General features: G+C 42.0%; 1 protein-coding gene across 1 annotated transcript; it reads right to left on the bottom strand.

Moving 5' to 3' along the window:
* Positions 1-69653: 69653 nt before the first annotated feature.
* Positions 69654-554883, bottom strand: LOC124607216 (ATP-binding cassette sub-family G member 1). The gene is made up of 12 exons (XM_047139486.1): positions 554538-554883; positions 469949-470065; positions 423659-423779; positions 348098-348287; positions 284930-285075; positions 253678-253916; positions 172827-172991; positions 121948-122135; positions 99122-99290; positions 95258-95358; positions 81707-81862; positions 69654-70499 (listed from the first exon to the last, which is right to left on the bottom strand). Exons 2-12 carry the CDS (start codon positions 470004-470006, stop codon positions 70158-70160), a joined length of 1875 nt encoding a protein of 624 aa, XP_046995442.1. The 5' UTR covers positions 470007-470065; positions 554538-554883; the 3' UTR covers positions 69654-70157.
* Between the last annotated feature and the right edge of the window lie 464608 nt (positions 554884-1019491).

Raw genomic sequence — 1019491 nt, 5'->3', positions numbered from 1 at the left:
TCAGATGCTACAAGCCAGGGTTTAAAGTTTCATTTGTATCTCTCTCTCTCTCTCTCTCTCTCTCTCTCTCTCTCTCTCTCTCTCTCTCTCTCTCTGCGTGTGGGGGGGGGGGGGGGGGGGGGGGCAGAAGCAACAGTATCCTCAAAATGAATCAGTCTGGGGACTTCAGGAAAGCTATAATTAGGTCACCTATGGAAAGGCTGGCATAAAAAGTCCCTAGCAGTCTACCATATAATGTGTTTTCATGTTATATTACTGCATGTAAAAACTGTACAAGTGAGAATAATTATTTTTGTATCATGAATTCAGGTGATTGTTGAGGAACTGACAAAGAAAAGGCTGACTATTTAAGTTCAGAATAAATCTTGCATCCTGGAGAGTGAGTTAAGGATGACAATTTTTGATTGACAGCAAACCTAAATAAGCAAGGGATCAGGAGTCTGTTCAATGTCACTTGAAGTTCTCTGAGGAATCTTGGAGCTGAAAGGTTTTGCAGGCTAGGAAACGTGATGAGAAGACATAAATGTAGGAATATTAATTAAAGACTAAGATGCCTGAATATATTGAGATACAGTGAAAGCTGTTCTGAGGCACGTCTGAGAGGAGCGTAACCTTCCACAACTATTCTGATCAAGCAAGACCTAGTCTGAATTCTAAGTCATGACCCTGCAGCTGAGTGTCACAGAGACTGTCAGAAGCTGGTCACTTGGGAAGATCCTTCGGAGCTCTCTGTTCCTCGTATTTTATAGCCTTTGATTGTGTAATAGTTGCTGCTCTTAATTCCCCTCATGTGCAGCTGTTTGTCATCAACTATGCAACTGGGTGCCTTGGTGCCTCATGTCACCCACACCCATCATCAGTTAATGTGGTGCAGCTTTGTAGCAACGGTAAGACGCACATGGTTATGGCCATTCTTAATCAATATGATGCAGCTTTGTAGCAACAGTGCTACACTCCTTTCTACGACTTTTGCAACATAATGATACTTAAATCTACAACTATACTCTGAAAATCATCATTTTGTGAGATGTACATGGGAGGGGAAGTGTGTTTCATTACACTTCCTGGTATGTAAACTTGGTATTTTAATAATATACCTCATCATGATGCCCTATGCCTCTCTGGTAATGTCTGCCTCTGAAATTTGATGAGTACTTCCACACTGTGCCACTTTTTTTTAATCTTCTCTCTATTAATTATACTTCGCAAAAGTCTGACTCTGAGGAGCAGCACTAAAGAATCATTATGTTAAGGGTTTTGTTGGCTACTATGTGAGTTTAATTTCTTTTGGATCCTTGCAATTGATCTCACTAGTATCTGTTTTTTTTTTTTTTTTTCCCCAACTAATTGTATATGTTCTACCTACATCTATATTCTGCAAACCACTGTGAGGTGCTTGGCAGAGGGCACATCCCATTGTACCAGTTATTAGGGTTTCTTCCCACCCAGGAAGAATGATTGTTTGAATGCCTCTGTGTGTGCAGTAATTATAATCTTACCCTCATGATCCCTATGTAAGCAATACAAAGGGGATTGTAGTATATTCCAGTTCATGAAATTCTTTTAATAGACTTTCTCAAGACTGTTCATTTCATTATCTCTGTGACACTCTCCCATGGGTTAAACAAACCTGTTACCGTTCGTGCTGCCCTTCTCTGTACACATTCAATATCCCCGTTAGTCCTAGTTAGTATGGATTCCACATACTGGAACAATATTTAAGGATGGGTCACATAAGTGGTTTGTAAGCAATCTCCTGTGTAGACTGAAGCATCCTCCCAGTATTCTACCAGTAAACCAAAGTCTATTGTCTGGTTTTCCTGTGACTGAGTTTGTGTTATAATTCATTTTGTATCCCCACAAAGTGTTACACCCATGTATTTGTATGAGTTGGCTGATTCCAACAGTAACTCATTGATATTATAGTCATGGGATACTGTTGTGTGTGTGTGTGTGTGTGTGTGTGTGTGTGTGTGTGAAGTGCACAATTTTACATTTCTGAACATAGAGAGCAAGTTGCCAATCTTTGCACCCCTTTGAGATCTTATCAAGATCTGACTGAATATTTCTGCAGCTTCTTTCAGATAGTACTTCATTATAGATAACTGCATCATCAGCGAAATGTCTAATGTTACTATTAATATTGTCTGCAAGGTCATTAATATACAACATGAACTGCAAGGGTCCCAACACACTTCCTTGGGGCACACCTGAAGTTACTTCATATGACAATGACCCTCCATTCAGGATAATATGCTGCATCCTCCATACCAAAAGTCCTCAATCCCATCACAAATTTCACTTGATACTCCATGTGACAGTACTTTTGACAATAAGCGTAGGTGTGGTACTAAGTCAAATGCTATTCGGAAATCAAGAAATACTGCATTGACCTGATAACCTTGATCCAAAACTTTCAGTATGTCACATAAGAAAAGTGCAAGTTGGGTTGCACATGATCAATGTTTTCAAAATCCATGCTGGTTGGTGTCGTGGGAGTCTATTTATTTATTCAAGATACCTCATTATGTTTGAGCTCAGAATATGTTCTAAGATTCTACAACAAATCATTGTCAAGGATATTGTACTATTGGATGGTAGTTTTGTGAATCACTTCTACTACCCTCTTTGTAGACAGGTGTGACTTGTGCTTTTCTCCAAGAACTGGGCACTGCTTTTGTGCAAGGGATCTACACTAGATTATAGTAAAAAGAGGGGCTAACTCAGGTGCAAATTCAGTGTAGAATCTGATGGGGATTCTATCAGGCCCTGGAGCTATGTTCAATTTGAATGATTTCAGCCATTTCTCATCACTATTGACACTTACACTTATTTCATTCATCTTTTCAGTGATATGAGGATTAAATTTGGGGCAATTTTCCTATGTTTTGCTTTGTAAAATAATATTTGAAAATGGAGTTAAGCATTTCAACTTTTGCTTTGCTACCCTCAATTTCAGTTCCTGATTCATTCACTAGGGACTGGACCCTAACTTTGGTGCCACAATGGCCTTTATACAACCAGAATTTCTTTGGGCTCATGAAAGATCATTTGACAGTATTCTGCTGCAGTAGTCATTGAAGGCATCACGCATTGCTCTCTTGACAGCCAAACTCATTTATATCAGCATTTCTCTATCTGTAGCCCCATGCTTTGCTATGGAGGTTCCCTCCCATTAGGGACTGTTCTGCTGGATACAAATCTATCCAGTGCGTGGTCAGCTGTTTTTGTGTGGTTCTTTCTGTTTCTAGTATAATTATGGAAATACAGGGTATCTGCAAAGTTGCTATTCATTTGAGTGAAGGAAGACAGTGATCAATGTTATTGTGAAGATTTACACATTTTCTGCTGCTCTTCTACAGGAACACCATGTAGATCAAAAACAAAATGTAGACCTTAAAATTTCAACTGTAATGCTGCTTGACTGATAAGATTCCATAGATCAGCAGGCTAGTCACTTTGCTAGTGTATACTTTGGATTTGATGTAGCCCCATGCAAAAAAAAGTATAAAGGAGTAAGATCTGGTGAGTGGTCAGCCCACATCTGAGGTGACCGTCTGCCTATCCGTGTCCTTGGAAACGCTCTGTTTAGGTAACCAGGAACAATGTGTGCAGAAAGTTGAGGCAAGCCGTCTCGCTGAAACACAACTGTGCGCTGTGTGCCATCATCCTGAAGCTGCAGTTCAAGGAACAGCTCTAACATGTTGAGGTAGCTGTTACCTGTTACTGACCTTTTGGTGAAGAAAAATGGGCCATACAGTTTTGCTTTTGTCATAACCAACCAAACATTGACCTTCGGTTTATCGCATTCCCATTCTGATACCTCATGTGGTTCTTCAGATGCCCGTATTCGGATGTTGTGTCTGCGCACTTTCCCACAAATGTGGAGTGTGGCTTCATCAGAGAATAAAATGTTGTCATTAAATTCTTGTTATCAACAGATCATAGGAGGTTGTAAAACATTGCCCAACAACAGGTGAAATCCTTGTCCTCAAAATGTACAGATCCTGAATGTAATAAGGATGTTGTCGTAGAAGGAAACTGTTTTTCCAGATACATTCAGTTCCCTACTGAGGCGCTGAGTGGATCCCTTCATACTCCTACCACTGGCAGTTTGAACCTGCTGTACTGTTTCTGCCAATACGTGTGGCCATCCTGCTCTGTATACATTTAGTATTTGTATGTTTGCTTTTAAAGTCCTGTGTCATATATTTACATTCATGGCATGCACTACACGTTTTAAGTAATGACTAATGCAATATGGCAGGTTAAACTATTTTAACCCTCGTCCATGAAAATAGTCCAAGACTTAATCCAGTAGATATTTGGGTTTAAAATAAAAACAGCTGAGTCTTCAAATAAGCATTTTATACATTACTTAACTGCTGTTGACAGTCACATTCCAAAAATGTTTAAAAGAAAAACAAATTAGTGTTTTTATGGCAATGGATAGTGACTTTAAAGGCACCCTGTATGTTTCTGCATTGAGCAGACACAATCATTGTTTAATATCCTAACATGTTTCAGTGGAGTTTCACCATTGTGTAGGGGTTCATTTATTTTCGTACAAAGAACATGTGAATATATTTTGCGCGCGCGCGCGCGCGCGCGCGCGCGCGTGTGTGTGTGTGTGTGTGTGTGTGTGTGTGTGTGTGTGTGTCAGTCATTCACTTTTATAACATATTAAGAGAGAAATAAATTCTATGGTATCACATACAGATTTTTATATGGCTGTCTGTTATTTGAAGTACAGTTGGCTAAACCAGTGTTGCAGATCAGCTGTCTCCAAGCATTGATGAAATGAAATGTGGTGAGATGAGACCAATACTGTGGTTCAAACACCAGTTTTCTGGGGCATGACAATTAAGGGGTCTATTGAAATAAAGTTGTCGAAACCCTTATAAATAGGGATGGAGGTTGCAATTTAAGAAGGCTTGGAGTCTGGCATGCAGATCTGGCTGGCCATCAGAGCCAGACAACGCTGAAGGAATTTGTCTTTCATGGAATATAGGTGCAGGTGTGACAAAGCAGGTGGATCCTGTCAAGCTGTTTTTTCTCTTCCCCCCAAATTTAGTATTAATTAATTTTTCCAAATTTTGTGATATCTTTGATATTATCATTTATATGACATGCACACTACCTAAAAATCTCGAATATTAGCTCAAAGCCTAGCCAACATAACTTTAGTACCTATTACGTACAATCTTTTTGTTGATTAGAACCTTTAAGTGTAATTATTTTACCCAAAAACTATGCTATTTAAAATCACTAGCAATTTCAGATTTCATTGTCATTGTCCATTTGTATACATACGCCTAATTACTAACTCTCTGACAGAGTAGATGAAAAAGGCATGTGAATAAATGCAGGATTTATACAGCTAATGATGAAAATATGTTAGCAACTCTCGCACCGATTTAGTTTCGCAGTAATTGACATCCTTGGTTAAAATATTGTTACTGGAATAGAATCCCGTATTGAGACATATGAGCCAGTGTAATTCAATAGAAATCATTCCTGAATCTAAAAGCCCTCATTCAAACAGGCTTTCTATCATTATTCGGTTACTCAGAAATGTAAATCTTTAATTGTAATGTAGAAAATCCAACAAACTATAATAGCTAAATTCAATTATAATTAATGTAAACTTGTAAAAAGGCAGGATAGAAACCATTTTAAGTTAGTCTGCAGTGAGTTTGAAAGGAGCGAGACTTACGTCCATTGATATGGGGAACTGTGCTGCAGACAATGTATGCAGGGTGTCCAATATATTGAGAGGTGGTAGTACTCACCACTACAAGAAAAAAAGTCTAGTTGAACAGAATAGAGTTCTTATATACTATCAAAGAGGAACAAGGTTCATAGCTCTTAAGGTGTGCATTTTAGAGCCCATGTTTACTGGACCTTCTTACTTGTTTTGGTCCACACTGTGTAGTGCATCGAGAATTTTGGGGGAAATTCTAGAGACCCTTGTATTTCCACCGTCTCGAACAGATGTTATTTTAGAGATATGAATGGTAAAGTAGAATTGTGTCTACTGCACCACAACTCTCTCTCTCTGTGTGTGTGTGTGTGTGTGTGTGTGTGTGTGTGTGTGTGTGTGTGCAGGACGGACGTGTATCGGACGGATGATCAGTGCGGGCAGGTAGCTGCCGTGCCCGCCTAAGAAGTTACACATCCAGCTCAAGGAATAAATGCGCCGTACTCCGTGTGACATCAAACACTATTGTGTGAACATTTGAATATTGTTGAAAGAAGAGAAGAGACAATTACTTATCGATTCTTTCACTTACTTTCGTAAGGACCGGACAGTTGTTTTGTTAAACTTGAGATAATTTCGAAACCGTATTTATTGCAAATGTACACTCTTTGACATAAAACAAGACCGGTGGCCGGCCGCTTCAGAGCCTAAGTCCGCGCCGATCGCAACATGGGACAAAAAACTGGCCAACTCGCGAATTCTCTAAGTCCGGTTATCTGCACAATCTGGCGACACTGTAGACTGCGGAACTTCCTGGAGGAAAACTTGTCCCATGATGGAGAAAGCCTAGGTTGATTACGTCTGTGATCTAGCGGCAGCGTGCGTTGTTTCTGTTCATAATGTCAGTGGATCGAGAGCAGCTAGCATAAAATATTTTTATAGCCTCTTCTGTCTGAATGCTGAAGACGTGAATGTAATGGTAGCGCAGATTCAATCTGCAGATTTCCTGCAGACTGTCCTCCTCTGGACGCCGTATGCGGCAAAGCTCCGGGATTCATTTGCTGGCAGCGGCCGTGGCAACAGCAGCGGCGCTGCACTCCCCCGTTCTTTATCTAAAGTGCCTGCTACCGCTCATCGCTTTTGATGATTTAAAACGCTTTATTATTAAATGTTGCTCCACAGAAAATTTCTACAATTTCCATTCACGCTCAAAAGCAACGGAGACAGACGCCCTGATTAGTAGGCGGGTATTATATTACATTAATCGGCAAGAGCTGAGTATGGCCCGAAATTAATTTTATAGACTGGGACAAAATTAAACCACCTCACTACATTCCATGAATTTATAAATGCTTCATACCTCGTTTCTTTTCCTTTCAAACTCAATTATTTGTGCGACTTTTGGTCAATGTTTGGATGTTTTCGTCAAGCCAGAGTGAACGTCTGTGGTGTAAAGTGCATTACAGTTCTTTTTTCATTCCTTATGGTAAGTCTATGCGATAAACTGTGTGAATACCTTGTAATGCATGCTCTGCAGCAGTGCAGGAACACTGCACATTTGGAGTTCCATGTATGGGTTCATGAAGTATTTATTGTTGATCGGAAGTGATAGTTAAGGTCATCAGATTTAAACCAGAAAAATTTGTCGTTTTGAAGGTTTCACAGAACGGAAAGGAATTGCTAACGCCGGTGTTAGAAAACGTCTACAGATAAATGCTATTGCAAAAATTTAGAAGAAGGGAACTATATTAATCAACATGTGCACTTCATAAACAACCTTCTGACATGTTAGACCTATATGACGAACAAAGCTCAAATTTATATCGTTGACAGTCGGTTTGAATCTTTTCAGGACCTATTTTACAGTGAAACACCTTGGCATTTGCAAAGCAGACACCCATGATATTAACTTAATTTACTAAGTCGAAATCGGACGAAGATTGATGTTTAAGGGGCTCCGGAATGCCCTATACTTGCAATGTTAAAATAACACTTATAAATTACATCTTTCCTCACAAAGTATTTGAGGTAGTAAGTTGAACTTTTTACAGATTATTTATTGGAATATGGGCTACAACTTAACACAGGGATTTTACAAAATTTTAGTTCAGTTATTAAAGATGATTTTTTTTTCAATTGTAATGAAAATTCACAACATTTTTTTGCAATTTTTTATTTATATATTCAAAAACACAGTTTTTTGGAAAAAGGCTGTGTTAAATTAAGCAGAAGGTACTGTGTAACATTTACTGAAAGTTTGAAACAAATATGTTTGGAAGAACCTTAGAAAACATGTAATTAGTATGAGAAAATAAAAGTTTTGGGAATCGAGCGATAAAGATTGGATTAACTTTTTAGTGCATTCCAGGTCCATAGGATGGATTATCTTCATCCTCTGCAAACTCCTCCTCCAGCTTCCTCTTGTTCCTCCTCCTGTTTATTCTTGCTTGTATTTCTAGACTCTTTACAGCCCTTTCTGCAGCCTGAAGGCGTTCCTTGTCTAAAGCAAGCATCACTCATTGTTGTGTTTGTAGATTTTTCTACCATTTTCTTCAGTTGCAGTTACTGCAACACTGTTCCAAAAGGTGGTCATGTATGAACATCACATTTCAGTTGTATTTCACTAGCAAGTCCTACGTGCTTTATTATGGAGAGTTCCAGACCAACTTCACTACAATGAATACATCTTACACAGTTTGAAAAAATTCCTTTGAGAACCGACATATCAAATATTTCATTCACATCCGATTCGCCCATAAAACATTCATAGTTTTCACTCATTGAACCAAGCTTCTTCTGTGAAGTATTTTCTTTCCCACTTTGACTGCTATGGGCAGGTGTACTTCAGAGGTTAGGTTCACTCACTTGGTTATCGTCTTTATTGTTTACAGTAATAACACATACCTTTGGCTTTCCAACATTTCTCCTTTTCTTAAAAGCCTTCAGAGGATTTCTAATAACTTTACTTTTACTCATTATTATACTTCAACAAAACAGAGACTCAAGAAACAGAATTAATTACGAATATTTTCGAGATAACGACAGAGTAAATAAACATGAAACAATCGACAATCACACCAGCGATATATATTGAACCATCACAGGTTAGCCACAACACATACTTTATCTCACATCACTAAAATGTACCTGATGAACACGGACGTTAATAATAACACCATTTGACAGCAGTTTAACAGCGCCACAGTGGGTCACGCCCATGTAGAACACATTTCAAAAAAAATTGAAAAATAGTTGCAGTCTTTGGAATTGAATAAATTATATATCTATTAAAAGGTAATTGTCTGCAGATTCAGAAAACGCAAAAAAGTAAAAATTGAACTTTTCATGATTTTGAGCCTTTCCGGAGCCCCGTAAAGGCATTCTTCAGATTTCGCATAAGGAATTTTTACTAGCAGTTTGCAGCTCCATTAATTAAAATGGAAAATAAAAGTTTGTAGTCAGCGGCTTCTACCGTGATTCGAACTGCTATGCCATATAGTACGAGCACTGCAACGCACAAGGGAACCTCTGAGCTAATGACACACCTGCGGCAAGAGGCGGACTATAGTCACTGTGATGTTGCCTGAGCCTCAAAACGCAACCTTAAACACACGGAGGAGGAGATTACTGTTTTAACGTCCCGTCGACAACGATGTCATTAGAGACGGAGCACAAGCGCGGATTAGGGAAGGATGGGGAAGGAAATCGGCCGTGCCCTTCTTAAGGAACCACCCCGGCATTTGCCTGAAGCGATTTAGGGAAATCACTGAAAACCTAAATCAGGATGGCCGGGCGCGGGATTGCACCGTTGTCCTCCCGAATGCACACACAAACAGGTGTTACTTATGTGAAGAACGCCGTTCTTGGAGTCCAGAAATTAAATATACTTTCTAATTGTGTCATCTTACAGTGGATTATATCGTACGAGTCTTCGATATGGAAAACGAATGTCAAGTGAATTTAGCGAGGTAATGCCGGCCTACACCCGGAAGTAAATGCATTATCAGAGTGTTGACAAATAATTGCTACGACGCTGCCATTTCTCGGCTCTCTGACGAGGCAGCTCTTCAGCGAAATGCTTGCCGTGATTCTCCGATACGGTTCTTCAGAGTGGAGACGCGCGCGCACGTATGGTTTTTATGCGGCGTTCTCCCCTGATGGTTTCTGACGTCGCCTTGTGGGCTATGTATACATTTGAGACATTCAATTATCATTAATCCAGAATGGTACAAGTTTCAGCTTCTGGCGTGGAAGAAGGCTGTTGACGCCGACATTATATCATTTCAACGTAGGGAAAGCAAAACGGATCATTCAATGTTTCTCATTCAACATAAAGCATGTGAGATAATTTTCCGTAATGTTCATAATCATCTAAAAATACAAACAAAGTAAAAATACATCGGAAGCTTATTCGAATTGAATATAATGTAAGATACCAAATGCTTTGCACCTCGATGTCGAATTTGTCACGTGCAATCTTTTGCAGCATACACATAGAATGTCATGATTACCACGAGAATGAAGAAATATGTTGGTAAGGATGGAAGCAAGAAGAGACACAGTCAGAAAATATTCGATTCCTCATGGCATTCATTTCATTTGAGACGTATGAAGAGATAAAGCGGGAATTTACTTTCGTTAACACGAAAGATATGCCGCACATATTGATAACGAGGAAGTCTGCGTCTTCATACGTTTCCTCCTTGAAATCTGTATGCTCTATTATATACTAAGTAGCCCGATCATTGTTTCAGTAATGTTACCCTCTTGTTTGACCCCGTAACGATGAACAGATTCCAAATGCATGTCTCTGCATGAAAGTAGCTGTTCCTACCCTTCCTGGGTTGTTTTTTGTGTTTTATTGCTTGGAATTCCTGAAGCAGACCACTGTGCCTTCCCCCCTCATGGGTTAGGTCTCAAAACTAAACCGCTTTTTATCCAGTGGCATAATTTATTCAGACAGCATCAGCACAAGACTATCAAACAAAGCCTTCCATTTACAGTTGGAACACACTAACCAGCACTGACCAAAGTGTAATCCACGGTCATGGTCCGAAATTAGCAGCTGTCTGCTACTGTGGCAAAGTCCGTACTACACTTTCGATTCCGCAGCACCATTTTATCTGGTAACACTGTGTAGTTGCAGAGTTGTGCCAGCATGTCTGTCCTCACACTGTCAACTTTATGTATCTCACTTCTCCTGTAGCGTAGATCACGCGGAGCCGAAGTAAATGAGTGTATTCTGCGTGACGTAACATTCAGTATTCCCTTCTTTCATAGCCACTCTTCATGTGCATCGATACCAAATAGGAATATGAAAACTCTTGCGAGTGAGAGAATGACAATAACAATCGTATCAAGAACAAGCAAATAATGAATTATGTTTATTCCAACGCAGAACGAGAATGGCTTTAAATATAAAAATCTATATCCATGTCTATTGATCTTTGAGTTGGCACAATGCAAATATATTCTTAGCGTTCAGTTACTGAATTTAGTTCTGGATATTTGCAGAGAAAAGGAAAAGTCAGTACTTCTCGCTAGTGTAATATAATGTGAACCAGCAACTACCCTTTCCTTAGAACACGACTCAAGCAGGTCCTCAAGTAGGTACCAAGGCACTGCTGCATTCTGTTGCCTGACATTGCTCTGATGACGGTTAATGCAGATAGTTCCGATTATGAAATACAAAATGTATTGCAGGTTAGTTCCTAGGATAGTAACATTAAATTTGCGTTGTAGACGGCACATGAACATGATGACTATCCATATTACTCATCAATATAAAAAGACAATATTATGGGAATTTAGCAGTATTACTCAACATGAATTCTGAAATTGGGTGACTGACCGCATGGGTGCTAAACGTCGTCAAGAGTATACGATGTCCTAATCGCTTTAGGAATATGAAGATCGTATTCTAACTAACAGAGCAGTTCAGAGTCTAATGCGCTGATGCCACTATAACTGTCCAAATTAAGTATTTAAATGAATGCTCGCCATAATTTGATGATAATGTTTCATCAAACGCCACGCTAAATAATGGTAGAATGTCTGTCCCGCGGCGGCACGTGGAAATACGACATACGCAAACTGAAGATATGTCATTAAAGTCATTCCAGAATTAACACTTCTCTCGAAAATGATTTCATGGTTACGCGTATTCCGAGTAACTTAATACGGCATCCGAGGCTGTTTATAGCAATGATACCGACGCGACGCGACTCCCGACACAGATGGCGTACTATTCAGAGTATGGAGAGAACTGGGGCCTTGCTTCCTCGCCCAGCGTTCTTATATATAAAGCCGCGGTGCGGACGGCTAAGGGAACGCCTGATCAAATTGGCTCTCCCAACTAGCCGCTGGGCTAGTAATGCACCACATTAAGTTACCGAATAAATCGTAGCTTCTTTTGCTGACGGCCGATGAAGTTCTTAATTTAAATGTGCATTTAGCACACAGGTAAGTAATCATAATAAAAGTTTGACGTGGCTAAGTTAAATATTTTGGGCGAGAGAATTAATTTAATTACACTGCACGCAGTAGACGAGCTCTGAACTTGAACTTTTGAGATACGCTATCGCTATAGTTTTATAGTTCTTTAAATGAAACTTCTCACATCTTTACGATTATAGCGGATCTCCATTCTACTTAAATATAAACATCCTAGCCTTATTTATTAGCCTACTTAATCTATCTTGCTTCCTTAAGTTTTAAGACAAAAACCAGAAAATTATGAATTTCAACTATAATCTCAATTTGTGAGATCCAAAGTACTGTTTCTATTAAATAATTATTGAAAAGGAATCTAAGTATAAATTTTTAAATCTCTAGCTCTTTTCTGTTGCGCCAATGATTTTTACAAAAAAAAACGTCCAAGTTTCGAAAATGGTTAAAGTTATTGAACTGATATTCAACACATATTACTTTAGTATTACTCCTGACATGCTAGAAACATTTTAGGTTATTTGCTTGATTTTTAAAGTATTGCGCAACATTTATGACGTCAGAACTAGTTACAGCGGACTGGCTGGCACACAATGGAAAGACTGATGTGCATTTATTACGGCGTGAGTAGGCTGCTTCCCTACAAAACGGACATTATCTATGTCCTGTCTTGTGTCCTATTCATCTATAATATCAAGTGTACTATCAAAATGATTATATATAATGGATGATAATGTAATGTATTGATACCAGATGGTGGGGGCCGGCCGGTGTGGCCGTGCGGTTCTACATCTACATCTACATCTATACTCCGCGAGCCACCTTACGGTGTGTGGCGGAGGGTACTTATTGTACCACTATCTGATCCCCCCTTCCCTGTTCCATTCACGAATTGTGCGTGGGAAGAACGACTGCTTGTAAGTCTCCGTATTTGCTCTAATTTCTCGGATCTTTTCGTTGTGATCATTACGCGAGATATATGTGGGCGGTAGTAATATGTTGCCCATCTCTTCCCGGAATGTGCTCTCTCGTAATTTCGATAATAAACCTCTCCGTATTGCGTAACGCCTTTCTTGAAGTGTCTGCCACTGGAGCTTGTTCAGCATCTCCGTAACGCTCTCGCGCTGACTAAATGTCCCCATGACGAATCGCGCTGCTTTTCGCTGGATCATGTCTATCTCTTCTATTAATCCAACCTGGTAAGGGTCCCATACTGATGAGCAATACTCAAGAATCGGACGAACAAGCGTTTTGTAAGCTACTTTTTTCGTCGATGAGTCACATTTTCTTAGAATTCTTCCTATGAATCTCAACCTGGCGCCTGCTTTTCCCACTATTTGTTTTATGTGATCATTCCACTTCAGATCGCTCCGGATAGTAACTCCTAAGTATTTTACGGTCGTTACCGCTTCCAATGATTTACCACCTATGGCATAATCGTACTGGAATGGATTTCTGCCCCTATGTATGCGCATTATATTACATTTATCTACGTTTAGGGAAAGCTGCCAGCTGTCGCACCATGCATTAATCCTCTGCAGGTCCTCCTGGAGTACGTACGAGTCTTCTGATGTTGCTACTTTCTTGTAGACAACCGTGTCATCTGTAAATAGCCTCACAGAGCTACCGATGTTGTCAACTAAGTCATTTATGTATATTGTAAACAATAAAGGTCCTATCACGCTTCCCTGCGGTACTCCCGAAATTACCTCTACATCTGCAGATTTTGAACTGTTAAGAATGACATGTTGTGTTCTTTCTTCTAGGAAATCCTGACCCCAATCACAAACCTGGTCCGATATTCCGTAAGCTCGTATTTTTTTCACTAAACGTAAGTGCGGAACCGTATCAAATGCCTTCCTGAAGTCCAGGAATACGGCATCAATCTGCTCGCCAGTGTCTACGGCACTGTGAATTTCTTGGGCAAATAGGGCGAGCTGAGTTTCACATGATCTCTAGGCGCTTCAGTCTGGAACCGCGTGACCGCTACGGTCGCAGATTCGAATCCTGCCTCGGGCATGGATATTTGTGATGTCCTTAGGTTAGTTAGGTTTAAGTAGTTCTAAGTTCTATGGGACTGATGACCACAGATGTTAAGTCCCATAGTGCTCAGAGCCATTTGAACCAGATGGTGGGTTCACAACAGGATTGATGCGAAAATAAAACAGAAGTTCGCAAAAGTGCAGTTGTGCGTTTTCGTACGTTTTCACCTCGAGTTGTACAGTCGTGCTCAAAAGTATCCGAACGACCTGAATTGCATTTCGCCTGATTCGCATGCAACCGGCATAACGCAGCTGTCTAGCAGGTCCTCTAATCGCTCCTTGGTACAGTCGTTTGACTATTGAAAATGGATCCAATAAGTCACCACTAGAAAACACTGCTCTGTATCGCAATAACTCAAGATGTAAAGTAATACCACGATACTACAAATATCAGGGAACACCTTATCACAGATAAGACTGTCCTTAAGGCTTGTAAGCTCACATTTATTACAATAAATGACATACCTGAAATGTTACCACTCTCATTATTACGTCAGATTGGTAATGCACGTAGTAAGTTCGTCGTATTCATGATTTCCCCTTCAAAGTAACATACCGTACTTATTATTTAACACAAAATGACATTAAAAATTTAAGTTATTCACGAGCAGCTAGTTGAGAATATGTTTGAACTTTAAATGACACGACAAACCGTCTTGTTCCGCATATGGATTCAAACCCAGCACATGCAGACTAAGCAAAGATTTCGTGACTGACGGAAACTAACAGTCATTCCTGATTAGGCATACAGAGAGTGATGTACCTCGATTATAGACAGTATCAGTTAGCAAATATCAACGTTAAATTGCATAACACAAACATTTTTAACAGACGCTAATTCCTACCCAGCATCTGTTGTCCCTGTTAACGAACTACGAGAGATGTTAAATATTGCTTCTTCACAAGTAACTTACTTGAAATGCCGTGAGGTAAAGCTTTGTGTTGGACACGGATTCGAACCCAGAACCTAATCGGATTGCTATCGAAGCACAGTCAAAAGTGACATATCGGATTTTCGCGGCAGTAGCTAGATGTTTTAACTGAAATGACGAGATGAAACATTACTTTTTTCCTTCCCAGGACTCCAACCTGGCACCTATCGCTGTTATATTCTAGAGAAAACGAACGTTAAATATGGGTTTGTTGCACCAGCAGTGACATGTCAGCATGTTTGAACTAGAAATACTATGACGAACGCCGGCCGCGGTGGTCTAGCGGTTCTAGGCGCTCAGTCCGGAACCGTGCGACTGCTACGGTCGCAGGTTCGAATCCCTCCTCGGGCATGGATGTGTGTGATGTTCTTAGGTTAGTTAGGTTTAAGTAGTTCTAAGTTCTAGGGGACTGATGACCACAGATGTTAAGTCCCATAGTGCTTACAGCCAATATGACGAAGAGTTCAGCGCTCACTGGGAATAGAGCCCCACACATATCATTGTTGACTACACACAAAGAGACGTCAGCTACAGAATTTTTCTCCACCAGCTGCTCAGAATAGCATCTTGAACTTAGTCATCTCGCAAATAGTTCTGTGTCTCACTGGGAGTTAAAAACGTCAGATATCGTTAGTGTTGACAACGAATGAAAGTACATTAAAAATCAAAATTATTATCCACCAGCAGATAGGTGTTCTCATGCTAGAGCTTGATAATACATAATTAAATCTTTAGTGGCGGGCCAGAATTCTATCCCATTCATGCGTAATATGTGAAGGTGTTGAGGAATCTGCAGTTTTGAACAAACAACAAATTGTAGCCGAGCTGTATTGCCACGAAGGGATCAAATTCCGCGTTAAGGGCGGTCTGAGTTGCATTCCCAGTTCAGAACCAATTTTATCGACATACAGAAGCTCGGATAAAAGATGGAATAAGTGTCCTGTGACCATACATAGCGTTTGTTTCGTCACTTGAAATAAATAACTAGTATAAGAAAGGTTACTGGTGATAGCGTTTCTATATGTCGCCACTCCTTACTTTATTGTGGTTCCACCTAACGTCTACTTGGTAGAGAAGGAATATCACGTGTAATGTGATTTTCACACCACAATGCCATTATATCTTCTTCACTTGGCGTAGCCAGAAGAGAGTAGAATCTGCCTCTCCGTATCAAAAGACATCGGCAGAAGTTGGAATCGAACTGAGACCATCATCATATGAAACTACCATCAGTCCAACAGACCACCAAACCCTCTTCTCTACGACTCATCTCTTTATCGTAACACCGTTGCGGCACACAAGATGAGAATTCTGACACACAGGCTCCCTGTAGTCGTTTGCAGGATGTTCAGTACATTCATTTACTTGGTTGACCGAATCACCATGAACTTGCTGCCTCGGCTACCCAGTGCATACATTCGACTCTATTTTGTAATCACCGATATAAAATCACGTAACTGCCACCTACACAGAACTGCCAACAGTGTAGGATGCAGAAGTTTAAATAGGAAGTGTTCCTTTCTACTTGAGCTTTTCTATTGCGCTATCTGTTACTAGAAAACGTCGTTCAGTCCAAAAGAAAAGCTGTAACTGTTTGTCTCTCAGAAGTCAAGACCTGGCCATATGCATAATCTCACAGTGCTGTGGAATCCAAAAGTTCTGGAGGAATAGTTGTCGAGCTCTGGAGCTGTTGTAGCTACGTGTCAGCTTGTAGCATAGATAATATGTTGCGAGTTCGAATACATTCAGTGCTACATTTTTTAAAACGCAATTCTGCTCTCTGCTGAAGTTATCAATCTAACGGAACTTTGAACATAATTCCCTTCACTTCTCAACCCAAAGTAGCCGCATGTGGGAAAAGTGCTAACTACTGTGACATTTTGTTCTATTCAGGTTTAATAGACAGCAGGCAGCAGATGCATCTCGGAGATGTGTAGGGAGAGCACATCGTGCCATAATATGTCAGAAAAGTACTTTCTACATTAGCTGTCGTGTCATAGTGAGATTTTATTCTTCTTCAAACTTTATGTGACAGCTTTAACTCTGAACAAGTTTTCTACGTGCATGTAATCAATAAACTGCATGTGCATTGTCAGACTGTCATAGGTAACATCAGAGAATTCGCGTATGTCGTTGATGATTAATTTCTGTCTCATGTTTACTATTCTTTTACCAACACTAAAGGAAACCTTACGAAAATTGTGCACTGTATTATATGAAATGAAATAAAACTAACAACGATAACCTTACGACGAAAGTCTGTTTTAATAAAACCGAGTATCCGTACACAAGCATGCCTCTATTGACACGAATTAGTAAAATACTTAGATTTTGATTGGGTCTGTGTTTAATCGGTATGCTATGACATACTCAAGAGGTATGCAAATGTGGCATTTCATAAATATAGTTACGTATTCCTAGAAACCCAAAATTCGCTTGTCAGCAGTGGAAAGAGGCGTTACCTGTTGTGCAGCATTGTAAGTTTTTCAACATTGCACTATGAGCTGAAAGCATTTTTTGCGATTTCCTTATTGATGGCGCTACAGATTGGAGCCGAGCGACCGCTCCGGTCGCAGGTTCGAATCCTGCCTCGGGCTTGGATGTGGGTGGTGTCCTTAGGTTAGTTAGGTTTAATTAGTTCTAAGTTCTAGGCGACTAAAGACCTCAGAAGTTAAGTCGCATAGTGCTCAGAGCCTTATTGATGTTTGATCCGACTGCTTGTAGCTCTTTCACAGAAGGAATAAAAACGTTGCAGTCAGTGAGACTGGAACTGCGAACCATAACAGACGCTTTTTCACAGGTCAGCACGTTACCACAGAGCGGGCGAGAAGGTACGGGTCTCAGCTTCCTATTACGAGGGCAATAGTACCTAGAACTCGTAAACCGCTATTCAAAGGTCGAGATTAGTTGCGATTTCCACCTGCAACGACTTTCCTGGGCTGAAAACCGTAAATTTACAATCTTTTGTTACCCTTCAAGCGATAATAACTCAGATTATTCAATGGAAATGACAGGTAAAATCAAGTGAACTTTGAGGCTTAATTCCGTGCACACCAGGAAGTAACTCGTCGATCACAGAGTTGCCAAACACACGTTGCCTTGTTGCCAAATCTCAGTTACAGTACCAGCAGGAAGAAGACGAACCGATGTGATCCTACAGCGGGTTGGGATGTGACCATAGCTGGTGTCTCCAAGTCGCGGCTGCTACGGCCTGGGATACGTAATGCGTCTGATTCGCTTTCTGTAACTACGTTTAGGGACTGGAGCGTAGTTACTAATAATACTCAGAACTGACTGCAAACTGAGCATCATAAATCAGTAACTCTCATTGTTGTTTTTATATTTCTTTCGTAAGTGTACTCAAAACTAAGAAACTCATTCACAGGCGTTTTCGTGCCTTGCTGATAGTTGAGCACAACATACAAATAAAAATAAAAAAGAATGAGTATGTGTGTGTGTTTGTGTGTGTGTGTGTGAGAGAGAGAGAGAGAGAGAGGGAGAGAGAGAGGGAGAAATAAAAAGCAATGAGAGAGAGTGTAAAAAATTGTTGTAAAGAAATTGAATCATGGTATTTAAAGAAATCTTTCATTAAAATGACAAGTTTCACATCATTACGAAATGTTGTATTCATGATCTATGGAACAAGAGTTAATTTAATGTAACCTAATCTAATCTAATCACATCATATTGATGATTAGCCATGAAGAGTCATGAATTACCGAAATTTTTGCCAATACCAGTAACCAAATCTAAACTTGAAAATAAAAGACGACAATTTTTGTAATAAACCGTGGCTCCTATCAAGACCCTTTCGTCCCTGTTACCTAACCACAAAAGATGTCTGATATACCTCCATTCTGAAGTAACAAAATGTGCATGCATTTAAAGATGAAGTGCAAGATGTGAAGTTCTGTGACGGAGATACGAACCCAACATGTAATCGGATTGTTAACTAAGAAAAATCAAATGTCACGTATCGGTTTTTCTTACGAGCCGCTAGGTGTCTGAATCTAAAATAAGGATACAATCTTTTGTGCCTAAGCGACAATCGAACTGCACACCAACCGTGCATCCAGGAATATAGCTTAAGTATCAGTTGCTTACTCATGAACAGTAAGATGTGTGCGTGTTAGACCAGAAATAACGACACCTGTTGCGATTGTTGGCTACACATGAACAGACATTGAAAATGCGCGTTAATTTTCAGTAGCAGGTGGGTGTGCACTTGATAAAGCTTGAAATGAAATTATGAATATTTTTGTACTGGATCAGGTTTCAGACTCACATACTTACATTTGGAGGAGACCTAGAGAAGATTGCAGTCTTGGGAAAAGGAACGAAATGACTGAACTATACTGTTCCGAGAAATTCAGATCCTCGAAAGAGGAGATACGAATTCGAATCATAGTCCAGCACCAAATTTTTAAACATCTCTGGTTCAATCAAGTACAAGTAAAATAAGAGCCCTGTCCCTTTAAATGGGTATCGGTTCATCAAATAAAATAAAATTTTCTAATGTAAGTAAGCTTACTGGCGACTGTATTTCTGTTTACCATGACTTCTGCTATGTCATTTCCCAACGTAAACCGGCTCTGCCCAGTTGGTAATGAAGGAACGTGATGTTTAATGCGGATTCTGGATTATAACGTCTTTCTCTTGAGGTTACCAGAGGTAAAATAAATCTGTTTGTGCCTCTTAAAAGTAAATGCCTGAACCCACGCATTGCACCTGTGATAGTTCGTTCCACCAGACCATTGTGGCCACATTACCCAGCCCCAGGAGTGTGCTGTAACGGATGATGTGCTTAGCTTACAAAATTAGTCACGGTGGAAAAAATGCGAGTCTATTAAATGGTCAAGTAGAAGCAAGCTTCTGACGCAGAGATTATGCTATTCTCATGTCAGCAGGATGTAAAGACTCTTCTAGGCATCATAGGCTGGATGTGAAGCCATTTTGATTTTTCACAAATTCAGCAAATTTCTTAGATCGAGAAAATCCATTGTGAAGTGTGAAGTTGCCGGATAATTCGATTATTACTGTCATTATTACTATCATTTTATTCATACCGCTGCTGGAACACGACCGTAGTCTTGAGGTAAAACGCGATACCAGCTAATATGTCGTCTAGCGACCGAAAGCACATATCGACAAAATTTTTATCGCCCCTTTCCTCTCGCTGCTGAAGCTATGAGTGTAATTCAAGCGAATCTACAATATCATATTAGCTGGTCTCGCGTTTTACCTCAAGACTACGGTCGTAGTCAAGAGTAATATACTAAGACTGGAGTCAAGACTTCCTCTGGGAAGTGCCGCAGTCTATATGTTGCTAGATCGAGCATATTGCCAGACATGGAATTCTGAGAGGAGCACGACTGTATTGTCCACCTTACGTGAACGACTCGGCGGTCAATTTTTTGTTCTGAGACTGTATCTACAACACATATTGCACGCTTAAGACCCAGAAGAGTTAAAAAAACAAAAGAAGTTTATGAGAGCTACGTTAACCATAGCGTTCGAAGTATTCATAGTATTGTATAGGTGTGTGTAAACGCCTTCCAATGACCACTCAAGGAAGACAAGGATACACAGTCTAGCTTCAATATTATAAATACTCCTCAGTTTGTAGATGAACTCAGGCTTAGGTTGATAATAATTTTGAATATTTAGCAGTACTATACACATTGGTGTTAAACTCGTTTTCAACCAATGATTCCCACAGCTATAGGGACAGTACTTGTGATATCTCTTAGACAAAATACTTAAGCAGTGTTATCAGACGAAAAGATCAACCTGACACAAACTGTGGTAAGTTTGTTTTACAACCTCCGTACCTGGATAATGAGCTTTTTCCTATTTGAGATATCTGTGAACGTTGCTGCTTAAGACGATTTAAGCAGAAACTAAATTTCCTCAGCTTCGACAATGTTTCAAGAAATCGTCTTATCGGCACTAAATCGTGGTTTGTGAATTGTTTACCAGCCGTACTCTGCCGTATTTTGCCGGTTGGAAGGCAAAAGCTTACTGACAAATTTCACACAGACATTACTGTTACAGTGTACTTATGGAGCCAAATGGATGAATTGCGTATTTTCCGGTGAGAAAGAGCACTGGCAAACAGTCTTCGCTACATTAGGTTATTTAAACTGGTGTCACTCTGAGCTAGAATTTATGGTCAGCGACTAAGTGTAAGGTCAATGTTTCGGATGCGAGTTTTGCAACTGTGAAATACTTTCCTACATTATAGAAGCGAATATTAAATTTGAACTAATATTGCGAAAATTTTGTACTTGGACAGCTTAGAATAAAAATACTTCTGTTTATTTCAAAGGGAAACAATAGATTTTCTAAAACATTGTCTGTCATACACAACTTGAAACAGGTCATGTCGACCAAATCATGTGGAAGAACTAACAGCAACGTATATCGGAAGGCAGAAAGATCTCTTGCCTTTTGGTTTGTCAGTTCTCGATAGCCATTTCTAGGCGAAAGTAAATGAAGAAAAGCAGCGCGTTTTTGTTATCAAGTAACGTCTTCGTCAATTTCTTAAGTTTTAATGGAATCTACGAGTAATTGCTGATGTTTGATATTAACATGAAAAGGATTCCGTAGACAGGGAAAGAACCTGTTCTTGGGAAACTACTTCTATAGTGACCAAAAGACATTAAATGATGTTCAAGCACTTGTGTTCCAGCAGCGGTATGAATAAAATGATATTAATAATAACAGTAATAATCGAATTATCCGGCAACTTCACACTTCACAGTGGATTTTCTCGAACTAAGAAATTTGCTGAATTTGTGAAAATTCAAAATGGCTTCACATCCAGCCTATGATGCCTGAAGAGTCTTTACATCCTGCTGACATGAGAATAGTATAATCTCTGCGTCAGAAGCTTGCTTCTACTTGACCATTTAATAGACTCGCATTTTTTCCACCGTGACTAATTTTGTAAGCTAAGCACATCATCCGTTACAGCACACTCCTGGGGCTGGGTAATGTGGCCACAATGGTCTGGTGGAACGAACTATCACAGGTGCAATGCGTGGGTTCAAGCATTTACTTTTAAGAGGCACAAACAGATTTACTTTACGTCTGGTAACCTCAAGAGAAAGACGTTATAATCCAGAATCCGCATTAAACATCGCGTTCCTTCATTACCAACTGGGCAGAGCCGGTTTACGTTGGGAAATGACATAGCAGAAGTCATGGTAAACAGAAATACAGTCGCCAGTAAGCTTACTTACATTAGAAAATTTTATTTTATTTGATGAACCGATATCCATTTAAAGAGACAGGGCTCTTATTTTACTTGTACTTGATTGAACTAGAGACGTTTAAAAATTTGGTGCTGGACTGTGATTCGAATTCGTTTCTCCTCTTTCAATGATCTGAATCTCTCGGAACAGTATAGTTCAGTCATTTCGTTCCTTTTCCCAAGACTGCAATCGTCTCTAGGTCTCCTCCAAAGGTAAGTATGTGGGTCTGAAACCTGATCCAGTACAAAAATATTCATAATTTCATTTCAAGCTTTATCAAGTGCACACCCACCTGCTACTGAAAATTAACGCGCATTTTCAATGTCTGCTCATGTGTAGCCAACAATCGCAACAGGTGTCGTTATTTCTGGTCAAACACGCACACATCTTACTGTTCATGAGTAAGCAACTGATACAAGCTATATTCCTGGATGCACGGTAGGGGTGCAGTTCGATTGTCGCTTAGGCACAAAAGTTTGTATCCTTATTTTAGATTCAGACACCTAGCGGCTCGTAAGAAAAACTGATACGAAACATTTGATTTTTCGTAGTTAACAATCCGATTACGTGTTGGGTTCGTATCTCTGTCACAGAACTTCACATCATGCACTTCATCTTTAAATGCATGCACATTTTGTTACATCAGAATGGAGGTATATCAGACATCTTTTGTGGTTAGGTAACAGGGACGAAAGGGTCTTGATAGGAGCCACGGTTTATTACAAAAATTGTCGTCTTTTATTTTCAAGTTATTTTCAAGTTTTTAGATTTGGTTACTGGTATTGGCAAAAATTTCGGTAATTCATGACTCTTCATGGCTAATCTTCAATATGATGTGATTAGATTAGATTAGGTTACATTAGATTAACTCTTGTTCCATAGATCATGAATACAACATTTCGTAATGATGTGAAACTTGTCATTTTAATGAAAGATTTCTTTAAATACCATGATTCAATTTCTTTACAACAATTTTTTACACTCTCTCTCATTGCTTTTTATTTCTCCCTCTCTCTCTCCCTCTCTCTCTCTCTCTCTCTCTCACACACACACACACACAAACACACACACATACTCATTCTTTTTTATTTTTATTTGTATGTTGTGCTCAACTATCAGCGAGGCAAGAAAACGCCTGTGAATGAGTTTCTTAGTTTTGAGTACACTTACGAAAGAAATATAAAAACAACAATGAGAGTTACTGATTTATGATGCTCAGTTTGCAATCAGTTCTGAGTATTATTAGTAACTACGCTCCAGTCCCTAAACGTAGTTACAGAAAGCGAATCAGACGCATTACGTATCCCAGGCCGTAGCAGCCGCGACTTGGAGACACCAGCTATGGTCACATCCCAACCCGCTGTAGGATCACATCGGTTCGTCTTCTTCCTGCTGGTACTGTAACTGAGATTTGGCAACAAGGCAACGTGTGTTTGGCAACTCTGTGATCGACGAGTTACTTCCTGGTGTGCACGGAATTAAGCCTCAAAGTTCACTTGATTTTACTTGTCATTTCCATTGAATAATCTGAGTTATTATCGCTTGAAGGGTAACAAAAGATTGTAAATTTACGGTTTTCAGCCCAGGAAAGTCGTTGCAGGTGGAAATCGCAACTAATCTCGACCTTTGAATAGCGGTTTACGAGTTCTAGGTACTATTGCCCTCGTAATAGGAAGCTGAGACCCGTACCTCCTCGCCCGCTCTGTGGTAACGTGCTGACCTGTGAAAAAGCGTCTGTTATGGTTCGCAGTTCCAGTCTCACTGACTGCAACGTTTTTATCCCTTCTGTGAAAGAGCTACAAGCAGTCGGATCAAACATCAATAAGGAAATCGCAAGAAAATGCTTTCAGCTCATAGTGCAATGTTGAAAAACTTACAATGCTGCACAACAGGTAACGCCTCTTTCCGCTGCTGACAAGCGAATTTTGGGTTTCTAGGAATACGTAACTATATTTATGAAATGCCACATTTGCATACCTCTTGAGTATGACACAGCATACCAATTAAACACAGACCCAATCAAAATCTAAGTATTTTACTAATTCGTGTCGATAGAGGCATGCTTGTGTACAGATACTCGGTTTTATTAAAACAGACTTTCGTCGTAAGGTTATCGTGGTTAGTTTTATTTCATTTCTTATAATACAGTGCACAATTTTCGTAAGGTTTCCTTTAGTGTTGGTAAAAGAATAGTAAACATGAGACAGAAATTAATCATCAACGATATATGCGAATTCTCTGATGTTACCTATGACAGTCTGACAATTCACACGCAGTTTATTGATTACATGCACGTAGAAAACTTGTTCTGAGTTAAAGCTGCCAAATAAAGTTTGAAGAAGAATAAAATCTCACTACCACACGACAGCTAATGTAGAAAATACTTTTCTGACATATTATGGCACGATGCGCTCTCCCTACACATCTCCGAGATGCATCTGCTGCCTGCTGTCTATTAAACCTGAATAGAACAAAATGTCACAGTAGTTAGCTCTTTTTCCACATGCGGCTACTTTGGGTTGAGAAGTGAAGGGAATTATGTTCAAAGTTCCATTAGATTGATAACTTCAGCAGAGAGCAGAATTGCGTTATAAAAAATGTAGCACTGAGTGTATTCGAACTCGCAACATCTTATCTATGCTACAAGCTGACACGTAGCTACAACAGCTCCAGAGCTTGACAACTATTCCTCCAGAACTTTTGATTCCACAGCACTGTGAGATTATGCATATGGCCATATGAGAGACAAACAGTTACAGCTTTTCTTTTGGACTGAACGACGTTTTCTAGTAACAGATAGCGCAATAGAAAAGCTCAAGTAGAAAGGAACACTTACTGTTTAAACTTATGCGTCCTACACTGTTGGCAGTTCTGTGTAGGTGGCAGTTACGTGATTTTATTTCGGTGATTACAAAATAGAGTCGAATGTATGCACTGGGTAGCCGAGGCAGCTAGTTCATGGTGATTCGGTCAACCAAGTAAATGAATTTACTGAACATGCTGCAAATTACTACAGGGAGCCTGTGTGTCAGAATTCTCATCCAGTGTGGCGCAACGGCGTTACGTTAGAAAAATGAGTCGCAGAGAAGAGGATTTCGTGGTCTGTTGGACGGATGGTATGTTGTTATACCTATGGTCTGGGTTCGATTCCCACTTCTGTCAATGACTTTAGATAGGGAGAGACAGATTCCATTCTCTCCTGGCTACACCATGTGAGGAAGATATAATGGCAGCGTGGTCTGAAAATTCACATTAAAGATGATATTCCTTCTCTACCAAGTAGACGGTAGGTTGAACCACAATAAAGTCTGGAGTGGCGACATGTAGAAACTCTATCACCAGTAACCTTTCTTATACTAGTTATTTATTTCAAGTGACGAAACAAACGCTATGTATGGTCACAGGACACTTATTCCATCTTTTATCCGAGCTTCTGTATGTCGATAAAATTGGTTCTGAACTGGGAATGCAACTCAGACCGTCCTTAACGTGGAATTTGATCTCTTCGTGGCAATACAGCTCGGCTACAATTTGTTGTTTGTTCAATACTGCAGATTCCTCAACACCTTCACATATTACGCGTGAATGGGATCGAATCCTGGCCCGCCACTAAAGATTTAATTATGTATTATCAAGCTCTAGCATGAGAATACCTATCTGCTGGTGGATAATAATTTTGATTTTTAATGTACTTTCATTCGTTGTCAACACTAACGATATCTGACGTATTTAACTCCCAGTGAGACACAGAACTATTTGCGAGATGACTAAGTTCAAGATGCTATTCTGAGCAGCTGGTGGAGAAAAATTCTGTAGCTGACGTCTCTTTGTGTGTAGTCAACAACGATATGTGTGGGGCTCTATTCCCAGTGAGCGCTGAACTCTCCGTCATATTATTTCTAGTTCAAACATGCTGACATGTCACTGCTGGTGCAACAAACCCATATTTAACGTTCGTTTTCTCTAGAATATAACAGCGATAGGTGCCGGGTTGGAGTCCTGGGAAGGAAAAAATTAATGTTTCGTCTCGTCATTTCAGTTAAAACATCTAGCTACTGCCGCGAAAATCCGATATGTCACTTTTGACTGTGCTTCGATAGCAATCCGATTAGGTTCTGGGTTCGAATCCGTGTCCAACACAAAGCTTTACCTCACGGCATTTCAAGTAAGTTACTTGTGAAGAAGCAATATTTAACATCTCTCGTAGTTCGTTAACAGGGACAACAGATGCTGGGTAGGAATTAGCGTCTGTTAAAAATGTTTGTGTTATGCAATTTAACGTTGATATTTGCTAACTGATACTGTCTATAATCGAGGTACATCACTCTCTGTATGCCTAATCAGGAATGACTGTTAGTTTCCGTCAGTCACGAAATCTTTGCTTAGTCTGCATGTGCTGGGTTTGAATCCATATGCGGAACAAGACGGTTTGTCGTGTCATTTAAAGTTCAAACATATTCTCAACTAGCTGCTCGTGAATAACTTAAATTTTTAATGTCATTTTGTGTTAAATAATAAGTACGGTATGTTACTTTGAAGGGGAAATCATGAATACGACGAACTTACTACGTGCATTACCAATCTGACGTAATAATGAGAGTGGTAACATTTCAGGTATGTCATTTATTGTAATAAATGTGAGCTTACAAGCCTTAAGGACAGTCTTATCTGTGATAAGGTGTTCCCTGATATTTGTAGTATCGTGGTATTACTTTACATCTTGAGTTATTGCGATACAGAGCAGTGTTTTCTAGTGGTGACTTATTGGATCCATTTTCAATAGTCAAACGACTGTACCAAGGAGCGATTAGAGGACCTGCTAGACAGCTGCGTTATGCCGGTTGCATGCGAATCAGGCGAAATGCAATTCAGGTCGTTCGGATACTTTTGAGCACGACTGTACAACTCGAGGTGAAAACGTACGAAAACGCACAACTGCACTTTTGCGAACTTCTGTTTTATTTTCGCATCAATCCTGTTGTGAACCCACCATCTGGTTCAAATGGCTCTGAGCACTATGGGACTTAACATCTGTGGTCATCAGTCCCCTAGAACTTAGAACTACTTAAACCTAACTAACCTAAGGACATCACCCACATCCATGCCCGAGGCAGGATTCGAATCTGCGACCGTAGCGGTCACGCGGTTCCAGACTGAAGCGCCTAGAACCGCACGGCCACACCGGCCGGCCCCCACCATCTGATATCAATGCATTACATTATCATCCATTATATATAATCATTTTGATAGTACACTTGATATTATAGATGAGTAGGACACAAGACAGGACATAGATAATGTCCGTTTTGTAGGGAACCAGCCTACACACGCCGTAATAAATGCACATCAGTCTTTCCATTGTGTGCCAGCCAGTCCGCTGTAACTAGCTCTGACGTCATAAATGTTGCGCATTACTTTAAAAATCAAGCAAATAACCTAAAATGTTTCTAGCATGTCAGGAGTAATACTAAAGTAATATGCGTTGGATATCAGTTCAATAACTTTAACCATTTTCGAAACTTGGACGTTTTTTTTGTAAAAATCATTGGCGCAACAGAAAAGAGCTAGAGATTTAAAAATTTATACTTAGATTCCTTTTCAATAATTATTTAATAGAAACAGTACCTTGGATCTCACAAATTAAGATTATAGTCGAAATTCATAATTTTCTGGTTTTTGTCTTAAAACTTAAGGAAGCAAGATAGATTAAGTAGGCTAATAAATAAGGCTAGGATGTTTATATTTAATTAGAATGGAGATCCGCTATAATCATAAAGATGTGAGAAGTTTCATTTAAATAACTATAAAACTATAGCGATAGCGTATCTCAAAAGGGCAAGTTCAGAGCTCGTCTACTGCGTGCAGTGTAATTAAATTAATTCTCTCGCCCAAAATATTTAACTTAGCCACGTCAAACTTTTATTATGATTACTTACCTGTGTGCTAAATGCACATTTAAATTAAGAGCTTCATCGGCCATCAGCAAAAGAAGCTATGATTTATCGGTAACTTAATGTGGTGCATTACTAGCCCAGCGGCTAGTTGGGAGAGCCGATTTGATCAGGCGTTCCCTTAGCCGTCTGCACTGCGGCTTTATATATAAGAATGCTGCGGGAGGAAGCAAGGCCCCAGTTCTCTCCAGACTCTGAATAGTACGCCATCTGTGTCGGGAGTCGCGTCGCGTCGGTATCATTGCTATAAACAGTCTCGGATGCCGTATTAAGTTACTCGGAATACGCGTAACCATGAAATCATTTTCGAGAGAAGTGTTAATTCTGGAATGACTTTAATGATATATCTTCAGTTTGCGTATGTCGTATTTTCACGTGCCGCCGCGGGACAGACATTCTACCATGATTTAGCGTGGCGTTTGATGAAAAATTATCATCAAATTATGACGAGCATTCATTTAAATATTTAATTTGGACAGTTATAGTGGCATCAGCGCATTAGACTCTGAACTGCTCTGTTAGTTAGATTGTGTGGATTCTTTTTTTTTTTCATCTGTGACTTTCAGAATATAGAGACAGTTTTTTTTTTTTTTTTTTCAAGATCGTTTTTGATTATAAATCCCAGACAATCTCCTAATTCCTCAGAGCTATAAGCTGTAGTTGTAAGTGTATTTCTCAGATGAAGTGGGCACTAGGATTCCTAATTACAGGCTTCACGTTTTGCTAATCACTTTCTGGTTGCCAATATTGTAGTTAGAGAGCCAGTGTGCTCCCTGCCGCCGTTGGATAAGCAGCTGCAGCAGCAAGTCGTATACTCCTAGCTCACTCATTTGTTACATAGTTTAATTCTTAATTTCTTTGCGTGTTTTTGGTACTTGCATTGTTTAATTCATAAATTTCGGGCGTATTATAGTATTTGAGAGTTGTAGCATCGCGTTTTAGTACCTGAATAGTGTAAATTCGCGTAGTCGTTTGTCTACTGTTTTGTTTTGAACGGCCAGTGTTGGTTGGTCGCAGTCAGTGTGCTCCCTGCCGCCGTTGGAAAGCAGCTGCAGTAGCAAGTCGTATACTCCTAGCTCACTCATTTGTTACATAGTTTAATTCTTAATTTCTTTGCGTGTTTTTGGTACTTGCATTGTTTAATTCATAAATTTCGGGCGTATTATAGTATTTGAGAGTTGTAGCATCGCGTTTTAGTACCTGAATAGTGTAAATTCGCGTAGTCGTTTGTCTACTGTTTTGTTTTGAACGGCCAGTGTCGGTTGGTCGCAGTCAGTGTGCTCCCTGCCGCCGTTGGATAAGCAGCTGCAGCAGCAAGTCGTATACTCCTAGCTCACTCATTTGTTACATAGTTTAATTCTTAATTTCTTTGCGTGTTTTTGGTACTTGCATTGTTTAATTCATAAATTTCGGGCGTATTATAGTATTTGAGAGTTGTAGCATCGCGTTTTAGTACCTGAATAGTGTAAATTCGCGTAGTCGTTTGTCTACTGTTTTGTTTTGAACGGCCAGTGTCGGTTGGTCGCAGTCAGTGTGCTCCCTGCCGCCGTTGGATAAGCAGCTGCAGCAGCAAGTCGTATACTCCTAGCTCACTCATTTGTTACATAGTTTAATTCTTAATTTCTTTGCGTGTTTTTGGTACTTGCATTGTTTAATTCATAAATTTCGGGCGTATTATAGTATTTGAGAGTTGTAGCATCGCGTTTTAGTACCTGAATAGTGTAAATTCGCGTAGTCTCCTTCCGCCGCCGAGCAGTGTCAGCAGTGCGCAAGTAGCAGCATTACTGAATTTACTAGGCAATCTTGTATTTTAATAACCGTTTAAATTTTGTCGATTTGTTTGCGCTCTCTGTAGATTAGTTCAGACGTTCTTTGCAAAACAGTTTTTAGCATGGATAGGGACTGCAACTGCTGTGTTCGGATGCAGGCTGAGTTGGCATCCCTTCGCTCCCAGCCTCAGGCAGTGTTGGCTTCGGTCACACAGCTTGAGGCAGTTGCCAATGGGCATCACTGTGGGGGTCCGGATGGGGGTTTGTCGGGGACGGCCAGCTCGTCCCACGCATCCCCTGATCGGACTAAGACTGTGGTTGCCCGGGATACTGCCCGCATTGAAGCTGATCCCTCACCTGTGGTAGAGTGGGAGATCGTTTCAAGGTGTGGCAGGGGGCGAAAGACATTCCGGAGGGCTGAACGGAAAGCCTCTCCAGTTTGTCTGACGAACCGGTTTCAGGCTCTGTCTCAGGCTGATACTGATCTTCGGCCTGACATGGCTGCTTGTCCTGTTCCAGAGGTTGCCCCTCAGTCTGCAAGATCCGGACAGTCGCAGAGGGTGGGCTTACTGGTAGTTGGGAGCTCCAACGTCAGGCGCGTAATGGGGCCCCTTAGGGAAATGGCAGCAAGAGAGGGGAAGAAAACCAATGTGCACTCCGTGTGCATACCGGGGGGAGTCATTCCAGATGTGGAAAGGGTCCTTCCGGATGCCATGAAGGGTACAGGGTGCACCCATCTGCAGGTGGTCGCTCATGTCGGCACCAATGATGTGTGTCGCTATGGATCGGAGGAAATCCTCTCTGGCTTCCGGCGGCTATCTGATTTGGTGAAGACTGCCAGTCTCGCTAGCGGGATGAAAGCAGAGCTCACCATCTGCAGCATCGTCGACAGGACTGACTGCGGACCTTTGGTACAGAGCCGAGTGGAGGGTCTGAATCAGAGGCTGAGACGGTTCTGCGACCGTGTGGGCTGCAGATTCCTCGACTTGCGCCATAGGGTGGTGGGGTTTCGGGTTCCGCTGGATAGGTCAGGAGTCCACTACACGCAACAAGCGGCTACACGGGTAGCAGGGGTTGTGTGGCGTGGGCTGGGCGGTTTTTTAGGTTAGATGGCCTTGGGCAAGTACAGAAAGGGCAACAGCCTCAACGGGTGCGGGGCAAAGTCAGGACATGCGGGGACCAAGCAGCAATCGGTATTGTAATTGTCAACTGTCGAAGCTGCGTTGGCAAAGTACCGGAACTTCAAGCGCTGATAGAAAGCACCGAAGCTGAAATCGTTATAGGTACAGAAAGCTGGCTTAAGCCAGAGATAAATTCTGCCGAAATTTTTACAAAGGTACAGACGGTGTTTAGAAAGGATAGATTGCATGCAACCGGTGGTGGAGTGTTCGTCGCTGTTAGTAGTAGTTTATCCTGTAGTGAAGTAGAAGTGGATAGTTCCTGTGAATTATTATGGGTGGAGGTTACACTAAACAACCGAACTAGGTTAATAATTGGCTCCTTTTACCGACCTCCCGACTCAGCAGCATTAGTGGCAGAACAACTGAGAGAAAATTTGGAATACATTTCACATAAATTTTCTCAGCATGTTATAGTCTTAGGTGGAGATTTCAATTTACCAGATATAGACTGGGACACTCAGATGTTTAGGACGGGTGGTAGGGACAGAGCATCGAGTGACATTATACTGAGTGCACTATCCGAAAATTACCTCGAGCAATTAAACAGAGAACCGACTCGTGGAGATAACATCTTGGACCTACTGATAACAAACAGACCCGAACTTTTCGACTCTGTATGTACAGAACAGGGAATCAGTGATCATAAGGCCGTTGCAGCATCCCTGAATATGGAAGTCAATAGGAATATAAAAAAAGGGAGGAAGGTTTATCTGTTTAGCAAGAGTAATAGAAGGCAGATTTCAGACTACCTAACAGATCAAAACGAAAATTTCTGTTCCGACACTGACAATGTTGAGTATTTATGGAAAAAGTTCAAGGCAATCGTAAAATGCGTTTTAGACAGGTACGTGCCGAGTAAAACTGTGAGGGACGGGAAAAATCCACCGTGGTACAACAACAAAGTTAGGAAACTACTGCGAAAGCAAAGAGAGCTCCACTCCAAGTTTAAACGCAGCCAAAACCTCTCAGACAAACAGAAGCTAAACGATGTCAAAGTTAGCGTAAGGAGGGCTATGCGTGAAGCGTTCATTGAATTCGAAAGTAAAATTCTATGTACCGACTTGACAGAAAATCCTAGGAAGTTCTGGTCTTACGTTAAATCAGTAAGTGGCTCGAAACAGCATATCCAGACACTACGGGATGATGATGGCATTGAAACAGAGGATGACACGCGTAAAGCTGAAATACTTAACACCTTTTTCCAAAGCTGTTTCACAGAGGAAGACCGCACTGCAGTTCCTTCTCTAAATCCTCGCACAAACGAAAAAATGGCTGACATCGAAATAAGTGTCCAAGGAATAGAAAAGCAACTGGAATCACTCAATAGAGGAAAGTCCACTGGACCTGACGGGATACCAATTCGATTCTACACTGAGTACGCGAAAGAACTTGCCCCCTTCTAACAGCCATGTACCGCAAGTCTCTAGAGGAACGGAGGGTTCCAAATGATTGGAAAAGAGCACAGATAGTCCCAGTCTTCAAGAAGGGTCGTCGAGCAGATGCGCAAAACTATAGACCTATATCTCTTACGTCGATCTCTTGTAGAATTTTAGAACATGTTTTTTGCTCGCGTATCATGTCATTTCTGGAAACCCAGAATCTACTATGTAGGAATCAACATGGATTCCGGAAACAGCGATCGTGTGAGACCCAACTCGCCTTATTTGTTCATGAGACCCAGAAAATATTAGATACAGGCTCCCAGGTAGATGCTATTTTTCTTGACTTCCGGAAGGCGTTCGATACAGTTCCGCACTGTTGCCTGATAAACAAAGTAAGAGCCTACGGAATATCAGACCAGCTGTGTGGCTGGATTGAAGAGTTTTTAGCAAACAGAACACAGCATGTTGTTATCAATGGAGAGACGTCTACAGACGTTAAAGTAACCTCTGGCGTGCCACAGGGGAGTGTTATGGGACCATTGCTTTTCACAATATATATAAATGACCTAGTAGATAGTGTCGGAAGTTCCATGCGGCTTTTCGCGGATGATGCTGTAGTATACAGAGAAGTTGCTGCATTAGAAAATTGTAGCGAAATACAGGAAGATCTGCAGCGGATAGGCACTTGGTGCAGGGAGTGGCAACTGACCCTTAACATAGACAAATGTAATGTATTGCGAATACATAGAAAGAAGGATCCTTTATTGTATGATTATATGATAACGGGACAAACACTGGTAGCAGTTACTTCTGTAAAATATCTGGGAGTGTGCGTACGGAACGATTTGAAGTGGAATGATCATATAAAATTAATTGTTGGTAAGGCGGGTACCAGGTTGAGATTCATTGGGAGAGTGCTTAGAAAATGTAGTCCATCAACAAAGGAGGTGGCTTACAAAACACTCGTTCGACCTATACTTGAGTATTGCTCATCAGTGTGGGATCCGTACCAGGTCGGGTTGACGGAGGAGATAGAGAAGATCCAAAGAAGAGCGGCGCGTTTTGTCACCGGGTTATTTGGTAACCGTGATAGCGTTACGGAGATGTTTAATAAACTCAAGTGGCAGACTCTGCAAGAGAGGCGCTCTGCATCGCGGTGTAGCTTGCTCGCCAGGTTTCGAGAGGGTGCGTTTCTGGATGAGGTATCGAATATATTGCTTCCCCCTACTTATACCTCCCGAGGAGATCACGAATGTAAAATTAGAGAGATTAGAGCGCGCACGGAGGCTTTCAGACAGTCGTTCTTCCCGCGAACCATACGCGACTGGAACAGGAAAGGGAGGTAATGACAGTGGCACGTAAAGTGCCCTCCGCCACACACCGTTGGGTGGCTTGTGGAGTATCAATGTAGATGTAGATGTAGATGTAGTGTTGAGAACGGCAAACAACAGCATAAATAACAGGAACACTTACATAACAATTAATTCTACCCGCCGCCCCACATATGGTGCATCGGCCGGGAAGTGTTTCAACATTCAAACATTTATACAACAGTAAATTTTCCAACCAGCCGCCCCACAGTTTGACGTCAACAGTTTGTAACATTTTACTTTTTTTGAATAGGACAATGTTCCTCCCCAATAATTTTTAGATTAGTTAAAATAAGCTTACGCTGCAAGAGAATTCCCTTTTATTTTTCAATATGTGGTCTGTTGTCGGTTTGAAGGCCTTCCATAACATCGGCAACGTAGTGCAACCCCACCAAGGGCTGTCTGGAGTAGGGTGGAGATAGCAATGTGAAAGTTGCGATCTGTCGAATACGATCTTCATATTCCTAAAGCGATTAGGACATCGTATGCTCTTGACGACGTTTAGCACCCATGCGGTCAGACACTCAATTTCAGAATTCATGTTGAGTAATACTGCTAAATTCCCATAATATTGTCTTTTTGTATTGATGAGTAATATGGATAGTCGTCACGTTCATGTGCCGTCTACAACGCAAATTTAATGTTACTATCCTAGGAACTAACCTGCAATATGTTTTGTATTTCATAATCGGAACTATCTGCATTAACCGTCGTCAGAGCAATGTCAGGCAACAGAATGCAGCAGTGCCTTGGTACCTACTTGAGGACCTGCTTGAGTCGTGTTCTAAGGAAAGGGTAGTTGCTGGTTCACATTATATTACACTAGCAAGAAGTACCGACTTTTCCTTTTCTCTGCAAATATCCAGAACTAAATTCAGTAACTGAATGCTAAGAATATATTTGCATTGTGCCAACTCAAAGATCAATAGACATGGATATAGATTTTTATATTTAAAGCCATTCTCGTTCTGCGTTGGAATAAACATCATTCATTATTTGCTTGTTCTTGATACGATTGTTATTGTCATTCTCTCACTCGCAAGAGTTTTCATATTCCTATTTGGTATCGATGCACATGAAGAGTGGCTATGAAAGAAGGGAATACTGAATGTTACGTCACGCAGAATACACTCATTTACTTCGGCTCCGCGTGATCTACGCTACAGGAGAAGTGAGATACATAAAGTTGACAGTGTGAGGACAGACATGCTGGCACAACTCTGCAACTACACAGTGTTACCAGATAAAATGGTGCTGCGGAATCGAAAGTGTAGTACGGACTTTGCCACAGTAGCAGACAGCTGCTAATTTCGGACCATGACCGTGGATTACACTTTGGTCAGTGCTGGTTAGTGTGTTCCAACTGTAAATGGAAGGCTTTGTTTGATAGTCTTGTGCTGATGCTGTCTGAATAAATTATGCCACTGGATAAAAAGCGGTTTAGTTTTGAGACCTAACCCATGAGGGGGGAAGGCACAGTGGTCTGCTTCAGGAATTCCAAGCAATAAAACACAAAAAACAACCCAGGAAGGGTAGGAACAGCTACTTTCATGCAGAGACATGCATTTGGAATCTGTTCATCGTTACGGGGTCAAACAAGAGGGTAACATTACTGAAACAATGATCGGGCTACTTAGTATATAATAGAGCATACAGATTTCAAGGAGGAAACGTATGAAGACGCAGACTTCCTCGTTATCAATATGTGCGGCATATCTTTCGTGTTAACGAAAGTAAATTCCCGCTTTATCTCTTCATACGTCTCAAATGAAATGAATGCCATGAGGAATCGAATATTTTCTGACTGCGTCTCTTCTTGCTTCCATCCTCACCAACATATTTCTTCATTCTCGTGGTAATCATGACATTCTATGTGTATGCTGCAAAAGATTGCACGTGGACAAATTTGACATCGAGGTGCAAAGCGTTTGGTATCTTACGTTATATTCAATTCGAATAAGCTTCCGATGTATTTTTACTTCGTTTGTATTTTTAGAGGATTATGAACGTTACGGAAAATTATCTCACATGCTTTATGTTGAATGAGAAACATTGAATGATCCGTTTTGCTTTCCCTACGTTGAAATGATATAATGTCGGCGTCAACAGCCTTCTTCCACGCAGGAAGCTGAAACTTGTATCATTCTGGATTAATGATAATTGAATGTCTCAAATGTATACATAGCCCACAAGGCGACGTCAGAAACCATCAGGGGAGAACGCCGCATAAAAACCATACGTGCGCGCGCGTCTCCACTCTGAAGAACCGTATTGGAGAATCACGGCAAGCATTTCGCTGAAGAGCTACCTCGTCAGAGAGCCGAGAAATGGCAGCGTCATAGCAATTATTTGTCAACACTCTGATAGTGCGTTTACTTCCGGGTGTAGGCCGGCATTACCTCGCTAAATTCACTTGACATTCGTTTTCCACATCGAAGACTCGTACGATATAATCCACTGTAAGATGACACAATTAGAAAGTATATTTAATTTCTGGACTCCAAGAACGGCGTTCTTCACATAAGTAACACCTGTTTGTGTATGCATTCGGGAGGACGGTGGTGCAATCCCGCGCCCGGCCATCCTGATTTAGGTTTTCAGTGATTTCCCTAAATCGCTTCAGGCAAATGCCGGGGTGGTTCCTTAAGAAGGGCACGGCCGATTTCCTTCCCCATCCTTCCCTAATCCGAGCTTGTGCTCCATCTCTAATGACATCGTTGTCGACGGGACGTTAAAACAGTAATCTCCTCCTCCTCTGTGTGTTTAAGGTTGCTTTTTGAGGCTCAAGCAACATCACAGTGACTATAATCCGCCTCTTGCCGCCAGTGTGTCGTTAGCTCAGAGGTTCCCTTGTGCGTTGCAATGCTCGTACTATATGGCATAGCAGTTCGAATCACGGTAGAAGCCGCTGACTATAACCTTTTATTTTCCATTTTAATTAATTGAGCTGCAAACTGCTAGTAAAAATTCCTTATGCGAAATCTGAAGAATGGCTTTAAACATCAATCTTCGTCCGATTTCGACTTAGTAAATTAAGTTAATATCATGGGTGTCTGCATTGCAAATGCCAAGGTGTTTCACTGTAAAATAGGTCCTGTAAAGATTCAAACCAACTGTCAACGATATAAATTTGAGCTTTGTTCGTCATATAGGTCTAACATGTCAGAAGGTTGCTTATGAAGTGCACATGTTGATTAATATAGTTCCCTTCTTCTAAATTTTTGCAATAGCATTTATCTGTAGACGTTTTCTAACACCGGCGTTAGCAATTCCTTTCCGTTCTGTGAAACCTTCAAAACGACAAATTTTTCTGGTTTAAATCTTATGACCTTAACTATCACTTCCGATCAACAATAAATACTTCATGAACCCATACATGGAACTCCAAATGTGCAGTGTTCCTGCACTGCTACAGAGCATGCATTACAAGGTATTCACACAGTTTATCGCATAGACTTACTATAAGGAATGAAACAAGAACTGTAATACACTTTACACCACAGACGCTCACTCTGGCTTGACGAAAACATCCACACATTGACCAAAAGTCGCACAAATAATTGAGTTTGAAAGGAAAAGAAACGAGGTATGAAGCATTTATAAATTCATCGAATGTAGTGAGGTGGTTTAATTTTGTCCCAGTCTATAAAATTAATTTCGGGCCATACTCAGCTCTTGCCGATTAATGTAATATAATACCCGCCTACTAATCAGGGCGTCTGTCTCCGTTGCTTTTGAGCGTGAATGGAAATTGTAGAAATTTTCTGTGGAGCAACATTTAATAATAAAGCGTTTTAAATCATCAAAAGCGATGAGCGGTAGCAGGCACTTTAGATAAAGAACGGGGGAGTGCAGCGCCGCTGCTGTCGCCACGGCCGCTGCCAGCAAATGGATCCTGGAGCTTTGCCGCATACGGCGTCCTGAGGAGGACAGTCTGCAGGAAATCTGCCGCAAAATCGTTACTGCATAAAATTTTGATATCGGTGAGTCAGAAAGCGAAATAGATTGAATCTGCGCTACCATTACATTCACGTCTTCAGCATTCAGACAGAAGAGGCTATAAAAATATTTTATGCTAGCTGCTCTCGATCCACTGACATTATGAACAGAAACAAAGCACGCTGCCGCTAGATCACAGACGTAATCAACCTAGGCTTTCTCTATCATGGGACAAGTTTTCCTCCAGGAAGTTCCGCAGTCTACAGTGTTGCCAGATTGTGCAGATAACCCGACTTAGAGAATTAGCGAGTTGGCCAGTTTTTTTGTCCCATGTCGCGATCGGCGCGGACTTAGCCTCTGAAGCGGCCGGCCGCCGGCCGAGTTTTATGTCAAAGAGTGTACGTAATAGTTCCCGACGTTAAGGAGACCTACAGGAACTTACTAAACGTCAATATTCATGTGTCAAATGATCGAGAGAATCTTTAATGTGTGTAGTTGCTTTGTCTACTTGAAGTGAAGCTTTCGAAAAACTAAAAGCACAGGGTTAAGCTTTAAATTCTAAATTTGAGGTGTTAAATGATAAAGTGGAAAATTTACGAGTACATTTAAAGAATGAATTAAGTAATTTTTTGCTGTACAAATGAATCAAATGTTTACGGACTTTAACAAAAAGCAGGATGATCAGTTTCAGAAGTTGGCCCAGAAATTAGAATTTGATATTGAGAAAAAGTGTACCAATATAGTGTCTGAATTTAATGAGAAGTTACTGTCATTTCAAAGTGTGTGTTAATGTTAGATTCGATGCAGTGAAACAGAGATTACATACCTTAAAAGATACCATTGAAAGACAAGACAAACTGATCCCTATTGTCCAATCCCAAATTGCAGGGGTCAACACTCGTCTAGATGCGGTAGAGAGAAATTTTAATGAAAAGCTGGCAACCTCAGATACCATAAATATAAGTGGTCTGGAGGAACAGGTAGATGAATTAATCGACCAGAAAGTCGCCGAGGGGGTAAACACAGACAACATTTAGCGTCGGAACTAGATGATACTAAAAAAGGCATAGACGATTTGTGGAAGGAATTGAAACTTATCCAGAATGAGATAGAGATGGGGTAGCTTCACAGAATGTAGTGTTGACAAGTGAAGTAGTAACAGATTTTCAATGGGGAGCAAATTCTGGACTAGCCAGACAATTGCCCAAATTTAGACCAGATGGAGACGTGCACCCAATCCATTTCTTAAGATGATTTAATCAAGCCTTACCAAAAAACTGGGAAGATTCCAAAAATATAGAAATTGCAGTATGTTACCTTTTAGGAGAGGCTTCCGAATGGGGCTCAGTGAATATAGAAAATTTCTCATCTTGGGTGGACTTTCAGAGAAAGTTTAAGGAGAAACATTGATCATCTAGTGCCCAAGAACAGTTAATATCTGATTTATGGGACCCAAAGTATTACAGTAGTATGTGGGGTACAATGAGAAAATATTTTGAATGGCATTTAACAAGAGCGAAATATTTAGATAAACCAATGGAGGAAGAGGGATTGGTATGGATTCTGATAAGGAAAGACATATGTAATGGGTGGAAGACAGTAGAAGAGTTACTATCCTTTGTGGATGCACTGGATGCAATAAATAAAGACTGCAATGAGAATGTGCATCAAAATGAGAATGAAAACTACAGGAATAATAATAATAATAATAATAATAATAATAATAGCTCTGGTAATGTTAAAAGACATGAAACGAATTTGGCTGGAGTACACCGATATAATCGGAATAAGGGTAATGAAAATTATCAAAAAAGACATCTTCCTTCGAATATAGGCCCCGTAACTACACAAGAATTTGTACCTGGCAATAACAGGGTTCAAAATGGGAACGTCATACCTAGGTTTGGTAACCAGCCGGTGATTACAAATAGTGAGGAAAACGTGGGGCGATCTGGACCCAGGGCCGGGGCGCAGGTCGTAGAGATACATTAGAGGCCTACCTCGTAATAAGTGTGTTTCCTTTATGCATAAAATACCAACAAAAGAATGATTGCTACTAGAAGAACACTGCGTAGCTACAATTATTCCACAACTGATTGTAGTTGGAAAAGTAGAATATTTCGAAGTGGACGTACTTATTGATTCTGGTAGTGAAGTATCACTTATTTCTAGTGCATTCTTTAATACGTCAAGAACTAACTATAACTTACCTATATTACCAGTAACGGGAGTATATATAATTGGTACAACTGGAACTAAAAGCAAGGTTGTCAAATACGAACCCCAAATAAATTGTAACATCGGTGAGATCACGTTCTGGCAAACACTGCTGGTAGTATAAAATATTAATAGAGAGGTGTTATTTGGCTTAGATTGGCTGTCAGAGTTCAACGTCATATTGAGTTTTGAAGAGAGCTGCCTTTATTTTGGACTCAGGGAAGATAAATATTGTGTTAAGTTTCTAGTAGACAGTTATGTTGTCAAAGAAACACCTGAACACTAGAGTTTACGATTAACCGCAACAGCGCAATTGTCACCAGAGGGTTGGGGCTGTTTGGGGAAGAAGACCAGACAGTGAGGTCATCGGTCTCATCAGATTAGGGAAGGATGGGGATGGAAGTCAGTCGGCCGTGCCCTTTCAAAGGAACCATACCGGCATTTGCCTGAAGCAGTTTAAGGAAATCACGGAAAACCTAAATCAGGATGGCCAGATGCGGGATTGAACCGTTGTCCTCCCAAATGCGAGTCCAGTTTCTAACCACTGCACCACCTTGCTCAGTTTGTCACCAGAAATGGGAAACGTACATCATGCATCACAACGAGCTGACGTATGAAATAAAGTTAATGAATTCCCAATATTAACCACTTACCAGAAAAATAATTTAGCCGAAATTCTATTAGAATATGAAACGGTATTTTCAGATAGTCCAGGTAGTATTAGTGACTACATATGTAAATTTAAGATCAAAGATGATACACCATTCTTCTGTAAACTGTACCCGATATCGGCGAGTTTAAAAGAAGCGGTTAAGGAGATAAATAAATTTGGTTGATAATAAAATAATAGGACACAGTAGAAGCGTTATCAATAATCCCTTAGTAGCAGTGAAAAGAGCTACAGGCACTGTGCGGCTCGTACTGGACGCGCGCACCCTGAATAAACATGTGGAAACCGAAAGGCATGACACTCGACTTTTGCGTTTATTACGAAAGGGAATACCATGGAGTTGGGACCAAGAGGCACATGCCGCTTTTGAAAATGTAAAGAGGGCGCTATCAGAATCACTGATACTGCACCATCTGGTTATGGGTGAACCATTTAAGATTTTGATCGATGCATCAGACTATGGTATAGCCACAGAGCTTTTCCAAGGTGAATGAGGGTTAGACAGTATGGCCAAAGGTCAGTATCTTTCGCGAGCTGGAGTCTCAACAAATATGAATTACATTATACGGCAACAGAAACAGAATTATTAGCTATAGTATGAGGTATACAAAAATTCCAAACATTGATATGGGGGTCCAAAATATATGTCTATACAGATCACTAAGCTCTGTCATTTCTAATGAATAGCCAATTACTACATAGTAGAATGATGCGGTGGATGTTGTTTCTTCAAGAGTATGACATTAAGATCCAGTATGTAAAGGGTTCAGAGAACACTGAACCTGACACTTTGTCTCGGCTACCACTAAGCATGAAAGAACTAAAGCGTTCAGAAGGACCTGGCGTAATCTTGGCAATTAATTTTCTGACATTAGAATACCCACGCAACAAGGTGCAAGAGATGGCTCAGAAAATAACAGAGAACATCCAACATGACCCTTATTTTACGGACATCTTTGCTATGTGTGTTAGGAAATCGCTACCGACTAGTCAAGAGGGAAGATGGCAGATTGTAGGACATAATCTGTTCTGGAGAGACAGTAAAACAACACACCACTGACGTTTATGTATACCGAATTTAGTAGAAGACGAGTTAGTGTGGTACATTCACACGGGTTATGGACATTTCGGTATAAAGAAATGCATTACACATATGAATAAGTTCTATTACTTTAAAAAGCTAGGATGTAAAGTAGCATCAGTCATTAAGACTTGTGAGATTTGTCAGAAAGTAAAAGAGGATAACTCTCTTGTTAAATATTAAATATATCCAATTATTCCCAAAGCGTTACACGATCTGTCAGTTGCAGATTTCTTTGGAACAGTTCCAAAAGAAACAGGAGGAGTGGCCTTCATTTTTGTCCTCATAGAGTGTTGGTCAAAGTATGTTAAATTCTACCCCATTAAAAAAAAAAAAAAACGCACCGACAGTAATACATTGTGTACAACAATACTTTCTCGAAGTAGGCAAACCGAGATGATTTCTTTCTGACAATGGATCACAGTTTACTAGTAATGAGTTCAAAGAATTTTTAGCATGGGGAGGGATTCATGAAATATTAATATCCAACTACAATCTATCTTCTAACCAAAGAGTTATGAAGGAAATTGGGAAATTATGCTGCACTTACTGCCATAAAAACCATACATCATGGTAGATGACAAAAATTAAGTATTTCGAGCTTATTTTAAATGAGTTACCACATTTATCAACTGGACTAACACCCTTGGAAGTATTAGGTAAACCTGTTGTAGGTGAACAACTTATTAAATGTTTTACTTGGCCAGAACAGCCTACTACTGATTACCAACTGAATCAAACTATATTTACTAAAAATCTAGTTAAGAGAGCACAACAACAAGTAAGCAAACACAACGAGAAGGCCATAGAACCTCAATATAAAGGCGATGACCTATTCTTAGTAAAACAACATCTTCAGAACTCTGCCCTGAAGAAAGAAACACATAAATTCTTTCAAAAGTATGTGGGGCCTTACTGAGTACAATCGATGATCCGCTCAAAAACCTTATTTTTAGTTGACCCTACAAATGGAGAAGATAAAGGGAAATATAATGTTAAGGATATAAAGTGGTATATACCCCTGGGACGTTAACATCCTGTGTTAACGGGCGGAGTGATGACTGTCGATTCCTGAGTTGGGTTCAGTGTTACTTCCACATTAGTATTCCTACACAGAATTCCCTTCAAATCTGTGACTATTCTGTAATCTATTCATAACCTCTTAAACTATCCTATTATATTATTATTTAAGTGACTGAACATGACTACACAATTGTGATTAATTTAGGGAATCATGAATAACCACTGATCTCTAGACATAATATGGATAAAACAGAATAATAATCTGGTGGTTAGCAGAATGCTATCTCAATGACTTAAAATGAATAAGAGTAGTATATTTAAGAATGGTATAGTGTGAAGTGACTAGCTGAACAACTATTTGATTATAGTGTATAATTTTCTATTTTTATAGAATATTTTATACCTTTTGGTGAGATATATTAATGGGGAGGGTTTGCATCAAACACACACACACACACACACACACACACACACACACACACACACACACACACACACACACACACACAAAGACAGGAAACCTTTCCCACCCCCATCCCCAGAATCCCCACTTCGCCGGTACTTGAGGGAGAAGCTGGAGGAGGTATGATGTTAAACGTCTCCTGCAGAATGGACATTGTCACCTACACCTTTGAAGTCCCCGAAGAAAGATCTTAGCAACTCCTATGGAACGGCAAATGGTGAAGAATCAGTCACACTTGTCTGCGAGGGTTGTGTGAAAGGTGTGGCTAAGATCTTTCTTCGGGGACTTCAAAGGTGTAGGTGAGAATGTCCATTCTGCAGGAGACGTTTAACATCATACCTCCTCCAGCTTCTCACTCAAGTACCGGCGAAGTGGGGATTCTGGGGATGGGGGTGGGATGGGTTTCCTGTCTTTGGGGGTATCTTCTTTCTCTTCTTCAATCTTAGCAACCATTTCTAGTTTTTCCTTTCTTACATCTCTTTTGAGTACCAGTCTATATCTTTCCCTCTGTCCGTATGCATTACACTTCTGTCGCTGAAGTCCTCAATTTCTGTGGTTTTCTATAACCTTCAACTTATTTTCCATAAGCTGGACAAAGAATCAGGCTACACAACTACCCATATGGATGCACATAATGAAACACAAAGACAGAAACAGGAAGGGTACTGTTTAAGATAATGTGGGAACCATCATGTAATTGGAGGGAGAAAAGTGTGCACATAGTGATAGGTATGCGCACCTGGTTATGTGAGGTGGTGGTTCCACATCACGTAAAGGTATGTACAGGGATATATTTATATATGTAAGGGCTATTCTAAGGTAATGGACTATAAAGTGTACTCAGGAAGGAGAAGGACAGTGCACCCAGAATTGATTGGATGGAAAAGGGCAAGTAGGCAGACCCAAGAAAGGCTGACCTATACTGTGCGGGCAGGGACACCAAGAAGGGGATTGACCTGTACCATAGTATATTAGGAATTTCTTTAAAGGGGTGTACCTACCAAAATGAAAGGAGGAAGTGCTTTCATAGTATCACACCATATGTGTGGTATAAATACTGTGCCTAAAGGGAAAGGGCAGTATTGTGACAAAAGTCACACTTTTGTAGAGATTATTCTGGTAAGTTTGAATTCGCATTTCCACGCACATTGTTATGTTGGTGTGACGTTACATGTGTTGAAAAGAACACCTTTATTTACCCAGAGTTCCTCCAGATTGTAAAAGGTATTGAATAAATCCATACTTAGAAAAAGTAGTACGCGAAGTAAGAACAAACAACAGCATACACTTGGGTAATGCACACTTGGAATTTACAGTTGGAAAGGCAGCAGAAAGATTCTTGTCCTCACAAAGTTTACATGGACCAAAAGGTCCATGATTATAATGGTATTAACATGGAAAAGGAAAAAGAGCTATATTTGAAGTACCTGATGGCTAGAAAAATGTTATATAAATTGATGGAAATGTAAAGTAATATTGTACAAATACAATATTGATGTACATAATGAACATGTATAAAATATTGTGTGTTCGAGCTAAGGGGAGGGATATGTAGTGCCTCGAGAATTTCGGGGTAAATTCTAGAGACCCTCATATTTCCACCGTCTCGAACACGCATTATTTTAGAGATGAGTGTGCTAAAGTAGAACTGTGTCTACTGCACCACAATCATGTGTGTGCAGGACGGATGTGTATTGGACGTATGATCGGCGTGGGCAGGTAGTTGCTGATCCCACCTAAGAAGTTATACGTCCAGCTCAAGGAATAAATGTGCCGTACTCCATGCGACTTCAAACATTATTGTGTGAACATTTGAATGTTGTTGAAAGAAGAGAAGAGACAATTATTTATTCATTCTTTCAATTACTTTTGTAAGGTCCAGACAGTTGTTTTGTTAAACTTGGAGAGATTTGTAGACTGTATTTATGGGAAAATGAAAGTGATAGTTTCTGACGGCCCTGAAGGTGTCAAACTTATGAGAAATGTTTAGTTGTATGAAAACTGTTATGGGTCATGAAAATACAATGGTATTGAGTTCAAAGTATTCTCGAATGTATGGAGTTATTTTAAAAGTATAGAAAATTCCTCCAAAACAGAATATTATCTTTGGAGAAGAGGTTGGGCGGAACATCGCAGCTGGCTATCCTGAAAAGAAGATCGGCAAAGAAACTACCGTAAAATGGGGGCGACTTTGTGACTGGTGGGGTGACTTTGTGACAAGGGATCGAGTTTTCGTATTTTAAATCTCGCGCCGCGACTGCTCGTCTCAGGAAAGAGCTGAACCACGCATTTCGTTTGTCAGACATGCCACGCCACGTAGCGGCAGCAGGGTGAAGCTTCTGCACACGCATAGTTCCTTCCGACGCCGTTGCTTAGAAACGCTGTTATTTACGTTTTCGTAAAACGAGGGAAACTTTATATTGTGAAAACGTTTATGTTAAGGACGCAACTAAAACAGGTATGTACATTTGTTTGTTAATATGTTGGGCAAATTATTGTAGAATATCGATTAAATCAAGCCATGTTTGTTGAATATATGAGACAAAAACTGAAATGGACGCACTTTGTGTGGCGACTTTGTGACACCCCAACTTGTCACAAAGTCATCCCACCATGGTTTTAGTTTATATTTTATCACGTTTTTTTGTCTTTCAAGCACTGAAAAGAAGATGAGGTCTTATAAAAGGAAGTTTGGGTGCAAGAGCCTATAGAAATTACTCTCCAGAGACGTTAGATAAAGCCGTTAAATTGGTTTTAACAAAGAAAATTACCCTGCGAGCAGCATCTGAAAGGTTAGTGGCAGTTCTTTAATTTTTCATACACTGTCACACAGGAAGTAAACGTTTTATTGGATACTGTAAGGCTAAAATAGACGTTTAGAGGACCATCTGTTTGGCGTTTTTAAGCAAATTCTTCTGCTTGAATAGGGAGCAAAATACAGCTATGTACACCAGGAAGTTACCTACATTCCTTTATTTTGTTACAAACTTTACTGTCATAAAACGGGTTTTTACACCAATTTGCAACTTCTGGCATTTGTAAAAGAAGCATTTATGCAAATTTTAAACCTACCTTCGTAAAATTCTGATATTTTTGGCATTTTTTCTATTAAACATCTTTTAAAAGGTATGGTATTTTTTTCTGAATTATACCATACTGGTATATATGTTTTATACGTTCTTTTTCTCTGCTTTTAGGTTCAATATTCATCGAAACACATTGTGGAACAAAACCAAAGAGATAAAACGTTCGACCACCTCAAACTCAGAGACAGTCAAACCTAAAAGACAGCATGGGGGTCAACCTATTTTTACAAAAGAAGAAGAGGATACATTCGTTGCTCATTCCATTGCAATGGCATCTTATGGTTTCCCAGTGACATTACTTGATTTGCGCTGTGTCGTCAAATCATATCTAGATCGAACCGGAAGAAAAGTTCCCGTGTTTGGAAATGGAAACTTTCCTGGGAGAGAGTGGGCCATGTCATTTATGAAGTGGCATAAGTATGTTCTCTCCGAACGTGTCGCCAAAAATATCACATATGCAAAAACTGCGACTGATACTGAAGTGATTGACTCATATTTTGAGCATTTAGAGAAGGAGTTAGAGGGTATTCTGCCAGAAAAAATTTGGAATTACGACAAAACGAACGTCCAGGACGATCCGGGAAGCAAAAAAGTGTTGGTCAGAAGAGGAGCTAAATATCCAGAGCGGATACAAAATTGTTCCAAAGCGTGTACTTCGATTATGGTCTGTGGGAACGCCGCAGGACAGTTGGCTCCACTATACGTAAATCACAAGGCCGAGAACATGTGGTCGACCTGGACCGAAAATGGACCTGAAGGAGCCCGCTACAATCGTACTAAATCTGGATGGTTTGATCACCAAGTGTTTGAGGACTGGTTCATCAATCTTATGCTCCCCATACTGAAACAACAAGATGGCCAAAAACTTCTTATTGGCGATAATTTGAGTTCGCATATTAACCTCGAGGTTATTCGACTCTGCGAAAAGTATGGGATAAAATTTATCGCACTCCCACCAAATGCGACACATCTACTGCAACCGCTAGATGTTGCCATATTCAGAGTTCTAAAACTGATTTGGCGTGAAATTTTGTCAGATTGAAAGCAATCAACATCTGGTAGCCGGTGCACATCAGTTCCAAAAGATGAACTGCCTGGTCTGTTAAAGAAAATGATGGACAAGCTGCAGGAGAACATCATAAAAAATCTCCAGTCAGGATTTAGGAAGACTGGGATTTTTCCGCTTAACAAAATGGAAGTCCTCCAAAGACTCCCGAAGGCCGTCTTGGAAGAGAGCCTACAGTCCTTATCAGGAGTGGTTGGTGAGATCTTCATAGAAGAACTGCAGAAGAAGAGAGAAGAGGTTACAGGATGCCGGGCCCCTAAGAGAAGGAGAAGGCTTACTGTTCCAGCAGGCAGAAGTATCTCCAGTGCCGAAATCGAAGCCAGTAGGGCGGAACAGCCGAAAGGGAAGAACACAAAAGCCAGCACTTCCTCCAGACCCAGCGGAACCAAGGAAAAGGCTGTACTGGCAGGTGAGATGTCTGAAGAAAGCTCTTCAGATGAAGACAACAGCAGAAAGAGGAACTGGACGGATGAAGATCCCAGTGACCCCGACGTGCTGGATGAATCTTTCAGCTGTTTGGAGGATTCAGAACCTGAAATGTCTCCCACAAAAGTGATTCCAAATGATAAAGACGTCTTGGGAATCGACAGCATGGCTCCTGAAAAAAACTTTTTCAAAGTGGATGATTTTGTAGTGGTGAACTTTGAAGGGTGACTGAAGAAAAACAAGAGGGCTACATTGTCAGCATTATGGAGAGGACCAAGATGTTCTGGAAGTGGCCTACTAAAGAAGATGCTATTCTGTACTCCAAAGAAGAAGTTTTGTACACTATCTACCCCCCAAGACCGGTAGGAAAGCGAGGGTTCTTTGAGGTGAAAAATCTAGATTAGGGAGCTCCTTTTTCATCACTTGTAAAAATGATGTAGCTCTACCAAAGCATCAAACACATGTACATTGATTAAATATACTTTTTGATTGGTCAAAATTGTGACATTATTTTTTTCCCATACTTTGTAACCCAAAAACAATGTTGTCACAAAGTCACCCCACGAGTTTTCCCTTTATATAGTCGTTCATAAAAAAGATACAAATTTTTTGAAGACATAATCTTGTAAAGGAAGGTTGTAGCTATCTTATGATGCCATCCGTTTCAGCTTATGTTAAAAATTGATCAGTGTACGAGTGAAAACATGCAAAACTTGTCACAAAGTCACCCCATTTTACGGTACTAGTAAGTTTGATAGCCAATGGGAAGTGTGAGTCCTACACACCAGTACTGCACTGCCACCTGTAATCACTGGAAACCACCAGAGCTGCCTCCCCTCAACAAATGGAAAGCAAAGAGCTGGCAGTAGAAGAGATTTCTTTCATAGCACCGAAGATGAACAAGTGTCCACAGTTCTTAAGTATGCATTTCACAGCCCATGTTTACTGGACTTCCTTTCTTATTTTGGTAAGTATTACCACCTTGCAAAAGATTGGACACTTTCTTTTTAACACCCTGTATAAATTGCAAGTCATACGAGGTGCATTCAAGTTCTAAGGCCTCCGATTTTTTTTCTAATTAACTACTCACCCGAAATCGATGAAACCGGCGTTACTTCTCGACATAATCGCCCTGCAGACGTACACATTTTTCACAACGCTGACGCCATGATTCCATGGCAGCGGCGAAGGCTTCTTTAGGAGTCTGTTTTGACCACTGGAAAACCGCTGAGGCAATAGCAGCACGGCTGGTGAATGTGCGGCCACGGAGAGTGAGCGTCTTTCATTGTTGGAATAAGCCAAAAGTCACTAGGAGCCAGGTCAGGTGAGTAGGGAGCATGAGGAGTCACTTCAAAGTTGTTACCACGAAGAAACTTTTGCTCGATGTGCGGGTGCGTTGTCTTGGTGAAATAGCACACACGCAGCCCTTCCCGTACGTTTTTGTTGCAGTGCAGGAAGGAATTTGTTCTTCAAAACATTTTCGTAGGATGCACCTGTTACTGTAGTGCCCTTTGGAACGCAATGGGTAAGGATTACGCCCTCGCTGTCCCAGAACATGGACACCATAATTTTTTCAGCACTGGTGGTTACCCGAAATTTTTTTGGTGATGTGAATCTGTGTGCTTCCATTGAGCTGACTGGTGCTTTGTTTCTGGATTGAAAAATGGCATCCATGTCTCATCCATTGTCACAACCGATGAAAAGAAGGACCCATTCATGCTGTCATTGCACGTCAACATTGTTTGGCAACATGCCACACGGGCAGCCAAGTGGTCGTCCGTCAGCATTCGTGGCACCCAACTGGATGACACTTTTCACATTTTCAGGTCGTCATGCAGGATTGTGTGCACAGAACCCACAGAAATGCCAACTCTGGAGGCGATCTGTTCAACAGTCATTCGGCGATCCCCCAAAACAATTCTCTCCACTTTCTCGATCATGTCGTCAGACCGGCTTGTGCGAGCCCGAGGTTGTTTTGGTTTGTTGTCACATGATGTTCTGCTTTCATTAAACTGTCGCACCCACGAACACACTTTTGACACATCCATAACTCCATCAACACATGTCTCCTTCAACTGTCGATGAATTTCAATTGGTTTCACACCACGCAAATTCAGAAAATGAATGATTGCACGCTGTTCAAGTAAGGAAAACATCACCATTTTAAGTATTTAAAACAGCTCTCATTCTCGCCGCTGGTGGTAAAATTCCATCTGCTGTACGGTGCTGCCGTCTCTGGGATGTATTCACAATGAACGCGGCCTCATTTTAAAACAATGCGCATGTTTCTATCTCTTTCCAGTCCAGAGAAAAAAAATCGGAAGCTTTAGAACTTGAATGCACCTCGTAAAATATACCAGTATTTATCTAGATTTCACATCTGGTAATTTATTCAATAATCCCGTAACTGTTTTAAATGGTTAATTGCTGTGAATGTGTTATTAGTATGATAGTCTTTATCAAACTTCAATAATGATCATCTACTGTGACTATAGAGTCAAACTGCCAACTGCATTGTTTACATTAGTTAATTACTGTGCAGATCTTTTTTTTTGTATTGATATGACTGTTAGAGTTAAAGAATCATGATTAAGAATGTTATTCAGTGACTATGTCAATTATGTTTGTTTGTCACACAAGAACTTGTTAATAGTCATGTCACTCTTAGGTTACTGTATTCAAACATTACATTATCAGTCATCGGTTGAATGTAGTATGTGGCTATCTGGTTATCTGTTCAGTAATTATAATGGACGAGACATGATCTGACCAAGTGAGGTGGCACAGTGGTTAGCACACTGCACTTGCATTTGGGAGGACAATGGCTCAAACCTGCATCTAGCAGTCCTGATTTAGATTTTCCTAAATTGCTTCAGGCAAATGCCGGGATGGTTCCTTTGAAGGAGCATGGCTGACTTCCTTCCACATCCTTTGCTAATCCAATGGGACCGATGACCTTGCTGTTTGGCCCTTCCACCAAGTCAACCAGCCAATTCAATCTGATCATAAACATTAGTTCATTCAGCGATCAAAGTGTTCAAACTGTAACGTCAATGTAGACCGTATCTTTGATGATAACCTGCTTTTGACACCTGCTTTTCACCCAGATTCGATGAAGGCACAGCTACTGAACACATATGTATGCAGGTAATGGCTACACTACACAGGCTCTGGAAAACAAGAGTGCATCAAAGGGCTTAGTGGGTGTCGAGAATCAAACTCGGTCATAAGTAGCGACACAAGACCAACAATAGTTCACAGACTGATTGGAGTACAGGCTGTGAACACATGACAGCTAAACTCATGGCACCTGTAAAACATGGCTGGATTGACAACAGAAATATTGTGCTTAAAATTGAAACAACTACTTCTCTATATACCCAGGAGCACACCACTAATCAGTCTCATCAAGAAAACCTAGAGATCACATTACTTCTTTATGAGTTATTTGATAGAAAATAAATGAACCCATTGATGAAGGTGAAACTACTGTAACATGTTTGGGTGTTAAACAAGAAAAATTTGGCGTCTGCTTGAGGCAGAACTGTATTTCAATAATTATATATTGCAGAGCAAATGTGGGCAGAAAGTGAATTTAAACCACAAGTTGAATAACTGTTTCTAGTGATTGGTCACCAATAACATAATTGAACAGTAATGACCATTTTGTGTAATTTATTTAGGGTTAGAGTTAGGTGCCAGTCCATTCAGCAAGCATCAGTCCTGTGCAGGTCTTCCTGCTTTTTTTCTTTAATTTTCTGTAATTTTTTTAATTAAAAATATTGTTTGAAGTCTCCAGTACTTTCCAGTACATCATTTATATGTGTTGTGCACAATAGTAGCTGTGTAACATTTGAAGTTACTTTTGCAGTTAACAATTTTGCTCTGTTAAAAACAGGAAGCTGAGTTGTATCTGCCAGCAAATCTTCAGTACAAACACATAGTGGGTCTACTGTTGTGTAAACTCATAATTTTCCACTAAGTGAGAGTATGCAACTTGATGACCCTAAGTGCCATTGTGCAGTGTCTTTGTCAACTATAGAAAGCCTGAGGAAGTGTAGTTTTTCATCTACATATGCATCTAAGCATACTCTGCAAGTCACCTAATGCTGTGTGGCGGAGGGTAGTTTTGGTACCACTATCTGATCCCTCCAACCCTGTTCCACTCGTGAACAGTGCGTGGGAAGAATGTTTGTCGGTAAGCCTCTGTATTGGCTCTAATTTCTCGAATTTTCTCCTCGTGGTTGATAGGTGAGATGTATGTGGGGTGGCATGGGGGGTGGGGAGTGGGGGGAAGGGGAGGGAAGTTATATGTTGTCTGACTACTCCTGAAAAGTGTTGTCCCGAAATTACAATAGTAAATCTCTCCACGATGCACAATGCCTCTCTTGTAAAGTCTGCCAGTGGAGTTTGTTTAGCATCTCGATAACGCTCTCTCACCAGCTAAACGATCCTGTGACAAAATGCTCCACTCTTTGTTGGATTTTCTCAATCTCCTCTATCAGTCCTACCTGATAGGGATCCAAGATAGATTAAGAACACTCAAGAATCAGGCAAACAAGCACCTTATAAGCCACTTCTTTTGTGGACAAATTACATTTCCTTAAGATTCTTCTGATGACTCTGAGTCTGGTGTCTGCTTTTCTCACTATCTGTTTTATATGGTCATTTCACTTAATGTCACTATGGATAGTTACGCCTAGATATTTTACAGCAGGAACTCTTAACGGAACTAAATCAACAGCTGTTTCCAGCTGTTTGTCATCATAGTGTAGCTGTACAGTAGCGGATTTCTTTTCCTATGTATGCGCAATATGTTACATTTATTTATGTTCAGGGTCAACTGCCAGAGTCTGCACCATTCATCAATTCTCTGCAGGTCATTCTGCAAATTCGTACTATCTTTTGGCATTGCTACTTTGGTTTAAACAACTGCATCATCTGTGAATAGCCTAAAGAGCAACCGACGCTTTCTACTATATCATTTATATGTATTGTGAACAGCAATGGTCCTATCACACTCCCCTCTGGTACTCCAGATATTACCTTTATATCTGTTGATTTAGTTCCGTTAAGAGTGACGTGTTGCGTTCTGTCTGCAAAAAAGTCTTGAATCCAATCGCAGGTCTGCTCCAGTACTCTGTAACCTCGTATTTTTTCATTAACCAACAATGCAGGAAGGTGTCAAATGCCTTACTGAAACCAAGGAACATGGCATCAACCTGAGCACCATTGTCCACTACACTGTGGATCTCATGGAAGGATAGAGTGAGCTGAGTTTCACAGGATCTCTGCAGAATCCATGTTGGTTCTTATAGAGGAGATGTTCATTTTCCAAGAATGTCATAATTCTTGAGCATAAAACATGTTCCATAGTTCTACAACAACTTGACGTCAATGATATAGGTCTATAATTGTGTGGATATGTCTTATGGCCTTTCTTAAAAATGTGAATGACCTGCACTTTTTTCCAGTCATTAGGTACCTTTCATTGCTCAAGCGATCTATGATAAATTACTGCTAGAAGGGGAGCAAGTTCTTCCATAATCTTTATAGAATCTTATGGGTATTTCATCTGGTCCTGAAGCCTTTCCACTACTAAGTGATTGTAGCTGCTTTTCAATTCCATGATCGGTTATCTCAATATCTGCCATTTCGACGTTCGCACGATGATTGAAAGGAGGGACAGTGTTACGATCTTCTGTGGTAAAACAACTTCAGAATACCAAATTCAGTGTTTCAGCCTTCTCTCTGTTATCTTCTGTTTCAGTGCCAGAGTGTGGTTGTTGAGAGAATGAATAGATGATTTTGATCCACTTACTGATTTTACATAGGACCAAAATCTCTTAGGGTTTTTACTGAGGTCAGTTGACAATGTCTTACTTTCAAAATCATTGAGTGCTTCTCTCATTGCTCTCCTTACACTCATTTTTGCTTCATTCAGCTTTTGTTTGTCAGCTAGGTTTTTACTTTTCTTGAATCTGAGATGAAGTGCTCTTTCTTTATGTAGTGCTTTTCTAACACGGCTATTAAACCATGGTGGATCTTTCACATCCCTTAAAACCTTACTCGGAGCGTACTTGTCTAGGGCATATTGAACAATGTCTTTGAATTTCTTCCATTTGTTTTCCACATCTTCATCCTCATCACCACGAGATTGCTGTTTGCAAAATCTGCCTTATTTCCCAGAGATTTTCAGTCTCCAGAAAGGACATATGGGGGCATGAAGAGTCTTTGTAATCCTACAACAGATTGATCCAGCAGTATAGGAATATAGTTATGCGCATCTGACATGTGATTTTTGTAAATGGTAATGATCTTTGGTTTTTTTCCAAAAGCATACAACTAGGTACCAAAAGTTTCAGCATTATGAATGATTAAAACAGTCAGGCAAAAAGGCATCATAAATAGCTAAAATAGGCAAACAGAGGCAATACAGGAAATCATTATATTAAGCCTGTGTATTTACTCTCTCTCTCTCTATTCGTTTAGTCAGTTCCGACTCTTCGTGACCCCATGAACCAAATCACGCCACTTTTTCCTGTCTTGCACTTTCTCCCGTAGACCTTCTAGGTTGGAACACATTGCTTCTGTAATGCCATCGATCCATCTCATCCTCTGACGTCCTCTTCTTCTAGTTCCTTCAATCTTCCCCAGCATTAATGTTTTTTCCAGCAAGGCATACCTTCGCATTGTGTGTCCAAAGTAGGTCAGCTTTTGTTTTAACATTAGACCTTCCAGGGAGAAATCTGGTTTAATTTGCTCCAATATTGATCTGTTGGTTGTCTTTGCAGTCCATGGAACTCTAACTGGAACTGTGTATTTACTAGATTGCACTATTCAGACAATTGACACATTTATGGTAACATTGTGTTTTATTACATTTTTAAGTAACTTTAAAATATTTAAATCAAATACTAATTGCATTCGATAGAAAAATGAAAATGGTTTTTGAAAGCCTATGCATTACAGTGCCTTATTAGTTTGTTGGTTGCACATGGCAACCAGTGGCTTTCTAAAATTTTCTGAGGTCATGTTACAGGGTGTTTCAAAAATGACCGGTATATTTGAAACGGCAATACAAACTAAACGAGCAGCGATAGAAATACACCGTTTGTTGCAATATGCTTGGGACAACAGTACATTTTCAGGCAGACAAACTTTCGAAATTACAGTAGTTACAATTGTCAACAACAGATGGCGCTGCGGTCTGGGAAACTCTATAGTACGATATTTTCCACATATCCACCATGCGTAGCAATAATATGGCGTAGTCTCTGAATGAAATTACCCGAAACCTTTGACAACGTGTCTGGCGGAATGTCTTCACATGCAGATGAGATGTACTGCTTCAGCTGTTCAATTGTTTCTGGATTCTGGCGGTACACCTGGTCTTTCAAGTGTCCCCACAGAAAGAAGTCACAGGGGTTCATACCTCCTGTATGTTTCGGATAGCCCAAAGCAATCACACGATCATCGAAATATTCATTCAGGAAATTAAAGACGTCGGCCGTGCGATGTGGCCGGGCACCATCTTGCATAAACCACGAGGTGTTCACAGTGTCGTCTAAGGCAGTTTGTACCGCCACAAATTCACGAAGAATGTCCAGATAGCGTGATGCAGTAATCATTTTGGATCTGAAAAATGGGCAATGATTCCTTTGGAAGAAATGGCGGCCCAGACCAGTACTTTTTGAGGATGCAGGGACGATGGGACTGCAACATGGGGCTTTTCGGTTCCCCATATGTGCCAGTTCTGTTTATTGACGAAGCCGTCCAGGTAAAAATAAGCTTCGTCAGTAAACCAAATGCTGCCCACATGCATATCGCCGTCATCAATCCTGTGCACTATATCGTTAGCGAATGTCTCTTGTGCAGCAATGGTAGCAGCGCTGAGGGGTTGCCGCGGTTGAATTTTGTGTGGATAGAGGTGTAAACTCTGGCGCATGAGGCGATACGTGGACGTTGGCGTCATTTGGACCGCAGCTGCAACACGGCGAACGGAAACCCGAGGCCGCTTTTGGATCACCTGCTGCACTAGCTGCGCGTTGCCCTCTGTGGTTGCCATACACGGTTGCCCTACCTTTCCAGCACGTTCATCCGTCATGTTCCCAGTCCGTTGAAATTTTTCAAACAGATCCCTTATTGTATCGCTTTTCGGTCCTTTGGTTACATTAAACCTCCGTTGAAAACTTCGTCTTGTTGCAACAACACTGTGTTCTAGGCGGTGGAATTCCAACACCAGAAAAATCCTCTGTTCTAAGGAATAAACCATGTTGTCCACAGCACACTTGCACGTTGTGAACAGCACACGCTTACAGCAGAATGACGACGTACAGAATGGCGCACCCACAGACTGCGTTGTCTTCTATATCTTTCACATCACTTGCAGTGCCATCTGTTGTTGAAAATTGTAACTACTGTAATTTAGAAAGTTTGTCCGCCTGAAAATGTACTGTTGTCCCAAGCATATTGCAACAAACGGTGTATTTCTATCGCTGCTCGTTTAGTTTTTATTGCTGTTTCAAATATACCGGTCATTTTTGAAACACCCTGTAAATTTTCTGTTAGATAACATATTTTTCATCTGAGAAAATAGGCTCTCAACACCTAAAGCAGAAATTAGTGAAAATCTAAAACAATGAACTATTGTAGGGTCCTTTTCTACTGCAGTAGAATTGACACTCTAGAATTTTTGAAATATTCTAAGTTTGTCAAGATCAGGATTTTTGAAAACTCCATTTTACATTTCTTCCTAACTAAAGAACCCTGTTTTCCTGTCACACTCTCCATTGTTTGCACTGTATCATCCACAATGTCCACTGACCGTGTCAAAGGCTGTCCTGTTTCTTTGAAGCTAGCATGTCACTTGTGGCAGGAACCCGAACTCGGTCATAATGAAAGTTCAGTTATTTCTCACTTCCGAAGATCTGAGAAGTTGGTTTGCTGTTACAGTTGAAGATACTTCATCTTCCAGAATGAGATATACTTGGAAAATCTGAAGCATAGTTAACTGCTGCTGAAATCCGTTTCCACATCTTGTTTATTAGGTTGAGGGGGCAGAGGTGTAATTGGTGCAATGCCTTTAAATGTATGAATCTCTAGCAGGGCTTTCACAGAGATCTTCTTAATATTGGAAATCAGTTTGTTGACATCCAGAAGCAAGCTTCATATCTCTTCTGAAACAATGTAGAAACATTGTGGTACCCGTATTTACTCGAATTTAAGCCGCACTCGAATCTAAGCCACACCTGAAAAATGAGACTCGAAATCGAGGAAAAAAAATTTTCCCGAATCTAAGCTGCACCTGAAATCTGAGACTCGAAATTCAAGGGGAGAGAAAAGTTTTAGGCGGCACTTCCAAATTGAAACAAACTTGGTCCATTGTAATATGAGACACAATTTAGGTTGAATGAATGACGATACAGCTGTAGTAATTTGGTTCGAGTCGTAAGCTTAGCAGTGAAGCTTTACCAGGTAGCCGTTGTTATGCGTCAGGCGCTCCATCCATATTTATACGGGTACCCTCCCTTTTTCACGTGCTTCGTCTGGTTTGAATTGATTGCTTATTTTTCTTTGATCTGACAAGTGCAGTTCTCTTTGTTATAGGTGTTTCCGTCATGCAAGGCTGAAAATGCATTGTTTGTCACATTCTGAAAATGGGGGTTTACGGCCTGTCGCCGCTCGCAGCATGGCTTGCTTTTGTGCATGCCACCGCCGCTTACAATTAAAAAAAAACAAAGAGAGGAATCGTCTCATTAGTGAAACAATGGCATGAGACTGCTATTCGTTGCTACTTACACTGCTGCTTTCTTTGAGAATGATCAACAAGAATCAAATAATAAACTGCGTATGATAGAAGATGTTCTGAACGAGAATTTAGCGAAAATTTTTCCGTTTGAAAATCTTTGCAGACGCCTCTTTAGTACATTACATTGTGCACAGAAATTAGAGTCATCTTAGATTTAAAATTCTAGTCACTTCATTTCTGACTGTATCACTATTAGGCATAAGAATAATACGAATATAAACATGACATGGTATGTATATTCTTCCGCGTCTGCTGTTGTCTCACTCTAGTTTCGTAGTTTATTAGGCGGACAAGATTTAAATGAGGTAGCAGCAAACACAAAAGAATACATGGCAAAATGTTTATATTCGTATTATTCTTATGGTGAAGAGAATACTGCATGTTATTCACAATTCATAAAAGTTCCTATTAGCAACCATTTCTTCTCACAGTTAGGAAAAAATTCAGAAAGCAGAGTTGGCCATATTGACAAATATCCCAAACAGTCTTGCCAGTCGGATTTTCGTAGTACATTGAAATGCTGCTACGTTCGAAGAGGAACAATACGGAATTTGTATTTACTTTGTTGGATAATGTATGAAAATGCAGTGGTCGAAACTCGGGGCGGAGAAAAAAAGCTCGTCTTCCACCTTTTTATTATTTATTTACTGACGCAGAGGTTTTGGGGCCAGTATTTGTCTTTGTGCCTGCGAAGCATGCCTGCGTAGCGCTACATATATTTGACGACAGAAGTTAGTTGTGGCGGCACCTACCAACATTTTTCAGAACTTCCGCTTACTTTGCACTCGATTCTAAGCCGCAGGCGGTTTTTTGGATTATAAAAACCGGAAAAAAGTGCGGCTTATATTCGAGTAAATATGGTACACAGGTCAGGTACAGCGCATCTGGAAATACACAGCAGTTTCAAAGTTGTCTCAACATTTTTCATATAGAATGCAGCGTCATTGTCATATTGAATTTCTTCGGGCCTCAATAACTAATGAATTGGAAAATAACACTGCAACAGTTGAATCATTAACTTTTTCCACACATTCACACATATCAGTTGACTTGTCGACTGAGATCCAGATCTCTTTATGTTTTACTTCATCTTCAACAATTTTCATTGCTTCATCATAACATTAACTTAAGCAACATTTTCACAAACTTGATTCACTGGGCACAAATTTATCCAGAAATTGTTTTAACCTAGGCTTCTGTAGTTCCACAAAGGGATTCAAGCATCAATAAAAATTTTTACCTAAGTTTGTTTGTTTATTTATGTATTTATTTGTTTAGTCCTTTTGAATGAAGTAAATATGATAATAGTATTAACTCTAGTCATCACACAGAAAATTTTTCAAGATTATTTATAGTTCTACTTGTTATAAATGGCAAAAGTTGCAGTTCTATGCATTTATTGTAGTTCAGGTATTCACTTATGGAACAGAAGCAGTGGTACTGTATATATTCTGTAATAGAAGTTTCTAAAGCATTAACAGTTAATATACATTTTATATAATTTGGCAATGTATTGAACAGTTTTATTACCAAATAGCATGTATGTGTCTGACACAAACTTGTATTGAGTAGAAGTAAATGCAAGTTACCTTTTAATCTAGAGTTGTGGTCTTGGAAGTCACATTTTTTTCTGATACTGTTATCATTTCCAGTTATATTATTTTAAATATGCATTAGTGTGTGAATAAAAATCGTGAATGGAAATGGTGGCACTTTCAGTGTTTTAAATATCAGTTTACAGGGCCATCTAGCTCTGTTCTCTGCAAATTGCAGTTTTTGATTTGCCGTTGCAATTGCCATTGGAAGCAAAGAAATCTTCATCCCAGTAGCCTTGGAAAGTGCTTTTTTGTGTTTGATTGTGCTGATATGCTCATAAATGAAACAGGTATTTTTGTGTTTCACTGACTGCTCACATTTATTGCCCAGGAGTATTTTACTGTCACCAGAGAATAAATCGACTCCAAATGTATTAATGTAAATTTGCAATTTCCTGCTTAAGGGAACACTGAATTTTGGCAGTCTACTGCATATCTCATGCAATGATGTCACAAAGAAAACTGAAAGAAAGGCAAATTTTTAACAATAATCAAACTATGGTTTAGTTCGCACCTTCATTGTTGCTTTTAAAGGAGATATGATCCAGCAGGAAGCCAAGTAAATAGAGGTGGTAATTAAAACCCTTACCTACTATTACCTCTTCATAGGGTGACACTGTTTTAATAATAAAGGAATAAATAATAATGAAAAAGGCATTTATTGCAGCAGTTAAGCATTTATATAAGAAAATGCAACACATAACTTTGGTATTTCATTCGCAGGGTTGTAAATCATACAAATTCATGTTCAGATTGAAGACATATTTAACACATTTAAGAAGGCATTCTTGAAAATAATTTGATCACATTCATAAACTGTGGTTAAACATCTGACAAGTCATATCATATCATCCCCCAATACTAATATTTTTGTATGCTCAGCTTTACACTCTGTGTATTAATACCCTTGTCTCACTTTACAGCTGTTGTAATGATACCACCACACTGGCTACACAAGTGATCGATTTCTGTACGTATTGTGGATGAATTTCTTATTTTTATGTTAGTGGAGTGTTGTTCTTGTACTTACCACATGGCATGTACTCACATGAAGTACAGAAATGCAGGAGTACTTATACCACCATATGTATTTGGTACCTCTGTGTTGTGGTGGGTCATGAATTAATTTTGTAGAGTAGGCCTTACAAATCCACATAGTTACTAATTATATTTTCAGTTTCTAAATTCTGTTAATTCATTTTTAATTCCAGCATGTTTCATGTGGCGAAATTGACTGCTTCCAGTATACTTGAAAATGTCAAAATTTCGATCACAAAAATATTACCAATAGTCATAATCATAATGAGAACATTCTGTAATCTGCAGTCACTTTTTCTGCCACATTTTCTAAGTAGAAATTGCTTATATTCCCTTTAAAATCATTAGACGTTGATGTTATAACAGGCTTAAAGTTACAGATCCCCTCGTCTGTATTAATTGAATTGAAAGTTTCAGGTATGTTAGTTGACAGAAGGTGTAAGATTTCTTTGTGAGTCAGTTCCAAGAGTAATTGCTTAGCATAATTTTCAGAAAAGATGTTTAGAACAGTCTCTCATAAATCCCTTTGTCTGATACATGTGACCAAGAAGTAGGAGTGAAATGGATTTCTGTTGACTTGAAGCTTCCACACTGTCTTCATTTTCCTCATGTGGCTGTAAATTGTGAGAAGAGGAAGACCCATTCATGCATGATCAAAGTAACAGGATGGGGGTGGGGCAAGAGGTAAGTCACTGGATCCTTTAGTTTTTCTGCTCTGGATTTTGGAGGTGTCGGTGCTTTTCCTTCATTCACAGCAAATCTGTTCTGAAAATGAAGGCAAAATAAAGTAAATAAAAAGCAGGTACATGTTTAGAAATGACTTCCTGTTGTATCTGTTTCTACACTTCAAAACTCATCACATTGTTATACATACATATATTACCATGTATGTAATATGTAGCAGTTCTGTGTATTTTGAAGTAATTGTTATTACCATGTTTAATTTCTAATACAACCATTCAGAAGTATCTATTAACTGTCACTACATTTCTTTGACTATAAGGGGGAGCTTTCAGGACCTAACCCTTCATATGTACATAGGAAAACATGCCATCAGTAATGTCAACAACTGAATTTTCTAGAATCGTTTGCAACCATTATCAATGTCTGCCCAAGATCAAAGTCTGTGAAAAGCTACTGCAGATCAGTATGCTGATTGTGGGATCTGGCACACTTTATCAGTGATGTTGATGAAAAACATACATGTATAAAGTGTTTTTAAAACATCAGATCCCAAAACATAAATTACAGAGGTTATTTGCTGGTTCAAATGGCCTGTTGCAGATGTCAGAACGATCACTGATGGAGCAGTATTTTGCCACTCTTCATTAGGTTGGCAGCTGAAAGGATGCAAACTGAATATTCTGGATCCTGCTTTCCTTCCAGGAGAGTCAAATGATGATCTGTTGCCCCTCCCTGCCCCAACCTCCTCCTCACCCTCATCGCTCACGTTGCTTCTCCCATTGTGGACAGTTACTCTCAGTCTGAGGCTGGCCCTAGTGGCCAGAGACAGTGGCCATGTGTGTGTGCTTGTGTCAATGTGTGTTGTCTACTTAAGAAGAAGGTCTTTTGGCAGAAAGCTCACATGTTTAGCAGCCTTTTTGTTTTGCCTGCCTGCAACTCAATATATCCCCTAGATGGTGAGTAGCAACCTATTCTTCTCAAAATATTGTAATAATTCACTGTGTTTCATATGAGATAAGAACAGTAACACATTAAAATGTACGTTTTGGTCTAAGGGTACATGCACTTTGGAATACAGTTTAGGATGGTCTTTTTTGCAGTTTCACATTACTGTTATTCTTCCAGAAGAAATTGTGGGAGTTGCTAAGACTGTTTTTAATGACAATGTAAGCAACATATAATGTGTCATTCATTCATTTACACACATGTTGCATAAACCTCATCTTGAAACAGTGTCTTCAGGGATGTGAACCAAGACAATTTATACATTAACAGGCAGGAGCAACCACTGCTCACTACTTATATAAAGTATACTAGCAACAAATTATGATTACCACTAATTTACTCAAATTCATAATTATGCTAATTACTTCTAGATTACTTTGTGTATTGGGAGCAATTAAAAGACTTCCATTTGAGGATGTTGCTGCAGCGTAAATGCAATATAGCATGACTCTTATGTGGGTGTATCAGCCCCAACATGTAGGCAAGGGATTAGTGTGGCATTCATTTCTTTCTGAAGCATGTGTGGTAAATGTGGAAATGTGAACTATAGTGATGTTAATACCAAATGCATCCAAACAGGACCAACATGCTGTTATTCTCTTCTTGGCTGCTGAAGGACAAACACTGGTAGACATCCATTGTAGAATGAAGAATGTGTGTGGGGCAGCATGTCAGTTGAAAGTCACTGTTGCAGAATGGTGCACAATAAGGGATACTATTGCTTCATGATAATATGTGGCTCCATATCACAAATATCATAATACAGAAGTTATGCCAACTCAAGTGGGAGACACTCAAACACCTGCCCCCATAGTCCTGATCTCTTCCCACATGATTTTCTCTCCTTCGATCTGTTAACAAAGGTCTTGAAGTGTCAATGATTCCTGTGAGAGAAGGATGTGCAGCAGGCAGTTATGTACTTCTTAAGTCAGCAGGACACAGTGTTTTATCAAAAGGGTACCTTCAACCTCATGGATTGATAGAAAGATTGTCTCAATGCTCACAGTGATTTTGCCTGATTGGCATACTGATTCTGGGTGATACAGCCTTGAAATAGAAAATTTTTGATCGCCCCTATTATTTATGTTTGGAGAAAAGCGGCTTTGAAAAGAGCCACTGTTCCTTATGTACTTGGCAACCGCTGTTTTATCAAATATTTCAAATGAAGCATTTGTATAATTTTGCACAGACCTGTATCAACTGCAGCGGCTGCTCCTCAAATTAGCTTCTTGTGGCTTCCATGAAAAATCTTTAAATTGGTTCAAGTTGTATCTCAAAAATAGGAAACACAGGATAGTTATACAACATAAGCGCAAGAAAGTTTGTTCTAGTTGGAAGGAAATACAAGCAGGTGTACCCCAGGGGTCCATACTAGGCCCATAACTATTTCTATAGTATATAAATGACGTGCCAGGTAAGGTAACTTCAGATACGATTCTGTATGCAGATGACTCAACAGCAATAGTCTGCTGTAAAAACACTGAAGATTTAGCACAGAAAGCAAAACAGACTCTTCAAGAACTAGAAAATTGGATAAATAATAATGCTCTGAAACTAAACTTAACAGAAACACAAATTGTACACTTCAGGACCAAACAAACTATTGAATATGTAACACAGTTAAGTTATGAAGGCAGAGAACTGATAACTGCAGAATCTGTCAAATTTCTGGGAGTGACCATAAACAAAAACTTGTCATGGGCTGATCATGTGGATTGCCTACTGAAGCAGTTAAATAGTTCTGTCTGGGCAATGAGGGTTCTGAATAAAGTAACTGACTTAGCTCTTAGGAAAATTGTGTATCATGTATATTTTATATCAGTTGTAAGATAGGGCATAATTTTTTGGGGAGTTGGAAGAGGAAGCCCCCTCAGATTGTTCAAGCTACAGAAAAAAAATTATCAGAGCTATGACTGGAATCAACAATAGATAATCATGCAAACCTTTATTTGCAAACCTTGACTTACTGACAGTTTCTTCCATGTTTATAAATGAAACCCTTCTTTTTGAGTTAAAAACCCCACATAGTTTTGAGGGAAATTCATTTACACATGCTTATGGAACAAGGCACAAACAAGATTACATGTTACCTCTCCACAGAATAACATTATTTGAAAATACTCCATATTGCATGGCTTTGAAGGTTAGTAAGCTAGAATCCACCAGTACAAACATTGAAAAATATTTAAAAATCAAATGCTACTACAGTGTGGATGATTTTTAAATGAGGAAAACAAGTAGGAGATATTACATTTGCCTTGTTTTCCAGTTTCTTCTACATTACATTCTATGTGTATGCTTATGTTCCCTTTAAATGGAGGTATAAGTTCTTTTTATATGTGTCGATACTTATAAACTATGTATCTTGTGAATAATGTATCTAAATATCTAGATATAAACATGTATAGTACTTTTATGAAAGTAAGTGGTCTTTGAAGTATGCCCATATTTATAAACTACAGAAACAAACACAAAAATACTTTAAAAGAATGATTTCAAACCACTGTGGAAATTTTAAGAATAAGGAAAAAATCTAACATATAATTATCTTTATATCTAAAAACAAAGATGATGTGACTTACCAAACGAAAGCGCTGGCAGGTTGATAGACACACAAACAAACACAAACATACACACAAATTTCGCAACCAATGGTTTCTTCATCAGGAAAGAGGGAAGGAGAGGGAAAGACGAAAGGATGTGGGTTTTAAGGGAGAGGGTAAGGAGTCATTCCAATCCCGGGAGTGGAAAGACTTACCTTAGGGGGAAAAAAGGACAGGTATACACTCGTACACACACACATATCCAACCGCACATACACAGACACAAGCAGACATTTGTAAAGGCAAAGAGTTTCGGCAGAGATGTCAGTCGAAGCAGAAGTACAGAGGCAAAGATGTTGTTGAAAGACAGGTGAGGTATGAGCGGCGGCAACTTGAAATTAGCGGAGGTTGAGGCCTGGCGGATAACAAGGAGAGGATATACTGAAGGGCAAGTTCCCATCTCCGGAGTTCTGACAGGTTGGTGTTAGTGGGAAGTTTCCAGATACCCCGGACGGTGTAACACTGTGCCAAGATGTGCTGGCCATGCACCAAGGCATGTTTAGCCACAGGGTGATCCTCATTACCAACAAACACTGTCTGCCTGTGTCCATTCATGCGAATGGACAGTTTGTTGCTGGTCATTCCCACATAGAAAGCTTCACAGTGTAGGCAGGTCAGTTGGTAAATCACGTGGGTGCTTTCACACGTGGCTCTGCCTTTGATTGTGTACACCTTCCGGGTTACAGGACTGGAGTAGGTGGTGGTGGGAGGGTGCATGGGACAAGTTTTACACCGGGGGCGGTTACAAGGGTAGGAGCCAGAGGGTAGGGAAGGTGGTTTGGGGATTTCATAGGGATGAACTAAGAGGTTATGAAGGTTAGGTGGACGGCGGAAAGACACTCTTGGTGGAGGGGAGGATTTCATGAAGGATGGATCTCATTTCAGGGCAGAATTTGAGGAAGTCGTATCCCTGCTGGAGAGCCACATTCAGAGTCTGATCCAGTCCCAGAAAGTATCTTGTCACAAGCGGGGCACTTTTGTGGTTCTTCTGTGGGAGGTTCTTGGCTTGAGGGGATGAGGAAGTGGCTCTGGTTATTTGCTTCTGTACCAGGTCAGGAGGGTAGTTACGGGATGCGAAAGCTGTTTTCAGATTGTTGGTGTAATGGTTCAGGGATTCCAGACTGGAGCAGGGACATGTCCCTTCCCTACAGCCTAGGTCTTTGTGGCAAACAAATCTGCTCCAGTCCGGAATCCCTGAACCATTACACCAACAATCTGAAAACAGCTTTCGCATCCCGCAACTACCCTCCTGACCTGGTACTGAAGCAAATAACCAGAGCCACTTCCTCATCCTCTCAAGCCCAGAACCTCCCACAGAAGAACCACAAAAGTGCTCCACTTGTGACAGGATACTTTCCAGGACTGGATCAGACTCTGAATGTGGCTCTCCAGCAGGGATACAACTTCCTCAAATCCTGCCCTGAAATGTGATCCGTCCTTCATGAAATCCTCCCCACTCCACCAAGAGTGTCTTTCCACTGTCCACCTAAGCTTCGTAACCTCTTAGCTCATCCCTATGAAATCCCCAAACCACCTTCCCTACCCTCTGGCTCCTATCCTTGTAACTGCCCCTGGTGTAAAACCTGTCCCATGCACCCTCCCACCACCACCTACTCCAGTCCTGTAACCCGGAAGGTGTACACAATCAAAGGCAGAGCCACGTGTGAAAGCACCCACGTGATTTACCAACTGACCTGCCTACACTGTGAAGCTTTCTATGTGGGAATGACCAGCAACAAATTGTCCATTCGCATGAATGGACACAGGCAGACAGTGTTTGTTGGTAATGAGGATCACCCTGTGGCTAAACATGCCTTGGTGCACGGCCAGCACATCTTGGCACAGTGTTATACCATCCGGGTTATCTAGATACTTCCAGCTAACACCAACCTGTCAGAACTCCGGAGATGGGAACTTGCCCTTCAGTATATTCTCTCCTCTCATTATCCGCCAGGCCTCAACCTCCGCTAATTTCAAGTTGCCGCTGCTCATACCTCACCTGTCTTTCAACAACATCTTTGCTTCTGTACTTCTGCCTCGACTGACATCTCTGCTGAAACTCTTTGCCTTTACAAATGTCTGCATGTGTCTGTGTATGTGCGGTTGGATATGTGTGTGTGTGCGAGTGTATACCTGTCCTTTTTTCCCCCTAAGGTAAGTCTTTCCACTCCCGGGATTGGAATGACTCCTTACCCTCTCCCTTAAAACCCACACCCTTTCATCTTTCCCTCTCCTTCCCTCTTTCCTGATGAAGCAACCGTTGGTTGCGAAAGCTTGAATTTTGTGTGTGTGTTTGTGTTTGTTTGTTTGTGTGTCTATTGACCTGCAAGCGCTTTCTTTTGGTAAGTCACATCATCTTTGTTTTTAGATATATTTCTCCCACGTGGAATGTTTCCCTCTATTATATCCATATAATTATCTTTTTATGTTGTAATGTGCTTCTGGGAGCATCCATTGCTTTATTTAAATGTATCTTGTTTTAGGTATACTTAGGTAGGCATAGAATTATTCAGTGACGAGTCACCAATGTTTCAAAAAATGATTGTACATAACATGTCATGTGACATTAAAGATTCTATTCTATTCTAACAGTGTCTATAGGCCCTACTGGTGAAATCAGGAACTGTCTACCTAGGTTGTTAAAGTCACATGGTGTTTATATCTTGAGTCAAGTAACTTGTCCAGCTTATTAGTGTGGAAAGTTCTACCACTTTGCCAGTAACAACTAGAAAACGTTTTGCAAATAATTTTATACTTCTCAGAATATAAGCACTGATCTGAGATGTGTAAAAGGTGTGTGTAATTTGTTAATTCAGAAAAAAGGCTTCTTTCACTAAGTGAGACCTGAAATGTTTACTAGCTTGTGGAAAACAGTGTCTACATATGGGATGCTGGCACCTTAAGTGTGTTTGTCATTTCCTCTGTATGTCCATTTTATTTTCATACTCATTTTGTCCACCTTTGAATAGGGGAAATCATTAATGAGTGAAGTCCTCTGTTTAGTGTTGAAGGGTATCGCCTCAGCATGTATAAGAGAAGAGCAGATGCCCACTGTCCCCCTGCTCCTGCACATACATTTTGATACTCACAAACAACTTGCATCTTGCCCTACTACACAGACAGGCACACCAATTCAGTATCAGTTTGAAAAATGCTCAAATAATGAAAGGATACTAACAACTAATGAGAGCACCTAGAGTGATTTGTCATGAAATCTGAAAATTGGTTCACCATTTATCGATATTCTCCTTGCATTTAAAATGCTGGTGCTTCCAGTAGCATTATACCTTCACTCTGTAGACCTTTTTCCTGTTATACCAGCCAGTGTCAAAAAATACTCAAATGTGAGTGAATGTATAAGTATGCAACTAAACTTCAACTGTCTGACAGCAAAATAGTATGTAAAAATCTCAGTTAAGAACATTGTATGTACTAGGTACCTGTGATGGAAAAGTGGTAGCTTTAGTATGTATAGTGATTAAGAATTACAATGTTTCAGAAGTCTTTATCTGCATATGTTTAAATTGTTGTGGTTTTTCAAATGTGGTGTAAATATGAATGATATCTACAGTAAAATGCAAGAGTCAGTACATTCAGCATTGTAAAGATTCCAAAGTTACTTGGGGTCAAAGTAAATTTTAGGGGAACTTCATGCTTCATACAGACAAATGCAACAGTAATTTGTTCTTTTGAATCTTGCAATATCATTTATGCTGGTACCAATTGACTTTTGTTTCTTTGGAACTCTAGCATTCAAAACAGGTTTCTCTGAAAAAGTTTAATGAAAACTTTGTAAACAGCCAATATTTTCTTTCATAGAGATACAGGGGTTTCAGTTGCCTGAGACTGCAATCAGGCAGGTGTGTGATTTGCACCTGTGTGTGTGTGTGTGTGTGTGTGTGTGTGTGTGTGTGTGTGTTATTGACAAAGACCTTATTGGCCGAAAGCTGGAATCTTTTAGTTGTGCCTATCTGCGACTCAGCATCTCTGTTATATGGTGAGAAGCAACTTTCCTTCTCTGATATTGTTACATTCCTTCCAGGATTTTCAATTGTTTGAGATACAGTCTATATTTTGATTCCAAACTGTAAGATGTAATGTATTGTGGAAGGAATAATAAAATAGAGTTCCTAATTTCAGACACTTACAAGATTTCGTGCATTAAGGAAACAGTTTTTGGATGCCGTATTAATACTCTGAATATCTTTCTCCTTGAATGGTATTGATCGTAGAAAGGAATAAAGGCAACAAACACTCTTGATGCAGACACTGACCATAACACTGAAGCTGCCTCACTTACTGTCCTAAATGACGTCCTTAACTTGACTTTATTTATCAAACAGTTATTCATCATCAAACATTTAAATTTCTTTCCATGTTCTCATCACAACACTCGTGACTTCACATAGTTCACTGAGTTGTTTCCAGCGGTCAAAGAGGCAGAAATCAATTCACACTCTCATGATAACTGTGTAACAACTTATACAACTTATATATTATTTCACATATGGTATCTATACTATTAAACATAGCAAATATTTTAGTAAGGGCTATAAAAAATTCTGTTAAAAGTTTCATGTTGGTCTGTAAGCCATATGTCAGTATTCTTTACCCAAAAATTTGTGATGTTAAACTTGTCTTTAAGAATTCTGTATATATTGCAACATCCATACATACTAACTTTGGTGTACTAATCTGTGCTGGGTATTTTGGACTTTTCTACAATTTCTTCATGATTGTGGGTCATACAGAAATTGCATTAATGTTTATCAGAAGATGAAAAATTGGTCTCTCTCTGCTTAGCTAGTAAGATTCAATTTTACAGTGTCATGTCTGCTTAAAATTATGTTAACATTTGATTATGCTATTCCTGTGTTTATGGATGATAAAATACCACTATGAAATACCACTTTGATACCATGAAATAATGTTTATATTCATTTTATCAGACTGACAGGTACAGGATAAAATTTGCAGTAAGCTGAGATTAAGTGAGTTGAAAAATAGGTACACCAAAAATATTTCTGAACCACTTACATTAAGCATTCCAGAAAACATCAATATTTTGAATAAATTAACCAAATTTTAAATTTTTTTCACATCTTGAGACAATATAGTACTAAAGATAGTCTGCTGGACAGAAACACACATACTATTTTCAGATATTTATTATATTGTACCTTTAGAGACTAAAATATTATTTTATTGTACTCTGAAAGATATTCTTTGGTTCCTATAAACACACACACACACACACACACACACACACACACACACACACACACACACATTTCCTGATTTATTAATTACATTGTTATAATCTACAGCAATAAATAATACTGCGCAGCCACATACAAAAATTCTCACTTCAGCCCACATGTCTGTGTTCCACAATGAACTGTGGAAGGAATGAGTCTCTTTATTTAACAAGTTGTACCCTTAGTCCTATGAAACCCAAAATTCTTAAAGTTAATGTTATAAATATTATATAAGAGATAGGTGTCCAAAATGACATTTCATCTACATCTGTCATTTGAAGAATAACTTTAGGGTCTGCATAATGACAATATATGTCAGGACAGTCTAGAACACTCCTATTGAGACCAAAGACACTCAGCACTAAACCAACAACTCCGCTTCGCATGAAACTCATCTGCATCAGTACATTCATCCATGCTGGTATATCATGAGCAAAGTCAAATCCATAAATTGCTAATCCCAGGAAAGGTGCAATAGTAGCTGGGCCAACAATACAACCATTCTGAAACAAATAAATAAAAATTTAGAAATGATGTTTTCATTTTCATCAATAGAATAAAACACTTACTTGTAAGTACAAATTTCCTAACTTAAGGAAATCAATCTCTCTCTCTCTCTCTCTCTCTCTCTCTCTCTCTCTCTCTCTCTCTCTGTAAAATAAGGTCACTTGAAAATAATGGTGCCTGCTCATGTAAATGTCATATATGAAGATAAAAATGTGTCTGTTTAATATTGAAATAAATTGGAACTGAAAGCTGCTTTCCAAGTTATAAAGTATTTAGGAAATTAGAAAATGTATTTCTGAGAGAAATATCTGGGTTTTACCAAATCATAGTCAAAGATAGGCTGAAGACAATGTGACAGTGTCAGCAAAAGTTTACTCTTGTGGACATACACTAAAAACTCTTGCCTTTTTTCTGGTGATCCGACATGTTCTCTGTATCCACATCTTCTACCATTATGTGTTGTAAGTCTCAGCTTTGTCTTTGATCTACATTTACATGGATACTCTGCAAATCACATTTAAGTGCCTTGGATAGATAAGTTGGCTTCCTGCTTTAGAATGCATTTCATATACTTTTATCTTTATTATTATGGTTATTGATTTATTTTCCTTAAATTTTATAGTTCTTTTTCTTTCAAACCCTGTATGGAGCTGTGAAAGCTATTGGATTGCTGCACATTACTTTGTGAAAGTTTTTTTCTATGGGAAACATTCTCTGGTTTTTTACCAAGTTTCTATTCTCCTAGGTTTTCTTCTGACCAAACAAAATGTAGAATGGTTTCTAAAGTTTCTGTTGTTAGCAGTCTGGACCTAATAAGTATCTGAATTTTGTACTTATCACCTACTTATTCATTTGATGTCAACTAACGAATCTTCAGTTTTAAAAATTAGAAAATAATCATTAAGGTATTACTGTCAGATTCTTAGAAATACCAGAGTGTTGTCATTAGTTACAGACTTTTTATCAGTTGTGATGCTGACTCTTATCTTCAGACCTAGACTAACTACTCAGAAGTGCAAATAAATCAGCTGCACCCAATTTAAAGTTCTATGGAATTTTTCAGTTATGGTTGGGAAAATGTGAGGATTGGTGTTACTGAGGACTACAAAATGCTTCTAATTGACTTGTTAGTATAGTGGCTTGGCTGGTGGATGTCAGAAACACTGTCCATGTTATCCCTTTTCCCTGTTTCATAATATATCTTTTCTGTTACATTCTAAAAGAGGGTGAGATTTTCTCCTTTAGGCTTTTTTAAATATTTGCCTATCCCTGACTATGGAGCAATGTTAATCACTACTTCAAGGGATGACAAACGGTAATGTTTCTTCTGGGAAGGTGAGAAAACTTTTGAATGGACACATCAGTGAAATGGTGGCTCACATTTAGGAAGTCACTGAGTGCAATGCATATGATATCAGGGTAAAATAATGAGAGATTTATGATAGAGAATGACTGTGTAACAGTGCTGCAATGAGTCATTTAATGTGAAGATGTTCTCTGACAGCAATACCTCATAAACAAGTTGCAGAGAAACCCCACAGAACACTGGATGCAGTGATGTATGCAAATAAAGGAATAAACCAGGAGAATTTTAATAGGAACTTAGTGAGCACATTAGCATTGTTAGAATGTGTCAGAATGTCTTATGTGGGTTTATTCCTGGAATACTGTCACTAGAAAATATCAACATAATGTGAAGTGACCACCTGTAAATTAGTGGCAAGGGTAATTAATAAACATACAGTAGCTTATTTCACTGATAGACACACTACTCTCTGCCTATGGCAATCACCACTAAGATCACTCTGTATTTTTTAGCATTAAATAGTTTTTAAAATGAAATTCCTTAACATCTACATTTATAGCCTCCATCTTTTCACAGAAGAATGGAAACTAGTTTAACAATAGCATCTTTGCTGTGTCTTTCCTTCTGCCTGGTAAGAAGGTTATTATCTGAGCAGTGAATGAGAGTGCAGAGATTGAGGTGTTGGACTCGCACTCAGGAGAAATACAGTTCAAATCTTTATCCTACTGTCCAGGTTTGGGTTATCCATGATTTCCTTAAATCACCTGAGGTGAGGTGTACAGCAAGGTGAGTACTTGGAAGAGTCTGATTGGTTGCTCTGTGTATGTCATGTCTCACCTCATTCTCTGTCTCTAATAATATGATTCTCAAAAGTATATAAACGCTAATCTTCCCTCCTTTTCTGTTTCACTTTATGACGAGGTGGAAAAGGACTTGATAATTTGGCCAAACTATGAGGACTGTTCGCATAGTAAGGTCCAATCAGTCTTGAAATGGAATCCACCGTGAAAATAAAATATGTTTATTTATTTATTGGTCCTGTGAGTCTAGGACCGAACAGTGTACAAAACATATTGGTTTATTTTTAACAGTTGCCTACACATTTCAGCTACTGCTGTAAATAGTTGCTGCTTCGACTTAGACATTTGTTGTAGTGTTGTACTAACTTTCCAGTACCCTTGTGATAGGAGGCAGCCACTTGTGCTTTTTGCCATTTCTCTGGGCTGGTCTATAGCTCATTGTCTGTGCCAAAATGCTATCTTCATAGCCAGCAGTTGATGTCAGCAGAGATGAAACTCAGGGGGAGACAATTACAGGCTGTATTGTGGGTGATCAAACAATTCCCATCAAAAACACTGTAGGAGTGCCCCACAGCATGCAACCGAGAATTGTCATGAAGATGGAAAGACGTGTTATGTAGGTTGAATGACATCTAGAAAAATCTCTCACCAGACCCTCATAACGGGCAGGAGAAACTCTGTATACTGTACAGGCACCTTTGTGTTCTCACTGGGCACTCAGAACTGAAAAAAGTGATGTCACACAATTGACGGATATACCAGAGACACTGCCCAACACATCTTTGCAAAGCTTCATCGGATCTTCACTGTGGTTTCCGTTTCACACCCAGTCAGACCTTACTTTCCAAATAGCCCTCATTACTTCTAGTTCCAGGGTAGAATCATCTCCAGCAGACATCTTTGTGGTCTGTGGTCATTAGGTTCAGCATCTGAGTTCTGCCTATATGTGTAAGTCTTTTATTCACTACATTTTGTTATTGAGAATAAGGCAGTGAGAATGTGGGAGGAGCTATGTTATTTACTGGTGTTCATTGATTTAAATTCATGAGCTACTGGTTTGGTAGCATTAGTACTTATTACTTAACCTGCAGCTACTCTCTTGCAAATTTTATTAAAGGCATACGTCTTTCATGAGCTACAGGGATGTAGCTATTACTGGTTTGATGTCTAAGTACAACAGTTGCAGCTGCTCTGTTGCAAGCATCATACAAGGCATGTGTCCTTTCTCCAGCATCTGCTCTGGCATTTGTAAGAAATCTTTATTATCTAACCATTACTAGTTCACTATCATTAGTATCACAGCTGGACTCACATACGGTAAGCCATAAATTTAATGGTAGCTCCTGTTTCACTTAGACAGATTGGGCAGTACTTAATTCAGGGTTATATAGCTGACAAGATACAGTGAATTTGATTGTTTTTCAGACATGCTACAGCTCTGATACATTTGGAAACTGCTTATTGGATTTATTATGTATAGATCAATTATTACTGTATTTAGGCAATGCCAGTGCATTTAATGTGGGCATCAATATAACTTTTTTCAAGTCATCATTTACTCCCTTCAAAATATGTGTTTCTGTCAGCCTTCCATTCCACCATTTTCACTTCATGGTGAACTGACCCTACTTATATAAGATGACTATACATTCTGCTTTGTTTTTCTGTTGCAAACTCCCATAAAAGTTTGTTCTGATGCTATATGTGCACAGAATGAGATGAAAAATCTATTCACCCTCTTTAGTGATTTCCTCTCATATTAAATGCGAGATTTTATTCAAGAGTCTGCTAAACTAATTAAGTGTCCTATGCATTTTGCTTTAATTCAGCTGTATCTGAGGTGATGTTTCGTTTACAATTTTTGAATGCTAGTTGTATACCACATATGATCTTTTCCATAATACTCAGTCTTACATCTGATATAACAGGTAAAAAAAATCTACTTACCAAGCAATGGCAGTAGAACACACATGTAACAGGTTCTAGAGTTTGCAAGCTTTCAGGGCCAGCGTTTCCTTCTTCTGGCAGAAGGGTTGAAAGGGAAAGGAGAGGGGCGAAGGAAAAAGAAACTGAGGTTTAGGAAAAGGGGGTGGAGTTTGGAAAAGTCACCCAGAACCCTGGGTCAAGGGAGGGCTACCAAACAGGATGGGAAGGAAAGACTGATTGATGGGGACTGCAACAGACAAGATTTGAAAATCTGTGAGCTTAAAGGTGAAAGATAGGGTAAGATGCAAGCCAGAGATTACTGCAAAACTGCAAAACATCATGCATAAGTTAATAAGAGCTAAGCATATTGTATGTGATAGTAGTGGTGGTGGTGGTGGGGGGGGGGGGGGGAGGAAAGGAGAAAAATAGACAGGTCAGAAAATGAAGGATTTAGGAAACTAAAAGGTAAATTAACGCCAGGTGGGTAGTGACAACCAAGGACATGTTGTAGCACCAGTTCCCATTTGTGGAGTTCTGCGAAATTGGTGTCTGGGGAAGAATCCATTTGACACATGAGATGAAACAGGCACTGAGGTCACAACTCTCATGTTATAGAGCATGTACTGCAACAGGATATTGTTTGTTACCAATAAACACCCTCTACATATGGCCATTTGTCCCAACTGGGTACATGGTGGTAGTCATGCCAGTGTACAGGACTGAACAGTATATTATGCATCACTTCACAGGTGGCTCTCCATTTGAGAGTATATGTTTTGCCAGTCACAGGGCTGGTACAGGTGGTGATATGAGGGTGCGTAGGGCAGTCTTGCAGCAGGACGATCACAGTGGTAGGAACCATAGGATAGTAGAATGGGTGCAGAAGGAGCATAAGGTCTGACAAGGATGTTGCAAAGATTTTGAGTGATAGAAAGCTATTCAAGGTATGGTGGGCAAAACCTCAGATATTATGGACCTCATTTCAGGGCATGATTTAAGGAGTTCATAGCCTTGTTGAAGTAGGATAATAATAAGTGACATGTAGTATACTCCTAAGTTGTTGTTTGGGGCAATCAGCAGTACCAGTATTGGATGTGATGCCCCATTAAATCTGCTTTTGAAGTAGGCTGATGGGGTAATTATGCCCAGTGAATGCTGAGGTCAGAATGATGATGTATTGCTGTAAAGTCTGTGTCCAACAAATATGTTTGCCTCAAATGCCAAGGCTGTATGGGAGGGAATGTTTGATGTGAAAAGGATGGCAACTGTCAAACTGTAAGTACTGTTTGTTAGTACGTTTAATGTGAACAGAAGTGTGTAACTGAAATTCAGTGAGAATGAGATCAGCATCAAGGAACATGTCAAGGGATTCAGAATAGGACCATGTGAAATTTAATTGGGAAACTGTATTTAGAGATTCCAGGAATTTCAAATGGTCAGCCTCAACATGAGTCCATATGGCAAAGATGTCATCAATGTACCTAAACCAAACCAGGGACTGAAGGCTTATGGATCCCAGAAAAGCCCGTCCTCATAGGTCTGGAATTGATTCCTTCCTCCCACTGGATGTTCGAGTCCTCTCTCGGACACAGGTGAGTATGTTGTTCTTAGCATAAGTTGGCTTAAGTAGTGTGTAAGTCTAGGGACCAATGACCTCAGCAGTTTGGTTCATTAGGAACTCGCACACATTTGAACATTTTGACTTCCTTCTTGCTCACCTTAAACATTTTTATATTTACCAACAACTGTTTCACTTTTAAGGCTCAGATATACAAACAAACTATCAGTTTAATAAGTCACAGCTGCAAAATACTAACGCAAATTCTTTACAGATGAATGGAAAAACTGGTAGAAGCCGACCTCGGGGAAGATCAGTTCGGATTCTGTAGAAATGTTGGAACACGTGAGGCAATACTGACCCTACAACTTATCTTAGAAGAAAGATTAAGGAAAGGCAAACCTACATTTCTAGCATTTGTAGACTTAGAGAAAGCTTTTGACAATGTTGACTGGAATACTCTCTTTCAAATTCTGAAGGTGGCAGGGTTAAAATACAGGGAGCGAAAGGCTATTTACAATTTGTACAGAAAGCAGATGGCAGTTATAAGAGTCGAGGGACATGAAAGGGAAGCAGTGGTTGGGAAGGGAGTGAGACAGGGTTGTAGCCTCTCCCCAATGCTATTCAATCTGTATATTGAGCAAGCAGTAAAGGAAACAAAAGAAATGTTCGGAGTAGGTATTAAAATCCATGGAGAAGAAATAAAAAACTTTGAGGTTCCCCGATGACATTGTAATTCTGTCAGAGACAGCAAAGGACTTGGAAGAGCAGTTGAACGGAATGGACAGTGTCTTGAAAAGAGGGTATAAGATGAACATCCACAAAAGCAAAACAAGGATAATGGAATGTAGTCAAATTAAGTCGGGTGATGCTGAGGGAATTAGATTAGGAAATGAGACACTTAAAGTAGTAAAGGAGTTTTGCTATTTGGGGAGCAAAGTAACTGATGATGGTCGAAGTAGAGAGGATATAAAATGTAGACTGGCAACGGCAAGGAAAGCGTTTCTGAAGAAGAAAAATTTGTTAACATCAAGTATAGATTTAAGTGTCAGGAAGTCGTTTCTGAAAGTATTTGTATGGAGTGTAGCCATGTATGGATGATAAATAGTTTAGAGAAGAAGAGAATAGAAGCCTTCGAAATGTGGTGCTACAGAAGAATGCTGAAGATTAGATGGGTAGATCACGTAACTAATGGGAAGTATTGAATAGGATTGGGGAGAAGAGGAGTTTGTGGCACAACTTGACCAGAAGAAGGGATCAGTTGGTAGGACATGTTCTGAGGCATCAAGGGATCACCAATTTAGTACTGGAGGGCACCGTGGAGGGTAAAAATCGTAGAGGGAGACCAAGTTATGAATACACTAAGCAGATTCAGAAGGATGTAGGCTGCAGTAGGTACTAGGAGATGAAGAAGCTTGCACAGGATAGAGTAGTTTGGAGAGCTGCATCAAACCAGTCTCAGGACTGAAGACTACAACAACAACAACAACAACAACATATACAAACAAATCAGGGATATAGCCATCAGAACAAGGTTCGCTCCTTCCTGTGCCAACCTTTTCATGGGTCAGTTGGTGAAGGCTTTCCTGGGATCCATATGTCCTCAGCCTCATGTGGCTAACCTGTTAAAATTTCCAAAATCTCTGAATACATTCTCCAAATTAAATTTCATATGATCCTATTCCAAATCCCATGCCACTTTACTAGATGTTGGTCTAATCCTTGCTGAAGGTCAGCTGCACACTTACATTAAACCCCACTTACAAACAACAGTACTTAGGCCTACATTTTAATAGTTGCCATCCTTTCCATGTCAAATGTTCCCTCCCAAACAGCCTTGGTATTCAAGGCAACATATTCGTTCAGATGAAGACTCCTAACAGCAGTACATCAGCATTCTCACCTCAGCCTTCACTGGACATAATTACCCCACCAACCCAGTTCAAAGCAGATTTCCTGGGCCATTACATCCAACTGTGGTACTGCTGATACCTCCAGAAAACAACTTAGGAGTGCACCACTTGTCTTTACTGTATTAATCTGTGACTTTGACAAGGCTGACTTCCTAAAATCATGTCCTGAGATGAGGCCCATTCTGTGTTAGATTTTTTCTACCACACCTAGAAGAGCTTTTGGTCACCTTCCCAACCTCCACAATATTATTGTCAGACCACATGCTCCTTTTGCACCCATGTCCCTACCCTATGGTGCCTACCCCTGTGACTGTCCTCGCTGCAAGCCTTGCCTTATGCACCCTCCTACCACCACCTACACCATCCCTGTAACTGGCAAAAAATATACTATCAAGGGGAGAGCCACCTATGAAATGACACATGTCATATGACATCTGTTGTATAAGTACAGTTTGGCTTTTTCATTAGCTTGACTACCATGAAGTTACCAGTTAGGATGCATGGCCATTGGCAGAGGGTGTGTACTGAATATCCTGTTGCAGAGTATGCTCTACAACATTACAGTCATGACCCCAGTGCCTTTTTTACCACATGTGCCATCTGGATTCTGCCCCCAGACATCAGTTATTCAGAACTCTGCAGGTGGGAACTGGTGCTATAACATGGCCTTGGTTCTCGCCACCCACCTGGCCTTAATTTATGTTAATTACTTTGGGCTCAGCATTTTTCACAGAAGCCATGTCTTTCTCCACTCTCTTTCAGTTTTCTACATCTTTCATTTTCTGACCTGTCAATTTTTTGCATTTCCTTTCCTCCTCTAACACACACAATGCACTTTGCTTTTTGTTCTTATCAACTTGTGCACAATGCTTTAGCAGTTATCTGTCTTGCATATAATCCTATTTTTCACCTTTAAGCTCTCAGGTTTTCAGATCTCATCTGGTGCAGTCTCCAACAATCAGTCTTTGTTTCCTTGTCATCCCATCTGGTAAGTCTCCTCCGACCCACGGTTCTGGGTGACTTTTCTAAATTCTACCCCCTTTTCCTAAACCTCACCAACCTTTTCCTTCACCCCTCTTCCTTCCCATCAACCCTTCTGTCAGAAGGAGCCATTTGCTCTGAAAGCTTGCAAACTGTAATATCTTTTACATGTGTGTTCTCCTTCCACTGCTTGTTGAGCAGATTTTTGACCCATCAAATTATATTATATTTTCAAAAACTGATTGTTTTTGTTGGTCTAATATAATAGGATAAATACAAAACCTACTCACCATGCTGCAACAGTAAAAAACATACAATAAAAGATGTGCAAACATGGAATCTTTTGGAGCCAGTGTGCCTCCTTCTGGGAGAGGCATGAAGGGAAGGGAAGATGGCTGCAAGAAAAGACTGGTGATGTTTAGGTTATGAGAAAAGTTACAGAATAGTCATACAGAACCACAGGGTCTTTTCTTTCCTTCTCATCCCATCCAGTAAGTCTCCCTGACCTTGGCTTCTGGCTGACTTTTTGTATCTCTTTGCATTTGTGAAACCTTACCAGACCTCTTCCTTCTCCTTCAATCCTTCCACCACTGGCTCTGAAAGCTCACTCATATTTTTTCCTTCTGTAGCTTGGCAATTAGATATTTTTATCTACCCTATTTATTAAACATTGATTATTTTCACTTATATATCAGTCTTAGTTCTACAAAATTTTTAATGTTTTCGTGGTTGTGGCTTGTTGACAAACTGCCTATTGGCTTCTGTCTTGGGTTTATCGGCCAACATTCATCTGATGATTTTACTGATGTTTCACCAGCACAGGTGGCTGGCATTGTCAAAGCTTCACCCTCCATTGCTGGTGGAGAACTGGAGCAGAGCTTGGGGCTGCAGACTACATATACCTGGTGCGCCAAAGTCCAAGGTCTTCTCTGCGGTCATTTCCAGTGCGGTTCTCCTTTTGCTACCTGCAATGGTTGTTTGCTGCATCATGGGAAGCTAGGAACTGTTTACCTTAAGGCTTTCTTCTTTCTTATTGAAGCTATTACCATGTTTTTGCATTTCTATAGCTTCTCTGACACATAAATAAAGGACTTGGGACATTTCATTGAGAAGCTGAAGAAACTAAAACTTGCACCAAACATCCTGGTCAGCTTTGATATTGTTTCCTTGTTTACAAAAGTGCTGCTCAGTGACCCTCTGGAGCACATTGGTTTCATTTTCCTGCAAGGCAACACAAATCTCTTTCATGCATGTCTCACCATGAGCTATTTCATGTCGAATGGCAATTTCTATGAACAGCTGGAAGGCCTCACCATGAGTAGTCCTCTTAATCCAGTGGTGGCCAACTTCTTCATGGAAAATTTCAAAACACAGGCACTGGACTTCGCAACTTGTAAACATAAGGTGTGGTACAGATACGTCAATGATATTTTTGATGTGTGGAGCCATGGTGAGGAAAAGCTTGGTGACTTCCTAAGACACTTGAACAGCCTCCATGTCAACATAAAATTTACCATGCAAGTAGAAAAGGACAAGAAACTACCATTTCTAGATGTGCTGGTCATAAGGGGTGGCAAAAACCTGGGAGACAGTGTGTATCAAAAACTGACACACACGGACAGATATGTGCACAATTTATCAAACCACCATTTTAGTTTTTTCTTGCAGCCCTCTTCCTCCTGGGCCAGAAAAGAGGCATGATTAATACGCTTGTAAAATGTTCAGGACAAATATGTGAGCCACAGCACCTCAGACACGAAATGCAACACCTGGAAAGTGTTCTGAGGAGCAATGAGTACACCACAAGTTATATTAGAAGTGTAACAGAGCCAAACACTTGCCCAAGTGATAAATCAAAAAAAGAAATGTCAGGTACGGCCTTTCTGCCATACATTCCCAGAGTGGTGGACAGAATCAGCTGTATATTGGACAAACACAGTGTAAAGATGATTTTCAAACCAATAAAGAAGATCAAAGAGTGTCTTAGATCAGCAAAGGAGAAAAGGGACCCATTTGCAATGTCAGGAATGTACTGCATACCATACACATGCAGAAAAGTTTATGTTGGAATGACTGGATGATCAAACAACACCAGGATCAAAGAACATAGGTGACATTGTAGGTTTTGGGAGGTGGAGAAATTGGCTGTGGCAGAGCACGCAATTCGTGAGACTGCCAGTGTAGTAAAATTCAACAACATGGAAGTTCTGGCCATAGAGGCTGTTCAGAGAGGCTATAGAAATACAAAAACATGTGAATAGCTTCAAAAAGAAAGAAGAAAGCCTTAAGGTAAACGGATCCTGGCTTCCCATGCTGCAGCAAAAGAAAGTCCTTGGTAGCTAGAGGAGATCTACACTGGAAATGACCACGTGGAATCCCTCGGACATTGGCTCGCCAGGTACATATAGGCTGTAGCTTTGAGCTTGGCTCCATTTCACCACCAGCAATAGAGGGTGAAGCCTTGACAATGCCAACCACTTTGTGCTGGTGAAATGTCAGTAAAATAATCAGACGAATGTTGGCTGAAGAACCCAAGATAGAAGCCATTAGGCACTTTGTTGGTCTTAGTTCTGCTTCACATAATGTCTGTAGATTAAAATTATTTACATTAGAAAAAAAATTAATGATATTGTCAATGAACTATTGAGTATCAAATGGGAATATATGCCAGTCAAAAAAAAAAAAAAAAAACATATTGTGAGACACTGGAAAAACTGACCGTAATACTGAATGTTGAGCCAATAGCAATGCCCATCCCTTCAGCAGCTACTGAAGTGATTATTCCCACAACTGCAAAGAGCAGAAATCTGTTGAGCTCCATTGGTAGTCCTATCATTGCGTAGATTATGCTTAGGAATACAAGGCTGAGAAAGACCTGCAGAAAAACAAAAGAATTAATATTAATAAATTTTAGTTGTATAGTATTTCAATATAGCATCTCTGAAAAACAAACTCAAAATTTGGAATACTAAATTACTTCACAATCATCAAATTATAAAAACTTTGTTACCATTATTGATTAACATCATATAGTGTGACCAAAAGTAATGAACAAAAGATTCAGCAAAACATTTTCTGGCTATTTGAATATCATCTTGCTGTAATGTTTGTCAAGATCTCAGCCATTTACAGCACTCATATGTCACATATCCAAATCTTTTACTGAAAATGGCAATGCCAAAGAAGCATTAACCTTGGAAATGTACAAACAGTGAAAATATCAGTACAGTTAATAGTCTTTGCCACATGGAAAATACACAGTTGCAGAAAAAAGCCTTACAATAAGGTCAGGTAAGAATAGGGAACATCAAACTGGATGAAATTTGATAAGGATGGAATATTTTTTTAAGGTGGTTGCCAACAGTTGTTACATATTTTTAATATTCATGACATGCAGCTGCTAAATTATCCATTTGTTACTACCAGTTTTGGTCACACACCATCATCACAGTATAAAAAATCAAATATTACTCACAACATATGCTATGACATGTGAATAATGTTTGATCTTTTATACCATGAAGACGGTGTGAAAGCAAAGTTGATATTTAGTCACTTATTAAGCAGCTTATGATGCCCATCTATGGAGCATGTCCAAGTACATATTTGCTTTTTCAGTTCTACATAAAAATAGTTTTCTTATTCAAACTGCAGATTTGCTTAGACCACTAATAAATTTTAGCTACAATTCTTCTGTAAATTACATAATAGTAATATAATTCTGATACAGTAAACCAAACAGATTTTATGAGGTATACATATATAAATGAAAGAAATATATAAATGAAAGAAAATTTAATTGCAATTATTCTATACCATGGTTACATCATTTTGTGTATATGGCATAAAACAGTCATGTAGGGCATACATATTCTTGCTCCAGTTTTGTTTACATTAATAAAAAATTTCAAAAAAGTAATACTGACCCAAGGTTACATCATTTAAATACAATAATGCTGTTCAGAAGTTACCTCATTTTACTTATCCTTTTCTCTCTCTTCCTGTTTACATCTTTTTTTATACTCTGCCTGTTTACTTCAGTTCTTTTCATGTGAAAGAAATTCTCTGATCAAGTTTAAAGGGGTTTCTAATAGTAACCGTTTGATCAAATGTTTACACTTAACTTTCGATATGGCATTAGTGCTGAGTGGTGGCAAACATTCATATGACTTTACTGCAATGTAACCAATGTTCCTCTCATGTTAAGTTGTTTTATGCTGTGGCATTCATAATGCTGTGAATTTTTAGTGTGGTGGGGGTGTATAGTTACATTTTTGTTGAATGTATCTTTATGATCCTAAGTGAGGAACAGATTTTCATATAAGTACAAACTGTAGAAATTTAGTATCTTATATTTTTAGAATAAAGGCTTGTAGCTGTCTCTTGTCCTTATATTTCTTATTATTTTGTTTGTATCAGTCAAGGCACCCCATAATCATTCTGATTGCTCTCTTTTATAATTTGAATATTTCAATTGTATCAGTCAAGTGGCCCAATAAAAGACAATTAAACATCTTCATGACATGGATTGAAAGAATAATAACCATAGAAGAGAAAGGTACTAATGTGGAGCTTCAAAAAGGTGTTCTATAAACCACAAGTGTGTAGAAGTCAGCATCTTGTGAAAAACTGGTCACTAGAATTTTATGGTCCATAATAACATTTCACATGTCAGTAATACCAGTAAAGTGGGCTAATAATTTTTTCAATTGTGTCAACTTTGTAGTGATATTAAAGGAGAAGTTAAGCATTAATAATAATAATAATAATAATAATAATAATAATAATAATAATCTACTTCAATAGCCATTCTCTAAAAACCACCTACATGTGCATGACAGAGGGTACTTTCCATACCTGTTCTACTTGTTACAATAGAAGTTCACTCACACCCTCTTTACATTACCAAAAATTTAACCAACTTGTCTTTTGACTTTATTCTTAAAAAAATTGAAACTTACAGTTCCACATGATGATTACCCTACTGCAAAGTTGTTTCCACAATGAGCCATATTATCTCAACAAATTACAGGAATGATGGTGCTTCTAATGTCATTGCTTTGAGTCAAGCCTTACAAGAAACTTACTAGTCCAGATCACATTCAGTAATATTTATTCCTAGTGATCAGTTTCAACAGTTAAGATTGTCATCATCTGATTTTCAAAAAACTCATTGTACATCCTGTTCCATTATGACCGTGTTATACATGCCATGTTGACATTATAGTGGACAGTATGGAGCACACTCCACACAAGTTTGTTAAAAATAAAAACAGGTTTGTCACAAATAAAAATAATTCATTTAAAAAACACATGGTGTAACAAGATATGTCTACACACATAACATTCCACTGATGCTTGTTATGTGTTGAATTATATAACTGCACATTTGTGCACATGTTTACATTTACATGATGAGTTAATACATCATGGATCCACATTCTTTGAAATGCACAATTCAACAAGAGTTGAACAAAACCAGCCATTCATAGGAATTAAAATTTGTCTACCTTTGACCGTTCACCGTGAACAATGACTTTGAGCTAATGTAGACAGTAAACACAGCAGCGAAAAGGTATTAGCTGAGGTGAGTTAGGTTACATGCAGACAGTTTTATGCCACATTTGCTCATTGGCTTAGCTCCTCACTGGTGCATTTCTGACCTACGATTATCTGGCACATTTTGTTCAGTTTGACATACCCTACCCAGTTATTAGCTCACTATCAGATTTTTTTCTGCACTCTGCATATAAGATCATCAGCTTCACTGGAAAACAATGATATCCTGTTTAGTGTAGTTTACTTGCTTTGATGATAATGTACTAAGTTAGTGTGGAAGTTTAGTCTTCCCATCTCAACAGTTTCTAAGTGGCTGGTGATGTGGAAATCTGTCAGAAGATACAAAGAGACCTAACAGATTATACATTTAAACCTCAAAAATGTAGGCCATTCACCACATTTCATACTGAACAATGTGCTTCTCATGTGCATGTACACTACAGTCATTCTTACATAATTTTCCGTAAATCCCATCACAAAGGAGCATGCTGACGGATGTGTAGTAAGTCAAGGTATAAATTAAAAACAAAAAGTAGTCTCAGAAACTACTCTGTAAAACTACAATTACACTAAAATACTCTGTTTGTGCTTGAATATGGTATAAATAACCATTATGCAATTTAGAACATGTGGCTTGGTAGCTCAGTTGGTGTCAGACTATAACAACAACAACTAGAATGAGATTTTCACTCTGCAGTGGAGTGTGTGCTGATATGAAACTTCCTGGCAGATTAAAACTGCGTGCCAGACCGAGACTCAAACTCAGGACCTTTGCATTTCACAGGCATGTGCTCTACCGACTGAGCTATCCAACTCGACTCACGACCTGCTCTCACAGCTTCAATTCCACCAATACCTCGTTTCCTACCATCCAAACCTTTTACAACAACAACAACTAGTACTACTTCTACTATGACATTTAGAAGTTCAGTTGTCAGTTGGTCCTGGGATTTTTCTACTACTCGTCATCTTGTTAACCTTTAAAAATGATTATTTAATGTGGAAAATGCTAAGTTTCACTGTGGTTTGGAATCCATTTTGGATTGGAGGACCCACCACATCTGTTTTAGTAAGATAGTTCCTAGGTCAGAAAAAGACAAGGGCATACAACCCCTAACAGGATAATTCTTAGTGAAATACTAGTGTGTTAAAGCGAAATTTTAGATTGAGGACAACTTTAATTTACCTTAACAATTAGCACATGAACCACAACATTAAGGAAATATGCTGGTTTTTCAGCTATGCTTGGTAGCTGTGTTCATTTACTTCTGCTTGCGTAATATTTATTAATATATCACTATACTGCAGGTTATTTGTGTGCACCTATTCATTACTCAATTTCTGGTCTTACACTAGATTCCTCTTACACCAAACTTAGACTTCTGACACCATGTTACATTAGCACCTAGATTTGCATCATACTGTTGTTGGTCAACACCGTGTTTTGTATATGGTATTTTAAGAGTGCAATGTTTTAGTTGTTGTCTTGTTTTACCTATATACATTACAAGATGCACTTCATTCAATGTTTTTGTATTCTCATTACCTAGAAATCAAGTGATCTTCTTTAAGCTTATTCAGTGGTCACATATTTCCACATTGTACTTGCCTTGTAACTGTTTTTGACTATATGCAGTAGGTTAATACAACTGATATACAGTACCACCTTTTATATTTTTACAAGAAGTTTAGTTCTAAAATTTAAAAAAATGTAAATAAAATTAAAAAGGAATTTTATCCCAATATAATCTGTTTACTAGCGTCACATAAATACAGGCATGAATGTACAGTACATAGTGCATTGTTTTGTATACTACTTGGATGTAACTTCTTCCTAATGCTGTATTGTTATGATTGTATTTCTATGTGTTTATTACTACAGTACCACCTGCTAGTCATTTCTAACATCTTTGGTTTGACTTGTGATCCATGTGGTGGTTATGAGCGTGAGCAGTCAGTGCAACATACATGATATTTTTTGTATTTTTTTTATTTAATTTTTTTTAATTGACATGCCAGTGTATCACTTTCTTCACATTCCTGGAATGACATGTTGTGACTTGACATTCTGTATTGCATATACAATGGAGATGTATTGAAGTGTATTTGCATGAGGTATGTTACCATTTGTGAAAATATGATCCAACATTATTACATCTGACCTGATAATGCTTGTAATTGTTGATCTATATGCTTTACAGATCCATTGATGGCAACTTAAATTTGCCAAAACCAGTCATCATAAAATGACTGTTGACATTTTCATGCCTATATTTCATATTACTCTAGACCATCCCCTTCTTGAGTGATATCCAGCATAAATAATAGTTAATAAGAAAGATTTCTTATTATACTAAACACAATAATTTTCAGTTCTTAATACAGACAATTTGTGAAAAAGAGTGATTGCCTATAGGGTTTTTTGACTTTTGTTTTCAATTTACAGATGCTGCACTGGTCATATGCACACAGGAGGCTCATTAAAGATCTTTGTACCAAAATATAATACATAATATAAGTAAGAAAGTAAAATCATTGTAAAAATTGTCTTTATAATGTGTACTCTCTGTAGTTATGTAAATTTCACTTAATATACAATGTATTTCTGTTGTTAGTCACAAATACTGTTGATGACTAATGTACATAGAAATATGTGTGAGAATGGTAAGATCTCTGAGGAGACCTGCTGGAGAGGTGTGGTTTTCTGTTCACATAATATTCTTATTGATGTATTTTGCAGAAAACGTTGTTTGCCAAATTAGGATAGGTATTTTATTTTATGAATAAACTGGCAATGGCTTTTGCATTAGACTTAATCATTGTTGAGAACGTCAGTGTGGAAAATAATCCAAAATTGTACATCAATAACTTTGGGCACCCCAGTGAATAATATCACACAGAAAAATCAGTATTAAGATATCCATAAATAAAGTGCCCCCAGTTAAGCCTGCTTGTCCCCCTTAGTAATCCCTCTGTTAAATAATACTTACAAATATTACCTTACAGTAGCCTGAAAACTGTTAGTACTACTCATAGTCAACTGCATTAAGAAATCTGTTACTACAGCTATTATGATATTCTATAAAATAGTAATTATTCCTACTTTACTTAAATAAATAACAATACCTCAAAATTCAGAGCTGAACCATTGTTGGGAATATACACTGTTTTCTTGCTGGAACCTTGAACATGGCAGTTGCTGAAGCTGGCACCTCCATTACATCTCATCAGAGAAATAAATCATACTCTAGTCAAAATAACAGTGCGAAATATTTTAAACTGCCCTATATGTTTGCGAGAAAAACTTATTTGTTACATTTTCCAATTCATGAGTGCAATGAATTGTAAGGCTGACAAAATAAAATTGTTTTTCATATTGTTTATTAAATAGTAACAATTATCCATTGCAGCCACCCTCATCTGAAATGTGCAGCAATATGACCTCATGATACTAATACCATGTATTGTTATACCTTAAAGATTGGAACTGCAAGTGGGCAACCACATGTTACCACCAAGATAATAATATATTTGGCAACACATTCTGGAGCATGTCACGAAGGAGCTGCAGAAAGTGACAAGGCAAGGAAAGGAAATTTCAGACTGGGTTTTTAGTTTTAAGCAGAAGCAAATTATGTAGCAAGTATGTAGATGTTATGGAACAACTGAATTGTTTGCCTGAAAAATGTTGCAGTCAACACTTTTGTCAAAAGGGAGTTAGAGTTGGAATAGTGTTGTATCTGGCAGTAAGCATCTGCTGGTTTAAATGTTTGCACCCAGTGTTGTTTTTGTTACCATCATCGAACTACAAAATTCTTTGCTGTGGAGAACTATGTCATAGGCAAAGGCATTGTGGGTAATGATTGTAATGCTATAATAAAGTGTAAAATTAACAGCTGTGACTTGAAGGACAATAAACACAAGGCACTCAGGTCTAGTGGATGTCCTTATATATCGAGGAGAAATGATCGTCTTCCTGGAAAATTGCCACCTGATAGGGTGAGTGTAACAATGCTGTAACTACTATCCATAATGATAAAAAAATCATAATACATTTAGCTGAAAAGTTGTATGTGTTAAATATTTTATAAGTTTCAATATAGTAGTGCAATACTTAGTCAAAACTGGAATGTTTTGAATAGTCTCTCAATTTTTCATGTGATTTTCATTTGAATGTGACAGAAGTTCAAAATATTAGTGCAGTAATGGAATTTCATTATTTTCTAGGAAGGAGTTCTCTACTGCCAGTTTTCATGTGAAGATGTATTGGCCAATGGTAACGTGTAACTCTTCTGGAGATTTTACACTCTTATTTATGACAAGCAGATACAATTTTTGTCTTTCCAGTGCATTGAGATAGCTGTTATGAAGAGACAAATGGAATAAACTATGTCTCAGCACTATTGATAGCTTAACAGTATAATAATTTGACATTAGATATTGGGAAGGTTTTGTTAAAAAACACTGCATAATTTTTTGCACATTACACTTCACAGATTGACAAATTAAAGAGCATTTTGCCCATAGAATACAAAAGAGGAAAGTATTCCAAAATGCCTCACAGCACCTGGTATCATGACAAAGGCTTGTTGAAGAAATATACTGAATCATTCCAAGACAAGAAGAGTAATGTGCTACTTTTTAAATTGTAAGCAAGTGTAAAAAATAGCTCCTTTTTCGGAAGAAGTACCCTGGAGTAAATAGCATTGAAAATATGTACACAGATATTTTGAGAGGCAATTTGAAATTAAAATTAGATGTACCAAGGTCAGATGTGTATTGATATAAGGACAAACTTTTTATGCAGATGGTTAATGTACATTTTGCAGATGGAATTAAAAAAGCTGAAACAGGAATATCACCATGTCAGGAGTGAAGCAGCAAAGAAAATACTTGTCACTGATACATATGGGAAAAAGTGGAACCACAGGTAATATTGTACATCAAATGTATTTACAATTATGAATATGGACAACCATCAGTTATATAATGGGATGACAACAATGTAAATTTGTGCCAGACTGGGACTCGAATCCAGATTTCCTGCTTATAGCGACTGGTCTCCTTACCATTTGGCTATCCGAGAATGAACTACAGCCGGACCCAAACTTCCATATGTCATTAACCATGTGTCTGCAATCTATACTCATACATCCATTATGTATTTTCCCTTACAGGGGAGACATTTTACTTAAAAGTTGCTTGCCCAGTGTTGATGGATAAATATGATATTGCAGTGCCTGTGTTGTTATGAGTTACAATGCAAACTTGCTTTGGACAGGCATGCATGTTAATGACATTTGGAAGTTTGGATCTGGTCATGAGTCATGCTCGGATAGCCAAATAGTAAAGTGACTGCTCATGATAAGCAAGAAATCTGGGTTTGAGTCCCAGTCTAGTACAAATTTGCACGCATGTCTGAAGGTACTTTGCATCATAATTTAGAATAACACAGGCACTGCAACATCATAGGTAATTTTGTGACTTTGTTTATCAATCTTCAGCAGGTACATTTCTGTCTACAGCTGAATCATTCTTCTTTAATTCATCAACTGTAGTACTCTTGATACTACCTGGCAATACCTAATACTGGGAGCAACACTGCTTCATGTGTCTTTGGTATGAAAGAAATCTGAAGAGAAGTTCAGGAGGGACATCTTCATTCATTCTGAAATATCTTCTAACACATTTCGCTTCAGCCCCTGATGTTGAAGTTTGGATTCTGATAATCTGATTTGACCATTACACAACTGGCAAATGATTATCTTTTTTCAAAATCTGATTGTCTGTGAACATTTCACTGCTGTACACCTGAAATTCCTTGTTACATACAGTGCATAGTGTCCTACCATATAATAGAAATTTTGTTCTTATAGGGAGGAAAAAAAGTCATTTCGTATGTATCGCCCAGATGATTGTATTCCAGTCAGGGCCAATGCCAAAGATACTCATTCAGAATAACTGAGTATGTCTGGCTACAATTTTTTTCTGATGACTCTGGTTTTCTGATGACTCTGATTCTCAAAGGGGATAATAAAGTCATAACATCATGTAGCTATGGGTTTTTCAAAGCATTGCAAAGAGGCTGAGAGGTACAGGGAAAGGAAATCTTCCCTCTCTAACATTTCACTTTTCACTATCTTCTACAGTAAACTTTTGCCAATCAAAAGGGCCAAGAAGAAAAACTTATATGATATGTACCAGCACATCCTAGCTGAAAAACAGTATTTCTCTAAGCAACTGTCAAGTGAATTTAACAAAAACAGTCAGTCCAGATCACAAATGATGTTCATTTATTAGGTAACCAGTTTCAGTCATAGGAAGTCCATCTTCAGGCCAGCATGTATGAAATTAACAAAGTAGGCCAGGAATAATACAACTATTCACCTTACACATGGTGTGCCAGGAGGAAAGGAGGAATGGTCGGTATTCAGGAACATGACAGGAACAATCAATTGAAGCAAAAAGTCTAGCAAATGTGGCCTGTAACTGCATACCTTAAGAGCTTTGAGCAAGCACTTTGTCATCATTGAACTATGAAACAAATCTCTTCTAATGTAAGCTCTTTACTTTCCATATTTTGAGAGGTGGCAGTATGGACCAAAACAAGAAAACAATATTCAGTCAACATAGGCTCTAAAGTGCATACCTCAGAGCTATGAGCACTTGTTCATCTTAGCTACTGTGAAACACTTCTCTTCCACTAAACAAGTACTCATAGGTCTTAAGGTATGCATTTTAGAGTCCATATTTACTAGACATTTTTTCTTGTTTTGGCCTATACTGCTTCCTCCCAAAATATGGAAAGCAAACGGCTTGTAGTAAAAGAGATTTTTTTCACAATATCAAAGGTGAAGATGAAGAAGTGCTCTTTCATTATACATTTTAGAGCCCATTTTACTGGACTTTTTTGCTTCAAATGGTTGTTTCTGTTATGTCCTTGAATATTGGCCATCTTCCTGGGACAAATTGTATAGTGTTAAGTAAGCAACACAATTACAAAATAAAAGTGCAAGATGTATACACCTATTGGCGACACATGGAGCTGATATGCAGAGCCATTATATGTGCTAACACAGTGGTACTAGCTAACAGGCACCTCCTAGCATGTGCAATGCCTCCAGGCATCACCAATGGGTATATACATCCTGTAATTTTATTTTATAGCTGTGATACTTACTTAATGCTTCTAAGGTGAATAACTGAATTTTTCCTGGCCTGCTTCATTAATTTAACACTTTTATATTTGTCTGAAGATTATCTTTCTATGGCTGAAGCTGGTTACCAAAAAATAAACACAATTTGTGAGCTAGACTGGTTGCTTTTGTTAAATTATGAGAAAAGATAACTGCTATTGCAGTTATGAATTTCAAATTATTCACAAGTGAATAGTGGATTTGTATATCTGTTTGGTTAAACCTATTGACTGATTGATTGATTGAGGACTGAAAACATAATGCTGAAGTACATGTTTAGCACAATTGCAACAGTGATGGTGTTAAATTTTACAGTATCTTCTGCTGCTGCTTGTACAAATTTTTATTCCAAAAGACATTATACATATAATTTATTTCTATAATTCATATCTACAATCACAAAAATTGTCATCATATGATCACTTTCAATCCATAGTGACAATCTTATTATCTGTTTAAAATATAATATCCTACCAGGTTTTGAACAGATCTGAACATGGTCACTGTGGGCCAACATCTATAGTCTGACACCAATCTTTGTGATCATAGACTTGGATTAAAGAAAAATTCTATATATCCTGTATTACTATTTTTATTTGAGACTATGTCACAGCTTGTAAAATATTGTGTGTTTTGACCTGTTTTGCTGTATTTTCTGAAAATAAGATTTCTATTTCTGTAATGAGTAACACTGAAACCTCTATGTGTTTCAGCAGTACAATGTTTTAACTGCATAGATACAAAGTTTTTCATTCAAGAAAATTAAAATAATCATATTCTTTCAAAGTTATGTAAGAAATGGAATAATAATTGTTGCTAAATATATGCAGACTGGCATTTTACCTCATATATACTGCCTGTATCAAGAAAGCCAAAATAGGTAGGCATCAGTTGTTTGGTCTCCTCTAAAATTTGCCTTTTGTTAGGTACAGTGTTATTCAGGTGAAAGATTCAGTTCTCAATTTATCTGATATGAACAAATGATGAGGGAACGGTGCTACTGAGTGTGGGGTCCAATATAATTTAAATGTGAAGCAAAATGTTAAAAATGTTAAAAATTATACTACAATAGTAAAGACTGCAAATACACCTAATAAATATATATTTAGGTGGAAACACAAACTGTTGTGTTGGCAGAAGAGCCAACACCGTGTTACTAGAGGAGGCTGAAATGCACGCGTTTTAGCTCACGTAGGCTGGCGTGAGAAGGGAAGAACTATACTGATGTGAGGTCTGGAACATGACAAGGAATTAGAATTCAGAAAGCGGACGTAATTCGTTTGATACTTAACTTTAATCCATTAATGATGAATGTCGCTCTTGACGGTACATGATTCACAATATTGTCTGTTCAGAATTCATTCTAATTACTGAATATGGCGCCTTGCTAGGTCGTAGAAAATGACGTAGCTGAAGGCTATGCTACACTGTCGTTTCTGCAAATGAGAGCATATGTAGGTAGTGAACCATTGCTAGCAATGTCGGCCGTACAACTGGGGCGAGTGCTAGGGAGTCTCTCGACTAGACCTGCCATGTGGCGGCACTCGGTCTGCAATCACTGATAGTGGCGACACGCGGTTCCAATGTGTACTAATGGACTGTGGCTGATTTAAAGGCTACCACCTAGCAAGTGTGGTGTCTGGCAGTGACACCACACAAACTATGTAATCAAAAAATACTTCTTACAAGAGTATGACAATGCATAGTCTTAGTATCATCAGCTTATTAGTGCTGTGAATTTGACCTGAAGATGGTTGCAAGGAACAGCTGAAACTGATTATAGTGTAACTAGCTTCTGATTTGATCTCTTCATCTCAGACTTGCACTTTCAACTAGTATCATCTGTAATTTGATCTGGATAATCCAATATCTGTCTTCCTCTATTGGACCTTGTAGTACCATTCTGTGATGTCATAACAGATGCATTATTATCCTGTCCCTTGTTGTAGATAGTGTTTTCCACACATTCTATCTTTCACCGATTCTACTGGGTACTCCTCTTGTCCTATCTCATCAACTCGCTTAATTTCCAACATCCTTCAGTAACACTGTACGTCAAATGCTTTGACTCTTTTCTTTCCACTTTTTACAACAGTCTTCTGTATATGTATTAACATACTGAAAAATGAAATTACTCAAATAATAATATTTTTTATGTTGTTCTACTTTATCAAGTATCTCTGCTTCAACTTATGTAGTTCCTTACTTCCACTTTTATGTTTCTGCACTAATAGCTACCTGTAATCTTCAACACCACAATCTACAGTTGTTACTGAGTCAAGTTTTGTGTTTACACTATCATATACTTGTTTCATGATGTATATATCACTGTTATTGCTATGGTTAAAAAACTTGGATCACACTCAGTGCTCACCACCAGAAGTTAAGAGTTGGTGAATTTAGCTATAAATAGATATAGAGACACCTTATAGCTGTATAACAACATTATGAAAGGGTAAATAGCTACTCACCACATAGAATAGCCATTGACTTATAGACAGGTACAATGAAAAGGATGCTATCAGTATTCAGCTGTAGGACTAAGTCTTTCATCAGATGTAGGAAACACACACACATTCACTGAATACAACTCATGCACTCATGACAACTTCCATCTCTATGCCCAATTACAACTGCATATGGGGCGAGCACCAATGTTTGCGTGGGTGGATAATGGGGGTTCAGAAGAGGTGTGGGCCAGGGAAGAGCAAGTATAGCAGGGTGTTGAGAGTAGATGCTAGTGCTATCTGTGAGAACATGCAGGGATGTGGTGGGGACAGGTTAGGTATTCTAGGTGCAGCATTGGGAGGCTGTACTGGTGGGTGGGTGGATTGGTGGGAGGAGGAGGGGGGGGGGGTGGATGGGAGAAGAGAGAATAGAGAAGTAGAAAGGACTATGCAAGTGTGTTTGTGGGATAGCACACACACATTCTATCTCACCAATGCTCCTGCATAATCCTTTTCCCTTCTCTACTACTCTTCCTCTTTGTGGTGAGTAGCAAATCTACATTTTGTTGTTATTCCTTCCTGGATTTTCCATTTTTATAGCTGTATGGTCAGCTTCATTTTTTCTTAGTAAGTTTAAAGTACTGAATGCATACTGTGGCTGAAAATCAAGTAAGATCTATTAAATTTAAGTACAGACATAATGAAAACAAGGAAAGAGAAAGGGAAAAAGGAAAGCATCTGAACAGACATTTAACATGTTGATTACATGCTCTTCAACATTACTACATGAAATAGTGTTATTTACAAGTACTTTAATGTCTTATTATGTATAATGGCAATTGTAATTAAAGCATGGAAACCACAAAATTGGGAAAAGTAATTGCTCACCTGCAGATGACTGATGGGTGATACATAGATACTTACAAGATCATATGTGTTATGCCCCACTCATCAGTCATCTGTAGATGAATGGCTGAATGCTTAATTTTTTATTCTGTTGAACTTAGTTGAAATATGCAAGGTTTTTATTATAGAATACATTTAAATGAAACAAAAACTTTGTCTTACCACAGATGGTAAACTAATTAGTTGAAGTGCCATATAGTATGGGTGAAGACTGTACCAGCCATTTAAGTGCTCCTTCATCACTAGCTTTGCCTCAATCGGAACTGTTAAAATACAAACAGCGTGTATAAGAACTAAGATGTACTAAAAATGTCAGCTGAGTTACCTATTATGTCAATATACAATGAAATACACAATGTGGCTTAAGATCTCTTGGTAGCCACGCAACTTTTAAGTTATGCATGTAAGGATATATAATGGGAAACACTATGCATCATTGTAGTAGACATGATTGTAGGTTAGAATAATATGAATCAGATATGACTATGATGACAAGTTAGATACATAATTGGTACCAGAGTTGAATTCTTACATCAACATACGTGTGTGAGACATGGTAGGTGAGTCACATGGACATGTGCTCTGACAGATAGGTTGTAACTACTTGGCCACATCTCACCAACACTCACTATAGTGTACTGAATGCTGACTCCAGTAACACAACATCCTAGTACCTATACAATAGCCCAGTGCTTTATTCCTGCTTACATTTCTGGAGTTTAGGGAATAGAATGTTTGCATCAGCTGTGTGATTTATTCCTTATTTTCTGTTGGTGTCAACTGTAGTGACCATCTTCACAGGAAGAAGAAAAGCTGTACATAAGCTGCAACTGAAACTGGTAGAAAATAAAGAATAAATTATACAGCAGATGACAAATGCGCATTCTTCAAATACCTGACAGCTGAATGATGTCACATCATTAAACAGGTAAATTCATGGACTTGCTAACTGGTTTTACAGATTTTGGCTGACAACAACTTTGGCTTTATATTAGTTTCTCATTTAAACACCATTTCTTTATCATATGGCACATGGAAGAAAATGTGTCCCATTAATTAAAAGTATAACATGTACAAGATGTAGGACATTAAAATGCATGTAAAACATAACAATAATGTAACTAACAATTGATGATGATAATAATAATAACAAAACTACCATAAAGTTCAAAGGCAGACATCTAAGTTGTTAATACAATCAACTGTATTTGTGAAGCATATTAGCACATGTACTTTGGTTGAGCCTGATGTTAATTGTTGACAACATCTTATTTCATAGTTCAAACCAGCAACTTGGTAGTTACACATATTGTGGTCTAAGGTTCCTGTTGTTCTGCTTGGGTTCATATCTGTCCACTTATTTATTGGTTTGAAATCAGTGGTTCTCTTGTTTTCAGCTGTTTGTATATCAGACATTCCCAACTGTAGTCTATTCCATCATATATCATTGATATCCATATTTGAATCTTATTGAACTTTCTGATTAGCTACCATTAATACAAAGTTGACTCTTGATTTGATGAAGATCTTGTTAATGGTGTTGCTGATATAATTAGTGATAAGAAAATGAAAACGATCAACTTTACATTGGCAGATCATAGGAGAAGGAAGTTAACTGCTTACAAGCACCAATGATCTTGTTACTCCAAGATACTACAGTGACTGGAAAAGGTTTATTTGGGGAGGAGAGGTTGAGAAAATACTGTAAGTGCTGTGCAGTGAATTCTATATCTTTGTCACATTTCCAACCTCTGTAGTATTCAATCATCTTCTACACCTAGATTCAACTCATATTTTTCACATATGGTTAATATCTATGCTATGATTGCCTTTATAAGACTCCAAAAAAAGTCAGTGACATGCAAAAATAGGCAAATTTTAAATTCACAGAAATTTGAATAATTGCACTTATCAAAATGTAAAAATGTAATATTCTTTGACTGCATTAACAATGAGACACAGCTGGAATCAGTTAACTCATAAAAACATCATTTGTAACAATTTGTGGTGTATGAACTGGAATGATTCCATATGTCCAATGATAAATATAACAGGTGCCATTTTTTGATTCATTGATAGGATGCTGGGAAAATGGGGTCAGTTCATAAATTATATTGCTTTCAGAACGTTCATGTGACTTATCCCAGATTTTGACTACCTCTTGTCATGTCCTGAAATGAGGAATGCCATACCCACTATCCTTCCCACCCCTCCCATGTTGGTATTCTGCTGCCCACCAAAACTACACAATATCCTTGTCCATTCCTACACAACCCCTACTCCCAATCCCTTGCCTCATCGCACATTTCGTCTAATAGTCCTGGAAGCAAACAAGACCTGTCCCATACGTACTCCCACCACCACTTATTCCAGTCCAGTCACAAGCATCACCTGTCTCATCAAAGGCAGGCTACCTGTGAAACCAGTCATGTGATGTACAAACTAAGCTGCAACCACTGTGCTGCATTCTAAGTGCAAATGACAACCAACAAGCTGTCTGCTACATGAATGGCCACTGGCAATCTGCGGCCAAGAAACAGATGGACCACTCTGTTGCTCAGCACGTCACCTGACATGATGTTCTTCATTTCAATAACTTCTAATTATCTTGTGTCATCTGGATCCTTTCCACAAACACCATCTTTCTGAACTGCACAGGTGGGAACTCTCCCTGCAGTATATCCTACATTCCTGTAACCCTCCTGGCCTCAACCTTCATTAGGCATTGTCCTTACCCTTCTAGCCCCTTCCCTGTTCCCATTCCAGCAATACACAGCCCTCTATTCCACCAACACACCCTCAGTCTTTCTCCTTCTCTTCTTTCTGCTACCCCCACCCCCCTCCTCCCATTCCCCCACCTGCCCCCCCCCCCCCACCTGCCCCCCCTCCTCCCCACCCCCATGCTCTCTAACCTCCCAACTGATCCTAACTGCCCTCACACTATCACTACCTCATCCCTATATTTTCCAAGCAGCATTTTACTGTCCCCTCTTCCATCATGCACTGCTGCTCACAGTCTGGCCTCAGTAGGCAGATACTGTGGTCATAAACCAGACTAAAGGGGATTCTGAGCATATATGGAAAAAGACAGTGTGAATGGTTTGTCTGATTTGTGGAAGAGCATCATGGAAATGATGAAAATCCTGAGTTTGTAGATGCTAGAAGATAAATGGCAGCCAGCTTACGAAATTCCAAGAAAGTATTAATTGGATAATCTAGGAATATACCAGCCCCCTAACACTCACACAGGCACACTAAAGACAAGATTAGACTAATTACATAGGTATTTAAGCAATCATTCACGTCACATTCCCCATGCAAATGGAATGGGAAGGAACTCTTTACTGGTACAGCAGTAAGTATCCTCTGCTATAAATTTCACAGTGCTTTGCAAATTACACATGTAAATGCCCTATGCATCATCTTGCCACCTCCTAATTGATCCAATCACTTGTATGAGTCATTACTGGGAATCATTGAAACCTACTGCAGAACATGGTGTGCCACATAATACCGTGCTGTCTGGATACTGCCTGAACATTATAGGCCTACTGGATGGAACCTAAAGCAGATAGAGAAAAATATTCTTTTTCTGCCACCCACCAACATGTGAACACACATTGATTATTTTTATAGCTACTTATTTTACTCATACTTCTTGTTCTTCCCTATCATTTATATTTGTCCTCTTTCATTCTCTCTCCATTTCTTACCATTTTTCCTTCGACCCATTTCTTTGTTTTTGTCATGTTTCATTTGCACAAATTTTCTTTTCCTTTAAGCTACAACTGTTCTTTCTGTCATTATAATCTTCTTGTCTTTTCAGATCTCACTTCTTATTGGCTTTTCATCACAAACTGCCATATCATCTGGACACACTGTGTCCTTCTATACAGATTTAAATGTGGCTTTCCCATTACATACTTGCAAAGTGTGTAAAGTGAAACTTTGAATAACAACTTACTAATGAGATCTGCAAGAAAAATAATAACAATGAAGTAACCTAAAATATCAGTTTATGCTTACATATTATAGCTTGCACCATACACCATGTATAAGTGTGGAAAAGAATAACTGCTACACAGAATTTCAAATGCTCAAACATAAGGCTGCCGTCATTGGCCCGTCTGTAGAATACCAGTCCAAGGAGGAGAGCACACATCAAATGGTGAAATACCTGTATTGTGATGGCTACCTGAAACAAGTGGTTGGCAATATGAGGTAAATGTACTCATACTTTTTAGTCTAGATACAAAACATAGGTTAAAACAGGTGAGTGACAGTATTGAACTACTGTTAACAGATATTGTGTGGACACTTTATCATTGCAGTTTTACATAGGTAGGGGTTAATTTTTAAATATAATTGGTTAAGAGATCAGTATAAGTCATGCCTTTAATATGTTGTTTATGGCACTTCCAATATCACCAAGCAATTGCAGTAGCTAGAAAATCTTCAACTCCAAAGCTTGCTCTTGTTAATATTAATAAGAAACCACCACAGCTCAACTGATACATATTTATTGTATCATGACCCATCTCATTTGGAAGATCATCCATCATCAGACTAACTGCAGTTGGACAAAACAACAATTAGGATGAAAGCTATATTAACTTATGCATATAGATGACATGCAACCCACACTGCCAACAGTCTTCATAACAAATCCCTAAAGTGTGGTTCCAATACCATTACCAGTACTTGGAAGTGTAGTTATATAATGGTAAAGTCAAAGTGTGGACATGACTACTATATAAACACTCAGTCAATGTCCTGGCAGAAGCATGCTGTCTACAGGCTAGTGTACAGTCTATATATTAAACTGTCCAAACAGGGCCACTTCATGAGAGAAATACACTCATAAACATACAAGTATAATCCATCAAAATCATTACAAATAAAGACAATAATCTTAATTACAAGAATGTCGTTCAAGTGTAAAAGATACCTCACAGTTGTTCAAATGATTTGCAAAAATTTATACAAACAGAAGGAGACAAAACAATCCTGCACAATAAAGAGGAACAAATGTCAATTCTTACACACAGTTGTATCATTAGACAGATGATACAGTAAGTGACTGACTTATTGCGCATAATTGTTATGTTCTTCTTTTGTTTATTGCATTTTTGCAAATGGTTTGAATAACTATGTGGCTTCTTTTACACTTTATTGTCAATCCTGAGATCAAGGTTATTGTCTTCATTTGTAATGTTTATGAATTCCACAGCTGATAAGTCATACTCAACAGGTGCCAACCAGTATGTTTGTGTGTGCACATCTCTTGTGGAGTGGCCCTATGTGGACAGTCTGTTGTACACAAAATGCCAAGTTGGCTGCACTCACTACTTACTGTGCTTCTATCATGCCATTGACTGAGTATGTATATGGTTGTCATGTTACAGAATTTGTCTTTATCATTATGTAAGATAACTAGGTTTTTTTAAAGTAATGATACCAACATAACACTGTGGTGATTTGTTATGGAGGCTGTTTGCAGTGTGTGTTGCAAACCACTCATGTATGTAAGTTACTATAGCTTCTATCCTAATTTTTGTTTGTTTGTTTGATAAACTGCAGGTAAGCTGATGATGCTCTTTTGAAGAAAACTGGGTGTGACATAATAAACATGTATTGACACAGTTATGGTGATTTCTTATTAACATTAAATTGCAGTAGCTATTCTCAGTTGTTTTGTGTACACTGATTTGCTTTTTTATATTGCTTGTTTTATTTTCTCATTGTTGCTCCAAGTACATCACCGTATTAGAGTATGACTCCCACAATACCTACAACAATTGGTGATCACTTTCACCGTGTGGCAGTTCTGTTTCAAAGATGCACAAATCAAGGATGCAGCCTGCCAGGCTGTGAGGAGGAGGTGGCACTTGTTCTACAGCAGCACTCCTCTCCTCATGGGTAAGTCCATGTATATTTACATTTGCAGCCTTCGTCACCAAGTGTCTGCATTACCATATGGCTACATGATTAGTAAAAACAAAAAACAAAAAAAAAGTTCTCTTCAGAATGTTGGAAGCTTTTCCAAAATAACTTGTGGACACACTCTGCACTGGACTCATTTCATAATAAGATGGGACTGAAGCAGAGGGAAGGTCACAATTTAACACATCAACGACAGCGAAGCATTGGCTTAGCTGAAGGAGGACTGGGGAAAGAGATCAGGTGTCTTCCCTAGCTAAGAAAGCATTCTAGCATTTAGGTTAGATAATTTAAAGATAAATAATATTAACTGGGAAATACTTCCTCCTGTTCTGCAACATTTTACACAATTCATAATTTTTCACATCATCAGCAAGCTGAAACATGACCAAACAAATACAATTTTGCAGAGTGTTAGGAATTGTTTCCTACTGAATATTAATGTATTCTATCAAGTGCTGATGGAATATTCAGTTATGTAATTTAAAGAATTCACAAGGTTTTTTAATTGAATTACCAAATGAACTTTAATCAAGGTTCTCTGCAACATGAATAAAATAATGCCTGAACAAAAGTGTCACCTCACTTAGTGGATAGACCTGAAGACAGATGACCATTGAAATTGAGACTGGAGGAGTGATGGGAAGAGATTAGAAAATAATCTCTCTCCCTTACGTGAAGGCCTTTAAAACAAAATAAATTTTGGTGTGGAATGCAATAAATTTTAATGGAAGGTAAATACCGAAGGCAGACAAGGCAAATGATCAATAATAGCCCATAAATCTTTAAAATGTTTCCCACACTTTTCTCTCCATTGCTTGAAACAGAGGTCAAGTTTTTATCTAGGCCAATGGCTGACCTAATTTCATTGTATTACAATAAACCAAAACAACATAAAAACAGTAACAAAGAATTTGTCTACTACAAGTATCACTAACTTGGGGTTTCTTTCATTGGAGGAAGCAGCAGTGTGGCATACTGTACAGTGCTTGGCAGGACATCATAAGCTTGTTATTCAAAAAATCTTTGGGGGAGTGAGGATCAAGCAGAACTGTTATGCTGTGTGTGTGACTGCAAGTATTTCTGACAGACATCCACCTGACAACCCTTTCTGCAGTACCTTCCAACCCACAACAGTCAGAGAGCAGACTTTACACCAAAATGATGTCAGAATCTGAGCACAGTGACAGATGCCACATGGCAGGCAAAGACATCACAGTGTGTTGGAGCAGTGCATTCTCTGAAGCTTCTCCATTCACTGCCACTTCATCTCCAGAAAATGATAACACGCATTCCCAGTCAGATGTGGCTGCAATTAACTAGAACCCCCAGCAAACGTAAAGTAAAGTTTCTGATGTGGTTGGTGGCACAGCACATGACACAGATCCCTGGTGTGTGAGCACTGATGATTTACGTGATGGGACATTGATAGAGATCTTCTCTCACAAGTGTTTCAGACAGATAGCAGATTGGTTACAGAAAGTATTTGATCTTTGAAGAAGACTGTCCAAGATTAGGAGTTATGTGGTGACAAGGAATACCTTATCAGTTCTTGCACAACTGACCAGGAAGCAATACAGACCTTCTGTGAAGCCCCAAAATAGCATAAAGTATGCATGTGGCACAATGCCAGACCCTGAATCTTCCACACGCTCTACAACAAATCCCAGAGAACCTCAGAACTGCACCTGCATGCCATCCAGAAACTCCGCTATGAGGTGCTAAATAACTTGGTTAAGAAATGCTCCACAGTACAGATGTTGAATATATCAAATGAACTCTTGAATTATGATAATTTTTCAGAGGCATTGTCACATCTAGAACACCTCTGTGTGCTGTAGCTGATAGCATATCCCGATGTAAAGTATCATATGTGGTGACCTCCTGTGCTGTGACCTTTGAGTGATAGATGCTCACAAGCCAAGACTGAATTTGGGTGTATGTATGTCAATATGGAGGATCTAAGGTACTTTCTGAATGCAAAGAGGAGCACCCTAAGCCCATCCACATGAAGGGCAATGGCTGGAAAAAGGTGTGTCCTTCCATTGCTGGCAGTCTGTGCCAACATTGACACATCACAACTTAACCACCTCAACATAGTCTGTGATGAAGTGAAGGAGGCATTTACTACCCTGGGAAACATGAAGAACTTGTAGGAATTTGTGATGTCAATCACTGTATAAGCACTGCTTGGCACAGCTGCTCTGGCTTTTAGGGCCACTGGGCTGCTGGAACTGAGATTTCTGTATCTGTGGTGTGGATTGGGCCTGGAAAATCACACAGTAATTGCCATCAGCTGTGGGTGCCCTGCTTTGCAGGAACTCATTGTCAGGGATGCTGAGCTGCTATCTGATGCTGCCTTCTCTCCTGAGGGATATTGTACCAAATTCTATCCACCTGGAGTGTTAGATCATCAAAATCCAGAACTGGTTGAAGGGCCTTGCCATGATGCTCCAAACATTATCAGTTGGAGAGAGATTCAGTGACCTCTGTAAAGGGACACCGTTTTTACTTTTCCTTAACAGAAGTAGTCAAAACCAGAACTAATTTTCGAATTTTGGACAGATCAGTATTATATCAACTGTTTATCTGAAATTTTTTGTATAATTGTATACACAATATATTATTTTTCACGTTAAAAACTATGAAATTGAATTAATTTACTTTCATTGTTACAATAAACTGTACATATAGTTAAAATTATTTTTTTTAGAAACATTTCAAACTGCAAAACATTTGGCACACTTAAAATTTCTATTGTTAATTAACAATCTGGTACCATTTGTAATGTTTATTTCTGGATTCATTTCTAAATTAATAGAAATCAATTTGTCAAGAAAATTTTCTTATTACTGCAGAGTGAGGAAGTAGTAGTGGGCATGCCTCTGATGTGATCAGATGTGTTTTTGTATTCTGGAAGAACAACATACTTTTGGCTTTGTTAAAGTGAAAATTCAAAACACAATGTGATATAGTAAATATTGAAGCAAATAAACATAAAAAAATCTGCATAGGCATTCATCAAATTTATTTATGTCAGTTGGGACATGAGAATCTAAAATGTGAAAATTTCAGCTTCAAGAATCAGACCCCTAGCCATGAAGAACTGGAGCCAACTATGAGAAAAGAAGATATGTAAAAAAATTATTGTAAATCTTCCTCCTCTCATATTTTTTTAAAAAGACTTTACCATCAAAAATAGTAGAGACAACAACAAAAGAGGGAGAGGTAGATTACAAGTAGTAGCATTGTCCAGGATCAGTTGACTAATAATGAAGTTTTGTCTGTTGCAGGAAGAAAGTACTTTATTGCATTTACAATTTATGTATGAATGAATTTCCAATGAGATAACGACAGAAAACTGAGGGCTGCCCAACAAGCAAATCATATCAACAGTGATGATGAACTACCAACAATGACCGACAGGATACAATGAAAGACAACTTTGCAACTACAAGCAGGGACATAAAAAAGGAAAGATAAGTAAAAACTATTTGTGAAGTTAATTTGTTTGTGGACTAGTGTGCTTGTTAACAAAATGCATAGGGGCAAGGGTAGGAGTGGGGCAGAAGGGTAAGCTGTAGGATCCAGTCAGGACTTTTCTGAGCTGAGTGAAATTGTAGTCAGCAAAGAAACAGGAAAAACTGATATTTTGCAGTTAATTTTTGTAAAAATAGTAGAAACGAAGACAGATAACAATAGCAAATAAGACGAAGTGTAAGATCAAGTAGACCAACTTAGTAATCAAGTTTCAGAGCTAAAAAATGGTTTGTCAGAGTGGTTAAAAAGTGTGAATGAAAAAGTTGATGTTTTAGAAAATAGATTTATTGTTTTGGAAAATGAGTTGATAGCTGAGTCAGTGAGACAATCAAAAAATGTTGATGATGTCAGAGTTGAGCAGAAGGCCAAAGCAGAAAAATGGAACTAAACATCACCAGTTTAAACCAACAAACTTTAAATGTTGAAAACAGTATGCATACTAATGTAATTGTTTTAGATTAAAAAAATCAGCAGCTTAGAAAAATTGCATTCTCAAAAGTCTGTGTGCAAACAATGGTATTACATGGTCCAACACTCCTATCAAAAGTTCTCTATCAGACAATTTATACCCAGTGGATTTTCTGCACCACTGTAGACATAGTTTTGTGTCAGGCATGAATGACAACCAAAAAACTAAATTTCTTAAAAGATTTCTTGAAGGCAAAGCTCTTCCATGGGTAATTTAAGTTGGTGGGAAAAATATCAAAGTTTTGTGAAAAGTTTTTAAATGAATTTTGGTTCAAAGCTGAACACGAGAGAATCAAAAGTGAATTTTTCAATGGTCCTAATTATAGGAATAGAGATGGTACTTTGAGAGAGTTTTGTAAGAACCACCTTAAAAATTTAACACGCCTTCACAAACCATTTGACGAAATGATGAAATTTCAATTGCGTGATAAGTCACACAGATTTTAAGGCCGTAAATTCAACTAAATACTTAGGGATTACAATTACAAATAACCTAAATTGGAATGATCACATTCATAATATTGTGGGCAGAGCAAACGAAAGACAGCGATTCATCGGCAGAGCACTTAGAAGGTGCAACAGGTCTACTAAAGAGACTGCTTATGCCAAGCTTGTCCCCCCTTTTCTGGAGTATTGCTGTGCAGTGTGGGATACGCATCAGGTGGGACTGATGGATGACATCAAAAAAGGTCAAACAAGGGTGGCTCATTTTGTACTATTGTAAAATAGAGGAGATAGTGCCACAGACATGATATGTGAATTGGAGTGGCAGTCATTAAAACAAAGGCTTTTTTTGTTGTGAAGGGATCTTCCCAAGAAATTTCAATCTCCAGTTTTCTCCTCTGATTGCAGAATATTCTGTTGGCACCCACCTACGTAGAATCATCACAATAAAATAAGAGAAATCAGTGCTCACAGAGAATAATTTAAGTGCTCATTTTTCCTGCATGCCGTTCGAGAGTGGAACAGGTGGTTCATTGAAGCGTCTGCCAGGCACTTTATTGCAAATAGCAGAGTAATCATGTAGATGCAGACCTTGATTGATGCACTTAAAAGGAGATTACCAGAAAGGTTGCAGTGGGATTTAATACACAGATCCAACAACTGTCTTGAACAATTTTTATGATATATTGGCAGGCTGGATAGCGCAATAGAAAGAAGTGTTTACGGTACCATAATAACTGGAATGATAGAAATCACAACAGGAGTAATCAGAGAAACAGAGATAATGGTAACTTCTATCAGGATCAAAGTGTCAATAGAGAGAGAAATTTTGAACATCAGCAAGATAGGAAGAATAGGGATAACCATGGAAATTGTAATAGAAGAAACAATCATGGAAGTAGCTACCCAGAAAATGGCAGTTTGCCTCAGTGAAGATCCAAAATTTTGGGTCGAGGAAATACAAGAAGCACAGGACCCCCAAGTTACACTTGCAATTAGACAATAATAACAGTGTTCATGATATGGCATATGTATCTGAAATTGAACAGAAGGAATATCAGATTTCTCATTTATGTTTTGATCAAAAGTTTTGGGGTACTATATTTAATTATGGTGATACAGATGCTAATCACAAACCAGGGTGTGAGAGTAGTGAGAATTTTGATGTGGTATGTACTAATGATTTCTTAGAAAACAGTGTTATTGGTGTATGTAAATCAGGTGATGACTGTATTGGATCTGAACCAGGTGATATTTTTGATGTAGATGTGAATGAGAGCTGTGAAATAACTGAAGTTGGTAAGTCTGAGACTGGTGGCTTATTGCAGATGAATGTAGGTGAGGTAAGTGACTTTGATGGAGATGAAACTTGTATTGTTAGTGATGTTGTTGATGAGGTAATTTTGGAGGAATATGATGATGAGTATCAGGTATTTGTGGAATTTAAGAATAATGAAGTCTCAGTGTTATTTGTGAATGATGCAGGCAAGTGATGTATGTGATTTTGTAAGTGAGAGTCATGGAATACCAGATCATTTAAAACAGTTTTTCATTAATGTCATGCAGAGTAATGATCAAAACAGTAAAGGTGAGTTATCTGTGAGCCTAGAGAATAAAGGTGAAAACTTACTGAAGTTTGTTTGGGAACAGGTTGATGATACCATAGATAAATGTGCATTTTGGAATAAGTTCACTATGAGTAGCCAGAATTTGTATCCAAATTGATGGAATGGAGTGAAAGAAGATCTAAGCAGTTAGTGTAATTTTGACAGTAACGTCTTTTGTGTTCCTTCTGTAGCAAGTGATGTCAGTTGTGCCATAGAACCCATTCATTGTGTCCAATCTTTACCTGACAAGATGAGTAACCGAAGTAATGTTAAGATATCAGTAAAGTTGATAAAACCTAGTGAAGACAGTGTGGATGTAGTATTTGATGAAATTGAAAGTGATCTTTTGCATGAAATTGCTAAAAACAGAGAAGATGATGCAGATTCTGGTTGTCCTTACATTAAGATTAAGATTGATTAGTGGGAAGGTAATTGTTTGATTGGCACAGGTAGCCAAATTTGTGGTATATCTGAACAGTTAAGAGACAAGATCAAGTATAGTAAGAATTTTGCGAAATGCCCATTGTAGGCATAGAGATGAGAGGAGCTACAGGTAAGCAAAGCAGATTGGTAAAACCTCAAGTACTGTTAACTTTTAGTATAGAAGACAAGTCCTTTGAACATGAATGCATAATGATCCCTAGTATGGAACAAAATATACACTATGTTTGCAAATTCATAGGAAGTAAGCTATTTGTTGAAGTGTGTGATGAAAATTCTAGGGAGCAAACTGAAAGATGAGGATGGATCCGCTCCCATACTGCTGTATGGCTGTATCTTTGCTGGTCCAGTCAACTTACAACAGATCATAGGTGCTGGGTAATGTACTTAAACATCTGTCAACTACTGTGAAGAATTCATGGAACTATTTGTTTAGAAAAATCACCACAGGCATGGATAGTGTTATTCCACACAAAAAGTATGTTTTTTCAAGTAGGGGATTAACTTCCCAATTCATTATGTAACTTTAAATCAGCATGTATTTTTTTATCAATTGTAAATGAATCTTCTAGGTCTCTATGTAAATAGGTTAGTTTGTTGAACAGTTAGGAAATAGTGTGGAAGACATTTATGGGTATAAACAGTATAAAAAGATGTATACATTTATGATTTCATACACTTATTTTGGTCCTCAAGCTACTTGATTATGTCATCATTCAAAGCTATTTATGACACTGATTACCTGTATTTATCCTGAGTACTGCAACATGTATCTCATTGGAACCTGAGTTGTGGGCAAACTCATACTTAACTCTGTTTTGTGTACCCCTGGTTGTGGCAACTATGTGTGTGTGTATGTGTGTGTGTGTGTGTGTGTGTGTTTGTTTTTTATTGATATATGATTGTGAACTTTATTCATTTTGTTGTGTCAAAACATTTTTACTGGTTACAATGAAATTACAATGAAATGAACACCCTTAGCTGCTTACAGGCGTTGACATACGTCAACGGGTACACATGAAAATGTGTGCCCTGACCGGGACCCGAACCCGGGCTCTCCTGCTTGCATGGCAGACGCTGTGTCCATCTGAGCCACCAAGGACACAGAGGATAGCACGACTGCAGGGATTTATCTCTGGCACACCTCCCGCGAAACCCACATTCCCAACATATTGTCCCGCACTACATTCGTAGTGCCCCCGCCCATTATACTCATTACTCGCGGCGTGTTGCCAATTCCCGTAAGAGTTCAGGCACTGTTTGTGCATTCGCACAGAAGAAGAAGATGGTCAAGTGGCCGGTGAGTCTTAACTATATATATACTAAGATGGTATCTGTTCTTTCGGATATGTCCGAAAGAACAGATACCATCTTAGTATATATATTTTTGCTGGTGTTTACCTGGTGTGGTTTGGTTTCATGGGTCAGTCCCCACATTGTAAGCTTAGGCCCTAATATTTTTTCATTATTTTCTCCACTTTTTGAGGTATGTGGTGTGCCACTTTTGGTTCAGCACATTTTGGCAACGTGTTTATCAGTATATACTGATATCAGGCACCTGTCAGTCTCGATGGAGATCCACCCACCATCCTCACTGTTACTGATTCCAGTGTTACAAGAGTGGTGAAATTTTGTGAGCTGTCAGGCATCATCCCTAAATTGATGGGGAAGGGAGGCAGACCTTAATGCATTATAAACGGCTCTGGATGTGGGGTCAACTTTCGTTGCTGACATTTCGTCGGGGCGGTGATGATCATGATGTTGAGCGCCCTTCACCTAAAATCATGATGACCATCATCAAAAACCATGACATTCTATTTGGTGACAAGTCAGACTATCAGAAACTCTTTAGTTATATTGTACTGAATTTTAACAATGTTTGTACCCATGGGAGAGGACCACTAACATTGTGCATAATTTTTGGAGTGGCGTGATGAGTGAGTTGTAAGTAAGACGGCATTGCTTGGCAACATCAAACTAGTTCTGGCTCCATACGTCACTAATATAATGCCTTATCACGTATTACTTAGACTGCAGATGCTTCCACTGCAAAACACATTATGTGCCCTATTTGTTGGGTTGACGTCTCTCCTATTAAAAGCATACAGGGTAACGTCAATGGTCAATGCAGCATCAGTGACTCTTCTGGGAAGAGTAAATATTAATTATAGCTCTGATTGAAATACCATCACAACATTGTGACAAATATGTTTCTGTTTCCCTGCCTGGACTTTAAGAAGGACTGACTACTATTACAAGTGGCATTTAAAATTAACTTTATCTTTCCCTTCTTTCTCAATGTCATGAGCATATCAGTCTTCAGTTTATATCGTTATTTGTGTGATGGTTATGTTTGCCGTCGCCATAGCTGATGATTCCAACATGTTGCCGCATTTTTGTTAACAAGCAGTATATTTATCTGTCATGGGTGAAATATATGAAATGTTACTGGGATCAGACATATCGACACAGATTGTTTAATATAATCTTTTAAGTGTCTCTGTACATATAAGTTTGAGGGTGCTGCTATGAAAGCACTGGGTTCGCCTCGCATTTGGTTTGCTTTTGGCATGTGACACTGCAGTGCTCTACAGCTGTGAAAAATACTAATTTTCGTCATGGTTCGGACTCTTTCATAGTAATTATACGGGTATCAGTCCATGTAATGGATAACAGGAAGAAGATTTCAGTTCCAGTAGCATTGTGATGTTCAAATCAACTTTGTGTTGCTGATAGCCTCATCATTATGTACTGGATATGCAGTGTAAACATTTAAATGCCTATGCAGATCTCTTATCCTTATTTGCAATTTTCAAAATATGCATATCCACAAAACAGGTCACAACTATCATCAAGCACTATCCTCGTATTGCAGCATGGTTTCAGAGAAATCACGGAAGACCTCACTGACGAAACAGTGTTTGTCATCCAGGAAAGGAGATGCTAAACAAACTCCAGTTTCAGACGCTACAGGAAAGGCTTTGAGTATCAGGGAGAGGATTGTTAGTGAAATTCCGAGAGCTCTCGTTGCAGGAAGAACTGGACAACATATACTTCCTCCCATGCATGTCTTGCAATAGACCACGTCATGAAGATCAAAGAAATTAGAGCTTTTGCGGAGTTTTATAAACAATAGCTCTTCCCACGTCTATTCGGAAATGAGAAGGGAAATGGGGGAATTGATAATGATAGCGGAAGTACTCTCTACCACATCATGCTGAGTGTACATGGAAGAGTACAGTTATTAACTAAGTATGGTACAGAGGTTGGATGGAAATGTGGAAACTCCAAAACACAACACATTACAGTGCCTAATAGAGAATAGGAAACCCGTTAGCATTCAAAACAGCTTCCTGTCGTCTCGGAATGGATAAATAATGGTCCTTTATGGTTTTCGAGGTAATCTTGTACCACTCTTCCCGAAAGTTGCGGCAAGTGCAGGTAATGATGACGAAAGTGATCACGCAGCCTTCTCTCCAAAGTGTACAACAAATGCTCATTAATACTGAGATTTGGGGCTGTGATGGTCAGGGAATATGCGAAAATACACCCTCGTGCTCACAAAACCAGACCTGGATGATGCGAACTGTATGAACAGGGGCTCTGCCGTCTTGGCAAACAGCATCACCACTGCGGAACATGCATTGTACCATGGAACTGACCTGATCAGCCAAAATGGTCGCATAATCCTTGGCAGTAATATGTCCTTGCAGAGCAAACATGAGGCCCATCGAAAACCACAATATGGCTGCCCAAATCATCACTGAACCATGTTTCACACCTGGACGTAAATTCAGCCAGAAATTGGAAACTGTATAAAACACCCAAATGACATTCGCCAATTTCTCCATAGTCCAGGTTTTATGGTTTTGGCATCACGTTTTCCTGTTACGGGCATTTGCACAAACAATTTGCCCACGTGCAAATTCATTTATTTCAAAAATAATAGTCTAAGAAAAAAGGAGAAAAATACACCATGAAGGGATTGTCCAAATGGGACGGAAATCGATAGATGCGATGTACTTGTGCAGAGAAAGAAATGATTACAGTTTCAGAAAAATTGGATGATTTATTCAAGAGCAAGAGCTTCAGAAATGGAGCAAGTCAATAACGCGTTGGTTCACCTCTGACTCTCACGCAAGCAGTTATTCGGCTTGTAATTGATTGAAAGCCTCGTTGGATGTCCTGCTGTGAGACATCGTGCCAAATTTCGTTCAGCAGGAGCGTTAGATCGTAAAACCCCAAATTCGTCGGAGGATTCTGCCCAAAATGCTCCAAATATTCTCAATAGGTAGGGTTCGGCAAGCACGAAGAAAAGCAGCAGAAACTATCGCCGTGTGAGGGCGGGCATTATCTTGCTAAAATGTAAGCCCAGAATGGCTTGCCAAACTGGACAAAAAAAGGGGGCGTAGAGTATCGTCGACGTAGCACTGTGCTGTAAAGGTGATTTCGGCCTGGAATCTCACTGACTGAGGTATAACTGTCTTCAGTGATGAGTCTCGCTTTGAACTGAGCCCCGACGACCAGCAAAAGCATGTCTACAGATGCCCCGGAGAACGGTGGGATACCAACCTGACTATCCCTCGCCATACGGTCTGACAACCAGGAGTGACGACTAGGGTGCCATTTCTTTTCATAGCAGGACCCCTGTGGCGGTCATCCGTGGCCTCCTTGCAGCACATCGGTACATCAACGATATCTACACCCCATTTTATTGTCCTTCACGGCAAGCCATCCTGGGCTTACATTTCAGCAAGATAAAGTTTCTACTCCTTGCCATTCTTTCCAAACTCTACCTTAGCCAGCGCTGTCGCCGGATCTCGTTTGGAATATTATGGGCACGGCCTTCCAGCCATTACAGGAGTTCAACAACTATACAAAGGAATGCCAAGCTGCATAACTGCTTCCACAAGGGCCAGAGATCAACCAAACTGTTATTGACTTGTTCAGTTTGTGAAGCTCTTTCTATTGAATAAGTCATCCAATTTTTTTGTAATTTTTATGATTTGTTTGTCTGCACATGTACAGTCGTGGACAAAACGAGCGAGACCTCTCGCCCTTTCGTTATGCTGATCCGCACAGCTTTAAAGTCTGCTACACAGCATAACAGGCAAGGCGACGAAGTGTTACCAACATACTATGCACGTTCGCTCAGCTGATGTGCTGAGATAGCTAGCACTGGAGAAACTAGCGCTTCGAAGATGCCAGAGCATCGTCTGCCACCACTTCGTGGGAAACGAAATACCTCAAGTATAAGCCAATGTGTTGTATTCGCATATCTGCTTATGTATGCTCAGATTGCGAATCTAACATCATGAATAAAGACAAGGGAAATGAATTAGGCGTCCTTCCTCTTCCGTAACATCAAATATATTTTAGTTATTCTTTCTTAAATTGATTGCGCAGAAAATCATTCACCAGAAGTGAATAACTTTTTAGTAACACGAGATGATATTAACAGCTTGATGGCGCGGGTTTTCCGTACGCTCAACGGCGTCATATCGCGGACCGCGCGGCTCCTTGTGCCGTCAGTTCGAATCCTTCCCCGGGCATGGATGTGTGTTAGGTTAGATAGGTTGAAGTAGTTCTAGATCCAGGGGACTGATGACCTAAGCAGTTTGGTGGCATAGTTCTTAGAGCCATTTTTTGACCTTTTGCGTAAATTTTCTTTACATAAACGGCCGTATCTTTAAATTGCGTTGACATAGCTCACTTTTTTACACCACCAAGGGACCGTATACCGCAGGAAGTGCGATACATTTCCGCTTATTATGTCCACTCGTACTCGAGGTAAACGGGTTTTAAGGGTTGAGTAGGCAGATAGAGGGTCAAGAAAGTGAGACTAGTAGGGTTCCATTTTTACCGATTTACGTGACGAAATCCTAACAACGAAAATAGCTACCACTGTTACTAAAGATGAGGGCCGCATAATCATTTCCCCTACTCTTTATTCGAAATGTTCCAGTTGCACTCGATACATCAGCATATTAATCTTAGTTACGCTTTCGATCCAAATCACGTTAACACGAATGCAAATAAAATCCATTTGCCTATACACGTGGTAATTCAGATGCCACTATTAATGCCACCGCGTTTTAGATGTGCGAGCATTTCCATTGCTAGCTACCTTAAGGAACACTTCGGCTAATGAACGTTTTCTGGCTGTGGAACGTCTAATGGAGAATTCAAAACACTGTAGAATACGTTAGGCACCTACTTCGCCGTTTATTTCCTGGGGTAGTGCAGAATTATCCATCTAAATTTACTCGCTAATAACAATTTTTTGTTATTTCGATAAACATCCCGAATGATTGTCACACAAGCGGCGACGTAAAGGTAGACAATTCATGTTTTTGAGTCCAGAAAGCTCTATGCAACAGAAACTGCAGATCATTTTGCCATTTTCATTGCGAAATTGCCGGCTTATTCATGTCTGGGGTAATAATAGAGGGCTGTTAGCCTGGGTTGTCTGCTAGCGTAGTGAAAGGTGTTTGCTACTGCAAGGGAGGTCTGGTTTGTTTTCGGTTCTAATCTCGATGGAGGCAGATAGACAATCAGTAAAAGAAATTCCAGAAATTCTCGCGCCCCCAATACGTTTTATTGCTGCCTTTATTCTGTACCGGCGCCCTGTGGATGTCGATATGAAACTCTTGTAGAATTTCATACTTGTTACTGCCTACTTTTTCCGCTTCTGCCAATAATTGAATTGGCTTAAGTGTGGCACTGAATGACTTTTAACTGAATTTCGTTATGAATCTTCACGCATTGCTAAATTTGCACACTTTCATGGTAGGTCAGCAACGGTAATCCAGTATGACTGGTCTGAACGTTGTCACAGACCATTTCGCGGCCGAATACCCATAATATTTTGCTAATACGTAATGATCTGGGGTACTTTGTCTTACTAAAACAGTAATGGTATCTCGATAAGCTGAAATTCGTTTTTATTAGTACAGTTCATACTACTTAGCGTTTCTTCTTTCATTTATATCTTATATTTAGGTGTTGTGATTAACACACTAATCAGCATTAATATAGTCTTACACATGATTGAAAACAGTCTGACTAATTTCGGAAAGTTTTTCAATTTCACACCTGTGCATAGTATGTTGGTAGCACTTCGTCGCCTTACCTGTTATGGTGTGTAGCAGACTTTAAAGCTGTGCGGATCAGTATAACGAAAAGGCGAGGGGTCTCGCTCGTTTTGTCCACGACTGTACGTCCCATTTACCGATATCCGTCCCTTCGTGGTGTGGCGTTTTTTGTCTTAGACTGTACACTGACAACTACACAGAACACTCTTCTGACCAGGACTGAAACTGGCTTCGTACTGATGGCAATACACAGCTGCTGTTTGGTGTTAAATACAAGTACAACCTGGTGAGTAGGGTAACATCTGCACAGTGTTGGGTTCTGTGGCCAATAAATCAGCTTTACGACAAAGACGTGGGAACTTCAGTCGAATGACAGGATATTTCGTTCATCTAGGCAACGGTCAAATATTTTGCTTCTTCCTTGTACAAATGAAGTAGTATTTCGCCTGTAATGACCTGAGTATTGTTGGGGAATGACATCGAAGTGTGTCGGAAAAAAGTGAAACACCATCAAAATTGCAACAGGAAGAAGACGGCACGCAACAAATCTCATATAACATGAAGAGTACCAAATGCTTGGATACGAAAGTTGTTGTTTGTTGTGGTCTTCAGTCCTGAGACTGGTTTGATGCAGCTCTCCATGCTACTCTATCCTGTGCAAGATTCTTCATCTCCCAGTACCTACTGCAGCCTACATCCTTCTGAATCTGCTTAGTGTATTCATCTCTTGGTCTCCCTCTACAATTTTTACCCTGCCCTCCAATACTAAATTGGTGATCCCTTGATGCCTACCAACCGATCCCTTCTTCTGGTCAAGTTGTGCCACAAACTTCTCTTCTCCCTAATCCCATTCAATACTTCCTCATTAGTTATGTGATCGACCCATCTAACCTTCAGCATTCTTCTGTAGCACCACATTTCGAAAGCGTCTATTCTCTTCTTGTCCAAACTATTTATCGTCCATGTTTCACTTCCATACATGGCTACACTTCATACAAATACTTTCAGAAATGACTTCCTGACACTTAAATCTATACTCGATGTTAACAAATTTCTCTTCTTCAGAAACGCTTTCCTTGTCATTGCCAGTCTACATTTTATATCCTCTCTACTTCGACCATCATCAGTTATTTTGATCCCCAAATAGCAAAACTTAACTACTTTAAGTGTCTCACTTCCTAATCTAATCCCCTCAGCATCACCCGACTTAATTCGACTACATTCCATTATCCTCGTTTTGCTTTTGTTGATGTTCATCTTATATCCTCCCTTCAAGACACTGTCCATTCCATTCAACTGCTCTTCCAAGTCCTTTGCTGTCTCTGACAGAATTACAATGTCATCGGCAAACCTCAAAGTTTTTATTTCTTCTCCATGGATTTTAATACCTACTCCGAATTTTTCTTTTGTTTCCTTTACTGCTTGCTCAATATACAGATTGAATAACATTGGGGAGAGGCTACAACCCTGTCTTACTCCCTTCCCAACCACTGCTTCCCTTTCATGTCCCTCGACTCTTATAACTGCCATCTGGTTTCTGTACAAATTGTAAATAGCCTTTCGCTCCCTGTATTTTACCCCTGCCACCTTTAGAATTTGAAAGAGAGAATTCCAGTCAACATTGTCAAAAGCTTTCTCTAAGTCCACAAATGCTAGAAACGTAGGCTTGCCTTTCCTTAATCTTTCTTCTAAGTCGTAAGGTCAGTATTGCCTCATGTGTTCCAGTGTTTCTACGGAATCCAAACTGATCTTCCCCGAGGTCGGCTTCTACTTTTTTTTCCATTCGTCTGTAAAGAATTCGTGTTAGTATTTTGCAGCTGTGGCTTATTAAACTGATTGTTCGGGAATTTTCACATCTGTCAACAGCTGCTTTCTTTGGAATTGGAATTATTATATTCTTCTTGAAGTCTGAGGGTATTTCGCCTGTTTCATACATCTTGCTCACCAGATGGTAGAGTTTTGACAGGACTGGCTCTCCCAAGGCCGTGAGTAGTTCCAATGACATGTTGTCTACTCCGGGGGCCTTGTTCCGACTCAGGTCTTTCAGTGCTCTGTCAAACTCGTCACGCAGTATCATATCTCCCATTTCATCTTCATCTACATCCTCTTCCATTTCCATAATATTGTCCTCAAGTACATTGCCCTTGTATAGATCCTCTATATACTCCTTCCACCTTTCTGCTTTCCCTTCTTTGCTTAGAACTGGGTTTCCATCTGAGCTCTTGATATTCATAGAAGTGGTTCTCTTTTCTCCAAAGGTCTCTTTAATTTTCCTGTAGGTGGAATCTATCTTACCCCTAGTGAAATAAGCCTCTACATCCTTACATTTGTCCTGTAGCCATCCCTGCTTAGCCATTTTACATTTCCTGTCGATCTCATTTTTGAGACGTTTGTATTCCTTTTTGCCTGCTTCATTTACTGCATTTTTATATTTTCTCCTTTCATCAATTAAATTCAATATTTGTTCTGTTACCCAAGGATTTCTACTGGCCCTCGTCTTTTTACCTACTTGATCCTCTGCTGCCTTCACTACTTCGTCCCTCAAAGCTACCCATTCTTCTTCTACTCTATTTCTTTCCCCCATTCCTGTCAATTGTTCTCTTATGCTCTCCCTGAAACTCTTTCAGTTTATCCAGGTCCCATCTCCTTAAATTCCCACCTTTTTGCAGTTTCTTCAGTTTTAATCTACAGGTCATAACCAATAGATTGTGGTCAGAGTCCACATCTGAACCTGGAAATGTCTTACAATATAAAACCTGGTTCATAAATCTCTGTCTTACCATTATATAATCTATCTGATACCTAACTTCCTGGCAGATTAAAACTGTGTACCCGACCGAGACTCGAACTCGGGACCTATGCCTTTAGCGGACAAGTGCTCTACCAACTGAACTACCGAAGCACGACTCACGCCCGGTACTCACAGCTTTACTTCTGCAAGTACCTCGTCTCCTACCTTCCAAACTTTACAGAAGCTCTCCTGCGAACCTTGCAGAACTAGCACTCCTGAAAGAAAGGATATTGCGGAGACATGGCTTAGCCACAGCCTTGGTTATGTTTCCAGAATGAGATTTTCACTCTGCAGCGGAGTGTGCGCTGATATGAAACTTCCTGGCAGATTAAAACTGTGTGCCCTGTCTGGCACACAGTTTTAATCTGCCACGAAGTTTCACATCAGCGCACACTCCGCTGCAGAGTGAAAATCTCATTCTATCTGATACCTTTTAGTATCTCCAGGGTTCTTCCATGTATACAACCTTTTTTCATGATTCTTAAACCAAGTGTTAGCTATGATTATATTGTGCTCTGTGCAAAATTCTGCCAGGCGGCTTCCTCTTTCATTTCTTAGCCCCAATCCATATTCACCTACTACGTTTCCTGCTCTCCCTTTTCCTACACTCGAATTCCAGTCATCCATCACTATTATATTTTCGTCTCCCTTCACTATCTGAATAATTTCTTTTATTTCATCATACGTTTCTTCAATTTCTTCGTCATCTGCAGAGCTAGTTGGCATATAAACTTGTACTACTGTAGTAGGTGTGGGCTTCGTATCTATCTTGGCCACAACAATGCGTTCGCTGTGCTGTTTGTAGTAACTTTCACGCATTCCTATTTTCCTATTCATTATTAAACCTACTCCTGCATTACCCCTATTTGATTTTGTGTTTATAACCCTGACGTCACCTGACCAGAAGTCTTGTTCCTCCTGCCACCGAACTTCACTAATTCCCACTGTATCTAACTTTAACCTATCCATTTCCCTTTTTAAATTTTCTAACCTACCTGCCCTATTAAGGGATCTGACATTCAACGCTCCGATCCGTAGAACGCCAGTTTTGTTTCTCCTGATAACGACATCCTCTTGAGTAGTCCCCGCCCGGAGATCCGAATGGGGGACTATTTTACCTCCGGAATATTTTACCCAAGAGGACGCCATCATCATTTAATCATACAGTAAAGCTGCATGCACTCGGGAAAAATTACGGCTGTAGTTTCCCCTTGCTTTCAGCCGTTCGCAGTACCAGCACAGCAAGGCCGTTTTGGTTATTGTTACAAGGCCAGATCAGTCAATCATCCAGACTGTTGCCCCTGCAACTACTGAAGAGGCTGCTGCCCCTCTACAGGAACCACACGTTTGTCTGGCCTCTCAACAGATACCCCTCCGTTGTGGTTGTACCTACGGTGCGGCTATCTGTATCGCTGAGGCACGCAAGCCTCCCCACCAACGGCAAGTTCCATGGTTCATGGGGGGGGGGGGGGAGGGGGAGGGGGGGGGATACGAAAGTTATCAGCATTCAAGCGCAACCGCATTAAAGTAGGGAGGCGTGACACCACTTACATTTTGTATACAGCGCAATATCAAGCGGCGTGATTACCATTTAGGATTTTAAATTGAACCTTAGCTATTTGTGAGAAGATCATATTTTGCCAAGCGTAAGAGGGAGAAACGGTCACCAGCACGCGCCAGTGTACAGCTGCAGCCTATCGAAGGTGCAGTTCCCCGAAATAGGTGCTCGTGTCGGTCGAAATCCCATGACTGTCATGTGAATGTATAATCGATGGACTCACGAAGGGCATACCCAGATGAAAGCACAATCTCAACGGCACTAGCGCCCGAGAGGATAAACATATTGTTTGCTTGGTTGTGTAGGATTGTTGAATCATGTCGCATACTCTGGGACAGGAAGTGGGCCTGTATACAGCGATACAAATAGTCTCACTGACTGTCGACGATGTCTGGAGCACGACCGACAGCCACTATGGCGATCATTGTTGCGCCTTCCCTTGACACGGCAGCAGAGAGAGAGGCACGGTTCAAACCCGCTTCCGGCCATCCAGATTTAGGTTTTCTGTGGTTTTTCTAAATCACTTTACGCAAATGGCAGGATTGTTCCTTTGAAAAGACACGGCCGATTTCCTTCCCCCATCCTTTCCTAATCTGAGCTTGTGCTCCGTCTCTAAGGACCTCATCGTCGATGGGACGTTAAACACTAATCTTATCCTTCAGTAGTGTGCCCAACGACAATACTGGACGTAGGAGCGGCATCACACCGTCTTTTCAGTTGAGTCCCGGTATAATATGATGACGTACGTGTCAAGATGCTCCCGTGGTGTAGGGGCAGCGTCACTGATTAGTAATCAAAACGTCCTCGGCCACGGGTTAGAACCTGGCCACCTCCTAAATTTTGAATAAAAAACATCAACAATGACGGCCGAAGACTTACGGTGTAAGAAGTCACACTTATTCAGCTAACGGCCTTGTTAAAGAGGGCAGTGGAGCGGAGCAGAGGTCCAGCGCACTCTTTTATTCTTGGGGAGGTTACAAGACCACGAAATACTTTCACTGTCCCGACCTGCCCTGGTCAAAATGTTTTTCAGGTCTCTCGTCTATTGAAAATATGTGGTCATTGCTTTCCAAGACACTGCCACACTACCACTCGCCACCCACTACAGTTGAACTCTGGTGTAGGTTTGATGTAGCTAAGAAAGACAAACCGGTACACGTCATCTAAGTGCGGTTCAACTCCATGTTCAACTGGGTTAGAGCCGTTCATAGAGATTTCGGGATTGCAGCTGGTCGTCGTAAACTTCATTCCACGATATTTCGGATGGACAACTGCCAGCCATCTTCAGGTGAGCCGAACGAGGACTGACGAAGATGTTCTCCGCTCCGTCTTATATAGTGCGCTGAGGGTACTGTAGAGCACGCGTTGAAATAGCGGAGACAGAAAGGACCAGACCGCCCAGCGACAGCGCCCTCGCTGGTGAAACTGCAAGACTCAGTTGCCGTCGCTATTGTCGCTGGCCGCAGGTATCGCAGTTTTCTGGCGTCTTCGTTTCTAGCAAATTACGGAGATTACAGGATTCCAAGCGTTATTCAATTGGTAACCACTGTCACGGTTCATTAGATTTTCCCCAATTCTTTCGTAATGGAGTCCCAAAAAGTTGTTGCTGTGGCCAAAATGAAAGTTTTGTCATACTCTGTTGAGTGTCCTTTGGAAACACAATGTTCCGCAATTGCAGACTTACTGGGTTGAAGTAGGCGAGTGCAACGTTGATGTTCTGCACAACGCTCTTCCACTGTACACGTTGTCTGTCCTATATAGGCCATACCACATTGACACGGTATTTTATAAATTCCCGCTTTCCTCAGTAACAAATCATCCTTCATCGAACCGAGCAGATCCGAAATCTTAGAAGGTGAATGAAAAACCACTTTCACATGAAAATTATTAAGAATCCTCGCTATTTTGATGGAGATATTTCCAACGAAGGGAAGAAAATATAGGTACTTAGTTGGCGCGTTCTCCTCTTTAACTACTTCACGGTTCCTGGCTTTAGTTGAGAAGGCCCTGTTAATTTGCGGGTCGAATATCCATTGTCTCTGAACACCGTCCTTCAATGTGCAAGTTCCTTAGGCAAATTCTCTGCATCCGACACCGTATGTGCCCTGTGCACTAGGGTTTTAAGCACATTCATGGTTTCTGATGGGTGATGGCAACTTGAAGAATGCAAGTACAAATCAGTGTGAGTGGGCTTACGATAAACAGAATGTCCCACCGAGCAGTCATTCTTCCGTTTAAACAAAACATCCAGCAATGGAAGGCAACCATCTTTCTCTAGTTCCATAATAAATCGAATATTCTCATGGAGGGAGTTGCGATGATGAAAAACCCCATTAACTTTTCTTCTCCGGGGAGCCACGCTATGAAAGTATCATCGGCGTATCTCCAAAAAACAGTTGGTTTACAAACCGCTGATTCAAGTGCTCTTTACTCAGAATCCTCCATAAAAAAGAGGAGACAGAGGGATGCCCATGGCGATACCGTCAGACGGTTCAAAATATTCCTGGTTAAACATAAAATAGGTTGAGGAAAGAGCATGTCGTAACAAAGCAGCGATGTTCGATTCAAACTGTTGACCAATTAGCGTCAAGGAAACCGCAAGAGGCACTTTTGTGAAAAAGGAAACTACATGAAAACTCAATAGAAGATCCGAACTACTTAAGTGGAGAGCCCGCAGCCACTATAGGCCGTAATGGAAGACCTTCTTTATGTACTTTAGGAAGACCACACAGTCTCGGTGGTATGCTGCGGCTCGGTTAGAGCCATTGTTACTGCCAAGCGTGAAAACTCATTGTCCCTAATTTCGCAACTTTTACATCCCTAATCACCCGAAAACTTCAGTTTGAATTCTTGTCACTATACAGTATAAATACAGTCAGTGAAATTTCATTATCTGCCATCCTTCCTAGGGTTTCATCTTTAACGTCCAGCAGCGTATAAGCAGCTGTGGCACTTTCACGAGATCTCACCTTGTTTCTTCTGGCCTGGGTCGCCATCCGCCGGCACAAGAGTATAAACTGGCGCCATGTAGAAACTGGACAGTCGGCTCCGTATGGCCGCAGCTTCTTGTTACTTGACCTCGTCACCAACTGTTGGTCGTTCTCTGAGGATCCGCTGTCGCTGTAGGAGTCGCTGCCCGCTCTCCCGTTGCAAATGTCTGCAAAGTAAAGTAGAGAGTACAAGTGATTCAAAGATATCACTGATTTACTTATTTTTCGCATATTTCTGCTTCTGGTTGCAAGCAAAGTATTTCCTGCGCCATAACGCGCTCAGTAGTTTTATATCATTCAGTGCCTATTGCGCTCCTTTTTCTAAAATAATTCTAGATGCCAGATTTTTTTTTTTTTTTACTTGTGTATAAATGTACAAAACTGGGTTTGTCATATCATTCAGGTGATTGCTTGACTCCATTTCTTCATGATATTTAATTTTTCAAAATTGAAAAAAATTAGAAATTTGTGGTAAGGTCTTATGAGACCAAACTGCTGAGGTCATCTGTCCCTAAGCCTACACACTACTTTATCTAACTTAAGGTAACACTATGGACAACACATACACCCATGCCCGAGGGAGGACTCTAACCTCCAACGGGGGGAGCCGCACGGACCGTGACAAGGCGTCCCAGACCACGCGGCTACCCCGCGCGGCGTTCAAAATTGATTCATGTACTGAGCAGCTTAGCACTGTGGGTGCCAGTTCAAACAATGCAATGTCAGCAATGTGTCAGGCTACAGCAGAGGCAACTGTTCTTGTTATCTTCAAGTTCAGGCCTCCCCTCAGCCGCTTAGCTCTCGGCCGACTGGGTAGCGTCAACGTCATCTTGCGCTCGACCATAGCCAGGAAGGGGGCGGGGGGTGGGGGAATGCTCTCGAGCAATTTTCTCTCGGCCAGTAGGAAACATTCGAACTTTCTATTGTCAAGTGAGAGGACCAAAATTCGTAGAATAGGTTGTAAAATTGGCAAATTGGTAGGAAAATTTGGCAGATTGGTAGGATAGGCTGTAAACTTAGCAGGAAACTGGGAAGTAGGCTGTGAAATTGGCAAGTTGGTAGGATAGTCCAATTTTCGTACGTAAAAATGGTACGGTCACCACCTAAGTTTCTGGGAAGGACTTGTCATTCGTGCTCTGTGAAAGACGGTTGCATGTTTGGTGCGTACTGTGTCCACAGAGGGGGCCAGCTCTCGCATGTCTGTGTGACGGCTCAGAAGTGATGCAGCCCTGCCACTTTTACAGCCTTTTCTACCAATTCGCCAAATTTTCCTTCCAATTTGCCAATTTTACTAGCTATCTTACCAATTTCTGGATTTTGTGTCAAATTAATTATGGTTCTCTCACTACAGAGTACATCGTTCTAGTGATTCCTATTGGCTGAGAGCAAACTGCTCGAGAGCAGTAGGGCCCCGACCGCCAGGTGATTGGCCGAGGGCATGATGATGTTGATGTTATGCAATTGGCAGAGAGCCAAGCGGGATGGGGTGGTGGGGGGGGGGGGGAGGGAGAGGAGGGATGGGAAGGGGACGGGAGGGGAGAGGCTTCAGCTAATCAGCGATACACTTAGCGAAGTTACACAGTGGTTAGTAAATTTAATCGTATGCCCAATGACCAGGGTACTATTCTTCGTCCAGCCTTCAAGATTATTTTTTCTGGAATTCCCAAATAGCTTAAAGCAAGTTTCTGGATGCTTTCCTTTGAAAGCATGAAACGTACTATTAACCTAGCTGAGCCTGTGGGCTCGTCCTTTCGCTATTGTGGAAATATGGAGGTGGTTCCTAGCATAAGCAGGTTCAACAAAGTGTGGAAATGACGGACTGGTCGTTCTCGAGTACTTCTCAGTGGATGTGGTTGTAACGGGACATCCTCCTGTAGCATTACTTTTCCTCAGCAATAGTTGTTGATACCAGTATTATTTTTCGTATATTGGACAGGTCAATATTATGTCACTTGTTTTTCTGAAAACTTTCATATAATTTTATACACAGTATGTTATATCTCAAGCTAAAATTTATGAAAAGGAATTACTTTATAAAATATTTTAGTTTTGTAGTTATAGTCGGTAAGTAGTAGTCCCGAATGTAGAGATAAAATTATTTTGTTTAGAAAAATTTGAAATTACGAATTATTTGCACACTTAAAATTGCTATTATTTTACGCAGTCCTGTACTGTTTACTATGTTTATTTCTGGACTCATTTATGAAATAATAATAGAAATTAATAATGTAACGAAAATTAGTAGGAATTCATTTGTAAAGAAAAATTGTAAACCCTTTGGAATATTATTATTGCCGCAGAGTGAGAGAGTCGTAAGTTTTCTCTGATGTGATCGGACATGTTTTTGTATAACAGATGCGAACAATATAATTTCGGCTTTGTTAATGTGAAAAATCAAAATACTGTATGGCATACTAAGATGTGAGAAAATCAATGGAAAATTTATTTACATAAGAAAAATCTTCAACAACGATCTTCCAATTTGTTTAGTTCAAACCAACCGTGAAGATCTTATGTTAGATTTTCAGCTTTAAGAATCAGACTCCTAGACAAGACGAACTGGAGCCAACTCAACATGACAAGCTAAGCAAACTTGAAAGTTTATTGCAATCTTCGCTCCTCTCAAATCTTCATAAAAGACTTTGCTTATTAATTACTTGGACTAGGAATTGTTTAATGTGGACAATAGCTGGAAGAAGGAAAGAGGGGAAAGATCACATGGTTAATGTGTTATTTGCTGGCTAAAGGGCTGGTGACTTTCCCCGTGATGGCAGATGCTTCACAGCTCCTGCTGGCAATAAGCTTTTTAGAATTCCAGGCAAGAAGCTGCACTTCGTGAAATAATACTATTAAGGGGAATAGGAAATCGCCAATGAAAACATTTTCATTCAGCTCCTGACTCTGACTGTCTGAAAGTCGTGGATACTGAAAACAACTTCGTTGATCGAATGGGAACTCACAAAGTCAGTGGATCCGCTGACAGTCCTCGCACGTGTAGGACGCAAGTAGTGGGCGCTACGGTGCGCGAGCGATGTTTTACGAGTGTGGAGTGTCTCAAGTAGGAAGTGAGTGTTCATCAGTGATGACTTAAGTTGTTGCTTTGAAATAGTTCGCAAATTCTTTCCCATTCACAGTGTGCAATTCTGTTTACTCTTCTAGTTTTCTCGGCTAGTTTTCCAGTTCAGTCATTGTGTACATGTTCGGTAGCAGAGCATGGAGCCATTAGTAAGCGGGACAGCGGTGTCTAATAAATGAGCAGATTTAGTGACGAATCTTGCTGGCCCGATTAGCAACCAGCGTTCTTATCTAAATATGGCGGCCAGACGGACCGCTGAAATATTGCGACTAGATGATTGTATGATCTGGCTGCAGACCCAACAAGAATATCATTAGATGTTCTTACATACCTGAAGGTGTGTGTGTGTGTGTGTGTGTGTGTGTGTGTGTGTGTGTGTGTGTGTGCGCGCGCACTTGCGCCCGTATTTATAGGACTCAGTCTTTCATGACCCAATAGTAGGGTTCACACTCTACGTGTCAAATAGATAGCTGAGACAAGATATCATACATCGCTGTGCACAGATGGTCACTTGCCAGATGGACGTGTGAGTTAGACACAGAATTATGAAATCACAGAACAACGGGAACAGATCTGGTTCACTTATCTATGTCAAAGTATTACTGACAAACATTCTTTGACTGTTTAGTGAATACCAGGCAGTTTCCGCCTCAGATTTACAATAAACAGTTAAACTTCAACAAAATAAGGTATTGAATTTAAGATTATAGGCTATTGGCATAAACGACTTCCTTTCTTAGCTTCTATCAAGGCAAAATTTAGGTGAAAAAAAGAATCTGTGAAGCTGCGGTGTAGCATAGTGCAGCGGACTAGTAACATGTGCCCTCTGGTTTCCGGATGAACATATAGGGCGATTCAACTGCCGCTACTCATGGATTTCTTCAACCCGCAACGCCTTCAAGAACCACATGCGAGATTTTCATATTCTCTCCTCCGCAAAGGGAAGACTTCTAGTCCTATAGAAAAAATGAACAAGACTCTGATGTAGGATAGTTGATGTAGCTAAATTCTGTACTGGTACAAGTTTTCGTTGGAGGCCACAGTTTTCAAGTTATTAAAAAAATCTCGGGTGAAGGTCACTTTTGTACGTTTTTCTTGAATCATTCGAAAACGACGACCCCTAGCAAAAACGTATCCCAGTACCAAATGAGTAGATTAAATTTGCTACAAAAAGGTCCTGTTTATGCATAGAGAGCGAGAGAATATGAAAATTTTGAGTGTGGTATTTGAAGGCGTTGCAGCTTGCATAGAACTCACAGGTAGGGGCAGCTGAATTACCCTGTATATCTGTGTGAATGACCAAAAATGAAGATTTTTAAGAAATTTTAAAATATTTTTTTAATTAGACTCTTATGTAGATCATTTTCGCTTCAAATACCACAGTGCTTAGTTAAACTAAAATTATGTCACACCAATTCGTTTGCACCATTTGGTCTGCTTTTGTATGTAGAATAAAACAGCAATTAAGTAATAAATAATAATCTCCTTCACTCAATCAGCTAATGCGCATGCACGGAATTGTGATTATAGCGCTGCTCCAGAAAAATGCGAATGGAAATTTCTTTACGGATGCACTTCGTAAATAGTAAATACACTGTTCAAAGTAATTAGAGGAACACGAGTATCAACGTCCGGTATGTTGAATCTATTGTGATACAAGTGGTACCTGTGGTCTTACAGAGATACTTGACATATCTGGTCTTATTGCATATTTCCTTTCAGTGTAGGCAACAATTAAAGCCATTAGCCATCTATCCACTGTGTATTTTTGCACTACAGTGTCAAGTGACCACTCATAAGGAAGGAAATATCTGTGTCCCAGTATTTGCTAGTGAGGTACAAGATGGCAATAGTCATTTGTGGAAGTTGTATTCAACCAAGCACATGCAATGCCACATATTAATGCAGTGTAGGTGCCAAGGGCTGTCTCTTTGAAAAAGGATGGACTTTCTGTCATGTTGCTGCAATTACATGTGTCATCCATAGGTTGTAGACACGCTGCAGGGAGACAAGTCAATACACAATGTGACTTGAACAAGGTCGCCGATGCATCACTGTCCAACGTGAAGACCGATATCCATTCACCTCTGCATTGCAGCGTCATACAAATACAGCGAAAGCACTGCAACATGATCACAGAAGGGCCATTGGAGCCTCTGTGTCCTACTAGACTGTAATGAAGAGGTTTCGAGAAAGGACCTTACGACCCAGAAGTCCTGTTCGAGTACCCCATTTGACGAGACAACATCTTGCAGCTCGCTTTCAGTTCTACCTTTCCCACGTCAACTGGCAACTTCGTCACTGGCGAAACGCGTTGTTCGTAGACGAGTCCAGATATCCTCTGGCGACAGGCGATGGCCACGTTCGTGTGCGAGACTCATGGTGAGAGGTACACTCGACAGCAAAAAAAGTGGGTCACCCCTGAATTCCAACGTGTAGGCTACACCTGAATGTATGCAACCAACATAGCATATCTGTGTTGCACATAGTCGCAACCCTCCACAGTACAGTCGTTGTAAGATACACAATGGGTACTGCTAGAGGCTACTAGAGAACACCAGTCTTTATGACAGTCCGTCCAGATGTAAAGTAACACCACGATAGTACAGAAGAGATCAGACAGTCCTTAACGTTTGTAAACTAAACTTAATTACAATAAGTGACATTTCAAATGTTATGGGACAACTAGTTTTGTCACATAAATCGTTCAGTAATCCTTAGGCACAATTAAATATTGGAGACAGTATATGGATCTATAAAGTTGTATGGCAATTAGAAACAAGTTCTTTGGTGTCTAAAAGGTTTACCCAACACATGCTGAACGTCGTTCAACGTTCAACGGGGAATGGTTTCGCATCAACTTTCTGTAATACTAAGCAGTTAAAAGAAAACGTGATTAACGGCGGCAAGCACTCTACGGAAATCCCAACATTAATAGCGAATCACAAGTAATATCATTGTTCACATTACTCATCAACAGTTACTTGTACACGAAGTTGTACTTTAAATGACATGACCAACGTCTTCGTTCTGGATCCAGGTGCAAACCCAGAACGTAAAGCCATTGTTAACCAAGCAAAACTTTGTGCCTTATCGAGACTCGATCACTAGGCAGAAAGAGACGTCAAATATTGACGTTTGCACCAGTATCAGTTATCAATTCTCAACTTGAACTTAAATGACGATAATGTTTGTACGAAAGCAGGAACCCAAACATGACAATTACCTTCTTGGTAATTAACCTCGAAAGACGTTGTATAGTGTTGCATTGTCAAGGAATAAAGGATGCACATGTTTAAAATTGAAATGCCATTATGTAATGCTGGGGACAAGGATGCGAACCCAGCACCTAATGGGATTGTTGAATAAGTACGTAAAATTAGAATGTAGATATCACAGTTTGTCACCAGTAGTGGGGTTGGAACCTTAAATGACGACTGAAGTTGTATTGCCTGACCGGGATTCGAACCCGGCGCCTACCGCCGTCGTTGTCTAACCAGGAACAGACGAGAAATGTCCAATGTTGGTCCGCCATCAGCGAGATGTGCACACGTTTAACTAGAAATAAGGTGACGAAAACGTCTATGCTGACCGAGAGTCGAACGCCGCACACATGGTTATGAAGACACGTTAATAATCAACTTCATTTTCAGTAGTAGCTAGGAGTAGCATGTTTAGTTGCAAACTTTAAGGCCTTACTCATTCCTAGTAACGTGTTGCCTAATATCTGCGATATCATGATGTTAATTTACAAGTGGATTGACTGCCGTAAAGAGCAATGATCTCTCAGTAGTCGTGTATCATTGAGATGTACATGAAGTGCCTCAGCAGAAAGTAATTTCCGTCGTGCAGCACGTATTGTTTCAGAGACACTGAGTACATGTTATAAGTGCACAAAACGTGTATTAGATACTAAGTATATACTATTATTCGGAGAAGCTGCCGCCAAACCTGTTTACTTTTACATTCCGATTAGTTGTCGTGGTTGAATACAGGTTTTCTTAAGGCTACATCTAATGCACAGCGCTTACAAGAAAGTATAGTTTCCTGCGTCATGCTATTGCTAGCTAGGTGAAATATTTTGTGGTAGCTATGTTTAAAATGAATGTATTTTTGAAAGTATTGTTCGTCAAATATTTGAATAAATCGTCAACTGTAGGTGTGCCTGCACATGTTATAGCATAATAGCTGTAGCTGCGTTAGTTTGTACTACAGACTCGGGTAGGTTAGGTGTAACTTTTGATCCTTCAAGGGGTGATCATCGCCATGCGGCCCGGGTCTGTACTAGCCGCGGCTGACGAGATACGGGCCAGCCAGGCTGGCTGAGGCGAGGCGCAAGTGAATGAGCTGGCGGTGGCGTTGGTGGGCCAACAGCCCGGGACGAGCCAGCACGGCTGCGCCGCATGCCTCTGCCTCTACCGCTCCGTTTGACGTAAATATGTTTACCTCCTCTCCTGGAATCAGTATAAGAGCGGCAAGCAGAAATACACATCTGGCTGTCTGCCGTAATGGCTCACTGGGAGAGGTCTATTCGAGGTAGAGTCAAAAAATGGTTCAAATGGCTCTGAGCGCTATGGGACTTAACATCTGAGGTCATCAGTCCCCGAGAACTTAGAACTACTTAAACCTAACTAACCTAAGGACATCACACACATCCATGCCCGAGGCAGGATTCGAACCAGAAGCGGCTAGAACCGCTCGGCCACTCCGGCCGGCAGAGGTAGAGTCGCCGCTCTCATTGAGGAAGGAGGATGTTCCATCAGAGAAGCTGGCAGACGGTATGGCGTACCACATACCACTGCAACGTGATGGTGGAGGATCTGCCTTGAAAGAGGCACCACCAACAGGGCTCCTGGCTCAGGCAGTAAGAGAGTGATCTCAAAGCAGGAAGACAGGGACCTGGTGTCTGGGAGCAGAGAAAATCCCTTTCTGAACGCGAAGCAGTTGCGGCGGGAGACCAACTTCCCCGGCTCCAGTGACACGATTCGCCGAAGGCTGAGGGACGCTGGAGTGCATGCACGACGATCCGCCGTGAAACAAGAGCTCAGTGAAGACAACGTTTTATACCGGCTAGCATTTGCGGAGCTCCATCTGAGGGTGTCATGGGACAACGTCATTTTCACTGATGAGAAGGTGTTTTCCACCAATAACGACGGTCCACGAATCGTTTACAGGCCGCAAGGTACTCGCCATCGACGCGAATATGTAACCACGATGAGAAGAAGTGGCTGGCTATCTGTTACCTGCTGGGGTTGGAATTCTGCGAGAGGGGCGGGAATTCTTCATAGGATAGAAGGAACTCTGGACAGCGCGCAGTATGCCCACATATTGGAAAATGTGATGCTTCCGTCAGTGCAAATGCTGTACGCTGAAGGGGACGTCACATTGAAAGAGGACCATTCTCCCATTCACAAGTCTGCATTTGTTTAGCAGCGGCTCTTCACGATTGGCGTCAACGTCACGGACTGGCCGCCACGGGGGGCTGATATGAACTCCATGGAAAACATGTGAGCTCACTGGGAGAGGTCTATTCTAGGTAATGTTCTGGCTGGTCATAACATTAACAGAGAACTGGCCACGAAAACAACCAACTACTGCGGACGCTCTTTGGGACTGCGTCCTGGAAGCCTGGGAGGAAGTTGCTTCTTGAGGCTGTTACGTCCGACAGCTTATACATTCTATGCCAAGACGCGTGATAGAAGTACAAAATAATGAAGGATTCTGGATAAAATATTAGGGTTCTTAAAATGTTTTGTTATGTCTTCTTTTTCGTCATTTTTCCTCATTGGGAGCTAGTGGAAGATCGCGTGTCAACAGAAAAGCTACAATATGGTTAGCTTTCCTTTGAGTTGCCCTTTTAAATCAAGTGGGTTTCTTTTGAATATACAGTTTGTTAAGTATTCTATTTTGATATCATTTATACCCTGTCTACATACTTACAAACTAATCATCGTAGATGGACTCTGTCACAGTAGTTTTTGTTATTTCAGATACGTCTCTCTCTTCCCCTCCATCCATGAATACACCCTCCGTCCTCCATACAATACGCCAACGATTTCATATTATGTTTACTCGCCGCACGGGATTAGCCGAGCGGTCCAAGGCACTGCAGTCATGGACTGTGAGGCTGGTCCCGGCGGAGGTTCGAGTCCTCCCTCGGGCATGGGCGTGTGTGTTTGTCCTTAGGATAATTTAAGTTAAGTAGTGTGTAAGCTTAGGGACTGATGACCTTCGCAGTTAAGTCCCATAAGAATCCCACACACATTTGAACATTTATGTTTACTCGGTGTTAATATCTCTTCTGTTCCCTCTCACACTCTCTCTCTCTGACACTTTCGCCGCAAGTGCCCTTCTATTACACTCCCCCATAACTTTGTAAACAAATCTAGCGGTTTCCAATGACGATATATTTTCACTTTTAATTGCTGCTGTCTTTACTCTCTATCATTCCTCTCACCACCTATAAAATCCTATTCTTTGATCTCCCCTTCCCTATAAAACATTCTTCGTTCTGAGAACAGTCCTTCCTTATCTCTCGGTCCTAAGATAAAACGAACTGTGGCACACAACTAAGTAAGCAATACTTTGCAAACATTTCACGCTTATAATATTCTTCTCGGGTATGCAGCCGGATCAGAACGTCTTCATGACACAATATTTCCGCGGTCCAACTGGCCGCCATCTTCAGGTGAGAGTGCTGGTGCACGATCTCGCCGGAACTCACTTCCCAGCGCAAGCGGCGGCCCCTATATAGGCCGCAGAAGACCCACAACGCGTGCGCGAGAAGGTGCCGTAACTGCCCTCTAGCGCAGTAGACATACCGCGCGCCAGTGGTGGAAACAGGCGGAATTGAGATATCGCTGTCAAAAATTAAAAAATTTTATTCCGACGATCGAAAAACAGACCGTTGTTTTTTAATGTCAGATAACACCGGGTCCAAAGTCTTACTTAAAAGATAACCCTTGTCTCTATTAATAAGATTGTCAGATAAACGAATCTCTATGGATTCTTTTAAAATACAGTCGCAATAGTGAGATGCAGGAGCAACCATTTGTATCTCGTCATACAGCATTCTGCGACCCTCGGTGAGACAGTGCTCCGCCACTGCAGATTTCTCAGGTTGAAGCAGCCGTGTGTGCCGTTGATGCTCAACACATCGGTCCTGATTGGTCCGGATTGTCTGACCAATATAAGCCTTCCCACAGTGGCAAGGGATCTTGTACTCACCGGGCTTCCTCAGACAGAAGTCATCCTTAACAGGGCCAAGGAGCGCTCTAATCTTGGCTGGCGGACGAAAAATACTTTTGATATGATATCTTTTCAGAATCCTTCCTATCTTCGAGGAAATACTCCCAGCAAAAGGCAGAAAGGCCACCGATTTGCAGGTATCTTCTGGTGGTTCAGGCGAAGGTCCAAACTGGAAAACACGACTGATCTGTTTATCTGTATAGCCATTCTGGTTGAACACAATCTTAAGATGGTCCTATTCTTGTGTCAAGCTTTCTCCATCTGAAATGGCATAAGCTCTTCTCGCCAACGTCCGCAGGACTCCTGTACGCTGGAACGATGGATGACAGCTAGAAGCATGTAGGTAACGGTCCGTGTGCGTAGGCTTTCGATAAACACTGTGTCCCAGTGACCCGTCATCCTTTCTGTACACCAGAACATCCAGAAACGGAAGCTTTCCATCACTTTCCACCTCCATGGTAAACTTGATGCTAGGATGCAGGGAATTAAAATGATCTAATTCCCTGCATCCTAGCATCAAGTTTACCATGGAGGTGGAAAGTGATGGAAAGCCTCCGTTTCTGGATGTTCTGGTGTACAGAAAGGATGATGGGACATTGGGACACAGTGTTTATCGAAAGCCTACGCACACGGACCGTTACCTACATGCTTCTAGCTGTCATCCATCGTTCCAGCGTACAGGAGTCCTGCGGACGTTGGCGAGAAGAGCTTATGCCATTTCAGATGGAGAAAGCTTGACACAAGAATAGGACCATCTTAAGATTGTGTTCAAGCAGAATGGCTATACAGATAAACAGATCAGTCGTGCTTTCCAGTTTGGACCTTCGCCTGAACCACCAGACGATACCTGCAAATCGGTGGCTTTTCTACCTTTTGCTGGGAGCATTTCCTCGAAGATAGGAAGGATTCCGAAAAGATATCATATCAAAAGTATTTTTCGTCCGCCAGCCAAGATTAGAGCGCTCCTTGGCTCTGTTACGGATGACTTCGGTTTGAGGAAGCCCGGTGTGTACAAGAACCCTTGCCACTGTGGGAAGGCTTATATTGGTCAGACAATCCAGACCATTCAGGACCGATGTGTTGAGCATCAGCGGCACACACGGCTGCTTCAACCTGAGAAATCTGCAGTGGCGGAGCACTGTCTCACCGAGGGTCGCAGAATGCTATATGACGAGACACAAATGGTTGCTCCTGCATCTCGCTATGTTTTAAAAGAATCAATAGAGATTCGTTTATCTGACAATCTTATTAATAGAGACAAGGGTTATCTTTTAGGTAAGACTTGGGGCCCGGTGTTATCTGACATTAAAAATCAACGGTCTGTGTTTCGATCGTCGGAATAAAATTTTTTAACTTTTGACAGCCATATCTCAATCCCCCCCCCTCCCCCCCAAGAACCATGGACCTTGCCGTTGGTGGGGAGGCTTGCGTGCCTCAGCGATACAGATAGCCGTACCGTAGGTACAACCACAACGGAGGGGTATCTGTTGAGAGGCCAGACAAACTTGTGGTTCCTGAAGAGGGGCAGCAGCCTTTTCAGTAGTTGCAGGGGCAACAGTCTGGATGATTGACTGATCCGGCCTTGTAACAATAACCAAAACGGCCTTGCTGTGCTGGTACTGCGAACGGCTGAAAGCAAGGGGAAACTACAGCCGTAATTTTTCCCGAGGGCATGCAGCTTTACTGTATGATTAAATGATGATGGTGTCCTCTTGGGTAAAATATTGCGGAGGTAAAATAGTCCCCCATTCGGATCTCCGGGCGGGGACTACTCAAGAGGATGTGGTTATCAGGAGAAAGAAAACTGGCGTTCTACGGATCGGAGCGTTGAATGTCAGATCCCTTAATCGGGCAGGTAGGTTAGAAAATTTAAAAAGGGAAATGGATAGGTTAAAGTCAGATGTAGTGGGAATTAGTGACGTTCGGTGGCAGGAGGAACAAGACTTTTGGTCAGGCGAATACAGGGTTATAAATGCAAAATCAAATAGGGGTAATGCAGGAGTAGGTTTAATAATGAATAAAAAATAGGAGTGCGGGTAAGCTACTACAAACAGCATAGTAAACGCATTATTGTGGCCAAGATACACGAAGCCCACGCATACTACAGTAGTACAAGTTTATATGCCAACTAGCTCTGCAGATGACAAAGAAATTGATGAAATGTATGATGAGATAAAAGAAATTATTCAGATAGTGAAGGGAGACGAAAATTTAATAGTGATGGGCGACTGGAATTCGACAGTAGGAAAAGGGAGAGAAGGAAACGTAGTAGGTGAATATGGATTGGGGCTAAGAAATGAAAGAGGAAGCCCCTGGTAGAATTTTGCACAGAGCACAACATAATCATAGCTAACACTTGGTTTAAGAATCATGAAAGAAGGTTGTATACATGGAAGAAACCTGGAGATACTAAAAGGTATCAGATAGATTATATAATGGTAAGACAGAGATTTAGGAACCAGGTTTTAAATTGTAAGACATTTGCAGGGTTAGATGTGGACTCTGACCACAATCTATTGGTTATGAACTGTAGATTAAAACTGAAGAAACTGCAAAAAGGTGGGAATTTAAGGAGATGGGACCTGGATAAGCTGAAAGAACCAGAGGTTGTACAGAGTTTCAGGGAGAGCATAAGGGAATAATTGACAGGAATGGGGGAAAGAAATACAGTAGAAGAAGAATGGGTAGCTTTGAGGGATGAAGTAGTGAAGGCAGCAGAGGATCAAGTAGGTGAAAAGACGAGGGCTAGTAGAAATCCTTTGGTAACAGAAGAAATATTGATTTTAATTGATGAAAGGAGAAAATATAAAAATGCAGTAAATGAAGCAGGCAAAAAGGAATACAAACGTCTCAAAAATGAGATCGACAGGAAGTGCAAAATGGCTAAGCAGGGCTGGCTAGAGGCCAAATGTAAGGATGTAGAAGCTTATCTCACTAGGGGTAAGATATATACTGCCTACAGGAAAATTAAAGAGACCTTTGGAGACAAGAGAACCACTTGTATGAACATCAAGAGCTCAGATGGAAACCCAGTTCTAAGCAAAGAAGGGAAAGCAGAAATGTGGAAGGAGTATATAGAGGGTCTATACAAGGGCGATGTACTTGAGGACAATATTATGGAAATGGGAGAGGATGTAGATGAAGATGAAATGGGAGATATGATACTGCGTGAAGTGTTTGGCAGAGCACTGAAAGACCTGAGTCGGAACAAGGCCCCCGGAGTAGACAATATTTCATTGGAACTACTGACCGCCTTGGGAGAGCCAGTCCTGACAAAACTCTACCATCTGGTGAGCAAGATGTATGAAACAGGCGAAATACACTCAGACTTTAAGAAGCATATAATAATTCCAATCCCAAAGGAAGCAGGTGTTGGCAGATGTGAAAATTACCGAACAATCAGTTTAATACGCCACAGCTGCAAAATACTAACACAAATTCTTTACAGACGAATGGAAAAACTAGTAGAAGCCGACCTCGGGGAAGATCAGTTTGGATTCCGTAGAAACACTGGAACACGTGAGGCAATACTGACCTTACGACTTATCTTAGAAGAAAGATTACGGAAAGGCAAACCTACGTTTCTAACATTTGTGGACTTAGAGAAAGCTTTTGACAATGTTGACTGGAATTCTCTCTTTCAAATTCTAAAGACGGCAGGGGTAAAATACAGGGAGCGAAAGGCTATTTATAATTTGTACAGAAACCAGATGGCAGTTATAAGAGTCGAGGGACATGAAAGGGAAGCAGTTGTTGGGCAGGGAGTAAGACAGGGTTGTAGCCTCTCCCCGATGTTATTCAATCTGTATATTGAGCAAGCAGTAAAGCAAACAAAAGAAAAATTCGGAGTAGGTATTGAAATCCATGGAGAAGAAATAAAAACTTTGAGGTTTGCCGATGACATTGTAATTCTGTCACAGACAGCAAAGGACTTGGAAGAGCAGTTGAATGGAATGGACAGTGTCTTGAAGGGAGGATATAAGATGAACATCAACAAAAGCAAAACGAGGATAATGGAATGTAGTCGAATTAAGTCGGGTGATGCTGAGGGGATTAGATTAGGAAGTGAGACACTTAAAGTAGTTAAGTTTTGCTATTTGGGGATCAAAATAACTGATGATGGTCGAAGTAGAGAGGATATAAAATGTAGACTGGCAATGGCAAGGAAAGCGTTTCTGAAGAAGATAAATTTGTTAACATCGAGTATAGATTTAGGTGTCAGGAAGTCATTTCTGAAAGTATTTGTATGGAGTGTAGCCATGTATGGAAGTGAAACATGGACGATAAATAGTTTGGACAAGAAGAGAATAGAAGCTTTCGAAATATGGTACCACAGAAGAATGCTGAAGATTAGATGGGTCGATCACATAACTAAGGAGGAAGTATTGAATAGGATTGGGGAGAAGAGAAGTTTGTGGCACAACTTGACCAGAAGAAGGGATCGGTTGGTAGGACATGTTCTGAGGCATCAAGGGATCACCAATTTAGTATTGGAGGGCAGGGTAAAAATTGTAGAGAGAGACCAAGAGATGAATACACTAAGCAGATTCAGAAGGATGTAGGCTGCAGTAGGTACTGGGAGATGAAGAAGCTTGCACAGGATAGAGTAGCGTGGAGAGCTGCATCAAACCAGTCACAGGACTGAAGACCACAACAAACAATAACAACAAACATCTCGATTCCGCCTGTTTCCACCACTGGCGGCGCGGTATGTCTACTGCGCTAGAGGGCAGTTACGGCACCATCTCACGCACGCGTTGTGGGTCTTCTGCGGCCTTTATAAGGGCCGCCGCTTGCGCTGGGAAGTCAGTTCCGGCGAAATCGTGCACCAGCACTCTCACCTGAAGATGGCGGCCAGTTGGACCGCGGAAATATTGTGTCATGAAGACGTTCTGATCCGGCTGCATACCTGAGAAGAATATTATCAATTATTACGCCGGTAAAGCCTCCTTAGTCACATCAGAAACCTCTACGGGGAGGAGATAGTGGAACTTGTGAAGAAGTTTGATAAACTTCGTAAGAAGAAAGGCAAGTTGCTGAGTACCCTCGCCTTTTTGCTGAGATGCCGCGATGGAAGAGTAATAACTAAGCTTGCTAGATTTGTGCATTTTATTGATACGAAAACGGACAACAACATCAAGAAGCGTGCCAGTTTCGCCTTAGTCAAGGAGCGCATTCGCTTGACTCGAAGACAACTGGATCTCATATCCAAAGATTTACTTTTCTTGCACTTGGAGTTATCGTCGCTGCTGTCGGATGCATCCTGTGAATGGGTGGATAGTTCTTCTTGGGCAGAATCAGATTGGACGCATAGGAGCGCCGTCAGGAAACAGTCTTCGAAGTTTCAACGGCTTTGTTCTCAACCCATGATATCTGATGACGACACTCAACGACGGACAGTGATTAACCTCACGAGTAAAGAACTGGATGACGCCACGCTGTCAGTGTTGGAGAAAGGCCTGAATTTTGCTCCTACGCCGAGGAATGTGCCTATCACCTAATTCATCTGCGCAGTCGAACAAGCAGTGTCCAGCTTTTCGGAGGATCAAGCTGAAGAGATTAGGCAAGAGGTCTCACATACGAGGGCTATCCACAAAGTACATTACGTTTTGGAATTAAAAATAAATAAAGTATTGGAATTTTTTTATTATTTACAGATGAAAGCTACACTTAAATACTACTTTTCTACATAGTTGCCATTTAAATTAAGGCACTTATCGTAGCGATGGACGAGCTTGGAAATTACTTCGTCGTAAAATTCGGCCGCCTGCGCCTTCAACCACGTGGTTACCTCTTCTTGAAGCTGTGCGTCGTAATCAAAACGCTGCATAGCCAACCACTTCTTCAATGCTGGGAATAAGTGGAAATCGCTCGGTGCCATGTTGGGACTGTACGGCGGATGAAGAAACATCTCCCACTTAAAAGATTCGAGAACTTCACGAGTGGCATTTGCCGTGTGGGTCCGGGCGTTGATGTGAATCAGCGCTTGTTTTGTATTGCTGTTCTGAGGTTGTGCAGAGTTTGGCAATACCTTTGAGAGTTTATTGTAGTGCTTCTTTCCAGGAAATCCACAAAAATCACACCTTTTCTGTCCCAAAAGACAGTCATTACATGGTTGAAGGCGCAGGCGGCCGAATTTTACGACGAAGGAATTTCCAAGCTCGTCCATCGGTAGCGATGGACGAGCTTGGAAAATCCTTCGTCGTAAAATTCGGCCGCCTGCGCCTTCAACCACGTGGTTACCTCTTCTTGAAGCTGTGCGTCGTAATCAAAACGCTGCATAGCCAACCACTGCCCTCATGTAAATGGCAACTATGTAGAAAACTAGTATTTAAGTGTGGCTTTCATCTGTATATAACAAAAAAATTCTCCAATACTTTATTTATTTTTAATTCCAAAACGTAATGTACTTTGTGGATAGCCCTCGTACATTGCGGCGGGCGCCGCCTCCACGGAGTAACACCTCCTCTCTCGAAAGGGCAGCCGTCCGGTCCATTAGAGAAGAAGAAGATCTGATAGTTCTACCAGCGGACAAAGGCAACGCAACGGTTCTTCTGTCACGTGATGACTATCTGGGAAAGATGGATCTCTTACTTGAAGACTCAGCATACAGAACATTGCAGGACGACCCAACTGAACGGATAAAACGGAAGACGCTTTCACTGCTGAAGAAGAGTTCTTTACCTGACGACGTTCTCAAAACATCTCCGTCCTGGTGCTGCCGTGCCACCGAGATTATACGGTCTACCCAAGATTCATAAGAAAGGGGCCCCGCTTCGTCCGATCGTGAGTAATTTGGGTGCTCCTACCTACAATCTAGCCAAGTATTTAGCATCTGTTCTTGGCCCTCACGTCGGTAAATGCGAACATCACATTTCCAATTCTATAGTGTTTATTCAGAGATTGAAGTTCTTGTCTCTTAGTCCCTGGGATTTGCTTGTGAGCTTTGATGTCGTGTCGCTTTTTACCCGCGTTCCTCTGGAAGAATCCTTGCAATTAATTGGTGAGAAACTGGATGAGGAAACAACCAAGCTTTGTCGCCACGTGTTGACGTCGACGTACTTTTTATTCAACGACAAATATTTTGAACAGACCGACGGAGTGGCTATGGGGAGCCCATTGTCCCTAATATCTTTTTATGGAAGCTTTTGAGGACATGGCGCTGAAGACGGCGTTCTTAAAAGCAACCTGTTTCTGGAGGTACGTTGATGAAACGTTTATGGTGTGGCCTCATGGGAGAGAAGCTCATGACCGCCTCCTAGATCACTTTAATTCCCTGCATCCTAGCATCAAGTTTACCATGGAGGTGGAAAGTGATGGAAAGCTTCCGTTTCTGGATGTTCTGGTGTACAGAAAGGATGACGGGTCACTGGGACACAGTGTTTATCGAAAGCCTACGCACACGGACCGTTACCTACATGCTTCTAGCTGTCATCCATCGTTCCAGCGTACAGGGGTCCTGCGGACGTTGGCGAGAAGAGCTTATGCCATTTCAGATGGAGAAAGCTTGACACAAGAATAGGACCATCTTAAGATTGTGTTCAAGCAGAATGGCTATACAGATATACAGATCAGTCGTGTTTTCCAGTTTGGACCTTCGCCTGAACCACCAGAAGATACCTGCAAATCGGTGGCCTTTCTGCCTTTTGCTGGGAGTATTTCCTCGAAGATAGGAAGGATTCTGAAAAGATATCATATCAAAAGTATTTTTCGTCCGCCAGCCAAGATTAGAGCGCTCCTTGGCCCTGTTAAGGATGACTTCTGTCTGAGGAAGCCCGGTGAGTACAAGATCCCTTGCCACTGTGGGAAGGCTTATATTGGTCAGACAATCCGGACCAATCAGGACCGATGTGTTGAGCATCAACGGCACACACGGCTGCTTCAACCTGAGAAATCTGCAGTGGCGGAGCACTGTCTCACCGAGGGTCGCAGAATGCTGTATGACGAGATACAAATGGTTGCTCCTGCATCTCACTATTGCGACTGTGTTTTAAAAGAATCCATAGAGATTCGTTTATCTGACAATCTTATTAATAGAGACAAGGGTTATCTTTTAAGTAAGACTTTGGACCCGGTGTTATCTGACATTAAAAAACAACGGTCTGTTTTTCGATCGTCGGAATAAAATTTTTTAATTTTTGACAGCGATATCTCAATTCCGCCTGTTTCCACCACTGGCGCGCGGTATGTCTACTGCGCTAGAGGGCAGTTACGGCACCTTCTCGCGCACGCGTTGTGGGTCTTCTGCGGCCTATATAGGGGCCGCCGCTTGCGCTGGGAAGTGAGTTCCGGCGAGATCGTGCACCAGCACTCTCACCTGAAGATGGCGGCCAGTTGGACCGCGGAAATATTGTGTCATGAAGACGTTCTGATCCGGATGCAGACCCGAGAAGAATATTATCAATTATTACGTCGGGAAAGCCTTCGTAGTCATTTCACGCTTATATTTTGCACTTCAGCACTTCTATCCATTCCTAGATCCCGCCCTCCTTCCTGTTACGCGTCCCTTGACATCTGCATCTTCATCTAAATGAATACTCTGCAATTCATAATTATGTGCTTGGCAGGGGGTTCTGTGGTCTGGTGGATTAAGCTTGTATTGATGTGTAAAACGTGTAGGTTCGCATCTCACGTCAGGCGTAGATTTTCACATACACAAGTAGCTCTCCTTCACCCCTAGTAACGCCAAGTGCAGAACGCCAGTAAGCTCCGTAGTTCAATATCCGCATTAAAGATAACATCCCTTCGCTGCCGACTGGGCATTCGTTTGAGCTGTGACAGATAGAGAAACCCCGTAAGGCAGAGACTCTGTCACCAGCAAGCCGTCGTAAACTAGGAAACGTATTTCATTTAATGAACCAATGGCCATGTAAGTTCACAAGGCTCTTACTTTATTTGAAACTGAGACGTTGAAAATTGTGGTGCTGGACTGGGAATAGAATTCAATTTCACTGTGTTCTCGAAGATTGCAAACTCTTCTAGGCGTCCTCGAAAGGCATCTATCTGGTTTCGAATCCTGATCAGCACAAAATATTCATTATTTCATTTCATGCCCTAGCATGTGCACTCCGAACTACTGGTGAAAAATAGTTGCATTTTCAACGTCTCTTCGTGCGTTGTCAGCTGTAACGTGTTCGTTTCAACTCACAGCCACATGATGAGCTTTTTATCACAACATTACAAGATCAAACGTTTCCTTACATCTTTTCAAGTTCAAACATTCCTCTCCATCCTACTGGTGAAAACGGATTTGGGTTTGACGTTGTGTTAGTTGTGATCACCAACGACGACATGTTGTGGATTCAACTTCTAGCCAGCAGAGTATTTTCCATCACATCATTGAAAGTACAAACATGCCATTCCTAGCTATTATTGGAAAAGAATTTGATAGTTAAAGTTTCTTCATGACCAGGTATGCGGGGTCGTCGCCTGATGTCTAGCTAAACATGAGCCCATCTCGCTACTGGTGAACCAACAATAGCTATTTATCATCTGTTCCTGGCTAGAAAACGACGGTGCTAGATGCTGGGTTCGAATCCCAGTCAGGCAAAAACAATTCTATCGTCAATTAAGGTTTCAGCTTTTCGCTATTGGTGAAAACATTTGATATTTAACTTCTGATTTTATGTACAGTCGTGTTCAAAAGTATCCGAACGACCTGAATTGCATTTCACGTGATTCCCATGCGACGTACATAACGCAGCTGTCTAGCAGGTCCTCTAATCGCTCCTTGGTACAGTCGTTTGACTATTGAAAATGGTTCCAACAAATCACCACTAGAAAACACTGCCCTGTATCGCAATAACTCAAGATGTAAAGTAATAACACGATACTACAAATATCAGGAAACACATCATCACAGATAAGACTGTCCTTAAGGCTTGTAAGCTCACATTTATTCCAATGAATGACATACCTGAAGTGTTAGCACTCTCATTATTACGTCAGATAGGTAATGCACGTAGTAAGTTCGTCGTATTCATGATTTCCTCTTCAAAGTAACATACCGTACTTATTATTTAACACAAAATGACATTAAAAATTTACGTTATTCACGAGCAGCTAGTTGAGAATATGTATGAATTTCAAATGACACCACGAACTACCTCGTCCTACATATGGATTCAAACCCAGGTCATGCAGGCTAGGCCGCGGTGGCCGTGCGGTTCTAGGCACTTCAGTCCGGAACCGCGTGATTACTTCGGTCTCAGGTTCGAATCCTGTCTCGCGCATGGATGTGTGTAATGTCCTTAGGTTGGTTAGTTTTAAGTAGTTCTAGGTTCTAGGGGACTGATGACCTCAGATGTTGAGTCCCATAGTGCTCAGAGCCATATGAACCAATCATGAAGGCTAAGATTTCGTGGCTGACGGAAATTAACAGTCATTCCTGACTAGGCATAAAGAGAGTGATATGCCTTATTTTTGGACAGTATCAGTTAGCAAATATCAACTTTAAATTACACAACGTAACAGTTTTAACGGACGCGAATTCGTACCCAGCATCTATTGCCCCTGTTAACGAACTACGAGAGATGTTAAATATTGCTACTTCACAAGTAACTTACTTGAAATGCAGTGAGGTAAAGCTTTATGTTGGACAGGGATTCGAACCCAGAACCTAATCGGATTGTTTTCGAAGTACAAGATCATTGACATATCGGACTTTCTCGGCAGTAGCTAGATGTATTAAATGAAATGACGAGACGAAACATTAATTTTTCCTTATCCGGACTCCAACCCGGTGCGTATCGCTGTTATATTCTGCAGAAAAGGAACGTTAAGTATGGGTTTGTTACACCAACAGCGACATGTGAGCATGTTTGAACTAGAACTAAAATGACGAAGTGCTCAGTGCTGACTGAGAATCGAGCCCCAAACATATCGTTGTTGACTACACACAAAGAAACTACACTTACCGAATTTTTCTCCACGAGCAGCTCGGAATAACATCCTTGAACTTACAGTGATCTCGCAAATAGTTCTGTGTCTCACTGGGAGTCAAAAACGTCAGATATCGTTAGTGTTGACAACGAATGAAAATGCATTAAAAAAAAATTATTATCCACCAGCAGATAGGTGTTCTTATGCTAGAGCTTGATAATAGATAGTGAAAAGTTTAGTGCTGGCCCAGGATTCCAACCCATTCACACGCCGTATGTGGAGATGTTGAGGAATCTGCAGTTTTGAACAAACAAGTTGCAGTCGAGCTGTATTGCCACGAAGGGATCAAATTCCGCGTTAAGGGCGGTCTGAGTTACATTCCCAGTTCAGAACCAATTTTATCGACATACAGAATCTCAAATAAAAGACAGAATAAGTGTCCTGTGACCATACACAGGGTTTGTTTCGTCACTAGAAATAAATAACTAGTATAAGAAAGGTTACTGGTGATAGCGTTTCTATATGTCGCCACTCCTTACTTTATTGTGGTTCCACCTAACGTCTACTTGGTAGAGAAGGAATATCATGTTTAATGTGATTTTCACACCACAATGCCATTATATCTTCTTCACTTGGCGTAGCCAGAAGAGAATAGAATCTGCCTCTCCGTATCAAAAGACATCGGCAGAAGTTGGAATCGAACCGAGACCATCATCATATGAAACTACCATCAGTCCAACAGACCACCAAACCCTCTTCTCTACGACTCATCTCTTTATCGTAACACCGTTGCGGCACACAAGATTAGAATTCTGACACACAGGCTCCCTGTAGTCGTTTGCAGGATGTTCAGTACATTCATTTACTCGGTTGACCGAATCTCCATCAACTAGCTGCCTTGGCTACCCAGTGCATACATTCGACTCTATTTTGTAATCACCGAAATAAAATCACGTAACTGCCACCTACACAGAACTGCCAACAGTGTAGGACGCATAAGTTTAAACAGTAAGTGTTCCTTTCTACTTGAGCTTTTCTACTGCGCTATCTGTTTGTTGAAACCATCGTGCAGTGCAAAAGAAATGCTGTAACTGTCTGTCTCTCAGCAGTCTAGATCCGGCGATATGCATTACCTCACAATACTGTGAAATGCCGAAGTTCTGGAGTAAGTGTTGTTCACTTCCAGAGGTGCTGTAGTTACGTCACAGCTAGTAGCGTAACGGTAAGCGTCGCGCACTGTCGATAACACGTCGCGTGTTCTATTACATTCGCTACTACATTTTTTTAAAACGCAATTGTGCTGTCTGCTGAAGTTATCAATTTAATGGAACTTTGAACATAATTCTCTTCACTTCTCAACCCAAAATAGTCGCATGTGGAAAAAAGATTAACTTCTGCGTCATTTTGGTCTTTTCAGGTTTAATAGACGGCCAGGCAGCAGATGCGCTCGAAGCTTTTGTATTATCTATGGGGAGAGCGCATTGTGCCAAATAGTCAGAAAAGTATTTTCTACATTAGCTGTCGTCTGGTAGCCAGATTTTATTCTTCTTCAAACCTTGTTTGACAGCTTTAACTAAGAACAAGTTTTCTACGTGCATGTAATCAATAAACTGCATGTGCATTGTCAGACTGTTATAGATATTATCAGAGAAGTCACATATATCGTTGATGATTAATGTCTCTCTCATGTTTAGTATTGTTTTAACAACACTAAAAGAAACCTTACGAAAACTGTGTACTGTATTGTAAGAAATGAAATAAAACTACCCACGATAACCTTACGACGAAAGTAAGTCTGTTTTAACAAAACTGAGTATCTGGACAAAAACTTGCCTCTATCTGCACGAATTAGTAAAATGCTAGTCACTTAGATTTCGATTGGGTCTGTGTTTAAATGGTATGCTGTGTCATACTCAACAGGTATGCAAATGTGACATTTCATAAATAAAGTTACGTATTCCTAGAAACCCAAAATTTGCTTGTCAGCAGCGGAAAGAGGCGTTACCTGTTGTGCAGCATTGTAAGTTTTTCACCATTGCACTTTGAGCTGAAAGTATTTTCTTGCCATTTGCTAATCAATTTATTTCCTTCATACTTATCACCCTGGCATGGAAGTCTTAAGTGAAGAACATTATTGAATTTCGTATCGTTGACGGTTGATTCGAATTTCTTCAGAGACGCTTGTATTGTAACCTTTCTTATACTAGTTATTTATTTCTAGTGACGAAACAAACCCTGTGTATGGTCACAGGACACTTATTCCGTCTTTTATTTGAGCTTCTGTATGTCGATAAAATTGGTTCTGAACTGGGAATGCAACTCAGACCGCCCTTAACGCGGAATTTGATCCCTTCGTGACAATACAGCTCGACTGCAACTTGTTGTTTGTTCAAAACTGCAGATTCCTCAACATCTCCACATATTGTGCGTGAATGGGTCGGAATCCTGGCCCAGCACTAAACCTTTCACTATGTATTATCAAGCTCTAGCATGAGAACACCTATCTGCTGGCGGATAATAATTTTTATTTTTAATGCATTTTCATTCGTGTAGTCAACAACGATATGTGTGGGGTTCGATTCCTAGTCAGCACTGAACTCTTTGTCATATTTTTTCTAGTTCAAACATGCTCACATGTCGCTGCTGGTGTAACAAACCCATACTTAACGTTCCTTTTCTCTAGAATATAACAGCGATATGTGCCGGGTTGGAGTCCTGAGGAGGAAAAAATTAATGTTTCGTCTCTTCATTTCAGTTAATAATCTAGCTACTGCCGAGAAAATCCGATATGTCAAAGTTGATTGTGCTTCGAAAACAATCAGAATAGGTTCTGGGTTCGAATCCCTGTCCAACACAAAGCTTTACCTCACTGCATTTCATGAAAGTTACTTGTGAAGAAGCAGTATTTAACATCTCTCATAGTTCGTTAACAGGGACAATACATGCTGGGTAGGAATTCGCGACCGTTAAAAATGTTTACGTTGTGTAATTTAAAGTTGATATTTGTTAACTGATACTGTCTAAAATCGAGGTATATCACTTTCTGTATGCCTAGTCAGGAATGACTGTTAATTTCCGTCAGTCATGAAATCTTAGTCTGCACGACCTGGGTTTGAATCCATATGCAGAACGAGTCGGTTCGTCGTGTCATTTGAAGTTCATACATATTCTAAACTAGCTGCTCGTGAATAACGTAAATTTTTAATGACATTTTGTGTTAAATAACAAGTATGGTATGTTACTTTGAAGAGGAAATCATGAAGACGACGAACTTACTACGTGCATTACCTATCTGACGTAATAATGAGAATGTTAACATTTCAGTTATGTCATTTATTGCAATAAATGTGCGCTTACAAGCCTTAAGGACAGTATTATCTGTGATGAGGTGTTCTCTGATATTTTTAGCATCGTGGTATTACTTTACATCCTGAGTTATTGCGATACAGAGCAGGGTTTTCTAGTGGTGACTTGTTGGAACCATTTTCAATAGTCAAACGACTGAATCAAGGAGCGATTAGAGGGCCTGCTAGTCAGCTGCGTTATGTAGGTTGCATGGGAATCAGGAGAAATGCAATCCAGGTTGTTCGTATACTTTTGAGCATGACTGTACTTCGTTATCAATCCGATTAGGTGCTGGGTTCGCATCCCTGTCACAAGCTTTATATGATGGCATTTCAATTTTAAACATGAGCATACCTTGTTCCTTGTGAATGACACCATATTAAACGTTGTTGGGGGTAGTTCCCAGGACGGTAACTGTTATGACAGGATTCACAGTTCAGTACAAACATTTTCGTCATTTATTTTCAGGATCTGAATTGATAACTGATACTGGTGCAAACGTCTATACTTCACGTCTCTTTGTGCCGAGTGATCCGGTCTCTATAAGGCACAAACAAAGCTTAGCTTAGTTAGCAATGGCTATAGGTGCTGGGTTTCAATCCAGGTCCAGAACGACGACGTTGGTCATGTCATTTAAAGTTCAAATATGTGTACACGTGAAACTTCCTGGCAGATTAAAACTGTGTGCCCGACCGAGACTCGAACTCGGGACCTTTGCCTTTCGCGGGCAAGTGCTCTACCAACTGAGCTACCGAAGCACGACTCACGCCCGGTACTCACAGCTTTACTTCTGCCGGTACCTCGTGAGTCGTGCTTCGGTAGCTCAGTTGGTAGAGCACTTTCCCGCGAAAGGCAAAGGTCCCGAGTTCGAGTCTCGGTCGGGCACACAGTTTTAATCTGCCAGGAAGTTTCATATCAGCGCACACTCCGCTGCAGAGTGAAAATCTCATTCTGGATGTGGACACGTAGCTGTTGATATGTTACGAGAACAATGATATTACTGGTGATTCGCTGTTAATGTCGAGATTTCCTTAGAGTGCTTGTTGCCGTTAGTCGCGTTTTTCTACTGGTTCGTCCAATATCCAGTTTCCAGAGCCACTCGCCGTTGAGCGACCTTCAGCACGTGGATGGAAAATCTTTTAGAGAGCGAAAAACTTTTTTCCAATTGCGTACAGCTTTGTAATTCCATATATTGTCTCAAGTATTTAATTTTGACTAAGGATTACTGTACGAAATATGTAAAATAATCCTTTTTCTCAGAACTTTTGGAATGTCACTTGTTGTAATTAAGGTTGGTTATTAGTGTTATGGGGTGTCTCATCGCTAAGAACGTGTTTTCTAATATGTTTTGTATGACGATATTAGTTGACGCTTAGACTGACTGCCATAAAGACCTTTGGTCTCTTAGTAGTCTCTTGCGGTACCCATTGTGTGTAGTCAAACGACTGTACCCCACGGGGTTTGGTGTTTAGAGGACCTGCAACACTGTACCTGCCAAATGTTGTCCAGGAAATCGACAGATTTCTAAGGTTCCGTGATGTTGTGGGGAGGATTTCGTGTTTATAGCCGTAAGGAACATGTCATTTTCTGTAGTCAGCTTACCTCCAGGCAGGACATCGAACAGTTCGTGCTGGACCAAGTGATGGCTGCTGCATGTGATATTAAAAGACAATAGCTTCTAACGACAGGGCCTATTTGGGGGGTCAGTAGGAGTGTGCGAAGCCTGGACATTGAAGTAACAGAATGATTGGCGGTGAGTCTTGCCCTAAACCTCATCGTACAAATATGGAGAATGCTTAACAGATGTGTTCGTGGTCGTCCTGTTCCGCCAAAGGCTCTTCAAGAACTGTCACGGGCTCCCATTGAATAATGGTAACGGATACCACAGAGTGTGATCTCAGCAGACTTGTACGGAGCGAGCCACGTAGGTGTCATGCAGTGGTAAACGCTCACGGAAGGCATACATATTATAGAAGGTCTCAAAGTCCAATGAAAAGTACCCAGGATGACGGAATGAATGATTGTTTCCGCTTTGTTTCCAGCACCTGTAGGGCATTTCAGTTCTTTTTTTTTATGTAAACGATAGAGGGTGTAATAATGTTTACTTCATTTGCGACACGTAAAGGTATAATTTGGTAACGTACCCAGTCTTCAGTTACGGCTCAATGAAATATGGCACACGCCCGAAGTCTCGTTCTTCTGATTCTTTTGAGCAGGGTAATTTGTGTGTGTGTGTGTGTGTGTGTGTGAGAGAGAGAGAGAGAGAGAGAGAGAGAGAGAGAGAGAGACAGAGCACGTTGCTCATCCTGAGCGAAACATTAGCCACACGTACTGTCTACCCTGAGTGAACAGCTTGAGCAGCGTTAACGTGGCCGTCAGCCCACTCCTCGCTGTCCGGAAGCATGCCGCCTGCTCTGTGACGCAGGCCCTGGAGGGCGCAGCTCGGCGCCCACTCGCAGCTAATGGCTCGCCTCCGTGTGCTCACACACGTGATTACTCACTCTGTCCCCGGCACGGTAGCAGGTCTGCTGGCGCTGACATCGCTGCTGTACTCCACACCATACACACACGCCCCCAGGTGCCGGCCCGTCTCCGGCGGAAACCGGTTCTCCTTGTCCGCTTTCTTCCCGACCACCTTAGCCTTGAACACCGCTGCCCTTATTCTGGGTCGTTAACCTGCTGGCGGAAGTCTTACGCAGCGAGGTTCTGCTGTGGCTGAGGCCAAAACGATGTCACTCCACTAGACAGCACTGTTTGTTTTGTGAACACGCGCAGCGGCTCATTCGAAATCTCTACATCGACGTCTACATAATTACTCTACAGCTCACAATTAAGTGCCTTAATGGGTGTCGATGTGACTTGTGCAACTTTCCAGTCTTTGCATTCGGATCTTTCTAGTAGTGAGCGGTTGTCAACATGATTACTCTACAAATGGTTCAAATGGCTCTACGCACTATGCGACTTAACATCTGAGGTCATCAGTCCCCTAGCCTTAGAACTACTTAAACCTAACTAACCTAAGGACATCATACACATCCATGCCCGAGGCTGGATTAGAACCTGCGACCGTAGCAGCGGCGCGGTTCCGGACTCAAGCGCCTAGATCCGCTCGGCCACAGCTGCCGGCGATTACTCTACAATTCACAATTAAGTGCCTCTATTGGGTGTTGATGTGACTTGTGCAACTTTCCAGTCTTTGGGTACAGGTCTTTCCGTGTATACTATTACTAAGTATGGAGCTATTGCATCAGCTTATTCTGAAAGGAACCTAACTGGTATATAATCTGGACCAGAGACCTTGCCTTTATTAAGTGTTCTAAGCTGCTTCGCTACACCGAGAATATCTACTTCCAAGCCAGTCATGTTGACAGTTGTTCTTGATTCGAATTGTGCAACATTTACTTCGTTTTCTTTTGTGAAGGAATTTCGGAAAACCGAGTTCAGTAAATCTGCTTTAGTGACACTGTCGTCAATAACATCACTATTGTTATTGCGCAGTGAAGGCACTGACTGATACCGTCTTACTGCTCGTGTACTTTACATACGACTTTGGGTTTTCTGCCAGATTTCGGTAGAGATAGTTTCGTTGTGGAAACTATTAAAAGCATCTCGCACTGAAGTTCGTGCTGAATTTCAAGCTTCCGAAAACCTTCTCCAATATTAGGGATTTTGTAATCTTTTAAAACTGGCGTGCTGTTTTCGTTGGCCGGCCGGATTGGCCGAGCGGTTCTAGGCGCTACAGTCAGGAACCGCGCGACCGCTACGGTCGCAGGTTCGAACCCTACCTCGGGCATGGACGTTGTGTTGTCCTTAGGTTAGTTAGGTTTAAGTAGTTTTAAGTTCTAGGGGACTGATGACCTCAGCAGTTAAGTCCCATAGTGCTCAGAGCCATTTGAACCATTTGTTTTTGTTGCTTCCGCAAAAGTGTTCCGACCTGTTTTGTGTCCGTTGGGGGATCAGTACCATCTCTTATTAATATATTTGGTATACATCGCTCTCAACTGCCATCAATACTATTTCTTTGAATTTAATCCATATCTGTTAAACGCTTACATAGATTGGAACGAGTGATTACTGTCTCTCAGAAGGGTGTGAAGCGAATTTTTAATTGTTTTTTTTTTTTCTTTTTCTTTTTAGCAGAGACATTTTGCGTTTATTTGTGTTGGGTTTGGATTTTACGGAGTTCAGTCTCCCTAAATAACCTTGTGATCACCTCTATCTGTCATGATGCTTCCTGCTTTATGTTTAGTCAGGATTATTTGTTCGCCGGCCGGTGTGGCCGTGCTGTTCTAGGCGCTTCAGGCTGGAACCGCGTGAGCGCTACGGTCGCAGGTTCGAATCCTGCCTCGGGCATGGATGTGTGTGATGTCCTTAGGTTAGTTAGGTTTAAGTAGTTCTAAGTTCTAGGGGACTGATGACCTCAGATGTTAAGTCCCATAGTGCTCAGAGCCATTAGATTTTTTATTTGTTCAAAACAATTTTCTGAGTAAACATTCAGTGAGATTTCGGACAATGGTTTATGCCTACCACCGACTTTAAATCTGCATTTTCGCCAACATATCGAGGTTAGATTGAACTCATCGCCAACTATAATTGTATGAGTGATGAAAATCTGTATTCGACTTTTACAGTGACTCCACTTTCAAGTAATGCTGTCGAGGTCTCCTACACTACATTTACATAAGGCACAACTAGCAGAAGGCGAAAACCGACTTTCTGAAATCCATTTCCACTGATGTCAATTAATTTTTCGTGGTTGAGGTTCGCAGTACGTAAAGTTTTGGAAGACGTCATAGCCGTTTTTGACGGCAAATACTATTTATTCATCATGCAGTTTCGGTAGTTTGGATACTTTCAAGAAAATTACTGCCAAATTTTACTGCATCAGCAGGTGAATAATTAAAAAAAAGTTGAGATGTACGAGGGGCGTTCAACAAGTTAAGCAATACTTTTACTTTATATTTTTGAAAGCAGGTTGGTTTTATTCAGTATTTCAGTACATCATATTATTCCCCATTATTTTAGGTACAAAACCCAATTTTTCAATATAACCTCCGTTCAGTGCGACGGCCTTACTCCACCTTACAGAGAGGGCCTGTATGTACGCGTGGTGCCACTCTACTGGTCAACCTCGAAGCCATTGTCTTGCTGCATCAATAACCTCCACATCATCCAAGTACTGCTTCCTGCGGAGTGCGTTCTTTATTGGGCCACAGAGATGGAAGTCGGAAGGGGCTTGATTCCGGCCAGTAGGGTGGATGAGGAAGAACAGTTCAGTGAAGTTTTGGGAGCTCCTCTGGGGTGTGCGAAGACTTGTGTGAGGCCTTGCCGTTGTTATGGAATACGAGAAATTTGTTTGTATTTGTCGCGACGAACACGCTGAAGTCGTTTCTTCAATTTCCTGAGGGTAGCGGAACACGTATCAGAGTTGATCGTCGCACCACGAGGGAGAATATTAAACAAAATAGTCCCTCGAGAGTTCCGGAAGACGTTCCCCAGGTCATTACCGGTTGAGGATGCGGCTTCAGTCTTTTTCTTCGGAGGAGAGATGGTGTGGCGCCACTCCATGGATTGCCGTTTTGGTTCCAGTTCGAAGTTATCAACCCATGTTTCATCGCCTGTGACGATGTACGTCAAACAGTTCCCACGATCGGGCTCGTAACGCGCAGGCACAGACGGTCCTTTGTTGCTCTTTATGGTCTTCTGTTAGGCGTCGCCGGCCGGAGTGGCCGAGCAGTTCTAGGCGCTTCAGTCTGGAACCGCGCGACCGCTACGGTCGCAGGTTCGAATCCAGCCTCGGGCATGGATGTGTGTGATGTCCTTAGGTTAGTTAGGTTTAAGTAGTTCTAAGTTAAGTCCCATAGTGCTCACAGCCTTTTGAACCAGACTGAGATTCATTGGAAGAATCCTAAGGAAATGCAATCCGAAAACAAAGGAAGTAGGTTACAGTACGCTTGTTCGCCCACTGCTTGAATACTGCTCAGCAGTGTGGGATCCGTACCAGATAGGGTTGATAGAAGAGATAGAGAAGATCCAACGGAGAGCAGCGCGCTTCGTTACAGGATCATTTAGTAATCGCGAAAGCGTTACGGAGATGATAGATAAACTCCAGTGGAAGACTCTGCAGGAGAGACGCTCAGTAGCTCGGTACGGGCTTTTGTTGAAGTTTCGAGAACATACTTTCACCGAGGAGTCAAGCAGTATATTGCTCTCTCCTACGTATATCTCGCGAAGGGACCATGAGGATAAAATCAGAGAGATTAGAGCCCACACAGAGGCATACCGACAATCCTTCTTTCCACGAACAATACGAGACTGGAATAGAAGGGAGAACCGATAGAGGTACTCAAGGTACCCTCCGCCTTACACCGTCAGGTGGCTTGCGGGGTATGGATATCGATGTAGATTTTGTTAGGCATCGAGGAACCCAGCAGGCATACACCCCAACTGATGGGTGGGTGTGTCAGCACATGCAACAGAAACGTGAAGTTGTGCAGCAATGTGTTTGGTTGTGATCCATCTATCAACGTCTGCACGTTCCAGCACACCAGTCACACCAGTGGACGGTCCGCCGGGGAGCTGGAGATGGACAGGTTTGTGCGAATTGCTGCAATGATGATACCTCATTCAACGACTCATCATGCTTTTATTCACTGGCATTTTGCATTCTGCAAGCGCCTATGAATATCCGCCAGAAACTTGAAAACGAAGGCTAAGTTCAATTTTTGGTGTGAGGTTTCCGCTTCCTTTGTAAAATATAGTAAAATCTACGGCACTGAGCTTAACAGTAAATAATATATCGTAAAATATTTCTGACTTTCTGTTAACAGTAATATGGTTCACGCGATAGATATCACGCTAGTTGCCTGAAATGTTAATAGTATATAATGAGCTCTAAATGAATACTTATATGTATATTAAATAGAAAAATTGAGAGTACTAGCTGTTATATCAATAAATATATCTTTTTTTGAGGAGGTAATGATTTACAGTTTCTATGAAATATTGAAACTTATCACACAGTCGGTTTCAGTCGTTGACAGACCATTTTCTAATGTCAACTTTTCATAACTGGGATTTACTGTCATGTAAATTTTTTTGAAAGACATCATATTTACGCCAGTGACCGTAAAACATTTTATTTCCACTATTGAAATTTCAGCTTTAGGCCATTATCAGGTGCAGATGTTTTGGCTTTAAGCCATTTCTACTTTATACATGTATAAATGTGTCAGCCTGTATAAAGTTGACATGGCTTAAAGCCAAAACATCTGCACAAGATAATGGCCTAAGGCCGAAATTTCAATAGTGGAAATAAAAAGTTTAACAGTCACTGGCGTAAACATGATGTCTTTCAAAAATTTTTCTAGTGTACTTTGAAATCGTAATCAGACGCGATGTAACTCATAACCATAATAAATCATCATGGCACAAGCCAACCTCTTCATTTAAATCCAAGCAAAAGAGCATACAGCGTCCCGTAATTTAGTGATGAAGCAGTTTTCACTGAATTACGACAGACTGTATGTGTTCTGCCTTACAACTGAATGGGCAAGTTGGCTTGTGCTGTGATGATTTATGATGGTTACGAGTTGCGTCACATCTGATTACGATTTCAAAGTACACCAGAAGACTGTCTGTTAACTATCGTAACCGGTAGTGTAATAAATTTTGGAATAATACGGATATGTGAAACCATGAGTTTTCAAATGCATTTTCTGCACTTTTAGGTTTATTTAAACATATAACGGCGTATCACTCAGCCACTGTAACTGGTTACGATTTCTTAGCCATCTATACATCCGAGTCTGGTGGTTTAGCGACAAAGTCTGCCTGGAAACCGAGAGATCGTAGTATCGAATCCCTGTCGAGTCCCGGAATTTTCTGTCCGCCTTTAACCTAGCCTTCACATCTGATAGATGTGAAGAATCGCCAGGAAAGATACGTGGTTGAGTTTACATATTAAACTGAAGATCCCCTATCTCCAGTGGAATTACTGGAGTAGTTTAAGAACACGCAAGTCTCCTAAGTGGCTTCTAACAAAAGATTTGGACCGGGCCATTGAGCCATTGGCAATCAACTGTGTAGTCACCTTCTCCACCCCTAAATCTTACAGTATGCATGGAAAAAAAAATGGTTCAAATGGCTCTGAGCACTATGAGACTTAACTTCTGAGGCCATCAGTCGCCTAGAACTGAGAACTACTTAAACCTAACTAACCTAAGGACATCACACACATCCATGCCCGAGGCAGGATTCGAACCTGCGACCGTAGCGGTCGCTCGGTTCCAGACTGTAGCGCCTAGAACCGCACGGCAACTCAGGCCGGCAGTATGCATGGAGATGTCTCGTGCAAGTAAGCACAACACAGCAGTGCTACGGCTGAACGTAGTAAATACGATCTGGAGCCAACAGTAATTTAATCTAATGTTGTTTAGTATGATATTTGCACTTTCTTGTGAAATTCAGTGTGTTAGATAAATTTTTATTTCCTCGCCTCCGACTTCCCTTCACTCTCTATCTCTCTCTCTCTCTCTCTCTCTCTCTCTCTCTCTCTCTCTCTCTCTCTCCCTCCCTCCGTCCCCCCCCCCCCCCCTCGAAGGACCGCCACCTTGCAAGATCGTATTGAACAAACTAATTTGTCTTTCATAATCTAAAAGTTTCGCTGAGATTGAATGTTTAATAATAAAAGCCCTGCTACTGTATTTATAACTGAAGGCAATATTTATTACATAAAACGTTTACATCTGCCTTCGTATAGCTCCGGATTTTCCGCAGTGCTAGCCTGCTGTACGCTAGGGTGACCTTTCTAAGGCACTTTTTCCTTGAATTATGATTTTTCATGGACTTCGCCCTAGTTTGTTTTCATTCCATGTACAACTGAGCTGTGTGAAATTTGGGGGGAGGCCAGAATATATACAGGGTGTCCCAGCTATCTTGTCCACCCAAAATATCTCTGGAACAATAAAAGCTATTGGAAAACGACTTTCACCGGTATCAATGTAGGGCTGCTGGGGCTCATGAATGTACATATTTTGAAACATTCTAAAAGGAAAGCATATGTATTTTTTAACACAAACTTATCTTTTTTTAAATGGACCTCCTATATTTTTTCTTCAGCTATCCATAGTATAACAAAGCACATACACAATGGCGTTGATTGCATCGCAATATTTCCATTACATCCAGAGATATTGAGACGAGAAGTTGACGCTTGAAACACCCGACATGCGCCGCTAGCGCACGTCCTGAGGCTCAGGCGTAAACCCATGCTGCCCGTAATCGCGATATGATTGACATGTGTAATCACACCTCCATACTTATCAAGAGGGACACTTACTTCACAAACACATCGCGATTACGGGCAGCATGGAGTTCTCGCCTGAGCCTCAGGACGTACGCTAGCAGCGCATGTCGGGTGTTTCAAGCGTCAACTTCGCATCTCAATATCTCGGGATGTAATGGGAATATTGCGATGCAATCAACGCCATTGTGTATGTGCTTTGTCATGCTATGGATTGCTGAAGAAAAAATATAGGAGGTCCATTTAAAAAAAGATAAGTTTGTGTTAAGAAACACATAGGCTTTCGTTTTAGAATGTTTCCAAATACGTACATTCATGGGCCCCAGCCCTACACTGATTCCGGTGAAAGTCGTTTTCCAATAGCTGTTATTGTTCCAGAGATATTTTGTGTGGACAAGATAGCTGGGACACCCTGTATATATATATATATATATATATATATATATATATATATATATATATATATATATATATATATATATGAAAAGTTCATTCATTTCCTAAGGGAGATAGCTTAATAGCTTACTTACTTGCAGTGTGCGATTTGTGCTTTTACCAGTCGGGGGGATGTCTTAGGGGTTTAGTATAATTAAATAATTATATATGTTACTAGCTTGGACCGTGGCGTTACCCATGGTTAAACAGTTATTAATAAATAGATGTTAAAGCCGAAACTCAGTATTCACGCATATGCACTATCAGAAAAGCCACTTTGTGAGATGTTTTAGTAAACCTTCAAATTTACGTCTCTCCTGAGTTGATCAGGAACCATCATGTCTCAGTTTTTCAAAAAGATGGACAAGAGAACTGTTACTTTCAAGAAAAGCTCGAAAAGCATTAAATGAGGAAGCAACCCAACGTACCCGAAAAATACGGCCTAATTTTAATAGCTGCGAGGATAATTCTTGTGAAACACTTTGTAGTAGTCTCTGATTTTTGGGACTTCGAGAAAACACAGAATATAAGGAATCTAAAAAATCCTGTATATGGTATACATCTGCTACATCATTCATAACATCGTGGACAGCTAATTTCATTTTGTGATTCATACAATGAATGACAGTTAAATCCTGATGTAAAAGACTACGCAGCAGAGCGGCTACGCCTTTGTAAGGTGCAAGCATTGTTGAGCCACCATCTGTTGCGATAACTACAAGGTGGTTATTTAGTTCACCATTTGTAATGCCATACTTTCCAAGAGCAGCTAACAGTGTGCTGAAAATGCATTCTCCTGTCCCATTTTCTAATTCAACAATGTCAAAGAAATAATCGCAAGCAACTCCCTCAAAGGACAAACATACACTCCTGGAAATTGAAATAAGAACACCGTGAATTCACTGTCCCAGGAAGGGGAAACTTTATTGACACATTCCTGGGGTCAGATACATCACATGATCACACTGACAGAACCACAGGCACATAGACACAGGCAACAGAGCATGCACAATGTCGGCACTAGTACAGTGTATATCCACCTTTCGCAGCAATGCAGGCTGCTATTCTCCCATGGAGACGATCGTAGAGATGCTGGATGTAGTCCTGTGGAACGGCTTGCCATGCCATTTCCACCTGGCGCCTCAGTTGGACCAGCGTTCGTGCTGGACGTGCAGACCGCGTGAGACGACGCTTCATCCAGTCCCAAACATGCTCAATGGGGGACAGATCCGGAGATCTTGCTGGCCAGGGTAGTTGACTTACACCTTCTAGAGCACGTTGGGTGGCACGGGATACATGCGGACGTGCATTGTCCTGTTGGAACAGCAAGTTCCCTTGCCGGTCTAGGAATGGTAGAACGATGGGTTCGATGACGGTTTGGATGTACCGTGCACTATTCAGTGTCCTCTCGACGATCACCAGTGGTGTACGGCCAGTGTACGAGATCGCTCCCCACACCATGATGCCGGGTGTTGGCCCTGTGTGCCTCGGTCGTATGCAGTCCTGATTGTGGCGCTCACCTGCACGGCACCAAACACGCATACGATCATCATTGGCACCAAGGCAGAAGCGACTCTCATCGCTGAAGACGACACGTCTCCATTCGTCCCTCCATTCACGCCTGTCGCGACACCACTGGAGGCGGGCTGCACGATGTTGGGGCGTGAGCGGAAGACGGCCTAACGGTGTGCGGGACCGTAGCCCAGCTTCATGGAGACGGTTGCGAATGGTCCTCGCCGATACCCCAGGAGCAACAGTGTCCCTAATTTGCTGGGAAGTGGCGGTGCGGTCCCCTACGGCACTGCGTAGGATCCTACGGTCTTGGCGTGCATCCGTGCGTCGCTGCGGTCCGGTCCCAGGTCGACGGGCACGTGCACCTTCCGCCGACCACTGGCGACAACATCGATGTACTGTGGAGACCTCACGCCCCACGTGTTGAGCAATTCGGCGGTACGTCCACCCGGCCTCCCGCATGCCCACTATACGGCCTCGCTCAAAGTCCGTCAACTGCACATACGGTTCACGTCCACGCTGTCGCGGCATGCTACCAGTGTTAAAGACTGCGATGGAGCTCCGTATGCCACGGCAAACTGGCTGACACTGACGGCGGCGGTGCACAAATGCTGCGCAGCTAGCGCCATTCGACGGCCAACACCGCGGTTCCTGGTGTGTCCGCTGTGCCGTGCGTGTGATCATTGCTTGTACAGCCCTCTCGCAGTGTCCGGAGCAAGTATGGTGGGTCTGACACACCGGTGTCAATGTGTTCTTTTTTCCATTTCCAGGTGTGTATATATATATTATTAAACAAGTTTTATTGGAAACCGTTGTACTTTCGTCCATCATGATACAAGCTCGCAAGTAAACGGATGACGCACCTTAGACAAAAGCAACAATGACAACATGATACCGATGATTTAGTTCTAAACATTTTGAAATGCTTAACTACTACATGCACGGAGAGCTGCACCAAATCAGTCTCTGGACTGAAGACAACAACAATAACTAGTAGGTAACACTTTTTCAAAATTAATAAGCAAACATATTAATAGTATTAATAGTAAGACTATATTAAAAACTTTCAGTGTTCGGCTCCACAAATTTAAATTATATGTAAAGTTTAACTTCAGTGCGTGGGAAATAAGCGTCCCAGGTTGGGATGCATAAACTAAAACCAGAGGAGGGGATGGTCTGATGCAGAGAGGCGGAAATCCCCCCATCCCCCCCTGCAAATCGCACACTGCTTACTTGACATGATATATATTCGCAGCAGCAAACACGAACCACCGTCGGTTGTGTTTGGAATGTCGAAATGAGAATTTGTGCCGGACTGGGACTCGAACCTGGATTTCCCGTTTTACGCGAGCGGTCGCCTTAAACGCTTCGGGCATCTGAGCACGAATCACGGCGAGGCCCATGTTTCCATACGTTGGTATCACAACCTGCACTCCTGAGTTACGCATAATCCCGTACAGGAAGAACTATTTTTATTGAGATTCGAGGGCTTGGTATTGTCGAATATATACGAAATCGCAATGTGTCTGTTATTCAGAAGTACGATGCTATGTTCCTTCGGACAAGACTGTGTTCACCAACAGCATATTTGTCGAAATCATGATATTGAACGTGGAACCGGTGTCTTGTGCAGCATTCTGAAACCGTTCTTGTTGACCGACCAATATACTCATAATTTCTACCGCATTAACGAGGAATTTCGCTGAGCACAGCATCTCTTTAATTTCTTTGGGCGATCGGAAAAGGATTGAAAACCGAGTCCGCCCAGGCCTCTGCCTGTTTCATTTGTTATACCTCTACAAAACTTTAAAATAATTTTTGGTTCCAATCTTCTGAAACGGGTGCATTCTGCTAAATCAGAACTGAAAACTATCAAGCCACTGAGTCTAGAGAAGGGACTATTAGAAAAATGTTAACAGGGTACAAGTATGTATGCATGAAAACCCAAAAATTATCAATAATGTGAATGAACAACCTGTTTCTAATAAAACAAGGACATCGTTTACTTGATCTGAGTTCCTCACGATAGATCATTCAAAGAGACGATTTTGTTACTCAGATGTAGAGCCCGAGAGACGTCCCTTCCCCTTTTGCTACTGAATCCAAACTAAACACAAACTAAACTACGACGTAGCACAAGGAATATATCGAAATAAGAGCCCAGCATCTGCATACTGTATTTCATTCTGAAACATCAAACAGTGCTGTGCTTCTCTGAATTCCAACTAGTGCTTTGTGATTCGTAGATTTCTGTCTGTGAGGGAACTTTCAGCGGCAGATGTAAAAAATACGGAGGTTTGTTTATAAAGCGAACGAAAGTCAAAGCATCTCTAGACACAGACTCCCGGTATGTATAAGGAAGCGAAGTTCGCGAGCGTACTGAATAAACTCTATTTTGTAATTTCAGCTGGCTTCGCGGGAATACAAACATTTATACATTGCCCTCCCGCACACTGCAAACATTGATTCAGCAGCAACTAAAATGTGTTCGGCGGGCATCTGAATCGTTAACAGCAAGGCTGGAAATCGCTTATCCCAATGGAGATTCCGGGCCGGAATAAACTATTTACATATTTTTAGAGCAAATATTTTGCTGCAAGTAGCTGCCAATATGCGTAGCAACTTAATATACTCGCATGCTTCAAATAAACTGATATTTGCCACTTTCACGGAGAGATTAACTGGGAGTAGCGCCCTCCTTTTTCTCTGCCCATGAAGCGCTTATCAAATAAGAGTGAACATTTGTTTCCTGACTTTTCTGTAGCTTATTAGCGTTGTCCTTTCTGAAGGAAGCTGTCTAGAATTTCAGTGCTGATCTGTGTGCATTATCTAAATGAGCAAAGACTGAAAATGAAGTTAACACATCTTTCTTGGCCTCTGCAATTAACATATTTTTTACTATCAGGACACAGTTATTTCTATTGGAAAAGTACAATGAGGTCCCTTGCGGTCCTCAAACATATCACAAGAAAGAGGAACAGTTTCATCGTGAAGAAGGGCATTGGATAATCACTCGGGATTAATGAAATGAGAACCCTGGATGATGATGAGATGTTTAGGATGTGAAATATCCTCCTGCACTGTGTTAGGTGCATGATCAGTCATGTATACTGCAACAGCTGAACACACGTTTTAAAATTACAGCACAGCATGCTATCAAATACAAATATTTCAGCGCCGCCGTTTCGTGTAGGGTGTCCATAATTAAAGTTCGAGTATCAAAATGCTGTATAAAGAAATCCAGTGCTCAAAATTACTCAAATTTGAACAGCGTATTATTGACGCAAGAAGAAACGTCATGGAACGAAAAAAATTAACGAAAATTTGACCAATAGATGGCGCCGTAAGCGTTGAAATGTGCACGCCAATAAATGTGCGGCACACGGCTGTTCCTCAGTGAACGTCTAGACTTCCAACTTGGCTGTCTCCACGAAGGATCGCATGCTACTTGTAGAGCTCTTTAACAAGAACTGTGACTGTATCGCAGTAGCCCTGCAGAATACCGAAACACTCAAGGGCAGGAAAAAAAGGCATTGAGCAAAGACTGAAAATGAAGTTAACACATCTTTCTTGGCCTCTGCAATTAACATATTTTTTACTATCAGGACACAGTTATTTCTATTGGAAAAGTACAATGAGGTCCCTTGCGGTCCTCAAACATATCACAAGAAAGAGGAACAGTTTCATCGTGGAAACAATGATTACAAAATTCGGAAGGACAAGTTCTTTTGAAGTGCAATGTGGCAGAGGGAGGAATGCAATTGATCCAACGTCTGTCGAAGATGTGCCTACAGCATTGCAGGAGTGCTCAAGCGGTGGTGTGCAAACATGCAGTGCACTGGGAATCGTCCGAACGTTGGACGTGCCTGCGAGCACGGTGCATAAAATTCTACGAAACGTTCTGCATTGCTATCCATACAAAATCACGCATGGTCAGGGATTGCTTCCTGCTGACCTGCCAGCAAGACAAACGGTCGCTCTGGAATTTCTTGCTCGCATGGAAGTGGGCAATGAACGGCCATAAAACATTTTGTGGACAGATGTGCCCATTTCTATCTCCAAGGACATGGCGATCGCAGAATTGCAGAATATGGACAACGGAAATCCTCACGCACATCACTCGTTATCATTTCATTCTGTGATGCAGGTTGACGGAATCATTCCTAGCAGAGCAGTACTTTTTCGAGGGCATGAGTACTGCAGGTCCTGTTGCCAATACTACGAGTGCTAGAGTCTTTCGCGCACCAACGTCATTTCAGGCCTTCAACACCGTGGTTGTGCGGGTAGGATTATTTATATGTAAGATGGAGCTCTTCCGCACATTGCACAACCAGTGAAACGGCTGCTGTAGAGGCATTTCGGAAATGCTAGAATTATCAGCCGTCATTTACCTGCAGCCTGGCCGTCCATATTACCTGATCTTAATCCGTGAGACTTACGGCTGTCGGGCTATCTGAAAGACTTGTGTTCAGTCCTCCAATTGCGAAAGTAGCTGTATTGATGGCGCGCACTGCGCAGCGACGATTTCTGAATGTGACCCCAGAGATACTCCGATATGCTCTAGCACATGCAGTTTCTCGATTTCAACTTGTTGCAGAAAACGGTGGACGGCATATTGAACATTTCTTGCGCCATTCTCAAAACAGTTAGAAACCGATGTCATCTCGCTTTTTATGCTGTTTTTGGCTTCAGGACAATTAAAAACCGATGACATTTTGCTTTTTATGCGGTTTTGGCCCCAGGGCTATTAAAAACCGATTTTTTCATCCCTTGTGGTACGACCTTGTCGTGGTTGATGGGAATACCTAAATACAGTGCCACAACTGTTGACTGCCGAACTCGCGCAGTCATGCACGTTGAACAGTACGGTTGATGTAATGTGCAACTCAAGCCTTAGCCATCGTATTGCAATTCATTTGTCATTTGTAGCGGATCCCATTACTTACAGCACCACCTCATGCTAATTTTTTTTTTTTTTTTGTTCCATGACGCTTCCACTTCCGTTGATAATATGCTATTCAAATCTGGCTTATTTCGTGGCATTGATTCTCTTTCAACAGCCTTTTTTAAACTGGAATTTTAATTATGGACATACTGCAAATGTACACTTCTGTGAGGATACAAATTGTCTCCGTGTATATACAAATGATTGTTTAATGTGTGCCTGATGGTGTTCTCTTGAACAAGTAATATGAAATTTTATGAAGAATAATTTGTCGGAAATAAATATAAATTTGTAGCACGTGCGAAATTTGCTGATGAAGTCGAAAGGAATGAAATGATATTGATTTAGCTGCCCTGTCTCTTAAGTCATTTTTCGACTAAACTTCTGACTAGTCATCAAGGAGCAGGAGGTGGAAGATATAGGAGGGCAGTGATCTGGTTTTCATTTAAGTCCAACACCTTCTCATTCCAACACCTAGCTCCCTTACACTGCATATCTTGTAAAGGTTAAGTAATAAGGGACAGTGGGAAGACCACGAACTCATAACAGGGAAGTGATAAATCAGTGGAATATGAATACAATGATTATTCAAATACAAGTTTAAATGATAGGTAGCCTTCTTACAGCATGGGACATCAATCCACAATTCTGGATTAATTGTTGAATAGCCGGTCCTCCAGATGAAATGTAAGCAACGTGAGAAAACAACGAAACAAGAAATACAAGTGCATTCACACCCTAAGATTCCTAACTTTTGGTAAATCATTACAAAAAACACGCAAAAAAAATTGTGACTGACATCGAGAGACGATAGATTCGGATAAAAAGGGCAATTAGCACGGAAAATTCTAACCCATCAGTATTAGTGAGTGATGTGCATGCAGATCACAACACAAAATGACAGAGTTTGTGATTTCGGTGGTCGAGGTCAGAGAGTACACACTGTCGTAGCACGAGAAGAATCCTATCAACGTCATTTTACATCTGAACGACTGCAAAGCAATGGAAACCAAAGTATTCATAGTTTTACTGACTTTAGGCATATACAGTGGAGTGCCTGCTCCGGAAGAAATAGTTCCTTTAGCCAACTTTTCCACGGGAGGGCCGCTGACCGTTCCAGCAGCCTTTGGACGGGGAAGCGGGTGAACACTCGATCATCTTTAAGTTGGTCACTCTGCAGTGGCTCCAGGAAGGTGACTCCCGTGAAAGAACCGTTTACTTTCGCGCTGGTGGTCTTCATCGCGAATCTGAATGCAATGACTCTGTCTTTCACTGATAATGCCACCGTGGGACTTTTTCAATAAGTCGGAAAACTTAAAAGGTAAACATCAATAATAACGTTAACTTCCTTCGACCCTCTGTGCCTATTAATATGTTGCCTAGACTAGGCCATCGGGTGGTTGGGATGTATGAATTTCGGTATCAGCAAAATAATTAATTATTCGGCTAATATCGTTAATTATTTCGCTGTTGGAAGTTACTATAACATCAAGAGTGGAGAAAAAATGTATTCATATATGAGAAGAAAAACAAAGGAAAATTACAAATAGATTTAATCAATGGCCGCTAGCAGCATTGAATGTGAGTGAATGGTTTGATGTCGGACAGAAGGAAGAACGTCGTTAAAAATAAGTAATGTTGATAGACGAAAAGAAAGTAGCCTGAATAATTCGGAAATAAAAAAAACAGAAATAATCGTAACTGGGAGAAGATGGGCGTATTTGTTAGGCTTTTTATAGAGGGGAAACTCGCTGTACACGTTAGTTTTTGGAAACGTTGTGAGGTTGATTGACTGAAGTGTTTCAGCGCGTTCTTAAACGCAAGAGGACACTGAGCAGGCGCAGAGTGCGGGATAGCTATTTGTAGATGTAGACAGCAGCAACGGAAGAGTTTGCGAATGTGTTTGTTTTACGGGTAGGTACAGCTGCAATACTAGATAAGTGAGATCTTCTACTTCGATTCTGACGAGATGACAGGTACTCGATCTCCGACGCGGTGTACTAGATCGCATGTGAATAGATGAAGTAGAAATACCGTATGGCAGTCACCTAAGTTGTCTGGCCGCAGTCATCCTAGCTGGGCATATGAAGCACTGACATGGTCAAACAGACTGATGTTTCGGATATAGTGCACACAAGCATCAGTAGTCAGTTCCCACCGTCTAGAGTTTTTGCTACTTGTGTCATGTTGGATTTCATGCAAGAGTGGAGGTTTTGTAGAACGAAGGATTGCACAAGCTCATGTTTCACATCTTGTAGAAAAGGTTACGATGTAACTGGAAGCCACAGAGAAAATTTGACCTCTTCCTCCACCCGACTATAGAATTACCTGTCCAGTAGACGTATACACCCGAATTCCTCGCTGTTTTCTGATATGATATTGAGGAACATTTGAGAAGATTAGGACGCAAGTGTTTGCGGAATTGAGAAGTGATTTCTGAAAGGACATTCACCCATAACCACACCAACATTATCATACGAGTACAGCACGCAAATGAACATACAAGCGTTCATCATAATCACAACACGAAACCTCGAGATTTCCGTATGTTCTACAAACATTCACAATGATTGATTCGAACTAGTGCCCATTTCTACCCTCTCCCCACGTACAAATACATTACTGCTTATTGTCTTGTATCTGCAGTATTTTGTAACAGTGTGTATAGTACGCGGTACATTACTGGTGGACAGGATGTCATTCCTTTCTAATGTTCCCTTGGTTGTGTAACGAGTTTCCCAGAAACAGTAACGAATGTGTGGCAAAACTTCATGCTAGAGTAGAGAAAAAAAATTCTTCGTATCTGTACACGGTTGTTCATGAGTACTTCACAAGACGATTGTGTGGAAAGGACAAAAAGATTGGCCACACTTGCGCTGATTCCGTACAAAATTTAAAAAAACTTAATTATGTAGGTTCCATCCCAGGAATCGAGAACTCGACGATTTTTGCCTACTGTCGACCATAATATTGACAAGATATTGGTCCTTGGAATTCCGTGACTTTCGAGGATAATGAAAATAGGTATATTTTTACCTGTGATGTAAGCTCAGATTAACTACACTACTGGCCATTAAAATTGCTACATCAAGAAGAAATGCAGATGATAAACGGGTATTCATTGGACAAATATAATATACTAGAACTGACATGTGATTACATTTTAATGCAGTTTGGGTGCATAGATCCTAAGAAATAAGTACCCAGAACAACCAGCTCTGGCCGTAATAACGGCCTTGATACACCTAGGCATTGAGTCAAACAGAGCTTGGATGGCATGTACAGGTACAGCTGCCCATGCAGCTTCAACACGATACCACAGTTCATTAAGAGTAGTGACTGGCGTATTGTGACGAGCAAGTTGCTCGGCCACCATTGACCAGACGTTTTCAATTGGTGAGAGATCTGGAGAATGTGCTGGCCACGGCAGCACTCGAACATTTTCTGTATCCAGAAAGGCCCGTACAGGACCTGTAACGTGCGGTCGTGCATTATCCTCCTGAAATGTAAGATTTCGCAGGGATCGAATGAAGGGTAGAGCCACGGGTCGTAACACATCAGAAATTTAACGTCCACAGTTCAAAGTGCTGTCAATACGAACAAGAGGTGACCGAGATGTGTAACGCATGGCACCCCATACCATCACGCCGGGTGATACGCCGTATGGCGATGACGAATACACTCTTCCAATGTGCGTTCACCGCCATGTCGCCAAACACGGATGCGACCATCATGATGCTGTAAACAGAACCTGGATTCATCCGAAAAAATGACTTTTTGCCATTCGTGCACCCAGGTTCGTCGATGAGTACACCATCGCAGGCGCTCCTGTCTGTGATGCAGCGTCAAGGGTAACCGCAGCCATGGTCTCCGAGCTGATAGTCCATGCTGCTGCAAACGTCGTCGAACTGTTCGTGCAGATGGTTGTTGTCTTGCAAACGTCCCCGTCTGTTGACTCAGTGGTTGAGACGTGGCTGCACGATCCGTTACAGCCATGCGGATAAGATGCCTGTCATCTCGACTGCTAGTGATACGAGGCCGTTGGGATCCAGCGCGGCGTTCCGTATTACCCTCCTGAACCCACCGTTTCCATATTCTGCTAACAGTCATTGGATCTCGACCAACGCGAGCAGCAATGTCGCGATACGATAAACTGCAATCGCGATAGGCTACAATCCGACCTTTATCAAAGTCGGAAACGTGATGGTACGCATTTCTCCTCCTTACACGAGGCATCATAACGTTCACCAGGCAACGCCGGTCAACTGCTGTTTGTGTATGAGAAATCGATTGGAAACTTTCCTCATGTCAGCACGCCAACCTTGTGCGAATGCTCTGAAAAGCTAATCATTTGCATATCACAGCATCTTCTCCCTGTCGGTTAAATTGCGCGTCTGTAGCACGTCATCTTCGTGGTGTAGTAATTTTAATGGCCAGTAGTGTATTTTCTAATCTTTCCTTTACTTGTACTTCGAAACCGTGCTTCTTGCCGAATTTCATGATTCTAGGTCAACGGGAAGTACCCTATAACTTTTAAGGAATGAGTTTGCGAGTCTCAAAATGTGTGACTTAAATGATCCTATTTTGACTGCATTGACTTAGAGGCTCAACTTTTTTACACCAGCGAGGGGCCATAGACATTAGTACGTACTTTCAACTTGATAGTCTATCCCATCCTCAGAAAAGGGGTCTAACCAGACAGACACACAGACAGATAGACGGTCAACAAATCAATTTTTTTCGTATGATATAATTACAAAGCAACATTATTCGAATTTTTCCTCTGTCTGTACCATAAAACCTTGAGTATTTTCAGGTTTCATGAGTTTGTACCAAAATAAGTGACATAAATGGCCTTATCTTTTGATTGCGTTTTATACACCGCCGACTGATCATAGACCTTAGTATGTGTCATACATGTCAGCTTTGTATGTATACGCGTTCCTGGAAAAAGGTGTCTTAACATACAGACAGAAAGACAGTGAACCTATAACGGTTCCTTTTTTACCTATTGAGGAACGGAACCCTAAATAGATACATATAAGTAGATATAACTTCTCTCGAAGTTTCCATTCGTCACAAGCTCCGTGGGATAGTTGCAGAGCTCACCATTAGGGGGCAGATGCGTCAGAAAATATAGATAAATCGTACACTCCGTATCGAGACCGAATTAATGCCTGCAGATAGGCAACCCAATGAACAGATTCCAAAGCGGACTGTTGTGACGCCCAGGCCAGTCGCAGCAGCGACTCCGATGAATTACATGCACATGCAATGACGCAAGAAAATCGCGTCAGCAAAACACAATTATTTTAATTGAATCAACTGTGGTTAATTGGTGCAACATTGTAAATTAACTAAACAAACACTGTTTTTGGCCATGTTTCACAATTTTGTTATTACTATTATTGCACAACCTAGTTACGTCAAAGACCTAGGTTGTGCAATATAGCCGGCCTGAGTGGCCGAGCGGTTCTAGGCGCTTCAGTCTGGAACCGTGCGACCTCTACGGTCGCAGGTTCGAATCCTACCTCGGGCATGGCTGTGTGTGTCGTCCTTAGGTTAGTTAGGTTTAAGTAGTTCTACGTTCTAGGGGACTGATGACCTCAGATGTTAAGTCTCATAGTGCTCAGAGCCATTTTGAACCATTTTTTTGTGCAAATTCTGTCAGAGACAGCAAAGGACTTGGAAGGGCAGTTGAACGGAATGGACAGTGTCTTGAAAGGAGGGTATAAGATGAACATCAACAAAAGCAAAACGCGGATAATGGAATATATTCGAATGAAGTCGGGTGATGCTGAGGGAATTAGATTAGGAAATGAGACACTTAAAGTAGTAAAGGAGTTTTGCTATTTGGGGAGCAAAATAACTAATGATGGTCGAAGTAGAGAGGATATAAAATGTAGACCGGCAATGGCAAGGAAAGCATTTCTGAAGAAGAGAAATTTGTTAACATCGCGTATTGATTTAAGTGTCTGGAAGTCGTTACTGAAAGTATTTGTATGGAGTGTAGCCATGTATGGAAGTGAAACATGGACGATAAATAGTTTAGACAAGAGGGGGATAGAAGCTTTCGAAATGTGGTGCTGCAGAAGAATGCTGAAGATTAGATGGGTAGATCACATAACTAATGAGGAGGTATTGAATAGAATTGGCGAGAAGAGGAGTTTGTGGCACAACTTGACTAGAAGAAGAGGTCGGTTGGTAGGACATGTTCTGAGGCATCAGGGGCTCACCAATTTAGTACTGGAGGGCAGTGTGGAGGGTAAAAATCGTAGAGGGAGACCAAGAGACGAATACGCTAAGCAGATTCAGAAGGATGTAGGCTGCAGTAGGTAGTGGGAGATGAAGAAGCTTGCACAGCATAGAGTGGCATGGAGAGCTGCATCAAACCAGTCTCAGGACTGAAGACCACAACAACAACAATAGTAAAAATAAAATTGTGTAAAAAGACCATTAACAGTGTTTGTTTAGTTAAAAAATAATTAATGTATAGTAATGAAATTTCATGAATACATTGGTCTTGGTAAAATATTTAAGTGATCAACATTGCAAGTTCACAGCTTAATGTAAGCGGCGAAATAAGCCACTGCATATGTGAAATGGTGATACATTAATAACCGGTGTAACCGCCAGTGTGTTGAATGCAAGCATGGAAACGTCCATGCATTGTGCTCTCCAGATGTCAGTTTGTCGGATGGAGATCTATGTTTTTCACACTTTGTCGGTCAACGCAGGGCGGTTAATGCTGGATGTGGATGAAGCTGGAATTGTCGTCCGATGATGTTTCATGTGTGCTTGATTGGAGGCAGACTTGGTGATCGAACAGACCAAGAGAACGTGACGTGTGTTCTGTTTTAGTTAACAACAACTCTTATGTGTCCGAGCGTTATCTTGCTGGAAAACATCCCATGGAATACTGTTCATGAATGTCAGCACAAGAGGTGGAATTACCAGACTGACGTACAAATTTTGCAGTCAGGGTGAGTGGGATACCACGAGAGTGTTCCTGCTGTCGTACGAAATCTGACGCCAAACCGTAACTCCACGTGTACGTCCAGCGTATGCAGACAGGTCATTTGCTGGCTCTCGGCTGGTCTTATTCTAACCAACACACGACCATCAATGGCACCGAGGCAGAACCAACTTTCATCGGAAAACACAGCATATCTGGACACTGATCTGCAATGAGATCTCGTTTGATATCACCGAAGACGCATATGACGGTGGTTTGGGGGTCAGTGGAATGCACGCTACACGGCATCTGGCTGGGAGCTGTCGGTTAAGTAGCCGATCTGTAACAGTTCGTAGTGTCACTGTGGTGCCAAGTGCTGTTTAAATTGCTGCTGCCGATGCAGTACGATGCGCCAGAGACATGTGGCGAACACGATGGTCTCCCTCGCATTAGTGCCACGTGGCCTTCCAAAGAGCAATCTTATTGCTACCGTACATTCTAGTGAACACGGCTGTCAGTAATCATGTACAGTGGCTACATCCCTGCCAAGTCATTTTGCAATATCGCTGAAGAAACATTCAGCTTCTCGTAACCCTGTCACACGACCTCGTTCAAACTCAGTGTTGTGCTGATAATGGCGTCTTTGTCAGTTTAAAGGCATTCTTGACTAACATCAACTCATCACGTCTGACCTCAAACGTAACTAACGCTCATGACCGCTACAGCGGGTATTTAAAGCTAACCTGATTTGGACCCTTATATTGGCAGTGGTAGCGCTACTCTTATGCGGCTCTCACGAATTTGAATAAACATCATCTTTGTAGATGTAGAAACACGCCTACCACCACACTTCTCCTTGCTGTTGCGATTTTTTTTTCCACCAGTGAAGATGCGTTTGCCGTGTCACTAACGGTGCCCATATTGAGCACCTGAATGTGAGTTCAAAACCTGGAGAGATCCTAAGTTCACTAACCAGGAAGGTAGTTGGGCTCGAGCAAACAGATCTGTGTGAACGTTTGGTTACAGGACCATTGTGTACCTCTGAATGTGCTGGTGGGTGTCGTTTTCCTGCAAAACTCTGCAGTCATGCTCTAGATATCACTGTAGATGTAATTGTAGACGCCATACGCAATGCAGCAATCTTAATTATAAATGTAAATGCGGAATGTCAATAAAATGCTCCGAGCAATACGAATGACTGCAAAACGCACAGTGAATAAATGCAAGTTGATCGCATGGCGTTTTGCACATTCTATAATATCAGTGTTGAAGGCCAAGTCAATGACACTTTTGAAGTTGTTCACTGGTTCACCAATATCGTAGCCAGCGTAACGAAGCATTGGTCTGTATACTCCCGCAGATAACTGATTGTAAATGACAGAATGCATATTAATGATAAAGAATCTGTCGTGCAATTTCGGCTGCATATTACTGAAACGTAGTTTAATGAAGTCTGTTATTCTCTTGGCATATATTTTACATTGCCTGAAGAAATACACATCCAGAGGTTCTGCATTTTTTGTAGTTTTAGGCGGAATGATTTTTAAATCTACATGTTTTCCGCCAGATGCTTCCAGTAGTACTCGTCCATCTTTATGTCCAGACCAGGAGTCACAAAGTACTATTGACTTTCTCGACAAATGTGGATTCATAGCTTACAGAAAAAACGTCTTCAGATGTTTCGTCATCTTCCCACTCACATTTGCATCGACGACGACATTTGGAGGGCACCGTGTTTCTATTTCCCTTGACATGCGGGATCCAAACTTTCTACTGGATTCTTTGAAGCAAATATAGAGTTTGTCTACCAATCGTCCGTCCATTGATATAGCAACATCGATCGCGTAACTATGTGTTGCACAGTTAACTGATTGAAACATCGCAACAGTGTTTCTCTCCCCTTTCATGGATAGTGTTCTGTCACAAAAAAGTTCATAGTTGAATTGATTCTGATCACAGTTCCATACAGAACTAATATCGATGTTTTCTCTCGTGATATGCTCATTGACGTCAGCAACAAACGGTTGAGCTCTTTCAATGAGCTCTTCTTCGTCATCCTTATCTTTTCGTGCTTGGAGCATAGTGAAATGGCGTGATGTTATCCTAAACTCCTTTTTCAAATTAGTAATAAATTCTAGTGAAGCTGTAAAGTTTGTACACCCGAGATTTCTGTCTACGTCCAACGTCCAATGTTGTAAATGTCAATAATGAACGGCGGAACAGCATTCTCGCGCTTCTTCGAATTTCGCCATTACACTCTACTTGATAGTCTTAAACAGCAGTGTACGATTTCCTTTGAAAACTGTATTTCCTTCTCTTTTCTTTGCCACGTAATCCAGTATGTTTTTAATATTGCTTTTAGACTTCAGTTTAGGGTATATTTTCAGAAGCTTGTCGTATGTGTCGAAACCTCTTACGTAATAATCATCGTACATGATCTCCAGTGTGTTGTCATCAAACGCCGTGATGATACTTGCAACTTTAGCCTTCTTCTTGGGAGACGGTTGGTATTCACTGTCACTGCTTCCATCGCCTCTTCCCGCACTTGCCGTAGCACTACCGTTTGCAATGAGTTGTTCGTCATTATCATCCCTATCATCATCATTATGTGTTAGTGTTACAACAGTATCTGTTTCTAACTTATGCTCATATTTCTGCACTATAATAGATACCAGAAAACATGCGAATGATTCGTCTTCTACACCAGTACCATCTTCACGAAGAAGGGTTCTTCGTAACTTCATCTCAACGAATCGCAATACATTAGCAGGATTGATTACCAATCGCCGAGCCATCTGACGCTTCAATACACAAATAATGTCACAAAACGCAACTTCAGAGGCACACGACACCGTTCCTACTGGTCCCGACTGGCGTACCGGCAGGTCAGTGTGCAATGCGGCATGGCATACGCAGAGGCCTCTAACGGACGACTGCAGAGTTTTGCAGATGCGGGAGTATCACTAGTGCAATAAGAGACCTTTACATTATTTCTCACACGATTTTGGTGTATTTGTGTTTGTTCGAGCCCGAGTATTTTCCTGGTGAGAAGTGTCATTTTTCTATATGATTTGTAGTTTTCGCGCAGTCGTCTGATGAAGACATGGAGGTACTTACGAATAACCGTTTACATAACAGGGTAGGCTCTGTGTCTTACCTGGAGCCGCAGCGAAGACGTTGGCTACCTGGGAGCTACCGTACTCGTCACCTGCAGTGACGGGTAGTGGGAGCTGCCACCGGTTGCGGCCGTTGTCGATGGCTGCACACAGTCGCTCCAAGACAAGCGCGCCCTCTTCGTCGGGAACTTCCAGCATCTCCACCACTGCAACACAAGCGGGAGTGCGGACTTAACACTTGCTCGTTGCACCTATACAGATAGATTTGCCATTACTTGCAGGAAAGCTCACGCTCACCGTGCACCATTTCTTCTTGTGTACTGTATCTTTCTCTACATACGGGATGTCACTTCAGCACAACGTACAATTCCTAAGATTAGTAGTTTAGTAGCTATGACGAAACATTTCATACACCCGCTTTTTCAAATGACATCTATGAGGGGAATTACGTTTCTTTTTTTTCTTTTTTTTTTTTTTTTTTTAAATATCCATTCATCCCTAACCTCTTCATTCCTGAGACAGAGCGGAATTGTCAGGATTTCTTTTTTTCATATTTTCCAGCAAACTGATAAACAAGCACGACACAAATGCAAATGAAATACTTTTGATGATTCAATAAGCCATAAATGGAGGTGCATATATGTGGACTAGGAGTCTCACTTATCGTGAAAAGTACTAGTCTTTGCTTCCTTCAATAAAAACATTTTATTCAGCAATAAATGTATTTTATTCGAAGCAGTAAACTGCATATCGTAATGCACACAACAAATATAATTATTAATGTATGTTAATATTTCTGAAATACACGATTTCCAATACAGGGAAAGCGTCACAAATGCAAGAAGATAGTAGTCATACAATAATTTATGGCAAGGAATAATTTGATACTACCGCTAAATAAAACTGTATGTTATGGTAAGCTTCAAAACAATTATTTTTCGCAATACAGAAATGCATTCCACATTTTACGGACATGTCTGTTGTCTTGAAACTGTAGCCAGGTTTCCTGCATTTTGAGGCATTCCTTGCCTCAAAAAATGTTGGTAGTTGATCAGCATTGTAAAAACTAGCTTCTGAAATCGGTTGCAACACAACTCTTCTTGGGTTTTTATTCACATTTTCTACATCATCCACATATTTACTGTCAGAGGAATTCACTGTACAAGGACGTCCTCTTCTCCTAGCTACTGGCACGACATCTTAACTTTCTCGTTGTTTTCCTTTCAGTTTAACCCAGCTCAGCAGGATAATTTTCACCCAAAAACGAGAATTCGTCATCTACCCAATCAGATAGTCCCGCGTTGCTGTCAGTAAAACGAGTTTTTAATTCCCAGTCAGTAATTATTTCATGCGTTGCTGTTTAGTGTAGAAAGAATGGTTATTTTACTATTCCATTATCGAAGAATAATTGAAATATTCACTATGATCTGGGGTCCACGTACGAGGACCTTCAGCAAATGTGTTATTACATAGTAATGAACAAAATTTATACAGAGCCGAACTAATTCTCAACATCTAGAATAGTTAGCGAAAGTCAGGAAAACGACACAGATTCTCAGTCTAATATTTAGGAATAATAACTATTCACAAACCTCTGATATTTGTGAATGTAACCATTTTCTGCGTACGACCGGCTGCAAACTAACTAATGAATCGTTCTCTTCAAGGTTCTGTGCCCTGCTGTAACAAAAAGAACTAGAAGGTCCACACTCGCAGCCCAACCGTCTATAAGCGGAAAAATACCCCTGTTTTCGGAAGAAAATGAACAACGGTCTACTTGTGTGATCTGAGGGAATGAACAGTTTGAACATAATACATAATCAAAGAATCAAAAAGAATACTGTACTTATTAAGTTATGGGTACAATAGATGTGTTTTTGTGTTTAGGACAGCTGGACAAGATGGAGAAAAAAAGAAATAAGTGCGCAGAGTAAATATGGCTCTGCATGCTGTTTGCAAAGCAAACCGATTTTTCAGATCAGAATCATCTAATGTATATGAAAGGGAAAGTTTAGATTCAGTATGCATTACTGTTCTTAAAAAAGCATTAACAACTGTATACCAATAAGACTGTAACAATGAGAAGTCTTTGCTATTAGATTCAGAAGCATACGACCCACCTTACATTTCAAGGCGGTGGGTTACTGTGTACTGTTAATGAAATGAAATGAAATAATGAAATTACTTCTAATGCGAAAACTGATCAGTAATTGAAGGTTGGTGAGCGTATTGTGGACAGGCGCAAGTCGTGAACTGAGATGAGAGACAAGGGAGAAAACAAGAGGATCACGGAATAGAATGGACAGAAAGGCTGCAACGAATCAGATGGGACAGGCATGCAACCAGACGAATAGAAGGTAGATTGCGCAAAGAAAATTTGTGCTGAATGCGAGGGAAGAAGGAAACATCAAACGGGTGGCATAATGGAAGATAGTTAAACGATGTTGAGAAATGTCTAGGAGCAACATGGATTCGGAAGATTAGGAGACGGTAATGCATTAAGGCGTCTGAAAAGCGCCTATATCCAGAAATTACGTACAGGACTATGATATACGCCATGTGATCAAAATTTTACGGACAGCTGTTGGTGGACACTAACACAAGGTGTGTCCACTCTTCTCCTTTATGACGGCTCGAACTCTGTTACGGACACTTTCAGTGAGGTGCCTCAGCAGTCGAAAACAGAAGGTTGGATCCTGGGGTATGGAGTGAAGTCGACGTTCTTCGTCATCCTGACTGTGTTCCCCTGGGTTCACTTCGGGACTCTGGGGTATCCCACAGATCATTGACTCACAGATGTTATACGACGACAGAGCGCACTATCATGCTGTTATGGTCATCGCCTCCTAGATGTCGCTCTAATGTTCGCAGTACACAATGCTATAAAATGTGTTCTTATCCTTCCAGGTTTAGCCTTTTATTAGGCGCAATAGGTGGACAATTCCCTAACCATGAAAAACACCCCATACCTTAACACCACTTCCTCCGTAGGTCACTGTTGGCACTACGCGTAATGGCAGGTAACATTCTCCAAACCCAAACACTTCCATCAGATTGCCAAAACGATAGTTTAAACAAATCGCTCGTTTCCAGTCATCCATTGTCCACTGGCGTTGCTCTTTGCACCACCTCAAGAGTCGCTTATCATTGAGTACAGAAATGTGTGTCTTACGAGGAGCTTGTAACAACACCAACGCTATTCTATTGTGCATATAATAATTTTTTCTTCTGATTTTCGATAAATTAGTGTAAGCGATGTTCTGATTTCATTTCTTTTTTCTTTTCATGTCACTATGTTAAAGAAACTGTAAACAATTTTCGATGCGAATATTAATATTTATGTCAAATTTCAAGCAATATTATAACAAAATGGAAATGTAAGAAATGTTGAAACTTTTGTAAGATGTTAAAGTTGTACTTGTGCGTCTGGTCCATACATAGGCAATGTATTAGGATATGTAGAATGCAAAACCTCGGGTGAATACCCTGTCTGTAGGGGAGCGGTAAAAGGTGGATGGCAGGCGAGCGCGGGAAAATGCACACGGGCGCGGCACGGCGTAACGGACTCAGCAGTAGTAGTCGGAGTTGGGCATCGGTCTGAGTAACACGTTCTGGATCGAGGAGGCTCTCCTGGAAAACGTGATTTCGTTGAACCTCGGATGTGCCGTTTCCGACGACTATACAGCATGGCAAAATTCTATAGGCACTAAATGGAAAAATATTGCGACGCTATGAAGAAGTAAAGTGCCGATACATTAAGAGCCATAGCTGTGATAGTATGTGTGCTCTGCGCCTCGCCATCTCGCCGCCCGCCAACCGCCGCATCGATACGAACAGGTTGAAACTTTTAGTACTGTATTCGTGTGGACCAGTGTTACTTTTGTTCCTGACTGTTCAATAACAACTTAACTTTTACCAGAACTGTCCCATCATTTAATTACCCTCATCACTAACCAAGACAGGGTCCTTTCCACATGTTGTGCAATCCGAGTGTCCCGAGATGAAGATTTAGAGTTTATGTTAATAATAATTACCGGCAGACCTATCTAAGTTAGAATGATGTTTAAAGAACTTTGTTGTTAATGAAATAATAAACGAACAATATAGGTCTCACAAAGTTGGAAGATAATTTTGAAAGTGGTTTAGTAATGAAGTTTAATTAATTTGAGACAAAAATAATGGTAGTTAAATGAGCAAGAAATAAGACAAAAAGAGTAGTAAATCATATATTGGAAATCTTGAGTGCTTAATGATTTAAATAACCAAAATTTCAGTATAGTGATCATAACAGTTTCAGGGCCCCCCCCCCCACCCTTTTCTTTTCTATTCATTTAAATTCTGAAGTGTAATGAACTGATTTGACCAGCAAAGTTAAAATCAATATAAAACCAAAAAATTTATTAGTGTTTTACCTTTTTCAAAATTGACATTGTATGTGTGTTTCGAAAGTGCTAATTCTAGGGTGACCTATGCCCGATTTTAATCAGATCAATAGACAGTACGAAGTTCGTAGTAAACATTATAGTGTATTGTTGTGTATTTTTGGCTTGTCCATATAAGTACAGAAAGTGAAATTATTAGTTCAGTAGATTTTCTGGTTCTAAAATTTACCATATTATGCAGTGCTATTACGTGTTGTTTTGTATGAACGTACATCAACTTGTACTGGGAAGAAACTCAGTTAATGCCTAATTAGGCTGGCGACCGTATTATTAACAATTTGGTAGCATCTGCTGTGTTGTTTCTTGTCCATACTAACGTGTAGTTGCACTTCAGACTTGCTTGACGTATCATTGTTGTTACTGAGTGGGTGGAAGTTTGATTTTGCCTCCATTCAGGTACACGCGGTCAACATATATACCAAAATCCTTTCTTATAAGGTGAAGCCCGTCAACTTACCATAGTACAGGGTTTAATAAGTATCGTGCGCAGTAGCGTAGTGTTACAAGCTGCAAGGTGATCGTATCCTATTTTCTCAACTCAGTATCTAGCTGGACTACTGGTAGAACTTTGTAACTCACGAATGATTCCTTCCGCCAATTACGTTCGACTTTTTCCATAACTTCCCTCCGCAGTTCAAAAATGGTTCAAATGGCTCTGAGCACTATGGGACTTAACATCTATGGTCATCAGTCCCCTAGAACTTAGAACTACTTAAACCTGACTACTCTGAGGACATCACACACATCCATGCCCGAGGCCGGATTCGAACCTGCGACCGTAGCGGTAATGCGGTTCTAGCCTGAAGCGCCTAGAACCGCACGGCCACACCGGCCGGCCCCTCCGCAGTTGTCGACATTCTCTGTCCTTCAGCACATGAGGTCTGCCTGTTGTTGGTTTACCTGTGCTGATTCGTTCGTGTTTCCAATTCACAGTCACATCATCAGCAGTCGGTTTGGGCAGGTTTCGATGAACTGAAATGTCTCTGATGGATTAGGCCACGTTCTAAGTCACTGAACTCCTCTGACCGACCCCTTCTGCTGTTAGTGCCCCTCTAATGACTACATAATACTCCCTGCCTCCTTTTATAGTGATGGGTCTACGTCTCGTGACAACTAGTGATCAATTGGACGTTACATAGGAGTGTCCGGATGCTTTTGATCACATAGTGTACCGTCGAACGCCATGTTATGCAGTCAACTATTGATGATTAGGATTTTAAGGAACCCAATGAAAGGTTCGAATAAATGTGAATTCGATTGAATGTTTGACTGATCAAGGTGGAATCAGCAAGAAATTGATGTAAGAGTATGTTAAAAAATGGATACTGTAAATTCGATAACATACGTATTGCCTTACGAAGGAAAGCATGAAATAACAGATGTTACTTAACTTACAAGGAATATTTTTTACCTACTCAATTATTTTTTATTTATTTTAATATTTCAAACCAAAGGCATACAAATTACCGAGAATAAATTCGAAAACACTGATTTCATTCAATTTTATATACATAGCAAGCTGTGTCAGCAACTCACGGATGTACCTAGAACCAAAGTTGCTACCTGTTTTAAAGTTTGTGAACCACCGCTCACTAGCGACGAACCCTTCAGTTCTCTGTCCAACAGCGGGTGGCATACTCTGTTTTTAAACAATAGCCTGCGACAGGCAAGTCTTATCCTCTACATTGGCTAAGGTGATTATTCAAGAGGTGGGAGCCTGCCTGATCCGCTTTCTCTCTCTTTATGATACTTTTTTAGCAATACTGTCTTTCGATTTCAGGATTGTCGACGGTGTGGATGACGGAAACCCGAAATTTTCATACATCCCGACCTCAATAATTTCTTCTTTTCAGCAACCAAAGTCAAATACTTGTACTTGCTTAAAATCATTTTTACAATTGATTTGTATACTGCAATAAGTTACACAGTGTTGAGGAAACAAAAAAGTGTCGTGAGGAGTTCAATTAGTTATCAGTACAGTTGGTGAAGCAACTCGAATAACCGAGTGTTAAACAGTCGCTCACTTCAAATGACGAAGTCTTTGCAGAGCGATCTGTCATGAAAATCGCTTAGAATTATCGAATATACTGAAACACAGGAATACTTTGATTTATCGAGCGTTTCTCAATGGATTTTACGACAAGTTCGATTTCTCGAGGTTCGAACTAGAAGCAGTCGATTGTACTGTTTTGCTTTGCTAAGAAATTTGAATACACTCACATGCTAAGTCCGATATTTTCTTACGTGCTTTGTTTGTACAGAAGTTGGACTCTGCTATTGACAACATTCTGGATCTCACGAACGACAAGAGCGAGATGTCACTCGATCGACGTTTGCAGACTGCGTTGCTTATGGTTCTTAATTTATGCGGAGATAACTTTGAGTGCAAGATAATGGTTCAAATGGCTCTGAGCACTATGGGACTTAACTGCTGAGGTCATCAGTCCTCTAGAACTTAGAACTACTTAAACGTAACTAACCTAAGGATATAACACACATCCATGCCCGAGGCAGGATTCGAACCTGCGACCGTAGCGGTCGCGTGGTTCCAGACTGTAGCGCCTAGAACCGCTCGGCCACTCCGGCCAGCTCCTTGAGTGCAGTTGGAACAATAAAACGTATTGCAGTAAAAAAAAACGCGCGAACTGTTCTATGTTTGTACCAGTTTCGAACTTACGACCAGTATCAAAGTGTGTCTTGGCTGTTGGCTGCGTCATAATGTACCAAGCTTGAGATGGACTGTTGATAATCAGTGTATAGTCACAAATAGCGCGGCAACAATATTATTTGTATAGTTTTTGCCTGTTATAAAGGTCACTGTATTTGTGTTGATTAGAACATCAACAAAAGCAAAACGAGGATAATGGAATGTAGTCGCATTAAGTTGGGTGATGCTGAGGGAATTAGATTGGGAAATGAGACACTTAAAGTAGTAAAGGAGTTTTGCTATTTGGGGAGCAAAATAACTGATGATGGTCAAAGTAGAGAGGATGTAAAATGCAGACTGGCAATGGCAAGGAAAGCGTTTCTGAAGAAGAGAAATTTGTTAACATCAAGTATAGATTTAAGTGTCAGGAAGTCGTATCTGAAAGTATTTGTATGGTGTGTAGCCATGTATGGAAGTGAAACATGGACGATAAATAGTTTGGACAAGAAGAGAATAGAAGCTTTCGAAATGTGGTGCTACAGAAGAATGCTGAAGATTAGATGGGTAGATCAGGTAACTAATGAGGAGGTACTGAATAGAATTGGGGGGAAGAGGAGTTTGTGGCACAAATTGACTAGAAGAAGGGATCGGTTGGTAGGACATGTTCTGAGGCATCAAGGGATCACCAATTTAGTATTGGAGGGCAGAGTGGAGGGTAAAAATCGTAGAGGGAGACCAAGAGATGAATACACTAAGCAGATTCAAAAAGATGTAGGCTGCAGTACGTACTGGGAAATGAAGAAGCTTGCACAGGATAGAGTAGCATGGAGAGCTGCATCAAACCAGTCTCAGGACTGAAGACCATAACAACAATAACAACAACATCACAGAGTAACTGGTCTGTTTCCAAAATAGTCAGCATATGCGAATATACATGCACCGTGGCAACAAACTGACATAACTGCTATTACTCTGCGGTTCTACGCTCATGTCGTCCAATGCTTCTTGAAGCCTGGTGAATCCAGTGCATATTCATAGTCCCATAGGATCCTTTTCTCGCTCCAGATATTGGCAAAAGGCTGTTACTAGGTCAAGCGTCAGCTGTCTTGCAGCATCAATAAAGAATTTACCAGGTCTCCTTTTGTATCAGAAGTTCTTGGCTCTAGTTAAGGGCTTTACGAAATTTTCGTCGAGACCGCGAAGGCCCAAGGGATGTCATCCTCTGCCTTGCGGCGTCATGTGGATGCGGTGTGAGGGGCATGTTTTCAACACACAAATCTACCAGTCATTTTGTCGAATTTCCAGACCTTGGAGCCACCATTTCTCATTCAATCAGCTCCTCAGTCGGGAACAAGAGGCTGAGTGCACTCCGTACCAGCCCTCTCGCGGAGAAAATATCCTGCGCAGTGCCTGGAATCGAACCCGGGTTCTCCGCATAGCAGCCATCTACTCTGACCCCTCAGCTAAGGAGCTGGACTCTGAGGAATTTAGGTGCTGTTCAGTTCCGAAATATCTTACGTCTACTTTGTTACAATAAAGCATTATATCGTGACGAAAACTGGGTGACTTAACTGTATTTTTTAAATCATCGTTCATCAAACAAAGTCTTACAACAGTCATTTAATATTTGGTATGTCAATCATTAACGACAATCATTTACAATTTACACGCTAACGTTGTAACATACTCATCTGCTCACACTATGTTGAAATTTTGGAACTTCATGGCAGACAAACTGTGTGCCGGATCTCGGACCGTTGACTTTTGCTGGCAAGCGCTCTACCCGCTGAGCTACCCGAGCGCATCTTCTCTTCGGCCAGTACCTCATCTCCTGCCTTCCAAACTTCACAGAAGCTACCCCCACATACCTCGTTTGACAACGCATATTCCTCAACGAGGCATGGAGCGTTGAATGTGTTGGTATGTCAATTTGTGAAATTCACTGTTTCAGTAGCCGAAACCTACAGCAATGAAATGTGTCTGAGGAATAAATGCGTATCGAAATTACGTCTATGTCCACTATAATTGCGTCATACGACAACTTAAAGTAGAATCTGTTGGCTGAGTTCCGTCATTTGAGAAGCGGATGCGGTTTTCTTGACTAGCTTTTTTATACCGACAAGCTACGATTCTGTTGTGATGAGATTATAAGTGTTTCTGTGTGAAGACCCAGCTTCAACTTGAAGGCTATTTGCCAGCTGTACGTAATGTGGCTGATGACTCTGTGTTACCAGCGCCTAAATTACAGTCGTCTTACGTCGCTTTTTTGCTGGAATTCCGAGTAGTGTTAGATAATTTCGCCTCAGGTCCGTACCATTTATAAACAGGGGGATACCAACTGCTATTTCAGAGAATCACAATGCTTCTAAGTTCGGACATCTGTCTGTGAGGTATCCGATCAGACCCTGCAACTGGAAACGTAAGGTATCGGAGAAAATTGCCATTTTGTCTCCTTCAAAGTAGTGTCCTTGGTAAAAAAATAATTTTTCTAACATTTGTCCCATGACCGGAAGTATTTGTGAAAATCGCTTTTTGGGTTGTTAGGGCACAGCAGGACTAGATTTTTTTTTCCCTTTTTGAACTGATTTTCGTTCTGATATCAGTTCCCTTTGCTTTGGGAGGTAGGAAGAAGTCTTACGCTGAAAATTATAACAGTACTTTGCGGGCAGGCGTGTCAATTAGCATCATATTAATTAAAATGGGGGATAAATAGACTTTATTTTGGAAGAATTAAAAAGGGGAAAGTAATACGAAACTTTAATAACTGCACAGTATTACTAAGAAGCAATATAGTGAAAAGTAATAAAAAGCAAAGTAGCAAAGACCAAGCGGGACAGAAAGATATTGGGGTGCGTTTGTTTTTTTAATACATATAACAGAACATGAAACACATTATTGACCTCTCTACCTTCAGTTATCGCGATTGTTCTAGTCGATGAAAAAGTGGTACGTGACTGCAAAATTCGTTAAGGAATTATTTAAAGACTCTTCAAGCACGTTTAAAATACATTACGTGTGACGAAGTGATCAGAGACGTTTATTGTCGGGTGGAGTGAAAATGAATCCGACAACATAATTAGAACTTTGTACTTTTGTTAGCAGGGAAAAATACTCTTGGGAAACTATTATGGTTGTGGAACCCACGAAAGATGGGCGCAACGGAAAGCTATAGTTTACGTAATTCTGCATTTTATAAAATGGTCAAACGCGTGTGCGCGGAACATTAATAGAATCTTATTCTTGGACGGTTGCGGGGGTAACTGATACAAAACAACGCGCAAGCATAAAAAATAGTTCGCTTATTAACTACTAGATATTAATTAACGGGAACCTAAAATACTAAGGATCATCACATCCAACCCCGATTCGTATTTCATATTTAATTAGTGAAAAGAGACGTGTTAATAAACAAACTACATTTCAATTTTATCCACGATTTTGGCTTCATTACGTAGTCTTGACTACATGATAATCAATATCTGTGGAAGTTGTATGCAACGTATCGTCATAATATTTAGCCAACCAATATTGTGGGATACCAAAAATGTAAATGCATGAAATTGTTCTTACAGCGTATGTATAATATGTGAGTGTGACGAACTATATTGAGAAACTGAACATCCATTACGTACTTGCGTGTTTATCTGCGAAAATGGTCCTTGTCGGTACATCAGCATAGAGTTCGAATAGAATCGCTGGAACATTGCAAACTATTCAGATTAATCGAACATCTAAATACGCATAATGCTGGTATCACCAGGATGTGTTCTTTCTCCTCACCCCCGTAGCAGCAATTAAATTAAGAGTTCGCCGGGAAATACATTTAAATCAACTGACGACCATTGAGCTAGCGTCACGAATTTTCAAACGTCCACTGTCATGTATGAAGGCGAGTGGCACCACGAGTGTTAACGTCGATCGAGGGGTGTCGTCGTGATCGTATTGAATGACATTGAGTGGTTACAAAATGCCTGTACCAGAAGGCTTTTACTGAACCGTGGGCATTTGCTAGCGCATGCTTCATCAAATAATTCAAGACAGAAGTTGTACAGTGTCCTTGTTTCACCGGTGTTCAATTCATCTTATTTTCTATGTGTCTTTAAAACCAGTCCATAAGTGTGGCTATAAAGGAAAAGAAATCGCGTCGGGCCGCAACAAGCAAGTCAAGACTGATGACACAGAAAAAAATATGCAGGGTTCACTCCAGCCTGAAGACTGGAACTCGAGTACAAACAATGTGTGAAAGTTATTTAACTATTTTGAAGTACTTTAGTGATTAAGGTATACCGTGCGTGGCAAAATGGCGCTATCCAAAACGGGCACCGAGGCATCTGTGGTGCGCCATGGGCCACAAATGACACCAATGAACGACGGCTGCGGAGACGTGTGCGGGCGAATAGACGTGCAACTCGTAACACCGAAAATGCAGATAACATACTCTCTGTATAATCCAGATTCTTCACTATTTACTATCCGTTGATAATTTGTACTGCACTTGTAATTCTGAATCTGTAAGCTTTATTACAGAAACTATATTTGATATGTTATGGATGTAATAGTGTATTTATTTGTGAACGTACATGTTGTTGTTGTTGTTGTGGTCTTCAGTCCTGAGATTGGTTTGATGCAGCTCTCCATGCTACTCTATCCTGTGCAAGCTTCTTCATCTCCCAGTACCTACTGCAACCTACATCGTTCTGAATCCGCTTAGTGTATTCATCTCTTGGTCTCCCTCTACGATTTTTACGCTCCACGCTGCCCTCCGATACTAAATTGGTGTTCCCTTGATGCCTCAGAACATGTCCTACCAACCGAACCCTTCTTCTAGTCAATTTGTGCCACAAACTACTCTTCCCTCCAATTCTATTCAGTACTTCCTCATTAGTTATGTGATCTACCCATCTAATCTTCAGCATTCTTCTGTAGCACCACATTTCGAAAGCTTCTATTCTCTTCTTGTCTAAACTATTTATCGTCCATGTTTCACTTCCATGCATGGCTACACTCCATACAAATACTTTCAGAAACGACTTCCTGACACTTAAATCTATACTCTCTTCTTCAGAAACGCTTTCCTTGCCATTGCCAGTCTACATTTTATATCCTCTCTACTTCGACCATCACCAGTTATTTACACTGGACTCGCATTCGGGAGGACGACGGTTCAATCCCGCGTCCGGCCATCCTGATTTAGGTTTTCCTTGATTTCCCTAAATCGCTCCAGGCAGATTCCGGGATGGTTCCTTTCAAAGGGCACGGCCGACTTCCTTCCCCGTCCTTCCCTAATCTGATGAGACCGATGACCTCGCTGTCTGGTCTCGTTCCCCAAAACAACCCCCAACCAGTTATTTTGCTCCCCAAATAGCAAAACTCCTTTACTACTTTAAGTGTCTCATTTCCTAATCTAATTCCCTCAGCATCACCCGACTTAATTCGACTACATTCCATTATCCTCGTTTTGCATTTGTTGATGTTCATCTTATACCCTCCTTTCAAGACACTGTCCATTCCGTTCAACTGCTCTTCCAAGTCCTTTACTGTGTCTGACAGAATTACAATGTCATCGGCGAACCTCAAAGTTTTTATTTCTTCTCCGTGGATTTTAATGTGAACGTACGTAACTGGTTGTAATTGTAAGGTAAATATTGTAAATTGCCGGGTAATAGCCAACGGAACTTTAAAATTAAAAAAAAAATGTATCGATAGCAACGATGAAATAGCAGTAGCTGTGCCGTTGTTTATCTTTGCGTACGGAGAGTCTCTATCGCACTGCAGGCAGAGAGGAAGCAGAGCAGCTTGAGTCATGAAAGAGTGCGGAATTCTTTGTTGCCCGCTGGGGCAGACACCGTGTGCAGCTATGATCGCGCAAGTGCAGGCGCACCTAACTCGTTAACTCTGGAGTATTAAGAAAAATGGTTCAAATGGATGTGAGCACTATGGGACTTAACTTCTGAGGTCATCAGTCCTCTACAACTTAGAACTACTTAAACCCAAACAACATAAGGACATCACACACATCTATGCCCGTGGCAGGATTCGAACCTGCGACCGTAGCGGTCGCGCGGTTCCAGACTGTAGCGCCTAGAACCGCTCGGCCACTTCGGCCGGCCGAGTATTGAGAGCTCGCTAGCAGCGAACAGGTGGGGGAAGCTGCAATTCTATCTGTTTCCTGTCCCCATAAGTATCCATGGCTCTGGAGACGACTCGTGGTTCTCAATCACCAGCAGCAACAGCAGCAGCTGAGCATTGTCGTCGGTTACGTTCTTCGTCGTCCACACAGCTAAAACGTCGTGAGATTGTTAACTGAGAGCGTATAAATAATACTGTACAGGCGTTACCCAGTGGCATTTCTTTCACAAAGTATGACTAACCTGAACAATAATCTGCAATAGTTAAAACTTGTAGGGCACCTGTGTTGTAATTGTCCCAAACATTATTACCAAGCAGCGTCCCTTTCCTTTCCACGCAATCACGAAGTGTCGTGAAAGTACGAAAATTGATTAACTATTTCCTGCCAATTTGGTTTGTTTGCTAATGACCAGTTTCAGTTCTAAATTTTGTGGCCTCGGTAAGTGTTCATTCTTGTATTGCGTAACAGAGGCTTACAGAATTTGTAAGTAATATAAAGTAATATAAAAATATATAAAGTAATATAAAATTTCACTGGAAAAACTAATAAATAAAGATACAACACAAATTAAGAGCGCGTAATTACATATATTCTGTACTTAGCTTACCAGGTGACTTCTGCTGGTTTGGTATGTACCTAATTGTTCTTACGTTAAAAGTAAAATCAGTTGCTCATTTGCTTAAAGTAAATTTAATTCAATCTTTCAATAATTACAATTAAATTCCTTGCCTTTTTCCAAATTTTGCATTAAGTTACGTTGAGGTTACTAAAAATCATTTTTTTACGTAAGAAAGTTTCAGTTACAGTCAGTTATTTATTTAACCAGCAACTTTATTTAACTTTTCTTTCAAAATTTATTGTTTCAGATTAAGTAACTGCAAAAGCAGTGCTTTCTTATTCATTTATTTTCGCTTGAACTGCTGTGTTGTGGAAAAGCGTGACAATCTTCTATTGCCACGCCAGTGATTATTTGCTTAATTTTCTTTGACATTACCATTCTTAGTATTCTGGATATTCATTGATATAGTGGGCTGGCGACCGTTTAATTATCCTTTTTTTACTAATCAGTATAGTTTTTATTGAATATTACGTAGGCCGGCTGGAGTGGCCGAGCGGTTCTAGGCGCTACAGTCTGGAACTTCGCGACCGCTGCGGTCGCAGGTTCGAATCCTGCCTCGGGCGTGGATGTGTGTGATGTTCTTAGGTTAGTTAGGTTTAAGTAGTTCTAAGTTCTAGGGGACTGATCACCACAGCAGTTAAGTCCCATAGTGCTCAGAGCCATTTGAACCATTTTGAATATTATGTAGTGCCCTTTTTTCCCTATGTGTGTTTCGTGAACGATTGCACTAAATTCCATCCATTTCAAAATTATTATCATTATTTCGATTAGGTTTATCATAAATTCTTCCTACAGAAGGGCCTGTTGTACACTTTTCTCCTACTAACCGGTATTATTTCCTTCGGTAACGATAGCCTTACTCACTGTAAAGTTTCATTAGGAATACGCCATCACGGTCATTTATATCGCAATCAAATAGACCGATTAGGATGGGGGAAGTACAGACTGTGGAGCAATAGACCACTCAGATGAACCAAGAGACTACCAACAGTGTCTTCTCAACGACCATTCAGCGAACATTGCTGTGCATTAGCCAGCACAGCAGTTGCCTGCTTCCTGCACCCGCGCTGACTGCTGATAATCGGCGCGGAAGGCTCGAAATAGTCCGCCATTACCGCTACCTGATGTCCACTGAGTTGCGATAGGTGGCTTTTTCAGATGAATCACGTTTTATGCTCCACCCAACAGATGAACCTGCAACAATCTTCGGAAGCGTCCAGGCCGAAGGACGGAGCGTTATGGTCTGGGAAACATTATCGTAGCATCCTGTGGGTGATCTCGTCATTCTGGAAGGTAGAATGGATCAACAAAAGTGTGCACCTAAGCTTGGGGACGATGTCCATCCCTACATGCAGTTTCTTTTTCCTGGGCACGATGGCATCTACCAGCAGGATAGTGCAACGTGTCACACATTTCGCAGTGTACGTGCGTGGTTCGAAGAGCACCTAGATGAGTTTACCTTACTCCCATTGCCACCAAACGCTCCGGATTGAAACCAAATCGAGAAGCTGTGAGATCACCTCGATCTGTCTGTTCGTGCCATGGCCGGCCCGTGTGGCCGAGCGGTTCTAGGCGCTACAGTCTGGAACCCGCGACCGCTACGGTCGCAGATTCGAATCCTGCCTCGGGCATGGATGTGTGTGATGTCCTTAGGTTAGTTCGGTTTAAGTAGTTCTAAGTTCCAGAGGACTGATGACCTCAGAAGTTAAGTCCCATAGTGCTCAGAGCCATTTGAACCATTTTTGTTCGCGCCATGGGTCCTCAGCCGAGAACCCTAGTTTCTTCACTGAAATCGGCATCGTTCCACAACCCCGTCGGTACCTTCCAGAATCTAATGTATTCTCTCCCTGCACATCTTGCAGTGGCATGCGCTGCAAACGGTGGTTATTCAGGCCTTTGGCAGGTGGCCACATTAATGTAACTACACAGTGGATGTTTTGACGCCACAGCAAGAAAGTTGCCATACAGGCCAATTTACAGGTTCTGATGATGTTCGGTTGGTCGAAACGTATTAACCGGTTTATAAGTCAGCAGCCTTTGAAGGTTCTGAAACATGACTATCTTCAAAGATTCATACATAATCTTCCGTAATGACCTTATCCCAGGACTTTCTGTCAGTTTCAAATCACGTTGGGTTTGCAGCTAATTTGGAAACGATTTGCAATGATGACTAAGTTCGACGTCACTTATGAAGTTGCCTGACGAGGTTTTCAACGTGCCATGCCACATACGTCCTACACTTTCCGAAGTATTGATTTCGTCCTGCCAGAATGTTTATAATTCTAGGCCGATTTACGGCCATTTAGGACTTGTCTATATAGCTCAATGAAGTTAACTCTTAGCGTGTTCGCCGAACGCCTGACCTGGCCAGAGGAATAATTTTACGCGTGTGCGCTCTTCAAGACGTTTCTCCATTGTAGGAAAAAGGAAAATGTGCCAAGGGCCTTCACACTAATTAGCTCAGTCTGGTCCCTCACAATGATTAAAAGCTCGTATCGCAACCCATGTGACTAGCAGGATGTGAAACACTGACTGTCAAGAAGCGTCAAGGTCAACTTGCGAAGCCCTGGAACTTGATCAGCGACAGTGATAAATAAATCGATGACTTCCTTGGTCATATTTGACCAATACTGCCTTTCAGTACTGATCTGCTGCATTTTAGTTTGGCATGTACGTAGTTGAATACTCCCGAGCACGTCCAAAGTGTTGATAGAACGAAGGGCATCAGAGTTTTTGGGTGAATTTCGTTTTTGGTATTGGACGGCTGTTGGTGAGAATTCTCATAATTAACGATATGTCTTCAGAAAAGCGAAATTAGATATCCATGTCTGCACGCAGCACTTTCATAAGAATGCTGCAGTACCTTGTGTTTATGACGTTTGCGAAAACGTGATTATCATCCCCTAACGATGGCAACTATAGTAAAAGTTCTGTTCATTCGTGGATCGTTTATGCTTCCTTGCCATAGAACGTCTTCGCAACGTCAACAGTGTACAGGGTGTCCATAAATTACACCTTTAGACTTCAGTAGGCTTACATTTACAACCGCACTAGACAATAACAACTGGTTTTCAACATGTGGCCACGCGGGATTAGCCGAGCGGTCTCAGGCGCTGCAGTCATGGACTGTGCGGCTGGTCCCAACGGAGGTTCGAGTCCTCCCTCAGGCATGGGTGTGTGTGTTTGTCCTCAGGATAATTTAGGTTAAGTAGTGTGTAAGCTTAGGGACTGATGACCTTAGCAGTTAAGTCCCATAAGATTTCACACACATTTGAACATTTTTTTCAACATGTGACTAGATAACACATGAAGTTTCTTTTATTCTCCAGGTGTTGAAGAGTTTATGAAAAATGTTGACGCCAAAGGAGAAAGTACAGCCTGGTACACAGAACGGCGTGTAAGGGAACTGGAAGGGAACCCCCCTTTCGGTAAGGGAACCAACGTAGGTTGTCCATCTGTTTAGGATGTCAGCGTGATTAAGGTACTATAGGTGTGTGAAAGGACTCCAACAAAATCAGTGCGTACGGCGTCCAGAAAGTTGAAAATGCTAAGAGCAATTGCGCTCAAAGTCTGGCACAAGAGGTTACGTATTTAAGCCTAGAAGGTGCAGCTATTCCAAGCACTAAAGCCGACGGACTAACCTCAGTGCGAACAGTTTACAGTTGATATGCTAACCCCTATAGAACAAACAATAAGTTTTTCGAAAAGATTTGCCTCCGAAGAGTAAACCTTTCGTATATCCGGTAAACTGGATCGTCAAAACTTTCCTAAATGGAGATCAGAATGTCATTGTATTACACGAAAAATGGAAACAGAACAAAGGTGAATGTGTGGTGCTCACATTACACGATTGATTCATTGGTCCATAGTTTTTCAGCAAGCTCACCGCCAACAGTGATGTTTAACAGGACACGTTACAAGATTTTGCTGTGCCGTAGTTAGAACACCTGCAGTCTGACGTCACGTTACACCATGATGGGGCAACACCCCTTAGAAGTCCATAAATTTCTGGGTGAAAATTTCCGGATAACAAGGCTGAACCAGACGGTCCGATTCGGTGGCCGCCAGGGTCAGCTGATCTCACAATATTAGAATTTTTCGTATGAAGCTTTGTAAAAGACCAAGTGTACCGAACCAATGCTACAGACCTGCAGGACTAGAAACATGTCGTCGCGGAGTACCTGGAACATACATTGTGAGAAGTGGAGTGCCTACTGCACGTTGTTCGTGCAGCTAGGGGTGCACACGCTGACGTTATTTGTCTTGTCACATGGTGAATGTCGGTTGTTGTTATTTACTAAAGTTATTAATATATAAGGTTTTGGGACACTATGAGCCTCTCTTACTGTCAAGAGCAAAGTGACAAACGAACGTGAAAAACTGGCGTCACTTATTAATAATTATAATCTCGTTAGGGATGCTTAAGCGACGCTTAAAATGTTACAGCACCTTCTGAAAGTTTCTAGTTGCTTAGAGAATAGCAGCAGGTAGAGCTAAGTCACCAAGCAATGTGCGAACAAGGGACGAACGACCGCAGGTCCTTCTGGGCGGTGGCTGGGGTCAATACTTTCTAACAGCGCCACGTGCGTGCGAGATTTCTCTCACAGGCAGAGTGAAAGCCGTCGTTAACTCTCTCTGGTGAGGTAACTTCCGTTTTGCATATTGGTATACGCACCCCATCAGCTGAAAACTCACCAGCAGATAATTCTAGTTCTGTCCACCATACTACATTCCCACATAGAAGACTTTGTCAGATAAGTACATCGGTACCTGCGTATCTATATTCACTTTCTTTCCTATTCTATTCGCAATGGAGTGGGAAAAAGAATTCTGTCCTTTTTGCGCTTACAGAACACGTGCGATGGAGGCAGCGAAATGTTTTCGTAGGTTTCCTCAAATATTCATCAACATTTCGCGAAGAAAACATCATTTTCCTTCCAAAGATTCCACTGTGTGATTTCTTAGCGTCCCGGGGATACTTAAATTCTGTTTGGTTACAGATCTTATAGCACGCTTTTCAGTTCTTTCGATTTCTCCCTCAGAGGAGGGCACAAATAGATGGTACTTGACAATGTGTGTTACAACTGCCTTGCACGTGATCAGTAAAGCAGCTGCCACACGCGACTAGCTACCTCCTGAAATAAATGACGACTATAGATTACTTCTTTCAATTAGACGGAACTCGTCCCCTTTTTCACAAATTTGTTCGAGAGCTTCTAAATCGTTTTGTAGCTCCGAATCAGATAGCGCAGTGGCAGCCATGTTATCCGTTCTTCAGGTGATACACAGCCCAATTTATTTATTTCACGATATTTTAAATTTGCAAAAAGAACTAAAAATTTGAGAGAATAAATAAAAAAATCAAAGTTTTGCCTGTCGATTTGTAATTTAGACTTTAGCCGAGATGGACGAGTTAGGAGCAGTAGTGGAAAGAAGTTTGAAAATACCGGTGCGTCATTTAGCACTTCAGAAGGGTGTGTCAGTAGCAAATGGCAGGAGAGCTGTCCACATTCTGAAACCTTACGAGATAATAGTGGTGCATCTACTGACCCAATCAGATAAAGTTGCTCGAAGTCAGCAGCACCGTCTGTCGTTTTTTATTAAGCGTGGCTGAAGAAACCTCATCGGAGACACCAAGTGCCTCTGCACGATGAGAAAAGAGAAGTGTCGAAAGAAGAGTGTGGTGTCAAGTTAGCGCAATAACGGTAATTGGACTGATGTTTTCCCATCAAACCATAAATTCTTATAGGTGTGCTTTACCAAAACTACGGTTCGGTAGTTCTGATACTGCACGTAAATGACATAGTAAATGATAGGACTACCAGTAGTATTGGTAGCATTGGTAGGGAAAGAATCGTAACTGAATGTGTCACACAGAAACTGGCAGCCGAAGATTTTCCTTTTTTGTTTGTTTATTTAGCACATTATTAGAACCGCATGGTCGTTCAGTGTTAGTTCATTGTGTATTTTATACCATTAATTGTGCTCTCTCCACTCATCAGGGCGAATACTCTTGGAGAAAACTGGCAGTTAAATTCCTTTCTTGGTCTCCGTAGACAACTATCTCCCCATTAGCGAGAGGACATGAACGTTTAATCTTCTGTGTCAACAGCGTGAACACATTGATATTCAGCGTTTGGCAACGTGGTACCCTTAGCGTGGCGGTTAGGTGGCTCGTAGGACGAATTAAACTAGGAACCTTCCTCCAGTATTAATTTTAATAATCAACAGCCTCAGTTGCACCGTTTACCTAGAATTTACCTAGGTTTCAGGCGGGATAACTCAACCTTCTTCAGAATAACAGTAACTACCGTTTGTCCATAGTGGACATCGTCAAGCTAAAACTACTGGAGTTCCAGTACAGCACTCGTGGCTGCCGCATCGCGGTCGCGAAGTGGGGCCGAGGTAGTTTCAGATAAGTTTTTACAGTCTGACGATAATGTATGGATTTGTTGTTTTAGCTTGACGATGTCCACTATGGACAAACGGTAGTTACTGTTATTCTGAAGAAGGATGGGTTATCCCGACTAAACCTAGGTAAATTTTAGGTAAACAGTGCAACTGAGGCTGTTGATTATTAAAATTAAAATTAATATTTATACAGTTGCTGACAGGGCCGCGAAATATTGAAAATATTTAAGTTCTTACCTGCCGAAGTTACTTTCCTCTAGTATTGGGTCTCTCACATCGATAACGGGACTCCTGAGGCATAAACAACTCTAGTGTCGACTTTGTCTACGCCTGACAGAAATTGTCGTAGGAGTGCCTCGATGAAACTGACGATGCAGCGTTCGAGAGGTCGCAGACATAGCAGACATCGATGTTTCATTAGTTGTTTCAGGAGTGGTCACTGAAGTTTTTCCTGATTTCTGTGGAGGTAATGAGCCACACAGCTGATAGACTGTGGACAGAGTCTACACTTCCGTAGGTTATCTCTTAGACACTAGTCTAAGAGATAACCTACGGAAGTGTAGACTCTGTCGCCACTGCATTGCGATATACGTATGGTTTCACAGAACTCACAGGTGGCTTCTGTGTTGTTTTCGATAGTCCTTGTATTGTACAATTCCCATACTTCCAGATGATGACGGTTACTGACGAATGTTGGTCGCTTATTGACATTCCATAGGTTATGCTGTCCTTTATACACTACTGGCCATTAAAATTGCTACACCAAGAAGATGACGTGCTACAGACGCGAAATTCAACCGACAGGAAGAAGATGCTGTGGTACGCAAATGATTAGCTTTTCAGAGCATTCACAGAAGGTTGGCGCCGGTGGCGACACCTACAAAGTGTTGACATGAGGGAAGTTTCCAACCGATTTCTCATACACAGACAGCAGTTGACCGGCGTTGCCTGGTGAAACGTTGTTGTGATGCCTCGTGTAAGGAGGAGAAATGCGTACCATCACGATTCCGACTTTGAAGGTCGGATTGTAGCCTGTCGCGATTGCAGTTTATCGTATCGCGACATTGCTGCTCGCGTTGGTCGAGATCCAATGACTGTTAGCAGAATATGGAATCGGTGGAATCAGGACGGTAATACGGAACACCGTGCTGGATCCCAACGGCCTCGTATCACTAGCAGTCGAGATGACGGACATCTTATCCGCATGGCTGTAACGGATCGTGCAGTCCCGTCTCTATCACTGAGTCAACAGTTGGGGACGTTTGCAAGACTACAACCATCTGCACGAACAGTTCGACGACGTTTACAGCAGCATGGACTATCAGCTCGGAGACCATGGCTGCAGTTACCCTTGACGCTGCATCACAGACAGGAGTACCTGCGATGGTGTACTCAACGACGAACCTGAGTGCACGAATGGCAAAACGTCATTTTTTCGGATGAATCCATGTTCTGTTTACAGGCTTATGATGGTCGCATCCGTGTTTGGCGACATCGCGGTGAACGCACATTGGAAGCGTGTATTCGTCTTTACCATACTGGCGTATCATCCGGCATGATGGCATGGGGTGCCATTGGTTACACGTCTCGGTCACCTCTTGTTCGCATTGACGGCACTTTGAACAATGGACGTTACATTTCAGATGTGTTACGACCCGTGGCTTTACCCTTCATTCGATCCCTGCGAAACCCTACATTTCAGCAGGATAATGCACGACCGCATGCTGCAGGTCCTGTACGGACCATTCTGGATACAGAAAATGTTCAACTGCTGCCAGCACATTCTCCAGATCTCTCACCAATTGAAAACGTCTGGTCAGTGGCGGGCGAGCAACTGACTCGTCACAATACTGTAGTCACTACTCTTGATGAACTGTGGTATCGTCTTGAAGCTGCATGGACAGCTGTACCTGTACACGCCATCCAAGCTCTGTTTGACTCAATGCCCAGGCAGTCGTATCAAGGCCGTTATTACGGCCAGAGGTGGTTGTTCTGGGTACTGATTTCTCAGGATATATGCACTCAGATTGAGTGAAAATGTAATCACGCATCAGTTCTGGTATAATATAGGCCGGCCGAGGTGGTCGAGCGGTTCTAGGCGCTACAGTCTGGAACCGCGCGACCGTTACGGTCGCAGGTTCAAATCATGCCTCGGGCATGGATGTGTGTGATCTCCTTAGGTTAGTCAGGTTTAAGTAGTTCTTAGTTCTAGGGGACTGATGACTTCAGAAGTTAAGTCCCATAGTGCTCAGAGCCATTTGAACAATTTTTTGGTATAATATATTTGTCCAATGAATACCCGTTTATCATCTGCATTTCTTCTTGGTGTAGCAGTTTTAGTGGCCAGTAGTGTATATTGTCATTCACTTTCCAGACTGGGTTACGTTTCCGGTTACGAGAGAAATTTACTGTTGTAAGACAGTGGTAGCATACATGAACGATGCGATTGAAATGTGGTGACACCCGATAGGTGTGTAACACACCTAACGAACAGGTAACATAGGTAGGATCTTAACTGATCAAATCTAATGGGAAAATTGCCATTCTCAACGAAGTAAGTCTACGCTATCTTACGGTAGCTTTACGACACTAGTCAGAACGTCGGCGGCATCCACCTCCACCTTCAAAGGCGCGGGTCTCCGCAAAGAGCCAAAGCGTTACGGTTTTAGGTCCCGTGGCTGAGGCTGTGGTGCGGAGTGAGGGGTAGAGGTGGCGCTGGGGGTAGCAGGGGCTTGATGAGGCCGGGAGGCGCGGCGTGCGTGCGCTGCCAAGCAAGCCGCCGGAATGGCAACCACGACGCACACTCTAATCTGGCAAACAGCGCCACAGCCTGAATCCACAATTCCACACTCCGCGCGGCGGCGAGGCGCCGGACAGCGGCTTCTACATCTGCGTATACCGAACACTGCGTGGCGAGGGTAATTCGTGCCAATATTAGCGTTTTTCTCTCCTGCTCCATTCGCGTACGGATGGAGGCTGAAAATGGCTGCCTACTTGCCTCTTTGCACGTCCTAATTCCTTTTATCATGTCCTCTTGAGCTCTGCGATATATCTACAAAGGCAGAGGCAGAATTTTTGCTCGGATCGAGCGAGGTGGTGCAGCATTAAGACATTGTACGCACACTGTGGAAGATGGCGGCTCAAAACCCTGCCCGGTAATATCCCAGTTTACGTTTTCTATGATTTTTCTAAATCTCATACGGCAACTGCTGGAATGGTTCGTTTGAAAGAGCACGGCCTGCTTCCTTTCCCACCATTCCATCTTTTTATCTCTAATTATATCTTCGTCGACGGTACTTTACATCCTAGTCTTCCATTTCGTTATCGGATACCCTTCTCTAAATTAAACACGCAAGGTTCGAGAAAACACTGTCATCTTTCTTCTAAAAATGTCTCTATTAGTCATGGACTGTGCGGCTCGTCCCAGCGGAGGTTCGAGTCCTCCCTCGGGCATGGGTGTGTGTATGTTCGTCCTTAGGATAATTTAGGTTAAGTAGTGTGTAAGCTTAGGGACTGATGACCTTAGCAGTTAAGTCCCATAAGATCTCACACACATTTTAAAAATGAAAATGATGATGTCTCGATTATCCTTAATGCACTTTCGTGAGGTATGTATTGGCCTATTGTGGTCCTGGCAGCACTTTTCTGAATACTTTCCTTATCTACTGTCTTTTCTGCTTCCTACTGAGATCTCAAAAAAAGAAAAAAATGTCAATATAGCAGACAGAACTGATTGCACTACGTTTTTGCTTAATTCAGAACTCGTGACGTCACCAACGGCATGCCCAGTACTAAAAATGTTCAAATGTGTGTGAAATCTTATGGGACTTAACTGCTAAGGTCATCAGTCCCTAAGCTTACACACTACTTAACCTAAATTATCCTAAGGACAAACACACACACCCAAGCCCGAGGGAGGACTCGAACCTCCGCCGGGACCAGCCGCACAGTCCATGACTGCAGAGCCTTGGACCGCTCGAATAATCCCGCGCGGCGTGTCCAGTATTCATCGAGACTGTTCAAGAAGTGAACGGTAATGGAAATTTGTCCGTGAAGCATACTCGGATAGGTGAAGCGGCTAATGGGACCACTTGGGTGAAATGGAAATTCTAGTTCATGCCCATAGATTAAAATATACACAACAGATTATACAGGTTGGCTGTATACACGAGTTTAATAAAAATAAATGATGTATACAACAGAGGAAAAAGCGCAGCACAAACCTGTCGTAAGAACTACTGAGCAGCCAATATCTAAAGATTACCTCTTATCTTTGTCACTGTATGGAAGCTGATACCCTACATCATTCGCTATTCGAAAACTTTTGAGGTCTTCGCCACCGCGGCAACTGCACGAAGCGTCTGTCAACTTGGTGACATCATTAACGGATACCATTCGATAACCACTGGCGAACTGTGCTGCAGTGTGATCTCCATTATTTGTAAAATAAATTTATCAAAGATATGTCCACCATGGGTACCGCCAGTGTTCACTGACCAGAATAAAGAGGCAAGGAAAACAGTACTCACAATAGTTTTACGCTGTATCAGAATGTCAGGAAACGCCTTGTTGAGAACGTGTAGAGGAGGGACGAGTCATACATTCACCTCTTCGAATCTGAATCACAAAGACCGTTGATGGAGTGATATCACACTGCCCTCATAGACGAGAAGAAACATATAAGGACTGTGAAACTGCAAATAAATAGGTGGTGAGTTGGAATGTGAACCTGCTGTTCCTTTCCTTGCTTTTCTTAGATCGTCATACCCAATAAATTCTGAGCTCTGAAGAAACTTAAATCACGAAAGGAAAACTATCGTAGCAATCACTTGACGATATAAAGACTCTGCCAAAATGATGCGGAACAGACAGAGGTATTTTAACCTTACAGGGTAGGACTGTTGGTATTTTTAAAAAATGTCGGGGAACCGATATACCGATACTTGAAAAAGCTATCTTCTTCGACTTTCGATATGGAGCAAAAGTATCGATATATTGAGTGTAAAATATCGACGTACCGGCCTCTAAAACTACTGGCTGCACATTGTAAACCAACTGCCGGTCTTAGAGTTGTATATGTAGATACTCTGTGCATCAAGAAGCTAGCAGCCTGCTTATTCCCCTTAGAGCAAGAACTGAATGGAAAACATGCATGTCCACGCTTGGCGATAACCACTTTGCTAACAATGGTAACTGCATGAAAGTGGCACGTTAAAAGATGTCTGATGTGTCCATCGTTCGGTTTCGGCACACATCGGGTTTGTCCGGTTGTCCCTGTTTTTTTTTTCCCCTTTTCATTTCTGCAAACGCTAGCGAACTAGAAGTTGTAGTGCCGTAACTGAGTGGTGAAGTTAAAAGTTGCAGTTTCTATTGGTAGCGCCGAATGCCGTTTATGTCAGCATTTCCCCTCATAAGTCTCCGCCCATCGCAAAGACCAATCTTGTCATTTAGATTTTTCTTCGTTATTTTCAGCAAGTGTTTTTGAAGAACGCCGATGTGAAGAAATTGATTTTTTTTAAACGCAGCTGATGTGCTATTTCTTCACATCGGAAATCTTGTTAATCCTTTTAGACTGCCACTCCCCCAGTACAATCGGACTTCCTCTTTGTCGAACCTATACTTGCTTCACACAGTTAAAGAAAAAGACTGGACTTAATGAAAAGTCAAAAAGTAGTAAGAGTGCTTCACACAGTGAAAGTAAAATCGTGTTCTACTACAATTTCAAAAGAACTATTTCAAATATTTACCGAAAACTGCGAACAAAAATGTAACATAAAATAAAAATATCAGCGCTCCATACTGACATTTAGATATCGATACACCTGTGGAAAAGAATCGTTGATATATATCGATATTCTCAGGAGATGATAGCAATATATTGTTATTTTGCCTACAGGCCTGTTAACATGGCAAAATACCTTTCTATAAACTCGAATAAAAATGATCGAAAGGCAGAGTTGTAGGTGATTTTTGTTCTATTTTATTGGTTTTCTTGTCCGTAGGCGGTGACCACATGTGCAAGAGGTGAGTGCCACATTTATACATACGAGTACACTTTGAAGCTTCCTAGGTAAAGAACGGAACTTGCAATGATGAGCTGTGTCCTATTGAGAGAAAAGTTGTGAGGTTGACAATCGTCTGTAATGTGTTCAGGACTAATATTACAGCTGTTTACAACTTGTGACTAGCTGTCGAAAATGAAGCGTCACTCTTTACGAGAAACTGCAGACATGTATTTAAGATACGACACAGGGAATCACGCTAATTGGAGGAAATTTATTGCTACGGGTAAGAACTTAGAAGAAATTGCTGCTTAAGGCTCTCGACGAAGAACTTGTCGCACACAAGAATTTGAGAATTTACAAAATTTACAAATATTGTAAAAGATAAACTGGAAGGCTCAAAAGATATAGTGAAAATGGATGGTAAATATTCGATGGATTTTTACAAAAACAGGAATCAGCAAGGAGATGGAACATCACCACTCTTATTCATTGTAATAATACAGGATGCACTGGATGCAGAAAGTGATGCAGAGAAATTTGCATACGAATAAAAATGAACGTACTGGCCTTTGCGGATTATGTAGCTTTAATCGTTAAAAATACAGAATACCGGAAAACACTGGCAAGAAAAAAAAAGGAACGGAAATTGGATTAGAGGTAAATGACGAGCAAACAAAGTTAATGAGGGCAGAAATAAATTACAAGACAGAAAGACGGGAAACCTTGCAAATTGATGACCAGGTGTTCGAGGAATTAAAAGAGTTTAAGTATCTGAGAGCTTGGGTAAATAACAGAAATGAGAAACAAGAAGCGAGAATCAAAGCAGCATCTAGGGCATCATATTAACTCAACAAATGACTATCAGCCAAAATGTTATCAAGAGGGATCAAAATAAGGATATGTAAAACAACCAGACCAGTGTAACTATATAGGGCAGAAATATAAATAATAGATAAGTTTACAGAGAGAAAGATAAAGGTTTCAAAACTAAAACCCTGTGGAAGCTATTTGGACTAGTTTGTGAGGGAGAAGAGCGGCGAAGAAGAAAAAAGCAGGAAGCTCAGGGAGATATGTAATAAACCAAATATTGTTGCGGAAGTCAAGACAAGGCGGCTCAGATGGCCGAGCACGACTATAGAAAAGTGGAGGTTTGAAGACTGACAGAAGTGTCGGAGAAGAAAGTCTTCAGAATTTGAGATGGTGTTGGATCGTGTGGGTGGAAGTTCATCAGTAAGAATCTGTTAACATGCCTGTGATATGCACACTTCGAAGAACAGTGTGTGCAGAGTACTGGAAAGCGGCAATTAAACGCTACCTTAAAAGAAATGTGTAAGCAATACATTCAAATGATTTTCAATGTAGATTTCAGTTCTGTCAACGGATTATATGGTAATGCGTAGATTGGAACTGGCGGTTGTCATTTTGGACAGTTATTATGCATCCAACTTGCCGCTAAAAAGTGTTAGATTTTTTTGTCACACTAAATCATTTCCGATCATTGTTTCCTTTCCGGGCAGTAGTCGGTGTAGTATCATCTTTCATTCTGTATAATTTTGACCCTAAATGACCAGGACAGCTTGTACACCTTCAGCCACACACACAATATTTACAGTGCTGCTTAATTTACCGAGTGAGGTGGCGCAGTGGTTAGCATACTGGACTCGCATTCGAAAGGACAGCGGTTCGAACCCGCGTCCGGCCATCCTGATTTAGGTTTTTCGTGATTTCCCTAAATCGCTTCAGGCAAATGCCGGGATGGTTCCTTGAAAGAGCACGGCCGATTTCCTTCCCCGTCCTTCCCTAATTCGACCCTGTGCCCCGTCTCTAATGACCTCATTGTCTACGGGACGTTAAAACACTAATCTCCACTTTCTCCTCCTCCTCTGCAATTTAATTATCCAATATTACACTCGCTCTTATTCCTGATGTCTAAGGCAGGACGCCCTTTATGTCGCCACAGTTGTCCGTCAACAAAAGGGACGATAGTCGTATTTACCATCTGTCTGTGACATATATAAACTTGGTGTGTTATCGTACTTTTAGCTGTTTGTGTATCGAATTTTCCTAAAGGAAGACTGGAGAGCAGCTCAGCATTTTCCTAAACGAACATGGAAGGGCGCCTAGAAACCAAATGCTGTCCCGTGTACTAGACCATCGATTGTTAATCCGCCGCGCAACTTCGAATCGGATCTGGCTTATCTCCCCGTGTCGCAAGCTCGTGCGTTGTTCGTTAAGATACACGAGCAGGTAAGTGCACCCAATACAATACATCTGTCTCTAAATGATGAACAGAAAAGATCCTGTCTTTAAACGAGGGGCGTTCAGTAAGTAATTAAATATATATATTTTTTGAAAGCAGGTTGGTTTTATTGAGGATGTCAACTCACCATATTATTCCCCACCCTTTTGGCCTCAAAACCCCATTTTTCAACATAACTTCCGTACAGTGTCACGGCCGTACGCCACCTTACTGTGAGGGCCCTTATGCCCGCGTAGTACCACTCTGCTGGTCGGCGTCAGAGCCAACATCTTGCTGCATCAATAACCTCCCCATCATCTACTTACTGCTTATCTCGGAGTGCATCCTACACTTGGCCAGACAGACCGAAGGTGCGAGATCCAGGTTGTAGGGTGATGAAGAAGAAAAGTCCAACGAAATTTCTTGAGCTCCTCTCGGATATGCAGACTTGTCTGTGGCCTTTGGTTGCCGTGGAGAAGAAGAAGTTCGTTTGCATTTTTGTGGCGACAAAACGCTGAAGTCGTTTACCAATTTCACAAGAGTTACACATTACACTTTCAAGTTGATGGCTACACCATGGAGGGCATCGAACGGTATAACTCCTTCAGAGTGTCAGAAGACAGCCCCTATGATGTAACCGACTGAAGATGCGGCTTTGAAATTTTTCTTCGAAGAGACGTGGTGTACCGCCACTCCATAGATTGCAGTTTTGTTTCTGGTTCGAAGTGGTGAACATATGTTTCATCGCCTGTGATGCCGTTCGACAAAACATTGTCACGATCAGCCTCGTAACGCGCAAGCACCGATGGTCCTTCGCTGTTCGTTACAGTCTTCTGTCAGGCGGGGAAAGTAGCGGGATCACACCTTTGAGCACCCCAATTGGTGGACGAGTGTGTCAGCACAAGCGACAGAGACACCTAATTGTGCAGCGAAGTGTTTGATTGTGATCCGTTCATCTCCTCGAATGAGAGTGTCTGCACGTTCCAACATTACAGGAGTGACAGCCGTGTGCGGCTAGCCGGCATACGGGAGATTGGACAGGTTTGTGCAACCTTGTTCCGATGACGACACATGCCTCCCGTAATCACTCACCAAGCTTTCTTTACTATCAGATCTCCGTAGATATTCTGCAAGGGCCTACCAATATCTGCGATGCTGGGGTTTCCCGACACTCGATGACAGCTCTCTGCTTGGAACGCACCTCTGTCGCAGACGCCATTCTGAACGCTACGTATGACGCCGCCACCTATTGGAACTGAATGAAACTATAGGGGCTGAAGCGTGAATATTCTACAACGTCCCGTAACAAATTCCGCGTTCTCCACCCGAAACTGGCCGAGAAAAAAGTGTTGCATTATTTATTGACCACTCCTCTTAAGTTGTTATTGTTACTATGCATCGTCATTATATCACCGTTTTCACGATGGCAGCTGCCGTATAGTCTTTTTATTACGTTCCCCACTAATTTTATTGTGACACAGCTTACAAAAAGTATCCTGCAAAACGTAACATCGTATGAAACACGAGTTGGTGATCCTACTCGTTTCTGCAATGACGGAAGACGCGCTGCAACACTAAAATTTGCGCACTGTGTAGCACTTTCCCCACGGTTACTATTTAATCCCGGAAAACAGTTACTCTGTTCGGATAATAAGATTAACGACGGCCACCCATTCGGAGCTGTGCCCCAATGCCGTAATCGGCTTTCGAAATGTACGTACAGTTTTGCGTGAGAGTTTACCAGGGTCAGTCGGAGCGAGCGCACTACTAAAGCGCGCGCGGTGAGGCATCGCCGTGGCGACGGCGACCTTGCGTTTCACACAGCGGAAACAGCCGTACGCCACTTCCTGGACCGGTGTGTGAGTAGTGCTCCTTGTACTACAAGAGAAGAAACTCGCTAGGTGACTTCTTTTTTTATTCCCACGAGCATTATCTGCGCAGCACTCCTTTCTTCCGTGGCGTGATTTTTTGCTGCCCGAAGCGAATTTCACTCCTGTGCTAACCTCTTCATCTCCGAGTATCTCTTATCAGTTATTTCTTCTGTGCTGTATATTCTAATCTCTGTCTTCCTCTACACCACTTCGCTACGTGGGCTTCCCAGCTGTGGCGTTACAATAGCTTTTCCAGCTGCCGCATGTATCTTGGACTTCCGGCCAAGCAGTTTTGCACCGCAGGTTTTTCAACCAGAGGCTCCCCCGCTGCTGATCTGGATCAGCAGTTTACCGGCAGCGGATACGTTGTCACCGGCAGTCAGGCAATGCCCTGACGGACAGCTTTCGTTTCCGTGTAGTTTCGTAGGCCTAAGCTTCTTCAGTTCTAAGTGTCGAGGCGGTTTAAAAATGGCAGAATCATGGCTGAACAGCTTTCCCACGTGACGAAAAAGATGTGCAGATTATGAAATGAATGCATAACTATAGCAAAAAAGTCGTTGACGAAGAAGACACCGTCCGGTTTTCAAATCAAAAACATTCTTGGATCTTGTTCCAGGTAAACAGCGACATATTACTTAGTAAGCACAATGTGGTCGCATGTATGTTGTTAATTTTTAGTTTTAGATTACTATTTTCGATCTTCTAAAGAGATCATCATCAGATCTGCATTCCTTGATGACAGTAGGGAATCGCTGGTTTTGAGCAGGCCCATCCATACTGACGCGGAGAACACAGTATTCTCCACGTCACCACGGACGGACCTGCTAAAAGCTAGTGATTCCTACTGTCATCCGATGATGATCTCTTTAGAAGACCGAAAACGGCCATCTAAAAGTAAACATTAACAATTTAAATGCGACCACGACTATGTTTCGTAAGTACGTTTTTCAGTTGTGGTGGTGGTGGTGGTTAGTGTTTAACGTCCCGTCGACAACGAGGTCATTAGAGACGGAGCGCAAGCTCGGGTTAGGGAAGGATTGGTAAGGAAATCGGCCGTGCCCTTTCAAAGGAACCATCCCGGCATTTGCCTGAAACGATTTAGGGAAATCACGGAAAACCTAAATCAGGATGGCCGGAGACGGGATTGAACCGTCGTCCTCCCGAATGCGAGTCCAGTGTGCTAACCACTGCGCCACCTCGCTCGGTTTTCAGTTGTTAAAAGATGAATTTCAAGATTTGAAAGTAAAGGTTTAGTTAAGAAATGACTTGCAAAATGCTATTATGGTTCGGGATGAGCTGTAGAGTGTTTTAGAGCAAACGAAAATTTGTTCCGGACCGGGAATCGAACGCAGATTTTCAGCTCGTCGTGAGCGGTCGCCTTAACCTCTCCAGCTATCCTAGCACGCTTCCAAGTGTGATCCAAACTTCCATTTGTCCCGGTGTCTACAATCACCAGTGTTCGCACTATAGTACCGTCATTCCCGCACAGGTGGAGAAATTCTCTGATCGTCACGTTGCCCTGCGACGGCGTGAAACACTGTACTGTAGTGCACTGTCTGTGTTGTGCAAAGTAGTCCGAAGCAGCGTTCCTTCGGACATGTACGCAAGACAATTTATTTCGAAAAATAGTGAGTAAATCACGTACTGTGAAATGATTTGTCTGTGTCTAATTGCAACAAGGCTGTTGACCCTGGTCGTAATTAATGTGTCAGAGCGTTTTAATACACACAGACGTAGGACAACATTATTATTATTATTATTATTATTATCATCATCGTTATTGCTTCACTTTTGGGTTTAACATCACAGTGCTTTATTAGATATGATTCCATTAGATGTGCCATGTTCTGGTCTTCATACTACCTTTGAACTTGATTCGCTTACAGAAGGGCCAGTGTTTAATGTGGACGATGAATTAAGGTGGAACTCGGAGTTTTTCAGATTTACATATAACTGCCAGTGCTGAAAGAAGCGACAAATTACGAAGAAATGTGAGAACAGACATCGAATTTTTGAATTTATCGGTAGACCTGCCGAGTGTGGTGCGTATTTAATTGACACAAGAGGTATTTTATGACCGCATACCATAGCATATGTTCAAGTCACCCAGAACTCCTTTTCCAAATAGTTCAGCGATTTCTCGTAGCGTTTGTGAGTCACGAGATATGCTTAAACTGCGCATTTTGTCACACATTGTTGCGTCACTGTATGTTTCAGTAGATATTTCCTTACGGACTATGCAGCTTACGAGATTTTTGACAGCATTTTGAATGCAAATGGTGTTATGATTTGAAGAGGTTAAGGAGAGAAAATGGTTGCAGACATTAACAAACTATTCAGAAAATTGAAAAGAGAATTAAAATTAACTACCATGTTGCATCTTGAATAGCTCGTGTGCAAATTTCTGGAAAAATCACCACCATATGGCTCAGAAGAAAAGGCTTTTCCAGCCGACGGCTGAGACAATCTCCGATGACATGGTCATTGGACTTTGTTCAACAGATCGCCCTCCTGGCCATAGGTGGATAAATGTGGGCTTATCACTCCAGAGCTGCTACTTTCCCCGATGATAACTCCCAGTCCTCAGCAAAATGCTGAGTACACCAGTTTTCAGTCCTCTAACCAAAGAAAACTCTCGTCAGCACCCGGAATCAAATCAGGGTGCCCCGCGTCTGCAGTGACATACTCTGACGTTAATGTACAACTGCGCAAACGTACCCAAAAACAAATTATCTAGCGATATTCCATTGAAGTCAGAACTCCAAGGAATGGGGAAGTAGTTGCATGACGGGGAGGAGAGAGAGAAAGGGGGGGGGGGACCATAACTTATGTAAACAAGCCTCCAATATAGCCTGGGGAATTGAGATGAACTGAGTGGAAAACTCTCAGTCAGAGAATAAGGCAATATTCTGACTTGAAGTCTTGGACTTTCTATCTTCAAGGCGGAGGTGTTGCCCCTGGGTACTCTTCAACGCTCCTTGCAGTGACAGTAACGTCTACATGACGTTGCGATGAAACGATATGAAACTACACTACTGGCCATTAAAATTGCTACACCACGGAGATGACGTGCTACAGACATGAAATTTCCGACAGGAAGAAGATGCTGTGATATGCAAATGATTAGCTTTTCAGAGCATTCACACAAGGTTGGCGCCGGTGGCGACACCTACAACGTGCTGATATGAGGAAAGTTTCCAACCGATTTCTCATACACAAACAGAAGTTGACCGGCGTTGCCTGGTGAAACGTTGTTGTGATGCCTCGTGTAAGGAGGAGAAATGCGTACCATCACGTTTCCGACTTTGATAAAGGTCGGATTGTAGCCTATCGCTGTTGCGGTTTATCGTATCGCGACATTGCTGCTCGTGTTGGTCCAGATCCAATGACTGTTAGCAGAATATTGAATCGGTGGGTTCAGGAGGGTAATACGGAACGCCGTGCTGAATCCCAACGGCCTCGTATCACCAGCAGTCGAGATGACAGGAATCTTATCCGCATGGCTGTAACGGATCGTGCAGCCACGTCTCGATCCCTGAGTCAATAGAGGGGGATGTTTGTAAGACAACAACCATCTGCACGAACAGTTCGACGACGTTTGCAGCAGCATGGACTATCAGCTCGGAGAGCACGGCTACGGTTACCCTTCACGCTGCATCACAGCCAGGAGCGCTTGCGATGGTGTACTCAACGACGAACCTGGGTGCTCGAATGGCAAAACGTCATTTTTTCGGATGAATCCAGGTTCTGTTTACAGCACCATGTTGGTCCATCCGTGTTTGGCGACATCGCGGTGAACGCACATTGGAAGCGTGTATTCGTCATCGCCGTATTGGCGTATCACCCGGCTTGATGGTATGGGGTGCCATTGGTTACACGTCTCGGTCACCTCTTGTTCGCATTGACGGTACTTTGAACAGTGGACGTTACATTTCAGATGTGTTACGACCCGTGGCTCAACCCTTCATTCGATCCCTGCAAAACCCTACATTTTAGCAGGGTAATGCACGACCGCATGTTGCAGGTCCTGTACGGGCCTTTATGGATACAGAAAATGTTCGAGTGCTGCCCTGGCCAGCACATTCTCCAGATCTCTCACCAATTGAAAACGCCTGGTCAATGGTGGGCGAGCAACTGGCTCGTCACAATACTCCAGTCACTACTCTTGATGAACTGTGGTATCGTGTTGAAGCTGCGTGGGCAGCTGTACCTGTACACGCTATGCAGGCTTTGTTTGACTCAATGCCCAGGCAGGCGTATCAAGGCAGTTATTACGGCCAGAGATGGTTGTTCTGGGGACTGATTTCTGAGGATCTATGCACCCAAATTGCGTGAAAATGAAGTCACATGTCAGTTCTAGTATAATATATTTGTCCAATGAATAACCGTTTATCATCTGCATTTCTTCTTGATGTAGCAATTTTAATGGCCAGTAGTGTATATCGACTGCTACATGGCTCTCGGTGCTTTCTAGCGTTCCACAGTCCAAGTTCAGAAGGATGGTCTTATTACTGCGGTGGAATGAGTACGTCGCCTCTGCATCACGATACGTGAGAAATACCAGTGGAATGAAAAAAAAGAAAAGAAACGTACTTGTGAAAAGTGATTTAGGATTGCTGCGAAATTCGTACAAATTTGCTTACGAATAGACGTCACAAGGACACTACAAGACATATTGCTGGATTCGGAAAATCAAGGTTGTACTGAATCGTTCTTGCTACACTGCATAAATGAGGCTACGACGAGAGAGATCATGTGACTACATCAAGATCCTGAGATCGTCCCGTGTCGTAGGGGAGCGACCATAGGCGTGTGTGCATGGTGGCCTGGCTGTACTTCACCTGGCAGAAGGGACGAGTAGAACAGTGCACACACATTATTCTTTTTCTTTCCTTTTTACGTAACATCATAATATAATTTTTAGTTTGCGGAAATTAGGAGACTTCGCTGAAATCAAATTCAAAAAGGGGAAATGAAGAGACCATAGAGGGGTAAATGTGGTGTCACCGCCAGACACCACACTTGCTAGGTGGTAGCCTTTAAATCGGCCGCGGTCCGTTAGTATACGTCGGACCCGCGTGTCGCCACTATCAGTGAATGCAGACCGAGCGCCGCCACACGGCAGATCTAGAGAGACTTCCTAGCACTCGCCCCCAGTTGTACAGCCGACTTTGCTAGCGATGGTTCACTGACAAAATACGCTCTCATTTGCCGAGACGATAGTTAGCATAACCTTCAGCTACGTCATTTGCTACGACCTAGCAAGGCGCCATTACCAGTTACTATTGATGCTGTAAAACATGTACCGTCAAGAGCGATGTTCACCATTTATGGATTAAAGTTAAGTATTCCACAGCTACGTCCTTTTTTGCTAGTCTAATTTCCTTGACCTGTTCCAGACCTCACGCCAGCCTGCGTGAGCTAAAACGCGTGCCTTTCGGCTTCCTCTCATACCGGGTTGGCTCTCTTGCCAGTCCACAACAGTGTAGGGGGTGAGTCATCGCATCGGACTACTATAATCCCGTCTCGAGCAGCATCAGGCGTGTCACCGAGCTCTGAGTCCGCACCTGACGGGCTGATCGATGTTTACCGTGTCTTGTACTATCATTTCACTAGACACTGAAGGTGGTTTCCGTTGTTGGTGGTGGAGGAGGAGGAGATTAGTATTTAACGTCCCGTCGACAACGAGGTCATTAGAGACGGAGCACAAGCTCGGATTAGAGAAGGCTATGGAAGGAAGTCGGCCGTGCCCTTTCGAAGGAACCATCCCGGCATTTGCCTTAAGCGATTTAGGGAGATCATGGAAAACGTAAATCAGGATGGCCTGGCGCGGGTTTGAACCGAATCCAGATCCAGTGTGCTAACCACTGCGCCACCTCGCTCGGATTATTGGTGGTAACAAAAGTACGGCGTTGTTGGATGAAGGTCGTGAGTCGTGGGCCACAACACAAAGTTGGAAAATATTCGTACCCTTGCACATTGTGACCTTCTCTTTTCGACGTCTCGACGAATAAGAGGTCATTAGAGACGGAGCACAAGCTCGGATTAGAGAAGGCTATGGAAGGAAGTCGGCCGTGTCCTTTCGAAGGAACCATCCCGGCATCTGCCTTAAGCGATTTAGGGAAATCATGGAAAACGTAAATCAGGATGGCCTGGCGCGGGTTTGAACCGAATCCGGATCCAGTGTGCTAACCACTGCGCCACCTCGCTCGGATTATTGGTGGTAACAAAAGTACGGCGTTGTTGGATGAAGGTCGTGAGTCGTGGGCCACGACACAAAGTTGGAAAATATCCGTACCCTTTCACATTGTGACCTTCTCTTTTCGACGTCTCGACGAATAAACGTCAAGCCTTCGGTGTAGCCTTTTAGTGTGGATGATTTTTAAATGCCTGAAGAGTGAACTGTTTGCATCTATGATGGCGATGAGAACTGTATTACATCAAGTTCATTAGCTAGTGACATGTTCCGTAAATCATATAAATGACTCTTTTATCGAAATAATATGGAGCGAGTCAGTTTACAGGACATGTAGATAAGATTAGTGTTAACAATGGAATAGAACGAGTTGTACAGGAAACACTATTTTAGTTTTAAAACTTGCTGTTGGTACCTGTCAGGCATTTTATATTATTAGGAAAACGATCAAAAACTTTTGTTGCTGCTTATCGAACTGCTTTCTGAGACACTGGCAGCTTTAATAATAGGTAATAAATCTCATTTATTATCAATTTCATTAGCCAATATATGTATTGTTATGGCGCATTGGAAATGCCTAGCTCCGTGCGTGAACACCACATATTCTTATTACAGCTCGCTTTTGTGCAATCAATACTGTCTTTCTAAGCGGAGAGTTACCTGAGAAAATAATTCCTTAATACATTATTGAGTAGAAGTGTGCAAAATAAGTTTCCAACATTAGCAATTATACGAAGAGAAAAAGTAGATGAACTTAATTGTCTGAGAAGCTCAATAATATGCTTCTTCCAGTCCACGTTTTTATCAACATGTAACTCAAAAATTTGGAGCGTTTTACCCTGTTTACGTACTCTTGCTCGCGTGTTAAATCAGCTTTTGGTGTGATTATATCTTTTGTACAGAACTGAATGTGGTGTTATCTTTTTCAACATTTCTTTTTCATTTTCAGAAAGGGCAACGGCCTTGCCACATTGGATACACCGGTTCCCGACAGATCACCGAGGTTAAGCGCTGTTGGGTGTGGCTGGCACTTGGATGCGTGACCGTCCGGGCCGCCATGCGCTGTTGCCATTTTTCGGGGTGCACTCAGCCTCGTGATGCCAATAGAGGAGCTACTCGACCGAATAGTAGCGGCTCCGGTCACAGAAAACCATCATAACGACCGGGAGAACGGTGTGCTGACCACACGCCCCTCTTATCCGCATCCCTATCTGAGGATGACACGGCGGTCGGATGGTCCCGATGGCCCACTTGTGGCCTTTCGATGGAGTGTTTTATTTTCAGATAACTACTAAATAATTCTTTGGACAATATCAATTTCGAACTCTTCTGTTGCTTTCTCTCTAAGGTGATTCATTATAACACTATTATCATCTGCAAAAAGTACCAAATTTGCTTATTGAATTTTAAGTGGAAGGTCATTCACACGTGCAAGGGATAGGAATGAACCGCAGATTGAACGCTGTGGGACTCCTTTTGTGATTTTTTTCCCCAGTTACTAAAATTGTCTGCCTTTCCGACAGTGCTAATATTATTCAGGATAACCTTTTACATTCTGCTTGTATGATTCAAAGCAACTGAGAGGAAAGCCATCAGTTCCACAAACCTTGAGTTTTCTAAGAGAATAACTTGATCTACACAGTCAAACGCCTTGGAAAAATCACAAAAAATACCAACTGGTGATATATTATTATTAAAGGGTTCTACTATCTGATGAGTGAAAATAGCATTCTCAGTCGAGCTACCCTTCTGGAATCTGTGATATGCTACATAAATTGTTTCCACATTAGTGTGCAAACCGCAGACTACTGTGCGTAAAGCTCCCACCTTAGGGCGGATCGATGACTGTAATTGTTCATGAGACACTGTGGGCAGATTTTGAATTTATTCAGGACGTTTCCGCCAGTCACGAGCAGTATGTCGCTTCCTTCCCCATAGCGATCAAATTCTCTGGGTTTAACATTTCTTCTGTAAGAAGTATCTCAAATGCTTATCTTTAGGTTAAACTCTTGTGTTAAGGAGTCAGAAACTTTGCGAGGAAGGCAGCCAAGTTGACTGAGAGTTAGAGCATAAAAAATAATTAATGTGACGGTATGAATCTTCAGGTTTTGGCGGCGCAAAGACTGTTCCATTAAGTTTCGGGTGTGCAGCCGCAAGAAATCTCCTCCTCCTTCTTCTTCTAATATTTCGGCTGCAAAACGTTCAGCCATCTTCAGAGTGAGCCGCAAGACTGCCGCTCCAGTTTTTTTTTTTTTTTTTTTTTTTTTTTTTACTTTATTGTTATTTTAAGACCTGTACAATTCAGGTAGGCTGGCAGCGGCACACTACGCCGCTCTTCAGCCATAGCGTTTTACAAGAGTATAAAACATGGTGAATGACAATGAACAAAGTGACGGGCAAAAGAGAGAGGTCACAGAGACATAAAAAAAACACGGAGTCGTTCACATGTGACGATAACAACACGGAAAACACGTCGGCACGGCGCACAAAACACTGGTGAGTCCGACGGCACAAGTGAACGTAGGAGTGGGATGGCGGACACCAAAAACACTATATGACGTCACACACACGAAGCACAAAAGGCGACGATCTCCGGCGCGCGAATGTTCACTATACGTGTGCGAGTCCGGGGACCTGCCAAGAGAGGAGGAGGAGGAAGGGGAGTGGGAGAGCGAGAGGGGAGAGCAGAGATGCCACAGGCAGGGGAGATAGGGGGGAGGGAGGAAGGGGGAGAGGAAGCCCGGGGGAAGAGGGGGAAGGGAGGGGACAGGGAGATGGAAAAAGAAGGGAAGAGAAGAGAAGGGAGGGAGGGTGCCGAAAGGAAAGGACACGGGAAGTGGGGGGTGGGGCAGGGTCAAAGTTGATAGGAGGGGTAGATGGAGGGGACGAGGACATCATCAGGGAGAGGGAGCTGGCGGAAGCCACCTTGGGAGAGGGTATGGAGGGTGGAGAGATGGAGACCGGGTGGGACGTGCGAATACAGGCGCGGCAGCGGGCGGGGGTGGGAGAGGAGCGAGGAAACGAGCGGGTGAGGAGGATCAAGTTTACGTGAGGTGTACAGGATACGTATCCTTTCAAGGAAAAGGAGGAGGTGGGGGAAGGGGATGAGATCATACAGGATCCGTGTGGGGGAGGGGAGACGGATGCGATAGGCAAGGCGGAGAGCATGGCGTTCAAGGATTTGGAGGGATTTATAGAAGGTAGGGGGGGCGGAGATCCAGGCTGGATGGGCGTAACAAAGGATAGGGCGGATGATGGATTTATAGGTGTGGAGGATTGTGGAGGGGTCCAGACCCCACGTGCGGCCGGAAAGGAGCTTGAGGAGACGGAGTCGGGAACGTGCCTTGGCTTGGATTGTCTGGAGATGGGGAGTCCAGGAGAGGCGACGGTCGAGGGTGACGCCAAGGTACTTAAGGGTGGGAGTGAGGGCGATAGGACGACCATAGACGGTGAGATAGAAATCAAGGAGGCGGAAGGAAGGGGTGGTTTTGCCTACAATGATCGCCTGGGTTTTGGAGGGATTGACCTTGAGCAACCACTGGTTGCACCAAGCGGTGAACCGGTCAAGATGGGATTGGAGAAGGCGTTGGGAGCGTTGCAGGGTGGGGGCAAGGGCGAGGAAGGCGGTGTCATCGGCAAACTGGAGAAGGTGGACGGGGGGCGACGGCGGCGGCATGTCCGCCGTGTACAAAAGGTACAGAAGGGGGGAGAGGACGGAGCCTTGGGGCACACCGGCGGAGGGGAAAAAGGTGTAGGAATCGGTGCTTGCTTCGTCCCTTTATACTGTTGTACCGCGCGACTGCGCATGCGGCCACAGATGCAAATGCGCCAGAGACGTTGGTCGGCGGCAGAGACGTGCATAATGCGCGAGTTGTATCTATGACTCCGCAGTTGATCTTTGTTGGCATATCGATACATCATTGTGAGCTGCACTGTGACGACGTCTTTGCGAGTTTATTACAGCAAGTGCCAGATTCCAGGATTTATCAAGATTGAAACCACTGTCTCTATTAATTAAGTTCGTCGTCAAGCGAATTTCAATTGCCTCCTTTACTATCGAGTCCCAAAATGACGATGTAGTTGCCAAAATTTCGACGTTGACATACAACATACTGTGACAATTATCAATACAGTGCTCTGCCACGGCCGACTTGTTAGGTTATAAAAGTCGTGTGTACCTCTGGTGTTCTGTACATTTTTCTTGGACAGTACAAGTTGTTTGTCCGATGTAGGAAAGGCCACATTCACAGCGAATTTTGTAAACTCCAGATTTTCAGAGCAGCAAATCATCTTTGACGGAGCCCACGAGTGCAGTTGTCTTAGGTGGAGGACGAAAAATCACTTTTATTTTGTGTCTGCCGAGAATGCGTGCTATTTTTGATGAGAGGCCACCCACATATGGCAGGAAAGCCATCGATTTAAAGGTTTCTTCATCTTCTTCTGCTTTCTTTGTGGCCTCTTTCTGTTTCATTTTCAGTGCCCTCTGTATTTGTTGTGGAGAGTACCCATTGTCTTCAAACACTCTTTGTAAGTGGGAAAGTTCATCTTGCAGACTGCTTTCGTCAGAAATAATATGCGCTCTGTGAGTCAAAGTTCGGAGAACACTCATTTTCTGGGCAGGATGATGGCAGCTATTTGCACGTAAATACAGATCGGTGTGTGTCGGCTTCCTATACACTTCATGTCCCAAAGTGCCATCCTCTCTGCGGCGAACCAGAACATCCAAGAATGGAAGGCATCCCTCCATTTCAATTTCCATTTTGAACTTTATTTGATCGTGGAGGGAGTTCAGATGTCTTAAAAAGTCTTGCAAGTTGTCTTCACCATGGGGCCAAACTACAAAGGTGTCATCATCATACCTCCAGAATACCGTGGGTTTCAAGTTAGCAGATTCAAGCGCCTTCTCCTCGAAGTCCTCCGTAAGTAAATTGGCCACCAGAGGGGATAAGGGACTACCCATGGCGACTCCGTCCGTCTGTTCAAAAAATTCGTTATTAAATAAGAAATATGTGGAGGTCAGAACATGTTTAAATAAAGCTGAAATCTCTTTGTCAAAACTTCTCTCAATAAGTTGTAGAGATTCTGGAATGGGGACCTTTGTAAATAAAGCCACCACATCAAAACTAACTAATATATCAGACGGTTCATTTTCAATGATTTCAGTTTACTAATGAAGTCAGCCGAGTTTCTCATGTGGTGAGTACATTTTCCCACAAGAGGCCTCAACTATGATGCCAGATGTTTGGCAACGTCATAGGTCGGAGAGCCTATGTTACTCACTATGGGGCGTAGAGGAACATCTTTCTTGTGGACCTTTGGTAGACCATAAAGTCTAGGAGGCACCGGACCACTTGGTTTCAATCTCCAAACAACTTCTGGTGGAAATGGAGAATCATTCAAAAGCGAAACAATTTTCTTTGCCACTCGATTAGTGGGATCCCTGCTGATCTTCCGGTACATGCTATCACTCAATAAATTGTACATTTTATCATGGTATTCGTCCCGAGACAATAAAACAGTAGCATTACCTTTATTTGCTGGGAGTACCACCGACTGAGTATCCAGGCGAAGCTTGCGTAGAGCAGCCCTCTCTGCCACAGATATATTGCTCCTTTGTGGGCGAGCCTTCATAATTGCACGGCATGTTTCACGTCTTATTTCCTCTGCTGAATCAGAGGGAAGTGGTCGAACAGCTTCTTCAATGGCGCTGATAAACGAAGGCAATGGCAGAACCTGTAGCGTGAGTGCAAAATTCAGTCCCTTACTCAAAACCATCATCGTAGCATCGTCCAAATCTCTACCTGTCATATTAATAACAGGGCGTCGAATAACAGTTTCTCGCTGCGATGTCGTCTTCAGGCGACTAAATTTTGCAATCTGTCGGATGTGGGCACCTCACGGATCCAGTCTGATTTGGCCCATGTTGTACCATCAATCCAATTCCAAGAATCGTAGGGTACCTCCACAGACATCTTCAGGTGCAGGCGATACAGTTCTTCAGAAACCAGGTCTAATTTTCGGCGAGTAAAGTGGATCCTCTCCTTAACAATAGCAGAGCCAGCTTTTGTTAAAATCTTATTCATAGACGTCGTTTTTATAAAATGTACTAATCAGGCAAACTTCGGAATTATGCCCTGGTCACGGCACCTTAGTAAAAAACTTAAAGATCTCAGTAATCTCGCTCTCAAGTGTCGAAGCTTATCCAATCGTCGAACACATAAAGCCATCTCCTCCCCGCAGAGGTACTTGATGTGAATCTTCAGGTTTTGGCGGCGCAAAGACTGTTCCATTAAGTTTCGGGTGTGCAGCCGCAAGAAATCTCCTTCTTCTTCTAATATTTCGGCTGTAAAACGTTCAGCCATCTTCAGAGTGAGCCGCAGTCTTGCGGTTCACTCTGAAGATGGCTGAACGTCTTGCGGCTCACTCTGAAGATGGATGAACGTTTTACAGCCGAAATATTAGAAGAAGAAGGAGATTTCTTGCGGCTGCACAGCCGAAACTTAATGGAACAACGTGACGATAATTTTTATTGAATGAATTTTGGCGATAATGGTTGCGAACTGGTGAAACGTTATGGAAGACCACAAATTTCTTAAGCTTGGAATGTACTGCTGTGCTAACTGGAGTCGTAAGTCAGATTGACAACAGAAATATTCACGCTGTTAAAACTTTTGATTACCCTTTTGAGCAAATACGGGTTTCATTTCAGTTTCATGTAACAAATGACCGCTGCAAAAGTGTGCGATACAATGAAAATACGAAACCAGCATTTTGTCACCAAGCAAAGAATGTATTTTAGTTTTGGTCGTCTTTACCTATCCTCTAGCTAACCTGTGGCTCAGATGACCAAACTTCGGACGAAATCAAGAAAGGAAAACAATAGGCAAGTAGAATTAGGATAAATTCAGTAGGAATAGAGGCAGAAAAACCGAGAATTGTTCAAATTCAAAGTTCAGTAGAAACTCAGTGTCGCTTTGTTTAGTTTCTGCTACTTGTATAGAACTCCAGCGATTATCAGTGTATACTCGCTTGAGACTTTATACTGAAGTATTCTATACCGATTTCAAAGTGATTTTACAACACTTGCAGATGCTGGCAGACTAAAGACATGTCTTATGGATCTAAATTCCTTTCGGAAAGGACGAAACATTTCAGAAAAGGAACAGCTGAACAGGCGGAGCTGTGTCTGAGAAACGTATGGAATTTTCGGAATGTAGCATAGTCGCAACGCTAAAAGGCGAACAGTATGCGTCACGCTGGTGTAAGTTGATATCTCACATCACCAGCCCAAGGTTTTTCGTTACGAACATTCTTGTCAGGTCCCTTTGAAATTTATTGAAGCGCCGTCCTTTGTTTCTTTGAAATTAATTAAAGCATATTCTTGTTACACTTATTAGCTGTAACGAGTTTTTAATGAACGAATTACAAACGCATATTGTGTTATTTACGTTTACTGTGCAAAATATAGTTGCTTTCTTCTCTATCTACAATATTGGAAAGAGCTGCGACAATCTGAGATACGGTTTCGGCTGAACGAAACTTAAAGTAATTGGTAAAATATGCTAGTAGCTTAGCGTTACAATTACAACGCGGCTAAAGCGATGCAATGCACGAAACAGTCATCGCAATACATAACGTGTTTAACTCACCCCAGTAACAAGAAAAAATACTGATATGTCGTTATAAGTACTTCTTTCATCTATAACTACGTCTGAATGATTGCTCTGCAGTTCACAGTTAAATGCTCGGCGTACGGTTCATAGAACTACTTCTCCCTATTTCTCGACCATTCCACTCTCGGATAGCACTTGTGAATATGGCCACCTAAATCGTTTCCTGCGAACTCTGATTTCTCTTATTGTATTACGATGTACATTTTTCTCTATGTAGGTGGAAATCAACGAAACATCTTGGCGTTCGAAAGAGAAAGTTGGTAATTGAAATTTTGTGAAAAGATGTCGCCAAAAACAAAAAAGTCTTTCCCCTATTTCGCGATAATCAAAACGAGTTCTTTGAAATTGTTCTATGTTCACCGTCAGTACTATCTGTGGAAGATCCCTCGACGATCTGAAATACTTCAGAAGAGGATGGACAAGCGTAGTACGTTACTGTTCCAATTTAGGTTGTTCGTAATTGTAATCCCGAGGTATTCAGAGTGAATTTCCAAGCTTTAACATTGTATTATTTATAGTGTAACCGAAATTTAACGAAATTATTTCGGTACTCATGTGGAGGATCTCACACTTTTCGCGCTTTGCAGATATCTTGTCTAAGACATTTTAAAATTTTTATTTATCTCCTGACGATTTTACCAGAGTGCTGCTCAGATTGTCTCCTAAATCGTTTATAAAGAATTAGAAAAGCAGAGAGCTTATAACACTTCCTTGGGGAAACCAAGGCTTTCAATCAGTTACTATGAACTGTGGCTTTTCCAATAGGAAAACAGGAATGAAGTCACACAACTGAGATGATACTCCATACACACGCAATTTCATCAAAAACCAGTTGTGAGCAACCGTGTCTGAAGCCTTCTGGAAATCTAGAAATACGGAATTAACTTGAGATCTCCTGTCGATGGCACCGATTGCTTCTTGTAAATAAATATCTAACTGTGTTTCACAAAAGGCTATTTTCCGAATCCGTTCTGCTTATGTGTCAAAACAACGTTTTCTTTCGAGGTATTTCATAACGTTGGAACACAGCATATACTGTAGTCAACATCCTGTTACAAGTCGATGTCAAGTTAAGCGCTGTCAGGCTTGGTTAGTACTTGGGCGGGAACTCAGCCCTTGTGGGGCCAATTGAGGAGCTACTTGACTGAGGAGTAGCGACTCCGGTCACGAGGACTGGCAACGGCCGGCAGAGTGGTGTGCTGACCACGTGCCCCTCCGTATGTGCACCCGGTGACACATAAGGGCTGAGGATGACACGGCGGCCAGTCGGTATCGTTGCGCCTTCAAGGCCTGTTCGGACGGCGCTTTTATTGTATTTCATCAGTATCAGAGGACAAAAAATAAAAATCTCAGACTTTAAATACCTAGGAGTGACATTGCAACCAACAGCCAAATGCTTCACAAAACATACAACAGAACGTGCAGCCCAAGCAATAATAGCAATACAGGACATCAAAAATATCCGCCTACTCAGTCTATAAACAGCTATGAAATTATTCAACACAAAAATCTTGCCAATCCTGGTCTATGGGATGGAGGTTATATGGGACCACCTGACAGAAAAAAATCTAGAAACACTAGAAAAGGTAAAAATTGACCTATCTAAAAAGAGCACTAAGTCTCTCAATGACAACAAGATCTAGACTAGTGCACCTGCTAGCGAGAGAGACATTCCTAATTGAAGACATCAGACTTCGATATATGATGCCACACATCAGGGCTTCCAGGAAGCAACTGAAGATCATGGAGGACAAATGAGAAAAAATATGGCCGGAGTTTTATGGCACCGAAGCAATGACGAACCGCTCATGGACAGCACCAAACTTCGAACAGCGACATGTCGTAACTAGACTTTCTATTCACGGCTTTCATCATCTAATCTGCAAGAACAAAACTTATCACGACCCAACCGCAACATGTGTATGTGAACTGTGTAACGAAGCCTGTGAACGATATCACATAGAACTGTGCAGTAAAAGAGTGAAATCGATAAATGAATATGCAAAAATGTAAAATGTAAATGTAAAATGTTAAAAAAAGTAACTGTATATGTCTATTTGGCTGCAATTTTATTAAATAAAATTGTATTTCAGCAGTAGCTGTGCTGACCGTAAAAACTGAATCAGTTACTGCCTCATTATGCCTCAGACTTGTTTCATACGGAGCGGACGAGATGTTACATAGGTAGCATCTTACTTCATCTTCTATCCTCCTTAAAACCATTCCAATTACCCAGTAGTACACATATATTTTGCAACAACAAATAATGAATATCCGTGTTTTTAAAACATCCTGGAACAACCAGCCGACGACAATATTATTTTGTCACATGGAACAATCAACTATAAGTAATTTCTTTAAAATACACTCCTGGAAATTGAAATAAGAACACCGTGAATTCATTGTCCCAGGAAGGGGAAACTTTATTGACACATTCCTGGGGTCAGATACATCACATGATCACACTGACAGAACCACAGGCACATAGACACAGGCAACAGAGAATGCACAATGTCGGCACTAGTACAGTGTATATCCACCTTTCGCAGCAATGCAGGCTGGTATTCTCCCATGGAGACGATCGTAGAGATGCTGGATGTAGTCCTGTGGAACGGCTTGCCATGCCATTTCCACCTGGCGCCTCAGTTGGACCAGCGTTCGTGCTGGACGTGCAGACCGCGTGAGACGACGCTTCATCCAGTCCCAAACATGCTCAATGGGGGACAGATCCGGAGATCTTGCTGGCCAGGGTAGTTGACTTACACCTTCTAGAGCACGTTGGGTGGCGCGGGATACATGCGGACGTGCATTGTCCTGTTGGAACAGCAAGTTCCCTTGCCGGTCTAGGAATGTTAGAAAGATGGGTTCGATGACGGTTTGGATGTACCGTGCACTATTCAGTGTCCCCTCGACGATCACCAGTGGTGTACGGCCAGTATAGGAGATCGCTCCCCACACCATGATGCCGGGTGTTGGCCCTGTGTGCCTCGGTCGTATGCAGTCCTGATTGTGGCGCTCACCTGCACGGCGCCAAACACGCATACGACCATCGTTGGCACCAAGGCAGAAGCGACTCTCATCGCTGAAGACGATACGTCTCCATTCGTCCCTCCATTCACGCCTGTCGCGACACCACTGGAGGCGGGCTGCACGATGTTGGGGCGTGAGCGGAAGACGGCCTAACGGTGTGCGGGACCGTAGCCCAGCTTCATGGAGACGGTTGCGAATGGTCCTCGCCGATACCCCAGGAGCAACAGTGTCCCTAATTTGCTGGGAAGTGGCGGTGCGGTCCCCTACGGCACTGCGTAGGATCCTACGGTCTTGGCGTGCATCCGTGCGTCGCTGCGGTCCGGTCCCAGGTCGACGGGCACGTGCACCTTCCGCCGACCACTGGCGACAACATCGATGTACTGTGGAGACCTCACGCCCCACGTGTTGAGCAATTCGGCGGTACGTCCACCCGGCCTCCCGCATGCCCACTATACGCCCTCGCTCAAAGTCCGTCAACTGCACATACGGTTCACGTCCACGCTGTCGCGGCATGCTACCAGTGTTAAAGACTGCGATGGAGCTCCGTATGCCACGGCAAACTGGCTGACACTGACGGCGGCGGTGCACAAATGCTGCGCAGCTAGCGCCATTCGACGGCCAACACCGCGGTTCCTGGTGTGTCCGCTGTGCCGTGCGTGTGATCATTGCTTGTACAGCCCTCTCGCAGTGTCCGGAGCAAGTATGGTGGGTCTGACACACCGGTGTCAATGTGTTCTTTTTTCCATTTCCAGGAGTGTATGTCACGAGTAGCGGAATACGTAAGTTGTATTACAGTTTTTGAACAACAGTGCATTCTGAATTTTTAGCGTCATATTTGGAAACAAATTATACAAGAAGTGCGTCCCGTAGGGTAAATAGGACGTGGGAGAAACTACATTGTAATATTACACGAGAGGGATACCAAAAGTAAGAAGTATTATTCAGTTACGTATTTTTTACTATCAAAACATTCAAATAATTGTTTTACTTTCAAAAGCCTGTCCATCAGATTTAACAGATTTGTCCCAGTGTTTCGTTCATTGAAGAAACTGAAGATGTCAGAAGTTAATGTGGAGTAGCATATACAGTGCTTTTTGTTTTGCTTGTTCCGCATACTGAAAACTTCCACTGTCATTTTAGAAAAAATGAAAACTCTCAGGGGATGACCCGGGCAAGGAATAGGATATATGCGAAACAGTGGTTACTTTGTCTTTTTGCACAAAACGTTTGTATGACTTAGAGCCTTCTTACGTGGATAAGCCAGTCCTTTGATCGCCACCATGTAGGCCTTTTTTCTGCAGTGTCTCACGTAATTGTTTGCGACGTGCTATAATTCTGCGGTGGACGTTACGGGCAAACTTGCCGCCTCAGCTCGTTACAGAAATAACTTACAGCCCGATGTAGGAGTAAAGGAAGGTTGTCATTACAAAATGTTTGGTTATATTTATAAGTTGTCATTATATTGTTATATAAAAGAGCGAGGAATGGAAAGGACACAGCTTATGCAATGTTGACGAGTGTTATAGCAAACAGCAACCTGAGCGGCAAAGATGAAATTAGAAGCTGCAGGTGATCGCAATCTGAACTCGCGACTGCTCACCACAACAATGTGAAATGCTGAAAAGTGCCAAAACCATGTTTCTATACTCGTTACTATTGGTTCCTCAGTGGTTTTGACGGTTTGGATGGGCAGCACAGTTCTGAAAGGAGGAACAACTAGGATAAAGTCAGCGATAGATCTGACGTTGTATGAACTAGATGTTAATGGGCGCCGCGCGGAGTGGTCGCGTGGTTTGAGGCGTCATGGCTGGCCGTGGTGGCCGAGCAGTTCTAGGTGCTACAGTCTGGAACCGCGCGACCGCTACGGTCACAGGTTCGAATCCTGCCTCGGGCATGGGGATGTGTGATGTCCTTAGGTTAGTTAGGTATAAGTAGTTCTAAGTTCTAGGGGACTGATGACCTCAGAAGTTAAGTCCCATAGTGCTCAGAGCCATTTGAACCATTTTTTTTTGAGGCGTCATGTCACGGACTGCGCGGCCCCTCCCGCCGGAGATTCGAGTCCTCCCTCAGGCATGGGTGTGGGTGTCGTTCTTCGCATAAGTTAGTTTAAGTAGTGTGTAAGTCTAGGGACCGATGACCTCAGCAGTTTGGTCCCTTAGGAATTCATACACATTTGAACATTTTTGTTAACAGGCAAGTCAGTGAGAGTGCTGAACGGCTATCGCCAGTCGTGGCGGGAGAGAGAGAGAGAGTATTAATTTATCAAAGATTAGGATAGGTTCCGGATGCAAAGTTGTGTCAGACAGCTACGATTTTTAGTCGCGATTAAATCAAATGAGAGAGCTTATATTCATTGACGGTTAATAAGACGCAAATAAATAATTGAATCCATGGGGAATTTAGTCGTGAACTGGCTACACGCAAGACGATTTAATTGCCGGTAAGACAAAAAAGACGCACTACCAAGAAGTCATGCAAATTGGTCACAAACTGGTATTCGTACAGGTATTGAGGGGAAATACAAAATTGTGAACTTTGGTTACCGATGGATGAAAGTTGGATGCTGAAACGCAGTTTCATCGCACATCTGGCAAGGATAGTGCACAGGAGACATGTCGTTGCCAGAGGATAAAGTCTTTGCGAATTTCTTTCGGTGCACTTAGTCGGACAGTAACTGGACATCGCAGAGAAGCGCGTGAACAATATAGGCAGGTCTTGTAGTCGAGCTCAATCGGCGAATCGCTCGACATTTGAATAGGTACGCAGCCACTGTTCGACGATATTGGCAGGAATGGGCGAATCATAGCCGACCACTGCATCAAGAAGGAAGTGGTCGACCTAGAGAGACGACAGAACTTGAGGGCGGAGCAGTCGTCAGGGAGGTACTCAGAGCCCCTGATTCATCATCATCCACCCGACATGCCACTCGTGCTTCAGCGAGCATAATGACTATTACTAGGCGGATTATACAAAGGGGCCGAGCTCACGGCGCCCCTTGTGGCAACTACGATTCACCTTTGTGCACCAACACGCCCGTTTTCAGTGTTATCGGGTACATTCGGCCTGGAATGTCATTAGAATTGTCTTCAGTGATAAGTACCACTTAGAACTGAGCTCCTTTGACCAGCGAAACGCGTCTCGAGACAACACGGGACAACGGTGAGGCACCAATCTGACTGTCGTCAGCAATGTAGCCCGACAACCAGGAGTGTCGGTCTGGGGTGCGACTGCATTTCGTGGCTCGACTCCTTTCGCTGTCATCCACCGCACCTTTAAAGCAGAGCGGTACGTCGACGATATTCTGCGCCCCTTTTCTTGTCATTAATGGCAGCCATCCTGGCTTTACATTTCAACAATGTAATGCCTGCTCGCACATGGAATTTCTACTGCTAGTCTTCATGCTTCCCATACCTTACTTTGGCCAGTAAGATTGCCGGATCTCTCCACAATTGAGAACGTTTGGAGTGTATTGGACAGGACACGATATCTCTTAGGAAGATATCCAATAACTCTGTCAATCAGTGCCAAGCCGAATAACTACACCCATGCTCATAGATTAAAGATAATGCTGATACATGGTGAAACAACGCTCTGTTGGGCGGTTTGCGGGTTTAAATCACCTCTGGGTATGACCCTGTGATGCATTTGACCTGCGGTCGTCGCACGGTGGCGCTGGCAGCAGTCCACATACGCAGAGGTGTGTTGGTGCATGTCAGAGTACGGTGCAGCGAGTAAGTGTGCAGACGTTTCCAGACGTTCTGATGATGACTGTGTGTTGAAAACGGCTGAAAGAACACATACTGATGGCGTTATGAGAGGTAGAATACTAGAGCGAGTGGAAGCTGGTCAAACACAGCAGGTAGTAGCACGGGCCCTCCGTGTGCCACAAAAGTGTGATCTCAAGATTGTGGCAACGATTCCAGCAAACAGGCGTATCCAGGCGCTACAGTACGGGACGTCCACAGAGTACAACACCACAAGAAGACCGATATCTCACCATCAGTGCCCGCAGACGGCCACGGAGTATTGCAGGTAGCCTTGCTCGGGACCCTACCGCAGCCACTGGAACAGTTGTCTCCAGACACACAGTCTACAGACGACTGAACAGACATGGTTTATTCGCCCGGAGACCTGCAAGGTACATTCCATTGACCCCTGGTCACAGGAGAGTCCGTAAAGCCTGGCGTCAAGAACACAGCACATGGTCATTGGAACAGTGGTCCCAGATTATGTTCACGGACGAGTCCACGTACAGTCTGAACAGTGATTCTCGCCGGGTTTTCATCTGGCGTGAACCAGGAACCAGATACCAACCCCTTAATGTCCTTGAAAGGGACCTGTATGGAGGTCGTGGTATGACGGTGTGGGGTGGGATTATGATTTTTGCACGTACACCCCTGCATGTCTTTGACAGAGGAACTGTAACAGATCAGGTGTATCGGGACGTCATTTTGCACCAGTAGGTCCGCATTTTCAGGGATGCAGTGGGTCTCACCTTCCTCCTGATGGATCATAAAGCACGGCGCCATCGAGCTGCCATCGTGGAGGAGTTCCTTGAAACACAAGATATCAGGCAAATGGAGTGGCCTGCCTGTTCTCCAGACCTAAACCCCAACGAGCACGTCTGGGATGCTCTCGGTCGACATATCGCTGCACGTCGTCAAACCCCTAAGACACTTCAGGAGCTCCGACTGGCACTGGTGCAAGAATGGGAGGCTATACCCCAGCAGCTGCTCGACCACCCGTTGTGCGGCCTGTGTGCGTGTACATGGTGATCATATCCCATACTGATGTCGGGGTACATGCGCAGGAAACAGTGGCACTTTGTAGCACATGTGTTTCGGGACGGTTTTGTCAACTTATCACCAATATCGTGAACTTACAGATCTGTGTCGTCTGTGTCCCTGTGTGTCTATGCTTTTAGCGTCAGTTTTGTGTAGTGCCACGTTGTGTGGCACCACATTCTGCAATTATCCTTAATTTATGAGCATGAGTGTACTTACATGAGAGTCAGAAATGCATCAACGCGTTCTTGAGTTGTTCAATTTGTAAATAACGTTCTCCTGAATGAGTCACCGAATTCTTCTGAAATTGTAATCATTTGTTTGTCTGTACCTGTACGTCATGGCTTCCGATTTCCGCCCTATTCGGCGAGTTCCTTCATGAAGGGCCTTTTTTTTTTGCCTTAGAGTGTATTTAATTGGTTTGAGTCCGATTTGCATTCCGATATTCTGGAATAGGGGTCTGACCCAGAAATCTCTCTTGGTGAAGAGTGGTATCTTACTGCATTGTGGATATTGGCTGCATTTAGTCGCACTGAGTGCGTAGTTACGACTCATTTACATTTTGTAAAAGAGGCTAGCACTTTTGTTTACGACTGCGAAATCCTTGAATTACAGAACAGCACAACTGGCCCAAAACTGTGCAAGGAATACTTGGAGCAATGCATGGTAAATACTGTGTTGTCTTGTAATATATTTATTCACAACCGCTTTCGATCACTGATCACCTTCGCAGTGGAAAAATATTGTGACAACTGTACATGTCATACATGCTATTTAACCAGAAATGGTGCCATAGCTGACTTGCAAACATTAGAGGAAGATACTTCACGCCATAATACCGTCTTAAGCAAATAAAAACATTGAAAAATGAAAACATGTGACAGCAGTAAGGGCACAGCATCATTGCTCAGGCTACGTAAGACAGATCATTGTTTATCATGCATTTCTACAAGTATACTGATGCTGTTGAAAGTCACGTGAAAAAAATTTTTGTGCAAAGAATCTCATCCGATCTTATTGCGTATTTTCGTACCATTACGGAACCATTCAGACAAGCCACGAACAGTGCTGTTAACCACTGAAAGGAAAAATGACTGGCATGTCCGAAGTGATTCAAAATTTACGAGAGAAATTGTTAGTCAGCACACAACACCTGAAGAGGCCTGAGAGATGTTTGCTTACTGTTGTTAAATGTAAAGCAGAAGTGGCGATGGTGTTTTATTTTGTGATTATTTATATTCTGAGTAATTCTTTTGGGGCATAAGGACACTCGTGTAAGTCGGCGACTTGTATACGTGTAGTACTAGGTTCCCTGGCGCAAGATTATTGAAATAAATATTATTTGCTATCATTTACACGATTAACTTAATTGACGTATCAATATAAAAATAGTATCTCGCTGACTCCGAAAACAAAAATACGTCTTTGCTTACTTGTCGATATCGTTAAGGGATAAAAGACAGACTAAAGCTATCCAGTTTTGTGGCAACCACAATAATCAAGAAAATCGATAACATTAAAATTTAATTGTCGCTTGGTGTTTTACATTACCTTAACGAGTCTTAATTTTAAGCTTCTTAAAGCCTAGTCATTTTGGGTTCAAATCATATTCAGTCAGTGATATGAAGTTTAAGTCGTTACTCGCGAGAAACAATTGCTATTGATTATCGATATTAATATAAATCATTTTTATTATAGTTAATAGGGGCTCAGTAGTAGAATGACGAGTGTCTGTAAATGGTAAAAATTTGAAAACTATTCTGAGGAGAAGATACCCCTGAGCAAGGCATCTCAAAGAAAAAGAAACTATATATGTATATTCGGTGGCCGACAGAACACTCATTCTAACTTACGAAGACGCACAGTACTACGGTACAATACTGAATTACAATGAGAGATTCACTAATTGGACTTCACACTGTAGGAAATACTTCAACCAAAATGGATAAAATAATGAGTAATTGAACTGACTGACAAAGAATATCTTCCTTCTTTTTACGCTGAATAGGATACAATAATGATAAAGGAATATGTCATACTGTTACACGTGAAACATTAATTTTATAAGGTGGTCATATAGGTCTGATTATAGTGAACGATAGAGAAATGTTGTTATAATTGTCAACATTCTATCGAAATATTAATATATTTATAAAATAGAAACATTTTATAGAGCCTGGAATCACTGAGCTCCTTATTGCAGCAAATATGTGTTACTGTAGTGTTAATACCAACGTTTAGCGATGGTAGGGAACAAGGGATACACTTTGCAGATTGATAAAGCGTTAACCCCCTTTCTTTATTTTTCTCGACTTTGCGCGTATCAGTGCACTGACAGAATGTATTCGTAACCATTTCAGAAAGATCATAGCAGGGTCTGCAATGTAATATGGGTCACAGCATGACATTTTAATGAATAGTTAATTCCTGTTAGCTGCTTAGAACTATGGCACAAGCCGATGATGGTGGAACGATTATTCGCAGAAATATCGTGGACTTTCAACGGCTGGATCCGGCAATACGTGGGAACCTTGAAGCAGCGTTTACGCCTCAGATCATAGTTACTTAGTGGTTTATGCTTGTAATCCTAGTCTACTCCTGTATCTTTTGTCTGACACCTTAGCAGGTATCCCACTAACGTCCGATATTGTGATACGGGTTTTCTAAGGAAGCTTGGCTTGACGTATTTCATCCAGTACGTATTTGCTATTTTACCAGTCTATTTCTATGTGCTTAACGTGACGACTATCTTCACTGAGCAACATTTAGGAAGAATGGTCGCGAACCGATGGAGACTTTGCAAGAACCAGGAAAAACTTATTTTACGATCTTCCAGAAGGCTGGAGTAGCTTGGGTCACGAAACTTCTGTTAATCGGTAGAAACTAAAAACCATTCCAAGCTGTAATTATTTACTTTTTATTCATTCGATGATTAGTTTGGGACCAAGACCCAGTTTCAAATCATCATAACATAGTCAAAAATGGCATTTACGAAGGTGACAAAAATATGAACTGCACATTTTTGACACCTTCGGAAATGCCATTTTAGACGATGTTATGATGTTTTGAAATAGGATCTCGGCCCCAAACTAGTCATCGAAGGAATAAAAAGTAAATATTTGCAACTTTGACCGGCTTTTCGTTCTGCCGAAACTTAGTTTAGTTTTTGGGTATAATCTACATCTATATCCAAATGATAACTCTGTAACTCACAATTAAGTTCCTGGCAGAGGGTTCATGGAATCACCTTTAATCTTCTTCTCTATCGTTCCACTCTCGAACAGCACGTACACTTAAATCTTTCTGTGCGAGCTATGATTTCTCTTATTTTATTATGATGATCGTTTCTCTCCATGTACGTGGGCGCCAACAAAATATTTTCACACTCCGAGAATATTTGGAGATTGAAATTTCATGAGAAGGTTCTGCCACGGCGAAAAATGCCTTTGTGTTAATGACTGCCACCCCAATTCGTGTACCACGTCCGTGGCACACACTATCTTATTTCGCTATAATACAAAACGTGTTGCCCTTCTTTGAACTTTTTCGATGTCCTCCGTCGCTCCTACATGGTGCGGATCCCATATCGCACAGCGGTACCCCAGCAGAGAGCGGACAAGCGCAGTGTAATTAGTCTCTTTAGTAGACGTGTAACATTTTCTGTTCCGGCAATAAGTCGCAGTCTTTGGTTTGCTTTCCCCACAACATTATCTTTGTGATTGTTCCAGTTTAAGTTATTCATAACTGTAATCCCTAGATATGTAGTTGAGGTTACAGCCTTTACATTTGTGTGATTTATCATGTAACTGAAATTTAACGGATTCCTTTTATTATTCATGTGGTTGACTTCACACTTTTCATTATTCGAAGACAACTGCCAATTTTTGCACCGTACAAATATCTTGTATAAATCTTTTTAAATTGGTTTTAATCGTTTTTTGACTTTACAAAATTGTAAAAGGCAGCTTTATCTGCAAAAACTCTAAGAGGACTACTCAGATTGTCTCCTTAATCGTTTATGTAGATCACGAACAAGAGAGAACCTGTAACACTCCCTTGGCGAAAGCCAGATATTACTTCCGTTTTATTCGATGACATTCCGTCAGTTATCATGAACTGTGACCTTTATGACAGGAAATCACGAATAAGTGAGACTATATTCCATAGGCATGCAATTTAATTAGAAGTCGCTTGAGAAGACCCGTGTTAAAGGCCTTCCGGAAATCTAAAAACATGGAATCAGTTTGACGTCACCTCTCGATAGCACTCATTACATCGTGAGAATAAGGAGCTGGTTGTGTTTCACAAGAACGATATTTTCTGAATCCGTTTTGCCTAATTGTCAATAAATCGTTTTCTTAGAGGTGATTTGTAATGTTCGAGCACAGTATATGTTCCAAAATCCTACTGCAAACCAACGTTAGTTATATGGGTCTGTAATTCAGCGGATTACTCCTATTTCCTTTCTTGGGCATTGATGTGACTTGTACAACTTTCCAATCTTTGAATACGGATTTTTCTACGAGCGAACGTCGTATATGGTCGCTAAGTATGGAGCTATCCATCAGTATAGTCCGAAAGGGACCTAACTGATATGCAATCTGAACCGGAGGCCTTGTCCTTCTTAAGTGTTTTAATCTCTTTGCCACACCTAAGATATCTACTTCTAAATTACTCATATTAATTTGGTGTGGACGGTACTGTCTCATGTACAGCAGTATATCTGGAGTCAAAAATCAAACTGACAACAGAAACGTTCATGGTGTTAGATCTCTTACAACTTTTTCATTCCAGATTTGCAAATCTGGGTTTCATTCCATGTTTTTGTAAAAAATAAAATTGTGAAAATCTCTACAACACGATGAAAACTCGGAATAAGCATTACTTTATTAGTTGAAAATCATGTTCTTAAGGTGCTCGTCTTTTCATGTCCACTAGTTAAGCTGCGTCATTATAAACGGATATATTCTTCCGCATTTTCAAAGTCATTTCAGTTTTCTGCTAGAATTTACTGAATGCGAACTGTATTTAACACAGTTAACTACGCTTTCAATAACATTCATAATTTCTTTTTCTACTCGAGTGTATAGTCTATCGCGTACTGCACATTTTCATGTGCGAAACATACGAAGCAACTAGACATTTTGCAAACTGCGGTGATTTCACAATCCCTGTTCAGACCACCAACCTATTGTCTCGGTGTGCTCAACCACACTTTCTCACACCGGTAATCCAGACTTGCTTCTTCATATTCTCTTCTTCGTTTCCAAACCACGAATTTTAATTGCGTTCATTTGTTTTTTTATCTACAGGTATATTATCGTAAAAACGTGGAACTTCTGCTAAGGGAACTGTTAACTGAGGAAGCAAATGAAATAAATTGTCATCGTATAGCCTGTCGATTGTATTGTTTATCTTAGGAAAAAAACTCGAGTTGCTGATGTAACGTGGAGGAAATCCTGCCGCTAATTAAGCACACAATTCCGGTTGAAGCGCGCGTTAGCAGCACGTGTATACATTCGTGACTACTTCAAATTACAGCTTTTGATGTACCCCAAACAAGGTGTTTCTCCACACGTCTTAATGAACGTTTGTACGAAATGAGTCTCAAGGTTGTGAGAATGCCTTCCGAGTAATGTAATTAAACAATGATGCAACGTTGCAGGACTTTTCACAACCACGGTTGATGACCTTTACGTCGTGGTGCTGATCCTGGAGATAACCACTTATAATCCTGATGATGAAAAATGACAAGGAAGAATTCAAATCCCGGGCAGTGGATTCTGCGACAGTGGCTTGGGAGAAATTACAACCTTGCCTTAGTGTCAGAGAGAGAGAGAGAGAGAGAGAGAGAGAGAGAGAGAGATGCATCTACATGCATCTACATTACTACTCTGCAATTCACATGTAAGTGCTTGGCAGAGGGTTCATCGAACCACAATCATACTATCTCTCTACCATTCCACTCCCGAACAGCGCTCGGGAAAAACGAACACCTAAACCTTTCTGTTCGAGCTCTGATTTCTCTTATTTTATTTTGATGATCATTCCTACCTATGTAGGTTGGGCTCAACAAAATATTTTCGCATTCGGAAGAGAAAATTGGTGACTGAAATTTCGTAAATAGATCTCGCCGCGACGAAAAACGTCTTTGCTTTAATGTCTTCCATCCCAACTCGCGTATCATATCTGCCACACTCTCTCCCCTATTACGTGATAATACAAAACGAGCTGCCCTTATTTGGACCCTTTCGATGTCCTCCGTCAATCCCACCTGGTAAGGATCCCACACCGCGCAGCAATATTCTAACAGAGGACGAACGAGTGTAGTGTAAGCTCTCTTTAGTGGACTTGTTGTATTTTCTAAGTGTCCTGCCAATGAAACGCAACCTTTCTCGCCTTCCCCACAATATTATCTATGTGGTCTTCCCAACTGAATTTGTTCGTAGTTTTAACACCCAGGTACTTAGTTGAATTGACAGCCTTGAGAATTGTATTATTTATCAAGTAATCGAATTCCAACGGATTTCTTTTGGAACTCATGTGGATCACCTCACACTTTTCGTTATTTAGCGTCAACTGCCACACCATACAGCAATCTTTTCTAAATCGCTTTGCAACTGATACTGGTATTCGGATGACCTTACTAGACGGTAAATTACAGCATCATCTGCGAACAACCTAAGAGAACTGCTCAGATTGTCACCCAGGTCATTTATATAGATCAGGAACAGCAGAGGTCCCAGGACGCTTCCCTGGGGAACACCTGATATCACTTCAGTTTTACTCGATGATTTGCCGTCTATTACTACGAACAATGTTGGTGGCAATTGTCTACCGTTCGTTGGATGGATACATCACGCTGGTGTATACCCGACTGCAGTAAACCGCGTGCAGGTGTCTGTTTATCTCTCTGCTTACTCTCAAAATGGTTCAAATGGCTCTGAGCACTATGGGACTTAAAATCTATGGTCATCAGTCTCCTAGAACTTAGAACTACTTAAACCTAACTAACCTAAGGACATCACACACATCCATGCCCGAGGCAGGATTCGAACCTGCGACCGTAGCGGTCACGCGGTTCCAGACGGAAGCGCCTAGAACCGCACGGCCACACCGGCCGGCTGCTTACTCTCGCTTCTCGTTATCATCAACCAAACACGATACTGAGTTCTACAAGCACTCATCGCAGTCGAGTACATGAAACAGTTGACACAAGTTTCACTCTTCTAAAATTAAGTATATTTAGTGATTGTGAACACACGACAGTCTTCCCGGCTGATGCAGACGAGAGTAAGTTCAGCAGCGTCTCAGATACAGCTGTTGGCTGTCTGATGGCCTACAGCTTTCAGCCTAGAGACGACTATTGTTGACTTAGGCATCATAGTGAATTCACGGGGCTAACACATTACTAAACGATTTGCTTTTTCCGTTGAAGGGTCAAACTGGGAATGTTTGTGGACTCATACCTCTAATGGTCGAGTGTACTGCATAATACACAGAGAAGTATCCAGCTTTGTATCAACGTTACGCACCCGGTGACAAGAGTGTGATGGCGTGCGGAACGTAATATTCTGCGTTAATAAGATCTAAAGTTGACTATGGTTGTATTGTGTTAAGCAGACAGGAAAACATTTCCGATACTATAGTTTAACTTTATTAAGATTTTCCGAAGAGCTACGTAGTCCACACCTAAAAGTGCATTATCAGTAGGAACTGCAAAAGTGACCCGTGTCATACGATGGAATCAGTGACAGACGTCCTAATGCTAAGGAGACATTCTACAATTGGCCAACCATTAACACAGAAAGTCTAAAGATTGTTTTGTGGAGAAATGAATGGAGAGACAATAAACATGCCCAGAAATCAGAATTATGTACCATTTTCACATAGATTTATAGGAAATTTTACTTGATCTCCGAAGAAAGCGAACATATCACAATTCCGATTACCAACGTAACGGATTGATTACAACAGCGGATATTTTCTATTTTCCAATAAAAAACATTCACTGGAGTATTGCAGTTAGCAACAAACTTGCATTGCTGAGATTTCCCGGGTGTTTCGAGATTTGTACTAACAAATCCTAAACTATAAATAATTGCAGAGTGCGTTATGCATTCCTGTGTCCAAGATATAGTTACCAATAATTGATTTCACTTACCTGGGAGAGTTCCAGTCATAGCCCCAGCTATATTTGCAGCTGTACATTGCAGGCGGAACCCCATACAAAAAAAGAGCATATGGTTTGACCAAAAATATTTACAACAAGAAATGTATATCTAGAAAAAGAAAACTAAAACACTACACCACAGTGGTACGACCAGCATGTTTATATGGATCTGAAAGCCTAACGATGAACTATAAGATGAACAGATTAGAGGTCTTGGAAAGAAAGATTATAAAAGTGGGTGCAATAAAAACTTCAGATGGTTGGAAAATAAGAAGTAACGAGGAGATATACAAAAATATAGAGAAAATATCTGAAGTAATGGCCAAACGAAGATTAACCTTTTTCGGACACCTCTAGCGAATGGATGGAAATAGACTACAAAACAAATACTACTATATTTCTGGAATAAGAAGTCGACAATAGCATGGATTACAGAAGTAAGGAGAGATCTAGAATAAAACAACATCAAAGAATCAGAAATAGCAGAAAGAAACCGTTTTAAAAATAAAATACTAAATTTGGAAGGCTTTCAAAGCAGAAGAAATAAAAAATCGGGAACAACATGGCAGAAGAAAAGAAGAGATTTCATGGGGGGAAAATGAGGGAATAATGGAAAAATAGGAAACAAAAACAAAGGAAGATGAGGAACTGAAGTTGTTAACTTGATCCTAGTTGGTTAATACGATTGTAAAAAAATAAAATAAAATAGACTAAAATAATAGGATATTAACGAATTGTAGAAGCTTGATCGAAGATATGCAGAAGCCAGCCATTCTCAAGAAACTTATCCATTGCTAATGGATATAAAAGCCACCGAGGAGAACGCAAATCTCTGAAAGAAGGTAAAATTTATGTGTATGAAAGGAAACGCTATCATTAAATACAATGAACTAGCCGATGACTTAGCAAAATCGCCACTCGAAACGGCGTATTTAAAAATATCAAACTATCGCCATAGATCTGAAGATTATTTTCTATTGAAGATCAAGACTCCAACTGGAAGACGAATATCACGTACAGAAACGCTCTAGATGGAATTATTATGGGTAAATACAGCCGAACATTCACACGAACCTCTATTCCACACATTTAAGGCAGTTAAAAAATAAATGAGTTCCATAAATGGGTGACATTTAACCATGAATCATTCTCCATACATCTTCATTGAATATATCTATGAAATAATACTTACTGAGAATCTTATCAATTAACATTAAGAAATACTAGTCACATTATTTTCACATTAGGCTGTACAAAAAACAACAAACGGATTTCTTACAAGAATCAAACAGATGTCGTGAAGGATGTAGCCACTAATAGAGCATTTCTCCTTCATCAAAATAATGCACTGCTTCAAAAATTGTTACGAGCCTTTTGAATAAATGTAACCTTACTCTATAAAATTTCTAAAATGCTGGGAGATACATTTATGGACGGCATGCCAAAAGTCAAAAAATGAAAGAATAGGTAAAATACAGCCGTGTATTTAACAACAGCAAACTTTTCCTTCGCTACCGAGAGGCTTGGTAGTTAACAAACACAAAATATAGCAACAGAAAAAGTAACAAAAATTATGTTCAAATGACTCGTCGACAAGAAGATCAGTAGTAATAGCACGCTTGCACAGTTAGATGGAAGAAGAAATCGGCAGTGACTTCGCGTCAAAGAACCATCGTAACAATTGCCTGGGGTGGATTAGTTAAAGAAACCACAGGAAACTGAAGTACGTGTAGGCTGGACGAAATCTTATTTCCGACCCTCCCAAGTACACTGACGGGGAAAAAAATTGCAACACTAAGGAGAAGTTGTGCGACATAAACAATAGTTGGTGGGCGTGTTTCTACATCTGATAGTCTACTCTGCCAAATAAACTGACGGAAAAAATCAGAACACCGAGTAGGAGTTATGCGACGTAAACGAAACTTGGTAGGCGTGTTTCTGCATCTGAAAGATGATGTCCATTCAAATTTCACCCCTGTGGCACAAGAGCGGCGCTAGTAGAGCCACTATGAAGATGCAAATCGTGTGCTTTAAATACACGCCATAACGGCGGTGGAGATTGGACGTGGTGAGTTGATGTTAGTCAAGAATGCCTTTAAGTCTTCGAAGAGGCTCTTATCGATAACGAGGTCGTGTAATAGGGCAACGAAAATCTGGATGTTCCTTTTGCGATACTGCAGGAAGACTTCGCAGGAATGTAGCCTCTGTACGTGATTGCTGGGAGCGTTGGTCACGAGAATGTGCGATCGCAGGAAGGCTGGGCTCCGGATGGCGACGTGGCACTAACGAGAGGGATGGCCATCGTGTTCGGCGTATGGCTCTGGTGCATCGCACTGCATCGGAAGCAGCAATCTAAGCAGCAGTTGGCACCACATTGACACAAAGAACTGTTACAAATCGGGTATCCTGACTGCAAATTTGTATGTTAGTCTGGTGATTCGACCTGTTGTGCTGTCATCCATTCCAGGGGTGCTTTTCAACAGAATAACGCTCGCCCACATACCGCTGTTGTAACCGAACAGGTTCTGTAGAGGATCGACATGTTGCCTTGGCCTGCTCGATCACCAATCGAGTCCATGTGGGGCATCATCAGACGATAACTCCAGCCTCGTCCACAAACAACATTAACCGTTCCTATATTGACCGACCAAGTGGAACAAGTGTAGCAACCTGACAACCGGCACCTGTACAACACAATGTATGCACATTTGCAAGCTTGCATTCAACATTCTGGCGGTTACACCAGTTATTACTGTACCAGCATTTCACATTTGCAATCCCACGCCCGGATTCCCGGGTTCGATTCCCGGCGGGGTCAGGGATTTTCTCTGCCTCGTGATGACTGGGTGTTGTGTGCTGTCCTTAGGTTGGTTAGGTTTAAGTAGTTCTAAGTTTTAGGGGACTGATGACCATAGATGTTAAGTCCCATAGTGCTCAGAGCCATTTTTTCACATCTGCAATGACTTATCTCGCACGTACGTTAACCTGTGACCTTGCAACGTTAAACTCTTACCTAGACAAATGTGTTTCCGAAATTCCATTACTGCACATTAATTTTTGTTGTTCTGATTTTTTCCCGTCAGTGTATGAGATGTTTTTGTGAACAAAAATTGTTCATTAGGTGTGCTATTTCTTTTTTTTTTTTTCGTAGACTGATTCTGCAAATATTCCACAACAGGCTTTCAGTTCCCCCAGTGACAAATCGGATGCCATAAAACCACTCTCTGAGTTTCCTGGCGAGTTCCGGTATAGTAATCAGTACTACCCAGATCTGCTAAGGCATCGTGAAGTTTCTGACAGTACCAGCTGCCGCTCGTTAATCATGCTCGTTGTGCAAGGCAACTCAGCGGACAGTCGCAAGAAGTTTGAGCTTCGTGTCACAGCGGTGCCGAAGGGTGATTCATCAGATGTTAACTGGCTTGAAATACTGTTTCACCGTTAATATTTGGCTTCATATAATTTCTAATAACTAATTATTTTTATCGTCTTTCAGTAAATTGCAAGCCTTCTCGGAGTACCTTCAAACATGACAGAGAGACCGTAAGCTCGCCCATATTTTATGTAAGTGGCCAGACACTGACGGTTTCCTATGTCATTCTTGTCGCTATGTTATCCCTTACCTTAGGTTTTACCTTCTCAGGTCGTATTTTCCCTCTTTTCCTGCTTTGAGTGTGTTTTTCAGTTTTATTAGGTCTCTCCACATTCGTTCCTTTTACTGTGTGTCAGGGCGCTGATGACCTCGATGTTGAGCGCCCATAAACCCCAACACACACACACACACACACACAACAACAAAGATTGAGACACACTAATCATATAGAAATTTCTCTACAAGTTGCGGATGCTCCTCTTGCCTTGCACTACTGTTATGTTCGTGTTTGCACTGGGTGATCATATCTAAATTGCCTTAAATGAAGAGTTTTACTCTATTTCCTCTAGCAAAAACCGTATCGAGTGGATTGTACGTAATTTCCTGGGTATCCTTGTGGCCATGTTATCTCCGGTTCGCTGCAACGGGTGCACTGCAGTCATCTCTGGGTCCGTTTTTTTGTATTACATTACAATTGTCGTAGTCTATCGATACCACGGAGAGTGGTCCTTGGGACGTGGAAAGAAGTCAAAGAAAGATGTGTATTTAAATTTATTTAAATGTTATACATGAAATGATTTACATTACTATATTACAGTGATAATGACCTATAAATTTAAATTTAAAAGTTTCTGTGAATATACTCTTCAATGGAGAGCTTACAGCCGTCAGAAACCTGAAGTAAAGCGTCTTGAGTGTTCAGCTGTTTGTATTCAACTTTATTTCTCAATCGGTTTCACTTATTGCAAACATCATCACTGCACGAAATGCTGATGTAGGGCGAAAAATCTATTGCATGTATGGATCGCACTTGAGTCTGTTTCACTGTTTGTATGCACTTTATCATGACATTTATTTATATGGAACATACGATCGCGCCCTGTGTGATGTTAACGTTGTTTTGCTTTTTCACTGGCAGCTGAAGGTTTTTAGGTATTGCTTTTGATCGTACTGTTATGTTAAAGCCGGTTGGTGTGGCCGAGCGCTTCAAGGCGCTTCAGTGTGGAACCGCGCGACCGCTACGGTCGCAGGTTCGAATCCTGCCTCGGGCATGGATGTGTATGATGTCCTTAGGTTAGTTAGGTTTAAGTAGTTCTAAGTTCTAGGAGACTGATGACCTCAGATGTTAAGTCCCACAGTGCTCAGAGCCATTTTGTTATGTTAAAGCACTTCCTATTAATTGTTAACTGTTATCAGCTGACAGTTGACTAAGTTTATTGTACTGAACATCACACTTCTTTTTAGTAAAATAATTTTGGGTATTACGTAGCGTCATTATGAAACACTAATGCAATTTAGCTTCTTTAACGTTTTATAATGACACTGTCTAAAACCCAAAATTATTTTATCTAAATGGCAAATTATACTACACTTGGAAGCTTAAGAACTTATATCACGTTTTTTATTGTTCACTTCCATGGAAAGTTGTCTTTGGTAAATGGAAATACTTGGTTTCCTCTATGATTAGTTCCAAATTGTGATCCGAATCCGGATACCTCGCGCGAAGTGCTCTCGTGCTGCTAGCCCAGCACTCTTTAAGGGACCATTAAAAGCTTCAACTTACCATTTCCAGATTCCACTGTTTCCTCAGCGATGCAAACAGTTTCGCTTAGTGGACGCGCGCGGAATATGGGTTAATCAAAAACCAAAGGCTGCAACAGAGTATGAAATTCTTTTGACTTCGGTTGTGCGTGAGCTGTACTCATCATTTGTGATGAACTGGAACTGTGAACTGGCTCTAGACTATAGCCGGTCTTGTCCCGGACAATACTCGTCCGTTCGAGCCACAGGAGCACGATTGGTGGACATATCAAATCTGGTGGATTGTAGATGATACAGTTGTATATACAACAATATTATAATCAACTTCTTCCATATCGGGCGTCCTCGGCGTCTGTGGTAGGCACTGAAGCTAAACTGTTATAAATATTGGGTGGGCCAAAAATAGCCACCCATAATAACCCACTGAGAAAAGTACTGTAATCTTGTTCGTGATGATTATACAGGGTGAGCAACTAACTATCGCCACCAAGAATAACTTCGAAAGTATGATAGGAATTAAACAGCTTGTGGGACAAAATTTGCATGGGACAAGGAGGGCCATAATATGACGTTGGGTTTTTTGTTGCTGGATGGGGTCGCTTCAGAGATATGAAGGTCAATTTTGTTTTTTAAATGGGATGCTTTAGTTTGGTACTTAATTTCTGATAGTGGCTACGGAGACGAATCCAATGAAGTGTAACAGTAAGGTTTTTGAAGGACAACGAAGGTCACAAAGGTGGCATGGACATCCATTTACAGAAGGTGTTCGAAGTGATGACCATGGGTATCAATGCAGTGCTGCAATCTTCTTGTGATTGATTGAGTGGTATTCCTTATCACTTCCGCACTTATCGAAGCACATGCTCTGACAATTCTCTCTCGCATAGCTTCAGGTGTAGCTGGAACGTCTTTATAAACAATGTCTTTTACGAATCCCCACAAGAAAAAATCCAGAGATGTCAAGTCTGGTGAACGATCCGTCCACGACACATCTCCTCCGCGTCCAATCCAATGATTTGGGAATTGTCTCTGCAGCTCATTTCTAGACATCAGCGAAAAATGTGATACCACATTTTTTTTCCTTGTTCCTAAAGATATTTCTTCCAATAACAGGCCTAATGTTTCTTGCAGAAATGTGGTGTACTTCCTACACTTAAGATTTCCTTCGATGAAATAGAGGCCTTTAATTCTGTCCTCCAGAATCCCACACCATACATTCACCGACCACGGTATTTGGTGTGCAACTTGCCGCAGTCAATATGGATTTTCAGTTGCCTAATAGCGCATGTAATGGTAATTAACATTTCTATGGTTCGTGAATGTAGCCTCGTCAGTAAATAAAATCAAATTAATAAATGTGTCATCCCTCTGAATCTGAAGTTGAGTCCATCCGAAGAATTCAATGACACGCCTACAATCCGTACTAGTTAATTCTTGGTGGAGACTGATATGGTAAATATGATATTTATGGCGATACAGAAGGCGAACATCACTACTCTGGCACATAAATGAAATGAAATGATCGTATGGCATTGTTGGCCTGGAGGTCCTATTCGGGCTCGGTCGCCAAGTGCAAGTCTTATTTCATTCGGCTCCACATTGGGCGACTTGCGGCGGATGATGAGGCTGAAATGATGGTGAGGACCACACAACACCCAGTCTACGAGCGGAGATAATCTGCAACCCGGCCGGGAATCGAACCCGGGACCAGTGTATGGGAGGCAAGCACGTTACCACCCATTTAAGTAGGCAGACACTCTGGCTCATGCCAGATTCCCCTGCGATCTGACGCGAACTAACACAAGGATCTCGAACCACAGTGGCAAGAGTACCAATTTCTGTTTCCTCCTTAGTAAGTTTCCTTTGCCGGATATGTTTCCGATGCATTAAATATCCAGTTGTTCTCAATTCCTCATACGCATATTTAAATACACGACGTGTAGGGTGAGTACGTTGAAGATATCTTTCAGCTTATAAGTCTCTAGCTCTCACTGAATTTCGTTGGTATTCTCCGTAAATGAGAAGCATATCGACCTGTTATTCGAAGGAATACATCATTCACATTCGCTTGATTCGACTATACTAGTCTTAACGTTCCTATTACTGTTGTATTGCCAAACAGTCGAATGGTGTTTACATGTCAATGGCACGTTAGATGGATACCCCGTATTCGGCGAAAATTTTCTATTTGCACGATATACGAGAGAGAACTGTCAGAGCATGTGCTTCGATGAGTGCCGAAGTGATAAGGAATGCCACTCAACCCATGATAAGAAGACTGCAGCACTGCACTGATACCCATGGTCATCATCGAACTCCTTCTGTAAATGGACATTCATGCCACGCTTTTGACCTTCGTTGAGCTTCAGAGACCTTACTGTTGCACATCATTGGTTTCGTCTCGTTAGCCGCTATCAGAATATAAGTACCAAACTATAGCATCCCATTTAAAAAAAACAAAGTTGAACTTCATATCTCTGACGCGACCCACCTAGCAACAAAAAAACGACGTCATATTATGGCCCCCATTGTCCCATGCAACATTTGTCCCACAAACTTCCCAGCTACTATCATACTTTCGGAGTTATTCTTGGTGGAAATAGTTATTTGGGTTGTTTAGGGGCAGAGACCAAACAGCGAGGTCATCGGTCTCATCGGATTAGGGAAGGACGGGGAAGGAAGTCGGCCTGCCTATTCAAAGGAACCATGCCAGCATTTGCCTGGAGCGATTTAGGGAAATCACGGAAAACCTAAATCAGGATGGCCGGACGCGGGATTGAACCGTCGTCCTCCCGAATGCGAGTCCAGTGCGCTAACCACTGCACCATCTCGCTCGGTGGAAATAGTTAGTGTCTCACCCTGTATATTAATAAACTCCAGAGTGCACTGCTATATTCTTGTCAGATAATTATTGATACAAATATCAAACTACATTGCTATTAAATCGGGATATCTCTGGCATTGTTAATTGTTGATGCTAATCTGTTGCTACGGTGTTAACTAATGAAGAAAGAACTTTTTCTTTAAAAACATGGTTATAATTTAATAATGAATGATTGGAATAATAATTTCAACACTGTGCCGCCTGCAAGGAAGGATGTCTACAATTTACAAGTACGTTCTGAGGAAAGTGGATCGGTTCTGGATTACCACAGCTCAATAAGTGATGAAACTACGCTTAAAATTTTACGAGAGGTTATTGATAGACCTAAAATATCTACTCGTAGGCTGTCTCTCGAACAGGATATTTCTAGAACTTCTGTGCGGAGAATGTTACATCAGGCCAAATTCGAATATTACATAGCTCGTCTCATACATGGACTATTACTAGACGATCCTGATCGTAGGCTTTAATCTTGCAAGACAATGTTAAATCAATCTAGAGAAAGTAATAATTAGTTGTTTTTTGCGATAATTTGGAATTATGAGGCAAGTTTAAAATTACCAGGCTATTTCAAGAGACATAACCGTACCTGTTGATGTACGGAGGACCACAAAATTGTTTGTGAGAGGCAGTTGAATCAGCCAGGTGTTACCGTTTGGTGTGGAATCTCACGTCGTGGAGTAAATGGACCTTAGTTGTTTGATGGAACAATAACTGAAGAGAACTACCTAGAGATGCTGACAGCGTACGCTATTCTGCTGCTACAGATAACCTACTTTGCTCTCAACACGATGAACCCTACCGCATTACGCAACAGCTCAGCGGAACTACGTTGTTATGTTTCGTAGGAGAGTTATTGGATGGCGAGTGGCTATAGAAATGCCACTCGGATCTCATGACCTTCAAATGTATTTGTTCTTTTGGGGTTATGTTGAAGATAAAGTGTATGCTACAAAACCGCAGACAATTTAGGACTTGAGAGAAGCTATTTACAATGCTTTTCAAGACACTGATTATAATTAACGACTGTGTAAACTAGTACGCTTAAGCATCGAAGACTGTCTAACGAAATGAAACAACATAGATGGAAAACAATTCCAGAAAGAATTTTTTAAAATAATCCTATAGCTTTAATATTTCAGAATTCCAGTTGTTTGCTTTTATTCAGTTAGGTTTCTATGGGTAGTGACTTATGGTCCGCTGTGTGTGTGCATGGAGGTGCTATCGAACCAGTTTTCGAAATCGTTGACCAAATTTATTCAGTATCTCGATCGCGAAAAACAAAACCTTTGTAATATATGGAAACAATTACCATAAAGCTGCCCAATTTCTGGCTACTTAAGTACGTGATTGCAGTAGGCTGTTGTAATAAAATAACGGGTCCACCCCTATGCGTATAAAATTTATTCATTTTTGTAAATTACAGAAAAAAGGGAACGCTATCTTTAAGTTCTCAATTAAAGAGTGGAAGTGCAATCATTTATTCATATGAATGACATATAGAACATACGCTAATCTCATTAACAGGATTAAAATTTCTAAGGTGTATATTCATACCATAAGGAAACTTCATAATCACTACAATAATTAACTGATCATTCACATGTGGTCAAGACGTTACGGATAAACAAAGGATAGTTGCATAACTTAAGCACCTAATGTATTCGTAGAGAAATGACTGTTTTACTGCATGGAAGACAGTGGTTGACTAAAAATATAAGTTCATCTAACAGCCTACACATATGGCTCATAAGTCTGACGACGCTAAAGTGACACCAGGAGAAAAGCGTCAGTTTCGTTCGTAACCGATCGTGAATCCCTTGGAGCACATAACAGAGCCCTATCAAGAAGCCATCTAATATTCAGAAGTGTACCTCGTACCAGGTGTCGCGTTTGACAAAGGAAACTCGATAAAGATTTAGAAATAACACAAGAAAAATGATGGGAAACAAATTAGATTGGGGTTTAAACTAATTAAATTAAGACGAGAACACGATGGAGGATCTATCCGACATCATATGTTTTGTGAAACACTATCTGTCTCTAAGTGTAGTCAGTCAGAAGTCACTTAATTATGAAAAATTACGTACGAAAGTCATTGCAGCGTTAGAACACACTATTAAAATATTTTGTGTTGGCGAAGGTACACGGCGGGGGCGGGGGGGGGGGGGGGGCGGGGGGTAGTTTAATGTCATGAGCTACACAAAAAATGTCTGGTATCAACAAAGAACAGATGGATTGAGTGTGAAAATCAAATTCACGGACTATCGGAAATGTTACGTAAACATTGTTTAAACGGATACATCGAAGGAGAAGCTATGTAAGAATCTACATCTACATCTACATTTATACTCCGCAAGCCACCCAACGGTGTGTGGCGGAGGGCACCACGTGCCACTGTCATTACCTCCCTTTCCTGTTCCAGTCGCGTATGGTTCGCGGGAAGAACGACTGTCTGAAAGCCTCCGTGCGCGCTCTAATCTCTCTAATTTTACATTCGTGATCTCCTCGGGAGGTATAAGTAGGGGGAAGCAATATATTCGATACCTCATCCAGAAACGCACCCTCTCGAAACCTGGCGAGCAAGCTACACCGCGATGCAGAGCGCCTCTCTTGCAGAGTCTGCCACTTGAGTTTATTAAACATCTCCGTAACGCTATCACGGTTACCAAATAACCCTGTGACGAAACGCGCCGCTCTTCTTTGGATCTTCTCTATATCCTCCGTCAGACCGATCTGGTACGGATCCCACACTGATGAGCAATACTCAAGTATAGGTCGAACGAGTGTTTTGTAAGCCACCTCCTTTGTTAATGGACTACATTTTCTAAGCACTCTCCCAATGAATCTCAACCTGGCACCCGCCTTACCAACAATTAATCAGTTTGAAAGTGAGAAAACCTCACAAAGGCGCACCTACCCACGCGTGGTTGCAAATCATAAGATTCATCGTCTAATTCCAGGAATTAAAAGTCGCGAAAGGTAGAAAAATAACGTAAAATCCCTGTTTAAATAAACTGAACTTGGAAATGACTAGAAAATCATGAACTACGAACAACTACGAGGGTCAGTCAAAAAGTAATGCCTCCTATTTTTTTTTCTACGTTTAATTGTCAGGAAATTTAAATGCAATTACATAGGTTGAAAACCACAACATTGAGGATCATTTTGTCATTTTTCAATGTAATCTCCGCCCATCTCTACAGTTTTGGTCCATCTTTGAACAAGGGCATGTATCCCAGCACGGTAAAAATCACAGCTCTGCTTCCTAAGCCATTGACGCACGGATGTTTTGACGGCCTCCTCATCTTCAAAATGAATCCCACGATGAGCTTCTTTTAGTGGCCCGAACAGATGGAAGTCTGATGGTGCCAGGTCAGGGCTGTATGGGGGATGAGGCAAAACTTCCCATCCAATTTTGACAATCTCGTCAGAGGTGTGACGACTGGTGTGTGGTCTTGCATTGTCATGCAAAAGAAGAACATCTGCCATTGATTTTGTTGGGCGAACTCGCTGAAGACGTGCTTTAAGTTTGTTGAGGGTTGTGACGTATTGAACAGAATTTATTGTGCATCCCTGCTCCAAAACATCAACCAGAATCACACCCTCTGTACCCCAGAAAACTGTTGCCATAACTTTCCCTGCCGATCGCACAGTTTTGAATTTTTTCTTCCTCGGCGAGCTTGTGTGACGCCACTCCATTGACTGCCTCTTTGATTCGGGTTCAAAAAAATGCACCCATGTTTCGTCCCCGGTCACAATTTTTTTCAGAAACTCATCTCCCTCCAAACGGAAGCGCTGCAAGTGTTGGGAGGCTATTGTTTTCCTTGCCTCTTTATTCTGATCGGTTAACATTCTTGGAACCCACCGTGCACAAACTTTTGAGTACCCCAATTGTTTAATAATCGTGATCACACTGCCTTTACTAAGAGAAATAATGCGACACACTTCATCTGCAGTCACCCGACGGTCACCACGAATGATGTCATCAACTTGCTGAATGTTGTGTGGAGTCACTGCACTCACCGGCCTGCCGCTCCGCTTTTCGTCAGTCAACGGTGTTTGCCCTTCAGCTTCCTTACAACGACGAACCCATCGTCTAACAGTGCTGACATCCACTGTCACAACACCATACACCTTCTTCAGTCTTTCATGAATGCGTATGGGCGTTTCACCTTCTGCATTCAAGAATTCAATCACACAACGCTGTCTCAAACGAACATCGATGTCGGCCATCTTACAAACTTCTGCTGTGCTGCCACCTGTTGACACAGAAAGTTACTACTGCAGTGGATTGCAGAAGAAGGTTTGAGGAATGGCGCCAAATTAAAATTTTTCACTTAACTTAATTTCTCTAAGTAGAAAAAAAAATGGGAGGCATTACTTTTTGACCGACCCTCGTACTCACATCCTAACACTCTGAATTCTAGTAGTCACTCAGCGCAACAGGAACTTAACCGGCCAGTCCGCTTCTGACGAAGCTCAAAACGAAAGAGAACCCCTTTTTTTCTCGCAACGGCCTTCTCCCTCGGGCGCACTCAGCGCCATATCTCAACGGTCACAGTAGCCACGTGATCCCAGACAACTTTTGCCCTTCAGCCAAAATCGCCTGACCTCCGTGATTAGAGACCTCCCTGGCAATACACAGAACGATAGATCTCGCGTTTTAAGTCCATAGCAAAGTGGAGGGATTACGAAACCTACTACCCGACTGCTGTAACTACTGCCATTTCTTACTGAAAGAAAGAAGCGGGATAAACGTGTCGCCAACTCACCTTTACATTTTCCTAAATAAAGGGAGGGTTCATCTTTCGGCGTCTGAAATGAGTCGTCCCAAAATGTGGTAGACTTTTCTTAGATACAGGTCGTAAGGATCGTCGTTCCGGAGGAAAAATATCGTTCATCTATATACTTGTACATAACCTGCAAACCAGTGTGAAGTGCATCGTACTTCGCGTTGTACAACATGCTAAGGATACTTCCTGTTCCATTCGCCTACAGAAGCGCGAGTTTAATGACTGCTTAAATCCATCTGTACGTTCTATAACCAACCTTGTCTTTCCGATCCCTATGGAGCGATATGTCCTCCGCTTAAATATAATCCTAGGTTCAATGGTGGTTCTCGAGCTTTTGTAAACAGGTTTTCGCAGGATAACGTGCGCCCATCTTCAAGGAGATTCAAGTTCCTCAACATTTCCATTACGCTCTACAAAGAATTAAACAAGTGTGTTACAATTCGTGCTACCCTTCTCTGTACATGTTCAATATTCCCTGTTAGTCCTGTTTGGGTAGCACACATTTGAGCAATATCCTAAAATGGGGCTAGAGGCGGCCCAGCAGAGGAGTGCCATCGCATCTGCACATAGGCTCTGGGAGAATGGGGAGAGGACAAGGCTGAATAATGTGTTCTCAAATCCATTATGTTACTGATTTATTACGAAATTAATATCCTAATAAATTTATGAATACTAAGACTATTAGCTAGACAGTCTAACTTCATCAACTGGAGGCGGCTTGGTAGTTCCTGCACCTCGGCTCCAAATAGGCTAGAGCAAAGTTGGGAAAAACCGACTATTTGAATCTTGGTTCAAATGGCTCTGAGCACTATGGGACTTAACTGCTGAGGTCATCAGTCCCCTAGAACTTAGAACTACTTAAACCTAACTAACCTAAGGACATCACACACATCCATGCCCGAGGCGGAGGTAGGATTCGAACCTGCGACCGTAGCCTAGCTAAAACTAATACGATATTTTAGTTCTGAATGACCGGTAGCTTTCGGTATTGGTCTCCTATAGGTTATAACAGGTATATTTTTATTATTTACTAAAAACGGGGTAAAAAACCCAGAATGTCAATTAGTCATTGCAGCAGTGCAAATTTTTTTCTTTTTTAAGCAAACCTTTCTTAAACCACTAATAATTTTTATCGTAAAATTTGCATCGCTTTGAAATATTTCATTATTACGGGAGAAGCAGTCAGTGCTATTCTAGTAACAATGCTGGCAGAAAGTAGAATAAGAATTCGTATACCATTGCTAAGACAATAATGTATCTGTTACCATGTGGTGTGGCCTATTAGATGGTACGCGTGTACATGAAGTGAGCAAGGCTTTCCCAATCTGGTCTATACGGTAGTTTCCCACTGTCATCAAATGGCATAACCTAGGCTGGAAGTTTTTGCGAAATGCAGTACGAATGAAGTACAGTGCTTTAACAACCGGGGGAGCCAAAACAAATACGTGACATAGTACGACGAGAAAACTTAAAACTTTACAGTTCATTAATAGTTTGCGATAAAAATAGAAAGCAGCTGATCAGCTGCCTATGCCTACTTAAAATGCCTTTATGTGCTTGTAGCCCTTGAGAACGCACAAATTAACACGAAAAATCCAGATCGTCAACCTCAGTTTTCACTCCTTAGCACTGTCTATTCGTTACGTCCAAATAGTGGCATGATCCCCGATAACAACAGCAGTCTTTCAAAAAATTAGTATCAATAGGACAATACTGGTAAATTTTTGAACTAGTCAACCTCTTATCACTTTGCGAGAAAAGCAGCAAGCGTTGGACAGACTAAGTTTTCTTTTATTTGTCTATTTAATTTAATATTTCAGTTTTATGTAACTAAAAATTTTCAGTCTTTCTTTGATTTCTATGTAATAAAAAACCGAAAATCTGTTAGTTCAGAAACCGGTTATTTCGAGCGGTGTTAATAGTCGAAAGAGGATGTAAGATTGACAGTGTCCTCCAAACATTCATTCATAAAACTATCGTAATTCTTGCAAGGCCACAATGAATTCTCCAAATCGCGCTCTGTCTCAAACACCAGAGAGCTTAGGGAACTTGATTGGGTTTGTCAGAATTTGTCCCTTCTACAACGCGATTTTCTTTCTAAATGCATCTACATCAAATCACAAAGATACCTTGTTGTAGTCTTACTGTGGGCAGTGTGCAGACAAGGCCACTTAAAAATGCGAGATCTGCAATCCATTCCGGATGTTGTTGGGTTTCATTCGTGCACTCTTTTTCCTTCATAAATTCAACAATAGCGAATTTTAAAAGGAAAAATCGTTCCAGGCATGCCCCTTGACTTAACCAACGTACTTTGCAATTATATATATGAAGTTTCTATATTCTACGTTTATTTCCACTGAAAACTGTCGCAACTGACAATGGAATAATAAGTGCGCCTTCAGAAGTTTTACTATTCGTACCAGCAATTTATTCAAGCACTTCACACCTTAAAATTCAGCACAAAGTGTTTCTAGGTGTACAGAACATTGAGGCACGTTTGTCGATGGTTAAAATTTTCTCTCTTTCATTGTTATCTAAAAGTTTAATTTTTTCCTGCATGGTACTGTAAAGTCGATTCATAGGGAAACAGCAGTACCTTTTGCTTATGCGAACTGAGAATTCTCTTCCCCCTATTCTGTCATTTTCATTCAGTTTAAAGGACTGTGGCGATAGATCGTTACACGCAAAAAGCCGCTAGACTTGTGATCGTTATTCATACCACGAACAACTAAGAAGGGTAAACATTGCGACACCACGTAGTTGTCAGACTCACAGAGTTGTCCCGACCGCAAAATGCCGCACCGTAGTGCTAAATGAAATGTCGCGCTGTTTCGGGTACTTCCGAGACGAACCGAGCAAATCCGAGTGACAGGCCGGGTCTTGGCTCTCACGCGGACCGCACATGCTGTGGCCGGCCATGGTCTAGACGGTAGTTAAACACCTGCAGAAATATTCAATCTTCTGTTAGCAGCTTTTGAAACAGTTCTTGTAGGACATACAAAAGAACATGTTATAGTTAATTTAGATATAAACTGAAGCGTCAAAGCCTCCCGCCGGAGGTTCGAGTCCCCCCTCAGGCATGGGTGTGTGTATGTTGTTCTTAGCATAGGTTAGTTTAAGTAGTGTGTAAGCCTAGGAACCGATGGCCTTTGCAGTTTGGTCCCTTAAGAACTCGCACACATTTGAACATTTTTGAAGCGCCAAAGAAACTCGTATAGACATGCATATTCAAGTACAGTGATACGTAAACAGCCAGAATATGGCGCTGCGGTCGGCTTGGCCAATACAAGACAACAAGTGTCTGGCGCCCTTGCTAGATCGGTTACTGCTACAACAACGGCAGGTCATCAAGATTTAAGTGAGTTTGAACGTGGTGTTATGGTGGGCGCACGAGCGATGGGATTCAGCATCTCCGAGGCAGCGATGAAGTGGGGATTTTGCCGTACGACCACTTCACGAGCGTACCGTAAATATCAGTGAGCTGGTGCGTTTCTGGCGCTAGTTTCCATCGATCGTCATTTTGATCTTTGAGTCGACTTCGATGCTTATTTGTCTTCTGCTCATCTTTGGCGGCGCGGATTTAACGGCAGCGCGTGCGCTCTGCTGAGGAGGTGTGTCGGGATGGGCGGTGAGTGAGAGTCACGTGGGACTGTTGCATGATTCCATTTTACCTGTGGAACATTATAGCATTCGAAGATCAATTGCAGTGCTAAGCTGAGTACATTTCTATGTGTTTTCTTGTCTCGTGGATCACTCGTATTGACGGCAAGAGGACGAGTCGGACAACGAAGGAGCGGGGCAGTTGCTACGGCGTGTTGAGTTGTGAGGGCAGATCCACTGCCCATGGTGATTTGGTTTTCCTAGAGATCGGAAGGATAAGCTCCTCCGAGTGTGTTATAAGCTACGCCGGCCGATTGAATTGGAGTCACTGAGTTGCTTCGGTGGGTTACGTACGGCTTAATTGAACATGCCAGTGTACTAAAAATCCTTTGGAACTGTTTTAGTTGTATATCACTTACCTCGGTGTCGTGACTATCTTGACGGCAGTTGAAGAAGTGTGGCTACGTCCAACCAATCGACGTGAAGTGTGGTTAAAGACGTAGCTAGGAATGCAACGAGTAGTGAGTAAGTCCGTCTCTGGCGTTTCAAGACCCGCCGAGATACGTCCTCGGTTCTACCTTGTAGTTCATTTGGTAGTTTGGCGTGTAAATGTGCGCCGAGATAATTCTTGTCATCTTAACTTTAGGGCATGATTTTTAGCGAACTTATTAATCGAAGTTTAAGGGCTGGCACTGGCCAAGTAATTCACTGGGACTAATTTGTTTCTATTCGGTTGTATTGATCACCTGTTCTTTAGATAAGATTGTGTAGTTCATGTCTCAGAATATTGTCTGCCGTTGATGTGTGTTGTGTTACAGATAACTGGCAGCGGTCGATGTGAGCATACTGGGAGCAGAGCACCACGGGGGCAGAGAGGTATTTAAGGCCCTGTCCTCTGCTTTACATCTTGGGTTATGTTGTCACTGTTGCATGATTCCATTTTACCTGTGGAACATTATAGCATTCGAAGATCAATTGCAGTGCTAAGCTGAGTACATTTCTATGTGTTTTCTTGTCTCGTGGATCACTCGTATTGATTTGAATCCTTGGTCTGCTCGCGTCTATCGCTAATTCACACGCAATATTGAAGCGACCTCATTTTAGGGGTATTGTCATATGGTCATGTTCTAGTTTTAATCATTCTAAGAATATTGTTGATTAATCAACTAAGTAAATTTGAAGATTGGTCAAAATTAAAGCACCTCCTTAATTGTTTTAGCCATTTGTATATAGTTTCAATTAGGAAAGTTGGCTAACCAAACCTTAAAAGCCGGCCGCAGTGGTCGTGCGGTTCTAGGCGCTGCAGTCCAGAACCACGGGACTGCTACGGTCGCAGGTTCGAATCCTGGCTCGGGCATGGATGTGTGTGATGTCCTTCGGTTAGTTAGGTTTAATTCGTTCTAAGTTCTAGGGGACTGATGACCTAAGATGTTAAGTCCCATAGTGCTCAGAACCATTTGAACCAAACCTTAAAAGATCTGTGTTCTTACCCTTAATCTGTTCCTCAGCTGATTGGAAGTAATGAGAGTTCTAATGGGAATTGTATGGACATTTGTACTATTTAAGTAAGGCTTTACCTGGGTATATTTTCTCAGTCATATTCAAATTTCAAGTTTTATGGGTCTTTTCCCGGTTAAAGAAATTTGTTTGTCCAAGTGAGCTGGCTTTGTGAGGCAGTTTCCTGTATTACTGTGATTGTGATTTTATTATGCTTTTGTTTGTAATAAAATATGTAGCAACTACAACTGACTACTATCGTGATTTAGGTGTGTCACTACCGTTATACATCTCAATCAGGAACCCGGAAAAACATCAAATCTCCGACATCGCTGCGGCCGGAAAAAGGCCGTACAAGAACGGAATCAACGGCAACTGAAGAAAATCGTTCAACGTGACAGAAGTGTAACTCTTCCGCAAATCGGTTCAGATGTCAATGCTGGGCCATCAACAAATGTCAGCGTGCTACCCTTTCAACGAAACATCATCGATATGGGCTTTCGGAGTCAAAAGCCCACTCTTGATTACCGCAAGACACAAAGCTTTACGCATCACGGGGGCCCGTCGACACCGAAATTCGACTGTTGATGACTGGAGACATGTTGCCTGGTCGGACGAGTCTCCTTTCAAATTGTATCAAGCGGATGGACATGTAGAGGTATGGAGACAACTCCGTGAACCCATGTAGCCTACATGTCAGCAGGGGACTGTTGAAGCTGGTGGAGGCTCTGTAATGGTGTAGGATGTGTGCAGTTGGAGTGATAGGGGACCCCTGATATGTCTAGATACGACTCTGACAGATGGGACGTACGTAAACATCCTGTCTGATCACCTGCATCCATTCATGTCCATTGTGCATTCGGACGAACTTAGGCAGTTCCAGCAGGACAATGCGACACCCCACACGTACAGAATTGCTACAGAGTGGCTCCATGAACACTCTGAGTTTAAACACTTCTGATGGTCAGCAAACTTCCCAGACATGAACATTCTGACCATATATGGGATGCCTTGCAACATGTTGTTCAGAAGAGACCTCCGCCCCTCGTACTCTCACGGATTTATGGACAACCCTGCAGGATTCATGGTGTCAATTCCCTCAAGCACTACTTCAGTCATTAGTCGAATTCATACCACGTCGTATTGCTGCACTTCTGCGTGCTCACGGGGCCCTCCAGATAAACTACTGGCCATTAAAATTGCTACACCACGAAGATGACGTGCTACAGACGCGAAATTTAACCGACAGGAAGAAGATGCTGTGATATGCAAATGATTAGCTTCTCAGAGAATTCACACAAAGTTGGCAGCGGTGGCGACACCTACAACGTGCTGACATGAGGAAAGTTTCCAACCGATTTCTCACACAGAAACAGCAGTTCACCGGCGTTGCCTGGTGAAACGTTGTTATGATGCCTCGTGTAAGGAGGAGAAATGCGTAGATCACGTTTCCGACTTTGATAAAGGTCGGATTGTAGCCTATCGCGATTGCGGTTTATCGTATCGCAACATTGCTGCTCGCGTTGGTCGAGATCCGATGACTGTTAGCAGAATATTGAATCGGTGGGTCCAGGACGGTAATACGGAACGCCGTGCTGGATCCCAACGGCCTCGTATCACCAGCAGTCGAGATGACAGGCATCTTATCCGCATGGCTGTACACGCCATCCAAGCTCTGATTGACTCAATGCCCAGGCAGGCGTATCAAGGCCGTTTTTACGACCAGAGGTGGTTGTTCTGGGTACTGATTTCTCAGGATCTATGCACCCAAATTGCGTGAAAATGAAATCACATGTCAGTTCTAGTATATTTGTCCAATGAATACCCATTAATCATCAGCATTTCTTCTTGGTGTAGCAATTTAGATGGCCAGTAGTGTATTAGGCAGGTGTGCCAGTTACTTCGGCTCTTCAGTGTATAATCATTAGTATGGATTGAATTGGAAATATCTCAAATGATTATCAACGGCGATTTATCATTTATTGTTGTATTACCAGTAGAATTTTTATACGATGCTACCTCTGTGTTCCTTGTATCACATTTTCGTCTTGTTTACTCGTTTCTGTATAGTGTGATTGTATGATTTGTTTTACATCGGGTTCAGTCCTTTGTTAACATATGTATTTTCGTACCAGGGTGGTTGTTGTTGTTGTTGTGAACTTCAGTCCTGAGACTGGCTTGATGCAGCTCTGCATGCTACTCTATCCTGTGCAAGCTTCTTCATCTCCCAGTACCTCCTGCAGCCTACATCCTTCTGAATCTGCTTAGTGTATTCATCTCTTGGTCTCCCTCTTCGATTTTTGCCCTCCACTCTGCCCTCCAATACTAAATTGGTGATCCCTCGATGTCTCAGAACATGTGCTACCAACCGATCCCTTCTTCTAGTCAAGTTGTGCCACAAGCTCCTCTTCTCCCCATTTCTATTCAATACCTCCTCATTAGTTATGTGATCTACCCAACTAATCTTTAGCATTCTTCTGTAGCACCGTACAAGGGTACGACATGAATAAATGTCTACTTAAATTGTCAAAACAAATTGTAATCTTTAATACAACATTTCCGGTGTTGAGATGGCTGTACGGGTACAATCCGTAAAAACGACTCACGATCCACCCTCCCAGCTTAATTTCCACCAGTATGTCATCTCCTCCCTTCCACTGGTTGCAGTGTATCTGTGAGGACTGGGTTTGAGATACTGCATCTTCATTTGGAATCCGCAGTTGAGGGAGCAGGCGCGCTATGTAGTGGACTGGAAAGTACTCACGATAGTCGACGGGGTTGTAGTGTGTGGGGCAGTAGAGGCCACAGGCGGCGAGGAAGGAGACGATGCCGCCGCCGGGCCCCTGGTAGACGCAGCGGCCGCGCGCCATGGCGTACACGTCGTCCAGTAGCGCCAGCAGCGACGCGGAGGGCGTGTGCAGCGTGCAGACGACGGCGCGGCCCTGCCGGGACACCTCGTGCAGCAGCCGCAGGCACAGCTTTGCCGACACCTCGTCCAGCCCGCTGCGGCAGACACGCGTTCGTCACAGCGGGGGGAAAATTAGGACTCAGCAGGCCGCCTGTCTACGTCGCATTACAAGTCGCACAGCACCGGTGATTAAAATTCTTGTGGGGTGCTATGCTAAGTGATTGTGTGAAATACTTTAACTTAAAACCAACGTTTCGAACTTATTATAACGGCTTCCTCAGGGAAAGATTATGTGGTATCGATAGCCACGATGCCACGGCGTAGGTGCAAGTACTACGACCGACACCGACGATAGCGCTCTCTAGCAGGCGCTGTGCAGATCTACGAGCTCCGCTGCAGATTCGTCCCATTCCATCAAGAGGAGATAGCCAGGAAACATCGCTTCAACCTCAGCTTGCTATTGAGACTTTGTGCTACTGATGACGGGAATACGGTTTCGCTCCTACGGCTCTTCAGTGTAAAGTTACGTATCTCATTGACTAATAATTAAATGTACTTTCACGTACAAAGCTGTACGTCTCCGCGTCGCCTGCTCCTAGTTACTTCCTTCATTTGGCAAACTTTTCAGTTTTCAGGAGCAGACCCACGCGCCGCTTTCCAGGAGGGATGCAAAAGATTAGTTTTGACGGAGGAAAGGTACTCTGTCTATTGCACTTGATCGGTGCCAGTTTTTGAAACTTTATTGGGCCTAGAATATAATAGGCTGGTCATGATGGAAGCGGAAGGATAGGAAAGAAACCATTAGGGGGCTAGCCTGGTTGTCAGTGACTGGCGACCGTTGTAATACGGTCGAAACGTTGGTTTTAGTTTATAATTAATATATATTATGTTTCAGCCTAACGACAAGCGCCGGCACGAAGAACGCAGGAGCAGAGAAGGCGGTGAGATGACGTCGGCCAATGATGCGTTGATTGGCGCCGCGCCACGACAGGAGCGATACCTGCAAGAAGTGAATATAAGCGCCGCTCCTGCCACCCTCGGGCGACGGTACCAGACCGCGATTCACAGACCTGCACAGTACCAGGAGACGTGTGATCTATATCAACTGCTTTACACGGACCTTTAATACGACAGAGGACTGTTTGCACATCGCCGATCGCTTGCCACACCGTTGTAAATTCAAAGTTAAGTATTGTCAATATTCTTATTTGTAATAAAAACTGTTAATGTGATTTTTCTTGAATTGTTGTATAGCATTCCGAGAACGCAGTATCCTTTAGGCACCTTATACGAGACGAGTGGGCAAGACCTCACACATAAGATATATATTTTATACAATGACGCGGAACAACGTCCAGGAGAGTTGTAACCATCGTGACTCAGACTGCAGAAGTCTGTGTCTTTTAAATACTGTTTACAAAGTTATTATGAAGCGATAAAGTTTTTTGCCGTACAAAAGTAACTTCCAGGGATTTAAAAAAAAAATTTATCGTCCTGACAAGAAGTTTTGGGAAATAATGGCGGAAAAGGGCAATCCAAGACACTCGAGCCAAGTCATGCAGTCACATTATACTCCTCAGTATCCTTTCTTTCAGGAGTGCTAGTTCTGCAAGGTTCGCAGGAGAGCTTCTGTAAAGTTTGGAAGGTAGGAGACGAGATACTGGCAGAAGTAAAGCTGTGAGTACCGGGCGTGAGTCGTGCTTCGGTAGCTCAGATGGTAGAGCACTTGCCCGCGAAAGGCAAAGGTCCCGAGTTCGAGTCTCGGTCGGGCACACAGTTTTAATCTTCCAGGAAGTTTCACATTATACTAATACCTGAACCATCATAGACACTGTAAGCGGCGCTCATCAGAGTCGCACTGACGTCTCCTGAAACAGGATAGAGGCACGGCAGGGGGTTGCAGGTCAGTCTGCAGTTTCCTTGCGGTTAGGAGCAAAGGCCCCGGGAATAGACAACATTCCATTAGAACTACTGAAAGCCTCTGGAGAGCCAGGCCTAACAAAACTCTACCATCTAGTGAGCGAGATGTATGAGACAGGTGAAATACCCTCACACTTCAGGAAGAACATAATAATTCCAACCCCAAAGAAAGCTGTTGTTGACAGATGTGAAAATTACCGAATTATCAGTTTAATAAGCCACGACTGCAAAAAATAACACGAATTCTTTACAGACGAATGGAAAAACTGGTAGAAGCCGAACTCGGGGTGGATCACTTTGGATTCCGTAGAAACGTTGGAACACGTGAGGCAATACTAACCCTACGACTTATCTTAGAAAATAGATTAAGGAAAGGCAAACCTATGTTTCTAGCATTTGTAGACTTAGAGAAAGCTTTTGACAACGTTGACTGGAATACTCTCTTTCAAATTCTGAAGGTGGCAGGGGTAAAATACAGAGAGCGAAAGGCTATTTACAGTTTGTACAGAAACCACGTGGCAGTTATAAGAGTCGAGGGGCATGAAAGGGAAGCAGTAGTTGGGAAGGGAGTGAGACCCCCGATGTTATTAAATCTGTATATTGAGCAAGCAGTACAGGAAACAAAAGAAAAATTCGGAGTAGGAATTAAAATCCATGGAGAAGAAATAAAAACTTTGAGGTTCGCCGATGACATTTTAATTCTGTCAGCGACAGCAAAAGAACATGGAAGAGCAGCTCAACGGAATGGACAGTGTTTTGAAAGGAGGATATAAAATAATCATCAACAAAAGCAAAACGAATATTAGGGAACGTAGTCGAATTAAATCTGGTGATGCTGCGGGAATTAGATTAGGAAATGAGACGCTTAAAGTAGTAAATTAGTTTTGCTATTTGGGGAACAAAATAACTGATAATGGTGGAAGTAGAGAGGAAAAAAAAATGCAGACTGGCAATGGCAAGGAAACCGTTTCTGAAGAAGAGAAATTTGTTAACATCGAGTATAGATTTGAGTGTCAGGAAGTCGTTTCTGAAAGTATTTGTATGGAGTGCAGCCATGTATGGAAGTGAAACGTGGACGATAAATAGTTTTGACAAGAAGAGAATAGAGGCTTTCGAATTGTGGTGCTGCAGTAGAATGCTGAAGATTAGATGGGTAGATGAAATAAGTAATGAGGAGGTACTGAATAGAATTGGAGAGATGAGAAATTTGTGGCACAACTTGACTAGGAGAAGGGCATATTCTGAGGCATCAAGGGATCACCAGTTTAGTATTGGAGGGCAGCGTGGAGAGTAAAAATCGAAGAGGGAGACCAAGAGATGAATACACTAAGCAGATTCAGAAGGATGTAGTTTGGAGATGAAGAATCTTGCACAGGATAGAGTAGCATGGAGAGCTGCATAAAACCAGTCTCTGGACTGAAGACCACAACAACAACAACAGGAGCAAATGCAGAAAGACCAACTTCAAAGCAGGTTGATTGTACGGATCAGCGCTTAACATTGTCACAGGACACCTACGAACAAGTGCGGATTTTGGGACTCGATAGGAATGCTCGCAGCAAGAGACTTAGGGATACTCAAGGGCTGATCAACACTGTTTATTTGCAATTAGACTAACAACTACACTGAAGGCTAATTCAAGACATTAGAATAAGCAAGGGATGCAACTGGTGGCGCAACAGAAGTCAGTGTCTGAGTCCGTGGGTTGAGAACAGAAATAGCAATCACTAGCAGCATTATGAAGTACGAACTTTTAGAGAAGTACTCAGACTGAGCAAGAAAGACCTGTCGGAGGTCCTCCGAAGCTGGAGACGCGCAACTCGGAGTTGGTGCTCCAACGACCTGACTGAGAATTCTCTCCGAATAAATGGTTTTTAAAGGATTGTGACGGCGCACTGTTTCTTCCTTCCTACTCGCACTTTACAGACTTCAGCCAATCTGACAAGTGGCTCTGGGCCTCCAGGGCGCAACTGGCCAACCACGTTCAGATTTTTCCCACTCTCCTGCTCAGTAGGTATGGATGTTTCTGGTCTTTTAACTAGCAGTCTCCAGGTTTGGTAGCAACAGCGTTAGGCTAAAAGCTACATGTCGCTGTCCTTCCTATTATACCTAGCAACAACAGTGTCTTACGTCACTGTGCCCCCTCCAGAGGCTTCTCGTGACTGGGGACCGCTGTTGTAGCAGTCTGTGTAAACCTTCTGACGTTGAGGGAATCAGGGGCATATATCAAGCTTGCTGCCTCTTCTAAAACGTTTCTTTCTGCGACCATACATTAATGTGACGCCTTACAACAGCGTCTAGGCCGTATGTGAGTTATTAATTACTTCTCCGAAGTGAAACTTCACCCTTGGTACAGCTGCCCAGAGCGTCTGTAATTCGCAGGTCTCTAGTGTCACCGTGCATTTCCGGCAACCTAAACACATTTGCCTGCTCTCTGCATTGCGTCTCTGATTTCCTGCCTTGGAGTGCCCTCGCTGGCTTCCAACAGCCTTAAACTTAAAATGTCCAAGCAACACATCGTTAGTATACGACAGCACATAAACCACGGTATTAGACATGGACGCAAAATTTCTCCGTTGCTATTTTCCGTCCGCTTAGACGATCTGATAAGAATCTGAGAAGATTATTGTTAAGTGATGAGATTTTTCTTGCTCAGTATTAACCTTTAATATGTTTCTTTTATTGTTTTCCGATTTCCCAAACAGGGGTTCGATGCAATGAGCGTTTACATTCAGTGGACTAAATAAACAGTTTGAGGGAAGGCTTTTCCAATGTCATTTCCTCACATAATTTACATCATTGGCGTCTTATGTGAGTAATGAATCCTTGAACAGAACTCACTGACGTCTGACTGTGTCATCTGCTGGGAATGTCATCATTGGAAAGGAAGGAAAGAAAATTAAGATTTAATGTCCCGCCGATAACTAGGCCTTTAGAGGCTGAGCACAGTTCCGATTTGGGTTGAATGGGGAAAAAATCAGCCACGTAAAATTTCTTCAAAGGAATCACTGTGACGTCATCGGACGCTTTTATCGAGGAATTTTGTTAATTCACGACCCTCCAGGATTTTATTCTCTTCTTTCACAGATGAGACCTCAAGGAGTTCGTCAGTATGGTAAGTGCATTCCATTCCAAACCTTTCTTTAACGACAAATCCTTTCCACTTTTTGCGTGTGTGATCAGTGTTCGGACTGGTTAGATGCGGTCTGCCACGAATTCCTCTCCTTTGTCAACCTCTTCATCTCAGGGTAGCACTTACTCCACAATCCCCCTATTATTGATCTATATAATCCTACCTTTGCCTTCCGTTACAATATTTATCCTCTCCAGCACCCAGTAGTATTATGGAAGTTATTCGCTGATATCTAAACACGTGCCCCTGTCATCCTGTCCGTTCTTCTCCCATTTTGCTCTCCTTCCGGATTCTGCAGAAAACCTTTACATTTCATATCTTGCCAGCCCACCAAATTTTCAACATCTCTCTGTAACGCCACATCTCAAACGTTTCAACTCTTCTGTTCCGCTTTTCTTGTAAATTTCTTCCGCGTATTAAGACCGGTGAGTGTCATAATTTTTGACATTTTTATGCAGTGACAGCAACTGATATTGTTTATATAAGAATATACAGCCTACAGTTGCAGTTTAACTTTATCGTTTACCTAGGTTTCAACGTTAGTAATAACGTCTTCTTCAGAACCTGCAACGCACACGCACACGCACACGCACACGCACACGCACACGCACACGCACACGCACACGCACACGCACACGCACACGCACACGCACACGCACACGCACACGCAAATGGTTCAAATGGCTCTAAGCACTATGGGACTTAATATCTGAGGTCACCAGTCCCCTAGATTTAGAACTACACTCCTGGAAATGGAAAAAAGAACACATTGACACCGGTGTGTCAGACCCACCATACTTGCTCCGGACACTGCTAGAGGGCTGTACAAGCAATGATCACACGCACGGCACAGCGGACACACCAGGAACCGCGGTGTTGGCCGTCGAATGGCGCTAGCTGCGCAGCATTTGTGCACCGCCGCCGTCAGTGTCAGCCAGTTTGCCGTGGCATACGGAGCTCCATCGCAGTCTTTAACACTGGTAGCATGCCGCGACAGCGTGGACGTGAACCGTATGTGCAGTTGACGGACTTTGAGCAAGGGCGTATAGTGGGCATGCGGTAGGCCGGGTGGACGTACCGCCGAATTGCTCAACACGTGGGGCGTGAGGTCTCCACAGTACATCGATGTTGTCGCCAGTGGTCGGCGGAAGGTGCACGTGCCCGTCGACCTGGGACCGGACCGCAGCGACGCACGGATGCACGCCAAGACCGTAGGATCCTACGCAGTGCCGTAGGGGACCGCACCGCCACTTCCCAGCAAATTAGGGACACTGTTGCTCCTGGGGTATCGGCGAGGACCATTCGCAACCGTCTCCATGAAGCTGGGCTACGGTCCCGCACACCGTTAGGCCGTCTTCCGCTCACGCCCCAACATCGTGCAGCCCGCCTCCAGTGGTGTCGCGACAGGCGTGAATGGAGGGACGAATGGAGACGTGTCGTCTTCAGCGATGAGAGTCGCTTCTGCCTTGGTGCCAATGATGGTCGTATGCGTGTTTGGCGCCGTGCAGGTGAGCGCCACAATCAGGACTGCATACGACCGAGGCACACAGGGCCAACACCCGGCATCATGGTGTGGGGAGCGATCTCCTACACTGGCCGTACACCTCTGGTGATCGTCGAGGGGACACTGAATAGTGCACGGTACATCCAAACCGTCATCGAACCCATCGTTCTACCATTCCTAGACCGGCAAGGGAACTTGCTGTTCCAACAGGACAATGCACGTCCGCATGTATCCCGTGCCACCCAACGTGCTCTAGAAGGTGTAAGTCAACTACCCTGGCCAGCAAGATCTCCGGATCTGTCCCCCATTGAGCATGTTTGGGACTGGATGAAGCGTCGTCTCACGCGGTCTGCACGTCCAGCATGAACGCTGGTCCAACTGAGACGCCAGGTGGAAATGGCATGGCAAGCCGTTCCACAGTACTACATCCAGCATCTCTACGATCGTCTCCATGGGAGAATAGCAGCCTGCATTGCTGCGAAAGGTGGATATACACTGTACTAGTGCCGACATTGTGCATGCTCTGTTGCCTGTGTCTATGTGCCTGAGGTTCTGTCAGTGTGATCATGTGATGTATCTGACCCCAGGAATGTGTCAATAAAGTTTCCCCTTCCTGGGACAATGAATTCACGGTGTTCTTATTTCAATTTCCAGGAGTGTACTTAAACCTAACTAACCTAAGGACATCACATGCCCGAGGCAGGATTCGAAACTGTGATCGTAGCAGCTGCGTGGTTCCGGACTGAAGCGCCTAGAACCGCTCGGTCACATCGGCCGCCTCCTCCTCCCCCCCCCCCCCCTACAAACACACACAAAATATATATATATATATATATATATATATATATATGTGTGTGTGTGTGTGTGTGTGTGTGTGTGTGTGTGTGTGTGTGTGTGTGCATGTATGTGTGTATATATGAGGGAAACACTGCAATGCTTTTGTACGTGTAAAGGATATATCCATTGAAACACTATAAGTTAAGGTTCACGCAAGTTGACAGTTTAGATTTTATGAATATTATTCTCCCTGTCCTAGTCGGTGTGAAGGGCGAGAGATGGGTAAAATATGCTTTCTGCCTAGGAGGTAACCAGGCTGGACTATTCTCAAAGAGTCGTCGGTCCTTATTACTCGATAGGTTTTCCATGTAATCCAGGCAGCAGCATTATTTTACACCTACATGTACAGGTTGAACCAGGTTGGTTGGTTGGTTGATTTGGGGGAGGGGACCAAACAGCGAGGTCATCAGTCCCATCGGAGTAGGTAAGGATGGGGAAGGAAGTCGGTCGCCCTTTCAAAGGAAACGTCCTGGCATTTTCCTGAAGTGATTTAGAGAAATTACGGAAAACTTAAATCAGGATGGCCGTACCCGGGTTTGGCCCGTCGTCCTCTCGAATGCGAATCCGGTGTGCTAACCATGTCACTCGGTGGGTGAACCAGAACGCTGTCGAGATTGTCCGAGGAAACATTCTGAGTATTTTGGTGTTTTTTTTCATTAGTAATCTTGTATCTGACTTTGTGAAATTTGTCTCTAACTGCCTACACAGCAGTTACAGTGAGTCTTTGTCTGCACAGAAGACCGAAAAAAGCCACGCGAATGAGAATGCGTGATGAACGTGATACCGGGAAACTGATCATTATCTGAACGTCTATTTCGTGGTGTTCTTAACATGCCGGAGCTACTAATTATGCTCACCATTATCATCGGTGTGATATCAGCAAGTTATTGACACCTTCAATTACAGCACTAGAATTGCTCTACTAAGGACTCGACCACTGGACCCCCCCCCCCCCCCCCCCCCTCTGCTGGTGGAGACGTGAGAGCGTAGCCTGTGGAGTACTGATGTGTTCAGCGTCAAGTCCAGAGATGAAGTCCTTACTTTCTAGTCTGTAAAGAACCTAATGCACTCTTATTTCCACCAAGAATCATGGCAACTAAACCTAAGTTATACAGGCACGCCGATGGCATAATTGTTTCCTTAATAAAATATCCTGCCAAAAAGAGGCGAAACGTTAAAAAAGCAGTAATCTCGATTTTCTCCCCAATTTTTATGACCTTCTTTTGGAAAGCCAGGAGAAGCTTATCAGCTGGATGAACTATTCTTAACATAGTTCAAACGTCAACCTAATGTTGATAGATTCCTGTCGTCCAGAAACCTAGCTTTCAGCTTGGGTGTCCTAAATGGGTACATATAATGTACTGCACAGTACGCTAGGCAGCAGTAAGGCACTAGCCGAGGCGACTTTCCCAAGACTATGTGAGGCCAGCTATACCTGTCACAAAGAATGTTAAAAAAGAAGAAATGAAGTCAGAACATGTAATCACTCTTATCTCGTTGATCCATCTAAACTTTTATACTGACAGAGATTGTCTAAGCCAGTACCATCCAGTCGAATAACTTTTCGTAAAGAAATGAAAAGAGACGAGACAAACGGTTTGCTGCTTTTCGTGAGACCTATGGTCTCTGGCTGCTCATTACAGAGTTACCGCACTGTGTTTGGTTTCTTGCCCCATGCATCTGTGTTGTACTGAAAATAGTGCGCAACAGTTCAAATGTAGATGGCATTACAACCGAGAGGTTTTGCTGATAAAAAGCTGACTGATATGCGCCTCGAGTATTGGTCCACTGAATGCAATGGAAACTACGCTGAACGGTTGCCACACCGACGGCAACCACATCATAGCACTTTTGTTTCTATCTAGGGTCATTGCGTTACTCTGTGTTGCGTGTTGTACATTTTGGTTATTATGTATTACAGGTTTCTTCACTGTTGAGACGGTAATTTAACAGAAACAAGGGTGACTGCGTTAACACACCGAAAAATCATAATTACATTATTACTGCGTAACGAGCCGCTGAAACTATAGGTACCTTATCAAAACATTCAGAAGGTTTCCGGAGGACTGTTGGTCGAGTCCTGGTTCCTCCTGCATATACTGCAAGTCACTGCACAGCGCATGGCAGAGTGTGCAGTGCACTAATGTTATCGGGTTTCCGTTCCATTCCATTCTCTTATTGAGTGAGGAAAAACTGACTGTTTACACGCTTCTTTCTCATTACCCCTGTGTGAAACATATAATGGTGGCACCATAATAGTCACACTGTCTTCTACGAATTCCAACATGGTTTCGCGAAAACCACTTTGTTTTTCTTGTAAGAATTCCCATCTAAAATTCATCGAGTGTTTCTGTTACAATCTCTTATCACTGGATCTCAGACAGTGGTGGAAGTTATCACAGCGCCAGAAGAAGTCAGTCACGTCGTCACAAAAAACTGTATGTGAAAATTTGCCGGCCAGAGTGGCCGAGCGGTTCTAGGCGCCACAGTCTGGAACTGCGCGACCGCTACAGTCGCAGATTAGAATCCTGCCTCGGGCATCGATGTGTGTGATGTCCTTAGGTTAGTTAGGTTTAAGTAGTTCTAAGTTCTAGGGGACTGATGACCTCAGACGTTAAGTCCCATAGTGCTCAGAGCCATTTGAACCATTTGTGAAAATTTAAGCATTAACCGAGCAAGACATAACATTATATGTTTATGAAACGGTGATTGGCCGTTAATTCCAGCGATATTATTTTAATTTGGTGACAACATGTGCTTCCTCTCTGGAGACTCCTTGCATTTTTTAACAAAATAAATGACGTTGGAGGCATAAAACGTTCATTTAAATGACATTCGCTGAATTGCCGCACCGCTTCACCGGAAGGAGTCTAAGTCGCTATCACGAGGTAGGTTTCAGCCAATGATGGCTAGATCGAACTTGCCAAAAACTTTCGTCATCTGATATAAGTTGTCGAGAGAAACTTGGGACAGAAGTAGTTCATGGTCAACTATTATTGTTGTTGATGTTTTCAGTCCGACGAAGGAGTTTGATACAGCTCTTTACTTTCATCGTCATATCTGACTGACTACTGTAATCTACATTCATTTCCACCTGCTTACTATAGTCAAGACTTGGTTTCCATCTACAGTTTTCACATAATTCCCTTTCTTACCAAATTGACGATTCCTTGATGCCTCAGGATTTGTTAGTCAACCGAACATTCGTTTAGTCAAGTTTGCCATAAATCTTTTTCTTCATTTCGATTCAGTAGGTCTACGGTAGACACCCCATCTGCCAAGCTAATGTTCAATATTCTCATGTAACCTTATTTCAAAAGATTTATTCTCTTCTTATCTAAACTGTTTATTGTTCACTTTTCACTTCCTTAGAAAGTTAAACTCCAGAAAAATACCTTCAGCAAAAACATTTAAATTTGCATTCGATATTAACAAGTTTCTCTTTTTCAGGAAGACCTTACTTGCTGTTGACAGTCTCCATTTTACACCCTCTCCACTTTGGCCCTCACCGGTTATTTTTCTGTGCAAATAGCAAAACTCACCTATTACTGTTGGTCCCTCATTTTATAGTCTAATTCTTTCATCATCGCCGGCCGCGGTGGTCTAGCGGTTCTAGGCGCTCTGTCCAGAACCGCGGGACTGCTAAGGTCGCAGGTTCGAATCCTGCCTGGGGCATGGATGTGTGTGATGTCCTTAGGTTAGTTAGGTTTAAGTAGTTCTAAGTTCTAGGGGACTGATGACTTCAGATGTTAAGTCCCATAGTGCTCAGAGCCATTTGAACCATTTGAACCTTCATCATCGCCTAATGTAATTCGACAACGTTCCCTTATCCCTGTTTAATTTTTGTTGATATTCATCTAATAACCTAAATCTAACTGCTCTTCCAAGTCCTTTGCCGTCTAAAAGATTTACGTCACCGGTAAACCTCAAAGTTCAAGTATTTTCTCACTGAAATTTAATTTTTTCCCCTTATGTCTCTTTGATTTCTTTCACAGCTTTCTCATTGTACATATAGGAAAATGTCAGGTATAGCCTACTACGCTGTCTTACTCCCTTCTTAATTATTGCTTTCCTTTCATCTCGTTCGACTCTTGCAACTACAGTATGGTTTCTGTAAAAGTTGTAATTAACTTTTCTCTCCCTGAATTTTATCCTTACTGCCTTCAGATCTTCGAAGACTATATTCCTGACAATGCTCTTAAAAGCTTTCTGTGAATCTACGCGTGCTGTAGACGTAGCTCCGCGTTCTTCATCCTATCTTCTAAGAAAATCATTAGGTCCATGTTGCCTCATGTGTTCTCACATTTCTCCGGACGCTAAATTGCTTTCCCGAGATCTATTTCTCCTTTTAAATTCTTCTGTAAATTATTCAGTCTTCTTTCTTCGTCGTTTACTTGACTGAAAATCAAACTTTCCTGCCGAGTGAAAACATAAGACGCTCTCGTGGGTGATCCAATTGATGGCTCCTGTGGATGGAAAAAGGTTATATGCTGAGGGCTGAGGATTATTTTCTTCTTGTTTCTAGTAATTATCACGGAGAGCCGAACGTTACACACGTTCATTTCCGGCGTTCTGTCTGTATATTTTTAGTCCAGACAAATTTTCTGATCATTCAGAGTCCCATTTAGACAAATTCTGGGCTCGTCCCTCAGAAACAAAGCAAGCAAACAATTAAAAAACGATATCCTAAAATTTACTCGTCCCACCAATCGATCTCGTACACGAATTCCTTGTCGTCTTGTACGTTTTGTAACTAAGAGCGTACTCGGCGATGCGATTGGGACAGAGAAATAACCTACCCGGGTAGCCACACAATCCAAAATACTTTAGGCGCATTCATTCTAAACGAAACACTTTTTCTGCTTCATTATCTGCTTTACCCGATCGTCATCCTTTTCGTTCTTCGCAGATATTCACTTCATCAGTATCCGTTCGGTGCCGGTGCGTCACTTCAATACTTACCCTGAGCAGTCTTGTGTTTGGAAGAAAACAAGCGCACATCACTCACCTTTACACCCATTTATAACTTACACCAACATTTCAAGAGAGACTGCAGGTATATGTGAAGGAAATGATCTTTCCTTCATGGGGAACCACAGTCGTGTAAAAATTTTTAGAAGAAATTTTCGCCATTTGACAGTTAATTGTTCATTTATTTTACACAGTCATGATTTAGGCTTTATAGCCATTCTCAATTGGAGGTTGAAATGATAAAGTATACCTGACCTGTCTGTGACATGTCCTCGTCGAGAAACTATTTTTATGGTCTAATAAACCAGTTTTCATATAACAATAAGACCAGAAATATGTTTTTTCGACGGTGACATTTCACAGACAGGTCAGATACATTTCAATATGCACTTGAGAATGGCTATAAAGCCGAAATCATGATTGTGTAAAATAAATAGACAATAAACAGTTAAACGGCAGAAATGTCTAAAAAAAGAAAAATTAAAAAAACCACTTGTGGAGGAGGGTCGACGCTCTTGAATAGCGGAAAAGAACGAGAAGGCCTACACGAGGCCAATATAACTCGGACGTAACCTTGACATATGTCGGCACGGCAAGCTGTGAATTTTTGGGCGTACATTCTGGTAAACCCCGATTCAAAAAATAAGTTATAAGAGAACCGACAGGTTAAGCGCGATTTATGTTCCGGTAACCATTTAAGCTCCCTGTGACAGTGTCTGAATTAGCTGCTGTCCCGACTAGCCTTCGCAGTCTCGCCTAATACGAATGACTTCTAATAGGTTCCTAAATGTCAAGCGGAGGAGTAGGCAACTGGTTTGTTTCCAGTTCCTCCAACCTGATTTGCAAAACATGGAATAAGCCAGTACGGTTGTCACAGTGCTGTATCTTAACATTTACGTTGTGCTCTGCAACAGCTCTGGAATCCTGACGTCACTTTTCTTTACCATATCACATCAGGCTGAGATAGGATACATGTCAGGTGTTGGCTCTTTATGACTAATGTAATAAAGTTACATGTTTTGAGAAATAGCGCAGTGAAGTTTCAATAAAAGCTCATCAATATTTGAAGTACATTCAATGTGATTCATTTATCCATAAGTCACTGCTTTCAAATATTTCTACAATAAGGACATATTTTAAAAATAATAAATGTTACCCACAGTTTTGTTCTTAAAACTACGTCATGGGTATTTAACAAGGCTTACTTGCAAAAGGGGTGCACTTAACATAGCTTAGCATTGACTTACCTTTATTAATTTGCTGGGTGAATTAGAAAAACATTAGTGTGAAGTCTTTCAAAAAAATAAATAAATAAATAAATTTAAAGAGGTCGAATTGTTTCAGTTTATGATACAAGATAGACATTACCAATTTTTGCAGTAATAAAGTTTGACATCCTCAAATATTGATCTATGATCAAGCACACTATATAAAATTAATTTTAGTTTCATGACAAGTAAACAATGTTCAGGATGGTTCAAGACATTTCTTCCATCCCACTGTAACGTAAATTCTCCTAAACCATGGGAAGGGACACAACTTGACATTGTTTACTTGCTCAAATAATTATTCAAATTTACGTGATTAGTAACAACTTTTGAGGAGTACTTTCATTCATAAATATATTCAGGATCTATATCTGAGTCGGAATTATGCACATTATCATGGGATTTGTACAAAGCATCCCTGAAAAGCATTTTCCTGGCACGTACATCACACACCTTACTACTAAGGGCAACCATCTTGTTGGCTCTTACCACTGTTTACATGCATACATCCTGACAAAGTTGCCGTTAGTAAGAATCTGAAATTAGACATACAGCTTCCATTACTAGGTTTAATTCGGAAATATCAACTAATATGAATAAAGTATATCATGTACTAAGTCTCTTACCTCTGTTTACAGCTGAGGTCTTCATATAGTGAACTGTTAACTACCCCCGCACAGCTATTATCGTTATCGTTATACTACGTAAACAATGTGGAAAAAATGAAGCTCGAAATTGACCGAGAGTCAGACACCGTTGCGGCGTCCTAACGATCGCGTGTAAACTGCTCAATTGACACGAACGCTATATGACACAAACGTGATACAGTATGCAGTAACCACGGCTGTTTGTACATCGTACATATAACACTCAAGGAGCCAACGGAACGTGGCACAAATGACAACCTGATAGTCAATCTCCGCACTACCTGTTTCAGATTCCCCGTAATCAACCATCGACACTGGACGTTGCATAAAAGACGTGACGGGCATTATTTGTTTTGGAAGGATCCCGCTAACACTGTAAAAAGAAAATTGCAAATATCTACCGAAACGCCAGAGAGAAAGCGCCAGGCGACTCTTAGGAGGGACACACTGTGTATCTGCAAAGTGCGAAATGCTGTCGCAATAGAGACCTGAGTGATTAGCAGATTTTCAGAAATGTTTATGATCGGGCACAATCTCTCTTTTCTAGCATTCGTAAACGGTTCGCTGTTATTTATGATTTACAAATTGTGTTTTAACATCGTGGGGGATTCAATTGCTGCCGACAAATCGTTACTTTACTTACCATAGACAAGTCGTGTGCGTTATTAGTTTGTTAATCACGTCAACTTTGTTCTGTGTAACATCGTACTTAACTGTTTGTACAGAAAATGAGTTACACTTGACGTTACACGTTGAGACTATTGCGCAAAAGTAGTGGGGCATTGTCAGAAGAGAGTTTCCTGTGGACACAGTTCTGCCGCGCTACGAATGAGGGGACATTCAATAATTACGTGAGCTCAAAATCTCACCAATTCTCATTTAGAGAGGGACCATGAAAATCTCACGTCAACTTTTTAATTCGGAGGGTATACATTATTATAAATGCTAGTATATCGTTTTATGAAATTAATTTGGAGCATAGACACTAGTACAGTGCCGACCACTCTTTATGGCCTCTCTGAACTGAACTTAAAGCTTTACACGTCTGGACGCTCGGAATTGCCCGATTTGAAACAACTACCACACAAGTGTCACATTTCATTCGCGAGTTCCCTGCCGCGCCAATGGAATTCACTGTATGTGAATCAGCGGGACAGTCGTGATATTCTGCAACGCACATAAAGCCGACGATACTGAGTTAAACATGAATTTTTATCAAAACTGTTCCATTGCGTATGTTAAGTGGTATGCCAACAAGACGAAACACGCTTGCGAACAAAAAGTTAATCGTTTATGGAAGGAAGCTACGCTGAAATTCACCGACAAGATTTCTCTTAGTGATTAGATAAATCGAGAGGGTGAAAAGTTACATGATTATACCATACAAAGGGAGGTACAAATAACGTTGCCTTTCATCTAAAAAGTAAGTAAAGGTTCGGTGACATTTAATGTATATACGAGGTATAGAATGTTAATAACTTTGGTTCTGTTTAAAAAGATTTAAGAACTTTCACGTGCAAAATTCGGAGGCGTTGCTTTTCAGCACGCCTCGTAATGTATTTACAAAAGGTCAGGTTTTGTGGTGAATCTTGAGAACGTTAAAATTATTTCCGTGGCATCTTTTTGTCCGAATACTGTTCAGTGTTGGCATGTTTAAAAGAAAGTGTTTTTAACCACGTGTTAAAACAAGTTTAATATACTTCCTCAATAAAACATTTTTAATTAAAGTGTTTTAACTATTGTTTAAAACAAATAACAGATTTTCACTTTCGAATATTTTTAATCCGACTACGGGTAAACCTCGCGTTAGGGGGACGGGGGATCCCACGCATCTCACCCGAACAGAAGTGGGTGACGCTGATCGGGAAGTACGAAAGATCCTGCACTTGCCATATACATCTTTCTGAAAGCTGAAAGAACATTTGGCGCAAAGTGATTTTTCTACGATGAGGACGTTCACAGACCGGTTTTCGAATCCGTTACCAAGAGCGGATTTCCATAGTCAAGGAACTGATTCTTAGAACGTTCCAAGCGTCATTTACAGAGGCTTCGTGAATTATAATGGAAAATATCGTCATGTACATGTGTCACATTGAAGTGTAGTTCAGCATTCAATGAACGTTTCTTGGCCTGCCATAATACTATGTAACTCCCCTCGTGTCTTCTAAGGCGTAGGTTGAGGACTAGCCCAGAATTTGCCAAAACGAGAGGTGAAAACCACCTAAACGACAATCAGTGTGGCCGGTGTACCAGACCGGCGGTCGTCAATACACCGTGCGGATTCGATTCGGATGTGGCTCATCTCTGCGTCTTGTAGACTGGCGCTTTGCGCGTTAAGTTATACGAGAATCTTATTTATTTAGTTAAACTGATCTTATTAGGGCCATCAGGTCCTCTCCTAGTTCGGACCAGGATTTCACACATACAGTACCATCTTTACATCGTAGTTCCCTAGGAAATAAAAATTTTAAAGTGGCTAGTAGTATTAAAATGATATAAGCATCTGAAGTAATAACGTAAGCAAGTAATACTGGCTATGAGCTAATAAAGTTAGTGCTGCCAGTCCTTGTACTACCGCTACTGCTGCCACTCATAGGGGTACTAGTGATAATAATCACAATAATAATGACTATAATAACAATAATGATAGTGGAAGATATAGAAAGAATTTATAGGTGTGCAACATAGATGTTTTCTGATACAGCGAGTTAAGAGAAAAGGAAATTTAAGGAGAATGCGCCAGCTAGGAATACCGCGAAAAGAAGAAGGTCTCGTTGGGAGGAAGGATGTAGAAAGGTAACGAGTGCGTAAGGGACTATAGTAATCCTTACTGTTTCTTTAGTAGATATATCATTAACTGCCTTCTGAACCTGGAGATGGTATTCAGTTCTCTAACACAATGCGGGAGTTTATTCCAGAGTCGGGTTCCTGTTACTAAGAAGGTCTTTGATAAAGTGGCTAAACGACGATGGAGTGGGACAGAAAGGATTTTGCTCTGGTGGGAACTGGTGTTCCTGCCACGATTTGAGAAAAGGTATTAAGGTCGGGAAGAGATATGAGGGACAGTGTTTGCTGATCTGACGGTAGAGAAGTCGGAGGGTATGCAGATCTCTGCGGTAGTCTGCACGTAGCCAGAATAGTTACGCATATGATGGTGAAATATGATCAAAGAGTCTAATATCACAGATATAAGGAACACAGGATTCATAACCAGTTCCAGGCGCCGTGAGCTTTCCTGACAAAGACTTTCAGGTATATTGGTTTGCACTTAGATACAACTGAAGGCCATCAGCATGCATGTGGTATTTGCAGCACAGCAGAACTGATGACTCATAATTGACATACACTGAAAAGAGTATAGGACCTAATACCGAACCCTGCGGACGCCAGATGCTACCTGATTCCATTGTGACTTTATGGTGCCATACATGACCCGCTGCTGGCGAGACGTCAGGTATGAGCGAAACCATTGCACTGCACTTGGGGAGAAATTTATGCCACTAAGATTGGAAAATAAAATGTCAACGTCAACAGTGTTAAAGGCTTTGCTAAAGCTAAAGAAGCACGTGATAGTCGCCTCTTGGGCGTCTATGGTAAGCTGCAGGTCATCTCTTACCTTTATTAAGGCAGAAGTTGTGATGCGATGTTCACTGAAACCTGATTGGTATTCGTCTAGTAGGTTATTTGCAGTTAAATAGTTTGTTAGCTGGTCGTGGACTATACTTTCTAAGGCTTGAACGGTGCAGAAAGAATTCAAATAGGTTAGTAATCAAAGGGTGCTGTGGCAACGCCCTTAAACAAATGCACTGCCAAAGAGATGAATTCTTTCGGTCGGCACCTGTACGTTCGAAATATCTCCATGATAATGTTGGTGAATAAACATTTTCGAGGATAATTCTTAGTGTATGTTGCCTCAAAGTACACGGTATCGATTTTACCGGCTTTGATGGTTACTGCTGCTAGATTCCGAGGGCCATCAGCTTGTATAACATGTGATACGACATATCCGGTTGTTCACAACATCCTACAATGTGCGTCACGTAAGTCTCTTTGTGCTTATGTAAGCGGATATTTCACGTTTCGTATTCGCTGTACTATTATGTCGCATTGGAGTTTCGTGTAATACGATTACGTAGCTTTTCGACTTCCAGCTTTATTCTAATTCCCCGAAAGGTTCTTTTGTGTCTCCTGAAAAGGTTGTCCTAAGTGTTTACGTTGCATATTTAAAAAACGGTACAGTTAGAGGGCCGTTTGGCTTATTAACGCATAACAGGAAAGCTAGAGCACTTGCAAACAAAGAGTGGTTAAAAAGAGAGGTTAAGCACTGCGTAGCACAGCGTACTCACATTCGGGAGGCGCGCTGTCCTTAACCCCCTTTCGACCACCCAGATGGCTGTCAGCAGATCTTGACTGTGGTTATATGGCACGCAGACCTCCAGTAACATCCATATCACATGCATAATTTAAGAGGGAAAGATGCCGATGCCGGCGTTAGGCGGGGAGCAATAGAAGAACGGTAGGAGTCCACGAAGCTCAACAGAATACATTGTCACAAATCAGCTAGAATATGCCTGGTTTCTAGAAATCAAGAGGGGAAAACTCTCGAAAATAACATCACCACACCACATGAAAAGATGTTAATAAAACACGATTCTTCTCAATCAGTTTACACTGGCGAACCAAACATTATCGCCACCCTCTTAATTGCCTGTTGGTCGACATTTGGTACGCAGAACAGCAGCGATTCCGCGCGTCACGGATTCCTGGAGGTATGTCGCACCCGGAAGTCTACTTGGTCTAGCAAACCACGTAAATGAGGAGTGAGGCCGGCCGGGGTGGCCGAGCGGTTCTAGTCGCTACAGTCTGGAACCGCGCGACTGCTATGGTCGCAGGTTCGAATCCTGCCTCGGGCATGGATGTGTGTGATGTCCTTAGGTTAGTTAGGTTTAAGTAGTTCTAAGTTCTGTGGGTCTGATGACCTCAGTAGTTAATTCCCATAGTGCTCAGAGCCATTTGAACCATTTTTTTTTTTTTTTTGAGGAGTCGATGATTTCTGGTCCAGGTGCACGATTAGCTTCCCATTTGTGTACCGGCGAGTCCAGATGAGCGAATTTGGTGGCCATGACGTGAACTCACTTTCTCCTCAAACCACTGTAGCAGATTACTGTTTTATGAGACGGACAGTTATCTTGCTGGAAGACGCCATTACAGTCGGGGAAGACATCAAGCACGAACGGATGCAGGTGGTCCGCAGAAATGTTAACGTCGTCCACAGTTGTCATAGTGTCTTCCATTACTACCACTGATCCCATGAAAGCCTAGGTGAACGTTCCCCGTGAACATAACAAGGCTCCGACCGGCCTGCGTCCTTAGTGCTGTGCTTGTTTTGAGCAGCTATTCGCGAATACGGGCACGACAATCGACCTTGTGTAGCAGGAACGTGCGTCATCTGAAAAGGCAACGCATTCCTATTGATCCACGGTCCATTCACGATGATCCTGTATCTACTATACACGTAACTGACGATATCGGGGGGTCTACAGGCGAAACCGTAGGGACCGTCAGCTGTCGAGTCACGTGTTCAACAGTACATCAAATGGTTCAAATGGCTCTGAGCACCATGGGACTCAACTGCTGAGGTCATTAGTCCCCTAGAACTTAGAACTAGTTAAACCTAACTAACCTAAGGACATCACAAACAGCCATGCCCGGGGCAGGATTCGAACCTGCGACCGTAGCGGTCTTGCGGTTCCAGACTGCAGCGCGTTTTAACCGCACGGCCACTTCGGCCGGCCAACAGTACATCCTGTTCGGTGCGTTGCTAAGCACTCGTGCCTGCACCAATATTATACTATGTCGTTAAATCTGACACAGATCGACAGATCGACACCTACCTTGCATTACATAGTGGACATACCTCTTGTCGGCTAGATCTGTGATGATTCTTAGTTGTCCAACGCCTTTTCGCCTACTCGAGGTTTCATCATCCCTCAACTATTTTCCATAGTTGCTCACGACAGTAGAAAGCAAAGAGGTTCACAGTTTCCGAGAAGCTGGATAGAAGCTGGATCCTATAGCGAAGGGCCATAATAATCTATCCTTCAAGTCATTTAAGTCAGTGGATTTCCCCTTTTGCGGCCAGTGTCGACGATGTTCGTCTTTGCTTCACTCGAATACTTATACACGTATACTTAAATATGTGCTCGCAACACCACCAGACAGCGTTCAGCATCGCTGCTGGCAGTGGCCATAATGTTTTGGCCCATCAGTGTCTGCACGAATTTCGATTCTCCACGGGCAGCCCAACAGAGGCACATATAAGTAACAGGTATCGGCGATTTTTCATACACGTGTACTTAAATAAACACGAACACGCTCGTGTGCTCCATCCAGAATTCCTTAATACAAATCTGGTTCCAGGGAGTATCATTTCTGCATTAAAAAGGAAAGATAAACAATTTTAAACTGACGATGCTGATTTCTTGGATAGCTTATTAAATCTTAAGGATAAAACAAGTGATAAAATGGAAATACAGCATGAGGCATACCGAAGTTGTCTCGCATACACAGCTAATCTATCTACTGTCGTACAGAAATTTTCATTTCCACATTTCCCCTTCTTATTAACCTAATAGAATGTCAGTGATATGCGAAAAGTTGATAAGAATATACTAGGTATGAGTGGCTAAAGTGGACAAGGGCCAGCCCAGACAATGACACTTTTTATCTTGGGTGTGTAGCACGATGCGGAGGGTGGGAAATCTCTGTTTAAAACCTGGTTTTTAGAACAGGCTTTGTTCTCCAGTGTTGCAATCCCACTACTGGTGACAAACAAGGATGGCAGAAGATAGCTCGATATGCGGTACACACATCAAAGATAATTTAATCAGTGAATCAAAACCAAATAAACTATCCTAAAGAAAGGCACTAAGGATTTCTCTTTAACGGAGCTCAACTAGATACAATTCAATGGCATCCGTGAAATTTATCTGCATCTGCACCTATATTTCGCAACCCACCTTACGGTGTGTGGCTGAGGATATTTATGATACAATCGTCATTTACCCTTTCCCCTGTTTCCTTCGCAACTGGTGCACGGAAAGAATTTCTCTCATATTCTCGTTGTGGTATTTCACCATTTTTCTTTGGAAGGAAGTAATATTTGCCCCACATTTCTTGCAACCTACGCTGTCGAAGTTCAACAGAACACCCCTCCGTGATGTGCAACACGTCTCTTGTAGTGTCTGCTGCAAGAGTTTGTTGAGTACCTCCGTAACGTTGTCACACCGACTAAACGAATCAGCAACGAGAAGCGTCGCGCATTGTCTGACATTTCCAATCTTTTCTATTAATCCAACTTGTTGAGGGACCCAGGCTGATGAGCGGTACTCGACAATAGGTCGAACGTTATAACCCACTTCTCTTCCTTAACATTATTTCAATGAACCTCAATCTGGCATTCGCTTTTCCTAGAATTTGTCTTATACGGTCGTTCCACATTAGGACGCTCTGTATGGATACTCCTAGGGACTCATATTTCTTGTACTGTATTGCAGTGACTGTGTTGTTCCAATTTACTTTACATCTGAAGGACATTGCAAAATATATTAAAACAACACACCCACTGCAGTACAGCATTTCATGCCTAATGCTTGGGCTTCTACGTTAATCATATATCTCTTCCAGAACGGGACTCTCAGTACCTGTGCGAGCGTAGGATGTAGACAAAAAGGGTGACATATCGATGATTTTTTCTCTCCACGGAACATGCTCCGGCGGCCGAGGCTGTCAAGGGGACCGTTCGCGTCAAACTGAAGATTCGGGTTCGAATCCCAGCCCGGTGGCACATATTACGTGAGCACACAGGCCTCCCATTTCATGATATTGACCATGATCATCATTGTTGTTGTTGTGGTCTTCAGTCCAGAGACTAGTCTGATGCAGCTCTCTATGCTACTCTCTACTGTGCAAGCTTCTTCATCCCCGAGTAAGTACTGCAACCTACATCCTTCTGAATCTGATTAGTGCATTATACCTTGTGAAAGTGTTAAGTTGTGATGTGCTTGCTACTGTGTTCTGTGTGCCAGGCAACGAAATTACCAACAATAAAATGTAATTAGATGCACTAGGAAAATGATCTAATCATGCTCATTACATTATTTACAGACTAGAACGTATTTATCTTCCTGAACAAGCATCTTTTCGACACATAACCTCACTGGCATACACAGCAAACGAAACTAACCTCACTTCAGATTAACTACAATGTAAAATTTACTGTAAATGCACCTGATGATGGCAGCATGCTGCCGAAATGCGCTTTGCTAATCTAGTAACAGATGACTCTTGCAGTATGTATTATTTCATAAAAATCTTCCTTTCTGGTCAGAAGGTAGCACAGTGTCTCTTCTAGAACTGCAAAAATCTGTTGCGGAAAAAAATACTGTTTGGAGGCTATAAATGTGATATGAATGAAACGAACGTTGTTCTGTTCCGCCTAATACTGAGTCGGTGTAGGGACTCTTGTACTGAAGCGTAAATGCTTAAATACCGAAAAACTCATTGCCAGAAAGTTAAATATCGTGTTGCAAGAGCACTCTTTCGGTTACCCTTAAAAATCAATGGCCTTTAGAAGGACTTTGGTTCAGGAATCACTGCTCTTGTTCAATCATCATAAAATTCCCAGTACTCTGCACTTTTTTGCCGACGCTCCCATACGTATATACTACATACATATATACACACATGCATATATACCGCACCAAAGCCACTAAGTCACTTCTATTTACATCAGCATTACGACGCAAGAAATTCGCTACACAACTAACGTTTTCACATATTTTTCCATCAGGACAGCATTTAACTTCGTTGTATTGTAGTGTTTCTCTTACAGTTAGTTTTACTGCCAAAAACTTAACCACAATAGCTTAAGGATGAAAATTCTGGATCTCAAATGACTGCAGACAATTTGAGCAAAAATCTACATTAGCGGTCAATCGACAAAATAAATGGTACGGATGAGTTACCTAGGATATGGAATTAACTACTCTTTCAGTACATTTAATTCCCGCAGGCTAATGACATTCATTTGCATACAAATTGCAACATTGTCATTTATCCGCTTACGTTGGAACCTTCTGTAGTAACTAGAATTTCGATTAAATTAAATATTTATAAGCTCTTGGTTTTTATTTGTGAAACTGTATTTCTTTCTTGCTGCTGAGGGAGCAAAGAGCATTACAGTATACCTACGTGATTCATTCAACTGTGTCTGTGCTTGAAGCAATATTATGACTAATAAAGGTAGCTTTTCTCCAAACATTCTGTAACGCTGCATCTGGACTAGTAAGAGTACCACGAAAGATCTTGACACGAATTACGACTGTCTATCGCCGAGAAGCGTTCGAGAATGAAACAACAGCTCAGCATGTGTCATTTGTACAATCAGGGATTCCCCATGGGTTATTTAGCAATTGTTATTCTTCGGCTCCACTTAATCTAATTACTATGGGGCACACTAGAATATTAACTTGATTCCGTGAGTGCTCTAATATCCAACATTTAAGGTAATGAGAACTTTGATTTCGTAAAAAATATTTGCTTAGTACCTTTGCCTGTATTTCTGTGCTGCATGATGATTGAACATGTTTTCAAGTGCTCCCTGCTGGCTGTAATTATCTAGCTGGAACTGAATTAAATTACAAGGGATCGTCAGCAGGAATTCGTTGGTCACATTTTTTAGCAATTCAGGGCCCACATTAATTTAACTGCGCTAGACAGAGTTAAATAAGAAGAGGTGCGTCTGTAGCATGTCCCTCCACAGCGACCACACCAGGAACGCTACCTGAATAGAACAAAAGAGCTACGCGTAAGAAATAATTTACGCACGCGGAATTTTCAGCGAGTTGCGGTATTTTATTTATTTAAACGTATGGCTAGGGCCTCCCGTCGGGCAGACCGTTCGCCGGGTGCCGGTCTTTCAATTTGACGCCACTTCGGCGACCTGCAGTCGATGAGGATGGTAGGATGATGATGACGACAGCACAACAGCCAGTTCCTGGGCGGAGAAAATTCCCCGCCCCGCCAGGAATCGAACCCGGGCCCAGAGGATTGGCAATCCGTCACGCTCACCATTGAGCTACCGGGGCAGACAGTTGCGGTATTAAGAAGTCTGCATTCTAGTTGCTCCTACTGGTTGTACGACACTTGACTCACTCTGGACTGGGACGTGGTCTTGATCATTGTCATTTCCTGAAATGAAGGAAAAAATCAATAACCCATCAATCATCCATTTGTCTGCCCATCGCAACTTCATTTCCATTTCAAATTATATCTTCCACTCTAGTCTCGTCCCTTATCCAGTTGCTTCTTTAATTGTCTTTCCTAGTTATTCCCGACATGAATTTCTGTATTACTTGCCGAGAAACTCTTAGTTAAATAGTTGTCGCATTAATAGGCCGTATCTCACTGCCTTAAATCAAAACTGGTAAGCCAAACTGCTTATAAAGTGACGGTTCGGACGAAAAGTTCTATTTGGTTCACCCAAGCACTCCAGGATGCCGTTACTTTCTGTCTGTACGTAGTTTTTCAGGCCTATTTCCCGCTTTTCCTATTAAGTTCTTGCATTCTTCGTCCAAGATTACTTCACTTGAGGTAAACATTGCGGCGCCATGGACAAAACAAGGCATGTTCTATTAACAAGCGTTTCTTTATCGTTTTCCCAGTTTATTTTTAGTAGTCCTGTAGGACTCCTGAGAATTGCTTGGCTGCTAATGAATCTCCCCGCCTTACTTCTCAGTTCTTAATGTCTTTGTGAAGTCTAATGGTAGTCGTAGCATTGATGTATTGATGTAAACAGTCCTCAGTGCGCTAACACTTCTTGTACCCTGGAACTGGAGCCTGTAAAATGGTTGGGATGACGTCATTTTCCGATTACGGCTTTTTGGTAATCATCTAGGCCTTTTACAGTGTTAAAGATCCGCTTACAGATGTGAAAATGTACGCTGCAAATGATAAAATGTAACACTACCCGTAGAAAACAAAGATATTTCGTAGGAAGTAGTTGATTAAACGCGCGATGCTAGTGGGTAGATAGAATTTGGATGCAAGAGTAAAAGGGGGAGAGGCATATCAGAAAAAGAATGTGAAGATAGCGGAGAATTCACTATTGAGTATTGTGAGGCGTTACGTAGGTAGACTCTAAGAAGAAAACAAAAACAAAAAATGGTGAGTCACAACAAAGGAGTTATGCAAATCAGTCACAATTGTAAACTTTGGTGGCTGATGGATGGATGTGCGACGCTGCAGCGCAGTTTCACAGCGCAGATGGCAAGCATCGTAAACACGGAACATGTCGATACTAGGGCATAACGTCTTCGTGAATTTCATTCTGTAAACTTAGTCGGACAGTAACTATGCCTCGCAGATAGGCGAGTGAATAATATACTTACAAGACACCGTGGAATCGCTCGAAATTTGAATAGGAGCATTGTCACTTTTCGACTAAGTTGGCAGGAGCAGACAAGCCATGGCTGAACACAGTTACGAAGGAAGCAGTCGACCTCGAGAGACGACAGAAGGTGGGGACCGAACAATCCTCGGAGGGGCACCCAGAGCTCCGGATTCGACGTTATCATCGACTCAACGTGCAATTAGTGTTTCAGCGATCACAGAGACCATTAGTAGGCGACTCACAGGAAAGGGGCTGAGCACAAGGCGCTCCTTGCGCCGACTGCTATTGACCAACGAGCCTGTTTCCAATGGTGTCGCGTACATTCGGCCTGGAATCTCACTGAATGCGGTAGAATTGTCTTCAGTGATGAGTAACAGGCAGTAGTAGCTGACCGAAACAGACGCAGCAACAGGGAAGTAACTGTTTTCGTGACATTTACGAGTTGCTAACCAGGAACGAATTTTATTATATCATCTGTGTGCTTTAATAGTTTAGTTTCTTGAGTTTCTGCGTGCAAATTTAAAATCTAATAGCCACAGTTCTCGCGTTTTCGTTTGCGTCCGAAAGTAAACCGATATTGTGACATATTACAAGTTCCTAATCAGGGGCCAATTATTTAGTGCCAACTGAGTGCTTCGGTAGTTAGGTTTTTGAATATCTGCGTATTATTAGACACAGTTCCTGCGTTTTTGTCAGGGTACAGTAGAGTTGCGCAGCACGTGCCGATAGTCCGCTTATCTGCATACTTTCGTTTTCCACGGTCTTTAGTATGGACAAGGACTGCGATTGTTGTGTGCGGATGCGAGCCGAGTTGGTGACACTTCGCTCTGATTCAGGCTGTGATGGCTTCGGTTACACAGCTTGAGGCTGCAGTGGATGGGCACCACTGTTGTGGGCTGGCCGTGGGGATCCAGCGGACGTCCAGCACTTCGGACTCTTTTGACCGGTCCTCACCGGTGGCCAACGCAGTTCTCGCACTAAGGTTGACTCCTCACCTGTGATCGTGTGGGAGGTCGCCCCAGGGCGAAGCAGGCGGTGAAAGACTTCCCAGGCGGCCGCACGTAAGGCCTCCCCGGTTGTCTGACAAACAGGTTCCAGGTGCTGTCTGTGGCTGACACTGTCGTTGAGGTAGATGCTGTCACCTGTACTGTTTCAGAGGAAACCACTCAGCCTGCAAGATCCGGGCAATCACACAGGGGGGATTATTAATAGTTGGGAGCTCCAACGTTAGACGCGTTATGTGGCACCTTAGGGACTTGGCTGACACAAAGGGAAAGAAAACCAATGTGCACTCCGTGTGCATACCGGGTGGAGTCTTCCAGATGTGGAAAGGGTCCTTCAGGATGCCATGAAGAGCACAGCGTGCAACCAACTGCAGATGGTTGCTCACGTCGGTACCAATGATGTGTGTCACTTTGGATCAGAAGAGATTCTCTCTGGTTTCGAGCGGCTAACAGAAGTGGTAAAGGCTGTCAGTCTTGCTTGCAAGATGAAAGCAGAGCTGACCATTTGCAGCATAGTCGACAGGACTGATTGCGGACCTCTGGTACAGAGCCGAGTGCATGGCCTGAATCAGAGGCTTAGGCGGGCCGAACACAGGAAGAATGTAGATACAGGAACCAGTGGTATAAGAATTGTAAATTGCCTTAGCTGTGTTGGGAAAGTACCAGAGCTCCAAGCTCTAATAGAAAGCACTGATGCTCAAATCGTTATAGGCACTGAAAGCTGGCTAAAATCGGATATAAGATCAGCTGAAATTTTTGCGAAGTACCTAACGGTGTTCCGAAAGGATAGGCTAAACACGATTGGCGGTGGCGTGTTTGTTGCTGTTAGAGGTAGTTTAACTTGTCGTGAAATTGAAGTAGATACTTCTTGTGAGTTAGTATGGGCAGAGGGCATTGTTGGCAACCGGAATAAAATAATAATTGGATCCTTTTACCGACCTCCCAATTCAGATGATACAGTTGCTGAAAGGTTCGAAGAAAACTTGAGTTTGATTTCAAACACGTACCCGACTCATACGATAATAGTTGGTGGTGACTTTAATTTACCCTCGATATGTTGGCGAAAATACATGTTAAATTCCGGAGGTACGCATAAAATATCATCCAAAATTGTGCTAAACGCATTCTCTGAAAATTATTTCGAGCAGTTAGTTCATGAGCCCACGCGAATAATAAACGGTTGTGAAAACACACTTGACCTCTTAGCAGCAAATAATTCTGAGTTAATAACGAGGATAGAAACAGATACAGGGATTAGTAAACACAGGGTTGTCGTAGCGAGACTGAATATTGTAATCCTCAAATCTTCCAAAAATAAGCGAAAAATATACCTGTTCAAAAAAGCAGATAAAAATTCACTTGACGCCTTCCTGAGAGACAATCTCCTCTCACTTCAAATTAATAATACAAGTGTAGACCAGATGTGGTTTGAATTCAAAGAAATAGTACCGGCAGCAATTGAGAGGTTGATACCAAATAAATTAATAAACGACCGAGCTGATCCTTCTTGGCACACAAAACGGGTTAGAACACTGTTGCAGAAGCAACATGCCAAATTTAAACAGACGCAAAATCCCCAAGATTGGCGATATTTTACAGAAGCTCGAAATTTAGCGCGGACTTCAATGCGAAATGCTTATGACAGTTTCCTCAACGAAACTTTGCCTCGAAACCTGGCAGAAAATCCAAAGAGATTCTGGTTGTACGTGAAGTATGTTAGCGGCAAGAAACAATCAATGCCTTTTGTGCGCGATAGCAATGCAAAGATCCGCTGAATTACAGGCCCATATCGTTAACATCGATATGCAGCAAGATTTTGGAACATATATTGTGTTCAAGCATTATGAATTATCTCGAAGAAAACAGTGTGTTGACACACAGTCAACATGGGTTTAGAAAACATCGTTCCTGTGAAACACAACTGGCTCTTTATTCATATGAAGCGTTGAGTGCTATTGACAAGGGATTTCAGATCGATACCGTATTGGCCGGTTGCGGTGGCCGAGCCATAACACCGTCATCATGTGACTGACCGTTCGTCATCTTTACTTCGCTGTGGCCGAGCGGTTCTAGGCGCTTCAGTCCGGAACTGCGCGACTGCTACGGTCGCAGGTTCGAATCCTGCTTCGGGCATGGATGTGCGTGATGTCCTTAGGTTAGTTAGGTTTAAGTAGTTCTAAGTTCTAGGGGACTGATGACCGCAGATGTTAAGTCCCATTGTGCTCAGAGCCATTTGAACCAATTTTGACACTGTATTTCTGGAAGGCTTTTGACACTGTACCACACAAGCGGCTTGTAGTGAAATTGCTTGCTTATGGAATATCGTCTAAGTTATGTGACTGGATTTGTGATTTCCTGTCAGAGAGGCCACAGTCCGTAGTAACTGACGGAAAGTCATCGAGTAAAACAGAAGTGATTTCTGGCGTTCTCCAAGGTAGTGTTATATGCCCTTTGCTGTTCCTTATCTATATAAACGATTTGGGAGACAATCTGACCAGCCGTCTTCGGTTGTTTGCGGATTTCGCTGTCGTTTATCGACTAATAAAGTCATCAGAAGATCAAAATAAATTGCAAAACGATTTAGAAAAGATATTTGAATGGTACGAAAGTGGTAGTTGACCCTAAATAATGAAAAGTGTGAGGTTATGCACATGAGTGCTAAAAGGAATTCATTAAACTTCGCTTACACGATACATTAGTCTAATCTAAAAGCCGTAAATTCAACTAAATACCTAGGTATTACAATTACGAACAACTTAAATGGGAAGGAACACATATAAAATGTTGTGGATAAGGCTAACCAAAGACTGCGTTTTATTGGCAGGACACTTGGAAAATGTGACAGACCTACTAAGGAGGCTGCCTAAACTACGCTTGTCCGTCCTGTTTTAGAATACTGCTACGCTGTGTGGGATCCTTACCACATAGGACTGACGGCGTACATCGCAAAAGTTCATAGAAGGGCAGCACGTTTTGTATTATCACGAAATATTGGAGAGAGTGTCACGGAAATGGTACAGGATCTGGACTGGACATCATTAAAAGAAAGACATTTTTCGTTGCGACGGAATCTTCTCACGAAATTCCAAACACCAACTTTCTCCTCCGAATGCGAAAATGTTTTGTTGACACCGACCTACATAGGGAGAAACGATCAGCACGATAAAATAAGGGAAATCAGAGCTCGTACGGGAAGATATAGGTGTTCGTTCTTTCCGCGGTATACGAAATTGGAATAATAGAGAAGTGTGAAGGTGGTTCGATGAACCCTCTGCCAGGCACTTAAATGTGATTTTCAGAGTATCTATGTAGATATAGATGTAAATATCGCTTCGAACTGAGCCCCGATGACCAATGAAGGTGTGTCTGGAGACGCACTGGTCAGCGGTGGGATAGCAACTGACTCCAGTCCGCCGTACGACTTGAGTCTGGAGTCTGGAGTACCATTTCATTTCCTATAAGGACCCCTTTGGCTTTTCTTCCGCAGCACTATTGCAGCACAGTGGTTCGTCGACGTCCCTTTATGCTACCGTTCGTGGCAGACCATCCTGGGTTTACATTTCACGAGGTAATGTCCACCCGCAAGCGACGAGCGTTTCTACTGCTTGTCCTCGTGCTTGGCAGTACATATCTTGTCCAGAAATTTCGCTAGATTTCTTCCCAGTTGAGAATGTTTGGAGCATTATGGGCAGGGCCATCCAGCCGGCTCGGGATTTTGACGATCTAACGCACCACTTGGACATAGTTTGGCACAATATCCCTCAGGATGATATCTGTCAACTCTATCAGTCAATGTCAAGCCGAATAACTGCCTTCATAAGGGACAGAGTTGAACCAAGGTGTTATTATCTTGCTCAATTTGTGTAGATCTTTTCCTCGAATAAATTATCCAATTTTTCTGAAATTGTAATTGTCTGTACACGTAAATTACTTCTGCCATTTTCCATCGATCCCATTCCAATAATTCCTTCATGGTGCGTCTTAAAGTGTACATTTACACGAGGCATGTTCGACTCCATGTGATATGCCGTACTTTAACTGCACTAAGATGACAGGTAACCTATTTTTAAATTTGAAAGTCTGCCAGATGTTGACGTTATCGTCTAAACTACTTGCAGAAGAATAGGATTTTAGAATCTTAGTGATGATTTTACTTTAAAATGCTTTTATAAAAGCTGTTTTGAGCACAACTGAAAGATTTTAATTTCGGCAGCGCAATATGAGATGAAAGGGAAAGTATAAAGAAAAACTACTGTAGCTATCAGGTTGGGAAAGCAGTGCCACGGTTATGTAACAGCCATCGCGAGGAACGCGCGCAGTTTCTCCTGTTAGGGTGCGTTAGCCATTGGGTGCGTCCAGCGTAACGTCATACCTGGTGGGCTCGTCCAGGAAGAAGACTGGTGGATTGCTGACTAGCTCCAGCGCCACGCACAGCCGCTTCCGCTGGCCACCCGACAGCCGCTCCGTCCTGGTGTTGCGGTGTTCCCACAGTCGCAGCATCTCCAGGATCTCCTCCGTCTGCACAACAAAGGAGGAAGCATCCGCGTGATTACTGTCCAGCTTAATTCTGCTGCGCGATAGCTGTATACAAAGCAGAGCAGCGAACCAGCCAGCAAACAAATGAAGCTTAGTGAGCGCCTATTTGGATAATATTGTGTTGAAGATATCATTATCCTGATGATGATTGTCTGAAATAGAGACCGAAACGGGGAGATATGAAGTGATTTAATAAGTAATAAACGTAGTTATTAATTTACCTACGAACGTACCGCAACAAAAATGGCTCTGAGCTCTATGGGACTTACCATCTGAGATCATCAGTCCCCTAGAACTTAGAACTACTTAAACCTAACTAACCCAAGGACATCACACACATCCATGCCCGAGGCAGGATTCGAACCTGTGACAGTATCAGTCGCGCGGTTCCAGACTGAAGCGCCTAGAACCGCTCGGCCACCGCGGCCGACCGTACCGCAACAGACAAACAGATAGTCACCCAAGGAAACATCATAGTATGCCACATCTAACACATACACTCAAGACAGTTCCACTTATTTTTGTTATACACTGCGACAGCAGCACTCGAAGAGGATAGAAAGCTATGGGTCTGAATACGATATCGGATGAGTGACAGTAGTATCATTGATAATAGGGAGCGTGTGTCGTGATATGAAAATATACGCCAACTAAAAAAACGATGCTATATTTGTCTTTCTTTAGATCCTTCAGTAGCTTGGGAGATATGAAACGGTGCTTTATAGGAAAGATTATTTAAGATTCTCCTTTAACGTACAGATATTTACTGAACAGTGTAGTTTTCTTTTAAGAACAAAAAATGGCTAATAATCAGCAGAAAGCCTGACCTTTTGGAGAAAGACTCCGCAAGTCTGCTCAATAACGTGAAGTTTTCGTCAGTACACTTCGTCAAATCTGTGAAAGTGGAACGTAGGAACATGGAATGCAGTATCTACATTATTTAACGTACCAAACCGGTCACAAAAAGTGATTCAGTATTCAAACTTATTCCGGAATGCAATACCTACATTATTTAACGTACCAAATAAGCCACCAAGCTGAAGGAAAAACCACACTGACGCGATAATAAAGCGTCAAAGCAATAATTTTTTTCTCAACAGAGCAGAAAACAATTCCACAATGGACATCTGTACTACAAACGGCAAGAATCTTAAATATCTTCGATTCCGAAGTAAAATATTCGTGAAGTAGAAAGTCGAAAGAAGGGTAAGAATGTATTTTTTTTTATCTTGCTTTCAGCGGAGTATCATTTTTTTCTAGTGCTTGGAATGCGAAAATTTAACAGCTATTTCGTTAATTATGTAGAAAAATAATTAGAAACTGGCATTAATGTTACTGCTGGCTTTTTCGCCACTAGGGGGCTCCATTGTTGTTCCATATGTCAGAGGGCAATAATTTTCACAGCAGTAATTGCTGCAACTATATATATAGACTGTGGTAACCTTGTAACACAGTCTGTAGCCTTGATAATAGCTTCAATTCGGCGAGGAAGAGAGTCCACAACATGCCACATCCAGAGGAAGCCATTCATTTATGATGAATACTATGGAAAATTAAATTTACGGTGATGTTGTTCATTACGTTTCACCCACTGTTTCCGAAAGACCACTACGTTTCCTATGGACATATGATCGGATGATTTAGTGGGAAAGTCAAGGTGCGACAAGGTGCCTGAGCGTTCGTCGCACCAGGAGCGCAAGTGTGCAACTCTGTCAATACGACAGAAACATCCAGTTTCGCGTTCACTGTAATCTGAATGAGTAGTTCCAAGTCATGGTACGAAAAAACTCCAAAATATAACACAACGACCTCCAGCCTAAATTACACCCTCCACATACTGCGGATTAAATGCTTCATTCGCCCTCTGGTGTAGTCGATATCTTGTATCATCTGGAAAAGAGGCAATATAGCGACTCGTCGGCCTACACTATATGCCTCCGATCACTTGCTGCCCAGTTTCCGTTCTGGCGGGTCCATTAAAGATGTGCAGCTTCATTTGCAGCTTCGAGGTATGGTCTTTCTGGCGGTATCAGAACACAAATGTCAATTGCAGGCGGTTCCTTTTACAATGATCTGTCGGGAATTGGCAGATGTGTACCTGCCTTCGCTGAAGGCAATGATTCTTGTGGGTTTTGAAGCGGATTGTCACTGACAATGCGTGATACACCAACAAAACGAGCAACTTCATTCGTGATGCTGTCATGTGCGTGTGCAAACACAGTTGCTCTATTCTGCCATTGTGTCACGTCTCCGCGTCGACCCATATAAACGAGTGGCACAGAATCACACACACACACACACACACACACACACACACACACACACACACACATGCACAGACGACATTTTCATTGCTGTGCCATTGCTGTGCCTTACGTCAGTCGTTCAGAATGACGAGACTACCTGGTATCCGTTCTACAGTGTAATCAATTCTCCAAACCGATCAGTATGGTCTCTTACGGTTTTCGGTGACATTTATTCTTCAGTGTCTTAGTGACAAACGTCTAGAGGGAGATGGCGCTGTCGTGAAAGTAATCAGATGACATTCTAAGCCGGGAGACCGACGGACGTTCAGCCGCCTTTTGGCAACTTTCACCTACGAAATGTGAACATTACGTCTTATGCGTCGGTTAATTACAGGTGACCATGCCCGCTGCATTTTAAATAAACACGCTGAGTGCGAATATCTTATCTTGGCTGTATTATACTAACTACACTCATACTCATAAATTAAGAATAATGCTCATACATGGTGAAACAACGTTCTGGTGCGCGGTTTGCGGGTTTAAATCACCTCGGAGTATGACCATGCGGTGCATTTGACCTGTGGTCGTCGCACGGTGACACTGGCAGCAGTCCACATACGCAGAGGTGTGTTGGTGCATGTCAGAGTACGGTGCAGCGAGTAAGTGTGTATACGTTTTCAGACGTGCTAATGGTGACTGTGTGTTGAAAATGGTTCAAAGAACACATACTGATGACGTTATGAGAGGTAGGATACTAGGGCGACTAGAGGCTTGTCAAACACAGTAGGTCGTGTGCCACAAAGTGTGATCTCAAGATTGTGGCAACGATTCCAGCAGACAGGAAACCTGTCCAGGCGCTACAGTGCGGGACGTCCACAGTGTACAACACCACAAGAAGACCGATATCTCACCATCAGTGCCCACAGACGGCCACGGAGTACTGCAGGTAGCCTTGCTTGGGACCTTACCGCAGCCACTGTAACAGTTGTTCCAGACACACACTCTACAGACGACTGAACAGACATGGTTCATTAGCCTGGAGACCTGCAAGGTACATTCCACTGACCCCTGGTCACAGGAGAGCCCGTAAAGCCTGGTGTCAAGAACACAGTACTTGGTCATTGGAACATTGGTCCCAGGTTATGTTCACGGACGAGTCCAGGTATAGTCTGAACAGTGATTCTCGTCGGGTTTTCATCTGGCGTGAACCAGGAACCAGATACCAACCCCTTAATGTCCTTGAAAGGGACCTGTATATAGGTCGCGGTTTGATGGTGTGGGGTGGGATTATGATTTTTGCACGTATACCCCTGCATGTCTTTGACAGAGGAACTGTAACAGAACAGGTGTATCGGGACGTTACTTTGCACCAGTATGTCCCACTTTTCAGGGCTGCAGTGGGTCCCACCTACCTCCTGATGGATGATAAAGCACGGTGCCACCGAGCTGTCATCGTGGAGGAGTACCTTGAAACATAAGATATCAGGCGAATGGAGTGGCCTGCCTGTTCTCCAGACCTAAACCCCATCGAGCACGTCAGGGATGCTCTAGGTCGACATATTGCTGCACGTCTTCAAACCCCTAGGACACTTCAGGAGCTCCGACAGGCACTTGTGCAAGAATGGAAGGCTATACCCCAGCAGCTGCTTGACCACCTGATCTAGAGTATGCCAACCCGTTGTGCGGCCTGTGTACGTGTGCATGGTGGTCATATCCCATACTGATGTCGGGGTAAGTGCGCAGGAAATAGTGGTGTTTTGTAGCACATGTGTTTCGAGGCGGTTTTCTCAACTTGTCACCAATACCGTGGACTTACAGATCTGTGTCGTGTGTGTTCCATATGTGCCTACGCTATTAGCGCCAGTTATATATGTTGTCACGTTGTGTGCCACCACATTCTGCAATTATCCTTAATTTGTGAGCATGGGTGTATTAGCTACATATGAAAATGTGTGACCGACTGGGACTCAGATCTGGATTTTCCGCTTTACGAGAACGGTAGCCTTAGCAGCTTCGGTTATCCGTGGACGCCTCCCGAGCTGACCCATGCCTCCATATGTCACAATGTCTGCATCCTTGTAGCACAGTCACCCTACATTTTTGACTTGATGCTCGCAACATTACTGCGGATTCCAGCACCAGCGAAAGAGTGAGAGTGAGGCTAAAAGGAATCGTGGCCAAATGACGTTACCGTCTTTTGTCCACCTTGGCGAGTAGTATTTACCTGCTTGTCTGAAAGAACAGACATGTAATTAAGTATTACATACCAAGGCGTGCAAAAGACGGTAACATCATTTGGTCACGATTAGTGGTAGTCTCTTTCCTCTACTGCGAGAATCCAAAGTAATGCTGCGAGCATCGTCATGAAAGAAGGGTCCGCAGCTCGTGGTCGTGCGGTAGCGTTCTCGCTTCCCACGCCCGGGTTCCCGGGTTCGATTCCCGGCGGGGTCAGGGATTTTCTCTGCCTCGTGATGACTGGGTGTTGTGTGCTATCCTTAGGTTAGTTAGGTTTAAGTAGTTCTAAGTTCTAGGGGACTGATGACCATAGATGTTAAGTTCCATAGTGCTCAGAGCCATTTTTGAAAGAAGGGACTGTGGTACGAGGATGTACTGTAGGCAGTGTGACATGTGGAAGTGTGGGTCGGTCCGTGAAGCATGCACGAATAGTCGAACGATTAAGGTGACTGCCCGTGATAAGCGGGAAACCGAGGTTTGAGTCCCGGTCTGGCAAAAATTTCATACGTAACTAATGGTATAATAGAGCCTATGCAAAGATATTCGTGCTCAGCTACATTACTCAAAACCAATTTCCTACAGCTGTCGATCGTCAGTCACGTCTGTTCTTCCAGACATGCAAATATTGACTTTCATGTTGTTGTTATATTGGCGATAATGAATAGGAAAAAAAGACATAGTGAGAAATTGAGTGCCAGGACATATCGGTTCCTCTCGAATTGCACAGAAGGATAACCGATTTTAAGGACCCATCTGACGGATGGATCACCATCGGCAGTGTCACATGCTGTCACTACGGACAGGTTTAACCCAAGAGATTGAATCGAAGTATGACGATCAGGAAATGTATACTACAACGTCACATCTCCTTTCCAGACAATGTCGGTGAAAATTTCTTTCTTTTGGAGTATCACTGAAAAAGTAATTTCATTGACGACCTCGACTAAGGGGGTGCTTACGACACAAAGGTAAGATATTGGAGTCATATTTCGGAGGGGGGACTTGGGTTCAAATTTCCGCGCAGCCATTCCAGACCTTAAACCCTATTTTCCTTCCTTCTCTAGTACTCGCGCCTGGTAAGCTTCAGAGTTCTATGAAATAAAGAGTATTTGCTCATCTGTCGAGCGCTCTGAATAACGGCAGCTTGACGTTGTTCCAGAGAAACCTACTGTCTCCGCACAACTTCGATAACAAGTTGCTCCCTGCCGCCGTTGGATAAGCAGCTGAGCAGCAAGTCGTATACTCCTAGCTCACTCATTTGTTACATAGTTTAATTCTTAATTTCTTTGCGTGTTTTTGGTTCTTGCATTGTTTAATTCATAAATTTCGGGCGTATTATAGTATTTGAGAGTTGTAGCATCGCGTTTTAGTACCTGAATAGTGTAAATTCGCGTAGTCGTTTGTCTACTGTTTTGTTTTGAACGGCCAGTGTCGGTTGGTCACAGTCAGTGTGCTCCCTGCCGCCGTTGGATAAGCAGCTGCAGCAGCAAGTCGTATACTCCTAGCTCACTCGTTTGTTACATAGTTTAATTCTTAATTTCTTTGCGTGTTTTTGGTTCTTGCATTGTTTAATTCATAAATTTCGGGCGTATTATAGTATTTGAGAGTGTAGCATCGTGTTTTAGTACCTGAATAGTGTAATTTCGCTTAGTCTCCTTCCGCCGCCGAGCAGTGTCAGCAGTGCGCAAGTAGCAGCATTACTGCATTTACTAGGCAATCTTGTATTTTAATAACCGTTTAAATTTCGTCGATTTGTTTGCGCTCTCTGTAGATTAGTTCAGACGTTCTTTGCAAAACAGTTTTTAGCATGGATAGGGACTGCAACTGCTGTGTTCGGATGCAGGCTGAGTTGGCATCCCTTCGCTCCCAGCTTCAGGCAGTGTTGGCTTCGGTCACACAGCTTGAGGCTGTTGCCAATGGGCATCACTGTGGGGGTCGGGATGGGGGTTTGTCGGGGACGGCCAGCTCGTCCCACGCATCCCCTGATCGGACTACGACTGTGGTTGCCCGGGATACTGCCGCATTGAGGCTGATCCCTCACCTGTGGTAGAGTGGGAGGTCGTTTCAAGGTGTGGCAGGGGGCGAAAGACATTCCGGAGGGCTGAACGGAAAGCCTCTCCAGTTTGTCTGACGAACCGGTTTCAGGCTCTGTCTCAGGCTGATACTGATCTTCGGCCTGACATGGCTGCTTGTCCTGTTCCAGAGGTTGCCCCTCAGTCTGCAAGATCCGGGCAGTCGCAGAGGGTGGGCTTACTGGTAGTTGGGAGCTCCAACGTCAGGCGCGTAATGGGGCCCCTTAGGGAAATGGCAGCAAGAGAGGGGAAGAAAACCAATGTGCACTCCGTGTGCATACCGGGGGGAGTCATTCCAGATGTGGAAAGGGTCCTTCCGGATGCCATGAAGGGTACAGGGTGCACCCATCTGCAGGTGGTCGCTCATGTCGGCACCAATGATGTGTGTCGCTATGGATCGGAGGAAATCCTCTCTGGCTTCCGGCGGCTATCTGATTTGGTGAAGACTGCCAGTCTTGATAGCGGGATGAAAGCAGAGCTCACCATCTGCAGCATCGTCGACAGGACTGACTGCGGACCTTTGGTACAGAGCCGAGTGGAGGGTCTGAATCAGAGGCTGAGACGGTTCTGCGACCGTGTGGGCTGCAGATTCCTCGACTTGCGCCATAGGGTGGTGGGGTTTCGGGTTCCGCTGGATAGGTCAGGAGTCCATTACACGCAACAAGCGGCTACACGGGTAGCAGGGGTTGTGTGGCGTGGGCTGGGCGGTTTTTTAGGTTAGATGGCCTTGGGCAAGTACAGAAAGGGCAACAGCCTCAACGGGTGCGGGGCAAAGTCAGGACATGCGGGGACCAAGCAGCAATCGGTATTGTAATTGTCAACTGTCGAAGCTGCGTTGGTAAAGTACCGGAACTTCAAGCGCTGATAGAAAGCACCGAAGCTGAAATCGTTATAGGTACAGAAAGCTGGCTTAAGCCAGAGATAAATTCTGCCGAAATTTTTACAAAGGTACAGACGGTGTTTAGAAAGGATAGATTGCATGCAACCGGTGGTGGAGTGTTCATCGCTGTTAGTAGTAGTTTATCCTGTAGTGAAGTAGAAGTGGATAGTTCCTGTGAATTATTATGGGTGGAGGTTACACTAAACAACCGAACTAGGTTAATAATTGGCTCCTTTTACCGACCTCCCGACTCAGCAGCATTAGTGGCAGAACAACTGAGAGAAAATTTGGAATACATTTCACATAAATTTTCTCAGCATGTTATAGTCTTAGGTGGAGATTTCAATTTACCAGATATAGACTGGGACACTCAGATGTTTAGGACGGGTGGTAGGGACAGAGCATCGAGTGACATTATACTGAGTGCACTATCCGAAAATTACCTCGAGCAATTAAACAGAGAACCGACTCGTGGAGATAACATATTGGACCTACTGATAACAAACAGACCCGAACTTCTCGACTCGGTATGTACAGAACAGGGAATCAGTGATCATAAGGCCGTTGCAGCATCCCTGAATATGGAAGTTAATAGGAATATAAAAAAAGGGAGGAAGGTTTATCTGTTTAGCAAGAGTAATAGAAGGCAGATTTCAGACTACCTAACAGATCAAAACGAAAATTTCTGTTCCGACACTGACAATGTTGAGTGTTTATGGAAAAAGTTCAAGGCAATCGTAAAATGCGTTTTAGACAGGTACGTGCCGAGTAAAACTGTGAGGGAAGGGAAAAACCCACCGTGGTACAACAACAAAGTTAGGAAACTACTGCGAACGCAGCCAAAACCTCTCAGACAAACAGAAGCTAAGCGATGTCAAAGTTAGCGTAAGGAGGGCTATGCGTGAAGCGTTCATTGAATTCGAAAGTCAAATTCTATGTACCGACTTGACAGAAAATCCTAGGAAGTTCTGGTCTTACGTTAAATCAGTAAGTGGCTCGAAACAGCATATCCAGACACTAGGGGATGATGATGGCATTGAAACAGAGGATGACACGCGTAAAGCTGAAATACTAAACACCTTTTTCCAAAGCTGTTTCACAGAGGAAGACCGCACTGCAGTTCCTTCTCTAAATCCTCGCACAAACGAAAAAATGGCTGACATCGAAATAAGTGTCCAAGGAATAGAAAAGCAACTGGAATCACTCAATAGAGGAAAGTCCACTGGACCTGACGGGATACCAATTCGATTCTACACAGAGTACGCGAAAGAACTTGCCCCCCTTCTAACAGCCGTATACCGCAAGTCTCTAGAGGAACGGAGGGTTCCAAATGATTGGAAAAGAGCACAGATAGTCCCAGTCTTCAAGAAGGGTAGTCGAGCAGATGCGCAAAACTATAGACCTATATCTCTTACGTCGATCTCTTGTAGAATTTTAGAACATGTTTTTTGCTCGCGTATCATGTCATTTCTGGAAACCCAGAATCTACTATGTAGGAATCAACATGGATTCCGGAAACAGCGATCGTGTGAGACCCAACTCGCTTTATTTGTTCATGAGACCCAGAAAAAATTTGATACAGGCTCCCAGGTAGATGCTATTTTTCTTGACTTCCGGAAGGCGTTCGATACAGTTCCGCACTGTCGCCTGATAAACAAAGTAAGAGCCTACGGAATATCAGACCAGCTGTGTGGCTGGATTGAAGAGTTTTTGGCAAACAGAACACAGCATGTTGTTATCAATGGAGAGACGTCTACAGACGTTAAAGTAACCTCTGGCGTGCCACAGGGGAGTGTTATGGGACCATTGCTTTTCACAATATATATAAATGACTTAGTAGATAGTGTCGGAAGTTCCATGCGGCTTTTCGCGGATGATGCAGTAGTATACAGAGAAGTTGCTGCATTAGAAAATTGTAGCGAAATACAGGAAGATCTGCAGCGGATAGGCACTTGGTGCAGGGAGTGGCAACTGACCCTTAACATAGACAAATGTAATGTATTGCGAATACATAGAAAGAAGGATCCTTTATTGTATGATTATATGATAGCGGAACAAACACTGGTAGCAGTTACTTCTGTAAAATATCTGGGAGTATGCGTACGGAACGATTTGAAGTGGAATGATCATATAAAATTAATTGTTGGTAAGGCGGGTACCAGGTTGAGATTCATTGGGAGAGTGCTTAGAAAATGTAGTCCATCAACAAAGGAGGTGGCTTACAAAACACTCGTTCGACCTATACTTGAGTATTGCTCATCAGTGTGGGATCCGTACCAGGTCGGGTTGACGGAGGAGATAGAGAAGATCCAAAGAAGAGCGGCGCGTTTCGTCACTGGGTTATTTGGTAACCGTGATAGCGTTACGGAGATGTTTAATAAACTCAAGTGGCAGACTCTGCAAGAGAGGCGCTCTGCATCGCGGTGTAGCTTGCTCGCCAGGTTTCGAGAGGGTGCGTTTCTGGATGAGGTATCGAATATATTGCTTCCCCCTACTTATACTTCCCGAGGAGATCACGAATGTAAAATTAGAGAGATTAGAGCGCGCACGGAGGCTTTCAGACAGTCGTTCTTCCCGCGAACCATACGCGACTGGAACAGGAAAGGGAGGTAATGACAGTGGCACGTAAAGTGCCCTCCGCCACACACCGTTGGGTGGCTTGCGGAGTATCAATGTAGATGTAGATGTAGAAGTTTGGTGGAGTTAGATCAGAGCTGTATGCAGAATCAGGTAAAATTTCTCATGGCTACTTGTGCAGCTTTTTGATTACTAAATTTCCTTTACATGGGCGGCCGCTGTCGTGGAGAGTGATTGGCTCAGCTTCGAGGATCTGTCATATTTTTCGCATTTGTTGTAGTCATTTCTTCCCTGACGTCATGAAACTCTTGTCAGTCGTGATTCGTTGCTGTTTATAAACACAAATTATCATTTGTTTGACAGTGGATTGCGCTCATTGAATTTGGACCTTCGAACCCGTAGGACTGCAATTTTTCTGCCAGCTCAAATTCGCAAACCTATATCGACAGTTCTATACGACGATTATTTTATTGTAAATAAAGAGTACAAGGTTCTAAAAGTTTTTATGTTTATCACTCTGTAATTAGTTTCAACCTTGAGGTTATGATATGGCAATACTACAGGTGTAAAAGTAATCTATAATTGTTTATCACAGAGGGTTATAATTGTGGGTTATATTTAAAACTGTAGACATGTGGTAAGATGAGGTAAAGTAAATTTCCGCGTTCTGACCCTAGAGGAGGAAATCGGACCCGACCGACAGTCATGTCATGCTCCGCCAAGGGCGTATTCTCCAGTCAAACACCACTCATTTTCGAACTCGCATTATTTAAAAGCAGTGTCTGTTAAACGTGACACACTCAGTTCTTCTTCACACATTCCACTACAACTTACGTAGTACGTACGTAAGTACATTTGTGAAATGACACTCGTATTTTTCACTATGAACCGGTCACAAAAAGTGACTTTGTATTCAAACTCATTCCGGCGGTGCAAGAGTGCAGTTATTCATCAAAAATAATTTGACTGACTCTTCATTCATTGCGGTAGTTAGAGGTAAATCATTCATAGAGAAAAGTGTCTCCTTGAAGGAACACTGTAGCACCCAAAAAGGAGAAAAGTAATAAAAAACAAAGAAGAAGAGACGCCAGAGGAATGTTTGTTAACGACACAACGTAACACTAGCTCATCTATCAATATTATCTATTTTTTCTCTTTTTTGCAATTTTCATATTGTTAACGAGTGCCCGTTTGCAGTAGGTGTTATCACGATACGGGAGTCCACTGACGCACGGACCTGACAGAACTGAACTTTTGTCCTCGCTGTCAGTCCTGTTTTTATGATTGATTGATAATTGCATTTTAATGAGAATGTAACCCAGATGATTAGACACGTGTGCGTTTTTCTATAATTAATGATGACTAATTAGTCCAGCAGTGGCCAACCAACACGTGCCTGGAACCATGCAACAGAGGATGGACGTAGCGCAGGAACGAGGGAACGAGATGTGTGACACATATGGATATCGCTTTTTTCTGCTGCTGCCCCACCGATGAAAACAGAATGCACAGCACTCCGAGGTAGCGGCGAGTCGGCAAGTAGCGTCAAGGTTGCCGGCTTTATGAGAAGCCGCAATAAAATGGCAGCGATGCGTAATAAGTCAAGGATTGTATCCTCTCTTTTACGTAAGTTATGGCCGTGCTAATATAATTAGCAACGTCTATATAGTAAGCAACGACAGAATTCACTGCTGCTGTTTCAGCGGCTGAAACGAAATTTCTCAGTATTTGCTTCTCAGAGTGCAGCCGACATTGACTGCCAAGTTTATTGCAGAATTGTGTGTGCAGACACAGCATAAATATTCAAAGAAAGCTCCACTTTTGTCCGGTGCCTTGAAAGGGTTTCATTTCTGGTTCAACGAGTGGTAGGTGTGAAGAGTGCGTTACAGGCCCTGTCAACGGCAGTCTAGAAGTCATTCTAGCATTCTCTATGGAATGACAACCCTAGAGCAGTTGTAGCCCAGTTTTTGTCGCTTCGTTCTCGTTGGATGTGCTACTTTTGTGTTCTGATGTATGATAACTGGAAAGTAAATAAGGGAGGCGGTCGAAAAACAGCCAACAGATCCGAGACGTGCCGAAGTTAGCTGCAGTTTTCGATAATTGCTACGTAAAGTTTAATCTTCACCTGTTAGAAGGACCGATATGCTGATGAAACTTGTTGCCCAGTAGAAATCGATATTCCTCCAAACTGTAACATACTTTAGCAGTACGAAGGAATCGACATCGACAACTAGACCACACTCTACAAAGATGATAACTGCACATCAACTGACCTGTACGCTTCATATACATTACACTAAAAAGTAACTGAACCAAAGAAAATCATACATTTCTAAACATATGCGACGTAGTAAAGAGGGCAAAACATAAATAATTACAATAATGAAAAAAACAACGGAAAATTATGGAGCTCGAAACGATATCAAACTCTCTTTCACTCTTTACAGTATTGAGTCAAATAACTTCACATTCATATAAATTTACTTTCCGTAAGTTTATGTCACTTACATATTTTCTATTCAAGCAAATGTTAAACATCACAGACATATGGAACAATATGAATGAAAGTAACGTTATGTTCATTGTAACTACAGTAACGTCCACTTGTACAACCAAATATTAAACAAGCACAGAAATATGGAACAGTGTGAGTGAAAATATCACGTGCACTGTAAAAACAGTAATTTTATACTGATATGTATAAACAGCGGTGAATAAAACGCTGTTTCTTCGTTGAACGCAAAGCAATTACAATTTATTGTTTGGTGTTTCCTAAAGATTTCCACAATTAATTAAAATTTAGATACTGGTCATCTATATGTAATTTCTATTACATCTGATTAATTTCCATGTCTAGAAGGCGAGTGAGATAACCTTCTTCTGTAAGAGGATGTTACCACGTGCACTTAAATATCAGTGCAATTCGTGTTTCATATTCTTGTTTATTTCTAAGCTCATATGTGTGCTTTTTAGGAAAATGTTGGAACCTTTTCTATGGAAATTCGAGTGATTTTAATTCGTATGCTCATCTCTTGGTCCCGATTCTTTGTTGGTGATCACACCAAGTGACACAGTAGGCGATCGAAGTTCATCCTGAAGTGTTTAAATCAATGTAACACCATCTTAAGCTATTGCATTTAATAGTTCATAGCCCGCTTGTCGAGGGATGTATTTTCTCACCTTAAGTCGTACGCAGAATCTGCCAGGTGTCCCTTAGTTGAAATGAAACGAACAGTGGCAAGCTTCGTATTGTCGTACACAAAATTACGACTGAGCGAATACCGATATGAGCAAAGAATTTTTTCTCGTTTGACATTTATATATTTTCACGTTTTTCATCGATTCGGTATCTGTCCAGCGACATGCTTGCATTGGCCCTGTTTTCCCCCATTTAATTTAAGTGTAGTATTTGAGCCCCTTTGAGTTATTAGTAGTTTCAGTTCCTGAATGGGAGCCTGGTAATTTTCGTGAATTTGAATAACTGTTTCTGTTACCGCTATTTCATAGTATTTTCCCTATCCACCACGCATGTAAAAGAAGTTACATCTGCAGTAGCATCCCCATATTATCGAGTGTCAACTACCATTATTTTTAGGGGACCATCCAGTGTTTTTACGGGACCGTCCAATTTGTTGCAGAATCTTAGCACATAGTCTGAGGATCGTGTGAAAACCAACTAGTACTTTTCTCACATGACATACTGAAAGCGATGGATTAACACAGCCAGGGAGGTGGACTATTTCTCCATTTCCAGAAAGCATTTAACGCAATATCATACCTACGTTTCTTATCAAAAGTGCGATTGCAAGGGGCATCAAGCGAATTTATTTACTGGACTGAAGACTTAATAGTTTGGAGGACGCAGCAAGTTATCTTAGATGGAGAGGCGTCGATGACCTTGCGAACAATATTAATACTAACTTAAGACCTTTCGCAAGTGGTACACTTATCTATAATGAAGTAAAAACTTACAGAATATGCATAAATATTCAGTCGGATTTTGAGAAGATTGGAAAGCGGTGCGAAGATTGGAAACTTGTTTTAAACCTTCATAAATGTAGAACTGTGAACTTCACAAATCCAAAAGCAGTATCTCATGACTATGTTATCGATGAGTCACAGCTGTAATCGGTCAACTCTTACAAATACCTGGGTGTAACAGTTTGTAGGGATATTAAAAGGAAGGATCATATAGGAACTGTCGTGGGTAAAACAAGTAGCAGACTTCCGTTTATTGGTAGAATACTAGGGAAATGCAAACAGTCAACAAAGGAGGTTTCTTAAAACCACTCTTTCGACACATTCTAGAATGTTGATGAAGGGTGTGAGAACCGTTCCAAATGGTACTAAAAGGGGATATTGAATGTATACGGAGAAGACCACCAGGAGTCGTCACAGGTCTGGTTGACTGGGGGGAGTGTGTCGCAAGTATGAAAGGCTTAATATAGATAAAGAATGACGATCATTTTGGCTTTAGGAAAGGTATAGGCACATCAGAGGCAGTTGTGACGTTGTAGTTGATAACAGAATGAAGAAAAATCAAGATACCTTCATAGGATCTGTCGACCTGGAAAAAGAGTTCGACAATATAAAATGGAATGGTGCAAAACGTTCGAAATTCTAAGAAAAATAGGGGTGAGATATAAGGAAAGATGGTAACACGCAATACGTACAAGAAAGAAAGCGAACAATAAAACTGGAAGACCAAGGACGAAGTGTTCGGATTGAGTGTGTAAGACAGGGATATAGTCTTTCACCCCTAATGTTCAATCTCTACATCGAAAAAGCAATGGCGGAAATAAAAGAAAGATGCAAGAGCATGATTAAAATTCCATATGAAAGGATATATGAAAAAATACAGGGAGCGAAAGGCTATTTACAATTTGTACAGAAACCAGATGGCAGTTATAAGAGTTGAGGGACATGAAAGGGAAGCAGTGGTTGGGAAGGGAGTAGGACAGGATTGTAGCCTCTCCCCGATGTTGTTCAATCTGTATATTGAGCAAGCAGTAAAGGAAACAAAAGAAAAATTCGGAGTAGGTATTAAAATCCATGGAGAAGAAATAAAAACTTTGAGGTTCGCCGATGACATTGTAATTCTGTCAGAGACAGCAAAGGACTTGGAAGAGCAGTAGAATGGAATGGACAGTGTCTTGAAAGGAGGATATAAGATGAACATCAACAAAAGCAAAACGAGGATAATGGAATGTAGTCGAATTAAGTCGGGTGATGCTGAGGGAATCAGATTAGGAAATGAGACACTTAAAGTAGTAAAGGAGTTTTGCTATTTGGGGAGCAAAATAACTGATGATGGTCGAAGTAGAGAGGATATAAAATGTAGACTGGCAATGGCAAGGAAAGCGTTTCTCAAGAAGAGAAATTGTTAACATCGAGTATAGATTTAAGTGTCAGGAAGTCATTTCTGAAAGTATTTGTATGGAGTGTAGCCATGTATGGAAGTGAAACATGGACGATAAATAGTTTGGACAAGAAGAGAATAGAAGCATTCGAAATGTGGTGCTACAGAAGAATGCTGAAGATTAGATGGGTAGATCACATGACTAATGAGGAAGTATTGAACAGGATTGGGGAGAAGTTTGTGGCACAACTTGACCAGAAGACGGGATCGGTTGGTAGGACATGTTCTGAGGCATCAAGGGATCACCAATTTAGTATTGGAGGGCAGCGTGGAGGGTAAAAATCGTAGAGGGAGACCAAGAGATGAATACACTAAGCAGATTCAGAAGGATGTAGATTGCAGTAGGTACTGGGAGATGAAGAAGCTTGCACAGGATAGAGTAGCATGGAGAGCTGCATCAAACCAGTCTCAGGACTGAAGATCACAACAACAACAACAACAACATGAAAGGATGTCAGTGATAAGATACGTTCATAAAATTGCTATCCCCAATGAAATTGAAAATAGTTCAAATGGCTCGAAGCGCTATAGGACTTAACCTCTGAGGTCATCAGTCCCCTAGACTTAGAACTACTTAAACCTAAGTAACCTAAGGATATCACAAACATCCATGCCCGAGGCAGGATTCGAACCTGCGACCGTAGCAGCAGCGCGGTTCCGGACTGAAGCGCCTAGAGCCGCTCGGCCACAATGGCCGGCAGTGAAATTGAAGATGAATTACAGGATCTTTTGAACAGAACGAACAGTTTAATGATTACAGATTAAGAGTAAATCGAAGAAAGACGAAAGTAATGAGAAGTAGCAGAAATGAGAACAGCGAGGCATTTAACGTTGGAACTGGGGATCACGAATAGAAGATGTAAAGGAATTCTGCTATCTTGGAAGCAAAATTACGCAAGATGGAGGAAGCAAGGAGGACATAAAAGGTGACCAGCACAGGCAAAGAGAACATTCCTGGCCAAGGGAAGTCTACTGGTATCAAACATAGACATTAATTTGGGGAAGAAATTTCTGAGGATGTACATATGTAGCACAGCATTGTATGGTAGTGAATCTTGGACAATGGAAAACCCAGGACAGAAGAGAATCGAAGCATTTGAGATATGGTGCTTCAAAATAATGTTAAAATCAGATGGACTGATAAGGTAAGGAACAAGGAACTTCTCTCCAGACTATGCGAAGAAAGGAAAATATGGGTAACACTAAGAAGAGATAGGATAATAAGACATATGTTAAGACATCAGGGAAGAACTTTCACGGTACTAGAGGGAACTGTACAGAGTAAAAACTGTAGCGGAAGACAAATACATCCAACAAGTAGCTGAGGATGTAGAGTCAAGTGCTATCTTGAGATGAAGACGTTGGCGCAGGAGAGGAATTCATGATGGGCGGCAACAAACAACAAACCAGTCAGAAAGAAAACACACACACACACACACACACACACACACACACACACACACGTACATACACACATACACCAGAAAAAAAGGTTAAACTGCCACCGTAAGTAATGTTCTGACGTCGCTAATACTTCAGGAATAAAATGAGTCTCGGAACGGTGTGTATACAAAAAACTAATCCGAAAGGTTTTAATGCACCCTCATAACTTTAGCAGAAGCCTGTTTCTCAGTACTCTTGACTACAAGAAATTGCAACGTCCAGTTACCTGCGTAATGAAGGAGAAGCTATCTCACTGCAGATCAGTAGAGCGCAATGTTTGCTCAACCATTTACGAGACACTGCAACTTGTGAGGCTGTTGAGTCTTTGAACATGCTGAAAGTTTCATCTCAAGATTTGTCTGTTCGCTCACTGTTATCTTACTGCAAGGAAGGTTGTAAACGCGTGAAGACTACCCGCCAGATCAGAGTACACCACAGTAAAGCCATCTGAAGATTCAGTGGCTATCGCTACCGTTAGACACAAAATATTCATCTCTCACAGCTGTCACCAGCTGATGACCAACATCATCATCATCATCATTTAAGACTGATTATGCCTTTCAGCGTTCAGTCTGGAGCATAGTCCCCCTTATAGAATTCCTCCATGATCCCCTATTCAGTGCTAACATTGATGCCTCTTCTGATGTTAAGCCTATTACTTCAAAATCATTCTTAACCGAATCCAGGTATCTTCTCCTTGGTCTACCTCGACTCCTCCTACCCTCTACTGCTGAACCCATGAGTCTCTTGGATAAACTTGCTTCTCCCATGCGTGTAACATGACCCCATAACATGACCCCACCATCTAAGCCTGTTCGCCCTGACTGCTACATCTATAGAGTTCATTCCCAGTTTTTCTTTGATTTCCTCATTGTGGATACCCTCCTGCCATTGTTCCCATGTACTAGTACCTGCAATCATCCTAGCTACTTTCATATCCGTAACCTCAACCTTATTGATAAGGTAACCTGAATCCACCCAGCTTTCGCTCCCATACAACAAAGTTGGTCGAAAGATTGAACGGTGCACAGATAACTTAGTCTTGGTACTGACTTCCTTCTTGCAGAAGACAGTAGATCGTAGCTGAGCGCTCACTGCATTAGCTTTGCTACACCTCGCTTCCAGTTCTTTCACTATGTTGCCATCCTGTGAGAATATGCATCCTAAGTACTGAAGACCACTACCTAAAAATTGCGGCGCGTATTTACCGCGAGGAATACATGCGCTCTGTCTTCGTGGAAGCAACTGTTAGGCAGTACGAATCCGTTTCCACACGATCAATTTCGCTTCTACGTACAACAGCGCCGCACCGCGTTGCTCGAAGAAGTGTGCAAAGGTACGCCTCGAATAGTGCCTTTGCCGTGCCTTCTTGTTCTCTTCACCACGGGTTCAGTAGGGAGGCGGCTCAGTCCTGTTTTGGGCCAGTATCATGTAAAGATGTCTGACGTCTCTTACAGCTATTGAGGTTTCTTCGAGGGCTGCACAGAATCAGAAAAGGGTCCCGCAACCTGTAGTTCTGTCACACAGTATTTCGACGATAGATTTGTCTTTACAGATGAGAACGCCCGATTTCGCTCAAAGGACCAGTTAATCTATAGTAGTAGGTATAGCAAAACCGTCCATTCGTGAGTAGTGAATGAAATACTGGAACATTGCAACGAGTTGAATTGCAACTTTCTCTGAGATTCAAGAATTCTGAAAAACCTTTCGATTGAGTTTCGATCAAAACTATACTCACAACATTTCAAAAAGGAGGCACTGACTGAACATGTATTAATATACTGAAAACTGATCACTTAATACTGTGTGCTTCTGGTGTAGAAAAACTCCAAAAACAAATGATACAACTTATAATAGAGCCAGTTCGAATGTAGATCTGGGGAAATACTGCAATACTACAAATAAAGTACCGCCAATATATCGAACAGTAAATATTGAAATTTAACAATGTAATCATACGAGAATTTGAGTTTTCGTCTGAAGCATATAAAGAAGTAAAACAAAAAAAGTTAAACCGGCTTGCAGTAGTTATGGAAATGTGAACGGGGTTACCAAAACTAAGTTTCCGGAGCTTACAATTAATTGTATTAATTTTGACTTAAAATGTGAAAGCCAGTCGAAATGCTAGGTCTGCTTCGAGCGAAGATAGTTTATAGTTTAAGGTCCCGTCGGAAGCGTGATCATTAGAGAAGGAGCACAAGCTCGGATTATGAAAAAGCAGTGAAGGAATGCAGTAGTGCCCTTTTCAAAGGTACCATCACGTCATCTGACAGGAACGACTTAACGAAATAGTGGAAAACCAAGATATGCATGGCCTGACGTTGATTTGGACTGTCGGCCTCCCGAATGCGGATCCATTACGGTCTGCTTAGAGAGCAATGAAAATATGGTATAGCTAATTACTGCAAGAGACAGCAAAACAAACTAACCAGTCTCTCCAGGAACAGATTGGAGGCGTGGTCATGGCTGTAATAATAACGAAATTTAACTGGGAGAAAAATGTATTCATGCGAATGGATCGTAGATGCACTAAGGAACTTCTTTGGTGGATTCTAAGAGATAAGAAATACCTAGCAAGTGATTGCACTGGAAAACATGCAATAGCAACAAATGTGTCTTAAACGTAGACTGGAATGCATGGAAGAGCTGCAACCGTTAAATTAATGCAGATCAAGAGCTAAAAACGAGACTCACAAGTGTCGACACATGGGTGTCGAAGCATGTATGGGGGAGAAGAGAAGCGAGGGAAAAATTGCACTGTGTTTTTCAGATGGCGGCACTGTTTCTAAAAATCGGAACTGTTTCTAAAAATGAAATTCTGGAGGAGATCTTTATCCAGCAGTGGCTGTCAAATGGCTGATGATTGCGATTTCCGTTAAGAGCTGTTGAAGTTAACGTCTCACCCTGACGAAAAAAACTACAGTTTCAGGTATGCTGTATACTTGTCATTCTTCTATAGATTATTGCACACCACTAACTGGTAAATCAGAAGAAGCAATAGTGTATACTGAAATACTAGATTCGGCTGTGAAAATTTTCATCTTCAATAGAACGATGACTTGGTATGAATACAACAGATCTCCTGTATTCAAAGCGTGAAGGTAGCGATACAGATGAGCTTTAAAGTAGGAATTTTTACATATGTTCCAAGGTGATACTGTGGTGAACTTACACCGAGCATCCAAAAACAGTCAACCATGATGTCCTTTGCCGTAAGGAATATGTGTCTTCCATTGATAATACACTACTGGCCATTAAAATTGCTACACAACGAAGATGACGTGCTACAGACGTTTAATTTAACCGACAGGAAGAAGATGTTGTACTATGCAAATGATTAGCTTTTCAGAGTATTCACACAAGGTTGGCGCCGGTGACGAGACCTACAACGTGCTGACATGCGACAAGTTTCCAACCGATTTCTCATACACAAACAGCAGTTGACCGGCATTGCCTGGTGAAAAGTTGTTGTGATGCCTCGTGTAAGGAGGAGAAATGCATACCGTCACGTTTCCGACTTTGAAGGTCGGATTGTAGCCTGTCGCGATTGCAGTTTATCGTATCGCGACATTGCTGCTCGCGTTGGTCGAGATCCAATGACTGTTAGCAGAATATGGAATCGGTGGGTTCAGGTGGGTAATATGGAACACCGTACTGGATCCCAATGGCCTCGTATCACTAGCAGTCGAAATGACAGGCATCTTATCCACATGGCTGTAACGGATCATGCAACCACATCTCGATCCATGAGTCAACAGATGGAGACGTTTACAAGGCAACAACCATCTGCAGAAACAGTTCGACAATGTTTGCAGCAGCATGGACTATCAGCTCGGAGACCATGGCTGCGGTTACCCTTGACGCTGCATCACAGACAGGAGTGCCTGCGATGGTGTACTCAACAACGAACCTGGCTGCACGAATGGCAAAACGTCATTTATTCGGATGAATCCAGGTTCTGTTTACAGCATCATGATGGTCGCATCCGTGTTTGGCAACATCGCGGTGAACGCACATTGGACGCGTGTAATCGTCATCGCCATATGGCGTATCACCTGGCGTGATGGTATGGGATGCCATTGGTTACACGTCTCGGTCACCTCTTATTCTCATTGACGCTACTTTGAACTGTGGACGTTACATTTCAGATGTGTTACGACTGTGGCTCAACCCTTCATTCGATACCTGCGAAACCCCACATTTCATCAGGATAATGCATGACCGCATATTGCAGGTCCTGTACGGGCCGTTCTGGATACAGAAAATCTTCGACTGCTGCCCTGGCCAGCACATTCTCCAGATCTCTCTCCAATTGAAAACGTAGGGTCAATGGTGGCCGACCAACTGGCTCGTCACAATACGCCAGTCACTACTCTTGATGAACTGTGGTATCGTGTTGAAGCTGCATGGGCAACTGTACCTGTACACGCCATCCAAGCTCTGTTTGACTCAATGCCCAGGCGTATGAAGGCCGTTATTACGACCAGAGGTGGTTGTTCTGGGTACTGATTTTTTAGGCTCTATGCACCCAAATTGCATGAAAATGTAATCACGTGTCAATTCTAGTATAATATGTTTGTCCAATGAATACCTGTTTATCATCTGCATTTTTTCTTGGTGTAGCAATTTTAATGGCCAGTAGTGTAACAAGCGCTAAGACGCAAATGTCATACTACACGAATTTAAGTGATCTGTTGCGCAATAATGTCCTCGCCGTTTAAGACTGGTAGAAAGGAAATCAGCGCCATAGCAGGCATCATACTGATCCCAACGGCTTTGGAATCACGATAAAATGCCTCGCGAACCACGCCTATTCCACGATATCGCGTATCAACTGGCGGCAGACAGCGGAACTTAACCAAGGGAGGTAAAGGTGACGGGCAGTGGCTTCCTAGCCAGTTTCATGACACAGTAGCAGATCCACGAACACCTGTCAGAGTCACACTCTGGATGGGCGAGAAGAAGAGACGCAGTGTAGATAGGAGATACGTTCGGAGTAGACGGTTTCCCAATGGAATACGTCTGATGGAAGAATGTGTGAGGGTGTACTGAAAAGTAATGCATCCGAATTTTTTATGTGAAAACTCTTAAAGCTTACATCTATATTCTTCACGTCCATATATTTACTTCCCATCATAGTCACCCTCAGGATGAAGACATTTCTCCCAATCAGAGATCAGTTTCTTGATACTGTCACTGTAGAATGTTTGACCTTGTTGACGAGCCACATATCTTTGCACCGCTTCATCATTTTCAAAGTGAAATCCTCGAAGGTTTGTTTAAGTGTTGGAAACAGATGAAAATCAGATGGGTCAAGTCGGGACTATATGGAGGATGATAGATGAAAGTGAACGGAAAGTGTCATTATTGTAGCGGATATCATAGAACTTGTGTGTGGTCTGGCATTGTCACGCTGAAGGAGAGGGTGCTCCATATGTGGACGAAGTTTCCGTGGTTTGAGACTCGATTACAGAAAGCTGTTTCTCACTCGCCGACATATTGTGGATACGCTACACATCGCCATGTTACACGCTACAACTCGGAGACCTCTAGCGGCAAAGGGTTGCAGCTTGGGTCACCGAAGCGGGAAAGTCGACCTAGTAATATGTATGACATGTAGTACCTCAACTGATGTTGAGAACAGAATAAAAAATTCGGAGACTACGAAAGTCTGATGGCCCAGTTCACACAGTTACTATAGCATTTCCCACAGTAAATATGGATTTACAGAAAAAAGTTGAAGAATTTTTTTTAAATTTTGGTAAAAGATCGTATGAGTTACGCACAAAAATCTCTGACGATGGCCAGGGAAGAAATCTAGGCTTAATTTACACTACTGGAAATTGAAATTGTTACACCAAGACGAAATGCAGATGATAAATGGGTATTCAGTGGACAAATATATTAAACTAGAACTGACATGTGATTACATTTTCACGCAATTTGGGTGCATAGATCCTGAGAAATCAGTACCCAGAACAACCACCTCCAGCCGTAATAACAGCCTTGATACGCCTGGACATTGAGTCAAACAGAGCTTGGATGGCGTGTACAGGTACAGCTGCCCATGCAGCTTCAACACGATGCCACAGTTCATCAAGAGTAGTGACTGGCGTATTGTGACGAGCCAGTTGGTCGGCCACCATTGACCCTACGTTTTCAATTGGTGAGAGATCTGGAGAATGTGCTGGCCAGGGCGCAAGTCGAACGTTTTCTGTATCCAGAACAGCCCGTACATTATTTGCAACATGCGGTCGTGCATTACCCTGGTAAAATGTAGGGTTTTGCAGGGATCGAATGAAGGGTTGAGCCACGGGTCGTAACACATCTGAAATGTAACGTCCACTGTCCAAAGTGCCGTCAATGAGAATAAGTGGTGACCGAGAAGTGTAACCAATGGCACCCCATACCATCACGCCGGGTGATACGCCAGTATGGCGATGACGAATACACGCGTCCAATGTGCGTTCACCGCGATGTTGCCAAACACGGATGCTACCATCATGATGCTGTAAACAGAACCTGGATTCATCCGAATAAATGACGTTTTGCCATTCGTGCAGCTAGGTTCGTCGTTGAGTACACCATCGCAGGCGCTCCTGTCTGTGATGTAGCGTCAAGGGTAACTGCAGCCATGGTCTCCGAGCTGATAGTCCATGCTGCTGCAAACATCGTCGAACTGTTCGTGCAGATGGTTGTTGTCTTGCAAACGTCCCCATCTGTTGACTCAGGGATCGAGACGTGGTTGCAAGTTCCGTTACAGCCATGTGGATAAGATGCTTGTCATCTCGACTGCTAGTGATACGAGGCCGTTGGGATCCAGCACGGCGTTCAGTATTACCCTACTGAACCCACCGATTCCATATTCTGCTAACAGTCATTGGATCTCGACCAACGCGAGCAGCAATGTCGCGATACGATAAACCGCTATGGCGATAGGCTACAATCCGATCTTTATCAAAGTCGGAAACGTGATGGTACGCATTTCTGCCCCTTACACTAGTCGAGGCATGACAACAACGTTTCACCAGACAACGCCGGTCAACTGCTGTTTGTGTATTAGAAATCGGTTGGAAACTTTCCTCATGTCAGCACGTTGTAGGTGTCGCCACCGGCGCCAACCTTGTGTGAATGCTCTGAAAGGCTAATCATTTGCATATCACAGCATCTTCTTCCTGTCGGTTAAATTTCGCGACTGTAGCACGTCATCTTCATGGTGAAGCAATTTTAATGACCAGTAGTGTACATTTACCAAGAAAGAATACACATGAAACTGAAAAAAAATCAGTAAGAAATAAAACTGAACAATAAATTGCCCAAGGAGATTAAGTTGATTACTAAAAGGGACTTATTTAAATTAATTTGAAAATTACTTGTAAGAGAATAAATTTTACGCAGTGAAGGATTACTTAGGTAAAATAGAGTTAGTGTCTGGCAAAAGACCCAACACAAGTAAAAATTATAATAATATCATTTCACATAACACTATGACAATATGTTTCGCTTTTTTTTCCTTTTTTCTTCTGGGAAACCTTACTCCTAAAGCTTTGCAATGTATAGTACTAGCACCATTTCGTATTTCTGAGCTCAACATCTCAGTCATTACAGGGCAATGCTCACTTAAATTTTTCAGGCTAGTTAATCAGTAGCTGCAGTATGCACAATATAAACCAAACATTGTCGCTATGCTCCTAAAGTCAGCTGATAGTATGTGTTACATTATGAAATAACGTGTGTATAATGTTTGTAATGTGTGCAGATACTGATAGTGAGGAATGAACGAACAGTGTTGTACTAAGCTTTTATATTATTAAATAATTTCTTTCCAAAACAGTGTTGTATACTAGGGATAAACTGAAGGATGTAGCATGTTTTAAACAGACTGTACTTGTACAGGTGTACATCCAGAACGATGGAAGCTGGGAGACAAATGCCAGAACGGAGCTTCATGAAAAAATTCCAAGGAAGTGTAATATAGCACAGAAAGAAATCGCTCACAGAACTCTCGTCCGATCACTGTTGGTGTCTCGTACTGCATATTAACGGAAGCGACTGAGAAAATTCAACAACAAACAGCTCGTTTAGTCATTTCGTCAACGGAGTTGTTAACCAGCGCGAGGGCCTAACAGAAATTTTCAACTATCTCCATCTGAAGATACTTCAAGAAAGACTGTATAACGTACAGCCTTGTTCTTAGAATTCTAAGGTGAGTTAAAAGAATTTTATTGTTTCTCACAGACAAGTCAGGCAGTTACCATAATAGTAACATCAGACAAATTCAGACACTCATGAACGTTAACGACAATTGTTCTTCCAGAACAACCACCAACGAATGAAATTGAAAGTAAATTCATTTACATCCGTTGTGGATGATGAATTGCAACTGTGATTTAAATTGTCGGTTTATGTAGGTATAATTTTCAATCAGTCACAATTTTTGAGTTCTGAGACTTTGTTTTTGTACCGTTAAGTAGTTTGCAGGTCACTGCAAGCTTCAAATAAATGAATGGTTGCGTACTGTACTTACATAAATCGTCATTGAAATGGAAAGAAAGCGTAATGATACTGGTAAGATACCTACCTTTTGCCACTCACATTACCGTATATCACGGCGTTTACTTGCATTTGTTGCGATACAAGGAAAAAGAAGATTTGGAAGTAGAATATTTATTATACCCAAAGCTTTGTTATGCTGACGTCAGTCTGTATTATGGTAGAACAACAGTTTTACAAATACTCCCAGAGCGTGACATAGCGTGAACTGTTTCAGATTGTTGACAGTGGAGGATTTATGTCTTGTGTACCTTTCAGTACTCAGTCTCCAAACCTTCGCCGTTTGTTGTACAGATACTATAATAACGCTACTCCATCGTCAGGTGCCAAATACACTTTTTTGCTCCAGATATAGATCGTCAGGAGCAGATATGTAACTTATTATATTCTTCTGTAATGGTTTCCACTAGCTCTTCCATATCACACATCATATAAAGTTTTGATCATCTTTTCGTGTCTGCTGGACTATTTATCCTGCACTGACAATGCTGTCACGTTTTACTGCGCGCCCGTGTCATTAACAAGACGTTCGGTAGTTACCGGGTAATCGGATTCGCGAACTATGTTCGGAAACGTCTGCAGTGCTTCACTGAACCGGTTATACGCTATGTGATCAAAAGTATCCGGACATCCCCAGAAACGTACGTTTTTCATATCAGATGCATTGTGCTGCCACCTACTGCCAGGTACTCCATATCAGAGACCTCAGTAGTCATTAGATATTGCGAGAGAGCAGATTGGGGCGCTCCGCGGAACTCACGGTCTTCGAAAGCGGTCAGGTGATTGGGTGTCATTTGTGTCTTACGTCTGTACGAGATTTCCACACTCCTAAACATCCATAGGACCACTGTTTCCGATGTGATAGTGAAGTGGAAGCTTGAAGGGGCACGTACAGCACAAAAGCGTACAGGCCGACCTCATCTGTTGACTGACAGAGCCCGCCGTCAGTTGAAGAGGGTCGTAATGTGTAATAGGCAGACATCTACACTCCTGGAAATTGAAATAAGAACACCGTGAATTCATTGTCCCAGGAAGGGGAAACTTTATTGACACATTCCTGGGGTCAGATACATCACATGATCACACTGACAGAACCACAGGCACATAGACACAGGCAACAGAGCATGCACAATGTCGGCACTAGTACAGTGTATATCCACCTTTCGCCGCAATGCAGGCTGCTATTCTCCCATGGAGACGATCGTAGAGATGCTGGATGTAGTCCTGTGGAACGGCTTGCCATGCCATTTCCACCTGGCGCCTCAGTTGGACCAGCGTTCGTGCTGGACGTGCAGACCGCGTGAGACGACGCTTCATCCAGTCCCAAACATGCTCAATGGGGGACAGATCCGGAGATCTTGCTGGCCAGGGTAGTTGACTTACACCTTCTAGAGCACGTTGGGTGGCACGGGATACATGCGGACGTGCATTGTCCTGTTGGAACAGCAAGTTCCCTTGCCGGTCTAGGAATGGTAGAACGGTGAGTTCGATGACGGTTTGGATGTACCGTGCACTATTCAGTGTCCCCTCGACGATCACCAGTGGTGTACGGCCAGTGTAGGAGATCGCACACCCATACAATGATGCCGAGTGTTGGCCCTGTGTGCCTCGGTCGTATGCAGTCCTGATTGTGGCGCTCACCTGCACGGCGCCAAACACGCATACGACCATCATTGGCACCAAGGCAGAAGCGACTCTCATCGCTGAAGACGACACGTCTCCATTCGTCCCTCCATTCACGCCTGTCGCGACACCACTGGAGGCGGGCTGCACGATGTCGGGGCGTGAGCGGAAGACGGCCTAACGGTGTGCGGGACCGTAGCCCAGCTTCATGGAGACGGTTGCGAATGGTCCTCGCTGATACCCCAGGAGCAACAGTGTCCCTGATTTGCTGGGAAGTGGCGGTGCGGTCCCCTACGGCACTGCGTAGGATCCTACGGTCTTGGTGTGCATCCGTGCGTCGCTGCGGTCCGGTCCCAGGTCGACGGGCACTTGCACCTTCCGCCGACCACTGGCGACAACATCGATGTACTGTGGAGACCTCACGCCCCACGTGTTGAGCAATTCGGCGGTACGTCCACCCGGCCTCCCGCATGCCCACTATAAGCCCTCGCTCAAAGTCCGTCAACTGCACATACGGTTCACGTCCACGCTGTCGCGGCATGCTACCAGTGTTAAAGACTGCGATGGAGCTCCGTATGCCACGGCAAACTGGCTGACACTGACGGCGGCGGTGCACAAATGCTGCGCAGCTAGCGCCATTCGACGGCCAACACCGCGGTTCCTGGTGTGTCCGCTGTGCCGTGCGTGTGATCATTGCTTGTACAGCCCTCTCGCAGTGTCCGGAGCAAGTATGGTGGGTCTGACACACTGGTGTCAATGTATTCTTTTTTCCATTTCCAGGAGTGTATCTAGACCATTACACAGGAATTCCAAACTGCAAATACTATGACAGATACGCGGGAGGTGAGAAAACTTTGATTTCATGGTCGAGCGATTGCTCATAAGCCACACGTGGCGAATGTCCGTGAACGTTATCTGCCAGCGTGTGTAGTGCCAACAGTAAAATTCGGAGGCGGTGGTGTTATGGTGTGGTCGTGTTTTTCATGGAGGGGGCTTGCACCCCTTGTTGTTTTGAGTGGCACTATCATAGCACATGCCTACATTGATGGTTTAAGCACTTTCTTGCTTCCTATTGCTGAAGAGCAATTCGGGGGTGGCGATTGCATCTTTCAGCACGATCGAGCGCCTATTCATAATGCAGAGCCTGTGGCGGAGTGGTTACATGACAATAACATCCCTGTAATGGACTGGCCTGCACAGAGCCCTGACTAGAATCCTATAGAACACCTTTGGGATGTTTTGGAACGCCGACTTCGTGTCGACTTCACCGACCGACATCAATACTTACCCTCAGTGCAGCACTCCGTGAAGAATGGGCTGTCATTCCCCAAGGAACCTTCCAGCACCTGATTGAACGTATGAGAGTGGAAGCTGTCATGAAGGCTAAGGGTGGGCCAACACCATATTGAATTCCAGCATTACCGATGGAGGGCGCCACGAACTTGTAAGTCATTTTCAGCCAGGTGTCCGGATACTTTTGATCACATAGTGTACCTAACTACAGGTAGCATTGCGTACAGTACTGTTTCTGATTGGTTTACCTTAGATTACTGTCCACCGCAATTAGTACTATTCAGAATATTCCAAGACGTAGTTGACGCGTGACATGTAGAACTTTAAGTGTTATACGACATGACTCTCTTGGTTATGGTTTGATGATTAATTTATCCAAGGAATTTAACTGAATTCCAGAAGTCGCTAATCTGATTAGAATATGCTTATACCATAAACGAATTGACAATAAACACGAATGTGCAACCTGTTTCTAAATGCACGTAAACATATTAACCGCCATCTCTTTCTTCTTTTAAGATGGTCGATTATTCTCATTTGGTTTATGATATGTGTAGTAAATGTACTTTTGTAGAAGCCGATATCAATGTTGATGATTTATGTTGGAGAATAATTGCGTAATACTGAGAATCAAAAAACTAAGCGAGAATTAAGTCTTAGTGTGTGTGTGTGTGTGTGTGTGTGTGTGTGTGTGTGTGTGTGTGTGTCTGTAAAGAAGAGAGGGAGAGAAATAAGCCTCTCACATTATGTTATTTACTTTTCAATAACTTTCCATGTCGTTCATTGCCTTGTCAAGCGAACAACCCTCCCAAAGTGTACTTGTCATGTAGTTTTATGAGTGTAGTTGCGCATCAGTAGGACGTAGCGACAAGTTCTGTAGTGTTGCTGTTAACTTCAGATCACCATTGCTGATTATTATCTTCCCTACCTCTCACTTAATATAAGATTCAGAATTTTCATAAAAATCTGCAAAAAAACACTGCTTTATGATGTAACTGTAAAATTATCTATGGATCAATATGTGCTTTATAGATACGGAACTAAAATTTACGACCTGTTCTACAGTGTATGAAAGAGAACGAAGAACATATTGTACATCTGCCACAGCATAACATATACGTCTCTTCCGAAACTTACGTCTCTGTCCGGTGGATCACTATCCACATTGTCATACGTTCTTATTATGTAACGACACGTTCTTGTTATGTATCGACATACAGCGGAACGATTTGGAATTGAATTCAGGACACTTCTGCTAATCAGATACTTCACGTCACAATATCTTCTCCCTCTGTCAGTCAAATATTATTGATGGAAATTTATTTTACCACCAGGACTCGCACCGGTTACTTCCGAGTCGAGCTCCGCCGTTCATGCGTGTGTAAGCAACCTGTACAGCAGTTGAGAACTAAGTGTGAGAGGTTTCTGAACACACTGAAACGCCGAGTCAGTGATAGTCGCTTTCTGTCAACAGAACTTCCCTAACAGCCTTGTGCTGGTTAACTTATCTGCGCAAGACGTTTTATCGTCACGTGTTTCCATGGTTCACCAGTGAGCCATAGGTCACGTACGCTGCTTCCCTTCCTTAGTTGGCTATCTAGCGTTATGCAAACTGCATCTGGAACCACAGAGTCACGTGCAGCACAACATTAAGTTACGCGGACAGGCTAAATGATAATTTATTAATCTGTTTGTGTACTTCTGTAGTTTCGGCATTAAACTTCTTCCCTCACTCCTGTTGCACTTGTGCTTCACATTCTCATTGTTACCGCATTATTTTCGTACGCGAATCGCTGCTCAGGAGACTAAATTCAATCAAATGAGTCCTGTATTCATGTGCCACGAGTTTACTGCTGAGTGTACAATAACATTTTGCACAATTCATACCATACTTACGAAATTTTATGGCTTTCGAAAGTCTTATTGTCACGTCAGGTAGTGGATACAAAAACTGTCATTTGAGTGCTGGACGGTGAGCAGCCGTGTTTGACGGTTTTAGAAATCATCTTAACTCTCGGAACAGATCCAGGTGACAGCAGTTATGATGTTCTGCATCGTGTGGGTGGCAAAACGGCTTCCAGGAGATTTTCCTCAAGAAAAAGGCATAGTGAAAAGTCGTCACTATTTTATTGGACCAGGGAAATATGGAGCCCAAAAACGATCTCTATACTCAATTAGATATTAATATCCTTGGAAAGCTCTGTGACGAAAAGCCGTACAAAATCTCGCCTTCAAAATCTCTGTAACTGGTCCCAATTCACAAGAGAGACCGAAACTTCGTGTCGTTTTGTGACCTGCTAGAGCTGTGCTGTCGTTGGGCTGGTAAAAGTGTTAAATAGTCACACTCTATCTACAGATAAGGTTACCCTCCACACACTCCCTTTCTTTCTTGTCAGAGTTCAGCATTATCTGTTTCTCCAAATGAACTGTTGCAATTCTTGGAAGTTACATATCAACTCAAAGAAAAGTCAATCCATCATTTTCGACCACAAAGTACGGCAGTATTTTCCCCTCCTTATCTACAATGATCTCGTTATGAAGTTAGTAGTTATCTGGGACGAACTCCACTCATAAAATTTTCACCATTAATAAAACAAAAGTAGATGAAATACACCGAAATCTTTAACTGGCCAAGTATGACAAAATTGCTACCCGAATATGGAACCAAGACTCGTAAACGTTAGTACCTGTTTTTGGAGTGGCTGAGTGATTACAGCACAGGCAAGACTTCTTCACGACTGAGTCTGCGTTTGCCCCAGAGATACCTATAGGCCAACATTCTTCCCAAAACTGACTTTATCATTCGTGACTCGTCAGACCAGGAGCATCAAGAACGTTTGCAGAAAGGAATAAATCTTAATCTTACTTTTACATCTTCATAATCACAAAACAATTTATGATATTTTGTTGCGGTGAGTTGACTTGTTTGAGGCTATCTTCCACCTTTTCTCGTCTTGTACCAAAGTGCTACTTAATTACTGCACCTGAAATGCTATAAAATATGTTTCTCGTATTCTTGAAATTTCTCCTGGATGACATAGAATATGCTCCGCAAAAGTGTCCTCCTGGTAAGAGTATTCCGTATTCCATGGACTTCATCCATAACCTGTTCCTTTTCGTACGTGCCGGCCGTTGTGACCGAGGCGCTGCAGTCTGGAACCGCGCGACCCCTAGGTTCGAATCCTGCCTCGGCCATGGATGTGTGTGATGTCCTTAGGTTAGCTAGGTTCTAAGTTCTAGGGGACTGATGACCTCAGACGTTAAGTCCCATAGTGCTCAGAGCCATTTGAACCATTTTTTTTCGTACGTCATTATTTTTCACTGTGTCTCTCTACGTACGTTCTGACTTTCTTAGATAGAATCGGTTTTCAAATTCTTTTAGTTCCTTCTTCTCCAGATTGGCAGGCGTCCATTTCCAAAAGATTGTTCTCAAAAGTAACATTTCTGAATCTTTTATACGAAACCTCTCAAAAAATTTTAAATAAAACAAACTTTATTAACGTTCTACACAATTATTTTTTAGATATACATATTTATTTTTCAACACAGTCACCCTGGCGCAACTTGTTGATACCTTCATTGTAGAATGTTTGAGTTTCTTGACAGAGTCACAGAATGACCTCTACTTGCACCGCTTGCTAACTATCGAACTGAAGTCCTCGAAGGTGTTCTTTAAGTTTTGGAAACAGATGAAAATCGGAGGGGCCAAGACGGGACTGTATGTAGATTGATCGATGAAAGTGAAGCCATGGCGTCGGATTGTTGCAGATGACGCAGCTTTCATGTGTGGTCTGGCATCATCATGGTGAAGAAGAGGCTGTTCCATGTGTGGAACTCTTGGGCTTAGAAACTTGATTACAGCACGTTGTTTCTCACGTACCGACAAAATTGCGTTACATACGCTGTGTTACATGCTACAGTTCGGAGCCCTCTAGAGGGAGAGGGCTGCAGATATGTAGACACTAATAATGAAGATGCAGAATGTTAGTAATGTTAGTTTTATTTCAAAAGCCTTAAGAGTTTTCACATAAAAAATTCGGAGGGTGCAAAGTGTCATGTTTATTTAAAAAGCTTTGAGAGTTTTCACATAAAAATTTCGGAGGCATTACTTTCATCACATCCTCGTATATAAAACTGTGGCCCTCATGTACCCTTCCCGGAACGTATTCCTCATTGCCGTATCAATGTCTCATACTATTAGTGATCTTTTATCGAATAAAGCTTTCTTCGTCTGTATCAGTCTATTTTCGTTGTCTTCATTGCGTCGGGAATCCTGTGTAAGCTTGTTTACTAGAAGGAGAATTCTTTCACATGTTGCATTACTGTGTCTTTCGCCATTTTTGTCAAATAAACAATGCGTGTATATATATTTTTTTCACATGTATAATAAGCTTAACGTATATTTCATTGAAGAGCTATTAACTCGCTGTCTGATACCTATGTTGACTCGAAATAACAATTGACAAGCAACAAACACTGTCCGGAGCGTTAAGATGTATACAATGTATGTAACTAGACCAAGATTTAGTATAGTTGTGTGATACGAAAGACCTAGAAGATTTCGCTCTTGTGGTGATGGAGAAAGTTTTCCAGTGAGAGGTAATCTATCTAACTGATGAGTGATGTAAAAGTATGTGAACAGAAGCGACCTGTTTGATGGTAGGCAGCCATAAATTGCCTGCGCGAGCGACTGATTCGATTTGCAGCTTCAGTACCATATAATAACAAACGAACGGCACCACAGCAGAAGTAGCTTCTGCGTGAGTTCAAATTCTGACTGGACCGTTGAATAATTCAACTGACTCTAGAAATATGTTTTATGTCGATAGTGTATCTACCTGGTAGCTCTGTTTGTCAAGTCTATAAGAGAAAAAGCAGGATCCTTTTCTTAGGTTCAGTGTTACAAATAACTTCATTTGTGTAACTAAGGTCTATTAATTACAGTTCAGAAAAATCCTGGCTGTTTAACTTTCTAGGATTTTTATTTGGAGTAACGACTTCCTGCCCGTGGAAGAATACTTCACCCAAGTTACTATACCTGTAAGAAATCTGAGCAGATGAGCCATTTCTGAAGATGGATTGGATGGCAGTCTATAACAACTTCGTGCATACTATAAGCTGTCAATATTTGCTAATTTGGAAAAAAACTGACTAGGAAATAACATTTGTCACCTGCTAACATGTTTAACCGTATTTCTAAGTGTCGTTTCGAAAATTCAACCGAATTGTTTTGAGAGTAATGTAAATAACATTTGTCACGACGAGTTTAATAGCCGGCCAGAGTGGCCGAGCGGTTCTAGGCGCTACAGTCTGGAATCGCTCTACCGCTACGGACGCAGGTTCGAATCCTGCCTCGGGCATGGAAGTGTGTGATGTGCTTAGGTTAGTTAGGTTTAAGTAGTTCTAAGTTTTAGGAGACTGATGATCTCAGAAGAAGAAGAAGAAGTGTCATGATGATCTCTCCATTGGCAAAAGATTACGGAACAGTTCCCCATTCGGATCTCCGGAAGGGTTCTGCCAAGGGGGAGGTTACCATCAGAAAAAGATTGAATAATCAACGAAAGGATAACGTTCTACGAGTCGGGGCGTGGAATGTCAGAAGCTTGAACGTGGTAGGGAAACTAGAAAATCTGAAAAGGGAAATGCAAAGGCTCAATCTAGATACAGTAGGGGTCAGTGAAGTGAAGTGGAAGGAAGACAAGGATTTCTGGTCAGATGAGCATCGGGTAATATCAACAGCAGCAGAAAATGGTATAACAGGTGTAGGATTCGTTATGAATAGGAAGGTAGGGCAGAGGGTGTGTTACTGTGAACAGTTCAGTGACCGGGTTGTTCTAATCAGAATCGACAGCAGACCAACACCAACAACGATAGTTCAGGTATACATGCCGACGTCGCAAGCTGAAGATGAACAGATAGAGAAAGTGTATGAGGATATTGAAAGGGTAATGCAGTATGCAAAGGGGGACGAAAATCTAATAGTCATGGGCGACTGGAATGCAGTTGTTGGGGAAGGAGTAGAAGAAAAGGTTACAGGAGAATATGGGCTTGGGACGAGGAATGAAAGAGGAGAAAGACTAATTGAGCTCTGTAACAAGTTTCAGCTAGTAATAGCGAATACCCTGTTCAAGAATCACAAGAGGAGGAGGTATACTTGGAAAAGGCCGGGAGATACGGGAAGATTTCAATTAGATTACATCATGGTCAGACAGAGATTCCGAAATCAGATACTGGATTGTAAGGCGTACCCAGGAGCAGATATAGACTCAGATCACAATATAGTAGTGATGAAGAGTAGGCTGAAGTTCAAGACATTAGTCAGGAAGAATCAATAGGCAAAGAACTGGGATACGGAAGCACTAAGGAATGACGAGATACGTTTGAAGTTCTCTAACGCTAAAGATACAGCAATGAGGAATAGCGCAGTAGACAGTACAGTTGAAGAGGAATGGACATCTCTAAAAAGGGCCATCACAGAAGTTGGGAAGGAAAACATAGGTACAAAGAAGGTAGCTGCGAAGAAACCATGGGTAACAGAAGAAATACTTCAGTTGATTGATGAAAGGAGGAAGTACAAACATGTTCCGGGAAAATCAGGAATACAGAAATACAAGTCGCTGAGGAATGAAATAAATAGGAAGTGCAGGGAAGCTACGACGAAATGGCTGCAGGAAAAATGTGAAGACATCGAAAAAGATATGATTGTCGGAAGGACAGACTCAGCATACAGGAAAGTCGAAACAACCTTCGGTGGTGACATTAAAAGCAACGGTGGTAACATTAAGAGTGCAACGGGAATTCCACTGTTAAATGCAGAGGAGAGAGCAGATAGGTGGAAAGAATACATTGAAAGCCTCTATGTGGGTGAAGATTTGTGTGATGTGATAGAAGAAGAAACAGGAGTCGATTTAGAAGAGATAGGGGATCCAGTATTAGAATCGGAATTTGAAAGAGCTTTGGAGGACTTACGGTCAAATAAGGCAGAAGGGATAGATAACATTCCATCAGAATTTCTAAAATCATTGAGGGAAGTGGCAACAAAACGACTATTCACGATGGTGTGTAGAATATATGAGTCTGGCGACATGCCATCTGACTTTCGGAAAAGCATCATCCACACAATTCCGAAGACGGCAAGAGCTGACAAGTGCGAGAATTATCGCACAATCAGCTTAACAGCTCATGCATCGAAGCTGCTTAGAAGAATAATATACAGAAGAATGGAAAAGAAAATTGAGAATGCGCTAGGTGACGATCAGTTTGGCTTTAGGAAAAGTAAAGGGACGAGAGAGGCAATTCTGACGTTACGGCTAATAATAGAAGCAAGGCTAAAGAAAAATCAAGACACTTTCATAGGATTTGTCGATCTGGAAAAAGCGTTCGACAATATAAAATGGTGCAAGCTGTTCGAGATTCTGAAAGAAGTAGGGGTAAGCTATAGGGAGAGACGGGTCATATACAACATGTACAACAACCAAGAGGGAATAATAAGAGTGGACGATCAAGAACGAAGTGCTAGTATTAAGAAGGGTGTAAGACAAGGCTGTAGCCTTTCGCCCCTACTCTTCAATCTGTACATCGAGGAAGCAATGATGGAAATAAAAGAAAGGTTCAGGAGTGGAATTAAAATACAAGGTGAAAGGATATCAATGATACGATTCGCTGATGACACTGCTATCTTGAGTGAAAGTGAAGAAGAATTAAATGATCTGCTGAACGGAATGAACAGTCTAATGAGTACACAGTATGGTTTGAGAGTAAATCGGAGAAAGACGAAGGTAATGAGAAGTAGCAGAAATGAGAACAGCGAGAAACTTAACATCAGGATTGATGGTCACGAAGTCAATGAAGTTAAGGAATTCTGCTACCTAGGCAGTAAAATAACCAATGACGGACGGAGCAAGGAGGACATCAAAAGTAGACTCGCTATGGCAAAAAAGGAATTTCTGGCCAAGAGAAGTCTACTAATATCAAATACCGGCCTTAATTTTAGAAAGAAATTTCTGAGTATGTACGTCTGGAGTACAGCATTGTATGGTAGTGAAACATGGACTGTGGGAAAACCGGAACAGAAGAGAATCGAAGCATTTGAGATGTGGTGCTATAGACGAATGTTGAAAATTAGGTGGACTGATAAGGTAAGGAATGAGGAGGTTCTACGCAGAATCGGAGAGGAAAGGAATATGTGGAAAACACTGATAAGGAGAAGGGACAGGATGATAGGACATCTGCTAAGACATGAGGGAATGACTTCCATGGTACTAGAGGGAGCTGTAGAGGACAAAAACTGTAGAGGAAGACAGAGATTGGAATACGTCAAGCAAATAATTGAGGACGTAGGTTGCAAGTGCTACTCTGAGATGAAGAGGTTAGCACAGGAAAGGAATTCGTGGCGGGCCGCATCAAACCAGTCAGTAGACTGATGAAAAAAAAAAAAAAAAAAAAATCTCAGAAGTTTAGTCCCATAGTTCATAGTTCTCAGAGCCATTTTTGAGTTTAGTAATCTGTTAGTCTATTCGGTGAAATGTATAGAAAATAATGATTAGCATAATTTAAATGTTGCATAATAAGTTCTCACTGCATATATCAATATCAGTATTTAAAAATATTTTATTTTATTTTATTTTATTTGAGACTGTGGAACATAATGCTACATTTTCGAGGTCGAGGCAATTAGTGGCTTCAACGCGGTGGGATATGGCACGGAAGTAAGTAAAGCAGATTCTGATAATGGAAGAAATATGATCACCAGAAACTGATTTCTGAAGGTGGAACATGTCTTGTACACAACGTTTGATCACCGCTGTCCTCGTAAAAATACGAAGAAATATATTAAAAAATTATATACTGTTTCTGTCACGGGTTCCTTCACCTTTCATTCTCTCACTTACAGAATCATCTTTACAAACTATAAAAAGCGAAAATGCCTATTTTTCTCGTCCACATAGTAGTATATCCACAGTTAGTAGGAGACAAACGACACACCTTTTATGCGTAATTTTGCGTCGACTACGTTATATATCTAGCCTTATTAATATTAAAGCTGACATTTCCAGATCAAAATTTTTCATTTGTTCTAAATTGCATATTCGTCTTGTCGAGAAAATAAGAGGCAGTCTTCCAACAGCTTAACAATAAATGTTCAGTATAGAACAACGTTTCCTGGCTCGTCAAACATTGCTCGAACGGAACATGTTAGCAACTGCATTGTGCCACCTGTCGGTCACCGACGTTGAGCGATCTACAAATTTTTCCCGCGTGCCATTCGAGAGTGGAACGGTTGAGAGACAGCCTGAAGGTGGTTCATTGAACCCACTGCCTGGAACTTTATTGTGAATAGCAGAGGGATCACGTAGATGTAGATGTAGATTAATGATACTGAATGGATATAAAGGATATCGGAAGAAAACAAAGATCTAATGACCCAAGTTGCATGTCCTAACCTCCATCAGTATGTTGGAACCTCATAAAAGAATCTCAAATTGCGTGTGTCATTAACACTGACATCTTTCTCCGCAGCCAAGCTCGTCATGCTGCCAACACAATGGATCCTAATCACCAAGATAATCTTGCTGTAGGAACGAGACATTGTTCTGTGGTTCACGCGAGGGCCAGACTTGTGGATGAACGCATCGTCTTAAGAAAATAAACAAATTTTGGGATAAAGCTAAATACCGTAGCCCAAATTGTGAATGACGCAGTTACACAAAATTGGAATTTATATTAAAAGGGCAAATATCATGTCTGTAAGCAAATAGAAATTACGTTCTTCCTCTTGGTTCTTGTCCATCCGCAATTTAGAAATGTGTTTTCAATTATGCGCTGGCTTGGCGTGGTTGCCACAATAATTCAGTTACGTTAAGGGACGAAAGTACACTCTAAAATGAAAATTAGACTACCATGAAGGAATTATCCGAATGGGACGGAAATTGGTAGATGTGAAGCACATGTACAGAAAAACAAATGATTGCAATTTCAGAAAAGCTGGGTGATTTATTCAGGGAAAACACTAAGATTGACGCATTTCGGAAGTCAAGCTTCCATCATGAGAATAATAAAAAGTAAAAGAACCTGTTAAAACTCGCTAAAATGGAACATGCACCAGGCACAACAAAATTGATAGTTAGATTTAAACATCGTGGCTACTTCCCTTGTTGCAGCCGTGTCTTCCAAGGTGCATCTCCACATAGTCGTCAGAAAATATAAAAAAAACTCTAAAATGGTGTCTCCTATGGTGTTCAACATCTAACCACATGGCTCTCTCCTCTATCGTCGTAAACCGCCCGTGCGTCTTCGTTGATACCACACACCACGTAGCCAAACACGACACTGAAACGCGGGTAAGCTCACGCGGAAGTAAACAAGGAAGTCACAGAGATGTCTATACAAACAGATAACGTATATATGTTCCAAGGACCTCATGACATTTACTAAAAATGTAGTCACTAAAAGAAACGAGTGAAATGTTTGAAAAAGTTATTTTTATCACCAGTTACCTGTTCATTCATAATCAGAACACACTGAATGAGCAGCTAACTTTGTCAGGATTGGCTCTCCCAAGGCTGTCAGTAGTTTTAATGGAATGTTATCTACTCCCGGGGCCTCGTTTCGACTCAGGTCTTTCAGAGCTCTGTCAAACTCTTCACGCAATATCGTATCTCCCATTTCATCTTCATCTACATTCTCTTCCATTTCCATAATATTGTCCTCAAATACATCGCCCTTGTATAGAACCTCTATATACTCCTTCCACCTTTCTGCTTTCCCTTCTTTGCTTAGAACTGGGTTTCCATCTGAGCTCTTGATGTTCATACAAGTGGTTCTCCTTTCTCCAAAGGTCTCTTTAATTTTCCTGTAGGCAGTATCTATCTTACCCCTAGTGAGATAAGCCTCTACATCCTTACATTGGTCCTGTAGCCATCCCTGCTTAGCCATTTTGCACTTCCTGTCGATCTCATTTTTGTGATGTTTGTCTTCCTTTTTGCCTGCTTCATTTACTGCATTTTTATATTTTCTCCTTTCATCAATTAAATTCAATTTCCGTTCTGTTACCCAAGGATTTCTACTAGCCTTCGTCTTTTTACCTACTTGATCCTCTGCTGCCTTCACTAATTCATCCCTCAAAGCTACCCATTCTTCTTCTACTGTATTTCTTTCCCCCAATCCTGTCAATTGTTCCCTTATGGTCTCCCTGAAACTCTGTACAACCTCTGGTTCTTTCAGTTTATCCAGGTCCCATCTCTTTAAATTCCCAGCTTTTTGCAGTTTCCTCAGTTTTAATCTACAGTTCATAACCAATAGATTGTGGTCAGAGTCCACATCCGCCCCTGGAAATGTCTTACAATTTAAAACCTGGTTCCTAAATCTCTGTCTTTCCATTATATAATCTATCTGGAACCTGTCAGTATCTCCAGGCTTCTTCCATGTATACAACCTTCTTTTATGATTTTTGAACCAAGTGTTAGCTATGATGAAGTTGTGCTCTGTGCAAAATTCTACTAGGCGGCTTCCTCTTTCGTTTCTTACCCCCAATCCATATTCACCTACTACGTTTCCTTCTCTCCCTTTTCCTACTACCGAATTCCAGTCACCCATGACTATTAAATTTTCATCTCCCTTCACTATCTGAATAATTTCTTTTATTTCATCATACATTTCTTCAATTTCTTCGTCGTCTGCAGAGGAAGTTGGCATATAAACTTGTACTACTGTAGTAGGCGTGGGCTTCGTATCTATCTTGGCCACAATAATGCGTTCACTATGCTGTTTGTAGTAGCTTACCCGCATTCCTATTTTCCTATTCATTATTAAACCTACTCCTGCATTACCTCTCTTTGACTTTGTATTTATAACCCTGTATTCGCCTGACCAAATGTCTTGTTCCTCCTGCCACCGAACTTCACTAATTCCCACTATATCTAACTTTAACCTATCCATTTCCCTTTTTAAATTTTCTAACCTACCTGCCCGATTAAGGGATCTGACATTCCACGCTCCGATCCGTAGAACGCCAGTTTTCTTTCTCCTGATAATGACGTCCTCTTGAGTAGTCCCCGCCCGGAGATCCGAATGGGAGACTATTTTACCTCCGGAATATTTTACCCAAGAGGACGCCATCATCATTAACCACACAGTAGAGCTGCATGCCCTCGGGAAAAATTACGGCTGTAGTTTCCACTTGCTTTCAACCGTTCGCAGTACTAGCACAGCAAGGCCGTTTTGGTTAGTGTTACAAGACCAGATCAGTCAGTCATCCAGACTGTTGCCCCTGCAACTACTGAAAAGGCTGCTGCCCCTCTTCAGGAACCACACGTTTGTCTGGCCTCTCAACAGACAGGCCTCCGTTGTGGTTGCACCTACGGTACGGCTATCTGTATCGCTGAGGCACGCAAGTCTCCCCACCAACGGCAAGGTCCAAGGTCCATGGGGAGATTATTTTATTATTGTTGTTATTATTATTTTTTGTTGTATTCAACTTTAAGATACCATAGTGTGAATGTAGTAATTAGTGGCGACCTTGACGTAATAGATTATTGTATTTCCATTTTGAATTATTAACGTTTTCCCTTCAACCGGTTCACTTCAGCTTGCCTGTAGTCTCTTGTGCTGGATTACTGCCGCCATATGTTAGCTTCGCGTCTCTGCGCACGCGCTGAGCGTCGTGGTGCGGGTGATCAGGTTCCCACCCCGTCCACGACTGCGTATCAGCAGGGGACGGTCGCGCCGCTGGACCGGAATGTGGGACGTCTGGGAGGATGCGGCGTCGGCGGTGGCGCCGCGCAGCTCAGCGTCGGCCCTAATAGAGGCGGTCAGGTGAATTAGGGACGCCGGCGCCGGCGCCCGTGATGGATGGGACGGCGGCGCTGCTGCCTGGCTTCATTACGCGAGGCCGCGCTCTGCGGTCCGTGTCTGTGTGTGGCGGGCACGTCCCAGCCGTCGCCGGCTACTCGGTCCGTCTTATTCCCTTCCCCAGTTCACCTCACTATTAAGTCCTTCAGCAGTGATACGTACGTAGTTCTCCTCTCTGTCTGACTCATGACACACTGACGAACTGATAACTACTAGACAGCTGCTTACATTTTTAATTAAAAAAAAAAGGTTGTTCGACGAGGTTTGTACGAACATTCTCTGTTCATTCTCAGGGCGCTTGACTGCACTGCCATGTAATAAAGGGTGCACTATCTTGCTGGAAACTACCGGTTGGTTACAAATAAACAGAGAGTGTACTGACAAGGGACACCTTTAACCTCGAACGCTCGGATACGCACGGTACCATGCTCAGAATAACACTGTCTCATAAAAAACAAAGGAAAAACAAAAAAAACAGTTGTCTATGTCGTCTCCACGCAAAACATGGCATTCTACAACAAGTGACATTTTAATAGAGGAGAAGAAAGGAACAAAACATCGATACCAAAGAAGAGAAATTAGTCGTCAGGAATAAAGGATAGCCAACCAGTTGTAAACATGGTGGTTTTCAAATAACCTTGACCACGGTTTTGCCGGATATAAACCCGTCTTCTTCACAAGGACAGACAACTTCACATTAGCAGTTCACTCAGTAAAAGCTATCTCCACATGGCATTAGTCGGCAACGGTCTGGATGTCAATACGTAAAAGTTAAGGGCCCTAGAATCAAGGGCTTGTCACATCAGTAAAAACAATCACTTAGAATAGCAAATGGTTCAAATGGCTCTGAGCACTATGGGACTTAACTTCTGAGGTCATCAGTCCCCTAGAACTTAGAACTACTTAAACCTAACGTAACCTAAGGACATCACAAACATCCATGCCCGAGGCAGGATTCGAACCTGCGACCGTAGCGGTCTCGCGGTTCCAGACTGTAGCGCCTAGAACCGCTCGGCCACAGCGGCCGGCTTGAATAGCAGATAATGCTAGTAGCTACATGCCGAGCGTGGTCAAGCTTATTTCAAAACCACCATTATTGCACCTATATATGTCCAAAAAAACTTTGCATCGTAATCAGGATAACACAGGCTCTGCAAAACCGTATTTATCTGCCGATACCGGACAAGCGACTTTCAAGTACAACGTCTGACATGTACGGGAATATACATAATAGCTGTACCAGTACACGTCGTAGACGCATGGTTGACGACATATGAAAATTTGGGTCGGGCTCTGAGTCGTGCACGGATAGCTAAACGTTAACACGATCGCTCGTTACTAGCGGTAAATCCGACGTCGACTCACGTTCCGCCAAAAATTTTCATTGTCGTCATTCCATTCTGCAGCCGATATTTGTCCACATTCGCAACTGCGAATGCATTTAATGTATTCTTGCAACTGGTTGGCTGTCCTTTATTCCTGCTGTTCTGTAACCATTGCTGTAATGCAGCCAAGTCCAAAATATTGAAATTACACGTAATTCAACGACGTCACTGTCTCATTACATTTCCAATCAAGATTGCCTTAACCCCTAGGCTTAAACTAACTATAATACTGCAAAACACAAATATTCTACACACCTGTTAAGGCTTATGTTATTACTCATTGTGCAGATGCGGGATTTCGATGAAGCGGCTGAAACAAAATGGAGGAGAACAATGTGCACACCTCCATAGGCCACGTTTCCACATTCAAAATCACTTCTGCATTGAAACACTCCATTATAAAAAGCAGCAATAATAAAATTTTCAGATGATGATATCGGTTTGTTAATTTCATAAGCTGCCTTTCACCAAAGATATTGTACATCACAGTGTCAATTTTGATAATGAAATAACAATCATGTACCTTCACTGTTGGTTAGGCACATTGTAGTCTTACAAAATTAGCAATCCTTCTGGTATAAAGCTTATCTTGCCGAAAGAAGTGTTGCTCTGGAGGTGAACGTCGTGTACTGCTTAAATAGCCATCTTCAGGTTCAGGTTTTTTTTGACCTTCGAAATCAGTATATCGTCCAGCGTAACTTCATAGATTTCTGTGTCATCCCCATTATTTATCTGAATTATTATGTTATATAATATATCAGCGAACTCTCTATCCTCGACCCCGATTACTTTTCCATATTCAGCACGTCGCAACTTTGTCCCTAATGTTTGCACCACATTCGTAGGATTAATTCTCTTCATATCACTGTACACAGTTCACACGGTTAACCGCATCCGAACACGAAAAGACACTACAGCTATACCATTCACGCAGCTCGAGGACTTTTAAGTGCAGCAACAACATGCAACCGTTTGATGGCGCTAACACACAAGTGTGGAGTTTTGTATGAAAATGACAAAGACCACTGTTGTTTTTATGACCGAGTGTTGGTCTGAGCATGATTTCGTGCGGTTCCGAGAGTTCGAGGTCAAAGATGTTCCTTGTCAGTGCTGCAGTGCGCGCTGAAACATTGTAGATGTGTTCATCAGTTGGTGCACTCACGGAGCATGCTGAAAAAAGGTAATAGTTCCACCTTCTTCCGCCAGGTGAAGATACAGCGCTTTAAGCAGTCCGAATGTAATTTTTTTCCTGTTTTCACGTCAGTGCGCTGTTTATCGCTTGGCGAAGCGTTGGTTTCTTTTGTGTAGTGAAAGTTGGTGTAAATGATTGAGAAAGTTTTCCGAACGAAACGCTGTGACTATTGAGAAGAAAGGCCGTGCGTGCTGGGAAAATTATTTTGTCGGAACGGCAGAAATAGCAGCGCTGCTTTGCGGTAATGTCGACGACAGCTGTGAAGAAGCCCCTTGCCATTAAATGGTCTAAACAATATGATCAAGATATTGGAAGAAACAGGTGAATTGTCTGGTGCAGCAGGGAGAGAAGGGCGGCCCGTTCCCATGTCACTCGCTGATGAAGCTGCAGCCATTCATAGAGCTGCATCATGGGAATTCTCTCTTCCCTGGTCAACAGTTCAAAAGATTTTGGGGTGCATTTTATCCTGCTATACCTACAAGCTTCAGAATGTGCATAAAATGAAGCCCCTAGATAGGCTACAACGCCGTTACTTTGGAAATGAATAGCTCGTGGCCGAGAAACAGTTTTTGGACGAACGAGCTCATTTCACTCTGCACGGTGCCGCGAATGCACAGAACTATCGCATGTGGTGTTCTACTCCGCCACATGTTGTGCGGGCACGTCCACTACACTCGGCTTATGTGACTGTGTGGTGTGGTTTCACCACCTCCTTCATTCGCGGCCGCTTTTTCTTCGAGGAGATGATACCTCATGGACCTGCTAGATGTACCGTGATATCTGCACGTTATAAGGACCTCCTTTTGCAACCGCGATTCCAGATTTTCAAGAACGCAGATGTGTCCACACCACTACTTTCAAGCAACATGGGGTGACACCAAATTTCGCTTACCAGGTGAAAGATTTCCTTCGTGAAACCTTCGGTAACAACGGCATCATCTCTTGGCAATTCCAAGTGTGTGGCTTTACCGACATATATTCATGTGACTTCTGCTTGTGGGGATATCTGGAAGATTGTGTCTATACGGACTTTTCCTTATCTGAAGGATAGTATACGACCACATATCTCTGATTTCACCGGATATGCTTCCGGCAACCGCCGACCAAGCTGTGTTACGGATGCACCGTGTTGCTGAGTTGGGAGCCCATATTGAACATATTTTACAACTTGGGACCACATCCTACTAAACAAGCCAGAACACCGTCATCATGTGTCTGACCGTTCGTCATCTTTACTTCGCTGTGGCCGAGCGTTTCTAGGCACTTCAGTCTGGAACCGCGCTGCTGCTACGGTCGCAGGTTCGAACCCTGTCTCGGGAATGGATGTGTGTGATGTCAGGTTATTTAGGTTTAAGTAGTTCTAAGTCTAGGAGACTGATGATCTCAGATGTTAAGTCCCATAGAGTTTAGAGCCATCTGAACCATTTTTTCATCTATACCTGCAACTTAACCACATTCTGATTGCTTACAGCACCAAGGTTTCACTTGGTGTCAGAAAGTGAAATATTATTTTTTCAAACTAGTCCCTGAGCGCGCCGGTTAACGAGCATATCTATGATTTTTCAGCGTCGTGTGTTGTCTATAGCCCGCATTGCAGCGCTCGGACCCTGTCAGTTTAATTATAACCACCCGGTGGATACCTGGACTGTGTGTAAGACCTGAATCGAAAGTGAAAACTAATGTTTGAATACGATGAATGCAATGAGACTGCCTGGGCATCAGTAGCATGAGTCAGACAAAATTTTCATCATCTTTATCATCATCACAATCATCATCCTTTCAGGGATTGGATCCTACAGTCTTTTCCGACCTCAGTCTAACGTTACCTCGGTCTTCCCTGGTTTCTTCGGTCAAGAGGTATGTAAGGCAGTGCCACTTTCGGGATCCTTGTATTGTCAAAAAATGGTTCAAATGGCTCTGAGCACTATGGGACTTAACAGCTGTGGTCATCAGTCCCCTAGAACTTAGAACTACTTAAACCTAACCAACCTAAGGACATCACACACATCCATGCCCGATGCAGGATTCGAACCTGCGACCGTAGCAGTCGCGCGGTTCCGGACTGCGCGCCTAGAACCGCGAGACCACCGCGGCCGGCCTTGTATTGTCCATTCTTTCTAATGCTCCTCTCATTCGCTTCCAAATTCGACCATCTTATTCCGTACTGAAAATATTTGTAACTAATTCCGTACATCCTGGTTTCTTATTTTTCAAGGCGTGTATGTCCCTGTGGTGCCTTAAAGAATTTCACTTCTTTAGCTGTGGTCTTTCTGTCTTAACGTCCATGTTTCACTGTCATAGAGCGTAACTGGCACTGTCATTCTGCACAGTTATAACTAAACTTCGTTTCGCGCTGTTTTGAGTCTTCTTAGAATGGACCCGCACAATGCCTGGCATCTTCATAACTTATTGTCTACGTTTCTACCGTAGTCTATTCTCTGCTGGACTCGCAGCATATACGAGGTTAAAATCTGATATTTTTATATAAACTGACCCCCAGTTAGCTGCAAAATATTTTACTTAGATTGTTCTGGCCGTATTTCTTCACTACAAGGTTGTTCCCGCTAGTATGTCATTGTTAAATGTCCATGTTGACGTTACAATTATTATAGCTTACTTACGTCTCTATATTCGTTTCATGTACAGTTGTTTTACAACTTTACATCCGTCTAGGTGGGGTGACGTTCATAATGCATCCTGGAGCGGATATTTATCTTCTGTCAAGTTGTATGAATCGTGTAATTTTGTCTGTATAGAATACTATTTTTGACAAATAAACGGACAGTTCTCGCTGCTATGATGCTTTATGTTCACAGACTAAATCGTGTCTCAGAAGGTTAGAGATGGTGGTTGTGCACAATGGCTATTAGCATTTTGTTGTTAATTGCAGTTGAACGTTGTCTATTATTTTTGTGCATCATGCTGTTTTCATTCCTTTTCTTCTTTTAAAAGTTTAATAAAGTTTTCTAAATAATATTTATGTTTCAAATCATCAGAGGATGTAGTTGGGATATTTATTGGTTAATTTCCAATTCTTCCAAAATATACGGAATCAATTTATATAGAAAAGTTGTATCCATCGTAATCATAAGAGATATCGCAACCTAAATAACTGAAATGTTGAACCTGTTCTAAAATTTCGTCATCCAAAATAACCGTTGCTCTTATTGGGTGTTTGTTCTTGAATGCCTTGCTTACTAACTTTGAAGTAGAATTTTTAAAATTATATTCTTTACAGATCTGATGTAGTTAATACACAGTTTTTAAAGATTTTTTGCATAATCACTAAAACACCAGCGTACGCTAGCGCATTCAAAGCTGCGCTTGCTAGTTCCAGCTGGTGCCTGATCCTTGCATGCAGGATATCGTGCACATAAATGTTAAAAAGCGTGGGTGGTAATACACGTCCGTGTCTTAAGCCCTGGTTAATAACTCATTTTCCCCAGATAAGCCTCGTAAAATTGTGAAATGAGTGAATAAAATGCAACGTTTCAGCCACAATTTCACTGGTCCTCTTCTAACTGCTAAACATGAAATATACTGTGTTATCGAGGGCTCACTTAGTGTACTGCTAGCCATTGAATTAGCAACACCAGTAACGCTAGCAAGTAGGGAAATCTTATATAATAATTTATTACGTCAAGATTGCTTAGTAACTACAATGTTCGGCTTACCAGTTTCGTTATTTTATAGGCATCCACGTTTGTAATTAATGTACTAACAATTCACGATATGTACAACTGTGAACATTACTAAGTGGTATGAAGTATGACACTGAATTATACATCACATCGTCACACGGTAAAAAAGTCTCTCTTAATATGTAACGATACAATATATAAATCATTGACGTATTTTATAGCACATAATATAATGTTTAGGGTACACAACTTGACTGTATACAGTGAATGTATACAATGAATTAACCAGGTATAAATTGCCGAAAACGTCAATGCGAACGCTGCTGCTGTTAGACGGTCCTGAAGTAGTAGATTATTGTAGGAACATTAATCATAAGGTAGCATACTTCCCTCTGACAGAATGAGAATGTATTAAAAGGTGAAATTCCCTTTTTTGTGCATACACTGCAGTAGGAAGATAACATGGTTACATTTCTAGGTGATCTGGAATATACGAGGTCCAAATTCTGTGTATACAACACTGACGCTAATGCGAGCTGTATAGTTACGCCTACAGCTTGCATTGCTGCCAACAGTGTTACGATTCAAAATTACTACTACGTTTTGTCTCCCCACACCACAACAGTTGGACCACCAAAACGATCATGTCAGACACGCCCCCGGCTATGGCGAGAGGAGGAAATACATAATATACTCAGAAACGTTCTCGAACACGATCGTTTTGGTGGTTCAAGTGTTATGGTGTGGGAAGACAAAATGCTGCATTGTGGTACTGACTTCCAGCTGTATGAACTCTAGTGAGTGGATCACCTATAGTTAGAGGATATTAGGCTTCTATAGTTCTAAGAAGTGAAGCGTTTACAGAAGTAAATGGGTAGTCACTTACATTGACACATAATTAACCACTTATTATTGCAGATATTAACTATCCACAACCTACAGGTGGTCATTTATTTTGCTACACACGTTAGCTCTATGTAGACAATGACCTATAGCTCGTATTCTTAGAGTTACAGGTGTTTTACAGTTACAAGTAATGTTTACAGCTAATAAGTACTTTTATTCATTCACGGTCAGGTATTAAAACCTGTTGTGCTTATTTCATACATCTTATGATACTGTCACTAGTTGTATTCACTTCAAGAAGAGTATATAGGACTCTGTATACATTTATGAACTAGTTATTCACTGTATCAGAAGTATATAACGGTGCCTACTTTTCCTTTCTCCTATAGCTAATTTTGAGTCCTCGTTTTAGCTGCTGATTAGGAATAACTTTTTCATGTATTCCAGTTATTGCATCTCGCCCCTTGACACAACTCATTCGCTGTTTTCGCGGGGCATATTTCCTGCTGCGACGCCACTGACATCCCTACACCAATTCGCCGACGTATTCTAAACCTTTTAGTACCATACAATTGTTATTAATGCCGCTACATTCAATTCTTTCACCAAACGTACTTGCGACCTGCATATTTTCCAGTGCTAGTTGTTTCATTACTATGTAATTGCGGACACGCCTCTCTACCTATGTAGTCACTTTCTGATACTTAGTGTTAGCTAATGATAGAGAATAGTCTCTCCACTTACACCAGTCACATATTCCGGCCCGTCATACGCCTCGCACTTTTTGTTGATGGGTTCGCTACAAGCATAATACTGATCTCACTACAGCTGCATAGAGATTAGTTCCCTAATTTCCCATCCATAGCGCCACTTGTAGTCGATATTAACTCATTTGATTTATCATTAGGTTTTTTTAAATATATTATTGACTACGCTGCTTATATTCACCTACAATTTTGTTTATGCCGTATGACAGCTATAGTTACTTTGTTTTATTAATTTACCGTACTTTCGCCCTCACTTTGAGACCAACTTCAAGATATGCATATAGTTGGCAGATTGGTTCATGTTCTGGAGTGATGTCTGCACTTTTTTGTTTTGCTTCTTTGTTCTGGTTTTATGCAGATGCTATGAGCTACAGGTAGGCATCTGAGAGGTCTTATTGTAGTAATGGATTCAGTATTGTATTACTTATTGTTCCTACATATATTTTTAGGTAGCATTCTTACTATATGCACTTTATTATTGAATCTCGCAAATAATGCGATAGGCTTAAGTATGTACAATTTTCTATTTTTCAATTTCTAAAATATTTTTAAAGTTTTCGTCCCTAGTTTTAATATTCTTGTCTGACTTTTACTTATTTGTGGTGTACTTTCCTGTACAGTCTTCTGAAGAAGGGCACTAAGTGCCCGAAACCGGTAAAGAAATTAAATTTCTTTTGTGCAACTGGTTGCTTATTATTTCATTACACACGACTACAGTTCCTGAAGATGGATAAAATATTAAATCCATGAACACTGTCCACTCACTGGCCAACTGCCATCGGAGGTTCGAGTCCTCCCTCGGGCATGGGTATGTGTGTGTTGTTCTTAGCATAAGTCAGTTAAAGTAGTGTGTACGTCTAGGGACCGATGACCTCAGCAGTTTGGTCCCTTAGAAATTCACGCACATTTGAACATTGCACTGTCCAACGTTACTATAAAACTGTACTCGTTACCTATGTGGGATTTTTCAGGAGAGCATTCAGCCCTGCTTCCATTTTTACGGATGATGCTGCGCGACCACAACGAACTGCGCAGTTGGGGATGTTCTTGCAACTAGAGGTGAATGGACTGGTATACCCGTTGCGCTGTCTTAAATCCCATCGACCACGTTTGGAAACCGTCGGGGAGACGTACTGTAGAACGTCTTGCGGCCAGTATGCGAGCGGATTGTAGGGCGTGCATTGCCGAGGAGACCACACCCCCTATTAAGAACGATGTCCCGCCTTTTACAATGTCCAGGGGACTATCATAAACCGACATGACTTCAGTGTAACTACTGTTTTTGAATAAAACTGTCATTACTGTTCGTCTCATTGCGCCGTTATTTCTATGTATGGTACAAACTATGTTAGTTGGTAGTGACGGATCATGCGAAACTTAATTTTGTACTTATGTTTTGCAAACCATTGTACAGTCATGGCAACAGAAATGTCTTCCTCAAACACTTGCTATCTAAATTTGCCCGACAGGGTTCTACAATAACAACATAGTCTTCTAGAGATTTTCACTGTATTTCCACGACAATATCTGTTACACTTTCGTATGGGCTATGCCTCCCTGTTACGATCCTTGCAGTTCTGAATTAGTTAGTTCTACGCTCTCCAGTTTGCTTGATAAGGTCTCTAAACACTGGAACAATATTTTATAAGTGGTCACTCTAGTGTCTTAGCTGCGATTCCTTTACGGAAGGTCTACACTTACTCAGAATAATTTCAAGAAATTGGTCTTTCATTCACCTTGCATAATATTAATTTTACGGCTTGTTACTATTACTCTTAAACATTTACTCATTGTGGCGTGATACACACCTTTTAAATGGATAGACTTCTGTCTGGTGCTGAACAACGGTATATATTGGTTTTTTCCACTTTTGACAATTTTAGTCTCAACCGTTCTCTCAGAAAACGTCAGTTATTCTAGGACTGAATTTTTTTCACTTACAACGTAATAAATGGTGTTCTTCATTTCTATCTGTTAATAAACGTAATGAATTAGAGGAATATGTTTCAAAATGGGCAATATCATTTGATTTAATTTAGACAGATAAAGGAAACTTGTCTTTTCTTAGTAATGCGTTCAGAATGTTAACGCAGAACACAAGAAGAGCCATAAAAATGGTTTCCGCCCACTGAAGCGAGATTAGGAAGACTATCGACAAATTTCGAGAGAGGAAGCGTGCCAGAAAAATGGGTAAATTTTCTCAGTGCGTAAAAGGTACAGTAACCAAAGAATGAAGATAACTAGCAGAGGTACAATGTTGTTGAGAACAACAAGCTCCAGAAAGACACTGATGGAATCGAACACAAATCGACAGCTTAGCTTCGGCGGACTGAAGTAACAGTCTTTATCTTTACCCTTTTCGTGTGACTGTGCATTTCCGACAGGCTGTATTATTCTTCTAGATCCATATCTGCAAGCCACGCTATGGTGTTAGGCGAGGTGAACGGGGGGGGGGGGGGGGGGGAGGGGAGCCTTTGTGACCCACTGCCACTTCCCAGCCTTTCCTGTTCCAGTCGCAAAATGTGCGCGGAAAGAACCATTATTGGTAACCTTCCGACTGAGCATGAAACTCTCTAATTTTACTTCATAATTTTTTCGCCACCTGTAAGTATTGTATTTATGAAGATTCACGGACCGTCCTGTTGCACATTAGACACTAAACCATTTCCAACAGACATCAGTTAAAGAAATCATTCACCATTACTATCAATGTGGGTTTTCTCATCGACTTCTGTCGCGAAATATTGAGACTCCCAGTAAATACCATAATGCGAAAACAACGCAGGAAAAAAGGTCGCAGTTCATTAACGTCGTTCCGCTTTTGCGGAGACAGGGACTTTGAATTGGGTTATTATGGCTAACATCTCCTCCAAGTTACCGGTGCGTAATATGAGACATATATCAGAACGGCGAACGAACTGTGACAGCAGAAACTGTGTTTCAAATTTTGTTTTCATGTTTTATCTTAGTTCAGTGACTTGGAAATAACGATCAGACTCGAAACCACTGCACTAAATTTCATTTGAAGGCAAGAATACTGCTTTAAGATTTTAGTTTAATAAACTGTAACTGTGTTTTGTGTGTCTGAAAAACTAATATCCGAAAATTCTGTGAGAAGTGATCACACCAACCAGGTCAAAGTGATTACAGAAAGGCCCTCACGTTGAAAGCAGAAGGATGCCACGAACAGCACGGCCAGAGAGCTGCTACCCACTCCGAAACAAGTCTGCGGAAAGTGCTCCCAGCATCGGAAGATCCACTGCGTTACGTGCGTGGGGTTTACAAGGAGCATACAGCAAAGAACGGAGCATCCAGAGCTTACAACTTTACTCCAAAACACATTACCGCCTGTGTGCTTCCTAAAAGATCGGATATGGCAGAACTCGATTCCAACAAAACACACAGAGTCCCAATAAGGTATGCAAAACTACATTCAGGTTGATCTGAGGGCCTATCTAGATGACGATTGGCAATTAATAAACGAAAATGCTTACAAATAATCTGTCATCATGCATCCAAGAAGCAGAAATAGTTTTACGTACTATGCAAATATTGCAATCAAGTCTAAGAGAGAAACTTCAACACTTGAAAATATAAATAATATTTTTTGAAAATTAATTAAAGTGGGCATGGACTGTCACTAAAATTGTTCGAAGCGCAATCAGCTTATTGCGTATTGTGAAAGGCCTGACCACATCATTAGGAATAAATATTACGCATGAAGCTAAATCAGTAAGTGAAACAGACTGTTCTGAACTCTTAGGGTTTTATATTGATAAGAACCTGAGCTGGAATCGTCATGTTACATGTTTTACAGGTATAAAATCTGAAACTTTTGCGTTACGGGGTTTGAAATGAAAGCATCAGAAAGCTGACTTAGTTTCCCTGTTATATTCCACTAATCTCCTACGGCGTCATACTTTGGAGCTGCTGAAGAAAACAAGTGTTTGCTACACAGAAGCGAGTAACTTGAATAATATGTTTTGTCTACTCTAGAACCTCTTTTGGAAACGTCTTTTTGGCAGTTGCACATTCTGAAAATAGCATCACAGTACATTTGATCCCTCATGAAGCTTGTCGTCAGCAATCAGTCATTCAAAATTCATAGTAGGAAAAGGAGAAACGACTTACACAGTCTGTTATTTAGCCTCACTGTGTCAAAGAAATGAGTGAGATAGTCAGCTACAAAAATCATAGGCCACCTCCACCGTGATGTAAAAATTTTAATCGATACATGTTATAAAAGTGTATGTGTGATTTCTGTATGCATTTGTATGTATGTCCCACATGTCCTGCTAAATCTCTGGATCGATTTGAATCAGACTTGGCCACTTTGTGCGTAAGAACCACCTACCTATCTAAGGAGTGGGAGTGAGGAAAGAACTGTAGCTCACGGGGCGCAAACAGGCAGACTATATTCAGCCAGTATTTCAGAATGAAAACACTTCGTGGCTTCCATGCAACTTTACACATAATTTAAAATCATTACGAGACTCTTCTCGCTGACAGCCTCCACGAAATGATGAAGTTTATCGCTTACTACATTTTCGCTGTCATGCACTAAAACTGCCGCATCAGGCATGACCCCTTAATTTATTACTTCTTTACTACTGGCTCTATAAGGAAAACATTCCGCCGGCTTTATGCACGTATATCACTGGATGTACCTGTGAAGTTATATCATTGTACAACACATTATTAAGGAAATATGTCATAAACATTGAGCTGCGTGAAAACGAAAACGAAGGGCGAAATTCACTAGATACTCAGGTGAAATACGCGTACAAATATATGTGAAATATCTTAAATATATGCGAAATGTGCGTACGCAGGCAAAACGACGGGGAAATAGTCTTAAACACCAGGATCGACTTCAACCAAACTTGTTACACGTATTACTTACGCTCTGGAAAGACGGTGTGAACCAGCAACCTCCTATAAGGGTGGAGCTGATAACTTGACAGGGAGAAGAGGAAGGAGGAGATGGGCAGAAAAAGAGGGAGAAGGAGGAGATGAGGAGATGGACACAGAAAGGAGGGAGGGACAAGGATAGGGACAGAGAGAGGGTGAGGGGGAAATAGACAAGAAAGAAAGAGGAGGGATGGGCAGACAGAGGATAGAGGATGAAATAAACAGACAAAGGAAAGAAGAGAAATAAGCAGAGAAAGGAAAGAAGAGAAATAATCAGAGAAAGGAAAGAGGAGGAGATGGTGAGATGGAAGAGGAGGAGATGAACAGAGAAAGGGTGAAAGGGTACAGTACCGCCCAACATTGAAAATAGGTACGAAATTCTTGTCAGAACAACACATTTTTTGTGTAAAAGTAACTCAATTTCAATTAATACAGCGAAGCCGGATACCAGTGTGGGAAAGAATGACAATTTATTTATTTAATTGATCACATGTGCACTCCCTCAAAATAAATCCCTACATCCAGTTTGGTGAGATCTGTGAAAGGAATGAATGTATGGTCGTCTGCTAACCACAGATAGTGAATCGGAATATATGATCATCTTTGAGTCGATCCTTTGGCTACCTTTGGTGAGACCAAAGAGATGGAAGTTACCAGAGCTTTGAGCGTCTGAAATGTGGCTGACCAATAAGGTAGCAAGGTGCTTCTCCCACTTCGAGAGAGGTGCGAGAGAATCAGAATACGGCCATGTTTCAGCACTCTGCCGCTGAACCTTCTGCTGTAAAGACCTGTTTTTTTGTTGTGCTCCGGAATGAAAGAGTGGAGGCATGGTATGGATGTGGAATATTTAAGAGTAGTTAGAATTAATAATTTCTCTTTCACAGGACCTTTTGTGGGGAAAATTACAAAGTGAGGCAGGTAATTTTAAGGGGATTGTAGTAAACCAACGGTCACAAAGAGCCCACGTGTAGTTATAAGTTGAGATACTTCCGTGAGCTTAAGCTGAAATATTTAAGAATTAATAGCGTGTGTACAATAAGCTGAAATATTTGAGAATTAATAGCGTGTGTACAATAAGCTGAAATATTTAAGAAATAGCGTGTGTATCATAAGTTGAAGTATTTAAGAAATATCATTCCGTGTGACGCTGAATTTAAACTCTGAGAGAGAATCAAGGTGAGTCGGCCGTTTTTCCAGCAACGCCACTTGGCTTGCATTGCACAGGAAGACGTGCGTTTATCTCCAGAGTTCACATTAGGAAAGTAGAAATCACAAAGTGGGGCAGTGTCGTGTGAAACTGGGATAAATATTGATTGAAGTGGGAAAGCGGAAAGTGATGAAGTTGTAACCGTTCTTTGTGTAATATTTCATATTGTTGTGTTGTGTATGTCTTGTAATTTGGGTATGTGTGTTTTGCATGGGAGTAGCAAGGTAGTTTCGAAAGATTTGTGGGTATGCCTGTTCCTTCTGTATCGCTCGATCTGGAGGAAAGTTTCGTGAGGATTATTGTGAGAGGCGAAGTGTGAGGTATAATAAAAGATCCACCATCCGATCCAGGGAGTGCACTGTTGCGGTAAATAGATTACGAGACCATAGTATAGAGATTCACTAACGTAAAGCCATGCCCACTGGGCGGAATTTCTCATGTGATTTTGTTGTAGGTTGTAGAATTTGTGTGTTTAGGAATAAATCAAATAGTGAAAAGAAAGAGATTGGTGGCCTTTTTCATTAAATTGTATGTTATCGTAATGTCCCGAATTTATATAAAAGCCGTTAAAAAAGACAAAAGGTAAATGTGGTATTGCCAGTGCGTAGTGTACAGTCAGAGTTCTATAAATCACTGATAGTCAGATGCGTGTTTCCGTTGCGTATTATTCATACAGGAGGATAATTTGTAACTAAATAGTAAGATACGAGAATTCATGTTGCTCGATAAATTAAGGAAGATTCCACTCGCTTGGCAATCCACTCATCTTGCAGGCCTGACTGCTTGATGCCACAGTATGAGAAAGGCAAGTGGGTGCCTCTCAAGGGAAAAGGGGAAGAGGGAGATTGACAGAGAGAGCCGGAGGTGGAGATGAACTTAGAGGGGAAGGAGACGGACCGAGGAGCACATTAAGAAAAAAGGAAGGAGGAGGAGATGAACAGAGAGAGGCCGGATGAAAACGTGGATAGAAACATGGGGGAGGAGGAGTTGGACAGAGAAACGGAATACGAGGAGTTGGACAGAGAGAGGGGTGAGGAGGTGATAGCGACAGATGGGAGCAGGATATATATATATATATATATATATATATATATATATATATATATATATATATATATATATATATAGAGAGAGAGAGAGAGAGAGAGAGAGAGAGAGAGAGTAGGAGAAACTGAACGTATTTATCTATAAATAACATTATGTAAAGAAGTATCTTCAGACAAATGGTTATCCTGTTGAAGCTAAACTAAACCAAAATAAATTTCATTCTCATTTCTATGAATGAATCCCACATGTGTACTTAAGAAGAAAACAAAATATACTGTTTCCCGAGGAAGGCTAAACAAAAGCTCTGAAATTATCGGCAAATTTCCCTTTGGAAGGTATTGCACAAAATCTACAAACATTCGTCGTTCGCCAATGAAGCGAAATGAGGTCGACTATGAGCTGACGTTCTATCACGTAGATATCTGGTAATCCATCGAGGACAGTGGATCAGCAGCCTGACACAAAGTATTTTAATAATGAAAATTGAAACCAACAGTTGTATTGTAATTCGATTACATGGGTTTCCCTTCTTAAGAACTCTTGGGAGTTCATTGCCTTGCTCTTGTATGTTAATACGTGTGCTTCTCTCGTTGTCATTCCGTTGGGGTGCCATACGGACGTTTCAAAGTTCATAGTCCTCTATGTTTATAAATATACGGCTTTTGCTTTTACTGACGCCTTCTACTAGATTGATGCATAGGCTGTTGTTACATATAAACAGAGGATTTGGCGTACGAGATGTTCTTTGGTAATTGTTCATTGATGTGTATCATGTATGTTATTTTTAACCTTGTGGGTATATATTGATGGTGGATGTTACTAATGTTGGCAAATTGTTTTCTGTGCATTACATTTCCCGGAATTAGTAAAAAGTTTTTTATTTTGCTGTAAAGTAATATCAATGGAGCATGTGTTTATAGCTTTTTGTGACTACAACTTTATTTTTATACTAGCTTTTAGACAGCAATTTATTTTACTTCTGTATTAGAGGCCCTTAGAGTATATGTGATATTATTTCAGTGGGTTTGTATTGTCCAATGAACGTTTGTTCATAAGGTTTCTGCTGCATTTGTTTACTCCAGCCGTTTAGTTTTCCGTTATTAGGTTATTTCGTTTTGTTATTGGGATATCCCATGTTCTTAGGTGTTCCGGTTAGGCTGGTGTAATTCTTTGTACGCTTGGGTTCTCCTCGGTTGTATTACGTCATTGAAGCATGTAATTATTGTATAAAACATTTAAGCAATATAAATCGGATGCTTAACTTTGTTTTGTATGGGTATCGATAGTATATTTTTATTATGTAATTTTATTAAATGATTTATCCTCTTTTTAGTCACAAACTGCTATTTTTGCTGTCGGTACTCTGAGTACACTTTACTTTCAAGCTACGTATGTTACCATATACACGGGTCTGAGCATGCTCTTATGCATCGAAACTGGTCGAATGTTTTGGATAAACGACCTTTGAATTATTGTATTGCTATTGATCGCAGTTTTCATTATTCATGTACATCACGCAGATCTGCCGATGCAGACTATCCATTTACCGAGCACCAATGTTGGAAACGAAATATACAGACTGTAGCGCCTAGAACCGCTCGGCCACTGCGGCCGGCAGATGAGTCCCATACTGCTTAGAGCCATTTTTGATCAATCCAACGAGGTTTTGTGAGCTCCTCTAGGGAGTGCAGACTTGTGTGAGGCCTTACCTTGTTACGGAAAGGGAGAAGATCGTTTACCTTTCTGTGGCGACGAGAACCGTGAAGATGGGGAGATAGGGAAAGTATATGAGGATCACACAGTACGTAAGTGGAGATGTAGCTCTAATAGTCGTGGGGGACCGGAATGCAGTTGTAGGGGAAGGAGTAGAAGAAAAGGTTACAGGAGAATATGGGCTTGGGACAAGGAATGACGAAGGAGAAAGACTAACTGATTTCTGTTATAAATTTCAGCTGGAAATAACGAATACTCTGTCAAAGAATCACAGGAGGAGCAGATATACTTGGAAACGGGCGAGTCAATTTTTCATCCGTTACAGACGATGTCGTTTATTTGTATAACAAAGCTGAATGAGGGAATCGCATCTAAACGTATAAATTTGATGAATTTATTAAAATCATGCAGACTGCAAAGTCTCATAAATGACTGCACGGTCAGTTAAGACAATCTTTTTATGTAATCGGAAGTGGACATTGATTCACACGAGTCTAACAACTACAGTTAGTAATATTTCAAAATGACCTCTTTTAAGACATCTATACCGAGCTGAGTATGACAGTTCCATCGACACTAAAAAACTAGACTTTTCATTAAAAGTCTCGAATAGCGCTATCGTATATACTGGTCCGCATTATGCTAGAATATTTCAAATTCAGCTCCCTATTACAACGCAATAGGAAACTGTATGTGTCCTGATTTCATTTTTTCACGTGAACTCTATGGACATTTGCCTGGCAAAGGTTCAATAGTCAACGCTATCACTCATGTGGTCGCTGTGAGATATGGACGCCGCAACTCTGTACCCTCTGCGTGACAGCATCAGCTAGCTTCCCTTGCAAACCTGAAAATATGAGATGGAGATAAAGGTGTTTGCACATACAGTCTGGGTGAGGCGCAGCCTGATTACGAACAGCTGGAGACTGAGCGTTCTCCAGGAAATCGTCACTAACAAGCTAGTCGCATTATTCTTGTTCTGCATGTTTACAGAATACGTCATCCGTTACTTTTCAGGCTCTCATTTAGCTCTGAGAAGTAGAGCAGACAGCATTTCGTAATTTTCATTTCTTCTTTCTTTGCCGCCAGTTTCCTTTCATTCTCTGAGATCATGCAGTTTTCTTAACCTCTGACCAATTAGTTCTGGTTTTCCTGGGTTTTTCCGCCTGGATAAAAGTCCAGTAATGATTTGTAGGTCTAAATTTGTTTTCTACTCAGGACTTTTTTTTCCTGCGTACGTTTTCATTAACTCAATTATAAGTTTACTGCGAGTTTCATAGAATTCTGCAAATCTTCTACTACATCTGGCTGGTTCCATTCTGTTAAGACGCTCATACATGTTTAACTTCTGTTTCTTGATATCCGAATAAATGTTGGTATACGTTTGTATTCCCTTATCTGTTCTGCCTGTATGTTCCTTCTCCAGTGAATTTCACGCCTAAAATTTGATTAACTTTAGTTCTCTCTCTAGAATTACTTCGATGTCTGCCTTTCTGCTTAATATGAGTGTTTCTGTACCAGAAGAAACTTTTGTTTGAAAATCGTATTGTATTCCGATTTGGGGATTTTGAGTTTAATTTCTGTTGTGAATATGTTTTGGTATATGTCGAAAGGTTGTTTCCGTTTTATGTTAAGTAATTTCATAAAAACTTTTGTAGTATAGTATCTTGAATAATTCCAACTAAAAATTTAAATGAGTGACTTTCTCGATTTATTCGTATTTAGTTTCTAGAAATTTGGATGCTGGGCTGTTGCTAGACATGTATCTTGTTTTTCAAATCAGATTTGGAGACGTGCCCTTCTGCTATTTTCTTACTGATGTCTGTTTACATTTGACCTGTTTGTGTCCTGAATGACATTCGCCAGGTCTTACGCAAAAGCTTAGTTATTTATCATAATATTAGTTCTTCATAATTTAATCAGTCTTTTTTAAGCTCCGATATTAGATTTCGCCACAGATTACTTTGTTAAGACGCAGTTGAAAACTAACGGATGGAGTCCATTTCGTTATCCCATTCCTGTTTTAATTTCAAAATGTTACAAATTTCCTCCCATGAACTTTGCTTTTGATTTTGGGCCATTTAGCGTTTCTCTAAAGATTGCAATGGTTTCAAGGTCGAGACTACGTTCCTTCAAAATCTGTAAGAGAGAATTACGGTCAGCTGAGTCAAGTGATTTTTTTTCATCTACCAATGTACAACCCACTTTCTTATTACAAAATTTTTGATATGTGATGATTGTTTTCAGAAGTGAAATATGTTCCAGGCAAAGAGTATTATCTGCTTTATAGTCATCGTATTTACACTCAAGTTGTTCTTGCGTTGGTTCCAACAGACAATGAGACATAGTATTTTATGTGACACGAAAAAGTGGAACCATTTTTAATTACGAGAATTAACACGATTTGGATTTCAAGACTCGAGTGTACAGGAACTAAACATCGAAATAAACTGTGTGATACAGCTGTATGAAGAAACTGACATTATTGCTGGAATAAATTAAACAGCAGATAAGAGCCATATGCATGTCTTACCCACAATAAACGGAAACTTTCGGAAAAATTTAGCATGAGCTGATTGAAACAGTTGAGCCGATTGAGATTACGGCTCCAGCAAGAATTCTAGGTGATATATAACAAATTTCATACCCATCCTTGTATAGTCTGAATTAGAGCTCCGTCTCCTATGACCTATTTTTCGTCTTCAGAATTTCGATTAGTTTTTCTTGCCGGCCATCATTTTGCGTCTTATGCAACGCGGAGTACGTATTATACCAAATATTTAATGTAGTATGTTTTACATATTCTAGTATTTGTCTGCCCTTTTATTTTCCCTCTCTTCCGCACTTCCAATGCCAAGTCTAATATTTCCAGCATGCTGTAGATATCTTTTTGCTTCTTGTGCTAATGTTCTGCTACAGATTTCTTTCTCGCCCACACTCTATAGTGCTCGTTCGTTTCGTATCTTATCCGTACATTTCATTTTCAACGTTCTTCGATAGCACCATATTTCATATGCTTCCAGTTCCTTTTCACCATATTTGTACATCATGGGTCAGGAAAAGTAATGGAAGGCCAGAAGTGTGGCATATAAGAACTCCAAGACTCTAAGTTTCACGGAAGCTCGTATTTTAGTGCGGACGTGAATGCTAGATGCTTTTAATAGTTTCCACATTGAAACATTGTCTCAAAATATGGTAGAAAACCCAAAGAGATTCTGGTCGTATGCAAAGTAGACCAGTGGCAAAAAACAGTCAATGCCGTCACTGCGTCATAGCGATGGAAATGTTACCGACGATGGTGCCACTAAAGTGGAGTTATTAAATACAGTTTTCCGTCATTGCTTTACGAAAGAAGAAGAAGTAAATATTCCAGAATTCGAAACCAGAACAGCTGTTAGCATGAGTGACATGAAGTATATATCTCAGGTGTTGCGAAACAACTCAAATCACTTAAGAAAGGCAAGTGTTCCGGTCCAGATGGTATACCAATCAGGTTCCTTTCAGAGTATGCAGACACAATAGCGCCTTTCTTAGCAATCGTATACAACCGCCCACTTGACGAAAGGTCTGTTCCTACAGACTGGAAAGTAGCGCAGGTCACACCAATATTCAAGAAAAGATATAGGAGTAACCCATTGAATTACAGACCCATATCACTGACATCAATTTGCAGTAGGATTTTGGAGCATATACTGTACTCGAACATTATGAATCACCTTGAAAAAAGTCCGTCCCCGGTAAGTGAATGGTCAGCGTGACAGAATGTCAGTCCTGTACAGTGGTGTATAGTGGTGTAATTTTCAGTTTCTTGAGTACTTATTTACAGTTATCATTAATTGTCCTCGAGCAGTGAAAGAACAGTGTGCAGAAATTTACCTAGATTCTATGTACATCTATTGCTTAGTATTATTAGTAACTCATGTGTGTATTCCGCGTGGTGTTAATGCATTTTGTGGAAAATAAACATCACCTGCGAATGTCTGTGCATTGCCTCGTCAGCTTGCCAAATACCTGTAGTTACTTCTTGTGATGTAGTGGGGTAGAAAGTGTGGGGAATCGCCTGCTCGTTCTTCATTTTGATGACCTACGAAATAGGGAAATGCATGACTACAATCTGGAGACCTACCCTCCCTCAGGCTTCTACCTTAAACCCCCCCCGCCACCCCCCGCTCTCCGTCCCCTACGCACTGTTAAACCACCAGATACAATTTATTCCCATAATGCCTCGCTACTGCAGAACTTGGTACACATATTTAATATTTTTTCATAACCCACTTCGTTTAACAATAAACATTAGTTTTATATCGTTATAACGCATTTTACTGGAGCGTGCTGACAAGTAATGCCTCCGATATTTTACTTCTGTTTTTAGTATCGGTTGAAGCATTATATGACGTGCGTATTACTCGCTCGACTTCCTCGCTTCGATGTCGCAAGATGCAACCCTCTGCCGTCAGAGCGCCCCGAATTGAAGCGCTTAACGCGGTGGTGTTACCTTCATACAGTGGGCGCATCCGATTTTCGCGTGTTTCCAGAACTTAAAGAACATCTTTGAGGACTTCACTTTGATAGTGATGAAGTGGTGTAAGGAGAGGTGAGTCTGTGGTTCCGTCAAGGAACTCAAACATTCTACAGCCATGGCATTAAGAAACTAGTCTCTCGCTGGGAGGAATGTGTTCGTCACTAGGATGAAGAAATAAATATGTAATCATCAAGGATAAAGATGTAGAAAGTTAATACAGTTCGTTTATAGAAAAGGCTTTGAGAGTTTTCACATAACACATTGGGAGGCGTTAGTTCTTAGCAAGCCGTCGTCGTTTATTCTTTTTATTGGGAAAATTTATCGCTACAGGTCATCGTTTTTTAGTTACTCGAGAAAAACCTAAGAAAGTGACGTTTATATGATCTCATCTTAACCCCCTCACGCTCAGACCCCAGACCACAACGGTTGGAATTAAAAAAAAAAATAGTACGTCGTTTATGGCACTCACTGCTAATATCGTACGAAAATCTGTGACTAATTTTTTCCCTTATTGGCCCTTTGCTGTCTTGGTTGAGTGGGCTAATCAGGGCGCAGTGCGGAGCGGCGTGGCGGCAGTACGCACCGTCTCCTCGCGGTGCCTGCGCGAGCACCTGGCGGGCATCTTGAGCTCGGCAGCGAGCAGCATGAGCTCCCGCACGGTGAGCCGCGGCTGCAGCAGGTCCTCCTGCATGAGGTAGCACGACACGCGCCGGAAGTGCGCCTCGTCCCGCGGAGAGCCGCCCAGCAGCAGTTCGCCGCTCACGCCAGACCGCCTGCAACACGACGAGGGCAGGGTACAGCAGGACGCAGCGGTCTCGTCCACTGCTAGTGTCAGCCGCCACGGTGGACCCACTGTGCAGGGTAGCGGCGGTAAGGCCAGGCACATATTGGGAAGCAGGTAGCGAAGAGCAGGGCAGGGCAGGGCAGTGTAGCCAATGTTTCTACATCTATGTGTATATCTACGTCGACACTCCGCAAGCCACCGTAAGGTGCGTGGCACAGGCTACCCTGCACCACTACTTGTCATTTCCCCTCCTGTTACACTCGCAAATAGAGCGAAGGGAAAACGGCTGTACACCTCCGTATGAGTCCTAATTTCTCGTATCTCCGTGGTCCTTATGCGCGATGTATGTGGACGGCAGTGGAATCGTTCGGCAGCCAACTTACAATAAAAATACCGGTTCTCTAAATTTTCTTTGTTGTTGTTGTTGTGGTCTTCAGTCCAGAGACTGGTTTGATGCAGCTCTTCATGCTACTCTATCCTGTGCAAGCTTCTTCATTTCCCAGTACCTACTGCAACCTACATCCTTCTGAATCTGCTTAGTGTATTCATCTCTTGGTCTCCCTCTACCATTTTTACCCTCCACGCTGCCCTCCAAAGGTAAATTTGTGATCCCTTGATGCCTCAGAACATGTCCTACCAACCAGTCCCTTCTTCTTGTCAAGTTGTGCCAGAAACTCCTCTACGATTTTTACGCTCACGCTGCTCTCCAATACTGATTTGGTGATCCCTTGGCGCCTCAGAACATGTCCTATCAATCAATCCTTTTTTCTAGTCAAGTTGTGCCACAAATTTCTCTTCTCCCCAATTCTATTCAGTACCTCCTCATTAGTTACGTGATCTACCTATCTAATCTTCAGCATTCTTCTGTAGCACAGCATTTCGAAAGCTTGTATTCTCTTCTTGTCTAAACTATTTATCGTCCATGTTTCACTTCCATACATGGCTACAATCCATACAAATACTTTCAGAAACGACTTCCTGACACTTAAATCTATACTCGATGTTAACAAATTTCTCTTCTTCAGTAACGCTTTCCTTGCCACTGCCAGTCTACATTTTATATCCTCTCTACTTCGACCATCATCAGTTATTTTGCTCCCCAAATGGCAAAACTCCTTTACTACTTTACGTGTCTCATTTCCTAATTTAATTCCCTCAGCATCACCCGACTTAATTCGACTACATTCCATTATCCTCGTTTTGCTTTTGTTGACGTTCATCTTATATCCTCCTTTCAAGACACTGTCCATTCCGTTCAACTGCTCTTCCAAGTTCTTTGCTGTCTCTGACAGAATTACAATGTCATCGGCGAACATCAAAGTTTTTATTTCTTCTCCATGTATTTTAATACTTACTCCGAATTTTTCTTTTGTTTCCTCTACTGCTTGCTCAATATACAGATTGAATTACATCGGGGAGAGGCTACAACCCTGTCTCACTCCCTTCCCAACCACTGCTTCCTTTCATGTCCCTCGACTCTTATAACTGCCATCTGGATTCTGTACAAATCGTAAATAGCCTTTCGCTCCCTGTATTTTACCCCTGCCACCTTTCGAATTTGAAAGAGAGTATTCCAGTCAACATTGTCAAAAGCTTTCTCTAAGTCTACAAATGCTAGAAACGTAGTTTTGCCTTTCCTTATTCTAGCTTCTAAGATAAGTCGTAGGGTCAGTATTGCCTCACGTGTTCCAACATTTCTACGGAATCCAAACTGATTTCCCCGAGGACGGCTTCTACCAGTTTTTGCGTTCGTCTGTAAAGAATTTTCTTTAGTCTTCCTGAAAAGAACACCGCCTTCCCTCCATGGATTCCCAGTTGAGTTCCCGAAGCATCCGTAACACTTACGTTTTGTTCGAACTTACCGGTAACAAATGTAACTGCCCTCCTCTGAATTGCTCCGATGTCTTCCTTCAATACGACCTGGTATGGATGCGAAACACTAGAGCAGTACTCAAGAATAGGTCGCACCAGCGTCCTATATGCGGTCTCCTTTCCCAAAATTCTCCCAATAAATCGAAATCTACCATTTGCCTTCCCTACCATAGTTTTCACGTGGTCGTTCCCGTTCCAACTCATCGCTTTTCAACGTTAGGACAAGATAATTAAACACCTTGACTGTGTCAAGCTGGACACTACTAATACTATATCCCAACATTAAGGGTTTGCTCGTCCTACTCATCCGCATTAACTTACATTTTTCGACATTTAGGACTAGCTGTCATTCATCACACCAACTGGAAATTATATCTACGTCGTCCTGTATCCTTCTACAGTCACCCAACTTTGACATCTTACCGTACACCACGGCATCATCAGCAAACAACTGCAGAATGTTGCCCATCCTGTCCACCAAATCATTTATATACGTAGAGAACAACAGCTGTCCTATCACTCTACCCCGGGGCACTCCTGACGATACCTTTGTGAAAATTAAATTCTGTTCAAAACGTTCTGTTCTGTTCTGTTCAAAATTAAACGTCTGTTCAAAAAATTCCGGAATTTTGTCCACAAAATGTTTCTACCCTTACCTATTACTTATTGTGCATGGTCCCCTTCGAAATACTCTCTCCACAATTTATACACCGCTCCCAACGCCGTTTCCACTTCCGGAAGCAGTTTTGGTACGTCTCTTGTTGGACCGTGCGAAACGCTGTCTGCCAATTTTCTTTCATCTCGTCTGCCGTTACAGATCTTCTTCCTTTTAATGGGCTTTTCAGCTTCGGAAATAAAAGAAAAACTTCTCAGGGGCCAGGTCTTGAGAGTACAGAGGATGAGGTAGCACAGCGATTTCACAGGAGGTCTTTCTGGCCTTGACTCGGGAGCTGTGGGACGAACTTGGCGTCAACACGATGCACTCCAAGATGCTGCGTTAGGATTTCACGACATGATCCAACTGAAATGTTACATTCTTCTGCAATCTCTCGGCCAGTCAGTTTTCGATTGGCACGCTCAATTTCGTTGACGTTCCTGACGTGAGCGTGGTCGGCAGACGTCGAAGGGCTTCCTGAGCGAGGGTCATCTTTAACTTCCGTCTGGCCATTTTTAAACCATGTGAACCATTCGTAACACTGAGTACGGCTTAATCACTCTTCTCTGTAGACTTCTTGCATCAGTTGGCGTACCTCTGTTCAGGTTTTCTTGAGTTTCACTCAAAATTTAATACAGACGCGTTGTTCCTCTAACTCTGCCATCTAGAATTTCGCAAACCGTCTGACACAAAGTTCTCCTCAATAGAGCACTGAACAATAACTGACATACAACAATTAAACATCCGGCAGTTACACGCTAAACACAGGTGTGAGCAGGGATGCCAACCCCATTCCGCTGCAACACACTACTGGCGAAATTATGAAAGTTCCCGAATTATTTGAACAGACCTCGTACTACGGCGCAAAACTGCAGGGAAGATCTGCACAGTGCCCGTTCACGTCTTCGCCGCGCAGTCTCCTGACAACAGAATACTGCACGCGCGCGCCGCACGTGCTCATGCAGGGTGCTCCCTCAGAACGACGACAACGAAGGTGTTGCAAATTTTAATTAAGCACCCAGCACAATAAAAGAAAATGAAGAAACTTGACGTGCAGTGTGAATAAAGAGCAAAAGGAAGAACTACTGAATGTAAAAAGATTGAAGATTCAAAATCTGCCAGTGACCCACTCTACCATTTCTTCATGTCGATGTACCACGCAACTAAAAATATACCTCCAACCTCAACATTTCATCCGTGGTAAAATATCTGAAGTGATATTGTAAACTGAGGCATCGCTCCCTAGAAATCAGTCTCCACCTCAAGAACTCGAACTAACTCGAAGTTACGACGCAACGAGAGTTTCATATCCACCGTACTCGTCGGGAACCAGCGGTGCATCTTTGACACTTCTTCAGAACTTAGTGGACGTGCCTTCAAATACAGCTGCTGGATCTTACCCCCAGCTCTTGAGTAGCAAAACACTTTTCCTAATTAATTTTGCTAGGTAGCATACGTAACTTTTTCTCATGGCTTTACATTGCAAGAAATTTCAGTAAAACAAGACCACAGTAAGTCTTTTTTCACTTTCAAATGGTATTCTGGGATTACATGTTTCACAATATATATTTCCGGACGATCCGTGAACATCGTCGAATTGACTCCGGTCCATGCGGAAGTAGTTGGTGAACTGTTTATCAGAAAACTTGATGTCAAACCGAATTCGCCATGAATATTTCTCTTGTCCAAGTAGCCGCTTTTCGATTCATCAACAAGTCCATTACCTCATCACAATGCGGCTCTGAACTAAGATTAATGAGTTCAGCCACTCCTTCACAAGGAGAGACTACGCACTGGATCAACAAGCAAAGACTAAGCGACAATGGTTAAAACTTCCTCCAGATATGTGGAGCCACTATGTCCCCAACTATTTCGTTCGATACACTGCTCTGCCTTGCCCAGCCATTCGTCGGCTACGTCCCATTCCGCGCCTGACCTAGATTAGATTAGATTAGATTAATACTAGTTCCATGGATCATGAATACGATATTTCGTAATGATGTGGAACGAGTCGAATTTTCCAATACATGACATAATTAGGTTAATTTAACAACATACTTAAGTTAATATAACAACTTTATTTTTTGTGTTTTTTTGTTTTTCTTTATTTTTATTTTTATTTTTTTATTTTTTTAATATTTTTGGTTTGTTTTTTTTTTCTTTTTTTTCTTAATTTATATCTAAAAATTCCTCTATGGAGTAGAAGGAGTTGTCATTCAGAAATTCTTTTAGTTTCTTCTTAAATACTTGTTGGTTATCTGTCAGACTTTTGATACTATTTGGTAAGTGACCAAAGACTTTAGTGCCAGTATAATTCACCCCTTTCTGTGCCAAAGTTAGATTTAATCTTGAATAGTGAAGATCGCCTTTCTCCTAGTATTGTAGTTATGCACACTGCTATTACTTTTGAACTGGGTTTGGTTGTTAATAACAAATTTCATAAGAGAGTATATATACTGAGAAGCTACTGTGAATATCCCTAGATCCTTAAATAAATGTCTGCAGGATGATCTTGGGTGGACTCCAGCTATTATTCTGATTACACGCTTTTGTGCAATAAATACTTTATTCCTCAGTGATGAATTACCCCAAAATATGATGCCATATGAAAGCAATGAGTGAAAATAGGCGTAGTAAGCTAATTTACTAAGATGTTTATCACCAAAATTTGCAATGATCCTTATTGCATAAGTAGCTGAACTCAAACGTTTCAGCAGATCATCAATGTGTTTCTTCCAATTTAATCTCTCATCAATGGACATACCTAAAAATTTGGAATACTCTACCTTAGCTATACGCTTCTGATTAAGGTCTATATTTATTAATGGCATCATACCATTCACTGTACGGAACTGTATGTACTGTGTCTTATCAAAATTCAGTGAGAGTCCGTTTACAAGGAACCACTTAGTAATTTTCTGAAAGACAGTATTGACAATTTCATCAGTTAATTCTTGTTTCTCAGGTGTGATTACTATACTTGTATCATCAGCAAAGAGAACTAACTTTGCCTCTTCATGAATATAGAATGGCAAGTCATTAATATATAATAAGAACAACAAAGGACCCAAGACTGACCCTTGTGGAACCCCATTCTTGATAGTTCCCCAGTTTGAGGAATGTGCTGATTTTTGCATGTTACGAGAACTACTTATTTCAACTTTCTGCACTCTTCCAGTTAGGTACGAATTAAACCATTTGTGCACTGTCCCACTCATGCCACAATACTTGAGCTTGTCTAGCAGAATTTCATGATTTACACAATCAAAAGCCTTTGAGAGATCACAAAAAATCCCAATGGGTGGTGTTCGGTTATTCAGATCATTCAAAATTTGATTGGTGAAAGCATATATGGCATTTTCTAAGAGGCGGTGGTATGTGTGGCTTGATACAAAGCACTATTGAGTTTTACCTCTTTTTGGAAAGAACATCCTTTCGCTCGTGATAGAGAAGCAAGTGACTATCGAAACACTTCTTAAAAAACAGTTTATTTTCCGTCACAATTACATATAGACTGTCCAGTCACATTAATGTGACCACCTGTAAAAAGCCTGGATAACCATCTTTCGCTGCGCGGACAGCTGCGAGACACGCAAAAGGAGAGTCAGTGAGGTTCTGCAAGGTACCGACAGGGATGACGAGCCAAGCCGACTCTGGTGCTGTGACCAGCTGATCTAATTTTCTCGGTTGAGGATCCACTGCGCGAACAGCACGACTGCTATATTGATTTGCAAATTGACCGCGCGGTTTGAGGTGCAATGTCACGGATTGCGTGGCCCCACCCGCCGAAGGTTCGAGTCCTCCCTCGGGCATGGGTATGTGTGTTGTTCTTAGCATAAGTTTGTTTAAGTTCAAGTAGTGTGTAAGTCTAGCGACCGATGACCTCAGCAGTTTGGTCCCTTAGGAATTCACACACACATCTGATGTGCTAATTCCGGACTTCGGCGCCGATGAGCAGCAGTTAGCATGGGTCCCTTAACCAGACGCCTGCTGCGGAAGCCCGTACGCAGCTACATGCACTGAACGGTGGCTAGCAGACGCTTTTCGTAGCCCCTTGGTTTATCTGGGCTCTCAGTTGCTCAAATGTTGCACGTCTCTTCGCCCGTATGCATCTCTGGCAGCTGTCGTTCACCCCTGTCACCTATAGTAAGTGGTGCACCGCAGTTTCCCATCGCCGGATCTGGATAGCGCCGTTTTGGCGGCACCCGAACAGTTTACGGATTTAGACATTCCAGGAATGCTTATACCCTTGGCCCGAAAGCCAATGATCGTTCTCTTTTGGATATCAGGTATATCGATCCGTTTCCGCATTAAGACAACTATTGTCCTACACGTTTTATATACCCTTCACTGGTAGTGCTTTCACCTATCATCTGTGATTGGTTATTACACTTTGACCTCTAACATAGGGAGTGATCACATTAATGCGACTGGAGCATGTAATTTCAACAATCAACAATCAGTTTCGGCCGCCACTGGACATCTTCAGGTCTACAAGACACACAAGTATGAAATAAGTTTCAAAGTTAAAGGTGAAGCTGAACAATTTACGTCAAAGTATTCTAGTCAAAATAATCCATAAAACTGCATTAAAATGTCTGAAATTTCCGCATTTCATGATGAGACGTACATTTGTGACCATTAATAGAGATAATTAACAAAGTTGTATTAAAAAACCTGAAGTCAGAGTGTTTTTTAATAAAGATGCCATTCATCAATGATGATTAGTCACGATAAACATAAGATTGTATTTAAAGATACGAAATTAGTGTCTTTTATCACAAAGATGCTAGGTATATGTGAATCTTCAATTCCATACTTTTTGTATATATATATTCTAAAACTGTATCTAAAAAGAAAAAAGTCTGGAACTGAAGATTCACAGATACCTAGCATCTTTATGATAAAAGACACTAATTTCGTATCTTTAAATACAATCTTATGTTTATCGTGAGTAATCATCATGGATGAATGGCATCTTTATCAAAAAATACTCTGACTTCAGGTTTTTAATACAACTTTGTTAATTATCTCTATTAATGGTCACTAATGTACGTCATATCATGAAATGCGGGAATTTCAGACTTTTTAATGCAGTTTTATAGATTATTTTGACTAGAATACTTTGACGTAAATTGTTTAACTTCACCTTTAACTTTGAACCTTATTTCATACTTTATATATATATATATATATATATATATATATATATATATATATATTAAATTTTCCTTAAATTTGTCAACGTTTTTGCAATAGTGTATGAACAATTAATTACATGTTCACCATGAAACGTCCCCTTTTGAACAATTACAAATGACTGTGCTTAAACTGACACACAATATTTTGTTACCTCAGCGCAATCTGACTTTCAATAATCCCAACAAAAGAATGGGCCCTGACTAACAGTAAACTATACCTTTCACAAATCACTTACCTCACAAAAATCTTCGCTACTCAAGCTACTGCAATACAGCGAGCGCCACTACTGCCAGCTAAATAAAAGATTCAAACTACTGAAGGCACTAACTACTGATAGGGATAGTTAGCAAATGAAAGATATTAATAGAGAACAAACAATGTATTTACCTTGATATCATCATATATAAATATAGCAGTTCATGACAAATTTCAAAACTCCGCCATCTCTTTCCCCACATCCACCACTGCTGGCGGCTCACCTCCAACTGCGCAACGCTACGCGCTGTTCACATCCAGCTGCCGCTGCCCAACACTACAATGGCAGACAACAATGCAAACTAGCCACAGACTGCACACAGCACAGCCAGTGATTTTCATATTGAGCGCTACGTAACGTTGCCAATAAGAAAACATAAACAGCCTACTTACACAGAGAAAACATAAACAGCCTACTTACATCCATGACTTTATATACGTGGTGCTCCTCATTTGTACTATTGATAATGTGGCTCTCTCCGTGTTTAGGAGTGAATTACTGCTTTTTTATGGTATGGCATCACTGTATTGTTCACGTTCTAAGCTCTTGTAATCTGTATAGCTCGATTTGTAAATTTTGAACTTATTTTAATTATAGTCTATCTTGTAGATCTGAGAAAGTAGAATTTTTTGTCCAAATTAAATGTGATTGCGTTGGAAAATAAACTATTTTTAAAAACAATCTTATCGTCGGCCACCCCTCTCACCTCGACTTTCACAGATTCCTTTACAAATTTGTCGAAAATCATGTAGCACGCTGTCAGACGATATGAAAGTCTTTATTATTCCTATAGGTTTTTTGTTTTACTAATCATCATCAAACACAACAGATTTATCTTTTACTGCATCTAGGTAAATATATATGTACGCACGACGTGCCATGTCACTCTAAGTAATGTGAGGAACACGGATTGGACAGTATAACTCAGTACAAAGACTACACTGTGCTGACGAATCAGTCATTACTCCAACAGTTTACAAAGATCCACTTGTCTTCGAAATATTATAGTGGCCAGTCAATAATTGAAGTTAGGTAAAATAACGTATACTACATATTTACAAAAAAAACCAAAAAAAAACGCACGGAACATTTTTCATGTTCAATTAGCAATCAGAAATTTTTGTGAAATATAGGTGCTACTTTTGTGAATTGCTGACCAAATGCAAATGTGGCAATGAACGTTCGAACCGCGTAAAAATTTTCGTCGGTTTGATGCTGTGATTCAGATGTATCTCTAGTCAACTGAGTGAAAAACTAAGCCCTACTGCAAACGGAAAAAAATCATTCATCACAGCGCAAAACTCCAGCCAAGTAATCTTGGCAATGGAGCTAATGAGTGATGTGAAATATGAATTGTTGGATCATACACCCTGTCTACCAGATTTCGAGCGACATAACCAGAAAACTTTTTGAGTTCAATGAAGAATATACGGTAGCAGTTGATGAGCGTTTCCCAGATTTTTCTGGTCGCACTTAGGGTGGAATCTGTTCACTCAAAAAGTTAGACAAATTGGACTAATTTTGTAGGGGACAACGTTTTATCTGCATATATGTTATTGCAATGCACATTACCGTGTTTGGTCGATGGTACAATGAGTATTTATCAGCTGAGAGACCTTCCAAGGTAAAAAGTCGCTGTGAAGAAAGTTCTTAAGAAACAGACGCTGCTGCATAGGTGGTGTAAAACTAAACATAGGACTATGGATAGCACGATGCTGATTGAAACGCGTTTGCTTGTCAAAAGGACGATGAGTGAAGCCTTCAAAGACTGCCTTAGCAGAATATTAATGTAAGATCTCTCGCGTAACCCAGGGCAATTCTGATGGTATGTAAAGACTTTTAGTGGTACCAGTATTAGTGTCGAGATACTCAAGAACGAGACAGGAATTGAGATTGTGGGTAGTAAGGCAAAAGTAGAAATGTATGATCTTGGCCTTTCCCCGAGAATCAGGTGTTTGTACTGTTGAGGGGGTGTCCAGTCAGGTACAGATGTTTTCATAACACGATATTTCGACACGTACCTTGTCGTCATATTCAGGTGATACCTGTAAAATGAGGTCTTTGCTACATCCCGCCTCCTAAACAAAAAGCATATAGGCTTCATTACAGCTATTTCCAGAGCTTTCTCTTCGAAGTCCGCCATGAAAAAGTAGTTTATGGAGGGATTCGGAGAGAAAGCTCTGGAAACAGCTGCAATGAAGCCTACATGCTTTTTCAGGTATGTTTATGATACTTTATAAAAGACATCATATTTACGCCAGTGACTGTAACACTTTCTTTATTTCACGATTTCAATTTCGACCTTAGGCCGTTATCATGTGCAGATTTTTGTGTCTTCAAGCCATATCAACTTAAAATGAGCTGACACATTTATATGTCGTTGCCATTACTATTAAATAGATTCGTGACGCTGTTACACATTGCGAGCACACATATCGATATGTCGTTAAACAACATAGTCTGATACGGTTTCAGAAGTCAAAGTCCAAGAACTTAGGAGTTCCTTCAACATCTGGACTCTCTACGCCCCGCTGTCAAATTCACCATGAGGTGGAAGAGAATGACGAACTCCTCTTTTTTGACGTCTTAGTCAAGAACGAATGGCACTATAAGACACAATGTGTACAGGAAAGCCACAAAGACTGATCTACACCTCCACGTGCCGGCTGCCATCATCCTTCACAGCGTGGGGGTGTAATACGTACATTGGTTCGCAGTGCGCGCTCATGGGTGAGGAGAGGCTATCAGGTGGGCTTAGCCCCCTTCAGGAGCAAAAGATACGACGGGAGACAAATCTGACGTGCTTTCAGGCAGAAAGTAAAAGCCCAGCAGAGAGAAAACGACGAGGAGGAAAAGGCACTGTTGTATCTGCCGTACGCCGGCAAAGTATCGAACAAAATTGGTAGAATGTTGGATCGAGGTATCATTAAATGCGTTTTACGTTCACCTCCGAAAAGCGTGCATTGTTAGATACTGTGGAAGATGGCTTGGGGCACCGTAAACAGGTGTTTACCGTATTCCATGTAAATGCGGTACGGTGTATGTCGCGGAAACTGTACGGACAATCTAAGAAAGATGTAACACAGAAGACACACCGAATTTAAGCAACCAAGAAAATCTGCGGTTGGAGTACAATGCCTGGGACTTTATGAAGTATGAAGGAACGGATGTGCTAAGAAAGACTTCGCTGTTTTGCGATTGTGTTCTGAAAGAGGCTATTGAAATTCGAGTGTCTGAGGGACTGATCAACAGAGACACTGGGTACACCCTCATCAAAGCTTAGGACCTAGTACTCAGCTAACTAAAATCATAGCGTCGGCCGAGAGCGAGTACCGCGCGGAACGCGGCCCACAAGCTTACTGAAGGGCCAGAGTTCGCGGCCAGCTTGTGCCCGTACCCTCCCCTCCAACGCCCCACTCCATCCGTCGCGGCATGCGGCGTGCGACTGGCAGTGGTAGGAAGAAGGGTGGAGGGGCGAACAGAGTGTTAAGAAGGCGGAATGTAGCAACGACGCCCGTTCTACAGGTATTACCTGAATGTAAGGACAAAGTACGCTGTCGAAATATCGTGTTACGAAACCGAATGTACCCGGCTGAAAACCCGATAACAGTAAAAAAAAAAAAAAAAAAAAAAAAAAAACAGAAATGTTGAGAAATGTTGAACTCAGTTTTCAAATGTTTCTTTAAAGAGGTAAGTTGGGGAGTACTGCCCCAGTTTAATTCTCACACCACTGTAAATATGTGTGAAACACATATTAGTATCAATGGCGTTGAGAAATTGCTGATATCACCAAAGCTGAACAAAGCTCCTGGACTCGATGTAATTCATATCAGATTCTTTGCAAAATTTTTGGCTGAGTTAGCCTCTCTTTCAACGATAGTATGCCCAGGAGTTCGTAGACAGCATAGATCACTCCCGTCTGGGAGAAGGGTACGGAAGTGATCCAGAGAACTACCATTCAGTATCCCTGACATGCATTCAGTCTCTGTTGATCCATTCTGGAAGCGGGACAGCGGATGGTCAACTATTTACCGAGGGAAATCGCCAGACAGCCGTACGTTTTGAGAAATTATTTTATTTTATTTTGATAACCACTTTCGGTATTTCAATATGCCATCTTCAGACCGCTGCATATAAAAAAAAAGTATACATGCAGTGTATATCAAGGCATATCAGAAGGGACTTAACAGAAAATTAAGCGTAAAAATTAAAGTTCTTAATACCTACAAAACGCATTTAGCAGCATTAAAACAAGTACCTGTACATATACAGCACAACAGAGTAGAACATGTACACCTACTGGTTAGCATTAAACTATTTTAACATCACATAGTTATAAAACTTTCCAAAAGACTAAAAATAGACAGTGTATAATGAGAAACACAAAGTAACAAAGTTAATCTAGTTTTTTATTTTTTATAAAAACCTACATAATTATTAAAGGAGAGAAACATCCTAGTTCATATGAAGACCTATCGACAAAGTAAAACGCAGCGATATAATCTATGAAGTACACAGTAGGGTGCGTATCCAACGCTTAAGTATTATCACTGTGATGATCTATCAGAATTTGTTCTCACAACATGAAAAAAGCAACCAGGCGGAAAACCCAGGAACAGACAACATATTAAGTGAATAAAGGCAAGCAAAGAACATGCGAGGAATACTCATAAAATACCTCTAGAGCATATGTTACATACCAAATCAAAATAAAAAGAAATGACCCAATATCCCTTGCCTCAATTAATAGGCGGGCAAAAACAAGAGTGGAATAAAATAGGACCTGAGATCCATATTAACTAATGGGAGTCCGCCAGAATCTTAGCTGATAATGAAATACTATTTCCCTGGGAATGTAAGGTATCACACTATCGATCTATCTACAAAACGACGAACCCTTCCAAATAGGAACTGACACATAGCAAGCTGTATCACGATAGATCGTGTAGAGATGGACCAAAGAAACATAATGGCCCGAAAAAAGTGGGGCACAACTGTGAGCGAAAAAAGGAGTTGTTAAATGGACTCATGCTAAAAAGCAGTCGTGTTCTTTGGTAAATAACTGAGATACATTCGTTGTTGTATCTTACAACATATTCTGAAGGCAAACATAATGTATCTCGAACAGAATGATCTCCTCCGTATCAACCAGCATGGATTTGGAAAACATCGGTTGTATGAAACCCATTTCACAGTTTCCTCACTTGCCATCCTGAAAGCCAAGGATCAAGGCAATCAGGCAGATGTAGTATTTACTGACGTCCAAAAAAGTTAACTCAATAGCATAAATACGTTTGTTGTCGAAAGTACGATCGTACGTAGTATCAAACTTAATTTCTCACGGCATTGAGGATTTCTACCACAGAGAGTCATCGAAAGACGTAGAAATTCTTCAGGTGTGTCGCAGGGACGTGCATTGGAATCCTTGCTGTTATTCTTCTACTATATTAATAACTTTAAAGACAGTATTAGTAATAATCTCAGACTTCGCAGTGAATGCAGTTGTCTACATGGTCCAGTGACATTAATGTGATCAATGTTCAAAAATCTTTCGAATGGCTCTGAGCACTATGGGACTTAACTTCTGAGGTCATCAGTCCTCTAGAACCTAGAACTACTTAAACCTAACTAACCGAAGGACATCACACACATCCATGCCCCAGGCAGGATTCGACCCTGCGATCGTAGCGGTCGCGCAGTTCCAGACGTAGCGCCTAGAACCTCTCGGTCACTCCGGCCGGCCGATCACTGTCCGACGTCAACTTGCAATAACCACTCACAGTCTGCAGGAGGCAGCACTAGCAGTGGAGGACATGTAAACCGTGTCGGTTGTGCACGGTAAACAGTGCAGACATTTCGTAACGTGGAATTGGAGCTATTTATCTGACGTCCAAAAGGGCTTTTGGGCCAGGAACGTGTAACAGAACATCCTCCTCTAGCATTAATTTTCCTCAACAGTAGCTGACAGTACTACTTTTCGAATTTAGGACAGGTGAATATGTGAGTTAACGAACATTTCGCTCTCATATGGCCGAAAGAGTCAGTCTTCAGGAATTGTGAAACGAACCCTGTTGCCCAAGATCGTATTCCATAAAGAGCGCAGATTCGCCACGAGATGGGGAAATTCACAAGCGTCTATTGTGCTGAATGAGGTCTAAGCATTGTAGTGTGCGAGTGAGACAGACGAGAACCTACGTCATAGGGAAACCCCATAGAAGCTGTTTGTGACCAGTGTTAAATATGGCGGACTTAAGATTGACCATAAAGGGAAACATTTATGAAAACTATTTAATTCTGTAGTAATTCTGGGAATGAAGCCACAGTAATTTTAATCTACCATCCTTCATAAATTTTCATGGTGATCCCAATAAAACTTGAATATTGATAATATCTAAAATAGTTTAGGATTTACTGTTAAAATGAAATTAACAAGTTTTGTAACAGAGACCTAAATGCTAAAAGCTGAACGCTTTGGTCGACATTAACGATCGACATTTCATACAGAAGTGCATCATTAAAGTGACAAATGTTGTAAATATCAACTCTGTAACTTTATTTGTTTAAAAGATATTGTCGCGGAAGAAGCCGAGTAGTTCAAAACTCACCTGAACTGAATAATTTTATTTTCTATATTCAGTTCGAGTACATTCTAGAAGTATCCACAAATGGCCAGAATCAATGCACTGGGGCTGCTCGGTGTGGCCGTGCGGTTCTAGGCGCTTTAGTCTGGAACCACGTGACCGCTACGGTCGCAGGTTCGAATCCTGCCTCGGGCATGGGTGAGTGTGATGTCCTTAGTTTAGTTAAGTTTAAGTAGTTCTAAGTTCTAGGGGACTGATGACCATAGATGTTAAGTTCCATAGTGCTCAGAGCCATTTGAACCATTTTTTTTCATTGCACTGGAATGTTCTGTAGCTGTATATATACCATATGTGTTCTGGCCAGAGACAGTTCGCTCCGCGCTCTTGTATGTGCAAGTGCTGAATAAACCTTCGTTAAGTGATGTTAGTGTTCGACATTCATCTACTTACACCTTCCTCTACGTGACATTATTCTGGTGGAGGCGCCGGGTATTGGAACTTGTGATAACGCACATTATCGACGACACGGTGGCTCCCATCAAGGCCACGACAGAGCCGCCGTTTACGTGGTGAGAAACCCGAGTTCGAGCCATACTCGACAGATCCAAACAAGTGGCTGAAGGTATATGAGCGTATAGCCAAATTTAACAAATGGGATGACACCGTGTGTTTGGCTAACGTATTTTTCTACTTGGAGGGCACTGCCAAGCAATGGTATGAGAACAACGAGGAGAAATTCACAAGCTGGGAAGTATTCCAGGCGGAACTGCGCGAGTATTTCGGTGACACACAACGAGAGAGGTGCAAGGCTGAAGATAAATTAAAGTGCAGGGCACAGCGTCCATGAGAAACGACAGCGTCCTACATTCAAGACGTCTTGGAGCTGTGTAAAATAGTGGATCCTCGAATGAAGGAGGATGATAAGGTTGCACATCTCATGAAGGGTGTACCTGAGGAAATGTATCAAGCCCTACTCCTGAAGGAGGTTTCGACAGCAGACGACTTCATAAAATGGTGCCAGTATATCGAGACATTGCATCAAAAAAGAATTACACGCAAGAAGTTTGAACGGCTTCCAAACGTTGTAACGATGTTTGTGATGGAGGAAGAAACTGATTTCACAAGTGTTCTTCGTCAGATAGTGAGAGAGGAAGTTCAGAAAGCACTTGGATTGCATAGCGAGCAAGAAACCGAGACGCTTCAAGAGGTCATAAGGGAGGAAGTGGAACAGACATTGAACCCAATCTCTCATCCTTCATTTCCCTTTAAAACGGTAAAAAAGTGTAGACCCAGGCGAAGTTACGTTCCTACAAGGCCGCATAAGGAACCTGTTGGGCACCAAGGAAGAGTGATGTCTGGAGATCACAGGATAACCAACCAGTATGTTTCCACTGTGGACGGCCAGGACATGTGGTGCGCTATCGTCAAGAAAGGCGGCGGGTATTTAATGACGCCCGCGCCAGAAGACAGCAGACCGATCTTGGCCGACACCAATTCCGGGACGACGAAGATGAACAAGAAGATGTGGATGCAGGACGACGTATGTCACCATCACCGCAAATTAGTCGGTGGAGAGGACGCTCCACAACACGCCGATCAAGATCTTCATCGCCGTTTAGAAGTTCCAGCCGATCACCTAGCCGCCGTAAGCTGGAAAACTAAAGGGTGTGTCCTTCCTTGGAGGTGAGATCGCTGAAGAGAAAAATCCTCCGCCGTCGATCACTACAAAAACTCATGGGTGGCCGACCAGCCCAAGCTCTTGTGGACTCTGGAGCACCATATTCAGTCTTTTCGGATAAGTACCGTCGCCAGTTGCAGAAAACCGTATTCGTCGATAGCAAAACATCTCTGTTGAACGTGGCTAATGGGAAATATGTAAAACCTTCAGGGAGATGTGTCATTCGTATGGGTATCAATGGCCATACACAACCCTTAGAATTCATCGTCTTTGATTCTTTAAATATATTCAAATGTAAACAAATGCAGAATCAGATAGACGGCTTCAGGAAAGGGATCTGCCCTAGTCAGTTGAGCGAGGATGTTCGGCTCGCTGGAAACGTGGTCAGGGAGGGGAGGAGGGACGGAGCTGGTGGAGACGCGAAAGCGGACGGTCGGTCTTTAGGTAACTAGTAAGAGAAACGACTTAGAAAATGTCGCGTTGTGTGGCATCGCGGGACTCAGTCTGTAAGCGGTGAGCAGCCGCTCGCCTGGTGTGAACTCTAACTTTTCGCGTAGTCAACGAGGTGGAGTTTTGGACTTGCAATTCGCGATGAGATTGCGAATGGTCGAACTGTGTCAGATGGATATGCGCTCGAGTGTAACAGTAATTCTAAATACGACCACTTTCGCTACTAGTTTGCTTTCTGAATAAACATTATTCTAACCAAATCGCAACTGTGTGGCCTTGCAATTCGCGATGAGATTGCGAATGGTCGAACTGTGTCAGGTGGATATGCGCTCGAGTGTAACAGTAATTCTAAATACGACCACTTTCGCTACTAGTTTGCTTTCTGAATAAACATTATTCTAACCAAATCGCAACTGTGTGGCCTACATCATTTATGGGTCGTTAATTTAGCTCCCGATATTATTATTACTGTTGCTATACGTTATATTAACGTTGTATGTTCCATACGATTTCGCAAACTTGCCATCAGCCAGACAGCTTAACCAAAGCGTCACAAGTGTCTAATTTAGGGCGTGTAATGCGACACGCCCGATTCAACCCCTAGCCTAGACGATTTTGAGCCAAGACATTTCGACGAAGAGGAACCGCATGTGAGCCCAAACATATTTGGGATGTTAGCTCGCAAATATTATCTAAAGCTTTTCTGAAAAGTTTCATATAATTTTATGCACAATATGATATATTTCAAGTTAAAATTTACGAAAAGTAAATTATTTTATTTTAGATGTTACAACCGATAAACATTAGCTCTGAATGCACAGTTAAAATAATTTTTTAGTAACATTTGAAATTAAGAATTATTTGGCATGCTTATAATGTCTATTATTAATTATGCAATATAATACTGTTTTAGGGACTGATGACGTTAGCAGTTTTGCCGACCGGTGTGGCCGTGCGGTTATAGGCGCTTGAGTCTGGAACCGCGTGACCGCTACGGTCGCAGGTTCGAATCCTGCCTCGGGCATGGATGTGTGTGATGTCCTTAGGTTAGTTAGGTTTAAGTAGTTCTAAGTTCTAGGGGACTGATGACCTCAGATGTTAAGTCCCATAGTGCTCAGAGCCATTTGAACCATTTGAACCTTAGCAGTTAAGTCCCGAGTTCGAGTCTCGGTCGGGCACACAGTTTTAATCTGCCAGGAAGTTTCATATTAGCGCACACTCCGCTACAGAGTGAAAATCTCATTCTGGAAACATCCCCCAGGTTCTGGCTAAGCCATGTCTCCGCAGTATCCTTTCTTTCAGGAGTGCTAGTTCTGCAAGGTTCGCAGGAGAGCTTCTGTAAAGTTTGGAAGGTAGGAGTCGAGATACTGGCAGAAGTAAAGCTGTGAGGAGCGGGCGTTAAGTCGTGCTTCGGTAGCTCAGATGGTCAGCCGGCACGGTAACTCAGCGTGTTCGGTCAGAGGGTTAGATGCCCTCTGTAATAAAAAAAACTGAGTTAATGGATCAACGACGAACTGGAACGGGTGTCTTGCGACGTCCGCACCGAGCAGATACAACGAACAAAAACGGAAAAAAAGGTGGTAGAGCACTTGCCCGCGAAAGGCAAAGGTCCCGAGTTCGAGTCTCGGTCGGGCACACAGTTTTAATCTGCCAGGAAGTTTCAAGTCCCATAAGATTTGACACCCATTTGACACAATACTGCTTACTACGTTCATTTCTGGATTCATGTATGAAATAATAATCTAAATTAATAGAAATTCATTTACCAAGAAAAACTGTAAACACTTTGAAATATGATTATTACCGCTGATTGAAGGATCAGAAGCATGCCTCTGATGTGCTCGGACTTGTTACTGTATTTTGGGCGAACAATGTAATTATAGCTTTGTTAATGTGAAAATTCAAAATACGGTATGATATACTAAAATGTGAAAAAATATATTAGCGTAACAACAAAAATTCTGCAACAACAATCTTCAAATTTATTTACATCATTTCAACCATGAGGACCTAAAATTTGAGAATTTCAGCTTCAAGAATGAGACCCCTAGACAAGAAGAATTGGAGCCAACTATCAACGAAAAACTAGAATGTTTATTGTAATCTTCGCTCCTCTCAATTATGTTATAAAAGATTTTGTTTACTGTGGACAATAACTGGAATTAGGGAGGAGGGAGGAGATTACAAGTGGAAGCATTTTCGAAACGGCTAAATTTATGAACTGTTCGTGTGCCGCCTGTACACTGGCCCTGGCAGTATCCAGAACCGGCACCGAGGCAACTGTGTTGCAGCACGGGCCATAGAAGAAGAGGCGTGCACTTGTTGAGGAACTGGCCGCCCAGATGAACCAAGGGGCTACCAACAGTGTCTTCTCAACGACCGTTCAGCGAACGCTGTTCCATGTGGGCTTACGCAGCAGGCGCTTGGTTCATGCACCCATGCTGGCTGCTGTTCTTCGGCGACGAGGGCTGGAATTTGCACTCCAGTACCACAACTGCGAATGAGTCACGTTTCATCCTCCATCGGACAGATGGCCGTTTGCATGTACGGCATGAAACGTCTGAAATCAAACACTCTGCAACCAGGAGGGAGCGTTAAGGTCTGGGGAATGTTTACGTGGTATTTCCTGTGTGATCTCATCATTCTGGAAAGCACAATTGATGAAGATAAATTTGCCTCCATCCTTGGGGACCATGTCGACCTCCACATGAAGTTTATTTTTCCTCCTCACGAAGTCCTCTACTAGTAGGTGTCATACACCTCGCAATGTACATTGGTCGTTCGAAGAGCACCAGGATGAGTTTACCGTATTCCCCTGACCACCAAACTCCCCGGATTAAAACCAAATCGAGAATGTGTGGACCACCGTGTCCGGGCTGTTCGCGTCATGGATCCTAAACCGAGAAAACTAACGCAGCTGGCCACGCCACTGGAGTCGGCATGGGTCCACATCCCTGTCGGCTTCTGTTAAAACCTCACTAACTCTCTTCCTAACCGTCTCGCACTGCAAAAGTTGGTTATTCAAGCATGTGACAGGTGGTCCCATTAATGTGACTGGATAGTGTATTGTGAACTACTATCTAAAAAAGTGGCTCAGGGTTGGTCAGTTGGTTTAAATGTTCAGAAATGTAAAACTGAGCATTTCATAAAAACATAAGTCGTAGCATGGCATGACTGTAATATCAATGAGTCCAACTGGAATCGGTCAACTTATACAAATACCTGGGTGCAACAGTTTACAGGGATGTGAAAAAGCGGTCACACAAGTTCGGTCATAGGTAAGGCAGATTTCAGAATTGGTAGAATATTAAGGAATAAAAACAGTCCTCAAAGGAGATAGTCTACAGAACGTTCAAGCGATGCACCCTAGAATATTGCTCAAGTGTGCGCGCGCGCGCGCTCGCGCATGTGTGTGTGTGTGTGTGTGTGTGTGTGTAAACCGTACCAAATAAGACCGACATACGACACTGAACTTTGTTTTGTTGTTGTTGTTGTGGTCTTCAGTCCAGAAACTGGTTTTATGTAGCTCATCATACTACTCTATCCAGTGCAAGCTTCTTCATCTCCCAGTACCTACTGCAACCTACATCCTTCTGAATCTGCTTAGTGTATTCATTTCTTGGTCTCCCTCAATACCGAATGGGTGATACCTTGACCCCTCAGAACATGCCCTACCAACCAATCCCCTTTCCTAGTCAAGTTGTGCCACAAATGTCTCTTCTCTATTCAGTACCTTCTCATTAGTTACGTGATCTACCCATCTAATCTTCAGCATTCTTCTGTAGCACCACATTTCGAAAGCTTCTATTCTATTCTTGTCTAACCTATTTATTGTCCATGTTTCACTTCGATACAGGGCTACACTCCATACAAATACATTCAGAAACTACTTCCTGACACTTAAATGATGTCAACAAATTTATCTTCCTCCTAAACGCTTTCCTTGCCATTACCAGTTTACATTTTATATCCTCTCTACTTGGGGAGCTTTTCCTGTGAGCAACACCGAGTGTTTCTATTGCTGAAATTTAGCCGCCATGTGGTGCAATAAACTATATTGGTTGACTTCAATTTAAGTGCACCAGCGGAATTTTCTGCCTTGTGGCCGTTAGTGTGTTGGTTACCTGCCCTCGCCACTGACGTAAATTCAGGCAGTGTTTCTTTTGGGTGAAGTTAACTATATTACCATATTTCAAATTCAAGTGTACCAGCGGAATTTTCTGCCTTGTGGCCGTTAGGGTTCCGGTCACCTGCTCTGGCCACTAACGTAATTTCAGGCAGCGTCCTTTCCTCATCTGTTGTCGCTGCCCAACATGGTGTGTAGTTTTTACAGCTAATATGTATTTCATTGTGGATATTCACGCTCGTAACCTTTTGTGTTTGAGTTCTCATGTACCGATTGGTGGCAAGCAAGTCGTTTTGTCGGTCGGTCCGTGGCTGTCCCCTGGTTGGGTTCCGATGGATCAAGTGTAGTTGGGCTCACCACCTGTCTCACCTAAGTGAATGAGGCCAGGCTTCCGAGTGCCGTTTTCTTTATTGTCCTTCTCATCGGTGTTTAATTGTCTGTTTATAATCTATCACAGCCAATGATTTTAAAAAAATTCTTGCTTTTAATGGATTTTGTATATTTTTGAATTTTGGAAAATCAATTGTGGGCCTTCAGTCAATTAAATCCTTATTCTAAAAAAATCATCACGGCCTTCTAACTTTGGAAGATTATGGTAATTTATTTTAAAATCTTGAAAACTTTATTGTGGGCCTTCAGCCGTTTGTATTGCATCTTGTTTATGTTTGTTATTTCACCCTTGCCTTGAGGCTCTCAGCCTCGCTGTGTGTATATATATGTTAATTATTTTATTTGAAATTTTAACTGCATGTTGTTACCACTTGAGATTTATCCTGTTGCTTCAACATTTCTTGTTTGGAGGCCTTCAGTCGTGAAATAATTTCCTTTTTGAAACTGGTAGTTCTAAAGGTTTGGCTATGTGCCGTTTAGGTTTAAAGGTGTTAGTAAATTACAATAAATTACAATTTTAAGGTGAAACTGACCTCACCCTTGTTTGTCCCTTTCCACAATCCTAATCACTTGTTCTTCCCAGAGGGTTTAGCGGGCGTTTCACAGAGATAGCAATGCTAGCCACTAGATCACAAGCTGCGCACAAGACGGCTATGCAAATGCATGTATGAAATTTTTCTGTCTTGAGTTTGCTCGTAGAGGTTACCTTTCAACACCGTGAATAAAGCGATTGTGATTTTAGTTCTGCCGCAGATTGTTGATCGTTGTTTCCTCGGAGGCACCACACGTCACCAGGTTGTTATTACTCTACGACATGAGTGTAAATTCACTGCTACAAAACCCATCGCCTGTTGCAGTTCAGTTGGTTACTTAAAATCAGCTCCCGACAAAGCACCTCTTATTTCCGCCATACCTCGCGGCGGCAGCTTCCGAAATGCGCCACGTTATACAGTTACATGAAGTGACCAGGCGTGTTTATGTGTCGCCTATAACCGAAAGGTAGCCGGCGGCCTATATGGCAACACTTAAGCGGTGACATGCTTCAACTACCAAGTAATTTTAATCGGACTATAGCACAACGGTTGCATTTTTGTGATTTAATTATTTCTTCGACAACCGTTTGCCTCATTGACGAAGAGCGTCGTTTTTGTTGAAAGCTCGGATTTTCTGAGTGAATTAGTGCGATAAGTACGACAAGAACAGTTTACAATCTACTTTGGGTTCATCTACAAGGTGCTCAACTTTGTTTCCGCAGCTTGCCGGTAGGCAGCGACAACGGTAAGTAGCGGTCGAAAGAAACAGATCGCAGACGTCAGGCAGTTAGCTTGGACCTCGGTCAACGTAACCTCATTCAAACATTAGTCGATTTGTGCCTGCATCATAAAGTTGTTCTTGATTGAAAGTGTCAGTTTACGAGCCTAATTCTCGTCTTTTGCGGGAGGTGTTACTGTTTTGTTACAATATGAAGAAAACAGCGGCTGAGTCTCATAGAATGCTCTCAATTACATATAGTAAGGACGCTATTAGTGAAAGAACGTGTCGTGAGTGGTTTAAATGCTTCAAGAACGGTGATTTTAATGTCGTAGACCGGCATAGTGGTGGAAGAGAGAGTGTTTTCGAAGATGCAGAATTAGAGACATTGATCAAATGGTTCAAATGGCTCTGAGCACTATGAGACTTAACTTCTGAGGTCATCAGTCCCCTAGAACTTAGAACTACTTAAACCTAACTAACCTACGGACATCACACACATCCATGCCAGAGGCTGAATTCGAACCTGCGACCGTAGCGGTCGCGCGGTTTCAGACTGTAGCGCGTAGAACCGCTCGGTCACAGTGGCCGGCTAGAGACATTGCTCAGTGAAGACTCGCGTCAAACTCAAGGCAGTAGGCATGATTCAGAAAGAAGGACCTTGGGTTCCGTGTGAGCTGAAACCAAGAGACGTTGAACGGCATTTGTCTGTTTGCGAACAGTTGCTTCAGAGACAAAAACGGAAGGGACTTCTGCATCGCATTGTGACCGGGGACGAAAAATGGGCTCATTACGATAACCCTAAACGCAAAAAATGATGGGGATATCCCGGCCATGCTTCCACGTCGACAGCCAAACCGAATATTTACGGCACCAAGATCATGCTCTGCATGGGACCAGCTCGGCGTCGTGTACGATGAGATGTTAAAACCAAATGAAACAATCACAGGTGCTCGTTATCGAACGCAGTTAATGCGTTTGAGCAGAACATTACAAGACAAACGGCCGCAATGCAGCGAGAGGCACGGTAAAGTGATTTTGCAGCACAACGCTCGACCCCTAATTGCAAAAGAGGTCAAAACGTTCTTGGAAACGTTAAACTGGGATGTCCTACCCCACCCGCCGTATTCTACAGACATTGCTCCCTCTGACTATCACCTGTTTAGATCAATGGCGCATGGCCTGGCTGATCAACACTTCCGATCTCATGAAGATGTCACAAATTGCATCGATTCGTGAATCGATTCAAAAGATGAAAAATGTTTTCGACGCGGGATTCGTACACTGCCCAAAATATGGGAGAAAGTAGGGGCCAGAGATGGAAAATACTTTGAATGATACATGTGTAACCAATTTGTTTCATTAAAGCCTGAAATGTTGGGGAAAAAACGGTGGAAGCAAAGTTGTACACCCTCTACTTTCCAACAATAACTGCAGTTTCGTCGAAGAAAACAATGTATTTCATTCCTGAAAATTTTTCTTACTTGCTCATGCTGTTGGGCAGCCAGATGTGTCAACGAAGGAATGCTCTGGATTAGCACAAGAAAAACTTAGAATTGTGAAACGGGAAGAGAAGAGATTATGTTATTTTGCAGCTGAGCTCTGCTCCCTGACCCATCCTAAGGTCATTAAAATGTTAAAGAATTGTTCATGGAAATCTACGCTCTAATGAGAACTGATGGTAGCACGGCCGGCTGGGAAGTAAATTAACGATCCGTGCAGTGACGTAAATATTTGCCACCTCTCTGACTTGCGCAATGGACTGCTGGAATCGTCCCGACCGCATTACAACGTGAACGAGTGGTTCACCGCAACCGTCACTGCTCCAACTTTGGCCGCACTCTGCGATTCGAGCATCCACTGCGCATTAGGAGTACGCCGGACGTCATTAGTGTAAAAATAATTGGACCAGAAACTGTATTTCCCCCGTACTGTCTGTCCTGCGGCTGGCAGTCTGAACGTATTATGAACTAGACAGTGACAAAAAATTGCCCCATTTAATAAAGTTAATTGTGGGAATAACGCCAAATGCATTTCGTTAATTTATTGCGGCTCATTCGGCGGAAACGGCATCAGCGGGATGTGCCGGAAAGCGCGGGACGTGGCTGCGCATAAATATTTGTAATTCGCTGTCGCCAGTTTTTTTTTTTTTTCGTTTTGCGCCCTTTGTCACGGCCTAGTGGAGAGTCAGCGGGCGGCAACAGCGAGGGTCGTTGCGCAGTACAGCGCAGTGCAGTGCATTGCAAAACGCAGTCCGCCCGCCAACACGGCGGTTAGCGCGCGCGCTCTTCAGAGCTTCAGTGCTGTGACGCGGGCTGTTGCTTCCGAGAAGAAATGCGGAATTACAGCCAACTTGCCGCGCTGCCCGGCCCGCTCTGCTTTTTGGAATTACAGGCCTCGTCTTAGCTACGGAACGCGAAGGAAGCCAGTAAACGGGAGCTGCGAGAACGCTGAGAAAGAGCAGTGTGCTTGTGTTGGGAGGAGAAACGAGCGCCCGGCCGACGTGGTACAAAGCGAGGCCCCTCTTCCTCGAAAGTCGCGTAGAAACCTCGCTGCCTGATGTCGCAGAGATACCTTACTGCTCCGTTACTTTCAGAACTGACGAGAGGGCTCCATCATTTTTGCCTCGCAGGTGCGGCATGAATAGTATGTAGGAACGGGAGAAACGACTTACGGTTTTCGTAGTGGAGCTGTATGCTTTTCCTTATGGACAGTTACGTTATCTTCTGGAGCAATGCACGTAAGGTAAAAAAATCTGGATAAGAGGGGGTAGGACTCACGCACGCAGGGTTTCGTACAATCTTAATTATGTATGCAGATAGTTAACTGATCCTGGCAATCGAAAATTTAGCCGATTTTTTTCCTGTTACGAATATCGATATTGGCGAAGTATCAAAATATGTAACATAAATGGCCACCTCTTTTGATAGCATTTAACGATCTACACCACAAAGGCAGCGTGGACATTAGTACGCGACTCGATTTTCAACTTAATACCTTTAGCCGTTTCTGAGAAAAAGGGTCTTAACAGATGGACGGACAAAATAAAATAAAATCACGTGAGATAATTAAAAATTAACAATTTTCGGATTTTTCCCATTATTTGTACCGTTAAGCCTTGCTGCTCGCTAATACCATCAATTTAGGCCTAAGGGAAGCACCCTATAGGTTTTGTTGAGTGAGTTTGTGGGCATCAAAATATGTGACATAAATGGTTGTTTGTTTTGATTGCATTGAATTAGAAGCACCAATTTTACACCGCCAAGATACCGTACACCGTAGTCTGTAGTATTAATTTCAACTTAACACGACTCCCTGTCCATTAAAAAATTTTAACAGTCGAATGGACAAACAACAAAGTCATCCTACAAGGGTTCCGTTTTTACAAATTGAGGTAGGGAACCCTGAAAAACATATTTATTGTTCAGAGACGTCCTGTAAAACTATTGCCTGAAGTTGATAGCCGAATATCTTGCAGAACCCTCTCCAAAGACCTGGGGATTATGCACTGACATGTCAATTCATTTACTACCTAATGTTACTTGTGACTGACCCTGACATGTGGAATTAACAATCGCAATACGAGAAGTGAAAATAATTACCATCCGGACCAAGACTTACGATGTGAGTGGAGTTGAGAGGAATGGAGTACTGACCGGGGGAGATGGGATGGATGTACCGTTGGGGGAATGTGGTGGGAAACAGGCGGCGGTTCAAATGGCTCTGAGCACTATGGGACTTAACATCTATCGTCATCAGTCCCCTAGAACTTAGAAATACTTAAACCTGACTAACCTAAGGACATCAAACAACACCCAGTCATCACGAGGCAGAGAAAATCCCTTACCCCGCCGGGAATCGAACCCGGGAAACCGGGCGCGGGATAAACAGGGCGGAAGGGGGGGGGAGAAAGGGGTGGGTTCTGTCGAGTTTGCGGGTAACGTGTGAAACTCGGAGATGTTCAAGATGGAACAGGAGGGAGCAAAAATTTTATAAGTTGGGAAGAGGGTGGGGGGAGGGTAAGCTGATTAGGAAGACTAGGCGGTGTACATGGCGTTCGAGGATCTGTAGGAAGCGATAAAAGCAGGTATTAGCGAAAGTTCGTACCACATTTGCAGAGCAGAGGATGGTTCAGATCGGAATTTATAGGCGTAAAGGATTGTGGAATGATGCAATCTCCATACTCAGCCAGATAGTAGTTTTAGTAATACACTCCTGGAAATTGAAATAAGAACACCGTGAATTCATTGTCCCAGGAAGGGGAAACTTTATTGACACATTACTGGGATCAGATACATCACATGATCACACTGACAGAACCACAGGAACATAGACACAGGCAACAGAGCATGCACAATGTCGGCACTAGTGCAGTGTATATCCACCTTTCGCAGCAATGCAGGCTGCTGTTCTCCCATGGAGACGATCGTAGAGATGCTGGATGTAGTCCTGTGGAATGGCTTGCCATGCCATTTCCACCTGGCGCCTCAGTTGGACCAACGTTCGTGCTGGACGTGCAGACCGCGTGAGACGACGCTTCATCCAGTCCCAAACATGCTCAATGGGGGACAGATCTGGAGATCTTGCTGGCCAGGGTAGTTGACTTACACCTTCTAGAGCACGTTGGGTGGCACGGGATACATGCGGACGTGCATTGTCCTGTTGGAACAGCAAGTTCCCTTGCCGGTCTAGGAATGGTAGAACGATGGGTTCGATGACGGTTTGGATGTACCGTGCACTATTCAGTGTCCCCTCGACGATCACCAGTGGTGTACGGCCAGTGTAGGAGATCGCTCCCCACACCATGATGCCGGGTGATGGCCCTGTGTGCCTCGGTCGTATGCAGTCCTGATTGTGGCGCTCACCTGCACGGCGCCAAACACGCATACGACCATCATTGGCACCAAGGCAGAAGCGACTCTCATCGCTGAAGACGACACGTCTCCATTCGTCCCTCCATTCACGCCTGTCGCGACACCACTGGAGGCGGGCTGCACGATGTTGGGGTGTGCGCGGAAGACGGCCTAACGGTGTGCAGGACCGTAGCCCAGCTTCATGGAGACGGTTGCGAATGGTCCTCGCCGATACCCCAGGAGCAACAGTGTCCCTAATTTTCTGGGAAGTGGTGGTGCGGTCCCCTACGGCACTGCGTAGGATCCTACGGTCTTGGCGTGCATCCGTGCGTCGCTGCGGTCCGGTCCCAGGTCGACGGGCACGTGCACCTTCCGCCGACCACTGGCGACAACATCGATGTACTGTGGAGACCTCACGCCCCACGTGTTGAGCAATTCGGCGGTACGTCCACCCGGCCTCCCGCATGCCCACTATACGCCCTCGCTCAAAGTCCGTCAACTGCACATACGGTTCACGTCCACGCTGTCGCGGCATGCTACCAGTGTTAAAGACTGCGATGGAGCTCCGTATGCCACGGCAAACTGGCTGACACTGACGGCGGCGGTGCACAAATGCTGCGCAGCTAGCGCCATTCGACAGCCAACACCGCGGTTCCTGGTGTGTCCGCTGTGCCGTGCTTGTGATCATTGCTTGTACAGCCCTCTCGCAGTGTCCGGAGCAAGTATGGTGGGTCTGACACACCGGTGTCAATGTGTTCTTTTTTCCATTTCCAGGAGTGTATTAGTCTATTGTGGGCTTTCTGTTGAACGGTTAGAGACGGGGTTTCCACGTTGGTCGGTGATCAAGTGTTAATCAGAGGTATTTTAGCGTGTTAATTAACTGGATAGGACGGTCGTAAATGGTAAGATAAAAGTCCTGAGGATGGAACTTGCGGGTGATTTGCCTACGTTTTGGAAGGATTCATTTTGAGGACCCACGATTGAGATGGAGCTGAAGGGGTAGTTTGGATTTCTCAGGGGTAGAGTAAAGGGTGAGGAAGGAACTGTCATCAGCATTCTGGAGGAGATGATCAGGAGGAGGGGGCTTGGGCATATCAGCAGTATAGAGAACATACAGGAGAGGTGAAAGAACCTTGGGGAACATCTACAATGGGATGGAAGAGCGGGAGTCTGTGTTGTTGATGGGCGGTTAGAGACAAAGAAAGTGATGAAATGGACACAATTAATGGGAAGTGCATAGGTTTGGAAATTAGAGAGTAGCCCCGAAGGCTATAGACGATCATAAGCTTTCTCAAGATCTAGGGAGACAAAAATGGCGCATTTGCGGTTGTTGGTTTGGTGGGAGAGGAGGTGAGTAAGGTACAGGAGTTGTTCATCGGAGGAAAAGTTGGGATGGAAGCCACATTGATGGACAGGAATGGATAATAGTTGTTTAGGCGTTAATGGATACCTCGGGATAGACTGGACTCAAGGACCTTGCTAAACACGGACGGGGTGGCAGGTTTATTAGGTTTGAGGAACAACAGGATTCGAGACGCTTTCCACGGCTCAGGATAGAACCGTGTGAAAGATTATATTGTAAAGGGTTGCTAGGATTTCTAGGAAAGAGAGGGGGCATTCTTTCAGGTGTCTGCAGGTGACGTAGTCATATGTTACTTTAATAGGCTCGAACAAAATGTGGAAGAAAAATGGTTCAAATGGCTCTGAGCACTATGGGACCTTACTTCTGAGGTCATCAGTCCCCTAGAACTTAGAAGTACTTAAACCTAACTAACCTAAGAACATCACACACACCCATGCCCGAGGCAAGATTCGAACCTGCGACCGTAACAGTCGCGCGGTTCCAGACTGTAGCGCCTAGAACTGCTCGGCCACCCGGCCGGCAAAATGCGGAGGAATATTATCACAACGAACATGAAATAAAATAGTTTTCCACTATAAGCCTGAATGACGACCTAGTAAATCTGATGATGTAGGACACACGCTCCACAGGCGTTATCGATAAGGCACTCTTCGCTAACTTGTCAGGCCGTATATTCGGCGGGCCCACAGAAAAAAGGAGAGGCCGCGACGGATAGGGGACGCTTCTGGTAGAAACGGAAGTCTCCTCCAAGGTTGCTCGCTGCTACGAGGTTAACTACAGCCCTTTCCCCTTCCACCTATTCTCGTTCCTCCACCGACCTTGCAACCCCTCCCCCCACCTCCCACAATGGACGTTTGCCACGCTCTTGCTTCCAATCCGTCACATAACGGCTGCTCTTCTCACTGAACATTTTACTACAAAACGCTTTCAGTTATGACCTTTCCCCAGCCGAGCTGTGTTACAAAGAACTCCTTTCTATTTTCCAGCGAGGACCCTACCAGGTCCTTTCACTTCGGTGTAGCTACTAGATAATATGTGCCCTTTGTGGAAAACAGTGTAACATTCTTAATATACACCTGTTCGTTGGTTTCCTTCATCATTGCATTCTGATTTAGAGTTCCAGTTTCTTTCTGACTATAAAATGTGGCCACGACTCTAATGCAAATGCATTGCTTTCTTAGTTAATTTTAAATTTTTTTCTCTCTCTCTCTTTCTTTGTCTATCGTCTCTCTCTTTCAACTTATTCCAGTTCCAGTACTGCCCATGGGACAATAGTACTTTTAGTTTTTTCCGTCTCATATAATTTGTTAATCCATTTGGTGCATTCACAGGACTTTGCAACAAAGCACTGAGCAAATTTATGCAGTTGCTTTTTTGTGCAACTATGACTTAATAAGAGTGTTATGCAGGAAATGAGGACCCACTGTACATCCTCACACATTGGTGTCAGGTTTGCGCCCAAGGTCGAATGTTTGTTCAAAATGGTTCAAAGCATAAAATACAGAAAGATAGAAAAAAACTTAATTTCTGAAATTTTTGAACTGTGCAATTTATGAAAGACTGGTAACCAAGAATTTTTGTTTGCAATGAGAAATGGATTTTTATGAGCAGTATGCTGTTAGAAATAAGGAGAACTGCATTTTTCATAAAAATTACCGTTACGTGTGTTATGTTTAAATCATTTGGGTATTCGAGCTGAACGGAAAAAACGAATAAATACTGACAGAAACGAGACTCCATCCAGCGATTACCAGTCTCCAACGCATTTATGTATCCTACTCACACGGAAATCAACAACTGAACAAAGGTGCATCTTTGTTTAAAAATTTGATAATAACTGGAAGCGAACCCCAGCTACTCACATAGCGAGTGAGCACGCTACCACAGAGATACACTGCTCGTCGGAAGATGCGTTCCTATATTTCAGGATATTAATGACGGTTGGAAAACTGTAATGTTGATTTTGTCTACAATTTGCAGAGTTGCATCAAACCGCTTCGGGAGTGGTATATTTGCATTCTGAGCTTCACGTACCATAAAGATAAAAAATTACAAAAATCCTTTTGGCGTGTGGTCCCCTTTTAAGGTAAACACAGTTTACTTTTTTGTTGTTTGAGTACTTTGGGTACGTAGAAAGCAGAGGTTATGAGTTAGAACGTCTCTACATCAGGTACTTGAATAAACGTTCATTTTGACCTCTCCCTATCGCTAGATTAAATGCTGCCTGGTGTCTTCATGTGAACGTGTTGCGGCGATAAAAGTATACAAGCGGAGCAGAGATCGACGGAGAATCTTGCTTCGTCGATACAGACTGCAAATGGGGAAAGCCGCTGACATAAGCATCAAACAGCAAACTGTTACAGCAGGCGCTTGGGAACGAGCATCTTGGAAACAGCGAAGCTGATGTTGTGTTCGCGTGCTGCTGTCGTGAGAATCTATAGATGGTAATAATTTTATGGACTATGAGAAGTCTCCTGGCTCCAACTGCGGATCTCTGACCGGTTGGCTGAAGTTTAGTGACAGAAAGGAGTAGGAGATTGATACGTGTTGTTCACTCGTCAGAACTCGGAACCTCGTAGCACAGTGGCGGCGAACCCTAGTTCTGGCCACAGTGCAGCCGACTTTCACGCGACACTTGGAGAACTCTCTTCTTTTCTGGTTCTTGTAGTTTAAACGGACGGCCTTAGGTCTTCGTACAGTGATGAGCATTTTGCTTTAAGCTATTGTAAAGTTCACTTCCGGTCAGGCTCTTGTAGAGTATAAACAGCTCAGGTTTGGAGATGAGACGTGATGGATGACATGAGCCTTGATACCGCTGGAAAGATGTCTGTACTTAAGCACTAAGTACTGAAGGAGGGCTGAAATCATATCTTACAAAAAAATGGTGCAAATAGCTTTAAGCACTATGGGACTTAACATCTGAGGTCATCAGTCCCCTTAAACCTAACTAACCTAAGCACATCACACACATACATGCCCGAGGCAGGATTCGAACTTGCGACCGTAGCAGTAGCGCGGTTCCGGACTGAAGCGCCTGAGAACCGCTCGGTCACAGCGGCCGGCTCACATCTTACAGCCGCTGCCTCCACAAGCCTGTTTATTTATGCACTGCCCGACTGGTGAGATGGCACATCATCGCGACCGCCGAAGCAGTTTAGAAACGAATCTAACTCTCTCCCTTCAGGACCTGAGAATGCGATCTTAAAGTCACGCATCCAGCTTGTTGCTTTTAATGTGCATTTTTGTCAATCCAGTTGTGTTCACTCCTATCTTTCCGTGTACTTTCTATATCTAATTAACAACTTACTCAATCCACCAGTGTCAAGGTTATACCTTGATTTGTATTCCCTTCACCAATTATTAATGGTTCTTTTGAAGATGTCATTGAGTAACTTTCGTGTTCAAAGAAAAATAAATCTATTTATTATAGGGTCCATTTGTTTCCATTCACAGCTAGAAGATCACTCCTCCCATTAATATATCTATGTGAGTGGTGTGATACCCATTTTTTCAAGCTTAATTGGGCCACCCCTATTAGTAATAATTTAAATAAGATGTTTTCCGTTGCGTGGCAGTACTTCATTCTGCTGGCTACCGGAATTTGGTTTTGTGCATCCTAAGGATATACTCCGACCAATACCGACGCTCCAAATAGAGGATACATTTAGGACAGATAAATCAAATACAGAAGATGGATGTTGTGCATGGTGAGGCCTTTTAAGAAGCGGCAAAATTTTATGGTTATTGTGATCCGGGGTACCCTGACGAAGTTTAATATGGTTGGGTTGAGAGTTTAGTAGGTATAGAGGATGATGGAAGGATATAGTCCTGTTATTAATATAGTTAATTTTTGTCTGTAGTGAATTTTTTATTGGATAGTTATTAGACAGCGCCATCAGGTTAGTTTACGGTTGAGGGTTACTCCAAAATATTTTACTATGTTAGTAAGGAAGATGAAATGATTGCGGATGGTGATGAGGAAATCAGGGAGATAGAAACAGTGGGTAATGTGTACTACCTTTACTGTCCCGGTTTTATTGGCATCAATTCTGAGGTGCCACAAGCTACACCTTAACTAAGGAATTCTGATAGCTTCGTATTTAGACCCAGTATTTTTTACAGGCTTGCTCCAAGTGAGAGCCTTCTCCAGACCAGGACTGAGCAACTAGAAGCGGAGTGCAGTGTTGGATAGGAAAAGGCTGGGAAATGATATCTGCCGTAATATTTTTAATATAGCTATTATGCTGTTCATCTGATCTACTTTGAAGACACTATGGAAAATATGAATTGATGATACTTTAATCACTCTTTCCCCAACTGTAAGGTCGAATGTGTGTGTCACTTATCCCATTCGGTATCTGTTTTCATGTATTGGCTTAAATATAGAAAAACCTTTGAATACAAATTCAGTAGTGCCCATAATAACCATGGAAAAAAAGAAAAAAATAAAGGCTTTAAGCAATGAAAGAATCTTTCATGCATATATTTAAATTTGTGCAGTACACCCAAGCACGGCTCAGGTTTTCTTGTATGCCTTCGTTTCGAAAGTATTAGAGAATACAAGTCAAACTAATCGACATCAAACACAGAATGAAACAAGGTTCTTGATTCGGGCGCTTAAAAATTTGCCTCACTCTTCTGTTCTGATTAATAAATTATCATCACAACATTATATCCATTGAGGACAAACTTCAACTGAGGCTAAATTTGTCGATTTAAGTAGGTGTGATACACAACTAGTCGCTGTTTGAATTTGATGCGATTTATTGTTGCATTAATTAGGGTCAAGGACAGTACTAGCTCATCATCAGATCAAGGTATTACAGGAACATTTTTTCTAGCTGGACATAGTCTAAAAATGAGATTCGTCTAATACCGCCATCTGATGAAGAGCCTACAGTGGCTAGAAAACTAGTTAGTGATATAATAAATCGTGTCAAATTAAAAAAGCGATTTGTTGCATTTCATACCTATATAACCAATCAATTTTTCTTCGTATGATATTTGTCTGAATTTATCTTACAATAGAGTCATTTCAGATTCTCCTCTGCTATTAGTGAGTTCGAGATCGAGATCAAGAAAGAAAAAGAGAGAGAGAGAGAGAGAGAGATAAATTCGTTATCTGGGCGTGGACGAAATTTTATTAAAAAGTTTCTTGTGCTTTGCCGCTCATAGCACAACTGGCCTTTACCAGCGCCTTTCTCGAGCAGTAATAAGTCCCAAAATACGAATATTGTTATCGCCGTGGAAGGGTTAATGGGATCTTGTTGCCTGGTATACCAGTATGAAACACTGTTTCAATAATGAATATGTCTCACCAGTGACGTATATGTGGTAGGCAAACTGCAATGTTCTGCTACTTCTTTACAATTGATACATTTTGATTTACATTAAGTTCAGAAACTCTCTCCTCAAATTATTATGCTACAGAAGAGAACCTATTCCAGTAGCATATGAACAGCGTTTCTCACATATGACACTCAACTGTCCGAAAACATTTGGATAGGAATAAGTGTCAGGAAAAAATTTGAATATGCGTGAAGTAGAAAACTTTAACATCTGCGTATTTAAACATGTGACTTGACGTGTGCCGTAAAGAAAAGAAAAGAACGAGAGGAAACGCAAAAAAGCGAAACGGACACTGCTGCTAAGATTTTCGGACTGCGTAACTGTAGAAGAATGTTGACAAACTGATACTATGCGGCAGGCCTAGACTGAAATTCGCATACCTGCTTTTTGTGGGAAGAGTGTTACCAATCGCTCCACCCGAAGGAAGAAAGAAAGAAAGGAGATTACGGTTCAACGTCCCTCGACGAGAAGGTCGTTAGAGATGAAGTGCAAGCTAGGACTGACGGGAAAGGAACTTAGCTTTTCAGAGGTACAAACTCGGTATTAGCCTTGTCTTTCACGGGAAAATGCGCTTACTACGCGCCCTCACTGCTTCCGCCGCTAACTCGTCCCTTACCTCACAAACTTCACTTCTTGTGGGAGTAGCGGTATTGGAAGAAAGGATATTACACTGAAATGGCTTAGCCAAAGCCTTGTGGACTTTTTACGGAATTAGTTTTCGTCCTGTCGCAGAGTGTGTGAAGACATGAAACTTCCTAGCAGGTTAAAACTGTCTGCCAGACCGGTACTCGAGCCTAAGACCTTTCCCTTTAGCGTTTAATTTTGGGAGGTAGGAGAGGAGGTACTGGCTCTAGTCAAGCTGTAAGACCAGGATGTCTTCGTGCTTGGAAAGATCAGCAGGTAGAGCACTTTCCCGTGAAAGAGGTCCCAGCCCGGCACACAGTTCTTATCTTTCAGGAATTTTAAAACCAGAGCACACTCGACAGCAGAGTACAGATTCGTTCTGGACTCTGATCACGGTTTTTGACGGGTGAGTTGACATAATCACATCTTGGACATTACTAAGATTAAATGCTTTTATTCTTTAGCGGAGAAAAATAAAATTTTTTGACGAACCTATTACCAATAACAAATTGCCTTCCATTCAGTCTTAAACTGTCACAAATATTCTGCACAGTGTACACACCACTACATATACATCTACGTCCATACTCCGCAAACCACCTGACGGTGTGTGGGGAAGAGTACCTTGAGTACCTCTATCGGTTCTCCCTTCTTTTCCAGTTTGGTATTGTTCGTGGAAAGAAAAATGGTCGGTATGCCTCTGTGTGGGCTCTAATCTCTCCGATTTTATCCTCATGGTCTCTTCGCGAGATATACGTAGGAAGGAGCAATATACTGCTTGACTCCTCGGTGAAGGTATGTTCTCGAAACTTAAACAAAAGCCCGTACCGAGCTACTGAGCGTCTTTCTTGCAGAGTCTTCCACTGGAGTTTATCTACCATCTCCGTAACGCTTTCGCGATTACTAAATGATCCTGTAACGAAGCACGCTGCTCTCCGTTGGATCTTTTCTATCTCTTCTATCAACCCTATCTGGTACGGATGCCACACCGATGAGCAGTATTCAAGCAGTGGGCGAACAAGTGTACTGTAACCTACTTCCTTTGTTTTCGGACTGCTGAAGAGGAGAGGTAGTACATCGTCTCACTGTTCAGTCCAGGGCCGGCGACGACATGTCAAACCACATGTGTGCTGGGTGTGCGGGCTATGTGTGAATCGAGGCCCAACATGTTCGGCTTTGTTCGGTCCTTCTCGAAAGTGCCCGATACAGCGCGACATTTTAATTAGTACTGCGGGGTAATATTTTTCGGTCGGCACTAATCTCTTCATTTCGGTAGAATCATGTATCAGCGCTGATTAACTATATGCTATTGATACAACGGACTTTCACAGGTCCAGTGTTTTTTTTGTTTTTTGCATGAGAAGAGGCAATATAGCCATCTGTTGTCCGAAGCCTTTAAAAAGGAATGGTAATGGTAGAAGAGGGAGATCAGAATTTCCGTATCTATTATGCAGGCTCATAATCGACCGGTGCCGCAAATTTGCTAGCAGACGGCGTTATAATACCATGCAGAGGATTCTTTTGGTAGTGAAACAGCAAAAAAATTACAACGGTTTACGGGTGGGATTCAATGTTCTGTACATCAAAAAGCATTTTGTGCTAAATTTGCAGGCACGGAGCTCATGATGAAATTGGTGGTACGAATAAGCAAAATTTCTGAAGTCATGTGCATTATTCCACAGCTAGTTGCAACAGTTTTTGATGGAACTGAATGAAGACTATGAACGCTTTACACATTACATCAAAGTACGTTGGTTAACTCAAGGGACATGCCTGAAAATCCGCTATTGTTAAAGTTATGAAAGAAAAAGGGTATAAGAGTGAAAAGTAGAACGTAAAATGGATTGCAGACGCCGCATTTTAAGCAGACTTGACTGTACTCTGCCCACAGTAAGACACAACTTATTTCTGGAATGGCGGAGATGCATTTAAAAAGAAAATGGCATTGCATAAGGGACAAATTCTGACGAAAGACATAGTCCAGTTCCCTGAGCTTACTTGAGTAAAAGAAAAAGCGAGGTTTGAATTATTCTTTGTGGTCTCGAAGGAATTACAAGCACAGTATTTTAAACGTTTTGAGGACAGAGCTAATCTCACAGCTATTTTCGAGCTTTTATTCAATAGGGTTTACCATTTTAGTTGAAAGCGCCTGTCTGCCTGTGCAAATGTAACTGACTGATTTGCTATGTACTCGTAATTCCAGTAATAAAGACAAATCCTTTTACGTTAAAGCTGCCCAGGACGCCTACATTGTACACCTCAGATGCAGTTTCCACGTCTCCATTATGAAGCTGCAGGAGTGATGCAATATTTCAATCCATATATGTGTATGAAATACTCTTTCTCAATTACAAAACTAAATACGTCACGATAACATGGCAACCTGAGTATGAAAATCTGTGAGATTGTCTGCATCTGCACGTATACCGACAGCTTGTACCACATAAAAATTATATTTTCAGCGTTTGAAAAATGATTACATAGTACTGAAAATTTGTTTTCTTTGTGACTTATGTTATGGAGAGATGCGAACCAAGTTTTATGCAGTGCCACTGCATTGCCATTTATACGTGGCGCGCTCGTAGTTTCCGCCTCTTCTCCCTCCTCGCACGCAGGCAGAGTGCCTTGGTCGTGGGGAAATGTGTAGCCAGGGTGAGCAGCATCGGACTCGTTGGCTGTCCCTGGTAAGGACCTTCCTGTCGAAATTATCTGGACAGGCTATTTAACAGTTTCTGTTAACGATCCATGACAGACAAAAATAAGCACTTGAAAGAGAGACTTATAACTTGCCAAAACTTCGAAACTGGAGAAGGCACAGTAGCAAACGTGGAATAATTTCCGTCATGGGAGCCAGCTTACATAAGAGGGCCAAAGCGATAAAAGATTAGGCACGGATTAACATTAACAAGGGGGGGGCCTTCGTTAACAAACAGCGTCTAGTCGAATACACGTTGACACTAGAACAAAACTGACGAAAATGTTTCTCGAATTGTGATTCTAGAGGACAGTATGGAGTGTAAGTCCATTGTAGACAATGGATAAATCGATGAAGAAGTAAATGGAAGTATCTGAAATGTGATGCTACAGAAGGTTCTTAAAAACTGAGAGGGTATAAGAAGTCGGAAATGCATTACTGGGCAAGAAAATACACGGAAAACCTTTCCAGGGATGGTCCATACAAGGGGGCTAGCCAGGAAAATAATTAAAAGACTGACGCGGAATTGACCACTGTTAACGTACAAGAGGACTGTCTATCACAGAAAATATTAGAAACCATGATTTCGACGCCCCAAGCGATAGGTATCACATGTACTTAACTGTTTGCACAAGAGTTTCACTGCGTTCGCAAAATCTCTAGCAAAGTTTGTAACGCGAAACTTAATTACAAAATGGCGCGAGACGGGCTTTGCAGCAAATAATAAGCGTAACTATCCGAAAAGAGTTCGAACACCAGAAAACATTGCTCGAGTCTTATTTCCGATGCATTTGTATTTTGCCCACAATGTATTGGTAGGAAATATGGTGACGCTTCCAGAAATATTGCAACTTAAACTAAAAGAAGCAGTAGAGGAGAAAAAATTACGGGTAACCAAATATTACGTAGAACTTTGGGTCGGTACAGTACGTACGCAGAGATGAAAAGATGAGCTGAATTTAGGAACAACTGGAAGCCAATTTAAATTTCAAAACCATTTAGAGAGAAGAGTTTATATAAGTTAGCTCCCTCAACAAGTAAATACGTTGTGCTGAAACATTAATTGCCTTTGAAACCTGCCTAAAGAGTTGATAAAGAACAAACGCAACATTGGCATGCTATTAGACCGCAAAAGATATGTGTCACTACATGTTGCGGGAATGAATAACCTATTTGATAATTTCTGTTGGTTTTGAGACAATTTAGTTCCTACGCGATTTCCACCTTATTGCGTCGCCAGCCTTTGGTTTTATACATTACAAATCTGGAGCAGTTTCTTGTCACACATTCCATTTCGAGCACGCGCGTAGTTCTTGTCTTTGGAGTCGTGCGCACAAGGCCGAAATTACTGGACTGCGCTCAGGCACTCCACGAAATTACAGCGAGTTATGAATTCCGTTTGTTGCGAACAGTTTTCAGAGGCCACCGAAATATTCTGCTCCTGCAAAGATCAACAGAACCAGACCCACGTAAATAAGCGCCGATTCCAACTTTCCACGTGCTTCGACAGATATTCAGTACAATGTTTGTTTTCCCTAACACTGTCCATATCTGCATGCGACGCGAATCTATGTAAACGCTTAGAATTTATAGCAGAATATTGCTAAATTACTGACGAGGTGGAAAGAGTGAGTTTCCTAAACCAGATGGACAATAATGCAATTGTGCACTAGTATAAATTAAGATAAATTTCTCTTTCTATATAAATACCTCCTCTGGGAAAACAACAGCGATTTATTGAACGACTAACTATATTTATATTTCATTCGTTAAACTTTTGAATATAATTTTACGGTTTTAATCGTTACTGGCCCAAGTTCATACGTATACTTCCTTAATGTGGTCAAACCTTTGCACCTAGCGTACGTTGTGGTCATGAACAACTTCTGAAAAGGACACTAAACGTCCACCATTGGAGAGTGCTGCTGTTATCGTGGACAGGCTGTTTATTACGACGCTAGGTGCTCGAGACGATTCGAGAGGTTAGAAATGTAACTTGACATGAGACTAGCGTACAAATCCAATCATTAAAAGAATTTCCTTGAATGCTTTCGTGACACATGATTCTCTGCCTGACGTTAAAAACAACATTGACTTAAATGAAACTATAAAATGGTGTCTTCTTGACCCTGGAGAAGTTGGGTGACCCTGATGTTTAAATAAAATGTAGAATTCGCAGCACTGGACACATCTTATTTTATGTACGCAGAAAGCGGATATGGAGCTTTACAGTCATCAAATCTTTAAAAAGTATCGATACAGAGGACGATACAGCCGAAACCGCTTATTTATTCAAATAATTTAAGTAAATAATAAATAATAATAATAATAACACTTTCATTTCACGCCAGACTTCCACAGTGTAACGCTTTCATTTCATTTTCTCGAAATCCTCACTCCAAATCTTTGCAATGGATAACAGTTACATATCATCTCCTTCTCTTTATGAGCTCAAAACCTCACGCTTTGTGGAGGAATATTGACTTAATTTTTCATACAATCAACCGGGAAGTTGTGGAAGACGAAATGAAAACCAAACATCGTCGCCGTGGCCCTTATGTCAGTCGATATTGTATGTGTTACATTATGGGAATATGTGTATGGTGATTAGTACTGAGAAATGCATGAACAGTGGGACGCTAGCTTTTCCATTATTAAGTAATTTCTTTGCAAAATGGTATTATAAACTGAGGACAAATCGAATGATGTGCTGTTTCACACAGATGGACCTTGTATTAGGGAGGACGGAGTCTCTAATCTCCCTCCGTAATGGACCATTACAAGGAACACTATTGTCTCAAATATCTGCTTGTACATTTTGAAACGCTTCCCTACTGGTTGTACTAGGGCAATTACGCTGTCCTCTGAACTCTCTACACAATTTGATTTTGTCAAAGTCTTGAGACAAGGTTGTATTATGACAGTTACTATCTTCATGAAATTCTTATAACAAGTTTTTAACTCTAACTGTAGAAAACTTTGATAACATGAGATTATTAGTATGAGCGTAGGCACTGTACACTCTTCCTTTTTATTTGTGGTTTGAGGTAAGGAAGATGCTTTCGAGAGCTAACAGAAAAATAAAAACTGTAGCCTGATGATTAATACGAAGTAAGGAGAGTATATACAGGTATGACACAACCCAATACAACTCTTGGACATTGAAATACGAAAATAAATTTAAGTTTCGGAGGCCTCTGAAAAATCAGCACCTTATCAAATTGTGAAAATTCGAATGATGTGCACAACTAGAAAAATGGGTGTAAACGTCCGATGCGTCAACTGAAGTAATTATCTTGGAGGACAACTTTAACATGGAACAGCCAGCCAGACATTATTTATAACAGAAAAGTTCGTGTTTGTTGTGAAAGTACGTGATCGAAGACAGTATAGAAATAAGTTCTCGGGACAGAACATAAGCAATACTTCTATTAACTGGCCGGTCAACACTCATGTGGCAACGATTGAAGATAGGCAACAAGATGGTGACGGGATTATCATTATGGGATGAGGTGGGCGCAGTGAGAGCGGCGACGGCTGCCTAACTGTCCTACTTATGTATGATGAGATTTTAACATTACAGTTTGAAATAAAAATCAGGGCACTAATGGCGTTACGGAGTGAAGTAGGAGGTACTTTGTGTTGAGTTTAACAGACCTGATGATGCAGTTATTCCGAAACGATTAATGAGACGATAAACAAAAAAATATATTGGTGACCTTCCCGAAAAAATGGCTTTCTTCAACTTAATTTTCGGTGTAGAATGCCAATGGAACTCTGCAATGTTTCCTGTTCTGCAGCTACCTTAGGAGTACATCTGTCTTTCTTTTAAACGATTCGCGTGTAATTCGCTGATAATACTTACAGAAGCACTGTTTGTATTATAATGTCCGTCTTATGTGTAATTATAATTAACAACATAATATTACAATGTACACGTTCCTCATTTGATGTAACGTCCGCCTCCGTAGCGCAGCGGTAGCATTACTGCCTACCACGTAAGGGGGCCCGGGTTCGATTCCCGGCAGAAGACTGGGTGTTGTGTGTTCATGATCATTTTCATCATCACTGACACGCAAGTCGCCGAAGTGGCGTTAAATAAAAAGACTTGCAATACGGCGGCCGAGCCACGAAGGCGATATCCCACCCAATAAATGCCACACTATAATTTCATTTATTGATGTAACAACGTAATCTCTGTCATACTTTTCCCTGAAAAAGCACAGTAAAAATTATAAGAGACGGGCGCAACAGTAAATGTTACCAGAAAGAAAGAGGTGGGAAAGACTCATAAATATAGTGGAAAAAAATTACACGTATCAGTTCCTAGCAAGAAAGAAAACAGCGAAGAATAAACAACTTAATGAATACGTCTCTGTCCACCGCTTGATTCCGTCTAGGAAAAACGGACGAATATTGGATTTATGTTTCGCGAGTGACAGCAGAAATACTTTTCCATTGGTGGCGGCATATTTGTAAACGAGCTCATCCTCGCCAGATTATGGTAGAGCTAGGCTCAGCTCGTGATTCCTCTCGCCGTCACACTGCCGTAATGAACACCTGGAATTTAATTACGTCTGTGCATGGGTTGCACGCTACTAGTACAAACAATCTGCGATGATTTGTAGCCAGCTAGTTAATTAGAGAACAGCTCGCATCTGCAACATTGTAATCTCAGATTCTCCGGGTCTCCATACCTGCAGCTGTTTTTTGTGGATATATCTTCTGTTTCCTGGGGAATTTTAGTTGCTGAGAGAACTGTTTTCAGAGGTGATCGTAATCTTTGTTAGTTATAACTTATATAAGTGTATTTTATTAAAGAGTACTTCGATCACTTCAATTTTCTGAGCGGATTTAGTTTGCATAGATATTACGGGGATAATAGAGTTGGAATTATCCTTGAATTTTTTGTTGTACATGATTATTCAAACGAATGAGTCTGAATAACTGTTCGTGTAAATGATAAACGTAATCTTCATACTGCCCTTGTAAGTTTTTTTATCTACATAATTTATGCCTGCCCGTGTAGTTTTATATGCTCGCTGCCAGAATAGCAGTTGTTCTTCATTTGGATACAGTAAGTGCTGAACATGAGCACAAGCTGCCAAAGGAGTACAGTTTAAAGTAGTATGTCAAACAGCACATTAATTTCACGCCCACATTTGTTTTCTTTAAATTGTATAAATTTCACAGAGATATTCTGTACTCGGTATCGATATGTAATGCAAGCATGAAACACTGCTGTAGCTGAACTTTCACCTTTGCCAAGTTTCACTTGGTTTGACCAATCAGGTGAAATAGCAGTTGAGTGGGCCACAAGACCAACGCAGTTTGAATAGACTAGATTGATGTTCTGGACGCGGCGGCCATAAGTCGTAAACTGCTCGGAGCTGATGTTTCCACTTGAAGATTTGTTGATATCATTGCACTTACTCGCAGTGATTATTAATATGCAACGTGTAAGGCATTTCAATCGGGGAATATTAGTATTTGCACATTTAATTTGCCATCATTTCACGTGCTAGTCCGCTGATGGACTGCAAGCGTGGACTCGTAGTTAGTCGCTTTCTATTACGAATGAGTCAAAGATCGATTACTTTTCGTAATCTAGAAGCTGATTAAAGAACAATGTTCTAATTATTCTGTCTAAAGCAGTATGCACTCAATTTAGTCATCCTCTTCTGTACTTCAGGTTATTTAGTGCTCTGCTGGAATACATGTTTAGAAAACTCGGATTTTCATGGTTTCTGGAAATTCGATTCATGTTCATCTGTAATATAAAGCTCATGTAATCTATATCCATACAGGCTAACCTTAAAAATAAAAAAAACAAGAGATTTAGTTTACAAAATCTTGGCTCTACGAATGACCAAAAACCGCGCTTCATTTTCAGTATAATCCCTATTAGTATTCAATTATACCTAAATATCGAGTAACACTGGAACAATGACAAGAAAATGTGCAGAGAATTTCTCCTTACGGACGAAGAAGCAGCTTCTTGTGCAGTAGAAAACTTATTGAAGAAAGGGTACAATTATCACAGAAAATAGAAGTTCAATCTTAAGAAGTGGTTAGGATAAAACAGATTAATTTGTGTTCCCACTTATTTAGGAAGAAAGGTATTGTCCGCTCTGATCAGTGTCTCATTTTTATCCTTAATTAAATCTTCAACACATGGCGAGAAAGAAGAAAAGATGGTGGCACAGAGGTATAATTATATATTTACCAAATGCCCCACAATATATTTCTATTGATTTAAAGAAGTAACTGTTGAAGATTTCACCTTTCTGAGAAATTCTTTGTCCAAGGTTCTCTGAAAGTAGTTCCCCTGTATTTTATATTTTACTGCCTACACTCTCTCCGATTTTTCATCATCCGTAGATAATCTAAACTGTGTTATTTTTTTTTAGTTACCTAGCTAAATACATCTCACATTCAGTCTCACTGTGAGAGATCATTAAAATACCTGTCACGAACTAACCTATCAAATTTTAGACTTCCCCATAGCTGCTTTTTAATCTGTTATTTCTTGCATTAACATTTCATCCGCTAGATCATACACTCCTGGAAATTGAAATAAGAACACCGTGAATTCATTGTCCCAGAAAGGGGAAACTTTATTGACACATTCCTGGGGTCAGATACATCACATGATCACACTGACAGAACCACAGGCACATAGACACAGGCAACAGAGCACGCACAATTTCGGCACTAGTACAGTGTATATCCACCTTTCGCAGCAATGCAGGCTGCTATTCTCCCATGGAGACGATCGTAGAGATGCTGGATGTAATCCTGTGGAACGGCTTGCGATGCCATTTCCACCTGGCGCCTCAGTTGGACCAGCTTTCGTGCTGGACGTGCAGACCGCGTGAGACGACGCTTCATCCAGTCCCAAACATGCTCAATGGGGGACCTTCTAGAGCACGTTGGGTGGCACGGGATACATGCGGACGTGCATTGTCCTGTTGGAACAGCAAGTTCCCTTGCCGGTCTAGGAATGGTAGAACGATGGGTTCGATGACGGTTTGGATGTACCGTGCACTATTCAGTGTCCCCTCGACGATCACCAGTGGTGTACGGCCAGTGTAGGAGATCGCTCCCCACACCGTGAAGCCGGGTGTTGGCCCTGTGTGCCTGGGTTGTATGCAGTCCTGATTGTGGCGCTCACCTGCACGGCGCCAAACACGCATACGACCATCATTGGCACCAAGGCAGAAGCGACTCTCATCGCTGAAGACGACACGTCTCCATTCGTCCCTCCATTCACGCCTGTCGCGACACCACTGGAGGCGGGCTGCACGATGTTGGGGCGTGAGCGGAAGACGGCCTAACGGTGTGCGGGACCGTAGCCCAGCTTCATGGAGACGGTTGCGAATGGTCCTCGCCGATACCCCAGGAGCAACAGTGTCCCTAATTTGCTGGGAAGTGGCGGTGCGGTCCCCTACGGCACTACGTAGGATCCTACGGTCTTGGCGTGCATCCGTGCGTCGCTGCGGTCCGGTCCCAGGTCAACGAGCACGTGCACCTTCCGCCGACCACTGGCGACAACATCGATGTACTGTGGAGACCTCACGCCCCACGTGTTGAGCAATTCGGCGGTATGTCCACCCGGCCTCCCGCATGTCCACTATACGCCCTCCCTCAAAGTCCGTAACTGCACATACGGTTCACGTCCACGCTGTCGCGGCATGCTACCAGTGTTAAAGACTGCGATGGAGCTCCGTATGCCACGGCAAACTGGCTGACACTGACGGCGGCGGTGCACAAATGCTGCGCAGCTAGCGCCATTCGACGGCCAACACCGCGGTTCCTGGTGTGTCCGCTGTGCCGTGCGTGTGATCATTGCTTGTACAGCCCTCTCGCAGTGTCCGGAGCAAGTATGGTGGGTCTGACACACCGGTGTCAATGTGTTCTTTTTTCCATTTCCAGGAGTGTATATCTGAAATACTTGAAACTGAGATTGTACTTCATCCACGGCACCAAGCTGTTTATCTGCATCTGCATTCCATGACACTGGAAACTTTTCCACAAAATACATCATGATAGAATGATGCATGGGAAACCGATCAAATTCGCTCAACTTTTTAATCCTCAGCATTTCAGTCCTCAACGGAAATTTGTGGACCATTTAGCTACATGTAGTAATGAAGTATTTTCGAAGAGATGAGAAGAATTCCTCATGCTCATCATTCTTGAGACAATTCACAAGTTGCGAAGTACAACTACCAATGGGTAGATGGGTTTTTCTCGCATGGCAATCGACCTCAAAAAGATAACTGGATTTCATCACTGAATATTATACAGATTCAGTCATTCAGTTTCGTAATGCGTACAGAAGCACATCTCGCAGTATTGCTAGTGGATGTGAGGCACAATTGACAGCAAAATTACTTTGCTTTGTCAAACGTAGGTATAACTTTTGACAAAAACAAACATAAGTCCTTATTTAAATCTGATGGCAGAAACATAAAAATCCTTTCTTCGCAGGACAGGTTGTACTTAATTGAGGAATCTTGCTTATTTGCTTAGGATGTAGACGATTGCTCTTTTTCTTGAAGAGGAGCTGCTCTCGATTGGGGACTCTTTCATCTTCAGGATATATTACGTTTGGAGGCATCCAATTTGAGCGTTCTTTTAAGATTTCACTTTATTATTGAGCAGTCTGGACAAAGGCTTCCACTGTTCTAATGAACGAAATTAACATTTGCCCACAGAAAGGCAATGGGTGCGCACATATTTCAAAATCTGCATCACCTTGACATAATATAATTTCTGGAATTCTATAAGCTTCTCTTTTCTCTTTGTACTCCTTTACAGGAAATAGTATATGTCCACCAAATAATCGTCAGCCTGAAATGGCAGACAAACAGCTCCGTTCTTAGCCAACTTTTACAGATGAGGAGGACATCCAACAACAAAGAGAGTTTCAAAACACCTGCAGTTCCATTCTTCATTCCAGTCATTTACAGGTGCATTATCATAAATTATGGCTAAACAGTTACTGAAAGGAGTGTTACACGCCTTCAATGTGTTGAAAAAAAGTGTTGCTATGTTTATAGCAGTGGAATCCCCGTTTAAGTTAAGGGGAGGTAATTTAAGCTTCCTTCAGTATTTTGAGTCGTCTTATTACAAAGCATGACAACCATGGTAAATAAAAAAGAATAACCTTGCTTACTAGCGTCTGTTGAAGTATAAAATGGTCAATCTTTCAAAGTTCCTCCGATTTTCTTTTCTCGCTGTTTGTCCCATAATTGCTACAGTTTTTGTTCTTGCATAGTTGCATTTTTAGCGGTATTTCTGTACACGAACATTCTTCTGCACATGTGACTCGCATGGTCAGCGCAGTTGATTGGCAAATTGTGTTGTAAGCCATTCAGCGTTTATCATCTCGTTACTTTCATTTTTGACACCAAATTCCAGTTTTTAATTGTTATCCACATATTGCCTTTTTGTTTCCACACGTTTTGAGACATTGCTTTATCCACCGAATGGTATACAAATGTCACTCTTGGCAAAGACTAAAAAATGGAAATAACGGACCTTTCCTGCACTTGTTAATGTACGGAAACTGTTTTTAGTACTGCTACACGAAAATGGACTTATATTTTTTGCGATGATGAAAAACAAAGCACAGAATAAAAATAATACACACATATACATGAAATTGCCGCTTACACAAAAGAAAAAAAAGCGTTTCAGGGACTCAGGTAACAAAATTAAACTTATAACCATCCACTCTACAAATTTAAAATGTTGAATAACAACCGAGTTCACTTCAGTACTATGACAGTACACAAACATATGTACAAACAGAGCACACCACTGAGCAGTAAGGTCGTACATTTACAAAATACGCGGGAAAAAGGAAAAATATTACTCAATATACAGGTCGCTCGCGACTTCGCGGTTTCTATAAACTTCAATACCTATATCGATTAAGAATGATTAATGAGCGTATAACTTCCGACTATTGGGCCAAAAAAAAAAACTAAAATTGCGAGTTTTCAAAAGAAATCTCTTAATTTTGACGATAATTAACTAAAAATCGACAAATGATGGAATAATCGAAAGGCGGGAGAAGAAGTGAAAAGCGGTAGTCTCCCGCCTAAATACGGAGAGTTGGCAGGTATGTGTTATATATATTGTTTGATTCTTTTGAGGTTAATGCAAAGATTTAATTCAGCATTTTGGTTACGCATTTATGCACTCCTCAGACATTTAAATAGTTTACATACATAATATTGAAGCAAATGTCGCCGACGCCATCCCAAGATACCTGTTCCCAATATTCCCACTCTGAAGAGTTGGTTTCGCCGATGATGCTGGGTCAGGGCTTCGCTGTGGCAAATTTTTGTAATACGTTCTTTAAAGTTCTCACTCAATAATTTGTGCAGAATATAATACTAATGCGTTTAGGTTTTGCGGTAGTATGAACAGATTTTGTCCGTGGACGACGCTATTATTCAGTAACTTTAGTGAAGCGTTTTTTCTGCTAGATCATTTTCAGATTAAAGTATCGTGATTACAGTTAAAGGAAATCATCCCGTAGCACTGTGTTGAGCCACAAGCTAACCACCACTCAATCCGTAATTTTGAGAGGCTCTTAAGAGTAATTAAGCTTTTAAGAGTAATTAGCAGCTTCTGATCTGTTGTACAAGTTATACATATCATTTTCCCGTTCCGCAGAATTTCTGTAAGCGTGTGCTACTGTGTTCACTTCATTTGGTTGATTCGCAGTCAGACAGTCCTTCAAAGTTGATTACTGGGTAATGAACATTCATATAAGGAAGCGTAGCTTCAATACGTTAGGGCTTAGTCTAATTATTCATGCATAATAGCCCAAATACAACAGGGTATACAACTTACAAGTTGGCTTAATAGCATGCCATTGCCCTCTTTCTCCAACTGGATATACGAATCATAACTGCACCATCTCAAGAAACCTTGGTATACTTCAACTAACTACAATTAAAGACGGAAAAGCCAATTTAATTAAATACACTACTCACAGAGTACTTAGCAGAGGACAATGAATTCCTTCTATGTGCAGTCCAAGTCTTCGGCAGTCATGACATCCTGCCTGTGTGCAAGACTGCTTCGAACTTGCAGTTCTGTAAGGCGTCACTATTTAATCTCTTTGACAGCAAGTGATGTATGACAGAATCTGTTATTAGCCGATGTGCTCGTTTTACTTACGCGGAGTGTGCCTGCGAAGCAATTTATTGTCCGTCTTATCTGATGTTACAGCACGAGCGAAACCAGTCTGCGTGTAGAAATACCGTCACGTTAGTAGTACTGCCTTCTGCCATATCGTACCCAAAGAATCTTTGCAAGGGGCCTGATTTATGATATCCTTCACTTCACTGCATCGCTGTAATCCAGCGCGCAGGTGCTTCATTGGGAAGGCACAATCGATATCTGAACTAGCTTCTGAAACCTAAGCACACACACTGTCCCTAATGCCTACATGTAGAACATCAATATTTCTGAGAAAAAAAGCTGGAGGTGCAGGAAAACCTCTCTGCATTTTTCCTTAGAATTTTTAATAACTCCGCCTTCTGCATAACACAGTGCATTTCAATATACTGTTTGACAAAAGAACGTGTTCTTTCTACTACCTTGCAGATGACGTTCCGCCAAACCAAAAAACTGATAAATCAGGAAAACATGTAAATTCCATCTTTACAATTAATGTAGTTTCAGGTGAGCAATCACAACAAAATAAAAATGCAAACGTTACAGTTTTAGGCCTAAAACAGGACCAACCACAAATTTTGTGTAATACCTTACAGAGATTTTACAGAAGGGGAATCAGGTCCACTGAAGATCGAAATATATTGGATAAAGAATGGAAAAGTATGCATAGCGTTTTTTAGAAGACGGAGTTCCTACAAATCCAATATCGCAAACATGAAAAAAGAGTGAAGAGTTGCCAATACAAAGAAGATGAAAGTTTTCCCCTTTTTAACTTTGGATAGCTACCCTCGTGTTTACTTTAGTTAGAGGAATCAGTTTTTTAATATCCATAATACACTCCTGGAAACTGAAATAAGAACACCGTGAATTCATTGTCCCAGGAAGGGGAAACTTTATTGACACATTCCTGGGGTCAGATACATCACATGATCACACTGACAGACCCACAGGCACATATACACAGGCAACAGAGCACGCACAATGTCGGCACTAGTACAGTGTATATCCACCTTTCGCAGCAATGCAGGCTGCTATTCTCCCATGGAGACGATCGTAGAGATGCTGGATGTAGTCCTGTGGAACGGCTTGCCATGCCATTTCCACCTGGCGCCTCAGTTGGACCAGCGTTCGTGCTGGACGTGCAGACCGCGTGAGACGACGCTTCATCCAGTCCCAAACATGCTCAATGGGGGACAGATCCGGAGATCTTGCTGGCCAGGGTAGTTGACTTACACCTTCTAGAGCACGTTGGGTGGCACGGGATACATGCGGACGTGCATTGTCCTGTTGGAACAGCAAGTTCCCTTGCCGGTCTAGGAATGGTAGAACGATGGGTTCGATGACGGTTTGGATGTACCGTGCACTATTCAATGTCCCCTCGACGATCACCAGTGGTGTACGGCCAGTGTAGGAAATCGCTCCCCACACCATGATGCCGGGTGTTGGCCCTGTGTGCCTCGGTCGTATGCAGTCCTGATTGTGGCGCTCACCTGCACGGCGCCAAACACGCATACGACCATCATTGGCACCAAGGCAGAAGCGACTCTCATCGCTGAAGACGACACGTCTCCATTCGTCCCTCCATTCACGCCTGTCGCGACACCACTGGAGGCGGGCTGCACGATGTTGGGGCGTGAGCGGAAGACGGCCTAACGGTGTGCGGGACCGTAGCCCAGCTTCATGGAGACGGTTGCGAATGGTCCTCGCCGATACCCCAGGAGCAACAGTGTCCCTAATTTGCTGAGAAGTGGCGGTGCGGTCCCCTACGGCACTGCATAGGATCCTACGGTCTTGGCGTGCATCCGTGCGCCGCTGCGGTCCTGTCCCAGGTCGACGGGCACGTGTACCTTCCGCCGACCACTGGCGACAACATCGATGTACTGTGGAGACCTCACGCCCCACGTGTTGAGCAATTCGGCGATACGTCCACCCGGCCTCCCACATGCCCACTATATGCCCTCGCTCAAAGTCCGTCAACTGCACATACGGTTCACGTCCATGCTGTCGCGGCATGCTACCAGTGTTAAAGACTGCGATGGAGCTCCGTATGCCACGGCAAACTGGCTGACACTGACGGCGGCGGTGCACAAATGCTGCGCAGCTAGCGCCATTCGACGGCCAACACCGCGGTTCCTGGTGTGTCCGCTGTGCCGTGCGTGTGATCATTGCTTGTACAGCCCTCTAGCAGTGTCCGGAGCAAGTATGGTGGGTCTGACACACCGGCGTCAATGTGTTCTTTTTTCCATTTCCAGGAGTGTATTTACACACAGTTTCTTAGAATTGTAGTCATTAGTAATATTTCCTGTGGCATTGCGTTCCACCACATGCTACAAAAACGAACCGCAGCAGTACACCATTCCCCAAAGCCAAGTCCTCTGCAAGGCTTTCAAGGGAACGATGGAATCCGACATGTCGAAACTTGGCGTGAAGTTTGCATATAGGAAGAATACACAGAAAGAAATATGTCAAAATTTTAGCTGCTAAGACACACTGCAAATATTTTTTTTAAAAATGTTGAAAACTGACAAATTCGTAGCTCGACTGACGGCTGAAGGAATGTAAGCCCCTAATGTGACTCTAACAGTCTACGCATCCGCAACATGGCAGGTGCATAGCCCTGGGTGACGACGCATCGGTAAACAACACGACACACCACAATCGTAATTTGGAAAGCGACTTTCAGTTTCCTTTTAAATTTCTCTGCAACGTTTATTCACGGTTACTATTCGTTCGAATTTGCAACTCATTTGAAACCCGTAATAATTAGCGGTTGCCTCCGCAGTACCGCTATGTGTTAAGAATGGAGATAAAAGTTAATTAATTTTCTTTGTGGTTTCTTCGTACAGGTACAGTATATGCTAGCTAATACGTGTGCAGGTTCTATAGTTTCACAGTAATGTGGAATCCTGTTAATGTTTTCGACCTTGAAAAGATGAAATATGAAGAAAATGATTTGCAATCGAAATCAACTACTTCTCCTGAAGACCTTAATATGTATTATTTATTTGTTAAAGACTTGGACACTCATTCGAAAGATTTTGACATTCCGTTGGAAATCGTGGAAACGTAAGAAGAATCAGGACATAACTCTAATGATTCCGTGAATTATGATTCAAATGATTATTGCTGTACTAATAAAAGTCCAGAACAAAAATATAATACTTTCATAGTCAAGAAGAGACATGTACACTAATAGCTTTTAGTGAAAGAAATGGCTGTAATTTTTTTGGTTAAAAAGAGGAGGGAGCCTCTCGATAAAGAAAACTGTCGGACAGTATAATTTCCGATAGCTCTCTGTCATTTCAGGTTTGTCAGCGGAACAATATCGTTAAACTATAGTCATTTGTGCGTTGTCAGTTTGGAGCACCACGTTTTACGAATCTGATCAAATATGTTTGATATGCGGCACAGTATGCAGAACAATTGCCACGACTAGTTCGTAACCCATCCCAATTCTGTATGAATTGTCTAGTAGTTAAGTGCCTGAATGCTTTAATTTTTTGTTTCCATCACCCATTAGAGACTTCACATTTTCTGGCAACAAGTTATCATCAGCAACTCTTATAAAATACCCCCTGTAAAACATATTAAAGCCCCGACTGATGGAAGTCATCTGTAATGTAACACGACCACTGTATGGTATTTCTTTCCTCTGTTAGTCACTTGTGTAAATTACATTAACAACAATGTAGCTTTCTATGTGAACTGCATGTTTAAAAAAATAGTGATTTCAGACATTTCTGGTATGGTTTAAGTGGTTAAAATTCACGTGCGCGCTACGTGGCACTACGTTCTCTTGTCAGGGCAGTGTCTGCTTACTCGCCGCATCGCGCGCTAAAGAGAAAGGGCCGTAAGAACTGCTGTTATAAGTAGTTCTCCGCGCGGCGCAAATGAGCAACTTAAACATTTAAAAAAAAAAGAAAAATACTTGCAATGCGCCTTATCAGATAAAAGTTTGACGCAGCATTTGTATTCTTCGTGTGTGAAGAATTTGAGGATAGGTTTCGACATGGGGATTGGACCATTCCATTGTCAGTGCAGTTCAGCGAAGATAACTGCTCATCGGAGAGAGATTAATTTCACACAGGAAATTAATCTAAGGGCTCAAGAGACTACGACCTGAGTACAGGGACACAGGTTGGCGGGTTTCGCATGGACGATAACGACAATACAAGAGAAACAGGAGCAGCATCCACTCAAGTTGCCAAGTTCTAGATGCGTGATCATAAACTACGGCATACGTATGCTGAAAACTACACTATTTGACTGTTCCCAAGGAACACTCTTACGTTGTCAAATATATTATTGCAACATCTCATGACGTACAAGTAGGTCACTTGACGCACAGTGTCTGGAAGTCTGGAAGTATTAGTGACCATCAGTTATTCAACAGCAGATGTCTCTATATACTGTCTTAAATGTGTCAGTATTATAATTATTATTACTGTTATTAATAATGGTAGAAAGGTATGCTGAACTGATCTATGAGCATAGCCGATTATCGGTTCAAATGGCTCTGAGCACTACTGGACTTAACATCTGACGTCATCAGTCTCCTAGACTTAAAAAATGGCTCAAATGGGAGCACTATGGGACTTAACATCTGAGGTCATCAGTCTCGTAGACTTAAAAAATGGCTCAAATGGGAGCCCTATGGGACTTAACTTCTGAGGTCATCAGTCTCCTAGACTTAAAAATGGCTCAAATGGGAGCCCTATGGGACTTAACTTCTGAGGTCATCAGTCTCCTAGACTTAAAAATGGCTCAAATGGGAGCACTATGGGACTTAACATCTGAGGTCATCAGTCTCCTAGACTTAAAAAATGGCTCAAATGGAAGCACTATGGGACTTAACATCTGAGGTCATCAGTCTCCTAGACTAAAAAAATGGCTCAAATGGGAGCACTATGGGACTTAACATCTGAGGTCATCAGTCTCCTAGACTTAAAAAATTGCTCAAATGGGAGCACTACTGGACTTAACTTCTGAGGTCAGCGAAGTTTTATAAAGTTAAGTTACTGATCTTTCTTACAAAGATTCGCCGTAGTCTTCCCATTTCAACAAAGGTCGTCTATCCCTTTCTCCGGAGTATGGCAACTGGAATAATCAGAGATGTTCTGAAAATAAAACATCTGCAATATCTTCAAGCTCTTTGGATTGAAAAGTAACTTGTTTTGACTATTTAAATGACTGAGAATGTTGGCAAACTTTTGTGTTCTAACAAAATTTATTTTTTTAAACAACACATAAATTATACTAAACAAGTTATAAATTGAATACCCTAACATAGAAAGAAAAACGCAAAATTTTCATATATCAGCTGATTTATGTTTTTAATTAAAGCTATCTTATTTAATGGATTTTTCTAAAATTATGATCTTAAGTCTAAAATTTTTATAATTTTAAAAAGCTGGAAATTTTAAGCAGAAAAGGTGGTAAAGCACATTATGAGTAAGTTGTTTATATTAATCCTTTTTAACTGATAGTGGAAGGTTTCATATTTAAACCTGTTGAAAATTTTGAAGGTCTTGTGGTTAAATTAATGTCTGGTGGCCAAAGAAACAAAGACTGTGTATATAATTCAACAGTGGACATTCTTTTAACATTATGAGTAACAATGATTACTTAACAGAATTTAAATGGTTTTGGGTCGTTTTCTGAAATTATGTTGATGAAAAGTTTTAAAGTTTTGATTATCTGTCACCTTAGTAGGACACAGTATGGCTCCTCAGCCAATGCTGTGTTCGTGTGTTGGGCTACTCTACCTCAATAAAGTGTTAAACTTGCTTTTTGGCTTTCAGTATACAACCACTTTGCTCCACTCCCCACAAATCCGTCTCTCTATCGTTTCAAAGATATTAGCGCATTACAGTAAATCGTTTATTTTTCCTCTAGTTCTTCATCCAACACCAAGCGAATTATTCTTGAATTCCAAAGTAACCTGTTCCTTCTACTGTTAAGGGTTCCCACAGCTTTCTCTACCACCTTTCCTTTGTGGTACTTCTCTTCGAATTTCATCTGTCCACTTCATTTTTAACACTGTTTGGTAGGCCTACATTCCATACGCTTCCAATTCCTTCTCACAATTTGCAATGATCCACTTCCATAAAATGTTGTACTCTGAACGTACACTTTCAGAATACTCTTCATTTCTATATTCATGTCTGATAGCAACAGAGCTCCTTTACTTTCTTCGTCTACTAATCTGCCTCTGATGACTCCGTTGTTTCTGACATCCTGTGTAATATTATTTCCTCAAACTAAGAATTTTTTCATACCTTCCCTTACTGTGCCGACCCGATGTCTGATTTCAAATAAGTCGTTTTTATCCTTTCTACTACTCCTCCTAGCCTTCATTTTTGCTTTGTTTCCCCTTGAAACATATTTGTGCAACGTAGTACGTACAATCCTTTCATTAGCTCTTCTTCTAAATGTTACACCCGAGTGTTACAATTGTCCACATCTGTCATAAATATACAATGTGTGTTCTAACGTATTAGCAACCTGAGCCAAGAGAGTTACTCCGCTATTCTTGAGTCCCTTATACCGGACTGCATCACTTCATTATAAAACAATTCCTTCACAGCGATTAAATTTTGCATCGGTAAAAGCCCGAATTTCCTCCACATATTCAAATCGAAACAGATCGAGTTCTAGTCTCTGTTCGTGCAGTATTCTGCGAGTACGCAGTGATGTACGGCACCGCACACAACGCATATGGTATCAGATGAAAGACGTGCGGAAACAATGTAAAGCTACGAACAAAAGCCGACGTTGCGCGTCGGACAATAAATCAGCAAGTGTTCACTGAGGCACAGAGTCTGCTATTCATATTCGGTCTGTATTTCCGCGGCGTGAAAACTGCGCCGCTCCGTTCTTGTCTTCCGTTTCGCGCAATTTTTAAAATTTTATTTCTGAAGTTGTAAGCTTCCGTTGCCGTAACTGTTTAAAGGGCGAGAACATTTTTCACTTGACTGAGGGAAAATGAACGCGGTCAGCATACTGTTTATCATCAGGCAGTGAAGAACCTCTGAAAATTAAAAAAAAAAATCGTAAGAAAATGTGTGTAATGCTTATCTATTAAAAATGCACTTACCGCAATTGGCATCTATACCTATAATTTGCATGAGGCTGGTTTGAAAACAAATTGCATGTCTTATTAATGTGCGTTATTTTTCATGTGTCATTTCACTCGACGTCCTTTGAATAATGATTTACTTATAAGCGGAGCGTTAACGAATTTTTTAACTCTATTGCTGCATATTAGGAGAGTAACTTGCCGTGACTGTAATTGGCACCTAAACTCAAGACCTTGATTTATTAGTAAGCAATTTACATCCTTGCGTAATACTGGTTCTGTACGTTTGAGGGACCGGAATTCGCAGACGCACAGAAATTAAGTCCGTGCGTGCTTCGTCGTCATTAAATTCGTGTTCTCCTGGTACGAAAACTTGACCATGATCCTGCGTGTCATAATAGATTGGATTACCATTGTTCGACAGCTCTATTCGATAATACGTACCAACTGATAGTAGGATGGTTGGAAATGTGGAAACTATAAAAGTCGGGACACGCACACACACACACACACACACACACACACACACACACACACACACACGTCTTCTAGGGATCTCTGCGGAGAAATGATAGTTCAGTCACCATTTCAGTTGTGTCTCGTAAAGGGCAGGAAGTACTAGTAAGTACTAGGACCGCTTGCTTGTCCTCTTCGCCGAAAAATCGTCACCTGTACAGGAAAGTTAGTCATGATCAAGAGCTCGCTAATGTAGAAGGCAGTACAAATTGCAACACAGAAGACACAAAATGTTCATAGGAAAGTTCTACTTCTAGCTTGGTTTTCTAGAACGAGAAATTCTAATTTGAAATTTGTTGGAAGCTGCAGAGCAATCTTCAGAAAGAAGACCAAGCTGCAAATTTAAACATGTTAGAGACTTCAGAGACTCTCCAATCGGGAGGTGATTAGGCCACTAAAAATCACAAAATGGACCAATATTTTAGCCAAGCCAATACTTTGCAAAAATCATTATGTCACAAATAGTGATAAAATGGCTATAAGAAAACTTATAAATGGAAAAATGACCTACATAATGACAGTAAAATTGGCACAGTCGTTCTCCCAGGATTGGAGCTTATGAGGGCCTACAATATGGTACGGCTTTACACGCATGACCCAAAGAAGTTTAGAAATTCGGAAAATTGACAAGTAGACTGGAAAATTATTTAAACCTATAAACATTTACATATTTAAAGGTTATGAATTCTTATATAGGTGACGATCTATAGGTCTGCATGAAATATATTTAGTATACTGTCCACATCACAGAAAAATAATTACAATGTTGTGACATGTTTTGATCGGTTGTATTAGCTATAATGGACAGGACAGCTCGTCTGATAACACCGTGTAACATTAAATGACTCCTTCCTAAACGTGCTGCCACTGTAACGTACACTAGACAAGTTATTGCACGTGCTTAGAGAAAAGGGAGTGTCATCAGTTTTTCGATTCGTATGACGCAGCCCACCACGATTTTCGCTCATGTTGCGATCTTTTTCTCTCAAAGTAACCTCCATACACCACATATTCAGTTAATTACTTTATATATTCTAACTTGTCCTCTGAAATATTTGCCCTCTACGATTCACACAATTACCACGGAAATTTCCTCATCTCGTATCATCTTGTACATGATAAACTTACGAAATCTGTCGTGAATTTAGATTGAAGAGCGGAAAAGTAGACAATGGACGCATTAACTACGTTCGACTGCAGACCTAAAGGAATTTAGAAATGACTCTCTGACATACGAAGAATACTATATGCAACAACCGAACTCGGAAAAGAAGTTAGTAACAGTAAGGTAAGATTCAAAAGAAATCAATATAGGTTCATCGGTTTTGTCGAACAAGAACCCCAACAGACAACGTAAAATGGTGCCCATGTAAACATGATTGTATCAAACGAGCACCACTTTCGCCGAAGCACATCGACGGGCACGATTTTTTTTTTTTTTTTCAAGGCTTCAAATACGTACTCGAATATTTCGACACAGTTAGCGCACAGCGGTAGGTGGCATCATTCTGTTGCATGATAAGGTCCGTCATTATGTTGCCAAGGATGCTTCAACTATGCTTCAGAAGTTTCGCTGGGAAACCCTCACACAACCTCCATACAGTCGCAACCTCTACCCATGCGATTTCTGTATATTTAGAGCACCTAAGAACGACATTGTGGCCATCGGTTTCTTTCGGACGAAGAGGTGCGCGCCTGGGTGCAATCACGTTTCCATAATTAACTGGAAACATTTTGCCATGAAGGCATCGACTGTTTTGCCCCACAGTGGAATAAACGGATTAACAGTCACGACGATTACTTCTAAAATATTCGATTACTTATTGCTTTTCCATCTGAATCGTTTTTAGTTGACTGTCCCTTATAGACCATAGAGAACAATTATTTCAGGATGTGGAGTGAGACTGACACATTAACAAAACATTGTAGCTGCTGCATCATACCACTGGAAAAACTGATGACATTTTGGGTGACTTTACCTCCGCGTTACAGGGGTGTGACAGGATACTGGAGGTTATTGGTTATCCATGCATGGAGGTATCTCAGTGAAACGATATAGGTGTGATTTTGTTCCAAGATAGATCTAATGACGGAATATGTATTCCAAAATCGGTCATGTGCGTTACACTGAGGGGGGGGGGGGGGGGGGGGTAAGGCATGGGGTACCTCCTAATATCATGTGTCGGGCTTCCTTTTGCCCAGTGCACTGCGGCAACTCGACGTGACATGACATGACTCAACAAGTCATTGGAGGTCTCCTGAAGAAATGTTGAGCCATGTTGTCTCTAAAGCGGTCCATAATTGCGAAAGTATTGCCGGTGCAGGATTTTGTATGCGAACTGATCTCTCGATTAGGTCCCATGAATGTTCGATGGGATTCATGTCGGAAGATCTGAGTGCCCAAATCATTCTCTCTAATTGTCCAGAATGTTCTTCAGGCCAATCGCGAACAGTTGTGGCTCGATCGCATGGCACAAATGGCCTACAAGTAGTCGAACGTAACCATTACCAGTCAATGATCGGTTCAGTTGGACCAGAGGATCCAGTCCGTTCCATGTAAACACAACCCACCTCCAGTTTGCACAGTGCCTTGTCCATATAACTTGGGTCCATGGCTTCGTGGGAGCCTGTGCCACATTCGAGCCCCAACATCAGCTCTTACCAACTGAAATCGGGACTCACCTGGCCAGGCCACGGTTTTACAGTCGCCTAGGATGCAATCGATATTGTCACGAGTCCAAGAGAGGCGCTGCAGGGGACTTGGTTCTGTTAGCAAAGGCATTAGCAAAGGCACTCGTGTCGGGCATCTACTATCATAATCCATTAACGCCAAACGTCGTCGCACTGACATGTTGGATACGATCGTCGTACGTTTCACAATGATGTTCACGGTAATATGACGTAGTGCTACTTGTCTGTCAGTTCTCATATCTCTACGCAAACTTCACTGCTCTCGGTCGTTGAGTGAAGGCCATCGACTATCGCGTTGTCCTTTGTGAGAGGTAAAGCCTGAAATATGGTATTCTCGGCATAGTCTTTGCACTGTGGTTCTCGGAATATCGATTTCCTGAAAAATTTCGGAAATAGAATGTCTCATGCGCCCAGCTCCAGCTACCATTCCGCGCTCAAAGTCTGTCAGTTCTCTTCGTGCGGCCATAATAACATAGGAAACCTTTTCACATGAATCATCTCAGTACAGAGACAGCTCTCCTAACGCACTTCCCTTTTACACGTTCTGTACGGCTTGCAGCCGTGGTCTGGGGTAGCGTCTTGGATTCATAATCAAAACGTCTTAGGTCCCGGGTTCTAATCCCACCAGTGTTTAAATTTTGATTTATAATCAGCACTGGAAGCTGAAGACTTCCGGCATAAGAAGTCACCCTCATTCATCCAACGGCCTTGTCAAAGAGGGCGGATGAGCGGACAGAGGTTCAAGGCACTCTCTTGTCCTAGGGGTGGGGAACTGCCCCTAAAGGCGGAAGAATCAGCAATGATCAACGGCAGGAGGATGCAGAAGGCAATGGAAACCACTCTATTAAAGACACGTAACGTGTATCCACAGGACATGTGGCCCGTAATTGAAGAAGGGTCATGATGATCTGTCCATTGGCAAAAATTCCGGAATAGTCCCCCATTCGGATCTCCGGGAGGGGACTGCCAATGGGGAAGTTACCACGAGAAAAAGATTGAATAATCAACGGAAGGGTAACGTTCTACGAGTCGGGGCGTGGAATATCAGAAGCTTGAACGTGGTAGGGAAACCAGATAATATAAAAAGGGAAATGCAAAGGCTCAATCTAGGTGTAGTAGGGGTCATGAAGTGAAGTGGAAAGAAGACAAGGATTTCTGGTCAGATGAGTATTGGGTAATATAAACAGCAGCAGAAAATGGTATAACAGGAGTAGGATTCGTTATGAATAGGGATGTAGGGCAGAGAGTGTGTTTCTGTGAACAGTTCAGTGACAGGGTCGTTCTTATCAGAATCGACAGCAAACAAACACCGACAACGATAGTTCATGTATACATGCCGACGTCGCAAGCTGAAGATGAAGAGATAGAGAAAGTGCATGAGGATATTGAAATGGTAATACAGTATGTAAAGGGGGATGAAAATCTAATAGTCATGGGAGATTGGAATGCAGTTGTAGGGCAAGGAGCAGACGAAAATGTTACAGGAGAATGTGGGCTTAGAACAAGGAATGAGAGAGGAGAAAGACTAACTGAGTTCTGTAACAAGTTTCAGCTAGTAATAGCAATATGGAAATTTATGGTAAGGTCTTACGGGACCAAACTGCTGAGGTCATTGGTCCCTAAGCTTACACACTATTTAATGTACTAACTTACGCTAAGGACGACACACACACCCATGTATGAGGGAGGACTCGAACCTCCGACGGGGGCAGCCGCGCGGACAGTGACAAGACGCCCCAGACCGTGCGGCTATCCCGCGCGGCGCTAGTAAGACCGAATACCCTCCTCACAAGAGGAGGAGGTATACTTGGAAAAGTCTGGGTGATACGGGAAGATTTCAGTTGGATTATGGTCAGACAGAGATTACTGGATTGTAAGGCCCGCTCAGGAGCAGATATAGACTCAGATCACAATATAGTAGTGATGAAGAGTAGGCTGAAGTTTAAGACATTAGACAGGTAGAAACAATAAGCAAAGAAGTAGGATACGGAAGTACTAAGGAATGACGAGATACGCTTTAAGTTCTCTAAGGTTATAGAAACAGTAGTATAAGGAACAGCTCAGTAGGCAGTACAGTTGAAGAGGAATGGACATCTCTAAAAAGAGCAGTCACAGAAGTTGGGAAGGAAAACATAAGTTCAAAGAAGGTAACTGCGAAGAAACCATTGGTAGCAGAAGAAATACTTCAGTTGATTGCTGAATGGAGGAAGTACAAAAATGTTCTGGTAAACTCAGGAATACAGAAATACAAGTCGCTGAGGAATGAAATAAATAGGAAGTGCAGGGAAGCTAAGACGAAATGGCTGCAGGAAAAATGTGAAGACATCTAAAAGGAAATGATTGAAGGACAGACTCAGCATACAGGAAAGTCAAAACAACCTTCTGTGACTTTAAAAGTAAGGGTGGTGACATTAAGAGTGCAGCGGGATGTCCATTGTTAAATGCAGAGGAGAGAGCGGATAGGTGGAAAGAATACATTGAGAGCTTCTATGAGGGGGAAGATTTGTCTGATGCGATAGAAGAAGAAACAGGAGTCGATTTAGAAGAGATAGGGGATCCAGTATTAGAATTTAAAAGAGCTTTGGGGGACTTAAGGTAAAATAAGGCAGAAGGGATAGATAACATTACATAAGAATTTTTAAAATCATTGGGGGAAGTGACAACATGACGAATATTCACTTTGGTATGTTGAATGTATGAGTCTGGCGACTTACCATCCGACTTTCGACAAAGCATCATTCACACAATTCCGAAGAAATCAAGACCCGACAAGTGCGAAAATTATCGCACGATCAGCGTAACGGCTCATGTATCCAAGTCGCTTATAAGAATAATATACAGAAGAATGGAAAACAAAATTGAAGATGCGCTACATGACGATCAGTTTGGTTTTAGGAAAGCTAAAAGCACAAGCGTGGCAATTCTGACGTTGCGGCTAATAACGGAAGCAAGACTACAGAAAAATGTAAGCACGTTCATAGGATTTGTCGACCTGGAAAAAGCGTTGGACAATGTAAAATGGCGCAAGAATTTCGAAATACTGAAAGAAGTAGGGTAAGCTATAGGGAGAAACGGGTCATATACAGCCAAGAGGGAATAATAAGAGTGCACAACCAAGAACGAAGTGCCCGTATTAATAACGGTGTAAGACAAGGATGTAGCCTTTCTCCTCTACTGTTGTATCTGTATATCGAGGAAGCAATGAAATAAAAGTAAAGTTCAGGACTGGAATTAAAATTCAAGGTGAAAGGATATTAATGATACGATTCGGTGATGACATTGCTATCCTGACTGAAAGTGAAGAGCCGGCCGGAGTGGCCGTGCGGTTAAAGGCGCTTCAGTTTGGAACCGCGTGACCGCTACGGTCGCAGGTTCGAATCCTGCCTCGGGCATGGCTGTGTGTGATGTCTTTAGGTTAGTTAGGTTTAAGTAGTTCTAAGTTCTAGGGGACTGATGACCACAGCAGTTAAGTCCCATAGTGCTCAGAGGCATTTGAACCATTTTGAAACTGAAGAAGAATTACATGATCTGCTGAACGGAATGAACAGTCCATTGAGTACACAATATGGACTGAGAGCAAATCGAAGAAAGTCGAAGCAATGCGACGTCGTAGAAATGCAAACAGCGAGAAACTTAACATCAGGATTGATGGTCACGTAAGTAGATGAAGTTAAGGAACTCTTCTACCTAGGCAGAAAGTAACCAATGACGGACAGATCAAGGAGGACATCAGAAGCAGACTAGCACTGGCAAAAAGGGCTTTCCTGGCCAAGAGAAGTCTACTAATATTAAACATAGGCCTTAATTTGAGGAAGAGATTTCTGAGATTGTACGTCTGGAGTACAGTATTAAATGGCAGTGAGACATTGACTGTGGGCAAACCAGAACTGATGAGAATCGAAGCACTTGAGATGTGGTGCTACAGACGAATCTTGAAAATTAGGTGGACTGATAAGGTAAGGAATGAGGAAGTTCTACGCAGAATCGGAGAGCAAAGGAATATGTGGAAAACACTGGTATGGATGATACGACATCTGTTAGGACATGAGGGAATGACTTTCATGGTACTAGAGGCAGCTGTAGAGGGTAAAAAACTGTAGAGGAAGACAGGGATTGGAATACATTCAGCAAATAATTGAGGACGTACGTTGCAAGTGGTACTCTGAGATAAAGAGGTTAACACAGGAGAGGAATTTGTGGCGGGCCGCATTAAACCAGTCAGAAGACTGATAAAAAAAGGGCGCACCAGAACTCCATCGACAAACTTTAAGAAGTGGTAGTATGGATGAAACAAGAAAACAATGTCTAGCAAACATAGGCTCTAAAACGCATGGCTTAAGAGATCACTTCATCTTCGATACTGTGAAACAAATCTCTTCCACTGCAAGTTCTTTGCTGTCCATATTTTGCGGGGTGGTGGTATGGATCAAAAACAGAAAAAAAAGTCAGCAAACATGGGCTCAAAAGCGCATACCTGAGCTACTGTGGAACCCATCTCTTTTACTGTCAACTGCTCACAGCTCTTACGACATGCGTTTTGGAGTCCAGGTTTACAAGGCATTTTAGTCTATACTACCACTACTGAGAGTTTGTCGATGGAGTTTTGATTCACCCTGTATATCATTCAGCGTCCTCTCTTCCCAACGAAACATTTCCGCAGTTTTTGGAAATTAGCAGGAATGTTGTTTGAGGTTACGGTTAGAAGTCTGAGAGCTAAGCTGCCAGCATGTGGCGAAAGTGGTTCTCGAGAAAGCTTGGAACTGGTTCTGGCCTCAGGCAAGTTTCCATACCGGCGAGGTCGTTTCGCAGTGCAGGAAGTAATCGAGATTTCCTTTTTCGGATGAGTCCACAATCAAACTGACTAAGTCACACAGGCAACTAAATTTTGGAAGGTCGTAAGGAGAGCACGAAATGTAATCACTGAACTTCAGAAGCTGCATGGACCCGAAATCCTTGTCGTCACACAGTATGCAGGCAATTACCGTAAGGAAAAATGATAGCCAGATATATTCAATGTTCCCACACCGTATCAAAGGCTATTTGAACTACTGTAGGATTTTGGCAAGTAATTCATGCATTTCGGGATTTAGGGACAATTAACCTCAAAACTGGTTTGCTAAAATTGTATAGTGTCATATTTACTAAGATGGTATCTGTTCTTTCGGACATGTCCGAAAGAACAGATACCATCGGTGACCAAGCAGCTCGTTAGAATGATATTCCAATGAAATGAACACCCCTAGCAGCTTACTGCGTTGACATATGTCAACGGGGACAGATGAAAATGTGTACCCCGACCGGGACTCGAACCCGGGATCTCCCGGTTACATGGCAGACGCTCTATCCATCTGAGCCACCGAGGACACAGAGGATAGTGCGACTGCAGGGATTTATCTCTGGCACGCCTTCCGCGAAACCCACATTCTCAACGTATTGTCCCGCACTACATGGGCGTGGGCACTACGAATGTAGTGCGGGACAATACTTTGAGAATGTGGGTTTCGCGGGAGGCGTGCCAGAGATAAATAGTCGCACTATCCTCTGTGTCCTCGGTGGCTCAGATGGCTAGAGCGTCTGCTATGTAAGAAGGAGATCCCGGGTTCGAGTCCCGGTCGGGGCACACATTTTCATCTGTCCCCATTGACGTATGTCAACGCCTGTAAGTAGCTAGGGGTGTTCATTTCATTGTTTCCCAGGCACTTCAGAAACTGCAAGGACCCGGAATCCTTGTCGTCGAGCAGTACGCAGGCTATTACCATAAAGAAAAATGACAGCCAGAGATATTCAGATGTTCCCACATCGTATCAAAGGCTGTCTGATCTACTGTAGGGTCTTGGGAAGCATTTCGGGGTTTAGGACCTATTAACCTCGAAACTAGTTTGCTAATATTTGATAGCGTCAGTTGCAATTGCCAGGCACCGGGCCACAACAATCTGTCATTTATCAAAGTCGCATACTTTTGTCGTGGCCTTCACTCAGAAGACTGGTTTGATGCAGCTCTCCACGTTACTCCATCTTCATATCCGAATAATTACAGCAGACTTAATTCATTTGAAGCTGTTTATTGCATTCATCTCGTGGTCTTCCTATACAATTTTTACGCTCCACACTTCGCTCCAAAACTGAATTGATGATTTCTTCATGTCTCAGAATATGTGCTACCAACTGATCCCTTCTTTTAGTCGCGCCATAAATTCGTTTACTCCGCACTTATATTCAGTAGCTCTTCATTAGTTACGTGATCCACTCATCTAATCTTCAGAATTATTCTGGAGCATAACATTTTTAAAGCTTCTATTCTCCTCGGGTCTGAACTGCATGTGGTCCACATTCACTTTACTAAAAGGCTACACTCCACACCATTATCTTCAAAAAAGACTTCTTAAGTCTTAAATTTGCATTCAACGTTAGCATACTTCTCTACTTGTGAAACACTTCCCTTGCCATTATCCATCTACGTTCTACATCCTCCCTACTTCGACTTTCATTTGCTATTTTACCGCCAAAACAGTAAAACTCATCTACTCTTTTTAGTGTCTTATTTGTTAGTCTAATTCCCACATCACTCCGTGATTATAATTCGAGTACATTTCATTACCTTTGTTTTGCCTTTGTTGTTGTTCATCTTACGTCTTCCCTTCAAGATACTGTCCATTCCGTTCACCTACTCTTCCAAGTCCTTCGACCTCTCTTCCACAATTGGAAAATCATCAGCAAACCACAAAGTTTTTTCTCTCTCTGGATTTGAATTCTTTATCAAAATTTTTCTTTGGTTTCCTTTACTGCTTACCCAATATACAGATTGAATAACATCCGGTAGAAGTTCCAACCCTGTCTCACTCTTTTGTCAAACACTACTTCCCTGTCATGCCCTTCGACTTTTACAACTGCCATTTGGTTTTTATACAAGTTGAGAACCATCTTTCACTTCCTATATTTTACCCTCCTACCTTCAGAATTTCAAAGAGTGTACTCCAGTCAACATTGTCAACATCTTTCTCTAAGTCTGGAAATGCTATAAACGTAGGTTTTCCGTTCCTTTATCTATCCTCTGAGAGAAATTGTGGTGTCACTATTGCCCGGCGTCTTCCTACATTTCTCCGGAATCCAAAGTAATGTTTACATTCTTCTGTAAATAATTCGTATCTGTGTTTTACAACTATGATTTATGAAACTGATAGTTCGGTAATATTCACACTCGGAAGCATACGCTTTCTGTAGAATTTGAATGGTTCATGCATGCAAAGTCAATTTCGCCTGCCTCATACATCTTGCGCACCAGGTGGAATAGTTATGTCATGGCTGGCTCTCCAAAGGATCTCAGTAGTTTCGAGCGAATTTCGTCTATTCCAAGGGTCTAGTTTCGACTTAGGTCTTTTCGTGCCCTAACAAATTCTTCTCGCAGTATCATACGCCGCTTATGCCAGTGGATTCCCCTTTTTGTGCCCCGTATCGTCGCTGGAATGATACCGCACCGCCAAGCGCAATGGTCAGTAATAACTAGACGAAGCTCCACAGGGGTTTTATGGCCGTTTCGGACCGTGCTATGGATGACTGGGATATGGCAGTCAAGAGTGAAACTGTTTGCGTATGTAAATGATCGGTAGGACGCTAGGAACCTGCAGCTTTCCTAAGGAAGAGATAAGTTACATAATGTATGTGCAACGTATGCTGGAATACTAGTGATCGTTATCGAGTTGAAGCAACAGCGGACTTAGTACATACACAGAAACTGGTTCTTTGTAAAGAGTTTGATTTTCTTTTCATGATGATTTGATAGATGGATTGTTGCCCTAAGCGTTGCCTAACCTAACGTCTCTTTGATAGTGTAGCGGTAAGCGCCAAGTCGTCTCGGCTCTGTTCGTATGGTGTAGTCAGTAACAGTCTGAAAAGCTTGTAGGAGTGTTCAGGGGAGGTTGTGCTGAGAGAAAATTATTAAGAATAAAATGTGATACGTTGCCCCGAGTTAGTTAGCAGTGGAATCATCCAATCAGACAGTTGCGCGCGCGACATCAAGCGGACCTCCAGAGACGGTGTCGGCAAAAGTGTTGTTCGTTGGGTTTTCTAAAACCGAAAAAGAGAGCGATAAAAAAATGGACATTGGATGGTAGCAAGGATGAAACCAGAGGCAAATGCTAGACTAGTGCGCTATTGTCTACGCAATTAGAACAACTGATACTGTTTCTGGCGCGCCGGACTGCTTGGCTACCTTAAGTGCTGATCAATTCGGAAACGGCCCAACATTTCGAATCATTTTATTAATAGTTATTTCTCGGCACAAACTACCTTGCAACACCCTTAGAAGCTTTTCAGGCTGTTTCTGATCACCCTGTATACTTCCTTACAGCGTCACGTGACCGTTACGCCACCCGAAATACTGAGCCATGTTGCCTCTATAGCCGTCCATAATTGCAAAAGTGTTACCGGTGAACGATTTTGTGCACGAACTGACCTGTTCACTACGTCAAACAGATCTTCGACGGAGTTCAAGCCGGGTGATCTGGGCGGCTATATCATTCGTTCGAACTGTCCAGATTGTTCCTCAGACCAATATCGAGCAACTGCGGCCCGGTGACATGGCGCACTGTCATTCATAAACATTCCATCGTTGTTTGTGAGCATTAACTCCATGGCTGCAGATGGTTTCCAAGCAGCCGAACATAACCATTTACAGTCAATGAGCGGTTAAACTGGACCAGAATATCCAGTCCACTCCATGTGAATACAAATCAAACCATTATGGAGTCACCAGCAGCTTGTACAGTGTCATATTTACGACTTGGGTCCATCGCTTTGTGAGGTCTGCGCCACACTCGAACCCTACCATCAGCTCTTGCCGACTGAAATCTGGACTCATCTGATTAGGATACTATTTTCCACTCGTCTATGGTCCCACCTATATTGTCATGGGTCCAAGAGAGGCGCTTCAGGGGACATCGTGCTGTTAGTAAAGGCACTCATGTCAGGCATCTGCCGCCATAGCCCATTAACATTAGTTTTCAAAATGGTTCAAATGGCTCTGAGCACTATGGGACTTAACTTATGAGGTCTTCAGTCCCCTAGAACTTAGAACTACTTAAACCTAACTAACCTAAAGACATCACACACATCCATGCCCGAGGCAGGATTCGCACCTGCGACCGTAGCGGTCGCGGGGTTCCAGACTGAAGCGCCTATAACCGCACGGCCACTCATTAGTTTTCGCCTAGCTGTCCAAATGGATACTTCCGTCGTACGTTCCACATTACTTCTGCGGTTATTTGTCTGTTAACGCTGGTAACTGTAGCCATACGCCGTTGTCCATTGTCGTAAAGTGAAGGCCGTCGACCACTGCGTTGTCCGTGGTGAGGGATAACGCCTGAAATGTGGTGTTCTCGCCATACTCTTGACACTGTGGATCTCTGAATATTGAATTCCCTAACGATTTACGAAATGAAATGTCCCATGCTTCTAGTTCCGACTACTATTCCGTGTTCAGTCTGCTAAATCTCGTCGTGCAGCCATAATCATGTCGGAAACCTTTTCACATGAATTGTTTGAGTGCAAATGACAGCTCAGCCAATACACTGCTCTTATATACCTTGTTTATGCGATACTGCCGCAGTCTATATATGAGCATATCTCTACTCCATGACTTTTCTCCTCAGTGTAGAAACATTTGAGAGTAAGTATGTATGGAGATCTAACACGAGTTAACCCTATTAGATCGATGGTAATTGGCGCTAATGACAGTGTTTAATCGGTAGGACGCTAGAAACAGTTTGCAAAGTATATGTGCGATATGTATTGGAATACAGCTGATGAGTATACGACAGCTGGAATTGGAGTAACAGCGGGCATCGCATGTACACAGAAAATGGTTTGGAGAAGATGAAGATTATAATTTAACGTTCCGTTGAGGATGAAGTCATGTCAATTGAATAGTGGGAACGCGTCGAAAAAAGAAAAGAAATTTACGATCTAAAGCTCCGTCGACGACGAAGTTATTAGAGATGGAACAAAGGGAAGGATTGGAATGGAACTAGCTGTGTTCTTTTTGTTGGAGCCATTCCACCATTTGTCTTAAAAGACTCCGGTAATCCACGGAAGAAACCTGAATCTGGATATACGTAGCGAAACGGCGTCATCTCGAATTCCAGTGTCTCACCACGGTGCCACCTCTCCTGGGAGTCACGGGGGTGCAGGAAGGGTCGACTGTGCTTTTGCGTCTTAATCAAAAGAAACCATCTTGAAGTGGCGTAAAAACTAAGCGGGAAGCAATCGTTCGGGCGTTCAAAGATGCACCGAAAACAACAAAAGTGGATCGTTCGCGACGCACTTTCAAGAAAATGATGTCTCCTTTCTTTGGCTACACCGAACATGCCGCGACCATTGTTTTACAGGATCGAAGAACAGTTAGCGCTGAATGGTATACACAACAATTTGTTTGCAAATCATTGATGAAATCAGGAAATAAACTGAAAAGTCGCATTATACTTCATCGTATCGTTGGCAGCTGTAAAAGCAAATAAAATGACGATATGTTAGAAAAAAGAATTAAAGTTTTGTCACACGTACTTACCTGATTTACAGCCTAACTTCTTACTTTTGGTCCCTCGGGTCATACAAAAAAATCCGTGGACAGTTATTTTCATCTCCTCAAGCAGCTGTTGAGTCCTCAAGTGCTATGATTGGATAGAAAAAAAAATTGTAATTGGTTCGAACACGTGCAAAAGGTGTAAAAATCTCAGAGGCGAATATTTTGAGAACCAAAAAACGATTTGTACAAAAATGTTTGTCGTTCTTATCCTTTGTAAAACTTTTATTTTGAGCAAACAGTGCACGTCCACATCGCTCCCTAAGTACTGTATCACAGTGGTTTGCAGAACGCCGTGCGTACGTAGTGCTACATAGTACTGAGCAGGTGTCTCTAATTCAGTTCCTGATGAGTGTATCGTAACCAAGATCTGCACGTCTGTTACCATTCATTTAAGGACCGATACAGGAAATTACTGGAGCTAGCAGAAGTGCTTAATACTTGTGATTTACAACATGTTTCCCGAATTATAACAGGAAGAGGACAGTTGAATCTGCAGATGAGTTGGCACTGCGGTGAAAGCTCACTTTGCGTCTGATCCACTGTGTTCCGTTTGTATGCTGCTAAGGTTCGATAATAGAATACCGAATGCAGAATGATACGATTTTCGGTCTCTTAATTTCGTAAAATTCACGTCGTGTTGCACGTGTTTCCCCTACTCACCATAATACCTACATCTCTTTCGTTCTGGCTGAAATGTGGCTGCCTCACATCGAATACATTATACAGTATATGCCATGGCTGTAGGAAACCAGTGAGCCACGAACGTCAAGGCCATCCACAGGTCTGACGCCTGCCTATTGCAGACTGATATGCATTTAGGTGTCCCCTGCGCCGTTACTTGCACAAAGTTACGTGACACGTCTATCAGGTATTGAGGAACATGAGCGCTACACTAAAGCTCTGTATTTGTGAAGGTAGTCAAAGTGGCCCACGGAACAGCGATTTCACACATTTTATATCCCCGAAAAGAGGTCATCCTGACAGCCACTTTATTTCCGAAAGATTACTGCTACTCTGCACTGTGTGGACGCATACTGAATACCTGTCACGGCTGTATGGTAGAGCGAAAGTTGTTTCTTTTGCCTAAGCTCACTACCAGTCTGAAGGGCAGATTCTGGCGCTGTGATCTGGAATTTGTAAACTGTGAGATAATTCCTGAAAAAGAATGAATACTTCTATTCCTGCACCATCATGTAGATAGAAGTGTCATTGTTTTAGCTTAAAGGGAATGAACTAATGCTGATTTGTGGTTAAAATTCCTACGATGCCACGAAAAAATAATCATATATCGTTGAATTACATCGTGACTAGCCATCTGGGCGTAGTATAATTGCCTATGTAATCCATTAACACCTTGAGGTCTCTACTGTCTGAGGTACTGGAGATGTCGTGCGATGACGTGGGTTCAGTTTCGCTTCTCACGTGTGTCTAGTTTCATTACCACACAAAAAGCAGGATATGCTGAAGATTCGTCAAAATTTTGGCATTTCCTTGAAAATGCAACTAAAATTATAACGTGAACATGATTTAACATCAAAGCAGCTAGATGAATAATTTCATCGAAACCGCAATTTTTTAACACACTCATCAAAGACGTTTTGCATCACCCCGGTTCCCAGAACGCCTGCAGATAGACATTGACTGTGGATGTTGCATCACAGACACAATCCCTTTGACTGTTCAGAGATGTCACTAAACCCGCCAAAAGATGTAAAAAACGCTGATGAGCAGGGCATATTAGACGGAGGGAGTCCGAAAGCCGATCACTTCCAGTCATTCCACCAGGAAGGAGGTACACGACTCGTGTTGTCTGTAGTTTAACCATGTCTCCACTGTCAATACCGCGGTTCTATAGCGCCCGCATTGTTACTTTGTGCCAGGAACGGCTCTCAATAAGGGAAATGTCCAGGCGTCTCGGAATGAACCGAACGATGTTGTTCGAACATGAAGGAGATACAGAGAGACAGGAAATGTCGATGACATGTCGCGCTCAGGCCGCCCAAGGGCTACTACTGCAGTGGATGACCGCTACCTACGGATTATGGCTCGGAGGAACCCTGACAGCAACGCCACCGTGTTGAATAATGCTTTTCGTGCAGCTACAGGACGTCGTGTTACGACTCAAACTGTGAGCAATAGGTTGCACGATGCGCAACTTCACTCCCGATGTCCATGGCGAGATCCATCTTTGCAACCACGGCACCATGCGGCGTGGGACGGATGGGCCCATCAACATGCCGCTCAGGATTGGCATCAGGTTCTCTTCACCGACGAGTGTCGGTATATGCCTTGAACCAGACAATTGTCGGAGACGTATTTGGAGGCAACCCGGTCAGGCTGAACGCCTTAGACACACTGCAGCAAGGTGGAGGTTCCCTGCTCTTTTGTGGTGGCATTGCGTGGGTCGACGTACGCCGCTGGTGGTCATGGAAGGCGCTGTAACGTCTGTACGATACGTGAATGCCATCCTCCGACCGATAGTGCAACCATATCGGGAGCATATTGGCGAGGCATTCGTCTTCATGGACGACAATTCGCGCCCCCATCGTGCACATCTTGTGAATGACTTCCTTCATGATAACGGCATTGCTCGACTAGAGTGGCCAGCATGTTCTCCAGACATGAACCCTATCGAACATGCCTGGGATAAATCGAAAAGGGCTGTTTTTGGACGACGTGGCCCTCCAACCACTCTGAGGGATCTACGCCGAATCGCCCTTGAAGAGTGAGACAATCTGGACCAACTGTGTCTTGATGAACTTGTGGATAGTATGCCACGACGAATACCGGCATGCATCAATGCAAGAGGACGTGCTACTGGGTATTAGAGGTACCGGTGCGTACAGCCATCTGGACCACCACCTCTGAATGTCTCGCTGTATGTTGTTACAACATGCAATGTGTGGTTTTCATGAGCAATAAAAAGGGCGAAAATAATGTTTATGTTGGCCTCTATTCGAATTTTCTGTGCAGGTTCCGGAACTCTCGGAACGGAGGGGCTGCAAAACTTTTTTTGATGTGTGTATAAAGGGCAGTCAAATGAAAACAAGAAAGATGGAAAAAAGTAAGCAAACTGTTTATTATTTCTCAAGCGATCGCCCTAACTGTTCACTCATTTACTCCACTGTGTGACAAGATGGTGAGTGCCTTCTTGGAAAAAGTATGCGGTTGTCTACGGAATCTTGATTGTATCCAGAGGTGCACATCTACGTCAGAAGCAACTTGACGACCCCGAATATCTTTCTTCAAGGCACCAAAAATATGAAAATTGGATGGGGAGAGATCAGACTGTATGAAGGATATGTAAACGCTTCCGAAAGAAACTTCTGCAGCGTAGTGGGACGAATATTGGCAACATGTGAGCCCGTCCACATTTTTCCATGAAGGCACTGACAGTCTTGTGTCACGGTTCGATCGATGTATTAACAGTTTCGGCTATTAGTTTTGAAACGATGAACGGTTTACGTACTCTTTTTTCATCTGCATCGTTTTCATTTGACTGCACTTTATATTTGCAGTCCCAAGTTTTCTTTTACCTTTCCTTTTTATGCCTTTTATGAAGACGTTAATAAATACAATATATTAAGCATTATTTCGGTTTATTAGCACTGTAAGTAAAGTAAAGATTAAAAGTGTAAGCAATTACAAAAGTTCCCGCATAGGCAATCGACCTCACGACCCTCGGATTACCGTTTTGTTGTCTTGCCGCCGCCGCGAGCGCTGCCTGTTAAGTGGAATAACAAATGGCTGATGTCTCCCCCGAACCGCGCTTTATTTTTATTTTTTTTATTTTTTTCCTAAACGTTTGGTCTCTGGAGCTGCCACTTGTGTCAGATTCAATTCTGGCCAAGCCTTGCATATACCACAAATTTCGAGGAAATCGGTGGTGATGATGCGGTGTGATGGTTCCCTTTCCAATAATGCGGCGCGAGATAAACAATATTTTAGAGTCCGGTTGCAGTGACGGAGAGGGGTAGCGCATTGATTGGTACATTGGTTTCGCTTTCGAGAGGACGACGGGTTAAATCCGCGTCCGGCCATCCTGATTTAGGTTTTCCGTGATTTCCCTAAATCGTTTAAGCCAAATGCTGGGATGGTTCCTTTGAAAGGCACAGCTGCTTCTCTTCCCCCTCCTTCCCTAATCACAGTTTGTGCTCCGTGTCTAATGACCTCATTGTCGACTGGACGTTAAAGCATAATCTCCTTCTCCTCCTCTGATTGACTGATTGGAGACCAGGCAGCGGCTACACGAAACGGCAGAACTCGCAGCACTTGAAGAAGACGATTGGGTCGGTCGTCGAAAGGTTGTGAATGAAATGGAACGACAAATCAGTTGAACACCCGGAAGCTCACCACTGATTTGTTGTTTCTTCTGCAGATGTCCTTGAGCCGTAGTTGTGTCCGGCTCTTCGAAAAGCGCGCCAGGCGGAGTGCTTTCGCTTCGTGTCTAGTGTTTGCGATGGCGCTTTCGGTTTGGCGCGTTGTTTGGATCGCTACCGCCCTCTGGCGGGAGGTGGAACATGTGTACGGTCGCGAGACGATCGAGGGGTATGTACTGGGCGGTTACCGAGAGAGATGGTGCCTTACCCGCATGTACGTGGCTTATGAAGCTTAGAAGCCGTGGTGCAGGAGATCAACGCGTGGGACCGTGTGTCTTCTTATCGGCCATTGAAACCACTGGCAGCGGTTGGCTCTGACGAGCATAAGAAAGTGCAACGTGTTCCCGGCGCTGTGGTGGAGTGTGAAAAATTGAGTACTGTTTATATATATATATATATATATATATATATATAAGGTTTTCTCAAGTTCTAGTGAAGTGTATGAGTTTCTTCACCAGTGGTTTTGTTGGGGGTCTTCCCACCACAGTTTTCGTTTGCCTGTCCGCAGGAATGTGGTAATTGCTTTTTGGTCGGGCCGTTTCATTCACACACCTTGATTGGGTGATGTAGGGTCGGTATCGAGTCTCTGTGGTTCAGAGTCTGTACAGGCACCGCCATTGCTACATCTTCTGGTTTTGGGTAACTCGGGGAGATGGTGGCTTGTAATGCAAGTTTTGGGGCTGATCTGCTGTGGCCCTGTAGACCACCAATAACTATTCCGACTATTGTGATCTGGGCCCCTTTTGACGTCACTCCACCGAGCTAAGGATAATTTTGTTGGGAACTGCCTTTAATGAGAAGGTTAGTATGCTGGCTTATTCACAGTTATCTTGTAACAACTGACAGGTGTAATATAAGTTATTTAATTGGCAAGAGACAACTATTTTAACTTTAGTACAAACTAGCTACTTAAAGGGTTTTTTAAAGGAATTGTTCTCTTATATATGTAAATGATAAGTTTAAAATCTTATTATTGGGAAGTTATTTACGTCACACCTTGCAATCTCCTTTTCATAAAGGAAATTTGTCAGCTATTGGAAATTGCTTTTGAAATTGTTTTTTTAAAAACATGCCAGACTTAAAAATTTATTATTGAGAAAGTTAAAATAAAAAGGCATCTTTAGCAGTGTGTGTTTTTTCACCAGCACCTTCTGGCCCCTACTTCCACGACAACGCTTTGGAATATCATGTGTACTTGAGTTGTTGTTTGTGAACCGTCCTAATTGATGGTTCAGTCCTAACGCCCCTCCATTTAATTGATGGCCTTTCTAGGACGGTAGTGTGGCGTAGCGTTCCTGTCAGTCTTTGCTGCCGTTCTTCCCGCTGCGGTACGAAAGCTAGCAATGCTCAGCTCTAATGTAGTTGCCGTTGGTTCACTCAAAATGTTTGAAGAGAAAATCTGGGGAGTATGTGAAAGGCACGCCATGCTTGGCGGAGAAGCAGGTGTTTGCGGGTATGAAGTACGTGTGACGTAAGAGAGTGGTGCAGCTCCAAGTGCAGAAAGCGGCGAGGCGCGTGTCCTCGTTAGCGCGTTCTCGTCGCCGGCTGCCGCTCGCCGCAGAGCGCTCACCTGCAGCCGGAGAGGACGTCCAGCAGGCTGCTCTTGCCCGCGCCGGATGGGCCCAGGATCGCTGTCAGCCGGCCAGACTTGAAGGTGCCGCTCAGCCCGTGCAAGATGGTTTTACTCGGCTCTGAAACAGAAATGCCCGTTGTGTGACTTCTCAACGTCTTGCTTTGCACTTGGCGGGTGAAATAAGGTAACTAAGACGTGTCCATTAGGGTCTAGACTTGGACATCGACTTAGGTGCTTCCCCGTCACTATTATGTGGACTACAGTGATAAAAGTCCTTAAATCTCGAATGTACTTTACGGACTGAAACATGTATGTCATCGGAAATATTTTATTCCCAGTACGTCTCCCGTTTATCTTGACCACCAAAAATAACTTTTTCTCTAGAAGCAGTATAAACAGTCGTATCAACCCACACGTCGATCAGCCCCATAACCACCTTGATTGTCTTTCTCGTATCTCTCTTCGATACGAAGTTATAGCCTAATGCTCAAGCGGATCGAAAACAAGAATCCCGACATATTACACTGCGAATTTCTGCCCGAATTTTCATAACCAAACGAAGCGTGCGTAATGGACATATGGGATATCAATTTCACCAGCGTGAGGTCTACTTCTGCAAAGAAAGACCTAATTCCCTGAAAGAAATCATCGCAAATAAGAAAAACGTAATTAGTTGTTTGGCACAAAATTGAAACATTCGATGAACAGCTTTGTTAACTATGTAAATAAGGTGTCAGGTCGGTCGGGGTGGCCGAGCGGTTCTAGGCGCTTCAGTCTGGAATATCTCGGCCGCTACGGTCGCAGGTTCGAATTCTGCCTTGGGCATGGATGTGTGTGATGTCCTTAGGTTAGTTAGGTTTAAGTAGTTCTAAGTCTAGGGCACTGAAGACCTCAGATGTTAAGTCCCATAGTGCTTAGAGCCATTTGAACCATTCGAGATGTCAGAAAGTTCATCCATTCAGGGCCTAGGTAATATACGCATAAAAATATAGTGGTGTGATATTTAATTAAATAACAACATTCTAAAGTAAAAAAAATTGAAAATTTATTTAAGCTTTTGTGAAATAATTTGACTAAAAGAAGAAATAAAGTAGATTACAGAAACATTTGATGCGACTTCGAATAATACTCGAAATCATGTACAACAAATGAAGGGCCCACTGAGAATCTGAATTTCAATGTTTAACATAGCCTCTCTTTCTTTCTTTCGCTTGTTCCATGTTCCGGCAGGGAAGCAGGGTCGGCATGGTTAATCGAATTTGGCAATTTTAGATTAAGGGGTGGTTGGATACCCTTCCTGCCACCACCCTGTACCCCCTGGGACGGAATTAGTGCACCCCAACTGTCTGCGACTAGTGTAATCCATGGAATAGTGCGAAAGTGTGCAGGTGTCTGCGGGCCGTGTAACTCTGGCGGGACATGGGGACCAGCCCGGTATTCACCTAGGGGGATGTGGAAAACCGCCTAAAAACCACATCCAGGCTTGCCAGCACACCGTCCGTCGTCGTTAATCCGCCGGGCGGATTCGATCCGGGGCCGGCGCGCCAACCCGAGTCCACGAAGCAGCGCATTAGCGCTCTCGGGTAACGTGACGGGTAATGTTTCACTTAGCCTCTTATAACTTTAAAGCGTACTGGGCGATATTTCCCTGTTGGATTATATAGGCTGCTTAGCCTCATTTGCTGTACGTCATTTCTAGCAATCAATCAAATGTGCGTCAAATGTTTTTATAAGCTACTTTATTTCTCAGTTTTCAATAACTTATTCCACAAAAGATTTGACCTCTGTTTCCAATTTTAAAAAAATTTAAATAGCGTCCTATATTTTTATAAGGTACTCGATCTCTTCAAGACCTGTTCAAAAACACATCACAATTGTTGTATAATGTGTCCAAATTTAGTGATTTGCGATCTTTATTATTACCGTCCGCGTTCGCGTAAGAAGCCAAAGGCACTTTACACGCGAACTTAAAAATTTTTGCGCCCTCCTCTTTTGCTCTCTGCATTACGAATACTACTATATAATGTGAACGAATATTTTAGTATTCCTACTCTTCTGCTGATGTTCAGCGGGTAAGCAATCATATGAGATACACGTATGATCTTCAGATAAAGATACTACTGTCATAGCTGAAATTCACAAATGATTTTGTTGATTAATCAACAAAAAACATTTGTAATAACTGAATCTTTCATTCTAATAATTATTATTTAAGAATATTTTAATTAATATGAGAAAGAATCTTATTGTTGAGGAACAATGTACTGTGCAATGTATTTGTTTTTCCATCCGCCGTGAAATTAACTGATTGAGACGGTTAACGCTCATTTTAGTTTGGCGAAGTTCGAAACCTACAAGTTCGTGATTTGTTTCAAAGATAATTTCGTTACAACTTGCAAATTGAAGGGCACGCTTAAGTGTCGTATGCCGGCAGATAGAAAAAGCAAATATTCAGTCACTTATTCAGCTTTTAAATATACTGTATGTTATACAGTGTACCATTCGCTTAACATCACTTTATCAAGAACTTAATACAAAACTGACTGACTCTTCTATAGTAAGATATAGTGCAGGTACCCGGAATAACTTAACTCGTCCAGTTACTGAGGTTGACAGCAAACAAATGGAAACACAAGAAAACTGCATACCTATCATTCAGTCAATAATCTCCAGCTAAAGATTTATGGGAGTACCAACGAAGAGAGGTCGTTTATGGAAAATGTAAGTGAATGGAACAGTCCATTTGTTTTCTATTAACTCCAGCAAGTGGACGAGTTACGTTATTTCTGGTACCTGCACTATGTCTTACTATAGGAGAGTAAGTCAGTTTTGTGTTAAATATTTAGTGAGTCATGTTTAGATGAGTGATAAACTGTGATCCATTTATGAATAGCTATTTAAGAGAGTAAGTGGATTACCGAAAATGTAAAGGGTGCTATTTAAAAAATACATTCTACTGCTTACATCTTCGTAACGAACATAGATACTGGAAGATAATCACGCTGGTTATTGTACCCCTGCAAGCTAAACAACAAAGTCTGATGTATTTTTTGTTTGGATATGGACAAAATGTTATTTGCGGTGGTCAAGATAAATGGGACACCCTGTATATAAGATCTGTTCGAAAATTCACTGTCCATTTTGACGGAGCCAACAACCAATATATCTCGTTAAGCAAGCAGTTGTCGGAAAGGCATACTGGGTGAGTACTAAGGAGGCGTATGTCCGTCCATGTCTCGTTAGACCAAAGTTGATTTGAGGTACGTAGTGTTCTGACGTTCTGACGTCTACATTGAGCCGGTAAACAAACTGTACCGCTGTAAAGCCTCCTTGACTGTCGCAGTACATAACATGGAACACTAGACACGTGTCGGCCGCTGTGGCCGAGCGGTTCTAGGCACTTCAGTCCGGAACCGCGCTGCTGCTACGATGGCAGGTTCGAATCCTGCTTCGGACATGGATGTGTGTGATGTTCTTAGGTTAGTTAGGTTTAAGTGCGAGGTGCATTCAAGTTCTAAGGCCTCCGATTTTTTTTCTAATTAACTGCGCACCCGAAATCGATGAAACTGGCGTTACTTCTCGACGTAATGGCCCTGCAGACGTACACATTTTTCACAACGCTGACGCCATGATTCCATGGCAGCGGCGAAGGCTTCTTTAGGAGTCTGTTTTGACCACTGGAAAATCGCTGAGGCAATAGCAGCATGGCTGGTGAATGTGCGGCCACGGAGTGTGTCTTTCATTGTTGGAAAAAGCCAAAAGTTACTAGGAGCCAGGTCAGGTGAGTAGGGAGCATGAGGAATCACTTCAAAGTTGTTATCACGAAGAAACTGTTGCGTAACGTTAGCTCGATGTGCGGGTGCGTTGTCTTGGTGAAACAGCACACGCGCAGCCCTTCCCGGACGTTTTTGTTGCAGTGCAGGAAGGAATTTGTTCTTCAAAACATTTTCGGAGGATGCACCTGTTACCGTAGTGCCCTTTGGAACGCAATGGGTAAGGATTACGCCCTCGCTGTCCCAGAACATGGACACCATCATTTTTTCTGCACTGGCGGTTACCCGAAATTTTTTTGGTGGTGGTGAATCTGTGTTCTTCCATTGAGCTGACTGGCGCTTTGTTTCTGGATTGAAAAATGGCATCCACGTCTCATCCATTGTCACAACCGACGAAAAGAAAGTCCCATTCATGCTGTCGTTGCGCGTCAACATTGCTTGGCAACATGCCACACAGGCAGCCATGTGGTCGTCCGTTAGCATTCATGGCACCCACCTGGATGATCCTTTTCGCATTTTCAGGTCGTCATGCAGGATTGTGTGCACAGAACCCACAGAAATGCCAACTCTGGAGGCGATCTGTTCAACAGTCATTCGGTGATCCCCCAAAACAATTCTCTCCACTTTCTCGATCATGTCGTCAGACCGGCTTGTGCAAGCCTGAGGTTGTTTCGGTTTGTTGTCACACGATGTTCTGCCTTCATTAAACTGTCGCACCCACGAACGCACTTTTGACACATCCATAACTCCATCACCACATGTCTCCTTCAACTGTCGATGAATTTCAACAGGTTTCACACCACGCAAATTCAGAAAACGAATGATTGCATGCTGTTCAAGTAAGGAAAACGTCGCCATTTTAAGTATTTAAAACAGTTCTCATTCTCGCCGCTGGCGGTAAAATTCCATCTGCCGTACGGTGCTGCCATCTCTGGGACGTAATGGCAATGAACGCGGCCTCATTTTAAAACAATGAACATGTTTCTATCTCTTTCCAGTCCGGAGAAAAAAAATCGGAGGCTTTAGAACTTGGATGCACCTCGTAGTTCTAAGTCTAGGGGACTGATGACCTCAGATTTTACGTCCCATAGTGCTTAGAGCCATTTGAACCATTTGAACTAGACACGCAGAGAACTGTGAAACATGTTTACAGTGCAGCTGAAGGTAATGGTCAAAGAGGTCAACGAAAGTACCCCAAATGTCCGCATCGTGGCACATTTACTGCAATCCACGTTCGATTTTGCAATATCGACACATTCGTGGAAACAGGCCTAATGCAGTAAGGCCATGGACGGCGCGTACACCTAAGCTCTGAGTAAGACGTGCTGTTATGCTTTGAAAACAAACCCGAGACAAGTACACAAAAAACTGCCACAGTGTTCTATGTTTACCATACAGCGAAGAGGGTGTTGCTTGGTAGTTGCTTCATCCTGTCCGTCCTGCCGGAGTACAGGTCCTAGGACTAGATGATTACCCATCTCGGCTTGAGCCCGTATGCTAAGGAAGTTCCTGAAGTTCTTCTGTATATAGATGAGACAAATTTTTCTCTGCAAGGCATGTACTAATGTCATAAGTCACAACTGAGACTGTGGGCGAATGAAAACTCATGTACAACATTTATGCGATGTTATCAGGGATAATTATCAATAAACTTGCCCGATAGTATCACGTGTAACTACTTTCTTGGAGCCTACATGCTGTCTCCTCGACTCCCGCGCATGCGCACACACACACACACACACACACACACACACACACAAGTCGTTCCCCCTTAAGAAGAGCGATAAAACAATCAATTTTTTGGCATTTTCTTTTTTCACTGCAGAAACATCTCATGTACTCGTTGTGCTTCTTCTTCCCCTCTTCTGTCCACTTCTTTTCTGTTCTTTTCGGGTATATGCTCTTTCTCTAATTTTTTTCTCTGTATTTTTTCTTTTCTGTCGTATCTTCTGTGGATATGTTTAGTTTCTTGAAGTCTTCCATGGTTTCCTTTGCCCAGTTGGTTTTGACAGTATTAATCGTCACTATGTTAAAAATCTTCTTGGCCAGTCTGTTTTCATTCATCTTATGTATTTGTCTGTAGAACTTTGCCCCTATTTTCCTGATTTTCTTTATAATCGTCTGTACCTGTTCGTACAATTTTTTTTGTAGGTCTCCTTATCAAGATCCCCTCTCTCTCTGAAGAGGTAAGTAGATCTTTCTACGTACTTTCCTTTCTTGTTTTTCCATCTCTTTGTTTTTTGTTGTTCCCTTTATTACTATTGTTTCTGAGACGTACAAAGGCTCTGGTAAGTCTACTGTACTATAGTGTCTTAATCTGGCACTGACGAAAATACTTCTTTTGTTGCAACGGTTCGACGTAAGTCTGTATGCCTTTGTGGTTTTGTGGTCCTTTCTTCATTGGATGTCGTATTTAGCCCTGGTTCCTGTATAATCTCTCCCAAGTATTTAAACCTTTCTTCTTGTTTTATCTTTCCATACTTAGTTATCAGGTGGTGTCTGTCTATGGATTTTGTGATCATTGTACTGCGTTTTGTCATATGTGATTTGTAGTCCTTTTTTGGCTGAGATTTCGTGTAAAAAAAACCAATACGGAGGAACAAAACAAATATTTTCTCTGTCTGTCATTAAGAACAAGATAATGTGATTTAGATTTTAGCCTCTTCAAAGTTTCCACGCCTTTGCCCTCAGAATAGCTGCACAAACTATTGGCATTCTAGAGACAAGATTTTGTAGTGTTTTTGCAGATATTGCAATCTAACACGTCTGTGAATTATTCCATAGCTCTTCAGCATCAGATGACCTCAATTTTTTGACCTTCCTGTCTAGTTCATTGCATAAGACTTCAACGCAGCGGATTTACCATCTGTTTTAGAAATCTACAGTATCATGGAAATTGTACAGCAACAAATAAATAATTCACGAACACAGAAAAGTGGAAATAACATATGCGTAATTTTACGAGAGACAAGTTGCAATTAAGAACCGTGTGGCAGACAGATTCAGATCTGCCAAAAGAAACTAGTACACAACAAGACGTCGGTAATCAGTTGTCAGTCAAGTCTGTGCTTGTCGGAGACTTTGTTGTTCTACAACAGAGTGGACAGAGATGGCAGCAGTAAGCAGCGAAGCAGACGGTAGAGTGGAAGCTGACAATGACGAATTTGTTTCTGTACGTGGAGTACACTGTAAGTTGCTGCAGAATGGCTACATTAATCGTTATTTTTATGTGTGCTACTCGTGGATCTGTCGGGTTTACGGAACTTTTCTTTGGCAATGTGGTTTTCACAAGTGACTGTGAAAGCCATGGACGGCGTTACACTGTATTATTGTAGCCACTTCGTAGCTGTTGTCTTCCATCACCTAGTGTGGCATTTTCTAGATGAAGAGCTTTCCAAAGCAGGCTCGTGCTAGATCAGACGGCGCAGAATGATAAATTCCAGCTGATGTCTTTAGTCATGGATTTTCCAAGTATCAGACCAATTTATTTTTAATTTATTAATCATCATATTCATCCCTTTTTTTCTTGATCCAATGTGACTGTCTACACTCGAGACCTGTTATTTTCGTACTTTATTAATTTTTATCTAGTTTCTATGTCATCACATTTTAAATGCACTCCATCCCTTCTTACCCAGTTTTCATGTGGTTCGGGCGGCACTTTCATTCAGTGGACTCCCTTGATGACACCTGCGAGGAAAATTATGTGTATAAGTGATTATATGTATTAGAAGTGCAGTTTCATTGGTGATAATATGCTTATGTGTTGAGGAACACATAGAGGTGTTCAATACTTGAATTTGTGCTGAATGATTCATGCCGTCTCGTCCTATTTACGCTCTGTAAGACAAGGAACGAAAAGTAACTGGTGCTGGCAGTAGCGTCTATATAATCAGTAGCAGTGCTAAGACATTAAGGGCAGTTTAGAAACACGGGAGACAGAGCAGTGTTTCTGTATTGGAAACGTACTAGGCTTTAGACTCTTACTGCAGAAGTATCACCTTGGAGCAGCAGCCTTTTTATCTGACATTTATATAAATAGCTAAGGCGGAGAAAAAGTAAATCTCAGGGTCACTCGAAGGTTTGCCACCTATCTCCCCACTGCAGTACTTCATGGTATAAAGAGCATTTTATCCCACCTGCAGCTTCTTTCGAACGATGCCCATGATCTACAGTTTCACCAGCTTTTACGTTTCTTCTAAATTACGTAATCTAGAGCTCTTTTGTTTGAGGGCTCTTTTTTCGTCTGTGTTAATCTAGCTTCTGATGTCTTACTTGCATTTGTCTTCCTGTGAGGTATTTCTTAGAGTGCAGAATTATATCACTTCTTTTTTAAGGTATCTTTTTCAAGTTAAGTTACTCGTTGTTCACTTATATCTTAATTCTGTTCATATTCTGTGCGCCAGTGTGTGTCACGATAGAGTCGAAGTTGGATGCAGGATTGAAGGTTTCAAATCCCAGCTAATTTGCATATTTACGTTTTCATCACATACTCTGAATAAATACAGGACTGGAAAGGATCGATAAACCATAGTCTTTTATTTCCATCATATTTTTTGCTATTGTGTCGACTGTCCCATTAAACACACAGATCTATAGGTCTTCTCTACTTTCGGTCAGGGAGGCTAATCCTTCTCCAGTCTCTAGCGTTGTTATCTGCTCAGTTACAGTTTTAAGATCTCTCACTGGCGCTGTACTGTAGCCTATTCATCTGAGTATTCCAAACATTTTGCTTGTGCTTTCTTTGAGAAACAAAGTTTTTTCTTAAAAAGTTCAATCGTTAGTAAACGCAATGTGAAAATTACTTCTCCATCTTTTTTGTTCTAAAACCAAATTAATCTTCGTACAATATGTCTCTAATATTTACTTCTTTTTCTGTATACTGCACTAAACTGAGCTGCCATGTGTCATGAGGAAGGTCGTCCTGTTTCAAGACATACCGCGTGTTAAGCCCGAACGTTGCGTGAGAGGCGAGTATACAGGGTGTTACAAAAAGGTACGGCCAAACTTTCAGGAAACATTCATCACACACAAATAAAGAAAAGATGTTACGTGGACATGTGTCCGGAAACGCTTAATTTCCATGTTAGAGCTCATTTTAGTTTCGTCAGTATGTACTGTACTTCCTCGATTCACCACCAATTGGCCCAATTGAAGGAAGGTAGTGTTGACTTCGGTGCTTGTGTTGACATGCGACTCATTGCTCTACAGTACTAGCATCAAGCACATCAGTACGTAGCATCAACAGGTTAGTGTTCATCACGAACGTGGTTTTGTAGTCAGTGCGATGTTTACAAATACGGAGTTGGCAGATGCCCATTTGATGTATGGATTAGCACGGGGCAATAGCCGTGGCGCAGTACGTTTGTAGTGGGACAGACTTCCAGAACGAAGGTGTCCCGACAGGAAGACGTTCGAAGCAATTGATCGGTGTCTTAGGGAGCACGGAACATTCCAGCCTATGACTCGCGACTGGGGAAGACCTAGAACGACGAGGACACCTGCAATGGACAAGGCAATTCTTCGTGCAGTTGACGACAACCCTAATGTCAGCGTCAGAGAAGTTGCTGCTGTACAAGGTAACGTTGACCACGTCACTGTATGGGGAGTGCTACGGGAGAACCAGTTGTTTCCGTACCATGTACAGCGTGTGCAGACACTATCAGCAGCTGATTGGCCTCCACGGGTACACTTCTGCGAATGGTTCATCCAACAATGTGTCAATCCTCATTTCAGTGCAAATGTTCTCTTTAAGGATGAGGCTTCATTCCAACGTGATCAAATTGTAAATTTTCACAATCAGTATGTGTGGGCTGACGAGAATCCTCACGCAATTGTGCAATCACGTCATCAAAACAGATTTTCTGTGAACAGTTGGGCAGGCATTGTTGATGATGTCTTGATTGGGCCCCATGTTCTTCCACCTACGCTCAATGGAGCACGTTATCATGATGTCATACGGGATACTCTACTAGAACATGTGCCTTTACAAGTACGACACGACATATGGTTCATGCGCGATGGAGCTCCTGCACATTTCAGTCGAAGTGTTCGCACGCTTCTCAACAACAGATTAGGTGACCGATGGATTGGTAGAGGCGGACCAATTCCATGGCCTCCACGCTCTCCTGACCTCAATCCTCTTGACTTTCATTTATGGGGGCATTTGAAAGCTCTTGTCTACACAACCCCGGTACCAACTGTAGAGACTCTTCGTGCTCGTATTGTGGACGGCTGTGATACAATATGCCATTCTCCAGGACTGCATCAGCGCATCAGGGATTCCATGCAACGGAGTGTGGATGCATGTATCCTCGCTAACGGAGGACATTTTGAACATTTCCTGTAACAAAGTGTTTGAAGTCACGCTGGTACGTTCTGTTGCTGTGTTTTTCCATTCCATGATTAATGTGATTTGAAGAGAAGTAATAAAATGAGCTCTAAGATGGAAAGTAAGCGTTTCCGGACACATGTTCACATAACATATTTTCTTTCTTTGTGTGTGAGGAATGTTTCCTGAAAGTTTGGCCGTACCTTTTTGTAACGCCCTGTAGAGACAACATCTGAGAAAACTGCTACAGACACGTGCTTAGTGAAGATGACAGCCGCAAGTTAGCCGCGTCTGAACGCAGGATAACAGCTGGCACGTGTTTGGAAACATACCAGAGAATAAGAATTCGGATTTCAGAGTTCAGCAGTGTCTCTAGTGAATTCGACGAACGAACGTGACGTCACCTACACAGAGCCACATGGAGCGGTCAAGGCTCTTGTGTGACAGAGATAGCCACCGATTTCAACGTGGGGTTTCTGGAAATCATTACTATCGCGACGGTACGGCGACGAGAGATACCGACAGGCTTCAGCAGCTGATACCGACTAGTGTTCCTTTGCCTTTGTCTTTGTCTTCCTTTGTTGTAGTTAGCAATTTAATAACGTAATATATCAGTCTGGTCTATCGATAAATTTGAGATTAGTCAACTCCACGCTTCTTGGTAAATTAATTTATAAAGTTTTTCTCTTTCTTCAGAGGTTCAGAGTAACAGTTAAAATAATACCTTACTTGCTGTTTCACCCTCGACATATGTACTTCTGAAGGAACAATGAGATTTCACTCACTATATCCTCCTAATCAACAATATTCTGTGTATGTAAGACTATTCGAATCGACACTACGTCAAATTTTGCTGTTCTCGCTCCGAAGGTGGTCAGGATGCCACTATGTGTGCGTTATTCTCGCTGATCGGTACTTGCGTGCCAGCAGAGGACTATTTGCCACTCAGTGGCGTTCTCCGACTGCAGAGTTAATTACGCAGGACGTTTGCCGTTCGCTGCTTCGAGGCCTGCAGTGGTAAGTGGTATCAGGAAATACCCCGCAAACCGCGTGATTTGCAACTGTGGTGTTCCCTGGAAAAACATACAGAAGTGTTAGCGTGGCGTGAAGACCGCATGCTAAATTCTCTTCTTGGTTCGTGTAAGTGTGACTGAAACCTGATTGTATAGGAGATCATGGTACCGAGCTGTGTCACTAACTGGATACATAAATTTATTAAAAAATTGATGTTATAAATGTAGTGAAGGCAATGTTAAGGCGAAAAATTAGGAATTAAAGATGAAATATCTAGGCGCAGTACAGGGTGAGACTACGTACTGTTTGCTGGAAAATCCTATTGAAAAGAAGGGGAGTTTTCACTTGAAACTGCATAAAGTCTTTTACATGTATCTGAGGCTTCCTCTGTATAAGGGGAAATAAGTTTCCGTTTGAAGGCCGAATAGTCCAGAATCGGTATGCCAAGCAGACAAAATTGCCGTTAGCATTGACGCAATAATCCCACAGGTTCAACAGTTTGAAGATAGCGGTTTGGTAAAACTCCGTGTCTGCTGCGTGAAGTCCATAATTGCCTGCTACACATTCTCGTCCGACACGAATTGGCGATGTTACGAGGCCTTCTTCAAGCGATCGAAGGCGCTATAATCGCTTGCGGAGGGATCAGGAATATAGGGCGGGTGTTCGAAAGTCACTCATTTGCTATAAGGGAGCGCAAGTGTTTTCATGAAGCTGCAGAACCACTTGTCGCGCACCAGCGACCCTTGGTTTTCCATTCCGAAACGGTGGTTTTCGACAGACATGCTACCTCACACAAATTCTACATTCTCCGACGGCTTTCTACCGGTGTTCGTCCCTCAGCAGCCAAGAAAAGACTAACAGCACTTTGATCCTGTTTGTACGCATTTGGTAATAACATCGCAACAGCTAACGTTTCCGAATTTACCACAGGCGTGTCGGAAGGAAGCTAATGCCACACTGATCTATCGCTTACAAATCAGTGCTTACATATCCTCACCGTAGTCGCGCTGTGTTACATATACGATGCAGTAAAGCTCTCAAAGGAAAACTTTGTGATCACCCGTTACAACTAATTTCTTTCCTTTTATCATGTATACGTACACTGAAGTTCACATGTTGCAGATTTGTGGTTACTTTGAACTCTGGGACAAGAAGTATTATCTGCGATGTTTCAATAGAGTTTCTCTGTTTTTCATTATTTTGGACACGAAATCTTTCTGCGACCACGTTTGGCTCATATAATTTACTCTTGTCTTAGTTGCCAAATTTTTTTATTTTTATTCCTGACGCATTTCACTATATAGCATACTCAGATCTTAACGGAATGGATACGCACTATCTAGCCAAAACTGAACAGTCTTACTCAACATCAGAGGCCAAACAACAGTTCCCGATCTGTGAAGGATAAGCACTCTCCTCTGTCGGCATGCTGGATATATAAAATACCCTATACGTGCGGTAAGATCTACAGTGGAATTACCAAAAGAACGTGTATACACAGCTGGAGGAACATAAACACTTTGTCGACGACGGGAAAGCAGAAAAATCAGGTTACCAGAGCATCCTCTTCATTCAGGAAACATGAAGCTTTCCGAAAGCAGAATTTTATCTACAGTAACGGCCTATTATCCACGACTATGTAAAGAAGCCAATGAAATATATAAACATGACGATAATCTTAACAGAAAAAATTAAGTCATGAAACTTAGTGATATTTCCATAGTATTTATGTTGCTCTCCAACTCTCGTCCTGTCAGTCGGCGAGAGTCTGCAGAACCGGACCTCTGAAGATGTACAGCGCAGCGCTGGACTAAGTATTAGGAACGGAAAAGTTTCATGGATCGCGGCCACACAACGCAGAAGACTCGCCTGTTACAGTGTATTGTTCTCAAATGTATCAAAAGACTCTATGTAACGGAAGAGGACTGTCCAATTATTCTTGTTGCGCTACTTTTACATCACCCTGCTGTTTACACATCATGCAAATGCTCTTGATACAACTGATGAAGGTTTTCAAAAATCCAGCGTTGATTTTTATGCGATTTAACTTACGCACATGCTTCATTACAGAAGTGAGCATTTCAAGATCAACATCTCCGTTATGCCACACCTTCAACACCCGTTTGCAGTACTGACGTCGAGCAACAGTACCTGAATTGGTCAAGCGACTCACTACCTTTATTTCCTTAGGTTTTAAATTGACTTTGTGCAAAGGTCTGTGAAGAGACGGTACTAGACTGAAGGGCAACCTGCTGGTAAAAAATCTTGGTCTTCTTCTCAATGTCGCTGCTAACTCGGCTAGTCCAACACACCCACCCTCTCACCCAGCAAACCCCCCCCCCCCCCCACGCACACACACACACACAGAAATTGTGTAGGTCATGATGGTGATGTAAGACTTCTTTTGTGCAGTTTATTTACAGTTGTTACTCTTTCACTGATTTACTGCCATAATGTAATCGAGCACTACGCCAATTTGTGCACAGTATGTTACAGCTATTTATGCTGAAGGTCCACTGCCAATTCCTCCATCAAGCCCGCTCCTCTGCAGCGCTCCTTCTACTTCGCTAGTGCTTTCTGGCGCTGAGGTTTTCCTGCACACCACAACGTCATCATGGAGATCTCCATGCAAGCCAATAGATTAGACACAAAGTGAATCAGAAATCGACAGACTTTCAGAGGTTGTGGCATGGACCAAAACACGAAAAAATGTTTAGTAAACAGGGACTATAAAATTCATACATTAAAAACTATGAGCACTTGTTCGTCTTCGTTACCGTAAAACACACCTCTTCTACTGAAAGCTCTTTGCTTTCCATATTTTGAGAGGCGGTACTATGGGCCAACAGAAGAAACAAAGAGTCCAGTAATCAAGGGCTCTAAAGCGCCTACATTAAGAGATAGGAGTAGTTGTTCCTCTTCGCTACTGTGAACCCCATCTCTTCTACAGAACAATAGCTCTTGAGATGTGCACTTTAGAGCCCATATGTAATGGGAATTCTTTGCTTATTTTGGTCCTTACTACCGCCTCCAAAATTTTTTCGGTAGAGTTCTGATTCAACCTGCACCCGCCAGGTAAGTCGAGAGCGCTAATGCGCTGCTTCCGGGACTCCAGTAGGCGCGGGCCCCGGATCGTATCCTCCCGGCGGATTAACGACGAGGGCTGGTGTGCCAGCCAGCCTGGATATGGTGTTTAGGCGGTTTTTCACGTACCATTAGGTGAATACCGGGCTGGTCCCCACATCCCGCCTCAGTCACACGACTCGCAGACATTTGTACCACGTTCGCACTCTTTCATGATTTACACTAGATGCTGACAGCTGGGGTACACTGATTCGATCCCAGGGGGTACGTGGTGGCGGCAGGAAGGGCATCCGGCCACCCCTTCAAATTAACCTTACCAAATCCGATTGTAACCACGCCGAACCTGCGCAAACTGCGGGATAAGGCGTAAGTAAAAGAAGAAGAAGATAAGTTCTGTTTTAACCTGGTTATGTCGTGAACAGTTCTAGCTTTATGAAATTCCCTTGTGTTACGTCCGAAGGTACTGAGTAGGTAAAATAAAACTAACTCGGGAAATATTTACAATAAGACCGCCGCAGAACTGACCTACATCAACGAACATCACAGTAGGTGCTGGAAATGGCCGCCTTTTGACGTCGATGCAGCGCTATGCTCGATGTCTCAAACTGTGAGACACACGAAGCAGTTCTGTCTGACATCCAGCAGCAATAGCATGCTCATTTTTCTGCTGCAGCATTTCCAGTCTGTGAGGGTAATTGAAAACAACTATCTCTGAGGTAAAAATCACGGGGAGAGAGAGATCAGACGACAGGTGTGGCCTCTGTTGATTGTCGTCGCCTCACCGAACCTCTCATGCACTCATGACAAAATTATCAAGATGGTATCTGCTGTTGCTCCGTTTTGCTGTAAATGCACGTAGAGCCTTTCATCTTCTGTGAGTTGTTATTCATATGTATTAAACTGTAGTTAACAGTTATTGCAGTCTGTATTTTACAGTGTTTGTGTAGTTCGATGCAAATGCCTTTCAGACATGCATGCATGCATGTCTCAAGGAACACACACTCCGGAGAATCTACAGCCCTATTAAATACATGAAACATAACTGCTTTGGCTGCCGAGCACACTAGGAAGCATGGATCGGTCCTGGAGGAGTGTTCGGATAGCCGAAGTTGTTAAGGCGACCACTCGCAATATTCAGGAAATCCGGGTTCGAGTCCCGGTCCGACACATATTTTCATGTGTTTCAAGTAAATGGGGTACAGCTGATGTATAATCGTATTCGCAGTCTGCAAATACATTTCATGTACACTAGTTAGTACTGACAGTTTGGTGAAAGAATAGTCTTGCAATGGTGTTTGCATAATCTTGAAATTACGCAACGCCTCTTCAGAGCATTGATGGTCATTTTCAGATACATAATAACGCATATCCTGTTAGTTCATATACCCTAACACTCTGAACCAAGCACAATGTGAAGAAATGAAAAACTGAGGATCCAAAAGTACTGAACCCACTTCATTCAGAAGCCACCGGCAGAACTAAAGACGTGAAAGTTCGTCTGGAAGCTTTAACTCAGACGCAACACTAATTGTAAGTACACGGATGCAAGTCATTTTTGATAATATTTCGACCCGACGCTCTCTTATAACCCAGTTGCACAGACAAACGGCGTTGAGATGTCATCAGACTTTGTTCCAGATTTTCCTTCACTCGAGCAATGTTCTCTGGTCTTTGAACTCTATTCGGATATTTACATGTTTTATACGCTACAGAACCCACTTCACTCCATTTAGCCACTAGGTTTTGCATTGCAGATTTTCCTGTAAGTTTGCCGAGATACTGCCAGTCTTAATCTCTTGTGCACTATTTTTTGTTGCATTCATCTACACACTAAACATGTCTACTCCTTTCTCTCACACAAGCGTAACGACAACACAGCAAAGTGCTCGGGTCAGAGCATGAGGGAGATGCGTGGTGCATCTAAATCGCAGCTTCCAGTATTTTCTATGATGGACAGTCCTTGTCTTCTTTTGTTTTAGTCATCAGTCTTCTGACTGGTTTGATGCGTCATTAGTCTTCTGACTGATTTGTTGCGGCCCGCCACGAATTCCTATCCTATGCCAATTTTTTCTTCTCAGAGTGACACTTGCAACCTACATCCTCAATTATTTGTTGAATGTATTCCAATCCCTGTCTTCCCTTACAGTTTTTACCCTCCGCCCTGTTTGTTAACACTGGTTGATTTCGTGCCAGTTTTATTTACTCTAGACCTTTTGCTGATTTCTGCTTTCTAGGAACTCCTGATTCCAAGCATTCCATTGTTCACTAGGCGACAGGGTGGCAAGAAACACGACATGACCTTTGGCGCTATCCCTCTGGATATCATGGACGAAGAAGCGAGCTGAATTTCACAGCTGTTTGCGAAACCCATGTTGAGTGCTGCAAAGGAGATTTCCAAAACGGTCATAATACGTGAACATGAAGCATGTTCATAATTCGACAATAGAATAATGTCAGCTTGTAAGCCTATATTTAGGCGCATCCCCTACTATCCTTTTGGACATGGAGAATGGCCTGTGCTTCAATCGGTTGAAACGTTTCATCGCGCCAGCCAACGATACACTATTGGCAGATTTTTTTTAAAAATGAAAAGTTACTCTTCAGGAATATCCCAGAGATGCAGTTGAAATGTGGAATTATAAAGACAGTAAGGCAGTAAAAGAATCCAGAAATCACCAATCAGTACGGACTTATTTATGTTTTACATTGTGACGAAGTAAATCAAGTGGAGGTACTAGATTCACATATACCTTTTCGCCCATCTTAGCTGTGGTTCTCTCAGATAACATGATTTAGCCCACACTAAGGCTTTAATAACCATAAATGTAACTGCAGTAAATGAGCCTTACAGTCTGCGCGCGATAACTTGGCGTAAATTCCAGATCTAAGACTCTTGTCAGTATCTGTTTTGTAAAGTGATCCGATAGCGTATGTAGCGTGGAATTTAAATTTGTCACTGCCACACATACCACCAGTAGCATTAATATATGCGTGAAACAGACTGAAATTAACGTTACTGTATGCCTTGCTAAGCTGCTAGAGCTGTTCATACAATAGTTCAGAACGCAGTGAAATTTCAAAACAGTCAGACCACTTCTACCACTTCTACGTACACCCTTCGCAATCGTTAATAGAGGTTAGTCCGTCTTGTTGCTCAACTGGATGTCTGCACGTGCAGTCGCTTAGCTATTTTTCTTTCAAAAGCTGTTACATTAATTCTGACCTGTATTGTTGTTGCATCAGCTCGCGTGTGTGGCGCCGTTTTTGTGTCTAATGAGTAGTGCAAGGACACCCACACACCCACACACCCATCCGCCTACCCACCCACCCACATACACACACACACACACACACACACACACACACACACACACACACACCAGAGAGATACAGCGTCTCAGTAACTCTGGAACCAGTGTCTTTCTTGCGGGAAAAGTGCCGTGAGATGGCCCCGGAGGAACTCTTACGAGAGCTGAGGGAGTCTCAATTCCCATGCCGTTACTTCTTTATGATGCCAGCAGCCGCAGGTTTCCGTTGCTGGCTTTCTCACACCTGTGTGCCACCTATACGACTCTGGCCTGTCCATGTCTCATTACCCAATCCTTTTCCACTGTAGGAAATAATAAAAGGAACGTTTTATCTCCCAGGTGGCATGTTTTTATCTTGTCTGTTTGCTGAAGGCCGCTGAAAGTTTCCTTTTCCTCTCAGAGTGTGATATGAATCAGAGACATTTTAGTAATTTAATTAGCGTCGCTTGTACTTCGCTCCACAACTTCCTGTATCGTGGGGATCTTTCCATCTCCATGACTATTATCTATTGCCTACACTTAGAATTTTTATGTATTGCTTCTCTCTACAGAGTTCAGTTAAGTATTGCGAAATTTCTTTGACACAAAGTCAAGACATTAACATACATTTCAGACACACACTTTCAAAACATAAAGGCACGACATAGGTTTCGTTCGCTGATATGTCGATTTCATTTAATAATACTATTTGGGATATTAAGATATATGTGCCAATCTTCTGTAAATGCAACAGGTAAGGCCATCTGTTAATGGCGTAGGAAACCATTTGTATACACATTTTCCTTTTTTTTTTGTTTTTTTTTTTTAAAGTTGTAATTATAAATATTATTATTTTCTATATTCTCTACAGCTAAACAATACACAAATAGTAGTAAATTTATGAGAGAAACGTATAAAATATGCTTTTATTACGTCTGCAAGAGAGGCAAAGACTTCTTTTATTGTAAAGAAGCCGGTGGACTGCCTGGCAATGTGGCGGTATGCGTTGCTTGGAATGCAGTTGTATGAAAACGTACTATCTGGAAGAATGGAATGGCTTGACATAATAACAGTGACGACGTATCAGAGAGAGAAGAAGAAATTTATTGCCCTATAAAGGCGCCAAAGAGATGCCAGTAAAATCGCGACATCCATGGCAACAATCCAGCTAAGTTCGAAAACGTGTTGTAAAGTGCAGCTTCTTATTGAATATTGAAACACTTATTTAGTCATAAATTCATTAAAAGACAATAAAATAAATTACATTTCTTTTATTCTATGACCTATAAGCGTAAATCAGTAGTAAATTTGGCACTTAAACTGGTATAAAGTTTCTTCAAGAAACACTCTTCGCCATTGCAGTAAAAATAATAGATTTCAGTAGTTGCACCATTTCAATAGTTGCACTGTGTTTACTGTGTTAATATCAATGTTTTTTAGTGTAGGTCGCATTAATGAGCGTGTGACTGATTACTATTATTATTAAGACACCATGTTATTATGTAATGATCTGTTACAATATATGACGTAATGAGGAATACCTCCGTCACCCTTCAAATTATCGTCAATTTTTTTTCTCTCTTATAAAATTATAGTTTCAACGTTCTGCAAACACACCCGTAAGTTAGATTATACAACTGCGTGTGCTTGCAGTATATTCGTTATAGCACGGTGTTGCGTAGTCCAATGGATTCACGGCCACACCTCTTAAACAGGACAATTAAATAGTAAATCCTGACAGCCATGTTATAGAAAACGTTTTTATACACTTGTTCACTTTCTGTTCTCTCTAGTGCCTCTCCATGTAGTATTATATCTGCGGTCTTCTGTACCACGCTGAATAGGTACCTCTGAGTTTTCCAAGGCCCATGTTCTACTTACATGGAATGCTGTGTATCACACACAGTTCAATTTCATGAAAATACACTGAGTGGCCAAAACAATGGTAAGGTACTGGACTTGATGTCGGTCGTAGGCTGTTGAGGCCTACACGCTGCACTTCAACACTTGGCGGAGATTGGTCCCACACTCAAATCGTTCCTGTCTTACCACAGATGGTCCACTGTCCCTTAAACCGCGGTCACGGTGGCTCCGATATCGGTGAATCTTGCCGACAACCAATATCGACCGAAGACAGCCTATGTTTTCAAATCGGTACACCGCCACGTGCACAGTCAGAATGCAGCCGATATCGCTACCTAAATGCACAAACTTCGGTTGACAACCGGTGAAGTTCAGATGAGGTTTTTTTTCTACGCTAATACTGCCCAGCGTTTTTAAACTCCAAATATGGCCTGTGGGACGCTGATAAGTTCAGACCAAGAAAGAAGTCTGTGACATCCTGAGAATGAAAAATTTCATAGTCGGGTATAGTACGGAATCTGTGGACTGAAACTGCAGCTTTACTGGAAACCACAGGTAGGCAAAATTTTTATCTTTTGGCGTAAAGTATAATCTCAAAAATAATTCGTTCAAGTGCGAATGGTGATGTATATTACACTCAAAGCTACCGGAGCTGATCTTTTTTGTTGAGACATAAAGGCTGCCAGTGGACATTGATTTATAACAATGTGGTAAGTTGAAAACTTGTGTCAGATTGGGATTCGACGTGGATCTCCAGCTTTTTTGCTTGACAGTTGCGCTAACCACTACGCCATCCGGACACAGCGGTCAACACAACTGCAAGGACTATCGTAGCACATATCCCATAAGACCAAAATACCAGACACTACTGATGTAGTGCCTCTGCTCATTGGCCTCATTATTCGCACATCTCGCCGATTCCCATAAGAGTTAAGGCTCAACGTGCACCTGTGCTGAAGGGATAATTGGCCATCATCGCCTTAATTAGATATGTAGTGCCTCTTATTTAGGACGTGCACGAAAGAACAGACATCATTTTGATCCTGCGGCCACTATGAATCAAGACACAAAGGAATTAAAGACATCAGCTGCCCGTGGGCAATGATTTATGTCAAGGGAGAAGTTGAAAACATTTGTCTGACCGGGATTCGAACCCAATCTCCTGCTTGCTAGGCATTTGCGCTGACCACTACACCATACGGATACAGTCGTCACCACAACCACACAGACTACCCTAGCAAACTTCCCGTCAGATACCATTTCTCAACTTATAGCACATTCTACAGATTAAGTACCCCTGCACATTAGCTACATTTTTGTGTTTTGGTAGGTGGGTGTTAGCTGTGTACAAATTATTATTACTGCTTACTCGCGGTTTTAATACCAGGAGGATGGTGATTCTGTTACATGAAGTGGTTTGCAAATGCATATGTGTTTCCACTTTTCTGTGTTTCATACGATCATATTATCTTATTCTAAGATTTATGTTTGTCTTTCAAACATACGCTGAATGACAGTCATTGAAGGTTAACTTATATAAGTCTTTTTTTACTGAATATATTTGAAATTTTCCAGTGTGTTAGAAAATCATGCCATCTATTGTCAGCACGAATCATCTCGTATATCTAATAGAATGTTTCTCTCTTCGTCTCATATTCGCAAAAAAAAGGTCTGTTTAATCCACCAGTAGCCGGCCGCTGTGGCCGAGCGGATCTAGGTACTTCAGTCTGGAACCGCGCGATCGCTACGGTCACAGGTTCGAATGCTGCCTCAGGATGAATGTGTGTGATGTCCTTATGTTAGTTAGGTTTAAGTAATTCTAAGTTCTAGGGGGCTGATGACATCAGATGTTAAGTCCCATAGTGCTCAGAGCCATGAATTCAGTAACCAAGTGAAGAATGATCACTCCTCGCTACTTTGTTTTTGAGCCAGATGTGGCTCATTCATTTGCATTTAGCGTTTTTTTTTTTTTTTTTTTTTTTTTTTTTTTTTTTTTTTTTTTTTTTTTTTTTTTTAGCAAAAGCCGGAATGCAGCACTTGCTCCATCGCTCATAACGCCCACCTCCTTAATAGAACTTATTATAGCCGAGCTTCCTTGATTCCACCAAAGAGTGACAAAGAGGACTGGACGCATTGTGACCAAGTTGCCAGCCTATGTTACCGGGCAACCTCTGGCGACGGCATCTGGCGTTCTTTGATGGAACCACTGTGAAAGGGTCCTTATGACTTTGCGGAGTCGACGTGACGTCAGTTTGTTAAACATTTGCGACGGTCCTGTACGGCGGTTTACGCGAGTGGAAACACTGTCCCTGTGATACTAAAGATGCATCCTAAAAACCGTTGACCTCAGAAACTCCAATTTAGTATAATTTACAACTTGCTATGGCTCATCCCATGTCCAGAGTCTGTTAAATCGCGACGTACTATACAATGTTTGCTGCACACCTGTATGTAAAAGACTGCTCAGATATCGTGTCCACACTCGCACCAAACTTCACAACTGGCCGCAAAATAAACACGACACTTTCTTAAACGGGACAACCATGCCCGCAACTTCTGATAACTTTGATTATTATGAGCTCCAATATAGCTGTTGCTTCTGTTAGTTGTGTTGCGTCATCAATTTTATTGGATAATGCTTCATAAATACTACATTAGTTCACATTGTGTATCCTTTATTACCATATTTTCACTATAGGGTAATCCTGTATTCCCATATTTTCGCTATAGGGTAGCCAAATTCTCAGTGTTCCTACTCTGCATCATGTATATTAGTTTCTTCGCTCTTCGTCCAGTTTCAATGCAAATAGGACTACTGATACAATTGAAAATTTCTTGAACAAATACGTTACTTTTGGCCAAAATTTTCCTTATTTTTCGGCAAAGTGGCTAAGCAGTCTGTGGACTACAGTGCTGTTATTTGTTCTTCTTGCAAGGCGTCGTTAACGAGATTAAAACTGTGAAGACAGCCATGCATGCACACGTGGGGCTAGCAGTGTCGAAAAATACGGCAGTGATTTTGATCACACCAGTAATTAACAACGAACGAAATTAGTCCTGTGAGGGGCAAAGCCTTCAAACAATTACCGTCGAGCTGCATACAAGGAAAAAGTATTAAAAAGCTACAGTTAAACGGGAAAGCCAACATGGGTACAAGCTTGCAGTTTTCTGTCCCTGTCTTTAAGCGATATCCACTGGTAGATATTGCCGTACGTGGTCAATTTTGAATATATACTTAACACATTGTAATTAAATCACGAATTATTGAACTCTTAAACTTGGAGTTTCTTATTTTTTTCCTCTTTTGTCCAAAGTATCTTATAATGCAAAATATCCTACAGTCCTTAATGTATCAGGTAATGATTATCACTCGTCGAACCTTCCCAACGCACTAAGAATGGCCGGCCTAGTGGCCGAGCGGTTCTAGGCGCTACGGTCGCAGGTTCGAATCCTGCCTCGGGCATGGATGTGTGTGATGTCCTTAGGTTAGTTAGGTTTAAGTAGTTCTAAGTTCTGGGGGACTGAATACCACAGATGTTAAGTCCCATAGTGCTCAGAGCCATTTGAACCATTTTGAACCACTAAGAATGCCGAAATAAAAGAACACGAGGTAAAGTGAGTTAAAAAAGTCAAGAAGATTGGCATTCAAACCTGGGAAAGGAGACGAGTGGCGGTATATTTCAGAATATAATTTCAGTAATACGAGTAGAACGTCAGATAAAACCTTAATCAAATTCATTATTTCGTAATAGAATTCAGTGCGTATTTCAGATAAAATCAGTGATGTAATTAATATGGCAAACGATGAAGTATTTGCATGTGACTTTTATGTAAGAAACGAAAGATTTTCTGCAGTAGTCTTTTCCACAGAAATATAACAGAAAGAATCTCATCATTGACTTCAGTATCGCGAGATGGTCCCTGTGAAATGTTATCTTGCTTGCTGATTTACGTTTAGTGTTTTTTGACGTTCCATGACAGTAAGAATATGGCATAACGTCAAACACACAATGAAATCATTTGCTAGACCGCTGTAGTATATGTGCATTTCAGTCCAACGCACAAACGGTCGATACACTTAAGGAAGAAGAGCGACATAGTTTCCACCAGCCTGTTGTTTCAGAGTACTACTTCTTTAAACACTACTAGCTAATTTCGAGCATTGATAAGTGTCAAGTGCATAACATACGTGGATACATCTTCTTCATAAGTTGCATCAGACAAAAGACACATACCATGCATAGTTCATACACAGCGTTGTCGGAAATGTACACGAGCTCGGAACTGGTATCCATAAATTAGACATTCACATAGCTGTTAGAAATTCCACAGCAAGGAGGTCAGATGGTTCAGATGGCTCTGAGCACTATGGGACTTAACATCTTAGGTCATCAGTCGCCTAGAACTTAGAACTACTTAAACCTAACTAACCTAAGGACTTCACACACATCCATGCCCGAGGCAGGTTTCGAACCCGCGACCGTAGCAGTCCCGCGGTTCCGGACTGCAGCGCCTACAACCGCTCGGCCACCGCGGCCTGCCTAGGAGGTCAAACAGTTAAGGTACAATGAATAGAGTTCACGTAGTTTTACACTGTACGCGGTGTTATAATTAGCAGTTTCAAAACTTTATAGATGTATTAAATAAAAAATGACTGAATATTAAATACATCTACATCTACATGGACACACTGCAAATCACATTTAAGTGCCTGGCAAAGGGTTCATCGAGCCACCTTTTCAATTCTCTATTATTCCAATCGCGTATAGCGCGCGGAAAGAACGAACACGTCTATCTTCCCGTACGAGCTCTGATTTCCCTTATTTTATAGTGGTCGACCGACATCTCTAGGGATGCTGAAGGACAACATCCGACGCCAGTGCCTCACCATAACTCCGAACATGCTTTACAGTGCTGTTCACAACATTATTCCTCGACTACAGCTATTGTTGAGGAATGATGGTTGGCATATTGAGCATTTCCTGTAAAGAACATCATCTTTGCTTTGTCTTACTTTGTTATGCTAATTATTGCTATTGTGATCAGATGAAGCGCCATCTGTCGGACATTTTATGAACTTTTGTATTTTTTTGGTTCTAAAAAACCCCATGTCATTCCAAGCATGTGTGTCAATTTGTACCTCTCTATCCACATTATTCCATGATTTATTCAGTTTTCAAATTTATACTGACTTTTTGATCACCCAGTAGTTTTCACCAGCCTGTTGTTTCAGAATAGTACTTGTTTAAACACTACTAGCTAGAAGATATCTGACTCACTTCTGCGTGAATGTATAGTTAAAACCAATAACCACTGTCGACACAGTTATTCTCTGTCTTCATCCACTTACAAGAGTAGCAAAAAAGGTGGAGAAGGTTACTTTGTGACATTTCGAACCCTGAGAAGACGTTTATCAAATTTGCCGTCGGTTATGAAAGGTTACATTCTTATTATCTCTATGGATTTAGAAGCTAATAATTTGCTCATGAGTTGACGCTAAATTCCATGAAATTGACGACAAGTCGTGTTTAAAAAGGTATTAGTTAACCCCGCCCTTTCAATCGAGATGCTAATAAAGACTGTAATGACAGCTCTGTAAAGCTGAAGGGCATGAGTCGATGGACGAGGCCTTTTGATTGCGTAACGCCAGAGCATTTGACTTGGAGGTTTTTATGATCACACGTTAGTCACAGTTATCATTTGAAAGAACATGGCCGTATCAGGATACAATGTCCAAGGAATTTAGTGACGCGCTGCTAGGGTAGTAACAGATCTGAATAGCCTACATGAGTATATTACATATGCTCAGGAATCGAAATGAGAATCAGTGCAGGAATGACAACGATTTCTCTCGAAACACGGCAGGATAATTGTAGAGAATTGGAATTTGCGGTAAACAATACAAAAATTAACTGCGTTCATTGTATAACACGCATAGCAATAGAAATTGTAACTATGAAGCTTGCTGAGACGCACAATCGTTTGCCCCTCATGCTTCATGTAAAGTGAATGTGACAATCGGTGGTTAACACTGGTAAAAAGTACTTTCCGTCTTCCACTGTACAGCATTCATGGGGAAATCAGATAACATCGCACAATTCAAGATTACGACTGATAATGTCAGTAACCAGTTTACATTCTTGACCTCTGCGTAGGATGTTGTGAAGTGAAAGCGCAAGATGGTGTGGTTCACTACAAGTCCATAGAATGAGAAAACTATTCTCGCTGTTTACCTTGAGACTTACACGGGGTAAGGGGACTGTATCCTCACGGGGGCTTAATTTATATTTGTTTACTTTCTTTAGGTAAGTTTACTTTTTATTTCACGTCATGGATAGTCAATATCGATCTCCAAACTGGTGTAAGAAGAGGTAAACCTCTCTGATGCGTGACTATAGATGTATTGCTCTAGCTGTTGAGCTGCGAACAGTTTGAGTCAGTGTGCGAAGGTTGTCGTTCGCGGGCGTCGGTAGAACGTGGATTTATAATATTCGTCGATAGTATTTGAGACGAAATGGCGCTTGTACAATGGAAGGAAATCCATTTGTTTACCGTACTTAAATATAAAGTTTCATTGTATAAGTCCGGACAATAATCGTAGCGCACAGCAGACTGTTGCGTGTGATGAGATTAGCATAGTCTATGTTAAAATAGTCTACCTTAGAACAATAAATAATCACTTATTTTTCGTTAATCGTTTTCTAATTCTGTAAACAGGACCTTTTATGAACCACATTTTGAGCCATCCTGAAGAAAAGAACGAAACCCGAGCGATGAAAAGTCGACAATGATTGATACAGGTGTAACTATAGGTTGAAGACCATACAAGAGAGTACTACAGCGTATGGTGAGGTAACTGACACCTAAAAAAAGGACATGGTTGCTTTTTAGAACCAGTTTCATCGATTTCATACCATCCAGAAAACGGAACCCACCTATGCCTTTTTTTCAAGAAGGTAGCCATATTTTCCTTCCCATGAATCTTTAGAAAAGGCAAACAAAAAACTTCGTCAACATATGTTACTTCGTCAATACCTTCGAAATTCCAGTACCTTACGGAGTCAAGGACAGTAGCGTACAACTGCTGCATTCCCAATCTCCTTACAACTGCTTTCTGTGTGGTCAGTGGAAACCATATGCTACAGCCTGCGATTAGATCCCAGATCACCGTTTCGTTGGAGGTACTGTTGCTTGAAACCACAGTTGTTACAGCCCATCTTCACTGTACAATGGTACTACCAAGACGACTTTTTTCATGTCAAAAGAAAATCTAAGGAGTTCTAGTTCCAGAAGAGAATCACCAGTGAGCTAGAAACTGACAACTTTCTTGGTTAGCAGATGATCAGAAGAACGCATAGTCTGGAGATACTTCTGGCTAATGGCACAAAAAGTGACATGAAGTTGTATTGCAGAAGGGGCAGAAGAGGGAAGGCTAAACAATTAAAAAGCTCTGTACACACACGAAATTAATAAATTGTTATTTCTCTGTGTAAGTTGTCGCTGATCTGCCAACCACATCTTACACGCGCGGATTTGTGAGTGCATAACTCATCGAGACGTTGAATGGCTTACATTCCCTGACTGGCAGTTATACGAGGCCCTTCCAGTGGAGAATCCAGTAAGCCACCCATTCTATTCAGCTTGGCTGTTCATGCCTGGAGCTTTTCATTATGACCACGCTCCAAGCTCGAGGAACATGTGTAGTATGTATACAGCGGATTGCCACTGCATTCATGAACCCACATGGAATAATTAACGTGTAGCTTACCTCTCATATAGCTTACCTCTCACCCGTGCCAAGTATTTTGAAATATACTAGAAATCATTTAATTTTCTTGATTTCTAAAAAATAAAAATGAATAATACGTTTGTTTCTTAGTATATGTCGTAACCTATCAGCTGATTATGTATCTAGCTCCAATTCTGTAAATCAGAATGCAGTTGGTTTAACTTGGCCTCGCACGACCGGTACGACAGGGTGGTCACAACATAATTGGTCGATAGCGTCAGACCCCTTAAAGTGACCACTATATAACTGTCACCCTGCTTGGAACCTGCTGAAGAGATCTCAAAATAATTAATGCATAACTTGAGACCAGTTAAGCATCCAGCTACAGCCGTAAGAATGCACACAGACGTCAAAAGCCTATCGGAAGTTGGTGATAAGAAATATCGAAAAATATTTTTCGAAATACCTACCTTTAAGCACTATGGACAAGGGTTAAGAAACTAGATTCATCGATTCTGAATTTAGTTTTCCGTAATTTGTGAGTGACACTTTAGGCGCATGGTGGGATACTCCCTTCGAAAAGTCACAAGCGATTACTTTCGATGTCCAACGACCATCGTATTAAAGAGAGAATTGTTGAAACTAATCTTGCCACGTCGGTTCAAAAATGGTTCAAATGGCTCTGAGCATTATGGGACTTAACTTCTAAGGTCGTCAGTCCCCTCTAACTTAGAACTACTTAAACCTAACTAACCTAAGGACATCACACACATCCATGCCCGAGGCAGGATTCGAACCTGCGACCGTAGCGGTCATGCGGTTCCAGACTGAAGCACCTGGAACCGCTCGACCACCTCGGCCGGCTTGGCACGTCGGGCTTTCCGCCATAACTTCTTCAGTATGACAGTTAATCACGCTTCTGAAAATCATGTACAAGGAACTGCAAGGCGGCGAAAGAAACAGCGTTTGTTAACGATGTCACGAGAAGTTACTATCTTACAATCTGTTTAACCTCTTATTTTATCCTTCTTTTTGAAGACGGGACGTAATGCACATTCCTAGAAAAGACTGCGTGCTATGTTGCTGTACGTGGTAATGCATAACGTTCTCAGAATCATAAACTGAATTTCGTATTTGATGAGAAGCAATCTCATTAGTAATAGTCGCAAAAAATGTGTTATATTATTTCGTAATTGGTAGGAACTTGTTCAGTAGTGGTTAACTAGTCTCGATCGGCACGCGGAAAGCAAACGTGGATAAAGTGATGCGTTTGACAGTTGTTGGGGAGAGTCTTCCCAGCTTTAAATTGCTGTAGGCTACTGACTGTGCATTAATGATTTATACAGCATTATACGTTGTAGGAAAGTGAAAAACAAGGAATTTGTCATGTGTAACCGATTCTGGGTTGTTCACAGGGTATTTTGTGCTGCGGTACAATAGATGTGATGAAATAAAGAAGTTTCCAATACTTCCTGTAATGGCGCATGAATTTTATTCAAGGGGGACAGGACGTAAGGAACTACACGATGAGCTCCTTATTTGTACAGAATCAACTGATACGCTGTTACAAAATGTGTCAGAGGAGGCTGTAAGAAACTGCGCGCTCGGCATTGCTCATTATAAAATTTTCTGAAGCCTGGTTCTGATATGGATAAGGTTTCTTAAGGGACGACGTGAAAGTACAGGTTGTCCCACGAGGAATGGCCAGTCTTCAATGATAAGACAGCAGTGGTCATTCGAAGCAAAAACGGTCTAGGAGACAGGGCTCTAAAATGCTAAGCTGCTCACCTCAAGTGCTATGAGCGCTTGTTCGTCTTTGCTAGTGTGAAACACATTTCTCCTACTGAGCGAGTGCTCGTAGCTCTTAATGTACGCATTTTAAAGCCCTGTCTCTTTATTAGGCTTTTTTCTTAAATGATTGTTTCTGTCATATCCCTGAATGTTGACCGTTCCTCCTAGGACATCATTTATATAAGCCCGCAGGCTGTAGCGGCAGTTTTCATTGATGATCAAAGCTTCTGAGTCGCTAGGGCGCGTTACATGCCTCTCAAAACTTCTTCACTGCTCGACTGAACATTCAGACATCCAGGGGCACCAAGAGATACCCTGACAAATACCCCAGCAAAGGGATTTAACCGTCGAGCAGTGAAAAAGTTTGGAGTGGCATATGACGTGACTTCAGAAGATTTTATCATCGACGTGCGTACATTTTTCAGGCTATGCTGCAGGTCCCTAGCATTAAAAGACAGGAGTGCATTTGGCGTACAATGCTTTTCGTCATCCGCCCCGCCGCCGCCCCCCCCCCCCCCTCCCCTAAAAAAAAATCTGTTTTTGTCAGATTACGAGTCAAGTTATCACATTTTCCTCGAAGTATATGGAAGTGCTGTCGTGTTACAGTCTTCATTACCTAACGATGCTATAATAGTCTCATACTCAACTGGGTGCACTAAACATCTGCTAGAAAGGGGAAGTATTCCGGGTCTCTTACTGTGGCTCTCAGTATATGGGGATCGGAGATGTGCTTATCGTATCTCACAGATCTTACGTCGAAACTCTACCTGTGTTGTTGACTTCCAGTATGTGCGAACGTGTACTGCTACTACCAACAACGCTATTGCATGGATGTAGATACAAAACATCCAGTGAAGATACGAAATATGGATCATGAAAAGATATAGCAGCACCAAAGAAAAATTTATAAGTGCAGTGTGCACAGTGTGCTTTGAATTGTATAATTCAATCGAACACTAGATGGAGTGTGGCAGATGCTTTTAAGTCATAAGTTTTGAATTTAGAAATCCCAAAACGCCCAAACCATAAATTTCCAGACAGAATACGATTATAAAATAGCAAGATACTACAAGCCTGTACTGCATCACATTTCAAAGCCAAACAAGTTATTTGTCTTTAATTATTAGCGAAGAGCAACATCTTGGTTGTGACGTAAGATAGTGCTTTCCGATTTATCGTTATTTATGTTTAAGTTATCTACAGTCAAGGACGCTAAGGCATTCTTGAGATGGTCGCGAAAATCTTTTCTAAACAGGAGTGATAAGTTGAAGGTTACTTCTTTTTATCAGAGAGAAATCCTCACAAAATACTATGAGACACTTACACATGGCGTTCGAAAAAACAATGTCACGATATAGGTTTATCACATACGTCTTAGTTGTTCATTAGTTTACACTAGTCTTCTGACTGGTACTCATCTCTTCAGGTCAGAACAGGATTTACACGCATTGTCGTCAGTTATTTGTAGTACATACTCTAATTTCTGACTTTCTCTACGATCGTTGACTTCTGCAGTCCCATGATGCCTTGGAAGTTGTTGAAAAACAGCGGAATTTTGAATCTTTGTCCAATTTATATTCCCAGAATATTCTTGTTTATGCGTTGCTAGGGTAAAAATCTGTGATTGAGTAAAAACATTGGTTTAAGTGAATACTGTTGTTTTCTGGATGTCACTAATATCTCGTCAATGGTGACATTTTCTGGTGCCGAAACCCGTGAAAAGGAGTTTGTGTTACTGGGCGACACACTTCCGCTCTCATGTCACTAACGGGAGATGAATCAGCTTCGACATCACAAAAGGTATGACGCGCGATCGCGTGCTGTAGATGAAGCCTTGTAGAGAAGACAATTACTACGGCTTGCTACTTGTACTGTTGAGAAGACAGTTATTACGGCCTGGTACTCCTGCTGTTGCCGTTGAAGAAAATTACTAAGTGCGTTTTTTGAAACAAGATGTGACCGTAGTACATATATTTGTTTGTCAGCTGTCGCACGCCCTGAGGACTGACATCTCTGCCTGTCATCGTGTCATTTTTGTTACCAGCTGTTGCTCCACGCAGTCACTTTGTTTGTTCGAAGCGGTGGGACATTTGACAGCGCCGAGCGTGTTATTTATTACCAATAGCAACTATGTCTTTTGAGGAGGTACATGACCTGTAAAAAAAAACTATCTGCCTAGAGAATCTACATCCAGGACCTCGTATAGGTGATTCAGGAATCATCCCATGAAACTCAAAGCGTAAGTCGCCGAAGTGGCGTCAAATCGAAAGACTTGCACCCGGCGAACGGTCTACCCGACGGGAGGCCTTAGTCACACGACATTTACATTTTATCCCATGAAACACCACTCCCGGACACTGTGTACCTTAAGAGGCACTTGGAAGAAGCGCTGTCCCTTCTGGCACTGCTTTATGACGCTATTCATAACTTTTCCCGGAAATGGAATATAACATAGGTTTATTTCTCTATGGCGAACATCTTGACAAAGCGAAGGGCGCTATTTTTAACGCCCGAGAGTGCTGTTTCGACCGAACAAGACACAGCCAGGGCAAATCACCACAGGCGCAAAGATGTGAGCTAGGGCCAGTGCCATAGAGACTCCCCACTCGCGCGCCTTCCACCAGCGGCATGGGCGGCGCTGAGGATGAAGATATCGGCTTCGCCCCGGCCAACCGCCGGCCGAGCACAATCCGCCAGTGACCGGACGACAACGGTCAGAAGCCTACTCGGAAGACTGAAAAGCAGCTCTCGCCCAGTTGGTTATAGGTGATCGTCCACGGCTGACTTAGGCAGGGAACGTCGTTTAGTGAACTCATTGAAGTGAAAAGACAGTTGTAAATTGCATTTGCTATATACTGTGAAGTTTACCTACGATTATTTGCATTTAGCCATTGACGGCCTTTCTTGTGTTACATTACAAACAGTGTTGAAGACTTCATTATTCGACAAGTCACAAAAATAAGTAAACCTTTTTAACCCATCTGTGTGACTTTATTACTAAATTGTTGGAGTGTTGTAGAACCTTCGTTCTGCTATCCTGTTACCTCACCATGGGGCATAGTTGTGTAATAGTGGCAGGGAGAAAGTGTCTTAGCGGAGTACTGCACAAGAAGCCGTTTTACGAACTCACAAACTCGGCCTACCGTAACAACAGTGGCAACTCGGCCTCTACAAAACTGGAGACGAGGTTTTACAAAGAAGAAGCTACCGAGAAATACGGTTTGCATCTGTCGTTGCCTTATATTTGTACGAGCCAATCTCGACTCTTATTTCTATCCCTACTACTGTAAAGCAGCTGCCTATTAAACCTGAACTCTCCTCTGGAACCATTGAGAACTGACTCAGATTTGTGAAAAAATCGGAAGTACTATTATCAGAAGTCCGAACGATAGGTCGATGCCACTTCAGTCATTGCCTTGTCGGACAATAAGTAAATTATTTATGTAAGCCACTGATCGGAACTGCATAATACGAGGTCACTTGGGTTACTTAGAGGATATAAGGCCTATTCGAGTTGAAAGTGATGAAACTTAAGTCGACTTTCATAGAATGCAGCGGTCGCGCGGTTCCAAACTGTAGCGCCTAGAACCGCTCGGCCATTCCGGCCGGCAGGGATCTAGGATCCACCGTAGACACTGTTTACCTATGGAACAGGAATTCTTGTGCGTCTTGCACTCCGTCATCAAAGTCATTTAACTCAAAGTCACGTATTGCCGCATTCATTATCCAACTGCCTGTATCAGGATGCTCAGATATCGAGTCTTCCTTCATGCTATTTGAAGCATCCTGCCCCAATATGCGAACGTTATACGTGGCACATCTTCAAATGTGACAATCCCTACCGTAATTTTTGGCCGCATAGTTTATTCTCATATGTTGAGAGACAAAATTTCACCATGCCCGCCACGTCTTTGAGAAATTCCGTATTGTATCTTGCTTACCAGTCGGTTGTATGGTATAATGTGAAAGACCTTTGCGGACTTTAAGAAGATTGGATTCAAACTTTACGACTAACTGTACCATTTTAGTCGTTGTTCGAGAATAACGCAAACTGATTTTGGCATAAATTGTGTTTCCTGGACCCATGATGATTCTTTGTGAGAATCTTCCTGTGCTATAGGAATGTCGTCGTGTTAGAGCTTTAAAAAATATGCCCAAGAATCCTACAACAGGCCTTAAGAAATGTACGGATCCGTTATTTTACACTTGTCACAAAGAGAAGTGGCTGAATTCTTTTTCATTTTGTGGTTCGAGAGTCTTCAGGCAATGAGGAATGAAAATCTTTAATCCGACCACTGCAGTAAATAATTCTGGGTTGTCGCTCTAAGTGCGTTGCACCTGTGTCGTATTACTGGGCCTCTTGAGCAATAGCGTGTGTGATGGATGATTACACAGACTTTTTTTTCTTTTTGGATATCTCAGAGAAATGAATGTTAACACACAAAGTAGTATCAGTGTATCTCAAGAAAAAACTTTCAGTCGTAAACCATGCCTCTTTTTTTTTTTGTCATCAGTCTACTGACTGGTTTGATGCGGCCCGCCACGAATTCCTTTCCTGTGCTAACCTCTTCATCTCAGAGCAGCACTTGCAACCTACGTCCTCAATTATTTGCTTGACGTATTCCAATCTCTGTCTTCCTCTACAGTTTTTGCCCTCTACAGCTCCCTCTAGTACCAAGGAAGTCATTCCCTCATGTCTTAGCAGATGTCCTATCATCCTGCCCTTCATATATTCCGTTCCTCTCCGATTCTGCATAGAACCTCCTCATTCCTTACTTTATCAGTCCACCTAATTTTCAACATTCGTCTATAGCACCACATCTCAAATGCTTCGATTCTCTTCTGTTCCGGTTTTCCCACAGTCCATGTTTCACTACCATACAATGCTGTACTCCAGACGTACATACTCAGAAATTTCTTCCTCAAATTAAGGCCGGTATTTGATATTAGTAGACTTCTCTTGGCCAGAAATGCCTTTTTTGCCATAGCGAGTCTGCTTTTGATGTCCTCCTTGCTCCGTCCGTCATTGGTTATTTTACTGCCTAGGTAGCAGAATTCCTTAACTTCACTGACTTCGTGACCATCAATCCTGATGTTAAGTTTCTCAATGTTCTCATTTCTACTACTTCTCATTACCTTCGTCTTTCTCCGATTTACTCTCAAACCATACTGCGTACTCATTAGACTGTTCATTCCGTTCAGCGGATCGTTTAATTCTTCTTCACTTTCACTCAGGATAGCAATGTCATCAGCGAATCGTATCATTGATATCCTTTCACCTTGTACTTTAATTCCACTCCTGAACCTTCCTTTTATTTCCATCATTGCTTCCTCGATGTACAGATTGAAGAGTAGGGACGAAAGGCTACAGCCTTGTCTTACACTCTTCTTAATACGAGCACTTCGTTCTTGATCGTCCACTCTTATTATTCCCTCTTGGTTGTTGTACATATTGTATATGACCCGTCTCTCCCTATAGCTTACCCCTACATTTTTCAGAATCTCGAACAGCTTGCACCATTTTATATTGTCGAACGCTTATTCCAGGTCGTCAAATCCTATGAAAGTGTCACGATTTTTCTTTAGCCTTGCTTCCATTATTAGCCGTAGCGTCAGAATTGCCTCTCTCGTCCCTTTACTTTTCCTAAAGCCAAAATGATCGTCACCTAGCGCGTTCTCAATTTTCTTTTCCATTCTTCTGTATATTATTCTTGTAAGCAGCTTCGATGCATGAGCTGTTAAACTGATTGTGCGATAATTCTCACACTTGTCAGCTCTTGCCGTCTTCGGAATTGTGTGGATGATGCTTTTCCGAAAGTGAGATGGTATATCGCCAGACTCATATATTCTACACACCAACGTGAATAGTCGTTTTGTTGCCACTTCCCCCAATGACTTTAGAAATTCTGATGGAACGTTATCTATCCCTTCTGCCTTATTTGACCGTAAGTCCTCCAAAGCTCTTTTAAATTCCGATTCTAATACTGGATCCCTTATCTCTTCTAAATCGACTCCTGTTTCTTCTTCTATCACATCACACAAATCTTCACCCTCATAGAGGCTTTCAATGTATTCTTTCCAGCTATCTGCTCTCTCCTCTGCATTTAAAAGTGGAATTCCCGTTGCACTCTTAATGTTACCACCGTTGCTTTTAATGTCACCAAAGGTTGTTTCGACTTTCCTGTATGCTGAGTCTGTCCTCCCGACAATCATATCTTTTTGGATGTCTTCACATTTTTCCTGCAGCCATTTCGTCTTAGCTTCCCTGCACTTCCTATTTATTTATTTCCTCAGCGACTTGTATTTCTGCATCCCTGATTTTCCCGGAACATGTTTGTACTTCCTCCTTTCATCAATCAACTGAAGTATTTCTTCTGTTTCCCATGGTTTCTTCGCAGCTACCTTCTTTGTACCTATGTTTTCCTTCCCAACCATGCTTTTATTGGACCATAAGGTATACTTTTCATTTTGAGCTCGTAGTAACCTGCGCCCATAATGCTGAATTATGACGGTTAATAGTTCGTAATGAGAGAGTAAAGCTGTCAGATGTTTTTACAAAAAAAGACTTGCACAACTGACCTTTTATATATGACAACCATGATTTATCATAGGTTGGCAGTTGCCTTGGGAAGAAGATGAAATGTCCGATAACCAACGGTGCTTAGGCAATTAGAATAAGACTTGAAAAGTGTGTACCTGGTCTCTTGATGGGAATCCGTCAAAATAAATTAAAAAGAAAAGAACCTGTGATTAATTTTGCTTCAGTTGAATCAGTCGAAACTGGAATGAGATTTTCACTCGGCAGTGGAGTGTGCGCTGATATGAAACTTCCTGGCAGATTAAAAATGTGTGCAGGACCTTTGCCTTTCCCGGGCAAGTGCTCTACCGACTGAGCTAGAGCACTTGCCCGTGAAAGGCAAAGGTCCCGAGTTCGAGTCTCGGCCCGGCACACAGTGTTAATCTGCCAGGAAGTTTCACAGTTGAAACTGATTAATAGAACCGGAAATTTCAAAATTATTTAGAGAAAAAACATTGAAGACTGTACACCTATCAGCCACATACCCCTAATGTACAAAACATTCATGAAAGTTGTCACCAGCTGCACACACAAAAACATTGAATTTTAATCAAGGAGAGGAATAAAAAGGCTTTAGAAGTAACTATAGAGCAAGACGTAAATGGATCCTCTTTGTATTTGTGCTTCACAGATTTCGAGAAATGTTTTTCTTGAGTTTAACAACATCTGCAAAGCCCTTAAGAAACAAGATTTATCGTGTCAATTTCCTGAAGAATACAAACGTCAATTCTGCCGCTGAAATTGGAATTCATCAGGAGCATTAGTTTGGAACTGAAGAGCAAGTTAGGCAATGAGATTCGGTATTAGAAAAACAATTCAGAGTTGCAGTAGAGGAAGTGAGAATCAATGGAAAGTTGCTGAAGGACGCTGGAACCACTAGTAGGCGACATAATTATAGAATGTTGACGCCTCACGTGGAGGTCAGAGGCTGGCCCGCTCTGGAAAGTGAGACAGGCGGCGGCCTGTGACAGATGTGGCGACAGACTACAATGCCGCTGCAAGCGCAAGTGTCTGGGAACACGACGTTCAGCGCACACTGCCGGACAGACGGCTCCGCAACAGGCGACCTGCTCCTGTGTTGGCCCAACGTCATCCTCTCGGCTGCTCTAAACATTCATCACTCCAAAGAGGCAGGCCTGTGGGAGGCTCTATAATGCTATACGGGACATTCACCTGGGTTTCTAGGGGAGCTGTTGTAATAATAGAAGGCACTATGCCAGGTGAGGCCTACGGGTACATTATTTCGTACCACCTGCGTCCTTTCATGCATGATGTCTTTTTCGTCGTCGACGGCATCTTCCAGCAGGATAAGCGGGCGCCAGCTCAGCACTCACAAACAAGAGTCCCGTAATTTGCGGGAACTGCATAACTTGTGCCCATACATCTGGTGCCACATATCTTCAGAAATCTACTAAGGACTTGTACACTTCTGTACTGGATTCCAAAGGTAGACCAACACACTGTTAAGCAGAGGATCGTAATGTTTTGCCTCTTCAGTGTACATATTGAATCAAAGAGATTTATCTTATATCGGGGCATTGCAACGGATCACTGATGTAGACAAAATGAAATTTAGTCGGTCTTACATTAATCGAGTAACTCCAACCTTAACTTCTGGTTCTTGTGTAACCATGAGCCACTTTTTGCGAACGCGTATGTGTTAGTCACGTAAGGAGGTTTTACTTTGAGGCTAAATGGGGCGAGTTTCTTTTGGCGGGATGGGATATCTCTATTCCACACTCTTCTTTAAACCTTCATCTTACACGTGTACGAGTGGCTGGAGGACAAGCAAGGGCGGCGATTACCACGGATGCCAGGAGGGTCGCTAATGTCAGTGAGAGGCAACGTCGTAATAGCCAAATAAATTCACTTTTTCTAACGAGAAATGCATTATAATGAATTACGAGACATGCATAGGAAGTAAAAAAAAAAAAAAGTTGCATACGCTGAAAACACGTTCTTTTGTAGCATTATTAATTCAAGTTGTGATGAAATTTTCATGATGGTGGATCCAAGTTTGAACACGCGTAATTCCCATTTTTGGACATACCGTCAAACGGACTGCTCGTTCCTTACATGAGCAAACGTAGTCAATCTGATGAAGAGAAATTCTGTTATTAACTGAAACGTTGACACAGAGTATTACGTGCATTTCCTAGCCCATCTAAACATGTTTTTATTTGGATAATGTACTTTTTTCCTTACATGTTGACAGCTTGACGTTATATAGGATGCACCCGAGCTCGACCGACAAAATTTCGACATTGTTTAGGGATATTTTGTGAGTATTCAGGTACAAGGGAACCAAGGTCTTCAGTGGCTGGCTGCAGAGTGATTTCATTTCTTGCTGATTCGAGGCATGTTACTTCGGGATGGTAGGTACACAACTATACAGTATTCAGTTGCACGAATACACGGTTTATTGCTCCTCTGGTTACTGGTTTCGGCTGACTTGCCCATTCACAAACTGCATACCTTGTTCTTAACTTTGCCTACTTATACGACACGGTGCCAAATGGCGCAGACAGTTCTGCACAATGAAATCAAACTGTGAACAACAAACACTCTCATGGAGAAGACAGTCCATGTGCTTAGTGTTTCACGTAGGTTGTGTCATTCAGGTAGACATATGGACTGCCTTATCAATGAGAGTATTTGTTGCTCACAGATTAGCTTTCTTGTACAAAGCTATTCTTGCCTTTTGGCACTTTGTTTTATTTGTATGTACGGTTAATAACAAGATGTGTGGTTTAAGAATGAGCGAGTCAGCCCGAAATCAGCGACCACCACAGCAATAAACTGTGTATTCGTGCAGCTAAAACGGACAAAATAAAATGATCAAATTTTCCTTAATTTTATTTGTTACCCCCTGTAACTATGTCTCTGTATTCCACCGACAATTTCCGCGTGATATATCGAAATATTGTAAAGTAACTTGTTCCATACACTGACGGCGCCGCCGACGCACAGTAACGTGCACTCTACTCTTCGTACTCAAGCTTGCATTCAGGACAGCTCGGTTATGTGCCGACTATCTTTTGCGTACTTTAACAGTGATTTACTGCGATATGCTTAGGATCTGCTGATGGTAAGTTGCCGATACGCAGCTCGTGTGTGGATTCACTGTATGCAGTGAGACAGCGGCACAACGGCGGTAGGGCGAGCTGTTCCAGCAGTGGCGGCAACCACATCCCAGTACTTCTGTATTTGTATAAAGCTGGATAAGAGAAACCGGATTATTCTGCGTAGTGGTGATCGAAAATCACATATTGTGTCACTGTTTTCAAGATATTTTCACAGAGAGAAAAGTAATTCTGGTAACAACCAAAACACATCCTAATTACGTTATTACTCCGTAACGAGCCACCGTAGGCCGTTAGCCCTTATGACCCTTAGATTTAAATACTCAGAAAATGGCCCTGAACTACTTCAGAAATATTAACGTTGGGCTTCGGGTTCCCATTGCATAATATGCTATCATTCCAAAATCCGTTTACCAAATACAGTTCTGTCAGCTGTCACTGACATTAACTCTCTCATGTAGCTTCTGGGTCAGTGCGGCAAATTGGTAATCGAAGGGATCCGGGTTCGATTCTCGATCAGAGATATTCTCTGCTGGGGGTCTGCGTGTCTTGTTGTCCTTACGTTTGCATCGTCGTAACTGACAAACAAAATTGTTTTCAATACGCTGGCGTATCGACTTTCTATTACTGATACGGCTGAATAAGCAAGAACCGAAATCCAAGAATGTGAAATAAAAAAAAGTAACAGACTTAAGAAACTTTGCGTTTCATAAACATTCATTTACGTGCCTTCTTGTTTTTATGAATAAGAGTCACCTTCGGTCAAATGCTCGACTGCATCTGCTTCTAATTCTTTCGAGTCGTTTGGAGATTATTAAATAATTTTAACTAGCGTAATTTGTTCGGAAGTTCTGAATCAAATACTTTGGCGAAATATGTAAAATTGTATTACATTCCGGAAAACAAAACATACATCACTAAGAAGACGTCACAATAGAGAGATAACACACCTTATTAGTGGTAAGACATGTGAACGATTTAAGTTTTCGAGCAATAGTAGGCGCTAAGATAGTGCTATGAATTGGTCATACAAACAATTAATTACGTTATATCAAATGAAAAAGGCATTTGATGAGTTTCTGGGTTCTTGCACGCGAGGCTGCTTGAATTATAATTCACTGTATAGTGGTACTGAGTCCCGGAAAGCCGTCAGGATATCATATGATTTCCCGCAATTCTACCAAGAAAAATATTCTAGAAACCCTGTTGTCACGCGTTGTGTTGTCATGCTGGAACAGAACGCTGAAAATGAATAAATATTTGATGTTGGTACCTGTAAGTTGCTGATGTATTCGTCACTGTGTCTATAATTACACCAGTCATTATTGCTGATGATGAAGCATAATACGAACTGACAACATTTGCTGTTTGTTCACTTTAGCAGTCCAAAATTTGTGCTTGATTAAGCATTATTCCACAGAAACTACACTGAACTCATAACTATACTTGCAGATACCCGGATTACAGGAAAAGTTTCGCTTTCCATGGAAACAGTTATCATTTCGAATGTGCGGGAGTTGATGCCGGACGAACGACAAAAAATATAGCAGCATGGTAGCGACATGAAGTCATGAAGGAGGTACACGACAATGTTGAACGGTATCTGCAGTCTGCAAAACGCTGAATAGGTTGCTGAGGAAAAAAAAGGTACATCAGTTCCCATTAGGCTGTATAAATGATTGCTTTAATAACCACGTTTAACTAGTTCCGAGAAAGTGCTCATGCTTTTCGTAATTGGTGCGTAACAGAGATCACTTTTCGGCATGAAACATAAGAAACTTGCATTAGCAACTAAGAGACAAAATTTAAAATTATTTGCAGCAGTGTATTAATGTGTGCATAACGATAAAAAGAAATAACTTGTTTGAATGAACCATAATGAAATCGCATTTTCCACATGCAGGATCTATTTTTTTTGGTACGAAAAAGATGTGAACATCATAGCTCTTCATATTTCTAAGAGCATTTCTTGTGCTCTCTTGAGTGACATTATCTGTAAAATCGGATTATTACTGCGTAATATATGCATAGAAATATCTGTGGAAGTTTTTGCCAATAGTAATCATGGCTAGTCAAAAAGCCAGATCTGGAGTTTCTGTTGATCCCTCAGCTTACAGGTACTCCGGCCTTGCCGCCAAGTACCTCCATCCGCATACAAGTGTAGAAAAACTTGAGATGAGGTCGGTCTGCTTCTCTGTTCAACCTTCGTGTTCATCTTCTTTTATGGACCTATACGATAAATAACAATAATGCGGATGTTTTTGCTGTACAATTCAGGGAAGCTATTGTTTATTTTCATTAAATTACACTGAGAAAATATTCTGTGTAAATAAATTAAATACTTAGAAATGTAGAAATTTAAGCAATGGCTTACCGAATATGGTAACGTAACTAGGATCAGCAAAACGCCAGTCTCAAAATGGAAAACGACCTTTTGGAGCTCAATGAATCACGCAAGTGTTCATAAAGACTGTGGAGGATAGCTTTTAAAATATGTTTGAGCCAGTTTTTGGCATCTGAGTGCCTTTGGTTAAAAGGGAAGCGTGCAAGTAACATTTTACGTCCCGCTAACATTGAGACCTCTACACATGGAGTACCGGCCAAACTGGACATTTTAGCCTTATGTGATACATTTGAACCACGGAAAAAATCAGCCAGGTTGTTCGATGGTTAGTAGATGTGGGGGTGGGGAGAGGGGGTGAGGGTGGAGGGGGGTGGGGGGATGGCAAAATTAAATGTACTACCTGTCGAATGCTACAACACCACTGCATTAATCAGCACATAATCTTGTTCGGTTACACCGCACAAAAAGTGGTTTCCTCGAAAAATCTTAAAAACTGCCTGGAGATACACATTGAACAGCACTACCGTCTTCTCTTGTTGCTTTGGTTTTCAGTGCGAAAAATAATTTGGTACGGCTTTTCAAACTAGTTTGTCCTGTGCAAGTCTCTTGATCCCCGCGTACCTACTGCAACATACGTCCATTTGCTCCTGCTGTAGACGAGGTTTGGTCTACATCTACCGTTTCAACTCAGTCCTCTCCACTTCCGTCTATTACAAGAACGATGATTCCCTGATGCCTCAGGATGTCTCTAGTCAACCGATTTCAGTTAAGACTGCTTTTGTTCGAGTTCTGTATAGTATCTCCTCATTAATCAGTACACCCACCTAGTCTTCAGACTTCTTCTATAGCACCTCATGTCAGAAGCTTCTATTCTCTTCCTGTCTGAACTGTTTAGCGTACACTTAACACTTCCTTACAAGTTACCCTTCAGAAAATTACATTCTTTATAGAATTTCTACAGTTATATTCGATATTAATTTCTCTTTGTGAGGGGCATTTTATTGCAGTTGACAGTATGCATTTTACACCATCTCTACTCCGGCCGTCATTAGTTATTGTACAGCCAAAATACCAAAACTCACCTACTAATTTTACTTTCTCATTTACTAACATAGCTTTCTTCAATTCTACCACAGACCAATATCCTTGTTTCACTTTGATTGATATCCATCACATAACCTCTTTTCAAGACACTATCAATGCCGTTCAACTGCCCTTCCTAGAGCTTTGCCGTCTGTGACAGAATTACGTCATCGGCAGACTTCGAATGTTTATCCTTCTTCCTGAGCTTAGTTCTCTTTCTAAATTTCTCCACGGTTTCCTTTACTGCTTGCTCATTGTAGAGACTGAATAACATCAGGGACGGGCTGCAACTTTGCTATTGCTTCCCTTTCATGTCCTTCGGCTCTTATGTCTGCTGTCTGGTTACTGTACCAGATGTCGATAACCACTCGCAGCGCATGTTTTATCTGTGCTACCTTAAGAATTTCAAGGAATGTATTCCAGTCAACACTACCGAAGTTTTTCTCTAAACCTACAAACGCTTTAAATGTAGATATATCATTCATCAGTCTATGGTCAAAGATAAGCCATAGGGTCAGTAATGACTCGCTTGCTGCTCCGTATCTTCAGGCCCTAAACTGCCCTTTCTCTTTTAATTATGGATAGATTAAGAAGTCAGAAGATAAGCTGACAAACAGTTTGGATCTTTAAGGCTTTGTGAGTCGTAGCCTCAATAATCTGTTCTCCCGTTATCGACTAATACACACCTCAAAAATAGTTTTGCATCACCCCGGTTCCCAGAACTCCTGAAGATAGACGTTGACTGTGGATATTGTATCACAGACACAGTCCATTTGACTGTTCAGAGACGTCATTAGACCCGCCCAAAGACGTAAACAACCATGCATGAGCAGCGTCTGTTAGGCGGAGGGTGTCCGACAGCCGATCAGTTCCAGTCATTCCACCAGGAAGGAGGTACACGGCTCGTGTTGTCTGTAGTTCAACCACGCCTAGACGGTCAATATCGCGGTTCGATCGCGTCCAAATTGTTACTTTGTGCTAGGAAGGGCTCTCAACAAGGGAAGCGTCCAGGCATCTCGAAGTGAACCAAAGGGATGTTGTTCGGAAATGGAGGAGATACAGAGAGACAGGAACTGTCGATGACATGCTTCGCTCAGGCTGCCCAAGGGCTACTGCTGCAGTGGATGACCGCTATCTACGGATTATGGCTCGGAGGAACCCTGACAGCAACGCTACCATGTTGAATAATGCTTTTCGTGCAGTCATAGGACATCGTGTTACGACTCAAACTGTGTGCAGTAGGCTGCATGATGCGCAACTTTACTACCGGCATCCACGGCGAGGTCCATTTTTGCAATCACGTCACCATTCAGCGCGGTGCAGATGGGCCCAACAATATGCCGAATGAACCGCTCAGCATTGGCATCAAGTTCTCTTCACCGACGAGTGTCGCATATGCCTTCAACCAGACAATCGTCGGAGACCTGTTTGGAGGCAACCCGGTCAGACCGAACACCTTAGACACACTGTCCAGCTAGTGCAGCAAGTTGGAGGTTCCCTGCTGTTTTGGGGTGGCATTATGTGGGGCCGACGTACGCCGCTGGTGGTCACGGAAGGCGCCGTAAAGGCTGTACGATGTGTGAAGGCCATCCTGCGACCGATAGCGCAACCATATCGGCAGCATATTGGCGAGGCATTCGTCTTCATGGATGAAATTTCACGTCTCCATCTTGTGAATGACTTCCTTCAGGGTAATGATATCGATCGACTAGAGTGACCAGCATGTTCTCCAGACATGAACCCTATCGAACATGCCAGGGACAGATTCAAAAGGACTGTTTATGGACGACGCGACCCACCAACCACTCTTAGGGATCCACGCCGAATCGCCGTTGAGGAGTGGGACAATCTGGACCAACTGTGTCTTGGTGAACTTGTGGATAGTATGTCACGACGAATACAGGCATACATCAATGCAAGAGGACGTGCTACTGAGTATTAGAGGTACCGGTGTGTACAGCATTTTAGACCACCACCTCTGAAGGTCTCCCTGTATGATGGTACAACATGGAATGTGTGGTTTTCATGAACAATAAAAAGGACGGAAATGATGTTTATGTTGATCTCTATTCCAATTTTCCGTGCAGATTCCGGAACGCTAGGAACCGAGGTGACGCAAAACTTTTTTTGATGTGTGTAGTAAGAGGAACGATAACGGTAAGGCCGAGTGCCTATTACAGACTTTCGTGGCCTCTAGATGTTGGTCGCCGTGAGCTAAGCATTTCAAGAGATAATATTATGGGGAGCAAATGTGGGGGGCTGCTCAAGGAATCAAACAACAGACTGCGTGGTATCACTAAGATACTGACTGATCACTAAATGACTATCCTGATTTAAAGGGTCTGCCGGCAAATGATCACTGAGAGGCATTCAGGTCTGGTCTGAATCTATTGTAATTGTAGCACTAGGCGACGTCTCCGGGCTCTGGAAGGTAATGAACCGTTGGTACAGGTCTCGGAAGCTCTGCTGCGCAGTGCAAGTATCTGGGCCTTTGCTGCTCTACCCTGGATGAAAGAATATTGAGAGTCAGAAAAGGAAGACATTGCTGCGGGAAGTTACTAGTTTCATATAAATTACCGTCATATCGTTGAACTAAATGGAGTAATAATAACTATGGAAAAGTCATTGTTATTATATGCCTTGTATCACAAAACATTGTAAGCTTGCCGGCAGTCATGTCCTCATTTTCAAATATGAAGAAATTGTGGAGAACCTCATATACAAAATATGTCGATGTTGGTTAGTAAATAACTTTTCGTCACAGATGGCAATACGTGTTTGAACCCGACTCTCCTGTATATCTCTGACGATTGCCAAATCCATATGAATGTCGTGTCCAGTTACAACATGTGTCAAACGTGGAATCATTTTTGAGAATTTAATTCCATTTGTAGTCACTGCTGGCCAATAATACTTCAGCAACATAAAGAAAATATACAATAAACATCGACATGACGCGAAGTGTACAACACCCTTGGATATGCAAATGATTGTTACTACTGCACAACCGCACAGCGGCACGATCATGGCCTGTCGACGCTATGGTTTATCATTCGACGATACTGCTGCAGGTGTTGGTCGGCATCCCATGCTTACTGCGTGAATATGGAATCACTGGTTGTGTTGAAGTGCGCCATACGCAACGTCGTGTCACATGTCAATGGCCGCTGTGACTAGCGTCCGAGAGACAGGATCCTATAACCACATCATGTACCTTGAGTCTGGAAATGGGCTTGGCAGCAAAAAGGCAGTGCGAAAATAGTGCGACGACATCTAGCTCACGAAAGGGTGTCACACAAATACTATAGTTGCGGTTTTCCTTACGCGGCTATCAGTGGGCACCCTATGACAACTTTGGATCATGGAGTAGTACCACGTCATAATTTCAAACGATTGCTGGTTCTGCATACATCTTCACGATCGACGTATCAGTGTATATCTGATCCAAGGAGAACGAATGTTGAGCGACAGAAACGCGACACAGTCACTTTTGATTCCCTCAACTTATAATTTGCACTGCAGTCGGTACATCTGTGCCATGTTGAAGCCGGTGGCTGCGCCCTACATTTGTCTCCACGACGTCACCTTTCAACTATAGAGATGGCATTTTGGGCGTGATCTTCTGACCTAGCTTAATACAAAGGATGTTCGACTATTGTTTTGGCCCTCGCATTCCCCATGCCTCTCACGCACTGGGAACATCTGGTCATGGATTCCCGAGAGACCGGCACGTCACCAATCGCTGCCCACTACCATTGATGAAATCCGCCATAGAAATAGCAGGTCCAGGTACTAAATTTCGCCAAAATCATCTACAAATTCGATCTAACTTCCTGTTACACTGTGCAAACACAGTAAGTAAAATTTCGTTATTAGCTTGTCGTTCTTGGTGGAATTTTAATGCTTGGTGTTGTGGATTTCTAAATTAGTAACAGCGAACTTCAGTGAGATTCGATGTTGGGGGCTAGCATTAATAGCCTAAACGATTAAGATTACTGCTAGCGCAAAACAGGTGATCTGGTTCGAATCCCAGTCTGGCACTATGCTGCATTCAGCATGAAAATCTGTGAACTGTGGTCTCTTGTTTAGAAGAAAGCAGTTTTGACAATGAAGCCTTGCAGTTTACATTTTAAAATATGTAGTTATTTATCCTGAAAATGCGACCTGCAAAATGTCTTAAATGTTTATGTATGAATACGAAGGTAATTAATTTTCTTCTTGCTTTCACTAATAATTGATATCTGCAGTTTCTTATAAGTGAAATGGCCACCTAGTTAAGTGCTTCGCCTCGATCTTCGTCGCGTGATCTGATAACTAAAGTTGCTCACCTGAAAACCGGTACCACTTGTTGACGGTGTACTTGAGATCTCTGAAGCCGACGTCCATGGCGTGCAAGTCGTTCCAACTAGACAATCCGTTCACGAGACGACCTCACTGGCATCCACCTGCAATAAAAAACGCAATCTCATGAAATGACTAACATATGTGGTCACTTCTGGCAGACTCTCACAGTAAGGAATGAGAAAGGATAGCAGCAGATGGTAACAGGTACAGAAGGCTACAGCACAATAGTGAGATTATCGTGGCCGAGCGGTTCTAGGCGCTACAGTCTGGAACCGCGTGACTGCTACGGTCGCATGTTCGAATCCTGCCTCGGGCATGAATGTGTGTGATGCCCTTAGATTAGTTAGGTTTAAGTAGATCTAAAGTTCTATGGACTGATGACCTCAGAAGTTAAGTCCCATAGTAATCAGAGCCATTTGAACCATTTTGAGATTATCAGCTGGTAAATATTGTACACGAAGTACGCTCCGTTACCAATCGTAAGGTGACTTGTGAAGTGTAGATATTCACGTGGATGAATATACAATAGTAGAATGTATGACGTACAAAGAATTAAAAGTATCGCTACAAAGTAAAGAGTTATGGGAATGCAGCGGTTTGCACTCTTTATGCAAAGAGCTGTTATTTTTCCAAGTTCTTTACGAAGGGAAATCCTAGTAAGTAAACATTATACCTGTTAATAATATACTAACAGAGTAAAGCGGCAATGCATACTCCCTGGATTTCGCAGTGTGAAACTTTATGACACCTGAAACTGGGTACAAAAATTATGGTAATGACTGTCCCATTTTAAAATGTTTCTTGCGTGACGCCAGAATATTGGACCTAGGAGTGGCCTTTAAGACGATATTTGAGCAGACTGTTATAGACAGGTACCTAATGAAAATTGCAGCCATTGCGTGTCAACCAATTTTGACCGTGGGGTGATAATCAGTACAAGAAGGCAATTGTTTTAGCATATCGGAGATTACAGAAGAATTACATTCCGGAGTTCAACTGTGTCCAGGGTGGATCTTCACTGTCGCAGAGAAAATGTTTTCACGCTCATAAAACAATGCACAGGAACTCCACAAGTGTCTGACGTACGGATGTCACGTCGCCATCGTAGTGCCATACAGGGCGATAGAATCCCCGACGATATGAATGGTGACGGGGGGTGTGGCATATCGGGAACCCATTTCTGCTTGGAATGAAGGGAGATAAATGCGACGTACAGGTTAGTCCCCGGAGGAATGGTCAATATTCAGGGTTATGACGTGAACAATCATTTGAAACAGACGGCCTCATATGGGCATATGTCCGATTCCGAAAAGTTTCCGAATTAGAACACATTTAATGTATATCGTTAGTTAATTTCTGTATTATTCAGTTCATTGTCAGGCTTACACATACACACCTGTACAACAGTTAGTTAACATTAAAACATGCATTTTACAAGGTACCATTTGAGAAATGTGTACTTTTAACACATTCACCTCTAAGTATTTAGTTAATAAAACAGTCAGGATTGCAATAATCATTCATTTAAAAAAACGACCAGTTTAGGCTGGCCAACTTCAGATCTGACGCACTGCAGAGCTATAAAGAGAGCCCATTTGCTGAGGCATAAACGCTTGTTTTCCTCTCTATTTAACCCGCGGCAGATTACCCATCAACAGCAGTAAACGACTATGACTTCACGCAACCGTTCCGTGCACCGCCGGCTGTAGCCATATGGGTAAATGCAACGTTATTTTAACTCTTGTTGGACTTTTTTCGCAGACTATATTATTTTATGATTTCTCTATTTAATTTGGCACTCTTCCTCTCTTTACAGTGAGTTAGATCTGAAGATGGCCGGCATAAAGGTCGAAACCGGTCATCATTTTTAAATAAATGATTATTGCGATCTTGACTGTTTTATTAATTGATAGTTTATAATAGAGCCCTATCAAATCGCCAAACCATTTATTTAAAATTACCTCTAAGTATTGTCGTACACATCACATTATAGCTCTTTTACAGTTCACAATAGATTTCCGATTATCTCACCGTCAGCTTCAGCGCATCTGCGTGCTATTCAGAAAGCATGTATGTGCTGCTTGCCAGTATCTCTGCACGTTCCCTAATGAGGGCAGCAGTGTTCATGATGCTGCCAAGTAGTTCGTATCGTGTAATCATCTTTCGTTTGTACACCTCACACTTCATGCAACTCCATACACAAAAACCTAATGGCGCAAGGTCCGGCGATTTTGGTGGCCAGTTAACTGTACTACCGCTCCTAATCCAGCGATTAGAGTAAGTGCGGTTGAAATGATCCCTCACACGTCTGCTAAAATGTGGAGGGGCTCCGTCGTGTTGGAAGTACATTGCAGTCCACTTGGCTAAAGACACGTCCTGGAGGAGTTCAATAAACGAATTTTCCGAAGATGCAAATTATTTTGCCCCATCATTCGCTCTCCTAAAATGACTGGACCAACCAACATGTTATCGATCATGCCACACCAAATACTGAACGAAAAACGAATTTGGAAAAAGCAAATGCCGATCTGATTCTAACCAGTGACAAAATTCTAGTCATGTGGGATTGTTGCGAATGTGAAGATTGTGGACAGGCTGTATGTGAAATGGGTACATGTTCTGCGCATGTAATGCTTGCTATACCCGTATTCATGGGACACTGGACACGCGCAAAAAGTCATAATGTGGTGGTAGTATGATTCCGCTGCACCATTTCCAAAATATCGAAAAATGAGAACCTGTTCACGCAATATGTTAAGAACTCTGGTAAACACACTACGATCGGGAGTTCTATGCTTCGGAAAGTGCCGACGGTATCCTTCGACAGCAGCAGAAGCGCTATCATAGCAGAAACCGTAAACCTATATACCATTTCTGCATATTACCTGCATATTCTTCATTAGTGTAGATATGTGGTATTTTAGCCCGCGTGTGTACAAACACGGTTAACCGATGTTCCTCTCTGATGCACTCTCAAGTCTCGGCACTAGTACACTCACAACACACCGTGGACAATTGCGCATTCAACAGGTTAGTTTAGTGGTAAAAAGCTATGCAAATAGGTTGAAAGCAGCGAGGTACGTTGGGCTATAATAAAACGTCAGACGGGTGAGTGGGTAAGACACAAATGTGCGCGCCATTGGTCCAAAACAACAAATTCACATTAAATGTGCTCTACCTCGGAAACCATTCGGAATAGAGCATGAAGGCACTGTCGAAAAATACCGTCGGCACTTTCCGACTCATTGAATACCCGATCATAGTGTGTTTACCAGAGTTCTCAACGCATTGCGTAAACAGGTTTTCATTTTTGGACATTTTTGAAATGATGCAGCGTAATCCTACTACCAGCACATTATGACTTCCTGCACGTGTCAGTGTCCCACGAATACGTGTATAGCAAGCATTACATTTTGTCGCTGGTTAAATTCCGATCGGCCTTTGCTTTCATTAAAAATATTCACTGATGAAGGCACTTTTATACGGCATGGAATCAACAAACTATGTTTTTTTTTTTGCTTCAAATGAGCTTTCTATCATATCCCTGGATATTGACCATTCGTCTTGGGACACCGTGTTTATGTGCAATCCGGAAAATAAACTACAGAGGTTTCACACACACGCTTGCGCTCACATCCTCATACTGACGTAATAGTGCTTCGTAGGTAGATAGTAGAAAGCTGATAAACTGTGTAATCTCTCTTCTTTGTGAGGATAAGAATTTTTTGATATACTTCCTTTTAAAAGCGAAAGGAAATGCTCTCAGCAATATAATGAAGTTTCCAAATAAAGGAAGCCTGCAAAGATGGCGGAGACGAAAGCGGCACTCAGTGACAAAATGAATAATTAGTGTCTCACTACTATTCTCGAAGTGAGGTCTTTCATAGACATATTAAGTCTGTAGTGGTTATTAATTGTTTAATCCAGGTAATACAAAATATCTGTAATGTTGTGAGTGGCACTCAAGTGATTAGCGAGTCATTTTCGGACAATGTGAATACGAGCGATTGCGTAAGACAATATTTAGTATTCATATCGTTTGAAGATGGCTCACAAAGTAGATTGGATTTGGTCGTAACACTGAAAATACTTTGTGATCTGGATTAAACACAAAGAGATGGATTCAAATAAAACAGAGGAAAGCAACCTTATTCTGAGTACATAATAACTAAAACAATGAAGTCCTTACATCACTGTAGAAGACTATGAAAAAATTATTTTGATAGTTTGCTTTTTCCTTTTTGTAGAATTTTTTCTGACTTAGCGTCTTATCGCGTTGGTACAAGGATGATTAATGGGTATGGGCTGTTCATTGTTGAAGGAGCTGTAAAACTCCCTTGTGCTTTCAATGCAGAAATATCTTCGTTTGATGTAACAAGACTGTGGAGTTAACATATTGCTTTTTACACATACGAGTTCAGTGATTAGCGCTGCGGTATTACATTCTGATAAAGCTGCCTTAACTACCTGTGGAACTGATGACAACCAATCAAACTGAATATTACTGCGATACCGATGGTCGGTGTGACAACGACATTAACTGTTATGCATCACAGAAATGCCACAGGAATCTAGTATTAATAGAACGCTTAATTAAGGGGATCGTGCAGAACTATCGAATTTAAACGCGGTTTGTGTTTTCAGAAAACAAGTCGTTCTCTTTACAGTGACGTGTTGTTTTCTGGGTACCTCCATCAGAGCCGAGAAGCAGCACTAGTCATTGTTTTTGCGTTCACCTTCCTTGACAAACATTTAGTAGCCATTCGTCCTTTCTGAACAGCTAATGCCGGCCGGAGTGGCCTTGCGGTTCAAGGCGCTACAGTCTGGAGCCGCGCGGCCGCTGCGGTCGCAGGTTCGAATCCTGCCTCGGGCATGGATGTGTGTGATGTCCTTAGGTTAGTTAGGTTTAAGTAGTTCTGAGTTCTAGGGGACTGATGACCTCAGAAGCTAAGTCCCATAGTGCTCAGAGCCATTTCAACCATTTGAACAGCTAATGTTCTTTGCTCGTTCATTTTTGGATTAAATTAATGAGACTTATGAGATGCTGTGAGAAATTGAGAACTTTAATTATTCCATATTCTTCAAATAACTTACTGTCTCAAAAGGCTCATGGATGATCTTCGTTACAGACTGTCGACATTTACAATGAAAGACAATTCCATTTTCTACCTTGAGAGTGAATTTCCACGCTATCATGTGATTTCGGCGATGCGCGAAGTGTGGTTGTGGCATATGATATGGAAAACTTATTTACAATAAATAATAAGAAAAAACATTACTTTTAGAAATTTACATGCAACGAGGTCAAAAGTTAATTGGATTAGATCTGAACGACTATTTTATTTCTCACACGGTCTATTTACAGATTTTTCTTCTATACAATTCCTGTCAGATACTTGCCCAGCACGTTACATGTTTCTGTACCTAAGTTCAGAAAGAGTCGTCGAGTGCAATTTAAAAAAGCTAATCTTGAACATCTTACGGTGTAATTCATGGGTCTATACTTTCTCGGGTAAGAGTTTTGGGTACAGCTTCATCAAAATGACCTCCACAGAAAAAAAAATATATTTACAACTACAATGATCATGGGAATGGCAAAATATTATGTTCAGATACCGTTAAAATTATCATTTCAGTTTTGAGAGAGGAGAAATAAATCTATGGTAACTAAAAAGATTTGGTGAAAACGCGAAAAACAATGTGAGGACTGCCGAATGTCTTTTCAAGTCTCGTTCCTCGTGTGTTCAGTAAGCTATGAGCCACGCATCTTGCGCCAATCGTCATCCTATCATCAAAGTTTGTTAACTTGTGATATGCTGCCATGTGTGTAGCAGACCGCTCATATTTATAGCGTGTCTACATTTGCGCCATAAGCTGCATCTATACCCGCAACATTCTGACGTCATACATGGTACATATTCCAATTGGACAACCCTGCCCGAGTATTAATAAACGATGCTCTGATTACCTACCACTGCCTCCACTCGCTTCACAGCCGTGTAGTAATAGTAGAAAACCGTTCATAATTACAGCGAAGAGTTTCCACACAATCTCAAATAAAATAACGCTATTTTGGACAGTAGAAAGAATTCGTGTTCATATAACAGGGGATGTTTGATAGAAAAAATGTAATCAGAACGAAAGCTCGAAAGAATGAAGCCTAGTGAACACAATGAGAAACAACACACAACATTTACTCTAGGGCTGAAAAATCGTTTACATGACCAATCTAGGAGGCCAACGCTAAAGACAGAACCCTTCAACTTGTTGAGTAATTGGGAAACCAGGTAGTTGACCAGGACAATGACGTGAGTAGTAAGGAATCGAAAGTCTCCGCGTTCGGATGTCTTATCTTTATCATTTTCAAATGGTTCAGATGGTTCAAATGGCTCTGAGCACTATGGGACTTAACATCTGAGGTCATCAGTCGCCTAGAACTTAGAACTACTTAAACCTAACTAACCTAAGGACATCACACACATCCACGCCGGAAGCAGGAGTCGAACCTGCGACCGTAGCAGTCGCGCGGTTTCGGATTGTAGCGCCTAGAACCGCTAGGCCACAGCGGCCGGCTATCATTTTCACAGGCATTCCTGTTTCCTTGAAGCTATTGAGACAGGCAGGTAACTTAACTCTTCCGAATGTCACTTGTCGAATAAATATCTGTGTAATACGTGAACTAAAACCTAATTTTTTGATGACATGAATGATGTTGGAGTTCGTAATTCGTAATCATCTGTAATAAATGAACACAGCTAGTTAGTTCCATGTTTAGAAAGTTTAGAAAAATTATATATGTCTTGAATGATACTCATAGCAAAACCGACTGCAAAACGTTATGTGCTAACTAAAAAGAACGAGTAATTACTATATAAAACAGTTAAAACGTCTTTCTGTTAAGAAAAGAATTAACATAATTGCTAAGACGAAAAGTGTTCGTTAAATGCTATTGTAAATGAAGTACCTGAGTATATAATATATAAAGAGTTCGACTACGTAGAAAAATCTATTTTGTTCATGTAATACAGCTATTAAAAATTGATAACTGTTTGTAAATATCAAATCTGTTAACTTCCAGATGTTGTTATCTGTAGAGGATAATGATTAATTTCGTGAGTAGCATCATGCCACGACATTGCTGTAGTAGACGAATAGGAACAGGAAAAACAGCTAGTCAGCTGCATTACTGACCGGTCCTTGTTTTAGACTTCACAAATACTGTACTCACGGGGGAAAAAATATCCAATTACTTAAAGAAGACAAATTAAGAACATGTTGTTTACGTCCAATATTTTGGAGACGTGTAATTTTGCAATATCGTTTAATACTCGTACACAACGTGAAACGTGTTAGTGTCGAGATACGCATAAAATATTGAAACTACTTTTTTGTGTAAAATTAAATAATCTTAACCTGTAGTTGTTAAATGTTTCTGCATAATTTTTAAATCTGTGTATAAAATGACAGGGATCATGCTTTCTGTAAGGGTTTTATTAGTTAGTGCTGATTATATTAGATACATGAAAGTAATAGTGCGGTTATCGCAGCGTATGTTGCAAAAGGAGACACTTTACTCAGAGGATTTTTCGTATAAACAAAAATAGATTTCCAGAATTCCTGCGTCTACTTACCCACGTTAAAATGAACCTTTCTACTAAGCCGGGAGTACTTCGGGAAGAAGATCAAAATTTTTCAGTATCAAACGAAAGAGACTCCAATGACAATTCACCCTTCATACAAAAGAGATATTTGGAAATAAATGACGGTAATACGAGATATCTTTCGAAGTTCAGTTTAGAGTATCTGCTAAGCTCCTTTTTTTTAAATTGTAGTTAAAGAAGATCTCTGTGAGTTCATAACATAACCGTGAAAATTTAGTTCTCACACCACTTCGTTTTGATGGTGGCACCGAGGGGTACTTTCAGCATTTAACGTGTTGCCGCTTCGACAATGGGTATGAGGGATTCTAGCGTCTGACACTTGAAAGCAGTCAAATTAAATCAGATACTACGCGATCTTTGGCCGTGTTCTGTACATTAATTACAATGGTCATTTTGTCCCCTACAGGAAATGCTTGCCTTTGCTCAGTAACCTGGTGTTCGGTTTTACACATAGCTTTCTTAAGGACAGCGAGTAAGAATTATTTTCATTGCCGGGTCAGACGTGGCATTCAATTAAATATAATGTTACCGGCACTCCAGTGAATGCTGTTGCTGGTTAACTGGTGGTGGATTTGCCACACTCGTAAGCAGGCGTAAAAACCGGCTCTTGGCCTTCGTTCCACGTGACTGAGTCAATGTGAACGAGATAATCGAACGTTTCATCGTTTCTGCAAAACGTTAGGTAAACTGGTCCTGGCGTAGTTTCCAAAATCTGTCATCTGGTTCGCAACTGTATAACGTGAGTTGGAGGCAAATGGAAAGACGTTTACCGTGTTTCAGTTTGCAGGTCCGCAGCGCCTTCCGTCGAGTATAATTCCAGTACTTTCACAGCTGCTAGGAATATCAGTAATCGTGGAGGAAAACATTAATCTAAATGGCAGTTATTAAAACTATTTTGTTGGTCTTTTAGAGTCCCTGTTGATTTTCCATCCTGCATTTGTCTTCATTTACTGATGTTTCTTCAGGCGAAGATATTGTTTGTTCTCGAGGAAGGTTACGGACGTTTTTTTCCGTGCCTTCTACTTCAACAAATTGTGTCTTTCATCATATCGTCCTTGATAGAAAGTTACAGGCCACAAAAAAACTTCCTGATAAATGTCATGCAAATAATTCTTGGTCAAGAAGACCAAGCCTGCATACGATGTATGCACCTCTCACTCTTCCCATCATTAATTTACACTGCATGTCAGACACTGAATGTACGGCTGACGTCAATAGCTAACCTGTGTTGACTGCACTTTCAGGAGATCGCTATCATTTAAGTAAAGCCCAACTACATTACCACACCCCAAGGTAACGTCTATTCGCAGGCTGACAGAATATATCAAGATGCATCGTACCAGTGTGATTTTCCGTGCCATTAATACCGTCATAGCACGGTAGGGAAACAAATGTAGTGTAGGATTCCATAAGTATAGGAATTTATGTCTATATGACCTTAAAACTCTTACTGTGGCTATATTTCTGTTACCACCACTGATTAGATACATTATGAACAGGATCTAACGTTTAGAACATAGTACGGGAGTTATCCGTTTGGTGATCGCACGCCCACTACGCTATCACGATTTTATAGCCGTAGAGGCTCTCATATCGAGAGGTCAGATGAAAGCCCCTCCGGCGATGAAAAGAAATTAAAATTACGGAAAAGGGATGATTGTTCAAATTTTGACGAAATTTCTGTTAGGTTCTACGCTGAGTACGCAAATTCGCCACATTCTTTCACGGAGCGAGCAGCTGAAAGTGATTAGAAGTACAGGATGTTTCAAAACGAATATAAAGATTTAGGCTTTGTAGCAATTATTACGTTCAACTCAAACAGTTTTTCTTGCAAGCGTTCAATGTGAGCACCATTAGTCACTCACAGGCCGTAGGCCAAACCTTGTTCAGTGTGTCTGCAGAAATTGTTCCAATAATGCTGTTTCTAAAATCGAGTAGATCAGGGGTAGCGGAGGTGTATAACATGATCCTTTATCTCACGGCGTCAGATCGTGTGTCAACTTGGAGGTCATGCAAAACAAGCTCTGACATCCGGCCCCTTGCGGCCCGTCCAGCGTTGAGGTACAACGTGATTTAAGAATCACATACTGAGTTATACTAGTGAAGTGGCGCGCCATCTTGCCGCCGAATAAAGTTCTGTGGTTAATTGAGGAAAGAATTATAGTACTAGTGCATAGAGATAAGAGCACCAGTTATAGTTACTTCAGCGAAAAAGAAAGGCCTATAAACTTTCCACCTGGATATGGCAAAAAAAACATTCAACTTAGGGGAGTCTCGTTGCAGCTGTACCATGTCGTGGGGATTTGCTGACCACCAGATGCGCACATTATGTGTGTTCACATTTCCACTTACGTGAAGTGACGATTCATCACTAAAGACGACGATCTAGAAAGTCTTCAGCATCATGCAGTAACATTTCGTTTGCGAAGCAGCCACGAATCATAGTCTGTAGGCTAAAGATCTTGTAACAACTGCAAACGATATGGACGTAGCCCACAAAGACGCCACCGGAATTACTGACTCACGACCAACCTTTCCAACAGGTTTTTGTAAAAGACTCACACTCATTAATCACGTTCCTCAGTCACTCTTGGTCTCCCATAATTTCCCTTTACACGCAAGTGTACAAGCAAAACTGAGTTGTTCTATCATTTGTTTATTTGTAATTATAAGTTGAATGTAATAAATGCTACAAAGCCTTAAAACCTTATATTCATTTTGAAACACCCTGCATGTGTAATTTATTGCAGTTTATAAGAAAAATGAAAGATTCTCCATACTACATACCAATGTCTTTAACGACTGTGTTGCAGGATAATAAAATATATTTTGTATTAATTTTTTTTTTTTTTTTTTTTTGTGATCAGTCTTCAGACTGGTTTCATGCGGCCCGCAACGAATTCCTCTCCTGTGCCAACCTCTTCATCTAAGAGTAGCATTTGCAACCTGCATCCTCAATTATTTGCTGTATGTATTCCAATCTCTGTCTTACCCTACAGTTTTTGCCCTCTACAGTTCCCTCTAGTACCATGGAAATCATTCCCTCATGTCTTAACAGATGTCCTATCATCCTGTCTCTTCTCCTTATTAGTGATTTCCACTTGTTCCTTTCCTCTCCGACTATGTGCAGAACCTCCTTATTCCTTACCTTATCAGTTCACCTAATTTTCAACATTCGTCTATAACACCACACCTCAACTGCTTCGATTCTCTTCTGTTCCGGTTTTCCCACAGTCCTTGTTTCACTACATTACAATGCTGTACTCCAGATGCACATTCTCAGAAATTTCTTCCCCAAATTAAGGTCTATATTTGATATTAGTTAACTTCTCTTGGCCAGGAATGCCATTTTTGCCATTGCTAGTCTTCTTTAGATGTCCTCCTTGCTCCGTCCGTTACTGGTTATTTTACTGACTAGGTAGCAGAATTTCTTAACTTCATCTACTTCGTGACCATAAATCCTGATGTTAAGTTTCTCGATGTTCTCATTTCTACTACTTCTCAATATTTCGTCTTTCTTCGATTTACTCTTAATCCATACTGTGTACTCACTAGACTGTTCATTCCGTTCAGCAGATCATGTAATTCTTCATCACTTTCACTCAGAATGGCAATGTCATCAGCGAATAGTGTCACTGATATCCTTTCACCTTGAATGTTAATTCCACTCCTGAACCTTTCTTTTATTTCCATCATTGCTTCCTCGATGTACTGATTGAAGAGTAGGGGCGAAAGGCTACAGCCTTGTCTTACACCCTTCTTAATACGAGCACTTCGTTCTTGATCGTCCACTATTATTATTCCCTCTTGGCTGTTCTACATATTGTATACGACCCGTCTCTCCCTATAGCTTACCCCTACTTTTTTCAGGGTTTCGAACATCTAGCACCATTATACATTGTCGAAAGCTTTTTCCAGGTCGACAAATCCTATGAAAGTGTCATGATTTTCCTTTAGCCTTGCTTCCATTACTAGGCCTAACGTCAGAATTGCCTCTCTCGTCCCTTTACTTTTCCTAAAGCCAAACTGATCGTCACCTAGCGCATTATCAATTTTATTTTCCATTCTTCTGTATATTATTCTTGTAAGCAACTTGGATGCATCACCTGTTAAGCTGATTGTACGATAATTTTCGCACTTGTCAGCTCTTGCCGTCTTCGAAATTGTGCGGATGATGCTTCTCCGAAAGTCAGATGGTATGTCGCCAGACTCATACATTCTACACACCAACGTGAATAGCCGTTTTGTTGTCACTTCCCCCAATGATTTTAGAATTTATTTAGAGAGCAAAAATCAACACTGATAGTGAGTAATTCATCTTGTCTCCCCCGTTTCTCACCTCCCTCTGCCCACCTTCTGTCCAAGTGGTTCGTGAACTCCCAAACTATCCCCTTTCACTTAAATAATAAATAAGTATATGTGTCAATATTATTAAAATGGAGTAATACACCTATTAGAAACAACAAATGACGACAATATTTCTAGAACAAGTGAGTACCTGATCTGGCGGTTTAATTGGTAACACTATGTAAGTAGACTGTTTAGTTTTCTTATTGGTAACGCCACGTAGCACTCTGTATGAAAATCACTGGCTGTGCTGTGTGTAGTCTGTGGCTAGTTTGCATTGTTGTCTGCCATTGTAGTGTTGGGCAGCTGGATGTTAACAGCGCGTAGCGTTGCGCAGTTGGAGGTGAGCCGCCAGCAGTGGTGGATGTGGGGACAGAGATGGCGGAGTTTTGAAATTTATAAGACTGGATGTCATGAACTGCTATATATATTATGACTTTTGAACACTAGTAAGGTAAATACATTGTTTGTTCTCTATCAAAATCTTTCTTTTCCTAACTATGCCTATCAGTAGTTAGTGCCTTCCATAGTTTGAATCTTTTATTTAGCTGGCAGTAGTGTCGCTTGCTGTATTGCAGTAGTACGAGTAACGAAGATTTTTGTGAGGTAAGTGATTTGTGAAAAGTATAGGTTAATGTTAGTCAGGGCCATTCTTTTGTAGGGATTATTGAAAGTCAGACTGCATTGCGCTAAAAAATATTGTGTGTCAGTTTAAACACAGTCACGTATAATTCTTCTAAGGGGACGTTTCATATGTCGACCCTTAGCCGAGGATACCTCACTGGAATCTTATGATTTTTTTCTTGTAGTTTGTGTAATTAGTGTAGCTTTTGTTTATTGCTAGCGCGTAATTATAAAGAGAATTTCCTTTGTAGTTGTAGTTTTTCATTGTTGTACAGTAAAACAGTTGTGGCATGCATGTACACTCCTGGAAATTGAAATAAGAACACCGTGAATTCATTGTCCCAGGAAGGGGAAATTTTATTGACACATTCCTGGGGTCAGATACATCACATGATCACACTGACAAACCCACAGGCACATAGACACAGGCAACAGAGCACGCACAATGTCGGCACTAGTACAGTGTATATCCACCTTTCGCAGCAATGCAGGCTGCTATTCTCCCATGGAGACGATCGTAGAGATGCTGGATGTAGTCCTGTGGAACGGCTTGCCATGCCATTTCCACCTGGCGCCTCAGTTGGACCAGCGTTCGTGCTGGACGTGCAGACCGCGTGAGATGACGCTTCATCCAGTCCCAAACATGCTCAATGGGGGACAGATCCGGAGATCTTGCTGGCCAGGGTAGTTGACTTACACCTTCTAGAGCACGTTGGGTGGCACGGGATACATGCGGACGTGCATTGTCCTGTTGGAACAGCAAGTTCCCTTGCCGGTCTAGGAATGGTAGAACGATGGGTTCGATGACGGTTTGGATGTACCGTGCTCTATTCAGTGTCCCCTCGACGATCACCAGTGGTGTACGGCCAGTGTAGGAGATCGCTCCCCACACCATGATGCCGAGTGTTGGCCCTGTGTGCCTCGGTCGTATGCAGTCCTGATTGTGGCACTCACCTGCACGGCGCCAAACACGCATACGACCATCATTGGCACCAAGACAGAAGCGACTCTCATCGCTGAAGACGACACGTCTCCATTCGTCCCTCCATTCACGCCTGTCGCGACACCACTGGAGGTGGGCTGCACGATGTTGGGGCGTGAGCGGAAGACGGCCTAACGGTGTGCGATACCGTATCCCAGCTTCATGGAGACGGTTGCGAATGGTCCTCGCCGATACCCCAGGAGCAACAGTGTCCCTAATTTGCTGGGAAGTGGCGGTGCGGTCCCCTACGGCACTGCGTAGGATCCTACGGTCTTGGCGTGCAACCTTGCGTCGCTGCGGTCCGGTCCCAGGTCGACGGGCACGTGCACCTTCCGCCGACCACTGGCGACAACATCGATGTACTGTGGAGACCTCACGCCCCACGTGTTGAGCAATTCGGCGGTACGTCCACCCGGCCTCCCGCATGCCCACTATACGCCCTCGCTCAAAGTCTGTCAACTGCACATACGGTTCACGTCCACGCTGTCGCGGCATGCTACCAGTGTTAAAGACTGCGATGGAGCTCCGTATGCCACGGCAAACTGGCTGACACTGACGGCGGCGGTGCACAAATGCTGCGCAGCTAGCGCCATTCGACGGCCAACACCGCGGTTCTTGGTGTGTCCGCTGTGCCGTGCGTGTGATCATTGCTTGTACAGCCCTCTCGCAGAGTCCGGAGCAAGTATGGTGGGTCTGACACACCGGTGTCAATGTGTTCTTTTTTCCATTTCCAGGAGTGTAGATTTGCAGCAAGTATTTCGCAGCTGCGCTTGCAATTAACGAGATATTATTTTCAATGTTATGTTAATGTGTTTTCTTATTTTGCTCTTCAAATTGTGTTTTTCGGTGTTGTCGTGTGAAATTTGTGACAATAATGGCGTGTGAAAAACGTAATACTAGGCTCCAAAGTAAACAGAGAAATGACAGTGAAGACGAAAGCAGTGTGTTAGCGCCACCATGTAATGAATTAACTAATGTTCAAAGTAATAATTTGGTAATTGTGCATAGGGAAATGGAGCGGGCTGCTAACAATGAGACAGTGAAACAATTAGTGAACAGGGAAGCATTATCGATCGGTCGGTCGGCAACAGCTTGCCTCAGGAATCCGAAATGACAGGACACAATCTTGCAAATACTGTAGATTCAGGTTTTGGGTCCTCACAAATTTAGCATTGGAGGGCAGCGTGGAGGGTAAAAATCGTAGAGGGAGACCAAGAGATCAATACACTAAGCAGATTCAGAAGGATGTAGGTTGCAGTAGGTACTGGGAGATGAAGAAGCTTGCACAGGATAGAGTAGCATGGAGAGCTGCATCAAACCAGTCTCAGGACTGAAGACCACAACAACAACCGTTTTCTCAAATAAGTCAAGACACATTTCCTGCTTGTCAAAATGTGAATGTTGCCGGTGCAAATTCACTGCCGAAAAGCACTGAGGAACATGTTTCAGACACCAGTGCATTGTTATTACAATTAATGCAACAAATGGGACAAAAGCTTCAAAAGTTAGACACAATGTAACAAAATCAGAGACAAACACAGCAAAAGCTTCAAAAGTTAGACACAATGGAACAAAATCAGAGACAAACACAGCAACAGTTACACACAATGGAACAAAATCAGATACAAACACAGCAAAAGCTTCAAAAGTTAGACACCACACTTGAACAAACACGTGAAGATTTAACTACTGAGTTACATAACATTGAATCGAAATGTCAAAAAGTCTGTAATGACGTAAAAACACAAATTTGTGAGCATTTTCAACCTATTTTTTCGCGGCATGAAAATGCATTACAGAATCACGAAGCAGCCATAAAAGAACTGCAAACTATTGTTCATGAAAATCATGAGACCTTGCAAGCTAAAATTGACTCAGTTGCATCTACCGATTCGGTTACACAACTTGCAAAAACTCAAGAAAACTTAAAGGACACAGTAGATACTCTGAAAATTGGTTCAGAAGGACACATGGAGGAAATTAGTTCATTATCAGAGAAAGTAGTTGAACTTTCGGATCAGCTAAATAATTTATCTACGAAGGTAGATGATAATCTGAATGACACAGAACCGGTAGTCTTTAATGACACAGAAGAGTGCGAACAAACTAGGAAATTGAAACAAAATCTGAATCAAATTAGTACGCAACACCAAAGAGAAATCTGGGAAGTACAAGATCAGCTGACACAGGTAATACAAGAATTATATATTTCAGAGGACACTCGCGCTCCAATACGGCAAGAGGGACATAGAAATACGGAACAGCCACAAAATAACAACACAGGGCACTTCGGAAATTATGAAAGAAATTGGCAAGGTACACCGAATTTTGAGGTGGAGCCGCCGAAACGACGTAACAATGACCGACATGCGACTCGCCGACATGATGATTTTGACTATAAGCTGTTCATTACTACACGTAAATTCAAAACATTTAAGAATTCTGGCAACGACATTCATCCACAAGCGTGGCTTCATCAATTCTCTCATCCGCCCAACTGGTCATTAGAACACAGATTAGAATTTATGTGTGGCTACTTAGAGAATGAACCAACTGTAAGAATGCGATCGGTCATTCACGATTGCCACAGAATTTTACCATGCCTTCCTCTCAGAATATTGGTCTCAAGCCACACAAGACCGAGTAAAACATGGCATCATAATGATGAAACATTTCGAACAATCTGAATTTTCCTGTCTTGTGAAATATTTTGAAGGCATGTTGCACAAGAATCAGTACCTGTCAAACCCATACAGCCCCTCAGAACTCATCCGCATTTGCTTAATCAAATTACCTGAACATTTACGGCATATTATTTTAGCAGGACGTTGCAAAGACGACATTGAAGCTTTTCAGGGACTCTTACAAGAATTAGAAATTGACACTGACAATCGCAGAACGCGAAAACAGGAACACAACAATTACAGGCCACATCCGTCGCAATTCCGTGATGAAAGAAATAATAACTGGACACGACAAGGCTATTCTCACAACGCCAATCATGACCAAAACTGACACCACCCATAGGACAACCACTGGCAGAGTAATAATAGTTACAGAGAAAGATCGCTTTTCTGTAGTAATGAATATGACAGAGATTACCATAGAAACAGACAATATGGGAACAAAAACAATTATTATCAAGGGAGACAGAATAACTTCAGACGCAACAGTTCAGGGCGCAGTTACGATTCCGGGAGAAATTCTCCACCACATGACCGACAAACAAGAAACTATGTAAACTACCGACAAAACGACAGACCTGAATTCCATCAGAACTGGCGGGATTCAAACAGAGCAGGGCACTCTCGACAAGGTGAATTCGTAGAAGTTAGATCTCCAAATCCCAGTAACAACGCGCGGCAACAAAGAGACAGACAATGACTCGCACCGCAGGCAGACACGTGCGCCGGCTGGCTCCGAGAAAAATAACGTAGACGCTAAACTTGAGAAAAATTTTAGCATTCCTTATCGACGTATACCACATGATAACTGCGTTGAAGTTGAAACTCTGTGTACTAGGAAGAGTAAAGGTTTACACCATATTTCACATGTAAAACCGTTTATTGAGAGATAATCTGCTTTTTAACTTAGTCTTTGCTATAAAATTTTTCACTTCACGTTACTAGTACTCTTTTTCAATCTTAGAAACTGTTAACCTGCAACGATGTTTTAAAGTTAACTATCCAGTCAAGAACCAAGGGAACTTATTTAAACAGAAATTACGACTGCATTGTTATTGTGAACAGACGACACAGTGTTATTGAGTGTGTACATTCTTGCTTGTTAGTTGCACGATTATGCAACGACTATAAGGCTCACATACTTACATTTACCAGTACTGCTAATGAGATTTTGATGCAACATTTTGGTTTACTTGAAAATACATTCTGGATTTAAAGTACTTTCAGTGAGATACCAGATGACACAGTGGTTAGTTTATGTGACAGCTACATGATTTTATCATGACGCTACTAATGAGTGACAATTTACAATGTTGCTTTTGCGGTGTATCTGTTTTATATCTGCACAGTTTTTCTGTATTATTCTGGAAAGTAAAACATGTTTTAGTAGTAAATTTTGTGGTATAGCTAGAATGAGACAGCCTTTTCCGTAGCACAACAATATGTTACAGCACAGTACTTCCTTCATCACGGCAATAAGCATAATAACTAAGATATCTATACTCAAAGCATTTCACTTTTGTTTATCATGAGGTAAGTACATTGACTTTTGCGGAACTTAGCTTTCGGAGGACGATAACTAAGACACTTTCACAGAGATTATCTTACAACAAGATGCACAATTTAGCACTACACTACACGCATTTGTGTGATTAATTTTGTACTTAAAACATTTATTTTAAAGATATTTGAAGTACACTGATACAAAGGTTTTCCGTGATACATTTCATTCCATTGCTGTAATCTGTAACACCTGAGGGTATAATTACATTAATCCTCAGGGGGGTACACGCTTACTTTGTGTATCATGTGTTTGGCAAGCACAAGGATCCCTAGCTAATATGGTATTTGCTTACACAACTTTACACATCAGTACCATATTTCTCTAACACATAATTACACAGCTATCTGATCATTTAACTGAGAGAGACAAACTTTTTTACTACGGCAGTGACAGATGTTTACGCAATTACACCGTTGGATAACTTCACACTTACGAAATTGTATTTTGTCTGTACTTTGTGAACTGTTCATATTTTTTTGGACCCATTGTGATATTATGAGATCTTTGAATGATATATTTGGTATGGGATGATGATTTTTAAAATACGTTTGAGGCAGATGACACTTTTGACATGAGCAGAGAACTTTTTTTAGGTTTTGAAATTATTGGAGGAAGCTACAACGTTTTTGAGATTTGACTGAGGTGTTATAATGTAATTTTTACGACGACGATGTGTATTATGCTGTTGAGGTATGTTTATGATCAATAAGATGATGCTACTGTATATGAGGAATTTGATTATGCTATGTATTTATTATTATTATTATTGTTGGCGAATTTTCCCTAAAAGGAAATCGTTAAGCTTATGACTTTGAAGGCTTGTTCTTCTTGTCCTTCCAGTACTCCTTCATTCTCTTGGAGAGGGCCTCTTTTCTCTCCTCAGACCATTCTTGTTTGGTCCGCTGTTTTAGCGCTTCTGACTTTACTTCCCAATTGTCTATGTGTTTTCGGAAGGTGCTTCTGTCTGTGGTGTTTGTGGTGCCAATTGCTTGTAGGTCTTTTCGGACTCCTTCCATCCAGGGTGTCGAGACTTTAAGTGTCTTGATGTGTTCTAGAATTTTCTTGGTGAGTCTTGTTTCAGGGAGTCTATCTAAATGTCCATAGAATTTAAGGTGCCTTTTTCTCATATCGTTCTCGATGTTCGAATATGCTTCTACTGTTGAGTTCTTCTGTAGTCTGTAGCCATCTGGTGTGGGTCTTCCTCCTAAAATTTTCCTCATGATTTTGCGTTCTTCTTTTTTGATTTCTTCAATTTTGATTTTCCTGTTGAGTGCTAGTGTTTTGCTGGCATACAGTACGGCGGGTTTGATCACTGTGTTATAGTGTCTGATCTTGGTGTTTCTGGAAATGCATTGTTTGTTGTAGACGTTTCGTACCATGCCTAGCGATTTCCGTGTCTTCTGTTGTCTGTCTTCGTAAGCCAGTTTCTCTGTTCCGGTCGCTTCGATGTATTTTTTATGATGAAATATTGAAGAAGTGTTGACGAATACGTATATGAATAATGAGTAGTGGTTAGGGACTCTGATTTGTGGAAAAGGATGTTGGAAACCAAGAATCATACTTTAAGAGTTATGAAATGTATGTAAATACATGATTGTATTACAATGCCGACGAAAATTTTTTGGACACTGTCATATTTATAGGATTTTGTTTCTACACTTTTCTACTGTAATTTCTCGACTTGTGAAATTTTATTTGTATATGAGGCTGTCACTGTGTTGCAAACTGGTGTTGTAAATATTTCGGTAAGAAAGCCACGTGACCTTGACGTAACGCGTCTTGAGCAGCCAGCTGTGTCAGATGCCTGGAGAAAAAGCCATTAGTGTTTGCCTTTTCAGAGGCACAAGTAAAAAAAAAGGGGGGGGGCCATTACCCTCGATACTGACATTCCTTTGTAGAAAGCATCGCAAATATGACACTCTCAAACTTGAAAACATATGATAATACTGTGGAGCTCTTAATTTATAATATTTACTAAAAAACCTAATGAAACGATGAGAAACATTTCACGACTATTGTCTTGCTAGTTGAGAGAAATGCCATATGGCTTGCTTTATGTATTTATTTACTCATTTTGTTTAATATCTAGTTTATAGCTGCACTGCAGCACTGGTACTAATACAGTTATTTTATGCCTACAGGTCCAGTCAATTATAAATTTATGATCTACTTCCAAGAAAATGAGGGCACATAAATAGACATTTCCCTTCACAGGAATTGCATAAATAATTTTTTTACGATTTGGTAACTTATCTGCTAGCGTAAGTTCTCGTGATGCATCACCCTAGTGTTAAGATGTGACATAGGTATTAAACATGGCCATTTTTACTGTAATATTTTTTCTGCTTGAGCTATGTCATGTTCAGATATAAGTCATTGTATTTGCTGCTGCTGTTTGCCAGGCATAGTGCTACTAAATTTCACTTTGTATTACTCTACAAAGCTAGTTTTACTACTGATTTATTTTTCTTGTTGCTGCACATTGGCTCATATTAGTTGTAATGTTGTACTGCTTGGTAATTTTTTTCATTGCTGTTTGTATTAATTGTTTTGTGCCGCTGCATTGCCTCGTCCCTTAGTTTAGCATCTGAGCTCAGTAGATTTAAGTTAGCTTAAGAGGGGGTACGCTATATAAGAGAACGAGTTGTGATGAATTGGAAGAAATGCACTGATAAGTTATACGAAAAAAAGTACAGAAAGCAGGTATAGATAGGACTTTTTGGGAATAATGATGAAGGAAGGGAGATCTCCAAGAAAAAAAAAAGTTTTGTTTGCAAAATGCTGCAGTACCAAATGTTACACTGAAAACAAACCCTGTCCTTTCCCCCTGTGTTATTCTGCTATGTGTTTGTGCACTCTTATATATTTGTGTTTTTCCTGTCTTTATGTGTTTAGCTAATAAGAGTTATGTTGTAGAATTTTTCTAATAATATGTTATTTTCTTTGTAAAGATGTTAGACATTAATAATTCCATTCTGTTTTAATGCTCATGTGTGAAGTTGATGTTTCAATAATTATTCTGATCTTTTATGTATTTACTTATGTCATAATTCCTGTAACACTGATGTATATGTTTATTTCTTTTCTTTTGTAAAGCCCCTATTACTACAAATGTTATCTGTATTATTATGTTTTTAATGATGTATTTTGTACTGTTGATATTGTATTCTTATGTTATAAAATTGTAATTGATACCAGTTCATCATGTTATTAACTTGTAAGTTACATTTAACTGCACACATTTCTGTTGGTCATAGTATATGGACAATATGTGAGAAGTAGGGACTGTTAGTGTTTGCACGTGTGTTAATAATTCAGCAAGGGACTGGATAACAGCATTGCTGGTTCTAAGGACAATTCCAAAAACTTTGTGAGTGCACAAGTGGTGGTTATGGACTTGCTATATTGTCTGCAAGACTCTTCGATGGTGATTGTGCACCTCCACAGTAGCAGCAGATGGCTGCTGGCCATCTCTACAAGGACTACAGTGGGTCTGCATCTTTGATGACCCACCAATACCATTATTTCTACAAGGACTACAGTGGGTCTACACCTTTGCTGATTCACCAGTACCATTATTTCTACAAGGACTGCAGTGGGTCTCCACCTCTGGTGGCACACCAATACCACAATCTCTACCAGGACTACAGTGGGTCTCCTCTGTGATGACCTACCTACCAATACTCTTCAAAACTTCGACTGACTCTGCGGTGGGTTTGCTCTGTTGTGGCCCATTACCTGTCTGCATTCAAGAGTCAGCACTGTCTTTCCGTTGGAAGGACAACACTACATCTTCAAGACTGCATGGAAATCCACTACTTCCGTGTGCATTTTCTTTTACTGCTCAGACATTGAGAAAAACACAGCTATTTTACTGTGATGAACGATCGGGACTGTCTTTACGGACTGTGAGAAAATTTTAGCTTTTGACCAACATTGTATCAATAAGTGTGTGAATTTGATATCTTTGTTATTGTAATTATGAAAAATTTCTTCAAATCTGTATTGACCACTGCCCAAAACAATTTGTAAAATTTTTTGTGGGGAGCATTGGGGCTATGTAAATAGACCGTTTAGTTTTCTTATTGGTAACGTCACGTAGCACTCTGTATGAAAATCACTGGCTGTGCTGTGTGCACTCTGTGGCTAGTTTGCATTGTTGTCTGCCATTGTAGTGTTGGGCAGCTGGATGTTAACAGCACGTAGCATTGCACAGTTGGAGGTGAGCCGCCAGCAGTGGTGGATGTGGGGGGAGAGATGGCGGAGTTTTGAAATTTCTAAGACTGGATGTCATGAACTGCTATATATATTATGACGTTTGAACACTAGTAAGGTAAATACATTGTTTGTTCTCTATCAAAATCTTTCTTTTGTTAACTATGCCTATCAGTAGTTAGTGCCTTCCTTAGTTTGTATCTTTTATTTAGCTGGCAGTAGTGGCGCTTGCTGTATTGCAGTAGTTCGAGTAACGAAGATTTTTGTGAGGTAAGTGATTTGTGAAAAGTATAGGTTAATGTTAGTCAGGGCCATTCTTTTGTAAGGATTATTGAAAGTCAGATTGCGTTGCGCTAAAAAATATTGTGTGTCAGTTTAAACACAGTCATGTATAATTCTTCTAAGGGGACGTTTCAACTACTTACAGAAAACAGACGCAAACGGTAGTGTCGTTTTACTGAATCGTGTTTCACATCAAGAAATTTGTAGTGCTGCAAATGTGAGATTAGACGAAAGCAGCAGTGGCATAAGAAGGAATACCTCAGAATTGTGCAAGCACGCATTTCTCGATGTGAGCGAAAATCATACATAAAATACTGGAAGTAAAACTACACCTCAGTGTCCTATGTAACGAGTTGTTTTTAGAGATAGAAAGCAAACCAAATTCGAAATATATTGCTTTACAGACCATTGACGATATTTTATATCAACAAAACGAAAAGCGTATGGATAGGTTCATTTTTGTAATTACATAGACGGATTTTAAATACCCTTAATAATTATGAGGGGTGACATGGTCACCTTAAAGATAGATTGTTCAATATGTGAGTACCGGCACAGTCTATAATAACAAACATTTGTTTTATTCGGTGACTGGTTTTGATCCTAGCGATCATCGTCGCATTTGTCTCCACGAAGTTAATAAAAGAGATGTGATTGGCAATGTCACATGGTATAAAAACGTGATAAAACTGTAATAAGCACTCATGGCCGTGAATCACGGCTGTCGTTAGCACAGTGTTCTCAGGTCCTGTATAATAATAATTATTATAATTATTATTTTAATTCTCGAACTTTTGCGAGGATTGAACATTCCATCCTTTTGAGAGGCTGCATCCAAGATATTAACACTTTCGATACTTCGGCTGTGAGCCTTATGGTAATTTTCAGGCTGGCCGTGTCAAAGAAGATGACTTAAGTTCCGCATCCGAAATATTGCACAAGGATGTGTTGATATGCCAGATGCATCCCGGAAAAATAAAAGAAAATAAATTATTTTAAAGGAATAGGTTATGAAACTTGTCTTTGAAACACTACTTTCAGTTTCTGGTTTTTTATTTCGATAAGAGATACTAAGGAATCGTATCGTCAGTAGAACGAGTCATGACTTCTTTCTTTCGATATCAAGATTGTGTGCTGTGACTAGCAGTTCATGATCAAAAGTGATCAATCATACTGTGGAATCTGTTCCCATCTTTGGGCGTTCTCGGCTCCTTGTTCACAGAATCCGAACTCTTTGTCTACCTTCTTTTCTATGCAAGCCTTGATAGAGAAGAGAAAACGACGCTTTTGCTTGTATTCAAACTGCTGTGCCTTACCCCTTTCTTGTGGGAGCTCCGAGAAGAGTGACGATTAATGGAGCAAAGCTCAAAAAGTCACTTGGCCTGAAAATGTATTCATACTATTTTATTTCATCCCTCAAAGTCAGGAACTCCTTCACTAATAAACTGTTCTCAGATTAATTCTGGTACATCGCTGGACTCACAGCAGAGAAACAAATTCATTATTGGATTGCCGTATTAATTTATTCACAATATTTCATAGGATTTCGCTTTAATTTTATGCTTTCATGATGTCTTTTACATGTTGTTGTAAATGCAAATTTTCGAGTAGTCGCTGTAGTTCATGGTACATCCAGAATCTTAATTCATTGTCGGTAAACTATGTGCATTCACATGCATATTACAAGAGAGATTCAGAGCTTTTAGTTACAGAGCAACAATTTAGGACGAGTATTTTGAATGACTGCTTTTGGAGTTGTGAAAAAGTATTAAAATGAACAAAGGAGGGGGTAAAGAAGGATGGAGAGAGAGAGAGAGAGGGAGAAAGAGAGAGAAAGATAGAGAGAGAGGGTGAGAGAGAGAGACGCGCAGCGGAAAGAGAAGTTATTGAGTTACTGGAACTTTGCAGTGAGGGAGAAAGCAGCTTTTATGGGCTCTGTAATTAGAACCTATGTCTCTGATCCCAACTTTGTTACAGGTCTCTCTCTTCAGGCAGATACTTGGTCCTGTAAGATTCATTGGGAATGACAAATAGTCAGCTGCTTTGTATGCTGTCCGCAGTTCTTTTTTTCATGTTAAGGAAAAGAAAAAAACGACTTTTCCGTGGTACTACGGTAAAGACTAAATAATTATTTATATGAACTGTAGTTTAATTTTTAACTAACGATTTGTTAGACAAAACGTCTCTGCTCAAGTTGTTCTCCAGAATATTGAACTTAGCTTTGCGTGCGAGATATAGTGTGATATTTAGGAACTGACTGTGTAAATCAAATATAAGAGACTGTTTTCAACGTAAACAATTCCCGAATTTAGTTGTCACTAGGACTGGAGCTTGTCCAGTCAGCTATGGATGGAACCGTAGCGTCTAAACGAAACCACAGTGTGACATGAAGTATTGGCAGAGAATTACGTCACATCATATGCCATAAAAGTCTCGAGGGGATCAAACAGTGAACACTCGTGGATCTAGTCCATAGACTGAGTAACAAAAGAGTCGCTTTGTTGCCGATAGTACGTGGACAATATATTTGTGGTGCTCAATAAGCTAGATAGCAACTGTTGCTGGGAATGAAATGGAATGAAGTCTAATGAGTACAGAATATGAACTGAGGCTAAACCGAAGAAAGATGGAAGTAATGAGAAGTAGCAGAAATGAGAACAGCGGGAAATTTAAGATCAAAATTGGTGATTTCGAAGTAGAAGCACTTAAGGAGTTCTGCTACCTTGGAAGCAAAATAACGTATGACGGACGAAGTTAGTAGGACGTAAAAAGCATGCTAGCACGGGCAAAGAGGACATTCCTAGACCAGAGAAGTCTACTGGTATCAGACATTAAATGAGGAAGAAATTCCTGAGAATGGTCATTTAGAGCCCAGCACCATGTAGCAGTAAATAACTGACTGTGGGAAAATTGGAATAGAAAAGAATCGAAGCATTTGAGATGTGCTACAGAAGAATGTTGCAAATTAGGTGGACTGGTAAGGTAAGGAATAAGGAGTTTCTCTGCAGAATTGGCGAAGAAAGGAACGTATGGAAAATAGTGACAATAAGAAGGAACAGGATAATAGGAAATATGTTACGACATTGCGAACTGACTTCACTAGTACTAAAGGGAGTTGTAGAGAGCAAAAACTGTGGAGGAAAGGAGAGATTAGATTACATGCAACAAATAACTGAGGATGCTCTGTGCAAGTGCTGTTCTGAGACGAAGAGGTTGGTACAGGAGAGGAATTCATGGGGGAACGCATTACACCAGTCAGAAGACTGATGACTCAAAAAAGAAAACACATCATTTTTTAGTCCTACTCATGCAGCTACGCTTGAAACAAGTTTTTTCCACACTACCGATTTTAACAGAGAAATTCGTCCACAAAATAGGAGTTGTCAAGAAGAAATGATTTTAGGTTAGATTTGTGACTTGTTATGCTACCTGTCAGGCATTTTATGTTACCCAGCAAATGATCAAATATTTTTGTTGCTGCGTATTGAAATTCTTTCTGAGCCACTGTCACCCTTAATAATGGGTAATACACGTCATATTTTCCTTTAATATTGCAAGTGTAAACATCACCGTTCTTCTCAAATTGTGATGGGTTATTTATGACGAATTTCATTAGCAAATAAATGTGTTATGACGCTGCAGTTAAAATACCCAGCTCCATGGAGAGGTAACTACAGCACGACGGAGCGTAAATACCACATACTATTCTTACTGCTCGCTTTTGTGCAATCAATATTTTCGTTATAAGTAGTGAGTTACCCCAGAAAATTATTCCATAACAGATTATTGAATGGAAATATGCAAAATATGTCAGGAGAGTGATTGATTTGTTTCCGGGACTAGCAAATATACAGAAGAGCAAAATTAGCTGAACATAATTGTTTGAGTAGCTCAGTAACATGATTCTTCCAGTTCAAGATTTTATAAGTATGAACACACAAAGATTTGTATATTCCCCCTTAACATGTTCTACATCAGTTGTTTGTGTGACTATTTGTTCTACAGAATGGAATACAATGTGTTTTCTCAAACATTAGGAAGAGTCCACTTTCAGAGAACCACTTAATATTTCTTTGAAAAATGTCATTAACAATCTGTACTGTAACTTTCTCTGTAACAGGATATATAAAAGCAGTAGAGCGTCGCCTGCAAAAAAATACCTTTACTGCTCGTTAAATGGATGCTATATAAGGAATAGGAGTCGACCCAAAACTGATCCCTAAGGGACTCCATTTGTGATTCTTCACAATAACTAAAATTTTTACCCTTCCAACATTGTTCGAATTATTCAGAACATCTTTTTGCAGTCTGTTTGTTGGTGTTATTCAAATCAGTGATATGTAAGGTCATTTGTTCCATTAAACTTAAACTTTTCTAAGAGAGTAACATACATTCAGTTGTAACATACATTCAAACGCCTTTACAAAAAATTCCAGCCGGCGACATTTTACTATTTAAGGATTGTAATATTTGATGAGTAGACGTAAAAAATATAAATCTCAGTAGCGCAACCCTTCTGGAATCCAAACTCTGATATCTACCCTTCAGTGCATTACTTTTTTCGAATAGTTTAGAAAAAGAAGTCAGAAAGAAAGAAGTCTTTCTTGTCACGTTTATTATAATGACGTTTAACATAACATATTTTAATTTATCTGGAAAAATTCCCTGCGCCAGTGATGCATAACATTTATCACAAATGGCATTACTTATTAAGTTAGAACAACTTTCAGAATGCTGTTTGAAATTCCATCAGAGGTACGTGACGTGGGTGCGCGATCCTGCAAGGCATTACGTCTGTCTGCTCGGGCGCTAGCCTTTTGGGCATGCTAGCATGGCCATCCCAAAGTCGTGGGATCCCGTCCAAGTCAAGCAGTACGGGGGAACGATAAACTACAGTCTCGATAGGCAAGGATGCTACCACTGTCGAGCTCTGACGCGTGCTCCTAGACGTTTCTCCTTCTTGCCTGCTACATTTGTCAATTTCCAGTTTCTAATGTTCTAAGCGCCTGCTAAATCGTGAGTAATTTTCATGTGATAATCTGTGCCCACTAATCTGAATACCACGAGCACTACGCGAAGGCAGGTTTCTCACAGTGACATTTCTTTGTATGAATCTCACTCAGAAAAGAAACGTCGATAACATTGCTGAAGATGACACACATTAGTAATTACTTCGCGTAAATCCACGCGTAATGTTTCAATATACCGAAAACTAGCGCTTTCAGTTGATTATGAATCAAGACACACTATAAAAATTTCATCAAGAGCAACTTAAAATAATTTCATCTCTTTTTAGCTCTTCATGTCAAAAACTTTCAACATTTATAAAACTTTATACATTTATAAACGCTTTTTCGACATTAATTTGAGAGCACTTTTATTTTCAAGTAGCCATGTGGTCTTGGATTTATAAATTGCCCAGTAATAGGGATCTTGCTGTGATCATATGCCTTCCCAGATGGTATTAGTTTAGTGATAATTGCTTTCCATGTGCTACTCACATTTAGACAGCATACGATTTCTAGTAGTATCTTTCGTACGCTTCTTCCAGGTTCCAGAAGGCGAGTTTTCGTCGCGATTTTTGGAGCAGTAAACGTTCCATAAACAATTTTTCTATTATTCAATATTTTTAGAAAAATGTGTAGATTACAGTTACGGGCAATACGTACTCAGTGCTGTTCGCCCATAAACTGGAGCATCTGAAACATTTGGTAAGTCACATAATAATCATATTAGTAGAAAATTCGATCAGTAAAGTGAATCATTAAAGTGAATTTAAACAGTTTAAGCTCTAATCAACTACTGTGCGAAGTAAGTGGTAACTGTGTTGACTTGTTCTTGAAGTGAAGTCAGATCGCACTATTATAGTACTTTCATGGGGCAGTATTCACAGATAAAAAGGGACATTTTAATCAGGGCAATTTTCTGTAGTTATTATACACGCATTCCGAGTCTTAACCAAAGAGAGGCCGCTTACAAGTTCTACGCTGACCTACATAAAATGTGTGTCAAACGGTTCTTATCAAGTCCTTGAACCCCTTCCCCTGTTTTTCTAAATGTGGGTTTATAGTCCGTCTTACACTTCAGCGTTTTCAGGTGAAGGGTTTTCTACCAGGAGGAAAGAAGTTAATGAAAACTATACACACACACCAAATAGACAAAATAATATGATCACCTCCTTAAAATCCTGTTGCTGCACCTTTGGGACGATAAGCAGCGGTTCTGCGTAGCGTAGGCTAGACAAGTCATTGGTATATTGTCTACGCACGTTCGATTAATTATGAATTGGTGGTTTGTTCAAGCGGCGTTGACGCTTGATTAGAGTCCCAGATGTGTTCCACTGATTCAGATCAGGCAAATTTATTGGCCATGCCATCAACGTGAGTTCACTATCATGATCCTCACCACTCTAGTACGATTCTGGACTTTTGACAAGGACAGTTATCCTGTTGGAAGATGCTATTACCATTGGGAAAGATATCAAGCAAAAAGTGATGCAGGTGGCCAGCAACAATGTTCACGAAGTCCACAGCTTTGATGATAGCAATTACTGCGACTGCTACCATGCAGACCTTGGTAAGTATCAGCCACGGAATAAGACACTGAGGTGACAAAAGTCAGAGGATACCGACTAATATAGTGTCGGACCTCCTTTTGCTTGGCGTAATACAAGTCGACACGGCATGGACTCACCAAGTCGTTGGAAGCTCCCAACAGAAATACTGTGAAATGCTGTCTCTATAGCCGTAATTGCGAAAGCGTCGCCAGTGACAGATTTTGTGCACGAACTGACCTCTCGATTATGTCCCATAAATATTCGTTGGAATTTATGTCGGGCGATCTGGATGGCCAAACGATTCACTCGAACTATCCAGAATGTTCTTCAAAAAATCGCGAACAACTGTGGCCTGGTGACAAGACACATTGCCTTCCATAAAAATTCCATCGTTTTTTGGGAACGTGAAGTCCATAAATAGGTTCGTATGGTCTGCAAGTAGCCGAACAATAACTATTTTCAGTCAATGATCGGTTCAGCTGGACAAGAGGACCCTGCCCATTCCATGTAAACACATCGCAAACCAGTACAAAGCCACCACCAACTTGCACATGTCTTGTTGAGACCTTGCGTCCATGGATTAGTGGGATCTGTGCCACACTCGAACCAGACCATCAGCTCTTACCAACTGAAATCAGACCAGGACACGGTTGTACAGTCATTTAGGGTCCAGCCAATATGGTCACGAACACAGAAGAGGCTCTGCAGGTGAAGTCATGCTATTAGCAAAGGCATTCGCGTCCGTCGTTGCTGCCATAGCCCATTAACGCCAAATTTCGCAGCACTGTCGTAACGGATAAATTCATCATACGTCCCAAAATGATTTCTGCCTTTATTTAACGCAATGTAGCTTGTATTTTATCACTGACAACCCTACGTAAACTCCGCAGATCTCAGTCGTTAAATGAAGGCAGTCACTGTGTTGCCTGTGATGGGAGGTTATGCCTGAAATTTGGTATTTTCATCACACTCATGACACTGTGGGTCTCAGAATACTGAATTCTCCAACGATGCTTCTTGCTCCATCTACCATTCGGCTTTCAGAGTCTGTTAGTTCCCGTCGTGCGGCCATAATCACGACGGAAACCTGTTCACTTGAATGAGTACAAATGACAGCTCCGCCAAAGCACTGCCCTGTTATCCCTTCTGTATGCGATACCACCGCCATCTGTACGTGCGTAGCACTATCCTAGGACTTATCATCTCAGTGTACATCTGACGTCACCCTGGATCTTCAGAGCGGTGCATGTTTCGAGCAGTCGTTTGCTTGGAAGATGGTCGATCTAGACAGAAACATCGACATGAAGTTACAAGAGACATGGTTCATTCAGCCAGACGAAACGCTTCCATTGATTCACGGTTCAGTTTGGCTGATCCCGTACCCACTAAAATTGCTGCTATGTTGATGGGTCAACACGGGAACACGTCGGTGTCGCCTGCTGCGGAGCTTCATATCCAACAGTGTGCTCCAAACTTAGTGCTCCGAAACACTTGTTGCTGTATGGTTTCTCATTTGCCTCTGCTCCGCGGAAATTTTAAGTCTACCTTTAATCTAGCCTTCACCTGTCAAAGAAAGGCGGAGTTGCCAGGAAGGACACATGGTTCGAATTCCTCGTTAACCTAAGGGCCCACTTTTCCCGGTTGGATAATTGAGACAGATTAGCGACACACAAGGCGCCGAAGGGAGTTCAACTGAAAATCTTGCAACCGGCCACTGAACCACACAAAATAATAATAAAAATTATTATTATTATTATTACTATTATTACTTGCAATGGAGACATATGATAAAACATGAATAAAGGAAATTACGTTTCAGATGAAGTCTAATGCCAAGCATTGCAGCTTTGCGACAACGGCAGTCAGCTGTCCATCGCTTTGTATTTGTTACACATGGAGTGTGCAAAACATGCAGTTACCAAGTGCAGACGACTACAGTTAAACAGACCGCGTGAGGGAGCTGGCACTCCAGTTGTTAAACAGCAGTTGTTCCGAGTGTGTCAGCTGCTGTGCAGCACTCGAGGAGAGAAAGTGAAATTGCCCTTTGTTGTGACACAGTCATTACGTGACACTGAGAGCGCTAATAGGAGGGTGTCAGCTCCGAGGCATGAAGTGCCAACTAACGATTACTTTTATTCAGAATATATTCTAAACATTAACGATATACAATTCATCTGTCTCATTGTTCGTAGCTCTGAGAAAATTCAATGCAACAGAACTTCTGAGGCACAGACTATTCTAAAACCTTCTAGATACACCTTTACTGAACGGACCACACCGGAAAAAGTATCGGAATACTATAAAGAAATAGATAAACTGAGGATCGCTGTGGTATAAAATTTAGGTGATTAAAGTTTTCGTAAATGTGTGCTGTGAATTAACCAAGTTCAGTCGCTGAAATTAATATTTTGGTTGAGATGAGTTCATTGAGAAGGGTCAGCCGTCAAACATCACTATTTCCTTCCCTTCCATGGACTTCATTATGTAAGATTTTATGACAGACAGTATTTACACAGAGACAATTAATTTCTTGATAAATTAAGGGATAGATTTTGGGATAGATTTTATGAGGCTCTAGTTTCAATCAAAGATGAAGTTAACTAGAAATATCAATAAAACGCACTAATGTTTGAAGCCGCCGTCAGGAGCTGAACGCCACGACGTGTTCTCATATGCTCTCTCGCTCTCTCTCTCTCTCTCTCTCTCTCTCTCCTCCTTCTCTGTCCGTCTCTATCTTCCAACTCCCATCTCTTTCCAAGTCCATATCATTCGCACGAAGGGATTCTCAAAACTGCTGGCGTAGTCGTTGCTGAACAATTTATAATGTAATGTAAGTATTTTGTATGGCTTTATGTACATTTTCAAGGTAGCATTTAGATCCTGTTAAATGTATTATTGCACGGATTTATTCCTTCACGATCTTGCGTATCGGCTTTTCCGATGTAACTTTCTTAAAATCATTATTCCAATTTTCGTAACTTATGACACAGCCACCGTCTCTTTATGAAAGCACGGAGTGTACAAAGGTATAATACCGAGAAATATGGTATACTCACTACCAGGTTTTTATGAACTTTGTTTTCCAGTAACTGATGAAAAATTTAAATTGTCGTTTATACTATCATCCAGAAGTGACTAAACCACTGTGTATGTATCTGGAACATAATCAGCACTGCAGAAGTAAATATAATAATCAGTATGCGTGTGTGTGTGTGTGTATTTGTGTGTGTGTGTGTGTGTGTGTGTGTGTGTGTGTGTGTGTGCGTGTGTGATGTGTGTTTCTGTTAGAAACGGATAAATAAAAATAAATAAAGACGATGATGTAAAGGGAACTGTATTAAAACAAAATTTGTATGGCTAGAATTCTAGTTCACATCTCCCTACAAAATTTAAGATACTTCATTTTTCGGAAGATGTTTCATGTAGTCTACAGAGAAAAAGAATGGTAGCCTTAAATTGAAAGCAACGTAATGTATCTAGGGGGAGAAACAGAATTTGTATAATTAAAGCTGCTGTTAATAAATGTGCGACCGAAGTAACCTCGTACAAGTACTAATGAAATAATGAATCATAGCTACTTGCTACATCGGTCAGCACGATTAATGCGCACTTGTTTGGGTTACCGGGTGAGAGGTAGGGTGACTTAGGTTGATAGCAAGGACAGAACACGTAATCAGGATGCCATTGGTCACGAAACGCGCAGTGTTTTATGCCGCACGTCACCAGCGCAGTATTTTTCCTGTCTTCATTATGTTCCGCAGGCGTAGCGGTGAGATACATCGTGGGAAAAAAAATACGATTACAAACGCCTGACAGGTTAATGGTAGGCGAAGTCACGAAGCTGACTGTATCTGTGTTGTTCATCAGACAGTGCAATGGAGGAGAAACATAATTTACTGAGCTAGCACTTGTTGCTAAAACCAGGGAGACAGTGATCTCGTTACAAATTTCAGTATGACTAGTTACTGGTGCACAAAGCAAAGGGGACAGCAGAAGCCGAGATTAGATTAAGTACAGGACTGATCTTATATGTCTGACATGTTACACCTGCATTGCTTTCATATGTATATCTAAAACGAATATTTTCTGTTTCGCAATTTCAATCTTAGAAACTACGAAACACGGCATAAATTGCAGAGAGAAGTCACAGACTACAAGATGTGGAGTGTAGGAAGCGGGAAATGTGGCAATGAAAACAAGATGTTTATAACGCTAAACGCTCGTAGGACGAATGCTGATGAATGCTGTTCTAGTGTCTTCAACTCCTCGTCTGTGAATTTAATGCCATCACTTTTGATCTAAAACGTACTGAATGCCCAAATATCCGTCGTTGAAGGTTATTGGATGAGAAGAATTTGAAAAAAATCCTTTATAGCTTATAATCCCGCTTTAAAACTTACAAGCCTGGTGACGCTTCGTTCTGCAAATCGGAAGTAGACGCAGATGAGCCAAAACATAATGACCATTGCCCGCCTGAAGACGCTGATTCCACCCAGCGCAGTAAGAAAATTACGCAACCGGAGCAGACAGAAACTGGGAATCATTCTAGCGATGATGCGACCTGCAAATGAGGACATACACTGACTTAAGCGAATCTGACAAAGGGTAGACTGTTACGCCTCGGCGCCTGAGAAAGGGCGGAACCGATCGGCTGTTCGGGAGCTACTGTCGTGAGCGTCTCTGGCTAGTGATGAAGGACAATGACACCACGAGTAAGAGACCAGGAGTTGGACGTCAACGTCTTATCGGAGAACGTGGATGCCGGAAGTTTGTCCGCTCTGAAAAACAAGACAGGCGGTGACCTGTGACAGATCTGACGACAGAATACAGTGCTGGTGAAGGTACACGCGTCTCGGAACAAGCTGTTCAGCACACGTTATTGAATTGGGGCTACGCAACAGCCAACCCGTATACACTGAAGAGGCAAAGAAACTGGTACACCTGACTAGTAACGTGTAGGGCCTCCGCAAGCACGCAGAAGTGCCGCAGCAACGATGTGGCATGGACTCAACTAATTTCTGAAGTAGTGCCCGAAGGAATTGACATCATAAAGCCAGCAAGGTTGTCCATAAACCCATATGCGTTCGAGGGTTTGGAGATCTCTTCTGAACAGCACACCGCAAGGCACCCCAGATATGCTCAATAATATTCATGTCTGGGGAGTTTGGTAGCCAGCGGAAGTGTTTACACTCAAAGGAGTGTTGCTGGAGCCACTCTGTAGGAATTCTAGACGTGTGAAGTGTCTCGTTGTCCCGCTAAAAATTGCCCAAGTCTGTCGGAATGCACAATGGGCATGGATGGAAGCAGGTGATCAGACAGGATGCTTACGTACGTGTCACCTGTCAGCGTCGTATCTAGGCATATCAGGTGTCCCATATCACTCCAGCTGCACACACTCCACACTATTACAGAGCCTCCACCGTCTTGAACAGTCCCCTGCTGACATGCAGGGCCCATGGATTCATGAGGTGTCTCCATACGCCTACACTCGATACAATTTGAAACGATACTCGTCCTACCAGGCAACATGTTTCCAGTCATCAACAGTCCAACGTCAGTGTTGACGGGACCAGGCTAGGCTTAAAGCTTTGTATCGTGCAGCATCAAGGGTACATAAGTGTGGCTCCGAAAGCCCATATCGATGATGTTTCGTTGAATGGTTCGCATGCTGACCTTTGTTGATGGCCCAGGATTTGCGTAAGAGTTGCATTTCTGTCACGTTGAACGATTCTCTTCAGTCGTCGTTGGTCCCATTTTTGCAGGATTTTGATCCGGCCGCAGCGATGTCGGAGATTTGCTGTTTTATTGGATTCTTGATATTCACGGTACACTCGTGAAATGGTCGTACGGGAAAATCGGCACTTCATCGCTTCCTAGGAGATACAGTGTCCGATCTCTCGTACGCCGATTATAATACCACGTTCAAACTCGCTTAAATCTTGATAACTTTCCATTGTAGTAGCAGTAACGAATCTAACAACTTGCGCCAAACATTTGTTGTCATATATAGGCGTTGCCGACCACAGCACCGTATGCCGCCTCTTCACATATCTCTGTATTCGAACACATACGCCTATACTAGTTTCTCTGGCGCCTCAGTGTATGTTGCAACGTACACCTAACGACATCGTTAATTACTATTGTTGTCGGCACGAGACTGAACCATAGATCAATGGAAAGGTATCACCTAGTGGGATGAGTCGCATTTATGATCACGTCAGGTAGATGGTTGTGTCCGTAAACGCCGTCATTCAGGCGAACGACTGTTCGACACATTCACCGCGCAACAGATACAGTTAACTGGGGACAGTTTTACGCTATGCGGGACATTCATCTGAGCTTTTGTGGGACCTGTAGCAGTAATCTAAAGAACCATTACAGCAGTGGGCTACGTGAACATTATTGTGGACCACCTGTATCCCTTCTTGGTAGGCCACAATACGGAGATGGCGTCTTCCAGCAGGATAACTGTCCATACCACAGGCTTACCATAGTGCTACAGTATTCCGAAGAGTATGAAAGTAAATCCACGTTGATGCCTTGGCCACTAAATACTCCTGATCCGATCCCGATGGAACACTTTTGGGATTCCCTCGGGCGCTAGCTCCGCTTCCACAAATTATTGGCTGATTATTGAGGAAACTGACAACAGTCGCCATTACGCTATGCATAAACATCTGCCACTGTATAACAGTTCGGTGGAAGGCTAAGGCAAACCACTGCTAGCACAAACATCGCATAATAAGCAAAATCGGAGCTCTGCATGTTTTCTCCACGCTCATGTGAGTATGGGAATGGGTAATGGCTGAACACCTTGGTGTTTTCACCGATGAGTCTACGGAAAGGGGGAAGAAAAGGAGAATTATTTTTTAAAGTCTTCGGTTTTTTCGACTGTTTTTATGTTCACCATCCTCTGTGAGTTGTTCTGTACCTTTCAGTCTCAGTCTGGGTCTATTTTTCCCCTCTATTGCTCTTTCAATTGCCAAATTATTCCTGGCATAAGACGAACTTAAGAAAAGACCTTCGTGAGCAATTGTTAATCCATTCCACGTATAGCATGTGCACAACCAGTTGTTAATCCATTTCACGCACAGCGTATGCACAACCTGGAACCAGATGATTATCCGCTCAGAGCACAGTTTTCGCAATGGCGCCTGGATCAGGGTTACATGATTCCTTCATTTACATTCTTTGTGACGTTCGGGCGTGATGGGATCTTCAACATCCACAGTTCTCATGTGTTAAGTTAGGTAGAGCCACATGGCGCGTTTACTCGTGCTCATGAATTGTGGTTCTATGTGAATATGTGGCCATTAAATGACAGGCGTTATTACAGTTTCCTCGCCAGAACATTGCCATAGCTGCTGGGTAACGAGCTACTCGCTACAAGGCAGTTCATGTCATTTCAGCATAACGGGGCGACGGTACCTTTCTGTCTCCCGTGCATCCATTCGTGAACCTACAGTTTCAAGAAAAGTGGACTGGGAGTGGTAGCACTGTACCATGTACTCGATTCCCTGATCTGCTCTGTGTGAAGAGAAGGGTGCAATTTCGTTTACAAAACCCTGTTGAACCAGAAGAGGATATGATTGTCCAGATAACAGCATCAGCAGTAGGAATTAAGCACACTCCTGAAGTCTTTGACCGTGTTAGACAGATCGTGAACCATCGGTGTAACCTCTGTTTATAAGTCAATGGAGCGTTTTGAAACTCTATTGTAACTGAAGTAGTTGTTTTGCATTAATGTAGTTGTCTCTCGGTAACAAAGAGTTAAAGATTGTTTCTGTTACTTTTTGGCCTCGCATGAAAACACATTAGAAAAAGTGTTTTCACCGTCCCATGCAACCTCTCAGAGTTCGTTAATTTTCATTGTGAGAAAACTCCCCCTACCGGTTTAAAAAGACCTCACAGGAAGATATGACATTAGAAAAAAGTGTTTGTTTCGGTGCCCCCTCACAGAGTTTGCCGATTTAAATAATTTTCACCCTACATAGTTTTTAGGATGTTTTCATTTCATGCTTTACTTGTTCACATAATTTTTATCCATCTGTGTTAACATCACATATAAAATGCTTTCAGTTTCTTTATCTCCGGATAAGTGGTGGGACACGTTTCATTTTTGTACAATGCTGAGCTTCAGACGTAGACTTTCAGGCAATTCTTTCTCATTTCCGCATCAACATCTGAGACCGATAGAGTTCTTTTATTGAAGAAAGCGTCCTTCGCATGTGTCAGTCCGCTTCTGATATCTTCTTTGGTTCAGCCGTGAATTGTACCACTTTCTCTACTGCTTTTTTTTTTCAACTTCGATGTTAAGCAAATCTCTGTTTTCGTTCTCATTAATATATATCACCATTGTCTTGGATTGTTTATCGTAAGCGCATACTGTGGTAAGTATGCTGTCCTTTCCTTTCGACTGGCTTTGTCTTTCTTAAATGTTTTAAATCGAGAAGCTATAGCATGTTCATTTTACTGTTTCCATTCTAATTCACGTATCGGTGATACCTCTAAAATAGTTCGACTTAGTGATAAAAGTTTTTTGGGAAACATCGGTAACCAAAAGGATGAGTATTTTGACAGCTTGGTGCAACAGTTTTAAAGTTATTTAAGTTTGATATTCAAGAGAGTAGTAAAACGATAGTTATCTTCATGTATGAAGGTTAAACACATCATCAGAATTTGACGCTGAAATGTGCCGTACATTTCATTCTCACCAACAGGATAATTCCAAGTAATCATGGTACAACATGACTGAAACTGCAGTCCATCGGTAGACTTTGGGGCAACATTTAACACATTTTCCGATATTTTACAAACTATTTTTTAAATGCAGGTTCTGAGAAACCAAGATGTACTATAGTAGCTCTCAAATACCACTAACACAGTACGTAGTTTGACTAAAAATAGAAATCAAAGCCTTAATTTGTCTATTTAGAGCGTTAAAAGTATTTCGAGCCAAACACACACAACATTCTCCCCTCTTTACTTACAGTCAGTTACTGAAGGAGACTATAATTTACGTGCTTTAGCAGCCTGTACGTTCATATATGCACACAGCAATCTCCTCATTAGTTGAGATTCAGTTAGCACATTCCAGCGTGCACAGAATTCGCAACTAGCATACCTTTCAAGAAGAGTACAACAGTACGAGGCAGGTAATGTGTCAGGTGGTAATTGAGGTAACGAGTTCGCAGTTGTCTCAGCTGAAAGGGGTTGACTCTGACAACGTTGTGACGCGCTGCCCTTTGGCCCTGCTGCCTTCTGTCGGAGTAGAAAGCCACGGGAGGACAAGTGGCCGGAGGCGAGGCGTCACAGGCTTCGTCCCGCGTGAAACGTCAGCACCACCATTCAGAGGCAGAAGAGACTTACCACGGGCGGCTCTCTCCTGCCGACGTATGGCGCGCTACCCGTTCAGCAAAAGATTTCCCCGCCAACAGTGAGACACTATTGGAGTGCAGTATTAGTGCAATGTTACAATGTATCACAATTTAACTTACTGTCTACATAAGCTGCATAGCTGACATGCAAGAGGCCTGCAGACGAACTGTTGGATATTGATCGCAAACAGCAAACACATAGCGTGACCTACTCTTTTGCACCCTAACGTGTAATCGGACGTATTTCTATACTGATTATGCTCGCGCGTGAATGTGTGTGGTTTTGTGTGTATGTGTGTGTGTGTGTGTGTGTGTGTGTGTGTGTGTGTGTGTGTGTGTATGTGTTTTGTGTGCGTGAGAGAGAGAGAGAGAGAGAGAAAGAGAGACGAGCAAGAGAGGAGGGAGGTGGGAATGCTGACTTGGTCTGATGCGGTCTGTTAATTCCACTCTTGTGCTTATCTCTTTATTTCAAAGGAACATTTGCACCCTACGTACTCAATTATTTTGCTAGATGTATTCCAGTCTCTGCCTTTCTCTACAGTTTTCACTCTGTATGGCTCTCTCTAGTATCACGGAGGCAGCAGTCGATAGGGAAGACGTGGGAGATCCAGTACTAGAAAGAGAATTTAAAAGAGCTTCGGAAGACTTAAGATCAAGTAAGGCAGAAGGGATAGGTAACATTCCATTAGAATTTCTAAAATCATTGAGGGAAGCAGCAACAAAACTACTATTCACTCTGATCTGCAGAACCTATGAGTCTGACGTTATACCACGTAACTTTTGCAAAAATATCACCCACACAATTCCGAAGACTGCAAGAGCTGACAAGTGCGAGAATTATCGCACAATCAGCTTAACAGCTCATGCATCGAAGCTGCTTACAACAATAATATACAGAAGAATGGAAAAGAAAATTGAGAATGCGCTAGGCGACGATCAGTTTGGATTTAGGATAGCTAAAGGCAGCAGACAGGTAGTTCTGATGTTGCGGTCGATAATGGGAACAAGACTAAAACAAAGTTAAGACACGTTAACAGGATTTTTAGACCTGTAAAAAGCGTTCGAAAATGTAAAATGGTGCAAGATGTTCGAAATTCTGAGAAAATGGTGACAAGCCATAGGGAGAGAGAGATAATATACAACATATACAAGAGCTAAGAGGGAATAATAAGCGTGGAAGACCAAGAACGATGTGCTCGGATTAAAAAGGGTGTAAGACTGGGATGAAATCTTTCGCCCCTACTGTGCAATCTATACGTGGAAATAACAGAAAGGTTCAAGAGTAGAATTAAAAATTCGACCTGAAAGGATATCAGTGGTAAGGTTAGCTGATGACATTGCTATCCTGAGTGGGAGTGAAGAAGAATTACAGGATCTGCTAAACGTCATGAATAGTCTAATGAGTACACAATATGGATTGAGAGTAAATCTAAGGAAAGTAATGAGAAGTAGCAGAAATGACAACATCAGGATTGATGGTCACGAAGCAGGTGAAGTTAAGGAATCCTATTACCTAGGCAGCAAAATAACACATGATGGACGGCGCAAGGAGGACATCAAAAGCAGATTAGCACTGGCAAAAAGGGCATTCCAGGCCAAGAGAAGTCTCCTAGTATCAAACATAGGCCTTAATTTGAGGAAGACGTTTCTGAGAATGAACGTCTGGAGCACAGCATTGCATGGTAGCGAAACATGGGCTGTTGGAAAATAAGAACAGAAGACAATCGAAATATTGGAGATGTTGTGCTACTGACGAATGTTGAAAATTAGGCGCATTGTGAAGGTAAGGAATGAGAAGGTTTGCGTGGAATCAGAGGAAAAGAATGTATTGAAAACACTGGAAATAAAAAGGGACACGATAATAGGACATCTGTTAAAACGTCAGGGAATAACTTCCATGGTAGCAGAGGCAGCAGCTGAGGATAAAAACCGTAGAGGAAGACAGAGATTGGAATACATTCAGCAAGTGGTTGAGGACGTAGGTTGCAAGTATTACGCCGAGATGAAAAGGTTGGTACGGGAGAGGAATTCGTGGCGGATCGCATCAAACCATTCAGAAGAGTCAAAACAAAAAACAAAACAAAAAAGACTCCATTTGCATACTGAGGGGATACTTTCTCTGTCTCTTCATCTTCTGCTAGTGAAATCGGCAGGCATAATTGAACTATTGCTGTTGGCGCTGGTTTGCTTTGCATTGTGATGAGAACAACCACATCACTAACTGTCCTCAGAAACTCACTCTGTGCTCTACTTTCTTATTCATAATTCTACTCCTATTACACAATTTCCTGCTGCTGTTGAGCTATATTTTTCTGACCACCACAGTACCTAATTTGAGCCTTTGCGTCTTAATTTTCAGATTTTCTAGTTCTTCTACCACGTTCAAACTTCCGATATTCTACGCCCCGACTCATGGAATGTTACCCTTTCGTTAGTTATTGAATATTTTTCTCATGGTTACCTACACCTTGTCAGGCGTCTCCAGCAGATCCGAGTGCGGAACTAATCCAAAATCTTTAGCCTATGGAGAGATCATTATGTCACTTTTTCAGTTACGGGCTACATGTCATGTGGATACATATCACGTGTATTTAATGTAGTGGTTTCCACTGCCTTCCACATCCTCATGCCGTTGACCAGTGCTGATTCTCCCCTCATTTATGGGTAGTCTCCAACACCATGGTGTGCTATTCAAAGACGCTACACGTAGAGTACGGCGTCACTACGGCATTGACACTGTGTTGGAACGTAGTCATAGCCACCGATAATGAACAGTCATTCAAAACCTGTACAGTAATTACAGAATTTGCTTGAAAATTCGACTGAAATAAACGCGATTACTGGAAATAATGTGCTGGCTGATGCTCTTTGCCAATAATTTGACAAATATAAAGACGATGGAACTCTCAGCACATTGCTCCACTGTGTAGTTATTTTACTATATTCTTGGATTTAATCTTTATTCTTACTACCATCAGTTTTTGGAGTGCTTTGGTAGTTTCTAAATATTCTTTCCATCCCCTCTTTCAGCTCTGCGTGTTACTGAATCCAACATCCCCGATAATCTAGATTATTCTGAAGTTCCTCTTTCCTACAGTTTCCTTCATTTTAGAGTCAAATTATTTAATTTTATGCGTCTTAGCACATACTCTACTAAATGACCCTTTTTCTCGTAAGGTAGTATCTCGAACTTTTTTCCTCGCTAATTTTCTCCTATTTAGTGCAGTTACTGTACACTAATTGTTTGAAAAAATTATATATATGAAATATTAATGATGAAAGTATTTTTTTAAATTATTATGTATTACAGATCAACCTGATCAACTATATAGGAAACTATTTTCCATTAGCGTGCTGTTCACACTGATTCCTCAGTGTGCGATATCTCCTCAAGCTACAATTAGCATTCGAGAGCCATACAGGAGAACGAGCAGCTTGTAGGCATTCACAGCTCATACCAACGCGTACAAATACCTATCGACTGCCTCCTACATCACATGCCGGAACTGGTAAAACACTGTCAAATTACTTGTGAATCCCTTTGCCCCACTCCAGTTTTGTTGGGGGTTTTGGCTGAACAAAATGAAATTCTTCAAAAAGCCCGTATCGTTCCCATGTTCAAAGAAAGAAAGATGCAAAACAAAGGGAAATAACAGTGATACTATCCGAAGTGCGCCGACCCATACAGCCCACCAAAATTTAACACTAAGTTTTAAAGTGAGATCCCCAACAACATAAAGCCAAATAGTGCCCAATTGGTGAACAGAAAGCAAACTGGCAGACTGCTGCGTCACCACCTCAGGGACAAGAAAGATTAGAGGTTGAAGTCCCGTCGATGCCGAGATCATTTCAGACGGAGATTTAGCCGGGATAGACCAGTATGGGGAAGGACATCACTCAGGTCCTGATCAAAGAAACCATGCCGGTATTACGTCAATGATCTCGAGAAACCACAGAAAATTTAAATCCAGAGACTGGACGAAGATTTGAATCGCCCTGCTCCCAAATGCGCTTCGACTTCCCTAAACGTTACGTGACCGCATCACACACACACACACACACACACACACACACACACACACACACACATTTGATGATTTTGCCATCCTCACTTTGCCTCGAGACTAAGACCATAAACGCGATCTGCAACAGCATAGTCTCTAGCCGCCCTTATCACAGAGCGATAGCCTCGGCCGCGCCCAACATCTGATCTGTTTCACCTCTAGGTTCCGTACACATCGGACACTGACCGACAGCTGCAACTAATCGCCAGACTGCCGCTGTCACTCATCCCAAGGCCATACGTCTGCTGCTCGAGGGGGGGGGTTCAGTGTTTTTAATCATTAGTCTTCTCACTGGTTTGATGTGGCCCGGCGTGAATTACTTTCCTGTGCCAACTTCTTCATCACGGAATAGAACTTGCAACCTGCGTCCTCAGTTATTTGCTGAATATATATCCCAAACGATGTCATCGTCTACAATTTTTACCCTCTGCAGCTCCCTCTAGGAACCTGGAAATTATTCCTGATGTCTTAACAGATGTCCTACCATCGTGTCCCTTCTTCTTGTCAGTGTATTCCATGAATTTCTTTCCTCACCGATTCTCCGGATAATCTCCTCATTCCTTACCTTATCAGTCCACTTAAGTTTCAACATTCGCCTGTAACACCACACCTAAAACGCTTGTATTATCTTCTGTTCCGGTTTTCCCAAGGTCCATATCTTACTGCCATACAACGCTCTGCTTCAAACGTAAATTCTCATAAATTTCCTCCTCAAATTATGACCTGTGGTCGATACTATTACGTACACTTCTCTTGTCCAGGAATGCTCTTCTTGGCAGTGCTAGTCTGCCTTTTATATTCTCTTTGCTCTGTCCGTCATGTGGTAATTTGCTGCTTAGGTAGCAGAATTCCTTATCATCATGTACTTCGTGATCACCAATTATGATGTTAAGTTTTTCGCTGTTTTCATTTCTGCTACTTCTCACTACTTTCGCCTTTCTTCGCTTTACCCTCAGTCCATATTGTGTACTCAGTTGACTGTTCATTCCATTAAATAGTTCCCATAATTCTTCTTCACTTTCACTGGGGATAGCAAAGCCATCAGCGAATCTTAACACTGATATATTTTCACCTTGAATTTTAACCCCACTCATCTGTTTTATTTCCGTCACTGCTTCTTCTATGTATAGATTGAACAGCAGGGGTGAAAAACTACATCCCCGTTTTCCACCCTTTTTAATCCGAGTGCTTGGTTCTTCGTCTTCCATTCTTATTGTTCCCCCTTGATCCTTGTACACATTGTATATTACCCGTCTTCCCTATAACTTACCCCTATTATTCTCAGGAATTCGAACGTCTTGCACTAATCTAAACTGTCTAACGCTTTTTCCAAGCCGACAAATCCTATGAACGTGTCTCGATTTTTCTTCAGTCTTGCTTGCATTATCAATTGCAAAGTCAGAAATGCCTCTCTGGAGTCTCTTATTTTCCTAAAGCCAAACTGATTGCCATCTTACAGATCCTCAATTATCTTTTCCATTCTTCTGTGTATTAATCTTGTGAGCAACTTGGATGCTTCAGCTGTTAAGCTTACTGTGCGATAATTCTCGCACTTGGCGACTGGTGCAATCTTCGGAATTGTGTGGTTGACGTTTTTCCAAAAGTTAGATGGTATATCGCCAGTCTCATACATTCTACACATCAACATGAATAATCGACTTTTTGCCAATTCCCCCAATGATTTTAAAAATTGTGATGGAATGGTACCATCCCTTCTGCCTTATTTGATTTTAAGTTTTCCAAAGTTTTTCTGAAAGTTCTGATTCTAAAACTGGATCTCCTATCTCTTCCCTATCGACTCCTGTTTCTTCTTCTATCACGTCATCAAGTAGGTCCACCCCTTCATAGAGGCCCTACAGATGTCGAGATCAAATGCCAAATGCGCACACCTGTAATGCTACAGTGTTGCAATTCTGAATCATGGCGTGTAATTGTTTGTGTTCTTAAGATGGATGTCGAATATGACAGAAGCTGTTTGGCTTTATTCAGTGTACTTAATCATCATCTGATGTAACAAAATCCAGTACACTTTCTGAAGAGGATAGTTGTAAAATTGTCCATATCTGGGACAAAGAAGGGGGGGTGGGGGTCCCAATAAAACTTTATTTGCAACTGCTTGCCTGATCTTTTTGAACTTCTCCAAGTTCATTGTCACACAGTCGCTGAAGCTGCAAAAATGTTAAATATTTCAAAATGTAATGTGAATAAATAGACTGAAAGACCAGTTACAGTACGATTATATGATTGGAGAACAACCACTGGAAGCATTTACTCCCATAAAATATCTAGTGGTATGCAAACGGAACCACTCGGAGTGGAATGATAAGGCTGGCCGCTGGGCCGAGCGGTTCTAGGCGCTTCAGTCCGGAACCGCGCTGTTGCTACGGTCGCAGGTTCGTATCCTGCCTCGGGCATGGATGTGTGTGATGCCCTTAGGTTAGTTAGGTTCAAGTAGTTCTAAGTCTAGTGGACTGATGTCCTTAGATGTCAAGTCTCATAGTGCTTAGAGCCAGTTCTTTGGAATGATAGGATAAACTTAATTGTGGGTAAGGCAGATGCCAGACTGAGATTCATTCCAAAAATTCTCAGGAAATGTACTCCATCAACAAAGGTAGTAGTTTACAAAACAGTCGTTCGACGAATATTTTCATATTGCTCAGCAGTATGGAATCCGTACCAGAAAAAAAAAAAAAAAAAATCAAATGGCTCCAAGCACTAGGGGACTTGGAAGTCATCAGTCACCTAGACTTAGAACTACTTAAACCTAACTAACCTAAGGACATCACACACACCCATGCCCAAGGCAGGATTCGAACCTGCGACCGTAGCAGCAGAGCGGTTCCAGACTGAAGCGCCTAGAACCGCTCGTCCACAGCGGCCGGCAATCCGTACCAGAGAGGACTGATAGAGGAAACAGAGAAAATCAAAAGAATAGCAGCGCATTTCGTTACAGGCTCATTTGGGAAGCACGAAAGGATTACAGAGATGATCAACGAACTCCAGAGGCTCAAATTTCATGTGAGGCGTTCTGCATCACGGTATAATTCGCGCCTGGAACAGGAAAGGATGAAAATGACAATGGTACACAAAAGTAACCCCCACCACACATTGCAAGGTGGCTTGCGGAGGGTAGATGTACATCCATTTGCAAACAAATAATATATCCTACTACTCTGACATTTTTGGATGAAGAAATAAATAAACTTAAGAAGTTACCAAAAACAACGAGTCGTACAAATCTCATGGTTTGAGAGACCAAGCACTGTTTAAATTGTGGATTGTATGCGGGAATTAGACGCCGTGTGTGGCATAGCGACTGTAAAACTAAAAATCAGAGTTATCGGAAATGCTTACATTAACTAATACAATAGAACAATTTTAAGGTGAAAGAGTGGCGCGTCTGTGGACAGTATTTCCTACCAATTGCTGGTCGATTTGCCATACCAGAGGGTATTTACATCTTCGAGTGTCATTTAAAATGTGTTTTTTAGTTCTGTTTTATTTCATTGTGAAATCTAGTTTGGATTTCAACATTTGGACTTCGCTGTACGTTTATTCCCTTGTCATGGCTCTAATGCCACAACCTGCACTATAACACTAATATCCGCCCATATGATTTCAGTTGACGCTATATTGGAAACAGTGCACTGTGAATATTTTACAGAATACTGTGTGAACGGCAGCTCATGGTGCTACTGCAGTATGCAACTAGCCGTGGCGTCACTTTAGTTACGAGCATCCAGCTTAATCAGAACGTCATTGTTGGTGGCATCTCACAGATTGTTTTTTCCGAAAGAAGGTGCCGTGCGTTTCTTGCGCTCCCTCAATTAATGTAGGGAATAATTAAATAAAATTCAAAACAGCGAGCTTAGTTGCAAAACCTTAAAGTCGGAGGAGCGCGGATCTCATTTCTGTTACTTCGAATTCTTGGATCAGTAATAAACTGCGTAGAAGAAGTCCCATTACGATGCTCTTCCGTGGTTTTTACCTATACATTACTCCAGAATATTTGTTGTCACAATCTCCGTGGTGCAGCTAGTGGCTCTTGATTCTGAAATGTACAAATTTTATTTGGTATGTCTGCAGTATTCTGCTTCTTTATCAAGTAAGTTTTCTTGAGAGTGGCAAACGTTTGTTTTCAAGGAGTACTGAATGAGAAAAACCGAAAAGGAAGTCCACATCGATTGATTACGAACGCATGAGTGCTCAGCTGTACGTTTGTTGACACAGAAAGGGGGACAACAGATTTCCTTGTTAATTTTCCCTTATAAACGACTACCCAATAGAAAGTTATCTGCGCCGCAGACCACATGGCAGTGAGGTAACGTGCCGGAAGCATAGTTTGTTGCGTACTTTCACTAGAAACTTCTCACATACCATGGACTGACCCATTTCTCTTCGTCTTTTTCTTACGTGAACCCTAGAGCTTGACTTCGCTTACTGAAGTTCCCTATTAATTCTAGGCAGTGCAATTTTGGAGGAACGTAAGCAGGTAAATGTAGCCACAAAGGTTACTTCAAGTGTGAACATTGGTATAGCAGCTAAGAAATGGTGGAGCAGGGGCGAAGGTGGAGGGGATGGGGCCAACCTGTCGAGCAGCTACTAGAATCTTCTGTTGTGTAATGCTAGAAAGAGCACGGCACAAGCGACCGTTCCTTTCCTTTCGGCATGGGTACTTCTGGGTCGTAGTCGTCAAACTTCGCCGAAAGATGGGGAATCACAGTAACAGGTCTTCCTACTTCATCATTTCGTTTCCGCTTCAGGTTAACAATGAAAGTTAACAACGCTTTACAAATGAAAGAGTGGATAATAATTTTTATTTTTATGAACATACATCCGCATTCAAAATGTCAACGTGTAACCCTGACAGACTGAGACTTTGTGGCGGGCAGGAGCTCGAACCCGGAACGTGTTCTTTGGCCAGTGATGCTCATACCTACTGAACTATCCAGAGAGGATTCACTCCAATTCTGAATGTAGAACTCTCCCAATTCCCAAAATTCCCATTCTAGATACTTTCTGAACCAGCATTCACTCATGGAACAAAGGATGCCGTGAAGCAATGTCTCAGCCACAACTAAGAGGGCTGTGTTTCTACCAGTAGAGCACTTGCCCGCGAAAGGCAAAGGTCCCGAGTTCGAGTCTCGGTCCGGCACAGAGTTTTAATCTGCCAGCAAGTTTCATATCAGCGCACACTCCGCAGCAGAGTGAAAATTTCATTCTGGATGCATAAAATATGTCAGATACTTACCAATAGTCTACCTTGGTAGAATCTCCAACGAAATTGATGCATTTCTAAAGCTACAAATACTTAGTTGGCTCTTAGAACCAGTAATACTATTCAATAAAATCACGTTTCGCCACTCCTTGAAAATACGAATATGATAATCCAGGCACAGATAAAATCACATGTGACAGCTGTAATACCTTTTACATTGGCCAAACATGAATAACATTTAACGTCGTATATAAGTTACACATTTGAGACAGCGCTAATAATCAGTCGAGCTTCTTTCTAAATTTGGATCAGAACAACTCTGCTGATACAATCGAAAAAACACTCAAAATCGAAAGGTTTCGCAGAGAACATCTTGAAGAACTGGAAATCTATGTAAACACAAGAAAACATCCACAAGCAATATTAAACGAGCATACGGAATTTAGACAAAAATGCTACCTCATATTCTTTGTTGAACTTTAAGAAAATGAATAAATCGGAAATAACATATACAACCACCGAACATATTGGTAAAAAAATTAAGTTAGTGAAATAATATCACAGTTCATCTGTATAGTCTTTGTAAACTTATGACATCAAACAACCGTCAAACCAAAATTACCGTATTATATTTACTTCGTTTATCATCTAATCAAAACATTGACAGTTATACGACAGTGCGCTAACGACGTAATATGGACGGCACATCATTCTAGACGTGACTACGATATAGCCACTTCACTATAAATTACTCTCATATTTATAAACGTTCCCACCAAAGTTGTATTTGCAGGTACTTGACAATGGCGATAAATGGCGAAACAGTCAGTCATTAATTAAGATTAATAATTACACCGAAGGGCCAAAGAAACTGTTACACCTACCTAATATCGTGTAGGGCCCCCTCGAGTACGCAGAAGTGTCGCAGCACGATATGACACGGGCTCTACTAATGTCTGAAGTAGTGCTGAAGGGAACTGACACCATGAATAATGCAGAGATGTCCATAAATCAATAAGAGTACGAGGGGGTGGAGGTCTCTCTTGAACAGCACGCTGCAAGGCATCCCAGATATGCTCAATAATATTCATGTCTGGGGAATCTGGTGGCCATCGGAAGTGTTTAATCTCAGAAGAGTGCTCCTGGAGTCAGTCTGTAGCAGTTCTGGACGTGTGGGGTGTCGCATTGTCCTTCTGGAATCGCCCAAGTTCCTGGGAATGCACAGTGGACACGAATGGATGCAGGTGATCAGACAGAATGATTACGTTCGTGTTACCCGTCAGAACTGTATCTAGACGTGTCAGGAGTCCCATATTACTCCAACTGCGCACGCCGCACACCATTACAGAGCCCCCACAAGCTTGAACAGTCCATTGCTGACATGCAGGGTTCGTGGATTCATGAGGTTCTCCCCATATCCGTAAACGTCCATCCGCTCGATACGGTTTGAAACGAGACTCGTCCGACCAGACAACATGTTTCCAGTCATCAACAGTCCAATGTCGGTCTTGGCGGGTCCAGGCTAGGGGTAAAGCTTGGTATTGTGCAGTCACCAACAGTAGATGAGCCTGCCTTAGACTCCGAAAGCCCATATCGATGATGTTTCGTTGAATGGTTCGCTCGCTGACATTGTTGAAGACCCAGCACTGAAATCTTCAGCAATCTGCGGAATGGTTGCACTTCTGTCACGTTGAGGTGTTTTATTCAGTCTTCCTTGGTCCCGTTCTTGCAGGACCTTTTTCCTGCCGCAGCGATATAGGAGATTTGATGTTTTACCCTATTCCTGATATTCACTCTAGACTCGTGAAATGGTCGTACGGGAAAATCCGCATTTCATCGCTACCTCGGAGATGCTGTGTGCCATCGCTCGTGCGCCGACTGTAGCAGCACGTTCAAAACTCACTTAAATCCTGATAACCTGCCATCGTAGGATCAGTGACGGATCTAACAACTTGCGCCAGACACTTGTTGTATTATATAGGTGTTGCCGACCGCAGCGCCGTACTCTATTTACATATTTCTGTATTTGGAAACGCGTGCCTATACCAGTTTCTTCGGCGCTTCAGTGTATAAGCAGCTATTATGGTGCATCTTTCGAATAATCACGTCACTGTCCAGTAGGATCTAATTTCCACAGTAAAAGGCTGCCTTCAAGTCACATTTGTGTAACTGGTGACTGCCACTGAGCAAGCAGTTTTCGCTGCAGCACGACACTGGCGCCAGCACTGGGTACTTGATAGAGCACGTGCTGTCGCAATGCCACTGTGCTCCTCGCAGACGCGACTGTCTGTTATCAGCAAGTGGCGTGTTATCTAAGCAAGGCCGCCTCGTTGGCTACGGACTTTGGATGCTTCCTCCTTAGCCAAACTGAAGTGTGAGCCCAAAATAACACACAATCAACATTCTAACTGTAACTACTCCAATAATATGTCACTTTTTTTCTTCTTCTCCTTAAGTACATTTCTCCACACAGAATTGATTAAACGATAATTTTCTTGTGGTACAGCCGACACCAGTGTAACTGTGTTGGATATGTAGAAAATTTAAAGTTTGCAAAAACAGACATAATGTCTGATGGGATAACAGCAATCAGTGATTTTATAATGTTACTTATAATCCGTCTTGATTGCAAATTTTTTATTCATATGGCCGGTTTCGGTTCATTCAGAACCATCTTCAGATCTGTAACAATAATGATACTAATTTACTATTTCACGGAAGCAAATTTTTTTCATCCTATCTAATCAACATCAATTGTACCAGAACGTACCTGATATTTCAGTTACAGGAGTAACCCGTCCAAATCCAGCAACTTTCACATGCTGCGTCACATAAAATTGGTTGGCAGAGTGCACGTCATTTATATTAATTATAACACTATTACCGACAGGTGGCGTCTGGTACATTTGTTACATTCCATTTGCACATACTATATTCAGTAGATTTTTTTATTAAAAAATACTTAATTAAAATACGTAGATGTCAAGGCTAAAATCTGTACTTATCAAAATTAAAAAACAGTAAAATTATCATTTTTATACGATCTAAAAAACATAGGGCGATTTATATATCTATGGTGCTGGTGTGGACTTGTTTTCCTCTACGGTCTACTTCCGTGGTTCCCGCCATTTCGGTCCGCTCAGTCGTCTGATATCTATCGCCGTGGGCAAGAGGGCCGCGCAGGAGGGCCCCGTCAACGACGCCAGGCGCTGCACGCATCTTCCGGCTTCTCCACCGCGCACCACCTCTCATCCCTCGGCCTGGATCTCCACGCGCAACAGTTGTCATCTTAGTAAGTCGTCATAAATGCTAAAATGATTGGATTCGCTTTGCTCGTTGAGGATTAAATCCGGATCTTTATTTTCGGCAAATGCCGGGATGGTTTCTTTGAAAGGGCACGGCCGATTTCCTTCCCCATCCTTCCCTAACCCGAGCCTGCGCTCCGTCTCTCATGACCTCGTTGTCGACGGGACGTTAAACAACACTAACCTAACCGGATCTTTATTTTTGTGGGTGTATATTTCAATTTCTTCCAAAATGTTAAGAAACCGTCCCTTATGAGCTCTATGCAGGATGCTTCCGTGAAATAGTAAATTAGTACCATTATTGTTACAGATCTGAAGATGGTTCTGAATGAACCGAAACCGGTCATATGAATAAAAGATTTGCAATCAAGACGGATTATAAGTAAAATTTAAAGTGGTAACACTGCCTTCCTACTTTCTCTGGTATACAGCGTTAAGTGCTTGTACTTGCGCAGAATTCTGTGTCTGAGGAAAGCATGTAAGCACTTATTTACAGACATATCTCTTACCCACTGAAACAAAGAACATCCAGTAAATAATCAGAAAGTGACGTGTACAAATAATTACAATATCCTTCGAGTCCCTGAGAATGGAGTCAGCCATCGGATGAAAGCACGAACATGCAATAAATAATCAGAAAGTGACGTATGCAAATAATTACTATATCCTTCGAGACACTGAGAATGGAGTCACCAATCGGAAAGTTAATGTTGTAGTAAAAATGAAAATTACGGTTTAATTACAGATCTAAATCATGTACTGTCAGTCGGTTTCCAGCTTTCCGTGTTGAGGCATTTTACGTGATATGACAATGTGAAGCGTCTTCACATGGAACCTTGTTGATAGTATATGAAGACTGATTAACCGTGTTAGTAAAACTGACTGTGTAACATATTCATTGTTAATGGCAGTGAAGCAATAAGGCTTTTAGTTTATTTGCTGTCACAGTAAAACATTGCCAGGTAAATAAGTTTATGATACCTGAATATGATCAGAAGATGTAAACTGGTAATAAATAAATAATTATTTTAACGGCTGCACTTGGTAGTTTTAAAATATGAAGTTTTCAAACACGTACAAGTTGTTGGGCTGGCCACGCACAAAGTATATTAGTAACTCAAGTAACGCATAATGCTATTTGCGTCTTCGTCCAGTAAGAACGCAAGGCACCAAGTAAATAACAGGTTCTCCTCTCATCATTTAATAATTTACAGTCAGATTAGAAGTAACCTACAGATAGTTTTGATCACAAGTACTGCATTGCCAGAGGATGAAGAGAACGGTCTCCAATCGAGAAGAGTGTCAAGAGCACTTAGACTTGCCTCAGTGTTTTATGGAGATACGCCTCGGTGAAGTATTTAGTACTACTGACCACATCTTGTTGTCGGTCACTTCCAGGCACTCGTGCAGATGGTACTTCGACTGTATTCACTTTCCTGTCGTTTCTCCAGGAAGTAAATGACCGCACTCTTCCTACAAACCAGTTTATGTAAGTTACTGAAGCGTTTGAAATCGCTATTCAATGAAATTCTGATAAAAATAAATGAAATCGTGAATGTAAAGAAACGTGACGCATTACGTAAGTGTGTTGTGACAAAGAGTGTGTATTGTCGCCAATCCGGTGTTCTCTTTGTAGAATACGAGTTTTTGGGACGGACGAAATCAGATGACAAAGTTTCATAGGAGGCTGAGGTTGTCCTTAGGTGTATCTTAATTCGTAATTCCCTGTGTTTTATTAATCATCTTTATCAGTGATTTAACATCCATTACTGGAAAAATGCCTGTACTGCAATTTCTACAGATTCGGGTCTTCAGCTACAGTATCTGATTAAAGGTCAGTGGACGCTGTTATGTAGGGCGGAATCGACCGCTAGATGTCACGAGAGGCGACCCCACCGGTATAAAAGGAGGCGGTGAGTATTGTTCTGTCAGCAGAGCAGTAACAGCAGAGTGGGTCGATCAGAAGAGATCAGTGACTTCGAACGTGGGTTACTCATTCGAGTAATAAATGCATCGGAGCAATTTTTCCCTTCTAAAGCTGTCCAATTCGACTGTTGGTCACGTGATTGTGAAGTGGAAACGCGAAAGCTAAAAACAAGATCAGGCAGACTTTATGTATTGCTGGACAGGGCAGTCGAGCATTGCGGACGGCGGATGTAAAACGATCGCATGAAATCAGCGGAAGGAATCACTCCCGAGTTCCATAGAGCTACCAGCAATGTAACTAGCACCATGACTGTATGGAGGGAATTAAGAAAGTGGTGGTACAATGGTCGTGCAGCTCCTCAGAAGCGACATATTCCTGTAGTCAGTTTTAAGGGACGCTTGAGGTGGTGTAAAGAGTAACGCCAACGGACAGTGGACGACAGAACACAAGTTATTCGGATTATGAATCACGCTATACTCTATGGCAGTTCGATCGAAGAGTTTGGATTTGGCGAATGGCTGCAGAATATTTTTGTGCCATCGTATGTAATGTTAACACTGATGACAATGGTGATGTTTTGGTTGTGGGACGCTCAACTGCGCGGTCAGCGCACGTACACAGTCCCAATTTTGATACAATCCAATTTTTTTTACCCAGTCCAAACCAGCCACTGTCACGAAAGATAATGATGATGATGATGTGATGAGGACAGCACCCAGTCCCCGGACAGAGAAAATCCCAAAGCCGGCCGGGAATCGAACCCGGGACCCCGTTATCCAGAGGCAGCAACGCTAGCCACTAGACCACGAGCTGCGGACGCCATTAGTGAAGTACGTAGAATGTAGTGGTACGTTATGGAGGTGATTTTCGTGAAAAAGTTAAATGCGGAAGTATATGAGCACATTTTATATCATGTTTTGTGCAAATTAGAGGAACGTTTCGAAGACGATGATTATTTATATCAGCATGAGAATGCAAGCAGGAGCTTTGAGGCAATGGTTTCTAAACAGTAAAATTCCTGAAATGGACAGATCTGACTGTATACTCGAACTGAACCCATCGGAACACCTGTGGGATGAGTGAGAACCTCAACTTTGCTCCAGGCCCCAGCGTGCAGCCTCTGGTTCCGGCTTTTGAGGAAGAGTAGGCTACGATTTCTTCACATTCAGCCACCTCACTAAAAGCATACGCAGCGGAGCTCAAGCAGTCGTAAATGCGAAGGGTGAGCACAACCCGAGTTAATGTCCACTAATAGGTATCCGGATAGCAGATGTGCATCCATGTCATTGCTGAATGTTAAGGCAGTCCGGCGACTTTCAGTTAGGTCGTCTTCCCGGTCTTATCTCACCTGTCGAAATTTAGCAATAAACTTTACCGTCCATTCTCCCAGCAATATATAACGTCCAATTTCATTTCAGTATCCTTACAGTAATAATTACATCCTCTAATCGTGTACTTCTTCATCTATCTTTTTTCCTCTCGCCCGTCGTCTTTTCCACCGAACATTCATCTGTTCCACGCTGAGTCACTATCATTTTTTGATTTTGCTGTCGTTGTTGCTGTGAAAGTTCCTGTCTTACTGTCGTACGTCTAATGTAATAACACATACTGATTGTATCTCTTCCATTTAAAATACATAGGACCTTATTGTTAAAAATTATGTTTAGTTTACACAAAATTACTCTCTTTTTATGCCTTGTTTATTTCGATGTTCATTCAGTCATTGTCTTATAACATCACAAAACATAAAACGTCATCAACGTGTTATATGATTTCACCTTTGATTTGTACTATCTTCTTTTGATGTAATTATTATAAACTATTTTAGTTTAATTATATCATCCTCAGGTGTAGACTCAAAACTGTAATACTAATTTCTTCCATTAGTTGTTAAAGTTTATCCCCACAAGATACAAACTGTACTATGTCACCAAAAAAAGATGGTCATTCTGATCTACACTGTGTGATCAAAAGTATCCGGACACCTGGCTGAAAACGACTTACAATTTCCTGGAGCCTTCAAGCGGTAATGCGGGAATTCAGTATGGTGTTGGCCCACCCTTAGCCTTGGTGACAGCTTTCACTCTCGCAGGTAACGTTCAGTCAGGTACTAGAAGTTTTCTTTGGGAATGGCAGCCCATTCCTCACGGAGTGCTGCACCGAGGAGAGGTATCGATGTCGGTCGGTGAGGCCTGGCACGAAGTCGGCGTTCCAAAACATCGCAAAGGTGTTGTATAGGATTTAGGTCAGGACTCTGTGCAGGCCAGTCCATTACAGGGATGTTATTGTCGTGTAAACACTCCGCCACAGGCCGTGCATTATGAACAGGTGCTCGATCGTGTTGAAGGATGCAGTCGCCGTTCTCGAACTGCTCTTCAACAGTGGGTTCAAATGGTGCAAATGGCTCTGAGCACTATGGGACTCAACATCTGTGGTCATCAGTCCCCTAGAACTTAGAACTACTTAAACCTTACTAACCTAAGGACATCACACACATCCATGCCCGAGGCAGGATTCGAACCTGCGACCGTAGCGGTCACGCGGTTCCAGACTGAAGCGCCTAGAACCGCACAGCCACACCGGCCGGCTCAACAGTGGGAAGCAAGAAGGTCCTTAAAACATCAATGTAGGCCTGTGCTGTGATAGTTCCACGCAAAACAACAAGGGGTTAAAGCCCCTCCATAAAAACACGACCACACCATAACACCACTCACTCCGAATTTTAGTGTTTGGCACTACACACGCTGGCAGATAACGTTCACCGGGCATTCGCCATACCCACACCCTGCCATCGGATAGCCACAATGTGTTCCGTGATTCGTCACTCCACACAATGTTTTTCCACTGTTCAAGCGTCCAATGTTTACGCTCCGTACACCAAGCAAAGCGTCGTTTCGCATTTACCGGCGTGAGGCGTGATGTGTGGCTTATGAGCAGCTGCTATACGATGAAATCCAATTTCTCTCACCTCCCGCCTGTCATAGTACTTGCAGTGGATCCAGATGCAGTCTGGAATTCCTGTTTGATGGCCTGGATAGATGTCTGCCTATTACACATTACGACCCTCTTCAACTGTCGTCGGTCTTTGTCAGTGAACAGACGAGGTAGGCCAGTATGATATTGTGCTGCACGTGTCCCTTCACGTTTCCACTTCACTATCACATCGTAAACAATGGATCTAGGGATGTTTACGAGTGTGGAACTCTCGCGTACAGACGAATGACTCAAGTGACACCCAACATCCAATCACATGATCATGTTCGAAGTCCGTGAGTTCCCGCGGAGTGCCCCATTCTGCTCTCTCACGATGTCTTAGGACTGAGGTCATTGATAAGGAGTACATGGCAGAACGATGCACCTAATATGAAAAACGTATGTTTTTGGGGGTGTCTGGATACTTTTGATCACAGAGTGTACCTATTAATGCACATTACTTCTTTGTTTTCCGAGCTTACGGTTCTGAAACCTTTTGTGTGTCTACTGAGAATAGTTGTAGTAATGTAAAATATTCTTGGCAGACCTCTGTTACAATCTTAAATTTACGTTGTATTGATTAAATATATGACAGCTGTAGCATTGATGCATATTCATTGGGCAAATAGGTTACATACAAGCCTTTTTTTCATAATGGCTGTATGTACACACATCAAGTTGAAATTGAAACAGAGATTTTCTTGAATCATGTGAATATGGTAATTGATACTTTTTGCTCCAGTCCGAAATTTAATTTTGCTATTTGCGATTGGCCAAGTGTTTTTCGTGCTGTATCCACTCCTAAAGCCAACTTTTCCTTATCTTTACCTGTGTCCTGAGCTTTTTCTATTCCACCGGTGATAATCTTAACGGATCTCTTGCACACTACTGGGACGAGACTGCCCCTGGTTTCTAGTTTCTTACATCATGTCTGTTTCCTTTCTTCTGAAGTAGAAAAGCTACGCACTGCTTCACTTTTGGGGAGTAATGTTGTACCACAGACACTTAACGTTTTTGTAGTATTTTTCCTATAACTTGAATAATTTCCTTCGAAATATCAACATTTATGTAGGCTTTCCTTTTTTATATTTCATACGGTTTCACACAACTCTTGTGGCATTATTTCTGAAATTTAGTTCCTTTATTAGTTAAAGGTCAGTATTTATGATTAACATACTGAAGAATACAAATATTTTACGAAATCTTCGAAGGGTATACGGTTTTCTCACTGTTCTCAGTTACTATATACCTACCATCACAAATGAAGTAAATGATGTCTGCCAAAATTACTTTCTGTTCCGCGTTATCTTGACACTTATTATTTTCAGTCATTTCTTTAAACAAATTTCCGTTGTATCTTCTAATAGTTATTCGAGTAAATTTCTAATCAGTTTAACTTAATTCTAAAGAGTCTGTCATGTCATCAGTATCATTTTCTTGGGACACTCTGCTTTTCCTTAATGGTTACAAACAACTTTTTTTGTTATTCTTAAATAGTTGCCTTATTTCATCTGCGAATTTATTTTTTCTTCTTTTTCATAATTTCAACAACTTCCGATTTTAACCTAATCGCATTTGTTAGATGTCCTTACAGTCTTCAATTTATAGACGGTTGTCTTGTTGCTTAATTTAACCAAGCATACTTCCTTATTCTAAAAATGCGTTCTCATAAATTATGCTTCCGATTTCCTGTCTGATATGTTACTTTCCTACAATGTATTTATTTTTTCTCTGAATATTACAAGCCTATAAAGACCTTAAATCCTAAACTGGTGTAAGACTATCACGTCATTTTCAACTGTATTATTTTTTTAAAAATATACTCAATTTTGGTTTCAGTTTCATTTACCAGGACAATTTTCTATTTATATTTTGTTCAGTCGGTGCTCTACCGCTCGTTTGAAAAAGATCTAAGAAAACTGCCAGGAGCAGTAGGTGCCGGCATTGATTAACTTGATGCAGGATGGCTTTTAGTTTATTTGATACCACATTATTAACACTGTTGTGCGGGCTACTGTAAATAATTTTATGTTAGCTAAAAATGACCAGTTGATCGAAACGGGCAGTGAACAAAGAATTATTTTTTTCAGCACCTTTTGGACGTTTTTTGAACTTTAATATTTCTGTTTTATATTTGCTTTCTGTCTGAAGCACCTAACTTTTTTCTTCTCTTCAAATCTTGCTAACGTATGCCCATGATTTACAGTGTCACAACCGAAATTTCCGACTGAATAATCGTGCTTTAGATATTACCTTATTTCGTGTTAAGACCTTCCTATGCCATTTTGTGGCGTAGTTTGTTGTTATTTGTTAAGTGACATAACTTTTCATAGAGGTATTCTAACTCCTAATTAGAATGTGAGAACATAGGATCCCAGTTTTGAATGGCAACTAAATGACGAGGCTGCTTCTTTAAACAGAAGAAAACTCAGCGGGTTTTAGGACTTCATTAGAGTTCCAGTACGTTGTTGTCCAAACGGAAATAGTAAGCAGAGAACGGAGAAATACAAGCAAAAATAAGGAAAAGAATAGTGGATAACCTGCCCCAAGTGCTATGAAACGATTTCATTAATGAGAGAATATATTCAGCTATCTACTAATACATGTGTCTCAGTAAGAAACGAAATAAATTCTGTTTAATTGCAGACGATCGATGAAGCCTTACGTGAGGCACAATAAACCTCTTTCTCAAATTGGAAAGCATATTTGTAGCCATATTCTAGCTTTGGCCCTGAACGAACTTTCATTCAGGAGCCAAGAATATTACTACTACAACAAACGACTGTATTTTGACTACAAAGCAGTAAGCATTCAACGACCTGTATTTTGATGCGAAAAGTAAGCGAGTATGGGTTACCAAATTTTCTTCAATTTTGATTTCCTTTTAATGCAGTCACTTTACGCTATGATTCCGCATACATAATGAGTCGGATACGAATTAGTTTCTTAATTATGACATGGACCTACCCGTCCGACAAAAAATCTTGTGCCCGATAATAACATAATAGCTATCTACGTACATAGGTGATCATGAACTGGATGATATCACATAGAATTAGACGTCTGGCATAGTATTTAAATCGACTGCCTTATGCTCCTTTCGTGCGAGCGTAACGTCTCAAAATTACTTCAGAATGACGGTATAAGAAGAAATCAGCAATGTGGCAAGTGTTCTGAACTCAGTACCAGGGAACGTACCAGAAGGGATGAGATTAGTCTAGACTTCAAGCGTGGTACTCTTAGAAATTAATTACTCGACCGTTATTTCGACAATGGTAATTTGGAGATAAATCATGGATATGTTGTGAACAAAACGGAAATTTTGGGTTTAGTACCAATGAGCATGGTCCAGGGTCTTCGTTACACTCACGGTCTTTCTGACATTGGCCAACGAGTTCCACCGGTTCTCAAGAAGGCACCAAGGGCGGAATGCAGATTGTTCCACTCGGATCCTGCACCTGACGTTGACCTCCATTGCCATTATTCTTACATTCTTTCCAGCCTTGAGCCTGGAACAATGGAACAGGTTTAGACCAAGCACAAAAATGGTTGGTATTATATCCGGATGTTTAACGTAAGTGTAGTTCTTTAAATCTGCCATATATAAAGGACACTACGAAGAACCTGTAACTCTGTGAGATTTATATATATTAAGGAACGTTTCAGCCAACTTTCAGTACTAAAGGTTTGTCCAGAAGTGTTAGGAACAGGAGAAATCTTCCCTACTTTGTAGAATTGAAAAATATGCACCACTGTGTAGTTACGAAAAATAACGAGATGTTAAAATGTATGGTTGAGATAAGAGACTGTTTGTCACAGGCAGCATGCTGGACCTAAAGAACATGTCTGGTGAATTTCTTGAAGGCTTTCTGTATGTGGATGGCATGTTAACTAAAACGGGAGTTATTGCGCGGACCACATGTGAAACGTATATCGCAATCTAATTCCAGTAAGGATAGCTGTCAAGAAACACATTATTAACTTTGCTGTTATTATTTACGTAGCTGACATAAAGAGGCTGTCAGGTATCCGAAGAGCCTACGACAATTTCACAATACTTGTGTACAGGGAAAGTTCTTGGATGATGATCGCATATGTCTAGACGACAGGCGGGACAATCGAAGAATATAAAATACATTAAGAGATGATTCATTAGAAAGACCTTAAATAGAAAATTATGAGTAGAAAGATATCCATTTTAAACGCTTATTACCGCGAAATGAACTATGATAAAAAGAAAAGAATAAGGAAACACAATAACACTCATAAAATAGCCAAACGTAACGCCAGAGAACTGAATTTTAAATTTTCGGGCTTGCAGCTGGTCGTCGTTCAAATCAATTAACTGCATTTCATTTGCGCACCTGCCAATCATCCGCACGTGAACCATCGAAAACTGAGGAGGACGCCTGCCGTTTCACAGCTTATTAACTCAGTGTAAGCATTCTGCGCATGCGTCAATCACATTATCGGCCGGGAGCGCCCTCGCTGGTGGAACCGCGGAACTCAGCTGTCCTAAGGGTTGATATTGGGCGCGGCCTGTGGCGTACTCTGCCGTCTTCGATTACATCTACATCTACATCTATACTCCGCGAGCCACCTTACTGTGTGTGGCGGAGGGTACTTATTGTACCACTATCTGATCCCCCCTTCCCTGTTCCATTCACGAATTGTGCGTGGGAAGAACGACTGCTTGTAAGTCTCCGTATTTGCTCTAATTTCTCGGATCTTTTCGTTGTGATCATTACGCGAGATATATGTGGGCGGTAGTAATATGTTGCCCATCTCTTCCCGGAATGTGCTCTCTCGTAATTTCGATAATAAACCTCTCCGTATTGCGTAACGCCTTTCTTGAAGTGTCCGCCACTGGAGCTTGTTCAGCATCTCCGTAACGCTCTCGCGCTGACTAAATGTCCCCATGACGAATCGCGCTGCTTTTCGCTGGATCATGTCTATCTCTTCTATTAATCCAACCTGGTAAGGGTCCCATACTGATGAGCAATACTCAAGAATCGGACGAACAAGCGTTTTGTAAGCTACTTCTTTCGTTGATGAGTCACATTTTCTTAGAATTCTTCCTATGAATCTCAACCTGGCGCCTGCTTTTCCCACTATTTGTTTTATGTGATCATTCCACTTCAGATCGCTCCGGATAGTAACTCCTAAGTATTTTACGGTCGTTACCGCTTCCAATGATTTACCACCTATGGCATAATCGTACTGGAATGGATTTCTGCCCCTATGTATGCGCATTATATTACATTTATCTATGTTTAGGGAAAGCTGCCACCTGTCGCACCATGCATTAATCCTCTGCAGGTCCTCCTGGAGTACGTACGAGTCTTCTGATGTTGCTACTTTCTTGTAGACAACCGTGTCATCTGCAAATAGCCTCACGGAGCTACCGATGTTGTCAACTAATTAGAGCAAATAGTGGAAATCGCAGGGTTCCAAGCACTGCCAAACTGGTAGTCTCTAGCATGATTCATCACATTTTCCACCATGCGCATTTTCCTACTTTCTTTAATAAAGGAGTCCCAAAATATGTTACATTGTTTTATCTTACTTCATTAAATTTCCGGTGGAAATAAAATGTTGGACAATAGTGGACATGGTTGGTTGCAAAAGTCGAGGGCAACGTTGATGTTCGATACGGGGTTCTTTCACGGTGCATGTGGTGTGACCTATATAATCCATACCATACTGACAATGTATTTTGTTAATTCCAGCTGCAGTCTTAGACGGTGAGTGGAAAACCACTTTCAACCGAAATTTACCGAGTATTATCTTAAAGGAAATGTTGTCAACGAAGGGAAAAAAAGCTAAGAATTCTGACGCCCTGTTATCCTCTTTCCATTTCCAGGTTCTTGGTCTTAGCTGGTAGTGCCATTTTAATTTGCCGGTTATATTATTCATTTTCCCTTACCACTGTCTTTAGGTGGGTGAGCTGCTTAGTCAAGCCATCTAGAGCTGAGCCGATGTGAGGTCTGTGTGCAAGTGTTGTAACCACACACATAATTTGCGATGGGTAACGACAACTTGACGCTTATAAATAGAAATAACTTCAGGTGGACTTACGATGAAATGAATGTCCCAGGCAACCAATACATTTAAGAGTGGCAGACAACCATCTTTCTCTATTTCCAAAGTAAACGGGATGTTGTGAATGGAGTTGAGGTGATGTAGAACCTCCATTATCTTCTCCATGAGGGCACACTACGAAAGCATCGACCACATACCTCTAAAATACAGTTGGTATAAGGCAGCTGATACGCGAGCAGTTTCGTCGAAATCCTCTGTAAAAAGGTTGGACCCCAAAGGAGAGAGAGGGCTCGCCTTGGCGAGTCTCTTCAAAATATTTTTCGTTGAACATAAAACAGGTCGAGGGAAGAGTGTGCAAAAGAGTGATGCCCCCCCCCCCCCCCCCCCCGCGCCGAAACTTATTACCAATTAGTGTCAAAGATTCTGCGAGAGGAACCTTCTGAAAAGTGATACTACAACAAAGCTAACTAAATGGTCCGTACTGCTGAGACTGAGAGTTCCCAGTCTATTGATAACGTCAGCTGACTCACGTATGTTATGGGAGTATTTGTCCTTCAAACGCCCCAGAAAATATGTATTGGACGTAAAGGTAAACCTCTTCATGAATTTTTGGATGGTCATACAATCTTGGTGGTACACAACCATGTGATCTTACCCTCTCGATGTTATCTTGAGGTAAGGAGGAGCAGCTCTCGGTTAACAGGACAGTATCTGTTCACCAAGAACCACGCTGGAAAAATCTTACGCTGTTCTTGCTTTTGTTGGCAACATTTCGTGAAGATGGCTTTTCCGCTTCCTGCCCATTTCCCTCATTACTCGCTGCATCTCTCCGATTCCCGTGAGAGTTAGAATTTGGTGCGCATCTGCACTAAGGTGATCAGTTGGTTACCTTAATTGTGCATGTGGTGTCTGTTCTTGCGGACATATCGGAAAGAACAGACACCACATACACAATGTAATGATCATTGGATATAATGGTCCATAAAAATTTCCGCTTAATGTGATACACAGTCAATAAAGTCAGATCCCTAGTGCAATAAAAATCATTATCAGTTAAAATAATAATTAAAATAATTATTGTGAAACCAGGGGGTGTAGACAAAGCAAAGATAATTGCTAGAAATATACAAAACAGGAAATATCTCAAGAAGATCCTGGGACCGAAAAAAGCAACAGCAGGTGAGTTAATAATTCATTTGAGAGGAATGGTCAATATTCAGGGATATGGCAGTAACGATCATTCGAAGCAAAAAAGTACAGTAAACATGGCCTCTAAAATGCATACCTTAGCAGCTATGAGCACATCGTCTTCAAATTATAAAACAAATCTCTTCTGCTGCAAGCCCTTTGCTGCCGTATTCTGAGAGGTGGTAATATGGACCAAAACAGGAAAAAAATCTTCTGGTAAACATGGGCTTTAAAATTCATACTTCAGAGCTATGAGCACTTGTACAGTAGAAGAGATGTGTTTCACATTAGTGATGATGAACGAGTGCCCCAATTCTTAAGGTATGCACTTCGGAGTCCACGTTCACGGGAAGTTTTCTTCTTCTTCTACCACCTCTCAAAATATGGGAAGCGAAGAGCTTGCAGTAAAATAGATTTGTTTCACAGTACCAAAGATATGAAGTACTCACAGCTCTTACTTTATATATTTCAGAGCCCCTGTTTAGTAAGCTTTTTGCTTTGAATGATCATTCCTGTCATATACCTGATCATGAACATTTCTCCTGGGGCCCTTTGTATGGGGACTTTGGAAAGATCTCACTCCTGGCGCTCTATGGGCACATTAAAGATGAAAGGTGAAAGGAAGGGGAACTGTGCGTTAACTTAAAAGAAAGAAATAGGTATCGATTTGGAAGATACAGGGCACCCAGTATCAAAGTATGACAGTACTTTGAAAGTCTTGCGATCACACGAGGTGGTAGAAAAACTTAAAATTGCTGAAATAACTGGAAGAATTGGAAAAGAAACGACTATTCAAGTTAACATGCTTAATCTATGAGACTGGAGATGTTGGCTTTGGGGAGGATGACATCCACACAACCACGAAGAGAGTTCGAAGTAAGTACGAAGACAATTGCACGATCTGCTAAACAGCTCATACATGCAAGTTATTAACAAGAATAATATAGAAAGGAATGGAAAATAAAACTGAGGAATTGGATTAAAATTCAAAGAGAAGGGATATCAATGACAAAACCTCATCTGAAGAAGAATTGCAAGACCTGTTGAACGGAATGGACACTACTGACCACAGAATATGGACTTGCGGTAAACCAAAGAATGAATAAAACGAAAAGTATTAAAAATTAGATTAACCATCAACTTCAAACTTTTGGACCACGCAGTAGACGAAGTTCAAAGATTCTCTCGCCTTGGAACAAAATAAGGCATGATGGACGAAGAAAGGAGAGTATAAAAGACTGACACAAGGAAAGAGGTCTTTCGTCGCTTATACTCGTCTGCTAGTATCAAACATCGGACTCAAAAAAATGGTTCAAATGGCTCTGAGCATTATGGGACTTAACTTCTGAGGTCATCAGTCCCCTATAACTTAGAACTACTTAAACCTAACTAACCTAAGGACATCACACACATCCATGCCCGAGGCAGGATTCGAACCTGCGACCGTAGCGGTCGCGCGGTTCCAGACTGTAGCGCCTAGAACCGCTCGGACACCAAGGCCGGCGATGAATCTTTCAATAGATGTGTTTACCTTCAGCTTACGAATACAAGAGAATGCTGAGAAATAATGGCTCCGACCTTTTTATGAGAAAACTCTTAAAGCTTTTTAAATAAAACAAACGTTATTAACATTCTACGTCTTTATTCGCTACTTGTACATATTTGCAGCTCTCTGGCGCTAGACGGCTCTAAACTGTAGGGTGTAACATGGCGATGTGTAACGTAACTATGTTGGTGGATGAGAAACAGTGCGCTGCAATCGAGTTTCGAATTCGAGAAGTTCATCCACACACTGAGGGGTTTCCTCCAGCACGACAATGCCAGACCACACACTAGTGCAGCGACATCTGCAACAATCCGATGCCTCTGGTTCACTGTCATCATTCTTCATACAGCCTCGACTTGGCCCCGTCCGATTTTCATCTGTTTCTAAAACTTGGAGGACTTCACTTTGATACTGATGAAGTAGTGCAAGCACCTGTGAGTTTGTGGTTACGTCAACTGCAGTCAAACAGTGTACAATGACGGTATCAAGAAACGGGTCTGTTGTTTGGAGAATGTGTTCGTTACAGTGGTAACTATGTAGAAAAAGGAACGTGTAGGAATGAAGAATAAAGAATGTCAGTAACGTTTGTTTTATTTTAAAAACTTTAAGAGTTTTCATATAAAAAAATTTCGGAGCCATTACTTTTCAGCATGACCTAGTACTACAAAACATTATGACTGATTCTTGACAAGCATAATCACGTTAGCATCTGTAACTAAAGTTTAATACGAAGCATGAGATTATGTGCAACGAATCCGCGGTTGTAATGTAAATAGTGCTTCAGATGTTGACTATTCCCAGTTTGAAACGGGCAGACTATGTTGCAGTATTATAATTGTTTCGGTAAGTAATTGTACTGGAATACGATGTTTTAGTAGACAGAGTGGAGGTCCAGTCATCTGCTAAGGTTTTAAGAATTCCAGAAAGAACTCAGAGTCACATATTTCTTCTATTCGTAGAGCGGTAACTTGCTTGTTACACATTTGGGCATCCATAAAAGCCTTAAGAGAGCCAAGAGTTGAATCTATTCTAATCTTTTTTGCCATTCGCGTTTCCTTTCAGCTCATGAATCTCTTAACTATTTTGATGCTGTCATCCATCTCTTTCTGTCTTGTGTTAATATATTCACCTCGGCAAATGCACAACACTGAATTTGTTCAATAACAGGTTCCAATTCATCTTATTACTAAACAACTATGATATCCTTCCCTTCACTACTGTTTCCATTGCCAAGTCGTCTACTCAGGAAGGAATCACGAGCTGCCTCACTAACCTATTTTGTCTTCTGTAAGTATTTTACATTTACTTCTTTTACCTATTCTTTCTTAAATCCTTAGTAACGATTAATAGCTGCAGAAACCAGAAACATTTTCGGGTTGAAAACTATATTCTAAAGCTCTGCTTTTGATTGGTGCCTTTCCCGGGAAAAATGGTTAGCGCTGGAGAAATATTACAGGCCATGAAAAGATAATACATGCACTAACGTATCCTAAAAATGCGATCAGATCAAGGGGAAGGCGACGACACTACGATGCAGATTGACAACTTCTTTCATTGGACGGCACTGTCGGTATGTGTCACTCATAGTGATTCCGCAATCAGAGACGCAGAGTTCTTTCCCAATTCATATCATGAGTGTGAATGTTCCCCGTTCGACACGCACTACCGAAAAGGAATAATGATGGATGATCGCTCAGTTACGGAGTATGCCATTCACTACTGAGCGCAGTTTACGAACTGTAGCCGATGACGAGAGAAAAGGATTGTTTGGAATTTTTTGCTGTACCTTAGGACAACAGTTGTCGTGCCGGAGAGTGAAATTAAGTTCTTTGGCATTCGTTAACCGAATTTCCGCAACTTCATCGCCGGCCGCAGAGTTAGAAAGTTTTTACCTGGATCCGTGCTCAGGCCTTGGCACCTACCTTGGGCGATAGCGCAACTCGATTGCCTGCAGAGCCGTAACAGTGTGGTGGGGTGCAGCGGAAGCAGCACTTGTCATGCACAGAGAGAAATGCGGCGCAGCGGAAGGCCAACCTTGACTCCAACAGGCTGAAGCATTGTTCGTGGGCCGCTGGACCCGACCGCTGTGCAGAGATCGACTGCGGAAGCGTGAAGTAGGTCGCCGCAGCTCTCTCTTTTGCCCTGGGTGCAGGCTGCCTAAGTACTCACCGTATTTCTCCCTCTCCCACTGACACACACACACAAACACACACACACACACAGAGAGAGAGAGAGAGAGAGAGAGAGAGAGACAGCTGTTAAACGGAGTCAATGACCGCCTCTGACGTTTAAGAGCCTTCTTGAGAGAGTAAAACCCAGCAAATGGCACAGCGGATAAAAAACTGGACTCCAGATCAGGAGGAACCGTTTCAAGTACCCGTGAGAGCGTGTTCATTTAGGTTTTCCGAAATTTCTCTAAAACACTTTGTTGTGTCTAGACAAGACAGCCTAGACACAATGAGAGGAAGCCGAAAGGCACGCGCTAAGCTAAAGCAGGATGGCGTGGGGTCTGAAACAGGATACGTAATGAATGCTATAAAGAAAAGTACGTAGCTTCTGGAATACTTAACTTTAATCAATCCTTTTGGTACATCTGGAGATTGTGCCGATACAAGTGAGACTCTTTAGATACATGCAATGTTACTAATGGCGCCTTGCTAGGTCGTAGCCATTGACTTAGCTGAAGGCTATTCTAACTATTGGCTCGGCTAATGAGCAATGCTTCGTCCATGTAGTCGCTAGCAAAGTCGTCCGTACAACTGGGGCGAGTGCTAGTCCGTATCTCCAGACCTGCCTTGTGGTGGCGCTCGGTCTGCGATCCCTGACAGTGGCGACACGCGGGTCCGACATGTACTAGTGGACCGCGGCCGATCTAAAGCTACCACCTAGCAAGTGTGGTGTCTGGCGGTGACACCACACACTTTAGGTTACCCGGAACCTCCTATAACAACCATGTTAAATACTAGGAAACATTTTCTCTCACACCAAATGAGCAATGAATATAATATTTTTTGGAACACTCTGGTGGGTATGCCGAGATTTTAATACAGGGTACAAAAGTAGCCTTTACACAGCGAAAAAGTTAAGTAACTTACAAAAATATTTTATGCGGCACTGAATGCAGTATATCTTTAAATTTTATTTACAAATGTTCAGTGTGGCTACCTTTCGTAACACTACAAATTTCTCATTTGTAATCAGTTCCTGCAAAATTACATGAAATAAGTCTTGATGTACTGTGGCTTCTGCTTGTGTTATTTATTTTCGCAGCTCGTCGACGTTCCCCAGAAGTGGAGAAACGAACACATAGTCTTTAACATAGCGCCATATACAATTTTATTAAGAAAATCACCTTCAGTCTGTATTTTGTTAAATATTTCTTTGTCCTTTATCACATTCTCTTACAGCGTGAAACAATGTCAATTCGTGAGTTCTCAATGGCAGGCGTTTCCGTAACACCTTTCACACTGTAGCTCTAGGCATATTCAATTCTAAACTGGCACGTGTCTTTGATTTACTCAGACTCCGAATGTAAGACAGCAAAATATGTACAACTCCTGCGTCAGAGACTGTTGGCCGACCCTGACCTAGCGACCTATGTGATAAGCAGGCATATTGGGCGAAAAGACTGTACCAATTAATAATAGTTTGTCGTTGAGGTGATGGCTTGCGACATTTAGTCCTAAACTGTGTCTGAACTATAGGAGAGGATTTGGATTCATGAAACCGTAAACAACACTGAGCATATTCTGCACCATTATACGACTCCATGATGACTGCTGGAATAACTCATCCACGTATGCCACCTAGCGGAAACATCGGCAACCAACAGTGTCAGGAGTTAATAAAACTTGAAGATACACTGGACTCAGTTCTGTATCAAACATTTCTCTAAGTTATTTCTCGTTTTCTCAGTTAAAGGTTGCATTCTGTACACTGACAATTATTTCTTCAAAAGATAAATTTTTTGCAGCTGGAAAAATGAAAGCATATTCTTAACCAGCTTCTTTTGACACTGATGTTATATTAATAATGGTAATATTGGTACGAGGGAAATCGGATCCGTTTAACGGTTTTTAAAAAATTTATGACATTCTCAGTTTCAATTAGTCACACTATATAACTAGTTTCGATCACATTTAATGATCGTCTTCAGATTTAAAAACGAAATAAAGCTTCAATATACAAATATTTGGCAGATAACAAACAATGAAGCTATTTAAACCTTATAAAATGCTTAATACTACCTGAATATGCAAATAAAGCAAACTGCTCTTACTCCATGATGGGAGGCGTCTTAATGATGCGAAGTGTGATTAATAAAATGCTTGCTTTCACATAATGTTCTCACAAATGTACTGTAGTGCTTTTCCTATTTTGTTACAAATTATGACCACTTTCTTCCTGATTACTTACGGACAATTTCAAGAAACTTAAATTTTTGATATTGTTAATCTGTGTTATATGCTTATTCAGGCAAAATTTTAAGAATTTTCGAAGTTTAATAATTGTAGTGCTTACTATCTACGGAAATAGTATTTTTATTAACGTTCAATTTCATTTTTCCGGCCGGAGTGGCCGAGCGGTTCTAGGCGCTGCAGTCCGCTACGGTCGCAGGTTCGAATCCTGCCTCGGGCATGGATGTGTGTGATGTCCTTAGGTTAGTTAGATTTAACTAGTTATAAGTTCTAGGGGACTGATGACCTCAGAAGTTAAGTCCCATAGTGCCCAGAGCCATTTGAACCATTTATTTCATTTTAATTTTAGATCTGGTAGTGTTCGTTAAATAAGATCGAAATTAATTATCAAGTGTGACTATTTGTAACAGAAACCGCAACATTTATTACTCTTCGTTTGATCAGTCAACTTCTTCTACACTCTGATTTCTTCTGCACTTCTGGATGTCATTACATTCGACAACAACGCATTTCAAAAATTGCCGAACACAGTGTTAATAACACTGATACAACTTGAATTCCTTATTTTGATATTAATTTTATTATTGTTGTTATTATTATTATCATCATTTTAACCGCAATATCGATTGGATGCCTGGTTAAACGTTAAGTTAATGCCTGAAGGCCCAAATCTTACTATGTGAAATAAATAAAGCTCATTTGTAGGAATCGATACTTCAAGTTGAAACATCAGTTTAATGAAGTTCTAGACTGCAGAAAGGTTTTACTGGGTCGCTAGACAAATCTTCATCCACGTTTGCACAAGTACTTTTCAGTCCTTGTCTAACCTATCTCTCCAAAACCTTTTTTCTTCTCAGCATTCCTCTTCCTTCCATCCTTAGTGAATAACATAGCACTGACTATGTTTTTCCACAGGCGCAACAGTAGCATTTTCTTTGTTGTATGACACGAAGGCATAGTAGTCCGTATTCCTACCACATCTTATCCTGTTACGTCTTTAATGACCTTGTTATCAACGGTTCGTTTAACACAAATCCTTCTTCTTTCCTGCTTCGATGTGCATGCGTTGAACAGAAATAACTCAAAATAGACCGACTTACGTTTATGGTATTTGTAGATTTGGAGAAAACTTACGATACTGTTGACTTTAATACAGTCTTCGAAATTCTGAAGGTAGCAGAGATAAAATACTGGAAACAAAGTGTTATCCATAACCTTCACATAAACCAGACTGCAGTTCTAAGGCCGTGGAAATGAGACACTAAAATTGTTTGACGAGAGGGTATAAAATCAGACCGGTGATAGTACGAAAAGCGTTTCTGAAAATGAGACTGTAAGCACTGAATATAAATTTTTCCCGGAGGTATTTGTGTAGAGTGTTGCCTTGTACAGAAGTGAAAGGGGGCTGAGTAACTCGAGTAACTGGTGAGAAGATACTGAATCGAATTGGAGAAAAAAATTGTTTATACCAAAATGTGAGTAACAGAAGGGATTGGTTGATAGCACATTCCGAGATATCAAAAAATCGTCGATTTGGTAACGGAGGGTAGTAGGGCGAGTAAAAAGTGTAGAGGAAGACCGAGGTTTGGCTACAGTTGTCAGGCTGGAATGAATGTAGGTTGCAGTAATTGTGGATAGATGAAGACGCCAGCACTGGATAAAATATTGTGGCGAGCCGCATCAGACATGTCTTCTGACTGAAGACCACCACGAGCACAACAACAACAATAACAAAATACGGGGTGTTCAAAAAGTCTCTCCGCAGTGCCGTATGATTGTTAGCCGCGCGCGCCGTATGCTGCAGTGAATATACCGAAAAGAAACTCAGTGAAAGACAAGTTATTAATTTATTGAATATTCATTTTTACTTACAAATTTTCACATTAAATGTTGAAAGTGTCGCTCCTCTTGTTGAATACACAATTCTATCCGTCTAATCATGTTTCCAAACACAATCTGTAACATTTCTTCTGTAACAGAAGCAGTGAAACTGGACATTGCAGTTTTCAATTCATCGATGGATTTTGGACGGTTTTTTGTAGACAGTTGATTTCGTTGCACCCCAGAAGAAAAGTCAGGTGGTGTTAGGTCAGGCGATCGTGGAGGCCAAAGTCCCTGTGAAATTATGCGATCACCAAAAACATAAGCAAGCAGTGACATTGAAACGCGAGCTGTGGGCGCGGTTGCTCCATCTTGTTGAAAATAACCGTTCAGTATTCCACTCAACACAAGTTCTCCTATGAATGGGTACAGAATATCACTGCAGTATCGTTGTGCGTTTATAGTTTTGTTGAAAAATAAGGGACCCACAATACGAAGTCTAGAAATTGCAGTCCAAACTCCTATTTTCACAGAATGAAGTTCAAATAGTTCAAATGGCTCTGAGCACTATGCGACTTAACTTCTGAGGTCATCAGTCGCTTTTAACTTAAAACTAATTAAACCTAACTAACCTAAGAACATCACACACATCCATGCCCGAGGCAGGATTCGAACATGCGACCGTAGCGGTCGCTCGGTTCCAGACTGTAGCGCCTAGAACCGCACGGCCACTCCGGCCGGCACACAGAATGAAGTGGTTCTTCATGAATACACAATAGATTTGCAGTAATCCACATACGAGAATTTTGCGAGTTCATGTACCCGGATAAATGAAACCACGCCTCATCACTGAAAAACGTTTCATTAAGAATATCCCTTCCATTTTGTTGAACGAAATTTTTGAATCATTGACAGTAATGCAGTCTCTTGCCATGATCAGTATTTTTCAGTTCTTGCACGACTGTCACGTTGTAGGGGAAAAGTTCTAATTTTTTCCTTCCAGCTGTGTGGGCCCTTCCGACACTAATATCGATTTCCTAGGAGAGTTTTCTCACTGACTTGTTCGGGACATTTTATCGGAAATATGGAGTAGTTTATTCTGAGACAAAACTCTAGGACGACCACTTGTCGGTGCATCTGTCATTGAACCCGTACTTCGAAATTTGTCAATCAAATCTTGCACTGTATCGCGATGTAGGACTATTGTCTCCGGGAAAACTGAATTAAATGTTTGACGAATTGAAACAGTGTATTTACCGCCAGCATTGAACACTTGTTCGACTAAGAACACACGTTCTTCAATGGTTAGTAGTTTAACAGTGGCAAAAACGAAACAAACGAACAAAGGAACTAAACTTAAACGTTCACGTCAACACGTAACGACACACACCAACGATACTACTGACGCTGGCTGAGATAAACGAAACAGTGGAATGTTGGGAGAGTCCACTTGAAGGGAAGTAACACAGGCAGGCGGACAATCATACTGCACGCGCGGCTAACAATCATACGGCAGTGCGGAGAGACTTTTTGAACGTCCCGTATTTTGCTGCTTCCTGAGGAGAAAATAACATGTCAATCATGAATCGCACTGGAAGTGTTGAAAATAACTAGACACCAAACTATTGGCCGGCCAGCGTGGCCGAGCGGTTCTAGCCGCTACAGTCTGGAACCGCGCGACCGCTACGGTCGCAGGTTAGAATCCTGCCTCGGGCATGGGTGTGTGTGTGTGTGATGTCCTTTGGTTAGTTAGGTTTAAGTAGTTCTAACTTCTAGGGGACTGATGACCTCAGAAGTTAGGTCCCATAGTGCTCAGAGCCATTTGATCCATTTTGAACCAGAAGTGAAAGCAAGGAATCTATCATACCAAGTTACAATAACGTCTATTACACCATCAAGTCACATTAATGTGCCCACGTATCAAAAGGCTGAATAACCAACTTTTGCTGTGCGGACCAGACGTGCAAGGAGAAAGTCAATAAGGTTTTGGAAGGATGGAGCATAAAAAGTGATTCGTCCGAAAACGCCAACCATTACCACTCAGTTGGCGTCCAGTTGCGTTACGGGGGTGCAGATTCCAGCCTTCCTCGCCAATGAACAGCAGTCAGCATGGGTCCATTAACCAGGCGCCTGCCGCGGAGGCCCATACACATCAGTGTTCACCGAACGGCTGAGGAGGCATTATTGGTAGCCCCTTGGTTCATCTGGATGGTCACTTGCTTAACAGTTGCACGTTTATTCGCCCGTACATATCTCCGCAGTCGTCATTCACCGCTATCAGATATGGCCCTTGGCGTTCGACAGTCACCACGGAGCCGGTTTTGGATAGCGCAATTTTGCCAAGCGCAGTGTACTTTAATCAGAAAGACGACCGAAAACAATTTAAAAATTTAACCGTTTCGGAAGTGCTTCCACCCTTCGTCCTGAAGCCAATGATCATGCCCTTTTGGATGTCAGATAACTCTCTCCTTTTTCCGCTTTACGACACTGACTGCACTATTTTCAGCTCCTCCTGAAACGCTTTATGTACTGTTCACTGCTAGTACTGCTAAGTGCCGTCTCTGAGTGGTTACTGTACGTTGACGTCGAACATAGGCGGTGGTCACATTAAAGTGACTGGGCCGTGTAAAAGTGATACTTGCACTGAATGGCGGTTATGACCATTCTAAATCAGACTTACAGCACAGGTGCGAAAATAAAGTATCAGCTTTCATGTCCGTATTTTTTTTAATTATTTTCCTACTACCGACCGAAAACTTGACAAAAGTCATCGGATTTAAATTTAATAAACCGAGTCAAGGGTGCATATAGTAGTGCAATTAACACCCAAGCAATACAAAAACCGTGAAAAGAATAATCACCACAAATGCTTCAACATTAACTCTGACGATCACACTTCTTGACACCTGTGGAGAGCGGTGCAGTTACTATTTCTAGCGTTTCTAATAATTACTGATCGTTGAAACTTGTAATACACTCTTTTGGATACGGCTGTTGCGTCCCTTTCTGGGAAGGAAAGAATTGTTTAGTACCCAGTTATTAAAAAAAATAATTAAAAGACCCAATGCGACTCATACATGGCGAGCTTTATTCTTCATATTATAACAACAGCAGACACTGCTTTATTTTTTGATGTAGATATGGCTCTGAGCAGAATGGGACTTAGCGGCTAAGGTCATCAGTCCCCTAGAACTTAGAACTACTTAAACCTAACTAACCTAAGGACATCACACACAACCATGCCCGAGGCAGGATTCGAACCTGCGATCGTAGCGGTCGCGCTGTTCCAGACTGTAGCGCCTAGAACCGCTCGGCCACTCCGGCCGACTTTGATCTAAATATATTTCCCAATAACGTAACATAGGAAGTCAGAAAAGTCAGTATGTCAGTTATATCAGTAATTTGATACTTGTGTATTAAGTAGTTTTCTCGGCATTACTATACGAGCAGTCCGACCTTGGGAAGCCGAGAGCGATCTTAAGGATGAAACGAACGATACTGCAGTGCCCGTGTTACTCTTGATTACGATGCACTGCGGCAACTACGTTCGTTATGAAATACCTGGTGATCCATCATGGACAGGGGGCATCAACTGGTCAAGTAATTATCAATGAAATAAGTCAGTTGTAGCCACAGTTCCGAATGTGGACAACCATGAGCGAGCGATAACCGATAAGCGGAAAGTCCGGCACAAATTTTCATTGTCGTTATTTCATTCTACAGCACAAACCTCAATCTTCATCATCCAATACTACAGCTAATGGTTGTCCGTATTTGCAGTAGCGAATACATTTAATGTACGATCGTAAGGAGTTCTTCCCGATCCACCGTTGACTGCATTCCCGCAAGGAGTGTCACGTTAAGACAGCACGTCCAGTACAGTCCTCTTGTTGTGATGAAATCGGTGTGATACATTGAAACCTGCCGAACAATAAGGTCACGTACAGGGCACTTCCGGCTATTATGCAGTGAGAAAATGATATGTAAATAAGGGAACTGCACTGTGTTTACTAAGAAAGTGCTTGCTACCTGCGCACGTGCGTACTGTTGTGGTGAAGATGGTGTTACGGGATACATTTTTGAACCAGTGGAACGTGATAGACGGTAGCCAAACGCTAAATTCAAGCATGAAACATTCACGCGATTCGTGTAGGATATCTCCATAACTGACATCAGTTTCTTTCTGAGCGATTAAGAAATGTTCGTCTGTCAGACGAATCCGAAGTATGGACTTAAACGATTAAACAACTGCAGAGAATTTCAGCGGCACAAATGAGGCTTCTGAGGCGTTTGGGAGGATGCGAAGTAGAAGACCATAAGTGAAACAGTGAGACAAGGTATTGTAACACAAGGGGTAGGAATAGTAGAAAAGATGCAGCAGTATAGAAAGGAATGGCATGACTATGTACTATGTTTGGATCAGAGACGGATACCAAGGAAAACTTACGACTACAAACCCGAGGAACTAACAAAGATTATGGTAACATTTTTTCAGAAGTAACAGACGCATTTAATATTTTGTATGTCTCTAAACTTGAGTATGGCTTCGAATGTGAACCTTACCAGTTTTTTTTATATCTTGACCGGTGGCTCATCTAGCACGGTTTATTCCCTATCCTCTTTCCATGACCGAATTCTATACAATGATGACTACACGTGTGGTATGTATCTGCAGTCCCATGCCGCCATTACATTTCGCAAGAGAAAGCTCTTCGTATCATTACTGGTTGTCAGTGGAGCGAGACTAACTAAATACACTGGTACATGCTCTAACAGCCGGCCGGTGTGGCCGTGCGGTTAAAGGTCTTCAGTCTGGAACCGCGTGACCGCTACGGTCGCAGGTTCGAATCCTGCCTCGGGCATAGATGTGTGTGATGTCCTTAGGTTAGTTAGGTTTAATTAGTTCTAAGTTCTAGGCGACTGATGACCTCAGAAGTTAAGTCGCAGAGTGCTCAGAGACATTTGAACAATTTTACTGAACGTACTGAATGCATGGTTGCGAGTGAAGAGGTATTACCGCTGTCAACAGAAAGTACAGTGAATTAGTGGATCAAGTTTGTTTCCAAACAAGACACACAGCGCATAAAGTCGACATTTGCTCTATTTTGCAGATATTTTCAGTGTAGTGCAGATACAAAGTTCAACAGAGGTGAGAAATCGAATGAAATGCCACTACTCTGCAACGAGCCACCGGAGACCACGGATGTGTTATACCAAAATACTAAGAAAATGTCGTTGGACAACCTTCGAAATTTTGTTGGTGGAGTTCGGGTTCAGGCAGTGTATTTCACACGCTACTTAACTCTACACTGAATTGAGGAGAGTAATTTGCTCTATTATTAGCCGCTTGCTCTTTCATTTAATCCGCATCTGGTCCAAAGTAAAGGGACTTTTTCAAAGGTGTGCATTCTAAGCTCTCGTAGTCTTATGGTACTTAGATGAGGTACGAACTGCGTACCGCGAATAACAGTTCGAGGAATGAGTCGAACGAGATTCCTCGAGAGCATTGATTAGCGTACATTTAATATGGACCTATTATGAAGCGTGTCCGAATTCCTACGAAATTAGCGAGGCGAAGTATGTAAGGACTACAAAAACAAGACCAGTAGTCCAGGATGGACAAGAAACTTTTGTATGCTATTATAGCCACAAATAGACTGCATTTCAGATTGTTTCGTAAAATATCTTTCTTACTTAGGGATGTAGTACGACAAATCTGACGTGTTTATTTCATTTCATAACCGTGAGGCTGTTCGCAAACGATACATCTGTCTGTAGGGGGGCGGGGGGGGGGGGGGGGGTAATGCCAGATGACCAGCGACTTGCGGGAGATCTGCAGAGTGTAGGTGATCGAGCAAGGACTGATAGTTGACCCTGAACTCAAGTTTAGTGTGTTGCACCTAAACAGATGAAGGAACCTACCACTGTTCTCCTTCTTGCAGTGGCATGAGTAACTACCGAAAAACCCTAAGAGTAACCATCCGTGGTAACCGGAATTGGAAGGGTCACACAAAGCAAATTATAGGACAAGCAGATGCTAGGCTGACATTCAGAGGGAAAATATTTAGGAAGTGTAATTAATTCACGAAAGAAGTGGTTTTCAAAGCACTTGATCTGGCGGTTCATAGGTATTGATGCAGATGCTAGGCTGACATTCAGAGGGAAAATATTTAGGAAGTGTAATTCATTCACGAAAGAAGTGGCTTTCAAAGCACTTGATCTGGCGGTTCATAGGTATTGATCATCATTCTGGGGTTGGATTGAAAGGAGATATAAAGATCAAACGAATAGAGGCGTGTTTCTTCACGGGATAGTTGATTCGGCGCGAGAGTGTTACAGAGATGCTCAACAAACTCCGGTGACAGGCACTACAACAGACGTCTTGTGCATCATGGGGGGTTTTACTGTTGAAATTCTAAGACAGTACGTCCTAGAAAGGCTTAGGCAACATATTACCCCCCCCCCCCCCCCCCCGCCCCCCCCCCCCACATTAAATATGTATCGCGAACTCTACATCTGCATCTACATGATTACTCTTGCAATTAACGATTAAGTGCCTAGCAGAGGGCTCATCGAGCCAACTGCAAGCTATTTCTGTACCGTTACACTCACTAAAAGTGCGCTGGAAAAAAAAATCACTTAAATCTTTCTGTGCGAACTCTGATCTCTCCTGTTTCATTATGATGATCATTTCTTCCAATGTAGATGGAAGCCATCAAAATATTTTCGCATATTCAGACGAGATAGTTGGTGACTGAAATTTCAAGGGGAGATCCTACCGCAACGGAAAGCACCTTCCTTTTAATGATTGACATCCCAATTCGCGTTTGATATCCGTGGCACGCTCTTCCCGACTTCCCGATAATACAAAACGAGCTGCCCTTCTTTGAACTTTTTCGATGTCCTTCGTCAACCTTGTCTGGTATGGATAGCTAAAAGCGGTACTCCAGAAGAGAACGGAGAGCGTATTGTAGGCAGTATCTTTAGTGGATGTGTTCGATTTGGTAAGTAAATAGCAGTCTTTGGTTCGCTTTCCCCACAACATTATCCATATGATCGTTATACAACCACAACGAGAAAATCAGAGAAATTAGATTTCAAAGGGAGTATTGCCCACAATATTCTTCACTCGCACTATTCGCGAATGGAACAGTAAGTGGGAGTTCCGGAAGATGGTGGTATAAAAAGTGCCCTCTGCCCCACAAATTAAGATGGTTTACGAAGTATAGATGTAGACGGTGGTATAAAAAGTGCCTTCTGCCCCACAAATTAGGATGGTTTACGAAGTATAGATGTAGACTTAAAACGTAAATGAGAATCCTTGAAAGAAAGTCAACGCAGCTCTCGCGAAACACTTTTGCTTAAATTTACAGCGCCTGCATTTGCAGAATACGGTAGGACGATAATTTTGCCACCATTCAGTACCGTATAACGCGCACGGATCATAAGATAAAGACAAGAGACGTCAGGCCACATACACAGGCTTGTTTCTTTAGCTCTGTAAGGGCGCGGAGTAGGTAAGAAAACGAATAATATCCGTATGATTTACCCTCCGGCATACACTAACAAGTGGCTTGAGGACTATAAATACAGCTATAGATATATTTATATGTAGATTAGCGAACCCGGCAATGCCTCGCAATTGGTAAAAACGTATGGGAATTGCATATACATCTTAAATTCCTTGCACTCCCCCCCCCCCCCTCCCCTCTCTATCAGTCTTCTCATCCCCTCTCTCTTCTCATCTTTTTGTGTTTAACCACCTTATCCCTGTCTCTCTCTGTCCATCTCGTCCTCCACCTCTCTATGTCCATTTCCATCTGAACGTTCAGTAGAGTATTGTGTAAAAATTTGAAGTAAATCCATCAAGTTCTTGGCAAGATTTTTGGTATAGGGGAGCGATGGACTTATTGTAACAGGGGTAAGTACTAACACGCTCTTTTCACTAGGATCTTAAACTTTATTCGCGTATTTCTTTTACTCGATTTGACCTATGAACCGCGCCGCATCATGTTGCCATAGCCAGTGTCCCGCCGGCCGGCGCAGTGAGCGGAAGTGTGCACGCGCTTCACTTTAGCCAGGTAATATAAAATTGTACTGTCGTAACATTTTGGTTTGCGTTGTTATTATAGACTAATTGCAAACGTTCTATATCTTATTTACATTCAAATTTATCCATCTCTGATAATGTGTAACAGTTTTGCTAAATTGTTTAAATAGCTATCTTGATAAATGTTAAAAATCATACCATGGGGTTAGTTGTAACAAAATCCCGGGGCTTGTTGTAACATGCCCCACATTATGAAGTAGATATCTAGTTTTTTTTTCCTTTCTTCTAGAATGAGGGTGTATAAAAGAAAGTCAGAGCGGGCAACACAAACCAAGAAGTGTACGAGTTGGCGGCAGCTGAAGATGTAGAAAAAAAATGCAGTATTCGGAAAGCTAGTCAAACTTTGGGATTATGCCACGTCTCTCTTTATAGATACACAAAGAAAAAGAAGAATAATGAATGTTTAAGAGTTGGTTATGTTAAGCCTAGACAAGTATTTACTGCAGAAGAAGAGGGTAAGATGGCTTCCTACCTACTGAAGTGCGCCGAAATATACACTCCTGGAAATGGGAAAAAGAACACATTGACACCGGTGTGTCAGACCCACCATACTTGCTCCGGACACTGCGAGAGGGCTGTACAAGCAATGATCACACGCACGGCACAGCGGACACACCAGGAACCGCGGTGTTGACCGTCGAATGACGCTAGCTGCGCAGCATTTGTGCACCGCCGCCGTCAGCGTCAGCCAGTTTGCCGTGGCATACGGAGCTCCATCGCAGTCTTTAACACTGGTAGCATGCCGCGACAGCGTGGACGTGAACCGTATGTGCAGTTGACGGACTTTGAGCGAGGGCGTATAGTGGGCATGCGGGAGGCCGGGTGGACGTACCGCCCAATTGCTCAACACGTGGGGCGTGAGGTCTCCACAGTACATCGATGTTGTCGCCAGTGGTCGGCGGAAGGTGCACGTGCCCGTCGACCTGGGACCGGACCGCAGCGACGCACGGATGCACGCCAAGACCGTAGGATCCTACGCAGTGCCGTAGGGGACCGCACCGCCACTTCCCAGCAAATTAGGGACACTGTTGCTCCTGGGGTATCGGCGAACCATTCGCAACCGTCTCCATGAAGCTGGGCTACGGTCCCGCACACCGTTAGGCCGTCTTCCGCTCATGCCCCAACATCGTGCAGCCCGCCTCCAGTGGTGTCGCGACAGGCGTGAATGGAGGGACGAATGGAGACGTGTCGTCTTCAGCGATGAGAGTCGCTTCTGCCTTGGTGCCAATGATGGTCGTATGCGTGTTTGGCGCCGTGCAGGTGAGCGCCACAATCAGGACTGCATACGACCGAGGCACACAGGGCCAACACCCGGCATCATGGTGTGGGGAGCGATCTCCTACACTGGCCGTACACCACTGGTGATCGTCGAGGGGACACTGAATAGTGCACGGTACATCCAAACCGTCATCGAACCCATCGTTCTACCATTCCTAGAACGGCAAGGGAACTTGCTGTTCCAACAGGACAATGCACGTCCGCATGTATCCCGTGCCACCCAACGTGCTCTAGAAGGTGTAAGTCAACTACCCTGGCCAGCAAGATCTCCGGATCTGTCCCCCATTGAGCATGTTTGGGACTGGATGAAGCGTCGTCTCACGCGGTCTGCACGTCCAGCACGAACGCTGGTCCAACTGAGGCGCCAGGTGGAAATGGCATGGCAAGCCGTTCCACAGGACTACATCCAGCATCTCTACGATCGTCTCCATGGGAGAATAGCAGCCTGCATTGCTGCGAAAGGTGGATATACACTGTACTAGTGCCGACATTGTGCATGCTCTGTTGCCTGTGTCTATGTGCCTGTGGTTCTGTCAGTGTGATCATGTGATGTATCTGACCCCAGGAATGTGTCAATAAAGTTTCCCCTTCCTGGGACAATGAATTCACGGTGTTCTTATTTCAATTTCCAGGAGTGTATTTTGGACTACCTCCTATAGAAGTAAGGAAACTAGCTTACCAATACGGTGTGCAGCTTAATGCTAAAAACATTCCTCCTTCTTGAAATTAAAATAACATGGCTGGTACTGACTGATTCCAAAATTTTATGCGCAGAAATCCACATTTATCTTTAAGTCGAGCGACATCGTTCAGTAAGACTAACGTTAATTCATTCTTTGCAATATATCAACGACTTCTCCAAAAATATCAGTTTAATGCTTCTCGAATATGGAGCATTGATGAAACAATGTTTGTCGTTACTATTTGCCCCGGTAGACGTTACAACTTGCCCCAAGCACGAGGTAAGTTGTTACACCACGCTTCTTCTAGCAAATAATTGATTGTAAAATAATGACCAATAGTTATGGTATTATTTTTACTTGATTTGTTAGAGGAAGAGTTACAGCATCCATCCATCTTTATTTAGTAGCAATTTCATCAATGGATCTTAAGATCTATTAGTTTTCAAGAAAACTGTTTTCTTGAAATTATATATATATATATATATATATATATATATACAGGGTGAGTCACCTAACGTTACCGCTGGACGTATTTCGTAAACCACATCAAATACTGACGAATCGACTCCACAGACCGAACGTGAGGAGAGGAGCTAGTGTAATTGTTTAAAACAAACCAAACAAAAATGCACGGAAGTATGTTTTTTAACACAAACCTACATTTTTTAAAATGGAACCACGTTAGTTTTGTTAGCACATCTGAACATATAAAGAAATACGTAATCAGTGCCGTTTGTTGCATTGTAAAATGTTAACTACATCCGGAGATATTGTAACCTAAAGTTGACGCTTGAAACTTCCGACGTTTAGTTGCGTGTTGTAACAAACACGGGCCACGGTCGATGTGGAGGACACATAAATTGGCCAGCCCGTTCTCCTGATCTTACACCTCTGGACTTCTTTCTGTGGGGTACGTTAAAGGAGAATGTGTACCGTCATGTGCCTACAACCCCAGAGGATATGAAACAACGTATTGTGGCAGCCTGCGGTGACATTGCACCAGATGTACTGCGGCGTGTACGACATTCATTACGCCAGAGATTGCAATTGTGTGCAGCAAATGATGGCCACCACATTGAACATCTATTCGCCTGACATGTCGGGACACACCAATAAAAAGGTGTTAGCATGTGGACGTAATGTGCTGTTCCAGTCTCTTCTGTACCTAAGGTCCATCACCGTTCCCTTTGGATCCCTACGTAATTCGGTGCTCTCCGATACACACGATCGAACAGCGGAGGAGTGGTACTCAAGCGTCAACTTTAGGTTACAATATCTCCGGATGTAATTAACATTTTACAATGCAACAAACGGCACTGATTACGTATTTGTTTATATGTTCAGATGTACTAACAAAACTAACGGGGTTCCATTTAAAAAAAACGTACGTTTGTGTTAAAAAACATACTTCCGTGCATTTTTTTTATGATTTGTATTAACCAATTACACAAGCCCCTCTCCTCATGTTCGGTCTGTGGAATCGGTTCGTCAGTATTTGATGTGGTTTACGAAATATATCCAGCGGTATTGTTAGGTGACTCGCCCTATATACATATATATATATATATATATATATATATGTATATATATATATATATAACGAGAAAATAGCCGTTGTCTGTCCGAACATTCACTAGAGTATGGTGTAAAAATTGAAGTCAATTGGTCAAGAATTTTTCGAGTTTTGTGATAACGACGCTTCCAGCTTTGAAAATCACATATATATGTGTACATTACGTGTGCTGAAAGTATATAGCCCATCCGACTTCGTCCGTCCGAATGCTAGAGTATCGTGCGAAAACTTGAAGCAAATCGGTCAAGAACTCTTCGGCAACAACGTGTCCACTTTGTATATTACATACACATTTATATATTATCTGTAACTGTAAAACTTTTTTGCTATGAAAATATGTGACAGTAGAACTGTCAAACTGAACGCAAAGTTTTTTTTTATTTTCCTTACCAAAAACGCTATTACTATACACAATTACGAACACAAAAAAAGTCAACCAACTGGGTCGAGCTTTTGTCAAGTGATAATCTTCCACAACTGATTCGAAAAAAACCAATAACAAAATCGCTCAAGCCGTTCTCAGGTGGTGATCTTCCTTACATTCGACAACTGGCTTTCATTTGACACTTAGCCAACTGCCATTCAGTCAAGATGGTGTACTCACAAGGGAACCTCCCCATCGCACCCCCCTCAGATTGAGTTATAAGTTGGCACAGTGGATAGGCCTTGAAAAACTGAACACAGATCAATCAAGAAAACAGGAAGAAGTTCTGTGGAACTATGAAAAAAAAAAGCAAAATATAAAAACTGAGTAGTCCATGTGCAGGATAGGAAACATCAAGTAATATGTGAGCTCAAGAGCGCCGTGGTCCCGTGGTTAGCGCGAGCACTTGCGGAACGAGAGGTCCTTGGTTCAAGTCTACCCTCGAGTAAAAAGTTTAATTTTTTATTTTCACACAATTATCACAGTTCAGGCACTCACACATAATCAACTTCGCTTTCCAAAAGTCCAGGACATGTTCAGATTTGTTTGGACATACGCAGGATTTGACGGTCTACACAGGGAAAAATCTGAAAACGTTAAAAACATATTGTTTTGACAGAGCACAGGGAAAACTGTGCGACTGTGAAACTGTTGCATTCATTTGTTGCAGTTTATGTGACAAACACTTATGTTTTCATCACTTTTTTGGGAGTGATTATCACATCCACAAGAAAACCTAGATCGGGAAAGGTAGAAGAATCTTTTTACCCATTCGCCAAGTGTACAAGTTAGGTGGGTCGACAACATATTCCTGTCATTGGAGCACATGCCGTCACCAGAGTCGTATAGAATATATCAGACGTGTTTTCCTGTGGAGGAATCGGTTGACCTATGACCTTGCGATCAAACGTTTTCGGTTCCCATTGGAGAGACACGTCCTTTCGTCTACTAATAGCACGGTTTTGCGTTGCGGTCGCAAAACACAGACACTAAACTTATTACAGTGAACAGAGACGTCAATGAACGAACGGACAGATCATAAGTTTGCGAAAATAAAGAAATTAAAATTTTCACTTGAGGGGAGAATTGAACCAAGGACCTCTCGTTCCGCAGCTGCTCACGCTAACCACGGGACCACGGCGCTCCTGAGCTCACGCTATCCTTGATGTTACATATCTTGCGCATGGACTACTCAGTTTGAATATTTTGCTTATTTTTTCATAGTTCCACACAACTTCTTCCTGTTTTCTCGATTGATCTGTGTTCAGTTTTTCAAGGTCTATCCACTGTGCCAACTTATAACTAAATCTGCGGGGGGGTGCGATGGGGAGGTTCCCTTGTCAGTAATGAAACAAAGCAGTAGGCTCTGCCAGAAATATCGACTCTTAGACAATGCGTCTAATAGTGAATTTTAATACGACAGTATGCCATCTTAGGCATTTTGTAACATTTAAAAACACTTGATAATGGCACTTTGAAGCCGAAATAATGATTGTGTAAGTGTAAATGTAACGCTGTAAATAAACAACAGTCTAATGGCGGTACTGACTTTAAAGAAATATATTATGACTGTGGCCCCGCATTATGAAAAAATTATGATTTTAATTTATATAGGCATGTGTTATCCGCAGGTACACACATGAATCGCACGGAACTCTTTCAGGAAAGATTACATAAAATGCAGACACGCAGAGGGGTACGCAGCACTTACCGATTGTCGCAGCCGGCCCGATGTAGGCGGTGGTGTGACTCGCAAATCGCCTCCAACACGCGAACTACGAAAGCACGAAGCGCCCGGTCGACGTAGAAAAGCCACAGGAGCACACTCGCCGTCCGTGTTGAAGCGCGCCCGGGAGCCACGGGCAGGTGTCTGTCTCGTCCGGACGTGTGCGCGGGCGGCGTTGGCTGCTAGCTGGGGAACGCGACGCGGCTGTCTGGCCGCCGACTTCACTGTGCTGGCTGGCTGAGTGGCCGCCGCGGCGTTACCTCCCACGGGCGTTGCGGTTCCGGGGAGGCCGCGAACCGCCGCCGGGACGTGGTGGGGAAGGTTGCGCCGGACTGCGAGCCCCTCTCCAGAGAAAGCGTCTCGTCTCCTCGTGACCAGTGGCGATTCGTCACTGGGTCTTCGCACTCGTCCACGGTCCGACAGCTCGCTTTGGCCTTCTGGGCACTGTCATCAAACAGACAAAGACGCTCGTATGTAGCAGTGCTCCAGATGCAGTGCGTTTCTTTCTGATGAACATCGGGCTAAAAGTCGAGGTCGGGGACAATGCTGTACTAACGAGTTTCGTGAAGCGATTCTGTAAGTGCTCGCCGCGAGTTGTGACGGGAACGAAACGAGATATGCCGACTGTTGGCTAATGAGAGAGCGGCGAGAAGACGACGTCTTTCGAGGCAAGAGACGAAGGGATGTTGTCACAATTTTTACGTCAATAGAGATTCGAAATCCGCTGTGTATTTCGTTAAAGTTCTTTTTAACTAACACATTCGTTGGCTTCGCTAACTTGTAGCCAAGTTATCACCTTGCAACCTTACCTAGACTACATGCAACGCTACAGATCATTTACCACAACCTTCAGTCCGAGGCGAATCTTCTTTTCATGTGACACATTCGTCGCCTTCGCCAACTCAGAAAAGAAACAGTACCCTCATGTCTAAACTAGACCTCGGGATATGCTACGGGTCAAAAGCCTCATTCTACATCTACATCTACGTCCATACTTCGCAAGCCACCTGACGGTGTATGGCGGAGGGTACCTTGAGTACCTCTATCGGTTCTCCCTTCTATTCCAGTCTCGTATTGTTCGTGGAAAGAAGGATTGTCGGTATGCTTCTGTATGGGCTCTAATTTCTCTGATTTTATTCTCATGGTCTCTTCGCGAGATATACGTAGGAAGGAGCAATATACTGCTTGACTCCTCGGTGAAGGTATCTTCTCGAAACTTCGGCAAAAGCCCGTACCGAGCTACTGAGCGTCTCTCCTGCAGGGTCTTCCACTGGAGCTTATCTATCATCTCCGTAACGCTTTCGCAATTACTAAATGATCCTGTAACGAAGCGCGCAGCTCTCCGTTGGATCTTCTCTATCTCTTCTATCAACCCTATCTGGTACGGATCCCACACTGGTGAGCAGTATTCAAGCAGTGGGCGAACAAGCGTACTGTAACCTACTTCCTTTGTTTCCGGATTGCATTTCCTTAGGATTCTTCAAATGAATCTCAGTCTGGCATCTGCTTTACTGACGATCAACTTTATATGACCATACCATTTTAAATCACTCCTAATGCCTACTCACAGATAATTTATGGAATTGACTGCTTCCAGTTGCTGACCTGCTATATTGTAGCTAAATGATAAGGGATCTTTCTTTCTATGTATTCGCAGCACATTACACTTGTCTACATTGAGATTCAATTGCCATTCCCCGCACCATTCGGGGTAAGTATCCATGAACCAACAGCAAACAAGAGAACGGTTTCATTGATACGCCATTAGAAATACATTGCCTGTTTTCTCGTCTCTCGTTCGTAACCTAAAACAATCATCACATGGCGAACGCGAAACACACTTTGCCAACCTTCGAGCAGTAGAGAAACACCGCCGTGAGTGTGGCCCCGATCAAGACTTTTGCCAACATGTGGTTTTTGACACTTAAGTAATGTTTTTAAGCATACTATGCGTCTCAACGTTTCGTCTCTTCCAGATCGGAACAGAATTTGAAGCTATACACAGTTCTGGCCAGCGTTTTGGGTTTCCCCTGGCTGTAACGTGAACTTCAGAACAATCAAATGGTTCAAATGGTTCTGAGCACTATGGGACTTAACATCTGAGGTCATCAGTCTCCTAGACTTAGAATTAGCTAAACCTAACTAACCCAAGGACATCACACACAGCCATGCCCGAGGCAGGATTCGAACCTGCGACCGTAGCAGCAGCGCGGTTCCGGACTGAAGCGCCTAGAACCGCTCGGCCACAGCGGCCGGCTCAGAACAATCGAGAGAAGCTCTCAAAACAGCTTCTCCCTTGGAGGAGGGAACGACACATATCGAAAACAAAGCATCTATGGAAATCCCTTAGCGCACGATAAACTGAGAATTCTCAACTTAGCATGCAGCGCAGTGAGAATGACCATATCTAGGCACAAAGATACAAACAAAAAACAGCAATGATATATCCGTATGACTATTAATTCATCCACAGCATGTTTTTAGAATGACTACTACAATCTTTGACACTGTTTTTTTCATGCTAGATAGTATACCAGTGCAGTCTGGCCTTGTGATTCGCCTAACGTTGTCATATATATGGAGTATTTACCTGTATTCAATAATTTAGATGCAGTTGATTTATAACGTAGATCAGGGCTTCACAACATACGTGCTCGCGGAGCAAGCTGTGAGCAGCAAGGCGCGAGCACGGAGCAGCGCGAGCACGCTACCCCCACTACCGGACCAGAGCGGAGAGTGGGGAAAGTCACATGGGGCACACAACAGCTGCCGCCAGTCAATGTAAATCCGCGGCCACCCGCAGGGATATCACTCACGAATTATTACTGTGACAAATGAAACAAATAAATGAGAATGTACACATGCCACATAATTTTATTAGCTTAGTGTATGCCTCTACATTCGCATTAATTTCTGAACTGTTACACAATAAAAGGTGTCACTGAAGTGTGGGATTCTCGGTTATCTTGTACTTTTTGCCCTTTACAATTGCGTCTATGTTCGGAGTAATTGTTCTTGTGCATTTTAGGCGCAGCGTGCAGTTTAAATTTCGATCAGGCAATGCGTTTCTCAGGCGCGTCTTGTTACATTTCATTGCAGAGAACAGTTGTTCACAAATATACGTGGAACCGAACATTGATATTATTGTAGCCGCCAGTTTGTGCAAACGAGGAAATCTATCCTGAGGGAAGTGTCTGTAGAATTCCAAAATGTTTTTCTTGTTCTGAAATTTGTTTCTGTATTCTCTGTCACACTGCAGGTCAATAATTTCTTGCTGCAGCTCAGGACGAATCTCTTAAATATTCGCTGAATATGGAGAGAACAGATCAAAATCACTATCTAGTGCTGTCAGATCTTGAAAGCGCTGATCAGCTAAACTATGTGAATAACGTTCACAGTCTTTGTGAACATCTTGCATGGATGATAATTTAGGAAAATGAGCTAGGTTTCCTGTTTCCAGCTGACTCACCCAAAGTGTCAATTTCATTTTAAAAGCTCGTATTCGATCTATGAAATGAGTAATTAGTAGATCTTTACCTTGTAGTAAAATGTTCAAAGCATTCAGATGGCTAGTTAAATCTGCTAAGAACGCGAGATCACATTCAAACGAGCGCGCGCATTTCCCCTCCCTCCCCACCCTCCCTTCTCCGCGACCTTGCACCTGCTCGCGAGCACGTGCCTGAGCAGACGCGAGTACTCGCGCTCAAAACCGGCCAGTTGTTAAGCCCTGACGTAGATACAGGTACAAATGATCAATCACCCTTGCACACCTGTCCTACAATTTTTTTTTAAATATTAAGTTATGCAGTCAATGTTCTATGGACATATTTGTTTACAAAAATTGTGTATAATTATCGTGTTGTTCATTGCATTTAGATACCTACGGAAGATCTGTTGTTTGAGCAAAACTGATAGGCTAAATAAATGACATACAGTTATTGTACCAAATGATGAGATGTCAAAAATGTCAGCAGTGCTTCTGCATTTTCTTTCTCTCAACATTACGTCTCCTTCTCACGAAACAACGTTAGAGGCTATAGAAATCCCTTGGCACACGAGATATTGTAAAATCTGAACAGGGTAAAAACAGGCTGCATCATCTCATTTACAGTAGATGCCGGGCCATCTTCGTATTAGGGGCTATGATCACACAAACGTACTGACGAGAACTTGCGTCACCTGCTTCCTAACGAACTACACCTACAGTACAGTGACTCTCGGAGCAAGCTCGCCAAGAAAGCAAAAACGCAATCTATAATGTTAGTGGGGAGCAGGTTGCGCCAGACAGTAAGTCTCTCTACAGGGAAATCATCTTGTGTCTTCGAGACGAGCGATTCAGCGCTAGATCTTCGTACTCGCGCCAACGAGTTCGTCAGTGACCCAACAGCTTGTCATGACCTGGGCGCTGTTATCGAACAGATAAAGACACTCCAATGTAGGAGTGTTACATGAGCAGTGTTTTCCTTCTTAGACAACATCTGGTTTTTGACCTTTAGGAAATCCATATTGTTTTAAGGAAGCTTTTAAATATTTTGGAAAAAAAAAGAAAACATGAAATGGCAGCATAGCAGTATGCCACAATATTAAGACTACCAGTTGTGGTCAAACAACATACCAGTTTGTATGTGTAACGGAAACCACCACGATTAACCACAATGATCAAGAACCAGTATCTGCATGCAGACACTACCTGTCACGGTAGCTTAGTCCTTAAAAGTCAGATATCAACTAATTTATGTCAGATACGGAAATTTTTCGGTCACCATAAACTCAGAAGTCTCAACAGGGCAAAGGAATTGCGTCAACTGTTTCATCTTCTGTGGATACTTAATGCGGAAAATGAATGCAGAGAATGGCTAAAAATGGTGCAACACCTATTTCACAATACACGCTCCAGCAAAGCAAAACCAGAATGGGCCGTGTAGTGCACTTGGACCGTAACATCGAAAACACGTGATTCCGGATGATACAGCAACAGAGTCCACGCCACCCTTGCTTTCTTAACACGAATCTCACCGGAATGGAAACTGTTACTATTAAAGAAGATGAGTTCACGCGAGTACAGATCAAATAAGACATTTGTTGAAAGTGACACCTCTCAAAATAGTGGCTCTGCATCACTGTAGATGACAGGCTGTCACCTGTAAATGGAGACGAGAAGTTGACTAAAAGGATGTGCTTAATGTCACTGTCTACATCTCAGAAACATTTTTTTCTAGGTAAAACCAAGATGTATTAACGAGAATTACTGAGGAAACAAAATAAAGCACACGAGGGTAGATTTATGCAATTAGGACATTAAATCAGGAAGATGAAGTATTGATAGAAGCAGCATAAGATAAGATGGCTGGAGCAAAGGTGACGTCAGTAATAGATTAGCAAGAGAGATAAAGCTTTCTAGATGAAGAATGTATTTCTGCAATCAGATACAGAGTTGAGGAAGATTTTCCTCAAATTGTGGGTGTGGAAAACAGTGAAAGGTGAGTCCAGAGAAGGAGATTCTGAAAGTATTAAAAATATTGTGCTGGAGGTGGATATTGAACAGTAAATGAGCTAATAATGGATTTTGACGTGGCACTAGAAACAATGGCCGCACCTCGAGGAACTATAAAGAAGAACTTGAAAGGGGAAAATTCTATGCGGAGTGTATGGTTTGTTGGAAGATTTCCAAAGGAAATCGGAGACCTAGAACTGTGTATGCTAGCACTTGTAACGTCAAATCACTTATTACAAAAGGATGAAAATGAAAAAAAGGGAAATAAATCGCCCCTATTAGGCAAACGACAAACGATCGGTATCAACTAAGGCAATGAATAAGACATCGAGTTCCATGTCAAGAGAACATCATGGGATTTTTCTTAAATGTAAAATACATGAAATAAATTTAATCAGAATAATTTAGTATTCAGAACATGTTTGAAACGCGTTAAATCGTTTTCCCAATTTACTGTAGAACAATTACGTTCAGGAGCGTGATTTCCCCCACACTGTTCTTAAATTATGTTTTGTATGATCTCCATAGGAAGCCCAAACTTGCTATCAACATAATAAAAACTTGAAGTAGCAAAATACGACCAGAAACACACCTCATAGCATCTTCAGTGTGCTTTATGGAATCATGTATTATTGCGCTGGTCCCTGTGTGCGCCAAAGTGATCCTCAACTCTGTATCTGATTGCAGAAAAACATTCTTCATCTAGAAAGCTTTATCTCTCTTGCTAATCTATTACTGACGTCACCTTTGCTTTTTTTATCTAGTTAAACACTACATCTCTATGGGAGTGTGCAGACTTGAAGATCCTACACTCAAAAAATTCTACAACGCAGATAATTCTTTTTTTGAAAGCATGTTTCTTAGGACATATAAGGTATGATAATGGTTTCCGGGTTTTCGCTACATTAAAACTCGTAAGCGGCCACTCACCGAACTAAGCCAGTACTCGTTGCTGCCGAGAGTACGCTTTAGCATAGCCACAGCTGTATCAAGAGCAAACATTTAGTCGTATTGGGGTTATCTCACATTTCCGTTGTTCTTAACCGACGTGCTGCCGTCAGTGACTGAAACTGTTAGATTCCAAATCAGCCGAACAGTTTCGAATCAATTTCAACAGAATAAATTGGAGTAATTTTGCTATGCCCGCCCGGTTAGCCGTGCGGTCTGGCGCACTGCTTTCCGGGCGGGAAGGCGTGCCGGTCCCCGGCACGAATCCGCCCAGCGGATTAGTGTCGAGGTCCGCTGTGCCAGCCAGTCTGTGGATGGTTTATAAGGCGGTTTTCCATCTGCCTCGGTGAATGCGGGCTGGTTCCCCTTATTCTGCCTCTGTTACACCATGTCGGCGATTGCTGCGCAAACACTATCTCCACGTACGCGTACGCCATAATTACTCTACCACGCAAACACTCGTCTGATGTGAGACGTTCCTGGGCCGTCCACTGGGAGCCGAACCGCGCAGTAACCCTGGGTTCGTTGTGGGGCGGCGGTGGGGTGAGTGGACTGCTGCAGCCTGTTGTGGGGTTGTGTACCACTGAGGGCTACGGCGGGAACGAAGCCTCTCTGTCGCTTCTAGGTCCCCGGTTTAATACAATACAATTTTGCTATGGATGCCGCACTATTTGTGTTATCGGACCAATAGGCGAGAGCGAGATAGAGATGATAAACGTCACTCAAGTTTCCCGAACAGATTGGATACTATGCTCAATACAGTGCACTCTCCTGTACTGTCTTGACGGTCGTTTGAAATTTCTGTTTCTCCCTAAGCCCAAGGGCTCTGACATAAAAGAATTTGATTAACTTTTGGTCATTGCAGCATTAGAGTCTCGGTTGTTTGGTTGGTTGATTTGGGGAAGGTAACCAAACAGCGAGGTCATTGGTCCCATCGGATGAGGGAAGGATGGGGTACGAAATCGGCTGTGCTCTTTCAAAGGAACCATCCCTGCATTTGTCTACGGCGATTTAGGGAAATCATGGAAAACCTAAATGAGGATGGCCGGACGAGGGTTTGAACCGTCGTCCTCCCGATTGCGAGTCCAGTGAGCTAACTACTGCACCAACTCGCTCTGTCTAGAGTCTCGAATCTCTTCTAGGAGCAAAATATAGACTGTCAATGTGCCATTGTTTGCGTATGACACTCTAGAAAAGATAACAAATGAAAATGCAGGCCAAGAGTTTCCATTCCAACCAGTAGCAGTATTACCTGAGGGAACAAGAAAGTTAAGAAAACAGACTAAAAATACGTTTTGTTCTGAGACTATATAACATGAGAATGCAAGAGAAAAAATATTATTTTGTCTGATAATAGCATTTTTTGTTTTTCCTTGCTTTATGAGAGGAAAAAAAATAATTTGTGTTTTATTTCATGTCTTAATTTTATTATGTCTGAAATTAGAACGAAGGTTCAAATGGTTCAAATGGCTCTGAGCACTATGGGACTTAACGTCTGCGGTCTTCAGTCCCCTAGAACTTAGAACTACTTAAACCTAACTAAGCTAAGGACATCACACACATCCATGCCCGAGGCAGGATTCGAACCTGCGACCGTAGCAGCATCGTGGTTTCGGACTGAAGCGCCTAGAACCGCTCAGCTAGATTACGGCGTACGCGTACGTGGAGACACTGTTTGCGCAGTAATAACCGACATAGTGTAATTGAGGTGGAATAGGGGGATCCAGCCCTCATTCGCCGAGGTAGATGGAAAACCGCCTTAAAAACCATCCACAGGCTGGCCGGCACACCGGACCTCGACATTAATCTGCCGGGCTGATTCGTGCTGGGGACTGGCACGCGTTTACGCTCGGGAAGCAACGCGTTTGACCGCGCGGCTAGCCGGGCTGGCCTCCAACAGGGTAATTCCCGTTCCTAGAATCATGGAATTTGACAAGAAGAAAGTTTTCACAGTACAATTCAAGGAAAAAAATCGAAAATCGTTGATTTGTAATTATATCACGTAAAAAATATATTTTGTCATTTGTTGTTCATATGTGTGTCCTTCTGTCTGTTAAGACGGGTATTTAGTTGGGTATAGGTATTTAGTTGAAATTCATGTCAAATATGGAGGTCTACGGTCCCTCGGGGGTGTAAATCACTTAAGCTCATAAGTGAATGGAATCAAAAGATATATATGTCACAATATTTTGATACGAAGTCGCTCATCAAAACTTATAGATGAGCTGCTTGCAGAAAGGCCTAGCGGTAAAGTGTGTGTCTGTAAACAGGAAGGTCACAGGATCGAATATCGGTCGGACCAAGGGTTTTTCAATCTTCGTTTAAACGTAATCTTTTCATCTGAATGATATGAGGCGTCATTAGAAACACCACGTGGTTCGGTTTCCACGTTAAACTGTGGATCCCCTTTCCCCTGTTGGACAAGTGGGGTGAATTACGGATCCACAAGTCGCCGAAGTGCCGTCCAGTACAGAAACTTGCACCAGGCCATTGAGTCACATACATGTTATTACATACATAATTAAGATAGTGTTGAACCACGGAACCCTCAGTACGCAAGTCCTACTTGCACTTGTCTGGTTTTCTCACAAGAATTTGCTATTTTTTTGTCCTTAAGCACTTTGATTTTCTTTGTTACAGTGGCAGAGATGTTATGTAACACGGAGAGGGGAGAGGTTTATTGCTGAAATTTCGAGAACGCCTTGGTTCCAAGAGGAGCTTGTTACTTATTACTTCCTCCCTCGCATTTCTCGCACAATGACCACGAGGAGAAAATCGAAGAAACTACAGCTCGCACGGAGCTTTATCGACTGTCACTCTTCCTATTCGCGAATAGAACAGGGAAAGGTACAAGAAGTGTCCTCAGCCATAACCCCTCTGGCAGCTTGCGGAGTATAGATGTAGATATAGATCAGACATGTAATAATAACTAAGTTAATACAATAATTTCGTACGACTCAATAGCGGGCGCAAGTCCTTCAATTGGTCGCCACTTCGGTGACTTGCAGCTCCTAATCTTTGCCTACAGTATAACGGCCTTAGACTTGGCAATCTTAAAGATGAAGATCAGTGGCGAATTAAAATTGTGTGATAAAGTGGGAATCGAATCCCGACTCTCGCATTTAGCTAGCAGTGGTTTTAATGACTGAGATACTCAAGCTCGATTCACAACTTGTCTTTATAGTTTTCAAACCAGACGTGCATCAGAATAGACCGAGGTCTAGTGGTAGAGTCGTTGACTAGGAATTTAAACGTCCTTCGTCCCCAGTTCGAATCCAGTAGCTATTTAATTTCTTAATAAAAATCAGCGGCAACTATAGCCGAAGACTCACGGCGTAAGGAGGGTAGAGGAATGGACAGAGGTTTGGGGCACTCTCTTGCCATTGGAGGTGGGAAACTGGCACTATAACACGGAAGAATTAACACTGATCAATGCTATGAGAGTGTAGAAGATAGTGGACTCTTAGGTATTCGAGGGATTTTCGGACTGCCCGCCTAGCCCGAGTATCGATTGAGAGAACACGCCTCCAGACAACGGGTGTGGCTTTCGGCCGAGCCTTGTGGTGGCGCCGCTCTGTAACGGCTGTTTACCGCTATACCGAGCAATTTTCTCGCTAGCCTATGAAGCCTGAGAATCGCGCCATTGAGTAGCAGGCTATTTGGCATTGGCTGATTAAGCTTTTCAGATTTGGGTTTTCCCTTGGATAGTAGTATATGGTTAGAACACTTGGCTACGCCTTCGAGTCGTGTTGGTTATTCGTTCACCTCGTGATTTCCGTATTCATGCATCTACAGACACTTCTGTTTTCGTTCCGCTGGTCTGTGCGAGTTTTGTAGGCTGTGTTTCTACGTACGCAGAGTAGGACAGAAAAGAAAGCACTGCAGTAAAGACACGTAAGGTGAATCCAGAGGACATGCGACCTGTAATTGAAAAAGTGCCAGGATTATCTTTCATTTGGTAAAAGATTCCAGACCAGTCTCCCATATGGATCTCCAGAAGGACACTGCCAAGGGGTAGGTAACCATGAGAAAAAGACTGAATAACCAACGAAAGGCTAACATTGTACAACTGCAGATGAGCGTGAGAATTAATCCACAATCAGCTTTAAAGTACATGTGACAACAATGATACATGGAGGAATCGAAAAGAAAAAAGAGGATTTCTTAAGTGCCAACAAGTTTGGCTTTAAGAAAGCTAAAGGCGTCACAGAAGCGGTACAGACATTGCACCTGACAATATAAGGAAGACTTAACAGAAATCAAGACATGTTTATCGGATTGGTCGACCTAGAAAAGAGTTCGACAATGTAAAACAAAACAAGATGGTCGAAACTCTCAGAAAAGTAGGTCTAAGCTTTAAGGGAAAGACGGGTAATGTACAATAAATATAAGAAACAAGAAAGAAAAATAAGACCAAAAATGGTTAAATGGCTCTGAGCACAATGGGACTTAAATGCTGTGGTCATCAGTCCCTTAGAACTTAGAACTGCTTAAACCTAACTAACCTAAAGACATCACAGACATCCATGCCCGAGGCAGGATTCGAACCTGAGACCGTAGTGGTGGCGCGGTTCCAGACTGTAGCGCCTAGAACCGCTCGGCCACTCCGGCCGGCAAAAATAAGACCAAGAACGAAGTGCACAGATTAAATATGATGTAAGACAGGGATGCAGTCTTTGTACCCTAGACTTGAATCTGTACTCTGAAGAAGCAATGACGGAAAGCAAAGACAGGTTCGGGCGTGGGATTAAAATTCAGGATGAGAAAATGCTAATGATAAGATTTATTGGTGACACTGTTATCCTCAGACCAAGCGAGGAAGGATTGCAGGACACACTAAATGGAATGAACTATTTACTGACCACGCCATGTCGATTGAAACTAAACCGAATGAGGACTAAAGAAACGGGAAGCAGAAATGAGATTAGTGAGAATGTTACCTTCAAAATTGGGAACTATGAAGCAGGCGAGGTGAAGGAGAAAAATAACACATGACAGAAGAAACAACGGGGACATAAAGGGCAAACTAGTACAGGCAAAGAGAAAATTCAAGGCTAAAAGAAGAGGGAAGATTATAAGAGAAAAGAATGGAAGTATTTGAGCTGTGGTGCTATGTAAGGATGTTTAAAATTAAGTAGACTGATACGAAATGAGGAGGTTCTACGTAGAATCATTGAGGAAAGACGCATGTGTAAAACACTGACAAGAGGAAGGGACTTACGTTGAGACATCAGGAAATAAGTTCCTTTGTACTAGAGGGTAAAAACTGTAGGTGAAGACGGAGATTGGAATATATCCGCAAAACAATTTAGGACGTAGACCTGCCCGGATAGCCATGAATGTTATAGGGCCGTTTCTCGGACGGGGAGGTGCGCCGGCTACGAATCGAACCCGTCTGGCGGATTAATTACGATGGTCTATGTGCTATCCAGGCTGGATGTGGAGGAGGATCCTTAATGGTGTGGGCATGCGTTGTGTTGACCGCTCAAACGCCTCTTCAGGAAACTTTACGGTTAAACTTGCAAAGTTTAACTGCCATCAGGTATCGCGATCTTGGGATCTCAAGTGGGGTTGTTACGAGGTGCTGTGGGCCCAGACCGTTCTAATGGACGATAATGATCGACCTCATAGAGCATAGGTGGCTGATATTTTCCTGGAAAATGAAGAATTGGCACGCATGGCGTGGTCTGATCGCTCTCCTGATTTGAATCCCATAGAGCAAGTCTGGGATGCACTAGGGACACGAGTTTCATCACGTTAGCATCAACCAACCACTCTCCAAGACTTGCGAGCAACTCTACAGAAAGAATGGGCGTTATTGCCCCAACATGATATTGATGACATCATTTACACCATGCCCCATCGTTGTCCGCCCTGTACTACTGCCAGAGGTAGTCACACTCCCTACTGAGCACCTTAATCAGTTGTCGGAATGAGTGTCTAAATCCATTAAGTTGGAGAAAAAAACGAAGAACTTATTTGTCTACCGTTATGGACTTTGTAGTTGTTGACGTCCTGTAGTCTTTACATTGTTTCTGCTTTACTATCACCTTTTTATACTGTTTTGTGGCAAAATAAATGCAGCTTTGCAAAATTTGTGTTTGTTGCTATGATTTTGGAAACTTGTGCACGCTAGAATGGCAATAATATAGAAATGTACGATTTCGATGCAATTCACTTACAAGACAAGGACCGCACAACAAATGTTATGGAAAATAACACCTTCCTTTAATACATGTTATTGCGAACTGAAAATTCTTTACTTTAGTACGCAAGAAAATGAAAAGGATAGTTTGCTATTCACCACGTAGAGGAGGTGTCGAATCCTCTATGTAGTGAGTAGCAATCTATCCTCTTCCTTTTATTGTTCTTCCATCCTGTATCCTCCATTATCTGAATTAGTACAATACTCAGTCACACGGGAAAGGATTCGAATCTCCGCTATTTTACAAAATCACTTGAAGCGAATTGTGGTTCATTACCCTAAAAAAATGCCGCGGAAGGTTTCTTGCTCTATGTTATGCACTGCGAATGTTTGCCACGTTTGCAATCGCCTCAGGTCAGACAGATGTATTGAGTGGTGAGAATCATTAATAGAAACACCTGTTCTCTAGTCATTGTACTGGAAAAGACAACCAGCTATAACGAAACTATTTGCGATACGATATTGCAGTGCCTGTGTTGTTAAGAAGTACGAGGGTCACTCCAAAAGAAATGAACACTATTTTTGTAAAAAATACAGTTTTCATTCTGCATGTGTGGAAGTTTTACAGTGTGTAGATACATCCTTCCCGCTTCTTTTCAAACTTAGTTCAACCTGTTCCCGTGAGTGGCCCCGTCACAGCATGTCTTCAAGATGGCTGCTACGCTTAACGTTCGTCAGAAACAACGTGCTGTCATAGAATTCCTGTGCTGTGAAAACGAGACACTGGAAATATCCACAACAGGTTGAAAAAGATGTATCGAGATGCTGCTGTCGATCGCAGTACAGTTATTCTGTGGGCAAGCAGGTTACGTGATGAAAGCGGGCACGGCAATATTGAGGATTGTCCTCGCAGCGGCAGGCCTCGTACTGCACACACTCCAGACAATGTGCAGAGAGTTAACGAATTGGTGACTGCTGACAGACGCATCACAGTGAACGAATTGTCACGCTGCGTTGGGATATGGGAAGGAAGTGTTTGCAGAATACTGAAAGTGTTGTGTGCCAGGTGGGTTCCCAGGATGTTGACAGTGGCTCACAAAGAAACAAGAAAAACGCTATGCAGCGAACTTTTGGAACAGTACGAGAATGGTGGAGATGAATTTCTTGGAAGAATTGTGACAGGTGACGAAGGATGGCTCTCTTCGTGGAACACGGTTTGAAGATGATGACTCCCTTGTGCACCCTGTCAAACAGTGGCTCCAACAGGTTGGTCCAGAATTTTACCGTGCGGTTAGGCAGAGGCTGGTTCCAAGATGGCGTAAGGCAGTTGAGAGGGATGGAGAAAAGAAAATATTGTTCCTAAAAAATGTATCTACACACTGTAAAACTTTCAAACATGTAGAATAAAAGATGGATTTAAAAAAAAATAGTCTGCATTTCTTTTGGAGTTACCCTCGTACTATGCAGTGTTGCTTCGGACATGCATGCATCCATGTCCGTTGGAACATTGCATAGAACTCCTGCAATATCGTATTTATCCGCCGATGCCAGGTAGCGACTTTCAGTTAAACTGTCCCGCCATCCGCCTGTACGAGAATTACATAACGCTTACGAGTACAGATTGTGACGCAGGAGGCGGCCGGGGTGGCCGAGCTGTTCTAGGCGCTACAGTCTGGAACCGCGCGACCGCTACGGTCGCAGGTTCGAATCCTGCCTCGGGCATGGATGTGTATGATGTCCTTAGGTTAGTTAGGCTTAAGTAGTTCTAAGTTCTATGGGACTGATGACCTCAGAAGTTAAGTCCCATAGTGCTCAGAGCCATTTGTGACGCAGGAACGACGGCAAATGGAAATTCTTGTCTGGTCGAGAGTCGTGCACGGATAGCGATGAACTTGAAGGGGTATAGTGCAACGTCCGCCCAGACCAAATGACGAGAACAATAACGAACGAAATGTAGGGAAAAAGCGGTTAAGGCGACCGCTCGCGTAAAGCGGAAAAACCGCACAAATTTTCACTGTCGTCAACTACAGAGCTGACGGTTGTTGGTATTTGTCCTTGTTCGGAACTGCGAACACATTTCATGAAACTATTTTCCACCTACGAATGCTGTTAAGAACGAGAGCCGGATAACTTTGGATGAAATGAGCCTAACATTTAGTTATTAGTCTCTGTTTGCGTTGACTTTTGGTTATCAAGGAGCTAAGAAGGAATGTCCGTTATCGCAACAGTGTCGTGTGGGTCAAGCAGTCTCTACACGAGCTATACAAGTAAGACAGCAGGTGCAAGTAATTAATCAGGAGCCTCGCTTAGTTTGAAACGAACGTCCAACTGATCAAGTTAATGCTGGAATGAATGGAAAATCAATTGAGGACACTAATGAGACGCACGATGAAAACTCGGTGAGGTAGCCACCTTCAGGGAGTGAATTTTGAAGTGAATTTGCACTGCTTCTTTAATTGGATCATAAATTTCTTCTCGACCAGGGAGTAAGAGAGATGCCCAAGTATTGATTATTCATTGTGATTAAATGCAAATAGTCTACACGAAGCGTGGCTCTGCTGAAGGCCTAAGACAATGTCCTTGGTAGCGGTACTACCGACAGCTTAATTATGCAGACGTAATGGGCAGCTGAAATAAGTGAGAGAAGAGTGGATATGGGGCGACCTTCCCGTGAGCGCGGACGAGGACGCCGAAGCGCCCGAGGCTGCCGGCTGGCAGCAGTCTCGGCGGGTGAGTCAAGGGCGGTGGCCGAGAATTCCAAACAGCGGCCGAGACACGCCACGTGGGTGGCGACGCGCCGGCCGGGTACACGACTTACGCGCGGCCGCCGTGTTGTGCGAGTTGACCTTTCCTTAGAGGCACAAGGCTCGCCTGGAAGCGAAGATAGGGCACATACTGCACTGCACGTTTTTGTTAGGCGTGCCAGTCTGAGGCTATAGTCAAAGCCTGACTTTTGTAGCGCCAGTCGAAGTTTTCATGTTAACTTACAAAATCGAACTATCTAAGGCAGTGGATGTGGGAATCACAGTATGCTCCTAGATGAACTGGAGTTTTACAGATTTGATGGTATAGCCTACCACTGGATAATGTCATACCTAACCAAATGAGTTTGAAGAGTTTGACAGAGCACTGGAAGACCTTAGCCAAAACAAAGCCCCGGGAGTAGACAACATTCCATTAGAACTACTGACAGCCTTGCGAGGGCTAGCCCTCACAAAACTCCACCATCTAGTGAGCAAGATGTATGAGACAGGCGAAATACCCTCAGACTTCAAGAAGAGTATAATAATTCCAATCCCAAAGAACGCAGGTGTTGACAGATGTGAAAATTACCGAACTATCAGTTTAATAAGCCACGGCTGAAAAATACTAACGCGAATTCTTTGCAGACTAATGGAAAAACTGGTAGAAGCCGACATCGGGGAAGCTCAGTTTGGATTCCGTAGAAATACTGGAACACGTGTGGCAATACTGACTCTACGACTTATCTTAGAAGAAAGATAAAGCAAAGGCAAACCTACGTTTCTAGCATTTGTAGACTTAGAGAAAGCTTTTGACAATGTTTACTGGAATACTCTCTTTCAAATTCTAAAGGTGGCAGGGGTAAAATACACGGAGCGAAAGGCTATTTACAATTTGTACAGAAACCAGAATGGCAGTTATAAGAGTCGAGGGGCATGAAAGGGAAGCAGTGGTTGGGAAGGGAGTGAGACAGGACTGTAGCCTCTCCTCGATGTTATTCAATCTGTATATTGGGCAAGCAATAAAGGAAACAAAAGAAAAATTCGGAGTAGGTATTAAAATCCATGGAGAAGAAATAAAAACTTTGAGGTTCGCCGATGACACTGTAATTCTGTCAGAGACAGCAGAGGACATGGAAGAGCAGCTGAACGGAATGGACAATGTCTTGATAGAAGGATATAAGACTAACATCAACAGAAGCAAAACGAGGATAACGGAATGTAGTCGAATTAAATCGGGTGGTGCTCAGGGAATTAGATCAGGAAATGAAATGCTTAAGGTAGTAAAGGAGTTTTGCTATTTGGGGAGCAAAATAACTTATGATGGTCGAAGTAGAGAGGATATAAAATGTAGACTGGCAATGGCAAGGAAAGCGTTTCTGAAGAAGAGAAATTTGTTAACCTTGAGTATAGATTTAAGCGTCAGGAAGTCGTTTCTGAAAGTATTTGTATGGAGTGTAGCCATGTATTGAAGTGAAACGTTGACGATAACTAGTTTGGACAAGAAGAGAATAGAAGATTTCGAAATGTGGTGCTACAGAAGAATTCTGAAGATTATATGCGTAGATCACATAACTAATGAGGAGGTATTGAATAAAATTGGAGAGAAGAGAAATTTGTGGCACGGCTTGACTAGAAGAAGGGATCGGTTGGTAGAGCATGTTCTGAGGCATCAAGGGATCACCAGTTTAGTATTGGAGGGCAGCGTGGAGAGTAAAAATCGTAGAGGGAGACAGAGAGATGAATACACTAAACAGATTCAGAAGGATGTAGGTTGCGGTAGGTACTGGGAGATTAAGAAGCTTGTACAGGATGGAGTAGCATGGAGAGCTGCATCAAACCAGTCTCTGGACTGAAGACCACAACAACAACAACAACAACCAAAAGGATGTAGAAAGTTTTTCCTACAAGGGAAATTCCCCATCGCAGCCCTCCCCCCCCCCTCCTCTCAGATTTAGTGACAAGATAGCCCAATGGATAGCCCGTCAAAAGCTGGACGCATATCAAGCATAAAAACAGGGAGAAGGGGTACTGAACTGCGAAAACACAGGGTGATTCACGAAGATATACAAAATTTTATTATGTTATTCTACAAGTAACAGTAAAGAAAAAAGTTCATATAAACATAGGTGCGCAAATGTTTAGTTACGAAGTTACGGCTAATAAAAGATTTTGCTTGAAATTTAGCAACTTCGCTAATATGAAGCCATCGCAAAACTGTTCGAAGTTAAAGTAAAGCACGATTTCCATTTATTGTGTTGTTATTGATCTGGTGAATCTAATAAAACATGTCCTAGACGTGTATCTGCAGTAGTTTTCCAGAACATCCAGTGAGGTAAAGAAGTAATTCCGTAAAATTTTTAATTTATTAACTACTTGGCCCAATTTGTTTTTTAAATTCCAGACAGTTGCACACAGTTTTCAACAGAAGTTGGAAAAATTATGGTAATAACGTTAACTGAAACTGTATGAATGTGTCAGATAATCTGCTTTTATTAGTACCATAGCACACATGTTAAACAGAAAAAAATAAAGCTCAGTTTTATGGAAGTTGTACATTGTACATACAATTTCACAATACATTCACAATAAATGTTCAAAAATGTCTCCACTGAGTTCAGTGCATTTAGCTGCACGTGTATGAGCCGATTTTGTTTCTCGTTTCATTTTCACAGGGTTGTTCTTAATTTCGCCTATCGCATTCATAATGCGAGCAAGTAATGCCTCACGTGTATTGACTTTGTCCTCATGAACTATGACTTTCATCCATCCCCATACACAAAAATCCATTGGTGTTAAATCGGGCGATCTGGGTGGCTACAGACAAATAAACGATTCTACATTCTTAACGGAAAGTAAACAAATTTACTTGAATAATAATCTTTGTCTCGGCTTCATGGTTCTGTGGTCACGGCATTGGACTGCAAAGCTTGCGATCTGTGCTCAAATTAGAACCGTTGATATTTTTAAAAATATCGGGAATTCAGTATATCGATATTTAAAATACCCATTACCGGGACCCGATGTATCGATGATAGTATCCATATATCGACGGTAGGAATATCGACGTATCGGCCTATAAAAATATCGGCTGAACATTGTAAATATACTGCCGGTATTATAACTGCATTTTTAAATACTGATTTATTGTTAGATATTCTGTCCATCAACAAGCTAGCAGTCTGCCTATCCCCCTTAGAACAAGAATTGAAAGGAAAACGATGCATGTTAGCGTTTGGCGATAAGCAATTCGCTAACAATGGTAAACTGCATGTAAGTCGCATAATAAAAGATCCTGCGGGTCCGTCGTTCGGTTTCGTCACTTATCGGTTTGTCTGGAGCACTTCATGTCCAACCCGTGCTTTTTTCATTTCTGCAAACGACAGCGACCTAGCAGTTGTAGCGTCGAAACTGTATGCTGAAGTTAAACGTTACAGTTTCTATTGGTATCACCGAGCGCCAATCATGTCTGCTTTTCCCCTCAGACGTCTCCACCCAGAGAAAAGAAAAATCTTATCATTTAGACTTTTGTTCATCATTTTCAGCAACTGTTTTTGAAGAATTTCCATGTGAAGAAGTAACACACTAGTTGAATTAAAAATTGTTTTTAACACAACTAGTGTGCTGTTTCTTTACATCGGAAATCTTGTTCTTTTATTCACACCGCCACCCCCAGCGCAATCGGACTTATTCTTTGTGCCAGCCATACGTGCTTCACACAGTCAACGAGAAAGACTGGACGTGATGAAAGCTCAAAAAGTAGTAAGACTCCTTCACACAGATAAATTAAAATTACCTTCTACTGCAATTTCAGAAGGACAGTTTCAAATATTTACTGAAAATTTTGAAAAAATGTAATATAAAATAAAAATTTCAGCACCCGATACAGCCATTTCGATATCGATAGGGCGAGGAAGCAAATTTTGCCAACATTATCGTTATTTTTTAGAAAATATATTGCTATATCATCTTTTTATCAACAAATCTTGTTCAAATCTACCTCGTGTCCCATTTTTTCCCACAAAATTATGAACTCTCCATCCGGTCATTGACGTGTCTGTTCGCTGTCTTCTAATATGTGTCTGTGTCGTGGTGTAACGACCGTTTGTAACAGCAAGGTGTAAGGGAGGATGTCCTACACAAGTAGCACATGTTATGGGCTCAAACAGCGTCCGGCCTTCCTGATTTAGGTTTTCCGTGATTTCCCTAAATCGCTTCAGGCAAATGCCGAAATGGTTCCTTCGATAGGGCACGGTCGACATCCTTACGTTATCCGATAGGACCGATGACCTCGCTGTTTGATTCTCTCCCCCAACTCAACCAACCAAACACATGTCATGGACTCTTGCGTTCCGTTTTGAAAATTTGGACTCTTGAATTCCTTTGTTGTAACATAGTTCACATCCGTTTATTTCTTGTTTTTATTTCAGTGAGATGTCTATGCGGCATCTCGCCTGCTCTCACTATTTATACCACCTTGACTCAGATGGTATACTCAAGATGGTGTGCTCGGTGGTGGGGCAGGGCAGTGGGCTTGCCAGAGGTGTCGACCCTTGGACAGTGTGTCTATTCGTGTATTTTTGGTGCGACGGTGTGCCATCGTGGGCGCTGTGTGGCACTTGGGGCGCTTGATGGTGGCGCTTTGAGGCCGAAATCATGATCGTGTAACTGTAACACTGCAGATGGGCTGCAGTCTGGTGGCGGTGCTGACTTTAAAGAAACTTTTCACTACTGTTTCAAGGAACCAACACTGGAGTAAGCCAAGACTTAAGAGATATCTGAGAGCAACAGTCAGTTGGGATATGAAATTTAGCTGTGAAAGAAGGCTCCATCTTAGGTTACTTAAGAGGCAAAATTCGACTGACGCCTTCCTGGAAAACTCCAGTGAGCGTGTACCGACGAACCACCACGGAAAGTAATATGTCTTTAACTGACTAAAACACGTTACGGGAAGCTGCGCCCGCTCAGTTTTCAAGATAGCGAATATTTCCCAGAAACCTGTTGTGCTACCGAACTTAAACTTATCACATTTGCTTGCGACGATAATATATTCTTACTACATGACTCCTACTCTATAACCAATGTATATTATGACAATTGCCAAGACTACAAAAGGAGATGAGACACGTCAATGACCGGACGGAATGTACATAATTGCGAGTTAAAAAAAAAAAAAAAAAAAAAAAAAAAAAGAAGGTTGGTTCATTTAGGGAAGGGGACCAAACAGCGACGTCATCGGTCCGAACGGATTAGGGAAGAACGGGAGAAGAAAGGATGCAAGGCAGATCTCCAGCTTTTCAGTCCAACACCATGACCACAGAACCACGAAACCGAGCCTTTTCAAAGTCGCTCGATGTTGCACATCTTGAGCTTGGACCGAACATTGTTTCTCTTTTGCATCTTTTTCCACAGTTCTGTGCACCTTCCTTCTTTCATGCTTGATCTGTTTTCAGTTTTTGACGGGCTATCCACTGTGCCATTTTACCACTGAATCTGAGGGGGCTGCGATGAAGTGTTTCCCTTGTTAGTAATTCTACCAATATAGTCGGAGGACGTGATTGTGACCGGCGATAAATCACGTATGGGTTCTCCAAGGCTTGATCTCAGGTCCACTATTGTTTCTCATACATGTAAACGATAATGAACAACAAACAGTATTAGTTCAATTCTCAAATGACACCAGTATTGTAATGAATCCAAGGATACATACAGGAACAGCAGAAATAGTAAACAATGTTCTTAAAAGTATCGTTGACTGTTTTTTAGTGAAGCAGTCTCAGCATCAATTTTAAAGTGACTCACCATAATCTGTTCTGGTTATCTATGCGTACGACACCAATTTTTAAGTATAACAGATGGAGAGGAAGTAATAAATCGATTGGAAACTTCCAAAATTTTAGGGGTCGTTCTTGATGAAAATTTAAAGAGTAAAAATCACACTTTAGAACTCCCAAAACAACTTACGTCAGCCGCATTTGCTCATAGGATAATTGCAAATCGTGGGGTGACACAAATCAGTAAGTTGAAACATTTTGCATATTTTCATACAGTAACATCATATGCAGTAATGTTCTGGAGCAGCTCATCTCTAAGAAAGAAATTCTTTACTAATCAAAAACGTGCAGCAAAAATAATATATCATATTCACCGACGATCACTTTGTAGGCATAGGTTTTAGGAGTCGGACATTCTGAGTACTGCTCCACAGCATATTTATTCCCTCATAAAGTTTGTTGTAAATAATCCACTACAGTTCAAAAGGAACAATGATATACATAATTGCAATAACAGAACGAAAAATGATATTCATTACTCCACATTAATGTTTTCTTTAGTACAAAAAGGGATTCGCACTCCCTGGATATAGTATGTCTTGCAGACCGCAAAGTAATATTTAAAACAAACTGAAAACTTTTCTGCCTGATACCACTTTCTATCCCGTAGAAGAATTTCTATTACTCTAATGCGTAAAAGATGGTGGGTAGGAACAACTAATTCACATCTGTACATTATAAAAAATATACAGGGCTATTACAAATGATTGAAGCGATTTCATAAATTCACTGTAGCTCCATACATTGACATATGGTCACGACACACTACAGATACGTAGAAAAACTCATAAAGTTTTGTTCGGCTGAAGCCGCACTTCAGGTTTCTGCCGCCAGAGCGCTCGAGAGCGCAGTGAGGCAAAATGGCGACAGGAGCCGAGAAAGCGTATGTCGTGCTTGAAATGCCCTCACATCAGTCAGTCATAACAGTGCAACGACACTTCAGGACGAAGTTCAACAAAGATCCACCAACTGCTAACTCCATTCAGCGATGGCATGCGCAGTTTAAAGCTTCTGGATGACTCTGTAAGGGGAAATCAACGGGTCGGCCTGCAGTGAGCAAAGAAACGGTTGAACGCGTGCGGGCAAGTTTCAAGCGTAGCCCGTGGAAGTCGACGAATAAAGCAAGCAGGAAGCTAAACGTACCACAGCCGACGGTTTGGAAAATCTTACGGAAAAGGTTAAAGCAGAAGCCTTACCGTTTACAATTGCTACAAGCCCTGACACCCGATGACAAAGTCAAACGCTTTGAATTTTCGGCGCGGTTGCAACAGCTCATGGAAGAGGATGCGTTCAGTGCGAAACTTGTTTTCAGTGATGAAGCAACATTTTTTCTTAATGGTGAAGTGAACAGACACAATGTACGAATCTGGGCGGTAGAGAATCCTCACGCATTCGTGCAGAAAATTCGCAATTCGCCAAAAGTTAACGTGTTTTGTGCAATCTCACGGTTTAGAGTTTACGGCCCCTTTTTCTTCTGCGAAAAAAACGTTACAGGACACGTGTATCTGGACATGCTGGAAAATTGGCTCATGCCACAACTGGAGACCGACAGCGCCGACTTCATCTTTCAACAGGATGGTGCTCCACCACACTTCCATCATGATGTTCGACATCATGGCCGGCCGGCCGGCGCATTGAAGCGCCGAAGCTGGTAGCTACACAATAAATAAGATCATAAGGACGGCTGTAGGCATTTCATTTTCTTGCAATAGTGAACGGCCGTGGTCTCCTAGACTTCCAGTCAAAAGTATGGACATACAAAAACTCTCATTCGAGGTGATCGACGGATCACAACAGTCAAGCACCCCGTTGCTTAATTGGAGCCGGCCGCTGTGGCCAAGCGGCTCTAGGCGCTTCAGTCTGGAACCGCGCGACCGCTACGGTCGCAGGTTCGAATCCTGCCTCGGGCATGGATGTGTGTGATGTCCTTAGGCTATTTAGGTTTAAGTAGTTCTAAGTTCTAGGGGACTGATAACCTCAGATGTTAAGTCCCATAGTGCTCACAGCCATTTGAACCATTTTTGCTTAACTGGAGGCATCTGTTGTTAGTGCTTACAGACTCGTTCAGAACTTAGGATACACGAACACGTGTGACCGCCGCCTGACAGGAAGACGATAAAGTGCAGCGAAGGACCATCTGTGTGGAACTGTTTGCGCGTTACGACGATAGTCCCCTAGACTTAGAACTACGTAAACCTAGCTAACCTAAGGACATCACCCAAATCCATGCCCGAGGCAGGATTCGAACCTGCGACCGTAGCTGCAGCGCGGTTCCGGACTGAAGCGCCTAGAACCGCTCGGTCGCAGCGGCCGGCGTTACAAGGATGATCCAGGCACTTTCATTTGTTTTAACGTCGTCACAAGCAATGAAAAATGGTTCAATCAGTTCATCACTTCGAATCGGAAACAAAACGGCTATCCAATTCACGGTCCATACCACCTCTCCTCCGAAGAAAAACTTCAAAGCCGCACCGTCAGCCGATAAAGTCACGGCTACGGACTTCCGGGACTCTGATGTGCACCTTCCATAGTTGCAACGATCAGCTGAGATGTATACTGTGCCACCCTCAGGAAACTGAAGAAACGACTTCAGCGTGTCCGTCATCACAAAAATGGAAGCGAGCTTCTCCTGCTCCACGACAACGCAAGGCCTCACACACGTCTGTGCAACCGAGAGGAGCTCACAAAACTTCATTGCACTGTTTTTTTCTCATTCACTTTACAACCAAGTTCTTGCCCCTTCCGATTTCCATCTGTGTGGCCCAACGAAGAACGCACTCTGCGGGAAGCAGTACATGGATAATGTGGAAGTTACTGATGCATCAAGACACTGACTCCGACGTCGACCAGGAGAGTGGTACCGTGCGGACAAACAGGTCCTCCCAGTAAGGTGACATAAGTCCGTCATATTGAAAGGAGATTATGTAGAAAAATAGTGTTTTGTAGCCAAAAGAGTGGGTCATAATATGGAGTATTGGAATCCTGAATAAAACCAATCTGCTTTCAGAAAAAAGAGGTTGCATTACTTATAAACTCCCTCGTATTAAATTATCTCTCCGTCTCAAGCGTACCGACACGTCTGGAATAGCAACGGACAAATTCTTCAGTTGTGTTGCGATAGTCCCGGAAGCGAGCTCCACGTCCAAGCCGTGAAGTCCCAACGGATGTCTAACGGCCACCATGACATTCTCTGCCTTGCCGTGTCATGAGAATACGGTATGGAAGTACAAGTGGTCAGCACGCCACTCTCCTGGCTCCTTTGCAGACTTTTCAGACCGTGGTGTCGCTACTACTCGGTCAAGTAGCTTCTCAGTTTGCCATAACGAGGCTAAGTGCACCCCATACCAGTCTTTCCTTCCAGGGAAAAATCCTTGGCAATATCGAACTCGGACCCTCAACATGACAGCTGTCTACTCTGACTACTCAGTTACGAAGGCGGACGATAGTATAGGAAGATGAGGAATAAATAGTTTATCAAATATGGTACTGTGGATGCAACTGCTGAAATAGTTTTCTTCGTCACGACACAAGTTTCGTCTTATCAGTTGACATCGTGACTGAGGTGTGGGCGGGGAATGGTAAGGGGGGGGGGGCACGCTGGGTGTTTCTCGACTGTTTCTTCCTTACAATGAGGATATGATGCAAGTTTCACAAAAATGTGCAAGAAAACCAGCATAAAAGTCGTCTGAATAGCGCCAGTAGGGAACAAGCGAGAAACAGGAACATCGCCACTGATAAGATTTCAGTGAATACAAAGCGAAGTCTGTAGTGACAAAAAAACGAAAAAAATCGCACAGAGCACGATGCGCGATGCATCTACTAACTGAACGCGAACCACGAAACAGGACGCGGAGAGTATGAAGGAGTCAGCCAACCAGTTGCGTAACACACGTTTCTTAGAACCCTTGACCTAGGTTTCGATAGTTATAAAGTTGTCTTCTTCAGAAAGGGATTGAAAAGCAAGATACTACACATTGGTTACGAAAGTTCAAATAAAACAGGAACACCAAATGTTGGATAAACTTCTAGAATCCAAGAGTACACACGTACGAGTTACATACCGTGTTGGCAAAGTACGTTAGAGTAAAGCCGTTTGGCTCTTGTCAAGTGAAAGTTCACCCAAAAACAGTACTGAGCCGTGCTGCGACTCGCATTGGTGCCGTTGCTAGGTTGCCATTGTTTAGTTGGTATTGTTACAGTTGTCGTCTTCTTCTTGTGTTCATTTGCGCCACTCCGTTTGCAAGCGTCGTCTGTCCACTAGTGGCAGCAGCGGCGGTTATCGATATCTAGTAACGGTGATACTATCTTTGGGGCGACGTTGTGGTGTTTCCGTGTCGTGTGGACGGACGAGTGGCCAGGTTCGCACAGGCGATAACATGCCGGGACCACTGGTGGAACGCTTGCAGTGCCGGATGGAAGGCCTTTAGTCGCGAGGGGTACAACCTCGTTGTCAACCGGACCCAGGAAGTTTAAGCTGAGTGGGCCTTAATTCAAGTAGTGAAACCTCCACCATTTGTGAGATCTCGCCATTTGCTTGCGTGTTGCTGGTCTCAGTGTCATCGAGACAAAGAGCAGCGAGTGGAGCGTTTGGGGAAGGCGAACCTAATTAGCCTAACTAACCTTCCTCCACTTCTTATTATTAATTGTTGCATTCTATATGTTATTATCTGTGAAGTTCAACCAGTGGTATTTTTATCTGCCTAGTGGCCGCTAACGCCCCAGTTACCTGCCCTGGAGCTTAGTGTACGTTACGGCAGTGTACGTTTCCTCGCCTTGCCGCTGCTTTCCGCTGAGACGTGTAGTTCGACAGCTTTCTTGATTTTTGGGCTGGGTGATGTTTTTTTTTTCTACTCTGGTAGTAGTGGTTCCTTTCTGCTTCCAGATGCTCTGAAAACATAGTGTTGACCGCCGGTTCTGGCTTGGGTGTGTTATTCCATGGTTGCATTGGTCATCGCACGTTAGGTAGATTCGGCAAATGATTATTGGTCGTGCATTTAAACTGCCACTAGTCTGAGTTACCAATTGGTGAAGTGAATGCAACTCTTGGCTGCCTGTCTCATCGCTTGTGAAGTTTTGAGGGACTTTCCCAAGTCGATCCTTGGAGCAATGTCTGCAGCCCCCGCCCCCCCCCCCCCCACTTTCCCCCTTTTTTGTCAGATTTGATGACTGTTTTGTTCTTTAAAAAATATTTTAATAACTGTAATTGCAAGTTGAAGAAGTTAACTGGTTCTTAAAGGATTGCTGTTCAGGCCTTCAGCCATGAAACAGTTTTAAATTATCACTATTGGGGTTCAAATGGCTCCGAGCACTATGGGACTTAACATCTGAGGTCATCAGTGTCCTAGAACTCAGAATTACTTAAAAATAACTAACCTAAGGACATGACACACATCCATGCCCGAGGCAGGATTCGAACCTGCGACCGTAGCGGTCGCGCGGTTCCAGGCTGAAGCGCCTAGAACCGCTCGGCCACTAGCGGCCGGCCACTATTGGGGCCTCCAGCCGATAAATAGTTTGAATTTGTGGTCATTAAGGCATTCAGCCATGGAACACTTACTAATTTATTGTCACCTTTTATTTGTTGTTGTTACCAAATAAAATGTACGTGACTGAAAAATAAACTAACCAGCAGTAATTGATTATGGCCCCGTCCACAATCGCAACCTAATCCTGCCTTCCTTGATACCAGGTCTCAAGTACAACGAAACAAGACAGGCGAAGTTAAAAATGAAGTCAAGTAGTAGGTTAATATTTTGCGTAGACGTGAGTAGCAAGAAGCCAGGCTGGAACGATTGCATCCCTGAACGTCGCCTCACCGCTCACGAACATCCTTGAGTTGCCTACTGTACGGGAACTAAACTGAACGTCATAACCAGATGCAACTTTCGCTGCACTGCTCACATCGAGCAAATAATCGATTTTACATTGTATACACGTAAGGAAATAATGTAACCTCCCAACAGTTAAAATTATCTCCGTAACCTCGCAATAATAAATGTGACTCATATACAGGGTGTTACAAAAAGGTACGGCCGAACTTTCAGGAAACATTCCTCACACACAAAGAAAGAAAATATGTTATGTGGACATGTGTCCGGAAACGCTTACGTTCCATGTTAAAGCTGCCGACACTGCTCCTACTGCATACAACACTGTTCTCTGGTCTGCGATTCTATTGTAGCTTACATATCGCAGGCAGCGCGTGAGCAATCCATCGAAATTACATCTGCTCGAATGCGCTAGCAATAAATTCCTTAGTCATGGACCTCTTACAATAAGAACTCACATATTTCATATTTTTTGTATTTGGGACTTAATATCCCAGAGTTAAAGTACAAGTGGTTACAATCCCTCGGTTCCAATTAACGTTTGCGCTGCATTTCTCGGCTTATCGCTGATAATTCCCAGGGCCTTCAAAAAAGCCATTGCTCAAACCTCTCGCTCTACTTTAGAGGCCAGTGTTCAGTCCATAGACTGATTTCGTTTTGGGTTTTCTTATGTGTGTTCGTCCTTTTGGTTGGGATTTGGATAGAACTGCCAGTCGGAGTTTAGTTTAGTATTGTAGCCTGCATAGTTTATATCGTTTCCCCAGTGCCAGGCAAATGTAGTATCCTACAGAATATTGTCACTGATGATGATCACCAAGGCAATACTACTAGCTTAGAAACAAACCACAGTGTAGCAAAAGAACAAAATTACACTTATCTCTCACTATAAACATAATTATTGAACTATATGAAATGAAACGTAAATTAGTTATAAACTGCTGTGTGCACACACTTTATTCAACATGTAAACGTCACTACAGATATTTGGATTTAGGTTATGACGTGTTCGACACGCCTGCCAATATTGGCGATGATGTGGCGCAGACGAATAGCGAAATTCTGCATGACCCGCTGAAGTGTCGGAACATTGATGCTGTCGATGACATCTTAATAGCTGTTCTCAGCTCAGTAGCGATTTTGGGGTTATTGCTGTGCGTCTTGTCTTCAATATAACCCCACAAAAAGGAGTCGCTTGTGTTCAGATCCGGAGAATATGGTGGCAAATCGAGACCCATGCTGGTGGCGTCTGGGTACCCCAGAGCCAGAATGCGGTCCACAAAGTGCTCCTCCAGGACATCAAATGCTCTTCTGCTTCGATGGGGTCGAGCTCCGTCTTGCAAGAAATCAGGGTTACTTTGGATAATGGCGATGAAATCACCTTCCAAAGCCTTCACATACTCTTCGGTAGTCACCGTGCCATCAAGGAATATCACACCAATTATTTCATGACTAGATCGCGAAATGCGGATTCTCAGTCCTCCAAATCCGTCAATTTTGCTTATTGATGAACCCGGCCAAATGAAAGTGGACTTATCGCTAAACCAAACCGTATTCACATCAAAGTCCTGTCGCCAGTTGTGTGGACAATGGTGTTGGTGAAACACAACCGCTGTTTCATTGCCTGGGGCGTAATGGCTGATGGGTTTGAATTTTGTATGGGAAGAGATGCAGGTCTTCAACAACGACTTGCCTCCCGGTTGATTCGCACCTGTTGTGCAGCTCGTCTGATCGGTTTCCTGGGGCTAATTTGAAACACAGTGCGTGTCTTCTAGATGTTTTCAGGCGTTTTCACCCTTTTGGGACGACCGACTTTACCAACACTGTCATTACCGACATTATCCGTTCTCTCAAACTTGCGAATGAAATTGTTGATTGTTAGTACACTTGGACCGGCTGTCTTCAGCTTGAACTCTGTCGCAAACTTACTTTGAGCCGTATTGGGACAGTTATTAATCGTTTGGCAGGCCTTCACAAGCACTGTACACTCAGGCACGCTGTACCGTGACTTTTTCACGTGCAAATGGCCGACAACAACAAGTCGCTTATGCATGCGCATACTAATTTCCTGATTGTCACCCTATATACACTGCTGGCCACTAAAATTGCTACACCAAGAAGAAATGCAGATGATAAAACGGGTATTCATTGGACAAATATATTATACTAGAACTGACATGTGATTACATATTCAAGCAATTTGGAAGCGTAGATCCTGATAAATCAGTACCTAGAACAACCACCTCTGGTCGTAATAAAGGCCTTGATACGCCTGGGCATTGAGTCAAACAGAGCTCGGATGGCGTGTACAGGTACAGCTGCCCATGCAGCTTCAACACGATACCACAGTTCATCAAGAGTAGCGACTGGCGTATTGTGACGAGCCAGTTCAAAAATGGTTCAAATGGCTCTGAGCACTATGGGACTCAACTGCTGTGGTCATAAGTCCCCTAGAACTTAGAACTACTTAAACCTAACTAACCTAAGGACATCACACACATCCATGCCTGAGGCAGGATTCGAACCTGCGACCGTAGCGGTCGTGCGGTTCCAGACTGTAGCGCCTTTAACCTCTCGGCCACTCCGGCCGGCTGACGAGCCAGTTGCTCGGCCACCATTGACCAGACGTTTTCAATTGGTGAAAGATCTGGAGAATGTGCTGGCCAGGGCTGCAGTCGAACATTTTCTGTATCCAGAAAGGCCCGTCAAGGACCTGCAACATGCGGTCATGCATTATCCTGCTGAAATGTAGGGTTTCGCAGGGATCGAATGAAGGGAGAGCCACGGGTTGTAACACATCTGAAATGTAACGTCCACTGTTCAAAGTGAAGTCAATGCGAACAAGAAGTGACCGAAATATGTAACCAATGGCACCCCATACCATCACGCCGGGTGATACGCCAGTATGGCGTGACGAATACATGCTTCCAATGTGCGTACACCGCGATGTCGCCAAATACGAATGCGAGCATCATGATGCTGTAACTACAACCTGGATTAATCCGAAAACATGACGTTTTACCATTCGTGCAGCCAGGTTCGTCGTTGAGTACACCATCGCAGGCGCTCCTGTCTGTTATGCAGCGTCAAGGGTAACCGCAGCCATGGTCTCCGAGCTGATAGTCCATGCTGCTGCAAACGTCGTCGAACTGTTAGTGCAGATGGTTGTTGTCCTGCAAACGTCCCCATCTATTGACTCAGGGGTCGAGACGTGGCTGCACCTTCCGTTACAGCCATGCGGATAAGATGCCTGTCATCTCGACTGATAGTGATACGAGGCCGTTGGGATCCAGGACGGCATTCCTTATTACCCTCTGAACCCACAGATTCCATATTCTGCTAACAGTCATTGGGTCTCGACCAAAGCGAGCAGCAATTTCGCGATACGATAAACCGCAATCGCGATAGGCTACAATCCGACCATTATCAAAGTCGGAAACGTGATGGTATGCCTTTCTCCTCCTTACACGAGGCATCACAACGACGTTTCACCAGGCAACGCCGGTCAACTGCTGTTTGTGTATGAGAAATCGGTTGGAAACTTTCCTCATGTCAGCACGTTGTAGGTGTCCCCACCGGCGCCAACCTTGTGTGAATGCTCTGAAAAGCTAATTATTTGCATATCACAGCATCTTCTTCCTGTCGGTTAAATTTCGCGTCTGTAGCACGTCATCTTCGTGGTGTAGCAATTTTAATGGACGGTAGTGTATGTAGTAGTTTTTTGGTAAAGAGGTTTAAGACAAAGCAGTAAGGACGAATAAATGGTGAACATAACAACAGCAATTTGGAATAATTACATACATGGCTGGAAGAACACGCACTGTTGAGAGTCACAGCTGTACGAAATTTTCCGACACAAATTTTCGTGTGTCCATTATAATTATCCGGGCTGTTATGCCGTGGTCGGTTGATGAATTCTGAGGTGATTCCCAACGTTTCGTCTCCGACTGCGGGAGACATCTTGAAGATGATAATTATCTGGGCTGTTATGCCGTGGTCGGTTGATGAATTCTGAGGTGATTCCCAACGTTTCGTCTCCGACTGCGGGAGACATCTTCAAGATGTTATGCCGTGGTCGGTTGATGAATTCTGAGGTGATTCCCAACGTTTCGTCTCCGACTGCGGGAGACATCTTGAAGATGTCTCCCGCAGTCGGAGATCAACCGACCACGGCATAACAGCCCGGATAATTATAATGGACATGATATTTCCGGCCGTGAAAGTTTACATTTTAGTAAATTTTCGTGTGTCACTATCGGGTTGTAGATGTATACCTAATGCAAGTGATGTGAAGGAATTTTCATCCAGCGAATAAATTTCGAATTTGTATTAAAGTGACGTATTCCATACCACCATATGTGAATATACAATCAGCCGTACTGGTAGAAATAAAATGTTAAGAGGTCGAAGAGGACGAAATTAGGAAACATTTTGTTTCTGTACAGAAGTACATGCTGTCCTCAGACAGCTCGGACAGTTTGCATCCAAACATTTTGGACGAACAGTTCCAAGACGGACCTCCGAGACCATGATCCGCCAGGTACAAAATAAATTTCATTTGGGTGTATCTTCGGGAAGAGGCAGCCGCCACGAAGAGAGTAATTACGGAAAAATGCGGGACTTACGTGGAATTCACATAGGTGTTTCTATACGTCTTTTCGGCACAAGAAAAGCAGGAGCGCGTGAAGTCAGGCATTTTTATGATGGAGACTTATGCAGGATCGCAGTTTCGTAGCTCAGATAAATATAACAAGGAAGTGGTAAAAAGAAATCAGTTCTTGAACGCACCATTTGAACCAAACAGTTGATGTGGCTTTGCCAAATAAAGTTACCAAACAGGATTCAAAAAGATATTACATTGACAGGTCGTCGAAGTAACATTGCAGGTACGCTTCTACATTTACTGGATTAGCTTGGGTATGATCGAAAGGTTGATGTTAGAGAACTGGTGCTCTCTGCGCAAAAACACTACAGGTGAGCACAACATGGACCACTCGATGCAAACTGATGGGTGAAGCATCACCCCATAAAAATGTAAACAAGTGGTATAGGATCAATCCTCGAGGGTGCAGAAAACCACTGCAATACCTACCTATTGTAACACTTTCATGCCGATGTGCTCTTTGACCATTTATTATTGTACATATACTTGCTTTTATCTTTATGTAAATGTATATGTACACTATGTATGAATTAATTTGTTTATTTTGCTGTATAATCAATTATGTATATTATGTAAATATCGCTGAGTAATCGCTGACGGAATGTTAGGGAAACGTTAGATTTTTGTCAACAAATAATTTTCGTTGGAGTAGCGGCGTCTCTGGATGCGGCAGGATGTTACGTCAGAGCACGCGCTACACAGAGAGAGAACTCTGTTGTGAGAGTTGGTGAAGTGCGGACGCATGGATGGCGTGCACTGTACTGGAGGAGTGATTGTTTAGCGGCACGTGGCAAGTGATGAACGTGGGCGGTGGAAATATTGACTGCTGCAACATCAAGAACCCGCCACACCAATATCATTGCCAATAACTCCCGTGCTCGCTAATTATCATGGAAAGGAGCCAGCAGCAGTATCGTCGCCAGCAACTTCGCCACGGCGAGAATGGACTGAAGTCAGATTGCTGCATCACAGCTTATTGTCAACTAGTTTTGTAACGGCGTTACTCAGCTTTGTGGTGTTTTACGAGTGAATAATTACCACAGTTTAATCAAAACTGTTTACCCGTGATTCTCCTAAAATCATTCACCATGTAGGTTTCTGTCCTGTCCTATTGTTACAATAATCCGAGTACCGTTTATGAAAAATGAAAATTGCAGTGCCAGTTAATTTTGCTTATGAACTAAATGATTCAGTGAGATTAAAGATTTGAACTTACAGCATTCAGTAATTTCAGTCTCACTAACTTTAAATTTGAACTTTAATCTGAGGCGACCTAATTGTTGCGAATAGTAAATCAACTAATCAAATTAAAATGATTCCTCGCACTATGAACAAAAGCACTAACTAGAATTAATGAGTGAGTGCAAATATCAGTGATTATTGTAATTTGTTGTCAGTAAAGTTCTGGTTCAGATTTTGACTTGCAGTCGTGCTAAAGTATAATAATTACCTTCTGATACAGTAATTATCAATTTCTACTTCCCTGTTCAGAAGTCAATAGAGTTTCTGTTAATTATTTTTTGCCATTTTCCAAAATTCATATGAAAATAGTAGACGTTATTGTGAGGTAGCGTCATTGTCACGTACAACAGTAAGTAACCATTAATCTAAGTGTTATTGTGGTGTCACCGCCAGACACTACACTTGCTAGGTGGTAGCCTTTAAATCGGCCGCGGTCCGTTAGTATACGTCGGACCCGCGTGTCGCCACTATCAGTGATTGCAAACCGAGCGCCGCCACACGGCAGGTCTAGTCTAGAGAGACTCCCTAGCACTCGCCCAGTTGTATAGCCGACTTTGCTAGCGATGGTTGACTGTCTACATACGCCCTCATTTGCAGAGACGACAGTTTAGCATAGCCTTCAGCTACGTCATTTGCTATTACCTGGGAAGGCGCCATATTCTTCAAGAATGTATTCTGAACAGATAGTATTGTGAATCATGTACCGTCCAGAGCGACGTTCGTCATTAATGGATTAAAGTTAAGTATCAAACTAATTATGTCTGCTTTCTGAATTCTAATTCCTTGTCATGTTCCAGACCACACGTCAGTATAGTTCTTCCCTCCTCACGCCAGCCTACGTGAGCTAAAACGCGTGCATTTCGGCCCCCACTAGTAACACGGTGTTGGCTCTTCTGCCAACACAACAGTTATCTTGTATGTTTTCAAAATTTCAGCTCTATTATTTATTGATATTTCGAGTGCAAACGAGTTTCTTTCTCGCTTTACTACGTAAATGTTTCAATTGTTTTTGCTAACGTGCGTGCGGCCCTCTGCTGCCGCGCGTGTTCGAGTAATTCTTGACATTGACTGTTCGGCTCATTAATTCACCTACCGAACAGAAATTTTGCCCAATTGGGCTGGCGACCGAATTTCTTTTAGCTATAATTATTTCAGTAACTCTTATTATTCTGTTCCGATCCACGTGGTACCCCTTCTCGTTGGCACAGTACGTGGATAATAGCACAAACCTTTCGAACATCCATACTAAATTTTACAGTAATTAATTAGGCAGAATAAGTTGTCCTAGAAGGCATCTTGTTGTTAACCTCTCCCTCATTTATTGACTTTATATTGAATCTTCGGCATGATAGCCATTTCAAAATTTTATTCCAATTGTTTAGGCACATTCTTACACGGTCATATATTTCTAACATTTTCGATAGAAGGGAAGGGGGACGTTACACTCAGACCCACGTTGTAATAAAAGGAATGATTGTGAATGAAAAAGACGAAATGCATGTCTTACTGGCATCCCCTAAATTCAAGGGAAACAAGCATGCTTATATGTTGATTTCTATGGTCTTCGCCTAAACTATTAATAGAGGAAGAACATGAAATTAGTTTTGGTTGCCGCGTGGTTAATATAAATAGAGGAAATTACAATGCCATTTGGGCACTGGTAACCAGGTATCAGTTTTAGATAAGTGTGTAGAAAATTCGTGGTACTGTTCACAGCAAAGCAGTTGAGATCGGGCAAGTCCACAGTCTAAGCCATATTAGCCTTAGACTTCATACACAAGTACTAGATGGTGGTGCTTTTAAAAGATAGAGTTATGGTGAGAGTTGAGGGCCAAGAACAGAGCTTGAATATCAATAATTACACAAGTAAAGATGAAGGATCGAATTACATGGTTCTGTCGCTTGTAGACATAAAGATTGCGATTACAAAGGAACTTCAACGCATTGAATCGCAGCCGCAAAGGGAATTTGGAATGGTACTTTGTGCACATTCACACATTTTATATGATGCACCAGCTACAATACAAATGTTCCAGTACCAGTTTAAAACAAAAGAACATCGAAAATTCTTCGTTAGACCCTATAATGTTCCATTGGTATGTAAGGAGGAGGTGCGGAAGAGATACGCGACAAACTGCAAGCAGTTGTTATTGAAGAAGCAGTCAGTTCATATAACAACTCTGCACTATGCATTGTTTTAAAGGGTGGTCTATTCCGTTGGTGTTAGAGTCACTACAAATCAACATGATCATAGCATCAAAACTGAATGAGCAGAAACTTTAGAGAAGTTGCCTGCAGTAGTTCCATGGTATGTATGTGTTAACATCAGTGGATCAGTTGAAATGCCCACTGCATGTCGACAGTACATGATATTTTTATGTTTGGGAGGATGCTTACAGTTTAGGAAGTTGCTGTCCATACTAAATGTGTTGTCAGCTGCCTTCATCAGAGTGCAGCATTCCGTGCTCCTAAAAACACTAAGAGATGGCCAACCAAGGTGGCCGCGAGGCTCTAGGCGCTGCAGTCCAGAACCGCGCGACCGCTGCGATCGCAGGTTCGAATCCTGCCTCGGGCATGGATGTGTGTGATGTACTTAGGTTAGTTGGGTTTAAGCAGTTCTAAGTTCTAGGGGACTGACGACCTCAGATGTTAAGTCCCATAGTGCTCAGAGCCATTTCTTGAACTAAGAGATGGAGTGACATTATGTGTCGATGATGCAGTTGTTGTGGAGAAGATGTGGGAGAAACACAATGTGGCAGTGGATCAGTTCCTTAGTGCTTTCAAGGATCAGGTCACTACAGTGAACCCAACAAAGATAGAGTCTGGACATAAGGATGTAGGATTCCTGTTAATGTTATCTCCAAAGAGGGTATCCAATCAGTTGCAAGTAAATTAAAAGCACAGAGAATTATACAGTATTGAAAATCAAGAGGCAAATATGCGTCTTTCTGAGGCTAATTAACTTTTATAAAAGACAAACAATCCTGTTGGAGGAACATCCGCAAATGAGCATTATACCAGAGGTGGAAAGTACCACTACAGCTGTGAAGTCCTTTTATTATCACACGACCGGTTTCGGGCTCATAAACGCGCATCTTCAGATGTCGTAACGTGGTTCTCGTAGGTAGCACACCGCGCCTTGTACACGTTCAGCGCGGCGTTCGGGAGTCACAGCTCCAAGTTACGACATCTGAAGATGGGCGTATAAGAGCTCGAAACCGGTCGCGTGATAATAAAAGAACTTTACAACTGTATCGGTATTTTTAACCTATGGTTTTACGAAATATTTATGAAAGGGACCATGACGACTACGAACTTGTCTTGACTAACGGGAAAGAACTTGGTGTGGAGTTGGACAGAAGAGGAGAAGCGGGAGTTTGGTTCAGTCAAAGAAGCATTACTTAGTGCTCCACTTCTGTTCCACCCTGATTTGAGCAAAGGATTGTGCATGTCCACGGAAGCGTATTGTACTAGTCTTGGGCTACATCTATTCCAAGAGGTGGATCAAGATGATGTAATATATTAACAGACAACAGCATTTGGGAATCGGGAATAAAGCCGACAGAAACTACTTAGCAACTAAGTTAGAGGCACCAGCAATAGTCTGGGGGTTCACCAAATTTATGTATTTTTAATGAGAAGAATGGCCAAGGTCTAAAATGACAGAGTCAGGTCTCTCATTTGGCAGTACACCTCCAAGAATTTAGATTCCGTATTTTGAATGTACCAGGGCAGAACAACGTTGTGGCAGACGCGTTGTCCGGATCACCTGCTGTGTTAACCCGACAAAATGATGATGAGCTTCACGAGACAGTTTCGAATGTTCTGTACACGAAGCGTATAATATTTGAGTGTTTTATAGGAGCCATACTTGCTGATATTTGCGGAGAAAAGGATAAGAATCCCATCCTGCAACATGTCAAATTGAAATGACGAGTTGGGGCTGGAAGCCAATATCATACTGTACTACATGGTCAGAAATAATGTACTGATCTGTCTGACTAATCTTCACGAAAACAGTTGGTTGGTAAATAAAAATGTAAATGTCGTGTAACTAGGGCCTCCCGTCGGGTAGACCGTTCGCCAGGTGCAATTCTTTCGATTTGACGCCACTTCGGCGACTTGCACGTCGATGGAGTTGAAATGATGATGATTGGGACAACACAACACCCAGTCCCTGTGCGGAGAAAATCTCCGACGCAGCCGGGAATCAAACCCGAGCCCTGTCGTGCTGACCGCTCAGTTATGTGCCAGACGAATTTGTTAACAAGCCTGTATGGTACACCCATCTCAGTCACGCACATTTTGAACCACGCAAGTGTTTCCAACATGTTGTGAAAGTCCATGTATTTCAACAATATCGACAGGTGCATTAGGAAAGTGTTGAGCAGATGTGTGTCTAATCAAACTGCGAAACACACAATCATTGATTGTGCATATGTGTATCCTATAGAGCCAAAGCATATGCTGGACATCACTGCCTTACCACCTTGGTTTTTTTCGGCCCTGTCCTGCGAGGTAACCAACATGTTTTGGTTACTGTCGAGCTCGCTTTAAAGTTTGTAACTCTCATCCCATTGAGAAATGCTACCGGAAGGACAGTAACCAGGGTTTTCGAAAGGCATTTTCTGAAAGTAGTCGAACGACTGAAAAGAATTTTGACCGACAATGGCCCCCAGTCCTACCCTCAAACCTGGAGAAGTTTCATGACGAGCAAGATGGTACTGCAAGAGACGGCTAAGGGCGTAAGCAGCGTGGGTCCTGTGCAGGAAGCACTCCCACAGTTCACAACTTGCCAGTTTTCCGCGGAAGGGTGGTAGTGACCTGTGTAGGCGCAGTGAAAGAACATTCAGAATTAGTTATTTATTTCCATAAAAATATAGGTGGCATCTGACTTGTGAATAGCACCGCCTCTCAATGCCCGATGAGGAATCGCGTCGTAAGTTGCCGTCAGCCCCTCAAAGCAGCTGACACCGCACACTGTGTTATAGCCAGTTACTGCACTGTCCGTTCGCCGCTTGCGGTGACTCTGGCTTCGACTGTACTGAGTCGCCGCGGCAGTCAGTGACGGCGGCATTAGTATTTGACTTACACGCTCCGACTTCGGGGTTCTATGTTCCATCCCGCTGACAACCCTTCTTCTTCATCCGTCGTACTGCGATGATAGTTGCCGTGCTGCCATGAAGTTCGACGATATTGGCCTGCCACCCAGGTAGGTCCTGTACAGTCCGCCGGTATGTCAGGAACGCTGGTGTCCTGAACCGGGTGGGAAGGGAAAACGTCCATCTGCAACAGGGCAGACTGTTTTGTTGAACTCTGCAACTGGTGATTATGACGAGTCAGCCATCTCTCACTATAGCGGCTGTCAGTAGTATGCAGGAAATCTACAAACACACTTGTGCCAGATGTCATTTCGCTGCAATCAGCGCATCTAGTGCGAACGTCATGTACGCCATCGATGCGTCTGACTGCCTTATGAGCTGAACTGTTGGGGTGATTATGGAGTGTTTACCTGACGCCATTCGTCATGACCGCATAGGGCTTGGTGTTACGAAGGTATCGGCGGTTTTCCTTCTGCCCTGATTGCATACCGAGTTTGTTAAAGTTCCGGGTGATCAAAAATTCAGTATAAATTTGAAAACTGAATAAATCACGGAATAATGTAGATACAGAGGTACAAATTGACACACATGCTTGGAATGACATGGGGTTTTATTAGAACCAAAAAAATACAAAAGTTCAAAAATGTCCGACAGATGGCGCTTCATCTGATCAGAATATCAGTAATTGGCATAACAAAGTAAGAAAAAGCAAAGATGATGTTCTTTACAGGGAATGCCCAATATGTCCACCATAATTCCTCAACAACAGCTGTAGTCGAGGAATAATGTTGTGCACAGCGCTGTAAAGCATGTCCGGAGTTATGGTGAGGTATTGGCGTCGGATGTTGTCTTTCAGCATCCATAGAGATGTCGGTCGATCACGATACACTTGCGACTTCAGGTAACCCCAAAGCCAATAATCGCACGGACTGAGGTCTGGGGACCTGGGAGGCCAAGCATGACGAAAGTGGCGGCTGAGCACACGATCATCACCAAACGACGCGCGCAAGAGATCTTTCACGCGTCTAGCATTACTTTGTTTTTTTTTTTCTTTTTTGGTTCTAATAAAACCCCATGTCATTCCAAGCATGTGTGTCAATTTTTACCTCTCTATCTACATTAATCCGTGCTTTATTAAGTTTTCAAATTTATACTGACTTTTTGATCACCCGGCATATAAATGGTTCATAAAAGCTCTTGGTACTGTTCGTTGAACTTGCCTTAGCCTGCCTATCGTCCCATATTGCAGGTGACGTGACCCTTTTTGGCTGCTCTGACCCACACTACATTCTGCTTAAGTCTGCCACCTGGCCCGCCAGAAACGCCAATGTTGTATTTTGCCCTCGCCAACATGAAATTTTTTCATTGCGGCCGGCTCATATCGACATTGGCGTAATGTAGCAATATAGCTTCGCTCTGGGGCTTTGAAAATTTTACCTGTTTTACTGCTCCATACAAGGCTGCCATGCAACAATACGAACACCTTATATCTTGGGCGCTCTTCCAGCATCACTCCCCAATGAGAAGATTATGAGGGAAACTGTAAAATTATGTTGACTTTATTACTATAATTGACACAGCTCCTGAGATGAACTGACTTCCAGGATATCATCAATAATTTGAATCATGAAGTGATAGGGTTAGCACCGAAACTTGTATTACCGTATCATCAACCCACAATAAGAGAGATAGTGGACTAGCCACCCTTTAGACGTAAACACCATCATGGAATAGTGGTCGGCTCTGAATCGAACCACAGAAAAGTTCCACCAAAGACAGGGAGAAATCGCACAAGAGAAAGTTCGTAAGTTGGTTGGTTGATTTAGGGAATGGGGCCAAACGGTGAGGTCATCGGTTCCATGAGATTAGTGAAAGACGAGGACAGAAGTCGGCCGTGAGCTTTCAAAGGAAGTGAATTAAGGAAATCTTGGAAAATCTAAATCAAGATGGCTGGAAGCGGGTTTGAACCGTCGTCCTTCCGAATGCGAGTCCGGTGTGCTAACGACTGGGCCATCTCGCTCGTTAAGTTCATATGTCATAAATTCCTTTGCATGTATTGTGCATAATACCGGGTGAGGAAAATAATGCATGACAATGTCGTAGAGATCGAGATCCTCAGGATGGCTCATGACTCGCACTTCAAAAGTTTTGTTGAATGAACAAGGTTAGAGACGTAAACTCCAGTCTCACAACCATGTGCGAGTGTTCAACGAAGAACAAGGAAGAATGACCAGGAGGAGGTCTGTTTAAGGTGCTTGTCGACGACTTCCGATGAAGGTTTAAGCTAAGCACTTCGCGACTGAAACTGATGATATAGGTTTGGAGGATGACAGCAGTGACAGCATCGGACGAGACATTGGAAAAGTTTGCCCCATAAGGATGAGTTGCCTGTTCTAGTTTTGATATTAGATGCCAGCTGCAGGAAGCACTGAGCAATATTTGATGGTAGCGACGGAACGTCAAGCCCTTTTTATGTTTTGTTGGGTACGATGGAGTGCTGAGTTAATGATGACTTTTTTATTGTGTTTAAGTTACCGAGTAGCGTGATTCACAGAGCGACGATGTAGGGGAGGATAGATTACTGACATACCACGTCACGTAAAGGTATGTGTTTCTGATCAACTGAAGGTGCATCATTCGCTTGTGTATGTTGTTTTTACAGGTTCAAAAATGGCTCTGAGCACTATGGGACTTAACTTCTGAGGTCATCAGTCCCGTAGAACTTAGAACTACTTAAACCTAAATAACCTAAGGATATCACACACATCCATGCCCGAGGCAGGATTCGAACCTGCGACCGTAACGGTCGCGCGGCTCCAGACTGTAGCGCCTAGAACCGCTCGGCCACTCCGGCCGGCTGTTGTTTTTACAGTTGGTAGGGGAAACGATTATCATCTGGGGGAAGTCAGTAATTGTAATATTGAATATCTTAGAAGGAAAACCATCGGTCGTGAATGCAACGTTTAGTAAGGAGTGATGTAACTTAAAAATTGGAGGCAAATTGTGGCCACAAACGGAGACACGGAAACTAGGTTACGTAAATGTATTAATGTTGTAATGGGCACCGTGATAGACCATTTTGTATATTCTTGTGTTGTGAACCATATGTTATGCATGTGTGTCTTATGCATGTTTCAGAGTAGTCATCCGAAACGTACAGTGACTAGTTGTTTTCAGAATTTCGGAAGGAGGAGGAAGTATCCGTGAAAGAGAGGAAAATCCGACATAAAAATAGAGAAGTATGTCAGCACACACTATCAGAACAATAATTAGGTTCAGAGCGCGTCAGTAAGGTGCATACTCAAACACGTAGAGAGGATTCTGTCCAGCATCTGTGATTATCTCAGGAAACAGTAAAACTTAAATGCGATGTACGTTAACTGCATAGCTACTAACTGCTAGAGAGATATTTAATGAAATTTGTCACAGTGTTCCATGAACCATTTACATTTAATTGGTGCCACATTGTTCATCTTTAAAGTCATATTTACACTCTGACCAGTCGCACTAATGTTACCAACTGTCAAAATCCTGAATAACCATCTTTTACAGCGCGGACCGTTGCAAGACATGCAGGAAAAAAATCAGTGAGGTTCTGGAAGGCACTGATAGGATGTGGAGCCGCACTGATTCCAGTATCGCAGCGCGGGATTAGCCGAGCGGTTTCAGTCGCCGCAGTCATGGGCTGTGCGGCTCGTCCCGGCGGAGGATCGAGTCCTCCCTCGGGCATGGGTGTGTGTGTGTGTTTGTCCGTAGGATAATTTAGGTTAAGTAGTGTGTAAGCTTAGGGACTGATGACCTTAGCAGTTAAGTCCCATAAGATTTCACACACATTTGAACATTTTTGATTCCAGTATCGTGGCAAGCTGCGCCAGGTTTCTCAGCTGAGGATCCACGACACCAACAGCCCGATCGAGGTGGTCACACAGATTATCGAACGGGTTTAAATCGGGGGAGTTCGGTGGAATGCCACGAAATCATTCCTCAGACCACAAAACTCCCTCTTCCTGCCTGGATCCTTTGCTTATGGACGTTTCACGCCGTAGATGCCAAAGGCCATCTTTCCAGTGGAGTATAAACCTGATTCATCTCAAAAGGCCACCTGTCGCTATTCAGTGGACGCCCAGTTGCCGTTAGTGGCGTGCAAAGTCCGGCCTTCGTCGCTGATCCACAGCAGTCAGCTTGGGTGCATGAAGCAGGTGCCTGTTGCAGAGGGCCATAAAAACGTTCGCGGAATGGTTACTGAGGAGACACTGTTGGTAGCCCCCTGGTTCATGTGGGTGGTCAATTGCTCAAAAGCTGCATGCCTGTTCGCCCACACACATTTCCACAGGCACTGTTCACCTCTGTCATCTATGGCCTGAGGTGCACCAGAGTTGCCTTGGCGCCGGTTTGGGATAGTGACTTTTTTGCCATGATGGTATACTTTAACCGCGGCGGCACGACAACAGTTTACAAACTTAGCTATTTCGGAAATGCTTCCACCCTTGGCCTGAACGCTAATGAACATAATCTTTGGACGTCAAATGAACTGCTCCGTTTCGTATTAGGACAACGACTGCACTGTTTTCTGCATACCTGTGGACACGCTCTATATACCAGCCACTGGTATTGGCTGTCACCTGTCATCTGTGAGTGGTTATCACATGTTGATGTCGATCACAGGTGGTGGTCACATTAATGCCACTGGACTGTGTGTATTAATTATTAATTTAATTGCTTATTTGTTAAAAGATGGAGGAGCCCTTAAGAGGTTATGGGTGCCAGACACATTTGCAATATATTTATTTTTCGTCATGGATGTTTTGTTGTTTTTTAAGTCAGCATTCATTTTTTGAGAGGTCCAAAAGCTATAATACTTTGATCTTATGTTTGTTTGTTGCTATTTTTATTAGACTGTGGCATTGGGTGTCATGGTCATTATGTAAATTTTATTCATATTTATCTAACGTTCCTATTTAATACAGTTTGAGAGCACTGCGATCGACACGCCCCACCACGCTACCTACATGAGAATGCAAGACAGGGCCCTGACTGCAAAGACAGTGGTCCGAAGAGAGTGAGGCGACTTTGACACACTAATTTGGTGACAATGAATATCACGTTGTCCAGCTCCTGCTAAAGGGGCATCGCGTCCCTGACTCCTAGAAAAGCCTGGGCCCGAGGGACACTTACGTTCCAGCACTTGTCTATCGTCAACCCAGGCCAGTCCAGAGAGTCATACCTGCTGGACCGATTTCTGTCTCCAGGTGAACCAAACCACTCGCCGAGGGTGCTGCCACAGGAGATTACTGTCTGCTTATCCGGGTTAAGACAACCATGGTGACAGCCGATTGTCTGTCATGAAGCGAAGTTACAGAGGACATTAAATCTCCGTCCTAAACAGTAATTATGAGGGCGGCTGTAAGTCGACCTGAGTCATTAACAAACCTCTGGGTAGGGACGGAACGAAGAACTGCTTATGTCGTGTTGGGCACAGGGTCATGCTGAAAGTCTGAACAATACTCATGTAACACTTGCTTTGAAATCTTACTTGGTTACTCACTTAAGTCATGAGACCAGTGATACAGATCCATTCATTGTTGAAGTTGCGGATGACGCCGTACTTCTGCGCCACTTGTAAGAATGAACATTATTACGTCAATCCCCAACAGCACTGATTTATTTGTGAGTTAAGGTCACAAAATTTTGCTTTAGATGACTCTATTTATTGGAAGACTGGTCGGACATTTTTCGTTATGATTGACACTCGATGTAACGTGAGGAAGAACCTACTGCTGTCATGAGCAGGCTACACACATGAACTTTTATGCTACCTGGCTCATTAATTACGACTGAGGTGTGTCTCCAGTTACTTGGACGGACTCCTAACTTCAACTTATAAGTTGTGCCGGACTGCTGCAGGAAGAACTACAAAAACTTTGAACATTAACTCTCTCTCACGTGTCATTTCGTGGGGCGAACTTTTCTTAAGAGCAATTCATGTGATGAACAGTGTGTTTGCCCGAAAACAGTGAAGTGCATTTATGCTTTTCTTGTACTTTTGTTTGCAATCCTTCATGGACTATATTGTTGTTTTCGTTTGTATTAAAGAATGGCCTGTAGGCCAGACCAACAGACCTCATTAATAGAATGATTTCGAAAAGCACAATCAGCAGTGTTTCAATATTTTTGCATTTGCAAACTTATGTTATTTTTTGGATCAAAGACAATAGTTACACAATAATCTTGACACGCACCGTCAGTCGTGCCGCAGTTTGAACGTGTTTGCAACCTTATGGTAATTTATTACCATAGTATGCTACAATAGTGTTATTATTTTGTATGAGACTGGCAGTCTTTAATGTCACCATTACGACACTTATTTAACAATATGTACAGTACACTACAGTGTACAGTGCCACTAGCGTTAGTGTAAGAGAGTCTGACTAATGGTTTTAATACTTTTCCATGTATATACACATTCGTATGTATTCCCGATTATATGTTTTGAGAATTAACAAATTTGTACTTCTACATATCATACAGCAACACAAGTAAAGTACAATATGGTTTTATTACATTTTAGTTATCATATACATATGCTTTCATCTGTGTCAACGTATTTCTATCAATATTCCTATTCATTTTGGCATAACTTGTTTCTAACGGATGAATGACTTGGTGCTGTGATACAGTAAGTGTGGATGTACGAGGGTAATCCCAAAACTAAGGTCTCCTATTTTTTGTAAGTAGATAGACCTGTTTATTTCTACAATGGTTGTACATCAGTTTACAGCTTGAACATTTAGCTATTTTTAGACATAATCACAATTTCTGTCGATGCAGTTTTGTAGACGCTGTGGCAGTTTTTGTACGCCCATGTCATACCAGCTCGCCCCCGCGCTGTTCAGAAAGTTATGAACCTCTTCTTCCACCTCGTCGTCGGAGCTGAATCGCTTTCCGGCCAAATGTTCTTTTAACCTAGGGAACAGGTGATAGTCACTGGGCTGGCCAGGGTGGCCGAGCGGTTCCAGGCGCTACAGTCTGGAACCGCGCGGCCGCTACGGTCGCAGGTTCGAATCCTGCCTCGGGCATGGATGTGTGTGATGTCCTTAGGTTAGTTAGGTTTAAGTAGTTCTAAGTTCTAGGGGACTGATGACCTCAGAAGTTAAGTCCCATAGTGCTCAGAGCCATTTAAACCATTTTTCAGAGTCGCACGGAAGGGTACAGGTGTTCGGTTTTTCCACGCGCTGTTCGAGAGTGGAATAATAGAGATTTAGTGTGAAGGTGGTTCGATGAACCCTCTGCGAGGCTCTTAAATGTGGTTTGCAGAGCATCCATGTAGATGTAGGTCAATAACATAAGCCAGTTGATTTTTTTCTTTTTTTTTTTTTTGGGTGCAAAAGCAACTAGGGTCATATGCTCCCATGTCAGAATCGTAGAACACGAAGACAAAAAAAAGGAGTTAAAAACGACTACACGTTAAGCCTAATCGATGGAAGGAAAGACAGCTAAAAACAGGTACTTGGAGAACGGTCCATAAAATGAACAACAGAGAAATGGAGGGCCTAAACTACAGATTAAATGTACTTCGCCATTTAGCTACCACGGATAAAAAGTAAAACGCTGACGACCGATAACTCAAATGGCAAACATAAACGAGATCTTAAGTAGTTAAAAAAGGATATTCCGTCAGGAAATGGCGAACCGTCAAAGGGTGAGGGCAATGAGTACAAAGTGGTGGGGGAGCATCACTTAACAAATGGCGATGGCTAAAAAGAAAGGGCCCAATACGCATCCTAGCCAAAATGATTTCCTCACTGTGAGAGGGCCGAGAGGAGGTCGTCCAAGCCGCTGGGAGAGGCTTTATTCCCCAGAGCTTGTTCTCATGAAGGGAGGACCAGTGTTGATGCCAAAGTGACACCACCTGCTGGCAGAAGGCAACTCGGAGATCATCGGAGGAAACGGAAGAACTAGCGGGCTGAGGTACGAGCACTGCAGCCTTGGCAGCGTCAGCGGCCTCGTTTCCCGGCAGACCGACGTGACCAGGAACCCACATAAACATCACAGTGACTCCATCAAAAGTGGGCAAGTGACAGCTTTCCTGGACATGTTGACGAAGAGGTGGACGGTGTACAGCACGCAGATGCTTTGAAGGGCACTGAGAGAGTCGGTGACGCAATTGAAACGTCTGTGTCGCCGGATGTACTGCGTCGTCTGATGCAGAGCGAAGACTCTGCTGTAAATCTGAGCTGTGTTCTCGAAGCCGATACCGAAAATCGTCGGTGCCAATGACTATGGCACACCCGACACCACGGTCAGTCCGAGAGCCATCAGTGTACACAAAGGTGCTATCGCGAAGTTACGTGCAAAGGTCGTGAAATTTACGGCGATAGAGCAAGAGTGTCCTTAGGAATGGAATGAAGGCCTAGGTGAACACAGGCAGCCGCACGAAGCCAAGGTGGTGAAGGGTTCACACGTATCGTAGAAGTGGCAGATAGCGTGAAGTTAAGCAGGTGGAGCAAGAGCCGAAAGCGAACTCTAAGAGGTAACATAGAAGAGGGACGCGCCACATAAAGGCGATCAGCGGGGTCATTGAAGAAGGAGGGATGGTGGCCACGCACGGCAGACAAACCGCATATACATCTGCTGAGGAGAAAGTCATTGCGGTATGACAGCGGTAATTTGGTAGCTTCTGCATACAGACTCTCAACTGGGCTAGTGTTAAAGGTGCCAGTGGTCAAACGGATACTACGATGGTGGAGTATAGAGACGGTGTAAGAGGAACGGAGGTGCAGATGCATAAATCAGACACCCATAGTCTAGTTTCGAGCAACCAAGGGATCGGTACAAACGGAAGAGGATAGTCCGATCCGCTCTCCAGAAAGTAATGCTGAAGATACATAGGACACTGAGGGACTGCGTACAGCGGGTAGCTAGGTGAGACAATTTGGAGGACCAAGAAAGTTTCCTATAGCGCATGAGCCGCGCGGGATTAGCCGAGCGGTCTAGGCGCTGCAGTCATGGACTGTGCGGCTGGTCCTGGCGGAGGTTCGAGTCCTCCCTCGGGCATGGGTGTGTGTGTTTGTCCTTAGGATAATTTAGGTTAAGTAGTGTGTAAGCTTAGGGACTGATGACCTAAGCAGTTAAGTCTCATAAGATTTCACACACATTTGAACACTTTTTATAGCGCATGAGCCCCAGGAACTCCGTAGTTTCAACGAACATAAGAGCAGCAGGCCCAAGATGTAAAGACCCATTGCAACGCCAGAAATTCATACAAATGGTTTTGGCAGTGGAAAAGCGAAACCCATTGTTGGGTCTCCATGAGTAAAGACGCTTTAAACATTGCTGAAGACGCCACTCTAGGATACAAGTCCGTAGAGAACTGCAATAGATCGCAAAATAGTCAACGAAAAGGGGGCCAGACATGCCAGGTGGAAGACAGGTCATTACAGGGTTAATGGCAATAGCAAAGAGAACGACGCACAGGACGGAACCCTGAAGCACACCGTTCTCCTGGATAAAGGCAGAACCCAAACGTACCTTGAACACTTGGGCTTTTAAAAATTCCTGTAGGAAATGGGGCTTACGGACTTGGAAGACCCCCGTGTAGAGAGTACAGTGCACCAGTCCTCCACCAGGTGTCTTAGGCTTTCTCCAAATCTAAAAACAAGGCCACAGAAAACGATTCATGACAGAGTGGCGAGATGGTCAACTGCAACACGGTGAGCTCGAAATCCACACTGTGTAGTGGTTAGTAAATTACGAGACTCGAGCCACCACACCTTCTGGGCATGAATCAAACGTTCCATAACCTCGTAAACAGAGCTGGTGAGAGAAATGGGACGGTAGCTAGAAGGAAGGTGTTTGTCCTTACCAGGCTTAGGTATGGCTATGACAGTGGCTTCACACCAGCGTCTGGGAAATGTGTCCTCTGCCCTGATGCAATTGTACGTATGAAGGAGAAAGTGCTTGCCCACAAGAGAAAGGTTTTGCAACATCCGAATATGGGCATTGAAGTCACCGAGCAGCATAAAGGGATGAGGAAGTTGTCCAGTAAGCTGGAGGAAGTGTGCCCTGGTGGTGTCGAATGACAGAGAGATGTAAACGGTACACTGGGAAAAGGTCAAATGAGGAAGCAAAATGTGGACTGCAACAGCTTGAAGCCATGTAGTCAGGGAGATGGGTTGACTGTCAACGTCGTCCTGGATCAGCAGCGTGACTCCCCCATGAGGTGGAATGCCATCCGCCGGGGGAAGGTCAAAGTGGACCAACAACAAGTGCGAGAGCTCAAAGCGGTCGTGAGGGCTCAATTTTGTGTCCTGGAGGTAGAGAACAAGCGGACACTGAGATTCTAAGAGTAGCTGTAAGTCCCCTTTGTTAGATCGAAGGCCGTGAACCTTCTATTGGAGGAAAGTCATGATGAGGAAAGTGGAGGAGGGAAAAAAATGAAGGCATGTCACCTCGGTGGCTGCCGAGCGCCAGACTCACTGCTACAGGGCGGAGAGGCTGGAGGATCCTGTTCCATGAGATCTTCAGAGGTGTAGGCATTCTCCTTCCATTAGTCTGAAGAGTCCAGGACAGGTACGTTTGGATTTCTACATTGGTCAGACGAAGTATTCAAAGGGCCTCAACACGAACAGGATAGCGTGGAGCAGCGAAAATGCAAGCAGTTGTTGTGCTTGAGAATCAGAAGTTATCTCAAAAAGCAAAGTACCATTGCGTAAACAAGAGCAGGATTGCACAGGGGCGACAATTGCATCGACATCTTTCTGAATAATAAAGGGATTTACCGCAGCAAAGGACTGACCATCTGCATTATGTGAAACCATGAGGAACCGCGGTGCAGCTGGGAGGGTCTTCGAATCGTTAGCCTAATTCCGTTTACGTTCAGTAGACATCGACTGTGAAGAAAATGATTGGCTCATTCGGAAAAAATCCCCCAAGATATCCTGCGTCTCGGTGGCACTCTCCTTCCAACTGGTCCCCCTCCCTTCTCAGAGGGGGAAACATCCGCCTTAGGTGACTGTTCCCACCTCAGGTCACACCTCCCAAATCCCTGAGAGGGACCAATCGGCAATGTGAGAAGGTAGCAACTAAGGCAATCACCCCTTCTAGGGCCTGGCCTGTACCAGGGGGTACGTCGACCCGGGGCTGGGAATTACGCGTTACCCAGTCACATGTTACGCTTCAGACACGAGGGTCGGCCTTCAGGAGCGCACAGGGAGGAAGAAGAAAAAGGGGAAACTCAAACCCTGAAGCGGAGGAAGGGTAGAAGAAGAGAAACGAAGAAAGAAAGAAAGGGAACGAAAAACAGTGGAGAGACAGTTCTGATATCGGCTACTGATAATACAGAACACATTCCCGAAAACATCGCAGACATGTTCCCAAGGGAGGGGGAAAAAAAGGAAGAGGATAGACTTGCAGCGCGGAAGTGAAAAGATGCTGCATAGACTGGAGCCCCGTGGTAGCCAAGTATGAACCCGCCACCACAGGGCGGCGAGCCCGTGGAGGTGTGTGTATGTGTGAGAGAGAGGGTGGGGTGGGGTGGGGGGGGGGGGGAGGCCAATAGAAGGCCATCATAGAAATCACTGTCAAAAAGCCTGGTACTGGCAATCTGGATAATGCAGGTTACATTACCTAGCGTCAGTAGTTTCGCGCCGGCCGAAGTGGCCGAGTGGTTCTAGGCGCTACAATCTGGACCCGCACGACCGCTACGGTCGCAGGTTCGAATCCTGCCTCGGGCATGGATGTGTGTGATGTCCTTAGGTTAGTTAGGTTTAAGTAGTTCTAAGTTCTAGGGGACTGATGACCTCAGAAGTTAAGTCCTATAGTGCTCAGAGTCATTTGAACCATTTTTTGAGTAGTTTCGAATCGGTTGAGTGGCGTGTCGTGGTGTGCTGCCAGGAGGTAAGTTTTGATAATATAACTGAACCGGCGAAAAAAAAAATAAAATTAAAGAAACATATTTAGACAAACACTTTTAGAGTTTTTTCAACGGAATACATTTCTATTTTTTTCTTTCCTTTTTCCTTTCCTTATTTTAAGGGGTCTCATCATTTGTGTCACTCTATTTTCGCAATTGCAATTGTTTGTCTAAGTCATAGACTTTTACACGAATAACGTTCTTTGCAATGAGAGATGGTGAAGTCGACGTGGCGCATCGGTAGTGGGAGTTGTAGCTCGGCGCGCGGGCGTCACCTGATCGCAGGTGTGACTACACTGCAGTTTTGACTGAATTAAAATGCATAGCCAGTGAACAGTGATTAAGGGCAGCTACTCGATGAACAGTTACATTTAAGGAAGATTTCAAGAACGTTTTCGCGAGAGTTATGTACATCACGAAACTGCTAAACCGGTGACTCAATCTCAGTTGATTGTTGCCTATCTAATATCATCCAGGGGTAAAAAGATCCATCAAGTATTTCCGAATGAGAGCAAGTGGCAAGTTCCAACATAGTTTACATATAACATCAAAACAATTCGAAATTTTTATCGCTGACTCTCCTCCCAAAATAATAAAGCGAATAATTTTTTCGCGTACTACAACTTCGCTGTTCATGCAGGAAAACTTAATAGGCATATTTTTTTTTAAATTTATTAGTTTACTACTAACTCTATGCGCAACACATTTTGCAAACAGTATTCACTTATACAACACGTAGTTGAGGAGATAACACATCGTAAGCATTGAGATGCGTGAAAAACTAGCATTTATTCAAATGGAGCGCAGATTATCCATACTACACTGATCTAGTGTTTCATAATGAGAACGTTTAGCGATTTGCAACAAACTTCTATACTTTCTTTCACTTACAGCCCCACAAAATAATGAAAGGGAAACAGTTTATCACTTAGTAATTGTTCGTTGTTCATGCGTTAAAACTTGAGCAACAAGAATAACGTCTGAATTTATTATTTCTTTACTCTATTCGCTACCCATTTTTCTTAAAGTATTGATAATTTACCTTTTGTTTTGTTTGTGTTGTTTTTAAAACAAATCTTAAAAAGCTACAGGTTAAACATTTCTCATCTATAAGAATTATTCATTTGCGGTTGTTTTCATTGCTATCCTCAGACCATTTATGTGAAGTGTTTTAAAGACTTTTTTTGTTTTCAAACGACCCATGCGAAAGTATTAATATCAATAAAATTATGTATTTGCATCTTTCTGTGGACCTCAAACATTCGAATCCCGCAAGAGATTCCCGAATAAATAAATCATCAAGTCTTCACAAAATAACTGTCCAGTAAAGGAGAAGTCCAGCGGCAAGAATCTGAGATTAAAGATATGGAGGAGCCAGAACCACATGAGAATTGGAGTACCACGAATGAAGGCAATCTTGATCCATGACGACAGTGTGACTGTGGTAAATGTCAAGACAATGAACATCTCCTGACCAGCCCTAAACGTTCTAGTAAACACATCCTAGATGAAGTAGGTAAGCAAGGAAGCAATGAACGTATCGCATTGTTGGCTGCGCTGAAAAGCTTTGATCTCCGGTCACGAAAAAATAAAATAATCAAGTAATCCATACTGTTTTTTTTCCTCTGTTTATTTCCTCTGCATCAGGGAGCTGTATTAAATACCCTAAATGAAAAATGACCCTACATCAAGTGATTTTTTTTCCAATTCTTAATTCTTCCTGTTTTCATTTTCGATGTGTTGGTTGTACGTTATTTATTGTACATTATTTATCTACATATACATCTATATCCATACTCCACAAGCGACATGGCGGTGGAGGTCTGTAATCCCGCGACTCTTTTTTTTCCCCGTTCCATTCGCGAATAGCTTGTCTGAATAATGATCGTCGATAATGCTGCGTATTGGCTCTAATTCTCGAATTTTGTCGTTGTGGTCATTTCGAGAGACGTATTTGTAAGTAATATGTTGCCCTATTCAACCGGGAACGTACTCTCTTGAAATTTGAATAGTAAACTGCTCCGTGGCTCACAGCATTTCTCTTGTAGCGTCCGAAAATGGAATTTGTTGAGCATTTTTGTGATTCTCTCGCACCGATCACTTCCCATAATGAAACGCTTTTCTGTGGACCGCGCCTATTTCTTCCATGGAGCCAACCTGAATAAAACGTTCTCGGTTTTCAAGGCGCGTCAGTTCGAATAAAATCCTCGAGCTTTCGGTGGCCATCTCCGCCATCGTCGTCAGGAGTTCACTGACTGCCGGGGCTGCTACGGTTTCTCGCTCATATAGGCATGTTGACATCATCAGCAACCAGATACTGTCTGATTGGCTGCTGCTGGTGTCATCATGCCCTATATAAGCAAGAAACCGTAGCAGCCCCGGCAGTCAGTGAACTCCTGACGACGATGGCGGAGATGGCCACCGAAAGCTCGAGGATTTTATTCGAATTGACGCGCCTTGAAAACCGAGAACGTTTTATTCATGTATGCCGTCGCGAAAGACTCCGAGGACACATGAAGCGAACCTCTTAAGACTCCAAGACTTCTGATCAGTACTCTAGAGTCCGTCGTAAGCCACATACTTCGTGGATTAATTACATTTCCTAATGATCCTGCCTACGAAAGAATATCATCCTGGCATCTGCTTTACAATTTTTTTTTTTTATGTGGTCATTCTACTTGATGTCGCTCCGCATTACTTCTAGGTATGTTATGGTACTTACGGTTTTCAGTGACCTGTGACCAATATTTTAATAGTAGGGGATCTTCTCCTATTCATACGCAGTACTTTGCATTTATTTACGTCCGTGTCAACATCCGGTCCTACCCCAATCGTTGATCCTCTGCAGAATTTCGCTACATCAGTCCGGCATTGCGTCCTTCCTATACTTTCATATTTGTGGATTTTGTACCATTACGAACAGCGTGTTGAGTTCTCACTCTAAGGAAGTCCTGTATCTTGTCACAAATCTGGTCCGGCAGTCAGCAAGATCCTACTTAGTTCAGTAAGCTACACTGCAGAACTGCTCTCCCCTGACTTAAGTCCTCGTAATTTCAACTCGATTTATAACCTAAAGGAAACACTTCACGGCGTTCACTTCAGAACTGCGACATATTCGTCGGGCAGTACACGGCGCCGCTCGAACTGTCAACACAACTGGCACTGCTAGGAGTATCCTACGACTTCCACGTCGCTGCCAACGGGTTATACATAGTGCTGGTGACTGCTCTGAAAGTCAGTAAAACTTTGAAACACGTATCTATTTTGTACGAACTGTAAATAAATAGTTGCTACTATTAAAGTTTCGACCCTGGTGTATAGGCGCTGCCACCCACAGCGCCGTATCCTACCTGTTTACATATCCGTGTATTTGAATACGCATGCCTATACCAGCTTTTTGGGGCTTCAGTTTGTCTTACTAGCTTATTGGTTTTTAGCTTGCTAAAATATTGCAAAAAGCTAAACAGAATTTAACTTTCGTCATTCTAAAGATAAATGTTACTTACATATGATCTGACCATCAGCAGTTCTATGAAATTTTATTCCAAATTGTTGGCTGAATGCAAATTTGATGACATTTCATTTCACAATTGCGTAATATGTCTATATGCAGTGTGTTTAAAGTCATGAAATTCATATTCAGCGAATCATTTGGAAAAATATGTGTTCAAAGAAAGTTTTTTTTTTTTTCTTAAGTTGAGATAGGTGCTAATGTTAATGTTGGTGGGAGACGGGGAAGGTACTAGAGAATATCCGGCCAGCCGGGGTGGCCGAGCGGTTCTGGTGCTACAGTCTGGAACCGCGAGACCGCTACGGTCGCAGGTTCGAATCCTGCCTCGGGCATGGATGTGTGTGATGTCCTTAGGTTAGTTAGGAATAAGTAGTTCTAAGTTCTAGGGGACTGATGACCTTAGAAGTTAAGTCCCATAGTGCTCAGAGTCATTTGAACGATTTTTTGAGTAGTTTCGAATCGATTGAGTGGCGTGTCGTGGTGTGCTGCCAGGAGGTAAGTTTTGATAATATAACTGAACCGGCGAAAAAAAAAATAAAATGAAAGAAACATATTTAGACAAACACTTTTAGAGTTTTTTCAACGGAATACATTTCTATTTTTTTCTTTCTTTTTTCCTTTTTATTTTAAAGGGTCTCATCATTTGTGTCACTCTATTTTCGCAATTGCAATTGTTTGTCTAAGTCATAGACTTTTACACGAATAATGTTCTTTGCAATGAGAGATGGTGAAGTCGACGTGGCGCATCGGTAGTGGGAGTTGTAGCTCGGCGCGCGGGCGTCACCTGATCGCAGGTGTGACTACACTGCAGTTTTGACCGAATTAAAATGCATAGCCAGTGAACAGTGATTAAGGGCAGCTACTCGATGAACAGTTACATTTAAGGAAGATTTCAAGAACGTTTTCGCGAGAGTTATGTACATCACGAAACTGCTAAACTGGTGACTCAATCTCAGTTGATTGTTGCCTATCTAATATCATCCAGGGGTAAAAAGATCCATCAAGTATTTCGGAATGAGAGCAAGTGGCAAGTTCCAACATAGTTTACATATAACATCAAAACAATTCGAAATTTTTATCGCAGACTCTCCTCCCAAAATAGTAAAGCGAATAATTTTTTCGCGTACTACAACTTCGCTGTTCATGCAGGAAAACTTAATAGGCATGTTTTTTTTTTAAATTTATTAGTTTACTACTAACTCTATGCGCAACACATTTTGCAAACAGTATTCACTTATACAACACGCAGTTGAGGAGATAACACATCGTAAGCATTGAGATGCGTGAAAAACTAGCATTTCTTCAAATGGAGCGCAGATTATGCATACTACACTGATCTAGTGTTTCATAATGAGAACGTTTAGCGATTTGCAACAAACTTCTATACTTTCTTTCACTTACAGCCCCACAAAATAATGAAAGGGAAACAGTTTATCACTTAGTAATTATTCGTTGTTCATGCGTTAAAACTTGAGCAACAAGAATAACGTCTGAATTTATTATTTCTTTACTCTATTCGCTACCCATTTTTCTTAAAGTATTGATAATTTACCTTTTGTTTAAACGTAGTTGTTTTTAAAACAAATCTTAAAAAGCTACAGGTTAAACATTTCTCATCTATAAGAATTATTCATTTACGGTTTTTTTCATTGCTATCATCAGACCATTTATGTGAAGTGTTTTAAAGACTTTTTTTGTTTTCAGACGACCCATGCGAAAGTATTAATATCAATAAAATTATGTTTTTGCGTCTTTCTGTGGACCTCCAACATTCTACATCTACATATACATCTACATTGATACTCCGCAAGCCACCCAACGGTGTGTGGCGGAGGGCACTTTACGTGCCACTGTCATTACCTCCCTTTCCTGTTCCAGTCGCGTATGGTTCGCGGGAAGAACGACTGTCTGAAAGCCTCCGTGCGCGCTCTAATCTCTCTGATTTTACATTCGTGATCTCCTCGGGAGGTATAAGTAGGGGGAAGCAATATATTCGATACCTCATCCAGAAACGCACCCTCTCGAAACCTGGCGAGCAAGCTACACCGCGATGCAGAGCGCCTCTCTTGCAGAGTCTGCCACTTGAGTTTATTAAACATTTCCGTAACGCTATCACGGTTACCAAATAACCCGGTGACGAAACGCGCCGCTCTTCTTTGGATCTTCTCTATCTCCTCCGTCAACCCGACCTGGTACGGATCCCACACTGATGAGCAATACTCAAGTATAGGTCGAACGAGTGTTTTGTAAGCCACCTCCTTTGTTGATGGACTACATTTTCTAAGCACTCTCCCAATGAATCTCAACCTGGTACCCGCCTTACCAACAATTAATTTTATATGATCATTCCACTTCAAATCGTTCCGTACGCATACTCCCAGATATTTTACAGAAGTAACTGCTACCAGTGTTTGTTCCGCTATCATATAATCATACAATAAAGGATCCTTCTTTCTATGTATTCGCAATACATTACATTTGTCTACGTTAAGGGTCAGTTGCCACTCCATGCACCAAGTGCATATCCGCTGCAGATCTTCCTGTATTTCGCTACAATTTTCTAATGCAGCAACTTCTCTGTATACTACAGCATCATCCGCGAAAAGCCGCATGGAACTTCCGACACTATCTACTAAGCCATTTATATATATTGTGAAAAGCAATGGTCCCATAACACTCCCCTGTGGCACGCCAGAGGTTACTTTAACGTCTGTAGACGTCTCTCCATTGATAACAACATGCTGTGTTCTGTTTGCTAAAAACTCTTCAATCCAGCCACACAGCTGGTCTGATATTCCGTAGGCTCTTACTTTGTTTATCAGGCGACAGTGCGGAACTGTATCGAACGCCTTCCGGAAGTCAAGAAAAATAGCATCTACCTGGGAGCCTGTATCTAATATTTTCTGGGTCTCATGAACAAATAAGGCGAGTTGGGTCTCACACGATCGCTGTTTCCGGAATCCATGTTGATTCCTACATAGTAGATTCTGGGTTTCCAGAAATGACATGATACGCGAGCAAAAAACATATTCTAAAATTCTACAAGAGATGGACGTAAGAGATATAGGTCTATAGTTTTGCGCATCTGCTCGACGACCCTTCTTGAAGACTGGGACTATCTGTGCTCTTTTCCAATCATTTGGAACCCTCCGTTCCTCTAGAGACTTGCGGTACACGGCTGTTGGAAGGGGGGCAAGTTCTTTCGCGTACTCTGTGTAGAATCGAATTGGTATCCCGTCAGGTCCAGTGGACTTTCCTCTTTTGAGTGATTCCAGTTGCTTTTCTATTCCTTGGACACTTATTTCGATGTCAGCCATTTTTTCGTTTGTGCGAGGATTTAGAGAAGGAACTGCAGTGCGGTCTTCCTCTGCGAAACAGCTTTGGAAAAAGGTGTTTAGTATTTCAGCTTTACGCGTGTCATCCTCTGTTTCAATGCCATCATCATCCCGTAGTGTCTGGATATGCTGTTTCGAGCCACTTACTGATTTAACGTAAGACCAGAACTTCCTAGGATTTTCTGTCAAGTCGGTACATAGAATTTTACTTTCGAATTCAATGAACGCTTCACGCATAGCCCTCCTTACGCTAACTTTGACATCGTTTAGCTTCTGTTTGTCTGAGAGGTTTTGGCTGCGTTTAAACTTGGAGTGGAGCTCTCTTTGCTTTCGCAGTAGTTTCCTAACTTTGTTGTTGTACCACGGTGGGTTTTTCCCGTCCCTCACAGTTTTACTCGGCACGTACCTGTCTAAAACGCATTTTACGATTGCCTTGAACTTTTTCCATTGTCAGTGTCGGAACAGAAATTTTCGTTTTGATCTGTTAGGTAGTCTGAAATCTGCCTTCTATTACTCTTGCTAAACAGATAAACCTTCCTCCCTTTTTTTATATTCCTATTAACTTCCATATTCAGGGATGCTGCAACGGCCTTATGATCACTAATTCCCTGTTCTGTACATACAGAGTCGAAAAGTTCGGGTCTGTTTGTTATCAGTAGGTCCAAGATGTTATCTCCACGAGTCGGTTCTCTGTTTAATTGCTCGAGGTAATTTTCGGATAGTGCACTCAGTATAATGTCACTCGATGCTCTGTCCCTACCACCCGTCCTAAACATCTGAGTGTCCCAGTCTATATCTGGTAAATTGAAATCTCCACCTAAGACTATAACATGCTGAGAAAATTTATGTGAAATGTATTCCAAATTTTCTCTCAGTTGTTCTGCCACTAATGCTGCTGAGTCGGGAGGTCGGTAAAAGGAGCCAATTATTAACCTAGTTCGGTTGTTTAGTGTAACCTCCACCCATAATAATTCACAGGAACTATCCACTTCTACTTCACTACAGGATAAACTACTACTAACAGCGACGAACACTCCACCACCGGTTGCATGCAATCTATCCTTTCTAAACACCGTCTGTACCTTTGTAAAAATTGCGGCAGAATTTATCTCTGGCTTAAGCCAGCTTTCTGTACCTATAACGATTTCAGCTTCGGTGCTTTCTATCAGCGCTTGAAGTTCCGGTACTTTACCAACGCAGCTTCGACAGTTGACAATTACAATACCGATTGCTGCTTGGTCCCCGCATGTCCTGACTTTGCCCCGCACCCGTTGAGGCTGTTGCCCTTTCTGTACTTGCCCAAGGCCATCTAACCTAAAAAACCGCCCAGCCCACGCCACACAACCCCTGCTACCCGTGTAGCCGCTTGTTGCGTGTAGTGGACTCCTGACCTATCCAGCGGAACCCGAAACCCCACCACCCTATGGCGCAAGTCGAGAAATCTGCAGCCCACACGGTCGCAGAACCGTCTCAGCCTCTGATTCAGACCCTCCACTCGGCTCTGTACCCAAGGTCCGCAGTCAGTCCTGTCGACGATGCTGCAGATGGTGAGCTCTGCTTTCATCCCGCTAGCGAGACTGGCAGTCTTCACCAAATCAGATAGCCGCCGGAAGCCAGAGAGGATTTCCTCCGATCCATAGCGACACACATCATTGGTGCCGACATGAGCGACCACCTGCAGATGGGTGCACCCTGTACCCTTCATGGCGTCCGGAAGGACCCTTTCCACATCTGGAATGACTCCCCCCGGTATGCACACGGAGTGCACATTGGTTTTCTTCCCCTCTCTTGCTGCCATTTCCCTAAGGGGCCCCATTACGCGCCTGACGTTGGAGCTCCCAACTACCAGTAAGCCCACCCTCTGCGACTGCCCGGATCTTGCAGACTGAGGGGCAACCTCTGGAACAGGACAAGCAGCCATGTCAGGCCGAAGATCAGTATCAGCCTGAGACAGAGCCTGAAACCGGTTCGTCAGACAAACTGGAGAGGCTTTCCGTTCAGCCCTCCGGATTGTCTTTCGCCCCCTGCCACACCTTGAAACGACCTCCCACTCTACCACAGGTGAGGGATCAGCCTCAATGCGGGCAGTATCCCGGGCAACCACAGTCGTAGTCCGATCAGGGGATGCGTGGGACGAGCTGGCCGTCCCCGACAAACCTCCATCCGGACCCCCACAGTGATGCCCATTGGCAACAGCCTCAAGCTGTGTGACCGAAGCCAACACTGCCTGAAGCTGGGAGCGAAGGGATGCCAACTCAGCCTGCATCCGAACACAGCAGTTGCAGTCCCTATCCATGCTAAAAACTGTTTTGCAAAGAACGTCTGAACTAATCTACAGAGAGCGCAAACAAATCGACAAAATTTAAACGGTTATTAAAATACAAGATTGCCTAGTAAATGCAGTAATGCTGCTACTTGCGCACTGCTGACACTGCTCGGCGGCGGAAGGATACTAAGCGAAATTACACTATTCAGGTACTAAAACACGATGCTACACTCTCAAATACTATAATACGCACGAAATTTATGAATTAAACAATGCAAGTACCAAAAACACGCAAAGAAATTAAGAATTAAACTATGTAACAAACGAGTGAGCTAGCAGTATACGACTTGCTGCTCAGCTGCTTATCCAACGGCGGCAGGGAGCACACTGACTGCGACCAACCGACACTGGCCGTTCAAAACAAAACAGTAGACAAACGACTACGCGAATTTACACTATTCAGGTACTAAAACGCGATGCTACAACTCTCAAATACTATAATACGCCCGAAATTTATGAATTAAACAATGCAAGAACCAAAAACACGCAACGAAATTAAGAATTAAACTATGTAACAAATGAGTGAGCTAGGAGTATACGACTTGCTGCTCAGCTGCTTATCCAACGGCGGCAGGAAGCACACTGACTGCGACCAACCGACACTGGCCGTTCAAAACAAAAACAGTAGACAAACGACTACGCGAATTTACACTATTCAGGTACTAAAACGCGATGCTACAACTCTCAAATACTATAATACGCCCGAAATTTATGAATTAAACAATGCAAGAACCAAAAACACGCAAAGAAATTAAGAATTAAACTATGTAACAAATGAGTGAGCTAGGTGTATACGACTTGCTGCTCTGCTGCTTATCCAACGGATAAGATTCCCGAATAAATAAATCATCAAGTCTTCACAAAATAACTCTCCAGTAAAGGAGACGTCCAGCGGCAAGAATCTGAGATTGAAGATATGGAGGAGCCAGAACCACATGATAATTGGAGTACCACGAATGAAGGTAATCTTGGTCCATGACGACAGTGTGACTGTGGTAAATGTCAAGACAATGAACCTCTCCTGACCAGCCCTAAACGTTCTAGTAAACACATCCTAGATGAAGTAGGTAAGCAAGGAAGCAATGAACGTATCGCATTGTTGGCTGCGCTGAAAAGCTTTGATCTCCGGTCACGAAAAAATAAAATAATCAAGTAATCCACGCTGTTTTTTTCCTCTGTTTATTTCCTCTGCATCAGGGAGCTGTATTAAATACCCTAAATGAAAAATGACCCTACATCAAGTGATTTTTTTCTCAATTCTTAATTCTTCCTGTTTTCATTTTCGATTTGTTGGTTGTACGTTATTTATTGTACATTATTTTTCTACATATACATCTATATCCATACTCCACAGGCGACTCTTTTTTTCCCCGTTCCATTCGCGAATAGCTTGTGTGAATAATGATCGTCTATAATGCTGCGTATTGGCTCTAATTATCGAATTTTGTCGTTGTGGTCATTTCGATAGACGTATTTGTAAGTAATATGTTGCCCTATTCAACCGGGAACGTACTCTCTTGAAATTTCAATAGTAAACTGCTCCGTGGCTCACAGCATTTCTCTTGTAGCGTCCGAAAATGGAATTTGTTGAGCATTTTTGTGATGCTCTCGCACCGATCACTTCCCATAATGAAACGCTTTTCTGTGGACCTCACCTGTTTCTTCCATTAAGCCAACCTGAATAAAACGTTCTCGGTTTTCAAGGCGCGTCAATTCGAATAAAATCCTCGAGCTTTCGGTGGCCATCTTCGCCATCGTCGTCAGGAGTTCACTGACTGCCGGGGCTGCTACGGTTTCTCGCTCATATAGGCATGTTGACATCATCAGCAACCAGATACTGTCTGATTGGCTGCTGCTGGTGTCATCATGCCCTATATAAGCAAGAAACCGTAGCAGCCCCGGCAGTCAGTGAACTCCTGACGACGATGGCGGAGATGGCCACCGAAAGCTCGAGGATTTTATTCGAATTGACGCGCCTTGAAAACCGAGAACGTTTTATTCATGTATGCCGTCGCGAAAGACTCCGAGGACACATGAAGCGAACCTCTTAAGACTCCAAGACTTCTGATCAGTACTCCAGAGTCCGTCGTAAGCCACATACTTCGTGGATTAATTACATTTCCTAATGATCCTGCCTATGAAAGAATATCATCCTGGCATCTGCTTTACAATTTTTTTTTATGTGGTCATTCTACTTGATGTCGCTCCGCATTACTTCTAGGTATGTTATGGTACTTACGGTTTTCAGTGACCTGTGACCAATATTTTAATAGTAGGGGATCTTCTCCTATTCATACGCGGTACTTTGCATTTATTTACTTCCGTGTCAACATCCGGTCCTACCACAACCGTTGATCCTCTGCAGAATTTCGCTACATCAGTCTGGCGTTGCGTCCTTCCTATACCTTCATATTTGTGGATTTTGTACCATTACGAACAGCGTGTTGAGTTCTCACTCTAAGGAAGTCCTGTATCTTGTCACAAATCTGGTCCGGCAGTCAGCAAGATCCTACTTAGTTCAGTAAGCTACAGTGCGGAACTGCTCTCCCCTGACTTAAGTCCTCGTAACTTCAACCCTATTTATAACTTGAAGGAAACACTTCACGGTATTCACTTCAGAACTGCGACATATTCGTCGGGCAATACACGGCGCCGCTCGAACTGTCAACACAACTGGCACTGCTAGGAGTATCCTACGACTTCCACGTCGCTGCCAACGGGTTATACATAATGCTGGTGACTGCTCTGAAAGTCAGTAAAACTTTGAAACACGTATCTATTTTGTACGAACTGTAAATAAATAGTTGCTACTATTAAAGTTCCGACCCTGGTGTATAGGCGCTGCCACCCACAGCGCCGTATCCTGCCCGTTTACATATCCCTGTATTTGAATACGCATGCCTATACCAGTTTTTTGGAGCTTCAGTTTGTCTTACTAGCTTATTGGTTTTTAGCTTGCTAAAATATTGCAAAAAGCTAAACAGAATTTAACTTTAGTCATTCTAAAGATAAATGTTACTTACATATGATCTGATCATCAGCAGTTCTATGAAATTTTATTCCAAATTGTTGGCTGAATGCAAGTTTGATGACATTTCATTTCACAATTGCGTAATACGTCTATATGCAGTGTGTTTAAAGTCATGAAATTCATATTCAGCGAATCATTTGGAAAAATATGTGTTCAAAGAAAGTTTTTTTTTTTTTCTAAAGTTGAGATAGGTGCTAATGTTAATGTTGGTGGGAGACGGGGAAGGTACTAGAGAATATCCGGCCAGCCGGGGTGGCCGAGCGGTTCTGGTGCTACAGTCTGGAACCGCGAGACCGCTACGGTCGCAGGTTCGAATCCTGCCTAGGGCATGGATGTGAGTCATGTCCTTAGGTTAGTTAGGTTTAAGTAGTTCTAAGTTCTAGGGTACTGATGACCTCACAAGTTAAGTCCCATAGTGCTCAGAGCCAGTTGAACTATTTTGAACTAGAGAATATCCGATTGCGCTCAAGGGTGAAGGTCTCAGACAGGCTGGTAACCACTCTGTAAAAGGAATGGTGACGATATGGGGTGAGGACGACACCGTGGCAAGGAGGACATCATCAAGAGAATATCGTAGGTTAGGCCGACTGTCTCTGATGAATGCGCAGATGATAACAACAGGTACTCGGGCAGAGGTTACGAGCACAGTGTCACCACGAACCGTCGTAGACAGATTATTGCGAGGTGGACTGACATCTGGCTTGCACCAGTTTCCTCTCAAAGTGAGATAAATAAATAAAGAGAACATTTTATATGTCTACCTTGAGACAACAAGAAAAACTCTCAAAGAGAGTCAGTCTTGTGTCCGCACCACCAACAAAAGAAACATTTCACTCCTGCGTGAAATTAGAAGGTAGCTAGTATCCCCCCCCCTCCCTCACCCCCATCCTCCTCCGTACACTGACTCCACACCATCATAATATTGATACTGAAAAACAATTTTCTCTTAATACTTTCTTTTTTAAGACGACGAAGGGTAAATTATATATATATATATATATATATATATATATATATATATATATATATATATATATATTTTAAGGACGTTTTACACCAGTGACTGTTATATTACACTATTGCAGTTTCGGCCACTATCAAGTGCTGATATTACATTACATTAACATGGCTTAAAGCCATGTGCTGATATTTGCTGATATTATGGCTTTAATCTATGTCAGTGTAATGTAATATCAGCATTTGATAATGGCCTAAGGCCGAAATTGCAATAGCGTAATAAAAACTTATAACCGTTACTGGCGTAAAGATGATGTCCTTCAAAAAAAAATTTATGTCTGTGAATCCCAGCTACAACAAGTTTATATATTTATTATGTAAATTGAGGAGGGAGAAAGGAAAGAGAAGGAACTAATTGTATCAGCTGTATTGGCACTTTATGTGGAATCAGCAGCGACGAGTGAAAATGTTCGCCAGACCGGGAATCGAACGCGGGATCTCGTGCTTACTTGACAGTTACTTTAGCCACTGCGCCATCCAGAGACAGTATCCGTCACAATTGCGCGGACTAATTCGGCGCGCCTCATGGCCGACAGACATTTCCACTTGGCGCTCCCTATATCCGCAGTCCTCATCCATATCCTCTATGCTCGCCACTTCGGGACTCCCGCCAAACTTCAAAAGAAGTGTCGTCGTAACTGCCGTCTGCATCACGTCTGCTGTGCAGCGAACTACGTTAATTTAAGTACTAACTGTATTTTTCTTACTTGTCACTTCTTCTTCCGTGTGTTTTTGCTTTTAGGAAGCTTTAATTGTCGAGTGCTTGTAATAGTGTTCCATAGATTTCGTGTTTGTTTTGAATACAGTCAGAGAGAGTCCCTTTAGTCAGCCATAGTGCCAGTGGTGCTAGTGTTTGTTTTGAATACAGCCCAGAGACCGGTTGTGCTATTATAATTGTTTTCTACAAGAAGTGTCTAGTAACCACAGTTTAGTCAACTATCAGCCGCCTTTAGTGATTTAGCAGTCTAGTTAAAAGTTGATTAACTCTCTACAGTAAATTGATTTCTTAGGATGGATAGGATGTGTGACTGGTGTGTACGGACGCAGGAGGAGCTGGCCACTGTTCGCGAACAGCTGAGCGTGTTGATGGCCACGGTCAGCCGTCTTCAGGCTGCTGCCTCGGAGTGTAGCGGCAGTGGGGAGTCTGGTGCGTCGCATGGTACACCCCAGGTGTTACATGCTTCACCCACTGTCCCTGCTGTCGAGACATCTTCGCGGGTACCGGGCGCGGTTGGGCCACACCCTCTCCCCAAGGGGAGTGGCGGTTTCAGCGGCGTTCGCGGCGCACGTGGCGGAGGGTCAATGTGGAGGCTGGTCGTGTGGCATCGCCTGCTCTGCCTGTGAGTGGACATGAGGCCGCTCCTTCAGCAAGGTCCGAGCAAGCACACGGGGGAAGGGATTTATTAGTGATTAGGAGCTCCAACGTTAGGCGGGTGATGGAGCCCCTTACGGAAATAGCGGAAAGGTCGGGAAAGAAGACCAGTGTTCACTCTGTCTGGTTACCGGGGGGTCTCATCCGAGATGTGGAGGAGGCCCTGCCGGCAGCGATAGAGAGCACTGGGTTCACCCGACTGCAAATTGTTGATCATGTCGGCACCAATGACTCCTGCCGTCTGGTTTCAGAGGTCATCCTCAGTTCATACAGGCGGCTGGCGGAGTTGGTGAAGGCGGAAAGCCTCGCTCGCGGGGTAGAATCTGAGCTATTTTGGACACATCAGAAAGAACAGACATCACGCAGTCATATAAATGATATGTAGTATTTGTGGATGTCTCACTAAAATATGAACTAATAAATCAGTAAGACAGTTGGTATGGTTTATTTCTAACAAAACATTTTTGCAGAAAGATGATTCAATTCTCAATGCATGACGAGCGCTGCATGCTACTCCTTCTCAGGTAAGAAACTTTCCACACTGAGGGCAGAGACTTGTAACAACATACCGCTTCCCTCCTACCAACACTTGTTTCATCCACTCTCTGCAGCCTATTCAACATCAACCAAACTAAAGCAAGCGCGCATCACTCCCGTTGTCTGTAAATCACTTGATCGCTGGGCTCCTCACTCCTGAACCGGCATAAATTGGAAGATTTTTGGCTGCCAATGGTTTGTGTCTGAGCACTGATACTTATTGTCATTGTTATCATTACTATTACTATTATTATTATTATCATTACTGTTATTATAATTATATTATTACTATGCTGTGTAGGTCGTAGACCCTGTAACAGTGTAGTACCTATTGCAAAGCTATTGTTATGTTGTTCTGTCAGTTTATTGTCTCGAAACAAATAACACAAAGTTACTGTTGTGTTGTGCGGTCAGTAACTTAGTACAATGTTGCGAAAAGGTTAATACAAAGTTACTGCTGTGTTGTGCTGTCAATTAGTTAGTTTATTGTTGTGAAAGGAATAAAATAGTTACTGATTTGTTCTACCTTAAACTGGTTTATTGTTGCAAAACTAATACTGAAGCAATATCTGATCAACTATAGGAATTACATACAACTTGGAGAAGGCACTTTCATTAGCTGTATGTGTCTCAAATTTTACTGTTATAGATGCATGAGACAAAGTGTGTGTAGGTGATGTACTATATGTGGAAGATGTAGTTCATACATTTGTTACACGAACTGTAACCCCCAACACACTGTGTCACACGATAGTGTTAGTTTTTGAAACAAAAACGTAATTATTGGTAATTTTTGTAATCAGCGTGACAGAAGTGTTAGTAGTGATAATAGTAATGATATACTATAAAAAATTTAGTTTCATTATTAAAATACAGTTGAATCCTCTCAATTTTATCGCTCAGAAAATTACGTTTTACCCTGCAGGCGATAATAACCTGCAGGGTGGGAACCAATGTTCGAAATGTGTGTGTAGTACATGCCGAGGCATATGTACTGGTTGAATGCGTTACTAAACCTTCGTGTCACCATGTCCTCAAAACGTCGTGTTGCCAGTCTTCCATCTCGAATATGCTCAGGACGAAATCTACAAGAGCGTGCTGAAAAACAGTGCCTCCGAAACTTTTAATGTGAAAACTCGTAAAGCTTTAAATAAAACAAACGTTATTAACATTCAACATATTTATTCTTTATGTCTGCATATTTGCAGCACTCTGCAGGTAGAGGGCTCCGAACTGCAGTGCGTAAAATGTGTGTACGTAACGCAACTATGTCTGTGTGTGAGAAACAGCTTCCTGTAATCTAAAGAATTCGTCCACACATGGAGCAGCCTCTCGTTCAACTTGAGAATACCACATCTCACACAAGCGCTGTGACATCCACAACAATCGGACGCCTTGGTTTCACTGCCATCGACCATTCTGCACACATTCTCGACGGTTTCTGTAACTTAGAGAACACCTTCAAGAACTTCACTTTCGTACTGAAGAAGCAGTGTAAGCAGAGATGAGGTTGTGGCTCCGTCAACAAAGTCAATCATTATACAGTAAGTATTTCAACAAAATGGTCTCTCGTTGGGAGATATGTGTTCATCGCCAGGGTGACAATGATGAGAAATAAATGTGTAGACATGGTGAATCAAGACGTAGAATGTTAGTAACGTTTCTTTTATTTAAAAAGCATCAAGAGTTTTCAAATAAAAATTCGGAGGAACTCTTTTCAGCGTGCCATCGAATTTCCGGAACGCTTCGATAAAAGAAAGGTATCGTGATGTGTATGCCCACTGTTGTAAACTGGCCCTGGTATGTACGACGAGGGTATTTTCCATTGAGCCTCGCATCACCGTAACGCATTATCATTTCAGTGAGCTCAGAAAATTCAAAAATTCACAGTCCATTCTCCATCCATGTGAACAGCAGCTGCTGAATACGATGCACCAGTGTGACAAGTACAGTATTGAAATAAACACGAGTGGCCGAGCGTTTCTAGGCACTTCAGTCCGGAACCGCGCTACTGCTACGGTCGCAGGTTCGAATCCTGCTTCGGGCATGTATGTGTGTGATGTCCTTTAGTTAGTTAGGTTTAAGTAGTTCTAAGTTCTAGGGGACTGATGAACTCTGATGTTAAGTTCCATAGTGCTCAGAGTCATTTTTTTCCTATGGTGCATTAAATGTGTTGAAACCGAGCGAGGTGGCGCAGTGGTTAGACACTGGACTCGCATTCGGGAGGACGACGGTTCAATCCCGCGTCCGGCCATCCTGATTTAGGTTTTCCGTGATTTCCCTAAATCACTCCAGGCAAATGCCGGGATGGTTCCTCTGAAAGGGCACGGCCGACTTCCTTCCTCATCCTTTCCTAATCCGATGAGACCGATGACCACGCTGTCTGGTCTCCTTCCCCAAACAACCAACCAACCAACATGTGTTGAAGAATATCTGTAACTGGACTGAAAAAGTATAACAGGTTATTTAATACATAATGAAGATTCTAGGATATCCTGCAGTATAATTTGATGTATACAACTATTTGAGTTATATATATCTTACTCTAAGCTACAGGGTAACTCACAGATTACGTCACCACCTATGGTTGTTTCAGCCTATATTAAACTGCCTATATGAAATTGCAAATATGACTTGAATAAATTGTAATGTATGACTTTTCAACGGTTGCTACATCACTCTTTGACTACTATGGCATTTAAAGATTAGTAACAATGGTATAAAAATGTTGTATCCCTTGATAACAAAAAATCCTTTATTGTTGAATCAATATCTCTGCCATAAAGGCACATATCGCGTAACGCTCGCAATATATTAAGGAAATCGGGGCTTGTGCAGAAGGGAAGAAACAGTCGTTTTTGTTGTTCATCTTTCAATATTGGAAGAGTAGGGGAACTAAGCAAAATTAGTCCACTCAATTCGCTCTGCCATACAACGTGCTGTCCGCTGCGGCAAAAAGACGTACAATTTGGCAATTAAAATCACAAAACCCTGAAAACGGTATCCATGAAGTGTCAGAAGGTCATGAAGTGTACTGCATACTTGGATATCGAAATGATAGGTATTTCAGGCTACCAAAATACCAGGGCAATCACAAAAGTACAGTCTCGTATAATTTTCTATAACAGTTACATCATTTTAAAGTTTGAAAAATGCTTTATTTTTCTCTACGTAAGCGCCATTTCGTTTAACAAAGCCCATGTCATATCAGCACGTCATGTCCTTCAGGAAGCGTTGAACCTTATTTTTCACCTTGTCGTCGGGTCACAACAAATGCTCAAACTTAGAGGACAGGTGTTAGTCGCTCGGTACCAAGTTAGGACTATGTGGTGGGTGGGTGATGATGTTCTGTAGGAGATCGATGGTTTGACGGGCGAATGCTTACGCCCTCGCTCTACACTGCTTTCTCCGTTTCTTATTTGCCTTTCTGAATTTTTTCTCTGTTTCACAGTAGCTGTCAGTGTCTACTGTTGTTCCGTCAGGCATAAAGTCAACCAACATTACCCGTTTCCTGTCCCACAGCACTGTTGCCATGACTGTATCGGAAAATCGTGCTTTTTTGAGTTTCCGCTGCTTGGGCGAAGAGGGATGCCACCACCTGCGTTACAGCGTTACCTGTCTCAGGTATAAAGGGGAATGCCCGTGGCAATCGACTCCACGAAGGCGTCTTTTCATCTGCATAGTGGCGAAGAATTAATTCGTTGTCATTTGTAGTCTTATGTCAGCATATGAGATACCCATCTTGCACAAAACTTCCGATATTGCAGCTTTTCCGCCGAAATCCTGTGGATGATGCTTCGGGAACCTCAAGACCCAGGATACAGACAGCATCCTGTGTGATCTCCCGATCTTTACGCAAAACTCCTCAACCTTCGTTACTCTCTCGTCGTAATCTGACGGCCTACCGCTCGTTTCTTCGTCGGAATTTCAGTACGGCCATGTTGCGGTCAGTGTCTTCAACACGTGCGGCGAAACCACGTCCAGGCGATGTGGAGTGGGAAGCCACCAATCATTACATATGTCGGGCATCGTAGGCTGGGCAGAATGAAAAAACAGGAGAGGCAGCGAACTATGGTGCAACTAACATCAGACTTCAGTGCTGGGCAGAGTACAAATGTAACTGAACAGAGGGTGCCCCGAACACTCCTAACGACGGGCCTACGCACCCCACGACTGATGCATGTGCCAATGTTAACACCACGACATCGGCAGCTACGACTGAACTGGACACGTGACCATCGGCACTGGACGTCGGTGCAATGGCAGAGCGCTGCATGGTCTGATGAATCCCGATATCTTCTTCATCGTGGCGATGAGAGCGCGTGAGTCCATCGTCTTCCAGGGGAACAGCTACCTGTCGCCTGTACAGCGTGACGGAGACAAGTTGGCGGCGGCCCCATTGTGCTCTGGGAAACATTCACTTGAGCATCCATGGGTACAGTGGAGCTCGTGCAAGGCACCAAGACGACCAAGCAGTGTCGTACACTGGTTGCAGACCACGTGCACCCCTTCATGAGGATCATATTTCCCTTCGGGCAGTGACATTTTTCACCAAGTTAATGTGCCATGTCACAAGGCCAGGAATGTGAGGGAGTGGTTCGACGAACACAGTGGCGAGTTTGCAGTTGATGTACTGGCCCCGCCCGACTCGCCAGGCCTGACCCCGATCGAACATATCTGGGATGTGACTGAACGTGGTGCCAGAAGTCGTCGGCCCCCTCCCCGGAATTTACGGGCATTAGGCGATTTGTGTGGGCAGATGTGGTACCATTTCCCCTCAGCGACATATCAAGGACTCATTGCTTCCATGCCGCGACGCGTCGCCTCTGTTATCTGTGCCAAATGTGGACATAATGACTGCAAGGTAGGATTGGTAGGTGGTCATAATTTTCTGGCTGATCAGTGTAAAAAGAAAAATGTTTCAGTTTCTTCTTGATATAAAGGCTTTATCGTGCACATTATGAGTCAAACAGGGGACTGGTGCACCACCTCTCTATAAGTGGACCATGTTCTACTTATGTCATTAGAGTTCGTAAGAGCAGGAGTGACTGCAGTGAAATCGGCTCGTTCTATCGTGTCCGATGGTTATGTCGCTAGTCGAAGATGTAACAAGTTACAGTTGAAACTGTATAATATTCTCTGTTGACTGACTTCATATATGTATGTGTGTGTGTACTTTCACTAAATGGTACACTATAACTACTTGAGAGTGCCGTAAGTAGTAGTGCAGCTTACTGGAGATCTCTTCTCGACTTGGCGATGTTTCTCCTATATCTCAAGAAATGAGTATACTAAAATCTTCTTTTAAATTGTCTCTATACATCAGCCGGAATATGCCTTTATGCGGTAGCAGGTACTTCAATGAGAACTTCTTTGACACGTTGACAAAAAGCACACGGAGAAAATAGTAAAATAATATTGATGAAATCGAACGGTGACTGATGTTTAGCGCTATCGAACAAATATTCATCGATTCCTATGATTCCTAGGTCGTAGTATTGCTTAGAAACGGGAAATCGTATATTGTTGAATTAATGAAAATAGTTACCTCTCTCTACAAATTCAGTCGATTCCAAAGATACTTCCGCCGTAACAATAACTTTCTGCTAACCGATTTTTCGTCATAAATGACTTCATCAGTGACTAACATTCAATAAAGACTCTAGCTTCTACAACACGACTACCCTTGGCAATACTTCAACTAAACTAAAGCTACATTTAATATGAACGGTTATCATTCCTAGTCTGTGCAATAGCGCAGCGAACAAGAACGTGCTCACTCGCCATGGATTATCAGTGATTGTGGATTTTATGGAAAATGTTAACAATTCTCATGTATTTGTTGATATAGAGACCTTGCACGAAAAAATGCATTAAAAGGTTATTCAACCTGTTTGACTTATTCAAGAGTTGAGTCACACTTAAATACGAGATGTTTCAGAAGGTATTACTTAGGCAGGCTGTACAAGGTAATACCTTTTAGAACATAATTAGAGTTAAAGGGCAAAATCGGTAACACAGTGAAGAGCCAAAGAAACTGGTACACCTGCCTAATATCGTGTAGAGCCCCCGCGAGAACGCAGAAGTGCCGCAACACGACGTGGCATGGACTCGACTAACGTCTGAAGCAGTGCTGGAGGGAAATGACACCATGAGTCCTGCACGGCTGTCCATAAATCCGTAAGAGTACGAGGGGGTGGAGATCTCTTCCGAACAGCACGTTGCAAGGCATCCAGATATGCTCAATAATGTCCATGTACGGGGAGTTTGATGGCCAGAAGAGTGTTCCTGGTGCCACTCTGTAGCAATTCTGGATGTTTGGGGTGTCACATTATCCCGCTGGAGCTGCCCAACTCCGTCAGAATGCGTAATGGACGTTAATGGACGCAGGCGATCAGACAGGATGCTTACGTACGTGTCACCTGTCAGAGTCGTATCTAGACGTATCAGGGGTCCCATATGACTCCAAATGCATACTCCTCACTCCATTACAGAGCCCCAGCAGCCCTGCCGACATGCAGGGTTCATGGATTCATGAGGTTGTCTGAGTACCCGTACACGTCTATCCGCTCGATACAAATGGGAACGTGACTCGTCCGACCAGGCAACATGTTTCCACTCATCAACAGTTCAATATCTGTGTTGTCGGGCCCAGGAGAGGCAGAAAGCTTTGTGTAGTGCAATCATCAAGGGTACACGAGTCCGCCTTGCGCTCCGAAAGCCCTTATCGATGTGGTTTCGTTGAAAGGTTCGCACGCTGTCACTTGTCGATGGCCCAGCATTGAAATCAACAGCAATTTGCCGAAAGGGTACATTTCTGTCAGGTTGAACGATTCTCTTCTGTCGTTGTTGGTCCCGCTATTGCAGGATCTTTTTCCAGCCGCAGTGACGTCGGAGGTTTGATGTTTCATTGGCTTCCTGATATTCACGGTACACTCGTGAAATGGTTGTACGGGAAAGTCCCCACTTCATCGCTACCTCGGAGATGCTGTGTCCCATCGCCCGCGCTCCGCCTATAACACCACGTTCAAACTCACTTAAATCTTCATAACCTGCCACTGTAGCAGCAGTAACCGATCTAACAACTCCGCCAGACAATTATTGTCTTGTACAGGCATCGCCGACCACAGCGCCGTATTGCGTCTGTTTACAAATCGGTGTATTTGAATACGCATACCTATACCAGTTTTTTTGGCGCTTCAGTATATATTTGAAAAAGCAAGATGTAACTGTAGGCAACAGACAACAAGGCCAAGTCAAGCTGGCCGGTAGATGAAACTATGTAGCTCTATGACCACAATTTTTTGCGTCAATGTGGATTCACAGATTTTAATAAGTAGCAGTCCAAATCGCCATAAATTATTTATTTTTAATTCTGGTACGCGATTTCGTTCTATCAGGCCATTTTCATACCAGAGGCTCCAGAAGATTTGGTGAGCAGGTTCACGGAGCCTTCCGCCGTATGGTACAGACTGGTACCCGTTGTGGACTGCTCAAATTAACTGCAGCTCGCGAAAGGTACCAGTCGGTATCATACAGCGGGCGGCTCTGTAAACCTGCTCCCCAAATCATAATATGTATCCTCGGGCCTGAAAATGGTCTTGTAGACCGAAACCGGTCACCAGAATTAGAAATAAATAGTTTTTGGATGTATACCATGAACGGTAGTTGCAGCCACCTAACTGTGTCGAACTTAACTAATTAACTTAGCACGGGCATTCATTATCTCGGGTTGCCCTAGTTTTTCTTGAAGCAGTGTCTGCGACGGAGATTTTTCAGCGCGCTGTGTTTATGCTCTACCATTCCCCCTACCTCATACACTTCGTTAACGGTTGTTGCGCTGCAGTTGTTTATGATAATGTTATTCACGAGAGGCCCCAGCAAGACTACATGAAGTACATAGTATTTCGATAAAATATCCCTAAAAGTTTTCATGGCGTGTCTGTACTGTGACCAGCGGTCTTCTAGCTCTCCTTTAAACACTGTGAACCCTAGTTCTGTTATGGGTATCCAACAAGAGATAATTGGACGCAAGACACTAAGATCCACCGTGACGGTCAATGCAAATGAAGTGTGCACCAGAATTCTGTATGTATGCAAGAATCATAGTTCCCCTGAAATGGCGATCGCTGTTCACGGGGAAATTCCATTGTAATATTTCCGTCTCACGTCCACATGCGATGTGACTCACAATTGTTGGCTCGGGTAATACAGCACTCGGTATCGCGGCCACAGCAATGACGACGTGACTTGGCTGGGGCTCAGGTGTGCGCAAGGCGACACCAGTGCAGTGGCTTGGCATACCATCTTTTGCCGCCTACGTCCTTGGAACAGCCCGCAGCGTTCTGAGGAATTATGTGCGTCAGGCAGAGGCCAAAAGTAGCTACAACCTTCGTTCTAGTAAACAACTCTGCGATGGTTTATGCGTCTCTTTTTCAAGTCCACATTGAAATGCATGTAGTGTAGGGTGCCAGATAAACATCGGTAAAAACTTTGGGACGATGTTCCTGGGGCAAATATGAGACCCTAAGCGTGGTGCTTCTACACTACTGGCCATTAAAAGTGCTACACCACGAAGATGACATGCTACAGACGCGAAATTTAACCGACAGGAAGAAGATGCTGTGATATGCGAATGATTAGCTTTTCAGAGCATTCACACAAGGTTGGCGCCGGTGGCGACACCTACAACGTGCTGACATGAGGAAAGTTTTCAACCGATTTCTCGTACACAAACGGCAGTTGACCGCCGTTGCCTGGTGAAACGTTGTTGTGATGTCTCGTGTAAGGAGGAGAAATGCGTATCATCACGTTTCCGACTTTGATAAAGGTCGGATTGTAGCCTATCGCGATTGCGGTTTATCGTATCGCGACATTGCTGCTCGCGTTGGTCGAGATCCAATGACTGTTAGCAGAGTATGGAAACGGTGGGTTCAGGAGGGTAATACGGAACGCCGTGCTGGATCCCAACAGCCTCGTATCACTAGCAGTCGAGATGACAGGCATCTTATCCGCATGGCTGTAACGGATCGTGCAGCCACGTCTTGATCCCTGAGTCAACAGATGGGGACGTTTGCAAGACAACAACCATCTGCACGAACAGTTCGACGACGTTTGCAGCAGCATGGACTATCGGCTCGGAGACCATGGCTGCGGTTACCCTTGACGCTGCATCACAGACAGGAGCGCCTGCGATGGTGTACTCAACGACGAATCTGGGTGTACGAATGGCAAAAGGTCATTTTTTCGGATGACTCCAGGTTCTGTTTACAGCATCATGATGGTCGCATCCGTGGGTGGCGACATCGCGGTGAACGCACATTGGAAGCGTGTATTCGTCATCGCCATACTGGCGTATCACCCGGCGTGATGGTGTGGGGTGTCTTTGGTTACACGTCTCGGTCACCTCTTGTTCGCCTTGACGGCACTTTGAACAGTGGACGTTACATTTCATATGTGTTACGACCCGTGGCTCTACCCTTCATTCGATCCCTGCGAAACCCTACATTTCAGCAGGATAATGCACGACCGCATGTTGCAGGTCCTGTACGGGCCTTTCTGGATACAGAAAATGTTCGACTGCTGCCCTGGCCAGCCCATTCTCCAGATCTCTAACAAATTGAAAACGTCTGGTCAATGGTGGCCGAGCAGTTGGCTCGTCACAATACGCCAGTCACTACTCTTGATGAACTGTGGTATCGTGTTGAAGCTGCGTGGGCAACTGTAGCTGTACACGCCATCCAAGCTCTGTTTGACTCAATGCCCAGGTGTATCAAGGCCGTTATTAGGGCCAGAGTTGGTTGTTCTGGGTACTGATTTCTCAGGATCTATGCACCCAAATAAAGACCCGTTTATCATCTGCATTTCTTCTTGGTGTAGCAATTTTAATGGCTAATAGTGTATCATGGCATCTAGATGAGATGTAACAGGTATTACTTTGAAAACATGTTCATACCCCAACACGCACTGAGACAGAGGTAAAGGAATAAGAAGTTAAATTATCTATTCCACTTTTCCACGGTAACATAACAAAAAAGTGTTACAATGTCTGCCTCTTTTTGTTTGAATCTTAAATATTTTGTATTTTCAATGAAAATATGGATTATTATTTATGATTATGCACATTGCAAAGCAATTGTATACCATGTCTAAAGTTTTTAAAGAATTGTCACCTCATGAGTACATAGCACAGAGTCTTACAAACTTTCCTTAGAATACCACTAGAAACGAGAGTATATTAATAGCCTTGCAACTTGATACTCATTGCTCCATAATTCTCGAGTAGTTAGCTTAATGGGATCAGCAATAACATTTTTGTCATTGCGGATTCTGAGCCAGCTAGAAGTGAGTGAGATTAACTTGTGTGCTGGAACTAATAGATCACGATACTGGCTACAGCTCACAATGCCATGTAAATCAGCAGTATATCTCGGTAACAATTTCATCTTCCATTAGCGTTGTAAAAGGAGTTGAGCAGTGAACTTTTAGCAATATTTTTGTCAAATGTTCTTCATGTGGCATACTTCAATTATCTTTATGTGCATACTATGACGATTCTATGCCCAATTCAGTAGTTCCGAGTGTCTTATTAATGACAATTAAATCGCTGAAACGTTAGTGATCTAATCAAGAACTAACAGTTTTAGACGGAGGTAACGGGTATAAGTGGAAATACTTTTATACATGGTATCCATCGTGGATACGGAACAGTGGCCCGTTAAATATTTAAAAAGAAAAATTGCCAAACAGCCGTACGTTTTCAGAAGCATATTTTATTTAGACGACCAGCTTTGGTATCCCATTAATGCCATCTTTAGCCCCCTGTATGTTAAAACGAGGAGAACGTGTAGTATATATCACTTGACTTGACAGAAAATGAAGCGTAATAATAAAAGTCGTTACAATCTGTGAAATTCAATACAGATTTAAGAATAGTACCTGTGCACATACAGCACAACAAAGCGGAACAAGCACACATACAGGTTAGACTCTAAATTAATTATTTTGACGTCACAGAGTCACAACAGAATATGCCAAACATTACAGAAAACCCTAAACAAACAATATACAAAATCAGAAGCACAAACGAATGCAGTTTGTTTGTTTTTTCATTTTCTATTGTTTTCTATGTTTTGATCTGTTCACTTTTTATTTTTGTATGAAAAAATCTACGTAATTCTTATAGATCAGAAAATTTGGTCGAAATCAAAATCAAATTCACCATATTAAGGAAAGAAAGACAGAGAGCAATTCTAGATAAAAGAAAGTATGAACCACATAAATTAAAAAAAAATTAGACAAATACCAGAAAACACACAAAATACAATAGTAACGGTTAATCTTGAGGAATTAATACCAATTTCAAAACAACAAGCTGAAGGACCAGCCCCAGAAAACAGACGTAAAAAAAAAACATGATGGATTACGGAATGTGAAGACATTCGTGATGAAAGATATCAAGCTTGGACAGAATTTCAAACTCACAAAACAGAAGAAAATGCAACTAACCTCAAAAGCATCAGAAAACATCCTCTCAAATTATCTGAAAAACAAACGGCGGTATCAAAGGGACTACTAAGTTCTAGTGAAGAAAACTACTACAAAACCGATCCCAGAGAATATTTCAAAGTCTTTGATAAACAACTACGAAACGACAACCCTCCCACACTATTACTGTCGTCTCGGACGAGACGTGAACCTGACACTTCACCTGAAGATGGCAAGTTAGAAACTTGCTGAAACACTGCTGCAGAACAACGCATTGACTCAGCTGTCAACCCAAGAAGATTTTATCATCGATATTAGCCGAGAAAGCCTGCATTCTCATATCTTTATGGATTATTTTACAAAAGATTTGGGCAACAGAAAAATTCCCAGAAGAATGGGCCACAGTTGTAATTACCCCACTTCATAAGAAAGGAGACAAAAGTGAACGAGACTACTATAGAGGAATCTCAGGATGAAAGCACAATTGGATAAGGAACTGGGGAATACCGATGAGGCTTCAGACCTTGGATAAGCTGTGCTGAACAAGTAATTACACTGAAATTAATCATGGCTTGTTACCACAAACGATCAAGCCTCTCTCAATTACTTTCATATCTTTTAAAAAAGCCTATGATTCTATCCACGCACCCTCACTGTTAAAAATTTTCAGACATTTCGGACTCCACCCAAAATTAATTAAACTTATAAAACTTAACAAATAAAAATTCGAAAATTACGTTCAGAGGTAAAATTTCTGAACCATTCTAGGTAAAAACTGGTTTAAGGCAGGGAACGACGTTTCACCATTTCTTTTTAATTGTGCCCTTGAATACATAATGAGTGAATGATACAAGGACAGTCCAGAGAACATTAAGGCTGGAACACAAAATATGACATCTAGCTGAACTGCCAAGGATTTCCTGATGACGTCGCTCTTCTCGTCAAACATTCAAGAAACCAAACAACAAATACAATCATAACAGGAAATAGCCAGGAGTATTGGCCTTAAAGTATCTTCTGAAAAAAAAAGAGAAATAATGCTAACAGAACCGCCACTGGAAACAAAATTAGAATTGGAGAACACGACATAAAAATTGTTGAAAATTAATAAATACTTGGAAGAAATAATAACACACACCTTGAAAGAGAAACCATCATGACAGAGTAGAATAAACAAATTGATTAAAACACACTGGGTTACCAAGAACACATAACAAAAAGTGCCTCTCAGTAGCCACGAAAATGAAACACTACAAAACAGTCACACAGCCACAAATAACATATGCTAACGAAACTATATTTCAAACAACCAATACTGTAGCAATAGGCAGATTACTCAAAATAGAAAGAAAGATATTCAGAACATGTGTAAATAAATAACACCAAAAATACAGAGTTTGGAGAAAAGCTTCAAATGAAACGTTTTATAAGGAAATCGGACCAGTGACAAGTACAATGGAAAAGAAATGGATCTCTATCCTAGGACATTTGACGAGGATAACAGAAAACAGAATTAGGAGGCGAGTAATTGAGAAGTTATGGAATAATAAGAGCGGGATTAGCTGGATCACAGGTATCAAGGAGGACATAATTAAATTACAGATTATGTTTGTGTCCATACAGTAATAATAATAATAACAATAATAATAACAGAAGGAAAAACATAGCTCTTAGGAAAATCTGTCCTAATACCATGATGTTTTACTCTGAATGAACTATGATATTCCTCATCTATACGAATTATGTAGTTTTTTTACATAAATACATCAAAATAATGAAAAACACATAGAAAATGTATTGAAAACTAGACGAGCTTCATTCGTTTGTGCTTCCGATTTTGTGTATTTTTTTTCTGCAATATTTGGCATGTTCTGTTATACCTATTTGATGTCAAAATAGTTTCGAAGCAGTGTGTATACATATTCTGCTGTATGTGCATAGGTACTTACTGCTGCATTGCATTTTGTTGGTTTTAAGAACTTTTATTGTTACGCTTCATTCCTTAATGTCAGCTGTGATGTACCTTGATGTACACTTCGTATATTCGTTTTTAACGTACAGAGATCTGAAAATGGCATTAACGAGAAACCAAAACTGGTCGTCTGAATAAAACATTCTTATGAAAACGTATGGCTGTTTAGAGACTTATCTTTGGTAAATATTAGTGTGCTGTTTGCTTCTCGTCTGTGTCGAACAGTCTTCCCACAAACAAATTAGAAAGTTTATGACCTGATGTCTCTTGTACACCCGTTAACTGTACCGCTAAGTGGAATACGCCTGTCAGTATAGACTTCCCAATTTGACTCTATGCATCCACAATTCAACATCTGACCTGCTGCCCAGAGGAAAATTAGCGTTAATGGCATGTTCTTGCCATATGTGCTTGGGGGTACTAATCAATCTAAAACTAAGAACTTGTAATAGCTATAATCATTAATCTGCAAAAGACGTAAATACTGATGTAATGTTGCTCAAAACAGCGTCCTCAGACACCAATAGAAATACCTGCACTTACAACTTGTTATACCCTGTGTAATACACAAAAGACTTGAAAGTAAACAATAATAGTAGTTTAGCTTGCTAATTAAATGTTTGTTTAAAAAGAATAAGTTTTCAGTCTTATCTAAAAAGGAAACTAAATTGATGAAGTTCTTAAAAGTAATTATAGTAATGCAAAGTAGAACGCCTAACAATTAATTACCACAAGATGGAAAGTAGATCCACTATTGTAATTTAGAATGAATAGAACAAATACGCCCAGTGCCATTTCTAAAATAATCCAGTCTGCCTTTGTTAGTTTTGAGTGCGTGATGGTAGTGCTGATATTTTATTATTGAAGCTCATGAAAAAGTGGGATAGACTTTGGAAAGCGAACATAGAAACATTCATGTAACTAAAGTGTCAGGTAAATCTGTACTAGAGATTAAGAAGTTAATTCCGCTCCTCAGAGAAACAGTAATTTCATGCCATGTATAATAAAAACTGATCCATCATAACCGTAATGATAGGGTTTAACTGATAGTAAGTTTCAAAGTTTTATTAGTTTTAAATTAAGTTGTAGTAATTAATAATAGGTAAGAAATTACAGTGGAACCTCGCATAGCGAGCATAATTCGTTCCAGAATCTTACTCATAGTGCGAAACACTCGTTAAACGAAACAATTTATCCCATATAAATTAATACAAAATACAATAACACGTTCCATACAGAAAAAATTGTAAACGTTTTATTTTATTCATGCCATTTATTCAAGGAAAGTTATACAGATAACATTATGTACTTTATTATTCACGATACATAACTAATTCTTTTTTTACTAGGAAGCTATTTATAGTCATTTGTTTCTGCCGACACTTCAACACTTGGCAAAAATGCGACATAGCGTTATCGTCAAATCAATTTGTAGCTCTCGTAGTCCCTGCTTTATTGGGGTGAAGATTTTCAGTGCACGATGCAAACGATTGCCACGCTTTCAGCATTTCTCTTATTGCGCCAGAAGAATGCTGCTTTGCTGTTACCACCGCCACCTCTTCCTCATCCTCTTCTGAAGATCTCCTCTCCACAACTTTCTGCTGTGAAACACAATGCAAATCCATAAGCTTTTCAATGGTCATTTCTTGGCTGTGATCTTCCACAAGCTCATCAATATCAGTGTCATCCACTTCTAGTCCAATGCTCTTGGCCAAAGTTACAATCTCGGTGACTATAGGCTCCATAGGTACTGACTCAGATGCCTCGGAGTTACGTGCGACAATTCACTCTGGCTAAAGCTTCTACCAAGCGGAAGTGAGTTCGATCATTTTGATGCAGGCAATGATGTTGAAGTGATGTTTCCAAAACTCTCTGACAGTGAGATTGGTAGATTCAGTCAAAGCAATGCTCGAAGAGTGCTTTAGTGTAGAGCTTCTTAAAGTTGTTATTAATCTGCTGGTTCATAGGCTGGAGTAATTGACTGGTGTTGGGAGGCGGAAGTTGGGTCTTGATGAATTGAAATTCTTTAAGGAGGTGATCTTGTAGGCCTGGAGAACGGGAAGGAGCGCTGTTCATAACAAGCAAGACATGAAGTGGCAGATGCATCTCGAGCAAACATTTTTTCACTGAAGGACCAAACACATCATTGATCCAGTCACTAAAAAGATCACGTGTAACTCAAGTCTTATTGTTGGACGTTCACATCCCATTTAACCTGCTCTTCTGGACTTTACACTTCTTGAAGGCTCGTGGAGTATCTGAATGGTACACAAGCAGCTGTTTAATTTTCAAATCGCCACTTGCACTGGCACAGAATAGTAGTACGAGACGGTTTTTCATTGGCTTGTGACTAGGCAATCCGTTCTCCTCTGCTGCTATAAATGTGCGCTTCGGAATCTTTACACAGAATAGACCCGTCTCGTCACAGTTAAAAACCTGTTGCGGCAGATAGCCCGCAGAACTTAACGAGCATCTTAAAGTTGCTGACGTAGTTCTCTGCTACCTTTGTGCCGGAGCTGGCTGCTTCGCCGTGTCTCACAACGTTGTGGATGCTGGTTCGTCTCTTAAACTTCTCGAACCATCCACGGCTTCCCTTAGACACCGCTTTGGTTGCTGAAGATCCTGGGGTTTTCTTAACGAGATCTTAACGAGATTCTCACAAACAATATTCTCGTTAACAGTGTCGGCTTGCAATTCTTTTCATTTTCATTCAAAGGAGCAACCTTTCGACATAGTCCAGAAGATGAACCTGTTGTTTAGATACTCTTGTCACTCCCTTGAAGCATCTATCTCCTTAATCTTGTTCTTGTTCTTGAGGATAGTGAAAATAGTTTATGTAGACCGATTGTATGTGCATGCTAAATTAGCAACTATCAGACCATGTTCGCATTTTCCAATGATTTTCCGTTTCATTCCTAGGGTCATTGTCTTTCTCTTATGGTCGTCTTCTTGCGGCTTTATCTTCGGGGAATTTCTAAGAAGGTTATTAAAATTAGCACAAAAGAGAGAAACACTGTGCGAATAGAAGTTTATAAAAATGTGTGATCACAAGCTGCACTAATATGGTAGCAGAAAGAGCGCTAAACCCAGACTGCAGTATGTAATAAAGACATTGTTTATAAGCCGTATCCGACAGTGAAAGGTGTTCACATTGTTGAAGATTTCCTCCCGCCACGCGCGGCTGGTGCCTTTACACTATATCAGGGGTCTCCAAACTTTTTCGTTCGCGGGCCACATTGACTCCTCCACGAAGCCATAAGGGCCAAGATCCACCTAGTCCTAGTAGGATTAAAGCACCCCAGCACTCCATGATCACCGTAATGTAAGGCTAAAGGAAATATGAAATCGCAAAAAATCTAAGGTTGTGGGAATAGCTAGCACTGAAACGAACTACGATTTTTATTTAATTACATAATTTTGATTGGTGGACGTACCTGACCAAAATTCTGGCGTATTTTATTCTGGCGAATTTCACCGACAAAAATGTAGGTCACTGCACATTCTTCACTAAAGTGTCCTGCAAAGTTAACGAAATCTCAAAATCATTGCTAGCAACACTATTACTGCAAGACATAACAGAGGTAGAGTATGTCAACGCATTGTTATTTTAAGCGGCGCAATAGTAAGTTTAGTTATGTAGTCTTGTAGCGAGTAGCAGAGCCGATGACGCGGTGTATTGGTCGCGATAGGCCTCGAAACTCAATTGTTGGCAGTATGGGTACCACCTCAAATAGCTGGGGGGACAGGATACCGGGGATGTCCGGCCAGCTAATGCGGGCCGGTTTGCTGGCCCTCGCGGGCCGGTTTCGGCCCGGGGGCCGTAGTTTGGAGACCCCTGCACTATATGAAACATTACTCGCTAAGCGATCGTTTTTCTATAATTTGTTTTGCTCGTTATACGAATTGTGCATTGTGGCAGGTGCTCGTTAAGCGAGTTTCCATTGTACTGTAGTTTGTGTTTAACAACGCTTATGTTCGAACACGAGCCTCGTGCAAGTGAAGAGTAATTTGTATTCCTTAAGGAAGTAGTTTGCAACGGCGTAAGTCCTTGTGAACTGGAGAACGTTTGTGTCATTGTTAATCCAAACGTATATGACACAAAAGCAATACAGATATTTTATTAAATACGCTTCCCTCGATCCTTATGTTCTGTGATGCCACAAAACGAGCGTCATCATCACACTCATTAGGCAGCACACACTGTCTGATCTGTTAAAGGTAGACACGGTATTGTTTCATTTTTGCCACTGTTTAGTGGATAATTTTATCGGGGATGTAATGGACAGATTTGCGCTTTGCCTTTTTCTCGGTGATCTCTGGATCTTCTTTGTTGGTAGGAGGCGGTGAATGAATCTCATTAGGATGGGCAGCGGTCCCCTGGCAGGTGGGCAGTTTTCGCAGAAGTAATGCTGCGGCCTGCTTTACGCTTTTGTTCGCAGAGCCAGTGCAATCTCCTAGCCTTGGGCGGAAGACGATGTGCCACTACTGCCATCCTCAGAGAATAAAGAAGCACGATATTTTTTCCTGTTTTGTTTAGACGTCAAAGGACGGGAAACTGAGATAAGTGTAGAAAGATCCACTACTTTCGTTCCAAGATTTGGAGTCCAATAGAACTGAGTCGCCCTACCACCATACTTCGCGTGAAGACGCCGACCAATCGACGGGACGCTGCTCCATCCCAGAACCAACCACTTATTTGATAAGGCACATTTTGCATACCAAGAGCGGAAAGTTTTGGAGCGTACCTCTATTTTTCCAAGAAATAGGCGACATTCTCGTCTATCACATTGGCAACATCATTGAGCCGTCTGCTCCGTATAGGTTCCTTTTCGAAAGTAAAAAGTTGTGGAGAGAGATATTCATTTTCGTGGCATTCGATAGCCGCCTACCATGAGGATCACCTTATATTCCTTCGAGTACCGCTATCGAGACAGCTTAAACAATTTGCTTTTAATTGAATAAGTTCAGGTTTATTATCGCTTAACATGCAGGAATGGCCAGAATGTAAAACTAATTTCACGGTAAACCTCCAGTTACCACCATAATCTTCACTGTAACTGAGTGGTGTTCAATGTTCCGTTTCACAGGGTAGTGTAATGAAGTTAGACTCCACTTCATCTATGAGTCCTGAATTCAAACGCAGGAAAAAGATGTTTGAGAAACTTTAACACTGAGTGGATAAAATACGAGAGATAAATTCATTTCACACTTTAAAATGCTTAAACTTTTCTCAGCACAATACGTTTACCGGCACCATACAGAAAATTTTTTTTCCGGATTTGAACAGCCTCATGCTCAAGTAAGCCACACTTTCGTCTTGTTTCGAATTCCCAACACGAAGTACTTAACTAAAATCGTTCTGTTCGTTCTATAAGGCTGTTACTTCTTGTGCATTCATTATGTTTCACCAGAATAAAGACACAAAATTTCTCTATGCACACTTTCAGCTTCAAACGTTTGGTAACAAGTGTCTCTCCACGCTATGAATTCTGTTCTTGCTTTTTACAGACATTCAGTTTAGTGGACAGTATTTTCTCTGAGAAAATCATTTCTCCACAAGTCGAAGTGCAACATGTTGCGAAATATGAAGATTTTCAGATACTTAGTTACTAAGAGGTAATTTCTGAACAATCTTTCGTCCCTGTAGCCTTTCTTCGTTATTGTTACAGATTACTGACGCCACACGAAGCAACAGATCTTTTTTGACAAGCAGACAGTTTTAAGGTGAGTGGATTATTTTCCCCTTAGGTGCTGCATTTGCTGATTTCAATTTGCTTTCGAGTACGTCAGTACACCAGAAACAAAACAACATGCTGAGTATAGGGTACGTTACTTTTATTTCAGTGTAGATCTCACTTTGCATTCTTATGAGGAAACAGTTCGTAGTCAGAATTATCAGGTGCTGTGCACTTCTTGTCAGGCAACTTTTACATTGTACTTCATTATCGAATTTCAGTTAAACAGTTTTCGCTGGATACGGAATTACTAACTTTCGACATTTAATTAGATTAGTTTTCATTATTTCATATTCAGTTTTTCACCAAGTTTAGAGTTCTTTTTCACGACACTGCTCTCATGCTCAACACAGGACCAACCAATAATCAGTATTCCTCAGCAGTTGAATATGATGTGGAAAGCTCACGTTACACGAGGAAGAAGTTTTTTGGAACAATAATATTCGGTGTTTTTATTTACAGCAAAGTTTTATAGGAAGCTTCAGTGTTTTTATTACTTTTGGGGAAATTGAAACTCGAGGTACACCGTTAAGTGATAAGTGAACAGCCTTGAATGACATGTCATGTTGGAGTGCCTGTCTTTCGCTGTAGGTCATATATATATTTTACTTAAATCCGCCAGTTGTTATGCTCAGTAACAGTCGTTAACTTGAAATGTGTTCTTGGGGCGGAACATGGCGGGGCAGAATGGGATAGTGTCCCGTTCTGCCCGTTCATTTTTCGACGCAAGTAGATTTCAAACTATATATTTCTTTTTATCCTAGCTTTTCAAAATTGTGGGAACCTGCATTAGAAAGACTGACAGACAGCAATGGGACATTAAATCAATGGAAGTTGGCAGTTTCAGACATTTTGTTCTATGAAATGGGAGTTTTAAAAGCATGCAAGTAGTTTAACGTATCCAAATCAAAATTGGAAAGATAAGTTCGTAAAGTTAAGAGTAATCCCAACTACAGAACTAACAAAGCAGATGGAAAATTTAAAAATGCGTTTATTGCAGAACAAGGCGAGCTGGTAGCATAGCCGGCCGGTGCGGCCGAACGGTTCTAGCGGTTCTAGGCGCTTCAGTCTGGAATCGCGCGACCGCTACAGTCGCAGGTTCGAATCCTGCCTCGGGCATGGATGTGTGTGATGTCCTTAGGTTAGTTAGGTTTAAGTAGTTCTAAGTACTAGGGGACTGATGACCTCAGATGTTACGTCCCATAGTGCTCAGAGCCATTTGAACTATTTCTGGTAGAACACCTGGAGTCAATGGAGGGCAGACTCTTTAGTCCAAACGTCTCATTGCCAGACCATTGGCCTATCAGCTAGCAGAAAGAAATAGCTTAAGCCCACATATCTTACAAAGAACTTGTCTAGCTTGGCAGGGCTGAGTAGTAGAGTTTATTACTAGGTTCTTACGTTGTGTAGTCTCAAGCCAGAAAATAGATCTGGTGCACGAGCGATGGGATTCAGTGAAGAATATAAAACCGTTTTGAAAAAGTACGATTATTTTTAATGCTTAATATCAAATTACTGTCTTTGTTACAGTTTCTTCATTGAATCTGTAACAAAGACAGTATTTTGATATTAAGCATTAAAAATAATCGTACATTTTTCGAAACGGTGTTATATTATTATTGTTAACGATTTTTTGAAGTTTCCATATTGCTTAGTCTAAATTGTTTGTTAAGCAACTTTATGTGTTAGGTTTAAGAAGATATTCCTAATAATTTCAACGTTATGTGAAACATTCACAAAAAATGGCCTCATCCTATTCTGCCTCAAGGCTGGGGCATCAGGGAAATATGCAAGCATTTCTTTGAAAATTATAATAAGTGAATGCCATAGAGTGATTTTCAAATAAGACACTTTAGGTTACACTATGGGGTGATTTTTTATATCTTTAAGAAGTATTTCCTTGTGTTGCTTTATGTGAAGAAATTGTTGAACATTAAGTATCCCTTTGCTTCCCGAGTTCCCCTAATAGTCAATGGGTACGAGATCGTGACCGTATGCTGGTTGGGCGAATAGTCTGATAGCGAAATGAACGGAAATGCTTAGTTCAAATGGTTCAAATGGCACTGAGCACTATGCGACTTAAATTCTGAGGTCATCAATCGCCTGGAACTTAGAACTAATTAAACCTAACTAACCTAAGGACATCACACACATCCATACCCGAGGCAGGATTGGAACCTGCGACGTAGCGGTAGATCGGTTCCAGACTGTAGCGCCTAGAACCGCACGGCCAATCCGGCCGGCGAACTGCTTAGTCTTTCCGTTGGAACGGGCAATGATGCGAGGACGGGCTTCCTTATGGAGAAGAATGAAGAGTTTCTTGTGCAGTGGTCTCACGACCATAAATCTCAGTTTGGCGAGCTTAAACTCAGTTATATTTGCTGGATCATGTTACATGAAATCAACCAGATGAAAGCCCTTTTATTTCCAGTAAACGGTAGCTGTAATTTTTCTGCTCTAGTAAGGAACTGCTTGATTTTTCTTTTCCGCTTCTTGAAGTTGAATGTCGCCTCTAAGTTTGTAAGGGGGGAGATGGATTTTTTAATAATACTTTGTTTATTCTTTTCGTACCTCATATGATGGGATCCTCTGCAAGTTACGGTCATCAGGGGAAATAAACTGGGTTGTCTAGGAATGATCTAGGGGAGACCAGACAAGCTGATGAGCAGAGCAAGTGACTAATCATGTAGATTGTGATTATTTTATTAGATACCATAACATTACAAATTCTACAGTTAATAGCGCTCCTCACGGCGATACTCTAAAAATTCCAACAACTGAGCAGCTCTCGCCAGTTAGTATGCGCTAGATGCTTGCTGTGGTATAATACCTGACGTTTTCAAGATGTCCACCATAAGTTCTTATGGTCTAACAGGAGTAGTATTTGTTTATTCTTCGCTACACTTTACTATCTCAGATAGTATATGTTTCACTGTCACTGTTTATTCGTGGCTTAGTCTTGTTCTTCCTACTTCCAATTGGACGGCTTATAAAATAACTAACTGAGGTACGATGACGGTTGCAATCGACGAAGTCGTCATATTGCCTCACTAGCTTTCTACTGTTTTCTGTTAGAGATTATATGAACTTCTTATTTGTAGTGTGCGATTTTCTGAGCTTTACGGCCACAAACTGTGACGCGATACTTTGTAAGAGGTCTTGCAGAACATTTTGTAGCTCTGCCTTCTGGCCCTGTTTTGCTAATATATGGGACACGACTTTTCACACATTGTGAGGAATTATAAAAAAAATGTCCATTAGAGGCGAATGGGATAAAAATAACATGGTTGCTGCTATGTTAGACATCAGGAAGGGAAGAATGAGTTGTGGAGTGGACGAGCGGTTCTAGGCGCTACAGTCTGGAACCGCGCGATCGCTACGGTCGCAGGTTCGAATCCTGCCTCGGACATGGATGTGTGTGATGTCTTTAGGTAAGTTAGGTTTAAGTAGTTCTAAGTTCTGATGACCTCAGAAGTTAAGTCCCATAGTGCTCAGAGCCATTTGAACCATTTGAAAGAATGAGTTGCTCAGTTGCAGCAAATGTTTATATTCCCGAAGCAACTCTTCGGCGTCGTCTGAAGAAAACTGATGACAAAAGACGAGAATTCCACGCAAATGCATGTATTTATAGGATCATTGGACATAGCTCAAACTTAGTACATAACCATTTCATTACTTTCTGATTCGTAATATCTATACTTTTTCCTTGCATATTTGTATATTTTTACCTCTTTGGCGATAAAAACATGCATAATGCGTATATAAGGCACTTTTAGTTTTATTATGAACATAATCTACGTTATCTTCAGTATAAAAGCATATTTTAATGATTTTGAATAGATACGTAAGTTTTTCGATTTTTATGAAAATTATCTATTCTTCAGGAGTGAAGATTGAACAAGAAAGGGGGGATAACAGAAATAGAAGTTATAAGATTATCACAATAGAGTGATTTTCAAAGAATTTTACCGGCAGCCCTTTACAGAACGCGTGTCATAAAGAGTTATTTCTCCACAACAACTACCGGCAAGCTTTTGTCTCGTGACAATGGCAATTTAATCTTTGATGTCAGTTACCGCGGATGACGCAACACTGACGCAGCTGCAGAGCGGTCTTGTGGAATTGGAACAAACCTCATTAGCAATTTCGATTCTTCTCACCTGTGTGTGTGTGTGTGTGTGACCTCGTAGGCTTGTGTAACTCTGTTTGCCCATCTTAATCTACGTCTAATACGTTTCCCGCTAAAAGTTCAGCAAGTGTACTCCTTGCACAGTGGATGAAAGGAAAGGATTTTATTAGATCAGATGGAGACGATGTATTCTGTGATTGTAAACAGGTAAGCTATTCTTTTTCGGTAAATTTTCTATGGCATTCGTTTTTTATAAATCAATACAAAATTTATTTTAAATAATTTATTAAACAATAATGTCAGTTTATTAAAATCCGTATAACGGAAAGATCTTTTATACTTTCACATAAAATACACTAAACTTTCAAGTCCGACAGTATGTCACGTCTGCGTCACGTATTCCAAGAATGCGAAGTACAGAACAATCTGCATCACACCAAATCCACTCAGTTATCATTGCTCTCATACCTAAGGCACCGAGAAATAATTTTTACATGGATTTGTGTGGTGATTTTATAGGAGCAAATGTACCGCTTGAGAAACTCAGAAGCCAAACTAGTAAGGGCATTTTGGAGAAGTGTACTTCACAAGCCGTCCCTGAGCCCGCAAAATTGAGGGAAAATTAAGTTCTAAAACCTTACCAGGTAGGCCTATGTAATGTATCTGCGAAATAAATGAAATTTATTTTCACACACGTAAAATTACTTCTGGTTTTGATGACCAGGTATTGAACAAAAGTTACGAGGACCTGAGAACTTTAAACACATGGAAAACGTTAGATGAAACAATTGATTATAATGGTTCTATGTTGCTTATCTAGCTGTAGAAAAATTAACTGAGGATGGGCCCAGTCAACCCAATTCCACAACTGCTTGTTTCTTCCATGATGAATTGAGTAAATTTTAATTATAATTTGTAATTGAATAATATTTCAGCCTTATTTAGTCTCTATTTTTATAAATAATGTTGAGAGAAAATGCTATTTTTATTTAGGGTATTCTGTGGCCAAATAATCGAAATAAAAGCGGAGTTCTTTTGCTGTTAGGTGATACTGCTCTCTGCATGCTGAAGGGGAGTTGGAATGCTGCAAGATCGTAAAAAATAACATTTTCATATTTTAAGTTTATAAAATAATTTGAAATTTTCTGCTGAAAACGGTTCAAAAGTAGTTAAGAAATTCTAATTGTAAGTATTTATACTTCATTTTTCAAAATAATTTTTGCGCTTAGGAACGTTACCCAACTTGTGACATGTTTATATTTAAATCTTCGCCTTTCCGATAACATTACATATAGAAGGCTACGGATTTCACTCATCTGTTGTATCTTCGATCTATCCTTTGGTACCATTGTCTTGGTAGCTGGCTGTGTTTATAGTTAAGTTTTTGATCTGTGAGTTTGTGTCTTGAGTCCAGAGTTTCGTTTGTCCCTCGTTCAGAGTTTGTCATCCGTCTTCTTTTTACTTTTAGTGCTGAGTGCCACAGTTTCTACGATGCTCAGGAGCGCATCATTATTTAAAAAGCGTAAATTCCACGGGAATCGATTTGCAAACAACCTATGTGTCAGAGATTCTGCTTCAGCACCTTTTGATGATAATGTAAGTTCTAAATTTCGTCCAGCTGGGATGTGCGAAGGAGATATACCCGATAGAGCATCAAAAAAGAAGTTATCAAGTTACGTAGGTGATGTTAAAAATGAAGCTTTTAAATAACAATGTGTTTTATTCGAGTTTCCTATTTTTAATGAGTTTATGAAGAATTGTTTGTATTGTTTGTGTTGTAATCTTCGCGGAGTTCCATTCGACATGAACCTAACAAAATCTATAAGACATTCCTGACAAAAGGCTGTAGTTTATGCCAGTTGTGAAAATGAGACCTGTTTTTGGAGCTCTAAAAATGCAGTAACAGTTTGTTTGAGAGTAAAACCAGGCTACTGTATGCAATGAGTGCAGTTGTTAAATGTGCTAAACAAAAAGTAAATTAATAAATTAGGAATATTTTAAAATGTTTTTCACTTCTTAATGCATGTATTGTAATTTGATAGTGCATGAATATTCGCATTGTATGGGTTTTTATAGTGCAGCTGTGCGCAAGTTCGTTTTTGCAGAAGCTATTTTTTCCTGTTCTTTTTCTCTCTTCCCTTCGGTTTTCTGTCCGCTCCTTATATTACTGTTCTGCTCAAGAACATTCTTCACAGGCAATGAAGCAAAGATATCCTATATTTGGGCTCTCTGCTTTCTTGTTTCAACTGACAACAAATTTGGAAGAGAGAATATCACAACTGGGCTCCTGCCTTCACACTTGCGGCACGAAGTTATAACGCTCCCGTAGAGGCTGCTGGCTCGGTTTCCTTCCTCCGTTGTGTTATTGCCCCCGATCATGTGAACCGCAGTTTCATCTCTTTCTTTTAGAAGAGAAGGAAACCATCCTACGCCGAAGGAACATTATGAGTGTATGGGTATATTCCCATTTCTTCAAATGCTTTTGGTGCCTTCTCTACTGCTGGTGTCGTGCAACAATACCTGAATAGACCGCTACAGTGGTGAGTGTTTTAGCCAGAAAGTTCACTAGTTAACAAATGTATCGTTAGATCCCACCAAATGACAGCTTTCAACGCGTGGACGAAGGTCATATACAGTGCAGAGATAATAGCTAATGCAATACATTAAACGTCAGAGACTGTTTTCGATACAAATAAAAGACCGCGATTAGATTAGTTTTTCTTTCCATAGATCCGTGTTGAGGAGATCCTCGTGGATGTGGAACATGTCAATTTTATAAAAAGCTGAAATAACAATATTAATAGTATGAATATATATACAATACATCATTTGTTTCTATTAAAAAATTCGTCAATGGAGTAGAATAGTATGAATATATATACCCTACATCATTTGTTTCTATTAAAAAATTCGTCAATGGAGTAGAAGGAATTGGCCACTAGTAAGTCTTTCAAGCTCCTTTTAAACTGATCTTTATTTGTAACTAAAGTTTTTATGTTTGCTGGCAAATTATTGAGATGAGTGTTCCTGAGCAGTGGACCCCTTTTTGAACTAAAGTAAGTGCTTTGAAGTCCTTGTGCAGATCATTTTTGTTCCTGGTATTATATGTATGAACTGAGCTGTTTGTTGGAAAAAGAGGTATATTATTTAGGACAAATTTCATTAAGGAGTAAATATACTGAGAGGCCGTAGTTAGTATAGCCAGTTCTTTGAAGAGGTTTCTACAGGACGTCCGTGAATTTACTCGACAAATAATACCTATTACCCGCTTTTGGACTCTGAAAACTTTTGTTTGACTTGAAGAGTTACCCCAAAATATTATACCATATGACATTATGGAATGAAAGTAGGCATCATTGTTAGTATTTTATGAAGAAAATCTTCTACCAACCTGGCCGTTTTTATTCACAAAATACTGTTTGATTAAACTGATTGAACTGTTAGGAGCGGATGTTACTTCCGATTCTTAGAAAAACCTTCTCTCCTGAATACAAACAAACATAGAGAAGCAACGGCAAAGGTGTCGTCCTCATGTCGCTGCACAATGCTACAATGATTAGCTAGTGACAGTTTCGCAGCAAGTGCAGCCAATGAAATCAAAAATGTGCGCAATCTTAGACGATGCATACCCTTCACTGAACTCCCATTGTAACTGAAGACGGTAATGCATGGCGAAATCTAGAGGAAGCTCTTTCCAGCAGTCGATGGCAAGTGGCTGACAATGATAACGACGACTTCGACAACGACGACGACGACCATGATTACGGCAACGATGATGACGATGACGAAAATCAGAAGCTCCAATTAGAGAAGTGTGTTATTTTATACACAAAACCGATTTCTTCTCGAATACGAGCCATTTGCAAACGTTGACACACTGTAGAGAATATTAGGTTACCACAGCGGTATGTGGGCGCTTGGAAAACAAACCCTATAATGTTTTTCATGAATGGCAGCGCAGCAGGTCGAATCATCAGACTGACGTACAAATCTGCAGTTAGGGTGCTAGGGGTAGCCACGAGAGCGCTCCTGCTGTCATACCAAATCGCATCCCAGACCGTAACATCTGGTCTAGGTCCAGTGTGTCTAGCACTCAGACAAGTTGATTGCAGGCCCTCAGTTGATCTCATTTTAACCAACACAAGCCCATCACTGCCACCGCGGCACAACCAGCTCTCATCAGGAAACAGAGTAATAGGCCCTCTGCTGTTCCTGATTTACATATATGATCTACTTGATAATCTGAGCAGCCCCCTTTGATTGTTTGCAAGATGACACTGTAATTTACCGTCTAGTAAAATCATCACACGATCAATTCCAGTTGCAAAATGATCTAGAGAGAATTTCTGCATGGTGCGAAAAGTGGCAACTGGCACTAAACAAAGAACAGTGCGAGGTCATCCACTTGGGTACTAAAAGAAATCTGATAAATTTTGGGTATACGATAAATCGCACAAATCTAAGTGATGTCAATTCGACTAAATACCTAGGAATTACAATTACGAGCAACTTAAACTGGAAAGGCCACATAGATAATATTGTAGGGAGGGCCAGACAAACACTGCGCCTTGTTGGCGGAACACTTAAAAGATGCGACAAAGCCACTAAAGAGACAGCCTACATTACACTTTTCCGTCCTCTGCTGGAATATTACTGTGCGGTATGGGATCCTTACCAGGTAGGATTGACGGAGGACATCGAAAAAGTGCAAATAAGGGCAGCTCGCTTCGTGATATCGCGCAATGGGGTGACAGTGTCACTGATATGATACGTGAGTTGGGGTGGCAGTCACTGAAGCAAAGGCGGTTTTCTTTGCAGCGAGTTCTATTTACGAATATCAATCACCATCTTTCTCTTCCGAATGCGAAAATATTTTGTTGACACCCACCTACGTAGGCAGAAACGACCATCATAACAAAATAAGAGAAATTAGAGCTCGAACGGAAAGATTTAGGTGTTCCTTTTTCCCACGCGCACATTTGAGAGTGGAATGGTAGAGAACTAGTATGAATGGTTCGATGAACCCTCTGTCAGGCACTTAAGTGTGAATTGGAGAGTAACCATGTAGATGCAGATGCAGACGATAGGCCTCCACCCTGCCCTCCAATGAGTTCTTGCTTGACACCACTGAAGTCGCAAATTGTGGTGCTTTGGGGTCAGTGGAATGCACGCTGCAGGACTACTGGCTCAGGGCTGTCCTTCAAGTAAACGATTTTTAACAGTTCGTTGTGTCACTGTCGTGTCAATTGCTGCTCAAATTGCTGCTGCAGATGCAGTACGATGAGCCGAGTCGCACACTGAACACAATTGTCTTCTCTCTCGGCAGTGCTACGTGGCCGTCCGGAACCCTGTCTTCTTGCGGCGGAACATTCTCTTGACAGCTGCTGCCAGCAGTCGCGTACAGTGGCTACATTCCTGCCACATCTTTCTGCAGTATCCCAGAAAGAACGTCCAGCTTGTCGTAGCCCTGTCACACGAACCCGTTCAAATTCAGTAAGGCGTTGATAACGACGTCTTTGTCACCTTAAAATTACTCTTGACTAACATCAACTCACCACGTCCTATTTCAAAGCAAGACGCTGGAGGCCGTTACAGCCTCTCTTTAAAGCAAACCCGATTTGCATCGTTACAGTGGCGCTACTAGAGCCACTCTTATGCGATTGGCGAGAAATCTGAATAGATATCATCGTTCAGATGTACGAATACACCTACCAACTATCGTTTATGTCGGACAGCTCCTCCGTTGTTTTGCAATATTGTTTCTATCAGTGTAGATTCCAGTACAAGCTCCAATTTTAATTTAAAATTTCATTGTTGTGGACGTCATGTTAAAGCCAGATTTCCAATGTAGTATATGCGGACACTACTATCGTTAACGAATGAGACTAATTCTTTGTCTCGCTCGTGGGTGATGTCTTGAGGCGTAGGTGAGAAGAGGGGGGGGGAGGGGGAGGAGGGATGTGGGGGGAGATGCCGCAAAACTATAAAATATAAATTTCGTAAAACACAAAAATAAAAAGTAATTAATAATAATCAGTAAAAAGTAAAACAATATATGTATGTTTGCGATGCCAAGTTGATTTGTCATTCATTTCGAGTCGAATGACTTGCAGTAAGATCACACTGGACAATGTTTAAATTTATAGCGAAGAATGAAGAAATTACTTTACATTATCTGTTTTTTTTTGTTGATTCCGTCGATGGCGTAACAATAACTGCTATTGTGAGCTGTAAATGAATTTGTTGTGACAAATATACACATATACCGGTATTTCATCTCACCTGCATTATTTACTCTGCTATTCAACTTACGCCGTAATCGATTTTGGAACCCTGAAAATACAGCTTCAGACGTCTATGAAGAACTCAGAATTAAAAAGAACCAGAAGAAAATGGATGTATCCAATGATTATAGGTTAAAAATTGGCCGGTTCCTAGAGCTGCATCTGGTTTTGTAATTAATATCACTGATCCCAGACCGACAACAATTACTACATTTATGTCTAATGAAAAGTGCAGCTATATAATGCAACCCGTCGCTGATCCTAGTTCCCGCCAGTTCTTATTGTAGAATCAACTGATGCTTTCATCTTTAATAGTTTCTTTGGAGAGCTGTAACTTGTGGATTCTCTATTACGAATAGTGTCCTTAAAATGTGCGAATATAGAATGTTATGATTGTAAATTCGATACTAGTACATCCTGAACACTGGAGTAAATAGCACTAGTGAGAGATGAATATATTTCTCATACTTAATCGCTTACAGTATGTTATTCACAATGTAATTTCTTGTTGGAAGAAACGCTTCAAACGAAGTTATTAATCACCGTCGACTATCGCTAACCTGGGGAAAAAATATGTTTTGCAACATTATATTAACTTGTCTTACTATTGTAGCAGTTGCAAGAATTTTTTATGCTGCTCCTACACTGGTAACGTTTTTCCTTCAGATATTATTTTCTCTGGGTAAAAATACCGCTTTAGGAAAGTTTTACACAGGTCGCGACTGAGGTGGGACGAGTGTCATAGCTGAATCTAGAAACTGTTTTCATGAAGTGTTTGTAGTATTTCAGTGATAGTTCTCATAAATTATTATCACATTTGCAAAAAGAGAAATATATTTTGCAAAAAATATTCGTGATTTAACAGCGTATTATTTTTAAAAAAATAGAAAGAAATTCCTAACAGCATTTAAAACGTGTTATACGCAGAGTCTGGTTACGTGATACCTCATTAAAAACCTGTGGAGGGCAGCAAATAACTGATGAAATATATTACATTTAGGAGGTGCATATTTACGTTGGGATGACCGCGAACAGAGATGCAGAGCGCCGTTGGGACCACAACTACAGCAGACGTAACTGCATGTTTATCCTGTAATTTGTGACAAATACAATGTGTACATAAAGTCTGGGAACACTTTCAATTATTTATTGCACAACAATGAAACACTGTGTGGATGTCAGCATATTGCATTTTGAAGAGAAATTCTGTAAGTGTTTTTTACAAACAGTCAATATGCGAACCTTGAGTCACTCGGCAGACCTCAATACGGTAATCGAATTCTTGCCATACCCATCCCAGATTCTTGCCATACCCATCCCAGCTTAGCTTCGTCGAATGTGGCAGTCGCTTCCCTGTATTTTCTCCCGGAGCTCTGTTACATCACGTGGTAGAGGCGGTATATACACCAGATCCTTAATGTGTTCCCACATAAAAAAGTCACACGGAGTGAGATCTGCGGATCGGGAAAGCCATTTCATGAAACAGCTCGCTCTGCACCTGAACTCGCCATGCTTGCGACTAGCGCTCACTGTCGGCGAATTACCAAACTACGCTGTGGCGGTATACATCAAAAAAACCTTCAGGGTTTCTCTTCAAAATGATATATGTATGATATCTGTACAGTGTTTGACTCTTGTGCAATAAATAATTGAAAGTGTTCGCGGACTTTATGTACATCCTGTATATAACATAGTTACATCAATGACTTGTCACGTTCTATTGCCACAACAAAGCATAATTTAACACCTACATCTATACTCTGCAAGCCACTTAACGGTGTGTAGCGGAAAGTGCTTTGCATAACACTGTCACTTTCTCCTATTCCTGTCCCGGTCGTGAGTAGTTCACAGCAAGGAAGATTACTGTTAAGCTTTCGTGTGAGCTCAAATTACTCTTATTTGACCCTCATAGCCTTACCGCGTGATACACGTAGGAGGAAGCAATGTACTGGTTGACTTTTTCGAGGAAAGTACGGTCTCGGAATTTAGTATTAAAGTTCTGAGAAGCGTCAACCAATATATTGCTTCCTCGCACGTAATTCTCGCGAAAAGACCATGAAGATAAAATTAGAAACATTCAATCTCACACAGAAGCTTACCAGCAACCGCTTTTCTCGCGAACCCTTCGCGGCTGGAACGGGAAAGGGGGAAAATGACAATGATACTCAAAGTACCTTCCGCCATACATCGTAAGGTATCTTGCGGAGAGTAAATGTAGATGTAGACGTATGTTTTAATGTGGCCGTAGAATGATACAACTCTATCAGCCAAAATAAAATAATTTTTAGAGAAATATGACAGTCGTTATTTTAGCAGTCATTTCCGATTATTTGTGTAGATCATTACCATCTGAAAGGTGGCAAAAATATTTTGAGACAGGATATCATGATCAAACACACATTCGCTGAAGCAGATGCGATGCTATGAAAAGCAGCTGCTCCACAGTCTGGACAGTCTATCAAACGGCCGGGAGAGCGATGTGCCGACCACGTGCTCTTCACACCGTATCTGCATTAGGCCGCAAGGAAGAGACACTGCGACACGTCAACATTCCTAGGGCGTTCAATGTCAGGACGAGGAGCCCTATTTTAGCTATCGCTACCACAATCGGCAAAAATAAAATCTCTGTAGGATCACATTGTTGTCCATCTGTATGCCCATCCAAACTATTATAAACGCCTTTTCAGGAACGGGCAGACCTATCAAGGTCAGATTCTGAGGTCTAAGGTCTCCTTGAAGTGTAATAAATTAAGCTTCTAAGTCAGTGCAATCAAAAGATACGGCCACATTTATGGCACATATTTTTACACTTACAAACTCAGTCATCAAATACCATAGAATACTTTCCTTAGACTTTGAATCATGAAGTTTGGCAGGAAACAAGACTTCACAGTACAAGTAGATGGAAAAAAATCCGAAAATTGTTAATTAGTAATTATCTCACATGAAAAAAGTTTTTTCATTTGTTATTCGATTGTCTGTCTGTCCATCCGTCCGTTAAGCATTCTTTTTCTCATGAATGCGTAGACGTATCAAGTTGCAAGCCTGTAGCTCCTTGGCAGTGTAATAAATGTAAGCTTCCAAGTCAATGCAACAAGAAGATATGGTCATTTTGTCACTCACGCATCAGAACCTGTAGAGTTGGCCTAGAATCATGAAATTTGGCAGAAAGTAAGCTTTCACAGTACAAATAAAGGGGAAAAAATCAGAAAATCTGTAATTGTTGTTGTTGTTGTCTTCAGTCCAGAGACTGCAACTCTCCATGCTACTCTATTCTGTGCAAGCTTCTTCATCTCCAAGTACCTACTCCAACCTACATGCTTCTGAATCTGCTTAGTGTGTTAATCTCTTGGTCTCCCTCTACGATTTTTACCCTCCATGCTGCCATCCCAGGTTAAATAAATAAAAAATAAATAGGTGACTCCTTGATGCCTCAGAACATGTCCTACCAACCGATCCCTTCTTCTAGTCAAGTTGTGCCACAAATTCCTCTTCGGCCCAATTCTATTCAGTACCTCCTCATTAGTTGTCATTCTTCTGTAGCACTGCATCTGGAAAGCTTCTGTTCTCTTCTTGTCTAAACTATTTATCGTCCACGTTCTATTTCCATACATGGCTACACTCCATACAAATACCTTCAGAAAAGACTCCCTGACACTTAAATCTATACTCGATGTTAAGAAATTTCTCTTCTTCAGAAACGCTTTTCAGGCCTTTGCCAGTCATGATCTGTAATCTGTAATTATATCACTATATTTCTTTTTTCATTTGTTTTGCGACACCAGACTTAAAACATTCTCGGAAGTCTTGGAATTCTGCGGACTGATATCTTGCCAGTATCAATATTGATAACAGACAAAAATTATCGAGATTTTCGATTTACGGGATTGGTGAACTGTATGTGTACATAGGGGTAGCGTCTTTGATTCATAATCAAAACGTCTTCGCTCCTGGGTTCGATCCCCGCCACTGCCTAAATTTTGATAAATAATCAGCATTGGCGGCCGAAGACTTCCGGCATAAGAAGCCAGCCTCATTCTGCCAACGGCCTTGTCAAAGAGGGCGGAGGAGCGGATAGAGGTTCAGGGCACTCTCTTGTCCTAGGGGTGGGAAATTGCCCCTAAAGGCGGAAGAATCAGCAATGATCAACGACATGAGGATGCAGAAGGCAATGGAAACCACTGCATTAAAGACACGTAACGTTTATCCACATGACATGTGGCCTGTAATTGAAGAAGTGTCATGATGATCTCTCCATTGGCAAAAGATTCCGGAATAGTCCCCCATTCGGATCTCCGGGAGGGGACTGCCAAGGGGGAGGTTACCATGAGAAAAAGTTTGAATAATCAACGGAAGGATAACGTTCTACGAGTCGGGGCGTGGAATGTCAGAAGCTTGAACGTGGTAGGGAAACTAGAAAATCTGAAAAGGGAAATGCAAAGGCTCAATCTAGATATAGTAGGGGTCAGTGAAGTGAAGTGGAAGGAAGACAAGGATTTCTGGTCAGATGAGTATCGGGTAATATCAAGAGCAGCAGAAAATGGTATAACAGGTGTAGGATTCGTTATGAATAGGAAGGTAGGGCAGAGGGTGTGTTACTGTGAACAGTTCAGTGACCGTGTTGTTCTAATCAGAATCGACAGCAGACCAACACCGACAACGATAGTTCAGGTATACATGCCGACGTCGCAAGCTGAAGATGAACAGATAGAGAAAGTGTATGAGGATATTGAAGGGGTAATGCAGTATGTAAAGGGGGACGAAAATCTAATAGTCATGGGCGACTGGAATGCAGTTGTAGGGGAAGGAGTAGAAGAAAAGGTTACAGGAAAATATGGGCTTGGGACAAGGAATGAAAAAGACTAATTGAGTTCTGTAACAAGTTTCAGCTAGTAATAGCGAATACCCTGTTCAAGAATCACAAGAGGAGGAGGTATACTTGGAAAAGGCCGGGAGATACGGGAAGATTTCAATTAGATTACATCATGGTCAGACAGAGATTCCGAAATCAGATACTGGATTGTAAGGCGTACCCAGAAACAGATATAGACTCAGATCACAATATAGTAGTGATGAAGAGGAAGCTGAAGTTCAAGACGTTAGTCAGGAAGAATCAATACGCAAATAAGTGGGATACGGAAGTACTAAGGAATGACGAGATACGTTTGAAGTTCTCTAACGCTATAGATACAGCAATAAGGAATAGCGCAGTAGGCAGTATAGTTGAAGAGGAATGGACATCTCTAAAAAGGGCCATCACAGAAGTTGGGAAGGAAAACATAGGTACAAAGAAGGTAGCTGCGAAGAAACCATGGGTAACAGAAGAAATACTTCAGTTGACTGATGAAAGGAGGAAGTACAAACATGTTTCGGGAAAATCACGAATACAGAAATACAAGTCGCTGAGGAATGAAATAAATAGGAAGTGCAGGGAAGCTAAGACGAAATGGTTGCAGGAAAACTGTGAAGACATCGAAAACGATATGATTGTCGGAAGGACAGACTCAGCATACAGGTAAGTCAAAACAGCCTTTGGTGACATTAAAAGCAACGGTGGTAACATTAAGAGTGCAACGGGAATTCCACTGTTAAATGCAGAGGAGAGAGCAGATAGGTGGAAAGAATACATTGAAAGCCTCTATGAGGGTGAAGATTTGTCTGATGTGATAGAAGAAGAAACAGGAGTCGATTTAGAAGAGATAGGGGATCCAGTATTAGAATCGGAATTTAAAAGAGCTTTGGAGGACTTACGGTCAAATAAGGCAGAAGGGATAGATAACATTCCATCAGAATTTCTAAAATCATTGGGGGAAGTGGTAACAAAACGACTATTCACGTTGGTGTGTAGAATATATGAGTCTGGCGATATACCATCTGACGTTCGGAAAAGCATCATCCACACAATTCCGAAGACGGCAAGAGCTGACAAGTGCGAGAATTATCGCACAAGCAGCTTAACAGCTCATGCATCGAAGCTGCTTACAGAAATAATATACAGAAGAATGGAAAAGAAATTTGAGAATGCGCTAGGTGACGATTAGTTTGGCTTTAGGAAAAGTAAAGGGATGAGAGAGGCAATTCTGACGTTACGGCTAATAATGGAAGCAAGGCTAAAGAAAAATCAAGACACTTTCATAGGATTTGTCGACCTGGAAAAAGCGTTCGACAATATAAAATGGTGCAAGCTGTTCGAGATTCTGAAAAAAGCAGGGGTAAGCTATAGGGAGAGACGGGTCATATACAATATGTACAACAACCAAGAGGGAATAATAAGAGTGGACGATCAAGAACGAAGTGCTCGTATTAAGAAGAGTGTAAGACAAGGCTGTAGCCTTTCGCCCCTACTCTTCAATCTGTACATCGAGGAAGCAATGATGGAAATAAAAGAAAGGTTCGGGAGTGGAATTAAAATACAAGGTGAAAGGATATCAACGATACGATTCGCTGATGACATTGCTATCCTGAGTGAAAGTGAAGAAGAACTAAATGATCTGCTGAACGGAATGAACAGTCTAATGAGTACACAGTATGGTTTGAGAGTAAATCGGAGAAAGACGAAGGTAATGAGAAGTAGTAGAAATGAGAACGGCGAGAAACTTAACATCAGGATTGATGGTCACGAAGTCAATGAAGTTAAGGAATTCTGCTACCTAGGCAGTAAAATAACCAATGACGGACGGAGCAAGGAGGACATCAAAAGCAGACTCGCTATGGCAAAAAAGGCATTTCTGGCCAAGAGAAGTCTACTAATATCAAATACCGGCCTTAATTTGAGGAAGAAATTTCTGAGGATGTACGTCTGGAGTACAGCATTGTATGGTAGTGAAACGGACTGTGGGAAAACCGGAACAGAAGAGAATCGAAGCATTTGAGATGTGGTGCTATAGACGAATATTGAAAATTAGGTGGACTGATAAGATAAGGAATGAGGAGGTTCTACACAGAATCGGAGAGTAAAGGAATATGTGGAAAACACTGATAAGGAGAAGGGACAGGATGATAGGACATCTGCTAAGACATGAGGGAATGACTTCCATGGTACTAGAGGGAGCTGTAGAGGGCAAAAACTGTAGAGGAAGACAGAGATTGGAATACGCCAAGCAAGTAATTGAGGACGTAGGTTGCAAGTGCTACTCTGAGATGAAGAGGTTAGCACAGGAAAGGAATTCGTGGCGGGCCACATCAAACCAGTCAGTCAGTAGACTGATGACAAAAAAAAAAGTATACATAATTACTTTCGTACGGAGGCCTCAGAGCTCCAGCCCAACTCGCACCTGGCCAGTTTTTATTTTACATTCGGTTCTGCTTGCGCTTCTGCCGAGTCACCACTGCTTGCTGTGGTGTGAAGTATTCTTTTCAACCACGTAGCTGGTCAGATATTCAGTCGGAATGTATTTTATTTACAAAGCGGCAGTGAGTAACTGCGTAGGAGGCTTCCCGAAAATTTGTAGTAACAAGGAATTAACCCGGGCTTCTCTTTCTGCGGACGTGTATATGTAATGAGAGAGCGAGCTGACTGCGACGCTTCGCATTTTCTTACCGTTTTCTGCCTGCTGTGACATTCGCAGCAGGAACAGGCATCACGATGTTTCCCTCCACGAGGTGGGAGTGAGGTAAGCTGACTCCGCAGCTGGTGTGACGTGTTGCTGAGCACTGCACTGCAGCGCAGGTCGTGTGTTACTCATGCCACGAGAAGCGCAGGCGCGCTGCCAAAACGATTCCGGCGTAACCAAGCACTCTCAAAACTTACGAACTAGACCAAATTGAATCGAACAATACAGAAAGATGCCGTGATCACTAATTGGCAAGTACAGATACTAAAGACTTCGGATGCGCTGTGACTACACAAGAGCAACATTTGCTGCACTGCGAAATTAAAACTTACCGAAGAGCAACACGTTACTGCGCTTCCGTCGAGGCGGCCATCTTGCTTACAACGATACTTCATCGTTGCCGTTAGACGCGTCGGTTAACAGGAATTGTGTCACTTTGTGAGTAGGTAAGTATGCAACGCTGCCGGTATATTTGTTGATGACTAAATGAGTGTGCTCAATGCGCCGTTGTTGCAGAAGTTATTATAAAAAGCTCATACTTCATGCTAGTTTTCACAAATAACACCACAACTAATAAAGTGTCAAAAGCAATCAAACTTGGTTAAAACATACAGGGTGTTTGTTTTAACTTAAAACAACTAAATGAGGCATCTTACGGTAAAAATGTTCTAGGTGAAATGTTAATAATAATAAAGGGAACCTCTGCTACAACTGGCCACATTCTAACCATCCCTGCCTTCCTATCCGTCCTACGTAGGTGGGGTCCACTTCGTGTTTTCAAATGGGGAACCTCACCATTTTTACCAAACATTCGGATTCTACGCCAAAAAATACGTAACATTTACTCAAGCCACTGTTTTCCATTAGTGGTAAATGACACTGTAATCGACAAATATCGACGGTGAATATTTCTACAATTAAGAACCAACGCACTTAATTCTACATTTCATGTACGATGTAAATATAAGCCTTTGTGTTTTAACGTTTGAAATTTATTTTCTAAATTCACTTTAGCGTTGCAAATTTGACTGTACAGTACAATATGCTTAGCTCTTTCAATGCAGTTAGAAAGTAGGTCGAGCGTGATAGAGGAACAACGCTGTGGATGTATTAGTTTTACCTTCCCATCGGTATGCTTCATATCGGTGAATCCAATTGCCTCACAACTCGGGCCTGCCGATTTCGGTACCCGTGGGAGGTGCCCCGGTCACTATCACTTCACAGACATTTCATTTTATTACAATGGTTGTTTGTATTGCGCCGGTGGCAATGTAGCGGCCAGAGCAAGAGTTTTCGGCGAATGCATGGAAACAACCACCGAAATCAGTCACCCAGATGGAGGAGTTCGAAGGCGGCTACTGAAATCGAACATGCCGATGGTATAGCGGACTCACCATGACCAACCTCGTAGCGAACAGAAGACTACGTTACCACACAAATAGCTTATTTTCCAGAAATGTCAATGTCTAGCCACATTACATGCATGTACAATGACATCTGCAACACTCAAGTAACGTTTCAGCATCATTATCAACCGTTAACACACAAATGTTTACAGTTACATTGTAAGTGAAATGTAGAATCAAATGCGTCAGCTCTTAATTGCGAAAACAGGCACACTTGATAAATGTCGATTACAGTGCCTTCTACCACCAATGGGAAACAATAGATTGAGTTAACCGTAATTTTTTTCAGCGTGGAATCCGAATACGTAATAAAACTGTGGAGGTGGGTTACCTTTTGAAAATACAATACTGATTCCACTCACATAGGAAGATTGGTTAGGAGACGGCCAGTTACAGCACAGACAGATGCCCCCTTTTTCTAATATTAACTATTGACATAGAAAATTTTATTTCCGTACGATGCGTCGTTATCGAGATATTTAGCTGTCTCAAGTTAAAACAAACACCCTGTAGCACGAATGAACACGTAGTTAAGAAAATATGGAAACACAGTACCAGGCAAAGAATTTGTATTCGAACTGAGGACATGTTTTAAAAGTGCAAAACTGATGTCTTTGTTAATGCGTTTTAATGCCCAAGTAACACTTCTTAATGACGTGGAGTCTGTATCCTCCCCCTCACTTATCGACCTTAATGACAGTGAAAAATTAAACCGCGTGTACCTAATGGAAATTTGGGAAAAGCAATCGTCACCGAAGTTAATCTGTCGGTAAAGAGGGAGGAAAGGGTTACATCTAAATGAAAGGAAAAATGCAAATGAAACTGGTGGAAATTAATTTTTGAAAAGGGGTAAAGATAATAAAGAAAGTAAATGTGCGGCCGTTACGTTAACAATTAACTAGCGGTAATTAGATATTTGAGATTTGGGGGAAATCACGGTCGCCAGTCCTAAGGACAATTACTATAGTAACTGAAAAAGAAAGGTTATTACACATATAATTAACACTAGAAGCGTGGCAACTGAAGGTTGACACGTGTAGTGTGAAAACTGAAAGTTTGTCAGAAGTAATAAATTTCGCTACACTCTGATTTAATTTAGCAAAAGAATTAATAAAACCGGAAAATCGAAAGTTAATTTAGTGACTGAAGTCAATAGTGAGCTTTCTTTCTGAAGCACATCGAAATCCAGTAAAATACGGTTAGTCTTGGACTACCTCAACAATCATTTCAAAAGCAACTTGACTCTACGCAATTTAGAAACAAGAGATTTAACTTTGAACTTGAATTAAATGATTCTGAACTATTAACAATAGTAAAATTTAGTACGTACCAAGCTGAGCTGCAGTCACAGGTAAGCTAAAATATGCTAACAAAACTCGCACTCTAAATTTGTGCTCGTGTAACCTAAATATTGTAGCCAGCTACTGAACTTTGAAATTAAAGCAGTGAAATCTAATTATATTATTTTAATGCTGGCGTTTGAATTTCAACGACACTCGGGTTCATTTCGGAAAAGGAAGGGACCCTGCTTGGCAATGCAATTGGGACAATGAGCAACAAAGGTTCATGCTAAGTTGCTGTAATTTTGCGAGGCAAATGGAACAATTTGAAAAGCTGAGGTCTGCCATACAGTTCTGAAACTTTACGTGCTTTTAGTCTTCCTTGTTGGTTGATTGAAGGTTTGAAGCCGTCGATCGAGGAGGTGGCGACAGTCACTCATTGTCGGCCGTCGCTGTTGCAGAAGCTGGATGTTGGCGCGCCTTCTTCTCGACACGGTCACCAGGCGAAACGGGCTCTTGATGTGCGCCAGCTAATGCTTCCCGTCCGCGACACCATGTCAGAAACTATCATCGCGAGTCGAGCGCAATTACATGCTGCCAAACCCCGAAAGCGCGGCAACTCGCGGGAGCGTCACACAACACCTCCTCCACTCGCTACTCCCGCCAGACTCCGACTGCCCTGCCCGCACTCCACGCGGCAGAGTTCACACTACCAAAGATCCTACACACTTTGATTCTTCACACGACCTATCGACGTAATCGTTCGATGGCAGTTTTCCCTAGGCAAGACCCAGCGTAAGAATACAAATAATATTTACGAAACAAACCAATTATACATCGACATAAGTGCATAAATATATATATATATCCAAACAGTAAAGCAATTACAATATATAAAGAGACAGAAATGTCATATCTTGAGGTAACAAAACAAGGAAAAAAATAATAGTACAATAGATGGAAATAGGAGGATATGCATTTCCGGCGTTACACGTGCCCCACATTGTCTGAGGATGTTCGTGTAACGTAAACAGACTCAGAAAATGTCCCAAAAAAGAAACAGCGGAAATGCATATGCTCAAAACATCAAAAAAATTTAGCATCCGTCTAATTAACCATAAACCAATTTGTAGACAATAATAATTGAGTGGAGAAACTCCTAATCTTATTCCACTCTGTCATCTTGCACAAAATAAAACAGGTTGACAACATATCAAAATTCATAGAAAACATAGAAAACGGTTTAGCTATTCCAAAATCATTAAAATTCGTAACACTATAAGAAATGGAATACTATTTGCAAAATTGATCAGAGTACATGGTCATAAAAAAACAGGTATATCAAAATACGCAAACTAATAATTAATTACATAGAATACACATATTTATGTAACCTTTTCATAATTAATATTCTCGTCATGTCCAATTAACGCTAAACAAGAAAATAATATACAGCAGATAAAATAAAACATAAATATTGACAGCAGAATCCTTTCACATCAGCTGTCCGGGAAGAAAAGCAACTCCACATTCCGTACTCGCGGGTACAAAGGATGCCGACAGCGGCACAAGAGCCAACAGCGGCACAAGAGCCGACAGCGGCTCGCCTCGACAGTATTGTTGCGCCCGCGTGTGCGGCACGCTTGATCTCACTCGCCCTTATGACGGCGTTTCCAGAACGTCCGTTTCACTGAATTCTTTAGGAAAAACTCACTCCCGAGTAATCTCAAGGAGTCCCTTAATACTATCACAGTGGATAACTCAACACTGTCCATCATCACACGCATGTACTAGCCTGAAACTTAAAACAGCGTCTAAGTACATCGGCAATGACTAGTAAAACACATATTCATGAAATCTTACAGCTAGTTACAAAATCATATTTACATTCCTTAATCTACTGTGACTCAGCTGAAAACTTAAATTAGCAGCTTGGATTTTTCAGTTGATTAGATCATGATTAAATTGATTAAAATTAAATTGATTAATCAAAATTAATTACTTATTAATTACAACTTCTTTAATGACCTTGGTCAGTCAAAAGCATGGCAATCTAGCAAATCGTTAAATCTTACACTCTATTTTACATACTGTATAAATTACCCATTGTGTGGTATTAATCGATCCTAGGTTGGTACAATTTCAAGTCTACAATATTCCGTAAGCATTTGTGTGAGGCATACCAATGACTTTATATGGTCCATTATAAACAAACTTAAATTTAGAGTTTTCATGGTCTATCTCGCTCGATTTCTCATGAGCTTTTACAAGTACTAAGTCTCCGATTGCAAACTTAGCAAAACGCGCTTTAGCGTCATGACGACGTATGCGAGCATCGGCTTTTAGCTTCATTACTTCTCGCAAACGATCTTTTTTCACACCAATACTAATGTTAATCCGTGGAGGGAATTTGATTATCTCTTCCAATTCACTTTCTACACTTTTGTCAATGCCGAAATTCCTCATGTTATGGCAGTTCAAACTCATTCCTACGTCAATGTCATCTGGCCAGTTAACAATGTGTATAGGCTGGTATTGCCTATGCACACCGTCTCCTGCCTCGTCAAAACTAACTACTATTGTTTTATCTTGTGACGTACATGTCAAAGTTTTGCTTTCGAAGTTAATCACTGCACGGTACTTTAATAGCCAATCTAACCCGATAATTACTTCCGTAGTTAAGTCTGGCACGACGACAAACTCTTGCTCAAATCGTGCCCCACATATCTCGAAGTTGACAAAAATCTGTTTTGTGACCGGTTTACTGGCCTTCCCAGTAGCACCGATAATTTTCACTCCTATTACTGGCATAAGTACGATGCCAGGTCTGTCTTTCAGTAACTCAAATATTTTCCCAGATACAGCACTCAATTCTGCACCGGTGTCAATCAACACGTTTAGTTGTAGGTCGTGCATATTAACAGACACTACTATCTGTCTACACTTGTCCTCGACTGTTTCTTTATTTTCCCACAGTAAATCCTCGTCTATATCCAGGTCATTCCAGAAAAAACCATCCGGCTTTGATCCTAAATCCGATTTATCTGGCGGCTTTTTCAGCCTCTGTTTACATACAATTTTAATTTTAACACGTTTGTCCTGAGGCTTAGTCTGTAGCTTCGCCTCCAATACCGAAACCTTTTCCTGTAACTCGTCAACTAGTGAGTGTTGCTTTGCTATCAATTCACTAATCGTCACCTTCGTTGATTCCACTTTGGTCAGATTAATCTCATCCGCCAATCTACCTGGAGGAATGTGTCCAGTAGTTTCTGCAATTACTTCCGCTAGATCTGCGCAACCCACACTGCTATCGTCTGACCGTATAATGTCAGCTCTAACCTCATACACGTTGTAATCTATGTGCTTTTCTACCAATCGTGTCCGGCTATCACTAAAATTTTCGCAATCTTTCTCCTTAATACTCTCGCAATGTTTAAACTGGAGGTTTGCGTCGGATGGGTCGGTTACTTCTACCACTGAAACTTTCGGTAAGTTCTGCCGGTTAGGGCCAGAACTTTCCGTTACTACTTCAACATCTAACTCCTGCGGGACGAAACACGACGAATCTTGCCCGTGCTCCCCCTTAACATCAACTATTTCTAGTAAAGTCTGCCGATTAGGGCCAGAACTTTCTATCATTTCACAAACACTATCCTCCTGCGGGACGAGACGCGGAAAATCCTTCACGCGCTCCCCATAAACGCTTCTCCCATACAGACCCCTATAATCTCTTAGTTCGTCGTGTAAGCGACCGAACTGCCTTAACCAGACCTCATCCCTCTCTGCATCCCCTCGCTCGATGACGGACGTGTTATCCGACATCTGATCTTCTCTCAACAATTGCGAATCATTCTTAAACTCAATCTCCAGTTCCGCTGTGGGTATTACAGCTGCCACTTTATAATCGATTTCCGGAACACTACTTAAATTGTTCTCACTGACAGTGAATGTACTTCCTACTGCCGTGTATACTGCTGATCTACTACTTGTGGGCGCACTCCTTTCTCTTAACACTGGCACACTCTCCCGCCGTTGATTATTCCATACGGAATTTTCATAACGGCGACACCTGGGTTTTCTCTTGTTATTGGGCCGCCAAAATTTCTCCACGCCCGCTCGGCCCCTCACCGGCGCGGCTAATGGTTTCCCTGTCTCGTCCCAGCAGATACGCTCCCCGGATGCTGCTGAGGCGGCTGATCACACCCTCTGGCGTTATTACTATTCTGTGAAGCCCGTATCACGTTAGTATGATACTGGTTTCCGTCATTCCTGTTATTATTTGCATTGTACCGATTGTTATTACGGTCCGAACCATTATTGTTATTGCTGCCATGGATGCGGTATGCATTATTCCCGTGGTTATCGTTGTTGTGGTTGCTGTGGTACCCATTGTTGTTACCACGGCCTCTGCCACTGTCGCGATTATTGCGCCAATTGTCCTCGTCCTCCACTCTTTCCAGGAAATCATTGATTGTCCTGTGATTGCTCCCTACGTAGCGTTTTGTATCATCTGGAAGCTTTTTGTAGAGTTCCCAGACTATTTCGGATTCCGAGCGGCGGTCACGCAAATATTCCAACTTGCGGATCCAGCCCTCACAAAACTCCTTCATCGAACCGCGCGAATTCGCATCGAAAGGCCTCGATACGACAAATTCGCGCCAGACGCTTTGCTGTTTTCGCTCTGACCAGTATTCAGCCAGAAACAAATTTTTAAATTCGTCAAAAGCCAGGTTCGTAATGTTGAGGTTTAAGCCCCAACGCTTGGCATCACCAGCCAACACATCAATAATCGCATTAATTTTTCTCTCATCAGTCCATGATCTGGGTAAAACTCTTTCACAATTTTTAATGAAATCCGTCGGGTGTATACCGCCTTTTTTCAAGGGGTCGAACCGCTCCTCTTTCGTCAACAACTCCGAACTATGTGCACAGATTGGCACATAGCTCTGTTTTTCGTCAAGTTTCCTTTCTAATTCCGACACCCTCGTAATCACTTGGCAAGTGGTTGTCGCAAGCGTTTCCACTTCCCTCTTTTTCTCTTCGCAGGTATTAGCCTGCTTCCTCACTTTGGTATCTACTTCGGATACTAAAGCCTTTAAAGTTTCCACCTTCTGTTGATCCTCTTTTCTCACTAATTGAATTTGTTCCGTCACCTTATTCTCGATGATCGGAGCAACTGCGTCTCCTACACTTTTCTCGATTCTGCTAATTTCGGAATCAAAACGAGTATTTATGCTCGCAATTTCCGCCTGAACGCCTATCATTTCCTGTTTAAGATTACCGATTTCGGTATTAATCACAACAATATCTTCTTTGATTTTATCAACTTTTGTGTTAACAACTCCAACATTGTTGTTAACAACATTAATAGCTTTGTTCTGATTGTCTAGCATTCGTTCAAATTTTTCAGACTGAGCTTCTTGCTTGGCCGATTGACTCTTGATTTCGTTAATCAAAACATTCAATAAATCAGTTAAATTCCCGGAAACTACCGGTTTTACTTCCGTAGCGGCTTCCTCTTTAATTGTCCCCCCGTATTCGTCATCGAGGGATTCAGATTTGATTTTCACTTCTGATTCCGAAACATTTTCTAAAGTTTGGAATTCCATTTCTGCTCTTTGTTGCGTTTCGGCGGTCGCGTCTTTCATGCTAGCCGCCTGCCCCTGAACAATGGGTACCGCGGTGCGCGTTTCCCACTGTTCGACCGATTGTTCCGTATCCAAGTCTACCAAATTTTGGCAATTGTTGCCTTCACTCATTTTAATAATTTTCAATATAACTGCCAAATCTCAACTCTAATTAGGATTCCTCACACGAATATTCTCGCTGACGTATCGACCATTTCGTAACCAGTACTTTGTTACGAGATTTGCACAATGCAAAATTCGTGTCCAGAACAACCTCAAATTTGAAGATTGTCCTGTCACCAGGTCGCCACGTGTAACCTCCCCCTCACTTATCGACCTTAATGACAGTGAAAAATTAAACCGCGTGTACCTAATGGAAATTTGGGAAAAGCAATCGTCACCGAAGTTAATCTGTCGGTAAAGAGGGAGGAAAGGGTTACATCTAAATGAAAGGAAAAATGCAAATGAAACTGGTGGAAATTAATTTTTGAAAAGGGGTAAAGATAATAAAGAAAGTAAATGTGCGGCCGTTACGTTAACAATTAACTAGCGGTAATTAGATATTTGAGATTTGGGGGAAATCACGGTCGCCAGTCCTAAGGACAATTACTATAGTAACTGAAAAAGAAAGGTTATTACACATATAATTAACACTAGAAGCGTGGCAACTGAAGGTTGACACGTGTAGTGTGAAAACTGAAAGTTTGTCAGAAGTAATAAATTTCGCTACACTCTGACTTAATTTAGCAAAAGAATTAATAAAACCGGAAAATCGAAAGTTAATTTAGTGACTGAAGTCAATAGTGAGCTTTCTTTCTGAAGCACATCGAAATCCAGTAAAATACGGTTAGTCTTGGACTACCTCAACAATCATTTCAAAAGCAACTTGACTCTACGCAATTTAGAAACAAGAGATTTAACTTTGAACTTGAATTAAATGATTCTGAACTATTAACAATAGTAAAATTTAGTTCGTACCAAGCTGAGCTGCAGTCACAGGTAAGCTAAAATATGCTAACAAAACTCGCACTCTAAATTTGTGCTCGTGTAACCTAAATATTGTAGCCAGCTACTGAACTTTGAAATTAAAGCAGTGAAATCTAATTATATTATTTTAATGCTGGCGTTTGAATTTCAACGACACTCGGGTTCATTTCGGAAAAGGAAGGGACCCTGCTTGGCAATGCAATTGGGACAATGAGCAACAAAGGTTCATGCTAAGTTGCTGTAATTTTGCGAGGCAAATGGAACAATTTGAAAAGCTGAGGTCTGCCATACAGTTCTGAAACTTTACGTGCTTTTAGTCTTCCTTGTTGGTTGATTGAAGGTTTGAAGCCGTCGATCGAGGAGGTGGCGACAGTCACTCATTGTCGGCCGTCGCTGTTGCAGAAGCTGGATGTTGGCGCGCCTTCTTCTCGACACGGTCACCAGGCGAAACGGGCTCTTGATGTGCGCCAGCTAATGCTTCCCGTCCGCGACACCATGTCAGAAACTATCATCGCGAGTCGAGCGCAATTACATGCTGCCAAACCCCGAAAGCGCGGCAACTCGCGGGAGCGTCACACAACACCTCCTCCACTCGCTACTCCCGCCAGACTCCGACTGCCCTGCCCGCACTCCACGCGGCAGAGTTCACACTACCAAAGATCCTACACACTTTGATTCTTCACACGACCTATCGACGTAATCGTTCGATGGCAGTTTTCCCTAGGCAAGACCCAGCGTAAGAATACAAATAATATTTACGAAACAAACCAATTATACATCGACATAAGTGCATAAATATATATATATATCCAAACAGTAAAGCAATTACAATATATAAAGAGACAGAAATGTCATATCTTGAGGTAACAAAACAAGGAAAAAAATAATAGTACAATAGATGGAAATAGGAGGATATGCATTTCCGGCGTTACAAGTCCGCTTTAATATCCTTATAGCTACAGAGATGTGAATGCCAGCTCAAATCGATACTGTTCGAGACCATATTCGACTTCATATTCCATCACCTACAGCTACATCTTTAGCCTACAACGCACCTGAAGACTTGTGGCGGAGGGTCATGATCATCCCTCGAAAGGTATGGTGGAGTATGGAATCCTTGTAGATTCCTACGGAGGAGGAAATACCGCCATAAACGGTTCACTCGGATTTCTATGTTCAGACATTTAAGGTTAGGAATGAGTCAGTTACCTACATATCACTTTTGTGTGTGTGTGTGTGTGTGTGTGTGTGTGTGTGTGTGTGAGAGAGAGAGAGAGAGAGAGAGAGAGAGAGAGAGAGAGAGGGGGGGGGGGGGAAGAATTTTTGGGATTTGGGGTGGAGGGTGGGGCGCAAGCTAACATACCGCCTTCCCCCATTTTTGCCGTGGAGGACAGTTGAGTCACAATGTCATTGTAGTGATCATTACGACAATTGCTTGAGGTGTATTTCACGAGTAAACTTTTCCATGATGCACAATGTTGTTCTTGTAGCGTCTCCCATTAACACATTTCCAGTCGTTTCTGTACGGTCCTGTTGTCCCACTAACGGTTAGCTCGCCTGTGATGAACCAAATACTTGATTTTCTTAATCGAGCATGAAAAGACAGGAGTGTTGAAAGCGACCGACTTCGTAGCTGTATTACCCTTCCATAGGATTTTTACAACGAATCTCCCTAGCACCTGCTTTTCCCATTGTCATCAATCCGTTACTTGTTATGGAAATTTTCCTTTCTAGGTTTTCTTGGTTCATCTAGCCATTTCATAAGGGAACCTATAGTTTGTCTTGTTATCCGAATGCAACGCTTGTAGAGATTTTTCACTTGTCCTACGTCACAGCAGAATAGCGTTCTGGGGTAACTTATCTTTATGAAATAAAGCGTTCATTACTCAAAAACGTGATGTAAGAATAATATGTGGTGGTCACCCTCGTTTGTCTTGTAGCCATCTGTTTAAGGAGTTAGTCATTTTGACTGCCCCACACTACTCTTCTTCCCTCATGAAATTAGATGTAAATGATCCACAGCAGTAAAAACAAACAAAGATGTGCATAATTACAGTACCAGAAGAACTTTTGACAATTTGCCGGATGATATAAAATGTTTGATGGACAAAAAAATTAGATTTGGAAACGAGAAGTTTCGTCCTGAGAGCACCTTCTATTTCGTTGAAGAATTTCTATTCTTTTAATGTGTAAAACATCTTGGGTGGAAATTATTAACTCAATTGAAAAGTGAATGTACAATGACTCTTTCCACACCATTGCAATTAATCTTACAAATGATTCATGGAACATGTAACTAATTACGACGGTAACATCAGTTATCCCTCGCAGCAGGAAGGCACGTAAAGCGACGCAACTAGTACTACTAATGATTGTCTGTGAGGTCCTTAGTAAAATGGTTCAAATGACTCTGAGCACTATGGGACTTAACTTCTGAGGTCATCAGTCCCCTAGAACTTAGAACTACTTAAACCTTACTAACCTAAGGACATCACATACATCCATGCCCGAGGCGGGATTCGAACCTGCCACCGTAGTGGTCGCGTGGTACCAGATTGTAGCACCTAGAACCGCTCGGCCACTGCGGCCGGCGGTCCTTAGTAAATCAATATTATTATCATCTGAAGCTGTACTCAACCCTACAAACAGTTCTACGAGTTGCTACATATTCGCTACAACATTTCACAGTGATTCAGGAAATATGTGTTGTGTTATAAATCCAGTCGCAGATCACAAAAAATTTTAATTAGGTAATTAATTTCAGTCAGCTATGGCTATCTTCAGACCTACAAAATATAACATACATAGCTTGATGTAAAATGTCTCTAAATTGCATAAAACATAGACACGGAAATCATCGTTAGCAAACATGACAGCATAAAATGGCTCTGAGCACTATGGGACTTAACTTCTGAGGTCATCAGTCCCCTAGAACTTAGAACTACTTAAACCTACCTAACCTAAAGAGATCACACACACACATCCATACCCGAGGCAGGATTCGAACCTGCGACCGTAGCGGTCTCGCGGTTCCAGACTGTAGCGCCTAGAAACGCTCGGTCACCAGCGGCCGGCCATGACAGCATATCCGTACCTGAGTGAACCCAATACATTACATAGCTCGTGTCATTGCGTATATAGATAGTACAATCATATTAATCTGCCATACTAGCCGATGTGCTGCCTTTTTATTTACCTTTGACATGTACACTTTGTATTGATTTTAGTTGCACCTGAAGATGAGACTGAGACTCCGAAACCAGGTTTTGTAAGACTTTAGTAAAAAAAAAAAAATTGTGCAACTGCAGCGGAAGTTTCAATTACGGAAAAACTGCATAAAGGTTGTGGATGTTCCGTTAACAGAAATTTGTGCCAACAGATTTTATTCTATCCACTGTGCCGTATTTTGGAACATCAGTGATTTGCTCAGTACACAGCTGGAGTGAATAGGTACCAGAACAGGAAGACGTTACCGAAAATTTTCATGTCCAAATGAGGAGCCGTTTCGAGTTACGCGCTTACTTCACCTACAAAGCAGTCGATTTCCTGGTACTGTAATAAATCGCGACTAGTTAAATAATTACGTTCCTCTGTATTTCGTTTACAGAAACCGATGATATTTCTTCGCATGTCCTGTGGCACGTAACGACACATTATTACGGCTTTGTCTCACTGAAAACATCCATTTCCAACAGACCACAGAAATTAAGTGATTTTTTGTATGCCCATACTTGTGACTGGAGGCGACGTCGGAAGTGGCCGGTACTTGGGTGGGTGACAACCTGGGTACGCCACGTGCTGTTGGCAGCTTTCCGTTTGTCGCTACGTGAAAGGGGAGGAGGGATGACGGCCTAGAGTTCCAGAACACCAGCATCTGTGCGATTGTCTTGGACTAAATTTCAAACCTCTCATTTAGTGGGGGGTATGTGACACTGTTGCTTGTGATCTCTTTCGGGTTGGGACGTTAAGCTCGTCTGCGTCTTGGTGCTATTCGAAAGGAACCAGCTATGTGCCGGCACCGGGTGTCAGCCTCTCCTTCTCTCATCTTCGTCCAGCACAACCACGGCACTACACTGCACTACACTAACACTCCTAACAGTCAGTTGCACTTAGACACACAACTCTCAAATTTGCGAAAGAAAGGCGCCACAGTGCGTGAATTTAACAAAAAACTTTTCCAGTTACGCAGCTGAACCTACACTTCGGGTCTCCCAGCCAATTATGTCTACGATTTTACTTGTTGGTACGACACTCATTGGAGACTAGCCCACACAGGACACCTTTACGAAAGGGGTGGACCAGCCCATTGGCTGTCATGCCAATATTACGCTCCCTGATGAAGGCCACCTGCTGTTGCGGCCTAAACGTTCGTAGATTTTACGACAGGAAGCGGTCTACAACCCAGAAGAATTTTATGATAACATCTGGCCACCCTCTGGACTGACATTCTCCGCTGTAGAAGATACAAGTTCTGCATTTTCCGGTGAACTGTTAGACGGAGGTAGCGACCACCTACGAGTGTAGCTGCTGACGGACAACCTCGTCCTGACCTTCGAATACAAGCCGTTATCTGTAAACAAGTCCATCGCCGTTTACTCGCTGCAATGGCAATAACAACATCATAATGCGACACAACGACTTCCGCCTGACTTGGCTCATAATTCTGCTGATTCCTGTAAATCACTTTCCATCACCGTCAGTCGCATCGACAGCAAAAAGAACCGGTAATTCCTGTAGCATCAGTATGTGGGCAACGATCCTCTTAGTAGTCACGTGTCTAGATATGCGCAACATTTTACGTAGGATTCGATGCGAAGCAATATTACAATGATTAAATTTAAAGTAATGTCTCAAAATAGATTTCTGAGTAAGGAGCACATGAGGCTAGAAGTTAAGAAATAATAATGATATTTATCGGAAATAAAAGAGAGAGCAACGACAAGGAAAACAATGTTGATATTTTATTGACTTTTATGTGGAGTGAATGTCAACGACTAACAAAACATACAGATTCAGGTATCTCCCGGAAAAGAAATTAACTACATGTTAGATCCCACTAATATTCAAGAATATTAAACAGACGAAGAAGAAGAAAAAGGAGAACATGAAGCATTAGAAATATATGTTTCCAGAATACAAAAACCTCACAAAAATTAAAGGAATTGCAATCTGGGAAAGGTAGAAAAGGTCAACTTTTGAATTAGAGGCCCTAGGATGCTGTTGGCAATTTAAAGTAATGTTTTTCTAAAAGAAGGGTTTTGTATTTATTGTTTATCGAATCTGGTTCCTTCTGTGGTAGAAATCTGTAGTAACTGTTTTGTAATAATTTGTGCAGTAGATCCATTTTCTTTCTGAAGGGAAAAATTTATATTTTTTTTAAAACCATTGGTTAGTAAACTTTGATTTTGCCACAGGCTGGCTGTTATTATCCAGTCCTATTAAGTTTTAAGAAAGAGCAACGACAAGGATAACATTATTGATATTTTATTGATTTTTGTATGGAACGAATGTCAAGAGCGTAACAAAACACACAGATTCAAGTATCTCACGGAAAAGAAATTAACTACAAGATAGATCCGAATAATATTCAAGAATACAAAACAGATGATGAAGAAGAAGAAAAAGAAGAACTTGTGGCATTAGAAATAAATGTTTTCAGAATACAAAAATGTCACATAAAATTAAAGGATTTCTAATCTAGGAAAGGTAGAAAAGTCAGTTTTTGTATTAGTAGCTCTAGGATACTGTAGGCAATTTAAACTAATGTTCTCCTAAAAATTTTTTTGCATTTATTGTTTATCGAATTTGGTTCCTTCTCTGGTTGAAATTTGTAGTTGTATTGTAATAATTTGTTCAATAGGTTCGTTTTCCTTCTGAAGAAAACAAGTTTATATTTTTTAAAACCGTGCTAAATGGTTTGTAAACATTTGATCCTGCAACTGGCAGGTTGTTATTATCCAACCCTATAAAGTTTCATACGCGTCTAATGCTTAGCTGTGGCGGCTATTTTAATGGCATAATGTATTATCCATCGATCTACGTAATGGGATGGTATTCATTTTTACGATGATACTTCATGACAGCGTACGCTCTGCTGCAGAGTGAAATATTCATCCCAGAAACAAACGCTAGGATGTGGCAAAGCCATTATGCATTAAATGCTTTCTACTACATGTACTAGTAATACGCGGTGAAGTTTGGAAGATAGTGAAGAGATACTGGCAGACAAAAATCGGCGCCTGTATCAGATTGATAATGGACGAGTTGTGGATTAACAAGGTCAGTTTTAACGCTATGATTAAAAAATAACCGATCTGTTAAGCTCACTAACAGCACATGGGGGCTCAGCCAAATGTTCTAAGTATGTCTGCTGTATGTTTCTCTGTGACAGAATGTGCAGCACCAATCTGACAGACCTCCACACACAAGACACGTTGACAGCGCTCTTAACGAGACATGTGGTCGCGTTACAACTGATTGCCTACGACCAACTCCAGTTGATAAAATCTATCATCTTATAGGCATAGAATCCCCGGATAACAGACGAAGGTTAGTAACACAGGTTGATAAGAAGAAAGAGGAAAATGGTTTCAGGCAGTCCATGTTTGGAAACAAAGCATTATATCCTAGGCTGAAGTCTAGGAAGAGCTTTTTTCGAACAACTTATTCCATTAGATCATCGTGATTATGAAAATTAATAAATCAGTCGAGAGGGCTGGGAGAGCGTTTCTGCTAGAAAGAGTAGATACGCAGCTATTAGCATTTCACTTAGACAGTTAACTGCAATCATTTAGTTCCAGAATGACGGACACAGAGGAATTAAGGACGAAGTTTAAACAGATTGTAAATCGTGCTCTGGAGGAGTATATGCCTAGTAAGTGGATTAAGGACGGAAAAGACACACCGTGGTTTAGCAAGGAAATTCGGAAAATGCTGAGGAAGCAAAGGCTGTTGCATTCTAGGTTCAAAATATGACCCGCAAATGACGACAGCCAAACATTAGTAGACATTCGTGCGTCTGTGAAAAGATCGATGAGCGAAGCATACAACAGCTACCACCGTCATACACTGACCAAAGATCTGGCAGAGAATCCGAAAACATACTGGTCCACTGTAAAATCACTAATCGGGTCTGAGGCTTCCATCCAGTCACTCTTTCACCGGTCTCATTCGGTAGTAGAAGACAGGAAAAGGAAGGACGAAGTTTTAAATTCCACGTTTAAGAAATCGTTCACGCAGGTGAATCGTACAAACGTGTCGTTGTTTGACCATCGCACAGAGTTGCAAGTGGATTTCATAGTAATAAGCATCCCTGACGTAGAGAAACAACTGAAAGATTTGAAAGGATTTGATGGATTACCAATTCGGTTTTACAGAGAGTACTCTATGTCATTGGCCCCTTACTTAGTTTGCATTTATCACAAATTTCTCCAACAGCGCAAAGTGCCGAACGGCTGGAAAAAGTCACTGGTACTCCTGTATACGAAAAGGGTAAAAGAACGGCCCCGCAAAATTACAGACCAATATCATTAACATCGGTTTGTTGCAGAATTCTAGAGTATATTGTCAGTTCGAATATAATAAATTTCCTAGAGACCGAAAAGCACATGTCCATGAATCAGCACGGCTTTAGAAAGCATCGCTTGTGCGAAACCCAGCTTGCCCTTTCCTCACATGATAATATCTGAAAACTGTGGATGAAGGACAACAGACAGATTCCATACTTCTAGATTTTCGAAAATCATTCTACACGGTACCCCACTGCAAGCTGTTAACGAAGGTACGTGCACATGGAATAGGCTCTCCAATATGTGACTGGCTCGGAGGCTTCTTAAGTAAGTGAACCCATTATGTTGTCCTAGATGGTGAGTGTTCATTGGAGGCAGGAGTAACATCAGGACTGTCACAGATAAGTGGGATAGGACTTTTGCTATTTTCTATATGCGCAACAGATCAGCGTGACAGGGTGGATAGTAATCTGCAGTTATTCGCTGATGATGCTGTGATATACAGGAAGTTGTCGAAGATGAGTGACAGTAGTTTTATACAAGATGACCTAGAAAAAATTTCTAGTTGGTGTGATGAACAGCAGCTGGCTCTTAATGCAGAGAAATCTAAGCTAATTCGGAGGAGTTCGTTATGTTTTGTTTTGTTTTAGGCTGCAAAAACAAGTAAGGTCATACGCCCCCAAGTCAGAACCTTAGAACACTATGACGAAAAGGAGTTAAAAGTGACTACACGGTAATCCCAATTGATGGAAGAAAAGAGAGCTAAGAAAAAGGATTTCCTATTGGGGGAAGGTCTACAAAATACACCTTAGGGACATCGGAGGTCTCGAACTAATGATTAAATAATGTCCTTCGCCACATTGCTACGACGGATAAAATTTAAAATGCACTCGACAGGCCGCGCGCCGTTCGCTAAAACGGCCGATAACGTAAATGAGAACGTAAATGGTTAAAAAAAAAGGCATTAGGTTGTAAGGTGGAAGAATAAATAGTCGGATTCGGACCTTCCATGAGACCTTTACAAATCGCAGTGAGAAGGTGAAGACGACACCTAATGTAAATCGACAGTTATGAGAACATTTGCCTATCAATATGTAATGCAAAAACGGATGACAGTCAATTGACGGTAATTAACACACCATTCCTATACAATGCATGTCTTTGGGCAGAAGGTAGAACAGGGAACGCGAATCGAGTCGCTTTTAGTTTTGAAAAGCTTTTAGTTTTGAAAAGCAAGAAAGAGGACTGCGACCCCGGGCCAGGTGATTCAAACAGGAGGGCCGCCTGTAGTTAAGGCATCGGTACAAGAGCAGAGAAGAAGCTTTAGCGAATGCGACACACGGAAAGGTCAATGTACTTTAGGCGTATAGAACGGGCACAAAACTTACGATTGGCGGAAAATCACTAGGAAGGAGAAAACTACTGAGGTTTCTACGCAGTTTGATAGAATGGACGTTGCGATTGGTAGAGGGTGTTTCTACAAAATAAGAGGAACGCTCCTATTGGTCGAAAAAAGCCGTGACGTGAAAAAGGAAACCATGTGGAGGGAGGCAGATCTGCCATGAGTAGGACAAGAGAGAAATTTTGTGGGGAGACTCTTCTCTGAACTGGCATCAAGTGCAGAACGGCGCGCTTAACGCTCCGTACGACGCAGAGAAGAAATTGGTGTGGGCACTGCGTTCACATCGGCTGCACTCTAGCTAAAATTAGCTGTGGCAACGTTTAGCTCCAACTGTGGAGAAATGAACCAGCCAAATTTGTTAACTGTTCTTGCGAGAACTGAGAGGGCACTATAATATGCACACTGCTCCAACTATGCGCGTGTATATCTCCACATAATAAGAATAGGGCTGAGCACATGTTTTCTCGCATAACGAGAAACATAGGGAAAGTTTCTGCTGGAAAGTTCAGCAAAGGCCAGATTAGTTTTGTAGGAATTTCAGTGGGAGAGAGCGGCTTTGCAGACAGCAGCACGTCGCAGCTTAAGGTAAATACCGCGTGCAGAGGCGTAAACTTTGTTGGGTCACCAGCTTGCACCCAGTGGAAACTCGAGCGGCCTAGGGCAATCTTGCGCTCAAATTTGTCACTTGACGAACCATCCACCGTAGACTTGATTGTCATCCTAAATAGTACAGAACTTTGAACCGGAATCGGACGACCAACTTCATAACGTATGTGTAGGAGCAGTTTTGTAAAGAAACGTCCAATTAAACTTTCATATTATTGTGCTTAGGATTAACGTAAAGAAACTTCCAATTAAACTTTCATAATGTTGTGCTTAAGATTAATGTTCTTTCAGAGAGTTAATATTTAACATTGTTATGTATAAAGTTATTTCACTTTTTGATGCTGGCAATATACGTTATCCATTGCGCTGTTTTTATGTTGGCGAGTTGAAAACTGTGTGAAGCTGTAATTTGGTGAGAAAGATTGCGACATTAAACTTGTCACTTCACCGCACACAATTCTTCTCAATTCAAAAACAAAACCCCCGCTACCTTACACGGTCAGGAAATGGTGAACCGTTAGAGGTTGGTGACAATGAGCACAAACTGGTGGGGGATCACCATTTACAAATGCCGGTGGCTAAAACGACAGTGCCGAACACACAGCCTGTCTAAAATGATCTCTTCGCCGTTAGAGGAGGTCGCCAAGACTTTGGAAGAGGTTTAATTCCAGGGAGCTTGTTCCCATGAAGGAAAGATCAATTGTGATGCCAAAGTGACACCACCTACTGACAGGCGGCAACACAGAGATCATCCGAAATATGGAAGAGCTAGCTGGACGAGGTAGGAGGACTGCAGCTTTGGAAGCATCGTCAGCAGCCTCGTTTCCCGTCAGACTGACGCGACCAGGGACCCACATATACATCACAGCGTGAGTAAATGGAAGCTTTTTCGGACCCGTTGCACTAAGCACGGTCCACGGTGTACAGCTCACAGAATCTCTGAAGGGCATTGAGAGAATCGAAGCAAATGACGCAATTGAAAAGCATTTATCGCCGGATGTGCTACGTGTACAGGGTGAAGGGCTCTACTGTAAACACTGAGCAGTGTTCCGGAAGCCGATACCGAAAGTGGTCGGTACCAATGTCGATGGCACGCCCGACTCCACTATCAGTCCGAGAGCTATAAATGTACACAAAGGTACTATCGCCGAGGTCAGTGCGGAGGTCGAGGAATTAACAGCGATAGATCGACTCTGGAGTAGTGTCCCTAGGGAGGGAAAGAAGTCCAAAGTGAACACGGGACGCTGCACGAAGCCAAGGTGGTGAAGGGTTCGCACACATCGGGTGTGAAGTGAAGCTGTCGAAAGCGAACTCCAGGAGGTAATAGAGAAGAGGGACGCGCCCCATACTGGGGAACAAAGGAGTCATCGAAGAAGAAGGCATGGACTGGGTGACCAGGCATGAAAGACAAACGGCATGAGTATCCACTGAGAAGAACATCAGGTCGATATGACAGCTGTAGTTCGGCAGCTTCTTCATGGAAACTCTCAATCGAGCTAGTGTAGAAGGCACCAGTGGCCAAACGGATTTCACGACGGACGTGCAGATGCATAAACGAAACACCTTTAGCCTAGCTTCGAACGGTCGAGGGATCGGTGCAAATAGAGGTGGGTGATCCGTTCCGCTCTCCAGGAAATATCACTGGAGACGTGTAGGACACTGGGGGACCGGGTACAGCGGGCAGCAGGTAAGACACGAGGGAGGACCAAGAAAGTTTCCTATCAAGTATGAGCCCCAGTTCTAAGCAAAGAAGGGAAAGCAGAAAGGTGGAAGGAGTATATAGAGGGTCTATACAAGGGCGATGTACTTGAAGACAATATTATGGAAACGGAAGAGGATGTAGATGAAGATGAAATGGGAGACACGATACTGCGTGAAGAGTTTGACACAGCACTGAAAGACTTAAGTCGAAACAAGGCCTCGGGAGTAGACAACATTCCATTAGAACTACTGATGGCCTTGGGAGAGCCAGTCCTGACAAAACTCTACCATCTCTTGAGCAAGATGTATGAGACAGGCGAAATACCCTCAGACGTCAAGAAGAATATAATAATTCCAATCCCAAAGAAAGCAGGTGTTGACAGATGTGAAAATTACCGAACAATCAGTTTAATAAGTCACAGCTGCAAAATACTAACACGAATTCTTTACAGACGAATGGAAAAACTGGTAGAAACCGACCTCGGGGAAGATCAGTTTGGATTCCGTAGAAATATCGGAACACATGAGGCAATACTGACCCTACGACTTATCTTAGAAGATAGATTAAGGAAAGTCAAACCTAAGTTTCTAGCAATTGTAGACTTAGAGAAAGCTTTTGACAATGTTGGCTGGAATACTCTCTTTCAACTTCTGAAGGTGACAGGAGTAAAATACAGGGAGCGTAAGGCTATTTACAATTTATACAGAAACCATATGGTAGTTATAAGAGTCGAGGGACGCGAAAGGGAAGCAGTGGTTTGGAAGGGAGTGAGACAGGTTTGTAGCCTCTCCCCGATGTTATTCAATCTGTATATTGAGCAAGCAGTGCAGGGAGCAATAGAAAAATTCGGTGTAGGTATTAAAAGCCACGGAGACGAAATAAAAACTTTGAAGATCGCCGGTGACATTGTAATTCTGTCAGAGACAGCAAAGGACTTGGAAGAGTAGTTGAACGGAATGGACAGTGTCTTGAAAGGAGGATATAAGATTAATATCAACAAAAGCAAAACGAGGATAATGGAATGTAGTCGAATTAAGTCTGGTGATGCTGAGGAAATTAGATTAGGAAATGAGACACTTAAAGTAGTAGAGGAGTTTTGCTATTTGGGGAGCAAAATAGCTGATGATGATCGAAGTAGAGAGGATATAAAATGTAGACTGGAAATGGCAAGGAAAGCGTTTCTGAAGAAGAGAAATTTGTTAACATCGAGCATAGATATAAGTGTTAGGAAGTCGTTTCTGAAAGTATTTGTATGGAGTGTAGCTATATATGGAAGTGAAACATGGGCGATAACTAGTTTGGACAAGAAGAGAATAGAAGCTTTCGAAATGTGATGCTACAGAAGAATGCTGAAGATTAGTTGGGTAGATCACATAACTAATGAGGAGGTATTGAATAGAATTGGGAGAAGGGAAGTTTGTGGCACAACTTGACTAGAAGAAGGGATCGGTTGGTAAGACATGTTCTGAGGCATCAAGGGATCAGCAATTTAGTACTGGAGGGCAGAGTGGAGGGTAAAAATAGTAGAGGGAGACCAAGAGATGAATACACTAAGCAGATTCAGAAGGATGTAGGTTACAGTAGTTACTGGGAAATGAAGAAGCTTGCACAGGATAGAGTAGCATTGAGAGCTGCATCAAACCAGTCTCAGGATGAAGAGCACAACAACAACAACATGAGCCCCAGCAATTTCGTAGTTCAGCGAACGGAAGGGCATCAGGCTCAAGATATAAAGAAAACCATGGTGCCGCCAGAAATGCATACACACTGTTTTGTAAGTGAGAAATCGATATGAAATGAAACGAGCGTGTGAGGACTGTGTTAGGGAAGGCGAATGGGGGACTTCGTTTTATTGGGAGAATATTTGGGAAGTGTAGTTCATCTGTAAAGGTGATCGCATATAGGACGCTAGTGCGACCTATTCTTGGGTATTGCTCGAGTGTTTGGGATACACACCACGTCGGACTGAAAGAAGACATCCAAGCAATTCAGAGGTGAGCTGCTAGATTTGTTACCGGTTGGTTCCTCGATTGGCATATCGGCATGCAAGTGTTACGGATGTACTTCGGGAGCTCAAGTGGGAATTCGTGTAAGGAAGAAGATATTTATTTGGAAAAAAAGTTTAGATAACTCGCGTTTGAAGGTGACTCAGAACATACCTACTGCCGCCAACTACTTTTCTCGTAGGGGCCGCGAAGACAAAATATCAGAAATTAGGCCTTATACGGAGGCATATAAGCAGTCGTTTTTCTCTTGCTCTATCTGCGAGTGGAACAGGAAAGGAAACGACTAGGCGTGGAACATGGTACTTCCGCTACGCACCGTACAGTGGCTTGCGGATTATGTATGCAGGTGTAGATATTCCATCCGTCGAATAGAACTATGGCGAAACTAGGCAGTTGGAAGTAATCACAAAAACCTAAAGAAGAACCCGCTGCTGGTTTCCAACTACCCTACAGGCGTGGAACACTTTGAACGGAATGCAAACAAAACTTGAAGCTGTAGGGCGACATTACTGGAAATGCAACCTGCGAATGTGGAGAGCTTTCAAGATAGTGAACACTTATCGGTACGCCCGAACTTGCCTGAACCCTGGACCCTGAGGGACCTGGTTTTAGCAAATGTCCCATCAATGAAGACTGCCGAATTCTTGGCCTCAAAATCATGTGCAAATTATAATGTACATGTTGTAGACATTGTATTGTATCGTATTATTTTGAATTTGTAAATAACTGTACTCTACTTTCCCGGACACGAAAATAATGATGATAATTGTTCAAAAAATAGTTCAAATGGCTCTGAGCACTATGGGACTTAATTTCTGAGGCCATCAGTCCCCTACAACTTAGAACTACTTAAACCTAATGTTGTGTCGGTATCTGGGCCGACACCGTGAAGTTGAGATGGCTGAAAATGCACGCTAGACTAATGCAGACGGGCGTGAAGTACTGAAACAGGATACGTAATTAATGTTAGGAAGAAAAGTACGGAGCAGGATTAATACTTATCTTTAATATCATTGAGGTACATCGATCTTGACGATTCACAGGAGACTTTAAGTACAATCACTGTATGGCTAATGGCGCCTTGCTAGTTCGTAGCCATTAACTTAGCTGATGGCTATTCTGTCTCTCGGCTAATGAGAGAGAAAGGCTTCGTACATCTGGTCGGTAGCTAGGTTCTCGTACAACTGGGGCGAGTGCTCTCTCGTATCACGAGACCTGCCTTGGTGGTGGCGCTAGGTCTGCGATTACCCAGTGGCGACACGCGGGTCCGACATGTACTAAATGGACCGCGGCCGATTTAAGCTACCACCTAGCAAGTGTGGTGTCTGGCTGTGACACCACACCTAACTAACCTAAGGACATCACACACATCCATGCCCGAGACAGGATTCGAACCTGCGACCGTAGCGGTCACGTGGTTCCAGACTGTAGCGCCTAGAACCGCTTGGCCACTCCAGCCGGCGATAATAATTGTTTTCTGACACATTTTTCCAAACTTGTTACACTTGTCTTATATTTTCTCCCTCCATTTCTGTATCTGATGAAATACTCTGAACTGTTAAGCAGAAAAATGTGTGGTAGACATTTAAAGCAGTATGAATTATGTGAGCAAGAGGGCGGTGAACTATAACCGTTTCTTTTTTATGTTGCCAGGAAGTTTCATGTCAGCGCACACCCAGCTAGCCTAGAAACAAAAGGGTTTGGCGATTACATGTTGCTCTCGATACTATCTCTCTCCGTGCAAGGCAGTTCGTTTTGTGAAATAAAAGCATTCCTGGAGGTGTAGTTGTAGATGAACGTTGCAGTACTTTGGAAACGGAGTACATCAGCGACGCTCGACGCGACTCGGTGTACCGCAGCACAGTCAGTGTCAGCGATTCTGAACACGCCCGCGTCGTCCTCAGGGGTGCCCTGGTATAATTAAAGAGGTTTGAAGGTGCCACCGCAATTAAACGTCCACGGCGGGATTGCTGCGGGCTAAAGCCCAAGGACGTACACCGAACGAGGAGCCAAACCGCTATGCCTTCAATATTCTGCACCTTAAAGTTCCTGCACAGCTTACGCCGTAAGGAACATCAAACACGTGGAAGAGGATAAATACTACACTAGGTCTGGGAGCAGTTCCTGTTCTACCATGCAACACGAAAGCTAATGTTAGTTTACAAATGTCAAACTGCGCTTCGAGTTAGGCCACTGAACTATGGCATATGTTACAATCTGCTCCACTAACTGACACTGCAAAGTTAGAGTGAAAATGGGTCCTGAAATTTTCTTCCTTTCGAATTTCCAGAAGAATCCGTTGCCTTTGTCCAATCCAAAATACTTAAATCTACAACTTTTCTCTAATTGTATGTGAAAGTTGAAATTGTAGAGTTACTACATTATTAAGCAACCCCTACTACATTATTTTTTAGCTCGTATGATAGAAAATGGTCAATTTTTGTTTGTTTTACATATCTGTGGAAGTCTGTGGTGTTATGTAAAGAATACATAGAAAAGTTATCAACCAACATATTAATCTATGTCAGTGCTAAGGATAGAACGAGACACTAGGTGGAACTTACACATGATTGACCTATATTCATCCGTTTTCGTTCAAATCTTCACCTTCTTAAAGAGAGTTAAATGATGTAGCCTTATCACTTTACCTGCATTCCTCTGTGAGGATAGAAGAGTATCAGTTGCTAATACGTAAGAGGAGCTAGCCTTACAACAGAAAGGAATTCCATGATGACCTTCATATGGGCTACGAGAATGAAATAATATTTCTTTTATCCCTTCCTTGGATAGATCAGTTCCGAAAAAGAGTTTAATCTAAATGAAAGTTTGTGTAATTTATGAGTGTATCTAGAAACAGTCTTTTACCCTGAAGCGGAATGTGCAATATTTTGAAACTTCCTGGCAGACTAAAAACTTTGTACTGGACCTGTCCTCGACCCGTAACCTCGTGTTTCACGGGTAATACTCCTAACAACTTAGGTATCCGGGCACTTCCTACCACCCGTCCTTTCTGGTTTACTTTCGCCAATACCTGTCTGCTATTTTCCAAACTTCATAGGAGTTCTCTAGCATACCTTGTTGGACTAACACACCTGGAAGTGCGATGAATCACACAAATCTAAAGGCTGTAAATTCAACTAAATACTAAGGGATTACGATTAGGAGATGGCTGATGGCTCTGAGCACTATGGGACTTAACATGATTCCTTGACTTCCGCCATAGGGTGGTGGGGTTTCGGGTTCCGCTGAATAGGTCAGGAGTTCACTACACTCAGCTGGCGGCTACACGGGTAGCGGAGGCTGTGTGGCGTGGACTGGGCGGTTTTTTAGGTCAGAAGGCCTCGGGAAAGTACGGGGTGGGCTGCAATCTCAAAGAGTGCATGGCAAATACAGGACGTGCTTGGATCAAGGAACAGTCGGAATTGTAGTTGTAAATTGTTGTAGTTGTGCTGGGAAAGTCCCTGAGCTTCAAGCGCTAATAGAAAGCACAGAAGCTGAAATCGTTACAGGTACAGAAAGCTGGCTAAAGCCTGAAATAAGTTCTGCAGAAATTTTCACGAAGTCTCAGACGGTGTTCAGAAAAGAGAGATTAGGCAGAATTGGTGGTGGAGTGTTTGTGTCTGTCAGCAGTGGTTTATCTTGTAGTGAAGTCGAAGTAGATACTCCGTGCGAATTGGTAGGGGTGGAGGTTATACTTAACAGCCGAACTAAGCTAATAATTGGCTCCTTCTACCGACCCCCAGAATCCGATGATATAGTTGTTGAATCGTTCAGAGAAAATTTGAGTCTCGTAAAAAATAAATACCCCACTCATACGGATATAGTTGGTGGGGACTTCAACCTTCCCTCGATATGTTGGCAAAAATACTTGTTCAAAACCGGTGGCAGGCAGAAAACATCTTCCGAGATTGTCCTAAATGCTTTCTCCGAAAATTATTTCGAGCAGTTAGTCCACGAACCTACGCCAATTGTAAATGGTTGCGAAAACACACTTGACTTCTTAGCCACAAACAATCCAGAGCTAATAGAGAGCATTATGACTGATACAGGGATTAGTGATCACAAGGTTCTTGTAGCTAGGCTCAATACCGTTTCATCCATATCCACCAGAAACAAACGCAAAATAATTTTATTTAAAGAAGCGGATAAAGTGTCACTAGAAGCCTTCCTAAGAGACAATATCCATTCCTTCCTACCTGACTATGCAAATGTAGACTAGATGTGGCTCAAATTCAAAGATATAGTAGCAACAGCAATTGAGAGATTCATACCTCATTAACTGGTAAGAAATGGAACTGATCCCCCATGGTACACAAAACAGGTCCGAACGCTTTTGCAGAGGCAACGGAAAAAGCATGAGAAGTTCAGAAGAACGCGAAATCCCGAAGATTGGCTAAAATTTACAGACGCGTGAAATTTGGTACGGACTTCAATGCAAGATGCCTTTAATATGTTCCACAACGAAACATTGTCTCGAAATTTGGTAGAAAATCCGAAGAAATTCTGGTCGTATGTAAAGTACACAAGCGGTAAGACGCAGTCAATACCTTCGCTACGCAGTGCCGATGGTACTGTTATCGACGACTGTGCCGCTAAAGCGGAGTTATTGAACGCAATTTTCCGAAATTCCTTCACCAGGGAAGACGAATGGAATATTCTAGAATTTGAAACACGAACAGCTGCTAGCATGAGTTTCTTAGAAGTAGATACCTTAGGGGTTGCGAAGCAACTCAAATCGCTTGACGGGCAAGTCTTCAGGTCCAGATTGTATACCGATTAGGTTCCTTTCAGATTACGCTGATACAATATCTCCCTACTTAGCAATCATATACAACCGCTCGCTCACCGATAGATCTGTACCTACAGATTGGAAAATTGCGCAGGTCACACCAGTGTTTAAGAAGGGTAGTAGGAGTAATCCATCGAAATACAGACCTATATCATTCACGTTGGTTTGCAGTAGGGTTCTGGAGCATATACTGTATTCAAACATTATGAATCACCTCGAAGGGAACGATCTATTGATACGTAATCAGCATGGTTTCAGAAAACATCGTTCTTGTGCAACGCAGCTAATTCTTTATTCGCACGAAGTAATGGCCGCTATCGACAGGGGATCTCAAGTTGATTCCGTATTTCTAGATTTCCGGAAAGCTTTTGACACCGTTCCTCACAAGCGACTTCTAATCAAGCTGCGGACCTATGGGGTATCGTCTCAGTTGTGCGACTGGATTCGTGTTTTCCTGTCAGGAACTTCGCAGTTCGTAGTAATAGACCGCAAATCATCGAGTAAAACTGAAGTGATATCAGGTGTTCCCCAGGGACTTCTGCTGTTCCTGATCTATATAAATGACCTGGGTGACAATCTGAGCAGTTCTCTTAGGTTGTTCGCGGACGATGCTTAATTTACCGTCTAGTAAGATCATCCGAAGACCAGTATCAGTTGCAAAGCGATTTAGAAAAGATTGCTGTATGTTGTGGCAGGTCGCAGTTGACGCTAAATAAAGAAAAGTGTGAGGTGATCCACATGAGTTCCAAAAGAAATCCGTTGGAATTCGATTACTCGATAAATAGTACAATTCTCAAGGCTAACAATTCAACTAAGTACCTGGGTGTTAAAATTACGAACAACTTCAGTTGGAAAGACCACATAGATAATTTTGTGGGGAAGGCGAGCCAAAGGTTGCGTTTCATTGGCAGAACACTTAGAAAATGCAACAAGTCCACTAAAGAGAGCTTACACTACACTCGTTCGTCCTCTGTTAGAATATTGCTGCGCGGTGTGGTGGGATCCTTACCAGTGGGATTGACGGAGGACATCGAAAGGGTCCAAATAAAGGCAGCTCGTTTTGTATTATCACGTAATAGGGGAGAGAGTGTGGCAGATATGATACGCTAGTTGGGATGGAAGTCATTAAAGCAAAGACGTTTTTCGTCGCGGCGAGATCTATTTACGAAATTTCAGTTACCATCTTTCTCTTCCGAATGCAAAAATATTTTGTTGAGCCCGTCCTACATAGGTAGGAATGATCATCAAAATAAAATAAGAGAAATTAGAGCTCGAACAGAAAGGTTTAGGTGTTCGTTTTTCCCGCGCGCTGTTCGGGAGTGGAATGGTAGAGAGATAGTATGATTGTGGTTCGATGAACCCTGTGCCAAGCACTTAAATGTGAATTGCAGAGTAATCATGTAGATGTAGATGTAGAACATCTGCGGTCATCAGTCCCCTAGAACTACTTAAACCTAACTAACCTAAGGATATCACACACATCCATGCCCGAGGCAGGATTCGAACCTGCGACTGTAGCGGTCACGCGGTTCCAGACTGAAGCGCCTAGAACCGCACGGCCACACCGGCCGGCGTTACGATTAGGAATAACTTGAACTGGAAAAATCACGTTCACAGTATAGTGGAGAAAGCATACCAAAGACTGAGATTTACTGGAAGAACACTTAAAAAATGCAACACGTCTACTAAAGAGACTACTTACACCACGCTTGTCCATCCTCTGCCGCAGTACTGAAGAGTGGTGTGGAATCCTCATCAGACGAGAATGACGGAGGACATCGAAAAAGTTCAAAAAAGGGCAGCTCATTTTTTATTGTCGCGAAACAGGGGAGAGGGTTCAATAGACATGATACGTGAATTGAGCTAGCAGTCATTAAAACAAAGGCGTTTTTCGTTCCGGCAGAATCTTCTCTTGAAATTTCTCCTCCGATTGTGGAAATGTTTTGTTGGCGCCCACCTACGTAGGGAGAAATGACCGTAATAATAGAATAAGAAAATTCAAAACTCTTACGGAAAGTTTTAACTGTTCATTTTTCCAGCGCACTGTTCGAGAATGGAACGGTGGAGAAGTAGCTTAAGGTTGTTCGATGAACCTTCTGCCTGACACTTAATTGTGAACTGCAGGGTAATCATGTAGATGTAGATGTACATTATATCTGTTGTGTCGTACACACTTCACAGTTTTGAACTTGTAAACTAGCTTTAGCTCCACTTCCATTTATTCTGTATATGTCCGCAGCGAGTATCTCTTAATGTTTCTAAACTGCAGTGGTTGTTGACAAGGAACTGGTTATGGACTAATCATTAATATACGTGAAAATACCATTATCTGCTCTGTCTAATAGTACAAGTTAACGTTCTCTTTATAGCTATTTTCGTCACGTTCAAACAAACAAACTTGGATATGAAAAAGCAAGTAACGAATGGTTGTTAATATACAAATAAGCTACGGCCTTAAGGCACATCCCTACGATGCACCACACGCAATTACTTCCCAGTCAGATGACGAAAGGTAGATTGGGAAATGGATTTTTCAAATCGGATACGTTTGTTTACTGTTACACTTACATGACTTGAATTGTTCCACAACATACCCTAAAACAATCAAACATCCTAATTTCACAAATTAGAACACTCTGTCTTCAGGCCACAAGAGGCCCATCGGGACCATCCGCCCGCCGTGTCATCCTCAGGTGAGGATGCGGATAGGAGGGGCGTGTGGTCAGCACTCCGCTCTCCCGGTCGTGACGATGGCTTTCTTTGACCGTAGCCGCTACTATTCGGTCGAGGAGCTCCTCAATTGGCGTCACGAGGCTGAGTGCACCCAGAAAAATGGCAACAGCGCATGGCGGCCTGGATGGTCATCCATCCAAGTGTCAGAATTTCACAAATTAAGCACACCACTAAAAGATATCACGCTAAGAGCATGTAAAACTGCACTGCTAATCAATACATCGACGAAGAGTGTCCACAAGTTTCTTCAAATACGCCATATAGACCTGAATCCCCTCATTAATGACTGGATCACATAGTGCTAGCAAATTGTGGGGATGCTGATTGCTGCAACATATTCTCTGTTCCTAACAGTCCCAGACACTTTCTGCTGTACGCATCCGACAGCTTGCACTACCTAATACACTGATGAACCGAAACATTATGACCACCAGCTTAATAGCTTGTTTGTCCGCCTTTGCAGCGGAATACATCACTGAGTTTGCCTATCAGGGATCCGACAATTTGTTGATAGGTTTGTGGAGGTATGCGGCATTAGATGTCTACTCACAGGGCATGTAATTCGGACAATAAAGGGCCGCTGATTTGCGTATGTGGTGATGCCATCTGACAGCGATCCAGATGGATTCCATTAGATTTGTGTCTGGAGAATTTGGTCGCCGTGACCTCAATTGAGTTCACTCTCGTGCTTCTCAGACCACTGTAACGCTGTTTTGGCTGCTAGACATGGACAATTATGAGCCGTGGCTGACTCATGTTATGCGTTGGATTAAACCTTGGTTGCTATTCTGTGTTTAGTCTCCCGCGGTTGTCGCGATTATGCTGTTATCCTCTCTTTCCGCAGGTGGCAGCAGCGGTGAGTATCGATACCAGTACCTTGGACTGTCTTTGGCCCGGCGCTTATAGTTTCCGGCTGGGCTGTGCGTGTGGCCAGTTGGTCGGTTGGCGTGGAGCAGCGAGGAAATCTGCACGGCACGCCGTTTGGCCGGGTCCACTGGCGGCCTTTATGCGGTCTCGGATTGTGTGGTGCTGTTCCCATTGCTACGAGGTTCGTGGCTCACCGGTCCTGGACATGAAAGTTGAGTTTTGACTTAATCTATCAGCAAGTCATGACTGTTCACATTGTGTCGTTTGGAGTTCGTTGTGGGCAGATGGGATATTCCCGCGAACAACAACGTGTGTTTTCAAGTTGACAAATTTTAGCCACCCTCAGTGGAGTTTAACTGTACTTGGTTATTTGAATTGAAGTGCACCAGCGGAATCTTCTGCATTGTGGCCGTTAACGTTCCGGTTACCTGCTCTGGCCATTGTCGTAAATCAGGCATTGTATTTTCCTCATCGCGTTGTCGCTGTCCAGCACGGTGTGTAGTTTGACAGCTCAAAGCATAATTGGTTGTGGGCGCCAATACCTTCTACATTGTTCCACTGAACTCCCTGTTGTGTGCTGGTCGGGTGGAGCGGAGGTTATCTCGTCGGTGGGTCCGTGGACTGTCTGTCAGTTGGGATGTCGTCGGATCGACAACGGTTGGACCGACTGCCTGTCTCACCTAAGCGAGCGTTAATGTTTGAATTCCAGGCCGACCCTCGGAACTTCTGAGCGACCTTTTGTGTACTGCCTTTTCTTGTTTGTTCTTGTTGTTTCTACTTGTATGGCATCTAGCTGATTTTTAGATTAAGGTTGTTTTGCCCTTAAGGCGTCAGATGGTTTGGGCCTTCAGCCTAATTTAAAAACCGTTTTACCTAAAGCCTTTGTCATTTTTTTAAATTAATGTTATTGAGTGGTAAGTGTTGGGCCTTCTGCCGATTTTGAATTTAAATTGTTTGCTCTTGAAGTGTCAGGTTCTTTGGGCCTTCAGCCTAATTAAGGAACTGTTTTAAAATAAGGCTTTGCCTTTTAAATTTCTGATTTTGGTTGAGCCTCAAGTTATTGGCTTTCAGCCGTTTTTAAATTAAAGTGATCTTTCCCTTAAGGCATGAGATTGTACGGTGCATTCAGCCTCTAATTAAGTTCCAAAACGAAAGCTGTGTTTTTTTTTGTTTAAATTCTTGGCTCTTGCATTGTTTGATCAAATAAAAGGTTGTCTGTTCGAGTGTAACTGACAACCGCTTATGTTGGCCCCTTTCCACAACTTAAACTACCTGCCCCGTCCTGCGGGTTTAGCAGGGCGTCTCAAATTACACTGCTGAAAGATGACATCGCCGTCGGTGAAAGCTGGTTTGCAGCTGTCAACGTGCCTTCGATTGCTACCACACGTTCCATGCAAGCGCAGGAGAGTCTCCCATAGCAAAATACTGCTCCCACCAGCCTGCGTCCGTAACAAGATGGACATTTCGAGCCGCCGTTCATCTCGATGACGGTATTTGTGGAGAAGACCATCGAGCTAGTGTAGCAAAAATGTGATTCACCCGAAGAGCCGACGCGTTTCCATCGATCGACGGTCGAATTTCGGTTGTCCTGTTCCTCCTGCAATCGTAACTGACCGTGTCGATGGGTCTGCTACGAAGCCGCCGTGCTCAACACTGTACGATGAACGGTGTGGTCAAAAACACTTGTCCGTTGTGCTCTTTCGGCAGATGTGCCACAGATCACCATCCATCCAACTTTACAGGGCAGACAAGCCTCTGAATCGCAAGTTCTGTGAAGAGTCATGGACGTCCAACCATTTAGCTCCTAGTGGTAGTTTCAATGTTCTACCTGTTTCCGTAGATGCTCACTGCAGTAGCATAAGAATATTCGACCAACTTCACCGTTTTTGAGATACTCGTTCACAGGTTCTGCGTAATAATTGGAAATTTGGAAATTTGTGGTAAGATCTTATGGGACCGAACTGCTGAGGTCTTCGGTCCCTAAGCTTACACACTACTTAATCTAACTTAGCTAATTTACGCTAAGGACAACGCACACACCCATGCCCGAAAGAGGAGTCGAACCTCAGACGGGGGTGGTGGCGCGAACCGTGACAAGTTGCCTCAGTCCGCAAAATGGCTCTAAGCACTATGGGACTTAACATCTGAGGTCATCAGTCCCATAGAACTTAGAACTACACTCCTGGAAATTGAAATAAGAACACCGTGAATTCATTGTCCCAGGAAGGGGAAACTTTATTGACACATTCCTGGGGTCAGATACATCACATGATCACACTGACAGAACCACAGGCACATAGACACAGGCAACAGAGCATGCACAATGTCGGCACTAGTACAGTGTATATCCACCTTTCGCAGCAATGCAGGCTGCTATTCTCCCATGGAGACGATCGTAGAGATGCTGGATGTAGTCCTGTGGAACGGCTTGCCATGCCATTTCCACCTGGCGCCTCAGTTGGACCAGCGTTCGTGCTGGACGTGCAGACCGCGTGAGACGACGCTTCATCCAGTCCCAAACATGCTCAATGGGGGACAGATCCGGAGATCTTGCTGGCCAGGGTAGTTGACTTACACCTTCTAGAGCACGTTGGGTGGCACGGGATACATGCGGACGTGCATTGTCCTGTTGGAACAGCAAGTTCCCTTGCCGGTCTACGAATGGTAGAACGATGGGTTCGATGACGGTTTGGATGTACCGTGCACTATTCAGTGTCCCCTCGACGATCACCAGTGGTGTACGGCCATTGTAGGAGATCGCTCCCCACACCATGATGCCGGGTGTTGGCCCTGTGTGCCTCGGTCGTATGCAGTCCTGATTGTGGCGCTCACCTGCACGGCGCCAAACACGCATACGACCATCATTGGCACCAAGACAGAAGCGACTCTCATCGCTGAAGACGACACGTCTCCATTCGTCCCTCCATTCACGCCTGTCGCGACACCACTGGAGGCGGGCTGCACGATGTTGGGGCGTGAGCGGAAGACGGCCTAACGGTGTGCGGGACCGTAGCCCAGCTTCATGGAGACGGTTGCGAATGGTCCTCGCCGATACCCCAGGAGCAACAGTATCCCTAATTTGCTGGGAAGTGGCGGTGCGGTCCCCTACGGCACTGCGTAAGATCCTACGGTCTTGGCGTGCATCCGTGCGTCGCTGCGGTCCGGTCCCAGGTCGACGGGCACGTGCACCTTCCGCCGACCACTGGCGACAACATCGATGTACTGTGGAGACCTCACGCCCCACGTGTTGAGCAATTCGGCGGTACGTCCACCCGGCCTCCCGCATGCCCACTATACGCCCTCGCTCAAAGTCCGTCAACTGCACATACGGTTCACGTCCACGCTGTCGCGGCATGCTACCAGTGTTAAAGACTGCGATGGAGCTCCGTATGCCACGGCAAACTGGCTGACACTGACGGCGGCGGTGCACAAATGCTGCGCAGCTAGCGCCATTCGACGGCCAACACCGCGGTTCCTGGTGTGTCCGCTGTGCCGTGCGTGTGATCATTGCATGTACAGCCCTCTCGCAGTGTCCGGAGCAAGTATGGTGGGTCTGACACACCGGTGTCAATGTGTTCTTTTTTCCATTTCCAGGAGTATACTTAAACCTAACTAACTTAAGGACATCGCACACGTCCATGCCCGAGGCAGGATTCGAACTTACGACCGTAGCAGCAACGCGGTTCCGGACTGAAGCGCCTAGAACCGCTCGGCCACAGCGGCCGGCCCTCAGGCCGCACTGCTACCCCGCGCGCCCGTAATAATTAATCTGCCTTTTGTCAAAGTCACTTATTTCAAAGGATTTCCCGATATACCCGGGAGCCAAAAGTCGCCTGGATTCAGATCACGTGATCTTGCATGTCATACACCTGGAAAACCTCTGAAGATAACACTGAGATGCTGCCTCATCTTGCATGGAAAGTGGTTTGCTCATGGTGGTACGCTTCCAGAGCAGGAAACACGTGTTGTACAAGGAGGTCTCGATAACGTGCAAACATGACGGCACACCTGACAGTCCCTCTAGGTGTTTTCTCTTCAAAGAAGAAAAGACCGCGAATAGAGATGACAGTGAATCCACACCGCACAGGCACATAAGGCGAGCGCAGTGGCTCTTCGTGAACAACACTCAGTTTAAATGTACTCCAAATTGCGCTGTTCTGTGTATTCACTGCACAATGTCATGTAAAATGTGCCTCGTCACTCCATAGAATATCATCCGGTCACATGTCATTAACTTAGATCCGTGCCAGGAACTGAAGAGCAAATTTAGAATGTTGCTGCGGATCATGAAGTATCAGTTGCTGCACCGTCTGGATGTTGTACGGGTGCCAGTGCAATATAAGACGCAGAACTTTCCGTAATGTTAACCACAGGACGGACAATTGTCGTGACACTGCACGAGCACTAGCACTAACCGGGACAACAACAGCAACTTCGTCAACAACTTCCACCGGGATTGGGCGCCTTCCTCTTACAGGTGCCACACCAAGCTCACTTGTGTTTACGAATTTCACTATCATCTCTGTAAAACATTTAGTGACATCGCACCTCTCCTCAGACATTTCAGTCGGCGATACTCTCTCAGTGCAGCACTGTAATTGCTAAAGTTCACATAAAACAGTTTCACTAACAGCGAACTGTGGGTTCTCGATACCTATACTGTTGACTCACGTTATTGCTTGTCCAACGACAGCATGGACGTCGTACCATCATAGAAACGTTGTACAGCGCCAGATTTGCACCTGATGGCTAAAACTGGAACTAATTCTTTCCAGCGTAAATCGGTTCCACATTAACGCATTAGAATATCTGCCTAGTTTCGTTGCGCTACGACTATTACAACTCACACTGCACATCCACGAGTAGCTACTCTATAATTACAATCACCCATCAGTACTGTACCATCTTCAGGGCTTCGAAGCAATTGGTGTGCTACTTCTGAGAGGGGGGGGGGGGGGGGGAGTGAGGAGGAGGTTGATTAATACTTTGACGATGAACTCACATTTGAGTTTTGCAAACGAAAACTTGGATTTTCGGAATTATTCTATAGTGCGAGGATGTGAAATACTGCTTGATGATATACAGGTTGCATTAAGGACAACGTATCTTTCCATCGGGAAACTAGCTGACAGAAGACCTGTTTGTGCTGCAAGGACCAGTCGCGTCGAAGGCTGTGGCGGGTTTCCAGTCTGCTGGTTAAAGCGGTCGGTGCGGTTCAGGTTCTCGGTGGTCGGTAGGATCTTAGCGGCAGTTGTCGCTGGCGAAGGGCTTCGCGAGGCCTTCTGGCAAACCACTTACAGCGGTGGTGCTTTTCGAAAGATACTTGACGTGCAGGGGTTGGAGACAAATATGGAAACACCGAGAAAAATACGTGCTTGGGCATAAACGCGGATAGTAACCAAGGCTGCAAGTTGTGCTATTGCACACTGAAGAGTCTAATATCGTGTAGGGCCACCACGAGCACGCAGAAGTGCCGCATCACGACGTGGCATGGACTCGACTAATGTCTGAAGTAGTGCTGGAGGGAACTGACATCATGAATCCTGCAGGGCTGTCCATAAATCCGTAAGAGTACCAGGGGGCGGAGATCTCTTCTGAACAGCACGTTGCAAGGCATCCCAGTTGTGCTCAATACCTTTCATGTCTGGACAGTCTGGTAGCCAGCGGAAGCGTATAAACTCAGAAGAGTGTTTCTGTAGCCACTGTGTAGCAATTCAGGACGTGTGGGGTGTCGCATTGTCTTGCTGCAATTGCCCAAGTCCGCCGGAATGCACAGTGAATGTGAATGGATCCAGGCGATCAGACAGGACGCTTATGTACGTGTCACGTGTCAAAGTAATATCTAGACGTACCAAGGATCCCCTATCACTCCAACTGCACACGCCTCACTCCGCTACAGAGCCTCCACCATCTTGAATAGTCCCCTGCTGACATGCAGGGTCCATGGATTCATGAGGTTGTCTCCGTACCCGAACACGTCCATTCGCTCGACACAATTTGCAACGAGACTCGTCCGACCAGGCAACATGTTTCCAATCATGAATAGTCCAATGTCGCTGTTGCCGGGTCCATATGAGGCGTAAAGCTTTGTGTGGTGTAGTCATCAAAGGTACACGAGTGGGCCTTCGGCTCCGAAAGCCCTTATCGAAAATAAATCTTGATAACCTGCCATTGTAGCAGCAGCAAACGATCTAACAATTGCGCCAGACACTTACTGTCTTATGTGGGCCTTGCCGACCACAGCGCTTATTTTGTCTGTTTACGTATCTCTGTATTTGAATACGCATGACTATACCAGTTTCTTTGGCGCTTCACAGTGTTTGACAAGGAACGGCGCCAGCGCAATGTCCTCATTGAGTTGCGAGTGTCAGTTGTGCTCCGAACTATGCGATTGTGAGTGCGTTACGTTGAGCCAAGTGACTTCAAATGTGGGCCTGTTGTTGCTGTTCGTATGGTGGATGCTTCTGTAACGGAGGGAGCCAAAGTGCTTGATGGTGCAAGAGACACCGTATCGACGACTTATACGTCATACAGGAAAAGAGGAAAACCATCATCCTCTCAGTCACACAGCGGACGAATGTGCATGTTGCGAGATACGTGACGGTCACTGAAGAAGATTGTGACAGAAAGCAAGAGATTGACAGTTGCAAAAGTCACTGCAGGATTGAATGTTTCACTCGCAAACCGTGTCAGTAACAATACAACAGGAAGGGAGCTCCATAAGCTGGGAATAGGAGGACAAAGTGGAATTCCAAAACTACTCGTCACTGATGTAAACGCCCGTGACAGGAAAATGTGGTGCAGAACCTATAAAATCTGGACAATGGGACAATGGAAGAATGTCATTTGGTCACACGAGTCTTGTTTCATACTATTTACAATTTCTGACCGAGTTACACTGTGTTCCAAGAAGACAGGGCCCCTGTTCGCATATCTCGGATTGTCCAGAACTGGTTTTGTTAGCGCTAGGATGAAATGTCTCATCTCCCCGGGCCATCTCTGTCACCAGAACTCTGTATTATTGAACCTTTGTGATCTGCTTTGGAGAGAAGGGTGCATGATCGCTATTCACCTGAACTTAACCCTGTTTTACGGGGAGAATGGTATGTGATTCCCTTTAAAATCACACAGGACCGTATTTATCCATTCTGAGACGACTGGAAGCTGTTTTCAATGCCAAGGTTTTCCGACACCGTGTACGTTATGGTAAGGTGTTAAGTTCTTTGTATTTCCATATTTGTATGTTCGAATTACGTTTCACTGTTTTCGACTTTCACTGTCACAAAGATCACAAACACAAAGACTTATCTGTGGATTCATTGGTCACAATTTTTTACAGTACACAGCTGCATGAAAACACAATGTTCCTACTTCATTAGAGAAACTTGAATTATACTCCGCTACAAAATGACTCTAGTTGGTTTCTAAGCAAAAACGGCATTTTAATTTCTGTTTAGCATTGAAGTACTACTTTTACTCAAGTTGATTTTTCACATCGTATATTGTCACTTAAGGTAATGTCCTTGACATTTAGTTGGAAGCATTGTTTTTTCAACCCTTCTCAGCAGAATTGATGTTCTTCAAATTTTCGTGTTGTCAGTGATGTTGTAATTCGAAACTATTTTCCAACAGCGCCCTTAGCTATCCTCTTCAGGTGTGCTTTATGGCGTCCGCACATCTGCTCATGACAAACCGTTATTTTGAGAAGCTGAGAAATGTTGCAAAACATGATAACATTAATTGGATGAAATTATACGGCTCCAGAGACCCACTGTCAAACACTTATGATAAACGTATGCATAAGCAACCAATGAATGGTTAACGCATCTGCCTTTTTGAAAATGAGATCTCGGTTCGAATCCCGTCATTGATACAATTTTTCATTCGTCGCTTCAATCTGCATGTGATATAACGTTAATTGGGCTGAAAACTCTAGAATCTCTAGTTTGTAGAAGCAATTTCGAACGCATGAGATGAATATTGATGCAAGAGAAGTCACAAGAGAGTACTAAACCTGAGGATTTGAACCACACACGAGCGCTCAGTGTATCGGAGGAGACCGGGAGGAACAAGAAACCGTAAAACCAGTTATAGTCATTGAGGTAAGAAAAGTATCCGCTTTGACCTACGGAGCCCTGTCTGTAATGACATCACGGCAGATAAGAGCTAGACGGATGCAAGCGGAAGGGCGCGCTGGCCTCGGGCAGAGGCGTGACATCACGAGCAGCAAGCATTACAGGTGGCGATCCGGCAATCTGGAGCCGGGGGGCCAACTTCGCAAAGAACTGGCGACTCAGTAAAAACCACGGCCCCTCAAGGCCGTCCCCTCTCATGGAACACGCGGTACTCCACGTGAGCGATCGCGCGGCAGATATGAACGACTATGATGAATGACTTAAGTACCGCCTAATTTTGCATTAGACGTGTGAAGCAGTTATAATTCGCACCACAGAGTAAACAAAAAGTAAGATAAACTGAGTGCCTCACGTAACGCGGTCATCCGTCGCACAGCAAGAACACTCAAGGTATGATTTCTGTAAGTGACAGTACGCAGAGTGCCAGGTGCTACTCTTTATGTTGACAACCTAGAAACTGAAGCAGTTAAGTGTGTTTGTAAATTAGAGTAGTGAAATACTTAATAATTTTTGAGAATTTTTAAAGGAAAAATAATTAAAAAGCAAATCGGCTGTTGACGTCCACAACGAAATTGCGATAATCATCGCCAAAGCAGTTGACCTATAATTCTGCAGAAAGCCTTGCCCTTGTCTTCGGAACATCTCTTCGTATTTTTGAGAAACATTGCATCATCGAAATACAGTATCACTAAGCTAAGAAAAGACGCCACGTTGTCCACGGCAATTGTTTCCAAATTGTTCCTCTGACGGAGCACTTTTAGGATCCTGGTACTTTTATGGAACACGTTTATTTTGAAGGTTAATAAATCTACTAAAATTTTAAAAATGAGAAAAACTAGTTTTATTTAGCGATATCTTTGATTTTAAATCATAACTGATAACGCAAAAATCATAATAACGTTCTTAAAAGTAAGAACAAATTTCGATAAAACCCTCCATGTTATTAATAATTTTTCGCGGAGCACTCATTCACTTCACACAGAAAAGCAGTGTTCCCGCTCTGTGAGTGTTCCGCGGAACACAGAAATCCTAGTTTGGTGGTAGCTTGCCTGACTATTAGCAAAAACGTCCCTCTTCCGAATAGGGATACTACTGATTCTGAATGAAATCGTCAGCAGTGGTTGGCGAAGACTTCAGGTGAAAGAAGTTACTTTTATTACCCTAGTGTGGGAATGACTGCTATCACTGGAAGAACCGGTTTTCTGTTGCATAGGTTCTTTTAGCGTTCAGTTTAACGTGGGTGTTAAAACCGATCAAAAGCCGGCCGGAGTAGCCGAGTGGTTCTAGGCGCTACAATCTGGAACCGCGCGACCGCTACGGTCGCTGGTTCGAATCCTGCCTCGGGCATGGATGTTTGTGATGTCCTTAGGCTAGTTAGGTTTAAGTAGTTCTAAGTTCTATGGGACTTATGACCTCAGACGTTAAGTCCCATAGTGCTCAGAGACATTTGAACCCAAAACCGATCAAAATAACTGGTTTCTGAAATAACCGAGTTTTGGTTTTTTGTTGCTATGAATCCCAGGAGTAAAAGTAAATAAAAACCAAGATTGAAGACTTCTAACAAAGCTGACCCAGTAAGAATCACGATCGATATGGGTTGATGCTGCGGCAAAAATACGTAGATGAAGGAGACAGGCCAGGTCACAGCGAGAGCAAAAGGTCACAAGTTGATGACCTTCCTCCATTATCACTTCTGTATGGCATCAATTTTTCACACTGAAGTAAGCACAAAGGTAAGAGTTCAGTTATCATCCGAAGTTTGTAGCACATCAGTAAACTTATGGGTATATCAACCAAATTTACTTTGCCTTCCAAGAAAGGTTGTGAATGTTTCCTCGTTATATCATAATGCAAGTTTCTTTGTTCCTTCTCCCGAATTTAATCTTTTGAAGGAAATGGAGATTTGTACTTCATTTCTACCACACTTCTTAAAACACTTCCAAAATAGGGATGGTAACATTCTGCAACTTGGGTCGAGGACGACAGCGAGGAACTGCTGTACCGAGCAGGTGGGGCAAGTCTTGCAAACTGCACAGGGGGCAAATCTTGCACATTGCACTTGCACACGTACCGTGGAACTGGCCACGCCACACAGTAACAGGTACATTATAGTCTCTACAATGCTGTACCGGTCCGTAAGTCACGTGTTTGATGCTAGTTTCAAACTGTAGGCGTTGTTATTAAAACAGTGCTGATCGTGTTCCCAGATTCTGTAATAGTTCAATATTTAAAAAAATGAAAATTTTGCGGCTAAACATTACTCATCTTTTACAAAAGTTTTCATTAAATACCAAAAGTTTTAACACCTGCTATGACAAATTGCTTTGCCCTTTTTTACCGTGTTATTACTTGAAAATAAAAAAAAATCTGTTACAACACCGAAAAATATCGGTCATTCAGCAATTGATTACCGGTATCCTTCTTAACCGGTCGGTTTTTCTGATCCCTGCTCCAATGAAAACATCGCAAAAGGGTGGAGGACATGACGAAGGTATTCATAAGGTAAGAAACGGCAGCTAAAAGCGGAAAAGTCAATAGTGATGTAAAGCATGGAGATGCAGAAGGCAGTGGAAACCACGACATTAAAGACACGCAGTATGTATCTGCAGGTAATGTGGTCCATAAATGAAAGAAAGCTATATAGCCTCATATTAAACTATTCAAGATCTATCGAGTATCGTCACAAAATATCACCAGAAAAAAATATGTAGTTGTTTGAATAACTGAGTATTGACATTTTTCATGTTTTAAATATTCTTATTTGTCGAAAAATTATCTTGAACTTTTCATCAAATATTAGGAGTGCCTTCTGCAGTATACACTGACGGGAAAAAAGACGCAGCATCGAAGGTAATTAATGTAGGGAATGAAATTTCGGGAACACATTTTTTTAACTGATTAACATTGCAATATCACAGATTGACGTAAGCGCGAGATAAACCATTGTAAATATGAAATGCTGATAGATTAATAACCGGCGTAACCGCCAGAATGTTGCATGCAAGCACGCAAACGTGCACGCATTGCTTTGTACATATGCCGGATGTCAGTCTGAGAGATTGAGTTCCATGGCTGTTGCACTTGGTAGGTCAATACAGGGATGGTTAATGCTGATTGTGGACGACGCTGGAGTTGTCATCCGTTGATGTTTCAAATGTACCCGATGGGAGACACTTCTGACGGTCGAGTAGGACGAGGCAACAAGGAACTCTTCAATCCAATCACACAACTGGTCTGATAGTCCATCTGCTTTTATTTTGTTCATTCAACGACTGTGGGGAAATGTATCGAACGCCTTGCGTAAGTCAAGAAACACGGCATCTACCTGAGAACCCGTGTCTATGGCCCTCTGAGACTCGTGGACGAATAGTGCGAGCTGGGTTTCACACGACCGTCTTTTTCGAAACCTATGATGATTCCTACAGAGTAGATTTCTAGACTCCAGAAAAGTCATTATACTCGAACATAATACGTGTTCCAAAATTCTACAACTGATCGATGACATCGGAAGTTCACTGAGTCTTTTTGTGGATGAGGCTGTGGTATATCGAGAGGTTGTAACATTGTAAAATTGTACTGAAATGCAGGAGGATCTTCAGCGAATTGACGCATGGTGCAGGGAATGGCAATTGAATCTCAATGTAGACAAGTGTAATGTGCTGCAAATACATAGAAAGAAAGATCCCTTATCATTTAGCTACAATATAGCAGGTTAGCAACTGCAAGCAGTTAATTCCATATATTATCTGGGAGTACGCATTAGGAGTGATTTAAAATGGAATGATCATATAATGTTGATCGTCGGTAAGGCAGATGCCAGACTGAGATTCATTGGAAGAATCCTAAGGAAATGCAATCCGAAAACAAAGGAAGTAGGTTACAGTACGCTTGTTCACCGACTGCTTGAATACTGCTCAGCAGTGTTGGATCCGTACCACATTGGGTTGATAGAAGAGATAGAGAAGATCCAGAGGAGAGCAGCGCGCTTCGTTACAGGATCATTTAGTAATCGCGAAAGCGTTACGGTGATGATAGATAAACTCCAGTGGAAGACTCTGCAGGAGAGACGCTCAGTAGCTCGGTACGGGCTTTTGTTAAAGTTTCGAGAACATACCTTCACCGAAGAGTCAAGCAGTATATTGCTCCCTCCTGCGTATATCTCGCGAAGAGACCAAGAGGATAAAATCTGGGAGATTAGAGCCCACACAGAAGCATACCGACAATCCTTCTTTCCACGAACAATACGAGACTGGAATAGAAGGGAGAACCGATAGAGGTACTCAGGGTACCCACCGCCACACACCGTCAGGTGGTTTGCGGATTATGGATGTAGATGTAGATGTAGACACTCTGTAGAGTTTGTTGGGTTACAACAGCGCTATGTGGGTGAGTGTTACCCTGCTGGGAAACATCTCCCGGAATACTAAAATGTAGACTGTCCATTATAATTATCCGGGCTGTCATGCCGTGGTCGGTTGATGAATTCTGTGTCGATTCCCAACGTTTCGTCTCCGACTGCGGGAGACTCACGAAGTCAGTTGCGAGCCAGTGGGTGTGTTAGACCTTCCATTGAGCTACGGAACTCCTTGAAGATGTCTCCCGCAGTCGGAGACGAAACGTTGGGAATCGACACAGGATTCATCAACCGACCACGGCATAACAGCCCGGATAATTATAATGGACATCTCCCGGAATGCTGTTCATGAATGGCAACACAACACACTAGACCATAACTACAGGTGTAGGTCCAATGTGTCTAGCACCCAAACATGCGGCCTTCAACTGACTTCCCTCTAACCAATACACTACACGGCCATCGCTGGCATCGGGGCAGAACCAGCATTCATAAGAAAACACGATAGACCTCAACCCTGTCCTCCAATGAGCTCTCACTTGAGAGAACAGAAAGTCGAAAATGGTGGTGGTTTACGGTCACTGGAATGCACTCTTACAGAGTGTCTGGCTCGGAGCTGTCCTTCCGTTGACCGATTTTTAACAGTTCATTCTGTCATTGTGGTGCCAACTGCAGCTCAGATTGCTGTTGCAGATACTGTACGATGCTCCAGAACCATACGATGAACACGACGTTCTTTCTTCTCGGTAGTCCCAAGTGGCCGTCTGGAGTCTTGCGACCATATATTCTCGGGACTACCGCTGCTAGCAGTCAAGTACAGTGGCTGTCTCTCTGCCGTATCGCAGAAGGAACTTCCAACTTCTAGTAGCCCTGTTACACGACTACTTACAAACTGAGTGGGGTGGTGATAATGTCGTCTTTGTCGCCGTAAAGGCATCTTGACTAACATCAACTCACCGCATTCAGTCTTAAAGATAACTCATGCTCATGCCGCATGCTCATGACAGCGTGTCCTTATAGCAAACGTGATTTGTATCCTCATAGTGGCACTCCTAGAGCCAGTCTTAGGCGACTGACGAGAAGCACGGCTACCACCGTTCGATTGCATAGCACAAGCCGTTCTTGGTATTGCACTTTTTTTTCTGCCGTTGTATTTGTTTCCAAATTTAGCATTTACAGCCTACTACATTGTTGCCTGAAATACTATTATTATTGCGTTCCTTTGCTAAGAAATTAACAGACAACAGCTATCACTTGAAGGTACCAAAATCGTTGAATTTAAAAATAAGAGAAAGAGTTTCTGAAGGCAGTCTAAGCTTTCACAGCAGAAGCAAGTGCACAGTTTCTGCATCAGACCTCTCTCGGAGAAACTTGTTTAAGTTTAATAAGTATGTGGCCAGTTATTACAACTGTTATTTTAACTTTGTGAAAAAAGGGGTTCGAAGAACAAGTCCTGTTAACACTGGAGAGCAGCTTTGGCACTAAACATCGTTAAAAAAAGTAGTCTGGATAAATATGAACAGGATTCCGTAGGGTCTGTACAAACTTAATTATGTATGCAGAGAGTTCATCCACCCTGGGAATCGAGAATCTTGACGATTTCTGCCTCTTATTGATATTGATATAGGAATGATTTATGTCTACCCATTCCTGAGAAAAAGGGGTCTTAACAGAAGGATAGACAGGCAGTCGGATAACAAACATCAAAAAAATGTTTTTAATGGAGTATGATTACAAATTAACAAATTTCGTCTTCTTATCCCTTTGCTTATGTTGTGAAACCTTGTATCTTGCCAAATACCATGATTCTAGGTCAACAGGAAGTACACTATTGGTTTTGGTATACAGGGTGGTCCATTGATCGTGACCGGTCCAAATATCTCACGAAATAAGCGTCAAACGAAAAAACTACAAAGAACGGAACTTGTCTAGCTTGAAGGGGGAGACTAGATGGCGCTATGGTTGACCCGCTAGATGGCGCTGCCATAGGTCAAACAGATATCAACTGCGTTTTTTTCAATAGGAACCCCCGTTTTTTATTACATATTCGTGTAGTACGTAAAGAAATATGAATGTTTTAGTTGGAAACCTTTTTTCGCTTTGTGTAGATGGCGCTGTAATAGCCACAAACATATGGCTCACAATTTTAGACGAACAGTTGGTAACAGGTGGGATTTTCAAGTTAAAATACAGAACGTAGGTACGTTTGAACATTTTATTTCGGTTGTTCCAATGTGATACATGTGCCTTTGTGAACTTATCATTTCTGAGAACGCATGCTGTTGCAGTGTGATTACCTGTAAATACCACATTAATAGAATAAATGCTCAAAATGATGTCAGTCAACCTCAATGTATTTGGCAATACGTGTAACGACATTCCTCTCAACAGCGAGTAGTTCGCCTTCCGTAATGTTCACCCACGCATTGACAATACGCTGACGCATGTTGTCAGGCGTTGTCGTTGGATCACGATAGCAAATATCCTTCAACGTTCCCCACAGAAAGAAATCCTGGGACGTCAGATCTGATGAACGTGCGGGCCATGGTATGGTGCTTCGACGACCAATCCACCTCTCATGAAATATGCTATTCAATACCGCTTCAACCGCATGCCGGACATCCATCATGTTGGAAGTACATCGCCATTCTGTCATGCAATGAAACATCTTGTAGTAACATCGGTAAAACATTACGTAGGAAATCAGCATACATTGCACCATTTAGATTGCGATCGATAAAATGAGGGCCAATTATCCTTCCTCCCATTGTGCCGCACTATACATTAACCGGCCAAGGTCGCTGATGTTCCACTTGTTGCAGCCATCGTGGATTTTCCGTTGCCCAATACAGCATATTATGCCGGTTTACGTTACAGCAGTTGGTGAATGACTCTTCGTCGCTAAATAGAACGCGTGCCCAGTGGCAGAACTGTATACGACGTTCAAAGTCGTCGCCATGCAATTCCTGGTGCAAAGGTACGGGTGCAATCGATATTAATGTAGCATTCTCAACACCGACGTTTTTGAGATTCCCGATTCTCGCGAAATTTGTCTGCTACTGATGTGGGGACTAGCCACGACAGCAGCTAAACCACCTACTTGGGCATCATCATTTATAGCAGGTCGTGGTTGACGTTTCACATGTGGCTGAACACTTCCTGTTTCCTTAAATAACGTAACTATCCGGCGAACGGTCCGGACGCTTGGATGATGACGTCCAGGATACCGAGCAGCATACATAGCACACGTCCGTTGAGCATTTTGATCACAATAGCCACATATCAACACGATATAGACCTTTTCCGCAATTGGTAAACGGTCCATTTTAACACGGGTAATGTATCAAGATGCAATTACCGTCCGCACTGGCGGAATGTTACGTGATACCACGTACTTACACGTTTGTGACTATTTTAGCGCCATCTATCACAAAGCGAAAAAAGTGGTCCAACTAAAACATTCATATTTCTTTACGTACTACACGAATATGTAGTAAAAATGGGGTTTCCTATTTGAAAAAACGCAGTTGATATCCGTTTGACCTATGGCAGCGCCATCTAGCGGGCCAACCATGGCGCCATTGTTTTCCCTCTTCAAGCTAGACAAGTTTCGTTCTTTGTAGTTTTTTCGTTTCATACTTATTTCGTGAGATATTTGGCCCGCTCAATATCACTGGACCACCCTGTATAAGCCAGCGAAGCCCGCAAGACTAGCCGCGCCGTCTAATGCGCTGCTTCCCGGGCGGGAAGGCTTTCCGGTCCCCGGCAAGAATCCGCCCGGCGGATTAGTGTCGAGGTACGGTGTGCCGGCCAGCTTGTTGATGGTCTTCAAGGCGGTTGTCTATCTGCCTCGGCTTCTGCGGGCTGGTTAACCTTACTCCGCCTCAGTTACACTATGACGGCGATTGCTGCACAAACACTACCTCCACATACCCACGTACGGGTCGCGTCTGGTATGAGACTTTCCCGGGGGCGGGGGAGGGGGGGGGGGGGCGGCGGCTGTGAGGGGGGAGGGTTCTCTGGGGGCCGAACCGCACAATAACCCTGGGTTCAGTGTGAGGCGGCTGTGGGGTAGGTGTACTGCTGTGGCCTGTTGTGTTGTGAACCACTGAGGGCTGCAGCAGGACGAAGCCTCTCCGTCTTTTCTAGGTCCCCGGTTTAAATACACAATACAAGCTACCCAATATAAAAAGAAGTGTGACAGAAGCCTGAACAACAGAGGACTGGCGTACTAGGACATACATTGATACTATGAATTTTTTTTTTTTTTTTAGTCATCAGTCTACTGACTGGTTTGATGCAGCCCGCCACGAATTCCTTTCCTGTGCTAACCTCTTCATCCTAGAGTAGCACATGCAACCTACGTCCTCAATTATTTGCTTTACGTATTCCAATCTCTGTCTTCCTCTACAGTTTTTGCCCTCTACAGCTCCCTCTAGTACCATGGAAGTCATTCCCTCATGTCTTAGCAGATGTCCTATCATCCTGTCCCTTCTCCTTATCAGTGTTTTCCACATATTCCTTTCCTCTCCGATTCCGCGTAGAACCTCCTCATTCCTTACCTTATCAGTCCACCTAATTTTCAACATTCGTCTATAGCACCACATCTCAAATGCTTCGATTCTCTTCTGTTCCGGTTTTCCCACAGTCCATGTTTCACTACCATACAATGCTGTACTCCAGACGTACATCTTCAGAAATTTCTTCCTCAAATTAAGGCCGGTATTTGATATTAGTAGACTTCTCTTGGCCAGAAATGCCTTTTTTGCCATAGCGAGTCTGCTTTTGATGTCCTCCTTGCTCCGTCCGTGATTGGTTATTGTACTGCCTAGGTAGCAGAATTCGTTAACTTCATTGACTTCGTGACCATCAGTCCTGATGTTAAGTTTCTCGCTGTTCCATTTCTACTACTTCTCATTACCTTCGTCTTTCTCCGATTTACTCTCAGACCATACTGTGTACTCATTAGACTGTTCATTCCGTTCAGCAGATCATTTAGTTCTTCTTCACTTTTACTCAGGATAGCAATGTCATCAGCGAATCGTATCATTGATATCCTTTCACCTTGTATTTTAATTCCACTCCTGAACCTTTCTTTTATTTCCATCATTGCTTCCTCGATGTACAGATTGAAGAGTAGGGGCAAAAAGCTACAGCTTTGTCTTACACCCTTCTTAATACGAGCACTTCGTTCTTGATCATCCACTCTTATTATTCCCTCTTGGTTGTTGTACATATTGTATATGACCCGTCTCTCCCTATAGCTTACCCCTACTTTTTTCAGAATCTCGAACAGCTTGCACCATTTTATATTGTCGAACGCTTTTTCCAGGTCGACAAATCCTATGAAAGTGTCTTGATTTTTCTTTAGCCTTGCTTCCATTATTAGCCGTAACGTCAGAATTGCCTCTCTCGTCCCTTTACTTTTCCTAAAGCCAAACTGATCGTCACCTAGCGCATTCTCAATTTTCTTTTCCATTCTTCACCATGAGAAAAAGATTGAATAATCTACGAAAGGATAACGTTCTATGAGTCGGGAAATAGTGCTTTTATAATATGGGTAGACACTAGCCGAAATCTAGAATTGCTGAAAGGAAACGACGACCGTTTTCTATGCTCTGTCAATTTGAATGTAAAATATGTGAAATAAATGGCAGTATCTTTTGATTGCATGGGACGTAGATGCTTTCATTCGTCACACCGCCAGAGGACTATTTGTCTTGGTATGCAGCATACGTTTCGCCTTGATATTAGTACCCGTTCCTGAGAAGTAAGGAGTCTTAACAAAAATGGTTCAAATGGCTCTGAGCACTATGGAACTTAACATCTGAGGTCATCAGTCCCCTAGACCTTAGAACTAATTAAACTTAACTAACCGAAGGACATCACACACATCCATGCCTGAGGCAAGATTCGAACCTGCGACCGTAGCGGTCGCGCGGTTCCTGACTGTAGCGCCTAGAACCGCTCGGCCACTCTGGCCGGCCGGAGTCTTAACAGACGGACAGACAGCTAATAAGGGGTTCTAACAGTCGGACACACACACACAGACAGACAACAAATAACCAAAAAAAATTTTTTTCGTGTGTTGTAATTAAAAATTAACAATTTTCGGGTTGTGTCTTGAGCTGTATTGTGAAATCTTGCTACTTGCCAAATTTCATGTTTCAAGGTCAATGGAAAGTACACTATAGGTTTTGATGAATGAACTGGATGGTATCAAAATACATGACATAAAGTCTGTGTCTTTTGAAAGCACTGACTTAGAAGCTTCAATTTCTTACAGCGCCAAGAGAACATAGACTTAATATGTAACAAAAATTTCAACGTGATACGTCTATCCGTTCCTGAGAAAAAGGTTCTTTAGCGGTAGGACAGACGGACAGACAGACGGACGGACAACAAAGTGATCCTAAAAGGATTCGGTGTTTATCGATTGAGGTACGAACCCCAAAAAGAAAGAGAGATTTGCAAATAATGGGATGAATGTTGGTGGACTGTTTACTGAAGAAGATTTCAGGTTTTGTAATCGGTGGTATTCACGTGATACGGGCACAAGGAAACGACAAAGCACCCTTGTATTCCATAATACAGAGCACACACTGTACACCAGAGCTACCACGAGAGGAAAAAGTATTAAAGTTGATTGTTTGTTTTCCGTTTCGTGGTACATACGGACACCAAATCGCAGGAGAATGGTATCCATAAACGCACAGACATAAAATCCATCTATATTCAACTGAATAAGAATTTAAGGATCACAGTATTTGATCGTCGGATAATATGTATCGTAGAATAAGAGAAAAACACATGAAAAATTCGAACATCCGAGATATGTGGCGGTAATGAAGTGTAGAGCGCTGTCGGTTGTAACGCGTCCTTTGCCCCAAAATGAGAAGCAATTGTTTAGCAGCACGGCACAGCAGTCACAAATTTATGATGCTATTGAATTACAAATGTAGCATTATGAAGGGCAGACGACATTTCTTTATTTATGCACCATGCTAGCTGTTTACGCCCAGAAAGCAAATATGGGTTGACTTCGGCTGCCCTGCGATTCGGGAAATATTCGCGATATCCTTATACAGAAGAACGCCTGCGGCAGAATACGCCCGTCTTTCTTATGTTTGTCAACAAGCGGTCGGGACTGCACTCAAACTTTGACGGTTCGCTGAGGTGAAGCTGTTGCCCTGAATATCTACCCTTTCTCTGACTGGCTTTGCCGCCCCCTCACATCACATAAACTGGGAATATTTACGCTCGCATGCTATTGCATACACCACTGTCGAATTCCGTATCTTACCGAATACGACATGTCCGAGAATTTGCTGAGGATAACTGGAGAGGAACTTAAAACAACGTCACTTCAGAAACTGTGTGAGAAACAAAAGTACGCTTGTTTAATTCCTTATTCCTTTCATATTACACCAACTGGGAAGAAATTAAAACCATTTCTTCGAAGGCAGTTCACGAATGAACAGTGGCTAGAAACAGAACTTTATTGATATTACTTATATTTCCCGTCCTGTCTCTCTCGTTAATTCAAATGACGATTATTTACTGGGAATGGTAATTCTTTCCCCAAAGCAGCAGCACTTTTCTCCTTGTAAAAAGTTTGGACATTATGCCCACTTAAGCAAAAGTGTGTTTATTTCCTTAAAGCGCACTTAATTCGTCGGGGGTTCTATTGTCAAAGCGCTTGGAAAGTGACCAGAAGTTCACGCACAGGTCACGTAATTACCGTAGATTAAGAGAAAGGATGTTGTTTTCGAGATTTGAGTGGGTCCCAGACATATTTAGCAGGAGTAATATTTGGAGGATTTATGAGAGGGGCAGATGTGTAGGCTTAAGAAGATAAACATGACTTCAAGTGCATTTCTTCATTATGTCCCCCAATCCAGTACCATTATTTAGCTCCTGCGGCGAGAATGAATGTGGTATGTCCAGCGGACACCAAAGAGGTCAGCAGTGATTTCAGTGTTCCCATCTTTCGTTTTGAGTATAGATCTTACAGCGATTCTGACGAGCAGTGTGACCTGACAAGACCATCGACATGAGATAACAGGAAACGTGATTCACGTGACCTGAGAAGTGTTTCAATTATGCCAATGTCAAATCACGATAAAAAGTAACTGCGGATGTCTTTAGATCATTAAGTTATCGTTAAGGGTCGGCCGGCCGGTGTGACCGCGCGGTTCTAGGCGCTACAGTCTGGAGCCGCGCGACCGCTACGGCATGAGTGTGTGTGTCGTACTTAGGTTAGTTAGGTTTAAGTAGTTCTAAGTTCTAGGGGACTGATGACCTCAGCAGTTAAGTCCCATGGTGCTCAGAGCCATTTGAACTGATTTGCGAGTGATTTTATAAACAACACTCTGTGCCTCGGGTTGTAATTTGTCGTTACTATTAAATAAAACTTTTTGTATGGTATTCGCATTATAAAATACAGACCTGTAGTTGTGGGATTATAAGTTTTTTGCATATTTGTGTGGGATTTTGCATCTGGTTTTGTAACTACTGAGTAATTGCTGTTGGCCAGCGTACAGAAGTGGTGTCATTTTATCAGTTTCGTTTTTCGTAGATATTAGCAATCAGGGCAGTGCCAGAGTCATTGCTGGAAGCAATATTTTTGATAGTCCGTAGTTCTATCTGAAAGGCTGTTAGTAGATGAAGTATGTTACGATACACCATCGAATGAAAACCTGCATGTTTGTGGATGTTCGAGTTCTGGAGTCTTGCAGAGATTTCTGTATCAGTAGTTATGTTATTCTTTTGTAAATGCTAAACAAGTATCCATACGGTCACAAAGATGTAGCTTTTCATTCGACTGTGCATCGCCTCATATCCGTTTCACTATCTGAATCAGCCTTTCAAGCGGTACTGCAGACCATCAGACATATCGATTGCAGCAATAGCAAAGGCTCTGCGCTGATTGCAAATATTTAAGAAGGACGAAAATGCATAAAATTAGAACAATTTTGTATGCTGGCCAACAGGGATCACTCAGCAGTTATAAAGCCTGTTGCAAAATCCCATACATTCGTAACATTTCGAACAACCTTGCAACAGCTTCGCGATTACAGACTTGCATTTTTTAATACCAATAGCATAACAATTTTTTTTATTCAATAGTAAAGAAAAATTGCAACCCTCAACACAGAGTGGTGTATATAAAATCACTCGCAATCAGCGAGGAAAAGTGTATATTGATCACTAAGGTAGTGGCAATTAGGCTGCGTGAATACGAGAGAAGCTGGAGATTAAGAAAGAGAGATTAAGCATTTCCTGCTTATCTTTCAACAGACAACCATTCATATCACTTAGAACGTGGTTTTACAATCTGTTAAGAAAATCAGAAAGATGCCTCTACTGGAAATAGGCTACTGGAAATCAACAAACGTACGACAGGGAATGCCATCCTGGAATGAAACCATGAGATTTAAATTCCTTTTTCCTCTTTGTTAAATTAAGTTTACTTTACAAACCCCAGATTGAAACTGTTAATTCATCTCATTTCATCAATTATTAAATGTATATCCACATAAAAACTTTGTTTACCCACATTTTTTTATGTGACAAAAGCAATGTTTCCCTGTGTGAACATTGTCCTATCTGTGTTTGTGACATCCAGCCGTCACCAGAAGATGGCCTGACAAGCCGAATGCCTGTTCGTGATGAAATGGACATAATTTCATGGCACGCTTTAGGAACCTAACGATCTGCTAATTGCGTCGTTTATTCATAGACGAGGAATGTTCGGTCCTGTCCATGTTGCAACTTTAATGTCATGATTAACCATATTTAACCTAATGATGTGACTTCTATGTTACAAAATCTTTCGTTAAATAAAGTTTAAAGCCAACATGTTATTTTGAATTTGTATGTTATCGATCCCCCCCATGAACCATGGAGCTTGCCGTTGGTGGGGAGGCATGAGTGCCTCAGCGATACAGATGGCCGTACCGTAGGTGCAACCACAACGGAGGGTTATCTGTTGAGAGGCCAGACAAACATGCGGTTCCTGAAGAGGGGAAGCAGCCTTTTCAGTAGTTGCAGGGGCAACAGTCTGGATGATTGACTGATCTGGGCCGGCCGCGGTGGTCTAGCGGTTCAGGCGCTCAGTCCGGGACCGCGGGACTGCTACGGTCGCAGGTTCGAATCCTGCCTCGGGCATGGATGTGTGTGATGTCCTTAGGTTAGTTAGGTTTAAGTAGTTCTAAGTTCTAGGGGACTGATGACCACAGATGTTAAGTCCCATTTGAACCATTTGACTGATCTGGCCTTGTAACACTAACCAAAACAGCCTTGTTGTGCTGGTACTCGAACGGCTGAAAGCAACGGGAAACTACAGCCGTAATTTTTCCCGAGGGCATGCAGCTTTGCTGTATGGTTAAATGATGATGGCGTCCTCTTGGGTAAAATAGTCCCCTATTCGTATCTGCGGGCGGTGACTACTCAAGAGGACGTCGTTATCAGGAGAAAGAAAATTGGCGTTCTACGGATCGGAGCGTGGAATGTCAGATCCCTTAATCGGGCAGGTAGATTAGAAAATTTAAAAAGGGAAATGGATAGGTTAAAGTTAGACATAGAGGAAATTAGTGAAGTTCGGTGGCAGTAGGAACAAGACTTTTGGTCAGGTGAATATAGGGTTATAAATACAAAATCAAATAGGGGTCATGCAGGAGTAGGTTTAATAATGAATAAAAAGATAGGTGTGCGGGTAAGCTACTACAAACAGCATAGTGAACGCATTATTGTGGCCACGATAGATACGACGCCCACACCTACTACAGTAGCACAAGTTTAAATGCCAACTAGCTCTGCACAGGATGAAGAAATTGATGAAATGTGTGATGAGATAAAAGAAATTATTCGGGTAGTGAAGGCAGATGAAAATTTAATAGTCATGGGTGACTGGAATTCGAGAGTAGGAAAAGGGAGAGAAGGAAACATAGTAGGTGAATATGGATTGGGGTTAAGAAATGAAAGAGGAAGCCCCCTGGTAGAATTTTGCACAGAGGATAACTTAATCATAGCTAACACTTGGTTCAAGAATCATGAAAGAAGGTTGTATACATGGAAGAATCCTGGAGATACTTGTAGGTATCAGATAGATTATATAATGGTAAGACAGAGATTTAGGAACCAGGTTTTAAATTGTAAGACATTTCCAGGGGCAGATGTGGACTCTGACCACAATTTATTGGTTACGAACTGTAGATTAAAACTGAAGAAACTGAAAAAAGGTGGGAATTTAAGGAGATGGGATCTGGATAAACTGAAAGAACCAGAGGTTGTACAGAGTTTCAGGGAGAGCATAAGGGAGCAATTGACAGGACTGAGGGAAAGAAATACAGTAGAGGAAGAATGGGTAGCTCTGAGGGATGAAGTAGTGAAGGCAGCAGAGGATCAAGGAGGTAAAAAGACGAGGGCTAGTAGAAATCCTCGGGTAACAGACGAAATATTGAATTTAATTGATGAAAGGAGAAAATCTAAAAATGCATTAAATGAAACAGGCAAAAAAGAATACATACGTCTCAAAAATGAGATCAACAGGAAGTGCAAAATGGCTAAGCAGGGATGGCTAGAGGACAAATGTAAGGATGTAGAGGCTTATCTCACTAGGGGCAAAATAGATACTGCCTACAGGAAAATTAAAGAGACCTTTGGAGAGAAGAGAGTCACTTGTACGAATATCAAGAGCTCAGATGGAAACCCAGTTCTAAGCAAAGAAGGGAAAGCAGAAAAGTGGAAGGAGTATATAGAGGGTCTATATAAGGGAGATGTACTTGAGGACAATATTATAGAAATGGAAGAGGATGTAGATGAAGATGAAATGGGAGATACGATACTGCGTGATGAGTTTGACAGAGCTCTGAAAGACCTAAGTCGAAATAAGGCCCCTGGAGTAGATAACATTCTATTAGAACTACTGACAGCCTTGGGAGAGCCAGTCCCGATAAAACTCTACCATCTGGTGAGCAAGATGTATGAGACAGGCGAAATACCCTCAAACTTTAAGAAGAATATAATAATTCCAATCCCAAAGAAAACAGGTGTTGACAGATGTGAAAATTACCGAACAATCAGTTTAATCAGTCACAGCTGCAAAATACTAACACGAATTCTTTACAGACGAATGGAAACACTGGTAGAAGCCGACCTCGGGAAAGATCAGTTTGGATTCCGTAGAAATGTTGGAACACGTGAGGCAGTACTGACCTTACGACTTATCTTAGAAGAAAGATTAAGGAAAGGCAAACCTACGTTTCTAGCATTTGTAGACTTAGAGAAAGCTTTTGACAATGATGACTGGAATACTCTCTTTCAAATTCTAAAGGTGGCAGGGGTAAAATAAAGGGAGCGAAAGGCTATTTACAATTTGTACAGAAACCAGGTGGCAGTTATAAGAGTCGAGGGACATGAAAGGGAAGCAGTGGTTGGGAAGGGAGTGAGACAGGGCTGTAGCCTCTCCCCAATGTTCTTCAATCTGTATATTGACCAAGCAGTAAAGGAAACAAAAGAAAAATTTGGTGTAGGTGTTAAAACCCATGGAGAAGAAATAAAAACTTTGAGGTTTGCGGATGACATTGTAATTCTGTCAGTGACAGCAAAGGACTTGGAAGAGCAGTTTAACGAAATGGACAGTGTCTTGAAAGGAGGATATAAGATGAACATCAACAAAAGTAAAACGAGGATAATGGAATGTAGTCGAATTAAGTCGGGTGATGCTGAGGGAATTAGATTAGGAAATGACACACTTCAAGTAGTAAAGGAGTTTTGTTATTTGGGGAGCAAAATAACTGATGATGGTCGAAGTAGAGAGGATATAAAATGTAGACTGGCAATGGCAAGGAAAGCGTTTCTAAAGAAGAGAAATTTGTTAACATCGAGTATAGTTTTAAGTGTCAGGAAGTCGTTTCTGAAAGTATTTGTATGGAGTGTAGCCTTGTATGAAAGTGATACATGGACGATAAATAGTTTGGACAAGAAGGGAGTGGAAGCTTTCGAAATGTGGTGCTACAAAAGAATGCTGAAGATTTGATGGGTAGATCACATAATTAATGAGGAGGTATTGAATAGAATTGGGGAGAAGAGAAGTTTGTGGCACAACTTGACAAGAAGAAGGGACCGGTTGGTAGGACATGTTCTGAGGCATCAGGGGATCACAAATTTGGCATTGGAGGGCTGTGTTGAGGGCAAAAATCGTAGAGGGAGACCAAGAGATGAATACACTAAGCAGATTAAGAAGGATATAGGTTGCAGTAAGTACTGGGAGATGAAGAAGTTTGCACAGGGTAGAGTAGCATGGAGAGCTGCATCAAACTAGTCTCAGGACTGAAGACCACAACAACAACAACAACAACATGTTATCGATGTGCATGTCAGACAGAGAGAGCAACTTACGTTACTGTTAAAAAATCTTTGGTCTTGTCATGGCACAGTCTTTGCCTCCGCGCATTCTGATTACATTCTTAGTTGAAGTACGGTAGGTGATGGATGTATTCAGTAGTGCTGTGTCGACATGTGACTGTATCTGTTAGACGAAGAAAGATTTATTGTAAACTACAGGTTGGATTAAAATGATGTATATATAGGATGTATATATAGGATGGCGGAAGGAACATAAATTTAGAATAATTATAATTATAATAATAATTAATAATAATAATTATTAATAATAATAATAATTAATAATAATAATAATTAATAATTATAATAAGACTGCAGCCCTGCGCTCCTAATTTGCAGCAATGATTATTGGCAGCTATACTTCAGTCCACGAACGATGGCGGTTCGCGCAGCACGATACACGGACGGGGATTGCATTATTGCCCGTTCCAAGCGACGGTTGCGGTAAACTTACACTGTACATATGCTCTGCGTTTGAAGATAGCGTGTATACTGCAAATAATGTCTCTCGTTTCCTTATGCAGAATTTGTCGCTTACCACCACCAACATGACAAGTCGCAATAAATGGAATAGAAATTCAATAAATATTTACTACGATTATGTTTAATGCTTGCATTGCCTACGACATTCACAGCAGGGCGCTGAGAACGGTACTGAACGCTCATTGGCTGTCGCAGAATGCGTGACGTAGATGCGCAGAACAGGCCTGAAGTGAAACACCATCGTTCGTGACTCCAACTACAGTTAACTTCGTTCACCTGCTCAGAACCGAGAGAAATACTACTCCACTTCCTTGAATCATGCATTAACATATCAACTGATTAAGCTCTCTGATTGTCATAGAAAGTCTCTGTTAACATTGCACCCCATTGTTCACTTCGTTAAGCATAGTATTGTTCAGTCCGATGTCAATGTGTGAAGATCATGCGAAGCTTTACTCTGTTTTTTTGAATACATACTTCATTGAAAAAGCGTTGTCTTGGAATATCATTTCAGAGGAATAGCTACTCTCCCCACTCCGTTGTTTAGAGGATTATCATTACGCACTATCACATTGCACCATGTGTTAAGCAACAGTTTGAATATTTGTTTAGAAATAGAAATCTAGCTGAGCCGCTATCTGCTTGCTGTTTGCTGCTGTGTTTTCAAGAAATACAATGTTTTCAAGAAGCGAGGTAAGTGGAAATTTTGATTAGGGCCAGATAATTCTTTTACTTCAGTTTCGCATTTAATTTAAAGACAAGTTATATTCAGACCAGTTAAAGGTCAATTAAAATCAGGTTCTGTTTAGTCACAGGTTCGAAAACGTGTTTAAGTTGGATAATAATTTGTGGGTATATAGTTTTGGTAATAAGTAAACTTTTATAGAGTGGCAGATAAAGTTCGGATAAATTCCATACAGAAACAAAATAGTATTATTCAAGTTGAAATATAACGTTTCAGAACTTTACGAAGTGTATTATAGGAGTATCGATGCATTTCTTTAAGAAATGTAGTGACAGTGATTTTTAAAAGAAGCGTTGAAATAAAACCATTGCGTTAATTAGTTTCTCACCACGAAAGCAGAAGGTGTACCGTTTGTAGTTACATTGGCCGTTATGTTGGTTCTGTTTACTGCCACATCCCTTCACTTCGTCTGAAAGATTTTAAAGTGTGGAGCTGCCCACAAAAATTCAAAGTCTTACTTAACTATTGGACGACCACCAGAAATTAAAAGTCCAGTAAAAGTCAAAAATCCAAATATTTCTGCAAACGACAGTCGGAATATCTGTTAAGTCCCATTCATAAGTCTAATTTCTTTGACTGTCAAAGTAATTGCTTAACCCAACACCAACCCACAAACCTAAAAGAATTTTTCTAAGCCCACCCAGGGCCGATTCGCCACTCTTCTCATTACGATAACTGCGTTATCATCTACTACCATACACAGCAAAAGACTGCCCGCTCACCCGCTTTTTCCTCTACTTACAGCCGAAGTAAACGTTTCTCTGTGTCACTAAGTTAACATTTACTAAACCATTTAAAATTATTTCATGTTACATGTATATTTACGTATCTTTCCATCGTGCATCTAAAGGTGTATTTACAAATTTTCCGTTATTGGCAGTTTTCGTTTAATCTGTACCGTTATGCAAGTTCTGTAGTGTTGAGGCACACAAAGGCAGGTCGTTTATTGATGGTAAAAAGTAATTGTTTTATCATATGTTTAGGAAGGAAAAATCACCAGCTATCATCTGGTGGAAGTTATTAGGGGTGGATACAATTGATAAATACTACTCTGAGCGACCACAATTGCGTTTGCGTTTTATGATGTGACAAAGTCGAATTCATCGAAACAGGCTGAGTGCACTGTTAGTTGCGGAAACTCTGTAGGCTTGTCATGTTCGCTGCTTCATCATGTTCTATCGGATTTGTGATTTCTAATTAATATTAACAACACTTCTCCTGAAACTATTCTTAATGCACCGAAAAATATAAATAATGTAAAATAATTAAAAATTCCTACTTTTGAACCACATCTGCATTCGATGTTGCATTACGCTTCTTTCGAACCGTCGCTCAAATCTGTAATTTTAACATAGCGGAAGTTTTTGGATTCCGTAACTTGTGATAGTACGTACAGTAGAAAAAACAAAACTGTTCGCATGTCTTGATAAGCTCGGACACCTTTGTTTGTGTACAGCCCACACCAGCGGTAACGCAGCACACACTACTGTCAACGGTGGCAGCACCACATGCGACGCACTTCTAGCAGTTTATTTGTTTCCTTCTTATTGCACAGAGTTTATTGATAGACCTTTACAATTTTCTGTTATTGCGTGCAATTGCCGCATATTGTTTTGTACTTTAAACACTTACATTATTTGTTTGAAACCCCGAGATGTTTCTATCATAAATAAATAAGTGAGAACATGTCTGTAGTCCTGTGGCAGCGTTTGAGGCTCTGGAGTTTTAATGAAGTAACTAGGATTCACATTCTCTCGATACCGTATGTTTTTCCCCCATTGTATCGTTTCTTGACCTGTTGCAAGCGCAGCACGAATATAGCCGAAGTATGCTGAAAATGATAGAACGCAGCATAATTGTTCATAAATTTTTTGCTTTTGTTCAGTGTATTTTGTTTTTCTCGGTGACCTACAATGTTATTTATAGTGTAGGGTGGCGCAATGGTGCAAACTAAACCACAGAGACCAATTTTGGTCCGTTTCGAGCAAACTGAGTGAAAAATTGGAAAGACATTAAGTCCATGAAAGCGCCTGACCGTAAAACGATTATGAGTTTCAATTTTCTTCTTTATTCGACGAAAGGAATCAGATACCTATGCGATGAACAGAATCTTAAACGGAAATGTAAATTACTACCCAGTTAAGACCGTGAACGAAGAGCTGCTCGCAGTTGGTTTGTTTCGTACTTTCAAAGCAGTTTCTGTCCATATACTTACATATTGGTCGTACTAAATGTAGGACTGAAATTAACAGTGTGGCCTTCAGCATTTGCTTATACAACAGACGCGTCTCAACAGCAACTCTGTCATCACTTTCTGTTTTTGCACAAACTTACATTCTTCACGGAGACGAGAAACTGCTTTTATCTGATTACTAAACATGTAATTTTTAATAAAAATTACTGCAAGTTTTTTTGAACAGCAGCCGCCACTTTGTTAGTTTCCACTTGACACCTTGTGAAATTCTGTATATGCTTCCAAAGTTTAATTTATGTGACGATGAATTAACTGAAATCGATCTGGAACTTATTGAGCTGAAATACAATGAAATAATGCTGGCCGACCTTTTATCTCTTCAGACGAAAGCTTCCAGTGTGTAATAAGCTTGTCTTGCTTCAGGTGTAGCCTAAAGATACGAATTTACTGTCATTCTCGCCTCATTAAGGAAAATTGCGATCGGTTTGAGAGTAGCTTGGGACGGAATTATACATGGGAAAATCATTTCTGCTACTTAGTGACAAATTTCCGAGTATTACTGCAGAGCAGGACCCACTCTTCATCTTATTTAGGTGTATAGTGGTTTCCTAAACCGTTTTATGTGACAGATGGTTTCTCGGACAAGGTGAGTGTCAGATCATTTTCGTCCAGTTGAGACAGTGTTACGCATCTGATACCAGACGTTAAATAGTGATATTGGTCCTTTTTTGCATCCTCACTTTTATATTTCTCAGACTTGCGTCATCAACCTGCTACATCTAATAGCTCCGTTTGACGAACCGTTTGTAGCCTTCCCACAACCTCCACTATACGCTGTCATCGACTGCAATGTGTGTACCTGTGTTCTCGAAAAGACATGGATTCCGAAGAAAATAAGCCGTAACGATGTGCAAAATACAACTAATGAATATGATAAGTAGACAGACCGTCATAATAACGACTGGATGGCAAAGTACATAGGCCTAATTAAAACGATTAATGCAGAATAGTTAGTCGAATTAATTAATTATAAGAAAAGTGCGAATTCAGGAAATTTTAATGATATGATAAAATTCTGCCACTCTTAAAGTGAACTATTTATTCCTGAAACCAGTAAGTATTAATTGAATGTAATCATATGTAACACCAGTAATAAATGTAGCCGGCCGCTGTGACTGAGCGGTTGTAGACCCTTCAGACCGGGAACGCGCTGCTGCTACGGTCGCAGGTTCGAATCCTACCTCGGGCATGAATGTGTGTGATGTCCTTAGGCTAGTTAGGTTTAAGTAGTTCTAAGTCTAGGGGACTGATGACCTCAGATGTTAAGTACCATAGTGCTTGGAGCCATTTGAACCATTTTTGAATAATAAGCGTCAGTGTTAATGTTAATGTGGGAGGTAATTTGTATAAGTAAGTGATCACAAAATTAGTTGGTCATGTCCGACTATGTATTCAAAACGTATGATTTTTAAAAGCAATGACTAAAAAATGAAAAAAATGGTAGAAGCTGAAGTAATGAATAGAACTTTGTAACAATATAAGGAGTTGAACCGAGGTCTCCTGCTTACTATGCAGATGTGCTATCTACTACAACAACCTAGCATTGTTGTTAACACAGCTGCACGAAATAACCTATTCCAATGCCCCACCTGAACATAAATTTCAATTCATGCCTCAGCCCATGGTGATTTTCCCTTCTTTCATCGTCAGTATTGTTGAGGCTGTCAGATATTGGACTGGCAACTCAGCTTTGTACGTAATGGTGACGTCCTGCCTGTACTTCAGATCACCTTCTACTGAATTACAGGTACGATTTCCCCATTACGAACAAATTAGGGGTTCTGTTCCAACAGCCTCGTCATACTGACGATTTAAGAAGGGGAAAATCAAGATGGGATGAGGTATGAGTTGAAGTTAGTGTTGAGTAGGGCACTCGACTAAGTTATTCCATGTAGGGGTGTTCCCTGCTATGCCAGGGTGGTGTAGTGGATTGCACTTTTGTGTATTAAGCAGTAGACCTCTCTCTGTTCAAGTCCTCGGCTTGGCACAAATTTTAATTCATCACTTCAGCTTCTACCCTTATCGAAGATAAATTTGAGACTCAATATGTCCTCAGAAAAATGTAATTCCATCAGATCAATAAAACTGAATGAATTTTAGCATAACGTGTGTAACGTTCTTTTGAAAAGGAAACTTCAAGATTACGTTGAATGAATGTCTGGACTGTACAATGGATACTAAACTCGAATTGTCGGGTAGCGTGTTGTAACTGCAAGTGGTGTGCCTACTCTGTGGTATTGTTAGCAAAACTTTATACGAATTGATTGGGCAGTGCAACTCCCATTACCAATAAAGAGATAGAGTCACTGGAAAATACATTCAGCCCCTTGGGCACTGAATCCTCTGGCCCTATTCAAAACTGATAACTTTGGTACCTGTGCACAAAACAAATAAATCAAATTGTCTTACTTCTAAAGCAACAACGGCGGAACGCTATATATTCTGGTCTCTCTTGAAAAAAATATATATATATATATATTAGCAACAGGTTCAGACGTGTGGAATGCTGGCGGTAATACTTTGAAATTTACATAAAATTCTTTTTGCTGATAAATGAAAGCCGCGCGGGATTAGCCGAGTGGTCTTGGGGACTGCAGTCATGGACTGTGCGGCTGGTCCCGGTTCGAGTCCTCCCTCGGGCATGGGTGTGTGTGTGTTGTCCTTAGGATAATTTAGATTAAGTAGTGTGTAAGCTCAGGGACTGATGACCTTAGCAGTTAAGTCCCATAAGATTTCACACACATTTGAACATTTTTAATAAATGAAAACATTTAAGAAAATCCAACTACTTCGAAAAACATATGACCTGGACAGGGAGGCGGTACTGATTGTGGTGAATTACTAACACAGAGTTTTTTTAGTAAACTTATATTGCAACTTAAGTTTGTCTTTTCAACTACAACTACAACTGAAGTTACGTATATCATATTAACTAATTGATTCACAAACAATGAGATTTACACAGCTAGTATTATCTAACCTCACTAAACCAGCATAAATGTAAATCATCAAATTACATATAACTCTGTTAATAAATCTTGGAAACATTACAAAAGTGAAGTATCTAACTATTCTTTTCGTCAAATCAGTTTACATACATTCTGGGCTTACTCAACAGTTACAAATTATCAGCCAGCCGCTGTGACCGAGCGGTTCTAGGCTCTTCACTCCGGAACCGCGCTGTTGATACGGTCACAGGTTCGAACCCTGTCTCGGGCATGGATGTGTGTGATGTCCTTAGGTTAGTTAGGTTTAAGTAGTTCTAAGTCTAGGGGACTGATGACCTCAGATGTTAAGTCCCATAGTGCTTGGAGCCATTTGAACCATTTGAACAAATTATCAGCCAACCGATCTTTACTAACGCACTGGCCAAATGGAAGTCATAATTATTTAACATCTTTACCTTGTTTGCGAGAAGACTCCTGCTACTTTTCTCGTAATTCCTACATTAATCTAACACTAGGTGGCTTCACGGAGCATACCACAAAAACTGCCTACTCCGTCTCCTTTCGCTCATAGGCAGCTGTGCGCCCAGCGCTCTCTTACTCCAACACTACTATCTCAGACCAGAAGCAGTATCTTTGGTCTACGGTCGTGTACGGTCAGCGATTCGCATTATAAAGTCTATCAGAGACAGACACCGTTTATAGTATACCAGTTTCATGTTAATTTACAGTGATATTATTAACATATTCGGATGCCACATACAAGTGTGCTTAGTCGACTCCTTTCACATGACACGATATTAATTATGTATCGTGACCTCACGTTAATTTTTACAATTAGTGACATTGACTAGCCAGTCCTTCCAAATATTTGCAATTCGCTCCTCATAATGTAACGATCATTTAGAAATAACTCCAAACAAAACTATTTATATTCAGTACTGAAATACGATAGCCAAGACATCGATATATAAATTTTACACAACAGACAAAAGTAATCAGTGTAGCTGAATAAAAGTTAAAATTGGCTATCACTTGCCAGGTTGAATAATGTAATCAGTTATCTAGTATTACTCTTTGCACGCGCGTATCGATATTTTGATAAGCTGGCACGGGGCCTCGACTTCGGGTGTTTGGACTTTCTTTGGCGCGCTAAGAGAGACGCGAATTTCACATGCATTAAGGGCATGCGCGAGCACGGTAAGGTCCGAGGGGCTTGAGCAGTAAATTGGGTATGGAGCCTGTCGGTAGCGGAAAGCGTCAAGATTGGCCAGGACAGTGACGAGTACTAGCCTAGAAAATCAGCATGTTTTCTTATTTAGACGCGGCTATTTTATAGGGAGCCACATATGAAGTCGTCTGTTCTCTCGTGGAATGTTCCATGGTGGTCTGAACCATTTCCACTCGGTGATTATAGGATTTAATTCTGTGACGGAGGTACTTCGCTGAGGTACAAAATGTGATCAAAAGTATCAGGACACCCCCCATAACATACGTTTTCCATATTAGGTGCATTGGGCTGCCACCTACTGCCAGGTACTCCAAATCAGCAACCTCAGTAGTTATTAGACATCGTGAGACAGCTGAATGGGGCGCTCCGCGGAACTCACGGACTTCGAACGTGGTCAGGTGATTGGGTGTCACTTGTGTCAACCGTCTGTACGTGAGATTTCCACACTCCTATACATCCCTAGGCCCACTGTTACCGAAGTGATAGTGAAGTGGAAACGCGATGGGACACGTACAGCACAAAAGCGTACAGGCCGACCTTGTCTGTTGACTGACAGAGACCGCCGACAGTTGAAGAGGGTCGTAATGTGTAATAGGTAGACATCTGTCCAGACCATCACACAGGAATTCCAAACTGCATCAGGATCCACTGCAAGTACTACGACAGTTGGGCGGGAGGTGAGAAAACTTGGATTTCATGGTCGAGCGGCTGCTCATAAGCCACACATCACGCAGGTAGATTCGAAACGACCCCTCGCTTGGTGTAAGGAGCGTAAACAGTGGACGACTGAACGGTGGAAAAACGTTGTGTGGAGTGACGTATTACAGTACACAATGTGGCAATCCGATGGCAGGGTGTGGATATGGCAAATGTCCGGTGAACGTCATTTGCCAGCGTGGCACTATTACAGCACAAGCCTACATTGATGTTTTAAGCACCTTCTTGCTTACCACTGTTGAAGAGCAATTCGGGGATGGCAATTGCATCTGTCAACACGTTCGAGCACCTGTTCATAATGCACGGCCTATGGCAGAGTGGTTACTCGACAATAACATCCCTGTAATGGACTGGCCTGCACAGAGTCCTGAACTGAATCCTATAGAACATCTTTGGGATGTTTTGGAACGCCGACTTCGTGCCAGGCCTCACCGACCGACATCGATACCTCTCCTCAGTGCAGCACACCGTGAAGAATGGGCTGCCATTCCCCAAGAAACCTTCCAGTACCTGACTGAACGTATGCGTGCGAGAGTGGAAGCTGTCATCAAGGCTATGGATGGGCCAACACCATACTGAATTCCAGCATTACCAATGGAGGGCGCCACGAACTTGTAAGTCATTTTCAGCCAGGTGCCCGGATACTTCTGATCACATAGTGTATACAGGGTGGTCCATTGATAGTGACCGGGCCAAATGTCTCACTAAATAAGGATCAAATGAAAAAACTACGAAGAACAAAACTCGTCTAGCTTGAAGGGGGAAACCAGATGGCTCTATGGTTGGCCAGCTGGAGGGCGCTGCGATAGGTCAAACGGATATCAACTGGGTTTTTTTAAATAGGAACCCCCATTTTATATTACATATTCGTGTAGTACGTAAAGAAATATGAATGTTTTAGTTGGACCACTTTTTTCGCTTTGTTATCGATGGCGCTGTAATAGTCACAAACATATAAGTATGTGGTACAACGTAAAATTCCGCCAGTGCGGACGGTATTTGCTTCGTGATACATTACCCGTGTTAAAATGGACCGTTTACCAATTGTGGAGAAGGTCGATATCGTGTTGATGTATGGCTATTGTGATCAAAATGCCCAACAGGCGTGTGCTATGTATGCTGCTCGGTATCCTGGACATCATCCAAGTGTCCGGACCGTTCGCCGGATAGTTACGTTATTTCAGGATACAGGAAGAGTTCAGCCACATGTGAAACGTCAACCACGACCTGAAACAAATGATGATGCCCAAGTAGGCATTTTAGCTGTTGTCGCGGCTAATCCGCACATCAGTAGCAGACAAATTGCACGAAAGTCGGGAATCTCAAAAACGTCGGTGTTGAGAATGCTACATCAAAATCGATTGCACCCGTACCATATTTCTATGCACCAGGAATTGCATGGCGACGACTTTGAACTTCGTGTACAGTTCTGCCACTGGGCGCAAGAGAAATTACGGGACGATGACAGATTTTTTGCACGCGTTCTATTTAGCGACGAAGCGTCATTCACCAACAGTGGTAACGTAAACCGGCATAATATGCACTATTGGGCAACGGAAAATCCACGATGGCTGCGACAAGTGGAACATCAGCGACCTTGGCGAGTTAATGTATATTGCGGCATTGTGGGAGGAAGGATAATTGGCCCCCATTTTATCGATGGCAGTCTGAATGGTGGAATGTATGCTGATTTCCTACGTAATGCTCTACCGATGTTACTACAAGATGTTTCACTGCATAATAGAATGACGATGTACTTCCAACATGATGGATGTCCGGCACATAGCTCCCGTGCGGTTGCGATTGAAGCGGTATTGAATAGCATATTTCATGACAGGTGGATTGGTCGTCGAAGCACCATACCATGTCCCGCGCGTTCACCGGATCTGAGGTCCCCGGATTTCTTTCTGTGGGGAATGTTGAAGGATATTTGCTATCGCGATCCATCGACAACGCCTGACAACGTGCGTCAGCGCATTTTCAATGCATGTGTGAACATTATGGAAGGCGAACTACTCGCTGTTGAGAGGAATGTCGTTACACGTATTGCCAAATGCCTTGAGGTTGACGGACATCATTTATTGCATTAATGTGGTATTTACAGGTAATCACGTTGTAACAGCACGCGTTCTCAGAAACGATAGGTTCACAAAGGTACATGTATCACATTGGAACAACCGAAACAATATGTTCAAACGTACCTACGTTCTGTATTTTAATTTAAAAAACCTACCTGTTACCAACTGTTCGTCTAAAATTGTGAGCCATATGTTTGTGACTATTACAGAGCCATCTATCACAATGCGAAAAAAGTGGTCCAACTGAAACATTCATATTTCTTTACGTACTACACGAATATGTAATAAAAATGTGGGTTCCTATTTTAAAAAAACGCAGTTGATATCCGTTTGACCTATGACAGCGCCATCTAGCGGGCCAACCATGATGCCTTCTGGTTTCCTCCTTCAAGCTAGACAAGTTTCGTTCTTTGTAGCTTTTTCGCTTGACGCTTATTTCGTGAGATTTTTGGCCCGGGCACGATCAATGGACCACCCTGTATGTGTTGCGATAGCGTTGTAGCAATCGTTATCGTCGTACAAAGGAAGTCAATGGTAGGCTCCCATCTCCTATAGTACTTCTTAACGGGTGTTTCCTTTGCCAAAGGCAAGTGACATACTACTCGCGTGAATGAATCGTGTTCGTGGCAGCTCAGCTGCTCTATCATTTACATTTCTCTTCCTACGTTGGTCCTTGAGACATTAGGTGTCAACCACTGCGGTACAAGGGGACTGATTTAGGTGATCTTTTTATTTAAAACTAGCGGAGGAACTCAGCGTTGCCCAAGTATTTCTTTGTAACCGTGTGACCACGCCCATATCTTGCAGTGTTGGCCTTGTGCTTAATGTCTGAATCATATCTCCTGAACTGCATGTCGTACGATGATATCATTTTGTAAGTAAATTCAGCGCCATATGTGCATACCGTCTTCAAAATATGTTGCGAATGTAGTTAGTGGCGATGAAGTATTAAATTTATACGTCGTCTACAATGCGACGATTTTTTTCGCACATCTCGGTGTTTATAACGTCATATCTCCTGAACCATGTGTCGTAAAGTGATGTAACATTGTAAGCATTAATCCTCACAGCGCTTGAGGCATAGAGCAGTGACAATAAAACCATTACGGAGCTGGATATTGTGGAGAGTCCTTGATTTTAAAAGTGTTGAGTTAAAAATTTTTGGACCGTATATGCTTGTAGGACTTTAATATCTGAAACTCAGTGGCTTTTGCGAAAATATTCATATGATTAATTTCTTCACATGTACTCTTTCACTTGCTGTAACGTATTTTCCTTCATACTGAACACAATAATTATGAAATACATGAAATCTATTTGCGGTAGCGAATGTGGACAATCATCAACTGTAGAATGGAATGATGACAATGAAAATTCGTGCTGGATTTCTCGCTTATCGCGAGTGATCGCCTTACCGTTACGCTATCCGAAAATGCTCACCGACCAGACTCAAACTTCCATATTTCGTGACCCATGTGTGCATGCGTGTCCAAAGAAACACTGCATCGTAATTCTGAACGAAACAGGCACTGCAGTATCGTATTAATTCGCCGACACCTGGAAAGTGACTCAATTAAAATACGATATTGCAGGGCCTGTGTTGTTCAGAATTACGATGCAATATTCCTTCGGACATGCATTCCATATGACGTCATCCACATGTCTACAACCAGCACTCTTACATTCATTATGTGTATTCCCATACAAGTCGCTTGACCGGTGTCGGCGTATAAACACGATACTGCAGTGTCTGTATTGTTCAGAACTGCTATGCAATGTTCCTTCTGACATGATGATATATGGAAGGTCTTGTCTTGTCTGGCTTTAAGCGTGCTCGGATATCTTAATGGTAAGGCGACCTCTCGCAATAAGCGGGAAATCCGGGCCAGAGTTCCGGTCCGGCATATGTGGACACCGTCTGCGAAGGTTACTGCAAATAGAGTTAGTAGCAAAGATGTAATAAATTTATACGTCACTCATCAGGCGGCAGTTTTCCACACGTTTCATTGTTTATGGCGTCATATGTCCTAAACTATGTATCGTTCAGTGACGTAATTTTGCACTTACATTCAATGGTAAATGAGGATACTCTGTGTAAAAAGTGTTGCGCATACACTCAGTGGTTACAAAGTAATGAATTATAACGCCAGGCCTCATGTGGTACTTTCACTGCATGAGCTGCGGCAAAATAGTAAGCTGCAAGTAAAGGTTTGTTATTATGTGTAAAGCTTGTTGAAAGTCGCTAAGTGCTCCCATTCTCAAATACTGGATGAATAAAGTCTGGGAATTCACGCGTCAGGGGCTACCTCCTTTTTTCACCCCCAACCCCACCACCACCACCACCACCACCACCACCACCACCACAACCCCTTTTATAGGTAGGTAGTTCTTGCCCGCACAGCGATTGTCTCATGAGATTAAGGTAAATGTGTACCATGTTTGGTTGAAATCGTTCCAGCGGTTTAAGAATCGGGTGATGCTGAGGGAATTAGATTAGAAAATGAGACACTTAAAGTAGTAAAGGAGTTTTGCTATTTGGGGAGCAAAATAACTGAGGATGGTCAAAGTAGAGAAGATGTAAAATGTAGACTGACAATGGCAAGGAAAGCGTTTCTGAAGAAGAGAAATTTGTTAACATCGAGTATAGATTTAAGTGTCAGGAAGTCGTTTCTGAAATTATTTGTATGGAGTGTAGCCATGTATGGAAGTGAAACATGGACGATAAATAGTTTGTCAAGAAGAGAATAGAAGCTTTTGAAATGTGGTGCTACAGAAGAATGCTGAAGATTTGATGGGTAGATCACATAACTAATAAGGAGGTATTGAATAGAACTGGGGAGGAGTTTGTGGCACAACTTGACAAGAAGAAGGGACCGGTTGGTAGGACATGTTCTGAGGCATCAAGGGATCCCAAATTTAGCATTGGAGGGCAGCGTGGAGGGTAAAAGTCGTAGAGGGAGACTAAGAGATGAATACACTAAACAGATACAGAAGGATGTAGGTAGCAGTAGGTACTGGGAGATGAAGAAGCTTGCACAGGATAGAGTAGCATGGAGAGCTGTATCAAACCAGTCTCTGGACTAAAGACCACAACAACAACAACAATGGAACACACACACAAACACACACACACACACACACATTTATTTATTTACTTTTATAATATGTACTGATTTAAAAGAAGTGCTGCTGGAAATAATTTGTGTGTGTGCCCGTAATTTGAATCTGTAAATACTGTACCTCGTGGGCGGTATCTTGCCGTAAGCTACTTTGTGTTTACTCGCCTGAACTGGCAGAAGGGGCCGTCTACTTAATTAATTACTGGAACATAGATCTGATGAATTCATTTACGATGCTGAATTTGGAATAGGTTCAAAACTGTTACCTTCTCATAAACTATTTGAAATTGTTTTTAAGATGATGTAGTACGTATGGTAACACAGCGTTTCTTCTGTTTTAGCTCTCTAGAACCTAATTGTTTTATTGTACTTGTTTACGTCTGGTGGGACGGCATGTTGGGATCCGTGCCGAATGTAAATGTGTTCGCATCACATATTTAAATCTTGTTATTCGAATTTTGTCTGTTGTTAAGGTTGTTAAGCTATTTTGATATTTCTCTATTGGAGCTTTTAAATAACATGTGTGATGTTATCTAATGGGTGCCTTTAAAATATCTTGATCTTGCTTTGTCTTAGTTATTGGCGCTTTTAAATAATTTTGATACTATTTTGTCTGGTTGCCTGTTTTGTTTATCGGCAACTTTAAAATATCATGTTACTGTCTTTGCTTTCAGTGGCGCTTTCAGACACGTAATAATTATCCTGCCTATGCTAACTTAATAAATGAATGTTGTGAGGTTACCAGCGTATGCATTATGGAAACTGCTTTATTAAAAGAAATGTATGAAATGTTTCTGCCTTGTGCGGGCTCAGTTGTCCATCACTCTCGGATCTCTGGAATGACCATTTCAACTTTCAAAAGTTAATTTCAATTGTTACGATTTCATAATGACTTTAAATAATCAACGAGAAATGAATTTACAGTTTAAGAGAAAGTATAACTTCTTTTTAAACCATCAGTCTTCTGACTTGTTTGATGAGACCCGCCACGAATTCCTCCCGTGCCAACCACTTCATTTCAGAGTAGCAGTTCAAACATACGTCCTCAGTTATTTGCTAGGTGTATACCAATCTTTATTTTCCTCTACAGTTTCTATCTTTTACAGCTCCCTCCAGTACCATGGAAGTTATTCGCTGATGTCTTTACAGATGCCTTACCATCCTGTCCCTTATTTTTGTTAGTGGTTCAAATGGCTCTGAGCACTATGCGACTTAACTTCTGAGGTCATCTGTCGCCTAGAACTTAGAAATAATTAAACCTAACTAACCTAAGGACATCACACACATCCATGCCCAAGGCAGGATTCGAACCTGCGACCGTAGCGTTTTGTTAGTGTTTTCCATATTTTTTTTCCTCTCAGATTCCGTGGAGAATCTCCTCATTCCTCACTTTATCAGTCCACCTAATTTTCTTCTGTAGCACCATATTTCAAATGCTTCGATTCTTTTCTTTTCTGTTTTCCCACAGTCCATGGGTCACTACCATACAGTGCTGTGCTCTAAACGTATATTGCGCTTTTTTATGTCCCTCCTTGCTCCGACCATCGTGGTTTATTTTGCTGCCTAGTTAGCGGAATTCCTTAACTGCATTCACTTTGTGTTCACCAATCCTGGGCTGCGCGGTGTAGCCTCATGTGATACTGACGCGTCTTGTCACGGTCCGAGCGGCTCCCCCCGTCGGAGGTTCGAGTCCTCCCTCGGCCATGAGTGTGCGTGTTGTCCATAGCGTAAGTTAGTTTAAGCTAGATTAAGTAGTGTGTAGGCTTAGGGACCGATGACCTCAGAAGTTTGGTCCCATAAGACCTTACCAAAAATTTCCAAATTTTTTCACCAATCCTGATGTTAAATTTCTCGCTGTTCTCATTTCTGTTACTTCTCATTACTTTCATCTTTAAGCTATTTACTCTCAATCCACATTCTGTCTTCATTAGACTGTTCATTCCATTCAGCAGATAAATGGTTCAAATGGCTCTTAGCACTAAACAACTGAGGGCATCAGTCCCCTAGACTACTTAAACCTAACTAACCTAAGGACATCACACACACCATGCCCAAGGCAGGATTCGAACCTGCGACCGTAGCAGCAGCGCGGTTCCGGACTGAAGCGCCTAGAACCACTCGGCCACAGAGGCCGGCCGTTCAGCAGATACCGTAATTCTTTTTCACTTTCACTGAGGATAGCAATCTCATCAGCGAATCTTATCAATTCATATCTTAACTTTTCTTAGATTTCCGTAAATACGTCTTCGATATATAGACTGAACACTAGGGGCGAAAGACTACATCCAACCTTTTTAATCCGATCTTCTCTTGCTTGCTCTCCCAGTCTCAATTTTGCCGCTTAGTTGTTGTACATATTGTATATTACCCGTATCTTCCCCTGTAGCTCACCTCTATTTTTCAGAGAATTTCAAACATCTTGCATCATTTCACACTGTCGAACACTTTTTCCTGGTCGACAAATCCTATGAACGTGTCTTGACTGTACTTCAGCCTTGCTTCCTTTACAACCGCAACGTCAGAAATGCCTCTCTGGTGCCCTTACCTTTCCTAAAGCAAAACTGATCGTCATCTGTCCTCAGTTTTCTTTTTCCATTCTATTGTGTACTATTGCGGTCAGCAATTTGGATGTACGAGCTGTTAAGCTGGTTGTGCATAATTCTCACACTTGTCGGGTCTTGCAGTCTTCGGAATTGTGCGGATGATGTTTTTTACGAAAGTCACACGGTACATCGCCAGTCTCATACAGTCTCCCCACTAACATGAATAGCCGTTTTATTGTCATTTTCCCGAGTGATTTTAGAAATTCCGAAGGAATGTTGTCTATTCCTTCCGCCTTATTTGATCGTAAGTGTAGTTGTATTGTTTGGCTAAACATTTTTCATGCACTACACTCTTTCGCTCATGATGTGATTCTAGGTGCTTCGACCAAACACTACTCATCTTTTATAATGGAAGCTTCCTCTGGCTTTATCAATGTATTGTGGCCCATAGCAATTGTAATGCCTCGTACAGACACAAAGCACTGCTGCACGATTATTCACCATGTCGTAACTACTCACAGTCTTGTATCCCCTTTCACTCGCACCTAAATCACGTCCATTCTGTTTCTCTGCTCGCTACCAAATCGATACTCTCTGCACCTTTTCGAAAGCGTCTCTTTTACCTCTCTCAAACAACATAGACTTACGCACAGAGTAAGTGCATCTATGGAGTGAGCATGTTATAAGCATCAAACTGGTCTAGTTATATGATTCTGGGACGACGCTGTTTCTCTGCAATTTGTGGTAGTAACGAAACTTGAAAATGACGCGCATTCGTCTCGTTTTAAGTTACGTTTCTGCAGTTTTGAATTTTAGTAACAGCTGTGAAGCGGTATTGTCGTTGGTAGAGATGTAAAGAGAAGCGTCTGAAAGGAGAACCAGTTATCTTTCATAGGTATGTACGAGAAACGTTATTATGATGTCTTGGATTGTACAGACGATTTCTGCGATTTTATGGCCATATGTTTACTAGACAAGTGTTAGATAAATTTTCAAGTGTGTTTGAGTAAACTGCCAGACAGCGTATACCTGTTGGTGCTACATTCAAATGCAGATAAAATTTATACATGACAGTCTGAATAATTTTCTCCAGTTTTTGCAGCTTCTCCAACCCTTGGGTGTATCTAATTATTTATGCATGAGACAATTTCCAATACAGTGTCACTGCAACGTGATTAATTACACTCCTGGAAATGGAAAAAAGAACACATTCACACCGGTGTGTCAGACCCACCATACTTGCTCCGGACACTGCGAGAGGGCTGTACAAGCAATGATCACACGCACGGCACAGCGGACACACCATGAACCGTCGAATGGCGCTAGCTGCGCAGCATTTGTGCACCGCCGCCGTCAGTGTCAGCCAGTTAGCCGTGGCATACGGAGCTCCATCGCAGTCTTTAACACTGGTAGCATGCCGCGATAGCGTGGACGTGAACCGTATGTGCAGTTGACGGACTTTGAGCGAGGGCGTATAGTGGGCATGCGGGAGGCCGGGTGGACGTACCGCCGAATTGCTCAACACGTGGGGCGTGAGGTCTCCACAGTACATCGATGTTGTCGCTAATGGTCGGCGGAAGGTGCACGTGCCCGTCGACCTGGGACCGGACCGCAGCGACGCACGGATGCACGCCAAGACCGTAGGATCCTACGCAGTGCCGTAGGGGACCGCACCGCCACTTCCCAGCAAATTAGGGACACTGTTGCTCCTGGAGTATCGGCGAGGACCATTCGCAACCGTCTCCATGAAGCTGGGCTACGGTCCCGCACACCGTTAGGCCGTCTTCCGCTCACGCCCCAACATCGTGCAGCCCGCCTCCAGTGGTGTCGCGACAGGCGTGAATGGAGGGACGAATGGAGACGTGTCGTCTTCAGCGATGAGAGTCGCTTCTGCCTTGGTGCCAATGATGGTCGTATGCGTGTTTGGCGCCGTGCAGGTGAGCGCCACAATACGACCGAGGCACACAGGGCCAACACCCGGCATCATGGTGTGGGGAGCGATCTCCTACACTGGCCGTACACCACTAGTGATCGTCGAGGAGACACTGAATAGTGCACGGTACATCCAAACCGTCATCGAACCCATCGTTCTACCATTCCTAGACCGGCAAGGGAACTTGCTGTTCCAACAGGACAATGCACGTCCGCATGTATCCCGTGCCATCCAACGTGCTCTAGAAGGTGTCAGTCAACTACCCTGGCCAGCAAGATCTCCGGATCTGTCCCCCATTGAGCATGTTTGGGACTGGATGAAGCGTCGTCTCACGTGGTCTGCACGTCCAGCACGAACGCTGGTCCAACTGAGGCGCCAGGTGGAAATGGCATGGCAAGCCGTTCCACGGGACTACATCCAGCATCTCTACGATCGTCTCCATGGGAGAATAGCAGCCTGCATTGCTGCGAAACGTGGATATACACTGTACTAGTGCCGACATTGTGCATGCTCTGTTGCCTGTGTCTATGTGCCTGTGGTTCTGTCAGTGTGATCATGTGATGTATCTGACCCCAGGAATGTGTCAATAAAATTTCCCCTTCCTGGGACAATGAATTCACGGTGTTCTTATTTCAATTTCCAGGAGTGTAGATCCGATTCGAAAATATGAATCAGTATAGTAGAAAACAAAAAGAAATATTGATGGCTGTCAGTTTTATTATTCCAAAATTCAAGCATTGATCTTGTATTTTGTAGTCTGTTGTGCGCAGTCTATGGCACTGCTTTTGTGATAAGATGGTGCAAAAATGTTATAGATGTTTTACTTGTCTATAAAAAGCAAAAGGGTAAATAAAGAAAACTTTGTCATGGACAATTAGGTGCTGCAAGTCGCGTATCGTATTAGTGTACAAGTTTCATGGTTCCAAATGTGTTGTTTCTTCGTGTCACTTCGGCGCCATTTACAGTATCGTTGAAACGTAATTTCAGAACAGCGATTCGACAATATGAAGACGTGCAGTAGAAAACTTAAAAAAGTTTTGGCTCTGCTTTTTATCAAGTTGCCTAAAAAAAGTAAATAAACTGGAATCTGAACTACGATACTGTCGCGAAAAAGGACAATATCATCATTGCCTATCACATTTTTAAGCCAACTTCATTTCCTGGTATCAAACTGGTAAAATGTCTATAAAATGCATGTACAAAGTTTCACTGTACTACTGAAGGTGATCTGTCTCCAGCAGCGAAGTGATAATACGCTAAGCGCTACACATGCTGAAACGCGCCATCCCAAAATCACGTGACTTGAACTGCAGGGGATTTTACGGACAGAATTCTCGTTCTGCGCATCCGAATGCTCACTCCGTAAATATTTATAGTGTATGACCTTATGCAAAATTATATTTCTGATATTATCAGTGTATCTGCCTTACACAAATTGCAAAAATCGTTAACTCTTTGCAACAAAAATTTCACAATACTTAAACTGACTACATGTAACGAAGAAACAACGAAAACATTTAAATTGGTGGAAAGGGATAGCCTATGATTATAGAAAAGTGTTCTGCATCACAGTGTGACGTACTGTGTTATAGTGTCATATGTCACGTTTTTTCTCTTTTAGTTAACAGGTCCACTAAATGCAAGACTTTTTGAGTCTTCATTGCACTTAGTCAAGATGAAAATGTATTCCGTACACCTTTTCGTTCGTACCTGATATTCATACACCTCTATTCATATTTTGAACTCCTCATTCACATCTTCGTTGCCTCTTCTACGTGTACATTATTTGGGACGCGACAAGACAACAGGAATAGTTCAGTTCGTCACGTGACCGCCACCACGCAAGACCTTATACTGGTTGCCTTAATCTTATTCGTGCGCATTGCAGACAAGGCTCGAGATTATAGAACATTTATCAAGGCAAGAACATTAATCCCATAGAAGACGCATTGTGTAACTAAAGCTGTTTGGACGCTGGACTTTTCATTTACCCCACAATAGAGATCTATTGTGAGTGGGACAACCTTCTTTTCATGTTTCAGCGAACCACTAGGTAACTAGCATACTACACATCGCATGCATTACGTTGCGTGAAACTGCATAGAAAAGTTCGCTGTTCTGTCCATGCTCATTTTCTGTTCCCACTTTAATTTTCAATATCGAAGGCCTCTAGGGCCTGATAGTAAATAGTTAATGAAACACGAAAGATAATACTTGAAATCCATCACATTTTATGTCATAATGTTTCCTGAAAACCTGAGCTTTGCATAAATAAATGGGTAATGATCCATAAGGCTTTTAACGTTTAATGTATACTTAACAAATCGGATCACACGTACCGCAAGAAAGATAACGAAGTTCTTCGTCTTTATTGAGACTTGAACCTGTCACCTGTTGCGAGTAAGTCACGCCTGAAAAGATATTTTGTAACACTGGCTGCGAGAAAATACCCAGGAACGTTTTTTGGTGTCCCTTAAAGTTGAGATTGTGAGAAGGTAGAACGTAGATAGTTAATGGATTTAATGGAAGGAGAAGAGGGTGGATGAGTAGATGAGGGAGGGGGAAAGAATATTTTCCATAACATGAAAATAATGTTATATTGACAGTGATTTACCATGTTTTATGCTGAACTAGTTAAATTTCGAAGCAGGCAGAAGTTCACATACTGAATGATATAAGCATTGAGTAAATTTAATTATGCAAAACACACACATACACACACACACACACACACACACACGATCAGAATTTCCATTTACTTAATGGGAGACTCAATGGTAGTACTCTTCAAATGGACAGGACTGCAAGACAGTGTCCATAAAAAAAAAAAAAAAGAAAAACGATAGGTTCCGCCTAAGACATCTGGAGCGAATTTCTGTCGACCGCCACAGTGCGTAAATATTTAATGTGAAATATATATTAACGAATCTGAATGAAAGTCATTTGTTGGAGAGGCTGTGTAAAATGCAATGTCTCTGTTCTACCAGATCTAGGGCGCTAGTTCTGTTTTTGAGGTTGTTGTCAAGTATTCATGACAACAGACATCCAACGAATTCAGAGATGTGCCCCTACGACTGTAAGAGGCTGGTGTATCCCATATGAAGATGCAACAATTTCCATCCTGTAATGGGATGGGACAAAAAATCTGTGATAGGGGTAAGAAATGACCAGTGCCACGCCAAAGGGCTTGAAAAGTACGCTGGCCGGAGTGGCCGAGCGGTTCTAGGCGCTACAGTCTGGAACCACACGACCGCTACGGTCGCAGGTTCGAATCCTGCCTCGGGCATGGATGTGTGTGATGTCGTTAGGTTAGTTAGGTTTAAGTAGTTCTAAGTTCTAGGGGACTGATGACCTCAGAAGTTAAGTCCCATAGTGCTCAGAGCCATTTGAACCATTTTTTTTTGAAAAGTACATATGTAGACGTAGATGAAGAACAATATAGTCTTAGTTTCAGTTTAAACATTGCGTTTCCAGCCAAATAGCTACGCCGCAAAAGATAAATGTGCGTATCTCGGGGCCAGCCGCTGTGGCCGAGCGGTTCTAGGCGCTTCAGTCCAGAACCGCGCTGCTGCTACGGTCGCAGGTTCGAATCCTGCCTCGGGCTTGGATGTGTATGATGTCCTTAGGTTAGTTAGGTTTAAGTAGTCCTAAGTTCTAGGGGACTGATGATCTCAGATGTTAAGTACCATAGTGCTTAGAGCCATTTGAACCATTTTTTTTTTTTTTTTGTGCGTATCTCACTGGAAATGCGTCGCTACTATAAAACTAAAGAGGAGATCAGTCTCTCGTCCAAACTACTCATGAGCACTGTGCGAATGTTGAAAGGTGGCTACACTGAGTCACAGCGCCAGAGATTGCGCCAAAGAGTATTATTCAGCCGCCTCCACTGGCAGTGTTTGTTGAGAAGTGGTAGTGGAGAGTTCTTGTCGAGAAGTCGTCGTGGAGAGTGCATATTGAGAAGTGGGCAGTAGGAGTTCCAATGTAGCCGTGACTAAATGTGTGCATGTTGTATGCAGTTGTTCTGATGGGCTAGACAGCCGATGCTGTTCAATTGCGGATGTTGTAATGATCAGAGTGTATGTTTCGTCAATATATATGAAGGTAATAAATTTTTTTATTTTTATTTCAAATGTCTTAAACAATAATGCCTCTTGGTCACAGGTTCAGTCAACAAAGCATCTGGCTTGTGTTCATGTATTAGAGTGTAATTCTGGTTTCTATGTGCAAGTATAGTATTTCAGTTTTATTTAATTAATTCAGTGTAAATGGTATTTAAAATATATTGTCTTTTTGAGGAAGAACCGTGCCAGATGTGTACGTTGAATCACACTTCCACACACAGAACAGCTACACTTGTGCCTTGCTGTTTCGTAGCTTTCATAGTTGCTGGGGACTTAGTTAATTAATTGTGTTAACGGAAATTTTCTTTCATTCTTTGTTGTTATTCTATGCATTCAGATTGCGTACTAATACCAGTCAGGGCCAACCGGTTACGAGACTGCGTAACCAGACAGACAGCTACTAAAATAAAATTATTTGAATTTTTATTTAATTAAGCCCCCATGCAATGTCTGTTCTCCAAGATCACCTAAAGTAAATAGGATAACATTGTTGTGTAATAAAGCCGTCTACAGAAGCTGAATAGAAACTGTGACTATGGCATATAAGGCACGGCTTTTTTCTCGCTAAAGACCGTATGTATTTACGGAATCATTATCAATATAGATCAACGTCTCCCTTGAATTATTTGTTTACGGACTGGAAGAAGATTTGAGTCATCAGTCTTCCGACTGGTTTGATGCGGCACGCCACGAATTTTTTTCCTGTGGCAACCTCTTCATCTCAGAGTAACACATCCAACCCATGTCCTCAATTATCTGCTGGACGTATTCCAATCTCTCTCTTCCTTTACTGTTTTTGCCATCCAAAGCTCCTTCTAATAGCATGGAAATTAGTCCTTGATGTCTTAACAGTTCTCCTATCATCCTGTCCTTTGTCCTTGTCGACGTTTTCCACATATTCCTTTCCTCTCCGATTCTGCGCAGAAACTCCCTATTCCTTACCTTATCACTTCACCTAATTTTCAACATTCGTCTGTAGCTCCATATCTCAAATGCTTCGATTCACTTCTGTTCCCGTTTTCACACTGTCCCTGTTTCACTACCATGCAATGCCGTTCTCCAAATGTATATTCTCAGAAATATCTTCCTCAAATGAAGGCCGATATTTGATATTAGTAGACTTCTCTTTTTTCTCGAGGTCGTGAAGCTTCACTGTATCTTTAAATGATGATGGCGTCCTATTGGGTAAAATATTCCGGAGGTAAAATAGTCCCCCATTCGGATATCCGGGCGGGGACTACTCAAGAGGACATCTTTATCAGGAGAAAGGAAACTGGCATTCTAAGGATCGGAGCGTGGAATGTCAGATCCCTTAATCGAGCAGGTAGATTAGAAAATTTAAAAAGGGAAATGGATAGGTTAAAGTTAGATATAGTAGGAATTAGTGCAGTTCGCTGGCAGGAGGACCAATACTTTTGGCCAGGCGAATACAGGGTAATAAATACAAAATCAAATAAGGGTAATGCAGGAGTCGGTTTAATAATGAATAAAAAAATAGGAGTGCGAGTAAGCTACTACAAACAGCACAGTGAACGCATTATTGTGGCCAAGATAGACACGAAGCCCACGCCTACTACAGTAGTACAAGTTTATTTGCCCACTAGCTCTGCAGATGAAGAAATTGAAGAAATGTATGATGAAATAAAAGAAATTATTCAGATAGTGAAGGGAGACGAAAATTTAATAGTCATAGGTGACTGGAATTCGGTTGTAGTAATAGGAAGAGAAGGAAATGTACTAGGTGAATATGGATTGGGGCTAAGAAATGAAAGAGGAAGCCGCCTGGTAGAATTTTGCACAGAGCACAACTTAATCATAGCTAATACATGGTTCAAGAATCATAAAAGAAGGTTGTATACATGGAAGAAGCCTGGAGATACTGACAGGTTTCAGACAGATTACATAATGGTAAGACAGAGATTTAGGAACCAGGTTTTAAATTGTAAGACATTTCCAGGGGCAGATGTGGACTCTGACCACAATCTATTGGTTATGAACTGTAGATTAAAACTGAAGAAACTGCAAGAAGGTGGGAATTTAAGGAGGTGGAACTTGGATAAACTGACTAAACCAGAGGTTGTACAGAGTTTCAGAGAGAGCATAAGGGAACAATTGACAGGAATGGGGGAAAGAAATACAGTAGAAGAAGAACGGGTAGCTTTGAGAGATGAAGTAGTGAAAGCAGCAGAGGATCTAGTAGGTAAAAAGACGAGGGCTAGTAGAAATCCTTGGGTAACAGAAGAAATATTGAATTTATTTGACGAAAGGAGAAAATATAAAAATGCGGTAAATGAAGCAGGCAAAAAGGAATACAAACGTCTCAAAAATGAGATCGACAGGAAGTGCAAAACAGCTAAGCAGGGATGGCTAGAGGACAAATGCAAGGATGTAGAGGCTTATCTCACTAGGGGTAAGATAGATACTGCCTACAGGGAAATTAAAGAGACCTTTGGAGAAAAGAGAACCACTTGTATGAATATCAAGAGCTCAGATGGAAACCCAGTTCTTAGCAAAGAAGGGAAAGCAGAAAGGTGGAGGGAGTGTATAGAGGGTCTATACAAGGGAAATGTACTTAAGGACAATATTATGGTAATGGAAGAGGATGTAGATGAAGATGAAATGGGAGATACGAAACTGCGTGAAGAGTTTGACAGAGCACTGAAAGACGTGAGACGAAACAAGGCCCCGGGAATAGATGACATTGTATTAGAACTACTGACAGCCTTGGGAGAGCCAGTCCTGACAAAACTCTACCATCTGGTGAGCAAGATGTATGAGACAGGGGAAATACCCTCAGATTTCAAGAAGAGTATAATAATTCCAATCCCAAAGAAAGCAGGTGTTGACAGATGTGAAAATTACCGAACAATCAGTTTAATAAGTCACGGAGACAAAATACTAACGCGAATTCTTTACAGACGAATGGAAAAACTGGTAGAAGCCGATCTCGGGGAAGATCAGTTTGGATTCCGCAGAAATATTGGAACACGTGAGGCAATACCGACCCTACGACTTATCTTGGAAGCTAGATTAAGGAAAGACAAACCTACGTTTCTAGCATTTGTGGACTTAGAGAAAGCTTTTGACAATGTTGACTGGAATACTCTCTTTCAAATTCTGTAGGTGGCAGGGGAAAATACAGGTAGCGAAAGGCTATTTACAATGTGTACAGAAACCAGATGGCAGTTATAAGAGTCGAGGGACATGAAAGGGAAGCAGTGGTTGGGAAGGGAGTGAGACAGGGCTGTAGCCTATCCCCGATGTTATTCAATCTGTATATTGAGCAAGCAGTGAAGGAAACAAAAGAAAAATTCGGAGTAGGTATTAAAATCCACGGATAAGAAATAAAAACTTTGAGGTTCGCGAATGACATTGTAATTCCGTCAGAGACCGCAAAGGACTTGGAAGAGCAGTTTAACGGAATTGACAGTGTCATGAAAGGAGGGTATAAGATGAACATTAACAAAAGCAAAACGAGGATAATGGAATGTAGTCGAATTAAGTCTGGTGATGCTGAGGAAATTAGATAAGGAAATGAGACACTTAAAGTAGTAAAGGAGTTTTGCTATTTGGGGAGCAAAATAACTGATGATGGTCGAAGTAGAGAGGATATAAAATGTAGGCTGGCAATGGCAAGGAAAGCGTTTCTGAAGAAGAGAAATTTGTTAACATCGAGTATAGATTTAAGTGTCAGGAAGTCGTTTCTGAAAGTATTTGTATGGAGTGTAGCCACGTATGGAAGTGAAACATGGGTGATAACTAGTTTGGACAAGAAGAGAATAGAAGCTTTCGAAATGTTGTGCTACAGAAGAATGCTGCAGATTAGATGGGTAGAGCATATAACTAATGAGGAGGTAGTGAATGGGATTGGGGAGAAGAGAAGTTTGTGGCACAACTCGACTAGAAGAAGGGATCGGTTGGTAGGACATGTTCTGAGGCATCAAGAGATCACCAATTTAGTATTGGAGGGCAGCGTGGAGGGTAAAAATAGTAGAGGGAGACCAAGAGATGAGTACGCTAAACAGATTCAGAAGGATGTAGGTTGCAGTAGTTACTGGGAGATGAAGAAGCTTGCACAGGATAGAGTAGCATGGAGATCTGCATCAAACCAGTCTCAGGACTGAAGACCACAACAACAACAACAGACTTCTCTTGGCCAGGAATGCCCTTTCTGCCAGTGCTAGTCGACATCTGATGTCCTCCCTGCTCCGAGCGTCATTGGTTATCTTGCTGCCTATTTACTAGAATTCCTTAACCTCATCTACTTCGTGACCATCAATTGTGATGTTAAGAATCTTACTATTCTCATTTCTCCTACTTCTCATTACTTTCGTCTTTGTTCTATTTACTCTCAGTCCATATTCTCTACTCATTAGAAGGTTCATTCCATTCAGCATATCATGTAATTCTTCTCCACTTTCAGTCAGGATAGCAATGTCAACAGCGAATCGTATCATTGATACCCTTTCACCTTGAATTTTAATTCCATTCCTGAATCTTTCTTTTATTTACATCGTTGCTTCTTCGATGTACAGATTGAACAGTAGGGGCGAAAGATTACGTCCCTGTCTTACGCCCTTTTTAATCCTAGCATTTATTTGTTGGTCGTCCACTCTTATCATTCCCTCTTGGTTCTTGTACGTATTGTGTATTACCCGTCTCACCCTATAGCTTACCCCCATTGTTCTCAGAATTTCGAATATCTTGCACCATTTTACAAGGTCGAACGCTTTTTTCAGGTAGACAAATGGTATGAACGTGGCCTGATTTTCCTTAGTCTTGCTTCCATTATCAACCGCAACGTCAGAATTGCCTCTCTGCTGTCTTTGCCTTTCCTAAAGCCAAACTGATTGTCATTTAACACATCCTCAATGGTCTTTTCCTTTCTTCTGTATATTATTCTTGTCAACAACGTGGATGCATGAGCTGTTGAGCTGATTGTACGATAATTCTCGCACTTGTCGGGTCTTGCATTCTTCGGAATTATGTGGATGATATTTTTCCGAAAGTCGGACGGTATATTGCCAAACTCGTACATTCTACACATCAACGTGAATACAAATATTCAAATGTGTGTGAAATATTATGGGACTTAACTGCTAAGGTCATCAGTCCCTAAGCTTACACACTACTTAATCTAAATTATCCTAAGGACAAACGCACACACCCATGCCCGAGGTTAGGACTCGAACCTCCGCCGAAGCCAGCCGCAGAGTCCATGCCTGCAGCGCCGTAGACCGCTCGGCTAATCTCGTGCGGCAAAACGTGAATACCCTTTTGTTGCCAGTTCCCCTAATGATTAAGAAATTCTGGTGGAATGTTATCGATCCCTCCCACTTTATTTTATCTTAAGCCCCCAAGATCTCTTAAATTCTGATTCTACTACTGGGTCCTCTATCTCCTTTAAATCGACTCCTGTTTCTTCTATCACATCAGACAAATCTTTCCCCTCATAGAGGCTTTCAGTGCAACCTTTCCACCTATCCGCTCTCTCCTCTGCATTTAACAATGGAATTCCGGTTGCACTCTTCATGTTACAACCCTTGCTTTAATTTCACCGAAGGTAATTTTGACTTTCCTATATGCTGAGTCAGTCCTTCCGACTATCATTGCTTTTTCGATTTCTTCACATTTTGCATGTAGCCATTTCGTCTGATCTTCCCTTCACTTCCTATTTATTTCATTCCCCAGCGACTTGTATTTTTATATTCCTGAATTTCCCGGAACATTTTTATACTTCCTTCTTTCATCGATAAGCTGTAATATACGTATCGCCTTCTTTCCATCCATCTTCTTTGTACCTATGTTTTTCTTTCCAGCTTCTGCGATTGCCGTTTTTAGAGATGTCCATTCCTCTTCAACTGTACTGCCTACGGGAATATTCATTATTGCTGTATCTACAGCCTTAGAGAACTTCAAGCCTATCTCGTCATTCCTTAGTTCTTCCGTATCTCACTTCTTTGCGTATGGATTCTTCCTGACTAATCTCTTAAACTTCGGCATTGTGATCTGAGTCTATATCTGCTCCTGAGTACGCCTTACAGTCCAGAATCTGATTTCGGAATCTCTGTCTGACCATAATGTAATCGAACTGAAATCTCTCCGTATCACTCGGCGTTTTCCAAGTGTACCTCCTCCTCTTGTGATTCTTGAACAGAGTATTCGCTATCACTTGTTGAAATTCATTACAGAACTCAGTCTTCTTCCTGTCTCTCGGTCCTTGACCCAAGCCCGTATTCTCCTGCAACCTTTTCCTATACTCCTTCCCCTACAACTACATTACAGTCCACCATGACAGTTAGATTTTCGTTTCCATCTGAGTATTGTATCACCATTTCAATATCCTCGTATACTTTCTTTATCTCATCTTCAGCTTGCGACGTCCGCATGTATACCTACACTATCGTAGTCAGTGTTGGTTTGCTGTCGATTCTGATAAGAATAACCTTATTACTGAACTGTTCACATAACACACTCTCTGCCCTACCTTCCTATTGATAACAAATACTACTCCCGTTATACCATTTTCCGCTGCTGTTGGTATTAATCTATACTCATCTGACCAGAAATCCTTGTCCTCTTTCCATTTGACTTCACTGACCTCTAGATTGAACCTTCACATTTACCTTTTCAGATTTTCTAACTTCCCTACCACGTTCGAACTTCTGACATTCCGGACTCTTTTGCCAATGGAGAGATCATCATTTTGAATTACAGGCCACGTGTTCTGTGGATATACGTTATGTGTATTTAATGCAGTGGTCTTCATTGCCGTCTACATGCTCATACCGTTGATCATTGGTGATTTTTCTGACTTTAAGGGCAGTTTGCCACCCCAAGGGCAAGAGAGTGCTCTGAACCTCTGTCCGCTCCACCGCCTTCTTTGACAAGGATGCATACAGAACAAATTTTTTTGTAGTCACTAGTAGAACTGGAAAGGGAACGACGGCATGTAGTATCTTTGTGGATTTAGAGCTGTGAAATTGGTATTCGTAACAAACTGTAATCATACGATTTAGTTCCTCAAATGAAATAAAGGGCAAGTGAAGACACCTACAGATTGCTGGACCGTTCTGTTATTAATGAAACTGTACTCTTCTTCATGTGGTGGACGCTGGGAGCAACGAGTATAATATGAATATACCGGCACGCCTTCAGTGCTTTGTAAGAGGGTGACAATCATCGAACTATATAACATAAAATCGTCATAACTTCTGAAAGGTTTGAGTTAGGGCGTTCAAACTGCACGGTTGGCCGCAGGAGTTGTGAATTGTTTGGTGTAGCCTACTTTCATTTGGATGGTTTCGTTAGTAGCAAAACTGGCGAGTTTGGGGGAGTGAGAATCCACATTTCGCGATCGAGAAGTCTCTTCATTTTCAGCGGTTGATTTTGTAGTGTGCACTTGCCAGTCACGGAATAATCGGTGTGATATTCCTTGATGGTACGGTGGCTACCGAACGGTACGTGAAGATTTTGGAAGACGATTTCATCTCCATTATCCAAATTGACACTGATTTCGCCAAGATGTGGTTCATGCAAGAAAGACGTCGACCCCATCGAAGTAGCAGAGTGTTTGATGTCCTGGAGGAACACTTTCGGGACCGCATTCTGGCTCTGGAGTACCCATGGGTCTCGATTAGCCGCCATATTCTCCGAATCTGAACACGTGCGACTCCTTTTCGTGGTCTGTATTAAAGACGACGTGTACAGCAATAACGCCAAAACCATTGCTGAGCTGAAAAGAGCTATTCAGGAGGTCATCGACAGCATCGATGTTCCGGCCCTTCAGTGGGTCATGCAGATTTTCGCTATTCGTCTGCGCCAAATGATCGCAAATGATGGCAGGCGTTTCGAACCTGTCATAACTTAAATCCGAATACCTGTAGTGGCGTTTACGTGTTGAATAAGGTGCGTGCACGCCTTAGTTTGTAACTAATTTTTTTCCATATAGTTCAATAATTGCCACCCAGTATCTATAGCACTTGAGAATGGCCTGTAACACCGAAAGTGGCCAGACGTGTATCCTTAAAAAAATTTAAAAAAAACAACAAAGAAACGGCTTGCAAATGAGCAAATAAGCTATAGTAGACACGGTGGAATTATGTCTGAATAGTTCCAATATTACTTTACCACTATAAAATAGTTTAGAACTCATTTCAGACTGATTGTTAGCTTAGCCACGTAGAAATTTACAAATTTGTACTTACAGCACGGTGCTGGAGACTGGATGGTGCTTCAAACGGCAGCAAGGACGGCACCGGTGTTAAAACTATACTGAGTAGACGCTGTAATGTTTCTTTTGAGATATCTACATCCACATCTACATCCATACTCCGCAAGACACCTGACAGTGTGCGGCGGAACCTCTTTCGGTTCTCCCTTATATTCCAGTCTCGTATTGTTCGTGGAAAGAAAGACTGTCGGTATGCCTCTGTGTGGGCTCCAATCTCTCTGATTTAATCCTCATGGTCTCTTCGCGACATATACGTAGGAGGGTGCAATATACTGCTTGACTCGTCGGTGTAGGTTTGTTCTCGAAGCTTCAACAAAAGCCCGTACCGAGCTACTGAGCGTCTCTCTTGCAGAGTCTTCCACTGGAGTTTCCCTATCATCTCCGTAACGCTTTCACGATTACTAAATGATCCTGTAACGAAGCGCGCTGCTCTCCTTTGTATCTTCTCTGTCTCTTCTATCAACCCTATCTGGTACGGATCCCACAACGGTGAGCAGTATTCAAGCAGTGGGCGCACAAGTGTACTGTAACATACTTCCTTTGTTTTCGGACTAAATTTCCTTACGATTCCTCTAATGAATCTCAGTCTGGCATCTGCTTTACCGACGATTAATTTTATATGATCATTCCATTTTAAATCACTCCTAATGCCTACTCCCAGATAATTTATGGAATTGACTGCTTCCAGTTGCTGACCTGCTATATTGTATCCAAATGATAAAGGATTTTTCTTTCTATGTATTCGCAGCATATTACACTTGTCTACATTGAGATTCAATTACCATTCCCTGCACCATGCGTCAATTCGTTGCAGATCCTCCTGTATTTCAATACAATTTTCCATTCTTACAACTTCTCGATATACTTCAGCATCATCCGCAAAAAGCCTCAATGAACTCCCGATGTTATCCACAAGGTCATTTATGTATATTGTGAATAGCAACGGTCCTACGACACCCCCCTGCGGCACACCTGAAATCACTCTTATTTCGGAAGACTTCTCTCCATTGAGAATGACATGCTGCGTTCTGTTATCTAGGAACTCTTCAATACAATCACACAATTGGACTGATAGTCCATATGCACTTACTTTGTTCATTAAACGACTGTGGGGAACTGTATCGAACGCCTTGCGGAAGTCAAGAAACACGGCATCTACCTGGGAACCCGTGTCTATGGCCCTCTGAGTCTCGTGGACGAATAGCGTATTTACAGAATGAAGGAAACAGTGATGGTCATCAGAGATTAATTCTGCGACTAAAGGTTGACGTCACTGTAAGCTGTCAGTGGCAACACAGCGCCCATACTAACTATGAAGAACGTACAAATACTTCATACAGGATACAGGATGTAGTAGTTGCGTAGAGATGGAACAAACCATTCGAGAAACTGTCAACTTTTTTAAAAAGCCTGCAAATTGAAGTTTGGGCGAATACAAGGTGAATAGAATGCGTAAATAGTGCCGCGGTAGCTTTACGTAATAACCGATACAGAAGAAAAGCACGTGCTCAACCTTCGCAATTTATTCTTTGGATATTTGCGAGATATTTACAGACATTCTATGGAAATCGAATCTTTGCACTCTTTCTGGAAGCTACCGTCGTTATTTCGGGCTGAGCTGTTGTCGGCAAGGAGGAAGTCAGAAAGTACTGTGACCGGTGGTGGCACGACGTCCATGTTGACCACGTGCAAGGTCAGCGTCGCATTCCAGAAACAGGTCCGGAGCGGCCGTGGCGGGTTACAGCAACCACTGCCGGATTTTCTGCTACAGGAAGGCTCTGCCGGCCGCGACTGGTTTCCCTGCTGCTGAGGTTGCAACAGGACATAAAGTAAGATAATCAACGTTCCAATGAGCAGAAGGCCACGTGACCCTCATCCTTTGCCGCTTCGAGTGATGTACTTAAGGAGCGCCCATTCGATTACTAGTTCGTGGGTAGTGTTCGAGAGAACGAAAGAAGTAAGCTTTGTGTCTGCACGTTCTGTCTGTTTATCATCAACCAGCTTAGAGGTCTCTGCTTCGCTCGCGTAAACTGTATAGTCTGCATCGATTTTTGTTTTCCCTTAATCGAATTTTTATGTTGTTCACAAACTCCAACACCTTCTAAACTTTTCGCGTTACTTAAGGGATGGTCTTTTCCGAATGAACTTCTGACCAAAAAGCGATTGTGGTATCTAAGACCAAGGTCTTCGTTAATCATGTTGATATTCAATAGAAACTTTAATCCCCCAAACACGTATTTTCTTATGTCTAACCGATAAGTGAAATACCAGTCTTCATAGATTTAGCTCCATATTTTTTTTAACATAACGAAATATTTTCTTAAAAATTTTCGTGCCATATGTCGCCTCGTTTGGGGTTGAATTGCCGAGAACAGTGAAACGAGAAGACATATATCAACTGTCATAGATTTAGCTTTAAAATGCTTTAGGATTTCTTTAATAATTATTTGTTTTCATAAACGCTTTCACCCACGATTTTAAATTTACAAAAATTATAAAACATTTATTTTTTATATCTGAGATATCAAATGGCAATTTTCGTAGATCTAACTTCAAAATTGCCTTAAAGAGGAATTTCGACCAGTCCCTTCTCAAACAATGGCTACAGTAGAAGATCAACACCCTCTCCAAATTTCAAGTGTATCATTACCGGTTTGGGCTGGGCAATGATGAGTCAGTGAATCAGTCTCGCCCATTTCACCCCCTTAGGGATAGAATTGCAAAAACAGTGAAACGCAAATTTTTTCATTTCCAACCGAGAACTCGAATTCAAATTTTCATATATTTAGCTTTAAAAATTCTTTGATAAAGAAATATTTCATAAAACGTTTCATTCCCTGTTTGAATAACCAAAACTCTGAAACAAGGATTTTTTATTTCTAATGAAGAAGTCAAATATCAGTATTCATAGATGTAGCTTTAAAATTACTTTCGTAGTTCTGAAATAATGATTTATTTTCAAAAGAAATTTCAGCCACTATTCCTCCAAAGGTGTTAAATTTCAAACAACTATTTCTTTTACTTTGACCAAGAAAACAAATACCAATTTCCGAAGGTCTAGCTTCAAAATTGCCTTAATTGCGACGTATTTTCAAAAAACTCTTCATTCCTTATTGCACCCCCTTAGGGGTGGAATTTCGGAGAATTCCTTTTTAAGCTATACCTACAGTATAAGATTAACAGCTTTTACAAATTTCAATTTTCTATCCTTTGTGATTTGAGATGCACCATGACGAGTCAGTGAGTCAGTCACTCGCGACGGTGCCTTTTATATGTGAAGGGGAATAATATACAACATTCCAATCAATAGAGAGTCGCCACAGTCTATTCGCAGGATATGCACTTATATTGCTATTTGGTGAAAACGCAGCAAATATTCACAGTTAGACGGTAAAGCCATCCATAACAGTCTGTCAGCAAACAGTGTACTTTTAGTGAATAAGAAAGTAGTAGATTTGGAAATGGGCGAAATATTTAATACACAAAGTGTAAAATTTACCTATCCATAGTTTCATAGTGTTTAGAGGTGATAAAAAGAAAAAATTTCTTATGTGAAAAAATATCCCTATTGCAACGTTTGCCCTCTTGGAGTCAATGGAGGTTTTAACGCTAGTGAAGTTCAGGTATGGTTTTCACGCTGCATTGTGGTGAACATTGTTTAGAGAGGTTGATGAAAATGTCGTCCGTTAACATTAATGCACAACTGGTATCTACCTGCTAATTATTTTCTAACACGGTCAAAACAACCAGGCGTTTCACGAATGACGGCTGTAGCTCTTCTGGAGTGTCTTTCCGTGTCTCATACACCTAATGATTCATCAGTTGTGCATTAATACAACGTAAGAGCTTTTCAGCAACGTCTCAAACAATATTCATCACACGGTGCTCTGGAGACTGTCTCTGATCATCAATAGCACCGAAACCTTGATATAAATCTGGCGACAAAAGGTGCACCATGACAGTTTCATCACAATAAAAATGTTTTTTTTTTATATCCTCTAAAAACCGTAAAAGTTTGTGTGTCTGCTGTTTTCCGCTGCCTGTACAGCCTGATTAGGTAATCTGACGTAGAGAGGCACTGCAATTGTTTACTTAGTATTCAGCTGACCTCTTCAAACGTGTATCCCACTCAACGTCAATGGTATGAACAGTAATAATAATCTACTATACGGCTAAAAACGCTGCAAATTACAATATGTAAACTTGCATTTTCACAGAAACGCCTGATTTTAAGTACCAAGCCTCGAAGGAAGAGTACGATTTATAAATGGGTGTCATAACGGCACCTTCTTATGGAAATGATGCATCACATCAAATAATCTCTCTCTTGTTATCACCTAATATAGATGTAATTTCAAATGAAATCATTGAAATTTTCGTTATATCTTCTTAATGGATTGCCTGTTCCCCACTGCTGAGTTAGCTGCAAATATTACACATTTAATGTTTGTAATTTAATGCTAGTGGAAATAAATGTAGTTGCATTTTACTTGGTAGTACTCTCTTTAAATGTAGCGCTGGCTACCAAGCACGGGTAATTTAGAGGCTGAATGAAGGCACGATTTTCCAGTAACGGTAATCTTGTTCTCGTAAAATTTGAGTAATCAAATGGCTCTGAGCACTATGGGACTCAACATCTGAGGTCGTAAGTCCCCTAGAACTTAGAACTACTTAAACCTAACTAGCCTAAGGACATCACACACACCCATGCCCGAGGCAGGATTCGAACCTGCGACCGTAGCAGTCCCGCGGTTACGGACTGCAGCACCAGAACCGCCCGGCCACCGCGGCCGGCTTAGAGTAATCCCATCGCTATGTGTGACAGTACTCCATTGCAAACACCAACACATACACATACACACTAATTTCGAATTCTTTGATGATGATACTGTCGCTTATCGTACAGCCAACAGTAGGCAGATAATGTAAGACTAAAGGCGCAGTAATTACGGCATAATATCAATGAGTGACGGGAATGTGTCATCTAAACTATTCAGATAGGTTAACAGCATCTTTTAGAATACGAAGCTGTTCGCTGAAAAATGAACGACAAGCGATGTTCAGCTTGCAGGAATCTGGTGCAATAAGAGTTTTGAAACGCTGTACAGTACACGTAAGCGAAGAGAGCTCGCAGTCACATGACGGGGGAAATCGATAAGTTGTTCTCGTCCAAGGAAAGGCTCGTGGAAAATACGCTTTCATTCATTCAAATGTAAAGGTTTTGCTTCAACCCCCGTACCTTTCAGGTGCTTGAGAAGGCTCAATTCTCAGTGAAACCCTGAATCACTTCACGTTTGCTGTTGTAGTCTTCAGTCCGAAGGCTCGTTTGATGCAACTTGCCCCGCTCGTCTGCCGTACGCAAGCCTTTTGCTTAATGAAATTCGCCGTTTGAGCATGCAGACATTCAATCTCTTCCGTCAAAGAATGGTATCAATTGAAGGAAATGCACCAACTTACGTAAAACTAGACAGAAAAACAAATTACACTTGCACAACAATCATGTAGCCTTACGGTCTTATTAGACCGAAACTATTAACCATCATAAAAATTCTGCAACTGAGCCGATGAAGAAAAAAAAAGGATGACTTTCAGGTAGCAGCTGCGGTTAACTTCTCGATCAATATGTCGAATGTCGACTCCAGCGGAATTTCTTAACCATTGTACAGAGAGGTGTTAGTTGCTCAAGTCCAACTTTCTGGACGCTCATTCTGTACACTCACAAGATAAGCATTTCCCAGAAAGGTGTTTACAGTTGACAACCGATTCTGAGTGCCTTCGCAAAAAAATGAAAAATATGCGAGTTATATAATTCATATCTCATCAAATCCATGAGAGAAGTGTGGCCCGTCGATTTATTTTCTACAAGAGATCTTCGCAAATATTTAGAGCTCTTTCTTGCAATGATGTTCTGAGAAGTATTATATACCATGAGAAATCTATTGATTCTTTTCTCTTATTTAACATTCTATGAGTTATATATGTAGTGACACATTATATGACCGAATATTTCTGACACTCGTACGACAAATAAGAAATAATAATCAGTACAAAATCTGTAGGTAGGTTTACTCGTTCTTCTTGTAAAAGAACTAATGGCATCAAGTTTTTAAGAATTCAGCTAAAAATCTGATATTTTATTGTGAACATTTTATTAGTTGCCCTGCAACAAGCTATAAAACATGTAATTTATGGAATTATGTTGGACAAAAGAAAATCAAATTTTGGGTGCCTATCTATAATTCATGAGTGCAGAATTTTAGAACTGTTAGAGTAAGAAAATCAAGCAAACGTACCATGCGTAAATGTTCTTAATGGAAAATTACTTGCGTTAGTGTCTGATGACGACCTTATATCGAAACATGTGAATGTAATGAAATAAGTTACAACTATGATAGCCTATAGTGAGAAGCTGGAATATAGAGCTCAAAAGTGATGGAAAACTTACATGTGGAATTATTTCTTTAATTTGCAGTCGCACTTTACTCTGTAGAAAAACTTTGTGACTGATACGAGTTTAAGAAATGGCAGATCGTGGCGACCTGGAAAAGCAAATCGAACATCATGAGTGCACAATGCTTGTCATCAATAAAGGAAGGAAGGAAGGAAGATTATAGTTCCACGTTACAGCTCTGAGATTATAAGAAACTGAAACCAGGCGCAGGTTGGACAAGGATAAAGAATTGAGTTGGCCATGTTATATTCAGTGGAACTATCCTCATATCGAGTACGTAAATCCTAAATGTGGATCGCTGAATTGTGATTTGGACCACGGCTCTCCAATGAAAATCACTGCGCCACCTCGCTCGGTTTGTCAAAACCGAACGACTGGTAGCGAAACTGTCTTTAGACATAACACGACGTACCACTGTGACCAATACAAGTACTCTATAGTAGGACGTTTGCCTGATCTACGAAACAGAACAGATCGCTTCCAGAGACGGAACAAGTAGTGGATTACAGCGTTGTGAATGGTAGATACATGTCTCAGATAACACTGTTTATTGCACGGTGTTGAAACTGTTCTTGTAATCTAACGTGATCAACAGTAAAGAATGCAGTGCCAGAACAGTAAAAGTTGTCCACTATCAGTGTAACGCTATCTATTATCATAATCTCATGGTTGATATCTTCCTACAAACCATTCGCAATGTCTGTGTGACCAAGTGTTCATATTATAAAACTTATAGTGAAAAATGCGACTGATCATCCACTATGAAAGTAAACCGGCTATGAATTAAGGGACAGAGACACAGACAGCTGCTGAGCAACGAAGTTCTACCTCCATTAATGAACAGGACTTTTGTGTCAGAGAGAAAACGGTATCGCCATTAAACACAACCACGCAACTGAATGGATTTGATAGCTGGCTATCTGTACGATGACGACCTACTTTTTTTTAGGAAACGTAAAGGCACCAGAGAACCAGTTCTGACGTCTCATTTATAATAGATTTGTCAATCAAGAACCAGAGTTCTAAGGCCTAAAGTGGTGTAAGATGCTTGAAATTATCAGGCGTGCGCTACAGGAAAGCACAGGTAACGTACAAGTAGAATAGCCGAGACGGAATAACAAGAATGAAAAAATAAGAGAGAAGAGCTCAGATTTAAAACGGCTTATGGCAAACATGCAGTGTTTTTCCTCTGCTATTCAAACTGTGTATCAAGGAAGCAAAGAAGGAAATAGAAGAAAGTTTCAAGTGAGGCATTAAAATGTAGTGGGAAATGACAGCAATGATAATATTCGCTGATGACATTTCCGTTCTCTTTGAAAGTGAGGTGTAGTCAGAGGACCTGATGACACGAATTAACTGTCTACAGAGCACAGAAAATGGGTAGAAAGCAAACAAAAGTAACAGGAAAATGAGAAAGAATAGTAGAAATCAGATCAGTGGCAAATTAAGGATAAAAATTATGGCCTGCTAGAAGGCAAAGTGAAAAAGTTCTGCATCTTGGATGAAAAATACACATGTCGTACTAAAGAAGGACATAAGAAGCGGATTAGCGTAGCTAAAGAAAAGATTTATCTTATAAAAAGTATTCTAGTATTAAAGAAGGCGTTTAGTGTAAGAAAAGAATTTCTAAGAGCACAACATTGTATAGAGGAGAACCACTGAATACGAGAAAATCGCAAAAGATCAAACAATTTTTTCAGGCGACTGTCAACAGCGACGATATCTTTGGACAAGTGCTTGGTAAACACTGTGCTGTCTGAGAATATTGATCATCTTCACAGTGGAACAGTATTTACTTCACGTGCCATACACGCAACTTATTCGGAAATATGCCAAAGCTGACTTGCGAAGATTCTTCGTGCCGTAATACCGGCTTAAGCACACAGAAGACATTGAAAAATGAAACCATGTGTCAGCGTTTCTTCGATTCTGTTGTTTTGTGATTTTCTTGGAGAAGTGCGTGATAAACAGTGTGCTGCCTCACAGAATATTTATTCATAACCGGTTGCGATCATTGATCAACTTGACAGTAGAAAAATATTGTGACGCTTCACATGTCATACAAGTTATTTAACCATTTTTCACACAGGGGAACAAAAAAAATTGTTTCTGCGGCATAAGTTTATTTAGATACATATAATGATGAAGTACTTAGCCTATAAATTGTTTCGATTGAACAGACTTGAGTTCTCACGATAAACCATTCTATAAAAGGTACTTTTTTTGCTAATCCACCTTCATTAATGAGCCTTTTTAGAAATAAGGTAACTGTATTCAATATGGCTTGTGACTCAGTTTAGCCTAGTGCCTTTGACAGGAGTCCGAAAGATGGCACGTCATGCGCATTTGGTATAGAGAGCCTGTATACAGAGAGAGTGGCCATAGGTGAAGCTGACCGTGATTGGTTGATTAACTTTGGCAGAAAAATGGCGCCTAACGTCGCTCGCGCTTCCTATGTTCGCCGTGTTTTTGAGTTGAATTGAAGTTCAGAGGACTTTTGGAAACGATTGAAAGGTATTTGAATTATTGAGAGACTTGTTATGCGTTGTGCATGCATGTTCGATTTAGTTGCATATCGTTTTTAGTACGTAATTAGCGTTTGCGATCTTAAATACGAGTTGAAATAATGAAGCGTTTTGTGATGAAGTCGGTAGGCCTACATGTTTAATGTAAACACGTTAGTAATTGTACAGTATTGTTTTTGACACATGTAATTCGTTCTGCAGACGTTCGTAAACGATGCCAGGTTGCGCTGCACTTGGTTGTTCCAATAGAGGCGAGGGTGGATTTCGCATGTTAGCATTTCCACGCAATGAAGAAAGACGAAAACAGTGGGCAGTCGCAGTCAACAGGGCTGACATAAATCAAACAGGAGCCTTGTGGAAACCAACCAAGTACTCTTATCTATGCGAAGTAAGTCGTTTTTGCTTTTTACTACATATAAAACAACTTGCAATACACATAGTTAAATTTGAAAACAGACCTGTAAATTGGCTGTGTGAAAATTATTATAACACATCATTCTTATAAACAAAGGCATTTAACGAATGATTTCGTCATATTGTCTTGTGCTTTTGATTCGGTGAGTGAGTACTCCACTACTGGCCATTTAAAAGTCCCGCCAGCCGTTTGGCAGAAAAATGGCCACCGTATCGTCCGGCTGGCCACTGTCTCCCTATACAGGCTCTCTAATTTGGTACACTACGTGAACTGTCTCTGCTTGTCACAGACAGCGGCCTGACTATCAGCCACTTGACAGGTGGACTTTTGTCGTGTGCCATTGCCATTATTTTGTGCAGGTAAACTTCTCGCGTTACTCATTCGTTACAGTTTTTCTGCAAATGTGATACTGTGTCAATTACTTCACGCAACTGTCCTATTTGAGCGTTTTTGTTACAGAAATTGTGAGTTCTTCATGGAAGAACTGTGTTAATAATCCCGACCATTTCCGGTACATATGTGGTAAATATTGCCAAGAAAAGCAACGACGGAACATAAATTATTTTGTAAAACAAAGATATTGAGCATATGTTGGAAACAACCTGGACAGCAAGATAAATGTTGGGCCCCACACAACGATTTTAATACTTGTGTGGAGTCACTCAGATATTGGAGTTATGGACGACGGAAAGGGCTTCCATTTGGAATAACGGTGACATGTACAGAACCAGGAAAACAACTCGATGATTGCCACTTTTGTGTTGTCAATGTGAAAAGTATGAATAGATAAAAAAAGAGCTGTTGGGTTTACCCAAACGTACAATCCACTAAGCCACCAATCTCGCACAGTGAAGATCTGCCAATACCGTTATTTACTTCCTTATCAGACGATTACTATGATAATGTCGAAATGTTAGACAGTCAGAGTAAAAACAATAGTGAAAGTGAATTCGAAGAATGTAGTCCTACACTGCAAGGTTTTTCTCAGGACGAGCTAAACAATTTGATGCGAGATTTAAATTTGTCAGAGAAATCAGCTGAGCTTCTTGTGTCAAGACTAAAAGAAAAACATTGCCTTCAGCCTAGCGTATCAAAACATCCTATCGAACTAGAGAGCGCGACATTCATCTATATTTTAACGAGGCGAATGGTATCGTATATTGTAGTGATGTTTTTGGGCTTTTGAATTTAATGGGACTTCCAGTATACCAACCAGAAGACTGGTGACTTTTCCTAGATAGCTCAAAAAAGGTTTTAAATATTCGTTAGTGCATAACAGAAATAAATTGGCTTCGATCCTGGTAGCTCATTCAACCACTCTTAAGGAAGAATATCAAAATGTTAAATCTGTTTTAGAGACAATTTCATTTTATCAAAATCAGCGGTCAGTGTGCGTAAATTTAAAAATGGCGAAACTTTAAAGATCAGCAAAGTGGATACACTAAATATCCCCGTTTTCTACGTCTGTGGGACAGTCGTGGGAAAAATGAACATTGGAGAAGAAGGAAAGACTGACCCCCGAGAATGAACCTGACTGTAGGAGAAGATAACATCTTTCATGAACCGTTGGTCAGTCGGAAAAAATAATTCTTCTGCCACTACATATTTAACTTGGACTTATAAAACAGTCTGTTAAAGTTTTAGATAGAAATGGCGATTGCTTCAAATATTTTTGTCATTTGTTTCCTGGTCTCAGTACAGAAAAGTTAAAAACATGAATTTTTGATTAGCCACAAATCCATACTCTTATAAACAACGATGATTTCACAAACCACATGACTCAAGTTGAACTGGCAGCATGGTCAAGCTTTTCATCAGTTGTCAAAAAATTTTTGGGGAGTCACAAAGCTGAAGAATATTCCGAAATTCAAATGATAGAGCACAGAATCAGGCGTCCTTTCCTTTCAGGTTTTATTAGGAAAATTTAGATTTCGGCTAGTGCCTAACCATTATCAATGCACTATTTCTTATACCAATGCGTTTCCTAGTATGTCAGTCCCCTGTTGTTCGGGCTTCTGCCGCAGTTCGATCAAGATCACTGTACTAGTAGGCTAGGCTCTAGCTGAAATCTAGATTTGCTTCATGAAACTTGAAGGAAGAGGACGACTGATTACTGTGCTCTATAATTTGAAAGTCAAATCACAGTCGTCGAGTGCACTTACGTACCTAATGGAAGGACTTGATGACTATTCGGAAATAGTAGACAAAATGCTCCAGAATTTCCAAAAACTAGGAGCTAATATGAATGTCTAATTGCATTTCTTGCACTGTCGTTTAAATAAATTTCCTGACAACTTGGGCGATTACAGTGAAGAACAACGGAAATTGTTCCACCATGACCTGAAGGTTATGGAAGAAAGATATCCAGGCCATTTGGATCGCCATACGATGTCAGACTACTGCTGGAACTTACAGAGAGACTGTCTGGACCAAAAACACCGAAAAAAATCCCATACAAAACATTTTTCTTAATTGTTATTGGTATGTTTTTATTGTTATGGTTAATTTTATTTTCCTTTGTATCATTCATAGCACATTGTTTGTTAGAAATCATCTGATAACTTTAAAATAAACGTTTTAAAAGATATTCTTCTTGTCTTCTGTAATTTAATTTCCAGTATAAATGGATCGCCTTGATATCAAAAACTAGAGCCAATTCAACAAAAATACTACTATTTTCGTATTCAGCAGATCAAAAACGCCAAAAATTGATTAATAGATCACATGCCGCAGAATCAGTGCTACCCTGTATAATAGAAACAAGACTGAAGAACAGTCAAGACATGTTCATAGCGCTTGTAGACATGGAAAAAGCGTTCGACAATATGAAATGGTGCAAGATGTTCGAAATTCTAAGAAAATTATGGGTAAACTATGGGGAAAAGCTGGTAATGTATAGTATGTAGAAGAACCAAGAGTGAACAATCAGACTAGAAGACCAAAAACGAAGTGCTGGGATTTAGAAAGGTGTAAGAGAAGGAGGTTGTCTTTCACCCCTACTGTTCAGTCTATACATGGAAGAAGCATTGGTGGAAATAGAACATTTCAAGGGCGAGATTAAAACTCAAGGTGAAAAGATATCGGTGTTAAGATTCGTTGATGACGTTGCTATCCTCAGTGAACGTGAAGAATTAGAGGATCTGTTGAATGGAATGGCAATCTAATGAGTGCAGAATATGGACTGAGTGTAAATCGAAGAAAGTTGAAAGTAATGATAAATAGCAGAAATGAGAACACGAAGGACCCTACACCAGAATTGAGGATCACGAAGTTAAGGCAATCTGATACCTAGGTATCATGATTGCCATGATGGATGTAACAAGCAGGGACATAAAAATCAGAATGTACGTTTGGAGCACAGCATAGTTCTGTAGTGAAACACTGACAGTGGGAAAAACGGGCCACAAGAGAGTCGAAGCACTGTAGATTTGGTGCTACAGAAAAAATTTGAAAATTGGATGCGTTAATAAAGGAAAGAATGAAGGAGTTCTCCGTATAATCAGCGAGGAAAGGCATTTATGAAAAACATGCAAGAGGAAGAGATGGATGATAGGACATCGGTTTACACAGCAGGGGATAACTTCCATGATACTAGAGGCAGTTGTAGAGGACAAAAACTGTACTGGAAGATAGAGAATGGAGTACATCCAGCAAAAAATTGACGACTTAGGTTTCAAGTGCTACTGAAAAGAAAACGAGAGAGAGAAAGAGAGAGAGAGAGAGATAGAAAGAGAGAGAGAGAGAGAGAGGAATGCGTATAGGGCGATATGTCGATGTGATACGTGTTAAGAGACCAAAGAGTGTCTTGCATGGCGCTACGTGGTAGATGATGGTAGGGAAGACAGAGATTCGAATATATAGAACAAATAGTTAAGTACTCTCGATGAAAGCGCTACTCTGAGATGGGCACAAGAAATGGAACCGTAGCTGGCTGATTGTCTTAACTGCATTGGATATTATCCATCCGACAGACGCTTTCAGTGCATAAAATGTGTTCCTCAGTCTGAAGAATAATTCCGAAATGGTTAATGGTGTGCTTCCAGGTGTTCTTCCGACTTGTTGTTTCCATTTTATACGCATCTGATTCAACGGGATACAGCCACAACAAGAACTCTTGAGAGAGAAGTTGAGACCCAGATCGAGGAAGAGAAGTTAGGTTACGTTGGTCCAATATCCGGAAAGTTCGGTGTACGCCTATGGGAAGGATAGCATCCGTTGTATTTCAGTTCCTTCAACTGGGATAAAAAATCATTCTTTGTAGGGTTGAAGACGATCTAAGTCTCCGAAAGCCGGGTGCGTATCACATTCGATGCGAATGTGGCATGTCTTACATGGGGCAGACAGTCGGAAAGGTCGAAGATAGATGAAAGAAACAGCAGCGACGCACCCGCTTGAAACAGTGGAGCAATTGGTCTGTCGTCGACCACTGCCTCGAATATAATCATAACATGAAATACGATTAGACCAGTATCGTGTTGCAAACGGCAAGTTTTTGGCACAGCATAATTGGAATAAAGATGCTGGGAAGTAATAAACAGGTACTGAGGGTTAAATGTAAGTAAGACTTTGCGTCCAGCACTAAGTTTATTATCAAGATCTTACCGGCCATTACATCCACAAGAGCTGGAAAATCATGAAAGAATTTGCATTCCAAGGAATGTCAGTGCGAGCTCTGAAAAATGAAAGAGCGTCAAAGGGCGTCGGGATTTCGAGACGTCTGTAAAATAGTGGTGCGAGACCAACAATAGTTGACATTCTGTTGGAGTACAGGCAGCGGAAACACATAATAACAAAACTCGCAGCACCTGAAGAAGACGGCTGGGTCGATAGTCGCAGTGTTGAAAAAAAATGCAGAAAATGGAGACACCCGGAAGCACACACTATTAAGCAACTGCGCCAATAAACCTGAAATTGTTCTGATCTCGCTGTTGAAAGGTTCCTGCCTGCGTAGAACAAGGTATAGCATAGTACAGAGAAAAAAGAATACAATAGAAATCTAGACACAACAGGGATAAAAGGTACGTAATTCGGCTCTCGGTCTTTGTGTACTATACCGTGACAGTGAAGCTAGTTACGGCAGAAGTGGCCCAGCGTATAAGCCCAGTTACATGACACTGCTGCATGAAACACCTGTCGGGGTCCTAGAGACGCCGACCTGCGGCCAACAAAATCGCGTTGTGCCGACTGCTGTTCTGTGACGAACTGCTAAAAAAGTTACAGAGTCGGTGACGAGTTCTATTCATATTCGAGGACATGGACACTAGAGTAACATTATCATAAAATTTGTAATGTTACACCATTACATCTACATGTACATTTACATTAGTGCTGTTTGCACTTAAATGTTTTAGACTATTTTTTTGACCATTCCACTCTCCGATAGCATGCGGCATGTTTCCGTGCGAGCTCCGATGTTATTTTATTATGATGTATATTTCTCCCTATGCAGGTGCGAGTCAACAAAATATATTGTCACTCGGAGAAAAAATTTCCTGATCGATATTTAGTGAAAAGATATCTCCGTAACAAAAGCGTCCTTAGTTTTAATGATTGTCACCCCAACTCATTTACTGTATCCGTGACACACTCTCTACTACTTCGCCATAATACACTTCATTGAACAAATCGATGCCCTCCGTCAATCCTACCTGGTAAGATTCCCATATCGCGTAGAAATACTCCAGAAAAGGACGTACAAACTCTTTATGGACAGTCTCCTTAGTGGATTTGTTGCACCTTCTGTCAGTTCCTTCAATAAAATGATGTCTTTGTTTCACCTACCCCATAAAACTTTTTATGTGATGGTTCCAAGACAAGTTGTTCGTTATTGTAATCCTTAGGTATGTGGTTGAAACGACAGTCTTTAAATTCGTCTGATTTACACTACAACCGAAGTTAAACGGAATTTTTGTATTACTCATATGGAGAATCTCACACTTTTTATTGTTGACGGTAAAATGTCACATTTCGTACCATGCAGCTATCTAAACAGTTATGCAATTCACTTTGATCATGTGAAGACTTTACCAGGCGACGAAGGACAGTATTGAATGCAAACAATCTAAGCATGCTTAGAGCGTTTGATACACTGTTTACGCAGATTAAAAACGGCAGAGGGCCTGCAGCAGTTCCTCGAGGAATCCCACACATCACTTCATATGTATGAGAAGACTTATCGTCGATTACTACGAACTGGGACGTTCACGATAGAAAATATTGAATCCATTCGTAAAACTGAGACGATACTTCACGGGTACGCAATTTGATTACAATCCGCTTGTGAGAAACGGTGTCAAAAACATTCCGGAAATCTATAAATATGTGCGGAGATCCCCTAGTGAGAGCAATGACTACTTCGTGTGAATACAGAGTAACTTTCTGAATCCGTGCGTGTTATTTGACAATAATTTCTTTTATTAGACTGTTTAATTTCATTGGAACACAGTATATGTTCCAAAAGCGCAGCACAGAAGGATGTCAAGGAAAGTGGTCTATAATTGAGCCGGTTACTTCAGTCGCTTAGTTAAAAAATAGTCATTATACACTTAACAGCCAAAGAATCTGGTACGCCTGCCTGTTACCGTGTAGGGTCGCCTCGAGCACTTATACGTCCCGCAACACGAAGCGGCAAGGACTCGACTAATGTCTGAAGTACTGCTAGAGGGAACTGACACCATGAATCCTGCAGGACCGTCCATAAAGCCGTAAGAGTATGAAGGGGTGGAGATCTCTTCTGAAAGCAAGTTGCAATGCATCCCAGATATGCTCAATAACGTTCATGTCTTGGGAGTGTGGTGGCCAGTGGAAGTGTTTAAACTCAGAAGACTATTACTGGAGTCACTCTGTAGCAATTCTGGACGTGTAGGGGGTCGATTTCTCCTGCTGGAATTGCCCAAGCCCATCGGAATGTACAATGGACTTGAATGGATGCAGGTGATCAGAGATTATGCTTACGTACGTGTCACCTGCCCGAGTCGTATCTAGACGTATCATGGGTCACATATCACTCCAACTGCAAACGCTCTACACCATTACACAGCCTCCACCAGCTTGAACAGTCCCCTGCTGACATGTAGGGTCCACAGAGTTATGAAGTTGTCTCCATACCAGTACACGTCCATCAGCTCGACAGAATCTGAAACAAGACTCGTCTGGCCAGGGAACATGTTTCCAGTCATTAACAGCGCAGTGTTGGTGTTGACGGGCCCAGGCGAGGTGTAAAGCTTTGTGTCGTTCAGTCATCAAGGGTACGTGAGTGGGCCTTCGGCTTAGAAAGCCCATATCGATAATGTTTCGTTGAATGGTTCGCACGCTGACACTTGTTGATGGCCCAGCACTGAAATCTGACGTAATTTGCGGAATAGTTGTACTTCTGTCACTTTGAACGATTCTTCAGTCGTCGTTGGTCCCGTTATTGCAGGATCTTTTTCCGGCCACAGCGACGTCGGAGATTTGATGTTTTACTAGATTCTTGATGTACACGGCAAACTCCTGGAATAGTCGTACGTGAAAATCCTCACTTCATCGCAACCTCGGAAATGCTGTGTCCCATCGCTGGTGCGCCGACTATAACACCACGTTCAAACTTACGTAAATCTCGATAACCTGCCATTGTAGCAGCAGTAGCCGATCTGAAAACTGTGCCGGACAATTGTTGGTATTTGAATACACATGCCTATACCAGTTTCTCTGGCGCTTCAGTGTATATGATGAATACGTAGAGTTTTTGAACAAAAGCTCTCGAGTATCGAGTCGTGCTGAGACATCTGGATGAGTGTCATATGGACGCTCATAAAGAACAGGGTGCAGTAATACGCTTAATGCTCCTACTGAATCCCGTGACCTCTTTAATCTTCAGTGTTATCAGAGCCAACAGTCTCCCCTAACTGTGAAAACCGAATTCATATAAGCTCCGTTCACACATGTATTCTTCCAATCGCAAGGTCGCAGGATAACGGTAAAGAGCGATACGACGTAGATGCCATTAGAAACTAGTCAAAGAGCACGGAAAATGCCCGTCCTTGCAGACAAAATTATAATATTTTTGGAAACTCTTGGACAGTTGAAGACTTCGAGCGGAAGTAGTTATCATTAAATTTTTGCTATTTGAGCCAGTGTAGACGGGGAACTATTTACAGTATTGATATCCAACTTTATAGGAACGATGTTCAGAAAAGTGCGCTTCAGAATTCGAGTTGTTAATAACGTTAGTGCCATGACTTGCCGTTAGGCGCTGGAACTGGTCCATTTTTCGTTGAAGAACTCGGAAACCAAGAACCAAGGACATGCAGCGTGAACGGTACACGTTACTGTGAACTGCTTCGCTAACATGTTTTCCCTGCTCTACGGCTATTTTGATGCACGATGGTGCCCCACCTCGTTAGCTCACTTTGTTACTCCGTAACACAACTGGATAAAACCGAATCGTTTGCCGATCGTTCCAAACTGCGTGTCCAGTAAGACTACCAGATTTGAACCCGTGTGATTTCCGGCTGAGGGTTTATCAACGGGGCACTAACACGTTGGAGGTTGAAGAGAGCACAGCGAGGGAGGTAGCGGATAAAAATGGTTCAAATGGCTCTGAGCACAGTGAGACTCAACATTTGTGGTCATCAATCCTCTAGAACTTTGAACTACTTAAACCTAACTAACCTAAGGACATCACACACATCCATGCCAGAGGCAGGATTCGAACCTGCGACCGTAGCGGTGATAGCGGATATCCCACCGGAGATGTTCCAGGCAGCAGTAGAGCAGTCTCAAGTGCCGTCCCAGGCTGTCGTAGATTCAAGTGGTCGTCACAACGAGCAACGTTTTGGTTCTCTTTCTACAGCGTTTCTAAACCGGAACCTTACTTGTGGAGACCCTGTATCGTATATCAAAGATCACAAATATGGTGATGTACCTGAAAACAACATGAAGACACACTAAAATAACGATTAGGCCCAGTGACAGAACGTTGGATCTGTTCCTCTATCTCACTAAACCTGCTCCGATCGCATTACGTAATTGCGATATTGGTCCGAAAACTTCCGCATTCGCGCATTTTCTGTATGGTGTGAGGAGACTGTAACTTCAGGAAGTTTGGTAGCTGGGGCCTCGTATTGAGAGGACAGCTTCGCATTAGCTTCTTGACCACAGCCTCGGGTGACGCAAACTCTGCATGTGGAAATGAGTGGTGCGTTCTCGGTGACTTGCGTTTTTTTTAAATTTATTTGTGACGTACGAACCTCTTACTGCACAGGGACCTTCCTCTATGTTGATTAAGGAAGTGTTTCGAAGCTCCTCATAAACAGGCAAGAAACAGCTGTATACTTGACCGTACGCTCCTCGTGTTGCCTGCAAGTACTACGAAAAGTAGAAAATTAAAATACATCAAAAACTAGAACGTGTAAAGAAAGGAGGTTTCTAATAACAGCATGCCGTAGACTATACCTGTTTTATTTATATCTTAAGATTGTACCTTAACATATATCACAAGAACAAGTAACGATAGAAGAAAGCTGAGGGCAGGAGGTTTTACAGTGCACTTACAGAATGAAGAAATCAAGATATAAATTCTCCTACAAAAAGGCCTAGCAAGAAAAGCTGGATCGATTAACAAAGGCTTAGGAACACTTTCTTCTGACGTAAGAACGTTTCACACGTAAGCAGTTGACAGGAAAGCATATCCGGTTGTGTGGAATGAGAAATGTCAATTCTTTCGAAAAGCCTACCTGAAAATGTTAGTAAAATGAGAAAATGTTCGGAAACATGCTTGACTCGAACACTTGGTTCAAATGGCTCTGAGCACTATGGGACTTAACTTCTGAGGTCATCAGTCCCCTAGAACTTAGAACTACTTAAACCTAAGGACATCACACACATCCATGCCCGAGGCAGGATTCGAACCTGCGACCGTAGCGGTCGCGCGGTTCCAGACTGTAGCGCCTAGAACCGCTCGGCCACCCCGGCCAGCTTACTCGAACACTTTGATGAACTTTAATTAGTGGTTGAAAGCCAAGCAACGTTATTGACTTTCGCTGCCACCTAACCGTATAACCATAGTACACGACTTCAAGCTCATGATCAATTAAATTAAAGGCAGAAGGTATGAGGGAGAGTGAGCAATTGCACCACGGCAGTAAACCGAATTAAGAGTGGAAATGGATAACGTTCTAAGTGCCAAATCTGGCATTTGTCAGTAGAATGAGAAATGAATATATTTCTGTTTGTACGTAACTGACTTGTAAGCGAAAATTGAGAACGTGTTCTTATACCGCAGAATTATGCTCCTCATCACATAACCACGAAACATAATGAGACAAATTGGAAAATAAATAATTCATTAGGAACATCCTAAATGCGATACCAAGAAACTGATCCTAAGTGGCAGTGCGAAAGTTTTTACAAGTTGATTTTTGCGGAGAAGAGAACGGAACCGCCCACTGATAATACTGCTATTTATTCATACAAATAGAGCCGCTACCGGTTTCAAACTAATAAGTTCGTGTTCAGGTGGCTATTCACATTCATACGACTTTTGTTGTTTACGTTAGTTGTTGGTTACTTTTTCAACAACTAATGTAAACAATAACGATTGTAATATAAATGTGAATAGCCGTCTGACGATGAATTTGTTGCTTCGAAACTAACGGCAGTATTTACGGAAATAAACGGCATTTCTAACAGTGGCTGGTTTCCGTTTCGTTCTTTGCAACAGTCACAGTCATGGCAGTTTTCGACAAAATGGAAGGAAGGAAGTTTTCTTCCAAGTGCTATTAATAGTGACGAACTACATTTTATTTATGATAATACAAATGCAGAAATACAGCATTAAGTTTTGAACTAGTGGAAGTGTAGTCAACAATAATGTCTTCTCATATCCTGTAAATTTTGGAACTCCAGAGGGAAATACAGCTTGCCACAACGACCATGTGCCATCTAATAACAGACTGTCTCCTTTGTTTGGCATTTAGATTACGTCTAGTTACATGCAATGATGGGTAGATCACATTTAGATTATGTCTAGTCCTATTTAGATTACGTCTAGTTACATGCAATGATGGGTAGATCAAATAACTAATGAGGAGGTATTGAATAGGATTGGGGAGAAGAGAAATTTGTGGAACAACTTGACTAGAAGAAGGGATCGGTTGGTAGGACATGTTCTGAGGCAACAAGGGATCTCCAATTTAGTATTGGAGGGCAGTGTGGAGGGTAAAAATCGTAGGGGGAGACCAAGAGATGAATACACTAAGCAGATTCAGAAGGATGTAGGTTGCAGTAGTTACTGGGAGATGAAGAAGCTTGCAGAGGATAGAGTAGCATGGAGATCTGCATCAAACCATTCTCAGGACTGAAGACCACAACAACAAAAACATGCAAAATGGTAACGAGAACACAATAACACTGAAAACTAGTTTTTGCGAACAAATGGCACTCGGTTTTCGTTCTTCAATTGTTCGGTGACCTTCGAAGCTGCGGTGCCATCAGAACCTGTATCCAATGTCATCGTGGTAGTGGATCGCAATACTGGCCCATCAGCTAAGCCGATCGCCACTGGGTTGTGGTTACTGTACGCCTAGAACAGGGCACTGGGCACCGCAGATGGCACCTCATCAAGTTACACCGTGAGCACGACGATGCAATCAAATCAGCCCTTTAATATAGCATTCAGAAGCCTCTGCTTACATGCGTGTCTCTTCTCACCACAAGTCATAGATCTATTAGCGAGCCGCAGGATTACTGCACTTTGGATGAAGGTCACCTGGACTGGTTGGACGAAGGCCGCCAGCGAGTCGCGGGGTGGTACACGCCGATGATAGTTGCTCGCAAACAGAACAGCATGTCATTCTGAACAGAGAGGAATGTTCTGAGGTAAATATAACGTCGGGAATAACCGAAGGGAGTATTACACGGTGAAGCGTTCCTACCCATGTCTCTAAAGACTTAGATATTTCCATAAAAAGAATTCACAGTAAATCGCGATATGAAGAGGCTAATAATACTAAGAAACCCTGCGTGACTTCAGTACTGTGATGCAAAAATGAAAGGTCCAATAATTACGGCTGCGGGGGTAGCCGTTTGGTCTTGGGCACCTTGCCACGGTTCGCGTGGCTGCCCCCGTCGGAGGTTCGAGTTCTCCCTCGGGCATGGGTGTGTGTGTTGTACTTAGTGTAAGTCAGTTTAAGTTAGATTAAGTAGTGTGGAAACCTAGGGAAAAATGTGTGTGACCCAACTGCTAAGGTCATCAGTCCCTAAGCTTACACACTACTTAACCTAAATTATCCTAAGGACGAACGCACACAGCCATGCCCGAGGGATGACTCGAAGCTCCGCCGGGACCAACCACACAGTCCATGAGTGCTGCGCCCGAGACCACTCGGCTAATTTCGCGCGTCCAGAAACCTAGGGACCGATTACCTTAGCACTTTGGTCGCATAGGAACTTATAACAAATTTCCAGTTTTCAGATAATTACGAATAACAGCACGATATTGGAGTGCCTGTATTATTCTGTGCACTGGTAACACAGCAGTTATAAAATACATTAAATTTAATCCAAACTTCGAATATGGACAACCATCAGCTGTAGAATGGAATGACGACTGAAAATTTGTGCCGGACCGGGATTAAAACCCCAATTTCTTTCTTACCGCCAGCGCGCACCTTACTTTTTTTTTTTGCATTTTTTCCGTTGTTGTTCGTTGTAGTAGGTTGTAGCGGACATCACGTATTATACATTGAAGTTCGTTGTTGATTCTTCCACTCAGTTTCTTTATTACAGAGACCAGCCAGGTCTTTGACCGAACACGCTGAGCTACCGTGACGATGTACCATTTGCAATCCGTGCACGACTGACGGCTCGTCCATATTTCGTCAACCATGCGTTTACAACCTGTACTCGCACATCCATTATGTACAGGGCTATTACAAATGATTGAAGCGATTTCATAAATTCACTGTAGTTCCATTCATTGACATAAGGTCACGACACACTACAGATACGTAGAAAAACTCATAAAGTTTTGTTCGGCTGAAGCCGCACTACAGGTTTCTGCCGTCAGAGCGCTCGAGAGCGCAGTGAGACAAAATGGCGACAGGAGCCGAGAAAGCATATGTCGTGCTTGAAATGCACTCGCATCAGTCAGTCATAACAGTGCAACGACACTTCAGGACGAAATTCAACAAAGATCCACCAACTGCTAACTCCATTCGGCGATGGTATGCGCAGTTTAAAGCTTCTGGATGCCTCTGTAAGGGGAAATCAACGGGTCGGCCTGCAGTGAGCGAAGAAACGGTTGAACGCGTGCGGCCAAGTTTCACGCGTAGCCCGCGGAAGTCGACGAATAAAGCAAGCAGGGAGCTAAACGTACCACAGCCGACGGTTTGGAAAATCTTACGGAAAAGGCTAAAGCAGAAGCCTTACCGTTTACAATTGCTACAAGCCCTGACACCCGATGACAAAGTCAAACGCTTTGCATTTTCGGCGCGGTTGCAACAGCTCATGGAAGAGGATTCGTTCAGTGCGAAACTTATTTTCAGTGATGAAGCAACATTTTTTCTTAATGGTGAAGTGAACAGACACAATATGCGAATCTGGGCGGTAGAGAATCCTCACGCATTCGTGCATCAAATTCGCAATTCACCAAAAGTTAACGTGTTTTGTGGAATCTCACGGTTTAAAGTTTACGGTCCCTTTTTCTTCTTCGAAAAAAAAAAAAAACGTTACAGGACACGTGTATATGGACCCGCTGGAAAATTGGCTCATTCCACAACTGGAGACCGACAGCGCCGACTTCATCTTTCAACAGGATGGTGCTCCACCACACTTCCATCATGATGTTCGGCATTTCTTAAACAGGAGATTGGAAAACCGATGGATCGGTCGTGGTGGAGATCATGATCAGCAATTCATGTCACGGCCTCCACGCTCTCCCGACTTAACCCCATGCGATTTCTTTCTGTGGGGTTATGTGAAAGATTCAGTGTTTAAACCTGCTCTACCAAATGGCTCAAATGGCTCTGAGCACTATGCGACTTAACTTCTGAGGTCATCAGTCGCCTAGAACTTAGAACTACTTAAACCTAACTAACCTAAGGACATCACCTACACCCATGCCCGAGGCAGGATTCGAACCTGCGACCGTAGCAACAGCGCGGCTCCGGACTGGAGCGCCTAGAACCGCACGGCCACCGCGGCCGGCCCTCCTCTACCAAGAAACGTGCCAGAACTGCGAGCTCGCATCAACGATGCTTTCGAACTCATTGATGGGGACATGCTGCGCCGAGTGTGGGAGGAACTTGATTATCGGCTTGATGTCTGCCGAATCACTAAAAAGGCACATATCGAACATTTGTGAATGCCTAAAAAAACTTTTTGAGTTTTTGTATGAGTGTGCAAAGCATTGTGAAAATATCTCAAATAATAGAGTCATTGTAGAGCTGTGAAAACGCTTCAATCATTTGTAATAACCCTGTATCTTCCCGTACAGGTGCGACATGAAAGTCGCTTTCCCGGTGTCAGCGGATAAATACGATATTGCAGTACCTGTGTCATTCCGAATTACGATGCAGTTTCAAAGCCCCTTCGGATATGCAAGCGACTTTCAAGTAACATGTCTCAGATGTACGGGAATGTACCGAATGTATGTACGAGTAAAGGCTATAGACTCCTGGATGACAACGTATTGAAAAGCCAAATCGTAAGGCGACTGCTCGCGATAAGCGGGAAATCGGGGTTCGAGCCCGGTCCGACACAAATTTTCATTACTTTCATTCTATTCTACATCTAATGGTTGTTCATATTCGCAATTGCCCTTACATGTAATGCATGAATAAAAGTTGTTTTTATACAAAATGCTGCAAAATACTGAAAGATCTTAAGTTCATCGTCAAAAGTAAACCGTGAGGCGGGATGTATGTTGAGGCGTTTGACGACGTTAATGTTCGGTGATAAAGGACCGAACAGTTTAACAAAAGTTTTAAGTAGAAATGTAGGCGAACATAAGGAAATGATCAGGAAGTAAGTCTCAGGGTGGTTCTGCTTTGTAATAAAAAACTGATAACGAAAAAACGCCTACAGTTTCCAGTCTTTGTATCATCTAACAATCGCTCTGAATCTTAGCGATGTGGCCATTGAAATTGTAGAGAAGTACATACAAAATTAGATTCGTTGTACAGGACACGAGGAAGGTAATGCGTTTTTAAATAAATCAAGTTGTTATCGAGATTACAATGTAATCTATTTCTACCCGGTACAGGACATTGCAACTTACATGTTCACAGCTCGAAATCAGATAGAGAAAAGGCGCAGACATGCGGAGGAAAAAAGGATACAAAGGAATTAAAGACATTAGCTTTCAGTGGTCACTGATTCGTATCAATGGGGCAAGTTGAAAATTTGTGCCAGACCATTATTCGAACGCAGGCCTCCTGCTTACTAGGGAAATGTGCTGATCACAGCACCATCTGGACACAATGGTCACAATAACCTACCGACATGCATGATACTCACTACTAACAAATCCTACCCTTGCACGACCTTACGCAGGCTGCAAGACATCCGCTACTGCTCTTACCACCCGACCTAATTATCGCAGAGGTTTTTTCCCTTGGCTCTTGCCTTGGCACTTTTTTTCCTCTGCCCTTCAAACCGCTACCCTTCGTTCGACTTCGACCCAATCTATCTCCAGATGAGCGCGTATTAATGTTTAACCTTAACCAGACGTACGCAAACATTGCAGTACCCACATCCTGCGACACCTCACTTTAGTAAAAACTAACTCCTATGCAGAGATGGCAGTAGACCTATTGAGTTGGCCATCATGTCGGTGTGGGCGTGGAGGGGCTCCACCTCTAATAAAAAAAAGAAGGTAGAATCAGTGTTAGTTGTTCTGAAAGCACAGATGATAGCGCTCGAGACTGCTCAATCTGATAAAGATGTAGACATACAGCTGTTGGCTCAAAATACTTTTCTTAAAATACACAACAGCCGTAAATAGTTATCTACAAAAAGTTACAATTACTGTTTTGTGTTCCTGTGTGTACTGCAGTGTCTATGTTGCTTGTGATGTTTGTGCTGTCTGATTGTTTTCATTTCCCTTTAGTTGCGTTTTGATTGGGTGGTTGAATCTTTGTACTAAGTGGATGTTATAGCCATTGGAAATTGGAAATTTGTGGTAAGTTCTGTGGGACCAAACTGCTGAGGTCATCGGTCCCTAGGCTAACACGCTACTTAATCTAACTTAAACTAACTTACGCTAAGGACAACACATACACACAGGCCCAAGGGAGGACTCGAACCTCCGGCGAGGGGAACCGCGCGAACCGTGGCAAGACGCCTCAGACCGACGGCTACCCCACGCGCCTATAACCACTGTTTTTGGCTGTGATCTGTTTTGTTTTTGACTCTTTTTCATATTTTTCTTTGCTGTGTGGGATAGTGCCCAGTCTATGTATGTCGTAGAGTGTATAATTTCTGAATTTGTGTATGGTTTGATTAGGCGTGTATATTTCTATTTGTTGCTGCTGGCTTTCTGAAGATGTGAAATGTGTTCTTACTGTTGTCTCTCTTTATTGTTACATACAAAAAATGTATCTGCTTTCGAGTTTCTTTTTCCACAATGAACAGATTTTTTTGTGTAGACTATAGCCTACATGATTCTTTGCCATGCTCGGAGTTTGGCTGTAGAAAATGATCACCTACAGGATATTTAATTTCTTGTTTCATGTGTGTGAGATACTTTCAGAGCTAAATGATGAACTTAGAATGGTAGGTAACTTCTGTTATTTAACAACAATTTTTGCAATGGCCCATTATGTCCTTTATTATAAACTGGGACATGACGGAAGGAGGTGGCAGCTGAACAATAATTCATGTCCTGTCTGGGCAACAGAAATCAGAAGGTTGTTCTCCAGTGGCAACAAATAACACTAACTAAAGTCGACTAACGTGAAGCAGGGAGGGGAGAGGGATGGTTGAGTTGCATCATGGAATTTTGTTCTGGGACCTTCACTATTCTCAATAAAAATTACGTCACTGATATGTCCCTAAATTGGCAGACTTCGCAATTTATTTTTCTTTTTGTAGATGACGCAAACGACATAATGAAAGAGGTGCAATTTAGCCCAATTTATTTTGCAAATAAGTTAATGGTTTACAAATGGTTGAAATGGCTCTGAGCACTATGGGACTTAACTGCTGTGCTCATCAGTCCCCTAGAACTTAGAACTACTTAAACGTAACTAACCTAAGGACATCATACACATCCATGCCCGAGGCAGGATTCGAACCTGCGACCGTAGCGGTCGCGCGGTTCCAGACTGTAGCGCCTAGAAAAGCTCGGCCACCCCGTCCGGCAATGGTTTACAGAAAGCAGATTTGAGCTTAACTATTACAAAACACAATGTACAGGGTGACACAGAAAAACGGGAACATATCCACAATCCAATAAAACTAGAAGTGGTGAAGGAAAGAAATTGCATTCATAGTAACTGAAACATTACAGCTTTGCAATTTACGAAACACTGAAGGCATTTATCATTCAAAAAAAAAAAAAATACGTCCGTTGGAGGGCGTCCTCCTGTACGAATACATTCGTGAAACCTGCTGTCTAGATTCCTCATTGGCCGCTGCAACATCTTAGTTCGGATACTGTGAATTGCATCCGGAATTCTCTGTTTTAACTCATCCAGGGTTCTTGGTCGAGTCGTGTAGACTTTGCTCTTGAGGTATCCTACAAGAAAAAAATCGCAAACGGATGAATCTGGCGGTCTAGGGGGCTAGGGAAGTTACCGAATCGTGAGATCAAACGGTTGCCAAACAATTCTCACACATATGCCATTGATTGCCACGCAGATTGTGATGTCGCTCCGTCCTGTCAAAACCAAGCTTCTTGAACGTTTGGAAAGTTGTTCAGTGCAGGTGTAACGGAAGCTCGTAACATCTTCACGTAACGACCGGCACTGACAGTGTTATTGTGTTTCCTTGTTCATTTGCGAAAAAATACGGTCCAATAATCCCATACGATGAAACACCACACCAAACTGCCACTTTACTAGCGTTTAAAGGGCGCTAATGAACGTAATTAGAATTTATGTTTGCCCAGTAACGGTAGTTCTGTTTACTCACATAACCTGTGAGATGAAAATGTGCCTCATCTTACACCCACAACTTCTTTAGAAATTTTAAAATTTTAAACATGGCTGCTTAGTTCAGTGACCGTTTACAAATTAAAGTTAAAGCAATTACAGCCCTCGGTTACAAAATTGAAGTCCTTTGACCAGGTTTCAACATTTCTATGAGTGCCTTCGTCAGAATTAAATATTCATATTGGCCTGTAACATAAGTACATATTTACGGGAAATTTTTTTTATATAAAAGTGTAAGTAATGAGTAACAGTACAAGAAAGAAACAGTACTTACACATGTCACGTATAAGATAAATATCAAGCGAGAAAGACTTTAGTCACAAAAATTTTAAAAATGTACCTGGCAGGCGAGCCACTATGGGCTGCTCATTCCTATAAAGCCACAGGTAGCAACAGACTGAGGCGGCCGCGTTAACGACTGTGGGCAAGTGAACATTGCACCGAGAGTGTCATCTAGTAGCCGTAAATATAAGTAGGCTACTTAACATTTAAAATATAGATAGTTGAATGCTAAGATGAACAGTATTTAGAACATGAACTAACAGGCAAAGTTTTATTTGACAACAGCAAACATGTTAACTTTTTGTTTATGTAAAAGCTTAGAAACACAGTTCGAAGATTGAGAACTGATTAACATACAAAAAGAAGCAGTAATTACAGGTTACGTATAGAATAAATATTAAGCGAAAAAGCTTTGGTCGCAATTTTAAAGTAGAATGTGTGGAAAGCAAGCCACTACGGGCTTTATCGTCATTTTTTATTTTTTTTATCATTTGTTGACAGAATCTTAATCGTAACCGGTAATCGTTGTCCTTCAGTTGTTGCACCATCTGTAGGTCGTACGGACGAAATTTTAAATCAAGATGAAGGATTCTGCGAACGCTCTCCCGGGACATTCCCACCACTGCTGCTTGCTTACGGATTGAACGTCGTGGGCTCCGTAAGACAGACTCACGTACAACATCAATGTTCGCTGGAGAACACACACTTCTTGGTCGTCCTGTTGGTTTCTTCTTGAGGTTAGATCCAGTCTCTCCAAAGTTATTAATCCAACATTTTATCACATGTTGTGACGGAACGACATCATGACGTCCTAAACTATAAAAACGTCGAAACTCCCTCTGCCCCGCTGCCGAACTATCAATGTTATTATAAAACATTTTTATGGCTAACGCACCCTGTTGTCCTCCCCACTGATCTATGATTACTGAAATGGAGGGCAGTTTATTAGTTAACTGTCACGAACCCACAGTGCTGCCACCTGCCCATGGCTGCCACTACTCATTTAAAACATTCCCGTTATTCTGTGTCACCCAGTATATAGCTGTTGACACAGAAACGTTGTAGATGCGAAATTTTACTGACAAAAAGCGCTCAATCAGTGCAGAATTTTTTAAATTCTTCTAACTGAATACAAATGAAAACCTCTCTTGGAAGTATCTTATACAAAAATTAAATGAGAAATTGTTTCATGGTCATTCAAGTGGACCTTCTGTACTCAATATTACGGCTCATATTGAATATGAAACGTAACTGGAAACCTTAAAAATATATATTGAGAAAAATACTGATGTTGACCAAATAAGATACACAAAACAAAACTCTGAGCTTTAGAGACTAACTCTCTATGTGAATTCTTGCACGTCAAATGGGGCATGAATATCAGGGACACTAGCTTTAATATGTCCTGTAGTTGCTTCTTAATATAATTCACACACGCGTTCTTCAGAAACTTGTATGCCTTCTAATAATATATGGATACCTTACTTGTCATGAGTCAGCCACGAAAATTTTTAAACATGGTTATCCCTGGTGCAAAGGGATAACGATTTAAATTTGAATAAAAAGTACGACAGACATACAGACTCACTTGGAAGTAGTGGAAAATAATTCTGAAGTGAGCGAGCAGTCATTCGTTTATTTAAAGCTCACCCTTTTTACTTCTGGGTGACAAGGGGTTGCTACGGAGTCTTGGGTAACGTGATCTATTTAAAAATAGGTAAATTACGATCTTGGTTTAATACAAAATCTAATCTTGAAATATTACAACATGCTTAATGGTTCAACATCCTAGACCTGTGGCTTAGCACATTTGAATTGCGGGATAACCTTTTAACCAACATGAAATACACGGTTGAAACGAACAATTTGGGCAATACTTAATAGATACATTCCAGTTTGGAAGGGTGTGGTGGATTATACGGACGCCACAAATCAGGATCATACAAGCGCATCAATTTGAAGAAATGCGCAACAATTAATTCAGTGATCAACAAAAGGTATACAGCCATTGGAGGAAACCTAAAGTACATTATGGAACGCACTGGGCGGCCCCGCGAATTACTGATCTCCGCATACAGTATACAAATACGATACTCGTAAATCCGAATTTTTGGCCAAAAACCGACCATATGTATGGGTTACCCTTTACTGATAGCACCCCTCTATTATATCCAGACTCATCTTTGAAAAGGTCGTGAAACAGCGGCTGGACACACTTTCTTCCATTTACCTAAATCTTTTATAATTCACACAAAATAAAACTTAAATCGTCACACAGTTTTTTCATCTAATTTACTAGTTCAGAATTTGTGTATTCAGTCTCATTTAAAGGAACCAGAAATTAATTTTGTAACACATGGTTGAGCTGTGTTGCGGCTCGCGTTGGTGCCGTTGCTAGGTTGGCATCGTGTAATAGGGATAGTGCATCTAGTTTTCTTCTCATGTTTACTGGCGCCACTACGTTTGCTAGTGTTGTCTATCCGTGAGTAGCAGCAGCAGCGGTTATCGATATCTAGTACTCTAGTACTATCTTTGCAAGGGTGTCAAGTGTTTTCCAGGTCGGAGTCTGTCGGGTAGTTCGGTTGGGATGGAGCAGCAGTGAGGTGTGGCAGTGTGAGGACATGCCAGGATCGATGGCAGCACACAAGCACTGCCGGATCAAGGGGCTGTAGTTGCGACGGCGACAACCTTGTTCTCCACCAGACCCAGGACGTTTGAGCTGAGTGAACATTAACCCAGTAGTGAAACCTCCACTATTTTGAGATCACGCCGTTTGTTCGTGTATTGCTACTCGCAGGGTCGCTGAGAGGAAGAGCAACGAGTAGAGTGTTTGGAGTTGGAGAAATTAATTCGCTGCCCTCCACCTTTTATTATTAATCACTGAATTCCTTGTGTTTATTGATGAAGTTCAACCAGCGCTATTTTTCTGCCTAGTGACCGCTATCGCCCCAGTTACCTGCCCTGGGGGTTAGCGTATTTTCGCGGCAGTGTACCTTTCCTCACCTTGCCTCTGCTGTCTGGTAAGTTCGTGTAGTTCGACAGCCTTCTTGACTGTGGTTCAGATATCTGTTTGTTTTGGACTACCTTGGTCGTAGTGGGTCCTTCTGCTTCTGGATGTTCTAAACACAAGATTCTAAAGACGCAGTGCTGTCTGCCGGTTCCGCCTTGCCTGGGTTATTTCATCGTTGTGTTGGCTATCAGATGTTAGGTAGAGGTTGCAAGACTGTTGACCTGCGTTTAAACTGTCACTAGTTTGAGTTGCCATCCGGTTAAGCGAATACAACTCTTGGCTGCCTGTCTCATTGGTTACGAAGTTGAGCGACTTTTCGCAGGTCGATCCTTGGAGCACTGTCTGAGGCCCACTTCTCTCTTGATTTGGTCAGATTGTGATGATTGCCAATAAGGCTTTCAGCCGTGAATGCAATTGGTCTTAGTAATTTGTAATTTGATATTGTCTCTTAATAGTCAAAATTTGATGAATGTCCTGTTTTATAATATTTTAGTATTTCTTGGAGAAGTTTAATTCGTTCTTAAGAATTTTCTATCTAGGCCTTCAGCTGTCAAATTGTTCCTTTTTTTTTTTTTTATCATTACTACTGGTGCCTTCAGCCGCCAAATAATTTGAATTTCTTGTCAATACGTCCTTCAGCCGTGAGTGCAACTTGCTTAAGAAATTTTTTATTAGACATTATGTCTTAACAGTGAAATTTGCAAATTGTACCTTATTGTCAACCTTATTTGCTCTTGTTTTCAAATAAAGTGTAAGCGATTTTTTTTTAAAAAGAACAACTACTCTGCGACGAATAGGGGGCACCAAATTGGACCTATTGCCGGTATCTGCATTCGAAGGTAGCCCAGAGGATGCACTTACTGCTTCGGTCATGCCTCTAGTTCCCTCCAAGTGATGCGAAATAGTTATGTTGGTACTTCACCACAAGAACACCAGGACACACTCTGTCTACAAGGGAAGGAGTTTCAGACATTCCTATCCTCTCCATTACACGAACAAACACACACACACACACACACACACACACACACACACACACACACACACACACACACACAAATTGGTAAGAAAAGGACAAAGGACAGAGCTGCAGCAAGGAAAATTAAATAAATGTACAAGTCTCATTCTTCCTTCACAGATGCTGGGTGAACACTTTCCCAAGAAGAAAGAAAATCAGTATGAAAGTGAGAACTCATTGACAATAAGTAACAGCACAGTGTGCACACAGTTACTATGAAGGTGGGAGTTACTGTCACATTTCAAGCTTTGTTCACATGTTGATAAAATTAATGGTGGGATTTGGTAAAGAATGATCTCTTGTATAGTCACCAGGCACGAATAAGATAAAGAGGGTTATCAAGTTCAATCTCTACATTATCAATGCGAAAGTGAAGAAGCTTGATTCTTAGAAACAGAAAAAGACATCAATCCTCTCCCCAATTCCTGAAGTGTAGCATTTTGTTCGAGGGAGATAACTGAATTGACAGCCTCACTCTTCTACTCATGTTCAGCAAACCTCTGCGTAGGAAACATTGTGTATATTAATCGTCTTCTCTTTTTTAAAAAGATTCTGTTCACTATTGATGACTAAATAAAATGGTTTTTCTGATGTAATTAATTATTTTCAGGAACATTTGTGCCAGAATTTCCTGTTTTGATTCTCGTTGTCTCTGGGAGTAATAGAGGAAGCTAATACGTATACCAGTTCTGAGATGTATACACGTACCATATACGTATAAGTACCATACCCATTACGAAATCTATGACATCATGAAGCTATGCCCATTTTCTTGGAAGTAGATGTGCCAGAGGGCTTCTAGGCCAACAATATTTGGAACATCTCAGTCACAGCCTACTGTTTTAGCAATCAATCACGTATTTTCAATTCCTTCTTTATCTTCTTTGGCCAATGAAAGAGTTTTTTTTTAAAAAGGAGATGCAAACACAGCTCAGAATTTTATATGGTGTAACCACGTCACCTTCAACTGCTTACTACCCCAGAACTAGCACAGCAGTGCAGATCTCATCAGTGTATTTAGGTGATGTCTAGTGCTGGGACTGCACTCGCCAAAATTGCTTGTGTTCCAACTCATGCCTGATTCGGGGTGACAACTTCAATTGAAGAACGCACTGTCTCAAATCATGGAGGGAGCCTTCAGTCTGCATAATATGAGAGAAAATCTTATTACTTAAAGCCCTGGGGGGGGGGTTAACGGATATAGAAGCTGAAGAACAAGGGGATGTGAAGTGCGTAATACATCGGCATGAACTATATAACACAAATTCAACCTTTCCGATAGAAAGCTCGTTAATCCCTTGTAGTAGACGCAAGATGGGTTTTGGCAACCTGGCATTAGAGGAGGCAACATTTACTGATAAGCAAAAGTCTTACAGAAAAGAGGTGTCATTAATTATGGACTCACTGTCATTGAGGGCAAATATACAGGGTGTCCCAGCTATCTTGTCCACCCAAAATATCTCTGGAACAATAACAGCTATTGGAAAACGACTTTCACCGGTATCAATGTAGGGCTGGGGCCCATGAATGTACATATTTGGAAACATTCTAAAACGAAAGCATATGTGTTTTTTAACACAAACTTACGTTTTTTTAAATGGACCTCCTATATTTTTTCTTCAGCAATCCATAGCATGACAAAGCAGATACACAATGGCGTTGATTGCATCGCAATATTCCCATTACATCCCGAGATACTGAGACGCGAAATTGACGCTTGGAACACCCGACATGCGCTGCTAGCGCACGTCCTGAGGCTCAGGCGTGAACCCCATGCTGCCCATAATCTCGATGTGATTGACATGCGTAATCACACTTCCATACTTATCAAGAGGTCCGAAACGAATAATACGGTCTGCCGCCATCCTGCTGCGATTACGGGCAGCATGGGGTTCACGCCTGAGCCTCAGGACGTGCGTTAGCAGCGCATGTTGGGTGTTCCAAGCGTCAAATTCGCATCTTAATATCTCGGGATGTAATGGGAATATTGCGATGCAATCAACGACATTGTGTATCTGCTTTGTCATGCTATGGATTGCTGAAGAACAAATATAGGAGGTCCATTTAAAAAAACATAAGTTTGTGTTAAAAAACACATATGCTTTCGTTTTGGAATGTTTCCAAATATGTACATTCATGGGCCCCAGCCCTACATTGATACCGGTGAAAGTCGTTTTCCAATAGCTGTTATTGTTCCAGAGATATTTTGGGTGGACAAGATAGCTGGGACACCCTGTATAGTGCAGAATTTTCTAGCTGCACTAGACAGCGAGCTAACTTTGATCTTTGTACCACGCTTGGTGTGAGGGAGAATGAAGCCCCACAAATCAAATATTTCCACACCCAAATTGTTTGTATTATTGTCCTATAACGGTACAAAACAGTTGTGATTAAAATAACACTACAGTATGAGTTTTGACCTACATCTGCTCGTGTTACACTAGTGTACAAAAAAGAACTGTGAGAATTTACTGACCAGGACTGCGATGCCAAGGCGATTTGAACAGGTTTACAGACTGTATCTCCATAATAAACTACTAAATAACAGTATGTTTGTTCACCAATATCACATTTTATGACACTGTAGCACATCAACTCATACTAAAATGGTGCTTTTTGGTGAGATCTTTAATGCGTTGTATAACTCAAACTGCATATTTTTGCAATATGTAGGCATAACTTCCAAATACACCAAATACTACATACCGAGTGAGGTGGCGTAGCGGTTATCACATTGGACTCGCATTCTGGAGTATGACAGTTCAAACCCGCGTCCAGCTATCCAAATGTAGGTTTTCGGTGAGTTCCCTAAATTTCTCCAAGTAAACGCCAGCGTGTTTCCTTTGAAATGGCACGGCAGATTTCCTTCCCAATCCTTGACACCATCCGAGGTTGTGCTCCGTCTCTAATGACCTCGGTGTCGACAGGAAGTTAAACATGATCATTCCTTCCTTTACCAAATAAGATATATAAACACTGCATGCTTTGCTTATGTCTTACAATGGTGGTTATGATTCCACAGATAGAAACATTACAGCTCTCCGAAATTTGACCTTTGCACCAAAATAAAATTATCTCTATTGCTTATCAAAATATATAAAAATTTCTTTTTTTAACAGAGTGAAAGATATGTGCTCTCACAGTTCTACATTAATTACAGTAAAAAATTAATAATAGTAAAAAATTTGTAGTAGTAAAAAAATCAAACAGTGCTCGCTTATTAGAACTACTGCTGATAGACAACTCTATCACCGTACACACAATTTCAAGAAACCAGTAATCGTCTGCATTATTAATCAGTCATTACCAATCAAATTTCTACAACAACATTAAGAAACACACGTGGCACTACTCCCCTAGATTACACATTGTGCATCACTCGTCAACATAAATAGTTTGACCTTTGTATCATGCATTAAAGAACCATCAAATATCTGTGTTATTTTGCAAAACACTCATGGCACTACAGATCTAAGTTACATGTTGAGGTGCACTTGATGAGGAATGACTTATGTTGTCACACAGAGGAAACTACATAACAGATGAAATACCATTTTCAACAGTAGAAAAATACATTTATGTAGACAGGAACGAGGCTTGCAATGTTTTCAACGACCCACTCCTAGCTACTTTTCGAAGTCAGCCATATATTGTAGCAACTCGATGCCATGGTAAGAAATTTATGTTCCAGTACAAAAAATTTGTCATCTTCTCATGATAATGTTAACTTACGCTGCCACACGTTGGATCCTACGTGATACTATAATGAAGTAGGATGCCGAACAGCAGTTATAAGATGCGAATTTAATACACAGTCATCGACACCAGGTGGTTTGTTACATCATAAAAAAATTGCCCTAACAGAAGTGTAACAAATTACCCCTTACATCGCCGTAAATAGCCCTAACTTGTATCGTATTATCTCATACAGTTCCATGTATGGTATGGGGTAAGTTGTTGCACCATAACAACTCTGTAGGGGGACAGTAGACATGGTGACTGCTATTACTTCGAACATGACGAGTACCTTACCAGGAATGTATGGAGAATACTACTGATGTACTGAGGGTCAGTTGGCATGGCAATTTTTATGGTGTCATTGGGGCTAATTGTTGCAGTATAAAACTGTACCTGTGTCACATGGATGGTGACGTATGGGACAAATTGTTGCAATTTCACTGGGATTAGCTGTTACGGTGTGACAGCGTGACCTGTGTCACATGCGTGTATGGAGCAATTCGTTACAACAACTTTGGGGCTAGTTGTTATGGTGTAGCAGCCTGCCCCAAACCACCTAATTTCTGTTAAATCACTATGTTGAAACTAATGTTCAGCATGTTACTTCAGTAAAATGCCATGCTGTCCCCATTGTGCGACAGCATAAGCCAATCCTCGCCGAGTTTAGCTTCATCTTTAAGTTAGATCACGAACAATATATGTAATTTGATAATTACTGCAAATTTTTGTTTCTTTAAATGGTGATACAAGGAACAACCTATTTTCATCAGCAAGTGCAGTTTAACAGGTAAATTATATTAGTATTGCTATGGTGTTTGGTGAAGTTATAGCAGTAATTCTTCCGCCAACTTGATAAAACTTTGGTTTCTTTAAGGTGTAATACAATCGCTGAGCTACGCTCATTGCCAGTACAGCTGAACCCGTAAGTCAGATCAGCAGTAGTGCTAATAAAAGAGCGCTGTGTATTTGTTTTATTTACCACTCCAGAATAGTAAAGTTACAACAGTGGTGTTAGTATATTTTCTACAGTTCAGTAAATATATTCATGTGCTTTGAAAAGGAATACAGAATTTAATCACACTGTTCACTAAGTGTGGTACGAATTTCTAACTCCCAAGTAGGAGGCACAGAGAACAAAGGTAGGGATTGGGTGTTTGGTTTTAATGGCCAGTAAAATAATAGATGCGTTTAGCTGTTTCATTTTAATGCTTGGTAAAATGCTGGAGTGTGACTGAGGGACCTAACTATGTGTACGTTTTCTTAAAAGATTTCTGGTTGGCCAATGGATGTTGCTTAAGAATTTAAAAATAATTTGATTTGTCATTACGGTACTGGGCTGTCATTTGGATATCTAAATATTTGTGTGTTGGTTTAGAAGTTCTCTGTTTATGAAAATTGGTTTTATTTTGTTCTATCATTTCCATATTTTTTGCAAACTAAGAGCCCATATTTTGAATTTAAGTATTTGAAGAACAAATATTAAAATTCAGTTTCAGTCAGGTTCTATATTTTTATCATTATTGTTTTTGTTCTTCAGGCGCATCCTTAGAATATTAAAGTTTTCTTAACATATTTATTAGTGCTCTGTTGCATTTTTGTTCTCAAATTTCTCTTTTTCGGTTTTCTAATAGAATCTTCTTGTTCACTGTCTCTCGACAACATCCGATAATATTTTTCGATTATAGTTTGATTCTTTCTTACCTACTACCTCTTCTGTCCGCCTCGATAGCTGAGTGGTCAGTGCGACGGAATGCCGTGCAAAGGGGCCCGGGTTCGATTCCCGGATGGGTCGGAGATTTCCTCCGCTAAAAGCCTGGGTTTTGTGTTGTCTTCATCATCATATCATTCCCGTCAAAGTGGCGTCAACTAAAAGGACTTGCACCAGGAGACCGGTCTATACTACGGGAGGCCCTAGTCATATGACATTTCATTTCACTATCTGTTCTCAACCTGTTAATGACCTGACAGAAGCTCTTCTTTTTTGCTCTTCACTGTAAAGTTCCATATTTTCATGAAGTATTCAATATGTGAGTGTAAGAAGTGGAAAAATAAGGGTGGAAGACCAATAAGGAAGTGCACGGCTTAAAAAGGGTGTAATACAGGGATGTAGCCTTTCGCCCTTGCTATTAAAACTATACGTTGAAGAAGCAATGACGGAAATAAAGAACCCTTCGAGAGTTGGATTAAATTCAGACTGAAAGGATATCAGTGATACGATTTGCTGGTGACATTGCTATTCTCACTTAAAGTGAAGAGGAATTACGGGATCGGCCAAAAAGAAATGAACAGTCTTATGATTACAGAATATGGATTGAGGCTAATAGAAGAAAGGTGAAAGTAATGAGAAGCAGCGGAAATGAGAAGAGAGAGAAACTTAACATCAAAATGGATGATCATGAAGTAGAAGAAGTTAAGGAATTCTGCTACCTAGGCAGGAAAATAGCCCTTGATGGACAGAGCAAGGAGGACATCAAAAGGTGAGTAGCACTGGCAAAACAGGCATTCCTGGCCAAGAGAAGTGTACTAGTATGAGAAACAAAGTCCTCAATTTGAGAAATAAATTTCTGAGGCTATGCGTTTGGAGCACAGCATTGTGTAGTAGTGAAAGATGGAGCTTTGGAGAACCGGAAAGGAGAGAATCAAAGCATTTAAGATGTGGTGCTATAGAACGTTGAAAATGAGGTGGATTGATAAGGTAAGTGGCGAGGAAAGGAGTAAATAGAAACCGCAGACAAGAAGAAGGGACAGGATGACAGGACATCTGTTAAGAGATGACGTCTACAGACGTTAAAGTAACCTCTGGCGTGCCACAGGGGAGTGTTATGGGACCATTGCTTTTCACAATATATATAAATGACCTAGTAGACAGTGTCGGAAGTTCCATGCGGCTTTTCGCGGATGATGCTGTAGTATACAGAGAAGTTGCAGCAATAGAAAATTGTAGCGAAATTCAGGAAGATCTGCAGCGGATAGGCACTTGGTGCAGGGAGTGGCAACTGTCCCTTAACATAGACAAATGTAATGTATTGCGAATACATAGAAAGAAGGATCCTTTATTGCAGGATTATATGATAGCGGAACAAACACTGGTAGCAGTTACTTCTGTAAAATATCTGGGAGTATGCGTGCGGAACGATTTGAAGTGGAATGATCATATAAAATTAATTGTTGGTAAGGCGGGTACCAGGTTGAGATTCATTGGGAGAGTGCTTAGAAAATGTAGTCCATCAACAAAGGAGGTGGCTTACAAAACACTCGTTCGACCTATACTTGAGTATTGCTCATCAGTGTGGGATCCGTACCAGATCGGTTTGACGGAGGAGATAGAGAAGATCCAAAGAAGAGCGGCGCATTTCGTCACAGGGTTATTTGGTAACCGTGATAGCGTTACGGAGATGTTTAATAAACTCAAGTGGCAGACTCTGCAAGAGAGGCGCTCTGCATCGCGGTGTAGCTTGCTCGCCAGGTTTCGAGAGGGTGCGTTTCTGGATGAGGTATCGAATATATTGCTTCCCCCTACTTATACCTCCCGAGGAGATCACGAATGTAAAATTAGAGAGATTAGAGCGCGCACGGAGGCTTTCAGACAGTCGTTCTTCCCGCGAACCATACGCGACTGGAACAGGAAAGGGAGGTAATGAGAGTGGCACGTAAAGTGCCCTCCGCCACACACCGTTGGATGGCTTGCGGAGTATAAATGTAGATGTAGATGTAGATTAGGGAATAACGTCAGTTGTATTAGAGGGAGATGTAAAGAGGTGAAACCGTAGAGGAAGACAGAGTTTGGGATATATGCAACAAATACTTGAGGATGTATGTTGCAACTACCACTCTCACTGCAGTGAGAATACTGATAACTCAAGTGGGGGGGGGGGGGGGGGGAAACAAAGCCGACGTTTGTGTTCTTGTTACGATACAAAGTTTTGAAGTTTTTCAAGAAAGTGTTGACAATATTCATGTAATTTGGATGTTCTTTTATTCCCTATAAAGTTTTCAGTAATAGTGCGGCAACTTTTTCATTTTAATCTCGTATTCGTAATTCTTCATCAGTTTGTGAAACTGAGGACAAACAAGAATTCAAACTTCCGGTTTTTCTTGATTACTGAAAGGAAATTTCATATCATAATACTTGAAGTGGGTTCCATGTTGTGGCTGAGTCACTATAAACTGCTTGATGGAGCCCAGTTTGATATTTAGTGGTGGAAATAATATTTTTTGAATTCTACAGGGACATTATTTAAGACGGTTTTAGTTGCAGGCATGAAATACCTCCCATTTGGCCAAACCTTCTACACTTCAGTGCTTTTGCTCCAGTTCCATATAGTTGCATGCTAACCTAAAATGACTTCCTATAACTAGAAATAAGATACACTACTGGCCATTAAAATTGCTACACCACAAAGATGACGTGCTACAGACGAGAAATTTAACCGACGAAGAAGATTCTGTGATACGCAAATGATTAGCTTTTCACAGCATTCACACAAGGTTGGCGACACCTTCAACGTGCTGACATGAGGAAAGTTTCCAACCGATTTCTCATACACAAACAGCAGTTGACCGGCGTTGCCTGGTGAAACGTTGTTGTGATGCCTCGTGTAACGAGTAGAAATTCGTTCCATCACGTTTCCGACTTTGATAAAGGTCGGATTGTAGCCCATCGCTGTTGCGGTTTATCATATCGTGACATTGCTGCTCGCGTTGGTCGAGATCCAATGACTGTTAGCAGAATATGGAATCGGTGGGTTCAGGAGGGTAATACGGAAAGCCGTGCTGGATCCCAACGGCCTCGTATCACTAGCAGCCGAGATGACAGGCATCTTATCTGCATGGCTGTAACGGATCGTGCAGCCATGTCTCGATCCCTGAGTCAACAGAAGAGGGCGTTTGCAAGACAACAACCATCTGCACGAACACTTCGACAGCGTTTGCAGCAGAATGGACTATCAGCTCGGAGACCATGGCTGCGGTTACCATTGACGCTGGATCACAGACAGGAGCGCCTGCGATGGTGTACTCAACGATGAACCTGGGTGCACGAATGGCAAAACGTCATTTTTTCGGATGAATCCAGGTTCTGTCTATAGCGTCATGATGGTCGCATCCGTGTTTGGCGACATCCCGGTGAACGCACATTGGAAGCGTGTATTCGTCATCGCCATACTGGCGTATCACCCGGCGTGATGGTATAGGATGCCACTGGTTACACGTCTCGGTCACCTCTTGTTCGCATTGACGGCACTTTGAACAGTGGACGTTACATTTCAGATATGTTACGACCCGTGGCTCTCCCCTTCATTCGATCCCTGCGAAACCCTACATTTCGGCAGGATAATGCACGACCACATGTTGCAGGTCCTGTACGGGCCTTTCTGGATACAGAAAATGTTCGACTGCTGCCCTGGGCAGCACATTTTCCAGATCTCTCACCAACTGAAAACGTCTGGTCAATGGTGGCCGAGCAACTGGCTCGTCACAATACGCCAGTCACTACTCTTGATGAACTGTGGTATCGTGTTGAAGCTGCACGGGCAGCTGTACCTGTACACGCCATCCAAGCTCGGTTTGACTCAATGCCCAGGCGTATCAAGGCCGTTATTACGGCCAGAGGTGGTTGTTCTGGGTACCGATTTCTCAGGATCTATGCACTGAAATTGCGTGAAAATGTAATCACATGTCAGTTCTAGTATAATATATTTGTCCAATGAATACCCGTTTATTATCTGCATTTCTTCTTGGTGTAGCAATTTTAATGGCCAGTAGTGTACATTTCTTCCAATACGAAAAAGCGCTACGTGATATAAGAAAAGTAAGAATAGTTTTAAAATCAGCTGACCATATGTTTTCAACGATCTGATATCATGCAGACTGGTGTTATTAATACACATTTCCTTGGCCACCTGTCAGTTTGCAAAATTTCAGTATCATACAGGTATCAATCAAGATTTATTTGCATCATTACGGTACAATGTACTGTACCGTTATTTGGACCAAACTGACATTTAAAAATTTGTTAGAAAACTCTATGTCCATAGTTTTGATATGGCACTTTTGCTCATATGACGAGATCTTCATCAGATAACTCGGCGAACTCCCTTCAGGGACGATTTCCGTAATTTGAAACGAGACTGCTAAGTAATAAGGCGCTATCGTCCCGCGGGCTTTGTCTGCCGAACGGAGTAGGGGTGTAATTCCGCAGCTCAGGAGCGGTGCGGCGGCGCGGTACACTCACTCATCAGCTCGTAAATCAGCCGACGCCTCGCGCCCCGCTGCGCGAATATTGGGCTTTGGCAGCGGAGGAGCGCGCGCCCGCCTGCCTCCTTGGTCGCTTCCCCTGCGGTTTCGGAGGAAAGCCGCGAACCGCTGGCTCCACGCACTGATGACTTTCGAGCCCGTAGAGCCTCCGGAAATGGAGCGAAATACGGTCTCTTCGTCAGTGCACACTGCCTGTAGCCACAACTGTCGTCTGCTCCACGGCACAGACAGGGACGACTTCCTCTCTAACACTTCAAAGTATTCTGATGCTTGAGTCTTTCTTTTTTTTTAATCCAACCTTCTCACTTTTCATGTCGTAGTGCGACAATTAACGTTTTATTAAATATAAACATGTATCGTTAAAGAAGACATGGCCGTATTTAGAAACTACAGACCCCTAGGCTGAGCCTATTGTGTTGGATGTACCTCGGCTAATTGTGTGATAGGTAACAAACAACAGCAGCGTTTTAAAGCAATTTTCTAATGAGTAACCTATAGCGTAGCGCCAAAATTTCTTTATTTAACTAAATTTGAATACACACAATATGACTTAATCACTTGACCAGATCAATAAATTGAATTAGTTTGTATTTTGTGGCGGTCAGTAATAACAGATTACACGGAAAAAACAGAAAACAACCTCTTTCTGCAATGATAGTTTTACTTTTCTTTTAAACTATTGTAATTTGCCTACGATGAAAATTATAATCGCCACAGTAATTCAGCATACTGCGCAACAGTGCTGGTTACAGGTCTCATGATGCTGTAAAAGCAGTGGCAGATTCATATGCGGGGCCGCCCGCATTGCCACCACCCACGCCAGTCAGCCCGCATGCTGTTCGTTCGTTTCTTCTGAATCGAGCAGCTGTAATAGTTGTACTTTCCTATGTAGCACGTGCGTCCGCTTCATAGTACACTCCTGGAAATTGAAATAAGAACACCGTGAATTCATTGTCCCAGGAAGGGGACACTTTATTGACACATTCCTGGGGTCAGATACATCACATGATCACACTGACAGAACCACAGGCACATAGACACAGGCAACAGAGCATGCACAATGTCGGCATTAGCACAGTGTATATCCACCTTTCGCAGCAATGCAGGCTGCTATTCTCCCATGGAGACGATCGTAGAGATGCTGGATGTAGTCCTGTGGAACGGCTTGCCATGCCATTTCCACCTGGCGCCTCAGTTGGACCAGCGTTCGTGCTGGACGTGCAGACCGCGTGAGACGACGCTTCATCCAGTCCCAAACATGCTCAATGGGGGACAGATCCGGAGATCTTGCTGGCCAGGGTAGTTGACTTACACCTTCTAGAGCACGTTGGGTGGCACGGGACACATGCGGACGTGCATTGTCCTGTTGGAACAGCAAGTTTCCTTGCCGGTCTAGGAATGGTAGAACGATGGGTTCGATGACGCTTTGGATGTACCGTGCACCATTCAGTGTCCCCTCGACGATCACCAGTGGTGTACGGCCAGTGTAGGAGATCGCTCCCCACACCATGATGCCGGGTGTTGGCCCTGTGTGCCTCGGTCGTATGCAGTCCTGATTGTGGCGCTCACCTGCACGGCGCCAAACACGCATACGACCATCATTGGCACCAAGGCAGAAGCGACTCTCATCGCTGAAGACGACACGTCTCCATTCGTCCCTCCATTCACGCCTGTCGCGACACCACTGGAGGCGGGCTGCACGATGTTGGGGCGTGAGCGGAAGACGGCCTAACGGTGTGTGGGACCGTAGCCCAGCTTCATGGAGACGGTTGCGAATGGTCCTCGCCGATACCCCAGGAGCAACAGTGTCCCTAATTTGCTGGGAAGTGGCGGTGTGGTCCCCTACGGCACTGCATAGGATCCTACGGTCTTGGCGTGCATCCGTGCGTCGTTGCGGTCCGGTCCCAGGTCGACGGGCACGTGCACCTTCCGCCGACCACTGGCGACAACATCGATGTACTGTGGAGACCTCACGCCCCACGTGTTGAGCAATTCGGCGGTACGTCCACCAGGCCTCCCGCATGCCCACTATACGCCCTCGCTCAAAGTCCGTCAACTGCACATACGGTTCACGTCCACGCTGTCGCGGCATGCTACCAGTGTTAAAGACTGCGATGGAGCTCCGTATGCCACGGCAAACTGGCTGACACTGACGGCGGCGGTGCACAAATGCTGCGCAGCTAGCGCCATTCGACGGCAAACACCGCGGTTCCTGGTGTGTCCGCTGTGCCGTGCGTGTGATCATTGCTTGTACAGCCCTCTCGCAGTGTCCGGAGCAAGTATGGTGGGTCTGACACACCGGTGTCAATGTGTTCTTTTTTCCATTTCCAGGAGTGTATTTTATACGTTTCTGTCTGGCACTTAGGGATCGATTTAATGGCTTAGCTCTGTCGAACACTCACCCTGACATTGATTGTCCTGTTGCCGATGTAATTAACCAATTTGCCAGGAAGAATAGGCGCATAGAATTCTTCATTTGAGGAAAAGAACCACAACTGTAACTTTTTTATATCATAAGATGGCATCAGCGATGAATACATCAAACAGATTCAGACGGATGTAGGTGCAGTAGGTACTGGGAGATGAAGAAGCTTGCACAGGATAAAGTAGCATGGAGAGCTGCATCAAACCAGTCTCTGGACTGAAGACCACAACAACAACAAGATGGCGTTGTCTTGTATATGTGTATAATCACTTTAAATAAAACTTGCTTAAACTTTGGATATGACTTCATTATTTTGTATTACGCTAATAGTAAAGGTAGCGCAAGACACCTGCAGCGCTCCCTCCTTGAGGATTACCTGTATCCGCCACTGTGTACAAGGCACAGTATTAGATGGTTCAAATGGCTCTGAGCACTATGGGACTTCACTTCTTTGGTCATCAGTCCCCGAAGATTTTAGAACTACTTAAACCTAACTAACCTAAGGACATCACACACATCCATGCCCGAGGCAGGATTCGAACCTGCGACCGTAGCGGTCGCTCGGTTCCAGACTGTAGCGCCTAGAACCGCTCGGCCACTCCGGCCGGCTAGTATTAGATGTTTTATATACATTTAATATTACATTAATATTACATACACTATTACAAAATGAATTTATAAGAATACGTTTATTCCATACCCATATGAATCATAAAAACGGATCCCCATTTTTATGTATGTATTTATTTATCTATGTTTTGTATGTTCCACATCCTCTCCTAAGCCTCAGGACTGATTCCAATCACACTTGAGACACACATCATCTACTGCCTGGAAAGAATCACAGGGAGTGGAGAGGGGTAATAACCACCTGCCTATGAAAGGGGTGACGGTGGCTGTGAGAAAGAACTATAGTCCACGACTCGCGACTTTATTCATTTAGTATTTGAGAATAAGAGAGCACTTAGAGACTTGCAACAAACGTAACACACAATTTCAAATCATTACGAAACTTTTTCTCGCTGTCAAATCCCACAAAATGATGAAAGGGAAAACTTTTGTCGCTTGCTACATTTTCGCTATTCGTGCAAGACTCTACCGCATCGAGTATGACTTTTTAATTTATTATTAATTCTTAACTACCAACTGTATTCGCCTTATATTTTGTAGAGTGTGTCCACATATACCAAGGTACGTACTTGCAAAATTATATCTTTCTACGACACATAGTTCAGAAGATATGACTACACATATACTGAGAAGCTGGAATAACAGACACAGCATACAGATAATTTACTTCTTATCTACGACCTCTACTCGCAACACATTTCGGTGAATGTACCTACAAAATTATACGATTGTACGACACATAACTCTGGAGATATGACGTCATAAATATTTTGCTGCATGAAAACGAAACAGCAGTGCGAAAGTCGTTAGAGAGACGGGTGAAACATGTATACAAACATGTGTAAAATATATTGAATGTATGTGAAATATGCATATGTGACATGCATGTGTAGGCAATATTGCAGGTTAATAAGTCTCCCTAAACTCCAAGATGGATTTCAACGAAACTTGGTACACATATTAATTATTATTAGGAAAGAAATACTGTGGAGGGTAAGAACTGGCAACCTCCTACTGGAGTGGAATGATAACGTGCAGTTAGGAGGAGGAAAAGATGAGCATACAGAGAGCTGGAAGGAGGACAGTAACATAGATATGGGGAGGAGACAGGCAAATAGAGGGAAGTGGACAGAGAAGGGGAAGGAATGGACAAAAGAGGGAGAAGGAGGTGGACAGGTGAAAGACAGAGATAGAGAGAGAGGGAGGAGGAGATGTGGAGGTGAAGGATGGACAAGGAGATGGACAGAAAGTGGATGGAGAAGGAGATAGACGGGCGAGAAGAGACGAACAGAGGGGAAAGAGCAGATGGAGAGACGGCCAAGGAGTTGATGATGAAGGAACATATGGGCAGAGGCAGTCAGGTATAGCAGATGCACCGAGAAAGAGACAGGAATTGATGGACAGAGATTGGCGTGGGGTGGATGAGGTCGAGGTCGACAGAGAGAGGAAGTAGGAGGAGGTGGACAGAGAGTTGGGGAAAGGGGATGTGAAGGAGGTCGACAGAGAGTGGGGGATAAGGAGAAAATGGACAGAGAGGGGGAGTAGGTGGGAATAAACTCAGTTAGGATGAAGCAAGGTGTGGATGTAACTGACTGTGCACGATATCGAACTCACTTCAAACGACAAGGTGTTTTCAGCATTCTTTTAAAAAGTCTGAAACACTTTGTCAAGTGAAGTACCAAGCGTTTCGTCGGCTGCCATTTGGTATTTGGCGCAGCGGAGAGGGGGCTGCTTTGTATATGCTATCCACTGAAAAATTCAGCCGGGTAACCCATACAAAATACTTCTAGCTATGTCATATATTTTAGGATAATAAGAGAGACGACACCACAGTGTCACAGACATTTCCTTATTTCAGTTCTTTGTGTTGCGGCCAGCGCCCAACAGCAGAGTCGGTGAAATAAGACCTTGACAGCTGACAACCCTGTTGTCAGCTCTCAGCTGTTGAACGGAAACGGCTAGACGAAAACAATGTAGAGCTGCCACAACACTGAGGCTTTGCCATAAAGTCATGTAAAGGAGCTACATGAAGACTTCTCAACAGTCAGGAATTCTTTTAGCCACTCCAGTATAGTTTGCAGCTTACGTAGCCTACAGGTAAATACGACCTGAAAGAAAAATTAGATTTGTCAATCGGAACACATTATTGGATAACCTTCTGACAAATCCAATACTGCCTGTGTGTTTATTGCCAGTTTTGTACTAGAAACGAAACATTGTGTACTCCAGCGGTAGAGTCGATGTGAGATGATCTTGGGCAATTTCTGTACGTTGGGCGCAGTTTCTTGGCGTGTCTACAACGCGATTTTATAAACGTCTCTATGGCAATGGCTCTCCTTAGCTCTATAAGGTCTATAGTTGTTTGTGCCTCGCAGCTGAAAGCTGTCAAAAGCGCTGCCAATTGTCGGGGATCTCCTTCACTCGTTGTAGGAGTGTCTTAGTAGTAATAAAAAATGTATTAAAACTTCGTACATGATGCGGCATTTTTCACGCATCTCTGTATTTCTGACGTCATGCTCTTGAACTGTGGAAGGTAGATGTTTCTTACCCCCACAACGACTGTTGCCTGACAATAAGGGATGTATGTGCCTAGTTTGGTTGAAATCGTTTCAACGGTTTTGGAAGGGTATCTGGAACATACATACATACACACACACACACACACACACACACACACACACACACACACACAAACACACACACATACTTCCATCTATTTTAATATGTATGGATTTTCTCAAGTGAATATTTTCACGTTCCGAAACGCCATTAGTATACTGAGAGCACAAAGTTCGATCTACTGTAGTAGATAAATATACTTCAAATAACTATATTTGAAGTTATGAAAATGTAACGAATAACACAAAGCATTCCCCTAAAAAGTAATCTCCAATGTCAGAAGAGACATAATTTAGAACGGTTCATCGCACTTATATCTCAGATCTAGGTAAAGATCGTGGTGGTTGTCTACCATACTCAGGATCCAACTGTTAGCGTCATGAGTGTTCCTTTGTGACGATAGTTAACAAAAAGAGACATAGCAGTTTCCTTCTCGCTCAGCAACGGAGGAGAAACCGGTAAGAGAGCCTTTGTTTACGGCAGTGGTTTTCAAACTTTTTGGATCCTAAGCTCCGTTGATGTGAACATGAATTCCCGCGGCTCTTTTCATACATCATGTCCGAATGGAAGTATATGGTAAATAAAGTTAAGTTTCCAAAAAAATGGATAAGACTAATTATTTCTTCAATAGCACTTTAATCAACTTTTTATGTTATTAAATCTTATTCCTGAAACGAAATCAATGGGAAGGATGAACTTGCTTCCTTATCATTCATTCAAGTCTTCACAGAAGGTCGGAATTGCCACTCGCGTCTGTTTCTCCACATTCATTCGCGATCTGTATTTCATATTGATAACTGTCAGTACCGTAAAGCCTACTTGACGGAAGTAGGATGTTGCAAAACATGTAGGGCCTTGCCGTCTCCTGCGGATACTTCTGCTTCAGTAAGTTCCAAACCTCAAACAGTGATGAGGAAACGATATTGGATTTCAATATGGGGACTGAAAAAAATAACAATAAATTGCTCATGTGCATCAATGGGGTCTGTTCATGGAAGTTCATTGATCCAGTTATGTTGATCAACTTCCAGAAAATTCTTCAGAAGTGTGGCCGAGCGGTTCTAGGAGCTACAGTCTGGAACCGCGCGACCGCTACGGTTGCAGGTTCGAATCCTGCATCGGGCATTGATGAGTGTGATGTCCTTAGGTTAGTTCGGTTTAAGTAGTTCTAAGTTCTAGGGGACTGATGACCTCAGAAGTTAAGTCCCATAGTGCTCAGAGCCATTTGAAGAAAGTAATCACTGTGTTTAGTTAAATAATCCACAAACACATTCTTCACTCAACATAAAATTGACTGTGTGTTAAAATCGTGTCAATGGAAGGGAAAACGTAATTCATATCTTTATGATCCAGCATTTTCTTCCACAGTGCATGACAGCCATCTACCACGCTGTCATGGAAACAACATTTACCTGCCGGCCCGCTGGATGCCACTACTAGTGCACAGGTTGTTCACTTGTTCAGAAAGCAAATAACCCAAATTATTATTCTTATGACAAATGGTTCAAATGGCTCTAAGCACTATGGGACTTGACATCTGAGGTAATCAGTCCCCTAGACTTAGAACTACTTAAACCTAACAAACCTAAGGACATCACACACATCCATCCCCGAGGCAGGATTCGAACCTGCGACCGTAGCAGCTGCGCGGTTCCAGACTGAAGCGCCAAGAACCGCTCGGCCACAGCGGCCGTCTTATTGTTTGAAGCCAACGCGATAGTCCTACTGTAAGGCCGCGATGACCCTGGAAGCCGCAACGTACAGGAATCGTTTGATTCTACTCTGTCCAGCCTCCATTTTTCCTAATGTCACTTTAGTAAAATTCGCAGATTTTGTGGCAATATATGTCACACTTTTCGATATGTCTCTCGAAGACGCATAATTCCCTCTCCAAACCGGAAGACTATTGATGAACTGCAAGCACATTTCTGGCTCACGGTGGAAAAACAAGCGCATTATAAAACTTATCATTAAAGAAGTGTACTCGCAAAGAAGAAAATAATTTTGAAGTAAATATTTTCACATTTCCAAAAGCCTTGAGAGTATGAAAAAAGGCGGTTAAAGAACTGGGTGAGTGAAATAAAGAAATTATGAGGCTGAAGGTTCACGATGATATTAGTAGTGACACTAATTAATACATGCCGCAGTAGATAAACACGTATATACACGTATAAGCGTATTCAGTGATACGTCGTAATGTTCGTCCTGACTTGACATACGCATTCACTTTTACACACGATTCCCTACTTAGACACGACTCATTCACTGAACGATTTATCCGCACATTGTAAATCGCCTTGGATGTATGGGAGAAATATTACTAAGCAATTAAAATTGCAACAAATGTCGAAGTAACGTTCCGGAATATGCAAATGAGTAGTCTTTCAGTGAAACCGCCATCTACATTCTGTGGCTGAGGAGAAATTACATTGCCGGGTTCTCTTTCTGAATCCACATTTTAATGTTGTTCGTTTGTAAGAGGTGGAAAAGTCTTCTAGTAGGAGTGGAAATTCTATAGCGGCGGGATCTTTGGTTAGTTGGTTGGTTGGCTGGTTGATTTGGGGGTACCAAACAGCGTTGCGCGATCGTGGCGTATGAAGACTGTGCTTAATCGTTCCGAGATACCGTACTGCTTCTCGCATTGATCAGGATCCCACGAGTGTCATGTGAACGTGGAATCAGTGGGGTCAGGAGGGCACCAAAGTTAGTGTCCTGGCCCTAGCGAATGAGACAGGAACTGAAACTGGGGGGGTAGCAAAGCAATATTCCGTTTTGAAATACTCCTTTACAAAGGAAAACCCAGGAGAATTGCCCGAATTTAATCGTCTTACCGCCGAAAAGATGAGCGAAATAAGCATTAGTGTCAGTGGTGTTGAGGAACAGCTAAAATGGTTAAAATTGAACTAAGATTCAGGGCACGATGGTATCCATATCAGATACTATACTAAATTTGCGGCTGGGTTAGCCCCTCTACTTACTGTAACCTACTGTAGATCCTTTGAACAAAGAAAGTGCCGAGTTCTTGGAAATAAACACAGGTTACACCCGTCTGCAAGAAGGGTAGTAGATGTGATCCCCGAAAATAACTTCCAGTATCCTCGGCATCAGTATGTTGTAGAATCTTAGCACATATTCTGAGCTCAAACATAACGAGGTGTCTTGAACACAATGACCTCTTTCACGACAACCAGCAGGGATTCCGGAAACATCGATCATGGGAAACCCAATTCGCGGTTTTCGTTCTGCAGTTAGCAATAAATGACGGTTCTTTAAATTTTATCAGTAGTGCTTCTCGTAAAGAACATCGCCTCTCCTCCTGGGATTCCTATTTGAGTTCACTAAGCAAATCCGTAATACTTGCGTGTTGTTCGAAACTAACGGTAACAAATCTAGCAGACAGCCTATCAATTGCTTCGATGTCTTCCTTTAATCCGGTCTGGTGCGCATCCCAAACACTTGAACAGCACTCAATGGGTCACACTAATGTCCTATATGTGGTTTCCTTTACAGATGAATCACACCTTCTCAATATACCGACGTCGTCTTCTTAACCGCTCATTCCATTTCATATTGCTTGGTTCAAATGGTTCAAATGGCTCTGAGCACTATGCGACTTGACTTCTGAGGTCATCAGTCGCCTAGAACTTAGAACTAATTAAACCTAACTAACATAAGGACATCACACACATCCATGCCCTAGGCAGGATTCGAACCTGCGACCGTAGCGGTCACGCGGTTCCAGACTGAAACGCCTTTAACCGCACGGCCACACCGGCCGGCCATATTGCTTGGCAACGTTACGCCTAGATATTTAATCAACGTGACTGTGCTAAGCAGCACACTACGAAGCACAGTGCTTTTCCTATTTGCCGGCCGGAGTGACCGTGCGGTTCTAGGGGGTGCAGCCTGGAACCGCGAGACCGCTACGGTCGCGGGTTCGAATCCTGCCTCGGGCATGGATGTGTGTGTTGTCCTTAGGTTGGTTAGGTTTAGGTAGTTCTAAGTTCTAGGGGACTGATGACCTCAGAAGTTGAGCCCCATAGTGCTCAGAGCCATTTTTTCCCCTATTTATCAGCATTAACTTAGATTTTTCTACATTTAGAGCTAGCTGCCATTCATAGCACCAATTAGGCATTTTATATAAGTCATGCCGCATCGCCGCCTGGTGTGGCCTAGCGGTTCTAGGCTCTTCAGTCTGGAACCGCGCGACCGCTAAGGTCGCAGGTTCGAATTCTGCCTCGGGCATGGATGTGTGTGATGTCCTTAGGTTAGTTAGGTTTAAATAGTTCTAAATTCTAGCGGACTGATGACCTCAGATGTTAAGTTCCATAGTGCTTAGAGCCATTTGAACCATTTGAATCATGTCTTATCCTCCTACAGTCACTGAACGATGACACATTCACATACACCACAGTATCTTCAGAAAACAGCTGCAGACTGCTGCTTACCCTGTCCGCCATATCATTTGTGTATAAAGAGAACAACAGTGGTCCTGTCATAGCGGTCCTCATTGGAGCGCTCTTGATGGTACCTTTGGTGAACACTAGCCGTAGAGGACACCACACTGGCTTCTGTTACTTACGACGTCTTCGAGCCACTCACATACCTGAGAACCTATTCCGTATGCTTCCATCTTCGTTAACAATCCGCAGTGCGGCACTGTGTCAAATGCTGTATGAATATCAAGGAATCATGAATCCACCTGATGCCCTATATCCGTGGTTCACTGGATCTCAGGCGAGAAAAGGCAATCTGAGCTTCGCACGAGACGTGCCTTCTAAAACCGCCCTGATTTGTGGACAGAAGTTTTCCCTCTCAAGGAAATTTGTTGTATTCGAACTGAGAATATTGTAAGGAGTGTGTCAGAACTCTACATTACATTGGAAACAATACTGAGCCGTGTGCGGCTCGCGTTGATGCCGTTCATAGCTTGTCATATTGTAACAGCGATAGTGGCGTCTCGTTTTGTTACTGTGTTCACTGGCGCCACTATGTTTGCACGCCTTGTCTGTCCGTGAGTGGAAGCAGCAGCGCTTATCGATAGCGCGTTCTGTGGTACCAGCTTTGGAGCGGCCTCTAGTATTTCCGGGTCGCCGTGTGTCGAGCTAGTTGAGGTGGGACGGAGCAGCAGTGAGGTCAGGACAGCCAGTACTCGCCCGACTGCTGGCGACACACATGCACTGTCTGATGGAAGGATGTGGTCGCGAGAGTGCACGACCACGTCAAGAACCGGATTCAGCGAGTTTTAGTTGAATGGACAGTGGTATTCAGGTCGTGCAACTATCACTTGTCTGCGTGTCTACCCGTCGAAGTGACCTCATGGCAATAAGTTGTCAGTCGGCGATTTATACTGGGATCTTTCCCGCGCCTGACTTGAGTGGGGACGACCGTTGGTTGGTCGTGCGGTCAGTCGTCGCAGCGGACGACGTGCATTTGGTCTTCCGACCGCTTCTGGCTTCTCTGTGTTTCTGCCGACTTATAATTCGTTCGTGTTGTTTCACAGTGACTGGTTTTAGTATTGTGAGTTGTTGGTGGAATTGTTTTCCTGGACCTGTGTGTATCTTGTGGTTTTGAATGAGCAGTTATTTTAGTGCTGTCTGCGTACTGGATTTGGTGAGGACAGTTGCGAACAGACATCAGGTCGGTTGGGGGCGCAGCAGCGAGCAGGTCCGTGCAGCGCCAGGGGAAGCCGGGGCCACTGGCGGCGTGCTGCCACTGCCGGATCGAGGACTGGCAGCTGCGAGAGCGACGACTTCGTTGCACACCGAACCCTGGACGTTTAAGATGAGTGAAGAGTTAACTGCTAATGCAATCTCGACTGTTCTGAGATCTCGCCTTTGGTCGGCGAGTTGTTGCTCCCAGGGCCTCTGAGCATGGCGGCAGCGAGTGAAGTGTTTCGAGGCGGTGAAATATTGCAGCCGTCTTTCTCTTTTGTTATTCATCATTGAATTTAGTATTATTCTTATTAGTGAAGTGCAACCAGCGAATTTACTACCATGTGGCCGCTAACGCCCCAGTTAACTGCCCTGGAGGTTAGCGTACTTTTCCGGCAGTGTACCTTTCCTCGTCGTGTTGATGCTGTCCAACATAACGTGTAGTTCGACAGCCTCTTGTATTGTACCATTCATTTTTTTTTTTTTGTAGGAGTCTACCTTGGTTCTAGTGTTTCCTTCGGCCTTGGCTGTTTTCTGAAGACGTAGTGCTGTCTGTCTCTTCACCCTTGCCTAAAAAATTCCATCATTGTATTGGTGATCGGACGTTAGGCGGATTGGTTAGTCGGTCGGTCGGCGCTTAAGCTGCCCCTAGTTTGAGTTGCCATCCTGCTACGTGAGTACAACTCTTGGCTGCCTGTCTCAACTTACCTTATATTTGAGTTACCTTCCCAGGCCGACCCTTGGAACACTTGCTGAGAACCGCTTGTCCTGATTCCTTAGATTGTGAAGTTTCTTTAAAAGATATTTGTAATTTTCTAATTATTGTTGGTGTGGCCTTCAGCTGAGCAATAATTTCACTTCTTTGGTGATAAGGCCCTCAGCCATGAGACAGTAAGTTTTTTTAAATTTTTTTAGCAAACATGTTTTAAAAGCAAGGGATTTACTTTAAAAGTGTTATTTCGAATTTTTTCCTGACTTCTAATTCAGGCCTTCAGCCGTTTGTTATTTGAAGTCGTATGTGGCCTTCAGCCGAGCAATAATTTCACTTCTTTCGTGATAAGGCCTTCAGCCGTGTTACAGTAAGTTTTGTTAGGCAAACTTGTTTTAAAAGCAAGGTACCGTATTTATTTTAAAGGTGCTATTTGGAACTGTTCTTCTGACTTATAATTCAGGCCTTCAGCCATTTGTTGTTTGAGTTTATTGTTGGTGGCCTTCGGCTCTAAAACTGGGATTTTTTTTGGTGATAAAGCCTTCAGTCGTCGTACAGTCAATTGTGTTTTTAAGAGATTGTTTTAAAATTTTAATTTCTTTAAATGAAATTCACGTATTTGTTGTGCAACCGAGAGTAGCTGACTACAGCCCCATCCACAATAGTAACTTTATCCTGCCCCATCCTGAGAAACCAGCTCTCAAATATATCCAACTTAACACTATTCCTTTGCACTGTGTAAGCACTCAGATATTGATAGTAACAATCTGAGGGCGAAACACGAGAACGTGATTCTAAGCATTGTTATGAGACGAAGTCTGTCTGCGAGAATGGAAGTGGTAGTGTTGGTCGAGAGCTCGGAGACAGAAGACGTGTCACGCTGCCCTCACGTCGGTGACTGCAGATCTTACCGCACTCAAGACCTGATTTCATTTATATGGCCAGGAGAGATTTTCACGGCTTAGCTACACTTGAAGGTGGAATTCAAGATAAAATTCGCAAGCATGGCGTCAAGTGAAATTGCAGGGTTAGGGTCATGATTGTTAGTTGGAGTTTCCAATAATCCCATGTTTTACTCGTCAGTGAGAGAAGCCTCCTTATCCTCCAAATAATTATTATTATTATTCTCCTCAGGTAACTAATATGCTGTAGTTATTAAATGTTAATGTAACACTGAAATTGAAATAATTTGTTAATCTGGCACTCAGCCATTATTGATACCTATGCCGTTGTATTTGTCATTGTCTATTATTGGTTATGGGTATGATGATTCTGAAGTTTTAAATAGACTTAACTTATGAAATCTTTTCTCACAAGGTAGTTAACGGGATTCAAACAAACTCCTTTTTATTAAATTCATTCGAAGTAACAATAAGTTTTAGCCGCTGCTGCTTCATGCTGCTGCGGATTGCTGTAAACCACATGGAAAGAGGCAGTCATCTAAAGAGGTTAGCTGCAAACCTAGGGCCAAAACAGAGACACTGATACACCACAACATATCATGTACTCTAATCTAGTAAATTCCGATGCGTAAGTCAGATTCTGTATCACTTGTAAATTCTTATTTAAATGCACAGTCAGATAGCTTATCCAAATGTTAGTTTTAAGTTTTTCGTGAACGATCTGTTGAGGGTTTAAAGGACAGTGAGACTGACACTCATACATCACGCACACAGTGTTGTGCAGGTTAGATTCCGTTTACTGATAGCTCAGGTTGCTTGTCGAGTCCATTTTCACTGACGAACATGGGCAGTATCGGCTGTAGCTACGTTACATACTGGTTGCATATACGTTACATTATGTTCAAGGAATCGCACCAAGCCGATATTACAGATCTGTAGTTTTGCTGGTCCGTTCTTTCGCCCTTCTTATATACAGGACACACCTCCGCTTTGTTCTAGTCTCTTGGAACTTCGCACTAAGTGGGACATTTGCGATAAATGCAAAGTGAGTAAGAGGTCAGTGTTATGGAGTACTTCCTGTAAAATTGAAATGGGATTCGATCAGGACATGGCGACCTACTTGCTTTCAACACTTCCATATGTTTTCTACACCAGCGGTGCTTATTACTGTGCCCTCCATAAAGGAGTCTGTGTAATGAGACGAACATAAACGACAATTTCACTCAAAGATAAAAAGATTACATTGATATCCCCTCGATTAATGATGGTCCTTGGACGTTTCAAAAGGGGGCACATGATTCTTAACGCATCGTGTGATCGTCGCGAAGGAACTACACACTATGCAACGGGCTCCTATACTGGTCACAAGCTTGGTAAGGAGTTCCTGTGGTGAGGCGTCCCATTGCTTCTGCAGGGCCGTCGACAACTGCTCCAAGATCTTTGATGCATTGAGACGTGCTGCAGTACGTCTGCCCAACGGGTTTTAAGTCGAGGGAACGGGCAAACCAGTATATTCGCCGAATATCCTCTCGTTCCAAGAGATCCTCCACAAGTGGAGTTGACTGCTGTCGTGCACCGTCACCATAAAAGTGAAGTCGGTGCCGAATGCACCTCCTGGAAAGGCGCGCATGGGTATGGAGTATATATCCCACCACGCTGACAAATGTATTGTATAAAAGACTTGGAGGTCGGTACACCATGCAACATTATGCCTCGCCATACCACAACACCTGGACTGCCAAAACGTTCATGTTCCATAATGCTGAGTGTACGTAATGCACACATGAAAATTGTGAAACGTGATCGTTTTGGTGGTAGATATGTTATGCGTGGCGAGGCTTATTGTTGCATGGGTCTATCGACCTCCAACTCTTTAGACCCAATACATTCACTGGTCAGCGTTATTGTGACACTGTGCTCCTTCCTCCTGTGCACCTTTTTACGAGTGCGTTTGACCCTGATTTCATTTTTATGGATGACAACGCACGACCTCATCGCACAGCGCAGACGGAGGAGCTGTTAGAATGAGAGGATGTTGGTCGAATGGACCGACCTCCTCATTCCACAGACTTAAATCCCATAGAACAGGTGTTGGATACGTTTGAGAAACGTACTGCAGCAAGTTCACATCCACCAACGGCCACCAGCAGTTTTCAAGCGCGACAGTGTTGTAATCGAACGCTCCACCACAAGAATTCCTTACTAACATTGTGTTCAACCAGGGAGCCGTTGCAGAGCACGCATTTCCGCCCATCGTGATCGCACACCCTATTAAGAACCATGTCCTACGTTTTTTAATATCCAGGGGACCACCATGATTTCCGGTGACTTCAGCGTTATTATTGTCTTTGAATTAAAGTGCCGTTTCTGTTCGTTTCATTTCGTATTTCTTTCGTTTATGTTCTGTACTGTGCTGTACTGTACTATACTGTTAGTAGTTCTTTCTGTGTGTGGTCCAAGTTTCAGCGAGCTATGTTACTTGACAATGCACATCATGCGAAACGTACTTTTGTCCTAATGTTTTGCACACCAGTGTAGCATCACGATGGACGTATCTCTGTGTGGGGTTTCAAGGAGACGCCACGTTGTTCGGTTGTATTCGTCATCATATGGAATGGTATGAGGTCCATTCGGTGCGCATTAGGGTGACATCTAGTTCGCACATCCGTTAATTTGGACAGTAGCTATTACATCTCTGACGAGTTATGGCCAGTAGCTGTACAATATCTACGAGGTCTCTGTAGCCATCTTTCAACAAGGTAATGCAAGACAGCTAGGTCCTGACTTACCTTGATACTGTTGTCCTGGCCAGCACGTTCTCCAGATCCCTCACCTAGGCGAAAGGACAGGGACGCTACACCACCACTTGCCAGCCAGTGTAGGTGATGGACTCTGGAACAGAATTGAAGCAGCATGGAATGTCACATCCGTATCTTGATGCAAAATCAATTCGACTTGGTGCCCCATTGAGTTAGAGCCATTGTTGCACCTACGGATGCCAGCTGTGTTTGACACCATGTGTATCTGAATGTTTAATCGTGTATTCTTCCTGATGCTACAATTTTAATCGCTAGACATGTGGATTAGTTCTCCATGTTGAAGCCACAGCGTAGCTTTCACTTGAAAATATGAAACAATTCCTCATGACAGAACTGTGCACTTAAGATGTGAGGGTCTACTGACTGGCGTATGTCGCACATTGAGCAGGATCTGGCCTAATGGCTAGTGTTGCTGCCTCTGGGTCATGGGGTCCCGGGTTCGATTCCCGGTCAGGGACTGGGTGTTTGTGTTATCCTCATCATTTCATCACCATCATCATCATTCGTGACAGTAGCTAATTGGACTATGTAAAAAATTGGACAGTGTCAAAATTGGGCCTTCTTATGGGCGCTAATGGCAGCACAGTTGAGCGCCCCACAACCCAAACAACATTATCATCAGCACAATGGGCAGGATGCAACCTACAACCTACATGTTGGGTAGAATCATCCATCACAGACCACCGATCTAGGGATATGAGGACGATTTAGTAACGTTGTCGTCCTAGCCAAATCTAACTAAAGCAACTGCAGCTACATCAAACTTCCCACCGTACCTGTTAGGCCTTGGGGAGTGCGCAGCTGAGCAAGATTTTATACCTCCTGTTCCCAATTATTCCTAACAGTTTAACATCTCGTTTTAAATGTGTGCAGATTCCGGAGAGCTTATTTTATACCATGATAATCATAGCACGAGGCCAAACGCTGCGTGTTCCTAGCGAGGACCTTAGTGTTCTGTTGCTTTTCGCACTTCCAGGTTTACATGACTCTCTCCCATCTTAGTGAAGCAAACAAGCTCTTCCTTGATGTCCCCAGTCACAATATACGTTAATACAAATAAGCTTTATAATATAAAAATAAATTCTATTTGCACAAAGTCTCATGTGCAGTAAGTACCTGGGCAATGGCGGGTTTCTCAGCTAGTCTGTACTAATGATAAAACTGTAAAACCGTTGTGGCTGAACACGATAACCTCCAACAAATTTTCATGGGTGTTGTACTGGCAACTTGAGCGTCGCTTGGGAAAACTTATAGGCTTTATTTTATAAAAATCGTGTAACAGAAAGAATACATCTGATTTCAAGTTACTAATAGGCGAATTTAAATGTAATTTCACAGGTATCTTGAGAATAGCTTGGGGAAACGTACACAGAAGCGCCAAAGGAACTGGTATAGGCATGCATATTCAGAGATATGTTAACAGGCAGGATACGGCGCTGCCGTCAGCTTTGCCTATGTAAGACAACAAGTGTCTGGCGCAGTTGTTAGATCGGTTACTGCTACTACAATGGCACGTTATCAAGATTTAAGTGAGTTTCAGCGTGGTATTATAGCCCGCCAGGTTAGCTGAGAGCGTTAAAGTGCTGCTTCCTGCACTCGGGTAGGCGCGCCAGTCCCAGATCGAAACCGCTCGGCGGGCTACCTGTAGGGCTAATGTGCCCGCCAGCCTGTATGTGGTTTTTAGGAGGTTTTTCACATTCCGCTATGTGAATACCGGGCTTACCCCCCATGTCCCTCCTCAGTTACACGACTCACAGACATCTGAACACGTTCACACTACTTCTTCCATAGATTACTCTCGATGCAGAAGACAGCTGGAGCACACTACTTCCGACCTGGGGGGTGGGGGGGGGGGGTTATGGGGTGGCGACAGGAAGGGCATCCAGGCATCCAGCCATCCCTTAACATTAACCTTGCTAAATCCACTCCTAACTATGCCGACCCTGCGAAACCGCAGGATAAAGACTCAAGCGAAAGAAGAACATGCTATTGTAGTCGGCGCTGGGGTGATGGGAGACAGCATCTCCGATGTAGCGATGAAGTGGGGATTTTCCTGTACCGTAAATATCAGGAAACCCACAAAACATCAAATCTCCGAAATTGCTGCTCTCGGAAAAAGATCCTGCAACAAAGGGATCAACAGCGATTGAGGAGAATCGGTCAACGTGACAGAAGTGCAACCCTTCTGCAAAATGGTGCAGATTTCAATACTGGGCCATCAACAAGTGTCAGCGTGCGAAACTTTCGGAGCCAAGGGCCCACTCATTTGCACTTGATGACTGCACGATACAAAGCTTTACGCCTCGTCTGGGCCCGTCAACACCGACAATGGACTGTTGATGACTGGAAACATGTTTCGTGGTCAGACGAGTCTAGTTTCAACTTGTATCTAGAGAACGAAATGGTTCTAATGGCTCTGAGCACTATGGGACTTAACATCTGAGGTCATCAGTCCCCTAGAACTTAGAACTATTTAAACCTAACTAACCTAAGGACATCACACACGTCCATGCCCCAGGCAGGATTCGAACCTGCGACCGTAGCGGTCGCGCGGTTCCAGACTGAAGCGCCTAAAACCGCTCGGCCACAGCATCCGGCTATCTAGCGGACGCACGTTTACAGGTATGGAGGTAACTTCATGAATGCGTGGATCCTGTATGTCAGCAGAGGAAGGTTCAAGGTGGTGGAAGCTATCCATTCATGCCCATTGTGAATTCCGACGGACTTGGCCAATACCAGCAGGACAATGCGACACACCACATGTCCAGAATTGCTACAGAGTGACTACAGGAACACTCTTCTGAGGTTAAACACTCCTGCCAGCCACCAAACTCCCCAGAGGTGAACATTATTGAGCACATCTGGGATGCCTTGCAACGTGCTGATTACGGATTTATGGACAGCCGAGCTGGCTTCATTACGATGAAATTTGGTACAGCGATAGCTTGAACCCCTAGGAAGAATTTAGGCTACTTTAGAAAGAGTTTAGTATAAGATATTTATTGATTTGAAGAGTATTAAGCGAATTAGAAAAAAATATTTAATCTATTGGAAAGCTATTTACTCTTTGAATTTTGAGCCTTTATCATGTTACAGTGATTTTATTGGTTTTTATGTGCTACGTAATTTTATTAGTTGACATAGGCGACGTAAAACGTTTCAACGTAATGAATGCAGTGCTTATACCATCTTCAATACATTTAATCCATACTTATACTATTAAATGCGAAAGTAACTCTGTTCTTTTCACAACCAAACCGCTGGACCGATTTCAGTGAAATTTGGTATGAAGGTAGTCTGAACCCTGAGGAAGAACATAGGCTACAACAGAAAGATAAAATAAGTCAAGCCCTAAGAGGGTGAAGTAGGGAATGGCATATCTTTTTCGACATCAGATATTGTATAGTGCATCGCTACTTCAGTGGCATGATGCATAGATGTGCACTCCTGCCCATGCCCCTCTGTACATACTGTTTCACAGTGATGGTGTGCATCCTATGGCATCACATGGTGGGACAGCTTTGGAGTATGCAATGTGCAGAGCACGTCATGAATTATCCTTACCTAAACAGGCAAACACATGAGGCCAACTGGTATTATTGCGTCTACAATTGCTTACTTACTCACCAACACTCACCATAATAAAACTGCAGACACGCAAGTGCACCTAAGAGCAACAGCCAGTTTCAAATATACCCTTAATTTCGGATATTGATAAAAGTTTTCATAAAAGATTAGCTGGCACATGAAGTAAGTCATCGAATGACATTTTGATTACAGCTGTGATATTTGAAGAGTGGATATGGAGAACCTTGTGAGTGGTAAGTCTAACATTTGTGAGTATAATGGAAGTCTATGACAATATATCTCTTGTACACAAATGAGTTGTATCCTGAAAACTGAGAAGACATTCTGATTCCATAGGTCTAGGCTGCCTACTGCATCACCACAAAAAATAATGTGATGAAGTAGAAAATAAATCCTTCTTTAAGATCGTTCTAAGTGCAATAACAGGCTGTTATTTTTCCGACAACTAATATAAACAACAACAAAAATGTAATATAAAGATGAACAACCATCTAAAGATGAACTAGTCGGCTATAAACCGGTAACGGCGCTGTTTATGTAAATAAATAGCGTCGTTATCAACTAAAGGAATTAACTTCTATTTTGTACAGAGCCATGGTCTCAAAAAGGACAGCTTTCGACATAACAGCAGAAATAAAGTTTTTGTTTAAGGTGCGATTAATAATGAGGTAGTACTTTTTGCTTGTGATAATACAAGCGGAAAAATGCAATATTACTTTTGTAGGTGGTACATCTGTAGTCATCAAAAACCACTTCTCATATGTTATAAATTTTCTAAGTCCAGAGGCAATCACAGCTCGTCACAAATACCATGTTTCAACTACTAACACGTGTCTGCAAGACTTTCTCCATGATTTGACACTTGAATCATGTCTAGATGCAACAGAGTATCGAGAATACAATAGCACGTCAAATACCCGTTTTATGAAAAAAAGACTTGTCATCACTAATTCAGCTGCTATTCAATGTAAGGCTCTTTTGTTTTAAACAATTTGTATATATTTTCCTGTGTGGTAGGGTGTTGTCACCTGTTGAACATTATCTACAGTGGTGGAAGTATCGCGATTTACGCTGATTGGATATTGAAATGGCGGCAGTTTCTGGCATCTGACTTCAACTAGCGGCAACCGGAAGGGGCAGTCTTGGACGGCAAATTTCAGGCCACTCCCATCGAACGCACTGGCCCAGCGCTCTCTTTGTTAGCGCATGTATGGATCTCGCGGCACAAAATACTTCGACAGCCTGTTGAAACAAAGCAGCCTTTTCTTATTTACTCTAAGCTTTTATACATTGGTCTGTACCACACTTCATTGAATTTCGCTGAAGAAAGTTCCTGATACAAGAAAGCATGATCTTTCAACATCTCGGAACGTAAAAAAATTTCTTGTCCACTAGTTAGTTATTCAGTATAGTAGTTGGCGATTAGGCAACAACGCAACTTTAACAGGACTCCAACTCAAAACGAAGTTTAAGGAATCGTTTAAATTATTACGTTTGTTTAAACATCTGTAAAGAAACCACATTCTTTGTTCAGGAGGAATAATCATACCTCCTTAGCAGCAAAAGCTCTAGATCCTCACTCTATTTACTTCTTACATCACTGTGCAGTTCCATCGACGGTCCACTTAACTGGCTAACAACATGCACTGAGATGAAAGGAGTCATGGGATAGCTGTCAATAGCCAGCCGCTGTGGCCGAGCAGCTCTAGACGGTGCTGCTATGATCTCAGGGTCGAATCCTGCCTCAGTATGGATGTGTGTGATGTCCTTAGGTTGGTTAGGTTCAAGTAGTTCTAAGTCCAGGGGACCGATGACCTCAGATGTTAAGTCCCATTGTGCTCAGAGCCATTTGAACCATAGCTGTCAATATCGAGTCGGACCTCTTTTTGCCCTGTGTAGGGTGGCAACTCGACGCTGTATGACTCAGCAAATCGTCGAGCCATCCTGCCTCTATAGCCATCCACAAGTGCGAAAGTTTTGATGATGCAGGATTCTGTGCACGAACTGGCTTGTCGATTATGTCCCGTACGTGTTCGATGTGATTTATGTAGGGCGATCTGGATGACAATCATTCTCTCGATGTGTCCAAAATGTTCCTCGAACCAGTCGCGAACAACTGTGGTCCCCTGACAAGGCGCATTGTAAACTATAAAATATCCATCATTGTTTGGAAATATCAAGTCCGTGAACGACTGCAAATGGTCTCCAAAAAGCCGAACATAACGATTTCCCGTCAATAATCGGTCCAGTTAGACCACAGGACACAATCCATTACCTGTAAGATTAGTCCATACCATTATGGATCCACCATCAGGTTGTACAGTTCATTATTTGCAACTTGGGTCCACGGCTTTGTTTGGTCTGCGCCACACTCGGACCTTACCATCAACTCTTACCAACTGAAATCGGGACTCATTCGACCAGGCCACGGTGAAAGGTCTCTGCTGGATTCCTTTCATGTTAATTTCTTAAATCTGTTGTCATTTACGGCATAAATTCCTCTTCTAAATTTACTGTGGTATTTCTGACTATCTGGGAGGAGACTGAGCAGTGAAACATGTTACTTTTACACATAAACAAGAACGATCTGTCACACTACTACACTTTAAAACATAGTTTATATGTAATTCATGTCACACAGTCTCATACGGAAGCTACATCCGCTTTATAAAATATACTGTGTATGGTAAGATACTGTCATCCCCCTTCCCTTCTGTGTGAGAGGATGAATGAGCAAATGTATTTATAGTTGCATGCTTGAGGGTGGCAGACAAGCCTGTCTGCTAGAGAACAGTAGGACCAACGTCGGAACAGGTAGCTACGCTTTCTAAAAGCAGAGAGGTTTCTATTCTTAGTATGGTCCTGGCCGTCCCTTGTCATGTTGGTATAGGAAGCTGCCCCTCTGGCCACTTCCGTTTGTATTTGTGAGCCACCCCTCAGGAAGCACGCTCGGTAGGAGCGCAGGTCAGTCTGTCCGCGGCGAGCGTCTGAAGTGGTAAGATCTCCGGCTAAGCGCGTGTCTGCTAAGTCCGTAGGACAATGGATTTCTTAAGTTCAGCCTAACTGAAAATTTAATCACCTTTATTTCAGGTTTAGCTCTAAAATATCTAATGTTATCTTAAATTGCAACGCAGTGTAATTCGCGTGTGAAGTAGTTCAGAATATCTTCCGGTAGTTGCTTTGTCACGATTTTGTGAGTAAAGTGAAACCACGTGTTTATCAGTAACTCTAAGATCATCAATCTTAAATGCGAATGCTCGTCTGATTATAACGTCTCGTTTTGACAATATTTTTCAATATAGCAACTTTTCTTTATGTTCAACCCTCGTGGGGCGTACTTTGTGAGGCCAGTACCACGTGCTTATACAATTGTTTGACCCATCAGGTTAATAGTAAGACGATAGTAAGCAGTTGGAGGTTTTTCTTTTGTAAATTGCTTTTCGATCTAATTCATTTTAATTATCAAAACTATTGTGGAGTTACAGTCTTTGTGTAAACCAAGATGACCACGTGAAGCATGTGGTGTATTCATCAAAGTAGCCCTCAGCTATTCTTTTCGGGAAGATTTCACACAGAGTTAGTATGAATTTAGTATACCAGCGTGTGGTAATTACATGACGGGCAGGATTGTGCTACGAACGTAACGTCTTTGGGTGAAAATTGAATCGGTTGGTTGTGGTTAATTTCCTCTTGCATATGTTTCAACGTTCTTTGTGTGTTATTTTATGAATGCAGTGTTGTATGTAGTCTCCCAATCTTGGCTCCCTATTTGATGTGTTCCGTAAGATTACAAACTCACATTTTCACAGTCCTAAATAAGGCACCAGCTTAGTTATGACTCACGTTTAATATGCTGAAATTTCAATGATCAATGGTAAAATAAATTTCCAAATATAAACTGATTTATTTGTTTTGATTTAAATTCTCTTTTTTATATATATATCACCGGTTGTCGTATGACTATTAAAAGATTATAATTAATGTTAGTCTGGTGAAACAGTTGCTCAGTAATGCAAGGTTAACTTCCCCAGACAGCCCACAGCTTTGAACCCGCTTTTATTGGCTATCAGTACCGCGTTCATAGCAAAATAAAGTAACAACATTACACATGGCGACCCTGTTCTGTGATTTCGCTAGACTCTGGAATCTCTGAAACGTTAGATTGCGAGCGTGTTATAATCTAAATTTTTTTTCCCCTGCAGCGCTCAAACAACTTCTGCGTTGTTTCTGAGCAGACTTTCAAATGATTCACGGCGTTGTTGAGCGGCGTTGTGTTGTTTGTCTTGTTGTTTTGTTTTCTATATTTGTGTGTTTTATATGTGTGCGTGTGTTTTTTTTTCTCGCTTGTAAATTGCACTGACTTCGATCAAAGATATAAATTTGATGTGCGTGTGAAAAAGTGCATACTAAGTTGGGTACCTTTCGTGTGACTGTCGTAATTTTTGCGGGATACATTTATTCTGATTAGTGTGTTGCGTACCAGGCATAAATTGAACTAATGCAGACTCGTAACCAAGCTAAAAGTTGGCGGTGCAACAACTTAAGCAACATGGACCAAGGGGGCAATTTGATTTCGAATATCAACGCGTCAGATGGTTCCGAAAATGCATTGGGGAATACTTCAGAGGAAATGCAAAACAGCACGAACGGTCTCACATCAGAGCCAGAAATTAATTTGCCTCCAACTAACCAAATTGATTTGGCAGAACTCATGAAAGCCTTATTGCAAAAAATAAAGAAAACGCAGAGAAATCTGAAAAATCGATCCGAGAGCTAGGCGAACAAATGGCGCAGAAATCTGAAAAATCGATCCGCGAGCTAGGCGAACAAATTACGCAGAAATCAGAAAAATCGTTGCGAGAACAAAAAGAATCATTCGAAAAATCGATCCGCGAGGTAGGCGAAGAAATGACGCAGAAATCAGAAAAATCGATCCGAGAGCTAGGCGAACAAATAGACGAAAAACTAATCCAGCAGACAAATAAAGTTGACAAGTCGATGCAGAGAGTGTCCGATGATATCTCACAAAGAATAAACAATCTGGCAAGTGAAATAAAAAGTGATATTATGAAAGAATTAGGCCGTACATTTGAACAAATCGATGATCGTCTGCAAGCCTTAGAACAGGGCAAGCGGAGTCGCGATGCGGAATCGAAAGAGAGCGAATTTCCAAGCGCTGAGAGAAGAATGCAAAAGAGAACGCCAGCAGGTACTCTCGAGGGTCCAGGAGGCGGAAACGCATTGTCCAGCGTCTGTTAGCAACACAGTAGCAGACAACAGTCAAGCGATTCACGCCCTCGAACAGCAAGTAGAACAATTGAAGCAGACTGGGGCGGAGGACAATAGACAAATACATGATAAGATTGCGGCGGATATTGTAGGCACGATGAAGGTGACGGAGAGCGATAACAATACTACACAGGTAGCGGCCACGGAGACCGAAGAAGTGCGTTCGCTTCTTAGATTCCAGAAGGGACAGTTCAAAGTGAACAGGCGGCACAAAGCTGTAACAGGCGAATTACAAGAACGCGAGGCGCATCTGGAAAGCTGCATTGGGTGTGATTCCGAACTCGCCAATAGCACTAAAAATAGCCGTACGGACAGTGCAGAGAGGGACTCCGGCCACGAGGCAGATTTTGACGACAGGGAAGAATGTATTTTGAGGGGCAGACATGAGAAAAATAGAAACATTCAAGGGCCTCGCTGGGAGGAAATGCGGGGATTTGATTTCAAGCATTTCCTTATGGTGAGAAAGTTTGAGATATTTCGAAATTCGCAAAAAGGAATACATCCACGAGCATGGCTCGAGCAATTTGAGTTTTGTCTTCCCCCCGACTGGGCAAGTTCACATAAGATAGAATATATGTGTGGCTATTTGGAAGGCGAACCGGCGATTCGCATAAGGTCGGCAGCGCGTCACTGCAACTCCACTCGGGAATTTCGACAAGCCTTTCTGTCCGCCTATTGGTCGGAAGCGGCACAAGATAGGGTCAAACATGGCGTAATTATGCCACCAAATTTGAACCAGTCTGGTTTCGGCAGCCCAGCACGCCTATTCGACCACATGCTGCAGGCAAATCAATTTTTATACGACCCATATGGGCCTGCGGAACTAATTAGGATATGCATCACCAAATTGCCGATTCACTTGCGCCACGTCATTCTTGCGGGACGATGCAAAGAGGACGTGGAAACGTTTAAGACACTTCTCCAAGAGTTTGAATACAATACAGGAGAATGCCCGCCTAATCAGGCACAAAGTTATTACGGGGCACAGCATCGCGATCGCAGTCGTGGCCACAATACTAATCAATGGCGTGACTGGTCGTCGCGACGCGAACGGAACAATAATCGGGACTGGTCGTATAGAAACTGGGGTAACAGTCGCGAACACAGGTGGAACAACGGAAATGATCGAGGACGTGGACAAGTTCGTGATCGCTACAGGTATGGCAACCAGAATCGATACTACGATGAATACGGTGGGCATAGGACTGTAGGTGGAGCACCTCATGATGTTGAAATTCGGCCGGCTAACCCTAGACATAATCCAACAAATGGAAATGAACAAAACCGGCAATGACAAACGATCAGCGCAGAAGGCGCCCAATCGGAACAAATGAGTGACATGGCAAATGAGTACATAGCGTATATAGAGAGGAGAATGAATTGTTTAGTTTACATTTGTGATAAATGCATTTTGAATAATATGTTGGTAAAAATAGTGATAAAGATGTTTCTATGTGATTGATTGAAGTGATGTTTGTAGTTTTTTTTCTTTCCTTGTGCAATTAGGATTTAGGCTGTTTCAAATGTGAACATAAAAGGTTTCTTTGTGAACGAGTGAAATGCTGTTTATGTTTTTTTTATTTTGTGTGTAAATTGAAACGAGTCGCTCCTGAGGGAAGCAAGATCTGTGTTGAATTAATGCAAAACTCAGGGGAATATCCGATCTGTGGGTATTATGGGTCTGGCAAACCCAGGTCCCCAGCTGTTAGTAGCCTTGCTTCCGATTTTCTGCTTTCAGTGCTACTATCTATCTATTACTATTCTATATCTGTCAGTATAAATGAGGATCTTTTACTATAGTATGCATGCTGTATGAATATTTTAAGATAGGAGTATTCTGAAATAGGAATGAGTAAGTTTAGAATCTTGAAAACAGGTTGCGATAACACGATTGTTTAACCATTGGCTTCCCAATATGCGATAAAATGTTAATATTGATGATATATCTTTTTTGTTCTTTATAGCTGAGTACGTAAAGTGCTGTCTGTGGATTTCGTAAGTGGATTGATTCCCTTCAAGGTGAAAGAAGAATTGTGGTTTGTGTAATTTACGTGGCCCTGAAATATTATTGTGGTAGTCAAATACGAGCAGTTTTTCAGCAAATGGAGAATGGAACAGAAATATGGATCCTTTCTGTAGTCTTGATTGATGTTGAGCCGGAGCCTGAAAAATTATTCTGCGTTAATACTTGTCCTAGAAAAGAGACGTTTATGTGTTTTGCTGATGCTGTGAGCATTACAGCTTACTGTTTTCGCTGGTGCGGGATGCACTGCAGCCTATATTATTTGTACTGAGGAAATTTCCCTCTTGAAGGTAGAGGAAGATTAAATAATTTTGATTATGCGACCGAAGGAAAGCTTGGTTTAATATAATAAGGATGAAGCAAAACATTTGTCATTTAAACTACAGGAGGATTCGGATCTTTTGTGTCTGTTGTAAGTTCAATATGTTAAGATGAAACTGTTTTACAGAATAGAGGAGACCACAATTTTGCCATTCATGAGAAATGAATCCAGAATAACCACCACAGGCGAAATAACTGATTTGGAAGCGAAAGGTAACTTAAAGAAGGAACGAAATTGGAGCAAAATGGGTAAGAAAATGTAAAAAAAAAAAAATTAACCTTCTCAGAGTCATCTGCGTGATTAACTCTTGTGATAACGTAATTTTAGATGAAATTTTCTTACTGTTTTATGTGTGAATATATAAGTATGATAAATGTATAATTTCGAGTCTCTTATCAGGTGTGTGAACTGGTATAAATGTTTTGATTTGCAAATAACCATTGTTCTTTCTACTTTGTATGTTTAAGGAACGTTTCTCCATGTTTATCATGTGACAAGACATATGCCGCGAGCGTCAGGAAGGGGACGAATTAGAACAATGTTGTAGTGGTATAAACACTGTGTTGGAGTAGTATTGAAGTAGCTTGTTGGATTAACTAATAGTGGATTGAAGTAAAATTTTGAGTAATGCATGTTTATGGGTAATTAGTTTGTAGTATAGACAACAGGTGTGTATATGTGTGTGTGTGTGTGTGTGTAAATAACATGTGAACCCTATGCTGCCCTGACCTATTGACCTATACTTGCACAAGGCATAATCCTATTCATTTTAGTGAATTAATAAGTAGCATTTGATTTATTAAAACGCAAGTGAACCACATTAGTGATGTGGATTTAGGTATTATATTGTCAGTTCATTTAATTTTTATTTTTATACTGTCAATTCATTTCACTTTTATTTTTTATATTGTCAAGTCATTCGACTTTTACTTTTTATATTGTCGATTCATCAAACTTTTTAATTAAAAAAAATATAAGTCTCATTTTTGTTCTTAAAAAATTGTGAAAGACAATACTAAGTGGTATTATGTATGACATTTTGTAATCACATAACTATGATGAAGAATTTCTGTGAATGCAGTTGAGAACGTGAAAGCGAACCGGCTAAACTCATACGAGACGACGGGAGCAGCGAGGAGAAGGGCTAGTTGTAAACTGGCGGGTTTCCCAGCAGGACACACTGTCTACCGGGCCACTTCGGGAGCGCGGTCGACAACAAAAGAAGGGCACGCTACAAACACTTTCCCTTGCACCTGGAGCTAATGGGCGGCCGCACCAGTGCGACCCTTCGTGGAGGCAATGACCTGTGATGGGCGAGCGGTCCACCGCGCGGAAATCCAACTGCTGGCAACGCACCACACGCACGCGACCGTGGCGAGACGGGCGCGGTGAAACGACAGAAAACAGGGGATAAAGGGGCATGGAGTCTTTTGACAGATACTGTCCAGAGAAAACGGCAGACTTCAACGACGCCTATCAACATTTCCTGACGGATGCCCACTGTCAAGCGACAGTAAATCATAGTTCGATGTTCTCTGGTTGCTAAGGGTGGCAGAAAGAAGAGCCATTAAGTGTCATCCTTGCCCAGGAATATCAAACCGGCGAGCCAATTGAGGATAACTCAAGAATGTAACAACACAAGGGGCGTGGAGCCTTTTGACACGTACTGTCCAGAGAAACTGGCAGACTTCAACGACACCTATCAACATTTCCTGACGGATGCCCACTGTCAAGTGAGAGAAAATCATGGTTAGATGTTCTCTGGTCGCTAAGGGTGGCACAAAGAAGAGCCATTAAGTGTCATCCTTGCCCAGGAATATCAAACCAGCGAGCCAATTGAGGATAACTCAAGAATGGAACAGCACAAGGGGCGTGGAGCCTTTTGACACATACTGTCCAGAGAAACTGGCAGACTTCAACGACGCCTATCAACATTTCCTGGCGGATGCCCACTGTCAAGCGACAGTAAATCATAGTTAAATGTTCTCTGGTAGCTAAGGGTGGCACAAGGAAGAGCCATTAAGTGTCATCCTTGCCCAGGAATATCAACCTGGCATGTCAAACGAGGATACCGCACGAATTTGACAACACAAACATGGAACCAAATCGAGATGTACGTGACATGGGCCACCAAGAGAAACGTCATGAGAGGGGAGAGACGGCGGGATTGCACGCAACAGATGGACAATAATCCCTACTGACAGCTGCAGCGACGAACCCCCCCCCCCCCCCCCCCCGACTTATATTGTGCCTCGGAACAGTGGAACTACTGAGTGTGTCAGTGAACAGTGATTATACGGTTCTTAGTCCAATGCATATACGTGTGTTCTTTCAGAGAAACTTTGATCGTGTATTTTGCAGGGGTTCGATATATTGGTGTTTTTTTTATTAGACTGACTCTTGTATTTTGCAGGTGTTTTATTTATAGGCGTTTTTTTTTAGACGTGACTATTGAACTTTCAGAGCTGTTTTATTTCTAAGTGTTTGTTTTTGTGTGATGTATTAGCTTTGTGATATTTTGTTTCGTAAATTCATTCCTGTAGCATTGCTTCGTTTATCAGGCAGATAGCTATTCATTCTCATTGGACTGTGATCGATTAGCCTTTGCATGGGGCACATTTATAGTGAGGAACCCCATAAGGGTAACAATCACATAATTAATTGTATTTTCAGTATAATGACACAGTGCTCATTGTTTGTTAACTAACTGAAATATAGTAGAGTGATTAAATTAGTGCCACAAAGTTATTTTAATTCTACAAATTATTAGTTTTATAAGATATACAATTTTTTTGCGATAACTACTTTGTAAAACATGTTTTTTTTCTCTTATCATTTTTTTTGCTTTTGCGGATTGTGCATTGTAATGTTCTGTCTTATAATACTGATGTTATTTTCATGTTTTTTTTAATTGCTGTGGCACCTTTGCTATTTTCATAAATTTTACTTGTCAATAAACAGTCATAAATTTTCCTGTGATCAGTTGGCTCTTGCAATGAGCAAATACTGGTGAACTCCATAAGGGTAACAACCAGAAATTGATTTCATATTAATGACACAGGAACCATTGTTTTTACTTGCTGAACGAGTTAGGTCTACACTATCTTTTAAATAGGTGTCACAGATTGTTTTTTTCTCTTTGAAATTGGTAGATTCTAAAGATGTGTTGAAATTATAGTGTTTTAGCAAGTAGCTGGTGACCTTTTGCCTTTTCTTTACATTTTTGGTTTAAGTAGGGTGTGAGAAGCCTGCTTGGGAATGTCCTAGCATGGCCAGAAAATTCCCTGCACAGTCTTTTCCTGGAGCGTTGGGGTTATGAAAGGTCTCTGTTGGATTCCTTTCACGTTAATTTCTTAAATCTGTTGTCATTTACGGCATAAATTCCTCTTCTAAATTTACTGTGGTATTTCTGACTGTCTGGGAAGAGACTGAGCAGTGAAACATGTTACTTTTACACATAAACAAGAACGATCTGTCACACTACTACACTTTAAAACATAGTTTATATGTAATTCATGTCATACTGTCTCATACGGAACCTACATCCACTTTCTTTAATATACTGTGTATGATGAGATACTGTCATCCCCCCTCCCTTCTGTGTGAGAGGATGAATGAGCAAATGTATTTGTAGTTGCATGCTTGAGGGTGGCAGACAAGCCTGTCTGCTAGAGAACAGTAGGACCAACGTCGGAACAGGTAGCTACGCTTTCTAAAAGCAGAGAGGTTTCTATTCTTAGTATGGTCCTGGCCGTCCCTTGTCATGCTGGTATAGGAAGCTGCCCCTCTGGCCACTTCCGTTTGTATTTGGGAGCCACCCTCAGGAAGCACGCTCGGTAGGAGCGCAGGTCAGTCTGTCCGCGGCGAGCGTCTGAAGTGGTAAGATCTCCGGCTAAGCGCGTGTCTGCTAAGTCCGTAGGACAATGGATTTCTTAAGTTCAGCCTAACTGAAAATTTAATTACCTTTATTTCAGGTTTAGCTCTCAAATATCTAATGTTATCTTAAATTGCAACGCAGTGTAATTCGCGTGTGAAGTAGTTCAGAATATCTTCCGGTAGTTGCTTTGTCACGATTTTGTGAGTAAAGTGAAACCACGTGTTTATCAGTAACTCTAAGATCATCAATCTTAAATGCGAATGCTCGTCTGATTATAACGTCTCGTTTTGACAATATTTTTCAATATAGCAACTTTTCTTTATGTTCAACCCTCGTGGGGCGTACTTTGTGAGGCCAGTACCACGTGCTTATACAATTGTTTGACCCATCAGGTTAATAGTAAGACGATAGTAAGCAGTTGGAGGTTTTTCTTTTGTAAATTGCTTTTCGATCTAATTCATTTTAATTATCAAAACTATTGTGGAGTTACAGTCTTTGTGTAAACCAAGATGACCACGTGAAGCATGTGGTGTATTCATCAAAGTAGCCCTCAGCTATTCTTTTCGGGAAGATTTCACACAGAGTTAGTATGAATTTAGTGTACCAGTGTGTGGTAATTACATGACGGGCAGGATTGTGCTACGAACGTAACGTCTTTGGGTGAAAATTGAATCGGTTGGTTGTGGTTAATTTCCTCTTGCATATGTTTCAACGTTCTTTGTGTGTTATTTTATGAATGCAGTGTTGTATGTAGTCTCCCAATCTTGGCTCCCTATTTGATGTGTTCCGTAAGATTACAAACTCACATTTTCACAGTCCTAAATAAGGCACCAGCTTAGTTATGACTCACGTTTAATATGCTGAAATTTCAATGATCAATGGTAAAATAAATTTCCAAATATAAACTGATTTATTTCTTTTTATTTAAATTCTCTTTTTTATATATATATCACCGGTTGTCGTATGACTATTAAAAGATTATAATTAATGTTAGTCTGGTTGGGAATTCGGTAAACTAGACTGGATGCCTGGTGAAACAGTTGCTCAGTAATGCAAGGTTAACTTCCCCAGACAGCCCACAGCTTTGAACCCGCTTTTATTGGCTATCAGTACCGCGTTCATAGCAAATTAAAGTAACAATGTTACAACGGTTTTCCAGTCGTCTAGAGTCCAACCAACGCCAGGATAGGCAATGAAGGCGATGCCATGCTGTTAGCAAAGGCACTCGCGTCGGTCGTCTGATTCCGTAGCCCATTAACGCCAAATTTCGCCGAACTGCTCTGATGGATACGTTCGTCCTTCGTCCCACGTTGATTTCTGCGCTTAATTCACACAGTATTGCTTGATTCCTAGCACTGACAACTCTACGTAAAGGCCTCTGCTGTCGGTCGTTAAGTGAAGGTTGTCCATGGTGAGAGGTGATGCCAGAAGTTTGATATTCTCGGCACATTCTTGACACTGTGATTCTCGGAATATTAAATTCCCTAACAATTTCCGAACTGAAGTACCCCATGCGTCTAGCTCCAACAGTCATTCCACGCTCAGTCTGTTAATTTCCCATCGTGCAGCCATAATCACGTCGGAAACCCTTTCACATGAACCACCTGAGTGGAAATGACAGCTCCGCCAACGCACTTCCCTCTTATACCTTGTGTACGCGATCCTACCGCCATCTGTGTATCTGCATATCGTTACAGCATGACTTTTGTCACTACAGTGTAGATTGAACGTTTCGTATATTCGTTTTAAAATGGCAGAGAACCATAGAAGAAGGATGTTCCCTCACAGCCTATTTACATAGAAAAGAAAGCTTACAAAAAGCGTTATTAATTTTGATGTTGCTACAGTCTTTGTAGTAGTATGCTGTCTGCTGCAGGGCGACTAAATTGCTAGAATCTGGAGATGTTCTTCCCTATATATCGTCTTATTTTGGTTGTCTCTGACGCGTTATAAGCCAGCACAAAGGAACTCAATATTACGTTTATTGACAGCCACAACTCACTGGATAAGTGATTGCTGATATTTTTCAACAATGAGAAGTAAACGATACCAGAAGTAAAACGTCGCCCCCCTTCCATTCCCGCTCACACTCAGTTTTCGATAAAACAGAAGCATACAATGACGTCAAAACAGATAAAAGAACGTGATAACAACTTCGTCGCTTATCTTACGTGGACGTCAACCGCGGAGTAGGCAAATGATGCTCCGCGAAGGAATTAAGCCACTATTTCAGGGCAGCCACAAACTTAACGATATTTGAAGCTCTCCTCAACGCTGTAGGTGTTTACGAATTTTTATGTGAGTACGACGACATCTGTATCGGCGTGAACGAGAGATGGATTAGCACTCGCTTGTAGGCATATACACGTTACATGCGACTTTCGCAACACAACAAATCTACAACAGCCGACACACCACGAGGGAATGTGGCCGATACGTCAGATTCAAAAAGCCTGTGTGCTTGCTAGATAGCCTCAGGTGCAGCATCAGTAGATAAGGGAGGCCACTGAGATACTGAAACTCAGCAACATCGTAACCAGAAAAGATTGCTGGTATTCCACCGAACACGTTATCACTTCACGTAATCTTCCGAAATTAATAATAATGATAATATTAATTATTATTATTATTACAAAAATAATAACTGTGAAACATAATGAAAAGCTACAGAAATAGTAATTAGAAGTTAAAGAGCAATATCGCCGGCAAAGAAATGAAGCAAAAGCTATGGGAAGATCAGCATACGAGGCCTGTTCAGAAAGTAAGCTCCGATTGATTGCCAAATTGAAACCACAGTTAACATCAGAAATGTTTTACTTGTAACAATTAGCTACACCTTTCAGCTACTCCTCTACGTAGTCGCCGTTCTGACTTAGACTTTTGTCATAGCGTTGTAACAACTTTTCAATAGCCTCATCATAGAAGGCAGCCGCCAGTGCTTTCCGCCAATTCTCCACGCTGGCCTACACCTCGTTGTCTGTGTCAAAATGTTGTCTTAAAAGACAGCGGTTCATGTGACCAGAGATGAAACTCAGGGGGAGACAATTGCGGACTGTATTGTGGGTAATCTAACATTTCCATTTGAAAACGATGCAGGAGCATCTTCATTGCCCCTGCAGAATGCGGCTGAGAATTGTCTTGAAGAAGAAACAGCACGACAGTTATGTAATGTTAGCTGCATAGCTTCAGGCGAAATTTCTCACCAGGCCCTCGTACTTGGCGGCAGACACTATTTTCTAGACATCTTTACGCACTCACTGCGAGCTCAGAAATGAGAAGAGCGACGTGATGCTAACTGGGGTTATACTAGAGACCCTACCCAACACATCTGTGCAAAGCTTTATCGGATTTTCATAGTCGTTTCCATTTCGCGACCGATCGGAGCTTACTTTCTGAACGCCCCTCGTATATCTGTAGTATAACGTGAGACTCATTTATAAGCAAAGTTGAACATTATGATATCCTTGGGACACAAAAAATAGCACACAAATTAATGAAACACCTTAACAAAGAAGAAAGAGACACCGCAACTGTAAATGTATTACTAAGATATGACTGGATTACACATAAAGAACTGTGGTGCAGTCCAAAAATCAAAGACGCAGATCATGAAGAACAACTACAAAGACTAGATTATATAGAACTGGCGGAATCGAAGACAGTTTTAAAAAATTGAAAAACCGAAAATCACCACGAGTAGATGGATTAAATACCGAATTGATTAAACACGGAGGAACCCTCTTAGAATTAAGAATGCCTCACCTCTGTAACATGTGCTGGATAAAATATGAGATGCCGGAGGAATGGAATATCATTTCAGTATACCCATGCGAAATACCTCGAATGTCATTTTAATTGATAAAGAAACACATTTCCGAAAGAGAAGACCATGTATAGACGATGTTTTCGCACTGAAACAGATAATTCAAAAGGAATGAGATTTTAATATGGAACCTCGCCTAGCACTTGTGGATTATGAAAAAGCATTTGACAGAATTCACAGAGATAAGCTATGGGCAATAATGGAAAAATTAGTAAACTCTAATCATCTTATCCCAGCCACAAGAAGACTGTATACGAACACCAGAATTAGAACTGACAGAAGTAAAGAGATAACACTTAAATACAAACAAACCAAGGAGTAAAACAATGGTTTATCTTGTCTTCAGCATTATTGAATATCTATGTAGGTGACATGATCAGAGAATAGTAAAGAGATAGAACAATTACTTGGATGAATAAACACGTTAACGCTAAGCTATTCGCAGATAAGAAAGTTATCATACAAGATAGGGAAAATAAATTACAAAAGTCACAGTTAATAAAATGTTCCGGGCTATAATGCCGTGATCTAGCTGATTTCACTTTAAAACCCGACGTTTCGTCCTCAGCTGTGGAGGACATTTTCAAGGGGGCTACTGAGAGTCAGTAGCGATCCAGGATGTGAATCGGACATTCAACAAAGCTACGATCCCCCTTTAAATTCTATTCCGCCGAAGGGGACGAAACGTCGGGTTTTAAAGTGAAATATATTCGGTCACGGCATAACAGCCCGGAACATTTTATTAATTGTGACATTTCCAGCAGTGAAAGTTTACATTTTACGAATTACAAATGGCATTACATAAACTAAATGAGATAAGTACAAGCTTCAATCTGACTATATCTATAAGTGAAATTAAAACTCTGGCGTTTTTAACTATTCGCCCAGTGCGAACAAAGATAGTCCTCAACCATAAACGAATAGTACAGGTAGCCCATTTCAAGTATTTAGAATGTGGCGTAGCATATGAACAAATAAACTAATAGTTACCTGCGTATTTTTGGCACAATAAGGATAACACTTAAGGTTTAAACAATGAAGGATTTACAACTGAAATTTTATAAAGTCATCGTAGTTCTCTCTTTATTTTAGGGAGCGGAAAGTTGGGCAAGAAATGAAATTTCTAACTGCTACGTTAGGAAACACTTGTACGAGCATTTTATTGTTGAACTCATTCTGAAAATTTTGCAGGGTGGGTGGATCTTTTTTTCATTGTGAATAACTTGTGCGTCTCAACCGTTAGAAACATAATGTTCTTTTGCTGACTGTAATAGCTAATCGCTGACTATTTTAAATAGGTTTAAGCTGTGTAAAACTTTACCAGTTAGCTATCAATTATGAATCATATTGTGTTTTTTCTAACTATAACAGCCAGCTGCTGGCTGTTTTAAGTGATCTAGGTATATTCTGTATAGATCTAAAATACCTATCTGCAATCATGAATGCCGGCCGGGATGGCCGAGCGGTTCTAGGCGCTGCAGTCTGGAACCGCGTGACCGCTAAAGTCGCAGGTTCGAATCGTGCCTCGGGCATGGATGTGTGTGATGTCCTTAGGTTAGTTAGGTTTAAGTAGTTCTAAGTTCTAGGGGACTAATGACCTCAGAAGTTAAGTCCCATAATGCTCAGAGCCATTTTTTGCAATCATGAATCCTATTTGTATTTTATTGCTACACTTTCGACGCATTTCACAAACACAGTAAATACTTGCCTAAGTTATGGTCAAATGTGTGATAATACTTTGTCGATTGTGATACGAACTGCCTCCTGCCAATTTCCTTGTTTCTGCTTGTATAGTCAACCCTTATCCTGCGATTTTAATTATCGAATCTTCAGAAAAATATGTACGATGTTCTGACAATATTCTGAGGAACAAGTATCGCTTGTAAAAAATTTCAAACGGTATGCCTGTTGTACTGTTTGCTATTTTTAATACGTAAACAAACTGTATAGATCTTGAATGAAATTTTCAGGCTGCAGCGGAATGTGCGCTGATACGAAATTTCCTGGGAATTTGCCTTTCATGGGAAAGTGCTCTACCGACTGAGTTCAGGTCTCGGCACGGCACAACAATTTAATGTCAGGAAGTTTCATACCACCGCACACTCCACTGCACAGTGCAAATTAATTCTGGAAACATCCACCAGGCTGCCGCTAAGCCACATCACCGCAGCATCTTTTCTTCCAGGAATGACAGTCTCGCAAGATTCCCAGGAGAGCTTCTGCGAAGTCTGGAAGGTAAGAGGTGAGCTACTGGAGCAAGTACAGCTGTGAGGAGTGCTGTTGAATCGTGCTTTGGTAGATCAGTCGGTGAAGCACTTGCCTGCCGAAGGCAAAGGTTTCGATTTCGTTCTCGGTCCGGTACACAGTTTTAATCTGCCAGAAAGTTTTGTAGGGATCTAGTTCATAACGATAAAAATGTTAGTTGTAGATTGTCGACATCATTTTTTATATTATATAATACACTGAAAATGTTTATTTATTGTGATTCTATCTAAGTTATTATGTTGAAGACTGCTGCCACTTGGCGGTACCCCTAAACAGTAAATAGTCCGCTGGTCTGCTACCCGGCTGTGTGTCCGTCAGCAGTCAACAAGGACAGAAACTTTTTTGCGTGTTCTGCATGATCATTGTTTTACTGTAGAATGTACTAAGTCACGCAACAGCGTCTTCTTCAATGAGGTATGTTCACCTAGGGTACAGGGTGTTTCAAAAATGACCGGTATATTTGAAACGGCAATAAAAACTAAACGAGCAGCGATAGAAATACACCGTTTATTGCAATATGCTTGGGACAACAGTACATTTTCAGGCGGACAAACTTTCGAAATTACAGTAGTTACAATTTTCAACAACAGATGGCGCTGCATGTGATGTGAAAGATATAGAAGACAACGCAGTCTGTGGGTGCGCCATTCTGTACGTCGTCTTTCTGCTGTAAGCGTGTGCTGTTCACAACGTGCAAGTGTGCTGTAGACAACATGGTTTATTCCTTAGAACAGAGGATTTTTCTGGTGTTGGAATTCCATCGCCTAGAACAGTGTTGTAGCAACAAGACGAAGTTTTCAACGGAGGTTTAATGTAACCAAAGGACCGAAAAGCGATATAATAAAGGATCTGTTTGAAAAATTTCAACGGACTGGGAACGTGACGGATGAACGTGCTGGAAAGGTAGGGCGACCGCGTATGGCAACCACAGAGGGCAACGCGCAGCTTGTGCAGCAGGTGGTCCAACAGCGGCCTCGGGTTTCCGTTCGCCGTGTTGCAGCTGCGGTCCAAATGACGCAAACGTCCACGTATCGTCTCATGCGCCAGAGTTTACACCTCTATCCATACAAAATTCAAATGCGGCAACCCCTCAGCGCCGCTACCATTGCTGCACGAGAGACATTCGCTAACGATGTAGTGCACAGGATTGATGACGGCGATATGCATGTGGGCAGCATTTGGTTTACTGACAAAGCTTATTTTTACCTGGACGGCTTCGTCAATAAACAGAACTGGCGCATATGGGGAACCGAAAAGCCCCATGTTGCAGTCCCATCGTCCCTGCATCCTCAAAAAGTACTGGTCTGGGCCGCCATTTCCTCCAAAGGAATCATTGGCCCATTTTTCAGATCCGAAACGATTACTGCATCACGCTATCTGGACATTCTTCGTGAATTTGTGGCAGTACAAACTGCCTTAGACGACACTGCGAACACCTCGTGGTTTATGCAAGATGGTGCCCGGCCACATCGCACGGCCGACGTCTTTAATTTCCTGAATGAATATTTCGATGATCGTGTGATTGCTTTGGGCTATCCGAAACTTACAGGAGGCGGCGTGGATTGGCCTCCCTATTCGCCAGACATGAACCCCTGTGACTTCTTTCTGTGGGGACACTTGAAAGACCAGGTGTACCGCCAGAATCCAGAAACAATTGAACAGCTGAAGCAGTACATCTCATCTGCATGTGAAGCCATTCCGCCAGACACGTTGTCAAAGGTTTCGGGTAATTTCATTCAGAGACTACGCCATATTATTGCTACGCATGGTGGATATGTGGAAAATATCGTACTATAGAGTTTCCCAGACCGCAGCGCCATCTGTTGTTGAAAATTGTAACTACTGTAATTTCGATAGTTTGTCTGCCTGAAAATGTACTGTTGTCCCAAGCATATTGCAACAAACGGTGTATTTCTATCGCTGCTCGTTTAGTTTTTATTGCCGTTTTAAATATACCGGTCATTTTTGAAACACCCTGTATGTTATAATTTATATTTCCGACTTTGGATTTTCCATAACGGCTTTTATTTATATTACAGCTGTTCCTAAATACGTCCTTTATCAAATGAACGTGCACTACATAGAGTGACACAATGGTCTATGTATGTAGATGGTGTGTAGTACATGTATGACGATTTCTTCTGTATAACGAATAAAGATGTTTAGACAACAGAAACTTTTTGAAATACTTTCTTAGATCTGAATACGGCAATTTAACTTGCGGAAACTATTTGCCTGTATTTACATTTATTGTGATCGGGGCAAATATTCTAGTAAGAAGATTACATTATTACTGTGATGAGTTCATCAACCCTATGGCGATGAGTCTCGTCAGACACCGTACGTGGCGGTCCGCTCCGAGTTTTCTCATACACGTTGATTGACTGATTTATTAAATAATTAACTGGGTGGCGGGTTGTGGGACAAAACGGCGAGGTCATCAGTCCCCCGATTCCAAAGTTACACATGGAAGAGAGAGCGTCGGCTAAAAGTGGACGGATCCCGTCAGAGGAGTCAAACTACAAAACTAGGAAGTGAAAACACACACAGTATAAGGTATAAAAGGGTATCCCAAAACTAAAAACTGAGAGAACAGAGAGGAAAAAGAGCGGTCTTTGCAAAGGGGGGTCCCAGACCGAGATAACACGAAGAGAGGACCCAACCACAACCACAACCACCTTCCAGTAGTAAAGCAAAACCTTAAATCTGACAACAAAAACCACTTTCACGGAGGAAACTGAGGACCATCGGTTGGTAGCCTGAAGGCTGCTCAGTGAGTCAGTACATGTTAAAATACTGTGGACGGAGGCCTGAGAAACAAAATGGAGAGCCCTGTTAATGGCTAGTAGCTCTGCTGTGAACACACTACATGATTCTGGCAATAAATGGCGTTCTAAGGCAGCAGGAGATGTGAAAGAGTATCCCGCCTTATCCAACGTCTTAGGACCGTCAGTGTGGAAGATGGTGGCATCCTGGAACTCTGCAAGGATGGAACATACAAGACACCGAAAACCATAGGGGTGACAGAGACCTTAGGACAGTGGAATAGGTTGGTCCTAATCCGTATTCTAGGTACTGTCTAAGGGGTCGTGGGGTGGGAGGAAATAATGGGGCACATTCCATTGAGTGGAGATGGAGATCTCAACAGCGGGAGTGAGGTGCATTCCAACTGGTGATCCCACCCAAGGGCGGTTTTCAAAAGGGAGACATCCCTCATTTGCAAAGAGGACAGAGTACATGGGATGATCAGGGAATGGGCGAATGGCGATTGCATAAGAAACCAGGAGTTGGCTCCATCTTATCTGTAGAGAAGGAATGCCCGCTTTTGCAAGGATACTATCAACAGGACTAGTGCGAAAGGCTCCAATAGCCAGACATACGCCACAATGGTGAACAGGGTCACGTACGAGGGTAATCCCAAAAGTAAGGTCTCCTATTTTTTTATTAGTACATAGACATGTTTATTTCTACAATGGTTTACATCGGTTTACAGCTTGAACATTTAGCTATTTTTCAACATAATCAACGTTTCTGTCGATTCATTTTTGTAGTCGCTGTGGCAGTTTTTGTATGCCCATGTCATACCAGCTCGCCATGCTACGAAGAAGGATGTCGCCACTGCGTGATTGTTGCTTGGTCTCAGGTGTATAGCGGCATGTCTAGGTTTCGTCACCCGTGACAACTGAGACCAGAGACTTGTCCTGTTCGGCTGCAAGGCGGTGAAGAAATGCGCGGGACGCATCAACTCGTTGCCGCATGTGGTCCTCAGTCAGCATGAATGACACCCATCTTGCGCACACCTTCCGGTAGTTCAATGTTTCCGTTAAAATTCTGAGAGCGGTGCTTCGGGAAACCTCAGGAACCAAAATGCAGAGATCATCCAGGATGATTCGGCGATCTTCACGCATGCTTTTCTCAACCTTCAAAACTGTCTGCTCAGAAACTGACGGTCTCCCGCTCCTTTGTTCGTCGCGAATTTCGGTCCGACCAGCTGCAAACTCTCAACACCACTTACGAACATTTTTGACATCAGTGCACGACTCACCATACACTTCCGTCAATTGGAGATGGATTTCAATAGGCACAGTGCCCTTTGCATTTAGAAACCGAATAACTGAGCGCAATTCGCACTTGGCGGTACCATCCAACGGGAGCTCCGTTCTCATCGGCTGCCAAGCCAAGACTGAGCGCCTCAGCGGGGCGTGCGCATGTTTACACACAGCGCGTGAAGCACTCTTCATAACAGTGTGACCAACTGCCACGCAAACAGAGTTTTGTACTTATAAAAAAATAGGAACCTTACTTTTGGGATTACCCTCGTATTTGCAGAGTGGAAGGAGCCGCTGAGCCATAAACCTCCCATAATCTAGTCTTGACAAGACCAGAGTACAGTAAAGATGGAGAAGAGTAGCATAGTCTGCACCCTAACATGAGGGGCCAGGAGACAGAGAGCATTAAGCTTCCACATGCATTTTGTCTTCAGGTGGTGAATATGGGGCAACCACGGCAGCTTTTTCTCAAAAACATGCTCAACAAAAGAGACTGTGTCAACATCGAGGGGCTCATCACCTAATTAAAGGTGTGGATCAGGGTGCACAGTGGGTCAACGACAAAAATGCATAACCGGTGTTTTGGAGGGAGAAAAAGCCATGGGAGATGGTCCATGCAGAGGCCCATGCAGAGGCCCATTGGATGGCGCTTTGGAGCTGGCGCTCAGCAGATGCTACCGAGTGGAAACTGCTTCAGATGCAAAGATCGTCGACATACAACGCCAGGGTAGCCACAGGACCAACAATGGTTACAAGCTAATTGATTGCTATGAAGAAGAGTGTGACACTTCATACAGAAAGCTGAGGGATACCGTTCTCCTGAATCCGAAGGGTGCTGAATGAAGTGCCAACGCAAACCAGGAAGAGGCAGTGGCCGCAAAAGCCTCAGTCATTGAGGGTAACTAAAATGTGATGACGCCAAGCCGTGTTGTATGCTTTACCTATACCAAAGAAGAACATGACAGGTTGCTGGCAGTTAGTAAAAGCCTGTCAGATTGCTATTTCCAATCTGAGTAAATTTTCAGTTGGAGACTGTCCTTCCCAGAAGCCACACTGTTAGAGGGACAAAAGGTCCCAAGTTCCGAGTATCCAACGTAATTGGAAGCCAACCATCCTCTCAAGCAGTTTACAAAATACGTTCGTCAGGCTAATCTGGCGGTAGCTGTCGAGAGACGTTGGGCTCTTCCCAGGTTTAAGCATGGGGATAACTAAACTGTCTCGCCATTGCGATGGGAAAGCACCGATAAGCCAAATGCGGTTGAAGACCGTAAGTAGGTACTGCCTCTGGATACAATCCAAGTGCTGAATCATCTGGTTGTTGATGGAATCCGGACCTGAGACAGAGTCATGTGAAGAGATAAGAGCCTGAAAGAATTCTCATTCAGTGAAGGAGTGATTATATGGTTCAGCATGGTGGGGTTTGAAACAGAGGGGTTCTGTTCAACTCGGCGTTTCTGCCAGAGAAAGGTAGCGGGGTAGTAAGAGGATACTGTTGTCACCGCAAAGTGTGTCGCGAGGCGCTCGTTGAGCACAGAGCACAGAGCAACTCGGGGAATAAGATTCAGGAGTTGACTGTCGCTGGGGGCTATGGAGATTGAACCAGATCTGTGATGAAAAGCATATGTCCCCAGGGAAGAAATATAGCACTCCAAGCATTCTTTTTTACTCATCTTAATAATGTAATGAACCTTACCACGCAGACGCTTAAAAGAGGGGGGTTGGTCTGCGAAGAGCGTCGTTTAAATCGCTGCAACGCCCGTCGGCGGTCCTGGACAACGACTGCTACGTCCTTGGTCCACCATTGTACCGGTTGACAACGAGGGGGACCTGTGGATAGGGGGACATCAGTGTCAGCAGCATGAAGAGTAGTGGCAGAGATGCCCTGCACGACCACATCAATCCAATTCGAGAGGGAGGTGTCGAAGCGCACAGCAGATGTTATCTAAAGGCCAATTACCCCTGCAGAATGCCCGATGTGGAGGCCTGTCTGCCTGGCGGCGGCAGGGGAACGATAGAATCACTATAAAGCGGTCACTAACACGAAGATCATTATGCGGTGGCTAATGAAGGGAAGTCACAAGAGCAGTGGACAAGATCGTGAGATCGATAGCGGTAGAGGTGCGAGGAGCGGCACTGAAGCGGGTGGGGGAACTGTCATTGAGGAGACACAAATCAGTCTGTAATAAGTGGGTTAGTTAGGAGACCCTACCAGTTGAACGGCTCTCCACCACAGGGGGTTGTGTGCGTTGAAGTCCCTATGGAGGAGAAACAGAGGTGGGCTTATGTAGAGGGAGACAGACACTGCAAACGGTGACTGCTGGAGTCCCTTGCACTCTAACCAGTATTGCTTCCAGATTGGTACGATGGGGAATCCAGTCACTAATGACATCGGAGCGAACCAAAGTGCAGACCCCCACAGATGCTATCCTGGGACCAGCACGGTTCCGATAGAATGCCCGTTAAACACGAAATGTTGGAGAGTGGTCATCACGGAATTGTGTTTCATGAGGACCAAGACAGAACTCAGAACAGGAGCAAATAAGACCTCGTATTCAGATAGTGAAGGGTGACGAAAATTTAATAGTCATGGGTGACTGGAATTCGGTAGTAGGAAAAGGGAGAGAAGGAAACGTAGTAGGTGAATATGGATTGGGGCTAAGAAATGAAAGAGGAAGCCGCCTGTTAGAATTTTGCACAGAACACAACTTAATCATAGCTAACACTTGGTTTAAGAATCATGAAAGAAGGTTGTATACATGGAACAACCCTGGAGATACTAAAAGGTATCAGATAGATTATATAATGGTAAGACAGAAATTTAGGAACCAGGTTTTAAACTGTAAGACATTTCCAGGGGCAGATGGGGACTCTGACCACAATCTATTGGTTATGACCTGTAGATTAAAACTGAAGAAACTGCAAAAAGGTGGGAATTTAAGTAGATGGGACCTGGATAAACTGAAAGAACCAGAGGTTGTACAGAGTTTCAGGGAGAGCGTAAGGGAACAATTGACAGGAATGGGGGAAAGAAATACAGTAGAAGAAGAATGGGTAGCTTTGAGGGATGAAGTAGTGAAGGCAGCAGAGGATCTAGTAGGTAAAAAGACGAGGGCTAGTAGAAATCCTTGGGTAACAGACGAACTATTGATTTTAATTGATGAAAGGAGAAAATATAAAACTGCAATAAATGAAGCAGGCAAAAAGGAATACAAACGTCTCAAAAATTAGATCGACAGGAAGTGCAAAATGGCTAAGCAGGGATGGCTAGAGGACAAATGTAAGGATGTAGAGGCTTACCTCACTGGGGGTAAGATAGATACTGCCTACAGGAAAATTAAAGAGACCTTTGGAGATAAGAGAACCACACGTATGAACATCAAGAGCTCAGATGGAAACCCAGTTCTAAGCAAAGAAGGGAAAGCAGAAAGGTGGAAGGAGTATATAGACGGTCTACACAAGGGCGATGTACTTGAGGACAATATTATGGAAATGGAAGAGGATGTAGATGAAGATGAAATGGGAGATACAATACTGCGTGAAGAATTTGACAGAGCACTGAAAGACCTGAGTCGAAACAAGGCCCCCGGAGTAGACAACATTCCGTTGGAACTACTGACGACCTTGGGAGAGCCAGTCCTGACAAAACTCTACCATTTGGTGAGCAAGATGTATGAAACAGGCGAAATACCCTCAGACTTCATGAAGAATATAATAATTCCAACGCCAAAGAAAGCAGGTGTTGACAGATGTGAAAATTACCGAACAATCAGTTTAATAAGCCGCAGCTGCAAAATACTAACACATATTCTTTAAAGACGAATGGAAAAACTGGTAGAAGCCGACCTCGGGGAAGATCAGTTTGGATTTCGTAGAAATACTGGAACACGTGTGGCAATACTGACTCTACGACTTATCTTAGAAGAAAGATAAAGCAAAGGCAAACCTACGTTTCTAGCATTTGAAGACTTAGAGGAAGCTTTTGAAAATGTTGAGTGGAATACTCTCTTTCATATTCTGTAGGTGGCACGGGTAAAATACAGGGAGCGAAAGGCTATTTACAATTTGTACAGAAACCAGATGGCAGTTATAAGACTCGAGGGACATGAAAGGGAAGCAATGGTTGGGAAGGGAGTAAGACAGGGCTGTAGCCTCTCCCCGATGTTATTCAATCTGTATATTGAGCAAGCAGTAAAGGAAACAAAAGAAAAATTCGGAGTATGTATTAAAATCCATGGAGAAGAAATAAAAACTTTGAGGTTCGCCGATGACATTGTAATTCTGTCAGAGGCAGCGAAGGACTTGGAAGAGCAGTTGAATGGAATGGACAGTGTCTTGAAAGGAGGATATAAGATGAACATCAACAAAAGCAAAACGAGTATAATGGAATGTAGTCGAATTAAGTCAGGTGATGCTGAGGGAATTAGATTAGGAAATCAGACACTTAAAGTAGTAAAGCAGTTTTGCTATTTGGGGAGCAAAATAACTGATGATGGTCGAAGTAGAGAGGATATAAAATGTAGACTGGCAATGGCAAGGAAAGCGTTTCCTGAAGAAGAGAAATTTGTTAACATCGAGTATAGATTTAAGTGTCAGGAAGTCATTTCTGAAAGTATTTGTATGGAGCGTAGCCATGTATGGAAGTGAAACATGGACGATAAATAGTTTGGACAAGAAGAGAATAGAAGGTTTCGAAATGTGGTGTTGCAGAAGAATGCGGAGGATTGGATGGGTAGACCACATAACTAATGAGGAAGTATTGAATAGGATTGGAGAGAAGAGAAGTTTGTGGCACAACTTTACCAGAAGAAGGGATCGGTTGGTAGGACATGTTCTGAGGCATCAAGGGATCACCAATTTAGCATTGGAGGGCAGCTTGGAGGGTAAAAATTGGTAGATGGAGACCAAGAGATGAATACACTAAGCAGATTCAGAAGGATGTAGGTTGCAGTAGGTACTGGGAGATGAAGAAGCTTGCACAGGATAGAGTAGCATGGAGAGCTGCATCAAACCAGTCTCAGGACTCAAGTCCACAACAACAACAACAACAACAACATTTCCGGTAGGTGACGATAGTATCCGTTGCAATTCCACCGGATTATTACGTGGCAAGAGTTCAAGTTAGACATAAAAAAGTCGAGGGAAGGTCATGACACTCGAGCAGTTGTCATCACCGACTAGGATGGGGTGATATCCATAAATAAGATGTCAGACTCGGGTTACGAGCCGGCCGGTGTGGCCGTGCGGTTGTAGGTGCTTCAGTCTGGAACCGTGACCGCTACGGTCGCAGGTTCGGATCCTGCCTCGGGCATAGATGTGTGTGATTTGCTTAGCTTAGTTAGGTTTAAGTAGTTCTAAGTTCTAGGGGACTGATGACCTCAGATGTTAAGTCGCATAGTGCTCAGAGCCATTTGAACCATTTTTTTCGGGTTGCGAGGGGGAAGATCGCACCTCTGGAGGCACGGGGAGTAGGAACTTGTCCTGGGACACATGTTTCTTCTCCTTTTTTGGAGGTGAAGGAGGGAAGGGCACAGAGGGAGGACAGGTTTCTGCAGGATTCAGAACCGAAAGAGAGCAGGTGACCTTGGGGTACACTGACGGCACATCTCATAGCCGAGTTGTAATAATAGGCTTCTGGCCTGATAGACGCCGGGGAAAGGGGTCCTGGGGGAGGGGGGAGGGGAACCCTATCACTGGCAGTTACTGAAGAAGGGGACACATCTTTGGCTGGGAAGTGGGTGCGGCTCCAGGATGGAGGTAATGGGAACTGCAAGGGAGGAGATAGCGCTGGGGTAAGGAAGAGGTAGAGAGGAAAAGGATGTAACAGAGGCAAAAGTTGAAGAAAGTGACACCGGATGGTGTCTCATATTTTTGGCGAGCCACAGCATAAGACAGGCGAGCCAGGGAATGGTACTCCTAGATCTTCTTTTCTCTCTTGTAAGCTGGGCAATCTGGCGAGCTAGGGGAGTGGCTGTCATGACAATTGACACACTCAGGTGGTGGAACACAGTGGATGCCCACAGTCACTTCACAGAGGGTCCTCTGTACAGTCGGAAGACATACGTCGAAAACGCTAGCATTAAATGCACGTCATGGGTAGTGGGATGTACCGCTTAACATCACTCTGTAGCACATAACCTTGACTTTCTCTGGGAGGATGTCCCATCGAAATCGAGAATAAAGCGCTGTTATTCGTGCGGATGTCTTTGAGACCCTTCTGCACACATCGAACAAAATCAACGCTGCGTTGCTCCAGATAAGCCTGGAGTTCCTCATCAATTTGCAGAATGAGGTTCCTATGAAAAATGACTCTATGGACCATATTCAGAGATTGGTGAGCGGTTATAGACACTGGGACATTACCAAAATGATGACAAGCACGATGAGTTGCAGTCTGGGCGGCAGAAAAAGCTTTGATCAGTAGGGAGCCCGACCACTTCTTACTGAGAGACTCCACGTAACTAAATTTGTTCTCGATATTGCACAAAGAACAATGGCTTAGTGGTGGTGAATGAGTCCCTGTCCGTCCTAGTACATACGAGGTAGCGGGTAAAGTGTTTCATCCCAGGAGAGCGAGCTTGGCCCTCCACCCACGGTGTAGCCAGGAAATGGAAGGCTGCTGGCTCATAGGAACCAGCATTCAGTGATCCTTTATCATTCGAAGAGACGGCCGTTTGAGAACGGCCAGATTTTTGCAGCCTGATACGCTTCATGTGCCAAGCTTCTACCTTGATACCATCCACTCCGATCAGAAACTCTCCCCATGGGCGCCACCCAGCCACAGCAAGGGCCGCCTGGCATGGCAGCCATTGCCAGGAGTTCCGACGCTCCTTGGCATACATGGGAAGGGAACAGCTCTGGTGTCAGTAGTCTGATCCCTGTGTTGTCAGGGGGCTCAGCCAGGTGTGTGCATATTAGCCCCACCACACAGACTGACTACATGTGTTGGTGACCTAGTTGGATGCAGAGGGGTCTATAGTGGGGAAGGAAGAGGGGAAGGAAGGGGGAGGAAAGGAATCCACACCGTAGACGTTTGTGAGGGAGTTCTTCCCCAAATGGTTCACACTAAAAAAAGGAAATTTAGAAGTGGACATAAACGCAAAAAAAGAGGAACAAAATTGCAAGCAATACAGGGAACCAGGTGGATAGCCAGGTTCACATAAATCAAAACACCGAGAGAGGGGAAGGACGGGTAGGAGGGGGCAGCGGGGTAGGAGCGATGCTAGGGAGGGAGGAGCAGGGTGAAGGAAATGCAGCCAGGGAAGGAAAAATGCGCTGCAATAGCTCGAAGTCCAGTGTGCGCTATGCACGAACCCACGAAAGAACCGTGAGTCCCATGTCGGACCGTACCTTCACTACGAGCACGAACAGCCCATCGTCGCGTGTTACTGATGTCGATACAATCATCACCGCACTCAGCTTTCATTATGCTGTCGATTTCGATTGGAGGCACTTTTTCCCTTGTTAGAAACTCGGTTACAGCACACTGTTCCTCAGGCACTGACGTAGTTATGTTACACACCACCTTGTTACATACTACAATTCGTAGCCTTATAGCAGCGGATTCTGATGGAATGTTATTTATTCCTTGCGTCTTATTTGATCTCAAGTTTCTCTTGTAAATTCTGATTCTAATACTGGATCCCCTATCTCCTCTAAATCGACTCCTGTTTCTTCTTGTATCACATCAGACAAATCTTCCCAATCATAGAGGCCTTGAGTGTACTCTTTCCAACTATCCGCTCTCCCCTCTCAATTTAACAGTGAAACCCCCGTTTCATTCTTGATGTTACCACCCTGCTTTTAATTCCACTGAAGGTTGTTTAAGTTTCCTATATGCTGAGTCAGTCCTTCCAACAATCATTTCTTTTTCGATTTCTTCACATTTTTCGTGCAGCCATTTCATCATAGCTTCGCTTCACTTTCTATTTATTTCATTCCTCAGTGACTTGTTTTCTGTATTCCTGAAATTCCGTGAACATTTTTGTACTTCCTTCTTTCATCAATCAGATGAAGTATTTCTTCTGTTACCCATGACTCCTTCACAGTTACCTTCTTTGCACCTACGTTTTTCTTTCCAGCTTCTGTGATTGCCCTTTTTATAGCTGACCATTTCTTTTCAACTGTTCTGCCTACTGAGCTATTCCTTATTACTGTATGTAGAGACTTAGTGAACTTCAAGCATACCTTGTCATTCCATAGTACTTCCGTATCCCATTTCTTTGCCTATTGATTCTTTCTGAGTAATCTCTTGAACTTCAGCCTACTCTTCATCACTTCTACATTGTGATCTGAGTTTATATCTGCCACTGGGTATGTCTTACAATCCAGTATCTGATTTCAGAATCTCTGTCTGACCCTGATGTAATATAACTGAAATCTTCCCGTACCCCCGCTGCCATTCTCAAGTATACCTCTTCCTCTTGTGATGGTTGAATATAATCTTCGCTATTACTAGCTGAAATTTATCACACAATTCAATTAGTCTTTCTCTTCACTCATTCTTTGTCCCAAGCCCACATTCTCCTGTAAACTTTTCTTCCTCCAAAACTGCATTCCTGTCCCACCACTATAAGATTTTTATCTCCCTTTATGTACTGTATTATGCTTTCAATCTCCTCACATACTTTCTCTATCTCTTCATCTTGAGCTTGCGACGTCGGCATGAATACCTGAACTATCTTTGTCAGTGTTGATTTGCTGTCGTTTCGGATAAGAACAACCCTATCACCGAACTGTTCACGGTAATACACCTTCTGCCCTACCATCTTATTCAGAAGGAATACTTTTCCCGTTATATCATTTCTGCTGGTGTTGATATTAAATTCTTCTCTTCATTCCTCTTCACTTCAGTGACACCTACTGTATCTAGATTGAACCTTTGCATTTCCCTTTTCTGATTTTCTAGCTTTCCTAACGCTTTCAGGCTTCTGACAGTCCATGCCTCAACTCGTAGAACGTTATCCTTTCCGGGGTTATTCAGTCCTTTTCCCGTCGTCATCTCCCTCTTGGCAGTCTCCTTCTGGAGATCCGAATGGTGGTCTATTATGAAATCTTTTGCCAGTGGAGAGATCATCATGACACTTTTTCAGTTACAGGCAACATTTCCTGTGGATACACGTACCGTATCCTCAATGCAATGGTTTCCATTGCCTTTTGCATCTTCTTGCCGTTGATCATTGCTGATTGTTCTACCTTTGCGGGAAGTTTCCCAACCCAAGGACAAGAGGGTCACTTATCTCAATGGATTTTCCCATTTGCAGTCCATATCTTCGTTAGGATGATTCCCCGGCCGTACATACTTTAGTTACTGTGTCACGTGCTCGCAACACCACCAGGGGCATTCAGCGTTACGGTGGCCAGCAGTCATAATGTTTTGGCTTATCAGTGCATTTTACTTGACGTCCCCAACAACACAGGGAAAAAGATCTTAATAAAACAAGGTGTGCGACAAGTGTGTATTTTATCGCCTTCTCTTTTAAATATTTACACGGAAATGGAAAGAATGAGCCCCAGAAGGCGTCAATATACACAAGAATAAATGTATTAACGTACAATCATACGCAAATGACATTGTATTAATGACAAATTCTGAACAAGAACTACAAATATCAGTCCATCTTTTACACTTAATCGGAAAGTACTATATTTTTAAGATAGCAGTAAATAAATCTAAAACAGTGGAATTTAGTGGGAAGTTGTAATCTAAGATCAGATTTTGGAACAAGTTCAACACTTCAGTTGCCTAGGGAGTGTTGTATTGTATGGAAATGGGGACCTAGAAACGACGGAGAGGCTTCGTCCCCGCCGTAGCCTGCAGTGGTACACAACACCACAACTGGCTAGAGCAGTCCACTCACCCCAGGGCCGCCCCACAACGAACCCAGAGTTATTGGGCCGTTCGGCCACATATGGACAACCCGTGAATGTCTCACACCAGAGGAGTGTAACCCCAATGTTTGCGTGGTAAAGTAATTATGGTATACGCGTACGTGGAGAAAATGTTTTCACAGCAATCGTCAACATAGTGTAACTGAGGCGGAATATGGGGAACCGGCCCGCATTCGCCGAGGCAGATGGAAAACCACCTCAAACCCCATCCACAGACTGGCCGGCACACCGGACCTCGATACTAATCCGCCGGGCTGATTCGTTCCGTGGACCGGTACGCCTTCCAGCCCGCCGGAAAGCAGTGTATGGGAATTGGATGTATGCCCTCTCCTTCGCTCCCTGTCTCTGTCCATCTCCTCACTCTCCCCCCCCCCCCTCCCCCCCCCCCCCCCGCCCATTCCCTCTCTCACTGAACTTGTGTTTTGTTTATTGTTACTGCAAATTCAGATTTAAGAAAAATGGTTCAAATGGCTCTGAGCACTATGGGACTTAACTGCTGAGGTCATCAGTCCCCTAGAACTTAGAACTAGTTAAACCTAACTAACCTAAGGCCATCACACACATCCATGCCCGAGGCAGGATTCGAACCTGCGACCGTAGCGGTCGTACGGTCCCAGACTGTAGCGCCTAGAACCGCTCGGTCACACCGGCCGGCAATTCAGATTCCATAACAGTATTCCGATAATATGTCAATAAGCCAAAATTACAGCTTTCCTCTTTGCTAACAGTGTATCACTCCTCTGTCAGATAAGTTCCGGAGGAGGTTCTTTTATTTCTGAGTTTGCCGTACTAAAAAGGAACCATTTTTTATGTTAGCTGGTATGTGTGCATCCTTGAAGGGACCTTGGCTAAGTTTCTGCTCAAAACTCACTAGGTGACAAGACTGTGCTTAGAAACACCCTGTTTTGGTTCTTGGCTCATTAGTTGCGGTGACAAAATAGATGCTGATTGTGAGCAAAGAGTGAACATTAAGTTCTGCATTAAGTACGGGAGAACCCCAATTGGAAAGTGGGCAATGATTAAGCAAGCATACGCTGGCGAGGCACTTTCGAGAAGTCATGTGGAGACAAAGATTCAATGCATGACGATCCCAGAGCTGGTCGCCCACCTACAGCACATACCGCTGCAAACGTGGAGCTTGTAACTGCAAGTTGCAGAGACGGATTCCTGACTGGGAATGGAGGGAAAGGTCATACGAACAAGTATCCGAAAATGCATCATTGTCACTGTAAATCGCAATGACGACATACAGTTCCTCTGACCACGTGTCGTGTGTTCGTTGTGTACTGTAAGCTGTGTGATTCACGCAGCGTACTGTAAGCGGCAGAATGGTCGGTTATTGATGTCGAGAACAAGCCGAGAAGGTATTTGCGTACGGTCAAACAGATGGAAAAGTTGAGAGGCAGCACGGCTATTCCAGGGAAGTGCCCACCAACATGGTGTAAGCCAAAGTCACAATTATGCGTATCCTGCATGACAACCGCTACTATTCCTGTCACTTGCAATCCCATGGATGCCACTTTAAACATTTGTCGTGACACTCGTAAGATGCAGTTCTGTACTCTGTTCTGGGCCGATCTGTTGTCGTTAGATACACACCGTCCTTTTCCGGACGTATGTTCAAGGGACCTCTTCTCCTCCATTTCCATTCAGGAATTCATCCCCCTGCAGTTCGTCGGTTTTATAAATGTTCTTCCTCTAGGTGAGGACAGTGTGTTAGAGGACGGTATAGGACAGTATAAAGCGGACAGAGTTAGCACAAAAATAATTAGTACGCACCAGCGAGGGCGGTGCAGTAAGGGAAGGGTGGCGCTGTTGCCAACACCCACCACACGGTAAGGGAGGTGCAAGTCCGCCGTTGATAACCATGTGCTGCTCAGCAGGATATGGAAAGCTCAGCGTATAAACGTACATTATCTACCTCCAAAATGTATGTATCTAAATACTGATGTAACTACTCGTATGGCAGTAATATTCAAATCTCGTATACTGTTGACAGGTTCTGTCTAGAAGGTACTTTTAGACCTTCAAAGATATTCAATTCTCTGTCTACAGGTTTTGAAACAACCCTTACAGGACATAAAAGGAACATTTTATTGCTAATTTAGATGTTGTTGTGATCTTGAGTCCAGAGACTGGTTTGATGCAGCTCTCCATGTGACTCTATCCTGGGCAGGCTTCTTCATCTCCGAGGAACTAGTGCAAGCTACATCCGTCCGAATCTGTTTTGTGTATTCATGTCGTAGTCTCCCTCTACGATTTTAACCCTCCGCGCTTCCCTCCAATACTAAATTGATGATCCCTTTATGCCTCAGAACGTGTCCTACCAACCGAGCCCTTCTATTAGCCAAGTTGTGCCACAAATTCCTCTTCTTCCCAGTTCTGTTCAGTACCTCCTCATTAGTTACGTGATCTACCCATCCAATCTTCCGCATTGAAAAATGAAATGTTTGTGAAATCTTATGGGACTTAACTGCTTATGTCATCAGTCCCTAAGCTTACACACTACTTAACCTAAATTATCCTAAGGACAAACACACACACACCCATGCCCAAGGGAGGATTCGAACCTCCACCGGGACCAGCCGCACAGTCCATGACTGCAGCGCCTTCCGCATTCTTCTGTAGAACAACATTTCAGAAGCTTCTATTCTCTTCTTGTCTAAACTATTTATCGTCCATGTTTCACTTCCATAGATGGCTCCACTCCAGAAAAATACTTCCAGAAAAGACTTCCTGACACTTAAATCTATACTGGATGTTAACTAATTTCTCTTCCTCAGAAATACTTTCCTTGGCATCTCAGTCTACATTTTATATGCTCTCTGTTATTTTGCTCCCCAAATAACACACATCTACTAATTTAAGTGTTTCATTTCCTAATCAGATTCCCTCAGCATCACTTGATTTAATAGGGCTACATTCCATTATCCTCTTTTTGCTTTTGTTTCTACATCTACATGTCTGCATCTGCATGGATACTCTGCAAATCACATTTAAGAGCCTGGCAGAGGGTTCATCGAACCACCTTCACAATTCTCTATTATTCCAATCTCCTATAGCGCTCGGAAAGAATGAACACCTGTATCTTTCCGTAAGAGCTCTTATTTCCCTTATTATATTGTGGGGATGGTTCCTCCCTATGCAGGTCGGTGTCAACAAAATATTTTCGCATTCAGAGGAGAATGTTGGTGATTGGAATTTCGTGAGAAGATTCTGTCGCAACGAAAAACGCCTTTCTTTTAATGATGTCCAGCCCAAATCCTGTATCACTTCTGTGACGCTCTCCCATATTTCGCGATAGTACAAAACGTGCTGCCTTTCTTTGAACTTTTTCGATGTACTCCGTCAGTCCTATCTGGCAAGGGTCCCACACTGCGCAGCAGTATTCTAAAAGACGACGGTTAAGCTTAGTGTAGGCAGTCTCCCTGGTAGGTCTGTTACATTTTCTAAATGTCCTAATAATAAAACACAGTCTTTGGTTAGCCTTCCCCACAACATTTTCTGTGTGTTCCTTCCAATTTAAGTTCTTCGTAACCGTAATACCTAGGTATTTAGTTGAATTTACGGCTTTTTGATTAGACTGATTTATCGTGTAACCGAAGTTTAACGAGTTCCTTTTAGCACTCATGTGGATGACCTCACACTTTTCGTTATTTAGGGTCAACTGCCACTTTTCACACCATTCAGATGTTCATCTAATATCCTCCTTCCAAGACACTGTCCATTCCGTTCAGCTGCTGTTCCAGGTACTTTGCTTGCTGACTCTGACAAAATTACAATGTCGTCGGCAAACCTCAAAGTTTTTATTTCTTCTACATGGACTTTAATTCTTACTCCAAATTTTTCTTTTGTTTCCTTTACTGCTTGCTCAATGTAAATATTGAATGACATCGGAGAGAGGCTACAACCCTGTCTCACTTCCATTCTCTACCACTGCTTCCCTTCGTGCCATCCAGTCTTATAACAGCCATCTGGTTTCTGTACAAATTGTAAATTGCCTTTCACTCCCTGTATTTGACACTTGCCATCTTGAGAATTTGAAAGAGAATATTACAGTCAACATTACTTTCTTACTTACTCACTGGTCATACCGGACTCGAGAGTCCATTACCGCAGCAACGTATTTTCGCCATCTGTCCCTGTTTGGGCTATTTCCTTCCATTCAACTTCAATGCCTAGGCTCCTCAAATCAGCCTTCACATTGTCCTCCCATCTACGCCTCGGTCTCCCCACAGGACGTTTTCCCTCTAGGTGCCCTACCAGTACTCTGCGCGCTGTCCTGCCCTCATCCATTCGAGCTACGTGACCCGCCCATCGCAGCCTACGTGATTTAATAATACTGATTATGTCAGGGCTTGAATAGAGTACGTAAACCTCTTCGTTATGCAGTTTTCGCCACTCTCCGCTGATGTCATCCCTTTTTGCTCCAAAAATTTTCCTCAAAATTTTGTTTTCAAATACTCGAAACGGCTTTTCGTTTTGCACAGTAAGGGACCAAGTCTCACAGCCATAAAGCATAACTGATACAATAATAGTTTTGTATATTCTGATCTTTAAATTTCTAGACAATATCCGTGATGAAAGTAATCTATTAAGTGAGAAGTAGCACGCATTTCCCGCCCGTAACCTGTTTTTCAGTTCTGATTCAATCTCATTTCTCGAAGTGATGTCCACGACTAGATACTCAAATGTGTTCACTTCTTCAAACTGCATGTCTCCAACTCTTAACATTTCCTGATCTACTGCTGTTGGCATTCTAGTAGTAACCAGGTATTTAGTTTTGCCTTCACTTATCCTTAGACCTACATCTTCACTAGCCTTGATTAACGCATTCGCATTTGCTGTTACAGATACTTTCCTATCGCTAATGATGTTTAGATTACAGTCAACACAGTCAAAAGATTTCTCTAAGTCTACAAATGTAGAAACGTAGGTTTTTCTTTCCTTAATCTATCTTCTAAGATAAGTCGTAGGGTCAGTATTGCCTCACGAGTTCCAATACTTCTACGGCATCCAAACTGATCTTCCCCGAGGTCGGCTTCTACCAGTTTTCCCACTCGTCTGTAAGGAATTCGTGTTAGTATTTTGCAGCCGTGGCTTATTAAAGTGACAGTTCGGTAATTTTCACATCAGTCAACACCAGCTTTCATTGGGATTGGAATTATTATATTCTTCTTGAAGTCTGAGGGAGTTTCGCCTGTCTCATACATCTTGCTCACCAGATGGTAGAGTTTTGTCAGGACTGGCTCTCTCATGGCCGTCAGTAGTTCCAATGGAATGTTGTCTACTCTCAGGGCCTTGTTTCGACTTAGGTCTTTCAGTGCTCTGTCAAACGCTTCACGCAGTATCATATCTCCCATTTCATCTTCATTTACATCCTCTTCCATTTCCATAATATTGCCCTCATATTATATTCTTCTTGATATATTCATATTATATGATTCATATTATATTCTTCTCGAAGTCTGGGGGTATCTCGCCTGTCTCATACATCTTGCTCACCAGGTGGTAGAGCTTTGTCATAACTGGCTCTCCCAAGGCCATCAATAGTTCTAATGGAATGTTGTCTACTCCCGGGGCCTTGTATAGACCCTCCATGTACTCCTTCCACCTTCCTGCTTTTCCTTCTTTGATTAAAACTGGTTTTACGTCTGAGCCCTTGATATTCATAAAGGGGGTTCTCTTTTCTCCAAAGATCTCTTTAATTTTCCTGTAGGCAGTATCTGTTTTACTCCTATTGATATATGCCTCCATATCCTTACATTTATCCTCTAGCCATCCTTGTTTAGCCATTTTGGAGTTTCTGTCGATGTCATTTTTGAGACGTTTGTATGCCTTTTTGTCTGCATCATGTAATGCATTTTTATATTTTCTCCTTCCATCAATTAAATTCAATGTCTTTTCTGTTAGCCAAGGATTTCTATGTCTTTTCTGTTAGCCAAGGATTTCTACTAGCTCTCACCTTTTGACCTAGTTGATCCTCTGCTGCCTTCACTATATCATCTCTCATTGCTACCCATTCTTCTTCTATTGTATTTGTTTCCCCCGTTCTGGCCAATCGTTCCCTAACGCTCTCTCTGAAACTCTATACAAACTCTGGTTCTTTCAGTTTATCCAGGTCCAATCTCCTTAAATTCCCACATTTTTGTAGTTTCTTCATTTTTAATCTACGTTAATTTAGATACATAGTCATTACTATGGACTGAATTGGTAATATCTAAAATGTGTACCAACGGTGATTTTTCATTTCTTGTTATGTTATCGGTAGGACTTTTATAGTATACTACCTCTGTGTATCCTGTGTCACATTTTCGTCTTGTTTATTCGTTTCTGTTTGTGGATGCGGGTGTAAAATTTATCTTATGTCGAAATCTGTCCTTTTGTTAAGCATATGTAACATCGTACCAGGTTACAACTTTAATTTATATCCGTAATTGTCGAAAGAAACTGTAGCATAACATATCCAGTGCTGGGATGAATGTATTTCGAAAAGCAATACATTAAAAAAAGAAATCTACAGCTTCACCCGTCACACAAACGGAAATCTCGCATACCTTGTAAGCTTACAGCTAGCGAGTCTGCAAACTACCGCATTAACAGCTTATGTCAGTAGGATCCATAACTCGGTGGATATAAATTTTCTAAGTCAATGGTTTCTCACTGAAGTACCGAAAAAGGATTAGTGGCTTGAACAATATATCAACAAAAGCAAAACTAGTCCGACCACGCAGTACTAGCAGGAAATCTCATAAAACATGCGAAAAAATGTAGCGTTGTTGACAACAATGGAAAATAAAAAGAGCATGTGTCACGTCAAATTAACTGTCAGTCTTTTGACAACTTCTTTCCAGTATTACCTAAATATAAAAATTCCTTCTCCTTCTTCCACGTCGTTTCACAAGTGGTGAGGCCTTGGGAAGTGCTTGTACTAGATATGTTTCCAATCCCCTCCTTTAATCTCTTTGTTGTGCCATTGAAATAGATAGTGGTTTCTGATACCGTACCAAGAACGTCGTTTAAGGAGATGTTTACTATATCTCTTGCCTTTTACGACATAACGTGAATGACATTGAATATAATGGCACGTGTCTGATATCAAGAGATCTACCTGCTCCTATAGTACGTGAAGACTACGGTGCGTACTAAAGAGATAGCACTGGTACTGCTCGAAGTGCACAGGTAGCCAGGTGATTACACTATGTGATCAAAAGTATCCGGACACCCGCCCTCCATCGGTAATGCTGGAATTCAATATGCTGTTGGCCCACCCTAATCCTTGATGGCAGCTTCCACTCTCGCATTCATGCGTTCAGTCAGGTACTAGAAGGTTTCATCGAAAATGGCAGCCCGTTCTTCACGGAGTGCTGCACTGAGGAGAGGTATCGATGTCGTTCGGTGAGGACTGGCACGAAGTCGGCTTTCCAAAACATCCCAAAAATATTCTATAAGATTCAGGTCAGAACTCTGTGCAGGTCAGTCCATTGCAGGGATATTGTTGTCGAGTAACCACTCCGCCAAAGGCCATGTATTATGAACAGGTGCTCAATCGTGTTGAAAGATGCAATCGCCATCCCCGAATTCCTCTTTAACAATGGGAAGCAAGAAGGTACTTAAAACATCAGTGTAGGCCTGTGCTGTGATAGTGCCACGCAAAACAACGAGGGATGCAAGTCCCCTCCACCAGAAACACAACCACACCATAACACCACTGCCTCCGAATTTTACTGTTGGCACTAGACACTGGCAGATGACGTTCCCCGGGAATTCGCCATACCCACACCCTGCCATCGGATCGCCGCATTGTGTAGCGTGATTTGTCACTCCGCACAAAATTTTACCACTGTTCAATCGTCCAATGTTTACGTTCCTTGCACCAAGCGAGGCGTCTTTTGGCATTTACCGGCTTGATGTGGGGCTTGTGAGCAGCCGCTCGACCATGAAATCCAAGTTTTCTAACCTCTTGCCTGTCATAGTACTAGCAGTGGATCCTGATGCAGTTTGGAATTCCTGTTTGATGGTCTGGACAGATGTCTGCCTATTATACGTTACGACCCTCTTCAAATGTCCGCGGTCTCTGTCAGTCAACAGACGAGGTCGGTCTTTTGTGCTGTAGTGTCCCTTCACGTTCCCACTTCACTATCACATTGGAAACGGACCTAGAGAAGTTTAGGAGTGTGGAAATCTCGCGTACAGACGTATGACACAAGTGGCATCCAATCAGCTGACCACATTCGAAGTCCTTGAGTTCCGCGGAGCGCCCCATTCTGCTCTCTCATGATGTCTAATGACTACTGAGGTCGCTGATATGGAGTGCCTGGCAGTAGGTGGCAGCACACTGCATCTAATATGAAAAACATATGTTTTTGGGTTTGGCCGGATACTTTTGATCACGTAGTATAGCTGACGCGGCTGCCCCTTTGGAAAAAGAGGGTGTATTCTTCCGGAGCTCAGGAGGAGAATGCTTTTCTCTGTCGTCACCAAGAGTTCTACAATCATTAGTATCTCATTTGGATGGTATTTCTGTGAGTTTTGTTAGTTAAACTGAAAACTGAAGATCTTGGCTGCAAACAGCAGTAAAGCCGTCCTCTCGCGGGACGTGAGAACGTACGCGGACGAGGAGCTGCCGACGTCACAGAGTGGAATTTCCGGTTCCCCGACATTGCAGAGCGTGAAATAACGTACCTGGCACGTCTGATTTCTACCTCGTGGAGAGTAACGTGGCTAATGAGTTGCGACACCTTTTTACGTCACAGGTAGAACATAGGAGGCGCCACGTTGTACGACGTTAAACATCGTGTGTGGTGGCCTATTTTTTTTCGTAGGCTGTTTTAAACCATCAGGAAACTGAGAATCTCCCGAAAACGTGCGTTTTACCTACGATTTGCTATAGCAAAGTTACAGGAAACTATGTATCGGTAGGTAAAAGCTTCCTTCAACTGATGTTTTTAGTGTTATAACTTGTATGCTACAAAATTAAACCGTGTCAATGCTGCGACACAGTGACGATTTATTAAAAGCACGTATTTTTAGTACAATTTGCATATTAAAATTATATAAATTTATAGATGAAACCTTTATATGGGTTATGTCTTATACGGAGGCGCCAGTACTGTGTCAAAGCTGTAGCGCAGTTGCTAGCTTCCTGAGCTCATTATTTGTGAAGAAAAATGTGTGAAGTTAGTGTCCAACACTTTCCAAAATTTTCTTTTCTTTTTTCGTTTTTTGTTTTCTAGAAGATTCTGGGTCTTCCTTATTCATTTAATAGAAGTATTACCTCAGAAGTCAACGTTATTTATTATATGTAATGTATATCTGCAGTTTTCTTTGCAAAGGCCAACGATTGGAATCTTTCCACAATGGCCAGAAAACGTACCGTAACTGCCAATCTATGTTAGAAAGTAAACACAAGTTACAAACCTGAAGTTTCTGCTACAATGAAATTTTCTGTAAAATATGTACACCACTCTCTGGGCTTACAAAATGGCTCATGTTTGAATGTTGCCAGAAAATATCTTCCATCTGAATGAAATTAAGAAACGAATTTCGATCTTGAAATATGTATTATGAAGTACATTATTTCAGAGTGATGGAAATCAAAGCAACATCGAAATAAGGCTGTTATGCATACGCAGATTGGCATTAAACGATACACCTTAACTATATTCAATCTGAAAACAAAACTGGATGATGATTCAACTCAGTTAAGGAGTAAATGTTACTACGTAATTTCAGATGGTCGTACAGCATTACGTAGTGTTCTTCTACCAGCAGTTCACTATTCGATCCATTGACGAGACCAGAATCCTCTTCGGAATTTTCTCCGCTCTTCTTTGACAATTGCTAACACAGTTAACGCAGCCATTTTACGAGCATCCATTTCCGCAACGAAACTTTGTGGATCGCGAGCCGAATAATGTTGATAACGGCCTCTGGAGTGCGCCATAGCGCAAATCACATTAGCCAGCTCGTCTCGTGTGTCGGAGGCGCTGTCTTTCGTGAGGACGGATTTACCGTTTGCGTCCACGTCAACGTTAGTTACCACTATACGTCTAAGGACGGCTTAAAGGAGAAGCTGGCTGTTTTCCGAAATTGCACAGTGAAGTTTCATTAAAAATCTCACAAATATTTCAAGTACATATATTCTGCTCCTTTTATTCATGTAAGACACAGTTTTCAAATATTTATGGAGTAACGAAATATGATTAATATAGTAAATACTGTCCAATGTTTTATTCTTAAAAATACGTCAGTGGATACTTAACATTGTTTATTTGCAAAGTGAGTGAACTTAACATGCAGAAAACTTTGTCGGTAGGGGAAGCACAGCAATGAGTAATCATGTTGGCTATTAATAAACCGCTTCAGCTGTATTTATTCTTATTCTTAGATCAAAAACGGTTTCGTGGTACTAAAAGCCACATCTTCAGGTAAGCATCTGTATAACGACAAAGCCAGAGGGAATAATAACCCCGAGACATGCACTGATATGATAATTTCCTATCTTCAGGTAAGCATCTGTATAACGACAAAGCCAGAGAGAATAATAACCCCGAGACATGCACTGATATGATAATTTCCTAAAATACTTCCAAAATTTTAAAACACTTATAAAAATCTATTAAAATCTTTTACGTAAGAATATTAAAGGTTTGTACTGCCATAAGTAAAACATTAGATCTAAAAAGCTCTGATCTTTGGACCCAACAATCGTTGTCAGTCTGAACAAAACATCGCTGAAAGGCAGTATGTCATGGAATAAAACAGCCATATTCTAATCCAATATGGTTGATGGGTCCTAACAAATTATACCATAGTCATCCACTGGTAAAGTGAAAATAAAAGAAAAACTATTAAGACATAGTTTGCAGATAACACGAAAAACCAAAAAGTGGTTGCAACAAATGGAGGAATCTTCTAACCAGACCAAACCCATCAAGCAAATAGCTATTGACGGAAAAGCAGAACATGAAAAGCACTCTTACCGTTTCTTCGTTTTTACAGTTAAAAGGAATCAAGACTGTAGTGAATTCTAATACTTTATAAGTACAGATATAACTTGAGAAAATTTTTAAACGCTTTTGAAAAACATACTTTAAAGGGAGATGCGAAAAACCTAAGCCAAAATGCTACGGTCCCTCAATTCCGTTTGTGGAGAACGACTACGGAATCTTTGTTACGACCCGTCCACTATATTGGATTAGAAAATGGCTGTTTTATTACATGACATACCGCTTATCAGCGATGTTTTGTTCAGGCGGACAACGATTGTTGGGTCAAAGATCAGAGATATTTAGCTCTAATGTTTTACTTACGTCAGTACAAACCTTTTAGTATTCTCATCTAAAAGTTTTTAAACTATTTTTAAAAATATTTTAAAATCTTAGAAGTATTTTAGAAAATTATCATATCAGTGGATGTCTGGGGGTTATTATTCCTTCTGGATTTATTGTTATACAGATGTTTACCTGAAGATGTGTGTTTCGGTACCACGAAACCAGTAGTGATCTAAAAACAAAGACTAAATGTAGCTTAAGCGGTTTATTAATACCAGTGATGAGTTCTTAAAGTTGGTTTGCATTGATTTACCACAGTTTACTTGCTGGCTGAGTTAACGAAACATTACTCTGAAACTTCATCAAAATACTGATTTAAAAGGTCCGAATTATTTTCAGTTTGTGATATTAACATTTGCACCATCGATTTTTGCAATAATAAAGCAAAAATAAATGTGTGATTTAGTGCAATATGAATTTAATTGTATTGTCGCCTTACTACTGCAGGTAAACTTTGGCGGTAACGGTCTTCAGCATTTGTGCAGTATTACTGTAACTTAAATTCATGTGAACTATGACATTAATTACGTAACATTGTTTACTTGCTTAAACAATTATTCATATTTGCCTGATTGCCAGCTACAATCGTATTTGCGTTCAGAGATAAATTCAGAAACTATCAGTGCCGTTATCTACATCATTCTCGGAGGTGTACAAATCGTACATTATCCTGGTACAAAAACAGTGCATGTCACAAATACTGGCAGCCATGCTTTTTTGGCACATACCACGCTGTTCACATGCAAACATCATGACAAAGTTGCCATTTCTGACAATCTCAAACTAGAAGTAGACCTATCATTTACCGGTTTATAATGGAAACAACTAATATGAACAGAGCACTTCATGTACCATGTTTTACAAGCAATATCTCTGTTTCTCATCACTATCCCTTACCTTTCTTACCCGCCGAGGTTTTCATTTCCGTTACTACGATTCGTAATACCTCATGTGTTATACATCCTTTGCTTGGAGACGCTAACACGGTGACAACTAAGGAACAGTGTAATATTTTGGCAAGCAAACGTAATCATTAAAAACTGTGTAAATAGCTTTCTCTCAGCGGAATGATTTTACTTGCGATTTCTAATCTTAAGGTCGTTGGTTCGATGCGAATGCCAGTGTAGTTTACAATGTCTTCTATTAGTAATTTTCTATCGCCCAGTTATCAGTTTGGAGCGGTATCGATCTTTTACGTTCTGTGGAGTTTTTCACGCTTCTACCATCTTTGGTTCGTACTGCACTACATCTACATCCATACTCCGCAAGCCACCTGACGGTGTGTGGCGGAGGGTACCTTGAGTACCTCTATCGGTTCTCCCTTCTATTCCAGTCTCGTATTGTTCGTGGAAAGAAGGATTGTCGGTATGCCTCTGTGTGGGCTCTAATCTCTCTGATTTTATCCTCATGGTCTCTTAGCGAGATATACGTAGGAGGGAGCAATATACTGCTTGACTCCTCAGTGAAGGTATGTTCTCGAAACTTCAACAAAAGCCCGTACCGAGCTACTGAGCGTCTCTCCTGTTGAGTCTTCCACTGGAGTTTATCAATCACCTCCGTAACGCTTTCGCGATTACTAAATGATCCTGTAACGAAGCGCGCTGCTCTCCGTTGGATCTTCTCTATCTCTTCTATCAACCCTATCTGGTACGGATCCCACACTCTGAGCAGTATTCATGCAGTGGGCGAGCAAGCGTACTGTAACCTACTTCCTTTGTTTTCGGATTGCATTCCTTAGGATTCTTCCAATGAATCTCAGTCTGGCATCTGCTTTACCGACGATCAACTTTATATGATCATTCCATTTTAAATCACTCCAAATGCGTACTCGAAGATAATTTATGGAATTAACGTCTGCCCCCGGTAGCTGAGTGGTCAGCGCGACAGATTGTGAATATTAAGGGCCCGGGTTCGATTCCCGGCTGGGTCAGAGATTTTCTCCGCTCAGTACAGGGTGTTGTGTTGTCCTAATCATCATCATTTCATCCCCATTGACGCGCAAGTCGCCGATGTGGCGTCAAGTCGAAAGACTTCAACCAGGCGAGCGGTCTACCCGACGGGAGGCCCTCGCCCCACGCCACTATTATTATTATGGAATTAACTGCTTCCAGTTGGGTTGGGTTGTTTGGGGAAGGAGACCAGACAGCGAGGTCATCCGTCTCATCGGATTAGGGAAGGATGGGGAAGGAAGTCGGCCGTGCCCTTTCAGAGGAACCATCCCGGCATTTGCCTGGAGTGATTGAGGGAAATCACGGAAAACCTAAATCAGGATGGCCGAACGCGGGATTGAACCGTCGTCCTCCCGAATGCGAGTCCAGTGTCTAACCACTGCGCCACCTCGCTCGGTTGCTTCCAGTTGCTGACCTGCTATATTGTAGCTAAATGATAAGGGATCTTTCTTTCTATGTATTCGCTGCACATTACACTTGTCTACATTGAGATTCAGTTGCCATTCCCTGCACCATGTGTCAATTCGCTGCAGATCCTCCTGCATTTCAGTACAATTTTCCATTGTTACTACCTCTCGATATACCACAGCATCATCCGCAAAAAGCCTCTGTGAACTTCCGATGTCATCCACATGGTCATTTACGTATATTGTGAATATGTATATTGTATATATGTGTATACTTTGAACTACCATGAATAAAGAAGAGGTTACTTGCGACCTCTTTAAGAACGAACATATCGCGCAGATTTTCAGATTATTGTTGCTTTAGTGAGCCATCTTGTCAATTGCAATTAACTGTGAATAGCAGTTGTAAGAGGAATAAACATCTGACTTGACACGCACATGGAGAGACATAAAACTTACTTTTACGTATTGTAATTTATAGCTGAGTAACTGGGTTTCCCCATCCTAAAGTGCCTAACTGCATGCCCTGTACGTGACTATGAATTTAAAAGGCTATTCCGAAAGACTTAATTGAACTATATTAGCTAAAATAATAAGAACCCAACAAAAATAGTATTACATTGTAAAATTATACTGATCAAGTATGAGGGATATTTGAATCTACATCTGCATCTACATTTACAAGGTTACTATGCAATTCACACTTCAGTGCCTGGCAGAGGATTCATCGAACCGTTTTCGTACTACGTCTCTGCCATTCCACTCTCGAATGGCGGTTGGGGAGAAGGAACACCTAAATCTTTCCATAGAGCTCTGATTACTCTTATTTTATTATGACGATAATTTCTCCCTACGTAGGTGTGTATCAACAAAATGTTTTCGCATTCGGAGAGAAAGTTGGTGACTGAAATTTCGTAAATAGATCTCGCCGCAAAGAAAGCCGCCTTTGTTTCAGTGATTGCCACCCCAACTCACGTATCATATCAGTGACGCTCTCACCCCTATTGCGCGATAACACGAAACGAGCTGCCTTTCTTTTGCACTTTTTCGATCTCCTCCATCAATCCTACATGGTAAGGATCCCATACGTCGCAGCAATACTCCAGCAGAGGACGGATATGTGTAATGTAGGCTGTCTCTTTAGTGGGTTTGCCGCATCTTCTAAGTGCTCTGCCAACAAAGCGCAGTCTTTGTTTCGCCCTCCCCGCAATATTATCTATGTGGTCTTCCCAATATAAGTTGCTCGTAATTGTAATTCCTATGTATTTAGTCGAATTGACAGCCCTTAGATTTGTGCGATTTATCGTATACCCAAAATTTATCGGATTTCTTTTAGTACCCATGTGGATGACCTCGCACTTTTCTTTGTTGAATGAACTAAATATTATATGTAATCGATAAATTTTAGCATGTGCGTCTATAACGGTGCGTCAATGTTTAGTACGGATTTCATGGCCCTATTTGTGAATTTATGATATGAAAATATAAGTTAATTTTCAAAGAGGTTACCACTTTTAGTTAGTGAACCGAGATCTGAAGTGAATCGTAGGACAAACGTGCAGCGGATTAACCGTGAGTATGGAGCAGTTTAGGGACACGCCCGATACATTCAATTTTTGCAGATTTTATTGAATGAGTTGCGTTGTTCGTTTACCCAGGCCGAGCAGCGGCTTTATGGAGCTTACTAACATAAGTAAACAAGAAGACAAACTTGCGAGTGCCTGTGTAGACTGTGGTGACTTTATTAAAGTGGTGCCAGACGTAATTTACATAGCGAATTGTCAATTTACTAACAGTAAACACGTTTGCAATAAGTAAGTTGTGGAAAACAGTATTTTTGTAATTTTTAGGAGGAAACAGCACCGTATGTTCTCTGCCTCATACGATTCTTGTAAATTTGTTAAGCTATGAGAAGGTGTACCTCAAGGATATATCTGCGTTCGCTGAAGAACAGACAGGTGAAAAGCGGGTGACTCAAACCGCACCGTCACTCCGCGCGGCTCTTCCAAGCAGCGGTGTGGCTTATGGATAAGTACTCGAACGTAAACGTACCTACTGCACTCCACTTCGCATTTTAGGAACAGGTAGACTTGTTCCCCATAGACTGTGCAATCTGCGCGAATGCTTTGTTGTTAAGACTTTCTTAAAACGTCACAGACATGGGACAGCAACCAGTAGTATACGATGTAGAAGCACAGTGTTGATTGCAAGGATGTAATTATAATTCATTTACCAATGACGCATTTCGCCTGATTAAGGCACCTAAGCTAGGCCTACACAAGAAATACACCTTTCGTAGAAGTGGAATGACCCCATTTTGCAAAACTGCAGTTACTAGCAAGTACTATTGTAACAAGACTTAAGAATTTTAGATAGCTTTAGGTACAGGGGATACCGAGCTTGCAGAGCGTCCCAGCAAATGATTGACCTCTTCAAATATTCAGAATAATTGCACGATGTCCCATAAAGAAATGGAACGAAATATAGCCGTAAAGTCACACCCGGAGACCGGCTTTGTCATAAATATATATCTTACACACCATGAAATAGGAGGAGGGAAAGAAAACGAAAAACAGATCACCTGGTTGCGGCATGTGACGTAGTCCAGTGAATGCAAAAAAAGATCAGACTTTCATAGGTCTGTCACCGTGCAAACACGTCTGAGGCGTAGTTGCTCATATGCGGTCTGTGCACGTAGTGCACGTGAGGCGTCTTCAAGTGTCCGCCAAGTGACAGCTGTCAGCAGGTGGCGTTAGTGAGCTGAGTTACGAGGACTAAATAGCAAAACATGAGAGATACTACAGGTCATGCTAAAAAATATAAAACTAATCGTATGGAAACTTGTGGTAAGCTATTTACAGGTGTGGGCCAAAATTACAAGATAAAAACAAAAAATAAAACTGCATGCTGTAGCGCTAAGAGATAAAAACGCGCAAAGGACCCGATGCAAATGACAGTCGTCGAAGATGGATGCACATGGTAACTGGTGGTACAAATATAAAGACTGTAAAAATTTTAAAACATCGAAGCTGAAATAAAGTTGCTAGAGGCGTAAAATGGGAGCTATTATAAGTCACATATACTGGGTGGTCAATTGATCGTGACCGGTCCAAATATCTCACGAAATACCCGTCAAACGAAAAAACTACAAAGACGGAAACTTGTCAAGCTTGAAGGGGGAAACCAGATGGCTCTATGGTTGGCCCGCTAGATGGCGCTGCCATAGGTCAAACGGATATCAACAACGTTTTTTTAAAATAGGAACCCACATTTTTATTACATATTCGTGTAGTACGTAAAGAAATATGCATGTTTTAGTTGGACCACTTTTTTCGGTTTGTGATAGATGGCGCTGTAATAGTCACAAACATATGACTCACAATTTTAGTCGAACAGTTGGTAACAGGTAGGTTTTTTAAATTAAAATACGGAACGTAGGTACGTCTGAACATTTTATTTCGGTTGTTGCAATGTGATACATCTTTGTGAACTTATCATTTTTGAAAACGCATGCTGTTACAGCGTAATTACCTGTAAATACCACATTAATGTAATAAATGCTGAAAATTATGTCCGTCAACCTCAATGCATTTGGCAATACGTCTAACGACATTCCTCTCAACAATGAGCAGTTCGCCTTTCGTAATGTTCGCACATGCATTGACAATGCGCTGACGCATGTTGTCAGGCGTTGTCGGTGGATCACGATAGCAAATATCCTTCAACGTTCCCCACAGAAAGAAATCCGGGGATGTCAGATCCTGTGAACATGCGGGCCATGGTATGGTGCTTCGACGACCAATCCACCTGTCATGAAATATGCTATTCAATACCGCTTCAACCGCACGCGAGCTATGTGCCGGACATCCATCATGTTGGAAGTAAATCGCCATTCTGTCATGCAGTGAAACATCTTGTAGTAACATCGGTAGAGCATTACGTAGGAAATCAGCATTCGTTGCACCCTTTAGATTGCCATCGATAAAGGCCAATTATCCTTCCTCCCATAATGCCGCACCATACATTAACCCGCCAAGGTCGCTGATGTTCCACTTGTCGCCACCATCGTGGATTTTCCGTTGCTCAATAGTGCATATTATGCTGGTTTACGTTGCCGTTGTTGGCGAATGCCGCGCGTTCGCTACGGTCGCAGGTTCGAATCCTGCCTCGGGCATGGATGTGTGTGATGTCGTTAGGTTAGTTAACTTTAAGTAGTTCTAAGTTCTAGGGGACTGATGACCTCAGAAGTTAAGTTCCATAATGCTCAGAGCCATTTGAACCATTTTTTTTTTTTTTTTGTTGGTGAATGACGCTTCGACGCTGAATAGAACGCGTGCAAAAAATCTGTCATCGTCACGTAATTTCTCTTGCGCCCAGTGGCAGAACTGTACACGACGTTCAAAGTCGTCTTCATGCAACTCCTGTTGCATAGAAATATGGTACGGGTGCAATCGATGTTGATGTAGCATTCTGAACACCGACGGTTTTGAGGTTCCCGATTCTCGCGCAATTTGTCTGCTACTAATGTGCGGATTAGCCACGACCGCAGCTAAAACACCTAATTGGGTTTCATCACTTGCTGCAGGTCATAGTTGACGTTTCACATGTGGCCGAACACTTCCTGTTTCCTTAAATAACATAACTATCCGGCGAACAGCCCGGACACTTAAGATGATGTCGTCCAGCATACCGAGCAGCATACATAGCACACGCCCGTTGGGCATTTTGATCACATTATCCATACATCAACACGATATCGACCTTTCTCGCAATTGGTAAACGGTCCATTTTAACACGGGTAATGTATCACGAAGCAAATACCGTCCACACTGGCGGAATATGACGTGATACCACGTACATATAGGGTTTGTGACTATTACAGCCCCATCTGTCACAAAGTCGAAAAATGTGGTACAACTAAAATATTCATATTTCTTTACGTACGACACAAATATGTAATAAAATATGGGGGATCCTATTTTTAAAAAAACGCAATTGATATCCATTTGACGTATAGCAGCGCCATCTAGCGAGCCAACCATAGCGCCATCTGGTTTCCCCCTTCAAGCTAGACGAGTTTCTTTCTTTGTCGTTTTTTCGTTTGATGCTTATTTCATGAGATATTTGTCTCGGTCACTATCAATGGACCACCCTGTATAAAACAGATATAAAAGTACTCGTATTAAAATTATGGGAAATCCATTTACAGATGTGAAGAAAATTGGTGCTAAAGAAATGATTATTTATTTATTCCCTGTGGACCACCTTAAGATATTGTGATTCTGACATAGACAGTATTTTAGGCCTCTAGCACTTAATGTTCCAACTTTATTTAAATTTTAACTGTTTCAATTTTATATGTCCTTGTATTTGTACCACCTGTCATCATTTGTGAGAATCTTTCATGATTGTCACTATTATTTGGGGTCCTTCATACTTTTTTACGTCTCAGAATTACAGAATGAATATTTATTTATTATTTTTTACCTTGTTACTTTGGCTCACAGCTGTAAACGGTTTATTCACAAGTTTTAATACAATAGGTTTAACATCAGTTTTATGCGTGACCTGTATTAGCTCTCATTTTTGCTACTTATCACTTGCCTGTATCTCGCAGTCAAATAATATGACGTAACTCACAGCTCACTAACGCCATCTGCTGTGAGATGCCGACACTTGACGCAAACCCTCAGTGTGTTCCTGTCTTCAGTATTACGTGATCAATGAAATGAAATGATCGTGTAGCACTGATGGCTGGGAGTCCCCACCTGGGGAATTAACAACCGCCGAGTTGCAAGTCTTTACAGTGGACGATACAATGGGTGGCTTGCATGTCGATGATGATAACACAACACTTAGTTCCCGAGCGTAGGAGACTTCTGTTCCGGCCGTGAATCAAACACGGCCCCGCTACATGGCAGTCAGATTCGCTGATCACTCAGCTAAGGACGGACACTATATGCATAACCCGCATGTGAGCAACTACAACTCAGACATACTTGCACGGTGACAGACCCGTGTAGGCCTGATACGGTTTTGCATTCATTGGACTACGTCTCATTCCTCAACAAAGTAACACACCTTTTTCATTTTCCTTCCCCTATTTCAAGAAGTGTAAAATATATTTTTATGATAAAGCCGGTCTCCGGATGTGACTTTTTCAGCTATATTCCGTTCTATTTGTTTATAGGACACCACGAAATGTTTCTGAACATGACGGCAATTATTTTCTGTGACGTTGATATGCTCGGCATCCTATGAACGTAACACTATATAACTCATGCTACAATATTACTTGCTAGTAATTCCAATTTTGCAAAGTGGAGTCATGCCACTTCTAACCAACTGCATATTTTCTGTGTAGGCCAATCTGAAGATGCTTGTCATTGGTAAATAAATAATAAATACATCCCTGCCACCAAGACTGTTCCTTCACTTTTTTATTAACATAGTTGTCTTCGTCGTCCTCCTCGTCGTTGTTGTGGTTCAAAAATGGCTCTGAGCACTACGGGACTCAACTGCTGTGGTCATAAGTCCCCTAGAACTTAGAACTACGTAAACCTAACTACCCTAAGGACAGCACACAACACCCAGCCATCACGAGGCAGAGAAAATCCCTGACCCCGCCGGGAATCTAACCCGGGAACCCGGGCGTGGGAAGCGAGAACGCTACCGCACGACCACGAGATGCGGGCGTTGTTGTGGTGGTGGTGGTGGTTTCCATCCAGAGACTGGTTTGATGCAGCTTTCCGTGCTACTCTATCCTATGCAAGCCTCTTTATCTCGTGATAGCTACAGCAACCTACATCTTTCTGAATCTTCTTACTGTGTTCATCTCTTGGTCTCCCTCTACGGCCGGCCGGAGTGGCCAAGCGGTTGTAGGCGCTACAGTGTGGAAACGCGCGACCGCTTGCGTCGCAGGTTCGAATCCTGCCTCGAGCGTGGATGTGTGTGATGTCCTTAGATTAGTTAGGTTTAAGTGGTTCTAAGTTCTAGGGGACTGATGACCTCAGAAGTTAAGTCCCATAGTGCTCAGAGCCATTTGAACCAATCTCCCTCTACGACTTCTACTACCCACACTTCCTTCTATACAGAACTGGTGAGCCCGTGAAATCTCAGACTATGTCCTTCTTTTGGTCAAGTTGTTCCACAAATTTACGGGCTCCGCAGTTCTATTCAGTACCTCCTCATTAGTTATATGGTCGACCCATCTATTCTTCAACATTCTCCTGGATCACCATATTTCGAAAACTGCTGTTTTATCTATTTGTTTTATGTAACAGACAGAAATTAGATGTCAACGGTCATGTTATTTCAGGTCGCATAATGTCATAATGTTCGTGGGTAATGAGTGCAATAAAAGAACTTGACACGCAAGTTGTTGTAACATGTATCCGAGACTCGGTCTCTGAGGATATGAAGACCGAGAACTAATTCAATAGGGGATACGGTGGTCACAAATTGTTGTCAGCCGAGTGATGCTTCAGAAAAATGAGAAGGGTTCGCAGAAAATCGCCAACAGCAGAGCCCTGTAAATGAAATTTCTTTATGAATGATGCGATTTTTTATATATTCCTGCCCTGGGGTACGGTGGAAAATGAAAACCTGTTATCATCACACATGGCGACGTGAGAGCATTCATACCCCTAAAGGCTGGATAAAAAGTGGTTGTCTTTCTTGATTATTTCTTCTCATTATTCTTGTGACTCGATGTCATTTAAATAATTTGTTGATTACACCATGACTTGAAAGTTAATTATTACCAGTGACTTTGTAAATTTATCAGCGACATAGATGGAGCTCCATAATACGCTTACATTATTTGACGATGATGGAGCATTAGTAGTATGTCCAGAGCTGCTCAGTCACGGTTAAGGAAACACTGGCAATGAACTTCACAGATTTCGCCTGTCGCACAATCACTTCAATACCACTGAGTCATCGTAATTTGTTTCGCAACTCTTATTTCCCCTTCGCTCTTCAGTGTGGTAAAATGGTATATGTAAAATGAAGGTGGAGAGGGGAAGGGAGGAAGGAAGAAAGAAAGCAAGAAAGAAAGGAAAGGCAGGGAATCACTGCTGTCCAGCTGTATAGGGACATTACGCGGAATCAGCGGTAACGAATGAAAATGTGTACTGGACCAGGATTCGAAGCCCGGATCTCCTGCTTACTGGTTCTGTCCTTGGATTCCGACGAAGAATTAATGCAAGATTGGTGTATGAGGTGAACACAAGAATACTAAAAAGGTACACGTTGGTGGCGCGTGTATCAGTCTTGTGAGTGGTGTAAGCTTTGCTGCGGTGCTGCAGTCTCCAGTTAGAGCGCTGCTTGCTAGGAGAGCGTTGATATCGGCATTGTCATCTATTTAGCTGCTTTGAAGTAAATGACTGTTTTGGATCGAAGGTCGATCCAAGTAGACGACCGAATCATTGCTTGTCTTATTAAGAAACCTAAGTCGCCCCCAGCCTGTTAAACTCTGTTATCTACAGCTATAACGAGTAATTTACGCTCTGGTAGTGTCCACGAGTGAACTTTGGAGGTACTGTTAAGTGTTTGTAGTAAGGGAAAGATTGATTGTGGAGCTTTTCACTGTTAACTGCAGTTCACTTCTTATGGTATTTTACGGTTCTACTAGTCGTAGCAAAATCGCTGATAGTATATTCATAATTTAGTTTGGGACGTCATTCTGTAGTTTTTTGTGGCCCTCCCAAGAATTTAAAGTCCGAAATATTTTCTTACGGCCATACTGAGGTTGCCTTGAAATAGTTGTTGATTTGTCTCTTGTCTACCCCACTGTACAGCTGTTTGGTGCGGTGCTGTATAATCCAAGTATTCAGTAGTATCGCATCTACTCCCTCGCCCGTTTTAAGATTTGCGAGCCGCATCCACATCGACGTACAATCCCAGTATGCAATTTGTGTAAATTGGTAGCGCCCTGTCAACATTTTGTACATCGTAGAAAATCTTTCCCGTGCCGCATGTGATCTTGAAGGAGAGCACGGTGCAAAACAGCGCATGACCATGACGAAATCAAAAGATATGTATTACGTACTTTTTAACGGATGTAACCACTGAGATTAAGAGTTGTTTTGTCTGTTTTTTTTATATTTATTTTGAAAGGAAAAGATTACATACCTAGTTAATTATAAGATCTATGCTTAATTGTCATAATTCGTTGGGTGTAGTATGGAACACATGTAGGGAGGTTTATGGTGTAAAGTGTTTAAAAGGAAGGAAAATATTTTGTGATACGGTGCGCATCGTAGAGGCTATGGGGTTTGAGTGTGCGAAGGTAGTAATCAGATTTTTTTGAATTTAAGTTGTTTTAATTAAAAATTTTTTGATCAATATTTTATTGCCCTTAGAGATCACAGGTGACATCCACAAAAATTTTGGTATTGGCATGTACCGTTAGAATCTTTTATTTAACCTTTCATTATGCAATTTGTAATTTTTTTCCTTTGCTTAGAAAGGGATTTTGAGTTTTAAGCGTCGTAAATTGAGTCTGAGAGCTGTTCTTTGATCTGTTAAAATGATACTTCAGGAAATTTCATTAATAAACTATATTGAGGATCTTGTTGTTCATGGTAACGAATGTTCATTTACTATTTTAAAATCAAGTTAATGAAGTTGTAAAATTTTAAAGGTAAAAAAAGGCTTTTATTAGAGAAACAGTGCCTACCCGAACTCCCCACAGTTTCCACGTATTCAAAGCGTCGGCCTTCGAGCGTTGTCTGATGTTTTCCCCGGTATCTATCCCAGCTAACGTCTGTGGGGCCATGTCACGTATAGTGTATCACAGTTCTGGATTCTGCGTGGTGTCGCATTCGTATAACTGATTAGCCTAGCTGGTAAATGGCTCCTTCTTCATCAGTGGGGATGCACAAATGCTTCCGACCTCCTGTGGCAATCCCAGAGCAGCTAACAGGGAGAAAATGGACAGGGACTGCGGATAGGGGGCGCTCGATGGGAGTGTGAGTCGGCCGTGAGGCGCGACGAGGTAGTCCGCGCAGTTACGATAACGTTGTGTCCCGGATGGCGGGGTGGTTAACCCACCTTCCCAGTAAGCAGGAGGTGCCGAGTCCGAATCCCGGTCTGGTACACACTTTCACTCGTCCGCGCTGATGCCGAGTAACGTCCTAATGCAGCTGACAGCAGTGAAGACGTCTCTTTTCCTTTCTTCCCCTCTCAGCCTTCAATTTACATATGATGTCGCACAGCTACATCTTGTCTGTTATTTCGGATTTTAGAAAAATGATCTTACATTACGTGCACCTTTTCCAAAAGCGTAAGAATCTTTGTGGAAATTGTTACGGCGTAAAGCCAAGCGCCGGCACGCAAGGAAGAGAAGGCTGTGAGAAAGAAGTCAGCCAATCGAAGGCTGGCCGACCTCCCTTCCAGGATGACAACGCGACAGCAGCGCCCCCTACGTGGAGGGGACGGACATAAGCGCCGCGCCCGACTGGTGACACCCCGTTCAATAGCAGTTTCATCATTGCCCACGTGGATAGCAGCTTCAAGATTAGCCCCTTCGATAGCAGTTCAGGACAGGCTTTTGTCAGTCAGAGATCAGCAGTCACTGCGAAGACTGATTATTTCGTATGTCGCCCTTTGCTTCCGACACACCTGTGTGACTGCCAAAGTTAAATATCTGCAGTTTCCTTATTGTATTACAACTCATTGATACGAGTTGTTTTATTGTTTATCTAGCGAACCAAGTAGGCAAGATTCCTAGACACAACAGAAATAGCTGCAAGCTGCTATGGGTATCCACATTCGCACGTTTCAACCGTCCACTTTCTGTTTAGTCTCAGCAAACCAACATTGTACAATATTTTGAACAATTTTTTCCAGGTCTTCATCCTAGGAATATGGCTTTGGAGTGGGGACGTTGAAAGTTAATTAACCATACAAGTTTCATAAAATCCATTGCTTGTCCAGTATCTGAGCGTAGTGACAATGTGGACCACTCGAAATCAAGCTCTAGGATAATGATTACCGAAGATTGTTCGACATTGTCCATGTTGGAAACTGTTTATTGGACGTTAGATTCTTAATACCGCTGTACTGACGACTATTATTTCCTGACATGGCCGGGGTGCCGATAAGAAATCTATGGAAATGTTAAACAAATAACTTTTTTACGGTGAGTCCAGATCGCAATATCTTAACAATCATTGATTACTTATTTCCTCCGAGCAGGCAGCCGTCTTCACATCAGTTAATAAAATGAGTGCAATATTTAATCACGATATTGTTTGAAGACAAATTTTATTCTGTATAGCACACGCTTGTGGACTAAAGTAAGCGTGCACAAGCAGTTATTCTATGATGACATAGTGTCTGCATCCGATATTGTGATCAGACACCAAACTCATTTTATTAACTGCCCTGAACAGGCCTGATTGCTCAGCCGAAACTAGTAATTAATGTTAAAGTACTGTGATCAGGACTATTACAGGATTTCATTTTTAAAAAATCTTTAACGTTTGGTATCGAAGACCGCAAATGCTTTTGGTGCTCAGACTACTTCTCTCGAAAAAGAAAGTCGACGAAGTCACTGGAAAAGGAATAAAAAGTATGTGCACAAAATAGGCCCAAGGTCATTTGAGAGAGAACATAACAGAACTCATCTGCATCCTCCATCTCGATGATGTGCCCTTCTCACACGTCTCTGTATCGTTCTTTCATTTAGAGACGTTAATCCCGACTCATCTCTAGTCTCTGTATTCCGCTTTCGATCTTTCTTTGTAAATCGTGCTACTTGTCTGAGAAATCTTGTTACGTGTGAAATTTAAAAGTTTCAAGGCGACTTAATTGTTCGAAGAGATTTCGGGATTGCAGCCGGTCGTCGTAAACTTCATTCCACGGTATTCCAACTGGACACCAGCCAGTCATCTTCGGGTGAGTCATCGAAGATGACGAAGAATAGAAAACTAAAATGTAAAGTCATGTTATACTTTTACATTTTATATTTTTATTCCTGTGACATTTCTGTTTGACGAGAGCAATTTTGCTCAGACAGTTTTAACCATGTTGTGATTACAAGTATTTCATGTAATTTCTTATTCTGGTGAAGATTGTCCTAGTGCAGTCGAAATCATGGCCAACTGACAAAAATTTTGTACAACCGATGTGGTAGCATATACATCCTATAATTAAATAGCTTACGGTTGCTGAACCACAGCCAATCAAAATGTTTAAAATTTCACTGACGAAAACGTTCTCCGTTCCACCTTATATAGCGCGCTGATAGTATTGCCACTCACACGTCAGAGTCACACACAGGTGACAGAAGGACCACACCGCCCGAGGTTGGCGCCTTCGCTGGTGGAACTGCAGGGATTAACTGTCTTCGGCGTTGCCGCTCGTCGCAGTTATTGGAGTATTATGGCGTCTTCGGTTGGAGCAAATCTCGGAGATGTCGGGATTCAACGCATTATCCAGCTGGTAAGCGGTGTCGCGATTCATTAGATTTTCCGTGATGCGTATTTCAACGGATTATTTTAGAACGGAGTCCCAAATAGATGTTGCCGTGGCCAGAATTAATGTTTTGTCATATTCCATTGAATTTCCATTGAAGATACAATGTTCCGCAACTGCAGACTTGCTGAGTTGCAGAAGGTGAGTGCAACGATTATGTCCTGTGCAACGTTCTTCCACTATGCGTGTTGTTTGTCCTATATAGGCCATACCTCACTGGTAAGGTATTTTGTTAATTCCCGCCTTCCGCAATAACAAATTATCCTTCACTGATCCCACCAGGTCCGAAATCTTAGATGGTGGACGGAAAATCACTTTCACCTAAAAGAGGGGAGAGAGTGTCACGGACATGATACTGGATTTGGGATGGACATCATTAGAACAAAGGCATTTCTCATTGCGGCGGGATCTTCTCATGAAATTTCAGTCACCAATTTTCTCCTCCGAATTCGAAAAAAAGAGAAAAAAGTGTTGACCTAAATCGTTTGATGTCAGTATACAAGCTAAAAGTTTAAGTAACTACTTTTTTAAGTAAAAAAAGTGTCCATTCATTTACTCTGTAGGAATGTTAGAGTATCGTGGTTGGTCGTAATTACATCAACGCAGTCAGCTTCATTTTACGTATGAGTGAGGATATTTTGCGCCTGCCCTGGCCAGGTGTCAGGCTGATCCTGAACGGTATGTGACCTTAATTGATCTACAATTCTGAATCTGATGATTCAGAATGCCAAAAAACGATACAACTAAAAAAATATTACGAAAAATCTCACATTAAATAAAGAAAGAGATAGCTAAACATATTTGTGGGACAAAAAATCTAATATAGAAACTTAATGCATCTAGAGGCCCTTGAAAGAAAGACACGTTTCTGTCATGTAACTTACTCAATTTTTATTTTGATTGGTTCGTCCAAATCATTAAATGCAAGGCTATGAACGTAGAGGCAATAAATTCTGTCCTCTTATCCACAACAAACTCATATTTCAGTGTGCTAAAATTGTGTATCACGCTTACATTAGCTATATTACTTTTTTTAGTTAAGTCGAGGGAAAAAGATGACATATAGACGGTAGAGAAGCACTGTGACCCCGAGGATATGGAGAAGGCAGTGATGGAGGTATGTAAGCTTCATTGATGACTTTTGTACCACAAAAATTTAAAGCAGTATCAGGGGGAAGAAGATGGGGTTCTTAAAGGCCTCAAAAGAATAGAAAGTTCAAGAACTACTCTGTTTTGGTTAGCTAGCTGCCCCGAACCCGATGTTATGCCTGTATGCTCCACTAGATTAGGGCTTAAGCCACTTTTCCCTGCGGAGTCAGGGAAGGAAATAGTGCGTTACCTAGTTCAAATGGAATCTGTGTCTAATCTTCTCACTATTAAGAATGTTTGTTCGTTGTCATACCGATCAGTGGTGCAGAATAAAATGTCATTCTTTTTGAAAGGGTGAAAAAGCAGGCCAAGATTGGTTTAACTCTTTCATGAAGAGGCATCCTCGATTATCTATCCATAAACCTGGAGGTACTTCTGTTTCACGAGCAAAGAGGCTTGGAGGAAAGGAAGTTAATAATGTCTTCGACATTCTGGAAGATGAGTTAAAAAAATAATCCTGCCAATAGCGTCGACGAAACTGGTTTGTCAGCCGTACAAAGCAAGATTCGTCATGTTATTGATCTAGAAGACAAAAGACAGATAGGATCTCTAATATCAGCAGTAAAGGAGTCACTTGTGACTGTCACTACCTCTGTGAGTGGTGCAGGTGGTTTTATTCCTCCCCTTGGAATTCTGACTTGGGAAAACATGAACGAGCAACTGCTAAAGGATAATCCTTTAGGAACTACTGCTTCATGCCACCGATCTGGATGGATCCAGAGTAACACGTTAACTAAATGGTTTCAACATTTTATCGTTACCAGTGCATCAAAGAAATCACTTGTTCTGCTTGTACTTAACGGCCATTCTTCCCACAAGGTGCAAAATAAATGATATACAGTTAGCCAGAGACAAATACGTCACCACTGTTTGCTTGCCACCTCACAACTCGTATAAAATGCAGCCTTTGGATCGGACATTCATGTACCGACCGAAATCTTACTACAGTGATGAAGTAAGACCTTTTTTGAGACTAGTGCATGTCCTTTGAGTGTATCTGGTTGAGTCTAACTGAAGGTTCAAATGGTTCAAATGGCTCTGAGCACTATGGGACTTAACATCTGAGGTCATCAGTCCCCTAGAACTTAGAACTACTTAAACCTAACTAACTTAAGGACATCACACACATCAATGCCCGAGGCAGGATTCGAACATGCGACCGTAGCAGTCGCACGGTTCCGGGCTGAAGCGCCTAGAACCGCTCGATCACCAAGGCAGGCCTGAAGGTTCAACGTTGCGACATTGCTGTAAATGGTTTCAGTGTGATGGAGGGATTTTTCCTGTTAACTAGAATGTTTTCGGCGATGATGATTTTATTACTGATTCGCAGTTGGTTATGAATACTCTCAACCGTCACAGGAAAAAAACCTCTCTGAAGATCCTTAGTTCCAAGGTCCTGGACCAGCTGTTACACAGACAGCAAAGAGCATTGATTTTGTACCTGTCCCCAGGAGTTCAACAATGCAGATTTAGAACCCCTTCTTCAGACAGCAATGGACGTAATACTGAACCACTTGTTGAGAGTTCAGTAGATTTGCGTAGTTATGTTCTTCCTTTCCATGTTTCACCACCATCTAAAATAATGTCCACTAGGGGATGAAACAGGGAAAAACTGCCATATTTTTTGAATCACCTAACAAAGAATAACTGGAAGCTTAGTTTAAAGCAAACCGAGTTCTCAAAAACTGTAAGCAACAGCTCATTAACAGGGAACGAAGGAAAAAATGCGGCAAGAGTGGTTTTGGTAGCACAAGTAAAGGCAAAAGACACAAGAGAGCTTCATATTAGTGAAAAAATCTAAACTAAATGAGAAATTATAGTTGGTTCTGAAGGACGGTTTCAGTGAAATCTTTTCACTCAGATATGTCATCAGGGTTGGACTTTGTATCATCTTCTGTGCCAAATGATAATGACGCAAAGTTTCTGGTTTGTGGTGGAAAGTTTTCGGATGACGGGACAGGAGAAATTTTGGTTTGGTGCATGGTTTTTGAAATGTGGACCAGCCTTGACTCACTGGGGATGAAAAGGAATATTAAATTTGTGACTTCTGCAAACAGGCAAACGTAAAAGGAATCGCCTTAATTATGTAATTAGTTTTACAATTTGGTTTGTAGAGTAAGAAGATGTATCAGATTTGTTACTGAGTTGAAATATTTTTTTCTATTACTAATAAGTAATTTATTTGACGATTTAAGTTACATACAGTCTTAGAATTGCTCTTCGTATGCAATAAAAATGTTTTTTCTCAAGTTTACATGATCACGTAAATTTTAACACCTTATTCCGTATTTTCCGGCTGTCCTATATTACCCTCCAAGCGCAACTTAAAAAAAAATTCCTTTTCAATGGAAAGTTTTATGTATTTTATTACGTGGAATATAAGCACTTCTTGATAAATAGTTAAAGTTATTGATAATCTGTGTTTAAGAGCTAGGAACGAGCTCAATCTAGACATGCAATAACGACAGTAAAGTGTATCCCACAATACCTGAAGCTCCCATAAGTTAGCCTCCAAGTGGCACGTAGCACGGCAGTCAGGGCACAGAGACAGCACACGTGGCTATCTTGTGGAATACCTAAGTTCAGGTAGCGCAGATTTGTACTCTGTAAACATTGGGAAGAAGTTTCGAGATACTCTCTGAGCTATGATTATCAGGGAACATAATGATAAGGTTAGTGGGAAGAATTCGGGTAACTGTTCTTATCTCAAGATTCATTATCTGAAAATCATGTACATGAAAGCCTTCCGACAACTTTTGTTATATCTGCGAAATCTCATAAGAGCAAAGACACTTGACAACTAACCAGGTTTATGGAAAGGTTACACAGCAAAGATATTATTAGGTGACACAGAATCTTCAATACAGTTTGCGTTGAGAAGCGGAGGCATGCCCACTCTGGCGAACATTAGAGGCAGTTATTTATGCCTTGTTTCAGTGGAAGGGACATTTTAATTGGGATCTTCAATCCGTGTTACATTGTGTACAGCCTCCAGATCAAATCCAGTTCCCTGGTTAATCTGACACAAGCAAGCAAGCAGAAAAGAATGAAATTATATTTTCGTTCTCTCTCTATTGTCTCTTGAAAGGATATTCTGTCTGCGAATCACAAAAAAAAAAAAAAATTTGGTTCTGCTCTACGTAATGACGATGCCTGCTGGGAGTATGTAAGCTTCATTGATGAGTAGACTTTTGTACCATAAAAATTAAATCAATATTTTACTGAGGTGACTTGTTACAGCTGTCAGAAAGTTGAAGAATTGCATTTTAGCCAGCTGTTGTACGAACTACTCTTTGTCGTTTTCGGTCGTCGCGGCTACTATCACAGGAAGACTATCAACAAAAATGAAGTATAGGCAGTACAGATAATATCAAGTAACTTGTTTAAGAGATAGTCACCAAATTATGTGAAAGTCGTTACAAAAAGAATGCATCTTTCCTTTAGATGAATCAAAACTCCTCAAAGTTACGATATCTTTACATAACGATGCGTAATACTCTGTGACACACGACAGCATAAAATTGGCCTCACAGCACCTCACATCCGAATATGAAAGGAATAGCGTAAGAACTGACCTCATCTGAACAGAGAACACCAGTGAACACACGTACGAACTTCAAAGAATACAATGCAAAATAAATCCTGTCATATTCAGTATAATTTATGTAAATAGATATACTCTGTCAGCAATTGAACCGGTAGAAAAAATATGGGTACCTCTTAAACAAGATCATTTTACAATGCATCGATGTTGTCAACATTGAATACATACACTATTCATGGTAAAATGATAAATAATCACTCAATGAGTGATATTTACAAGCACCTATCTTACACCTCATAAAGCTGTAGCTTCGACCAACAAGTCTGTAACGTTTTGTGAATTATAAGTGCCTAGATAAAAACTTAATAAAGTCAGTGATAACTAGCACAGAAATCACGAAAATACATTGTTTAAATATAGTTGCTACAATGAGCTTGCGTCAAAAATAAATAGGTAAGTACCAGTAAAAGATAATTTAATCGTTTGTGTAATACAACATGTAAAGTCACATGAACATACATGTATATCTGCTACTTTCTGAAGAAGTGTAATCTTAACAAACGGAAAAAAATTGTATTATTATGCAACTGAGACTTACAGTGCTAATCGGTAATCATATAACCTAAGGTATCGTTACATTACAAACGTCGTCCAATCCAAATCTCGGTGTACTGATGACTTAAACACAGAGTACCATGCAACATAAATAAGTAAAGTGCAGAAACAGCTGTATATGTTTCCAAATACAAAAGCAATAGTCTTGTATAACATTCGTGTTATGCTATTACACTGGCCCAATGTAACCCTGGGAAATGTCAAGAATACAATTTTTTTCTGTTGCGTAAACATTGATACATTTGTACGACAACAAATACCTATATAAATATATCAGAACATAATGTTCAGTCGAAACAAAAGTGCATAAATAATACAATTGTAAAAACAAAGCTGGATTCTGTTATAGAATGAACCTAAATCACAGGAAATATTTAACCTTCTATGTACCATCTCTTTTGATTCTTATTGATACTGACTGCACACACATTTTCCACATCCTGGGATAATGGTACGTTAAAGTATATGTTTATCTTCTGTGTCTGCGTCCAGATCTTTTGCTGCTGAAAAAGTTCATTTCTATAATCTTTGGTGACAGCTGACGATCTGTTTTGAAGAGACTATATGTCGCACAACTGTTGGCAGTTTTTTTGTTTACTAGCATAGGTAAGATGATCAGGTTCTATAGATTACCGTCTGGTCATGTGTGCTCTTTTCGTGTACTGCTACATAAGAATAGCTCGTTGTTTTCTTTGATTTTTCGCTATGTTTTACTGACTTTGCCGATCTAGTTGCTTAAAGGTCTGGCTACCGTTGGTGTTAGCATGATTTTCATTGTTATAAATGTGATACCAAAGAAAAGTACCACATTTCAACCATCGATAATATTAACAGGTGAGGAAATTGTTGCAAGCTCTTCTCGAACATTTATGAGAGACAAGGACGTTACGGAAGCAGAAGAAGATGAAGACAATGACACTGAAGCAGGTGCTGCTAATAATACTGAAACTCGAGGTTTTGGAGCAATTTTTGAAACGGCTTTAGGCTTTGATGCAATTTATGAAAGAGACTCGATGGAACGTGCACCAGTGGAACTCGAAATCAGTTTACCCAAAACTACAGAGAAATGAAAAAATGAAGCGACAAATGTTTTCTTACCAGAAAACCCTCACAAAAATAGAAAGCTGCCGTAGACTGAAATTGACAGAAGGTAGTGGAAACTGAGATGTCTCAATCATTATCTTCAGAGAGAGAAGTTCGTTGCAACATTAAAACCCAGTGAAATCTGTATAACATTATAACAAACTGTCCTACATTGCAGATTAAAAGGATCTATTCTTGCCTTGGTGATCTAGCAAGGAAGAAATGACTCTCTGGAGAGTGAATCTGAAAATTATGTTTGAAGTTGATCAAATAAGTCTTGGGGTGAAAAAAGGAGACGGTACTTTGTCAACTATTTTGCTGACTTTGCCCTGCTTGGTGGCTAAAAGCAAAAACAGACGTTGGCTTGTGGCATAGTTACGATAAATAGGAAGGGTTTCCCAAGAGTCCATTCACGTCCTAAGAAAATTAAAAGAGGTAACTTTGATTATAGATGGTTATTCTCTGACATTGGAATATTTTTCTGGAAAGTCAAAACTGTGTGACAGCTTTTCAAGTACCATGTAACAGAAGTAGTTTCTATGTGCTGAAAACAGTAGCGTGGTATTAAAATCAGCAGTAAGTGATCTTCTGTGATGGACTAGAATTGTAATATTGGAGACGTGAACCATGGCATCAGACCTATATCAGTTCACGAGCTGGGAAGAAGATCCAAAAAGCAACTATGAATTGTGGGCTGTGTGGGGAAGGATTCCAGTTGTGTTCAGGAGAAATGTTTCTCAAGGGAGAGATGGGTAAGACCAATGCAAACATGTCAGTCCCAGAGCTGCAAGGCTGGTTTCATATAAAGCAACAAAACCAAGAAATTACCACTTAACGATGAAAGAGTAGGAAATAAAGATCATCGTTTGATTACTTTCACAGAAAAAATGGAAAGCTATGAGGTATGTAGTACAAAAAAAGGTTCAATGTAGACCAAACTCAAAATTTTTTGTGGAGTATTGTCAGCTACAATGAAAATAAAAATGTTTTTACTGAATTCCACTTTGTAACTGTGTAATTACTTTGCTAAACATCACTGATTTGTAACGTTAGTGCTCTCTAACCCATTTTGATTCATTACTTACGAAAAGTATTGTACTGAGAACTGATGGTTGACAAGTCACTGGAGGGCCAGACAGTACTCAAAAGTACCGCTTTTTTAAAATGATGGCAGAAATAAAATTAAAATTCCAAAAATTTTCACTGTTGTTTTGTTACTAATTGTTACTATTATTCATAACAAAACATGAAAACATGTGTGGTTTTGACGATTCAGGCAATAAAGAGTTAAATTACGGATCCTCTATGATTTAAGCTATGGGTTATAGTGATGTAAACCTCGGAACCGTTGATCTAAGGGTCGAGCACTACGTTATCTCAAACTGCTAAATGGTTACTGCTTCTTACTCACTTAACGACTATAAAAGTAATGCGAAAAGTCAGAAGCCTTTTCAGTTATGTTTGGAACTGCAGTGAAATTGTCTGTAAGCTTCAGATTAAAAACTTTTATCCATTTACAAGATTTTCTGGCTTTACTGGACAATACATGAGCGTATATAAAACAGTCACTAAAGCGGAGTTTTGTTGACCAACAAAAGTAATTTGATATTGGATTATGATATGACATAGAACAGAGCAACCATTCGTTACTTTGTATCTAGATCTCGCACACCAGGCTGTGAAATTATAAACATCAGTAGCCAAATCTTGGAATACGCATGATTTATACATCAAGTGCCATATAATGTCACAAATTTCTTTTAATGCGTGTACGATGACATATCAGTATAAGACTACAAAAATCAAATGTTATGTCATCATACATATTAGGTATGGTGAAATATATGAGTATAAAACTACAAAAACCACATGGCCAATCAGTATGAAAGGGCATAAATTACATGTGTAGGAAAACAATGTAGAACTTTGTTATATACAAACCCACACACCTCATAAAATTACCACAGTTTACGTTGTTACACTACATAGACCTGAATCATACATATAACCTAGACCTCGAGCACTAATAATTTAAATTACAAGCATACACTTACCTAAACTTCAGTATACATAGAACTTAAACATCGGATACCATACAATGTGAAATACCCGATGTTTACGTCAGCTGAATACTGAATTTGACGTTAGTTGATGTTTTTTATTTTATGAGAATCTGATCACTGTTTGTCTAGGTGAACATGGGTCAAAAATTTTTTAAGGTCGCCCTTTATATCAGGTGTTTGCCTGTTGGAATTAGCTCTTTCTGATTTCAAAATTATGGACGGCATACATAATTTAAGCTACTTATTAAGGTCAATCTGAATTTAGCATTCTTTTGAAGGAAAAATTAGAAATGCAGCTGGTTCGTTTATTCAGCTGCGAATCAGTACTACAGTTGCAGTACCTGTTGCTCAATGCCTCACAACCCGGACAAGAAATTAAAAACAAACTGCCATAAAAATTTTGCCAGATGTTAGCCATTTCATCTGCAAGAAAATATGAACTAGGAGAATATGAACTCATGGCCCACGACACACTAGGTAGGATGGCTGTGACCTCGTTATCCTTCAGATGCTATAGGAAAAGTATTTCTGGACGTGAGCGTTATGTTCAATAATAAATATATGTGTATGTCAGTTGTACACTTGTGTACTGAGGACTCAGTTCCAACAACGTCTCTATAAATACAGCCACTAAAAACCGTCCATAACAGTGGAAACACATATCTACTTTAGTTTTCAGTTAAGAAACGCTAATACTTGGACATCGTCCTTTAATCCAGAAACTTAGCAAGCCGCATTTAGTAGAATTATAATTGGCTTGAACTGTAGGATGAATTGGCTCTGTAGAATTCGTTATATTTTCGTTGGCGTTATGTGACCAGTCTGCCCCGTAACTTGTATAAAACAAGTTACAGTTAGTCAAATTAAATTATAATAAATTAATCCCCACCGGATAAAGAAATGTAAATTAGTACTAGTGACTACAGAAATTTAACTACTTAGATTTTGAGTTTCTAAGCTAGATTGCAAGCGTGGGTAAATAAGATGGCACAGCCTAAATAGGCTGAACGCCAGTGAGGATGAGAGATGCAGTGTAGGCCGTGAAAAAAATGATTCAAATGGCTCTAACTGTAAGCACTACGCTACTTAACATCTGAGGTCATCAGTCCCCTAGACTTAGAACCACTTAAACCTAACTAACCTAAGGACATCAGAGAGCTGCTGTTGGTTCACATAAATAATCTAGGAGTGGGAGTAGAGAGTAAGACTGTGATTACAGAGATCCAACCGAATTAACCAGCGCGAGCTATTTTAAAAGATAAGGTCGCATTGGCTGTAAGTCCTTTATTTACTGGCCCGACAGGTTACGCAGCATTTTAGCTGCATCGTCAGATGCATCCTGATATGCTGCCTGTGTAGTACACAATCCCATGCACATTCTTACTGTTCATGATCATATGCGGTCTGGGCTTTGGTCACCAACACTGCATATCGGGACCACCAGCAGCTCACCAGATACTGTATCACGGGAGCGTTCTATGTTATTTTATTTTTGACGTCCACTACTTAGCAAAACTTTGCTGATTTTCAACGCTGGGCCATCCCATTCCCTTGATTTTATTGCACCTGACGTCAAAGTCTGTTGCATACATTTTGGAACCTAAGGGCTAACAAGTTTGTTAGTCAACTACCGGAAATTTCGGTAACGAAGGGAGTCCAGTGTCTTCTAAGACATTATCTTTTTAGTGATATCTTACAAGAATCAGAGGTCAATGTTTTTCTTGTTGGAAACACTCTGCACATAGTTACTTATCCACTTCCACGCCTCTTCGAAACTTCTGAATGTCCGAGACATGAGGTTCTAATCAATCTGAATTGAACACAGACGTAGAAACGAATTGTTTGTGACGAGCCAATTACTGATACAGCAGCCATCACAGACACCATTTGCAGATCCTAAGTACTGTGAGGCACAGCCATAACAGCAAACCGAACTGTAGGGAGAGGTGAAGTTATTGTAATGATGTTTAGTAATTGCAATCTTTATTTCGAAGATTTATTTGCGGTTAGAAGTTCAACAGTCTTTCGACTCCGGTAGAAGATGCACAGGCATATCCTTCTGAAGTATTTTCGATATCTATGTACTAACTTGCGAAAATCACTGTGCGTCTTCTGCAGACATACACATTTGGTTGAGATACGCATTAACTTCGAAAAGTCATCCCAGATTCTTTATTGTAGTTTGCAAATTCATTTGTTTATTGATTTCCAGTTTTTATTAAATTGCTTAACTGTGAGATCTGATTACTTGCAAATAATAAACTTGGTTAGTTGTGATTTAGTTGTCAGATGCATTCCTTAATCATTGATTTGATGTATGATAATTTACTTGTATCACACATTGCAGGACCAAATAAATTTACTTAATTTAAGCATCCATTTAAAGAACTCCATTCACTCAACAGCGTACACTTACAAGAGCTCACCTACGTTTATCTGTCTCCAACAGTGCCCCCTTATGTCTATGGAACAGCAGTAGTGAATTTTAATTTATTAGTCGATCATCGCCGTCTGTAAGTGCGTCTTGATGATTTATTTTGATGCTAATTTATCCCTTATTCTGGGGACTGAACTCTGTGGTTACACGTTAAAATATTTTCCCTCCACGTTTCTTCATATTTAGATTAGTATTGCTGCAACAGTCATTCTTTTATTGGTTTCAGTCGTTGTCATATGTACATATCACACTCAAAGCTGCTGGACACACATACGCATTTGACAGTGCAAGTTAGACCTGCCTTACTGGGCGGAGAACGATATAATTCCGCTGTCTTCAACCTGCGCTTTTTGACGTCACCTGTTTACTTGGCAGCCAAGAAACAGTTATTACTTGTGTTTTTGCCGACAAGTGGAGACTGAAGGTCAACAATGACAGGATTGGCCAGCATCATGGCAAAAACATGTTGTGACGGGAAAGAATGAGCAAAAACTTTCCATTTCTTTAATAGAATAAACTTTTTGATAGACAAATAACGTTTAGAAAGAACGTCAGTGAACAGTGAGCTTTTGTATTCTATAGTAGGTATCATTTAAGAGACCCTGCAGTTATAGTCAACTGTAAAACTTCTTGCAGTGTTCAAGATTACTGGCGGCATAGGAGGGAAGAGGAAATGATGTTTCCTCAAATTTATAGCGGCCTGATAACCCTAATTTATATCTCAGCATGGTAATTGGATGAAGTATGTACTCATTCAGTGTTGTTGCTTATGAAATCCTACTGAAGATCAGAAGAAATTTGATAGTATCTGAGATAAGATAGATCTGGTTTCAGAAAAGGCTAAGTTACTTCATAGACATAAGGGGGCACTATTAGAGACAAATAAATGTAGGTGAGCTCTTGTAAGTGTACGCTGTTGAGTGGACGGGGATCTTTAAATGGATGCTTTAGTTAAGTAAACTTATTTGGTCCTGCAATGTGTGATACAAGTAAATCGTCATTCATCAAATCAATGATTGAGGAATGCATGAGATAACTAAATCACAGTTAACCCACTTTGTTATTTGTAAGTAAAACATGGATGCGGTAAAATATCGACAACTATTGACAGAAGAATAATAGTGTCCCGTAGCAGTTAGCGTAAAAGAACATGAAAATTGTGAAGACGAAATAAGTTCGTAATGTGAAAATGTGCTTATGTTTCGTAAGGGAAGCTATAGTGCGACTTTCAGCATGTCAGCAGATTAGAGAAAACGCAGATACCAGCTTAAAACTCGAATAACTGTAAGTAACGATGTTTTTACTTAAAAAATAAGGCATGAACTTCTTATAATCTGCAAATATCGTATATCACGACAAAGCTGTATCAGTCTAGATTCCAGTGAAAATACCTTAAAGTGAAAGGCAAAACAGGTGTGGGACCTGTTTTACAAGAAAAAGGCGCTTTTTCTTTACATAAAGATTTTCCTATGCATGCTGAAAATGATGGCCCCACAAACAAACTTGGGGAAGCAAGTTGAACAGGAGACCAAATGTAGGCCTGCTTCAACTAATCTACAGAACATGTTCAATAGAACAACGAGGAATGAAGTGAGGAGGAGGAGGAGGAGGAAACTTGCAATTTAACGTCCCGTCGACAAGGAGGTCATTAGAGACAGAGCATAGCTCAGATTCTAAAAGCAAATCGGAAATGCCGTTTTCAATAGAAACTCTCCAGTATTTGCGCTACGTGATTTAGGAAAACCACGGGAAACCTAAATCTGGATGATCGTATGGGGATTTGAACCTCCGTCCTCCAAAATGTGCTACTACAGGGCCATATCGCTCGGTAAACGAAGAGGAGTATAATGGAGAGGTAAAAGTATATGTGAGAATACTGACGTTCTCGGTACCTTTCGCTGACGGAACCTGCCCCGTTGAATCGTCTAATAATAGCGCCCCTTGTCGCAAATTTTCGGCAGGTCCAAAATATGTGTGACTGCTTTAGGAGCTCCTGTACGATCCCCTTGTTTCACCTGGTGACATACAGCACCCTAGCAAGAACAGAGACTCAACTTCAGAATGCAATATTTTATAAAAACCGTCTTAAATAATTCTAGAAAAGCTATGCCGAAATACTATAAGCTTCCCTTAAATTTCAGGTCATTATTTTCGACAGTAATTTTCCGTTATATTTTATACGCAGTACTGTAGACATGTAGTTCTTTTCTCATAGAATATGAATTGTTAACAGGTAATAATTTATTACTTCTTTGAATTGAGTCATTTTCCTTACTTTTCTAAAGAATTTATTGTTTTTATTACGACCCCTTATTTAATACTTCTGCCAGTTTTCCACCCCAAATAATACATATATTTTTTACTTACAGTAATATAATACGACATCCGAAACTCCGTCAGACAAAATTAGAACTTAAGTTAGATTAAGAAATTAGAAACAATTTTAAACTATTTTATTAGAAAAGTACAAAACGTGAAATTGTAATTTATAAACATCATTTGGATACAATTTAAGGAACATAATTTACCAAAACATAGTGGCCTAAGAGTACTTTTCCCCAAGAAATAGGATACAATATGAACTTTCTTTACTGCAGAAAATTAAATTTTTTTCTTATATGTCGCAACACAGAGAATTTCGTAATATTTACAGCAACTGTAATCGTCAAAACAGTGTGTGTTCCTCCAGACATATATATGCATGGCTCAAGGACACGGTAATGTACGATACACACATTCTAAGAACATAGTCATTTTAATAAAAACAGCGATCTAAAAAAATATACTCAGTTTATCTTATACATGAACCGTATCACTACACAGAATGTGGCACTGTTGTTGAAGACCCATTCATACCTGCCAATAGCAAACGGGGGGAGATATTGTTCTTGCGGTGGCGAATTATGAAGTAGCTTACAAAGAAATTGACCCAACTGGCTTGAAGTAGAAAAACCGCGAGATACAGGTGTGACGTTTTTCGTGGATGGTGGAGCACTTCGCATTTATTTTTCAGTGACATAACTAAAAATGGGCATTTACTGACTTGCCACTTTTCTTGCCACGCTGCGATATAGGAAACATGCCAAAACATTGTACTGAGATGAAATGAAATGTCGTGTGGCTAGGGCCTCCCGTCGGGTAGACCGTTCGCCTGGTGCAGGTCTTTCAAGTTGACGCCACTTCGGCGACCTGCGCGTCGATGAGGATGAAATGATGATGATTAGTACAACACAACACCCAGTCCCTGAGTGGAGAAAATCTCCGACCCAGCCGGGAATCGAACCCGGGACCTTAGGATTGACATTCCGTCACGCTGACCACTCAGCTACCGGGGCCGGACTGTACTGAGATGACATTACTGTTTGTCTTGTAGTCTCAACAAAATTCTATGAATTAAAACACTGATTATACATTAATAAATATCGAAGAAGTTCAGTAGAGAGCAATTTCATCAGTAATGGAGATGCGATAAGGGCAAGAGATGGAGAACGTTATCCACTTTTTCTTATATATGTAACATGGCTGTCTGAAACGATGACGAATGACACATAGGGGATAAAGTTACGAATAATGTATGAATAAATGTAATTGGTTTTGGCGGCAATTAAGTAGTCTCAGAAGGATATGAATTTCACGTGGGTAATTCAAGACTTTGAGACAGAGCAGAATGGGCCTGAAGGAACGAATTGAAGATATGAACCATGAACAGAAACTTCCACTAACGGTGACAAAGCGTAGCACAAATATGGTGACGAACGCCCACCGATTTACTACCCGTGCAAAACTTACCGCTGTTTTCAGCAGTGAATATTTTCTCAGTCGGTAAGGAATCATTAATAACGATGCAAATTCAAGACCTTGACAGTTATCTTTAATGCAGAGGTAATAAAAAAAATTGAACTCTGCGTGTGGCTAAAACACTTTATTTTTTATTTAAAAAGTAAGGTAATGTAATGAAACTGACATAACTGCAGCTAATACCAAATGTGTCTGCCGCCAGTAATACAGCACGCCAGAGACCTGCCTATCCCGTTTACGTAGGTCAGTAACGCTGTTACAGGCAACTGATCTAACACGGCGAATTTCTTTTTTAGGGAAATTTGAGCAATGGTCTTTATGGAACCCACAAGAAGCCTACAGAATAAGAACACAAGTAGCACATGAAATTAGCTTTATTCCTAGCAGAAAGTAGCGAAAAATGCATCTAATCCTTCAGTAGATCTCTCCTTTAGCTCTATGTAATCCTTGTATTCTTTGAGAGTGGTTTGATAAAAAAAATACAGATATTATCAATGTCTGTACATTTTTATAGATAACTGATTTCAATCCGTGGAATGGAATATCTTCAGTTATTAAGGGATAATGAAAGGTGGCTACACTGAGCCACAGTGCCAGAGATTGCGCCAAAGAGTATTATTCAACCGCCTCCACTGGCAGTTCTTGTCGAGAAGTCGTGCTGGAGAGTGCTTATTGAGAAGTAGCAGTAGGCAGTGCTTGTTGAGATGTAGCAGTGGTGAGTCGTTGTTGAGAAGTTCCCATGGAGAGTGCTTGTTCAGATATTGTCATATTGTTTTGATGGGCTAGACACCAGATGTTGTTGGATTGGGGATGCTGTAATGATCAGTGTGTGCTATTCGTCAATATATATGAAGGTAAAAAAATTCCTTTTTTTGTATTATTTCAATGTCTTAAACAATAATGCCTCTTGGTCACAGGTTCACTCAACAAAGCATCTGGCTCGTGTTCTTGTATTAGACTGTATTTCTGGTTTCTATGTGCAATTATAGTATTTGTTTATTTTTTTTAATTACTTCAGAATAAATGGTATTTAATATATCTTGTCTTATTGAGGAAGAACCGTGCCAGATGTGTACGTTGAATCACACTTCCACACACAGAACAGTTACACTTGTGCTTTGTTGTTTCGTAGGTTTTATAGTTGCTGGGGACTTAATTAATTAATTGTGTTAACGGAAATTTCCCTTCATTCTTTGTCGTTATTCTATGCAGTCAGATTGTGGAGTAATACTAGTCAGGGCCAACCGGTTACGAGACTGCGTAACCGGACAGACAGCGACAAAAATTAAAAAGTATTTGCATTCTTTAAAATTTAATTAAGCCCCCATGCACGTGGCGACCGCTGCTTCGGATCGTCCCTTGGAATCTTCTGATAGTAAAAATAGCAGACAGTAGTATTGTTGTAGTAATTTGTAGTTTAGTAATTGTAGTCTATATTGCATGTGTAGATTTGGTAATTGTCATTCTTCTAATGGTATTTTTTGCAGAATTTAATTTTTGTTGTCTTGTATACGGGTTTGACAATTTTGTGCAATTATGAAGATTTCAATTGTTCGTTAATCGTGTTTGAGGGAAGCATTTCGTCTGAATGATATTGTTGGTGATAAAGTGTCATTGTGTGTGATTTTCATATAGTGACGAGTTTTGTATTTTTTGTAAATGATTACGCGATCGATGAAAAAGGCAAAAATGATGGATAGTCAGAATAACGAAATTGTTGACATGGCGAACTCGCCAACACAGGAGAACAGGATGATGAATAATGAAGTGGAAAACAATTTAATAAGCAGGGAAAATAGTCCAGAACCAGTTCAAAACTTTTCACTATTAAAGAATTTTCAGAATACGATATTAATGACAGAAGATTCTGGAATAGTATCTAACACTGATAGCTTTATGGCTATGTCGAAGGAAGTTAGTTTTACGGGAAATGTTAGGGGCGAAAAGAATTTCGAACAAGTTAACATGGAGCAGTTGATGAGTGCAATATTAAATTTGGGATCTCGGTTAGACTCACATATAGGAACAATTAAAACTGATATGGGAACAATGGAAACACAGTTAAGATCTGAATTAAAACCAGTGGGATCACAGCTACGATCTGAATTAGAAACTGACATGGGAACAATGGAAACACGGTTAGACTCACGAATAGAGACATGTTTCAAAAAATATGAAAGATGAATTAAAGAAAGAAATTAGAGAAGAAGTACAACCGATTTTGAGCTTTTTCACTGATGTCACATTTTTTTTATTATGTGCCTGCTGTGCGTATTTATTTAAATTATATTTGTCACCTGATTAGTCGTGCTCATATGGTAATGTATGTAAGTTATACTTTGTGATTTATCTGCTTCCGCCTTCATGTTTACGTATTAAGACTACATGTGAACATTTATTTGCTTATGCTGATATGATGCTAATGACCTGTTTATTATGTAAGATAACATATTTGCTACTTTACTTATGAATTGCATATTTACACATTTTTGTTTGTTGTCATAACTACTCTTTAATTTGGTATACAGAAATGCTGATATACTGTGTATGAACATAGAGTTTAGGTTACACTATGGTATTAATTATAGATTGTTCGCTTGGGAGAGCCTCGTTGTAGGGATTGTGCTGCATCCACTTGTTGACATTCTGTTCTCTACTGGTATATTTACTCGCTATTGCATGTTTTGCTTACGCTCAGTGCCTTATATTTTAAGATAAGAATGAACTGCTATAATTCTACAAACGACGTTGGTACAAGAAACTTCATTGAAGTCACATGAGCTGGAGGTTTTATGGAATCTGTATAAATTTACGCCAATAGGAAGAAAGCTAACGATATGACATACCAACACTAGGTTTAGACCATTGACAGTTATTACACTGCATTCTTCATGAGCAATTGAAATAGCAAGTGACACTTGACGCAAGAAATACTTCATGTTTGCTTCTGTTTTGCCATGATTCTTGAAGTGGTGTACACGCTGTGAAATATTACGATCATTAACACTCTGTACTCGTACTTACTTACTGAAAGTTATTCAAACTGAAGGCTGTTAGAGGTCATGTATGCATTTCTTTTATTTAATGATGGACAAGGTAATCAAAATGTATTTTATAATTCATAACGAGTAGAAGATTTGGCTCATGTGGACTACACAGAGGTTGTGTAAGGACATTGTGCCTTCGGATTGCATGGGATGATAAATTGAAGTTCGCCCTAGGATTTTGTCTGTACTTGTCGAGGAGACTGACTAGAAGAAAGATTTGTTATGGAAGTGAAATGATATTGGTGATAAGGTTAATATGTATTGACGTATTGAAGAGGTATTATTGAGGTATTGAGATTGTGTGAAGTTGATGATTATTGGAGTTTTGGTGGACAAGAGGTAAGGTAAATGATATTGATGATAAGGTTTATATGTATCGACGTAAGAGGTATTATTGAAGTATTAAGATTATGTGATGATAATGATTATTGGAGTTTTGGTGGATAAGAGGTAAAGTAAGTGAGGAGCATATTTTTTTGTTGGTTTATATGGAACAAGGAGGATGAAGTTGGCAGACTAGAACACTCACGTAGAAGGAAGATAGTCTACGCACACACTTTCTTAAATCACTAAGCAGTATATACTTTTTTTTCTTGGAGAGAGGAAGTATTTGCATATCTTGGCACACTGACAGTTGTTCAGCAACCGTACATTTTGATTTGGCTTGGCAAACATTGGTCTTGACATGATGACTACGACGTTGACTAACTATTATTGACTGTTATACATTGCTGTCACTACTACTTGATACACAAATTGAACATAAAATTTTGGATAGAATTGCATTTACACAGTTAACACTATTCAATTACACAGTAGTACTTAATGTGGATGAAAGATGAGTGAGTGTGTTTTGGGTGTTTCCCCTTCCTAATCCCAAATAATTGGTACCAACCTATCTCCTAAATATTATTTTACTTGTTTGTTGTGGCTTGCACTGACACCCATAAATATTATAGGTTTACTGATATTTGTGTATTTGTAATATTTAATATGACAATTATCTGATATCATTTGTGAGTTTACTATTATTTGTATGTTTAGTGTAAGAGCATTGATAATAATTTTGTAAAAGCAACTGTGTGTGCCCTCAAACTGTTGTTCGTGCTTGCACCTATTCAACATTGCTGGGTACCACTTGGAAATGTTTAATTTCTGCTGATAAACTCTGATGAACTGTCTAATTAGTGATAGTGAATATTATGGACTGTTACGTGCACCTGTTCAACATTACTGGGTGCCACTGATGGACTGCTTCTACTGAAATGATGTCACTTGTTGGTGTCTGCACCTGTTCAACATTGGTGGGTACCACTGATGGACTGCTTCTACTGAAATGATGTCACTTGTTGCTGTCTGCACCTGCTCAACATTGCTGGGTGCCACTGTTGGAACTGCTCAACCAGTGATGAGATGTCACTTGTTGCTGTCTGCACCTGTCAACATTACTGGGTGTCACTAATGGAACTGCTTCTACTGAAATGATGTCACTTGTTGGTGTCTGCAACTGTTCATCATTACTGGGTGCCACTGATGGAACTGCTTCTACTGAAATAATGTCACTTGTTGGTGTCTGCACCTGTTCAACATTACTGGGTGCCACTGTTGAAACTGCTTCTACTAAAATGATGTTATTTCTTGCTTTCTGCACCTGTTTAACATTGCTGGGTGCCACTGATGGAACTGTTTCTACTGAAATAATGTCACTCGTTGGTGTCTGCACCTGTTGACCATTGCTGGGTGCTACTGCTGGAACTGTCAACTACTTGTTTATTGAACTATGGAAAGCATTTTATGTGAATATTTGTATAAACTGATTTTTTTGTGTATTTACTGTTTGTGAAATGTTATGAGACTCTTACCTACACCTATTTGACATTGATGGTGCCATTGATTGAATGGTACTTATGTAAACTATTATGTAAAATCACATGTATGAAAGCATTTGTATTCCTTACTGTATTTTATATATTAGGTTATGGAATGGTCAGTGCAAAGCCTAAATTTATTTAGTGAAGTGATATTTACTTATTAATATTATCTTTTATTTTTGTCTTTTTTTTTTTGGACGAATTTGGTGGTATTTTCACCACCAATGCTGGCAAAAATACCATCAAATTCTGGCCCGTGGAGGAGGGGCATATGAAAGGTGGCTACACTGAGCCACAGTGCCAGAGATTGCGCCAAAGAGTATTACTCAGCCGCCTCCACTGGCAGTTCTTGTCGAGAAGTCGTGGTGGAGAGTGCTTATTGAGAAGTAGCAGTAGGCAGTGCTCGTTGAGATGTAGCAGTGGTGAGTCGCTGTTGAGAAGTTCCCATGGAGAGTGCTTGTTCAGATATTGTCATATTGTTTTGATGGGCTAGACACCAGATATTGTTGGATTGGGGATGCTGTAAGATCAGAGTGTGCTTTTCGTCAATATATATGAAGGTAAAAAATTCCTTTTTTTTGTATTATTTCAATGTCTTAAACAATAATGCCTCTTGGTCACAGGTTCAGTCAACAAAGCATCTGGCTCGTGTTCTTGTATTAGACTGTGTTTCTGGTTTCTATGTGCAATTATAGCATTTGTTTATTTTTTAATTACTTCAGAATAAATGGTATTTAAAATATCTTGTCTTATTGAGGAAGACCGTGCCAGATGTGTACGTTGAATCACACTTCCACACACAGAACAGTTACACTTGTGCTTTGTTGTTTCGTAGGTTTTATAGTTGCTGGGGACTTAATTAATTAATTGTGTTAACGGAAATTTCCTTTCATTCTTTTTTGTTATTGTACGCAGTCAGATTGCGGAGCAATACTAGTCAGGGCCAACCGGTTACGAGACTGCGTAACCGGACAGACAGCGACGAAAATTAAAAAGTATTTGCATTCTTTAAAATGTAATTAAGCCCCCATGCAATAAGTATGGAAAGTAAGTGAAACTCCATACAGAAATAAAACATAATTAACAGTGCAACAGAAACCACAGAAGAAACGTGAGTTATACGAATACCAAATGCCGTGTAAAAGCAATTTTTAGACGTGACAAAAAGGAGCAGCAGAAAATGGTACAATGACAGAAGGATTTGTTATGAGTAGTGTGCACGGAAAAAAGAATACTCATGTGGATAGTTACATGATAGGATTACTCTCACCAGAATCGACAGCAACACAATGGCAATAACAGAATTTCAGGTATAAATTTTGGCATAGAAAGGGAAAAATGGGGAGGGAGGGAGCGGGAGCATGGGAGAGAGAGAGAGAGAGAGAGAATGAGGGGACTAAAAGCGTAACTCAGTATGTAAAGAATGATGGAAATCTAATAATCGTGCAATCGTGAGAGACTGGAAGACAATAGCAGAGAAAGAAATGAAAGTGGTTGCGAAAGAGTAGAGGGTAGTTAGTGGGAATAAGATAGGTGAATGTTTCCCGGGAGTTACGCTATACATTTCGCCAGTAATACAAAATACACTGTTCAGGAATCACAAGAGGAGAAGATGTACGCTGAAAAGGCCTGGAATCACGGGAAGATATAACTTGATCTTTTGTATTCAGGCAGACAGTCCAGTCCAGCTATTGCATTGAAATGCGTACCTGGAAATATATTTAGACCACAGTTTTTTATGAGAATTGCCCGGAAGAACAAAGTGTAATGAAGTGACATAATAAGATATTGAAGAATGACTAGGTGGGTTTGAAATTTTCTGTGGCCGTTGATACTACGACTATGAACACCGTAATAGACAGTTCTGCTGAAGAACAAAATCTCTAAGAAGCGTAATGGCAGAAAATGTACAAAGATATATAGGTACAAGGAAGGGAGTTGCGAAGGAACCTCAGGTAACAGGAACTATTTGAAACGATCCGTGAAAGAAGTAAATACAAAATGTTCAGAATGAGAAAGGATTGCAGCATTGTAAGTCACTTAGCAATGAAACTGATTGCCTGGAAAGTCAAAACACTTTTCGGTGATATTAAAAGTAAAGAAGTCAACGTTAAGAGTGCAAACGCAGAAGACAGAGAGAATCTAGATCTACGTCTATTGATTACTCCGCAATTCACATTGGAGTGCCTGGCAGAGGCTTTATTGAACCACCTTCAGACTATCTCCGTACAGTTCTACTCTCTAACAGCACATGGCAAAATAAACTCTTGAATATTTCTGTACGAGCTCTGATTCCTCTTACTTTATTACTATCATTATTTATCCCTATGTGAGTTTGCGACGGTAAAACATTTTCACATTCGAAGGAGAAAGTTGGTGGTTGAAATTTCGTGAAAAGATCTCGGCCGCAATGAAAAATGCCTTTGTTTTAATAACTGGCACCCCAAATGGCGTATCACATGCGTGACAGTCTCCTCGCTGTTTCCCGATCACATAAAACGAGGGCCGTTCTTTGAACTTTCCTTGTGCCCTCCGTCAGTCTTATCCGTTAAGGATCCCATACCGAACAGGAGCACTCCAGCACAAGACGGACTAGAGTAATGTAGGCAGTCTCTTTAGTAGATCTGTTGCATCTTCTAAATGTTCTGCCATTAAAATACCGTCTATGATTTGCCTTCCCTACTACATAATCAGAGTGATCCTTACAATTTAAGTTATCCGTAGTTGTAATTCGTAGGTATCTGGTTGAACTGACAGCTTTTAATTTGTATGATTTACGATGTAACCGAATTTGGTACAGAATTCCTGTCACGCTCATGTGGATATCATGTCCAAGTCATTTTATAGTTGATCTTCTGATGACTTTACTGGATGGTAAATGAAACAGTTTATGTATATGAGGAACAGTAGAGGACCTACCTACAACACTTCCTTTTGGAACATAGGGTCTCATTTCTTTTTTAACCGACGATTTTCAGTCGATTACTACGTACAGTGAACTCCCTGAGAGGAAATCAGGAAGCTGGAATTTGCCGACAGAGTACACTGTGTGGCTTTAAGAGGAGCAGAAACTGTATGCTAACGTGATACAAGAAGAAACGGTTGTACGTTTGGAAGACATAGGGGATGCAGAATTAAAGTCAGAGCCTGAGAAGCCTTGGAAGACTTAAGAACAAACAAGATTGACGGGATGGCGGGATGGACAAAATTTTTTCGAAATTTCTGAGCTTATTGCAGGAAGTGGCAATCAAACGATTTTTTAAAAGGTAGTATACAGAAATCTGCGAAATTGCAGACATACCATCAGACTTTCAGAAATACGTCATCCACATGTTCCTGAAGACAGCAAGGACAGATATATGCGAGACGTAACAAACTGCCAGTGTAACAGATCACATATCCAAGTTTCTGACAAGAATAACATTCAGAAGAAATAAAAACGAAATTAAAGATCTGCTCGTTGAGGATCAGTTTTTCTATAGGAAAGGTAAAGCATCAGAGAGATTGTTCTTAACAATAGAGGCAAACTTACGAAAAATACAGAGAACCGTATAGTAATGGTCGATCTAGAAAAAGTGTTCGGTAGCGCGATATGGCGAAAAATATCTGAAATCCTTAGGAAAGTAAGTATAAGTTATTGAAGACGAGTGATGTACGAGGTGCATTCAAGTTCTAAGGCCTCCGATTTTTTTCTCTGGACTGCAAAGAGATAGAAACTAGCGCATTGTTTTAAAATGAGGCCGCGTTCATTGTCAATACATCCCAGAGATGGCAGCACCGTACGGCAGATGGAATTTTACCACCAGCGGCGAGAATGAGAACTGTTTTAAACACTTAAAATGGCGACGTTTTCCTTACTTGAACAGCGTGCAATCATTCGTTTTCTGAATTTGCGTGGTGTGAAACCAATTCAAATTCATCGACAGTTGAAGGAGACATGTGGTGATGGAGTTACGGATGTGTCGAAAGTGCGTTCGTGGGTGCGACAGTTAAATGAAGGCAGAACATCGTGTGACAACAAAACGAAACAACCTCGGGCTCGCACAAGCCGGTCTGACGACATGATCGAGAAAGTGGAGAGAATTGTTTTGGGGGATCGTCGAATGACTGTTGAACAGATCGCCTCCAGAGTTGGCATTTCTGTGGGTTCTGTGCCCACAATCCTGCATGACGACCTGAAAATGCGAAAAGTGTCATCCAGGTGGGTGCCACGAATGCTGATGGTCGACCACATGGCTGCCCGTGTGGCATGTTGCCAAGCAATGTTGACGCGCAACGACAGCATGAATGGGACTTTCTTTTCGTCGGTTGTGACAATGGATGAAACGTGGATGCCATTTTTCAATCCAGAAACAAAGCGCCAGTCAGCTCAATGGAAGCACACAGATTAACCGCCACCAAAAAAATTTCGGGTAACCGCCAGTGCTGAAAAAATGATGCTGTCCATGTTCTGGGACAGCGAGGGAGTAATCCTTACCCATTGCGTTCGAAAGGGCACTACGGTAACAGGTGCATCCTACGAAAATGTTTTGAAGAACAAATTCCTTCCTGCCCTGCAACAAAAACGTCCGGGAAGGGCTGCGCGTGTGCTGTTTCACCAAGTCAACGCACCCGCACATCGAGCTAACATTACGCAACAGTTTCTTCGTGATAACAACTTTGAAGTGATTCCTCATGCTCCCTACTCACCTGACCTGGCTCCTAGTGACTTTTGGCTTTTTCCAACAATGAAACACACTCTCCATGGCCGCACATTCACCAGCCGTGCTGCTATTGCTTCAGCGATTTTCCAGTGGTCAAAACAGACTCTTAAAGAAGCCTTCGCCGCTGCCATGGTATTATGGCGGCAGCGTTGTGCAAAATGTGTACGTCTGCAGGGCGACTACGTCGAGAAGTAACGCCAGTTTCATCGATTTCGGGTGAGTAGTTAATAAGAAAAAAAATCGGAGGCCTTAGAACTTGAATGCACCTCGTACAATACGTACAAGAAGCAAAAAGGCACAACAAGAATTGGAAAGAAAAGCGCTCAGATTAGAATGGGCGTATGGCAGAGACTTTGTCGAGCTGACGGTAAGACTGAAGTGGCGTTTGGCAGAACACGTTGCTAAGAACTTCAAATTGACCAAAACACTGATGCAGTGGCGTTCAGGAGAATCAAAGAGAAGCGTCGGCCTTCTCCTGGCGAGATGGAGAGACGAAATCCAACGATACGCGGAAAAAAGCTGGACCCAGACCGCTCCAAAATGACCGAAGTGGAAATCTTTGAAAGAGATCTCTGTTCGAGTGTGGATATCTAGAGACCGAAAAAGAAAAATTAGAGGAAGGGAGGGGTGTCGTCTGTCCTATTGTTCATCCTGTTTATCGAAAAGAAAGGACTGAAATTAAAGGAGCTTAATGATAAGATTCGCTTGTGATATTGCTATTCTCAGTGATAATTAGCAACAATGACAAGATCTGTTGCATGAAATGAATAAACACATAACGTCGGCGGAGAATAAACACACAGTGTCAAGACGATAGCGGACCACGTAGATGTATCACTTATCTCATGCATCTGCTATGGGTTTTTGCCACAGTTATTGAAGTTTTGTTTCTGTTTAGTGTTTATATTATTTTCTATTTTTATCCGTTCTCATCTGAAAATGATCCATATCCGAGATTGAAATCAAGCGACATGGTGCAGGGGTAAGGAACTGGAAACATGGAGGCGGCGAGGAAGAAACTAAGGGTGAATTTCTGGTCCAGAAACCCTGATTTAGGTACCCTATAACTGTGACATAAGTTGGATCCTTTGACAACACCAAGGTTGATTTCATAAAATCAAATACGGTGAACAGGCACAACAGAAGATCATATTTATGAGACTGAGAATCCCTCTTCACTTATAAATGATATTTTATGAGCACGACTCGGACAGTATTGCTTCATCATCGGGTGCTGCAAAGACCATATGTTTTATGTAGCACCCGGCGATGGAGCAACTGACTCCGAACTAGTAACGCCACTAAAATATTACAACGAAGCAAATTTGTACCTATGTTTTTATTTCCATATTCTGTGATGGTCCTTTTAGAGGTGTCCATTCCTCTTCAACTGTATTTCCTACTGTGCTATACTTTATTGTTGTATGTATAGCCTTAAAGAACTTCAACCGTACCTCGTCATTCCTTAGTACTTCCGTATCCCACTTCTTTGCGTATTCGTTCTTCCTGACTAACGTCTTAAACTTCAGCCTACTCTTCATCACTACTGTATTGGAATCTGAGTCTATATCTGCTCCTCGGTAAGCCTTACATTCCAGTATCTGATCTCGGAGTCTCTGTCTGACGATGATGTAATCTAACCGAAAGCGGCCTTTTCCAAGTACACTTCCTCGTTCTGTGATTCTTGAATAAAGTCTTTGCTATTACTAGCCAAAATTCATTTCTGAACTCAATTAGTCTATTTCCTCTCTCATTCCTTGTTCCAAGCCCATATTCTCCTGTAAAGTTTTATTCTGCTCCTTCCCCTACAACTGCAATCCAGTTCACCATGACAATTACATTTTCATTTCTCTTTACGTTATGTATTTCCCTTTCAATGTCCTCATATATTTTCTCTTTCTCTTAATCCTCAGCCTGTGACGTCAGCATGTATACCTGAACTATTGTGGTCGGTGTTGGTTTACTGTCGATTCTGGTTAGAACAACCCTATCACCGGATTGTTCACAGTCATTCACTCTCTTCCCTACCTTCCTATCCGTAACGAATCCTGCTCTTATTATACCATTTTCTGCTGCTGTTAATATTACCCTTTACTCATCCGACCAGAAATCCTTGTCTTCTTTCCATTTTAGTACACAGACCTCTACTATATATAGAATGAGCCTTTGCATTTCCCTTTGCAGATTTACTAGCTTCCCTGCCACGTTCAAGCTTCTGACATTACACGCCCCGGCTCGCAGAACGTTATTCTTTCATTGATTATTCAGTCTTATTCTCATGGTCACCTACCCCTTAGCAATCGCCCTCCGGAGATCCGAATGGGGGACTATTCAGGAATATTTTGCCAATGGAGAGACCATCATGACATTTTTTCAATTACAGGCCACATGTCGTAAGGATTCACATTATGTGTCTTTAATGCAGTGGTTTCCATTGGATTTTATGTACCTGAAAAGTGAAGGGTTCGTTGAAGGTCTTGGAGATGAACAGACCAGTGCTTTGCAGGCTGCACTCATTTGCTAATGGTAAGAATACAAAATCTAGTAAGAGGAATGCAAAGAATGCTGCAGACCTCTAAACAAAGCATACTACAAATTATCACTCTGAACTTTGCGTGCATGTCAAACATTTTCCTAGCTATAAGATTCTATTTTAGTGTAAACTGCCTGATTCGTAAATCGCTACTTCTATGGATAGGACTAGGTGCACAACAACATCTAAGCAACTCCATCCGAACAGGTTTTGGGAGGCACCAACGGTACCAACAATGTGCCATGTTATTCTTAGTTGCTAGGTTCCAATCGATATGGATATGCAGGGGCATGTGGTCAACTTATCACTCTCCTGGGTATTGTCAGCTTTCGTTACAAGAACAGCAGCATCTTATCTGCATATCTACATGCATTGAGACCATGCTTTTTTAAGGCAACCAGATGTGAATGGAGCTTTAAAAAGCAATTTCTTTTTTCGTGTGTCTCTGACATATTCGAACAGTACTCCAAGATATAGTTATTTGTGCTTATTATGGCTGGTAAAAAACACAACCTTCTCACCAGTTTTCTTTGCTAGTATTAAAAATAAGATCTAGTAAGAGATATGCAAAGAGCAGCACTTTGCCTCTAGAGATTTGACTGTCTTTATAGCAAAGATACAGATACCTAAAGCAGTCGACAGGTATATATATGTAAATGATATATGTAAATGCACTAAAACTGCATCATACCACACTAATGTCAATATGCATTCGCAAAAATACACGCAGTTATCCATAATGTCGATCTAATCTATAATTATTTATCAGTTGTCTAACACGTTACGGATTTTTGGTGTGTTGTTATATGTAAAAAAACATGTTTTTGTTCATCTGCCTGGCATACTAACCAAATTAGATTAATGGATGTGGGATGGAATTCTCATGGCCAAATATGCCATTTTTCCTTTTGGACGGAGGTAGTGGTAAACTTGTCCAGTCTTTTACATATAAATATGTCTGAACAACAATCAGACTGTAATGCTATACGATTCTGCTCACATGTTGCATATTCCCCGTAGTTTATATTTAATGTGGTGCAGCACCATCGTAACGTGTAGTATAAATTACTATTCTGCTCTTTCCATGCGTATCAGAGGCTTTACAATTTGAATAATGCAATTAGTTCTCATATAAATGTTGTGACATACAAAGATTATGTGTTTTGAGTATTGTTAAACTGGAACGAGAATGTACTGTGTCAAGACACAGTCTGGCACTGCTTGCTATCTGACACTCATCTCCAAGGCTAGTGACATCTCTGTGTGCATTTGGTGTGGCTTGCGAGGGGAGAGGCAGGCAGAAGATGTAGCAGCTTGCGAAAGGGCTTCAGATGACGTGATATCCTAGTGCTGCACGATAACTATGTTAATGTACATGTATGCATTAAAATATGGTGCTGGCGTTTATAAGGGTGCACATTACTGAAGTATTCTGACGTTTCTTCTTTACTCATGTGGCGGACAGTCTATGGTCGGTAGCTCAGCTGGCAGTTTCGTCAAGTGAGGTGATCATGGCATCGACAACACACGTTGTACGTGTTTGGTGGAAATTTAATGTGACAGGACGAATCATAGCGTACATACATTGAACTTGTTTTTTTTTTTTTGCTGTAGGTATCGCTTTACTGTGCAGGTATGTAAAAGGTGGGTGGTGGTCGTGTTTACAAACAATGCATTGACACTTAAGTGGGGACTAAAAGTTTACCTTTCTTTATAGTGGAGGCATTATAGTAGGCAGATACACACACACTCACGCAGCAACATAAAGTGCTCAATTTTTCTGGCTGGTACATCTGCATTTTGGTATGTGCTAAAGATTCTCTAACAGTTTCCAGATTTGATGCCACTTGACTTAAACTTTGAGGATTGTGGTATAGTGTCATTATTTTATACTTTCAAATTATCTTACCACAGTATATGTATACTGTATGTGCAGTATACGTGTGTGGCGCAATTTTGGTGCGTACACCAGCATAAGATGTTATGTCATGTAAAAGCTACCAGTACAAAATGTAATGCTGCGAATGGAAAAGGCTATTAGCAAAAATCTAAAGTTCCTCACTAGTGAAGTGCCAATTTTCACACAATTTTCTAATAAATGTTCAGATGGACAAGGTGCCTTTAAAACTCTACAAAATTTCTTCATTGTTAATCTTCAAATTTTTACACACTACTCTAATAAATGTTCCTACAGATATAAGCTACATATTTTTAAAATATATGTGGTATAAAAGTGTATATACTGTAATTTTGACAAAAATATCAAGAGGTTCATGAGTGAATTATCTATAACATCGTACAAAATTTGTACACACATAGCAATGTGCTGTGTTTTTACAGAAATCAGAAATATGTATTTATGTCTTACTAGTAATAATTAGAATACTTCCATGAAATATGAATCTTCTGAAAATTTGTAATCTTGTCCCTCCTCAGGGTGTAACCTTGCAAAATATTATCATTAGAGCTAAAATACTCACAGGTCCATCTCCTGGAATGGTCTCTCTTATTCACCACATGATGCCAACCGATTTACTCATTCACTTTAAGCGACTTCAGTTCTTAACCTTGGGTTCCTTTCCAGCACCAATAAACAAGGCTCAAAGTCCGACAGAAGGGGGGGGGGCAATAGGAGAGGGAAGAAATTAGAGAGGGAGAGGGAGGAGATGGACACAGAGGGCCAGAGGAGGAAAACGACTGGGAAAGGGAGGAGCAGGTGATGCACAGGTTGAGAAGGACATGGACAGAGAAATGGGGTGGTGCAGATTAGGATATACATTCACATACAGATTTAGCTATTGCAGGGCATTGTCCAGTTGCTTGCAATTAAGACAGCATTGGATTGCGGACTCCTGACCACAGACAAATGCTGTGCGGTGTACTACGATGTAGCCAAAGAGGTATACTAAAGAGACTACTTATACTATGCTTGTTCGTCCTCTAATTGAGTATTGGTGTGCTGTATGGCATCCTTACCAGATAAGAATGACGGAGGACATAGAAAAGTTCAAAGAAGGGCAGCTCGTTTTTATCATCGTGAAATTGGGGAGAGAGTGTCAAGGATGTGATAAGCGATTTGGAGTGGGAATCATGAAAACAATGGCATGTTTCGATGCGGCGACATCTTTTCACGAGATTTCAGTCACCAACTTTCTCCTCTGAATATGAAAATGTTTCATTATCGGCACCCTACGTGAGGAGAAATGACTATCATAATAAAATAAGAGAAATCAGAGCTCGTCGTACAGAATGATTTAAATTTTTACTTTTAACACGTGCTGCTAGAGAGCGGAAAGGTAGCGAAATAGTCTGAAGGTGGTTCAACGAACCCTCTGCCAGGCAATTAAGTGTGAATTGCAGAATAATCATGTCGATGTAGATGTAAAATGACAACCAGTCTTATAGGTGAGGCATATCACGGAACAGCTGTGTTGTCTCGTCTGTAACAGTAACAACAAAAATCTAAGTGTGAAGGATATTTATTTATGAACAATATATCAGAGCGTCTGTAGAATACACAAGCATGAAACCAGTATAATGTTAGTTCCGATGATGGAGTTCTGTCACGCACACACGTAACTTGGTGGGTTCTTGGTAATAATAACAAAATTGTTATAACAAAAAGTATTGACAAATAGTTGCTGTCAGACGCCATTTGTCCGACTGATTGCTGCTACTGCTGCTGGTGGCATCTCATGCTGGAGGGACGTAAATATAGCACGCACGCAATTAATCGAAATTTGCCGGAGGGGGGGGGGGGGGGGGGGAAGCTTACACGCCATTGATGACCCTGGAGCCCGAGCACATTTTGCCAAAATTCACAACGCCATTGACCACAGAGGGAGGGGGAGGTATGACGTGTACACAGCCTAATTAGATAGTGACCATAAACAGTTGTATCAGTTTTATGATGAAGAGCCTTATTATTCGCCAAAGACAAGCTAACACTTTTACTGGACGTCACTTTCACAATTTTTGGAAGCAGAATAATATTTTCAAAATGTAACAGATTTTTGCAGAGAGGAACCCGAAATCGGACCTTTTGATGGTCTATGATCAACCCAATCATCTGGAATAAGAAAACGAAAAATCAAAGGCTCGCAAAATCTCAGGATGCACAAATTAAAAAATTCTGAAGACTGTTTTTCAAGATCAGTACATACCACTTACACAGCCATCGTTTAAATAAAATTAGTGTAACAGCAGCTCCCACAGAGTTATACGAAACAAAACGTGCCGTAATTCTAGCCACGCTCCATTCGTGAACTGAATGGGAAGTAACCTTAATACAGAATGCAGTAAAAAATTTGCGACATGCCCTGCACGAAACACGTAGCTGTGGCAGAGACTGCTCGGGGAAAAACGCTAGCCTTGCGCCGGGTGCCCGCTTCCAACGTACCTGCCCTGTAATAACGTCGCAATTACCAGAGGTTCGCGCCGAGACTGGGCGGAAGCATTTCGTCCTTCCATGGCTCCATTAACGTGTTCTCTCTGGTTGGCATTGACCCTAACTTCAGTCCGTACAGCTTTCTTTCTTTCTACCTCTCTTTTTTTGCTTATTTTTTATTTTTTTTTGGTGTCATTAGTTTTCTACCCCTTCCTTCTCATCTTTGATTAACTGCTACAAGCAATTTACTCTGTTTTTTTTATCAAATTCCAACCTTCGTCTACGTGAGTTGTTTTTTACTCTGCACTACTGCTCCGTATCCTGTAGGACGCTGATTAACACCTGAGCGCTAATATGCTGTTTGAGTTTCAATTCCACGTAATATAAACTCACACTTCCCTGTAATCCAGCATCCCTTTAAGTTATCCCTGCGCTGAAGGCAAATTACTCTCTGCTTCACGGCTCATTTGCCTCTGAAATACCCTGAAGACGACAAGGAAATTTGTAAGTATGCAAATTATTTACGCGAATAAATAATTTTGACCTCTACTGAACCATGCGAAATAATGTATCTTGAAAAAATAAAGGTATCTCTTAGTTTCTACGTACATTACAAGGATAGAAGGGTAATGGATTGGAACGGAATTTGGGAGAGTAGGCATTCCCGCCGCTCCCCGTGCCTCCATGTTTTGCGTCAGTACCATTGACGTAGCGAACATAACTGGCGCCTGGGACACGGCACTTAATCGACCCCCACCAACCCCATCCATCGGTTCCCGAGGCACAAAACTTTATTCGCACCTACTCCATCCCCTGCCCCCCCCACCCCCCCCCCCCTCCCCCGCTCCTCCCCACCCTTCCTTGGCGCCCGATTTACGACACAACACTTCACTGGCACTCCATCCTCTAGTTACAACATATAGAATTTACGCTACTAATAAAAAAAAATTCCGAGTAACCTTGTTTCTCTAGGAGGCCATTTGGCGCCACTCAGAAAATGGTGTTCGGGATATGATAGACCTCCTTGGCCCCTTCCCCCGTCCCCCTCCCTCACTACATTATATTCTAAATCACAAATTTTCATTCTGTGATAGAGGATTTATCTTCTTATTTGCTTGTCATCCATTTAGATAGTGTAAAACTATATAAATGAGGTCAAAAACACATAAAATTCTTTGGTGTTAAAGGCTTGAAATTCAGTCGCGATTCATTACTTTGATTTTTATGTCACTCATCAATTCTTTTCCCTCTGACTCGCATGGTTGGGGGTCAAAATTACACTTCAGTTTCTAATAAAAATGCGTGGAAAGCCATTTCTTTGCTTAGCAGGGGCAACAGCCTACGTCTCCAGTAGGATCAAACCCAGTAGAGCACTATGGTGTTCGAACCCATTTACTGTCGAGAACAGTTTGACGTAACCCCAAGCAATTATTTAACTATTTCAAATTTATTGTTTGTTTGTATATGAAATCGCCCTATAAACATGGACTCAATCTATTCTTCATGAAATTTGGTTTACTCCCCGTATGGGCGAAACTTGAATATTATGATATTTTCCTCTTAAATGGATCACTTTGATAACATAAAACAAATATTTCACGGTACTGAAAATTCTATTTCTTTTCGCTGTAGCAAGTCAGCACAAAATTATTTGCAATGGAGGCCTTCATACACAGAACTATTAACTCGTGAGGTTCTGTGAACTTTTAATTATTATCGAAGAACCTGGAAATATGATTCATGCAATGTAAAATATATAAATGACAAGATGTTGATGATAATGGAAGTTCTGTGGAATTTCATATTTTGATTCTTCAGTTGTTTGTTGTACGTATTCTAATCTCCGTCTTCGACTACACTTTTTATTCTCTACATCTCCCTCCAGAACTACGCAAGGTATTCCATGATGTCTTAGGATATCTCTTTCCGTCCCTTCTTCTTCTGCTCGTCCTCCTTCTTCTAAGTGTTTTCGGTATGTTCCTGTCTTCACGAATTCTGTGGAGACCGCCCTCAGTCATTATTTTATCAGGCCACCAATATTCAATATTTTTCTGTAGCACCACATTTCAAATGCTTCGATTCTATTCTGCACCCGTTTTCTCACGATCTATGAATCACAACCGTACAGCACTGTATTCCAAAAGGACATTCTAAGAAATTTCTTCCTGAAATTAAGACCTATATTTGATACTAGTAGACTTGATATGGCCATTGACCACGTTTTTGTCGGTGCTAGTCTGCTTTTTATGTGCTCCTTGATGCGACTGTCATCCTTTAGTTTGCTTCGAAGATAGCAGAATTCCTTTAATTCATCTACTTCATAACCAGCAATTTTGATGTTAAGAATTTCGCTGTTCTAATTTCTATTACTTCTCATTACTTTCGTCTGTCTACGGTTTACTCTCAATCTATATTTTGTTTTCATTAAAAGCTTATTCCGTTCAAATGATCCTGTGATTCGTTACTTTCACTGAGGGTAGCAGTGTCGTCAGTGAATGTTATATTTGGTATCCTTTCACCCTAAATTTTAATCTCACTCTTGAAACTTTCTTTTATGTTCGTCATAGCTTCTGCGATGTAGATTAAAGAGTAAGGGCGAAAGACTACATTCCGTCTTACACCCTTTTTAATAAGAGCACTTCGTTCCTGGTCTCGAGTCTTATTGATCTCTCTTGGTTCTTGTACATACTGTATCCTACCGGCCTTTCGCTACAGCTTCCGTCTATTTTTCTCATAATATCAAATATCGTGCACCATTTTACATTGTCGAATGCTTTTTCCGTCTACACTGTGCTACAAGTCTCGCAATTAGCAGCGCTTAGTATCTTCTAAATTGTGTGAATGATTTCTTTTTTCCTAAAGTCTGTTGGTATATCGCCAGGTCTCATGGATTCTACACTCCAACTTCAATAGTCGTTTGGTTGCCACTTCCTCCAATGATTTTAGAAATTCTGATGGAATGTTATATATCCCTTCTGTTTTATTCTATTTAAGTCTTCCGATGCTCTTTTACATTCTGATTCCAATACTGCATCTCCTATCGTATCGAGTCCAATTTCTTCTTCTGTCACGTCATAAAACAATTCCTCCCCAGATAGAGGAATTCACTGTCGCCTTTATTCGTATCTGCTCTCTCCTCTGCATTTAACAGTGGAATTCCCGTTGCACTGTTGGTGTCACCGTCCGAGCTTTTAGTTTTACCTAAGGTTGTTTTTACTTTTCTATATGTCACCACAATAGCAAAATAATGATGGACGCCACAATTCAGTCAATATATTTTACTGGGTATTTCGTGTTGCTATTCAAACGTAGAACACCGCAGCTTTGTCTTCAGTTTCTCGAAGAATGTCAGCAACATGCTGGCCTTGTCGGGATTTCCTGCTTACTAGACAGGTGCGGGTTTTGCATAGTATCTGTTCTTTCGGACATGTCCGAAAGAACATACACCTCACATTAATATAATTGATAAGCCTAACTGGGCAATGGATCCACGTTTTTCAATATGGATGCACAAATACGTCGGACCTCCTGTGGGAATCTCTGAGTAGCGAACAGGCGTATAATGGATGGAGACTGCGGGTAGATGGCGTTCGGTGGGAATAGGTATCGGCCGTGAGGCACTCCCAGATAGTCTGTGCAGTTACGATAACACTGTGTCCCGAATGGCGCAGTAGTTACAGCACCTGCTAAGTAACAAGGAGATTCTCAGTTCGAATCCCAGTCCAGTACTCATTTTCACTTGTCACCGCTGATTCCGCTTAATGTCCCGCTACAGTTAATAGCTGTGATCCCATTCAATTTACATACAATGTTTCACAACAGAGAATTCTGCTTGGCGTCTGTTGTTTCGGACTTGTCGGAAGAACAGTTGTACCACATATTCTCCGACAGATCTTTGTAATTTCTGTTATTTCGAACTTGTCAGAAAGAACAGACACCATTCATTCTTATAAACTTGTGACAATGTTTTGTCAGAGGTGTAGATTTCTGGCCTCTGTGTTCCCTTCCTAGAAAACATAAAATCTTAGTATTCAGTTAAGTAAACTGCATGGAGAGCTCAAGAATTGTAGCTTGCATCCACTTGTCTGAATAATTATTTGATCCCAGCACAGGGTAAAAAATTCACCGAGTGCTGTATCTTACTTTTTTTCTCTCCCTCTTTCCATTTTCTTAGCGTTTCCATGCAGATGTTAAATAGCGACCGATAAAATTTATATTCACAAAACCTTAAAATCAAAATATAAATATGACGTATTAAATGGTATCTGCGCGATTAAAGTTTTTCATCGTGTCGGCTAGCTTAAGGGGACCACACCCTGTCTATCTAACCTATGTTAATTTAGGCAAGTATTTGACCCATTTCTGAAAAAAAGTGTTTGATGCAGGACCTTAATATTTTTACTGTACGTTACATAATTCTAATAGAGTTAACTGTACTAAAATCTACTTTATCCATTTCAAAGTTTTTAAGAAATACTTTTTTAATTTATTAACAAAAAATATTAAGTTTTTCTACATAACATATTTTTTGTAAACTTCCTAATGGGGGAATATTAATTAATATAGTACCAGAGGTGGACTTTTATGTTGTGCAGGGTCTCTGAAAATTTCATTCATTTATCTGTGATAGTTTCTGATATAATTGGGCATATGTACTGAAAATTTTAGTATGCGGGAAATTGACTTTAAAGAAAAACTTTTGAAATTTGTTACTTACAGTTAATTGAAACTGTCCTGCTGCATGTGATGGCCATTCTTTGGCCTCTAGCAGGTCTTACAGCTTCTTTTTCACCTTCCTGGATGTTTGTCTTGCTTTCTTGGCCTTATTAGATGCAGACCGGCCTGCATCGGCTATCTTCATTTTATCGCAATGTTGCAGCCCAGTGATCATATTTTCACCAGGATTAATTCCCAGCTTTTTTAGTACCCAACACTTTCCAATATTACCACATTTGAATGTAATAACAGAATCATGAACTCCTAGTTTCATTGTATGCATGCCTACAAAAACAGTTTTAGGAAGGCGGTTACAAATTATGCTGCTGAAACATTCATTTGGGTTCTGTGTCTGCCCATGCAAACATTTCCTTAGAAGGTCAGGATGAGCCAAGTCTCTGAAAATGGGTTTAATTGCTGTAATAACAACAGAAGGAAGAGAATGCTGGTGAGAATAAGATTCTGCAGTTGCCTGAGCCCTATTTTATTTGCACCATGAATTTTCTCCTGATGGACACATCCATAACTTGGCTTATCATCAGTAGAGGACTTATGGAAGAATATTGCCCAAACGTCTCTCTTCATTGCCTCCAGACTTTCTGTATTTCTTCTAATTGCCTGCCCATAGGTATACCTGCAAGTTTTCTATTTTAGTTTTTGTTAACTGACCCTATCCGGTCAACAGTTTTCCATCTGCTAACCTTTTTCCTCTCATATCAACAGTTAGTTTTCTCAGCCTTGTTCCCAACCATTTTTGAACATGGCCTACACATTCAATTTTGCTAATAATGGCATCTCCATATGGTTTAGAGTTCACCACATTGTTGTATGCCTTATTGTCATCATCGCCCTAATATTTGGTGTACCGTACGCCTCTTGTTTCTACAGAGCGATGAAATATTTGTTGTACTCCAAGAACATCCATACCACCACTTGTTCCTCTAAAATTAGCCACACAGTTGTGTTCTTTATGTTCATTGACTTTAAAACATTTATAATATTTAGACATTATCTCCACATCTAACACTTTACCGGTATCTACACTCGTGGCAGTCACTACTCCATTCAGAGAAGTATGTCTTCTATTCTGCCAACTTCCATCAATTGCAACTGCAATATCTGAACATCCATCATTTTCTTCCACTGCTTCCCTGGCAGTCAGTTTCATGCTTTCCCCACTGACCTCACATATAGCTTTCTCTAATATTTCAGCCAGTTTTTCAAATTTATTTGTTGGTAGATGTAAGTTCATCACTGAACAAAATGTTCTCCCTGCAGCCATGCTCTTGCCAATGGATCGTAAGGCATAAACTAATCTAGTATTGATTTCATAAGGGGGACTTGCATCTAATTTTGAAGAACTCGTAAGTGAAATCACACCTGAGCATTTAGTGCAAATCAAATCCAAAGCAATTGCTAGGCCTTTTCTCCCACTGGCACTCTCACAAATTTTCACACTCTGTGACTCATCACACTGTCTAGATTGTATAAATTCAGAAATTACATCTGATAATATTCTCAAATTTACTATAATGTTACTGCACCCCTTGTCACTTACAGTAAATTCGTTGTAACTCTCTTGAAATGGTGAGAGCTTCTTTGATGATGGACTTGTTGAAGAATTACTATTAGAAACATCGTTGCCAGGCGACATAACCTCTTGTACAGAAAGCTTTCTAAACTTGTTTCCTCTAAATTGTCGTTTCTTGAAAATGCCTTTACGTTTCATCATCTTCAAAAAACACAACAAAACACACGTAAACAAGCACTGCAAAAGTAAGTATAACAACTACTCGCAATCACACTTGAACAAAACTAACAGCATGTTTGAAAGCTTGTTGTTTACAAACAGCAGAAACAAAGGAGTACCGACCGTTGCATTCCAAGGAGAGCCAACACACTCGGGAGTAAAAAAAATCCCTAACATGCAATGTAGGGGATGTAAAGATCTAAAATACACTCCTGGAAATGGAAAAAAGAACACATTGACACCGGTGTGTCAGACCCACCATACTTGCTCCGGACACTGCGAGAGGGCTGTACAAGCAATGATCACACGCACGGCACAGCGGACACACCAGGAACCGCGGTGTTGGCCGTCGAATGGTGCTAGCTGCGCAGCATTTGTGCACCGCCCCCGTCAGTGTCAGCCAGTTTGCCGTGGCATACGGAGCTCCATCGCAGTCTTTAACACTGGTAGCATGCCGCGACAGCGTGGACGTGAACCGTATGTGCAGTTGACGGACTTTGAGCGAGGGCGTATAGTGGGCATGCGGGAGGCCGGGTGGACGTACCGCCGAATTGCTCAACACGTGGGGCGTGAGGTCTCCACAGTACATCGATGTTGTCGCCAGTGGTCGGCGGAAGGTGCACGTGCCCGTCGACCTGGGACCGGACCGCAGCGACGCACGGATGCACGCGAAGACCGTAGGATCCTACGCAGTGTCGTAGGGGACCGCACCGCCACTTCCCAGCAAATTAGGGACACTGTTGCTCCTGGGGTATCGGCGAGGACCATTCGCAACCGTCTCCATGAAGCTGGGCTACGGTCCCGCACACCGTTAGGCCGTCTTCCGCTCACTCCCCAACATCGTGCAGCCCGCCTCCAGTGGTGTCGCGACAGGCGTGAATGGAGGGACGAATGGAGACGTGTCGTCTTCAGCGATGAGATTCGCTTCTGCCTTGGTGCCAATGATGGTCGTATGCGTGTTTGGCGCCGTGCAGGTGAGCGCCACAATCAAGACTGCATACGACCGAGGCACACAGGGCCAACACCCGGCATCATGGTGTGGGGAGCGATCTCCTACACTGGCCATACACCACTGGTGATCGTCGAGGGGACACTGAATAGTGCACGGTACATCCAAACCGTCATCGAACCCATCGTTCTACCATTCCTAGACCGGCAAGGGAACTTGCTGTTCCAACAGGACAATGCACGTCCGCATGTATCCCGTGCCACCCAACGTGCTCTAGAAGGTGTAAGTCAACTACCCTGGCCAGCAAGATCTCCGGATCTGTCCCCCATTGAGCATGTTTGGGACTGGATGAAGCGTCGTCTCACGCGGTCTGCACGTCCAGCACGAACGCTGGTCCAACTGAGGCGCCAGGTGGAAATGGCTTGGCAAGCCGTTCCACAGGACTACATCCAGCATCTCTACGATCGTCTCCATGGGAGAATAGCAGCCTGCATTGCTGCGAAAGGTGGATATACACTGTACTAGTGCCGACATTGTGCATGCTCTGTTGCCTGTGTCTATGTGCCTGTGGTTCTGTCAGTGTGATCATGTGATGTATCTGACCCCAGGAATGTGTCAACAAAGTTTCCCCTTCCTGGGACAATGAATTCACGGTGTTCTTATTTCAATTTCCAGGAGTGTATATGCAGAAAAGTGAGTGACAGAAAAGTGGGCGTGGCGCATAAACACATGTGTTAGGAAAATACTCTTTAAATATTCGAAAAAAATTTTTTCAGCAAAATCCTTTTCAGAGTACTTAAATAAAACCTTAATCTATCGAAATACGATGAAAACCGAAAATCGATATTTTTCGACCTGAACCACGGTGTGGTTTGAAGTAATGCTAACAATTTGTGACTATCGTTGAGTGTATCACTATAAAATAACCTCACCGCTAGTGCAGTATGACGTAGACTGCGACCAAATTCGCGTAAAACTTGACCGCATCTAGTGGTCTAGTGAGTAACGTTGCTGCCTCTGGATCAGGAGGTACTGGGTTCGATTCCTAGCCGGGTTGGGGTTTTTCTCTACCCAGGGCCTGGGTGTTGGTGTTGTCTTCATCATTTCATAATCATCATCATCATTCGTGACAGTGGCTGGATTGTACTATGTAAAAAAAACTGTGTACAAACTGCGATTTTTTACGGGCGCTGATGACCGCACAGTTGAGCGCCCCACAAACCAAACATCATCATCATCATCATCATCACCATCGCGTAAAACTTCAACAACTGGTAGCAACTTGGGGTCGTGAGGACCCCGCTTTGTTTTGCGGAGACCATCTCAACAACAGCGGCTCTGTATCACATGTGGTGCATCATTAGTACCGTACCAACTCTGTCACGTATCCGATCGACAAGTAAAATCCTGTTATTCTACAGCTTCTCAAAAATAAGGAACATGATCAGTGACCACCTGCTCGCTCGCAGCTTAATTAGAATAATACTGTTCACATGACAACAGAAATAGCAATAACGAACATAATAGTAGTTCACATACTGGGAACAAAGGCTGTTACGCTTGAATGCTCTAGGTGATGTAGCTTAGACTATTCTGTCAACTATAAAGCAGGGACAGGTAGTGCCATTTTTATTTTGTTCTCTTTATATAAGTATTGACTAGCTCCACTGTCGTATTTAGTTTTATGAGTATAAACTAACTGTATTAGCTCTGTTATGTAAAGAATTAACGTGATGACTATTTTATAGCGTATCGGATCCTACTACCTAATTTAATTCCGTATAACTTTCATTAGGCTGTTTAATTTGTTGGTAACAATAAACAAAAGGGCCAACTTTGTAACTAGCTGATTTTCCAAAATACATTTGTTAGTATTCCAAGTGAGCGATAGATGCAACTTTAAGTTTGAATTTAGCTATCTCTCTGAACATAGTAAGACGATGAATTGATTTGTATTATGAAATTTTTTTATCATAAATGATGTATCTCTTTATTAACAGACTAGGGGTGTGATTAATGGTGTCCTTGGTGATGTCTGCGGATCGGAACAATGACATTTTAACCCCCCAGGGTATACCTAGCAAATTGTACTCAGTTATTCAAAACATTGAATGCAGTGCTTTGTTGAGTCGCTAACCTAATAATTAGCATAATTTTGTACTCCCTGAGCTTCCATTTAATTTGAATTCATTGGTGTTCCCTTTGTGTTACTATGGGAACTTTCCGAGGATTGTTCAGGAGCATCTCACCTATGAGTCAACTGTAATTGATTAGCAATCTCTGCACAACATTAAAGTACTGAACACAACAGTATCTTTATCTCCTTAATTTATGAAATGAGTTTTGCAACTAAATCATGTTGGCATTGTAACTTTTTTTAAGATTACGTTGATTGAATGACTGAACTTTTGAATGGGTACTGAACTCGAATTGTCATGTTGCATGTTGTAAGTGCAAATGGTGTGCTTACTCTGTGTTATTGTTAGCAAAACTTACACAAATTGACTGGGCAATGCAACTACCATTACCAATAAAGAAATACAGTCACTGCAAAATACATTTAGCCTATTAGGCTCTGAATAATCTGGCCGTGTTCAAAACTGATAACTTTGGTCCCTGTGCAGATAACAAGTAAATTAAGTTGTCTTACCTCTAGAGCAGCAACGGTGGAACGCGATATATTCTGATCTCACAAGAATAAAAATATGCTAGCTACAGTCTCAGCAGTGTGCAATGCTGGCCATAATACTTTGAAACACACATGAAATACTTTTGGTTGATAAACGAGAACATTTAAGAAAATTTAACTTCTTCAAAAAATATGACCTGCACAAGGAGGCGGTACTGAATATGGTGAATTACTAACACTGAGTTATTTTTAGCAAAAATTATATTGCAAGTTAAGTTTGGCTTTTCAAAAAACATCTGACAACTGAAGTTACACGACTCACAATTGATTCACAAACAATGAGATTTAAACAGCAAGTATTACCTAATCTCATTAAACAAGTATAAATACAAATCATCAAATTACATATAGCTATGTTAACAAACCTTAGAAACGTTTTTATCAAAACTGTTTACGTACATTCTGAAGTTACTCAACAGTTACAAATCATCAACCAATCCATCTATACTAATGCGTTGGCAAAAACAAAAGTCTTAATTATTTAACATATTTACTTTGTTTGCATGAAGGCTTCTGCTTCAGAATTCAACAATATTGATACACCTAAATTAATCTCACACTTGGTGGCTTTACAAAGCACACCACAAAAACTGCCTACTCCATCGCCTTTTCCTCACAGACAGCGACCTACAACAGTGCGCCCAGCGCTCTGAAGCTTACAACACGAAACACGACGATTCGAGTTCAGTACCCATTCAACAGTTCAGACAGTCAAGCAATGTAATCTTAAAAAAGTTTATTTTTTATGAAAAAAACGTTACAACACGATAAGTGAAATTTATGGAGTGTCCACTATCAGTGTTGCTGCCATTCTGCTTGTGACCTGGAGAAAGGATAGATCTACGTGATCTTTTGTGTCAACAAATAGGTCCAAACTGTTAAACATTGGGTTGCTGAGATAATACGTGCAGCTGTTTACGAATACACAGTGAAACAACTTGCATTACGTACTCCCATAGCCTGAGGATCGTGGGAATGCCGTCGGAAATTATCACCGAGGACAAAATGAACCAAGTTGGAAGCTTCTCTGTATAGTGACCATAGACTCAGGAGCGATTACATAAACAGAATGAAACTAACTTACGAATAACTCAAAATATAATCTTTATTATCAGTGAAAGGAGAAAGTAAGAAAAAGTTAATAAATAGTAGGAAGCCTGAAAATAGGTTATAACACTGCAACAGCATTTACATGGCTTATGCAATCAAATGCCAAACATGGTTTATTACGTGCTATGCCCCAACAGAACAAATAGTCCTGTCACGGAAAAGCCACGTATAACACTGCTGTACGCTACTACTATACCATAACCTCAAAGCCTAAGGCAGTTCGTATAAAGAAATTATTCTTATTCTAGTAATTATAGTATGAAGAACCAGAGCAGTGTTACGCTCTGAGAGGAATTTTGTTATATTGACCGCGTTGTACCTAACGGAGGTGGCTTATCGGAAGTGAAAGTCAGAATTACGTAATTATTCAAACAGTAACAAATAATGTTTTACCTAGCTACACTGTTTAAAGAATAAGGAAAACGGTCGCCAGCGTAATTAGGCAAGAGAAAGATTAACGTTCTTGTTTAAGAAAGTAGGTATGAGTAACTTTAACGGATAAACACAACTTATACTTTACCACAAGCGAGTGCAATGAACTCTGACACCTGCATATGTTAACGTTTAGGTTGGAACTAACAGCTAGAGCAGCACAAACTATTTGCAAAAATATAACAGATAACGAAACACACTATTACTTTCAGAGATTATTCAAACTGAATGATCTTTATAACGTTACTATTAATATTCACTGCAGAATCATTAATTGGACATAGGTTCAGTATTATTGTTCAAACATTTTCCTAGCTGACATAAAATTATAAATATAGTTCACTGAAAAATTATGAGCTGGTCACAGGTTAAGTCTGTCTCAGTTAAATACTCTACTATTTAAAATGAAAGTTAGTTGAAATTCACTAACAGGTTACTTCTCACTGTTTTTTGAATAAATAAATTATGGTTTTCATAAATAGTGGTCTTCCCATTACTTGTTACCTAGCATTAGCACAATAGACAAACTGTGGATCCTGTTATACTATTAATATGTACTTCCAATACACAAGAGAGACAAACACTTAGAAAACATGAACATATAACTTTCCGCTATTGCAGTTTTCCACTTTTACTACAGTGAAACACAATGTTGACAAACTTGCAAGAAACTGACTCACCTTTTAAAATTTACTACAGGCAGCACTATGATCATTAAGTAAGTAAAACTTTATAAGCTTCGGTTTTAAGAACTTTTAATCCTTAAAAGAAACTGCAAATTGTCTTTATTATCACAATCTTTTATTTTCAAGTAAATCATTAAATAGGTGACTTTGAAACTTCACAAAACTACATTTAATACCTCCCACAATTTCACTAAATCCACAGTAAATCTTAATATTCCCTTCTTACCAAAGATCAAACAACATTATTTGATTAAATATTTGGCTTTGAGGCTTTCATTTTTTCCACAAATTAGGACACTCGGTAATCATAGTTCAAACAGAGAGGAACCTGAGAGGTGTTGTGATAAGGAAAAAATCAAGGTAGGTATAGAAACACACTAAAACATACAATAAGCTGATCCTTCACTGTACATTACTATAGTGCTCCATTATAGTGATTGCGCAATGTGGTGGCGATTACATGTTGGTAGTGTAATTACAGGTAGAATCGCTGGACTCTGTCATTTCTTGGTGGCGATGATAGATACCAATTCCAGAATAATTCCAGCTATTTATCCATCCATCCGAGGCATTGGAAAGCGGCAAGAAAAGCATTTCTCGGAACCAGCACAATATACAACTTTTACATGGGCAGTGCACAGTTTGGTAGCTCGTCCCCAACTGACTCTTGGTTCCACCTTTTCTACCTAGACCAACCACAATTGGCACGCTCTACACAGTTCCGTTCCGGAGGGGAACCACTATACCGTTTTCATACAAACTAATTAAGAATCCTAAGTGAAGGTCAGCAGTTTATGTAACAGTAACTACACATATTAAACAAAACATATCATTTGCACATATAGGTAGTTCTAAACAAAATTATTTAAACAAATTCCAAATATATACAGTAAGTTTTGTCTCCCTCCAATTGGGACAAAGAATTTAAATGACAGATATACTACAATTCATAGAATCAAATCATGACCTCAAAGTTTTTAGAAAGAAAGGAGTATACAATTTTGTGTTATCGATTCAATCAAACAACATTTACAGAAACTCAACGATGTAACATTAAATAAAACAAAAGCAAAATAAATCAGTAGAGTATTAGAGATATGGTATTACAAGGTTACTTAGAAATTAAAGTAACAGGAGTAACAAAGCGGCTAAATTATAGTAAACGAAAGAAACTTGTAAAACAGTCAGTATGAGATAGTTGTTAGAGTAATGGATGCAGCGTCCGGGAAGGGAATGTCCAGTTATGTGGAACTATGGTTAACATATTTGCTGCTAACGAAGAAAAAAATGTGTTAAGTACAGGAGAAGGAAAAGCTTTATAAGGGAGAAGAACAGTTCGGAAACGTGATAAGAAAAAAAGAGATAGTTTGAAAAATGTAGATGAAGTGGGTGATATTTAAGCCACATTAAGCCTGTAAGGCTAGCGCGCTAGATGGGCCATTGAACCAGAGTCTCATCGAATCTGAACTCGGGATAAGGAGGTTTTGCGGTCTCTGAACTTTATTTTACGCTCATGCTGAACATTTTTTGGCAAAAAATTAATTTCTTACAACTCATTATTAAAAAACAAAGGTACCTATCTTAAATAATACGCAAATAATATTTGATCCCTAAATTAATGAGCCTATGCACCACAAAATGGCAGTCGAAATATCACAGCTCGGGCGGCATAACTAAACGATTCGCAGGACTGAGGGGGAAATGTAGGTCTGCAATCAAAATTGAACTTATGTACATCTGAACGCGGGATAAGGAGGTTTTGCGGTCTCTGAACTTTATTTTACGCTCATACTGAACATTTTTTTGGCAAAAAATTAATTTCTTACAACTCATTATTAAAAAACAAAAGTACCTATCTTAAATAATATGCAAATAAGCTGCAATTTCCTGAAGTGAATTTAATATGACGGCCGGTTGAAGAAGTAGGTACTGTGAATCCGCTTATTTTGTTGCCTTTAAATGTACGTAGATAACAAACATTATGAAAAATGTTTTATTTTTTGAATTTCACTCCAAAATTACAAGTGTCTGTTCTGTTGTATCCAAAAAGGCATCCAATTTTACCTATTAGTTTTTTTAATCATCCGAAGAGGTTAAAAAAGTTTTCTCGAGTAATACATGTTTAAAGTTTTAACTTCAGGTTTTATAAAAATTTATCACCTTACCATTTACTTTCTGTTCCTGGACCATACTGTAAACATTCTCTTCTTCTAAGATCTCATTTTGTGAAGGGCGGGTCAATCTAGCCGCAATTCCAGCCTCGACACCGGTCTGGAAAGAGCAACGATCTCAATGCTTGAGGAGTTTCTCACCCCTTTTCATGGAAAATGAGCAAGCCGTGGTGCCGACAACGGCTCCAAACTTTCATGTGAGACAAGACGCCATTAAACCCATCGTTAGAAATGAGGCACGTCCGAATGGTAGCTATTTGGACGCCTTTTATACTAGATAAGATGTGTTTTGAAGCTTAAGTTCAAAATAACGAAGTGAGTACTTCATTGTTGTTCTGCGTATAGTCTCCAAGGCATCTCTCCATCAAACTGTCGTCAGTGAGATGTTTGTACACATACCTTCAGTAACTAAACTACTTAGTGGTGGCTTATGATCAAAAGTGTCTAGTCCCCCTTTCATCTGAGCTTGCATCCATTTACAACAGCTTTCGGAGCAGTAAACAGGCTGCGGATTGTCGTTGGATGAACTGTGTGATAAAATGTGTGTATATTCGTCTTTTTTGACTCACTTTTGTCGAAATCATATTCTTGAGACACCAGTTGGGCACGTACAGCACCTATACCGGTGTTTTATTCGTCGTAGAATGTTATAGTAGCTTTACAGAGGAAGAGATATCGATTGGAGTCGAAAACGGGGCAAGCGCAGAGGGCAGCTACAGTGGACAAATGCGTGCTTCCATTGATACGTGATTTTCAGGTAAGGAATAATCACCCCACAAAATCCTTTTGATAACGCATTCTCAAGGCCATAAGAAATCGAAATACTAAAAGAAAAGATTTTTTTGAAACACTGAGACCGAAATACCCCTTAAGGGAAATCTGTCTGATCTGTGTGCTTTCCAAATGGTTTCCCACGCTCTTCTGGGCAAATGTTCGAATGTTACCCAATAGCCGCCTCGGGCAGAATGAAACACAAAACACGAATAATAAAGTGCCACACTGTGAGAGGTTTTTGTGACGGCTCTGAGCAACGGTGTGTCTGAAATATTTTCCTCGGACACCCATAACGCATGATTTCAACGCTAGAGGTCGTGTTTCTGACCTCAAAGAAAGGGGTGAAATGTGGGTAACAGCGTGTGTGACCACCTTCCCAGGCTGTGATATGTCCACCATGTCGAACGTGCAGAAATGTGTTGGAATCTGGTGCTAATATGACATTAACTCACGTTACATTTCACATGATTGTTTTTTTTTTTTTTTTTTTTTTTTTTTTTTTTTTTTTTTTTTTTTTTTTTTTTTTGCTAGTGTCTACACCTTACTGTCTGAGGCGTCGATGAGTGAGAGGGTGGCGACACAGGGCGCCAGGCTTTTGCAGCATTACAGAGGAAGATTGTAAGCACCTTACAGCTGAATTTGAAATTTATACGTCGCAAGGGGAATTATTACTGGGTTGCACAGTATACTTGCAGACGCAAGACGGACTTAAGTCTGTGTGCAAGCAACTGACAGAAACTAGAGTGAAACTCAAAAAACGACGTGGACACTAGAAGAAAAACTGTTAACGAGAGGATGAAGAAGTTTGGATAAAATAAGAAGACTAAAGCTAATAAGTGGTTGTATGTGTTCTTCAATAGGTCAAATGACATAATTATAATAATAGGATCTCATTTCTCCATAAAGCAGTAGTATCAATATACATTATTTACAAGTCGCTCACTATGGCAGAAACAGCTGAACATTTCCATGCTTTGACACTAAAATAACTGACACCATTGTAATAGAGTGACTTACCAAAGAACTACACGGGAAGCATGGAAGCGACTTAAGCAAGATAACATCTGGTTGACACACACACAGGTCTGCGTCGTGATGTCAGAGAGTGATACGTGACTAGGTTATTGGAACGTGCATGTGTCTGAGTTCTTAAGGAACCAAACTGCAGAGGTCATCGGTTCCAAGACTTAGACCCTACTTAAACTAATCTTTGCTGAGAACAACACATACACCCATGCCCGAGGAAGGACTCGAACCTCGGGCGGAAGGGGCCGCGCAGTCAGTGACATGGCGCCTCTAACCGCGCGGACACCCCTCGCGGCGGTTATTGGAACGAGGAATTACCGGAAGAATTTAAAGAAATAGCAAGGAATGGACGACAGTTACAGGGAGTGTGGGAATCCGAAGGAGATCATATCATATATTACATCTGCATGTAAAGCCCCAGCACCCACGGAATATTTGGGAAGACGCGATAAGGTTACCAAAACAATCCACCAGAATTTGGAACTGTAATGTCAGTTAGTGGAGGATGCTCTACCTACAACAGACAAATTCAAAATTTACTGCAATTGCAGACTAATAACCAGTAAAAAATTGTGTTCTACGTGACATAACAGTGATTACTAGCTGAGAATGTCAAATCTTCATAGACATGACTGTATCCAGCATCCATAATTTGCAAACCATCTGCAAGACGAAGAAGATCACTCTGGAAACGAGAACGAGAAGATGGATGATACAGGGATCGGAAAGATGAGGTGAAAGGCGTGTCTGTAAACACTGTGTTATCGGGGATCGAAGTTATCTGAAAAGGAACTTTGAAGAGCCTACAGTACCTAAATTGCATCCCTGGCTGTGTTGACATCATCGATTGAATAGTTCGTCGGGTTCTTGGAGAAAAAGCTAAAATATGTCTGAATCGTGTTGATAATATTCTTCTCGGATGTGCAGCCGGATCATAACGTCATCTTGACACAATATTTCCGCGGTCCAACTTGCCGCCATCTTCAGGTGAGAGTGCTGGTACCCGATCTCGCCGGAACTGACTTCTCAGCGCAAGCGGCGGCCCCTATGTAGGCCACAGAAGGCCCACAACGCGTGCGCGAGAAGGAAGCCCGGTGTGTAGAAGATCCCTTGCCACTGTGGGAAGTCTTACATTGGTCAGACAATCAGGGCGATTCAGGACACACGGTTGCTTCAACCTGAGAAATCTGCAGTGGCGGAGCACTGTCTCATCGAGGGACATAGAATGCTGTATTACGAGACACAAATGGTTGCCCGTGTATCTCTCTATTGGGGAGACACAAATGGTTGCCCGTGTATCTCTCTATTGGGACTGTGTTTTAAAAGAATCCGAGAGATTCGTTTATCTGATAATATTATTAATAGAGACAAGGGTTACCTTTTAAGTAAGACTTGGAACCCGGTGCTATCAGACATAAAAAAACAACGGTCTGTGTTTCGATCGTCGGAATAATTTTTAATTTTTAATAGTTACCTTTTAAGAAAGACTAGGGACCCGGTGTTATCAAACATTAAAAAACAACGGTCTGTGTTTCGATCGTCGGAATAATTTTTAATTTTTGACAGTGATATCTCGATTTCGCCTTTTTCCACCAGCGGCGGCGCGGAATTTTTACTTGCGCTACAGGGCAGTTACGGCACCTTCTCGCGCACGCGTTGTGGGCCTTCTGAGGCCCATATAGGGGCCGCCGCTTGCGGTGAGAAGTCAGTTCCGGCGAGATCGTGCACCAGCACTGTCACCTGAAGATGGCAGCCAGCTGGACCGCAGAAATATTGTATCAAGATGACGTTATGATCCGGCTGCACACCCGAGAAGAATATTATCAATTACTACGCCGGGAAAGCCTTCGTAATCGCATGTCTGAATCGTTATCATTATCTCAATACCGTGTTTAAAAGTGAGTGAGCCTATAAATGTACACCTATATATATGTGACTTCTCTGGAGTTGATACTTCAGGTGCCAGGCAGAGGGCCGTCCATGTGGCCGAGCGGTTCTAGGTGCTTCAGTCCGGAACCGCGCTGCTGCTAGAGTCGCACGTTCGAATCCTGCCTCAGGCATGAATGTGTGTGATGTCCTTAGGTTAGTTAGGTTTAAGTAGTTGTAAGTTCTAGGGGACTGATAACCTCAGATATTAAGTCCCGTAGTGCTCAGAGCCATTTGAACCATTTGAACCTGGCAGAGGAGCCATCGAGCCATGTCCGGATTATTTATCTACCGTTCCACTCTTGAACAGCACTCGGGAAAAACGAACTCATAAATCTTTCCGTGTGAGCTCTGTGTCTCCCACTGTATTTCGATGGCCATTTCTTCCTATGTAGCCGGATATCAACAAAATATTTGCGCATCCCGAGAAGGAAGCAGGTGGTTGTAATTTTTTGGAAAGATCTCGCCGCAACTAAGAAGCCTTTGCTTTAGTGACTGCTCCAAAACTCGCATGTCGTATGCATGATACTCTATCCCTTTGTAGCGATAATAAAACATGAGCTGCCTTTCTGCCTCTCTTTGATTTCTCCGATGTCCTCTGGTAACCCCGTCTGGTTAGCATGCTATACCGAACCGTAGTATTCCAGAATAGGAATCTCAAGCGTGATGGACGCAATCTGTGCCAATAAAGATGCGAATAAAACGCAGTCCTTCGTTGATCTTTTCCACAACTTATCTACGTGATTGTTCCAGCTTAAAATTAAGTAATAATAAAATAACGGTGTTTATATCGAAGGATATAGTATATTAATATCTGTGGCAGTGAAGAGTTTGCTTTCTTTATAACTGGAATTAAATATTAATATTTATAGTGCTTCTGTGTGTTGACAGCATTAAGGATTTATATCTACCTGGGCTAGTAAACGAATAAGATTTATTCCACGAAAAGAGATTATACAAACTCCCCTCAACATCTTTCTCAGAGAGTTAATAAGGCATTAAGGCAAACTGGATTATTAATCGAACCATTAGAACGCAGATAAGGGTTTAGTCGTCCTTCCATACTCCCGTTATTCCTTTAGGAGTGAATAAAACATGACGAACTTTCATGTATGTGTTCGAAATCGATAGAAACAAAATACAATCACGTTCTTTTTCAACTGGTATTGAAATGCTGCCTTTCAATTTCTGGACAAACGGTACAGTTTGGTACGAGAGAATTTAATTTTATTTGTGATGTGGACAAAGTATGCTGACATGGTGGTCAGGATGAATATGATCTATTATTTTTTCATCTGATAGCTTTCACAGTAATTCTAGCGTGTCCGAAGAAGCGATCATCCTTCGTTAAAATCTGATTCTCGTTTGGGGCCGCGCAGTGAAATAAATTGCATACAAACTGCAGGGAAAATTTACGAAGAGCGTATGTCACTGTCACAAAGACTGCGCGTCGCGTATCCTCGCTGGGAGAGTGGATCAACGCAATTGGAATCTGAGCTTGTAGAGTTTTATTCGTGTCAGACAGGTAGTTCTGAGTAGGTAGAACTCGAAAGCTTTCGAGTACATGAAACATAAAATGTAATACCGCCAGTAAAAGTGAGTTGCCCTTTGCTGAAATTTTTCCATGTCCTGCTTCAATCCTGTCTGGTAAGGACCCCACACCGAAAGCAATATTCCAGAAGAGGACTCACAGACGGGGTGGAGGCAGTTTATACCAATAAAAGCGCCAATAAAACGCATTCTTTTGTTCACCTTTCCTTCAGCATTATCTATGTCTACGAAATTTCAGTTCCTGCGACTTACTAGATCGATATGATGCGCTTTTGAGATGGGAGGGCACTAGCACTCAGATCAAAAACCGAATGACATGTGCAGAAGGTTTTGCCACCAGGACTATGACACGTTTACGAGCTTAAGGCAGCGGCTGTGTAATTTTTTCTTGATTTATCTGATTCATCACCCTTATTAGTGCAATTTAGTACCACCCAATTGCTGTACGCTAACAGCAGGTGTTCTCATGCATCAAAGCCACGACGGCAGCGTTTCCAGTAGATGTTTACGATTACGACCCCTCCAAAACTGGACGAAAGGCTTTCACGATGTGAGGCACGGCGGGCGAGGTCGCGAGGCCTTTACGGAGAGGAGCCGTTTGATCGCCGAACTGTGTTTGGGTCTGCTTGCTAACCAGCTGCATCGATCCCCGGACGAAGCGGCCACGGCAAACGAATCGGCAATAGGAGGCATTTTCTCTGCTCTCGAGGCCCTGAGAGGCAACCAGCCACGAATGTTTGCCTTTGTGGCCTTCGTTCCTCAGTTAAGAGACGGACGTGTTTGCAACGCGGACCACTGTGGCCTCTCCTAACCGTAGTTGTCTAAAGGATACTGTGAAAGTTAATTTTGCTTCACCATACAATTTCCACAGAATTTTATGTTGATGACGATGATGATGTTTGGTTTGTGATTGGGGGAGGGGGGCCTCAATTGCGCGGTCATCAGGGCCCGAGCATTTAATGTGTCTTCACACTTTGAGCAACTATAACAAAGGTTTAATTATCACTTCCAAGAATCAAGATGTGACAATGAAATTTGGTATTACTCTTCATGCCAACTGTTGGCACATCTGTGGCACTGTGAGATTTTTGCCGGCTTTTAATACATCTCTGACATTTTGAGATTTTTGCTTGCAACAGTGGTGCCACCTCTAGGCTGTGATCCCGAAGTGCGGCCGTTAGCTGTGTGCCGAGAACTAGACAGTTCAGGAAGCACTTCTAATGTGGGAAGTGCGTTCTCGAGCCGGTAAAAGGAAAAAGAGTATAGCACTTGGTACAATATACGGTCTGGTGACTTGCCCGTAGAATTATGTTGGATTTAGTTTGCGTTCCAGGTTACTACTGACGTATTTGGAAAACGCTAGTGGATTCAGTCACAGCTAACCTATCTGGAGGGAAGTTCCATTCGTATACATCGTACTGGTCCAAGCATTATTGGGGAAGTGATTGAAAAAAAAGTTGAGTGGATAGGAAGTTAAATTTTTAAAGATAATCTGTTTTTCAAGCAACTCGACCCAAGATGGCGAACATAACCAAAAAACTCGCAAAGTTGCCCAAAAGCATTTTCTTAAAAAAGTGAAAATGTACCTTCGGTCTAAAAAAGTTTAGTGAGATAGTTTTGGAGTTTAAAATGATCTATAGACTGCGTTTTATAAGTATCGATTGTTTTCATGCGTTTTGAGATACACCGGAAAAACCATTGAAATCGGGTTAACTATAATTCATTAATATCCACGTTACCGAACTTGCTGTTTACTGTATGATTACTTCGCGGTAAGTAAAAAAATACTTGTCTGAAAAATTAAAAAAAACGTTAATTATGTTTTGAGATATAAAGATTTTTTTTTGAAAAAATAGGTGCTCTCGATAGATATTCTCTGCAGCCCTACAATAAATGTATCAGGTTTTTTTCCTTAACAAAGAATTGTGGTATCATGCTATTAATTTTTGTTTTTAGATTTTATTAAGTGTAAGGATAAAAGAATGAGTTCGAATAACTTGCGCTTTTGTTGAGCGTGTTTTTTAACTAACTTGCTCAGTTTTTATTTTCTGGAAATAACTTTTATAGACAGAAATTTGACATTCCTCCCAGCGACGAAATAGACAAATACTCTGTCGATGCTTGCGACAAACTTTCAACGAAAATACTTTTGAGTTATAGTGTGAAAACGTTTACGACGATTGTTTTGATCCCTTCATCATACTACATGAAAATGTAGAAGAGGAAGAATAAGAAAATGAAGCAGATGCCTAGCCAAGAAAAAAAAAAAAAAAAAAAAGCCGGAATTTCATTCGTCAAATAATTTTCTCAATACAGGAAAATTGTGCAACATAGTTTTCATTATAATTATTTTATAGACGGTCATATTATTAAATATTCGTGTAAATAAATAAAATTCTTTAGACTTATCCTGATGCGTTGCATTTGTTTTATTTTGTACCAAAAACAAGTGCTTAAGTAATGAGGTAAGTGTTGAACAAAATGCTCCAAGTATAATGTTAAGCATTATAGCTTACGAAACTACCTGGCAGATTAAAACTGTGTGCGGAGCGAGACTCGAACTCGGGACCTTTGCCTTTCGCGGGCAAGTGTTCTACCAACTGAGCTACCCAAGCAAAACATTTAAGGTCGTAGAAAATTTTTTTTACTTAATTTCGTGAAGAATTGATAGAAATTTCTTTCTTTAAAACTATTTTCATAAGTAAAGAATTAAGATAATTAGTGAAAAAACACGCCCAACGAAGTGCAAATTTTTTCCAAATCGTTTTTGATCCTTACGATTCATAACATCGTAAAGATTATTTTATAGCATGGTAGCATAACTTTTTAAGAAAAAAAAGCCTACAACGGTTACTGTAGGGCTGTCCGCTTAGAATATACAGCCGGTCATCGAGAGCGTATTTTTTTTTCAAAACAACGATATATACCGAAAATAATAATTTTTTAATTTCTTAATCAAGTACTTTCTTTTAATTTACCGCAGGCTGTGCTTACAGTACACAGATTTCATTTTTTTTATTTATCAGTGCTCTGAACTTGCCCCCCTTCTAACAGCCGTGTACCGCAAGTCTCTAGAGGAACGGAGGGTTCCATGTGATTGGAAAAGAGCACAGATAGTCCCAGTCTTCAAGAAGGGTCATCGAGCAGATGCGCAAAACTATAGACCTATATCTCTGACGTCGATCTCTTGTAGAATTTTAGAACATGTTTTTTGCTCGAGTATCATGTCATTTCTGGAAACCCAGAATCTACTATGTAGGAATCAACATGGATTCCGGAAACAGCGATCGTGTGAGACCCAACTCGCTTTATGTGTTCATGAGACCCAGAAAATATTAGATACAGGCTCCCAGGTAGATGCTATTTTTCTTGACTTCCGGAAGGCGTTCGATACAGTTCCGCACTGTCGCCTGATAAACAAAGTAAGAGCCTACGGAATATCAGACCAGCTGTGTGGCTGGATTGAAGAGTTTTTAGCAAACAGAACACAGCATGTTGTTATCAATGGAGAGACGTCTACAGACGTTAAAGTAACCTCTGGCGTGCCACAGGGGAGTGTTATGGGACCATTGCTTTTCACAATATATATAAATGACCTAGTAGATAGTGTCGGAAGTTCCATGCGGCTTTTCGCGGATGATGCTGTAGTATAAAGAGCAGTTGCAGCATTAGAAAATTGTAGCGAAATGCAGGAAGATCTGCAGCGGATAGGCGCTTGGTGCAGGGAGTGGCAACTGACCCTTAACATAGACAAATGTAATGTATTGCGAATACATAGAAAGAAGGATCCTTTATTGTATGATTATATGATAGCGGAACAAACACTGGTAGCAGTTATTTCTGTAAAATATCTGGGAGTATGCGTGCTGAACGATTTGAAGTGGAATGATCATATAAAATTAATTGTTGGTAAGGCGGGTACCAGGTTGAGATTCATTGGGAGAGTGCTTAGAAAATGTAGTCCATCAACAAAGGTGGTGGCTTACAAAACACTCGTTCGACCTATACTTGAGTATTGCTCATCAGTGTGGGATCCGTACCAGATCGGTCTGACGGAGGAGATAGAGAAGATCCAAAGAAGAGCGGCGCGTTTCGTCACAGGGTTATTTGGTAACCGTGATAGCGTTACGGAGATGTTTAATAAACTCAAGTGGCAGACTTTGCAAGAGAGGCGCTCTGCATCGCGATGTAGCTTGCTCGCCAGGTTTCGAGAGGGTGCGTTTCTGGATGAGGTATCGAATATATTGCTTCCCCCTACTTATACCTCCCGAGTAGATCACGAATGTAAAATTAGAGAGATTAGAGCGCGCACGGAGGCTTTCGGAGGCTTTCAGACAGTCGTTCTTCCCGCGAACCATACGCGACTGGAACAGGAAAGGGAGGTAATGAAGTGGCACGTAAAGTGCCCTCCGCCACACACCGTTGGGTGGCTTGCGGAGTATCAATGTAGATGTAGATGGATGTAGATGACTGATTTGATCCGGCCCACTACGAATTCCCCTCCTGCCAACGTTTGCATCTCAGGATAGAATTTGCAACCTACGTCCTGAATTATATGCTGGAAGTATTCCAATCGCTGTCTTCCTCTACAGTTTTTACCCTCTGCAGCTGCCTCTGGTAGCATGGAAGTTATTCCATGAAGTTATAACAGTCCTATCATCCTGTTCCATCTTTTTGTTAGCGTTATCAAAAACTCCTTTCTGTGGTATCGATAGCTACGATGCCACAGCGTAGGTGCCCTTTCTAAGGTTGACACTACGAGAGCGGAAGATCTTCGCCGACCACAGCGCCTGCAGCTCTACGAGCGCCGCTCCACTTCAGCCGAGTTCATCAAGAGCAGACGGCGGGGACACTTCGCTTCAGCTTCGCTTGGTGTAGAGACATTGCTCTACTTACGACGGGTCTAAGGCTTCGCACCAACGTGCTCATCTGTACAAAGTTATGCATGCGTCTGTATATATTCACGCACCAGTATACCCCTTTTAAGTGTTTTACCTCACCTGCTCCTACTCGCTCCCTTCACTCGGCCAGCCTTTAAGTTTTCAGGAGCAGACCCACGCGCCGCCTTCCAGGCGGGATACAAAACTTTCCTTGCCGATTCTGGGAAGAACCCTCTCAGTCGTAATCTGACCACTCCACCTATTTTTCAACGTTCTTCTATAGCAATAAATTTCAAAAAGTTCTATTGTCTTGTGTTTCGGCTTTCCCACAATACATGTCTCACTGACATACAATGCCGTGCTCCATACGCACTTCTCAGAAATTTCTTCCCGGAATTAAGACCTGTTTTTGATAATACTAGACTTCTCTTGCGCCAGGAATGCCATTCCTAGGCTGCTTCTGATGTCCTCCTTGCTGCGTCCATCATTGGTTACTTTACTGCTGAGGTAGAGGATTCCTTAACTTCATCTACTTCATGATCATCAGTTCTGATGTTAAGTTTCTCGCTGTTCTCACTTCTGGTACTTCTCATTATTTCCGTCTTTCTTCGATTTACGCTCAATCTATATTTTGCACTTATTAGACTATAATTATTCTTCACTTTCACTGAGGATAGTAATGTCATCAGCGAGTCTTAACATTGATAGCTCTTCACCTTCAATTTTAATCCCACTCCTGACCCTTTCTTTTATTTCCGCCATTGCTTTTTCAACGTACAGACTGTACAGTAGGAATGAAAGACTAAATTCCTGTCTTCCACCCTTTTTAATCCGAGCACTTCGTTCTTGTTGTTCCACTGCTATTTTTCGCTCGTGCCTCTTCTACAGATTCTGTATTACCGGTCTTTCCCTATAGCTTACCCCTACTTTTCTCAGTATTCCTCATTTTACACTGTCTAACACTTTTCCGGGTCGACAAATTCTATGAACGTGCTTTGATTTATCTTCAGTTTTATTTCCATTATCAACTGCAATGTCAGAACTGCCTCTTCGGTGCCTTTACCTTTACTAAAGTCAAACTGACCGCCATTTTCATTTCCATTCTACTGCATATTATTGTTGTCAGTAACTTGAATGCATGAGATTTTAAGGTGATTGTGCGATAATTATCGCAGTTGTCGGCTCTTGCAATCTTGGGAATTGTCTGGATGATATTTTTCCGAAAGTCTGATGCTATATCACCAGTCTCATACATTCTACACATCTAGGTGAATTACCGTTTTGTTGCCACTTTCCCTAGTGATGTTACTAATTTCAATGTAACGTTAAATATGGCTTCTGCTTTATTTGATTTCAGGTCTTGCAAAACCCTTTTAAATTCTTATTCTAATACTGGACTGACTATACCTTCCACATCGACTGCTGTTTCTTCTTCTATCACGTCATCACACAGTCCCTTAGCCGCACTTAAGTATTCAGTTTACTATTTTCAGCTGTCTGCTCTCCTCTATGCGTTAATGATGGAACTCCCATTGCAATCTTATTGTTATCGCCCTTGTTTTTTATTCCACCTAAGGTTGTTTTGACGTTCCTATATGTTGAATCAGTCCTTCCAACAAGCAATTCTTTTTCGAGTTCTTCACATTTTTCATTTCGGCCCAGCTTCCTCGCCTTTCTGCTCATTTCATTCCTAAGTGACTTGTATTTCTCTATTGCTGAATTTCCGTGAACGGTTTTGTACTTCCTTCTTTCGTCGATCTGCTGGAGTATTTCTTCTGTTAGCCGCGGTTTCTTCGTAGTTACTTTCTTTGTATCTGTGTATTTCTTTCCAGTTTCCGTGATTGCCTAGTTTAGAGATGTCCAGTCCTCTTCATCTGAACTAGGTACTGAACTATTCATTAGCGCAATATCTACAGCCTTTGAGAAGTTGAAGCGTAACTTGTCATTCCTTAATACTTCCGTATCCCACTTCGTTGACCTTTGTTTCTCCCTGATTAGTCTCTTAAACTTCAACCTACTCTTCACCACTACCAAATTGTGATCTAAGTCTATATCTGCTCCTAGATATGCCTTACAATCCAGTATCCAATTTCGGAATTTTTGCCTGACCATGACGTAATGTAATAGGAATTCTCTCGTATCTCCCCGCCTTTTCCACGTGTACCACCTCTTCTTGTGATTCTTGGACAATGCGTTGGTTATTATCATCAGAAATTTATTTCAGAACTCAATTAGTCTTTCTCCTCTCTCATTCCTACTACCAAGCGAATATTCTCTTCTATTCCTTACCCTACAACCGCATTACAGTCCCTTATGGTTATTAGATTTTCATCTCCATTTGCGTTCAGTATCATCATATACTATCATCATATACTTTCTCTGTCTCTTCATATTTTGCTTGCGACTTGGGCATGTATACCCGGACTATTGTTGTTGGTGTCGGTTTTCTGTCGATTCTGATAAGTAGAACCCTACCACTGAAGCGTTCACAGTAACACGCTCTCTGTCTTGCGTTCCTATCCACAACGAATCCTACACCCATTATATCATTTTCTGCTGCTACTGATAATATTCTATACTCACCTGCCCAGAAATCCTTGTCTTCTTTCCATTTAACTGACGCTCGCTATATATAAACTGTGCCTTAGCATTTGTAGCTTTCCTATCCCTTCAAACTTCTGACAATCCAAGACTGAACGCTTAGAACGTTATCCTTTCGTTGATTGTTGAATCTTTTTCTCATGGTGAGCTCCTCCTTGGCACTCTGCTCCCGGAGATCGGGAAGGAGGACCACTCCAGAGTCTTTTGCCAATGGAGAGATGACCATGACGCTTTTCAGTTACAAGCAACGTGTCTTGTAGATACACGTCATGTGCCTTTAATTCCGTGGTTGCCAGTGCCTTCTGCACCCTTATTCCGTTGTTCATTGATGATTCTTCCGCCTTTGGAGGCAGTTTCCTACCCCTGGGCAATAGTGTGCTCCGAACCTCTGTCCGATTCTCTACCATCTTCGAGAAGGCCGTTGGCAGAATGAGGTTAAGTCTTCGGCCGCCATTGCTGATGATTTCTGTCCAAAAAGAAGTCGCGGGGTTCGAACCCGTGATCGAGGAGGTCTATATTACTTGTCAAAGCAACGAAATAGTGTGGGAGCGTGAATGTTAAAAGTCATAGAGAATTCGATTTTTAACGGTTTTTCAGTACATTTTGAAACGTAAGACAGCAATCGGCTCTAATAGGAAAAAATCTGATAGATCATTTCAAGCCCTACAACTTCCTTATTCAACATTCTACGATCGAAGCTATAGTTCTTTACTTATTTAAGAAAACCCGTGGTTTGCAACTTCGTGGATTTTTTTTTGCCCTGTTCACCATCTTGGATGGAGATTCATGAAAGAGAAGCCCTATTTAGAATTTAATTTCCCACACTCTCATATTTTTGGTTTTCACATAATAATTTTTGTAAATTTAACACTAGCCGTGTCGGATTGGTAGTACTATACGGCAGTACTAGAAAATGTGAAATTAATGTTACGTTTACTCTAAACATAAAGCGCTGGCCTGGCTGAGTTCAGTGCTGTCAGCCCGATCAGTAACTGCAGTAACGGAGATTGAGATGTGTGACTAATCCGACCGTTATTTTAAACGATTCCGATACTGTGCTCACAGGCGGTGCGTCCGTGTGCAGTTGGTGTAATTAGTAAGCGTTGGTACTTGTAACCTGCGTACGTTGTTGTAAGGGCAATTAAAATTGTGTTCAAGTGGCCAAAACTAGTATGTTAATTTTTTATGTAAGTGAGATAAGGCTCAGTGAGTTTTCGGGGAATTGCTATGGAAGCACTTGTGTAATACAGTGGGCCGGTGGTCCTTGGAACTGTCAAGACTTAGCTTCCAAAGGTGAGTTCAGTACTATATACTACAGGTTACGGCAATTCACGAGAAGCAAAACGGTCTCTGCCTTTCGTAATCTAAGAATGATTCTCTTCTCTTGCTGGTTATTGTTAAGCAGTACTATCCTTTTAGGGTAAACATAATAAACCCGGCCAGGTTTTGTTTTGGTTTCTCTAGCGGGGTCTACCATACTGCGCCGCTTTCTGTTGAGTACAGAGCACCGCTGCAACTGTGTGATTACTGTTTGTAAAAAGTGCATCAGGTCAAGTCCTGAATAGAAAGAAGCCGTGAAATAATACCAGAAATGACAACCTTGGATTAGAAGAACGTCAGATAAGTGCCAAAAGTGGCTGAATGTAAATAATATAAAACGTGACAATGACGAATACTTAATATTATAACATTATAATGGAGTAAAATTTATATTACAATTTCCACCGATACATAGAATTTCACTCCATTGTAAAAATCATATCGCAGCCCACGATGGAGTAATGTAGACAGGTCGAGTCACTGGAACTAAAAAGAAATATAAATAACCCGTTAAAATACGGCGCAGTGACGGGAACGAAAGAAAATACAGAAAACCGGAGAAAACCATACCATGTGCTAGTAGATGAGTAAAGTACAGGACAGCACCGGGAATGCGGGCAGAATAACGCGGATGGGCCACTGGACAGATTGCGCATGCGCAGAAGAGCTGAGGCGGACCGTTGAATGTGAGAATAATACTAGGAATCGGGTGCACACTAGATTACAAAGCCAAATACTTGCATCAGAAAATATAAACTAGATACTATTGGAGGACTTAAATGGTGTACTGTTTCTATTGTGGGCTGCGACATGATTTTGGGATTGGAGTGAAGTTCTAGGGCCGGCTGATGTTGTCTATCGGTTCTAGGCGATTCAGTCCGGAACAGCGCGGCTGCTACAGTCGCAGGTTCGAATCCTGCCTACGGCATGGATGTGTGTGATGTCCTTAGGTTAGTTAGGTTAAGTAGTTCTAAGTCTAGGGGACTGATGACCTCAGATGTAGTGCGTAGAGTCATTTAAACCATTTAAAGTTCTAGGAATCGGGAGAAAGTTTAATTTCAATTGTGCTCTTGTGTCATGTTGTACACATAAGTGTTGGTCATTGCCACATTTTATATTACTTCTATTGAGCCACTAACAATGATCCGACGTAATTTTTATCCAAGTTTGTCACTTCCTGGTATTATTTCACGGTTTATTTCCATTCAGGAATTCACCTAGTGATGTAACTAACGTTACCAAACCAGTCGTGCTTTTTAAATAAAGTAACCACAAGAGATATTTTAGCTGTGGATCTCCGTTGAATAAACATTTGTGTTATGCGCTTTCGTTTATAAGTGTACGAGGACATGTACCTGCAAAGAAACTAAAATTTTGTTTCGGAGGCGACAATTGAAACTTGGTGCCTAGCTTTCGTTTCAAACTAATTTTTCTACAACTATCTGGCACGTACACACGTTGATTTTTGCCTGCAGTTTCTCATCCAGGAAATACAGCCTACTTGCAGCTGAATGGTCAGTTGCGGAAGAAAGACCGTTATATGAAGGAAATTTCGAGGTATATTGAGTCTACTGAAGCGACCTTGAAACTCACAGAATTTTATCTGACATACAAGAGGCGTGAAGAAGGCACGACAGCAGCCCTGTCCAGTCTCCTGACAAAGAAACAGCTACTAATTAAATATTACTTTCATTCCCAATCATAGCTTGGAATTGCTTGTGAAATTACGTATCTATTGATATTGGTCATGAGTGGATCAAGTTACTTATTGGAAAGTTGATGAAAATTAATTGGTGAATAAACAATATTAAACAAAATTTACCGGTAATCTGACAGCACTGACAGATTTCCTGAACAGGATATTGACTGGTGTGGGCGAAGAAATTTTGAGGACCGCGGAGTAATTATTGCTGATAATTTGCAAGATGCCGAAATTCTTTAGAGATTCCAAGCCGTTACTATGACTTTCAAGTTGTGGATACTTTGAAGCACAGGGGTACAAGGCCTTCCCATCTACGCAGAATCGGCGAGCCGCTTAAATCTCTCCAACTCCAGAGCTAGGAAGCCGGCCTTCACTGGTCGGAACACACTATGACCAGTATCCCTATTTGTTTGGCTACCAAATCTTCTTTCTGTCGGCGGACGGCTGCTCTGGTGAGACGTCCGAATCTAAAAATCTGCGAGAGACGCTCACAGCACACCATTTCGTTGCAGCTTTTAGTCGGAGCTTTATCGTGCTAGCGGTAATGCGGATGTTGCCGCCCTTTTCAACCGCTGTGCGCTTACTTACATTACTTGATAGAAACCGTGAGCAGAGCTATTCGTTTTAGCAACACAGTTTCTAAATACAACGCCCACGGCAATTTATGTCCAAGCAATGCAACCGTTCACATCGCTATCGACGGTCAAGGAGATTTTTTCCACTCTGACACGACAAGCTATTTCGTGCTGCCTCTATCTGAGCTATCGTTTGGACGCAGATCTCATGGATTCCCCCTTTGATTTCAAATTCACATTATTTTATGAGTTTATGTTAGCACACTCTCTCAGTGTAGCTGGAAGAGTTGTTTATATTTCATTTCCTATTTCAGTGTAATTTTATTATTTATTGTTGACCTGTAGCAAGACACAGCTGTGCCACATCATTTCTTTAACTGTGATTGCATCTATGTCTTGTAGAATGTGACAGCTGTTCTAACATTTCAGACGTTTTAGAGAGACAGTTCTGACGTTGCGGGTAATAATAGAAGCCAGACTGAAGAAAAGTCAAGACACCTTCATGGGTTTTGTCGACTGGTAAAAGCCTTCGACAGTGTAAAATGTTTCAAAACGTTCGGGATCCTTAGGAAAATAGAGGTAAGCTGTAGGGTAATACGGGTTACTTACAATTGTAACCTCCCCACAAAATATTTTACCGCAACCTCTCAACAGAAAATATTAACATAAATAATAGTCGCGTTTCGTGTAACCTCAAAACAGAAAAATTCCTAAACCTCTCAACAGTAAAAAATTATAATTATGTCGTTCACATTCAGTGTAACGTCCCAACAAAAAAAAAAAAAAATTCAGTAACCTGGTGATAATACACTCCCGGAAATGGAAAAAAGAACACATTGACACCGGTGTGTCAGACCCACCATACTTGCTCCGGACACTGCGAGAGGGCTGTACAAGCAATGATCACACGCACGGCACAGCGGACACACCAGGAACCGCGGTGTTGGCCGTCGAATGGCGCTAGCTGCGCAGCATTTGTGCACCGCCGCCGTCAGTGTCAGCCAGTTTGCCGTGGCATACGGAGCTCCATCGCAGTCTTTAACACTGGTAGCATGCCGCGACAGCTTGGACGTGAACCGTATGTGCAGTTGACGGACTTTGAGCGAGGGCGTATAGTGGGCATGCGGGAGGCCGGGTGGACGTACCGCCGAATTGCTCAACACGTGGGGCGTGAGGTCTCCACAGTACATCGATGTTGTCGCCAGTGGTCGGCGGAAGGTGCACGTGCCCGTCGACCTGGGACCGGACCGCAGCAACGTACGGTGCACGCCAAGACCGTAGGATCCTACGCAGTGCCGTAGGGGACCGCACCGCCACTTCCCAGCAAATTAGGGACACTGTTGCTCCTGGGGTATCGGCGAGGACCATTCGCAACCGTCTCCATGAAGCTGGGCTACGGTCCCGCACACCGTTAGGCCGTCTTCCGCTCACGCCCCAACATCGTGCAGCCCGCCTCCAGTGGTGTCGCGACAGGCGTGAATGGAGGGACGAATGGAGACGTGTCGTCTTCAGCGATGAGAGTCGCTTCTGCCTTGGTGCCAATGATGGTCGTATGCGTGTTTGGCGCCGTGCAGGTGAGCGCCACAATCAGGACTGCATACGACCGAGGCACACAGGGCCAACACCCGGCATCATGGTGTGGGGAGCGATCTCCTACACTGGCCGTACACCACTGGTGATCGTCGAGGGGTCACTGAATAGTGTACGGTACATCCAAACCGTCATCGAACCCATCGTTCTACCATTCCTAGACCGGCACGGGAACTTGCTGTTCCATGAGGACAAAGCACGTCCGCATGTATCCCGTGCCACCCAACGTGCTCTAGAAGGTGTAAGTCAACTACCCTGGCCAGCAAGATCTCCGGATCTGTCCCCCATTGAGCATGTTTGGGACTGGATGAAGCGTCGTCTCACGCGGTCTGCTCGTCCAGCACGAACGCTGGTCCAACTGAGGCGCCAGGTGGAAATGGCATGGCAAGCCGTTCCACAGGACTACATCCAGTATCTCTACGATCGTCTCCATGGGAGAATAGCAGCCGGCATTGCTGCGAAAGGTGGATATACACTGTACTAGTGCCGACATTGTGCATGCTCTGTTGCCTGTGTCTATGAGCCTGTGGTTCTGTCAGTGTGATCATGTGATGTATCTGACCCCAGGAATGTGTCAATAAAGTTTCCCCTTCCTGGGACAATGAATTCACGGTGTTCTTATTTCAATTTCCAGGAGTGTACAATGTAACTAGCCTCTCAACTAAATTGTCACTCACTTATAATTTTTCAATAATTGACTGTGAATTTAACCTGGTAAATTTTGGATGTCAGCAGTGCTGCGTCATGGCCCTGAAAGATGATTCTGAATAAAAAAGGAGAAAAATTGTTACCTTGAAAGGTCTCTGCTGGATTCCTTTCATGTTAATTTCTTAAATCTGTTGTCATTTACGGCATAAATTCCTCTTCTAAATTTACTGTGGCGTTTCTGACTATCTGGGAGGAGACTGGGTAGTGGAACGTGTTACTTTTACACATAAACAAGAGCGATCTGTCACACTACTACACTTTAAAACATAGTTTATATGTAATTCATGTCACACAGTCTCATACGGAACCTACATCCGCGTTCTTTTATATACTGTATATGATAAGATACTGTCATCCCCCTTCCCTTCTGTGTGAGAGGATGAATGAGCAAATGTATTTCTAGTTGCATCCTTGAGGGTAGCAGACAAGCCTGTCTGCTAGAGAACAGTAGGACCAACGTCGGAACAGGTAGCTACGCTTTCTAAAAGCAAAGAGGTTTCTATCCTTAGTATGGTCCTGTCCGTCCCTTGTCATGTTGGTATAGGAAGCTGCCTCTCTGGCCACTTCCGTTTGTATTTGTGAGCCACCCTCAGGAAGGGACCAGGGCAGTCTGTCCGTGGCGAGCGTCTGAAGTGGTAAGATCTCCGGCTAAGCGCGTGTCTGCTAAGTCCGTAGGACAATGGATTTCTTAAGTTCAGCCTAACTGAAAATTTAATCACCTTTATTTCAGGTTTAGTTCTAAAATATCTAATGTTATCTTAAATTGCAACGCAGTGTAATTCGAGTGTGAAGTTCAGAATATATTCCGGTAGTTGCTTTGTCACTACTTTATGAGTAAAGTGGAACCATGTGTTGATCAGTAACTCTAACTAGCATCATCAATCTTCAATGCGAATGTGTGTGAGATTATAACGTCTCGTCTTGACAATATTTTTCAATATAGCAACTTTTCTTTATGTTCAACCCACGTGGGTTGTACTTTGTGAGACCAGTACCACGTGCTTATACAATTGTTTGACCCATCAGGTTAATAGTAAGACGATAGTAACCAGTTTGAGGTTTTTATTTTGTAAATTGCTTTTCGATCTAATTTATTTTAATTATCGAAATTTATTGTGGAGTTACACTCTTTGTGTAAACCAAGTTGACCACGTGAAGCATGTGGTGTAATCATCAAAGTAGCCCTCAGCTACTCTTTTCGGGAAAATTTCACAGGGAGTTAGTATGAATTTAGTATATCAGTGTGTGGTAATTACATGACGGACAGGATTGTGCTACGAACGTAATTTCTTTGGGTGAAAATTGAAACGGTTGGTTGTGGTTAATTTCCTCTTGCATATGTTTCAACGTTCTTTGTGTGTTATTTTATGAATGCAGTGTTATATGCAGTCTCCCAATCTTGGCTCCATATTTGATGTGTTCCGTAAGATTACAAACTCACATTTTCACAGTCCTAAATAAGGCACCAGCTTAGTTATGACTCACGTTAATATGCTGAAATTTCAATGATCAATGTTAAAATAAATTTCCAAATATAAACTGATTTATTTGTTTTGATTTAAATTCTCTTTATATATATATATATATATATATATCACCGGTTGTCGTATGACTATTAAAAGATTATAATTAATGTTAGTCTGGTTGGGAATTTGGTAAGCTAGACTGGATACCTGGTGAAACAGTTGCGCAGTAATGCAAGGTTAACTTCCCCAGGCAGCTCACAGCTTTTAATCCGCTTTTATTGTCTATCAGTACCGCTTTCATAGCAAATTAAAGCAACAACGTTACAACCCCAATGAAGTCGCCAGATAACGCATATATATCTGCTCCTAAAATAATGTTTTCTGGCACAGCCCTGTGCAATGTTGGCCGATGGGTTTGTCATTTATGAAAGGAAGCAACTGATTTTTCTTTTGCAACAATCGGGATGATCATGGATGGGAGAAATTAGTAAATTCTTTAAATTGAAATGAATGGTTGTTAAAAGTTACTATTTATGAGAAAGATTATTATTACGAGATTTTTTAAAACATTTACATGGGACTTGAGATGACATTACTACATATGCGCGAGGTTGCTTTTTACCTTATACAATAATACTCAGGCTCCTGTATCGCTGCACCGCGACCGGCACAGCCAACACGATACACCAGACCAGACCAGACCAGACTGCAGACTAGCAACAACTTACTGCTACAGCTACACAGTTCGTACTGCAGTCAACACTGCTCTCTGGTCAAAGATTCTCTTATACCTTGCATATCACAGGCAGCGCATGAGCAATACATCGAAATTACATCTCCTCGGACCTCTTACATAACCCTCCACTGGAGGGGCAAAAATTTGGCAGCGATGGTGAGTCAATTGGACTTGCCATGAGCAACAAATTTTTCTATAATCTACTTAATTAACTAAGTCTACAGTCACAGAGTATATACATGTATATATAAGTGCAGAACATGAAATGAAATAGAGTGCACATGCACTGAGTACAGAACATATCAAGAAATGACAAAATGTATACGCAATGAGTACAAAACACATTAACAAATGACATAAAGTGCACACGCAAGGTATATATTTTTTACCATTTTACAAGAACTAGGATAGGAAAGGGAAGGATTGCATCATGGTTGTAGCACAGTAGGTTGCACGTAGCTGTACTGAAAGTACATATCTTTCTACAGAAGCATAACACCAAGTGAGACAATCTGAAGTTCTCTTCCCTGAAATATTAATCAGCGTAACCAAGACACTGAAATGTCGTATTAATATTCAATGTTATCATTTTGGTAGTACATTAGGTACACCAAACAGTGGGACCATAATAACATCTGCATCGTTCAAGGTGGTGGACAGCATGATGTGTCAACACCACATTCTTGTAGAATCCACGCTCTTTCACCAACGTAGAATTAGTGCAAAATCCAAATATAGTGCTCCATGATCATGAGGATGGACAGGACAAACGGATATTGCAGTAATTTCTGGTACTTAGGTCAGAAGGTGAAGGACATTAAGTCTTATGCTAGTCATCATTGAGAATTACACTAGTCTATCAACCGATTTGAGTAATTGTTGGCACTCATTGCCTAGTTACTAAACATTTCTGTACTATGTATGGAGTATTACAGAACATTATTCATAAGTCATCTAATTACAGTCAATATTGGCACTCATTGGCCAGTTACAAACCATTTTTATGCATTATTCATAAGTGGTCATTCAAAGCAAGAGTTAATTAATGGCATAGCATTTACATAATTCGTCTAATTATAGTAATCATTGGCACTCATTGGCCAGTTACAAATCATTTTTAAGCATTGTTCAGAAGTCATCATTCAAAACAAGAGTTAATTAATGGTATAGCATTTATAGAGTATAACAAAAATATTATTTACAGAAATTATTGGCATAGCATTTATGCATTATTACAAAACATCATTCAGTATTACTCAGAACTCATCATTCAAGTGACATAGGACATATTTAAAATGTAACACACTGTAACTATTACTCAAGGTCTGTGGTCCAATAATACATTGATATAATGGATTCAATACATCTGAGAAATTTGCATTGTATTTAGAACTAGAAATATCTCTTAAACTGGTAGCATTATTTGGTTGTATACTGGTAATAGCTGGGACTGGTAATTTTTTTTTTTTTTAGTGGTAGCAATGCATTGCGTTGGGATCGATAATTAATTGCTGGGGCATGAAAATATGTGCTTTTGACTTATTGCTGGATATAAGTTTTAGTAACGTCATTCGTCATGAGTCAGCTGTAGCAAGCTTATGAATCAAGTAGAGTATATGTGATCACATTCATGAATGACACACACAAATGGGTAAAAAAATGCAAGTACTAGAACAGGTTTAATGACTAACTGCTTATAGCACATTAATTTCATGAATAGCTTCTCCTAGAAAAAATACAAAATCGATTATTGAGCTGAAAGAAGAAATGCATATTATGCTGAAAAGTAGTGAACTTCGAATTAACAGGTAATGAAACGTGTACTCAATATGTATGTACTCTGGCTGTCCTTTCCAAAACATTCAGTCATTATACCATGCAACATAAGACATACTGTCAAAACGAACTGCACCAAATACTTAAATAACTACACAGCATTTCTTAACTAACAGTAAATATATAAACTTCATCATTACCCTCATCTGCGAAGAAAAACTTCATTATTCATATACCATAACTTCTTTACTATCATCACCTGCAAAGAAAAACTTCATTATTCATATTAGCATATTCTTCATATAATTATTCATCATCATTTATTATCATCTGCAAAAAAGACACTTCATTATTCATTATTCATATCACCATTTACTTCATACAACTATTCATAGTATAGAGTTTCTTATTTCTAGCATATTTCATCACTAAAACTAAGATTGGTAGTTGTGTCTGACAGCCTGCATCAATTGCCTCGTATTCTGAAAGAAAAATAATTAGTTAAGACTGCTATCATACGATGTGTATAGTATATTCTTGTTAATGCTTGTTAATTCTGATCCATTTACTCTTCATGACGAGGTGTTGCATTTTCTTTCGTTCATTCCGAAGGTGAAATTCCCATTTCATAGTAATCCACTGTGGTTTCTTTAATTTATTTCTTTTAAACGTTATTGCTTTCTGAAAATGATGAATAAAGATTAATATCTTGCATTTAAATCATATACTCATTAAATAAAAACTTGTTTCTAGTGATATAATTAAGCATACAGCATAACATGACAGAAAACGTATTGTCAGAAACATAGACAGTTTTCAAGTGCAAAAAAAAAAGTACATAGAGTATCATAATGTAGTAGCAAAAAAAAATGTAAAAATAGTCACGATGTTGAGATATCATAAGACAAAACGTCAAGGTCAACTGGTGTTTGTTATATCTTAAAGATTACATAGTGCATACAGACAAAAATTCTACTTTCGATAGGAAAACAATCATACATACACAAAAAATAGAAAAATGTGCACGGTCTGATGTGTAACGACAAGAAAAGCGACCTGCTAACCTTACCTTGCCGGGCACTTGCCAAGAAAAAATATGATAATCATCAGTAAGTAGTCACATAGATAGAATTTCATAATTGGTCATGAAATATGTAAGTTTATCTGGAAAAATGTGCACGGTCTGATGTGTAACGAAAAGAAAAGCGACCAGCTAACCTTACCTTGCCGGGCACTTCCCAAGAAAAAATATGATAATCATCAGTAAGTATTCATATAAATATAAATGCATAAGTGGTCATATAAAAATCAGGAAATGGCATTACAGGTCATAAATCATAAAGTATGTTCATTCAATAAAGGGTTTAATATTGGAGACATGGTGATTGCCCTTGCTTTTTCTGGTTCTCAAAGTTTCGACGTATACTACATTGGGGTGAGGAATGCTGCGAATTCGATATGGACCTGCGTATAGAAGCTCAAATTTATTACATCTACTCTTTCCTCTGTTGGATAAATAATATGTGCGTACTAATATCTTCTGTCCAATGTGAAAGTCACAGCGTGTACAAACCTGTTTTTGCTGTTTTCTTCGGCGCTCTGTGGCACGTTTGATGTTGTTGAGTGCAATGTCAATTATTTCATGGTGTCATAGTCGACGAGAGGTAGGAAAGGATACTAATTCTTTAATTTTGTTAGGTGGTTCAATTTTCAGTATAACAGTCGGAGATAACATAGTAGATTCATTTGGTATGGAGTTAATTACATCCTGGAATGAGAGTATGTGAGTGTCCCAATCAATATGTTTTTATGGCAGTATATTCTACATAATTTACCAATTTCTTTCATTAGACGTTCACAAGGGTTCGAAGAATCGTGGTACCTGGATATATAGATCGGAGAAATGTTTCTTGCTCGTAACATACGTGTCCATATAGCAGATCGAAACTGTGGTCCATTGTCGGAAATTACGAGGTGCATTCAAGTTCTAAGGCCTCCGATTTTTTTTTCTAACTAACTACTCACCCGAAATCAATGAAACTGGCGTTACTTCTCGACGTAATCGCCCTGCAGACGTACACATTTTTCACAACGCTGACGCCATGATTCCATGGCAGCGGCGAAGGCTTCTTTAGGAGTCTGTTTTGACCACTGGAAAATCGCTGAGGCAATAGCAGCACGGCTGGTGATTGTGCGGCCATGGAGAGTGTCTTTCATTGTTGGAAAAAGCCAAAAGTCACTAGGAGCCAGGACAGGTAAGTAGGGAGCATGAGGAATCACTTCAAAGTTGTTATCACGAAGAAACTGTTGTTAACGTTAGCTCGATGTGCGGGTGCGTTGTCTTGGTGAAACAGCACATGCGCAGCCCTTCCCGGACGTTTTTGTTGCAGTGCAGGAAGGAATTCGTTCTTCAAAACATTTTCGTAGGATGCACCTGTTACCGTAGTGCCCTTTGGAACGCAATGGGTAAGGATTACGCCCTCGCTGTCCCAGAACATGGACACCATCATTTATTCAGCACTGGCGGTTACCCGATTTATTTTTGGTGGCGGTGAATCTGTGCGCTTCCATTGAGCTGACAGGTGCTTTGTTTCTGGATTGAAAAATGGCATCCACGTCTCATCCATTGTCACAACTGACGAAAAGAAAGTCCCATTCATGCTGTCGTTGCGCGTCAACATTGCTTGGCAACATGCCACACGGGCAGCCATGTGGTCGTCCATCAGCATTCGTGGCACCCACGTGGATGACACTTTTCGCATTTTCAGGTCGTCATTCACAGAACCCACAGAAATGCCAACTCTGGAGGCGATCTGTTGAACCGTCATTCGGCAATCCCCCAAAACAATTCTCTCCACTTTCTCGATCATGTCGTCAGACCGGCTTGTGCGAGCCTGAGGTTGTTTCGGTTTGTTGTCACACGATTTTCTGCCTTCATTAAACTGTCGCACCCACGAATGCACTTTCGACACATCCATAACTCCATCACCACATGTCTCCTTCAACTGTCGATGAATTTGAATTGGTTTCACACCACGCAAATCCAGAAAACGAATGACTGAACGCTGTTCCAGTAAGGAAAACGTTGCCATTTTAAGTATTTAAAACAGTTCTCATTGTCGCCGCTGGCGGTGAAATTCCATCTGCCGTACGGTGCTGCCATCTCTGGGACGTATTGACAATGAACGTGGCCTCATTTTAAAACAATGTGCATGTTTATATCTCTTTCCAGTCGGGAGAAAAAAAATTTGAGGCCTTAGAACTTGAATGCACCTCGTACTTTCAATACATGTCCTACATGGAATAAAAAATGTTTTACAAATGCATTCGAAACAGATTTAGCAGTAGCTTTGCGTAACGGAGTGAAGGTAACAAATTTCGAAGTGAGTTCAACAGCGACAAAGATGTAACGAAAACCTCTATTAGATCTGGGAATCGGACCAAAAATGTCTACAGCGGCAATGTGTCTCAATTTATAGGTACAATGGGATGTAACGGAGGAATATGTGAAGTCGTGTCTGATTTAGCTTTCTGGCAGATTTTACATGACGCTAAAACTCGTCGAATACCTTTCTCCATGTTGGCAAAATAACAGTTCTGTCTATGTATAAGAAAACATTTTCTGGCTCCGTAATGTGCGTAACTTAAATGAGTATACCAAATTAATTTGTTAACAAGTTCGTCAGGAATGCATAGTAACCAGTTGTTGCTGTCAGGGTGAGAGCGGCGAAACAGAATGTTATTGTGTACATTGTAATTGTTTCTGATGGTAACATTATTCCTATCTTGCCAAAGGTGTTTAATTTATTTCCATACGTTGTATTTACTCTGCTGTTGTGCTATATCTTGTAATGATGCCGAAATAAAATTTTCGAATGCAAATTGTTGAATATACATGACGCTAAAATTTGCTTTGCAGAAGTTGGTTGCGATGTCTTACTGATTGTTGCTGAGAGAACGAGATAGTGCGTCTGCTACAATATTTTGCGTACCGGTAACATGAACAATTGTAAAATTAAATTCCTGTAAATAAAGTTTCCATCTGCTTAATCTGTCGTGTGTAAATTTAGCGGAATGTAAAAACTGGATAGCTCTATGATCTGTGTAAACGGTCGTATGTCTTCCATAAAGAAAATGCCGAAATCTTGTAAATGCCCATACAACACATGTTTCAAGTTCTGTAACAGAATAATTGCGCTCAGCAGGTGACAGAATGCGACTCGCAAAGGCGATGTTTTTAATTACTGTTGTACCGTCTTCTTCAATTTACTGAAAAATGTGTACGCCTAAAGCGGTGTTAGAACTGTCGGTGGCAATGGAAAAGTTTCTAGTAAGATCTGGGTGTGATAAAAGAGTTGCATTCAACAAATCTTGTTTCAGATTAACAAATTCAGACTGTGTTTGGCTATCCCACGACCAAATAGTGTTTTTATCTGTCAATTGACATAATCTAGGGGTGTCTAAAGCAGATTAATGAATAAATTTACGGAAAAAGTTAATTAAGCCCAGAAAGCTGCGTAATTGTTTCTTCGTCCTAGGAACAGTAATGTCACGTAAAGCTTGAAGTTTTTCCGGGTCAGGCGCAATGCCATCTGCTGAAATTACATGTCCAAGAAATTTTATGGAAGTTTTGCCAAAGTGCGATTTGCTAAGATTAACTCTGAGTCCCTGTGCACGAAAAGTTTGCAACAGTTGTTCAAGAATCAGATTGTGTTCAGACCAGTTAGCTTCTGGAATAAGAATGTCGTCTACATACGTTGTGATTCTGTCTTTTAGTTCTGTCGGAAGTATGGTATTCAAACCGCGAATAAATTCTGCTGAAGAAATAGTTAAACCGATCGGTAATTTGCAAAATTGATTACAGTCACCAAAACAGAGAAAAGCTGTATACTTTCTGCAGTTCGGATGGAGCTGAATTTGCCAAAATCCCGATTTCAAATCTAACGTGGAATAAATAGCAGTACCATGAAATTTCTGTAGAAGTTCTTCTAGTGTTTGAGGGCGATCTGTTTCATTAATAATAATGTCATTGATGTGACGCGAATCAAGTACAAGGCGAAGTGAACCATCCTTTTTCTTAACAATATGGAGCGTGTTTATGTACGGACTAACTGCCGGTTCAGTAATTCCTTGGACACGCATAGCTTGCAATTCTTTGTTCACTTGTTCTCTGTGAATATACGGAATGGAATAATGTTTGGCTTTAAATGTATCGTGCTGCTTGAAATTCATACATAAAACCGGACATAGTACCAGGGATGTTGTCAAAAACTGGAGCTTGCTGTAAAAGAATTTTGCGTAGTTGCGTGCGTTCGTCGTCTGTATTTGCACTGCTCTGTTTAACTTTATCAGAAATCATTTGCATAACGTCATAGTCGGCTTCGTCTGGAGTTTTATAGTTGTGTACGTACGTATCTGTGAACAGTGTGGAATGACAGTCTATGTTACGTGATGCAGAAATGACCTCTGAACGATTAATTATTTGTTCTTCTGCAGATAAAGAGTGCTGAAATCCTAATTCCAGTTGTACATTTTCATCCTTTTACATTAAATAGGAATTTTGAAAGTCAATAATTGCGTCGTGTTGTACCAGAAAATTCGTACCTAAAATAACGTCTGTTGTCAACAAGGGAACAATCCAAAAATTTGAGCGAAACGTATGACCTGCAATACAAAATGATAAGTGTGTCTGTAACTTTACATCTACTCCTTTACGAGATACTGCTCCTTTTACTTTAGTTTTTCCTAATGGTAACGTAAGATAAATATTCTCTTTGTTGCATTCGTTGAAAGGTTCTTCATTTATGACTGACATAGGTGATCCAGAATCGATTACTGCTGAAAATTTGGATGATCCAATCTTTACTTCAATGACAGGGTGGGAAATGGTTTTTTGAATAACTGGTTTTTCATGCAAAAGTGTGTCTCGGATGTCGTCAAAAGTAATAACATTTTCGTGAACAAGATTCTCTGTGTCAAAAGTATTGCTTGCGTTGCTGGAAGATGCAACCTGTACTGTATCTAGTCAAATTCTTTCTGACGTGCTGTTATTTGCGGGAGGATGCTGTGGCATTTCGACTATTTGTACTGTTCTGTTATTTCGTCCTGACGTATTACGTTCGGGATGATATCTACTGTTTGGTTCATTCATGATAATCTGTTGTTGCGGATGATTCTGTTGCTGGTGAGACCGACTGTTATTAAACGTACGCTGAAAATTGTGCTCATTACTTTTACGTCTGTCATGATAGTCTTTTCTATACGGTGCATTGCGATATGAGTTAAAATGGTGTGTTTTCTGTACGTACTGATTTCCTTGTTGCTGTGCGTTACTATTTGGTGGAGCCGACACTATACGTGTAGGCGGCGAAACATTAAAGCATGGTTGACCTTGCAGACTATATTGTTGGCTAGGTATGCTAACCGGCTGGTTTTGTTGTTGTTGTGGGGAAAAGCCTCTATTGTTGCCAAAATCTCTTTGCGATTGCTGAAAATTTTGATGATACTGATGATTAAACTTTTGTCTGGTATTAAAATTACGCTGGTAGTTCTTGTCATTTCGGGAGTGTCTAATGAAAACTGTCACTTTCGGTAAAACTTGTCGTATCAGGTTTTCTTTACACATTCTTAATCCTAGATAGATCGATAGTTGAAGAGCTGTTTTGATAGATATAAAGGATAGTAAAAGAGAAGGCAGCAGTGCAGAAAACTAAAGGTGAAATAGCACTACTATGGCTCGGGACCCTGTGCATGCTACGGCACATATTCATCGAAGTGTAATGAATCCTCTGAGGTCTATTACGCGCTGCAAATAAATTTTAGTTTCTGCATTACAGGCAATACCGGTGAAAATTCAAAAGCAGATTGTAATATCCAGGCCAATTCTAGTTTCTGCATTACAGGCCAAGCTGATGAAAATACAAAAGCAAATTGTCGTATCCAGTCCAAAGGATGTATTTGTGTTCTGTCACTTTTAAATACCTTAAATTTTTTCACGGATAAAAATTGCTTATAATCAACGTTATCGTCTCTGAATGTGTGAACAGGTTCAGGATTGCATGAGAATCTATTTATCTGTGTCTGTTCGGATTCTAAGTCACGTAGTCTCTGTAAATTACCTAAATTATACTGGCTGTGTGAGTCTGACAAATGTTCGGAGAGTGGCGTATGCTGTGATGTGTTAAAGGCTCAAATATTTTTCACCTCCGTCACTTCTTGCTGTAAAGATGACAATTTTCTACGTAATGTATTACTGGACGAACCTATCTCACTGATCATCTGCCGTAAATTTTGGAATTCGGGTGTTTGATTAAACGAAACAGGTGACGTATCGGCTGATTTGGTGTCATTATTACTTTCGATAACGTCAATACGACTGGCTAATTCGTCATATTTTTCTGTCAGTGCTTTTACGTGATCGTCGTTTTTAGTGTCACAAGCATTAATTTGTTTTTGTATTTTATGTGTGGTCTTGTTCAATTTCTTAACATCTGCTTTGATGGCATCGGGATCCTGTATTAGTTCCAACTTCTCAAGTCTGTTGGTCATTGTCTGAAAGTCTAATGTGTGAGTGTCTGTTTTTGTTTTAAGATCGGAGATTTCATCATGCAATTCGGTGTTCAACTGTTTGATTTCGATACTGTAGCAATATTGTTGTCTACGTATGTTTTTGCTTTCGTAAACAATTTACGCATATCTTCCTGTCTTTGTGCAATAATTGTTTCCATGACTTGTTGCTTTACTTTATTCTGTTCCTGTATAAATTTACTGTAACGCGTTTCACTGTTTTGTAGGTGGTGATTAAAACGTTCGTCAATTTGTCTGTTCTGTTGGTCAAATTTCGCATCTACTTTGGCATCCAGCGTGCGTGAAAGTTCTGCTGACATTAATTTAAACTCGTCGCGTAACTGTGTTGCGTTTTCAGAACATTGTTTAGCAACTGCACTACTTTCATCTGTAAGTAATTTAGTTGTGGCTACATGTGTATTCCTTAATTGTTGTGCAACAGATCTAATTTCTTCACTACTGTTCCTAGCACAAGTCTTGGTATCCTCACGTAATTGTTCCTTAGTATCATGACATTGCACGGTAACGGCTGTAATCTGTTCACTAAGTTGTTTGTTCTGTTCGTTAAGGTTGCCGTGTTCTTCATTAAACTGTTTGGAATTGTTGTCTAGTTTTTCATTAAGTTGTTTGAAATGGTTGTCGAATTTTTCATTACGTTGTTTGTACGATTCATTAAGTCGTTTGAGATTTTCATTAAGTTGTTTGTGCTGATTGTCTAGTTTTTCATTGTGTTCATTAATTTGTTGTTTAAGATTTTCATTAAGTTGTAGCATTAATGCTATAACTGGATCCCAGCCAAAATTAGCGGCTCTATTCTCTGTTCTGTGTGATGGTGTATCTGCATGTGTCACGTTTTGTCTAACAATTTGGTTATTGTCTGATTCACAAAAAGGTTTGCCAATCGGATGTACACTATTGGTTACTACATCGGAATTAAACAAATCTGACATATTTTGAGTACATTGTTCACCTTCATTAGAAACAATTATCTGTTCACAATTCAAATTTTGCAAACCGGGTGTGTCAAACTGAGCAGCGTTCATTGTAATGGAACGTGCTGCGTCATCAATTGTTACATTTACTGTGGACATAATTGAATTTGTTTGCTCATCATTAGAATTAAAATCATTACTAGTGGTCGGAACACACTGATTATCAGTAATTACAGGATTATCGCTATTACACTGAGTGTTGCAAGTATTATCGGTCAAATTATTCGAGTCGGCTATTTCATTCATTGCACATCGCGATGTACTGTTAACAGTTTTTTGCGGCATTTTTCACAAATCAAAATTAAGCACAAAATGAAACAAAGACGAAGAAAAAATGGAACAAACACAATTACAACAAAGAGCAATAAATTGCCGATGATCTGTGAAAGAAAGAGTGACAAATTAGTAAATGCGTTGCGCCAGATGCAAACTACATTTAAGTAAATAAGATCAGATATATGACTGCTTCTCAGAAATTCACAAAGAAATACAATCTTGGCAGGGTCACCAAGTGTAACCTCCCCACAAAATATTTTACCACAACCTCTCAACAGAAAATATTAACATAAATAATATTCACGTTTAGTGTAACCTCAAAACAGAAAAATTCCTAAACCTCTCAACAGTAAAAAATTATAATTATGTCATTCACATTCAGTGTAACGTCCCAACAAAAAAAATAAATTCAGTAACCTGGTGATAATACAATGTAACTAACCTCTCAATTAAATTGTCACTCACTTATAATTTTTCAGTAATTGACTGTGAATTTAACCTGGTAAATTTTGGATGTCAGCAGTGCTGCGTCATAGCCCTGAAAGATCATTCTTAATAAAAAAAGAGAAAAATTGTTACCTCAATGAAGTCGCCAGATAACGCATATATATCTGCTCTGTAACAACTAAAACAGCTTCTGACACCCAAATGTAACAGTTGTGTTACTAAATGTGACACTCCTGTCACTCAATATAACTGGGTTTTCTCTTTTGATGCTGTCAATTGTCAGGATGAGCATTCTAAAGCATTCTGTGTGGGTGAAAATATTAAATAAATTAACTTTTCTCTCTTAACAACATGTGGGCAGGGTGGGTTCTTCCTTGGCTCGGGTATGAGGTCGAATGAAACATCATTTTTACATAAGATAACTTTTATTGAAGATTTGTACAACTGTATCTTACGGGATGTTCTGGTTCGTAGAGCAGCATCTGTGTCGTTTGTGAAGTCTTCTGCTGCGGCAGCGGCGGCGGCGGCGGCGGCGGCGGCGGCGGCGGCGTCTGATTACGCGTAGCGGTGTGTATCTCGTGTCGCCGTCTCGCCCAGTTGACTGGAGACGCGCAGCGCGAGGTGGCCCGTTTAATTATTGCGACCGAAGTCGTGCATCGGATGGTGATACCTTGGATGTGGCGTCCCAGTGTTTCTCTTCTCTAAGCGGCCGCGTGTGTTGTGCGTCGACCAGCGGAGCGGCGCGGCTGGGCAAGGCCAGTGTCCCGAACTCGAACCACGGACTCCTGCTTGCCAGTCTTCGGCTGTCAGGTCTTCATCCCAGCTCACAGGTGACTGCTGAGGTGAGGCCGTCTCCTTCCCGTCCTCACGAGTCACCCGGGTACGTAAAAATCAGACTTCAAATACCTTTTAACTTCTGTCTTCTGGCGCCGCGGCTGCTGCTTGCTATTCCATTACAGCGGCGGACTTGGTGCGTCTGTGCATGATGCAGTCTCTTCTTGCATGACGGTCTTCAGCACCAAAACTGACTGAAAACTACTGCTACTCTTCTTTTCTTCCTTCGTCTCTCGTCTTCGTCTCCGTCCCCGTCTCCGTCTTCGTCTTCATCCCCGTCTTCATCTATCTTCATCTGTCGCGCCCACCGCGTCTCGCGTATTTATTCACTTCAGTTCACTGGAGGTGAACGACTTCACGGCCATTGCCTCTTCTGTCACATTGAAAAGCTTCTCGAAGAATCTTCTTAACGTCGGTCATTGGCTCTTGGAATGTAGGCGGGGGCCTCTGATCGCATGTGACGACTGAGAAACACGTGAGCCGGTCATTGCCTCTTCCGTCACGTTGGAAAGCTTCTTGAAGAATCTTCTTAAAGTCGGTCATTGGCTCTTGGAATGTAGGTGAGGGCCTTTGCTCACATGCGACAACTGAGAAACACGTGAGCCGGTCGGGTGATGCCCTGACGGCTGAATCAACAGCGCCCGCTTATGTGGAACTTGCTGACTCCATGGTCATTGTCTCTTCTGTTCTGCTGTTCTGCCCGCTGAATGCGAGTATGTAACTCTCTAAACTAAACCAAGTTTTCCATTTATATTCTAATTTCTAGTTCACTTTGATTTCAGTAATTTATTTACTTAAGTACCACTCAACAGCTCTTAAAATAATGTTTTCTGGCACAGCTCTGTGCAATGCTGGCCAATAGATTTGTCATTTATGAAAGGAAATAACAGATTTTTCTTTTGCAACAATCGGGACGATCATGGATGGGTGAAATTAGTAAATTCTTTAAATTGAAATGAATGGTTGTTAAAAGTTACTTTTTATGAGAAAGATTATTATTACGAGATTTTTAAAACATTTACATGGGACTTGAGATGACATTACTACATATACACGAGACTGCTTTTTACCTTATACAATAATACTCAGACTCTGGCATTGCTGCACCGCGACCGTCACAGCCAACACGATACGCCAGACCAGACCAGAGCAGACTGCAGACTAACAACAACTTACTGCTACAGCTACACAGTTAGTACTGCAGTCAACACTGCTCTCTGGTCAGAGATTCTCTTATACCTTGCATATCACAGGCAGCGCATGAGCAATACATCGAAATTACATCTTCTCGGACCTCTTACACAATATGTGCAAGAACCAAGAGGAAGCAACAAGAGTAGAAGACCAAGAACGAGGTGCACGGATTAAAAAGGTGTAAGACAGGGATGTAGTCTTTCGACCCTACTGTTTAGTCTGTACATCGAAGAAGCAATGATGGAAATAAAAGAAAGCTTCATCTACACGTCCAAGACATTCAAGGAGGAACGATACCAATGTTAAAATTCGCTAACGACATTGCTATCGTCTGTGAAAGTGGAGAACTATTTCAGGATCTGTTAAATGGAATGAAGATTGTAATGAGTACAGAATATGGATTGAGAGCAACTCGAAGAAAGACGAAAGTAATGAAGAGTAGCAGAAACGAAAACAGCTAGAAAGTTATGGAATTTTGCTGTATAGGCAGCAGAATAACCTTTGACGGAAGGAGCAAAGAGGACTTAAGAAGACATAAAGAGCAGATTGTCACCGGCAAGATGGGCGTTCTTGTCGAAGACAAGTCCTAGTATCAAACATTGGTCTTAATTTGAAGAAGAAATTTCTGAGAATTTTTATTTGGAGCACAGCGCTGTATGATAGTAAATATGAACTGTGGGAAACCGGAACAGAAGAAAATCGAGCATTTCAGAAGTGGTGCTACAGAAGAATGTTGAAAATTAGGTGGACTGGTAAGTAATGAGGAAGATCTCCATCGACTCGGTGAGGAAAGACTACATGGAAAACGCTGACAAGAAGAAGGGACAGGATGATAGGACGTTGTTCAGACAACGGGGAATAACTTCCAAGGGACTATATGACCTGTAAACGACGAAAACGGCAGAAGAAGACAGAGACTCCGATACATCCAACAAATAATTGAGGATGTATTTTGCAACTGCTTCTCTGAGATGAATTCGTGGCTGGTGGCAGTTGCTGGTTGATGACTGCAGACACAACATCGCTGTTACAGTAGTCTACAGAAGCCAGTTCATAGATATTGGCCTCTAATGGGATCGTGTGTACGATTGGGGCTTATCCCCTCGGCGTCACTTAAGGCCTGAAGATGCTGTACTGAGTCACCGAAACTGGTTGCTGTATAATAAACAACTGTGAAAGACTGCAGGTGTTACATTTCATTACAGAAGTGAAAGGCCGATGTCCCAAAGACTTTCATTCAGAAAGAAGGACAAACAAAAACTTGTACCACATGGTACCTGTAGTCTCACAATGAGATCGAGAGGCAACTTCGTTCTTTGAGGCGTACCAGACTCCCTGACAGACGAGTGTTTTCCGTGCCACACAGTTTGAAATAAGAAAAGGGGAAGGGCTACTTCTTATTCTATGAGTGATATCGATACATGACAAGTAACATGTTGTATCACAATGTCGTGTATGCAAACATGTATAGCAAGACAAGCTGCTGGTGCAGCAATTAAATTCTTTTCTGTTACACGGACACGTTGGTCCGTCATGAGGAAAAAACTGAAACAGTGATCTGACACTCGAAATTCATTCGATAACTGCGTACTCCTTTATACCAGCTGTATTATGTATAGATTTACTACCGAATAGTGACATACGAAAATTTGTGACGGGCCGGAACTCGAACCCATATTTTGTCAGCAGTGCCTGTTATTTCAGGAATATAGGTACGTATTACAAGCCTAGGCGGGTACACGAGGATAACAATATTGTTCTCGATTCCTCGTTGTCTCATTCTTCCTGTTGCGGGAATCCAAGTAATGCTGTGAGCATTAGGTAATGAATCTAGCTGATTATGATATAAGGGTGTAGACAGAGTGACATGTGGAAGTGAGATTGATCCGTGGAGCGTGCACGGATAGCCAAAATTGTACTGCGGCCACTCGTGAAAAGCGAGAAATCTCGACGCGACTCCCAGTCCGGTACAAATTTCATGGGTCTCTAATGGGTAGCACATCTGTACATAACACAGCTGATGTAAAGGAGTACACAGTTAGCGAATTAATTTCCGACAACTGTGCATCACGAAGAGTGTCTGTTCTTCAGATGTGTGTATAAGTTATTTGACAGTTTGTGCTGTTCTCCTTTAGGGCAAAGTCATCAAATTTTTTCTCCTTGCTGAGAAATAACTGCTAAGAAGTTGGTAGCTAGCGCTGCGTATCCACTTCGAACCTCACTCTATATCAAGCAGCAAATGGTTGTGATGCTGTTAATGAGGGTGTTGTATATTATGATGCATTTTGTGCGTGAGACATTTCCATACTGCAAGTTCAGCACTCTCTATCTCTCCTGCAGTTCGAGCATACTTTTTGTACTTGCTTATAATGCAGTTAGCTGTATGGATAATTTAGCTGTTATTTTTTTCTTCCTTTGGCCTTCTGCGCTACCATACCTTTTAGCGCATCCCGTATTATGCATTCTCATCCAGTGATCACTTAATTCCTATTCCTCCTTTCCGTTGTTGCCTCTGTTTGTCTTTACCCTGTGTAGCACACATTCATTCGTTGGTTTAGACGTCCATTTCGCACCTTCCATTCTTATGGAAATTCGGATCTCAAAATCTTCTATTTCTACTCTCTCTGTCGTATTCCCCTCAAAGAGAATTCACTAAATCTTTGTCTTAACGATAGGAGAGTTAAGAAGCATGGTGCACGAATCTCGTAAAAAACTTGCTAGGAAACGATACGTGGAATAATGCCTCCTTCAAGTCGCAGGTGTGGTTGGGGGAATACGTAATCTCACGAGTAGGTACAGGTGATTGGCTACCGATGATAGCTGTTATCAAGCTCCATAACGAAAGCCGTCAGTGGGCCGAGCCTTCACGTCAGGCTACTATAAGCGGCCGACTGTTAACCCATGACGTCAACGGTAACCGGGAAAACCCCTTGGCGCACCTACGTTCGTGGAGCGAACAGAAAAAGCTGGAGATAAATAACGAAACAGCCGTGTGGTCATTATGCAAATACACTGAACAATATAAGACTGTGATGTAGCTCCACAGAAAATCTGGGACAAACATGTACAGAATATCTTTATAGCAACCGCCATTGCGTTCCAAATTAGACGATGGGTGTAATGAAAGTTGTTTAAGGTAAAATCAAATTATTTAATAAATAAATTTCTTAATTACTCTGCAGATGAGTGTTCGATACCAGTAAACGCAGATATAATAGCTCTCCTTAACGGTCATTTTGGCACATTGTATCCTTTGAGAAATGATCAAATGTCATAATTAGTCATCCCTGAAGGCGCCTTTGTAATATAGTTTAACAGTATCTCTGGCGGTGGTAACTGTCCAGGCTTTGGGAAGAAGAGAGTCTACACATTTTGTCAGGAACGCTGTACCCACTTGCAGTCATGAATCGTTGATTGGATACTGTAAAAAGAAGGAAGTGCTCGGACTAAAATGGATGTAAGACAGGAATGCATTCTTTCGCCTCTGCCGTTCAATCTATACATACGGAAACAGAAGAAAGTTTCAAGTTTGTAGTTATAACGCAGCGTCAAAGGATATTAAAGCCAAGGTTCGCTGATGATGTTGCTACCCTCAGTAAAAATGAAGAAGAATCACAATATCTGTTGGATGGAACGAACAGTCTAATGAGTACAGAATAGGGATTGAGAGTAAACCGTAAAGGACAAACATAATGAGATGTAGCAGAAATGAGAACAGCGAGGACCATCAGAAATGGTCATCACTAAGTAGACGAAGGTAATGAATTCTGCGACCTTGGAAGCAAAGTTACCCATGTCTGAAGAAGTAAGGAGGGCATAAAAACGAGACTAGCACAGGCAATGAGTAATTCCTGGCCAGACACATATCTTAATCTGGGGAAGAAATATATGAGAATTTACATTTGGATCACAGCACTGTATAGATGTGTGTCAAGGACAGTGGAAAAACTGAAACAGAGGAGAATCGAAGCGTTTTAGGTGTGGTGGACAGATAAGACAAAGAATGAAGAGGTCCCCCATAGAATAGGCGAAGGAAGGAGCATATGGAAAACACTGAAAAGAAGAAGGGACACGATAATAGGACATGTGTTACGACATCAAGACATGGCCTCAGTAGCACCAGAGTGAGTTGTAGAAGGTAAAATCTGTATGGCAGAGATTTGTATACATCCAACAAATAATTAAGGACGTAGGGCGTAATTACTACTCTGACATGAAGAGGTCATCGCAGGAGAGGAATTCGTGGTGGACCGCATCAGACTAATCAGAAGACTGACGTCTCAGGAAAAGAAGAGCTACCAAATTGTGGAGGTTCTCACTACTCTGTTTCATTAAATTTTCCAGATAGCTCCAGACTTTTAGCGGGTGGCGGGGTGACTGAATGTTCATGAAGTCCCGAACAAAAGCGTATAGCACTGTGAACGCATGTATTGTCATCTTGGAAGACGGGATCATTTACGGCATACTCGTCATGAATATGTAGAAGAAATGGCAACACCTGGTACCGAGAATGTTGAAATAATAGTCTTTGCACATGTGGGCTCGAATCATGGTAGGGAAACAGCCGAAACATCACAGAACTACCTCCGGCGTGAACTGCGCCCTCCTTTGGGTTAAACGCCTCAAGAGGCCGTAGTTGCATTCGACGCATTGAATCACATGTAAGGCGGCAAAATCACTGTTTGTGTGTTCCTGTACGAGAAGTGATCTTCTCAAAGCTTTTTTTTAATCATTCTTCTGACTGGTTTTATGCGCCCTGGCACGAATTCCTCTCCTCCTGCGTCAAAATTTCATCTCAGAGTAGCTTTTGCGACCTACATCCTCAACTATTTGTTGACAGCATTCCAATCTCTGTCTTCCTCTACAGTTTTTACGTCTACAGTTCCCTCTTGAACCATGGGAATTATTCCTTGATGTCTTAACAGATGTCCTGTCATCCTGTCCCTCCTTATCGTCAATGTTTTCCGTATATTCCTTTCCTCGGTGATTAAGAGGAGCATATGTTCATCCCTCATCTTTTCACTCCACCTAATTTTCAATAATCTTCTGTAACACCACATCTCAAAAGCATAGGTTCACTTTTTACAATTTGACTTCAAAGGCGGAAAACTGTAGTTCCATAGAAATAATTTTATGTCACAGTTACATATAATAACGCAGCAGGATGTAATAGATACAGTTCACACACTTAACGTGACGTAATAACTTCCTGTACATGTATTAAAATAGTTCTTGATAATTAATAAAGTAATGTTTGTCAGTTATTCCTGATCGGTAAATTTTATTATAATTTTGCGCATATCGCGGAAAAGTAAGTGATAGGCTTTTCGAAACTACACACAACACTTATTGTGAATGTTACACTGTACTACTGGTTGCCGGCCGAAGTGGCCGCGCGGTTCTGGCGCTGCAGTCTGGAACCGCGAGACCGCTGCAGTCGCAGGTTCGAATCCTGCCTCGGGCATGGATGTGTGTGATGTCCTTAGGTTAGTTAGGTTTAACTAGTTCTAAGTTCTAGGGGACTAATGACCTCAGCAGTTGAGTCCTATAGTGCTCAGAGCCATTTGAACCATTTTTTTTTTATACTACTGGTTGATAAACACGGCAATGCGAATTTTCTGTTACAAATGAAGAAAAAAGAGCTGTGTTTGCAGTGTAATATTGCGAACAGTTTCTGGGCACATCTCCTTCACGTGTCTACAACGTGAGTGTGTGTAAGTCTCTGTGTTAACGTCTCTTCATAGCTCTATAGACGGGTATCGTTTCCGCGTACAGCCGTTGGCGCTTCGCAGTTGAAAACTGACAAAAGCGCTGCCAGGTGTCAGGAATTTCCGTAAGATGACTCGGCTGTATGTCTCGTTGGCAAAGAATTAATGTATTAAATCTTCATGCATGTTGCGGCATTTCTTCATGTCTCTCAGTTTTTATGACGTCATATCTCTTGAACTGTGTATTGTAAAATAATATATCGACATAGGTACATTCAGTGACATATGTGGAAACTGTCTGCGAAATATTTCGCAAGAAAGTATAAATTTAATAGTCACGCCCAACTCTGCAGTTTTTCACGCATCTCAGTGTTTATGACGTCCTGTTGCCTGATCTATAATAGGTAACTGGCTCTTATCCGCACAGTGGTTCCCTGCTGACAGTCGTTGATATGACTACCAATGTTGGTTCAAATCAGTTCAGTGGTTTATGAGAAGAAGTACACACACACACACACACACACACACACACACACACACACACACACACACACACACACACACACTTCTCCTAACCTCCCCCCCCCCCCCTCCCCACCGCACGCACACATATCACATATACATACATGCGTACGCGCACATACATCCATTTTTATGATATGTGTGGATGTCACACATAATGTATCATATCGATCGGCATCTAAGAGAGTGCGTTACTGTGTATTAACAGTTTATTTAACGACGTTATTTTGTCTGTCGTGAATTACCTATATCTACATGACTACTGTGCAATTCACATTAAGTAGGTGGCAGAGGGTTCATCAATTTCTCTACAGTTCTCAAACAGCGCACGGGAAAAACGAACACTTAAATTTTCCGTGTGAGCTGTTTTCTCTTATTTTATGAGGGATGCTCAAAAGAAAAGGTACACTGTGGGTATAATAGAAGTCTTCATTCAGAAATAATCATCAGAGGCTTGAGAATAACTATCGCACTATTTCACAATTCGAAAGATTCCCTATTCCTAGAGTTGCTGCGGTTGTGAGGGTATCCAGTCCTCCACTGTGTCATAGCGGAGCTACACATAGAAGTCGCAGGGCAACACTTCCAGGCTGTAGGGCACATGTTCAAACTGCTTCCACTTGAACTCGGCTGTTCCCTGCTGAGGGTATAGCTTTGAGACTTCTGGCGGAGGTGATAACGTATGCTTCCATTGCATGTTGTTTCGCTTTGTCTGTGGCTCGAAGTGATGTCTCAGTACGTTACCTCTAAGCAGCACAATCAAATTTCAACCACATCTTGGGTTGTCGGGTGTTCTTCCGGATATCAGCGTCGTACTTGCACGATATTTCGGTCACGTAGCTCGTAACCTTCATCAGGTGCGACCTGAGACTGCTCCTCGAGTGGACCTGGTCCAGTATTTATGCCTATGGCCTTCCCCCTCCACCAACGGCTTCCTCTGTGGTCCGCGCCCATTCCCTGCGACCTGCTGGGGCGTTGCTGCTCTGTTTTCCGTCCGTTGCGGTTCTAGGTGTTCCCTCTGCGGTCCGCGCCCACCAAACCCGGTCCTGGGGATTTCATCTACGGTCTGGGGTACCAAGCGTTCCCCCTGCGGTCCGCGCCCGCTCACCACGACCTGTTGAAGCGTTGCCGCACCGTTTTTCGTCCGCTGCGGCTCTGGATGTTCCCTCTGCGGTCGCGCCCACCAGTCCCACTTCTGGGTGTTCCATCTTCGGTCTGGTGCGCCTGCCAGTCCGTCAGGGGCTCGTTTTCCATCTCCATGTCTCTGGTTCTTCTGTTTGTGTTGTGTTGCAGCTGGCCCCGTTGCTCCTTTAACAATTCCAGAGCCGGCTCCCAGGCTCTGCTTAGCTGGTACCCTGTGTCACGGTTCATAAGATCGTCAGCCATTTTAATTTCTATCGATTCTCTTATAACACTGTCCCAAAATCTGGGTGTTTGTGCTAGACTCTTGGTATCCTCATACTTCATGGCATGATCTAGTTCTAGACAGTGTTCAGTAATGGCTGACTTAGTCACCTGTCTTAATCTAGTGTGCCTCTGATGTTCTTTGCACCTGATCTCCACAGTTCTTGTCGTCTGGCCAATGTAGGACATGCCACATTGACAAGGTATATTGTAAATCCCTGGTTTTCGTAACCCCAGGTCGTCTTTGACACTCCCCAGCAGTCCCCCGTTCTTGTTGGATGGACAGAAAACACACTTGATATAGTGTTTACGGAGGATCCTACTGATTCTGGTAGAAATAGAGCCAGCATAGGGCAGATATGCCACCTTCTTGGCTTCATCTTGGTCTTCTTCAGGAACCTGTGGGATAGTGGCTGGTTGGAGTGCCCTCTCAATTTGTCTGTCGTGTATCCATTCTTGGAGAAAACTGTTTTGAGACGTTCTATCTCTTGGTCTGACAGGGCACGTGCTCTGTGTACCAAAGTCTTCAGAACCCCATTCTTCTGTGCAGGGTGGTGACAGCTGCTGGCCTGCAGATATAAATCAGTGTGTGTTGGTTTTCGGTACACACTGTGGCCAATTGATCCATCTGCTTTCCTCTGGACTAGTACATCCAGAAATGGCAGCTGGCCATTCTTCTCCAGTTCCATGGTGAACTTGATATTAGGGTGGCATGAGTTAAGATGTTCAAGAAACTCATTGAGCCTGTCCATCCCATGTGGCCAGATCACGAAGGTGTCATCCACATACCTAAAGAAGCATGTGGGTTTAAATGTGGCTGTCTCCAATGCCCTCTCCTCAAAACTCTCCATAAACATGTTGGCAACCACAGGGGACAGTGGGCTGCCCATAGCTACACCTTCAGTTTGCTCGTAATATTGGTTTCTGTACAGGAAATACGTGGATGTCAGTGTATGACTGAACAGGTCCAACAGAGCACCGTCAAATTTCTCTGCAATCAGTTCTAGTGAGTCCTTCAGTGGGACCCTGGTGAACAGCGATACCACATCAAAACTAACCATGATGTCCGTATCTGTGATGTGCAGTTGCTTGAGGCGTTGCAGGAAATCTTCTGAGTTGCGGATGTGGTGAATACATTTCCCCACATATGGAGACAGAAGACCTTTCAAGTACTTGGCTGTTGTGTACGTAGGTGCCCCAATATTACTGACAATTGGACGTAGGGGCACGCCCTCCTTGTGTATTTTAGGCAGACCATACAGTCTAGGTGGCACTGGCGCTTTTTCCCGTAGTTGTTTGATGATCTTATCGGGCATCCGGTTTGCTTGTTACGATTTTGCGTGCCTTTTCATTCGAATACTTCTTACATTACGATGATTATTTCTTCTCCCTGTGTAGTTGGGCGCCAAAAACGTATCTTCGCAGTTAAATGGGAAAGTTGGTGTTTCGTGAAAAAAATCTCCCTGTAACAAAAAATGCCTTCGTTCTAATGATTACCACTCCAAGTCGCACATCATATCCGTGGCTCTGTTTCCCATATTTCGTAATAATACAAAACGAGCTGCCATTCCTTGAACTTTTTCCACGTCAACCGTCAATCCTATCTGATACGGATTCCACACCATGCAGTAATATCCCGTAAGAGGACGGACAAGGATGGTGAAGGCAGTCTCTTCAGTAGATCTTTTGCGTCTTATAAGTGTTCACTATAAACATTAAGTGACGTTTAAAAACTGGTTACTCTAGAAGGAATGACTAAAGTATAAATATGGGGAAGGAGTAGAGGACGACATCGCAAGAGGAAGCAAAGAACTGACGGTACTCGGACGCAGGAAGTCCGTCAGTTTGCTCATTTGTACGGTGTTTATTATAAGCACTTAAAATATTCAGTGAAGTGCAGAACACAGGGAAAAAAAGACGGACAAGTGAAATTCAAGTTTTAGAAGCTTTCTGAACTTGCGTCGTGCTAGTTGCATGGAATATTTAAGGCAGCTTTGCTAAGTTGGAGGTGTGCTTTATATCGACAATTCTTTTCAGAAGGCTGTTAAATTACTAATCTCTTTCGACTTCAGTTAGTTCATGTTAATATTAGATTTTATTTTATTTTTTAGTTTTAGAAAGATTTGTCGTTCTAGGTTGCCCTTCTGAAAAATAGCGTCAATTATTGTAGTTTCCACGTTACAGAATAACTGAGCTTAAGTTATTATAGACATCGTACACAACTTTGATTACTTAATCGGTCACTTTTTTGCTGCTGCTAGTGAGCAGAAAGAATCTGATTTTCTGATACGCCTCCCATGTTGATATCTGACGCGGATGTCGATGTGGTGAATTTCTGATTAGTATGCACTTATCTAGCCAGTTTCTCTGTATCGCGTAACTAGCTTTCCCTCTACGAAAAGTGCTGAACATCTACTTTATGGCATGGTGTGCCATGCTGATGCGATCGTCCTCTCCGAACTATTCCTCTACCGTACGCAGTACACAATGAATAATAAGTGCACCAAGCTACCATCCCTGTAAGACTTTTACAGATCGAAATGCCTTTCCCGCAGCCGAAACTCTGACATTGAAACACCGAAATGTGACCTCGAGTCCCGCATGCCCAGGAATGCCTGAACATGATCAGTAACGGACGAGTTTAAGTAAAAGACAGCAAGAATATCAGAAAAAAATACGACTCATTGAAGGTCATTGTGTGTGTCGACTCAGATGCAAGAAGTTCTACCGGCGTCTAGGATGCATTGCAACAGCAATGACAAAGTGGGGGCTAACCTGCTACGGTCATGTAGTCAGGATATACAACTGAAGAACCATGTAAAAAAATTTCAGTACTATCTGTTGAGGGAAAGCAACATATGTCATATCGACAACATTGGTTAGGATAAAACTTTAATAACTAGAAATTCATTGCATTGACATTCACTACAGATATCAGAACCAAATCATTATCAGAACATCAGATTGTTCCTACTCACTAAATGTGTGACTGGTGTGGAATGAACAGACTCTTGAGCAGATAATATCCATAGCGCCGGAGTGAGTGTGTAATGAGCTGAACAGAAAACCTCACCTGAATCTAGAAATATGTGGTTCATTGTGGGCCTCATCGCAATATCATAAAATAATAGATTTTTCGCATGCTTAAGTACGCTACTGATAGCTGTATTGTCCGTGAATTAGACATTTTACGTGATTTTTAAGGAGGATAAGAACTTTTATATCCCCAACGAAAGTGGAAAGTTTGCAATGTCAGCCGGTAGACTGCTTGCAGCTACGAAGTCGCAACTTCGGATCTTAAACGCCAGACGTTAATTTAAATTATATTACATACAAAGATAGAGACAAATGAGTACTATTTTACGATGTGGAGCTCGACAACGGCAATAGCATTTATCTGATGCTGGAAGCTACGTGTTAGGTTTGGGGTCGGAAAAATATCACTTATCAGAACTCCTGTAATAACAGTTATGAAACGTCCCCTTTGAACAATTCTACACGAGACTGTGCTTAACCTGACACACAATATTTTTAGCGCAACGCAATCTGACTTTCAAAATTTCCTACTAAAGAATGGCCCTGACAAACATTAAACTATACCTTTCACAAATCACTTACCTCACAAAAATCTTCGCTGCTCAAGCTACTGCAATACAGCGAGCGCCACTACTGCCAGCTAAATAAAAGATTCAAACTACTGAAGGCACTAACTACTGATAGGGATAATTAGCAAATGAAAGATATTAATAGAGAACAAACAATGTATTTACCTTAATATCATCACAAGTCATAATATATATATCAGTTCATGACAAATTGCAAACCTCCGCCATCTCTCTCCCCACATCCACCACTGCTGGCGGCTCACCTCCAACTGCGCAACGCTACGCGCTGTTCACAGCCAGCTGCCTCTGCCCAACACTACAATGGCAGACAACAGTGCAAACTACCCACAGACTGCACACAGCACAGCCAGTGATTTTCATACAGAGGTGGCGTTACCAATAAAAAACCTAAACAGCCTACTTACATAGAGAAAACATAAACAGCCTACTTACATAGAGAAAACATAAACAGCCTACTTACATAGAGAAAACATAAACAGCCTACTTACACAGTCTTCTAGATTCCTTATTATCAGAGATTCTGCTCTGATTTACACGGAAAAACGAATGTGCCTGATTAGATTACATATGGAGATGGCCGGACGATACGCGGCCGAAATATCAGTGGAGGAAATTTTATTGGCGCGTCTGCATGCCAGAAATTTAATGGACTAGATTACATACGTCTGTGCCACTGTAGGAAAAGGAAGATTTTAGTTTTTCAACGAAATACAAAATCGGACAACTTACTGGGTCCGGAGTGCTAGGAAAGTGAAATAAAGAAATGTAAATGTATTGTAGTATGTGAGTGAATCGCTTACTGACATGGTAATTCTTTAAAAAATGCATACTTATTTGTGCCTGTGTTGTTTTGGTGAAGTTTCATCGTGTCAGTGCAGTAAAGAGAAACACACTGCTGGTGGTGAAACATTGCCATGGGCGAAGAAAAAGCAGGAAATGTGTTTTGATGAAAGCAATATCTTCTATATATACAGTATTTATGGATATTCTTTCTATACAGAAATAGAAATGTAAAGCCCACCATAAAAATCTATTTCTAATTACAGCAGGTGACCTTTTTCTCGATAAGGTTTCATGCAGAGACAGAACTAACTCGGACAAGCAAGTAGTTCCGTTTGCATTACATCGTCATGGACATAACAGTCAGTCTTGATCTGAAGTAAAACATTCGCTCAATGAAAGAACCTATTGAGTTCTGACTGCTGGGCATGTATTGGGTCGAAGTGAAGAGAGACAAAATTGGTAGAATAGCTTATCCAGTATTGATTCATGTGAGAATCAAGTACTTATCCGCTTGGATACGAAAAAAATGATTTATCGAACAATAAATCCAAAGCGACCTGCAGTAGTGAGACCTTGCAAACCTGCCTTGCGTATTTGAACCCCCATGCAAGTTTCTCTGTTCAGTTGGGATACTGTAGAAAGTGGTGCAGCTTTCCCACCAGTGACTGCGGTGGTAATCATTTTTTTGATTATCACAGTGAATCGGCGTTTAGGTTTCCTTCCTACCTGTACTTTGCTAAGCTCTTGTAGATGATGTCGTCAAAAGCAGATCTAGTAGCACATTACATTCTTGAGAAGACGTAAGTAGCTGACTTGTGATTCTAGTTAAGTTCTAATGGGTAGCTAGTTTCTATGAAATAAGTTCTGGAATGCCATTATAATGCGTTAATTAGCAAACACTGTAAAATAGTAGTAGTATTATAAAATGCTTAGTCCCACATAGCCGACAAGTGTGGCCGTGCGGTTCTAGGCGCTACAAGTCTGGAGCCGCGTGACCGCTACGGTCGCAGGTTCGACTTCTGCCTCGGGCATGGGTGTGTGTGATGTCCTTAGGTTAGTTAGGTTTAAGTAGTTCTAAGTTCTAGGGGACTGATGACCTCAGAAGTTAAGCCCCAAAGTGCTCAGAGCCATTTGAACCATTTTTGAACCTCCCACAAAGGTAAGGTTCCGAGAGCGTGGTAAAGTCGAATATTATAAATGTATAAATGAACAGCATCTGAACACATTCTACTGCCATCTCTCACATATAAACAGGCTCAGAGTACGTTCTATCCCCGACTGGCGAGCTTTGTGTGCAGTCAAACTCTCTTGTTTTCATTATAACACTTCTTAGCCCTTCGTACATCTTCTGCAAGTTAACAATAATCATTAGTTTATTAAATTTGTGGATTTTGTTGTAGTCAAGCCCTGGTGCCCCGTAGTCTAAAGAGGACTTTAACTATTAATATTTAATAAAGAAAAATCGGCTCTTCGCCCCAAAACACGAATGGTTCCCCTAATCTTTACCGTCAAGTAAGACCCGCCCTCAAGGCTGACGTTCTCTTCTACACTCTCATGATCCATCATTGCGCCATATGATTCTGTTGCTACCCCTGCCTCCGTGGGAACCGGTTTCCTGCTCACTACCGGTTTATTTTGCAGCGCTGCGTAGTGCAGCGAACTGACTTCGGCTGTCTGCCAAATTTCAGTAAAAGCAGAATTGATAAATATGAATACCCCTCACAGCAAGTGATACCTCACAACATTCATCAATTCATGTTAGACGATGTCGTTTTAGGCCGGCCGTAGTGGCCGAGCGGTTCTAGGCGCTTCAGTCTGGAACTGTGCGACCGCTACGGTCGCAGGTTCGACTCCTGCCTCGGTCATTGATGTGTGTGATGTCATTAGGTTAGTTAGGTTTAAGTAGTTCTAGGGAACTGATGACCTCAGCTGTTAAGTCCCATAGTGCTCAGAGCCATTTGAACCATTTGTCATTTTAGAAAAGATTTACTTGAAAATACATGTCAAATGGTTGGTCATACGCAAGTGTATCAAGCTACTTTTTGTATGTCGTTTCGGTCTAGACTAGTTGATATGGGTGTCGAAGCAAGCATATCTTCTACAAGTCTTTTAATGTCTGCATGACAACTGCAAGCCAGATTTTCTTGAACCTTTGGACAGTAGGCAAGCCTTGGTCTCCCGCTACTATTTTGATTCTCCAACCCTCTCCCCACACGCGCACTCACGATTATTCTGTTACCAAAAAATTAAATAAGCACTATTGGACTTAACATCTGAGGTCATCAGTCCCCTAGACTTAGAACTACTTAAACCTAACTAACCTAAGGACATCACACACATCTATTCCCGAGGCAGGATTCGAACCTGCGACCGCAGCAACAGCGTGGTTCTGGACTAAAGCGCCTAGAACCGCTCGGCTACAGTGTCGGCTTAAATATTCTCTGATGACTCAGGAAATGTCCTATCAGCTCATCCTTCTCTAGTTTGGCACATATTTCTTTTCTGCCCTATTCAGCCCTGTACGTCTCCATTACCTATACGATCTACCCATGTAATATTCAACATTCTTCAGAAGCAACATATTTCTAAACTTTCTTTTGTCTTCTTGGCTGTATTGCTACTCGTCTACGTTTTACTTCCGTGTAACACTGGATTCCGTATACACTATTGTTTGTAAAAAAATGACTCAGAAACAATGGTATGCAACACGCCACAATAAGAGAACGTGTAGAACAACGGAACCATAATAAGAGATTTAAATGACAGAGAGGTGGCGTGCACGCAGCCCCAAAAGCCCCTCCTTTCGAGTGACCGGACAGGTCAGTATTACGCAACGCTCAGTCGATGCAGAGCCGTTGTCCGAAGTGGGAACGTGTAATCAAGTGCCACTGAGTCACGCCGACATCACAAAGTAGAACAAAGGTAAGTGAGTTCGTTACAACGGGGCAGAATGATTTGGATCTAGGAGGCGGGTCTGCCGTTTCGTGACATTGTCGCTCGTACAGAGCACAAAAAAGTGGCTCTGAGCACTATGGGACTTAACATCGGAGTTCATCAGTCCCCTAGAACGTAGAACTACTTAAACCTAACTAACCTAAGGACATCACACACATCTACGCTCGAGGCAGGATTCGAACCTGTGACCGTAGCAGTCGCGCGGTTCCGGGCTGAAGCGCCTAGAGCCGCTCGGCCAGCGTGGCCGGCTTACAGAGCACGCTGCTTCGACAGTGAGGCCTTTGCGAAACCAGAGGAGAGCACCGACAGGATACTGGACGAGACAGTGCTTGGTCGTAACGGACAGAACAGCTTCGCCCACAATGTGGGCGCTACGTCAGAGGACTACAACGGGTGTGAACATGCCTCTGTTGACAGCCAATGGGCATGTGAACGCCTCGACGCTGCTGTGCTAGGTAGCAAAATGCAGTGTTGTTCATGAGACCCAGAAAATATTAGATACAGGCTCCCAGGTAGATGCCGTTTTCCTTCCGGAAGGCGGTCGGTACAGTTCCGCACTGTCGCCTGATAAACAAAGTAAGAGCCTACGGAATATCAGACCAGCTGTGTGATTGGATTGAAGAGTTTTTAGCAAACAGAACACAGCATGTTGTTCTCAATGGAGAGACGTCTACAGACGTTAAAGTAACCTCTGGCGTGCCACAGGGGAGTGTTATGGGATCATTGCTTTTCACAATGTATATAAATGACCTAGTAGATGGTGTCGGAAGTTACATGCGGCTTTTCGCGGATGATGCTGTAGTATACAGAGAACTTGCAACATTAGAAAATTGCAGCGAAATGCAGGAAGATCTGCAGCGGATAGGCACTTGGTGCAGGGAGTGGCAACTGACCCTTAACAAAGACAAATGTAATGTATTGCAAATACATAGAAATAAGGATCCTTTATTGTATTATTATATGATAGCGGAACAAACACTGGTAGGAGTTACTTCTGTAAAATATCTGGGAATGTGCGTACGGAACGATTTGAAGTGGAATGATCATATAAAATTAATTGTTGGTAAGGCGGGCACTAGGTTGAGATTCATTGGGAGAGTCCTTAGAAAATGTAGTCCATCAACAAAGGAGGTGGCTTACAAAACACTCGTTCGACCTATACTTGAGTATTGCTCATCAGTGTGGGATACGTACCAGGTCGGGTTGACAGAGGAGATAGAGAAGATCCAAAGAAGAGCGGCGCGTTTTGTCACAGGGCTATTTGGTAAGCGTGATAGCGTTACGCAGATGTTTAGCAAACTCAGGTGGCAGACTCTGCAAGAGAGGCGCTCTGCATCGCGGTGTAGCTTGCTCGCCAGGTTTCGAGAGGGTGTGTTTCTGGATGAGGTATCGAATATATTGCTTCCGCCTACTTATATCTCCCGAGGAGAACACGAATCTAAAATTAGAGAAATTCGAAGGCGCACGGTGGCTTTCCGGCAGTCGTTCTTCCCGCGAACCATACGCGACTGGAACAGGAAAGGGAGATAATGACAGTGGCCTCCGCCACACACCGTAGGGTGGCTTGCGGAGTATAAATGTAGATGTATATGTAGATTTCGGACGACGAGTCCCGCTTCATCTTGTCCTACAGTGACGAACGCATAAGGTCGACCCCGCATGGATGAACGCAATCGGACTGTACTGTTGAGCGGTTGTGGCGCTACTCCATAGCGAGTTTCCACAACCAGAGCGCATTTACAGGTCTGCAAAAAAATGGCTCTGAGCACTATGGGACTTAACATCTGTGGTCATCAGTCCCCTAGAACTTAGAACTACTTAAACCTAACTAACCTAAGGACGTCACACACATCCATGCCCGAGGCAGGATTCGAACCTGTGACCGTAGCAGTCGCGCGGTTCCGGACTGAGCGCCTAATACAGGTCTGCAAATGAAATCGTTTGTGTCTTGTCACGTCCCTAATACATGGATTAAATTTCATTGTGATCACATCTCCCGGTTATGATGTTTCAGTTTTCCCAAACAGTAGTGTACTTTCAGAAACTGCTTGATAGCACACAGATTTATATTAGGTGTTAATACGTTTCTCTTTTTAAGAAATAATTCCTTCTTATAGAAGGAATTTCACGATTAAGGGCACACGTGGTAGTACGGTTATGTATTCTTACTGACACTGTTTTACCTTCTACATTTGTACTCGTACATATCAGACCCCAGTGCTACCACAGCGGTGGACTTATGAGGACGGAAAACTTCCTTCCAAGATTTCATAAACGAAAACAGAGGGGCTCTACAACAGGAATTAGATTAAAAGGCTGAACAAAGAGTAAGAAGTTTTAACAGCACCTGTTTCCCCATACCGCCGTCCCAAGCCGGGCCGGCAACCGCCTCGGGCGAGCAGGCGCGGTGAACTGCTGAAAAGAAATCCCCGCGGATAACGACCAAACTTCGCCGGCGTTCGCGCGACTCTCGCCTCCCTCGAAGCCTGCTGCCCTTGGGCGCCGCTCCTAAACCGCTAGTGTCGATCCGTGGGTGAAAGGGGAAGCAGGACAAGCGATTTAGTCCATCCAGCCTTTACTGCTCTGTACAAAAGTTCGCAGTTACACCTCCCAGTCACTTACCATGCTCTGGCCGTACTCTGCTCTGTCATTTGTAACACTACGCTGTTAGATAACAACAACGACATAAAACAACTATCGATGTTCTTTATTTTCTTACCTTACAGAGGTCGCAGGTTAGACGTAAAATGTAGGAGTGACCAGCGTTCGTAGAGACGAAACCCTACAGTAGACCCGAGTCCAACGAAACGTTTAGACATTGTACGCAAGGGAATCTTCGTTCTAGCCAACGGAAAAAAGTCGCAACCCCAAAATGTAATTAATGTAGTGTAATGAAATTCCCGGAATACGTTTTCCTTTGTAACATATTTAAGTGATTAACATTGCAAGATAATACGTTACAGTAAGCGTGAGATAGACCGTTGCCAATGTATAATGCTGGTACGTTAGTAACATGTTAACAGCAAGAAATGCACTCGTGGAGGAGCGGAAAGAAGTTCAGGGCACTCCCTTGTCCTAGGGGTAGGAAATTGCCCACAAAGGCGAAAGAATCCATAAGGATCAACTGCTCGCGTGCGGTTGAAGCGGTATTGAATAGCATATTTCATGACAGGTGGATAGGTCGTCGAAGCACCATACCATGGCCCGCACATTCACCATATCTGACGTCCCCGGATTTCTTTCTGTGGGGAAAGTTGAAGGATATTTGGTATCGTGACCCACCGACAACTCCAGACAACATGCGTCAGCGCATTGTCAATGCATGTACGAACATTATGGAAGGCGAACTACTCGCTGTTGAGAGGAATGTCGTTACACGTATTGCCAAATGCATTGAGGTTGACAGACATAATTTTGAGCATTTATTGCGTTAATGTTATATTTACAGGTAATCACGCTGTAACAGCATGCGTTCTCAGAAATGATAAGTTCAGAAAGGTACATGTAACACGTTGGAACAACCGAAATAAAACGTTCAAACGTACCTACGTTCTGTATTTTAATTTAAAAAACCTGCCTGTTACCAACAGTTCGTCTAAAATTGTGAGCCATATGTTTGTGACTATACAGCGCCGTCTACCACAAAGCGAAAAAAGTGGTCCAACTAGAACATTCATATTTCTTTACGTACTACACGAATATGTAATAAAAAATGGGGGTTCCTATTTAAAAAACCGCAGTTGATATCCGTTTGAGCTATGGCAGCGCCATCTAGCGGGCCAACCATACCGCCATCTTGTTTCTGCCTTCAAGCTAGACGAGATTCGATCTTTGTAGTTTTTTCGTTTGATGCTTATTTCGTGAGATATTTGGCACGGTCACTATCAATGGACCACCCTGTAGAGTGTTTGAAAATGGAAAGTATCACATTTTTATGCCATGCATAAATATTTACATGTACCTAAAATGGGAAATTTAACCTTTTTTGATATCGTCATATTTGACAACAGATGAAAAATAATGTTGAATTTACATTGTAACCTCACATTTATGTAACCGAAACCTATTTTAACAGAATGGAAAAGGACATTGAGTTTCATCGTTTAAAATTAAGCTGACATTCTGCATAATATTTTTATGTTGATTATTAAGACAGAGTTGTGCCAGTTTACTGGCGTATGAGAAAAGCAGGGGACTAGGAGTGAGAGACTCTTTGTGGATCAGCTTTAAACAGAAAAACCACCTACTGCGAAGGTTATGGAGGTTTATACATTTTTAAGTAAATTAAAAATATGATCCTACCGGAAATATTTGAACTCAATAAAAATATGGGAAAATGCCAAGTTAGCTACAATGGCCAACTCAACTTTCTTTTTCCCTTTGTTGAAGTAAGTTTCAGTTGGACATAAGATTACAGTTTTCAATAAAAGCTGTTTTTCTGCTGTTGTTAACTGTATCTACATCAATTTGAAAAGCTGTATTTTTCATCTTTAGTTACATGTAAATATTTCTGTGTAAAATTTAATTGTGGGATAGTGCAAAAGTTCGTATCGCTTTTGCTTAAGTTTAACAAACACATCAGTTGCACGTAACAGAGAATTTAGTCATCAGTAATATATTCTGCTTCACTATTTACAACGGTCTGCCAATGCTAAGTAGCTTTCAGATTCCGCAGCTGTAAAAATCACGTGGTATTGAGGCGCAGAACTGTCGAATCGTGTTCAGAGTGAATTTTTATCCGGAAAGGAAGTTTCTTAAAGGTTGCTACATAAAGTCTGGGAGAGGTGAAAATCTGAGGGCGCTGCATCAGGTGAATAAAGTGGGTGCGGAATGACTTCCCCACTCATCTGCTGTATAGTGTTTTTGGTCATTCTAGCTGAATGCGCGCAGTCATTACCGCGGGGTAGCATCACTTCACACATCTTCCTGGCCGTTCTTCTTGGATTGCGTCTGCAAGACGTCTCAGTTGTTCACAGTAAGTACAGTAGTGACAGTTACCTATCGGGGAATCAAGTTGTGGTACACCACACCGTAACTGTTCCAACATACGTCTTATCTTTATTCGATCCGTCCAGGTCTTTTTATGGGCAGTTGCCCCTTTGTTTGGGCTCAGTCATTACTTTCTTTTCCTTACGTTAACATAAATACACCATATCTTGTCACCAGTAATGATACTGGATAAGAATGGTCAGTGTTGTTCACCAACTGACTGATGACGAGCAAGCAGAGATTTGTATGATTTGTATGATTTTCGCTCAGAACCTGCAGCGTCCATACACTCGACTTTTCAACCTTCTCCATTTCATGTAAATGTTGCGCGGTGGTTAAGTGATCAAAGTTCATCACATCTGTCAGTTCGGGAGTACACTGACATGGATCATTGTGGATTAACGCATTTAAAAGATCTTGCTGGACGTGGAGAGTTACTAATGTCAAAACCATCCTCTTTAATACGAGAAAACCATTCTCTTGCCGTGCTCTGTCCGGTGGAATTATCCCCATACAAGGCGAAAACGTTTTATGGGTGCCTCCCCTCCTGTCAACCCCCTGCTGAACTCAAAAAGATGAGTATGCTGGAAATTTGCCGATTTCTTCACTTGGCACTCCGTTTCCTAACATCAACGGCTCCACTCTCTACCTCCAAATGACAAAATCACAAAATGGCAATCTCTTAACTCAAATAGAACAGTGAACTACAAATTAAAAACGAGGATCGATAAATAAAACAATAGCAACCGGAATACCAACAAGCGAAACAATAACTCTACGAATTTACGCACCAAACTAATTCTTTCCTTTGTAAATGATCGTTATGTCATCATTTCTTATGTACTGTATTTCATAACATGTGCGTAAGTAATAGCTGTGTTGCACGTCATTTCATCTACCTGTTCGGAGAGCGCTGTTATGGCGCTACTATATATTCAGTTAATGAAAAGCTTCTCCGGCTGTTGATGTTTACTCCATACTCTGTCCAGTCACGTTAATTTGACCACCTGTAAAGAGTCTGTATAACCGCTTTCTGCAGCGCGGACCGCCGTGAGAAGAGCTGGCTGGCTGACTGGCTGATTTGGGGGAAGGGACCAAACAGCGAGGTCATCAGTCCCAAGAGAAGAGCAGGAAGAGAGTCAGTAAGGTACTGGAAGGTACCGACTGGGATGTGGAGCCATACCTACTCCAATTCCGTGGCCAGCTGTGGTAGAATTCTCGGTCGAGGATTCATGATGCGATCAGTCCGTTCGAGGAGGTCCCACAGACTCTCGACTGGGTGCAGATCCTGGGAGTTTGGTGGCCAGAGGAGTACCGTAAACTCATCCTGTTGCTCTTTGAACCACGCACGTACACTGAGAGCTGTGCGACACGTTGTATTGTCCTGCTGGTAGACGCCATCGTGCTGAGGTAAGGCAAACTACTCTTAGGGGTGGACATGGTCCACAAGGATAAAGGAACATCTCTTTCGATCTATTATGATTTCGAGAATGACGAGATCACCCAGCGAATGCCACGAAAACAATTCCGGACCATAAAGCTGCCTCCTGCAGCCTGGACGCTTTGCTTTCAGACGTGTCATACTGTACACGCCAACGGCCGTCAGTCCGTGGCAACATAAAACGAGATTCATCTGAAAAGGCCACCCGTCGTCACTAAATTGAAGTGCAGTTGCATTATTGGCTTGCAAATTCCAGCCTTCGTCGCCGATGAACAGCAGTCACCGTGCGTGCGTGTACCAGGCGCCTGCTGAAGAGCTTCATACACACCAGCGTCTGCTGAACTGTCATTGAGGAGACGCCGTTGGTGGTCGCTTGGCTCATACGGGCAGTCGGTTGGTCAACAGCTGCACATCTATTCGCCCGCACACATCTCCACAGCCGTCATTTACTCTTGTAATCTATGGCCCCAGATGCATCATAAATGCCTCTGCGGCCGGTTTCGGATAGCACCATGTTGCCATGCACGGCATAACATAACCACGATGGCAGGCAAACAGTTTACAGATTCGGAAACTCCTCCACCCTAGGCCAGAAAGCCTATGATCATGCCCTTTTGGAAGACAGATTAATCACGGTGTTTCCACATTATGACAACGGCGTCCCTTCGATGTGCTGTATGTATTTCACTGCTGGTGGTACCACCTGCTGTCTGTAAGTGGTTATTGGACGTTGACGTCGAACAGAGACAGTGGCCGCATTAATATGGCTGGACCGTATTTAAGACCCTTAATACAGCGCAATATTGACATTCATATTCCCATGCAATGAACAGATTAAACAGTATACTACTACATTCAACATTCTATGAGAGCTGAACAGAAAGCTCTTCTGGGAGGTAGTATCATTTCTGCCGTGCAAGAAAACCTAGAATGACCATGGATTTCTTGGAATCATCAGTAACCTTTGGTTCCTCCAACGATCAACGGTTCAGGGATGGTGAAATAAAAGCAAGCCCTTTTGCATTATGTTAAATCGTATTGCTATACCGTCAGGTCCAGTGCACTTCCCTCTATTCAGCGATTTCAGTTGATTTTCTATCTCACTGTCACTTATTTCGATACTACTTTGATGTTTGTGAGATGATTTAGGCGGGAACATCAGTGTGATCTTTCTCAGTGACACAGCTTTCGAAAACAACGTTTATACTTCCGGCCTTCTCTGTGTGATCCCCCGTTACAATTCCAAAATGGTCACGGAGTGCCTGAAATGATGCCTTCGATCCGTTTACTGATTAAGTCCAAAACATCTTCTGTGAAGGCGGTAGGTAGAATTTTACTTTCAAATGCGTTACTCTAATGTTGACTTCGTTATGCTTTTGTTTGCTGCGATTCTTTGGATAGATTAAAAGTGGCAGTGAAACTCTCTTTGCTTTTGTAGCAGCTTTCTAAAAAACAGCTGCTGTCCAAACTTCCGATATGTGAACCAGAGGTGGTTCACACAACGGCACCTCATCTAATCAGCCTGGAAGTTGGAAGCTGGGCCCTTATGATCACGAGGTCCGCATTCTGGCAATGTTCATTTTCCCCTACCTTGCACGCCCGCCGGCCGCGGTGGTCTAGCGGTTCTAGGCGCTCAGTCCGGAACCGCGGGACTGCTACGGTCGCAGGTTCGAATCCTGCCTCGGGCATGGATGTGTGTGTTGTCCTTAGGTTAGTTAGGTTTAATTAGTTCTAAGTTCTAGTAGACTGATGACCTCAGAAGTTAAGTCGCATAGTGCTCAGAGCCATTTTGCACGCCCGAACACGCAGAACAGAAACTCCTTTGAAAAGACGATGTGGTGCCGCTCCTGTGTCGGTGCACTACTGTGGCCGTGTGTCTCTGCAAACGCTTGAACGGGAAATGAAACAATTGAAGAGGGCACGCGATCAACAGTCTAAGTGCCAAATCTCACATTTGTCAGGAGAATCAAAACACCATGTATTGAAAGGCATCTGCTCTAATGAGCGATCTTTCATATGCTCCATTTATTTACATGACGATTACAGCAAGCACTTCTGCTTTTGATCGATTTCCGCGTTTTCTCTCCTACATCGGCTACACACAGGTCTTTGCCTGCGGTCTTTCCGCCAAATTTGGATGAGCCAGTGAATAGTGTAGATGTGGTTGCCTAACTTGGACAGGCTAGTTTTCGAAAGGAGGAAGGGGCAGTTGGATTGCAGTTGTTGTGGTTGTGCGGAGGCACACAGTGCTGACCACGAAGTGGTCGTCACTAGATGTTGTGTGCGATAGTGAGACTGTTGTTTGACGTATTCCGTTTTGGTACTGCTTTGGACAGAAAGCGTGACAGTGGTATCGAGTGGTAAGGAGTGTCGCTACAATAAGATGCATTGAAAGGAAGAGAGAGAGAGAGAGAGAGAGAGAGAGAGAGAGAGAGAGAGAGAGAGAGAGATATGCATTAGTGGAGTAATACGTTCTTATCGAGGTCATGAAACAACAAGTGTACACTGTGCCTCTGTATTTGACCTCTCTTTAACACAAGGCAATGTGCACTTTTTCTTTACGACTCGAAGTGCTGCATTGGAGCAGTGTGGTTTCTTCTTGTCGAATGTGTAGCAGACTGGCAATAAGAGTTACTATCAGTGTGTGGCGCATCGGGCTCTGTTTATGAACTAACTCGTGATCGGGTGTGGTAAGTCGGTACTTCATCCACGAAACTGATCCTGTATTTACCTTAACGTTTTCAGGGGTATTAAGAAATCGATCTTTGTACAACTATGCTGAGAGCAGCAGGTGTTCGTACATTAATCAATTGAACTGCGTAAGACTTTCGCAAACTTTGAAGTACAGTAATAATTATAAGGATAGCGCAATCTCATATATTTATTTCAAATTCCCCCTTTCGTAAATTTAACTAACTGGAGTATGAGATTCATGAGACAGTAGCAGAGAGCAAGTGTACGACGTAGCTCAATGCGTACGTGGAAGTACTTAAACTAAATACTCTTGTACTTAATCCAAAAAAAAAAATTTATTAAAACACAGTTTCTGCTCGTAATAGGTCCTCGCAAAGAAGAAGTTTGTGGATTAGTAAATTATTTTCAGGTCGATAAGGTAATTCATTTCGAGAGCTTCGAAACGTCGACTATTATACATTTCATTCACTTGTTTGTGGTGCTATGTCGTTGCAAGATCATTTCGACGAAGTGCGTAAGTTTGAGTTTCTGTCTTACTAATCTATGAGATATTGAGTGAAAGAAAATATTTCGTTGCGCTCTGTAAGTAGGGTGTCTGTAGAAGCAAAGTTGAAAATAATAAGGTTGCATGTTGTTAATTTGGGCCTAATTCATTTTGAAGCATGTTTAATATGTAAGAGTTGTCACAGAAACGTTGCGACAATCACGGGCAAGAGGTTGTAGAGTCCGCGCTGAGGGACAAATCGAGGATAGTATCGCATGTCCAGAAACGTCATCCAACGACGCTATAGAATGTCGAAGTTATAGGCGGCAGCGCGTGCCACTAGGTCACCCCGCCGGTCGGAGTGGCCGAGCGGTTATAGGCGCTACAGTCTGGAACCGCGCTGCTGCTACGGTCGCAGGTTCGAATCCTGCCTCGGGCATGGATGTGTGTGATGTCCTTAGGTTAGTCAGGTTTAAGTAGTTCTAAGTTCTAGGGGACTCATGACCTCAGCAGTTAGGTCCCATAGTGCTCACAGTCATTTGAACAATTTTTTTAGGTCACCCCTTCAGCAGCAAACGTGACTCGTACGCTGAAGGACTGCAGGGGGAACGTCTCGAAATGTCGTTACTATTTAATGACGGTGACTGACTGCCATGATTGCCAACGGAGAAGATTCAGCTAGCTGCTGCATAGACAGGTCTTATCTCCAATAAATTTGAAGCTCTCTTGTCTTGGAGAGTGATGGCTTAGGAGACAAGTTTCCAGATGCCTCTAAGCACTATGGGACTTAACATCTGAGCTCATCAGTCCTCTAGACTCAGAACTACTTAGACCTAACTAACCTAAGGACATCACACACATCCATGCCCGAGGCAGGATTCGAAACTGCGACCGTAGCAGCAGCGCGGTTCCGGACTGAACCGCCTAGAACCGCTCGGCCACAGCGACAGGTGAGACAAGTATCCATCTGCAGTTTATTTTTCTCCTGTATATCGAAAAAAATTGGAGACTTTAGAGGGTTCCAGGAGAAAAATGGTCGGCTGGAGTGGCCGAGCGTTTCTATGCGCTTCAGCTCGGAACCGCGATGCTGCTACGGTAGCAGGTTCGAATCCTGCCTCGGGCATGGATGTCCTTAGGTTAGTTAGGTTCAAGTAGTTCTGAGTTCTAGGGGACTGATGACCTCAGATGTTAAGTGCCATAGTGCTGAGAGCCATTTCTGAGAAAAATGGAAACCTTTTTCTGAAAGCGTCGCCCAACGAGGCAACAGAGTATCGCATTCATTGGAGGCAAGACCTTTCTACCCAGTAGCTAGCTCCATCTTCTCCAGTGGCCATCGTGGCAATCAGTCGTGATAGCTGAATAAGAAAGAAAATTGCGAGACGTTCCGCCTGCGGTCCGTCCGCGTATAAAATCACTTTTGCTACCAAACGGGGTGTCTAGTGGCAGACGCCAGAGCCTACAACTTTGACTCTCTGAAGCGTCATTAGATGACGTTTTTGTTCTTCAAGACACCCTCTACAATCCTTAGAAGTTTATCGCAACATTTCTATGACACATATATGATACCAACAAACATTCGGACATTAGGGAAATGTTGCTTACACCAAAACAAGAAAAAAACGTCTGCTAAACAAGGGCTCTGAAGTGTCTACCATAAGAGATACTATGAAAAACATCTCTTCTACTGCAAGCTCTTTGCTTTCCCTATTTTTGGAGGACAGAAAACAAGAAGAAATTATCTAGTAAATGTGGGATGTAGAATGCATACATTAAGAGTGAGGAGCACTTGCTCAGTAGAAAAGATGTTTTTCACACTTGCGAAGATGAACAAGTGCTCATAGCTCTCTAAAGTATGAATTTTCGACACCATCCTTACTAGCGATTTTTTCTTGTTTTGGTCAATACTCCTCCCAAAATATGGAAATCAAAGACCTTGTAGTAGAAGAGATTTGTTTCACAGTGTTGAAAAAGAACAAGTGCTCATACCTCTTAAGTTAAGCATTTTAGAGCCCACGTTTACTAGACATGTTTGCTTATTTCTGTATGAGGAACCTGTCCCCAAAGTTTGTCGATGTTCATTTGGGATGCCCCTTATATATCCACACAGTTTAACAGTATGCATTTTTGTGCGTAACTTCCTTGTATCAAAATAACTGAGAAGGCACTGTTATACTGCAGAATTATCCTACCCACTTCGTCATTCAAAAAAATAATGCGACAAAACTACAAAATAAATAATTTAATAAGAACGTACTAAGTGTCATACCAGAAAACTAACCGGTTCTGAGGGCCAAAATAAAGTGCCATTAATATAGAGGGTCTAAGTTTTATATGTGTAATACCAGTACTGAAATAGAGAAGAAATATTTTAACCAGGAGATTTGTGCTAATCAAAAACGAGTTCTCATTTCTTTTGTATTATTTTACAAGAGAAGAACAAAATTAAATAACTATTAACATCCGTTTCTTCTATAGCCCCGTTGCTGCGATCAGATATTGCAAAGAGTACTGTAAAACTACGTGTGCTGTCGAGAAAGAAATGGCAATAGCGTCAACAGATATTTCTGTTACGCAACTGATAAACAGAGCTGGTCTTTCAAATGAAGTATGGTATAACACACTTCTGCATTAGTATTTCGCATTTTGAACACATTATTTTTGTATTCTTGTGTTTCAAAAAAATAGTTTAATAACTATTTGTGACGTAGAAGAATGTTGTACGCATTGAATGGCATTTGTAATTCCCGAGGGAAGCACTCCTTAACACAAAGGCCATGCAGCTATTTGTAACGAATGTTTGAAACATTTACACCAATTTTCGACACTTGGATCAAGTATAAGGATATGCAACACAACTGCACTAAAACGTGTTTGGAGGCAACCTGGTCAGGGTGAACGCCATAGACACACTGTCCAGCGAGTGCAGTTATGTGGAGGTTCCCTGATGTTTTGAGTTGGCATTATGTGGGGCTGACAAACGCCGCTAGTGGTCATGGAAGGCGCCGTAACGGCTGTACGATACGTGAATGCCATCCTCCGACCGATAGTGCAACCGACAGTGCATTCGTCTTCATGGACGACAATTCGCGCCACCATCGTGCACATCCTGTGAATAACTCCTGCAGGATAACGACATCGCTTGACTAGAGTGTCGAGCGTATTCTCCAGACATAAATCTATCGGAAATTCCTGGGATAGACTGAAAAGGGCTGTTTATGGACGACGTGACCTACCAACCACTCTGAGGGAACTACGCCGAATCGCCGTTGAGGAGTGGGACAATCTGGAGCAACAGTGCCTTGATGTACTTGTGGATAGCATGCCACGATGAATACAGGTATGCATCAATGCAAGATGACGTGCTACTGGGTATTAGAGGTACCTGTGTACCTGGACCACCACCTCTGAAGGTCTCGCTGTATGGTGGTACAGCATGCAATGTGTGATATTCACGAGCAATAAAAATGGCGGAAACGATATTTATGTCGATCTCTATTCCTCAGAATGTGAAAATATTTTTTGGACACCGACCTATATAGGGAGAAACATTCACCACGGTAGAATAAGGGAAATCAGAGCTCGTACGGAAAGATATAGGTGTACGTTAGTTCCGCGCGCTATACGAGATTGGAAGAATAGAGAATTGCGAAGGCGGTTCGACGAACCCTCTGCCAGGCACTTAAATATGATTTGGAGAGTATCCATTTAGATGTAGATGTTGATGTAGATGCATTCCAATTTTCTCTACAGGTTCCGGAACTCTCGGAACCGAGGTGATGAAAAACTTTTTTTTAATGCGTATATATCACATTCCCTCAATCATCACCTAAAGCTTGCAGCTTTACTTAGTATTCCCGCAACAGTGAGGACGATTCTGTTAGGAATTGGAACCCATGAAATCGTCTGGTACCCGCCTCGGCTTGTAATATTTATCTCTGGACGGACAGACATGAATGCATGAATGTGGATTGACAGCCGTCTGAAATTAATTCGAAATAAATACAATGAATGCGAATATCGAGCAATCAGCTACGTTAGCCATGGATGTTCTGCGTATTAGCGCTCAGAATGTCGAAGTGATTAAATGACTACTCGCGATAAGGGAAACGTAGTTTCGAGGCCTAATCCGACACAAATTTTCATATATCACTAACAGGTAGTACATTGATGCATAAGACAGTTGATGCCTAGATATTCACATTCAGCGGAATTCTTTCGGATTAATATCGGACGACTCTCACTCGTCATTAATGCCTTTTCATCCAGACATACAAGTAAATTTTGACTAAGGCTGCCTCATGTAGGAACATGCGACATTTTTAACCACCTTTCGGGTGTTTGTTGCACGTGAAAGCTCAGATTCTATATGGAATTGAGCATGACCTTCCTGAACACATCGATTTCACATACGTGTCACAGTCGTGTTATCCCGCCCATCGCGAGGAGCATTATCCGTGAACGATAAACCGCAACCTGAATAGGTCACAATCCTACAGCTGATGAATTACGACTCTTACGATAATGGTGGAAGTTCCCCCTCCCCTCCCCCTAGTTTACTTGATACATGGCAGGATCTATTCACAAACAACCAAATGTGAAATATTTTCGAATGAAGACCTCTTTGCGTAATCTTTCCTTTATATGTAGAATGTAGATGCCGTTACTTCCAGCAACGTCTTGTGCTTGCGTTGTAATACTAACCGTTTGCATTTTCAGGTATGGCAGTTTGTTCATTGCATATCGATTCACGTTGTTCCACTTTCTTTGCCAAGCTGTCTACTTATTTATTAAGTGATACAAGCGTGAACACGAAACATAGTTCTCAGTGTCAAAAGTACGACTAGCAAATCAACTGCTGACCTGGCGCTCTTCTTCCACGGAATGTCGTTCCTGATTAGATAAAGATTTTATCGAGTTCCTCTAGCAGTCAAGGGTCTGTGAATGACACAGCGTGGCAGATAACGCCTCCAGTTTCGACACCGGGGATGTACAGATGTTACTCCTGGAATCTTAGTGGCATTGCCAATCAGAGAATACACTCTGACAAACCAAAACCCTATGGCGACATGGTTAATACCGTAATAGTTCATCTTCGAGAAGCAGTAAAAAAGCGATTCTGCGTGTCGGAGTTCGACTTGTACTTGATAGTTTTTCGAATGTATGAGTCACCAGATGTCTATGTACAGGAAACACTATGCCCGTAATATATGACCGAGCAAGGTGACGCAGTGGTTAGCACACTGGACTCGCATTCGGGGGGGACGACGTTTCAATCCCGCGTCCAGCATCTTGATTTATGTTTTCCGTGATTTTCCTAAATCGCTCCAGGAAAATGTCGGGATGGTTCCTTTGAAAGGGCACGGCCGACTTCCTTCCCCGACCTTCCCTCATCTGATGAGATCGATGACCACGCTGTCTGGTCTCCTCCTCCCAAACAACACACTGTAATATATGGGCTGGTAATTTGTGTGCGCGGAGCTGGCGTCCTATAGCGTCCCGAGGGTGTTTCATCGGGTTGAGACCATGTGAATGTAGTGGCCAAGACATCAAACCATTGTAGCAGGATCTGTGATTGTGACATAGACAGTTGTTCTGCTGGAAGATGCCGTCACCTTTGGTGAAGTCACCAAGCCTGAAGGAATGCAGGTGGTCCTCAATAATGTTCACGTAGTCCACAACTGTTATGGCGCCTTCGGTTACTACTACAAGTCCCACGGTAGCGTAATACGCTAATATGTGTCCGTGGTGAGGTGTGTATTTAGAGCAGCCTTTCGTATCGATGACGTCACATCCTGAGACGACTATCGACCTGTTGTAGCAAGAAAAGTGATTCATCCGATCAGGTGATCAGCTGACACGTTTGCACTGACCCAGGGTCCTATCTCGATGATCCCGTGTCCACTACAACCGTAAGTGATGCAACCGTAAGTGACGATGTCGTTGGCTACACATGAGAACACATAGGGGTCGTCTGCTATGAAGCCATATGTTCAACAGTGTACGCTGAACGAGTTGTGCTCCAGAATCGACTCTGTCGTCAGAAACTCCACGATCGCCTCCTATCCTGCTTTACAGAACAGGCAAGCGTCTGACCTTCACGTTCTATGATAAGGCGCGGACGGTTTTTCGGCCACTTCTCATAAAATATAGTTCCATCCTGGGTTCAGGAGCGTCGGACAGCGGCTGGTCGATAAAACGTAGTGATACCATACCAGCAACCGTTGGAGCGATATTATTTCACCAGACAACCAAGTTTCGAGGTTCCAGTCACGTCATCTTCAGGCCTATACAGTAGAGTTGCAGTCCGCAGCTCGTGGTCGTGCGGTAGCGTTTTCGCTTCCCGCGCCCGAGTTCCCGGGTTCGATTCCCGGCGGGGTCAGGGATTTTCTCTGCCTCGTGATGACTGGGTGTTGTGTGAAGTCCTTAGGTTAGTTAGGTTTAAGTAGTTCTAAGTTCTAGGGGACTGATGACCATAGATGTTAAGTCCCATAGTGCTCAGAGCCATTTGAACCAATTTTTTTGAATAAAGTTACAAGAAACCCATAATAATGTAACACTATCAACCTTTTTAGATTCGAGAGACTTCGGACTAACGTAGCAAAGAATGAGATTTGTGCAGTATGCAGTGTATAAGAGGGTCTGCAGAAGACAACATTCTTTGACTGTGTGAAGTTTAATGTTTATATCTAAATAACAAATGTTTGTAATGTTATGTAAGCAACAATAAGTATTTTCTATTTAACTTTGTATAATTGCAAAGTGAAGATAACACCAGCTCAGGGCTAAAGGTAAAATCAGTAGGAAGTTACCGACGTTCTGGAAGGGCGGAAAAGTTGGAGATTTTTTGCTATTAACGGAAGCAGGTAGGAGAGGGGAGAAGTGAAGCGGGTCAGTCAGGCGCAAGACACTGTTGGGGCATGTGACGAAAGCTGATAAGCGCTGTACTGCGCAGTATTGTTTAAACAAAGCTAAGGTTTAACTGCTTAACAGATGTGAGTGAAGGGGAAGTGCTAAGGTACAAGTCTGCGACGCTTTAGAGGAGATATAAAATTACGTCTGCAACGAGTGTTGGTTCCTGGATGTGAAATGGCCTAAGGCATCCATTACTTAGACTGACGCAGCTCCAAAGGAAAGCCAAACTCATATCTGCGATGGTATAAGTCGCATAATTCGATGCCACGAAGACAAGTACTAATCTCCGTCGCAGCAAAACGGTACGTGCCTTCAAAGCAACTAAATCTCCAGCAATTGTGCTCACAATGACACTACTGAAATTAACCGTCCATAATTCTGTATACGAGCTGTGATGACAAGATTTTGCGTGTTTTGTTCAATAATCATTTAACTGTTTTTTTTACGCAAAACTACTCATTTAACCTAAAGTGTTCCAAGTAGGTTTCCTTTCCTATACTAAAGAGAATGAAACCGAGAATGCATTGGTGTGAAACATTAATGTGCAACTGAGTGTTTTCTTGCAAAGTAAATTTAAATTATCACTCAAGTGCAACAATTAAAGTAAATGTAGTAGACTGCCTTGAAAGTAAGTAAAGAAAATAACAATTCTACCTAGTGAGTGAACTTGGTTATTGGGACTTTCTGTTCAAGAAATTACGTAAAGTATCTATTTCAATAAAGCTGAGAAAAACCAGGTATAAAAAACCTTTTTCGATCATTTCGATACTAACAAAAGTATCGTAAAATATTGCTTGTGTTCAATACATGTTTTCAGAGGCAGTGTTGCTGATCTTACCTTCAGAAACGTAAGTAAGCATTATTGTCGTTCCGGCTTTGTTTACATGGACCAAAACTTTCTAAGAGTGTACGTGTGACCAGTGCTGAAAGCAGTCATTATTCAGCTATCTACGTGCATTGGCCTGTTCCTTCAGTGATAGAAATTATTAAAAGAGAAAAAGTTTTAATAAGAACCAAAATATAGTAAAGACCAAATTTGGTGAGTGTTTGAATAACGTCAATCGACTCGTCATATTGGCTGGCGACCGGGTTTTTCAGTATTATTGACACTCGCAAGAAGTAGTTTGACGAAAAAGAAAAGCTGCAACCAAGACTATACGATAACTTCACGTTTAATGGAGCTTTATCCATTACGCGGCATCTGAGGTCACTAGCGGCTGTTAAGGAGGTAGTTGTGTTTAAGTGCTTGAATTACCGAAGCTAGAATAACATCTGAAGTACTAAATGTAATTTCAAGAGTAAAAACCGTGAGTGTTTAGAGAGGATTAGCACATTTACTATGTCTACATACCGCCGTTATAAATGTCTTACGGTAACAGAATAGCACTTACATCGCCATGCTACCGTTATAATAGGATGTCACATATAGTAAACACAAAAGAAACAAATGATACATATTAACATACATAAGTAAAATTAACCAGTAATGAAGTAAAATATCCAGGTTATAATGAAAGATATACTTTAAACTTACAGTTCGATATGCATATTTAAAACTAGCGCATCAGTCACCTAACAGAAGAGAGTAGTGTCAATGTAAGGCAAACATCAGTCGTATACAGTCATTGACTAGAAATATGTTATGGTATAAGCGACAAATATCTACTTTTTATATCTCAAATAAACATGAAAAATAGCGCCAGATAACTACGTAAAATTTTAAGAAACGATAAACTCACTAGAGATAAAGTGGAAAATTAATAACCATATTGGAAAAGTGCCATGGGAGAAGAGACAGAGTAAGACCGCGACAGAGATGGGTACAATAACAGGCAATTCCTGCTTAATACCAGAAGAGAAGATGAAGATGGAAGAGTAACCATTATGGTTAATAACCGACAAAGGTCGTATTGCAAAGCTGTCATTACCATGTAATATGAATAAGTCAGTCCAACAGGCATTAGCGCCATAAGCCATCAGAATAGAATCAGAGCAAGAAAGTGTAACAATATGTACCAACTACAAGTAAAAAAAGTATATTAGGTATAATGTATGTAGCTATCTCATAATCTGCCGGTCAATCAGCAGATAGGATGTGACTCATGCATTCAAAGCAACACACGGCCTAAAGGTAATGCTGGCAACCTGAAGCTGCGTCACCAAGACATCCATATTCGTTCGTTAACGGGCTAACGACATCAAAAAGGTCAGTGGACAGATGACAACAATTTCAATAGAATCTGTATATGGACAAAGTATACCACACAATAAGGCTAAAAATCTAATGCTGTGGGCTACAAACTCATAGATCCTTGTCACTTATCCCATCACACACTATTAGTCAATGAACGTATAGTACTGACGTTTGCGGTACATTGACACTACAGCTTTAGTGTTCTTCTGTCGGTTGACTGATGTACTTGTTTTAAAGATGCATATCGAATTGTACGTTCATAGTATATCTTCATTATAACCGGAATATTTTTACTTCTTTATTGGTTTCTTTTACTTATATTCGTTAATATGTATCAACTGTTTCGTTTATGTTGTACTATGTTTGACATCCTACTGTGTACTCGTATTTATTTGCTGCCTTGTAACTTTATTGTATAGGCCTGAAGATGCGATTGGAACGTCGAAACTGGTTCCCAAATAAAATAATATTACTATAACTGTTAGTATGGTATTGTTACCTTTCCATACGTGCTCACGACAATAAGACACCAACAGCCGACGAGTTTCACCTTTTCCGAGATGCTCGTTCCTAGGCACGGGCCACAATAATCTCCACTTTGTCACAGTCGCTTATGTTACGGCGCACGTCGTAATTAGAATGATTGCCCATTCGTCTTCGCTCTGCTTTTATTCTTTCCTTAGCTCGTCACCTTCCCGTTATGCTACCAGGCTACATTCAATCTCGAGGTGGACAGTGGTCAATAATACGTTTGCTCATTGATGTGCGGGGTATTAGTGTAAATAGTAAAAAAATGCAGTACTGCTGCACAAAAAGCTAACGCTGTGTTGCTTAACGGTCAGGTGAAAGTCTTCCAGTTGGACGCGATTTCAGCAACATGAGTGCCCTCATCTTCTCCACTTGCTTTTATCTGTAGTTTAAATGGAGTCGCGCCAGGTCCCGTTTCTGGGGTATCTTCATATCACTGTAGTGTGAAGACTAGTTTAAAGGCAGTCACATTCAGTTGCCCGGCCGGGATTCGAGCCCTCAACCTTTGGGTTCCAAGGCACGCGCAGGCCCAACTTCTGTGTAATGAGAAATACTTTTTCATTTATTTGACATTAGCTCTAAGTTTGCTCAACACTCGATAGCATGTCATCGGTTGCATAAATTTTACGGCCCAGATGCCATCTGTTGCTTCGAAAATGACACATTGGTGTTAGGTTTATTGACAGACAATAAACATGACTACCGTTCCGAAGGGTTCTATAAAATAAGCGAGTTATTTTGGAAAAACTAATGAAGCGATCAACGTAAATCTTTGTGCACATCATTTATTGATTTTGGACAACTTCTTCTGATTATTTTTTATTTGAAAAATAATGAAATGGCGGAATCTTGAAGCAAAGATGTAATTTTGTTGTGTGTTTTTGGTCATATGTTTTGCGATAACTGACGAATAAATTAAAGTAAAAGAACACGCGTAAATTACTCCTTGCGAACATGCCCGAGGATTAATTCAACCAAATTTCAGAAATAAAACTTTATTAATGTGCTCGGAAGCCATTCAATCTGCTTTAAATACACTGACCTCAAGCTGACCAAATGGATTGCGATCATACTAATAAAGATTTCTTCCCGAAAATTTGCTGAATTACTCCTCAGGCATCTTTGCATAGATTAAATGGCAGAGTCTCTTATTTGGATTTATTCATTAGTTACCGCAAAAGCTGTGCCCAAAAACAAACGACGAAACTGCATATTTGCTCAAAACGTCCGCCATTTCATTATTTTTTTCAAATTTCAGAAACCTGTGCTATGACTCCGTCACAGGATAATATAGAATAAAAAATTTGTTCGTTTTCTGATTTCAGTTAAGATCTGCAGACTGCAGGACTTCCGTCACGGGGACAACTTGTTTCGGTCAGAGCAATGTTAACTCCTCGGATGAGAAGATTGATGATGACTGAATTTCTTCAAAAAAAAAATCAGAAATTTTGGTCCAAGAATCAATAAATACTGCACAGAAAGATTTATGTTGATCGCTTCATTAGCGTTTGCAAAAAAATCGCAAAAACTACCTATTTAATAGTCCGACCGAGGAGACTCGACCCTTAAATTGTTTCTGCGAGCTCACTTCGGATTATAAATAAGTAGAAAGTTTTCTTCTTCTCCTTCTTGTAGCATGTTCATACTCATTGTATTCTCTCGAGGTATCAGCAGGAAACTATATGATTGGTTTCCTTCTGTTTGTTGTTTTGTTGCCAACGGTAGCAATGGGAATAACTAAGTTCCTCTCAACTGGCTGGAGTTAACTGGAAATAAATGAAGACTGAGTCCTCATTCGCTACCGTATTAGACAGCTCATTATTCAAGAATTCAAAGGAAATCTTCTACGATGGTGGCGTGGCTTGATGCTGCGAGCAGATTCCAATGAAGTAAGAACCCACTGATGTTACAAATGTGCTACAACATGATTGAGCAAGAAAAATAACAGCAGTTTTGTAGTTTACATAAAGAGGCGAAACTCAGTCTTTTTAGAGTACCAAAAGACTAACAATAAGGTTGTGGTGTCGGATATGTTTTATGCTAGTGCAGGCTAAGATGTTTCTAACGTATAATTTCCTACTAACTCTTTCGAATTTAGTAAAAAACATCTCATCTTTTCACTTGGAACTATTGTTCCTGTCTCTCAAGACATTCCTCTGTATACCACTGTCTTTTTCTCACGTGATATACGGACTGAAGCGCCTAGAACCGCACGGCTACAACGGCCGGCGCTTGATGATTTCTTTAAGTAATAAAACCTAGCACGTTGTTCTCGACTGCGAGCGTTCAACAGCGACAAGGGTATCATCACACCACAATACGTAACATTGCACTATGTACTTACGAAAGTTTAAAATTGTTGTTTCGTCTTTGCTCACGGAAATTCCTTTTTGTGACAAGCATGCTATTCCAAAAGTGAACTATGTCTTCCCTACCAAGTTATATCACAATGGTTCGCAGAAAAATCGAGGGGCACTTGAACACACGCATAAACTTATAACATTCATCCTCTTATTTAGAAAACTGTAGTGAGCTACATTCATGTTCTAAACATTGGTACCGTCCTTTGTTAGTGGGATTATTAATGTAAAGCACCCGGCGACATCTATTTGTGAACATTAATATGGTGTGTGTCCACTCTTAGTTTTTATGGTGACATGATCTCTGCTGAAGACACTTTCGATGTGGTCTCTTCCTCAAGTGCCGAAAGGAGATAAGGCAGTTACGTTGAATGCTGGGGTCCGAAGCTAAGCCTGCGCTCCAACTCATCCTAACTCATTCCACTGGGTTCAGGTCGGGACTCAGGACAGGCGAGTCCATTTCAGGAATGTAATTGTCTACGAACCATTGACTCGCAAATTCTGCTTTACGACAGTGTGCATTATGATGCAGTCCTTGTCTCTGAATTTTTTCTCTATTGTACGCAGTACGCAATGCTGTGAAACGTGCTCATACACTTCCAAATTTAGTGCTTTTTTAAAAAAATTCATTAGTGGTATCATAAACTCCACGAAAAAACCCCACATGTAACACAAATTCCTCCACACTTCACTGCTGGCACTACACATGATGACAGGTCACGTTTTCCAGGCATTCGCCAAATCCAAACTCACCCATAGGATTGCCACACCGTATAGCGTGAATCAGCACTCGAAATCACTCGTTTCCAGTCACTCATTGTCCATTGGCATTATTATTTACACCACCTCAAGCGTCGCTTAGAAGAGACTACAAAAATTAGTGACTTATGGGCAGTGGCTCGACCATTGCACCCCGTTCTTTATAATTTAATACGCACAGTCCTTGTGCTAGCTGGGCTGTTGGTATCACTGTGGTACTGACGAGTGACTCCTTCCACTGACTTCATGCGACTTTTAACTCCCACTCTCCGAAAACCTCGACGTTCTCTATACGTCACTACATGAGGTCCGCTTCGGCTTGGTTTGGTTGTGGTTGTTCCTTCGCGTTTTCACTCCACAGTTATGTCATTAACAGTCAACTTGGGCAACTTTTGGCGGGTCAGAACGTAGGTTATGGATTCGTTACTCAGGTACACGCTGTAATTATTCGGTATTGGAAGTCACTGAGGTTCAAAAAATGGTTCAAATGGCTCTGAGCACTATGCGACTTAACTTCTGAGGTCATCAGTAGCCTAGAACTTAGAACTAATTAAACCTAACTAACCTAAGGACATCACACACATCCATGCCCGAGGCAGGATTCGAACCTGCGACCGTAGCGGTCGCTCGGCTCCAGACAGTAGCGCCTAGAACCGCACGGCCACTCCGGCCGGCAAACTGCAGTATCCTCTAAGACTAGAAGCATTAGATTGTTGACTGACCCACTCGGCTATTACTGCTTCTCTGCTGACATAACATTTTTTTCAAAAGCATGGGGCCCCTTCACGCCCACGCCAACGTGGTGACCAGACCAAAAGTTCTACTGTCACCTTCGAATCGTGAGTCAACAGGATGCGGGCTGTGATGTTATCCATGCGTCTGGGTAGGAGTACTCATTGACATGGTCCATCAGGGGACAAAAAGTGGACGAAAGCGATCGAAGAGTAGTGGTTTGTAAGGGCAAAGGGAAAAAAGTGCCAAGGCAAGCGCCAAGAGAAAAAAACCTCTGCGACAGTAGGACGGGTAGTAAGGGCACTAGCGGCTTGCTAGCTGCGACAGTGCATGCAAGATGGCGACGTTAGTGCAAGGTATCGTGCATCGTTACCTTTGTCGTTGCGGAAGCTCGTTGTAGGGCTTGCTGCAGCTGCTGCGTCCCTGTAACAGTTCAAGGTCGTCACACATTAGTGGGCGATAGGTCATAGATCAGCTCACAGTGTAGGGAGTGTGTGTGGGTGGTTTGTGTGCTGTGTACAGTACGGTTTCCCTGCGATTGCCTGTTTTCCGGCGGGTCGAGCATCTGGGGTTACCAGTAGTAGCTGTGTTGCAGGGGCTCGCCAGTACTGTCGAGTTAGCGTGCTATGGACCATAGATGTTTAGTTTCCTGCTAATAGTGTCTTTGGTCTATTATGTTTCCATCTATGGTTGTGGTCGTAGTTACCCAGAGAAATGATAAACGGGTTACGCGAGTGTCTCGTGTTGATGTACAGTCGTGTGAAGAGTTTTTGGAATACCTGCAAGATGGTATCTAGCCGATATTCCCGGTGAAAATCCGCGGTGCGTGTGTAGCGCGGAGCGTTGCTTATGATTCTGAGTGCTTTGTTCTGTATGATCTGCAGACAGCGCAGGCGTGTGGGCGCATCGTATCCCCGGACAGGGGCTGCGTACGTCATCAGGGGTCGAACAAGTGTTACGTACATGGACCTAGACACCCTCCTATTCAGTGTGCTACACCTGTTAAGCATAGGGTAGAGTTGTTTGAGCTTCGCGTTTGCTTTGTTGGTCACGTGTTGAATGTGGTCCCCCCAGAGTAGTTTCCGGTCCATCCAGACACCGAGGTATTTGACCTTCTCGCGGAAACGTACTGGGCGTGCATGTAGTGTTATTGGATGGCAGTGCTGATGTTTGCGCAGTAGTTTCGGCCTTCTAGTGAACCGAACGGCTTCGCACTTGTCGACGTTTACTCTAACACGCCATTTCACCAGCCAAGGCCCTGCCGGTCTGAGTGCAGTCTGTAGTCGTGAGTTAATGTTAAACGGCTTCCAATCTTGCGCAAAGATGACAGTGTCATCCGCGTAGATTGCCACCGTCGTGTTGTGTGTAACTGTGAGGTCGTTAATGTAGAGGTTAAACAGTAAGGGCCCTAGGATGCTTCCTTGGGGTTCTCCTGCCTCGTTACCGTGTCGTGTCGATATTTTGCCCTGCACGTTGGTGTTGAAACTCCTGTCCGGGAGATATGAGTGTACGAGACGTACGAGCCCGTCGGGGAACCCTGCGTCGCTGAGTTTGCGTATGAGGCCGTTGTACCATAGACGATCGAAAGCCTTTTCGATGTCCAGGAACACCGCCCCAGTTGCTTTGTTTGTGTTGTATCCGTGTGTTATGTATTCAACGACGCGGAGGAGTTGTGTTGTCAAGTGGTGATAGACACAATATTCCATGCGTCCTTTTATACTGGCGGCTTGGCCTCTCGAGACGTATAGTGGTCAATCGGCACTGCTTCGTCGTGTCTGGATACTTTTGATCAAATAGTACACTGTGTGATAAAAAGGTGCATTGCGCTGCCACCTACTGGAGGTACTCCATATCAGCGACCTCAGTACTCATTAGACATCGTGAGAGAACAGAATGGGGCGCTCCGCGGAACTCACGGATTTCGAACGTCGTCAGGTGATTGCCTGTCACTTGGGTCATACGTCTGTACGCGAGATTTCCTCACTCCTAAATATCCCTAGGTCCACTGTTTCCGACGTGATCGTGAAGTGGAAACGTGAAGAGGCACGTACAGGCCGACCTCGTCTGCTGATTGACAAGGCCGCCGACAGTTGAAGAGGCTCGTAATGTGAAATAGGCAGACATCTGTCCAGAGCATCACACAGGAATTCCAAACTCCATCAGGATCAACTGCAAGTACTATGACAGTTAGGCGGTAGGTTCGAAAACGTGGATTTCATGGTCTAGCGGCTGCACAAAAGACACACATCAAAAGCCACACATCACGCTGGTAAATGACAAACAACGCCTCCCTCGGCGTAACGAGCCTAAACATTGTACGATTCAACAATGGAAAAACGTTGTGTGGAGTGGCGAATCACGGTACACAATGTGGCCATCCGATGGCAGGGTGTGAGTATTTCGAATGCACAGTGAACGTCATCTGCCAGTGTATTTAGTGCCAATAGGAAAATTCGGTGGCGGAGGTGTTATGGTGCGGTCGTGTTTTTCATGGAGGGGGCTTGCACCCCGTGTTGTTTTGCGTGGCACTATCAGAGCACAGGCTTACACTGATGTTTTTAGCACTTTCTTGCTTCCCATTCTCTAAAAGCGATTCGGGGATGGAGATTGCATCTTTCAACACGATCGAGTACCTGTTCATAATGCACTGTCTGTGCCGAAGTGGTTACACGATAATAACATCCTTGTAATGGACTGGCCTGCACAGAACCCTGACCTGAATCTTATAGAACATCTTTAGGATGTTTCGGAATGCCGACTTTGCGCCATGCCTCACCGACCGACATCGGTACCTCTCCTCAGTGCAGCACTCCGTGAAGAATGGGCTGTCATACCCCAAGAAACGTTCCATCACCTGATTGAACGTATACCTGCGAGAGTGGAAGCTGTCATCAAGGCTAAGGGTGGGTCAACACCATATTGAACTCCAGCGTTACCGATGGAGGGCGCCATGAACTTGTAAGTAATTTTCAACAAGCTGTCCGTATACTTTCCATCACCGGGTGTATGTCTTCAACGTTCTCGGTGTTTCTTGAAGTGTATGAAATTGCATGTTGCTTCCATCATAACACTAAAAAAGATACTGCATGATAGTATAACAGCATATTTAATTATATCGTTCATCATCGTAAAATTCAACGCTTATATCGGCATATGGAATTCGCCAGTCAGAACAAGTAACGCTGGTACCTGTAACAACAGTTCGCCCAGAACGTTTTTCAAGGAACTCAGTCAGTTTGCACGAGAGCCAATATCGGAAGAAACTGACGTCTCTTTACTAATTCCAAGTTCATTACAGCTGGGACAAGGACCAAGTATGCAAGTGCAGATATCAGAAATTACGTAGAGGATACGGATGTCATGTAAGGGAAAACGTCGTGTAATGATCGAATTACAAGGAACGGAAAAACAGCGATTTGAGAGGCTATAATTCAAAATACGTAAGATCTTTGGTTCTACGTGACGTTTTTTCCTGGTTAGCTGTCAGCATCTGTAGTTCATGACTCAACGTTTTTTTCCTTTTTATGTCCATGTTCCACATATTCCATGCGTTCAGTGTCGACAGCTGAAAGAGGGAAATTCCCCTTATGTCCCACCTGTTCTTAAGCTTCATGTTTTGTGTTTTATATGCTGCATGTATGGAAAGATAACAATGGCTTTTAGTATTATTGATCTGTGTTTTACTCTGATAGAAGCTTCAACACCTGGATGAACTGACCTAAATGAATCCGAACTCATCAGGTCAGTGCCAGCAATATGCGACGATGGCGAGGGTAGGATGACAGTGGGGGAGGAGAGAACGTGAGGAACCTGAGCGACAGTAATCTGCCGACGGGCTATTGTCAGTGGGATGAAAATATATGTGTATTTTATGTTCTTCACTACTGCACATTGTCGACTTCAATATTCAGAAATATTTGTTACGTCCACGATATTAAAAAAGGAAAAAAATAATCTTAGCGTCTGTTCTTTAATCCGATCACCACCACTATGTATTAATACTGCATGACAGACGTACGTTTGGACTGTAATTCACATGTATTCGTTTTGTGGGTTTTACTACTCACTTTAAAACGCCTAGACACCCGAAACTATGCAGTAGTGCATGTAAACAGAAGTAAATTTCAATCCAAGCAATTACGAAATTGTAGTATATTGTAGATATTTAGAGATTTCTTTGTCTGTGACCCAGTTTCAATTGAAATATTCTGAATAATGTAAATAATGAAGCTTTTACGGCCGCAGCACCATGCTTCAGACGCCTTTACTTGTTTTCTAGACTGCAAATAGTTATTATTTTATTCATGAGCTACGACAGTCACATATTTGTTCAGAGGCATTTTACATGTTTTCAACTAGATTGTTCTCTGTAAGTATTCTGTTTATTATATCTTGCATGATTGACCAATTAAGACCTTAGAGATTATTCTGAAGTGCAGTAACTGTCGATGTAATGTAAAATTATCTGATCATAAAGCGGTGGACATAATTTTACAGTGCGTTTCCACTTGCTGTACTTGCAAATGGCCTGTAAGGCTGAAATACGACAATCCTTCAAAATGTAATAAAATGAATATTTGTCGACAACAGCTGAGTTGGAAACGTTAAAAATGTCTTTTAAAAATATCTGCAGCGTGTTTATCAAATATTATACAAAAATAACCTTTAATTGCGAAAAGGTAAATAACTTACAGAAATGTTTGCTACAGCACTGAATTGCAATATATCTTTAGGTTTTATTTACAAATGTTCAACCTTTTGTGACACGGCAAATGTCTTATTTGTAATTAGTTGCCGGCCAGTGTGGCCGAGCGGTTCTAGGCGCTACAGTTTGGAACCGCGCGATCGCTACGGTCGCAGGTTCGGGCATGGATGTGTGTGATGTCTTTAGGTTAGTAACGTGTATCCACAGGACATGTGGCCTGTAATTGAAGAAGTGTCATGATGATCTCTCCATTGGCAAAAGATTCCGGAATAGTCCCCCATTCGGATCGCCGGGAGGGGACTGCCAAGGGGGAGGTTACCATGAGAAAAAGATTGAATAATCAACGAAAGGATAACGTTCTACGAGTCGGGGCGTGGAATGTGAGAAGCTTAAACGTGGTAGGGAAACTAGACAATCTGAAAAGGGAAATGCAAAGGCTCAATCTAGATGTAGTAGGGGTCAGTGAAGTGAAGTGGAAGGAAGGCAAGGATTTCTGGTAAGATGAGTATCGGGTAATATCAACAGCAGCAGAAAATGGTATAACAGGTGTAGGATTCGTTATGAATAGGAAGGTAGGGCAGAGGGTGTGTTACTGTGAACAGTTCAGTGACCGGGTTGTTCTAATCAGAATCGACAGCAGACCAACACCGACAACGATAGTTCAGGTATACATGCCGACGTCGCAAGCTGAAGATGAACAGATAGAGAAAGTGTATGAGGATATTGAAGGGGTAATGCAGTATGTAAAGGGGGACGAAAATCTAATAGTAATGGGCGACTGGAATGCAGTTGTATGGGAAGGAGTAGAAGAAAAGGTAACAGGAGAACATGGACTTGGGACAAGGAATGAAAGAGGAGGAAGACTAATTGAGTTCTGTGACAAGTTTCAGCTAGTAATAGCGAATACCCTGTTCAAGAATCACAAGAGGAGGAGGTATACTTGGAAAAGGCCGGGAGATACGGGAAGATTTCAATTAGATTACCTCGTGGTCAGACAGAGATTCCGAAATCAGATACTGGATTGTAAGGCGTACCCAGGAGCAGATATAGACTCAGATCACAATATAGTAGTGATGAAGAGTAGGCTGAAGTTGAAGACATTAGTCAGGAAGAATCAATACGCAAAGAAGTGGGATACGGAAGTACTGAGGAATGACGAGATACGTTTGAAGTTCTCTAACGCTAAAGATACAGCAATAAGGATTAGCGCAGTAGGCAGTACAGTTGAAGAGGAATGGACATCTCTAAAAAGGGCCATCACGGAAGTTGGGAAGGAAAACATAGGTACAAAGAAGGTAGCTGCGAAGAAACCATGGGTAACAGAAGAAATACTTCAGTAGATTGGTGAAAGGAGGAAGTACAAACTTGTTCCGGGAAAATCAGGAATACAGAAATACCAGTCGCTGAGGAATGAAATAAATAGGAAGTGCAGGGAAGCTAAGACGAAATGGCTGCAGGAAAAATGTGAATACATCGAAAAAGATATGATTGTCGGAAGGACAGACTCAGCATACAGGAAAGTCAAAACAACCTTTGGTGACATTAAAAGCAACGGTGGTAACATTAAGAGTGCAACGGGAATTCCACAGTTAAATGCAGAGGAGAGAGCAGATAGGTGGCAAGAATACATTGAAAGCCTCTATGAGGGTGAAGATTTGTCTGATGTGATATAAGAAGAAACGGGAGTAGATTTAGAAGAGATAGGGGATGCAGTACTAGAATCGGAATTTAAAAGAGCTTTGGAGGACTTACGGTCAAATAAGGCAGAAGGGATGGATAACATTCCATCAGAATTTCTAAAATCATTGGGGGAAGTGGCAACAAAACGACTATTCACGTCGGTGTGTAGAATATATGAGTCTGGCGATATACCATCTGACTTTCGGAAAAGCATCATCCACACAATTCCGAAGACGGCAAGAGCTGACAAGTGCGAGAATTATCGCACAATCAGCTTAACAGCTCATGCATCGAAGCTGCTTACAAGAATAATGTACAGAAGAATGGAAAAGAAAATTGAGAATGCGCTAGGTGACGATCAGTTTGGCTTTAGGAAAAGCAAAGGGACGAGAGAGGCAATTCTGACGTTACGGCCAATAATGGAAGCAAGGCTAAAGAAAAATCAAGACACTTTCATAGGATTTGTCGACCTGGAAAAAGCGTTCGACAATATAAAATGGTGCAAGCTGTTCGAGACTCTGAAAAAAGTTGGGGTAAGCTATAGGGAGAGACGGGTCATATACAATATGTACAACAACCAAGAGGGAATAATAAGAGTGGACGATCAAGAACGAAGTGCTCGTATTAAGAAGGGTGTAAGACAAGGCTGTAGCCTTTCGCCCCTACTCTCCAATCTGTACATCGAGGAAACAATGATGGAAATAAAAGAAAGGTTCAGGAGTTGAATTAAAATACAAGGTGAAAGGATATCAATGATACGATTCGCTGATGACGTTGCTATCCTGAGTGAAAGTGAAGAAGAATTAAATGATCTGCTGAACGGAATGAACAGTCTAATGAGTACACAGTATGGTCTGAGAGTAAATCGGAGAAAGACGAAGGTAATGAGAACAGCGAGAAACTTAAGATCAGGATTGATGGTCACGAAGTCAATGAAGTTAAGGAATTCTGCTACCTAGGCAGTAAAATAACCAATGACGGACGGAGCAAGGAGGACATCAAAAGCACACTCGCTATAGCAAAAAAGGCATTTCTGGCCAAGAGAAGTCTACTAATATCAAATACCGGCCTTAATTTGAGGAAGAAATTTCTGAGGATGTACGTCTGGAGTACAGCATTGTATGGTAGTGAAACATGGACTGTGGGAAAACCGGAACAGAAGAGAATCGAAGCATTTGAGATGTGGTGCTATAGACGAATGTTGAAAATTAGGTGAATTGATAAGGTAAGGAATGAGGAGGTTCTACGCAGAATCGGAGAGGAAAGGAATATGTGGAAAACACTGATAAGGAGAAGGTTCAGCATGATAGGACATCTGCTAAGACATGAGGGAATGACTTCCATGGTACTAGAGGGAGCTGTAGAGGACAAAAACTGTAGAGGAAGACAGCGATTGGAATACGTCAAGCAAATAATTGAGGACGTAGGTTGCAAGTGCTACTCTGAGATGAAGAGGTTAGCACAGGAAAACAGGAAAGGAATTCGTGGCGGGCCGCATCAAATCAGTCAGCAGACTGATGACCAAAAAAAAAAAAAAAAAGGTTTAAGTAGTTCTAAGTCTAGGGGACTGATGACCTCAGATGTTAAGTCCCATAGTGCTTATAGCCATTTAAACCATTTTCTTTTGTAATCAGTTTCCTACCAAATCCTATGAAGCAAGTAGTGGTGTATGGTGGTAACTGCTTCTGTTATCCGTTGATGTTGCTCGCCGACTTTTCCCGGAAACAGAGGAAAAAACACTCTGTCTTTAATGTAACCGCATACATAGAAATCCGTTGGGATCAGATTAGGCAATCGTGGTGGCCAGGACATTGGTCCACTACGTCCAATTCAAGTCGACAATTCCCACGGAGATACGCGACAACATCTCGATCGTAATTTGGTGGCGCCCCAGCTTGCTGGAAAATAAGTTTTGTGCCCATATCCTGTTGTAATTGAGGCATCAGAAAATGTTCAGGTATGCCGAGGTTCGATACCACAGTTATTGCCAACTCGGTAAAAAAGAAAAGATCATAAATCTTGTTACAACTTACAGCGCAAAAAACGTATACCTTGGCAGAGCCCCATAAACGTTCCATTACGAGACGTGTTTCCACTCACACCATTTTCGAGCATTATGCTGATTTACTTTAACGCAGATATGGAAGGTGGCTTTGTCACTGAGAACAAATTTTATTAAGAAAATCATCTTCAGTGTGCATTATGTTAAATCATTTCTACACTAAACTCACGTCGTTTTTCTTTGTCACTTTCTTCTAAAGCTTGCAACAAATCCAGCTTGTAGGGTGTTAATGACAGGCATTTCCGTAATACCTTTCACACTGTAACACTAAGTATACTCAACACTAAGCTGCCACGTGTCGCTGATTTAGCCGGACTACGATGTAACATTGTCGAACTTGTTCAATTGCTGCCTTGTCCGCCCCCGGTAACTGTATGATCAGAGTGACGGACTGTCAATCCTCTGGGACCGGGTTCGATTCCCGGCTGCGTCGGGGAATTTTTTCCGCCGAGGGACTGGGTGTTGTACTGTCCACATCATCATCCTATCATCCTCATCGACTGCAGGTCGCCGAAGTGGCGTCAAATTGAATGACCGGCACCTGGCGAACGGTCTACCCGTCGGGGCGCCCAGCCATACGATTAAATAAAATAAATTGCTGGTTTAGATACTGCTGGTCGACCCTGACCCGGGGACCTGTGTCATAAACAGCTAGTTTCTGTGAAACGATTGTTCTAATTAATAACATTTTATCTTTGAGGTGGTAGCTGGCGATATTTAATCCTGAACTGTAGTAGCAGATGTGGCTTCATGACACTATAAATAACACCTCGCATCACTGCACCACCGGCGCAGTGGTTAGCCACTGGATTCTCATTTGGGAGGATGACGGTTCAAACCAACGTCCAGCCATCCTGATTTGGTTTTTCTGTGATTTCCCAAATCTCTCTAGGCAAGTGCCGGGATAGTCCCTTTGAAAGGGCACGGCCAACTTCCTTTCCTGTCTCTCCATAATATTATGAGACTCATGTCATCGCTGTTTGGATCTCTCCTGCAAATCAGGCATCAACTCCACCGCACCATTGTACGACTCCATGATGACTGTTGGTGCAGCACATTCGCGCATGCCACCTAGCGGGAACATTGGAAACTAACAATGTTGGGTGCAAATAAAACTTGAAGACATATTGCGTTCAATGCTGTATCAAATATTTCTAGAAGTTAGTTGTCCTTTTCAGAATGAAAGATTACTTTTGTATAACTAATTTATAAGCACCATGTATCATGTATACTGCTTTGAGGGAATTAGGTTAGGATATGAGACACTAAAAGTAGTAGATCGTGACGCCTTATAAAGTGAGACTTCACCATGAAGACATGGGTAAATAAAAGTAACTGGGGATCACTCAACAGAGAACAGATAAACCGTTCATAACAATGATTACTACAAAGCGTGTGTGGTACTTGGTGTTGTCATGGAACCATAGCGGCTCCGAGAACTCCGAGGCTATTTGAGGACAATTAACGGTTATGGATCGGCATCTTCAAAGCTTCACTTTCCTGTCAGAGGTAACATTAACGGTTTCCAGCGATAGCTATGAAAGGTGACAAGCCAGCCTCTCACTTTAACTACCCAATCGGTCGGATTAATGTTCATATTTTAGGTCATGATCTCTGCGCACACCAATACTACATTTGGTATGTGTAGCTTATGATTTTTTTAAATGCGGAAATTGTGAGGAGAATGTTCTTATAACTGCATGTGTAGCGTGTGGAGAATTTGTACCCAAGGGGACATAGCGGAGACGACAGAGATCAGGAAGAAAGATGGATTGTGGACCACAAAAGTTGTGTCGAGCGACCTTATTGTGCGAGTGGTTTGGGGAAGTACTGCTTTGTGAATTGTACCTGCAGAGGGCTGTGGTACTCCATTCTTCCCAATCAGGCTCCGAGCAGGAGGCCATCGGCTCGCAAAACATTTTACATGAGTCAGCCAACCGTCCGTCGTGAAGGCAGCCAGTTGGCGGAAAGTGGGTGGAGGAACCCAGTTAAGAGTGATTCTGCAATCTGACTTTCGTGCAAACAGCAGGACGGTCATAAAAATATAAGCATTCTCATGTTAGAAGCTGGGACGATACAATCAGATCGGCTGGTGCATGTCTTTGGAGGAGGCAAGATTGTAACTTCCCTGGTGTCAGGAAGTTCTTTTAGCGAGGGGAAAAAACATGTATTTCACAGGCACGTCTGTCTGGGAAGCTTAACAGCCCTCTTTCAGAAATTGGAAATCGTCGGCCTGAAAAGATTAGATCTCTTCGTAAATGAGGGACTGTGGTTCCGTCAGTGTAGCAGATTTTTGCCAGAAAATGGCCATGCTTACTGTGAGAATTTCTTTTTTTTTTAGACAAGAGAGAGTTTGACTCGCTGATTGGCTCCCCTGACGATATGGAAAGCAGAGACTTCTTCCCCACCGTGGGTACTCCAGTGCTGCGTCTGGATTGGCTACCAGGCCAGCAGAACAGTCAGGAGGGGAGATTCAATGAGTAGAGGATAGTTCGATTGGTTTGCACAACAAGGAGGCGATTATTTTCTACTAATTCGGCTCCTGTACGAGTCTTAGTGGAAAGTGATTGCTATTATTTGCCTTCTTCGTCATCTGGTCCTTGTCTGGTGGAGAACTTTAGGTTTTTCCCTAGTGTGTGAGACTTGTGGTATGCAGCTTGTGGTGGACTAAGAGCCAGTGGCAGTTTCCAACTGTACCGCCAGTGGAACTGCATATCATCTTGGACACATCGTGCATCACGAGGATGAATTTAGTTATCCTGAGTCGGCGGTCTGACATTTGACAATTCCAGCATGCGCCGTCGTGCCTATGAGTCAAACTGGTTGGCCAGGCCAGTAAAAGGGTGCACCTCACACTGAAATCCGCAGGAATTTCAGGGAACTGATAGTTATGTTTTCTGAATTCTAATAATCGCAAGGCCAGTGCGCATATTTTCCAAGTTTTCCTCGACGCGTCAAAACATTTCAGCTGCCGCCGCGCTCCATCCCTTGCCATTCTCTGCTGCTGCCTGAATTAATGGAAAAGGGTGAAGTATTGCTGCACAGGTTTAGGTTTGTTAAATGATATTCACAGCTCCCTATTCTCCATGAACCATAGTTTGTGTGTGCCTGGACGTAGCTGATACCATATGAATAGAATTTGGCCTCACAGTGGATTCATGTAAGCGAAGTGTGAATGCGTTGTAAAATGGATTAATTAAGGGGAGAACCTGCATAGTTTCCACCATAATGAATACTTTTCCCGTCAAGCACGATTTATTTCTTGATTTACGTTTGTCCCGATTGTAGTTATAAAACGATGAATAAAGTCATTATTTTTCTAAACTTAAATCGCCACTGATCTCATTCGTACTACCCCTTCCATTTACTGTTTTAATTTTATTGTGGTGATACAAGGGTACACCAGCAATTCAGAATGCCATCACACTAAATTAGTTAATTTGATGATTAAATTGGTTTCTGAAAGTGACTGCAGACAAAGGTAACAAAGGAGGCATGAGTAAATTGACTAATGTCATATACACACATAAAAAAAGTTTTCCATCACCTCGGTTCCGAGAGTTCCGGAACCTGTACAGAAAATTGGAATAGAGAGCAACACAAACTTCATTTTCGCCATTTTTATTGCTCATGAAAACCACACATTGCATGTTGTACTACCATACATCGAGACCTTCAGAGGTGGTGCTCTAGGTTGCTGTACACACTAGTACCTGTGAAACCCAGTAGCACATCCTCTTGCATTGATGCATGCCTGTTCTCGTCGTGGCATACTATCCACAAGGCACTGTTGCTCCAGATTGTCCCACTCCTCAACGGCGATTCGGCGTAGTCCCCTCAGAGTGGTTGGTAGGTCACGTCGTCCATAAGCAGCCCTTTTCAATCTATCGCACGCATGTTCGATAGGGTTCATGTATGGAAAACATGCTGGCCACTCTATTCGAGCGATGTCGTTATCCTGAAGGAAGTCATTCACAGGATGTGCACGATGGGGGCGCGAACTGTCGTCCATGAACACTAATGCACTATCGGTCGGAGGATGGCATTCACGAATCGTACAGCCGTTACAGCGCCTTCCTTGACCACTATAAGCGTACGTGGGCCCCACATAATGCCAACCCAAAACAGCAGGGAACTTCCAACTTGCTGCACTCGATGGACAGTGTGTCTAAGGCGTTCAGCCTGACCAGGATACCTCCAAATACGTCTCCGACAATTGCCTGGTTGAAAGTATATGCGACACTCATCAGTGAAAACGTGATGCCAATCCTGAGCGGCCCATTCGGCATATCGTTGGCTCCATCTGTACCGTGCTACATTGTGTCGTGGTTGCAAAGATGGACCTCGCCATGGACGTCGGGAGTGAAGTTACGCATCACGCAGCTTATTGCGCACAGTTTGAGTCGTAACACGGCGTCCTGTGGCTGCACGAAAAGCGTTAATAACGTGGTGGCGTCGCTGTCTGGGTTCCTCCGAGCCATGATGCGTAGGTAGCGGTCATTCACTGCCGTAGTACCCCCTGGGCGGCCTGAACGAGGGATGTCATCGAAAGTTTCTGTCTCTCTGTACCTTCTCCATGTCCGAAGAACATCGCTTTGGTTCACTCTGAGACGCTTGGACACTTCCCTTGTTGGGAACCCATTCTGGCACAAATTAACAATGCGGACGCGATGGAACGGCGGTATTGACCGTCTAGGCGTGGTTGAACTACGGTCATTCCTGTTGGAATGGTTGGGACTGATTGGCTGTCGGACGCCATCCATCTAATAGGCGCTGCTCATGCTTGGTTGTTTACAGCTTTGGGCGGTTTTAGTGACATCTCTGAACAGTCAAATGGACTGTGTCTGTGGTACAAAATCCACAGTCAACGTCTACCTTCACGAGTTCTGGAAACAGGGGTGATGCAAAACTTTTTGATGTGTGTATAAAAATGAAGGGTGTAGCTCACGATATGAAGATTTTTGAGAAGATAGTACTTTTCTATACGTATAGATAACAACATTTAGCATCACTTGGACGTATACTTATGATAAATCAAGCAACCTCTTGAGCTATACAGGGAAATTCACGTGAGCCCACAAGACGACGGGGACCAGGATGTTCTGAAGAGACATCCCATATATAGAGTGGAGAGGGGAAGAATGTGTATTGGGGAATAGGAACTGGAAGGGAGCGGGATCAGTCGATGTCAGGCTGGTATTGGGCACCCAAGGATCGACTGGCGTGTGAGAATGGAGTGCGACGTGAGATATTTAGGCAGTAGTAGGCGTACTGCACATTGGAGGAAGCTGTGAGGTTACCTGGAGTGGCGTAAAAGCGAATAGACGCCGTCTGCGTAACTCAGGGTTCAGTGCTGATGGCAACTTGATCTAGCTGGTTTACTGGTGGGACTATAGGACTAGGAAAAGAAATGGAGAATCCGTTATGTTCTTTTACTGTGACTAGTTTCCACGAAAACCTATAACTTAAAAGTGTTACTGAAACTTCGCAAAGTTGTAGCAACTACATGAGTTAAGATACGAAGTCAGGAATTAGTGGGCTTTAATCTGACAATGTAGCTTTGAATTTCAATCTGATAAAAGAGCTTCACTCTTAATTTACACTGATGTCTACTTGTTAGTTGTTAGGTTTTCCTTTCTTTAACGTGTATTCAGGAATTTTACGTTGTCGCTTCGTTCTGGTGTGTTCAAAAAATGGTTCAAATGGCTCTGAGCACTACGGGACTTAGCATCTGAGGCCATCAGTCCCCTAGAGTTAGAACTACTTAAACCTGACTAACCTAAGGACATCACACACAGCCATGCCCGACGCAGAATTCGAACCTGCGACCGATGCAGCAGCGCGGTTCCGGACTGTAGCGCCTAGAACCGCTCTGCCACAGCGGCCGGCGGTGTGTTCCTTAACCTGTTTGTCGCATATGTAAGTGAACGGAGTTACCGTTCATTTAATTCGATTTATTGTTGTGAAATTTTCCCCCCTGATACCCGTATAGTTGACCGACAACTGAGAGGATGTTGGGTCTTCGGGAAGAAGGGCCTATTGAGCCACTGTAACTGAATTACATTTTTCTCATGGAATCAACATTTCATAGTGAGGCTAGCGATCCAGTTATGTATAGTTATCAGTGTTGGGATGTTTAGTATTACAGGCAGCCGAAAGGAGACGAGGTACTGGAAGAAGTGAAGCTGTGAGGACGGGGCGTTATTCGTGCTTGGGTAGCTCAGTTGGTAGAGCACTTGGCCGCGAAAGGCAAAATGCTCCGAGTTCGAGTCTCGGTCGGGCACACAGTTTTGATCTGCCAGGAAGTTTCTTTATTTAGGAGCCGAGGAGCGTCGCGTGAAATCATCGATGACGGGGACACCGACGAGGACCAGTGCACTGGCGACGGTGCGCTGAACCTGGCAGCTCGGAAGTGCCCTTGACCTAGGGGCGAGGTCGGTGGGCGAGCTGCAGAAGTCCCCCCCCCCATGCCAGAGGAGCCGGTCCGGGGCAAGAGACGGGCTCCTTTTTATCACTCGTCAATCATGGCTGACAACGAAACGAGTGATACGTGTGCGCCTCAACGAGCTTCCATTGCGCCTGATCCCTCTCCACAGGACGAGCAGGGACAGGCAAAGAATGAAACTGTTATGGAAAGATATACTAGGATAGCGTCGCTCATGGAGCAACAAATCAAAAACGGCAAGATAAGCCAAGCTGGTCTTGCCATTATTAAAAATGAGTTGGCAGCATGGGCTATTGCCCACGCCAAACTAGAAGGTAGGGCAGAAGAACTCGAAAAAAAGAATGAAAGATTAAGAAAACAACCAGCCAAGACGTGGGCAGCTGTGGCCGCGCAAGCGCCCACAAAGCGCCCACAAAACTCGACCAAAGACACAATTGACAGAATCACAAAGAGAACTGACACGGCTGTCTTCCTCAGGACACTTCCTGGGCAAGACACCAGTGTCAAAAAGATCCAAGAACTGTTCACAAAAAACATAGATCCTGTTAAAGACAAGATACGAATCAAAAGAATAAAACCAAGTAGAAACTCTGTCATAGTTGAAGTTGCTTCTGAGAATGACAAAGAAAAACTGTTGACTAATCAGAAACTGAACTCGGTGGTTAAATGCGAACCACCGAGGAAACGAAATCCTTTAGTCATATTATATGACGTACCATCAATAATGACCAATGAAGAATTAATAGATACAATCAGGCTGCAAAATTTTGAGGAGATAAATGAAGAGGAATTCAAAAACTGTTTTAAATTAAAATTTAAGACTGGGCCACGGGGTCGTGATGTCGTTCATCACGTCGCCGAGGTGTCAGCACAAATGTGGCGGAACATCACAACAATGGGCAAAATATATATTGGCTTTCACGCCGTTAATGCTAGAGACTATGTCGTGGTACCTCGTTGCCACAACTGTGGTGACCTGGATCACGTCTTGAGGCTGTGCACCAGGGAGCCGACATGCACTAAATGTGGGGAACATGGTCATAGCCGCAAAGATTGTAAGGCGGCGGCGGTCTGCATACCGTGTAAGAATAGAGGCAAGAAGTCTTGCGGAGCCACAGGCAGGAATTGCCCTACATATAGGATGCTGGAGCAAAGACTCATCTCCAGAACAGACTATGGCTGAGCCAGGTACACCAAATAGGATGCCAAAACGGAAGTCCCCGAGCAAAAGGAGGAGGGATGCCGTGAGGGCAAACAGATTTAAGGAGTTTCTGAGGTCGCTCTCCGGCGCCTTTAGAACTGAAACACGAGATAAAGAAACCCAGACTGACTTTCCAACAATGGACATTGGTATACAAACCAATCTCCCCCTCACGACTGAAACTCTCTCCTCTGGAAGCCGGGGAAAAAAGCCGATAATACACCCACAACGGCAAGGGCATCCTGTAACTGTGGTAACGCCGAAAGACAATCACATCGTAACGTCAAAAGACAATCAAATCAATCATATAAATCAACTACCGGTTCAAGAAAATACAGTGACAAGCTCAAGCACGAGCCCCACTGTACAGAGCTCATCAGTTGTCAGAGTCCCACCGGTTGATCCGGTGAGGGTATACCCAAATTTGGAGTATACTATGCAATTATCCAGATTGGAGCAGCCGGCAACCCTGACCACTGCCTTACGACATGTGGTCCGGGTAGGACATGAAGACGGTAAAAAGGTAACCTTCTCGGTTATGGAGGCTGTTGACAGAATCCAGCTAAAATCAGTGAATCTCCCCACCGACTTCGGAGCCTTGCGTGATCTGCTCAAGAAAGTTTTCGACAGACGAGGTGAGAAATTTGACCTTAACGAAATTTACCAGCAATCAGTAATAGCACACGGACGGATTGCTTTCGACTGGAGCAAGACTTGGCCACATGACCGAATACACACATATTACCCTTAATGACTAAAATTACCATTGGACAACTTAACAGTCATAATAGCAGACTCGTCATGCAGGAGCTCCGGAGGGAGGTGGAAGAGAGGAGACTAGATGTACTCTGTCTACAGGAGCCATACTCCCTGGCTGGAAAGATAGCTTTTGCCGCTGCAGGCTGGCAAATAGTCAGCACGGGAGATAACCCGAAGGCGGTGATTAAAATCACAAATAAGCTCCTCAGAGTTACCACATTATCACAATTCGCAACTAGCCACTGCAACGTCGTGGAGCTTCAAACCCCCATGGGAACAATAATCCTCATAAACATGTATTTTCAATATGGGGATAATATAGAACTCTACATTGACCACCTGGCTAGAGTCACCACGGCGTTGCAGGGAAGAAAAGTAGTAGTAACAGCCGACATTAATGCAAAATCCCCCCTGTGGTACAGTGGCACAAGGGATGCTAACGGTGAAAAAGTTGAGGAACTTATAATGGCATCACAACTTGTGGTGGCTAACAGGCCTGGAAATCCTCCTACATATGCTGCAGGGGGAGGACAGGGCACAAATATTGATGTGACCCTCATAACACCAAATTTGGTTAACTTTATTCAAAATTGGAGAGTCCTAGAGAATGCCACCACAAGCGATCACAACTTGATATCCTTTACCTTGGGCGAAAGAGAGTGCCGCTGGGCCACGGGGTGGGAGGTGCAACTAAATTATAGAAGAGCTGACTGGGAGCGCCTAGCAAGGGAGTGTGACATTCCTCCATTACCTGAAGGTGACATGTATCTAGACATAGACGTTGACCAAAGAACAGAGGAACTGGTGAATGCAGTGACAAGAGCGGTGAAGGCAGCCGTACCTACAAGGAGGAGGGCCATGGCGGCCTCTCCGTCACCATGGACTGCAGAACTAGGTGAACTGCGTCGATCTGTCAGAAGGTTAAGAAGGCACTACCAGCGCAGTGTCGTCTGGCAAGAACGCCAAAGGTGGCAGATATTATACAGGGAGGAAAAGCAGAAGTTCCAAAAGGAACTACGCGAAGTTAGGATGCGAAGTTGGGAGAATTTCGTGCTTAACCAGCTGGTCACGGACCCATGGGGGCTCCCATACAAGCTGGTAAGGGAAAAAATCCGCTCTCCTCTGGAGTTATCAACAGTCAGGTACGGAGACAGGATGACGGAGTCCTGGCAGGAAACTGCGGGGGTCCTCCTCCAGTCCCTGTTGCCTGACGACAATGCGGAAGGGGAAACAGAAGGGCAGAAACAACTTAGAAACGAAGACCAGGAGGAATACGGTAATGAGACGGCTGTCTACCCTTTTTCAGAGGAGGAGGTGGCAGCTCATATAAGATCATTGAAAAAAGGTAAAGCTCCTGGGCCGGACGGCATTGTGGCGGAGGTAGTGCAGTTTCTGGCGCCACAATTAACTGCGCCATTAACGCATCTTTACAACGAATGTCTCCGACAGAGGAAATTTCCGAAGAGATGGAAAACAGCAAACGTAATCATTATAAAGAAAGGAATAGACAAGGACCCAGCAAATGTGAAATCTTACAGGCCGATTTGCCTGTTGGACATATTTGGTAAAATATTAGAGAAACTGCTGGCTGACAGATTGACGGCACACCGAGTGTTGTGCGGGGTGAGTGACAGGCAGTTCGGTTTTAGGCCGGGGCAATCAGCATCTGATGCTATTGCTCTGGCGGCTGAGGTCTGCAGCTCGACCCCGCATAAATACGTGGTTGGCATCATGGTGGATATCAGTGGCGCCTTTGACAACCTTTGGTGGCCTTCGCTCTTCTCCTGCTTGCGGGAGAAAGAGTGTCCAGGGCCGCTATATGGTTGCCTGAGGAGCTATTGTAAGGATCGGGAGGTCTGGTTATCATCGTCTAGCGAAAGAGTTGGAAAGGTAATCACCAAAGGATGTCCCCAAGGCTCTGTCTTAGGACCCCTTTTTTGGGATATCCATATGGAGCCATTACTAGATAAATTGCAACAAAGTAATGAGGTGCTAGAGGTGATAGCCTACGCGGATGACCTCCTCCTGTTGGTTGGCGGCCGTAGCCGCGAAGACATAGAACCAAAAATAGAGACAGCACTAGACAAACTTCAGAAGTGGTGCCAATCGACAAAAATGACGATATCACCTAGTAAATCGACCTACTTACTACTAAAAGGAAACCTTATTAGAAACCCGACTGTCAGAATAGATGGTTCACCAGTTCTCCGACGACGAGAGACACGTTACCTGGGAGTTATCATTGATGAGAGGTGGAATTTTGGGAAGCATATTGAAACAGTCACCCAGAGAGCCCTTCAGATATTAAATAACTTAATCTCCATAGGCCACAAAAGATTTCATCTTCCTCCACACCTAATTAGACTTTACCATAGTAGTATTCTAACCTCAGTAGTGGGCTACGGCTCGGGAGTCTGGGCGCACAGGCTCACGAGGGTGGTGCCCGCCATGGCAGTGAGAAGGGTTCAGAGAAGCATGATATTAAGATCCGTAGGGGCCTATAGAACATCTCCAGGGGGAGCCCTATTAATAATAATGGGGCTCTGTCCCCTGGATATAAAGATTAGAGAACAGGCGGCTTGGTATTGGGCCAAGAAGGGAAATAATGAGAAAATTGCTGAGATCATGGGTATCAGATTAAGGGACAAAAGAGAGATAAGGACAAAAGGGGAAGAGCTCTGGCAGGAGTTTTGGGAAGCAGAAGAGACTGGACGAAGAACTTTCCAGTTCCTACCCGAGGTGAGGGAACGACTTGGCCTGAAGTACTTTGAGCCCACGGGAGGGTTGATCCACTTTCTCACTGGCCATGGACCCTACCCGACATATTTATGTCGATTTGGGAAAAGGGCGACACCAGCGTGTGACTGTGGCGATCCGGAGGGCACGCCTGAGCACGTGGTCTATGAGTGTCCCCTCTTCAATGATATCGCCAACGGACTACGAGACAGACTACCCAACCGAGACACATACCAGTTACTTAGGCGAGAAGAAACGTTTCAGACCCTGAACACCCTGGCAAACGAGATATCACGCAAAGTATTAATCGACTACTTAGGAGAAATACATTAAAAAATGAGCGACAATAACCACCAACTGAGTGCAAGAGCCCTGTTCCCATACCGCCTGTGCGTGGACTGGCCGACTACCTCTAAGTTGGGAACCGCCACGTGCAGGACTAGGGGGAGTAGGGAACAACAACCGATTGCGACACACACATACCGGACATGACGTAGGATAGAGTAGTTTGTAGGAATTAGATATAGGAAATTAAGATAGGGACTGCAGCGAATAAACATCGAGGCCCGCCCAGTGCCAGGGGCATGCTCTTCGGGGTTAGCTCGAAGAGCAGGGCAGTAAAAGTAGGTTTATATCTTCACTGGCACGCATGTAACGCTGCAGTAAATATATATAAATTAGATTAATAATAATAGGAATTAGTATAAGCAACACAAGTAGATTAGATGCCCATTGTTATTAATGTTAACTGTAGCTCCCACTAATAAGTACACTAAGCTGCAAAAATGTAATAAAAAATGTATCACTAATAGGACCCACTAATGTAGTAAGGTAGTGGGTCAAACTTGTATCATTATAATGATTTAGATAATAAAGAATTTTTTTTTTTTTAAAAAAAAAAAAGGGATGGTACGTAACAAGATGATATTTGCTATCTGGGCAGCAAAATAGCTAATGATGGCCACAATAGAGAGAATACAATAGTTATACCGATAAAAACAAGAAAATCGTGCCCGTAAAAGAGAAATTTGTTGAGGTCTAATATAAATTAAAGTTTAGGGAATCTGTTCTGAAGGTAATTGTGTGAGCTTCAGTGAATAAGTAATGAAAGGTATTGAATCCGATCGCGGAAAAAAACATTTATGGCACAATTTGTCAAGTACTTTGGCGACCAAGCACCAGTATAACTAAGGTGTTGGCATAAACCGGACCACAACGCTGTGTTCAAAAGACAGTTTTCTAGTATACACTGAGGTAACAAAAGTCGTGGGAACGCGATATGCACACATACAGATGGCGGTAGTTTCTCGTACGCAAGGTGCTGGCGGAGTTGTCATTTGATTCGTATGAAAATGTTTCCGGTATGATTGCGCCCGCACGACGGCAATCAACAAACTCTGAACGCGCAATCGTAGTTGGAGCTAGGCGCTTGGGACGCACCATTTCTGACATCGTTAGAAAAATCAATATTCCGAGATCCATAACGTCAAGAGTGGGCTGAGAATACCAAATTTCAGGTACTGCCTCGCACCACAGACAAAGCAGTCACTTAAGGACTGAGAACAGCAGCGTTTGCGTAGAATTGTCAGTGCTAAAAGACAAGCAACACTGCATGAAACAACCACAGAAATCAATGTGGGATGTGCGACGAACGTATCAGTTAGGTCAGCGTGGCGTAGTTTGGCGTGAACACCCTATGGCAGCAGAACACTGATGCGAGTATCTTTGCTAACAGCATTACATCGACTGCACCGTCTCTCCTGCGCTCGTGACCATATTTTTTGGACTCTGCATGACTGGAAAAACCGTGGGCTGGTCAAATGAGCCCCGAGTTCAGTTAGTAAGAGCTGAAGGTAGGGTTCGAGTGCGTTGGGGACCACACGAAGCTATGAACTCAAGTTGTCAACAAGGAACTGCTCAAACTGATGGCGGGTACACAGTGACATGGGCTCCATTTACATGGAACGCACTGGGTCCTTCTGGTCCAAGTGAACCGATCACTGGCAGCAAATGGTTATGGACTGCTACTTTGAGAGCGTTTGCATCCATTCATGTTCTTCACGTTCCCAAACAACTACGGAATTTTTGTGAATGACATTGCTCCATGTCACCAGGCCACAATTTTTCTCCATTGGTTTGAAGAACATTCTGGATATTTCGAGCGAATGAATGGTCTGGCCACCCAGATTGCAGACATGAATCCCACTGAACATTTATGGGACATAATCGAGATGTCAGTTCGTGCAAAAAATCCTGCTCCGACAACACTTTCGCAATTATGTACGGCTATAGAGGCAGAGTGGCTCAATAATTTCTGCCGGTGATTTCCAACGACGTGATGAGTCCAGGCTACTTCAAGTCATTACATGATACCGGGCGAATTGAGGACCGACCGGCGTTATTAAGTCCACACTAGAGGTTAGATCGAGCTGGGATATTCTCGTAGAGCGAGACACCTATCGCTCGAAAACTGGACCATTTCGTATGAGAACGATAAAAGAACGTCCCGCTGCCTGCCCCTTGGCAAATGTTGCCTTCTGTTGGCAATTTCTATAATTATTTCGAATGAAACCGTAGCGAACGTTACGGTTGGTGTGGCGAATGGCTGAGCCAATATGTGATCGCGTTAAAGTAATTTAGTGCGTGTACTCGTAAAGTTTCACAATTGGCTATAACTCTGTTAGAAGTACGTTACGTTTTTTGAGCGAGGAAGAAATTTTGGAAGCTCAAGTAGAAGAATTCGCTCAATAACATGCCATTCACTTCTTTTTAGGAAGCATAATTATACTTTCTGTAATCATTATTTTAAGTTTTATAGTCCGCCAAAGAAGTAATAGCACAAATCTCGACGCTTGATCTTTTTTTTTCAGTACGTATTACTCTTGAAGATGTATCCATTAAATATGGGCCAGTAACGACTGAAGTAGCGGCATAGATGGCCGGTTTTCTGGGCTCAGACATTCTTCTAAGAGACCAGTCTTCGAAGAGCTGGATGAAGGAATCAGTTTTTAGGATACACGCTGAATGATCATGGAATCGTCAACTGGGTAACGAAAGAAATGATTGGGTGTGTGTGTGTGGGGGGGGGGGGGGGGGGGTTCCAAGTGGGCGTAGGATGCAGTAGCTATTGAGAGATAATGTACAGGAATCTACGAACATCGCGCCCAGTGAGATTCGCGCCCAACTAGAAATGTGCGAGATTCGCGCCCAATACCTGCTCCCTTTGTGTCGGGCTTACCCGCGCCCGGGCCGTCCTGATCACACTAAACTACCTGCTCCTCGGACACAGGGACCTTACCCCCCCCCCCCCCTTCCCCTCGGTACTAGGCACAGCCGCCGACTGTCTGATACACAAACACAGCCTTAGTGCCGCTCTGGCTGTCGAAGAGTTCACATCACGCGATTCGTGTATTTTTGACACAGTAGTTCTGATATGGAATTTTCAACCTCCAATCACGGTAAGCCATGTTGTCTCTACGAAGGTTATTCTTGCACAGTGAAGAGAACTAAAGAAGATGGAACAGTAACGCGGCGCTGTTCAAGACAGAGCAAACCACTGCCGAGGAATGCTGAAAACGAAGGATTCGACAGTGCTTTTTTCATTCGAGCATCAATGTGGACCTCCGAATGTCGCTCGGTTGGAAGTAAGGAAGACTTTGAACCACGCAAAGAAGAGGGCAAGAGACGAAGAGACGTCTATTTCAAAAATATATTCAGAGGAGCTGGGTTGCCTGCATAATCGAGGCTATGATTTTGTCACTGAAATGCCAGAGCAGCAAACAACGAAGAGAGCTTTGTACTACCAGCGGGCAAAATCACAGGGAAATGAGAGAGATCCACCGACAAGAGAAGAAATTGACCTAAAAGCAGATATACTAGCTATGAACGATGGCAGCAGTTTTCTGTTAAGCGACGACAAACTAGGAGAGAGGATAATAATTTTTAGCGGAAGGGCAGGATGAGAGGCTCTAAGGAGTAAACAAGACTTTTTTGTGGATGGTACGTTCAAGTGCTGCAGCAAACAGTTTTCGTAAATATACGCCGTTCACGCTGACTTTGGGAGTACAAATAATGAGACAAACATCTATCCAGTTGCCTTTGCACTACTGCCAAACAAAACAAAAGAGACGTCTTTTCCGAAATCTGATGGAAAAAATTCCAGAATGGAAACCTGCAAACGTGACCGTGGACTTCGAATCAGCTGCGATTTCAGCAATTAAAGTTGTCTTTCCGACAGCTGAAGTGCATGGATGTTATTTCCATATGAGAAAGCGTCTCTGGAGAAAAGAAAACGAAGAAGTGAGACAACATGTTCGCATGTATGCTGCGCTGGCGTTTCTACGGCCTGAAGATACGTGTGATGGTTGGCTGGAGATACATTCACATGCGCCGGATATCCCCAAACTTTCTGAATTTTTTGACTCTTCGTAGATAGATGGTTGGAAAATGAAGAAACCCCTAGCAACCTTTGGAGTTGCTACAAACGGCGCCACCGAACGACCAACGCTGTAGAAGGCTGGCACCACAAAATTAATCACATGCTTGCTAAACCAAATCCGAAAATTAATGACGTTATTAGGTGTTAGAAAAGAGAAGCAGAAAATTCGGCGTGCGCCTTAATGAGGGCAGAACTGAGTATGGAAGGTAAACGGAAAAAACAGTCTACATGAAACGTGATGAAAGGTTGGGAAAAATAGTAAAAAAATACGAAGAGGATGGTGAGATCAAGGATTGCTTGAAAGCCATATCCTACCTACAGAAACTAGACTGAATTTATCAGAAGATGTATATAGATACAATGCGTTCAAATGTAAATAGAAACTTTTATAAAAAATAATAAAAATTAAAAAAAATATTGACGATGCTTATAAGCTGATTTTAAACGCGCCCAAAATGAATTTTGCTCTTTAGCCAGTCCAAAGCCTGGATAAAGTGTGATGGATTTCAGATTATTTTTAAAATACAGTATATGTGTTTTAGAATACAGCAAAACAAAAGCGAACCGTTTTTAGAGTCAACCCTTACAATTATACTTCTCATTCAAGAGTCACCACCCCAATTCCTCGCTGTTGTTGTTGTGATCTTCAGTCCTGAGACTGGTTTGGTGCAGCTCTTCATGCTACTCTATCCTGTGCAAGCTTCTTCATCTCCCAGTACCTACTGCAGCCTACATCCATCTGAATCTGCTTAGTGTATTCATCTCTTGGTTTCCCTCTACGATTTTTACCCTCCACGCTGCCCTCCAATACTAAATTGGTAATCCCTCGATGTCTCAGAACATATCCTACCAACCGATCCAATCTTCTAGTCAACTGGTGCCACAAGCTCCTCTTCTCCCTAATTCTGTTTTATACCTCCTCTACCTCCTCATTAGTTGTGTGATCCACCCATCTAATCTTCAGCATTCTTCTGTAGCACCACATTTCGAAAGCTTCTATTCTCTTCTAGTCCAAACTATTTATCGTGCATGTTTCACTTCCATACATGGTTACACTCCATACAAATACTTTCAGAAACGACTTCCTGACATTTAAATCTATACTCGATGTTAACAAATTTTTCTTCTTCAGAAACGCTTTCCTTTCCATTGCCAGTCTACATTTTATATCCTCTCTACTTCGACCACCATCAGTTATTTTGCTCCCCAAATATCAAAACTCCTTTACTACTTTAAGTGTCTCATATCCTAATCTAATTCCCTCAGCATCACCTGACTTAATTCGACTACATTCCATTATCCTCGTTTTGCTTTTGTTGATGTTCATCTTATACCCTCCTTTCAAGACACTGTCCATTCCGTTCAACTGCTCTTCCAAGTCCTTTGCTCTCTCTGACAGAATTACAATGTCATCGGCGAACCTCAAAGTTTTTATTTCTTCTCCATGGATTTTAATACCTACTCCGAACTTTTCTTTTGTTTCCTTTATTGCTTGCTCAATATACAGATTGAATAACATCGGGGAGAGGCTACAACCCTGTCTCACTCCTTTCCCAACCACTGCTTCCCTTTCATACCCCTCGACTCTTATAACTGCCATCTGATTTCTGTACAAATTGTAAATAGCCTTTCGCTCCCTGTATTTTACCCCCGCCACCTTCAGAATTTGAAAGAGAGTATTCCAGTCAACATTGTCAAAAGCTTTCTCTAAGTCTGCAAATGCTAGAAACGTAGGTTTGCCTTTGCTTAATCTTTCTTCTAAGATAAGTCGTAGGGTCAGTATTGTCTCACGTGTTCCCACATTTCCACGGAGTTTTTATAAATTAGGAGTTAAAATTAAGTGACATTACTAATCGCCAAGTATAGAGTCACTTGGTATTTCTGAGTATTCAAGAACTGTAGATGTTATAATGAAAATGATGTTGATAATGACTGCTGAATGGTACTGCAAGTGAAGCAGAAGAATGTAATATCTTGTATTTACTGCAGTTTGAAGTGGTGTGTAGTAGAAACTTAATTCTCTCTCTCTCTCTGTCTGACGGCTGAAAACTCCAGCTAGGAAACCTCCAGGTAGCGTCGCTCAACTCTTTTGTCTGCCGGGCAACGGGATTAGTGGACCCGTCCTCGACCCTTTCTGGGCGCGAATCTCACTGGGCGCGTTTTTCACTGGGCGCGGTTTTCCGTACACCCTTGTACAGGACTGACCAGCGTGAAGAATTGCGAGAAACGAATTTTCGGACCGCAGACGTGAACATCATCAATGTACTGCCCATGTGCTAATATCCACATTTATTGTAAGAAGCAGGGGCAAAGCGGAAACAAAGTGGGAGAACGAAGTTAGTGGTGACGGCAACACAATCAGTTTCGGTTTTCACTGCGCCACCGCTCTCCGAGTTCTAGACTGAGAGGGAGAGAGAGAACATGGCAGTGAGGCTGGCGCCTGGCCGAAGATCGCAGCCGCTAATTAAAAGCGCTTAGCCAGCCGTTGGGTGCGCGGGCGGCGACCGGACTTCCGGCGCGGGGTGTGCCCGCGCTGACCGGAAGGAAGGGCCGCAGCGCCGCTCCGAGCTGGGCTGCGGCGCGGTACGGCCGGGCCGGCTAATGCGTGCTGATGGATGCCCCAGCCCTGCGCGGCCGAAACGCCCTCGCGCTCCGCCTGTCACGCTGATTAAAGCCTCACCACCTGCTGCTGCGAGCGTGGCGGCGGCTGCAAAATGTAATATTCACGCATAGTGAGTGGCCAAAATAATGGCAGGCGGCACAGCACTGTATAAAGTTTTTTTTATTCATACATTGATCACTCGGACAGGTATTGACATTAGTTGCTTCCGTTCTCCTACAACAGTATTCCCCAACATTTCTGTGCATTACCCTCACGCGAGATTACGTATACTAACGAGGAGCCGGCCGCGGTGGCCGAGCGGTTCTAAGCGCTTCAGTCCGGAGCCGCTTGACTGCTACGGTCGCAGGTTCGAATCCTGCCTCGGGCATGGATGTGTGTGATGTCCTTAGGTTGGTTGGGTTTAAGTACTTCTAAGCTCTAGGGGACTGATGACCTCCGATGTTAAGTCCCATAGTGCTCAGAGCAATTTGAACCAACTAACGAGGAAAAAATTATGACCGGCAACTTCGTAGCGTTTCAGGGAGGCTTCAGGAAGCGACGACCATTTCCAGAACAAATTCTGAATCTGAAGCTGCTAATTGCGTACCAAAAACAGATTTCAATCAAGCTTGTGGTTAAGTAGATAGAGGAACACTGTTCCAAATTTCAGAGGAGATGAGTTTGAATAGTAAATCCAGTGAACTGATGAAACAGACCTGAAGCAACACAGCACCCAAGGTCAAGTTCAGAGGAAAGCTTTCAGAGTCTTTCCACAGTAAAATCGGAGTGAGACAGGGAGACGAACTCACCTCTTTGTTCTTTAACTGTGTACTTGATAATGTGACAAGGGAGTTGCGACGAGAAATGAAAGGAGTGGATGGAATACGATTGGGCGTACAAACAATAATGTGAAACTGTCGGATTCCTTGGAAAAGCCGTTTGACCAAACCATGCAATAACAGTGACAAGCGACGAAGGCAAACCTATAGATGTCTATCGAGAAGACGCTGTATATGACAAACATCAAGGCAGCTCCTAGATGGATGACAGTAGAAGGAGAGAAAGTTCAGAAGCTGGAGATAATGGATAGAAGCTGGGCTGACAGCGAAGGAAGAACGAATAAAGAAAATCAATCTAGCGTAGTAACTATCATCATCATCATCATTAGTTTTCTGCTATATTAGCAGGTCCATTTTCTGCGATCCATTGTTTCCTTCTTAACGCTGCTGTATGTTGTACCGTCCGTCATGTCATCCAGTATCTATAATCTCTTCCTTCCTCGATTCCTTTTCCCTTCTGCATAACCTTCTAAAACTGTTTTTATCAGTCCGTCATTCTTTCTTAATATATCCCAATCCAATTTTCTTTTTCTTCTCTTTATTACATCTAGTAACTGTCTTTTCTCTCCCACTCTTCTCAGTACCTCTTCATTTTTTACTCTGTCCATCCAACTTATTCTTTCCACCCTCCGCCATGTCCAGATCTCAAAAGCCTCCAGCCTTTCTCTGTCTTTCTTCCTCATAGTCCATGTTTCAGCGCCATATAGAAGAACACTCCATACAAGACATTTTATGAGTCTCTTCTTGAGTTCTCTGTCCAGACCGCAGCAGAAAATTCTCCTTTTCTTTTAAAACGCCTCTTTTGCCATTGCTATGCTTGTTTTAATTTCTGTGGTGCGCTTCCAGCGGGTGTCTATCCTGCTTCCAAGATACTTAAAATTTGGCACCTGTTCTAGTATTTCTCCATTCAGAACAATTTTTATTTCCTTATTTCCTCCTAGTGCCAATAATTTTGTTTTATTTGTGATAATTTTCATTCCATCTACAATAGGAAGAGTAGTTACATCAATGATAAACTGAGACATTATCATACAGTGATCCACCGCTGAAGCCTTATACTTAGCAGAAACTCTTAACCTAGTAAGAACAGCAGAAGTTAAGACACTAGAAACGGTAGAACGAAAGATTATCCGGAAGATATGGGGACCTAGAAGAACACAACATGCTGAATTTCGAAGACTAGCGAACCAAGAACTGTGTACCAAGATAAAGAGAATCTCGAACATCATCAGGAGAAGAAAGAGCGTGTGCTGCAGAAACGCCCTCAGAATGGACCAGGGCAGTTTAACACAGTAAATAACACAGTTTCTAGTCAAAAAGAGATTCGAAGTACGTTCTATTGAAGAGGTACCAAGGGATCTAGAAGAAAAGGGAATATAGGAAGCAGAGATACACGTCAGAATGAATTTTTAATAAAAAATGCAGGCATTCACTGATATCGAGGACGAAGTAGACCCAGAATAAAATCATAAAATCATCATGGACAGAAGACTGAAGAAGTTTGCAAAGTATCAAATTGAAAGAGTACTGTACAAGAAGAAAGACTAGAAGAAACAAAGCTGACGCGAATTAACATTATTCGTCGATGGCAAAATGAAAACAAGAAGATAAATTTATCAACAAATGATAAGAATTATACACATCATAAATCTTAAATAATTTTAATAAGAAAATATTACAATAAAAACGTTCTTGATAGTAAAAATAATTTGTTTACAAATTTAAATGCCGTCTTCTAAGTTATTCCCTGTCTTCAATCAGCACTACAATGGATTACCCTAGTCCGGTTTTGTTAAATGTTACTTCTACTATTTTTTACTTTTTTTGTCAATAGTCTTCTGATTGGTTTGAAGCGGCCCGCCACGAATTCATTTCCGTGCCAGTCCCTTCATCTCGGAATAGCACTTGCAACCTACGGCCTCAATTATTTGCTAGATGTATTCAAATAACTCTCTTCCTCTACAGGTTTTACCTCTACAGATTCCTCTAGTATCCTGGAAGTTACTCCCTGATATCTCAGCAGATATTCTATCTTCCTGTCCTTCTTCTTGTCAGCGTTTCTCAAACATTCCTTTCCTCCCCTATTTTTCGCAGAACCTTCTCATTCCTCACCTTATCAGTTCACGGAATTTTCAAGATTCTTCCGTAGCATCGCAACTCAAATGTTCCTCTTATATTTCAGTTTTCCAAAATTCCATATTTTCTACTATATAACGCTGTATTCCAAACGTTCTCAGAAATTCCTCCCTCAAATTAAGACCTATGTTTAATACTTGTAGACATTTCTTAGCTGGGAAGCCCATTTTCCAGTGGTAGTCTGCTTTTGATGTCCTCCTCGCTTCGTCCGCCACAAGTAATTTTCCTGCCTAGGTAGCAGAATTTCTTAGCTTCACCTGCGTCCTGACTATCAATCCTGATGTTAGGTTTCTCGCTGTTCTCATTTCTGTTAGTTCTCGTTACATTCGTCTTTCTTCGATTTACTCTCAATCCATATTCTGTGCTCATTAGATTGTTTATTCCTTGCACCAGATCCTGTAACTCTTGTTCTCTTTGACTAATCATTGTAATGTCATCAGCTAATCTTATTATTGAAATCGTTTCATACTGAATTTTAATTCCACTCCTGAACCTTTCTTTTATTTCTGCTATTGCTTCTTCGATGTATAGACTGAACAGTAAGGGCGAAAGTCTACACCCCTATCTTACACCCTTTTTAATCGGAGCACTTCGTTCTTGGTCTATTACTCTTATTATTCCATCGTGGGTCTAGTACATATTGTATATTACCAGTCTATCTCATAGCTTGTCCCTATTTTCCTCAGAATTTCGTATATCTTGCGCCAATTTACATTGTCAAACGCTTTTTCCAGATCGACAAATCCTATGGATATGTCTTGATTTTTCTTTAGTCTTACTTCCATTGTCAACCGCACCGTCGTAACTGCCTCTCTGGTGCCTTTATCTTTCGTAAAGCCAAAATATTCGTCATCTAACGTATCCTCAATTTTCTTTTCCTTTCTTCGATAGATTATTCTTGTTAACAATTTGGATACATGAGCTGTTAAGCCCTTTGAGCGATGATTCTTACCCTTGTCGGCTCAGGCAGTCTTCGGAATTGTGTGAATCATGCTTTTCCGAAAATCGGGTGGTACATTGCCAGTCTCATACATTCTACACATCGACGTGAATAATCGTTATGTTGCCACTTCCATAAATTATTTTAGATATTCTGATGGAATGTTATCTGTGCTTTCTGCCTTATTTTGTATTAAACCTTCCAAAGTTCCTTTAAATTCTAATACTGGATCCATTATCTCTCCTATATCGATTCCTGTTTCTTCGTCTCTCACATCAGACAAATCTTTCCCCTTAAAGGGGCCTTCATGGTGCTCTATCCACTTATCCGCTCTCTCCTGTGCAATTAACAGTGGAATTCCCATTGCACTCTTAATGTCACCAACCGTACTTTTAAATGCACCGAAGGTTGTTTGGACATTTCTATACGCTGAGTCAGTCCTTCCGACAGACATTTCTTTTTCGATTTGTTCGCATGTTTCATGCAGCCATGTCGTCTTAGCTTCCCTGCACTTCTTACTTACTTCATTCCTTAGCGACTTGTATTTCTGTATAACTGAATTTCCCTGAACACTTTTGTACTTCCTTTCGTCGATTAAGTGAAGTATTTCTTCTGTCACTCATGGTTTCTTTGTAGTTACCTTCAAATATTTCGTCTGTTACTCACGGCTTCTTCGCAGTTACCTTGTTCGTACCTACGTTTTTCGTTGCAACTTCTGTGATTGCCCTTGTAAGAGGTGTCCATTCCTCTTCAACTGATGTGCCCCTAAGCTATTCCTTATTGCAGAATCTATAGCCTTAGAGAACATCAAGCGTATTTCTTCATTCCTTAGTATTTCCGTATCCCACTTGAGCCATGGTAAAAATTGCTGTTTCGAAGAGCGCGCTGCAGCGCTTAGTGTGAAGCAGTCGCCCTCCGTTTCTGGCGGTGGCCCCGCTGTGGCAATCGCAGCTTTGGTGTCTCCCTCTGGTGGGAAAGGGGGAAGGTTGCCTGTTCACGTGCATTTAAGGGGCGCTATGAGCTCGCCAGTCAGTCAGCCTGGGTCACAGTCTGGGTCAGTCTCTAGTCCCCATTTGTTAGGCAGTTAGTGTCTGTCTGTCGTTCGGAGTGCTGGTATGTCTGTCATTCGGATTAACCTTTAAAGCCGGCAAAATGAGAGTCCCTTCTTTCCGCCAGTAAGAGAACTCAGCGAGTGGTCGCCCGGTCGGGGCTTAGTTCCTGCATCAGAGTCTGCGCGTTAGGCCACCAGTCTGCTCTAGTTTTCTCAGGCAATGGTCATTGGCTGTTGGATCGATCGGTTGGTCGGTCGCGCACTGAGACACAAGATGACTTGTCCGTCTTGAGCGTCGGCGCATGTGAAGGTCCAGTGGGCCGCGGCGTATAGCGAGGGGTAGTGACTTCGCGGTCGACACGAGGGCAACAGGAGTCAGCCCACGACATCAGTCTGGCCGGTGCGAGCTGCGACGCCGTGAGACGGGAGATCGGCGCGCCTTCCTGCGTCCGTTGAAGCGGCTGGTAGCGGACGGTTCGGGAGAGCGATTTGGAGGTGCTGCGCCAGGTCTTCTCGAGAAATCGCAGTTTATTAGAAGTTAAGTGATTGGTGATATGTTGTTTGATTTACTTGTTAAATTCTACTTGTTTTCTTGCTGAAGTCACCATCCGTTTTGCTTTGGGGTCGTCCCACCATTCTTCTCCGTTTGCCCACCCGCGGGAAGGAGGTTGTTTATAAATTGGGTGGTCCGTTTTTCCCTTGTGGAGTAGGGGCGGGTTAGAGCAACCTGCGTTTCGGGTTGTTCGGTAATCTCCCTATCAATCTACCGTACGTTAGTAGCTGCCTCTGTCATGTTTGTCGGATTTGGTGTGTTAACGAATTTATTGCTTGGAGTGTAACGGCCTAGTACCTGAAATACGTTTTGATCTTTGTAAAGTTTGATATTATTACCTATGATCTTGAGAGGCGGTATCTGTGTACTGTAGAGCATCTTAACTATTGTTTGGCCAACCTTGTAGAATTTTATATAACATTGCATTTCATGGGCTTTTATTTAAATGATCATTTTAGTATATAAAGTTGCCATCCTTTCATTGTAAGACTTTTCTTTGAAGATAAAATCAAGTTGCACCTTCGGTGGCAAGGTTAATATTTTAATTGTTAGTGTTTTGTACCATTTCCATCCCTCCTAAAAGGGGGGGGGGCTAGTTTGTGTGCTTGTGTAAATTGTTAAAACTCTTAGTTTAAAGTAATCTGGTATGTTGCAGATTTGCACCAATGTAGCCTTTCAGAGGCTGTTGTCGGCGGACGTAACTACGGCCGTGTCAAAAGGGAGCAGCAAGGTTCTCTGCCCGAAAGCTCATACAGTCCGAACTTGTTTCTTTCTGCCTCTGAATAAATTGTAACTTTGATATTTAGAGGGTGCTCTCTGATCATAATTTTAAATCTGTTTCGTTTAAAAAATACATTTAGGCACTATTAAAGTGCATAAAATTCCCATTTGTTAAAAGGAATTTGGTTATGATTTCATCAGTTACTCCCTGGCAACTCCTTCCATGCTTACATAGTGTGATTAAATGTGTTAACATTCTTGATGAATCGCTAGTAAATAAAATAAGTTGTTAAGAATATTCTTTGAAAATAAATCACGGTTCACCACTTTTTTGCGTTCTGATACTTCATGACTAATTCTACATCTACATCCATACTCCGCAAGCCACCTGACGGTGTGTGGCGGAGGGTACCCTGAGTACCTCTATCGGTTGTCCCTTCTATTCTAGTCTCGTATTGTTCGTGGAAAGAAGGATTGTCGGTATGCTTCTGTGTGGGCTCTAATCTCTCTGATTTTATCCTCATGGTCTCTTCGCGAGATATACGTAGGAGGGAGCAATATACTGCTTGACTCTTCGGTGAAAATATGTTCTCGAAACTTTAACAAAAGCCCGTACCGAGCTACTGAGCGTCTCTCCTGCAGAGTCTTCGACTGGAGTTTATCTATCATCTCCGTAACGCTTTCGCGATTACTAAATGATCCTGTATCGAAGCGCGCTGCTCTCCGGTGGATCTTCTCTATCTCTTCTATCAACCCTATCTGGTACGGATCCTACACTGCTGAGCAGTATTCAAGCAGTGGACTAACAAGCGTACTGTAACCTACTTCCTTTGTTTTCGGATTGCATTTCCTTAGGATTCTTCCAATGAATCTCAGTCTGGCATCTGCTTTACCGACGATCAACTTTATATGATCATTCTATTTTAAATCACTCCTAATGCGTACTCCCAGATAATTTAAGGAATTAACTGCTTCCAGTTGCTGACCTGCTGCTTTGTAGCTAAATTATAAGGGAACTATCTTTCTATGTATTCACAGCACATTACACTTGTCTACATTGAGTTTCAATTGCCATTCCCTGCACCATGCGTCAATTCGCTGCAGATCCTCCTGCATTTCAGTGCAATTTTCCATTGTTACAACCTCTCGATACACCACGGCATCATCTACAAAAAACCTCAGTGAACTTCCAATGTCATCCACAAGGTCATTTATGTATATTGTGAATAGCAACGGTCCTATGACACTCCCCTGCGGCACACCTGAAATCACTCTTACTTCGGAAGACTTCTCTCCATTGAGAATGACATGCTGCGTTCTGTTATCTAGGAACTCTTCAATCCAATCACACAATTGGTCTGGTAGTCCATATGCTCTTACTTTGTTCATTAAACGACTGTGGGGAACTGTATCAAACGCCTTGCGGAAGTCAAGAAACACGGCATCTACCTGTGAACCCGTGTCTATGGCCCTCTGAGTCTCGTGGACGAATAGCGCGAGCTGGGTTTGACACGACCGTCTTTTTCGAAACCCGTGCTGATTCCTACAGAGTAGATTTCTAGTCTCCAGAAAAGTCATTATACTCGAACATAATACGTGTTCCAAAATTCTACAACTGATCGACGTTAGAGATATAGGTCTATACTTCTGCACATCTGTTCGACGTCCCTTCTTGAAAACGGGGATGACCTGTGACCTCTTCCAATCCTTTGGAACGCTACGCTCTTCTAGAGACGTACGGTACACCGCTGCAAGAAGGGGGGCAAGTTCCTTCGCGTACTCTGTGTAAAATCGAACTGATATCCCATCAGGTCCAGCAGCCTTTCCTCTTTTGAGCGATTTTAATTGTTTCTCTATCCCTCTGTCGTCTATTTCGATATCTACCATTTTTTCATCTGTGCGACAGTCTAGAGAAGGAACTACAGTGCAGCCTTCCTCTGTGAAACAGCTTTGGAAAAAGACATTTAGTATTTCGGCCTTTAGTCTGTCATCCTCTGTTTCAGTACCATTTTGGTCACAGAGTGTCTGGACATTTTTATTTGATCCACCTACCGTTTTGACATAAGACCAAAGTTTCATAGCCTTTTCTGCCAAGTCAGTACATAGAACTTTACTTTCGAATCCATTGAACGCCTCTCGCATAGCCCTCCTACATTACATTTCGCTTCGCGTAATTTTTGTTTGTCTGCAAGGCTTTGGCTATGTTTATGTTTGCTGTGAAGTCCCCTTTGCTTCCGCAGCAGTTTCCTAACTCGGTTGTTGTACCACGGTGGCTCTTTTCCATCTCTTACGATCTTGCTTGGCACATACTCATCTAATGCATATTGTACGATGGTTTTGAACTTCGTCCACTGATCCTCAACTCTATCTGTACTTGAGACAAAACTTTTGTGTTGAGCCGTCAGGTACTCTGTAATCTGCTTTTTGTCACTTTTGCTAAACAGAAAAATCTTCCTACCTTCTTAAACTTCAACCAATTCTTCATCAGCACTAAATTGCGATATGAGTACAAGTCAGCTCCTGGGTATACCTTACATGCCTGATTTCGGGCTCTCTGTCTGACCATGATGTAATCTAAGTGAAACCTTCCCGCATTCCATTCCCACATGACTATTAAGGTGGGGCAGTGGTTAGCACACTCCTCGCTTTCTGGAGGACGATGGTTCAAACCCGCGCCCGGCCATTCTGATTTAGGTTTTCCGTGATTTCCCTAAATCGCTTCAGACAAATACCGGGATGGTTCCTTTGACAGGTCACGGCCGAGTTCCTTCCGTATCCTCCCATAATCCGATGGGACAGATGACCTCGCTGTTTGGTCCCCTGCCTCAAATCTAGCCAACCAACCCTGACAATTAGATGTTCATCTCCCTTTACGCACGGAATTATCCTTTCAATATCCTCATATACTTTCTCTATCTCGTCATCATCAGCTTTCGAACTATCGTTGTCGGTGTTGGTTTGCTGTCGATTCTGACGATATCAACCCTGTGACTGAACTGTTCACAGTAACACACTCTCTGCCCCACCTTCCTATTCATAACGAATCTTACTCTCTATATACAATTTTCTGCTGCTGTTGATATTACGCTACAGTCATCTGACCAGAGATCCTTTCTTCTTTCCATTTCACTTCACTGACCCCGCTATAACTAGATTGAGCCTTTGCATTTCACTTTTCAGATTTTATAGCTTCCCTACGATTTTCAGGCGTCTGACATTCCACGCCCCGACTCGTAGAAGTTATCCTTTCGTTGGGTATTCAGTCTTTTTCAAATGGTCAACTTCCTCTTGGCGGAAATCTCCCGGATATCGGAATGAGGGACTATTCCATGACCTCTTGCCAGTGGAGAGATAATCATGACACTTTTCGATTACAGGCCACATGTCCTGTGGATACACACAATGTATATTTAATGCAGTGGTTTCCGTTGTCCTTCTGCATCCCCATGCCTTAGCACTGCTGATTCTTCCGGCTTCAGGGGCAGTTTTCCACCTCAGTGGCAAGACAGTGTCCTGAACCTCTTTTTGACAAGGCCGTTGGCAGAATGAGGGTGACTTTATATGCCGGAAGTCTTCGGCCGCCAATGCTGGTAAATTTAACCCTGACCATGGAAGTTTTGATTGCCAGTCAAAGACGCTAATCAAAGACCACGGGTAGTTCCATCTTGTTACTAAATAATCTTTTGTTTCCCTAGTACACCACTATCATGCATGTAATGAGGTTGTGGAAGTTTTGATCCCGTCTAATATTAAATATGTTATGGACATAATGTCCCAGTACGCAGATTAGAGTGTTATTTATTGTGGTACAACACCTTCTGCCGAAGGTCGCAAAGTAATATGTCGGTCGTGTCGTTGGTTTCGGAGCTGCTTGTCAGAGGGGCAAAAGTATATTTCTCTTCAGTCTCCAGTTATTTGAATGTCCTACCAAGTAAAAAGGTGAAGAATGCTACCAGCTACTCCACAACACGGACATTTAAGCTTGTCAATAAGTCCTAGTCAGTGGTGTTTTTCGTTCATTGCAATGGTATCATGAACAACCCTATTCCATGTGGATGTAACGTCAGACGTATGTATCTTGAGCATTATGTATGTCCACACAATTTCCCAATCGGCGACCGATTGCTTGTGTTCAATACTATTAGAGGTTTCCGCTCTTTTCCATTAATCTTGGAACTCTCCTGCTGTTTCTAGATGGTCCCCTTCAGGTGACTAGAGTCTATTCAACTGACATAGAGGTAGGATTCCCTAAAATGTTTTAATTCATAGTTAATTCTCCGCATGTCGAACGATGAATGCGGACTTGCTGGATGCACGGCATTGAAATGTTTTGTTGTGATGGGCCGTGGATTTCGTTTAAGAATGTTATTATTCTCTCGAGGAGTAACGCCATTGCTTTTCTGCTGGTATCAGCGAGCTAAACCCCATCAGATTCCTTCTGTGTGGCTAGCGTATCGTATGGTAGCTTGAATATACTTCCCTTTCACTTTCTTTATGTCATCATTCTTCTGACTGGTTTGATGCGGCCCGGCACGAATTCCTCCCCTGTGCTAACCTCTTCATCTCAGAATAGCACTAGCAACCTACTTTCTCAATTATTTGCCGGATGTATTCCAGTCTCTGTATTTCTCTACAGCTTTTGCTCCCTCTAGTACCATGGAAGACATTCCCTCATGTCTTAACAGATGTCCTAACATCCTGTCCCTTCTCGTTATCGGCGTTTTCCACATTTTCATTTCCTCTCCGATTCCTTTCCTCTCCCTTTCATATGTACCTGCTATATGGTTGCATTACGCTATTGCCTTGGATTTTTGGAAATGAATAGATCAGATCGACGTAGTATGCTTTGGAGAATATGTGATTGTTTATGATTATAGTTTCTTCTATTAGATTCATGGCAAGCCAGTTATTTTCTACAATAGAGAGCGGTCTCCCCTGTGGCACACCCCATTTGATGTTAAAAGACTTTGTTGCCGTTCATTAACTTGTGATAATAATCAGAATGACTCTTTTTATTCCTTCTTCCAGACCCACTTTCTCCGTTATGCTCTTTACGTATTGATGGCCGAGCAGATCAAAGGTTTTGTGGAACTCGATGAAAAAAATGTGCGTTTGTTGTTAGTCACATCAGCCACTGAAATGATATCATTAATTTCAGGAACAGTTGATCCCTTCATCTCAGAGTAGCACTACCAACCTACGTCTTCAATTATTTGCTGGATGTATTCCAATCTCAACCTTCCACTGCAGATTTTATCCTTTGCTGCTCCCTGTAGTACCGTGGTGGTTATTCCCTGGTGCCTTAACACATATCCTATAATTCTGTCCCTTAGCTGGCCGGAGTGGCCGTGCGGTTCTAGGCGCTACAGTGTGGAACCGCGAGACCGCTACGGTCGCAGGTTCGAATCCTGCCTCGGGCATGGATGTGTGTGATGTCCTTAGGTTAGTTAGGTTTGAGTAGTTCTAAGTTCTAGGGGACTGATGACCACAGATGTTAAGTCCCATAGTGCTCAGAGCCATTTGAACCATTTTTTTTTCTTCGATTTATTCTCAGTCCGTATTCTGTACTCATTAGACTGTTCATTCCATTCAACACATCCTGTAATTCTTCTTCACTTTCACTGAGGATACCAATGTCACCAGCGAACCTTAATCATTCATATCCTTTCACTGTGAATTTTAATTCTGCTCTTGAATCTTTCCTTTATTTCCGCCGCAACTTCCTCGACGTATAGAGGCGAAAAACTTTGTCTTATCGCCTTATCGTTTTTGATCTTCTGTTTTTATTGTCCCCTCTTGGTTCTCGTAATTATTCTATATTATGTGCCTTTCCATATATCTTACTCTTATTTTTCTCAGAATAGCCTTTCACCATGAATTTCAGTCCCATTTTTGAATTTCTTTTATTTCCGTCACAGCGTTTCTGGTTTGATTGGCTCATGATGTGCTTCTCTGTGTCCAGCTGTGTTTTAGTTTCTAGTGTGTCTGTGATATCTCAACGTCCGAACCAGTCTC

Source organism: Schistocerca americana, chromosome 3 (assembly GCF_021461395.2).
Source record: "Schistocerca americana isolate TAMUIC-IGC-003095 chromosome 3, iqSchAmer2.1, whole genome shotgun sequence".
In the NCBI taxonomy this organism is placed as follows: Eukaryota; Metazoa; Arthropoda; class Insecta; order Orthoptera; family Acrididae; genus Schistocerca; species Schistocerca americana.
Note: the sequence above shows the minus strand (reverse complement) of the source record. Positions and strands in the feature narration are given on the sequence as shown.

What these genes read in the sequence shown, in the direction of transcription:
- LOC124607216 (XM_047139486.1), bottom strand. Translation starts at nt 470,006, where the DNA reads ATGGACGTCGGCTTCAGAGATCTCAAGTACACCGTCAACAAGTGGTAC. An exon ending in CAAGTGGTACCGGTTTTCAG is followed by an intron (nt 423,780 to 469,948) that starts GTGAGCAACTTT and finishes TTTCTGTTTCAG; the next exon opens with AGCCGAGTAAAACCATCTTG. An exon ending in CGTCTTCGCTGCGGCTCCAG is followed by an intron (nt 122,136 to 172,826) that starts GTAAGACACAGA and finishes TTTACTTTGCAG; the next exon opens with ACATTTGCAACGGGAGAGCG.